Source organism: Podarcis raffonei, chromosome 7 (assembly GCF_027172205.1).
Source record: "Podarcis raffonei isolate rPodRaf1 chromosome 7, rPodRaf1.pri, whole genome shotgun sequence".
In the NCBI taxonomy this organism is placed as follows: Eukaryota; Metazoa; Chordata; class Lepidosauria; order Squamata; family Lacertidae; genus Podarcis; species Podarcis raffonei.
The window spans coordinates 74644776-75636354 of NC_070608.1; the positions used below are offsets into that span (position 1 = coordinate 74644776).

Consider the following 991579-nt stretch of genomic DNA (forward strand, 5'->3'; position numbering starts at 1 on the left):
TCTGCTGGTTTCTAGTTTTTTTGCCTATGAGTATATTGTGCCACTTTGCTGTGTTTTAATGAAATGTTTTATATATGGGATGTTTTATACATCAGCGCTTCTCAAACTATCGGATGTGATGGACCAAAAATTGCCCTCCTCTAATGATCCAGGGTCCAGTCTCATATTTGGTCCCAATGCTGTGGTGGAATCACTGCAGACCAACACCTGATGGCTCACTGAAGAGGACCATCCCATGGCCACCACTTTGAGTAGCACATATCATATTATTTCTAAAAGGTGGGATGTATATGTATTAAACAATATATAAATACATGTTGTTTTGTAGGATAATATAGGGCTATGATGACCATTTGGCATTAGTGAAGAGTTTTTTAGTTCCGCATTTAATGATAAAGAACAATGTGGCTAGGAAGCTATGATTCAAGCTGTGAACATTTTCCAAATATTGATTATTTGGCTGGGGGGGGATGCATTGTGAAAGAAATGCTTTTCCCCAAAACACTCTTGACCTGTTCAATGTCATTCTTTTCCTTTGCTATTTCTGCTGCAGTTTCATTCCTGACTTTCTTTCCTTCTTTCATAACTAATTTTTAAAATGTTGTGTGTGAAGTAGCCCTAGTTTTCAACTAGAATATTTCAAAATCAGGATGTTTTAGAACTGGGGTAAGAAAGTTGCTTCTCTCACTACCCAATCGAAATTAACACATCAGGAAACTAACAGTTTATGCTTTACTTTTCATTCACCTTAAAAATAGTGAGTAAATTAATGAGAGAATGTTTTATTACTTTCACAAGTCTGTTACCAAGTTGGTAAAAGAAAGTAATTAAAGCGGATCTAAAAGGGAAACAAATTAGATAATATTCACATGCAAACAATCACTTTTATTTAAACAGGAGTTTAAATGTAGCTTCTGGCTATCTCTGCTCATGATGTTTGTTATGCACTAATTTGATTCCTCAAAACATTGTTTTTAATTCATGATTAAGTAAGTGTTAGCTAATTTTAAGATGGTTTAAGATTAGTGTAACTTTTATTTTTTTCTATGCATATTTATTTTTTGCTAATTGTATCCCACTTTTCCTCCAAGAAGCTCAATGTGACATACATGGTTCTCACCTCTCATCTTCATTTTATTCTCACAACAATCTTGTGAGGTAGGTTAGGCTGAGAGATAGTGACTGGCCAAAAGTCACCCAGGGAGCTCCATGGCTGAGTGGATATATGAACCCTGGTCTTCCAGAGGTACCACTTCCCGCTTGATCACATGGACACTTCAATACAATTTGTGAACATACTGTGGTAAGCATCTCTATCCCTCTGTGTTGGAGCCTTTCCCAAGGAAAGTAAAACTATGCAAATCGGTCCAAAATATGAGGCAGAAGGAGTTCAGTCCCACAGGTGGGATGTACCCTGCTTCCACAGAAATCCCACATAGCAGGAATCTGCCTATTTCTCTTCCTTGCTCTTTGTTCTAATGAACATCAAAGTGACTATATAGCAGAGCAATGATATTATTTTTTGCCTTATAACTGGCTCTAGTGAGCACTGAGTTTGCATGTACTTGTTGTTGTTGCTGTTTAGTCATGTCTGACTCTTCGTGACCCCATGGACCAGAGCACACCAGGCACTCCTGTCTTCCACTGCCTCCCACAGTTTGGTCAAACTCATGTTAGTAGCTTTGAGAACACTGTCCAACCATCTGGTCCTCTGTCGTCCCCTTCTCCTTGTGCCCTCAATCTTTCCCAACATCAGGGTCTTTTCCAGGATGTCTTCTCTTCTGATGATGTGGCCAAAGTATTGGAGCCTCAGCTACAGATCTGTTCTTCCAATGAACACTCAGGGCTGATTTCCTTAAGAATGGATAGGTTTGATCGTCTTCTTGCATGTACTTAGATATGAACAAATCTGTAACGTTACATTCTGCAGGGTTCTCAGCCCCCCCCCCATATTAAATTCAATTCTCCACATTTCTGCAACAATTTTAGATTTTTTTAAATAAAAAAAAATCCTTATGAAAATTAACCAGCATTTCAGTGCAAATGTCTCCTAATCAACATGTTTTGTATGCAGTTTTGACTAATATACACACAGGGCCAGATTTAGGTTTGATAAGGCCCTAAGCTTAGGATAATGGTAATGGGGCCCTTTATATGTCCAGCTGTCCTTTGTCAACAACCAATTGTCGGTGTTTTTTGTGTTGAATATATGCTATATGGTAATTTATGGACCTAATAGGTTTCTAAAGCCATTTGAACATAACAAAATATGTATTTTATCAAAGTAATTGTTGAACTGAAATACAATTAAGAACAAGTATATTTTGGGGCCCCCCCAAGAGGGTGGGGCCCTAAGCTATATCTTGTTTAGCTTATACGTAAATCCAGCACTATATACACACATGTGCAAGCTGTTTCTCCTAATATTATATGTTTGCATGTGATTTCCATAAATCTATGCATTGTTATGCAAAAAATTATCATAATAGGTGTATTTTTGTACACATTACTTGCTTGGAGGACTGCACTGCAAAATCTGGAGAAATGCAAATTCTGAAGGATAGCTGTTTCTTGGTTCATGTATTGTTTCAGAAAGTGCAAATTTGGTAGGTTTGATTTTAAATGCAGTCTGATTTTAATCCCCCACCCCATCCCTACATGGACCTAGGATCAGGTTTTAGGATCAGGGTTGCCTATTCTCTTTTAGAAAGGCCAAAAACCCTTGAGAAAATGACAGCTGGCTGTAGCCTCCCCTAACCTATTGTCCTCCTAAAGTTTTGAACTCCCTAGCTGGGGTTGATGGGAACTATAAGCCCAAACATCTGGAGAAACTAGGTTGGGCAAGGATATCTGTATTCTAACAAGCCATTTGTTTCACCTGAGAATAGTTCAGGGGCAGCCAGCATTTAGTTCCATAAGGGGCAGCCATATTCACAGTTAGGGAGCATGGGTACCCAAAGTTTAACATTGCACACAAATGAGTACATTTATATACAAATTCAAAATAGAATTTTGTTTCTTACAACTTGGAAGCATTTTCTGGAAGACACATCAAAGGTGGATAAAATTGTGTTGGAAAGTTCCATCTGTTTTACAGCCAGCCAGTTGGCCATCCATGATTTAGGGAACAAGCTAGCTCTCTACTCCTGATGTGAATTAAATGAGAGGCTGCTAATTCTGCCTAGGGATGCAACTCCAGAAAATATCCCAGAAGGTGTTCAAAGGGTTATAAATGTACACATCCCCTTGTGGGGAAAAACATTTGTTTTCCAAGAGGGATTACTAGTGATTGTTTGCCAGAATGAATCTAGTGAACAGCTTGCAGCAGTTCTGGTCATAATTGCATTTATCCTACCAAAAAGGAAAAAAAAGTGAGAAGTATAGAAAAACAGTTGCATTAGTTATATTAGTACAGTGGTACCTCGGGTTACAGATGCTTCAGGTTACAGGCGATTCGGGTTACAGACTCCACTAACCCAGAAATAATACCTCGGGTTAAGAACTTTGCTTCAGGATGAGAACAGAAATTGTGCTCTGGCGGCAGCTGGAGGCCCCATTAGCTAAAGTGGTACCTCAGGTTAAGATCAGTTTCAGGTTAAGAATGGACCTCCAGAAAGAATTAAGTTCTTAACCCAAGGTACCACTGTATACCCTTGGGGAAAGGCGAATTTGTATTCATGTCAGGATGCTTCCTACATTAAATCTGTGGTGGAATTCTTCTACCAAAAAAAAAAGTTATTTGACACAGGTTTAGCAGAATTATAAGACTTACAGTGCCTTCTGTATTGTGGAACAGCTGTTGGTGCTGCCAGGTTAACTTTGCTGAGGCTGTTTTGTGGAAGCTGCTATTAGCACCTATATTATCACTTGAGCTTGCGAATTGATCAACCCTGTAATAGCGAGTTTGCTAACAAGAGCTTACGCAGCAAGGCACAATGAACGAGGCAAGCTACTCTGTGTTGCTAAGGTAATTACAGTTTGACCTAGTGGTGTTTGCAGACACTAATACGAAAGTGCTCTTTAAAATGTGTGTAGTTTGGTTTCCATTCCCGAGTTGCACTTTGATGCAACCTAAGGTGTCCTATGGGGACGCGGGTGGCGCTGTGGGTTAAACCACAGAGCCTAGGGCTTGCCAATCAGAAGGTCGGCAGTTCGAATCCCTGCAACGGGGTGAGCTCCTGTTGCTTGTTCCCTGCTCCTGCCAACCTAGCAGTTCGAAAGCACGTCAAAGTGCAAGTAGATAAATAGGTACCACTCCGGCGGGAAGGTAAAAAGCGTTTCTGTGCACGGCTCTGGTTCGCCAGAAGCGGCTTAGTCATGCTGGCCACATGACCCAGAAGCTGTATGCCAGCTCCCTCAGCCAATAAAGCGAGATGAGCACCGCAACCCCAGAGTCGGTCACGACTGGACCTAATGGTCAGGGGTCCCTTTACATTTACCTTAAGGTGTCCTATAGGAAGAAAATTACAAGTTCAGAACCAAGTGGCTTCAACCCCTCTTCTCCAGCAGTTAGGAATTCGTTTGTGTTTTCTCCCATTGTCTTCTTGGTTATAAATGAATAGGTAATTGCTGGAAAAAAAACCCCACAGTCAAGGCAGTGATGGAATAAGGAGAAGAGGGGAGGTCTCCACCTCCAATCTACGAGTACCTGCCCATCACTTTTCTTATCATCTTTACTTCCTAATCCAGGGATTAGGAACCTGTGGACTCTCAAATCTCATAACTCTCATAAACCCCAGCCAGGAGAGTGGGGTGGCGAAAGTCCAGTGCAAAACATCGACCAAATGAATACCTCCCTATCTCTAATTAATGCTTGCAACACACACTTTTTTGCTGCAGTTCACCTCCTCTGCCAAGCTTTGTTTCTTTAGAAGAGGAAACTGTTGGGGTTCTGTTACACACACTTACATGAAACTTGTTGTTAGGCCCTTGTCTTCTGCTTCTTTGGGATGTAGCAAATTGCTCTGCTTTGATGCAGAAAAGCAAGTGCTAAACAACCATCTTTGATGGTTGGGTTTTTAAGGGTTTCTCATAATCATGCATCACAATTAGCAATTAGTATTCAGGTCTTTAAAAAAAGGAGAGGCACCACTATAGTATTATAAATGGATTGCTCTCACAATTATTCACAAACAAGAGCAAAGAGAACAAAAAAAGCCCATACTAATCCCCAAGTGCTACAGAAAAGAAACTTGGTTAGTTAGATTTTAATTAGCACTTAGCAACCATTTAATGAATATGGTCTCAAAGCCTCATCCATCAAACTGGAAGCACTATATTGTTTGCTTAAAAAGAAACATATTAACTTTTAACCATGTGGCAGCCATACCTGCATTTATGAATGGTGCCAGCAAACCAGTTACCAGCAGCCCCCCAAATTTGGGTAATACAGAAAGCTTGGTGCTTTCTTGAAGTGTGAATGCTCTGTAAACGCTCTCCTAAGGTGGTAGCTACTCAGTAATGAAGAAAACGAAAGAGAAACTTAATCACAAACTGGAAATTTAAAATAAGGATTCATTCCTAAGCATGCTCAATTTAAAGTTAACCAAGGACTCAACTATACAGCCACAAATAAAATGTTGTGAAGTGTAATGTACACTAGATGGTAACTGTGAGCTATAGCAAATTCAATGCATTTTTCAAAACGATTAAAAAAAAACATTTTCACAACTTTTTTAACATGTGTGTAGATTCCACCTAAGTCACAATCGATATGATTCACATCAGAGAAAATATGTTTAGGATAGGATTTTAATGTGAAATATAAACCTTATTTGACTTTCAGACAACTGGCATATAAGACAAAGCTTGCCTCCACGTTACCCTTTTTTGTGCTCCTCCATCCCTGCTAATATGCATTCTGGTGGTCAGGTGAAAAAGTGGGCAGGGCTCCTGCATTTTTTAACCTTGTTCTGTGTCCAATAAGCATTTGATGCCTCCCCCCAGCAGCACTGAGGCCTATCAATTGCAGAAAAATACTGGGCAAGGTCTTGCCCAGTACCTTGTTTGTGCAATGGGTTCATGGGAAAAAAAGCTGTTCCATGAGCCCTTGCAAAGGGGAGGAAAAAGTCTATATAAGTCTGCTTCCCCTAGAGCTCAGAGCCATTTTTACTCAAGACCTGCCCGCTTACCTGCCCTCAGGTTAGAGCCTTCCCTGATCAATTTTGGATCACTAGTTAATAGGGCTGGAAAGGGATTTCTTTTTTTCTCAACCTGATTGGCACTTCATTGGGTTGTTGTTGTTTTTTGCCTTTTCCTCAGTGAAATTTTGGCCTTCCTTCCTTAGGCAGAAGAACATTGTTTGTATGAGGGTGGAAATGGCATTGGGCAGGATCAACATAGTATAGGGGGCCTCCATATGGGGACTGAGGGAAAGAGTGACCATTGCACCCCAAGCTCGATGTTGGGGAATCTGCCTGGTTGGATTCTGCAACCTGGTCACCCTGTGAGATCTTGTTTGCCTGGCTTGTACCACAGCCTGCTCTCTGCCAATTTTGAACCCTGGTCAGCCAAGGATCTCAGTGGACATACTAGGCTGCAAAGTGGTACAGAAATCTGGAAATAAATAATCAACCATGCAAGGAATCTTCACACTCAAAGCTTGCAAAGCGGGAAGTGAAATTTGTGCAAGGACTTTTTGGCTCAACTCTAGATCTGTTGCTCCGAACAGGAAGAACGGATTGTAGTTCTGACTTGTTGTTTTTGCATATGACCTTTAAAATATAGACAAGATGAATCCTAGACCTTTGTCCACCTGCCTTCCTCATCTGAGGTTCTTTCTGCCTCGATAAAGGTCTCCCCCCCCAATGTAACCAGCTGCAAAGAAATCCTTTTAAATAGCTTTTTAACATGTCAGCCCATGGAAGGTGGCAAGGTCACTACACTCATGCTTTACAATAGTTTGGGTTTCAATTAGTTGTAATCAGGTGCTGTCAGGTGTAAATGGATAAAATGGCAGTCCAGGAAACTGAATTGCTGTTAAGATCTTTTCACTAATCATGGTCTCTGCTAGTCATTATACACTCTTCTACCCAAAACACACACACACCGCTCAAGATGTAATCAGAATTACTTTGTGCTCTCTGCTAGTAAAGCTTGAGCCTGAGAAATGTACTCAGAAAGAGTAAAGTGTGTTCTCCTTCATGGAGAGCACATGTTGCGGTGGGGGCTAACAAGACACCCACTATTGCTGGGTAGGAAAAGAGTTTGGCCACCATTATCATTGAGCTTCCTGTTGCTGGTGAGATTTAAATGTTGTCATTTTGTGATTGACAGCCATAGCTTTTAAATACCCTGCGTGCAGCGTTGAGCTCCTCTTTTTGCTGCGTGCATCAGATCACCCGCCCTCCCTCCCTATTTTCAGGTTGTTTGCTTGACCTTGCTATGCCTGTCATGGGGTCATCTGCTTTGGGGGCAGGGGCCCGGTAGGAATTTTGTCCATTTGGCTGATTGACTGGTGCCATTTTTTTTTTTGCCTACTGTGTAGCAAATCGTCACAACTTGTAAGGTTGCGGTTAGGCATTGGTTTAGGAATTGGTTGGTGGAGGGGTATGGATTGGCTGTGCCTGCCCCTCCAAAATGCTGCTGCTGCTGCAAGGGTTTTCCATTAAAGGAACCCAGGGGCTCGCCATGCTTTTGTCCAAACCCCTGTCAAGGGGCTAGGGCCACGCAAGAGCCCCTGGGAGAATTTGGGGAGAGGTGAGGCATGGTACCCAGTCCCGTCTCTCTCCCCAAAATGTTTTCCCTTTCTGACTTCATGGGCGTGAGAATGTCAGTCTGTCCTCGTGCGGGGTCAGATAGTCGCAACCAATGCCTAAGCAACCACTCACATTGCTTGTAATTTTAATAAAGTTGTGACCAAAATTATGCCAAAAACCTTAAACTAAAAATCACGTGTCAATTGTGTTTTATTGGGGGGTGTCTTGGGGACCTTGACACACAACATGAGCACACTGTGTTCACGCTGACTGTATTTCACACGACCATTCGATTCCAACCATATGTGTTCTGTCTCTGAAGTATAGGTAGGTTCCCAGGTGGCAAGACACAGCGATAAGAGCAAGAACCTTTATTCAACTACAGAACTGGACAATGGGGCAAATCAACTGTTTATATACATTTCTGAAGGCCTGGGCCACTCCCACTCCCAACATGATTGCCTGTCTAAACTTCCAAGCTGCGAATCATGACTCAGAGTTTAAGGGCCAATGGCAGAGGCCCAAATCCTGAAATGTTCTGTGATTGGATATATTGTATCAAATCAGAACATAGGGACTCAGAATCCTTAGTCCAGACTGCTCAGTCCATCCTGTGCACCCGGAATAGAACCCAAACAAGCAAAGCCTTTCTGTCAACACCCAGCATAGCAATGTAGTAGATTGCTGGTAGGAAGAATCAGACTATCCGTATTGCCCACAGCAAGCTAATGAGATTTTTTGCTGTTGCTGCTGCTGTGTAGTATCTAATGTTGTGCCAACCCCTGCCTGCTTTTATCATAAAAATATTTGCTCCTCCCTGCCACTTTTGTGCATTTTGAGGGAACTTTGTGGAGGGAGGGGGGATTGGGGCCAGGCTGGTGTATGTGCATACCTTATAAACTTATAAGGTGACTGAAAGCTTCTCTCTTTCACTGCAAACATTTTATTTATTTAAATTTCTTAATATTAAAAAAAAATCTTAATATTTTTTCAAATATTCAAGTGGCGTACTATACATAGGGTATATAACACGAAAACAAAAAATACAACCTAAGAATCTATATTCATGCAATATAAAAAAACAACATGTAAAATAATGTAAAACAAAATTTGGGGGCATTTAAGCACCTGATTGTGTGGGTCATGGAAAGCCTGGGCAAAAATATTTTTTTTTTCAAGAAGTCTGAAATGACTGATGGTTGTTGCTTCATGTATGGCAGAGGGAATTGCATCCCCCAGGGCACCAGCACTGCTGTTTTGGGGTCATCACCTTGTGATATTATGAAAGGTGTTGTGCCATAAGCAGAATTGCCCCAGATGATCTAACAGATCATGCAGGTCTGAACATGGGCAGGCAGTATTTCAGGTAAACTAGTTCTGAACTGTTCAGGTCCTTATGCGTTAACAAGACAAAGGATGGAGGGGAAATTCGATTCAGCATCTCAAATCAGCACTTTCTGAAGCAATATATGAACAGTGACACAAGGTGCATTTTGCACCTATATGAATTTTGTGGGGCAGTTCTATGACCAAACAAAATACATATAAAGTGTGCATAAAATGAATATATTAGCGAAAATAACATACAAAACTTAGGTAAAAAAGCTTGCAAAAATGTGTACATTTTCTAAACCTTGTAATTTGTGTTTGTTTGTTAATATTCAAAATTCATATGCACACTTCCATTATGGGTGGAAATGGAACACAAATAGCCATTAATTGTGGATGAATCGTATCCATTGATGCTTCTGCTGCTACTGCCAGTTCATAGCCCTGTTCAGGGAAGTTTTAATGTGTGACATTTTAATGTATTTTAATCTTTGTTGGAAGCCACCCAGAGTGGCTGGGGAAACCCAGTCAGATGGGCGGGGTACAAATAATAAATTACAAATAATAACTTCTTCTTCTTCTTCTTCTTCTTCTTCTTCTTCTTCTTCTTCTTCTTCTTGCAGCCATCTTTCCATAGGCAAAGTTTAGGAATCCTTACAAAAAAGGTAACATTAACTACCAATATGGGGAAGCTGGTGTCCTCCGAACCTTGTGGGGCCCCAAGGCCCAGCTTCCCTGACCCCAGCTAATTCTATACAGTGACCAATTGGACATGATAGATGGTTTTTAACAATCATTTACTTCCTAGGAAATAAACCTACATGCTCTGCCAAGCCTTTTAAGATAATCAGTGCTGTTCTTCTTTTGGTGTTTTTATTTTATTTTGTATCTTATTGTTATTTTCCTCTACACTGGTCTATTACCATGATAATTGGCATCTACATACCACTTCAACTCTCCAAAGTGGTTTATATATATCACATCCAAAGTGGTTTATATATATATATCTCATAAATCCTTATGGGGTCTTGTGATCCTCCAGGATGGGGGACTTGTGATCCTCCAGATGTTTCTGGACTATGACTCCTGTCATCCCTGACCTTTGCACATGATGGCTGGGTCTGGTGGATTTCAGCAACATCTAGATGACCACAGGTTCCCCATCCCTGATTTAGAGAGTTTCTGACAACCTGGATAGGCAATCAGTCCTTTTCCCCCCTCTACTGGCACCTTGAGCAACAACTATCCACTTTCTCTGTTCATCTGCTCGGTTTCCAATACTCCTCTGCTGTGCTGGCAAACCACTATTAAACGTGAGGGAGCAATGTCACCTTAGATTTGTAATTAATCCGGCCCTTGATGTCTTCTCATTTTCCTTTTTATTGTTTTCCATTTACCTCTACGACTTTGCTTTATGTGGTGAGCTCAGATGTATGAATCCAAAAATAAAAGAATAAGTGTTGAATGAGCTGATGGTGAAATTAGATCCCTCAAAGCTGACATGTGGAATTGCTGTCAAACAAAAGATTTTATCTACCTCATTCTGCATTAGGTGTCATGCCATTCATCTCCAGATGCAGTGCTTGTATCGAGAAGAAATGAATGCAAAGAATGCCACTGATGCTTTCTTCTCCTTCTTCCTATATAGACTCTTTGGCTAAGTGTGCTGTATATTTCTGGTGCTTTGCAGCTGCCTGCTTTTTTCAGTTCATTGCCAATATTTGATCATGCCAAAACGTCTGTGATTTTCTCCTCATGGAGAATAAATTCAATATTTGCTCTTGCAGTTTTGTGAACAAATCTCTGAAAAAGCAATAATTTGTGCAACCTATTTCACAACCCCAAATATCGCACAGCAAGGATTCAGATCAGCCTAGTCTAAGCCTGCAATCCTATACTAGCTTACCTGGAAGTAAACTCCACTGAGCTCAATGGGACCTAACTCTGAGAAGACATGTTTAGTATTGTACTGCCAGTCTCTTGGCTTTTGAACTGGGAATCATGAACAATTAAATTCGGAAATTCTTCTCATTGGGCAAAACACACAAACATCTGTTTCATATTGGTGTACTGTTCCAGCTTAAGAGATGCCATAAAGTTCTTGCCTGGTTTCCTGATTGGTGTGTACTCTAAGCCATCTATGGTACCACCCTTCCAAGGAACACAGGGCTTAGCATATTAGTCACACAACAGCCCTGCGAAGAAGCATAATGTGTGAGAGAATGTATTCCCCAAAGCTGCTCAGCATCAATGATTTGAGAAGCAAATGGAAAAGTGTATCCAAAGTAAACCTTATTGTGGGCTTAATATGCCTTCACAAAATGACATTGAATTCCTATTAATCAATTTCATCTTGAAGGGTTAGTGCAATCTGAAACCCATGAGTCTACAAAGAAGAAAATTGGTGTGTGTGTGCAAATTAGCACGTTCCAAACAATTTATCTGAAACTGTTAGTTTGGGAGAGACTCGGTATTGAAAACAGTAACAAAGAGCCTTCCAGGCCATTCACAGAGCACTGAAGAGGCCTTTTTGATCAACATACACATTATGTTAATTGCATGTAAGCAACCAATGTGTGCTGTTTCAAAATATGTAAATAGCCACCATGAGCATCAGGTGGCAGGAATAAACCCTAGGATGTGAAAGGGTTTTGAAAAACTTCTTCCTCACCTCCTGCTGAAAAATGCTTTCCCACCCCAAACAAATCATGGAAATTATGACTATCCTCAGAGAGATGCTTCCATTGGTGCCAATAGCCAGCTTCAGGGAGATTTCTTTCAGGGCCACAGTAGGGCAGATACTTAACCCATCCCTATCCCCTTGTGTCACAGTCCTGATCTCACACCCTCCCAGTGGCAGCTATTAAAAAAAGAAAGAAAACTGCATGCTTTTTTTACTAACTAACACACACACACACACACACACACACACACACACACACACATCGGACTGGGTTGCCCCAGCCCACTCTGGGCAGCTTCCAACAGGATATACAAAATATACAAAGACAAAACATCACACATCAAAAGTTTTCCAACAGAAGGCTGCCTTCAGATGTCTAAGGAAGGTTGTATAATTATTTATCGATTTGACATCTGATGGGAGGGCAACACTACCCAAAAGTCTCTCTGCCTGGTTCCCTATAACTTCACTTCTCACAGTGAGGGAACCTCCAGAAGGCCATCAGAGCTGGACCTCAGTGTCCGGGTTGAACAATGGGGGTGGAGACATTTAGGGCTTTGAAGGTCAGCACCAACCCTTTGAATGGTGCTCAGAAACCTACTGGGAACCAATGTAGGTCTTTTAGAACAGGGGTTATATGGTCCCAGCAGCCGCTTCCAGTAACCAGTCTAGCAGCCACATTCTGAATTAACTGAAGGTTTCTAAGTCACCTTCAAAGGTGATGTATACAAAGTGCTGTATACCATTTTTATCCTCATTGGCTTTTCCAGCCTTACCAAATTGTTCTTCAGCTACTTTTACAACAACAGTAAAGCAGGACAAGGCAAAACTTCCTTAGAAAATTTCTCTAGTTTTTTATATCGTTAGCCTGAGCATGTAACTTAAATCTCACTTCAAGTTTGGCCTTAAGCAATTGGTATCATCTTTCAAAATTGCCTTTGCTGGGGTGTTAGAAATGTCAGCATTCACTTTCAATGTTGAAAGTGTTTCAGTACTGAATATTTCCAAAATTGAGTATGTTCCTTCTGATTCTGTTGTGCTACAGGTTTGCAACAGCTCTTGCCATGTCTGGCACAAAGTAAGCAGGGAAGAGCAGGCAAAAGCACAGGATTGGGCTTTGGCAGTGCAATCCTGTAATGTCTACTCTGAAGTAAGTCTAATGTAGTTGAATGGGACTCACTTCTAGCTTTGTGGATGCAGGATTACAACACTAGTTATGAAGTAATTTTTACATCAACCATTAACTAAAAGGGTGTGGGGAAAGTTGGCTGTGTTTCAGTTATCTTATTGTTACGGAAAGTGTGAATTTGGAAGATTCACATTTGTCTCCCACCCCTATGTATGGGGCAACTTCGGCATGTGAGTGGGACACACAAAAATGGTGACCTGGGTTCTCCGTGTGAACACAAAAACATTGCATATACAGTGGTACCTCGGGTTAAGTACTTAATTCATTCTGGAGGTCCGTACTTAACCTGAAACTGTTCTTAACCTGAAGCACCACTTTAGCTAATGGGGCCTCCTGCTGCTGCCGCGCCGCCGGAGCACAATTTCTGTTCTCATCCTGAAGCAAAGTTCTTAACCTGAAGCACTATTACTGGGTTAGCGGAGTCTGTAACCTGAAGCGTATGTAACCCGAGGTACCACTATACACTGTGTAAAAGAATGAAAATTTACTACTCCAACCTTCTCTCTTGCCCCTCTCTCTCCCTGCCTCTCTTCTTCCCCAACCTTATACTGTCTATAACACTAGTGTCTCACATCAAATATAACTAATCTGTATAAAAGATTCTATGAACAGGAAACAGAGACACTGTACGTACTTTATTAATTCAAGGAAATCTTTAATAAAAAACATTTTTAAAATATATATAAAAAATTGTGACCCAAGAATGGTTTCTGCGCAACTGCAATCCCTCACTTTATCTATGTTGCAGTTAGGAGCTGAACACAAGAGCTGGCAGCAGGGCAGGGCAATGCTGAGGAAATATTCTCTTGCACAACTGTTTCTTGTCCCTGAAGGTGCCACCATCTTTTATGGCTGCCCGGGCAGCTGGCCGACCAATGCCCTTTCAGCTAGTGAGGGGCACCCTCAAGAGCAGGCCTCTCATTGGGCAATTTAAAATGTAAGAGCTGGCGGGAACTCCAGCCAGCTAGGCAGGTGACCAGGGAATTCCCCAACTGCCGTCTGGCTGCCCAGGAATGGCAACCAAGTGTGAGGATCTGCAACTGCCACCCACCCAGAGGAACGGGTAAGTATCCATTTCTGTCCCTGGAGAGGCAACTTTCCCCATTCCATTTTAGTCAAAGGCTGATACACAAATGACCTCATAAACAGAATTTGCTGAATACAATCTTGATCCATTTTGTACATTAAAACTAAGTAATTCCACGTGAAATGTAATTAATGATGGCATATGATGATGACCTTTCAGCTTGGTGAGCAACTTTACCTCAGGAGCCAGATTTTTGTGATGCCATTAAAAAGCAGAAAGTTGACAACTGTTTTATTTATGTTTATATTTTTACCACCAATCTGGATGTTATTGGTGTTTTCTGCCTCTCTTAATGGTGAAAGGTTTGCAAACTCTGAAAATCTTTTCAGAGCTATTTAATGTTTATTCAAATTATGGGGGTGGGGGAGTTCTCATTGTGTTCTAAGCATATTTATAATCTATGTGACGGTTCTTGCTTTTAAAGAAATGTCTATATGCAATATTTCATATTTTTATTACAAATTACGTCTGTGTGATCCAATTACGACTTTGTTCCGTAATCATAAGGGAATAAAAGTATTAATTGGGTCTTGTGTACTCAAGTGAATTTAATGATGCTGTTTGTACTACAAGAACATACAGCTTTTCAAATCAGTTTATTTGTTCAAGAAAAGAAATTACACACACACATATTTCAGTTCATAGCAATTAAAGAAGCTTGGGGAACATAGTACAAAAGCAATCCCATTAATAAAGTGATGACATGTGAATTAGAGGAAGTTGGAAATTGTAATTTATTTGGCTCTATTTATTACAATAAATGTGCTTCCATGGCAGGTGATACACTGAATGAAAGAACGCATTAAGGGAGTGGGGATTAAAACTGAAAGACAGCACATTGTGATCTAGAAAAAAAGAAATGCTATGGCTATTTCATCTTACTTGAAGGAAAGGCATTTGGCATAGTCCGGAAATAGAGACTTGTGTATAGAAGGAGGCTTCCACAAGTGCAATTGATGTAGATTCAGATGTTGACTTAGAGGCACATTTCCAGAAACATTTTCATATTTATGAGGACATAACTAAGGGGGCAATCCTATGACAAGATTTTCCAGGATGAGTGCATCTCTAGATCAGCCAGGCATAACACTCCAGCTAGTGTTATGTGGCTAGATGTCAGGGACGGGCAGAGGAGGAATGCTGGAGACCGCCTCCCCAGCCTGACGCTTCCAGAGAAGAAGACAGGTCATAATTACAACAGGGGTTGGAGGGAGATCACAGCTCGGAGGCAGATGAGGGGAAAAGCTGGGAAATAATGGGAGAGGAGGAAGCACCAGGGGAGTGACAGTTGATGGACTCAGTGTCTTTAGAAAGCATTTCAGACCCCTCCCTCCCAGAACACGGCAGGCCTTGAAAGTAGGAGAGCAGAGAGCTCAAAGGCTAAAGGCACTTTTCAGCATCTGTAGCAATGACTCATGAGGAAGTGGGAGGAGACAGAGGGGTGGGGCTTTAGTCAGAGCAATACCATTACTCCAAGAGGCTGCATTTCTAAGCCTCTCTCTGTGAATATTGAATAAACAGCATTGGTAAGAACTTTCCTTGTCTTATCTGTTCCTGGCAACCTACCGTGGGGGGTCCTCTGACACCTGACACTAACCCAGGCTCAGCCAAAAGGTATGCTGGTGTAAATGGCTCATCCTGGCTCAGCCAAAAGTGGCCTAGCCAACACCATTGCACATCCCCCAAAGAGGCATTCTAGGGGTATGGTGCAGGAGGACCAGAGAGATGGGACTTACACTGTATCCTAAGCATGTTCATTTTTGTCACATGGCCTGGCAACCAGGTATAGAACACTACTTTAAAGGCTTGTTTTCCCTCTCCGAGACTTAGGTTGTACCAATCGTATTGTAGAATCACAGCACCATCGTACATATGTATACTCCAGTCTGACTAAGCTCAATGGGGCCTCCTCCCACATAAGTGGGCATAAGATTGCATCCCCAGTCCTCAACTCCATCCCCTTGAAAATGAGTATATATCTTGGCACAATGCTGGTCTTGGTGTTCATCTTCACAATTAAGTGTGACTTTCATTAAGGCCATTCATAATAAGACCTGTTGGTGATCGGAATGCAACTGGCAATGGTGTGGGGTGTGCAAACCACCACCAAAACTACCAGGAGCCTACATGCACAAAACATTTATTACAACGTGTTTAGTTTCCTCTTCAAATCTTACCTTGGTCTTCAGTGGCCAGATACAGAAAAGGATAGGGGCTCTGCACCCTTAATAGTTGTGTGGAAGATGAAAGTTCTGCAGATGGAGATTGGATCATGGGCAGCACTTGCTGAAATCCTCTCTTCTACACAACTATTAACAGTATAGAAGCCCTGAGATCTTTTGCATCTGAACAGCCTCCCTTGGCCAAGAATTCACAGGGTGACATCAGTGGTGGACTTTGGGCTCTCATCTGGCACCTCCTGCCTCTGCAACATTGTTGTGGTGCCCCCTGAAGTGTGGTGTCCAGTGCAGCCACACCGGTGTCAGGGACTGGCTGGATGATGAGGAGTGGTTGGTGGTTCCAGCTGGAGAACCCTCTAGGGAAGCTCAGAGCCAGGGAAGTGGTGATGGGACACTGAGGATAGGTCAGAGGATGAAGAGGGGGGGCAGAGGGTCGCTCCCAGGTATAGCTTAAGGATCCTTGGGAGACATCCAGCTGGGGAGAAGACTCAGAGGAAAGTAGGAGGTGCAGATTGTCATTGTGGGGGCCAGTCTTCTCCTGAGGTTCCTCTGCTTGTATGTTGCTTTCTCAAATAAAGAATTAATTTTACAGCTCATCTCTGAGTCTCCATGCTGACTTGCAGCTGAACCAGCCCTGACAGCTGGTCACACTACCCTAAAACATCCTTTGGTGCCATTAGGTTAAGTCACTATTCACTGTGACCTAATTGGAGGGCAATTGTAAGCATAGCTGAGAACCAATTTATAATATAAATTCCTTATGTGTCTCTGCTGATTGCTCATGCAAATATTTGCTGTCTAAATGCTAATACATGTGGGTATTTGCATGCACCTAAAGGTTTGGTTGCCAGTGGAATGCTTCTGGGGTGCAAAGCTGTGCACATCAAACTCATCTGTTTGTCATTATCTTTAAATGGAAAGGTGAGTGACAACTATTTCTTCGTGCCATTTCAGGCAACCAAACAGACAAGTGTGATGCCTGGAGAATATTTCTTCACAAAGTCCTTGTGAAACAATTGGTTCTCTTTAGAATTACCAGCTATTGAAATAGCCTCCATCCCTGCAGTTTTAATAGCTGCATGGTCTGTAGTAGGATGCTGTGGAAACCTGAACCTGCTGGTGTCTGCTAATGAAGCGAACATTAAAGACAGAAGAACAAGCCATCTATTCTCCTCTCCAGTCAATTGACAACCAGAGGTTCTCTTGTCATCAGTTGCCATTTGTGAATTCATGAGTCTATACTGAGACAATTCTTGATCAAGGTGCAATATGGACTGTGTGTAAGCTTTTGTTCCATCCTTTTCATTACATTCCTGATGGTGGTGGTGTTGTTGTTGTTGTTGTTGGTGGTGGTGGTGGTGGTGTGTGTGCGTGTGTGCGTGCGTGTGTTTTAGTAATGGGCTTTTTACCTCAGAGCTCTTGTAACATTTTCCTATTGTTCCATTCAAATTGTCTTCCCCACCCACCCACAACAATTCATTTTGGTGTCTCCTGTAGGACCAAGCCCCATACTAGCCATGACAGCTTCAGATGGCAACCTTCAAGACTAAGTTCTGATTCACAGCTAAGCCAAGCCCTCTTCAGCTATTCTTAATTTTGGCTGTTGAAGTGGCATGGGACTGCATCCACTATCCCCACTCCTCCCTCTTTCCACCTGTGGTGAGTGGAAAAGTTTGAAGGGATTGTAGATGCAGTCCTAACATTTAAGTACTCTATGTCAAATTCTGCATAGGTTGGGCATTTGCAGGAGGGGGACAATGTGAGAGTGCTTATGCTTTATAATGGCTGATTCAGATTGACATATCTGGTTTAACTATACAAATACAGCAGTACCACATGCTGCAAAATACTCTCCCACCCCCAGTTCAATATATTTTGCAATGTGTCTTTCATGTAGAGGAAGCTGCACTACAAAAGCAGAATATATTTCCTAACCTAAAGATGTTCACACAGGAGAATATGAATGGCTATAATTTGATTATCTCAAAAAATGTTATAAATCAGAACTATACTTTTGTATTTATCACAATATTTCCCCCTTGAAAGTGCACACCCTATGTTGATTTCATTCAAAGGCATCATTTATTCAGTCTGATAGCACCCTTGATGTCAATAAAGCCAGACAAATATACAAATCAAATAGGCTTTTAAAACCATTAAAAACAGAGTAATGTAAATTTCCAAGACAAATACATTCAGGGAAATAAAGACAATCACTATGCCTTCTGATTAAGTGGTCTGGTACAGATAGAAATGCATGTAAAATGTCTTTTGCTTCATCACATTGCATACAAAATAGCAAAACTAGAATATCCGCTGAATGCCGTTCAGTGGAATGGGCAACATCTTTTGTATTTGAGGGTGAAATTAGAAAACAGTTCAAATGTTCTGAAAGCAGGGCTGCAAGCTAACTTGCATGAATCTGCATATAGATCATCAGTATAATATGCCTGGTAGAGTGGATGCAAGCCATCACTCCAGATTCTCATAGTAGACTAAAAGCACAAGCTAAAAATATAGCTGCTGCAAACTGGAAAGTGCTCATTTTAAATATCTTCTGAGCTTGTTTTAGATAATTCAGTGCCTCCCAGCCTCAGTTTCCTGTCTGTAATGTGAGAATTATAGTAAGGCTGCTCCAGTCTACAGTTTAATTTTTTAAGTCTTCTTTCCTATACCCCCCAATATCCTTTGTATTGCACATTCATGATGATTTGCGCCCTTAAAGATTGTCACACACGGTCCCTTTGAAAACTTTTCAACACAGGTTCCGCTTGCAAATTTTTGGAGTGGTTACACTACTTCATTCCCAGTTAGTGCACATCCCATAACGTCCCACTGAATCGTTCTATACCACAATGTTCTGCTTTATTTTTGTCCTTTTTGTTGTTTGATAGCCACCCATCACCCCTCGACCAGCAGTGATGAAGTAGCATTAGGGAAGTGAGGGAGGTCTGTAGGAGACACATGAACTCATCTTTGCATGAATGCTAACAGACCTCAGCGTTCCCAAATGCACAGGGGGTTCTGCTGATGTCCCCCCAAAAAAGTGAAAGCCCTCTGCAATCCTTCCTCATTCACAGCATGGGGAGGTCAGGGGCTGATGTGTGTGAGGATGGAAGCATCACTACACCACCCTCTCCCCTAATGCACTCCACTTTTCAATTTGAGGGCAAAGAATGGGGTTATAACTGATCAGAGGAATGAGATGAAAGAGGCATAATGTTGGGAGATGGCTAATACATGTGCCCTAAACAACAGGTAATGTCACCACAGTTATGAATAGCATGTTTTCTTATAGACCTGAATAGTCTATGAAAAGAAGAAACCTAAGGAAATGTTTTCCACACTCTCAACCTGCCAGCTACCAAAGGCCCAGAGGTTTAGAACAGAATGGGAGAAGTAATGTGGGTAGAAGCATAGTGCAGATTGTTAGAAGTTAAGCAACAGAGTTAGGAAGTGGTGCACTTGAGAGAGGAGGAACAACATTTGGGTGGGGTCTGCTTAGGGTCAAGGCTGCTGTAGATATGGAAGAACCTAGAGGCAGGAATGCTGTGGGCCCTCCACTGTAGGCTCAGGTTGTATATATGTGTAAATAAACCACATGTCATAAAGACACCCCAGTGTCCGCTGTGCCTCATTGCCCAACAGAAAACACAGACACTAGTGGGTAAACTGGAACTTCTGGAATCTTGCATTACTATGGAGATTGAAGTAGAATGTAATATTGAATATTTTAAAAAGTAATTCAGCTTTCCCTCAAGCTCTATGGCCACTACCAACCGAAACATCTGCAAAACATCCGAGTTGATCCACCTGGCACATGAACCTTTGTCTCTGAGATTCTGCCTTGAATCTGAAAGAAGTCTCTGGCTAATTCTATCCCAAAGATGCCTTAGATCGGGGTTGTGTTACAAAGGAAACAGTGGCTTCTATCTTTGGTAGACGGAATTCATCTGCAACAAAGTGTTCTAATTGAAATGTGACACCTATCAACTTAGTTTTCCCATAATCCCCAAACAAATGCAAACAAGATTTTATTTTTAATGCGAGTTCATTTCCTTCACACCATATCTACTCATTTCCATTCTTCCTTTCTGCATTTAGCTTTGCAACCTTAAAGTAATGGTTGCAAAACTACTCTGGGGATTGTTGATGACATAGGTGCTAGCAATCAACTTCTCACACACTTAGGTTTCCCTGCTTCAAGCTCAGTTGCTCCAGAATCCTGCAGAACTGGAATCAAACCATAGCCAAATAAGCTGAATTTTCTTCCTCAGAGAAAGAGGGGTGGATTTCAAATGCCATACTTTTGGTAGGGTGTTTTCAGTAAAAACAGAATAAAGCACAAGCTGTAGGAGCAATAAAATCAGTTCAGCAAACTATAAAACCATAAAACCATCCATACAAACTCTAAAAACAATGAAACCATTTCATCAAGTATAAAATTGATCTTCCATAAAGGACTAGGCTAAACCTCAGGGAAAGCCTCTCTAAACAAAAATGTCTCCAGTAGGCAGTCATATTTAGTTTAAGATGTTCATGAACGAAGATTTTTTAAAACTCTTTACCTTTCCATTGAAGTTATTCTTGAGACAGGCAGAGGCTTGTCAAGCTCAATAACTCAAAGAACCCATTGATTTCAGTGGGGGAAAGTGGTATAAGCTTAAGAGGTACCAAATTTTGATTAGATGGATGGTTTTCAAACTTTGTACCCTTCAAGCGCACTTTCCGAATTGATTTGTCTGCTAAGAAGCCTCTGTGTGTTTCAGAAAATTCTGGAGCATTTTCCAAGGTAGCCAATGTGTTGTTCTCTAGATGGTGCAGGACTACCACTGCCATCTTCCTTGCCCATTGGTCATGCTGGCTGGGGCTGCTGGAAACATCTAGAGAACACACTTGATTATCCCTGATCTAGGTACAGTTTATGAAGGAAACTGTCCAAGCACACAGAGCCTCACCAACACCCTGCAGCTGCAGATTGGTATGGCACTGGAGTCAGGATTGGTTCATCATTCCACAACCTTCATATTGATGGAACGGGTCTGTTGGGTTTGGACCAACCCAAACCCATTTCATGGGAGTCAGCCAGTGTTGAACCTTGCTGTGGTGCAAGCTAAGCAAGCAAGATCTCACTGGGTGACCACTGGGTGATCTCACTGGGTGACTAGGCAGATACCCCTACCTGAGCTTGGGAGTGCCCTGGTTAATCTTCCCCTCAGGCACTTATGGGCCCCCTCTATACTGTGTTGATCTTTCCCAATGCCACTTCTGCTCTCAAAAAACAACGTTTTTCTGCCTAACAAAGGAAGGCCATAATTTCATCAAGGGAAAGGTGGGAAAAAGAACCCCAACCAAGTGGAGAGGGGAAAAAAATATTTTCAGCCCTGTCAACCAGCACCCCAAAATTGATCAGTGAAGGGTCTAAATGGAGGGAGGGAGGGTGGGACGCTATTGAGTCAAAATGGCCCTGTGCTCCAGGGCAAGCAGCCTTACATAGGCTTCCTGCCCTGCTTTGCAAGGGCTCTTGGGAAAGCTTGCCCAGCATTTTGCTGCAATCTATGGGCAACTGCGCCACTGGGCAAAGGCACCCCACACTTAGTGGGTGTGGAATGAGTCTAATCACACACAGCTTCTACTCGTCAGATCATCGGATTTGTTTCAAATGCAGCTGTGTCCAGATTCAGTTGCTGGGTAAAGTCTATAAGAGAGGACTCGATTGTCAAGATCACATTCTTCATGTGGGGCCTCATGTAGTGATGTGCTTCTCTTTAGAGACCCTTAATTATTTCCCATGTATAATAAATGCTCTAATTTCAGTAGATGCCTCCTGTTGAGTCACTCAAGATGCATCTCATTTATGCCTTTCTGATAATCAGCCACCTGTGTGATCCAGCAAGACTTTTGGACATGATTTCATATTTGCATTTCATATAGTATAAATCACTGCAGAGTCAGAAAGAACTGAAGCAGAGAGCTTTCAGTCTCCAAGCAGTATCATTGCCAGCTGAGGCAAGTAGGCTTATTCATTTAAATTAAAAGCAGAGGACGTTCATCCAAACATTCTGTTTCAAGCATAAGAAGTATGTGGCTTCTTATTTTTTCCTATGTGTTTTCCTTATCAGTCCCCACTTTTCTTCTGAATCTTATGTAACTCACTGTTGATTCTCAAACTTAATTATTTTTCCTTTATCCTCTTTATCCTCTCCAGGAGTTGGCAATGCAATATGAGGGGGCACTCTTTGAGAGCCACGGTTCTACCCTCCTCCCCCTAACTAAACAAGAAATATGGACTAAACTAGGAAAATTGTGAACCCCTTGGCTAGTATTCCACCAAATATGCATTTTTTTGCCAACTCAGTTACCAGTAAGGCAGCCGCAAGACCATTAACCCTGTTTAAAAGACTTGTAATATCTGTAGAAAAACAAGGCCCAGGACTAACATCTACAATCTCTAAATTTTTACTCAATGCTTCAGTGGGTTCACTTTACCCTGTTTAACACCAGTGGGGATAAGATATTAGATATGAACTTGACCCAGGTCAATAGAATAGAATTTGAACCATTTAAATCCATTTTGGCGAGCAACAGAAAATTCACCCTAAAAGTCCTACATAGCTGGTACCTAACCCCCTAGAAAGCTGGCAGTGATCCATCCTGATGTTTCACCACATTGCTGCAGGGCCTGCCCCACATCCAATACATATTTCTACATGTGGTGGAAAGATATACCGTATTATTCGCTCTATAAGACACACCACACCACAAGACACACCTAGTTTTTGGAGGAGGAAAACAAGAAAAAAAATATTCTGAATCTCAGAAGCCAGAACAGCAAGAGGGATCACTGTGCAGTGAAAGCAGCAATCCCTCTTGCTGTTCTGGCTTCTGGGATAGCTGCGCAGCCTGCATTCGCTCATAAGACGCACACACATTTCCCCTTACTTTTTAGGAGGGAAAAAGTGAGTCTTATAGAGCAAAAAATACGGTATATCTCCACGTGCTATTATTCCGAAAATACAATGATTAATAAATCTTTACAGATTGTGTAAATGCATTCTAAGTATCATTATATTTATTCATACATAATTTGTGTCTAAAAACAATCCATTAATATATTGGAAGCATTGTCATGTTTTCTATCCATTGTTCAAAGGAGGGCACAGTATTATCTTTCCCATGAATCAGTCTTATGCATGTAGTGGGGGTATAGAGGGGTGTGGGGAGACCCCTGGGCTTTTAAACCAATCAGCAGCCAGAATGGGAATGGGAATTGGTCCATTAGTGCGTGTAGACTCGCTCATGTGATCCATCCACTGCTTTTTTCACAGTAGATGAGTCACATAATCGGAGCCTATTTTCAGAACAATTTATGTGTGAACATTGTGTAAGAAGTGATATAAAAGTTCTCTCTGTGATGTTGTTCTAGTTACGATGGCACATTTACACATGAAAGTCATTGTTTGATAAGATAGGCATCATGTGATGAATGAGCATGTATGTGTAAACCAGACCATGGAGCATTGTACTTCAGATTTTGCTTATTTCGGAGATGTCAGGCTTCAGGGACTCAGCTTCCTACCCCACTTCGGCTGTAGATAAGCAGAACAAAGTGAAAGGAGTCTCTTACCAGTTAGAAATTTTAATGATCACAGCGAGACAACAAATAATCTATTCCTTGGAATGAAGGTGCTCCCAATTAAGGGTACCACCCACTTCCTCCCTTGCCACCCGCTTCACTTCTGCATCTTGCAACCTGATCTCGCAACCACTGTGCTTTCTGTGCTGCCACCTTGTCTGCTCTCCTTGACCTTGGGCTGGGCGGCTAGACGCTTTCCAGTGACAGTGAGTCTGTTAACTCTCTCTCTCTCTCTCTCTCTCTCTCTCTCTCTCTCTCTCTCTCTCTCCTCCTAGCTGTTCCCCACCCAGTACTTCCCAACTTCTGCCTTCTGAACTATGTCCCTCTGCAAACCACAGTTCCAAATCTATACTACTTCCCTGCTCCTGGGAAGATTCAGGATTCTGATCAGGGGGAGGGGGAAGCTCCCACCATTCCTCCTCAGTGCAGCCCTCCTCAGCACGGTCCCTGACAAGAGATAATCAATTTCAACATTGGTGTGGGGGGATGTAATTACATCTCCTTGATCCATACAAGGATTTCTCTCACACACACTCATGCTCACTTGGTCTTATATACTTGGTTTTATTACATCCAAAGTGCAAAGAGGTGGGGAGCTGGTGGAGCCAAACCAATAGGAGCTGCCTGGAAATGAAACAGGCTTGTGTCTTGACTGGTATAAATTGGTATAATCAGAAAAGTTAATGAAATCATTCATTTTCTGCCCCCTTTGTTGAAAATGCTCCTCACAAAATTCTGGAATTGAATGGAATATAGCAAGCGTTTTCCTGCTGAAAGAAACACACAGGACAAGGCTTTTCTGATTGATGTAATACAAACATGGGGATGGACAACTTTATTTTATTCTCTTCCAGGTGTTGATCAGCTATTGTCCATTATTTATTATCAAAGAGGATACATAGCTCAGTGATGGTGCAGGTGTTTTGCATGCAGAAGGTCTCTTGTTTGATCCCCAGGAAGTCAAGTTTTTTTTTAAAAAAATCAAGTAAATGAACTAGGAAAGGCCTCTGCTTCAGACCCCAAAGAGCCAATAATGTTCTGTTGCTATAAAGCAGCTTTCTAGTGTATTCCCATATGCCCACATTTATGAACTGATTCTAAAATTTATACTCTGCTTCCTATCCAAGAAAAAAACAAAATGAGAGAAACTGTCATAGCAACTAACAAAAAAAAAATCATTATTGTGATGGGAATCAATTTCTGCAATTTCAACAGGAAGCTGCAGCCAATAAAAATAAAATTTAAAAGTTAACCCAATAAAGAAAACTTGCATCATAAAAATGTTAAAAGTCGTAAAATATTTACAGTCATTGACAGCCATAGACCCTAAAAGCAGCAAATGCAATTAATTAAGCAACTCTGGTCGCATTAAAAGCCAGTCAACAAAACCAGTCCTCCGCTTCTGTCAGCACTGCAGAGATCTTCACTAGGCCTTGATTAAGGCAGAGTGGATGTCCCCTCCTTTATTTCTGTAACATGGCTTGACTCTGATCAGTATTCAGCTCTGCCTGCCTTCCAGTTTAACTTGGAGAACTTGTAAAATTAATTTTGGCACTGGCACACTCCTAGGCTCCCACAAGTTTCAATTTGCCATCTTCCTGTCTCCCTTACAGGTAACTGGCATGCGTGAGCATAAATGTGCTCAAATTAAAGCCCAGTGCAAAAGGAAATCTTGATGTAATACTGCTCCATAAGAAAAGATTGCTTAATTCCAGATGGTGAAAATTTCCCAAGTAACGTTACAATTGAGCATCTTAATTCAGATTGAGTTGATTGAGCTGGCCAGGCAGGAGCACTTGAGGATAACCACCAACATCCTTTTATTTCTGTAACTCTGTTTTTTGTCCATATATTATAGTGATGCATTTGTAGTTATTAATGCTGCTGGGAAGTAAGAGCTGAGGTATAATTATTAGATGTGTCTGTCAAACAAGGGGTGCTAGATAAAAACTCTTTCCTGTCTGTCCATCATGCTGTCTGGGGCTTTGGGATTTGGAGTCTATCAACATCTGGAAGGTCATAAATTTTCCAGCCCTGCTGTAGAAGATATGGGGCCAACCAGACATTCCATAACAAACATATGCAAGGTTTTCCCAGTAGGGCTTTTGTTTTGTTTTCATGAAAGACAGCAAAGGGAGGCTGCTATTAAGGTTGAACAAGAGGTGATGCTTTACCCTTTCCCTACAAGACCATTTTTCAGCTTTAAAAACATTGTATTTTTAGATCTGTAAGCAAATCTGTTCTCTGGGTAATTGCTAGGAAAGATTTATGGCTGAGCATCAGGGAAATGTTTCATTTCAAAGCAAAGCCCATCATCAACATAATATTCAGTGGATTTTCTTCATGAATAACAACATGAAGACACCAACAGCTATGTTTATTTTTCTTCCTGCCCCCAACTCATCTAGAAGTTTGTCTAGGCTGGAAACATTTGAGAGATGGGGTTTTGGAGTGCTGGTGCTTTTGTCTTTAGTTTATCTGTTTGCAGGATGCAACTGCAATTTTCTTGTGCAATGAGGTGAATCTAAAACAGCAATATGTATATTATTAGGCCAATTTCATACTCTGTTCAGGCAAATCTTGCCCCAACTTCAAAGGGAGCCTGGCCAAAGACTCTGCAGAACCAAGATTTAAGATTGCTGCTGCAGCCAACCACAGAACATGTTTATGATTGGCAAGCTTAAAAATTACAGCTGAAATGGTTCCTTCACCTGCTATCAACACACAAGCAATAGCTAGGAAAACAGAGGAAGTTGCCTTATAAGTTTGACCATGGTCAATCTAGGTCAGTACTGCCTTTACTGTCTCATGTTCTCCATGCTTCACTCAAGAGGACAGTCTTTCCCCTCCCTACCTGGTGATGTGATGGAATGAAACTGGGATCTTCTGTACCCCACCCCTGAGCTATGGAAAGATCAACATCTTCCCTCAATCTCCCTTGCTTTCCTTTTCCTCCCAATGCCCATGCCTCCTTGCATGCTTAAAATCCTGAGTTCTTACTGGCAAGCTAGACCCTTCTGTTGATGCAGAAGGCCCTGAAACTGTGTCAAGCACATCACAGTGCCCAAACATACGCTGCCCATTTCCCTCTCCCCCATCTTACCAGGACCATCAACATGTTGCTGCTGCCACAGTAGAACCTCTCTTAGGCCACAGAAGCTGCTGTGAATGTGCAGGACCATGAGAAATGTGAGTCCCCATAGCCTTATTGGTTTTCAGCATCTATGGATACCGCTGTACAATCTTGGGATAGTATCAGTAGGTGCTGGAGAGATCTCAGCAGCATCCAATGTGAGAGTACTCCACCACAGTAGCAAGTTTAAAGGAGAAAGAACTTATGCTGGATGCTGAAACAAGAGTTGATTAGGATCAGGTCTAGCCCATGGCAGTATCTGTGTCTAGTTTTAATTTGGGTCTTGGGGGTGCGTGTCAGGAGGCTGATGTCCAAGCACCAACACAGCTGTCGCTCTATTTTGGACTTTGCCCAGCTGTTACTTTTATATCATTCATTCATAGTGTGCTTAATCTGTACAAATATTTGGTGAGTGAAGATGAGAATGTAGATCATCAAACTCTGAAAGGTTTCCCCACACACACTCTGAGTCATGTGACTTTCCCCCCTTCTCCAAGTGACACAAAATCTTCCTCCCACCCATTTCTGCACCCAAGTCATGTTCAAAGTGACGGCACACTATAAGATCCATTTGAAACATTACCCGTGTCTCACTAGTCCAATGTAATTGTTTGCTTGCAGTGGTTTAGTGTTTGAAGAAAAGCTATCGTAAGTAGTGGATTGCACCGAGTTACCATGTTCATACTAATGTTCTTGGATGGGTCTGTTAGCCAGAATCTGAGGACCTGTCAAAAAGCTCACCATAAGCCACTCATATGTACACACTGCAGTAGTGATTCAGTTGGAAATTATATTGGAGGTGAAAGCAAGTTTTGTCAAAGGATGCAGATTTATATTAAGAATCCATTGCTGGAATAGAGACCTGAGACACCAACAACACAATCCTATGCAGGTCTACTCAGAAGCAAGGCCCACAAGGTTGAATGGAGTTCACATTCTCCAAATAAAGCAGCTATGCTCCAAAGGTGATCTCACTTTGGCTCCCAGTTTCTGAGAATCATTTAAACAACAGCAACAACCCTGTCTTTGCTTCTCACTACCTAAGGGGACTGGCAGAGTCACCAACTGGAATTCTTCATTATTGTTGTTTTTTCCAATTTTGGATTATTATTCTTACTGAGTGTTTTACACACACAGCTTATGGCAAGCTGCCCTCTGTATTACCTAAGTGCATGTGCCGCTACTCATGGTTTTTTTCCAGTTGCTCTAACTCTTACCCCTACCTGATGTACGCAGGGCCAGTCCTCTCATTAGGCTGAGTGAAACAGGGTCTTTACATGATGCATGATGAGTCGGGGGGGGGGGTCGACAGCAAAGTGTTGGAGAACTGGTATACTGGTACAGTGGCCAAACACAGGCAGGCCAATAACTCCTGCACCTTCAGTAGTTTTGTAGAAGAGGGAATGTCAACCATTTTTTGCTTGTCTTGCAAGCATCACGTGTTGAAAATCCTTCATCTTCACCTCTGTTAAAGGTGAACTTTCACACACACCCCTTGCCTTTACACCATACATTGAGGTGTTTGGGTTGTGAACCAGAGTCTGTGAGGTACTAGGACGTTGGGTGATCAATGGGCTAGAAAAACAACAACAATGTTGGCCTAGTCTGGCTCTGCTTCTTTATGAAAGATCTGATCAGCAGACATCGGATGGTGAAACATACTACCTGGAAAAATGGGTGCTGGGAATCACCATGAAGTTGTTACAGTAAGTGCCACACTTTTTAACAACAAAGAAAGAGGTGCCCATACTTGTGTACCCTTGAGTACCCCCGGGAGGAAAAGCACTGCATGGCACCAAGCTGAACGTTGTCACTTGCTAATTGACTGCAGATCAAAATGGCAGTTAATGGGACAGCTGCAGGGGCTAGCTCAAGAGTTTGCAACCCACTTACGATGCTAGGTTTAGAACAAGCTGTTATTACCTTGTCACTTCAGGGAATGCTGAAACAGAATGTGCATGAGGCAGTGAGTGTGGACTGTCTCTTTAAGAGACATACCTAGCTTGTGATAGAAACTCCCCTCTTCAGGTGCGGTTCCCTCAATAGTTCAGTGGAAACTAGTTGGAGCCTTATGCTTCCCTGTGTAGTAAGTCCCAGCTGTTCTCGTTTTCATAAATAAATGCAGCTACTGAAGCTCTCCTGCTTCCTCACACAGCAAGTACCCTTCCTATACTAACAGTGTAGAGAGGTGTCTGTTTGTTTTGACCCCCCCCCCATTATTTTATGATTGCAAGTCGATATTTTTGTATAATTCTGTAGAATAGGATGGGAAAATGGTGGTCCTCTGGATGTTGTTGGACTTGAATGTTCAAGCAGCCCCAGTAGACAGTATGGTCATTCAGCCAGATTGCTGATGGGAAACTGGAGGGCTACAAGTACCTCCTCCCTGATGTAAGCCTTGCTGTAATACTTGTGCGTCTTCAAGATTGCTACAGGATCTGAGTCCAAGGAATGAAGGAACCTACTTGGAGGTAAATAATAGAATAAGAGCCTCAAAGGTGGAAATTTGGGGGATTTGGCTTTAAATGCAAATTTAATTTCTCATCTGTCCCTTGTTGGGAGTACTTCCCTGATTGGAATTATTACACAAAGTACTAGCAGAAGTAGGGCCCTAGGCTCTTTTAGGTCTTATCAAGGTAGCATTCTGCTCTTTCGCTTTTGCTTCTTTATTAGGAGTAGGTGTGAGAGATCATGGGGCTGTCCCACCATTCTATGTATGGTGGTTCCTCGCTTCCCATAGGGCAACCTGTTGGAGGTGATGTTGCATTGAGAAGCCATAAGGCATGCCTTGGTGTATATTAAAACTAATAGCAAGTTGTCATCTCTTTTAAAGGGGAACCAACTGGACCTGTCCTGTATGCAAGGCAACAGCTTTAGAAATGGAGCATCCCGATGTGCTCATTTGGGAAATAATAGGCAAATCTCTACCTACATTGGCATTTAGGGTGATAATGTTTATACTGTCAGTGTTGTGCAGTGGTTAGAGCAAGGACCAATGAAAGCACATTCGGCCATTCAGCTCACTAGATAATCTTGAGCCAGACATTATTTCTCAGCCTAAACTACCTCACAGAGCTGTTACAAGGATGGGCAGGAGAAGGACAATATGTACTGCTCTGAACTCTTTGAGGGAAGGGCAGGAAAAATGTAGTACAGCAGTGCTTTTGAGAAATGGGGAAGGATCATAAGGAAATGAGACAATTTGGCCCATATCCTTGATCAAATATGCCTTTGAGCATCGCTGGTGCTTTTAAAACTGTTGTGTGAATGGAACAATATTTGTTCAAATGAAATTCACAGTATGACTGCAGTTCTATGCCTACCTCTGAGAAGACATTACAGAAGATTGCAGAGTTAGACTGAATATCACCCCTCCCCCAACTACTTGGAAGTAAGTGCCATTGAATTTGAGAGGGGCTTATTTCTGTATAATTGCATATATGAAATGTGGGGACACTATTTTCTGTTGCACCCCCTTAAGCTTCCTATAGCACTGCTTCCTGTGCACAAATCAGGTTGTATAAATTCCCTGCAATACTTCCCTCATATCCCAAACATATCCCAAGATTTTGTTTTCTAGGGTGGCCAAACCATGGGGCTCAAGTGGCTGTAGTACATGGAAATAAACAGGAACAGAAGTTATTCATCTGCCCAGTAGAAAAACAGCAACATAGTGTAGGGTTGCCATATTCCAAAGCACTCAAACATGGGCATGTTTGGGACACCCCCCCCCAACAACAGCAAATCTCCCTCACTCGCCCCCTCCCTGCTGCTGACCCCTTCCTTGCCTGCCTGCTCCTTCCTTCCTTCCTTCCTTCCTTCCTTCCTTCCTTCCTTCCTTCCTCTCTTTCCTTTGCTGTCTCTGGCCTCCTGCTATCTGGATGATGGGAGGCCGAGTGGCCCCAGGAAGGTCATGCCAGAAAAGGCTGCTGGAAGGACCACCAGGCCTAGTGCCACCCCCAGAGTCCAGCGCAGCTGCCCCCCTTTAAAAAAATAAATAATAATTTAAGAAACCCCAAAACACAGACATTTCATATAAAATAGAAAAATCTGCCATCCCCCCAAACGAGGACATGTCTGGGGAAACCCAGACATATGGCAGCCCTAGCATAATGCTTTTGAGGATTTCAAATGATTTTAATCTGTGATGTCAGCAATCCTTTAAAATGCTATTGAAAGATAGGCCAGTGTCCCCATAATGCAAAAGGGGAGCTAAGCGAGGAAGCGGCTTTCCTAAGGACACATCTGGTTCACGGCAGAGATGCCATTCCGATTCTGGGCCACCTGATTCGTAGCTCAGTTATCCACCACACTGTGCTAGTTCTTCCTAGAGTCAAGCAGAATTTTTTCATACTCGTTCCACTCTCTCAGCCACACACTGAACTACTTACTTGGGCCGAGAAGGAGAGGGAAGAAGATGGCAAAATTGTGACAGCAGAAGCAAAGATTTGGAGCTGTAAAAAACAAACAAACAAACGCTGGGACCTAATTTGATTAGTAAAATGTCTGGCATCTGGTGGGCAGGGCTTTCGTGTTGTGCCCTCTGTTTGTTCAGTTCAGTTAAGAAAAGGCTAGCTGCCACTTGCCTCAAGATGTTTCTTTTCTCTCAGTCACTATGCCACTCTGTTACATTTTCCTACTTTAAGACTTTGTTTCACATATGTATATATGCATATTGCTTCACTGGACGAAAGACAAACTCAGCTGAAGGAGGAGAAGGTGGCTGAGTGAGGAGACATTTCCCTGACAGGAGGACTGATTTTTAGTCACCTTCCCCCTCCACCACAGGAGCTAGGGTGGCCAGATACAAAAGAAGGACAGGCTCCTGGGCTCTTAATATAGGTATAGACAAGGGCATTTTAAGCAGGTCTGGGTAGCTTGGTTGACAAGCCTTTCTTAAACACAACCGTTAATGGTACCACTGGCCTGCCCTCTCTTATATTTGACTACCCTAGACCTGAGAATCGGAGCCTGGGCTAGGCAAAGGAGTAGCCGATGTAAGGGGGCTGCCGCATACAATGAAATGGAGGGACACAGGCAGAGTGTCAAGGGAGGGACAAACTGGGATGCATGTTTCAGGGTTTCGGACTGGAATAATTATAATGCTCCGCGTCTGTCCTGCAACTCCAGAAATCAGACTGAAAGTGTGTGAGGGCATGAGGATATTTTAACCCCAGCGCACAAAACATCCAGCCTTTAACAGGTCCTGCATGCAGTGCAGGCTGGAGAGGCACACATTCCCACCTTTTCCCCTGACCTGTGCTTCTTAAACTGACACTTGCCAGAGCGAAATTGGGCTCTGTGTTTTGAGAGAGACAAATCCAGCTTTGAATGCAGCATCTCCTATTATCTCCCTCTTTCTTTCTAGGAGGATTGGGTAACAGTAGAAAAATTTCCTGGTTTTAAACTCTTACTGTTTTTGTGCTGCTCTTGGAAAAAGACCCTGGCCACCGGCAGCAGAACCTTGCCTATTGATTGGCTGTTTAAACGGGGGCCTGTTGGATCCAAATAAGCTGGATTGATTATACAGCAGCAGAAGGAGCTGAGTGCACAGTGAGCGTTGAGGCGAGGAAGCAAGAGAGAGAGAGAGAGAGGAAGAGAATATGTACTATGGCATCAGTATGTAACTGCTGGAGCCAGATAATCCTGCTACCTAGCTCCCTCCGTGGACAACTTACTGTGCAGCTTTCTTCCTTCGTGAGAGGATGCCAGCCGTATGCCGGTGAATCAGCTAATAGGACTGGACCTTGGAATAGTTCATTTGACTTATAATCTGTGTCTTTGAATTGAAGATTCACTACTGACAACAAGCCTGGGGTCAGTAAGCCCCCTCAGAGCTGAAGATGCTTATTGAATAAGGTAAGTTTAAATATGTGCCCTTATCACTAGGATGTGGTTAAGCTTCAGGTAGTACAAGCCTGGCATTTTTGCATCCTTAAATGTACAGGCTTGCCTGTGTGTGGGAGAGCAAGAAAGAGAAGTACTATGTATAGCAAGAGAAAAAAACAAACTGTAAAAGGGAATAATGGTTGTTTAACCTCAACCCAATAGTAGTGAAATGATGCTCCGCTAACTCCTTGGGAAATGTTTTGCTAGCAAACTCCCCCCACAGCCCCCCCCTCCACAAATAAGCAGCATATGAGGGTGGACAACGTGGTAAGATGTTTTATTTCTATGATTTTATTTATTATTTACTAGTCCTGCTGTACTTGTCAAATAGCTTGCTTTTTGGGGGGTGGTATTTTTTACTGCTGTTTTTGCTGGGCATTTGCAACTGCTTTAAAACAAATCCGTCACTTGTGAACTTAACTCCAGTGCAAAAGCAACTGTTGGTGGTTGTCTAAAAATAACATGGATTGGCAGGTCCAATAAATGGTGCCCTAACACTAGAATGCATCTGCCTGCAGAGACCAGATCAATATTTCTGAGACAGCATGTGAATCCCATGAGGTTATGATCTTGTGTCTTCAGTTTCTGGAGCATTTGTCCCATTTCTGAATATATTGCCTATTCTCATGGGCGAAAACGACAGGTTTTGCTTCACCTGCAAAATCATCGGGATTGGAAGGAAATACTTTCTTTAGCCCCGTCTGGAAACTCACAGATGTGAAGGGAAATTCTCTCTGTAAGCTGTGTGGACATCAGGAGGCTGCTTGATTTTGGTTTGTGTAGGTGATGGGTGTATATAGAGTTAAAGCAGTATCACTTCAGATTAATAGGCTTTGCATTATGTTAATCCAGCTGTGCTGATCTGCATCACCTTTTAAATATCACCTCGTCTGCTTATTCTGCTGCTTATGATCACAGCCAAAAGGGTTTTGTGTTCTCTTTTTTTGATGCTGCTTAATTGCTAGGATTTCTTCTTATGTGTAGAGAAATGGGAGTTGCTATAATGGAGCTTTTGATTAGCTTATTTGCATACTCAGCCACAACTTTCCTGGGGGTTGTCCAATTAACACAATTTGCATAGCATGCTACCCTCACAACAGTGACTTCTTACTCTAAAAGGTAGTCTCACATGGCCAACCATGCTTTTATGCACACAGTAATTAATATTCCATCCCCCCACTCCCCTCCAGTAGATTAAGCTCAGCAGGCTCTGTGTATGCACACACACACACACACACACACACACAATTATTTTTAACTGATATCCAGTTTCGTTAAAATGAAATTTGGTGTCAAAATACTGGCGTAGTCCAATACTGGTCATACGTATATTGCACTGTGTTAACTGGCATTTACTTCCAGGTAGCAGCACATAAGATTTTTGCCTTAGTTATTTGTGCTAAAGGAAATGTGGGTTGTGGTTTCTGTACACACTTACTCAGGAGTAAGTCCTATTGAACTCAGTGGGACTTTGTTCTGAGCAGACACTCTAAAGATTGCACTGTCACACTTTAAAAAGCTGAAGCCCTTTGATGGACCAAGGTATCTGTTTGAATTGCGAACTGGAGGAATCAATAACAGAAGGGTTTTATTTTAAGAATCGGTACAGAAGGAACACTTGCAACCGGAACACTTAACATGTTATATACAATGGCAGGCAAATAGGCTGTGGTACTGGTTGTCAACCAAATACACAGCTTTTTTTTTTTTTTTGCTTCCGCAAAACTCTAGGAACACAGTCCAGCCAAACTCTTATATCCCAATTGAAAAGTTTGATGCTTTAATGTATCTTATGGAAATCAGTAGGACTGAAACCTGAGCTAGCTGGATCATGCTTTAAGTGTGTGCTGTGGTCATATTTTAGAAAGAGGAACACTGACTTACCTGTATGCTGGTTTTGGCTAAAGCTTTTGAATTCCATTTGGCATTTATGCAGTTGCACAGATCATTTAAGCAGGACTGTAATAGCCTTGGTTACTTTATGAAGAGGCTCAATTTAAAACCAACATATCCTTGGGGAAGGGAGGATACCACACAAATGGGCTGAGGAATATTTCCTGTCTCTGTCTCGTGAGGTGGACTGGTTGTGGCATCCTGCACATCATGTCAAATATAGTGAAGTCTCTCTCTTTTACATTTCCTGCATTGGATATCATTTTGATGAAGTGCTGTGGTGAAGCTTCATGACATAAATTTCTCTGCTCTCTACATTGGGCATCCTTGGTCATTGTGTCTGGGCTCTTTAAGGACAACATATTACTTATCCTGGGGAGATTTGCTTTTTCTTCACTGTCTGCGAAAGAATCCCTCATAATAATTAGCAATGTCACTTTGCAGCAGAGGGAATATAATTGACTCCCACTCATACACAGTGTCTAAAAACATTACCACTATGATATGCACACTTGGGTAACTCAAAAAAAATGGAGCTTCTATAAGGATTTTTACAAACTAAAGATATCAGGCACACTCTTTACTTCTGTATGGTAAAGCTAATATGGATTGGAGAGTTTTTCAAGGATGACTGGAAGCACATGTGTTCTCTGCTGTTGGCCCTGTGATGGAAATTCCTAACTATCTAAAACTGGTTTTACATGCTTTGGAAATGTCCATTTTTGCTTTTATACCTTTGAGCATAATCAGTCCGTATTTTGTTCTGATGTTTTCATTTGGGCTCACTTAGACTTCCCCGTTCTAATAACTTTGCCTATTTGGGAACAAATTTTCTTTATGCTGTGGAACAGAAATCCTTTTTTTCTTCCCCTGCAGTTAACTTCTTAGAGCCATTAGGGGGCTCTTTCTTCCTATGTTATTCACGCAGCAGGCTATGTTACAAAAATACAATTGATCCTTTCTGGCTTGCTTTACTGATTCTAAAAAGTTCTGCTTCAATTGGCTTATTTTAAATGTAGTGATACTGTATCCAGCTAGAAATATTTGTCCTCCTTGATATTTGATGATAATGAAAAAAAACTGTTTCAGATGTTATTGGATCACCATACATTAATATATTAGGATTTTTAGTTCTTTCTCTCTCAATCTCTCCTTGAAAAGATGGAGTGAAGTGTTATATAATACAGCATAAACATTCTTAGCATACATAGGATAAGAATTCTGGTATCAAAAGGTGTTTGGGAGTTGACTGAGGTGGTTCTGGGTGGCAGGGATAGTAGAAGGTACAAACTGATGTCTGGTGCAGGAAGATTTGGTGCTAGAGGAAGGCAGGATTTGGCCTCCACTTCAGGCAGCAAAATGTCTTAGGCCGGCACAACCCAACCATACTCAGCCCTTGACATCATTACTTAAGGAACACTGGATAGCAGAGTTGCCAGACTCAAAACATGTGCTCTATCTAGAAGTTTGAATCTGCTCTTGAGAGATGTGGGGAGACAAGATACTGCAGGAGTTCATATAAAGCTAATGAAAAGAATGTAATTGGTTCAACGTATATGGGCCTCAGTCCTTGGGTCACTTAGTACTCATAGTGAGACAAGAAGCTACAATATAACCTTGTTAAGCTTTTTAAGTAGGTCATTTTACAAGTTTAAGGCAAATAATTTTTGTGCCCAATTCATTGGGAAACAACTGTCTCATTTTAAGTGGGACATCCCGGATTGACATTAGCTTCCCTCGCTTCCAATCCCAATCCCAGCTGTCCTGTTTTGGCTCCCAGGCTTTGGCCATGCCAGAGCATGCAGCCAAAAGACATAGCTGGCTTTGTCCCACTCTGTGGCATGAGTCAGTTGGCTCATGCCAGAATGCAGGACCAAAAAAAGTTGGCCAGATTAAGCACAGGGTGAGGCCCTAAGAGCTTGTAAGGGCTCCTCACTGACCCAACCTGGCCATGCAGTCATTTACTGGCCAACGTGTGGGGCTCTCAAATTCTTTTTGGTAGCAGAAAGGCAGTGTCAGCTTTGAATGGGAGCCATCTTTTATTATTATTATTTGAAAGCAAAGGAAATGCCACATTTATCTTCTTCTTTTTTAGATTATGAACCAGTATCAACAGTCCTGGTTGTTGTTTTTTTAAAAGCACTATATAAATATTACAGTTGCACCTTGGGTTACAGACGTTTCAGGTTACAGACACTTCAGGTTACAGACTTCGCTAACCCAGAAATAGTACCTCAGGTTAAGATCTTTGCTTCAGGATGAGAACAGAAATCGTGCGGCGGCAGCGGGAGGCCCCATTAGGTAAAGTGGTACCTCAGGTTAAGAACAGTTTCAGGTTAAGAACGGACCTCCAGAATGAATTAAGTTCTTAACCCGAGGTATCACTGTACTAACTGTTTTTGCACTGAAATAGCTCTTCAGGTCTAATGCCCAAAGCGTCTGATAGTGTTTAATTATATAATTACTCATTTCACTTGGGTTTTTGAACTAGAGAAATTGCATAATTCTCTGAATTCCAGTATTAGACTTGAATTTAACGTCTGTGGAAAAACAACAGATGTATTGGATTCTGTTTGTTGAATGATTGCACTTAGTATAAGGATTTCTGCTGTATGCATAAAATGGCTTCTTGCTATCGGCATAATACTGATTTGTTTTGTGAGTTATTCCATAGCCATGATAACCCATGAAGTATCAAGCTCACATTATTTTTGAAGTAAGTCTAAGTAGTTCTTATAAGCGAGATCATCAGCTTTGATAAAGTACAACCTCTCTTTCCCTGAAATTGCTCTGGAGAAACGAGTGAGCAGGGAGTTAGCTATTGTTGGATAGAAGCCTCACCAGCTGTTCCTTTTCTTGTCAATATATCAAGTAAGATTTGAAATACCGATGTGCTAAATGCAAATTTCAGTTAGCACGTTACAATTTTGAAGAGCTTCTTCCCCCGCCCCTCTGCAGAGGATTTCCCTGTGATAAAATGTTCTCTTGATGATTTAGGACAAGCCCATCTTATAAGCCACCAAACTGAATGCAGCCATTGCCAGGTGCTTGACAACCATTTCTTCCCCCACTTTTGTAATCACAGGAAGGAACCAAAAGATGGAGGATTATTGATCACTTGCTGGGATCCTTATATGCAGCTGGTGGGCTGTATTCAGCTCAGAGGGCTTGCTTTAGTAAATCTTGGTGGCTCAAAATGCACAAACGTTTGGATATCCTGTTGAAAAAGAGGGCAGGGTTCCTGCACATTTTGATAGTTGTGTAGAAGAGGGGATTACAGCAGGAGTAGTGGTCATGGCAAGCTACACTTGTTGAGGATCTCTTCTGCACAGCTGCCCTCATTTTCACCTGAGTCCCCTATGCAGACCTGCTCTCATATTACAGTATTGTTGGAGAAGAACTTTTATTCTTCCTGATGTACCTCAAGTGAATTATGCAGATAAGTATGAATGGCATTTAAATGTTGCTTTTGTGAAGGCAAAATCGATGCATGTGGCATAGGTTGGGAGGCAGAAGAACCCTGAACTACAGGTTCTCCATTTTATTGTTTCTTTTATAATCATTTTTTAAGTGCATATGCCTGGAATTTTCCAATTGCATGTTAAGCTTCCACCCATCCACACATTCACAGTGGATCTTCAGCCACTGGAGGATCTTGGGACCTCAAATTTCAGTGATGCCCTATGCAACACCCTCACCTCTCTGCTTCCATTCTACCTCATAGTTGCAGCACTCCCTGTGGCACCTCTGAGGCTTTGTGCTCAGTGCAACCAAACTGGTTATGCTCCTCTAAATCTATTTCAGGTTGCCACTGTTACTGCTGCTACTTCCTCACAGGCTGCCGCTACTGCCGACACCTCCTGTCACTGCTGTGTGGACCAAAGCTCCCATCACTAAGTGATCAACATTATAATTTATAACAAAGAACAAATTGGGATGTGTCAAAACTGATACGATGAGAACGTTGATATCATAGCTGTCAGCTTTTCCCTTTTCTTGCGAGGAATCCTATTCGGAATAAGGGAATTTCCCTTAAAAAAAGGGAAGAGTTTGCAGCTATGGTTGACATTAATAATTATCATTTTTATATCCCATTCTAAAGTGTTCACAATTCCTTCAGACTGTAATGCTTACATTAACTTGGTAAGATATGTCAATATTCTTTTCCACATTCCGAAGATGGGGGCCTGAAGTTGAGAAAGAGTGGCTTGCTTACCAAAGGCTATCTTCTGAATATGTGGCTGCTCTGTTTATTCCTGACATCATGATTTTTATAGTGGTTGGCAAATATATTTCCTTTTATGCACTTTTTACATTGTTCTGAAATTCTTCACAAGGGAGAGTGGTGCAAAGTGATTCCATGGTAAAGATAAGTGATTCTGAAACACAGGCTAATGAAATCTCTTACAGTCTGAGGCATGGTGCTTAAATATAAATAAAACATTCAGCAATGCTGAATGTTTAAAGATGGCTAAAGCAATTTTTCAGATGTGTCTCAGTATGAAACTGGAGGAGCATCCTAACAGGATTTCAACAGACCCACTGACATGCCAAATACTTAAGACTCCTTCTAGTCTTTGATGTTCCTGGATCTCTTATGAGATGCCTACCTATTGATCCATTCCAGTTGGCCTTTTGTATTCTCTGGATGTACACATTCCTAGAGGTACACATGTGGCTGTGGAAAACATGGACACCAGCATGCCCCCCCTACTCAGGGTGACAGAGAGTTAATACTCCAAATAAATCAACATATGTAACTAGAGTCAGATAACAGGTTTGCCACTTCTGGTACATCTGATGGCTGAGCAATGACTCCACCTCAACCTGGGTGGATCTAGCCTCAGAGAAACTGGGGTTCCAGATCTACCCCTCCATTGGTTCTCAATAGGTATAGGTAAAAGGTAAAGGACCCCTCAAAGGTGACTATGGAGTTATAGAATCATAGAATCATAGAATCATAGAGTTGGAAGAGACCACAGGGGCCATCGAGTCCAACCCCCTGCCAAGCAGGAAACACCATCAGAGCACTACTGACATATGGTTGTCAAGCCTCTGCTTAAAGACCTCCAAAGAAGGAGACTCCACCACTCCTTGGCAGCAAATTCCACTGTCGAACAGCTCTTACTGTCAGGAAGTTCTTCCTAATGTTTAGGTGGAATCTTCTTTCTTGTAGTTTGGAACCATTGCTCCATGTCCGCTTCTCTGGAGCAGCAGAAAACAACCTTTCTCCCTCCTCTATGTGACATCCTTTTATATATTTGAACATGGCTATCATATCACCCCTTAACCTCCTCTTCTCCAGGCTAAACATGCCCAGCTCCCTTAGCCGTTCCTCATAAGGCATTGTTTCCAGGCCTTTGACCATTTTGGTTGCCCTCCTCTGGACACGTTCCAGTTTGTCAGTGTCCTTCCTGAACTGTGGTGCCCAGAACTGGACACAGTACTCCAGGTGAGGTCTGACCAGAGCAGAATACAGTTGCAGCGCTCATCTTGCTTTCAGGCTGAGGGTACCGGCGTTTGTCCATGGACAGCTTTCTGGTTCTTGTGGCCAGCATGACTAAATGGCTTCTGATGCAACGGAACACCATGATGGAAACCAGAGTGCATGGAAACACCATTTACCTTCCTGACACAGCGGTACCTATTTATCTACTTGCACTGACATGCTTTTGAATTGCTAAGTTGGCAGGAGCTGGGGCAGAGCAACGGGAGCTCACCCCGTTGTGGGGATTTGAACCACCAACCTTCTGATCGGCAAGCCCAAGAGGTTCCGTGGTTTAGACCACAGCACCATACCTGCAGTCCACCTGAAGGAAGTGCTGGATCTACAAACTTTGTCATGGAAGACAAAAACCTGTACTGCCACCCCACTCTCCTGGTTGTGAAATCCATGTGACTTTTTTTTTTTTTTTAAGTGTTGCCTTTGGAAACTTTCCAAATGCTTTTGGAAAACTTTTGGAAACTTTCCAAATGCTTTCTGCTGACCCTCCCAGCACTGGCAAAGGATACACCACCATCCTCAGAAAGGATGGGAGGAAGGCAGCTCCAGCTGTGGTGAAGTCCCTGAGCCCTGCTCAGCCATGACACCCTTCACTACATGCAGTCCTAGTCCTGGGCCCAATGAGAGTGACCAACTTGCTCCTAAGTAAGACAGTGGGTAAAAGGGCACCACTTCCTCTGTCAAAGACCACCCAAGGACACCCTTGCCATGTTTCCTTAGGAGTCAATGGAGCTTGTCTACCCTGGGAGGTGTGTGGACTGGCAGAGGTACTTCTAGCAACTGATTGAGCAGCTGTGGACATGGGATCTGGCAGACTTACAGCCAGGCAGGTAATGTGACTCCTGGTCTCTCCTGCTTACCTTTTGCAGGGCCTTGGAGAGAAGGCATCCATGGACAAAAAGGTTGTTCTGAGGCTCACATGTTCTCTTTGCTATAAAAGCTGGTCCAGTGTCGAGGGCCTTCTGGCCGTTCCCTCGCTGCGAGAAGCCAAGTTACAGGAAACCAGGCAGAGGGCCTTTTTGGTAGAACGCCCTCCCACCAGATGTCAAAGAGAACAACTACTAGACTTTTAGAAGATATCTGAAGGCAGCCCTGTTTAGGGAAGCTTTTAATGTTTAATAGATTATTGTATTTGAAAGCCGCATGGCGGGGTATAAATAAGAAATTATTATTATTATGTAAAAGCAGAGGAGCAATGGCCTTCCCCTGTCCATTTTGAGGGGTATGGTGGGCATACAGGAGAATTTTCTCCAATTTTGCCACCTACCTAACCTACCACCCAGGGTACATGCACCCTTTTGTACCCCAGATCTGGCACTGTCTGTGGGTAGACATGACATCCAAGCAATGTCTTTCCACTCATTGTTGAAACCCTCAGTTCATTTCTTGGCTCCATTCAATTCTTCCAGCCCTTAATTAATTGTGCCTAAATCACTGGCTACAAACATGGAGAGGTGGAGCAGGTGAGTTTCTCATGTAACAAATGACAATCATAGTGCTTGCACTTTTCTGCAAATGCTAGAAATATTCTGAGGAAGAAAGAAAGAAAGAAAGGAAGGAAGGAAGGAAGGAAGGAAGGAAGGAAGGAAGGAAGGGAATCTGGGGGTTATAGTTCGTCCAGAGGGGCAACTGCCCCCTTGCCTGTGGCCTTCCAGATGTTGTTGCACCCCATCTATTCCAGCCAAATAATGACATAGGAGCGCTGAGCAGTTTTGCATGTCGCAACCCCTGGACTTTGCAAGACTGTAAGTTCAGTTCACATAAAAAAAATGTAGGAATGATTTGTTTTACCATGTGGGTAGACAATGCAGTATTGGCAAAGCAACAAGAATTACTGTAAGTGGGGAAAATGTACTATATCTTGAAAAATGTACCGTATTTTTCACCCCATAGGACGCACTTTTTCCTATCCAAAAATGAAGGGGAAATGTGTGTGCGTCCTATGGGGCGAATGCAGGCTTTCGCTGAAACCTGGAGAGGGAGAGGGGTCGGTGCGCACCAACCCCTCTTGCTCCCCAGGCTTCACGCAGATCTCCGCAAGCCGTGGGAGCCCGCGCCGGGCTCCCATGGCTTGCAGAGAGTTGCCTGCATGCTGAAGCCTGGGTGCGCTGAACTCAGCACACCCAGACTTCGCACAGCTCTCCGCAAGGCGCGGGAGCCCGGCGCTGGGCTCCCGTGGCTTGTGGAGAGTTGCCTGCATGCCGAAGGCTGGGCCCGCTGAGCTCAGCGCGCCCAGACTTCGCACAGCTCTCTGCAAGGCGTGGGAGCCCGGCGCCGGGCTCCCACGGCTTGCGGAGAGTTGCCTGTTCTTGGGGGCTGGGGTCGGGGGAAGCTCGGGCTTCCCCCGCCCCGTGCCTGGGGGGGGGATAATTTCCCCCCTTTATTTCCCCCCCCCAAAAAAAAAACTAGGTGCGCCTTATGGGACGGTGCGTCCTATAGGGCGAAAAATACGGTACTTGGTCAGTATTAAAGGCTGTAGATAGGTAGCCGAAATACAGTGAATTGCTTGTATCCCATGTGGAAGTGATCCTCATTGTGGAGACAGCTAGAGATAGTGCAGTTACAATTGCCTTTACTTGAATTTCAGAGTCCTTAGAGCTAAGCCAGAGACACTTCTGCTCAGCTAAGACGCTGATTATGCTTTGGACTAGAACAGTGCATGGACAATAATTAATGACATAGGTCTGTAGAGTACAAAATACATCAAAAGGTTCCTGCAGAAGAGCTGATAGCAAGAAAACGTTTCTTAGGGCTTATTGTCCTCCATCGGCAAAATGGCACTTTGGAAAATTAAGCTGTTTACTGCAAAAACAAACTCATTGCGACGCCTTTAATTATTTATACCGTCTATTTTTAGCTTAGGTCTTTTTCGTGGATTCTGGTAGTTATGGAGGCACCGTATCAGGGAGTATATACTGTGCAGTTTATTGAAGAGTTTCCGCATAAATCAATGCAAGTTTAACTTTCTGGTCATGGGCTGTTTTGGCTGCTGATAACACATGGTAATGAATTGCTTTCTCAAATTCACAGGAGGCGGCACGAAAGATCGCAAAGTTAGAGGTTCAGAACAAGCAGTAATTTCTCTAACCTGTTGGTGGGAGCAGGAGACTTTATCTCACTGTGCTTCCCTCTCTGGTCTGCAGCCCTCTGCTAACGTTGAAGGGCAAGCAGCAGGGCTATTTAGGGTTCCTTGACAGTTCATGGGGTTGCTGAAAGCAGAACAAGATTTTTTGTCCCAGCATAGTACAACTTAAGAGCTGGGGATGGTAGGTATGCATGTGATCTCTAGTGCAGGGATGGGGAACCTCAGGTATCCCCACCCCCCAAGACTCAGTTTTGCATGCCCAGAACTCATCTAGACTGGTAAAGAAAAAGTCATTTATATGTGTTGTATGTGCGATATGGAGATGCGGGTGGCACTCTGGTCTAAACCACAAAGCCTAGGGCTTGCTGATCAGAAGGTCGGCGGTTTGAATCCCCGCGACAGGTGAGTTCCCATTGCTCGGTCCCTGCTCCTGCCAATCTAGCAGTTCAAAAGCATGCCAGTGCAAGTAGATAAATAGATACCGTTCTGGTGGGAAGATAAACGGCATTTCTGTGCGCTGCTCTGGTTTCGCCAGAAGCAGCTGACCACATGACCCAGAAGCTGTCTGCAGACAAACACCGGCTCCCTCAGCCAGTAAAGCGAGATGAGCACTGCAACCCCAGAGTTGTCCGCTACTGGACTTAACAGTCCAGTCTGGACTGTTACCTTTTTATGTTATCTTTTTATGTGTGACACAACATTGTGTCACCAGATGGCAACGTGGAGTCCTGTTTTTCTCTACCTGTTTTCCCTATTTAAATTGACAATGCTTTAAAGAAAGAATAAGAATGAAAAACTAGAATCCTGAGAAGCTTGCCAAGAATGCTGCATTTTCCTCTTCATTATTACTACAGTAATTCAGATTGTCAGGAGACAGTTTTCAGAATTCTATGCAGACTTGTGGATTTTCCTGTGGAGTCAGTAATGTGTAGTCTGCCTCCAAGTGTTGAGTAGTAAAGTGAGGAGAAACTGGGTGATGCGTATGCCCATGTGAGAAGCAGGACTCTACTAATTAATTGTATGCAGCAGGGGTTGCCAACCTTTGGGGACCCATGGGCACATTTGCAAACTGGAGCAAACACAGAACAGTCAAGCACATACTGCAACCTATTATCTTGACTACAGTAGAATGGTTCTTTCAAGGCAAATTTCAGCAGAGGAAGGGGACCTGGTGTGTGCCAGAGAAAGCTTCTGTAGATTCTTGTGGACCTGTGGGCACCATGTTGGTGGTCTCAGGGGTAGAAGGGGTGGAATATTCTAAATGTTGGAGGGAAGCAGCAGCAGGAGAAGGACTTATTTTAGGCAGGGCAGATAACACTCTGAGAAATCCCACGGTGACATCACTCTCACTTAAAGATCTCTGAAACAATTTTACAAGAGCTTTGCAGCAGCTCTTGCTGATATAACACATGTGGAGGCAGATTTGTTGTTGTTTTCAGTGTCTCTGCAAAGCAAGTGTTAATTACAATTCTAAGCCAACGAGATCCTATGCTTAAAATACATGACTGCTTGCTTTATGCTCCTAAAGAGTATCAGGGGGTTAGAATAAAAATCACATCATGCTTTCTTTCTTTTTTTAAGTATACAAATATATTCGGTGGTTGGTTGTTCTCAAAGATCTGTACAATTCAGCTAAGCTAAATGACAGCTCTTTGTTATAGTAGAGGAAATAATCATATAAACTTCAGCTTCCTTAAAGTAACTGGCAGATAAACAGACAACAATACAAATAACTACATACAAACTCTTAATACATTATGTGGCTGCTTCCTAGAGAAGTTTGATCAGCTCCTTCCCTGTTGTCCTTCCACTGTCAGACAAAGAACTTTTTATTCCAACAGGCCTTTAGAAACTGACTGGAAAGAACTAGTGTTATGATGATGTTGTTTTGTACCTTGGAAGTTGAACGGAGTCTGTTTGACTTCCAAAATGTTCAAAAACCAAATCACGGCTTCTGATTGGCTGCAGGAAGGTCCTGCAGCCAATCGGAAGCTGCAGAAGCCCCGTCGGACATTTGGGTTCCCAAAGAACATTTGCAAACCGGAACAATCACTTCTGGGGTTGCGGTGTTCAGGAGCCAAAATGTCCAAGTTCCAGGGCGTTCGGGATCCAAGGTACGACTGCATATGTTTTTTAATATATCTCTTTATATTGTTTTAATTCTGTTCATGTTTGATTGCATTTTAATGACTATCTTTCCCCCTTTTTTTCTTTTTCTATTTTATCTGTAAGCTGCCTTGAATCCTGGTCTGGGGCAAAGGTGGGATATAAATAAGTATTGATAAATGGCACCCCAATCTCCGAGCAATACAAGATTCCAAGTGTTCCAGGCACTTGCCTGTGGTTCGCTGTTTCTTTTGGAAATGAGGCACAAGGGAAACTGCAGTGTCTTTATGATATATAGTTTATTTACACATATGTACAACCTGAGCCTATGATGGAGGAGTTCACAGCATTAATACCCCAAAAGAGTCTTGTTTCTCCCATAGGCAAAGCCTTGGATTCAAAGAGAAATCAAACATTGCTCTCTGATCCTCTCTCCAGCTTACCTCTAGTTCACATCACTGCCCCAAACTTCAAACTGTTGTTTTTTGCCCTTTGCACTATCTGTGAGTTGCAGGAGGGGCTGCACCCATGTGCTGTGTCACAAAGAACTTTCTTTGCTTTGTTCTCTTAATGGCTCATCACCCAGGCAATTACCTCATCAAGAAGCTCACCTGGCTTGATTAGATTTTAACACTTGTTGGGTCCAGATTTTAGAGGGGTCTGGTACCTATGAACTCATAACAATATAATAATAAAAATAAAATTGCACTTTCTAAAATATGCATTATATGCATAATATATACATTTTGTGAGCATAATTTTGCTTTTAAACACCACCATGTTACTTGAGCATCTCCCACACAAGCAGGTGTTCAATGCAAACAGTCCTATGCAAGTGAAACTCGACTGGATCAGAACTGCCTAATTCAGTGTATAAATTGTGATTAAAAGGGATTCCTCTTCCATTCCTAAGCGAAACCAGGTTTCATTGCAAGTAGGTAGAACAAGATCCGTAGGGGAGGGGGGATTATTCAACAGAGTGCAGCGCCTTTCTCTCTTCTTCTCAGAAATAAGTCTCTGCCCAGGTTTCCAAAATGAAGCCTTGAGTAATGTTGCCGATTATATGACTTGACTCCTCCATATTTTCTATCTGCTTCCTTTCTTTACCTCATCACAAATAAAACAATCCTGGCAGCTGGAGTTACTATGCCCTTGGAGAATGAATAGGAGTTCTGCTTCTGTCTTTCCAATTCATCAGATTCTATTCTTATTGGCACATTGTCCAAAATTAGGAGCTGGCATCCAAGAACTTAGTAGCCTTTAGATCAGAATTTGCTACACAACACACACACACACACACACACACTTACTCACTTACTTTGGTGAATATGTTATCACAATCTATCCTCAACCCTCCAGTTGTTTTTGGACTACAACTCATATCAGCCACAGTCAGCATGGTTGTGCTGGCCGGGACTCTTGTGAGTTGTAGTCCTAAACATCTGGAGGAAAGCAGATTAGCACAAGTTGCTTATTCACAACAGCTGTTTAGAATAAAAATGGGAGCTGGGTTTAATGAAGTCTGCATCACCATTTTACATGTGAGAGTGGATCCTTCCTGTACACTTACATCATCACAGCTCGAGTACAAATATCATCTAATTGAAATATATCCTCAAACTGCAATGAGCAGTGCCTACTATAATTAAAAATGTCTGTAAAAGTGTAACTTTATGTCACATATGTCACAGTTAATGTGCAAAATTTGGTGAATGTCAACACTCAGATGGGATGGGAATACTGATCTGATCCGATATGAATATTATGAATGGAATATTTTGAAAACCCAAAGACTATTTGATTGCTAAGACAATGCTGCTGGAAACCTGTTCAGTAATTTAAAACTCTAAAATCTGGAAAAGCTGAGATGGGGTGGATTTTATAGGTCTTCATAGTCCGCTCAAATGCACACTTCATGGGACTTTGTGTCTACACATTCAGATGTGCAATTTGTCCAGTTTCTGCTTTTCTTCTGCCTTTCTTCATTTGGAAAAGAAAACTGCAATCAGGAAAATTGTGTGCAACATATTTACACATGTACACCAGGGCCACTCACACATGACTTCCTAGGTGGAAGGCAAGGAGTACATGATCCTTGGGGTTTATATGCACACTCTTTTGAGGAGAATATCTGAACCAGACCGAACTGCACCTAGAGGAAAAGTGTTGAGTCAATGATAGCTTCATTGTTTCTTTTTATTCCGCTAGTTACTACCACTTAAAAGACAATCCAGTGGCTTGTCTCTTCATCCAACAAATGGAACAACAGATGTCTATGTGATTTATCTCCTTCTGATACATAACGTTGGTTAGCGTAAAGTTAACTCCTGTACAATTCTCAAATAGTAACAGATTGGATGGCTCCGCCCACCTCTGAAAATGAAAACTGGATGCAAGTGATGTAGCCATTGTTATTTGAAAAATAAATAAATAAATGAAAATTTACCCAGTAAATAGAAACTTAGCGATTTGTTTTTTTAAAAAATTTTTTATTGGTTTTTCAACATATAATATAAAACAATACAAAAGACAAACACTAACAAACAAACATATAAACATGTATAATTTCATAGATTTTTTCATGTACCCAATTTCAGCGACTTCCCCATGCCTCCCTTTTCTGCATCCCTGTTTTGAGCTTTTTTTTCAGCAACCCCTGGTCTAAATTACTTATTAATTCCTTTCTTTAACCCCTTTCTTTCCTCTTATCCAATCATTTATCGCTGCAAATCTGTTATGCTTTACCCATGGCATTTTAACACTCAATAATTTTACAAGAATTTTTAAGATAAAGTTTAAATTTCTTCCAATCTTCTTCCGCCGTCTCTTTCCCTTGGTCACGGATTCTGCTCGTCATCTCCGCTAGTCCCATATACTCGATCACCTTCGTCTGCCACTCTTCCAGTGTGGGTAGTTCTTGTGTCTTCCAATACTTTGCTAGTAGAACTCTTGCTGCTGTTGTAGCATACATAAAAAACATCCTATCTTTCTTTGACACCAATTGGCCTACCATGCCCAGGAGAAAAGCCTCTGGTTTTTTGTGAAAGGTACCCTTAAGCACCTTCTTAATTTCATTATATATCATTTCCCAGAAGGCCTTAATCCTTGGGCACGTCCACCAAAGGTGATAGAAAGTACCTTCAGTTTCATTACATTTCCAACATTTATTATTGGGCAAATGATAAATTTTTGCAAGCTTGACTGGGGTCATGTACCACCTATAAATCATTTTCATAATGTTCTCTCTTAAGGCATTACATGCCGTAAATTTTATACCGGTGGTCCATAACTGTTCCCAGTCAGCAAACATAATGTCATGACCAATGTCCTGTGCCCATTTAATCATAGCTGATTTAACCATTTCATCCTGTGTATTCCATTTCAGCAGCAAATTGTACATTCTAGACAGGTTCTTCGTATTGGGTTCTAACAATTCTGTTTCTAACTTTGACTTCTCCACCTGGAAGCCGATTTTCCTGTCCTGTTTGAAAACTTCATTTATCTGGTAATAATGTAGCCAATCTCTTACTTTAAACTTCAGTTTCTCATAACTCTGTAATTTCACACTTCCACCTTCTTGTTCTACAATTTCCCAATATTTTGGCCATTTAGATTCCATATTAAGTTTTTTAACTTCTTTGGCCGAAACTTAGCGATTTGAATCATCCTGGCTCTAGTGATTGCAAGCAACCTGGTAGTTCAATACCTGTGTTTGCTGTTGTGGCTCCTCACTTGCATTTAGCAGCTGTTGATTGCTTGGTTCACTGAAGCATATGATGCTGAACAAAACCATGGGTCAATAAAGTCATTTATAATGATCTGTCCACCAGCTAAAATGGGTGATGAATCAGTCTAAATTCCCTCTGGTGCCAGTCCTAACTGGAGAAGTCCATGGTTTTGTAGGAGGCAATCACATAATGGGCCAGCAAACCACACATTTCCATCATTAATTTTTATTACCCTTGTCAGCATTTTAAATCTGGCTTTCTCATCTGAAATAAAAAGACACAGAAGCAGCAAACACAAACATGGGATGATACTGGAAGAGATTGAAAATTTTAAAAGGTCTTAAAGAGCTGTTTCTTAGATTAGATTCTGATGGTGGTAATTGTTGGCAGCCAGTTCTCCTATACTGTGTCTGTTTTTTCCATGTTTACCTGGCTTTTCCACCAGAAGAGGGTATAGGTGTGTGTCTGTGTCTTCCTATATACATGAAAATGTAAAGGGGGGGATGAAGTAGGGGGGTATGGGAAATTATATGTCCCCCTTCATGCAACCTGCACAAAATCCTTCTTAGCCTGTGATTAGGGAGAGATGTTAATCCGACCACTAACATCACCACCAAGAAAAAAGGGAGATACCCAAAGCAGAAAGATATTTAAGAGTGGTTGAACAGCCACATATTAATAACAATAACAATATAACAATAACAACAATATTTTTTATTCATTTGTACCCTGACCATTTGACTGGGTTGCCCCAACCACTCTGGGCAGCTCCCAACAAATTAAAACACAATATGACATCAAACATGAATAAGTTCCCTGAACAGGGCTGCCTTCAGATGTCTTCTAAAATTCAGATAGTTGTTTGCTTTCTTGACATCCGATGGGAAGGCACTCCACAGGATGGGCCCCACTACCGATAAGTAGTTCTCTACCATTCCCATAGGTATCTGTGGACCACAGCATGAGAACAGCATGCTGGACCATCAGGGCTCTTCTGATAGTCTTGACATTACCGCAGCGTTTATATTTCCAATGGTGCTAATCTTGGAACTTCGTATTAGCTATATTGTGCTGAGTAAACTACTATCTTTGCTGGGGAAGCAACAATGGTGAGTTGTATTTGACTGCTAGTAATTGTGTATATGTTTGCATATATACATATAAAGTAGAAAGTGCAAATTATATACAAATTAGTGCCTCTTTTTTTGTTGTTGAAGTGGCCATTCTATATACCAATAGCATTCAAACAATGGTAGAAATACAGCATTTCTTTTTGGAGACTCAATTCATTAAATATGTCCTTTAAATAAATATCTGGATCCAATGAATATGCTATGAAAAGTCAAGTGTGTGCAGAAGTTATAGTAAGCAAAGCAGCTGTGAGCCAGAGCTCTTCAGGAAGAAACATAGGAAGCTGCCTTATACTAAGTCAACCTGTTGGTCCATCCTAGCTCAGTATTGTTGACACTAAATGGCAGTGACTGACTGGGGTTTCAGGCAGGAGATATCTGCAGATGCCAGGAGCTGAACTTGGGCTCTTTTGTATGCAAGGCAAGTGCTCTACCACAGAACTATAACCCTTTCCCATGTGTGTTTAGGACTCAGATGAAGCAGCATACAAAGCATTTCCCCAGAACCAGCAGCAGAAAGATATTTTATCTGCATGCAAACCTCTGCCATATCACAGGCATTGTGATTTCTGCCTTTAGAGATTGGTGTTTACATCCAGTTTGTTCTGATATAGGTAAGCCATCAGGGGAAAGACATGTCTCCGCACATTATTCATCACGTTGCATTAAACGTGCATGGTGTTTCAGGGGGGAAAGTGTGATTATATGCACCAGAATATAAAGTCTGTTCACCCAAGCAATGTTTTTAACAGCAGCAGGTTAGTACTTACTGCACAAATATTCAAAATGATGACCCTGTGAGAAAAATTTTCGTTGCAACAAAATCCCATTGAAAGCAATGAGATGACACTATAATGGGATTATTTTAAAACATATGATGAGAGACATGAGGCTTCAAGTTTCACCCCTAACATCTTCATTAGAGACCTAAAGTCTGAAAATGGAGACATGTAGGCAACTCATGTGCATGTTTTCTTGAAAATAAGCAAAACCCTCCTACTTTCTTCAAAGGAACTTGCATTCAAGTGACTACAGATACAACTGCAGGTCCACCTGCTGGATTGCAAATAATAATAATAATATAATATAATAATAATAATAATAATAATAATAATAATAATAATAATATTTTATGACTTATAACCCAGCTGGTTTCCCCAGCTACTCTGGATGGCTTCCAGTACATATAAAAATGTAATAAAAGTCAGACATTTAAAAACTACACAATACAGGGCTGCTTTCAGATGTATTCTAAAAGTTTTGTAGTTCTTTCTCTCCTTGACATCTGATGGGAAGGCGTTCCACAGGGAGGGCACCACTGCCAAGAAGGGCCTCTGCCTGGTTCCCTGTAACTTCAGTCCTTGTAGTGAGGGAACTGCCAGAGTACCTCAGTTTCTGGGCTAAACAATGGGGGTTTTTATGAATAGATTGAGGCTGTGTATTTATCAGCACACAAATCCCTGAAAGAATCCTGGAAACCGTAGTTTGCTAAAGGTAATGGGAACTTTAGGGACACGGGTGGCACTGTGGGTTAAACCATAGAGCCTATGACTTGCCGATCAGAAGGTCGGTGGTTCGAATCCCCGCAACTGGTTGAGCTCCCGTTGCTCAGTCCCAGCTCCTGCCAACCTAGCAGTTCGAAAGCACATCAAAGTGCAAGTAGATAAAAAGGTACCGCTCTGGCAGGAAGGTAAACAGCATTTCCGTGCGCTGCTCTGGTTTACCAGAAGTGTCTTAGTCATGCTGGCCACATGACCCGGAAGCTGTACGCTGGCTCCCTCGGCCAGTAAAGTGAGATGAGTGCCGCAACCCCAGAGTCAGCCACGACTGGACCTAATGGTCAGGGGTCCCTTTACCTAATGGGAACTTTAGTTATGAAGGGTAATTCTTTGGGGAAGCCATGTGCTTTAAATATATGGTGCGTATGCAGCCTTACTGATGTCTCGGGGGCGGCGGAGGTGGCTGCAGCCTTTATGCATTATTTGATCTAACTTCCACATAATTAATAGTTACCTCTGAACAAAATGTGATTCATCCATTTCAGATAATAATAGATCAAATAATAGATTCATTCCCTATTTATGTAACCTCTCTGTTTTGAAAGCCCTCTGTTTTCCTAAGCCACCACTGCCCATCTAAAGCCATGCTTCCCAAATCAGATTCCTCTTTTGTTTACTTTTATTTTTCAATGTGAAATTACAACATAAATTATAGATACAAAACCAAAAAAAGAAAAAGGAAAAAGAAAGAAAAATTATAACGTTCATGGTACATAGATTTTGACTTCCTTCCACTGTTTTGGGACTTCAAATTTTCAATCTTCTTAATTGCTGTGTTATATTTATATTACTTCTAGCTTTATACCTATTACAACCATTTATTCATTTACTTCCCAAATCAGATTCTAACAGATTAACCCACAGACAGTGCAGTTTTGAACATCCCATTCTGTTCAGCTCACAAGGGGCTTTGTAGGAAATTGGGGTAACTTTAAATGTTTCCTTTAAACCACTAGAATTGAAGTGCATAATGGAACTGAATAGAAAACGCGTAGAGGCAGAGTAGACTCTACAGCAAGTAAAAGAATATAGGAAAATATTGAATTCTGATTCCTAACAGCTAAGATGTGCATCATCATCACCATCATTTTATTTGTATGTTGCCTTTCCACAGTTAAAACAATGCTCAAGGCGGCTTACCATATGAGAAGCTTTACATAATTACAAATATAGCAAAGTAGTCATTAAAATAAGTAAAACACATTAAAACTACATAACCAAACCGAACAATTTCCACATAAAAATAAAGATACAAAAAGTTAATATCAGTAACAAGGGCAAAAACTCCCAGTGAAACTTTCCCAAAAATACCCCAGCCCTTGTTGGACAGCAGCCACAGCAGCCAGGTGGAGAGAGGCAGACATTAATTATTTGGGTCAATATTTTGTCCCCAAGACGTATGTGTTATCAGTTGCTCTGTTCCAGGTATTTTTTTTTTAAAAAAACAAGTCTTTCATCTTTTAAGAAAGAGCAGGAATAAGAAAAGGTTCATTTAGTGGCTCATAGTGGCTCGTCATATATGGCCTATGTGCTGCATTCAGCTTGATGGGCCACAGGTTGTGCAGGTCTGTCTTATCTACTTCTTAGAGGAAATCTAATTTATTTTCATTCATCTTACAGACAAGAGTTTATTCAGATTTTAGGTCTTTTAGAGGTGCTCGTCTTTGCTTTAGAGGTCAAATGAAATCTTCCTTTCCTATAGTGACGGGCACACGATTTAAAGATAAATTGTGCCCCTTAGATAGTTTATTTGACAAGTGACAACCAGGCTTTATTGCATTGTGTTAATGTTTGGCAGGTTGTTTAAATATGCTAGACAAGATGGTGGTATTTTTCCCACTAACACATGCTATTATATGCAGCTTTTCATTCAGTGAGAATTGTGGATTACCTGGGAGAATTCTGGGAGGCAACTGATAAAGGGGCTTATTTTTAAAGCATTTGTGCTCCCTTTTGCATTTTCATAACAATGGCTGAGCATCAAAATACGGTTTTCAAAGCCAGTCTGCTGATGCTGTGGGAGCACCGATTGGAATGTACCACATTACCAAGTTTGCTGTCACAATTCACAAGCAGCTCCTTATCTGTTTTAATTTAGGAGCTATAGTATAGGCATATCAATTATTTTTTACTCAAATTAGACCAGACATTTACCTTGACAGTTTGCTTCTGTTTGAAATGCTTCCTCCAAATTTTTCCTGAACATATCTGGCTTAACCTTTCCCTGTCACCAATATGCAGTTAATAACATATATTCTAAAAAAAAAGTTGATATTGCTCATTGTGAGCCCAAACTGAAAGTCCAGAAATTACAAGAAACACCTTCCCTATTAATCAGAAGTCAGTTGCAATTCATTCCATGCTTGAGCCTGATATGCTGTCAACCTCTAACAAAGAGGTGAATAACTTCTGTATTTGCAAGAACATGGTAGTCTTGGGAATGTTCTAGTCTCCACAAAGTCTCCACCCAGATATTGTCAGGCTTCAGGGGCTCTGCATCCTTCCCCCTTGGACATAGAAAAGCAATGCAAAGCTAAAGCAATCTCTTACCAGTAACAGAAATGTGTAATGAAAGCAGCAAAAGAACAAGCGGCCATTCTCGGAGTGCAGGTGCTCCCACTTTAGGTTCCACCCACTTCCCTCTAGTTGCTTCCATCCTCCTGTCTCCTAGCCACCTGATCTCACAACCTTTGAGTCTTTTGTGCAGCCACCTTATCTAATCTCCTAGCCTTGGGACTGAGAGACTGCGCATCTACCAGTGAGAGAGAGTCAGCTAGCTCATTCTCTTCCTGTTCACCTCCCAGTTCTGCCCAACTATTGTCTTGCGAACTGTGCCCCTCAGCAAACCGTTCTTCCAAATCAACACTACTCCACTGCTCCTGGAGTTTCAAGATCCTGGCCATGAGCAGGGGGAGGGGTAGGCTCCCACCATTCCTCATCAGAGTTGTACTCCTCAGTCTGGTCTCTGAAAGATATAGGGTCACCATGTGGCCTGGATTTGCTTGGATTTTTAGCCATGCTACCCAGCACATGTTTAGAACATGAGTTCTCCAGCTTCCTTAAACTGTAAATAAATACAGAAATGAGTTGCAGAACATTCAATATAGTGCTATAGTGAAACAAAGGTATTAGATCTCCTATTTTCCCTAGAATGTTGTTGCTTTGATAGAAAGAGTTTAAAGTGTTCCTTTAAAGCATTTTGTCCCTTTTCTCTAGAATCTGTGTGATTCAGGGTGCTTTGTCCTCCCCTAAACTATTCTGAGAAGCTGAATGCAATTTATATAAGAGTATTCTCTTTTAACTTTCTTTTTTAAGAACCATGGATGGAATTTTGCATGACTTCTCCTCCTCCTCCTCCTTCTTCCCCTTCTTCTTTGCAGCCTTTCAGACTATCTAATTTTGTAGCAAGTAGAAACACTCCGGTATGGATGGTTGTAGCTTCCAAACCAGGACCCCCCTCCAAAAACCCCCCAAACAACACTAGAATCTTTTACTGTTGCTGAGACAAAGTTATAGTTAGCTGCAACTACTGCAAGCAAAACAAAGCATGCCATGCTAACAGATATGAGGAGGTTGTCTTGACCTGCTGAAGGCATGATAATTGCTAAATTATAATAAAGTCACCATTTTTATTATTATTAATAATAATAATAATAAAAATAATTTATACCCCGCCCATCTGGCTGGGTTTCCTCAGCCACTCTGGGTAGCTCCCAACAGAATATTAAAAACACATTAAAACATCAAACATTAAAAACTTCCCTAAACAGGGCTGCCTTCAGATGTCTTCTAAAAGTCAGATAGCTGTTTATTTCCTCGACATCTGGTGGGAGGGTGTTCCACAGGGTGGCGCCACTACCAAGAAGGCCCTCTGCCTGGTTCCCTGTAACCTCACTTCTCGCATTGAGGGGACCACCAGAAGTCCCTCGGAGCTGGACCTCAGTGTCCGGGCTGAACAATGTGGGTGGAGACGCTTCTTCAGGTATAGTGGGCTGAGGCCATTTAGGGCTTTAAAGGTCAGCACCAACACTTTGAATTGTGCTTGGAAATGTACTGGGAGCCAATGTAGGTCTCTAAGGACCGGTGTTATATGGTCTCAGTGCCCCCTCCAACTTACATTTGGGCACAACCATTTATGTTTGCTATACTCAGTAAAATTATTATCACAAAGCTGTTGTACTTCTGTTTTTGTTCTCTAAATTTAAGATAATGTGTTAATTTAGGGAGCCATGAATTCCCAAAGTTTGTCCATTCATTTTTTGATAGAATCCCAATCTCCATATTCTGGCAAGGAGTATTTTTGCTGCAGCTAGCTTGTCGGAAGATACTATTGTATGTCCTGACAAACCAGTGAACTTTTTCACCTGAGACAAAAAGGAAAATACTGGCTGGAGAGGAATGTCATACTCTTAAGACCTTTTTAATTTGACTTTTAATTTTTCTCCATTACTTGTTTTTCCAACATCATCTTCCCACCACATGTGAAAGAAATCTCCTTTGGGCACTTCTGGCATGTGGTAGGATGGGTTTTATTGATTGTTTTGTATCTGTCATTAAATTCTTCCTGTTCATTCTGATGGTTACATAGTGACGAAATTGGCTTTTAATTTGTTTGTTCCTATTATGGAATGGGGAAAGGGTTTTAATTGCTGTCTTCTTCTTTGCAGGCAGAGCAAGTGCTCATTAATTTATTTTAAATTTTATGAGCAGAAATTTGTAAGTGTGCTCATTACAAAATAAAATAAAAGAGTGAGGAATTGCTCAAGCTACAAAGAGAGGGAGAGAGAGAGAGAAGTCTGATCCACACGCTGCTCTTATGATGTGCATAGGCTTCTACTGCTGCTATATTCTTAAAGAGCAATTATAAAAGAAGTTTATAACATGGAAAAATTTCATCTCCGCCAAGCTAAGCAGTTGGCTCCTTACCTCTCTCCCCTGACCTAGCCACTGTGATCCACACGACGGTCACCTTCAGGCTTGATTATTGTAACTCACTCTACGTGGGGCTGCCCTTGAGAGTGACCCAGAAACTCCAGCAGGTGCAGAATGCCGTGGCGAGACTCCTTACGGGGTCCTTGCTGTGGGATCACATTCACCCAGTGCTATACCAGCTGCACTGGCCCCCTGTGGAGTACACGATCAGGTTTAAGGTGCTGGTTTCAACCTTTAAAGCCCTATATGGCCTAGGACCCTCATACCTATGGGACCGCCTCTCCTGGTATGTCCCACAGAGGACCTTACGGTCTTCAAACAAAAACATCTTGGAGGTCCTGGGCCACAGGGAGGTTAGGCTGGCCTCAACCAGAGCCAGGGCTTTTTTGGCTGTGGCCCCAATCTGGTGGAACGCTCTGTCACAAGAGACTAGGGCCCTGAGGGACTTGACCTCTTTCCGCAGGGCCTGCAAGACAGAGCTGTTCCACCAGGCCTTTGGCCAAGGCACAATCTGACCCCCTCCTTTGGTAATCCTCACAGAACTCTAGCCCCATGGTTGCCATTAATTTGATTTTGAATTGATTTTAGAATGAATTGATTTTAGAATGTTGTGTTACTTTTATTGTTGTTAGCCGCTCTGAGCCCGGCTTTGGCTGGGGAGGGTGGGATATAAATAAAATTTTATTATTGTTGTTATTGTTATTGTTATTGTTAAACACTGGAAAGCAATGATTGGTGCAAAGTTATCTTGGGAGCTTCATAACTAAGTGGGGATTCAAATTCAGTTCTGCTCAGTCCCCATTATCCACTGCACCACACTAGCTCTCCTATATGGCTGTGTGTGTGCATTATCAAACAACTGAATGTGATCCTCTTGCTTTCCATTCACTGGAATCTTCTGGAAAGCAATTTGTGAAAAAATAGAAAATAAAATGCCAAGTTATAAAATGTGGTAGCTGAAACGATACATTCCCAAATGCCTCTTTTAAAAGTGTTAATACAGTCGTACCTTGGATCTTGAACGCCTTGTGACTTGAACATTTTGGCTTCTGAACGCCGCAAACCCGGAGCTTCCTGCAGCCAATTGGAAGCCGCGCCTTGATTTCTGAATGTTTTGGAAGTCGAACAGACTTCCAGAACGGATTGTGTTCAACTTCCAAGGTACCACTGTACTTCCAATATGACTTACAAAGATATATTTTTTTCTAAGCCAGTGATATCAAAACAAAGCATATGGTATAGTGATGTTCAGGCATTTTTAGAGCAAAATAAAATATTTAGCAAATAATAACCTGTAACATTCTTTCATGACTCTCAACTTCACAAGTATGTTTGTGTTACCTTCTGGTTCACATTCAATCTAGCCTACAGATCAGAAAATACAACTCCTCATTTCACACTTTTACATTTTTAGCAAGGTTACTAACGTAGGTAACACCAGCCTTTAAATCCTTAGCTCTGAAAAATCGTAGGCTAGTAATCCTGAAGATTGGCAGAAATTAGAGTCTAAAGAGGGATTAAATAAATAATAATTACTATAATGCAGGAAAAGAAAACCTGGAAATTGTTGATTAAATGAACAATTAAGATGAAGTAGCCCAGTCGCCCAGTTAACTCTGTGCACTTGGATTTTTTAGAAAGATCTCAGACCAAAAGTTCATGAGCAGTGCCATCCTGTACATGTCTACACAAGTTCCATTTAATTCATAGGATAAACTCTTAGATACGTGGATAGGGTATCATAGCCTAAAAGAATAATAAAGTTTACACATGCATGCTAATCACTATTATGTACAAAACTGATATATCAAATGCCATGAACAGCTTTCCACATATACAGTTTCCCATATCCACTTAGAAACTTATGCACAGAAGCAGGATTCTGGGTTGCTATTCCCAGAAGTGTGGAAAACTGTGTTTCTTTGGGTTGAAAATCCCCCCAGTAGCTATGGTATAGTCCAAGAGTAAGCTACATGATGTTCTCCAGATGTTGTTGGACTACAACTCCCAGCATGCTGATAGGTCTTAATGGGATTTGAAGCCCAACAATATATGGAGGGTACCACATTCTTCATCTACTTCTGCATAATGTATTTCTGCCAAAATAGGATAAAATCTTTTTTTTCTTTTATAAATTTTTATTCATATTTGCACATATATCCAGGAAAAACAAAATAGGATAAAATCTGGTAGTCACTGGTCAAATATCTTATAAAGATAATCATTCTTTTAATTATGGACCCAGTTGTCTTGCAGTAAGTGTTCCTTGCTCCACTGGAACTGAATGAGTTCCCCTATCCACATAGCTGAGATGCATACTGGAACCTGAATGGAGCCTTTAAAGCAAGTTCAAAAGGAAGTTCAAGATAAGTTCACTGCCCTTTAGTGAAACAATTGAGGGATTTCAAGGTGATGTCAGCAAAACTATTTATTTAAGGCTAGAAATATTTTATAGGTGACTTGGAGCATTATAAGCATGTAAAAAAAGCCCTGCTGGATCAGGGATAGCGTTCTGTTGTCACAGTGGTCAACCAGCTAGTTGTGAGAAGCCCTGAAACAGGGCCTGAGTGCAACAACGTCCCCCTTCTTGTCATTCCCAGCAGATGAATAGGTAAAAAGTAAAGATAAAAGACCTTGAGATGGTTAAGTCCAGTCAAAGGTGACTATCGGGTTGTGGCGCTCATCTCACTTCAGGCCAAGGGAGTTGGTTTTTGTCCACAGACAGCTTTCCAGGTCATGTGGCCAGCATGACTAAACAGCTTCTGGCGCAAGGGAACACTGTGACGAAAACCAGAGCACGCGGATACGCCATTTACCTTCACCTGGCAGCGGTACCTATTTATCTACTTGCACTACCATGCTTTCGTAATACAGTGGTACCTTTGCTTAAGAACTTAATTCGTTCTGGAGGCCCGTTCTTAACCTGAAGCTGTTCTTAACCTGAAGCACCACTTTAGCTAATGGGGCCTCCTGCTGCTGCGCCGCCACCGCACAATTTCTGTTCTCATCCTGAAGCAAAGTTCTTAACCCAAGGTACTATTTCTGGGTTAGCGGAGTCTGTAACCTGAAGCGTCTTTAACCTGAAGTGTCTGTAACCCGAGGTACCACTATACTGCCTTGTACACTGGAGGTAGAACATGGCTATCACATAACTGTGGCTAGTAGCCTTATCCTCCATGAATTTGTCTAATCATTATTTAAAGACATCCAAGATGCTCTCCATCACTATCTCTTGTGGGAGTGAATTTCACAGTTTAACTTTATGCTGTGTAAAGAAGCACTTTCTTTTTTCCCCTCGCCCGAATCTTACAGCATTCAGTTTCGTTGGATGGCCTCAAGCTCTAATATTATGAAAGAGGGTTAGTGAATCTCTAGTGGGGTGCTAGAATGTGTGAATCAAAGAAGTCAAAAGTGAAGTTGAAAAGTCCTCTGTAGTATTATGCAGCTAGGTGAAGGAAGGAAATGGGCAGAAATCAAAGATCCATTTTGGGAATTATTTCAATATAATCACTCTCATGAAGGGTGCAAAGAGGGGCTTACTGAACGCTGCTGCCCTTGTAACTGCTTTCAAAATCCTGTCTTTTGCTTTCAACTGCTTTCAAAATCCTGTCACAGGCTGTGCTGTTTTCAAAATATGCATTGTCACCATGTTCTGCAACTGAATATAGTCAGAAGTTTGTTGTCATCGATGCATCAAATTGCCAGCTTATCACCACATAGCTGAATTTGCTATTCTGCACTAAAGTGACAGGTTGAAGTTTACTCACTGGAAATGTGTTGCCTCGTATTCAGTTTGTTGGACATTTGTCCCAGCAAACTTTGGCTTACGGGTCTATTTCAGCAGCTTGCATTTATATAACAGAGCAATCCAAACTTCCTGCTGCAGCAGTGCTAGTGCTGCACAACATGTGAGCCACTAACTTGGCCACTCCTGGTGGCAACAATGCAGGGGAGGCAGGTGAATGAGGCCCAATATTGGCCAACACCAACTGTGAGAGCAGCTCAGGGTCCAGTGGATCCCAGGCCAGCTCAGCCGTGCTCATGAAATGCCTCATTTCAAGGGCTTCAGCCAGTAGGGAATGTTCCAATAGGTCTTTGATCTGCCTTCACATTCAGTGGCCTGCTGAAGGTTAGCTGAGCTGGTAGAAGCAAGAGGAAGGATCCCTCAATTCAACACACACACACACACACACACACACACACACACACACACAAATCAGCATAAGTAGGATTGGTCTTGCAGCCTAAGGGGGTTAAATAGTTCTGCTAGTATGCCTATTTTATTGTTGATGTAGCAAATACCTCCAATTTTCCAAGCTTTTCACACTCTTCTTTAATTATTTGTGTTCCCCACTTCATTGATTAGTAGGAAGTTCTGGGCAAAAACCTACAGAGACACTCTTTTGTGATAAACAAGTACTGGGGGCTTATGATGTCTTGCCTGGTATCTGTTTATAGACTCGTTGGCCAATGTGGAGCATGCAACAGTGAAGACACACACATCTTTCAGCTTCTTGCTGCAAAGCACGGTCTATTCATTCATTCACCAGCTATATTCCAGCTTCCTGACTTTTCTCCTCCAGCCCTGAACCACACCAGAGAGATGTGCCACCAGCCATCAATAACAACGAATTGGCCTGATCCAGGTGGAACGTTGCATTCAACATTAGTCATATTCAGAATAGTTGGTTGGCATTAATCTGTCTCGAGAGATGGAATGGAAGAATGAGCTTTCAGGGGTTAAGTCAAAAAATTGGAGAGTTACAGTGCCTGCTGTAGCTGTAGAGATCGATACAGGAGAGACATGTTTTGTTGCAGCAGGGTCAGGTTGAGGCATCTGGCTGGGCTGATGGAGCTGTACCATGGTGTTTCTTCTTTCTGCACTCCTCCAAGTGTTCATTCCTCCTCAGTTCACTGCTGTGGATACATCTACAGAGTAAGGGCTTAAAACTTGTATTATAAATGTAGGGGATCCTTCACAATAAACCCTTGAAATAGGTGGGTGTGACTAACTTAGGTCAGTTAATTTCAGGGGACCTATTCTAGCTGACTGAATTGGAGAAGTGCCTTTCATATTTTGATTCTTTTAACTAGATCCTGGTGAAGGGGCCTAAACTACACCATGGGTGGAGAGTTCTGTTCCATTTTTCTGAGCATTTTGCCCTAATTTTGCTTATCTGCACTATAGAATGCCGCAATACAGATATAAATAATCTTTGTAAACAATTATGTTTTAAGAATGTGTCTGCTGGAGAATGAGCTGTTTATTACTTCTATATAATGCTCTTTTTATCACCCAGCAGGAATTTATTTTGGGCGGCTAATTATGTGTCAAAAGTGCCATTAATATTCATCTGTTTTGTAAATAGAAAGGGAGTAAGAAAGGAATGTAACAACATAAAATATTTCAGGAATCAAATGCTTGTTCACTAATTTCTATTTAATTTGGCTCTTGCTTACAGGCATTTGATTGCTATTTAGAAAAGTTGTTTTCTAAAAACATGCCATTGTACTGTATATTTATTCCTATATTTTAAAAAAAAAATTTATATTTAGACCCTGTGATTGCCAACTTTATAGTCATTTGCTGCTATTGTATCTCTGATAGCATCTCAAACAGTAGCCAGGTGGTAATTTTTTCCTGTATGGCGTAGAGACAAAGTATCACTGGCTGGTTTCTGCACTTCTGATTGCTGTCAAAGGCAGAAGATTGGACCACACTGTCTTTTTTGCTGCAAATTCTATGGACAATAATGTAATTTATAAGCAGGCTTTTTGTTCCTCCACTTTCACTGGGAAACCCACTGTTTACTGCTTAATTGGAACAAATAGAAATCAAGTTTCCATGGGGAAACCGGTGGAACAACCCTCCCCCCTCAGACTTGTGCCTGCAAATCACAAACATGTTCTTAAAAATTACAGAAAAAACTTAAGTGTGGATGAATCCTCAGTTATTTCTAATACTTTGACAACTTCGCTAGGACTAAGTTCTGCAGTGTTGCTGTCTCTCCTCGCCACACACATATTAATTAGGGGAAAGAGACCCAGGAGGCAACCCCGCCCAGTTCTTAAACTATTCTTAAACTATTAGTAGGCCACCTGAGAATTCAGCTTTTCAGACAGAATCATTTTTATAAATAAATAAATAAAAGTTCTCAGAGGCCAACAGCCTCTGGTCTGGACTTCATTGATATTCAGTAAACAAAAATGAAGTCAATTCCTGTCAACATCCAATTTTTCACAAGGGACAGGGAAATGTGGTGCGGAGATTAATGATCATGATTAACTCTGAACAGGTTGTGGTTTTATGCCCCAGTGATTTTTCCATCGTTTATCCTGGGAAAGATGCTAAATTAGCCACATATGCCTTCAGCCGCCAGGTTGGATTGAACCTTAAACATTTAAGTTGTTTTTTTAAACTGAATATTTCGCAGACTATGGTAAACTAAGCCAACTCCATGAGGCACCCTGCAAAACAAAACAAAACAAAACAAAACAAAAATAAAACACACCCTGCTCTACGTTAACTATAATGAGTAGTCTCCAGCCTGAAACTATAGAGAAATAAATAAATAAAATGTATTTGGTTTAACATGCCCTTTGGGTATTCTTGATCGTTTATCTTTCTTGCATACTGAGATTTTAGAATGAAACTTGGTCCACACATTTGGGAGAGAATTCTGCATTTCAAGCTAGAACGCCATCTCAGTCTTCACCAAGTTGTTTTCAAGAGGACATGGAAAATGCAGCATACACTATATTATAATATTTTTTCTGTAAGAGGCTGAGAAGTCACAATAACATATCATGGATTGATTGATTATATTTTTATGCTGCTTTTAATCCACATGAATTTCAAAATGGCTTACAGACAATAAATAACAATAGTAGAACATCACATCACAAATACAACAAAATTATATACAATAATTAACAAATCATCAGTAAAACAACAACAACAACATAATGATAATAATAACAACAACAACTAATACTCCGTCAACTCTGAGCAGCTTCGAAGACATAAAAACACAATAAAACATCAAACATTAACAGTTTCCTCAAACTGGGCTGCCTTCAGATGTCTTCTAAAAGTTGTGTAGGTCTTTATCTTCTTGACATCTGATGGGAGGGTGGTCCACAGGGACTTGTAACAAAATGTTGTGATGATTCATCTTGTTCTTCCAATCACCCATGACTTCTTCCACAATTATCGATTCAATTCCATCCCCCCCCCCCCAAGTTTTCATCTCACCACTACTGTAGCAGTCAATAAGCATTCTGCCACTATAGAGCATGCTCAGTCCTCATAGGGCTATTCTCCCCTTCTGCAAACTTTGGGATTCACTCAATTCACTCTTGTGCATGGATAATATTGTTTTGGCTTGAACACTGAAAATATAAGAAGGATTGTAAGTAAATACAACTGCCAGCAGAGGATTAAAAAAAGAAGAAATAGAGGGAGAGATATGTACAGTAGTACCTCGGGTTACAAATGCTTTGGGTTACAAACGCTTCAGTGTACAGACTCCACTAACCCGGAAGTAGTACCTCGGGTTAAGAAATTTACCTCAGGATGAGAACAGAAATCGTGCAGCGGCAGTAGGAGGCCCCATTAGATAAAGTGGTACCTCAGATTAAGAACAGTTTCAGGTTAAGAACGGACCTCCGGAATGAATTAAGTTCTTAACCCAAGGTACCACTGTAGTTATTTCTTCATTTCATTGGCCCTGGCTTCATTTGCTGCTTGGGTTCCCTGATTTCCACCCCACTAGTCTCAATGGGCACCAACCACCAGTGCTATGTGTCAAATTCTGTGATAGATACACAGTGAGTACAAGCCCTGGAATTTTCACAGTCAGGTTAGCAGGCCAATCCATTGCACTGCCATTGTTATAATGCTTTATAGCAGGGACGTTCAACCCTCAAGAGGTTCTTAACCAGAGGTACCACTGTATGTGAATTTTGAACATCACTTATGTTTGTGGAAGGAAATAATTAAATTATTTTATAATGTAAGGGAAAGGCCTTCTGAGCATTGTAATTTGCTATTGTATGTGTATGGAATTCTGATGCATCCATCAACCTCCACGTTTGCTTCACGTTGTTGAGATATGGGTGACAACTCTTCCAATCTTCAAAATGTGGCTGCTGCGTAATGGTTGGTAATACCATGAGATACCAGTAAAAAAAACCCTGAGACATCTGAGAATAATGCATGTATGTCTAGTACTGTTGGCATCCATCTGCCTCGAGAGACAATAGAAGACTGTGCAATCGGGGGTAAAGTCAAGCTGTTGGAGATTTACAGCGCCTGCTGTGGCTGGAGAGACTGACAGGGGAGAGGCATGGGTTTTTTGTTTGTTGTTTGTTTGCAGCTGTGGCACATGAAGGCATCCAGATTCATTGTTACAGATGCACCATGGTGTTTCTTCTCTCTGTGTTCCTCCCAGCAGTCATTTCCCCTATGGTCACTGCTGTGGATAAACAACCTGTCTGTCGGTCTGTCTCCAAGCTCTGTGGTGCTGTAGTGGTTAAGAGTGGTGGACTCGCAATCTGGTGAACCGGGTTCGCGTCCCCACTCCTCCACATGCAGCTGCTGGGTGACCTAGGGCTTGTCACACTTCTCTGAAGTCTCTCAGCCTCACTCACCTCACAGAGTGTTTGTAGTGGGGGAGGAAGGGAAAGGAGATAGTTAGCCCCTTTGACACCCCTTAGAGTAGTGATAAAGTGGGATATCAAATCCAAACTCCTCCACTTCCTCCTCCTCCTCCTCTTCTTCTTCTTCTTCTTCTTCTTCTTCTTCTTCTTCTTCTTCTTCTTCTTCTTCTTTGTCTGCAAGGCATTTCCACCCAGCAGGTTAACATTGCCAACCTTCATGTCATATTTGCAGACATCTGTATAACACAGAGTTGGTCTGCCAACAGGCTTGGTTCCTGAAGCCAACTCCCCATAAAGCACATCCTTGGGAACCCTGCCACCTTCCATTCTGTGGACATGACCAAGCCATCATAGATCTCATTGAAACAGGAGTGCAAACATGCTGGGACTGTGGGCTTGGGAGAGCACATCTTTGTCCTGTCCTGGACATATGGAAGGTTTTGAGGCACTGCTCCTGGCAGGTTTAAGTTGCCCAGTAAAATAAGAGAAGATACCAATAAAATGAGTAAGACACCAATAAGAATATTGATGCATCTCAGAATGCTGCATATGTCTCTGGTATAATGAACATTTTAATATGAAAAGGCTGCTTTCTAGTTTGGGCAGATGTCCTTTTCAATAACAGCAGTTTGATTTGTTAGCATTAGCGGTAGGGTAGTTTTGTTCATAGGTACAATATTCACACTTGTCCTAGTTGAATGGAAGAAGAAGAAAAAGCTGCCCCATTTAGTATTCTTATAGATTCACAGGGTGATTAAAATGTCATGTCAGCAGCCAGGCCGCTATCAGGAGACGGATGCAAAGTGATCGCACCAGCAAATTTTCCTCCAGCAATTTTTTTCCACCATTGCAAAAAAATAATAATGTATATTCAAGGCATGCACGTTTAGATAGCAGTTTTGACAAATGATTGAGAAGCTGAATTAATAACATAAGCCAAACTCATTTTGGCTATTAAAAGAACCTTAAATTATTTACTTTTCTTCTTTTATATGCAAACTTTCATTACTTTGCACAGCCAGGCTATTTTGAAATCTGATGCAGCAACAGACATATGCAAGTACAACTGATTCAATTCTACATCCTCATCACAATGTTCTTTGAATTCAACTAAATTGACTGGATGTGTCTCTTGCAGGTTGGGATATGCATTCATATCACTTCCAGTGACACTAATGGTTGTGTGGGGAACTAGTTGTGCATGGCAATAATTTAACTGAGGCCAGAGGCACAAACTTACAAAGCAGATGGGGGAGGGCTGGCAGCATTTGTGTGACATCTCACATAAGAAACTTGGCATGTGTTACACCACACCAGTGTTAAATTCACTGCAGCCCACAAAAACAACAGCAGCAGCAGCAGCAACAACAACAACAACAGTGCCAAGGATCAGTGGCTAAAGAGCTCTCTGCTCCCAAGTCCCGTATCCAACCACCCCAGCTGCCAAGACTAGTATTTGCTCCCAAGGCCTGGGGCAGCAGGTCTGCTGAACTGTAGGACCAATCTGCTGAACTCTGAATGTTGTTCTGGTGGCAGTGGTGGGGCAGGATTTGGGACTTGGGAACAGAGAACTCACAACCTCAGCTCACAAAAACAGTCGCAGTAACAACAGCATTGGGGAACAGTGGCTAAAGAGTGCATCGTCTGGGCTCGGACTGTCTCTTTTTCCCCTTCATGCAGGCAGCACCATGCAAGGCCAAAAGAGGAGGCATTCTTGCAAACAGCAGTACAGTGGTACAGATGTTTCAGGTTACAGACTCCGCTAACCCAAAAATAGTTAAGAACTTTGCTTCAGGATGAGAACAGAAATCGCGCGGTGGCAGCGGGAGACCCCATTAGCTAAAGTGGTACCTCAGGTTAAGAACAGTTTCAGGTTAAGAACGGACCTCCGGAACAAATTAAGTTCTTAACCAGAGGTACCACCGTTAAGAGCATTGTGGTGATAACAGCAACATCCACTCCTCAGCCCAAGCTATCAAGGCCTTGCAGCAGCAGTGAAGAGTCAGGCTGCCTGGAGCAGCTTTCAGTCTACCCCGCTGCTAGAAGTTGGGGCTGGTGAGGAACAGGCAGGCAGGAGCTGCTGGAAGCTTTCCATTATTCCATACAGAAAGTAATGCATGAGCCTAGATCTTGGTTGGCACTTTAAAGTGGAGAGGGAGAATGAGCAGAAGGGAGAGAGGAATTTTGGGGCCATGGTGTCCTGCAGATCAGCTGATCGATGGGGCAGCGCAGCACCAAAAGACACATCCATTTAATGTTAGCCATGGAAGCATGTTGTACCTTCCCCTAGAGGCAGACAGCAACAACAGCAGCAGGAGCATCCCACCACCAACAGAATAGGATCTCAGAGGCTAAGCAGCAGTAACATTATCACCCTTTAGTGCATACATAACACTGGGCTCATCCAAACTTCTGCTTGTCCTGTGCCTAGAAAGCGTGGGTCTGAGTGGTTTCCCCATTGATCTGCTCCTTTCCCAGGAAAAACCTGCTCTTTTGCTCTAAATTGAAACAATTGGCAATCTACAGAAATTGCTGTTTGCTCCAATCGAGCAGTAAAGAGTGGTTTCCTCTCAGGGAAAGCAGTGGAACATGAGAAAATAGGGATAAACCCACTGTCTAAAATAGCTGCTCTTTGTGCCCTTTACCCATAGTGATGTGCACTCTTTATCCTACTTGTATTTCTACCCACTCTATGCACTTCACTCTGTAACTCACTGAAGGCCTTGATTTCTGGCCACTTCTGCTTGTCTCCACTAGATGTGCTTTCTTTAGCCTGTTGACAACCAGCTTTCCTGAGAGTGATTAGATGATGTTCTGGCAGCTGATTACAACTGTTGGAATGTAAAGGCTACCAGAAGATCATTAATTTAGCATTACATTAAGCATGCAAAACAAGTGAAGAAAGTCTAATCATTTATTATTGTTACATCAGTCTAAGTTTATAACCAGTTTCATGATTTACATCCCAATTAAACTCTGCAGTTCATTGCAAATCATCTTCCTGGGATTAATCATGCAAGTGTGGTTGTAATTTATGACTACAAAAGCAAAGGCACTGAGATTTCCAGTGTTGATTGGTATAGAGGTTTCAAATTAGTAACACCCCAAGTATTAAAGCTCTCTGGAAGGCTGTCAGAAAGGCTTGTGTGTAAGAGCGGTATCAGTTCTTCAGGGTACTTGAAGACCCCAGGGCTGCAGCATGGCTTATTTGTTGGCATTCCGGCTGTCAATCTGTGTCTCCCCAGCCCTCTTAAGTGACTGAGGCTATCCTACTTGACCTAGGAGCCTTTGAAAGAACTTTCAGAAGGGATTCAAGCAGTAGTAATATTTTCCTTTCCTTTCCTTTTTTACATAATATATTGGTTGGGAAATGAAGATGTTTTCACAAGCAACACAGTCCCTCTCCTTTTCCAAACAAAGATTTGGTTCCACCATGCATATTAACCATTTAGTGACTCTAGTGTGGTGGCTGGAAACATGAGAGAAAACCTTTTCTGTGGTGGCTCCTCACCCTTGGATTTGCAGTTTGCATCCAGACAGTGTTGTAAATGAACACATGAATTCCTTATCACAGGAATAACCATGCAGTTTTTGAGCAGCCATTTGGTGAAGCCTCCTCCCATTCACCTCCATAACAGTAAATATAATCATAATTTTAAATGGACAATAATGGAGGACTGGATTTCAACCTCTCAACTGTGCTTTCTGCAGGAGGAGGAAGAATTAAAAACAGGAGTCAATATTTCAGATAAGTTGTGGATTTCCTTCAGCATTTTCATCAGGTGTTTTTTCAGTTAATAGATTAGCCATTCAATAGTGTATTACCTTTCTAAACAGTGTGTGATCCCTTATTCATTCTTATATTTCTTCCTTTCTTTTCCTATTGAGTTTCTCATTTTCAATTTCAAGTTTGCCTGATCAATTAATTGTAGGGCTAACCTTAACAAAATGTGATCAAATTTGATCAACAAAAACAGAACACATTACTGATTAGCATGTTATGTTACGTGGCTTCCATTTAATAATAATAATATCTTTATTGTCATTGCCCCCTCTCAGGGACAACGAAATTACTTGACTGCTCCATAAAAACACTAATTAAAACAATACAGTATAGTACAGCAAGGAAGATTAGATGACTTTCAAAGTCCAGGCTTCCCATTCAGGGCTGAGATCGCTCTGGAGAAGAAGCTGTTCTTAAGACGGCTCGTTCTTGTCTTCATCGTCCTGTATCTCCGTCCCGACGGCAGGAGCTCGAAGAGACAGTGACCAGGATGCGATGGATCTTTTACTATGTCCAGTGCCTTCCTATGGCACCTTGTGGCATAAATCTGCTCTAAGGTGGAGAGTGGGCAGCCAACAATGCTCTCTGCTGCCTTAACAACTCTGCACAACCCCATCCTGTCCTGGGTAGTACAGCTTCCGTACCACACACATAAGCCATAAGTGAGCACGCTCTCAATGGCACAGTGATAGAAGGCAAGCAGCAGTTTCTGCGGAAGATGGTTTTTTCTTAGAATTCTCAAAAAGTACAGTCTCTGCTGCGCCTTCTTCACAAGCCCCCTTGTGTTGACACTCCAGGACAGATCCTCTTGTAATTCAATGCCCAAAAATCTGAACGTTGTTACCCTCTCCACACAGACCCCATCAATCAAAAGTGGCTGGATATTGCTCTTCTGTCTCCTGAAGTCCACCACAAGCTCCTTTGTCTTCCTTGTATTTATGAGCAAGTTGTTAGCTCTGCACCACTCTGTCAGCCGCTCCACCTCATCTCTATAGTCCGTTTCACCCTCCCTTTCAGGGATGAGCCCAATCACGGTTGTGTCATCTGCAAATTTGACAACCCTATTACTAGGGTGAGCAGCGACACAATCGTACGTGTAGAGAATATAAAGGAGCGGACTGAGTACGCATCCCTGTGGTGTTCCTATGTTAGTCTTAAGCATTTTAGAGGTATAAGGGCCCAACCGAACCCTCTGGGAGCGGTCTGACAAAAAGTCCAATATCCACCCACAAAGTGATAACGGAAGCCCCAGATCTTCCAGTTTAGACATCAGACGCTGTGGTAGAATGGTATTAAATGCCGAGCTGAAATCTAAAAAAAGCAGTCTGGCATAACCCCCCCGCTGCTCCAAATGTGCAAGGACGGCATGGAGGGCAATCGCCACAGCGTCCTCTGTCGATCTTTTCATTTTATAAGCAAATTGGAATGTGTCCAGTCCCTCTGGTAGGCAGGCAATGACATGATTTCGTACCAGCTTTTCAAAGCACTTCATGATTATAGGTGTGAGTGCTACTGGACGAAAGTCATTCAGATCTTCCGGGTTAGGTTTTTTTGCTATTGGAACGATAATAGAGGACTTTAGGCAGGATGGAACAATAGCCTGGGCTAGGGATCGATTTAAAATCCCAGTGAAAACTCCTGCTAGTTGATCTGCACAGTCTCTCAATACCCTTCCAGCTACCCCATCTGGCCCTGTGGCGTTCCTTGGGTTGATTCCCTTCAACACCTTCCTCATCTCCTCTTTTTCCACAGAGACTGCTACATTCCTTTGTACTGATGATGGTGATGGTAGTGATGATGGCAAAGCCTTCCCAGGGGGTGGTGGTGGTGGTGGTAAAGCCTCAGCAGGTGTTGCTGCAGATGTTACTTCGAAACGGGCAAAAAAGGCATTCAAATCCTCTGCGAGGGATGCCCCTCCCTCGTCTGCCAGGGAATCCTTGGATTTATACCCTGTTAATTCTTGTACACCTTGCCACACCTGCCTGGTCTTGTTACTTTGTAGATGATTCTCCAGCCGCTGTCTATACGCCTCCTTTGCTACACGGATACCTCTCTTTAGATCCGCTCTAGCTAAGCTGTACAGCGACTTATTTCCACTTCTGAAAGCAGTGTTTCTTGCCTTTAGCAACCCCTGGACCTCCCTTGTCATCCAGGGCTTCCTGTTTGGGTAGATCTTTATCCGGCGCCTCTGTGTTACATTGTCAGTGCAGAACCTGATATAGTCCAACACTTGCTTAGGTATTTGTGGTATGGAATAATAGCTTCAGCTGCTATTCCACTGAACAGACAAATGTGATGGGCTGAGAACCATCTAGCTTCAAGCTTGGAAAAGCCACAACATGATACCAAACCATATCCACATTGCCTAAATAAAACATCTGTTAAGGGGTGTAGCCTTTAACAGCTGCAATTTGCTGGTATTTCCCACGTAATTGTTTTGAATTTTTTGAAGAAATGGGATTGTTTTAATTGTTGGTGACAGTCTTTCAAGATATTTTATAGGAAGTGACTCATATATGGAATCAAATGAATAAGTACATTTTGGAACCTGGGTTAATTTGAAAAAGTCTTAACACAACATGGCAAATTGAAATATTTTTTCGTAATTGAATTTGTTTAAAAGGTGCTTCCTTGGGGTCATTTAGGACATTCTTCTGGTAAAATTATGCATTGAAGCAGAACTCTTCTGGTAAAATTATGCATTGAAGCAGAACTCTGAGTCCCTTTTGAAAAGGGACTTATATAATTGTTGCCCCTGTGGACTATTATTTTGTCAAAATGTTTCAGGCGGTGTGTTTGCAACAATCAGTGGCTCTTCAGGTAATAGTTTTAGATTTACCTCTCTTTTGTTCTCCTTTTGCTCTAATTAGAACAGATTCATCAAAATCTGGCAATGCAAACTTATGCTTATGGAAATCAAATAGTGTAAAATGTGCAGTGACAGACCTTCAGGTCTCAAATTCCACTGGCGCCCTTTGTGACACCAAAATTTGGTGCCCCCAGGCTCTTGTTTGCTCCATCCTAAATAACAGTTGTGGCATCCCTTTGGGAAGCTTAGGTGCTCCACACCCTGTGTGGCTAAATCGGTTGTTCTCCCCTAAATAAACTTCTGATACGAACCCCCTCGTTGCTGAACCCTTATACAAAATGAAATTTACATGTTATGTGAAATAACATCATCACATGCTAAAGTGTTGATTTGGGCAATTGATGACAACTTCAAGTGAAATAATCATGTGAAATGTAATGGATGGTGCTTAGACTATGGGGAATCTGAGAAAAATTGGCCTTTTTTAGAAGAAGGAGGCTCTTTGCTCTTTATGCAGTGATAAGAAGTTTATTCTCCTGTTAAGCTGCATAGATTATTCTGATCATTATAGAGTACTGATGACTTACTGGTCCTCAAGAGTAATGTGTGAGGCCTCGTGAGAAATAAAACTAATCAAAGTTTTGCTGTCCAAGGAATTTCTTAGCTATTTCTTCCAGGCAGGTACCTCCGAATGTTTCTTTCTTTTAAGGAGGAGGAATTTGATAGCCAATGCCAGCCCCTTGGCTGGTTGTAACTGAGAAGACAGACAAGCGGGGACACCACATCTGCCTGAATGGACCAGCCTTCACTGCTTATCCTATCCATTTCCATCATTACAGTAGTTGTGTGTGGGTATATGTATAGTTTTCACAGAAAAGGAGGATAAACATGAAAAGCATGATAGGTGAATATGAAGTCCCTCCTACACATGTATAGAATTTCCAAGTGGTGGTTCTGTGAATGGTAGCCCAGGATCAAGGTGCCACGTTAGTTAAAGTAACATTGTTCCTTGTGCAGTAGAGTTGTAGAATGACAATACAAGCTTTTGTTTTTCTTCCTGGCAAATTTGCATACATTTTCCCATTTGTCTGAAGTTTTCCTTCATCTCCAGCTGTTTATGAAAATCACGTATGAATTTGCATTTCCCCGCTTTTGATCTCCTTGCTTCTCTGCCCAATGCACCCCTCCTATAAATGTTTCTAATGTGCTACATTAAACTATCATTATTTGGCTAATGAAGTTGTGTTTGGAGTTGGTAATGATATTATTCAAGCATTTATTAAGGCTCCAGAAATGATCAAAGACCTATCATATTTAAAACTTTGATACATTATCTATTCTTTTGCAGGATGACATATGTAGTCTCTGTTATCTTAGGATCAAAGAATGCAAAACAAATACCATATAACTGAATTGATCACCCCTCCCCCATAATAAGTAGTTTAAAAATAAATTGATCATAGAAACTAGTTGCCATAGCAGCATAGGACCAAGTGTGTGTGACACTGTTTGCCATAGTCAACAATTCAGGTTTTGGTTAAGTATAAAAGAAGGGCATATTGCTATGTTGACAAAGGACTATGTTTTCAAGGGTATTTTATCATGGCCTAAATAGATTATTACTGAAGACCCGTTACTTCTTTTGATCTGATGAGGAAACTTAGTGAAATAAATTATAGCTAATCAGATGCCACTCTCGTCCTTACTCTAAGTGTAACACAGACAAAACAAAACAAAAATTTCCTTCTAGTAGCACCTTAAAGACCAACTAAGTTAGTTCTTGGTATGAGCTTTCGTGTGCATATCTGAAGAAGTGTGCATGCACACGAAAGCTCATACCAAGAACTAACTTAGTTGGTCTTTAAGGTGCTACTAGAAGGGAAAAAATTTTTTGTTTTGACTATGGCAGACCAACACGGCTACCTTTCTGTAACTGTAACACAGACAATTAGTTATAATTAAACACACGTGGCATATATTTGTAAGAATCACAACTGTACCCCTAAGACTCCCAGAATAGCAACAATTTTTGCCGTAGCCAAAGAGGGTATCACAGAATTTCAACTAAACCAAGCCCATTCAACAGTTGAATCCTGGCGACCAACCAATGTGTATATGGATGGTGGGCCAACCAGCCTTCAGTAACTACGGTAACTTCTCCCACTTAAGTTTGAGCTACATAAGAATAACCATTTGAAACAGCTTATGTAAGAACATTTAGCAATGATTAGAAATAATAGTGCAGGCAAAAGGTAATAATAGTGCATTGCTAAATGTAAGTATATTTCCACAATATATTTGGTGATATATTGTTTAGTGTTCTTTTATTCTGTGAAGGGCAAAACATAATATATCAAAGCATCTGCACATGCACCATGCACACAATAACATGTGTATGTGGGGATGCTCTTCAATGCTACTAAACAAAAAAGCTAAAAAAAACAACAACACACCAAACAGCTTCAGCTGTTCCCCCACCTCCCAATCAGCTGGCTAAAATGTTGAAACAGTATGCTCTTACAGCGTGCTCAGAGGCAACAGAAATAGGATCCTCCCCAAAATATTTATCTTCAAAATTGTTTAAGCAATAATATTTTATGACAATTGCTGTTAAGGACTGCAAACCACGATCCCCCTGTGGCGAAACCGGATGCAAGCATGCAGCTAATAGAATGGCATTTCAAATTTTCCATTTAACAATGCCAAGAAAGTTGCCATGGTAACATACCCCAATGAACAGAAAGACAACCTGAGATCTTCATCACCTCCCTAGCTTGAGAAAGAAAGAAAGAAAGAAAGAAAGAAAGAAAGAAAGAAAGAGTGGTGTTTGCACTATTTTATGGGATGAATTGATCTTAAAACAAAGAATGGATCATATACCTGCAACTTCACTACCGGAGATATATGTATGAGCCATCATTGGCCAACAACCATAGACGGAATGTCCACTTGCCTTTGAACACAGACAGAAAAATGTTTATGAATGAATGTATCAACTGTCCATTGTTGCTTTCCATTTGAGAGTCAGGATGGTTCATTAGATTGAGGTGAATTCTGCTGTAATTCAGTGGAATAACTTTAGGTATCTCTCAGTCCCCAGTTCTACATCTGTAATACGGTAATCCTTGAAGTTGTCTTAAAGTTGTGCTGCTTATTTAGAAAATTAAATTGCCTAATATAACAACAGGGATGCGGGTGGCGCTGTGGGTTAAACCACAGAGCCTAGGGCTTGCTGATCAGAAGGTCGCGGTTCAAATCCCTGTGACCGGGTGAGCTCCTGTTGCTTGGTCCCTGCTCCTGCCAACCTAGCAGTTCGAAAGCACAAAGTGCAAGTAGATAAATAGGTACCGCTCCAGCGGGAAGGTAAACGGCATTTCCGTGCACTGCTCTGGTTCACCAGAAGCGGCTTAGTCATGCTGGCCACATGACCTGTACGCCAGCTCCCTCGGCCAATAAAGCGAGATGAGCGTCGCAACCTCAGAGTCATCCGCGACTGAACCTAATGGTCAGGGGTCCCTTTACCTTTAATATAACAACAAGTGAGCCACAGTTGAATAGGAGTTGAGGAGGTTTGGGAATGCCATTACTTCTCCAGCACCTCTGATGTTTGCCACGAGGAGTCAGAAGTTACACCAGGAGCTGTGAGTTACAGAAGCAGCAGCGGCTAGCTTCATACAACTAGTTCTACCATTATTTATACCATGACTCACTTTCTAAAGTCACCTCTCACAAATAGGATGTGAGCACTATATTTCTATCCTGCTTAAGATCCCCAGCAACTTGTGTCCAGAGATATTCTGCTTATGATACCAGATGTAGTATACCCATAATCATCAGTAAGCATTGATGGCCTTACCCTCCATTGTCTACTAGGCTTTTGAAGGGATACAAGTTGGTGGCCATTGCTACATCTGGTGGCACTGAATTCCATAGTGCAGTATTAACTATTGTATGTTCCGAAGCTCCCTCCATTCATTGTTTCTGGATGACTCCTGGTTCTAGCATTATGACTGGGGAAGGAAAACTTCACTCTATCCACTTTCTATATACAGTGGTACCTCAGATTAAGTACTTAATTTGTTCCGGAAGTCTGTACTTAACCTGAATCTGTTCTTAACCTGAAGCACCACTTTAGCTAATGGGGCCTCCTGCTGCTGCCATGCCGCCGGAGCACAATTTCTGTTCTCATCCTGAAGCAAAGTTCTTAACCCGAGGTAATATTTCTGGGTTAGCGGAGTCTGTAACCTGAAGCGTATGTAAACCGAGGTACCACTGTACCACTGTAATGATATTTACTTCTATTATGCCACCCTTTACTTGCCTTTTCTATGGTGGTCATAATGAATCTGTCCTCTGACAAAGGAGAATTTGTTTTATTTATATAATAATGGCTATCATTATTATGGATACATTCTGATCTCCCTTGCTTATTCATCAATTAATTAAGCTTTGTTAGTGAGTTATTTTAAAAAAAGTATCAGAGCCGTTTAACAAGGTAAAGTACAGACAGAGGGAAACTGTCTAAAAAAGAAAAGAAAATATAAAACAATATTCAATACAAAACACTTAAAAAGCTCATCCAGGAACATAACAGTATAATAACTTAATAAGAATGGCAAGTCCTACCCAAGAAGGACAAGTTCTTAGATTAATGAGTTGAGTACCCCATAATGAAACAAAACATTTTGTTCCTTGAGACACTGAGAAACAGCCTTCTGTGATCTGAACTGCTAAGATAGAAATTGGTAAGTGAAACTCAGTGGAAGACTGGTCAACCGTTACCCCATGAAGAAAAACAACCTCTGAAATTGGCCTCAAAACAGGAAACCTGAGCAAACAATGTCAGTTCACACACCTCTGTACTGAGCTTTGGATTCTGAAATTGGTGCAAATTGAGGTGCTGTTCCACTCCAGTAAATTTGTTCGCTCGGCCAATCATACATTGAACAAAGCAGCCTTCCCCAATATTCTGTCTTTCATATGTTTTTAACTACAAATCTTACCATCTCTAACTAGTGGCTGTGCTGGCTGGGATTGATGGCTTTAAGGTCCAACTATCTATGGCAGGCATTGGCTGGGAAAGGATGGGATAGAACATAGGCTGCTACATTACACTGAGTCAAACTAATTGTCTGTCTATTGTGTAGTCTGACTGACAGCAGCTTTCAGATGTCTCAGGAATCAGTCTTTCCTATAATCTACGATCTAATCCTTCAAAACTGGAATGTGATGTAAATCATTTCCTAGCTTCATCTGAGCTGATTCATTGCTTGTTTCTCTTAGTAGATAAAACAGCTGAGTAGACCATGTGGGTGTGTTATTGGGGAAGAAATTAATTGTGTTTTAATGTAGGCCTACCTAATTCTCACTCCCTGAATCAGTATGCCACCTGAAATTAGCACTTTTCCAAATTTTGAGATGTAGTTCCCCAGCCAAACCATGCTTATAGAAATATTTGTGTTGGGAAAACATTAGCACAAATATGTAAAGAATAGTAAGAAAAGTACAAATAAATAAATAAATCATTATATTAGTGGAAGGGACTTACACAAAACTACTTAAATTTTCCTAAGAATGAGTATGAGCCAAAATGCGCCTGTAAATATTTTCACGTGGACTTTAAAACAACAACAAATAAATCACAAGCTGTTGCAAAAACATGGCATACTGAACTTCGAAAGAATGGGAAACTGGGAGAAAACCAAATCTGTCCAACCTGATATGTCTGGTATTCTTGGAGAGGCTGGAAGCAACAAGCAACTCCATTAGGAGTTCAATCCTTGTCAGATCAGTTGCCTTCCTAGGCACTGCTTTGTATCACATTTTACTTTTGTTTACCTCCCTTGGGTCTGTGTTTTGACACAGAGTCCCGCATCACTGGGATTTCCCATCTCAGTTTGTGCCCATAACTGTTACATTCAATTTTCTTAACACTTTAAAAAGTTTGCCTAATGATCCTTTAAAGCTGTCGGCGGCATGCCCACCAGAGAGGAAAGAGCGTGGTGATTTTGCCACACGGGAACCTTGCTTCAGAACTAATTCCAAGAATCGTGTTCCCTGTGTCACCTTAAGGTAAAGGTACCCCTGCCTGTACGGGCCAGTCTTGCCAGACTCTAGGGTTGTGCGCTCATCTCACTCTATAGGCCGGGAGCCAGCGCTGTCCGCAGACACTTCCGGGCCACGTGGCCAGCGTGACAAGCTGCATCTGGCGAGCCAGCGCAGCACACGGAACGCCGTTTACCTTCCCGCTGGTAAGCGGTCCCTATTTATCTACTTGCACCTGGAGGTGCTTTCGAACTGCTAGGTTGGCAGGCGCTGGGACCAAACGACGGGAGCGCACCCCGCCGCGAGGATTCGAACCGCCGACCATGCGATCGGCAAGTCCTAGGCGCTGAGGTTTTACCCACAGCGCCACCCGCGTACCTCTGTGTCACCTTAGGATAGCCTAATTATGTAATACATTCTGTGGATCTATTCTTGAAGGCGACAGGAGGGGCTGCACTTGAATATGGATCATGAAATTGTATTGATTTATCATGCCATTTTTCTCTGTCATTATCATTAGAAATGATTATTCTGCAAGTTTTCAGACTCTCTATAAAGGAGAGAGTGGATAGATCCTGACTATTCTTTTTTTTAACCTACAATTAATTATCCACGAAAGATCCAAGCAACACAGCATTCTAATATTGTTGGCAAAAGCATCAGAAAGGAAGAAAAGAAATAGCAATCAAAATAAGGTAGTCCATGTGGTGTACTCCAGATGTGGTTGAACTACAGTTCCCATCAGCCCTGACAATTGGCCATGTTGGCTGGGGCTGATGGGAGTAGGTGACCAAGAAAATCCAGTGGGGAACACATTGGCTACCCTTGGAATAATAAAGAAAATGCCATTACTGTTATGAGTTGGGGCATTTAACCACAAATTGGTGAAGGGTTGCATATAGTCTGTGTGTGTGTGTGTGTGTGTGTGTGTGTGTGTGACAGTTGATTGAAACAAGGGAGGAGTCAGCCGTGGTTTCTGGTACTGACTCATTAGGTTGTTGTTGTTGTTTAGTCGTTTAGTCATGTCCGACTCTTCATGACCCCATGGACCAGAGCACGCCAGGCACTCCTGTCTTCCACTGCCTCCCGCAGTTTAGTCAAACTCATGCTGGTAGCTTCAAGAACACTATCCAACCATCTCGTCCTCTGTCGTCCCTTTCTCCTTGTGTCCTCCATCTTTCCCAACATCAGGGTCTTTTCCAGGGAGTCTTCTGTTCTCATGAGGTGGCCAAAGTATTGGAGTCTCACCTTCAGGATCTGTCAATTATCTCTCATCTTCAGATGTCTCCTCATTTGGCCCTGCCAGAGGAGGAGAGAGGAAAGGGAGCATGTGAGACCAAGGATTGCCCAAGCAAATTCTCAGTGTTGAAATATGCTGCATCTGACTGAGCCGGTGGCAGGGGTTCTGTAACCTAGCCCTAGTGAGCTAACATGTGCTGAGTTCACATAAGGAAAAGAGGTGAATGGCGTGGGTAACATCAGCCTTTGCAGTTGGTTAGCAGTGTGAAGCCTCTTGATTGGCCAGGCCTGCTATCAATGCTAAGTGTTTGGTTTCTACCTTTGCTTCATCAACAAATGCATGCATTCCTGACATCTTCAGGTACAGACACAGGCACCCAAAGCTGAAATGCACATTTTCCAAGTCAGGATTTGGATATTGTTAGTCACGACCCCAGCCTCACCCTAACAATTAAACATTTGCAAATCCTAATTGATTTCAATGGGTGGATTTTCATGTCCTTAAATTTCTCACATTCACATCAATCGGTCCATAACTTTGCCTGGGAACAATGAAGCTTCTGGCCATAATTGTGCCTTTCTCTCTCCCTGCTTTTAAAGTAATCTAAGGATTGACAGCCACAGTTAATTGGAGGCATAGAAAAGATTTGGACAGCCTTGGTTGGACCAAGCAAGAGGTGATTTCTATTAATATTCGTCACCTTCTTCTTGCGTACCTTCAGACATCAAGGGGAGACAGACACGTTTATCCAAAAAGCCATCCATATTCATTTGTTTGAAAGTGCCGTTGAGCACAGTGGGATGACAGCTGTGAGCAGGGTTCTTCATCCTATCCCTACATAATCAGCAGCTTCAACAATGTGCTCTGAATAATCCTCTGCCCACAGTGAAAGTGGTTCAGCAAGAAATAAAGAGAAGAAAGGCTCTCCCACTGTTGTGGCAACCAGCCAACTGGTTATCTGAGAATATAAGTATTCAGGGCCACGCTATGTGTTACACGTAACTATGTGCAATCTGAGCCTGACGCCACTATCACCAACAGTATACAAGCAGCGGTTTAGAGTTGGAATTCTCACTGTACGCCCATAGCGATACTTGAGAAATCTGATCTTCTGCATTTTTATACAAAATGGCTTGATCTAACTAATGTGTGGATTGGAACAGAACAATCCATTTGCTTTCACACATCTCTGAATGTTGATGCGGTTCTTGTCTCAAGAAAAAGTATCGAAATGCAATGAAAATGTGTGTTTTGAGAGAAAACGAGTTTAAAAAGCAACTAAATGTGTACTTAGATCAGAATTTTATTGTGGATAAAACGCAGAATTCATTTCTCTATGCCACACATGAAACATTTCAGCTTTCAAATTAGGGAATTATTGCATATCGACGCAGACAGTTTTGTGTGTGTCCAATTGATGCACAACCACTGATGCATGGGTCCTAGAAAAGGGCAGAACAGGGCTAACGGGAGGGGGGGCTGGAGGCGGGGCTTATACATTCTCTGCCAATGTGCACGTTCTGGAGGACTGTTTGATTTCTGAAACATTTGACAACCGAGGCACAAATGGTGGCTGGCAAAGTCAATGGAGAAAAGGGGGGGGGGGGAAACGCAGCAGAAGTCATTCATCTTCTGAGGTGCGTTCGAAAACAGAACTAATTACTTCAGGTTTTTGGTGTTTGACTCTTGAAAACCGAGGTACAACTGTGTGTGTGTGTCCTACAGACCACACACAATAATTGTTGCAATGCTTTTTTGAGTTATTGTGATTGCAGAAATCACGATGGCTACATGGGATGCACCCATGTGGAGATGCTAATACAGTGGGCATGTTCATGCAATCCCAGACAGATTTCAAGTCCGAGTTTGGTCTGGCACTTCACTGATCGAGGCAATGTCATGTGAGCTGGCAGGGGATAAATCTGCCCAGAGTTGTCCTGTATTTTAATGAACACAGTAACCGTGCGCAGTTAGTTTTCTTGAGCAGCTGAGCTGTTAATAATAGAGCAAAACAGTCTGAAATAATATTTTCATGGATAAGACCTTTTAGCTTATTTGTGTTTGGAGCGAGGGGGGGAGGGGATTTCTAATAGGCTAGTGTCTGAGACAGAAAGGTGAGACCAGAAGCTGGTTAAGAATGTAGAGCTAGATTTGAGAATTAAGAGAAAGGTTTGTTCCATTAGAGAGTTCCCAGGTAGGTAAAAGGTAAAAGACCCCTGGACGGTTTAGTCCAGTCAAAAGCGACTATGGGGTTGCGGCGCTCATCTCGCTTTCAGGCCATGGGAGCTGGTGTTTGTCCACAGACAGCTTTCCGGGTCATGTAGCCAGCATTACTAAAGCACTTCTGGTGCAACGGAACACAGTGATGGAAACCAGAGTACACAGAAATGCCATTTACCTTCCCGCCAAGCAGTACCTATTTATATACTTGCACTGGTGTGCTTTCGAACTGCTAGGTTGGCAGAAGCTGGGACAGAACAATGGGAGCTCACTCTGTCACGGGGATTCGAACTGCTGACCTTCCGATCAGCAAGTCCAAGAGACCCAGTGGTTTAGACCACATCGCCCCCTCTCCCAATCAGGTGGCCTTTAATGAACAGCTTAAATGGCTGCCTCAGTTTACCAAGTGCACGATGAAGGTAGCTATTCTTTGCATCCTTGAAGAAATGCTGAGAGGAGATTGGGAACTAATAGTCAGATTGTGAAGGGCCACTTTATTTGCAGTGTTGCAAATGAAGCTTTGCATTGGACCAACATTTACACCATCTAAGTTAAACAACATTTTAAAAATGGCCTTGGCAGGCCCACATTGCTCTGCTTTGCATAGGTTGTATCCCAACTAAGTTCTAGAGAGAGCAGACTTATTCAAATGAATGGGTCTATGTCATGCTACCACAGATAGTTATCAAATCATAGGTGGTGTAAAGGTAAAGGGACCCCTGACCATTAGGTCCAGTCATGACTGACTCGGGGTTGCAGCGCTCATCTCGCTTTATTGGCCGAGGGCGCTGGCGTACAGCTTCCAGGTCATGTGGCCAGCATGACTAAGCCGCTTCTGGCAAACCAGAGCAGCACACGGAAACGCCATTTACCTTCCTATTTAATGAGCGGTACCTATTTATCTACTTGCACTTTGCCGTGCTTTCGAACTGCTAGGTTGGCAGGAGCAGGGACCGAGCAACGCGAGCTCACCCCGTCGTGGGGATTCAAACCGCCAACCTTCTGATCGGCAAGTCCTAGGCTCTGTGGTTTAACCTACAGTGCCACCTGCGTCCCTCATAGGTGGTGTAATATTGGACAAATGCAGCTAACACTTGCAGGTTTAGTGATCACATCTGCAAACTTGATGGAGTGCAGCAGAAGCATGTGGTATGCTACACGTCTGAAACCAGCCCTTTAGCCCCATTCTGCTATGTTAAATTGATCTACACGTTTGTAATGGTGTAATATAGCCTCCGGAAATAATTCCTATTCCATAGTTTAATGACACTTCGTTATCAAAGGATGGACCTAAATTCTAATTGCCAAGCACTTAACATAATCTTTGTATCTTTGTAATACCTTAATAAAGGCTAAAATCCAGCCTCCATTGCACCAGTCAGTGCTATAAATAACCCAGGAGCTTACGAGTAAACAAGTTTAAAATAAAAGGCTTAAAGCTTATCAACTTTTGTCAGATTTGGAAGCAAACTGTTGTCACAACATTACTGCGGAGGCATTTGGATTTGAGAATGCCTCAAGTTTATTTATGATAGACTGGAATATATCTAACTTTCCATTCATTATAATGTATCTCAGGATGGGCTACAGCACAACTAAAACTCCCAATTAAGCAATCACAGTTGAAGACAAATAGAATTGAAACCTACTACTACTACTACGACGATGGCTAATATATTTATACCCTACCCATTTGGCTAGGTTTCTCCAGCCACTCTGGACAGCTTCCAGCACATATGTAAACATAATAAAAACTTCCCAATGTTGAATCCAAAGTAGTGTGAATTTTCCATCAATGCAAGGATTTATGCTTATGCAATAAAACATTCTCCCCCTCTCCTTCCCCATGTGCCCCCTTAATCTGTTCTAGGGGTTCCCTCAATAACCAATTTGTGGAGTATACAGAGCCAGGGGAAAGGGATGAATGTCTTCTGTTCAAATGGAAATCCTTGCACTGAGCAGACAAGTTATTTTAATACCACCCTAAATCTTTAAAATACAGATCCTCTGTTAAACCACAGAGCAAGCAACATCCTCCTGTGATAACTAACTAGAACTGAACAAAAAAAATTTTTCCTTCCAGTAGCACCTTAAAGACCAACTAAGTTAGTTCTTGGTATGAGCTTTCGTGTGCATGCACACGAAAGCTCATACCAAGAACTAACTTAGTTGGTCTTTAAGGTGCTACTGGAAGGGGGGAAAAATTGTTTTGACTATGGCAGACCAACACGGCTACCTATCTGCAACTGTAACTAGAACTGCTATCCTTTAGATGCTCTAGCCAACAAATAGGTTGGTGCTGGAATTAGAAAATAGTTGGCACCAATTATGCCTGTAATGGGAGGGTCATCAATAACTCGGGTGCCACTCCTAAGAAGACCCTTTCCTGTATCACCATGTAGTATACAGTGTTCAATAGTGGGGCAACAAGAGGGGCCTCTGCATGGGAATGCTGCTATACTGAGAAGTGTTCCTTTGGGTGCTTCCATCCCAGGTTGTTTAGTGCATCATTAGCCCCTTGAATCTGTCCTGGAAGCCGAAAGGCAGCTGATGTACCGGTAAGTCTTTCAGAGTCAGTGTCACCTGACTCCAGGATGCTGCAGAAACAGAAGGGAGAAAAATTTAATCACTGTTCACTGCTATCACCACTTCCTTCCTCTAACCCCACTGGCAGATAAAGGAATGCGGAGAGGGTAATTTGGGGGCTGAAAGTGTGGTGGTGATAGGTTTTGCAGTTTCCCTTCTTCCTTTCTGGTGCATTTGTTGATTCAACCCAGAAAAAGGTTCAGATGTTCTTCCCCTGGAAGTCTTTTTCTGAGTCAGGCTCAGGCAAATTCTGATGGCATCTCTAGACTTTTAATGGGTGCTTGACTGGCAGAAATTTGCCAAACGGTCAGGTGCATCATGCTGACTGGAGAAGATGAGAGTTGAAGGCCAACAAGCCACTGGTCAGGTTTGCCTTTACTTTTTTGGGTGTGTGTGTGTTTGCTAATTTACACACACACACAAAAACCCCATTTGTACAAAAACAACATATGTCCTCAGTACAGAATTGCTGTCTATGACTACCCTGTGGTCACTGAGTCTATTATATTATCATCACTTCTTGTTCCTGAGTAAGCCTTCTTCATATATTGTTGCTATAAAAGCCCTCAGCCAAAAATGGGAGGGAAGGAGAATCATATTTCAGAAGTGTGCCGACATATAACTGAAGTGCTGCAAGTTGGTTTTCTTTAATTGTATTGCCTTAAAACCTTGCAAACTATTGCCTAGTGCTGATAGGAAATTGCAGAGTTCATTATTTTTAAAGCAGGGCTCCTTTTGTTAAAAATGATTGCACTGTGTGGACTCAATGCAGACGGTCTGCCTTTACGATCATTATTTCTGTTTCCAAGCCAGAATTGGTTAATTTTCTGTGAATTGCTGTATAGATTGTGTTGACTGCTGCTGTTTGCCTGTAAATTACCCTAATCAGCATTTGCTTGCCTCCACTCATTTGAACATTTTTATCGCTAGTCCAGCTCAGAGGTCTTTGGAGCTGAAGTGGTACTTCCCTTTATTTATTTCTATAGGCAACACTGGAGTATTTTCACCGGTTTTATAACATCAAAAGCACATGTGGCTTTTATTACAAGGTCTTTGATCCATCAAGAGTGCTATTTTGATCTAAGAAGCAACTAATTGCACCAAAGAAGCTCACTGCTGATCATTATTCATCACAGTGGAGCTATATATAGGTGAAAGCAACCCCTAATTTTCCATAGAACAATCCACCTCCAGAATTTTGGGAGTGCATCCCCAAAGAAATTTTAATGGAGATCATAAATTCTTTCCTGCAGAGCTCTCAACAGCAAGGCATTCTCATGCTTGAGGTTGTGGGGTAGGAGTGAAGGTGGGAATTCATTAAGCCTATCATTCTTGTGAATCTTAAATAATTCCTCATTGGCATTCCATTCCATATCAGGAACCATTTTGAATTCTTCTATAGGCCAGCATTCAGTGGTGACTCTAGATTTCATTTTCATTTGTTATCTAGGGTAGTGGGTATGCAGCCCTTCCTAGAACTCACATTTGTTTACCCTGAACCTAATTTCTTGGAACTTTTGAAAAACGGAAAAGCCAATAACATCTCTCTCCCCCACCACCACACATATATGCAGAATGTCCTATTTTTAGCTTCCTGTCTCATTTTCCTAGGGTAGCTGTTGGGTGAATATTATTGCCACAATCAATACACTTTTAAGAAAACCCAGCAGATGCTATGCAGAAAGATCAATAGGTTAATACCTGTTTCACTGTTTGGAGTGCTTAGGAAATGCCTCTGTTGGATATATGCAAAGCTAGGATGAGGAAGATCAAATGAGGATCTGAGCTCTTTTGAACAAGCAGATAACTTCAGTAACAAACACATCAGTTAAGTGTTTGATCTCTTTACTCTAGCTAGTCTCGGAAATTACACTGAATGAACTTTGTTTAAACTCTGACTTCTTGTACAGAGGACTTAAGGAAATCTTAATGATTCCCCCCTCTGCCCCCACCCCCAGAGCTCAATGTCTTCCATCAGGTTCAAACCAAGTATTTATTTTATTTTATTTCGAGAAGCTGAAATGACTGTGTTGGTCAGCAAACAGGATTAGTGGAAGATACTTGGGCTACAGTATATAGATTGCTTGTACTAAGTTGTACATCTGGTAAAAAAAAATACAGCTTCAAAAAATAGATCTTTGAATGTTGTTCTTTAAGTATGGATGCTTGTGGTTGTGTTTCCATCTAAATCTCAAAACATCATTTCTGCTGCTTTATTACACACAACTATAGTTTTTATCAAATTTATCCAAAAGCTGATTACAGTGGTACCTCGGGTTAAAAACTTAATTCATTCTGGAGGTCTGTTCTTAACCTGAAACTGTTCTTAACCTGAAGCACCACTTTAGTGAATGGGGCTTCCCGCTGCGGCTGCGCCGCTGCTGTGAAATTTCTGTTCTCATTCTGAAGCAAAGTTCTTAACCTGAGGTACTATTTCTGGGTTAGCGGAGTCTGTAACCTGAAGCGTCTGTAACCCAAGGTACCACTGTATAAAGATGATTTTTCTGTTGGGGTGGGTAGGCCCAAAGAACTGGGTGGGTGTTGGACGTTCGGGTTCCAAAAGAATGTTCGCAAACTGGAGCAATCACTTCCGGGTTTGTGGCGTTCGGGAGCAAAAAATCTGAGTTCCAGGGCTTTCAGGATCCAAGGTACGACTGTATGTGGAAACGAACAGAATATCACACTGCTTGAAGACTGGGGTGGTGTGCAACAATATTGTGTGTGTGTGTGTGTGTGTGTGTGTGAGAGAGAGAGAGAGAGAGAGAGAGAGAGAGAGAGAGAGAGAGAGAGACTATTTCCCCTCTATTCATTGCCAGAGTTGCTGGATATTTTGTACTCAAGTTTCTATCCCTGAGTACAAAACATATCATACTGAACAGCTCTTAGACTCTGTTGCTATCTTAGAACTTGACCTTGAGCTTTTGTGCCTCTCAGTAGTACAGCAGCTGTAATAAACCTTCCTCACCTCAATGGGAAATAAGTAATTAATGTTTGTAAAGCACTTGGAGTTCCTGAGATGAGTGGTGCTATATAAATGCCAAGTATTAATGTATTTGATTTATATGCAGTGGTTTCTTAGGGTTTTGTTTTGTTTTGTTTTTAAGAGTCTAAATGTTTTTACAACACAACCCATTGGGACTTTTAATACAACAAAGAACAAATATTGTTGTGCGAGGGCTCCTCAGTTCCTGCAATCATGGGTATCCCTTCCTATGTGTACAGAATAGTTTAATGGCCTGTCCCTCAGTTGTGTTATTTCATTGCAAATAGTTCCCAAATGGGCAATGCCCCATACCGTGTTAAGATTAAAGCAAAATTAGCTTTAACTTTCTCACAGGGGGATAGGATGAGCTATAAATCATCCAAAATTATGATCCCCCCACCTAAAAAAGCAAACCAACCAGCAATTCGGATTCTCAGGGCTGGTTAGATTCAAAGCAGTTGGAGGACCTAATGTGGCATAATTCTTCCAAGTCTTAGAAATACGGATTTGCCAAATTTCCTGTAATGCTTTTGCAGACTCCCTCCACCCCTACATTGCCAGAAAGTGGCAACACATTATTGGGACAATTATTCACACAAAAAAGGAATATGAAATTTTCACAAGAGCAGGATTTTCTTTACAAAACTAGCTTTATTTTGCATTGATTCCCCCATGTAATAGCAGAGAGCGACTATCTAAACTACGTATCCATCAGGTCTATCTAGGGCTCATCATATTCCCCAGTGAAAGTAAAGTCTGGTTAACTTTTTCACATGGGTGCTGAGCCAGTGATCACTATAGCTTTCCTTTCAGTTGCTGCCCAACCTGTTACTGTGTTCCCTTTTATCATTGTGCACCATTGGCTCAAATTGTCAATACACCCTGAAAAATGTCATTTTTTTCTGGATCAGTAAAAAATATCCAGGAATGTCCACAGCTGTGAAATGCTAGCATAATTCCCAAAGAGATCAATCACAGTCACATCCCTACTCAAATGTTGATAGGTTCCTTGTGTGAGAGATGTTCATCAGCGCACAAGAGGGAAACAGGACACAAGCAGAATAGGCTTTTAAGGAAGCTTGGCTCATGTGACTCTCAGCGATTCTCTAGCGTCAACATTGTGATTTTTTAAATGTAGATGTGCTAAACTCTGCTTTTCTGTGCATCTCTTCCCCACTTTATATTTACTATATTGGTTCTTTGTTTATATAGTCTTGGGTGCTGACATTTTTAACTACCAAGAGTCAAGACGCCCTAAGTACACAGAGACTGGGGTTTTTTGTGCCCACTTTCAGCTTGATTTGGTCTTGCCTTAATTCCTTTATAGTGTAAAGAGAAAGAAGGAGGGTAAGGAAGGCCTTGCCATACCATGATAACTTGTAGTGTAAGCAAGCCTAAAGAATGCGTATAGTATACTTCCTATGTGAACTGATAACTGGCTCCTGCTAACTGAACAGAATCCATAATATTGGTTGGTTGGTTGAATTTATATACCGCCCTATACCCAGAGGTCTCAGGGCGGTTCACAGAACAAAATCAAAATATAAAACCTCAAAATATATAATCAAAATAAAAACAACCACCCAATAATCTGGTATACAGAATCTAGTATATAGTCCTGTAATGACACCTTGGAAAGTGGATAAATCAATGTTGTTCATCTCATGTGCCTGCTATTCATGATGGCTATGGGCTCCTTCTGCCTATGCCTAAACCACAGTTTCAAAGAACATTTGCATGGTCTCTGTTAATTGCTGGAGATGGGACTGAGTAACGTTTTGATGTTATATTTGAAAGAGAGAGAAAAGGTGGCTCATCCATGATTTTCTTTGTCTCGCCAGTCCTCAAGGCAACAGGAAACCTCTTCTGGTCAATCTGATCAATTCTGCACTACTTATCCAGCACTCCATCTTACAACAGCAGATTTGATGACTTTAAGAATGCATCAGACTTTTCTTACCCCTCCCTTTTCTAAGAAGAATCCTGAAGAGTTTAAAAATGTGTGCACTAATTTGTGACATTTTTGTACAGGCCTAATCCAGCCTACCGGTTGATTTAACTCTTTGGGGTAAACGGTAAACTTATAAAAAAAGCTCAACAACTTTGGTTGGCCCTCACGCATGTCCACTTTATAAAATCTGGCCCTCTTTTTACAAAAGTTTGGGCACCCCTGTCTTTGTAAGTACAAAATGCGGACTTTGTATTCCACCCCCCCCCCCAAGGGTCGGCATCGTCTGTGTGACTAAAATCTACAACAGGACAATATTTACACAGCTACATGTGATTTTGAGAGGGCGTTTCTTCCTTGGCAATACATAGTAGAAAGTTCAAGATGTGTTTGTGTGTAGCCAGAAACATTTCTCAGGAAAGTTCTGCACATTTTTAAATTCTCACCGACATTTCCTGCAGTGAAATTTTGAACTGAATTTGCAAGTTTCGTCCCAGGAAAAAAAATGCAATGAGCTTTGACGCAGTTCCACATAGATTAACAAAAATTCTTAGGTGTGTATGTGTTCCACATATACCTAACATATACTTCTCTAGCAATTGAAATAGCAGTTTATAGACCATTCTGCATCATCTGAGGCTCTGTGTTGGTTTGGCAAGATTAGAAGAGCCTGTAAGGTCACTTCTTTTCATGTGCTACCTCAGCAACTTTATGTTATATTTGGGACTTTGGAACAGCAGAAAAGAACTATTTTAACATAAGGTGAGAAATGGGGCAGAATGTAAAGCTAATACCAAGAGATGGAGAAGGGGGTGGGGAGGATGGGAAAAAAAATACTAGTAATGAAAAATAGATGCAGTGTATGTATATGCTACACACACAGGCCTTTCACCTTATTCCAGTCAAGCTTTGGGGAATTGTTCTGTCCTTAATGCATGACTGAGAAAGTACTCAAGACTAATAGCTCTGCACTTCAGCTAGAAAAACATGTTTCGGCTGAATGAGCCTTATTAAAAATATGACTTTAAATAGGAGAAATAAAAGGTTGGTGAACTCAGGAACTTTTTTGCAATCTTCCAGAATAGAAGGCAGCTGGGAAAAATGTTAGGCTTCCATCAACCCCATCCATTATTTACATACAGAGGATGGGAAAGAAGGTTGGGCTGTCCTGTAGGGCAGTCCAAGCTGAATGCTGGAATTCGAAACGATGGGCATTAGCCCTTGTATGTGTCTGCTCTCCTTGTCTATTTTTGTTCCCATGTAGTGCTTTGCATTTGTTTTGCACCTTTCCTTCAAGGGTGAGTTATACAAGATTCATACCATTCTATCCCAACAAGAATCATGTGATTGTTAGGCTGAGAGATGATAAGGTAAAAGGTAAAGGACCCCTGGATGGTTAAGTCCAGTCAAAGGTGACTACGGGGTTGTGGCGCTCATTTCACTTTCAGGCTGAGGGAGCTGGCATTTGTCCACAGACAGCTTTCCAGGTCATGTGGCCAACATGACTAAACCGTTTCTGGTGCAATGGGACACAGTGACAGAAACCAGAGCACATGGAAACGCCGTTTACCTTCCCACCACAGCGGTACCTATTTATCTACTTGAACTGGCATGCTTTTGAACTGCTAGGTGGGCAGGAGCTGGGACAGAGCAACGGGAGCTCACCCTGTTGCGGGGATTTGAACCACCGACCTTCTGATCGGCAAGCCCAAGAGGCTCAGGGGTTTAGACCACAGCACCACCCGCATAAGGCTGAGAGATGATGACATACCCAGTGCTACAGTGTTTCTCCTCAATCATCAACCTTCTCAGCCCACTGGAGCCATCCCCAGGGTCCTCTGTGAACCACCCACATCCTCTGATGTCACTCTAACTTGGCCAACCACTGCTACTTACATAAATATGAGGTGGCTGGACAATTGTTTTTTTAATCGCTATGCCATAAATTTACATGGGCACTCTGCAGAGAAATGCTACTGAGATGCTGTGATCAGCCAAGCTGCTATCTGAAGTGGTGGCAAAAAAAAAAAAAATGCCTTGGGGCACCTTGGATATAAAATAGCCACTTTATTTCAAGTAAGCTCCCTCTCAATCAATTCAGCCTTGGAGGGGACCTTGTTTGCTAGCTGAACGATGCAGAAGGAAAAAGGGGCTGGAGATATGCTCCTGAACTCAGTTGTTGCCAATATGTAGGCATGCAGTCCTTGTATGGTGGCCATTTCACAAGTATAAAAAATTCTTTGAAATGGTTTCAATCCCCTCCCCCCATTTTTTTCATATGAGGGAATGGAAAGTAATTAAAGACTATGCAAGGAGGTCTGTTGTATGTGATAAAGGATAAGTAAGCTATTCAGAATGAGCAGCTGGATGGGAGGCAAGGAAAAAGAGAACTATAGCTGCTGGGAATGGAGGAAGGAGGAGTCAGAGAAGAAAATGAGTGAATAAACAGGGACAGGAACAAAACACATTCTTTTCTTATGAGCTACTGCCAATGGCTGGAGTTCACCAAAATTGCAGATATAATGTAAGGCAGCAATTACAGTTGCATTTGCTGGACTCCTGTGGTTTGTACATTTAAATCAGGTTTTCTGCAGTTCAGGTTAACCAGTAGACTTAAAAAAAATACAGTATAAATTACACTTTGACAAGATGACAAAATAAGAATAGTTTCTATATAAGACTTTCACATGCATTACATCAGTAATACTCACAGGGCCTCTGTATGACTATCTCCGCATTGCAGATGGGGGCTTGAGGTCTTCCTCAAGTAGTGGCTAACCTCAGACCACCTACTGAGTTCACTAAGGAGGTGAGATTTTAACCAGGAACTTCCCAGCTCACTGCTCTGACTCTTAACTGTTGAACTGCACTGGTTCTTTAAGGAAGTGTTCTGCTGAAAGAATGTACCTTTAGCATGGTGCATGGGACACAAACGCACAAACATAATCTATGCAAGTTCACAAAATTATCAGTATGGTCCCTGACTGTACTTGTTTAGGAAGCATACTGATAGTATGCACTGCATGTATGACAATCATCTGAAGAAAACTAAAGTTTCGGTAGGATGAAGCAAAGCAATTTTATGCTCCACTGCCCGGAAGCTGAGGTCCAGTGCCGCGGGCCTTCTGGCAGTTCCCTCACTGCGAGAAGCAAAGCTACAGGGAACCACGCAGAGGGCCTTCTTGGTGGCGGCACCCACCCTGTGGAATGCCCTCCCACCAGATGTCAATGAGATAAACAACTACCTGACATTTAGAAGACACCTGAAGGCAGCCCTGTTCAGGGAAGTTTTTAATGTATGACATTTTAATGTATTTTTAATCTTTGTTGGAAGCTGCCTAGAGTCGCTGGGGAAACCTAGCCTGATGGGCGGGGTACAAATAATAAACTATTATTATTATTATATTATTATCTTAAATTGCAGCATAACAAATTGAAGTAGGATGAAACAGCTAATATTTTCTAATTGCCAGAACAGTTGAGCAGTGAAGCATGATGGAACCTTATATCTTGGTCCCTTACAGAAGAAGTTTGTTTTAAGTATAGGGAGTCGTGGACAAGATGAACCTTAAGATCATCTCCAGCTCTTATGAGTCTATAATGTAAGAATTGTCTCCATAGGAAACAAACGACATATGGGCAATATATTTACTGTATGTCTTTCCAGCATAGCCTGTCTTCTCTTTATTGTGGATGGCTATTGTCAGTTTTAAGACATTATCTGGTTATTGTGTGAGGTAGTATAATGGGCATTATATTACAGCATTAGTTTTGAGCTGGGAATTTGATTTGCATGCATAAAGATGTGAATAAGTGCCTACCATTGCCAAGTGATAGAACAAATAAGCAATAAACATCAACATCAAAAGTAATTATGAAAAAAATTAAAGATTTAGCTTCGGGTCTGGTTGTTGGCTTTTATTAGTGTACTTCTCAGGTCTGGCGGTTTTTGATGACTCGGTCATTACGTTTAAATGAACAGAGAGTTTTATGAAGTAAAATAAATTGGGAGTTTCATAATTTAAGTCAGAAGCTAAGAAAATTTACTAAATGCATTGTTCAGGCACAGCTGAGTGAAATCCATGCTTTGGGAATAGATCTTATGTTCCATGGGGCTTCAAAAATGATTGAAAAAGGTGTATGAGATGTCTGCCAATACAGCCTACTTCATCCTCACTGAAAAGTTGATAGTTGGACCTGCTGGACCAGTTAACACCTTGGGCTAGAGGTTCCCAATTGGTGTTTTAGGTCTTCTTTTCGGGGTTTCTGTAGAAGTAGTAAAATTTCAGAGTAAAGGGACAGAACCAAGGTGGCATGCTGCTTTGTCCTTGGAATGGACCAGAATTGGTCCATATTAAATTGGAAGCACTTTACAAGCAGGATGGAATTCAACCGAACTTAATATTCTAAGCCCAACCAATGAGAGAGGACCCCCAAATGGTAAACTCTATCAGGGAAAAGCCAGAAGTAGCTGCTATCTGCATCTGTCGCAGTTTAAGCTACACAGAATGACTGTCTGTACAGGCTTTGGAGGGCAAAGTTTATCTTGCTAGGTGAATCACATTCAGCGGGGAGAAAGCAGTGTTTGAAACTTCCACTGTTCTAGACACATTTTGCGACAGAGAATTTCAAAATGTGAGCAGTTTCTGAGCTCTGGGCATAGTACTGTGCCTAAGATTTCAGGTTAAAACTGCAGAGTGGAAGGAAAGGAGGACCTTTTTCTGCGTCCTCACTTCCAGCTACTCTCTGAAAACTGGAGAAGAGACCCTCTTAAGAATATTAGGGGGGTGGGCAGGGGAAGGACTAGACCATGTGAAAAATGAACATAACATTTTAGCTGCAATTCATTCATTTTCAACTTTGTATTCTTGTTATTAAAAAGTGTGCCTAGGCAGCCCACTGTGGCGCCCATAACCTAGGTTTAAGGTGCCATTTAACTCCTAGCTTTCATATATCAGTTTCTAACACTGGGAGAAGGGATGGGTGGCAAGGTTTATACAGTGTGACTTGGAATAAAATGTGCTGCAGAAATAGGCAGAAAGCATGAAGGTCTGGGAGGCTTCATAATGTGGGGTGGAGAGGAACAATTTTGCCAATGAATATGACCCTGGAATAAACTCCTATCTCAAGTAATTCATAGAAGGGGCTGGGTGTTTGAACCCGTCCTTTGTAGTCTGAAATAATAATAAACTGCAAGAGCATTTTACTCCGTACACCTAGTGAATACCTTCACAGTTCCTATTTGTATACAGAGATTAGTTAATAGGTTCCACTCACCCCCATCTCTTTATCCCTTATGAGTTTCTGTGAGCCATTAAAGTTAATGGGGAAAGGATCCCTGAGAAGCAAATTTCCTGATTTTATTTAGAATGTTTTCTCTCAGAAGAGAAAACAATTAACAGAAATTCTTTTTGCAGATTTCTAGAACAGCTTGAAATACTGAAGTAAAAAGGGGGGGAAAGATCACTAATTGAACAGTAGTATTTTAAATGTCATTTGAACAGCAGCTAAACCCTTTTCATGACAAAACACAGAGGGAGTACTGAGTTCTTCAACTGAAGTAAAAAAAACCCCAAGGAACTGTTACTTTTAGCAGTTTTCCCTCAAAATTAAGGAAGTGTGTTTTCAAGCTTCCTGTCCAAGGCATCAGGAAACACATCTATTTACCACTACATCAATTAACCAAAATATAAAGTTATTGTTGTGTACCAAATCAGAATAAGGGTACAGAGTCAAAGGCCAAGTATTGCCCATCTTTACGAAAACACATTATCCAGTGAGCTGTGAAGGAAGAACTGGCACTCTCTTTTCCATGGTAGAAAACAATTATGGATGGGAATTGCCATTTGGTGGTCTTATACTAATTTAAATTTCTGATAGCTTTTGTCTCTACACAATGCTTTGCTGAAGGCCATTGCTTTCAGGATACATATACTAAAGCTTATTTATAGTATTTGTTATGTTTGGGCTTTTCTGTGATGTGCTCCATTCTACAACCTTTTCTTTTTTTTCCTAAATGACATATGTTTTATCTTCCTCAGCAGTAACAAGAAGGGTGGGTGGAGTCCAGATTTATCTTAAAAGCAACATTTCTGAAATACTGAGAAGCTCAGTTCAACAGAGTCACCATATGTGAAAATCACAAACACGGCTGGGCCTACCATCAGACTGTGGGAATGTTAGTAGGAGAGGATATATTGATTAAATATTATCCTTCCTTCACTCACGCTAGTGAGTCATGTAGCAGAACAGATTCCCCTCAATACAGCAGGAAGGTAGTTTGCAGATTCGTTTGAATCTCTTTAGTTAAGCAATCCATTCTGGCTTGATGAGACTGGATTATTCCGGGTGTCCCCTTTGATCCCTCTTAAAAGAATAAAGACAGAAGAGTCTTTCCTTAAAAGTAACAAGACATTTACTCACATTCAGTTCACAGTATGATCCCTGAAGGCAGACTTTAGCTTGTAGTTACAGAACATAGTGTGAGTTCATCCCTTATGGGGATTGAGCCCATGTGCTGCTGGCTAGGAGCCAGCAGACAGCAAAATACATTAAGAGAACAGCATCAAGAGAACAAAATGGCAGCAGGAGAGCAGCATGGCATCCAGAGAGAAAGATGGCTGCATGACTTGGTTCTTTTATGGAGTCAGCCAGGGTCAACCTATCTCCCTACTCACATTCAGGGGCAGGACGCTCCAGACCAGTGGAACAGGAAGTTATACTGACTGGAGTAACGTCACCCTGCCTGTGCCCACTCTAGGGAAATAAGGAATGTTGTATTTGACTGCTCCAATGGATTACATCCCACACAGACAGAATGTGGAGGCTGCCTTGTGGGGTGGGCAGCAAGGAAGAAAACTAGGTTAGAACTGTCCTTCCCCTGGCCGGTTGCCTGTTTTGAACTTTGTGGGGCATAAGGCATTTAGACCAACTCAGGTTCTAACTAACTTTGACCAATGACAGCCAACTTGTTTACTGAGTATTCATCATGATTTGTATGCTAGGAGATTGGAGTATTTAATGTGCATTCACTACTATTTGTTTGCTAAATAATGTTGCCTCAAAGCAAGCATTATCCCACACTTTTCCACTGTTTTCCTATTACTTTGCTTATTGCAAAATTTCTAAGCTTTTGAGAAAGCAGGTTTGATGCAGGAGACCTCCCAATCAGCTGTAATTGTGAAACCAAAAAATTGTTGGAATGTGGTTAAATCCCACCTGAAAATAGTAACAATCTGGAAGCTCCCAATCAGAGAGGAAAACAGGTGAAGAAGGTGGCTTCAGTTGTAGATTGTTCTCACGTCTCAAGAGTAATGAATGCTGTTATTTGGACGAACCTGCACACTTTTGATCCATTAACCTCCCCTCCTCCCGCCCCCAAGATGTAGTCTAGTCAACTGAAGGCTTAACAAAATTCCTGTTCTCACTGTGACAGTCTATATGAGGGGGTATTGAGCATCTGTGTGAGGCAAGAAGGAATGGCTGATGGATTGAATTCAGCTAGGGATGTCAGAGAATAACTAAGACAGTGTGGTGTAGTGGTTAAGAGCGGTAGCCTCGTAATCTGGGGAACCGGGTTCGTGTCTCCGCTCCTCCACATGCAGCTGCTGGGTGACCTTGGGCTAGTCACACTTCTTTGAAGTCTCTCAGCCCCACTCACCTCACAGAGTGTTTGTTGTGGGGGAGGAAGGGAAAGGAGAATGTTAGCCGCTTTGAGACTCCTTAAAGGGAGTGAAAGGCAGGATATCAAATCCAAACTACTACTACTACTACTACTCTTCTTCTTCTTCTTCTTCTTCTTCTTCTTCTTCTTCTTCTTCTTCTTCTTCTGAAAATGGAAAAAGGAAGTGGAAATAGCTGCTGTTTGCATGTTCATATGTGGTTAGCAGTGGAAATCAATCAAGGGACTACGGTTGGTATTCATTCGCATCAATGTTGCTTATTTTAAGCCCACAAATGATACATTGTTGTGGCAGGGTGTGGGTTTTTCATTGTTTTGATGTTTTCTTTACATTGAAATTGATATAATCTATGTAAATACTTACATGAGTTATGTAACTTACATTAATGACATAAAATGACAGAGAAGACCAAATGTCAGCAGCATGGAAACAGCACTGGTTGTAATGACTACAAGTTGAAGCGGAAATCAGCACCTTCTGACATTCCTATATTCAGCAGAAATATTCAGGTCTGGTTCAAGACAGAGCATTGCAGAAAAGAATGCTAGGATTCCCTGTCAAATGGCTCTATCTGACATGATTACCAGTAACATAAGAAGACTAAAACCACATGAAGTGGAAGAGCTGTGTGCATCTATGAGCATGATTCATGTAACATTGTTTCACTGCTCTCCTGTATGCTTATATTATCAGAAGTAGCGTGGAAGAAAGTTGTAGCTGTCACTGAGAGTAGTGTGAGATGGAACTGTAGGGGAATGGCAGCCATGCTTAAGAACCTCTGGTTTCTTCTTCATAAAATCTGTTCTTATTTGGAAACCACAGAATAATACAATTGCAGGTTTTGTAGTGGTAGTAAAAAAGAGCAGCTTTTAACACCTTTCTACCAGCAAGCTGGAAGGAAAAAGACAACAACTGCAGCATGCTAGGAAAATAAAAGGATGTGTGTATGATATGAATTCCAGAGTGAATGAGGAATGAGTGAATGAATGGCTACCATGTAAGAAGGTTGCTGCTTGCAGTTCTGCTTGCTATTGCTATGCTAATGCTTTCTCTGCTGCTCAGAATTCCAGCTGCTGACAGTAATCAAAAGCACAGTAGTTGAGGACCACAGAATACATGAGAAACCGACTTAGACATGAATGGTTGGCTTTTCCACATTGTGTGATAGAAGTGTAAATTCATTTTGTATAATCTCTTCTTTGCAACGTGTGACAATGCTTTATGCCCACCTGCATGTTCTCAAGGGGCTGGGAATCAAAGGAACTGAGGAATCCACAGCAGGTGAAGACCACAGAGAAGTGTCAGATCCAGACTCTATCTCCACATAATCCCATCAAAAAGAATGTAGGAGAAAGCCATACCTAGGATGCTTTAAATCTGTAGTCCTACATGTGCTTTAAAAGGACAACCATTAACCTTGAAGTTATTTCTGTGTGTGTAATTTTAGGTATCTGTCACTTTATCTGGGGAGGTCAAGATTTTTGCTCCCCCACCCCCAAGGGCCACATGAAGCAGTGGGTGAATGGTTGGGGGCTGTGTGTCTTTGGGTGTGGCTGGAGCTGGTAGTGGACTGGTCATGGCTGGGGACATTGGACTACTGCCATGCACTCTATGTGGGGATACCTTTGAAGGTGACCCAGAAACTATAGCTAATCCAGAATGTGGCAGCTAGACTAGTGACTGGGAGTGGCCCAGTATACCTAAAGGAGCATCTCCACCCCCATTGTTTAGCCTGGACACTGAGGTCCAGCTCCAAGGGCCTTCTGGCAGGGAATCAGGCAGAAGGCCTTCTCGGTAGTGGTGCCCACCTTGTGGAATGCACTCCCATCAGATGTCAAGGAAATAAACAACAATCTGACTTTTAGAAGACACCTGAAGGCAGCCCTGTTTAGGGAAGTTTTTAATGTTTGAGGTTTTATTGTATTTTTTAAATTTTGTTGGGAGCCACCCAGAGTGGCTGAGGAAACCCAGCCAGATGGGTGGGGTATTATTATTATTATTATTATTATTATTATTATTATTCTTCACACACATGCATACACACTTGCACATGGGATGGAGAGATGCCTTCAGGGAGAGTTAACCATAACAGTCGCCATCACTGTCACATCTTCCCAGCCCAGCAAACACTGCGCTGGGAAAGGATCGTGTGTGGCAATGACCAACTGTGTGTGAGCCTCACTGTGTCTATTGTATTCCCTCCAGCCTGTACAACACCTGTTAGGATAGAAATCAGTTGTGATGGAAAGGATGGTGTGCATGAATAATGAACTCTGTTTTCCATCCTTCCCATCACATTTGCACAGCTTGGCATGGTAGGAGGAATTTAGCTTGGCAGGCTTGGACATCTGTATGGACCACACTGAATGCCATGTGCTACCCACCTGTGACTTGATCCAAAATAGAGTGCTTTAGCTGTACATCAGAGAATGAGAACAACCTTGGGTTCTTTACAAACTGGTGTGGCCCAGCAGGTAACAGTATAAGGAAATCTTGGCTCAGTTCTTATTTCAGGTATAAACACACAAAATGGTCTTAGATAAACTGCTGTTCTCTCAGCATCAACATTTCTCCAACACCTGCAATCTGAATAATAATGGCCTTCCATGCAGAATTGTTATTGATTATAGTATGATGTTCACTGAACATTTAAAATGTAGAGCTGTCGAGATGTATAATTATTCTTATATATTTCATGCACTCTTTATATTCAAGAGTAATTTTTCCACAAGGAAGGTCACATTCTGTGAAACCCATTGAAGAGACATGAGTTTTTATGTTACTGATGAGATACATGCAATGCATGTTGTAATAAACAACAATTTTATTTGCTTTCTCTAAACATGATTTTTGTTTGTTTGTTTTTTTCTTTTTTTAATAGTTTATCTATTGTTTTGAAATTTCTAAATAGCTTATCTATTGTTTTGAAATTTTCTTATCTACCCAATATTGATTGATCTCAGGACAGGATTTTACTCAATCTCTCTCTCTCTCTCTCTCTCTCTCTCTCTCTCTCTTTCTCTCTCTCTCTCTCTCTCACACACACACACATCACACCTATGCTTCACCCCTGCTCAATTTGCTCACCAACTCTACTTACTACTAAGCATCACCAAACCAACCCACTTCCTAGGCCTCAGTAATTCCTCCCCAATTCCTCCCATTTCCACCATATTCCACCACTACAGCCAACAAAATTGAATAGTTGGTGTCATGGACTGGTTGGACCCAGTGGAATAGTGGGAGGAACCAGCTGGGAACCACAGTGGGAGTAAGGCTCAGAGCTGGGGAGTGGTGGTGGGACAGTGATGAGTGGGAAGAGGGAGAAGACTGGGAAGAGGAGGTGTTGGAAGCTGAAAAGGTAGCAGGGCTTAGTGAGCTGGGGGAGTCTGTGGCAGAGGGAAATCCAGAATCAGGGGGAGAAGCTGAAGAAGGAGAGTGGGATGAGGGAGGCCAAGAAGCAGAGAGGAGTCAGGCTGGTGAAGTGTAACAGGTGTCTCCTCTTCCTGCTGTGACAAGCTCCCCTCCCCTTTGTCTCCTAGAACCAGAAGAGGCATGAATTGAATGAATGAATTTATTATTAATACAGTCACAGACCAGCGTCAACACACACAATATCATAGATCATAAAAAAAATCAGAAATACAAAGGACAATATGAATATAACAAGGATTTAAATATAAAAATTAAAATTAATTATTAGCGTGCCCCCTGTAATTAACATTTAGGGGTTTAGTCACTATGGAATACCACTCGCTTCCTGCGATTGATTGCAGATGCACAGAATTTAGCTACATTTAATGTAGTCTTGGGATTCTTGTCCTCTAGCAGTAGTTTTAAACTATGGTGTTCCGATTCTTTCCTGGACTTTTGCAAAACAGGTGTAATAAAAGTCAAACGTATATCCTCATAAAAACGACAGCATAATAGTACATGTGAAGCAGTTTCAACTTCCAACGAGCCACAAGGGCAGACCCGTGCTGTGTATGGTTTACCCTCAAATCTGCCCTGAAGTAAGGCAGAAGGGAGAACGTTGAATCTGGCGAGGGTAAAAGACCGTCTGTATTTGGGTACCTGAAGACCTGACAGATAGTTAGCTGGAGAGAAACCTCTCCCATGGTCCCTTATTGCTGGATGTTTAATCATTTCGCTCATGTGGCATTGTAATTCTACGTCCCAGATACGCTGGCGAATTGTAGTCCTAGCTTTCTCGAAGCCTGTCGCTATCAGGGTCTGCTGTGGGATCCCCAAGCCTTTAAGCTTTTCCAGCAGTGTAGCTTTCCATTTGGATTGGTAGGTATCTAGTAAGGTTAAAGGTGCCAGCCCAACCGGGAAGAAAATAAGCTTTAGCCAATAATGGATCTTCAATATCCATATCCGAGTACTGATAGGAATTTGCCCAACCTCCAAACGGACCGCTATGTTGGATACGCAAGAGGGGATCCCCAGCAGGCAGCAGAAAAACTTAGTTTGGAATGCCTCTAAGAGAGTAAGGTTTTTAAAGCTGCAGATCTGGGATCCATATAACAATTGTGATAGTATTTTGGCAGCAAAGACCTGGGAGACTGCCGGTATGTGTTGGCCCCCTTTCCCATAGAAGAATCTCATTAACGCTTTGGTAGATCTTTCTGCATTTGCAATATTATTATTAATCTGAAAGCGCCAGGAAGCGCCAGAAGAGGCATGAAAAGGGCAGGGGAGTGGTTGGCTGCATGCAGGCACAGTCTCTGATTTATTGCAAAAAGCCCTGAAGAACTTAGACTTAGACAGTTATGGGGAGTTGGGAACATTCAGTCTTGACAACTGATGCATGGGGAAAGACCTACCAGAGATGAGCTGCAACGCTCATTAGGCCTGATCCTCAGCCAAGTAATGATTGTGTTTTTGCTAAGAAAGAGTTAACTCCAACTTTCAAAGGTATGATTTCCTGCCAGCTTGCTCTTTGACAGTTGGCTTGGCAGGAAGAACACCACAGGATGGAGGCCAGAAGTAACCACCAGATTGCCAGCTGCCATGGCTGCCTTAACTGTGCTGACTCTTCATCCGCAAGAGCAGCAGGCGATTACCAGGCCAGCAGACCACCTTCCTCCTTCCCCTGCTGTTCCTCCTCCTGCCAGGTAAACTCTTCAGCTTCAGCAGTGGCAGCAGAAACAGTGAATCACCAAGCCAGTACCAGTGATTGCAGGCCTGAAAAACTTGGTCATGGGGACAGGACCCCCCAAACTGGCAAGTTAACGAGAAGCAGAATGCAAGGAGGGGGGCTGTTCTAGCCTGTTCTAGCTGTCTCTCTGCATCTCACCTGGACCATCCATCCATCATATCTCATCACACTTTAGTTTGCAGCAGCGCCTAATGATGACATTATTACATTTTTATTATATGTATGTGTGCATAATTTAACAGAATCACAATAAACATGAAAACCATACAGATCAGCAACTAGGCTTTATTGCAAGAGATAGAGGATGCTATCAGTAGGGCACAGATAACTCTAAGCCTAATGCAGTCCACAGTCTGCTCAGCATTGATTAAAACCAGCCCCCCCCCAGTCAGAACAACTGGGTTTTCCCAGACATTTTAACCGATTGTCAAAAATTCTACCCAGACACCATGTTTGAAGGACAAATCCCAGCTATGTCTGGGAAATTCTGGATGTATGACAGCCCTAGCTGAAACTCAATTCTGGCACCTCTCAGGTTGGCGCCATTGCCATTTTAAGAGAACAGGGGAGGCATTCATGGTGAGTTCCAGCACCCCTTTTTCTAGAAAAATAGCATTGGTTACAGCATTCTTGCTTTGGGATCCCTCTGTGGAGTAGTGGAGAGACCAGCCCCCTGAAAGAGGGGTAACAGCAGGTTCTGAGCACTTTGACATAGTAACCAACAAAGCCATTCCAGAATTAATTTGGTTTTCCTGAACTTGACAACTGTGAGTTTACCCACCCTTAGATTAAATAAATTGGGGACCGTTATCTTCTCTGTGTTGGTCAATTGATGAGCCAGTGTTGGGGATATGTAATGAGAACTGTGATTGTTTGAGAAATTCTCCATATTTCATTCTCCATTAAATCAGAGAGCCCAAGCCTGCCTTGTGTCACGAGAGTCTGTTAGCTGATTGTGTGATATAGTAACTACAAGCCTCGAATAACAATGAAAGCCATGTAATGAGCATTGTACTTGGCGTATTATAAGTCACAGCCTAATAATTCAGTTTACTTTCCAGTAATTACCTGTAGACTTCTAAATTATTCCCTTGCTGTTGATGTTCATTAGTCACTGGAAATAAAAATGGCAAGGAAACCAGTAGTGCATAATTTGGAACATTTTTTTTTAATGTTTATGGATTTCTTGGGATGATTAGAAAATAGAAGAATCACTATTATTTTGGCTGGATCGATCTGTTTAACTGTAATACCTGTCTTCTCAAGGGTAATGATTTAACATCACTGGAATTATTACTCTTTGGGTGCATTTTGCTCTCCTTCATTAGTAGTAGATAACAAAGTGAAGATTTAAATGCACACATGCCACTTGAAGGACATTCAGTTCCTGAGTTGCTGTCCAACACATTTTAATTTTTTTACTTGAAACCTATACTTAATTATATTTAATAAAATTATTTTCCCCATATTAATTTTTATTAGTTTTCAATTACAGTCCAATAATAGCCTCATTATAACAATATCAAATACAATTATTAAAACCCATCTTTCAAATACTGATTATATAATTTAGATGATGATGATGAGGAGGATATTATATTGAATTTATATAAGACCCTATACCCGGGGGTCTGAGGCCAGTTCACAGAATAAAAATAGATAAAGTGGTTTGATGGTTTTCTTTATTTCTGTGTTTCAAAATCTTCTTAATTTCAGTTACGTTCCAGTCATAATAATAATCCCTTATACAACAACTGCAATATTTATAACTTCTATTTGTGTAGACACATTAAATGATCTATAAAACTACAAGTGAGGAACTCAAAATATATCCTTATTCTTCCTGTGTGTGGCAATTTTTCTGTCTGTGGTGTTTCTTCCTGTGCTTGAAGATCTTATGTCTTTCTTTCCCTCGGTTGTTGCTGTTACCCGTCATGCCTTGGGCAGAGCTGATATCCCATTGCTGTTCCATAAATTTCTCCATCACTCCGTTACGTTCTTCATCGTTTTGCAACTTTGACAACAGTGGCAAATGTCACTCTGTACCAGTAAATAACCAATTTTCATCATTTTTCCTCTCAGCCTGGGAAGAGGAGTGGTCTGTCGAACTGCAGGTGACACAATAAAGAACCTTATCAGTTCCTTGGCAGTTCACAGACTCCTTTTATCCTTCCAGCTGAAAATATATGAGCAATTATACTTCCAATTAAATTAAATTCTAAGTCCTCTTAGTGTTATTCAGCTCACTTCATAAATAATAAAAGATGGGAAGAGTCAGCTCTAAGTTTCCATTGTAAACCTTTTCCAAAATAGAACTTTCCTCCCCTTTTCCTTTTTTTACACACACAGTTCCATTTGATGTTATATTCCATATTTATAATCCAATTTCTTCCATCCCTGCTTATAAAAATATAATTTGAACTAGCATTCAGAGGAGGGTGACCAAATCATAAATGTAGAGAAGAAAACTTTAAATAAAGAAACCGTAGGCTCCCCTCCCCACCCCACTGTCTTTTGCACCGAATGAAATCTTATCTCAAGTTCAAACCTTAAAGTCCTTGCAGATGGTTTGCTCCGCAGTTTGTGATATCATCTCTTCTAGCACATGCCTGTATTTAAATCCATTTAAGCTCTAATTAACAGGAGAACCTCTGCTTCTTAATGGCGGCATTGGAGGGTTTTCGGCAGGCAAAGTGCTTTTGCACTCAGCACCTCCCCGCCCCCCGCATCCCATGCCAGAGCGAGAGCCAGGTACCAAGACAAATTGTGGAGTGAATCCTGCTTCCTCCCCCCCCCCCATTCCTGGAGGGAATTTGCAAGGATAATTACCTTCAATCATCCTTGATCTCCTGTTGTTGTGGGAGCTGCCTCCATTAAGGCGGAGCAGAACCGGAAGCCTTTAATAAATTTGTTTTACGCCACTGATTTTCAGTCATTGTTCAGGAAACAATGTTTTATCAGGTTTCCCCTCAATAAGATGATAAGCAAAAGCAAAACTAATTAACGAAACAAAAAATTCGGAAAAGACAGCTTGTTTGACATTACGAATCTTCTCCAATTTCACACTGGTTTTATTGTGCAACATCACTTTATTTGGCATTGTGGTGAACCCTAAAAACCCTAAACCTTACATTAACTAAGTATGCACCATAGGAACATGCCCCCCCCCAAACGAAGTGCAACTGACAAGGGTTTTGTAGCAAAGATTCAGGGGTTCCTGTAGAAAGGATTCCCTAAAGATAGTGAGTTTGAAATTTTTAAGTGCCTTGGTTTGCCTCTTCATTTTATCGCAATAGAGTTGATAGGTTAGGCAGGCTGTGAATTTACCTTACCAAAACAATTCAAAGCAGTACAATGCCAAAACTGAGAGAGGTTTTATAAGAATTGAGGGTCAAACGATTCAGAACCATGGCAAGCAGGGAGAGGGAGTTTAACCCTTTCTCTCTTACCATGATCCTGACAAATAGACCTCTCCTCAAAGCTCCTATTTGTATTGGAAGATAAACTCCCATTGGTACCAATGGGATCTTTTGTGCAAATACAAATAGTAGCTGCTAGAAGGGGGTGGTTTTTCTTTTGGACTATGGTGGGGAAATGGATAAAATTCCCCACTCAACAAAGTCCCAGTGCTGACTACCTTCCCCTTTCACCTGCAATTTAATGTAACATGTAATCTGGTCCTCAGAACAACTCTGATATCCATTCTCTCACCGCCTCCCCCTCATTTCTTAAACTAAAAGTCAGAATTAAACACTGGTTCCCTCTTTCTATGTAAATACATTCGGATGTCCTTGATTTGACATATCACTTTGCAAAACAGTATTAAAATGCAAATTGAAACATGTCAGCTGTTGAGCTCATTCAACCCATGCATTTGCAAAATAAAGACTTATTAGTTCATAAGATAGTTACATGTGTAATCACTTTTCCCCAAAATGCACAAACCAGATAAATTCTTACTCTCTTTTAGACTAATAATAATAATAATAATAATAATAATAAAATGTGGTATTTTGAATGTTAACTAAAGTAAGCAATAAATTATCTTAGTTTGTAATTAAATTAAATGACTTTATTTGACTTACCTATACTTGCCATCCATTTGAGTACACTGGAGAGATAAAGTCAGTCTCAAGACCATGAATAGGGAATCATTTTAGATTGCAATATATCCTATATATGCTGATCTAGGAAGAAGTCCCATTGATCACAGTGGTCTGAGTAGACATGCATAGGACTGGACTGCAAATTTCCTTTTTCCTCTAGCACAATCTGTGCTCCAATACAGAAATGTTACTCTGATTGTAATTTTAAAGAGAGGAGAGGGACGTTTCTAGAACTGGCTCATTGGAAAGCCTGAAGGAGGAACCTAGCCTGGCTGTAAACACTTCTAAATTGGGTGTGTGTCTTGCTCATAGCAACGCTGTAACTTAGGCCTTCCCTGTTTGCCTTGTTTCCTTCTGATCTTTACCTTCCACATGGTGCATTGCATCTTAATGGCGTAGGAAGCTACCTTATACCAAATCAGACCATATGCACATCTAGTTCAGTGTTGTCTATGCTTGTTGGAAGGGTTGTCCAGTGTCCATGGTTTCAGGCAGGAGTCTTTCACGGTAGTACCTGGAGACACTAGGGATGCATGTATTCCACCAATGAGTTATGAGTTTCTCCCAACACATTTTGGACCTCCCCTTTTACTAGAGCCATTAAATGGCTTTGTTTGAAGTTTGGTGCTGAAGTTTGGCTCTGTATTGATTGCCTGTGGCCCTACTTTTCACATGCATGTGCTTGCAGACGTATCTGTGTCCCAATCAATTTAGTTGCCACTGATACAAACAGCATACTCAATACAGTGGTACCTTCGGTTACATACGCTTCAGGTTACATGCACTTCAGGTTACAGACCCTGCTAACCCAGAAGTAGTGCTTCAGGTTAAGAACTTTGCTTCAGGATAAGAACAGAAATTGTGCTCTGGTGGTGCAGCGGCAGCAGGAGGCCCCATTGGCTAAAGTGCTGCTTCAGGTTAAGAACAGTTTCAGGTTAAGAACTGACCTCCAAAACGAATTATGTACTTAACCCGAGGTACCACTGTAAACACATGAGACGTAACCGGCTGTGTTCTTAGATAAATAAGATACACTATTCATAGTATCAAATTGTAAATTTCAACAGAAGTAACTCATAAAGTTCAACAAACGAACAAAGCAGAAGACCCAGTGGATCAGATCATTCTCTAGTCAGTTCATGCATAAGGTCCATCTGTGTAATGGTGTCCATTTCACCTGTCTGTTCATAAAGTCCAAACCATCCACATGAAAGGTTGTTACAGTTCCACAAAATCTGTTCACAAAGTCTAAGACAAGGATTTCCAGAATATTGGCCTTGTTTCGCCGTCCTGGGCTTCATCAGTAGTTAAAGCTCATATGTGATATTACAGGACAGTGGATCCTATGACATAGTAGTAGCTGCAGTTGGCAGTTAGGTGGCCAGTTGCTCCAGAGGACAGAGCTCCTGCACCCTTAACAGTTGTATAGAAAGGGAAAGATACACCTATTGAAATTCCCTCTACAGTGGAACTTTGGTTCTCAAACTTAATCCATCCCGGAAGCCCATTCGACTCCCAAAATCATTCAGAAACCAAGGTGTGGCTTCTGATTGGCTGCAGGAGCTTCCTGCATTCAAGCAGAAGCCGCTTTGGACATTCGGCTTCCAAAAAAGGTTTTAAAACCAGAAGACTTACTTCCGGGTTTTCGGCGTTCGGGAACCAATTTGTTCATCCACTAAGCCATTTGAGAACCAAGACACAACTGTAACTGCTGTAGAAGCCCTATCCTTTTCTTGCCCTGGCAACCCTCATTTTCATCTCATCATACAGGGTTAAGAACAGATGCTGAAACCCTCTAGCCTAGAGGCACAGGGGCCCCTCTCTTTCATTTGCGCATGCCTTCCCTTTGCACATTATCTACTGTCTGCAAGATTTCGAGCATTGTGGCTGATTTCTTGATCTAGTTTCATGATGCTTTAAGGAACAAGACTGTATCCTTTTGAAACTGAAAGATCAATTTCTCTTCATCATTTTTTTTAAAAGCACACACACCCCACAAAATGCAGCCCACCGATAAATGTCATCACTTTCCACAAAGGTTTCATTTATGCTTTGAGACTGCAGTGCCTTTCTGTACACTTGATGTGTACCCTTGAATCTTCTAAAACCCCTACACAGTAGCAGTGCTTAAAGGAGGGTTCAGTGTAGGAGGCTGTTAAGCATAACCAATGTAATTTAGTTTGCTTAATGTCAAACATGGGCCCATACTACAACAGAAGTACTCTAAATGTCAACACAAATCAATTTTGCAAATGTCAGTCTGACATTAATGAAAACCCAGCTCTCTTGTGAAGGATGCCCTCCTAATTCATAACAAATGTTACAGCAGCTTACACCGCAGTCGTTTTATAACACAGGAAATGGTTGCAGCTGCATTCCTATTAGAATTGCATTTTTATAAATTCAGATGAATCATTTACAAGTCTACACATCATAATGACATGAAAAATTATCTTCAAACACATGTAATAGACTCATAATACACTGTTGGAAAATGAAGCTGTGCATTGTTCTACATGAAAGTGGATGGATACAGAGAAGTACGCTTGAGGTGACAGACATGAGAAAGGACAATAATTCACAAATAAGAAAATCAGATTTGCTTGTTTTATTTGATGACGTATCCTACCCCAGTCACATCAGTGGGGCTATCCCCATTGGTGAGAATGGGTTAACATGGGTCTAATCAGGGGGTGGAACAGCTGTATATTACTCTGGATTGAACATTTGAGTTTAGAGGAACTTTTGTATGTATAGCTGACAGACAGATAGTTGAAAGTCACTTTTACTTATTTCCTTTTTTCTTAGCTTTTTCTTTTTCTTATGTTATTATTTCCTTTAATATCCTTACTCATTTATTTTCTTTGTTTTGCTTCTGTTTCTGCTTTGTTCTGATCTTTTACTGTATTTTGAAAAGTCTTAATAAAATCTTACACACACACACACACACACACATGTCTAATCCAGTGCTGGACTTACGTATAAGCTAAACAAGCTATAGTCTAGGGCCCCACTCTCTTGGGGGCCCCAAAAAAATTAAAGGAAAAAAAACCTGGATGTACATTTCCAAAATATGAGGGGGGGAAACAAATAAAATAAAACCTATATACAGCAACAGTGTTTTGTGTTGTGTAGGCTCCTATGATGTAAGTAATGGACCTCATCTGCTAGCCTGCTCACTAAAATATAAATGGTTTGCTCATTTCTATGTATAGGGTGCCTACAGTCTGCATAAAAGGGTGTCACTGTGGTCTAAATCACTGAGCCTAGGGCTTGCTGATCAGAAGGTAGGCAGTTTGAATCCCCGTGATGGGGTGAGCTCCCATTGCTCGGTCCCAGCTCCTGCCCACCTAGCAGTTCGAAAGCACGCCAGTGCAAGTAGATAAATAGGTACCGCTCCGGCAGGAAGATAAACAGTGTTTCCGTGCGCTGCTCTGGTTTCGCCAGAAGCAGCTTAGTCATGCTGGCCACATGACCCAGAAAAACTGTCTGTGGACAAATGTCAGCTCCCTCAGCCAGTAAAGCGAGATCATCACCACAACCCCAGAGTCATTGGCAACTGGACTTAACTGTCAGGGGTCCTTTACCTTTACCGTCTGCATGGACTGTTTGCATGGCAACATGTAGCATGTAGCTGCAGACTGCATTGCAGCACAGTTGAATGTAGGTCAAGCTGTTGTACCTGTTATCTAATATTAAAGAGTGCTTGCAGACTGATGATCAGGCAGCATAGACTAAGGGTCTGAGTCTTATGCCTACCGATATTTCATGTAATACACAATTTATTTCTTTTGATCCAATTATAAAATTACTGTTAATATGCTTCTTCTTAATTGTATTTCAGTTCAACAATTATTTTGATAAAATACATATTTTGTTATGTGCAAATGGATAGATACCTATTAGGTCCCTAAATTACCATATAACAAAAAAAACACACTGACCATTTGTTGTTCACAAAAGACAGCTGGACATATAAAGGGCCCCATTACCTTCAGTAGCTTAGGGCCTCATCAAACCTAAGTCGGGCCCTGGTCTAATCCATCAAATGCAAGGCACTTTGGCTGCCAAACAGTGGTAAAGAAGTTTTAGTGTTGTGCGCCACACCCTTTCTTACAATTGGTTAAGTTGCAAACAAAGGCGGCTGAACTGGTTGCACTTCCCTAAATCCCCCTCTGGGTTAAACACCCCACAACATAGCCACTTTTCCATACTTCGTAGTGGAAATATTGTGCTAACATTATACATCTTGAAAATGTAACACGTTCTTTTCTTCTCAGCAGAAGAAATTATGCACAGTCAGAACTATGATAGGCTATAGATTATCTTAAAATGAAGTACTTTTGCTGAGAAATATCCAATCATTTGTTCAGAAAAAAGTATCATAATCCTGTAAAATACTTGCTGGTGACAGTATGAATCTGTGTAGCCAAATTCTGGAAAGTTGCAGCATATAACAGTGGCAAAAAACTAAGTGCTGGACCTGGTCATCGTGGAAAAAAATAACATATGTTAAAAGTTAGAGATGTCAGTTCATTCTAGAAATAACAACAGTAAATAATTTGTATTTAAATATATGGAATAACAAATGGAAAAGGGCCTTTGTTCTTTGTGAGATTGGTCATCTTGTAATAATAATAATAATAATAATAATAATAATAATAATATATTATTTATTATTTATACCCCGCCCATCTGGCTGGGTCTCCCCAGCCACTCTTGTATGTGATATTTTGTTGTGAAACACATTTCCCCATTTTATTGTTCTTGTACTGATTAAGGATGTGTGGAATTGCATCCAATTACTTTCCTGAAGTGATCTGCCATTGCCTCATTATGTTAAAGGTAAAGGTATCCCTGACCATTAGGTCCAGTCATGACCGACTCTTGGGTTGCGGTGCTCATCTCGCTCTATGGGCCGAGGGAGCCGGCGTTTGTCCGCAGACAGCTGCCGGGTCATGTGGCCAGCATGACTAAGCCACTTCTGGCGAACCAGAGCAGCACACGGAAACGCCGTTTACCTTCCCGCCGGAGTGGTACCTATTTATTTACTTGCACTTTGATGTGCTTTCGAACTGCTAGGTTGGCAGGAGCTGAGACCGAGCAACGGGAACTCACTCCGTCACGGGGATTCAAACCGCCGACCTTCTGATCAGCAAGTCCTAGGCTCTGTGGTTTAACCCACAGCACCACCCACGTCCCCTCATTATGTTAGATAACCACAAACTTTGTGGTGTGTCCTGCAGTATCTGCAGAGTTCCCAAATTACTTCTGTGGGTGTGCACATTTTCCAGTTCCTCCCATCTTGTTGCTTTTCCTCTTACTTATTTGCTTATACAACAGTTCTAGCATTCAGCTGCTGGTCTTGGAAAATTCATGCTCATCGTGCAAAGGATTCTGCAAAGCAGTGGAGAAACTGATATGTTTTCTCCCCACCTTTGCAGAGAGTCCAGGGTTGCTTCCAGATGATCCCTATTCTGTGGAAGGGATTCAGCTGCATGCTAGCAAATTTAGGTTTGTGCAACTGAAGTGGATTGAAGTGGCAAAAGCTAATAAACAGCATGCGGCAGCAATAAACCTAGAACTGCTCCAATTAACCAAGTTCCATCCCTGTAGTTTCAATACTTCCAAAAACAAAGGAGGGTTCTCAACATTACAATTAACATATCCACCACAATACTCCTGGTGGGACAGGAAGCACATTTATTGGCAAAAGTCTGATGCGTTTCCCCTTTACACCAGGAAGGAGGAATCTGAACTGAAGGGTGGCTGAACTGAATCCCTCTCAAATCACACACCTTTCTCCTTGTATCAACAGCTGACCAAGCCCATTGATGATTTGCGTGTGGAGGTCCCCAAGCCACCCCTCAAATAACTCACAACCCACACATAATTTTTGTTTAAGGTTTTTGGCATAATTTTGTCCACAACTTTGTTAAAATACATACCATGTGAGTGGTTTTAGGCATTGGTTAAAACTATCTGTCCCCCCTCCCCACCTGGGGACAAAACTGACTTCCGAACTCCCTCAGAAGCCAGTAAGGGAGAACAATATTGGGGAGCAACGGAGCTGAGTCACAAGCCCTCAGCACTCACCCGCATGCTCCCCGGGGCTTGCCGGCCCTAGCCCCATTCCAGGGATTCGGATGAAATCGTGGCAAGCCCCTGGATTCCTTTAATGGAATTCCCTTCCGCACCAGCATTGGAGAGGCAGGCCCAGCCAATCCTTACCCCTCCTCCAACCAATTGATAACCAATGCCTAACTGCAACCTTACAAGTTGTGGCGATTTGACCAAATGGCACCAGCCAACCAGCCAGATGGACAAAATTCCTACCAGGTCCCTGCCCCAATGGCAGACGACCCCATGACAGGCATAGCAAGGTCAACACAAAACCACCTAAACTCAGGACGGGTGGGCGGGTAATCCGGTCCACGCAGCGAAAGAGAAAGCATCAAGCTGCGAGCCCACAATTTAAAACGTTTGATCCCTCCCACCAAAATTGCAACATGTAATTTACCCCAGCAACCCAACCACCCAATCAATGCCACCGGTCAGCTTAGCAACCCTGCCTGGCAACAGAGGGGTGGCTCGGTTGACCCCACTGCAACACGCTCTCTCATTTCAGGGAGAAAACGCTCTGCTGACTGGATCCCCCATCGCTGCATGCACACTTTGGTGCTTGCCTTCAGACTATGGCTGATGTGAAAGATATGCATGCAACCATTCTGGAAGTCAGCCACCTGTATTGATTTGTGGAATGGTCAGGAGACTCTTACACTTCTGTGCTGATGAAAAATCTAGAGAAGTGAGGCTGTGACAAAGTTTGCATTGCTACTTTGTAAACCTGTCATAGATGACTAGCCTAACAAGTCCCTAATGTGCATGGGGATAAGTGCCAGTTAAGAGCCCAACCTTCTTATTTACTTCTGTAGGAAGCAGCTCCAGGCTATATTACTCAGAATGGATAAATGGAGAGTGGGTGAGGTCTTAACCTTTCTCTTGCAAGCATATTTTAAATCCATCAGGTGGGGCCTTTTTGCAGGGAGAATGACGTGAGCAAATAGATGGGGAACTATCATGCACAGTTCTCTCAGGCCTTTACAAAGTTACTTGCCTAAAGAAAAAGCAGACATACGAAAAAAAAGGAAGGAAGGAAGGAAGGAAGGAAGGAAGGAAGGAAGGATCCAATGTTATGGAGGTAGGGAAGGAGAATTAATGCAAAGGTGTCAAAGAGCAATGCACTTTTCATGAATGCCAAATGCATTTCAGCTCAAACAGGCTTTCATCGGGAGCTTTTCTACAATTAATAAACCATACTTTAAACAAGTTAGTTTTCTGTTTCCTTCCATGTACTGGGGAGTCCTGAACACCTCACAGAATTTGTAATATTTGTCTCTCGTTTTGGATCTGTGAAACCTCGGATTGTTGTTTTATTTTAGAAAGAATTATTCAGTACTGCTGCAGTGCTATACGTTGAATGTGAGATGGACGTTTTTCCTGCAGCTATCTCTGTGTACTTACATAATTTTTTGAACTGCCTGGTGGCTCTGCAGAGAATTGGGCAAGCCAAAGTCGGTGTAATTTGCCCAGTGTTGATGTTAAAATACAGCACAACTCAGCACTAATTTGGAAGAAGGAAACTGATTAATGATTTTGGCTAATCAAGGTGATGTACATGGAATTATTTTTAGACTGGCTTTTGAAAATATACTAGGCTAATTTGATTCAGAATGCTATAACTGATCTTTCAAGCTCTGAAGAGATTGATTCCCCGATATCTGTAGGAATGCTTTTTTCAGTGTGTTACTACTCATCTTCCACAATTTTCAGACAAGGCACAGAACTTGCTGGAAGCATGGGCTGTAAACAATAGTATTTTCTGTTGTGACTCTTCACCTTTGGAATCTCTTCACCTCTTCTCCTTAGGGAGTCCTGCCTGGCTGATCATCAGCATTTACAAAATCTGTTATGACCACCCTGCTTAGAGAGGCCACTGGGCCACAGAAAGAGTGCTAGAGATGGCTTTGAGAGCTATACAGTAACATTTAGTGACCCTACTTGAAAGCATGGATGGCCTTTTTGCTGTTGCCATTTTGATTTATCAGCGTTGCTTCTTCTCCTTTATTTTGCACCCCAGTGGATGAAGAGTGCTGGATCATGCAAAACTGATCTGTTTGGAATATGCTGCCACCAGAAGCCCATCAGTGTCACTCTTCTTCTTCAGAGCTTAACAGGGCGAAACACTGTGCTGCGTTTTTAGCTTTTGCTTTATTTGACAAGACTAGTAATGTGACACAGACCCGGCAAACTGCATCAGAGTCAAAATGCACTGTATATCCCTTGATTATTGCAGTCATCTGAGCATGGCAGGCCACTTGAAAACAGGGCTTTTCCCTTTTGTTTCCTCGTGGGCCTTGTTTCCTTTCCTCTCATTGTTATATGAGGCTCATAGAGAGTTCAGCATTGCAATGTTGTGTCTGCTCCGCTTCAGCCCTGCACCAATTTGTGATCCACCAAGCTGAGCACACAACCCATCAGCCATGTACTAAAGCCTAACAGGGTCTTGAGAAATCATCTCTCTGTACTGCCTGCCTGGTACTGCAAACACAAGGGTGTTGTCAAGTGCTTGGAAGACCACAGTGCACAGCACAGCCTCTGGCTTGGTGGCGTGGGTGGGTGGGGGACATACACAGGGGGAAGAAGAAGGGGGGACTTCTGTTGTGCAAATGTAAATCTTTGCACCAACAGGAATGAACTGAATACTGCTCTGAGACTCTAATTAGTAAGGCTCCTGACAATGGCGGACTTTGGGCTCTCAGATTTCAGCGGCACCCTGTGTGGTGCTAAAATTTGCCACCCCTCCACCTCTTGTGCTCTGTTCTACAGGATCATTTTGGCGCCCCCTTCAGGGTGGTGCCCAGCGCAACAGCACCGGTTGCGCGACCATGAAACCGCCTCTGCTCCTGCAAAACTATCAGTGTATGATTGCTTGGAAAGAGACTCGTAAGTCAGGTTTTAGTGATGCCGCTTACAGCAGATGATCAAATACTCTGAAATTTGGACCATGGGTGCTCAGATTTCAAAGCACCACTTTTAAAGCAACATTTCTAAGAACTTTGAACTATTCACATGAGTAAAGTGAGAAGAATACAACATAGCACAGAACCTATTGCTCTTGGGAAAAGCATTTCTTGCTTACCTGATGGAATGATCTGCCCTCTCCTCCTGCTATGCCCTGTTCCAGGGGTTCTCCTGAACCTTCAGAGCCAAATTGCATTGCATGTCGTGGGGGGTGAAGCTCCATTACACTAATGGAAGTTCTCCACTAGCAGGGGTCATTAGTTGAATCCAACCATTTGTGAAAGCAGGTGACTTTTGAGAAATTATTTTTATAAATGTTTCAAACCTCATAGGCTTTGTGCAGTGATTCAAACACAAAACAGGGTTGTAAAGGTTTGCATGGAAGACCCTCAAGCCGACCCCCCACTAGGGTAAATAAATTCACACAGACACAGATATTTTGTTTAAGGTTTTTGGGCAAAAAATTGGCCACAACTTTATTGAGTACAGGAATGAGAGCGGTATTGGCTTAGGCATTGGCAAGACTATATCTGACTCCTGCCCGCTTTGCAGGAAGTCTGTAAGGGTAAACCACCTGAAGGGAAATTGCTTTGGGGGAACCCACCTGCATCTCCCCTGGTGTTCCCAGAGGCCTGGAATGGCCCTCACCCTTCAAGCAGACTTCGGACAGGAACCAGGACCTGGCTTCCTTTAATTGAATACCCTTGAAATGGAGGGGCAGGTGATGGGTGACCTCCCCTCCCCCATGCACCATAAGCCAATGCCTAACTGCCAAACCTTACCAAGTTGTGTCGATTGCTAAGAGGTAGGCAAAAACCAAGTGGCCCATTCCAATTTGGCAAATGGAAAAAATTCCTACCCAGCCCCCGACTCAAGCTGGGCAACCAACCAAAGTCCAAAGCAAGGCCAGAGGACACCTAAATTAAAGGGAGGGTGGGTGGGTTTTCGGCAGCGCGAAGCAGGAGCCAAGCACATGTCACGCTGCCACTTTTATACTTTTCTCCACTATCACCCTTTGATATGATTGGGCAATAGCCCAGGGTGATAGTGGTGCCACCCCCGCGTGAGGGCAATAGCTCCACCCATGCCAGGGTGGGGGGAACCAGGTTGAGAGCCTGCCCGCAACCAGGACCATCTATTAAGATGATCCCATTTCTCACTTCTCCATGGCGAACATTTCACATACGTAAGTGGCACAGCCATGGAAAAGCACCTTCCCCAAGCCTAAAAAGCAGCAGTTATTTTGTGCTTTGTAATCTCCTACCATACTATTGAGCAGAAACAATACTGTATAGTTCTATAGCCATTGTGCTACCCCCTCTCAACCTTATAAGAAACTACACATTTTCAGTGATCAAAAACAAATAGCTTACAAAACACACAGTGGGGATCTACAGTTCATGTTCTTCAGATGGCACCTGAGATGCACACATAAAACTTATAAAAGATATTGATTTGTAATTCAATGGCAAATTTCAAATATTTTCCTGGGCTACTGCCACTGAATGGAAAGGACACACACACACAGAGAGAGACACACAAAATATTCTTTCTGCTTAATAGGGCACTTCATTATGAAGAATGCCTTAGAGTCACAAATCAAATGTATATAGTTCCTCTACATACGTTCGTTTGTGCACTCTTCGTTTCCTTACCGATTGGGTAATGACACCCATTTAACTAACTTTTTACATATTTAAGGCTCGCCTTTCTCCCATTATCCAAAGGCTGCAACTCTCAAACATGAACTGCGTATCTAAATCGAGATTGTATCCAATAATGGATTTTATACATAAGGACAAGGCAGGCTGCTTTTCTCCTGCTCTCAACAATGAGCGAGAAATTAAAGTTTGATTCCTTTAGCGTTTAGAGATTCCAGACAAAGAGCGGCCCATTGTGTGCTAATTTAAACACAGCGACAGCAACATAACAACTTGAATCCTCAGACCACCTGCTCCACATCTCTACAGTGTGTAATGGAAAAGGAGCAATTCCACAGGATGTCAAAGGAGAGCATTTCAAGAAGCTTTGCCTTCCTTAGGCTTACTTTCACAAAGACTTGTTGTTGTTTAGTCGTTTAGTCGTGTCCAACTCTTCGTGACCCCATGGACCAGAGCACGCCAGACACTCCTGTCTTCCACTGCCTCTCGCAGCCTGGCCAGACTCATGTTCGTAGCCTCGAGAACACTGTCCAACCATCTCGTCCTCTGTTGTCCCCTTCTCCTTGTGCCCTCCATCTTTCCCAACATCAGGTTCTTTTCCAGGGAGTCTTCTCTTCTCATGAGGTGGCCAAAGTAATGGAGCCTCAGCTTCACGATCTGTCCTTCCAGTGAGCACTCAGGGCTAATTTCCTTAAGAATGGATGTGTTTTATCTTCTTGCAGTTCATGGGACTCTCAAGAGTCTCCTCCAGCACCATAATTCAAAAGCATCAATTCTTCGGTGATCAGCCTTCTTTATGGTCCAGCTCTCACTTCCATACATCACTACTGGGAAAACCATGGCTTTAACTATACGGACCTTTGTTGGCAGGGTGATCACAAAGACTACTAAAGCACAACTATGGTGTGACAGAACATTCCTTTAGATCACTGTGGCTAGCCATTTCCAGCCAAATTCTCCCTTTGCCAACCCTAACTGTGGATATGGCCAGCAGTGGGTATGACCACCTCATACTCTTTCACACAAAGACACAGGCACAAAAGATACATTCAAGCTAATCCATGGAAGTCTGGATAGCTCAGCTGGTTAGAGCATGGTGATGATAATGCCAAGGTTGCAAGTTTGATCTTTGTATGGGACATCTGCATATTCCTGCATTGCAGAGGGTTGGATTAGATGATCCTCAGGATCCTCTCCAACCCTAAGATTTATTAAATCAACTGGTGAATGCTCCTCAGCTGATTGATCTGATTACTAAAGAGTGGGTTATTTTGCATCCCCGTCTGGGCTCTGTCCCACTGTGCTGTGTCTATTTAAATTCCCCTGCTTTTTGCTGCCACTGCCAAAATTGCTGGAAGGCCTGAAAAATGTGCTTGGTTGCCTGGATCAGGCCCCTGAACCAGGGGTGAGTAACCTCTGTTTTTCATATACATATGGGAAGATGAATGGGTGCGGTTTTTCGCAACTGATGTGAGTATCACAGGCCATGCTGTGTGCATTACAGCTGAGCTAAATTTTCTTGGCTTTTAATTGATGTATTTCATAGAATCATAGAATCATAGAGTTGGAAGAGTTGGAAGAGTTGGAGTTGGAGTTGGAAGAGACCACAAGGGCCATCGAGTCCAACCCCCTGCCAAGCAGGAAACACCATCAGAGCACTCCTGACATATGGTTGTCAAGCCTCTGCTTAAAGACCTCCAAAGAAGGAGACTCCACCACACTCCTTGGCAGCAAATTCCACTGTCGAACAGCTCTTACTGTCAGGAAGTTCTTCCTAATGTTTAGGTGGAATCTTCTTTCTTGTAGTTTGGAACCATTCTCCGTGTCCGCTTCTCTGGAGCAGCAGAAAACAACCTTTCTCCCTCCTCTATGTGACATCCTTTTATATATTTGAACATGGCTATCATATCACCCCTTAACCTCCTCTTCTCCAGGCTAAACATGCCCAGCTCCCTTAGCCGTTCCTCATAAGGCATCGTTTCCAGGCCTTTGACCATTTTGGTTGCTCTCCTCTGGACACGTTCCAGTTTGTCAGTGTCCTTCTTGAACTGTGGTGCCCAGAACTGGACACAGTACTCCAGGTGAGGTCTGACCAGAGCAGAATACAGTGGCACTATTACTTCCCTTGATCTAGATGCTATACTCCTATTGATGCAGCCCAGAATTGCATTGGCTTTTTTAGCTGCCGCGTCACACTGTTGGCTCATGTCAAGTTTGTGGTCAACCAAGACTCCTAGATCCTTTTCACATGTACTGCTCTCAAGCCAGGTGTCACCCATCTTGTATTTGTGCCTCTCATTTTTTTTTGCCCAAGTGCAATACTTTACATTTCTCCCTGTTAAAATTCATCTTGTTTGTTTTGGCCCAGTTCTCTAATCTGTCAAGGTCGTTTTGAAGTGTTTAAATTTAAAGTGTTTAAATTTAAAGTTGCACATTTTGCGGGGGGTGGGGGACAAGCTGGAGAGGGGGAAATATCCCCATCCCAATGGGAACAGTTCCAGAGCTCTGTAATTCTCACATAAGAAAATGAGAGGAGGCTGCTGGATCAGGCCAATGGTCCATCTAGTCCAGCATGCTGTTCTCACAGAGATGACCCAGCTGCCTGTGGGAAACCTGAGTGCAAAAGAACTCTCCCATCAGAGGTTTACAGCAACTGGTATTCAGATACAGATAGGTAGCCGTGTTGGTCTGCCATAGCCAAAACAATTTTTTTTTTTCCTTCCAGTAGCACCTTAAAGACCAACTAAGTTAGTTCTTGGTATGAGCTTTCGTGTGCATGTATCTGAAGAAGTGTGCATGCACACGAAAGCTCATACCAAGAACTAACTTAGTTGGTCTTTAAGGTGCTACTGGAAGGGAAAAAAAAATTTTGTTTTGGTATTCAGATGTTTTACTGCCTCTGTGGACAAAGTCATGATGGCTAGAAGCCACTGGTATGTTTTTCCTCAGTGAATTTGTCTAATCCTCTTTAAAAACCATCCAAGTTGGTGGCTTTCACAGCCTTCTGTGGGAGCAAGTTCCACCATTTACACTATGTGCTGCATGAAGGGGGACTTTATTTTATCGTTTATATAATGTAGGGCTTACATTTTCTCTTAGATAATGTAGGGCTTACATGGATCAATTTTTGGAAGCTGGGAGGCTCCCTTGCTTTGAAAGGGACAAATTATAGACTGGGTAGCCTCTTACCTCAACGGAGTTCATTTTAAGAGCAATCCTACAAAATCATTCTGAACAATGTATAATCAATAGACGTAGGATGACTCATGGCAAAAATCTAGCCTGGCAACCTGGCATTTGCTAATTGCTTAAAATAGAAACTGTGGACTGGAGCTTGTCAGTTTTGCGTAACGCTTTGGTTTCACAGCCTACCTATATCGACACATATAAAAATCACTGTACCTCGTTGTTGCCACACTGCGAGTACTCATAGGCAATTCATTTTGCAATATCTTCTGTGCCAGCATAATTCTCAATAATGTAAGGTCACCACGGGGGTCATCTGATTTTTTTCCTCCCTTCCTCCTCTTGCTCCTCAGGGGACCAACTGCACAGAATGCAGGAGGAGCCTGGAGAGTCGCTACTAATTAATTACAATGGCTATGAGATTCCTGCTGACGCAGGGCACTGTATCTCATCAAAACATATTAATTCAGCAAGCTTCCAAAGTTAGACTTTCATTGTATTCATCAGTACATCAAACATGTTAATCTGCATTAGGAGACAACATCTGAGAGGTTTGAGATTTTTTTATTTTATTTTTTAAGATTTTTAAGTTTATATTAGAATTGCCATTTTTTATTTAATTGACCCATATATATTCAGAATGCTTAATATTGCATAAGTTTATCTTTTCCTTTCTGAAAGTTAGTTCCATCATCTTTTATTTATTTTATTTCACAAAATTTATGCACTGCTTGTTTGTAAAGAAAACCTCAAAGCGGTTTACATATTTCAATTCCACTTCCAAGATATTGTTGGAAAACCAGGACCGGCCTTGTCCTCTTCTTCCTGATAAGATAACTGAGTCCAGTAGTTGTAAAATCTTATATATATATATATAATCTTTGAGGTTTGAGATTTTTATCTGGGATCTCCATTACTTTATCACTTTGCTGGAAGAAGCTGTTGAGCTGAATGAGCTGGGAGCCTAGTGAAGGACAGAGATATACAAAGCCCTTCTGATTTTTATTTTATTTATTTATTTGGGTGGTGGTGGTTTGGGTTAAACTTCTCTTATCTATCATTCAAATGAGAATTCCCTTTAAAATACCAAAGGTTCTCATATAATTTTACATATGTACATCAAGCTATTATAGAAATGCTCCTCAGTGGTATTTGTTTTTTTAGAAAATCCAAACGAAAATAAATATAATTTTTACTATTCTAATGCACAAAACTATGCGGGAGGAAGGAATGACTTGCATGCATGCCCACCGAAAAAGCAAATTACAAAGTAAACATTGGCTTTCATTCAATCATCATTTATACAAAGGAATTAGTGAAAGAGGCCACTTCTGGCATATTTGGTAAGCAGTGCCAGATCACGCTCAAAAACTCCAATTTCACCTGGAAAAAAGGGAGCATGGAAACTAACTTTTTACTTTATATATTATATTTTTATCAGTTTTCAAATACAAAAACAAATTTATACATTCCATACATCTTAATTACATCTTACTTCTCTTTTTTGACTTCCCTCAATTTGTCTGCCATTCCTTCCTATTGTTACTTTTTACACATTTCTGCCCTTTTAACCCTTTCCCCTCACAGAGCTTCCTTAAATCTTACAAACGTAATTTTATTATCACTCAGTTTTTGCATATATTGGATAAACTTTTCCCAATCTTCTGTAAATCTTTGATCTCGTCGATTCTGGATCCTTCCTGTCATTCTGCATAATCCATCATTTTAGTTCTCCATTCTTCTATCGTAGGTAATTCCTCCTGTTTCCATTTCTGGGCCATCAATATTCTTGCTGCTGTCACTGCATATAAAAATAACTTCTTTTCTTTCTTATTTATGTCATTACTTGTAATGCCTAGTAAAAATGCTTCTGGTTTCTTAACAAATGTATATTTCAACATTTTCTTCAATTCATTATAAATCATTTCCCAAAAGCATTTTACCTTCTTACATTCCCACCACATATGAAAAAGTACCTTCTTTTTCTTTACATTTCCAACATTTGTTACTTATCTTATACATTTTTGCTAACTTCACAGGTGTTACATACTATCAGTACATCATTTTCATAACATTTTCTTTTATAACTGTGCATGCAGTGAATCTTAAACCATCTTTCCAAAGTCTTTCCCAATCCTCCATTTGAATATTATGCCCTATATCTTTGGCCCAGTCGATCATAACTGATTTTACCTCCTCATCCTTCGTACACCATTCCAGTAATATCTTATACATTTTTGCTAAATTCTTATAATCATTATTCAATATTTCTGTCTGAAATTTTGATTCTTTGTCAGCAAAACCCCTCTGATTTAAATCTTTTCTAAACATCTCATCAATTTGAAAATAATGCAGCCAGTCATTCACATAGTTCTTAACTTCTTCAAATGATCTCATTTTCCATTTTCCTACACTTTTACACATTAACTTCCCATATGTCACCCAACCCCCTGTCATATTGACTTTCTTCACACTTATCGCCTCCAACGGCGATAACCAATATGGAGTTTTTTGTTCTAACAAGTTTTTATATCTTTCCCACACTTCAATCAAAGATCTTCTTATAATGTGATTTTCAAAACCTTTATGTACTCGTCTCTTGTCATACCACAAATACGCGTGCCACCCAAATCTATTATCAAAACCTTCAAGATCTAACACATCCGTGTCTTCTAATTTCATCCATTCCTTCAACCAACAGAGGCAAGATGCTTCGTAATACAATTTCAAGTCTGGCAGGGCGAAGCCTCCTCTTTCTTTTGCGTCCGTCAATGTCTTAAATTTTATCCTCGGCTTCTTACCCTGCCAGATATACCTTGAAATTTCTCGTTGCCAATTTTTAAAAATCGCTGCCCCTTTGATTACTGGAACTGTTTGAAACAAGAATAACATCTTCGGTAGCACATTCATTTTTATTGTTGCAATTCTTCCCCAAAATGACAATTTCATTCTTCCCCACACCTCTAAGTCTCTTTTGATCTTATTCCATGTTGGAATATAATTATTCTGAAACAAGTCAATACTCCTGGGGGTTAACCAAACTCCTAAATATTTAACTTTCTTTACCACTTCTATTTCAGTTTGCTGCTGTAATCTGTTTACATTCTCCGAATCTACATTTTTAGTAATTGCTTTAGTTTTTTTCTTATTCAGAATGAATCCTGCCAACTGACCAAACTGGTCCATTTCTTTCAATACTTCTGTTACCGTGTTCATGGGATCTTCCAAAGTTAATACTAAGTCATCCGCAAAGGCTTTAACCTAAAATTCTTTTCTACCCACCGTTACCCCTTTTATCTGATCATTACTTCTAATTGCCCTTAAAAACACATCCAGGACCGTGATAAATAACAGAGGTGATAAAGGACATCCTTGTCTTGTTCCCTTAGTTATCTTTATATTTTCCGTCGTCACATTATTAACTATTAATTTAGCTCTTTGATCCATATATATAGCCTTAATACCATTTAAAAATGAATGTCCCACCTCCATCTTTTCAAAATTCTTTAACATAAATTCCCAAGAAATATTATCAAAGGTAGATATAGATATAGATAAAACTTTATTCGGCTATAAGCTCACAAGGTAAAACCAATCAATAAATAAAATAGCATTTTACATTCTAAAATATCAACTAAAATATTTCAATGCATAATCTCCTTCACGTTACATACAATCTCTAGATGTACCATATTGTGGCCTTGAATATAAAGATGGTGGATAGAGTTTACTAGATTTTAATAGTCATGCAGCATTCCATGAAGTCTTTTATATGAAAGAACTGAATTCAGGAATCTGGCAACCTGTAATGTTCTATAAGAGTCAATGTCCTGGAGTAGATAGGCTAGATGTAATTCAGGTGGTTTAGCAACAGTTTCCAAAATGATTGAACTCAGAATCCTTGATCGGGGAACAATATATAAAGGACAATTAAACAAGATATGATAAAGGGATTCTATTGATTTGTTGTCACATGCGCATAAAACAGAGGTTTTACCGTTAGAAAATCTATTGCTCAGCACATTTGAGGGGAACACATTAAATCTGGCTCTAACAAAAGCGAATCTATGCGACGCAACCGATAAGGTAGACAGATATTGAGGTATCTGGGACATAAATGTAATGTCCTGATTTATCGGGGAACATGTACCTCCACCTGTAGTAAGATTTTGTTGCAAATCAACCTCCTCCAATCTTTGTTTGATGACCTTTTTTGCTGTAATCAGATCTAAATTTAGTATATCGGAAGGCGAGATTCCATAAGACAACAGTTTGGAATGGATTTTTGTTGCCCATGAGCTGGTAAATTCATCTCTCCAAAGGCACTGAATAAGATGGTAATTGGGCAATTTATGCCAAAGGGACAGTCAGTAATTAAAGGCATGTCTCCACATCAGGATCTCTAAGGAGGGGGTCTTAAGTTCTAAGCGAATAGCCGAGTTGCTTACACAGGAGGGTAGTTTCAAAAGGCGTCTGAGAAAAAGATTTTGCAATGTCACCGGAGGCATGAGGTTTACAAAAGCGCCCCATAAAGGGACCGCATAGGCCATAGTTGCAACCACTTTTGCACTATAAACTTTTAAGGCAGATGGAACATTCATAGCCCCCTCTGTAAAGAAAAAGCGTAATAGAGCGTAGATAAGGGCTTTGCCCTTATTTTGTAAGTATGTGATATGCGCTTTCCATCCCATATTATGCTGGAAGTAAATTCCTAAATATTGAAATTTGTAGACTTGTTCAATTGGCTTCTCCTCGAGTTCCCACCTATACAATTTACGACTCCTGGAAAAAATTAGGACTTTAGATTTGGAATGGTTAGTAGTAAGTAAATTTGTTTGGCAATATAACGCGAAGATCTTAAAGGCCCTCCTCAAACCGATTCTTGAATATGAGAGGATCACCGCATCGTCAGCGTACAATAGTAAGGGGCAGCGATAGTCTGCAAGCCTGGGTGCATGAATGGTGGTTTGGGCCTCAACTAGGGGAGTTCTCATGTCACTAATATAGAGGTTAAAGAGATAGGGGGCAAGGATGCACCCTTGTCGTACCCACTTATTTATTGGTACAGAGTTTGTGAGATCGCCCTCAGGTGTTAACCTCACCCTAGCGGCCGTCCCTTCATGTAATTTGATCATAAGCCACAACAGCCTTTTATCTATGCCCCACTTTGCCAATTTTTCCCATAGCAGCTCTCTAGAGATACTGTCAAAAGCCGCCTTCAGGTCTATAAAAGCGGCACATAGAAGACCATGAGTGGAGGAAGAATACTTCCGCGCCAAATGATATAGAATTATTGCATGGTCGATAGAAGCACGATTTGGTCTAAACCCGGCCTGTCCATGGCCTATCAGATTGGAATCTTTGGCCCATTGGGTTAGTCTGGTTAGCAGGAAGCGAGTATAGATTTTTCCGATGATTGATAATAAACTGATATTACGATAGTTTCCTGGGTCCTCTGGTGGTCCTTTTTTATATATAGGAATTATGATGGACTCCTTCCATGATCTAGGTATCTGGCCCATGGCATTAATTGCATCAAAGATTTTTGCAATAATTTTGGCCCACCATGCTGGGTGTTGTTTAATAGCTTCCACCGGGATCAGATTGGGCCCTGGGGCTTTATCAGTTTTCAGTTTAGCAATTAAATCAACTATTTCCTCCGGGTCAGTATCTGGCCATATGGGCAAGTGACATGAAAGAGTATCATAATGAATGTTAGAGATGACTGTCTTGGAGAAATATTTTCTTAGAAATTGTTCCCATGTCGGGGCTGGTATAACCGTCAATGGGTATTTCCTCGATCTTTTGTTGATTAAATTCCAAAAACCATGAGAGCTGCGAAGCTTAGAGGCAGCAATCAGCGCTTGCCAACGTCTTAGCTGCCATTCATGCTTGGCTGACTTCTGTGCCTGTTTGTAAGCAATTTTGGCCTGCAAGTACTCTGGGGGAAGAGTTTCAGCTCCAGAAGATTTATATCTGTTGTAGATACAACAGAGAGAGAGTCTAGCTTGCTTACATTTGGAATCAAACCAAGGTGCACCGAACCTGGGTTGATCTCGGTTAACCAGGTGAGTCGGCATCGTAAAGAAGCTAGTTAAATCTGAAGAGAGGTGGGAGAACCACTCCAATATCCTATTTGGTTCAGACAACTCCGCCACAGAAACAATAAGGGGTTCGGAGATATTCCTCTGGAAGAATTCTGCGTATTTTTGGGCCTGTTTCATAGACCATTTAATGCTTCTTACTTGAGCTGCGGCATTTAAACCTACATGAATTGGGTGTGAACCGCTAACCGGGTGCCAGTCAAGCGTTAGCTTGGCCGCTAGAGGTAGGTGGTCACTGGATTGTACATTGTCTACTTTAAAATAAAAGAAGTTTGAGAATAGGTCTTCTGAAACTAGAAGGTAGTCTAGGACACTATTTGATGTTGTGCCCAAATGAGTGAATTCTCCTGGCATGTCCAGAGGGCAACATTCAGAATGTTCAAATTCATACGAATGGCCAATTGATAAAGAAGGACTCCCGCCTCATTCACTCTGATGTCGTTAGATCTTCTTGATGTAAAAGAGATTAAATCAGATTTTGGGTAGGGGGGAGGTACCCACCACTTGGCCTTGATTATCCCATCCCAATTGGCGGCTGTACGTGCATTAAAGTCACCCATTATCGATGGAATATTAGGGTACATAACATAGCATGCCAATAAATGATCTTCCAGAGAATCCAATCTATAATGGAGGTCTGATATAAGACCACCTGGAGGAAGATAAACATTGGTGATTAATAGGGAGAATTTTTCGCTTGAAATCAGACCTGTAAAGGCAAAAGGAGGAAAAGTCTGAACTAGCGAGAGTTTAGCGCTCATTTTAAGCGATATGGCGATTGCAAGACCACCTCTGGACCGGCCACCTTTTTGGGAGGGACTAGCTGGAAGTGATATCAGTTCAAAGCCATTTATATCTATTTTATCTTCTTCCCATGTTTCTTGCAAAAGGATTATCTGAAAAGAGTTTATATAGGACAAAAATTCGGGATCTAATCTTTTCCTTTTCCAGCCAGCAATATTCCAACTTAGGACTGCTAGCTGGGGACTTCTGTGTTGTTCTTTTAACAGTCAAAGCGAAGGAGGGGCAGACTCTCTGGAAGAGACAGAAGATGTAACAAAAAAATCAGTTATTTTACATTGGGAAGATGGTAACTGTGAGGAGCCCTCCAAATTAAATTTTTTAACAATTTGGTTCGACTGTTGGAACACCAAAGATGATCTACTAGAAATAGATCCCTGAACAGGAAGTCTCTTCATTTCGAAATTCTTTGTACAACTTGACAGAGAAATACCCAGAGAGGGAGAAATTAAGTCCGTCGGAGGAAACCCTCTAGCAGATTTATCATCAGGCATTAGGATGATTTTATTGATGTGTCCCATCGGGTCTTCAATCGTTTCCGATGACGGGAAAGGCCTTCTCTGCATCCACAAATATTAACATCAGGAAACTAACTTTTTTAGGTTTTTGTTCCATGCCCAGCACAAATGTCAGTGTTGATAGGCCCATGTTGTTTTGGGAGGCGCAACAAATGGCCAACCTTGCCAGCCTCAGAGGCTTCCCCTTACAGTAAACATGTCCCTGGCTGCATAACTAGGGGAGTTCAACATGCACTGAAAACAGAAGTTCCTTAAGCTCTTGCTCAGTTGAAAATATAGTCACTATCAATGTTACCTGCCAGGTAAAGGTGTGCAATAGATTCCCGAGAAGATGGATTTTCATGCTTGCTCACTATCACTAACATGTCCGGACATCACATTAAGCCATAGTTTAGCAAGACAAGCATGAGTTTAGTGCTCCATCTGAACCCTACTGAACCTACTTTTCTTAATTTTAAGTATGCTTAGTTGAAACAAGCTGGGCCCATTAACCAACAAGTTTGAAGCTGACTTGTTTACCATTGTTAAGAGTTGCCAAGTTGGGACAACATAGCAAATTGCGCTTAATATTAGGCAGAAACAAAAGCTCCCAGACTTCACCAGAGGGGAAAGGAAGGTTTGTATGATTTCAGTAGCTAAACTAAAGTTTAGCATGATGTCAGAAAGAAGCCAATGACTCCATTGCAAACATGACAATGAAGATACAATAGAGAGTGGTATTCATGTAACTTTCACCCAGTGTCGTCTCATTGAAATGAATAAACATGACTAAGTCAGGCCTATTAATTTCAGTACGTCTACTCTGAGTAAAACTTTCTTGAACACCACCCACTAGTTCTAAAATAATAAAATGTCTCAACTGGGTTTTCTTTTTTTGTCAATCTGCCATTTGCGCCGAACTGCTATAACTCCTTGGGAATCCAAAGCTTCAATGTGCAGAATGGCTGGACCCCTTCAGGCATGATTCCATAGAGGTTAATTGGGTGGCAGAATGGCCTCCAATGCTGGCAATAAATGTCCAGCGACTTCATAATTCCATCATTAAACAATGAGGTCTTAATATGGGTGATCACATTTTATCGAATCAAGCCCTGAGGTGTCTCCGGGATAAGCCATCCTTCAGGCAGTAAAGCTCAGCCAATGATGCCCCCTGCCAAGTTATGCACCTTAATTCAATTGGGCAGAAGACAATTAGTATTAAGCTGTGAAGATGAAGATGCTACGGCTGGCTGTGTGTTAACTAATAGTAATAACGATAATTGAAAATCTCCCCACAGGAGAGATAAACTCTAAAAGTCTTTCATTCCCAATTTTTTAATTTCTTTTAAAACCAGGCGCCTTCAGCTCATAACACACATATATATAGAACTGAGCAAGAAAAGTACATATTGCTGAGAGTGTATTTAGGCAGGTTGTCTATACAATTTTATTCTGACAGACCCTTGGTTTTTACTTTGTGGGGGCCACATTGTTTAATGAACACTTTACTGTCAGTTTGTGGCTATTATCAAAGCAGCAGGGAAATGAATGCCTTACTGTCAATTTGTGACTGTTATTGAAGCAGCAGGGAGCTTATGTAGGTTCCTTGCACAATGTACAGCCTTGATTTCCCAGGGTTACATATTATACAGGGAAGCTTAACCAGTACAGCAGAGATTTGGGGGGGGGTTTAGAGCTCCTACCGACAGATTGGTTCAACCTGGAAGATGAAAGCCTAAACAGGATTACTGTGAGTGGGCCAAAGTCATCTTATGATATTTGGGGATGACTGAGTCTCTTTAGTACTAGTTTGGCGCCATCTGGTATTGCATGTTTAAAAAGCATTCAACTCATTAACCAATGTAGCTGTGTTCTCTGTCGCCCCCTGGTGTCAGTCCTTGGAAGACATCTATGACAGCACCAAAGGCGAGTATGATCATTTTCTACTGAGAGTTGCTGCCGGTTGGATCAAAAGTAGCACCTCATTTCTCAGCACAGAAGTGCCAGGTTGACCCCAAGATTAGGAGGGGCAGCATGCATTGTGTGTGTGTGTGCAACATCAAACATCTCCTGACACTGCAGCCTTCTGTGACATCGCGATGGGCCCCCTCAACATGGGGGAACGGACGGACTGGGTCTCATTCAAACAAATATTGAGAGGGCTGAAGAATCCTTTGTCCCCTAGAGTTGGTGTGCCTGCCTCAGTGCAACTTTTTCATTGCTGAGATGACTGTGGTGCTGCTGGTCACCTCAGACGTATTGCATTATTCCTGGAACCAGTACAGATACATTGGAAATTTTGGTGCATCCCCCCCAAAAAAATATTGTCTATCCCTGAAGCCCAATAGGTTAAGGTAAAGGAACCCCTGAATGCTAGGTCCAGTCGTGGACGACTCTGGGGTTGCGGCGCTCATCCCGCTTTACTGGCCGAAGGAGCTGGCACGCAGCTTCCGGGTCATGTGGCCAGCATAACTAAGCCGCTTCTGGCGAACCAGAGCAGCACACGGAAACGCCGTTTACCTTCCCGCCGGAGTAGTACCTATTTATCTACTTGCACTTTGACGTGCTTTTGAACTGCTAGGTTGGCAGGAGCAGGGACCGAGCAACAGGAACTCACCCTGTCACGGGGATTCAAACCGCCGACCTTCCGATCATCAAGCCCTAGGCCCAGTGGTTTAGACCACAGCGCCACTCGCATCCCTAATTTTGACCTCAGGCGAAAACTGCGGTAATCTAAGAACACTGTTGTGTGTGTTCTTATTTTCCTTGTATAAGATTGCTTGCGCTATGTTTAATTCTGTCTCTGTGGGCAGCTTCAGCACAGCCAATCCCTTCAAAAGGGTGCCTGCTGTGATTAGAAAAATGGGTTAACAAAGTGCTTTGAAGCCTGGGCCATTGTGCTGCAAGGTTAACTTGTTAATTGAATACTGAGTGAGCATAAGCAGGAATCTTATAAGAGATGTCCAGTTATTATAACTTCTGGACTTCCTATTGTGCTGTGGAGAGAGGGAGGGAGAAAGATGGGAGGGGAAGCAAGGTCTTGGCCTTTATATATGGTGAAGCTGCCATATACCACTGCTCTTTTGTCGCAACAGCCAATGATATCGTTGCTATGGTAAGAACAAAGGATAGCCTGTGAGCAAAAGGCAGCCAAAGTCGAATTCTCAAAAGGAGGCTGAGAGTTAAATATAGAAAAGGAAGCGTTTATTGAAGCAGTGCAAGAAAAGGTCCCCCAATCTAGCTTTTTGTGGGTGTTAACATGGGGCAGAAAGGAAAAGGCCACTTTCATCAAGACAGCTCCTAATTTCCATCTCTACCCCACCCCTCACTTCCTAAAGATGGCAGGGAGTCTATTTTCACCTTGGGTTTGAAATCACAGCAGTTCTGGCTTTCTGCTGCTTTTAAAAAAGGAGTTTCACCAATGTATAGCTGTAATCTAAATATTACAGCCATACCTTGGATTTCAAATGCCTTAGTAGCTGAACATATCGGCTCCTGAACGCCGCAAACCCAGAAGTAGGTGTTCAGGTTTGCGAACGTTTTTTGGAAGCCGAACTTCCAACACGGCTTCCGATTGAGTGCAGGAAGCTCCTGCAGCCAATCGGAAGCCACGCCTTGGTTTTCGAATGTTTCTGGGAGTCAAATGGACTCCTGGAACAGATTAAGTTTGACAGCCAAAGTACCACTGTACAGCCAAATAGATTTTTTGGGATATGTGTATATTGTGAGCGTGTTCTTGAAACTAGTACGATGTCATATCATGTCCCCAGAACTGAAAGAAGCTTCTGTTTTTTCTGCTCCGTTCATAGATGTCGAGCACAGAATGCCCTGAGTGAGGAATTAACTCTTTATTGTCAAAAGTGCACTTACAAATTAGGAAAGGGCATGTCTGTTAGTCCTATGTCTCTCAGCTAGTCCTAGGTGTGCACCTGATAAGGCAGTTGCTGCACAAGAGAGGCCTCGCCCCAACCTCAGTTTATGTATATGCCCCCTTGAGCTGTGTGCAAGCAGGCAGAGACTGTGTCTGTATGCAACCTGCTTCTGCTCCTCTCCCTTCAATCCTCTTCTGGTTTAGGGAGACAATGGAGCAGGAGAGTTGGGGGCAGGAGATGGTGGTGAAGCAGTCCTTGACTCAACACCAGCCTCAGCTATCTGTCCCTCCTCCTGCACCTATTCTTCACTCTCCAATCCTGAAGCTACTCTTGCCTGTGACTCCCATCTCCTGGCTGTTACAGGCTCTCCCAGATCACTGATCCCTTCTTCCAAGTCAGTCTCCTTCTCTTAGTGCCCACTCCTTCAGTTTCCAGCCAGTCCCTGACAATAGAGTACTTTAGGATTACAGGGAACATTGCGTTAAGCTCACATTTCTTTTTTCCTTGCAAGGTGGTCAAGTGTGTTATGCACTCTATTTGTCTAATGCTCTGCAGCCTCCCTGGCTGCCCACACTTCCCAATCTGAAAAATCTCTATGGGTAGAGTTAACTTATGATGTCTTATCCTGGGCTTTAATTGACATTTGGAAAATGGGGGGCAGCTGGGTTCCAGGCATCTGAGATTGCTGCACTTGGGTTTTAATGGGAAAGTTCTTCCTTTTACCTTTAAGAAAAACACCACAATGATTTATTTAAAAGTGAAACAAAAAAGTAAACAAAATATATTGATAGATAGATAGTGTAATGGCTATGAGTTACTCGTGCGTAAACTGCCGCCTCTCTAGGCTGAATTGCCTTGTTAAACCATTATGACTGCACAGCCCATCTCAACGTGGCTGCCTCAGTCGCTAGCAGAATCCGTCAGTGGGCGTTTCTTAAACCTCTTCCAACATAAAAGCTGTTTGACCCCCAGTCTCCTCCTCCTCTCACTGCGCGGGAGTCTTCTGCTCAGGGAGGGCGTGGGTAGCGGAGGACCTGTGCTCTCCTCACTGATGTCCAGTGAAGAGTCCTGGAGCCCTTTCTCCGATTCCCCCCTCTACCCCCCTTTATCCCTGGTGTTGCGCTGATTTGCTTCCCCCTCTACTGAGCTATCCTGTTGCTGGGTCCTTCGCCAGCATCATCTGGGAGCCTCTCCTTCGCCTCTCGCTCCGATGTCAGTTCCCTGACAGACAGATAGATAGATGATAGATAGATAGATGATAGATAGATGATAGATAGATAGATAGATAGATGATAGATAGATAGATAGATGATAGATAGATAGATAGATAGATAGATAGATAGATGATAGATAGATAGATAGATGATAGATAGATAGATAGATAGATAGATAGATAGATAGATAGATAGATGATAGATAAAGAACAGCTACCAAATGTTTGATAGGGAACTTCTTCAGCTTCATACACTTAGGGGAAAGCTCAGCTGAGAATTTTATAGATATTTCATGAGCTACAGGCACCCGAGAATGCTGCAGAATGTGGAGCAATTGAGAAATAATTCATAGAATGAAAGAAAAGACACACAGCATGAATGGGATGGGGGCGAGGCAGGTGTAATGTTTTCAGAGCAGAAGGCCACCCTTAAACTCTACATCCTCCCCAGAGGCAAGCTCTTGTGGAATATCCTTCATATTTGCAAGGGAAGCTGGCTGCGTAAGGTGCTGAATGGTCGCCACTTTCCCATCCTCCCCCCAGGTATCTCCAACAAAGCAATTCCTGGAGTAGTTTTGCCCTTTTAGACAACAACTCCACCCCTTAACAAGATGAAGAATTGACAGATGAATGTGTGCTCCTTCATGTGGCACTGGGGATAAAGGTAACGGTAAAGGGACCCCTGACCATTAGGTCCAGTCGTGACCGACTCTGGGGTTGCGGCGCTCATCTCACTTTATTGGCCGAGGGAGCTGGCGTACAGCTTCCGGGTCATGTGGCCAGCATGACTAAGCCGCTTCTGGCAAACCAAAGCAGCGCGTGGAAACGCTGTTTACCTTCCCGCCAGAGCAGTACCTATTTATCTACTTGCACTTTGACATGCTTTCGAACTGCTAGGTTGGCAGGAGCAGGGACCGAGCAACGGGAGCTCACCCCGTTGCGGGGATTCGAACCGCCGACCCTCTGATTGGCAAGTCCTAGGCTTTGTGGTTTAACCCACAGCACCACCTGCGTCCCTTCGGCACTGGGGATAGTCTTGTCTAAAGCATATGGGGTGCATGGTCAAGCCTCCTGTTTGAAACAGCATTGCTTTTGCTGGTATGCTGAAGTGACAGATTTTGCCTCTGTCACTTCAGTTACAAAGCTAGGCTCACCCTTCTGCTGGTTAAGGCATGCTGTGACCTCTGGTTTGGTTTGTGTTCACTCTCTGTGGCAAGAATTGTAGTAGTAGTTGGCTGTCATGTAAACTTTTTGCAAGGAAAAGGGGTCAATTTATACATTCAGCAGAATCAACTGCCTAATAGAATTCCTAGCTGGGCTTGTACTTAGAGATGATCTTGTACGTGGTGTTTATGTCTCCCCGATTAGTTGTCCTGCAGCACTTCAGCTTTCTTTCTTTCTTATTGCATTTTCACATGCAGTAAACATAATTCAAAGTACAATTAACATCAATAAAATCAGCTAATCTGTCATTTCTTCGAAAAAGGCATAACAGCAGCTTAAAATTGGAACAACTGCAGTGGTACCTCGGGTTACATACACTTCAGGTTACATACGCTTCAGGTTACAGACTCCACTAACCCAGAAGTAGTACCTCAGGTTAAGAACTTTGCTTCAGGATGAGAACAGAAATCGTGCTCCAGCAGCACAGCAGCAGCAGGAGGCCCCATTAGCTAAAGTGGTGCTTCAGGTTAAGAACAGTTTCAGGTTAAGAACGGACCTCTGGAACAAATTAAGTACTTAACCCAAGGTACCACTGTACATAAAATCAGTATGTATGTATATCAGAAACTTTCATAGGCCTCTACAGATGTTTCTGTGAGTCCAGGGAGGTTGTCTTGCTGTATTGTTCCATCTCATATGGAAAATAAATGGATGTCAGATGTTGTAGAAGGATAAAGGATTCATCTTGCCTCTGGCTGCCCTGATCAGGCAGGTCAATTACTTGGGCAGAGCAATGGGTCACACCTGAACATACCATGAGTCTATTGACAGGCCTATTGGAGAGTGTCAACATTAGCTATTTCTAAGTGAGCAGCTACCAGCAAAAATGCCAATATCTCCTGGTGAGATAAATGTTGATTCAAGGCTAGCTTCCATGTTGAGGGGACACCTTAGTTTGTTGTGTGTCACTCAAAGATGTATATTATGGGGGATGCGGGTGGCGCTGTGGTTTAAACCACTGAGCCCCTTGGGCTTGCCGATCCAAAGGTTGGCACTTTGAATCCCCGTGATGGAGTGAGCTCCCGTTGCTCTGCCCCAGCTCCTGACAACCTAGCAGTTCAAAAGTACACCAGTGCAAGTAGACTGTACTGTAGGTACAGTTGGAAGTAAATGGCATTTCCATGCGCTCTGGCTTCTATCATGGTGTTCCTTTGCACCAGAAGCAGTTTAGTCATTGCTGGCGACATGACCCAGAAAGCTATCAGTGGACAAACGCCGGCACCCTTGACCTGAAAGTGAGATGGGCGCCGCAATCCCACAGTTGCCTTTGATTGGACTTAACCATCCTTTACCTTTTCTTTTTTTTACCAGCTATGGTGGCGCTGTGGGTAAAAGCCTCAGCGCCTAGTGCTTGCTGATCGAAAGGTCGGCGGTTCGAATCCCCGCGGTGGGGTGCGCTCCTGTTGTTCGGTCCCAGCGCCTGCCAACCTAGCAGTTCGAAAGCACCCCCAGGTGCAAGTAGATAAATAGGGACTGCTTACTAGCAGGAAGGAAACGGTGTTTCCATGTGCGGCTCTGGCTCGCCAGATGCAGCTTGTCACGCTGGCCACGTGACCCGGAAGTGTCTCCGGACAGCGCTGGCCCCCGGCCTCTTGAGTGAGATGGGCGCACAACCCTAGAGTCTGTCAAGACTGGCCCGTACGGGCAGGGGTACCTTTACCTTTACCTTAAGTTATCTGAACCTCCTGCAATAAGGTAGCTTCACTCTTCTTAAATGCAATGTTTTAGGATCAGTTTATACATTCAGCAGATTTAAGTGGATGGTACATTTCAGACTGCAGGTGAACATGAGAAGACTGATCTGAATTTTATCCTTCCTGAAGATATAAAACAAGGTTGTCAGTGAGAAGACTCATCCTTGCCCTCTTCCCAGTTTATTATTCTGGCTTGTGTGTGTGGCATTCCCCTTACTACCTGAAGGAATAGAGCTGTGTGTCTGTTCTGGGCAAACAAATCCCATAATGAGTCCTGCAGCGGCATGCGGGAAGCAGCTACTGCACTCACAGGTAATGCCTGTAAATATTTTTATGTTATGGTAATCTAGCAATACCGAGGTGCTGATAGTCTTTTGATATATTTAATCTTGTGGGATTTTTATGGAGATAGGCTGAGTTTCAGCAACACAATTTTTCAAAGTGGCACCTTAGGTGCTCTGGTCACTTCTATCAAATCTGCTTCCACATTTAGTGGAAGAGAATGCAATTACCTGCAAGTTGTTTTGCATAAAAGATAAAAGGGGAGCATCTATGCAAAGCTTGATGGAGGTGAGCAACCTTTTCAAATCTAATCAAGTAGCATGGATGGTTTCATTCTTGACACAGTTTTTTTGCAACTTCTAATCACTGAGAAAGCGCAGATACTTAAATCTAGACAGTGCAATTAAATTGATGGCAAGTAAATCATCCAAATTGGTTTGCATTTGTTGTAAAGGGACAGTTCTCAACACAAAGAACAATGTTAACTGGTGCTTTCCATGTATCTGCTTGCCTATTTAGGAGCACAGAGAGGCGAATGGTTAAATAATCCAGATGAATGTTATGTTTTTGCTTTTAACCATCTTAATACTGCCTGAACCCAAGGGGGGCATGGTACAAGATATATAAGGTAAAAAAGGTCAAGGACCCCTGGGCGGTTGAGTCCAGTCAAAGATGACTATGGGGTTGCAGTGCTCATCTCGCTTTCAGCCCAAGGGAGCTGGGTGTTTGTCCACGGACAACTTTCTGGGTAATGTGGCCAGCATGACTAATCCACTTCTGGTGCAATGGAACACCATGACAGAAACCAGAGGGCACGGAAACGCGATTTACCTTCCAGCCACAGTGGTACCTATTTATCTACTTGCACTGGCATGCTTTCAGACTGCTAGGTTGGCAGGAGCTGGTACAGAGCAACGGGAGCACACCCCGTCACAGGGATTTGAACTGCCGACCTTCTGATTGAAGCAAGCCCAAGAGGCTCAGTGGTTTAGACCACAGAGCCACCCACATCTCTGTTAACCTTCTCTAGTAACCTGTGCAGCATCCCACTCTGGGTGGGATTCATCTGATGAGCCCTTTCAGTTCAAGTCCTATACAAGGGCTTCTACTTGCATAGTGGGGCTTTCCCCACCTCTCCTTCCCCTGCACCCCCTTGATGCCCCCCCCCAAAAGTGGCTGTGGAACAGTTGGGAGGTGCTCCTTAACAGCACATGTAGGAGCAGAGCGGGAACCATTCTGTCTGGCAAACTGCAATGGTTGAGCTGATACGATTTGATTGATTGCACTTCTTTGCCACTTTTCTTTCATATGAATCACAAAAGGGCTTTCAAACAATAAATGACAATAACATAACAGTACATAATAGAGCATCACATTTACGGCACAAATCATATGAAACAATTGACAAATCACCAATAAAAAAAAACAAATACAAACACTATGAGCAACGCAGTAACTAAAAAAATAAGCGAAACCTCACAATTCCAGGGAAAGCCATATGATTAACAAATTGACATGGCGTTTATAATCCATAAAACAATATTAACAGATTAACAACCAAAAGAATACACACATGCACCATGCCAACATGATGGGGTTTTCACCATAGTACAATGTTGAATTCCACCTCCTGTAATTTCTTACATTAAAGAGTCTGATTGCTTTGTGCAGTTAAAAAAAAATGTCTTCTAGCGTCCAATTGAATATAGCTTAATAGACATGCATAGCATTCCCCCAATGGTTCAACAAGCAAACTTTTTTTTTCTGCATACAAAGGATTGCAGAAATAAAAGTGTTATCAAGCACTTAGCAGGTCAGGTGGGGAGGAGGCAATGTGGTGGTGTCTGCTTCCTACTATGGGTGAGGGCAACTTATTTCCAATAATATTTCTTATTTCCAGAGACTGGGATAAAAAAGACAGGTGTCTGGACACAGGTTAATGGCATTCCTTGCTGCTGCCTTGGAGCCTGCAATCCAAGTTCAGCCTCCAATGGCAGACCCAAGTTTCAAAAAGTGGGCAATCGAAAAGGGAAGCAACCAAAGGGGCAAATAGATAGGCACTTTACAATAGCAAGAGGAATCCAATTAAAGTGAAGCACTTACATCAATGGAAGGGGCAAGCATAAGCTAAACTGTCCTGGATCATGCCTTCCGTCTCCCTCCCCTCCCCATTTGTCTTTATTAATTCACTTGGTATGCCTATATTGATTCGGGCTTGATCTCAGCATCTTTGATAAAGGGTTGCTTTCTTGCTGTTGGGAAGCCTGTGGTGGAACTCAGCTGGGTTATCTGATTTCTTCCTGCCAATCAAATATATCTTTTTCTACCCTAGGCAACTATAGATTTACTGTTTCTAGGGATGGGAATGGTGTGTTGAGGGGGACGAGCTTGGAGAAGACCTGGCTCTGGGTGCTGTTCTACCTGCTATATTCTACCTCCTCACATGCCCTTTTGTATTTTAGAATGAGCAATGCATTTATGTCACAGCCAAAATACCCAGGATGCTTTATAATGTGGTCTGTATCCCTGAAAGGTGACAATTCATTGAATGAGTTTCCATCTGCATCCAGGAGGCTGTTATTTTACTGAAATCGTCTTTTTTTCAGAGTCTTGTATGAAATATGTGTCTGCCGCCAACAAATGACAATTCCATGTTGAGGTCCCTTTCCCCAACTCCCAGTGCACAGAACAATGGCATGCACTCAAATTATTATACTGAACATTCTTCCCATCCCACAGCAGGCAGCAGTATAGAGTGATTCATAGTGATAGTGGTAAGTGGCAGAAGACATACACTATAAGAATATCAAGACACACAATAAGCAGTACTGGAAAGGGATAGGGTTGGATAAAGACCTTTAGAGGCCCTGAGCTTCTTCTTTTTTTGTGCCCCTGTTTATATCTAATTCAAAATATGAACAATAATAAATGGGGGGAAATCAAATTTTATTTTTCCAAAATGAAGCAAATCTTACAGTAAGATGGGAAACAATGTTTATTTTTGTATATTTGTATAAATACTGTTTATTTTTGTTCAGCTGCACAATATGGTCGGTGGTAAATCTGGCAATGGAATTTTTCCTTGATGTCCTAAGCACGTGCTTATTTCACTTAATGGTTAATCCAACCCTTGAGAAGGGAAAGGGGACATGGCATGAGGCTGCTGCTGAAAACATTTTTCATACACCTTGTCAGTTCATCTTAGATCAATGGGTAAGGCAATATATGAACCTTCTCGGCAGTGGCACCCTCCCTGTAGAATGTCCTCCCATCAGATGGCAGGGAGATAAAGAATTACACAACTTTTAGAAAACATCTGAAGGCAGCCCTCTTCAGGGAAGTCTTTAATGTCTGACATTGTATTATTTTTTATATTTTGCTGGAAGCTGCCAAGAGTGGCTGGGGAAACCCAGCCAGATGGGCAAGGTATAAACAATAAAAAATATTGTTGTTAACCTCATGTTGTCATGAGGTATCCCAGAAACTTCATTCTGACCCAAAATTGTCTCAGGGCCCCTTTTGCCTGGAAGAGCTGTAGCTGAGGACAGAGTTCCAGACTCTCCAAGTGTCCCTATTTCCCAGGGACAGTCCTGGATTTACAGAAGCTGTCCCAGTTTCTGATTTGATCTTGGAATTTCCCACTTTTCCTTAGGATGTCTCTATTTTCAGTGGAGAAATGTTTGAGGGTATGGAACACGGCTGTTTTCACACACACCAACATAATCTAGTATTGACCACAGAGTTGAGAATTCCAGGAGACTTAGGGTTTTCAGACCCTTAGGGTTTTCAGACCCTAAGGCAGTGAGGAGGAGCTTAAAGTGGGTGCTGAAAATTGAGAAAACTCTAAAGTCAAAGGGAGAGTTCAGTACAATCTGCCATGGCTCATTGTCAAGCATAACTCACTGTCCCAGAAGCAGAACTCTTGTTGCTGTTTGATAAGCAAGGGAGACAGGTCCCTTGGCAGTCCTAAACACACCCTGCCCAAGGATAACAAACAGATGGTACTTTAATCATTTCTTGACAAAGCACTCGATTGCAGCATCTCCCAAGTTGCACAGGGTATACACACTACTTCTAAGTAGGTAGCTAGGCATCTACAACCCAGGCTAATGCTCTAGAGTGGACCCCTGGAGCAACAGCATGCCTACACCTTTCCCCAAACTTAAATACTGTACCCTCATCTGATGGGCTGTACATTAGCTGCCACTGTGCCTGGTACTTTAAGCCCCTGTCCTTGGAGACAGTGAAGGAGGGGGCAGAGGAGATCCCAATGGACCAATGGGGATGTGGGTGGCGCTGTGGTCTAAACCACTGAGACTCATGGGCTTGCTGATCAGAAGGTTGGTGGTTCGAATCCCCGTGACGGAGTGAGCTCCCATTGTTCTGTCCCAGCTCCTGCCAACCTAGCAGTTCAAAACATGCCAGTGCAAGTAATTAAATAGGTACCACTGCAGTGGGAAGGTAAATGGCATTTCCGTGCGCTCTGGTTTCCGTCACGATGTTCCATTGCACCAGAAGCTGTTTAGTCAAGCTGGCCACATGACACAGAAAGCTCTCTGTGGACAAACGCCGGCTCCCTTGGCCTGAAATGGAGACACTAGGGTAGCATCAACAGATGAATGGGACCAGATATTAATCATGGTTGCAGTTGTGGTTGATGATAAATGGGCTAGGTTAAAGGCCTCATAGAACAAATTGTGCAAACTGGGGGAATATATGCAGATATGATTAATTTACACAAGCCATAATGTTCAGGTGTTCTTGGTGCAGAATTCAGGTTAAATTATTTATAGTGCAGAGCACTATACCCCTTTTAAGTTTATCTCTTCCTCCAACCTTCCCATAGTCCTGGTGTATCAGTGTCCAGAATAACACAGTATAGGCATTTACCAGCTGTCTATGATGGAGTGGTTGGATGCAGAGGCATGGTAGGAGGACCTAGCTGGGGACCCCTCCCCCCAAAAAAGGGAATAAGGCTCAGAACCTGGGGATTGGTGGTGGGATGACAAGAAGTGGTCAGAGGGAGAAGACTGAGAGGAGGAGGTACAGAAGCTGTAGAGGTAACAGGGCTTAGTGAGCTGGAGGAGTCTATGGAAGAGTCTCACTAACCTGACACTGTTTTTGCTAATAAAGAGTTAACACCAATTTGCTCAGTGTGATTTACTGCTGGTTTGCTCCTATCACTGTAACTATAAGTCTTAAACTGGGGGACTGATGTTCTGGGGCCATTCTGGGACAGGAGAATAAAACTATAAAAGGCTACATGTCATCACCGATGTATGCTACTCCCAATATCAGAGGTGGCATACCTCTGGATATTAGTTGACGGGATTAGAGATGAAGGAAGAATCCATCTTAAATGGAATTTGGTGGTTCTGACAAGTTCGAGATTTTCCCATATCGGAAAGCCTATTGCATTAGGCAACAAGTTATGTCCAATCTGTTCATGTGTTGTCCTTTAAAAACAGAAAAGACTAATTATTTGCAAAATTAGACAGGAAAATACATAGATTATACATATATGTATAAAAATGTCAAGTCACATGTACTGTATTGATTGATTGAATTTATATACCACCCTATACCTGGGGTTTTCATGGTGGTTCACAGAATAAAATCAAGATATAAAATCACAAAATACATAATAAAAATAAATACAACAACCCAATAACCCCCCTGCCACCACCACCACCACCACCAAAAAAACACATTTTAAAAGGTCATAGGATGTATATCAGATCAACCAAGAGCCTGGTTAAAAAGGTACGTTTTTGCCTGACGCTTAAAGGTGTATAAGGGATGCAGGTGGCGCTGCAGGTTAAACCACAGAGCCTAGGACTTGCCGATCAGAAGGTCGGCGGTTTGAATCCCTGCGACGGGGTGAGCTCCCATTGTTCAGTCCCTGCTCCTGCCAACCTAGCAGTTTGAAAGCACATCAAAGTGCAAGTAGATAAATAGGTACCAATCCGGCAGGAAGGTAAACAGCATTTACGTGCACTGCTCTGGTTCTCCAGAAGTGGCTTTGTTGGCCAGTAAAGCGAGATGAGCGCCGCAACCCCAGAGTCAGTCACGACTGGACCTAATGGTCAGGGGTCCCTTTACCTTTGCCTTTACTAAAGGTGTATAATGAAGGGGCCAGGCGAACTTCCCTGGGGAGATCATTCCACAGACGGGGAGCCACTGCAGATAAGGTCTGTTCTCGTGTTGCCACCCTCCGCACCTGCATAATAATTTTTATACAGGTGTATGATGCATTGTCGTATGTATCTGATTCTGTGCTGGTTTCTTTGGAAAGCCAAGAGTGTATGTGCACAGAATTATGCATATAATATGTGAGAATTGTTTGCATTTTTAGTGAAAAGGATAAAAGACGAAGACGCAAGACAGGGATTCGAAGAAATCAGTGGAGATAAGGTGGTCATCAATGTTTTTCAGAAAATGTGATTGCTAGCTGGGGATGAAAATGAAGGAAAGTGCTGTGGCACTCAGGTCCTGCTTGAGGGCTTCCTATGGGCATCTGGTTGGCCACTGTGAGAACAGGATGCCGGACAACATGTTCTTTGTTCTGAAGCATCAGGGCTTTCTTGTGTTCTTAGCAGACATGGCAAGGATGCCAGTGTGCTCTGCCTTTGGGAGACGGAGGGAACTTCAAAGACAATAGCAGTCTTTACCCTATTCTTTGTAATCAGCAACTTTGTGCTATAAAAATTGATATTGAATTCATATTCATATTAACTAAACCCCAGTCATTACCTGGGGCTTTATGAAACAAGCTGTCGATTGTGTTCGTTGCTTGAAAAGCTTAAGACCCATTTATAAAAGATGCTTCTGCCTTCTGACATGTAGCTGATTTTGCATCCAATTCATTCAAGCTTTATATAGCATCTTCTCCCCGGTGGCTCAGTGTTTTGTGGATTTTTCTTGCCAGCTAAGATATTTAGTTAGGTCAGTAAACTGACCTCATTCAAATATATTTGTTGTACACTTGCTTGCTATAAAAGGGAGAGAGAAAAACCTTCTGTTTAGAAATCTCCCAACTTCATACAAATAGCCTTACAGGAGATTCCTTTTCTATATAGAATAATAGAATTGTAGAGTTGGAAGGGACCTAAAAGTCATCTAGTCTGACTCCCTGCAATGCAGGAATATGCAGCTGTCTCATTGAGGAATCAGCACCATGCTCCAAACAATTGAACTATCCAGGCTATATATTTTTAGTGTTGCCCAGAAAAAAGTCAAAGGTTAGTTTGAGTATCAAACTCGTCCTTGTCTTCATCTGCAGCAAGAGGATATTTTTTTTTTGCCCTGTCTGAACAAGCTGTAATTAAGCATCCTACCAAATTTCCTACCAAATTTCCGGTAAAACACTCTTTGAGCTGAATCTGGAGGTCCCTAGGCAGGCAAAACATCCATTGAAGCCATTGTAGTAGCACCTGGCTTGAGCACTTAAACTCAGTGTCATGGAGCCAGCTCTGGAAAGAACCACTGTTTCTGCAGCTTATGGAGATTGTTCCTTCGCTAGAGCAGAGAGGCTGCATGTTGATGTCAATCGACATTTGATGATCTCCTTCTACCAGTCAACAATAGAAATTGTCCTTTCATACTGCATCACAGTGTGGTACGCTGGTTTGACATCATCTGATAGGAAGTGCCTACAGAGGGTGGTGAATACAGCACAAGATATTATGGGCTGTCCCGTGAATCCACTGGATGAAATAGCGGAAGAACGTTGCCTCGGGAGAGTGAGGAAAACCAACATTAAAATGCAGCCTCATTTCAGTAAAAACTCAAATCCAAAACTTTTTGGGAATGAAAACGTCAAATCTTCACCAAGGCCAACTATCCAGACAGGTCCTACGTGGGCCAGAAAAAAGCCAGGGAAGTCCCCAAATAGAAGTTCCATCACAGAAGGAGAAAGGAAAAAGGAAAGAGGGGAAGGGGATCAAGTTGATTCCAAGCCAAAGGCCAGGCAGAACAACTCTGTCTTATAGGCCCTGCGGAAAGAAATCAGATCCTGGAGGGCTCTGGTCTCATGAGACAGAGCGTTCCACCAGGCTGGAGCCAGTGTTGAAAAGGTCCTAGCTCTGATTGAGGCTAATGTTGAGTGCTCCTCTTTCCCCTTGTTGAACACAAGGTGACGAGCAAATTCTTTTCCTTGGGACACACACTGCTCAGACCATAAAAGGCACTAAATTCAAGAAAGCAGAAATTGAACATCACCAACATGATACGTAATTGGCTTTCTCAATAATGTCTTTTCACGTACTGTAAATGTTTGCGACATAATCCCTTGTTAGTAGAATGTAAGGTGTTGCACAGTATGCATGAAATTCAGACTGGATTATAAAATCATTTATTTTTTTCAGCTACTAGCACCTCTGGCCAATGTTACTTCTGTATTTTTCATGAGTAGCACCCCAGGCCAAAATTCCTACTGCATTTTGCATGACTTGGGTAGCTCTTTACCAGTGTTCTAGGTGCCAGATGGAACTATTGTGTGATGCTCTGCAGGAGTGGAGAGGGGGGAGAATGAAGAGGGGGGCTGGGTGTCCTGTAAAGAATCTGTGTGTTTCATGGACAGATGGGAACCAAAAAGATAAAATGTGCCCCACAATGCATGGAAATGGAAATGCAAGGGATAATTTTAATACCCTTGTTTATCCCAAGTAGCTCATTCTGAAATTAAGTGCTGTTGCCAAATTCTTTCAGGAGTTTAAGCTTCTAAACTCTCTATTGGCAGCTATTGCAAAGAGAACATATAAAAGGGCCTTTTGTTTTACACAATGTGAATCTGGTTTTCTTCTACAGCTTCTCCATCCCACCTTGGGGGATAAAGTACATATTTGAGAAATAAAGGATCGATGCTTTTAGCATGTGGTCTGTCTTTAGGTTGCAAAATTTGCTTGTTTTTTGCTTTTATTTTAAATGAAATGCTGACAGATTCTGAAAGATGTGGAATTTGCCAATGATCTAATAAATGGAGATGTACAGAATCTCCTCCCAAAGAAATATTGTTAATCATATCAAAATAATTGAAGTCATATCTCCATTTATGGACCACTTTTCTATAGGCCAAATGACAGCTGAACATGCAGAACAGGACCCTCCAAATTAATTTCTAATATTACTTTAGACAATACAGATCTACACAAGAACCTTATAAATGTTTATCATTGAAATTCACTTTGAACGTTGAAATCCTATTTAAAGCATTTTCTGAGCTGGGGTGCCAACAAATAAAATATTGTTGGGGGCAGTTAAGCCCTGCACTGCATAATTGATCACAAGACACAGTGCACACATACCATTTGAATGACAATGCCTTTCAACTTTGGGGTGGCCCTGTCCCCTCATATATTTTATTGGGGGCTGGAGGGACCTTGGCCCCTAGGAGTTGGCTTTGTAGTCTAACTAAGAGATGAAGGAGGGGCCCCATCCATTTGTTTTCTTGCAGAGAGCCCCCTCTCCTCAGCTTTCTTAATGGGCCATCACTTTTCCTTTGTTTTCTTAATAGCTCCCCACCTGATCTCTGGCAGGCAAGCAAGCTCCAATAAGAAGTAATGACTTCTGTTTATGTACCTTTATTTACAGCAAAACACATCCTGAACACGGCTTCTCACCTGCTCGCATTGACAATAGTTGGTCAGTCTGAGTCTTTGCCCCTCCCACAGCAGGAAGGACGCCAAACTCCTACCCTTCCCCTCTTGCCCTTCCATTGTCTTCTGATCTTATCCAGTCTTCTTGAATGGGGACTAAGAGGCTGGCCTTCGCTCTCCCCACTTTCACATAACACAGTCTCAACGCTCTGGTTGCCTTCCAACGCTTCCTCTTCTTGAGAGCTAACAGTGACTTTCCGAGCCAAATTCAAAGTGTTGGTGTTGACCTTTAACGCCCTAAATGACCGTGGCCCAGTATACCCGAAGGAGCATCTCCACCCCCATCGTTCTGCCCCGGAAGCTGAGGTCCAGCACCGAGGGCCTTCTGGCGGTTCCCTCACTGCGAGAAGCAAAGCTACAGGGAACCAGGCAGAGGGCCTTCTCGGTAGTGGCGCCCGCCCTGTGGAATGCCCTTCCATCAGATGTCAAAGAGATAAACAACTACCTGACATTTAGAAGACATCTGAAGGCAGCCCTGTTCAGGGAAGTTTTTAATGTGTGACATTTTAATGTATTTTAAATCTTTGTTGGATGCCACCCAGAGTGGCTGGGGAAACCCAGTCAGATGGGTGGGGTGCAAATAAATTGTTGTTGTTGTTGTTGTTGTTGTTGAACTGCCCTTTCTTGGCTCTGTCAGCCAGCTCTCATCTGCAGAGTCCGTCCCTCTTTCACTTAGTTCAATTTCTGAGTCTGACTCTTCCCCTGCCCTCTGGTGATCCACGTTCCTGACACCACCCTAGACAATTGCCTCATCAGGAAACTAGCCTGGCTTCTATTATAACCCTAGCTGGATCCAGGGGTTCAGGAGGCTTGATTAAATTCTAGCACTTACTATATCCAAGGATTCGGGGGGGGGGTCTGGAGTCCCTGATCTCATAACAATGCAGTAACCATATTTTGCTGGCTGTCATATGCTGTCTATGAGTCACTCGAAACATTATTCTTGGATTGAATATAGCTGTGAACATTTCAGTGTGTATACATGACTCATAAAGTGTCAATGGGAAATGTATTGAGTAAATTATTGATTGCAAATGATATGCCAGGCCCAGCCTGCATCTTGCCCTTTTCCATTTTTTATATTGTTTGGTCAATTTGCTGCTTTTGAGATGAGGCTTGACTAAATGTTTGCCAGGGATGGAGATGGTTTGTCCTCCTAGGCATGTTAAGATAGCAATTGGATATTCAAGTCAGCAGCTCTGGTAAGCAACAAGCAATGCCTAGAGGCAGTTGCTTGCAGTAAGCAGCCTATCTGAAGAAAGTCAGAAAAGCACAGCAACCCTTAAGAAATTAGCAGTGCCAGGCAATGGAGTGTGTATGCAAGATCACTCAATATGGATTTGTTAACAGCCTTTTGGTATGCAACACCGACCACATTTCGAAAAACATCACCAACTTTTCACCAGAAGGCAAAATAGACACAGTGAGTTAGCAGGGAGAGAAAATAGGGACAGTTGGAGCTGTGTGTGCTTAACGCACGCTTAACGGCAATGTTGGGATTCTGTCTATATACCTTCCATCATTTCATGTATGACTATCCCATGTGAGAAGGGTTATGAGACTGCATAGGCCAGTTTTCCCCTTGCTGTTGATGTGTACAGCACGGGTGGCGCTGTGGTTTAAACCACTGAGCCTCTTGAGCCTGCCGATCCGAATGCCAGTGGTTTGCATCTCTGCGATGGGGTGAACTCCTGTTGCTCTGTCCCAGCTCCTGGCAACCTAGCAGTTTGAAAGCACACCAGTGCAAGTAGATAAATAGGTACCGCTGTCGTGGGAAGGTAAATGGTGTTTCCGTGTGTTCTTGCTTCTGTCATGGTGTTCTGTTGTGCCAGATGTTGTTTAGTCATGCTGGCCACATGACCCGGAAAGCTGTCTGTGGACAAACGCCAACTCCCTTGACCTGAAAGCGAGATGAGTGCCGCAACCCCATAGTCGCCTTTGACTGGACTTAACTGTCCAGGGGTCCTTTACCTTTACCTTTACAGTGCATATACTTCCCATGTTTGACTAGTGCATAAAGGTGTATACATGACTCATAAAGCGTCAATGAGAAATGTGTTGAGTAAATTATTGATTGCAAATGATATGCACAAATGTGTGTACAATAGCTCTATGCAAATTGGGATGCTGATGCGGCACAATCCCCCCTAAATTCAGGAGCTCTATGTGCATACTAATATATACCTGTAGAGCCCCTTCACACACCAGTTGGCAGGGGGCATATCCATTACGTGTGCCACTGGTGAGGTGTGGGGCTAGTTCACAATTTTTCAAACCCTTCTCCTGTGTTTTGTTTTGTTTTTGGTGCTTGGTGTGTGTGTGTGTGTGTGTGTGTGTGTGAGAGAGAGAGAGAGAGAGAGAGAGAGAGAGACAGAGAGAGAGAGAAAGTGTCATCTTCTGACTCCTCTTTAAATACTCTACATATAACATGAAAATTTATTTGTTTGTTCAAGCAAAGTAGGGTTGTTGTTGTTGTTTTAAAAAACCTCAACCAGCCCTGCTTTTTATTCTTTTTAATGTGTCTTTTTGCTGAGTTTATTTATTGTTTTTATTGATGTTTATGTATAAGTTTACTGGGCAGTTTATTTTGTGTTGTACCCTACCTCAGTATCAATATTCAGGAAAGAGGGGCTATAAATCTTTTAAGTGAATAATAAATAAACAATGTAAGTCTTGCAGTATGATTCTTATTCTTATCCAGCTTTATACTTTTCTTGCTATCTGTTCTGCTTTCTGTGCAATTCTGCTTCTCAGTGTTGGCCCAATAAATACATACTCCTTTGCAGTCCAGAATAGAAGGGAGACAAGGCTTTATAGCTGAGGATCCAAAGATCTTTCACTTGTAGTAAGTAGCATTTTTCCTCATGGGAAGCAACTGGGGCATAATAATAAAAAAACTACAAATCTACCACGAGAAATATATTAGCGAAATATGAACGTGTGATATACCAAATGTAAAAGGTAAAGGGACCCCTGACCATTAGGTCCGGTCGTGACCGACTCTGGGGTTGCGATGCTCATCTCACTTTATTGGCTGAGGGAGCCGGCGTACAGCTTCTGGGTCATGTGGCCAGCATGACTAAGCTGCTTCTGGTGAACCAGAGCAGCATACGGAAATGCCGTTTACCTTCCCTGCCGGAGCGGTAACTATTTATCTACTTGCACTTTGAGGTGCTTTCGAACTGCTAGGTTGGCAGGAGCAGGGACCAAGCAATGGGAGCTCACCCCATTGCGGGGATTCGAACCGCCAACGTTCTGATTAGCAAGTCCTAGGCTCTGTGGTTTAACCCACAGCGCCACCCGCATCCCTATACTAAATGTACCAGTACTTTTAAGACCGGGACCATTTTTCAGCTTAAGGGCCAAGTTCACCACCCTTCCAAGGGCTCTATGCTAATATGTACGGATACAGCACACTCCATTTCTGCCTGATAGGTGTGGTTTAATCCCACTGGGCATGGCTCTGCCACTGTGAGCATGCATGGTGCAGCGAATAGATTGCTGTATGGGCTGCTTTGCCATGCTGCAAGATAGCTGTACTTTTGTTCAGCGTTGCTAACAAAGAGGAAGCTGTTTGTGAACCTGTCGTTGTTGAGTTCTGCCATGAGACCCGAAACTTTTAGGGCATCAAAACCTGAGTGAGCACCTCATCCCCTAAAGCTAAAACAAAAACAAAAACTAAACCCATCTGGGAATCCCCCACACACATCCACATGTGCAAAGAAGATCTATTCTTCCTTTAGAGTTACTTGAGCCACCTCCAGGTTGTACGATTCCATTCTGCTGCATGTATAGGCAAGGCCTAAATGACTGAGCGGACTCTGTTAGAAAAGCATTACATTTCAGGTGATTTGCAAGGTCTCCCTGCTGTGTTATAGCTGTGATGCCCCATTCAAATATACAAGTCATTTCTTCAGGATGCCAAGCGATGAACGTGCTTGTGCAAGACTGGCCAGATTCGCTGCCCAGAGAGCTTACAGTCTGCATTCAGCTGTTTGTAATACACCCAAGGCACACATTATGCTTCTGCTGCAGCTACTTTTATGACATGGCAATCAGCTTGCATTCGTATGTCTCCCTTTTAAAATAGAGAAATGCAGAATTCTATTAATCCTTGATCATGGCGCATGAGAGAAAATTAATCTCCTTAGGGGGGAAATATTAAAGTTAGGGTTTTGATGTATTTATAAACTACACCAGCTTTGAAGTTCATTGCTACTGGCAAAGCGTACATATTTTACACAGCTATTCACTTATGGAACATTGGATATAGACAACTACACTTTAAAACTCTCTTTGGCTCCGACTAGCTTGACAACTGCATTTGCTTTGTAACCAAATGGAGTAGTCATAAATATGTCACAATAAGAAACTAGTTCCATTATCTGTTCAGCTACCTAGAAATCCAAATTAAATCTATTCAGCCATAGAAGAAGTATTTTAAAACTGGCTTTTGGTGCTCCAGAATTCATACTCTCTGTGAACAACATATTCTATTTACCAGTCGTAATATATTCCCATAATGTAACTGTACCCCACCCACCCCCTATCCCAAACAATGACTTGTAAATATTGTCAACTAAGGCAGCAATGGTCAGGGGTCTCTTTACCTTTACCTAAGGCAGCAATGGGATATATGTCTTCTAGTTTATATACCTAGTTGCCTCTTGAGATAAATAGGTCAGCAACATTTGTTCAGCCACTTTATTTTTTAAAACAGTTTTTTTTGCTCATTAATATGTTTCATTTTATTTGTCGGCTTCAAAACTGTAAAAATGGGGTAGGAAAATCTCTGAGTCAAACACCAATCCTATGGGGGCCACTACGAACCCATAAGCCACCATTTTCTTGCCTTGATACTTGGAAAACCCGGTGTCCTATGCATAAGTCCCACTGCATTTCTCTTCTTTTTTTCAATTTTTTTTATTCATTTTATAACACAGATAAAAAACACAAACAGAAAAGACAAACAATACAAACAAATTCTTGTCATATCCTTATTTTTCTAAACATTGTTAAGTGGGCTTCCCCAAGACCCACCTATCTGATTTTCATTTTACTTCATCTTTAGCAGTTTACATATATCATAATTTCTAACCATCTTTTTTTAATCACACTTAAAATAACTTCACATTTTATCACTTACAAATAATACTATTTTAAAATACCCTATCATCTACTTCTAACCTTACAGCCTATATCTACTTCCAAAGCTATTCTAAGGTTTAAATCTTAACATATTTTTTTCAAATATTCCTTAATATTGGGGCATACAGATAAAAGTAACATCCTTTTTGGGGATTTCACCCCCCCCCCACTATACCAAGTAAAAAGGCTTCTGGTTTTGTAATAAATGTGTTTTTCAACACTTTTTTCAATTCATTATAAATCCTTTCCCAGAAGTCTTTTATCTTGGGCCACGTCCACCACATGTGGTAAAAGGTTCCTTCTTTTTCTCTACATTTCCAGCATTTATTATCATGAGTACGATACATTTTTGCTAACTTCACTGGTGTTAAATACCATCTGTACATCATTTTCATCAAATTTTCTCTTCATACATTACAAGCTGTAAATTTGATTCCCTTTTTCCACAATTTCTCCCAATCCACCATCATGATATTGTGCCCCACATCCCTGGCCCATTCGATCATTACAGATTTCACTTGTTCATCTTTTGTATGCCATTCCAGCAATAAATTATACATCATAGATAGGTTTTTTGTTTTTGTATCCCACTGCATTTCTCTCAAGTAAAGATCGCATCAGAGCCAGGCTCTCACTCACTAAAGCCAGGCCACCTTGCATCAAGGGTAGAATGTTGGTTTGTCCGGCATTGGAAAATGCAGTCTTTTTTCTTTCTTTCTCCACACAGATGGGAGAAAGAAAACGCTGGTAGATCTACATAGAGCTACTCTGGATTGTGCTTCTTGTACATGCTAGAGGGTGACCCTCTGTTGAGAACTGATTTTATAGAGAAAGATTATATAGAGAAAGAGTAAATCCTTGCCTTGCTATATTGCAACTTCTCATAACCTTCTTTAATCCCCTTTGCCCACAGAGCATCTCCCTTGTGCTCCCAACAGAAGCTGAGCTCTTGCTAGAATTACCCTGTTGACACTCAGATTCTCCGTGTGCCTTTGTGTCATCAGTGGCTTTCTTTTCTCTTGATATGTTTGTCACTCGTGCCATAACTCCTGATTTCTTTTAAAAAATAAATTGTCTTGCCCGATCCAATTTGCTTGAAAGAAACTTGCACCGTGTGGATCCACACAATTAAACATATCTTTGGCATCTCAGTAAACATTTGTTACGGCCAATCTCTGAAGGAAATGTCAACCCCAAGCTGGGGCAAGTTGCAGGGAGCATCGGAGATGGTCAAATAATCATGGGCAGCCTGTTTATATGCAGGGGGAAATAATGCATGTAATGAAGTGGAAAATCTGGATTGCAGAACACGCAGGCATCTACACACGTATCCTCATTTTGTAAGGCACGCACATTCCAAACTCCCACTGTAGTCAACAAGCCTAGGCAAATATGCAGCTGCTTCTCTGAACTGTGGGCAAGGGAGTTAAGAGTAGCCAGTGTGAAATCACTTTTAAATTACCTCCCAGGGAGTGTGGATGTGACACGAACGCTTCAGTTTATTTGGTATCTTAATGATGCCCCACTGAATTTGGAAAGGCTCTAATGATCTGAAGGGCTCTTTGCCTTCCCCCGCCCACACAGATAAAATTTGTATCTCTCTGGATGTTAGATATAGAGTGAATACTGGTATAGTAAAACTGTTCAATTATTGCAGCATTTCCTACACCTACAATAACAAAGGCACCTTTTTAAAAAAAAGTGGAGGTGCGAATTATTCTTATGCTCAGAAAGATTGACCTTTTGAGTGTGAATGAGTGAACGTTATTTCTGTTTGGAGAACTCCACCCTCTCTTCTTGGAGTGCCTCTTCATTGTCAAAAGGCAAGCCCAAAGCAGGGACTTATGTAGATTATTTTTCTGCAATGGTGTTTTGGGATCCAATCAAACCTGCCGGTGGCAGGCATGTGTCAGAATTACCCGTGTCTCTGAAAAGTCTGATTGGAAGGAGGCACAGTCAGAACAGTGAGTCATACATAGATGCAGCAGGCAGCCTCTTTTGTGGATGGATGCTTTAGACTTCTGGGAGATTTACTTAATTTAGTTTCTCATGACACAGTAGTATGTGCCCTGACCTTAAAGCACAAATAAAATACCTCACAAGGGTAACCAGGAGTAGATATATGCAGGGCTCCTGTGCCTTCGGTAGCTGTGTAGAAAAGGGAATACTGGCAAGTTGTGATGAGCTTTCCCTGGCCTCATTACCTCTTCCATGCAACTTTTAAAAGTATACAAGCTCTGCCATCTTTTGCATCTGCTTTAGGCTCTTGACAAGCAAATAAGGAAAATAAACTACTTCTCAACACTGTCATGTGATGCCATGTGTTGTCACATGGTACATTGCACGGCTGTGATTGGAAACCCCAGTGTAACTTGCTTCATCAAAAAGCAGCTCTGTTCGGATTGAGGGTCACAATATGTATCTCCTTCTGCATCTAATTGCAGCTCTAGTTGAGGGGACCATGATGCTGGAGGAAAAGAATGGACCCTTATACACTACATCCCTGATAAAAATCAGGCTGCTTCTGGAAGAAAATGGGAGTAACGAAACTCCAACATAATACTGGCTGAGTCAAAATAGATGTGACACTGGAAATATATACAGTGGTACCTCGGGTTAAGAACTTTCTGGAGGTCCGTTCTTCACCTGAAACCGTTCTTAATCTGAGGTATCACTTTAGCTAATGGGGCCTCCCGCTGCCGCCACACAATTTCTGTTCTCATCCTGAAGCAAAGTTTTTAACCTGAGGTTAGCGGAGTCTGTAACCTGAAGCATCTGTAACCTGAAGCGTCTGTAACCCGAGGTACCACTGTACATGAATGCACCTCCAGCCTTTGTGTGTGTATGTCAGGATTACAGATGTCCCTCTCACACCAAGAACATGGCAAGCTGGCGGTTTAATTGCACTTAGATTTATTAGTAGTTACACAGTGGTTTCAGTCCGAGCTCACAGCTCAATCATCTGCCAAAGATGACATTGAGCTCACTAAGGGCAGGTCCTCCTCCAACAGGATATCCTCCATCGTCCACCCCTCCTCCTGTTGCACTGATGCCAAGCCTGGACCCTACTCCTTTGCGGTGTCCATGGGGACAGTTTGCCCATCTCCCTCTGGAGCCATCTTCACCCCCCCCCCCCGAGAGCGATGTCTAAAGGCTGCAGTTCCTCTGAACCTGCCTCTGTCTGACCTGTGCTACCTTGGGAATTTACAGCCTGCATTCCAGGATGGGAGGGGCTTGAATCACCCTCAATATGGGAAGGAAGGAAGCATCTGTTTTCCCCAGCCTGCCACCCCTCTCCTTCAGAGTCCTCGCTGTCGCTCTGGGAAGGGACATTCCTGACACTGTAGTTGCAAGGGACCTATTTGTTTCCCTGCTCTGAGTTCCCCACAGTTTGGTTCCAAAGGGTTATTGCCCCCCCCCCATTTGTTCATGCCTTGGCTCAATCTGAATTGACAACCTACAAGTACTTTCAACACATATACGAATAAGAGAGATGAAAAATGCATGCATGCATGCATCTCTTGCTTCATGTCTAGTCAGGCTTTAGGAAAGAATCTGCAGGGCAATGCAGATTTGCAAACGTGATTCTCAATGATGACGGTTGGGCAGTGGAGGAAACCTGCTGCATTTGATGGCTGCCATGTTGAGAAGAGCGCCCTCTGCCTCTCAACACCTATTGACAGGTGGTGCAGAGCAATTCTGTATCATTAGAGGTCCAGAGGACTTAAAATATGAGTTCTAACACACCCACACCTATTTATTATGGGCATTTTGCTAGCAATATAGTAAGAATGGATTAAAACCTAAATCCTCACATCTAACTAACTACAGTTCCAAGGATTCTTTGCAGGGAATTTCATTGCACGATGCAGATGTGACCAATAATACAAGCTTCAAGTCAATAATGGTCACAAATGAATGTCATTTCTGAATGTCAGTTTGTCCTTACTCTTTCATTCTGGGCATCCCTCTTTAGGATAAAACATTCTTGAGGGAAGGAGAGAGGAAGGGGGAATGAAAAATTAGCTCTGTGTAACCGTTCCTTTCATTGGCAAGCCCTGCTAAGAAGTAGCAAGATTTATTAGTTAACGTGGTGGGAGGAAGTTAAATAACATGGGCTAAGCTGTGGGTCTGTGCACAGGGGCCTAAATGTTTGAAAATGTTGGGTTCAGATTCAATTTAAGAATTCATGAATCAAAGGATGTCTCATTTTACAGTGCAAGAGAGTGCCAGGGGGCAATCCGGAATGCAACCAAACTCAAGCAATCAATAGAGGCAATTAACAACAAGTGTTCTTCTAGCAATCTGAAATGTTTCTTCATTTTCTGGAAGTGAGAAGAAATTGATCTCTTTTCTGCCTTTTACTTCACCTTGCCTGGTGTTAGCTACAATTGTTGTAAATGACCCTCTACTCTAGGGAGCTTCTCATAGGCCTGGCGCAGCCAACTGAAAGGCAGAGAGCCCCCTGGTGTGCTTCATGCGTCTTCCCTTCCCCAGCACTGCACTTGATCTCAAAGGACTCCAAAATGTTGCACATCGCCATATCTGTTCCCTGAGTTTCTATGCTGGCAAAAAAGCACTTTCCCCTTATCCTCACTGAGAACTTCCACAGACTCCACGGTCAGCCCTCTAGCCTCATTTATTTGGTCTCTCTCTCCCCCCCCCAATCAATCAATTAAGCTGTTACCACAGTGCTCTCAGCAATTTGCAACAATAAGGGGAAATAATTCGTAAGTGTTGATTTAAAAACAATCCAAATGGAATAAAACCAGTGGAGAACTTGCCACCGCCACCAACCATTAAACCAGACAATAAAAGCATAATTCAGCAGTAGTCTGCAGAGAGCCATAGAAAACAAACATCCACCCCAGCTGATGCAGGAAAACATAGGGGAAGCAGACCAGCTGGAGTTCCCTTGGAATGTAGTTCCAAAGGGATGATTCTACAAATGAAAAAAACATGATTTGGTGCTCTCCTGGTTCTCCACAGCTGCTGAGTCCCATGTGTGAGACAACAAGACACAGGCAAATGAGAGTAGGTTCCTGGAATGTACAGGGGGGGGGGTTTCTTAAGCCTGTTGCCATTCACTGTGGTAGGGATCAGGCAGAAATTCATCTCAGTTCAAATTCTAATGTGAATCTGCCTAATCTACTCTTTCCGAAGTAATACACAGACCGAAACACATCTATCCTTCAAGAGTGTCACTTCTCTGAATTTTGCAATGCAATTCTCCATCGCAAATATTGTGTACAAAAAAATAAGTATTTTGGGGGAAAGTATGCATTAAAATGCATCTTTTTGTGGGAAAAAATATATTAAAATGCATTATTTTGGGGGACATTGTTTGCAAGTGTGTATATCACACAAACTTGCATTAAAATACATGTTATTAGATACTTGCTGACAAATTTTCATAAGAACCTTTAAAAAGAATTCATAGACCGATACAGAAGTGTGGAGAACTGAACTCATGACTGGTAAAATGAGAGACTGAGTGTAACCAAAACTGAGAGGTTCAACAATCCCAAACTGCTGGCAGGAGAAATTGAGAACATCCTTTGCCCATGTCTCAAAAAAAGACTCTTGTTGGTTGGCCAGGCAGAGCCAATATAGCTGCCTTGCTCCATTCAAAATATGTCTCTTATTAGCAATTAGTTGCTAAATAGGGCTTTCCCCGATCCTCTGAAATATGTTTCAGTATTTGGATCAGTTTCAGGGGCCATTTTGTTTTCAAAACATTGTATGAGTTGAATCCACTGAGTTAGGGTTGCCATCTGGACCTCATTTTAAGTGCTTCAGATAAATCAGTTTCGAAAGCTCCTTCTCTCGCCTCTGCAACCATACAAGGCATTAGAGACTAGGTAAATCAAGGGTAGGCAGAAAGTTGATGAATTTTTACTAGTGGATCTCTGGGTGATTACCAATAAGATTAACATAGGATTCTGACTCCCAGTTGTTTAACAACAAAACAAAAACACAACTTCCCTCCACAGAAATTAGCATGCCAAGATGGAAAAAAGTTAATCAGAGGTGGGTTTCTGTGTGAAAACCATGTGAGTCCCATTCAGTTCTGGTACTGAAAACTTATTCCTAAACTCAGTGTTCTTGAATGCTGACTGCATGCTTTTTCTTGAATGCTGACTGCGTGCCTTTTCTGCCTAGTGCTGGCTGAGCACTAGGAGTAAATATTCAAAACAATGATATAGGTAGTAGATCACCCCAAAAGAGCTCTAGAGCTCTATTATTGGGATCCACACAATAGTTGTGGCTGGATGTCAGAATGAATAGGCTTAAAGTTGTGACTGTCATTTGCTGAGAGAGAGAGACATACGGATGCTGATTTTGCATCCACTCACAAACATTTTCTTTCTTTAGAATATGCATTCATCGCCATTCTGCTAAAATCACTCAAGGTGCTGCCCGACAGAGAGATTAAACCACTCAGGCAATATAAAACAACAGTGCAAAGCAATAAAACCAGAATGCAATGTTTCAAATTAAAATTGTTTGAAAGGCGATAGGCTTTGGTGCAAAGTAAAAACTTTCATAAGTGCTAATGATGAAGTAGTCTGGCAGGCTGCCCTGGGTAGCTGCTTCCAGCACTGCAGCACTCCATACCACGGAGAATTCACTAACCAAAATATTTGAACTCCACATAGAGAAGGATCCCTGAGCAAAGCCTGTACAGCAGATCTTTGGGAGCACAGAGGTCCATATGGTCAAACTGTTCGCAGTAATTATCCAGTTTTTACAACTTCTGCTATTGCTGTCAACAATACTACTTCACATTTATTATTTCACGTGTTTAAAGCATTTCACATGCATTAGCCTTGTAATCCTTACAGGAATGAAAGTTAGGTCAGCATTATTATGCCACATATTAGAGACAGGAACTGCTTCTGAGAGCTATTACCTATGGCCACCAGCTGCGGTTTTGGTTGAGGTCACATTTGCACCTGTGAGGTCTCAATTCAGCTCTTAGTCTCCTAAACACTGCACCTTATTAGCTATGACATCTTTTACAGTCCTAGGAGCAAGCTAAACTGTTCTTTTGTTTGCATCTGGGCTATGTGCAGATACTGTGGCTGACTTTTGATTGTTGAGAGAGCAAGCAGAACAGTCTGACAGTTTCCCCTCTATCCAGGCATAAAATGACTTGGCTGCCTAGGCTATGTGCAAATGATGCCACCTTCAAATCTCAAGGATCTATATGATCAAACCATCATTGTCAGTGGCCTACATGTTCCCGTTTACCTTTCCTGCTAGTATCTCTGGTCAAACTGGTTGTATAGGTTTTTGTTTTGTTTCAAATACCTGCCAAACCCTTTTGGCCAGAAATTGTAGAGTGAAAAAAGTACACACATAAAACATAGACAACACCAGCTGTGTATTAAAACCTCATTTATTTCTTATTTTACGGAGGGGTGTATACATTTGTTAATTAAATATATATATAAAGCAGTGCACAAAAGAGAAGAGCAACACATAATAAAATAGCCTAAAACCAAACCAAAATATAATAATTTTGCATAGTGCCAGTAATCAGCAGTAAGCCTGATCCACATAAAATTTTGGTTAAAATGAAGGTTTTTAGCAAGTGCCAAGAACATGTAGTGTAGTGTTCAACTAAGTTTTATTCAGAGAAGACCCACTGAAGTTGATGACCACAACTAGGTTAGCTCATTTATTTCAATTTACTCATTTACTCTGCGTAAAACTTCATTGACTACCACCCATAAGCATGGACACATGACTTATTTCCAGGGGGAGGCTTTACAAATAGGTGGAGCTACTCTGCTAAAGGTGTCCTGCCCTCCAGGAATTGTGCTCTAGGGGTCATGGAGAGGGTGTTTCTGTCCCGATGCCCAGGTGAGGACTAGGGCCATAGCATTCCTTGAGTAGGAGATCTTGGAGAGGTGGCACCTATTTGATGTATGTCACAGGGCCTCCTTGACACTGGTTTCGAGCCCTGGATTGATCAACCAGCAGACGTGCCAGTTGGTGTCGGGTACGCAACCCACAGGACTCTTTTCCTGGGCTCATTCCTCTCCCCATTCGGCACACCCCCCAGGCTTATCATTCTCTTGGCACCGCCAGCCCATGGTAAAAGGCTGTTCACTGGATAACCACTATATAAATCACCAGAGCAGGCAACACCATTAGGTGGTTATGAAACCATGTTATACAGCCTTGCTGTTGGTCACTATGTGGTCAACATAGGGTTACAGGTGATGTTGATATCTACGCACACATCCCCACTGGACTAAGTTATTCACACAGATGTGTTGTTGTACGAGTGGTTTGTAATCCAGAGTCTCACTTTGTGAATATCCTAACGATTTTCAGAGGCACTTAATGAATACAGTAAGTTTTAAAACTTTAAATCTTAAACCTTACTTTTCACCAGTTATTCTGTGTGAGATTCCCCAAGCATTTATTCAATGCTTTGCTTTAATTGAAGCAACGAAACAATGTCCTATTGTTCCTATTAATGGCCCAGCACTGTTTGTTCTAAAATTAAATAAGTGCTTGCAAAAGACCTGATCAGATGAATCAATAATTAATCTCTCCCTCCCTGCAAACAAAAGATGCACCTTCCAGGAGTTCATTTCTTTTAGACCCACTGCCTAAAATAACACACAGCTGCTTTTGTTGCACTGATAAATTATATATTATTAGCAAGGCAGCAATTTGGGTGGCAGATGTTATTCGATGGCAGAAAATGACAGTAAGAATATTCAGTTCAAAACAGAATGTGGTCAGGCCACCTAGTGCAGTGGCTCTTATTAACAAGCCTATGGACTTGTTCAGATTCATGACCATGGCACCACTTCCTACCTCCATGCCTGGGTTTGGTATTTGAAACTGATTAAGGGAGAGAGGAACCAGTGCTGACTTGCTAGATTAGTTGCTGCAGTGTAATTCACAGGCTATAGTTTTGTCCATGTGACCTAATTGTGACTATTGTGTGTTACATATGTTCTTGCATGGTGGTACATAACATAAGACTGTGAAACTGCACACCAGGCACTTGGTCAGCAAATACGCCGATATCAGCACAACAGTGGAGGAAGCTAACATGGTCCCACAATCAGTCGGTGCTTCAAACTAAGTTTTTCCAAGTCAACATGTACTCAGGCCAGGCTCAGATTACTTAGTGATGAGAAATGTATGGTCTGACCTGTCCCACAGTTTAGGTAAGAGATGCCCTTATAATACTGTCAGTACCCTGCTGGGCTTGGAGGGGAAGTGGAATCAAGTCAAGGTCCTAGGCAGCTCCCAATCGGCCCTTCTGGCTAAATTATGGAGGAAGGGGTTTCAGGAGTCATCTGAAGAATTAAGCGGGGAGGGCCTTCTCTTCCAGTGACTCCACCCCCTGGGGAGGTCTGTCTGCATTTATTGAAGGACTCATAGTTGATTTTGCAGTGTTCCTTCATGGCTGTGAACAATGAGAAACATTAAAGATTGAGGGGGGGGGGATGAGATCTAAGGTTGGGATAGTGTAGAACAGGGTTCTGAGAATTTCCCCCTGATTTTTTATTTGACTGAATCCGAGTATTTTCCCAGGGTGGCACTGACACTCATGCTAATGATGTTGCTTAGTAGAGACTGGCCCTGAGCACAAGCAATGACTTCACCATGTTACACAGAGTGGTTTTCATGTGATATTGAAGGTCAGTGGGTTGTCCTATCAAGGTCTCTGTCAGCAGTCTTGTGCCCTTCGAAGGTTGAGAATGCAAAGGTTTCAAACTGTCTAAGGCACATGTATATGTACACATTCCTTGACTACGTAAACTTTGGGATGGAGAACACCTACCTTTTAGATCTGGTTGCTGATAAGGCTGTTCTTGGCCAAGGCAGGCTAGTCAAGTATCCCTTCCATACAAATCAGTAGTACAGGTAACAATGGTATCAAACAAGATTTAACTTAGGAGACTTAGCCTGGATAGCTCAGTTAGTTAGAGTGTGGTCTTTGGACATGCACAGTTTCTACAAGAAGGACCTGAAAACAGCATTTCGTGTAACTTGTTGTTCTTTTGCTTGGAACTTGCAGCAGAGAGAGAGGCTTGGACTCTTGATGAACTCTAAGTATGCCTTTACCACAGCTGTGGTAAATGGTTGTATATACAGTCGTACCTTGGGTTACAGATGCTTCAGGTTGCGAGTTTTCGGGTTGCGCACCGTGTCAAACCCAGAAGTACCGGAACAGGTTAGTTCTGAGTTTCGGCGCTTGCGCATGCGCAAAAACACTAATTTGCACTTTGCGCATGCGCAGAAGCACCGGATTGTGACCCGCGCATGCGCAGACGCAGCGCTGCAGGTTGCGAACGCTGCGGGTTGCGAACGTGCCTCTCACATGGATCACGTACGCAACCCGGGCATCCACTGTATCCACTGTATTTGCTATCAATTATGCTTTTATAACCTGTCAAGTAAAATTCAATCTTTATGGTGTTCATGAATGCTTATTGCCTTCTGTGTGTAACTACGACCTCGAAGTTGCTTCCTTGTGAGAAGGAGTGGCGCTATAAGCTGATACTCTGCTAATTGTGAGGCTGGCACACGGCACACAGTCAAATAATGCTAGACCATGTCCTTTATGGCTCATCCATCAGTTTTATGGATTGATCCAACAGGTTTTCCATCAAGCTTCATAGTCCTGCATTGCAGGGGATTGGACTAGATCACCCTCAGGATCCCTTACAACTCCACAATTCTATGATTCTATGATAACACAATCACAAGTAAAGTGCAAGCATTTGTTCACTGCATGTGTAAGACTGCGGGTGTTCATTTTTTAAAAAAAGATCCCTGTTCTTCAGACTTTGGTAGCAAATCATGTAGGCATATTTTGGTAAACAAATGGAATCCAATTAAAACTGAATTAGATACTCAGCTGATTACAAACTTATAGATCGCCACAAGATTGTGTATTGGCCAGTATTGGAAAAGCAAAACCCCTCTTATTACAATCAATTGCTTGAAGAAAGCATTGGAAATTGCACAGTTAACTAAACAGACTTATAAAACAGAAGTATATGTAATCCCCAAGAAGACAAATTTATAGAAAGATGGGCTTTGCTTATTAACTTTTGTAACAGGAATATTAAAAAATATTCCTCCCTTTAATCCTTTCCCCCCCCCATCAATTTAAGTAATTAACCACTACCTCTTAATGGGTAGAAATAAGTATTTGAGAGATGGCGCAATTCAGTTACATATTTATCCCCGCCCTCCTATATTCCTTTCTGTAATTATTGTAAAAATAATAATAAATGAAGTTGGTGAATATATAAATAATTTTGAGCTAATTCGTTATTATGCTTTTATGTACCACCATAGGATAGGTAAAGAGCAGGTAAAAGTTTTGTATTTTCCCTCCCCTCTACCCTGTACATCTTATTTATTTATAATTGTATTTGTTCCATGAATTTATAAGCTTGCCTTTCAACCAGTGACCTCAAAATAGGATACTTTTTTAAACCAGTTAAAAATAACCAAAACATAAGTGCACTGCAGATGAGAATGGAAAGTCATTCCAGAAACAAGGCACACAGTAAGTAAGTAAGTAAGTAAGTAAGTAAGTAAGTAAGTAAGTAAAATTTTATTTATACCCCGCCCTCCCCGGCCAAGAGCGGCTAACATCAAATATCAAATACATTAAAACAGCAGAGAAGGCCCTGTCTTAATATGTACAAAAGAGGTGCTCGCTCATTTTAGCAGTACTCATTGAAGATTCATGGGAAAACATTAATCACCATTAAAACCCAGTTCCATGGTGGGTAACAGAGAGGAACTGAAGGTTGCTCTCTCAGTTTGGGCATTTGGAGTTTTGCTTTCTTTAAATTGGAAGGCCTCTGAGGGCAGAGTCCCGTGAATATGTTTTAAAAAAAATGCCTCTGCCTTCTCTGATATATTGGAACTGGTCAGTTTGCAAATCAAAATAAATGGATATCTCTGTTGCTCATGCCTTTGTTTCAATAGCACGCATCATTAGGAAATACCAGAAACATTTATTGCAGCTCAAGAAAACATAGAAAGCACTAATGGGGGAATAGTGTGAAGCAAATTGCTTGAGTTTTCATGCTCTTAAGGTAAAACTGTTAGGAGTAAGTAAGAAATTGGCCCAATGGGGAGGCTGCTTTTCTTCACATTTTCTAATATATTTGTGGAATGCCATTCTTGGGCTTCTACTTGACTTCTTTTCAGGGTTTGTCAACATTCTTGCTTATTGCCCTGAATATTTGCACTTTGCCATATTTTGACATTGGGTACTTGGGATATTTATCTTTTAAAACAGCTATGGGTATTTTCTAAAGAGTTACTTAATATTTGCACCTAAGCTTAGTTTTTTTTAGGCCCAGGGGACCTAAAATATGTCTCAGGAGGCTTAGTTTGGTCAGAATTGAGTATACACTTCCAGAGTTAATGCTTAAATACATTACTTCTGGTAAATAAGCCACCATAGCTGCTAGAGGGCCATGGAAATTTGTGTCCTGGGCTTTTTAGACTTGCCAACCCGTGTACTATCTGAAACCAAAGCAGCACATGGGTTGCCAGATGTGAAATATTTTGGCATTGTTTTCAGCTCTCCTACACCACTAAAAGGACCTCAGGTGGTCAATTGGGGAGGAAGGGACTTCTTTCTGAAACTTTAGAGAGCTTCTGTCAATCAGATCATATTGGGCTAGATGACCTTGGTCTGACTGAAAGCCTTCTGAAGGAGCAGTACATTCCTTGTGATATCGTTGTTTCAGCACTAGCATAAAGGTTGTTTACTGCACAGCAGAAACTTGCTACCATAAACACTTACAGATACATCCTGATGGACAATCTCTGAGAACTAATGCCTTGACCTTGTTATTTCAAAGTTCACCCAAGGAGGCTGTTACAGGAGCAAAATAAAAACAGCGACAAGAAGCAACAACAACACAACACCCATGATTTTATGATGGTTACTGTTCAGTTGCAAGGCAAGCACTCCTAGCTGTAATCAATACTTCTATTTGTTTCATAGTCCTGGAAAGGTCAGTAGGCCAGGTCTATGCTTGGAGAAAACATTTAGTCTGGAATAGCCTCAAAGCCACCGTGTACAATGACAATTCGGGCGTTCTCTTCTTTATAGGTTTCTGAGAGAAAAGACTCCATTAAGGTATATGCCATGCTGCAAACCTCTTAGGAGGACCCATCTGTTTGGCTCCTGCCTTTGTGTTTGTGTGGCTCAGATGCTGGCTCACATGGAGACAGGGAGAAACAGCAATTCATCAATGAACCAATGAGAAACTTCATAGGGCTAGCCTATGCTTCCAGATGGTTTTCTTCAGCTGCTCTAAGAGATGGGATGGTGAAAGAGATTTTTATGGTGAAAAAAATGAACACAGCTTCCAATGAACTCCAGAGGTGTCTGAGTGCATTTCACACTCAGGGCCTACATATGCTTTTGACATTGTGCAGAGAATTCAGCATTTTGGAAGTTTCTGCGTTTTTATTTCTTCCTTTGAGCTACTTGTGACTTCTTAATGCATGGGCTGTCAACTGATTAAATCACTTTTCTTTGACTGGATCATCTGCCTTTAACTGGTTGGTTGATTAATTAACTAACTAATTAATTTTAATCTGCATAATACCACAACCTTAGAATAAGTTCATTTTCTGATATATTTGCAGAAGTAGAAGAACAAAACTGCCCTTTCCATCAGGAGGGAAGTCCAAATATATTCTGTTTTGAATACAGAATGACTAAGGTGGGGGCATGAGAGCAACTAATAATAAAATTATGCATGGCTTGGAGAAAGTGAAGAGAGTGAATACAATGTTGCTGCACATCCCCAACCCCTAATGCCAGGGTGGTGAACCTAAGGCCCTTCGGACATTGTTGGACCACAGCACCCATCAGCCCAAACCAGCATGAGCAATGGTCAGGATGATAGGAGTTGTAGTCCAGCAACATTTTGAGGGCCATAGGATCTGAATCTCTGCCCTAATGAGAAGGATTTCGGCCAGGGTTCAAGCTAGCATGGATAGGAGTTGTGGGAGTTGCAGTGTCCTCTCAATGTTTTTGGTACTACATTGGCTGCCCCTGCTTCAGACATGAGGAAGTAGGATGTTGGGCTGAACCTGCCTTTGTTCTGATGTAGCAAAAGAAACCAGGAAGCCATGGGCCCATCTTGCTCAGTATTGTCTGACTGGCAGTAGCTCTCCTAGGTTTCGGACAGGCCCAGCCATTAGGCCTAAGGCAGTGGAAGCCCTCAAAGCAGCACCTCCACAGGGTCCTGCCCTGCCCTGCCGACACTGCTAGCGGCTGAGAATAAGCACCAATTTCTGGTGAAATCACGTCCATTTTAAGTGAGATCTCACCCCAAGTCGGCACAATTTCACTTGGAATTGGTGCCAATGGTAGAGGTAGCGGGGGGGGGGGGAGTTGGGCACGTGGTACAAGTGGGGCTCATGGTGCAGGCGAGAGCAGCAGAGTGGGTGCTGTAGGTGGCAATGACAATAGCAGATATGATGGCACTGGTGGTGGTGGCAGAAGTGGTCGGGTTGCCCTTCCCGCTTCACCTGCTTCAGTGAAGCAGACCCACTGCCCCTAGACAGGAATCTTTCCCAACCCTACCTAGAGGTCCTGGGGATCTAAATTTGAACCTTCGCCTATCAAAGCTCCATATGTGTCCTTACGGTCTTAATACTCCTAATGAAACTTCAGGAATGTAATAGCTCTATTTTATGTTCTCAGATCTAATGGATGAATCTGAGTCTATTGACTTAACTTTTCTTTTTAATATCCTGCCTCCCCTCCATTCAAGGTGACTCACCGATCCATTAAAACAACAGCAACCAGATTATCAAAACAGCATTTGTATTCATTTGCTTTGTCTGGCTCTGCAAAAGAATGTTCACTGGCTAATGTGCTGCACCATTTTATTTTCTTTCATCTCTGATTCAATATGATTTCCTCTTGGGGGGTGGCTAACAGCTCTGAGAATAAACACACACAACACTATCTACTGCAATAAGGAAGATTAGCCTTCGTTGTACAAGAACCCTCCTTTTGCTAGCGGGGTTTAAATATGAGGAGTGAATTCACCTGTATGCTAATAGAATGTCTAGGAGTTCCTCCCAGATGGGGGCTTAATACTGTTGTTATTACAGATAGGTAGTTGGGAAATGCTTGGTTTTTCACTTACAGTGGTACCTTGGGTTAAGTACTTAATTCGTTCTGGAGGTCCGTTCTTAACCTGAAACTGTTCTTAACCTGAAGTGCCACTTTAGCTAATGGGGCCTCCTGCTGCCGCCGCGCCGCCAGAGCACGATTTCTGTTCTCATCCTGAAGCAAAGTTCTTAACCCGAGGTACTATTTCTGGGTTAGCGGAGTCTGTAACCTGAAGCGTATGTAACCTGAAGCATATGTAAACCAAGGTACCACTGTACTGGATTTTCATCTGAAAGGATAAGTCTGGATTAAATGGAGGTGGGGGGGGATAAAGTCTGGTATTTTGATGACAATGATGTGTGAATGCTGTGAAAAGCTAGTGTACCTGAGATCCCATGATAAACAGCCATCTTGAAGTGTATCTGTGGCACAATGGGTCAGTGCATTTGGCTGTTAATGAGAAAGTTGGTGGTTTGAGTCCACCCAGGGACAACTGTGGGTGGATTTCTTGCATTGTAGGGGTTTGGACTAGGTGTCCCTCACGGATCCTTTTTGATTTTTACAGTTCTATGAGATTCTGTCCTAGGCCTTTGAGAAATGTCCATCCCAGGCAGTGATGGCTAGTGCCTGTTGGGACTGGTGAGGCAGAATGCAGGGAGACCAATGGCAGGTGATGCTTGAGCCAATGCCAGGCAGAGCAAAGTAATTCTACTTTTGCCCCCATCCTTCTCCTTGCTGAGTTCTACAAGGGCAGCAACAATGAGAATTAAGGAGGAGGAAGCTGATGGGAATTGCTGCCCCATGGACTGGTTATAAGTAAGAAGACAATTGTATTGGGGCTAGCTGACCTCAGACTGATGTTTAGGGAAGCTTTTAATGTTTGATGTATTACTGTATTTCAATATTTGGTTGGAAGCCGCCCAGAGTGGCTGGGGAAGCCCAGCCACATGGGTGGGGTATAAATAAATTATTGTTGTTGTTATTATTATTATTAGTGGAGCAGTGTCTCAAATGCCACTTATCCCAGGTGTTTTTTTGTTGTTGATGGTGAAACTAAGGGAACTAAGGGGATGTTTTGCTCTTGCTTTCCGTATCTGCCCCGCCCCCCCAAAAACCCCTATGTTACATAATATATTATATATTTTTCCACAAAATGTTGTGAAATGGGCTGTTAATTATATTATGAACCTGTATCTTCATTACTCAAAAGTATAATTCCCAGCATTAATGCACAGGAACTACTCAAAATGTACAAGGACTCATACTAAATTATGTGGCATCACACATTTCGGAAATGCAGCCTAGCAAGTTGTGTCAGTGCAGTCATGGGGAAGGTGGGGAAAACCCCCTAAAGTTATTGAAAGTCTACATTTTATTCATAGTCTTGCTAATTTGTGATCAGTAGGGACTTACCCATATCGAAAGCAGAGCTGGTAGGAATCCTTACACTGGAGATGTGAAATTCCCGTAAGAAATTTTGCAAGTTTCAGTGCAACTCTTATACATATATAGGCTCCATCTATTTGTCCCATCACTAGTAGGCCCAAGGCTGTGGCAAAGTCCCAATTTGCCACATCATCTGCAGGTGATGAATTCAGAGGAGGTATTTTGCTTATTTATTCATGGTGTGAGTGGGTGAATGGTGACATTAATTTCCAGGTTCATTTAACTGCAGTGGCTCTTTCTTTCTTTCTTTCTTTCTCTCTCTCTCTTTCTTTCTTTCTTTCTGATTCAGCATCCATTTTGTGCTGGCTGCCATTTTGTTTCAATTAGAATGCCATGGATGTATCATAATTCCTGGACATTAAGGGGGAAGGTTGCAGCCACCATCATGCATGAAATGTTCATAATATCCTTTCACCCTGAAGATTTGTCCATCCCCACCAAAAAAGATGCTACATATATTTTTCTTAAGTTGTGGAGAGAGGCGTGTGTGCGCCTGGAGCTCTCCACTGCATGTTGCCAACTTCCTCTTCCCCAAAGTAAGTTTCTACCACTTCGGGCACTAAGAACAGATAGCTGCATAAAACTAAGGGGAAGGGATTGATATATTTGTCAATTTCAGTTCTTTCCATTCTCATTTTCCCATTCAGTTATTCCTGTTTTGCAGCTATGTACTTCTTTAAAATAAAATCCTCACCAAAATTCACCAGCATTTTAGTGCAGATTTATTCTAATGAACAAATTTTCATATGCAGTGCCAACTAGTGTTCCTTTCTTTGCAAGCAATTTGCCATAATGTAATGGGTTTTTTTGTAAATCATATTCACAAATATCTTTTATGCACACTTGCCCCTAAGATAATTTTATTTATTTATGGTAAATATTGCTTGATTGGATAACTGTTTTGCAAAATGTGGATACTTGCAGTTTTTAAAGAGTATTTGTGTTTTGGTTTCCATATTGTTTTGAAAAGTACAAATTTGATACATTTAGTTTTAAATGCACACTGAATCAACCCCCCCTCTTGATTTAAGAGAAAAGTGTGCATCCAGTATTAATTAGGTCATATTTGCACCATACTATTTAAACACTCTTCTACCAATTTAAGAGTCATGATTCCAACCCGTTCCCCCCCTCCAAAAAAAGAATCCTGGGAACTGTAGTTTGTTAAAGGTGCTAAGATTATTAGGAGGTCATTAATAAGCTACAGTTCCCAGGATTCTTTGGGGGGAAGCCATGACTCTTAAAGTAGTATAAGCATGTTTTTTAAGATTGTAATTAATCATTGCTTGCAGTACAGTCCTGAGGTTTCAACATTCCTTTCTGTGCTGTGATTAAATTGCTATGTATGTGGACTTGTTTGCATCACAATTTTGTAAGAAATAAAGATGCAAACAGAAAACTGCAACAAACCGAACAAGACAGCTGTCATACTAAGGCCCAGAAGTAAAAATAAGAAGTAATGAAAATAATGAAAATAATGAAAATGGAATGATGGACATATTGCTGCTGCTCCAGTAACTTGATCAGGTAGTTTGGAAGCCCCCAAATCCAGAGAGAAATTTGGATGGAGAAAGTTTAATAAACTTCCCTCAATTGAGAATGCTTTTGCATGGCTAGGAAACTTTAATGCACCCAGAATTCTTTGAGACATTGCTGAAAGCATAAAAGTTAGTTAATGATCTAATGCATGCTCATTTCATTTGTTCATTGGCTGAATATTATTGGCATTTAACAAGCACATTAGCTCTGAGGTTGGTGAGCTGTTAATCACTTTTGTCACTTTGCACATGGTGTTCCCCCCTTGCCTTTTTTCACTTTTTATTAATAGCTTTGCACATGCATAAATTCTGAAGACTACAGTATAATCACAGTTCCCCTTCATGATGTCATGAATCATTATAGGGTATGTTCAGCATGGAGGTTGCAGCAGGAGATCATTGCAACTCCTAAAACCATAGGCACTCTAGAAACCTGATTTATACACAAGGGCTTACTGTCTTTTCATAAGCCTATGGAATATCTTGTTTCTTTCTTTCCATTGGGGACCCTCTCAAATCAGCTAGCTTTGCTACACACATGGGGGGAATATAGTAGCAGAGTGGTCAGGCAGTATGAATCTGATGGGTTCTACCAGAAACAAGGACAAAGAGAAGAAGAGTTTGGATTTGATATCCTGCTTTATCACTACCCTAAGGAGTCTCAAGGTGGCTAACATTCTCCTTTCCCTTCCTCCCCCACAACAAACACTCTGTGAGGTGAGTGGGTCTGAGAGACTTCAGAGAAGTGTGACTGGCCCAAGGTCACCCAGCAGCTGCATGTGGAGGAGCGGAGACGTGAACCCGGTTCCCCAGATTACGAGTCTACCGCTCTTAACCACTACACCACACTGGCTCTGGCATATGATTTTATTATGCTGTTTTTCGTTGCTTAGTACCTTTCCAAATTCAGTTTCCTTTCAAATGTAACGGCATGCTTTGATTTCAGAATGGTTCCCCCAAGCAACAAGAACAACTGTAAGAGCAGAACTATACATTCCAAAGAAAATTGGACTTTACATAAAAATGGCAGCTCCACATTGAGCCCCCTTCCATAAAGTCTAGATCAACCTACTGTATATACTGTACATTCCCATAATTATCATGTCTGTTTTCTCACTCCCACTTCACGTTGGCTGCAGCTTGCAAGCCAAAGCTATACACCAAAATGATGGCTGGACTATGAAATGTGTTGGACTAGATATAATGGGAATTTCGTATCTATCCTCAGCCTTTTAACAGCTGAAAAACAACTGGTACAAATTTTGACTTTTTGTGTTTAGAAAAAATGAATGTTATTGATATTGAGGATGAGCTCCAATATCACACCTGTCAAGTTCAGCAGATGTAAACTATCCCTTTAATTTTAGCTGCAGTCTTATGAATGCTCGTGTTATGGCAATGGAAATAAGTGCTTACCATTATAAACTAAAGTTCTGTAAATGAGAATTCAACACAAATAGATAGATAGATGTGAGTTCCAAAGGTCAATTTGCATATTTGCATGGACAAGAAAATAGAATACAGTGTGGTGTAGTGTATATGAAGCAATGGATCCATGCAGATAGGACCAGGATTGATTATTGAATGTATCTCAAAGTGCATTCATTTCTCTCATATAAGTCGGTACTTGCCATTTTCTCTATGGGAAAAGAACAAGTGTCCTTGGGAATGCTACTTTTAACCAGAGCAATACCTATCATCAGCCCCCAATACTGAGTGACCTGCTATTAGGAATCTAGCCAAGAAGTGCAAAGGGTCAGAAGAAAGACCCCTATCCTGGGGCCCTTGCAATGTTGCCATTCTCCTTCTCTGTCATAATTGTGATCATTTTGTAGTATATATGTTTTGTAGGGCTGGCATCAGGTGTCAGCATCACATGAAAAAGTCCCACACTCTTGTGGCCCTGCATTTATTCTTCCTCTTTGCTCCTCAGGACACAGGTGGTTCTGTGGTCTAAACCTCTGAGCCTCTTGGGCTTGCCAATCAGAAGGTCAATGGTTTAAATCCCTGCGATGGGCTGAGCTCCAGTTGCTTTGTCCCAGCTCCTGCCAACCTAGCAGTTCGAAAACATGCCAGTGCAAGTAGATAAATAGGTACCGCTGCGGCTGGAAGGTAAACGTCATTTCCGTGCACTCTGGTTTCCATCACGGTGTTCTGTTGTGCCAGAAGCGGTTTAGTCATGCTGGCTGCATGACCTAGAGAGCTGTCTACAGACAAATGCCAGCTCCCTTGACCTGGAAGTGAGATGAGTGCTGCAACACCATAGTCACCTTTGACTGGACTTAACCGTCCAGGGTCCTTTATCTTTAACTGCCTGTTCACCTACCCCCTCCAAGCATTTAAGCAGTAATAATAATCGGGAATAAAGTGGCATTCTCTCCAGTTCCCTTTCCCTTTGGGACTTGGCTCAATGGAATGGGCAGGGATGATGATGACAGAACTGAAGAGAAGGTGGTCCTCTCATAAAGATGGACACTGAGGGGAACTCATCCAAGGATTGGAGTGGCAGACAGGGTCACAGACCTAGCCTCCCAGCATCAGTATTGCTACCATGTACCAGGATGGGACAGGGCATGGCAGGAGCAAAGTCAGGGTCGTTTCTCTCAGCAGCTGTCATCATTGTTTAAGGAAATGTGGCTAATGGGCTAATGGGAAATACAACACCTATTAAAATGGAAAGTACTTGGATTTTAAGTTGTTACCACAGAAATCAATGAGTGGGAAATCAGTGTAAAATCAAATGCATTGATTAATCTGAATTACTCATTAGACTGAGAGCTGACAGCTAATCCTGTCTTTATATCATAATTTGGGCGTGCTCAGAAATATGCTCCTATTTTATATGTTTCACATAGAACTGACAAGATCAACATACCCTTTTCACATTTAACCAACATTTGTTGGTCACTAAGTACAGAAGCAAGGTTCATTTTCAGACTTCCTCCATTTCCACCAAGTCTCCTTTATATATCTCACGTTTGGCCCATGCATATTGTGGAAAATCAAGTCCAAAACTACTTTGCAAAAAAGGATAGAAAGTAAATAATATAAGAAAACATTCCAAATCCTGTAATTGAATCTGCAACTATTTTTTACACATAAGTGGGCATGGAGCTGTGGAAGTTTGACCTTTTAATTCTTTTGACTTCAGGAAGTATCAGAAGGTCAAATTGCCTACTGAGCGCTATTTTTTAAACATCCTTTGCATTCTCATTATTCTACACGGAGTCTTGTCCTATGCGTAATATTGATTTTAATTCATTCTAGTTACCACAAAACAGATAGTAATTTCCTGGCGTCGTTTTTAGAACCAACTGTTCCATTTTATTTATATTTTTAATAAATAAAGCCTATTCCCTTTGTACGCCTCTCTTTCCCCAGAGAGCCTGGCTTTTCACATTTCCCCAGCAATCTGTCACAACAACAATTATGGTATGACTCACAGAGACAAAAGAAAACTGTCTGCTCTGGGAAAAGAGAAGATGAAAACTCACATTCTCCACCACTGCTACACCATCGTACAAGCTGAGAATATTCTGGCTACTGGGAAGCCCAAATCTGATGGTGGTTTCACATGATAGTTTCAATACACAGAAACCACTTCCCAAAATATGCACACATAGTATCAGCTATAAAAGCCATCCATGTGTATGAATTGTCCCTTCAAAACACACATTGCCAGTAACCCGAGAATGGTTTTTTTCTCCTTAAATACAAAACTAAGAGCATGATCTTTTCAAAAATTGGCTGTGTTGAGACTAAGGGTATAGTAGACATGGATGAACCTTCCTACCCTGAGCCCAGGAAGCAGCTTATGGGGCTTGAGGAGGAGAACCCAGTTGCAGTGAATGACTTAGAGTATCAGGACCGCAGACAATTCCATGTTGCCAGTTTGCTCCAGGGAAGCCTGGAACACAGCTAAGGTATTACCTTCCTCTTTGGGCATTTTCATCTTCCAAGGTCTGCATTCTTCCTGAATCATGGAGAGCCTTAAAGGGACCTGTCAGTTCCTGCTGAGAGAATTGCCCATGTTTGTTACATAATAGAGATGGATGTATCTGTGCAAGTCTGATTCATGCCATATTCTCATGTTCCTCTAAAAGGTAAAGGTAAAGGACCCCTGACAGTTAAGTCCAGTCACGAACGACTCTGGGATTGTGGCGCTCAGCTTTCTTTAAAGGCTAAGGGAGTCAACGTTTGTCCCCAGACAGTTTTTCTGGGTTATATGGCCAGCATGACTAAGCAGCTTCTGGCGAAACCAGAGCAGGGCATGGAAATGCCGTTTAGCTTCCCGCCGGAGCGGTACCTATTTATCTACTTGCACTTTGAGGTGCTTTCGAACTGCTAGGTTGGCAGGAGCAGGGACCAAGCAACAGGAGCTCACCCCGTTGCAGGGATTCGAACCGCCGACCTTCTGATTGGCAAGCCCTAGGCTCAGTGGTTTCCACCACAGTGCCACCCACATCCCACTACAGAGCTACAATTCCCAGAGTTCCCTGGGAAGAGGAATTGACTGTTAAAACCCTCTGAGAATTTTGGCTCTTTTTAATCTAATGCCCAGAGAACAAATTTGCTAATACTTTCTGGAGCTTTCTGATGTGCGATTTCCTATTTCAGTGCTTTCATTTGTTTCTGAAGCACTCCAATGACTTCTCGCGCCTTAATGAGGTATTTTTCACCACAGTTGCCTCTTGTCTTCTGACATGCTCATTTAGGAGTGTCTGCTGCCTCTGATGAAAAGTATGTTATACTTTAAATGTGTTAAGAGTGACAAGAAACTGAAGCACATCTGCAAATAAATATATAATTTTTCAGCACTTTTTCAGGTTTGACTCTTTATTTTATTCCTCTCTGAAGATCTGTGCTTGCTCTATTTTTTTCTGCTCCCTTCAGTCAGGAACCGCATTGTCAAAGTGTTGTTCCCCTTTTTGTTACAGAACAGAACAGGTTATGCATCACAAGCCGTGCAATTGTCAGGCAATGTGAAACCTCTCAACTGGCCAGGCCTGATATACAGTAAATATCATGTTTTATCCCTGTTGTATCTCTTGTCTCCAGTTCAAACTAACTCAGCTGCTCCAGCAGTTGATATTTCAGGCCCTAGTCTTGGTACTCTCTGGAATTAACACTTTCCACATACAGCAGAGATGGGGAACCTGTGGTCCTCCAATTCCAATTATCCATGGCCATTACCCATGTTGTGTGGGGCTGGTGGGAGTGTAGTTCAACAACATCTGGAGTGTTGGAAATCTGAGATACCCACGTAGCAGAAGTGGCCCCCAGTTCCAGTCACCACACAGAGGCAGCTTAAGCAGTTTACAGTCCAAAATAGTTTACTGCTGTAGAAGGTAAAGCCTCAGCAAAACACTTCTGGATATTCATATATTATATACATACAGCTTGGAGGATTTGCAAATAGAGCTACAGATATATACAAATACAAAGTATACCTGTTCCTCCAGAAATTCAAGACATAACAAAGACTTTGACTCACTTCACAAGACTCGCTGATAAATGAGCTGACGTTCCTTAATCAATTATATAGATGGTAATGAGCCATTGCCATAGCAACTGACTTGGCTGATCTTGCACTTGTTGGCTTATCTCAGACCATGGTATGATTTACACTCATGAAGCATATTAACCCCTTCCTCCATGTCCACAGACACATTTTTCCAGGTGGGTACTTTCAAACAAGTTATTCTCCACATGAATTCTGAAATATTGCAGGGTTAAACCAAAAGTTTTTGCATGTTTGAATCAGCTCTTAATTAAATTATTTTCAGAAATAATAATGATAAATTTAATAATAAAATATTTAACAATGGAAACCTGCAATAATTCATTCTTCAGAACTCTGGGTCCTTTTTCATTCAAGTGATCAACCAGCATAATGACAGTTTTGTAACCCTCCAGAAATCATTATGTATAGCTTGGCACCATCTCATAAATAAAAGCCAGCAATGATTCAACTCGGTAATAATTTGCTTTTAATGAACAAAAGAAATGATAGTTTTATCAGTGTTCCAAAGTCAGCAGCCATCATCAACACTGAAAAGAATAGAGGGACATTTCTGTGGGGAAACAGACAAGACACTTTGTAATTTAAAATTTTAATAATTTAATTTCATCTCACATATTTAACACTGTAATATATGAAAAATGATTTAGTGAAGAGTTTGCTATCATATTTTAATGTTGTCTTGCTAATTTAATTTGAAATACAGATAGATCTGAACTTCAGCTGGAGAGAGTAAAACTTGCTCTAATTTCATCAAGACTATTAATTGTTTCTAATTTTTCATTCTTATCTAAATTCAGTGGAAAATATGGTGGGATTCTTAGAAGTTCTCTAAGTGTGTATAGATGGAATCACCGGGTCATACATCATCACTCCTATTCAGTAGGAATGGGCAGATCTTTCAGTTTGGGTTCTCTTAGTTTATCGGTTTTCCAATCTTAAATTCTGTTCTCCACATTTTGCAACAATCTGTGATTCTGTTAAAAATTAAACTAAATTATGAATTTTCATGAGGATTTTTTTCTCTATATAAAAAATCCTCATGTGGTGGAGCAACTTGTGATGGCTTTCAGAAGAACTCCAAATGTACTTTCTGAATCTCTCCGCAATATATATAAAAAATTGCAAAGATTTGCATGGATTTTTGGATCTGTAAATTGAATTCCTAATTTAATGAAAGTGGCTGTTAATACCCAGTTCGCTTACCCTTCTGGGGCACCCAGGTTGTTCCCAGATGACATATTTATTGAGCATTCAACCTGATTTGTTTGCACAAAGTTTCTGGGGATGTTAGCTACATTGACTGTTTATTGAGCATACAATCTGATTTCTTTGCTGTATGACATTTCATCAGTCAAGTGTCATTTGACACTTTCCAGTGCATTTTCCTGCCAATTTCCTTGTTGCAATTTTGTGTCTGTGTGTTGGGGGGTAAGGAACAGGTTTGTTGTGCAAGAGCGTCAAAACAACTTTGTGTGTCCTGGATTTGTTGGCATGTGAGTGAATCTCACCCCCAAATAGTGACAATGTAGAAGTACCTTAAACTAGTATGTGAGGGCCAACCCTCATTCCTCATGATAATTCCTACCCTAGTCTTATATAGTCTAGATTTTCAGCAGTTGTATACCGCACAGTCAAAAGGACACTCTAAATGAAAGAAACAAAGGTTGGGAGTAGGGGGATATATTTCTGTTAGGGCAACCTAGAAACAAAACCTAACTCTTATCAAATGTCTTTGAGGAAGAAGATAATATCGGTGTGCCTCAGCCATGTTCACTAATGCTCAATGAGTGTGTTGCCAATTGCATTTTAATAAGTATATGGCAATATAGCACCGTATTGAGAGATGAGGTGCAGTCATACATTAGTAATGTTATCCTTTGAGATGCACATGCATTTATGAGCTATTTAGGATTCATTGTAAATGGTGATATAACTGCCCTAGATATTACAGAGTGATGACTGATTTCCAAGCACTGTGTATAATATGTATGTGTGTAACTATGTAACCATTTCCCAGGCTTTTAAAGTATTTAATGAGCAGCTAATACACTCAGGCACTCAATGGAGTCAGCTACTTTGGCTACTCTGCTGTGGACCAAATGGAGCTTAGTGTTGCAAACTCTGCCCACTTTACATGACATGGTGCAGCCTACCCTAACCCTCTAACCCTCCCCAGCCGGTATTTTGGACTACTACTTCCTTTAGCCCCAGCCAACATGACCAGAGTAGTTCAAAACTGCAGCGGGTTTGACATGATGACCGAACATTATACAGAATAGTAAAAAAAGAAAAAAGAAAAAAAGGTAAAGGTAAAGGATCCCTGGATGGTTAAGTCCAGTCAAAGGTGACTATGGGGTTGTGGTGCTTATCTCACTTTCAGGCCGAGGAAGCCGGCGTTTGTCCACAAGCAGGTTTCTGGGTCATGTGGCCAGCATGACTAAACCACTTCTGGGGCAACGGAACAGTGTCACAGAAGGCAAAGCACATGGAAACGCTGTTTACCTTCCCACCGCAGCAGTACCTATCTATATACTTGAAATGGTGTGCTTTCAAACTACTATGTTGTAGTTCACTACATGCTGAGGGAACTACAACAAGCCAGGTGATTGGACACTGTACAGTGGTACCTCGGGTTAAGAACTTAATTTGTTCTGGAGGTCCGTTCTTAACCTGAAAGTGTTCTTAACCTGAGGTACCACTTTAGCTAATGGGGCCTCCCGCTGCCACCACGCGGCCGCCACACGATTTCAGTTCTCATCCTGAAGAAAAGTTCTTAACCTGAGGTACTATTTCTGGGTTAGCGGAGTTTGTAACCTGAAGCGTCAGTAACCCGAGGTACCACTGTATTGATGAGAGTGACTACAGTGGAACCTCGGGTTAAGTACTTAATTCATTCCAGAAGTCCATTCTTAACCTGAAACTGTTCTTAACCTGAAGCACCACTTTAGCTAATAGGGCCTCCTGCTGCTGCCGTGCTGCTGGAGCACAATTTCTGTTCTCATCCTGAAACAAAGTTCTTAACCCGAGGTACTATTTCTGGGTTAGCGGAGTCTGTAACCTGAAGCGTATGTAACCTGAAGCATATGTAACCTGAGGTACCACTGTATTTCTGTGTGCTTCTTAAGTCTCTGGGCCTCTGCAGCAGCATTTTGGGCACCAAAGCCCCAGACTATTGTTGTTTCTTGGGGCTTTCAGATCTTTATCCCTTGATTTTGGAATCCAGAGTCCTGTTTCAACATTCTGGAGCCTAATCATAGCTTACAGTAGCAGTGTTTTGCATTCCCAGGTAAACATTTAGTGGGAAGGAGAAGCATGGAATTGGGAAGGGGGTTACAGTACAAGAGTACTGGGAGATTATTTTGTTTCCAGTTACACCAGTGGGAGCGTGATGAGATCTGGAATTGTACTCAAAATTCGAAAAAGAAGAAGAATACTAAGGCAGGTAGAAGCTGTATTTGCTTTTAGTTTTATCCCTGTCCATAGAAGTGCAGCATAGCAGAAAGTTTGAGTGAAAACTGGTTTAGACACGATGTTGCATATCAAAGCAAAAGAAGTAATATCTGGAAGGCATATGTTTCAAAATGGATTATGCATTTTCTGAGGTAAGCAGTCATTTCTTCAAAGAAACTAGGTGTGCAGGAGCATAATTAACTAATTCACGATCAAAGGTTAGGGAAGAATAAGTATTCAAGATTTGACTTAAATATCGCGAAGAACCTTACAGGAAAATTCTACACATCTGGAAGAAGTATCACGAACCACATATTAGTTTAGAATAAAGAGGGGAAACTTTGGTATTCCTGGGGATGACGTTCTATATTTCATACGAAAAAGCACCCTCTTTTCCATTGCCACACAGGGATCTGCAAAACGCACCCTGCCCTTATTCTTTTAACCCTTGACAACTAACGTTTTCAGATAAAGATAATACTCTGGGGCAGGGCTATTTTTCTCGAAAAAGAGGTGTTGGAACTCACCCTGAACACCTCCATTGTTCTCTTATAATGACAATAGTGCGCACCTGAGAGGTGCTGGAACTGAGCTCCATTGAGTTCCAGCTGGGGGAAAAAGCTCTGGCATGGGGATCCTAAATGAAAGTGCATTGTTTTCTCTTGCAACACCTTCACAAATGATTTCTACCTTGGGAAGATGGAGAAGCGTACTGCATACTCTCCATCCCCCCCCCATCGTCCTGCCCCCCACATAGGTATAATTGCATAGATTCTCTGCACTGGAATACGTGGGTGCTTGGGAGTGAGAGATGGGACTACTGGGTGCGAACCTGATCTCCATTGTCTGTTGATTTCTGCCTAAAGGAATTCTCGAATGAGGCTAAAATTATATCATGCCTTTAAGGAACCACTCTCAGGTTTCCGCTTCTTTAATTGAGTTTGCCTTGAAAATCCCACAGATTTGATTTTTCTTTTCTCCTCATTGGGCCTAAACATTTGTGGCAGAAAGCAGTGAAAACAGATATGCGCATGCCAAAATAATGCTTTGACTTCATATTGCTTTATATCACTTTCTGAGAGCAGGGGAATTTTGAGGTGGATGATTTGTGAAGGAGAAGACTTTGCTTAATCTGGTCCTATTCCAGACTTGATTAGGTCTGAGGCAAAAAACAAAAACAAAACAAAAAAAGCTCAGTGTCTGGAACAGCCTTCACCAAACTTGTGCTCTCTAGATGTTTTGTCTGTTAACTCCTATTGGCCCCAGATAGCCCAGGTGACAGAGATGCACTCCAAAACATCTGGAGGGCACCAGGTTGGCAATGCCTGCTCCACAACTTAGGCACATGCAGTCAAAAGATGTGGCTGGATATTTCAAATCAAGATACGAACTTCATCCCACCTTATTTTTGTAGCTTCAGAACTTGCTATCTTCTCTTCTCTGCCCCATTCCTCTGCTTGCTATCCTTTATCTCTCAAGAATATATGCAGTGGCAGACTTTGGGCTTTAAATTTCAGTGGCACCCTGTGTGACACCAAAATTCAGTGGCCCCCAACTCTCTCCTTCTGTTCTATGTTGTGTTGCCCCTTGTGGCACCCTCTCAACTCAATGTCCAGTGTGGGCGAACTGCTTGTTGTTGTTGTTTAGTTGTTTAGTCGTGTCTGACTCTTCATGACCCCATGGACCAGAGCACACCAGGCACTTCTGTCTTCCACTGCCTCCCACGGTTTAGTCAAACTCATGCTGGTAGCTTCGAGAACACTATCCAACCATCTCGTCCTCTGTCATCCCCTTCTCCTTGTGCCGTCCATCTTTCCCAACATCAGGGTCTTTTCCAGGGAGTCTTCTCTTCTCATGAGCTGCCAAAGTATTGGAGTCTCAGCTTCAGGATCTGTCCTCCCAGTGAGCACTCAGGGCTGATTTCCTTCAGAATGGATAGGTTTGATCTTCTTGCAGTCCATGGGACTCTCAAGAGTTTCCTCCAGCACCAGAATTAAAAAGCATCAATTCTTTGGTGATCAGCCTTCTTTATGGTCCAGCTCTCACTTCTGTACATCACTACTGGGGAAACCATAGCTTTAACTATACGGGCGAACTGCTTGCACTGCCCTAAATCCACCTCTGATATTGTGACGGCTAGCAGAATGCACCTGCTGGTCACATACACTTGCAAACTGCACTTCCTTGTAGCCACATGTTTGGCAATAGTGAGAAAGGACTCCGTAGTAACATACAGATTCAACCTGCTGAGGAGCTGTGTCTAATCAGGTTCTGGTTTGGTGGAGGAGTGCCATCTGCACATAGCTGTACCTGCATAAAGTCCCTTTTCTCATAAAAGCTAAACATGCTGAGTGGTGTGGTCAGTGGTGCATTTGCATGGGGGTCATGCTCAGTGTGCATGTTTTCGTTGAACTTATGAGGAAGTTCATACAAGCACTTCTTCCAGACTTTCCCCTTTGACTTGCAATCTATGGACCAGTTCTTCTCACAATGTTCCATTCCTTGGCTGCCACGTTTCTCACTACCTTCTTGGGCTCCAACCCTCTCCTTTCGTAGCTTCATTTTTCTACATCCCCTCATTCCCTAGGCCATTCTGCCTCTCCAGCCCTCTGTTAGGAATCAGAGGGGGAGGGAACCAATGGCAGCCCCCAATGCACATTACTTGCCCATTAGTGCAAGGAAAGTTCAGCTTCTCTAGAAGCATAATTACAATCACCACCAAACTCCTTAGTTTATTAATATTATAATTTATAACCAGCCATTCACAAGCAGGTCCCTGGGTGGGTTATAACAAATAAAAATTCAGGCAATTAAAACAAATTACAATCGCTGCAATAGAGTGGGTCCCCCAAAACAGGTCTTGGGTTTCAAAGGCCAAGGTAAAGAAGAATGTTTTCAGCATTCATCAAAAGCTGTATAGTGCAGTTGTAAGATACACCTCTGTAGGGAGGGAATTCCACAACTTATTCATCCAAATATAGTGGTACCTTGGGTTACATATGCTTCAGGTTACTGATGCTTCAGGTTACAGACTCCGCTAACCCAGAAATAGTACCTTGGGTTAAGAACTTTGCTTCAGGATGAGAACAGAAATTGTGCTCCGGTGGTGCAGCAGCAGCAGGAAGCCCCATTAGCTAAAGTGGTGCTTCAGGTTAAGAACAGTTTCAGGTTAAGAACGGACCTCCGGAACAAATTAAGTACTTAACCCGAGGTACCACTGTAAGAATAATTTCTGTATGTGAAGTTTTCAACCACTTGCAGCTCTAAGATAGAGACCCAACAAGTGTTGTTGAACACCCCACCTGCAACTTATTAAGTGGGGATGTCACTGCCTGTAGAATTGTTTTAAAATCCTATAGGGTACATAAATAGCAGCTATAATTATGTTAATAAAGATGCATGCTGTGCTCGCTCTGGCATAATAAAGTCCACTAAATTAAACCGAAACTTCCTCTTCTTCTTTAGCTATTAACCACAGTGCTGTTTTTAGGGTTGTATCATTTTATTGCCTTATAAACAGTCCTACTAAATTACACATCACATATCAATGGTAACTTCCACGTGTTGCTATCGTGGGAACAATGAAAGCACTACATCTGAAAGCAACATAAATTAAAGCTCCCTTTTGTGTGTTTGTGTATGTAGTGCTTAAGAAAAGTGGATCAACAGGCATAAAGAAATGATTAGAAATTCTGGTCAAGATCCACACGATGCATTTAGAAACACCTTTTAGTACAGGCCGTCTTGGATTATACTAGTTCATATTGCAATGGAGATCATGTTTGAATATTCTCCATTCCAAGGCAAACAAAAGCAAAATCTAGTGATGCCAGGAATAGCCAACTTGGTGTTAGACTCTCACTCCCATGAACCACAGCTAGCATGGCCAATGGTCAGGGGCTATGGGAGTTGCCCCCCAATGGAGAAAATGATTAGGCCTGGAGGTCCCTGAAATTTTTGCCTAATCTGCTCTTTCTCTTTCCCCCCAAACTTAACTGGTGACAGCAAGAAGCAGCCTTGAACTTGGTCAGAATAGCATTCCAGACACCAGAGTAACTGGAAGTGGTCATTTCAGAGGATTTCTGAAGTCGTAGTGACTACCCAAGATCCCTTACCAATCATCAGCAATCATTGCCTAGTATCTTATTGGGTATCAACATCCCTAGAAATGTTGTTTTTGGGGGGGATCCTCTTCCTTTACTAAAGATCCAGACGCTCTGGAGCTAATAACTAAATGGTTGTGGCTGAGGCAGTGGTGCTGCCAGGTCAAATTACAGAAGCTCTTCTCATATTCACTAGGTAAATGACAGAGCGAAAGGATGTGGGGACTAATTATGAGCTGAGCTGAACTTTAGAGAGGGCTGGAGGTTGGCAGTTAATTAGCCCTGAAATTCTGCACTCAGAAATTTGTACTCAGTTCTGAGCTTCAGGTGATCTATAGTGATTTAATTATTTCACACATGTGCTAGAGCCTGCTGGTAATATTTAAAAAGGTGTAGGGAGAGATAGATAGACACATATCAAAAACTGTGACAAATTGTATATGTGCAGTGATCTGAGTAATGCCCATAAATTAAATAAAATGAAAAAGGGCACAAATGGCAGTTTGGAAATATGATTTGAGGAGCAGTTGTATCCTGGAGAATGCTGGAAGCATTCCCATGTGCACCTTTACATATGCTTTAAAAATGGCATGTTTAGAATTTAATGAATGTTTGAATTCTATGAAGACAGGTACTTCTGTGGCTGGAATCAAGCCCTCTCACCAGCCCCCCCCCAACATTTTATTAGTTTTACAAATAAAAAGTACAAATAAACGCACATCAATAAAGTCATACTGTATATGGAGATTTTCCAAATCTCACAACTTTCCCCCATTCCATCCATGGAGTCTTATTTTAAACATCTACAACTGCATATTAACATGTACTCCAGTTTTTATATTGAACCATATTATCCATAATGTTTTTTACACTGCAAGTGTGTCAAAATCCTGCTCTTGTTTTCATCTGCTTGCAGTGGTCTCCTAGAAAACCTTCTAGGTTTGACTTCTAGGAGTCAAATTCCACTGGTACATCATTTTCATATAATTTTCTTTCAATGTGGATGTGGGTGGCGCTGTGGGTTAAACCACAGAGCCTAGGGCTTGCCGATCAGAAGGTCGGCAGTTCGAATCCCCGCGATGGGGTGAGCTCCCGTTGCTTGGTCCCTGCTCCTGCCAACCTACCAGCTCGAAATCACATCAAAGTGCAAGTAGATAAATAGGTACCGCTCTGGCAGGAAGGTAAACAGCATTTCCGTGCGCTGCTCTGGTTTGCCAGAAGTGGCTTAGTCATGCTGGCCACATGACCTGGAAGCTGTACGCCGGCTCCCTTGGCCTGTAAAGCGAGATGAGCGCCGCAACCCCAGAGTTGTTCGTGACTGGACTTAAAGGTCAGGGGTCCCTTTACCTTTACCTTTTAGAACACACCATAAATTTCAGATCTAATTTCCATAACCTTTCCCAATCTACCATCTGTATATTACTCTTTTTTAAAAGTAATAACAATACAGCATTAGTTCCTGCTGAGAAACCAAACCAGAGGGCATCACCCACCCATGTCTGAGCTCATTGATTTTAATGGGACAGAGGTGAACTGCTTATTGAAATCAATGGGACTAAAAGAACTTGTGTTGGGCTGGATTGTTCCATCTGCCTTTCAATTCGTTTTGTAATAACACCATAAAGTTTTCTGCAGACTTCTCCCACCCCATTAATTTATGATTACTAGAGGTAAAAGCTCCCTTTTTGGGTATGACTTGTACAGTAATATTTTTTTTCATTATTTTTTTAAGAAAAAAAATGGACTTGGAAAACCAGCATACCTTCTGCTGCTTTTTGTTCTGGGTTCCTCCCATATGTGCCATAAAGTCAACGTGAACAGACTAGCAAGGCCTGCTGAGCCCAGTGGGAACTTATATCAGCGAATTTCCTCTGTTCTCCTTGGTCTCAGCATCATGTTCAGTTAGAAAAGTGTCTTGGTGGCTTGGCTTACTTTCTCTCCCCACTCCCACCCATGAACACTGCTGATGCAAGAAAGAAAGGAAGAAGGAAAGAAATAAAAGGAAAGAAAAAGGCTTTCTTTGCTTACACAAGTGTTCTTTGAAGCCTTGATGATTTTACCAGCACAAATTACTAGGAATAATTGAAATTACAATTCTGGGAGGGAGTTTATCTTCCTCCAGCACACCTTACATTTTGCTCTCTCCCCCCCCCCCGCCCCGTTCCTTTTTTGTAAAATCACCTTTATTGGAAATACAAAGGGAGCCACAGCAGATCAGTGAAGTCTGCAGAATTCATTAATAGTTGGTAGAGCAACATGCTGGGGGTGTGCTATGAGATGGATGCTCAGGGAATGACAATTAGGCAAGTGGTATGATCTTGGGGGAGTGGGCCACTTCAGAAGAAGCATTGCTTTGAGTTTTCAAGCTTTTTCTCTTCTTTGCACCAAAACTGAATAACTGATACTTTTTTTCCATTGGGAAATAACCAACTTTGCATAATTATAACAGTTTCAGCTCACCATGTCAGGAGGACATCACTTGGTTACCTTTGTTTTTAATCCATTGTCAGACTGGAATATCCACTGGCACAGAGGGGAATCCATTTACTCTGCACACCTACTCTTTCCAGGCATTTGGATGATATATCTGTGCCACCCTCTGGAGCAACAAGAACATCTTAGGGCTCATCCATACTTGCTTTGGTGCAATCAGTCTACTCAGAGTAAAACAAATGCCACTCCCAATCTTTTTCAGCTTTTGCTTTAATTATTTACTTGAGAATATATATATATATATATATATATATATATATATGAGAGAAACATTCTCAAGAAGCTGAATTCTACACTAGAACTCAGGTCTGTGCCTTATGGCTGATACACACCTCTCACCACAGGAGTTTTGTTTGCTCCCATTTTATCACCAAAGTTTTTGCAGTATTTTAAACGAGCCAGAGGGTTGCATTTTTAAGTGTCTTTTTCATAAATCCTGAACATCTGAAAGGTCAGTAATAGCACATCTGACAATCAGGTGCAATTTCCCCCAGTTAGCTAAGTTGCACAATGCTAAGGAATTTCAGTCCATTATTGTTCTGGCACAATTTTTCAAAGCTGTGATTGAATACGAAGAGGCAACTTACTTCAACATTTATTTATTTTTAAGAGGGGTGTCTGAAAGAGCATGAGAGATTTTGTGCAGCAGCAGCAGCAGCAGGTCTTGGTAACATTATGTATGCCTCTTGTCTAAAACACCCAAGCTTGGCACATCTGCCTTAAGGCAACTTTCCAACCGGCTAGTGAACAGGAACGATGCCCAACAAACAGATGGCTACCAGAAGCAGTGTCCAAAATACCATGTTGAGACATCCCGTGTGCTTTGTTGAGGGCAAGGCTTCCACCTCCAAATATTCAGAGGTTGCAAAAAATTGCTGAAGGGGGGAGTGTTGCTCTCACTCTTTGTATGAATGCCATTCAAGACAAAGACAAACACATACATCTGCTAAAGTTTCAAGTTGATTTTTTTGCTGTTTCACAAATTAACTTTTAGTTATTCTTTTGTGCCTTTCTGTGTTTCGCGTTTCACAGACAAAATCAGGAACACCCATTTGTACTTGCAAGACACCTATTCTTACAACAAGGATTATTGTCTGATTATTACCCCTCCCGCATTGTTCTAATAGCTTCATTTAAAAGCCACCTCTATTGGTCTGTCACCCCCCTCAACTGTATTACCTGGGTTATGAAGGTGCCCTAAAGATGTTAAAGCAAAGATTATGGGATAATGCACACAGAAGAAGAGTTTGGATTTGAAGAAGAGTTTGGATTTGTAATCCCGCTTTATCACTACCCGAAGGAGTCTCAAAGCGGCTAACAATCTCCGTTCCCTTCCTCCCCCACAACACTCTGTGAGGTGAGTGGGGCTGAGAGACTTCAAAGAAGTGTGACTGGCCCAAGGTCACCCAGCAGCTGCATGTGGAGGAGCGGAGACGCGAACCCGGTTCCCCAGATTACGAATCTACCACGCTTAACCACTACACCACACTGGCTTGCGATCTCGATCACACGCAGTCTGTAGTCCGCTGGCAGTAGGAGTACAATATGGACATGTCTTTAAGTTAACATCTTACATTAAAAACCTGACAGTACCAAATTATCGAAGGCTTTTCACCAAAGCCAGACTTTCCTTCTGCAGTGTTGGATGGCAGGTTGAGAGGAGTTCCCTACCAGGACAGACTTTACTCGTGTGCTCAAGACATCGATTCCATAAAACATATTTTGTTGCATTGTGGAAAATATGAGCAAGCCAGGGCTGAACAGATATTACCCTTGCTGGTACCTTTCCCGGGGAAATCAGAGGCTCACTATGTCAGGTTCCTATTGGAAGACTGGACAAACGCTAGAACATTAGCAGTGGCAAAGTTTTTATCGGTGGTTGCAAGAACCAATGATCCCTATATTCTGAACAAAATGCTTGTTTAACCTGGAGGTAGGCTGTATGAATTGTGTATTGCTTTGTAATGATTTGTTGGGTCTCTGGACCATAATAAAGGTTGATGATTAAAAGACTCACAAAAACTTTCAAAATGAATCTGCTTCTTCCCTGATACACAGTCATTTGTTAACAGTTGAAAATGGCATCAGCTCACTGCAGTCTGTGCAAGGGCAGACTGAGAATTACATGCTTCCAGGTGGCACAATCCTATGCCTGTTTACTCAGCTGTAAATCTCACTTATTCAGTGACACTTACTCACAGGGAAGTGTGCATGGGATTGTAGCCTTAGTATTCTTTTATGTGGATTGATGTGGATTGGTACTAGCTCAGAGGTCCAACATAATATGATTTGCATGCAGAAGGTTCCAAATTTTAATCCCCGACATTTTCAGTTAAGATATCTCAAGGATCAGAGCTGGGGAAGTTCCATGCCTGAGAACTTTGGAGAGTCACTGTCAGATCATAATATGAAGCTACAAGATCCTTAGGCCACTAGTCTATTCCAGGGATGTGGAATCTGTAGCCCTCCAGATGTACTACAGCTCCCATCAACTCTGACCATTGGTAATACTGGTTCTGATTTTTGGGAGCTGAGAATCCAAAAACATTTGGAGGTGTGCAGCTTCCCCATCCTTGGGCTACGCCAACTGATAGTGGCTTTCTTAATGTCTTACCCCACCTTGCTAACCAATATATTTTTAAATGGAGATGCTCAACCAGTGATCTATAGCCCCACCCTGTGATTATACACACTAAATTATAGACTTCCCTCCTTTCATAACTAACAATTAATCTTTAAATATCTAATTGAGTCCTCTGGGGTAGGCATTGATTGGCCCATAATTCAAGTTATCTTTGACTTGAAGAATGGCAGGCAATTGATCCATCATAGGGTAATGTTTCAAAATATTTATGTATGGATGTGCTTCAGAAGATAGACAGATAGATTGATGGTAATGATCTGGTTTCTGTTTCATAAAAGAAGTTCAAAATTTCATTGGACACTTCAGTAACATGGCTTTGCAGCAAAAGGATACTTCCTCAAGTACTGGTGGTGGTGGAGCCTTAATGAATGGAAGTCTTTGAACACACACACATACCTGTAATTTTTGCTAATGCAGAGAATATCAACTTCTTACCTGACATCTACATATCTTTAGGCATTAGGCAAAAACATTTGCCCAGGCCTTTGGCTAATTGAGCAATCTATAGCCTTTTAAACTGTGTGTGGGAGGGACTGTTTTTATTTGTTACTGTGGAATGCAGACTGCTCTGTGAACCTTGGATGAAGGGCAGTATAGCAATTTAATTAATAACAACCACCACAACAACCACCACCACATCCTGTGAAAAGGATCTAGGAGTCTTGGTTGACCACAAACTTGACATGAGCCAACAGTGTGACGCGGCAGCTAAAAAAGCCAATGCAATTCTGGGCTTCATCAATAGGAGTATAGCATCTAGATCAAGGGAAGTAATAGTGCCACTGTATTCTGCTCTGGTCAGACCTCACCTGGAGTACTGTGTCCAGTTCTGGGCACCACAGTTCAAGAAGGACACTGAGAAACTGGAACGTGTCCAGAGGAGGGCAACCAAAATGGTCAAAGGTCTGGAAATGATGCCTTATGAGGAACGGCTAAGGGAGCTGGGCATGTTTAGCCTGGAGAAGAGGAGGTTAAGGGGTGATATGATAGCCATGTTCAAATATATAAAAGGATGTCACATAGAGGAGGGAGAAAGGTTGTTTTCTGCTGCTCCAGAGAAGCGGACACGGAGCAATGGATCCAAACTGCAGGAAAGAAGATTCCACCTAAACATTAGGAAGAACTTCCTGACAGTAAGAGCTGTTCGACAGTGGAATTTGCTGCCAAGGAGTGTGGTGGAGTCTCCTTCTTTGGAGGTCTTTAAGCAGAGGCTTGACAACCATATGTCAGGAGTGCTCTGATGGTGTTTCCTGCTTGGCAGGGGGTTGGACTCGATGGCCCTTGTGGTCTCTTCCAACTCTATGATTCTATGATTCTATGACCATTTGTTCTCAATGGTTACTCTGTTCTCCACACACTGATCCAGGGACTGGAACCATGTGATGCAGTTATGGATAGTCAGCCTCTATATTAAGGTAATCCAAGTAGCAAGGAATTCACAGTTTCAGACCCAAGTGTTTGGATGGTCGTTGATTGGAGATGGGTGTGTAAGGAACAACGCTTAGCTTTCCGGGATCAGGCAAGATTCAGTGTGTTCAGGGTGGTGTGACCATAGGCAGCTTCCTGCAAGATCATTCAAGATGCAGATTGCCAGTGACACTTTCCTTTCCCAGATTGCACATGTGAGACGAGTGTGGTAACATTTGTATGAAATATACATGGGAACTCATTGCTTGTTTTTCTTAAGAGATAAGCTGAGCGACATGGCTTGTTAAGGCTACTGAGAGCCACATACAATTCCTCTGTGTTTGGATTGACCATCCCTACCTTACTAAGTAATCAAAAGAGGGTGGGGTTGAATGAGCTGATCATCAGTATAGTGGGGAGATCCCTCAAGGGAAGCAGTGAAACCAATGTCATGCACACAACCCCCAGGAGTTGTGTTCTGTTCAGTAAAATCAAGGAAAGAGTGTTTGATGAAATATTCAAGATGCAGTTAGTGCTTTCTGTAGTTGTCATTATACAATAGTGATAATAATAATGCTGAGCACCATGTTTAATTAATAGTAATGAGTGAAAAGGACTATGTCTTAAGCAAGCTCCTTGCAGTTGTGTTTGCTTTCCTTGGAGAAAGTAAAGTGCAAAATGCCAAGGCCTGTATTCATAAATGTGTTGTAGAAACACCTGATCCAGTTGCTAATGTGTGAATGTTTAAGACCTTGACATTCCCTGAAGATTATTTACAGTGCAACACAAAAGAAGAAGAAATTATAAGTAAGTGTACCCAGGTGTGCAGAATGTTAAGTGTTGAAGACTGGAGCTTAAAATGAGGTTGAACATCTTGTAAGTCATTTGCAGCTAACAGCAATACACACAATTTAAAGCAGGGATACCACTTAATTTTACCCCCAGCTGGCTTCTGGGCAGAAAACCCACGTGCCAGCTGGAGTAGAAGCATTTCAGCAGTAGAAACACATCATGGAATGGAACCAGGTTCCACCACGTCATAGTCCTGGCTCTGGAAACAACCGGAGACTGCTGGCACAGACACAGGGAGATAGGTTATTTTGTTTTTTGTCTTTAAAATGTCATTTGAGCCTCAGTAGCCTGATGGCATGTGTGGCAGGAGTCCAGTATAGTGTAGCCTGTTCATGCAGTCATAGACCCTGACTTGGAAGCCCTCAGGTTTCTAGAACATGGAAGGGGGTAACACTAGGCCTATTTGTGAATGCCTGGCACAGACTGTGGAACCCATTGCAGAGTCCCAGACGAGTGGCATGGAATCATTCCACTCTTTGCCAAAGCTTCCAGGCACTGATGAGGTTCTGCTCAAAACTCGGCCAAATGTTATTGAGTCTATCAGCAAAGCAATGTGATGCTGGCTTACACAAGTACAGCTATAGGGGAGCCTGTGGGGATTCCTCTCCTTCTGGGATAGTTGATCTGGGATCTCTGAATTTTCAGTCTTTAGTCATTTTACTTGTAGAGGAATATAAAGCAAAGTGTAAAAGCAGTAATTGCTCACTAAGAAATAAGCTTTCTCCTGTCCTCAAAGTGACTTAGTCAAAACCTTATTTTTAAATGTTGCCTTTCATTTCCTTAATTCTGGATGCAATTAAAGCTGCAATTTTATATACCTAGAAGAAAAATGTTAAGCCTGCTGGGCTATGTCAACCTTCAGGAGTGGAAACATGCTGGGAATATGGGCTTAGGAGAGCACATTTTTGTTTGGAATTCTGTCCTGCCATTTGATACCCAAAATCATGTTGACACAGCACATGTGGAAGGTGTTGAGGTGTCACTCTTGATGTTCTAAGTTGCCCACAACTCACTTCCATAAAGTGGTGTGCTCAACATACAAGCCTGGTAGATACAACTACACATAATCCAAAATGAGCACTCACACTTTATATGTGGGTGCCCTTTGCGGGCTTGCAAGTGAGGCTAGAGTTCCCAAGGAACTTACTAGAAATAGGTGACTGGCTTGCTTCTCAGTGTATTATCCGGAGGTTCACGCCCAGCCTCAGTAATCAAGTTTCTTGCTGGGAGGGGGGGCCAGCCCCAGTATAAACAGGGGGTGGATCCGATAACAGCCAGGCAGTCGGCTCTAGAGATTCACCCTCCCTGCCCTCACTTTGTTTAATGTTTTCTTGTTTGCAAGTTAACTTTTTCTTCCTGTTTAGCAGGCACTGCTGTGGTCTTTGACTGGTTGCTGTTAAAAGACCGGGAAGAAATTTTCCTGCATTGGCAGGTTTTGTCTTCCCCATAGCAGTTCTTCACAACTTTGGCGGTTATGGCCTTGGGTGGAATATCCTTTAGACTTTTCTTCCCTATAATGGGTGTGTGTGTGTGAAGTGGTGACTCACCCACCTGCGGCGGTGATTCCAGTGTCCCCTCTTAAAGAGGTTATATATATATGGGTTTCACTGGCCATACACTGAAAGGTTGTCAGTGAACTACCTTGTGTGTGGGGATATGGGCTTGGCTGCCTGCTACACTTACGTCTCACAGAGCACCCCCATATGCCATTTACCCTAATGTGCCCCAATTGCCCTGGCTGGGGGGCCGGGAGGGATACACGCCCAAGGCCTAAGCCAAGGTCTTCCTACTTTCGAAAGTTGAAATAAAGTTCTGGCCTAATTTTAATTCCATAACACGTGTCAGAGTCTGTATTCCTTTCTTGTGATCCCTGGGGGCTGGGGCTGTCGCACCTGGTCATGCGGTACATAGTAAGCCAACTACTTTGAAGCATTCATAACTGAAATATATAATAAACCCATTTGGACAGCCTAACAGTTAAAACAAGAATATTCCCAGGACATTCAGTACAGGATCTCAACGCCGCTGTCTTATTACAAAAGAATTTCAGAAACAGACTTGAAAGAGAAATTGTTGAATTACAACTTATCACTAAACTGAAAACTATGAAGAGACCTGGTCTTAATAGAGATATTGGATTCCTGTCTCATTCCATATGCTAATCATCTGCATACTATCCATTGCTTTTTCCTGTAGAACTAATTGCAGTCGTTAACAGTCGTCAACAGGTTTACCATACCCATTGAATCAATCACCGATCTCCTACTACCCTCCTGAGAAAAACCCCACCCTCCCACTATATATAAGGGTCTTGTGACTTCTTTTTCAGTGTATCTGAAGAAGTGTGCATGCACACAAAAGCTTATATCAAGAACAAATTTAGTTGGTCTCTAAGGTGCTACTGGACAGGGGTGGTTTTTTAAATATATTTCAATGGTGTCAGACCAACCCTGAAGTTAAAACAAGAATCAGAGCAGGAAATTCAGGTCAGGAAATGAGGAATATGCATTTCCAAAGAGAGGTGTCTTCAAGCGCCAGTAGAATTGCAATTGTGATGAGACCTCTCATAGTTACTTAGGAAGCGTGTAGTCCAAAACAACCGGAAGGCACCAATTTGGGGGAGGCTGGCATGAAGAATCAGGAGTGTTATTTATTCTACTTTTTCCTGGATCTGCATTGTAATGTTCAGTATTTTGGCTGCCATTTTTGCATGAACCCCAGAAGGTCATCAGTTTTGTAACTAATAAATATAAATCAGTTCAACAGCTGTTATTGCACTTTTTGATGGGTGGGAGTATGACTGTAGTTATTTTTAGCCAAATGTCCGAATTTGATCAAACACACCATTTTATGTTGGGAGTGATCATTGTTGCAGCGAGTGGTTATAAGTTTAGATCTCAAACAACATTTGGCTAGAGATATTGCTTGCTCTGTGGCTGTGAAGTGAGCAAAATACAAGCTCAAATCATTTTAACGGGGTGGTGGTCTCTTTATTCTCCCCTCTCTTTGGCTTAATTAGAACTCTAAATAAATTCCTGGGAGAGGGTAGCTCTATCAATAACATCAGTCTGAATGCTTTGCTTGGCAGCTGATCAATTATTTGTCTATGAAAGCTGAGCAACAAAATCATTTTTAAAAATATGTTTAAAAGATAAAACTTGTTTTAAGACGCATGGCTTGGTACTCCGAGAGCATGAACAAATGTTAATAGTGTAATTAAATCAGCAATGCTTGTCAAATGGTTCTGTGCCAATGAATCACATCAATTGCCTTCAAGAGTACCACTTATGCTCAGCAGTTTTGCCCCCACAGAAATATTCTAAAAACCAGAGCTCATTATACATTTGCTACATGTCTTCTTCCCCCCACCCCTCAAGACTTGATGTTTCTTGGTATTTCTGAAATACTGAATTATAATATTGAAAGTGAAGATTCCCAGCACCCAGTTTCTAAGCAAAAGTTTGTGTATTACGGAAAGGATTTTGGCTTATTTTAGAGCTGAAATGAATTTCCTTCCCAGAATTGTCCTCAATATTCTCTGATGGTTGATATCAAATGTTCCCGAATGACATTTTTGGTTAATATTATGTGGGTCTATGCAGTGGTACCTCGGGTTACATATGCTTCATGTTACATACACTTCAGGTTACAGACTCTGCTAACCCAGAAATAGTACCTCGGGTTAAGAACTTTGCTTCAGGATGAGAACAGAAATCGCGCTCCAGCGACGCAGCAGCAGCAGGAGGCCCCATTAGCTAAAGTGGGGCTTCAGGTTAAGAACAGTTTCAGGTTAAGGACGGACCTCCGGAACGAATTAAGTACTTAACCCGAGGTACCACTGTATTTTAAATTCAGTTGCATTTGAATTACATAGTTGAGGTGTCACTCCAGTCTTTGATTTTAATATTTGATATGTGATAGTATCTGATAGTTGACATCCATTGTCATTTCTTTTGACGTTATTTAATCGGTGATCTGCAATATTGGTTAGTATATGACCTTACGGCTGATGTGGAATAATATTTAGTAGGTGACACCTGGACATTTATGAAATTTACTATGTGATGCTGCCATAGCAATTCAAAGTAGCACACCAGGAGGGCGTGGGATGAAGGTGCCAATCTTTAGACCAGAGGGTTGGCCCTTTAAGGCTCTTAAGTTCTTTCAAGGGGGTGGAGCTTGGAGGAAGTAGTCTGGAGGCAGAGGCATAAACGGCCTCAGTCTGATCCCAACATTTCTTGGAGCAAGTTGCTCACTCAGAGCTGACTGTGGTCTTACAACTTTCAAGCCACCTTTCTGCTTTCCCCATGAGTTGCAGCATCTGTCAAGAACATGACACTTTCCCCTTCTGTGCAGCAAATATGTGAGCAACCATGAGTGCTGCTAGCTGAATCTCCACTGGTGGTGACCAGTGAAAACTGTCCCCCCCCCATGGTGCATTTCAAGGGCACAGAGGAGCTGAGCGTCACTCATGTACTGGGAAACTGCTCTGACCATGAACACAATGATCTTGGAATCAGAGAGAGGTGGCAAGGTCCTCTGGTGCCCATTCTTTCCCAGGATCCTGGAAAGCAAAATGCGGAAACTGTGTGATGGGACTGGGAGGTTATACTGCAATACATTGAGAGCTAGATTCTGTCCAGTGATCTTGTTATGAACTGTGTTGACAGCCAGGCAATGTTTTTTAAGATGTCTGTGTTTTCCTAAAAACACTTGGCAGACTTTTTAGAATGAAATGTCTGAAAAGATGAATTCAGCAGAAGAAGGAGAACAGTGGATGTAACAATAAAGCAGTTTTCCATGGAAGTGAGAAAAATCAACTTGAGTGATTATATAATTTTAATAAGCAAGCACATAGTGTAGAAAGCCCTATTTTTAAGAGAGTCTCATTAGTTATAGTCACTGCCTCTGGAACAATGCAGTATTCTAATTCTCTGATGTCCCCTTAATTTAATACATGTTAATAATTTGTTATGTAGGGATTGTTCTGCAGCAGAGTTTCACTCTGAATGCTATTATAGCTTTTAAAAAAATCAGGTACCTTCTCAAAGCATAGCATAATTGATAAGAATATTTTTTTCCATTAATCACATGATAGAGGCACATGTGCAACCTAGAGATTCCTGGTCCATTTCTGTTTCAAATGTGTGCATTCATCATTCTGATCTGTCCAGGTTCTACATTAATCTGCATTTTTTTAAAAAAGTATAATATACATATTTAAGTCTGTACTTAAATATACCCCCAAATATTGATTTAAATGCTATTTTATCTCACTGTGCACATTTCTTAATAATCCTAAGATACATATTTTAATGCACCTGTGGATGTTTCTTTCAACTTAGAGCTATATAAAATTTGGAGATGTTAGGTTCGGATCTGCACATTTGTCTGGGCTTGTCCGGTCAGGTCAGTTTGCACTGAAGTTAACAGAAATTAAATTACTCAAGCATCCCTAGGGGAAAAAATTAGTAAATGATCTCCTGGTCTCTTGATCTCTTATCATGTGTATAGGGAGATCAGGAATCAGGGAGATTATTTGGGAAGCCTCCATGTACAGAGTAGTCTCCTTGCTGCAGACATCATGCTCAGTGCAGGAACAATCAGAACAGGAGGAGAAGCAGCACAACTTCAGGGGTGAGGCCAAATGTGTGTCTTCACAGCATCTTTCTCCAGTAGCATTAGGTGAGATGGTGCAGGTAGGATAGTGCTGCTTACCTGCCTCCCAACCTCTGAGCATTTCTGTAAGTTCCTGAGATAGGGAGTGGTGAGGTACAAGTAGCTCAGTGCAGTGTACGTTGGCCATTTACATACAAATAATGCATGAAGAGGGATGCGGGTGGCACTGTGGGTTAAACCACAGAGCCTAGGACTTGCCGATCAGAAGGTCGGCGGTTTGAATCCCCGCGACGGGGTGAGCTCCCGTTGCTCGGTCCCTGCTCCTGCCAACCTAGCAGTTTGAAAGCACGTCAAAATGCAAGTAGATAAATAGGTACCACTCTGGTGGGAAGGTAAACGGTGTTTCCGTGTGCTGCTCTGGTTCACCAGAAGTGGCTTAGTCATGCTGGCCACATGACCCGGAAGCTGTACGCCGGCTCCCTCGGCCAATAAAGCGAGATGAGCGCCGCAACCCCAGAGTCGGTCATGACTGGACCTAATGGTCAGGGGTCCCTTTACCTTTACCCAATGCATGAAGAGGACCTTTGTGGAATTGATAACATCAACTTCCTTTTCTAAATGATCTGTGTCTTAGGGAGGTCATAATCCTGGCATGACCCTGCAGCAGTTCCAGGCCTCTGGCAGGAGGCTAGAATGGATATACACCCAATTATAGATATACCCTGCCTATCAGGCTGGATTTCCCCAGCCACGCAGGGCGGCTCCCAACAGAATATTAAAAACACGATAAAACTTCAGATATTAAAAGCTTTCCCCAAACAGGGCTGCCCAGATGTCTCCTAAAAGTCAGATAGTTGTTTATTCCCTTGGCATCTGATGGGAGGGCATTCCACAGGGCAGGTGCCGCTACTGAGTAGGCCCTCTGCCAGATAATTGTTTGCCTGAGTTATTACTCATATATCGCATTTAGACATTGAACCAGGTATGAATGACACTGTGACTAGGCCTGCAACAGAAACTTGAAGTCCTAGGTAGGGATATGTTGGAGCTCATTTCCTCTTAACCCCAACTCACAAGATATTTCACTGACCTTATATTTATTTTTACTTCTCTTGTACTTACAAAGTTTTCATCCAAGCAGAAACCTCCCAGTTTTCCTTTGTGTTAACTTCAGTGGTAGCTCCAGTAGAGAGATGAATAATCAGTTGGGATTTTTACTCCTTTAGTGCCCTCTCTTGGTAAGGCCACCAGGTTTTCAAAGCTAAATGATTTCACCCTGGAATGAAATCTCATTTTACTTGGACAGCTAATTCTGTTTCCAAGCATTGCTGTGCTGATAATACAGTTTCTTTGTAACATGCTCAAATAAAGGGAAATCCTTTTTAATGATTCTGAAATGGACACCAGTATTTCCCAAAGCTGCCACTAAATGTTGGCACCTCGATCTTTTAAAAAGGGAATGGGGAAATGCTTAGAAGCCCCTTGTTTATTCATTTCTTTAAAGCTGCAGTCCTGTACTCACTTAGCTGGGAAAAGGGATGAAGGAGAAATACAGTTCAGTTCACATTTAAAGAGAAACCTACAAAAATTGCACTTCTTATACAATACACAAACCAAAACACAAGCAACATTTTTGAATTTTGTAGTGGATTTCTTCAGCCAAGTAATGAGCATTAAAAAATACGTATACTAGGGTAAAAAAAATGTATAAAAATGCATATGGTAGTGGAAAATAATATGCAAAAAAGACATTATATTAGGGAAAATGTTTTCTCAAAATGTGTATATCAGGCAAAATTTCATACAAAATTTTTATTTCACACAAAAATGCTATACTAAATTGCAGCACTAAAATGCTGATTTATTTTCGTGATGTCTTTTTTAAATAAACAAACTGCAAATGTATGTGGAAACATGCAGAACTCAACTTGCGGCTGGAAAAATGACATACTGAGAGAAATCAAATCACCCATCCTTACCTGTGAGTAAGTCTCACTGCTGACAATGGGGCTAACATGCAAGTGATTGCCATGGTAAATGCACTTTCTCTCAAAATACAATTTTCAAAATAAACTATTTGTCAAAATAGGCATAAATAGTTTTATGTCATAACAAAGTTTGTTACACTTAAGGCACAACATTTTATTCATAGTTCATGGTTTACAGAAATAAAATTATGTCAAGTCTCATATACATATTTCAGCAGTTTACAAAACAAAACCACATTTCAGCAAACTTTGCATTGTGAAGGTTTCCATTTCTTTTACGCACCATGTCAGTCAGTTTGCTACTGTCACATCTAGACACTTGAGTCTAGATGTCTGGAAGGCGCTGAATCAAAAATGTTGCTCCAGCTCTATCCCTAGCTATCACCTTGAGCTATTTTTCATAGAGCCACAGTTTTACAGCTTTTAAAAATCAGTCAAAAATCAGACAAATAGTTCTGAAACACATGTGGACTAGCAAACTGAATGTAATCCATCAGCCATATTTATGGATTATTAGATGCTCAACAGTTCTTCTGCTTCTGCAGACTAAGGCATGCCTTAGAAGTAGGAATCCCCCTCCCCTTAAATCTCTGGTGAGATACTAGCTAAGTTCCAACCCAGAAAAAAAAGTCTTATTCGTTTCTAGGCACCAGAAGATTCCAAGAAAACCAGCTGCAAGCTTGATATCATTTCAAGGAGGTAATGATTGAAAAGGTGCCTCTTCTCATCAATAAAAGCAGTTATTCCCTGCCTGTTATTGTCAAGACTATGCCAGCAGCATTGAAAACCTCTGCATCACATTAACTATATGCCTGCTATGGTGATACAGGTTTCTAAATGTGAGCATATGGAGCTGCTTAAGAGCACTGGTCCTTCAAGCTGACTTCTGCCTATTCTCACTAGCAGTGGCTCTCCAGGTTCTCAGGCAGTGCTTTTTTGCCGGGGGTACACAGGGGTATGCATACCCCTAAACATTTTGTGAATCTTTGTACCTTTGTCCATTTACTGTATTTATTTTTTCCCAATTTGAACCATAAAATGGTGATTTTTCTTGAGATAAAATGAAAGTACCCCTAAACATTATTTTTGAAGGGGGGAAAAAGGCACTGGTCTCAGGTCTTGCTACCAAGTAGCAAATATATGTTTGTTTGATGGATATGTCATGGACCTCAGTGTTCCATGTCATCTCCAACTAAGGACTGTACCTGTCAGGAGTCCAGTCCGCGGCTTGATGACACAGTAAGTGTAGTTAATTAAAAAGGCTTATTTATTGTCGAAACAACAGATAGCACCGGATGGCTTAACACAGCCTCCGCCATCATCAGTCAAGATGACCCTTCTGAAGACTCCTTCCAGTTACAGAAGATTTTGAACTTTCTCACTTTGTGTCTCTTGTTTTGTTTCCAGTCTAACAGCCCTCCCCTTAGCCAACTCTTAGGAGGGATTGGCTCAGCTCCAATCTCCTCCCGTTCTGACAAACTGCTTCCTTCTCTGTTCACACCAGTTTGCACTTCCCGAGAGTGTTGGCTGGATTCCAGCCCGCTCTCAGCCATTCCCTTCTCAACTTACATCCCAAAGGGCAGGGGAGTTAGCACTAGCCAATGTTCATCCTGCATGGCAGTTAAGCCTCTCTGTTCCTGGCTGCTTTCTTCAGTTGGCTGCAAACCTTCACTGGGAGCTGGCTCATTCATGACACTACCCAACTAAATCAATGTCTGAATGGGTAAACTTCTGCTCATGGAATTTCTCCATCCACTGTGTGGCCTTCCCGTAAATCTTCTCTAGGTGGTTGGGGAAACTGCAGAGCACATTTGTTGGTGAGTACAGAAGGCATTCAGGGGGAGGTGAAGGAGGGAAAGGTTCATTCTTAAAGCAAAAAGGCATTCTGCTCATGCAGTGCTTCAGATAGGTACAATTGGATGTTACAGTCAATACAGTCCAATACTTATCTTTTTTCTTGCTAGTTAATGATGAAAAGTGAAAGCTAAGAAAAAATGCACCAGAAGAAGAATCCTCACCTGTGAATTTACACTAAAAGATGAACTAGAATTGACATTGGAAGATCATGAATCATAAATTATGCTTGGATATGTTTGCTTTTGATCTGCATTTTGTTTTGAGAGCCTAGCTGTATATAGACTATGTTCTGAACACTTTGACCTGGCAACAGATGAGTGTGGGGAAGGAAAGAAGTACTATTAATCTTCATTTCCTGTTCCCTGCACTTCTCCATCTTTTCCTCAATCACCTGCAGAGATGTGAAGATCAATTTCAGACAAGACACGGACACTCAGGCCAATTGGGCATTCTATTCTGTCTTTTTCTTTTTGTCACTTCTGAAACAGCTCTGAGAAAAATGAACTGCCTGAGACAAATAAGTTAAGTTTTGTACAACCTAGACAAGTTAGACTGAATTAGAGATTTGGTGTTGGATCTAGGTGTGAGAAACCCAGTAATCAGGGACAGCCCTAGAATAAATAGTATAAAGTAAAACTCTGAGGTGTATCATGGTGTTAGTAAGGCTTTTGACAAAGCCCCCTCATGGTATTCTTGTGGAACAGCTGGCAAAATGTAGACTGGACAAGGTAACTGTTAGGTGGGTTTGTAGCGGTGTGCTCACTAAATAGTGGCAAGTGGGGTGCAGTTGTTTTAAATGGATATCAATCAACTGCCTGTCAGTAAAGCGCTGTGTGATCAAATGCTGCAGGTGTCTGTGTGTGTGTGTGTGTGTGAGAGAGAGAGAGAGAGAGAGAGAGAGAGAGCGAGAGAGAGAGAGCGAGCTGGCTCTAACTCATATAGGTCAGAGGATGCTGAGAAAGGGGAAAGAGTTTAGGTCAGTGGTAGGCCATATACTTTTGCCTGGCATCTCTATGCAGGGCTGTGAAAGACCCTGTTTGAAACCATGGATAGCTTCTTACAGTAAGTGTGGAACAGCCACCCACAACCTGGAATCTTCCTTGTATTTTGGGCTAGAACTCCCATAACCCCCAACTAGCATGGTTAATGGCCAGGAATGATGGGAGTTGTAGTCCAAAACATCTGGCAGGTGCCAGGTTGGCGGAAGGCCTTTTATACAGACAATACTGAACTACAGATGGATCAGCACTCTGACTTGGGGTAAGGCAGCTCTCCATGGTCCTAGTGGCTTTCTGTAAAATCACAAAACGTGTGTGTTTATGTGTGTTTCAAAGAGGCTTCCAGTTCCTTTAGTTGAGTACTGCAAAAATGTAGAGTTTGCATTTGAGTGTACTTCAACTCTTATTAGAGTTCTCCAATGGGTTGCATTACTAATGACATTCCTGAATAATGAGCAGCAATTACTTATTTATTAGTTCTAAGCCCTCACTTTGAAAGAAAGATCAGTGCGGATGAGATGCAGGAGAAATAAATTATGATGCGGGAGTTAAGGGAAAGTGCTTAGCCATTGTCTATAAATAGCCTTTGTGCCTTAAACAGTCTAAAAACTGGTATTAACATGAGGCTCGGGGGCCTTTGTGAGGATGCATATGTACTTCTCCATCGCTCCCAGGAAAGTGTTAACAAGTGACTGTCAGCAGCTCTGGTAAACCTTGTGTCACACTTGAATGCATTTTATTATCTAATCATGGTCCTGTGGCTGCAAAGTTCCAAATGCATTTGTTCAGAGAATACTCAAGGGACCCATCAGGGTTCTGCTGAGCTGGATTGTAAAATTGGTCACTAGAGATGAAGGGCAGGAAATGAAGAAATGTTGCACCATCCCTTCTGAGAGGTTTCTTTCTTTCCATAATTCAATCTCAAAACCATCAGAACCACCGGGAGTGGGGCAATTCTTTGTCATCTCATCAGCCCAGAGCTGGGGCATGTAAACCAGAAACTGCATAGAAGGCACATCAAACCTTTTTCCCATTGGGGTTGCCTTCATGCAGCAGGATTCCCACATAATTGGGACTGTGATTTTTTATTTTTTTTATTTTTACCACATTGATGCAAACCTTTATTGGAGGGGGGAAATGGAGTGGGGGGATATATGCATTTTTCATTATCTTTCTGCTGAGATGATTAGAGTGGCAGAGGAGAAACAATTGGGAGTGTGTTATATCCCAAAGCAAAGTGAGACCAGGTGTTCCCGGGTCACAGTAGGACTTCCATTGTGCAGGAACATTGCATGGTGGACTTCAAAGATGTGCTTCCAGCTGAAGTTTAAAGAGTCACGCAGGCAGAACGGAGGAAAGGCAGGAGAGATTGCCAGCAGGATTGCTTTCTTGAAAGCACACTAAGCACAGAAGCCACGAGGCAATTATAAGGGGAAAAAGGCAAGGGTGTCTACTGCAAAAGTGTTTCCTCCCCTCGCCAAAGGAACAAAAGGGTGGAGATGAAAGGGCTGCTTTCTAAAAAGGGATCACAGATACCTGATGGGTGAACTGGTGCCAGGTGAAAAGTCACAACAGTGCACTTGTTCTTGTCGATTAATGAGTGCTAAGGTGTTTGCATTGGGGTGTAGGAACATTGGTCTGGGGCCATGGGGCATCCTTTCCATTCCATTGGAAGCTGGAGGCTGGTCCAGACAGTCAAACGCCATCACCATTAGCTGCTAGCCTCTGCCAGTGTGATGACTACAGACAAAATGAAGGTGTGAAGGTAAAATAGAGGCACCCTGGCGCTATCACAGTATCAATAGACAGCTTCTGTACTGTATGTGGATGTGCCATCCTAGTGCACATCTGATTTATGTATCTGGCTTCTAAAAGGATTTCAGAGACTGCAGGCAGAAAAAGCAGAAGAAAACCACAATTTTATTAGTGGGGCAGAGGCACAGGTTCTTGTGCTTTTCAGCTGGAAAGTAAAGATCACAAGATTCTGCAAACTTTAATGCTGATGTTTGAAAAGGTTAAAGAACAGATGGTTGAGAACACTGAAAGTTTGCAGTTTGAGAAAGGCATGACCAAATGAGAGAGAGGTGGGGGGGGAGTGAATATGTGCACCTTCACAGTGTTGTGGTGTTCAACTTATGAGGCTAAGCAGATTTAGAAGAAGGGAAGAAATTTAACTCTGTCCTTAGGCAGTGAACCTTCCCCTGGTACAAACTATAAAAGCTGCCCTTTTAGCTAACACATGGGCAAACAGATGCGTATTTATTGTGGTCCCCGGTGAGACGTGAAACTGCACTGAACACCTTTTGAGTAGAAATTTGTAGCAACAAAGGGCATTTTTATTTATTTCACCTCCCTGGAAACTCCAGACTAAATTTATCTCGGAGAATAAGGATTTCAACCTGGAAGGGAAGATAGATCAAATGGATGGGGAGGGCATGGTTCTGCTTAACCGCAGACTGCTGCATAATGTATTAGGAGTGATAAAGACTCGTACTGGATTTCCCATAATATATTTGCCATGCTTAAATTTAAAGCAAGGAGAAAGGAGAGGTGACATTAGAGTCTTGGGGGGGGGGTGTTTGAAGGCTAAAAGTTTTGGGTTTGGTGACCTTCCAAAGATTTGATCGTTCGCTGGGGCCCAAATGTTCTCATGTCCTAGAATTATAGAATTGTAGAATTGGAAGGGATCCCAAGGGTCATCAAGTCCAGCCCCCTGCAATGTACAGCCCTTGATGTGAGTTCGAATTGTTCCCCAATTAGCAAAGTGCAGGGTAGGAAAAATGCTTTAGGTAGATTCACATGAACTGAACAGCCCTGAATTGTTTCAACTTCAGGAAACTTTAGGTACAATTGACATCATGTTTACTGGTTGCTGTCACTTTCTTGTGCAACCTACAATCAAGGCAGCTCAGAATATAAAACACAATAAGAAACAAAATGAGTTACCTTAAATCCTCAACTATGTTAAATAAAATGTGAAAGTATTAAAAAGGCTGGATGCAGACTTTGTCAGGTTTGGAGTAGACTGAAATCACTGGGACTTCAATAAGTCGTTGCTAACTTAAGTCCCATAGATTTCAGTGGGTCTAAGCATGGCTAAACCTGCAGTTCTAATCCCACATACGTCCCCACTGAATTCAGTATACATGGTTAGGAATGCAGTGTAAGCTTCAGTCTAACCCATGAATCAGGGCCACAATGAAAGCAACAAGAACTTCAGCCAGCAAGCACTTGGGAGGACATTTTTATTTTTATTTTTTAAAAAAGGTAGGCCTTTGCCTATTAGCAAGAGGACATCAAATATTTCTCTTGATGGGTCACACTAAGCTAGACATTCCCCAAAATAGGTGCCACTATAGAGAAGTCCCTTTCCAGGCAACAGCTGGGTGGCAATTGGGTAAGTAGTGGGTAAGCAGGAAGAATTTTCATGAAATGGTTGCCTCCACCTATTCATGACCTGACTTCCACCTACCAATGTATTTACAGTGTGATTACAGAACTGACATTGTGTTCCAGAGAAGTAAAAATCTGGAGGTTGCTTCAAGGACTGACTGTATGGAAAAGCAACAGTAAAATTCCTTGTAGTCCCTGTTCTCCAGCTGATAAATGGAAACTTTCAAGTATCTATCTGAGCACAGGTAACAGCTAAGAAAGGCTCTGATTTTGAATTTTAAATGAAATATATAGCTAGTTGAGTGTTTGATTTTTATGCTTAATGAATAAGTAAGAGAAGGATGTAAGCAGCTGGTCATCCCACTTTTTCCTTTTTTTAAAAAAATGCAGCTATTCTCTGCAGAAATTGTATGCCTTACAGCCAAGATCTGAAAAACTAATTTAGATGCACCCAAAGTCTTGGGTATCCTTAGTGGCATATTTTGCTTGTTCCTTTTTTGAACATCCCACCATTATGTCATGCATTTAATAGCTTTGAAAGCTCTCTTACAATGTAAGACGATAACATGCTTATTCAAAAGCAGTCCCTATCAAGTTAGATGGGGCACATTCTCAAGTTAAGTGAGGTATAAGGTTGCATTCCCAGCTTCAAAAGTGTATGCCATAGGGGGATACTGGTTGAGAAACACAAGTCCAACACTCCCTTGAGTCCACAAAATTAGCTATGTGGGCCTTTGAATGGGCCTATGTCTATTTTTTAATGATTTATTTTTGAACACGCTTTGCGGCTAAAGAACGAAAAAACTACAACAATCTATGCATGAGCTAGTGGGACCCCTTTTCCTAGTACAGCACAACAGAAGCATCTAATAAATGCCTTGTGCGTATGCAAGATGTTGCACAACCCCTAGCACAGCTAACATTCTAACCATACTTGCTGTTGCAGCTAGCGTTCTGTTGGATCTTACCCTATATTTCTATGTTCTCCCTAGCCTTTTGTAACATTGTTCAGGTGACAGCTAAAATTCCATATGTTTCTGAATGATCTGGGCACGCATTTGCACGCAGCAATATTTGGCGATGGCAATCTGTGCACAGGCGAGGCCAGCATAGATTATATTTTAATAAAGTTTCCATCTGTTGCTGTTTACCCATTCTTTGATATGGTTTCCTTTTATAATTTATGTGTATGTCTTAGCTTCAATAAAGATCTCATAATCTGCTTGAATTTCTGTGGCTAGGGATGTGCATGCTTTGCAATCAGGTCATTCCCTAAGAAGCAGTACAGTGGACCCTTGGGTTGCGAACGTGATCCGTGTGGGATGCACATTCACAACTCGCAGTGTTCGCAACCCGCAATGTTCGCAACCCGCAGCTGCATGTCTGTGCATGCGCTGGTTGCGATTCAGTGCTTCTGCGCATGCACAAAGCGCAATTTAGTGCTTCTGCGCATGCGCGACCACCATAACCCGGAAGTAACCTGTTCCAGTACTTCCGGGTTTCAGCGGTCCATAACCCAAAAAAAAAAATATGCAACCTGAAGTGTCTATAACCCGAGGTATGACTGTAATGACAAAAGGAGGACTAGAATATTGCAAATGAAAGGTGCAATTCAACCACAGTCAGACTTTGTGCACTACTTGTGGCTCACCAAGTCAGTAATGTTCACTACATTTGTAGTGTAGCAGGTAGCATGTTAGAAGGACTCCAAATTCCCACTCAGCCATGAAGCTCATTGAGTGACTTTGGGCAGGTCGGTACTTCTCAGCCAAATTTACCTGCCATTGCTTTTGTGAGAATAAACCACTAGCTATAGTCTGGGATTGCTCAGCTGGTAGAGTATGAGACTCTTAATAATAGGGATGGGGGTTCCAGCCCCATGTTGGGCAAAAGATCCCTGCATTGCAGGGGTTTGGACTAGATGGCCTTCATGGTCCCTTCCAACTCTACAATTCTATGATTCTATGTACTCTAAAAACTAATTTACTTGCTGCATACACATTCCTATTTGCTCTGCATCCAGTGCTCTCCCACTGTTGCTGTGTGAAGCATTGTGCATATGACATTGCCCACTATAATGTGTTCTCTCCCCTCAAACTAGATTTGATCTTATTTGAAAATGTAAGGCAAAGGAAGACATCTACACACTCTCTTTCTCTGCCCACTGGTGTGGACAGAAAGCAGGCAACTTGGGAACACCTCCAACCACAATGATGTGTGCAGCAACAAACACATGTGATTTGAAACACAGCAGGGGAAAATAACCTCACTGTCTTTTAAAACAGTAATATGAACACATCCTCTCTTTTTTCCCTTCCTTCCTATTGTCACATTTCTGTTTGGCTTGGAATGGTGGGATGGAAGGTAGTGGCAGAAATGGCTGTATAAGAGAGTTATTTGCTTTCAGCTGAAAAATGAAATCAATAATCCCTTTTTCTCTGGTGGGGAAAGGTTTGCGACTATAAAGAAGGAGGGAATTTCCTCACTAAACTCCATGCCAAATGGTGGTTATTTCATTAGCATATTGCAGCACTTCACCTACTACCAAGAGAGGAATCTCAGAGTAGGTGCTATATCATCCAGTGACACGGTTTAACTTTATATAGGATGTAAATATTCATGATCAGGTTCTACACTTTGCCATTCTTGGCTCGACCATGCATATTCATGGTTACACAAGAGAATAATTTGTGAATATTCATACGCTCCTTGTGATGAAACCAGGAAACATTAATACATAATTCATGTCAGCGAAGTATGGAAAACTATTTTGAAAAATGGCTGCATCTTACAGGCTGCACAATATGATTTTCCGCCCTCAAGGCCTAACTTTTTCTTAGACTCCCAAATCCATCTTTATCTCCTGTCAAGTGTAGAGGCCATGCCTTTCAGACTTACTTCAACTAACCTAATAGGTCTATTTTGAGAAGGAGAAAAACCAAGCATGATCACAGAATTACAGGACTAGATTTTATTTGAACTGGACTTCATGCTCTCCAACCCCAAGTCCCTAGGTAGAATGGATTCTCTACATACCAATTCACATTATGCCACTTTTTCAACCATATCATTCAGATTATGGTCCTTTTGATGTGCCTTTATAGCCAAGTGGGAACCAATTCTGTATGGTGTGATCCCACAATATGTGTGTGTGTGTGTGTGAGAGAGAGAGAGAGAGAGAGAGAGAGAGAGAGAGAGAATGAATGAAACATTAAAGTTCATGGTCTCAGTTCTGTAGGTCTTTCTCACTCAGCTGGCACCCTGCTTGGAGGGAGAACATCAACATAATATTTATTCAGTTGATTTATATACCATTGCTAATCATAAACAACTCTAGAACAGTTTACACACAGTGAAATTTATCATCAAAATGCAATTTAACAAATTGAAATGATAACCCACACCAAACTAACAGCAGAAAGGCAGTCTGCAATTACAAATGTGCTACTCGGATCACCCAAAATACTTAATGAACAGCTAGATTGTCAGCTGAACCCCTCTATGCATTGTTGGTGCCAAATGGAGTTCAGTAACCAAGATGCCACCACATAAAAGACCCTGAGTCATCACCCAATGTCTAACTGGTGGGACCTTCAGAAAGGCCTTTCTTGCAGACCTCAGGGCCCAGTCAGGTTGATAAAGGGAGAGGTGTTTCTTCAGATATCGGAGTCCCAAGTCATTCTGGGTTTTATATGTCAGCAGCAACACCTTCAGTTGGCCCTGGTAGCATTCAGACAATCAGTGCAGATCTTGTAATACCAATGATATTCAGTTGTGATAGGCTATGTTGCTCAACATCATGGTGGCCACAATTACTTTTTTGTAGAGCCTGGACCATTTTCAAGGGCATCCCAACTATTAATGTGTTAAAATACTCAAGCGAAGAGAATGGGTGATTGTGAACAGGTTGTCTTGGTCCCGCAATAGCCATAGCTATGAAGCAGCTGTAGCTGTGGAAAAAACATACCCGTGACACTTACGTTACAGAGAAATGAAGCCAGAAGCCTGGAAATGTGGAAATATGGTTTTACAACAGAGACACAATGACTAAAATGTCACACAGGCATTGTCCAATGAAATGAATGTTATCTAAAGGTTTGTAGTTCTTTCAGAGAACATTTTGCCCACCTCTAAAATGGCACAAAGCTCTCTGAACATTATGAAAATTTGGTATATCCCAATAGAATAGGGTAGTGTTTGGGCCTAACAAAATCTACACAGGATCATTATGGGAATAAGTCCCAGTGAAGCTTGGGCATGCGCCTCACTCTTCTTCTCATGCTGCCACAAAGGACCCAATGGAAGCTTTCACCTCCATTTTTGATAAACCACAGTTTTGCATTATGCCTGCACCCTAAACTATGGTTCATCTTAACTATGGCTGGTTGAAGCAAGCCTCTTCCTTAAACCAAATCTTAAAATTGGCTCATTAAAACAACAACACTAGTTAAGGCAAACCAAACTTTGTCCAGATTTGAACATAAAGGATAAATTGCAAAAATGGAAGTGCGAGCTTCTGATCTACTTGCAGCCATGCCAGAGGAGGAAAAGGGAGGGGCAAGCCCGTGGCTTGCTGTCACTCATTCCCATAACAATAAATAGTTTATCATTATGTTCAAATGCAGCCAATATTTAGTTGTTTCTAATTAATGCTAGGCTAGCACCAGATGCATTCTATATTCTGTGGTTTTCAAATTCTTGAAAGCATTCAGAACTGAGTAAAAATGTACATGGAATTCAAAAACTGGAAGAATTACTAAAATTAATGAAGTGGCAAGAGTAAAATATAACTTAATAGAGAGAAATAATTCAGGAGGATGGAAAAAATTAAATGCTTTTGTGGAGTTCTACTATGGAAAAGTAATTACACTCCTGGAACACAAATATGTAACATTCTTCATTGTGCATTGTGGGCGTCTTTTGTCCTTTTCAAAAAACCAAATAATTATTTCTAATGCAGCAGATGCTGCTATTCACTTAATTTTCAGGAACGAAGAATAAAAATAAGGTATGCAAGGTTCTACTGCCTACTCCACAACATGAAATTATTTTAATTAACATAGACTGGGTTTCCTTGAACATAACAGCATGAATTCAGAAGACAAAAAGTCTTAAGCGACAGATGACATGCATGGTTTCTGCAAAGAGAATGCAAATACTTAATAGCAACAGCTGTTTTAAAATTAAAATATTTGAGTTTACTCAGATTGTTTGCTCTCTTTCCTTTTCTAACATCACACACAAACATATTATCTTTCCTGACAAAGGCCTAAGGAACATATTTCATCACCCTTGGCTGATACACCAGCTGGAACCATTGGTAACCTCAATACTAGGCTATTCTTCTTCATCTTATATGGGGCTTCCTTTAAGGTTTGTTCAGAAGCAGTAGCTAGTGATGAATGTGGCAGCTGGGTAGTGGCTGCTTACACACCATACATCTAATGCACACCCCACCAAAAATACACACACCAATGCAAAACCACCACTAATCCTGGGAACTGTGGTTTGATAAAACTACTGGTAATTGTAGCTCTGTGAAGAGTAAATTAAAGTTCCCAGGGTTCTTTTGTGTGGGCTGGGGGAATGTGTTTTAATTGTGTGATATGTGGAATTGCCAATGTGTTTGGGGCTACTGCTCACATAATCTTCTATTGTCTGGATCCGGTGATCTCAGGGAATCTTTTGTGAACCTTCCTGCAGTTTCTGAAGCAGAACACCCTTCAGTGAAGGCCTGGTGTCAGCACCTGTCACCTGTTGGCAGCTTTCACCCTTTTTATCAACTGTTTTCTGGCAACAGGCCACCATTTTATTTCCCTATAATGCCCCAGAGTGACACTATTTGGAAGGTATTTGGGGAAACAAAAATGAAGACTTCTAGACACCTTTCCACAACTCAAGGACAACTTAGTTTTACCACCAGGTAAGCCTACTGGAACCTCACAGATCCATGAGGGGACCCATCTTCTCAAGGGTTTCTCAAAGCTGTCACCAGCCATTCCTCCAAGACCGCATGTTTGGTTCCATCTCTCCTGACATTCTGCAAGAAGCTTAACTCATGTTTTCATATGCTTTTGTTCGTTCTTCTGTTTTGGTTTTCTGTTCTGGATTATTTCAATTTTCAGTTGCGCTTTCCCGTTGCTTTCATTTTGTTTTAGTGTTATACACACAACAACAACAGCCCATACAATAGTTTTGAATTCAGAAACATAAAGCACTCTTGGCTCGGATTGATGTAGAAGCCTTTATGCTTTGCTGCCTTTGCACTCTGGCTCCATCTTCTACTTCTTAGAAAGCGTTTGGAGCAGAGGCATTTATTAGCCCCATCATTCATGTCTGCTGGCTGACAGGGCTATGTGTCTAAGAGCTTTGGTTGCCAAATCTGTTTATGATATGCAGTTTTCAAGATGAAGCAACAGTCTAGAATGGTGAAAACTGAACCTCAGTGCTTTCTTGGCATGGAGAATGAGAAACTCTTCCAGTGTAATTGTATTGCGCACAAGGGATCTAAGAAACACCACATTCTAGGAGTTATCTGGGCACTTTCTTTTCTAAAATCTGTGAAACATTTTCTAGTTTTCCAATGAGTCATGCTCCTGAATTGAATTCAGAGTACAATTTAGAAACAGCCTATTGTACATTTATTCCATTCAAAATACACTGCCAGCTTCATATTCCGGCACTATCAGTGGAAGAAGGGTTGCACCAAAATGGTGGTGGATACATATATTGAATGCAGGTTCCTAGAGCCATAGGATGAGTCCACCATGCCATCTTCAAGACACTTTCTTACCCCGTCAAAAGAGGAGACCAACCAGATGCAGTAGTCATGGAAGATGCAGCCCATGGGAAAGAAGAAGGAGATAAACTACTACTAATGCTGCATGGAAGTTGCATGTGCTTAGGGAATAGTATTCCTCACTTACTAGAGGAGGAGGGAATCCAAGATGACCTTTAGAAGTTAGAGGCAGGATTGCCTCACAATTGTCTAAAGACCATTTGCTGAAGTTGTGCACATGCCAGAATGTTGGTTAACGAAGTATTTGATAACTAATCCTCTCTCCTGGTCTTAAAAGTGGAATATAAATAACATTTGCCCTTGAAATCTTTCCATTCCTGGAAGTTGCTTTTTGATAGGATCAAGCAGAGGTTATAATTGAAGTCGGTTTTGTGATTTCTGTCCAGTTCTTGATATGTATTTTGCATAATAACTCACCCCACACTGACTGACAGTATTTAATGAGAACAGCTATTCCCACATTGTTTTAAATGTTAGAACCCTTTTTCAGTAATAGGTTACCTGAGCCAAGAAATTGAAGCTGTTACAAGTACCTGAACTCTAAGGGTCTGTGGAGAATTTAATAACAAGACATTTCACTGCGAAAAAACATACAGCAAGTGAGATAACATATTCTTTCATTCGGACCAATTGGTCTTTTTAGAAGAAAGTACAAAGGATTTTCATTCAAATGTAGTTGTCTAGAATATATGTATACTGGTTAAACAGCTGATGGATTGTTTAGCTGAGTCTGAGGGAGCAAACCCGCTGGATTTCAGGAGAAAGAAATAATCAGTGGCAACAGAAATCATGTTAATTGGACTGCAAGCCATCATTTTTTTGTTGTTGGGATCATTCATGCTAGACCAGCTGTCCAGAATAAGAAGAATAACAGGAAACCTAACAGGGGTCAGGGGTCAGTGAAGCTGAGGCAAGTGGAGCAGAGGATCCTGTGTTATATCCCAAACTGGGATTGGGAAGAAATTAATTTTAAAGCATAATTATGTGTGCCTTTAAAACTTGCTTTCATTTAAAAACCAGTTGAAGGTATTGTTTCACATTTTGTGGAACCAAGGTAACTGTTACATTCTTTAAGCTTTATGATTTATTTTTAGAGGTATTATTTCTTAGTCTTCTAATCAGGCCCCTTTACTCTCGCTAAGATATGTGACCCTGCAGGCATTTTCTGTATCATCCTGTTAATCTTCCCATTTCAAATTGCTAATTTATTCTGCTAAATGGTGGTGAGAAGCTTATTACAATCAGGCCCTTGGGGGAGTTACCCAAACCCTTCATAGCTGGCTATGACCAATTTTCAAAATACTTTGTGCATAAAGACATTTATATGCATGCCAAGTTGAACACTTAAGTTCTAATAGGATCAGCTCTGGATATACCTCTGATTCCCTCGTTTGTGAATACCTTTCAGCTTGTTCAACCACAGCACAGAGAGAAATGGAAAAGTCAAGCTGACTGGGTGTGCTCAACCCTTGCTCTTGGCTACTGAAAACTCCATGACTTAAGGAGAAAATAGGTGCTTCTTTTAGGGAGGCAGCTGAGCCAAAGATTTGGTGATGTGTTATCAGTATGCACATATTAAAGGTAAAGGGACCCCTGACCATTAAGTCCAGTCATGGACGACTCTGGGGTTGCGGCGTTCATCTCGCTTTACTGGCCGAGGGAGCTGACGTTTGTCCACAGACAGCATGACTAAGCCACTTCTGGTGAACCACGGCAGTGCACGGAAACGCCGTTTACCTTCCCACAGCAGCACTACCTATTTATCTACTTGCACTTCGTGCTTTTGAACTGCTAGGTTGGCAGGAGTTGGAACCGAACAACAGGAGCTCACCCCGTCTCGGGGATTCGAACCGCCAACCTTCTGATCGGCAAGCCCTAGGCTCTGTAGTTTAGCCCACAGCGCCACCCACGTCCCCACAGCACCACCCGCACATATTACTCAGATCTAAATCTTTCATTTCCATTTCCTGATCCTAAGGAGAGCTTACGGATCATGAACCTGCGTTTGAAATCAGTTTGGCAATGAATGTTAATAAATGTTAATAAACAAACTGAAACTTAACTCTGACAAGATGGGTGCGCTATTGGTTGAGAATTCTTATTTGAACAGAGGGCTACAACCTTTTGTGAATGGGACATTATTCACTCTGAAGGATCACTCTGGGAGTACTCTCACCTACAGTGCATGTCTGGTGGTTGTAGTGTCTTGGACTTTGTAGTGCCATCAACTTTGGCTGCTTTACCTGCTGATGATCCTCTTCATTCCCAAGTTAAACAGCACTGTACTATTCTCATCGGGATGTGTGTGGGCTGCCTCTGAAGACAGCATGAAAGCTTAAATTGGTCCAGAACTCAGCTGCCAGGGTCTTAATCAGAGCAAATAACTTTGAGCCCTATAGAACTTTCATTGGCTATCTATTTATTCCTAGGCTCAATTTAAAGTGCTGATATTGACTCCGTAATGGCCCATGAACAGGATCTCTCTTTATCCGCTTTTAGATCTGTTCCAGGTACTTATGAATTTGTGAAAATGATTCTTCTATGTAAACTTGCTGATATAATCTCTTCAATTTTATTGGGATTTTTAATAATAATAATGATTATCAAATATATTGTAATTTACTAAGGTTTCTTCTTTTTATAGGTCACTTTGATCATGATTTATAGAAAAGCAGGGCAGTGAAAGATGAGTGAAATCTCTAACAAACAGAATTTATGAGTTCCCATAGCATGAATCATGGTTGTCTTCTTGACATTATGGGGACCTGAACAGCTTTCTCTTTGAAAGCTGTAATTCTCCTAGTGATTTAACCTTGAATATAACTATTCTTCTATTTTTACTTTAAGAATAGATTTTCAGTGCTTTCATTTATTTGATCTATCACGGTTGTCTGTAATTTACTTGATTCCAAACTTTGACTCACTGAATGACTGAATGACTGAAACTATGAATGGATGAAGCACAAATTAATAAGTACACCACTTCCTAAACCAACAGTGGGAGCACATTGGAGTGTGTACACAGCCATTTGAAGATATATTTTAGGGGCAAATGGGAAGTTCAAGTTCATTTATAGTGCAAGTCTTCTATGCCCATTTCAAGCAGTTTCATTTTTATATTGGCAATTTTGGATACAATTTTTCTAGAATAATTCATTAAAATGAGCACATTAGCTGTAATCTGTCAGGTTTTCTGTGATCATCTGAGCAAATTTCCTACATATTCACCTGTGCAATAAATATAGATTCCATATGAAAGTTATATAAGACATCCCATATGATATGGCAGCTCTCCTCTCCATGAGAAGAGATGAAGGTCTATGCTTGTAGAAGGAGATCCATTCTTGGAAGCTCCCTTCCAGGCAATGCTGAGAGAACTGTCCATGGTGCTTTTGTTGGTGTAATATGAACAATGGGTTAAATTACACAGTGCTTGGTCTCACGTCTTGAGGTACCACATCCCCCACATCAATATGTTCTGCCCTAGGCTCTGTGGTTTAACCCACAGCACCACCCGTGTCCCTAATGGTAAATATATTTATATCCTATTGATTTCAATGGAAATGGTAACTTCTCCACTGAAATCAATGGGATTTGACGTTGCTTAATTTTGGCTGACTTCTTCTGAGAATCTTGACATATGCACATGCTTGAGTGTGTGCGCATTTGTGCACATGCATATCATTTGCAGCCAAACAGATGGATTTTATCTATTGCAAGCCTAGTCCACCACCCCTCCCAAACCCTCCCATTTAACTTGTATTTTTAAGATATCTGTGGGATTTGTAAAAAGTACTGAGATGAAACTGGCCTTTCTCTGAACATGATGCCCTTCAGCTTAAACATCCTACAGCAAGATTCAGGGAACTATGTGATGTGCAGAGATTAAAGGCTCTAAGGGTTACATAGAAAAGAAGCAAAGATTACCTTTCCTTATTTTTTTTTTAAGAGGTCTCTTCCAGAGGAAAGCTCAAGTGCTAATTATCTCTTGGTTCTATTCCATATTTCCCAATACTTTAGTAAAAGTGTGTTTAAGATTAAGCCTTTGTCACTTTAAATGATCGTCCTTAGGAAATGTAGCCTCATCTACATGCAACATTCTTCATGTTCAATGTGTCTATATTTAACTTGCCTACAACTTAGAGCTGAAAGATCACATCCTGATGACAGTGGAAAGGAGTAGTTGGAACTCATAGCAATATTTCCTAAACCTTTGATACATGGAGCAATGGGACCCCTTCCCAGATATTAAAATCGGGGGCTCGCAACTACGCTTCCTTGAAAATATATAATGTGCATTTTCTCAGCTACCAGGACAATGTGTGAGCATCCTCCTTGCAGTTCTAGGTTAGTATACTTTTATTCATCCTGTGTACTAATCCTCAGAGTATCAGTGCCTATATAAGCCAAAATAGGTATAAAGGGGGGGGTCAGCAGACTGTGGTACCCCAAGGTTTGCAAAACTACACAAACCATTTAGAAAAGAATCAAGGCGATAATAAAAAAAAAATCACAGCATTTTTAGTGACAATGGAACACTCTGACTGACAGCGGGGGATGGAAAAGCAGGAGAGAGGGGTGATTATTGTTATTGTTATTATTTATTAAAATTATATAATACCCTTCATCTGAAGATTGCAGGGCGGTTCACAGCATAAGAATACTGGATAGAAACACAAAATTCTTAACAAAGGAAGAACAAACCAAACCAATAATCCCCCTCCCACAAATTCATTTATAGCATGTTAATTAGCCCAAGAAGGGACACGGGTGGCACTGTGGTGTAAACTACTGAGCCTTGGGCTTGCCGATCAGAAGGTTGGCAGTTTGAATCCCCATGACGGGGTGAGCTCCCGTTGCTCAGTCCCAACTCCTGCCAACCTAGCAGTTTGAAAGCACGTCAAAGTACAAGTAGATAGCTCCGGCGGGAAGCTAAACGGCATTTCCGTGCACTGCTCTGGTTTGCCAGAAGCGGCTTAGTCATGCTGGCCACATGACCTGGGAAAACTGTCTGCGGACAAACGTCGGCTCCCTCAGCCAGTAAAGCGAGATGAGCGCCGCAACCCCAGAGTCATTCACAACTGGACTTAACTGTCAGGGGTCCCTTACCTTTTAAGCAGCCCAAGGACAGGTTGAAGAGGAATGTTTTTGCTTGGTGCTTAAAGGTGTAGAATGAAGGTGCCAGACAAGCTTCCCTGAGGAGAGCATTTCACAGATGGGGAACCACTACAGAAAAGCCCATTCTCATATTGGCACTCTCCAAACCTCTCATGGAGGAGGCACATCAAGATGATGATCTCAAGTAGGTTTTTATGGGGAGAGGCTGTCCTTGAGGTATTGTGTTCTTGAGCCATTAAAGGTTTTATGGGTCAATACTGGTAGGCCTGGAAGTAGGCCTGGTAGCTAATTGGAATGCAGTGTCCTGGAAAATTTTGTTGCACTTTGCACTTGTTTATTGTATTTAAGTACATTTATAACTCAACTTTGTTCCTTAATATGGAGTTCAAGGTGCCTGTGGAACTGAAAGCAGCACTATAGTAAAATGCAAGGTAGCAAGGAGGATAATGTTATTATGGCTACTAGCCATAATGACTATGCACTGTCTCCATAGTCAGAAGCATCAGTGCTTCTGAATACCAGGTTCTGGAAACCATGGAAAGGGAGAGTGTTGTTGTGCTTGGGTCCTGCTTGTGGGTGGTCCACAGGCATCTGGTGGGCCAATGTGAGATGCTGGACTAAATAGGTCATTGGCTTCATTGCCAGGAAGCCCCTCATCTAGGACTGAGTAGGCCCACAGCAGCCTAGGTTCAGCAAGGTTTTATCATCTGCTCTGGGAGTTGCCTCTCAGGAACCAACTCAGTCAGTGATGGGGTCATGCTTTCTGGGCAATAGTGATGCTTCTGGGATTCCCCATGCTTGTCAACTATTGCACAGGCTCTGTGAAGTAATCTCAGTATATCCTCATTTTCTTCTTTGGGTTATTATCATTTCTGATATATCGGCAGAGGCAGCAGACTAGATGGGCATGGTAGAGGAGAAAATGCAGTTTTCTCAGTTATGAGGGCAGAGAGCAATATATGAAACCAGCACAGCAGCATAATTTTTCAAGGCAACCACTTTGTTATAATCTGATGAGAGGAGAGCTGCACATTAACCTTCACCCCTGAGAACCTCTTTACTCAGTCACATAGTATTCTGAGAATACTTTCCCATTGTTCATCTACATTTTATTTTAGCAGTTCCCACTTCTGCATGGGTGCTTCTGGCAGTTTATGTAATATGTGGGAGGGGCAAATGACATAGTTACTCCTCACACCATCTCTGCCTCACTAGCTGGATAACCAGTTAAAGACAAAATGACGGGGTGTCAACAACATAGTGTTAACAAAATGCCAGCGGTCTCTCCTGGGAGCCAGTGTGGTGTAGTGGTTAAGAGCAGTGGACTCATAATCTGGTGAACCGGGTTCGCTTCCCTGCTCCTTCACATGCAGCTGCTTGTCACACTTCTCTGAAGTCTCTCAGCCCCACTCACCTCACAGAGTGTTTGTTGTGGGGGAGGAAGGGAAAGGAGATTGTTAGCCATTTTGAGACTCCTTAAGGGGAGTGAAAGGCGGGATATCCAGTCCAAACTCCTCCTCCTCCTCTCCTCCTCCTCAGTGGCGTAGCGTGGGGGGTGCAGGGGGGGCCGGCCGCACCGGGCACAACATCGGGGGGGGGGCGCTCGCACTCACAGCTCTCTGCCCCTACCTGGCTCACTCACTCTCTCTCACACAAGGGGGCGCAAATTACTTGCCTTGCCCCGGGTGCTGACAACCCACGCTACGCCACTGCTCCTCCTCCTCCTCCTCCTTCTATTCATGTGATCATTCTCATTCCAGTGAGAATGCATCAGATTGGCTTAGATTAGAAGAACATAATAATTCCAAAACTGCCCCAAATATTCCTAATTTCATTTTGGAGGTTCCTGCTGTATTTCAGGGAGCTTTGGTGAGAACTTACTTCAGTTTGGACAAGCACTGAAACTTTCCAAAGTGGACCATTTCAGCTTGAGATTCAGGACTCATGCAAATCTGATAAACCGCCCTAAGTTTAATGATGATGATGATACAGTGCATTTGTGTGTGTTGTATCTGCAGCTGGTTCATGTTGCATTTTCTCCTTTTGATTGCTCTTCCAATGCATTGGATGTTTTGTTACTATTCCATTGTGTGTCAGCTTGAGGCTTTGGCATAAAGTGACAACTAGATTGACTAATCATAGCAACATACCCTCCAATATTCCGCTGACGAAAATAAGGACTTGTGTCTTTCGATACCAAGCTCTTGCGGAAGCTAGTTGACTTTGGACCACTAGTTGACATGGCACCACTGCAAGCCCCAGCACTGGCTGCAAGTGTCCCCTCATTTTCTTCCCTGAGCATGGTAGCAGCATTGGAGGGGGAAATAAGACATTCCAGGATACAATCAGAAGCCAGGAGGGCTTCAGTAATTCCTGGATGTCCTGTGGAAATCAGGACAGTTGAGGGGTATGTAATAATAGAAGCAGGCTGCTGGGTGCTTCTGTTTGTGTGGTCCAGAAAGTAGTGGCTCAGTATACTGGATGCACCAAACACAACATTTGTTTGGTTATGGGCTAGCTGTAGGCAGAGTGGCCAAAGTGCTTAGCAGACTCCCTATGGAATGACTTGTCACTCACTCTCACACTCTCGACACAGAGTGTCATACTGTTATGACTTTGTTGTAAACAGCCAGAGTGAATTAACAGTGTGCCGTCCTCTTAAGCCCAACACAGCCTCTGAAATTCCCCTTCTCTCAGCTTAAAGAGAAACCTTGCTTCAGCCCCAGGCCTGCATTTAAGAACTCTGTCAGGGAGCTGTATAGACACTTAATAAGCCTAAGTATTTATGAGGTGCCTCAATCAATAATCAACAGACAGCAGAGTTTTTTAGTTTTGTATTTTTAAAAAAGGATTCAGATATGTGCAATGAGGAAAAATAACTTTGATTTATTTTTATTTTTTTTAAAGAAAGCAGGTTTATTGGAGTTTGGGTGGAAAATACTGCCTGATGTGTTGTGCCTAATGAAAAGTTTGAAGTACAACTCAATGCCAGTAGTTTAAGACAAAACCAGGTACCGCCTGGTTGATACTGCACTGATTTTGATCATCCAGTCGCTTCCAGCTAGAAGAGAGTATGGGTTTAAATCTGCTTTTTATACTTTTGCATCCTCAAAATCGAAGAGTTTTTTTCTCATGCCAGCTAAGCTTGAACTGTTTCTATATAAGCATAAATATTAATGCTCCAATCTATAGGAGAGTTCCCTCTTTATGTTTTGCCCTACCAAGGACACACCAGAAGCAAAGTACTCCGATGGCTAAAATGTGTGGATGATACTTTCAAGGTTTCAATATGCAAGGTTTCAATAACACAGTTCTACTACAGCACAAACTTCTCCAATTATGGAGTCAAAACTATAGTGACTTTGGAAGTAATGGTATGGGTTCTGTCTCTTTTATCTGCATGCATGGCATGGCTATGTTTTGAATCACCCCCCAGTTCTTTTTCCTGTAGGAGCTTCCCTCTGTATTTCGTCAGACATATAAATTAGTAATTTCAATATAACTTCATGCTTCTCTTTTTATACCCCTGATAATGCCATAGCTGCCTTCAGAAGTCTTCTATAGGGTACTTATTTCCTTGGTTTGGGGGTCAGATAACTCCATACCCTCCAACATTTCTCCAATGAAAATAGGGATGTCCTAAGGAATTCCAGCATCAAATCAGAAACCGGGATGACTTCTGTGAATCTGGGACTGTTCGTGGAAAAATAGGGGCATTTGGAGGGTCTGAAACTGTACATGAAATCTGTGGATGCATTGCAAAATGCATTGTGATATGTATATGTTTTTAATTAAAAGAAGTTAGTAAGTTTGTTTGGTGCTGGCTCATGAAATTGTACCCCAAAACTACTGTCTGCCCCAGGAGGAAATTTTTTGTTGGCTCCATTCGGAAAGCCAGCATGATATTGTGGCTGCAGGACCATTGGAGGAACGAAATTTCAGATCACCATTCAGCACCGAATCTCACTGGGTGATAATGAGGGGGAGGGGCATCTGGGAAATATTCATGCTGTACAAATGAGAGGGAGAGGAAGAATGAAGAACTGTGTTTCAGGTATGATGTGGAAGCAAGGCCACTTGGAACAGTTCTGCTTTCCACCCAACCTCATATTGGGGAAATACGGTTGGGGTTCTTCTGAAGAGGGCTCCTGTGTAATGTGATTTGCATTTGTGATGCGTGCTAACTAACTTCCTTGGTGCGCCAGTGAGGTTCGGATTATTGTCTTTTATGGTTTTGTGTGAATTAGGGTTGTGAGATAAACTCCCATACAGTTGACTACTGGTATTGAAATAACATTGTGATAAGTGTTTCAGCAAGGCAATACAGTGGTACCTTGGGTTAAGTACTTAATTTGTTCCGGAGGTCCGTTCTTAACCTGAAACTGTTCTTAACCTGAGGTACCAATTTAGCTAATGGGGCCTCCTGCTGCCACCACACAATTTCTGTTCTTATCCTGAAGCAAAGTTCTTAACCCGAAGTACTATTTTTGGGTTAGCGGAGTCTGTAACCTGAAGCCTATGAAACCTGAAGTGTATGTAACCCGAGGCACCACTATATACGGGTGAACAAAAGGTTGAGACTTGATGGTTTCCCAGCCAGCAGCTCAGCTGAACAGATACTTTGCGGATACTTTGCAGGCTTTGTTTGCTCTCTCTCCCTCCTAACAGATAAGAAGTGACATAAGCCCTCACACAAACCAGCAAACCCTTTCAGCTTCACCAATATGTTTCTTGCTCCTTTCCTCGGCCAATTTTAATCACTTGCAAGCATATAAACCAACACTTTTAGTAGAACTTCCTGCTCTCAAAAACTCAACAGCTCCAGCAGCAAAATAAACAGGGAACATAAGCAAAGAATTGGGAAGTGCTTCTTTCACAACCACCCCAACTGGTGGGGGGGGGAGGAAGTGTTGTTGTTTTTATTTTCCCCCTAAATAGCTTTTCTCCATATTAAAAAGGATGTTTGTTTGTTTGTTTATTGGAGACCCTCCACTTCCAAGGGCAGGCACAGTGGGGCCTTCTGCTGCTGCAGGAAGACCCGGTGAGGCCCTCCAGCACTGTGGATAGGTGCAATGAGGCCCTCTGCCACAGGGATTCCTGGGAGTCCCTCCACCACTGCGATGCTCAACAAAGCCCTCTGCTTCCAAGGGGATGCAAGACGGGGTCCTCTTCCCCCACAGGGAGGCCCGGCGAGGCCCTCCACTGCCATGGATATATATATTGTGATATATCGAGATCTTATGATGCTTAGTTGGTGATATATATCATGATATTGAAAAACCAGATATCGACCAGCCCTAGTGTAAATGTGTTTAGACTGCACATTCACAAATGAGGGGCCTGGCCTGGATATTTCAAGTATGAATGAAGATGTCATGCAAACGAAATCATTTATATATTTTTATTTCAGAAGAAAAAGATTGAATGAGAAGGCATTTCGTAACAGGAGAAGCTACTTTAAAATTTACAGCAGCATTCAAAAGGTAGGGTTTCTTTTTATTCTTCCCAATGTTGCTATTAATTTTACATGAGGAATGTCAGAATTCTTGTCACATCCATGTCCCTTTCTTTTAGAGGTGCTTGCTTTTAAGATGGAGAACACTGTGCAATACAAAAAAAGAGAGCATTCCTCTGTTTTCATTATTTATCTAACTGCTTGTTCTTCTCCATAAATATTAAAAATATACTAGATACTGTTTGAGAATATCATGGGATAGAAAGAGTTATCTGATACTTTGATATATTTTATCATCCCCCTCCCCCAAATCAGACCCCCTTCCTCCAATTATGGATAAAACAAGCTGTAATGGTTCTAGGGGTTGCTCGTGCGTAAATCGGCGCCACACCTGGCTGGGTTACCTGGGTGAACTCTTTCTGTCCGGACAGCCACTCACCCGTGGCTGTCTCAATCGCTGGCAGAATCCGTCAGTGGGCGTTTCTTGAACTTCTTCCAGCAAAGAAGCTCTTTGACGCCTAGTCTCCGCCTACTCTCCCTGCGCGGAAGCCTTCTGCGCAGGGAGGGTGTGGGCAGCGGAGGACCCGTGCTCTCCCCGCTGGTCTCCGGTGAGGAGTCATGGAGCCACCTCGCCGATTCCCCCATCTGCCCCCCTTCTCCACTGGTGCTACGCTGATTTCCTTCCCCAGAAGATGGGCTGCTTCTCTCCCTTCCGGGACGCTCTCCGGAATCCCTCTGGAGCCCTCCCTCTCCCTCTGGCTCCGATGGCAGTTCCCTGACACAAGCTATATTTGAAGCTAAAGCTCTATTTCATGCAGTAAGAAAGAATGGCATTTCTTCTAAATGCCAAGCAAAAGGTTTCCCCAATACAGGCAACAGGTTTAATTTTAATGTGGCATTCTTAGAAGGAGAGAAAGTTGATAAATCTAAATGGGTATTGCGATAACCAGGTCTGCACAGTGTGTCCTGCTGCGTTATATGAAACTCACAAGTAATGTGTTATGGCTTGCCAGATGTTTGAAAACTCCCCTGTTTTTGCAAAACAAAAAAAGCTGGTCTTGGAGAGACTGAGTGTGCTGCAGGCACACAGTCACAATGGTGGCAGATATCGTTAAAAAGTTTAAGTGATTTAGATTTGAGAAGTTGTGTGGCGGGAGGGTTAACTTTGCCTCCCCAAGGTTATCTCCCAAGTTTTTCAAAGCAGTTCTTTGGGGCTAGTTGTTAAATAATCAAAACCCAGAAGGAGATCCCAGTTACAGATAAACTTATACCCTCCAACATCCCATAGAGGAAAATCAGAATGCATGTCTTTTGGAGCTATGCGCTTGTGGGATCCAGGTGACTGGAATACGGGGATATTTCGGGGCTGTGCTCTCCTTGGTGCATCCTGGGATTCAATCAGAAGCTGGAGTGTCCCACTCAAGAGCAGAACAGTTGATGGGTATGTAATCTTGTCATATCTAGCTTTGGCCGTGAGATTGGCCCCATCCACATTTTTAATTGAGTGTAGCTCTTGCATATAAGCAAACACTAGCTTTTGTCTGCCGGAATACAGTACTGTTTAAAACTGTGCTTAAGCCTGTCTAGAAGCACAGAGCTGTGACAGCATTCAGGTGTTTTGGAAAGGGGTACAGAACAAATGCCAGCAAAGAGCTTGCAAGCACCTGCTGCATTCAGGCAATCTGTGAAAAGCTAAGCGTCTCAGGATTCAAATCCAGCATTTCCCAATTCAGAGGGCTCTCTTTTTCTAGTCAAAGGAGAAATGAAAGAAAGAAGCTCAAAAGCATAACATATAATACACTGAAAAAGAGAGAAAAGAAATCTCACTATTTCTCTTGTTTGGGGTAAATTTGCTCCCTTGCCACTCGGGAGTGCAAATAAAGAATTGGAATTCAAAGTAAAAATAAAAGATTTTTTTATGCAGAAATTTTTAGGAAGTTCTTTTCCTCCCCAGAGGGGGAGAAAAAGTTTTGTTGTTCGATGTGCTGGCTTGCAGAGATTCACCTAATTACTTACAGAAGAAATGGACAAAAAAAGTCATGGAAGAACTTGGAAAAACACATTTGTGCTTCCTTATAAGATTAGCCCTGTTGGAGGGGAGATGGAAGAACACACAGAGTGCTCCAACTACAATGTCCTCATCCTGACCCACTTTAATTCTGAAGAGGGCTTCTAAGTCCAACCGGCTGGACCTGCTTAGCCATCTCCTTGTGATTAGGAACCCTGATATCATAAGGTTCCTGATCTTCATACATTCAGTCAAATGCCCCCTTCAATGCCGTTTTTTTTGTTAACTGTTGATCAGCAATACCAAGAGGCACCAAAACATTGTGGCTCCCAGGTGCTCCTTGGTTTCACATGCAGTGATTATGTATTTCATCTCTTTCCTGACAACCCACCCCACCAGCCTCCTTCTGAAACAGGGGCAGTGGGAGGGTGTATTAGTTGTAATGTGGTAGGTTCCGTATTAAATTGACACTTCTTGCACATTTATCTTTTGAACTTCCCAGCCATTCCCAAGACGAAAAGCAAAACAAAGAAAACAGTAATAACCAGAGAGGGCCTAAGATGGAAAATTGAAATGATAAAAATATATATAGTGAGAATGAATGAACTAAATGATTGACCATTTGTCACTCTTTAATCAGATTGTCGCACTGCCTGGTGGTAAGGGATGGACTTAGCAACATGATTAATTCCTTCATGTGTGTGGATCTCCATGTGTGAATACCTGTGAACTTAGGAGAGATTCCCCACTGCATATAGTGGAGACCTTTGACTCCTCCTCTTCCAGTGCTTCATCACATGTGCATAGTGTGAATGCACTTACTGTGATGTTTCTAGCCAAACTTTACATTAGGAGTGGGAGGACTGTGATGGACCTATAGTTCAGTCCAGCCAGCCTTGTTTTGCTCCAGGGCTCCAGGGCAGAAGCATCATGGGTTTATTGAAGGTTTAGTGGCTGAGGAAAGGAAAGTGGGTCATGCTGAATCTTTTACCAGGCTCCATTCAACATGGAACTTTTATTTCTTTGGAGGTCTTTAAGCAGAGGCTTGACAACCATATGTCAGGAGTGCTCTGATGGTGTTTCCTGCTTGGCAGGGGGTTGGACTCGATGGCCCTTGTGGTCTCTTCCAACTCTATGATTCTATGATTTCCTTCTTTCTTTCTTTCTTTCTTTCTTTCTTTCTTTCTTTCTTTCTTTCTTTCTTTTGTTTCTTTCTTCCTGTCCTTCCTTCCTTCCTTCTGCTTTTCTTCTATCATGGGTTCCAAGGTGGCACACATGTATGATCACCCATCTAGGCAATGAGTAGGCTTAGACCTGCTTAGTTCCAGCTAGTGTACCTTCAGATAAAAGCATGGTTTTCTTTTAAAACAATTACATCACAATGGGAGAGTAGTGGTAATGTGATTCTATCCAGTAAATCCAACTACCAAGGAGTGGGAAGGTTAGCTTCCTCAGAGTGGCTGGGGAAACCGAGCCAGATGGGCGGAGTACAAATAATCAAATTGTTCTTCTTCTTGTTGTTTACTGGGGCTTATCAGGCCTTTCACAATGATCTGACAGGGCTTCGCTGTGGAGCATGTGCTGCACCTGGAGTGTACATTTAAACAGTCTTGGTTAATCCTGGGAACTATGGTTTGTTAAAGGTACCAAGAATTGTTAAAAGACTACGTTCCCCTTAAAGGTAAAGGGACCTGACAATTAAGTCCAGTCGTGAATGACTCTGGGGTTGCGGTGCTCATCTCACTTTAAAAGCTGAGGGAGCTGGCATTTGTCCTCTTCCGCACAGTTTTTCCTGGTCATGTGGCCAGCATGACTAAGCCGCTTCTGGCGAAACCAGAGCAGTGCATGGAAATGCTTTGTACCTTCCTGCTGGAGCGGTACCTATTTAGCTACTTGCACTGGCATACTTTTGAACTGCTAGGTTGGCAGGAGCTGGGACCGAACAACAGGAGCTCTCCCCGTCATGGGGATTCGTACCGCTGACCTTTCGATCGGCAAGCCCAAGTGGCACAGTGATTTAACCCACAGCGCCACCTGCATTTCCCTTACGGAGCTACAATTCTCTGTCAATTCCTCTCCCCAATAACTCCGAGAACTGTAGCTTTACAAACTACAGTCCCGAGGATTCTTTGGGGAAGCCACAACTGTTTAAAGTGGTACTGCTTTAAATGTGTAGTGTGGATTGAGCCAAGTAAAGTAACAATAGGTTATATGCACTCCCCAGCCCCCCAGTAAGCACAAAAATGATTTATTTCACTGCTGTAGAGAGTCCCCATATATCTGGAACTGCAGAGAAGAATGTAAAGTTGGCATCTCCAGACATACTTGAACCCAACAAGAGTACTTTTTTCTAGAAATTAAGTGCCATGGGTAGCAGCAAATGCAGTGATGTTAGCTATTCATTTCTAGACGTTGTCTGTCGAGATAGCACATCTCTTCTGTGGTGATTGCATTTTCAAAGAAACTGAGTATTATCGTTGGAATGCTGAGAGAATTCAATTCGTCCTCCTATAATTGCTGGTCCAATTGCTGTGTAAAAGTAGATGTGCCAACATCACACTTCCTGAAGAGTGCCTTGAATAGAAATTATGGTGAAGAATATGTGTTGTTGATGTGTCTACCCCACCCCACCCCCCGGTAATAATTTTGTGACCTCTCAATGTCTTTTGAGTTTTTATTATCTCACTCCACTTCAGAAAAAAGTAAAGTTTACTATGGTGTATTCACAGTGAGAAGACAGCCTGTCTATGGGAATGCTGCACCCCACAAGTGTGATATTGAGATCTTAGGCTACATTGCAGGCTGCTCCTGCTGAATTTTCTGCCTTTGGCTCTTTGAATCCTATGACAATAGCTGGAGAATACAATAACTGTTATTTCAGCTACATTACGTAGCAGTGTACTTCCCCTCTTCTGACTCACAGCATGCAGAGAGGCTTCAGCAGATTGAGTGTATGAGTTCAATAGCATGTCCAATGGTCAAGAAGGCAATTTCTGTACATACTGTAGAGGGAAGTGAGAGGCAGATGGGGCTCCTCAACTTGGCCAGGTAATCCATCTAGGAGAAGAATTACTCTGCTCCTAAACCTCCGCTGCCTTGCAGGGCATCTTTGGGGAAAGAAAGGCTAAGGAATAAACACTACACAAATCCGGAGTGGAGTCCCTAAGATGGTTGGATGGCATCTTATACACCACCTTCTGGCAACTCCTGCTGGTGCCAGACATATTGTTCTGCTTTCCTTTGGACCACACCAGAAGCCAAGAGGGGGTGTTGTCATTCAGCCAGCTCTGGACCTCCATACACACTGCCTAGGTTTGCACCCCAGGGACATCACTTCAGTGCTGCTAATGCAGTGGTTTGACTTCACCCCTGGTGGCAAGCTCCATTGTCTCTTGGGATGGGTGGATGCCAGCAAAAAGTAGGATCCCAGGAAGCTGCCTTACACTGAGTAGGTTGGATCAGACCATCTAGCTCAGCATTGTCTGCAGCTTTCCAGGCTTTCAGAAAGGGTTCTTCCCAACCAAACTGGTGAATGAACCTGGGAACTTATGCATGCACATAAAGTTCTCTGCCACTGAGTTACAGCACATTTCACACCGAGGCAGATTGTTCATAGTGAGAGTTCATTGGTATTCTGAACCCGGATGTGGTAAGTTCAGGATGTTCTCAGATCAAGTAAGAGTCCATAAAGGGATCATCACTAAGTCTTTGTCTGTTCATCACAGTGATAAATGGGCTAACCTCACAGATCTAAACAAATGCATCACAGAAAGTGATATTTACAGATGACATTGCACTATGCAGTGTAGAGAAACAGGAATTGCAAGAGCTTCCAAGCAGGTAGAAGATGTTATTAGAAGAGAGATCGATCGATACAGACAAGACGGATTATAGGAGTTGTGGGAACAACAAGGTAAGAAGGAACACCTTCAATTTAGAAAATGAACCACGCATGAATTTAAATTTCTAGGCTCTATGATTATGAGAACAAATAAGGAAAGAAGTTAAAATAAATTTCAGAGCCAATTGCTCAAATGGCGGGGAATTATTAGGTGGTGTTGGCATTTGCCAATTACCTTGAGGAAGGAAGGCATATTAAACAATTGTTTACTCAGTTATGGTCTATGATGAGCTAGAAAAGAACATAGAGCTTATTTTCTCCACAGACTTAAATTTGTCTGTTATTCTCCTGCCCTGAGGAATCTGGGGACTGCAGATCTGTGGAGAGGATTAGGAGACTTTCACATAGACTTCTCAACACCTTCTTTAAACAATTCTTAGAATTCTTTGGAAGAAACCATGATAGTTTATTGGTATACACCAGTTACTTGTATGAATCAGAGATAGAATCAATATGTATAGAATACAATATAGAAAGAAATTGGGTTTCCTAGGGAAAGAAGAGTGGTGGGCTGAGGGGAACTTCTATGTCAGATGTAGCATGAAATTATTACCAATCTGTGATGTCTATAGTTGATTATTAACCTGACAACCTCACAACCACCTCCATGGCAGCTGCTGCTCATGCTGACTTCAAACCCTTTTTAAAGCATGTATTGAATGTGTTTATGAATTGCCTTTCTGCCCTCAAGAGTATACACAATGATTAAAACCAATTCAAAACAATATCGAAACCACCAGAACCATCATTCAAACAATTCTCAGAATGGAATTTAAAACTCTTCAAGAGACAGGTGCACCAAAGCTGTGTTTACAGCCTGCCTAAAGCTAGGCAAAGATGGGACTAATCTGATTTCACAATCAGAGCACTACTGTAGAAAATACCCTGTCCCAAGTATGCACCAACTTAGCCTCTCTTGGTGGGAGGGTGGAGGAGTTACACATCAGGTGCCTCTAATGATGACCATGAATTTTGGACAGGTTGACATGGGAGAAGAAGTTCTTCCAGTTATTCTGGCCCCAACTCAGTTATAGGTGAGAAGCGGCTCCTTGAATTGTGCTTAGGAACAAATTGGAAGCCAGTGTAGATGATTCTAGACTGGTGTCGTATGGTCCATAAAGCACCAGCCTGAAAACAGTCTGCTCAAGCTGAAGCTTTTGATTACTCTTCAGGATCAGTCCCATGTAGAGCACATTGTAGTATTCCAAATTACAGGTAAATAAGGCATGGATCACTGTAGCCACATCTACTTTCTTGGCCCAGCTGGCACACCAACTGATGCTAAGCACAGTCTACCCTGGTCAAAACAGCCATCTGGCCTTTCAGCAGTTATAGGGGGTCAAAAGGTACCCCCAAATTGCAAACTTGATCCTTTAGATGGATCTTTTAGTGGAACTCCATCCATAACATGCTGTTACCTAAATCCAGCATTAGCTGTATATTGATTAGCTGTGCCTCTATTTTGTCCTGATTGAGCCTCAATTGATTAACTCCTATGCCACATAGAATCATAGAATCATAGAATCATAGAGTTGGAAGAGACCACAAGGGCCATCGAGTCCAACCCCCTGCCAAGCAGGAAACACCATCAGAGCACTCCTGACATATGGTTGTCAAGCCTCTGCTTAAAGACCTCCAAAGAAGGAGACTCCACCACACTCCTTGGCAGCAAATTCCACTGTTGAACAGCTCTTACTGTCAGGAAGTTCTTCCTAATGTTTAGGTGGAATCTTCTTTCTTGTAGTTTGGATCCATTGCTCCGTGTCCGCTTCTCTGGAGCAGCAGAAAACAACCTTTCTCCCTCCTCTATGTGACATCCTTTTATATATTTGAACATGGCTATCATATCACCCCTTAACCTCCTCTTCTCCAGGCTAAACATGCCCAGCTCCCTTAGCCGTTCCTCATAAGGCATCGTTTCCAGGCCTTTGACCATTTTGGCTGCCCTCCTCTGCACATGTTCCAGTTTGTCAGTGTCCTTCTTGAACTGTGGTGCCCAGAACTGGACACAGTACTCCAGGTGAGGTCTGACCAGAGCAGAATACAGTGGCACTATTACTTCCCTTGATCTAGATGCTATACTCCTATTGATGCAGCCCAGAATTGCGTTGGCTTTTTTAGCTGCCGCATCACACTGTTGGCTCATGTCAAGTTTGTGGTCAACCAAGACTCCTAGATCCTTTTCACATGTAGTGCTCTCAAGCCAGGTGTCACCCATCTTGTATTTGTGCCTCTCATTTTTTTTGCCCAAGTGCAATACTTTACATTTCTCCCTGTTAAAATTCATCTTGTTTGTTTTGGCCCAGTTCTCTAATCTGTCAAGGTCATTTTGAAGTGTGATCCTGTCCTCTGGGGTGTTAGCCACCCCTCCCAGTTTGGTGTCATCTGCAAATTTGATCAGGATGCCCTTGAGTCCATCATCCAAGTCGTTGATAAAGATGTTGAATAAGACCGGGCCCAAGACAGAACCCTGTGGCACCCCACTAGTCACTCTTCTCCAGGATGAAGAGGAACCATTGATGAGCACCCTTTGGGAGGCAGTTTTGTGCAAGTTGATTGCATGATTTGTTGTGCATGGACTTTAAGCATTTAAAACAACAACACAACCCTGCTCATTAAAGCATGCCAAAAGCTATTAATACAGAGTTCCATATCTCTCATTACATTGTACAGAACCGCCTCTGTGTGATGTTGTTCATGAATATAAGTTAGCATAAGCATCCGGGTCGGGCTCCTCCATTGCTATAATGTATTTATAAGAGCACTTGTAAAGAAAGGTGAGATTAGAAGAGTGTTGCCATATGTTTATCACACGCAAAACTATTCCAGCCAGGCTGAGTTTAAATGGAGTGTCAACTTTTAAGAGAGGGTTCAAAGGAGTGGGGAAGTGTTGCCTTCCAAAGGCAACAAAGGCAATGCTCAGCATGTTTCCACACTATGTTCATTGTTGAAACTGCTGCAAAACAGGCAGCACTGGTCCAGTTTTCTAGGTAACTGGAGCATATACCTATGGCTGGCTATACCATTAGGTTGAGTGATATGACTCAGGGTTCATCTAAGAAGCCTTCAGGCATTCTAATCTACTGTATAAACCAAGATGTGAACAGAGATAAGCACATTAAGATCCTACCCCATCACATTATCCTCTAGAGTGGTACCTCAGGTTACAAATACTTCAAGTTACAGACGCTTCAGGTTACAGACTCTGCTAACCCAGGAATAGTACCTTGGGTTAAGAACTTTGCTTCAGGATGAGAACAGAAATCACACTGTGGTGGTGCGGTAGCCGTGGGAGGCCCCATTAGCTAAAGTGGTGTCTCAGGTTAAGAACAGTTTCAGGTTAAGAACGGACCTCCGGAACAAATTAAGTTCTTAACCCAAGGTACCACTGTATTAATTGGATGGTAAACTTCAGAAGAGGGAAACCTTTTGTACTTGCAGATACACCTCCCCACCAAGTTTGGAACCTGGGAATATCAGGATTATAAATCATGGAAAGAGCTCCCCTTGCTTCAGAAGTTGATCCTCCAAGTCATGGAGGATGGGGTAATAGAAGGCAGGAGAGCTTAATGCTCTCATCCTCAGTCTCTTAATTCATGTGTTGGTTTTACAAGTGAGTGGATTGCCTGAAGAGTGCTATAATGAACATAAAAGAAAGCCTAAAATTGCATAAAAGCAGCAGCATACAGAAGTTCTAGATAGAGTCTAAAGTTACTAATAACAATATAATGTAAAATAATGTAACAACATAAAAAGCACAAAAGTAGTTTTTCTTTTTCCTTTTAGCGTAAGCTTGCATCTGCTTTAAATAAATCTTGAGTGCAAAATTCAGGATAGCTCTTCTTACAGTGCAAAAAACTTGAGATAAGTTTATGATCACTGGCTGAAGTGATATTAGCTGCTGCCTAAAATCCCTGGAGAATTTTTTTTTTAGTCTTATCTGAATTCTTTCAGCCTCACTCAAAATTCCTTTGATGTTTTTCGGAACCTCCACATCTACCCTGGACAGCACTTTAAATTCTGTAGCGTTTGGGGGGATACAACCCCTCCCCTGAAAACTTCTCTTCTTATAAAAATCCATTTGGTTTCCCTCATATTTTGTTGCCAGTTTTGTCTGAATGTAAACATCCGTATTTTCCCTGCCCCCACTTTTTTTGTGTGAAATCTATTTGCAATTCTACTGCGTATATCAGCAATATGATGGACTCTATACAAGTTGCTATTCTTTATACATTTCTTTAATAATTCTTGATATAAACAATTGAAATATTGTTGATTCATAGTAGAACAAGGTAGAACAGCCTAACAGCACAATCCAAACCTAAGATCCACTGGGATGAGTTTGGATTTGGTAGATTGGACTTTCCTGTCTAGGCCAGGGTTCAGCTAGGGCTGCACTGACTTAAATCCCCCATCCCAGATTTGTTGGCGATAATGACAATGCAAATTGTTCACTCTGGCTCAACTGGGACTCAGCCAAGGCTCAGCTGGCAGAACTTAAACTGGCAGAATATATGGAAGCATGAGTCTTCCAAGAGGGGTCCAGGAGTGTTGCAGGGGCAGTACAGAGCAAGGGTAAATTTACCCCTATCCTAGCTCCCTTTCAGCTTGGTCATGTGACCTAGCAGCCTGGCAGACCTTAGTGGGCAGGAAGGGTGGTCTAAATCAAATTCCTCCAAATTCCTCTTGAACTGAGTTTGGAGTAGGTGTAATTTATGCCAGCATAATTTATGCCAGGTTCCTATAGTTAGGATTGCTTTGTAATACAGGTACATTGGGTGCTTTTCAATGTGTTTCAGCTGGATATAGACTGTACCTGCTGTTGACTGGAAGGCTTTGTGTTTGTTTGTTTGTTTGTTTGTTTGTTTGTTTGTTTGTTTGTTGTTTGTGTCCCTCTCTGTGTGTGTATATAATATTTAATGTTACTGTTTCAAAGGACACTGTGTGAGCTATGCTGTTCCTTATGTACCAATTTTAATCATTATTAGGAAACTTTAGATGATGATGATGATGATGATGATGATAGATAGATAGATAGATAGGTAGAGCTACGTGCAGGGGAAAGTTCACTAGATTAAGATGGGGACACATGCATACATAGCAAAAAGATGACACTTGAGATGCTTTATCCAGACATTCCTATCCTGAAATGGAGAAACCAACTTTTATATCTGCAGCTAATAAAGATTCAGGGCTCTATTAAGTTGGCCAGATGTGCCTTTTGATGCAGATTGGAATATGTGTCCAGGACTAGTAGCTGTTGAGCATGGCTAGATTCATGCAACTGCAGTTGTACTGTGGCTAAACTGTGTAAAAAGCAAACAGATCTAACTCTTAATATATATATATATAAATTAAATCCACTGCCACAATGGTTATGATAGTTTACTCCACACTTCCTGATTCTTCTCTCAGGGTATGTCACCAGAATGCAATTTTGGGATTGGGATTTTGAAAACTACCTATATAATTTTGGGGGGATTTAGCCTAGCCCATAGTTGAGAATGTGTTTACATCATTGGAAACATCTTCTTTTATTTTGGATGGGATGGGTTGGTTTTTTTAATCTACTGCACTAATATCCCACCTGATCAAAGCTGTTTTAGGGTGACTTACAAGTCACAAGAATGGGTGACAGAGGCAATCCAGAGAAAGGGTTGGAAGACAGCTCCCAGAACCACGATGAGCTGCAGTTGCTTGGAGAGGGTCCATTTTATAAAATCCGTATTATAAAGTCAATATTTTTATCCACAAGAAATAAACTTGATTTGTCTGCGGTATAGGTCTAAGTAGGACTTTTATTGCAAAGGGTATTCACAAGGGCAAGCAGAGCTTAGCTGCAAAGCTGCAGACACGTCTTCTAACAAATTGTACTTTGATTCTAATTTAGTGCAACTGTTGTGCACCAATAAATCATCCAGAGATACGCAGCCCATATTCATTTCTCTGAAGCTTCGGGCTTTGTGCCAGTTGTTGCCTTGGAGTGTCACACTTGAACGTTATATTTGCAGCTGAAAGGTAGTTAAAGGAACAGTACATAACACTTTGGGCAATGATTTCTCTTCTCCTTTTGTCCATGATAAGTCCATCATTGAGCTTCAGGTAGAGCTCTGACTAAAATGTACTTGAATCATATACACCAGTCACAAACTCATTCTCCAAGAGTGAATCCTTATGTAGCCAAAATAGCGTCATACAAACCCAGGAGCAAAGTACCAGCAGTTTTGCAGTTACCCCACAGGTAACTTGCAAAAACAGTCCATTCAGGACTGAACTTATTGCCATGAAAAGCTGACTAACTCTTGGGAGAGGAATAGAAAACAGGAGAGGAGAAATAACCTGAAAAGTTATTTTCTGGAACCTGAACAGGAGCACTCCACACTGAAAAAATTTGTTGTGGGTCCCATTTGTAATATCTTGATTGTATACATTACTTAAGCCTTAGTAGGCACAACGCATCATATCGGAAATGGGTAAGAATGGCAAATCTGAGGCCATGTAACTTGAGACTTCTATGCACCTCTTGTACAAAGACATTGATAGTTACCACAGTTACTAAATCTGACTTGACTTCTCAGTTTCTTTTTCTAACAACCCACAAAGACACGATAATCAAGGAGCAGGACTTGATTCCATTTCAGTTTCTTTTTAATGAGTCCATGTGGGGTTCATTACACTCAGATTTTCTAATGCTGCTCTTGCCCTTGGGGAATTAACATTTATTCTAGGGAGCAAAGTTTGCCCTCTACTTAAACCTTAGTCTGCCTCCCTGGCTTCCTTCCACCTGCCTATTTTTCACAAAGAGTATGTTTCATGGGGAAAGTCCCCCCCCCCATCTACTTCTCTGCTCACTGAATTTTTCTGCAACCTTTCCCACCATTGTTTTGTTTTGCTCTCCCGGTTGACTTAACAGCTTTATGTCTTTCTTTCTTAGTTTCAGCATTTTTTACATATACAGTGGTACCTCTGGTTAAGAACTTAATTCCTTCTGGAGGTCCATTCTTAACCTGAAACTGTTCTTGACCTGAGGTACCAGTTTAGCTAATGGGGCCTCCCACTGCCGCGCGATTTCTGTTCTCATCCTGAAGCAAAATTCTTAACCCGAGGTACTATTTCTGGGTTAGTCGAGTCTGTAACCTGAAGCATCTGTAACCCGAGGTACCACAGTACAATCAAAACACAATTTCATTTTGTCTCTTATTTTTGTCAACTTCCCACCCTGTTTTCCATGGAGTTATTGTTTCTCCCCTTTTGCTGCACCCTATCTTTTATCTTTTAATCAGAACCACTATGTATTATAATCAATTACTTCTGATGCTCATAGCTCAAATTCTACTCATGTTCATCATGCTATAATCATTATTTAAGCAATCCAAAAAAGACATCCATTTCCCCACAAAACACTCATAATTAGATTCTACTAATTTTGCTGGGGTGACTTTGATGGTGAAGAAAGAGATTCATTCATTCATTCAAAATTAACACCATTTTTTTCCTCTTTACCATCGAGGTCACCCCCAGTTTAGAAAGTTTATCCCTCTCATCCACCCCCATCATTTTCTGACATGCTACTTTCTGTTCCACTGTCTCAGATCCTTCTCCACCAACTGTTCATTCCTTCAGTTAAGGCAGGTATCACTAACCTGTGGCGTTCCAGATGTTGCCCCTACCATCCCTAACTTTTGACTGGGGCTGGATTCCAACAAGTTAGCCACCCTACCTTGACTAATGCCTCCCTGGTTTGTTTTTTATCACAGCCTGGCATACCTGCCTGCCCTTCAAGCATGGTTTGTTCCCACCGTGTTTTCTGTGCTTGACTGTTTCCCGCAGTGATGGAACAAAAACAATTTAATGCTTATTTTAGAGTAATTGTGCTTCTTCTTTCCCACTTCTTATTGTGTGGCCAGAATTGGCAGCACTAGCTGCTGCTTTGCTCCTGAGCCTAAGAATATACTTCTATGTTACAAAACATTAGTTTTATTAATGGAGAGAGTCCTGGATTCTGTTATATATGCGAAGAAAAAAATAAGAGACCATGAGCTTCATTGGCACATTTGCTGGCTGCATGGCCAGAATATTGATATGTTCCTGCAGCTATATGTGTGTTGTAATAATCTAACACAGAATGGTGGAAACAGCCTTAAAATCCATGCATCCACTTCCTTCATCTCTTGCGTTTATGGTTAAATAAAGAAGTGGGCTTTGCTCTGCTACACTTTTGTACCTGAATAAGCAGAGTAAGGTAATCAAATGTTTGGGAGGCATGTACCAAACACTGATTTGTTGATTTTGCTAAAATCAGTCAATCTTGCACTCATTAGATTAAAAGTTAGTGATTAGAGGATGGATGGATTGATTCATGTGATAATCATGACACTCTCTTGCTTGTTCCAAGCCAGGAGAAAATGAAAATGGTTGAATTGAGCCTGTTGCTAGCTGACTGAAAAGTAATAATAATAGCATTTTGTACTTGAAATGTACCTGCTGTTCCAACCATTATTCTAAACTTTGAGGCAGGATCGTTATCATAGTGGGCAGAACTGGGGGACAAAAAACGGGGAGTGTTTGGGAGCAGAATATATGGTACTTGTAGTGATAAGAGACAAAAAAATTACAGAACTACAACCTCATGTTCCCTTGCAGGAAATGACATCTAGGGAACATGGGGTTTCTAGTTATCTCTGCCTGCTGCTTCAGTTTGAGAGAGAAGCCTAGTTTGAAACAATCCTTTCCAGCTAATGGAAGGATAGCAAGCCCTTGTTTTTCTCTAAAATGCCAACTCTACTGCTGATTACCCCCTGCCTCCTCTCAAAGGTTGGTTTTGGTTTTGGTCCTTGGGAAGGGAAGGGAAGGTAGACAAATGAATCATGCTTTAAGCAAGACCCAAATTTGAAGAGGTCAGCTCCTAGACTTCTCAGACTGGAGGCTTTCGTACTTTGAAGTCCTGGAATGCTGAATTTGCTCCCATCACTAATGTTGCTTATTGCTTTGGAAGCCAAAAGCTGCTGGGACAAAGAGACTCATGTTTATGGGAGGCTCTGCCCAAATTCACTTTCCAAGAGGTAAGGCTGTGTAGTAAAGGTAAAGGGACTCTGACTGTTAGGTCCAGTTGTGGCCGACTCTGGAGTTGTGGCGCTCATCTCGCTTTACTGGCCGAGCGAGCCAGCGTACAGCTTCTGGGTCATGTGGCCAGCATGACTAAGCTGCTTCTGGCGAACCAGAGCAGCGCACGGAAACACCGTTTAGTACTTACGAACACTGTGTAGTACTTACATTAAAATCTTTTCTGTAGCTTTACCATAGCTGAAAAACATTTCACCCAGAGAGGCCCTGCCAATTTGCTTCACTAGTCACTAAAACACAGCTTTTCAGTACTTTTTTTTTCTTTTTTAATTAGGCAAAGCTTTTAAGAAGGTGGTGATGTGATGTGTTTTAAAACAACTAATGAAAAGGAGTAATAAAAATGAAACATCAGGAAAGGATGAGTGGGAAGTCAAGAAGTTATGTATGTATGCAAAAAAAAAAAAAAACCAATCCCCCCCACTATATATGATGATAAAAAAGTGCTGATGTGCACATGAGATATGTAAACCTGTCCCACCACCTGATATTTTTGAGGCGTGCACAACTATTCACTAAAAGTGTGTGTGTGCGTGCACGCGTGCGTGCGCATATGCATAATCTTGCCTTGATTATGGCTTTAAAATGTGGTTGATCATTTTAAATCATCATCACCTCTCACTCCTGCTATTCTGCAAATTAGGAAGGGGCAAAGTCAACTTGGACAGTGGAATAATCTCCCTCATTCTGCACAACCACAACCAACAACAACTTGCTTCTGCCTAATTTTAAAATGTCATGAACAAAGCATTGAGGAACACCCCTAATCACTCATTAGCCCCGTGCTACACACAAGCAGACAGTACAAGTGCACTGATTTTCACCACACATCACCCACATTGAGGGTACAAGTCTGAACTAGGGAGTCTCTACACCAACAGAGTTTCTATAGGCACAGGAGACTCCCCACTTAGACCTTCACCCTCCACAGGTTGGGAGAAGGTATTTAGCATGCTCATCCTTGCAGTCCTTGTTTGTTTGTAGATTTTGCATGCGAACAGAAAAACTATGCTTGTGTGTGCATCACAATGAATGTTCTTCAAACTGTAGGATGGCATGGAATGGCCTGTAATGGGGAGAAATTTGAAGCAGACTCCATGACGTAAATGCTTTATCTATGCTGACTCTTTTGGCATATATTTATTTATTTATTTTTTAAAAAAGAGAAAGCTGCAATTTGACAAGGTCAAGGTAAAATTATGAATCAGAGGCAAGAACTGAACATTCCCCATGCTCCCACCCAACCTGTCTGCTAATGCAGACACTTCAAAAACTGTTTTAATTTTTTTTTAATTTTTTGGTCTGGTTATGGAAGGTAATTGACCAAACTTCTTAAGGTGATTTTGATAGCACTCTGTCATGTGCAGCACGGCATTCTGCCTTGATGTCGACTAAGGCACCTTTCCCATAATAAAAACATCAAATATCAATTCTTCCATATTGTGCATGACTGAGTGCAGCAACAGCTCAAATCTACACAAGCAATTTGACATAACAGAAATAGGCAAGTGCTGATACAGTTTTTGAACTCATCTTATTTTGGTTATCCCTTTGCTGGGGAAAAAATGTTTTCATTTTATTGGGAAGCTGTTGATGTGTGAAAATGGAATGGAGTATGAACAGGGTATTTAAAAAAGCAAATATAGTTTACTGATGTCTCTGTCCGTTGCATGGACAATACATATTATTCTGTTTGTTTTCCTAGTTAAAACTACCTGTCCGTTTTCAAAACTAGCTTATTGGTGGGGGCTTTTGTTGTTGCTAATTTGTTTATTCACTCTAAAATTTCTGCTCCTTCTACAGGCAGGCCTTTATAGTAGCATACTATAAAGAACAAATAAATAAAATCTACAGCAAATCAGTGTAAACAGGAACATTTAAAGACACAGAAAATAAACCAGAACCAACACATAAATTGAAAGCGCCTTATACAAAATCAGAGCGGTAATCAATCATCGAGTTCAATATTATTCTACACTGAATGGCAGTATTTCAAACAGGGATATTTCTCAGTCATACCTAGAAATGCAGGGATTCAGCCAGCAGCTTTCTGTGTACTAAGTATGTGATCTGTCACTAAGCTACCACTTGTGTTTACACAATCAGCAAAAATATATACCTTTTGTATTGCTCAAAACAATTTGAGCATACATCAGTTTGCTTGTTTACTTAAAAAGCTTTTCTAAACAGACAGTTCCCCTCAGTTGCTTTGGTTTCCTAGATAAGCTATTCTCCAAGGAGGCCACCTCCACTGATAAGTCCCTGCTGCTCCTACTATCTATCTGCCTAAAATCAGATTACAACCTTTGCCTTACATTTCATACAAATGGGAAATGCTGCCTGAGTCACTGGAACAGGAAAGCTGCAGAATATAGGAGACAATAATAGTGTTCTTACCTTTTTGTCTAATGACTACAAAACCTTTTAATGATATTGTTGAAGAAAGCCCCATTCCGTATCATCTTCCATTATTTTCTCAGGGTACCAAAGAAATAAGTAGCAGAAAATTACACACACACACACACACACACACACACACACACACACATATATACAGTGGTACCTCTGAAGAAGAATTGATGCTTTTGAATTATGGTGCTGGAGGAGACTCTTGAGAGTCCCATGGACTGCAAGAAGATCAAACCTATCCATTCTTAAGGAAATCAGCCCTGAGTGCTCACTGGAAGGAAAGATCGTGAAGCTGAGGCTCCAATACTTTGGCCACCTCATGAGAAGAGAAGACTCCCTGGAAAAGACCCTGATGTTGGGAAAGATGGAGGGCACAAGGAGAAGGGGATGACAGAGGATGAGATGGTTGGATAGTGTTCTCGAAGCTACCAGCATGAGTCTGACCAAACTGCGGGAGGGAGTGGAAGACAGAAGTGCCTGGCATGCTCTGGTCCATGGGGTCACGAAGAGTCGGACACGACTAAACGACTAAACAACAACAACAACAACAACAACAATAACAACAACACCTCTGAACTTAAACGGCTCTGTTCTCAAATGTTTCGGCTCCTGAATGCCGAAAACCCAGAAATAAGTGCTCCGGTTTTAAACGTTTTGGAAGTCGAACGGTCATCCGGAATGGATTACATTCGAGTTCAGAGGTACCACGGTACACACACACACACACACACACACACACACACACACACTTTTGATGGGATGGCCATCATATGATCTTTCTCAACCATTCAAGTGTAGAAAGATGGAAACCTCCCAACCCCTCAAATGCTACAGCTCCCATTATCCCTGACCATTGGGCAAGCTTAGCTGGGCCTGATTGAAGTTGGAGTCCGGTAACACCTAGAGGGCCACAGGCTTCCCATCGCATGTGTATAAATTATAAATATAAATGGTGAACTTCCCTATAAAATGTGCACTTCCCTATAACTTTTCTACTGGGAGAGGGCAAAATGTTTATAGCAAGGCACAAACGCTTCTTTTGGTTATGTTCAAGATGAAATGGCAAAGAAGGAACATACATTTAAGAGCATTTGCTGTAGTTGACGCTTACATGATATGACCAACAGGGATAGGATGCTCGTGGGGAATCTTCATCCTGGCTCATTCTTACAACCACACCCAGCTGGTTCAGCCCCAACTAAACACAGCCCTAATGGCCAGACCTAATGGCAGTGAGAGATTTTACTTTCTTGGGCTCCATGATCACTGCAGATGGTGACAGCAGCCATGAAATTAAAAGACGCCCGCTTCTTGGGAGAAAAGCAATGACAAACCTAGACAGCATCTTAAAAAGCAGAGACATCACCTTGCCAACAAAGGTCCGTATAGTAAAAGCCATGGTTTTCCCAGTAGTGATGTATGAAAGTGAGAGCTGGACCATAAAGAAGCCTGATCGCTGAAGAATTGATGCTTTTGAATTATGGTGCTGGAGGAGACTCTTGAGAGTCCCATGGACTGCAAGAAGATCAAACCTATCCATTCTTAAGGAAATCAGCCCTGAGTGCTCACTGGAAGGACAGATCCTGAAGCTGAGGCTCCAATACTTTGGCCACCTCATGAGAAGACTCCCTGGAAAAGACCCTGATGCTGGGAAAGATGGAGGGCACAAGGAGAAGAGGACGACAGAGGACGAGAAGGTTGGATAGTGTTCTCAAAGCTACCAGCATGAGTTTGACCAAACTGCGGGAGGCAGTGAAAGACAGGAGGGCCTGGTGTGCTCTGGTCTATGGGGTCATGAAGAGTTGGACATGACTAAACGACTAAACAACAGCAAATGGCCAGACATTGCATTTCATGTGATTGAGTCACCGTTTCGTTATATGGGGGGATGCATCTTCCTACCAAGACTATTTGCATAAGCTTGACCCGTGACTGACTGGTAACATGATAGTGCTAAATCTAGGTTAATGGCACCCTTCTCTTAGGTTTGTGTGCATTCATATGCCTAATTGACTCTATCAACAAGAGGCTAGGATGTAATGTAGATGCCATCTGGTCCTAATTTCTGCTTTCTATCATTATTGTCAAGGTGACACCCCTTTTCTAACCTAGCACAGACTTTTTATCTTATTTTGCATCTAGCACAGATATGCAGTCCTTATCATATGTGTATGTGTGTTTATAACTATCTTTCTCTATATATTTATCCTAACTTTTGAACCTTATTTCCCACTATAACCCACTTTGTCCTCCAATTCTGCTCTGCCACAAAACAACTTTAAAATCTTACCTTGGCCTTGTGTTTCTTTCTTCATGGTTGTTTTCAGAGGAAATCTCTCTAGAGGCACTGCAGTGAGAAAATTGGAATATGCAGAAAAAGAATACCTCAAATGACCATGGATTTCCTTTAAGAAGAACGTGAATTCTATGTCAATGTTATCATATCTCAGCTCAAGCTAGGAACTTTTGGAACTGCATATGGGTGCTCCATGTGGTAAACTACAGAACTGCAGTGTTATGTACTGAGTTGAATAGGATCCAAAATGCAGAAGTCTGATTGGTCCCAGAACAATAGGATCCAGAATGCAGCAGTCTGATTGGTCCGCAGGAGCCACCAAATCCAACTCCAGGTGGAAGGGAATCCGCAACCTGATTGGCCTAAAGGAGAATCCTGGAATTAGCCAATCACGTGGGGCCCATTGTGTAAATAATGTATATAAAGCAGACATTTCAGGGGAACTGGCATTCCTCACTACTATGAGCTGAATAAAGAGCATGAAATCCACACTCGACTCCAAGTATATTTCATGCAGTTTAGAGCATTTATCTAGGACAGCTTTTGCAGCTTGGTTCTCTCAAGATGTTATTGGACTACAACTCCCATCAGCCCCAGCAAGCATAGCCAATGGTCTGGGATTGTGAGAGTTGTATTCTGGAGGGGACCAGTTTGGGACAGACTGGTCTCAAACTACCCCTACCAGTGCAAACTGAGAGCCGGACATTCCAGGGCAGGCCAGAAAGAAAGGCTTCCTTTGTGAGCAACAAGGTCTTCCTGGCTCTGCTGAAATACTCAGCTCTGACTTACCCGTGACTCTGATTCCAGTCAGCGGCCAGGTGCTCACTGGAGCAAGACGGTTTGAGCATATTACACCAATCCTGGTCCAACTGCACTGGCTACAATTAGTTTCCAGGCCCAATTCAAAGTGCTGGTTAAAGCCTTAAATGGCTCAGGACCATAATACCTCAAGGACTGCCTCTTCCCATATGAACCTACCTGGACCCTGAGATCATCTTCTGAGGCCCATTGTGTGCCTCTGCGAGAGGTCAGGAGGGTGGCAACATGAGAACGGGCCTTCTCTGGAGTGGCTCCCCATCTGTGGAATGCTCTCCCCAGGGAAGTTTGCCTGGCACCTTCACTTTACACCTTTAGGCACCAGGCAAAAATGTTCCTTTTCAACCAGGCCTTGCCTGACTTGATCTACATCTTATACCCTTTTAAAAAATGCTGGCTCTTTGGGGGGGGGGGTTGTTATTGGGTTGTTGGTCTTGTTTTGATTTTATGTATTGGATATTTCAGGTGAACCACCCTGAGAACTTCGGGTATAGGGCAGTATAGAAATTAAATAGATCAATCAATCAATCAATCATCATCATCTCTGGGTCTGTCCTTGCAGCATGAGCTTCACACAATACATCTTGTAAATTATAAAATACCTTTAGAGTAAATATTTAAGGTTGCATTATCTGCTGGTCTTTATTAACCTGGCTGTGCCCCATGTATTCCATGTAAGATGTGGTCATCAGCAAAGGCTATTGAAGAAAGATTACTGGTAGTAATTGCTCCTTTGTTCCTGGGGGTGATTTGGGCTAGGAATGTATGACTTTTTTTTCTCCTTTTTGATTTTTCAAACAAGGAAAAGAAAACTGCTTCATTTGATTGGCATAAGATATTATATACGCTTTCAGTCTTCTCCCTATGTGGATTTTATTAGCAATAGCAACATCTGTGAAATACTTTTAGTTCATTGTGTTTTGCTGATCAACATCATCAACACTGGTGGTATATTGAGGCTTTCAGGACTTCATTTAGAGTTTCAAATAACTATAATCTAAAAAGCATTGGCAGAAAAACATTTAAAAGATTTATTTTTCCTGAGTGGAAACACTGCCGATTTTGACAGCAGCCTCTATTGTATGGGGATAAGAAACAATGAATTCACAGCTAAAATGACAAGAGTGGAACTAAAGTGAAGATTATGATGAAGCCAAGTGCAATTTCCTTTTTTTTTTCCCCTTCTCATTCTTCTTTTTGCAAATTAGGAGGCTGGAAACAGTGTCACTGTCAGATTGCTAAAGTTTCAGATTAATGACACTTTTTATAGCACACTCAAAATGTGTTATAATAACTGATTGGAAAGGAAGACTCTTCATCTTCTTGATAATAGAATCAACGAAAAGCAGCAAAAGTGTCACTACCAAATACCTTACCTTCTCTTACACACGAAGCTTTTTTATTCTTATTTAATTGGGCCAATAGTAAGTGGGAATCGGAAATGGAATAGGAGCTCCTCCCACTCATATGTTCTTCCATGTAATAAACAGGATATGTTCCAAATCACATTCTTCAGTTCACTTCAGTGGTAGAAGCTTTGTGGGCTTCCCATCAGCATCTAGTTGGCCACCGTGATTAAAGGATGCCTTTGGTCTGATCTGGAAGGACTCTTTTTTGATTAGTACTTTATAGACATTGGGGGACGCGGGTGGCACTGTGGTCTAAACCACAGAGCCTAGGGCTTGCCGATCAGAAGGTTGGCAGTTCAAATCCCTGCGATGGGGTGAGCGCCCATTGCTCGGTCCCAGCTCCTGCCAACCTAGCAGTTCAAAAGCACGTAAAAGTGCAAGTAGATAAATAGGTACCGCTCTGGTGGGAAGGTAAATGGCGTTTCCGTGTGCTGCTCTGGTTCACCAGAAGCTGCTTAGTCATGCTGACCACATGACCCGGAAACTGTCTGCGGACAAACGTTGGCTCCTTCGGCCAGTAAAGCAAGATGAGCGCTGCAACCCCAGAGTCATCCGCAACTGGACTTAACGGTTAGGGGTCCCTTTACCATTACCGTATAGACATGCAAGGGACTACATAAAGGGCTGGAAAAAAGTGGTGTTGGAGAATAAGCGTGTAGAGGGTATAAGAAAAAAAACCTCCCTCCTCCCCTTCTACTGAATGAGACCTCCACTGCGTCAGAAGCCCTTCCACAAATGAAACCATTGTACGTGAATTGCTGCCAAAGTATAATGAGCAAGCGCAACATTTGCTACCTGTTAGGGAAGCCTTCTCCCCCTCCCCACAAGAAAAGTTGAACTGAAGGCATGCCTCTGCCTAGACGACACCTTTAATCTAGTATCAAACCTGATAAATGTTGATGGTTACCAACCAAGGAAACCTGGCAATTGTCACCGTATAAAAAGCACAGCTACATTCTACATGCTTCTTGGGAAAGACATGACTGCCTAACTGGTATGAAACAGGTTTGGTGTATCTGTGGTGCCCTTACACTTCATGTAATGGAAAGGAACAGCTTGTTTTCATCTGACTGATTCACACTATGTCTCAGATGAACCTAGCCCACGACACGCTTGTGCCCAAATAGCTTCCACTCTCATTAATCAACATGGGTCACAATCTGCATAGAGGTTTTCCTACATACCCAGCTGAAATGTATAGGAGCCATAGCAAATCACTGTGTGAAGCCCTGCTTAAGTTTCCAGTTAGTAGAAATCTTCAGGATGCTTAATTTTCACTGGATCATGTTCACCCACCTTTAATATACAACTTCTTGCAGTTCACCTGATTCCCTTTGTTAAGTATCTGGTTGACTGCAGAGAGTAGTGAAAGGAAACAGTAGCATTCAGTGTATGGAGGAAGTAAGGAGAAGAATTTGTCAAGGTTTTTATAGAACTTAGAGAATGAGTATGTGTTAATGGGTGAAACCAGTTACAATTGAAGGATATGTAGAGCTAATATATTCCAGTGGTTAAGTTGAAGTATACAATGGAGAGAAAGCACAATGAAAAAGGAACATCTAGCACAGCTAGTCCTTAAACATGCTAATTAAATTAAGAGAGGGGGTAATCACTTCTTTAAACCTTCAGAATTTTATTTATTTTCCACTTTTCGGTGGTGTTTTTTTAATGTAATAAGCATGGTAATAAGCATGAAAAAAAATATAAATAAATAAAAAATGATACATGGTGGAATATCCGCAGGTCTATGTGGTGCGTTTTGTACCTATAAATGTAAAATACACACATTTATTCAACAGCAGATTTTATGGGTGCTGTGAAACTGTGGATTTTATTGTGCTCTGACCAGTGTTTCTGAGTAAAACAAATATATTTGATACCCGACTAGTCTTAAACTAGTGTGTGAATATGTGTTTCAAGCTGCATATAATAGCAGCAGCAATGGGAATCCCCCAAAATTTTTGTGTGTGAATGTTGATAGTCGCAGATAAATTTTGTAAAAAAATAATAATCACAGAAAGCACTGACAAATGCTGACAGCTCCCAACGTGTGTCTGTCAGCATTCACTGGTGTAGTCTGAAAAATGAAGAAATATGTGTCTAGCTTCAGACATCTGCAAAGTTTGCCAGCATTCACATCTGAGTGTCAGCCTTTACCAAATGATGGACTTACTGAAATCTCTTATTTTTAGTCCTGAAGGACAGGTTACCAACTGGATGAGTATTCCTGATAAATTACATTATATACCCCTGTATCTTTTTTAAAAATAAGAAGCTTGGAGATCTTTCTGAACCAATGTAACTTCCTCCCCTCCTCTAAACCCTACCAAGAATCTGTTCCACAGCAGAACATGCCTATCCTTACATGCAGTTCTGAACATGCAAACTGTTCCAGTGTGGGGGAAAAATCTGTGGACTGGGGCACGAAACAGACATGGATATTAGAACAGAAACGAGGAAAATATATAGTAGGAAATAGCCATGTCTCCCTTGGCTCCTTTGGGCTCAGACCTGGGATGGCAGACTTTGAAGGAAGACAGGAAGGAATGGGACAGAGAATCTAGAACAAATGGGAGCTCTTGCCTCCCTCAGAATAGATCTGGCTTGAATCCCAGTTGCCTCCCGTCCTTTGTGGGAGAAAGAGGATTCAGAGGAGAAGGTGTGTCCCACCCAGTGATCAAAACTCCCACTGTTCTAGATGCATTTTGCAACAGGGAATTTCATAAATGCGAGCAGTTTCTGAGCTTTGGACGCAGTACTGAGCCTAAGATTTCAGATTAAAACTGCAGAGTGGAAGGAAAGGGGGACCTTTTTCTGCCTGTCCACTTCCAGCTGCTCTCTGAAGACTGGAGAAGAGACCCTCTTAAGAATATTAGAGGGGTGGGCAGGGGAAGGACTAGACCATGTGAAAAATGAGCATAATATTTTAGCTGCAGTACATTCATTTTCAGCATACTGTTCTTGTTATAAAAAAAAGTACATCTAGACATTCTGTTATTGTGCCCATAACCTAGGTTTAAGGTGCCATTTAGCTCCTAGCTTTCATATCGCAGTTTCTAACACTGGTCCCACCCGGGAAAAGGCATATACATTTTTGCAGTAACAGAGATTCTTGAGAGAAAGGATAAGACACGACTTGGCTTTAAAGCTTGGCGGGTGATTAAAAATCAGGTTTTCCCAGGGGAAGGCAGTGGGACACGTGCAAGTCAGACTAGAGGCCTATTTAGTGTGGCATTGAATATGCTGATAGGCATACTATAGTCTTCCATACTACAGATTAAGCTAAAGCTGAGAGAATCCAATTTAACAAGTGGTTGAACAAATTTAACCTCTTTTTTTCCTCCTCTCAAATAATCTAAAAGCTTCTAATTAATAGATCTCTTTTTAATGTCAACCATATCAAAAATGATGTTAGTTATTTAGTATTGTTATAGTATAGTATTGTTTTAATGTTTCCATATAATTTGTATTTATATTAACCTTGGTTTTTTTTTTTTTTGTAAACCAGCCTATGACCACTTTTGGGGAAGGATAACATAGGCTTCACTAAATAAATAAATGAATAAATAAAATAAACAAATAGCTAGAAAGACAGACAGACAGACACAGAATCTAAGAAAGGAAGAGTGCAAGATATAAAAATGCCCTAATTTTAATTTTTTTTTGCATCAGAAATACTAAATTGGCTTTCCTAGAATGTTGTCAGAAGATTTTCATCTCTTCATTTTGCTGATAAAGAAAGGCTAGAAAATGTCTTTTGCTTCCTGGCTACAGCTTGGGGGGGGGGGGGAGAGAGAGAGAGAGAGAGCAAAAAAACCTCCAAAAAAACCAGAAGGCAATTTGAGACTTTGAACTCAGCGATTTTTCTTCCTATCGTAAATGATCTATATGTTTCATTACTTTATGATCCTTGAATCCTCAGGCAAAGGTTCAGTTGCACAAAACAAGTTTCCTAGATCCTGAAACAAACAGAGAGATGGTCAGAATTCCAAAACAAGTATGAAAAACTCACTTTAACCCTTCTCTGCCTGTGCCATGGCTTAGTCACTGCCAGCCTGCCAGAATATGTCATGTTCAACTGATTCATACTTAACAAAAGCAATTTGTGGTGTATGTGTGTGTGTGTTTTTAAGTGTTTAAACACACATGTCTGCATAACCTCAAACAACTCAGCACCTGGTAGTGTCAGAATGAGTCATTTTTTATTCCAGTGACTGCCCTGTCAAAGAATACTTGAGCAGGTTTTTGGCTTGCCCTTCAACACTCATGTCCTGGTGATTTCCTGAAGCTTTTGTGAAAGACATTGGCTGTCAAAATGACACTATTCAGGCTACTGTGATGGGGAGGAAATAGCTCTCTGGGCTTCTGGTAGAAATCATAATAATAAGCCCTTCCAAGAATGCCATTCTCTCTCTCATTGGAGCTAGGGCTGAAGTAACATGCTGTAGCATATTGCCAATTTTTGGAAATATAAAAGCTAACAGTTCTCTACAACTATGCCTAATCTTTAGGCAAAACACACAATTTCCTTGCAGTAGAGAACAGTTGTATCAAGAAACATGGTGACTTTTATATTCTTAACGCCAGAGATTAATTTATGTTGTGTACTAGGTTAAAAAAAAAGCCAGTAGAAACTGAATTAGTTAGGGTGATTGGTGAGAATGTACCCTCAAAGAACACTTCTCCTTATTTTTTTCACTAGACACTCATGAACCAAGATAATTGATATTTATCTTGAATTTCTGTGTTAAAAAAAAGTATTAAAATCCTACTGGTCTATTATCGATATCAGTCTTCAAGTTATAATGTCATGCTTCTGTGCTCATATCCTGAAAGGTACCTGCTCACCAACAAGATTCCTGGAAATCAGAGTCTGTTGTCACAAATAAGTAATGTGGCACAGAGTTCCTGTGACTGCATTATTTGAGATTGCAAGCAAAAGTTGTATGATCGAAACCTCACCCTCTCCTATGGATGAGTAGCACGGTCAGGAGGAAATTATATTAATGGACAAATGCAATCAATGGCTTTGAAGCTGGCATAGAGGACTTAAAATTCTGCACTTAAAAATGGAAAGCGTACTGCTGGTGGTCAACAAAAGAGGTTTAAAGACTGTCTCAAGGCAAATCTAAAAAAAAATGTAGTATAAACACTGACAACTGGGAAACACTGGCCTGTGAGCACTCCAATTGGAGAACAGCCTTTACCAAAGGTGTCATGGGTTTTGAAGATGCTCAAACTCAGGACAAAAGGGAGAAACGAGCTAAGAGGAAGGCAAATTCACATTGTGATCAACTCCGACCGGGAAACCTATGCCCCCACTGTGGAAGGATCTGTGGATTCAGAATTGGCCTCCATAGTCACTTATGGACTCACTGTTAAAACTGTGTACATGGAAGACAATCTTACTTGGCTACGAGTGATCGCCAAAGAAGAAGCATGGTCAGGAGGAAATTAGATCAGTGGGCAAAAGCAATCAATGGCTTTGAAGCCAGCATGGAAGGGCCATTTTTGCCTTCTTTCCAAATTGGTGGCAATTGTTGGCTTATATTTTTGTTTAGAAGTAACGTATCCAAAGGACCAAGATACAAGTGGGGAACCCATAGCCATCCAAATGTGGCTGGACTCCTGTCACCCCTGACCATTGGCCATGTTGTCTGTGGACTGGAGTCCAACTACATCTGGAAGATTAGGGATACCCATCCCTGCCTTAATGGTAAGACCACTAGAATATATGTATTTTATGTGTTTCCCAGTTGCAAAGGGTGACTTGTGTTTGTTCTACACTTATGCTCAGCTATCAAAATAACTGAGGATTTAAATATAATTGTCTTTCTAAAAAAGAAAAACAAAAGGACAGCAATTTAGTTTGTTCCTCTCCCACACACACATGGAATATGCTCCATCAGGAGCATGGCACACTAATTGCAGTGTAGCTAAAGCGAAAGTCATGTCAATTAAACAGTAAAGTGAGAATGATTCATCTGGGCAAACAATGAATTCCTGATGGCAACTACATTGTTCACTTGCTGTTTAATTATATTAATTACCGAAGACCATTTTGCAGTTGAAATTCCAATTGTCAAAACGAGTGTTGATTTCAGCCGCTGACAACCTGGCAGTTGAGTCTGACAGTTGTGAACAATGTTGATGTATTGCATCTGGAGGAGGGCATTTTCGGATTACAGTGAAGTGTAACACTATGAAAACAGAAGTATTCCAGCAACACATTATATGTCTGAAGCTGAACAGACAAATCATCTTCATTCATAAATATGTCAGAGGAGAAGCACACTTACCTTTTTTTACAGTGTGAATGATCCAGGACGAAGAGCTATGCAAGTTTCAGAATCCTAATGACCCAATCTCTGATATTGGCAGAAATTCACTATTCTGTCAGATTGCCCTATCCTGATCTCAGGTCCCATATGCAAAACTTGGCTCTGCTGCTCAGATTGTTTGGTAAAGCAGACACCAACTGGGAGCCAATATATAGTGTGTGAAGGAATCCTGTGAAAAGTGTATCTCACATTGTTGGGATCAGCTGAATCTGTTCCAGCTCCCCACATGATAGACCACAGAACTGCAAGTGAGAACTTCCAAGTGAAGCTTCTTTAGGCTCTGTGCTGACATCATCCACCAAGACTAGTCATTGGAGCTATCTGAACAGCTAAAAGAATATTAGGAGGGCTTGCTGTCCCCCCTGAGCACTCAAATGTTTTTTGCTGGGGGTGGGAGGACACGGTAATAACAAGCTGAAACCCCAATGTTCCAGGGTTCTAAATCATGCAAGGAGTTTCCGCCAGGACAGGAGGCACCCTGCTTCAGACAATGGTTTTCCAACTCATGAAAGGCAGTGGAGAACAGAAGAATTTGATGTACCCATCCCCACTCCCCACCACCCCACTTCAGAAGTGGATGGTGACAGAAGGGACAGTGTGTTTGTTGCTGTCCTCTTCCATGTGATTTGAGTGATGTGCAGATTGTAACATGTAAAGAGGACTAATGTCTAGAGCTGCCCAAATCATTTTGGCCACTAATGCATTTCTTCACCCTCCTTAGAGAAGCTGCCCTCCTTAGAGAAGCTTAAAGGTAAAGCTAAAGGTACCCTGACCATTAGGTCCAGTCGTGACCGACTCTGAGGTTGCGGTGCTCATCTCGCTTTATTGGCCGAGGGTACTGGGGTACAGCTTCCGGGTCATGTGGCCAGCATGACTAAGCCGCTTCTGGCGAACCAGAGCAGCACACGGAAACGCCATTTGCCTTCCCACTGGAGCGGTACCTATTTATCTACTTGCACTTTGACGTGCTTTTGAACTGCTAGTTTGGCAGGAGCAGGGACCAAGCAATGGAAGCTCACCCCGTCTCGGAGATTCGAACCGCCGACCTTCTGAGTCCTAGGCTATGTGGTTTAACCCACAGCGCCACCCACGTCCCGCTAGAGAAGCTTACCTTCCTTCTACATAGCTTGTTTTTTTAAGTAATTGATAAAAACTGTCATATTCTGCTGGGCCTTTGATAGTGCCTATGTGGAGACCATTTGTAACCATGATCAATTTAATCTAACATATTTCTCTTATGACTTGGATTAATATAGTTTTATATATTGCACATAGGAAAGAGCAAATAAATCCATCTCTGGTGTACTTCATTTCTGCATGTTTTTGCCCATACAGTCATCCAATCCTGTTTCCTTCCTTCCTTCCTTCCTTCCTTCCTTCCTTCCTTCCTTCCTTCCTTCCCACCTTATTTATTTAAACCTGCACACACACAAAATCACTTTTAAACACATTTAAAATACATTTCGTGTGCATTTTCTTCCAACATTTCTGTTTTATTTTGACATATTTATATTGCTTTTTTGAAAGACAAATCTTCACAAAGCAGCTTGCAGAAATCAATGACTAGCAAATATAATTTAAAAATAATAATTACAATGAAGCAATCCAACTATAATTACAAAAACTTTTAATGATATATTTTTTGTAATTTTTAATGATTTTTAAAAATTTATTTTGGGTGTGTGTCAGAACTGTGCTGGAACACGCCGGAAGTACAAAAGTTGATAGCTAACACAGTTCTAATCTGCACATTAGTCCCAAAGGAACAGAGTATGCCAGTTTTTTCTAGCTGGAATTTGCCAAGAGAAATTCCTTAAGCATCCCTGGCCATCATCTTGAGTAATTTGTTATGGAGTCACAATTATAAAAACTCAGCAAACTAAAATAAGCTGGGGTTGAACAATTGTAGTCTACTGAACTGGAACCTGCCCGCCAGTTCTGCTGCCAAGGGGAAGAAGAAAAAAAACATGGTGCCCTTCAGATGTTGTTGAAGTCACATCAGCCCTAGCCAACATGGTCATTGGTCAGGGTTGATGGTAGTTGTAGGCCACCAACATGTGAAGGGCACCTGCTTGCTATCTTTTTATGACTTGTGGGGGGCTTGATAACTTATCTTTGAAGATCAAAGCAGGCATCAGATTCAAGAGGAATGCTTTTGGACCAGTAGGCTCCATTTGACTTGCCAGAATGCAAGTTGCCTAGACCTGAAATAAATGGCATTCAGTAATAATTATGACTGTTCTGTTTGGCAAAGCCTGCACATCTTAACATGCTGTTCTGGCTATTTGGATTATGGACTTGCCATTGAATAAGCCATGCATCATTATGTTAGCTACTGTGCTAGCTGTAATCACACTGCTTTCATATACTCAGGAGTTCATATTTCATTGCTGCAAACGAGGCTGCTCCACCTCTTCCTGGAATGGTTTCAAGGCATAAATCCATGTTTGTAATTGGATTGTGATTATATTTTCTTTGACTCGTGTTTCATTGCTCTCCTACTTTAAATTAACATTTCCTTTTGGCATCAAGAGCTATCCAGTCACATCTTGTCAATATGTTAAACTAGTGTATTTTGCTAAGGGTCCAGTCTAGGTTTTGGAAATTAGGTTTGAATTGACCATGGGACCTCAAAATGGGCTTTAATATACAGCAGAAGCATTGTTATCCTTCCTTTGTGTGTTCTTACAGATGGAGTTGAAGCTTGGCATTTATTACAGGATATTTACTCCTAGCACATATTTCTCATTAGTTTCCCCATTTCAATTCTACAGCCTGCCCTGAATATCCCTGTCATTTTCCTATCTCCTAACTTTATTGTCTACAGTTACTGGTACCATTCCCATTGTCGCTGAGCATCTACTTAGCACCAACAGTGTGATGGGCTCTCATGGACACATCACATGAGAGCCTTGACTTGAGACCCACCACTGACATAGCTCCCTAGCCCCTCTTAACAGCACAGTCCTATACATGTCTTAAAAGTAAATCCCATTGAGTGCAATAGGACTTATGCTCAGATAAATAGCTATAAAATTGCAATCTAAAGCTCTTATTTTAAATGTCTACACAGAGCTTCAGTAATTGGGCAAGGTGTAGATGTAAGCATTGGGCAGCCTACCATATGTGGCTGTTTAGATTATGATTGACTTGGTGAGCCATTCTCTTTGCCATTCCCTCTGTGTGTTTGGTTCCTCATTCAAGACAGCAGGACAGTCCTAGGGTACTATTTCAGGTTGTTGAGGGTAGGGATGGGGGCACAAATTCAATTCAGTTCACATTTAAAGTGAACCCACGTAATTCACATTTTCTGAAACCATATCCGAGCATAGGTTGGATCTAAGGTAAGGGACCCCTGACCATTAGGTCCAGACGTGGCCGACTCTGGGGTTGTGGTGCTCATCTCACTTTATTGGCCGAGTCATGTGGCCAGCCTGACTTCCGGGTCATGTGGCCAGCCTGACTAAGCCTCTTCTGGTGAACCAGAGCAGCGCACGGAAACACCGTTTACCTTACCACTGGAGCGGTACCTATTTATCTACTTGCACTTTGACATGCTTTCGAACTGCTAGGTTGGCAGGAGCAGGGACCGAGCAATGGGAGCTCACCCCGTCACGGGGATTCGAACCGCCGACCTTCTGACCAGCAATTCCTAGGCTCTGATCTACACAGCTATAAAAAACACTATGAAAAAGTTATAAATGCTCACAATGGAAATTATCATTCACTTCAGGTTTCAGCTCTGCAGCACCATATGATGTTACATTGTTATAATGCATTTATAACATCAAAACTCTACTAATGTAGCTAAGTCCTCTAAACAACTATCAGTCATAGTATACTCTTCTCTGTTTTTTTCAGCACAGGGTAAAGTGCACAAGAAAATGCATACATTAGTGAAAGCAGCATACAAAAGTGCATGCACTTGGGAAAAAATTATTTGCAAAGGTGTGTACACTACGGAAAAGGCATACACAATTGTGTATATGAGGAGAAATTCACATGAAATGAATGTGAATTTGTGGGATGCTCTACCCAGGGAGGCTTGCCTGACACCTTCATTATGTATCTTTAGGCGCCAGACAAGAACATTCCTCTTCTTCCAGGCCTTTGGCTAATTAAACAATCTATGGCATTTTAAACTGAGGGGTATGCTTTTTTGTTTGCTCTGTGTTATGTGTTTGTATGTTTTTATATTGTAAACCACATTGTGATCCTCAGAGGAAGAGCAGTACAGTGGTACCTCAGGTTAAGTACTTAATTCGTTCTGGAGGTCCGTACTTAACCTGAAACTGTTCTTAACCTTTAGCTAATGGGGCCTCCTGCTGCTGCCGTGCCGCCGGAACACGATTTCTGTTCTCATCCTGAAGCAAAGTTCTTAACCCAAGGTAATATTCCTGGGTTAGCGGAGTCTGTAACCTGAAGCGTATGTAACCTGAGGTACCACTGTATAGAAATTTAGTAAATACATAAAAATAAAATAAACCACTGTGGTGTAATATTAAGAACCCTGTGAGAATAGAGTTCAGATCCCCAGTCATGAAATTCATTGGATGAGGATATGAGGATAAAATGAGGGTGTTCTCCACCTTGAGATCCTTGGAGGGAAGATGGGGTGTAAATAATTAAACCATTGAATAGTTCAAAAGTAGATATAGTTATCTGCACTGCTGCACATAGCAAAGTTGTTGAGGTTTTGTAGGATTTTACCCCAGGACATTTACTGCCATGGTGGCTGGATTAAATTGACTGGTGGGCTGGATTAGGCCCCCGAAATGGATTTTGGACATGCCTGGCCCAGGTGGTAATAAGTAGATTATTTGGGTAGATTTGTATTCTAACTTTCTTGTGATAGTGGGCACTGTTTTGAGTTAAGCAGTACTAAGGGATGGTTTGTGTTTTATATGATCAAGATACTATTACAATAGAAGACAGCAAGCTTTCTTGTTTCCTCAAAACATCCACCAAGAGGAATGTTGAGCAAGAACTAATAAAAGGGAGGGGAGGAGAAACATATGCTGCCAAACATGATGAAAAGCCCAATTCTGAACTTTTCAATTTGTTAAGATTCAATGGAGGGAGTGCTCTTCCAACTTAATTAGGTGATGCTGTGACTTTTCTCCCTTTGAAAACATAAAAGCCAGCAGCTATTTGGATCTACATCTAAAACTAATTGGAACACATTGTAAGACATATCTCAGACATGAAGAAGAAGGAAAAAACATAGTCAGTGACCTTGGGGTCTCAAATTTCAGTGGCGCCCTGTGTGATGCCAAAATTGGTGCCTTCTGCTCTAATTGGTGCCTTCACTCACACTTGATGCTACATAATTGTGGGGCCCCCTGCAGCACCCTCAAGATTCCATGAGTCACACCTTAAATCTACCTCTGACATAGTCCTTTCATTGGTGTCTCCAAAAAAATTACATATCACTTGGGAAGACAGGTGAACTAATGTCAGTGTACTGGAAGAAGCAAAGATCACCAGTGTTAAAGCAATGATCCTTCAACATCAACTTCGTTGGACTGGTCTTGTTGTGCAGATGCCTGATTATCGTCTTCCAAAGCAACTACTCTATTCCAAACTTAAAAATGGAAAGCGTAATGCTGGTGGTCAGCAAAAGAGGTTTAAAGACTCTCTCAAGGCATATCTTTTTAAAAATGTAGTATAAACACCAACAAGTGGGAAACACTGGCCTGCAAGCACTCCAGTTGGAGAACAGCCTTTACCAAAGGTGCCATGGGTTTTGAAGATGCTCAAACTCAGGATGCAAGGGAGAAACGAGCTAAGAGGAAGGCACGCATGGCAAACCCTCATGGTGATCAACTCCCGCTCGGAAACCTATGTCCCCACTGTGGAAGGATGTGTGGAACCAGAATTGGCCTCCACAGTCATTTATGGACTCACTATTAAAACCGTGTTCATGGAAGACAATCTTACAGCTGATCACCAAAGAAGATGACATTGGTGTGGTTGTTTACATGCACTTGGATCCAGCAGAGCTCTGAAGTTGGTGAGAGGCACTTCAGATCACACAAAAGAGGATCCCCAGTTTCTATTTATTCCACCCACCAGCTGTACTGAACACTGTTACAGAGGGTCACCTAATCTTCTTCCAGAGCAGTTTTTTTGGGGGGTGAAGGGGAGGAAGGAGGTGAGAAAGTCCCATTCCACAGGGTCCAACACATTCCTATGTGGGTAGAAAAGGGAGCAGCCAATATTTGGAGATTGCGCTTTCCCTGTACCGCTCTCTACACCTGGAAACTCTACAGTTTGGACTGGAGATGTTCTGGAACAGTGTGGGAGGTGGCATAGGGTTGAGGGGGGATATAAATGAAAATTGCCTTCTCCCTCTTCTGGCTATGGAAGGATCTGCTTGTCCATAAATGGAAGGATGGAAAAGAGAACTTAGCATTGCTGGTACTCAAGCCATTACATTTGCATTAGATAACTACAGTCCCTTTCCTCAGCAACATCCAATTAGAATGATGTTATAATCAGCTACTAAAAAGATAATTATCTAACTGCACAGAAGTTATTTCCAAAAATAGATGGGTATGGGTTAAATGGAAGACATTTGTAGCCTTTGTTGTGTTGCGTAATTCAAGGCAATGTGTTCCATGCCGCTCCAAATTGTTGAGGTCACTGCTCTTTGTATAGCCATCATTTTGAGATATTTTTCTCTTTCAGTAAGAAAATGTAAAAAAAAAAAAAATAGCACCCCAGAATTTACTTTTGCAAGGTTTTTTAAAAAACAACAACACCAAGAAGAAGATTATGCTTATGAGATGGAAATGTTTGCTTTCAAGTTTTCTCACATGATGTAAAAATTATTTTTAATTTCATTATTCCCTCAAATTAAAAGCGTTTAGCAAATTAGCACTTTAGCTCATTTTCCATCTCTCCTTAATATTCCTCAGTTCTTGGAATCAAAAGCATATTCTGGTCCTCTGCAGATAGACATTATTAAGCCTCTATCTTTGTAAGTTTCTTTTTTTTCAAGGAAAAAAAACTTTTACTCCCATAGCACTATGAAAATATGTAAACAACAAAACAATAACAAAAAAAAAGTTTTTCTCTAAGAGTGAATGTGTTGGTGGAGAAGCAAAAGATAATTGAACTATCATTTAAATATTTATCAAAATGTTATCCCCCCCCCCTCCTAATGATAAATAAACAGAGGAAGATGCTGAGGGAAATGTCCAGGTTTTGTTTTTGTTTTGTTAAGTTTTTCAAAATGCAAACTGAAGATGGGGATTTGTATTTGTTATAGTAATCATTATTTTTCAATATTGCAGCACCCTACTTCAAAAATCATTCAGAATGTATATATACAATAGATTTACTTACTGTTGAAGAACATGGGGGTGTTACCAAGGCAAAGTTTTCCATTTGTTATGTTCTGTGACGGCATCAGGGCGAAAGGAAACATTAGGAAGGGGGTAAAGAAGAGGAAGAAATGTATCCATATTTCACTTTAACTCCCCAGACCTGTTTCTGCCACACCTGTCTCTCTCTGCCACCTCCCATCCTTTTTCCATCCTTGTTACCAGACTGAAATTATGTTGTGGGCCACCTGAAATTAGACCAAGGTCTGCATGAGGTGCTCAGGTCATAAGCTGCATACCCTCCAACATTTCTCTGATGAAAATAGGGACATCCTGTTCCATAATAAGGGATGCGGGTGGCACTGTGGGTTAAACCACAAAGCCTAGGACTTGCCGATCAGAAGGTCAGCGGTTCAAATCCCCGCGACAGGGTGAGCTCCCGTTGCTCGGTCCCTATTCCTGCCAACCTAGCAGTTCAAAAGCACGTCAAATAGATAAATAGGTACCGCTCCAGCGGGAAGGTAAACAGCGTTTCCGTGCGCTGCTCTGGTTCACCAGAAGCGGCTTAGTCATGCTGGCCACATGACCCGGAAGCTGTACGCCAGCTTCCTCGGCTAGTAAAGCGAGATGAGCACCACAACCCCAGAGTCGGCCACGACTAGACCTAATGGTCAGGGGTCCTTTTACCTTTACCTATTCCATAATAAGAACAATACTTTTATTTTTTGTATTTGCCTCAGCCACTCTGGGTAGCTTCCATCATATATAAAAACATAATAAAACATTTGTAAAAACTTCCCTATACAGCGTTGCCTACAGATGTCTTCTAAATGTTGTTATCTCCTTGGCTTGGGGGGTTGCATAATTCCATACCCTCCAACATTTACCTGATGAAAATAGGGGCAGCCTAAGGAAAAGTGGGACATTCCTGGATCAAAATCTCAAAAATAGGAACACTTGGAGGCTCTGAGGTTTTCCATCCCTGTTTTAAGGAATTCCTTTCAGATATAAGAATGTGCTAGTCTGTAGCCTATTCACAAGTGTTATTGTACTGGGAAAAACAATATGAGATTCTCAATTAGCCTGGGTAAGTTACAAACTCAAGCATCAGTGTTCACCAGACAACTTTTGAAAAGGAAAGAAATGAGCTAAGATGTGATGCAAGAATACATCCTGAAAACTGCTAAAAATTAATTTGCCATGCAGGGCTGTCTTATGTGTATTCTCTTAAAAAGCAATGTTATCAATATAGACATTTAGAGTGATATGAAGACTCACCAAAACAGTTTTCCATATGTGTGGTACAAGTGTTAAACTGAATACACACACACACACACACACACACACACCCTCTGAATTTCAAAGGCACCTAAGGAAGAACCTAATAAGATTTGCCTGCATAACTCACTTAGGTAACTTCAAATATTCCAGTTAAAATTCTTATTCCAAGCAAATTAATATGCACAGGACACAGAGGGGTCCCTTCAACACATCTCATAATTAGATTTCTCCCACCAGGTACTGTGAAACCCCTCCAGCTTCCAGTCTCCTAATTCCTCTTTGGTATTCACATTGTGGTTAATACCTACTTTTATATGCCTATGTTGATAGTCAAACCAAATGAGAAAGACTCTACTCCCTGGAAGAGAGGGGAGTGGTTGTGGGCGGGAGCCCGAGCACCGCCCCTAGCAGGGGGCGTTAGCCCCCTGCCTCCACCTTACCTGGCTGGTGCCCACGCCCCTCGGCAGGCACCCAACCAGGTGCCTCAGAGGGGGCGTGTTCAGCAGCCTTTTGCTATGGCGCCAGCCTCTCCCCGGCCTCATTCTTCGCCGTCGTCTCGTCGCGAGTCACCCACCCTCCACTCCCTTTGAGTTAGGGCTTAGGTCATTGGCCCTGCTATGGACCTTAGGTTGGTCGCCCTGGTTGTCCAGGGGGCCTGGTAGGAGTTTTTCCATTTGGCATTAGGCTTTTTGGTTTTTTCGCCTACCTCGTAGCAATCGTCACAACTTTTGTGGTATTGGTGGGTAGGTTAGGCATTGGAATAATGTGTTGTGGTGTGTCGAAGGGCTAGGTGTGGCCATCGCCTACGCCTTCAATTTTTGGGTATTCCGTTAAAGGAATCTGGCGGTCGTGTATTCTGTCCGATGCCTGCTTGGCGGGAGGCCATGGCACGACCCTCGGTGACATCAGGGGAGAGCCTATAGTTGGATGAGCATCAACAGGCTCCACCTACTGGTGAATAAACCCACTTGTTTGAGAGATCCAATGCCTAAGCCAATACCTTTTCACTGCTGTAATCAATAAAGTTGTGGCCTTTCGTTGCCCATTAACCTTATATCACGTGTCCTTGTGTATTCATTTCACATTGCGGGGGTCGGGTCCTCGAACCACAAATGGTTAAGGAAATAAGTAAATACCAGGCATGGGAACTAATCCCAACTGGTGTGGATAAGAGGGAGAGTTACGGGTTTAATCACCCCCTTCGCCCACTGAAGTCCTCATTCAGGTTACGTTCTTGAACTGGGAAAAGCTGTCATTTGATAGGGACAGACTGGATCTAAACCAGATCTAAAGTAACCTCCTAACCCCAAAACAAGAATATCATTCTGGACTGGGTCCTTGAAACTGCAGTTGACACATTTACTTACTGTGAGAATGGAGAAGAAGAAGAAGGGAGACTTGCAGGAAGATGGCTGTGAGCTTATAACGCAATATGGTCTTGCTGATTCTGTTTGCATTGATAGGCATGGGAAATGCCAAGGAAGAAACTCCTTTAAAAACAACAACAGACAAACCTGCCTTCATGTATAAAGGTAAAGAGACCCCTGACCATTAGGTCCAGTCGTGACCGACTCTGGGGTTGCGGCGCTCATGTCGCTTTATTGGCTGAGGGAGCCAGCATACAGCTTCTGGGTCATGTGGCCAGCATGACTAAGCCGCTTCTGGCAAAACTAGAGCAGCGCACGGAAACGCCGTTTACCTTCCTGCTCGAGCGGTACCTATTTATCTACTTGCACTTTGACGTGCTTTCGAACTGCTAGGTTGGCAGAAGCAGGGACCGAGCAACGGGAGCTCACCCCGTTGCGGGGATTCAAACCACCGACCTTCTGAGGCAAGTCCTAGGCTCTGTGGTTTAACCCACAACGCCACCCGCGTCCCTGCCTTCATGTATAGCTGCAGGCTCTTTTAAGACGATGTTTTAATGCAAATGATGGACATTTCATCTTTTGTAACGGTCTTCCAAACTTTCCTATGACAGCCATTTGAAATGTTTCAAACTGTGTCATTGGCATAATCTTTGTGCACAAAACATTGATATGGAACCCATGTCCTTTTGATCCCTGGTCTTTACAAGACTGTCAAAAAGTGTGGCAATTAATCTCAGCTGTGTGCCTATGATTCATTTTATGAACTCATTAATGAAGACTCTCCTAGTACTGAGAGATCCTGCCACAGACCTGTTAGCTCTCTGTACCGTATGTGCCAAGAAGAAATCAGTGACATTTAACCTCATTAGAGATTATTTATCCCAGTTATGTGAAATGGAGAGAATGCGGCATGTTCAAGCTATGTGTATACGTAAGCTCTGACAAATGTACTGTACGGGGGAGAGAAACAAGGCAACAATTTCCTTCTTTTTTCCCCAAATGATATTTATTAAGATTTTCCACCGTAATACAATAAAAAATCAAAAAAACAAAAAACAAAAACAAAAAAAGTTTAAAAACACATACGGTTCACAATCCTTATTTTCTATAACATATTTCCCTGACTTCCCCACACCTCTCCCTCTTGTATTCCAGGTCAGATTGTTGGTTCAACAAGCTCTTATCCCTATTTTTAAACCTTTTTATATTTAGTTCTTTTTTAAAAAAAAAAACAATTTTGCCTTACAGACTTCATATTTATACATCATTGCTTATTCTTTAAACCTTTTTCTAAAGTCGGCCTAAATTCCCTTCCATGATTTCCCCAATTTTCATACAAATATCCAAACAAAATAAAAACAGAACAAGTTAGATTATACACCCTTTAGATTCCCAAACTCCACCCCCCCTTTCCCGGTTTCAATCCCAACAAACGTCCAACAATCCATCTACTATCAGCCTGGAGACCTCACGTCCGAGGCTCTTAATTCTCTCTCCATTCCTCTCTGCCGGTTTTTTTGATAGTCCTTGGTATTAATCACCAAATCTGGGGGAAGCTCTAGTCCAATAGGGTCCATGTTTCTTCCAGCCAGACCTCCATACTTAAAAGTGGAGCCTGAATCTTGTTTCTTAATCCTTTCAAGTCCAAATGTCCCCAAAGCTCCACCTTCCACCTTAATCAGATTTGTAATCCTTAGGTCTTCAGATCTCCACATAAGGAGATCCCTCCATTTTTCAGTTTCCGATTCAAACCAGATTTTCTTCATCAAGTTCTTATTTTCCTTTGTAGCCATCATGTCAGGCCTCTGGCCTTCCTTTATCTTTGACAGCATTGCAGCTCCTCCTTCCTTTTCCTCAGGAACAACATATACTTCTTTCCCCTCACTCTCAAATCTCTCAAGTTTCTCTTCTTGGCCAGCTGCATAGGCTTCCTGGGTCAAAACCTTATCAAATTCAATGAATTTGTTTACTGTTAAGTCCAGAGTTGCAACATTTGTGGTCAAAACATCCACTTGGCCTTGTAGCTTTCCCAAGAGAACAAAAACTCTGTCCAACTTAGCTTGAATTTCCCTTCCTTCAGCCATTCTTGTAATGTCCCAAAACCCCCTCTAGAGGGATTTTGGTTACTTAGTATTCCTTCCAGTTCAAATCCAAAAGTCAAATCAGTTTGTATCAGTTCTTTCTTATTTTCAACAAAGTATAATCAAATTGTCACAGATATAGCCAGCAGAAGCAGTAGAAACAAAGTTCCCTTTTTCCATCTTGACAGCTAGTTTGACAGCTGTCAAATTCTTCAGTACCTTTCTGTGATGGGATGGTGAGCTGCTTGTGCGTAAAATCCTAGTCCCTCAGAGTTTGGCTAAGTCCACAAACCTCTGTCTGTGACGGAGCTCCTTAAGCATGGCTCCATCAGTCGCTCGTTGAATCGGACAGTGGGCGTTTACGGAACTTCTTCCAGCATAAAAGCTCCTTAACGGAAACGCGTCTTCTGGACTCTCAGCGTGACAGTTTCCGGCGAGGAGTGGGTGTCCCTATAGGAGGTCCTGAAACCTCCCCACTGTTCTCGCTTGAAGTGTCTCTGAGCCCTCCCTCCGACTCACTTTCCCTTGTAACTCCACTTCTCCCCCTGCTGGTTCCCTCCCCAGCTGAATGGTCTCTCTCACCCTCCGTGAGCCCTTTCACCTCCTGCGTCTCAGATGGCAGTTCCCTGACATCCACCTCCCCTCCAGGGCCCCCTTCACCCCCTTCTCTCCCCTCCTCTGCGGGAGGCGAGGGAGCAAAACCCCTGAAGGAACCTCCCTCATCTTCCGAAGTTTCGAACACTTCCCTCCACCTGTTGCTGTTTCCGGTTTCCAAGTACTCCTCCTCATCGGAGTCTGTTCCTTCTTCCAACTCCGATTCCCTGAATCCTTCCAGTTCCTCCTCATCGTCGGTGGTGCCAAAGTACTCCCTCCGGAACCTCGCTACTGGCTGAGGTTTCCTGGGGAACCTTTGGTGGAACGTTTCGACCAAGATCTCGTCACGGACCTCCTCTGCCGTCACCCAGGTGTTTTCCGACTCCGGTTCCCCTTCCCACGCGACCAAATACTCCACCTGATTACCCTTCCACCTGGAGTCGATGATTTCCGCCACATGGTTGCTGCTTTCCCTTTCTTCTATGGCTGGCCCCCGTGTGGATACCCCTTCACCTTCCCCCCTATATGGTGACAGTAATGACCTGTGGAATACTGGGTGCAGTTTCATGTGGTTCGGTAACCGGAGTCTGAAAGCCACTGGGTTGACCTGTTGGATGACCTCAAATGGTCCCAATCTTTTGGGTCTCAATTTCTTGCAACCCCCCTTGAACGGCAACCCTTGGGTTGATAGCCAGACCTGACTCCCCACCCTAATGGTTTCACCTTCCCTTCTGCTCTTGTCTGCCTGCCTCTTATATTCTTCTTTGGCCCTTTCTAAGTTGAGTTGGAGTTGACGATGGATCACTTCCATTTCTTCTACAAAATGTTCGGCGGCCGGGACACTCCATCTCTCCCCTCCTCCCCCTGGAAACGCCCTGGGGTGGCACCCATAATTAGCCAAAAAGGGGCTCATCCCGGTGGACACATTCTCCGCATTATTGTAAGCAAATTCCGCTAGCGCCAACTTTTCGACCCAATCGTTCTCTCTGTCATTGACATAACACCTCAGGTATTGTTGGAGGATACCGTTTGCCCTCTCCGCCTGCCCATTGGTCTCAGGGTGCCTGGCAGTCGAAAAGTTGACCTCTACGTGCAACAAGCTCATAAGTTTCCTCCAGAATCTGGACGTGAACTGTTTCCCTCTGTCGGAGACCACCCTCAAGGGGGCGCCATGCAGCCTAAAAATATGTTCTACAAACAATTTCGCTGTCTCTTCCGCCGTGACTGCATGTGAGCAAGCTACAAAGTGACCCATCTTAGTTAACAGGTCTACTACGACTAGTATGGCGGTTTTCCCCTGGGATTTGGGCAGATCAGTCATAAAATCTATCGATACCGCCTCCCACGGTCGTTCTGGTGTGGGTAACGGTTCTAATAACCCCGCTGGCGCCCGCCTTTCTCCTTTGGCTCTCTGGCATTGGTCACACCTTCTCACATACTCCTGTACATCCTCCCTCACCTTGGGCCACCAAAACTCCCTGGTCACCAACCACATGGTCTTGTGTTGCCCAAAATGCCCCGCTGTGGGATTGTCGTGCAGCTATTTGAGTACTCTCCCCCTCAATTCCCCTTCGGGTATATATAGTGCCCCTTTGTAATACAATGCCCCGTTTCTTTCTTCAAAACCTCCGGGGTCCTCTCCCTCTCTCCTTAAACCTCTGAGCTTATCCTGGGCGTATTCATCATTTACCGTTCCCTCTACCAGTTCTCTTTGCCCCACCCAGGCCGCCCCACACACCCAGTAGTCCTCTGGGATAATATGTCTCTCTTCAGGCGCTCCCTCCCCCTCCAAATATTCAGGTTTGCGTGAGAGAGCGACCGCTCTGATGTTTTCTGGACCTGGCACATAGCAGATTTCAAAATGGAATTTGGAGAACTCCTGGGCCCACCTCACTTGTCGTTGGTTGAGCACTCGTGCCATTCTCCAATACTCCAAATTCTTGTGGTCCGTACACACTTGCACCTTATGCTTTGCGCCAATTAGTAAATGTCTCCATCTCCGGAACGCTTCGTGAATGGCGAGTAGTTCTCGGTCATATACGGTGTAGTTCCTCTCGGATTTGTTCAGCTTACGCGAAAAGAAGGCACACGGTCTCCATTCCGACTTATTGCTCCCTGGCTGAAGCAGCACCGCCCCCACGGCCCGGTCTGAGGCATCAGTTTCCACTCTCATGGGTTTTTGTAAATCCACATGCAGGAGCTGTTCTTCCGAAGCGAATGCCCTTTTCAATTCCTCAAATGCTTGCTCCGCCTCCGCCGTCCAAACGAATTTCTTCTTGCTGCTTAGACAGTCCGTGATGGGAGCCGTTAAGTGGGCAAAGTTCTTGATGAATTTACGGTAAAAGTTCCCAAACCCTAATAACCTTTGCACATCCTTTTTCGTTTTCGGTGTCTTCCATTCCAGCACCGCCTGGACCTTGCCTGGATCCATGGCTAATCCCTTGTCTGATAAGCGGTACCCCAGGAATTCCACCTCCTTGGTGTGAAACTGACACTTCTCCAATTTCACCCACAGCTGGTTTGCTTGCAGCTGGCTCAGCACTTCCCTGACATCCTTTACATGCTGCTCCTCATTCTCTGAATATATCAGCACGTCATCGAGGAAGGCCACGCAATTCTTGTAGAGCAAAGGTCCCAGGACATGGTTCATGAGCGATTGAAAACAGGCGGAGCCTGATTGCAATCCGAATGGCATAACTAAATATTCAAAAGCCCCCAAAGGGGTGAACATGGTGGTTTTCCATTCATCCCCTTTCCTTATTCGTATCAGGTTGTATGCCCCTCTCAGGTCCAGTTTCGTGAATATCTTTCCCTTCCTCACCCTGGTCAAAATGTCATCAATCCTGGGCATGGGGAAAGTCACTGGTTCTGACACGGCATTTAGCCGCCGGTAGTCCACTACAAGCCTGGGTTTATCCGTGTTTTTTTTGTCCACAAAAAACACTGGGCTCCCCCCCACCGCTCTGGACTCTCTGATGAAGCCCCTCTTCAGGTTTTTATCAATTAACTCCTGCATTTCCCTGTCTGACATGGCGTACAGCTTGCCCACGGGGAGCTGGGCCCCAGGGACCAGGTTAATCTGGCAGTCAAAGTCTCTATGCGGTGGTAGTTTATCTGCTTCCCTTTCGCTGAAGACCTTGCTCAGGTCAGCGTATTGTTTGGGCACCTTCCCTTTGTCCGCCACTTCCGTCCCTGCTAGAAAGGCTTTTGCCCCTTCTGGCACCTTTCCTTCTCTGCAGTGTTCCAGGCAATGTGCTGACCCAAAGGAGACCACTCTCTGATGCCAGCCCACTAGCGGGTCATGCAACGCTAGCCAGCTCATTCCCAAAATGACGGGAGCCCCTCCCAGGGTGGCCACATTGAACGCTATCCTTTCGGTGTGCCTGGCCACCCTCATAACCATTGGGACGGTCTGTAGGCTAACTTCTCCTCCCAACAGCTCCCTCCCATCGATCGTGGTCACCTGCAGGGGATTGCTTAAAGGGAGTATCTGTATCTGGTGTTCAGCTGCAAACTCCTTACTCATGAAATTACAGGAGCTGCCTGAGTCCAACAGCGCCTTTGTCTTTAGTGGGTATCCGTTTGCCAGCTCTAGCAACACCTCTATTACTAGGGCTGGTCTTGGAGGTTCCGGAGTGGGCACTTTTACTGCTCCTTGGCCTGGCTGCAGTGCCCTGACGGTGGCAGCCAGGCGTTGGCTTTTACTGGCTCCTGGACCCCCTCCTCCTTCCCCCCAACAGCTCCCGCCATCCCTTGCCATTCCTTTCTTTGCGGGCAGACTCTGGCAAAGTGACCTGGCTGCTGGCAGAGATAACATTTCTTGGCGCTCTTTCCCTCCTTCTTCCTCCCTTCACTGGGATTTGAAACTGCGCGCGCGCGCGCTGTTCCAACTTCCATCGGCTCTCCTGGCGGGAAACTTGGCTCTGGAATCTCTGGAATGCGGAAATCCCTCCAACGCTCTCCTTTCCCCTCCCGCTTCTCCAAGGCTCTTGCCTCCTGGCGCGCTCCAATGGTCAGTGCTGATTTGGTCAGCTGGTCCATAGACTCCGCCCTGGGCGCCCGGGAAAGTTCGTATTTCACCTCCGAAGAAAGCCCCTCTTCAAAGAGCATTTGAATGGGTTCCGCCGATAGGTCCCACCCCAATTTATGTATCAACATTGTAAACTCAGTCCAGTACTCACGAACCGATCGGCTACCCTGTTTGCAAGCCATCAATTGTCTGCGCACCAGTCCCTGTTCAATCTCGCTGGAAAACATCAAATCCATGGCGCGAAAAAACTTCCTCGTGTCCTTCAGCATTTCACTATTCCCTGCCATCAGGGGTCTAACCCAGTCTCTCGCCCCCCCTTCGAGATGGCCAATCACAAACGCCACTCGCGATGCCTCGTCAGGAAAGTCGTTAAACTGCAGTTCGAGAGCATACTGCATCTCTGTCCTAAAGGCTTGGTAGTTCCTGGGGTCCCCCCCAAACTTCTGCACCAATCCTGGCATCTTTCTTGCTAGTGTAGCGCCTTTTGCCTTTTCTGCATCCTGCGCCCTCCTTTCCTCTAGCCTCGCCGTTTGCAGTGCTAGCTGGACTTCCAACACCCTGTACCTTTCTTCCAGGCTTGGACCCTCTCCAGCTCCTCCTGCTCCCCCGGCTCCGGCTGGGTTGCTCATGATGCCTCTCTGCACAAGCTGCTTTCAGGGACTGTCCGATTGCTGTGATGGGATGGTGAGCTGCTTGTGCGTAAAATCCTAGTCCCTCAGAGTTTGGCTAAGTCCACAAACCTCTGTCTGTGACGGAGCTCCTTAAGCATGGCTCCATCAGTCGCTCGTTGAATCGGACAGTGGGCGTTTACGGAACTTCTTCCAGCATAAAAGCTCCTTAACGGAAACGCGTCTTCTGGACACTTTCCAACAGGCTTTCTCGCGGATCACTCCCGGGTCTGAGGGGGGGTGGTACCTCAGCTCAAAATTAGCTCTTATCCTCCAGTACAATTACTTATAGTGCCAAATCGTGAAATTAATGTATTTTGCCCAGTAAAAGAGAAAGAATTCTCACGACCTTAGTTAGCAGGTCCTTGTTTTAGGTTGTTTACAGGACGGGGAGACGGGCTTCCTGTTTACGCCTTCCCCGATCGTGCCTAATTCAAAAAAAAGATTTTCTTTACAAATCCAAATTCCGTACTACTCACGGGTTGTTGTTTTGAGGTCCAAATCACAAGAAAAAGTCAGTGCTCTCCGGCCATGGCAGCGCGGCTTCACTCCGCAGGAGAAGCAATCGACTCTCAGCACCGCGCTGCTCACCCCGTCCCCCATTCCGTAGCCTTTAAAAAGGCTCCTTCGCGGGTCGGGGGCGCTAATGGTGCCCGCCGAGTCACCAGGTTCACAGGCTTCACTGCCTGTGATTTCTGAGGGTCCCCGTGTCGCCGCCGCGGCAAGACCCAACTCCTACGGAGCCGATTCCCTCCGGAGCTCGGAGGGAATCCGCCATTAGCCGATGGCGCTAACCCGGAAGTCCAAGGCAACAATTTCCCCCTAATTTTTAAATCTGCTTTTTTACACCAGAAGGCTAAGATACTACCACCTTTATTGATCTTTAACCAGGAATACTAATAGAAGAACACTAAAGACTCACGTATAAAACTTTTGTCTCTTTTTATTTAAGAAGGAAGCAATGGATATTATCATTGACTATCATCAGCAATGACAGTATAAACAGGAGTAAGAGTAGTCTCTTCTTTATAGGGACATTCCAGGAGGGGGGAATTGTGCCCATTTGCCTTCCATCCCAAAATGCTTCTATGGATGAGGCTGTGTGATGATGCAATGCATTATAAGAGGGGAGATACAGATCACTGACAACACCAACAGCAGATTGTGAGTAAGGTCACTGCTACCCTTGAATTCAGCCCCTCTCTGAAAAATGCCCCTTTCCATCTCATTATACATGAAGGGGAAGTGGGGCATTTGGGGCAGCCCCAAGAAACACGTCCTGGAGGTCCTTTTAAAAGAAGCTTCACTACTGCCTCTCGTTTTCCTTTATTCTGTTCTTGTCCCAAAAAGGCCACATTCCCTGGCAAAAGAAACACCAATATTGTGAGCAAGACTTGAAAGGTTTAGCACAAGCCTCCATGAATGCCAAGAAATACCACGCAGTCCCAACATGGGAAACCCATCTTTCCCAATAGTCATTATTAGAATTCCCTGTATCGGGGTAGTGGATCAGACTGCAAAGAGATATGTTGGACAAATCAACTGCCCACTATTTCCAGGGGTGCTGTCCTGTCCAGCAGAGTCTGAAGTCTTCTAACTTATGTGGTAAGTGATATAGATTATTTGACTGGTTGATTGTTGCTGTCTGCAAACCAAAATTAAGAACATCATCAATATGGATACAATGGCTCTGCATAAGATTGGAATATTAATAGAATGAATCAGGAAGCAACTGCAACCCATAAAAACCTCCCTTTGGATATTCTTGGGAGCCATAAAATTGGACCACTTCACTTGCCTGCTTTCTGATCCCTGCTGCCACCACCAGGAATTTTGCCACTGTCAAAGAAATTCCAGAAGTTTGTCTGCTGATACATAACCTTTTTTTAAAAAAAAAAAATCACTGTTTATAGATTCCTAGCTCCTCTGTTTTGTAGTTTTAATATCTGTTGTCATTGTCAGTCTTCTGTATTTTAATGCAAGGATTGGTTGGTTTTTGTTTTTAAATGCTCTGGGAGCCCTTTGGATGATTCATTGCATTAAGACGAGCCAGGACCATTTTTATATGCTGAAAACATGAGTCCACTTTCTTTTCCATGATACTTCACTCTTTGTGGGGGAATGGTGTGCATACAGATAATAGCTCAGCAAAAAGGCAGCAGCCAAGTATGCATAGTCTTTATGGAATAGGGGAATTTATATAGTCACTCCAACAACAAAGTACTATTTCAGATACATCCATGCTGAATATAAAGCAGCAGCAAGTGTTCCTTCTAAAAACCTGCAGCCTTATCAAGTTCATTAGAATCAAATAGTACAACATATTTGAGACTTACCAGGTATGTGCCTGCTGAGAGAACTTTCGGAACATCAGAGCCATAGCCCTGAGCTACCAATTTGCTCCTTTCCCCCACCCCCTTTCCAAATGGCTAATCTTCTGCTTTAGAGCCATATGTCTCTGGGTCAATTTCCAACAAGGTTAGACTTTCAGAGAGGCACTTAGATTAAAGAGACTGATTTAAGGCTGCCATTTGGCTTGCTAATGTGCTAGCGTGGGACTCACAAAAAAACTCACCGTTGCTGTTCAGATGCTAAGGAACTTCTAGAATGCTACGCTAGCACCTGAGGGACTCTGAAGCACACAAACCTAGTGTCACTCACCACTTTAGCTCTTTACTGTATGCAAAATGGACATAAAACAGCCCTCCTTTCCCTTACGCTATGTGAGAATAAAGGGCTTTGCCAAGCATGGAATCATAATGCATCAGGCTCCTGGTTTTCCTCACTGGCTTATTACCATAATTGAGCAAGGGAATAGTTCCCTCAATTGTTTTATTGCAGCTGATTATGTGCTCATCCTCTAGTGGACCACTCATATGGTTTTTCAGGAAGGGATTAAATTAGTAAAGTTGCATAACAGTTGAAGACGTTTGGTGGGACAGGCTAGAGAATGGAGGTGCTGGGGTGTGGAGAGGAAGTGAAGAACAAAAAGTGCAGATAAATTGTGGAATGAAAACCCCAGACATAAATATGGTGGCAGCCAATTAAACAGTGACGCTAGTGAAGTGACATTTCGCTGCACAATGTAAATTCTCTGCCCTCTCTTCTCTCTGCATGCACACATGGTACAACTCAAAGCATAAAAACACAGGCCTACAATTTACTTCTGTCCTGCGAGCAAGGAAGAGTTTGGTGTATCATCTACCCCATCTTTACAACCCTTCCATGAGTTGAAAGAAAGCATTGAAAGTATGGGGATCTCCTCTGATCGTTGGTTGTTTCCCATGTTATTCAGAAGACAAACATGGTGATGTGTTGGTTGAGTGGGGCTTGCCATCACATTCCCACTCTCCCATAATTGATGGCAATCCCAGGGCTTTTTTTCAGCTGGAGCTCACCAGAGCCCCATTGCCTTTCTCAGATAGCAAGGGAGAAGTTCATGATGAGCTCTGGCACCTCTTTAAGAGTGTCTTCCATAAACACGGTTTTAAAAGTGAGTCCGTAAGTGACTGTGGAGGCAAATCTGATTCCACACATCCTTCCACAGTGGGGACATAGGTTTTTTGGCAGGAGTGAGGGTTTGTCAAGTGTGTCTTCCTCTTAGCACATTTCTCCCTTTCGTCCTGAGTTCAAGCATCTTCAAAGCCCATGATACCTTTGGTAAAGGCTGTTTTCCAACTGGAGTGCTTGCAGGCCAATGTTTCCCAGTTGTCAAAGCAAGATTTACTTTGAGAAAGTCTTTGAACCTCTTTTGTTGACCACCAGCATTACGCTATTTTTAAGCTTGGAATAGAGTTGTTGCTTTGGAAGACGATAAGCAGGCATCCGCACAACATGACTATAGCAATGCATTTATGACTATAGTGATGCATTTATCTAAACCTATGGTTTGTAGCCAGTTGGAATATTGTGGATAGTTATTGTCATCCCTTCTTAAAATGGGTATCGTAGTGCTGGAAAAGAGGCACCTAAAATTACACCTTAAATGGTCCGGGAATTAGAGCATCTTTGCTGTTAGCAAAGGTTAAGGTTTTTAGCTTGTTAGTCTAGAAAAAAAAGATTACTGTGATCACTGTTTTATTCCCTCCCTCCCTCAATGAAATCAATTTGCAGAAGAGTCAGGAAAGATAAAAGAAAGCACTTCCTCACAGTGTGCATAATTTACATATGGAAACATGTGATGGACAATATAGATGGTCACTAGATTGGATGGCTTTAAGAGGGAATAGACCATGCTAAAGCCATCAGTGTGTATTACCCACAATGACTATTTGGACCATGTTCACAGGTATTATGGTACTAAATACCATTTGCTGGGAGAGAAAAAACAATGGGAGAGGTATACTGGTGAGCTTTCCAGAGAGTATAATGGAATCAGGCTTTGGTCTAATCTAGAAGGTCTTGCCATATGACTTCTCTAATGTACTTGTATTATTCCTGTTATACACATTTCCACTGTGTCTGATAATAAAATATACTTTATGAATATCTATAGGCTTTGCACCATCCCTGTAGATGATTTGATACACCACTTAATGTTCCACTCTCCGAATGTTAAAATCACCCAGAACCTGTTGCCACCTTTTATTATAATCAACCTCTATCTGGCCTACCTATTTTTGAGGGGTGTTTTATTAGCAGGAATGATTTCTTCATTATGCAAAAGGTTGCCACCCATGTAATTAGTGCTGCTAAGATAAGAGCACATTTTGTCAATACCAATGTGAACTGTTGTAAAAATGACACAGTGCATGAGATGATAGGCTGCCCTTTCCGCTGTGTAATTTAAGGGAGAGGGTGTTATGGCATATGCTGAAACAACTAATTAATAAAGCTATTAAACTTAATTTGCCAAACTTATACACTTTGATCCAGTAAAGGAAATCTGCTCAGAAGGAAGCAGGCGTTGGGGTGCACAGTCAATGTGCAGGCAGTCGCAGATCTGAATGCCTCTTTGGACTAACGAGGTCCAGGAACAAGGTCAAGCTTCCTTCATCCTAGTCCCAACAAACCAATGAAATCACTGTGAAACCTCACAGTCCAGATAGACTACATGCAGTATAAATTGATAAACTGGTACACGGCAAATTTCTAAGTAACTTAGCATATTTGTAAAATTGGGAGGGGGGACCTTCCTATTACTGCAAAATGAAACTTAAGAGTTCAAAGGCATCTTTGTACTGGACCAAGATACCCAGAGGAGATCTTCAAAGCAATCTTTAGAGTTTAATTTTGGTTGTGTGTGTGTGTGTGTGTGTATGTATGTTGGGTGGGGGGGGGGAGTTAAGTAAAAGAAGCTAAAAAGAAAGTGTGATTGAAATGCCTTAGTATTGATTCAGGATGAATTTCCTGACAGTTAGTAAAAGCTGCAGTGTATTCCACAGCAAAATCAAATAGAGACCTGCAACAAAGAGCTTGTTTTACCTACCGAAAGACTACTCACACATTCCCAGCTGGAACTCACTTGGGATATTTATTTGATGAAATGTTAGCAGCCACATCTTCGCATTCCCCCCTCCCCCAGGAGGTGACAAATGCATTTCAGTGAAAATAAGGGGAAGGTTAAAGCTTTGATTTGTTTCAGCACACTTGTTTGGGCATTGAGTTCTGCCTTCAACACTTGCATGCAGTCCAATTAATTTCCCTACCCATGTCCCCATTTACTGTGGTCGGTGAGTCCTCAATGTCCTAACACTTCTCAATGGTAAAACAATGTCCCTGTTTGTCTTTGTTATATTTCTACCCCATCTTTCCTCCAAGCTGAAAGTTGGCACACATGTTTATCCCCTCCCCATTTTAGCTTCATAACAATCTGGCAAGGTAAATTAGGCTGAGAGACTGAGCTGGCCCAATATAATTTAGCGAGCTTAACGTCTGAACAGGGATTTGAACCAGGTGAGGTTGCCCCTGAATTGTACCACAACCACAGCACATGGAGTAGGTTCCCACTCCAGCCACAATCAGACTAACGCTCGTCCCACAGCACCACATATAGCATTAGCGGGGGGATGGCAGACTCCAGTTGGAACCAATTGAAGGTTGCCCTTTCCCCAGGCTAATTGAAGTACGGGGACTGATTTTCAGTGCGATTGAATTCAGGAAGGGGTTAGTAGTCCATCCCACACACAATTTAGGGGGGGGGCTACATCATATATAATGAAAGAAAAAAATCTGTTTACTAAAACACACTATATCACAAGCCAGCACATGACATAATATTGCAGAATAAATGAGTACAAGATGCAGCAAGAAGGGATGAAGAGGGAGGGAGGTGTGACTCAGGTAGATCATCTTTGTGTGAGGTGTTACAACTGCAGATGCACAAGCATCTCTATTTCCTCATGTAAATAGGTAATATCCAAGAGGCACATTTGACGGAGCAGCAATCAGGTGGCCCTCCAGAAATTCATGGACTACAGCACCTCTCATCGCTGACCCTTGGCCATGCTGGGTGGACTGCTGGGTGTTGTAGTCCAACAGCACTCCCTGAGATAATCTGGTGGCCCCAAATGGATCTTCTCAATTATGGTACTTCTCAATTTTGTGCCTCCTTGGCTCATCACCCTGTGTGGGGGAACAGCTCACATCACCCTAAATCCGGCTCTGGCTTCTGCCTGGTTTGACACTAGGATAGAACAAGGATGAGGGCAGGAAATGCTGCCTGAACAATCCTGATTCCATATGAACACCTCTAATTTCTCTTCTGTACTAGATTTGAGTGACTTTATTTTGAGAATCCTTCGGAAGTCTTTTTGAGAACCTCTTGAGGCAATGGTGTGGGATATAAACATTATAAATAAGAAATACATCTGCATCAGATTGTATTGACTTTGTGACCTCTCTCTCTATATATATTTTTAAAAAGATACCTTCCCCAAATAATTTTCAGTTCATAGGCTAGAGACAACTCCTATCATAGATGGCATTATTTTTGTGAGCATTAAATTTAAGTGATGCGGGCATCTCCCTCAAATGGAAGCAAGATCTTTCAAGTAGGTTTCTTCTCAAAAAGACCTGAGTTGAATGCATACCCCTCAACAGCCCCTCTTTAATTGGGGCATCCGGGAGTTAAAGAAGGCATCCCTGCTTCTGATTTGATCGCAGAATGCCCCATTTTTTCATCCAATGCTCTGGTGCGAGTCAGCTGGTTTGCACCGGAGCGCCAAACCAAAAGACGCTCATTTTTAGGTCTCACATTCTTGTGTGAATCAGCTGGTTCCCATGAAAGCTCAGAGCCAAAAAATGAGTGTCCTGATTTTGATCAGGATGCTGGAGGGTATGCAAATGTGAGAACGCCTTTTTGGACAACTGAAGTCACTGAATGTAAGCTCCTGAGGATGATAGGACTAAAAGGTTTTTTATAATCTATAGTAGTCAGGATTGGTAGTGCTGAACCTCCTCAACATGATCGGCCTATCAGCACACAGGTCTATGAGAAATGACCCCTAGACAGTTGGAAAGCAACAGCTAAGATGGATTCCTTTGGGAATGGGCACTGTGGGGACCATTGCCTACTCACAAGTGCTTATCCTTGACATTTTGGAGGGGTTTTTTTCCTACTGATGATAGTGGATCTCACAATCTGAGTTTTGGAACTGAGCCTGGGCTAAACAGTTCCTAGAATTTCATAGTATTAAATACTCTATTGGTAAGCAGCAGGTAAGCATTTGCTGCTGGAGGTAGCTGCCTCGGGGCTGGTTAAGTTTCATTCCAAGTCCATTTAACCAAAGCGAAACCAACACACAAGAGAAGACAAAAGGACTGCAAAAATAGAACAACAAAAAAGTTTATGGTTCCTATAGTTCCTCCCTATTTGCAGCCTGAGCATCAGAAAATTGCAGGCACAGCAGATAGTCTTTATCAGCAACTCAGAGCTCGACCTGGTATGTTTTGATGCATTGCTTGTAGCATGTCCTGCCAGCAACAGACTCACACATAGCTGTCAAGTGTCCCTTATTTGAAGGGACAGTCCCTTATTCCAGCGCCATGTCCCGCTGCTGTCCCTTATTGATGGATGTCCCTTAAATGTCCCTTAAATGATGTCCCTTAAATTTCAAAGGAAGCAGCTCCTCTCCCTGCTGGCCAGGGAGGAGGGAGGCTCCAACTGTGTTGCTTGGCTGTGTTGCTCACCCAGTAAGAAGTCTAAGAACGACTGGGGGGTGGAGCTTGCATGCCTTGTGTGTGGCTAGTTAATGCAAGCTGAGGGTTTTTTTTAATGCTGGACGCCATTTTGTTCCACGTGCTGCTGCAAACTTTGCAGTGCAAAGCCAGGGCGGGGAGCCATCTTAAGTTGAGGCTGCATAGGCCTTGTGGTACATGTGATTCAGATTCTAGTCAGCTGAACCTCTGGTTACAAAGTTGGTTAGACAGTGTTCTCGAAGCTACCAGCATGAGTTTGACCAGAGGAGGACAGGAAGACTGGAGTGCCTGGAACAGGTGAGGCTGTAGGTCCCTTATTTTGGCTGCTGGTCCCTTATTTTCAAATCTGTAAGTTGACAGCTATGGACTCACAACAGTGTTGGATATGTTTTAGCTAGCTAAGCTAGAAGCAAATTAAACAAAATTGATGGAGAAAGCGAAAGAAGAAGTTCAAAAATCTATTACAGAATTCACCCCAGCTGCACGTCAGCATTGTTTAGGGTTACTAAAAAAATGTGGCAATTGTTGAACAGTTTGGGGAATTGTAGCTTTCTGAGGGAAACAGGAGTCTCCTAACAACTCTCAGTGCCCTTAACAAACTACAGTTCTCAGGAATGTAGCCTCAAAAAATTCAGGAGGATACACTGAAGGGGGGAGGGGAAAGAGGTTTGAGTTTGTCAGGCGCCAAAAGTCACAAAAAGAATGAGACCAAGATTGCTTCAACTTTATTTCTGCAAAGCAATGTTTCTGAAAGCTCTCTGCTTTAAGAGACTAGCTTTGTGAGAGCTCTCCAGTCATATTGCTTTGGAGCAAGAACGTTCTTAAAACTGCAAGAATGATCAGAGTTGTAGCTGCTTTGTCATCTGTCTAGCTTTCATTTTAAATCTATGTCCAAAACTAGGGAGTAGCCTTTTTGGGGGGGGTACAAGTAAGTCCATTTAAAGTCCAGTTAAAGAACACTCTTCTGCCTGAAAGGGTCTGCTGTGGAGGGAAGGAACTGGAAGGATGAAATTAATAACTACAGTGGTACCTCAGGTTACATATGCTTCAGGTTACATGCGCTTCAGGTTACAGCCTCCGCTAACCCAGAAATAGTGCTTCAGGTTAAGAACTTTGCTTCAGAATGAGAACAGAAAATGTGCTCTGGCAGCGTGGCAGCAGCAGGAGGCCCCAATAGCTAAAGTGGTGCTTCAGGTTAAGAACAGTTTCAGGTTAAGTACAGACCTCCGGAACGAATTAAGTACTTAACCCGAGGTACCACTGTACTCTGCGCTTACCTGCATTATTGTCTGATATTGAAGGCGGTGGGTGTCTTGGATGTTCATGTGCCAAGGGACAGGATCACACCGGCAAAATCGAAAACCAGACAAGTATTAGTCACACAAGAGTTCTGGAAATAATGCATTTGGAAACTGATTTAAAATGAGGAGCATCCTAACAGGTCTCAGATGGTTGGTTATGTTGGGGTTCCCCCCCCCCCATAAGGCAAGTTTCCAGCTTTATTCTCCCTTCCCTCAATTTTTTTCTTGATATGTTTGTTATCCCATTAATCCACTAAATCCCCGGTTTGTTCTCTTCTTGAACTCTTTGTACGCATGGCATTAAAGAAGCAACTGTATTCCTCTGTGGCAACGCAGAAACTCTTGTAATAAAGTGGAGTTTGTAGTCAGCTGCTGCTTCGCACAGGCTTTATCTCCAGTAAGCTTTATCTGCAGTGATCTACAGTTCATTTCCATATTACTCAAGTCCTGGTGTGGGACATGGTGTCCCTGAAAGCAGATACATTAAAGAAAGCTCTTAAGGATGCCCCTTCAGCAAGAGGCACAAGAATTAAACCTGACAAGGAAATGGCATATTACTAGATACAATCTTGTGCTAGTACCAGTCTGTTGCTGAATTTGCCCTGTTGGATGATGGGAAGGGGAGGACCTGCTTAAATGTTAAAAGACTCTGCAATTGGACGGGGTCCAAAATCCTTAGTAGTATAATAATAGTAATAATTTATACCCCACCCATCTGGCTGGGTTTCCCCAGCGACTCCTAACAGAATATTAAAAACACAATAAAATATCAAACATTAAAAACTACCCCAAACAGGGTTGCCTTCAGATGTCCTCTAAAAGTCAGATAGTTGTTTATTTCCTTGACATCTGATGGGAGGGCATTCCACAGTGTGGACACCACTACTGAGAAGGCTCTCTGCCTGGTTATCTGTAACCTCACTTTTCATGGTGAGGGAATCGCCAGAAGGTCCTCGGAGCTGGACCATCTTTGCTGAACGATGGGGGTGGAGACGCTCCTTCAGATATACTGAAGGCAAGTAAAGGCAATAAGTATGACACGAGTAGCTGATGTGGTGCCCTCTAGATGCTGTACTACAGCTCCCATGATCCTTGACCCCCTGGCCATACTTGCAAGGGCTGATGAGAGTTGTGGTCCAGTACCATTTGCAAGTCATCATCCTGGCTACCTCAGGCCTATGAGATCCAAAATGTAAAATGTTAACTACCACTGCTGTCCAAAAGGCATGTTTGTATAGATTAGCAGCTGAGGTGAAGCAAGGCTCCAAGGTGGAACAAGCATCACATCATTACCCAACCATGAAACATGGAGTGGAACTAATGTCCAAATGGCAAATGGCATTAATTGTGTATTTTGCCTTTGGCATTGGTTTTACATTGTTAATCACCCTGGGAGGAGTTGACTCAAAAACTAACCCACAGATGTCTTGTATAAATAAGTAACTCCATATACTGCTAGGGGAGGGGACCTGATCCACCTGGTGTGTGAAGGGGTGGAAGAACAATGGAGCAAATGGGAGGCTTTTCCCACAATGCAAATTTCAACCATGGTGAGAAGGGAAGGAAATGGGCTGATCTGGAACATAGGAAGCTGCCATATGCCAAACGAGATCATTGACCCAGCTAGCTTAGTACTGTCTTCACCAACTGGTAGCTCTCAGGATTAGGAACAAGCCATTTATGTGTACCCTGCTTTGTACGGGGAAGTAAGAGTTCACATCATATTGTTCAGTTTGGTTATGGTACATAACCAATGGCATGTAGTTGATTTAACATATAGAAGCTGTAAAATATTTTTAAACTATGTTTCATTTAAGTCACTCGTGTTTAACAGTAGTCTTAATGAGAGCAGTGAAATACTCTTGGAAATGTTTTCCGTTTTTGAATTGTGCTTGTCCAGATTATGGTAGCTGAGTCCCAATTAGAGAAAAATTATTCATACAACTCATTTGAGATTTCTAATTTCACAATAGATTTTGCCCAAGTTTAAAGCAGTTTTGGAGTCTCTGGGATGTTGATAATTCAGAAAGTCCAACACTGAACTTTACATATTTAACTCTGTTATCCATATTCAGTTATTAACTGCACGCTCCAAAGTTATTCACAATCTGCTTTGAGGCCCAGTGACTGTTGAAGATCAAAGTCAATAAAAATCATTCTACTGACTTCTTAACGTGAGCCAAAGAGATCCCTTGAGAATTTTTGGAAATGCAAAGGGTAATCTTGTTAAAGAATATGCTATGTGCTAAATATGATTGAGTTAGTTCTTCACAATGGCCAACTGGACATGAAATATGGTTTTTAACAACGATTACATTTGCTCCAGATCATTGCTTCTTATGGTTACTTTTACTAGCTAGCAAAAAAAATGTACCTGGTCTTGCCAAGCTTTTGAGAATAATCAGTGCTGCTCTTTTTCCCCATGTTGGTATTTTATTATGCATTTTATGGTTATTTTGCTGTTTGACAGCCTGCTTATATTGCTGTAATAATTGAAATCTATACAGAAACTTCAAATGTGGTTTATATATATTGTGATTAAAGTGGTTTACATACATTTCATATATCCTTACAGCAACCTTGTAAGGCAGGGATGAGGAACCTGTTGTCTTCCTGACATCCTTGACCTTTGGGTATGTGGGCTGGCACCAACTGGAGATGGAATCCAACAACATCTGGTGGGCCACAGGTTCCCCATCTCTGTTTTAAGAAAAAAAAGTTTTATTAGCTCCATGTTGCAGATGAAGTGTGTGTGTGTTGAGACTGTGTAAATAGTGACTCGCCTAATGTACTGGATCTCATGGCTCCCAGTTCATTATTTTAGGCACTTGTTGTTGTTGTTTAATCGTTTAGTCATGTCCGACTCTTCGTGACACCATGGACCAGAGCAGGCCAGGCACTTCTGTCTTCCACTGCCTCCCGCAGTTTGGTCAAACTCATGCTGGTAGCTTCGAGAACACTGTCCAACCATCTCATCCTCTGTCGTCCCCTTCTCCCTGATCTTTCCCAACATCAGGGTCTTTTCCAGGGAGTCTTCTCTTCTCATGAGGTGGCCAAAGTATTGGAGCCTCAGCTTCAGGATCTGTCCTTCCAGTGAGCACTCCGGGCTGATTGCCTTAAGAATGGATAGGTTTGATCTTCTTGCAGTCCATGGGACTCTCAAGAGTCTCCTCTAGCACCATAATTCAAAAGCATCAATTCTTCAGCGATCAGCCTTCTTTATGGTCCAGCTCTCACTTCCATACATCACTACTGGGAAAACCATAGCTTTTACTATACGGACCTTTGTTGGCAAGGTGATGTCTTTTAGGCACTATTCTACACCAACTGTGCCTGCCTAACACACTACTTTGGGTGTTTTCTTAAAGAGAAGTGATTTACAAAGTAAAAGACATGATTATGCAAAAGTGGAGCCCTTGACAGTGTATTCTTTTGTGTGCTGACTTCCTAAACAGAACTAAGCTCCACTGAGTTTAAAGGGACTAACAGCACAATTCTAGCTATGTCTATGCACAAGTAAGTTTTATTGCATTCACTGGTGACTCACTCCCAGATAAGTGTGTATAGGATTGCAGCCTTAATGTCATGCTGTTTTAAGTAGGTGAGGTTTAAATCAGTGGAGGTTTAAAATACACAATTTTGCATGGATCATGCTCCAAATAGTGTTGGGTTTTCTTTTGTTTTTGTTTTTTTAATGCATCAACTTTAGCAAGACATGCATATTTTCCTACGACACCATATGGAAAGTAAAATAAAATCATCTTGGTGTTTCATGTAAGAGTTTCTAGAAATCAAAATGATATATGCATCTTTGGAAAATCTGTGAGAAATTGCTTCCAAGGAACATTTTTGATATAGTGCCCTATTTATATATTGCCTTGCAGATTGCATTTGAAAAGAAAGCAGTTTCTGCCCGGATGACATTCGCTTTTCTAATTTGCTTTTAATAAGGCAATCCTTTACAGGGATTTATTTGCTTAAGATAATGAAGTAGGATTACTGAGGAATTAACATCAATGCTATTAACATTTTTCCATCCTTGGGTATCGACTTCTGCTTTCTATTAGAAAGCAAGTCGGGATCTTATTCTATTTTTTACTTTGTGTTGAACAACAAACATGAGAGCAGAGATAAAGAGGCCATGGAGGGTATGATTCTTTGGAGAAATTAAGACACCTATAGTTTGTTTGCTTTAGAAGCTATGGTTAAATAATTTAGCAAAAGTTTCTGCTTGTCTTAAGAATAGTGGCAAGCATTTTCAGTCATTGGTTATGTCCTCGTCTGACAGTGCTCTAGAGGAGCAAGGACCACAAATCTAGCTGGCAGATTACAGGGTCAATATGCCAGGTTGGTGGTTTTCAAATCCTGGGGTACTTCCAACACTTATCAGGGATTCATGAATCTGAAGAAGTTCAGCAACGTTAGGCAGGTTTCCTCAAAAAGAAGCTTGGGAAAGTATTGCTTAACAACACTGTTGATCTTGTCCTGCAATTGGTAGCCATAGTAAAATGTTTAGTGTTGTAGAATAATGCACCAAGGAACAGGGTCTATAATCCCCCAAAGCATGGAATGAGAAGGGTTTGCCAGCTATCAGAAATCAAATAACAGTATGCACATGGCAGGTACAGTAAGGTCCAAATGAACTGGTCAGGATCCTCCATGGGCAGCGTGTGCTCTAGAATATTTATCAGAATTCTCCACAACTTGCAGAAGTCAGGGTAGCATGAAAGAGGTGGGGAACTACTCCTGTGGCACAATGGGTCAGTTCATCTGACTGTTAACCAGAAGGTTGGTGGTTCGAGTCCCCCCAGGATGGCTGTGGGCAGGATTCCTTCACTGAAGAGGGTGGACTAGATAATAATGTTCAGGGTCCCTTTCAACTCTGCTGGAGTTAATTCTATTTTTTATTATGTACGGTAAGTCTTTCTGAGACGCTTTGGTGTAAATAGAGACAAACAAACAAATACCAATTTACTGTCAAACTCAGTGGTTTTCCTAAGTGTCCAGACTGCATAAGGATGTACATACTGCTCAGTTTTGTCTATGCTTCAGGGGAAAATGCTTCCCCATCCTCATACTAACCTGGCAGCTTAATCATTCCATATATTGGGAAATGCATTACATAGTCTCTCAAGAACTTCATAATCATCTCGTAATGGCATTAAAGTTGTTGTGTTTGTGTGTAGATTTTCTTACCGTGCAGAACAATTTAGATGGCTTTATTAAATAGGAAACTTCAACAGAACCATTGATGTTATTAATTTTTTACTCAATTTTATCTACTCATCCTATGCTTTCCTTTCTTCCACTCTGTATTCAGCAGAACCTTTCCAGTAAGTGCAGACGCTCGCTGCTGCCCTTACTAAAAATGAATTTAAAATAAATACAGTGATGCGCATTCTGTAAGCTATGCTATCTTCCCGGCATGTTAATTTTTGACTTGAATAAGTTTTTTTTATGTGTGCTTGGCACCCTTAAAATTATATTCCGCCTCAGACTTTCAATCCCGCTGCTTTGATTAATTGGTGTTAACTGCTGTTTAGATTAATTGCTTTGATTCATAGCTCTCAATTCAAAACTACATCTTTTCTCCCTGTTTGCCCACATTCCTGCCCAATTTCACTAAATTTAGGGGCTTGCTTGTGGATTTTTAAATATTCAGTGTCTTCCAGAAGCACTGGTTTTTCTTTCAAACACTTTGCCTTTTAAAAAACCAGTGGTTTTTTTTAACATAAAAAGTGGTTTCAGATGTAGAGATTAAAGTTTTAGTATGGGGCACTCTCCCCTGCCCTCACAGCGGTATTCAGCTGGGACTTCAAAGATCGAGTGTTATTGCCCTTTTATCCATCCATATGACAAATCAGAACAAAGACCTAGAAAGACATGTCCTCAGATATTCCTCCTTAGCTGTAGAAATTCCTTCTTTCTGAGTTTTGCCAAAGCTCTGAGTTTTGCTTCCAAAGGCACCAGCTATGCTCAGACCATAATATCTCAAGCCTTCTCTCCTTCCCTCACAGTGCAGCTGAGTGAAATCTGGAAGTCTCCAAATTACCATAGTTTCCCATTTTCTCCAAACTGGAAAACTATGGTTATCACTTTCAGAACAAGTCAGGATCCTAAACCACCTTCCAACTGCAGTTTGAAATCCTGGTTTGTTCCAAGGCTGGTAACTATATTCTCCTGTGTTGGGTGAAATTGGAAACTATGGTTAACTGGAAACTTCTATGTTTCATTCAGGCACACTGTGAAGGGAAGAGAAATGAATCTGTATGCACAGGCAAAAAAGCCTGCTGGTATTTTAGCAAGGTGGTGGAGGAAGGGCGGAGGAAGGGGTGTGTGGTCCGCCCCAGGTGTCATCACTGAGGGTGTGTGTGACAAAATAAGGTGTGTGTTTTTTTTTAAAAAAAACGGGCTCACGAAGCCTTTTAGGAGTGAAGTGGTGGCTCAGGCACCTGCAAGTTCTGCGCTGCCTGAAACGGCAGCGTGGGACTTGCGTCTGCCTGCTACCTCTCCCTCAGCCACCCTACAGCTGAAGGGGAGGCAGCGGAGAGGTTCCAAGCGTCAGAGAGGCTTGCCCCACCCCCAAGGGTGGATAGCTCTGCCTCCGGCTGCAGGACACGCCCCCGCACCAGGCACTCGAGCGGCTAGCTACGCTGCTGCAGCCACTGTCAGAAAAATGCTACCAAAATGGCTTCCCTCTAGTGTGTTATTTCACCCCGGCCCCAGCTAACCTACAATGCTTCAGAACAGCTTGTCAAGTGAGGAATGAAGAGGGAGTCATATTTCAGATATGTGTTCCTTGCAGCACTGGGGTTGCTGCTTGCTGGTCAGAGGAAGTAGCCACTGGGTGTTTAACCCAATTACTGCAGCCCAGGATCCTCCTGATTATAGCAATCAGATGACACCAGATGCCAATGTTGTGCCACTGTTCGTTATAAAGCTCTCAGATCTCCATCGCTTCTTCTGAATGGCCATCTTGGCATGGAAAGAGACTGGTCCATTCCAGTTACTTCCTAGCTCTTGGATCTGTTTGTTTAAGAATGCAACACTGCATCACACTGTAACACTTTGGCTCCTGTGGACCTAAACCACTGAACAGAAGGATTTGTGCTCTCTATATGCAAAAATCAAAACTCAAACTGGCAATTACTACAGTCTCACATTTAGGAAGGCGTTGATCTGTCACCATGCAACAAGATACCCTGTCAAAAATAATTCTTGACATGACATGATCAACAGCCACCCATTAAATTGAATGTCAAGTTTTCATCACTACAGGCATCGTAGATCTGGACAACTCAAAGCTATCTATCTTACTTTGGACGATAACTTTTTGTCAGGAGGGTTCAGGTGCTGTTAACTTTCTTTTTATCTACCAAACTTGGTATATATAATTTATATATTATTTCCTCTGCAAGTGCGAGAGCAAATTACTGCTGGAGATGAGTTACAGTCAAGCAAATGATCATTAAATATGCATACAGATAGGAAAGCTAGTTTCACTTTCTGAAATATTCAAAACAAGATTTTGGAAAGGAACTGCCTTCTGTCTGATCTGTGTAGCTTCATTATAAGCAATACATTTGAGAAGTCAGAATAAACTGAGGCAAATATTTACTTGAAAATTATTTGGCTGAAGCAGTCTTTGTGGCCATTCTTCTGCTGCCCCATACCCTCTTATGATCTCCAGGGTTTATTTTTGAGAAGCAAACGGTATCTTTGTCATGATGACCAAGCTCAGGTAATGCTTGCCACCCCTTTGTACGCTGCCAAGTAAAATTCTTGGACAATTGTTGGGTCCTTTGATTTCTGCATTTAGCACCTGTGAATATTGAAGTGCCATTAAAGTCAGGAATCTAAATTCTAGGGGTGCATATTAAATGAAATAACATGAGGTGCATGAAAAGATAATGTCTTTATCTAGAGACATTTCTCAGTGCAACAGTTGCTAACGGAGATTCCTTCCTCCCACTGAACATATTATTGATAGTAGAAAAGAGGAAACAATTTTATGATTTTATAAATTTAACTGATTTCATGAAGTTTTTGTACACTGCCTAGGGACAATTGTAGTTAAGTGGTATATACCATATTTTTTGCTCTATAAGACACACCAGACCACAAGATGCACCTAGTTTTCAGAGGAGGAAAACAAGAAAAAAAATATTCTGAATCTCAGAAGCCAGAACAGCAAGAGGGATCGCTGTGCAGTGAAAGCAGCAATCCCTCTTGCTGTTCTGGCTTCTGTGATAGCTGTGCAGCCTGCATTCACTCCATAAGACGCACACACATTTCCCCTTACTTTTTAGGAGGGAAAAAGAGTCTTATAGAGCAAAAAATACGGTAAATTGTCGAAGTAAACAGAACAGGATATTTGCATTAAGTTCCTCCCTTTGCAAAGATATGCTCCCCTCAATGTTATCTACCACAGGGTTGTGCTTGAATTAAATGAGGAAATATGGGAGAGGTTCCACAATATAATTCCTGAACCCTCCCTGCAACCACATAATTTTATCCAAATCAAACCCCTGCGCCCAACAGTAGGGGTACTGGCTATCACAAATGTTAAGGAGTCAGTCCATGCCCACCCCATCTTGACCTCTTATAATTTGAGCCCTAGTTCAGGGCACACAACCAGGGTTAGACAGAAAGGTAAAGGGACATGGGTGGCACTGTGGTCTAAACCACTAAGCCTTCTGGGCTTGTTGATCAGAAGGTCAGCAGTTCGAATCCCCGTGACAGGGTGAGATCCCGTTGCTCTGTCCCAGCTCCTGCCAACCTAGCAGTTCGAAAGCACACCAGTGCAAGTAGATAAATAGGCACTGCTATGGCAGGAAGGTAAACGGTGTTTCCATGCGCTCTAGTTTCCGTTACAGTGTTCTGTTACGCCAGAAGCGGTTTAGTCATGTTGGCCACATGACCCAGAAAGCTGTCTGTGGACAAACGCCGGCTCCCTCAGCCTGAAAGTGAGATGAGCTCTGCAATCCTATAGTCACCTTTGATTGGACTTAACTTAACCATCCAGTCATAAAAGATTTCCCTTCCCAGCACAAACTCATTCACACGTGGTGGAAATAAAATTCTTCTCTAGACTGAGGCCACACATTTTATTGACATGTAAAGCTCCAGATGTGAAAATTGTCGGGAGCTTGTCCTACACTCGAGTAGGACGCTGGTAGAGACACATGCCTGACTGGCATGTTCTCTCCCTCCTGATCGATCGTTCGGGAGTTTCAAAAGCTTTCTTCAGCCCGAACTTCACAGCGACCGATGCCAACAGACATCGGCACACTTAGGGATCTGCAGAGTCTTCGCAGCTTGCATAACAGACCTCAGCAACTCAGCATTTTGGCTAATCTACTTTATTTACATATAAACACACACGGAGCACTGCAACATGGCTCCCTCTCTCTCTAGCATCAGACAGCAAAGAGAAAGAACAAAGGACAATAGTCCCACTTCACAGAACACAGTAACACAAACATCGTGTCTCCATCACTTCCCACTCTGTGGAGTCACACCGTCATGTGATAGACAAAATTCCCATGACTGCAGTCATGGAGCAGGAATTCTAACAGTGAAATTCTAACAGTGAAATGCCCATCATTATAATTAGCAAAGGTGTGCAGCTGAAGCTGGCTCTGTAGGCCTGTCTCAGGTTTGAGTCCATTTATGCCTTTGTGCCCATAATTTAATTTGAGCCACAAAGAATCATGTCTGCTCCTATCAGCATATTCCAACTCTTTCACTGGCTCAGTCAAACTTGGAGTTTTATTTCTTCCACATGCTAGAGTACAGTGGCATCACCAGAAAGGGCCACATGCATTGTGAATCTGCAACTGCATAATATATTTCAGAAAGAACGAGTGAATGAATTTTATTATTTCGGTCACAGACCAGTTCCAGCCCACATACAATATCAAGGAAGTCATAAAACATGATAGGGATACATTTCAATTTGCAAGTAGATATAACAGGGACAATACAGATATAGCAACAGTTAAAAAATATATAAATTAAAACTTGGTCACTAACATATAACCTATAAGAATCATCTAACATATAAGAATCTCTCTCTCTCTCTCTCTCTCTCTCTCTCTCTCTCTCTCACACACACACACACACACACACAAACACACACATGCTATGGTAGAGTGTAACAGAACCATGATCTTTAAAGACTTGAGCGGGGTATGAAAGGCGTATGCATGTGATCTGAGGCATTCATCTGGCCACAACAGGCAGAGAGAGGAGGTGGCCACCTCACACAGCCGATTTTGTGTGTCACCAAAGGGCAGCAAATTTGTTAGCTACTTCCTTTATTTCTTCTTGCATTTCTACTACCAGGTAGAGGAGCGAGTTGGATTTTCTGCCTCATATGTCAAAACCACTTGGCTGGCCTTGTATACTAAGCACCCAAATTGGGGGGATGGTGTGCAGCAGACCAGGCTACTGCTTCAGTCAGCTCAAGTGCTTCATTGCAGCCAGGTCTCTGAGATGCTGCCCTGGCCCCCATTCACAGATACTCCAATAGGGAAGAGATTGTTCTCACAGACAGCAAAAACGTTGCCACAGGGCTGTAGCTTTCTTCTTCTTCTTTTAAATATTTTTATTAAGCAATTTCAACATAACAAATTATCAAATCATATAATCACATACATTATTTCCCCCCTTCCCCCCTTCCATCCCTCCCTCCCTCCCCCCCCCCAACCAGGGACTTCCCTCAGCTCCTCTCTCTGATTTCTCTGCACATATTACTCTCTGCATGTTATAAAATTATACATATCCTTGCATTGCCTATCTACCACGTTATCAACCAATAAATTTATGTATGTTTATTCAAAACCTGCAAAGGAGTCCAGTTCATTTTGTTGTCTTTTTAGATAATTTGCGAAAAGTTCCCATTCTTCCTTAAAGTCACAGTTGCCCTTGTCCCGCAGTTTGTAGGTCAATTTAGCCAGTTCTGCATAACTCATCAATTTGTCTTGCCACTGTTCTTTTGTTGGGATTGCCTCATTCTTCCATCCTTGTGCTATCAAGACTCTTGCTGCTGTTGTAGCATACATAAATAGATTCTTTGTTTTTCTTGGCAGGTCTTGTACTACAATCCCTAACAAAAAATGCTTCTGGTTTGTTAGTTTTTTTTACAAATGTCATTTTAAACTTTTTTTTCCAATTCATTGTATATCATTTCCCAAAATTTTTTAACTTCCCTACATTCCCACCAAATATGGTAAAAAGTAGCATTCTACTGTGATGCTACTCCACATTCTACTCTGACACTCCAATAATCCACCCCACCCTTCAGTGCCAAAGAGTACTATAAGCATACATGGGGCAATGCAACAATGGGTCTGTGCAAAGTGTTTCCTGATGACTGCAGCAGTTGTCTGAACAAAATCCAAATACTGCTTACATATTTTTGTTGTTGTTTAGTCATTTAGTCATGTCCGACTCTTCGTGACCCCATGGACCAGAGCACGGCAGGTACTCCTGTCTTCCACTGCCTCCCGCAGTTTGGTCAAACTCATGTTCGTAGCTTCAAGAACACTGTCCAACCATCTCATCCTCTGTCGTCCCTTTCTCCTTGTGCCCTCAGTCTTTCCCAACATCAGGGTCTTTTCCAGGGAGTCTTCTCTTCTCATGAGGTGGCCAAAGTATTGGAGCCTCAGCTTCAGGATCTGTCCTTCCAGTGAGCACTCCGGGCTGATTTCCTTAAGAATGGATAGGTTTGATCTTCTTGCAGTCCATGGGACTCTCAAGAGTCTCCTCCAGCACCATAATTCAAAAGCATCAATTCTACGGCGATCAGCCTTCTTTATGGTCCATCTCTCACTTCCATACATCACTACTGGGAAAACGTTTACATATTTACACTCCATCAGTTTCAAATGAGCTTCTGGGTGGCCAGGTAAAAGCTATTTTAGAATGTGTTTGGGGTTTTTTATGGCTAGGTGGAGCATAAAAGCGGGAGAGCATTACACTCATTTGGCTTTGCTGTGGGATTTCTAGAAGAATCAAGTTTGTTTAAGCAGATATAGTGGAGGTTGATTGTGTGGCTGTATGAAGGAAGATTGTTTTTAATTCTGAAAATGGATTAATGAACTGAATGCTGCTTGCAGGTGATCCATTTTACGCCTTCTCCAGATGTATGTTTCATATCTTGGGAGGAGGGGAGGAAGCACTCAAATGTGTGGAGTAAAACTAGTTATTTCCTCGAGTGACAAGTCTTGTTCATCCAGGAATACCATGGTATCCCCTAGTAAGAAAATATAATTCCTGCTTTAATGCACCATTGGATTCTGGAACAAGGTAGCACCACTATCACTAACAGAGGGCAGATACATTTCCTGCTGCTTATTGTTATTAAATCCAATTAATGTAAAATAATTATTGTCTGGTCTAAGTGCAATAAAAAGTATTTTCATTTTCAGTGCCTTTTTAATAGTGGTTTCTTGTTTACGAAACACCCTTCCTGATGAGGTGTGCCTGTTTCCCTTATTAATAATGTTCAGAACAAATTTCACAACTTTCATTTTCAACCCAGGCACTTGATGACTGAAACATACCATTACAGACAAAAATGAAATTATTAACTCTGTAATGATATTGGGTTGTTTTTAAATGTTTCCAGATGCTTTAACATTGTTTTTAATTGTTTTGAAACAATTGCTTTGGTAGGAAGAGCAAGATTTTAATGTAATAAATATTTTTGTTTTCACAAAATTACAAATTATGACATTATAAACAAAGCATGGGTCTGTACAAAATTAGGTGATTTATCTTTTTTAAAATGTGAGGAATAAAACCTATTTTCTCAATAGGATATTGTATATTTGCATTTCTTCACCTATAAACACATAATTTATAATTTGTAGTTTTATATGTGCTGTAAGCTGCCCTGAGTGGCTGGGGAAACCCAGCCAGATGGATGTGGTATAAATAATAAAATTGTTGTTGTTGTTGTTAGCATTAAAAATGTATATGGTTTTTCAAGATTGTAGCTTTCTAAGGATTGTAGATTGGGGGTGCAAAGTAACTGAACTTACAGTGGTACCTCGGGTTAAGAACTTAATTCGTTCCGGAGGTCCGTTCTTAACCTGAAACCTAATGGGGCCTCCCGTTGCCGCTGCACCGCCTCTGCACAATTTCTGTTCTCATGCTGAAGCAAAGTTCTTAACCCGAGGTACTATTTCTGGGTTAGCGGAGTCTGTAACCTGAAGCGTCTGTAACCTGAGGTACCACTGTAATTTAAAGAAGACATGCATAGGGGTGTGCTGTTAACCAATCTGTTAGAGAGGGTAGATTTTCTTTTTTCAATTTGTTGACAAAGGACAGCTGGACATTTAAAGGGCCCCATTACCTTCAGTAGTTTAGGGCCTCATCAAACCTAAACCTGGCCCTGGGGTTGCTTCTTCTGCTACCTGACAATACTGAATTACTTGCCTCTGTAGACATATTGTTCCAAGGAGTCTTGCAATATTGGGGGTGGGGGGGAGAGAGAAACAGTAACTGTTGACATGACAAAGCTGTCTGCAACTTGGACCAGCTCAAACCAGCTGAACCAGCTGGCTTTCCCTGCAAAGCATATCCTAAATCCAGGTTCTCTATAAATTTTGGTGTGGATTGGTGTGGATTAAGCTGAAGCTGTTACTGTTCTGGTCACTCTTTCTTGGAGGGTTGGATTATGAATTGATCCTTCATCATCACCATCATTTCTAGGCACTTCTAAGCAAACATATTACTCTCAGAAGCTCGAAACCATTTCTAGAAATCTTGTGTGGTGTAATGCTGTGTTCCTGTATGTACTACTTTCCTCTTCAGTATGAGGGAAACTTTCTCCAACATTTCTCTGATGAAAATAGGGACATCCTATTCTGCAGTTGTTGTGGTGGTGGTGGTGGTGGTTTATATTACACCCATCTAACTGGGTTGCCCCAGCCACTCTGGGTGGCTTCCAACATATATAAAAACATAGGTAAAGGTAAAGGTACCCCTGCCCGTACGGGCCAGTCTTGCCAGACTCTAGGGTTGTGCGCTCATCTCACTCTGTAGGCCGGGAGCCAGCACTGTCCGCAGACACTTCCGGGTCACATGGCCAGCGTGACAAGCTGCATCTGGTGAGCCAGCGCAGCACACGGAACGCCGTTTACCTTCCTGCTGGTAAGCGCTCCCTATTTATCTACTTGCACCCGAAGGTGCTTTCGAACTGCTAGGTTGGCAGGCGCTGGGACCAAACGACGGGAACGCACCCCGCCGCGGGGATTCGAACCGCCAACCTTTCGATTGGCAAGTCCTAGGCACTGAGGCTTTAACCCACAGCGCCACCCGCGTCCCATATATAAAAACATAGTAAAACATTAAACATATTCCCTATACAGGGCTGTCTTCTGGTGTCTTCTAAAGGTTGTAGAGATGTTGTATCTCCATGGCTCAGGGGATTGCATAACGCCATACCCTCCAACATTTCTCTGATGAAAATAGAGGTGTCCTAAGGAAAAGTATGTGGATCGAGAACTCCCAGAAGTGCAAGCTGGATTTAGAAGAGGCAGAGGAACCAGAGACCAAATTGCAAACATGCGCTGGATTATGGAGAAAGCTAGAGAGTTCCAGAAAGACATCTACTTCTGCTTCATTGACTATGCAAAAGCCTTTGACTGTGTCGACCACAGCAAACTATGGCAAGTTCTTAAAGAAATGGGAGTGCCTGATCACCTCATCTGTCTCCTGAGAAATCTCTATGTGGGACAAGAAGCTACAGTTAGAACTGGATATGGAACAACTGATTGGTTCAAAATTGGGAAAGGCGTACGACAAGGCTGTATTTTGTCTCCCTGCTTATTTAATTTATACGCAGAATACATCATGCGAAAGGCTGGGCTGGATGAATCCCAAGCTGGAATTAAGATTGCCGGAAGAAATATCAACAACCTCAGATATGCAGATGACACAACCTTGATGGCAGAAAGTGAGGAGGAATTAAAGAACCTTTTAATGAGGGTGAAAGAGGAGAGCGCAAAATATGGTCTGAGGCTCAACATCAAAAAAACGAAGATCATGGCCACTGGTCCCATCACCTCCTGGCAAATAGAAGGGGAAGAAATGGAGGCAGTGAGAGATTTTACTTTCTTGGGCTCCATGATCACTGCAGATGGTGACAGCAGCCACGAAATTAAAAGACGCCTGCTTCTTGGGAGAAAAGCAATGACAAACCTAGACAGCATCTTAAAAAGCAGAGACGTCACCTTGCCAACAAAGGTCCGTATAGTTAAAGCTATGGTTTTCCCAGTAGTGATGTATGGAAGTGAGAGCTGGACCATAAAGAAGGCTGATCGCCGAAGAATTGATGCTTTTGAATTATGGTGCTGGAGAAGACTCTTGAGAGTCCCATGGACTGCAAGAAGATCAAACGCATCCATTCTTAATGAAATCAGCCCTGAGTGCTCACTGGAAGGACAGATCGTGAAGCTGAGGCTCCAGTACTTTGGCCACCTCATGAGAAGAGAAGACTCCCTGGAGAAGACACTGATGCTGGGAAAGATGGAGGGCACAAGGAGAAGGGGGCAACAGAGGATGAGATGGCTGGATAGTGTTCTCGAAGCCACAAACATGAGTCTGACCAAACTGCGGGAGGTAGTGGAGGACAGAGGTGCCTGGCATGCTCTGGTCCATGGGGTCACGAAGAGTCGGACACGACTAAACGACTAAACAACAACAACAACAAGGAAAAGTGGGGGACGCGGGTGGCGCTGTGGGTAAAACCTCAGTGCCTAGGACTGGTCGGCGGTTCGAATCCCCGCGGCAGGGTGAGCTCCCGTCTTTCGGTCCCAGCTCCTGCCCACCTAGCAGTTCGAAAGCACCCCTAAGTGCAAGCAGATAAATACCGTATTTTTTGCACCATAACACTCACTTTTTTCCTCCTAGAAAGTAAGGGGAAATGTCTGTGCGTGTTATGGAGCGAATGCCTACGGATGGTGGGAGGATCTGCTGCAGTCGTGAGCACAGGATCCATGGTCCCCCTTCCTTCCCTCCTCCGTGGCTCGCTTTGAAACAGCAAAGCGGGAGAAGAGCCGCTGAGTGGGGAGGAGAGGGGGACAGAGAGCCTGCTTGCTTTAAAGGAGCAAAGCGGGAGAGGAGAGGAGCCGCTTACACGGGTCACCCCAAATTCACCAGCAGATCACATAGCATGTCCATGGCTACAGCTTGCACCAAAAAAATCACGCACCCACTGTTGCCTGGGGCCGCAGTGGTGCAAAAATGTGGTTACAAAGCATGGATCCACATGGATCCTCAGGATTTTTGCATTGAGCTACCCCAAACTCACCGTCAGATCACATGTCTGTGGCCACAGCATGAACCACCAAAATCATACATCCACTGTTTCGTTTAGAATATTTTTTTTCTTGTTTTCCTCCTCTAAAAACTATATGCGTGTTATGGTCGGGTGCGTGTTATAGAGCGAAAAATACGGTAGGTACCGCTTTATAGCGGGAAGGTAAATGGTGTTTCCGTGTGCTGCGCTGGTGCTGGCTTGCCAGAGCAGCTTCGTCACACTGGCCACGTGACCCGGAAGTGTCTCCGGACAGTGCTGGCCCCCGGCCTCTTAAGTGACATGGGCGCACAGCCCTAGAGTCGGACACGACTGGCCTGTATGGCCAGGGGTACCTTTACCTTTACCTTTAAGGGAAAGTGGGACATTCTGGGATCAAATCAGAAACCAGGATGGCTTCGGTAAACAAGAACTGTCCCTGAAAAATAGGGACACTTGGATGGTCTGGCATTCCTTCAAAATTCTTATGACTGTTTTTTAGCTGGGCATTGCCTTTCAGTCACCTCAAGTTCAGTGAAAACCTTGAAACTTTGTCTACCTCATATTTCCTTTCCTTTGAGGCCTGCATGTCATCAACTATTGTAAGCTTTCATTTATAATCACAACTTCATGACTGACAAAATCCAGAGGGCCAAAGGTGAGGTCCAGTGTCACTGGGAGACTATTTCTGTATGTGTTTACTACAAAGTTCCACATGAGCTGGGTTTTATGTGGAAACAGTACACAGCATGATTGCAGTAGTGGTAAAAGAAAAACCCTGCTATAATCATAGGTCTTGTCATAATTGGCTATGCTTGTGATGATCTTGGTTGACATGAAGACTTCTCCATGCAGTCTCATATACTGAGGCAATCACATGAAGGAAATAAATGGCCAGTATACAAGTGGAAAATAGCAGTTAGGAATATCTCCAAGGAACACCCTGGTTGCCTTGTTATTTCACACATAGTATTGAATCCAACTAAATCAGACCCTTTGAAATCAATGAACTTGGCAAAGCTAAGACCATTGATCTCAGTGGGTCTCCTGCAAGAATGACTTAGTTGGATGCGACCATTGGAAATAATTGAATTTGAAAATAATTATGTATTTGTGGGCTAACTTATATGTGTGAATTTCAGAATGATCTATGTTGCCAGAGAGTTGTTAGGGATATTGCACTGTTGTTGCCATTGTTGTTTAAAAAGATTGAATAAAATGCCATCCTCAAAGCATTTTAGAAGATTTCTCAATCTAATAATACAGGGATTGCTAGTGAGCCAAAGGAGGTTCCAAAGGAGCTTTATTCTCATCCTGCCTCTGGCACCTTTTTAAATTTTAATAAAGGTATGGGGAAATATTTGGTCACAGTTTTTTTTTCTTTGAAAGAGTGGAAAGAAAGTACATTTCTTAAGAATATCTCATGAAAATTCAAGATAGGTGTCAGATGTCAGTGGTGGCTGCTCGTGAGTAACCAGGCAGGACTCCGACCTGTCTTTAACAGGTTTTATTTTGGTGCAAAACTATTTACAGTGCAGAACCATCAGTTCATGTCCACCTCAATCACTAGCAGAATCTGGGAGTGGCTCTTTCCAGGTTCTCCCCCAACATAAGAACTTAGTCACCCCCACCCGTTCCGTTTCCTTCCTTCTTTGCATTTTACTCCTCTGCACAAGGTGGGCGCCGTTTCCCTCCTGGCCGGCTTGACCAGAAGCGGTGCTGAGGCTCCTCGCAGCATCATCTAGCCCCTTCCCCTCCTTTACCCCCAGAGGTGTGGCTTCCCCCACCCTCAGTCTGACGAGGTGTGATGCTGGGGCTCCCAGCAGCATCCTCTGGTCCCTTCCCCTCTTCCCCACTGGAGGTGTGGCTTTCCCCACCGCAGGAAGAACAACTGCTTTGAAAGATTTTTGGAGGCTCCCTGTATCCCAATGGCCCCCCTGCCTCCCTTCCCTGTTCCGATGGCAGTCCCCTGACAATATGTAAAAAATGTACAGTCATACCTCGGGTTGAATGTGCTTCGGGATGAGCGTGTTCAAGTTGCTCTCTGCGGCAACCTGGAAGTAACGGAGCGTGTTACTTCCGGGTTTCGCCGCTTGCGCATGCACAGATGCTCAAAAATGACATCACGCGCATGCGCAGAAATGGCGAAAAGCAACGCGCGTGCGCGCAGACGTGCCATCACTGGTTACGTTTGCTTCTAGATGCGAACAGGGCTCCAGAACGGATCCCGTTCGTATCTAGAGGTACCACTGTACTGTTCTACGGAGGAGTGGGAAGGAGAATATATTTATTGGCAGAGCACAAATTTTACAGGCAGAAGGTTCAATTTCTGACATATCCACTTAAAGAAACTGATACCAGATCTAGAAAATCAGACTAGATAATTATAGGGATGGATAGAAAGACCTATTTCTGGGCCCTGACATGTTCACTTCTGTTTATTCATAAATTTGCTCTATACTTATACAAACTGTTCCAACATCAATGTTTTCAACCATATGAAAAACTATATTATCTTTGTACATATTTTTCATGAAATGTCTGTGTATCATACCCTAAAGTGCATATCTTAACATAATATATACATGGGCCCGTTGTTGTTTGATGTCTTTACAAATGACTTGGGTGAAGGAATTGAGGGAACGCTCACCAAATCTGCAGATGACAGATTGGGAGGGGTAGCTAATGCAGCAGAAGACAGTATCAGAATTCAAAATGAATTTAACAGATTGGAGAACTGGGCCCAAGCTAACAAAATGCATTTCAATAGGGGCAAATTTAAGTTTCTGCACTAAAGCAGGAAGAACCAGATGCCCAAATATAAGATGGGGGACACCTGGCTTACTAGCAGTACATGTGAAATGGATCTAGGGGTCTTAGTGGACCACAAGCTTAACATGAGTCAACAGTGTGATGCAGCAGCAAAAAAAGACCTAATGCTTTTCTAGGCTGCATCAGCAGAAGTATAGTGTCCAGATCAAGAGAAGTAAAAGTACCATTCTATTCTGCCTTGGTCGGACCACACCTGGAATACTGAGTACAATTCTGGGCACCACAATTTAGGAAGGATTTTAGAGGAAGAAAGTTTTTTTGTTCTTCTTCTTCAGTTGTGCTGGAGATTGGCACAGCTTAAAAAATAAATAAAGGACACATGGATCGCTTAGCCTCATAATGTATAGTAAGAGCAAACACAGAAACCACAACACTTCCTTCATGAAATTCCTCAGAATTTATTCTTTGGTCCTATCTACTTCTCCACTTTGTCTTCCCCCTCCCAATGGCTGGTCAAACAATTAATGCCACCAAAATAATAAATAAATAAATCCCAGTCTTATTATAAGGTAAATTTGACTAAGGCAATATTAAAACAACACAAAATCTCTCCCAAAGTACTTTTGTGGCCATCTAAATACAATAATGAAATGCAGCAATATTTACTGGGGATTACAACAAAAGTACAGGTATGGTCAGTCACATTCGGATCAAATCCATGTTCTAGTAATGGTCGTCGCAATAATGCAGGTCTATTAATCTAATCAAGGTTTGGACATTTATTTTTCACCTTTGTACTTATAGACCCCAAGGAATGCTAAAGCTAGCTGCAAGCTCATTTAAAATCTACTTAATTTAACAATCAACACTCCCTTTAATTAATTTTGAAGTGCTGTGATTTAGTAATAGAGGATAAAATTTCATTAAGAGTCCTGATTAGGACAAGAGCACTAATACAGTTGTAAAGGTTATACAAATTTGGATCCAGTGCGTAACATAAATCACATACAGAAATGGTAAATGCATTGAAATAATGTGAAAGACTTAGCTTAAACTAAACAAAGTTTTACAGTTCATCTTGCCATTCTGCATTTACAAATATTTTTTTCCTACAGTTAAGAAAAGATATTGGAATAAATTGTCTTGTTTGAAGAATGCTTCTTCTTTTAGCAAAAATGTTTCTTTTGTTGTTTTCCTTTATATTTGCATAAATAATCTCATCATTTGCTTATTCACATCTGATTCATACATTTTATTTATTTAATTCAACAATGTATACACTGTTTAAAACTATAGTTTCCATGCAATGCACAATAAGGTTACAAAAAGATGCAATAAATATATATTTTGTTCTAGTCAAAATTGGGTAATAGAGTTCAAAGTGTTCATAGCTCTGCATGAGAGAATGAAATCCACTTCACTATGTTTTGTGGTTAAAGTTTAAATGCATTCAGTCTGAATTTGGATCCATTTTTTATGTCACAAAAGTCCTTTATCCCTTCTTCTCAGAAATAAGGTTGTTGTGACCTGGCTTTTCTGAAGAAAAATGATTACCAGTAAGTTCATTCTATGTTATAGCAATAGTGACACACTATAAATTACAAAGCCCTCTTATTTATATTAACTTTGATTCATGAAATGTATCTCAGCATGATGACGAATCTGCATCCAAGCTTTTTTTTCTATCTCCTTTTTTTCTTCTCAGTCTGATTTCCCCCACCCAACACAATTTCCAATCTGGTATGGGAAATTATGTGAAATGATGTTTAAAGAAGATTTGTCATGAGAACGAATAGAACCTAAGTGTAACATTGGAGAAATATAATTGAACAAAAGTGTCCAATTTTCTCTACAATCACTTCAAGCAGGGATACCACTAGCACAACTTTGTACTGTGAAACGCTGAAGTACTGAGATGTGCTCCAATACATAATATGGCTCAAAACATATTTGAGCATGTCAAAATGAACCAAATCTAAAAATAAGGTATGCTGAGCCAATAATGGGAACTGACTTAAAGTCATTAATTTGTGACTCATCCCAGATTATATATGTGAGAGAAGTTTATCATCGTTTGCCTGACTTGGCCTTTTCAGATAATGCTCTCATCAACACATTACACACTGGATTTTGCTAATGCACCTTCATGGGGTTTTTTTGGTCCATTTTAAGGTCAACAGCTGACCAAGGGGGAAACACATGCACACACAAACACATCAAATAGATTGGTCTGCTTCTTTGCCTTTAACAGAAGCTTAATGTGCAGTTCAAGCTGCTATGAAAGACACCATACCCTCCAACATTTCTCTGATGAAAATAGGGTGTCCTATTCAATCACCATCATCATTTATACCTTGCCTATCTGACTGGGTTGCCCCAGCCATTCCAGGGGGTTCCAATATACATAAAAATATAGTACAACATTAAAAACTTCTTTATACAGTGCTGCCTTCATATGTCTTCTAAAGATTGTATAGTTACTTATCTCCTTGGCTCAGGGGTCACAAAACACATGAGCTGGTGGACTTCCGGGTTAGCGCCATCGGCTGAGAGGAACCCGCTCCGCGAAAACCGGGTCTTGCCGCCACGGCGAAGGCGGAGACCCTTTAAAAATCCCAGGCGGAGGAAGCCTGGGAACGTGGGATTCGTCTGACACCAGGAGCGCCTCCCCTACTTGCAGGGAAACCCTTTTTCGGAGATCCGAAGCGACGTGGGGTGAGCGGCGCGGTGTCTTGAATTGACCGCTATTTTTATGGAGTGAAGCCGCACAGCCGTTGACGGAGAGCGCTGACTTTTTCCTGTGGACAATTGGACTCTAAACAAGTACCCATGAGTAGAACGGAAAATTGGATTAAGAAACATTTTAATTTGGCACTGTAGCGGGAAGGCTCTAAACAGGAAGTCTGCCTTCCGCTTTTGTAAATAGACTGAAGCAAAAATTGTGCAAGCTAAAGTTTGGGAAGTTGTATACAAAGGTCTAAATTTCCTTCAGTTTTAACCATCAAAACCCCTCTTGGAAGCAGGAGAAAAGAGGGGGAAATTTGATTGTTCAAGCCTGCAGGAGAGAGAGTAAAGAAGGATAGATTTCCACCGTCTCAAACCTGGGAACGGGGTGTCAGAGACAGAAATTTCTGGGGAAGTTCATTGACTGTGAATGCAACGTCTTTTGACAGATAGCTAAAGAAGAGAAACAAATTGATTCCAATGTTGCCTTTTGCATTTAAAAGAAACAAAAAAATTGAAAAATGAAAGTAACTTTCTTTTGTTGGACCTGCTTTTAAAAGATGGTTACAAATGGAAATTGTCTCCTCTAGAGGGAGCTTGTTAAATTGTTGCTGGAGTCGATCTGGGGATTTCACAGCTGTGGAGATTAGGATCGTGGGACGAGACTCTGACCTTGAATAAAAATGTGTTTAGAAGAAGTTTTGGTGCTTGCTTTTTGCAAGACAAGTGCTTTGTTGGACCAGATACATGAGAAGATGGATTTGATGACTGTTGCAGTTAAAAAATTTGGACAAACAGCGAATACTTATATAGAAACCATTCAGGAACCAACCCAGGAACCTGTTTTGACAGGGCAAGTGCAAATGCAGAAGACAATGGAGGAGGTTGCTGCTGAACCTCAAGTAATACAAATGGAGAGATCTGAGGCCCTGCAGGAGCACAAGCCGCTGTTCTTGAAGAATGAATCTGGAGCGGGCCAGGGGGGGTCTGGAGTTGTGGGGGCTCTTAATTTTGGAGGGACTTTGAAACATGTTTTTAAATACTTTCTGGACTACACTGCTGACTGTGGGGAATGGGACTGTGGGGAATGGGCTGATCTGCTGAGGGGAGATGGAGATATCTTTGGGTTGGAGTTTCCCCAAGACCTACTCCTCAATGAGAAAGGAAAGAAACTAAGAAAGAGATCAACAAAAGACAAGGTAAAGTGCAGGTATAAACAAGAAGAAGATTTGCAGAAGGGACATGGAAAAGACTTAAGAGCCTCGGACATAAGATTACCAGGTTGATGGACTAGATGGAATGGACATTAAGGACTGACATAACCTGAGACCAGGAAGAAGAGACGTTGGATGAAGATTGGAAGAAAGTTTTTAAAAACTTATTTTGGGAATTAGTGTAAAATTAACGAGTATTAGGAAAAATGTTGGAATGAAACTATTTGGCTTTAGTAGAAATGATATAAGGAGTTATGTATAAATAAGTATTAAGTTTTAAGCTCTAAGGTATTTTATGGTAAGATGAGGTTAAAATAAATTAAGGTCAACTGAATGACAGAATATAGTGAAAGATGGAAAGGATTTGTTGAGTTAATTAATAGGTTAGACTGTTAAGATAAACTACCAAATAAAAATTGAGAAAGATGGAAAGAATTTGCTGAAACAAATAACTAAACTAGAATACAAAAAGGGAGGTGTGAGGAGGTCGATGAAACAAGTAAATGAAAGATAAAGATATGGAATATTGGATGTGTGTGTTTTTTTATTGTTATTGTTGTATTTTTTTACTTTTCTTTATTTTTTATGTATTGTAATGTATATTTTGTTAAATTCTTTGTTGTTTTCTTTTCTTCTTTTCTCTGTAATTTTTAAACTTCTAATAAATATCATTAAAAACAAACACATGAGCTGGTGAAAGGGTTGGCAGCTCTGCTCACAACTCTTGTGTTGTCTCAGGAAAACACTTGATTTTCATGATTTTTGTCTCCTTACTGAAGGAGCAATTGGGAAAACCAGGCAAGGTCAAACTACATGTTACATAAACTAACTTGCAGACAGGTTGAGGTTTTCTTTAAATTTAAACCTAGGCACATGGCTGGGGAGTCGAGAGGAGATTTTCATCTGCACTCACAGTGTGCAGAAAGAGATTACACCTTGCCAGCCCCCTGAGCTGTAATCCCAGAGAACGCCTCTACTCCTGTCCAATGTTTTCAAAAGTTAGGTAATATCCCCATTAGCTATAACATAAATAGATCAATTTATTAAATGTTTTCAGCCACTTTGATCCATTGGGGGGGGGGAATCAAAACACAGACATGGCAATGTACTTTATTTACGGCCTAGGACCCTCGTACCTACGGAACCACCTCTCCTGGTATGTCCCACAGAGGAACTTACGGTCTTCAAACAAAAACATCTTGAAGGTCCCAGGTTAGGCTGGCCTCAACTAGAGCCAGGGCTTTTTCGGCTGTGGCTCCGATCTGGTGGAACGCTCTGTCACAAGAGACTAGGGCCCTGCGGGACTTGACATCTTTCTGCAGGGCCTGCAAGACAGAGCTGTTCCACCAGGCCTTTGGCCAGGGCACAGCCTGACTCCCTCCTTGGGCAGTCTTCACAGAACTCTAGCCTAATGGTTGTCATCAATTTGATTTGAATGAATTTTATAATGAAATGATTTTAGAATGTTGTATTATTTTATTGTTGTTAGCCACCCTGAACTCGGCTTCGGCTGGGGAGGACAGGATATAATTATTATTATTATTATTATTATTATTATTATTATTATTATTTAGGAACAACCAAAGAGTTACAAAATAATTGTCCTTGATTTCTAGTATATATAGCTTATGTCTCCAGAGCGGACTTACATCTCAACACAGCTCCTTCCTTGGAAGTGTCTTTGGGGTTGAAGGCACACACAGTAGGCAATAAACACTCATGGATGTGATAAAGATTCAGTCAAGTGTAGAAGTTTACTTGACAGGCATAAAAGCATATCGGTAGCAAATATATGCAGACATTCACCACTGCTGTGGTCAAGGCATGCTTAGAGGCCAACAAGAGTCCAAGACTCTCTCTCTACTTCTCTCACCGCAAGACAAAAGTGACTCACAACAAGTTACACAGAACCGTTGTTATCAGTAAAAAGGTAAAGGTAAAGGTACCCCTGACCGTTAGGTCCAGTCACGGACGACTCTGGGGTTGTGGTGCTCATCTCGCTCTACAGGCCGAGGAGCCGGCGTTTGTCCTCAGACAGCTTCCGGGTCATGTGGCCAACATGACTAAACCACTTCTGGCGAAACCAGAGCAGCACACGGAAACGCTGTTTACCTTCCCGTTGGAGCGGTACCTATTTATTTACTTGCACTTTGACATGCTTCCGAACTGCTAGGTGGGCAGGAGTTGGGACCGAGCAACGGGAGCTCACCCTGTCACAGGGATTCGAACCACCAACCTTCTGATCGGGAAGCCCTAGGCTCTGTTATCAGTACTTCCTGTCATACTGTGCATGTCCAAAGAACAGTTCCCACAGAAAATGTCCTTGCATAGACAAAACAATCTCAGCCTTCTGCTGCTGCTCGAAACTTCTTCTCTGTTTCTGGAACAAATGATTCTCTCACACACAAACAGAGAATATCCAACACCCTGAGCTTCATGGCTGAGTGGGGGTTTGCATTCTGGTCTCCAAAGTCTTAGGCCAGCACTTTAACCACTACACCACTCTGGCTCTGAAGCCCCACTGCCAAGGAACAACCAGGAGTGCATAGCTTTGAGTGCATTCTCACTTGCTCCTTTGCAACAGTCCTTGAATCAGTTGTAGCTTCAGTGTGTGAGAGAGAGAGAGAAAGAAAGAAAGAGAGAGAGAGAGCTCTGATTTGTGGGGGGGGGTATTTTGTTTTTGTTTTTGCTTTTCTTATGTATTTTGTGTTTATATATTGTATTTTTATGCTATGAACTGCCCTCAGATTGTTGAATGAAGGGCAATATACAGTTTAGTAGTAGTACAGTGGTACCTCGGGTTAAGTACTTAATTTGTTCCAGAGGTCTGTTCTTAACCTGAAACTGTTCTTAACCTAAAACACCACTTTAGCTAATGGGGTCTGCCGCTGCCGCCGTGCCGCCAGAGCACAATTTCTGTTCTCATCCTGAAGCAAAGTTCTTAACCTGAAGCACTATTTCTGGGTTAGCGGAGTCTGTAACCTCAAGCGTATGTAACCTGAAGCGTATGTAACCTGAGGTACCACTGTAGTAGTAGTATTTAAATAATTGGTTTTATCTTTTCCTCTTTGGTAGAGACAACAGTAGGAAAGTATAAATGCAAGCAAATGTAGTTACACATATCTATAATTTGTTTTTGTTAGGGATGAGGGTAAAGGTGTTAAGCTATGGACTTCATGGAAAAGGTGCATTTTGAGGAGCAATTTGAAAAAGGAGAGAGAGATGATATCACTCAACATAAGGAGCATGAAGGAAGAGTGGATGGAATTGAGAGCAGGAATCTGAGAATGGCAAAGTTGAGGATAAGACAGAGGAGCAATTAATTTATTAATCTCATTATTTATACTCTGTGAATCTCATTAGCAAGAGCAGTAATAACTATGCTAATTGGACCAGGTTGTGCCCCCGTGTGAATTAAAAGTCAGTGGCAGTATCATTCAGGATGCTTCTGGGTTGGATTTGTGCAAAAGGAGAACAAACTATTTCATAGTCTAGAAAGCTTCTCACTAGACATAAGCTTCTTACAGCCTAAGCGTGAAGGTTGGGCCACTTGTCAGCTTTGTGGGAGCTTTACAGCTGTTATGAAAGAGCTATAAATTAAAGGAGATGCAAGATAAAGCCTCATGTTGCATGCAGTGTGTGGGGAAGGAACTGGCAGCTTAGAATGAGGAACTGTAGCATTTTCTCTCTCTGAGCAATTCCAATCAATATGCCAGTCATTAGAAAATGCCACAGCCAGTATCAATATTTCAAGATTCAGATGATAGCATACACTACCTAGACATGAAGGATTTTTTAAATGTTTAATCAGATCCAAAGCTATTTCTGACTTAATCTGCATGGTGAAATGTCATTTAGCTGGACAGGGTAGAATCAATTGTTGCTCTCCGAGTAATTCATCCGAGAAGTACTTGATCATGTGCAAGCATAATGCAGGCCCAAATGGACATTGGTCTTGTGATCCAGCAAGTTGATTCTTAAAGTGTAGATATCAATACAGTGGTACCTCGGGTTAAGAACTTAATTTGTTCCAGAGGTCCGTTCTTAACCTGAATCTGTTCTTAACCTGAAGCACCACTTTAGATAATGGGGCCTCCAGCTGCTGCCGCACCGCCAGAGTACAATTTCTGTTCTCATCATGAAGCCAAGTTCTTAACCTGAGGTACTATTTCTGGGTTAGTGGAGCCTGTAACCTGAAGCGTTTGTAACCTGAAGCGTAAGTAACCCGAGGTACCACATTAGCTTCCTTTGAAAGATCTTGAGGAAGATCCCCAGAATTCTCTTTTTCTTCAGGAAAAATGTTCTAGTAACTCTAGGGTAGGGTAAAATGCTTGAGAACCCTTGAAAGGGCACAGGCAGGAGTGTGGTTAGTGTAGCACAAACCTTTCCTGTAGCAGGATAATAACACAATCCTATGTGTGTTTACTCAGATGTACATTTCATTGAGTTCAACAGGACTTGCTCCCTAGTAAGAGGATTGCTGCTTAAACCAGCCGTTCACATAAACACAAAATATTTTGGAAGCTCACAAAATGGTGTTTCGCCTAACTGACCAAACACATATCTCCCAAGGCAGCTCCCAGGACTCACCCTGTATGACTGCTTGTTCTGAGCTCTCTTTTAAAAGAGAAAATAAAAGCTCCTGGTGGCAGCCTTCCAGTGCATTGTGGAAGAAAAACATGAAACTAAGGTTAGTGTGGGAGATTGCAGTCAATTGCAACAAATTCACACTCTTGATAGTAAGTTTCAGGGCAAACGACCACAGAGTTGTAAATGTCTAGATAGGCAGACTCAGACCATAGGAATGTAATGGATAGAGAGAGCTCTGTGTGATGTCATTTCCCCTGTTTCCAGTGGTGGGAATAAACATGAGCTATAAAGCCTTCTCCTTCCTATTGCATTCTCTCTCTTAGCTCTCTTCTTCCACCAACAATGGATGCAGACATGTCTTCTTGCTTTAGCTCCAGGCTCATGCCTGAAGCTGGTTATACTGCAAATATTGGTATTTCACCTGCATAGTTTTTACTGCTGCTTTAGCTGTGAGCCAATGCAATTCTATTGAGTAAGTAAATTGTACTTTAAATTTTACTTTACAAGTTGTTACTTGATTCTGTGTTAAGCGGGAAGAATTGGGAAGCCAGCTTACTTTGTTAAGTCGACTTGTTCAAAAAGGTAGGCTTTGCAGCCTAATTTTCAAAGCCTATATCGGGCCAGTAAACTTTTTCATCCATGGGCAGTCCACTGTCCCTCAGACCTTGTGGGGGGCCGGACTATTTGGGGGGATGAACAAATTCCTATGCCCCACAAATAACCCAGAGATGCATTTTAAATAAAAGGGCACATTCTACTCATGTAAAAACATGCTGATTCCCAGACTGTCTGCGGGCCGGATTTAGAAGGTGATTGGGCCGGATCTGGCCCCCGGGCCTTAGTTTGCCTACCCATGGCCTATATTCTTCTGCCAAGGATGAGATTTTAGAAAGCTGATTAACCCACACATGTGGGAGACTGGAGGGATAAATTACAACAAACTGTAATTAATATATCTTCTCCTATCCATCTATGCCCATCCCACAGTTAGCTCCATCGAGAATCTAGCCCACCTTCAAAAGAGGTGCATAAGTTGTCAGTGAAGCTGATGAGGTGAATGTACTCATCCTGTATACTTCAGAATTGGGAACAAAACTGAGAGGTTAATGGGAGATGGGGTAGCAAGCAGCAATGGTCAGTTACTCTAGGAGTGAGATCAAATTACTTTCTTCAAGGATGTGCTACATTTATAGTCTGCTATCTTCTGTATTACGGGACGTGGGTGGCGCTGTGGGTAAAAGCCTCAGCGCCTAGGGCTTGCCAATCGAAAGGTCGGCGGTTCGAATCCCCGCGGCGGGGTGCGCTCCCGCTGCTTGGTCCCAGCGCCTGCCAACCTAGCAGTTCGAAAGCACCCCCGGGTGCAAGTAGATAAATAGGGACCGCTTACTGGCGGGAAGGTAAACGGCGTTCCGTGTGCTGCGCTGGCTCGCCAGATGCAGCTTGTCATGCTGGCCACGTGACCCGGAAGTGTCTTCGGACAGCGCTGGCCCCCGGCCTATAGAGTGAGATGGGTGCACAACCCTAGAGTCTGTCAAGACTGGCCCGTACGGGCAGGGGTACCTTTACCTTTTACCTATCTTCTGTATTTGTTTATTTTTGAGTTAATTAATGCAGCTACTGAAACTTCCACAGTTAAAAGTTATGTGGAGGATTTCTTCAAGCAGTAGATAAATTGCCGATTGATAAATTGTCTAGTTGGGTGTGTGATTGAAAATGTAGCTCGCTAATGATTTTTAGTAACATTAGGGAAACAATTTCATTGCATTAGCAAATGTAGGCTCACATCTTTCTCAGCTGCCACATCATGTTGTGTCAGCTCATTTCAAAACAAGACTTGCAAGAAAAGCATGAAAGAATACAAAGAATTGCTGCAGCTGTAGTACAGAGAAGCACGTTTATTTAACATACAGCTTGCCAGTGGATTAATGTTGCAATAGTTTCCATCAGGATGACATGTGAAGTGGTAGAGCTGAAAATAAAAGGTATACCAATTATGAAGTAGTTTCATTGCAAAAGAAGATGTAAACAGCTAGTTCAGAAACGTTAGCTATCTTAGGAATTTAATTTCCAGAATGTAGCATTTTGACTTCCACCAACTGGGAGCCATTCTGACTGCAGAAAGAAAAGAAACTAGGAGTAACATTTGGAAGAGGAGGAAAGAAATTGTGCCCTCCCTTAAAGAGGGCACGTATTGCGGTGAGACCTGGACAACCGACCCCCTGTGTTGTGGGTGGGTACATTTGGTTAGCCACAACATCCGATTGGTAGGTCCCTCAAAGCTGGGTACAATCTGACCAATGGGACGCAGTCTAAACGGTTCGAGGGACCTATTTATGCCCATGCACGTGACCCAGAGCTTCCTCTTTCGGCACGTGCATTCAGAACACCCGCCCACCTCTCCCTACTTTTAGGGCTTGTTGTGCTTGACCTTGCTATGCTGTCATGTGTTGTCTGTCATTGGGACAGGGGCATGGCAGGAATTTCCCCTACTTGGCTAATTGGCTGTTGCCATTTGGGTTTCACCTGCTGCATAGCAAATCGTCACAACTTGTAAGGTTGCGGATAGGCTCTGGTTCAGGTGATAGGGATGGGAGAACGCTCTTGCCATCCCTATGTGAAGGGTATTGGGTTAAAGGAATCCAGGGACTCAATGGTTTGGTCAACCCCTGTGAGAAGGTTGTGCCCGTGCCTGAGTCCAGGGGGACATTTGGGTGGTGGAGTTAGCCCGTGCCTGGCTTTCCACTTATCCGGGTGTTCACCCTTGGCTGACCTATGCTGGAACCCTGGTTTGACTGCGTTGAACCAGAGCCTATGCAACCAGTCGCTTTCTGTAATCAATAAAGTTGTGGCCTAAATTCTGCCAAAAACCAAACCAAAAATTTGAGTCAAGTGTGAATTTATTTAGGGAGGAGGTTTCTGGGTCTGAACATGCAAAGAACATCTTTCTCATAAGGGGAACCTCTGCAGCCTTGTTCCATGAGGTATGTGGGGGAAGCCCAGGTGAGGCTCCTCCTCACACCAGCAGATCCCCAGTTCATGCAAAATAAATGTGAGATAGGTCATTAAGGAAAAAAGAACTGATGAGAGAGAAAAGAAGCAGATCCAGTACTGTAGTGAGAAGCATTTCAGCTGGCCTGAACAAGGAAACAATGACTGAACAACTATGGAAAAGATCCATCACTGTTTGGCTATTAGGGGTGTGAATGGACAACTCTGTGTGTATCAGGAACAATGAGGCTAATTGGGGTGATTGTGGGCCTTGTTTCATGTTAGCAAATTACACAGTATCAAGTTAAAGGCAAATTTAATGAAAACAGCTAGAAACACGCAAAATATAAGTTACAATAGAAGAACACAGAGGAGCTCCTCTGTTGCTGGTCTCTATAATGATCTTATGGAACTTCAGTGGAGATCCCCTGGCCACGCGGCTGCTTAAAATGGTTAAGCCATGCCCCGGCCAACCGGATTGGCTGGCCGGGGGCCGTGACATGGCCAGGATCTCCCCAATGATGCAGGACTCAGCCCCGCCCCCACTGAGGCCACAAGGCCTGACTGCAATGCTGCCCCACCCGGAAGTGAAGCGGCCTTGTAAAATCATTATAGAGATGCACAACAGAGAAACTTCTTCATGTTCTTCAATAGGTCACACGCTTCCAACATTGGCCTTACAATGCAATGCTACCTAGAGCATTGCTTGTGGAGTTCTGAAGAGCGCTGGGTATTTAAAGCATAGCTTTGAGGGACTTCTTTAAAAAATAACAAAGCTTTTAATTTTTTCTTTTAAAAAAACTGTTGTGCTTTAACCAAAAACAACCCGGAGCTCTTCAGTGTAGGCAATATTTGAATGGTCTCACTTCTTGCAAAGCCCATTTGCCTTGAGAAAAAAGGCAAGATATGAAAACACAGTTATTCTGGACAAAAAGAAGTACAGAAAAACAGAGTGGCAGGGTACTCTGTGACTTTCCAGGGGCCCTGATCCAATGTGTGGGTTTTTATTGACATGGCGCTTTAACTGGTGGTGGGGACTCCCAAATCACCCCAATTTGCCACATTGTTCATTTTATAATGAATGATTTTAGCGTGTTGTGTTGTTGTACTGTTGCACTGTTTTAATGTTGTTAGCCGCTCCGAGCCCGGCTTTGGCTGGGGAGGGCAGGATATAAATAAAAATTATTATTATTATTATTATTATTATTATTATTATTATTATTATTACACACAGAGCTGATACACATCCCTACAATTCACTGCAAGCAGAAAATGGCAAGCGATGAGGGGTTCAGGCAGTGGAACTATGATTGTGGCCTAATGTTGCCGCTTTGAAATAAATGTGTGTCTCCCTTAAGCACAGTTTTACATAGCATGCTTAACATAATGTGTAATTTGTCACACTGCTAGTCCAATTTAGTGTGAGATTGTATAACTGGGACTGTTGCATTACTGTTAACTTGTCTTTGTTCAAACCCCTTTGCTATCCTGAATCATCTAGTACACATTTGTGTGTATTAAGGGAAACCTTAAAAGAGTACATGCACCTTCCTTCAAAATGGAAAGAAAAATCATAAAAGGTGAGTTGTGGAAATCCACCTGGGTGGCAAAGGCTAAGCTGTCAGAGAGCTTGCATCATGGCAAACACACAAGTGGAAAAGCTGCAAATTTCAGCCAGCTTTTGAACTTCCCAAGAGGCCCTGTGTCACTGTCTTAATATCCAGTGTTTGTGATGGCTATCTCAAAGGGATAAATGACATGGTGTGTTAGCTGGGGAGGGGGAAATTAATCATAATAAAACTAAGGGCAGACTCAACCACCAAGATAATTAGTCTTGGTGGAAGGGAACAAACCTGTGTGTGGATATTCATCGAGAAAAATTAAACACTTCATTCAATTTGCCTTTTATCTTTCATTGCAAATAAAGAGGAGAATCAGTATTCTGAATCAAAGGACAAATTTCAGATTATAATGGGTGGTTGTTTTGTTTTAGTTAGGTTTTTTTTTTTTTTTTGAGAATTTCTATAGAGACCAGAAATAGAGAAAAGACTTCAAGAATAGAGGAGGCAGCATTTAGTGTGCTGTTATACAGTTCGCTGTGCATTAGATGTTAAGTATAAGTAAACTATTGATTTCTTTTTGGATGATAGATTGTTCTCAAGAGGTTCAATGGGTCTGGCATTTTTATAGGTTTGCTTTTTTAAAGGAACAGTCACTTTTTTAGTGTATGTTTATGTGATGTGGCTATGAAAGATCAGGAATGCGCTAAACTCCTCAAATATGCCTCACTAAGCTTCAATTTTACAAACTTCTGGTTGCAGCTTTAAGTGAAAAATGAATAATTTTATTTCTTGTGCTACCACTCATATGTACTAAAATTGATTCAAGTTGGTCAACTCATTAATGAGTTTTTGTGGGCACATCACATGTGATCACAAAGGCTGCAATCTTATGCCCTCTCATCCAGAAGTAGGCCCCACTGAACTCATTGGCACGTACTTTTGAGTAGACATTATAGGATTCCACTGTAATTATTATTATTATTATTATTATTATTATTATTATTATTATACCTCGCCCATCTGGCTGGGTTTCTCCAGCCACTCTGGGCAGCTCCCAACAGAATATTAAAAACACAATAAGACATCAAACATTTAATACTTCCCTAAACAGGGCTGCCTTCAGATGTTTTCTAAAAGTCAGATAGTTGTTTATTTCCTTGAGATCTGATGGGAGGGCCTTCCACAGGGAGGGGACCACTACCGAGAAGGCCCTCTGCCTGGTTTCCTGTAACCTCACTTTTCACAGTGAAGAAACTGCCAGAAAGCCCTCAGAGCTGGACCTCACTGATTTAACAACTGTAAATCAGTGGTTTCTTTCTTTTTGAAAAAACCAAACTCATCACAACAATTTACCATCCAACAAGGTACCAGCAGGTATCAATACTCTAGTTTTAACAATTCATGCATACATCATTGCATTACAGGCCTCCCCCATTTTGTTTGTTTGTTGGTTTGATTAAGAAGTCAGCGAACCTCCGAAGTGCGCCCCCAAACCACCCATTTCCCCCTGAAATAATTCACATGATAGTCTTGCAGCCAAGTCAGTTTTAACATTCTGTTTACACAAGGCTAAATAAATATGGACATAAGAGGGGCTTGAAGTTGGATTTATGTGGTACAAAGACAATGCACTTCCACTACAGTCATACCTTGGGTTGAATGTGCTTTGGGTTGAGCGCGTTCGAGTTGTGCTCCGCAGCAACCCGGAAGTAACAGAGCACGTTACTTCCGGGTTTTGCCGCTCACGCATGCGCAGATGCTCAAAATGACATCACGCACATGCACGGAATCAGCAAAACGCGACCCACTCAGACGCGCCATTGCGGCTTACGTTGCATTCAGGATGCGAACAGGGCTCCATAACGGATCCCGTTCGCATCCCGAGGTACCACTGTACTTTACGCAGACAATTCTGACTTTGCTGCTTGTTTTAAGATAATTAGACATCACATCAATTTTGGTGAAACATTAGCTATTAAACTGATCTTATGGATGGCAGATTTCCAGCTATTCAGAAACAAAGGAATATAAAATAAGCTCTGGGAAATCATGATGTCTCCCTTACTCCAGGACTCACATAAATGGAAAGAATTAAAATCTGCCTCTGACAATTTACATAAATTCATAAGTCTTTTGGAAGAAGAAAAAGATTGGGTAAAACAGGAAGAATTTGGAAACAACAGGGCCACTGTGGATTCAAGAATATTCATTTCATTATTTTCATAAGCCTTTTGCTCAGAAGAGATCTCAACACAAAGGATTAGCATTCAAGGATTACTTACAAAGCAATCTTACTGTGACATCAAAATGCACAGATAATATTAGATATGTCCCATGAAATATTGTCCTGTGGATTATACGCTAAAAAAAATTCTATAAGTAAGCTTGCATATTAACAAACCATGTAAGTTTGGTGACATGCTCATGATTTTGTGATTGGCTATCCTGAAAACCTCTGTTATACAAGAGAAGGATTGCAGTCACACAGCAGTCTCTCCCCCCCCCCTTCTTGGTCAAAGCAATCTTTGCAGGCTCAACATATGAATGAGAACTAGCAGGGTGAAGAACCACTTCACCCCTTCCCATCTGGCCATTGTTGTTCTCAAAATCTCCACCTTCTAAGCTGCTTTCCCACCCCCAGGGTTAAAAAGGGTATGCTTATCTTTTGTTCCGTGGACATGGAAAAGCAGCATCTATAGTAAGTGGAAGAACATCTAGAAGGAGAGAGGGTCAGACAGTTCCTGCCCAGCTCTACTTCTCATACTCAAAACCTCAAAAGGGCACTTTGGTTGATTGGGTTGCCTATTTGTTTGTTTGTGTTTTTAACCAGAGCCGGCCCACCCATGAGGGAAGGTGATGCAACTGCCTCAGGTGGCAGGATTCACATGGGCAGTAGATCCAGCCTCCTCAGCAGCAGTGCCCCCTCCATGGCTGCCTCTACAGTAGCGTCTCCTCCCACCCTTCTTTCTGATGTAGAGCTTCACACACAAACCTTCTTCTCTGGCAGCAGAAGGTGACATTTTGTGGTTTGCCTCAGCTGCCAAAATATATTGAGCTGGCCCTGATTCTAACTGCTTTGCTACAATAGTAAACAATGAGGCCTATCAGGTTTCAAGTATTTTCATTAGTGACTTTTACTTCTACATGTATACAGGAATGGTTTAGCTCACGAGCCCTCATATCACTTGCCAGAACTTTCCCATGAGTTTAACTTGTAACGTGGGAGCTGAGTCTCATTTGAAACTCAATGCTAACATAAAGCAAAGAAAAATAATGGTCATAGAGGGGGAAATTGAGGCCTGGGCTTCAGGAGACCAACCAGAGTAGGCTGTAATGAGCTGCAAACAGAATGAAATGGGAAATAAATGTATTGTTAAGGGGCATATGCCAAAACAGTAAGGGGGGAGGATGAACAATCAATCAATTTGGATGCTTTAATCATTGTCCAGATGAACAGGCCTAAAATCAGTCTGCTTTCTGCAGCAGCACTATGACTTTTGCAAACATGCATTAAAGAAGAATAGCAATGATTGTGATAATACAGGGTTTTTAACAGTGATACAGATGAAATTCAGAATTAAGGCATTTGGGAAAAGCCAAATTTCTTTGCTCAGAACTTCCAAGCCGATTGTGAGAGAAGCCCAAACCAATTTGAAGTTTGGGCTCATCTTGTGATGACCTCGTTACCAGCCTTCCCTGCCAATGCAACCACCCCTTTTTTGCCCTAATCAAATTCATGAGTTGGGAAGAGCCATAGCTTAGTGGTTGAGCACCTGTCTTGAACACAGAAGGTCCCAAGTTTGTTTGTTTGTTTATACATACAAAATATAAGTCAGGTCCTCGTGTTGCGATGAGATCACCAGAAACTGCCTCCCTGTTGTGGGGCAGGACCGTTTGGATGACCACAACACCCCATTGGATACCCCTCTGTTGCTGGGGCAGGAATTTGGTCATTTGGGTTGGCTATTGGCTGCTGAGGGGCTACTTAAGCTGCTGCATGTTGCTGGAGAGTTTCACTTTCTTGCGACATGCAGCGGATCACCCGCCCTTCTCTCCCTAGATTTAGGGTGGTTCTTATGGCCTTGCTATGCCTGTGTAGGGGTCATCTGTTTTAGAGCAGGGGCCCGGTAGGACATTTGCCATTTGGCTGATTGGCTGGTGCCACTTGGTTTTTGTCTACCACGTAGCAAATAGTCACAACTTTGTAAGGTTGGTGGTTAGGCATTTGGTTCAATGTTTCGGGGAGGGGACATGGTTGGCTGTGCCTGCCCCTCCATTGCTTCTGCTAGGGAATTCCGTTAAAGGAATCTAGGGGCTCGCCTTGCTTTTGTCTGAACCCTGTCAAGGGGCTAGGGCCATGCCAGAGACCCTGGGAGCATCTGGGGTGAGCTGTGAGATCGAAGGTGTTCTCGCTCCCCCAGGTTGCTTTCCCTTACTGACATATGGTGGTGCCCAGTGTCAGTCCTGCTCCTGCCACTGTACAGGTTCAGGTCATCTGGAACCAATGCCTAAGCAACCACTCACATGCTGTAATCAATAAAGTTGTGGCCAAAATTTAATGCCAAAAACCTTAAACTAAAATCTGTGTCTATTGTATCTACATTTGGGGGTGGTTTTGGGGGTCTTCACACGTAAATGGTATTCCCATGGAAGGGGGCATACCACATACAGATGTCTCCGCCAGAAGAGTGACGACTCCACTACCAAGTGTGTGAGGAGCTCTGCTGATGAAAGATGCCAATGTCAGCTCTGCTGATGAAAGATGCCAATGTTTGCTTGCAATTTTGATTTTCAACTTCTGTGTTTTGTGGATGCGAACTTTATCTTACTCTTGGGTTGAATCCAATAGCAATCTTCCAGATGACTGTATTATTTCCCGTCCCATCTCTGGTGCTTGCTTACAAGTAAAGGCATACAAATAAAGTACTTTTTAATAATGAATGTTAATGTTTGACTGTTTAATATTGAACACATTTATACAGCCAGTCTCAAATTATTTGCTTTTCAATATTTACAGAGAATGCTAATAGCTAGGTTATGGCATGCTGGAGGTGGAATTTTTTTATCGATGGCAGCGTTTTAAAGGGAATGTGGAAATATCTTTCCAGTTGTTGGCTTCCAGATGTGCAGAGACTGGTATTGTCCAAAGGCTACCAAGATTACACACTGCTGCAGTCACGCAATTAAATGAAGAGCAGTTAAGCCAAGCTGATTTGAATGGATGAATTAAAACAACAGAATGTATACAAACCTAAGTGCATTCCCCAGTGTTTGACAGTTGAGGAAACATGGGTCTGAGAATCACCTGTTTTGTTTTCTCGATACAACAAACAGAAGTGGGAGAATAGCTCACATCATTCTGTTAATGTCTGAAAGCTCTGGCGGATGTTGAAGGTTAATTTTTATATTCCACACATTTGTAAGGATACCATAGATAACTGGGATTTGCCAGTTCTCCTGAAAATGCTTTGTTGTTTATAAATATCAAGAACAGGCAACAGGTTTGAAAATATGTTTGTTGGATCTCTGGGAGGGGTGAGGAAAGCAGTGACTGAATGTGCAAGTTGTTCTCCAGTTAAGCTACTGGTTTGTTTAGATTTGCATTAGAGGACCATCTATAGGTTAGACTAGATGTTAGATTGGAGATCTGTACAGTGGAACCTTGGTTCTTGAACAGAATGCATCTGTTTGACTCCTGGAACCATTCAAATACTAAGCCACAGCTTCTGATTGGCTGCAGTAACGTCCTGCAGCCAACTGGAACCTGTGGAAGCCACGCTGGACATTTGGCTTCCAAAAATCGTTTGAAAACCAGAACACTCACTTCCGGGTTTTGATCGTTCGGGAGCCGATTTGTTCAAGAGCCAAGGCGTTTGAGATCTAAGGTACAACTGTAATCAGATCTCTTGACATTCTTTTTTAAAAAGGAGATAAGACATCAGGAGAGAAGGAGTTTACTCTTCCCCCACATTTTCTCAATTTACATCACCACCAGGGAAAATACTTGGGATACATGAAGGACATTTAAGTCAATTCTGAATAAATATATAAGATGCAGCTCTGATTTGGATCTACATTGCAAAAGATGTAACATTCGAGAAATGCAGTGTTAAGTGTGTGGGAAAGAGAAACTTTAGGAAGAATAAAGGAACATGCTGTTTATATGGAGAGGTCTCGGTTGTTCTTGACGAATTATCAAGGATTGTAGACACAGGCTCTGTGAATACACCCACAAGCTTCTTAAGCACCCTTGGATGCAGCTCATCTGGCCCTGGAGATTTGAAATCCTATTAAATAGTTGGGTGTTCCCTTAGCACCTCTTTTCCTATCTTGGACTGCAGCTCCCTCCTACTAGCTCACAAATGGCATGACTCCTCAGACATGGGGTTGAGATGGGTCTCCATGCACAAACCTGCCCCCTATCAAGAGCTTTTTCCAGTCAGGATGCAGCCTGCCTTCTCTTAAGCTGTGCCTTTGCATTGGTTCTCTAAAAGCACACATGCTGTTCATCCACGGATTATGATACTGCCCCCCCCTTTTCCCTTCCTAAATCCATTATGCCGCAAACAGCCATGGCCTTCAGTCTGCTTCTTTGAGGGAAATTAAAGAGGTAATCAGTCAGGAATTAACAACCTTCTGGAATCAGAAAGCACCGAATTAACAGCTGATTAAACAATTATGTGTGTGTTTGTAGAGCCATGCATACACCAAATCATAGGTTACATAACTATGAATTAGTCTGGATGCAGTGTTTGTTTAACTGTGGTGGCCCTTAAGTAGAATGCCATATTCTGACGGTTAATTAGCCATGTTATCTTTTATTTATTGATGCACTTTCAGAGGGTTCGCTTTTTCCAACTTTATGGTGCAAGGGGCATAGAATATCACACAGTGACTCATCTCATCTGAAGCTGTGGTTTGCATATCAATCATGCCCAAAGTTAGGCCCACTGATGTGAATGTCACACGCTGCCCATTCCTGTACGTGTTTGCTCAAGAATAAGCCTCACTGTGTTCAATATGCATTGGATTGTTGGCTTCAATATTTAACTGTCTGTTTGTGGCAATGGTTTCAGGGAGATGCAGGGATCAGTCACATTTGGTTGGCACAACGGAAGCCATTTTCTTATGGGAAATTTCCCTTTGCCTGAACAATGCAAGGGCTATCCATCAGGGAATCAGATACAGTGGTGTTTGCTTCAGCAGAATTCCACGAGGCACCAGTGTACACATGAAATTGCTCACATTTGTGGGCTATGTGGTGTGTGTGTGTATAAAGTCCAAATTGCCCATTGATCTTTAGCTTTCTATGGGCTGAGCTCTATAACTGCAGAGGGTGGGTGGGTGTACACATACATCATTTATACTTCCAGTTATTTTTCCCTGAGAGTTTTCCACTCAGAGATTTTCCCTATAATGCTGCTGTATAAAGCAACACTTTTCTACTAGAAAAACAGGTGCCAGTACTCACCATGAAGTTGTTATAGTAAGTTCCACACTTTAAACCAGTGCTTTCCTTCTATGAAAAAAAGGTGCTGGTTCTGCATACCAGTGAGTGTAGGGACGTGGGTGGCGCTCTGGTCTAAACCACTGAGCCTCTTGGGCTTGTCAATCAGAAGGTTGGCGGTTCAAATCTCCACAACGGGGTGAGCCCCTGTTGCTCTGTCCCAGCTCCAGCAGTTCGAAAGCACGCCAGTACAAGTAGATAAATAGGTACCGCGGTGCTGGGAAGGTAAATGGTGTTTCCGTGTGCTCTGGTTACTGTCACGGTGTTCTGTTGCGCCAGAAGCGGTTTAGTCATGCTGGCCACACGACCTGGAAAGCTTTCTGTGGACAAACACCAGCTCCCTCAGCCTGAAAGCGAGATGAGCACCACAACCCCATAATCACCTTTGACTGGACTTAACAGTCCAGGGGTCCTTTACCTTTACCTCTTTTTTTTACTCTTGAGTACCCCCCCCAAAAAAAACCCCATGTGCCACTGCTTTAAAGTATCTTAATTGTAAAGCTTTTGGGACAAGGTATTTTTGTGTGTGTATGTTTTAAAGTCAGGGACGCGGGTGGCGCTGTGGGTAAAAGCCTCAGTGCCTAGGGCTTGCTGATCGAAAGGTCGGCGGTTCGAATCCCCGCGGCGGGGTGCGCTCCCGTTGTTCGGTCCCAGCGCCTGCCAACCTAGCAGTTCGAAAGCACTCCCGGGTGCAAGTAGATAAATAGGGACCGCTTACTAGCGGGAAGGTAAACGGCGTTTCCGTGTGCGGCTCTGGCTCACCAGAGCAGTGATGTCACGCTGGCCACGTGACCCGGAAGTGTCTCCGGACAGTGCTGGCCCCCGGCCTCTTGAGTGAGATGGGCGCACAACCCCAGAGTCTGTCAAGACTGGCCCGTACGGGCAGGGGTACCTTTACCTTTACTTTTTATGTTTTAAAGTATCTTAATTGTAAAGTTTTGGGGACAAGGTCTTTTTTTTGGTATTGTTTTATTGATCATATTACTATGCACAATTCCTCCCTCTCATTTTATCAAAGATGAAGCCAAGCCTATCACCACCACAAAGGCGGCTGTGCACGTATTCATATTCCCACATAACAAGGATGCACCCCTTGCTAGAAAAAAACAACAACTATTTCCAAACAGGGTAGGTTGCCTCTTCAACTTTCTAGAACTAAAATGACTTCTGTAGGGAATTGCTTAGTTTGTTTTCTTCACACACAAGGGGGGGAAGTGTGCAACATGCAAGCCCTCCTCCATATTTTTCAGCAACCATTGATTTGGATGAGAGTGATAGGGGATTTATTTATTTATTACATATTTTTGCCTTTGTGAATAATACTTTAAGTGACTGTTTCCTGCCTGAAACCTTTCAGGAGCGTGTGAGCTCTTAAGGGCGATCATCAGATGGAAAGTATGAGGGGTGAACAAACAACCCATGAGGCAATCTACATATTGCTGGACTGTTTTGCATTGATTCTCCCCCCCAAGTGCTAGTGCAAACAACTGAACGCCAGCAGGCCTCAGATTTTGAGAAGCCACCACCTAGCCAAGCAGATGTGCACATTATTCCAAGGTCATTGTGGTTGTCAGGGCCAGCCCAAGATATTTTTGCACCTGAGGCAGACCCCCAAATGGTGCCTCCCCTCATTGCCAGGGAAGAAGGATTGAGAGAAGATCTGCATCAGTAATGGGGGGGGGATTGACATTGGGATCTTCTGCCCCAGTGAATCCTGCCACCTGAGGCAGTCACCTCACCTTGCCTCAAGGGTGGGCCAGCCCTGCTGGTTGTACATACTCCCATGGCACAACAAGTTCAAAGCACCTGGTCCAGGAAAAATAGGGTGCTTTGAGCTTCTGTATAGCACAGGCTTGGCCGAAACACTTGGTTCTGGGAAATTCTAGTACAAATTATCTGTTCGGTCCACTGTTCTGGATATGTTGGGATATATAGGATAATAAAACATGTTTAAACGTTCCATTTTGGATACTTGTTAGAAGGTAATCTGACATTATGCTATTAGCACAGTTGAAGATGACAGGTCACTAGTATTGAGCTACTGGTCATATTTGCAAAATTAGATTAAGACAAAGAAAAAAGGTTAGATTCAATCTAATTCATTTGCTGCTTGCTCTCATTTCATAAAGTAATAAAAGATTTTTATTTGTAGGTATTTTATTTGTAGGTATTTTTGACAATATAGCAACGCTGGAAAGTATGTTACAAATAAGAACTTTCTCTGAGTGACTGAGCTGATAAAAAATATATAATCAACTATAGGTCAAACTGTAAGCCCTTTAGACAGTGTTGTTAAGTATATCTTGTCGGCCTTTAGAAAGCAGTGTGGCTCCCAGACAAGAACAGTTCAATTTCCTTGAAGATCCTAACATGTGCCCTAGAAAAGAAAGTTCCATAGCTTATCCAGTGATGACAGTTTATTTCACCTTTGTGACATCTCTGGAATTCCATTAGGGCTGAACAGTAATACTATTTCTTTGAAGTGTGCCGAACACACTTTCCTTCGCTATTTTCCCTGTCTCCACCTCATAAATTATCTCCTCATGAAAATGCACAGGGCAAAATCTGCAGGGAGAGGAGGCACACATGGAAAAGATTGCTTGAATCAAATCACAACTGTGCTGCTATCAAAAAGAGTTTATAACCATTATAGTTGCAGCCTTAACCATGTTTTCCATGCAACAGTATCTTTCCCAGATGGTACAATAGAGGAAAAAGTAACTTGGCAACTTTATCTGGTACACTTTCTATGATGATGAAGATGAATTATTATTTGTAAGGCACATTTCATATAGTTAAGCATTCCACATACCAGTGTTGTATATTAAAGAGTACACCAACCCATCTGTACTCTATTATTATTATTATTATTATTATTATTATTATTATTATTGATGTTCCACCCATCTGATTGGGTTGCACCAATAAAACATCAACCATTTAAAACTTCACTGAACAGGACTGCCTTCAGATGTATTCTAAAAGTCAAATGCAGTGGTACCTTGGTTCTCAAATGTAACCTGTTCCAGAAGTCCATTTGACTTCTGAAATATCCTAAAACCAAGCTTCTGATTGGCGCAGGCGCTCCAGAAACAATAGCTGACAGCCACATCGGACGTTCGGCTTCCGAAAAAAGTGTTCAAAAACCGGAACACTTACTTCCGGGTTTTCGGCATTCAGGAGCCAATTTCTTCATCAACAAAGCCATTCGAGAACCAAGGTTCCACTGTAGTTGTTTATATGTTTGACATCCAATGGGAGGGCATTCCACACGGTGGGTGCCACTACCAAGAAGGTCCTCTGCCTGGTTCCCTGTAGCTTCACATCTTGCAGTGAACAACCACCAGAAAGCCCTCAGAGCTGGACCTCAGATGGGGTAGTGGTGCTGAGGCTGAAAGAGCAGTGTTAAAGAGCGGAATCTGTGTTTAGTGTGAAATTCCTAGCTCATATTCTTAGGCTGAAATCCTATATACACCAGGAGCAGCCAGGTATTGTTGGACTACAACTCCCATTAGCGCCAGCCAGCATAGTCATTTGTCAGGGATGATGTGAGATGTAGTCCTACAGTATCTGGTGAGCACTCCATTGGTCACTCATGCTGCACACACTTACTTGGGGCTTGCTTCTGAGGAAGCATAGCATTATGCCAGGCTTCCTCAACCTCGGCCCTCCAGATGTTTTGAGACTACAATTCCCATCATCCCTGACCACTGGTCCTGCTGGCTAGGGTTCATGGGAGTTGTAGGCCAAAAACATCTGGAGGGCCGAGGTTGAGGAAGCCTGCATTATACTGTTAAACTACATTCTTAGCCCTTACCAGTTAGCTATGTGAGGCTTTCCTGCATGGAAAGCAATGCATCTCCAATCTGATCAGATTTATCACTGGTAATAAAGGACAATTAAAACTTGTTATTTTTCAGGTAGAGGATAGCCCTCCCTCGCCAAACACCAGCACCACGCAAAAATAATCAACCACAAAGGGAGAAAATGAGGCATAATCTGTATTACACTGCAGACAGAAATAGAGAACACAAATCTGAATTTTCAAGTGATACTATTCATACAGTAACAAATATAATAATTGTGACCATTAATGAGTGTACCAACCCAACTTTCATTTATGCTTCGGTTTAAAGAATAATTTATCCTTTAATCAACGAAAGGTTTTCATTTTAATTAAAATTAACTAATGCTCTAAATTGCTGTTCTGTCATATAGACTACATCTGAATTCAAAATTAGCGTGACATGGTAGATGGTATCCATATATTAGAAATCCCATTTACAGTGAAAAGCTGTCTTTGTTTAAGTGAGAAGAACAATGCAAGATTAATATGAGCCAAAGTTATATGAGCCAAAGCTTTGTTTCCAATTTGTTTTGTATACAATGTTGTAATAGGATCACATGCCGTGTATTTAATGTTCAATGACTGCTAATTGCATCTTTAAGATTGCATTCTTCTGCTGATTGGGACTGATGTCAGTGACTTATAACTGTATCCAGTGACTTATGGACTGAGCAGTAATTTGCAAACCAACTTCAACGCCACTGTTAGTGTGCCATTATAAATTACACATGGGACATGTTGCACTGTGGAGTGCTCCTGTTCAGTGCTCTATCCAGCCATGCCAACTTCTGGGATACTGCACTCCATTACTCCCTCACTTTAACATTTCTTCCTCCCAGCTGACACACGCTCTTCAGTTGGTTCTTCTCCTTTTTTGTGGGGGGAGTCTTCCCTTTAAGGTTTTTATTTTTGAAAATTGTTTGTACTTCTACAAACTTTGGGGTTCCACCATGCCTTCTGATATGACCCTCTGGCATGTGAACAGCACCGTTGTGGCTTCGTAAGGTTTCGCATTCTGAGAATGTGTTCACTATTAGCGTTCAGGATGATTTAAATAACAAAAAGGCGTTGTGCCCATTCCCAGAGGAAGTTGCCTTCCGTGTCTCCATGTGGTTCATTTTTCTAGCTTTTCTTCTTTCCCATCAGCCTCTGCTGGGTTGGGTCATTCTGCTAGATTTCTGCATTGTGTAGAACAGAGAAATATTGGTTATACAAGGCTGGTTACCCCACACATGTATCGCTTGAATCCTCTCATGCACAGAAATAATGTGTGAGGGAGATGGATGGTGATATGCAAATGAGCCATGCCTCCATTGGGATGCACTACAGGGACACCGACTCCCCCCCCCCACACACACATTGATCCACACTGCCTTGCCAGTGCTCACGCATGAGTGGCAGAAAGCATGGACAGTGACAGTCACCCTCTGTGTATCCTGCCCCCACCTGGCATGCCAGTACTTACCCAGGAATGGAGGGCTTCAATTTTGGGGCAGTGTCAGGCTTCAGGGAATCAGCTTCCTCCACCCATGGCAGTAGATAAGCAGAACAAAGGAAATGGCATCTTTTTACCAGTTAAAAGTTGTTTTTTTTAAAAAATATATATTTTATTGATTTTCCATACATTTATGCCACATTAACAATTTGCATTAAACTTTTCGGTTTTTTGACTTCCTTCGGCTTCTCTGCCAATCATTCAAATTCTGATTTTTTAAAATACACATTTCCAAATTTCAATATTGCCTTTATACCGTCCCCCCTCTTATATTTTGCTTTTTTACAATATTTCTTATTCTGTTACAGAGCTTCTTTAAATGCCACTAACGTTATTCCATTATCACTTATACATTCCCAGTATTCCACTAATTTTCTCCAGTCCTCGATGAATTTTTGATCTCGTTGATATCTAATCTTCCCAGTCAGTTTATCAAGTTCCACATAGTCCATCAGCTTCATTCTCCATTCCTCCAACGTTGGTATTTGTTCTTGTTTCCATTTCTGGGCCAGTAGTATTCTTGCCGCTGTCACTGCATATTGGAAAATTTTGTGATCCTTTCTATTTATTTCATCACCAACAATTCCTAAGAGAAAAGCCTCTGGTTTCTTAACAAATGTATATTTCAACATTTTTTTCAGCTCATTATATATCAATTCCCAGAAGCTTTTCACTTTCTTGCATTCCCACCACATATGAAAAAATGTACCATCTTTTTCTTTACATTTCCAACACTTCTTACATGTTTTGTACATTTTTGCAAGTTTTACTGGTGTCATATACCATCTATATATCATTTTCATAACATTTTCCTTTAATGCAGTACATGCAGTAAATTTAATGCTTTCACTCCATAGTTTTATCCAATCGTTAAATTGTATATTATGTCCAATATCTCTGGCCCATTTTATCATAACTGATTTAACTGCTTCATCCTTTGTATGCCATTCCAACAATATCTTATACATTTACCAGTTAAAACTTTAATAATCACAGCGAGAGAACAAAGAACACCTCTCTTAGAAATGGTGGTGATCCCCATTAAGTTCACTCCCCACCTCCATCCCTATTAATCTACATCACTCCTACGTCTTGTAATCTGAGCTTGGAGCCACTGTGTTTTCTGTTCTGCCACTTTCTGAGCATTCTAGGACTTTGGGGGAAGGGGGGTGGATACTATCCAGAGACCTTGAATGTGTTAACTCTTTCTCTTCTAGTGTTCCTTCTGCTAGCTCTTCCCCATCCATAATTTCCCAGCTTCTGCCTTCTGAACTATGCCCCTCTGTAAACCACTGTTCCAAATCTATACTATCCTCCTGCTCCTGGGAATATTCAGGATCAGGAGGAGGGGGTGGCTCCCACCATTCTTCCTCAGTGCAGCCCTCCTCAGCACAGTCTCTAACAGGTGGGGACTCAGCGCCCTGCCCAGAAATATTGAAGAGTCCAAAGCCCCTTCTGCCCCTAGTTGGCGCTCCTCCTGTACTCTCAAGGGTGGTTGCGGTATTTGCAGTCAGAGTATTCAGAGACAAGAAGCCCCACATGCCTGCCAATGCATGATGTGGGTTGCTGGATTACTAATGCTAAAAGTTTAAAAGACCAAAATAAAATACAGGAATGGGACCTGTGCTGCAGATCTTGGACTGTATCTTAAGTACCTGGTTTTTTAAAAAATAAACACTTTTTTTTCATTCCCCTGAAAAAATATTAAGGATTTTCTGTTAAAAACCCTCACAGGGATGGATTTAGCTACATCCCCATGCAGAACTGGGACAGACCAGACTTTAAAGAGTTTCTTTATCCCCAATCACTTCTCAGGCTCTTGTAGGTAGGGACAGGGCAACTGCTACACTTATTTAGGGGGGAGAATCCAAAATTGTCACACAAAACATGGGAGGAGGTGTGTGTGTGTGTCTCTGTGTGTGTGGATGCCAGGAGATGCAGAACACATCCAGGACACAGAATTAAGTCAATTTTTAAAGCAATCCTGTCAGGAGATTTACTAAAGCAATTGCCTCCCAGTCAGTTTCAATTCTCCCATAAATAAGAATCTGTCATTTAAAACTTTTTCTCCTGGTGCATGTCAGCATTTGCAGCTGCCACAAGGTAAACACACTCTGTTCTCCATAGAATTCTCACAAATATAAATAAGTGGTGAGAATTATTCTCTAGGCCCTGTACACATATGCACTTGCAAAGAAAAGAAGAAGAAGAAACCAACACAAATTGTTGTGGTGAGGAAATGTGATGAATTCTGGCATTAATGTATAAAATGAAATAAATATATATGTGTGTGTGTGTGTGTGTGTGTGTGTGTATGAATATCTGTAGCCTTGGATTTTATGTTGGGTGTGTCACATTCCATAACGATGCTTTGCAGTATACACACATTGAACATGACATTACAATGTAAAACACAAGGTTGCAAAAGTGCATAATTTATTAGGCTGCAACATCTACTTATATAAAAGAGTGCATGCATAATGCATGTGCATAAATGTGAACAATGCCTGACAATGAATCACACTATTGCATTAGCCTTTCACCTATGGAAGCATCCTTGAGTTGAAATTCCATTCTGGATTGCAAGTGACAATAAAATCCAAAGAGTTAGGCATGGTAGTTTCAGTTATACCCCCACTGTTCCTCCTCCTCCTCCTCCTCCAACTCCTTTAAATTTGACATGACTGACAATAAGCATTAAATTGTGACTCAGGACTGAAGCACTACAGTGCTGTAGAAGAGGTTTTCAGATCAAGATTCATTATTCTCTCACTTTGGCTCATTGCTGTATCTCTCCACAATTTTTTTTAAGCAGCTGTGGTGCACTGGCAAAGCAATGCTGGTTTCAGTAGAGCTGGGTAAAATGCTTTCCCTTAAATTAATGATAGCATATAATGCTTGTAGTTTCCCAAAGCATGTACAACAGTTAACCTTCTTCCTTACAGTGGTGGCACAATCTGAAAGCCATCTCCCTATGGTTCACCCCACCCTATTGTAGTAGTGTAATTTCTGTAAAGAGGAAAGATGTGAGTTGGCCAATGTAGTGATCTAATAAAAGTTCAGTCTAGCTCATTGAGTGAAGACGGAGTTGATATTGAAGTCCTACCAAACTTTAGACATGAGCCAGTTTTCTTGCCACTCCCAAGAGTAAGAGGGGAATAGGAAAAAAAAGTCCCTTCAACTAATGCTAGACCAGGGGTTGGCAAACTTTTTCAGCAGGGGGTCGGTCCACTGTCCCTCAGACCTTGTGGGGGGCCAGACTATATTTTGAAGAGAGAGAGAAAAAAGAATGAATTCCCACAAATAACCCAAAGATGCATATTAAATAAAAGGACACAGCATTCTATGCAAGAGCACCAGGCAGGCCCCATAAATACATAACCCAGAGATGCATTTTAAATAAAAGGACACATTCTAGTCAGGTAAGATGCATTTTAAATAAAAGGACACATTCTAGTCAGGTAAGATGCATTTTAAATAAAAGGACACATTCTACTTAGGTAAGACACCCTGACTCTCCCCTCCCTTCTCCATAGCCTCGGATGAGCCCCGGTGGCTGCTTACCTGTGTCTTGCGAGCAGCAGGGGCTGGCAGCGGCAGGATGGTGAACGGCGTATGAAAGGGCTCCAGGGTGGGGTTGGCAGCAACAAAGCCCAAACTGAGCCTGCTTACAATGGCAGCTGCTCGAGCGCTTATACTGCTGCTGCTGACACCAACAAAGCCAACCCCCTTCCTCTCAGCTCTAGGCAGGGCAGGGAGAAGCCAGGAGGAGGGAGGGAGGAGGCGGCACCAAATGCACGCACTGGCGCAGCCCAAACGATCAGATCCATGCCGATCCATACGGCGATTCCCGGACCATCCACGGGCCAGATCCAGAAGGCAACAGGGCCAGATCCAACCCCCGGGCCTTTGTTTGCCTACCCACGTACTAGACAATGTCATGGCATTCTCACGGAAAGGGGGTGGGGTGGGAAACTGCAGTGGTTATGGGAGGTTGTTGTTATTTTGTTAATATGGAAACTGTCATTATTCTGCTTGACTAGCATAAAAAACAACAAAGCAAAGCATCCTGCCTTTGGCTGTTAGTACATACATGTGAACCTTATATAATAATAATAATAATAATAATAATAATAATAATAATAATAATAATAATAATAATAATTATTATTTATACCCCGCCCATCTGGCTGGGCCTCCCCAGCCACTCTGGGCGGCTTCCATAAAAACCAAAAATACAGTAAAATATCACACGTTAAAAACTTCCCTGAACAGGGCTGCCTTAAGATGTCTTCTGAATGTCAGGTAGTTGTTTATCTCTTTGACATCTGCTGGAAGGGCATTCCACAGGGCGGGCGCCACTACCGAGAAGGCCCTCTGCCTGGTTCCCTGTAGCTTTGCTTCTCGCAATGAGGGAACCGCCAGAAGGCCCTCGGCGCTAGACCTCAGCGTCCGGGCAGAATGATGGGGGTGGAGACGCTCCTTCAGGTATACTGGACCGAGGCCGTTTAGGGCTTTAAAGGTCAGCACCAACACTTTGAATTGTGCTCGGAAACGTACTGGGAGCCAATGTAGGTCTTTCAAGACCGGTGTTATATGGTCTCGGCGGCCGCCCCCAGTCACCAGTCTAGCTGCTGCATTCTGGATTAGTTGTAGTTTCCGAGTCACCTTCAAAGGTAGCCCCACGTAGAGCGCATTGCAGTAATCCAAGCGGGAGATAACCAGAGCATGCACCACTCTGGCGAGACAGTCCGCAGGCAGATAGGGTCTCAGCCTATGTACCAGATGGAGCTGGTAAACAGCTGCCCTGGACACAGATTTGACCTGTGCCTCCATGGACAGCTGTGAGTCCAAAATGACTCCCAGGCTGCGCACCTGGTCCTTCAGGGGCACAGTTACCCCATTCAGGACCAGGGAATCCTCCACACCTGCCCGCCTCCTGTCCCCCAAAAACAGTACTTCTGTCTTGTCAGGATTCAACCTCAATCTGTTAGCCGCCATCCATCCTCCAACCGCCTCCAGACACTCACACAGGACCTTCACCGCCCTCACTGGTTCTGATTTAAAAGAGAGGTAGAGCTGGGTATCATCCGCATACTGATGAACACCCAGCCCAAACCTCCTGATGATCTCTCCCAGCGGCTGCATGTAAATGTTGAAAAGCATGGGGGAGAGGACAGAACCCTGAGGCACCCCACAAGTGAGAGCCCAGGGGTCTGAACACTCATCCCCCACCACCACTTTCTGAACACGGCCCAGGAGGAAGGAGCGGAACCACTGTATGACAGTGCCCCCAGCTCCCAGCCCCTCAAGACGGTCCAGAAGGATGTTATGGTCGATGGTATCAAACGCCGCTGAGAGATCCAGCAGAACTAGGAAACAGCTCTCACCTTTGTCTCTAGCCCGCCGGAGATCATCAACCAGTGCGACCAAGGCAGTTTCAGTCCCATGATGAGGCCTGAATCCTGACTGGAAGGGATCCAAATGGTCCGCTTCTTCCAGGCGTGCCTGGAGTTGTTCGGCAACCGCTCGCTCAATCACCTTGCCCAAGAATGGAAGATTTGAGACTGGGCGATAGTTGGCCATCGTGGCCGCATCTAAAGATGGTTTTTTAAGAAGCGGTTTAATAACCGCCTCTTTCAGCGGGTCTGGGAAGGCTCCCTCACGGAGGGAAGCATTCACCACCCCACGAAGCCCATCGCCCAGTCCTTCCCGGCTAGCTTTTATAAGCCAGGATGGGCAAGGATCCAGGAGACAGGTGGTTGGTCTCACTCGTCCAAGCAGCCTGTCCACATCCTCGGAGGTAACAGATTGGAATTGATCCCACTCAACTTGACTAGACAGAACTCTAGCACTCTCCCGCCCCGGCCCTGCTCCCACGGTGGAGTCTACTTCTTCCCGAATCTGAGCGATTTTATCTGCAAAAAACTTTGCAAAATCATTGCAGGAGAACATGTGGCCCATACTGGGCCCCGATGTTGCAGGTGGTTCCGCTAAATTGTGAACCACCTGAAAAAGTCTCCTGCTGCTATTTTCTACAGATGCAATAGAGGCGGTGAAGAAATTCTTCTTCGCCGTCGCTATCGCCACTTGGTAGGCTCGACGTTGAGCTCTAACCTGTGTCCGGTCAGATTCGGAATGAGTTATCCGCCACCGGCGCTCTAGCCGTCTCAACGATTGTTTCATTGCCCTCAGATCCGTGGAAAACCACGGGGCTGTCCGGGCTCCATGCAATCGGAGAGGGCGCTTCGGAGCCAAACAGTCAATAGCCCTGGTTAACTCCGCATTCCAGCGGGCCACCAGGGAATCAGCTGAAAGGCCATCAACATGGGATAAAGCATCCCCTACCACTCTCTGGAAACCATTTGGATCCATTAAGTGGCGGGGGCGGACCATCCGAATTGGTCCCACCTCCCTGCAGAGGGGATGGGTCGCAGAGAAGTCCAGTTGCACCAGGAAGTGATCTGACCATGGCACTTCTTTCGTTTCGCTTTTACTTAGTGTCAGATCACCAACATCCATAGAGGTAAACACCAGGTCCAAGGCATGTCCGCGGCTATGGGTTGGGCCAGACTTATTCAGGGACAGCCCCATGGAGGCCATGCTTTCCACGAAGTCCCGAGCGGCCCCTTGTAAGGTAGTGTCGGCATGGATGTTAAAATCCCCTAGGACGACCAAGCTAGGTGTCTCCAGGAGAACATCCGCCACGACCTGAAGCAGCTCGGGCAGGGAATCCTTGGTGCAGCGGGGAGGTCGGTATACCAAAAGGAATCCTGTACTGCCCCTATTGCCCAACTTCCAGAACATGCACTCGGAAAACTGGGTCTTCCCAATAGGACGCCTGGTGCAAACTAATGACTTCCTAAAAATCACTGCAACCCCCCCTCCCCGCCCACATGACCTGGGTTGCTGTGCGTAAGAGAAACCTGGTGGACAAGCAGCGGCAAGGACAGGCCCATCTGCTTCATCCAACCAAGTCTCTGTTACACATGCCAGGTCAAGTCCTCCATCCATGATCAAGTCATGGATAGCAGTGGTCTTATGAATCATTGACCTGGCATTGCACAGCAGCACCTTCAGGTCATGTGGGTATCCCTTGCTGATTCTAGTATCCATCCGGTCAGGACCAGACCCGGAGGCAGGAATAGTCCTCAGACAACGACTAAACCTGCCCCCTCTGTAATGACGTGGTCTAGTCTTAGCGTAACTCCTCCTCCTACCCGTGATCACTGAGATCGGTTGCCCCAGTGCATCCCCCCCTGTGGAACATGCCCCAGCCATTTTGTGGGCTGGGGCCCACTCCCCGGCAGCCCTGACCCCTCCCCCTACAAACAAAATAACACCTTAAACAAACAAACAAAACCAATAAAACAATACAAACAAAAAAAATAATAATGTAAAAATTACAAAAACATCAAAATAAAAATAAAAAAATTCCCCAAGCCCAACCAAACATCCATCCCACCCCCACCCGCCACATACAAAAAATCCAAAAGAAAAATTTTAAAAACATTTTAAAACCACTCTAAAAACACTCTGTAACAGTAACAACTGTCCTGGTGAGGCCTGTCAGGCCCCGCCCTGGGCCAGGTGGTAAGTGGCAAGAGCAGGGCCCTCAGGCACTCACACAGGGGAGTCCTCCTGGGCAGCAGGCAGCAAGCACCACACAGTCCTTATGAGGCCCCAGGCCCCGCCCCAGGCCGGATGGTAAGTGGCAGGAAGGAGCAGGGCCCTCAGGCACTCACACAGGGGAGTCCTCCTGGGCAGCAGGCAGCAAGCAGCACGCAGTCCTTATGAGGCCCCAGGCCCCGCCCCAGGCCAGATGGTAAGTGGCAGGAAGGAGCAGGGCCCTCAGGCACTCACACAGGGGAGTCCTCCTGGGCAGCAGGCAGCAAGCACCACGCAGTCCTTATGAGGCCCCAGGCCCCGCCCCAGGCCGGATGGTAAGTGGCAGGAAGGAGCAGGGCCCTCAGGCACTCACACAGGGGAGTCCTCCTGGGCAGCAGGCAGCAAGCACCACGCAGTCCTTATGAGGCCCCAGGCCCCGCCCCAGGCCGGATGGTAAGTGGCAGGAAGGAGCAGGGCCCTCAGGCACTCACACAGGGGAGTCCTCCTGGGCAGCAGGCAGCAAGCACCACGCAGTCCTTATGAGGCCTAAACAGTGCTTCTGTTCATAGTATAACTTGAGAAGTGTTGTATTTTGAAAGGAAAAAATAAATAAAAGATAATTCCTGTCTGCTCAAAATGTTGATTTTGGTAGATCAACCTTTTGGAATAGGAAAGTGCTCACTGGATAATCAGGTTTTTTTCAATTTTTCACTTTCATCTCCTTTATAAAGTGGTAGAACACACGCGGCACATGCAGAAAGGGCTAGGTTCAAAAGGATCTCTCGCATAGCAGGAATGCATCTTGTCTCTTCATGGCTTGAGTATCGCAGGAGAGACTTGCTGTAGGGCAGAGCTACAATAGGTACAACAGAGTCATGTCCAGTGAGCCAAGTCATAACAAGATACAGCAGATGTGTGACAGGATTCAGGAAAGGCTGAGTCATGAGCATTTCAGGACCATGGACAGTACTAGCTGATGAGAGTTTTCACCATAGCAATGTGCAGAGTCCTTCTGGAGACTGTCTAGAATAGTCCTGCTGTTGGCCCCACTCCTCTGAGGTGCTGCCTGTGTTCTTAAAGGACCATTGCCTGATTCTGCATCTTTTGCTTCCTGCACTGCACTGGCAATGGAGTCTGCAGTAGGAGCATGTCTCCTGAGGAATGTAGCAAAGGAACATATTCCATTCAGGAGTGAGGAACAATGGCTCACTGAGAAGCCCCTACTTCCTATCCATGTCTTCCTTCAGACCTGAAGTAAGATTGAGGATGCAGAACATGGGCTGGCTGAGAAAGACCTCTGTCTGAAATCAAGGAGAGCACTGTCAGTCTTTGTGGATGGTACTGAGGTAGAGGGACCAGTTTTCTGACTTAGTAGGAAAGCAGCTTCATAGGAAAAAGAAATAGATCGCTTGCACTTCCAGTATAAGTGAGTGGCTTCCAAGTGATACCTGTGAAAGCATTGAACAAGCACGCTTTCATTATGTCCTTTTTGCAGATATCCAGAAAGGAGGAAGAAGAAAACACTGTTGTCCCTTTCATGATTGACAGGGTTCTTCTGACCTTGATCAGCCTAGCAAGGATGTTTTTGTCTTGAGGGATGCCGGGAAGGAAACAAGGACAACACTGATATTCATCACCATCCTTGAAATACCTTAAATTTCCCATTCTTGCCCTCATTTCATTGCTTTCAAAACTCTGTGTGCAATAAGATTAGATTGCATGCCATTTATCTGCCTCTTTTGACTTGTAATGATAATATTTAGGTGAAGTGCTATATAAACACTATGTGCACAAAGCAAATCTCTGTAAACCTTACAGGAACCCTGTAAAGTAGTCCATTCTTCTTATGATTTGCACAGTAGCATCAACGTGCATAGCACTTTACAGAATAACGTAATGCAGCCTTCCCCAACTATAACTCTGATGGGAATTGTGCTCCAAAGCATCCAGAAAACACCATGTTTGGGTGAGATTGACAGAAGCAATCATCACCGTACTATAGAAAATGCACAAATACAATACCAAAAAAAAAAAAAAAACACAACCCACATGAGGTCCATGCCCCCCCAATGAATTTGCAATTGAAAGAGTTTGACAGTGGAAGGGAGAAAGATCAGTAGCAGTTGGCAAGGTGGGGTGGCACGCTTACGTGACCTAACATCCCAACAGTTTTTTTGGTATAGCGGGAGGGCAAAGAGGAAAGGTGTGGTAATGATGTAAATTTTGACTGGTGTCAAGCTTGCAAAAATCTATCATTTGTCTGATAATAAATGTTGGAAATGTAAAGAGAATGAAGGTACATTCTTTCACCTTTGGTGGACGTGCCCAAGGATTAAGGCTTTCTGGGAGATGATCTATAATGAAATGAAAAAGGTATTTAAATATACCTTCCTGAAGAAACCAGAGGCCTTTCTCCTGGGCATGGTCGGCCAATTGGTGTCAAAGAAGGATAGAACTTTTTTTATGTATGCCACAACAGCAGCAAGAATACTCATCGCAAAGTATTGGAAGACACAAGATCTACTCATCCGGGAAGAATGGCAGATGAAAGTGATAGACTATATGGAACTGGCGGAAATGACTGGCAGAATCCGAGACCAGGGAGAAGAGTCGGTGGAAGAAGATTGGAAGAAACTCAAAGACTATTTGCAGAAACATTGTAAAGTTAATGAATGTTAAAATGATGTCGGATTGAAATGAAGCGGCCTTAGCAACAAGGTTAATAAGAATATGTAAAAATGGATTGATAACGGATGAAAATATAAAGTTATAATATGTTGAGATATAGAATTAAGATAAAAATAAAGAGGGTAAGGATTTGCTGAATTAACCATGTGAACGGGAATACAAAAAAGGGAGGTGTGAGGAGGTCGGGGAAATAAGTAAATGAAACCTAAGATATGAAAAGATTGATTTGTTTTTAACTATTTTCTATTTATTTTTTTTGTATTTTGCATTTTTTTTCTTCTATGTATTTTTGTATTTTTTGTATTTTTCCTTTTTCTTCCTTTTTACTCTGTAACTTTTTTCTTTTTGTAAAACTTTAATAAATATCTTATAAAAAAAAGGTAATGATGTAAATTTTGCAGTAGGTTCAAATGATATTTGTGGCAACTCTAGATGAATTAATGTTCATTTTTAGTTTGCTTTTTTCTGCTAACAAAATGCACAGAGAGGGGGGGGGCATACCCAGAATCAGCTCCATATCATCAGAGATTTTGCATGCTTAGGAGCAAAACGAAGGCCAGACAAAACCTTAACGAGAGGCTTGGGGAACTGGGAAAGCTTTTCATCTCACCTTCAAGAGAAGTAGCATACATGAATGACATTGATCCTATGTATGTACAGCACAAAATGGAGACTGATTGAAAGGGGCTGGGGGGAAAGTCATTAAAATTAACCACTGTAATCCCTTTATAAAATAACGAAGGCTAAACGAAACGCTTTAAATCTGACAGTTCCCAGTGTTAAGAGAGTGTTTAATAAATTATGCATTTAAATCACTGAATACTGACAAGCAACCAAGGAGCGCAGGAAGAAACGAACATTTCCATTTTGGTTCACAGAAGCACTACCTTTTATAACTTCACGTAATGCTTCTTTTCTTGCCATTTGACGTAAATGTTCCTCCTGTGTTACTGCTTTGCTCAGTCAGCTTGAGAGTAAGTATCTGCAGAAATGGGTAAAGCAAATTTAATTAAGAAATGACTGTGGAAACAGGAAGACACATCTCCTATGGCACACAGTAAACACTTATTTTTGTAGAGCAATACTTGATAAGACTATTTGCACCTAATTTCCCCTTTGCTGAAACTAAAGTGTTTACAAGTAAAGTATGGAAAGTGTAGTAGTTCCTAACAACTCTGAGGCTGTTGAGCTTTTCTTTTATCAGCGCATACTTTCAGAAGTTGTATCCAGATTAGTGAATAGACCAACTTTCATGGTTCAGTTTGGAATGCACTTGATCAACATGAATTCATTTTTATTTGGTTTTTATTCTAACTGTTCTTGATGTTAGTGACACCATGATGGGGCCTAGAGATCTCACTGTCGCTTCCCTGTCCTTTCCCCAAACTTAAGTTACCAAGATAAGGGAGGTAGTGGAAAGGCTTATTGCAATGTCTGGCTTTAGAAGTGAGGCCGGGATGGTGTCAGGAGTTTGTGCAAGTAATATGACACCCACTGTTGCAGGAAGCATGGGAACAACGTTTTCTATTCTTGTCAGCACCGTTAGAAATCTTGAGACTTAAAGTTTTTTCTCAGCCCTTTTGTTTAACTTGCCTGGGTAAGCTCTCTCTGTTTGGTCTCTAGATATAGCATGAGGCAGCCCAGGAGAATGTAAAGGTAAGGTAAAGGTACCCCTGCCCGTACGGGCCAGTCTTGCCAGACTCTAGGGTTGTGCGCCCATCTCACTCTATAGGCCGGGGGGCCAGCGCTGTCCGCAGACACTTCCGGGTCACGTGGCCAGCATGACAAGCTGCATCTGGCGAGCCAGCGCAGCACACGGAACGCTGTTTACCTTCCCGCTAGTAAGCGGTCCCTATTTATCTACTTGCACCCGGGGGTGCTTTCGAACTGCTAGGTTGGCAGGCGCTGGGACCGAGCAACGGGAGCGCACCCCACCGCGGGGATTCGAACCGCCGACCTTTTGATCGGCAAGTCCTAGGCGCTGAGGCTTTAACCCACAGCGCCACCCGTGTCCCTCCCACAGGAGAATGTAGGGCTGAGCTAAAGCCCCAGATTTTGCTTTATTTGCTCATACTCCCCAGCCCTCCAATCCTTCCCTATACAGTATTTATACTTCGTACCTGTACCAGCTTTTCTCTTCACTCAGTGTGAGACTTTGTCCCTGCCTCACTTTCTCTTAGGTTCATATTCTCCTTACATTCCCTCTGTTTCCTTGGATTCTAACTTTTCAGTCTCTTTTGGCCCACTTTATTTAGTAATCCTATCTCTTGACCAGCTTCCTTAACAATTGCATTTTTCCAGCCTCAGATACAGCCTTCCCGAGCAAAATTCCTGTAGCAAAATTCCTACAGGACATTCCAATAGCAAAATTTATTTAGGGCTTCTTATAACCTTAATGTTCCATCTGCTCTGCCTTCTTTGCTCATGTTCCATTTTCTGAAACCACTGTCTGTTCTGCCCCCTTCATTCAGCCACCTTGTTGCCAGGATCCTTCTCTAACACCAAGGGCCTTTTTCCCTACTACTCAGACTGGGCCATAAAAATTTGTCCTATGAGAAGTTTGGATCCCAACCCAGCCAAACAGAGTACTTTTCCTTCCCACACAAACTTTAGACTGCAAACATTCTGACAACTTTGTTCGCTGTCACAAATTTAGCCAATCAGTGACAGAGGTCTCCCATGATGCAAGCTCATTGCAAGACAGCCTGCCTTATTAAATGCTAAGGAAGGCATAACTGGAAACGATGGCCTAGATGAAAAGGCATGATTTCACCAGAAAGGCTCTCTGGATCCTAGAAGATTTGACAAAACAGGCTGTTACACTCAGTCAGCAGTGAAATGCAAATAAGCTTAGGCAATACCATTGGAGGGGGGAGAGAGGAAAATGACAATAGGAATTGGTGTCTGAATAGTGAAGGCTTTTCTAAATTGGTGGGTGGGTAGAGAGAGGTACCATCTGGGTTTGTCTTCAGAGAGCAAATGTCTGGGTCAGCAGTGCTGTTTGCAGAAAATTGTTCTGGATAGCTTTTCAGACATGTAAGCTATCAGTTAATGCTGAATCACAGTGAGCGCACAAAATGTCACTTCACCAAGATTATATAGACAGGTGGTTGGTTTCACAAAGTTGTAATGCTAATCTGGGTCTGGCCATATGCCAAGGTATAAAATGATCAATTTGGAAGTATGTTTTGCATCTCTCAATTCCTCTGCCGATAATGCCATTTTCAGTACTTCTCATTGCCCCCACACTTTCAGCCTTAAGCATCTGCCTGTTTGCCCTCCCCTTTACAACCCTCAGATTTTTCACTACTTGTGTCACTTTATAATAGATCTAAACAATGATTGAGAAAGGAATGTGTATTTCCTGCAAGAAAGGCTGAAAAAATACACACGTGCACATTCAAATCTGACATGGCTGGCATGCAGTTTGTACTCAGCTGTTCCTGAAAGACAGCTTGTCCACCCACTACAAATTATTCCTCACAATGCACAAGAGTTTGGTAGGTTCCAGGTAGACTCCCAATTGACAGAGAATAATGACAAGTCTTTCAGATCTGGATGCCCAGTAGGAACTGAATTTGCACTATGCACATGCTCCAGAATCCTCTACAGGCTACTGCGGTTCCATGACTGGCAAATATGTGGAGTGTGTTTCTTGGACATACAGAGCTTTGAATGCTGCTGGCATTATAGCAGAGGAGGTTGCTGTTCTGTTACTTTTGGACTTTTAATCTGTAAGCAGTACATTTCACCTGGATTGAAGCACCTTGTGTTCAAGCTGGAATGTGTGCAGAGGACGGTGACCAAGATGATCAAGGGTCTGGAAACCAAGCCTTTTTTGGAACGGTTGAAGTGGGTATGTTTAGCCTGGATAAGAGGAGACTGAGAGGTGATACGATAGCCATCTTCAAATATCTCAAGGGCTGTCACATGGATGATGGAGCAAGCTTCCTTTCTTCTGCTCCGGACGGCAGGCACTGAACCAATGGCTTCAAGTTACAAGAAAAGAGATTCCAGCTAAAGATCAGGAAGAACTTTTTGACAGTAAGAGCTGTTTGACAGTAGAATACGCTTCCTTGGAAGGTGGTGGACTCTCCTTCATTGGAGGTTTTTAGGCAGAGGTTGGATGGCCATCTGTCATGGATGCTTTAGTTAAGATTGCAGGGAGTTGGAGGAGATGACCTTCAGTGTTCCTTCTGACTCCACAATTCTATGTGGTGCTGAACACCGTAGCCAAGAAATGGAAAAACACATGTGGGTGTATCATATTGATGTATCTGAACATTGCTGTCAGGATCACAGGACTTTCAAAGTCTGCTCTCTCTTCCCTCCAGTTACAAAAAACTCTTCTGCTATCCCTTTAGTTTGCTGTATAACCTGTCCAGGTGGAGTTGAGGCCTGTACAGCCCCCCCCCATATCCACTGGGATGGGCCTCAGCCTCCTGAATATTGAGGGCAGAGGAGGATTGGCAGAATGCCACCCCAGGCTGAGCAGCCTGGTGCACAAATGTCGTATCGAGAGGAGGCCTAGGTGACCTCTCCTGAAGCAGCAGTCATCATATGCATGACCTCTCAAACATGTGCAACATGCATGATATCATGCGCAGCACACTTGATATCACACCCCCCCCCAATGTTGGGTGCAACTTGGTGCCTGGGAACCTGTCTGATGTCAATATCCCCCACTTTCAGATCACCTTATTCTTGTGTAGTTGAGAAAACAAGGTCCAGAGAGTGGCCTGTCACATGCATTGTGCCAGTGACATGTTGGGACAGCCCCATGTTAATCATGGCAGCCATGAAGTCCTGAGTCCCCCCAGAACCAGTAATCTGGGAGTCCTCAACACCACTTCCAAGACCAGCTCAGGCAGGGAGACTGCTGGTCAGCGAGGTATGTAGTAAACCAGCAGAATCCCTAATCCGTCCTGATTGCCCAGTGCCTCAGGGCTTCACTGTTTTGTGCTTCTTGAGAACAACAGGAGAGAATTCACACAGAATGTGCAGCTATAAATAAAAATGTCAGTTGTCAGCTAACATCTCTGGGATCACTCGATTAAGTAGAATTCTCTTGCTCATAGTCTTGGGTCATTGCATATTTGCATGGAATTCTGAGCTTTTTTCCCATACACAAGCCAGGACAATAACCATACTATTGTTTAGGCAAGCTATGTTCATACAATCAATTGGGGTGCTAAATGTGTGGATAGAAGAGCAGGACAGCAGTAGCAGGTACTGCCGCCACAGTTCACTGGCCTATGAATGTGTAGAAATTGATGGTAGGGTCTGTCACCACAACCTCTCTTCCTCAGACATGAATTCAGCATTCCCTATTTGTTTGTGTAAGCAGTGAAATATGAAAGGCTAGCTGAGAGCCCTGGGTTCTTCTCCTGTTTACAGCTCCTCCAAGCTTTTGCTCTAGTATTAAAATGGAAAATCAATTAGACACTTGGGCAACTCAAAGAGCATTGATTTCAGAAATAAAAGATCATGTGAAATGCTTGCAGAGAGCAAAATGAAACACGTTGGCCCTGTTCAAGCCTTTTCTCTGAAGGCAGGTTTCCACCTGCTGTCCCTGACTTCTGTATATTTGACAGAAAGTCTGAAAGGGTTTTCGGCATGCATACAGCTGTATGAGTGTAGGCAGCCCTTTCACTGAATGCAGAGGCTAGCAGATATATATATATATTTAAGAAATATTTATTAAAGTTTTACAAAGGCAAGAATACAAAAATACATGAAAAAAATACAACATACAAAAGACAAAAAAATATGTAAGAAACATTTAAAAACAAATCCGTTTTTCATAACTTTAAACTCCTTTGCTTGTTTCTTTGACCTCCTCACACCTCCCCTTTTTGTATTCCCATTTACATAATCAAGTCAGCAATTCCTTACCCTCTTTCATTTATCTTTACTCAATATCTTAACATTTTTTAATTCTATATTTTCATCCATTATGAATTCACTTTTGCATATTCTTATTAACTTTGTTGCTAATGCCACTTATTTTCAATCCAACATCATTTTAACATTCATTAATTTTACAGTGTTTCTGCAGATAGTCTTTAAATTTCTTCCAATCTTCTTCCACCAACTCTTCTCCCAGGTCTCGGATTCTGCCAGTCATTTCTGCCAATTCCATATAGTCCATCACCTTCATCTGCCACTCTTCCAGGGTGGGTAAATCTTGTGTCTTCCCAGAGGCTAGCAGATATAATCCTTTTTATTTATTTATATTTATAATTATTTTTTTAATTGTAATTTTACTGGTGTTAGCTGCCCTGAGCCCAGCTCTGGCCGGGGAGGGCGGGGTATAAATAAAAATTTATTATTATTAATTTATTATTTCCCCCTCTCCATATATTCAGTACACACACAGAGGGAATGTCTGAAAAGTATGGGATAACATGCTTTTAAAAGAGGAGCTCCTGCCCACCTAGCAGTTCAAAAGCACCCTTAAGTGCAAGTAGATAAATAGGTACCGCTTTATAGCGGGAAGGTAAACGACATTTCCGTGTGCTGCGCTGGTGCTGGCTCGCCAGCTGCAGCTTCGTCACGCTGGCCATGTGACCCAGAAGTGTCTTCGGACGGCGCCGGCTCACAGCCTCTTGAGCGAGATGAGCACGCAACCCTAGAGTCGGACATGACTGGCCCGTACGGGCAGGGGTACCTTTACATATATATATATATATATATATATATCCATAAGAATCCAAAAGAAGCTAAGAAAGTCTAAAAGAAGGGTTAGGAACATCAGACAAGAGTGAAAGAGCACAAAAGGCTAGTATATATAAGACCACAGATAGCAGTCTACAGAGCATTCCAATACAAGTGCCCATTATATTTGGTTGGGGCACAGGTCATCATCCGTTGAATCTTGAGTGCTGCTGTGCAGAATCTGGCAGCATTGTATGTTACAGCAGGATTGGCATCTGAAAGCAGCAGGGAGTTATAGAATTGTCCTGTGCACCCTGGGTACTTATGCAGTGATGGTAAGATGAGGCCTGGGAGTCATTTTGGACTCACAGCTGTTCATGGAGGCGCAGGTCAAATCTGTGTCCAGGGCAGCTGTCTACCATCTCCATCTGCTACACAGGCTGAGACTCTACCTGCCGGCGGACTGTCTTGCCACAGTGGTGCATGCTCTAGTTATCTCCCGCTTGGACTACTGGAATGCACTCTATGTGGGGCTACCTTTGAGGGTAACCTGAAAACTACAGCAAATCCAGAATGCGGCAGCTAGACTGGTGACTGGGAGTGGCCGCTGAGACCACATAACACTGGTCCTTTAAGACCTACATTGGTTCCCAGTAGGTTTCCAAGCACAATTCAAAGTGTGGTGCTGACCTTTAAAGCCCTAAACAGCCTCAGCCTAGTATACCATCCATGTGGATGATCTAGCTCACCCTTTTAACAAGTGTGGGATATGAGAAGCATGCCCATTTGCTATTCCATTATATATCAGATTGCCAGGCCACAGTTCAGGTAAGATCAGAACACTTTGCAAAACAGCATCTTTGGCAATCACTCGTAAGCCAAGTAGGATTGCCTTCCATAAATACGGTTTTAACAATGAGTCTGTAAGTGACTGTGGAGGCCAATTCTGGATCCACACGCCCTTCCACAGTGGGGACATTGGTTTCTGGGTGGGAGTTGATCATGGTGTGGATTTGCAAAGCGTGCCTTCCTCTTAGCACATTTCTCCCTTGCGTCCTGAGTTTGAGCGTCTTCAAAGCCCATGGCAGCTTTGGTAAAGGCTGTTCTCCAATTGGAGCACTCGCAGGTCATTGTTTCCCAGTTGTTGGTGTTTATACTACTTTTTTTTTTTAGATTTGCCTTGAGAGAGTCTTTAAACCTCTTTTTTGACCACCAGCATTACGCTTTCCATAGTTGCTTTGGAAGACGATAATCAGGCATCCCCACAACATAACCAGTCCAACGAAGTTGATGTTGAAGAACCTGCCTTCATCTGTTGCATCTGCAAAATGCTAATGGCTATTCTATGCAAGACCATCCATATTTTTGCAAGGCGCCCAATCAGCCCTTTGCACCCATAGCCATTTTGTTCAATTTATTAATAGAGAAAAGGGCTTGTAGATGAGAAAGCACTCTCTAAACATGCACACAAGTACATAAATTGTGGCAGACTGCAAGTTCCAAAGATTTCAGCCAACACTGTTTAATTGGCCAGGGGAGCAAATGAATCTTACAAGAGGTTGACAAAGCTCCAACACACTTCCAGAAATATATAGAATGAACAGGTGGGTGAAGACAGACAGTAAAGGGTGAAGTCACAGTGGATTCTTCATACACACACATTCTCAGGGCGAGTTTGTTGTCTTCCTGGCTTTGTGATTCAGTTAACAGATACACCCTCTATCAAGTCTAAAGCTGTGTCTTGCCCTCATATTCCTACTTCAGATGGGCCAGCTTTTAAATTGCTGCATGCACATTTTTCTGATGGCAACTTTAAATTTCAATGATTGAAAAACATTCAAAGACAGTTTGAAAATTGGTTTAGGTACTGGCATAACAGCTAGCCAATTGGCATGGTTTGCTGCTTGAAACTTACATAGCTTGTAAGGGCTCCCCCCTAAAGGAAAAAAAAAAGGTTGTTTGTATTGAATGTACAGAGGGTGCTTCCAAACTGGCCCCGCATCTCAACAAATGTTCTGCCCGTCTCTTTCACCCTTAAGCGAGAAAATGAAATTGTCATAAGCTCGTGCAAGGCAGACAGTTGTACCAGCAGATCTGTCCCTGCCAGACACCGAAACTGACTAGAAATCACTAGTTTCAGTCCACAATAACAACAACCCCGGTGAAAATGAAGTTGACAAGAGAAAGAAAATTATACCTAATAAAAATACATGAAGTGATTCATAAATCTGGTGAAATGTCAGAAAAGCAAGGGGACTTCATAAACAGGTAAGGAAGGGTGCAGGAAGAGGAAAGCTATTAAGATGCTTTATATATTTTGCTGTCCAAAACGGATATAGGGATGTGTTTTTTGGATGGTGCCTGTGTCAGCTTGAGAGAGATTTGTTACTCCTGTTGTGCCCAAGCTTAGTAATACATATAAAGACCACAGGTGTGCTAAGTGTGGCGGGGTGGCTAAAGTGGTATTTTTCACTGTCTCTCTCTAGAAGTTGGACTTGCCCAATGAAATTGATTGGCAGCAGAGTCTAGAGTGTAAAAAGAAAGTACTTCTGGACTTCGCTGTTGAAGCATTAGTTTGCGGCCGCTAGGCTAAGGACAAATGAGATTTGCCTGCAGGGAAATAGCAAATAACAGCTAGTAATGGCCTCCGGAAAGCTTAATGTAAGAACATAAAGGAAACAAAAAGTTTCAGTTCTGGCTGGAATGCTCTGAGTGGAATATGCTGTTGCATCTTAATGCCTCCTGCTGTGTACCCCCTTCCATGCACACACACAAAGCAGCGGTTGGTTTCTGAGACGGGTGAGGGGCAGGGAGTGAGGGATAGGCATGGTGGCATAGCCAATCCTCTCTGGTTCAAGAATCAGCAGTGAAGCTCAGTGTTGGGAAGCCAGGTGAGCAACCCCACCCTGCATTCGCCTCCCCACCAACTGGTACTGCCACATATAAACACCTTTGTGTGCCCTGTCTAACTCAGCCAGTTTGCTTGAACTGTGTGTAGTTCTGTAGTAGAAGAAAGTTCAGTGTGTGTTCATACAACTTTCTGCTAGCCATGACAGTTTTAAATCTATGATGGAGAAGCCCAAGTTAAAAAACATCACTTAACTGCTTCCTCAGTGCTTCTGTGAATTGCTAGAGTAAATCTTTCAATGCAACATCTTAGTACAGGAGAAGCCAATACATTTTCCCTCCCCATTAATTGGACATAAGTATTAAATAACTATGACCAATAAAAGTCCGATAAAGCTCCAATTTTTCCAAAATTCATGTCATTGATTCATATTTTTAATGGTGTCTGAAAATGACAGCCCCCCCCCCCCGATTTGGGTAGACTGCTGCTATAGGATGCACTTCTGAATATGGGGGGGAAACCCCACAAACTGTTATTATTATTTTTGTAATGATTTTGACCACCAGTGTGGTGTAGTGGTTAAGAGCAGTGGACTTGTAATCTGGGGAACCGGGTTCGCGTCTCCGCTCCTCCACATGCAGCTGCTGGGTGACCTTGGGCCAGTCACACTTCTCTGAAGTCTCTCAGCCCCACTCACCTCACAGAGTGTTTGTTGTAGGGGAGGAAGGGAAAGGAGAATGTTAGCTGCTTTGAGACTCCTTCGGGTAGTGATAAAGCGGGATATCAAATCCAAACTCTTCTTCTTCTTCTTCTATAAAATTGCCAGTATACCGCCATTGTTCTATACCAGAATAGAAACAATAAGGTCAATGTTTAATACATATATGGAGGAAGCTCTAAAATTTGAAGATGTTTGAATCCAAATTCCATATACAGAGATACTTAATCCTGCTCTGATAAATATTACTGCTAGAAGTGTAAGAATGCTTTGTTTTCTATTATGGCCTATATTTGTCACATGCAACACTGTTTCCATTCCACTGCAATTCCTCTTGTGCCCAAATCTACATTATTCATGTTCCTGCCTTTTGTAGAAAAACTATGCAAGTTACATAATTAATTAATTAATTAGATAAAATACATAATGTATGTAATTGTTACGTTATTCCACCCCATCCATTTGAATGCAAAGGGAAGACAATGCAAGTGGCAACAATCATAATCCATTGTGTATTGCTTGTGGGCTGAAAACAACAACAACAACTGTGAATACTGATTGTATTTGATGGATTGATTTTGTTACAAATAAGCAAGCATCAGCAATTTCCACTCCTGTTTCTGTTTTCATTGGAATTCTCCAACATCTCTAATTGTGTCTCTTAGCAGAACTCTTCAGGCTTCCCTCAAAATTCCTGAGATATTTTGTGTGAGAAGAAATCTCTCAGTTCCCACTGAATTTCACTTTAGGCATAATCTGGTGACAAACGAGCGATGCACATAACCCCCTGAGAAATGAAGCATGGCTGATCAACACCCTTCTGGCAGCCGCTGAATGTAGTTGAAAAGTTTTCAGTAAGGAAAGAAACACCTTAAATGTTCTTGAAATTTTGCTTTAGGTGAAGTTTTCATAGTGACTCTTAAACAAATTATTTGGTTTAGCTTCAAATTAGTGATTGATAGCACTCGTTATAAAGTCACTACTGAGCAAGTTTAGCCTTAAAGCAGTGTTATAAAGCAGGTACAGAATGGAGCAATGTATAATGTGTTGAAATATATTTTTAAGCAGTCCTGTGGTAGATGTGTAGTGGATTCCTGATTGCTGTAGTAGGAAGTTTGCTTAATGGTGTTGAACAAGCTCAACCAACAAGAAAGGACACTGATTCCAGATTTCTATCATGCTCAATTTCCTGCAGTTGCACATTGTAAGCTAGCAAAGAAAAAATATACTCAAAGATTAATAACACAATCCAATGCATAGCCACTCAGAAGTAATTTCCCCTCAGTTACATTATTCCCAGATGAGTATTGCTATACTCACTCCAAGTTTCTAAGGGTTCATTGTTTTCCCTGGGTTTGGTTTCCTTTGGGATGAGGTCACAGACATTTTGTAATATTTGTAAATATACAGGTTGAACAGAGATGGGGAAACAGCATTTAAAGGCCCCCAAAGTGAGCTGCTCCCACATAAACTCTTCCATGAAACAGTCAGTTCCATTAGATTATTGCCAAGGGTAACTCAGTTCTCTGTGTTGCTCCATTGTTTTTCCCCCAATGCCATTCCTCTGGGCTTGAAGAAACATGGCATAGTGGGTGAGTAAACAGAAAGAGGTCCAAGGGAAGGTCTGCAGAGCAAGAGGAAGAATTCTCAGCCCATGTTCTGGAACAGCCTTCACCAGCTTGGCTTCCAGGTGGCTTGAACTGCAATGCTCATCAGTCCCAGGCAACACAGCACAATAGTAGCTGTCAATACATCTTTGTGATTGGTGTGTAGGAGGCTGGATGTTTGTTATAGTATGGTTCCATTTAAAGGTATTCCTACTGGATCAGGGTCCTCTTTATTCTGGGTCATGCGTTCTATGGAGAAATCCTATGCACAAGAAGCTGGTGCAGAATTCAGTGGCCAGGTTGCTCACCGGAGCACGGCTGTCTGAGCATATTACACCAATTCTGGTCTGACTGCGCTGGCTACCGATTAGTTTCCGGGCCCAATAAAAAGTGCTGGTATTGACCTATAAAGCCTTAAATGGCTCAGGACCGCAATATCTCAAGAACCACCTCTTTCCATATGAACCTACCCAGACCCTGAGATCATCTTCTGAGGCCCTCCTTCATGTGCCGCCTCCTCGAGAGGTCCGGAGGGTGCTAACATGAGAACGGGCCTTCTCTGGAGTGGCTCCCCATCTGTGGAATGCTCTCCCCAGGGAGGTTCACCTGGCACCTTCATTATACACCTATAGGCACCAGGCAAAAATATTCCTTTTTAAACAGACCTTTGGTTGACCTGATGAACATCCCATACCCTTCTAAAAATGTGGCTCTCTTGGGAGGGGGTATAATTGGGTTATTGCTTTAATTGTTATTTTATATACTGTGATATTTTTATGTGAACTGCCCTGAGACCTCTGGGTATAGGGCAGTATAGTAGTAGTAGTAGTAGTAGTAGTAGTAGTAGTAGTAAACCAAGCTGGTGTAAATTAAGCAAAACGAAAGTGACAGTAGCGATGTATGGAAGTGAGAGCTGGACTATAAAGAAGGCTATCGCCGAAGAATTGATGCTTTTGAATTATGGTGCTGGAGGAGACTCTTGAGAGTCCCATGGACTGCAAGAAGATCAAACCTCTCCATTCTTAAGGAAATCAGCCCTGAGTGCTCACAGGAAAAACAGATCCTGAAGCTGAGGCTCCAATACTTTGGCCACCTCATGAGAAGAGAAGACTCCCTGGAAAAGACCCTGATGTTGGGAAAGATGGAGGGCACAAGGAGAAGGGGACGACAGAGGACGAGATGGTTGGATAGTATTCTCGAAGCTACAGACATGAGTTTGACCAAACTGCGGGAGGCAGTGGAAGACAGGAGTGCCTGGCGTGCTCTAGTCCATGGGGTCACGAAGAGTCGGACACGACTAAACAACTAAACAACAACAACAAAGTGACATCAGTTCTCCTGCCTGAGCCTGGCATGTGTAAAACAAGCTTTTAAAAAAGGTTTGCCAGTTCAGGTGACCAAGCTCAACAGACTTAGGATCCAGCCTAAGTCCTCTCTGGTCCTGGAATGCCCCTTTTGGCATTTTTTACACTGGCCTCCACTCAGCCAGCTTCAGCTCAGTCGGTTGACTCCAACTGAGTCGGTTAGACCAATGTATAATCTGCTGAGATAGGGTTGGGGACTCAATGCCAGCTGCATTGGGTATCTACTGGCTGATCAGGAGATCTGTTGCATCCTAAACAGCTCATCCAAGCAGATCTTGCCATAGGGTTGACCTCTTAATAAATTAACCGGAGTGAATTTTTATTAAGGCAGTGTGTGTGTGATGGGGTCCATACGAATGTCATATTGTTTAGCTTACTTTTTAGCTGCTCTTTTATTAGCATTCTTTTATAGATTATAATTGTTTTAATGTTGATTTGTTAATGATATTATACATTGTGGTAGGATCCATTGTGATTGTTATTATTTGTGTTGTGATTTTTGTGTTGTGTATTTTTATTGCTGCTGATGTAAGTGAATATACAAACTAAATCAAATTTCTCCTCCATCCCTATAAAGGGATTGGCAGTCTCTGACAAGATAGCTACTAACCTTCTGGGTCCTGGATAGGAGACTTGTTTGCCTTCTGCAGTGCCGATTTGCAAGCAGAAAACATCTCCAAAAAGTGTGATCTGTGCATGTGGAAGCCTGCATCTCTCCACATGAATCACCCTTGTTGGATCAGAATGATTGTTTGTCAGCAACAGAAGACAGGGAGATGGAGAGGAAGGGAGGGTGAAATCCTGGACTCAGCAATGCTTCTTACATTACATTTTAGGCTGTGCAACTACAAATGAAAACTGATCATACATACATACAGATCCTGATTTGGAGTTGTTTCTTTCTCACCCACTAGATCTTCTCTAGTTTTGATCCTGCTGTCACTTATTCATCCTTGCCATCTATTTCCATTTGAAACAAGGAAGCCACTTTTCAAGTTTCAACTTCCTTGTTGTCTTGGTGGTATTATTTGCCACTTCCTAAATCTGGGAGGGGAAAAGCAAGCCAAGGGTGGTAGAAGAGATTAACAGGTAACTAGCAACAAGCACTTCTGAAACTAATTCCCCATACAGCAGTACCTCAGGTTACATACGCTTCAGGTTACAGATGCTTCAGGTTACAGACTCCGCTAACCCAGAAATAGTACCTCAGGTTAAGAACTTTGCTTCGGAATGAGAACAGAAATCACACGGCAGCGGCGCGGCAGCAGCAGGAGGCTCCATTAGCTAAAGTGGTACTTCAGGTTAAGAACAGTTTCAGGTTAAAACGGACCTCTAAAACGTATTAAGTTGTTAACCCAAGGTACCACTGTATTGGGGTGGGTGTTTATTTGATTGTTGGAAGGTGTAAGTACTGAGGGATGAAAAATGATATCTGCTATGAACAGGATTTATCAGAACCATGCAAGATAATGCATTCAAACAATGAAAGAAGAGAAGGGCAACTGTAAAAGGCTAATATTTCATCAATAAAGGGTGTGTTGTTTTGTTTTGTTTTGTTTTGCATTTTTGAACTTTGCTTTCATTGATGTGAGAGAAAAAAACATGTTAATGGCTTTTCTAAAAGGAAACATGCAAAGTACTAACTTGAAAATGCTTAGAAGATCATAGGATATGTTTAACTTGGAGCTGGTCAGATTTCATGTAGTTGACATTGGTAAGACATTCTGCTCTTCATGACCATCTCCATGCAAGTGACCTCAGGATTCAGAATGTCATTCCGGCATGCAAAAATTGAGCCTTGGATTTCATTTTTATATCCTGTAGGAATGTTACCTTTTTATATTATGTAGGGATATATGGCATCATTAATTTCTGTCTTGGGAAGAGTGCTTGTTCATGTCTGACTGTATGCAAGGAGTTGGATCCAAGCATGCTGTTCATCCATTGAAGGACAACCCTTCCTTGAAAAGAGGAAGCTTCTCCTCTGGAAGCCAAGAGGATACCTTTGTGCTCAACACACACACAAAATACTTAGGTGCTTTCTGAAGCTGCTGTTCAACCCAATGTCTTTCCAGCTCCAGTCTAACAGATTTGTTTGCCTCTTTCATCCCAGGGTTTGCACTGGAGGTTGGGCAAACCTGTGAGGGCTACATGGCAATGGTGTGTGTGGCCAAAGTGACTAAGGCACATTTCATGTCAGCATGCACGTACAGTCATTCAAACAGGTAGGCAGATGAGTGGGTTGTGTCCCTCCTCCCCCATCACAGTGCTGAGCTATGATGAGAGGAAGGAAGGGAAACCTCTCATCTCTGTTGCAAAGGCTTTTCTTCTCCTTCTGGTGCAGCATGATTGCAAGAAGGTCTTGCAAACAAGAAGGAGCACTTTTTCCTGTTTCCTATGCTCACAAACCTTCTTGTTATAGAGAAGAGGTACATGAAAGAAGAGGTGCCTAACTTGGGGGGGGGGACTGTTGTGACACCAGAAATGAAATTGTTGGGCAGAGGTGGTGCATAAGCCTTGAATTGACCACCCGCTATATCTAGGTAAAGAAGGGACGCAGGTGGCGCTGTGGGTTAAACCACAGAGCCTAGGACTTGCTGATCAGAAGGTCAGCGGTTCGAATCACCACGACAGGGTGAGTTCCTGTTGCTCGGTCCCTGCTCCTGCCAACCTAGCAGTTCGAAAGCATGTCAAAGTGCAAGTAGACAAATAGGTACCGTTCCGACGGGAAGGTAAACGGCGTTTCCGTGCACTGCTCTGGTTCGCCAGAAGCGGCTTAGTCATGCTGGCCACATGACCCGGAAGCTGTATGCCAGCTCCCTCGGCCAATAAAGCGAGATGAGCGCCGCAACCCCAGAGTCGGCCATGACTGGACCTAATGATCAGGGGTCCCTTTACCTTTACCTTTATATCTAGGTAAAGGTAAAGGACCCCTGGACGGTTAAGTCCAGGTAAAGGCAACTATGGGGTTGCAGCGCTCATTTTGCTTTTCAGGCTGATGGAGCCAGCATTTATTCACAGACAGCTTTCTAGGTCATGTGACCAGCATAACTAAACCGCTTCTGGCACAACGGAACACCATGACAGAAACCAGAGTGCACTGAAACAATGTTTTTCTTCCCACCGCAGCGGCACTTATTTTTCCACTTGCACTGGTGTGCTTTCAACCTGCTAGGTTGGCATGAGTTGGGACAGAGCAACCGGAGTTCACCCTGTCATGGGGATTCGAACCACCAACCTTCTGATCGGCAAGCCCAAGAGGCTCAGTGGATTAGACCACAGTGCCACCCATGTCCCTTTTACCCTTTATCTGCTATATCGAACCATGATACCACACTGGATGTAGTTTCTTTGTTGCTATTTCTTTTAGGATCAGGTAAGTGTGGAATGGTCACAAATATTCACAAATATCAGAGGGGGATGGGGACCTATTTTTACCCTGAGCCCCAGACAACCTTTGCACAAATTGACATTCAGCAAAATATGCCTAGGCATCACTTATCAAAAACTGATCATGCACCACCAGCAGAATATTTGATTTGGAGGGCATTTTTTTGAGGGGGGAAGAGAATGAAGTTGAATTTTACTCCCATGTTATTCTCTCTCTTGTTTTCTGAAATGGGTGGTGGTATCTGTTTGCAGAGACATATTTTGCTTTGATTTGTTTTCCAATTTGCATCTTCATATGCCCACAGTTGCAGACCTTGTGAGAATTAAAATAATGGTGGAAAGGATTTTCCTGAATCCACACATCTGATTTGACAAGTGGCTCTAAGTGGTTTTTCCAACAATCATAGACACAGAGGAGGGGGGGGAAGGCAGTGGATATTAGCTAATCTTCTCATTTTCCATCAAAAAGAAATCTGCATACATAATTTTCTCAATGCCACCAGTGAACAGATGGGGAAATATTCCACCATTTTTATGGTGGGGGCATTAGAGGACGTGTAATTCCACCCACTTCAATTCACATTGTGTTTGAGTCTTTGACAGAGCACAGGAAATGTAAGTAAAATTATCCATGTTTAATTAAAATGAAATTAAATGTATTATTCAGGGGGAGTGGGGGGAAAGCTCTCTGCTCTGTTTATGCTTCGGGGGAAATAGCAAACATATGGGTTTGTTTCATTGTTTGTCACAAATCACAATAAGGGCTGCTTTTTGTTGCCTGCTCAGCCTACGGGAGAAAAACAAACAATCAAAAGATACTATTGCTCTTAAAGTTTCAAAGATCCGCAGACAGTCTCACTAGCTCCTGTAGCATAAAAAGATGAAATGTGTGTTCGTTGATGCACAGTAACAGTTATTCTCCAAGTTACTCTCTGCCTAGCTTCACAAAATAACTCAAGCCTTTGGTCATTAAAGAAAGACCACTCTTTTGTGATAGAGTCATTGTGCGCTGGTGATAAATATGGCATGGGATTGTGATGTGCTACTTGGCTTCCACTATTTTCAGTTTTTGCAGACTGATCATTCTGAGGCCATCTTTACATGAGCTTGTTGTGGCGTGCAATTCGATGAAATTGAATGGTCTGTGTGTGTAAAAAAAAAAAAGGTAAAGGACCCCTGGACGGGAAGTCCAGTCAAAGGCGACTATGGGGTTGCGGCGCTCATCTCATGTTTAGTCTGAGGGAGTGGGCGTTTGTCCACAGACAGCTTTCTGGGTCATGTGACCAGCATGGCTAAACCGCTTCTGGCACAACAAAACACCATGACGGAAACCAGAGTGCATGGATATGCTGTTTACCTTCCCGCTGCAGCGGTACCTATTTATCTACTTGCGCTGGTGTGCTTTTGAACGGCTAGGTTGGGCAGGAGCTGGGACAAAGCAATGGGAACTCAATCCATTGTGGCAATTCGAACCGCTGACCTTCCGAACAGCAAGCCCAAGAGACTCAGTGGTTTAGACCACAGCGCCACCCGCGTCCCACTTATGTGTGTGTAGTCATGATTGTAGGAGGTGTGTGTTGAAAGAAGGGGTGTGGTGAATGTGGCAACTCACTTGACCCTTCCCTTCCTTGTATCCTATGGTTGGATGAGGAAGATCCAAGAGGTGGATCCCACTATGCTCATTTGGGTTGCATCCTGTGGTGCTGGATCCCACAGCGCTGTGACTTCAGGATGGTTCTTTGTAAGACCTTCAGAGAACTAAAGGAGTTAGAAAAGAGCCAGCATCGTTTCCTGCTTGGCAGGGGGTTGGACCCGATGGCCCTTGTGGTCTCTTCCAACTCTATGATTCTATGATCTGTTTCCCTCCTGCATTTTTGTTGGAAGCTGCCCAGAGTGGTTGGGGCAACGCAGTCAGATGGGTGGGGTATAAAATAAGGAGTATATTGTTGTTGCTCCTCTTGTTGTTTTTAACAGGATTTGTGGTGCTTTAAAAACCTGCAACCCATGTCTCCACAGCAACCATATTATTAATTGTGTTATTATTTAGTATGTCACTTGAAAGTCTCCAAACGACTTAAAACACATTTAAAATATAAATATAAACACATTATACTATAAAAACCAGAAACAAAACAACTCCCATAACAGCCGTAGGAAGTTTTGGTAGCACACTGGCAACAAAACAACATCATATTAGGATATGTTCACATAATCATTTACTCAGCACCCAGTGATACCTGCTACTAGTTTCTGAAGCCAGATTTTCACATTTGTTATAATCTATATCCATCTTGAATTATTATTGACAAATACTGCTGTTTTATGCCTACTCCCCCCTCAAACCAGCTTCAATCCACCTTGGAATTTGACCACTTAAGCTGTCCCTTAAGCTGTCTCAGTGTAAATCCCACCATGAGCAGGCGTCCTTTACTTGAAGGCAGAGTTGGCACCATTCCATACTCCCTCCTGTGGCATTAGCATTGGCTTAGCACATTAAGAAGATAAACCTTTCCGCATCATATTATAATTTCACTTGAGGTATATTTAATTTCAGTGTGTCTGTCTGTCATTAAAGATGTAGGAACAGGGCCGAAGAAGAAGAAGAAGAAGAAGAAGAAGAAGAAGAAGAAGAAGAGGCAATTCTACCAGTGAGAGAGGTCTTAGATGTTCATGTTGGAAGCTCAACAGACAGTGCTGGGTGCCTACTGTGAAGATGCTTCATCCTTGTTTAGGCACATAAATGAAACTTCAACGAGTCCATATTGTCTCCTAATAGTCTCATTATGTCTTTTGTGCAGATTATGCTTCTGAAAAGCATCCCTTTGTTGAGATGCATCAATAAGCACTTAAGACCACTTCCTGCCTTCTGTTTTCAGGTCATAGAATGGCTTCTGCAAATCAATTTCACATTTTAAAATGTTTACACAGGAAGTCACATCTATTTCTAATAATACTTTGGCTCCAATGCCATACCTGAATAATCCCAGGCGATTCCAAACCCAGCACATCGCAATATATGTTCATTGTAGGCCACCATGCTGAGAATACCCCACCAGCCATGAATTGTAGTTCTAGTTCAAGGTCTAGATAAACCTCCCAGTTTTGCCATTTTTGCAATCCTAACCAAATCCTTCATTGGCCACTATACAAGCCTAGCGAGTTTCTAAGGTGGCCATGTGTCCTACTTTACAGAGAATAGCCCTTGTTTTAAAGGGCTGTTGGAGTACAGTCCTCTGTTTGAAGTTGTCCTCTATGCAAGTATGGAACCATGAAAAGGAGGAGCAAGAGCCTCAAAGTTGCCCATCAACAGTTAGCAGACTTTAACAGGTATTCAAGTCACTTGATGACTTATCGACTATAGTGAAACGTATTGGATTTCTATTCAACTGATAGTAATTATTTAAAAGCTTTCAATTATGCATATAAATAATCATATGCAACTTTTATGCAAATTGATGTCCTCTTTTGTGGCACTGCATAACTGGCAACCCTTGTCACAAGTTGTGCAGGCCTCATGCACATAAATACATGATTAACAGAGCCAGTATTTTCTTGTTGTTGGGCCGTAAGTCATTGAGTTGGAAAGCTGGCGAAACAAAAAGCAAGAGCCCAGCAGCTGTCATGTAAAGGAGGAGCTAGGTATTTAGTAAGTAGTAAAACTAAACCTTGCTCCAGTTCATCATTTTCTTCTTTTAATTATGCCTGTATTATTCCTCTTCCCTTTCCCCTCAAGTGGACCGTGTGCTTTATAGATCAATAAAGCTGTGGTTTATGAGAGGGATGTGATTGTGTTCTCTGAGGGGACAAATTTAGTGCCCTTTCCCCTCCCATTAAAACCAGTGATTTAGAAAGGGGCAGGACTGGGAAGATAGCAATAGTCTACAGATAGAACAAATGATAGCAAAGCAGTGGAATGAAAGAATTTGAAGTTGATTGATTGCATTTAGCCCAGAGGTCACAATCAAGAAAAAGAGTCATAGAGATAAGGGGCTGTAAAACTTTTCAGAAGAACAAAAGCTCCTGCTAACAAGTCAGCAAAGGCTGCAAAATCTCCAGGCAACTTGCTTCCATTCCCTTAGTTGTTGCTGTCCCTCCAAAGGGAACAGACTGAATGGAAGAGTGCGTTGGGGGGCTACAAACACACCTGATTGTGTGGCGATGCCCCGAGGTCCAAAGTTTTCCTTAGATAATAAACACATGGACACAAATATTTTGAGTTAATGGGATAAATAAGGCCACAACTTTATTGGTTACAGATGTGAGCAGTTTGGCTTAGACATTGGGTGAAACAGACTCCTGCACGCTTGCAGGAAGTCTCTTAAGGGTAGACCTATGATATACAATGGTACCTCGGGTTACATACGCTTCAGGTTACAGATGCTTCAGGTTACAGACTCCGCTAACCCAGAAATAGTGCTTCAGGTTAAGAACTTTGCTTCAGGATAAGAACAGAAATCGTGCTCCGACAGCGCGGCAGCAGCAGGAGGCCCCATTAGCTAAAGTGGTGCTTCAGGTTAAGAACAGTTTCAGGTTAAGAACAGACCTCTGGAACGAATTAAGTACTTAACCCAAGGTACCACTGTACATCAATTAAGAGCATCCCCAGGGTCCCCAATGGGATTATGGCACGAGATTGCAAACTGTTGGTGTGGGGAGGTAGCTCTCTGCTCCTTTCTTGGGGTCTGTTTTGGGTGGTGGGCTGTCACCAGTGAGCTCATCCTGAAAAGAGTGACACTAAAGTGTAACCACTTGGTATGAGTCACAAAAAGGTTGGTGTGAAGCTAGCAGGAAGAATAATTAAGAAAATAAAGGTGTTAGAATTCCTGCTCCGTGATTGCAGTCATGGGATTGTTGTCTTTCACATGATGGTGCATGTTTTGACTCCACAGAGTGGGAAGTGACTGAGATAGGGTGTTTGTGTTACTCTGTTCCGTGAAGTGGGACTATTGTCCTTTGTTCTTTTTCTCTTTGCTGTCTGATGCTAGAGAGAGAGGGAGCCATGTTGCAGTGCTCCGTGTGTGTTAATATGTAAATAAAGTAGATTAGCCAAAATGCAGAGTTGCTGAGGTCTGTTACGCAAGCTGCGAAGACTCTGTGGATCCCTAAGTGTGCTGATGTCTGTTGGTGTCAGTCGCTGTGATGTTTGGGCTAAAGAAAGCTTTTGAATCTCCCGAACGATCAACCAGGAGGGAGAGAACATGCCAGTCGGGTATGTGTCACTGCCAGGGTCCTACTCGAGTGTAGGATGAGCAACACCAAAAAACCAAACCAAGGAAGCAAAGAGGCAAAGCCTCAAAACAGTCTTGAACTACAAATTATTGTCAGATAATAGCAATCCTTGTGATACAATAAAATCCCCAATGTGTTTTGGTTGATGACTGCCCTCCCTGGGAGCACAAGATGACCAGAGGTTTAACTGACTTCTTGCTCAGATCATATTCCAGCACTCTTAAAGGAACTTGGTTGTGTATTAGCTCCGGGGCCCAATTCAAACTGTTGGTGCTCACCTTCTAAATGGCTTGCTACCCAAGTTTTTGAAGACTCTTCTCCTCCCACAGCAGCTTGCCCAAGAACTAATGTTTACAGCTGTTGTTCTCCAAAAACTACCTCTGTCAGAGATGAGGTTAGTTACAATCAGGGAGAAGGCTTTTCCCCCCTTTCCCCATTCTGTTTTTCTTTTTGGTAATGGCAGCCCAACTATGGAATGCCCTCTGATGACAGGTATGCCTGATGCCAATTTGGCTCTGTTTAAGGCACTAAGGACAAAAAAATATTAATGCAGGCATTTAAAACATTTTTAAAATATCTAAGTACAGTGGTACCTCGGGTTAAGAACTTAATTCATTCTGGAGGTCCGTTCTTAACCTGAAACTGTTCTTAACCTGAAGCACCACTTTAGCAAATGGGGCCTCCTGCTGTCGCCACGCCGCCGGAGCATGATTTCTGTTCTCATCCTGAAGCAAAGTTCTTAACCCGAGGTACTATTTCTGGGTTAGCAGAGTCTGTAACCTGAAGCATATGTAACCTGAAGCGTATGTAACCCAAGGTACCACTGTATTTGAAAGTCTCTGGTTTTAGATTGCATTTTTTAATCTGTTGTGGACTTTTTTAAACAACAGCAACGTGGTTATTTGTTTACAGGGGGTGGTGTGGCCACATCAGATAGTGCTGCATCAATGGCCATGAGTCCATTTGGGGGGTGGGGGAGGCATGGTATGAATAAATATATAAGAATAAAAAGAATTCCCTCTCTCCAAAAGCAATAACCGGTTACCGTTTCTGAGAAAAGTTGAGCAAATTGTAAATAATTGCATGCTGAGTCAGCAGAAGTCTTGCAAAAGGGAAAAAAACAAGGCTTTAAGGTAGTATTTTAAACGCTGTCCTTTTTGCTGGTTTAACTCACACAGGGTTGCCAGGTCATGTGACCAAGCTGAATGGGCATAAGAAGCAGAGACAGCCCCTTCCACCCTCAGGTGCTGCCCAAACTCCTGTTCATTTTTGTAAAGAAAAGATAATGTCATGAACTGGTAGGACGCTGGGGAGGAGGAAGAGTATCCCAGTGAGGGATATTAACCAGGACTGGGACACACTGGGGCATCTTTAGTTTTTCTCAACGCATGGGCATTAAATGGGGATTGTGCTAAAATGAATGTGAAGAAGGGGTGGCTGAAGATATTTTGCTGTCTGTCAGGGCTTTTTCAAAGCCAGAATTCACTGGAACTCAGTTCCGGCACCTCTCAGGTGGACGCCGTTGGCATTATAAGAGAACAAAGAAGGCGTTCAGTTCCAACACCTCTTTTTCTAGAAAAAATAGCAATGGATGTACCATTACACATAAGGAAGTTGACCAGACTAACAACTAGACCTTATTTCAACAATGAGAACAGGGCAGTGTCTTCTTGAGGGCAGCAAGCTAGACGAGTGTGGTGCTGGTGGTCCAGGGAAGGTAGCTTGGCCTGCATATATTTGCCATCTAACAACTCTCAATGGCTTCCCAGCCTCCAGCACCTGCTGCCTAAGTCAGCTGACCCATTGTGCTTAACAGTAAAATCCCCTCTGAAGTGGACAGCTTAATGAAAATGAATGGACTATGCCTTTATTTCTATGAATTTTGTGGCCTGTTGGTTTGTGTGTGGGGCAGGGCTTTGTAATAGCAGAGCCCTTCCTATTTTTCAGTAAGCTTTTCCTTCTGCAAATGGAGGTGTGCATTCCAGAACTGGTTGTATGCCATTCAACAAAGTGAGGTGATTCAATTCAGTCAGCAGGTTTTCAGGACCAATAAAGGTCAGTAAATTGTTGCTTATTTCGTGTGTGTGTGTGTGTGTAAAGGGACCCCTGACCATTAGGTCCAGTCGTGGCCGACTCTGGGGTTGCGGCGCTCATCTCGCTTTATTGGCCGAGGGAGCCAGACTAAAGCTTCCGGGTCATGTGGCCAGCATGGCTAAGCAGTGCATGGAAATGCCGTTTACCTTCCCACCGGAGTGGTACCTATATATCTACTTGCACTTTGACATGCTTTTGAACTGCTAGGTTGGCAGGAGCTGGGACCGAGCAACAGAAGCTCACCCCGTCGCGGGGATTCAAACCGCTGACCTTCTGATCAGCAAGTCCTAGGCTCTGTGGTTTAACCCACAGCGCCACCCGCGTCCCCAGAGATATATATATATATATATATATATATATATATATATATATATGTGGCACTGATGTCTTTCCGCAGACCAACTATTGTGTGGGGGATGGACGTGGGTGGCACTGTGGTCTAAACCACTGAGCCTTTTGGGCTTGCCGATCAGAAGGTTGGTGGTTCGAATCCCCATGACGGGGTTTGCTTCTGTAGCTCTGTCCCAGCTCCTGCCAACCTTGCAGTTTGAAAACATGCCAGGGCAAGTAGATAAATAGGTATGGCTGCAGCAGGAAGGTAAATGACATTTCCGTGTACTCTGTTTTCTGTCATAGTGTTCTGTTGCACAAGAAGCAGTTTAGTCATGCTCACCACATGACCCAGAAAGCTGTCTGTGGACAAACACCGGCTCCCTTGGCCTGAAAATGAGATGAGTGCTGCAACCCCATAGTCGCCTTTAACTGGACTTAGGGGTGCTTTACCTTTTACCTTTTTTATATTTACAAATCCTGGGGGGAGGGGACACAAATTCACCCGACAGGAAGAAATGAAGCACGTAGCCAGGAACAAGGCACCCCAGAGTTTCTGACAAACCGATTAAAAAAAGCAACACTGTAGTTTATGACTGGGTGGATGGCATTTGGATCTATCATCCAACTAACAAACATGAAAAATAGCATCATAATGGACAGTAATTGTTTTCAGAGGTGATGGTCTCATTGGTTTGGCATGTTAAAGTAAGTGGATAATGAATCAACATGGTTTCACTGTTATTTGTAAAGAAAGAAAATTATCTCCAGAGGTAATTGAAAGTTTGGAATGTTCCCATGGAGCAGAAAATAGGATATCACTGGTTTTACACAATATAAAACAGTGGAAATCCTAGTGCCGGTTTCATGCTTTTTCTCTGCATGAATGGAGATTCTCAGCGACGACTATTTTAAGTTCATTTGACTGGAGCAGTATGCACTGTACATGTATATACATAACATCTGAGGTGTGAACTTTAAATGACTTATGAAATACAGTAGAATGGGTTGGATCTAAAGAGGTATGAGCAGAAGGATGAAAAGGAGGAGCAAAAAACTGCTCCAGCTAAGGAAAAGACACTTAGGCAAACAAGAGGGAAGAGGGTGTTGAAAGGAAGCAGCTGATCCTGTCCTAGCATCTATCTACTGCCAAAGGAGGGGGGGGAGGCGTTTCCCTGTAGCCTGACCCCTCTCTCATAACTCATGGGCATCCAATGAAACTGTGTTTTGGAAGATTCAGGACAGATAAAAGAAAGTATTTCTTCATGCAGCAACACAGTTGAAGTATAGAACTTGCTTCACAGGAGGCAGTGGTTACCACATACTAGATGGCTTTAAAAGAGGATTAGACAAATTCATGGAGAAGGGCCATCAACATCATGGCTATGTTCTTCCTGCATGATTGGAGGTGGATCTTACAGGCATTCAGTTGGCTACTGTGAGAACAGGAAGCTGGACTAGATGGACTACTGGCCTGATCCAGCAGCTCTTCTTATGTTTTTACCAAAAAAGTTTAAAACTGGTTAATTAATGGACTAAATTATTTTGATTAGTTAATAGTCCTTGTTCCGACACCTTGTTCACCAATGAAATATTTGATTACAGGTTTAGGTATTAGACAATTGATCTATTCTAGCTATCAACTACAAGAAAATCAATAGCCTGCTCAGTACCCAAAGAGTGAGACTACTAGTCTCCAATTAAAACAAAAATATCCCAGAGGAAAAAATAAATGGTTCAACAAACCCTTCAACCTTTAAGTATTAAATAATAAATTAGTGGGGGGTTTTAACCAGCAGTATGTAATACTCCAAAATCAATTATACTTTTCAAATGGCTTAAGATTCCATGTTACTTGTAAATTGGTAAAAGGTAGAATTTCCCCCGTTTTGTCCTTTATTTTTAAAGATGGTTCTTGAAGTTTTTCAATTTCTGAAGTTTGAGTAACATCATTCCAAAATTATATATGTCAATGTGGAGATAGTTATTCTGAAACTCCTGTTCATGTACTGATATTTTGCTCTTTGTACAAAGAGTTGTGTAAATAGATAATCACCTCATTATTATTACCTCATTCAAAGCTTTCAGTTGATTGTTATGTGACTTTTCTCCTTGTGGATCAATAAGTCAGTGACGGCAAAGGCGTCACAATTTCTAATGACTGCCATTAATTAAAATAAGGGCCATGATGATGCTCTTTGAATTTTAATTATACATGCATATATATATATTATTTAGTTTAGCAGTTATATCTGCTTAGTTGTGTTATGTATTTGTACTTTCTTCAGAAATCACAATGGATGGTGGTTGGTGCAAATATTATCTTATCTATTGAAAGTAAGTGCCTACTAAATAAGAAATAAATGTATGCTGGATTACTTAGATGAAAGAACGTATATAATTGCTTGTATGTGCAGTGATCAATCTTTTCTGGTGATGCCTTCAACAAGATGGGTTCAAGCTATTGCTTTCTTTTCATTAGAGACAGTGGAACACAATTACAAAGATAGGGATTGTTTGTAGACAATATTAGGGTGAATGTTAAAAGTTGGTAGTAAGTGGTCTATTGTACATACTCAATCAATACCTTTTCACTAGGGACTATCTCATTATTTTTCTTGTACCTTTCACTGCAAATTTAGACTTTCATCCTTTTAACCGAATCCAAGTATCTCTCACCCATTCCTTGAGCCATGGTCTAGTGAAGTGTGGGGTTGATTACAGAGCAAAAAAAATGTGGTCCCATTGGAGCTCTGAGCTACCCAACCATTGAAAATCTAGGGTTTAAATACTAGTTTTTAGTGGGGGAATAACTACTAAGTATCATTTGGGATGGGACCTTACTGACTAAACCAACCATACAACATCTTATCTCCTTCATAGCATTGTTTATTTCTTCTGGTTCACCATTCCATTTACCTGGATAAGTTTGAAGTTGAGGGGACATGTCCTTAATTTTAGAAAGACCATATAGTTATACATTTTCTGAATAGTAAATGTGGTTTTGGAAACATTTTTCATGGTCTTTGTGAAGACTAGTTCCTTCTTACAGGAAGGCTGTACATTTTGTTGGTATGTTGATTTTTACAATTAAGTATTAGGAGCTGAAGATGTTTGCTTGCACCAGTCAGATCATGTCTAAGATATGAGCTGATACCAGTATCAGTTTATTGTGGGGTCTAGTTTGTATTAAAGCAATGCTAGCTGCACTGATGCCATGATTTATAGTAATAAACCATTTAAGAAGAACCAGACTAGATCCTATTGTTACACTAATAAGTTTCAAAGTATTAAATGCTGGCTCAGCAAACTACCATCATTACAAAGCTAGAATAGAGAAGTTGGAGTTATTAACTTTTCCAATTGCCTGTATTTTGATATTTTTATCTCTATTTATCAATAAAAATAGCATTTTAATCTAAAATGATATACACTGCTATAGTTCTGCATGTCCTCTAATAACCCCATATGCCTAGACACTTGAGTGTGTGAAGAGAAGTACCGTGAAGATGGAAAATGGAAAGATCAGACGGGTTGGGATGTTTGTGTTAGTATCATAGCCCTCTGCATCTGATATATGCCCTCCTAAGCAATTTACCCAAGGCAGTCTTTACATGAGGGTACCTGACCTTGATAAATTGCTGTCCCTATTGTGTCCCAGTTTTTCCTTTGGAACAGATTTGGTATATACATTCTTATTCTTTTCTCTTTTCAAAATGTTTTTAGTGTGAATCGCTAGGGTGCCATCTGTCAGATTTCTTCCTTCCCTCCCAGTCCCTTGAATTTAAATATCTAATATGGAGAGGAGAGGCACGTTGCCGCTGGTACAAATTGACACAACTGCATGCTCATAAATGCTAAAGCACAGAATACCACGTGACTTGCCCTATCGTAAGCTGCAGCTGGCGAAGTCCCTTTTGAACTGTTGATAAAAAAATATTGTAGAACAATCGCTTCTCCCACTCTGACTCCACCATAACTTTTACAAGCAAAGAAGATTGTTGTGCTTTGGGGTAAACAGGGCAGGGCACACTATTGCAAAGAAAAGGAAGGAAGGGTACAGCAGTGGTCAAAAGGTATAGTAGTGGTCCAATAGGGGTGTTGCAGTTACACAAGAATGTTTCTCTTTTCAACTGGGAAATGTTGGAGGGTGTGTGAGAGAAACTATATTTTCTCTTTCCCCATGATCTCTCCATGCTGCCTGACACTCTCTCTCTCTCTCTCTCTCTCTCTCTCTCTCTCTCTCTCTCTCTCTCTCTGTGTGTGTGTGTGTGTGTGGCATGGAAGAAAGGTAGGCTTATTAGGGAATTATCCCGACAGTGGGGCCCTGGGGAGAGGAAAGTGTGCAAGGAGCCCCGACACAGAGACAGTGGGATGTTGGGAAGGTGCAGTGGATAGGCTTGCTCAAAAGCAAGCTGCCTATGAAGGAGTGCAGAAACACTACACACTGAAGCCTTGATTCATATGTGCTACTACTGTGAGCCAGAGAATGCACAAATAGCAAATGGAAACAGTATGCCTCACTCACATCTGAGAGCTGAGCTTTCTCAGCTCCCGAACTCCTGACTCCCTTGTGTGATTGAATGTGCCATCCCCACCCCCTCCATTCCTTTCCTTGCACAGATATTTTAAAATGTATATCCTAGAAAAGCTTTGCCAGCATCAGAATGCATTGCCTCACTGTGACTAAATCTGCATGGGGTTCAGCTTTGGCTGGCACACTTTCTTGAACACAGGAGGTTCTCTTGCAACTTCTCTTAACCTGACTGATACGCTGCCGCAGTGCCAGGCTTTCTGTCAATCTCGCCCCTTTCCTCCCTGCGGTGATTCTCCAGCAATGGCATCAAACTTTGTTTGGATCCAGCTGGGCTTATGCTGTTGTCTTTCTGGCTAGGAAAAGGGTGCCGGGCTGCCAAGAGCATATGTGCTACTGTTGCCACTTATATGTTAATTATACTTCTGAAGCGGTGCCAAGGATAGCCGCGTAAGCTGAGTCTGGCACTTGTTTACTCTTGACTCAGAACCTGGATCAGCCAAATGATATTTCTCCTGCAGCTCTGCATGAAGAGGTGTGAATTCTGCACTTAGCTGCATGTAGGTCTCGCTTCACTCAGGGTAGCAATAACAAATAAATGTATCAAAATAAAATGGGGGCAACTTAGAGACATGCCCCCAGAGAGCTGTGATCGCAGTTGCTCTGAAATTAGCAGGCATCCATTGTATTCTGTGGGATTGTGCCATTCTCAAATTTGGGACATCGCTTTAAGACAGGGCGGGGGATTCATAGGCCTCAACCTCATTTCCGTAAAGCCCCCTGCCACTCCCCTTGTGGCTTACACTGATCTGTTCTTGACCTGCTTTTGGATCACTGATGGTCAGCTGGCAGCCAAAGAATTCCCTTCAAGAACAGAGTTGTACAAGTGAGTCTCCCTCTTGGTCTGTGCTGCATAGGCAACACAAAGGCTGTCATTGGTAGGGTTTCCTCTAACACAAGCATGGGGGGAAACCCCAAAATATGTGTCATGTCCACTAGGTGATTTGGTTCCACTGAATCTGTTTCCCACCACCACCATCTTCCGTTGAATTCCTGTGTAGTTTCCTCATCCTCATGATGGAAATCATGTTCCTGCAGCTCCAACTCATGAATGAGGCAAGTTTGTAGCCCTCCTCTTTGACCCTGGAACTGCTTTTACCTATAAGCCGCTTTGAGTCCCGTCAAGGAAAAAGGCAGCCATAAATCAAGAAATAATAGCAGCAGCAGCAACAACAACAACATGGAATGCCTCTCCAGATTCCCATGAGTACTCCATTGCACTATATAAAAACATCAGCTTCCTAGCTACTTGATGCAAAAGCAGTCCTGTATCTGGAAGTTTTTTTATGTTTGATGTTTTACTGTGTTTTATGTATGCTGCGGGCTGTGGAAAAAGAGTGGCTGGGAAACCCAACCAGATGGGTGGGGTATTATTATTATTATTATTATTATTATTATTATTATTATTATTGACTATAAAGAAGGCTGATCGCCGTAGAATTGATGCTTTTGAATTATGGTGCTGGAGGAGACTCTTGAGAGTTCCATGGACTGCAAGAAAATCAAACCTATCCATTTTGAAGGAAATCAGCCCTGAGTGCTCACTGGAAGGACAGATCCTGAAGCTGAGGCTCCAATACTTTGGCCACCTCATGAGAAGAGAAGACTTCCTGGAAAATACCCTGATGTTGGGAAAGATGGAGGGCACAAGGAGAAGGGGACGGCAGAGGACAAGATGGTTGGACAGTGTTCTCGAAGCTACCAGCATGAGTTTGACCAAACTGCGGGAGGGAGTGGAAGACAGAAGTGCCTGGCGTGCTCTGGTCCATGGGGTCACGAAGAGTCGGATACGACTAAACAACTAAACATCATCATCATCATTATTATTATTATTATTATTATTATTATTATTACTTAAGGAAGTGGTCATTTCAATCTGTCAGCATACTATGGACAAGGACTAGATCACCAAAGGTATTTAATGGCCAAACTGGATACCAGAGGGACTCATCAGTAACTGATGTGCTATGCTGCATTTGCACCATGCTGAGATTCAGCTGTCGGGAGGTCAGGTGAGTGCCAGTGCCCCACCACACTACCGACTGCTGAGACTCAGTCATTTTCATTTTGTCAGAGACAGGGTGTTGCCAGAATTACACCAGGAGCAGGAAGCATTAAATCTCAATTTCCCACAGGCTGCAGTCCAGAAAAAAATAGGAGGGGGCATGTGTTGGGGAATTTGGGTGAAGAAGAGGAAGAAGAAGAGGAGGAGGAGAGGGAGGAGGAGGAAGAAGAGGAGGAGGAGGAAGAAGAAGAAGAAGAAGAAGAAGAAGAGGAAGAAGAATTTTCAATTTATATACCATCCTTTATCAAAAGATTCCAGGGTGGTGTGCAACATTAAAAAAAATTACAGAACTTCAATGATAAAATCATAAACAACATAGTAGAAAGCATAATGACAGACAGCCTAGCAATAAAATAATCCTCATAACAGTCCTCTCCCCGACACTTTTGCAGGCCATTATTTCATAGCCATAGGCCCTGAAAGACATGTATTGATGGTGCCAGGCGAGCCTCTCTGGGGAGAGCATTCCACAATCGGGGAGCCACCACATTGCATCAGATTTGATGCATTTAGCATCGTATCTACTTCGAGCCTAAGGGAGAAACACTGTGATCACGTGAGCAAATGGAATGCCAGTTTTGCTTTCACTTCCACTACTTTTCTGAAATGGAAACTGCCCCCCCCCAATGTATATGCTAACCTGCATATACAGATTAGAGCAGGCATGGCCAAACTTGGCCCTCCAGCTGACCACTGGTCCTGTTAGCTAGGGATGATGGGAGTTGTAGTCCCAAAACAGCTGGAGGGCCAAGTTTGGCCATGCTTGGATTAGAAGCTGACTACATCTTACGCTTAAAAGTAGCCCAGTTTGGAGGCTGAAGGTTCTGTTTGGACTATTGACAATCACGAAAAACTTGTGAAGCTTTTGCCTTAGTGCCAAGCTGAGAGAGAAAGAGATACTGCTGGGCAATTAGCTTTCTCGTCTAATTTCCCTTGCTTCTCAACTGCTTGGGGAAATTAGCTGAGTGAGATAACAAAAGATATATTTTGCTGTATTTATTTCTTCTAAATGGTATGCTGCCTTGCTGTCATAGATGGCATTCGAAATCTTAGAGATAATAGGAGATGGCAATAAAATCAGAGAACATGTCCTGCTATGAAAACAGAAAGAGTAAAATTGCAGGTAGTCAGTAGGAGCAGGCTAGGTCCCATAATCACCACCCCCTTCAAAAACACCTGAGTCAATAGGACAGATTCTGCATGGTGTCTAAAAGATAATAAGAAAAGACAGTAGGTGGTTCTCCCTTGGGAGGGCTTTAAAATGCTTGTCTGGATGGCAGAATATCATCCTCTGACATCAATATCATATATCATTTAAACACTGCATGCCACATGCCATAGCTCAATGGCAGAGCAAATGCTTTCCATGCAGAAGGTCCCAGATGCAGCATTCCTTGACATCTTCCAGTAGGTAGGGCTGGAAAAACTCTTGTCTGAAACCCTTGAGAACCAGTGCCAGTCATTGTACACTGGCTGGTCTAGCTAGTTAGCGCTGAACTCAATGAGCCGACTATGTCCCTGCCTGCGAACAGTCCACAAATGCAGAACAGAAATGGACATTTTTACACTCTAAGAACCACACTTGCGTTTTCAGCAATTTTTTGCTCTCCTTTGCTGAGGCAAATGGTCTGACAACACTCCCTTGCACATCCAGGAAACTCTTGAATCGTGTGGTGGCCCGTAAAGTATGGCCAAGTGATCAAGCATGCTGGCATCAGGTTCAGCGATGTGGCTCTTTTTCGTAACGATGGCGTTCATCTTTCCAATTGTGGAAATGATGTATGGTTGGCCAATATTGTCAAGGGCATTAGGAATTGGTTGCAGCTGTGAGGGTATTTGACAGTGATCCTTTTTGGCTCGGGTGGTGGTTAGGCATTGGAAAATGTGTTGTGTGTTGGAGGGGAGGTTGTGGCCATCACCTACGCCTCCCCTTGAAGGGTATTCCATTAAAGGAATCTGATGGTCATGGTTCCTGTTTGATGCCCAGGTGATGGCTAGGGCCATGGCACAATCCTCTGGTGACTTTAGGGCAGCGGTTCTCAACCTGTGGGTCCCCAGATGTTGTTGGACTACAACTCCCATCATCCCTGAGCTCTGGCCTTGCTAGCTAGGGGTGATGGGAGTTGTAGTTCAACAACATCTGGGGATCCACAGGTTGAGAAAGGCTGCTCTAGGGGAAAGCTTCCAGTTGATTTGCATCAACAAGCTCCCCCTGCAGGTTGTTAACCCGTGTGTGACTCCCTGCAGAGCAGGCAGGAGCCAAGCATAGTCTGTTCGGATCCAGTGCCTAAGCCAATACCACTCACATTCTGTAACCAATAAACTTGTGGCCTTTTTAAGCCCATTAACCTAAAATACTTGTGTCCATGTGTCTTATTTCATCACAAAGCGAGGAGCAGGGCCTCGACTCACAAATACTCTTGTCTGAAACCCTTGAGAACCAGTGCCAGTCATTTTCCACTGGCTGGTCTAGTTAGCTAGTGCTAAACTCAATGAGCCAACTATGTCCCTGCCTGCGAACAGTCAACAAATGCAGAACAGAAATGTACGTTTTTACACTCCAAGAACCACACTTGCCTTTTCAGCATTTTTTTGCTCTCCTCTGATGAGGCAGATGGTCTGATAACACTCCCTTGCAATGGACTGGTTACACTTGGATGCCAAACTGCTGTAGAAGCAGGCGGGATGCACTTTGGGAAGGAGTGTTGTAGACGGGGCTGCACTCCCTCTAAAGAATTAGGAGCTCAGTTTTGGGGTTCTGATAGTGTCACTGGGAGATAGACAGCTGGGTTGCTCTGCCAACTAGCCTGTCTGGTGGTGTCATTGTTGAATCCCAAATGGATAAATGATAAGTCATCACTCATTCATGAGTTGTGGATGAGCAGGTTCACCTGGTGTGCAATACTAAGGAGTAGGTGGGTGAGCTGATTGGAATAGATCTGATTCAGTTTTATCCCTCCAGTACCAACAGAGGTTGAAGAGCCAGGGGATGTTGTGTTTTCCATAGGAATTCCATCTCACCAGTCACCACAGAGGGTTGTTCCAAGGTGATGGATCAGAGGGACAGCATGGGGATTTTGCTGGTGTACTGACCACTGCCCATCAGTCACCCCACCCAAACTGAGGGGGCATGGTCTTTGTGGTGTGGTTGGAGAAGGGGCTGTGTATCACCAGTAAGAGAGATGACATCCAGCTCTGTTTCTCCCAGTCATGTGGCTCAGGGAGGTTGTCCTGGTGCTGGACTAGACTAGAGGCAGTGGTCGGCTGGATGAGGAGCAGTAAACCGAAGATGATTTCTGACAATACAGAGGTGCTGCAGGCTGCTGCTTCTTGAGTTTAGGAACTAACTAGGTGGGTGAGGAGCAGGTGGGTACTCTGAGGGTACTCCTTGATGCAATATTTCATTGCTGGCCCAAGTAGAAAGGGGTGCTTATTTTCAGCTTCATCTGTTCCCTAGCTATGCTCTTTCCTGGTCAGATATAGCTTGATCACAATAATTCATGTTCTGGTAACTTCATGCCTTTATTACCACAACGTGGTCTACACAGGGTTACCATTAATGGAAATTCAGAAGCTTCAGTTTCTGCAAAATTCAACTGCCAGGGTAGTGGTTGGTTCAGCTGGCTGGAACTATGCAACACTGGTTCTGAAGAACTTGCATTGGTTGTCTATATGCTACTGAGTCACATTTTTTTTTGGGGGGGGGGTTATATTAAAAAGCCCTGCACAAACTTGGACCGGGTTATCTGAATTGTCATGCCTGGGCTTTAAGATCTGCTTGCCTCGGATGAACTGCCCAAATACAGTGGTACCTTGGGTTAAGAACTTAATTCGTTCTGGAGGTCTGTCCTTAACCTCAAACTGTTCTTAACCTGAAGCACCACTTTAGCTAATGGGGCCTCCTGCCTCCGCTGTGCCGCCGCTGCACCATTTCTGTTCTCATCCTGAAGCAAAGCTCTGAACCTGAGGTAATATTTCTCGGTTAGCATAGTCTGTAACCTGAAGTGTATGTAACCTGAGGCACCACTGTATTGGCAGCCTTTTCCCTCCATCCTTCAGAGCCAAGGCAGGTATAGTGTTGGGGTCAAATTTGGGCTGGGTGGGTTCAGGGACTGCTTTCACTACCACTTGTGTTTAGTGGTGAGCAGTGGCAGTAGCACACCTTCCCTTGTTGGCTGCCATCCCCTCCCCTCTCAAAAAAGAAGAGGGGGAAGCCCTTTTCTGTGCAACACTATGTCATGATGATGCAGGATGTGCTTCTGTAAAAGAAACCTTTTGCTTCCTTGTGCCCCTCCTCCCAATTAAAATTGTTGGAATGTCCCCTGCACTGCATAGGTAAAGGTAAAGGGACCCCTGACCATTAGGTCCAGTCGTGGCCGACTCTGGGGTTGCGGCGCTCATCTCGCTTTATTGGCTGAGGGAGCCGGCGTACAGCTTCCAGGTCATGTGGCCAGCATGACTAAGCCGCTTCTGGTGAGCCAGAGCAGTGCACGGAAATGCCGTTTACCTTCCCGCTGGAGTGGTACCTATTTATCTACTTGCACTTTGACATGCTTTCAAACTGCTAGGTTCGCAAGAGCAGGGACCGAACAACAGGAGCTCACCCCGTTGTGGGGATTCGAACTGCCAACCTTCTGATCAGCAAGTCCTAGGCTCTGTGGTTTAACCCACAGCGCCACCAGCTGCCCCCCCGCACTGCATAGAGGGTGATAAAAATGTGAGGGGGCATTTGGGATCAACCCTAAGCAGGGAGAGACAGGTGACAGCCCCCCCTATTTGTGGCACCCCATTATGGAGTGCTCTCTTCAAGGAGGACTTCCCTGGCACTGAGCTCCATGTCCTTGTTGCAGCTGGTAAAAATGAAAGATGATGATAAGTTGTAGTTTTTGTCGTTCTTCAGGTATTTTACTGCTCCATTTTCCCTGCAAAAACATTTTCTTCTGTTGTACACTGCTTTAGTTATTGCTGCTGGTTTCAGTAATTCTTGATATAATTGCTATGTTTTCATTATATAAACCACTTCAAAAGTATGTAGAATAGAAAAGGAGGCATATATTTTTTTGGGGGGAGGGGTAAACATGGAGGACCAACCCTGGTGATGGAGGCAAGGCCTAGTCTTTCTCCTGAAGTCTTCCAAGCCCCGGCTTGGTGGAGCTGCCCAGAAAACGAACAATCTAATACTTCTCCTCTCTTGTCCTCCCCCCCACCAAAAAAACCTTTGATCTTTTGTGGATCACTTTGGCAATGCAAGATTTAGGACTGTCCAGACCACCCAAGTGTTCCTATTTTCCAGGGGCAGTCCCAGATTTACATAAGCTGTCCTAGTTTCTGATTTGATCCCCAAATGTCCCACTTTTCTCTATGACGTCTCTATTTTCATCGGAGAAATGATGGAGGGGATGTCTCTATTTTCATCAGAGAAATGTTGGGGGGTATGGGGCCGGGTGGTTCTCCCCACACAGGGTGCCAAGCCAAGGGAATGCAAAATATTACAAATATTAATAATTAATAAATAAATAAATAATAAAACCCTATATTTATGCGGGTACATACTAAGAAGATCCATAATTGGCAACTGTACAGTGGTACCTCGGGTTAAGAACTTAATTCGTTCTGGAGGTCTGTTCTTAACCTGAGGTACCACTTTAGCTTATGGGACCTCCCGCTGCCGCCGTGCGATTTCTGTTCTCATCCTGATGCAAAGTCCTTAACCCGAGGTACTATTTCTGGGTTAGCGGAGTCTGTAACCTGAAGTGTCTGTAACCTGAATCCGAGGTACCACTGTACTACCAAAATGAATTATTGTGAAAAAAACAAATATTTAGGAGAGATAGATTTTGTCCTTGCTCGGGGCAACATATTACCAAAGTCCACTCCTGACTACGGAGCGAGCCAGTGCCAAATAATGAACATTTGTTGCCAGTTTTCAGGCCTTTAATGTCCACATTTTTTGGGGGGACCCCTCTCCCCCACCCCCTTATATTCTAGTTCTCCTTAAGCCTGGCTCCCTTTCTCTCTTCCCCTCCCTTTTGCTGAGCAAAACCTCCTTGGCTGTGGAAACTGTTTATTCATGCTGTCTCATTGGCGAAGGACTTCGCTTGCAAGAAGCTCAGGAAGGGGTGGCCGGCTGGGGAGCGATCCCTACGTTGCGTGCATCCTCCTGTAGAAGACGCCCGGTCCTAAGAAGCAGGGATGGGGACGGGGAGGGGGAGGAGAAGGAAAGCGGAGGATCAAGTAGACGGGCGGCGGCAGCCAATCAGCGGCGCTTTCCCGAGCTGCGGAAAGCAGAGCTGGCATATGAGCTGGAGCTTTGGAGATAACACATAGCTGGAATCCTGTGCGCCTCTTTTTTCTCCTCTCTCTCTCTCTTTCTCTTTCTCTCTGGACTGGGAGCAGCTGTGCCCTGAGGATATACCCCCCTCTTTTATTTTATTTCAATGCGTCTCTTCTTTCCATTAAACTTCCCTGTCACCAGTTAGGGCAAGTCAGCTAAGGTAAGGCTTGAAACGAACTGACCCCTTTAAAGAAATCAAATCAAATCTGTGCCGTATTCTTACGGGCAGGACGAATGGGAGTCTGCTGCTAATTCCGTCCTCCTAAGCCAGAGATAGCCTAGCTTTTAGGAAGAGGTGTATTAGACTTCTATTTCGCATCGCTGTCTCTGATGGTTGCCTTCAAGTTTTTTTTTTATTTTTCCTCTTTCTGCCGGCTGAGCCTTTCCCAGTTCATGCGATGCTCTTCTCTTTCTGCGTGCGTCTGCTTAGCCCAGATTATGTGCAGTGAAAGCTCTGTTTTAAAGGAGAGAGAGAAAAGAAGACACGGGGTGGTGTGTGCAGGTGTGTATGTATATATAATGTATGTATTCTCCTAGGGAATGGCAATCTCGCTGATGGTTCTGCTACTGCTGCTCCCCTACAGCGTGGGCAAATGCACGCATTTGGAGGGGATCACATTCTGGTCCGACACAGATCTGTGCGCGCTCCTCTGTAGCGTGAGCTGGTTTCCAGTTGCGAGGAAGGCTCTGCATGTCGACTTGAGAGGCGGATTGAAACGCAATCGCTTCTCCTCCAAAGCGAGCCTTCTTCCCCGTTGCCCAAGTGCTGATCTTGAAACATTACCTGCTGTTTCAGCCCTTGGAAAGAAAAGGGGGGGGGGTGCAGGGAAAGCAGATAGCTGAGAGGAGCAGAGCTGCTTTTCCTTAACGCTTTAAAAGGGTAAACTTTCTCTCTTTGACTTCGTGTAGCAGAGGGCACTGGGGTGCAGTGGGATGGAGGCACGGTTAAAAGCTTGCCCCCATTTTTCACTCAGTAAAGGAAGATATCAACAAGATGGGGGGCGGGTTTGGCTGCTTAGTGATCATGAGCATTCCTTGAGAGCTGCAGTTTTTGCACATGGAAACAGTTCGGAGACTCTGGGTGAAAACAGTCGAGGGAGGGGGAGGAGGAAATAATACCATCTTTTGCTAATTAACGCTTTGGAAATATGGTCCCATTGCATCTTCATTTGTGTGTGAGTGCTTGTTGTGGCCTGTCAAAGGGGCAAATGAGCTCCTACAGATAACAAGGCAAAATAAACAGCCGTTCAGCACTACAAGGCAGACATTTGAAAAATAAAATGCATTATTATTATCATCATTAAAGTATTTTGCAGATAATAATAATTTCACTTGAAGGCTTTGAATGAGGATTTGCAGCAGACAGTGTAGCAAAGAGCACACATGCATCCCCCTCCCCAGTTTTCTGAATATACATACACGGTATACACACATATATACATGTATATCATTAATGCCTACAGCTGTCAGGTAATTTAAAACAAAACTGTTCCAGCCTCCTTCCCCTCCATTTTTTTAAAAAAAGACTGAGTACAATGACAAGGATTAAGCTTTTATAGGCTGAAGGCAAACTATAGGTGCAACCCAGTCAAGTTAAGCGTAAGTGCCAATGATTTCAGTGGGCGAGAGTTAAGCATGTGCATAATGCTCCTGCTGAAAGCAGTTAAAGTAAATGGTGCTCAGCTTTGACTGACTGTGTCCTTTATGTGAAGAAATGTTCTCTTTGCAATCTTTCTTCTTTAATCAGTGTATGTAGCAGTAGCAGTAATAATGTCATGTCTTAAAGTCAATAAGTAATCTGAGTTGCTGTACAGAGGTGCGGAGCTGATTGAACAGGCACTGTACTCATTTTTAGGAGGCCTGAATACAAATTTAGTAAGATAACTATAAATCCTACCAGCCTCTTTGCATCTGGCACTATATTACAATAAACATTTTAGAGGGGTGTTTTAGGAGGGTCCAGGAAGTTAATCCTACCTTCATTTTGTGTAAGGCATGCTAAGCTTTTGGAGTCCCCCCCCCTTATAAATACAGGAGTGTGTGATGTAATATGCAGTAATAATTTTGTGGAGGCAAGTGTTTTCAAAATGTTGGTGATCCGAACAGGAATTCCTCAGTGATCAGCCTGGATAGCTCAGTCACTTAGAGTGTGGTGTTGATAATGCCAAGGTTGTAGGTTCAATACCCATATGGGACAGCTGCATATCCCTACATTGCAGGCGGTTGGACTACATGATCAAACTGTATGAATCAGTCTTTAGTTTCCTGTTTGTTTACTACTTAGGAGATTGTCGAGACTATGCCAGAGAAAAATTGACTTGTTATGTCAGTGGTGGCCACAGGGGGTGCTGTGCAGCTCATAGTTTCATTTTCTTTTCACCACCCGCCAAGGTTGTAATCCTATAGCCACTTACCTGTGATCAAGTCTCACGGAAGTCTATGGGATTACGGATGATTAGATATGAAAACGGATGTGATTTAAAGCTCTTTGTAAACTTTTCACAGGGCTTTGCTTATTTCTTCACAACAGCATTTTATTATTTATAGGATGGATTCAATATCACACTATTACTATAGTACCGCCAGCGCAAGTGTTTCTCTATGGGTCTCCGCTAGCGCACCCGGTTAGTTTAATCCACCCTACTGCTCAGAATGAAGGTACATAATATTCTCCAGGTATATAATGTGCACTGTTTGCTACTTTTACATGGGCGGTGATTTCATTAAAGTATTGTGACAAGCATTTTAGGATAGCTTGACTTGTATATAACAGGAAATCACGTCAATTATGATAATGTGTGGTGAATTTCTTATGTGTCGCGGGGGAAGGAGAGAGAGATGGTTCACTCAAAATGGGGGAAATGTTTTAAATTCCTAGATATTGTTAAATTTTCAGTAGCCTTCAGTAATGAATTGACATTTTTTATTATTTTAAAGAAATCAATGTTGTGGCAGCTTAGTGACTAGATACTGGCAATTTTCATAGACTTTGCTAAATGAAGTATCTTTTAATAGCTATTTGGATCTGGTTACCACCAGGCTTTTGCATAAAGAGCAGTCTGAATTTGCATTATTATTATTATTTGTCAAAATATTTCTGCCCTTCTTTTTTTACACCCCCCCCAAAAAAAACCCCTTTATGGAGGTTGACAATGTCATAATCACTCCTAAAAATACCAACCTGAGAGAATGTACATACACCAAGTTAATAAAGATACCAAAAAGCAGACTGGTACATTGAGTTATTTGACGTAACTCTGATGCCTGCTGAAACAGCCTGGTCTTTCGTTGTGCATGGAAATGCAAGCAGTGAAAAATCTAGGTAGATCTTGTACCCTCCAACATTCCTCAAAGGAAAATAAGGACATTTCTCACTCTCCCTGCAACTGACCCTCCTCGACCCTCCCCCATTCCCCTCCCCACTCCACAGAGCATTTCTATTATGGCTACACCAACAGGACACAGGGAACACTGAGAAACCCCTTGATCCCAATGTTATTTTATTCTTTGGTAAATTTACAAAAATAAAAACACATGCCAATACAGTGGTACCTCAGATTAAGAACTTAATTTGTTCTGGAGGTCCGTTCTTAACCTGAAACTGTTCTCAACCTGAGGTACCACTTTAGCTAATGGGGCCTCCCGCTGCCGCCGCACCGCTGCCGCGTGATTTCTGTTCTCATCCTGAACCCGAGGTACTATTTCTGGGTTAGCGGAGTCTGTAACCTGAAGCATCTGTAACCTGAAGCATCTGTAACCCAAGGTACCAGAGGGAAATGAAATTTAGAAAGGGGCAAGGTTAGACCTGGACACACAAAACAATATGGTTTTGTTTGTTTGCTTGTTTTCAAATCAAGACTCCTTGCTAGGGCAGCCCTGCCCTCTGCCTGCACCACTCCTCTTCCTCCTCACCTGCTCTCCAGCAGCCACTGCGAGCTGCCCAAGGGGGCAGACCAGCAGCGGTGACCATAGAGAGGCAAAAGGATGCTCTCTTGCAGCCACCAACATCACTCGAGACAAGCACCCACTCCTCCCCCCCCCCCACGATTGGCAGTGGCGGTACTGGCAGGGGAAATAGGGACATTCTGGGATCAAATCAGGAGCGGGGATGGCTTTTGTAATTCCGGGACTATCCTTAGAAAATAGTGACAATTGTAGGGAATGGGATCCCCCTTGGTGTTTGGATGCCATTCCCCCAAAGGCCCTGTCCTTTGTTTTCCAAGTGCATCTCAGATAATTGGAGGAGACATTGTGGGGCCTGTGATGTTGATTTAAATACATAAGGCAGGTAGATACAACACTTAAAAAGGTAAAGGGACCCCTGACCATTAGGTCCAGTCATGGCCGACTCTGGGGTTGCGGCGCTCATCTCGCTTTATTGGCCGAGGGAGCCGGCGTACAGCTTCCGAGTCATGTGGCCAGCATGACTAAGCCGCTTCTGGCGAACCAGAGCAGCGCACGGAAACGCCGTTTACCTTCCCGCCGGAGCGGTACTTATTTATCTACTTGCAGTTTGATGTGCTTTCGAACTGCTAGGTTGGCAGGAGCAGGGACCGAGCAACGGGAGCTCACCCCATTACGGGGATTCGAACTGCCGACCTTCTGATCGGCAAGTCCTAGGCTTTGTGGTTTAACCCACAGCGCCACCCGCGTCTGTGATATTTAAGTGGCAACTGTAGGATTATCCCTTCTTTCCTTTTGCTGAACTGATCTGACAGCCTACTGGGGAACAGGGAATGCCGGTACTCAGTACATGCACCCATGGAAGCTGAGCATTGTCAAAATTGTTGATGCAATAAAGCAAATTTATTCAAGATGAAGCAGAAATATCAAAGGAGTTTAGCTGAATGTCATCAAGCTTGATGTTAGAGTTTTTAACCAGATGGTTCTGGACTCTCCTCACTTCTGAGTTGGCTGAGGCTGCTGGGAGTTGGGGGCCCACTTGGAGGCCCACAGATTAGCCACCCTTGATTTAAAGTGTACAGTCTTCAAACAAAAACATCTTGGAGGTCCTGGGCCACAGAGAGGTTAGGCTGGTCTCAACCAGAGCCAGGGCTTTTTCGGCTGTGGCTCCGATCTGGTGGAACGCTCTGTCACAAGAGACTAGGGCCCTGTGGGACTTGACATCTTTCTGCAGGGCCTGCAAGACAGAGCTGTTCCACTTGGCCTTTGGCCAAGGCACAGCCTGACCCCTTCCTTTGGTAATTCTTCACAGAACTCTAGCCCAATGGTTGCCATTAATTTGATTTGAATTGATTTTATAATGAATTGATTTTATAATGATGTATTATTTTACTGTTGTTAGCCGCTCTGAGCCCGGCTTCAGCTGGGGAGGGTGGGGTATAAATAAAATTTTATTATTTCATTATTATTATTATTATTATTATTATTATTATTATTATTATTAACTATTCTAGCCTCATTACTTCCTGCCTACTATTGTGGTAATAACAGCAGCAGGAAAGCTTGCTTATGGTTAACAGGTTGTTGCAGGCAAAAGTCAATTTGCATGCCAGGATTCACATTCCCAGAGCCAAGAGGCATGGACACCTCTCCTGATCCTCTTCCTCCAAGCACATATGGCTGGTCCGAAACCAAATTGCCAACAACAAAGAAAGGAAGGATTTTGATTTCTCTCTGGATTGTCATTTGAATTGGAAATTGGAGTCTGGGTCCAAAAATGAGGTGTCAGGGTCTGCCTGTCACAAAGTCATGCCAAATTCATGTCAAGGAAGTGCAAGCCCAAGCCAATCAGAGACAAAAGGCAGGTATCCATTCCCAGAGGGACAGCCCTATTAGTCTGTTTTAGCAAAAACGGCATAGGGTCTTGTGGCACCTTATTATAGCATAGACATTTGTGAACTAGAGACAACTTCAAGAGATGGAGGAAGTAGTGTCTGCTTCTGTAGGAATGCAGATTCAAGATGAGAGTAAAGGATTAACTTCTCACCCTTTGCTCCTTTCATGTTGCTTGAAGAGTTGACTTTTGTGAGAGATCTTCATTATAGGATGCACTCCCAGGTCCAGTACAAATTTAAATATTTGTTTTGTTTTGTTTTGTTTGGAACATTTGGTGGCCTGTGAATTATAACAAAATGAGTACCCCCAAAAGGAACTGGAAGTGTAAGCATAAGAAAAAAAGAGGCAACACATCTATTTATCTGAAATTCCCTGAGGAAGGATCAGTAGGGCCCAAAATGTGTTGAACCAATAAACATATATTTTGTCTACCTCACTGTTTCCCTCCTCTAATCTCTGTTTCTATAAATTATTTAAATGATGTTGTTGATCATTTTTTACCCCACATTTTTTTTCAGAGATCTCAATGTGGCACTTGTGGTTCTCTCCCTCCCCATTTTATCCTTACAGCAACTCTGTGGGGTGGGCGATTTAGGCTGAAAGATGTGATTGTCCCAGTGAGCTCCAGTGTGAGTAAGGATTTGAACCCACACCTCCAAGATCCTAGTATGATAGTTCTAGTACTCTGGGAGCTGGACAATTAGTAGTATAAACAAAGCAGGAGAGGCACTTTATAGAACGCTGGAGTTCTTGCCCCAAATTTCATTTGGTAGACCAGCTGGCAAATTGGTTTCAGGGTGAACAGCCTGTAAGCAAGCTGCCTTGTAGAGAAGAAAATATATGATGTTAGGCAATGTGCTAATGCAATCATATTCATGTCTACTTGGAAGGAAGCCCCATTGAGCAAAATAAGACTTCTCAGCGAGTGTGTACAGGATTGCAGCATTAAATGGTTTCACTCTATTAATTTTTAAACATTTAAATAAAGAAACAGCTGAAAGTGAGAGTATACAAATAGTGGGGAGGGGAACATGCTTAAGATTTTGTATATAATACAGCATATTATCACCCTTCTTTTGCACACAGCCTTTAGGGTTGCCAGATCAACTGGAGACCCATAATAATAATAATAATAATAATAATAATAATAATAATAATAATTGTTTATACCCCGCCCATCTGGTTAGGTATCCCCAGCCATGCTGGGCAGCTTCCAACAGAATATTAAAAGCATAATAAAACATCAAACATTAAAAACTTCCTTAAATAGGGATGCCTTCAAATGTCTTCTAAAAGTCAGGTAGTTGTTTATCTCTTTGACATCTGATGGGAGGGTGTTCCACAGGGTAGGCGCCACTACCGAGAAGGCCCTCTGCCTGGTTCCCTGTAACTTGGCTTCTCGCAAAGAGGGAACCATCAGCAGAAAATTGTCAAGCTACTGTACCTTCCAGCTATTCTTTCCTCAGTCCTTCTGTTTGCCCTCCTCACTCATTTGCCCCCATTTTATTTTAACATTCTTATTATTAATATTAAAGATTATGGGTCGAACAAAGTCTTCCATTCCATGCCTAGAACAGACTTGTTGTAATCAATTGCATCACCATTGCACAATTAACTTCAGTCCAATTGATGTCTGTGGGCCCTCTTGCAGTACGAATAAGTCTAGGTCCAACAGTTGCAAGATGAAGTGCATTTCATCTGTGATAACTGAGTTCCGTGTTTACTAGGATGAGCTAAATACTTGGCTTCTTCTAAGCAGGTTGTGGAGCTGTTTGGTTGTGTTGTGTTGTGTTTTCCTGTTGTACTGAAATGTTTCCATGTGGAGGTGAACATGAAGAACTCTAGTATATCCCCAAACAAGTGTTTCCATGATTTCTTCAGTGATGAGAGAAATTTTGTTTGACTAGACTAAGGTATTTTTAACAGTGATATATAGCATTAGCAACCTGAAGTGCTGACTCTTGGCAAGTCTAAAAGCCTGGCTTTTATAGGGCGGTGAAATAATCTACAGGCATCTGAGCAGCAGCCCAGAAAAGACATGTATCATCCACCTTCAAGCAGTATCTACTTTTTTTAGATACTGTTACAGAGATTAACACTTCAGTCCTGTGTACTGTATATTTACTCAGAAGTAAAGTAGGCCCATTATGTTCAATTGGGGTTATTTTGTCTGTGGTATATTGCATGCTTACCCTTGAATCAACCCCACTGAACACAGCAAGAATTCCTTCTGAGTCAACATGTTCTGCAGATCTCTGAATCATTATTCTTGCTTTATGATTCAAATATTTTATTTCCTGGTGCATAGTTGGAATGGCAGTACTTTCATCAAACGTCTCCATGTCTTTTGTTTCACATGTCATTTTCATTCACAGAATTGCAGAATTGTTGGAAGGGATCCCGGGGGTCATCTAGTCCAACCCCCTGCAATGCAGGAATCTCAGCTAATATCAGAAACCACCATTTGATCCTCGGATGAAGGGTGGTGTAGAAATTTTAATAATAATAATGATGATGATGATGATGATGATGATGATGGTACAGTCATAGTGAAGTTATTTTCCAAACTAGGAAAGACTTGTTGAATTTCTGTCTACTATACCACAGGGACATGGGTGGCGCTGTGGGTTAAACCACAGAGCCTAGGGCTTGCTGATCAGAAGGTCGCGGTTCGAATCCCTGCGACGGGGTGAGCTCCCGTTGCTCGGTCCCTGCTCCTGCCAACCTAGCAGTTCGAAAGCACATCAAAGTGCAAGTAGATAAATAGGTACCGCTCCGGCGGGAAGGTAAACGGCTTTACCGTGCGCTGCTCTGGTTCGCCAGAAGCGGCTTAGTCATGCTGGCCACATGACCCAGAAGCTGTACGCCGGCTCCCTCGGCCAATAAAGCGAGATGAGCGCCGCAATCCCAGAGTCGGTCACAACTGGACCTAATGGTCAGGGGTCCCTTTACCTTTACCTTTTATACCACAGTTACAGGCACAAGAGCCCTGAACCCTAAACCAAAGCCTAGGTTGACCCATTAAACACAACAAGACTTGGTCTGGGTAGACATACTTACTCAGAGGTAAGACCCACTGAGTTTTGTAGGACTTACTCCCAGGTAAGTAGGCATAAGATTGCAAGTTAAGGGATTTATGTGTGCCTCTGTTTTGCCCTTACACTTCTTCCTGTTTTGTATGCCTGCTGCCTTTCTCTTTGCCTGAGAGCCCCACTCTGTGCGTTTGTATTTCCCTTTATTTTTTCACAACAGCTTAACCTTCCTCCTTTCCTCTTCCTTCTTCCCACGTGTCACAATTCCTGGGAATCTTCAGAGCAGCACCCGCTTACTCCTTTCACTCCTTTTGCACATCAATGGCTCATTTAACTGTTGTCCTGTGCTATACCCCTCCTCCATGTGCAGGGATGCATGTTTAGTTTACATTTCAACAAACTTTGGAGGGTGTGTGTGCAAAGTTCAACAGTTAAATACCCCTGCATACATTGGGGTTTCCCCAGGAATGCTGTGTTGTTTTTGAATGGTCCCTTTTCACCTCCAAAGCAATAGTTCAGCATCAGGGTGACAATTACCTAAATGGAACCTCCACATGATGGTGTGCATTTTGGGGGGGAAAGTTAGAGGAAAGTTTTGGAATAAAAACCTGTGGGTATTAGATGTGGGAAGGAGAAGGTTGCTTATACAGCTCTCCTCTTTATGCATGGAAGCTAGTCTAGGAGTGCAGTGTAGGCACATAAGCCAATTTCCATGTCACTTTTCCTTGTGGGATCAGAATTTCCCCCTAAATCAGAAAGCACCCCAAACTGTGTGAAGCCAAAGGCATGAGCTGATGTGATTGGCAATCTTTTCTCCATACACTGACTTCCTGGAAGAGTGCAAGAGGGGAAAAATAGACCGCAGTGTTTGAGTCAGAACGTCATCCGTTAATAAAGCTAAAGGGATTTATTAAGCAAGAGAACAAGGAGCGTCTAATGGGAGACTGCTAAGTCTAGGACCTACATTTCCCAGGAGCTCCTGGTGTGACACGTAACTGACCTTGAGAAGGGAGCAGCCCTTCCAGATGTAGAGAGCCTGAAGAATTATGTAGGGAAATGCAGGCAGAGGCTGAATGTGGTTTGCTGTTCAGACTGTGCTAAGAAGACCTGTGCTATTGAATTGGCAGGCAGAGCAACCTGTTTGAAGACTCATGCTTTACACTGTTTTTTTCATGTACCTTTTACAGTTTGGGTGTCTGCAGGCTTCCTTGTTTTTTTACCTACCTCTATTAAAACCATCTGTTTGCTAGCCATGTCTCATAGAGGCTGCAGGGATAGTACAGAGCTTGCTAATACAAATTTAATAAATAATAATACTGAAGTGCCTTCGGCAGTTGTCTCCTGTCCTGTAGCTAAGCAAGCATGCTACTGAATCGTACTCTTATTAACTGGAAATTAAATAGGAACAATATGAGATATCGGTTGGAAGGATTTGGAGAGCTCACAGGCAGGAGTAACCAGAACCACGTGGTGAAATGGACTAGATGCAAAGGATATGGAGGAGTTTTAATTATGAGTCAAGGTCAATTGTGATCGTCAAGGTGTGGCTGTTAGGGCAATGTTATTGTCTTATAATGGGTAGATCTGGCTGTGCCTTCTACAGGTTCACATCTAAAGTGTACTGATGGGAGTAGACATAAACTTGAGGTTCCTAGAGCCAAGGATCAAGATTACACCTTGGCCCTAGGAATACAGATTGGGTGCTAAATATTTGGTTCTGTCTGGGTGGGTGTTTGCCTGGGATGAGAGGAGAAAAAAAGAGGCTGAGGTAGGGAAAGAAACATGAGTTGTGTAGAGGGGTTTTAAGCAGCCTTGACATGCTGCAAGAATATCCTGTTATTTGAGGGAACTGATACTTCTTTAAAGGCTATCATTAACTATCTAGGTGACTGCTGTTCTTCTTCCCTCACTTTCCTGATCAATGTACATTACAAATATCTTCAGTCTTTTCCCTTAATGAGTGAAATAACACTCTAAAAGGCTGTCCATAAGTCCCCTATGAGTCCGAGAAGTGCAAAGTAATATAATAACTGTATATTGTTGTTAATTTAACCCTAAACAAGTAAGTCACACCAAAAAAGCATTGTTATCTTTCTAAGCATTTTCTTTTTCCTTCTTTTTCTTTGTTAGAGTTTTGAAGTGTTTATTGGAAGGTTCGTATCACAAGACAACCACCCTCCCCCCACCCCAAATCTCTGGGTTTAGGGGAGTAGAGTGCTTCCCCCAACCAATCTTCCCTCCATCTCCCTATTTGCACTTAGCAGAACTAGAATGGAATACTGGACCTTTCAGCACAAAATCTTGTCAAGCTCAGTATTCTGGGACTTAGACTCTCTGCCCAACACCTTAGAAAAGGGGGGAGGGGAGAGGAGAAAGAGAAAACCACCACCACAAGGCTAAACATGTGTCTGTGCTTGTGTGAAAGTGTGTGCGAGAGATTTAATATTGTGTGTTATTAGAAAATAACCTCACCTGGTGTTCAGTTAACACTGGAATGAGAATATGATGTGATCTTTCTCAAATTTTTGCATGCTGATTCTTGAAATCAGGGATCAAATTTTTCTTTATATTTGAGTACAGTTAGATGCCATTTTGAATCAAGATGATGAACCGAATCTTTTAAAACCACTGATTTCAAAGCTGGACTGATTTGTGTGTGTGTTTTGTTCCTACAAATTCCTGAACAGTGCTGGGTGGCAGGCAGCAAGTACAAAATGATAACCTGTTCCACAGATTTCATGGAGAAGGATTCTAGCGTAACCATTTCCATGACAAGCTTGCTTCCCACGTGTCGAAAAGTGCCTTCTCTCCAAGGGGACCACATTCCATACCATGAACCCCTCTTGTGTTGGGCACCTTATTTTCAGTTTGTGATAACTAAGCTATACTAATCCTGTGATGAATGGTGTTGTAGACTTGGATATATAATTGCAAAGATGGCTTGAAGTAGCATAAGGTAAAGGTAAAGGACCCCTGGACTGTTAAGTCCAGTCAAAGGCGACTATGGGGTTGTGGCACTCATCTTGCTTTCAGGCCGAGGGAGCTGGCATTTGTCCACAGACAGTTTTCCGGGTCATGTGGCCAGCATGACTAAACCGCTACTGGCACACAAAGGATCATGATGAGTGCCAGAGCACACAGATACGCTGTTTACCTTCTCACCACAGCAGTACCTATTTATCTATTTGCACTGGTGTGCTTTCGAACTGCTAGGTTGTCAGGAGCTGGGACAGAGCAACAGGAGCTCACTCGTCATGGGGATTTGAACTGCCAACCTTCTGATCAGCAAGCCCAAGAGGCTCAGTGGTTTAGACCACATACACAGTGATAGTGCCATAGTTCAGCGTTGAATTTGCTTCCTAGATTGTTGTTGCTCTTCCAAGACTTTGAATTATGGTCTCCAAGTGGGAAGAACAACCTGTGTGGAAGTCTGGTCTACATCTGCCTGTTTTCATAAATGGTGAGCTCTTCAGTATCATTGGTGTTGATGTCTAAGCAATGTCTAAGCAATGCACTTCTAAACACTCATACTGGTACATTGCAGACAACCCAGTGACCATCAAATTGAGCAGTCTTCATAACTATTAACAAGATGCCCCATATTTCTCTCCTGCACCATCAAGCTAGGAAGCAAGCCAAGTACCGAATGCTGGAGCCATCACCAAACACACAACTTTGTCAGTTGCAGAGGGATCATTTTAAAAAGGATAGCCAGCCGCATTCACAGCACGACCACTACATTAGCAGAGATTGTTTGCCTTTTTAATAAAATGCATTACTGAGCATTTGTCAACACACTAGTATTATTGCATGATGCTTAACAGACCACAATTAGCACAAATATTTATACACCGTTAACCTTTGAGTGGATTTGTATTATCAGTTCCTTTAGGATTCCACATGCTTCTCTGATTGCCCCAGACTATAGAATTGTTCTCTTTGTCCATGAAGTTTTCTTGGCAGGGATACTGGAGTGGCTTGCCGGTTCCTCCTCCAGGTGGATCACGTTTGGTCAAAACTCTTCACTATGACCTGTCCATCCTGGGTGCCCTGCTCGGCATAGTTCATGGCTTCTCTGAGTTATTCAAGCCCCTTCACCACGGCAAGGCAGTGATCCATGAAGGGGATCACATGGTGCTGGAGGAGACTCTTGAGAGTCCCATGGACTGCAAGAAGATCAAACCTATCCATTCTTAAGGAAATCAGCCCTGAGTGCTAACTGGAAGGACAGATCCTGAAGCTGAGACTCCAATACTTTGGCCACCTCATGAGAAGAGAAGACTCCCTGGAAAAGACCTTGATGTTGGGAAAGATGGAGGGCACAAGGAGAAGGGGACGACAGAGGACGAGATGGTTGGACAGTGTTCTTGAAGCTACCAGCATGAGTTTGACAAAACTGCGGGAGGCAGTGGAAGACAGAAGTGCCTGGCGTGCTCTGGTCCATGGGGTCACGAAGAGTCGGACACGACTAAACGACTAAACAACAACAACATAGAAATGTTAGTACCTCTCAGAAGCACCTATTTCTCTAGCCCTTACCAACGAGTTCCACACACTAGCTTTATGTTTTTAAAATACCTATAATGCACCATTTGGTCCCAGTGCAAGGTTCATACAGAATCTATAGAACAAATTTAAACATACAGCATAAGAACTTCAACTAAAATCATTTTTTGAAACTATAGTGACCTATTACGTGGAAAACAAGGATTTTAATATTGCTTTGCAGCCAGAACGGCTTCCAAAACAACTTACATCAGATCCTTTTTTTTAAAAGAAAAGCTACTGCTTGCTTGGAGGCCTGCACCACACTTAAAGGAAAAAGGGATGAGAAGGGAAGAAGAAAAGAAATCTGTCCACCAATTCTTGCAATTTAAGTTACACAGTAGTTCTTACAATGGCCAGCTGGAATGGAAGCAATTCAGGGAGAGAAGGAGCTGATCGCTCTGCAAAGCTGATAGGGTAGCTTCTTATCTATCCCTCTGCTGTGGCGTGATGGAATGGGTTGTGGCCAGTTGATACTTGAAGGAGACAAGGATCGTCCAAAAACAGCTGGTCTCTCCACTGAGCAGATGAATAGCCCTGCTTCCCTTCTCTTCCTCGTCCGCAGCCAGGTGGAATGGATGCTGCCAGGTCAATTTTAAATGAACCGCTATAGATGGATGCCAAATGACCAAATCCCTTCAGGGAACGAAAGAGAGAAAGGTAGCTCTTTCACTTGCTGGAGTTACCATATAATTTGAAGGAGAAGACAGAAGAAGAAGAAGAAGAAGAAGAAGAAGAAGAAGAAGAAGAAGAAGAAGAAGAAAAAGAAGAGCTACTGCCACAGTGTATATTATTAAAAGTGCACCACTTCTTGTAATTTATTTTGGAATGTATTGAAAAATGGACATTTGGATTTTGTTCCCAGCTGCCAAAATAATGCATGCTCTCGAGAAAGCTATCTAGCCTGAAAATGTCTAGCTTAGACATAGGTGTGCCAGTGTGCATCTCCTAATTGACAGCCGGGTCAGAGGTTGGCACAATGCTGGAACAGTTAATGCATCTGTGGGCTCTTTATTTGTGTTGTTTTAGGATACAATCTGACACTTTGATTCATTTGGACCATGACTGGGGATATCATGATCTTCATAAAAACCAATGAGTCTTGCTCCACAGGACGATTCGGATGCTAATTATTCTCATTAATTTGTAATGAGTGTTTATTCTATTCATCGTGGAGCTTATTATATTTTAATGAGCGTTGCAACTGCCCTGCGGTGAAAAACTCCCCAACGTCTCTGTATATGTGCATAAGTGGGTGGCATTTAAAATTACGGGAATTTATCCAAAGGGTGACTTGTGCGAATAAGGCTGATGTCTTCAAAAGTATTTGTGCTCACAGTTACTTCTATATATTTTTTAATTTTTTTTAATAAATGCCATTTTAAAGCAATGTATTCTAAACATTGTTTGTTTGCAGTTGGGTGCAAAACAACAACAACAACAACAACAACAACAACCCCTTTAAGTCTGTTTACGAATGGCATAAACATACAAGTTGAAGATAGCCTGAGGGCTTCATTAATTTGAGATTTCATTGTGATCATGATAGGTGCACCCAAGTGTTTGTAGAATATTTGCATCATTATTTTTCTCTCCACATGTGTAAGAATGTCCTCTTCTGGAATACAGTATAAGTTTCCTCATTGCTCAGGTTACCAGGCTTTAGGTACTGAGAAGCTAAATGGGAACAAATTTATGCATAAAATCCTCAGCATATACTGGCCCTTTCTTTTGAGTAGCCTGGTTTAGCTATCATGGCCAAACCATTGTTGATTGGTAACCTGGGGGTTTGAGCACTTTTTCTCTCCATACAGAATTCCTCCCTCCTTTTCCCATTTTGTTAAAGCCTTGGTTTGCCAGCGTCTCCAAGTTGGTTAAACGATAGTTATTGCTACTGACAAGGAACCCCTCCTAATCCACTTTAGTCTGTGGATTAAATTTAAAATTGTTTGCTTGATTCGCATGGCACAGCAAGTTATGGTTTGAGCAAATCAGGAAAGGGAGGAGGGTGTGCATGAATACTTTGTGCTCATGATGGTCTGAATTGTACCTGCCTGTCAGAGAGATGGCAGGAGAGAGGAGGGCAATGTGGGAGAACAGCCTTGGTTTGATATGTTTTGGAGCCATATAATACATAACACTTCCTGTTCAAATGCTGTAATGTTGATATTTTTTTTGGGGGGGGGAATGGCTGCATATTGTTTCTTGCGAATTTCCCCACCCTTTAATTTTATTAAAATTCCTCTGCCCCGCAACACTTCTCTATGGTTTGTTTTTTAATTGAAACACTGATATTTCTCCTTCTTTCATTATGCATTAGTGATAAAGAAGAGGCTTTGGAATATGGTCAATAGGAAATGTCCTCAGTTTAAAAGCTCCCTACATTGGCAATTTTTGCTGATCTGGAAAATTCAGTAGGTCTCATAATTATCAAGGCTGATTAAGTACATCATGCAGAAATTGCAAATTAAGCCTATCCTTCACATTGAATATGAAATACAGTTACACAGATTTATTTTATGCCATAATGTGAAATGAATAACATCTATATGCAGCTCTTAAAAACTTCAGCTTCATCCAGGGGAAAAAAATCAAGGGGGAAAAATACAGTGACATCTATAGACCGCTGAGTGAAATCAACAATAATATTTTGGTATAATTGAATTGTGTGTGTCCCAAAATGGCATGAAAAAAGTACTCAAGCTGCTAAGCTAAACATTTACATCACTCAGTGGTTTATTGAAGTTTACCACAGTGTCTCCCATTGATCTTCACTGCAATAAAATATTATTTTGCATGTGCCAAAATTGTAGCAAAAGAGTGATTATATCGTATTCAGAACTCTAAGAATATATTGAAACTCGTAACAGGACATTCCCTACGCTGATCCAAAGTGGAATTACTTAAACAAATTGAATTTATTTATTTATTTATGTCATCTAAAAAAAAAATTAGTTTCAAGATATTAGAAGAATCCTCCTCTTCTTTTTTCTTAGGTTTTTATGTGACAAATGAATGACTGGCAGAAGTGTGGATTGTACCTGTAGGATATTTATTTATTGAATTTGTATCCCTTCTTCCTGAAGGAGCACAGGAATGGAAACAGTTCAACATTATTATTATTATTTTAAAAAATCTAAATCCATTAAAACATTATTTTAAAAAGAAAACATTTCATTTAGAGAAAAACATTTAAAGACAGTCATTCTATCCAGTAATCTTGAGGTTGTCAGGAACAGTATTCTGCAGCTGCCAAATGCCTGGGTAAATAGGGATGTTTTCAAATTACTCCTGAAACTGAATAATAAAGAAGACAGGCACATCTCATTAGGGATGGCATTCCACAACTGGGGAAACTACCACCAAAAAGGCACTGTGACAGGTCAGCGGAAACTGGGTAGCCCTTGGTGTTGGTGCCACAAACAATGTCTATAAACCTGCTTATCTACCTGTCAAGCAGCTTTCAATGTTAGTCTTTTCTAGGGGAGTGGGGAAAATAGGGCACCATGTGCCATCTATTTCATGTTTTTATGATGCCAGTGTGGCACCCACAGATGCACATGTGCCCACAGAGGCTATCTGTGGTGCCCACAAGCGCTCTTCTCTCTGCTTCCCTTGTCAAAATCAGACGTGAAATAAGCATTCTGTTGTATCGAATTGCATGGGTTGCCGCCGTGTGTGTTTGGTGCCCACAACCATTTCTCCAGAGTGCAAATGTGCCTGCAGACCTAACAAGGTTGAAGACGCTTCTGAAAACTTTGTTTTCCCCAAGCATTCCTTGATCATTGATCATTGGTTGGTGTGTTTAATAGTGGCTGGTTCATTGGAAAGCGCAAATAGCATTCTTTTATTTTATTGTGCTGTTTTATGTTTTCTTATTCATTGTATGGTTTGATCCTTTGGTAACACCGCTTTGAATTTATAAAATGTGCCACTTAATGTTTTGTGACTTTGCAGTTTTTGAGGGCATTTGTAGAGAGGAGAAGAGAGGGAATAAAATGGGTACAGCCCTGAGTTTTAAAAATAAATAAATAAATAAATAAATAAATAAATACATACATACATACATACATACATACATACATGTAGCAGCAGTTTTGGGAGATCCCTGGCCGCGCTGGGGCTAAATAGCCCAGGCCACTCCCCCCAAGCCAGCCGATTGGCTGGCCAGGGGATGACGTGCCCGGGGATTCCCTCAATCATGCGGAGGCTGAGGGCCAGCCCCCACCCACGTGGAGGGGGCGTGAAGCCTGCAACTCCACCTCCTCTCAAGCTTGGAAGTGGCTTTCCAGAACAACTGTTTGACCTGCAGTTTGTGCTTTTTTAGGCCTTATCTTGTTCCTAGTGAAAGGATTTAAAGTTCCTTTGACTTCCATTCCACCACCCCAGTTGCTGATTAGTTACATGGGTAGAATTGGCCAATCAAGAATCATGCAGTGTGTGAGATCATGTGCTGTACACAAGCTAGCTGTTGGATTTTACCACATCAGGAATGGGAGACCAGTGTCCCTCCCTATATTGGAAGACTCCATCTCCCATCAGTCCCAGCCAGCATGGCCAATGGTTATCAACGATGGGAGCTGTAGTCTAGCGTCGTAAGGAAGTCTACATGTTCTCCATCCTTAAGCTATGGAATGATGTCATTGAGGTGATGTAATGAAAATTGAAAAATTAGGGCAGTATAAATTATTGAACTCACCTTTTCACAAGCTGTGCCAAAATAATTGCCCCCCAAAAACCCCCGCCCCAATTTTTGACACTGCTGAATATGTTCATGAAAAACAGGACTATAAGCTAAGCTCTCACTTTATGGACAATGTTGGTTCTTCATTTCAAATGGAAATTGGTTCCTCGAAGGTTTAATGCCATTCAGCTTGAGATGTCTCAAAAATAATGTTATCGAGTGATTCCCAAAGGCTGCATGAGTCTGGTATCCTAATGTTTATTCAGTCTGATACTCTCCAGTTTGTCATTTTTTCCAGCCCGGAAGGCCACGTAACTCTAATTGCCTACAGGCATGAGAGATTAGTTTCTTTCTTAGAAGCAAAATTAATAGGTATTTTGAAGTGCCTCCATTTTGTTTTAAAGCTTCCCTTGAAAGCACAGTGTGATGAGTTAGAGATTTCTTTTCAGGCACCTACCAATATATATCCCTTATTCTTTATTTTAAAGTGATATCTCTTTTTGCTGGAGTTGCTAAATCTGAGAGCAAATCATTTAGCTCTTTTATGTGAGGGAGCTCAGGCAAGCTGCAGCATTATTTTGGCTTTTGAAGGCCCCTTTACACAAAGTATTCCTTAGCTTCTTTTATGTCCCACTTACTAAAATCTTAGTATGAAAACCTAAGTGAAAAGCATACAAGTTTTCTCCTAAAATAGGAATGTTTTCAGAATGCTGCTTTTCCTCCTCCGCTGCTCTTAGGTCTGAGAGAAAACGGACTCCCCAAATTCTCTCTTATCCAGTCCAGGAGTATTCAGTTATTCAGTTCCTCCAGGGGAGACCCTCCAAATGTCCCTATTTTCCAGGGACAATCCCAGATTTACAGAAGCTGTCCCAGTTTCTGATTTCATCTGAGGATCTCCCACCTTTCCTTAGGACATCCTTATTGGAGGGTATGGTAGGATGTCCCTATTTTCATCAGAGAAATGTTGGTGTTATGCAAGCCCTGAGCCAAGGAGATAAGTAACTATACAACCTTTAGAAGACATCCAAAGGCAGCCCTCTATAGGGAAGGTTTTTTTTTTTAAAAAAAAACCATTTGTTGTGTTTATATATATGTTCCAAGCTCCCTAGAGTGGCTGGGGCAACTCTGTCAGATGGGGGGGGGGGGTTGTAAAGGTAAAGGGACCCCTGATCACTAGGTCCAGTTGTGGCTGACTCTGGGGTTGCGGCGCTCATCTCGCTTAACTGGCCGAGGGAGCCGGCGTACAGCTTCCGGGTCATGTGACCAGCATGACTAAGCCGCTTCTGGCGAACCAGAGCAGCACATGGAAATGCCGTTTACCTTCCCGCTGGAGTGGTACCTATTTATCTACTTGCACTTCGAACTGCTAGGTTGGCAGGAGCAGGGACCAAGCAATGGGAGCTCACCCTGTCGCAGGGATTCAAACCACCGATCTTTTGATCTGCAAGTCCTAGGCTTTGTGGTTTAATCCACAGCGCCACCAGCGTCTGGGGTGTGTGTGTAGAATTAATAAAATTATTATTATGGAATAGAACATCCATATTTTCATCAGAGATATGTTGGAGGGTATGCTCTCACTCAAAGAGGATAAAATAACACTCCTGCAATACACTCAGCATGGTTCCTATTAGGGGCATTCCGAGGTAGGGGCGGTGGGGGGGGAGCAACCAGGTGCCATTCCAAAGGGGGGTGACAAAACGCTGACCCCCAATCGGTGGCATCCCCCGGGCCATGCTCTGCTTGCCACACACACCCCGGGACCTGTGCCACTGCCCCTGGGATGCACGCCCCCTGGCTCCTATGCTGCCACAGGAAACAGGAAGGGGGGCTGGATAAGCATAGTCTATTGATATTCTGCCACTGGCCACAGCCAGAGTGGCTTTGGGGAGTTGCCTGAAGAAGGCTCCCAGCAGGGAAGCAAGGAGAGCATTCCCCCAATCTCTGCAGAGGTACTGTCTCTGGGCATGTCATTTTCCTGCAATATTGCTCTGGGCTACTCCCTCCTTCCCTCTTTCTGAGGCTTATCTTTATACTTCTAAGGAGATATTTTAAAGCAGTTCACAACCCACATTAAAACATCACATAAAGTATCACAAAATAAAACATTACAGAATAAGATTGAATATAAAATATACCTCCAAATCAACACAATTAACAGAAAAATACAATATTCTCTTAAAGTTTTTTGTTTTGTTTTTTTAAAGCATTACGGAGGAGGTCAAGTATAAAATACAGTGTTACCTCGGTTTATGAACTTAATCCATTCCTGAAGTCCATTCTTAAACCGAATCCATTCTTAAACCAAGGCACACTTTTCCTAATGAGGCCTTCCACTGTTCGGATTCCGTTTGTAGACCGAGGTAAAGTTCGCAAACCGGAACCCTACTTCCAGTTTTGCGGAATTCGTAAACCGAATCATTCGTAAACAGGACTGTTCTTAAACTGAGGTACCACTGTATACATTTCACGCAGCAGAATTATAAAAAAAGTAGTACCATAAACATTTCAAAATAAAGCATTGCTAAAGGAGGTAAAATAGCCATTCCAATCTTGTTTTAAAATTGCTCTGAATTCTTCCACAAACTAAATTAGTAATGTCTTCATAGAAAACCTTGTCATTCATGCATTACTGAATAACTGTGTGTGTGTGTGCACGTGCTTGTGCGCGCTTGTGCATGTGTGTGTAAAGACAGCTTCTACGTCCCTTGACTTCTCCACCACAAAATTAAAAATAATCCAGCCTGTTAGTAAAAAGGTTTATAGTAAAAGTTGATTGACAGAGGAAAAGAAGGTATTGTTTATAATGCATTTTCAATTGCTTGCTTGCAAGACATTTTGTGCAACTGCAGAAAATAATATCCATTCGTTAACATTTGCTACCTGATGATGTCCTTGGAAACATTGGTGTGATCTAGTTTCACACATGCATGGAACTCCCATTGCTGGTTGCTGCAGATGGGGGTTGCAGGATATATTTATGTGCCATTACTAATAATTGAAGGACGCTGTGCACACTCCTTGGGGCCATAACATTAGTGGATCATGACCACTATACTGAAGGAATGAAATGGGCACCAAAATTTAGGGATACAGAACTATAAATGCTGAAAAACCATTGCAGATGTGAAAATGGCTATTGTGGCCTTCTGCTTCGTCAATGGCTTCCAACCCCATAGAAATGTTCCCTTAACTTCTGAGCCCCTCTAGATGCTTTCTTTTTTTTTTTTTAATATTTTTATTAAACAGTTTTTATAGCCACACAAACAAAACATAACAACAACAAATACATAAACAAACAATAACAGAAAAAAACAAAAAACAAGTATCATTTCATATCCTAATTTCTTAAACCTTTCTTCCTCGACTTCCTCATGCCTCCCTTTTCTGTATTCCAGATTCTAATCAATTACTCAGCAAATCTTCTCTTATTTTACTTTAAATTTAAGCTAATCTTCCTTATTCTCCTTGTCTTAACCATTGCTAATAGTAACCATTTACTTTCCAGTCCAACATCATTCTAACTTTCATTAATTTTGTAGTATTTCTTTAGATAGTCCTTAAACTTTTTCCATTCTTCTTCCGCTGCTTCTCTTCCCTGGTTTCGGATTCTGCTCGTCATTTCTGCCAAACCCATGTAGTCCATCACCTTCATCTGCCATTCTTCCAGTGTGGGTAGATCCTGTGTCTTCCAGTACTTTGCAATGAGTATTCTAGCTGCTGTTGTAGCATACATAAAGAAAGTTATATCCGTCTTTAACACCCCTTGGCCGACAATGCCCAAGAGAAAGGCCTCTGGTTTCTTAGTGAAGGTATATTTAAATACCTTTTTAAATTCATTATAGATCATTTCCCAGAATGCCTTAATCTTCGGGCACGTCCACCAAAGGTGAAAAAATGTACCTTCCTTTTCTTTGCATTTCCAACATTTATTATCAGGCAAATGGTAAATCTTTGCAAGCTTGACTGGGGTTATGTACCACCTATAAATCATTTTCATAATATTTTCTCTTAAGGCATTACATGCCGTGAATTTCATCCCGGTGGTCCACAACTTTTCCCAGTCAGCAAACAAAATATTATGACCAATGTCCTGAGCCCATTTAATCATAGTTGATTTAACCGTTTCATCTTGTGTATTCCATTTCAGCAGCAAATTGTACATTTTTGACAGATTCTTAGTACTGGATTCTAACAATTCAGTCTCCAATTTTGATTTTTCCACCTGGAAGCCAATTTTACTGTCCAATTTAAACACTTCATTTATTTGGTGATAGTGCAACCAATCTCTCACCTTCTCTTTTAATTTCTCAAAACTCTGCAATCTCAGTTTGTCCCCTTCTTTTTCCAAAATTTCCCAATATCTTGGCCACTTCGACTCCATATTTAACTTTTTAACTGCCTTAGCTTCCATTGGCGACAGCCACCTTGGGGTTTTGTTTTCCAGCAAATCTTTATATCTGACCCAGACATTTAATAGTGCTTTTCTGACAATATGGTTTTTAAAACTTTTATGTGCTTTAACCTTGTCATACCACAAATATGCATGCCACCCAAAAATATTGTTAAAACCTTCCAAATCCAAAATGTCTGTGTTTTCAAGAAGCAGCCAATCTTTTAGCCAGCAGAAAGCTGCCGCTTCATAGTACAGTTTAAAGTCTGGCAGGGCAAACCCCCCTCTTTCCTTTGAATCCGTTAATATCTTAAATTTCACTTGATGCTTTCACTTGATACTGGCTGCATTTGAATGTTCAGGCCTCCCTGTAATACTCAGCATGTGTAGTAATTTTGACCCATACAGATGTATTTATACTGTAATGAGGTTTAATTAAATAGTGAAAAACTCCACCGGCTGCATCCAGGCAGATTTCTAAGTCTCTGTTGGTGACCGAGTTACTTTGACACATTGTCTTGGTATATTTAATCAGTGTCCAAACTCAAGATCATTGTATGAGTGGGTCGTGTGTGCACACACACTCACACAGGGGTAAGTTTTCCTATTTACCTGATGAACTGCAAGCTGAGTCATTGGGGTCTAAGAAAGCAGTGGCAAAATTGGTGGGGAGTTTTCATTCAGGGAGGACTGAGAGAATAAGGAAGACAAATGAATACATGTGAAATTTCTTGGAGGTGCTCTGAAATCCTCCCTCCCTTCCCCTCCCTGTCTGTAGCCATTTTATTTTCTTAGAGGTCAGAATAATGCAGCATATTTTATCTCCTGCTTGGTTAAGTAAGAATTCACCTATCTCAAATATGCATGTATGTACTCCCTATCAGAGTAATTATGTCAAGGACACTGAGCTAATTATTTGACAGCACTTGTGAGGAGTTCCTGGGCATGTACTCTTTATCTGCAGCAGTGTTGACTACTGTATAGTGTTGCGCTCATAAAACCTTATCAGAGGAGCTTGAAGTACTTTTGACATGCAAGAACAAGCCCTGAAGCCACACTTGTGTTGGATTACACTTTAGAAGCCTATTAGTTATTGTGGATGTTGGTATCTTTTTTCCCCCCGTTTAGGAATTTAAATATTTCTCTCCGTGTGTCATTTATAACTCTGAAAGATCCTCTACACAACACTGATAGCTCAGTATATTTACAAAATTTCTGGTTCATCATGATCTATATTATAATCTGGCAATATGCTGTTCATTGGCATGCACTTATTTTCCATTTGCAAGGTAAACTAGAGCTATTTTTGTTGTCAGAGTAATTTAACATATGCATTACTTAATCTCTGAATTTTGATAGTTCTATAGAAACCTGCTCCTAATTCGAATGAAAAACAGGCAGACTAGACCTGTAGCCTAGACTTTGACTTGACAGTGGCTCTTGAGGATCTGACAGAGATCATTCATATCATCTGCTACCTGGTTTTATTTTAACTAGTGATGCCATATATTGAACTGCAGAAAATTTGCAGGCACTGCCATCAAGCTGTAGCCCCTTTCTTCCCAGCTTTCCATATGGAAGTGAACTCTCCTAAGTTTTTATATTCTTTCTCTGTTTCCTTCCCCTTAACCTTTTTTCTTTTTAAACTATGCAGCAGCTGCTGCTGTTCTAGAACAGCATTTTACTTAATTTTATTTTTTTGTTTCCAGGGAGAAGAATACATACTGTCATTTCCTTGCAACTGAGATATGTGCTTCTTGGTCACTGAAAAATTGGATATGTTGACTGTCATCTCTATGACTTGAGGTCTTCAACAAATTTCACTTGACCCTTCTGGGCAAAGGCCAATCAACTACCACCTGGCTGAGTAGTGACTCGGAAGATTGTGGTAAGTTGTGGATCTTGTCAAAATGGTATGGCTTGATTATGTTTGTGGATCTTGTCTAAATGGTAAATGTGGGAGCATGAATCAAAATAAATTTTAAGCCACTTTTATGCAAGAGCTTTGGTGCAATTTAAATGTATGTGGCATCATCTATGAACATGATTCTGTATAGGTTTCTCCTATAGGAGAACCAATGTGGTGTAGTGGTTAAGAGTGGTAGACTCGTAATCTGGTGAACTGGGTTCACTTCCCCACTCCTCCACATGCAGCTGCTGGGTGACCTTGGGCCAGTCACACTTCTCTGAAGTCTCTCAGCCCCACTCACCTCACAGAGTGTTTGTTGTAGGGGAGGAAGGGAAAGGAGATTGTTAGCTGCTTTGAGACTCCTTAGGGTAGTGATAAAGCGGGATATCAAATCCAAACTCCTCCTCCTCTTCTTCTCCAAGGGCTCACACTTTAAAAATGATGTACAGTATTGCACTATGCTGACCTGGCATATTGGTGAATGGTGCATTAGTAGAAATGGAACAAAATCTTCTGACATTCATCATCACATCAGAATGATTATGTGGGTGCAGTCCTGTAAGCAAGAGTAATGCCAGGCATGGATGTCAATCTGGTCGAAAAACATCCATGTGTATTATAATTATTCTTAATTAAATTACTCAGTGTTTGATAACTGATAGATGAACATTTGAAGCAAGTGCACAGAAAATTATTGCCTTTGAGGTGACAGCAGGTGATTTGTAAATGCTATCTGTGGTGCTAGATCCATAATGGCTCAACCAGGCGTACATTTGATATTTTACTTGTCAAGTGATGAATGTGTGACTGTGTTGACCAGGCTTTTGTGTTCCAGAATACTGGGTGCCAAGGTCACCAGGACTTCATTATGCAGACCATTTGCATTCTGTAGCTGAGGAGTTGCCAGCCTGGCAGTAGCAGGCACCATGGGACCTGCAATGACATTCTTTCTTTTTTTAGAGTATGTTTCTAGCCCTCCTAGAAAGAAAGTTATGAAGCAAGATGTGCAGGCAACCTTCTAAATGATTTCTGCAAAAAGCGTAAGCTTGGCTGGCCCCACCAGTCAGCATTTTTAGTCAAGTGGTGATTGAATAAGTTGTTTGGACACCAGGCAATGGCAATCCTCAGGACCCCAGGTAGAAATTCAACAGGTTCAACCTTTCCCCATATAGAAATACATTAGTGGGGAAAACTTCACCATTGTACTCTCTCTCCTATTTTGTGTTACGCCATCATCCCCATGGCAGACATGTTGTGGCTGGTGCCGCACTCTAAAAAGGTTCGTGATACCTGCTGTAGCATTTAGGAAGTTTATGATTTCGTGTGGTTTAGGTGTGACTTTTGGATGTAAATCCTGGCCTTGGGTTTGCCGATCAAAAGGTTGGCGGTTCAGATCTCCGCTATGAAGTGAGCTCCCGTTGCTCGGTCCCAGCTCCTGCCAACCTAGCAGTTTGAAAGAACACCAGTGCAAGTAGATAAATAGGTACCGCTCCAGCGGGAAGGTAAACGGTGTTTCCGTGCTCTGCTCTGGTGTCGGTGTTCCATTGCGCCAGAAGAGGCTTAGTCATGCTGGCCACATGACCCGGAAAAACTGTCTGCGGAGCGGACAAACGCCGGCTCCCTCGGCCTGTAAAGCAAGATGAGCACTGCAACCCCAGAGTCATTGTGTGGCGAGTTCCCGCCTCCCCCCAGTGGAAATAAAGACACATGACACAGACATTTAAGGTTAATGGGCTAAATATGGCCACAACTTTATTGGTTACAGGTGATGAGCGGTATTGGCTTAGGCATTGGTCCTAACTGACTATCCGGCTTCAGCCTGTTTGCTTGAAGTCCGGGAAGGGTTAACCACCAGTAGGGGGATTCCTGCTGATGCACATCAACTAGGAACTCCCCCAGGGTCACCCCTCCAGGGCGTGCCTTAGGCCCTCACCTCCATAGGCTTCAGACAGGGCCACGCCCTCCGGAATCCTTTATCGGACTATCCTTCAATATGTGGGGGAGGTGATGGTGCTTCCTCCCCCCTTCCATCTACATAACAATACCAATGCCTCACCTCCACTTGAGCAAAAGCTCACCGCCAATACCCTCAAACCTGCAACCAATCCCTAATCCCAGCCATCATATCCGGCAGCCACACATTGTTTCCCACATTGGAAAGATGTACGCCATCCTCTCGGTAGAGGGCCACTTAGCTGAACTGGATGTTGGGGTGGTCAAGGACCCAACCCCCCAGAGCTGCCACTCTACACACCACCAAATGTACCAAAAGCTTCCTGGGCTTTGTTTATCGCAATAGGGCACCGACAGTCTCATACCGCTCCAGCGGGAAGGTGAACGGTGTTTCCATGCTCTGCTCTGGTGTCAGTGTTCCATTGCGCCAGAAGAGGCTTAGTCATGCTGGCCACATGACCCGGAAAAACTGTCTGCGGAGCAGACAAACGCCGGCTCCCTCGGCCTGTAAAGTGAGATTTGCTCTCCAACCCCAGAGTCATTCACGACTAGACTTAACTGTCAGAGGTCCTTTTACCTTTACCTGGTTGTTAGAATACTAGTCCTCAAAGCATTTAACTTTTTCGCCCCAGTCAAAAAATGCTTAAAACTGCCGCCCACAGGCTGTTGGCAGTTTTCAAACATCCTTGAGACTGCAGTGAAAATAATTGAGGAAAATTCTGAATAACCAAACATACACTGGCAAACCAACCAATTCTTTAGATTAAATTTTAAGTAAAACCTGCCTTGCCTTTCCAGCTGCAGCGGAAGCTCCAAAGAACCCCCTGGCTGTTTGGACAATTATTTCCCATGTGGGCTTATAGCTTTATTGAATTGCAGCCACAAAGGACAAATACACTTGACTTTTTTATATATATAATTCAGAAGCTCTTCAAGTACCTTCTCATGTGGTGGCCTTAAGGTAGGAATAATGCAATAGTTGGCAAAGAACAAGAGAGCTGCAATAATTGCCACAAACACACACATATGGTAGGGCTTAAGCTGGTGGAGCTAATGCTGTTTTTCATTGTTTTCATTGTTATTATCTGCATATATATATATATATAGAGAGAGAGAGAGGGCATGTTTTAATTCTATTAATGTTTAATGCTTTTTAAAGGACTGTTTCTAGCTTTTCTTACTTTATTTGTAAGCTGTCTTGAGTCCTTGTCAGAGCAGAGGTGGTCTTAGGGTAGCTCAACCGGTTTGGCTGCACTGGGTGGTGTGCTGCAGGGGGCACCACAACAGTGTTGTAGAATGGGATGCGAGAGGTGGAGGCAATTTTAGCATTGCACAAGGTGAAATTTGAAAACCTGAAGTCTGCCACTGGTCGGGGGGAAAGGCAGGCTATATATAAAGTAATAAATAAAGTACACTAGTTACTTAGAATCATGGAATTGTAGAGTTGGAATGGACCCTGTGCATTATCTAGTCCAACCCCTTGCAATGCAAGAATCTCAACTAAAGCATCCCTGGCAGAGGTCCATCCAACCACTGCATAAAAAGGCTAGTCCACCATCTCCTGACGCAGACCGTTCCACTGTGACATATATTATAGTAACAGTAATAATTGAAGTGCTTGAAATCTACGGAAACTGGTAAAAAGTCTTCTTGAGTCATCTGTAGTAAACACAATGGACTTGTTCATTGTTAACCCTGGTGGTTCCTTTGCTTATAAGAAGATGCAATAGACCAGACATGTTCAACCTGTCGACCACGATCAACAGGTAGATCCCTGGGTGCTCCTGGTAAATCACTGTCGATCATGGGACCCTTATCGATTGTGGGATTAAAATAACGGTCGAATGAATGTTTCCAACTCCCGACCCCCATCTCTGTTCCTCTGTGGCGTAATGTGTTTGCGTGTTTTGCGTTTGTCGATGTCGATTGTTGATACGATGATTGTCATTCCTCCCATCAAAAAGCTCAGCAACTCCGGCCTGTCCTCCCCTTCCACCCACCCACCCCATGCATGTTCCCCCTCCCTCTGATGTCAATGGGTAGGTCACTGCCAGTTTTTTTACACTGGCAGTAGATCTCAGTCTCTTGGGAGCTGGACGTGCCTTCAATAGACAGATGCCGCCTTGAAGTTCTTCTAACATTGGCCAATGTGCCACCTCTTGTTGAGATGTATGAATCCCTCCTCCACCTGAATTACATCTGGGCTAAAAATGATGAGAGTTGCTGGTTGGTTTTTATTAGTTCTAAATTAGCTGGTAACATTCTAGAACTTTTGGGCAATGCCACTTTGGAATTGTAGATCCGAAGCAACCACAAGGTACCCTTGTGTGTTGTGCATTATGATTCCAGATGCCATGGCTCCTGATTGGCTGCAATATGGAAATGGAGGGGATGTCAGCTGATTTGACAGCATTGGCACTTGTGGGGAGGGATGCCAGTGTTACCCATGGGCTGCATCCTTCATTCCCCAAACTTTCCCATCAAATGGAATGAATCCTGATGCTGTAAGTGACATAGGGGTTCCAAATAGGAATAGTGGAGACGGGAAGCTCCATTCCCCAATCAGGCAATGGGAATACTAAGGCTAGGCAAAAATGCAGTTGTTAGGGAGACAGGACAGTGTCTCATTAAGATCAGGCAAGGGTTAAAGCTATCAATATCTAGGCAGGTGGAAGCGGCATCTAGTGACCCCACTGACCTTAATGAATGGATGCTTACTGAATTGATGCAAAAGTGGGATATCATTTGGAAATATACCTCATTATTAATTAGAAATGGATTAAGAGTTTTGGACAAAGAGCAATAAGAACAAGTGTTATTATGAGCTCTGAAAATCTGTATTATAAACCCAATATTAGTGAACTTCATCAGCGTCTCTAGTAGTGAAATAGGTATCTTTTGCATCATTTGTATTGATTTCAAGTACTGTTGAAGCTTAAAAAAAAACGATAGCATATAATTTGCTCTGCTTGGGAATTGAAAGGAAATACACTATTTATAGCAAGGATTTAAAAGTCTTTGTGCTGGCAAATAATAGCAACTCGTTTACTGTTTAGTATGTTCCCCTGAATCTCACACATGACCTTTGCAGTAATTAGTAATATAATTAGTTTAGCACTTAGAATGACGGGCTAATACGACATCATGTTCCTTCATAAAAATGTGCTGAGCAAATATTGATGGAGAGATAAAGGAAATAAAAGTCGGCTGCTTGACCTTTTCCCCTCTAGACTATAAAATTTCAGATGGCACATTTGGTGAGACATACTAGGAAGAATATAGAGCAAAAGCAAGTTAGTGCTTAACAGAGATATGTTAGAAATGATATGGAACTTGTGATCTGCTGTGTGATCAACTGTAGAAATATCAGAGGAGAATACAGTTACTACACAAATCTATGCATGTCTAATGTTTGAGAGTAAGCTCCACTGAACTTGTGGGACTTATTTCTGAGATGATTTATGAAATTAATAATTCCGCAAATATTTTAAATATTATCTGCAAAACAGTGTTTTGATTTTACAAGCTATTTCACAGTTAAGCCTGTTGCACATGTGAACCTCAGCAATGATTCAGTTCTGTATTCATAAACCTTGTTTTTGAATGAGAAACAGGATATAGTTATGTCCAATAATGATTCAGATCTGCATAAATTTATTTCCTTGTCCGTGCTTTTAAATAGAGACGATCATGTACAATTAAGCCAATTGCCTGTGTAATGTGAAGAATAATTTGTAAGAACTGCACTCGTATCTCTGCTTTTCAATAGGCAACACAATGTGAAGTTTCAGGTAGTAATACATATGGGAGGCACGCAAATTATTCAGAGCCACTGTAGCAGAGAAATAATATATCTGCTTCTGCAGATAAGCATCCTGAATGTGCACTGATGTTGTCCCGAAAAGTGGAAATATCCATGAAAGTAAAGGGACTGGGTTTGCACATCCCTACATTTAATGCACAGGACATGGGTGGCGCTGTGGTCTAAACCACAGAGCCTAGGGCTTGCTGATCGTACGGTCCGTGGTTCGAATCCCTGTGATGGGGTGAGCTCCTGTTGTTTGGTCTCAGCTCCTGCCCACCTAGCAGTTCGAAAGCACATCAAGTGCAAGTAGATAAATAGGTACCGCTCTGGCGGGAAGGTAAACGGTGTTTCTGTGCGCTGCTCTGGTTTGGCAGAAGCGGCTTAGCCATGCTGGCCACATGACCCAGAAGCTGTCTGCAGACAAACGCTGGCTCCCTCAGCCTATAGAGCGAGATGAGAGCGCAACCCCAGAGTCATCTGGGACTGGACGTAACAGTCAGGGGTACTTTTATCTTCACATTTAATGCAGCAAATTGAATGAAGACATAAGAACATCTGACCAGCCCTGCTGAATCAGACCAAAGGCCCATCTAGTGTTCTCTTCTCATGATGGCAAGTCAGATGTCTATGGGAACCTGAAAGCAGAACCTGAGTGCAACAGTGCTCTCCCTACTTGTGATTCCCAGGGAGTGGTGTAGCGTGGGTTGCCAGCACCCCAGGACTGTGTGGAGGGTAGGTGGGAGGGAGGGAGGGAAACAGAATATGCATGTGCACTCAGCTGCCTAACAACATTGCATGATCCAGAAGATCGCAGGTGCAGAGATAAGAAAGGATAAGTCGTTTTGTCATCTGGAGAGGTCAGTTCCTGGTTCACATGGAGAAACATCAAACTAGCCCAACCCACAGACTTATCCTTCCTCTCTCTTCTCTAATCCCAGACTGACTTCTTAACAACTCTAACTCTAACTCCTCCCCTTGGGTTCCTATTGGTTAGTCATTTAACCCTTTCCTTATGAACCCAGTATGATGTCACACACCTAGGAGGGCAAACGCCACACCATGATTACCTTAATCCTCCATGAATTTTGTTCAAATTCATGGAGGATTAAGGCAATCATGGCTACTAGCCAAAATGGCTATTCATCTCTTCTAAAGTCATTCCTGTTGGTTTCCATCACTACATCTTTTGCTAGGAAATTACATAACCTACCTCTGCACTGTGCCACAAGTACTTCCTTTTATCTGTTTTCCAATATTTGGCTTCATTTGATGACACTGAGTCATCCAATTATGAGACTGGGGGGGGGACTATTTCTCTACACCACACATAATTTTATAGGTCTCTATCAAGTCCCCTCTCTCTTGCCTTCCTGCCACACACTGCCAAACTAAAAAGCTCCCAAGGTTGCAACCTGTCCTCCAACAGAGTCGTTGCTCCAACCCCTTGATCATTTTGGTCGCCCTTTTCTACACTTCCAGCTCTACATTTTCAGCTCCAGGCCCGAGTCAAAGTGCTGGTTTTGATCTACAAACCTTATGTAGCTCATTATCCTCATTGCAGAAAAGGGGAAACAGAGAGTCCAGCAGACAGGCAGCCTTTTCAAAGACTGTGGAGATTGTGGATGGAACTGATTTCCCTTCCTCTGTTCCTCGAAGATCGGGAGAAACGGCAAAGTGTGTTGTTCTGAACAGGCAGGCAATTGCATTCTGGATGCCTCTGTCCTCTGTCTGTATGTGGGGGGAACAGACTCACATGCTGTCTCAGGAACGGAGCTCTGTTTTAAACAGGTGGTGAACAACAGGTGAGCTGCGAGTCTCTCAAACCACACTGCAAACAAGTGCAGCAAACCCGGGTACCTGGAAGAAGGTATAGAGTTATAAAGGCCAGGACTAGCCGTCTGAGAAACAGTTTCTACGCTAATGCAATTCTGGTTCTAAACGCAGCATAGTGTATTTTAAAATGGGGTTTTAGAGTTTTTAGGCGTTTTTGAATGTTTTATGTAGTTTTTATGTAGTTTTATGTAGTTTTCAATTTCATTGTTCTGCAAGGGACAATGACAAAAAAAATATCGTTATCGTTATCGTTATCTGTCTGCTGCTAATTATGACCTTTTACTCCAATACTTTACCAAAAAGCGCTATGGCTCAACTGATAGATATTGGAGTGAACAAGCTTCCAGAAGCACTATCATGTTAGTTTGTCATTTTAGCTTCATCCTAAACTCTAGAAAACCATTCTGCTAAAGGAGGAGAGGTCTCTTTCTTCCAATAATCAACTGTATGTGTCTTGGACTGGTATTTTCAAGCAGAAGTCCAGCGTGCCATGTTGATTTTTTTAGTACTGTTTTAATTGTATTAGAGTTTAATTACATTTTTGTGATGCTAAATTTTCAAACAAAAAGGAAACCTTTAAATTAGATGACAGTGTTTTGTTTTTCTTCCAAGCAAGTATGCCAAACTCATTTACATTTTTCTTCTGTGTTAGAAGTGCTCAGCCCTTTTCCTTATTATTTCAGAAAAGCATTTGCAGGATCGCTAATGGAATCTATACGTGAATTCCCCCCCTATACTATCTACTTGACAAACACCCCCCCCAACAGAGTTATCTTAATTATTTATCGTTTATTATTATTTATTCAATTTATATCCCACCCTTCCTTCCAAAAGTACCCAGGGCAGCCATAGATTCTTAATAATTAAAGCAAATCTAATTTAAAACATTGTAACAGAAGGCTTGGAGATTCACTAATTTTCTGCTCACGTTACTTCTTTATTCACTGTTTTTGTAATTTCCTCACGTCCAAGAAAATATGATTCCACCTCATATAGATAGGACTGAAGCCCAGATAGGGACATTGTATATGAGTGTGTGTGGAGGGGGGTTGGGATAATGCCCAGTGCCCATGTATCTATAGCCTGTGTATTTCATGGACCCTTTTCCACATCAACATAAGCCTGTAGGTCTTCTTCAAATTGAATCTTGAATGTGTGGAGGAATTTAGATCTCTCTTCCAGATCTGTACTGGAACATTTAATGGACATCTGCACAGGGCTCTAAAATCTTAATGTTATCAATCTGGTCATTATGTTAACAAGAGGTCACCAGAGGAATTGGGACTGAGTTAATATTTGTTTTGTTTTGGTTTGGTTTTCCCAAGTCAAGAAAATGGGCTGAAATCAATTACAAGCATTTTCTGTTATTGTCTCGCATTATTAAAATTACACCATACAGTGTATTTTATGAAAATTCGTAAGTAACCCTCTTCTATTTAATATAAGCTTCCTATTCACAGTATGTAAAATGTCATAATCATATACTGTGAGATATTCACTGTGTGAATAGAGTTGAGCTGTGCTGAACTTTTATTTGTCTTCCTAGTTTGTTCTATTTGGAAGTGACGGATTGCTTTTGAGTAGAAGGTGAAAGCCTGTTTGCAGTAGAGGCCAAGGTTCACCAGACAAGTGCTGAGAATAGGAAGTTTTCACACTGAGTATCAGGCTGAACAAATCTCTTTGGGAATGAGATCAAAGTGAACTGGTGTCAAGGTTTTTATGAAGGGGGAGATTGGATTCCTGGGAGAGAGGAATCCTAACATAAAAAATGAGGTGAACATTATCTGAAGAATATGTAACAGGGATCACTCCATTTGTTCAAGGTTATCTATACATCTGAGAACATTACAAAAGACTCCTGAATAAGCCTAGCCATCATGGAAGAAGAGATGAGGTCCTCTTGTGGATCAGGAACTTCTTAAGTAATAGGGAAAAGAGAGCAGGAAAAAATGAACAGCTCTCCTGATAGGAGGGGTGTTGAAAGTAAAGTCTTTCAAGGATCAGTATTGGGAAATGTGTTTTTAAATTTATTTATAAATGATCTGAGGGTTAGGGGTGAGCAGTGAAGAATTGTGAAGTGCTTTAAAAGAACCCCTCCAAATGGCAAATGCAATTCAGTGTAAACAAGTGTAAAGTGAGACATGATGGGCAAAACATCTTGATTTCACATGTAAACTCATGTGGTCCAAGCTGGTGGTGTGAGACCTTGGGGTCAGAGTGGATAGCCCAAAACATTTGTGTAGCCCTGTTCTTTATCCCTGATACTTGTTTAACTTTCTAATGGCTATGATAGTTAATACAGTTATTTTCAGTGTCAATTATTCCAAAACTGTTTTTTTTTTTTTTGATAGATCATCCAGCAATCAATAGGAGGTATATATAGCTGGAAGTGAGGTACCCGCATCTCCACATACAGTTGCACATCAGATTGCATTTATCCATGCTAAGTTTATTAGATATTTCTTTTTGCTTGTTTTCCCTGGAATTCCCTAGAGAATGTGTAAAACCTAAGTATCTTAAAATGTTTTTTATACAAGCTGCTACTTAATTGTTCATGCCCTTTTCAAGTTGAATGTGCTGAATAAAAATACAGATTGCTGTCAAGTCCTTTTGGGTGTTGCATGCTACTTGCTTCAGAGGATTTGGGGATTTCAGTAGGTTCTTTGGGTTATATTCAGGCACCTCTAGGCTGTGGGACGTGGGTGGTGCTGTGGGTTAAACCACAGAGCCTAGGACTTGCTGATCGGAAGGTCAGCGGTTCGAATCCCCACGACGGGGTGAGCTCCCGTTGCTCAGTCCCTGCTCCTGCCAACCTAGCAGTTTGAAAGCACGTCAAAGTGCAAGTAGATCAATAGGTACCGCTCCAGCGGGAAGGTAAATGGCGTTTCCATGCACTGCTCTGGTTCACCCGAAGCGGCTTAGTCATGCTGGCCACATGACCCGGAAGCTGTATGCCAGCTTCCTCGGCCAATAAAGCAAGATGAGTGCAGCAACCCCAGAGACGATCATGGCTGGACCTAATGGTCGGGGTCCCTTTACCTTTACCTAGGTTGTAGTCTCTGCTCCTGGAATAAAAAGGGTCCTGCATTTAGAACTGTAGCTATTCTATTTGACATGGCAGCCTTGTGTCAAGTCTATAGCGTGACATTTCCTACCATCCCCTGTCCCATACTGTTGGCAGCTGCTAGTGGTGGTGGAGGCAAGTGATGCATAATAAGATTATGTCACTACATGAGCAACATTGTGGGAGGTGGGAGAACTGGCATACAGCTTCCATTGTTGCTGGCATCCTTAAAAATAAAATATTTCTAGTTGATTCCCAAGAGCCAGTTTTCATGTTCAGGAAGGGCAGACGGTACAAAATCCCAAGTCCCAAGGTGGCTAGATTGGTCTCAACTAGGGCCAGGGCCTTTTCAGTACTGGCCCTGACTTGGTGGAACGCTCTGTCACAAGAGACTAGGGCCCTGCGGGACTTGACATCTTTCCACAGGGCCTGCAAGACAGAGCTGTTCCGCCTGGCCTTTGGTTTGGACTCGGTCTGACCCTTAAGTTTCCCTCTCCTTATGGTTTTGATTTATGGGCTATTATTAAAATGAGGCTGCATTTTAAATTGTATTTTTAACCTGTATTTTAAGTTGTGTTTTCTCTCTCCCCTATTATGTTTTTATTGTAATTTTACTGGTGTTAGCCACCCTGAGCCCGGCTCTGGCTGGGGAGGGCAGGGTATAAATAAAAAATCATTATTATTATTATTAATGCCCTTGGGCCACAATTTGCATTAGAGCTCAGAGAAAGATGAAGCAGCACTTCGTGAGCCATTGCCACCCTTGCTCCTGAAGCATCTTGGCAAGAAGGTGTAGACTTGCCCATGGTCTCCACTTCAGAGGACCATACATCACAGGCAGCCCTCATCACCCCCACAGAGTGGAGTCAGTGGCTGCACAATAGGGCAGTGGCCCTTTGTGCAACAGACAGATCCCTGGAGAGTGCAGGAATAACAGGAGAAATCAGGGCAGGCAGAATTCATAAGGTCTCGTAAGATGCTGCTAAGGCAATAGTTCCCTTACAGAGTTATTGCCATCAGGGAGCTCTCCAAGGTCCTGTTGTCTTTTCCCCTGCCCTTCCCTGCCTTGCCTTGCCTTGCCCTGACCTGTACTTAGACTAGACTCACCTTACTTGGTTTGTTCTTTTCAATAAGTAGCAACTCAAACCATGAATGGTTCAGAGTCTGTCTCTCCTCACTTCCCCAGGATCCCAGTCTGAAAGAAGGAACCCTTGAACTAATACAGGGTGCCTGTATTGATGAGATCTATCCCCTGGGAATAAAGTGGCTCCTATGGGCAAATAAAGGTTCCTCAACCTTTAAAAGCAAATAAATAAGTAAATGATGAGCATCTCAGTCCTGAGTTACAAGTATGAACTATATGTTTTGCAAATCATCGCACTCTTGTTAGTATTCCATTACATAACAGTTTAGCATTTGTGCGACAGACATTTACAGCGTACTGATTCACCTAGCGTCTCTCTGCCTTTCTCACTGGAATAAATATGGCATGTATTAAAAGATACGCTTCGATAAACTCTCATTGAACAAGTCTATTAAGGAAATGACACACTGGTGTTGGGTGCAAGGATCACAGCCAGACATTTTAGCAAACATTTATAACCAAGGCTCCCCCCCCCCTTATCCCTGAGACAAAAGGTTGCAGTTTTGTTGTTCAAAACATCAAAGCCAGTTGTAAAACGGGACTTCTGAAAATCATTGTGATACCCAGTAGGCTTGCTTTAGGGTACAGAAACACTTGCCACTGTTGAAAAGGCTGTCGCTCTCAGCAGCAGGCTCTTGGAAGTTGGCATGCAGGGAGTAGAGCTGGTGATCCCAGCCAGATTTGGCAGCAGTTCACTTGGGCAGGTTCACAGACAGGTTGATTCGGAAAGCGCAGGGTCAGAACAGAGAGGCTCACACTCCAAAGGAAGGAGTGTGAATGAAGTTGCATAGACTGAAAGACAAGCCAGAGGATTGGAGGGAAGAAGGAAATCTGAGGAATTAGTAGGGTGACAGGAAGTGACATCTGGGAATCAGTGGAGTAGGAATCCACAGTAAGGTCAGAGCCTGACATTCATACAGGCCTGACCTAGAAGAAATTATAGCTAGGCTAGGTCAGGAGGAACTAATGAACTGCCTGGAGATGAAGCCATGTGGAGACCTGGGAAAATAGGACTTCCTTCTTATCTTCACTTTTCAGCTTTGTGTGGCTTACCAATGCATTTTCTTTTCTTTTCTTTATGATTCCCCCCTTCCTCATTTAATCTCCATGAAACTCTGTGAGGTGGGTTAGGCTGAGAGATGTTGACAGGCCCAAGGTCATCTGGTGAGCTTCATAGCTCAGTGGGGGATTTGAACCCTGTCTCCCAGGCTCTAGACACTGGGGTCTCTTCCACACTTCGGCTTGTGCTGTGCCAATAAAGCATGGCCTGAGAGGTATTCCCACTCCTTTTGAAGGGAAAACCTGCTCTTCAGCAATAAATTGGAACAAACGGCAAACTGGGAAAATGCTGAACAGCCAATTGCTCCAACTGAGTGCTAAACGGTGATTTCCCCCGGGAGAAAGGGACGGGACAAGAGGAAGTGTGGCTAAAACCTGACTCTCACCATAAACTTCACAATATACAAAATATCTATATACCAAAGATCATGACTGGCTGCAGAGATGTACTTGGGGGAGCGTGGCTGGTTTGTTTGCACTGGGTAAAAAGCTGAGAGGGCACCATAGTGGGTGCCACAATAATAATGAACAACAGATGGTGAGGGGGCCATGCCAAATTTTGGCCTACGCAGGGTGCCATTGAAAATTTAAAGCTCAAAGTTCACCTTTGTTGGGTTAGGTTCATCCTTTGCATACTAAAGCTTGCATAGGAAGGGAGCTCCAGCTCTAGCTCCTGCTCCTGCTGCTATAATGTCTTGCTTGCAAATCATAACTGGGGCACAAATGCAGTTAATAATTATCTTAGACCAGTTAACAGAGATTAATTCAGTTACTAGTTTCCTAAATCTGAGAATGTTCTTTACAAAAAGAGATTTTTTGATTTTTTTGCAACCCTTAAGAAACTTCCAAATACAGTGGTACCTCGAGTTATAAACACCTCCATAGCTGTCAAGTGTCCCTTATTTGAAGGGACAGTCCCTTATTCCAGCGTCATGTCCCGCTGCTGTCCCTTATTGATGGATGTCCCTTAAATGTCCCTTAAATGATGTCCCTTAAATTTCAAAGGAAGCAGCTCCTCTCCCTCCCTCCCTGCCGGCCAGGGAGGAGGGAGGCTCCAACTGTGTTGTTTGGCTGTGTTGCTCACCCAATAAGAAGTCTAAAAACGACTGGGGGTGGAGCTTGCATGCCTTGTGTGTGGCTAGTTAATGCAAGCTGAGGGGTTTTTTGAATGCTGGATGCTATTTTGTTGCACGTGCTGCTGCAAACTTTGCAGTGCAAAGGCAGGCCGGGGAGCCATCTTAAGTTGAGGCTGCATAGGCCTTGTGGTGCATGTGATTCAGATTCTATTCAGTTGAACCTCTCGTTACAAAGTTGGTTGGACAGTGTTCTCGAAGCTACCAGCATGAGTTCAACCAGACTGCAGGAGGACAGGAAGACTGGAGTGCCTGGAACAGGTGAGGCTGCAGGTCCCTTATTTTGGCTGCTGGTCCCTTATTTTCAAGGCTGCTGGTCCCTTATTTTCAAATCTGTAAGTTGACAGCTATGCACCTCAGGTTACAAATGCTTCAGGTTACAAACTCCGCTAACCTGAAAGTGTTACTTCGAGTTGAGAACTTTGCCCCAGGATGAGAATGGAAATCGTCTGCTGGCGGCGCACCTGCAGCAAGAAGCCCCATTAGCGAAAGCACGCCTCTAGTTAAGAACAGTTTCAGGTTAAGAACGGACCTCCGGAACAAGTTAAGTTCGTAACTAGAGGTACCACTGTAAGTAGAACTGTATCCTGCACCCCTGAATTGGCATGGTGATTGGAAGGCTAGTAGCTTGCATAATAGCTAACCTTTTTGTTTTATTATTAATTTGGAGAAGATGGGACTGTGAAATGAATCTTTCACTTAATTTCCATGGAAACCAGATATAAACAAATGCTGGTCTGTGCACTGTTTTCTTTGGAGATTTTATATATATATATATATATATATATATATATATATATATATATATATATATATAATGCACTGAGGCATAATATATGAAAAGTTCAAATTCAGTGCTTCTCCTCCAGGCAATGGAATTCAGTATTATGGAGCACTGATGTTCATAGTGGCAGCCATTTACTTTAGGGTTAAGGTTTTGAAATATTATGTTAATGTTGCCCAAGATGTCTCAAAAACAGATAGTTGGTTTCGGGAATGCCTATTCTTGCATTTTATTCCATGTACAAATTCCATATTCAAACCACATATGTGCACAATTCTAACAAAACCAGAATTGAATCTATACATTCCCCTGTTGCAACATATTATTTGTTAGTGTCTACTCTTAGCTACTAACTTTATTGTGACAAAGGCTGAAGGTGTCTTGTTTTGTGCTAAATTTTTTTCTAGGAACAAGAAATGACTGTTCTTTACATGAGGCTGCAATTTTAAGCATACTCGCTTGGCAACAAATCTCACTGACTTGGACTTACTTCTGGTAAACTTGGAGAGGACCGGGCTAAGCAGCCCAAGGGGGCTTAATTCTGGCATTTTGTGGTGGGCCACTGTCTCTTCCCTCCTTTAAAACAACAACATTGCAGTGAATCCCATCACCATACAAGCACAGTGGGTGAGACCCCAACAATCTGCCATCTTAATTTCTCACAGACATCTCTACTTATAAATCAGCACCAGCAGATTTATGTCAAGGGTTTGTTCTTTACATTGCTTGCAGCAGTCTTGCTGCTGAAAATGGTTTTGCGTCAGACAAATAAAATAATGGTGGCATATTAGGATAGCTGAGGGAATCAGAGGATAATCTAAATTTCTAGCCTGTTTGGTTCATGGTCCATGTTCACTCTTTTATCTTAAGGTGTTTTGTTTTGTTTCAGATACATTTCTGGGGTGCCCTAGAGCTGGTGGCCATGACCTTTACAAATTTTTAAATCTAGTTTAATGGCTGGGTCACATCAACTTGATTAGAAACACTATGGAATAAAGGAAAAAGTTGAAATGTCATGATGCTTGCTAGGATTCTCTGCCTGATGTAGACTCAAATTTATATCAGCCCCACCCAGCCTGTAACGTTGGTGTGGTGTACAACACCTTGAGAGTGCTGCAATGTTGCCTAGTTAGGGTTTTGGTATGAAAAATTCAGTGTTTGTTGTTTAGTAATATACAGTGCTTTTTCCATATATATGTGCATATATATGGGTACTCTCATTTTACTACTGAAATATTGCCCCTCAATGAGGCAAAACTTAGATTCACAAAATGTTTAGGGGTATGCGTGCCCCCGCGTGCCCCCAGGAAAAGAAGCACGAGTAATATAGTAATATAGTGACCATAAGATCTACATGTTGGTATGGAGTAATATTGGAATAATAGACCAATTTTTTTTGTGTGTATACCCAAAAATATTTTTCCCACATTTTGCAATGTCAGGGTTATTTTGCAATGTCTGTTATATGAAAAAAAGGGGAAAGTGAGTGCAACTCGTTTTAAAGTAATATAGATTATGTCAGTAGAATGAACATGACATGGTGATTAATGGACTTCCTATTCCTGGGGTATGATCTCTGCAATTAACCGGACAAGTAAATATGTTTTTTGCTGATTCTCTGAACGAAGTAATGTTTAATGGTGGCATCAGCGTGATTCCTCTTTCTGGGCATCACACAGAATTTCCATTAAGAATCCTGAAACCCTGAGAGAATTAGTGCTTTCAGAAAGCACATGATGGCATTAAGCTGTGGTGGGGTTTTTGTTTTGTTTTTTGCCAAATCATGTATTATTTTGTGGCCGCCAAAAAGATAACTACATTGGATAATTTAGCTCTGAATTTTTAGCAAGGAGAAAACAGCTCCAGTCCTTTAAGAGCTTGCTTCACACTTTACCACTAAATGAGAAGATAACAGATACATAGGCATTTATGGTTTCTCCCATTCAGATATTTATTTCAAAGCTTGCTCTGTTCAGTGATAAAAAAATAAATTTTTAACATATAATCCTGCTAATAGAGCCCCTATGAGCAGATGCTTAATTCCTACCCTTAAATCACCCACCATGAATATCATCTGCCGTTAGCATGGAGTTTTAGCTGCTGCAAAACAATCTATACAGATATTAAGTGCTGGCAACGAGAAAGTTGTGAAAAACAGGTGGAATATGCCCTGAATGTCATTTTTTGTACAGTGGGTCTCTTCTTCCACAATCATTGCTTCGATGCGATTGCAAATATTCAATATTGCCAAAATTAAAATCCAATAGGTTCGGAAAACAGGTGCTTGAATGTTGATATGTTCAAACGAAATTGTTGCTCAATCACTGCTGTGACAGCTCAGATGGTAGAGCATGAGACTTTTAGTCTCATGGTAATGGGTTCAACCCTACATTGGGCAGAAGATTCCTGCATTTCAGGGCTTGGGCTATATGACCCTCGAAGTCCCTTCAAACTCTACAATTCTAAGTGTGGATATAGGATCTCACCTTTTTGAGTCTCCACATCAAGCATGGATTCATTTTTATTTTAGAAAATGCAAGATGGGAAGCATTGACTAATGTTTCCTCTTTGCACACTTTTCTTCTTGATCACATCCCAAGCGTGATGGGGGAGATGCCTGTTTTTCTGAAGTGGGGACAGAAAATGAATCTCCCTTGAAGGGGTCTGTAGGCTCATCTCCCTTTAAAGCAGAGATGGGGAATTTGTGGCCCTCCATGGGTGGCACTGTGGGTTAAACCACAGAGCCTAGGGCTTGCCAATTGGAAGGTTGGTGGTTCGAATCCCTGTGATGGGGTGAGCTCCCGTTGCTCGGTCCCTGCTCCTGCCCACCTAGCAGTTCAAAAGCATGTCAAAGTGCAAGTAGATAAATAGCTACCACTCCGGCGGGAAGGTAAACGGCGTTTCCGTGCACTGCTCTGGTTTGCCAGAAGTGGCTTAGTCATGCTGGCCACATGAACCGGAAGCTGTACGCCAGCTGTCTTGGCCAATAAAGCGAGATAAGCGCCGCAACCCCAGAGTCGTCCGCAACTGGACTTAACCGTCAGGTGTCCCTTTACCTTTACTTTTATGTTGGATTCCAACCCCCATCAGCCCTAGTCCCAGAATTCAATTAGAGATTATAGACATTGCATCCCACCAATGCTGCAAGAGAACACTACAAACATTAAAACATTTCTCTTCTGGAGTTTGAGAGGAATATTTGAGGAGAATGAGAGCCTGTTCCTATCGATGCAGTTAAAGTTATTGGGCGGAATCTTAGTTTTTATATGTGTATTTATTTTTAGCCAGCCAACTCATTCCTGAAATCAACTGTTAATATAATTTTAGTTTAATATTATCAGAGACTCCAGTCTTCTCTGTTCCTCTGTATGTCTACAGTTGCTATTTCTGTGTTGCTACCACTCATTTTGGCTAGGATTTGGGAATATGGGAGGGTTGTGTTTTTCCAATGCTCAGGCATGATCCAAAGTGGATCACAAGGAATAGTTCACTGTGACAATTGCCAGGTATTCAACAAGAAGAGTTTGTGATCATTTGGGTCTCATACTTTCAAACACCTCAGCTTTCCTCAGGGCCTCAAAGTCCTTCATGGCATCAGCTTTTGCAGTGTATATACCCCACCCCCAATTTAGACAATTTTGGAGAATGCGGGTCTCATAGCCAGTAACAAAACATAAAACATTCATTACAATTGCAGTGATGTTAGCTTTGATTTCTGATATGAATAAGGCATTGGTTCAGGTAACACTATGTCAATGAATCAGTTCATGAACAGCCCTTTCGTGTCTTGCCCTCTTCACCCATAATACGGTTTTTTAGGTTTTGTAGAATGATGGGACTCGGGGCACGTTATCAGTCAGTAGCTTCACATTTGAGGTGAAATTCACTCTCTGAAGTTTGTTATTCTAATAAAAATCAATCTGGCCTCTCCGTGACCTCACCATAGGAACGGAATTAATGAATAGGTTTTATGATCCCTTTTTGCTTCCTATTTTTTATTAGCCATTTCAAGGGAAGTTAATGTCAAATGCTGTATTTTTAAGTCTGCCCAGTACTTATGAAAAGAGAAATGGGTCAGAAAATGTGGTTCTTGTTGTTTGTTCTGAAGACCTAGATAAGTCCTTCCATCATCAAACGCAACAGTTTGTGTGCAGTGTAATAGAATGGTTCTGGATGCACAATTCCATTTCCACTGCATTGTGAATGAATGTGTGTGTGACACCCCTTCCCCCATCCATACCATTGTAAAGGTGACCCATCTGAATGGGTATTTAATGCAGATACTCATTCAGATATACATCTGCATCAAGCCAGCTCACTTGAACTCCAATCCACTCATATACACTTCTTCTAGATGCATATTGCCCTTTCAAGACTGCAGTGTTAGGAAAGTATTTGTGTGGTCTCACAGACTTGTTTACAAAGATCTTCCCATTGAAAATCAAATGACATTGCTTTGAAGGTTGAAACTGTTGAGGTGAGGTCTCAAGTACACATTTGATTGCTTTTATTTGTCCCAAAGTCCAATTATTGAGTACCATATAAACATATGCATGCCATATCTGGGGTGCATGGAGTGTTAGGAGAGGGGTGATACCTCTGATGGGAGACCTGTCATGCTCCTTCCGGGGTTGTTTGTCCACCTTTGGTCCCCACACTGCACTCAGCTCTCACCTGTGGCTCCTAGATGCTGTCAGCACACAGCAGCAGCCTGACCCTGGAAAATGGCTTAAACTGGCCAGCTAAACCAGGTGAGGATAGTAAATGGGTCTCAAACCCCCAGTGAGTTAGGGACTTCTCCTGCATGCAAACATAGGCTCTAGTGGATTGAGTGGAAGAGACCAATAGTGAGTCCAACTATCAAGAAGGTGGCTTCTGTGTGTGCTGTAGAGGGAAGTGAGGGCCAGATGGGGCTCATCAACCTGGGAAGGCAGCCCATCTAGGAGAAGGAAAACTCTGTTCCTAAACCACCTCTGCCTTGTGGGATGTGTTTGGGAGAATAAAAGACTAAGGAGTATACCCTACACAAATCTGGAGTCCCTAAGATGGTTGGATGGCGCCTTGTGTGTCTTCTTCCAGTTACTCCTGCAGCCAAGCGTATTGCTCTGCTTTCCTTTGGACCACATCAGCGAGGCCAAGAGGGGAGTCTTGTTGTCTGGACAGCTCAGGGCCTCCATATACACTGCCCAGGCTTGCGTCCCGGGGAGATCACTTTGGTGCTGTTAATGCAGCAGTTTGACTTCACCCCTGGAGGCGTACTCCATTGTCTCTTGAGACAAACAGTTGCCAATAACAATTCCTATCAATACTGTCTTGCACCGTGATTTAATTTTGGCATAGAGGTCAAATTATAAGTTATACCAGGAGAGCAATTATTAATCATTTTTAAAGCAAACAACACAACAACACAACACAACTAAATGAAGCCACTGGGATGTGTCCTCTAATGTGACTTGGAAAAATGGTGTGGGACAGGATATAAATCACATTGCTATGCCATTTTCCCAAATCCAAATTGCCTTCTTCAAGCTGCTCTTATGACCACATGGGAGAAAGTACAGGTGTGATATATTTATGCCTGCATTTTCCCTGCTATAGAGCAATTAGCACTTTGAAGGAAATTGATTTACATTAGGGAAAATGATATAGGCGAAAGGGGTAAACCTCCTGTTTCCTGTGTTCAATATATTCCCCCACCAACCCTGGCTACATTTAGTATAAAGCAAAAACAGGAAATCGATCTCAGATCACAAGGCATGCAAGTCGTGCTGCAATAGACATATATGTGCTTCGTTTTATTGAGGCCAAACTTAATACTGATAGCCTGTTCAACAATTAAATTGTTTGTTTGTTTAAACAGAAAAGCAATGGAATGGCTTTGGGAAGGGATGCAATTGAGATGAGCAGTTATTTTACAGAAAAGGATGCTTTTGTAAAAGTAATTTATTCCCTATCGTAGTCAAGCTGCTGATGTCACAACAGCAAAATAAATGCTATTGTATGGAAGACATTGTTGAGATGTTAAGACGGCATGGTTACTATATTCTAGAAATCTTAAGAGCACTTTGCAATAATCATTTTCATACAACTGATGGTAGAATATGCCTTGGCAGGAAGGTTTACTGGAAAAGGTTCTGTGTTATCTTTCATCTCTTTATCTGTGCTCATGACAAACGATCCACTTCTTTCATAATTTGAGTATCTGCCTTTCCTTTGCATTGTTCTTTTCTGAAACCCCTACTCACTAACCTTTTGGTCGATGTAGCAGGAGAGGTAAAACATCAATTCTTCTGGAAGGATTGAGGGCTGTTTCTCTCTCCTTCTTTTACTAACATACATCAAGCTGTCATGAGAACAAGGTCAAACAACTTTTTATCATGCTTTTCTCAAAGTCTGAGATCTTTTTGAGCCCTAAGTTATTTCTGGAATTTTCCACATCTAAAAATATATGTAATCACCAAGTGCATTTCCCCATCTTTTAACTAGGATTCTAAGATACTCACCCTGATTCAGTTAAGGAGATTAGTGCATTAAAGTAGGATTCCAAGTGCATACCAGCTTTGGGGATCATGTGCGTCCAAATTTGCATTGGAATGTCCATCTTGATATGTCCATGCTGCCTTTCTTTCCATCCATGTGTGATCAGTTGGTCACACACAAATACATTTAAAAAGTGCAATTAGAGTTCGATCTGAATGAGACAGGGCAGCTGTTTATCAGCTCCATCTGGTATGCAGGCTGAGAACCTACCTGCCCAAGGACTGTCTTGCCAGAGTGGTACATGCTCTGGTTATCTCTCGCTTTGACTACTGCAATGCACGCTATGTGGGGCTACCTTTGAAGGTGACCCAGAAACTACAAATAATCCAGAATGTGGCAGCTAGACTGGTAACTGGGAGCAGCCGCTGAGACCATATAACACCGGTCTTGAAAGACCTACACTGGCTCCCAGTACGTTTCCAAGCACAATTCAAAGTGTTGGTGCTGACCTTTAAAGCCCTAAACGGCCTCGGTCCAGTATACCTGAAGGAGTGTCTCCACCTCCATCATTCTGCCCGGACACTGAGGTCCAGCGCCAAGGGCCTTCTGGCGGTTTCCTTGCTGCGAGAAGCCAAGTTACAGGGAACCAGGCAGAGGGACTTCTCGGTAGTGGCACCCACCCTGTGGAACGCCCTCCCACCAGATGTCAAAGAGAAAAATAACTACCAAACTTCTAGAAGACATCTGAAGGCAGCCCTGTTTAGGGAAGCTTTTAATGTTTAATAGATATTTTAGTGTTTTGTTGGAAGCCACCCAGAGTGGCTGGGGAAACCCAGCCAGATGGGCGGGGTATAAATAATAAATTATTATTATTATTATTATTATTATTATTATTATTATTATTATTATGCTGATTCTCATCACAAGCTCATCCTCAACATTCTTATTTAATTGCTTCCCCCCACTCCATTGAAAAACTCAAAAAACTTTCTTGTTAGATGCACTAACTCCTTGGGGAGCACTGGCCTATATGCTAGAGAAAGGAGTAAGAGACTTGGAAGAGAAAAGAGTGGTTTTGTTAAGAGAATATTGAAGAAGGACAGATTATAATAAAGATAAGGAAACCCAAATAAAATGTTTTGGGCAGAGCATATGGCAAAATAAAAAGGGACAGCAGGGTGATTCAAGAGCATATGACGAAGTGTGAACGCTGTTTCAAGGTTATTGTTTGCAGATTACTGCCCTTTAACAAGTCTGGTTGGACTCAAAATCAATGTGGTAAAAGAGTAGCTGTAGACAATATTGCTTTCTCATGCCATACTGAGGTCTCTGGACACCACAGTGAGTCACCATGTGGGCTAGAGTTTCTATTTTTTTGGCTTATAAGCAAAATCAGAAGCTGAGTCAGCCAGAATAAACTGCACTTTATTCGGTTTCCCCAGTGTTTCACTGACTGTTATGTTGAGCATTGTGTTTGAGCTTTCACATGACGTAAAAGGGACTGTGAAGATCCAACCCCTTGCAATGCAGGAATCTTTTATCCAATGTGGGGCTCAAAATAGGGTTGCCATATTTTAAAAAGTGAAAACCAGGATACTCCTAGTTGTTGAGCATTTTTTAGACGAACCCCAATTTTTTTAAGGGAACCACTGAAATCGAGCAAACCCCAAAGTTGTTTTCCAGTAATGTCCCAGAAAATCCGAACGTATGGCAGCCCTAGCTTGAACCCGTAACCTTGAGATTAAAACCTCATTCTCTACTAACTGAGCTATCCCAGCCTTAACCCAGAAAATTGTGGGAGTTTTGTGTGGTAACTTTCCTGCCATTTTCGCAGGTTCACACCACAGCTGCTCATGTGATGCACAGTACTCCCACCCTTTTTAAGGCTTGTGTCTTTTTCCTTTTCCTCTTTCTTTTTTCCTGGCCATAAAAAAGGTCTGCTGATATTTCAGCATAGAAAGTCCTGCCCAAAAGGTAAAGGCTAGAAGAATGGCAGAATGTAAAACAAGAGGGACATGGTGAGTCATGGGGAACAGCAGTGCCCATGTCCATGGAGGGTGGGCAGAACCAACATCTCTGGTGACGTTTGTTGCTTGCTGTTGCATGAATGACATTTATGGCAGTATAATGGTCAGGATTTGACAGAACAGGAGAGTACAGTGTGAAAGGAACATTAGAAAATGGGACAAAAGTACTCACCTTATAACCAGTTTAACACAATCCACTCAATATGTGGATGAAGCCCAGGCCAAGCTTTGGTCCACCAAAGTCTCCCATCCAAAGTCCTTTTGAAATAGAGTTAGACTCCATGTCTAAATTAGCAGAAATATATTAAGGGTTCAGGGATGCCTGCTTTCATCAGAGGATTACCTAAATTTCAGGTTAAGAACTGACTGAACAGTAAAAATGTTTCAAATCTTCTTGTCATTGTTTTTAAAGGGCAATCTAGGTAGTTCAGAGCTCTAACATAGATTACTCAAGTTTTAAATGAGGTTACCTCATGTTTCCAGTGACCTGAGCAATTACTGCTACCTCCTGTAGGTTTATTCTATGTTTTATGTCCCAATACAGCATTTGTGACATTTTAGTTTTGTTGACACCTGTAGATTTGGGTTCCAACTAGGGCTTCTATGAGCATTCACCTGTTTCAAGTGGTGAGGTGAAAGCTGTTACCTGAAATGTTCCCTGAAAAAGTCATCTGCCTGTGTGGAATCTCTGTCCACTTTTAAACAAGTTCAGAGGAATTGTTTCTCTGATCTACTGCTCCTTCAAGTGTAATCCAGGGATTTAATGTCTACATCGTGTTCCTAGTGATCAGTGAGCATGCAGTGAACATGCCGATATTGCAATACTGTGCATCCAATCAGATCTGGCTGAGTGACAACATCAATTCACAGTCACTGGAAAATTGGGAAGCACTAAAAAAGGTGTATTTGAAAAAGTGACCACCCCTCCTTTCATCTCAGTCCTAATTTAAATCTTAACATTTCCAGAAAACTCTCTAAGAGAAAAAACAAAATTGCAGTGATCCCTTTCACTGAGATGCAAGATAAAATGGAATACTAGTGCATGATTTACTCTGTATGAAACAAGGTCTGCTTCATCTTGCAGAATTTCAGGGTGATCCTAATCTGGGCTGGCAGGTGAATGAATCCAGTCCCTGAGGGGGCATAGCATATCAAATGTAACCTATGCATGTGAACAGCAGATTGAGTTTATCATTACCTCCCGCCTTTTTTAAGAGCAGACCTGAAGATAGGAGAAGTAAAAAGGACTAGGAATAAGACAATTATTTGACTCCTTGGGTGTTTTTAATGATGCTGCATTTTTAAGTGCTTTTATAAATTGTGATGCATTGCTTTTATTGTAGTGGAGTCTTATTGTATGTTATCAAAGGTACTGCATTTACTAGGATCATATGATGAAATTCTTTTTATAAATGATGATTGTCTTCCAAAGCAACTGCTCTATTCCGAACTTAAAAATGGAAAGTATAATGCCGGTGGTCAACAAAAGAGGTTTAAAGACTGTCTCAAGGCAAGTCTTAATAAATGTAGTATAAACACTGACAATTGGGAAACACTGGCCTGTGAGCGCTCCAGTTGGAGAACAGCCTTTACCAAAGGTGTCATAGGCTTTGAAGAATCTCAAACTCAGGATGCAAGGGAGAAACGTGCTAAGAGGAAGGCATGCTTGGCAAACCCTCACCATGATCAATTCCTGTCCCCACTGTGGAAGGACGTGTGGAACCAGAATTGGCCTCCACAGTCACTTACAGACTCATTGTTAAAACTGTGTTTATGGAAGACAATCTTACTCAGGTACGAGTGATCGCCAAAGAAGAAGAAGAAGAAGAAGAAGAAGAAGAAGAAGAAGAAGAAGAAGAAGAAGAAGAAGAAGAAGAAATGAGCAAACAAATGAATAAAATAATTGCAAGTACTGTGCATTTATTCTAGCCCTTAAAAGCAAAGAGGTTGACTCTCAGGAAGTAAGACCTCTTTCTTTCATACAGAACCAGGAAAGCATCTCAGAAAATATAATAGGGAAATCAGTTTGGAAAACATTGTGTTATTTGTGACCGTGTTTCAAGCAGTCTCCATTACCTGAACTTCTGATTATCAGAATGTTTTGGTTGCTGCAGTGTGTTGTTGTTTCCCATAGAAAAACAAAGGACAAATATAATTGCTTAGAATCATAGAATTGCAGAGTTGGAAGGGTCCCTGAGAGTCATCTAGTCCAACCCCATGCAATGCAAGAATCTCAGCTAAAGCATCCATGACAGATGGCCATCCAAACTCTGCTTAAAAACTTCCACAACGTCCCAAGGGAGATGATTCCACTGTTGAACAGCTCTTACTGTCAGAAAATTGTTCCTGATGTTGAGTCAGAATCTCATTTCTTGTAACTTGAAGTCATTAGTTCAGGCAGGAGAAAACAAGTTTGTTCCCTCTTCCATGTGACAGCCCTTGAGACATTTGAAGGTGGCTATCCAGGGACGTCTTACCCATAGAGGCTAGTGGTGCGGGGCGCCGGGGCGCCAAGTTCCAGAGGGCGCCAAGGAAGAGGTGGAGGCTGGACGCAGCGCCTCCCAGCACCAGCTCGCCCCCCTCGCCCCCCTCCACCATGCCGCGCCGAAGCAGCGCCGTGCCCAGAGCCTCCGTCTGCCATGGCCACCGTGCCACAAAGCGGCCAGCTGAGCTGGGAGGCGCCGCGTCCAGCCTCTGGCTCTTCCCCGCCAGAGGAGCCACCCTCCAGCTGCTGCCTGCCTCCTCCAGCCCTGCCGTCCCTAAAAAAAGGTTGACAACTCTGGGGGGGGCAGCGGTACCGGAGGGAACTTTGCACCATGGCACCAGATATGCTTAAGACGGCCCTGTGGCTATCATATCTCCTCAGTCTCCTGTTTTCCAGGCTAAACATATCCAGCTCCTTCAACCGCTCCTCATAAGGCTTGCTTTCCAGATCCTTGATCATCTTGGTTCCCCTCATCTGCACATCTTCCAGCTTGCCAACAACCTTCTTAAATTGTGGTGCCCAGAATTGGATACAGTATTCCAGGTGTGGCCTGACCAAGGCAGAATAGAGTGGTGGTATTACTTTCTATGATCTGGACACTATACAGTGGTACTTAATTCGTTCCAGAGGTCCGTACTTAACCTGAAACTGTTCTTAACCTGAAGCACCACTTTAGCTAATGGGGCCTCCTGCTGCTGCCGTGCCGCCAGAGCATGATTTCTGTTCTCATCCTGAAGCAAAGTTCTTAACCTAAAGCACTGTTTCTGGGTTAGCGGAGTCTGTAACCTAAAGCGTATGTAACCTGAAGTGTATGTAACCCGAGGTACCACTGTACTTCTGTTGATGCCTGGAATAGCATTAGCTTTTTTTGCTGCTGCATCACACTATTGACTCATGTCAAGCTTATCACTATCATGTCTAAAAAAGTAAATCTTCTGAAAAAGATAAATGTGTCTGTCCCAAAGTACTTCCATGGTTCTTTTCACCTATTCATATGGAAGTGGTAAGATTATTCTGGATTGGATTTTTGTTTTTATGCTGTATTAAACATTGCCTGTAGGAAGCCCCAGAAGATTGCAGAGAAGCCCAGTTTCATTCAGAATTTAACATTTAAAGTAACAGTTGTTGGTCTCCTGACAAGAGCATTCATCACATTGAGAATAGATTCCTTGCATTTGTTGCCAATCCAACTCTTGGATGAGTAATATTGATTACCTCAATTAATGCATCAATATACACATATATAATGTCCAGCTAATAGACTGTATCTGTTTAATGTATTCAGACATCCATAATTCTTAAAGAATGTATGCTCTCAGCTTCCTGGATACTTTATGGGGCACTTGGTAGATAAAAATTTGCTAGTGGCACAGTGGCGTAGCGTGGGGGTGCAGGGGGGGCCGGCCACACCAGGCGCAACATCTGGGGGTTAGGGTTAGGGGGCGCAAATCCACAGGCTAGGGGGCACAAATCCACGGGTTAGGGGGCGCAAATTACTTGCCTTGCCCCGGGTGCTGACAACCCACGCTACGCCACTGTAGTGGCATGTACATAGTTACTTCCAGTAGATTTATGTTTAACCTCAGATCAAGTTGCTGGAGAAAGTATCAAATCCCTCAAAAAGCAGCCCATTCCCAGCAAAAATGATGAACCCTGATGTATTTCCAAGGAGCTTAGCCTCACTGGTGACTTGAATATCCCTCTCAGCTCCGTGTCTTCAGATAATGGCATGAGAAGCATGGACATACAAAATGACTTTCTTGCAATCTGAAAAACAAACAAACAAATAGCAATAATAGTAATAATTGTTGGATTGTTTTATCACAACCTTCCTCTAGAAGGAACCCAGGACACTCTTACAAAATCTGGTTCAAAAAAAATACATTAAAAAAGGCAAGCTACAAATCAATCAACAATTTAATCAAGATATCCAATGCCATTCCTAGATTTAGTCTTTTGAGTGGCTGGTTGCAGTAAGCACTACCACTCAAACCATCAACAGTTACTACCATATTTGAGGAATTCCACTGGAATTCAATCTGATTCAGCCTACAAGAAAGATCCCGAGTTACGTATCAGTGTTTAGTCTTGGACACTAGGCTATGATGTGCTCCAATATGTCCACTTCTCAGAAGATGGTTGTCGCCAATTCCAGGTGCAGGGATTTTCCTTGTTGTGCATTACAGCTGTGGGGTAGATCCCTGGCCCCTGGAAAGGAACATTAAGTATAAGTGTTTAATGTACACTGAAAGGGAAAGTAACTCTGTAATGTGTCTATAGAGAAGCTAATGTTAATCATTAAGTGGGGCTGTACCTCTGCACCTCATGAAGTGATGAGCTCAAAATCACAGGAAAGATATAGTGTTACAAGTCTATGCATATGCTAATCATTAGGTCTTCATTTTGGGTGTGTGAGTCTTGCCTGTGAAGTTACAGAAGAGAATTGACCTGCTAATTTCTCTTCCGTAGGAAAACAGCCTTGAGCTAACAGAGACTGTTTGGAAGAGAGAGCTTTGATTTTTTTAGATCTGGATATAAGATATTCATAATCTAAGATATTGCTGGGACCAGTATATGATATGATGCAACTATCTGAATGTAACTTTATTAGTTTTCAAGTTGTCTTTGGAGTCAAGTTCTGTAAATAAAGCTTTTGAACCATACTATTAGACTGAAGTACTTTCATTTCCAAGAGTCAGTTCTTATTCATCCAATTTGCTTCCATATGCATAATATTAATAACCTCAATAATGAAGGCTGGGGCTCCTCTTTTTCATCCTCACTAAAACGCAGTTGGTCACTCAGCATAGCAATGGCAGCAAACAGAAACTACCCAGAGCTCAGCATTGCAATTGCATAATCAAATAAAACAAGGTGTATTATATAGTTTGAAATATGGAAGGCATTTATTCCAGCTCAGCCGTGGAAGCCAAAATGAACTTGGACCCACTCTGCATGCTGATCTCATGCTGACCTCTTTGAGCACTTCCCCTTGATGTCGATTCATATTTGCCAAGGCCTTTGGGGGTGTGACTGTCAAAGCTGCTCAAATTATATAGTCCAAAACAATTTTGTTACCTTTTTTATTTGAGCCAGGACACTAAAAGAAGGCCTATCATTGTCAATGCTGATGTGAGATTTGCAATGAGTTTTTGCTGCAGGACAGAAAATAAACTGCTGCTCTAATTTAACTTTTCATTAGCTAGCAGTTGCAATCTCGCAAATAGCATCTAAGGTCTGCCCGGTTCTCTATTTTAAAAAAGGCCCAAATTTACATTTCCACACATTCACTTTTGAAAATCCAGAGTTGGGAGTGCATAGGATGCATTCCTGAGAGAGCCACCCCCCCAACTCAAAAACAATGACACTGAGAGTGAGACAGGAAATACGTAATAGTTTAATATCCCACTTAGCATCTCTCTGTGTAGGAGGAGCAATTCATATTTTTCTGTCATGTTCCAAATGCAACTTTCTCTCTTACATTCCTTCAGGGGCAATCTTACAGTGAATCGTATCTTTGTCCTCACTAATTAGAATCCTGTAAGATGTCAGACATAGAATATAAGCAAAAAAGATATCAGCTATTGGGCCAATTTCAGCTGTCTAAATCATTATCAGACTTTTGAGCCTATGTACATGCATTCAGAGCAAAAAGACGGGAAATAATATAATTCATTTTAAATGTTTTCATTGAGTAAGGAGACTATCCTAGGGGCAGTAGTGTGTGTTTTTATTTGTCGGCCTGTCTCAATGTTTTATAAAAACCATCAGGAATGCACCAGGTATTTCCTTATGTGATAGCCACCTTGAAATTAGTATATATCACATAGCCAAGCTACTTATTCAAAGGATCCTCTTTGATGTTTGCTCTCTTTTTGTTCTGTAGTCACCTGCTACTTCGAAGCATCTTTTTCATCTTTGGCTTCGCTATCCTAAAACAGTTCACCAGAAAATCCACAATGATTCTTAAGCTTCCCTAAGCTAGTATCTCAGTGAGTGAGTGAATATTTCCTTTTGGCTAGCTTGATTGACCTCAGTAACTCAAGTGATATGACCTGTCATATGCTGTTCCACTTACTTGCCTTGCTACCAAGCAACAAGGAGTAAGCCTTCTTTACTGTTCACTAGCGTTCCAACACTAAGGAAGGATGTTATTTTGTTCCAGGTCTCAGTTTAGCCAAGGAATTCTGCCTGAAGGAATGTTATCAAAATTTTGTGTATCTGAACGTGGGACATCTCTGACTTTACGAAAGTCTTCCCCAAAAAAGTGATTGTAGATTTATTGAAAATTAAGCCTGACATGGCATGAGAGATCTCTTACCTGTATCTGTCTCACACATGGCTGATTGTAATTCTTACTTTCCTCTGAGCCACTTCCCCACCAGCTTGCAGGTATTGTAATGTTATGCAGATAGGGTGTTTTGGCCAATGTTCAGTTGCTGCCCTAGAAACGTTGTACAAATGTGAACAGATAAAATGGCCTTCATATATCAGTCCGAGAAAAATATTTGTGGTTCGAGGACCCGATCCCCCCAAAGTGGAATGAATACACAAGGACACGTGATATAAGGTTAATGGGCAAGAAAAGGCCACAACTTTATTGATTACAGCAAGTGAAAAGGTATTGGCTTAGGCATTGGATTACGCCAGCTGACTCCACCCCCTCAGAGAGGGGTGAGTCTGAAACAAGGGGGTTTATTCACCAGTAGGTGGAGCCTGTTGATGCTAATCCAACTATAGGCTCTCCCCTGATGTCACCGAGGGTCGTGCCATGGCCTCCCGCCAAGCAGGCATCGGACAAAATACACGACCCCCAGATTCCTTTAATGGAATACTCAAAAATTCAAAGCATAGGTGATGGCCACACCTAGCCCTTCGACACCACGACACATTATTCCAATGCCGACGAAGAGTGAGGCCGAGGAGGGGCTGGCGCCACAGTATTAAGGCTGCTGTACATGCCCCCTCGGAGGCACCTGGTTGGGTGCCTGCCGATGGGTGTGGGCGCCAGCCAGGTGAGTGGGTGGCAGGGGGCTAACGCCCACTGCTAGAGGCGGGGCTCAGGCTCCCGCCCACAACCACTCCCCTCTCTTCCAGGAGGAGAGTCTTTAGTGTTCATATTCTAGAAAAAGAAGTGATGGAACTCAACATGAACCTCTCCCTTGTTCTCTTATAGTGGCAATGGCACCCATCTAAGAGGTGCCATTGCTGAGTTCCAGCTGAAAATAAATAAATCCCTGTTTTGCTGGATCCTCAGTCTGTGTTTGGTTATTTTCTTGTTTTCTCTATCTTCTATTATAATTATTTCTTATACATTACAGTGCCTTGCACTGTGAAGAAGAAAAGGGGAAAAGCAACACCTGATCTAAGAAAAAAGGCAAACTAAAATGTTCTTTGTCAAAACTAATTTTTTAGTTCTTTATGCCTCCTGTAATTCTTTTCTTCCCCCCCCCCCTTTGGCACTGAAAACATAAGGAACGTATCATTTTGAAAGGATTTGACAATGTTAAGTGAAATGCAGCAGCCCCAACAGGATTTCATATTGAAATCATGAATTCATGTTGATTCTAAAGCTTAAATAGAAACACCTGCTCATGAATTAAAGAAGGTCCTTTGTGAACCAGAGTAAACCAAAGCTGCTGTGCTCCTGCAATAGCATTTGTGCTTTCTGCCTCTGAAGATGGTTAATGAGAAGTGTGTAAGTGATTCAAGGGACACAGTAGAAAATAGGAAATCAAAGCTTATCATGATCTTCAAGCTATTCAACAGTTTAAGAGTGTAGTTTGTTAAGGGCGATGGGAATTGTAGCTCTGTAAGGGGGAAAGTACCCATGGGGAAGCCATGTGTTTTAAATGTGCTTTGAATCTATGCTGTGTTCGCAGCCTAAGCATTTACACTAAATGATCATTCCACCTTCTTAGTATGCGTGTCACTTAAAAAGTGGTATGACACATTTCTCTGGAGACTTTCCATGTCTGCTGCAAAATCAAAAGTCTGCAAAACCCAAACTCCTAGTTTTGTGTGATATTGTCCTATAATTAGAAGCACCCTGAAGCACATCTCCTATTTTTCCCCTGATTGCCTTTCACCTCCGCTGTACTTCCTCCCAGGCTGCTTCAATAACATTTTGCATAAATGAACCATGCAGATGGGACCAGTGATGTGGTTCCATTGTGTATTAACATTGCCCAGCCTCCAGGTAATGTGGTACCAGCATAGGCAGGAACTAAATTGCTTGCCTTGGACCTGCTGGTCCTTTTATTATAGTTTATTGTCTTGGCACAGGAAAGATGCCATAAGGACACCACTCCCAGGCTTCTGTTGCAATGCAACAGACCTCCACAAAGTTCTGTATATTCATCAAGGTTCCTTTCTCTGATGGGGAAAGGCTATAATTGAAGAATCAAGGTAAAACTAAAAAAAAAGTATTGTAGTATAAACCGACAACTGGGAAACACTGGCCTGCGGGTGCTCCAATTGGAGAACAGCCTTTACAAAAGGTGTCATGGGCTTTGAAGACGCTCAAACTCAGATGAAAGGGAGAAATGAGCTAAGAGGAAGGCACATTTGGCAAACCCTCACCATGATCAACTCCTGACCGGAAACCTATGTCCCCACTGTGGAAGGACGCGTGGATCCAGAATTGGCCTCCACAGTCGCTTACGGACTCACTGTTAAAACTGTGTTCATGGAAGACAATCTTACTCTTTATGTTTAATGCTGTATTGTGGTTTTAATATTTGATTAGGAGCCACCCAGAGTGGCTGGGGAAACCCAACCAGATGGGCGGGGAATAAATAATAAATTATTATTATTAAATTATTATTATATTACTCGGCTACGAGTGATTGCCTCTCCTGGTATGTCCCACGGAGGACCTTACGGTCTTCAAACAAAAACATCTTGGAGGTCCCAGTCCACAGATAGCTTAGGCTGGCCTCAACCAGAGCCAGGGCTTTTTCGGCTCCAATCTGGTGGAACGCTCTGTCACAAGAGACTAGGGCCCTGCGGGACTTGACATCTTTCCGCAAGGCCTGCAAGACAGAGCTGTTCCACCAGGCCTTTGGCTAGGGCACAACCTGACCCCCTCCTTTGGCAACCCTCACAGAACTCTAGCCCAATGGTTGCCATTAATCTGATTTGAACTGATTTTAAAATGAAATGATTTTAGAATGTTGTATCATTTTACTGTTGTTAGCCGCTGTAAGCCCAGCTTCGGCTGGGGAGGGTGGGATATAAATAAATTATTATTATTATTATTATTATTATTATTATTATTATTATTATTAGATAATTGAAGAAACCTCCAAGCAGAGACGTTGTTGAAATGAAGTCATTACCTTTTGCTCTATTTTGGCCAAGATGGGTGAAAGGACGTAGTACTGGGTGCAGGGATGACTTGGTCAAGGTACAGAATGATGTGTTTTCTGCTACTGTTGGAGATCTCATGGACTTTGTGGTGCATATTTAAGCTGACCAGTCATGGAGGATGCCCTGGGTACATATGTCACCAGCAGTACCATCTGTCTTCCCCGCAGGGTTGGCATGAGATAACGAGGGACTATGCAAAGGGACAGGCGGACATGATGGCTAGTAATTTAAACCTCTCTGTGCCTGCCTCAGTGAATCTGACCCTATATATTTAGTCTGATAGATGTGTCACTGCTGTGAAGCGTCACCAGTAAAAGATTGCACTGTACAAGATGAGTGTGACAAGATAAAACAAGACATGTCACTGCAGCCAGATGCCTGCACCAGAAAACCCCATGACATTTTGATATGGCTGTGTTAATAAAGCCCTCCATTTGTGTGGCATATGTATGCTTCTTCATATCTCTTTCTCCCCCTTCCAGATTCTGTCTCTCTGGGTGTTAACTTGGGGAAATCCTGCAAATCATTGTCAGGACATCTCAACACATTTCCCCTCTCACTGTCCAAGTACTGCAAAGAATTGGGTTGCAGTCTTCATGTTTCTTCTTTCCGATTCGTTCTCATATTCATTATTTCAATCATAGGTATTCTGTACTCCAGGAACTAGCAGTTTCCATATATTATGCAATGTCTTGTTCTTTTTATGATATAAACCACTTTGAGATTCTGCTTATAAAGTGGGGTACAAGTTATGAAAATAAATAAATGTATACCTCCATCCATATTTTTAAACATGGAATTTTTGTCTTAACCTAAATGATAATGATTTTGATGATGTTCTCTATAAGGTGCATTTGAAGTATTTAAAATGCTTTGCATACATATTCTCTGCCTTCCTTAAATAGAGGTTGCTGCTGTTGTTGTTGTTGCTGCTGTTGTTGCTAGAAAACGATTGATTATTCAGCCATGTTGCATATAAAGGTATAGGCGGTAGTGGTGGCAGACGATGTGTTGGCCGTTCCATGAGCAAATGTTGGGGATTTGAACTGGAAATTACTTTAGTACACCTGTGTCGACAGACCCTGACTGTACATGTGGTAAATTTCACAAGTTTAAGTTAGTTACATTTGTGGCAGTGTTTGGGTTGAATAGGATGAATAGGCAAAAATGCTGCTTTAAAACCATTTGCAAGCTCTATATAGGCTGGGAGTAGTAGACTCTTGGGATGTGGGTGGTGCCACAGAGCCTAGGGCTTGCCGATCAGAAGGTCTGCGGTTTGATTCCCCACGACGGGGTGAGCTCCCATTGTTCAGTCCCAGCTCCTGCCCACCTAGCAGTTCAAAAGCATGTCAAAGTGCGAGTAGATAAATAGGTACCACTCCAGTGGGAAGGTAAATGGCATTTCCGTGTGCTGCTCTGGTTCGCCAGAAGCAGCTTAGTCATGCTGGCCACGTGACCTGGAAGCTGTCTGCGGACAAACCCCAGCTCCCTTGGCCTATAGAGCGAGATGAGCGCACAACCCCAGAGTCGTCTGCGACTGGACATAACAGTCAGGGGTACCTTTACCTTTAGTAGACTCTTATGCATGATTTTTTGTTTTTACCATTTGTGAATTTTGTTTCCCTCCCTCCCTTTTAGAAGCAACTGAAAGAAAACACCTATTGCTCAGGGCTATGTTGTTACCCGTAGAAACTGGGAAATTTAGGAACACATTAAAAACAGATGCTGAGGTGAAAAAGTAATGTGGCAGTATCTGCAATTCTCACCTAACGAAAAATACAAGCAAGGCTTCTATTTTTCAGTCATGGGTGGCCAGTTTTAGTGTCCTTGGAGACTGGGGTTCTGTGCATTCCAAATCTCATTCTCCCCTCCTTTCTTGTTTTTGAATTGGAGCAAGAGAGAGGGAAGGTGATAGTTGAGGATTCCAACATGTCAACCAATATATAACAAGTGAATATATATAGGGCATAGTATTTTAATTTGTGTGTGCAACATATTAATTATTTGCATTTTTTAAAAAATGTTATAAAATGAAACAAAACTATTGATCTAAATATTAATTCCTAGTTTAAAGGGACCCCTGACCATTAGCTTCAGTCATGGACAACTCTGGGTTTGCGACGCTCATCTAGCTTTACTGACCAAGGGAGCCGGCGTACAGCTTCCAGGCCATGTGGCCAGCATGACTAAGCCGCTTTTGGAGAACCAGAGCAGTGCACAGAAATGCTGTTTACCATCCTGCTGGAGCGGTACCTAGTTTAAGCACTTGCTAAATAAATAGTGGCAATGTATGTTGGAATGTGGTCATAAAAATGAGGTATAACTGAGTAGAAAGGTGACTGCAACCACAGCTGGTTTTTCACCAAACCTTTCCCTTCAGTCAGGGCTTTTTTCAGCTGGTACTCTCCGGAACTCAGTTCCAGCACCTCTCAGATGGGCATCACTGACATTATAAGAGTGCAAAGGTGGCATTCGTGGTGAGTTCAGCACCTCTTTTCTAGAAAAAATAGCACTGCCTTCAGTCCTGTTTATTTATAGTCCACTGCTGTAGCCATTTTAGCAAGATGTAGTCCATTCTTAAGGAAATCAGCCCTGAGTGGTCACTGGAAGGACAGATCATGAAGCTGAGGTTCCAGTACTTTGGCCACCTCATGAGAAGAGAAGACTCCCTGGAAAAGACCCTGATGTTGGGAAAGATGGAGGGCACAAGGAGAAGGGGACGGCAGAGGACGAGATGGTTGGACAGTGTTCTCGAAGCCACAAACATGAGTCTGACCAAACTGCAGGAGGCAGTGGAAGATAGGAGTGCCTGGCGTGCTCTGGTCCATGGGGTCACGAAGAGTCAGACACGACTAAACAACTAAACAACAACAACAACAACAACAGTCCAAATAATGAGAAGGGTATGCATATAGGTTTAAAATCTACCCCTTTTCACTGCTGCTGCATGCTGGGTCAACATATTCAACAAGCCATCCATTAAATCCAGAGACTTACCTCTGAGAAGGCATGTATGGGATTGTGCTGCAGTGATGGCCACCAGCCTATAGGATTGGGCACATTCATAGAAGATAAGGTTATTAGTGTCTACTAACCATGATGGCTATGCTCTGCCTCTGCTTCTGAAGACCCGTTGCTAAAAACCATGGGAGGGGGGAGTGCTGCTTACGGGTTTCCCACAGGCACCTGGTTAGCCTCTGTGAAAACAGGATCCTGGATCAAATGGACAGTCTTCTTACCTTCTTACATTTAGTGGCTCACTTTGACAGGCTTGCAGTCAGTAAGAACCTTATTATGGAAAATAGCATTGAACTATTTTTTTTCCCCATTTGTGACTGAAAAGGGGTCTAAATGAGATCCACAAAAAAGTACTGCAAAATAGATATGGAATAATATGGTTATTCGTGGGTACTGAAAGGGATGTAAAATGCTGGTGATCAGGCTGTATTCCTTGAAGCAAATGCCATCCATATGGAGAAATTTGGATGGGTGCCTTATGACTAGGGTCTCATTCTTTCCAGCTTGCTCATACACAAAAGTAGAACACTGTGATCATTTTTGACATTATATGCCATTGCTGGAGATTTTGGAAGAAAGATCTTAGGTCCTTGCTTGGGGATTGAATTCCCTGGTGTACTGCTCTTGTTTCTATACTTAGCTTGAAATCCAACAGAGCAAAAGTAGCGTGTGTGCGCAAAAAGAAAATGATGAATTAGGCTTCCAGAGCTAAGGCATGTCATATAACCATGAGGTATGAAGAAAAGGAAAAGGAAACTATAAATGTTGTAAAATAGTTCATTTCTGGAGAGTGTCATTTGGCGAATGTGATGAATGAGTGTTAAGGACTTTGGGATACAGTTGAAAGAAAGCTTTGTTTGAGCATTATTTTTCCTCACTAAGTAGCATAAGATAGAGAAGTGACCTTAAGGAAACAACCTTGTCTTTTTAGGATATTTATTCCAGATGGACCCTAGAACTTTTAAGCTTGGTTTGGTCAGTGGGAATGTGTGGAGCTGCCATTGGCCTTGTGGCCTGACAGAGGATCATGTAAAAGTGCCAGTTGCATGAACTGATTCTGCATAGTACCCACACATGTGGTCTACATATATAGTCACAAGTCTTTTACTGATATTAAGTAGCCAAAGCAGGGATGGCAAAAAGAAATATTCGTTGTAACCCTCTGCAGCATTTCTGTGAATTATAGAATTGTAGAAGTGGAGGGACATTAAGGATCATCTAGTCCAGGCATCCCCAAACTTGGCCCTTCAGCTGTTTTGGGACTACAATTCCCATCATCCCTAGCTAACAGGACCTGTGTCAGGGATGATGGGAATTGTAGTCCCCAAACAGCTGGAAGGCTGAGTTTGGGGGTGCCTGATCTAGTCCAACCCCCTGCAGTGCAGGAATGGCAGCCGAAGAATTCATGAGGTATGGTCAGTCAACCTCTGTTTTGTCATGGCTAAAATGGCCACTGTTTCTTTAATGCTTAAAAAGCAGGGTCAGCATGAGTCAGTGGCCTGCACTGGGTTGTATATATAGAGTGAGAAATGTTAGTTTGTTGGGTGGGTGGGTTGGTTGGTTAGTGAAAGCTAGTAGTGTTGTGTGTATAGTTGGTCAGTCGCTTTTGCACAAAGACTTTTAAGAATAAAAGCAGAAAGCACTTTGCAAGGATATTCTTGTGGACTCTTTTGTGCCGACAAGGGTCTGAGGACCAGGCTGAGGAGACAAAGGGAGGTCAGAACCCTTTCCTTATTTATTTATTTTACAAACACTGACATGTTTTTAAAAAACCCAGTCCACCACCTTTCAAGGTAATCCATTCCATTGCCAAACAGCTCTTATTTGGTGGTGTTACTTGATTCCATGTGCCCAAATATATCAAATGCCATTTGAAGTAACAGAAAATGGTTTGAGAAAGCTCTAAGAGATAAGGAAAACCAATACATAAACACTTGTACAAAGGCTGGTGTAAAGGAGACACATATTTAAAATTGTCACATGGACTGAAATATATAATGAGCTGCCATGTATAAGTTAATCTATAGATACAACACCATGCTTTTCTTTGACACCTTCTTTTCAAAGTCAAACTATACGTTGCATGTTTATGAGAATGACCACATTCACAGAAACACTGAATGACATAGTTTCTGTCTTTCTCGTGGCGGGTATAGGGCAGTATATAAATTCAATAAATAATAATAATTTATTTTGAGGTGACACTGATAAATTATAAAAGTATAAGTAGGATATATCTTTGGCTGTATTCCTGTGTACCTGAATACACATAATTAATAATAACTTGATTGAGTCTAAATGTTCATAATCAAGTGAAAAGCTAGTGGGTTGTTGTTTTTTCCTTACTAGTACTTTGCACAATTATTATCCCATTGCTTCTATTAGTCACATAAACGTTTTGGATGGAAAACTTGCATTGTAATAGTATAAAGTCACTATGTAATGATTCATTTGTTTTTAGAGTGGTGTTAACCAAGTCAGTGATCACTTGTTTATCTGAAACCACCTAATGTTTGCAACTGAGGCAAGGAAGGATTTTCACGTGGCTTTCATCAAATGTCTGACAGCCTCCTGACTTACTAGTGAGCTTGCATTATGCTATATGGAGGAGAACACATCTGGATTGAATGTAATGTGGGGATGTTGATATCAATGTGAAGACAGTCTCCTCTCTACGCACATAAACTGGGAAGTTGAGCGTGATCAAGAAGGAAACTGAGGAGGCAGAGAGAAACTGCAAAAGAAGCTGAAAGAAAAGACAAATGTGATAGAATGAAGAAAAGTCATAAAGTAGAAAAGGACAGAGTTTGCTGACCTGGTTCAGGAGCTCGATTTCCCCATCAAGACTTCACTAAAAGTTTAACAGAGATAAATCTGTGAGGTCATTCTTTTAAAGAACTCTGCTCATTGAAAAATGAGTGTTATGAGTGAATGTCTGGAATCTTGTGGGTTCTAGTCAACACTTGATCACAGAGATCTTCACGGCAGGTTTAAGGACTGCTACTTCATGATCGTGGAATCTCGAGTTTGGCTTCAGATGCATGAAGCTTTGGCTGTGCAGCTGTCAGGTATAATGGCTTTCATTTGCTTGGTAACAAAACTTTCCAACTCCTGTGGTAAAGTCACCGAGAAAACAATAACTGCAGAACTCTTCAATCTTTCATATCTTTTCAAGGAGCAATATCATGAAATGAAGCTAATAAAAAGTAATATTAGAATCATCTTCCTGAATTATATTTTTTTCCTGTATTTTTTCTTCCCCAAAGATATCCTTTGTCCAATGTTATACTAAATATAATTACCGGGACCTGTTATTAAACCCAGAAGGCAAAAAAGTGGGGAAGCTTTTGTGGGGGGAGTGTTATTTAAGCTTCCACAGTTCCACATTTTTCTCCCCTTATTTGTATAAAGTTAATTTTTATGGTGTTAAGGAATGACACTTTGCAGACATAATACCCACCCATTCACAGCTGCATGCAACTCTTTCTGTTTGTATGACCTATTCCAGTAAACAAGAGCAGCAAGGAGAATGCAGGAATATATCCAGGTGTGGGTTGTATGAAATTGCTGAGTAAGGTTTGACTTGTAGAAATTTGAGTACAGATTTAGAATTTGCCCTAGTTGTTGCAGATAGCATATGGCACCTGCTTTCATAACGGTGTGGTCCCTGAAAGCAAATAAATACATGCATGAGTCAACTGGTTGTGTAAATGTCTCTCTCTCTGTGTGTGTGTGCACATTACACAGAAGGCTCTTATTATTTCCAATATTCTAATATTGTAGGCGACCAAACCCTTCCCACCTATAGAGCAGTGTGCAGGTATATTTAATGTAGTGGCAATACCTTTCCATTTGCATGCTAATTTTGCAGCTGATGTTTGATCCCGAACTTCAATTCCTGGTTGAGATCTGATCTTTCACTACATTATTCAAAAGCTGAAAATGTGACATGTTTCAAAATGTCATTGGTGAGAACTTTAAAGTTCATGCTAACTGGCTTCTGCTTCATTATATATTTTCCCCCTGCTTGAACTTTTTTTCTTTATATGTATAACATTTTCTTCCCCGCTTATTAATGCTCATCTAGGTCACAGCAGCAGGGGAGAGATACAAAAGGAAGTACTGAACCATTTTGCTCCTTTACCATTTTGCTCCTTTGAGTATGAAAATGGGTCTCCAAATGATGTTTAGGTCTTGTCAAATCCTATGATCTCCTGTGCGATTTGTAAGCGGGTCCAGTGCCCTGTTCAAAACTGCCTGCTTCGGCACTGTGTCTTCCTCTTTATGTCAGTGGAGACCCTGCATATCAGTAAAGCTTTGATATATTCTTTTGTTTCTTTCTTCCACCTTCTTGTAAATTTGCAGGAGCCAGGATTATTTATACACACATCTAGCCGGCACAAATCAATGGAAAATTCTTTGTCTAGAAGATAAACCTGTATGTCCAATTCATCACTCAGGTTTCGCCAGGTATCAGGCACATTTTGCACCTGGCCAAAAAGTTGTATTGAAAAATATGACTTCTGAGCCATCTGGCCCAATAATGGCAACTAGGCGTCCCATTTTGGTGACTGTAACCCTGGTTTAAGGATCCGTTTGTCACCTAGCTTATATATCTATGTTTCTAACATGGGTCCAATTAAAATAGGTTGTCCTCTCATTAGAATGCTCATTCCCTTGATGTAGCCTTCATAGGATGCTATTTTGTTTCTTCTGACATCCAAGTTGGTCAAAATCTGAGTTGAGACCTATAGTCACTATGGTGCGGCTTTCCCACCTAAGTGGTTTAAATATATCTGTCTCTCATCAACATACACAATTGTTGTTTCCTTTTTTTTCTGCCATCCATTCATGATGCCACAGTTGTTGTCTTATGATGCAGTCTTCTGCGTTCTCTTCTATCAGATTTACTACAAAGAATTAAACTGTCGGTATCAGATCCAGACACATACTATGTCAAGCAGGGTATATAGAAGCTCTTCAGTTACTTGTGACCAAAGTATTGAACACACCCACAAAAAATATTCTAAACTAAAATGTGCCTTTGTGGCTGTGAAGCTAGTTAGGCCAGGCATAGGCAAACTCCGGCCCTCCAGTTGTTTGGGACTACAATTCCCATCATCCCTAGCTAACAGGACGAGTGGTCAGGGATGATGGGAATTTTAGTCCCAAACATCTGGAGGGCTGGAGTTTGCCTATGCCTGAGTTAAGCCATATCTATATCTATCTATCTATCAATCTATCATCTATCTATCTATCATCTATCTATCTATCATCTATCATCTATCATCTACCATCTACCTATCTAACATCTATCATCTGTCTACAAACTATCTATCATCTATCTATCTATATCTATCTATATCTATATCTATCTATCTATCTATCATCTATCTATCTATCTATCTAAAACATTGTAGACTGCAATTCTATGGGCGGGGGAAAATCAAAATGGATGCCATCAATTATACATTTATACAAGCCCCATAAGCATGGGATGCCTTTGCCCGGTGGCGCTGTGGCCCATAAAGGTAAAGGTAAAGGTACCCCTGCCCGTACGGGCCAGTCTTGACAGACTCTGGGTTGTGTGCCCATCTCACTTAAGAGGCCGAGAGCCAGCGCTGTCCGCAGACACTTCCGGGTCACGTGGCCAGCGTGACATCGCTGCTCTGGCGAGCCAGAGCCGCACACGGAAACGCCGTTTACCTTCCCGCTAGTAAGTGGTCCCTATTTATCTACTTGCACCCGGGAGTGCTTTCGAACTGCTAGGTTGGCAGGCGCTGGGACCGAACAAAGGGAGCGCACCCCGCCGCAGGGATTCGAACCGCCGACCTTTCGATCGGCAAGCCCTAGGCGCTGAGGCTTTTACCCACAGCGCCACCCGCGTCCCTGCTGTGGCCCATAGATTGCAGCAAAATGCTGGGCAAGGTTTTGCTCAGTATGCTCTCTGTGTGATGAGCTCATGGGAAAAAGCTGTCCCATGAGTCATTGCTTCAGAAGGGAGGGGAAAGCCTTTATAAGGCGGCTTCCTCTGGAGCTCACAGCCATTTTGTTTTGAGAGCTTCCCGCCTGCCCACCCTCGGGTTAGAGCCTTCACTGAGCAATTTTGGGTCACTGGTTGACAGGGCTGGAAATGATCCCCCCCCCCCAGCCTGACTGACACTTGGTTGAAAACCATGCAAAAATGTGTAACAACACAGGACATTAGCTAACAATTAAAAATATGTTTTCTTCATTGTCTACATAAGACAATGCTTTGGGAGTCTGCTCGCTCCCAGTAGTCCCTATATATTTGTGAATAAACATATATTATAAGGAGGTCGCAACACAAAGGAAACAAAATGCAGTAGTGATTTTCACAGCTTGGGGAAGCGTTGATAACTGCTTTATAGGCTTGCCTTAGGTTGTAAAAGCTACCATGAAAATACATTAAGTGAATTTTAAAATAGGTTTGTAATATATTGAAACAGTCTAAGATCCTAAAATACTTGTTAACAGAAACAAAGAGTTGGTACCAAAGAGTTTACAGATGGAAGTATATATAGTACACACAATACTGGACAAATGCTAAATTACCTAGTGTTTAAGAATAGATATTTTGAAGTTTTAGGATGTAACAATTATTTCCAAATTAACATGCTATGCGCAAGTAGCTGAAGAAAGACAAAGAATAGGTTATTTTGTTATGTAATTGACTCCTTTCATCATGTGCAGGTATTCTATCCAGCATGTAATCCACAATCACTTTCATATTACTATAGGAAAATGCACATTCAGGCTTCAACCCTATACATACTTCCATGGGAGTAAGCCCCATAGAACTCCACAGGGTTTACTTTTGAGTAGACAATGTATAAGGTGATTTTGTAAAAGGAAATTGTAAAGCATCTTATGAAAAATTAAGCTTTTAATCTGCTTGCGTCCGTAAATAATGGACTTATTGTTTGCTTCTGCTTCTTAAACAATCAAGATGTAAAAACCAGAGAACAGCAATAAAAACATGCTGTGAGTGCAGTTGGAATTTTTCATATCCTGTCAGTGAAAATCAAGGTGACCCAAGATTGAGAGATTGTAGGTTTTGTGTACTCTTCAAGGTGTTGTTTCCTCCCCACACCCATTTCCCCTCTTATTGTTCCACTGATGTGTCAAATTGAGTACTGTATGTTGGGGAGGAGTGCTAACACTTGAATCAGAGCTGCAAGGTCTTTTATTTTCTTCTTAGATCTTCCATATAGATGACATGCTGCTACTTGATGCACTTGAGAGGAGTACAGCAGTTTAAGGAAATAAATATTGCCAGAAATCAGAGCATGTTAGACTTCCGCAAAGACCAAAGTAAAGAGGAGAAGGCCAAAGTCTAGGTTTCATGACCTAATTATAATAGCTTCTTTTTTAAACCACGGATAGAAATGTGGTAAAAGGAAATGATATTTCAAAAGGGTGAGTTGAATACACATGAGCTCAAGCAAATGGCATTGGCTCCTCCTGAAGGGGGTATGGAGGAAGGAATGCATTTTTAGAAGGGATGTCACAAGGGTTTGTTCAAGCCAGAGTTGGAAAAGATCTCTAGGGGTTTAGAAGACCTCTTCCCCAAAGGGAGGCAAATATCCCAACCCTCAGATTTTCTTTCCATTTTCATTCAAATTCCAAGCATCAGGTGAGGCAGACTTCCTCACTTCGTACTGATTGAAAAGGTTAATTGGAAGGGAAGGGTCTGCTCAGTCAAGAAGACGATAATAGCAACGCAGCAGTGGTTGTGTTTGATCATTGTCCCCATTTTGTTTTCTCCTGTGTTTTTGCGTCTTTGTGCAAGTGAGGCATGGCTGGCAGATAGATGAAGGTGAGCTGAGGGCTCTGTCAAATTTGTTCAATGGAAAATGAAATCTTTTTGCTGCTGCTTGTGTAGCCTCAAGGAGAACACGGAGCCCTTGACCAAACACTGTTGCCTTGTCCTCCTTTCAGAGAAATCCGTTTTTTTCCCTCCAAAGGAAGCACCTGACATCTAGCAATAACTTTCGGGGGGGGGGGGTTGTGTCAAGATGTCCTCTTGTACCAGTGTTCAGGTGGCAGCTTTCTCTCACAACCAGTTTGTGCTATAATGCTAAACTGCAAAGTGGGAGGTGGGATTTGGTTCCTTATGAAGGTTGCTTGGAGAAAGCATTTGTGCAAATTTTCACAGTGGCTACAGACTTAGAAATTTCCTGTTAAACTATAGCAAGCTGTTAGGCTAAGAGAGCGGGACTACAAACAACATGATGCAAGGTGACTGTCAGTGAAGGCTGTCAATGGAAGAACATCTAATGAAAAGGTACCAGAGCAAACTAAACAAGCTGACATTTTTTTTTTAAAGCAAAGACTTTTCCATAGAAATCCATTCCTTTGGACCAGGAAAACAGGTTTCAAAATACAAAAAAGGGGGGGGGAGAATTTCTCATAATAATGTTGTGCATCTTCAGAGTCTTGAATCTGAGGGGCTAAATGTCTTAAGTTCAGGGGTAGGAAATCCTTTGGCCTCCAGATGTTATTGGACATCAAGCTCAGCTAACATGACCAACAGTTAGGGATGCAACATCTGGAAAGCCATAGATGCCACATCGCTGCTTTAGCTGATAAAACTATCATTGGCAAAGCAGATTACGTCAGAATTTTGCAGCAGCTGGTATTTACGAGCAGTAAATGAATAAAACACTATATTTCCCCCTATTTGATTCTTGTAAATAATTCATCATATGACTTCTGACATTTTGCAGTAGGCTTTATGATGTTTTCATGTCTTGAAATCTGGATCAGCGGTGCAGGTCAGGATACTGGATAATGCTGTGATAGGAGGTGGTGCCTCGTCTAGAACACGCTGCCAACCATATTTCTTTTTAATCAGTTCAGTTATAGTGTCCGTTCAGAGGTTTTGCAAAGACTTAACGCTCCTCAGTCTGACTTCTCATAGATGAATGTGTGAGCTGCAGGACGGTCCTCCAAAGTTTGAAGATTAATGTTCAGCAGCGTCAATGCATTCCTAAAGGCTAGGAGAAGGCTTAGTAGCTGAAAAAAGCCAGGACACAACCCAAAGAAGCAAGTAGAAGACCTTATGCATTATATCTTGCACTGCCCCTTATACAGTGGTACCTCAGGTTAAGTACTTAATTCATTCTGGAGGTCTGTTCTGAACCTGAAACTGTTCTTAACCTGAAGCACCACTTTAGCTAATGGGGCCTCCTGCTTCCGCTGTGCCGCTGGAGCACAATTTCTGTTCTCATCCTGAAGCAAAGTTCTTAACCTGAGGTACTATTTCTGGGTTAGCGGGGTCTGTAACCTGAAGCGTAACCCGAGGTACCACTGTATAATGAAGCAAGAGAAAGATTTTTAGCACCTATAATGACAAGGTCCCCTGGCCTGAACCCCTCTGACATGATTTTGTATCTCCTTCCAGACACAGATAAGTATGTGACCTGGTGTGTAGCACTCTTTGCAACTGCCGCTAGGAAAATTAGCGCAAATTATATAGCCAAGGTAGCCACCAACTGTAAAGGAGATGAATTTATTTGACCCTATCTACATCAAGCTACATCAAGCTGGGATGCGGGTGGCACTGTGGGTTAAACCACAGAGCCTAGGACTTGCCGATCAGAAGGTCGGCGGTTCAAATCCCCGCGACGGGGTGAGCTCCTGTTGTTCGGTCCCAGCTCCTGCCAACCTAGCAGTTCGAAAGCACAAAGTGAAGTCGATAAATAGGTACCGCTCCAGCGGAAAGGTAAACGGCGTTTCCGTGTGCTGCTCTGGTTCGCCAGAAGCGGCTTAGTCATGCTAGCCACATGACCTGGAAGCTGTCTGCAGACAAACGCCGGGTCCCTCAGCCAATAAAGCTAGATGAGCGCCACAACCCCAGAGTCGGTCATGACTGGACCTAATGGTCAGGGGTCCCTTTACCTTTACCTTTACATCAAGCTATATTTATATTCTATCTTTATCACCAAACTCCAAATGTAATTGCACATTGTATTGATTAACATTATTTTGACTATATTAGTGGCCATGTGATAATTTTAGCTTATAAATTTTATTGTTTAATGTCTTAACCTGTATATTAAGGTACTTTTATAGCTCTGTTTAGAGTAGGTAATGTCTTGATAATATAGATGTTTTAAGTTTTTATATCAATTCAGTATATTTTCTTTTAATTGTTGAATTATTCTGTGTACATTGCGGCAGCCTTTGGCTATGTGCATTAAAACTGACTGAGTGTTCAGGTTTCCAGTCACTCCATCCGAACTCCTTCTTTCTGTGCTCTTCCTTCCAAAAGCCAGCCAGCTTTACAGTGGCCAAGTCTGCAGATGATACTGAACAGTTCAGAGTCATTTTAACAAAAAAGAGATGGTGAAGATCCTAAAAGCAGAGTGAATGGGTAGTAAAATGACAGGTGCAATTCACTGTAAACAAGTGCAAAAAATGATGCATATCATGGCAAAAAAACAACACCACCCCAAAAAACGCCATCAATTTCACATGTACATCCACAGGGTCTGAATTGGCAGTGAAATGCAACCTTGGAGTTGTAGCGGATAGCTCAATGGTCAACTCAATGTGTGGCAGCTGTGAAAAAGGCAAATTCCACACTAGTGTTCATTAGGAAAGGAACTGAAAACAAAACTGTCAATGTCACAATGCCATTATGCAAATCTGTGGTGAAACTGAATTTGGAATACTGTGTACACTTCTGGTCACCTCAACTCATAAGGGCTATTGCAGAGTTTTTAAAGCTTCTGAAAAAGGCAGCTGAAATTATTAAGGGGGTGGAGCAACTCCTTTTTGAGGAAAGGTTATTTTTCTGACTTTTTAGCTGAGAGAAAAGGTGAGTAAGATGATAGAATGATAGAAGCTTATAAAAGTATTCATGGCATGCAGAAAGTGGGTGGTGACAAGTTTTTTTTCTCCCTCTCATATTACTTGAGTTTGTGGACATCCGTTTTAGCTGAATGTTGGAAGATTCAGTATAGAATCACATTCAGCACAGTTGTCCCCACAGGTGACAATGATTGCCTCCAACTTGGATGGCTTTAAAAGAGGATTTTTTCTAATTAAAAATTAGATAATAATTCTTCTAATAATTAGAAGAATATAAAGTTAAGCATGGTTTAAATAAGGGTTTGAATTTGCTGAATTTGATTGGAATAAAGAGGAACACAAAAAAGGGGGATGTGAGGAGGTCAAGACAGAGGGGTATGGAATTTTGTTAATATAAAAAAGTGGATTTTTCTTTTTTCTTTTTCTTCTGTTTTTCTGTTTTCTGTTTTTTTGCTATATATCTCTGTTTTTCTGGTGTTTCTGTTTTTTTATGTGAGCTTTATTCATGACAATACTCTATCTGAAACGATGAAATTTCTGATTTGTAAAACCTCAATAAACATTTATTTAAAAAAAATAATAAAAGAGGATTTTTTTTGGGGGGGAGGATCATGGAGGACAAGGATAACAATGCCTACCAGCAATCATGGGTATGTTCTACCTCCACTGTCAGAGGCAGTATGATATTGTTAGAATTCCTGCTCCATGATTGCAGTCATGGGTTTGTTGTCTTTCACATGACGGTATATGTATTGACTCCACAGAGTGGGAAGTGACGGAAACAGGATGTTTGTGTTACTGTGTTCCGTGAAGTGGGACTATGGTCCTTTGTTCTTTTTCTCTTTGCTGTCTGATGCTAGAAAGAGAGGGAGCCATCTTGCAGTGCTCCATTTGTGTTTATATGTAAATAAAGTAGATTAGCCAAAATGCTGAGTTGCTGAGGTCTGTCACGCAAGGTGCGCAAACTCTGCGGATCCCTAAGTGTGCCAGTGCCTGTTGGCATCGGTCACTGTGATGTTTGGGCAGAAGAAAGCTTTTGAAGCTCCCAAATGATTGACCAGGAGGGAGGGAATATGCCAGTCAGGCATGTGTCTCTACCAGGGTCCTACTCGAGTGTAGGCTGAACTCCTGACAACCATTTCCTGGGAATCATAGGAGGGCATAGTACTGCTGTGCTCATGTTCTGCTCGCAAGTTTCCCACAGGTATTTGGTTGGCCACTGTGAGAACAAGACGCTGGCCTCATGGCTTTTGTTATGCTCTTATTATGTTCTCCCTGAGCTTACAAAGTCCACAATCAGCTTTTTTGGGTTCCTTCTCTCCCATTGGGTGTATTTTTGCTATTCATTTTTTCCCTTAATGCAAGTTTCACCAACCCTTCTGATATCTCCTTCTTGTGAGAGGGTGGCTACGTAAGGACTCGCATTCAGACAAATGAGTCCGCCGTTGGTATTTGTGATATTACACCACCAGTGGACATGACTTTGCTCCTGCAGAATTAATGCTTAGCATACAGGCAGCTTACACTGAAGTCATAAAAAAGACTGGTGTGTTTGCTATTGGTGTGTGGAAAGTGTGGCTAGAAGCCTCTCAGAATAGTAGAAGAAAGAGAGAGAGAGCCTCAAGGTCCATAAATAGCAACACCCTAGTGGTCCCGGGCCCTAAGGAAGTTATATTAGCTTCAACCAGAGCCAGGGCCTTTTCAACTCTGGCTCCGGCCTGATGGAATGCTCTGCCTCATGAGACCAGGGCCCTGCAGGATCTGATTTCTTTCCGCAGGGCCTGTAAGACAAAGTTGTTCTGTCTTAGCCTTTGGCTTGGAGCCAATTTGATTCCCTCCCTCTCTTTCTTTTTTCTTTTCCTTCTCCTCCTGCAAGGAGGCTACATTTTAATGTTTTAATGTTTCCATATTTTAATGTTGTATTTTAATTTTGTTTTTAAGTTGTAATCATTCAACTTGTTTTTATTATTGCTTGTAAGCCGCTCTGAGCCCGGCCTTGGCTGGGGAGGGTGGGGTATAAATAAAAATTATTATTATTATTATTATTATTATTATTATTATTGAACATGCAGTGATGTAATGAAGCTGGATAGCAGTAGATTCAAGGCCAAACCACGTAACTATCAGGGGACTTCTGTGCCACAAGGTATACTAATGATCTCTAGCTCAGATGGCTGGTTTTTCTTTTGTTAAGTATTAGACAAATTAATGAGTAAGCCTCTGAGTTGTTAATGGAACTTCCATGTAGATCTGAATACCAGGCTCTTGAGGCATACCATAGGGGGAAAACTCTAATTTAGGGTCAAACTAGATGTGACACCGTTCATGCAATTAGCAATTATTCCTGAACCAGACCCCCTCCCTCCAGGCATTCTGTCTGCATCGAGAGAACAGCTCCAATCGCTGTGCTAAAAGAATATTTATACAATTGCTAGTTGTGGGTATGGGTTCCTGTCCAGTTTTGCTCTATGAATCCCTTCTTGTCTGAGACATCTGGCTGTTTTTTGTTGGAAACAGAATGTTGAATTAGTGCTCTGATCCACTAATACAGTTATTATCCTCTGAAATGCAAAAGCCCTGATGCAGAATGGATTCCCTTCAGTAACCGGATAGAGGGGGGCATTTATCTGTAAAAAAACCCACATCCAGACCATTCAGTGGGCCTTAGATGCCCATCACAGTGCAGATGGAGTTGCATATCCTTGCCATATTGGCTGTGGTCAAGAGAACCTGCTTATGCATGCCACTGGCCTTTTTTGCTGGATCCAGGGAAACACTTTTGCCTTCTAGATTCAAATAGGAATGCTGTGAGTGTGTGTTGTCGATCCTTGCAATATTTTAGTGCTTACATTTCCAGTCTTGGCAGGTAGAAATGAAAAATAATGGGGAGGGGAGGAGAGTTAAGTGGTCATTTTCAAACGTCAGAAAAGTTTTGGTTCACTTAGCATCTGAGCTCTGGGTTGAAGGTTCAGATCACTGCTTTGGTTACCCTTGACTTTAACTGGCTGGGAGAGAATGAGAAAAATAGACCACAAATGAATCACAGTCTTAAATTGTCGGGCATTTTGCCAGCAGCTGAGCTATTAAAGCTGGCTTTCCCATCAACGCTTAAGCAACAGGTTTTTGAGAAGTCAGCTTTAAGAGGACAGCTAAAGTTAGATAAAGGGCTTTATTGCTTAAGCCCCAACTAATGAGCTCTTGAGTGTTTTAAGGCCGTTTTGCCAATCATTCTCTACTTTCTCTCTCTCACACACACTGCAGTAATTAAGGATCTGTTTACATTTCAGCTGCAGACCTAAAATGTTATAACTCAAACACATTGTGTGTGTGTGTGTGTGTGTGTGTGTGTGTGTGTGTGTGTTGGGGTGAGGCAGATGGGGAATACTCAGCTGTGCTGTTACTGTGAGAATTCAGAGTACTATTTATCACCTGCAAAAGGTATCTCAGGGATAGCTTTCTGCCACATGCCCTTCTCCACACATTAAGATCTGCAGAGTCAGCCTTGCTCCATGTCTTGCTGCTTGCTGAAGTTCCATCTGCAGAGTCAGGGAGAATAGCTTTGGGATAGTGGTACCCACTCTGTGGAGTACCCTCCCTAGACAGCCTTCAACTTTATTTCCTCCTCTTATACCCATCCCTCTGGCATCCCTTTCCTGCCTATTGGATTCAAACCCTCCTTCATAATATCTCTACCCCACCCTACTCCCATCCTGGTTTACTTTTAACTTCTAAAAGGGGGAAGAGGCAGCATGGAAATGTTTTAGTAAATTAATAAATAAATCCTGCCTAGTCCTTCATGTTATGACAGCTCATCCAAACACTATCAGAGGCGCCATCACTGTAGACTCCCTCAATACATCACAGTGCCTGTGAAATGTTCTCTTCCAGGTTTTTTGTTCTCTCAGCTTCCGTTGCTTCCTGTTAACAGCTGGGAGCAAATCCAGCTGTGATAGATACAGCTCTGCATATATATATATTTCCATACAATTGCACAGTATATGCACTTGTTCTCTTTCCCTTTCCCAGTTTAGTTTAGTGAATTGATTCATTCTTGTCCAATTTCTGTGTCCTTGCTTTACATTGCTCCATTTCCACTTTACAAAACTGTTTCAGTGGTTGACCCCCTTCATAAACGTCTTGCCAACATTTATAAATTTCTTCATTCTAGTATGATGGTTTGTTTGCTTTTGTAATGGTCTCAACTGCTATGGGTGGGTAATAGTATATTAAAAATAGTATATTGTAAGACCCTCCCCATCTCAATAAAAGAAAAAGAAATATCCAGAGAAAGTTGTGTGGGCCTAGACATCCTATTATATCATGCAAGACTTCCAATAGACATGAATAACTTTGTCTCCTGCTTTCTTTAGAACTTAGACACCATTATTGTTTTTCAGGATTGGATTTTAAATATAACTATTAATGGTTTCCAATCATTTCACACTATCCTGCCTTCTGAAAAAATTACCTCCCCAGCTCTAAATGTAGCTTATTTCACAGTTGCACATTCCACTGGTGCACTGAGGAGGGGTGGGGGAAAACTGGCAATGCAACAGCCCCAAACCACCTAGTGAGTACACGTTCCACTGTCAAGAAGTTGCTTTTCAATAACATACCAGTGCAACCCTGTGTTCTATCTTGTAAGGTAGGGTTACCAGACATCCCCGTTTCCTGGGGACTATACAACCTTTAGAAGACATCTGAAGGCAGCCTTGCACAGGGAAGTTTTAAAATGTTTGATGTTTTATTCTGTTTTTATATTTGTTGGAAGCTGCCCAGAGTGGCTGGGGTAAAATAATAATAATAATAATAATAATAATAATAATAATAATAATAATAGAAATAGAATAGGACACACCTATTTTCCTTGGAGAAGTCTTGGCGAGTATGGGGAATGTGGCTGCAGAAAGTCAGGCAAACCAGCCAGTTGACACTGTATGTCTGTATGTGGTGTGGACCCTGGAAGTGTCTTGCTGGTGTCTGACCAGACAGGTGAGCTCCAAAGCCCTCTGAAACCCCAGCTGATTTACAGTTCATCTTGGCCTTTGTGCTTTCCTGGTTGCAAAGCTTCATTTAGCTTGCATCACGATGCTAGAGTTGGGTCCCTGGGAATTCATTAGAGTCTCACTGCTTCGCTAAGCAGGAACCAGTATACTCTAATGAGTTTCAGCAGCACAAGAAGAACTTTATCCCTCCCTTCCGGTACCCCTCCATCAACTTATTTAATTATTTATTTTAATTCCAACCTGCAGCAACACAAGAGATATGGAACTCATTTTGCAAGGGTTCCCAGGAGATAAAAAAGAAAAGAAAAGTTGGCTCAGTGGTAGCATATGTTCTTTCTTTCAAAGGGGAAAAAAACCCCATCATGTACACATACACACACAACTCCAAAAACCACAGGTATTATCAGTGGTAGAATTAGAAATCTTAAGCAGTTTGAACTGCTGTGATCCATCAGAGGCAGAATATATGCCATAAAATTGATCAAGCAGCATAAACACAAAGAGACCTCATTCAAGAAATAATTATCAAGGAACAACAGAAATCCTACGTGTAGACTGTTCCATAAAAAGGGGAAAGAAATATTATAATGGATTCTCAAGACCTTCCTCAAAGAGACAGTTGCCTATATGATATTTATTTCTTCTTTTTAGCATGGTCACAGATGCCCATTCGCAAGAAGTATCTCAGTGAACAAGGAAAAGAAGCAACCACTGAAAGATCAAAACGTGGAGTTGAGAAGGAACGTTTGGACTTGGATTTGTCTAATGGAATGTCGGTTACATGTGGAGTGAAGCAACGGTATTCAGTGTAAGCTTGTTCTTCATACTGACACCCAAACACGGTGAGTACAATGCAGATGTGGGTCACTTCCAGATGACCTGTTTGTTTAGCTTTCATCCTGATTTGCTTCCACAAAGTTTTGGGGAGGTCAGAGAGTGTTGGCTGCTTACTGAGCTCATGCTCTCGTGCACCCACAGGATGTGGCAAAAGAACAATTAGATATCTAGATCCCCATCAGATCAGCAGTATAGCGTAGGCAGAAAAATGTTGCTACTCTCCTCCAATGGGCAACTGACTAATTACATACTGCGGTATAAAGGATCTGAGGGAGCAATGGGATGTATGTCCTCATGCCAATGTGAAGCATGAAAGTCCTGTAGTATCTTCCTTTTGAGATGAGCAAGGCAAAATCACAGACCTGCCAAAATGCAAATGAGAGGTTTTGTTCATAAAGCACTATAGATGGTTTCTGCCACCAATGAAGAATGCTGCCTTAAAATTGTGACTGTAACTGTGTTTGCTTTTGTTTCTATGTTATCTTTTAGAGCAAGAATAACCTTTCTTTGTATACATTGTGTTTGCTTTCTCCTTACGTGCACACGCTCATACAGTGGTACCTTGGGTTACAAACACTTCAGGTTACAGACTCTGCTAACCCAGAAATAGTTCCTTGGGTTAAGAACTTTACCTCAGGATGAGAACAAAAATCGCACGCCGGTGGCAGCGGGAGGCTCCATTAGCTAAAGTGGTACCCCAGGTTAAGAACGGTTTCAGGTTAAGAACGGACCTCCGGAATGAATTAAGTATGTAACCAGAGGTACCACTGTACCGTGTTTTCCTGCACTTAAGATTTGAGGTGTATAGTTATTGTTTCTGACGATGTTTTTAAGAGTCAAATTGCAGCTGGTTGTCTGAATCTTTGGTCACATGTCACTGTTATTAGAGTGACTAGAGGGTTTTTTTTCTTTCCATTCTAATGACTGGTTGTGCCCAAATTGAAAAGTCCACTGACTGTAGTCACACTCCCTTTATATTTTTTTGTGTTCCTCTACCCATTAATATATCTTGGAATTAAGAGCTCTCAAACAGGTATACCCCTTTCTCAGCTTTTTTTTTTTTTTTTAGGAGGGCAGGGGGTTAATGCCTAGCATTATGGAATTCTAATCTTGTGGGAATGTAGGAGATTAGAAAAGGAGCTATGTGTTTGCCTGAGCTAGGGCAAACTTGGTTATTGTCATAAACTTTTGTCTGCAGCTCATGGCAGTACTTTGACTCAATGCCACAATCTCTATCAGCCACATATCTTCTGAACTGAGCTTGCAAATCGAAGTCAAATTTTTTTGCAATAGAAGAAAAGCAGCTTTTTGAGTGCACTATTCTGTGATACTAGCTGAATACAAATGGCGTTGTATGTATGCATGCCCCCCAAATCTGGAAAAACTCCAGCGACCATGCCAGTATAATATTGGTAGGTGCAGAAAATCCCTCTGTCTCCCAGGCAGGAACCTCAATACTCAGCCTAAAATTGCAGAGAGAAGCAGAACAGCCAGCTCTTGAACTATCAGCCAAGCATGCATATTATAGCATTTGTTTCATTGTACAATACTTCTAAGATTGTGTTTATTCACCTGTCTGTTCACCTATTCACGTATTACACCTGAATAGTGGTAATGCAGCTGCCAAATTGCTCCATTTTGCAACAAGACCAATTTTAGCACACAGTGAAGTAAACACAAAGGAGGGAGGGGAAAGAGAGTATCCTCAAACTGCTATAAAAACGTGATCTGTCCATAACACAGAGCAATCAGACAAAAGCTTTACTGGTATAATGGTCTTTGAATGCACCACATAGTGATAATTGAGCTTAGTCATTTGAATCTGTTCATGGATGGAAAGGTGGATGAGAGAAACAAATCTGAAACTTTGTGGGTGCAAAGATACCGTGAAGGGGTGATTGGAGCAGGGAAAATATGAGTGAGGAAAGGGTTACACATCCCCCCATCCTGTGCTTCTACATTCCCAGGAGCCTCTTCTTGAAGTACCGGTAGTTTCCCCAAATACTGTAACATGTCTTTGTACCTTATTCTATTGAAGTTAGGCGCCTGCAGATGATGCAGGCATATCACAAGGTGGCATTTAGAAGTCCAAGTGTGGCTCAGCACAAGGCAAGGCACATCAGAACCTTGGATAGCTCCCAGTGATTTCTGCTGACTGATGTGTGAAAGGACAGAGTCATCAGTTTTCAGAAGGGTTAAGAAGCATGGCAGGGCATTCCCTTCCAGTGACTCCACCACTTTGAGAGAAGTTTAAAGCAGGGATGGGAACTACTGTACCTCTAGATGTTGCTAAATTACAACTCCCATTAGCCACAGCAACCATGGCCAATGGCCAGGGATGATGGGAGTTGTAGTTCAGCAATTTATGGAGGGCCCAAAGTTCCCAAAACCTGATTTAAAGGGTCCAAAACCGATTCTGCATGGTCTTGTCTAGGTGTGGAGCAAGAGAAGTACAGGAGGGTCATCCTCACAGACTGACAATGTTGGGAGAATAGTGTCTTCAGGCTGGGACAGTGTAGAAGGCAGTGCTGAGTGGGATAACTGGTGAGTGATATCAGTCCAAGTCCTTGGGTCCCTAACGTTTTGCTCGTAGTGTGTTTCTCTCTGACACATGTTCTGTATGAGGTGTCTGGCAATAAATGTGCACTGGGAGGACTCAGGATTGTGGTGGCAGGTGGGCCCCACTCTTATTTCAGCACATTCAATAGATTGTGATATCAGATGTAATGTGCATACAAAGTACCGTATGTTGCTAAGCTTGTCAATGATATCAGGATCCCTCAAATATTCAGTCAAACTGTGTTGGTTATCTGAAAAGGACTTGGATCCAAAGGCATGTGGAGTAGCTGGAGTACGAGTTGTCCTAGGACACTTCGTATAGGTTTACTGTCTATGTGAATTTCTATATACATTTCTATCAATTGTAATAGAGCTGTACAACAATTATTATTTTCTGTCTTCTTGCTGCACAACATGGTTAGGTTTCATGCCAAATGATATCAAGTGTGAGTGGGGAGAACATCTGATTGGAAACTGATGCATCACATAACTATACTTGTTATCAGGGGAGCCATGGCTGGTGCTGCAGACCTTAGACTGGGGACTGTGACAGTGAGGCCCAAGTGCACTTCTTGCATCACCAGAGCAGTTTGTTGGTAGTAGAGTTTAGATCCTTGCTCCTCTTCAGCAGCAGCACCATCTAGATCAGCCTTTCTCAACCTGTGGATCCCCAGATGTTGTTGAACCACAACTCCCATCACCCCTTGCTAGCAAGGCCAGAGCTCAGGGATGATGGGAGCTGTAGTCCAACAACATCTGGGGACCCACAGGTTGAGAAAGGCTGATCTAGATGGTCAGAGTGCATACTGCAACTTTTCAGCCCAGCAAAATCACATGACACGAGGAGTTGCTAACACATCACTACTGACTTTGGCCTGTTTCCTCTGGAAAACTTGCCAGGGTCTACTGAACTGCTTTCCTGTCTCCAGGTTACTAGCTCTGATGTTGCCTCTGTGTAATTTGTGATCCGGCACATGAAAGAAGAGGATGTAGATTATCTATTAAGTCTTGTTTGTCCAAGAGAACTGGAACTGAATGGTGTCTCTTCCATGGCGTTTTGTAGAAGTTAATATCAAGTGTTCATATTCTATTTGTTCTTGGCTTAGGGAGAAGTAATTTTGTGTTGGTTGTGCAAAAGGAAAAGGAAAGTAGAACAGCTGAATTATTTAAGATCTTCTCACCCATGCAGTGATTGAAATAACTCCCATTCGTAACCTTTGAGTGCTGCTGGTTTTATTTTTGATAATAATATGTTGAATATTTATTGGGAAAAGGATAGGGAGATGTGACTGAGCCCTTGCTCTACTCACCTCAGATATAATACTGGTTTCAAATGATTAAGTGATCTGGGTTAATACAGTATTTTGTGTTCCCTGGAAAGCAGATCACATGCAATCAATATTGCTAGCTTCATCTTTAGTTTAAGCCTCCCTCCCCCCACCCAACGCAGCAGTGAACCACAGACTTGTGAAGTCCTGGTTGAGTCTTAGCAGGATCAATCCTATAAGACTAATTATGTGGAAAGAAAAACTTGGGGGGGGGGTTGTTGTGTGTGAAGTGGCACAAGCAAATTTATACAGATGTAAATCCAGATAATTATTTTTTCCTCTTTCCTTTTGGCGGAAGCTCTTGCGCCAAAATTATGTTGTAACTTGTTTTGTATTGGAAAAATCTGTGCATCTCTGGGGGTGTTTTGCTCCTTAATTAGCAGTTAGCAGAAAAGGATTGAGCTGGCGTTTGCTCTCTGCCCTGTTGTTGCCTGATGGAACTGTACTTGGATGCGGTACAAACACTGCAAAAGCGCCTCATGTTCCAGTGGGAATCTTCATTTTGAAGCATGTGTACAGAACAAGAGAGAAAAATTCATAAGCCATGCTGGAACTGGGGCACTTTGAGGCCTGCATATTCCTGTGACTTGTCTTCCTCGTTTTCAAGAACCTGACCAGGAGTACCCTGGAAAGATGAGTTTCTTCAAACTTCGTTCCAGGTTCCCCTTCTTTTGTCACATTAGATTGTTAAACAATTCACTACGAAGGGCAGAGGTGTGATTACCATAAGATAATGGCACCCATGGGTGTAGGAGGCCTGCGCATGACAACCTGTTTCCTGCAGCATTTGCTTTTGCTGGATTTTAAGGCATCTCTGTGTGTGTGTGTTTGCAGGAAGACAAGAGTATTATGCTCTTTCTTTCCCAACTCTCATGTCTCTCTCCAGAATATTGGCATCTTTCTTCTCCTGCCAAACACACACACACAAAAACAACACACTTCCATAATCTTCTCTCAGAAATATCTGTTTCCTAGAAGTACTCAGCAACCTGGCATCAGAGAGAGGGGGGCATACAGTGTGTTTGGGGTCTGAAAGGTGGGGATGTCATACCCCCAAAAGAGCTACCACCTCCCCTTATCACCGTTGAGTTGTTTTCAACACAGTTGCCAATCCCTCACCCTCCCTGATTTCTTACAGGAGCTTTTGATTAGTATAGATCCATGACATTATTGTGGTTGACGTTCTAGTAAATACAGTTCTCAGAATTACAAAATGTCTTCCACACAGTGTGGTGGTTGTTTTTTCTTTTCCTTTTTAACACACACACACACACACACACACACACACACACACACACACACGTATGTATATTTGAATTCTCTTTTCCCAACCAGGTGCTGTGTATGTTTGTCTATGTGTGTGCATGTAATAATCATTTTCCTGTTGTATTGGAGTAGGGAGCAGTAGCATAGTCTTACACAGGGGCCTGCAAACTTTTTCAGCAGGGGCCGGTCCACTGTCCCTCAGACCTTGTGGGGGGCCGGACTATATTTTGAAGGGAAAAAATGAATGAATTCCTATGCCACACAAATAACCCGGAGATGCCTTTAAAATAAAAGGGCACATTCTAATCATGTAAAAACAGGCGGATTCCTGGACTGTCCGTGGGCCGGATTTAGAAGCCGATTGGGCTGGATCTGGCCCCCGGGCCTTAATTTGACTGCCCATGGTCTTACAGCTGCTAAGACCAACTCCAACCCAGAAAGCCTGCCCTTTCCCCCAAAAAATGCTTCATGAAAAAGAAACAGTGCTCTGCATGCATTCCCTGTGTATCAATACTCAAAACATTCCAATGCAGGAAATTTGTGTCCAAGGATCTGAGTCTCTCTCTCTCTCCCCATGTGCCCTGACAAGTATGATTTGTCAGCAGGAACTAGCAGAACTATATTTTTTGTGACATAGGACGATGGGATGGCCAAGGAGTCATCTCCTGGTGGCAAGGGCGAAGGGTCTAGTCTGAAACAAGTGGGCTGCAAATCAATTCACAGGCCCAACAAGACAAGATCACTCAAATAACAAGGTGTTCACAAGTGCTTGCGATTCGCCGGGCATGATTTTATAGACCTCAGCCATATTGTGCTAATGTGGAAAGTGTGATACATCCCAGGGTATTTGTTCTGAGTGTCTCTGCACTTTCCCTGGTACTACTAATCTCTCTTGAGATGGAATGGCATGAACTGCACTCATGGGAGCATGATTAGAAAGCAGCCTACTTGACAAGGTTTGTGAAGAATGCACGAGATAAGGAAATTGTATTAGCTGGCCCGCGCTGCAGGGCTCTGGATGGGTTATAAATCTTCATAAATAAAACATAAAATAAATTTCCTGTATCAAAGCTTCACACACTTGCAAGATATTGTGCTAGTCCACTCTTGCCATCTGCACCTATTGAAACACTACACTAATTTTAAGATGCATAAACACACACAGTTTCTATAAAAGGTTAAAAAGAATGTTGGTTGCTGCAGGGCAATCTCTTCGCAGAACCTGTTAATGCGGTAATAAGTACATCATTACTGCAGGTCAAAAATCTGAAATTACTGTTCTTAGTGATGTGATAAAGTGTTTTTTCTCCCCTCTCTCTTTTTCTCCTTTTCTTTCCATTAGATATAAAATGTGTGGCTCCAACAGTCAATTGTGAAGATCACAGAATAAACCCCAGCCTCTTCCTCACTTTGCTATTCATGATGTAAATGAACCCAGTCTCTGACCAACGAGGAGCTGAACCATGGACAGGCTAAAAGAAACTTTCTGGACTGTTTTGTTAAATCAGTTATTTCCTTCTTCCATGGGAGCCTACTAACGGATTATAGCGGGAAGGCAAAAGAGGTGAAAGGGGAAGAAAACACCTTGAACTGGAAAGCGATCCTACAATGAGAATTACGAGCACATCTTGTATCTGCCCAGTCCTAGTTTGTCTCTGTTTTGTGCAGAGGTGTTGTGGAACTGCACATCATGGCTCCATCAAGGTGACCAGAAACCAAACCAAACATATAGAGGGGGAAACAGAAGTTCACCATCGTCCCAAACGTGGATGGGTTTGGAACCAGTTCTTTGTTTTAGAAGAGCACTTTGGACCAGATCCTCAGTATGTTGGAAAGGTAACAAGCATCTTTTCTTTTTGCAAATGTTGTATGTACTGCAAACAAACTAACACTCTGGGGCACACAGTTATCAGAACAAGACAGTTGCGGCACACAGTTATCAGAACTAGAAGAAACAACTCTTTATTAAACTAATATCCAATTTGTTAAGAGCATTCATAACATGTATGAAACCTATAAAACATAATATACTTAGCAAATATATAGCATTTTTCTTAAAAACCTTACATCTCCTCTATACACACATGTATATAACCAGTTTCACCAATTATTAGCTTCCCAGTTATCTTCCCATATGTACACCCAAATTTACATTTCCTGGATGTGTTGACTTGGAAATCCCTCTGCAAAATGTCACAGAAAGGGCATTTCCAATTTCTCAAATGGGGGGAGGCTGGCAAAAATATATTAGTTCAAACATACTTATTTGACTTGAGTAACATGTTCATTTGACTACAGTATCCATGACCTCCCAGTCTATACTCAGAAAGAAATGGGGATTGGAGATTTTATTGTGTGACCAAGGAGGCATTGCACTGGAATACAATGTAGATTTATTGAGGGTTGGGTAGGCTTGTGTCTCACAGGACCTATTTTCTTTTGTTATGAGAACACAATAGTTCAAAGTATCAGAAGCGAGTGTAAAATTCCTGCCTGGTCATCAGTTCCAGATCTACTGTGGGCTTGATTCATGACTATCATGAACTCATTTTGGAAAGAATGACTGAGGAATATTTTTTTAAAAAAATCCTAGCTAGATGTTTAGACATTTTGCATGTTATTTTTGGGTGGAAAAGACTGTCACTTTGAGCGCATCTAGCTTTCATTTTACTCCCTTCTTGATTTGCAATATGCAGTGTATACATTCATATATGTGTTAAAACAGAGCTGGGGGAGGTGTGGCCCAGCAGATATAGTTGGGTTAGAGTTTCCAGCATGCCCAACAATTAACCAAGATGCCTGCAACTGATGGGAGTTGGACTTCAGTAACATGTTGAGTGGGCAGGTCTCCATCCTTGTGTTCTAATGTGAAAGGTGGTAGAACTTAAAGCTGTTATGTCTTCCATGATATCTGTGAGTGATTGTGTGAATCTATACATAGTATATTGTGCCTTTCTGGAACAGAATTGACTATCCAGAACTGTGTAGGATGTTTGCTTATGACACACTACCCAAATTGTACTTAGCAATCTTCCTCCATTTATTGTGGGACATCTTTTAGGAAGCTGTTGCTTCCTGCTGATGGGAAGGCAACATCTAACAATGCAACCAGTGCTATTTTTCTAAGGTGAGCTGCTGGAACTCACCACAAATGCCTCCCTTGTTCTCTTATAACAGCAATGGCGCCCACCTGAGAGGTGCCAGAACTGAGTTCCAGTGAGTTCCGGCTGAAAAAAAAGCCCTGCATGCAACATTATGTAGATAATGCTTATTGCAGATGCTGCAGCCACATGAATCTTGCTAAAATTTCAGAGGAGGACAATCTGGGGTTGAGTCTATAATAAGAAAATAATGAGCAGTATTTAATAAAGGTTATGAATAAAGAACAGAAATAAAGTTAAGGAAATTGTTGGGTTCATTGTAGCTAATTTTATGCATATATCTGTTTTATACACATCTGTTGATTTTAGCATATAAATTTATTTATACTTTGGGGCTTATAACTCTGCATTTTGTTTTATAATAGTTCTGTGGTTTATTTGGACTTGGCAGGAATATAAGCAGTTAGGAAATACAAGGTAGTTTTCAGAACTCAGTAATGTTATTGAAAATACTGTGAAGGAGAAGAGCTGGTGTACAAGTAGATAATAAATATATCAGCTAAGTTTATTCCAATGTTAATTATACTAGAAACATTTAGAACAAACGTAGGGGATTGTGTATGACAGGGGTAGCCAACATGTTGCTCCAACACTGTTGCTGAGCTACAAATCCCAGCATCCCAGCAATTTACAGTGGTACCTCGGGTTACATATGCTTCAGGTTACATAAGCTTCAGGTTACAGACTCCACTAACCTAGAAATAGTGCTTCAGGTTAAGAACTTTGCTTCAGGATGAGAACAGAAATCGTGCTCCGGCGGTGCGGCAGCAGCAGGAGGCCCCATTAGATAAAGTGGTGCTTCAGGATAAGAACAGTTTCAGGTTAAGAACGGACCTCCGGAACGAATTAAGTACTTAACCTGAGGTATCACTGTATTTGTATGCTGCCTTTCCATAGTATACCATACTCAAAACAGTTTACACAATTCACTTACAAGACTTAGCTTACTGTTTATCACTATAATTTTTTTGCTAATTAAAAATACTGTAATAAACATACAATAAAATCAGAGTCCACTGATAATCCATCATAAATTCTAATAATAACAATAATAACCTAATCCAGATAACAGAAAAATAATACATCTTCAATGCTAAGTCTTAATCCAAGCAGCAGCTCCTAAACAAAATCCTACTCTGAAGATTTCTAGGCATCCTGAGCAGCAGAATTAGCCTTTGTGCTTTGATTCAGCCAAAGCACAACCATCTCAGGCCAGGTGGGAACAGGCCAGACAATGCAAGAAGCAGGCGTTGCAGAACTCATGATGAGGGACCACAGGTTCCCACCCCTGCTTTAACCCAATGACTTAGAAACCTCCTAAGCTCAGTCATCTGGATGACATCCTGTCTAACTACCTCTAATGTAGAGAGTGAAGTAGGAAAGAGGGGCACCATCGCCAAACTGGCCTTTCATCATCAGCATTGCTGCAATTTACCAGGAGGGGGGAGGGTTGTGACTGTGGCAAGGTAAGCACAATTCAAATTCACTGTCAGAGCCTGTCTGGTGTTGCAGTCTAGTTGCCCCATGGCAGTCTTGCTATCAACACCTTTCTCCTCTCCTTCCTGGGCAAACCCCAGTGCCACCGGTGATGGGAGATTGGTTGAGCATTGCTGCCCCTCACTGTTGTATAGATGTGTGTGTTTGTATGTTAGGGGGTTCAGGGCAAATAGCCTGTTCCCCAATACTCAAGAATATATGTGCTAAATTTGTGCTGCTCATTTTTACAAGAAATAGTTATGCTAGATATGTGAAAGAAAGAAGTGCACTGTGGGTAGTCCCCTGTAATTGCAGGTCCCTACTTGAGACAATTGACCTGTCCAATCAGTCAGTCAGTTAATCCATACATTCTGTTCTCCATAACTGATGGCAACATATATTTACTAGGTTAGCTTTGCTGCTAATTTTATGGGAAATAATCATGCCAGGCATATAGATCAAAGAACTATGGGCAGTTCCTTATAATTTCTCATTGATGGCATTGACCTTTCCAACCAGTCATTAAACTCAATGCCGCATTCTCCATCAATGCTGCTGACGTATTGCATATCTCAAAGTCTTCCTTACATTTTTGTCATACCCACTTTGGAGCAGCTCCATCACAAGAGCAGAATTATTTTGTGTGCATAAAAAGAAGAAGAAGAAGAAGAAGAAGAAGAAGAAGAAGAAGAAGAAGAAATGATAATAATAATATTTTTATTTATACCCCGCCTTCCCCAGCCAGAGCCGGGCTCAGGGTGGCTAACACCAGTAAAATTACAATAAAAACATAATTGGGGGGGAGCAATTTAAAATAAGGGTTAAAATACAATTTAAAATGCAGCTTCATTTTAATAGTAGCCCATAGATCAAAACCATAAGGGGGGGACGGGACATAAGGGTCAGACTGAGTCCAAACCAAAGGCCAGGCTGAACAGCTCTGTCTTGCAGGCCCTGTGGAAAGATGTCAAGTCCCACAGGGCCCTAGTCTCTTGTGACAGAGCATTCCACCAAGTCGGGGCCAGTACTGAAAAGGCCTTGGCCCTAGTTGAGACCAATCTAACTACCTTGTGACTTGGGACCTCCAAAGTCTTGTCATTTGTGGACCTTAAGGTCCTCTGCGGGGCATACCAGGAGATGTACTAATACGTCAGCAATCAAAGTAGTGATTATTCTGCTTCCTGGATTGTCATCTGAAAACATCATCACAGTTTCCTAAATTACCATCTGAAGACTATGTACCATACATCAGACTGGGTTTCCAGTAGGCATGGTGGGAGAGTTCATCCAAGCTTAGTTCAGACTCGGGGAGTTTGGAAGATCTGAGTCTGATTTGGATGTGAGCCTTTGACCCTTAGATTTCCTTTCCAGAGTACGCAAAATATGACTGTTTAGAAAAGGAGGTTCCACAATATATTCACCCCAATCCAATGCAAGCGAATGGAGTGAAGTAATTCTGGTAGCTCGCATGGGGACAGAGCACCCCTCAAAAAAAAAGATGCAAAACCGGGAGAGAGAAAACCAATCCCCTCTGTGAAGCAGTAGCAATCACCCCCCCCCCAAAGATTACAGTGTCACCCAACTTTTCTTTGAATGAGCTTGTTTATATAGTCAAACTAGATGTCAAGGGACGTCAAGGGACGTGGGTGGCACTGTGGGTTAAACCACAGAGCCTAGGACTTGCCGATCAGAAGGTCGGCGGTTCGAATCCCCATGACGGCGTGAGCTCCCGTTGCTCGGTCCCTGCTCCTGCCCACCTAGCAGTTCGAAAGCACGTCAAAGTGCAAGTAGATAAATAGGTACCACTCCGGCGGGAAGGTAAATGGTGTTTCTGTGCACTGCTCTGGTTCGCCAGAAGTGGCGTAGTCATGCTGGCCACATGACCCGGAAGCTGTATGCCGGCTCCCTCGGCCAATAAAGCGAGATGAGCACCGCAACCCCAGAGTCGGCCACGACTGGATCTAATGGTCTGAGGTCCCCTTTACCCCTTTACCCTAGATGTGATGTGGGAGCCTTTCTTTCACTGAAAACGTAGGACTGTGGTGGGTGGGGAGGAGGAGATGCAACCTTTTGCCCCTCACTGCAACTTCAATCTAAACCCCCAATAATAAACAAACAAACTAATAAATATATTCTAGATTATGAGTAGTCTAATACGAAGTACTCTCTAGGTGATGTGAATAGTAAAGTGGACAATGCTAAAACATACCACATAATTCAAGAAAGTCATAAATCAAGAAAACCAACCCCAGCAATAGCCAAACAATAAAACCTGGCCGTAAAATCCAACAGAGTGCGCTTCTAGACCATTATTCTTTCCAGGTGGGATTCAGTCCCATACTGACAAATACAGATTGCACAATTAATGCTGATATGGAGCTCTTGTGCAACAAACTCAACCTCTCACCAAAACGGAACATTTTGTGGTAAGGAAACTGATGGGAAAATGGAACTTTTGGCTTGATATAATAGCCGCTACCTCCCTGTAAACAAGTCAGGAGGAATGTTCAGTAAACAGGTTGTCTGGAAGGGACCAGGGACAGCCACAAATCAAATTCCAGGAAACCATCCAACAAAGCTCACAGTTACAGTTACAAAAGCTAAAACCAGCCAAATTGCTGTTTATTTTGCAGAAGCCAAAACAAAATAGTATCAATGATTTCAAAGCAGTCTTTGCCAACCTAGTGTTCTGCAGATGTTTTGGCCTATAACACCTATGGTGGGCACCAGGTTGGTGAAGGATAGTAGAGAGGAGTTGAATGGCCTTGGAGAACAAAAAATGTATTTTCCTATCACTGAAAATACATTAAAGAGAGCACCAGATGACTCTGTTAGCCACAAAGGTGCTATTAACCCCAAAGTGGAAAACCTGTGTGGTAATAGCAGTTTGGTGTGTATGCGTGAGGATTTAGATTGCAGATGGGGTGCAGAGGCCAAGAGTTATACCCCAGCTACTTTTTCAGCAACACACACACACACATACACTAGGGTTATGTGATATATTGATATATTGTCCCAATCCAGTTTGAAGTCTATATCGTGATATCAGTTTCATAATTTTTGACCTGGCAATATATAACAAATCGTGATGTGTTTTAGAGCTGGGTGCTATATCACCCAAAACCGGTTTGAAGTCCATATCATGATATTTATGTCATAATTTTTGACCTGGCAATATATTGTGACTTAGTGTGTGTGTGTGTGTGTGTGTGTGTGTGTGTGTGTGTTATGCAAAAATCACAATGTGGGGAAAAACGTAAAACCAACCAATGCTTCTACATAGCTCCATCCTTATTTCAGACATTGTGATATAATAGAATATTGTGATATTTAGGTGGTGATATATCATGATGTTGAAAACCAAATATCGCCCAGCTCTAGTCCAATATGAAGCTCCCAGGTCATGGTTAGAGTGACCTTAAAAATGTGAAGTAATATACTGCTCTAAGATTTCAATGTAATTAAAACTGGGTGTGGATCGTGAAGACAATATATCCTGAAAGAAGTGCAAATAATCTGGATTTGTTTTTTAAAAAACATATTCATCAACATTTGTTAGCCTCGATGGCCTTAAGAGGATATCAGTCATGTCTATTAAATGTATCTGAACGTTTCTGCATAGCAGGTATTATAGCATATTTTCATTTTAAACCAGACAGTAAGAAGGATTGATTTTAACCATACAAAATGCTTTAATCTTCTCAGTGAAGGTTTTGCATGTGGCTTATATATATCATGCATGTAATGATGGACAGAAGGCAGAAAGCACAGCATTCTGATATTTTCACACTGAAAATAGCCTCTTTCCCAGTTTATGGTGGTGATTACAGTGCCACCATCTAATACCCAGCTCTGTAATTAAGCCATCTCAGCTGCTGTTCCTGGAACATGTTCTCTAGTCTGGCAGAGCTCAAGACCAATCTATTTCTCATAATGGCATGTGTTCCATCATGACTTCACATGCTTAACATGATCGACTTTTGATGCTTTCTGTTTGTTTTTGGAGAAATGCTGGCAATTGTTCATTCCCCCCCCCCTGCTCATGTGCATCTGGTATCTTACCATTCTGCAATCATTCTTTCTATTTATCTTGGCTTCTCCTGCTTCTGACCTGGTTCAAATTCTTTCTCTGTGGGCCATATCAGCTAAACCTCCATTCCCTTTAGAGGAAATGGCAGAGAAGGAAGCAAAGTGCTTGCCATTCTTTTCTCAATAGCAACTTCTGCAAGAAGCTGTGCTGCACAGGTTTGAGCAAAATTGATTCATTTTTGGCAGTGTGGTGAGTGTTTGTCTGTTTGAGGATGCACTTACGATGTTCCGGTTATACTCCAATTTCAGATTTAAATATAGAAAAGTTAAGGTCTGTCTGTCTGTCTGTCTGTCTGTCCTTCTATCTATCTATCCCTCTAATTTGGGGGTGACAATTTTTGCAGAAGGGAAATGTGCATTCTTAGAATTGGAGGCTTGCTATTGTATCACTGTCCATCAGATCCATATATCTATATCTACTGCTAGAATATTTTTGCTTCCTTTGAAAATTCATATTGCTAGACGCCTTCTTTTGAAAATCCCCAGATGTCTGCCAAGCAGGAACTTTTGCATTCACCTTGAAATTTCACTTTGAGTGAATTTCAGTGGCAACTTGGGTCCCATGCTGACAACTTTTATAAACAGTTTCTTCACTAGCTCCTGACTCCGAGCTGGACACCCTCAGTGCTGCCGAGAGTCAGGTGATATCTGCAGCACAGCTTGATCAGGAAACCTGCATTGATGTTATTTGGCTGTCCTTATCTAAATGCCTTTTGCTTCCCTTAAATTCCTTGGACACTCGGCTTGAGCAGGAGCTTCGATATTCATACTAAGATTTTGCTTTAGGTAAAATTCAGTGTTGAAACATTGGATGAAAGCTACTGCACATTCATGCATAAATGACGACAATGTCAAAAGCAGATATAAAAAATCAGCAACTAGAAAAAAAATATGTTTTGTTTTGTGACTCTTCAGATTCATACTTTCTGCTTAAATCATAGCCATCTTGTAGTAGCTGACCGCCAGCCCATAAGGTCAACGCTTCCTAATTTGGTTTTGTTGTTGGGTTGAAACAAAAAAATCACAATCTTGTGAGTACCCCAATTGTATTGGGTTTATGATTTTGTTTGGCATGTCACTGGCAAAGTATTTAATAACTAAAATTGCTGCAGGCAGCATATATGTGTTGAACTGGTTTTATTTGGACCTGAGCTCTGACATGCATGTGGCAGATAGAAAATATAATGCAGTCTATGGACTGAGATACAGATAAGGATAAATGAGAAAGATATAAGCTATAGATAAGTAGGATGCACAAAGTAGTAGAAGAAAAGCATCTTGACAGCTAAGGTGCTTCTGCACATAGGGAAACGTCAACTTGAAGTACCTTGTTTTGTGAGTGATATTTTCCACCACATCAGTTGCATTCAGAAATGATAATAAAAAAATAGCAGTGCACAATAGTAAATAAATAGCTTTTTGGATGACCCTGATTTACCCTCATCACAAAGATGTAACTGAGTTAAACAAATAAACAAACAGGTGTGTGTTCATCTGTAAATAACTACACACACACACACACAGAGAGAGAGAGAGAGAGAGAGAGAGAGGTACCTTGGTTTAAGAATAGCTTAGTTTATGAACAACTTGGATTAAGAATGCTGCAAACCCAGAAGTAGGTGTTTTGGTTTGTGAACTTTGTCTTGAAAGTAGAACATGTTCCATTTCCTGTTGAGTGTGTTCCATTTGTAAATTGAGTCCCCTGCTGCTATGGGAAAGCACGCCTTGGTTTAAGAACACTTTGGTTTAATAATGGACTTCTGGAATGGATTAAGTTCGTAAACCAAGGTACCACTGTGTGTGTGTGCAGAAAACCAGGTATTCAATCATGATGCACTTAGACCAGTGTTAAATTGGCTTAGGAGCCTTAACCTTAGTGTGTCTAAACTGGCTTAAATGGCTTGGAAACTTTTTAGACTGCATACTTGGTCAGCCAACACAGTGCCCTCCAGATTGATTGATTGATTTTGGAGCGCAACCCCAGAATGGCTTGCTATCTTTGGCCTACAGGCTTCCCTCTGATCAGTAACTTACTCTAGACGTTTATCAGGGCAGGGGGAAACGACATTTAACATGGGCTCAGGAGCTCATTGCTGGGCTCATTGCTGCTGCTCCTTGGACTGGTGTGGAGACAGGGTGTTGATGAGATCAAGACTACATGGGCACACCAACAAAGCCAAACTGGTACTTCTGCCAAAGTGCTCTCACTGCCACCATGCCCCACTCTGTGTTGTTCCAGTATGCAAGAGCCACACCACTGTTGGAAGGGTGGCTTGGCCCCCCTGCCCTGCCCTGCCAGCTGCTCCTGCCTAGGTCCCTTTAATTATGTGTTCCAGGAATATGTGTTTGTTTTCCCCTGCCCAAATGACTGCAGCCAATGTAGATTCTTTTCATTGTGTGCACAAGCTACTTTAAAGAATGGGCTGCAGTGTAAATTGGTTTCTCCTTTGGAATTCTCTCCCACATTGACAGCATTCACACATGACACAAGCAGAACAGGTGATGCTCAACTTTTGGCGTCGTGTATGAAAAATGCTCTAAACTGCAGCAGCCAATTAACTTATGGACTTCCCTGCAAGTCCCTGTCCCCACCACCACATTTTACATTAGTTGATGTCTCTATCAAAGATCAGCCCTGCCAAGATGAGCAACAAAACTTGAAGCCATTAATACTGATATAATCCTCCAATGTGTGGTGGATTTGTTCGAAGTGGGGAAATAGTGAAAACTAAGTTAGTGTTGATCCAGTTGAATTATGGCTAATGTTATGAGTTTGGCTTCTAAAGACCTGATTGCAAAGATCACTGTAAGAGTTGTAGACCACCACAGGTTGCCCTAGGCTATCCTTGTGCACCATCACTATTGCAGATATCAATATTGTGCAGCATGACGCAATTGGATGCATAAAAGCTCACTCTTTTTGGAATAAAAATTGTCCAGACACATAATTGTGATTCAGAGCTTTACTAACCAGAACTTCTTCAAAACAGGTACAGAAACAATCAGTGATACATCCAAATAATTCCATAAAGCATACGCTTATCTAAGCATAGGTTTCTATTTTTAAATGAATAACATAATTACGAGAAGAGCAAAAATCAAAGGTCTGTCTCTCCCCTAGCTTGCATTAGCCTGCATCCAGCCTAAGGCTATACAGCTCCTGTATATATATCATTATCTCACTGGGAACAAAAGGCAAAGGCAACTCCATTTAAAAATCGAGATTTGCAATTGAATACCTTAATCACATGATCCAAGGTTAAACACTCACATGAGTGCTAGCAGAGAACACCAACAGTTAATTATCAACTCAGAAGCTTAGAGAGCTTCAGTGTGCTTCAATGGAATTTTCCATTGTTAAACTTTTTCAGCAATATACGTACAGGCACTTTCCATTTCAGTGTCAATTGAACAATTATACTTAACAATCACTCCCTTTGAGTGCTGCAGAAGAGCTACTGAATAAGATTTTTTAAGGGACAGAAAGAAGACTGCACATGGATAGGGAAGAAGTATGACCTCTTTAGGCTCCAGCCTGAGTGCTGTTCATTATCTTCATAGCCAGGAAAAGTGGTACCAGAATATGTGTTGCTGTTGCATAAAGACTCTCCTCCCTGGAAGAGAGGGGAGTGGTTGTGGGCGGGAGTCCGAGCACCGTCCCTAGCAGGGGGCGTCAGCCCCCTGCCTCCACCTCACCTGGCTGGCGCCCACGCCCCTCGGCAGGCACCCAACCAGGTGCCTCAGAGGGGGCGTGTTCAGCAGCCTTTTGCTGCAGCGCCAGCCTCTCCCCGGCCTCATTCTTCACCGTCGTCTCGTCGCGAGTCAGGATAGTCGTCCCGTCCGTCTGCCCAGCTACGACGACCACATGGAGCCAACTTTGAAGAGGACCTTTAGCAGAGAAGTTTCCACCTTCTTTTCTGTTTGTCTGCTGCTGTCCTCTCTACTATTGTTTAATTTGCGTAGGATAGGTTTTCTGTTACAGCCAGTTGCGTTGCGTGAGCCTCGCTTTCCTTGGCATTCCTTTCTGCTCCGTTCCTTTCTGCCCCCGGCTGCTCCGCTGCTAAGCAAGGCGTTTGAAGCAGCCTGACTTGTAAAACACCACTGTTTGTCTCTTTTTACGTTCTATTTTCCCCGCTACTTAATTTGATTGGGTGTTTCTCCCTGCCTCCAATCCGGAGCCGGTGCTAACGAATTGATTTCCAAACGCTCCTCCGACTTTAAATCGGACACTCTGCGGGTGTGTGTGTGTGGGGTGTGTGTCTTCAGCACCGCTACGCTGCTTAGGGGAGGAATCTGGGGGATTTCCTGTGTGTAGTTGGGGTGCTCATAGCCGCGCTCTGGAGGGTACTCTGCTAATTTGGGCTTTGAGTGCATATTGCCCACGTGGTTAGTGTGTGTCTCCGGCAACTATTCCCCTTCCCAGTTTAACATTCAGGTCGCGTTGTCTCTTTAAATTGCTCCTTAAGCGGCTCGTTCCAGCACTGGTGTTGCATTGTGATTTTGCAGACGTGGGAAGGGTGAATCTGATACCTCTGTATTAGCTACAATTTACGTGGCCCCGGTTGAGCGGTTCGGTACCCTGCTTGCCCTCCCGGCCCCGGGCCGTCCTTAAGACGGTCGCTGCGTGTGTTCCGCTGGTGTCTGCGTGTTAGCTTTGAGTGTTTGCTGGCAAGAGGGTCGATCTTAACTCATCCTCCTCTACTGGGCTATTTTGAACACGTGGTCAGGGTGCTTTTGGGGGCAACTTTTCTCCTTTCTGCCTTAGCAAACTCTATGCTGCGTTCGTTAGCCAGGACCAACACAAGATTTTTTAAGGGACAGAAAGAAGACTGCACATGGATAGGGAAGAAGTATGACCTCTTTAGGCTCCAGCATGAGTGCTGTTCATTATCTTCACAGCCAGGAAAAGTGGTACCAGAATATGTGTTGCTGTTCCATAATACGAGCTTGTCTAGCTTGTGACCTATCAGTCTGCTCACAGCCTGCCAGCCATGTTTGGAAGTCTGCAAAGGACTTGATATCTCCCTTTCCCCCATGCCTTCCTGGGGGCTTTTCCTAAACATGGTGAGCTAGCATACATTCCCTGGTTTGGGTGTGATAGTTCACAGTTTGAAGAGGCCTACTCTAAGTAGTAAAGGGTTTGCTATTTTTTCAAAGCTGGTATAAGCAAATGTATATGGTGTCCTAGATTTCATAGCAGTGTGACAGCTAAAAGTAACTCAGAAGAAATAGGCTGTGAGATTATTTTGCTCCAGCCGTGTTCCTCTTCAGTTGTAGATTGAGAAATCACTTTTATTTACCCTTTAAGAAACAACCACTAGTAAGACAGGAAGGGCAAAGAAGCACACCTGAGACATCCGTAAAATGGTCAGCTGAAGAAGAAAGAATGTTTCACTTAAAATAAGGTTTGAGTGCTTTAAGCAACATAAAAAAGCACCCTGTCTTTATTCTTGTTGACAATTGCTGCAATATTGCAACAAGCAAGGCTATGTTGGTATGCTATTCTCTCGGCTACAGTTTGAGGCTGGTAAACAACTATTTCTTAGGGCCATGAAAAGTGCTGGCAAATATAGAGCAGGACATATATTAATGGACTAATTTGTCCAGCTCTAATGTGGCCATTCCAGTTTATTACTTGGGCAGTATTATTCTGAGCGCTTATTGCAAGGCTCACTCCTTGTAACAGTCACAGTTAGAGTATTCACCACTAGTTGACAATGCAACAGAGCCACTCCAGACTGCTAATTGCTTAATAAATGTAACCAAACATCTCCAGTGCTTGACTCAACCTAATTGCTTTTCAGTGTCATAGTGCAGTAATGTAGAAGGTCACAATAACTGCTTAATGGACAAAGTGGTTGTTAAAAAGGTAGGCAGGAATGCCAAGGAGAAGTATATAATGTTAATGTGGGGTTAGATAAAGCACCAAGTCGGTGGTTTAAACAACTCTCTGGTTTAAATGGTTTACATGGTGTGCACTGTCATAATACGAATGGCTCCTTAGTTTTCTGCTAGCAAATGGGCAAGATTTCGACTGTTCTCCTTTATATTATGGTTTTTGCTATTATGTTGGTCAGTGATGCTACGACTTGGACCAGGAACCTCATATTTGTCAAAAATTGATCTGATAGTTGTAGAAGAGGCATAGGCAAACTTGGCTCTCCAAATGTTTTGAGACTACAATTCCCATCATCCCTGACCACTGGCCCTGTTAGCTAGGGAAGATGGGAGTTGTAGTCCCAAAACATCTGGGGGGGCGAGTTTGTCTATGCCTGTTGCAGAACCATGAAATTTGGCTGCATACATGCAAGTAGGTGCATGGCAAGGCAAGGAGCTCCATCACAGGGAAGGCCTGATGAAATGTCACTTCCAAGTGGATTAATTCTAATTGCAGGATTCTACAGAGGGCGTCCCTGGTAGAACATCTAGGGACTAGTGTCCTGCCCACTAGGAGCAACACATTAGGTTGTGGCGTGCAGGCAGGCCTCTCCTGTGGTGGCTTCACAGCTTTAGAACTTCCTGCCCCTGAAATTCATCCGACACCTACTTTAATGGCATTTGTGTGTCAAGCTCAAACCATAGCTTTTTAGCCAGGATTTTGAGATGTTTAGTCATTGCTGCAGTTTTCCTTTGTTGTGTTTTACGGTCTTATGTATGGATGCCATATTTTGCTGAATTTTGCTGCTACCCCCACCAAGATCTTCGAATGAAGGGCAACTTACACATGATGTAAATAAATGAGTTAAACTAATTAACTTCCCAGGCATGATTATATAGTTGAGAGGCTGGTAGGGATTTATTTAGTTTATTACATACATATTTGTCTTTCCTTCCCTGATGGGACACATGAGTTCTTGGGTAATCTCTCATCCTGCACTGACCAGATCCAGACCTTCTAAGTTTAAACAAAACATCTGAATGGGCAGCCTTCCAACCATGTCTCTGAACCTCATAAAAACTTAGAAAAAGCAAAACAAACTCTAGCACTAGCTTACTTTTCAAGGACATATCTAAACATTGTTGTTGTTTAGTCGTTTAGTCGTGTCCGACTCTTCGTGACCCCATGGACCAGAGCACGCCAGGCACCTCTGTCCTCCACTACCTCCCGCAGTTTGGTCAGACTCATGTTTGTGGCTTCGAGAACACTATCCAACCATCATCTAAACATTGGCTCCTAGTATATTTCTGGGCACAATTCAAAGTATTGGTGCTGACCTTTAAAACCCTAAAACAGGCATAGGGAAACTCAGCCCTCAAGATGTTTTGGGACTACAACTCCCATCATCCCTAGCTAACAGGACCAGTGATCAGGGATGATGGGAGTGGTAGTCCCAAAACATTTGGAGGGCTGAGTTTGCCTATGCCTGCCCTAAACGGCCTCGGCCCTATATACCTGAAGAAGCATCTCCACGCCCATCGTTCTGCCCAGACACTGAGGTCCAGCTCCAAGGGCCTTCTGGTGGTTCCGTCAATGCGAGAAGCGACATTACAGGCAGAGGGCCTTCTCGGTAGTGGCGCCCGCCCTGTGGAACGCCCTCCCATCAAATGTCAAAGAAATAAACAACTATCTGACTTTTAGAAGACATCTGAAGGCAGCCCTGTTTAGGGAAGTTTTTAATGTTTGAAGTTTTGTTCTGTTTTTAATGCTCTGTTGAAAGCCCCCCAGAGTGGCTGGGGAAACCCAGCCACATGGGTGGAGTATAAATAAAAGAAGAAGAAGAAGAAGAAGAAGAAGAAGAAGAAGAAGAAGAGGAAGAAGAAGAAGAAGAAGAAGAAGAAGAAGTAGTTGATTGTGTCGTTAAAATTATCCCTGTATTTGAGTCACTGGATTTTGCAGCCCCAACACATGCAAAAACCCTGCATGTAGAAAAGTAGAAAGGCAGTAGAAAGGCAGGCTAGAATTTTTCTCCCCAACACTGTGCAGGAAGTGGGGTTCAATTGTATGATGCCCCACCTGATTTTCTACAATGCAGGGACTGTAGTGTTAACGCCCCCGCTTGTAACACCAGCCGTACTGATGAAATACATCAGAAATGTCTCACCTCACATTTACCTTTAACATTTTAAGTGTGAGACCTTATGATTCCACCACTCTCAACATAACCCATTGTCAGATTTTAGAAGCTTTATTACCTACATTCGTTTTATCACTTGACGTTAGCTTTCCTCGCCTCCCTCCTTATTGTCCATGCATTTCATACTAAATTATGGTTTAGATGATTGGGCATGACAGCAAAGTGACCTCTTATCTAAATCATGCTAAATGTAATTTCAGTGTGCAGAAAGTATGCACAAGAATATGTATTTTACAGTAAAAATGTGTACCTAATGGGAAAGCATATTGAGGGAATGCACACAAATATGTGCAGCAATGCATATAATAATGCATACAATTAAAATTTGAGCCTTTTATGCCCTCTTTTTAAAAATCCACATAAAGTGGGATGAAATGGGCCCTCTGAGTGCCGGTGAAAATGAAATGGGATGAACTTGGGAAGATCTCTCCATCCCTTCTCCAAGGTCCACCAACCAGAACCAGGAGCAAAATGGGGTCTCAGCGGGTGCAGCTAATTATCTGCTGCATCCTTTAAGCCATGCATTGGAATAACCTGAAGATATGAGTAAGAATCATCTGAATTACTACAAATCAGGGATGTGAACACAAAACTCTAAAACTGGTTAGCAGGGCTGTACTTGGTCAATGGCAACCAATACCTATCTGTATTTTAGGGGAGAGGAATGCAGAGGCTCATAAGTGATTAGAACAAGGCTAGCCATGGCATAGATATATTTATTTGTTATATACAATTTTACTTGTTCTTGTTAAAATATTGGGAGTCAGGGAATCCCCCCCCCCTAGATCCACTACAAATGACCCAGAGATAACCTCAGACCTCCTCCTAAACTCTTTTGTCAACCCCTGAGAGCCAGTGTGGTGTAGTGGTTAAGAGCGGTAGTCCCGTAATCTGGGGAACTAGGTTCGCGTCTCCGCTCGTCCACATGCAGCTGCTGGGTGACTTTGGGCCAGTCACACTTCTCTGAAGTATCTCAGCCCCACTCACCTCACAGAGTGTTTGTTGTGGGGGAGGAAGGGAAAGGAGAATGTTAGCCGCTTTGAGACTCCTTAAAGGGAGTGAAAGGTGGGATATCAAATCCAAACTCTTCTTCTTCTTCTTCTTCTGATCTAAGCAGGTAAAAATGTAGTTTAAACTGAAAGCATATGAGCATAAATGCTGTAAGGGTCAGGCTGTGGCCTTAAGCAACAGCACCCAAATCTAAACATTGAGTGTTTCTAGCTCATGATCCTTGAGCCCAGAGCTTAGTTAGCTGGTACATGATATGGAGCAAACAGAAAAGAAAAAAAAGCATCCCTCTGTTGACCAGGAAAAATAAAAAGGCCAGGCTCCTAGACTTTATAGCTGGCCAGGCCAATCCAGAAGGTTCATATTGCTTGCTGATTTCAGGAACCAGTATAACAAATCATTTTTCCCTTCTGTATTGTCATTAGGTTCTGAGGCCTGAGTACAGGAAATTCATGGTGGATTATTAGAGGGACATGTGTGGCGCTGTGGGCTAAACCACTGAGCCTCTTGGGCTTGCCGATCAGAAGGTCGGCGGTTTGAATCCCCACAATGGGGTGAGCTCCTGTTGCTCTGTCCCAGCTCCTCCCAACATAGCAGTTCAAAAGCACACCAGTGCAAGTAGATAAATGGGTACCGCTCCGGCGGGAAGGTAAACGGTGTTTCCTTGCACTCTGGTTTCCGTCATGGAATTCCGTTGTGCCAGAGGTGGTTTAGTCCTGCTGGCCACATGACCAAGAAAGCTGTCTGTGGACAAACGCCGGCTCCCTTGGCCTGAAAGCGAGATGAGCGCCGCAACCCCATAATCACCTTTGGCTGTACTTAACCATCCAGAGGTCCTTTGCCTTTCACCATTAGTTTCATATTACAGGGTTCTGGGTTAAGCCTTTGATTTGCTGACAGTCATTGGCAGCAAGTCTATCTAGTAAAAAAAACCACAGTTCTGAATTTCAAATAATAAAATTAGCTGCTTAAGAAAGATGGGAACGTCTTTCAGAAACTATTTTACAGTGATACCTCGGGTTAAGTACTTAATTTGTTCCGGAGGTCTGTACTTAACCTGAAACTGTCCTTAACCTGAAGCACCACTTTAGCTAATGGGGCTTCCCATTGCTGCCAGAGCATGATTTCTGTTCTCATCCTGAAGCAAAGTTCTTAACCTGACGCACTATTTCTGGGTTAGTGGAGTATGTAACCTGAAGCATATGTAACCTGAAGCATATGTAACCTGAAGCATATGTTTTGAGACTACAATTCCCATCATCCCTGACCACTGGCCCTGTTAGCTAGGGAAGATGGGAGTTGTAGTCCCAAAACATCTGGGGGGGCGAGTTTGTCTATGCCTGTTGCAGAACCATGAAATGTAAAATGAGTTTGCCTATGCCTGCCCTAAACGGCCTCGGCCCTATATACCTGAAGAAGCATCTCCACGCCCATCGTTCTGCCCAGACACTGAGGTCCAGCTCCAAGGGCCTTCTGGTGGTTCCGTCAATGCGAGAAGCGACATTACAGGCAGAGGGCCTTCTCGGTAGTGGCGCCCGCCCTGTGGAACGCCCTCCCATCAAATGTCAAAGAAATAAACAACTATCTGACTTTTAGAAGACATCTGAAGGCAGCCCTGTTTAGGGAAGTTTTTAATGTTTGAAGTTTTGTTCTGTTTTTAATGCTCTGTTGAAAGCCCCCCAGAGTGGCTGGGGAAACCCAGCCACATGGGTGGAGTATAAATAAAAGAAGAAGAAGAAGAAGAAGAAGAAGAAGAAGAAGAAGAAGAAGAAGTAGTAGTTGATTGTGTCGTTAAAATTATCCCTGTATTTGAGTCACTGGATTTTGCAGCCCCAACACATGCAAAAACCCTGCATGTAGAAAAGTAGAAAGGCAGTAGAAAGGCAGGCTAGAATTTTTCTCCCCAACACTGTGCAGGAAGTGGGGTTCAATTGTATGATGCCCCACCTGATTTTCTACAATGCAGGGACTGTAGTGTTAACGCCCCCGCTTGTAACACCAGCCGTACTGATGAAATACATCAGAAATGTCTCACCTCACATTTACCTTTAACATTTTAAGTGTGAGACCTTATGATTCCACCACTCTCAACATAACCCATTGTCAGATTTTAGAAGCTTTATTACCTACATTCGTTTTATCACTTGACGTTAGCTTTCCTCGCCTCCCTCCTTATTGTCCATGCATTTCATACTAAATTATGGTTTAGATGATTGGGCATGACAGCAAAGTGACCTCTTATCTAAATCATGCTAAATGTAATGGAAAGCTGTTATCACATCATATCTGTAAAGGTCAACCTTCTTTAAAAGTGGGAAAATGAAAATACAGCGTTAGCTGGCAGTGGATTCACATCACCACTGAAATTAATTTAGGCTCCTTTTTTTCAGCAGCAGCTTGTCTTTTGGGTGGGCATAATGTTAAGGAGAGGGAAAATGTAATGCTCAAGTCATTGACATGAATTTTAGGAGTGAGTGAAAGAGGTTTGGTAAGAAGTGAACGAGTATAATGTTATTTCCTTTTTTAGATGCTTTTTGCAGGGGGGAGAAGAAAGTCAAAAATGCCTTTAACTCATCTATTCTGTTGGTGTACAAGATGGACTGCATTATAAAGAGTGAGATGATTTTCTTGGAAGCAGCGGACAGTGTGCATTTTTGTAGTGTTGTGGCAAATAAACTATTTTATAATCCATTAAAATCAAAGATGTTTGGAAATAATGTTATACTACCTTCTAGGCCTTTAACTGCAACAGGTTCAATTGCTTTTGGAATGATGTGCTAATAATTGCTGTATCATAGTAATTCTCATGCTGTAGTTTTCTGTGGATATATATGCCTGAAAGAGAGAATCCAGGCATGTGACTAAGCACTGGACCATGATTGATTGCAGACATTCTTTGTTAAATATACTTCCATGAGCTTAAGGAATTTTTCTTCCTGGAGTGGAAGAAAACCTCCCTACAGATATACAGTCATACCTCGGGTTACAGATGCTTCAGGTTGCATTTTTTTCAGGTTACGGACCCGCCAAAATCCAGAAGTACCGGAATGGGTTACTTCCGGGTTTTGGGGGTTGCACATGCGCAGAAGCGCTGAATTGCAACCCATGTGTGTGCAGATGCAGCGCTGTGGGTTGCGAACGTGCATCCGGCTCGTCCAGTGTACTTTAAAGTTATTAGTACAAGGTTAGTGTATTAAATGCAAAAATAGTTACATAAAGTGATTATTCCAACCCCTACCACAAGTCCACAACTGAGTACATCTATTAAACTGAGTACATCTATCTATTGACTCGCTGCGGGACGACGACGACTGAGGAGGAGGCGGAGCTGGAGCTGCAGCATTAAGCTGCTAAACACGCCCCCCGGAGACACCTGGTTGGCTGCCTCCGGTGGGCGTGGGCGCCAGCCAGGTGAGGAGGGGTGGGGGCTAAGGCCCCCGGCCAGGGGCGGAGCTCGGGCTCCCGCCCACAACCACTCCCCTCTCTTCCAGGGAGGAGAGTCTTTGCTTGCAGTCCAGAGTGCAACTCAATCGGTTTATGCAGTTCTCCAGATTTTGCAATGTAGTTTCAGTGTGCAGAAAGTATGCACAAGAATATGTATTTTACAGTAAAAATGTGTACCTAATGGGAAAGCATATTGAGGGAATGCACACAAATATGTGCAGCAATGCATATAATAATGCATACAATTAAAATTTGAGCCTTTTATGCCCTCTTTTTAAAAATCCACATAAAGTGGGATGAAATGGGCCCTCTGAGTGCCGGTGAAAATGAAATGGGATGAACTTGGGAAGATCTCTCCATCCCTTCTCCAAGGTCCACCAACCAGAACCAGGAGCAAAATGGGGTCTCAGCGGGTGCAGCTAATTATCTGCTGCATCCTTTAAGCCATGCATTGGAATAACCTGAAGATATGAGTAAGAATCATCTGAATTACTACAAATCAGGGATGTGAACACAAAACTCTAAAACTGGTTAGCAGGGCTGTACTTGGTCAATGGCAACCAATACCTATCTGTATTTTAGGGGAGAGGAATGCAGAGGCTCATAAGTGATTAGAACAAGGCTAGCCATGGCATAGATATATTTATTTGTTATATACAATTTTACTTGTTCTTGTTAAAATATTGGGAGTCAGGGAATCCCCCCCCCTAGATCCACTACAAATGACCCAGAGATAACCTCAGACCTCCTCCTAAACTCTTTTGTCAACCCCTGAGAGCCAGTGTGGTGTAGTGGTTAAGAGCGGTAGTCCCGTAATCTGGGGAACTAGGTTCGCGTCTCCGCTCGTCCACATGCAGCTGCTGGGTGACTTTGGGCCAGTCACACTTCTCTGAAGTATCTCAGCCCCACTCACCTCACAGAGTGTTTGTTGTGGGGGAGGAAGGGAAAGGAGAATGTTAGCCGCTTTGAGACTCCTTAAAGGGAGTGAAAGGTGGGATATCAAATCCAAACTCTTCTTCTTCTTCTTCTGATCTAAGCAGGTAAAAATGTAGTTTAAACTGAAAGCATATGAGCATAAATGCTGTAAGGGTCAGGCTGTGGCCTTAAGCAACAACACCCAAATCTAAACATTGAGTGTTTCTAGCTCATGATCCTTGAGCCCAGAGCTTAGTTAGCTGGTACATATGGAGCAAACAGAAAAGAAAAAAAAGCATCCCTCTGTTGACCAGGAAAAATAAAAAGGCCAGGCTCCTAGACTTTATAGCTGGCCAGGCCAATCCAGAAGGTTCATATTGCTTGCTGATTTCAGGAACCAGTATAACAAATCATTGTTCCCTTCTGCTTTGTCATTAGGTTCTGAGGCCTGAGTACTGGAAATTCATGGTGGATTATTAGAGGGACATGCGTGGCGCTGTGGGCTAAACCACTGAGCCTCTTGGGCTTGCCGATCAGAAGGTTGGCGGTTTGAATCCCCACAATGGGGTGAGCTCCTGTTGCTCTGTCCCAGCTCCTCCCAACATAGCAGTTCAAAAGCACACCAGTGCAAGTAGATAAATAGGTACCGCTCCGGCGGGAAGGTAAACGGTGTTTCCTTGCGCTCTGGTTTCCGTCATGGAATTCCGTTGTGCCAGAGGTGGTTTAGTCCTGCTGGCCACATGACCAAGAAAGCTGTCTGTGGACAAACGCCGACTCCCTTGGCCTGAAAGCGAGATGAGCGCCGCAACCCCATAGTCACCTTTGGCTGTACTTAACCATCCAGAGGTCCTTTGCCTTTCACCATTAGTTTCATATTACAGGGTTCTGGGTTAAGCCTTTGATTTGCTGGCAGTCATTGGCAGCAAGTCTATCAAGTAAAAAAACCCACAGTTCTGAATTTCAAATAATAAAATTAGCTGCTTAAGAAAGATGGGAACGTCTTTCAGAAACTATTTTAAAGCGGTACCTCAGGTTAAGTACTTAATTTGTTCCGGAGGTCCGTACTTAACCTGAAACTGTTCTTAACCTGAAGCACCACTTTAGCTAATGGGGCTTCCCATTGCTGCCAGAGCACGATTTCTGTTCTCATCCTGAAGCAAAGTTCTTAACCTGAAGCACTATTTCTGGGTTAGTGGAGTATGTAACCTGAAGCATATGTAACCTGAAGCATATGTAACCCAAGGTACCACTGTATTACTTCAGGATGCTATAATGGAAATAAAAAAGAAAGTTTTATGCAAGCACCACATGCCTTCCAAAGCCTCTTCTATTATCTTGCATTTCTGATGGACCCAAGGCTCCTGAGACATCTATTTCTTTTTCTAACATGCTCCTCAATATACCTGCATTACTAATTTAAGCCCATGTAAGTGTTGTGGCTTTCTCTCATAATTGCAGTTTGGCAAGTGCAAGGCAAAACCTTATGTGAGATTCCTACCCTGCTCCTTTAGGACTTTGGATTTTGTTTGGTCTGCATTTTTGAAGTATATAAACATAATTTGCATCTTACATTCAGAAATGCATACATTGAGACAAAATATGTATTTAAATATAAACACATATTTGCAATAAATACATATTTAAGCATGCATTTAAATATGCATTAAAAAACCCTGCAGATAAAACTTGCGCTACAGTCGTATCTAGTTTGGTGATGGAAGAGGATTTTGGAGAGATGCTTCCATTTGGCAAAAATAAGTGACTTGAAAGTAAGAAATCTGCTTTCACAATGAGTTCCATTCAGCCAGCTGCTACTCAGAAGGAAATGAATGTAAGATGTTTACCAAACTTTCCACCAGTGATCCAGTAGCAGTAAGTTTGAAGATGCTGCATTTTACTGTATTCGATGATTGCAAACTCTTGCACCGATAATGGAAGATTAATGCATAATGCTCATCTTGCTTCCTAAGGGGATGTTCTTTGATCAGGAGGTGATTGTGTTTCGAAATGGAAACGAAAACTTGTCTGAGACCCAAGAATATTGCTTTGTAAGAAGGCATAACATGTAGCAAAGAGTCCAGATAAGTGACCCGCCTTTACAAAATTGATGGAGACTAGACAAAGTAATATAATTTCTGCAAATGAATGGTCTTGGATCCATAAGTGGGCAGCCAGAAGGTTGTATGTGAGTTTCTAGGCTCTAAGCAGCACATAGTAGGAACAGCGCAACACAGGGAACTGAGTCAGTTTTAGCTCAGAGGAACTTGTGAGGTGTCATGAACAGGATTTCAGTGTGAAGATGGGAATTGATGTTAACAGTGGCTTGTTACAAGCAGTGGTTTCCAATGGATTTAGGGGCCACATTTTGCTGTAAAAATACTGCAAAAACTAGACTGGAATTGATCATGGGAGCTGGAGTAGCAATTTGCCTGCATGTAAAGACCTTATTGACCCTTTTGCCCTTGCCCTATTCGGTACATATGAACTAAGACCACTGTATAAAACCACCCTGCATATTTCTCTCACTTGGTATTGAGGCAGTGGGGTGAAAATACTGCCCACTCACAGCATTGGAACATGGGAAATGCAAGACAACCTTAACACGTGCGCCCAGACTCTCTTATTTGGCAAGATGGGAATGTTTTTGCTATCTACTTGCCCCGATCCATCCATTTATGGGGTGTTAGGGGAGGTGGGTTTTGGAGGGCATTCTGATGAAATTTTAAAATCAACTGGTATTCCATGGTTTCTCCCCCAGATTTTGCCTGGATCTGAATTCAAGAGCATTACATACTAGATAACCAGTATAGAAATTGGAGGTCTACTGTGGTTCTAGCTTGATACCCAAACCAATGGGAGTAACTACTTGTAGGGGGTGCTGTAAATACAGTATTTGTGATTTTCTGCTTCCACGGCTTAAACCACACATTCACTTTTCGGCATAATAGTCCCAATCTGTGAAAAACAAAGTAGTGACTGAATGTACAAGATGCAATTAAACAAGTCGTAAATGATGTTTGTGATGAACATTGATGATTAAGATCTGCATTGCAAAACTGACTATGAACTTTTGCCCGGCAAGTCTCCTGGATATGCAATTCCAGTATGTAAGAAGGTGGAAATACATATGAAAACAGCACTGGTTAACTGTTTGACGGAAGGAACGGAGAGTTGAAGGCAAGATTAAGCCATCCATGTTCCTCTCACCTCCCAACTGATAAATAAGAATACTAGTGATTATCTAACACCTAGTATTTAAACTAGGGGAAATGCACATAGCACCACTAACATGAAATTGCACTAAAGCCCTTTTCTTCGTATGTATGGCCCAATATCAGGGACACGGGTGGTACTGTGGGTTAAACCATAGAGCCTAGGGCTTGCCAGTCGGAAGGTTGGCGGTTCGAATCCCCGCAACGGGGTGAGCTCCTGTTGCTCAGTCCCTTCTCCTGCCAACCTAGCAGTTTGAAAGCACGTCAAAGTGCAAGTAGATAAATAGGTACCACTCCAGCGGGAAGGCAAACGGCATTTTCATGCGCTGCTCTGGTTCGCCAGAAGCTGCTTAGTCATGCTGGCCACATGACCTGGAAGCTGTACGCCGGCTCCCTCGGCCAATAAAGCGAGATGAGCGCTGCGACCCCAGAGTCGGCCACGGCTGGACCTAATGGTCAGGGTCCCTTTACCTTTACCTTATGGCCCAATATCAGGGAGATTATGTATCTGACTTTTTTCAAAAGAGTCCATAGGAAGTAACAGCAAAAGTTAGTGGAAAATGACTGACTCCCCCCACCACCACCCATAAATGATTATATGCTACTGAATCACTTTTCTACGGAGGGTGAGAGTGATGCCATCTATAAGCTGAGAGGAGGGAAAGGTACCTTTTTGAATGTGAAAGAGCTTCTCCAAGTCATTTTCAACCTAAGAACTACCAAAGGAATTATTATTGGTTTTTTTTTTCTGCTTAGGGAGCCATCAGCGTTTTTGTGATGTAAGCAGACATTGTGCAAAACCCTGATTTTCTGCCAGGCCTATTTGCATGCCTGAAAACTGGCAGATTTTCTGCTAAATAAAAGGCAAAGAGGCTACCATGCTTAACTGACCTGAAACAAAAAGGGTCAAGAATTAATACAGGAACACAGACACTGAGCATCAAGAACTTTGTATATATTCTCTCCCTTACATCATTGACTATTAGAGGAGAAAAATGTGTATCTGTGCGTATGATTCTTCTCCTCTATTTCTCTGGGTAGTTTGTTTATGTTACTCTGTAAGGAAGGTAATGATTCATGAGCCAGATCTGAAACATCTTGACTTCTCTGTAATTGCTTCCTCACCTCATTAGATCCCCTGCATGCATGGCTTCTTTCAATTGTTGTATCAAAATTAGGTAAAATGCTCACAAACACATCCGTTTTATGTTCAAGGGCACTTACGGTATTTTTAATTACAATAAAAATTGGCGAGGCACCGGGGGACACATTTTACTGGTGAGGGACATATCCTTGGAAGAGCCTCTTTTTTGTTTTGCTACACCCCAGTGGCTCAAGCATAATTTAGGTGGGGAAGAACAAGGGCCCTGTTGAAATGCAAGAATGCCCATGTTTACTGATGACTTACTAAACATCAAGGCAGAGAAGTATGTAAATTCTTCAAGGGTATTGTCTGATAGGACTATGCTGCCAGAGCAAAAACAGAATTATGTTCATGGTTGGAGGAAGTCCATGAATTCCTTCCTTTCGAAATTGGGTGGTTCAGTGCAGTTAGGAGGACAACGCTCAGGGTTAGAGTTGCTACAGACATTTCTCCTGAAATGAATGTGGAATTGAATTTGGGAGTGAAATATCACGAAATATCAGAGGAATACTAAAGGAGTCTAAAATATACTGATAAACCCACCCCTTGTCTATCACCCAGTCTGACCTAAAGTGAAATCTTGAAAGTGCGTTTGGATATCATTTCCCACGTAAAACGTTCAAGGATTTCTGATGGAAGCCAATTGTTTTCTTTTGAGAAGAGTAACAACATTTCTGGGAGTGGTTCTATACATCCTGGCCAATAGCCCTTACCTTAAAGCAAAATGCATGAGGTGAAAGGTGCTCTAAACACCGTTTCCTCAATCTCCCCTCTTCACCTTTTTCTTTCTCTTAGAACTAGTTGATACATTCGATAGAAATAAATGGTAAACCTTTTTCTGGATGGTGGCACTTCAGACTGCAGATAGGGGCTTCTGTTTTTACATAGTCATATGCAGTGCTTTTTTTTCTGGGTGTACGCATACCCCTAAACCTTTTGTGAATCTCAGTTTGGCCTCATTGAGGGGCAGTATTTCAATATGAGTAGGAAAATGAGAGTACCCCTAAACAATTTTTTAGAAAAAAGCACTGGTCATATGAAAGAAACACTTGCTGTTTCTTGGGCAGAGTATTAGCCTGACTCCTCCCTGTAAAGGCAGAATTCTATGGTTGAAGCAACTTTAAATCAGTGCCGCCTTCACGACCAAAAATATTAGTTTAAGGAAAAAGAGTTTCTGGCAGAAGCAAAGTGCAATAGCATGTGTTCTTTGAATGCTCTTCCCTCTTTGTGCTCCAGTTTTGTATGGTTAAGGCTGAAATCCTATAGATGTTTTCCCTTGGAGCTCGGTGGGGCTTGCTTCTGATTTCACCGCACAGTGCTTTGCAGAAATACAATGCAGTGTGTGGCTATGGTGACCAATAGGCATTAATTGCAAGTTTTCCAACTCGACGTTAAATAATAACGAGTTGAAATATATATATATATATATATATATATATATATATATATATATATATGGAATTTCTATTGTAATTGCAATAAATTATTTTGATGTCCTGCTTTGATGTCCTTTGCCATATTGATACTGTGAAGGACTAGGAGTAGTAATCCTGGAATCATTATTCTGGGAGAAAAAAGACAGAAAGACTGTTACTGAGGGAGGGAGCACTCTTCCTACTTCTGCCAAGAAATGGTGTAGTCTCAGGTCAACTGTATGCAAAGGTGCATCCTTCTGAGTTTGCTTGCTGGGTAGGAAGTTGCAGAGAGGAGGAATAGAGATGTCTTATTTAAATTAAAACAACATTGAAAGAAAGAAAGAAAGAAAGAAAGAAAGAAAGAAAGAAAACAACATTCAGCCTTTCATCTTTTAAAAGAATCAAACTCAGCACTGAATCTGTTCTGATAGATCAGCAATTAACTTGCTGGAATTCATGGAGCTGTTATCTTTTTCTAGTCAAATGTGTAACAGAAGAGAGAGGGTGGGTGGGGTGGGGTTGTTGATGTTTTAGAGGTTGCTCTTTACACCTTTGAGTAATTTCTGCTATCTTTGCTGTTTGTAAGAAGAAAAGGGCTTCATTGTACTATCCCAATGCACTGTTGAAATTGCCCCACCATCAGCTCATTTGTGTGTTTGTTCAGAGAGCAGAATTAGTGCACAATGTAGCAAAAATACCTAGGTTTTATTGCAGGTGGGGAAGGGACATGATAAAATAACAATAACAATAATAATTTTATTATTTATGCCCCACCCATCTGGCTGGGTTTCCCCAGCCACTCTGGGTGGCTTACAGCATATATAAAAACATAATCAAACATCAGATATTAAAAACTTCCCAATACAGGGCTCCCTTCAGATGTCTTCCAAAAGTTGTGTAGTTCTTTATCTCCTTGACATCTGAAAGGAGGGCGTTCCACAGGGAGGGAACCACTACCGAGAAGGCCCTCTGCCTGGTTCCCTGCAACTTCACTTCTTGCAGTGAGGGAATCAGCAGAAGACCTTCTGAGGAGGACCTTGGTGTCTGGACTGAGCAAAGGGGGTGGACACGCTCCTTCAGGTAAAGCACAAAGGCGGTGCTTATGCATAGAAAGATTGGAATGGCACTCATCAGCACCCTATTTTCCTCTATTGGAATTCATATGAACAGTTCCTGGGAATGGCAGGCCTGCACACACTATCCTGTGCTTATCCATCTCTCCCTCACACCTGCATACAGATTACTTAGGGAAGGAACATAGGAGAACATTAGGATTCTGTTCCTGATTCACTGGAAAAATGCATTGGGATTCTTTTGGGAAGGGGAGGTTATCAGGATTTCATTGAATCATGTTCGTATTTCTCTGCATGTAGGCATTCATGTCATCCCAGTATGGGTACAGGGCCCTGTGTACAGGTATACATACTTTTTCACATTTATACCCCATCGTTCCTTTTAAGGAGCACAATGTGGCAAGACATGAGAGCCACCCCATGTTATCCCCTCTCAACAGCTCAATGAGGTAGTTGGAGCCAGATGTGTGTGTGACTCATCAAAAGCTTTATCGCTAAGTACGTATTTAGTCTCAGGCATCCCTGGTTCAAGTCCAGTTATTCTAACCACAATTCTGTGTGTCTTAGTCCTTCTCCAGTTCAGTGTTTAGAGAGGCTTCTATTCTTGAGAGTTCTGTGGATTGATGAGGTCTGCTAGGAGAAGCTGGCATCTTTCAAGGGGAATAAAAGATCATAAACATTACTTCTCGAATTATAGCTTGATGGATGCTCTGTTACACGCTGAACATTCAGGAAGCTTATATGAAAAGAGGGAGTTTAAGAGCTGGGGAATTCGACTGCAAAGCGTAGGAAGCTAACGTTAAAACTTTGTCGCATTATGGTTGTTAAGGAAAAAGACACTGTGAATTTTGAAGGTGAGTTCTCTGTGGCTCCTGGCTGGAACAAAGGAAGCAGTATGGAATTGGGAGGAAAAGGCTGACATAAAATGGGGATAGACAAAATAAAGGATAAAATAAGGATGGACAAATCTGTCCATTTGATCCTCTCACTTCTTAATTTTTCCAATTTGCTTACCTGCTCTTTTAGGGGACGCGGGTGGCACTCTGATCTAAACCACAGAGCCTAGGGCTTGCCAATCAGAAGGTCAGCGGTTCGAATCCCCGCGATGGGGTGAGCTCCCGTTGTTCAGTCCCAGCTCCTGCCCACCTAGCGGTTCAAAAGCACATCAAAGTGCAAGTGGATAAATAGGTACCACTCCGGCAGGAAGGTAAACGGCATTTCCGTGTGCTGCTCTGGTTCGCCACATGACCCAGAAGCTGTCTGCGGACAAATGCCGGCTCCCTCGGCCTATAGAGCGAGATAAGCGTGCAGCCCCAGAGTTGTCCGCGACTGGACCTAACTGTCAGGGTAACTTTTACCTTTACCTTAAACCCCCTTCCAGATCAAGTTGAATCCTACCTATCCAGTCTAGGGAACCATCCACTAAGGATGCCTCAGTCTTATCTGGATTGAGCTTCATTTGGTTAGCTCTCAACCAGTCCAAATGAGCAGACAATTCTAATTTTATTTATTTTGTTTTCTTTAAACATTTTACGTGCCACTTAACTACAATAGTTTCTAAGCTGTTTACAAAAATAATGTGTTAAAGCACCTCCAGAATAGATTTCTCAGAATATAAATAACAATGGCATACTTACATGCACACACAATTGATTTGAGGGAGAAAGGCGGTTGTATTTTTGAGGGGAGAAGGAAGCTGGATCCATATGGCTTATCTATTTCTTTGAAGAATGAATTCCTACACAATTATTTTAGCTCATGTAAATGTTCTCTCAAATAACTCCCACAAATAACAGTGATATGGGAATCATTTATACTAGGCTATTTCAAAACCATGGGTAGATAAACAACAACAACAGCAGCAGCAGCAACAACAAAAATCTGTTAGTGCCTGCTTATTCAACAAGACAGTAACCTCATGTGCCTTCTGGCCATATTCTGGGGTCCAGGTTCCTGTGAAGTGACTTAGCTGCACAAATGGGTGTGAGCACAGGCTCCTTATGTGCACACACAGAGACCTACGTTGGAGATTTGGTGTGCAATGCATATGGGCACACGTCTGTTGGGTGCCTGATATGTTAAAAAGAAAGACAACCCAGATTTTAATTTACATGGAAAATAAGGGGACTAGCCCACTTCTGTAATGATTTCACACTTGATATATTGCTGAAGTGCTTTTTCAGTGCTAAAACCAGGTTTGAAACTAGACTAGAATGGATCTAGATAATCATAATTTTCCTGAGGGAGAGAGCTCCTGTCTCCATGTAGTTTGCATGTGTGTGTGTGTGTGTGTGTGTGTGTGTGTGTGTGTAGAGGAGTGTATTCTCCCTCCCCGCTTCTTCATCTATGAAGCAACCATCCGAGTTCAGGTGAACTGGTCCTGAATTGTGGGATGCAATTCTGTCTTCCAGACATTATTGCACTACAACTCCCTTCATCTGTGACCATTGGCCATGCAGGCTGGGACTGGTAAGAATCATTGTCCAAAAATATCTTTCAGGGGAAGAATGTTTTAGAGTATATGCAGCTACCGAATATGACATTGTGGCTGCTTGACAGCTTATTTGCTTCACCACAGATAGAGTTAGTTTTAAATCTGTCCCCCCCTTTGCCTTGCTCCAGCTGTCTCTTGGGCTATTATTTGTTGTTCTTGAAGGTGCTGCTTTATTTATTTATTTGCTTGGCAGCAACTGCTGTTGGGAGGAAAAGAGACTTTTTTTAAGCTTCTGAGAACCCTTCAGCATTGTCTTGTCTCCTTACTTTAAATTCCTCACTTTGATTCCCTTCACTTGTTGGGATTTCACCAAGGGAGGAAGGCAGTGTTGGGTTTCACTAACTCCTGGATATATGTTGGCATCTGTAATCCCTCCCTGTGTTTATTCACCTGAGATTCCAGTACTGAATTCAGGAGTTCATCTCCACCCCTCCTCCTTGGAGGCCAAGCATGAGTTAATCTTCACGTTAGTTTGGTTCCATTCCTCTGCACAGTACAGAATGGATTTTGCCCTTGTGTGAGTAGAATACCATTAACGGAGGAGGCTATAGGGATGCCAAACTGCATAGTTCTTGGCCTATTTCACCCCTTAGACCCAGGTGATGTAGTTTTTAAGCAGTGTAAACTTCTGGCTTTTTTTAATGCCATCTGGATTGTTTATTGAGAGAGTGAGGAGAAAGTCCTGAAAGCAGGCAGAAATGGCTGTGTGAAAATTAATTGACACAGGGCTTACTTTCATGGTTCATAGCTTCTGTCCCACAGGTAACACATGCTCCTTTCAAAACATACATACACACATATTTGCATGTCACCTTTCCAGCGTTCAAACCAAGTTCAAGGCAGCTTACGACATGAACAAATACACAATTTCAACAGAACAAAGGCAATAATTAAGAAATTAATAAAATATCAAAGAATCACAACCAAATTGAACTAAAATAATGCAGCTACAGATAGGTAGCCGTGTTGGTCTGCCATAGTCAAAACAAAAAATTATTTCCTTCCAGTAGCACCTTAAAGACCAACTAAGTTAGTTCTTGGTATGAGCTTTTGTGTGCATGCACACTTCTTCAGATGCACACTATCTGGAAGGAAATAATTTTTTGTTTTAAAATAATGCAAAAATTAATACCAATAATATCATCAATCCCCCCACCCCAAGAAAACCCCCTAAACAATACCCCAGCCCAAGAGTCTGTTCAGCATCCTCAGCCTTTGCAGCTGGAAGTCAATGAGGGCCAGCAAGGTAGGGAACACGTCTTCCAGGACTCACAACCAAGGACTCAAAAGCCTCAGTGTAGCAAGAAATTAGTAAAGTAGCAGCAATGGCTTGGAAATGCAGTGATGCCTGCATGATGGCAGCACGGTGCTCATTGGGATGTGGTCAAACTGCTGGGTACACCTGTGGGGCTGCTACCACCAACCAGGAGCTCTCCCAAACATATCTGCCTCATCTGGTTCCACCCCTGTTCTGGCGAGTGGCAGTGTCACTGCCAAGAGGGTGTAGTTGGTGCTCATTCCCATCAAGTGTTTGTAAATACAATGCATACCACCTGGTGAGACAAGTGGTCACTCACCTGTCCTCCTAAGCTACCTGCTTTTGCGGTGAGAATCTCTGGGTAGCGTTGGATTTGGATTATGAAGAGCGAGGTTCAGATCTCTGTGCAACTATGAATCTCAGTGGAGTCTTCAACCCCACACCACTGTTGTGATGGTAAAATATAGAGTTGCCTCTGAATTTCCCCTAAAGCAAACTTTAGATGTGAATGAGAAAAGGGCCCATGAGATTATGAAGGTAGAGAGAAAAGTTGTGAGCTATTGCTACTGAAGTTGAGTTAAAAATCACCAAGGAGTTTCTTCTCGAAATGGGGGGATGCCATGAGGTTTCTCTTGTGGTTGAAAGCATGCAGGCTATTTTGAGGGAGTAAAAAAAAAAATCTGCACAAAAGTTAATCTTAAATTTTGTTTTTAACTAAGTATTTATTGCAGTTTTGCACCTGTGGTGAAACTTTTTTTGCTTTGTTATTAGGCCACATTATTTTAAAGTTGTAGCTTCAATTATAATAAATATATTCTTTTCATAATTTATAACTGACTGTAATTATTTCAAGTTACTTCTTCAAGTGCTTTGCCAGCAGAAAAATTATGTCAAACTTGCTAGTTTAACACATTTGTGGAGATGAGACTGCACTCAACTAAGCAATAGTCAAAGCAGACCCACTGAAGTCGACTATCCTTTTACTCAGAGTAGACCCATTGTAATCAATGTCCATTGCTAACTTAGGTTCTGTTTTTTTAAAAAGATCTGTGTGAAAGTTGGTTGAGTGCAACTCAGTGGTCTTAAGTTAGTCATAGCTGTTGAATTCAGTGTTATCTACCCTAAGCATGAATTTAGCGTATGGTGACTGGATATACAAGTCTGGTCTGGTCTTGAAATAAAGCTATAATTCAAGCACTGAAGGGGATAACTGCATATGCATTGCTCTGAGCTGCATGGAAAAAGGGACTGATAAAGTATGATTAAATAAATAAGGAGCGTGTGCTTGCACATGTTCCTTGCTGGGGTGAGGAGAGACAAACAATCCCTCCCTCTACTCAGACATTCTTCTTTTGAGTTGAGAGCAGGGAATGTGAGTTAACAAATTACTCATCCTCCTCTAATCAGACCCAGAACTGGAAGCACTGATTATCTCATGTGTGTGTATGTCCTGGGATAAAATGATGCTGCAAGCATTGTCCAGTTTTCTAATTTAATTTTGCTAAACAATTGAATGGAATTATCACCTGCCTCTGCTCCCACCTTGAGTGTGAGGCATCTGGTATTAGGGCTGAGCTCCTGTCCTCACTTTTGATAATACCATCTCCCAATTTGTCTGCCTCCCCTGGACAATGTCATCTTCACTGAACTTTATTAACCAGCGCTAGAAACTAAACTTTCTGGGAACTGAGCTTGCTCAGCAAACTTTGTGACCCATCAATCTGAGTGCAGATTATGAGTCACATATTGTGTGATGCTTGACAACTCCCCCCCCCCTCTCTTTGCAGTTCAAGCAGACACAAAAATAGGTTTATAAAGCCCTGGTGTACTGCCTTGAGCATCAACCAGAACCCAGTTGTGCACAGGACATGAAGCTGATAAGAACCTCTTCTAAGAAAAGATCTTCTTCTTTGGCAATCACTCGTAGCCAAGTAAGATTGTCTTCCATGAACACGGTCTTAACAGTGAGTCCACAAGTGACTGTGGAGGACAATTCTGGATTGACACACCCTTCCACAGTGGGGACATAGGTTTCTGGGTGGGAGTTGATCACGGTGAGGGTTTGCCAAGCATGCCTTCCTCTTAACATGTTTCTCCCTTTCATCCTGAGTTTGAGCATCTTCAAAGTCCATGACACCTTTGGTAAAGGCTGTTCTCCAATTGGAGCGCTCACAGGCCAGTGTTTCCCAGCTGTCAGTGTTGATACTACATTTTTTTAGATTTGCCTTGAGAGAGTCTTTAAACCTCTTTTGGTAAGAGTAATTTAACTGCAGTTGTCATCACAGATTGGGACCACAGCATTAATGTCCATCAAAGGACAGCTGCAGGCTGCCCTTTGGTGACACCCTGCCCCAGCAGGCTAGCAGGGGCCCCAGCTTTCCATTGTCAGCCACAGATATGGGATACGGTGGGCCTGTGCCCAAATCTAGCAGTGGATACATTGGATCCAGTTGATAACCAAGGGCCTCTCTTCTGTCAGTCATACTCAGGAGGAGGCAAGCACTGATGTGAACTTTGATTCATGGCCCTTCAGAGCTCCAGGAAGAGGTGGGCAGCAGAGTCCATTGTAAATATGCAGTCTTCAATTCTGTTTGATTCTCCTTATTTAGGCTTGCTGATTCAGCACTAGGTATCACTGGACAGCTCCCTTCATCCAGAACTGGGTGGACAGCTCCCTCATTGGCCCAGACCTCTGGCTCAACCCTGCCTCTGGCAATCTCCCATCTTTTCAATTTGTGCAATGTTGATGGTTGATGGACTGCATTACACTTTGTGGACGATAATTTGTATGGGCTTGATGCAGAACATGTTTCTTCATTTTTCTTTAGCACTGGGTACATAGTGTAGGGGGGGGAATCCAATTTCTTAAAAGCTTATGTCTTTACCTTCTGGAAGAAATAACAATAAGGACTCCCCGTCTCCATGCTTTTGTTCATATGTGAAAATGAATTGCTTGATTTCCAGATGTGATAATGCTGGACAACTACAATGCAAGTTGAAGTACATCTCAAAACACCTTTCTTCATTTGCATAATGCATTTCAGTTGCCTAATTCCAGCTTCAAGCTAGCCTCCACATTGCCAGGGTGAATGACTCAGATGATACTGCAATCAGGTTCTGCAAGCTTCTGACTTGATGACAAGAACAGTGTTTAAGACAGACAGATGCAGATTTGTAGAAACCAAGTCAAAAGGGTCCTGAGGCAGAACTCTCAACTTCAAAACAAGAAAAAGTCTACATAACGGCAGCAGTGCTGCTGTCTCAGAAGGGTTTCTCACTTCAGTGAAGCTCAAAATTAGTGAGTAGTAGTGCTGGGTCATGGTGGTGACAGAGCTCCTTGCGGCTCTTAAAATCTTCTTCGAGTCCCATGCTTTGCCAAGATAAATATGCACCTCTGTCAAAAACTTATGTTAAGATGCTGGGTAAATTTACCCCAGGTAAATTTATTCCAGAAGCCACTTTAAAACAAACCCTATAGTTTACAGTGGTACCTCAGGTTAAGTACTTAATTCGTTCCGGAGGTCCGTTCTTAACCTGAAACTGTTCTTAACCTGAAGCACCACTTTAGCTAATGGGGCCTCCTGCTGCCGCCGCACCACCGGAGCATGATTTCTGCTCTCATCCTGAAGCAAAGTTCTTAACCCGAGGTAATATTTCTGGGTTAGCGGAGTCTGTAACCTGAAGCGTATGTAACCTGAAGCGTATGTAACCGGAGGTACCACTGTATATGTATCCAAAGTAGTTCAAAAACAATTTTTTTTTGGGGGGGGGACTTCTTAAAACCAACAGAATGCAATTGGCAACCTGGAAGAGCCTGGTCTCACTTCTGCCTGGAAGCAACACTGTTACTAAATGAGAGAGTATATGTACTCTGGACATGCTCAGAGGAATTGGGTTCTTCAGCTATACTATAAGTGTAGGAGAGAAATGTATCAGTTGGTGCAGGATAACACGGGGCAGGGGGGGATGGCCCACTGGCCAAGGCTTGTTGCCTATGAGATGCTTAACATCCCTGATGTATTTGCACATCTAGTTATGTAGCAAAAGCATTCATAAAGCTCTTTCTGGACTCCCCTAACTGTTTTGGTAGGTTTAAAAGTTGTTAATCCCTGACTGGTATATCTAGGTTAACACAGGAACAGCCTAAAGTTAATGTTGTTTCCAATATTCCAACTGTAGTGATATTTTAAGCAAATATTGCCAAAGCTACAAAAGCGAAAGCCTCTGAAGAATTTTTGGAGAAACAAACAGCTTTTCATAAGTGGAGTTAGAGAAGGCTTATCACATCCCAAGGGTGGGCACTTGATTTTTCCTAAAGCTAAAGTTGAAGCAAATTTCTTCAGCTGTAATTTTGTCTTTTATATTTTGTACTCTGTTGCCCACTCAATATCTGCATTTAAAGCTGCTTTAATTCCCTGTTTGTAATCTGTTAGCAACTGATCAAGCCCTAGTATCTATTATGATGCATTGATTGGTTATTCCTGCATACTATATATGATCATGCTGAGACAAGCTCTTCTAAGAAAAAGAAACTTCCCTCTTCCCTGATTCTCTGTTTTGTTACATTTTCTCCTAATCCCTGCTAAATTTTTACCTCAGTCAGATTCAACCGTCTATGTAGCTAATTCATCATCTGCATTTGCCAGGTCATTTGTGTTCCAGTTATCAATGGAAACTTTTGATTCCCTAAAAATATGGACTAGATGTGAGCTTAGCTGACTGGACAAACAGCATTACTGTGTGGTGAGCCCAAAACAGGCTCCTGTAATAAGTCCTATGGAATTTTGAGTGGAACTAAAATAACAAATTTTCTATGGAGGTTACACATATGCCTAACAAGAATCCAGCTCTTGCCTCTTAGTACAGTGGTACTAAGGGGTTACATACACTTCAGGTTGCATATGCTTCAGGTTACAGACTCCACTAACCCTGAAATAGTGCATCAGGTTAAGAATTTTGCTTCAGCATGAGAACAGAAATCGTGCTCCGGAGGCAGGGCGGCACCAGGAGGCCCCATTAGCTAAAGTGGTGCTTCAGGTTAAGAACAGTTTCAGGTTAAGAACGGACCTCCGGAACGAATTAAGTTCTTAATCCAAGGTACCACTGTAGTCCATTTTTGCATTACTTTCTATGGGAAAGCACGTCTTGGTTTTGGAATGCTTTCGTTTTGGAACAGACTTTCGGAACGGATTAAGTTTGAGAACCAAGGTACCACTGTATGTGCAAATGGTAAACACAGCATGGGGATCCCTAGGATTAAAATCAACTTGCTTAGATAGAGCTCCAGTCTCAAATGATGTATTAGGTCGAACAAAGTAACAAGCCCCCATTAGCTAAAGTGGTGCTTCAGGTTAAGAACAGTTTCAGGTTAAGAACGGACCTCCGGAACAAATTAAGTACTTAACCTGAGGTACCACTGTATTAGCATTGTGATAGATAATGGCCTCGATCTTGACATTACTTACTCTTGACCAGCACTATTGATAGTAATAGAACTATTGGGGATTCAGGCTTTCAAGCAGTCATTCACCTGATTCCCAAGAAGAGTAAGACCAGAGGTGGAATTGTTTTGAAACTGGATGAGAACCAGTGCCTTTGATTTATGTCTAATAAGGAACTGAAGCAAGTGTGCTGAGACAATAGTAGGTTTTTTGCCTCTCTGTGCTTGAACTGTCATTAAAACCCTCTATACTTAAAAAAAAAGAATAATGTGGGAGAACTTTCAACAGCAAAAGTTAATAAGACACCATTCAATGGGACATAATTGGCTTTTAAATACCCCCAAGCCTGGTCACCAGTGACATTTAAGAATTGTCTTCAGCTCCCCATACAGGGGTGCTTTTGTTAATTGGCAGAGAGTTGGTGCTTTACCTAAAAAACAAAAACAAAAAACTATATATATATATATATATATATATATATATATATATATGGATGAGTAAGAGGGTTAGTAAAAACTGAGATAGACTAGGTGAATTTTTTCACACTTGTGGCTCCAAATGAAGAAAATGTCTTGAGAAATGTAAGCCCTGATCTCATCTTCGTTCCATTGTCCTCATCTGGGATCCATGTTTATTATCTTATGTGAGTCACTGAGGTCATACAAGTTCAGGTGAGGGGCTCTGTGTCAGCTGTTTATAGCTTGGATTTGGTTGCTATGTGCCCACTGTGCTGCCACAGCAGAGGAAACAATTTTAGCTGAAGTTCTTCAAGCAAGCTAAACCAGGTCAAGATTGTCAAAGCAAATTAAATGAGTTGGAAGTTAGCTGTCAACATGTGCAAATTTGAAGTTGACTATTCAGGGAGGGGAACTTTACTCCACCATTTGTAACTTCGGGAAAAATTATGAGTTTCAACTCAGGGATGACCTTGTTATGCAACTGCATTATGTAACTTGAGCTCACTAATTGGTTGGGATGGGAGGGGGGAGAAATACAGCGCAACCAATGAGGCAAAAGTATATAATCAACAAGCACTCTGTTACATTTGCATGCTTTGTTTCTTAGAAAAATGTTTTTAAAGAGCACAAAGTGATGTGTAAAAAGCATTTTTGTTGTCCAGTGTTCCATTTAAAGGCCCTGGCCCATGCTGTACTTTAGCTACTTTTGTGTAGACAATCAGCACAGCTCCCCACTATTGAAGGTTGCTGCCCTCACACTTCTACTGCGCTCACTGCTGGTGTAGTGACTCCTCTATAAACCATTTTAAACAGCTTGTAGCAGAGTTTCTTCCTGGCAGCAGACAAGAGACTACGAGACTTGTGCAAAATACTCAGTCAAGAGTTACTTTATTTCTTGGCTGGTTCACAGGCACTTTAGTTGTGATTGTATACAAAACTATTTGCATACATCTTTCCACCACGGTATAAACTCACAACGTGTGGGTACTCTTTCCTTATGCAGGCAAGTGCAACCTGCATCTTCCTCTTTTTTTACAGTGGTACCTCGGGTTACATACGCTTCAGGTTACATACACTTCAGGTTACAGACTCCGCTAACCCAGAAATAGTGCTTCAGGTTAAGAACTTTGCTTCAGGATGAGAACAGAAATCGTGCTCCGGTGGCCAGCAGCAGCGGCAGGCCCCATTAGCTAAAGTGGTGCTTCAGGTTAAAAACAGTTTCAGGTTAAGTATGGACCTCCGGAACAAATTAAGTACTTAACCTGAGGTACCACTGTATTTTCATCCACAGCTGTAACCAATTAGCCTGGAATGTCACTCCTAATTATTAAAGAAAACTTCTTTTCTATTTCTTTGAAGAATGACTTCCTAACACCCACTTCCAGCCATAGATTACCAGTTTGTGAACATTTCGTAGAAAATGACTGCTGCATAAGTTGAGAACCCTTTAAATGGGATACCAGAGCAAGCAGAAGACTACTTCAATGCTTTTCCTCAAAAACAATGATGTGTTTTCCAATGCAAATTGAGTAGAACCTACTGAATTCCTACACAAGGCGAACTGTATACTTCCCACCGCAATCCTTTATCAATTTTACTGTATTTTTGGTTTTTTACTGTATTTTTGGGTTTTTTACTGTATTTTTGGTTTCTATGGAAGCCGCCCAGAGTGGCTGGGGAGGCCCAGCCAGATGGGCGGGGTATAAATAAATTATTATTATTATTATTATTATTATTATTATTATTATTATTATTGAAACAATCATAAGTGAGTCATTATCAAAGCTAGCCAAATAAGCCAAGAACCTGCTAGAACCAATGGATCTGATTCTTTTAGCCAGCTCCTTGACAGATATGTTGCATCTCCTATGGCTGTGGTGGCAACAGTATCCCGCTTTGTATATCAGAAGCAAGGGGAGCCCCATAGATCAAGCACTGACTCCCAGCAACCACACAGAAAGCAGGGCAGCAAAGACAACAGTGGTACCCCAGGTTACAAACACCTCAAGTTACAAACACTTCGGGTTACAGATTCCGCTAACCCAGAAATAGTACCTCGGGTTAAGAACATTACCTCAGGATCAGAACAGAAATTGTGTGGCGGTGGCAGTGGGAGGCCCCATTAGCTAAATTGGTACCTCAGGTTAAGAACGGTTTCAGGTTAAGAACGGACCTCCGGAACGAATTAAGTTTGTAACCAGAGGTACCATTGTACAGTAAAAACAAGCAACTTTTACTAAGACCAACCAAGACTTACAAACTACTATGTAAGCTTTTGAGTTCACCAGTACTGTTATTCAAACTTTATATTAAGCACATCAAAGTAAGCTTGTGTGTGAGAGAGAAAATCTGCTGTTGGGTATAGTAGAAGCCCCCATCTACAGCCTACAACAGTCTTAAGACTAAATATAAGGTGAGTTTTGCAGATTTAATTCAGTGCTTCAAGGAATGTTGGCTGGGACTGGTTATTTCCCTTTGCAAACACAGAAGCCAGCAGTTATTTTGATCTGTTTCTGGCGCAAATCTAAACTCACAGATCCCTTGTGAGGGAGAAATCAGATGTAAAGAGAAATCTTGCAGTAGCCCTTCTATTAGCATAGTGGGAGATTCATTTTAGATGATTCAGTAAATATAGAATTAGATGAATAAGCAAGTATAGTAGAAGCCCAGTTGGGTAGTTTTATCTGGGGGTTGGTTTGTCTACAAACAAAAGGTTTGTAGATGATAGTCTGTAACCTAGTCTACGGGATGCGGGTGGCGCTGTGGGTTAAAGCCTCAGCGCCTAGGACTTGCCGATCGAAAGGTCGGCAGTTCGAATCCCCGCTGCGGGGTGCGCTCCCGTCGTTCGGTCCCAGCGCCTGCCAACCTAGCAGTTCGAAAGCACCTTCGGGTGCAAGTAGATAAATAGGGACCGCTTACCAGCGGGAAGGTAAAAGGCGTTCCGTGTGCTGCGCTGGCTCGCCAGATGCAGCTTGTCATGCTGGCCACGTGACCCGGAAGTGTCTGCGGACAGCGCTGGCTCCCGGCCTATAGAGTGAGATGAGCGCACAACCCTAGAGTCTGGCAAGACTGGCCCGTACGGGCAGGGGTACCTTTACCTTTACCTTAACCTAGTCTACAAATTATTTTGTTTGTCATACAGTCTCTTCAACATGGGTTCCTTTTTATCTCCCCTCCCTGCCTTTCCTCTCTCTTGTTATTATTTAACATGCAGCCTGCTGAAGAGTTCTGCTGTGCTCAAAAGCTTGCATGCTCTTTTAGACTCAGCTATACCGCTGCAAATAAAACGTTTTAAGTGTGTTTTAAGTGAAATATGCAATGTGACACTAGATGGCGATGGTGAGCCTTATGGAAAATTTGATGTTTTGAAAAAAGCTTTAAACAAAAGCATTTTCAGAGAGGTTTTTATATGTGTCTAGATTCCACTTTAGTTGCTGTTGTTCAGCAGAGCAGTAATAGTAGTAGGGAAAAATGTTATTTCTTGTTTCTTGTATTTATTTCTTGTATTTCTTGCTGATTTAAAGGAGCAGTTTACAGATTATTATTATTTTTTAAATAAAGCCATTTTAACACTTGTTAAAAAAATACATAATACAAAAATGAATTTATTGTTTAGCTATCCAGGTACAGCTTATGTGAAGCTCTCAGATCTTATGGTTTCCTTGACCCCATCAGTCTGTTGTTGCCTGTCTGCACTCCAGTGGCCTCCTAGCCCTCTTCCTGCCTCCCTTCCCTGATCTTTGGCTTCTATACCTGACATGGTTTCCCCTTCCTGTTGCCCCTTCTTGCTCCTTACAATGCCTATGATTTCTCTGATTTCTGTAAGTGACAGCACTGTGTGATGTTTGTTTATATAAGGGTAGCAGGCCACAGCTTTTTCTTGGATAAAAGTAATTTTAATGTTGCTGTGGCAAGACCGGAAAAAAAATATAAGAAAAACTAGTAGTTAACTATGTAGACTCTGTTTTGACCTGAAATGCTCTATGGAAAATTGCAGGAGTGCTTCTTCCTTTCTTGTTAATGCTAAGTTAACAAGTAGAGAAGTAATTGCAAAAGACTTTCAGTGGGACCTCTGGGTCACCGAGACAGACAGCATGTGGCTATACACAGGAGAGACAAAATGCAAGGAACTGCCTATAACTTTAAATAACCAACTGTTCGTCTAAAAGGAAGGCCTCTGACACAAACCACTCACTACTGTCTGGTCCAGGAAAAGCCAGTGGAGGCATAAGTTGGAAAGCTGTTTAACAGGATTATTAATCTGTGTGGGGTTTATGACGAATGCAATCTGATTAATGCAATGTACTGTCTGCTCAGTAATTGAATTGGGAACGTCTGGATTTAAGACGCTTTAAAAGGAAATGATTAGGCTGACTCTATCGTTGCATATCTGCTCTGTTCTTTTTGATCAAAACAGGAAAGATAGCCGTTAGTGATGCAGCTAAAATAGTTAAGAGCACCCAGAACAGATTCGTCGGCTTATACCACTGCCTATAATTCGACATTTTTATGTAGGAGAAATGATTCCATGGTTTATTTGCTGCTTGTTAAGTTATATTTTTTCTGGTCTATTTCATAGCAAATATTTCAATGAAATTCTTTTGAGAAACTAGATCTTTTTAAAAAAGTAAGGACGTACATATATACATGTACTGCCTACCAGACAAATGTTGCTTTCTAATGCATAGTAAGTAAATCATAGGATTGAGATATCTCAGGTGCAATGCTTTTTCCAATATGTTTTAATCACCTTTCCTAGTTGGTAGATAATGAGCTGGTAGATAATGTGTTTCTTAGGATTCTTACTGATGCTTTACAGAATGTAAAGCCCAAGCTTCCTTGCCAGCTGGTGAACCTTCTTTTACTGAAATTGTATCATGGTTGTTGAGGCACCAAATATACCATGACTTCTGCCTCTTTGCTGCCCTCCTAGATGGTTCCCTATCAGAGGCAGTTAGTTGATTTGCACATGTGGTGCTGTGGGTTAAACCACAGAGCCTAGGACTTGCCGATCAGAAGGTTGGTGGTTCTAATCCCGGTGATGGGGTGAGCTCCCATTGCTCGGTCCCTGCTCCTGCCAGCCTAACAGTTCGAAAGCACGTCAAAGTGCAAGTAGATAAATAGGTACCGGGAAGGTAAACAGCGTTTCTGTGCGCTGCTCTGGTTTATCAGAAGTGGCTTAGTCATGCTGGTCACATGACCCATAAGCTGTACTCCGGCTCCCTCGGCCAAAAAAGTGAGATGAGCGCCGCAACCCCAGAGTCATCCATGACTGGACCTAATGGTCAGGGGTCCCTTTACCTTTATCCATTGAACACATGTGCATTCATGAACCGGGGGGGGGGGGGATGCTGGTGTAATTGTATATCTGATGACAGGATCCCTTCTGCAAATATGTAAATCTGAACTTTCGCTCCTGTGCATTTGTAGGAACAAAGGAGGCTGCCATATATCAAGTCAAAGCATTGCTCTATATAGGTTGTTGCTGTCAACACTGATAGCAGTGGATTTGCCCAGGCAGGCACATTATGTGATCCATGAGAGCAGCGAAATAACCAGACTGTAAAACGGTGATGGGACAAAATCAGGCCAAATCTTTATTCACAGCAGCAGGCAGGGCAAGGGCTGGCATGGCATTGGGTCCCGGGATCATCATTCCCAAAGCCGCATGTTGATGGAATGGATCTGCTGGGTTTGGACTTCTCCTAACCTATACCATGGGAGTTGGCCTGTGTTGAGCCTTACCATCCTGCAAGCCAAGCAAGCAATTTCCCACTGGAGGACCAGGGTGCAGATTCCAACCAGGCAGATGCTTTGCTTTGCCATGGTCCATCCTCCCCTTGGGCCCCTTATCCCCCCCCATACTATATTGATCCTGACCAATGTCATTTCTGCTCTCATACAAACAACATTCTTCCGCCAGATAAAGGAATGTCATAATTTCGCTGAGGGGAAGGTGAAAAAACCCACCCAAGTGCCAATCAGGTTGAGGGGGGGGGGAGAAAACATTCTTTCTGGCTCTGTCAACGAGTGACCCAAAATTGCTCAGTGAAGGCTCTAACCTGAGGGTGGGCAGGCAGGAAGCTCTCAAAGCAAAATGGCTGTGAGCTCCAGGGGAAGAAACCTTATATAGGCTTTCCCCTCCTCTCTGCAGCAAGGGCTCATGGTACAGCTTTTCCCTATGAGCCCATCACACAGAGAGGATACTGGGCAAAACCTTGTCCAGTATTTCACTGCAATCTATGGGCCACAGCCCCGTCGGGGAAATTATTGTGCTTATTGGGCACAGAACTGGGCTTCCAGGATTTCAGAAAACGGACTTTCTAAGATGCCAGGGATTGGACTAGGGACTTTCTACATGCAGAACGTCTGCTCTACAACATTACTGCAGCCCTTCATTATATAACAAATGCTTTCCTAGAAAAACAACTATATATGAGCACAGCAAGATGGTTTTCCTTTTTTCTTTCTTTTGCAGTGTTTTATTTACACTTGATAATGTACAGAATGGAAAGACATGAAGGAAATGAAAGTTGTGGCACATTGTGCACACACAGCATTCTCTGCAAGCTTTGTAAACAACATTCACAAAAAATAGTGAAGGGTTCCTCATACATAAATTCATCTTCTGAATTACCAGATTTTATTTCTGAACTCCAAAATCCAAGGGGACTTTTGGAATAATGAGAGATAAGAATATATACAGAATGTTGTTGGGGGGGGGGACTATCCTATTGCTGACAGATCTTAGACATGTATAAGCATAAGTAAGTCTCAGTGGGGTTTACTCCCAGGAAGTTTGGCATAAGAATACATGTTTACTTAGAAGTAAGTTCCACTGTGTTCAGTAGAACTTACTCACTGGTAAATGTGACAGGCTGTGATCCTTAGTCACTAACAAAAGACAAAAGCTTGGAGAACCTGAGATTCTTTTATGGGTAGTTAGTTGAAGGCATTATATTATACTCTTCCAGTTTTTATTTTATGTTCCTCCTGGGTCTCAAATACTGGTGACCTCTGAAATTAAAATGGACTCTTTTAAGAAGATGCTGTCTACTTAATGCTCTCAGTTATATATGTTTGCTCTGCTGATACTTTATAAATATCCCCATTCAACTCAGCTTTTCTGTTTCTGCTGTATTCTGATGTTTCTGTTCAAAGTAATGCTTGAAATCCAGTTGTTAGCTCTGAAAGGTTTAAACCAAAGGGCACTGAATGCTTGGATGAAAGAGTTGAGGGGATGCTCATCAAATTTGCAGATGACACCAAACTGGGAGGGGTAGCTAATGCCACAGAGGACAGAATCGGGATTCAATATGACCTCAACAGATTGGAGAACTGGGCCCAAACTAACAAAATGAATTTCAATAGGGACAAAGGCGAAAAACAACAACCACCTTCTAGCTCTGCTAATTAAAATGGATGCAAGATGGTAGGTATCTGATGCTAATTTCCAGGCAACAGTGCAGAGGACCTTGTGCAATATAGCAAGGGTAAGATGCATATTAAAGGGGCACATAGATTCTGGCTGTCCTTGGTAGGCAATAATTATTTTTCCCTAGCAAGTCATAGGTCACATATACATCATATATTTTAAACAAATAGACAGTCATTGCTCCCCCAAAGGAATCCTGGGAACTGTAGTTTTTTTAAAAAATGAAGCTGACTTCACAGAGCTACAATTCCCAGCACCTTTAACAAACTGCAGTTCCTAAGATTATCCATGACTGTTAAAATTGTATATAGTATTTGCTATGATACTGCAATACACTATCATGCATTTTCAAAACAATTATGTTTTGTATCCAGAATTTGATCCTGCTTAGTTATAAAAAACTGTGGTTTAAATAAACCAGTTTTGTGTATTTCGATGTAACAGGAAACTAAAGTGTGTTTTGAGCACCAGAAGGAAGCTTTAACTTTCACCTTTCAGAAAGCTAGAGTGTGCAAGCCGAGGGTAGTTACTGCATGTTTTAATAACAGAAAACCATGGCTTGTTACTTTGTTCGAACGGGACCTAATACATCATTTGAGACTGGAGCTCTATCTAAGCAAGTTGATTTTAATCCTAGGGATCCCCATGCTGAGTTTACCATTTGCACATACAGTGGTACCTTGGTTCTCAAACTTAATCCATTCCGGAAGTTTGTTCCAAAACCAAAGCATTCCAAAACCAAGACGTGATTTCCCATAGAAAGTAATGCAAAATGGACTACAGTGGTACCTTGGGTTAAGAACTTAATTCATTCGGGAGGTCCGTTCTTAACCTGAAACTGTTCTTAACCTGAAGCACCACTTTAGCTAATGGGGCCTCCCGCTGCCGCCGCGCCGCCAGAGCACAATTTCTGTTCTCATCCTGAAGCAAAGTTCTTAACCGAAAGTACTATTTCTGGGTTAGTGGAGTCTGTAACCTGAAGCGTCTGTAACCTGAAGCTTGTGTAACCCGAGGTACCACTGTAATCTGTTCCAGACTTTTAAAATCAACCCCTGAAACAGCAATTTAACATAAATTTTACTATCTAATGTGACCATTGATCCATAAAATGAAAGCAATAAACAGTGTACTGCAGTCACACAATCAATTGATCAGTAGCTGAACTGGGTTCCACACAGTCACACAAAAAAAAAACAATAACAGAAAGAGCCACAAAATCAAAAACGCAAAATAAAGAGACAGACCTTAGCGTAACACTCAAAATGGAAGCGTGGCACTCAAATTGGAAGCGTAACGCTCAAAATGGAAGTGTGGCACTCAAAAGCGTAACACTCAAAATGGAGCATTTTCCGCTTCCGAAGAAAGTTCGCAAACCGGAACACTTAACTTCCAGGTTTGCAGTGTTTGGGTTCCAAGTTGTTTGAGTACCAAGGCATTTGAGAACCAAGGTATCACTGTACTACTCAGCTGTTAGTTGTGCAAATGACTCGGTAGGAGAAATGATGGCATCATTTGTGTGGAGGTTGTGTATAGTGTGGCCCAGGATTATAGGGGATGCTTGATTTGATCCTATAGGGACGCTAGCCATCCACTTGCATGGAGATGTGAAATCAAAGAAGGCTGAATGTAAATTACTGAGATTATCTGCTACACTACACTAATAAGGAGCTTTTAAACTTTTAAAATTAATTAATTAATTAAATTTCTATACCACCCTTCATCCAAAAATAGCAGGACTATTTACAATATAATGGGACAGAGGTAATGGGACCCAAGCAACAATTGAGTCATGGGCTTATCTCATGACATTTCCAGATTTTGTAGGACACAGTTAACCCTGCACTAGATCCCCACTATGGGGAAAATAGAAATCCACCCGTCATCTCAGAGATAAGCTTAAGGCGATCTCCTTATTTGTAAATAGCAATGATCCCCCACAGAAGTGCCATCTCATTTTGCATGCGATTGGTATGAAATGAAGCTTTTTCTTGCTGTTTGTTTATAGCTGGCGTGCTGTGAGGATTTATGATTACAAAGCATTGTGCACATTTCAGATTCATTTGTACCTGATTATGCTTAATGACAGCAGCATTTTCTCTGGAAATAAACAGCACTAGCACTTAGCATCTTTTAAAAATATGTCACTCAGCATTCCTTAAGATCAAGTATTTGTTGTAAAGGATTTAAGTTGTCGTACTGTTATCCTATCAAATTGCCCAATAACACTTAAGGTGTTTAATTTTATATTATACCTCTGTAGACCTATGGTGTGAAGTGACATAATCCTACGCTGCTGGAACATTTATTAATGGCTTCTCTGGGAGGTAAAAAATCACTGAAACGTAGATGATGGATGACATCCCTACCATTGTCTGAGACAATGCTGAAACTCACACAAAGGAGAGGGAAGATCTGATTCTCTGAGTGCCTGTAATTAATTTATCATGTTTCATATACTCCAAAGCTCTGTTCTGTGAACAGGGTCAAACAACAGCTAGCTGCAGTGAGCAGAACAGCTCTTCAGAGATTGCCCATGAAATCTCTTCCAGCAACATCAGCTGAGAAAGAAAATCATCTGGGTTTCTCTGAACTGAGAATAAAAGATGTTGGAAGAGTACAGAACCTGCTGAACTTTTGATATGTTGCAGTAATAAGCAGCTAATAAGTAATAGTAACACTTGTGAATTCCAAAGGTGCTGTTCACATAAGGAGTAAACACTGAAAGCAAGCTGCACATTATATACAAATAATGAAGCCCAGACTTGAAAACATACTTTGGAGACAGTTATTTGGAGTGGAGAAGTGTGTAGTATGGAGAGATGAATAGATGCTTAACCATTTCCCTGTCAACTCTCCAAAGGAGGCTACATATGAAAGCATCACCAGATGATCTAAACAGGGTTCCTTAACGTTGGGTCCCCAGAAGTTGTGTGCCACAGCCCTGTGACCCCATCACTCCCTAAGTGATGAATAACCAGAGAAGCCAGCAACATTAAATTGGGTTCAAATAGGTCACAACTTTATTGATTACAGATGTGAATGGTTTGACATTTGCATTGGGTAAAGCTATTTATTCCATCCCACCAACCCATCTGCTGGGAGTGTGTCTAAAGTTAAACCACATCAAATAGGGATACCTTTAAGGCAGTGGTGGCCAAACTTGGACCTCCAGCTGTTTTGGGACTACAGTTCGCATCATCCCTGGGCACTGGTCCTGTTAGCTAGGGATGAAGGGAGTTGCAAAAACAGCTGGAGGGCCAAGTTTGGCCACCAATGCCCTAAGGGGTCCACGTTGGAGGAGTACTATGGCCCTAGTCCCCATCTGGGTGTTTGGACAGAAGCAACTACTCATTGATCCCTTTAACGGGATATTCTTAACCAAAATTGGGCAGGCAGGGGCTACAACCTCTCCTCCACCCAAGACTAAGACTTACCCCATGCCTAACCTCACAAAGTTGTGAAAATTGCCAAGAGGCAGGCAAAAACCAAATGGCTGGTGCCAAGTTCTGCCTGGCCCCAAATATGGCAGTCAAAAAGGTCTAAAAAAGGATTGAGCACAAAAGCGAAAGCGTATGAAAAAAGGGAGAGATCCGATGACAAGCAGGAGAGGAGGGCTAGGCAGGCTTCAATTTATCCTCCCAGGAGTGAACCCAAGTGTCATCTATTGGCTGGTTGGGCCCGCCCCCAGGGGACTCCCACACCTAAGTCTGCTTGCAATTGGCCAATCTGCAGGTAGGTTGCAATCCTTCCCAGCAGGGCACTGGATTGCAGATGTGGCCATGGCCAGGACGCAACATTGCCTGACTGTAAGTGGACTTGCTGAACTCCCATCATTTCTGATCATTGATTAAGCTGGCTGGGGTTGATGGCAGCTGTAGTCCAACAATATCTGGAGATTCAAGGTTGAATAAGACTGATTTAAGAAATAAAGATGTTCCTATTTACATTAGCAAGCAGGGCAATTGTGGCTGGGGCTGCATCTTGTAGATTTGTTTGCCCAGTGGAGCTACTGGTAAAGATCAGTCTTGGCATCAGGACCAAGGGCCCACCAATACTCTCAACAACACAGCTCTAGCCTCATCCATATTTACCTTTCCTGGCACAGCCTGCGATTTAATGCTCAGTGCCCTAATATCCCATTTTTTCTGCTCCGTAGCTTTCCCCATGAAAACTTGCTCTTTAAAGCTCCATTGGAGCAAATGTCAATCCATGGAAAACCCAAACTGACGTTTGCTCTGATTCAGCTTTGAAGAGTGAGTTTTTGTGGGGAAAGCTCAGGAAAACCCACTCAGATACGGAGTGTTAAAGTGCAGACCTCTGCCTGGAAAGAGTGGTTCAAAAGGTAAGTATGGATAATTTTATTTTATTTTTTCATGGAGCACTCAGGTAGGCAACACAGTATTATGTCTCCGCCATATTAAGGTCACACTGAAAATCGCGTATCTGAGAGCCCATCAAATCCTGCAGCTGGCATTGCCCTGATTCCTCAAAAAAGGGCCATATTGAAACACAGTGTAATGTCTGCTACAGTTGGGACAGCCACGAAACCTATAAAACATTCATAATACACCCACATGTTATTTAATATATTATATATTTAATAATTTTACCACATAAGTGTAAAAATAGCCCTAAGTCATGCTCACTTACCATAATACAATATGTATTCCTACATTCAGTTTTAAAATTCCTTATGTTGCTCATGTCAGCTGTGAAAAAGGATAAAAATTATAGATTATATTACTACTATATAAACGGGTACTATATAAACCATAAATGGGTACCATGACCTCTCAAACTGTTCCTTCGGCAACCTTCCTTCATTTTAATCTAGCAAGCTCTATTAGCTTAACTATTGTTACAATATATTATTATCCTCATTATCCATTCCTTAATTGAGGATATTTTAGATATTCACTATTTTATGACCACCAAATTTATTGCAGCATTCAACAAATTCCTTACTGTTTTTCCATGTTCTGATTGAATATCCTTTTATGTGTATCCACATAGAATTAGAAGTTGATCAAGAGAGAGTATATATCCAACAAGAGTTGCAATGACCTGAATAATCATCTCCGAATAAGTTTTAACTCCCTCAGCAGGTGTGCATTAAATAGCACCCATAAATGCACATTTCCAATAATGCACCTCAAGATTGGGATACAGTTTTCCAAGTCATTGGATATTAAATGGCAATGATACAGTAACTATTAATATAGTTAATATACTTTTCTCTAACACTTATTCATGACGACAATTGTATATTTGTTCTAAATATGCATTTCCGTTCTCCTGAGATATTTCTCTGCATTATTCTTTTCCAGCTAATTTTAAACTCACTACCAACACTACTTCCTTAGACTTAACAGCAACCAGCATATGGCAGACGACACCTTTGGGAATTTTCTTCTCTGCTTGATAATCTTCTCAAATGTTGTTAATTCCTTGTTTATCTTTCCCCCTCTTAGATGTTTGTTGATGAAACTCCTGTGTTGCAAATATTAGCACCACTGAGACTTTTCTGCATCCATTCTTATCCTTAATTCTTCTAATGTGAGGAATCCATCTTTCTTCAAAGTTACTATTATTGTAACCTTAGAATGTGTTAATGCCTTTTTAAATATATTTCCCAGGCTCGTAAAGTTGATAGATTTAACTGAATGCTGAATGTTACTTTGTTTTCTTATAATGGCCTTAGGCAAATACTCCAGAGGGATTATTTTAATGTTTGCATCAAACTCCAGATTGGAGTTTCAGCATAACCATGGCTGATAGCTGACAATCACATTATTTAAATACCAGAAGTATCAGGAGCAAAGTATGTTTCTTGGTAGCTATATTCAGGACCTCTGAAACTGGTTTTCATCTAATTCTCAAAGAAAAAAACCTGAACAGAGTTCCTGTACCACATCATAGCTATCTTTTGGTAGTGGCAACGGTGGGCCCTTATATTCACAATTGTACCTTTATCTCCAGAAGCAACTTCACACTGGCCATATCAGATATATGAGTGGGACGCGGGTGGCACTGTGGTATAAACCACTGAGCCTCTTGGGCTAAGGTTACCAGATTTTTTTCCAATGAATCCAGGGACACTTTTCAACTTCAATGGATTTTGTTTGGGGACAGATGTGTAAATCCGGGGACTGATCCCGGGAAACGGGGAAGTCTGGTAACCTTATCTTGGGCTTGCTGATCAGAAGGTCGGTGCTTCGAGTCCCCACAACTGGGTGAGCTCCCGTTGCTCTGTCCCAGCTCCTGCCAACCTAGCAGTTCAAAGGAAACCAGTTCAACTAGATAAATTGGTACCGCTGCACCTGGAAGGTAACGGTGTTTCCATGCGCTCTGGTTTCAGTCACAGTGTTCCGTTGCGCCAGAAGCTGGTCACATGGCCTGGAAATTTGTCTGTGGACGAACGCCAGCTCTCTTGGCCTGAAAGTGAGATGAGTGCTGCAACCCCATAGTCGCCTTTGACTGGACTTAACCATCCAGGGGTCCTTTACCTTATGAATCTGAAAATACCCAGCCAGGTAGAAGCATCAGCAGGCAGACGCCAATGATGAGCCTTAGGCTGTGCAGCCCACAACAGCTGCCTTGGCTGCCTGGCCCAGGGCAGTTCTCCATTCCCCCAGGAGCCTTCCGCTGTGGGGCTTTGGCAACCTGCAAAGTCGCTCGGCCAATTAGTCAAGGCAGGAACTGTGACTGAGGCGCTTCAGTGACGGAAGGCTCTGCTTCATTTAATTTTAGAGGGCACTTTTGCCCCTCCAAATTTCTAGCTAGGTAAATATTTTGAGTCAGGATCAAATGTTGGATCATCCAAATTCATCAAGGATAGAGCTGTTGATGGCTGTTTCTGTGACAGCTAATCGTGGCGAAACCTTCAAGCTCAGATTCTGCATTCCTCTGATTACTGAATGCTGGGAACAAGCCGATGACGGCTGCCTGCTTATGAGCTTCCCAGGGACCTTTCCTGGAGACAGAATGACGGGCTAGACAAATCTTTGATCTAATTCAGCAAGGCAATTCGTATGTTCGTACGTTGTCAATTTAATAGATATAATTATGTAAATATTCATGTTTAATATTCATTTCCCCCCTATTTGCTTACATTTGCGTTTGCCTGATACCCTGTGATTATATTCCTGTCAATGACATATGGCCTGATGTTTTTCCTCGCTCAGCAAACTGAGTTGTTCAGGGAGAGAGAAGATCGCTCAAATGTGTTTTCTCATGGGCCATTTTATTCCAGGTTTTTGAATGTACTTGATTCTTTCTCCTCTGGCAAAGTTTTTGTGGGCTTGAAGACATCAGATACCATGCCTGTTGCTCTGTTTGACTGAGAGAACACCATTCTTTTCTCAGTTACACTGGGTGCCATTGACATCCAGTTTCCAGGCCCGGTTAAATCAGGGGTGTTGGACTTCAACCCCCTCTAGACCCAGGTGGCACGGTCAGTGATTATGGATGATAGGAGATATAGGTCAACATAATCTGGAGGGTCATAGCATCTTCGTTTCTGCCTATGTATCTGTGGCTCTTTTTGTGGAATCAGACTTAGATTCTGTACAATTACTGGTGTGTGTAATGGAGGCGGTTTAAATTCTTCCTAACTAAGTGTGATCTCAGGTGAGGAGGTGATAATTCTGACATCCCCCTCCTCTTCATTTAGATGTGTTCAGATACCTCATTTTCTGAAAAAAGAAATTTTCAGAATCTCCTCCTGCAACTTATTATCTGTGGCTTTTTTGCATGTGTGAGCAGGATTTGGAGCAACCTTGGAAAATGCCCTCATTCACCAAGCAGTGAAAATTCCAGGGGTGTATATCTGGGGTAGTTTCATTGTAACTCTCTGGAGGCTTAATGGCGTTTTTTGTGATACATGGTTTATACATGCACACAGAGAGCTGAACACATGTCTAAATACAGCTTAACTCCAACAGATATCCCAAAGCTCATGCGATGGGCTGAAATTTGCTTCACCTCACATTCTTTTCTTTTCTTTTAAATTATTTTTATTCAACTTCCAATACAAAATTTAAACATACATTTTCAATATTGTCACAGATACATAATTTTGACTTCCTTCAGCTCATCCGCGAATCTTCCGTTTTCTAATCTTCTACCCGCAATTCTAAATTTAACATTGCCTTTTGTTTTAAATAAACCTATTCCCTTGTTCCCTTTTTTACAGTGTTTCTAATATTATTTCTTCACAAAGCTTCCTGTAAACTCACAAACGCTTCACCTCACATTCTTATAAGGCAGTGGTGTCCAAACTTTTTTCAAAGAGGGCCAGATTTGATGAAGTGAAGGGCCGTGAGGGCCGACCAAAGGGCCGACCAAAGTAAAGTTGTTGACCTATTTTTTAGGATTGAAGTTGTTGGCCTTTTTTTTAGGATTTTACCCCAGGAAATAAACTGCCACAGGGGCCGGATTAAACCGACCAGCATGGGCCGGATTGGACACTTTACTGCCATTCTTTTGCTCCTTTTCACACATATATGATATCACCTCCAGCCTGGAATGCCAAGGAGAACTGCATACCCCTCTTTTGTCATACAGGTCCTCCATCTTCCAGAAGTGTCTCCAGCTATTTAGTTTCTATGGCAACACAGTGCCCTTAGCTTATATAACAAAGGATTTGTCAAACAGGCCTGGCTGGAGATATTTACAAAGGGCTCGTCCATACTTCTCCTGTATTGAGGAAGCACAGGTCCTGGATTGTGTTTTCCAGGAATGAGCCCAAGCAGTTTCCCCCCTTGCCCTACTCGTTTCCTAGGGGAAACCTGCTCTTTAGCTTTAAATCAGGGCAAACATGAATCTGGAGAAAACCCCATTGACATTTGCTCTGGTTGAGCATTAAAGCTCGGCTTTCCCCAGGGGAAAGCAGCAGGGAGATCTAATTAGGATGAACCCTAATTTGAACATCTTAACAACCCTCCTGTTCTTCAAAGGCAAGTTTCATAACACTATAGGCACAAGCAGTGGCATAAGGGGGGGCACAGGGTTGCTCGGGCACACAATTGTTAGGGGTGCAAAATTTCAACACCTGGTGCTGCCTCAATACAGCTGTGCACTTCCATCACTGGGCTCCATTGAAAACTGCTTCTCCATGTAAACCAGGAAGTGACCTCTCCAGTGAACAGAATGACTCTTGTTTTCTTATCTCTGCAGCTGCAATCTCCTTAGTGATGCAGATGTCCTTAGGCAATTGAATGTGCAGGCCTACTCCATCTGTTTCCCTGCCACCCAGCTCCTCACACTAGGCCACTGGGCATAGGCAGTGGTGGCTTCCTCACCATCTGCATGTTTCAGTGGGTAGACAAGTGATCAGTGACCCTAAGAAAGAGGAACATATGCTTCATATGCTTCCTCTCCTCTCCTACAGTGCAGTAGCTGTTGAGGAGAACAAGCTACTGGCTATTGAGAACTGAAATGGGTGATCACTGGAGACGGGTGAACTTCATGGGGAAGCCCAATCCTCACAACAGTGAGAGAGAGCAGGTGGCGGTGCTAGCGGCAGGTGCAGCGGTGAGCTATGCAAAATATGTAGAACTCTGCTGCTGTGCCTTCTGTCTATGAGATATTAATTCTAGAGCTTTCTGGAGTATAGCACCACAGCTTTGAAGCTGCCTCATACATGTTCTACCTCTGCCAGATATCTTCAAAGCCCAGATGCTGGAAGGACATGGTTTTCACTGGTGAAGCAATGGGGCAGGGTTGCAACTAATTTTTCTCTCAGCTATTGCCTCACTCCCCAACTGCTCACCTCATTGCTTTGGTCATAGATTTCCACCAGCACAAACATGGGCCTGAAATTTGAACTGGTGGGAAAACAGCTTGGAGAGGAATAAAGAGAGGGAGCAGTGGCAAGCGGGGGCAGGGGAGTGTCTCCACCCCCATCGTTCAGCCCGGACACTGAGGTCCATCTCCGAGGGCCTTCTGACAGTTCCCTCACTGCAAGAAGTGAGGTTACAGCGTACCAGGCAGAGGGCCTTCTTGGTGGTGGCGCCCACCCTGTGGAACGCCCTCCCACCAGATGTCAAGGAAATAAACAACTATCTGACTTTTAGAAGACAGTGAAGTTTTTAATATTTGATGTTTTATTGTGTTTTTAAAATTCTGTCGGGAGCCTCCCATATTGGCTGGGGAAACCCAGCCAGATGGGTGGAGTATAAATACTATATTATCATTATTAATTTTATTATTTTTAAGCACCTGCTTGGCCCCTGTTCTTTTCTCACTGGAAATTGTGTCATTGCACACAATGGAGGCAAAAATATGTAGTTTCACCCTTAAAGTCTTGCCAAGCCATTTTTACCATTTAAAAAAAAAGTTAGTTTGGGTTGGTGTTTTTGGGACATTTTAACTATGTAATGGATTTGAATTGTATATTGTTGTAAAACAGCAGCCTCATTTAGAGATGGCAAGGAAGACCCATCCTACACTTTGTCCCACGTCGAGTTTCAGAGCACATGTGAGTGTTCCACAGGAATGCTTGTATTTACTGGCTCTGCGCACTGAGTGAATTTTGTTATCAACAACATTAAATGACCCTGTACGCTAGCAGGTATGTCAAAACTGCAAATCCTATCACTTGAAAGGTGGGGAAGCATGACTTTCACTATTACTGCAGTCATTATGAAGTGCAACAAGAAATCATGACAAATATTCTTAAGATAGATTGCTTTGGGGTGATTTAGTTTAGTTTGGCATACGCACATCTTAAATGGTGCTTGTAATCTTTATAGTTATTTTAAAACATTCCTTGACGCTGTTTCAAGTGCATTATTTTTTACTTTATATTATTATTATATTCCGAAGAAGTCTCTATATTGTACTTGTTCAGTCAGCAGTCCAGCTGCATTAATAATAGTAATTTTCATTCCTCTGTGTACTCAGTTCTTTTCTCTGTGCCATTGTGTGAATCCGCATGTTGTTTAGCATTGCAACATCCCTATATTAAGCTGGCTTTCTTCACTTTTGGTCCAATGGAGACCCAAATAATCTTAACCATGGGATTTTGCTGGCTGCATTGCTGTTTTGCCGTTGGAGAATTTCTCTGAGCTTCCTCTTGCTGCAGTATTATCCAATGGTATTAGTGCTGCTTTATGCATAGGGAGAGGATAAGTAGAACAAGTCACTGACTCTCCATATTTGCCTGTGGAAGCAAAAGCAAAAACAAAAGAAAACAGCTGGTTTATCAGTGTGTCTAAAGTGGCTCAAATCAAGAACATCTGCATGAGCAGCCTGTGGTAATGCTGGGTTGCTGACCCATTTATTTTCCCCACAAACGTATGCTCTTTTGCTCTGCAACTGATATCAGAGCTCTCACTGCCTGTTAAATGGAATGAATTCAGCCCTCAGAGCTGCCAGTTGCTAGCACACTCTGCATTTTTAGGCATTTTGCTGATCGTACTTTTTTCTTTCTCAGTGGACGTTCGCTTGTCCCAGCTCAGTGATTTTCATACTACGTTCCTCCAAATTCCAGGGTTGTTCAGAAAGGGTGGACTGGCTTCCCTGAAAGTCAGCTTTGTGTCTAGCGCTCCTAACATTGCCCTACATCAGGCTTCCTCAACCTCGGCCCTCCAGATGTTTTTGGCCTACAACTCCCATGATCTCTACCTAGCAGGACCAGTGGTCAGGGATGCTGGGAATTGTAGTCTCAAAACATCTGGAGGGCCGAGGTTGAGGAAGCCTGCCCTACATTATAGAAGGGTGCTGGGTGCATACTACGACAGATTCAAGAATATGGCAGGGCCCAAGATAGGATGGGATAGAGAATGCACCACACAACCCTCTTCAATTCACATGGGTTTGAAAGCAGAAGCAGAGACGTTTCTCAGAAGCTGAGTCCAGAAATGATTCCCAGCATGCAGATGCAACTCACTGTTCTAGTCCAAACAGTTTTCTTTTCTTTGTCTTACTGACATTAGAGTTGCCACCAACATTTTATCCAAAACACCTGAAGCCAAAACCTCAAGTGCAAGTGAGTTGTTGTTGTTAAAATTGGTATACCGCCTTTTATCCGAAGATCACAGGGCAGTTCACAACATAAATATATGAAAAAGCCAGGGCATGCTATTAGCAGAGTGTACTGTCCACACAGAATAGGTGTGAGGCTTGTGAAGTCATACTATAACTACAGATTTATTATCATAAATCAAGACAAAGAAACATGTTGTCTCTCTCATGTCGTCTCAGAGAGAACAGGGAAGAGCAAAAGCTGTGCTGGAATGTAAACAGACATGTGACACACAACAATTCCACATGTCTGTTCCTTAAGGTGGAACGGAATTCTCAACATATCTCCCACTAAAAAGAAGCAGCAAATCAGGCTTGCCACTGCCAGTCAGAATATGCAATATTCCATTAGATGTACAAAGATTTTGACCTGGTTTAAGGCAGCTTCCTGTCTTCAGTACTTCAGGGTATTGAAAGGAGTCAATAATTAGAACAATAGGCACAAAGAGAGCAATAAAATAGCAACTGGCAATCCAGAATCCACAACAAAAGATCTCCTGAAAAACAAACAAGCTCTTGCCTCTTCATTTGAAAGAAAGGAGGGACAAACAACCCTCATCTTCATCTGGGAGTTTATTAACAAGCGAACTAACTGCTTGAAAGCAAATATGCAGATCAGGGCCAAGTACACAGATAATTCTGGGAGAGAAAGGGATCTCGTTTTGTTTTTTGTCTTTTTAAATAACTTCTTTATTCAAAATTGAAACAAAACATATTATCCAGAAACATATCATCCTTATCTTCCCCCCATTTTTCCTTCCTCCCCCTCCCTCCCCCACAGAACCCCCCCACCTCCACCCCCCCGACTTCCCTCAGATCCAGTCTTTGATTTCTCTAAAAATGCTGTTTTCTGCATGTTACATACTTTGTAAAGGATTCCCATTCTTCTTTAAAGTCACAGTTATCCTTGTCCCGTAGCTTGTATGTCAGTTTTGCCAGTTCTGCATAGTCCATCAATTTTTCTTGCCATGATTCTTTAGTTCGGGTTTCTTCAGTCTTCCATCCTTGTGCTATTAAAACTCTCGCGGCCATTGTCACATACATGAAGATGTTTTTCAGCTTTTTTGGCAGATCTTTCCCTACAATCCCTAATAAAAATGCTTCAGGTTTTTAAACAAATGTTAAATGGAACATTTTCTTCAATTCGTTGTATATCATTTCCCAATTTTTTTAAATTACCTTACAATCCCACCACATATGATAAAATGTCCCCTCCTTTTCCAACATATATTTGAACTACTTTTGTACATTTCCCCTAACTGCACTGGTGTTGTGTACCATCTGTGGGATCTCATTTTGTTTGACATGTTTTAACACATGGCTGCTTTTGCTCTTTGTGCTCAGAAGGTTGTCCACAGTTTGAATTAAAGGTAACCAACATTGTTGATCACTTAATATCAAACTCCATGCTCTTAGATGTTATTTTGAAGCCTCTTACTTATGCGTCAGCATGTCCTAGCTATTACTCAGGCTCCTCCAAAGTACCAGGAATGGATGGACTTTAAATGAGTAAATCTTGAGACAGAAACTGATGCTTGCCTGCTATTGTGTTAGACACCAAAGCAAATACTATCTCTGCTCTGTCTTCCTAGACAGTTTCTATCAAATCATTTGCTGTGCACTCAAAAATCTCATTCACCAGATGGGTCAATTGCAATTTTGTTTTTCTGTTTGCCGGCTGAACTGAGGAAATAGTTTCTTCTCAATTTATAGTCCCTGTTATAGGTAAAAGAAAGTTATTGCCTATGAGACAACCCATATCTGCATCATATATATCATTAAAATAGGCTATGGAATTTGGAAGCCATAGTTGGGTCATGTTCCTCATCTTTAAAGGGGAAGAAAATCTGAAGAGCCTGTTCCAGCCATTTTTAATGCCCCTTTTTTCTATAGAAAAAAGCAAACACTTCTGAGGTGCAGGGGGAGTGGCTTCAAGTGTTAGTGTTTGGGATTAGTTATAAATGTATTCTTATGGGGTCAAAATATCATCCAGTTGCTCCCCAGCTCTGGACTGCCAAACTGCCAACCTATGAGGGTAAATGTCACCTATGCAGTTATGGAGAAAGGCCGCCATTGCTGGAATTTCCTCCAATTAAGCAACATGGAGGAGCTTTCATGAAGTTTGGTTCTAGGGCATAGGACTAGATTGGTCCATAGGATGTCTTAAAGGAACATTGGGAAATAAAATACCATTGCTCACTTATGAGTCAGTCAATAAAATCATTGACCATTGCATTCTGCTTCCACATTTGTCATGTTGCTTTAAAGTGCTGTTAAATTTGTGAGGGAGGCCTATCCTTTGAACATGGTCCCAGATCAGAGAGCAGTGATGGAGAGCCTCTGAACCATGGGTCTAATTCAGCCTGGCGGGGGTTTTAATTTGGTCCCAATAGCATTTTTCCCAAGCCATGCCTGCCTGCCCTATACCTAATGTTGCATATATGACAGCAGGATTGAGGCAGGTAAAAATGTGGCTTCTGCTTGAAAGGGTGGCTTGCAGGTGTCACCTGTCAGCTATGGTTGGCAGGTATCACTGCCAGCATCTGCCAACACCAAAGCCTTGCCCACATGATTTGATTTCACACCACCTACAGAAAGGAAACAGGATTGTAGATGCTACCATTCAACTGTCCAGCAGAAACTAGAAACCTTTGAGCCCTCCCTCCCCCAATTTGGTTTTATGCTGTGCAGGCAAAGGAATTTGCTGCAGCTGATGTCAGGGTGACACTTATCATAATGGCCCATGGGGGCTGGAGGAGATCAGGAGCTGGCCCACCTGCTGGATCCATTCCCCTACTCCTGTCAAAGTATAGTAAACTACTGTATTATGTTTAATATTCAAGTTCAGTGTGCTAACACCCAGTCTCCCAATCACCTGAACATTAGCCACCTGGTCATTCATTCATGCTCATGCTACTTGCATTTTTATTAGCAGGACCCCATGAATAATTTTGCCATGTGGCTTTATTACCGGAATCCTAAGACATTCCATTCTCATCCTAAGATTCATTTTAAAAAATGGGGAAATCAGGTGTTTGAATTACACTGATTGTCAAAGGCAGGGAAACCTAGTTTAAAGGAGGGAAAGCTCTTTCATACATTAAGGGAGCAATCCTCTAACGAGATCCACCAGCATTAGAGGGTTAGGCTTCAACAGATCTTTGGCTCAGCCACAAGGTTCCTCGACTCAGCCAGAAATACACCAGCCAGTTTGCCCTCCTCATCCTGGCTCAGCCTGGACCCAGCCAACTGAGACAAGGCTGGTTGGATTCTAAACTGGTATAAGCCCTGAGAAATGGGTGTGGTATGGTGGGGCCCTGAGGCTGGTTCCTAACTCTGTTCAACTCAGTCACAAGACCTATCAACTTGGCATAAGTTAAACTAGCAAGAAGGGTGGTGTAATTCAGTTTTAGAGGCCTGTTCTGCATCTAACACACTTAGGCCATCTCAGCCAGAAGTATTCCCACTGCTGAACCAAGTTTGGCTCTGGTGTAACTTAAAGGTAAAGGTACCCCTGCCCGTACGGGCCAGTCTTGACAGACTCTGGGGTTGTGCGCCCATCTCACTCAAGAGGCCGAGGGCCAGCGCTGTCCGGAGACACTTCCGGGTCACGTGGCCAGCATGACAAAGCTGCATCTGGCGAGCCAGCGCAGCACACGGAAACGCCGTTTACCTTCCCGCCAGTAAGCGGTCCCTATTTATCTACTTGCACCTGGGGGTGCTTTCGAACTGCTAGGTTGGCAGGCGCTGGGACCGAGCAACGGGAGCGCACCCCGCCGCGGGGATTCGAACCGCCGACCTTTCGATCGGCAAGCCCTAGGCGCTGAGGCTTTTACCCACAGCGCCACCCGCGTCCCCTTGGTGTAACTTAGCATCACTTTAACTTCCATTGGCTTGTTTTAAGACAGATTCTATCTTGTGTATAGGATTGTTCCCTAGGTGCAGGTAAAGGGGGGGAGCAAGACAAAGACAAATGGACTAGGAGTGAGGAGGGTTCCCCCCCTCCTGTGCATAACTGGGAGTCCATGACTTTGCCCAACTTGCAAAGGAAAAAGAAACCAGAGTTTCTAAGGCAGCAGTGCAGTTCCAGATCTGCATATACAAGGACCACCATTTGCAAGCCACTGAAGAAGAGAACTGAACCAAAACCTGAGGGGTTTTATCTAAGTTTCTTAGCGCTACCAAGCTGGATATCCATTGTGTATATTGTGTATTATTTATCTTGCTTAGTAGTGTGCCTCTCATGGCTTTCTGCTGCTGTTTCAGTGCATTAGCATTTTTATAAAATTACATGCTATGTCTACTGTACATAAATAGTTCACATAACTGGCTTGATTACATTCATGTGGCGAGTAGCAAAATGGGAGCATATCCTTGCAATTTCAAGCATTAGTCTATATTGCCTCCTTTTCCTTTATTATGTTTCTAGGATGTTGACGCAGGCACTTGCCAGGAGTCATGTTACATAGGCAAGGATTGAAGCTGGCCTGAATGTGCCTGTCTGAATCCTCATTCTCTAAAGCTAATCCTGTCTTTTGTGGAGCATAAGCCCACATTAAGGGCTGCCATATGGCAGGAGATCAAAGACCTGCAGTAACCTTGGGATTTCTGCTCCTTGGGTGAGCTGGGCTTGAGGAGTTGTGCGGGTTTTGAGATAGACCCCTGAATAACCTTCCTGCAGGATGATTAATACAGTGGCAGAAGCAGGTGACTTGAGGGATGCTATGATTTTGCCTTGAACAGAATGATTCTGTGCCCCCTGTTCTTTTTTCCTTTTCCCTGCTTTAAAAGGAGATGAAAGGATGATCAGAATCCAAAATAGTGGAACAAAAGAAGAAAGGAAAAATTAGGGACATTGAAACTCTGCCGATCACTAAATGAAATAGGTAATCAGGCCCAAGCAGCTTGTGACTTACTGTCATCTAGTTGACCTACCTAGCTCTAAAAAGGTAAAGGACCCCTGACAGTTAAGTCCAGTCGCGAATGACTCTGAGGTAGCGGCGCTCATCTCGCTTTACTGGTCGAGGGAGCCGACGTTTGTCCACAGACAGTTTTTCCAGGTCATGTGGCCAGCATGACTAAGCTGCTTCTGGCAAAACCAGAGCAGCACACGGAAACACTGTTTACCTTCCCGCCGGAGCAGTACCTATTTATCTACTTGCACTTCGACATGCTTTTGAACTGCTAGGTTGGCAGGAGCTGGGACCGAGCAATGGGAGCTCACCCTGTCACGGGGAGTCAAACCGCTGACCTTCCGATCGGCAAGCTCTAGGCTCAGTGGTTTAGACCACAGCGCCACCTCTACCAACTATCTATTTATCTACTGTAGCCTATGGCTTCTTACACTCACTACAGATGCTCCAAGTGTCCCTGTTTTCGTGGGACAGTCCCAGATTTACAGAAGCTGCCCCAGTTTCTGATTTGACCCCAGAATTTCTTGCTTTTCCTTAGGACATTCCTATTTTCATTACAGAAATGTTGGAGGGTATGGAGTTATGTGACCCCACCAAGCCAAGGAGATAAGTAACTATGCAACCCTTAGAAGACATCTGAAGGCAGACCCATATAAGGAAGTTTTAAAATGTTTGATGTTTTATTATGTTTTTATATCTGTTGGAAGCCACCCAGAGTGACTGGGGCAACCCAGTCAGAAGGGTGGGGTAAAAATAATAGAATTGTTGTTGTTGTTGTTGTTGTTGTGGAATAGGGCATCTATATTTTCATTGGATAAATGTTGGACGGTATGTCACTAGGGGAGGGGGAGCAAAGCCAGAGCATTCTGCACATTTATGGAAAGCCATTAATCATGGCTTACCGTGACATGCATACCAGCCCAGCCCAGGAAATACTGAACTAAAATGACTTTGCATAACACAGTTTCATATGAACCTTCCTCCAACCCCCTGGTTATGGTCCCAGGTAGATTATCAGAACAGGAGGTTTATAGAGCTGCGGGGAGGCCGTTTTTAGTTTGGTTATTCACATGTTGTGCAGATCTGCTTATGGACCCTCTTATATGATTGCTAGGCTGCATTTTGCTTGCAGACCAGAGTTAAATCAGCTCACTGTTTCCCTTCTCTCCCAAGGCCATACAGTAATTGCCTGAGAGTTTCTCCCCCTTTCTATCCTGTTTATTTTATATATTGGTTCTCGTTCATTTCCCAAGCCATTTCCAGGTCAGCTTTCCTGCTCTTAGCATTATGTGCTAGCTCCTTTCCACAGGGACATCGGCACGCGCATTAGTCACAATGCAGTCTATGGGATTTAATTGCCTCAGATGCAACTTAGTCTTGCAAAACTAATCTGGCTTTAGCCAGATTAACCTGTTTACATTAATATCTAAAGCCCTGCGGAATTGAATGGCGGCATTACTACTTGCACTTTAGCCGTGTCTCTTTGTTCCGGCTGGATTCTGAGGAAATTAGAAATTAGCTTCAGGACGTAATGACAGAAGCACGGCAACTGGGGGTGGTGCGAAATGTTTTCTTTCTTATTGTGGCTATTAATTCATATATTCCAGCAGAGTGAGTGCTCTCATCTTTAATGTGTGAATTTAGGAATGGAAATAAAGCTCATCATCTACAAATTTAAATGCTTGGCTTTTAAATGTTGTAGCCGAGTGCATAGTAATCAGGTTATCTGCTAATACCTGAGGACAGCTTTCCTTGCCAGATGTTTCAGACTACAACTCTGATCACCCCTGACTGGCTGGGGCTGATGGGAACTATAGTCCAAAACACCTGGAAAGCACCAGGTTAGGGGAGGCAGCTTTAGGGAGCTGGTAACTCTATGGTCTCTCCAAATTCAGAGGTAATGTCCTGTGCTGATCCAGTTCCACATTCTTCCTACCCTTGAGGGTCTCCCCACCATCTGGATGGGTGCATTGGAGTTCTCTTCTCTGGGTGGCCTCCCTGCTGACAGATGTCACCAGATGAAAACAAGACCGGGCAAAGGAACAGATCCAAATCCATCATGGCGGATTGGGGGTTTGGATTGCTCTGCCCAGTAGTCTCTGGCCCTCTCTGAATTTTGAGTGCATTTGTCACAAGGATTTCAAACCTGATTAGCCCATGATTAAAAACCCAACAATTTCCCCACCGACCTGAAAGCATCTCTGTGCTTCGCATCACTCCCTCCTGGCTCAGGTTCCTGCTTTATTTTGGAGAAATTCCTCATAAGGAGTTTGTGCTGGATGTAAACAAACAATAGCTTCAGCTATAAAAGCCTCACTATGTTTCGTTATATTAAGAGCCATTGCATTTCATGAATTCCCCCAGCAATGGAGGGGGGAAACTAATTGGACCCAAGGAAGAAGAAGAAAAACCCAGGAACATTCTGCAAAATACAAAGAGCACTTGGCTTTGTTTCTCCTGTCCAGGTTAGTCATGCGCTAAAGAAAAGGGGCAGTTAAAGACTGAAGAGCCATCATAAATCATTCTGAAGTCAAACTGTTATTAGATATGTCAAAAACTGAAGCTCTCTGAGTTGATAAAAGGGGACACCTCAGATTTTGTTTTCTTCGAAGCTATTATTTTCCAGTTTCTTGCTATTTTAGACCAGGTAAATTTTCAGACAAATAAGGACAAAGGCAGACTATTGGTGTATATGTCCCAAAAGTATGTGTGTTCTAGAAAAGCATTTGTGTAATTTAATTGGTGACTAACTAAAATAGTCTGTTTCATTCTTATTCACTACAGTGCTGAGAATGTTTATTCAGAAGTAAGTCCCACTGAGTTCAGTAGGGCTTCCTCCCAAGTAATTGTGCATAGAGTTGCAGCCTTATTTAATGCTTGGATTCTGATTCAGGTCATTTAATGAAAAATGATTTATAGTCACCAGAATCATGCTCTGGATGTGCCCTGGGGGGTTGGCCTGCCTCCTAGAATTCTGGTGTGGTTTTTTTGTTTGTTTGTTTTTTTGAACAGGCAACAGCCTACTTCATCTCCGATGCCATAGCATAAGTTTCTTCTAAAATCTCTTCAGTTTTGGACATGGTTGGTGAGGACCACATAGCTTACAAAAAGATATTCTTGATAAATAGTGTCAACCAGTACCCCCTCCTGGATGGAAATGGTTACATAAAAATGTAAGCACTAGCAAAAATAATTGGTGCTATGTAATTGGTGTGGGACACGGGTGGCACTATGGGTTAAACCAGAGAGCCTAGGACTTGCCGATCAGAAGGTTGGCGGTACGAATCCCCACGATGGGGTGAGCTCCTGTTGCTCAGTCCCTGCTCCTGCCAACCTAGCAGTTCGAAAGCACGGCAAAGTTCAAGTAGATAAATAGGTACCGCTCTGATGGGAAGGTAAACGGTGTTTCCGTGCGCTGCTCTGTTTTGCCAGAAGCAGCTTAGTCATGCTGGCCACATGACCCGGAAGCTGTACGCCGGCTCCCTCGGCCTATAAAGCAAGATGAGTGCCACAACCCCAGAGTCGGTCACAACTGGACCTAATGGTCAGGCGTCCCTTTACCTTTACCTTTTACAAATGAGACCCATTTTAGGGGTCATACCCTCCATTATTAACTTTCTGAGAAAGAAAAGAAAATGCAGTTTGGATGTTGATGTATATACAATTACTTTTAAGGACGTGACTATTATTTATTCCGACAGTATTGGCTCATGTGATTAGCATCATGTGAGGGGAAGAGTGAGGCTGTGCCTGACTGTCACACCATTGTAATCTTGCTGCCCCCATCCACTGTGTATGGAAAAATAACACAGGGAGCCCGCTGTATACACTTAGGCTCCCCATGCAACTTGGAACTCGGACCGTGCTGGAGTCCAAATGACTTGAGTATTTTACAGACAAATGGCAGGCTCTTGACTTCTCCCTCCCATGTCAATCTGTGGATAGTAGCAAAGTGGAGGCCACTGAGTGTGGCTCTGCATTCTCCCTGATGCAATTGTTAGAAAAATTAAGGATAACCAAGGGAATAGTGTGTCAATCAGTGGGCCCCTACCATAGATGAGGGTGGAGCATATTCCAGTGTAACTCCAGAAATGGTGTAAAAGAAAAGGTAAAGGTAAAGGACCCCTGGATGGTTAAATCCAGTCAAATGTGACTATGGGGTTGGGGCGCTCATCTCACTTTCAGGCTGAGGGAGCCAGCGTTTGTCCACAGACAGCTTTCTGGGTCATGTGGCCAGCATGACTAAACTGCTTCTGGCACAACAGAACACTGTGACGGAAACCAGAGCGCATGGAAACACCATTTACCTTCCCGCCAGAGTGGTACCTATTTATCTACTTGCACTGGTGTGCTTTCGAAGTGCTAGGTTAGCAGGAGCTGGGACAGAGCAATGGGAACTCACCCCGCCGTGGGGATTTGCACTGCCGACCATCTGATTGGCAAGTCGAGAAGGCTTAGTGGTTTAGAGCACAGCGCCACCCGCGTCCCTAGAACTGGTGTAGCATATATTGAAGTCTGCATGGGCCTTCTCAGACCATATCCATAACACATCTGCTTGCTTGGGTGGCTTTGCTCTTAAACATCTCACAGCCCATTGTTCACCTGTCAAATGGTAGTGATGATGGTGGTGGTCTGTTTGAAAACTTGCATCACCAGCACATGCACACTGAATCCTCAACCATATGGCATGCTGCGGTGGGAGTGGAGTAGCCCAGAAACCAGCTCTGCTGTCACAGCCAGCTTCAGTTGGGTGGAGGACTACCTTCCTAGCACGAGTAGAGCACTGCTCCACAGCTGAAGTGGCAGCAGTCACAACTGTGGAGGCAGGGCTGAAAGGCAATGAGGCTAGAATTGAAACCATAGCTTCCATAATGTGAGGGGTGAGAATAAGCAAAGGAGGAGAAGGTGGTGGGTGCTATCTGGAGTGAACAGAGAGTCCTCACAGAGGGAACATCACACCAAATGACTTCCACAATAGGAAACTCAGAGGGATCTGGAGTCCATAAGTGGGGTGAAATGAAAGGTCCTGGATCAAACCTGCAACTTTGATGTGTACCATGCTGTAACCCAGGTTTCCTCAAACTCGGCCCTCCAGATGTTTTTGGCCTACAACTCCCATGATCCCTAGCTAGCAGGACCAGTGGTCAGGGATGATGGGAACTGTAGTCTCAAAACATCTGGAGAGCCGAGTTTGAGGAAGCCTGCTCTAACCGAATGAGCTAACTGGTGCTTCTTGGGAACACAGAAAGAACAAAGGATTTATCAGAGAGAAATGGAGGAGAGGGAAAAGTGACTGGAGGAATGAATGGTCCAGAGAAAAATAAGAGAAGCAAAATGATTCTTCCAAGGGTAGTCTTCTTCCTACTTACCTGATGTGGGACTGGCGAGTGATAGTGGTGAGCATAGCATAAAGGGATGGTCGGATAGCTAACCAAAGAACAGCTTGTCCACTGGCTCCCCTAAATTCAAGCCCAAGACTCCACCACTTAGGAAACTGAGTGAACCTCTGCCTGTTCTAGGATCAGCTGATGCATTTGCCTGGTAGCCTGAAGGCCCTTGGTGGTTCTGGGGATGGCAAAGTGGTTATAAATCAGAACCCTATTCTGTAACTTGGGTTGGATGGGTAAAGAGACAGTGAAGCATGCTTGTGAGTACCCTTAAAGCAAAATAAATAAATAAATAAAAATGGTCAGAAACTGCTTTGATGTGCCCCCTCACCAGAACCCTTTCAAAGTATACCAGAAAATGGGTTGACTGGCTGTCCATTGTTCTTTTGTGAGGGCAAAGCTGTTGGAATGAATTCATTGAGGTCAAAAAGAGAGAGAAAGCTTTCAAACCATCCTTCCTTTTTGCTTCAGAACATTAGCAGCAGGCTCGTGGGAGCACCACTGGGTCCCAACAAAAATAGCAGAAAGGGTGAAAAATGTGAAAACTTGATAATAGCAACACCTTTGTTGACATTATCTTTCTTCTATTTTACCACCATTGAAAGATAAAATGCTAACCCTTGGATGCAGAGAAGCACTTGAGATGATCATTTTGTTACATAAAAAAAAGTCATACAGAATCTCTTACTGCTTCAGAGTTTGGATACTGTCTTCAGAAATTCAAGAACAAAAATCGGTATATTTTACTGAAGAAAAGTTTATCAGGAGAAAGGAACAGAGGTAGCTCACACACGTTTTTTCAGCGGCTGTTTTACAACTGGAGTGTAAAAAGTACATTCAAAGACAAAAAGTTCTCAGAATCTACAAACCTAAGGCCTGGTGTTTGCTCTTTTTCTCTCTTCCTCTCCCCTATTTAGGTTTTCCATTAGCAGCTACCTGGGCAATTTTAGCATACTTGGGCATTTGCAGCCATGGAATGTAGCAAAGATTTTATTACTCTGACAGATTTCACATCTTAGGCTTTGAGTTAAAACATCACACAAAATTGACACCATTCACCTTTCTCCGGAATGGCAGAGATCCCTTTAGCCCCCGCAGAGAACTGAGGACTTAATACGGCCAACATTTTGTTCTTATCTGGGAAAACTCTTGGCAGGAAAAATGGCACAAAATGGACGTTAAGCAGACCATCAGGATTTATCTTAAATGTACTAAAGTCTTTCTTTTGCCTACTTCTTCTTGTGTCTTTCTAGCCTATCCCCATGTGTCAGAAAGTGTCTAATATCACATATGAACGAGGTCCACATGTTGAAAGGGCCAACCAGGGTGCACCACTGACCCCTCCCCACATAATTTTGTGCTGCTGGAAAAGACTATGCACATGGAAAATGAGGGGCATAGCATTTAAAATCCAGAAGATAGAAGTAATGTCAAAGTGTGGGATCTTCTATTACATGGACAGAATTTTTGTAAGGACAACAACAACAACAAAGTTTCATAATCTATATCAGGGTTTCCCAAACTTGGGTCTCCAGCTGTTTTTGAACTACAACTCCCGTCTTCCCTAGAGCAGGACCAATGCTCAGGAATGGTGGAAATTGTTGTTCAAAAACAGCTGGAGACCAAAGTTTGGGAAACACTGGTCTAGAATAAATCCATGGGTCATTTTAGAACTCAGGATCACAGAAAGAGTTGACTTTAAACAGAGACATCTGCTTCTGACAATTTCTCATTAGTATTACAGTGGTACCTTGGGTTACATACGCTTCAGGTTACACACTCTGCTAACCCAGAAATAGTGCTTCAGGTTAAGAACTTTGCTTCAGGATAAGAACAGAAATCTTGCTCCTGATGGCGCGGTGGCAACAAGAGGCCCCATTAGCTAAAGTGGTGCTTCAGGTTAAGAACAGTTTCAGGTTAAGAACAGACCTCCGGAACGAATTAAGTACGTAACCAGAGGTACCACTGTACTGAACTATATCACTGTTAGTGACCAACAAGTGGGACCCACAATGGAAGGTTTTGGTGTGGCATTCTGCTCTTCAAGATATTATCCTGCCAACTGTGTCGTTTTCCAGGATCTTCCACTTCAACCCCCCTATTTCTGTGATCTTATATTGCCAAGCACCTCCTTTTCTATACAACTCCATGTCTGAACATTGTATCCTTAGAGAGGTGTGGAGAGACATGTGCGTGCTGTTCTCTGGCCCTTCCCAGTTTGTATCTCAGCTGAGCTGAGCTCAAAGCCACCGTGCTTCTCCATCACTCATACAGTTTCAATACAATATGCAGTGTCCGTTGGTAGGGAAGGGACTTGTAAGCTCACGTAAATAATGCTCATCTGTGTCATTGGGATAATTCCCTATTTCTAAAGAGCTCATCTCTTTCATACATCTCTTGAAAGATGTACTGTATGTTTGAAAGATGTATGTATGTCTATACAGGCTATGTGATCTAGCTACTTTGCTTACCTCCTTTTTTTAGCCTAACCTAAGGACAAAACTTAGCCCTGCCAGAGAACTTGCCTTTGTTGTGTTTCTGATGGTCTGACAAATTCATGGGGGTTGCTTTCAGTTCAGGAGGCCCATCCTAGCAAAAATTGGACAGTTCCTACCCTTGAGCAGTGCTGATGGCACAATTGCTTTCCCTCACCAACCAAACAAGCCTGTACAATAATGTAGTATTATACTACATGTATTGCATATTTTCCTTTCTTTTTTTCATTTTCTTTTTCAGCTGCATTCCAATTCTGACAAAGGTGATGGATCAGTCAAATACATCCTTACAGGTGAAGGGGCTGGGACTATCTTTATTATTGATGACACGACGGGAGACATCCATTCAACCAAAAGCCTAGACCGAGAAAAGAAGACCCACTATGTGCTGCATGCGCAAGCCATCGACAGACGGACAAACAAGCCACTTGAACCTGAATCGGAGTTTATCATTAAAGTACAAGACATCAATGACAACGCACCAAAATTTACAGATGGACCTTACATCGTTACCGTGCCAGAGATGTCTGATATGGGTAAGGAGAATAAATGGGGATTTGTGTTACTGTGTGCTTGAATCTGTGGGCTTTCTCCTGTCATTTAGCAGGTGGTTTTGCTTGCTTTTTTTGAGATATCTAGAGCAATGTGCTTGCAATGGTGTGCATTAGTTCCTTTGCGCTGTTTGTGACATCAGGGTCATTTGGAAGGCTACTACATATTACCCATCATCTTCATAGAAGCTTGTTGGCTTCTTTAGGATTGCCTTATATTTCTTTACTAAAACAACAACAACAAAACTATGGTTACGTGGAACATACTCAATAAACACACAAGACATAACCGGCTGTACTTTTGAATAAATAAGGTACGCTATTCATTGTATCAGTTTGTAGATTTCAACAGAAGTCTCATAAAGTTCAATGAAAAAAGCAGAAGACCCAGTGGACCAGTTCATTCTCTAGTCAGTTCATGCATAAGGTCCATACATGTATAAGTATCTATTCCACCTGTCTGTTCAAAGAGTCCAATAATCCACATGAAGAGTTGTTACAGTTCCACAGAATCCTTTCACAGAGTCTCAGACAAGGATTTCCGGAATATTAGCCTTGTTTCGCCATCCTAGGCTTCATCAGTAGAATAGGCTCTAGGTAATGCACATGCCATATGTAATATTACAGGATAGTGGATCTTATAACATAGTAGTGGTTGCAGTAAGCAGCAACCGTTACAAAGCAGGATTATATCCTGTAATATTACATATGGTATGTGCAGTTGTTTATGGTTTTTTACATTAATTTTGCTGTAAAAATGTGTGAGATTATGATATTGTATTTATTTGCATTATACATTATACATGTATGGACCTTATGTATGAACTGACTAGAGAATGAACTGATCCACTGGGTCTTCTGCTTTTTTCATTGAACTTTATGAGACTTCTGTTGAAATCTACAAATTAATACAATGAATAGTATACCTTATTTATTCAAAAGTACAGCCGGTTACATTTTGTGTGTTTATTGATTATATTCCTTTACTGGCAAGGATCCCATGTTTCGTTGCAACTACAGAGCGGGCAGAATATGAGAAGCTGTTGTCACCACTACATCTTCATGCTGATGTGGGGGGAAATATCATGCTCTCGCCTTCTCCCCTCCGCTTAATGCCCCTCTATCCCTGACATCTCTACTTAAAAGGGCCATAGGTAGCAGAACAGGGGGGAACCAGTCACACCTTAGAGCAGGGGTCAGCAAACTTTTTCATCAGGGGGCCGATCCACTGTCCCTCAGACCCTTTGGGGGGCTGGACTATATTTTGAAAAATATAAATACCCTGCAAGCCGGTCCCGCAGCTGCCTCCAGACCTGGAGGAAGAATGCACTCTGCACATGCTCAGGAGTGTGTCTCAGCACCACCCGCTCACCGCCGTGGTTGGCGAGCAGCAGTCGCTCTATTGGCCCGTCCCCACGGAGCTCCCAGGTGGCATGCACCAGGTGCTGTGGCCCATCGTCTGAGGCCAGGTTGGTGGGCAGGCCACGTACACCGAGCACTAGGCAGGTGGCACACAACTCACCCTCCAGCTGCTCCAGAGCAGCCGTTGAGCGTGCCACCAGCAGCAGTGCCGAGCCGGGCACCAGGCTAACAGCCATGCTAAGCTCCGGCTGAGGCCCTGCAATGCACCCATCACGATGCCCACAGCATGGCCCAGACCCATCGCTCTCCAGCCCGCCAGCCTCTCCATCGATGGCCGCACTGGGTTTACCTCAGCTGTGGGTATGAGGCTTCAGATTGGCCCCAGGAACTTCCTGCAGCCAATCTGAAGCTGCGCCAGCGTCACCACCTGCCCAGAAGCCGTGCCAGCATTGTGGAAGTCAGTCCCCAAGTGGCGAGGCGTCCGCAACTCGCGGGGACAGACGGAGCAGGTGGCAGGGTCCGTGGGCCGGATTTACGAGCCTGGGGGCCGCATCTGGCGCCTGGGCCTTAGTTTGCTGACCCCTGCCTTAGAGCATAGCTGTCAGTAGACAAAAGAGAGCTAGACTAACCAAATCAGTATTTTCTGCTTGCTGCATAGTAGTGAGTAGCAACAGGGAGGGAAGTGACGTTCCTGGTCTTCCTGAAGAAAGCAGTTCTGGAATTTAATCCTGCCTGCTCTCAGGTTTTCATGCTTTCCTGGTGGTGAAAGGGGTGATGAGGGTGGCCCTTCATAGAGAACAATTAGAAGCCCACAAACCTCCCAAGGGCGTTTATGCAATGTACCTGATTGGCTCATTACTTCTTTCTATCTGTTTTAGTAGCAAGGGGCTGTCTGGCCAAGGTTGGTTAGCTTTAAATGTAGCTGTAAGAGCTCCTTGGGAGAATATCAGAGTGAATTGAATTGCTGGCCTCTCATAAGCGTTTTGATGATATGCATGTGAGAGAGATGCCTACACGCACCTTGATGGTTTGTCATCACTCTGAATGACAATGATGGTAACGATGATGATTGTTCATGCTAATGCATCAGTTGTGGCAGACAACATCAACATTTGTTTATGCCGGCTAGGGAGGAAAGAGAAGTGTGAATGGTATGGTAATGTCATAAAAGATAAAACCTGCTATGAGCAAGGAAATTGCTGTGCTTGTTCACTTCCACATAAGGTGTGTACAATGGCCCAATTAGTTTGCAGGTGTCCTGTTGTGTAGATGAACCAAGTTAGCTTTATCAAGCTGTGCGGCAAGTGCAGATGAAGATATTCGCTATGCAGATGATTGAGATTTTATTTTTTATTTTATGGCTTGGTTTGTTATTCTTTGTTTTTGCACCAAGTGATAAGAAGAACAGTGGAACCTCGGTTTTCGAGCATAATCTGTTCTGGAAGATCATTCGAGTTCTGCAACATTCGAAAACCAAGGAGCAAAGGGCAGTCTGCAAATTTAATGGATAAAATAGGGGAGGGAAATTCAATGGAAGCCATTAGACTTCCGGGCTGCATTCAAAAATGGAAGCATTTACTTCCAGGTTTTCGGCATTTGAAAACCAAAACGTTCAACTTCCGAGATGTTAAAAAACCGAGGTACCGATGTATTTGCCACACATTGGAGCAGATGTAATAAAATGTATGTTCAAATGGTTGCCTATGACCACCCAGAGCCATGAGAAAAACACTTGGATTATCAGTAGCCAAGCAGAACATGTTCTCAAGGCACAGAAGAGAAGCAACATTATTAAATATTATTAATAATAATAATCTCCTTTCTATGCCACTTCATATTTTTAAGAAAAAATATCAAAGCTGTTTACAACACATTAAAATATCAAATAAAACTTTACTGAAGAAAGTCCACTATAAAGTATACATTCAAAGCAACATAACTAACCCCAAACTTAAAGGTTTCAAAATAAAACATTGCTAAAGGGAGTCAAATATAAAAGGCATGCTTAAAACAGCACAATTGGCAAGGAAATAAAATCTTAAGCATCGGACGCATCTGCTGTTGCTGCCAATCCTGGCAATGCTGTTTCAAGGCACGCAGCAGCTGTGGAAGCTCAGGCTCAATGACCTGGGTCTGCACTAAGACACAGGCAAGATGGCCTCTGGCCTCTTCGACAGACACAGCTTTTCTAGCTGAAGTCAGCCAGGGCCCGGTCCTCCAGGCCAATAATAATAATAATAATAATAATAATAATAATAATAATAATAATTTATTATACCCCGCCCATCTGGCTGAGCCTCCCCAGCCACTCTGGGCGGCTCCCAATCGAGTGTTAAAAACAATACAGCATTAAATATTAAAAACTTCCCTATACATGGCTGCCTTCAGATGTCTTTTAAAAATAAGATGGGAGGGCGTTCCACAGGGCGGGCGCCACTACCGAGAAAGCCCTCTGTCTGGTTCCCTGTAACCTCACTTCTCGCAATGAGAAGGCCCTCGGTGCTGGATCTCAGTGTCCCCTGAACCCCTGAACGATGGGGGTGGAAACAGCCCTTCAGCTATACTGGACCGAGGCCGTTTAGGGCTTTAAAGGTCCGCACCAACACTTTGAATTGTGCTCGGAAATGTATTGGGAGCCAATGCAGATCTCTCAGGACCGGTGTTATGCGGTCCCGGCAGCCAGTCACCAGTCTAGCTGCTGCATTCTGAATTAATTGCAGTTTCTGGGTCACCTTCAAAGGTAGCCCCATGTAGAGCGCATTGCAGTAGTCCAGGCGGGAGATAACTAGAGCATGCACCACTCTGGAAGACAGTCTGCAGGCTGGTAGGGTCCTAGGTAGACTAAGTGGGGAAAGGCCTGCAAGGCAGGGGGCAGGTCTTCCAGGACTCACAGCCAACATAAGAACATATGAAAAGCCTTCTGGATTGCAGCAGTGGTCCATCTTGCCCGGCATTCTGTTCTCAAAGTGGCCAATCAAATGCCTGTGTGAAGGACGAAGGCAGTGAGCACAACATCACTCTGTCCATGTGTGATTCCTAGCACCTGGTATTAAGAGGCATATTGCCTCTGGAAATGGATGTAGAAAATAGCCATCATGGCTAGGAGTACTTTCTTTCTGTATTCTTTTTTAAAAAAATAATAATAATATTTTATTGAATTCAAATTTAAACAGGATTACATAATGAGTATAACGAATGCATCTCCCTGCCAGTCTCCGTTTCCAGAGTGCGGATTTGCCCCTAATAAGACATAGCTTCTGTTCAGCTCCATATTTTCACAATCGTTGATAAAGCAATTAATTTGAAAGTGTCATTCCACAGTGTTCCATGCATTCTTGATGAGTGAAAGCCATGTCCAATGAATTGGACGTACCAAATAAAATCAAACCATATTGCAAAGAAGGTAGCATTCCTCATTCCTGTACCTAGAGGTAACAAACTTGCATGGATCACCCAGCAGCCATCTAATTTTGAAATTATTTGTTTCCTCTTCTAGAAAATTCTGAAAGGAAGAGGGATATTACTCCCTTGGTGAGTAGTATACAGGGCAATAGAGGACATAGAGCGTGCTGCCTTCATGTCTTCAATCTGGCCTGATCCTCAGCCACAAAGGCAGTCATTTGTTGGCTTATTAAAGAATTTCCTAGTCAGATATTCTGTGGGCATAGTTTGAAATCTAAGCTTAGTAAATGCATATGTAACCGAGGGTGGGGGGAGGTTAATTCCCAGAGATAAGCAGCTCTTTTATGGCCGGATTTATTTTTAATATACCAAACTGAGGACTTAGAATTCTTCATATATTTAAAGTCCATTTTGGCATTTTCAGCAAAAATTACATTGCTGATCTTATGGTGAGAAATGTCCTGAGATGACATTACAAGAGAAACTGAATAGCCCAACAGTATGGGCCCAATTGATTGTCTGGGTTCAAAAGCGTCTCCAACTGCTATTCCAGCAAGAACATCAAACAGGAGAGATCAGGCTCATTCCACCAGAATATGAATGCCGAATAATAAGAATAATAAGAATAATTTATTTATACCCCACCCAACTGACTGGGTTTCCCCAGCCACTCTAGGTGACTCCCAACATAATATTAAAAGCACAATAAAACATCAAACATTAAAAACTTCCCTAAACAGAGCTGCCTTCAGATGTCTTCTAAAAGCCAGATAGTTGTTTATTTCCTTGACATCTGATGGGAGGGCGTTCCACAGGGTGGGCACCACTACCGAGAAGGCCCTCTATCTGGTTCCCTGTAATCTCTCTTCTCACAGTGAGGGAACTGCCAGAAGGCCCTCGGAGCTGGACCTCAGTGTCCGGGCTGAACAATGGGGGTGGAGGTGCTCCTTCAGGTATATTGGGCTGAGTCCATTTAGGGCTTTAAAGGTCAGCACCAACACTTTGAATTATGCTTGGAAACGTACTGGGAACCAATGTAGGTCTTTCAGGACCGGTGTTATGTGGTCTTGGTGGCCACTCCCAATCACCAGTCTAGCTTCCGCATTCTGGATTAATTGTAGTTTCTGGGTCACCTTCAAAGGTAGCTCACCACTTCATTCTGGCCTTAAAGAACTGGTGTCCCTCTCCTGTCTCGCCTCTTTTCTTGCATTTCTTTCATGTTCAAACCTGGGTTGAAAGAAAATGAAAAGAATAAAAATTCAAAACATAAGATATAAAACAATTGAACTGTGTGTGGGGAACCTGTGCTTCTGCCCTAATGTTGCATCCCCTCCAGATTCCAACAGCCTAGAGGTCATGGCTGATTGGAGTTCTACTCTTATCAACCTCTGGAATGCCACCCCTGAAAACCATATACTCCTGCAACATCATAAAAGTTGAACTTCATTCAATTCAAAGCAGCTTGGAACTGCTATCTCTATAAAGCCCATTTGAATTCAAGCAAATTAAGATTTAGATTCATTCCACATGGGATAAAGTTCTACAGTGATGGGCAGCTAGTGAAAAGGCCTTCTCTCTTGTGCCTGCCAATCTGAATGAACTTAATGATGGACTTTCAAGGAAGGCATATTTCTCCAATATGCAGCTCCAGGCAGGTTCATATAGGTGTAACCAGGTTCCACACCACTTAGGGTTTCAATGATATCCCCCAGCACTTTAAATTATGCCTTGTAATATGCTGGTAACTAGAGTTACCAGTGCAGAAGAGGTGTTAGCAACCAAACAGCTGTATTTGGCACCAGTTGAATCTACCAAACTGTATTTAAAGGGAACCGCATGTAGATGGTATTATAGTCAGTCCTTTCTCATGATGGTACTCACCAGTATGGAGTACCATCACCTCTTTTTGTTGCTGCCCGTGGAAGCATCTTCAAAGCTCATGACACCTTTGGTAAAGGCTGTTCTCCAATTGGAGTGTTCACAGGCCAGTGTTTCCCAGTTGTCGGTGTTTATACTACATTTTTAAAAAAGATTTGCCTTGAAAGAGTCTTTAAACCTCTTTTGATGACCACCAGCATTACACTTTCCATTTTTAAGTTTGGAATAGAGTAGTTGCTTTGGAAGACGATAATCAGGCATCTGCACAACATGTCCAGTCCTACAAAGTTGATGTTGAAGGATCATTGCTTTGACACTGGTGATCTTTGTTTCTTCCAGTACACTGTCATTAGTTCGCCTGTCTTCCCAAGTGATGTGTAAAAATTTTCAAAGACACTCACCATGACAAGGTGATGATCCAGTGAGTGAGTGGTTGTAACTAGAGCATGAGTGACAACAGTAAGTTCCTCTCTCTCCATACAGAGTCAGTCCTAACAAATCAACTGATACAAGGCATTCTTGGGAACTGATGCTTTCATTTATAGTGAAGTTTTGGAGAACTCCCCAGATTGTGAACCTGATACAGCCCCATATATCCCTGGGAGCATACCTTCATCCAAGTAAGCAGATTTCCCTACCATCAGTACTTCTAGCTTACCTGGATCAAGCTTCAGTTTGCATGTCCTCTTCCATCCTAAAACTTTTTGCGGACACCTATATCTCTAATGTTCTTCAGTCTGATTGAAGATCAGTTTTGCTTTTGTTTTGTTTGTTTTTTAAAAAATGAGTACAGCTTATGGAAAAGAGATACTTAGCAGTTATGTTGTCTGGCCAGCTGTCCTATCAATTGTCCTCGCTAACAATGTTATTGCAGCAGCTGCTGCTGTTGACTTTTTATAGAAAACAGCTTTGGGATCAGAATGCCAAAGCTGGTGGTCTGGAAAAGGAGAATAAGGCAGAATGATGATCTTGACAGATAAATGATCCGCACAGTAGATGTGTCAGCAGGCCTGTAAGCTGCTAAGCCCCTAAGCAAAGCAGAAAGTTAGGCAGAAAAGCCAGTAGGGGCAGTACCCCAAAGGTGAATTGCTGCATATGCTTACTGAGGCCTTCTGCTGATTTAGTAGCTGCAGTACCACTCCCTGGCTATTTGTAGAGGTATTTTCAGACAGCAGAGGGTAGTTGCACTCTGTTTTGACAGGCTGCCATGATGACCCTGTGAATGAGGCTCACAGAACTGGGTGCAAGATTTGAAAACTTCTAGTGGCGTACATATAGAGCTGGGTGGACTGGTCTATTTCCATTCTGTTCCCCTTATGAATGTCACCTCCTCCCCACAAAAAAAAAAAAAAAAATGTTTCAGACCATTTCCACTGGTCTATAGTGGCAGCCATTTTCTACCATATATTCTTATTCTTTATCCTTGTTGTTGTTGTTTAGTCGTTTAGTCATGTCCGACTCTTCGTGACCCCATGGACCAGAGCATGCCAGGCCCTCCTGTTTTCCACTGCCTCCCACAATTTGGTCAAACTCATGTTCGTGGCTTCGAGAAAACTGTCCAAACATCTCGTCCTCTGTCGTCCCCTTCTCCTTGTGCCCTCAATCTTTCCCAGCATCAGGGTCTTTTCCAGGGAGTCTTCTCTTCTCATGAGGTGGCCAAAGTATTGGAGTCTCAGCTTCAGGATCTGTCCTTCCAGTGAGCACTCAGGGCTGATTTCCTTAAGAATGGATAGGTTTGATCTTCTTGCAGTCCATGGCACTCTCAAGAGTCTCCTCCAGCACCATAATTCAAAAGCATCAATTCTTCGGCAATCAGCCTTCTTTATGGTCCAGCTCTCACTTCCATACATCACTACTGGGAAAACTATGGCTTTTACAATACGGACCTTTGTTGGCAAGGTGATATCTCTGCTTTTTAAGATGCTGTCTAGGTTTGTCATCGCCTTTCTCTCAAGAAGCAGGTGTCTTTTGATTTTGTGACTGCTGTCACCATTCTTTATCCTTATTCTTAATTAAATTTATATACCACCCTTAATTCAAAGATCACAGGACTGTTTACAGCACAAATACAAAATGACACACATATAAACACAATGAAGTCTGATAAGTAAGTCCAAAAGGAATCATGAAAGGGGTACAAAAAAATTGGTTCCGCTTCTGAGTGGGACCAGGTTGCGCTCGGGCCAGTAGGTCCCACCCCTGCCTCAGCATGGTGTGGGATAGCATCCCGCGTCACGCTGAGGATGGCCCGGCTACGCCTTTTGCCAGGCGGCCAATCAGAGTGCTGTGGGGGCATGGCCAGGGGCCAATTTAAACTGTGGCGTGACTCTAGAAGCTCCTATTTCAGGAGGTGCGGCCATCACCTGCCCCTCCATGCGTAAGGGTATTCCGTTAAAGGAATCCGGGGGTGTGGATTTTGTCCGAAGCCTGGGGAGGGGCTAGGACCATGTCACGACCCCAGCGGGAAACTTGAGGGGGGGTCGAGTCAGTCTGCATCGGCTTCCCCCACTGGTAGTTTACCCTTCCAGACATCCTGCAAGGCGGGCAGGAGTCAGATGTAGTCTGTTGGTGCCAATGCCTAAGCCAATACCGCTCACATTCTCTAACCAATAAAGTTGTGGCTTAAATTTTGCCCATCAACATTAACCTAAATTCTGTGTCCTTGTATCTTTATTCTCCTGGGGGTGGCTTGGGGGGTCTTGAAGCACAACATTTCTATATTGTAACAGCTTTGAAAGGTAGCACAGTATAAAGATGGAGTATTTTCAAGTGTTTCAAATATTCTCTATTTTGGACACAATTTCGTCGCAACGTTATTTTCAGTGTCATTTAAGGCCCACTTTTCAGCCTACTTCCTAAGAGCTCCAATCGGCTATTGCTGTTTTAAAAACACCAAAGATACAAAATGTAGTCTGCTCAGACCATTTAGCAGAACTTTATCAGGGAGTGTGGATGCTGAGCAGGAACTTGTTTGAGCTGTGAATTAATCCAGGAGATGTAGATCAGGCAAGTTTGACTCATAATATGGATGCCGAGGATTCCTCCAGCATCTCTTCCTACATACAAAAGCATAAGGAGCATATAGAGAAGAAACTGTGTGTTTGGTGGGTGAGGGGACATCTCTACTATAATCTAAAATGTTAAATCTTCCAAATCTCATATGGAGTCTTAAGTTTAGGACTGAAACAGAGGAATACAAAGTGCCACCAATAGGCTGAGACTTGGGTCACTTTTAATAAAGTTCTTTACTTACAATTTCCTGTTGGACTTCATTTTTCGGCCCTTGGCTGCCTAATTAGTCTAATTGATTTTCTTCTGTCTTCCTCCATGGCAGAGCTGTTACTTGTCTCTCAGATGGAGCTGTTAATAAATAGTGATGGGAGTCATTTGCTTTATGTTTCGAATGAATAATTAAACCCCCTGCCTTCAAAATATTTGTGCCTACCTTAAAGAGAGATGATTCCTCAAAGCAATTCTTTTATAAGTAGGTTTTCTGGGAATGGTATAAGAGAACTCAGTATTTATTTATTTTTTGTGAGTTCCTGGAATTAACCGAACTGCTTTCTGGGAATAAAATAATTGTGAAGGCACTTTGAGTCTCTAGAGTGAGTGTCCTCTTATCTTTCTTTCTTACCAAGAGTAGGTACATCATCAAAACTCAGGATATATGTTGCCACATGTATTTATTATTTATGTATGTTCTTACATTTGGAGCTCACCTTTCTTTCTTCCATCATGGAACCCAAGACATGGGGTTTGCAGGCAGTCACCTATCCAAGCAGTGACCAGAGCCTTACCTGCTTAGTTTCACTCAAGGTGTTGGCCTGATGTGTCTTCAGCCCATACCCTGTAGAATATAGCCTGTCAAAAAAGCAGATCAAAGAAATTGAAATTGGAGGGATATCCAAGTACCTAGGTAAAGGTACCCCTGACCATTAGGTCCAGTCACGGACGACTCTGAGGTTGCACATCCATCTCGCTCTATTGGCCAAGGAGCTGGCGTTTCTCCGCAGACAGCTTTTCTGGGTCATGTGGCCAGCATGACTAAGCCGCTTCTGGCGAAACCAGAGCAGTGCACGGAAACACCGTTTATCTTCCCGCCAGGTACCTATTTATCTACTTGCACTGGCATGCTTTCAAACTGCTAGGTGGGCAGGAGCTGGGACCGAACAGCAGGAGCTCACCGCATCGCAGGGATTCGAACCGCCAACCTGCTGATCGGCAAGCCCTAGGCTCTGGGGTTTAGACCACAGCTCCACCCGCATTCCTATACAAGTGCCTAAATTTGCCTATATTGTGCCCCTCTCATTAAAAGAGTAGGATATTATAAACATACTTATTGTATACAAGCCAATATGATTTTCTCCCCCTTTACCTGAAAGTCTTGCAATAATATTTGTGTTCTTCTAATGACCCTTTCCCAGGACAAGATTAACATCCACAAATTTTATTATGCAAAAGACCACTTGTAAAGTCATTTATATTATTGTTCATGCATGGATACTAATCTTTTAGGAAATTACCAATATAGAAAAAGCTTTATATTATAAGTATGTACTATGTGCAAAATAAAAGGTACAGTAATTCTCATTTAAAAGAAAGCACATTTCCTTCCAATATATATTTCTAATTTATCTCTATCTGGAACCGTATATGTTGACACAGTTGCTATAACAGCATAGAAGAACCAAACCAGGGCCTTTGTGGCAACATCTTCCTATTGTAGCATCTGAACCAGTGTAAGCATTCATGTTGCTTCCTAGAATGTATCTTTTTGCATCTGGTATTGTTTCGAATGTGTGCTTGTACAGAGAATCTCACAGAGAACAATTTGAATGTTCAGAATGCCATATAATCATAGAATTGTAGAGTTGGGGGGTCATCTAGCCCTCTGCTTAAAAACCTTCAAGGAAGGAGAGTTGTTAACCTCCCAAAGAAGACTGTTCAACTGTTGAACACCTCTTAGTGTCAGAAAATTCTTCCTGGTGTTTAGTCAGAATCTCCTTTATTGTAACTTGAAGCCATGGTTGTCCTTTCTGTCACTCCTTCTGTTGCTGTCATTTATTTATTTTTGCTGGTTTTAGTCATTTATAGACCAACCTTGATTCCCCCAAGTCAGTTTGCATAACAAAACTGCAAACTAAAAAGTAAATAAATCACAAAACAATATCAGACAATTATGAACATAGAATTGTAGAGTTGAAAGGGACCCTAAAGCCCATCTATTCCAGACCCCTGCAATGCAGGAATCTCAGCTAAACACCCACATATACAAAGTATAAGAGCCTGCAGATAATCAGTAATATAAAGCCTTATGGGGGGGACCCTTTCCAATAAAGAATAGGTTTGTCAGAGTTTTTGGAGAAGGGACTTCAGTATCTGCTGAGCCACTACCTCGAAGGCATAATCCGATTTGTTCTTCACTTATATCACACCAAAGCTCAGAGGCTGAACAGTTATTGAACTATCGTGTTTTGTTTTTGTAGACACAGCACCCTGTGCAAAAAGTATTTTGCTGCAGCTATGGCAACATGAGTAACATTGAGGAGGGTGGGATTGTTTAAACAGCTCTCCAGAAGGCTCTCTGGCCTGCACCAATAGCATCATCTTGTTAGGATTCTTTTCCCATGCTTGCAGTCATGGGATTGTTTTTATCACATGACAGTGTACATTTTCACTCCACATTGTGGGAAGTAACAAAGACAGGATGTTTTTATTACTGTGTTTCCATGATGTAGGATTTTGTCCTTTGTCCTTTCTCTTTGCTGTCTGATGCTGAAGAAGAAGGAGCTGAGTTAGAATGCTCTGAGTGTATTATATGTAAATAAAGTAGTTTAGCCAAAATGCTGCGCTACTGAGTCTGTTACACTGACTGCCCATACTCTGCTGTTCCTGAAGTGTGCTGATGTCTCTGAGGCATTAGTGGCTGTGATGTTTGGCTGGAGAAGGTTTTTGAGTCTTCTGAATGACCGACCAGGAGGGAGAGAACATGCCAGTCGGGCATGTGTCTCTATCAGATTCCTACTTGTGTGTTGGACCTCCTGACACATCTTGGATGCAGTCAGCCTTTTTAAGATACAGTTCATATGGCCCATATTCAGCATGGTGCCTACTAGAAGGTAACATTATCCTGTAGCTGTAGTGCAGCTTCCCATTCATAGAAGCAGGTCCTGGGCATAGCTGTCAACTTACAGATTTGAAAATAAGGGACCAGCTGCCTCGAAAATAAGGGATCAGCAGCCAAAATAAGGGATCAACAATTACTTTGATAAAATACATATTTTGTTGCATGCAAATGGCTTTAGATATGTATTAGGTCCATAAATTACCATATAGCATATATTCAACACAAAAAAACAGCAACAATTTGTTGTTGACAAAGGACAGCTGGACATAGAAAGGGCCCCATTACCTTCAGTAGCTTATTTAAGGGACATCATCAATAAGGGACAGCAGCGGGACATGGCACTGGGATAAGGGACTGTCCCGCCAAATAAGGGACGCTTGACAGCTATGGTCCTGGGAAAGTTACTTCACCTGACTGTTGCTTGGGAGGACTTTCCAAAGAAATCCTGTTGGGATTTTTGCTCGACTGTGCTAAAAGTGACATGTAAAGTTCGTTTGGAGGTTGCTCCTCTGGCAAAATCGATAAAGAATTTAGAGAGAAGCCTGCAGCATTTTGAGACGACCAGTGTAATGCCTCGGGCCTGGACATCAGGCATGGCTACTCACCGGGAACTTTTAAAAAAAATCATGTTGCTTTTATGTGGGACTGCAAAAGGGAGAGAGAATTATCAAGTGTTCAGTACATGTGGAAAGGGTTATTCCTAGGTTTAGAGGAAGGTGCACAGGTTGTACAGGCTGGGCTTGAACTCCAATGACAAAAACGTGCAGCTTCTACAATTATAATTTGCTCAAGTTATTTTCTTCTCATTACATCCATTCCCCGCAATTTCTCATTGTTCAACTGTCTGGCTGACTTTGAAGCTAATTCTTTGCCTCAATTCCTGGGGAGGTGATCCATTCTAGAAATCTGTGTGCCATTCAGGACTTCTGAAAATCTCTGCTTCCAAAGAAATCCATTATTAAAAGCTGTAGGGGGAAAGAATGCTAGTTTTGCGGGGGATGTGTGTTATATTAAAGACCCATCCTTCTCTATTAATAAGTTCCTCACTTTTAATTTCACTCATGATTCCCTTCTGCCTTTTCAGCCCATCATTATCTGCTTAGTAAGGAGATTCTTAAAGAGCACATCAATGTCATTCTCAAAAATCAAGAGCCTTTTCGTCCAACCACTTCTTTCCCTTCTTATCAGCAGGAGGTGCGAGCCACTTGTTCTTTTCCTTTTTCGAACTCCAAAAGCACCACTTTTTGAAGTTTCCTTCCTTTTCAGAAGGAATATATGGATCAGAAATTTGGATGCAATCCTTTCAGGGATACTTTGCCGGATTTATGCAGCCTTGATAAATCAGTCAAAAGTTAACGTTAAAAACGTTGTCTGGCTTATGTCAAATGAGATTAAGAACTTGACTTCATTCATTCCTAACCTGCTCAATCCCTATGGATCTTGGCAGGTTGCATCTAAATCTATAGGCTGGGAATTCAGAGGAGAGTGTGCCCATTCTTGGACAATAGGGTATAAAAATATAAGAAGTATCTTATTAGATCAGATTGAATGTAAATCTAGTCTGGTTGCCTACCTGCTCCTTTACCATAGGTCAGTGGTAGATCCCATTGTTTGCATGAAAGAGGTCCTAGATTCAGTCCATGTTAATAATAATAATAATAATAATAATAATACTACATAAATGCATAAATAATTTTATTAATTGTACCCCACCCATCTGACTTGGTTGGATACAATTTGTGCCTGACAGTTTGGAGAGCCATTGCCAATCAGTATAGTATAGTATAGTATAGTATAGTATAGTATAGTATAGTATAGTATAGTATATGTGGGGCTTGCTGTCAGTGCCATTCAGCGAATGGGCTACTTTGTCAATTTACAATAGCATAATTGGCACAATTAAAACAGCAAAGTAAAGGCTTTCATTCCAGTGTTTAAAAAATAAAGCACCCTCTCAGTAGTGTTTTAAAGTGTGAACCGTTAAAATGCTCCCCAAATCCCCATTAATCCAAATGGAAAAGAATTGCACTCAAATACATACTGCTTCTCCTGATGGCAATTCTAATTTGCATTTCTTCTTCTTCTTCAGTTTAATGTTAAAATATTCACTGTTGCACATAGCAAAAATGCTTTGTGGTAAATATTAAAGCGTGTGTTTTCTTAGTGGATTGTTGAAAGCCTTGACAGGAGTTTTGGCACAATCCATCAAGTTTCTGGGTATTGTACTCATTTAAACTTTCTTGAGGCAGCCCTGCAAGCACCGTTAAAAGTATAGGAGTTTATTTTGCATTCAGGGGGTTTACACTTATTATCAGGACCGTTTGTAGGTATTCTGTGATACTGCATGGTTCCCTAAAATCAGCTACCTCAACTTTTATTTTATTTTTTAAAAACAGCAATTTTCTAGTGCTTAATAGTTATGCCAAGTATGTTTGCATGTATATGGGAAATGTCTCCAATGAATGAGATGTCCAGTGGAGGTGTTATTTCAATGCCCTGCATAATAGCTCTTTGCCTCGCCCATGTAATTTTGCAAAAGTAGAATAGAAAATGCCAAGTGACTGCATACAATTGCAGAATGTACTGAGCTGGAAGCCATACAAATTTACTAAAATTGCCCAAAGTACATTATATTTTTCAGATGTAGAGTTTTTAGATGGTCTGGGTACAGACCTTTTAACAGCCCTACCTATTGTTAATCACCATTAAAAATGTCATGTTGTAAGCCAAGACTTCTGCTCTTGGAGTGGAAGCAGGCAGAGCTGAGAAGGATCGGGCAGAAGAGCCTGTTGAAGACAAATTCTTATTTGGAGCCAGTGTGGTGTAGTGGTTAAGAGCAATAGACTCGTAATCTGGGGAACCAGGTTCACGTCTCCGCTCCTCCACATGTAGCTGCTGGGTGACCTTGGGCCAGTCACACTTCTTTGAAGTCTCTCAGCCCCACTCACCTCACAGAGTGTTTGTTGTGGGGGAGGAAGGGAAAGGAGATTGTTAGCCGCTTTGAGACTCCCTTTGTTGTTTAGTCGTTTAGTCGTGTCCGACTCTTCGTGACCCCATGGACCAGAGCACGCCAGGCACCTCTGTCCTCCACTGCCTCCCGCAGTTTGGTCAGACTCATGCTGGTAACCTCGAAAACACTATCCAACCATCTCATCCTCTGTCGCCCCCTTCTCCTTGTGCCCTCCATCTTTCCCAGCATCAGTGTCTTCTCCAGGGAGTCTTCTCTTCTCATGAGGTGGCCAAAGTACTGGAGCCTCAGCTTCATGAGACTCCCTAGGGTAGTGATAAAGCAGGATATCAAATCCAAACTCTTCTTATTCTTCTTGGAATAGGAAGTTTAGGACTAGACATCCCGAAGCTGAGATGTCATTCACTCTGAATAAAGATGGAGGACTTCCTTCCTGGTTTGGGGCAGGGTGGATATGCCCTAAGAGGTGATTCATATCCCCCAGAGGCCTCTGGTGCTGTCTGTGAGTCATGTAAAGCAAGCCGAGCAGCTGTCAAGCTATGGGTCTTGACAGTCTCATTGAACCTGCAAGCAAGAGCTTATGCCACAGCATCAGTTAATGTGGCATCTAGCCCAAGTACACAAATGATGAAGTCACACATATAATCCCCCCCATTGTTATTCTGGTGATCTAATCAGTATCAGCACACACACTGCAGAATCCTGGACAATGCACTAACACTCATGGGATCCCACTCAAGGTTTGATCCTGCTTAATAGCAACCCAATGGACCAAGGAGTAAAACTTACACACATTGAGCAAAAACCACAGACTCCTGAATGTAACTGCAACAAATTACTTCGTTTATTGAAATACAAAGCTTGATGGAAATGAAAAACTGAAAAGATACAAAATGGGATTGTGAATGATGAAGAATCTACACCGAAAATGGAAAATAGAGAATTGAATAGATCAGAATTAATACAAAGTCAGGTATAATATGTTTAAATGATTAGTAATTGGCTTGGGAGCCATCCAGAGTGGCTGGGGAAACCCAGCCAGATGGGTGGGGTATTAATAATAATAATAATAATAATAATAATAGGATTTGCATGTGGCTAAGCAAATGTCGAACATTGACAAATCAGTCACATAACTCCTATCTCCCTCCAGCCCATCTAGTTGTGAAATGAGTTCCTAGCAAAATAGAGCAATAAAAATTCACAGTTACGAAACGTAGAGCAGCAGACTAGATCCTGTAGTACTCCTTAATATATGCAAAATGAACAAAACGAGGCAGATAGCAGTAGGAAAGGAAAAGCCCAACCACCTACCTAGGAAGAACTACCCATTTCTATAAATCAGCAATAGGGGGTTGGACATTTCCATTAATTTCCCCCATCAATTTTCTTATTATATTGGTGGACCCACATAAACACGGACTGTGAATTACAATAATCCGCCCATGAGGGGAGAAAATGAATGATGTGGACCTTGTTGTAGACATGGTTTTACACACAGGGATGGTTGACACACTTCCAGCCTCAGTTTGCCAAAACATTTCATGCTCCCACTTTGTTTAGATCACATGGCTGCTTCTCTACCATCCTAATCAGATTTCCAACGTCTTCTCAGTGAGCTTCTATGAAAAGCACTCAGGTTCAAACAACTTCCACAGGAGAAACACAAACATGGCATAGTGTCTATTTTGATCCATCACGGCAACTCTGTTATGTGCTTAAAACATACCATAGCTTCTTGGTGTGATGTAGGCCTAGCAGCATCCAGATTAAAATTAATATTTCAAAACAAACTCTCAACAACTGTGCTGTTTTGCCAGTACACTGTTGTGCTTGGGGCTGGAGTAGGAGCTAGCAACTAGAGGTCCCAGACCAAATTCAGCCTCATAGAGGAATGGGCTTTGTGATAACCAATAAAAAAAGAAGCTTGCAGATGAATGATGTGTGTAACAATTGGACTTGGCGGCAGGACAGTTGGCGGAATGGGAATTAGTCCAGTTCTTCCCAATTCCTTCTTAAAGTGGTCCTGATGGAATTGGTCGCTGAAGAAGACCACCAGAAACTACCAAAAAAAACCCACTTCTGGCCTGGTGCTACCTCCATGTACATCTCTTTAAAATCATTTGCATTAGAGCTGTGAAAGTGTATTTCTGAAGTGTGAGTGTCCTCCTATTTGTTAGCTTGTTTATATACTGCAATGATTTAAAGACACTAACCTGGAGCCAAGTTCAACAAGGCACTTGTAAACTATAGTGCTGAAAAAGCTTAATTATATTTGTGATGTTTATTTTATTTTATATATTGTATTATGGTGAATAGCTACCTTCAAACTAAGATTTGAAACTCTGTGAGGCTGAGTGAGTAATAATGACATTTGAAAGGCTAACTACCAGATTTAAATTAAGATTTTTATTGATTTGTGCTTAATGCTGTTCTATTTTTTTTTACAGCATTTGTTTTAATATATCTGTCTTCCTCATCATTGCACTATTTTGTGATGATGTGAAAGTTTAAGCCTAAATTTGAATTGATTGTGCTTAAACCAGTTCATAGGGGGGAAATGATTTAAACGCAATAGAACAATTACAATAATGCATAATAAGACTCTAACACAATGCAATTTAGCATTGGCCATTCAACAACGGACAATTCACTTAAAATGTATCAAAAGTTTTAAATGAGCATAAAACATACCAATAGGTCAATTATCAATATCCAATATTAATAACATCAGCAGTATGCTCACTTGAAGCAATCCAATTCATATTAAGAGACCTAATAATATGATAGCTCACGCACATCGGGCTGGCAGCAAAAGGTTAAAATTAACAAAATTACTTTAAGCAGAAGCCTCCATTAGGTGTACTATCACTACATACAAACTACATACAAACTCCTTCTTAGCGGTCAGTCCCTTAGAAGTGCTCCTCAAGTTTCCTTTGGTGTTCAGCTTAGATCCCTTGCAACAGATCATATGAACAGTGTTCTATTTCACTTCTAAAATTTGGAAGTTTGACTCTTAAAATGTGGAAGTTTGATAGGGTTTTTTGGGGAGGAGGGTGTCAGATGGGTGCCTTCTGTGACTGGGTAGAAGTGCTTGATGTCTGATTTCGCACATTTCATACAGCTTGAATCGGAAACTTTTTTCTGTGCAGCTTTGTATCTGAAACTTGTTTTCTGTGTGGTTGAAGTGAGGTATGTATGCACAGATGAAAGAGGCATATTTTCTCCCTGAAAATCTGCTAATATAATTCATAGATAATGGATTCAAAAATGGAAATGTGGCTATTGGGCTGTAATAAGAAAACATTATGGTTTAAAATAATCTGCAGTCTCTTTAATATTTTGCTTTTTAGTTAGTTAAAGGGACTATAGGCATAAGATCCACACACAATATACTTATTTATTTTTTATTATATCCCCCCTCCATTACACACACATTCAAAACTAAAAGGAACAGAGTAGCCCCCACCTAAAAAAAATAATGAAGGGGGAATCTGTAGATTTCTGGAATGCAAACTCATGACTTCTATGCAATTATCTCGCAACTTGATTCCATGCACTATTTATTGTTTTGTTGACAATATTCACTGCCTGCATAAAACAAAATTAAAGTTGTATCGTGTTGACGACTCCTTTAAACCAAAAGAGAGGGAAAGAGGAAGAGAGGCAGAGAAAAAAACAGCCTTATGTGGGTAGTCAGATGTTTGGAGATTTCATATAGCTCTGTCTCCCCCCCCTTTTTTTTCTTTTTTCACTCCTTAGAGTGTTAAAGGAGTGTTGCCTGTTCAACGTTGATCCATTTGAGAATTCAACAGTGCACCAAAAGGATGGCAAGTCATGCATACAAATTTGCATTCTCAGCAGACATTTGCCTTTTTTTATTTTATTAAACTGCCTCATTAAACATTAAAGATTTGTCTGCAGAGACGCAGATTGAAGTCTTTCCTTTTCAGCTTCTCATTGGCATATAACTTGCAAAATTCCAAAGCTAAAGCAGTAGTGAGAAAGAACTAGCATAAAGCTATGGGTGTTTTCAACATCAACATAATCTGAAATAAATAGGTAGGAATGGACAAACCAATCTATTTCTGCTCCACGTCACATTTTATATTCACCCTTAATTATGTTCTGTTCTATTTCTGAATTAATCTGCAGTTAAAAAGAGAAATGGGCACACCACTTTGCATTTAAATATGCATGTGGACATATATACTTTCTCAAAATATACATTGGAACATTGTTGTTGTTGTTTAGTCGTTTAGTCGTGTCCGACTCTTCGTGACCCCACCGACCAGAGCACGCCAGGCACTCCTGCCTTCCACTGCCTCCCGCAGTTTGGTCAAACTCATGCTGGTAGCGTCGAGAACACTATCCAACCATCTCGTCCTCTGTCGTCTCCTTCTCCTTGTGCCCTCCATCTTTCCCAACATCAGGGTCTTTTCCAGGGAGTCTTCTCTTCTCATGAGTGCCCAAGTATTGGAGCCTCAACTTCACAATCTGTCCTTCCAGTGAGCACTCAGGGCTGATTTCCTTAAGAAGGGAGAGGTTTGATCTTCTTGCAGTCCATGGGACTCTCAAGAGTCTCCTCCAGCACCATAATTCAAAAGCATCAATTCTTCGGCGATCAGCCTTCTTTATGGTCCAGCTTTCACTTCCATACATCGCTACTGGGAAAACCATAGCTTTTACTATATGGACCTTTGTTGGCAAGGTGATGTCTCTACTTGGGGAACTGCAAAAGCTGGTGGGTGACAAAAGTCCAACATGCACATTAGTCTAGGAGGTACAGATCAGGTCAGTTCTTTTTGGAATTTGTGAAAATTGCATTACTCAAGCAACCCTAGAAATTGACTAGGGCAGGAGGAAAACATGGGACTGATTTTAAATTTGTTTCATAGAATACTGTTCTTTTTTGCTGAGAGCACAGTATCAAGGCTTCCACCATGCTGGGTGCCTAACAGTGCCCTAAGCTACTACACAACTATCTCTGGCCTCCACACTTCCAATTGAGGCATGAAGAGGACCAGACCCTGTGTGCTGTATCTAGTCCTTCCTAGAATAAGAGAGACAATAAGCACTATGGGGAATGTCGTATGTACCATTTGTCGCCTCTTGAAAGGAGACTGGTAACTGTGAAGCTACTTAGATGTGGCACAAGATAGAAGGAGAGACTAGGACAGACTTTCTCCTCCGTGTCCATTATTATTGAATACTGCTTTACCCTCCCATATACAGAGCTTCCACACCATGTATTTTGCTAACAGAGTGAATTATTGCCTGGTCTTATGTTTTAAGCCCCAGATCAACCTTGAAATACATTGGTACATGCTCCCCACTCCACCAGGTGAACATTTGCAGGGCAACTCCTGCACAGGTTTGGTTTCATCTGAAGGAGATCACTGGAGATTAAATGTGTTCATGTAATAAATTGAGCATAGCTGGAGAAAGATAGCATAGCACTCCTGAAAGGAGCATATCCACTGTCTCAGTAGAGTTCAGAGAGAGATGCCAGAAAGTGCTTTTCTGAGTGCAAAACTAGCTTGCTTGCTTGCTTTCTTTCTTTCTTTCTTTCTTTCTTTCTGCTCCAAAATCATCATCATCATCATCAAACCTTTATTGGCATCACTTACAAACATTCAGAATAAATAAGCCAGTGCAATCTCATCACCATTTCAACAGTACAGTCATTTACCAAAGGGAAGAAGAGGCGAGCAATCTATTTCATCTCTGTGGGTCTCCAGCAAGGGCAGGATCCTGTAGCATACTTCGGCGACAAAAAAATCAAATAGAGGAACTTAGCTACTGTCTTGGTGAGCTCCTGGTCTCTCCCCTGTAATAAGAAGCGTATAACCTCCATCTCCAGAGGGGCTTCAAGATGCTCCAAAATGCTCCTGATCTTCTTGTTCACACAGAGTGTATTCAACCATCCTTTTTCATATTATTCTTTCCCAAATCTCCTCTTGCCTCCTTGAGGTGTCTCAAGCCATTATGCACTATTTATTTGTAATTTTATTAACAATATATGTGGCCGGCAACACTGCCACTGATTGTGGTTCTTAAGCACCCATTCTGGGTCCATTAACCACTTTCTGTACAAACTGAGACTCTTACACAGGAATAATACCACCATGCCAATATCAGTTAGTAGTAAAGTGAAGTGTAGAAGATACTTATTTTAATCCCGGTCAATCCACACATACGGTCCTTGCCATGGACAAAGTTTGCTTGCATTTCACATTTAGTTCCAAAACAGTCATGAGCCCTCTGATGGAGCCTTCAAACTTGGCTTCTCTTTTCTAAAAATTAAGTATGGAGTTCATATTACCCAATCTTCAGTTTCTAAAAAGCACATAGGGGATTAATTTGGAGTGTTAATTGTACACTGAATAATTTAAGCCTCTGTGCATACAGGGAGAAAAGAACTGATTTTAAAAGATGTACCACAAGGCTACCAAATATTAGAGATGTGTGAAATCTTTCAGAGGATTTCAGGGGAAACTTTCCAGATGCATTTGGGCAGTTGTGTTCAGTCCCTACTATCCCTGCCATGCGGCTCAAAATTCTTCTTCCTTAGAAGGGCTAAGAAACTGCCCAGTGACAATATGTTCAGGAAAGCAGAGAAGCTGATGTTCAGCAAGGGAGCACAGCAGGATCAGGTGTCGATTCCACACTTACTTCAACCTACTGCTCCCAAGTAAAAGGTGCTTAGAACTGTAATGATTTTACAAGAGGGATGAGGAGTTTATGTTGCTGTCTTGTTGGGCTGTAAAACCATACCTTTGTTTTCGAACAGCTTAGTTCTCGAATGTTTTGGCTGCCGAACACCGCAAACTCGGAAGTGACTGTTCTGGTTTGCAGACTATTTTTGGAAGCCAAACATCCGACAGGGCTTTCACGGCTTCTGACTGGCTGCAGGAGCTTCCTGCAGCCAATCAGAAGCTGTGCTTTGGTTTCTGAATGTTTTGGAAGTCAAACGGACTTCCGGAATGGTTTTCCTTCGACTTCCAATGTATGATTGTATATGTAAAAAAGGTGAACCATACTGGGGCAAAGGCATCCTCTTTTGTTTGTCCTTGTGTTAGTTACTTTCTTTTTTAATAATTTTTTATTGTCAAAATAATTCAACATTAATACACATACATACAAACATACAAACATACATTTCATACAACATACCTACCTACATACATACAACATACCTACCTACCTACATACATACAACATACCTACAACATACCTACACTCAATCCCACAGATAATTCCCATCACCATCCACCACCCCTCACCCTTTGTGTTAGACTTCCAATCTACTCAATTGCAATTTCTTTCTACTTCTATTACTTTCTTTCACACACCTTTAACCTAATTTCATATTTCTTTTTCTATTAGACATTGTTATCCATCTTATTAAGTATTCCAATATTTGAAACGAAACTTGTTTATTCTAATAGGAGTTCTGATTTTTAGATATAGTTTTGCAAGTATCTTTTAAACACCTTCCAGTCCCTGTCTGGTACTGTACCAACAAAGATAGAGTGGCTTGCCAAATTATTGGAGTACTACAATATATCCAAAACAATGGGAGAAATTGGAAGGATCTCAAAAGAGAAGGCAGACAGGTCCTTGTGTTAGTTTCAATTTGTTGGTTAGGTTTTCTAGTAGGGCTGTTTCCCATACTCTGGTCCACGTTTACTCCTGACAGGTGTCTCCACTGTCTAGTTAAGATGCTCCTGGCTGCTGAGAGTAGGCGGCTTATGAGTTCTTTGTAGTGTGAGTGTGTGTTGTTGTCTTGGAATATATTCAATAGGGCCAGTTCTACATATACACTAAGCAAAAGAATGAAAAATTACTACCCCCTTCTTTCTCCCCACCCCTCTCTCCCCCACAACCTCGCAATGTCTATGACAGCAGTGTGTCACACTGAATGTAACTATGAATTGAAAACAGAGACGTTGCATGTAGCCTTGTTAATTATGAAAATTCTTTAATGAACACACACATACAACAAGGATGAGGAACCTGTGGGCTTTCAGATTTTGGACTACAACTCACATATTCCTGACCGTTGCCCATGCAAGCTGACAGTGGTGTGAGTTGAACAACTTCTGGAGGGCCACAGATTCCTTATTCCTGCTTTACAATGTAATGGCCAATCTTGGCTACATATTGAAATCTTTGATTTCTCTGATCAGCACTCACTTGCTTCCTTTGAGACATTTAAAAATAGCTTCGCCATGTGAACCAGGCCAGGTCAACTGCAAAGCAGGTAAAACTTTTGTTACCATCTTCCTGCTTTGCTTTGTTATATTTCTCCCCTGAAGGGAGAGGAGAAAAGCTGGACGATCCCTGAAGGACACTGGACTCAACCGTCACTGATTTGCAACTGTTGGCCTTGACACCAGACTTATCGGTGGGGTGGGGAGATTAAAGGGGGGAAATGGTTGGTTCAATGTGAATGATTTTTGGATCAGAGGGAGGTTGAGGTTTTGTTTATTTTTTAACTAGTGGGTCAGAGTATTGCTTTGTTTATTATTTGAGTCTTTTAATGGATGTTAAGTTATATGAAATATTAATGTATTATATGATTTCCCCAACTTTCCCTCCCCCTCATGGTAATATGTCTTCTACTTTGGCAATCACTCGTAGCCGAGTAAGATTGTCTTCCATAAACACACTTTTAACAATGAGTCCGTAAGTGACTGTGGAGGCCAATTCTGGATCCACACGTCCTTCCACAGTGGGGACATTGGTTTCCGGGCGGGAGCTGAAAACGGTGTAGATTTGCCTAGCGTGCCTTTCTCCTAGCACGTTTCTCCCTTGCGTCCTGAGTTTGAGTGTCTTCAAAGCCCATGACACCTTTGGTAAAGGCTGTTCGCAGGCCAGTGTTTCCCTGTTGTCAGTGTTTATTCTACATTTTCTCTGTCTCTCTTTCTCTCTCTGTGTGTGATACACACAGAGAGATAGACACACACACACACACACACACACACACACACACACACACATATACACACACTGCTTTTTATAGGGGGTTTGTGAATCTAATGGGAGAAGAAACTAAATTATTTTTTTTTAGTTTCTTCTCTAGCATGGTGAATCGTCAGTTCCATTGCTACCCTCAATGGCGGCCTCATTTCCTGTCACAGTGTTTCCTGAGTCTCAGATGGAAGCGAACGTTTAATGTGTGAAGTAGGAGTTGGAATCTAACACGGTGATTGGTCAGTTTGATTGTTACCACCTCCGATGGTGGCTTCATTTCATTTCCCGGTGATTTTCTTGAGTCAAAATGAGAGTACCCCTAAACATTTTAGGGGGGAAAGGACTGCATATGTGTGTGTGTGTGTGTGTGTGTGTGTGTGAGAGAGAGAGAGAGAGAGAGAGAGAGAGAGAGAGAGAGAGAGAGTACACACAGAGAGACATACATACAGTATATATACGCTGTAAGTTGCTTGGAGACTTTCGGGTAACAAGTGACTAATAAGTCTGATAAATACAATGTAATTACTCTCCAGACAATGAGATGTTTCTAATCTGTCCTAAATATACTTTCTCTGAACTAGCTTCTCTTGATTTTGATGGAATTAACTTTCAGTTAAACACTCTAAAGATTACAGCCTCAGTTTAATTTCCAGTTTATGAGTCAGGTGTCATTTGTATGTGAAAAGTGCCCTTTCTTCGAGTAACTACAGGGAGTTAACTGTGGGCGGCAGGATGTATGCAAGTTTTTTAGCTTGTCTAGGTAACTTTTCTAGAGTTTCTGTTTGGAAACAATTGTGTGTGTTTCAGTATTAATGCATATATCTTACAATAAGCACAACCCACCCATATCAGCTGGGATCCTTCTAGTCATGGTACAAAGTTACAGCCCATAACATGAATACCAAGTTCCAAGGGACACCACTTTCAAAGCCCTACAGAGCATAGATGCCAATGAGAAGCCTATGCCTGGTTTGCGATATCAATCTTCTGCAGAAATCCACTAAGTTGAGCTCCTGAACACTTTATTATCAAGAAAGCCAGTAGTCTAACAAAAGAGAGTTATTAGGCAGGATCTAGTTGTCTTTAGGGACTGTGGTCTAAACCACTGAACCTAGGGCTTGCCAATCAGAAGGTCGGCGGTTCGAATCCCTGTGACGGGGTGAGCTCCTGTTGCTTGGTCCCAGCTCCTGCCAACCTAGCAGTTTGAAAGCACATCAAAGTGCAAGTAGATAAATAGGTACCACTCTGGTGGGAAGGTAAACAGTGTTTCCATGCGCTGCTCTGGTTTCGCCAGAAGTGGTTAGTCATGCTGGCCACATGACCTGGAAAAACTGCCTGCGGACAAACACCAGCTCCCTCGGCCTGTAAAGCGAGATGAGCGCCGCAACCCCAGCATCATTTGCGACTGGACTTAACTGTCAGGGGTCCTTTACCTTTAGTTGTCTTGAGGAAAATGTTAGAAAGGGCGCTGCTAAAAAGCAGATATTGCATATTCATTGGAATGTTGATCTATGTCAGATATTGCATATTCATTGGAATGTTGATCTAAACAGCTAAATCATGTTTTCTTGGATATCATAGGTACCTCAGTCCTTCAGGTGACAGCTACAGATGCTGATGACCCCACCTATGGAAACAGTGCTCGGGTCGTGTACAGTATTCTTCAGGGACAGCCATATTTCTCTGTTGACCCTAAAACAGGTTAGTACACCCGTTCCACTGTGAGTGACATATCTACAGGCATAGTTTAGGAGGTTCTCTCCTCCCCATATTTAGTTAAAAGGCACAAACAATATGTGTTGTTACATTATTATCACTATTAATACAAATATAAATATACCCTGCCTGTCTAAAAAAACTACAGAAAGGTGGCTGACACAAAATGGATACAATACAAAAAAGATTTAAGACTTCAGCTTAAAAACAATCTAAGAAGAAAAATCGAAAGCAGTTAAAAAGAAAGTCGTCGAACAAATGCCACGGAAAGTCTCAATGCACAACATGAGCACAATAGCACTCTAGGCAGTTGCAGTTACTGTAACTTACTGTTATTTGTTAGTGTGGCTATTGCTTTAAGTAGTTTTTTCATGGTCATTAATGGTGCTACTGTTTTAAGAAAATGTCTAGGGGCTTACTCTGGTTCCTATCCCTTCATGAATAAACAGAGGCAATTCTGCTTCCCACATTTTCCTCAGATGACCCATAGGCAAGGGCGGAGGAAGGGGGTGCGGTGGCTGCGGTCCACCCTGGGTGTCACCACTGGGGGGGTGACAAATGCCAGGTGGCACTCACTGTGGGTCATGCAGCGTGCCAGAGCCACCACGTCTCTCCTGCGATAGACACGGTGGCTTGGGTGTGTACAGGCTCCACGCTGCCCAAACAGTCTGGCCGCTGCCTCCCCCCCAGCTGTAGGGCGGCTGAGTGGGGGGAGGAAGGCAGACTCCGGAGGCCCCACAGTGTGCCCCGCCCCGCCCCTGGGTGCACCACCCCACGCGCTCAAGCGGCTTCCTCCACCACTGCCCACAGCTTTGTTTAGAAAACCTCCTCCCTCTTTTTGAGGTTCACTTTCCCTCAGACAGCTTCCAGGCATTTCTGATGTCTTCACCAGACGTGTTCAATCTGGCCAAGAACTCATTATTTCCTCCTGTCAACTGACACCTGCTGTCTCATTGGCCTTCACTTCTCCCCTTCCTCCTCAAATGCTGCTGGAGTCTTCAACATCTATCTCATAGATCTTCTATGACTTCAGCTTCCAGGTTGACTCAACACCTCCAGATTCTCTCTCTAGGCTCTTCTCAAATCTCTTCGTGGTCCACCAAGGACTGCACCAAACAGTGCTGTGCTTGGCCTTGTATTCCCTTCAGGCCAATCAACTGTTTTCTGATGGACCAATAAGTTTGAATGGAATATTCATTAAATGACCAATCATAAAGTGACCCTTTGGATAATTCTGCATGTACATAAATGGAGAAGTATCACAGGTACATTGATATCCCTTAGCAACAGAGAGCAACTGTGACCGTTGAACTGCCACTTGGCATACTGTTGGAGAACTCCTGTATTGTCTATGTCTTCTCTGGCTCTAGCCTGGAGTGAAAGAGAAGGCTTTTCTTATTCAGTTAACGATTTGCATCTGCCTCTCAGATAGTGTTTACATCACAACAAAGTTCTTATGTTTAAAATTTGCCTCATAAAAAACATGGTTTGTCTACAGTGGCGTATTTTAGCTTTGTTTTTGAGCAACCTTCTGAATTTGATCGCTTGCTTATTGTCAACTGAATTTATGAAAACAAGTCTTTCGAACTACTTGAATTTTAAGCAGTGTTGTTATAATATAAATGTTGATCCTCTATCCATGTGAAGAATATATTTCAGTTGTTGATACATTATCCGTAGAAGTTTGCTTTCTGGTTCTTGGAGAGTATCCTTTTTTGTGCCTATATATTTTCTGTAAGGTGATTAACATCCAACTCATTACATCCATAGGGGCTTCCACTTTCATTCTATAAAGAGAGATATTCCTAGTATGCTTGGAGATTGCCCCTTATATGAACAGAGAATTCTCCTGCCGCTCATAGAGCATTCAGGTGCTAAAGGACAATATTTATTCTCTTGGCCTAAGAGTTCACCTGTTGCCATCTACAATAATGGAAAAGCATTGTTTAGCATTACCTATGATCTGCAGCATAATGTTTAGGGTGTGATCTGTTTCTTGTTCTGCTTGTTCTGTCCCACGTATCCTGAAATTGGAGTTAAATCTATAAGGTTTTTTCCAAAGCATCTGAGCTGAATGTGAATGATCTTGCACTTTTCAGATGTAAAAACAGATATAGTCTGGTTTTTTAATGTTCCTCTTCTAGTGGAATGCTGGATTCAAGGTCACCTGGGCTTGATACCTTTAAACATTTGAAGGGGATTTTCTCAGTGTTTGTTTGTTTGTTTGTTTGTTTGTGCAAGTAATTGGAGAGCTACTGCTAATGAACATAAATGTTGCTAATATTTCCTAGCACCAAGAGCCACTCCCAAGGACAGTTTGGGAGCAACTGGGTCTTTCCTGTTTTTTTATTATTATTATTATTATTATTATTATTATTATTATTATTATTATTATTATTGACAAACAAAGGTGGTCTCATCCATTGCTTCCCAACCTATTTTTTTACAACCCACATGTGGACACTGAAGGTAATGAGTGAATAGACAAAAATGTACAGAAAGGATATGCTGAGCAGAGGTGCTCAGTAAGAGAACAAAAATTGGTTGCATTTTATTGTGACTTTTATTCTTCACGTGCTCTGGAAAACTGGTTACTTTTCTATATACATGCTGTGTGCAATGAAAAATCTAATAAAGTATATCACCTTCAGTGTATCATCTTTGTGCTTCTCAACTTGGGTTCTTTAGGCCCAACTCTGCCTCTTAAATTTGGGGGCTATGTTTCCGTTTTCTGTGAAGTCTAAGGAAAACTATTGTATGTGATCTTTTTGAAATGAGTTTTTGAAAATGTCACAGTTGTGTTTGGAAAATTGTTGTTTCTGTGAGTGTTAGAATATTGCAATTACATTTCTGATAAGTACATTTCCATATTGTATAGTGAAGGAACTTAAAGCATTAATCAAGGGTCCTCATGACTTATTTAGATGGAGAGTTCTCTCTCCCTGAGATCAGTATAGTCTTTCTTTGAACACCAGAAACTTGCCTGCTGTTTGATTATTGACATTTTACACTGTTTAAAATGCCATATTCTTCTTTTCACTCTCAAATGTGAAATTGTATCTTCAAAATTACACTAGGCTTACAGCTCCATTAGTCACTAAAATATTGCTGTTCAGCAAAAAAATGAATGGAGCTGTTATTTTTGATGGGAAAAATGAATGGTTTTGAAATTATATGTGGCAAACACATTCAACAACATGTTCCAGTAAAACGATTCCGTAGGGCATGTTTGGGCATGAAGTAAAATGGCACTGTATTGATGGGTGTTTGTTCTCATTGATAGAGAAATGTGTCACTTATAAACTTTGTAATGTCCTCTGTATTATTTTACTTTATATTTACTTTTCTTTTGGTAATACTGATTCATAAGATGAACAAACTGTGTCATACCTGTTGGGGTGGAAAAATAAGGAATGCACAAATGAATCATTTGAACATAAAAAATACAAACTATGATGGTAGCAGAGACATCCTTTAAGTATGCAAACGTATCCATCCAGCTTCATTTTCCACTCACCCCATTGTTGTCAAATTGCATTTTTTAACTTTTGGTTTTAGAGAAAAATTCCAAATCACTCATAGATAGAGTTGGATTACATTTTTGAAAGTACATGCAGATGAGTTTATTTGCATGTTTTATTCATATAGCCACGACTGCTTTAGCATTGTGCTCTTTCTACCCATCCTCACTCGCTCCACTTCTCATTGTCTTTTTGATAGCCTCCTCAGATGTTCACTGTTTTGGTCCAAGTGCTCTGGGCAGAAATTTTAAAGACTTCTGGCAGCTGCTGCAATACCTGAGTTAGCTTAGAAGGTCAAAGCCCCAAGAAAGAAAGGAAAAGATTATTTCCTCTGAAACAAATTCAAGAGTTGGAGCATATGTTGCATGCAACATGCAATTTACATTTGATAAAAATCAATAATTGTACTGAAAAAGCACTTTTTTTAGACGATGTGTTCTTTTTTTGCAGCAAGCATTAGCCATTGTTTACACCTCACATTAAGCCATTAGCCATGACTTGCTGTGAAGAAGAAGCAGGTTAGAGCATGTTGATGAATTGCTCCCATTTTACTCCACTCACCTTCAAGCCTGGAGTAGCAAACCACAAAGCTTGGCTTAACATGATGTGTTAGAATCAAACTGTTATGTATTCAGTGGTCTGTGTTTGCCTGAGCTTGAGTCTGGACTAAGGATTGTGAGCTCCTTTGTTCTGTAATTCGATACATGATATCCAATCACAGAACATTTCAGGATTTGGGCCTCTGCCATTGGCCCTTAAACTCTGAGTCATGATTCACAGCTTAGAAGTTTAGATAGCCAATCACCTTTGGAGTGGGAGTGGCCCAGACTGTCAGAAATGTATATAAGGAGTTGCTTTGCACCTGTTGTCCAGTTCTGTTAGTTCAATAAAGGTTCTTGCTGTTATCATTGTGTCTTCCCTCGTGGGAACCCACCTACCCTTCACAATCCATGAGTGCCGGTTTGTACATTAAAGTAAATCAAGCCTCATTTGTTTCTCCCAACTTGAGGAAGCGCAGACCAAAACAAAATAAAAGATGCTCATGGTTTATGGCAGGGGCGTCCAACTTCCAAGAGTCTGCGATCTACTCACAGTATTAAAAAATTGTCAGTGATCTACCCATTGTCAGAGTTGTTTTAGGAAGCCAAAGTTGTTGAGCGTTTTGCTGGGGGTTCAAAGATCGACCAGGATCAACCAGGGACACCCTGTGATGTGATCAACCAGTAGATCGCAATCAACCTGTTGGACAGCCCTGATTTATGGCTTGCCATAACATACAAAGACAAGTGTTGGCATACTTGGCATAAAAGGGACATTTTCTTCTCTCACACATATGTGGGAAGGCCTCTTCTCAAATGATTCTAGTTACAAGTAGGTAGCCGTGTTGGTCTACCATAGTCAAAACAAAATAAAAACATTCCTTCAGATCTGAAGAAGTTGTGCATGCACAAGACAGCTCATACCAATTATAAACTTAGTTGGTCTCTAAGGTGCTAGTGGAAGGGTTTTTTTTTATTTTGTTTCTCAAATGAAGTTTGCCTTCTGCAGTTTCAAGAAATAGCTGTATAAAAATGAATAATCTTTTGTCAAGAATTGCTATCCAGTTAATCAAGAGCCCCTAACACGTTTTTTTACAGAGATGTCTACACACTTCATTTTTATAGGATTGACTTAAGGGATGTTGCCTGCATTCAGTCAGAATCTATGAGCTGTCGGTTACTTTGCCTCATTTCTTTCACAAAGTATTGAGTCAGTCCCAGTGCAGATATGTAGCAGAATCATCAGCTATCTAAGGAGACTTCTGCCAGTTGTATCTCTGCAGTCACAAGGCATACCCTGTTGAGTTTCTGTTAATTGGTTCTCATGGGAAACTTACAGATTCTGGCTTCACACAATTAACTCAAGGCAGTGTCAATTTACTCTTGGCAGAAAGCCAAGGTCAGCTTGACCTAGAAACTACTTACTCTGATTGGTTAACGACCAGCACTCAACTCTGTTATCTAGGGATTGCTAGCACAGTGTGATGTGGGGTGTGTTAGGAGTAGGAGTGCTGTGTGTGGTTAAGAGAGAGAGAGAGAAAGAAAGGATTTATTTTGCTTTGTTTTGTATGCAGAAACTCTGCTGGTTTTATTTTTCCTTTTAATAAATCCTGTAAATAGTTATTCTGAGTCTAGCTGACTAGTCATTTCCACCTCAACTAGCTTCTTCGCTGTGCAGGAAAACTCTGCTACGTTTGGGCTAAAGCCATTAGAGCTATGCCTGACACTTCAAAGTTCCATGAGGTTATGGGTATTGTGCTGCCAGCCTGAGTTGTGGTGGTGTCAGCATCAACGGCGTTGGTTCCAGAAGTTGTTGTTCCTGTTGGTGCAGCAGATGGACACTGGCTGGTTCCTGACTGTGGTGAGCTGGTGACGCAGCGGACACAAGGACAACAGCTGCAGCGTGTGAGTGCTGGGTGCTGTGGTTCCTGTTTTCTCTCTCGGTGGTCATGAGTAGCTGGTTCCGGGTTCCAGGGACATCGCTCTCAAGATGGCCTCACAACCAGTTCAGATGGCTTTTGAGCGTCTGAATGACTCCAATTACTTGCTGTGGTCGGAACGCATGCAGGCAGTGCTGCAGAGGGATCGTCTCTGGCAAGTGGTGAGTAAGTTTCCTGTGAAGCCTGATGATGAAGACCTCGATAAAGACCAAAGAGCAAGGGCCACAATTGTCTTGGGGCTGGAAGATTCCCAGTTGCCGTATGTGAGGGGAATCAAGACAGCTAGAGGTGTGTGGCAAGCACTTAAAGAACTCCATGTGCGTGAGACAGCGGTTTCCAAGCTGTTCATTCGCAAGGCATTGTACAAGGCAATGTTACAGCCTGGGGTTACAATGCAGGAACACCTACACAGTTTACAGTTAAAGTTTGCTGCGCTACAGGAAAGAGACTGTGCGTTAGATCAGCAGGAGAAGGTGGCTATTATTTTGAGTTCTCTCCCGGAAAGCTGGGATAATTTTGTTTTGTCTCTAGAAGGCATACAGGAGCGTGATTTATCAATCAGTTACGTTACTGGGCGTTTGATTGAAGAGTGGTAGAAGAGGCAAGAAAGGTCGTTGGCTGCAGAGGCTTCTACAGGCGGGCGGTTTGGAAGGAGTTCTCATGCCGTGCCAGGGGTGAAGCAAGAGCAGCGTGCCGGTGAGGAGTCTGCATTTGCTGTTAGGCGTTGTTTTCGATGTGGGTCTTCAGCGCATCTAAAACGACAATGTCCTGAGTTGGTCAAGTCTCAGCTGCCAGTGCAGGAGCAGAGACGAGATCAGCAGCAGCAGCAGCGGAAAAAGAAATTCTTCAAACAAAAACAGTCGGCTCAGCTGGTGACCGCCGAGATCAAGATTGCTGATGAGAAACAAGCTGTCTGGGTGGTCGATTCGGGAGCGTCTCGGCACATCATAAATTCAGATGAATTGTTTGTTTCCAAGAACTCAGCACAGCGCAGCCAGGTGGCTCTAGCAGACGGAAGTACTTCCGAAGTGATTTCGGGGGGTGCAGTTTTTGTTCCTTGTCTTCGTGAATGCCTGCAAAATGTACTTTATGTCCCTTCATTAAGGAGCAATCTGATGTCTGTAGATTGTTTGCTAAAAGCTGGGTTTAAAGTGTATTTTGAAGGAGACAGTTGCATTATTAAGAAGGCTGGTAAGATTTTAGGCACTGCTAAGTCAGAGGGAGGCTTGTTTTGGCTTAAAGCAGGATCTCAAGTTGCAGCAGTAGTCAGTAAATCTCAGCCTGCAGTGAATAACAAAGCTATACATGACAACTGTGTGCACTTATTGCATAGGAAAATGGGGCATGCTGGCTGGAAAAGTGTACTAAAAATGTCTGAATTGGCTGATGGGGGTAATTTAAAGAGTTGTAACAAGTACCTTGATTGCAATGTTTGTAAAAAGGTTAAAACCCACAGAGTCTCTTACCCCAGAAGTGACAGAGTTAGTGAGTCACCGCTACAGCTGGTTCACATGGACGTAATTGGTCCATTTGCTGTAAGCAGGGGTGGATCGCGTTTTTCATTAACAATTGTGGATGATGCTACGCGTTATTCTTGGGTTTTTCCCATGAAGAATAAGGGTGACGTGTTCACTAAGTTTAAAGGCTGGGTGGCATCTGTGGAAAGATTTCTGTCCACTAAACTCAAAAGGATTCAGACGGACAGAGGTGGCGAATTTATGTCAAATGCTTTTAGAGATTGGTTACAAAAGCGTGGCATTGGGCATAGAAAAACGAACGCTTTTTCCCCAGAGGAGAATGGCGTTGCAGAGCGAAAAAACAGATCTTTACAAGACATGATGTTTGCCATGCTTGATGATGCTGATTTGCCCATGTCTTATTGGGGGGAGAGCATGCTCACCGCGTGTTATCTCCAAAATAGGCTCTTTCATCAAACAATAGGTACAACTCCGTACTTTAAATTGTTTCAGAAAAAACCCAAAATTGACCATTTGCATGTGTTTGGATCAAAAGCCTGGGTGTTAATTCCAAAACAAATGAGGAAGAAGGGAGATCCTAAGACCAAACAGTTAGTGTTTGTGGGTTACCAGGAGCTGGGAAAAGGTTTCCGCTTTGCTGAAGTGACAAATGGCATTGTGATCTCCAGGAATGCCAGTTTTTGTGAACATAGTGGCTGGGAGAGACTACATGCCAATACTGAGGTTTGGTTTGAACCTTCCCAGGAGCTTCATGACTCTGAAGGTAAACATAGAGAATCAGAGTCTGAGGGGGAGGAAAGTTCAGATAAGAGCTCTCAAGAAAGTGGAGTTGCCCAAAGACCAGTTGTTAAGCAACAAAGGAGAGGTCATAGTTCTGAGGAGGAAAGTGGGTCAGAAGAAAAATTTTCTCCCAGAAGATCTAAAAGACAAAACAAAGGAGTGCCTCCGGTGCGTTTTTCTCCAGATACTGCAAATGTGTTTAGTGTAATTGCAGAGCCCAAGAGTTTTCAGGAGGTGTTAAAGTTACCAAAAGAGGAGGCAGAGCTCTGGAAGCAGGCAATGGAGGAAGAGATGTCCTCTCTGAATGAGCACAAGGTTTTTACACCAGTAGCAGCGCCTGAGGGGGCAAAGATTGTAGGCTGCAGGTGGGTGTACAAACTTAAACCTCTGGTGACAGGAGAGTACAAATACAAAGCTCGTTTAGTGGCTCAAGGATACTCTCAGAGGCCTGGAAAAGATTATGACGAGACTTTTTCCCCTACTGCGAAGGGGGACAGTGTAAGGCTGATTTTAACGCTTGGAGCAAAGAGAAAACTCCTGTTAAACCATTTTGATATCCAGACTGCATATTTACACGCATCAATATCAGAAGACCTGTATCTAGCCGAACCGCCTGGTTATGAGACAGGTTCCAATAGAGTGTTGAAATTAAACAAAGCTCTATATGGTCTTAAACAGGCTGCAAGATTTTGGAACAAATGTTTCCATGAGGCCTTAGTGTCATTTGGTTTCAAGCAGAGTACAGCTGACAATTGTGTTTATGTACGTGGTACAGGCAGTGATCAAGAGTTTTGTCTGATTTATGTAGATGATGTATTGTATGCTTGCAAAACAGATAAACAAACTAAAAGGTTTGCCAAGCAATTGTCCAGTAAGTTCAAAGTGAAAGACTTAGGCCCGGTTAGGACATATCTAGGGTTGGAAGTGTGCTGGGCCCAAGATGGCAGCTGCCTAATTAGTCAGCAGAACAAAGTTAAACAACTACTGACTACATACAGGATGCAGGATTGCAAAGGGGCAGTGGTGCCTATGGATCCAGGTTTCATAAAAACACTTCATACAGACGAGAGTCCTGAATTTGAACATCCTGATGTATATCATTCTGTAATTGGAAGTTTATTGTATCTAGCACAGTGGTCCAGACCTGATATTAGCTATGCAGTAGGCATATTAAGTAGATTGGTCTCAAAACCCACACTAAATGCCTGGAAAGGGGTAAAACAAGTTCTGAGATACCTCAAACAGACAATTGGCTATATGTTACAATTAAATTCTTCAGAGGATGAAATGTTGAGTTGCTACTGTGATAGTGACTGGGGAAATTTGCCGGATAGAAAATCTGTCACAGGACTGGTCATAATGGTCGGTGGAGCTTTAATCAGCTGGCGGTCACGCAAGCAAGACGTTGTAAGTGTGTCATCAACGGAATCAGAGTACGCCGCGTTGAGTGAATTGTGCAACGAGGTGATTTATTTCAAGCATCTGTTAACAGATTTAAATGTAAATTGTGGAGAACCAGTACAAGTTTACATTGATAATCAAGCTTGTATAACCTTAAGTAAAACAGAGGGTTTCAAATCACGTTCCAAACATATCTCTGTAAAATACCAAAATGTACGTTGCTGTGTACAAGACAATGTAATCACCTGTACTTATGTATCAAGTGAAGAAAATGTAGCAGATGTGTTAACTAAACCATTGGCAAAGGTAAAGAACAAACGAATGTGCAAGGGTTTAGGTTTGCTGGAAAAATAATCTCCTACATAGGTGTATTTGATGTTAATTGTCCAGCAGAATCTGTGAGGGGGTGTTGAGTTTCTGTTAATTGGTTCTCATGGGAAACTTACAGATTCTGGCTTCACACAATTAACTCAAGGCAGTGTCAATTTACTCTTGGCAGAAAGCCAAGGTCAGCTTGACCTAGAAACTACTTACTCTGATTGGTTAACGACCAGCACTCAACTCTGTTATCTAGGGATTGCTAGCACAGTGTGATGTGGGGTGTGTTAGGAGTAGGAGTGCTGTGTGTGGTTAAGAGAGAGAGAGAGAAAGAAAGGATTTATTTTGCTTTGTTTTGTATGCAGAAACTCTGCTGGTTTTATTTTTCCTTTTAATAAATCCTGTAAATAGTTATTCTGAGTCTAGCTGACTAGTCATTTCCACCTCAACTAGCTTCTTCGCTGTGCAGGAAAACTCTGCTACGTTTGGGCTAAAGCCATTAGAGCTATGCCTGACACTTCAAAGTTCCATGATACCCATGATGTTGACTTGTAGAAACTCAAGAGTCAGTCTCATTTTCCAGGGGTTGGGGTGGAATTCTTGCTCGTTTTCTTCATGCCTGTGAGTCTAGATAGAGATGGGATGGAATAACTGCTGAATAAGAATTCATAATATCGGGCTGTAAGAATGAGTCTTTGGGGTGTGTCAGAGTGAAGTGTTTTTCAAGTGTTAATGCCGAAAAGACAAATTTGCTAACAAATCTTAGGGGGAGAATTTGAGCATGCAGTGAAAGAGACTATGCCTTGGAGATCTAATGTTCAATTACACCCTGAGCCATTTGCTGATAGCCTCTGCTGAGCAATCTGAAATGTATTATTATATGTGATTGATTTCTACTTTGCTCTGCTAAGAAGAGGTCACATTAGAGAATCAAAGCTCATCTTCTTGGTCAAGCCTTTCTTTATTGCAGACATATGTTTCTAACAGAGCGTTTGACTTCGCTTAAACTAAAATTTACTGGCAAGTCTGCCAATGATTATTTCATGGTTTTTCTATAAATACCAAGTTCTTTCACCAAAGAGCCTTTTTTTGGGGGGGAGCTCCCCCCTTTGCAATTTTTGTCATTAAAAATGCAATAAGTCTCTTCCATTTTATTTATACAGCAGTCAAAGCATTCTGTTTGTTGCAAGGAATTCTTCAGAATATCTGGCTCAAAACAACCTCAAAATAGTGTTTCCAAAGTTTCTACTCTGCATTTTGATTTTTACTTTCTTCCTTCTTGGTTTTTATCTACCACCCACATGTATTGTAACTCCTGACAACCAGAGTTATCTTTGAGGCTTACCTAGAATAATATTTAGAAGCAAATGTGAAGGTGTTTCCTTGGTGAATCATCCAAGAAAATAGAAGGGAGGTAAAAAGTTTCAATAAGACTGGTAAATTTGGAGGAGGAAGGGGGCTTCCTATTTATTTCATCACTGTCTTATGCGTATATCTGTTCAGAAGTAAGACCTGTTGAGGATTGTAGCCTCAGCACTACCATAAGGCAAGTCTTATATTTAAGGGATTTAATCCCCACTTTTCAACAGATTCCCAGGTTTTCCCTGCTCCTTCTCTTAATACTGTTTAAATTTCAGCAGGAAGTGGTGGGGTGCTAGTGTTATTTGGGGAGAAATGTATTTGAGGGTGCATAGCAGCAAGAGCTGTGGTCTAAACCACTGAACCTAGGGCTTGCTGATTGGAAAGTCAGCGGTTCGAATCCCTGTGACGGGGTGAGCTCCCGTTGCTCCTGCCAACCTAGCAGTTCGAAAGCACGTCAAAGTGCAAGTAGATAAATAGGTACCACTCCGGTGGGAAGGTAAACAGCGTTTCCGTGCACTGCTCTGGTTTCGCCAGAAGCGGCTTAGTCATGCTGGCCACATGACCCGGAAAAACTGTCTGCAAACAAACACTGGCTCCCTCGGCCAATAAAGCAAGGTGAGTGCCACAACCCCAGAGTCATTTGCGACTGGACTTAACCGTCAGGGGTCCTTTACCTTTAACAGCAGCAAGAGCAGGTTGCGGTTTTAACAATTTAAAAAAGAAGGGAGAGTGAGGGTGCATACAGATGTGGGAAATACTGCATTAATTTTCCTGATTGTAATGCTCATGCTATTACCCTGTTTTCTAACATTCACACTGCAGGGGCTGTTGGTTATGGAACTGCAGTTTTTCTCGACAGAAAGGCACAGTTCACTAAATTCCATTCACACCAGTGGGTGTGGTGTGAGACAGCAACAACGCATCAATGTCGCTATTCCCCCCACCCTTCGCACACATGTATTTTTCTGTTTCTGCAAAAAAAAAAGGAAAACGGCACGAAAGAACTGTATGCCAGTATACTGCCCCAATTTCTATCACCGTATTCCAGAGATTTTCTAGGTTAATGAGGTTACAAATAGGTTTTTTTCTTTTTCTTTCTGGAAGCAGTTAACACTGAAATAGTGCCAAACTTCCTATATATTTCTCTAGATTTCCGTAAGTGCCTTTTACACTATGTGAAAGCTCAAATATAGTGTGGAAATCAACAGTTAGGGAAACATCGGGGACATGAAGTAAACCACTTCTTAAATGCAGCCTAAGATTCATCTCCAGTTCCCTCTTCCACATATGCCAGTTTGGGGCCTAACTCTGCTGATTCCATATTTCAAAGGATGACTACTACCACCACCCAACTGAAAGAAACTGCACTTCCCAAGGGTTCACTGCTGTATTGGCATAAAGTGATTTTTCTAAAGCAAATGCAGAGATTCCTGCTTTTAATGAGATTTAGTTCTTTTGTGGGAGCTCAGGAAGCTGTCGTCTTGTCATGACATTAGTGCAAATGTTCCTTAATCACACATATTAATTTTGTGAAGGCTGATTATAGACTAATAAGCCTCCTTTATCCATCACTGAACTTTTGTTCTTACGTCTGTATGTGTTTAAAAAGTGGGACCACAATCTAGTTCAATATTCCATTTAAAAATATGTGGAGCTTTTAATTAAATGAATGTATTTTCTCCTCCGGGTGTATTATGAATAAAACCATAGTTTTGTAGGCCTCTGGAGAAGAGGAGCTGATTTCCATCATTCCGTTTTCCCTAAAGTGCCTCTGCTGTGAATTTGGTAATGTAACGGGAGGCAAAATTCTGTATATTATGTCAGTTGAGATGTATGATTCTGGGATGAATTTGATAAGGCCTTAATCTGCATTTGTGGAATCCCTAGGCACTTTACAAAACCAGGATACTTGACTATCGCACTCCACCACACATAATTCATAAATTCACATTTAGAGTTTCCCAAATTCATCTCAACACTAGTGAAAATACTGCAACATAAGTCAAATTATCTTTTTCCACAATAGCATACTGTTATAAGAGCTTTCAGCAGGGAGGAATAGGCTGAATACCTGTCCCTCTTCTAATTCCTGGCTGCAATAGGTTAATGGGTCGTTAAGGGAAACAAATGAGTAGCTCTGTTCCAGAGGGCAAATGGGTGGACCCTCAACTCTCTGTTAGTTAGAAATACAAAACTCCAGAGTTGAGAGCAGAGTTTGCTCTCATGTGAGCTAAAATCAGGCAAAAGGCCAGAAAGCAATATTTGATTTCTGTTTGAATCAAAGGCTGTGGCTATGAAAGAAGCAAAACCTTCTTGGGAGTTGATTATCAACTCCCACCTGGAAACCTATGTCCCCACTGTGGAAGGACGTGTAGATCCAGAACTGGCCTCCACCATCACTTATGGACTCACTGTTAAGACCATGTTCATGGAAGACAACCTTACTTGGCTACAAGTGATAGAAGAAGAAGAAGAAGAAGAAGAAGAAGAAGAAGAAGAAGAAGAAGAAGAAGAAGAAGAAGAAGAAATAAATACACCAGTCTCCACTGTGTTTCATTTCCAAAAGGAAACATGAACCCTGGAACATGGTACCTCTGGAATCTTACACTGTTCAGGGATTGAGGTGGCATGCAGCAATATCTATGTCCTTTTCTAGGAAGATTTCATGATGAAAGTAAATTTTATAGTTGTCTTTGAAAATTTACTTGCTAAAATGTGATTTTCATTACCAAACATCAACAACCATCTGGGGGCTGACTGCACATTCTTTAAGGGGGTGGGGCTTCCATTTCTGCTGCTTTCAGTGGAAGGTTTCCTATTCTGGACATTTGCAGTATGACCACATGGGCATTTCTTCACACATTTTTGAAGCATTGAAAGATCCTGGGTGCTTGCAGATAGAAGGTTTCCTAAAAAGTACTTCAGACAAGACTTTCTAGATCTGGATTCCTGCTCTAGGAAGAACCTCTCTAACAGATCCCAAACAGATCCCAAACAATAAGGAGGCCCTCCAGGAAGCTTGGGAGAGGAAATGGAAATCCTAACTGTGATTTTTTTGTTCCCAGGGGTTATTGGAGGATATTCCCTTCATTCCAGTGGTTGAGGTTACATCTGTTTATAGTGGCTTCTTCCAGTACCACCTGTGGTAATTAGCACACACACACCAGTTTCCTGGAACATTCTCTTCTGTGATTCTGTGATATTGTTATTTTCTCTGTGCCAACCTAGGCTATTTTAGCTTTACAAAGTTAGAATGGCTCAATCTGAGTGGTGGGCCAGTGGAATATTGTGGTCCTGCTTCATCACTGAATGCGTATAACAAATATATATACAAATATCTACATGGTGCCTAGGGAACAACTTGCACCTTAATATCAGCAAGACAAAGGAGATGGTGTTGGACTTTCGGAGGAAGAGAGGAGAACTAGCCCTGCTGTACATGGGGAGGGCTGTGTGGAGAGAGTCTCTTCCTTTAAATTCCTAGGAGTTTATCTCAGTGAAGACCTTACTTGGAAAATCAATACAACCCAGGTGGTTAAGAAAGCCCAACAGAGACTCCATCTCCTCAGACTATTGCGAAAGAACAATGTCAATCAACATTTGATGATCTCCTTCTACTGGTCCACAATAGAAAGTGTCCTTTCATACTGCATCACGATGTGGTACTCTGGTTTGACATCAACTGATAGGAAGTGCCTACAGAGGGTGGTGAATATAGCTCAAGATATTATGGGCCGCCCCGTGAATCCACTGGATGAAATGGCGGAAGAACGTTGCCTCAGGAGAGTGAGGAAAATTCTCAGGGATGATTCACACCCTGGCCGTCACTTTCTTGATCTCCTGCCCTCAGGCAGAAGATATAGAAGCATGATTAGTCGCACCAACAGGGTAAAGAACAGCTTCTATCTGTGGGCTGTTAGGCTGCTGAATGAAAAGATAACAACAGGGCAATTGACTTTCGGGTTTGGTGGGTGTGCGTCAGTAAACGAGGGGAATTAAGACTAAGAGAGCTGAGTGGGGGGTGCTCATGTAATCTCACTGTGTACAAGTTGTACAAGTGAAAATAAATTGGCACCAGCCTAAGCAACAAGAATGCCCTCCAGGAATCCCTGGGAATAGAAATTCATGGTAAGAATTCCTTTTTCTCAATCCTATCTGACCCTGGAAATGCCAGACGTTGAATTCTGGATCTTTTCAATACAAATAATGTGATATATACCACTGAATGGCATCCCCTTCGCCTAAAAAGATAGGGAAGCAGGAAACATTCATCAAGGTTTTGGTCAAACAAAAACAATCCATGTGCAGGGACACGCTCTCCCCACCCACCCCAGGCTATGATCCAGACGCATTTCCACAATTTGTTTGGCATCTTGCTAACACTGAAAGCAAGATGGGTTACAGCTGGTGAGACTGAAGGAGCACTAATGAACTGCGGGTGAGGGGCTTTCTTTAGACTTCATTGGAAAGATTTTGATGAAACTGTAGGTTACCAGGTAGCATTGTCAAGGTAGGCTAGGCTGCGAGGCAGATGGATGCTTTGCTGCAAACTTTGAAGTTTGCAAGCATCCCTCAGGCAAACATGTTGCAGTAAGTACCTCCAGGGATGGCTCAAAGCAACAGTCACTGCTTACTTTAAAAATAATAATAGATCAGATAATAAGAATGGTGGTGCTTATTATTTAGTGTGTCTTTACGCCTTACAAACTTTGACATCTCTGGTCCATTTTTGGGTACAGCTAGCACTAAGCTTCCCTCAAGATTTTAACAAGGTGAAAATTTCCAAAGGAGGCATGTAGTATTGATATTTTGCTGCCTGTTGGTTCCTGCAAATTTCACAAGCATTCTTATGTTTTCTGTGTAATATTCAGTCCGTACAACAGATGATTTTATAAATTTAGGATTTCTTGCTTCCCTAATATCCTTAGTAGGCTATTTTTACTGCTGTTGTCATCATTACACTTAAAGTGATATTTTTAACAGGATTCAGCTTTCTCAACTCCCTAATTTATCCAACTAACAAAGCAATCTCATATTCTTTAGGAGGATATATATATATATTAAATGCCTCAAAGACTTACAGTTTTTGCATGTTTGCACAGAAATACGTTCTCCTATGCCCGTTTGTGCAGAAATAAGTTGCACCCAGATCAGTTTATATTGAATATACTTGCAATCCCATTAGAAAATCTGGGTGTTGTTATAAAAGCCATCTTGTCTGTTAGGGGATTCCTTGTCATTTTTTACTACTGCAATCTTTGAAGAAAGACATTTAGTTTGTTAGACTTCATGTAAATTTATCAAGGCGGAAAATATAACCGCTCTGAACCTCACTAACTACAAAAAGAATAAGGCCAGTGACAGTCCCTTTTTATTATCATTAATCTGCAAGATACAGCTGATACAATGGGTTTTTTTCTTGGAGATAGCTTTCAAGCGCTTGTTCTCAGTGTTAAATGGCAAAGACTGGTTACACGAAAGCCACTCTTCTCCTGTCTCTGTGAATTTGAGAAGCTGAAGTTCTAATGCATTTGAAATCAGTCCTGATGAAATGTTGTTAGCACCCCTGTGAAAAGGATGGCTGACCTTGGTCAAATTATCGTACTCAAGAGGCTCGCAAGTGTTGAAAGTTGTAGGTGTTTCTGCAATCTGCTGTGTCAAGGGGTGACGCCTCTACAAAGAAAGTGAAATCCTACCTTCCTTCTCACATACTTGGCTTTTCCTCTAAAGTTCCCAGAGTGGTTGTAGCTCAGTGAAGGGAGAATAGGGGTCTCATAGGAACTGTCAGCATCCTTAATAAACTACAGCTCCCAGAATTCTTTCGTGTGTGTTTTTTAAAGAGTCGTATAATGCTTCTTTAAATGTATAGTGCAGATGTGGCCTAAGAACTGACACTCCAATGGAAGGATTGAGATATATGGTGAATGCTCAATTTGAACTGTATCTGATAGTGTGTTTGTCTGACTCATTTTACTGTGAACAGTTGCCAGGATCACTTGAGCCATGGTTGGGGCTTCACGGATTATACTGCTTAAAGGTAAAGGACCCCTGACAGTTAAGTCCAGTCGCAGATGACTCTGGGGTTGCAGTGCTCATCTTGCTTTACAGGTTGAGGGAGCCGGCATTTGTCTGCAGACAGTTTTTATGGGTCATGTGGCCAGTATCACCAAGCTGCTTCTGGCGAAACCAGAGCAGCGCACGGAAACACTGTTTACCTTCCCACTGGAGCGGTACCTATTTATCTACTTGTACTTTTTGGCGTGCTTTCGTGGCATTATATAAAACGTGGCATTATATAAAACTCTGTCATTCAACCCATAACAGATGTAGCTTACAATGGAACTAAGACATCTGTCTGCACGGTATACATGAGGGAAGTATACCTCACCCTAATGCAGAACACTTGTGGAGCATACACCACAAGTGCATATTTAAAGACTGTGATATTAATGCAAAGGTATTACATAGACGTATTACAGGGACGCGGGTGGCGCTGTGGGTAAAAGCCTCAGCGCCTAGGGCTTGCCGATCGAAAGGTCGGCGGTTCGAATCCCCGCGGCGGGGTGCACTCCCGTTGCTTGGTCCCAGCGCCTGCCAACCTAGCAGTTCGAAAGCACCCCTGGGTGCAAGTAGATAAATAGGGACCGCTTACAAGCGGGAAGGTAAACGGCGTTTCCGTGTGCAGCTCTGGCGAGCCAGAGCAGCGATGTCACACTGGCCACGTGACCCGGAAGTGTCTCCGGACAGCGCTGGCCCCTGGCCTCTTAAGTGAGATGGGCGCACAACCCCAGAGTCTGTCAAGACTGGCCTGTATGGGCAGGGGTACCTTTACCTTTACCTTTATTACATAGACGAGGAATTTCAGCACTTGAGCATTTTCCTTGGTGTGCAGCATGGGTCGAGAGGAGCAGGCAATATTTACTATTTACCATTTAAGAAAACTGAGAGAAAAGTGTAGGAACGTATCTGGTTTTCTTTTAATTATGGAGGAAAGTATCATAGCTGTTTGGACAATGCAACAGCAAGGGCAGGAAATACTTTCTATCCACATGCAATTATGTGAGCCCATGTATAGGAATTTAAATAGCAAATCAGAAACAACATTCCATACTTGGCAAGCAATGAGGAGCAAATTGCAGAGGAGCCATCCTAATAGGAATGCACGAATCAGTCTATTTTCAGCCAGTGTCAATTTTACATGTGTTCATTCATGATACAGTTCCATCTCATTTCCACATTAAAATATAGGTTGCTTGGGGTTTTTCCAATTAAAAAACCCCCACATGATTGATTTATCTTTATATATACCCATTTGCACACATATTTCTGAATTTATTTCCTCGCAAAAGAAGCATTTATGAAAGTCTTTTATCGAAATATACACATTCCTAAACATACTTTATACAATATATGATTTCTAAAATGAGTGATGATACTGTGTTTGAGTTGAGATTTGTGTTGCAAAACGTGTAGAAGGCTGAATTCCCCCAGTGGTCCCTACAGTGCATTCATAGCATGGGAGGGCACCTCCCTCTGCTCTGGAAGGCAGGGTCAAATCTTCAGATTAGTAAATTTCTCAAACACCTACTTTACTACATAACTCAGATCAGTGCTAGTCCAAAGTTAAGGAGTGTAAGAAGATCAAACCTATCAATTCTTAAGGAAATCAGCCCTGAGTGCTCACTGGAAGGACAGATCCTGAAGCTAAGGCTCCAGTACTTTGGCCACCTCATGAGAAGAGAAGACTCCCTGGAAAAGACCCTGATGTTGGGAAAGATGGAGGGCACAAGGACAAGGGAACGACAGAGGACGAGATGGTTGGACAGTGTTCTCGAAGCTACCAGCATGAGTTTGACCAAACTGCGGGAGGCAGTGGAAGACAGGAGTGCCTAGCGTGCTTTGGTCCATGGGGTCACGAAGAGTCGGACACGACTGAACAACTAAACAACAACAATTTTGTGGAACCTTTTAGTCCCCCCCCCCAAAAAAAAGCTCCCTTCCATTTTGCCATATTTTTATTTTATGTTTGTTCTTTATTTTTATTTTTTGAGGGGGCTATACAGGGTTGAAAGTGTTTAACCCCTTCAAACTGGCAGCTGTCCCTTTAAAGAAGGTGTTGCTTTTGCAGAAGGTCAGGCTATCTTTAACGTTAAACTTAAAGAAGGGTGAGGTATACCAGGTTTTTCCATTCTCTCTTCAAAGGCTGGCATCTAATACTTAGTTAAAGTAACATAAGGCAGAGAAAATATTTAGAATGGATTTTACCTTCTTAAGAAATAAATCTTAAGCTCCACAGTTGGTCAGAGGCTGCTAGAAGGTACTTGAGAATTTACTACTTTAACACCTCCAGAAAAGACTAAAAATCGATTGGACTTTTATTATAATTAGAGATAATGAACTAAATGGAATGAAATGAATTTTCAGGCCTTTTGTTACTAACTTCCTTGCTAATTTACACACTGTTTTAAATAAGCTATAAATGAACTTGAGTTATAGCCATGAATGCCAGCTAAAATAATGGCCAAGCAAAACTATACATTCCATATTCACAGTGAGTTACTATTCAGCATTTTCTCCACAAGACTCACTTCCAATTAATTTCAAAAATTCAGGTGAAGCTGCATGGCCAATATTTTTTCCCCCTGCTGTAACTATTCAGGGCCTCCACAGGAATTTGTTCCCTAATAATCTTAGTCACAGGTCCAGCTGAAGAATGTTGCCTTCCACAGTTTTTTCTGCCATTGTGGTTCATTATACCACCACTTCTGCTTCTTCTGATCTGTACAGCTTGCCTTTTCCTTCCACCGCTTGCCCTATTTCCACCTTTGCCCTGTCTCTCGCTTGTTTTCAATGCCGCAGTCCCACAATCCCTTCTCTCGCATCTTTTCTCTTCCTAAAACCTACCTACAAGCCATCTTCTGGTGTCAGGCAGTGGCATAGCGTGTGGGGGCCACAGGGAGCAAAATTTGTTAGGGTCACAAAATTTTAACACCCAGTGCTACCTTAACACAGCTATGTGCTTCCATGACTGGGCTCCTTTGAAAACAGCTTCTCCATGCAAACCGGGATGTGACTTCTCTAGACAATGGAACAACTGTTCTTATCTCTGCAGCTGTGATCTTCTGGGTGACACAGACGCTGTTAGACAGTTGAATGCACATGCGTCCTCTGTCTGTTTCCCTCCCTCCCTCCTTCCCTCCCACCCTACCCCTCCGCACAGCCCGGGCTCTGCCAAGCCATGCTACACCACTGGTGTCATAAACCCAGTTCATGCAAACATCGGCACAATTGTGGAGAAGTGGGTGTGGCACACTCCCCTCTGCCATCCACCTCTGGCATTATGTGGGATGAGCTCATCACTTCTGTGTACACTTTCTTCCTTCTGTTTGTTTTGTTTTTTTGAGGGGAACGATTTTTCAAATTGGAACATCGTTCATAAAGCCATATGGAGCAATGTATTCATTGTTCCTACAACAAGGCTTATGATAAGGGACTTCTTATTTTTTATTTTTAAAAAAGTTCTGTCTAAGTTTCTATTTGAGGAGAGATGCTCTAAATCAGGCATGTCCAACTCCCAAGAGACTGCAATCTATTCCCACTATATATTAGAAAATGGCAGTGATCTACCCATTGGAATTACCAAAGTTGTTGAGCATTTTGGGGGAAGCCAAAGTTGTTGAGCTACTTTTGGGGAGCCAGAGTTCTGGAGCTTCCCCCCACTTTTATTGAGGAGATCAGTCAGGATGACACAATCGACCAGGATCGACCAGGGATGCCTTGCAATCGACAGCTAGATCACGATCGACTGGTTGGACATGCCTGCTATAAATCACAGGTGAGCAACCTTCAGCTCACGGGTCAAATCAAGTCATTTTCTTCAAACCATTCACACATATGTGATGTCAGGTGCATAAGAGGCAGATGTACAGTTGCTTTTCCTGCAGAAAGTAGGATTGAACTCCCCCCCCCCATCAGCTGGGAACTCTATCATGGACCCTCTGTACCTGCAGAAAGCAAATCTGATGAGTGTGTGTGGGGGGGGGGGTTTCAGTCTTTCATGGTTCAGGTGCATGAGGAAGTTTCCCACGAAAGTTCTCACTGAGTAATACAGTATATAAAAGAAGGAGCAATAATTCTGCTTTGGTGGAGATGCTGTTTCTGCTGCCTTCCCCTTTATCCCCACAGGTAAATTGCCAGGTGCTTTGGGAAGAGAAGCCAGGGTTGGAAAAGACAAGTTCATGAGATGTGAGCCCCCCCCCCCCGATTTCCTGTGGCATCTCTGATTATAAGTGATTTATTATTATAACACCATGCTCACATGAAACCCTATGAAACATCTGAGATTTGTGTCCTATGACTTTAACAGTCTATGTGTGAAAATCACCATATTTTTGCCTTCAGAATTGTGTTTTCTCCCTTTTCAGCATCTTATATTGTGGGCTTTCTAAGTATCCACCTAACAATAAAATATGGTTTTGAGTATCTTTCTAGTTTTTCCCAATTCCTTGGCCAGTACCTTTTATGTGCATGATTTGTATTGTGCTTCCCCCTACTGCAATTCACGAAACCTTCCCATGTTGAGTTTTAATTTCTTGTCTTTTCATTTATGTGATTTGAAAAGTTGGAAGAGTGTGTCGAACACGATATCTGAATGGGAAATACAGAAATGGAAATAGCCATTTGTTGATTCCTTGTGGTATGAAAATGGCATTTAACTTGAGGCTAGTTTGTGCTATTGAGAGTTCTCCAGTGAATTGCATAATGTGCTGCATTTGCAGTTCTACGGGGATTATTCATTCATTCAAGAATATTTAATGTGATTCAGGTGCGAGTAGCTTTTGTGAAGATTGTTTTATCAGTGCATTCTGCTGATGCCAGAGAGGAGGTGGTGGTAGTGGTGTGTGTGTGTGTGTGTGTGTGTGTGTGTGTGTGTGCGCAGGACTATTCGGAACCCCACTGGGAAATTTCAGTCATTTTATTAAAACTTTATTTGCTTCTGTCAAAATCCTTCTGCTGTCTTTCTTCCCCCAAGCAGGAACATAGAAATCTCACTTCCTACAAAATTTGGTGATATTTTCAGAAAAGTCTTTAAACCAACCAGAATCGTTATTCTCCTTTGCTTTTAGGCCTAATTGTAAAAGCTTGCTGTATCCCTTTCTTCTTTCTTTTCCTACTTTAGTGCATTAATTTTATCTACCATTGAGGAAAGCACAAAAATAGGATAGTGAACATTTGACATGAGTTGCTGTCAGGGACACCCAAAGAGTGGGTGGAGGAGGCCAGGGACTAGGGGAATGGTCCAGGAGAGGGGACCAGTGATTTATAGGGTGTCATGCCACCCACAAGGCAGGAACTGAGGGGAGGAGGGAGAGAAGGGCAGTCTGAGGTAAAGAAAGGCACCAGGATGTGGTGGAAAAACCAGGGTTCAGGTGAGGGGCAAGCCAGTAGATTCCTCACCTTCCCCAACCCCACGGTCTCCTAGAATCAGGAGGAGTTTGGAAAGGAAAGAGCAGTGATGAATTCTGTGCAGGAGAAGTCTCAGGTTGTGGAAGGGAGGTGCCCCATTGTTGCTGAAACTGCTCCATAGGGCTTAGTGGACAGCTGCCTAGAGGCTAGAAGCATGTGGGCATCTGTATCCGGAGCACTGCAGAAGCTGCTGTAAGTTTTTCTCTCATCAATAAAGAGTAAACTACCAGACATGTGCTTTCCTTATCTGGGACAGGAGGTGAACACTGCTGTTATGAAGGATATTGTAATCTAGCAACATCTTCTTGAGGAAGGCTGGACTCGACAGCCTTGGTCTAGATGGACCAGTGGTCCAAATCAGTATAAAACAATTTCATAGTTCCAATACATTTTTGTGATATATCAAAGAGCTGGCCTTTGAAAACTGCTATATTGCCTCCCCTACTGGTTGCTCTGCACAGCAACCCATCCCCAAACCCCAGAAACACACACTATGAAATGGTGTCCCTGCCCCATAAGAATTTTAGATCTAAGCCTGAGGACATGGATCATCTCCTCCATTTTACTGAAATACCTACCCATTCATATCAGTGTAGTTTTTTTATAATCTTGCATAAATGTTGCACTCATAAAAACAATGGCTGTTTTGGAAGTCACATTGAAGGGGAACAACTGTAGCCCATTGGCAGAGCACATGGAGAAGGTCCCTGGCTCAGTTCCTGGCATTTTTCAGTAGAAGAATTTCAGCTGGCAGGACTATGGAAGAACTCTGCCAGAACCTTTAGAAAGCTACTCTTTGTTGGAGCAGAGCAGCTTCTCCAACTTGGTGCTGCCCAGCTATTTCTGAACTCCAGCCCTAGCCAACATAGGAAGTGCTGGAGCTCAGTAGTGCAGCATCTGCTTTGGATGCAAAAGGTGCCTGCTTCAGTCCCCAGTATCTACTGATACGGCTGGGAAGAAGAAGAAGAAGAAGAAGAAGAAGAAGAAGAAGAAGAAGAAGAAGAAGAAGAAGAATTTGGATTTGATATCCCGCCTTTCACTCCCTTTGTTGTTGTTTAGTCGTTTAGTCGTGTCCGACTCTTCATGACCCCATGGACCAGAGAACGCCAGGCACCTCTGTCCTCCACTGCCTCCCGCAGTTTGGTCAAACTCATGCTGGTAACCTCGAAAACACTATCCAACCATCTCGCCCTCTGTCGTCCCCTTCTCCTTGTGCCCTCCATCTTTCCCAACATCAGGGTCTTCTCCAGGGAGTCTTCTCTTCTCATGAGGTGGCCAAAGTACTGGAGCCTCAGCTTCACAATCTGTCCTTCCAGTGAGCACTCAGGGCTGATTTCCTTCAGAATGGAGAGGTTTGATCTTCTTGCAGTCCATGGGACTCTCAAGAGTCTCCTCCAGCACCATAATTCAAAAGCATCACTCCCTTTAAGGAGTCTCAAAGCGGCTAACATTCTCCTTTCCCTTCCTCCCCCACAACAGACACTCTGTGAGGTGAGTGGGGCTGAGAGACTTCAAAGAAGTGTGACTAGCCCAAGGTCACCCAGCAGCTGCATGTGGAGGAGCGGAGACGCGAACCCGGTTCCCCAGATTACGAGACTACCGCTCTTAACCACTACACCACACTGGCTCTCTCTGTGTAATACTGGAGAACCACTCAATTCTGAGCTACATGGACCATTATTTTGGCATGAGTCAACTCCCTGGGTTTCTCGTGTGGTCAGGACTGGTGGGAGTTGTCGTCCCTAAAATAGCATTCTAGAGGAAGTCTGGAGTAGACTGATTTAGAATAAATTTCATAGTTTCAGATATGTTCAGTTTAACAAAACACACACACACTGCTTATTACAGCTGATATCATTTACCCTATATTATTGCATATTTAAATAACCAATTGATAGCTCTCATTCCATCCTTTCTCTGAACTGGAAATTTAAAGGAACCTTCCTCCTCCCCACCAGCACCCTTTTATACTGTCGTTCCGTTCAGCTCAGCTGGCCTGTCATGTATGTATATATACACTTTGGGTGCCTTTTCACATATTAATTATTATAGTGTCATTATTTTGGTATAAAATTAAAATAGCTCTTTCTTTTTTAATGGCAGAGGCTTACATTGCCTGAAACAATGCAGTGGCATTTTAAAATAAGAGGCAGGGTTTCGCTTTCTTTTGGCTTTGATATTTTACTATAAGAATAATTACAGTTTAACAAGAGGTTATTAAGAACTATATTAAAATGTGCCTAAATAAAACAACTATTTGTACATATTTCAAGTTGGGTTGCAGTGAACACCCATTGTTTTCATTTTCAGATGTGATTCAAATCTCATTCATTGCTGCAGGGGGAAAAAGTTTCCCAAAATAACATTTTCTATATATGTATGTATATGAACTATGAGCCCTATTTAGGTGTTATCAAGACTGGGGTTAAATAACTTGTGCTGGAGCAAAGGGGGCAGCTCTCAACATCCCTGTCCTTGTCTGTTTCTTTGCAAACCTTTGTGCATTAAACTGGAAAATCTTAAGGAGGCTTTTAGCTGAACATCTTCAGAGCTTCATGCGGAACATGTGAAGCTGTAAAGCAGAACCTGCAGGGATGATGACATTCAGGGTGAGGTCAGTGCATTTGGCCCCACAGCTCCTACACAACTCTAGTTGTGAATATGGCTATACAGGAAACATAAAAGCAATCAACAAGTAGTTGTTCAAGGTTTTTCACAATTAATGTTGGTCTGTTTGAGTAACATAGTACATCATTTCATACAATCCAGTTTGCCCAGCAGCAGCCGATGTTGGGAGCAACCCATTGGTGCATCTCAGCCCCTGCCTCAGGTATGCAAACCAAGCACTAATCAACACTGGTCAGATAAAATGTTTAAAATGTGTTATAAAAATGTGACACCAGAGGGCGCTGTAGAGCAGTGATCGGTCGTCAATGAGAGCTATATTTTTAAGCGTTTTTACAGATCAGTGTAGATCCAGCCCAAGACGAAACAAATGAGAATGTGCTACAGAGGTGTGTGGTAAACAAGGACCTCGCCAAAGCCTCTGTAACTATTAGGGTGGCTGTGTGCCCTAATTTGCAGAAGTCACTCTGTTCTTTTTTATTATTATTTAGTGCTCGCACTTACATCTCATCCTTCATCACTTTCATAAGGTGGATTGCAAAAGAGAAAATGCATAAAAGAATTGGGTGGTATTCAAGAAAATAATTGCCTTTAGTGTTTGTGCAACAGGACTTGCCCACCCATGCTCCAAACCCCATAATTCTGTTCTGCTGTTTCCTCCAACCCTCCAGAGCAAATTTGGGGGTGCTGCAGGGTACGCTCAGGGAGAGGAGTAGGGAAAGTCCCATTGTGCAAGAAGACATCATTCTGCTCGCACAATTATTTAGTCGACTGCTGCCCAACATCAGATCCCTCTCTAGCAATGCTGCATAAACAGTCTTCAGCTCATTCTAATAGTCTTCTCCAGACTAACTCAGGTCCATTAATTCCAATAGGTTTACTCTGAATAAAACATATTTGGAAGCAACCAAGAGTCTTTATTGTTATCATGCCAAGGCAGAAAGAGACAGGAAGAAACTGGTTTTGCTAGGTTTCCGAGTGAATAAGTGAGTGTCACAATAGGCTGAGTGTTTAACGTTTGTTTTATTAGGTTTTGGGTTTTTAAAGTTGGATACTTTACCCCATACTGTGTTTGCAATTATCCTTGCATTTCTTTATTTAAAAACACCTTGAAGTGGATCAGTGATATTTGGGAGTAGGCATGTTAATGGATAACTGTGTATAAACGGACAAGATAGGGAAGAAAGAACTGGATTCTTTTAAAAAAAATCCCATTTGCTATTCACTATGCACCTCAGGCCAAACTCATTTCCTTCAGACAAAGCCATTTGGTGTCTTTTGGAATTGATTACGGACAACATGAAGGTTTAAATTCGAGTGTACAAATTGAGCTAATCCATTTTGCTACAATCCTACCCCTTTGCTTTGTTTAACTTCTGCATAATAACCCTGCTCTGTTTGTTATGATTTTGTGTGCGTATGCTCAGCCGCTTTGCTGAAAAGCTGGTCCTGCTTCTGTGAAACAGTATCTGTTTGGCATATCAATGGTTTGATAGAGGTCTGGGTCGGCATATGTTTTGCTTGAAGCAAGAGGCTTTCAAAGATCCAACTAGACATTCTGGGCTTCTTCCTGCATGCAAAGGGAACTCCTGAGTTGGGCTGGAGGTAGGTATGCAGCAATTTCTATTCCCACATGTATTTGAGATATCAGCACTGTCTTCTGCTACTGTAGTTGAGTTTCTACCAAATACTACCTTATTTGTTCAGCTGCCTGCCATGCTGGCATTATTCTTAATTTCTGTTGTATTTCTGCCCAACTTCTGTCATAATTGTGGTCAACCCTGCAGAAATATAACCACGTTTCAGTCCTGCTTGGTAGGGTGTGTGTGTGTGTGTGTGTGTGTGTGTATTTCTCTGACCAGCCCTGCAGAAAGTATTCATTACAATGAAAAGGAAACATCAAAGCAACTGAAAAATGTCATTAATTACATATTGTTTAGTTCAGGGGTGTCCAACTCCCAAGAGACTGCGGTCTAAAAAACTGGCAGTGATCTACCCCATTTTGCAGAGTTCAGGTCAAAGTTGATCTTCCAGTGATCCATTGGTAGATCTCAATCTACCTGTTGGACGTGCCTGGCTTAGTTTACAATTGTGCATCATTCTTGGCCATAGGCAAACATGTGAACTGCAGCAATTTCCATGCATCCCTTAAAGAGGGCATGTATTGCGGTGAGACCTGGACAACCGACCCCCTGTGTTGTGGGTGGGTACAATTGGTCAGCCACAACACAAGATTGGTAGGTCCCTCGTAGCTGGGTGCAATCTGGCCAATGGGACGCAGTCCAAATGGTTCAAGGGACCTATTTATGCCCATGCACGTGACCCAGAGCTTCCTCTTTCGGTGCGTGCATACAGAACACCCGCTCATCTCTCCCTAGTTTTAGGGCTTTGCGCTTGACCTTGCTATGCCGTCGTGTGTCATCTGTCATTGGGACAGGGGCACGGCATGAATTTTCCTCACTTGGCTGATTGGCTGTTGCCATTTGGGTTTCTCCTGCCACGTAGCAAATTGTCACAACTTGTAAGGTGGCGGATAGGCTCTGGTTCAGGTGATAGGCATGGGAGAACGCTCTCGCCATCCCTATGTGAAGGGTATTCTGTTAAAGGAATCCAGGGACTCAGTGGATTGGTCAACCCCTGTGAGCGGGTTGTGCCCGTGCCTGAGTCAAGGGGGAGTTAGCCCGTGCCCAGCTTTCTGATAATCCAGGTGTTCACCCTTGGCTGACCTATGCTGGTGCCCTTGGTCAGCGCTACCTGCGTGGCAGGGAGCTAGTCGAACCAGAGCCTATGCAACCAGTCACTTTCTGTAATCAATAAAGTTGTGGCCTAAATTCTGCCAAAAACCAAAATCAAAATTTGAGTCAAGTGTGAATTTATTTAGGGGGTAGGTTTCTGGGTCTGAACACGCAGTTGCATCAATTTACAGACAAATTCTCTGACATCCCAAGCTGGGTGCCACCCACCCACACAAAGGGATAACAAAATTTATCTATTGCCACAAATGTAATGGACTTGTAGTACCTTGTCAGGAGCACTTCCCAAAGGAATTCACATGGCAGAGAGTTAACTGTGTATTGTCAAAGACAGCACTCACAGACACTTCTGTGGCTCTGGATACCTAAGCACACCAATCGGGCATCTAGACAACTATTCCCAGGTCCACGCTCTATGGAGCAATTGTAGCAACAGGGGACCACTCCCCCTCTGCTAGTTTATGTACCTTCCCCCAAAAGACTGGCGCACGCAGCTGGAGACTGTGCCTGTGCGGAAGCTGTTTCTGCTCTTCCTGGTTCAGTTCTCTCCTGGTTCTGGGAGAAGGTGGGGAAGCACTGGGCCCTTCACTTGCCTGGCCTGCCTCTTCCTCCAGATCTGAAGCTTCCCTGACAAATCACTGTCCCCTTCTCCAGTGTCATAATCCAGCCCCCATACTCATCAGAATCATGCCTGTCTTTTACATACCTTAAAGCCTGCTTAGATAGTAAGGCAGGGGGGCATCAGGCCTGAGACCCAAATGTGGGTCTCCAGGCCACTCTACCTGCCCCATGGAACTCTCCCCAGTGAATACCACTTCTATGGCCCAATGGTCAGATATCATAGAAGAGTTTGGATTTCTCCTCCCTGAATTTTTCCACACTCAGTTCCATAGCTTTGTTTGCAGTTACATCCATTGTTTGTGTTTTCTGGGTTAATGGTTCTAGTTGATTTTAATAGTGTCAAAGGCTTATTGCCACTTTGCAATGAAGGAGGCATACAGCTCTTGTACTTTGACGTTACTGCCTCCAGTACAGACCCTTCAAGTGTCCCTATTTTCCAGGGACAGGATTTACAGAACCTGTCCCAGTTTCTGATTTGATTCCAGAATGTCCCACTTTTCCTTAGGACGTCCCTATTTTCACTGCAGAAATGTTAGAGGGTATGGAGTTATGCAACCCCTGAGCCAAGGAGATGAGTAACTATACAACCTTCACAAGACATCTGAAGTCAGCCCTGTATAGGGAAGTTTTGGTTTTTTTTTTTTTACTGTTTTATTATGTTTTATATATGTTGGAAGCTGCCCAGAGTAACTGGGGCAATCGAGTCAGATGAGTGGGGTATACATAATTATTATTATTATTATTAGGGAGGGGGCATTAGCCAGAGAAAGAGGGAGTATGATTCCCTAGGAATCAAATGCTGGAACTTATTGCATAGAGAAGCATGATGGAGAGAAATGAAAGCTAGGGGCTCCTTCTAGTTTGCATTGAATTTTTATTCTTTAGAAAGGGAAATATCTGTTGCAGCACATCAAGCAGTATTTAAAGATACATTTCATAAGAACCAATTAAAGGAAACAATCACATATTTCTCTTCCACTAAGTATCATCCAAATGTGACTATTTCCTTCGCATTTTTTCCTAGTAATGCTGATTATATTTGTAAGTACTTGCAGTGTATCCATGGCATGTATTCTATCCTCTGTATCTAATACAAAATATCATTTTTAATGAGTCCCTTATGGACCAGTTCTTGTTTAACCTTTGGCAGAGTGAGGGTAACAACTTTGTGTTGTTGTTTTTTGTTACTGTGAAACTAGCATCCTTGAAGCAACTAATACATTAAATATGAGTTGAACCTAATGTTTTCTTCCACTTTCCAGTACCCAAGTACTGCTACAAAGGGATCCATTGGTATTCTTATCCCTGTTGTTTCATTCTTCTCTCTCCAAGGATTGACTCAGTATGTTGTGGTCTAAGAACACCACAAAATGGAGGTAAAGTTAATCTTACAACATTAGTTCAGTACCAAAGGTCAGTCTCAGGATACTTAAATTTGCCTTATAGAGGGGGTGATTTACTGTTCCTCGTTGTCAGGGATGGGGAACTTGTCAGTATTCAAGTAGTTGTTGGATTGCAGCTCCCATCTGCCCCCCACATCACCATAATCAGTGGCCAGCAATGATGGGAGTTACAGCTCAGCAACACATAGATCTCATACCAAGTCCTAGTGCTACTCAAGATCAGTTCCAGGGTCACTGCTTTTCTGATCACTTCCATGACCAACTGTCAGTGACTGGACTGAGAAGGAACGGTGGAGACTGCCTCCCCCTCCTCCTGAACCTTCCAGAGAAGAGGAAGACAGTATAGATTTACAACAGTGGTTTGCAGAAGGTCATAGCTCAGGGATAGATGAGGGGCAAAGCTCGGAAATAATGGAAGAAGAGAGGGGAGGGAGAAGCAGAGCCAGAGCATCTAGGTGTCACGTTATCACTAGAAAGCATTCCAGATGTCCCTTCTCCCAGAACCCAGCAAGCATTGAAAGTAGGAGAGCAAAGAGGTAAGAGGCAAATGGCCACCATAAGGTGGGTGGTGCTGTTGACAGTTGAGAGGGGAAGGTGGGAGGAGATTACTCAGAGCAACGCCATTACTCCAAGAGGTGGCTTTTCTGAGCCTCTCTATGTGAATATTGAATAAAAGACTTTGGTAAGAGCTTTTCTTCTCTGTCTATCCCTGGCAGCCTGCTGGGGCGTGGGGGTCAGATTCCCTAATACCTGACACCAACTGTTCTAGGGCACAATCATTTGTTGTTGTTGTTGTTTAGTCGTTTAGTCGTGTCCAACTCCTCGTGACCCCATGGACCAGAGCACGCCAGGCACTCTTGTCTTCCACTGCTTCCCGCAGTTTGGTCAAACTCATGCTGGTAGCTTCAAGAACACTGTCCAACCATCTCGTCCTCTGTTGTCCCTTTCTCCTTGTGCCTTCCATCTTTCCCAACACCAGGGTCTTTTCCAGGGAGTCTTCTCTTCTCATGAGGTGGCCAAAGTATTGGAGCCTCAGCTTCAGGATCTGTCCTTCCAGTGAGCACTCAGGACTGATTTCCTTCAGAATGGATAGGTTTGATCTTCTTGCAGTCCATGGGACTCTCAAGAGTCTCCTCCAGCACCATAATTCAAAAGCATCAATTCTTCGGCGATCAGCCTTCTTTATGGTCCAGCTCTCACTTCCATACACCACTACTGGGAAAACCATAGCTTTAACTATACAGACCTTTGTCGGCAAGGGGATGTCTCTGCTTTTTAAGATAGGATATATCAATATTTTCTCACATTTCCCAAAAGACCAGAGGCCTTTCAATTAGGGATATTAAGAGATGACATTCCAAAAAAGGTACTCAATATCTTTTTGTACGTGACCAGTGCAGCTAGAGTAGTACAGTGGTACCTCAGATTACATACACTTCAGGTTACATAGGCTTCAGGTTACAGACTCCTCTAACCCAGAAATAGTGCTTCAGGTTAGGAACTTTGCTTCAGGATGAGAACAGAAATTGTGCTCCAGCGGTGCAGCGGCAGCAGGAGGCCCCATTAGCTAAAGTGGTGCTTCAGGTTAAGACCAGTTTCAGGTTAAGAACAGACCTCCGGAACTAATTAAGTACTTAACCCGAGGTACCACTGTATATGCAAAAAGGGGAAAAAGAGGGGGGAAAGAGAGGAAAGGAAAGGGATACCCACAAAGGAAAATTGGCAGAACAAATTGATAGAATACAAAGAACTAGTAACATGACTGCGAAACTAAGAAATAAGTATGAGTTAAAGAGGAGAGTGGAGGTGTTTTGGAGATTATCTTAGAGGACTACGATATACAATTTAACCTACAAATTGGAGTTAACATATGTGCAGCAGCAAATGTTAAAAAAGGAAGACTTGAGATGATAGTGGGTGGAATATCAGGATGTTGTTGTTGTTTAGTCGTTTAGTCGTGTCCGACTCCTCGTGACCCCATGGACCAAAGCACGCTAGGCACTTCTGTCTTCCACTGCCTCTCGCAGTTTGGTCAATCTCATGCTGGTAGCTTCGAGAACACTATCCAACTATCTCATCCTCTGTCGTCCCCTTCTCCTTCTTTCCCAACATCAGGGTCTTTTCCAGGGAGTCTTCTCTTCTCATGAGGTGGCCAAAGTATTGGAGCCTCAGCTTCACGATCTGTCCTTCCAGTGAGTACTCAGGGCTGATTTCCTTAAGAATGGAGAGGTTTGATCTTCTTGCAGTCCATGGGACTCTCAAGAGTCTCCTCCAGCACCATAATTCAAAAGCATCAATTCTTTCACGATCAGCCTTCTTTATGGTCCAGCTTTCACTTCCAATATCAGGATAGGTAGCAGATTAAAATTATCCTAGAATGCCACAGAGAGATGGACCGGGAAATCTTAGGAGAAGAGATAAGTGATGGACACTGTATGATGTGTGTGTAAAAGCTGTTAAAATTGCATAAATAATTTTTTTTAAAGGATATATCAATATTTTACCTTTGTGATGACAGCAGCCCATCTGTGTGAGGGTAGCTGAAGTCACCCATAGATACAGAATTCTCTCTTTTGAATTCTTCCTTGATTTCATTCTTCATCTCAAGATCTCCCTGAGCATTTTGATAGCATGTCCCCAGTACTAAGTTATACATGGGTGCCAGAATCAGCACCCACAGATTATGCTGAGGAAGGTCATTGGATCTTGCGCATCAGTGGACATCTGTTGAAACTCCTAGGAGTTGCAACAGGCATTTATTTCTATCCTCAACAACTGAAAATAATCAACATCTATTTATTTTTTTAAAAGTGTTGTCCATCATAGTTGTATACCACAATTATCATAGTACAATGAAAACTACACAAAAATTAGATCAACTGTTGACTGTTAGAGATTTTTTCTCTGATTTGATTTCTCTGATAAACCTAACAGCAAAGAAACGTTTGCAGCGAATGTCTGAAAGTTTGTATGGAAGCCATCTGCTGAAGTTTTGTCTGAAAAGACATGGAAGACACTTAATGAAATGTGTTGGACACATGGAAGTCTTGAAGAGTAGTTTTTCATCCCTTCTTACTAGAATTGTTTTTAGGTCTTATGTAATAATAATGGGGAAAATACAGAAGTTTGCATTACTCCAGGATCTGAGAGAAGATAAATAGACCAATAGATGATAAATGAATAATAGACCATCACTTTGACAAAAAGAAGTGTCATGGCTCTTCTAGATATATTTCTGTAATGTTTGGCATTTTTCAATTAGCTTTGTTTCACATAAAGTTTTGGTCTAAATCTATTTTTGTTTACTTTGGGGGGGGGGAATCAATGTCTGCCATTCATTAGGACTAACACTGTAGTCCTGTTGATACTTGGGAGGAAATACCACTGAACTCAGTGGAACTTACTTCAAAGTAAACATGCCTAGCATTATGCAGCGAAATAATCAAGAGTCACCTTAAAGACAAAACTTCCAGAGTTCAAAGTGAGCTCTGCACTCTCTCTGCCTCTCTCTTTCTCTGGCTGTATCTCTTTCTATCTTTACTCTTTTTTTAGTGCTAAGCTAGTGTGTTGTGTGTGTGTATTTGTGTGTATGTAATAGCTTGATGACAGACATCTTACATAACAATTCTGCTACTGCTTCGTGGACCCACACATATTATTCAGAAGCCTATTAATGTGTTCAGGGCACTTATCTTCTGTGGTGAAAACAGGAAATTAAAACGACAGATTATAGCCCTGTCTACAGAAGCTGCTGAAAACGATAAGGAGACACTGGGGTGAAGCAGTGATGGATCCATAGAACTGAAGCCATCTTGGTCTTTAAAAAGCTCACAGTTCATAGTCATTCTTAAAGGGTGATCTTCTGTTTCCACCTGCTCAGCTATGGAGGACCTTTTTCATTTAAAAAATGCAATTATGCTTATTAAAATTAAATGGATTGAAGATATCAGCACAAATCTTATATTAAACTTTTGATGCTAACCCTAGGAAGCATCAAATGTTGGCAGGGTGAGGTGACATGGATACAAAGGAAGAACTTGAATTGTTCACAATAAAACAGAATTCAGGGTGCGTTTTCCCCTCAAATGTGATTAAACAGTTCATGCATAAATCACTCAGCTCCTTTGCTATATTGCTACTTGCTGAATAATTAATATCGGTTTTCAGAGAAAAAGAAAAACAGCCCAACCAAAACTCATGGTGTTATTTCTGTTATTTCTTTTCCTCTTTTTTTTTTTTTTTTTTTTACAAAAATGCCTAGATTAGGGGAAAGTGTGCATGAAAATGAAGGTGTTAGTGAAAATAACATCAAGAAATGCATTCTATTAGGGGACAATGCTCGCAAAATATGTACAGACATCAAATGTACATATAAAAATGTGTTTACCCGGAGAAATTTGTACAAAAATGCTGGTGAATTTTCATGAGAATTTTAAAAAGTTCACTAATTGCTTTAAAATATGGAGAACTGAATTTAAGATTTGAAAAAGAGAGGGAAACAGAGATAATGAAATGAACAGATCCTCCAATCCCTAATCTTGATTTGTTTGTGCACAGATTATATGGCCTTGCCACTGTTTGGTTATCCCTCACTTTCCAGTGCAATTTTCGGTCACTTATCTTTTCAGGCTTTTTTTGCAGTTAGAAGAGTGACAGAATAATTGTGCAACAAAGTGCAGGATGACAACCACATTTTGTGCAAATAAACAGCCCATATGAAAGTACTTCTTGTTGTACCCTCATGGTAGGGAAAACTATTTAGAAATTTTCCTGCGTTACAAGAGAAGAATGAGATTCAAGGATGGTAGGCATTATATACAAATTACTTGGAAAACCATGCCATGGAGAAGACTGAAATGTCATTCCCTATCTGCCTGAAGCTTCTTCCACATTCCCCGAACATATGTTATTAGTTTTGAAACTCCTCTCTGAAACCATGTGGGACAGAATCCTGCTCTTTTCTTAAGTAAATTTGTTGTTGTTGTTTTAAGAATCTGAAGGTTCATTGCCCTGCAGTTAAGCATTTTTTACGGCTTACGATGCATAACAATGTCTTCTGGTTAGCCCTGCCACGTGCTATATCTGGAGAGTTTGCTTATCACTTTAAAAGTTGGAATGAGAGAACAAGGAATGGCTTCTCCAACAGTTCCATTGTTCAACCTTTTCTCCTGCTTCACAGGGGTGCTGGTTAACTTCATACTTGCTATACTTGGCGACCATGTTTCTCTATAAATAGCTCATGCTATGAAACCTCAAACTAAGCTGTAATATATTGGTACCTGTGCCCAGGTGGGTGCCATCACTGTCTGTTGTGACATCTACCTAGGCTTCTGTGAAAAGGTTTTGGTTTGGACAAGGCAGGAATTTTGGATGGCTTTCGGTTCATAGAACTCTCTTACATTTGTTTTAAAATTTCAACTGTTCATGAGATACTTCAGGATGAGTGGTTTCCCCCTTGTTCCCTTCTCTTGTTGCTTCTCCGGTACATTCTGTTTTGCATTCCACTCCACTTGAATTCACATTGAAACAGGAGAACATTCAAAACTCCAAAATATAGGGGATGAGAAATAGGAGAATTTCAGGAGCATATTTCTGAAACATATTGTCTATCATTTTGCAAGGTCATTCATTCCTGTGAAAAGAGAGGAGGTATTTTCAGCTACTTCTGTTACCTTCTGTTATTATTTCAGATAAGGCAACAGAAAGTTTTGTCAACCACTTTTCTTAAACAAGAAAAACAAGGTAGCCATATTCCCCTGGGGTTATTCTGCAGCTACAGGAAATGCTACCAGGTTGCTTTGACTGTAGAGTTCTAAATATCATGGGAAGTCTACATGCCACGAGCATGCTTCCCCCTCTTACATGTGGAAGGTAGTGAGGGCGGGTGGCTGGGATGCAAATAATGGAGAAGGGCCATGACACACACACACACACACACACACACACACACACACACCTCCTATGTCTAAGTGTAGGGACGCTGGTGGCACTGTCGTGTAAAATACTCTTCTGCTTGCCGATCAGATGGTCGGCGGTTCAAATCCACATGACAGTGTGAGCTCCCGTTGCTCTGTCCCAGCTCCTGCCAACCTAGCAGTTCGAAAGCATGCCACTCTAAGTAGATAAATAGGTATCGCTGTGGCGGGCAAGTAAATTGCATTTCTATGCACTTTGGTTTCCGTCATGGTGTCCCATTGAGTCAGAAGCTGTTTAGTCATGCTGGCCACATGACCCAGAAAGTTGTCTGTGGACAAAGGCCAGCTCCCTCGGCCTAAAAGTGAGATGACCAGTTGCCTTTGACTGGTCTTAACAGTCCAGCGGCCCTTTACAATTTTTTAAATATACCTTTTATCACTTAAGTGCTCCCACTCAGTTTTGCTACCTGAAGCACCATGGCAGGTAAAACATTTTTACATCCCCTTTGACATGCAGATGGAAGTGAAATTTGAAGTACTGGGGGAAACTACATACCCATCTCCTCCCTGCTCACAGAACGCTGGAGGGATGGGGTAGGAGGACATTGGAGGAGAAGTGAGAAGAGAGACTCTGGGCAAAAGGGATTTCTGTCCCTTTAAAGCAGTGGTACTGATGTAGAATAGAATGTTCCTATTTTCATCGGAGAAATGTTGGAGGATATGTCATTAGGCATGGCCCCAGTCTCCCCCTCACATGGTTTTGGGTGAGGGTAAGTGTCTGACTAGGGTTATAGCCTTTCAAATTTCACTACATGTAGGCCAAATGAGTAGAAGGGAGAACATTCACTCTGGTGACACCCAGCTCTGATAAAGTAGAAAATAATTTCACCAAAAAATTGCTGGAAACGCACTAGAAAGAAGAAATGTGTTTTTGATGGCACCAAAAAAGGCCAAGTAGTTTCTGCTCAGTGCTATTTCAAATGATTTGGTATTACTACAACACTGAGTTTTAACAGAGCTTCTCACATTTCCTTGGAGTAGTTACTTTTCTCCAGATGAAAGTGTGTCCAGTTTCCTAGTTTAAATGCTGACAAATGTCATATAGACTCTTCAGAAATATAGTTAACACAGAAATCAACAAGGCGTCAAACATGTCTTCCAAAACACGCATAATTTTGACTGTGATTATACTGGTAGTATAAGACATGTGTAACTTCTCCTGAAGGACTGTAGACAAATTGTATGTTTTCTTGTGCCCTGCACTTTTAAAGCAAGGGCTGGTTTAACTTAATCCTAATCCTAAATGGAGGAAGCAATTGCTTTCTGGAATAGGCATTGTAATTGGCTGCAGGCAACATGGTGGATAGTGCTTTCTGAAGACGATGGCACACGCTAATTGATTTGGCAGCTCCATGACACCCATAGAAGTGATTCTCTCATCAAAGGACAAAGCTCTGCGACTTGGTTCCGTTTTACTTCTTCCTTGAAGCTTGAAAGGTTTTGTATCAAATATGTAGGAGGTACTTGATTGAAGAAATACACCATGCACTACATAATCATGATCAGTGCCAGATTTATGTATAAGTGAAACAAGCTATAGCTTAGGGCCCCACTCTCTTGGGGGCCCCCAAAAAAATTAAAGAAAAAAACCCCTGGATGCACATTTCTAGAATAGAAGATAAAAATAAAAATAAAATAAAACCTACATACAGCAGCAGTGTTTTGTGTTGTGTAGGCTCCTATGATGTAAGTAATGGCCCCCGCCTGCTAGCCTGCTCCCTAAAATATCACTGGTTTGCTCATTTCTATATATAGGGTGCCTACATTCTACATTCTGCATGTGCAAATGGCTTTAAATACCTTTTAGGTCCATAAATTGCCATATAGCTTATATTCAACACACACACACACAAAACAGCGACAATTTGTTGTTGACAAAGGACAGCTGGACATATAAAGGGCCCCATTACCGTCCGTAGCTTAGGGCCTCGTGAAACCTAAATCCAGCCCTGATCATGATGATGAATATAGCAGGCAGAGTATGTGCTTAGTAACTGATGAAACAGGTTGCAATAGTCCAATTTAGATGTCCTGATATTGTATCTGTACCTTTGCATGTTGAACAGAAATGTCTAAAACAGGATTGTAAGACCATTCAGCTGAATGTGATTTCAGTATTCCTCGTGATCAGGGGCCCTGTGCAATAGGGATTGGAAGGCTTGTCAGCAGTGCTATTTTAAGTCAAATAAACAAGGAATATTCAGTGTTATGTTGGAGGGGATGCCAGGAAACTGGGACTTATGTTCACATGTGGTGGGGGTGTAAATATGTACAAATTCTTTGGCAAAAGGTGTTTAAGGAGATAATAGAAATCACTGGGTTAAAGCTGACCAAAAGTCCAGAGGTAGCATTATTATCAATTTACAATGGGGTGGAAGGTTCACATGCTATGAAAGACTTGCTCACAAATTTATGGACAGCTGCACAAATTATGATAGCCAGGAAGTGGAAGGGGCAAGCAGAATATAAAATGGAAGAATGGTATGAAGAGGTGTGGGATATAGCTATTAACAATAAATTAACATGTGCTATTAAGGTAAGACGGGGAATACGCAGGAGATATGATTTTGAGGAGATATGGAAGGGATTTGTAGAATTTGTACTGTTAAAACGGAAAGGGGTCAAACCATCGCAAGAGGTGTTGAAATTTTGGGAGTTTAGATAGTTCGAATGGAATGGTCTCGATGGGGTGCACATTTTTATTTTTATAACTTTGTTAAAAATTTAAAATAAAACATTGCTAGACAAATGCTGACTAAAATCTGAGGGAAAAGTCAGGCTCTCTCCCAGAATTATTCCCAGCCCCCTCACCTGTCAGTTTCCCTCCTATCCCTTTCCTCACAACTTTCCAGCTATATATATGTGAGGCTGCTATCAGAAAAGGAAGGAAAGGAGACACACACAAAATGGCACATGACTCAAGTATGGGGGAGAGTTTTGACTAAAAGTTTTATGAGTCAATGTTTTGTCTATGAAGTAAATAATGAAATCCAGGTCAAGGGAGAGCATTGTTTCATTATTTTCAACTACCTGTGCCAAATAACAAAAGTTTCATTTATGGGAAACTCTCCATACTTTCAAGGAGTCCTCCGAAATTGAAGAAGAACCCTTTTCCAATGACTCTCATCAAACTGTCATGTCCGCAGTGATGTGACACACACACACACACACACACACACACACCTATGGAGGTGGGGGGAGAGACAGGGAGAATACAGATCAGAGTATCACAGCATAGGGGGAGGAGATTTATATTCCAAACTCCCTTGTTTTTGCATCTATAAGTTACTGGCATTTAGGTACTTAAGAGCCTGATGACTAGTTTTATATTTGTAAAAGTGTTCCCGAAGCTTTATGTGAGCACCTGGCTTTTCAGTAATGGGTTGCCTTTCCCTGCTGGATGCTACGCTGACGTTGCCTAATTTATCCAGATTTTGGGGGTTGAGGGGTTGGCTGCTGTTGCTTTGGCAGTGGAAATGTTCACTTGCTACAGGACAATAATATACCATCTGCACAGGAGGTCTATACACCCAGTGCATAAAAGTCTCTGCAAGAAGAGGATTGCAAGTGATGGTTTGGAGCTGGTTAGCCTTCTAGTGCTTTTGCTGTTTGACAGATTTGCACCTGCATGCTCTTGTCTGAATTATCTCTGTTTTTACTATCAGCGGCTCAGGCTTTGTAGGTGGAGGAATGCACTTAATGAGTTGGAAAATGATTTCAGTGTTGCTCAACAGCTGTATGTAAGAATGGGGGGGGGCATGTAGTTATCTGCACTCAGCAATCACTGCCATGAAAAGTGTGAAATACAGGCACTGCTGCAGACTGCAAAAATGAAATATCAAATTGGCCATAATGTGCACTAGGCTAGTTAAAAGCTCTGAAATGTGGAGCCAGCAACACGCATTTCCCTTCTCTTTTTATTGTCATCTTAAAGCATAAAGCTCCATGGTTTGCTGCTCAAGACACTGCCAGTATATGTTTCCATGTGTTCCCTCTGTTCTTTGTGTGTTCTTTCAAAGAAAGAATGGAAAATCATTATTATTTTGGTGGCGGCTGCTTTAGATAATAAACAGAAGTCCGCTCACAGGTCCTTATAATATCAGTGGGAACAGTTGGTCCTGGCAAGTATTAACCACTTTCAATTTAACCTGAGGACGGTCATTTGTTTAGTTTAATTTTAATTTTAATTTATTTGAATTAATTTTGGGGGGCATTTTAATCGATTGATTGCTTGTTTTTATGTATACAGTGGTACCTCGCAAGACAAAAAACTCGCAAGACGAAAGGGTTTTTTGTTTTTTGAGCTGCTTCACAAGACGATTTTCCCTATGGGCTTGCTTCGCCAGATGGAAACGTCTTGCAAGTTTGTTTCCTTTTTCTTAACACCGTTAATACAGTTGCGACTTGACTTCGAGGAGCAACTCATAGCACGCAGTGTGGTAGCCTTTTTTGAGGTTTTTAAAGACTTTGGTGATTTTTGAAGCTTTTCCAAAACTTTCCCGACACCGTGCTTCGCAAGACGAAAAAATCGCAAGACGACAAAACTCGCGGAACGAATTAATTTCGTCTTGCGAGGCACCACTGTATTGTGTTATTGATATGATGTTAGCTGTTCTGAGCCCAGCTCCGGCAGGGGAGGGCAGGATACAAATAAATTATTATTATTATTATTATTATTATTATTATTATTATTATTATTATTAAATGACTCATCATGAAATGTCAGGAGCTCTTATAAAATCCATGAGTGTATCCTGTGCTGTCACCATCTGAACATCTTTTTTCCCCTCCTTCCCATATTATTTTTAGTTTTCCTGAGCCTACTCTCTTTGCTGTAGTACTGTACCTCTTTCACCCTCCCAGGAGGTTCAAATTTGCTTTTGCTTACATTACGCCTGTATTATGTTGGTTTTTTAAAAAATTAAACCTACAGATGCTATTAAGAAGTAAGCCTAGTTGCCTTCAATTGGATTTGCTTGCGGATACAAATATGTAGGATTGCATCCTTGAAACATACCCATGGTTAATTTTAGCATTGGAGAGGGAACCCACCCACTTGGTCATTATTGACATCAATGACTTTACCTCAACACAGGCAGGTGGGATAGCAATCCAACAAATAAATAAAATAAACACAAATCAAACACATGCTCAAAAAGATACAGATGCTAAGACTATAAAACCTCAATATATTTATTTGATCAGGTTATTGTAAAAACATTTATTTGGAAGTCTTACCATGGTTCCATATGGTTGTATCCACAAAATTATATTCAAAGTGTAAATATTGAAATGAATAAAGCCAAATTAGTCATGTTCTCTAACTAGTATTGGACAAAGTTCTAGTCTTCACTAGAACTAGTATTGGGCAAAATCTGTAAACCAAACAACATGAACCCAACTCTACAGGGGGAAAAACCAAGTTAATCCCTCTTCTCTACAATAGTATTCATCAAGTGTCCCAGAGTTATTTGTGAATATGGGGAAACTTTTTTCCTTCTGTGCCACCACAATTTTATTTAACATTAACAAATAAATAAAAATCCAGCTCCATTTCCTATTAGTCACCTAGAAGCTGATTGCTTGAGGGAACTTATAAATACAATAAACAAATAGTTACCCTCACTATGAAATACAGTGGTACCTCGGGTTAAGTACTTAATTCGTTCCGGAGGTCTGTACTTAACCTGAAACTGTTCTTAACCTGAAGCTCCACTGTAGCTAATGGGGCCTCCTGCTGCTGCTGTGCCCCCGGAGCACAATTTCTGTTGTCATCCTGAAGCAAAGTTCTTAACCTGAAGCACTATTTCTGGGTTAGCGGAGTCTGTAACCTGAAGCATATGTAACCTGAAGCATATGTAACCCGAGGTACCACTGTAATGCAATACAGCTACTTGCTGACTAGGGGAAAATGCCCTCACTTGTTCTTCTTCCTTTAACATCACTTTCTTATGCAGAAATCAGCAGTCAATGATTTCCGTGGCAGAAACCTAAGTTTTATTGCCTGCAAGTGGTTGCAGATCAGGCTGTTGGTAATGTCACTGGAGAAGCGGTGGGTAGAAAAGTTGGCAACTTTGCCTAGCTATATCACAGGAATGGCTGCCCTGCAGCTCTTTAGAAGTTGCCAGCCTCAAGATCCTGTAATTCCCAGCCAACATGGTCGGTCAGGGGTGATGGGAACTGTAGCCCAGCAAAATCTGGGTTGCTACCAGTTAGCAACTCCTACTTGGTCACCACCAGGGATGCCAACTTGAATTAAATATGGGGGAGCAGGTAAGCCTCGCGGCTTTCAACATAATTTTAAAATACAATAAGTCTATTAAACATTAAAAGCTTCCCTAAAGAGGGCTACCTTAAGATGTCTTCTAAAAGTCTGGTAGTTGTTTTTCTCTTTGACACCTGGTGGGAGGGTGTTCCACAGGGCTGGTGCCACTACCGAGAAGGCCCTCTGTCTGGTTCCCTGTAACTTGGCTTCTCGCAGTGAGGGAACCACCAGAAGGCCCTTGGAACTGGACCTCAGTGTCTGGGCAGAATGATGGGGGTGGAGACGCCGTTCAGGTAAACTGGACTGAGGCTGTTTAGGGCTTTAAAGGTCAGCACCAACACTTTGAATTGTGCTCGGAAATATACTGGGAGCCAGTGTAGGTCTTTCAAGATCACAATACATGTTGCTCTTGCACACGCACACACCATTTCAATGGCAATGCCCATCAACTGAGGGGGGGTTGCCCCTTCAAATGTTTTATTTGAGGTCTGAAGGTACCTTGGCCCTAGCAGTTGGCTCCTATGGTCACCAATGCATTTAGTAGTAGACTAGTGTTTCCGTGCGCTGCTCTGGTTTGCCAGAAGCGGCTTAGTCATGCTGGCCACATGACCCGGAAGCTGTACGCTGGCTCTCTCGACCAATAAAGCGAGATGAGCGCCGCAACCCCAGAGTCGGCTACAACTGGACCTAATGGTCAGGGGTCCCTTTACATTGACTTTAACTTTCGTTTATAGCGTTAGTGGTATCAGTGATCTAAACCAACAATAATTGAATTTAATGATGATATAGCCACCAAATATTCTGGAATCCACTTCCAGTTATATTTTTGGATGTCCAGGGAATTTCTGGGTGTTTAGGGAAGTTTTAAATGTCTGACATTTTAATGTATTTTAAATATTTTGTTGGAAGCAGCCCAAAGTGGCTAGGGAAACCCAGCCAGATGGGCGGGGTACAATTAAATTATTATTGTTGTTGTTGTTGTTATTATTATTATTATTATTATTAATATTAATATCCATCTTTCCCCTCAGACTTTTACATTTCCCCAGCACCCTTAACAAACTACAGTTCTCAGGATGTTTGGGGGAACTCATATGTTCTAAATCTGTTTTGAATGTGCTATAAATGTACAGTGTGGATCTACCTCACATTGTGTCAGGACAAGGTGGTTTTTGTCAACCTTTCATAATAGGCACAAATGTAAACTCATGACATAAAGCTTAGCAAGTCTGGAAGGCAAGACTTAAACTGTATCAGAGGATTACTAGTTCAGGCAGACACATTCAGATTCTAAAGTGGACACTATATTTCCCCTGGATATAAAAATAGACAGTCTTTCTTTCTTTTGATATTTGTCTTTGTGCTATTCCAATTGTAAAAAGCAAAGGAAGAGACTAGCAAATGTCCATTATCATTAACTAGAGGGTGCTCTTTTTCTCTTGTAGAAAAATCTTTAAAAGCACACGGAGTGTACTGGGAGGCCTCAAATTTGCTGCAGAATTATGGCGTTTTTTTGGGGGGGTATAATAAATGCTTCCTAAATGATCACTTGGCACAAAACCAGTTCAGGAAGGAAAGGGGATTTTTTAAAAAAATTGGTAAGAATGTTTCCCTCCACTGTGCTATATTACTTTACATTGTGCAACTCACCACAGCATTTTTACATGAGAAGGGATTTAACATTTCTGAATTATGAATTCCACATCATTTAAGCTTATTTTACTTGAGGGCACATATCTGGTGGGAAAGCAATATTAGGCCATAATTCTCTGAGTGACTCTTAGCTTTTTAATTAAATGAATAATTAAAAAAATGAAAACACATTATATGAAAAAACCGCAAACTCCAGTTTACAGTTGAGCATGCACTGCAGAACCATTTATTTGATATGTTCTTTTCAATTCTGTATTTATGACATGTAGTTCTGTGATAACTGTCAGTTTTGTGTGGTTAAGACACACACATGCACACAATCCTGAAGTAAAGAGGACTTCCAAACAACAAGAACAAAATGGAGCTTTGTCGTCTTTTGAAAGGCTGACAGTTAGAAAAAGTTGTTAGTAGGGGGAATGGTGTGGCAATTGTTCAAAGATCGTAACAGTCGGTTTTTACAAGGTCATTTTCTCCAAGTAGCACAACACCATCATCCTGATGAAAAGGAAAGGAAAAAACACCTATAGCAAAGAATGTATTGTGAGCAAGATCACACACCTGCAAATCATTTTCAATGGAACCTAACATTTTGGCAAGTTATCCCTTCTCTCCTCTCAGTGAAAAACAAATGTATACAAGAAATGAACCCATCAGAAGTTCTTCAATACTGTATTCTTTGAGAAGGCAAATTCTGAGGATGATTGCTATGGATGTGGGTTCAAATAAAGTTTAATGAGAGGGGTAAGACCAGGGGCAAGTCAGTTTACCAAGGCAGATTCAGACATTATGAATTCCCCACAGCCTATTCCTTTTATTCCCTCCCAACCCCTGGGTTTCAGTTTTCCCCTCTGTCTGTAGTGAATTTTCCTTCCTTTACCTTACCATATTTTGTTTAAAATACCCATGCTTTTGAATGTTATGAAAAGTCCATCTGCAAAAATATAATGATATTGGAGTGTCGTGTTTGCAACTATCAGTGATGTGTGTGTTTTTTTTCAAATTTCGAATATCAAATTTCTGCAGCTGTCTTTCCATTAGAAGGGAGGAGAAAATATTTATAGAAGGGAAATAAATGTTGGCAATGTGATGAAAGGCTGTTTTCAGTGTCAGGAAGGATGAATTTCACCTGGAAACTTGAATGAAAAAGGTCAGAAATTTGGCAAATGAGCATTATTGAGGAGGTGATAATGCAGGGGATCCCAGGAGAGAGTGTGAGGCTGAATTGTGTATATATACATAAATTAAGTGGAAATGAGTAAGATAATTTGGTTGCAGGACTCTTTACAGTGCAGTTAGTTTTAATTTAAAATATTTTCTTAAAATTCAAGGCTTCCAGAAACCTCATTTCTTTGCAATTTCCGCGTGAAAAAAATGCATCACTCACAGCATAATAGTCTATTCATGTCCTTCTGCAAAATATGCTTGTCTCACCATTTAAATATCTGAAGATTTAGAGGATATTTATGGATCACTTTTCAAGTGATGAATGACCACTTCAGAAGGATAATAAATGTCTCTTCTTCAGTCATTTTTCTGCAAATGGCTTCCACAAAGCAGTTCATAAAAATAAAGTTGCAAAATCCTAAGTGATAGCGTATTAATGGAATGGATCACTGTTCAAAGACTTCCTTTGTGTGCCAGAATGACAATTGTAGCTGAATTCCATACAGTTCTATCTGACTTAAGTCATACCTGGAAGAAGAGCCATTGAAATCAATGAGCCTCCTCTGAGTTTGGCCTAGCTAGATGCAACCCATTCTTTCTAGCATTTGTTGGTGAGATGGTGGCCATGCCTTCAGCGCAATCCCCTGGAATCAATATCTGGGTGTCATCAAAATCTGTCACATCATAGAGTTGTTCTAGAGCTAATTTACTTCCTCACGTCAGTGGTGAGCTGGGAGGACTTTATCCCATAAAAGGTTGTGGCAGTGATGTTAGCAACAGGTGGGCATGGCTCTGCAACTCTGCTTCCAATCTAGAGGCCCCCTCACCTTGCCCTGTCCTAATAAGTACAACATTGCCACCACACGGAGAAAGCCACTTCCTTTGCCTTCCTCAACCACAAAAAAAAGTTACCACCAGTGACTGAAGAAGAACTCATCAAAAGTTACCTAACTTTGGAGATCACTGAGCCCAAAATATGCACTTCTTTGAGGGGCATGCTCTCATAGTGCCCCAAAACACAGTGTCTGAAATGGCCACCATGCTATCATGGCTGTCAGTGGCTGGTCTGAATCGGATGCCAGAGACTGGTCTGTCTCTGAAGATGGGGGAATGCAGTCACAGACAGAACAGCCTCTAACAGAGGAGGAAGGGGAGGATCCACACACCCCTTCCTTTGACATTCCCAGAAGCAGATTCAGAGGCCACACAGTCGAGGGAAGAGGTAGACAGCTTTGAGATAGTAGCTAGGCAACCAGGAGGGAGGGAGCGTTTGGGGGATTCTTCAATCGTGAGTGGCAGGGAAATCCCTCCCTCCCCTCAAACTTGGAGTACTGAAGGGGTTAAAGAACAGCAGAAGCACAGGGGAGGGACAGGTGGCCATTGGCGGGCTTCTTGCTGTGGAAGGGGAGGGGATTCAGAGTAAGCAACTGACATCCTGATAGAGGGTGGTCCGATGCTGCTCTCAGTATTTTGTTGTAAATAAAATGGACTATAAACCTTCCAGAGGTTCATTAATTCTTATTGGAAGCTCCCAGAGAGATTGGGAGCTCCCGTGCCTGCCAGCGTATCTGACAGCAAGGGAAAATGGGATGTTCTGGTTTTCTGGGACACTTCCGGCATATGGGATTTAGGGGAGTACAAACAGTTCAGTTGCACTGGGCATAGAACCTTGGGGACACCACTTGGGATGCCATAACTATGATTTAGAATGGAGTGGAAGTGATGACAAACCTAGACAGCATCTTAAAAAGCAGAGACATCACCTTGCCAACAAAGGTCCGTATAGTTAAAGCCATGGTTTTCCCAGTAGTGATGTTTGGAAGTGAAAGCTGGACCATAAAGAAGGCTGATCGCTGTAGAATTGATGCTTTTGAATTATGGTGCTGCAGGAGACTCTTGAGAGTCCTATGGACTGCAAGAAGATCAAACCTATCCATTCTGAAGGACATCAATCCTGAGTGCTCACTGGAAGGATAGATCCTGAAGCTGAGGCTCCAATAATTTGGCCACCTCATGAGAAGAGAAGACTCCCTGGAAAAGACTGTGATGTTGGGAAAGATTGAGGGCACAAGGAGAAGGGGACGACAGAGGACGAGATGGTTGGACAGTGTTCTTGAAGCTACCAACATGTGTTTGACCAAACTGCAGGAGGCAGTGGAAGATTGCAGGAGGCAGTGAGAGTGCCTGGCGTGCTCTGGTCCATGCGGTCAGGAAGAGTCGGACATGACTAAATGACTAAACAAAAACAACAACAACAAGCACGAGATGGAGAGGTGGTTTATCAGCCTAAAAAACCATTCTGTTGTTAAAGGTCTTTCTGTTTGGCATGTAGTCCAGGCAGGCAAGAAGATTTCAGAAAGAATGGAACGCTTATCTGAGGCAGTGTTGGATTGTAGGTATCCCTTAGTCACTGTTGTTAGGCATGGCCTGAGGGCGCTGGGAGGTGCTCTTTTGCCTGACAGACACATTGGGGTGAACGTTGGTCAACTTGTTATATTGGTTCAATCTGACTAGTTAATTCATTTTGCAGACCCTCAAGTTGTTATTATAACCTGTTTATCCACATTTGGTTGTCATGACTCTTCATTCTGCTGTGCTGGCAACATGCAAATTACTGTATCTTAAAACCTATGTTAGAAAAAAAGATCATTTTCTTTTCTAGCAATATCATCCACATATCATTGAAACACAGAATGTCTGTTTTCAATAAATTTTATATTGTATTGACCCTTCAGATAAACCTTTATCTTCCGAGCAACCATTATTTAACTTTCCGGTCAATAAATCTTGATTGAATGCCAACGAAGTCAATAGCTAACCATTATATAACTTTATAGACAAAGGTGTTGGCAAAGCTGGATATTTAAAGATCATAATACAGTATTGGTAAAGATACTTGTCATAGGCTTCTTGAAAGGATTTTCAGTCAGTTCTCTTCATATAACCTTTCAGCATCTTCTTGATGTCAGAAGCACCTGCCTGCTCAATACAAAACAATAAAGAAAACAGCAAATAACAAAAAATTATTTCACACCAGTTGTCAGCTCAGTTGGCCATTTGTCAAGCGAGTAGACAATAAATCATCAGACGGAGTAGTAAAATTGTTCATCTTGTCTTCTTTTTCTAGAGTGGCATATTGTGCTATTTGATGAAATGGCTTTAATCAAAGTTTGATCTGTTGCTAACTCTGTTATAAAATTTCCTACCAAAAGATGAAGAAGCACTCCATGTGAGATGAAATTTTGTGGCCTTCTCAGTCTTTCAGGTGACAAACTCATACTTGGAAGAAAAGCCTCAGGCCCAGGAATTGTTTGCTGCTGTAGAGATCCAGGGATCTCTATAGGGACGCGGGTGGCGCTGTGGGTAAAAGCCTCAGCGCCTAGGGCTTGCCGATCGAAAGGTCGGCGGTCCAAATCCCCGCGGTGGGGTGCGCTCCCGTTGCTCGGTCCCAGCGCCTGCCAACCTAGCAGTTCGAAAGCACTCCCGGGTGCAAGTAGATAAATAGGGACCGCTTTCTAGTGGGAAGGTAAACGGCGTTTCCGTGTGCGGCTCTGGCTCGCCAGAACAGCGATGTCACGCTGGCCACGTGACCCGGAAGTGTCTCCGGACAGCGCTGACCCCCGGCCTCTTGAGTGAGATGGGCGCACAACCCCAGAGTCTGTCAAGACTGGCCCGTACGGGCAGGGGTACCTTTACCTTTATAGAGATCCAGGGTTGTTTCACATGGAGGTCACAGAGGTATTAGAGATGCCACCAAATTTTGTCTGAACCACAGTTTGAAGGCAAATCTGGAGACCATTGCTGGGACAAAATATCAGCTGTATGTTGCTGAAACAGATAAAAAGAGTTTCAGTAAGAAGAGCAACATTTCTCAAGGGAAAAGAGGGTGTTCACACACTGCTATCTCTGCATATCTGACACACCAGAAAGATGGCATCACACTTTTACTATGTTGCAGAATATTTTTTAAAAAAGTTTTATGTAATGGGATTTAAGCTATTGTTGCTTTCTAATTCCTGTTGAATTCTTCAGTCCTCTAGACCAGTGTTTCTCAACCTTCCTTTGTTTCCTTCCTGTGGTGTCCCTGTCCTACCGGTAGAAAGGTAGCTATTTTTCTTGTAAATAAAACATGTTTTGTTTTTTGTTTTTTAAATGATTATATAAATTATATAATTTCACCTGTGGTCCCTTTGAAATATCCGGGTGAGGGGGGGAATGGGGGACCATATGGCCCCCAGTTGAGAAACACTGTTCTAAACAATTGCCTTAGGAGTAAATTGAACTCAATGGGATTTATTTACTTCTGGATAATGATAACAACAACAACAACAACAACAACAACAACAACAACAATTTATTATTTATACCCCGTCCATCTGCCTGGGTTTCCCCAGCCACTCGGGGCGGCTCCCAACAGAATATTAAAAACATGATAAAACATCAGACTTTAAAAACTTCCCTAAACAGGGTCGCCTTCAGATGTCTTCTAGAAGTCAGATAGTTGTTTATTTCATTGACATATGATGGGAGGGCATTCCACAGGGCAGGTGCCACTACCGAGAAGGCCCTCTGCCTGGTCCCCTGTAGCCTCACTTCCTGCAGTGAGAGAAAGGCCCTCAAAGCTGGACCTCAGTGTCCTGGGTGTATGATGGGGGTGGAGATGCTCCTTCAGGTATACTGGGCCGAGGCCATTTAGACATGCCTAAGGTTGTTCATATGGGAACAAATCTAGTGTCATCAACACTATGCTTAGAAACCTAAATAGTTCTGGGACCAATGTGTGTGATTACATAAAAATAATTAAATATTGGGCTTATTCCAGGATGTGTGTGTGGAATCATTGAAGAGCCTCACAAATCACCTATATATCACAGTTAGACAATGTTCCATGGATCTGTCAAGAGGCAATATTGGATTACTGGATAATCATGGTAGATGTTTGAGGCTAGCGCCAGTGCTACTAATAGCATGGACCTTGCCACATATTTAGACCTAAAGATGTTGTTCTGTTCAGGAGATTGAGATTTAATTGAACACGATGCAAGTATAAATTGTAAGTCTTGGTACATATAGCTAAAGGCCTTGGGGGATATTGGTAAGTGTACAAGTTTGTATTTACTCCTTTCCTGTTGGACTGATTTCTTGAGTGCTATAATGTATGCAGAAATTGTGCCTTGATGATGTGCCCTACTTTTCAAAGAGTATCTTTAACAGTAATACAGCAGGAGATGAATGTGGATTCCCACATCCTTGAGAAAGCTCCTTATTAAATGAAACTAAGAGAGCATTTCCTGGAGAACCCAGAAGTGTTTGGGTAAATGATGTCTGTCATCTGAAGATAATTTTCTTTTGTGTGTGGGGGGGGAGTCTCTCTGTTGAAGAAAACCTTTTATGATATCAGTCTCTTGGTCACCATTAGGGTGAGTAGAATTCATTTTCACTGTCCTGTTACCAATTTCCATACAATGGATAAACAACAAATCTTTATTACAGTTGTAGACCAGCATAAGGAGGGAGGGGTACAATCATTTAAAATCTAAAAAAAGTTAAAACAGAAAGTATATACAGTCGTACCTTTGAAGTCGAACAGCCTAGTTCCGGTTTTGAATGTTCTTTTGGAAGCCGAGCTTCCTGCAGCCAATCAGAACTCGCGCTTTGGTTTTTGAAGGTTTTGGGAGTTGAACGGACTTCTGGAACGGATTCCGTTCGACTTCCAAGGTACGACTGTACAAAAGTCTATAAGAATCCAAAATAAGTCTAAAAGAAGGGTTAGGAAGATTAGACAAGAGTGAAAGAGCGTAAAAGGTTAGTATATATAAGACTATAGCTATCAGTCTAATACGAGTGCTCATTATATCTAGTTTGTGACACAGGTCATCTTCTGAGAAATTTTGAGTGCTGCTGTGCAGAATCTGGCAACGTTGTATGTTGTAGCAGGATTGGTATCTGAAAGCAGCAGGGAGGTATAAAATTGTCCTATGCGCCCTGGGTGCTTATGCAGTAATGGTAAGATGAGGCTAGTATGAATGTCTCTGTAATAAAGACACTGGAAAGGCACATGCTCTATTGTTTCTGTTTGGAATGGGTATATAGTTCAAGCTATTGTGAGCTGTAGTTTAGCAACATCAAAGGTTGCCCACTCATTCAGATGAGTAAATGGGGCTCAGGGCAAGCATCAGCACTGTATCCTGGCAAGGTGTTGGGCCCCCCCCTGTCAGCTGCCAGAGGGGGTCAAGTGGTGATGCTGGACCTATATGCAAAAATGGCTTGAAAGTTTGGTGTACAAAGTTGGTCGCTGAGCCCAATTTTCTGTATGAACGATTGCAAAATCCAGCTGTCCTGAACTCCTAGGTAAATGTGCATAGGAATGAAGTCTCAGATATAGAGCCAAAACAACTAAGGCAACCCTCAGTTGGCGAAAGGGAATGTATACATTAGAATTATATGTAGCTTTTCAGTATATGAAGTAATGTTGCGCTGAAGCCCACTGACTTTGAGCTTTCCTAAAAAGGTCATCATGCGTTGGCATCGCTTTCACAATTTACATAATTACATAATTTCACAGAGTCATTCATGAGAATGCAGCTAAGTTATCAATGGCAAACAAAACATGCTCCCGTTTCCAAAATCAAATTTTCTTTTAAAGACCTCACACATAAGGCACAATATTGCATTCATTAATAATTCAATTAAGCTGCCGCTAAAGCAATTATATGCAGTGAAATGATACTCTTTTTTTGGCATTGCATCTGGGGTTCTTTCTGCTTTGCATGGATCAGATCAACCATATATCCATACATTATACTTCTTTGTAACAGGGGTGTTTTGCTTTGGGGTTTTTTTTTAATTTCTACATACCCTCCAGCAAGCTGACTATCAAATGCTACCCCATTTTCCTTTGAAGGCAACGGTGCAGTGGGGGTTGACATTTCTTCATAATGCCGATATGAGCCATTTTGTCTCTCCAACAGATGCAGTACAGGGGAGACAGATACTGGCTGAATGCAAAGCAAAATTTGTTAGAGATGGTGATTGTTTTTTCTAACATCAGGTTCTTCTAAGGTGTCATTCTGTAGGTGAGAGAAGCTGTGAGAGTATCTGTTCCTTTTATGCCTTTCTAAAAAAAGTGAGAAATAATACTTCTCTTTCCCCCCTTCCTGCCTCTTCTCCTCCTTCTCCTTTTGTTAAACATCACAGGAGTCATCAGGACAGCCTTGCATAACATGGACAGAGAAGCCAGAGAACATTATTCGGTTGTCATTCAAGCCAAAGATATGGCAGGACAAGTTGGAGGGTTGTCTGGATCAACCACAGTCAATATCACGCTCACCGATGTCAACGACAATCCCCCCAGGTTCCCTCAGAGTATGTAAAGGTTTGATCTGATTTTTTTCTCCTCCTGACTAAACCTTTGCCTGTAGTAATTAAGAGTTACATTCATTTCAAAGGTATTTGGTTAAGAAGCAGGATGAGCTGTGAATAATCAACAGAAAGCCAGTGTGGTGTAGTGGTTAAGAACAGTGGACTGGTAATCTGGTGAACCGGGTTCGATTCCCTGCTCCTCCACATGCAGCTGCTGGGTGACCTTGGGCTAGTCACACTTCTCTGAAGTCTCTCAGCCTGTTTGTTGTGAAAGGAGATTGTTAGCCACTTTGAGACTCCTTAGGGTAGTGATATAGCAGGATATCAAATCCAAACAAGTGAAATCAGCAAAGGGAAAGCTTGGGGAGGGAGAATATGTGACTACACTCATATTGTCCAGGCAGTTAGGATGGTGCAAACACACTGTCAGAGCCTATCTGGAATTCCTGCCGGTGTGTTTGCATCGTACCAACCTCTCCCTCCCAGTAAGCACCAGTGTTGCATCTACCAGAAAGCTAGTATAGCTGTTTTGCCACTACCCATCAAACTGCTTCTGGTTATAATTGACTAATTTCAATAATGAATGGTGTTCACAGTACAATTCAAAGGATGGTTACTCAGAAGGAAGGCCTACTAAATTCAATTGGCGTTACAAGCTGGTGCAAGTGTTTGGAACTGCAGACAAGCATGTGTTAATGACTAAAGAAGCATTATTTAGGCATTCTGAATTTTGCCTGCTCCATATCTTTCAAATACCACGTGTGTGACCTTGCTAAATTTCAGGCTGCAGATGTTTCTACAGGTAGATCATAAAGTTTTTGATCTGGCCTCCTTAGAGAATAATAAACAACTGATAGGACTTCATTTAAATGTTTAGTGTTCCAGACATTGATTTTCCTTCCTCGTATGAACAAATAAATACTCCATGCAGCAAGTTTCCAATGTACTTGAAACTAATTGCTCTTTATTTAAAAATAGCAAATGCTCTGCACCTTTTATTAAGGGCAAAGCTGGCTAGGAGTTGGAGAAGTTAGATGGTGAGTCTCTCAGCATGCTGACCCTGAACAATTTTCTCAGCTGGAAACTAGACTAGAGCAAGGTGGGGGAGACCAAAATAGATGCTTTTGGTGGCCGAAGTAGCTGGCTCAAGTAATAGATGAACAAAATCTGCTGGGATCCCTGCTTCCTGAATGACAATAACTAGTTGGACTATCCTGCCTAGCTTGAGGCAAAGACACTGGGTTATTTCAGGAGGGAAAACAAGTCCCTTCATAGAAAAATAGTGTTAACAAATACAAGCCTCGGAGGACAGCATAGCATTTTACAATCTCCACTCTGCATGTGCTTGAGCCAGCGGTGAGTAGTGTCTGAAGGAGAAAGCATTCTGGGGGCAGGTTTTCTCTTTGGTGTGATACATATTTGACAGTTTGGGACCTGTCCAAAGAAGATAGCTTTGTCACTTTAACATACCCTTTCAAATGGGTCTATATAGAAAGTATCAAATGTAGGGGACAGGAGTAATAGGCAGGCAGAGTTCCACAATTGTGAGTATTAAATGTTGGCCTCATTTGTACTTAATGCTAAGTCAGACTAGGGTTTGGTATCTGCTGCATGGCAACCAAAGGACCAGGTAAGGAATGAAGGAGCCATGATTTTCTAAATGCACACTTGCGCCTTCAGGCTAAACGATAGTTTGACTCTGTATTACATGCAAACCAAGCCACTGTCTTAAGCGAGTCAAAATGACAAGGTCCAGAAAGTTATAGAAAATACTGAAAAACATGACATACTTTATGGACAGTGTCAATGATGTTTATAACATTGTTACTCCATTCATGGGTTTTATTAGGGCTGCCTATGTCTGGCCAGGATTTCAAAGACGGAATTTCAGGGCTTCCTAAAAAAATCTCAGCAAGCTTTGGGGTGTCATGGTTTTTACTTTTTGAAATATGGCAACCCTAGTTTTATGCCTGAACATTTTTCTGAAGATCTTGCTGTGAGTTTAATAAATTTAAATTGCCTCATTATTATTTCTTGCCTGCTGTTCCTTTTTATTCCCATTGATGCACAGGGAAGCACACCTCACTGTCCCCTTGCCCATTCATGTCATTCCTTTTCCTGAAGTCCAGGCAACTTGAACCTCATCTCCCAGTTTGCCCAGTCAAAACCACCAATAGTGACATGGGTAGTGTCCACCTGATCTGCCCATCCCACACAATTCCTGCCTTAAGTCATTGTTAGAGCACTGTAAGATCAGGCCACATTGCTCTGCTAATGTATTAACAAGACCACCGTCTCAAAGGAATGAGGGAACAAGCTTTCGTGGCACACTCTTTAGTTTTGTAAATTACTTAGTTAATTAGTCTACAGCACTCTTTGACTGTGGGCCATTTGTCTTTATTATATTCAAAGGAAAAACAGGGGCATCATTTAGAGAGGAAAAGAGTCAGTCCCTCGCAGTGTTTGAGATACCAAGTGTTTATTCATTAGGAACACTCTTATCTTTGATCAGTTCACTACGTTGTTGTTGTTGTTTTACAACACTGTGTATTGTTAAAAAATAAATAAACTGTTCAGCAATGCTTATAGCAGCTTACTATATTGCAATGCTTACAGTAGCTTACTACTATTGGTTGGTTTCACTCTTAGAGACACTCCTAGCAGATGGGCTGGAGTGGTATTTGTGGAGGCTTAGCCCAGTGCCTAGGGCCAAACCTTCACATCTGTAACCAATAAAGTTGTGGCCTTATTCGATCCCACAGAATCAACATTCTGTGTATTTTCTCATTCTTTAATCCCTAGGGAACGGGGTGGTCATGGGGCCCCGACACACAAGATATATTTCACCCTTCATCCGTAGATCTCAAGGCAGTTCACAGGATAAAAATATAAGATCAAAATACAAAACACATAATCAAAACAAGAACAAGTACAAAACAAACAATAACCTGCTTCCCTGCCCTGCCCCCAGTTTTTAAAAAATTGTCTTGACAAATTTACTTAAGGGGGGCTACTTGTAAATTCTAAGAAACCACAACCAGTGTTGAAAAGCCTGTTTTAGTGGTTTTCTTCAAGGAAGTGTAATTTTCAAGCATGTGCCTTCTTTTAATAAGCATGGTCTTAAGTGATAGCCATTCGGTTAAACGCTTTGCTGAATTGAAGCTTGAAAGAATAAGTGGTGTAGTTTTTATGAAGATCTGCTGTGTTCTTTATGCATGGCAATGAAGTCTATTTCCTACTTTAAGTGCACAGCTCACCACAAACTTAACTGTGGAGTCGTAACTGGAGCCTCCATAATTATTTTTTTATGTGAGCAGTTGCTGAATGAATGTTATGTGATCGCAAATGAGAAGACAGGCGGTCTGTGAAATTGAGAAGGGGAGGAACACTGTTAAGGAGACAAATTGTCTTCAGACGCAGTCTACACCGTGGAAATGTAGAGACGTTTGCAGCATATATCACTCTAGGCTCCACTAGCAAATCAGGGCACCCATGAACAGCTAGTCTGGGGACTAATACGTGAGGGTCTCTCTCCTTTCATTAGAAAGTTTGTGGCAGGGGTTTCCAAAATGAGCCCTCTTACCTTTCTGAGACCACCAAAACCAACCTAGAAGAGATGTATACAACTGTTTTGCCCTCAACCAGCCAGGGAATGTTGGCAGCCAAGACCCACACACAGGGAGGAGTCCTTGTGGTCAAACCACATGTAACCTTCACTATAGCCCTATGGATGTATTACATGCATGTAGGGCATACCCATGTTGATGGTGGAACTGGTCACACTTTTAGTACTTCTCTGTTCCTTGAGGTCTTCTTTCTATAAGAACCACATGTTGTGCATGAATGTCTGTGGAGAAATTCCCTCTTTGCAAGTAAGGGCTCTGTGCAATTGGGACACCCAGGTGCATAGCTGCCTCAATCACAGAGACCCCTACATGTGAGCAAGTGCTGGCACGCTGAAATTTATCCACAGACAACTCATGGTTGCTGCAAGAAGAAAGCCTGATAAGGTTGGGGGAGAAAATTGATTCAGTTCTCATTTAAAGGTGAACCTATGTAAATCACACTGTCCAATACAGTGGTACCTCGGGTTACATACGCTTCAGGTTACATACGCTTCAGGTTACAGACTCCACTAATCCAGAAATAGTACCTCGGGTTAAGAACTTTGCTTCAGGATGAGAACAGAAATTGTGCTTCGGCAGCACAGCGGCAGCGGGAGGCCCATTAGCTAAAGTGGTGCTTCAGATTAAGAACAGTTTCAGGTTAAGAACAGACCTCCGGAATGAATTAAGTACTTAACCCGAGGTACCACTGTACATGAATTGAAACACGGCCATCCTTTAAATTTCACATGTCTCTGAATTTTGCACTGCAGTTAGCCAACCAAGTAATGTGTACGAAAGTGCATGTACTAGGGTAAAGTGTACAGAACAATGCACATATTGCTGAAAATATTGAAGTAAAAATTGTTATATTAGTGAAAATCAGTATTTTTAAAAAAATGCAAAATTGCATAGAGAAATGTGTATATTAAGAGAACTTTGCAGTAAAATGCTGGTGAATTTTCATGAAGACATTAAAAACAAACAAACCCATATGTGGAAATACGTACTGAACTTTAGATTGGAAAATTGAGAAACAGATAGAGGCTGAAATAGACAGATTTGCCCTACATGTAAATAATTCCATCCAGAAATAGAAGTCCCCCATAACCAGAAACATTTTTTTAATCTGGTTTTGAACTGGAATAAACTGTAGATGACTAACCCATACAGCCTTTATAGCAGAGTAATATAACAGGCCAAAATATGTCTAGGTAAGCCTGCCCAGGCATGAATAAGATTTTATTATTGCAAAAACAGTTGTAAATGATTTCTTCTTTTGTCGGTTATTCATGTTGTTTTGTCTTTATTTCACACTGTGTCCAATATTTTCTTGAGATATTTGAACTGTTCCTACTTCATAAAGTAGGAGTAGGTTTCATACGCGATCTGTGTGCCCTTTATCGAAGAAGCTTGGCTGAAATGTAGAGTTGCCATTTATTTTAACCCAGTTAATATTTTGCTTGCATATAGAGAGGGACACATATACAGTTAGATATTGTAGATATAGTATTCTAAACATAGCCCATCCTATATCTTTTACTAAACCGTGGGAGAAAAAGGTCATCAAGACTGTCAAAGACTCCATTACCATTAATCGAATTTTGGTTAATGAAAATCTGCTAAAGATGAAGATGCTAAAAATGACATAACATATATGAAACTCATGGTTTTATACTATGCATTGCTGATTGTAAATTGCACTGTATTCTAGGAGTTTTGCACCAAATACATATGCATAGAACTGTAGTCTCTGAGAAAGGACAGTTATGGTGGTTTTCCACCAAGAGAAGTATAGAGAGTATTCTGTGATACATCACATATATGTGTGTGTGTGTGTGTGTGTGAGAGAGAGAGAGAGAGAGAGAGAGAGAGAGATGAGCACAACATTTTTGCTGCTAATAATATATAGGTTTTCCTAAGGTTCATTCCTCTCCTATTCTTTTTGCAATATTTCCTATGGATATTAATTTTTTGAATAGTTATGTAATTATGCCCCCTCCTCATTTTCTCAAGATAGCATAAGTGAACTGAAAAGTGTTATCTCAGCTGCACTGCAAAAGCCATAGTAGCCATAATTGCACCTTTCTCAGCCCCATGGCTCTGGATAAGCTTTTATTTCTTTTTACATTAAGGTCGGCTGGTGGGGTGCATGAATGTTCATTTGAGATATAATCTGGTTTGGCTGAGTGCTATAAAGTTTTGAGTAGTAAAAGTTTCTCACAATTGCAAGACACATCATTGTGGGAGGAGGAGAATTCACTCCAGGCTTTTAAAATTGCTTAGCTTTTAACTCGGGGAAATTTACAGCCCTTGTTTCCTTGGCCATTTGGGAAGAGAGAATGAAGAGAGCACAAAAGTGTTATATTTTTCTCTTGCGGCTGAAAGATATACATGCTGCTACAGCTCTGAATGTCAAGCAATTCAGTGAAACAAAAGATTAGATCTTAGATGCTTTATGTTGATTTAAAATTTTGTTTGCTGTGTTTTAAATTACTTAACCTAGCACTTTCTTAAAACCCAATTGATTAGCATTTCAGAACAGACAAAAGAAAGCACTTTTTCACACAGTACATAATGAACCAATGGAATTCACTGCCACAAGGTGTGGTGATGGCTAATATTTTAGATGACTTTAAGAAGGATTAGATAGATCAGTGGATTGTCAATAGCTGTTGGATCTGTGAATATCAGTTTCAGAGAACGAACAACAGGAGTGTGCTTTTGCCTTCATGCTCTGTATGTTGAGTTTACCATTCAGAATGCTATGCACTGATGATTTAATCTAGCAGAGTTCTTTTTAATATTCTTAATACTTTATTCCTGTCGGAGAGCAGTGCTTTTCATTCTGTGAGGAAAAGCTTTCATAGCTAGGCACCACAGTTTAGTGAAATAATATTTGGTGCATTTGCACTAAACTCGGCGATCATGTTTCCCGTTTAGAAGAGATGTTTGAGAATTTGAAGTGCTATTGCAGCAGAATTGCTAGAAATGTTGCCTGAATATATTTTCCAGAACATTATCAGCTGTATGTTCCTGAGTCGGCACAAGTTGGTTCTGCAGTAGGCAAGATCAAGGCTAATGATGCGGACATGGGGTCTAATGCAGACATGAAATACACGGTCATAAATGGGGATGGCTCCGGAGTGTTTTCCATATCAACTGACAAAGAAACACGAGAAGGGATTATTTCCTTGAAGAAGGTAAGCAAAGCCTTTAGAAAAGGCTCACATGTGATAGATGTGAAATTCTCTTAGGGCTGTCATGGCACACAGCCTTAGGGCCAAACTGGAAATGACAGCAATAGTTCCATGCGCTTAAGCTCAGAGCTGCCTCCAAGTGTAAAAAGAGGAGCTGGGTTGAGCCTACATTTTTAAATAGAGAAAGCAAACATTTGTAAGGACTGTGATTTGCCTCCCAAGTGCTTTTATTCTTGAAAGCACTTTTATCTTCACACATTTCTTTTGCTTTCCAACTTCTGTGGTTTCAGTGCACAAAATATTCATACAAAATGCGTATTTTATCAGAAGATTCACCAAAAAAATGTGTACTTTATATTGAAAGGTGCATACAAAGAAGCACACAAAAATCAATGGAGTGCAAGCAACAAGTTAGGGGATCCAAAAATGCAGAAATCTTTCTCCATTATGTGATAACCTCTTCATTGTTTATATTAATAAACAATATGGTAGATTACTTCCTCTGCTTTTGCAAAAGACCCTTGTGGTCAGATGCGATTCCTAAGCATTTCTGGTCACTTGGTGATAATGACATCACCTTTATTTACCTGACATTATGCATTCTGTCTCACTTTATGATATTGGATGTCATATCTGTACCAAGTATTGAAAAAATAATAATTACCATATTTTCCCATGTATAAGACTAGGTTTTTTAACCAAAAAAAAAAAAAAAGGTTTAAAATTGGGTCTCCTCTTATACAAGGGTAGTGCTGAGGGGGTGTTTTCTTAATTTGGAGTCCCCCCAAATAGGGGGTGTCTTATACATAGGGGCATCTTATAAACAGAAAAATACGGTAATAACAAAAAAAAAAATTAAAAAAGTATACAAATCAGAATGGAATGGACTTCTGACTGAGCAGCAGTAAACCTATGTTATCATTGGCTAAGCAGCAAGCTGCTTTAATAAATGTGTGTTGATGCCATGGAAGCATGTATGTGTACAGGGGGTTATGTCAGAAATAATCAACTCCAGGTGTCTCAGAGCAGGTCTTTTAGCAGGATTCAATACTTCCTAACAGTTTGTGCTGAGTGTGACCTATTTTGTTGTCATAACCATGCAGTCTTTAACACAACAGTGGACAAAAGTGGACCTTCTGGTATACAATATGAAAGTGGCCATGGCTTCAGAATCTCAGGGGGGCCATGATCCTTAAAGATGCAATGGACCTGTTTTTGAGATGTGTAAGGAGGATGTGATAAAGTATTGGTGTTGTGCTAAATGCAGACCTTTCTCCAAAGGGTGAATGCTGCCTTTGGTCTTACAGTATCAGAAGTGGGAAATGTCCATTTCCCTACCCCACATTTTGTCCTTGTGGCACAAACACCAAGAGACCGTTTTTGTATTGCCACACGAAATATCAGGTGAGGCAAATGACTGGCAGCTCAATCCTGTGCATGTGTGTGCGTGCGTGTGCTCAAAAGTATGCCCTGTTGAGTTCAATGGTACTTACTCTCAGGTGAGCATATATAGGATTGTAGTCTTCAGTACAAAAGGGCATGTGGCAGTGCTGAGCTAATATTATGCTTGGGCTGCTGAAAATAAGCACTTCAGAAAAGTGCTTCAGAATTGGCAAAAAAAAAAAAAAATAGACTAACCTTCCCTCACCCCACTGCAAAAACAACCCCACCCTCCTGTATACCACTTACCGGTATATCGAAACAATCATGGAAATGCATGATACAGAGAAATCTATTAGCATGCACATTCCTCCTTGATGTTTTATTATTCTGCATGCACCAAATTCAGTGCCATTCCACAGACTAGCTAGAATAAAAGGAATGTATAAGCACTGGCCTCTCTTAGCCTTCTTTTGAACAGCGTCAAAGGGTATCCCGTAAAATATGCCAATATTAAGAAACAGCACTACATAAACTGAACCACTTGGGCCTCAATGTATTGTAAATGTTGATCCCGTTGATAAAGCTGGTGGGAAACTATAGAAACCTCTGAAAGATCTCATGATCTCGAAAGGCTGACCCAAGTTTTATATTTGTTCCTTCCTATCAGTGGCAAGAAACCATTGCTATTACTCATCGAGTAACCGTCTAGTAAATTAGGGCAAGTGTTGCTCACTGCTGAAAACAAGAACTAGGAATGGGGAGAAATTTAATCCCCTTTTGCATTTAAAAGTGAACTTAATTCACCTGCACTTGTCAAAACAGTACATTAACAAAACAAAACAAAAACAACCATCCTTCAAAATCTATACTTCTCTGAATTTTACAATGCAGTTCACCACCTAGTATGGGTCCATCTGCCCTATGTTTGGTTTTTGGACAGGGACTTCCACGGGGTCCCCTCTAACAGGGTACCCTGAATACACAACTGATACAATATTGGGTGATATACCACTTCATCCCATGCTTGAAGACTAGGATTCCACCCAATGCCTTAAACATTTGTGACATTTTGCTATGGGAAAGGCAAAACATTTGTTTACAGGTAAATTCCTTCCTGGCTTCAAATATGGCAACCATTAGCAACCATTGCAAGGTCAGGAGGTACAAAAAAACCCCTTTGGTTAAACCAATAAGACCTAGCTAAAGGGAAAACGACACTAAGCAGAACCTGAAAATGAATATAGATTTTAGAAGCATGGTAAGAATTGGCCTGAAATGGAAACAGAATGATAAAAAGAAGTGGGTAGGAAGGTTTTGCTCTTCAGCCAACCGCACTGTGGAAGCCACACACAGCCAGCCTTTTAAGCCTTACTGCCAGGCTGGGCTGTAATGGAGTCTTAGCCAGCGAAGCACCACCCTCCAAGCGGGACCTCTGGTTGGCCTATTCACATTTTCTCTCTTTGGCGGGAAGACTGCACCTCAATACCACCGGCCAAGGGGAATTCCCCAGCAGCAACCAGCAGGCAAGCATGCTCTAGATCTCAGGAATGAAGGTGGAGCACAAGGGTTCTGCACCTGTTCCACCCCGAAGTTGCAGAAAGAGGCCACTCCTTTGCTACAAAGGTATCTTTCTGAACTTTGTCTGTGCAGAATCCTGTAGGAACTGGATCCTAGCACCCCTTACCAGTTTTTGCTTCATAGGAGGATGCTGAGCCAACCTACTCCTATCTGAGTTTTTATGGGTACAATGATAATCAAGGACCATAGGATTAAGTGTAAGGTTTGCAAGCTTCACAGACCAGTCTTTCACAGGACTGTGCACTGTCAATTAGGCAAGTTTCCTTTCACTGTACATAAGCCTCTTGGTGCCTTGGGGATCAGGCAGGATATAAATCTAACACACTAGGTAATACGTAATGATTAGTGGTATCCCAACCACATTGTCATGATTGTTGTACAGAAGCATTGTAATTGGGCCACCCAGCAGCCTTGCAGGCCTAAGCATCCATTAATTACACCTGCCCGATTTAATTTCAGATATATTCTGCATTAGTCCAATAGATATTGCTGTAAAACTTTTTCACTTTAAGAGTTTGTGCCTTGCCACTGTAGCAAGGGGTGCCAATTCAAATAAAATATGGTGGGCAGTGCACGCGTCTTTTTCACGAGTCAGGTGCAGGTGGTTATCTCATTGCAAACTCAAGAGTGTTCATTTATTTCCAGGAGTCAGATGCCATTATGCACTTAGTACATAGTTTCAAGCTACAGGAAGTGGAGGGGTTAAACTCAGCATTACCAAAGCCTGCCACTATAATACAGTACAAAGGTGCTACAGCTAAAGTGCAGTAAAGGATGCTGTGATCAAGTCTGTTCAAACTATATTATACAAGCAATTCTGAGGCTGGAAAACCCCTCTCTGATGGTGGAAATAAGGCAGCGAAATAATGCGTTTTGTGAAATAACTCAAACCCAAACTCACAGTGGTAATGTGAAATTTCTTTTCTTCCCACAGCCACTGAACTATGAAAAAAAGAAATCCTATACTCTTAATATAGAAGGAGCAAATACCCACCTCGATTTCCGCTTCTCACACTTAGGACCTTTTAAAGATGTAACTATGTTGAAGATCATTGTTGGGGACGTGGATGAGCCTCCATTGTTCACTTTGCCTTCCTATGTCATGGATGTTTACGAAAACGCCGAGATTGGGACTGCGGTGGGCACAGTTACAGCGCAAGACCCAGACAGCGCAAACAATGTAGTAAGGTATGCTAGTATATTCATAGATCTTGAGTTAAGTACGAATAGTATGGGGTGGAGGTGGGGAAACCGTGAGCTGGGAAATTTGTAGTCTTCATAAAGCTGTACTATGGAAAACTTCCTTGATCCCTTATTAAAAATGAGAAGTGTTGGAGCTTACATATTTTTATTATTGAAGCATGGTAGGTCAAATATAATCGCAATTTCTTCAAGAAAGTAAAGTTGGGTAAAAATTAATGTCCTTTGAAATGTCCCACATATATGCTAACAATAGAAAGGGTTATTGAAACTCAGAGACTTGTTGCAACTTACCTGCTTAATATTAGAGACCAGCAGGAGCTGGAACAAAATTTAGGGCATCAGCCTGCCAGACATGCTCTTCTGTATTCCAACTCACCCACCCACCCACAATGTTCTGTTTTCATTTTCTAGCTAAATCTCAACAGGATCGCTCCTCATTGGGCTATTTTGGGGGAGGGGGCTGTTGATTGGTTGATGGTACTTTGGAAAACCTTGGCATTGCCCCAAAGATGCTTTTACTTATCTGTTGTTTCTCAGTGCCTCTGGCTGGCTTCAATCCTACTGACTCTCGCCACCAGAGTTTGCTTTGGAGTGATACAACTTTGTTAGCAGGGGTGCCAACTTGAATGAAATATTGGAGGGCCCAGGTAAGGCCCGCCCCGTATAACCGATCACAAAATGTGGCACATGAACAACTTTTGAATGTCAAGGCCCATTATCTTTGGGAGGGCTGGCCCCTTCTCAAATATTTTATTGGAGGAGGCCGAAGGGACCTCAGCCCCCTAGGAGTTGGCTGCTATGTTTGGTATCAAAACTACTAATCAAGTTGAGAAAGGAATAATAGTTTACTGGTAGAGCACATGCTGAATCTTTGGTATCTTACATTAAAAGGATCTCAGGAGGAATTGGGATGACACCTGCTTGGGACCTTTCTAGACTACTCATAGTCAGAATAAAGGTAAAAGTTAAAGGACCCCTGGATGGTTAAGTCCAGGCAAAGGTGACCATGGTGTGAGGCACTCATCTCATTTTTCAGGCCGAGGGAGCTGACGTTTGTCCACAGACAGCTTTCTGGGTCATGTGGCCAGCATAACCAAATTGCTTCTGGTGCAATAGAATACTGTGATGGACGCCAGAGCACACAGAAACGCCATTTACCTTCCCACCGCAGCAGTACCTATTTATCTACTTGCACTGTACTTGGCTAGGTGGATCAAAATTTTGATTCTATAAGGCAGCTTCATCTCTTCATATAGACTCCTACAAAGGGAGAACTAGGCATTTTTGTCCGTTCCATATGGCATATATACCTGGGCTGAAACCAAATGCATCATTTTGCTTACTGTCAAATAATGCATCACTTTATACTTATTTTTAAATGGTAATAGATTTTCTATTGAGTACTGCGGTGACACAAAATTTGTAAAGTTGTTCACTTATAAGTATTAGGCAAAACATTTTATGATGGGTTTATTGGCATTAAAAGGTAAAGGTAAAGGGACCCCCAACCATTAGGTCCAGTCGTGACCGACTCTGAGGTTGCGGCGCTCATCTCTCTTTATTGGCCGAGGGAGCCGGTGTACAGCTTCCGGGTCATGTGGCCAGCATGACTAAGCCGCTTCTGGCGAACCAGAGCAGCGCACGGAAACACCATTTACCTTCCCCCCCGGAGCAGTACCTATTTATCTACTTGCACTTTGAGGTGCTTTCGAACTGCTAGGTTGGCAGGAGCAGAGACCGAGCAACAGGAGCTCACCCCGTCACGGGGATTCAAACTACCGACCTTCTGATTGGCAAGTCCTAGGCTCTGTGGTTTAACCCACAGCGCCACCCGCATCCAATATTATTGGCATTAGGAGCATACAAAGAAAGCTCTCGAGAAGCCGAATGCCTGCCATTATGATGAATGGAGAGAGGTCATATATATTGTAAGATCCCACATGTATAGAAAGATGTTCAAAGCACTGACACATTGTGTTTATGTGCCCAATGCCAGACATAGATATGGGGGTTTTCCTTCACTGTAATGGAGTCTTAGCTGTAATTTTTACTTTTCTCCCATATGAGTTAATGGCACTGCTTACTGATATGGAGGAGACAGAACATAAACTTGTGAATCCAGAGGCATTGGTGATGTGGGAGTTAAAACTATTCCTTGTCTCTGGTGACCCAAGTGTCCTGCAGAAGAGCAACTTCCGCCTCCCCACAAAATCCACACTTTTCCCCACCATCAGTCCCTTTTTCAATGGGAGAGCATGTGCTTAATGGTTAAAAAAGGTAGGTTGGTTGTGTGCAACAGCTTGGACTTTTGTAAACAATCAGACAAATATGCAATATTCAAAGATTCATTCTGCACAACTTATAATAACAGAGTTTAAGACAAGGCATGAGCTTGAAGCCCCAAACCATGAAAGCATGCCAGTGTTGCAGGGATGTTATGATGGAGTTGCATAATGATGCAAATGTTTTAAGATTAGGGTTTTAAGTCTCCAAATCTGAATCAACTTTCTTTCCCTAAAATGAAAATTGCATTGCTTCTTCCGGCTTAGGTGAAAGATTAAACCTAGCATTATGTCTTTAGTGTGCTAGTAGGTTTGCTTGTTTGTTCTGGATCCTAGGGGAAGTGGGAGGGATTTTTCTTTTTTAAAAAAATAAAGATTGTGTAGCTGTCTCAAAACAATTGAATGTTGAGGGTAAACAAACGCTCCAAATAAGCGAATTTGGAGGGTAAACAAACCAAGCTAAGATTACAGTAAACCCTTTTAGCAAAAGGTATGCAAATCTGTAATGGATATATGCTGCAGTAACCTAATCCTTTTATTATGAAAAGGTTGGAAATTATTTTCTGGTTTTCTTTAACAGTGTGGGAAAGTATTGTTAGATACGTTTCTAACTTTTAATGGTGTTTGTGTGTGTAGATAGATGATAGATAGATAGATAGATGATAGATAGATAGACAGATAGATGATAGATAGATAGATATTAATTAAAACATATATATATGGTTTTATCAACATAGCTGAAGGATTAGCATGAAATTTTACAGGATCCCATTTTTAAGATTCTAAGACACATTTTCACGCACTGAAAGTCAGAAATATTTGCTGTCTAACAATACCCCGCTTTTACCTATTGTCAAGTTACAACATAGCCAATAGTTCCTGTCATTCTCTTATTACACTTGGAATGTGTAAAACCCTCCCAAGAAGTATGGCTAGTATTATTGACATTGATGTTGCCAGAATTCATTATTATTTGGTCTGGAACACAAATCTCCAGCTCTTAAAGCTTGGCTGCATTCTGAATCAGCTCCTGAGAGGTGTGTTCTGGTTTTGAATGTTAGCTGAGCTTCTGGGCATGCACAGGTCATCAAGGAACCAAAGGATCCACGATTTTCAAGGGCACCTGAGTGTTCAGTGGGTTTGACTGGATACTATGGGAGCTACATGTCCAGCAGTTCCTTGCATCTAGGATTTTTTCATGAGCTTGTTCCCTGCTGCAAGCCAGGATGGGACATGAGGTTGGGAGGCTGGGACAATGCACCTGTGCCCATGGAGCCAATCTGCCATCCCTGCAAGTATGTTTGCACTGCTCCAATTTTGTACATTGCAGGAGGAGGAGAAAACCAAGCAATTTTTACCTGGGGCAAGTGAGATTGCTCATATTAGATGAGCTTACCTTTGATTTTACCTGAGGGGGATTAATCTGTCGCTAGTAACTGAAACAATTTTAGCTTATTTTAAAATAGGATGTTCTGCATGAGAAGGAACATCCAAATTTGCATCAAATGTCATTTTCAGATTATTATTTTTAGTGACAGCCTTAAGGATGCAAAGAACAATTTTACTGGTGTTTTTGGAAGTCTTTTTGCCCTTCTTTGGAATTGTAATATGTTTGCTTCAGAAAACACCACCAAATTTCCATATCATTTTTCCGTAGGGAAATTGCTCATAGTAGCTAATTGCAACATAGTATTGACATAGTATCAACATAGTATTGACATAGTATCAACATAGTATTGACAGCGGGGGCGCTTTGGGTAAAACCTCAGTGCCTAGGGCTTGCCGATCGTATGGTCGGCGGTTCGAATCCCCGCGGCGGGGTGAACTCCCGTCTTTCGGTCCCAGCTCCTGCCCACCTAGCAGTTCGAAAGCACCCTTAAGTGCAAGTAGATAAATAGGTACCGCTTTATAGCGGGAAGGTAAACGGCGTTTCTGTGTGCTGCGCTGCTGCTGGCTCGCCAGAGCAGCTTCGTCACGCTGGCCACGTGACCTGGAAGTGTCTCCGGACAGCGCTGGCCCCTGGCCTCTTAAGTGAAATGGGCGCACAACCCTAGAGCCGGACACGACTGGCCCGTATGGGCAGGGGTACCTTTACCTTTACCTATTGACAAACTAACATTTTTACCCCCAGTTATTATAGCCATTTTTCGTGCCGTGTGCTGGGTTCTACTTTTGAGTAAACTACTTGATTCTGGAGTTTATCTGCCTGCCTTACAAGGAAACTGGATCTCTTAACTTTCCTAATATATACAAAAATTTAATTCTGATTTTTGTTAGTAATTATATGCTATGATTTCCCCCCAAAGAAGACACACACACACACACTCACACACACAACCCGTTGTATCCAATGTGAGCCATGCTCAGGGTACACCTTTTCAAATTAGTGAAAGAGACTAACTTAGGTCAATTAATTTCACTGTATCTTTTCTGAGTAAAATTTTGTTGGATACAACCCAGAGTTAATTGACCAATCGCTTGTGAGGAAAATGAAGGGCTCCTTAATGAATAAATGGAAATTGTGACCTCAATTTTGTAAAGTTTACAGAGTTAGGTGCCCTTGGACTGCTGGACTTTTCACTTTGATATAGACAAAGAGATGATAAGTTAAAATGCAATTAACTTATCTGAAGGTATGCTAGCTATTCCACTCTAATTGTCTTTCGTTCAGCTTTCCTCTCCTTTCTTTTTCCTCCTTTTATACTTGCTTTCTTGGATTTCAGTATTATAATTCATCAAATTTTAGTTATGAGTTCAACAGAGCATACAATGTCAGCTTCCATGTCATTAGATACGCTGGTGCTTGTTAAGATAAAGGGGATTTTAAAAAGAGTTATTTTTAAAATCTACCACTAGTGCTAGGAAATTTTCTTTAGTTTCTCATTCTGCATGCTGGTTTTATTATACCGACTGCTTTTCACCTGACAAAAATCATGTATGAGTACATCAGCATGCTTTCCAGCTCTTTCTTCTGACTCTGTTGGTTTGCACTTAGTAATTTTTTTGAAATATTTTTTCCTCTATGGTAAAACTTTGGCAGTTCTTGGCCAGAGTCTTTTCACAGTCATGTATAGTTTAGGCACAAAGCCCCAAGTTCTTACATTTATATATTAGAAGGGATACTATGTTGTAGCACTTGTCTCTGTTTATCTTGTTGTGGAACTATTTCCATATGTATTTTTAGCCATGCAAGGGGCCATCAAAAATGTCCTCTGTGTTGAAAATATGAGGTTCAACTCATATTATGGACTGTCAAGGTTATCTGGGAAAGAACTTTGGCCTTTAGAGAGTTGAGCCAGTGATGAGAGTGGAGATGGAGTGCTTTGGACTAGACAGAACATTGTTCAGGCTTCCTACCAACCTTGGTGGCCTGAAGATATTTTGGATGTTGGGTGTTATGGTTCAAAATATCTGGAGGGTATTTGGTTGTGGGAGGCTGATTTAAAGCAGTGTTATATTGGGAGAGGGCATAGCACATGATGTGCAATCTTAAAGTTCTAGTTGCAATCTCTGACACCTCCACTTACAAGGATCTTGCACAGCAGAGGTGGGAAGAAGACTTTGGATAGCTAGGACTTGAAACGCTGTTGTCACTTATAAGTAGACTCCATTGAGCTAGGTGGACTGAGAGTCAAACAGTGGGAGGCTACTTTGTATGTTCAAGGCTGAAAGTTTATGAAAAAGATGACTCTGGTGCCTCATTTGATATGTTTTATCCATCCTAATGGCTCTCATTAGCTATGAGATGCAAATTCCATGAGCTCTGTGTCATATCAGTATCAAGCTGTGCTCTGTATCTGATTACAGTGCTGGCTGGAAGCCACTTGGCTTCTGACGAGAGAGCTATTGAAGGATGACACTAATCCAACAAACAATTAATGAACATTTCTCGTAATCCACTTTGTGTGCCCTGGTTGTTTTATTAGGACATTTCTGAAGCAGATACTCATAAGAGTTCAGCAATACATTTTGTATCCTTAATTTTATTGCCCCATGGAATGCTGTTTGATTGTTTCCCTTTGGATTAGGTTTGGAATGGGTTTACCTTGGAATGGGTTTACGTGGGGCTACCTTTGAAGGTGACCCGGAAACTGCAATTAATCCAGAATGCGGCAGCTAGACTGGTGACTGGGAGTGGCCACCTGGACCACATAACACCAGTCCTGAGATATCTGCATTGGCTCCCGGTACATTTCCAAGCACAATTCAAAGTGTTGGTGCTGACCTTTAAAGCCCTAAACGGCCTCAGTCCTGTATACCTGAAGGAGCATCTTCACCCCCATCGTTCAGCCCAGACACTGAGATCCAGCGCCGAGGGCCTTCTGGCGGTTCCCTCATTGCGAGAAGTGAAGTTACAGGGAACCAGGCAGAGGCTCTTCTTGGTAGTGGCGCCCTCCCTGTGGAACACCCTCCCATCAGATGTCAAGGAAATAAGCAGCTATCCTATTTTTAAAAGACATCTGAAGGCAGCCCTGTTTAGGGAAGTTTTCAATGTTTAATACTGTATTGTTTGTAACACTCAATTGGGAGCCGCCCAGATGGCTGGGGAAACTCAGCCAGATGGGTGGGGTAATAATAATAATAATAATAATAATAATAATAATAATAATAATAATTTGTTGTTGTTGTTGTTGTTGTTAAGACAGTGCTGTAACAATCCTCAGGGTCAATTGCTCATTTTTAAGGCTACACCTTAAAAACCATAGAAATTAGAAATAACAGAATTGTAGAGTTGGAAGGGACCAGGGGGGTCACCGAGTCCAATTCCCTGCAATGCATGAATCCTTTGCCCAGTGTGGGCTTGAACCCACAACCCTGAGATTAAGACTCTCATGATCTTCATACCTTCAAAACTCCACAGCCCAATCCTGTAGTGATGTCTAACCACTGGAACCACCTTCTTCAACCAGGTGCCTTCCATATTCTTTGAACTATGGCCTTTGTAATCCCTGACCCTTGACCATTATGGCTGGAGTTGTTGAGAGTTGTCTGAAACTTTTGGAGAGCACCAGGTTTGAAAAGCTTGCACTATAACATTAAACATATATCATGTTCCCTCTCTTTGATTGTGTTCTGGCTTGATAGAATAGTTCAGATTTGCAGTGAAGTGTGCCGATCCTCTGACCAATAAATGCTGCTGATACATGTTGCTCTTGATGTTACTGAAACATTATTTTACCTTCCCCTCCTTGAAATTCTTACAGATGATTTATCTGAGTGGAACTCTCCCAATTTGCTACAGGTGACATCTAGTGGCATCTCTGTATATTGTGTGGTTTTGCTTGAGCCGAATCTTAATTTTGAGGAAATTTACTTGCCTGGAAAGGAATTATGATATGTTACATATTGACGTTTGTGTTCTATGCTGCAAATCACCCGGTGGTCTTTTGACAAATTGTGGCATTTGAGTTTTCTAAATAAATAAGTACATAGTAGGATGACCAGCATAACATGATTTTCCTTTGAATTGGAAGAAGCTTTGTGAAAATCTGGATATTCACATGGAAGACTTTTCATCTTCTTCAAGTTAATTAAAAATGTTTCATGCGCAAACAGGAATTGACACCTATTAAATTAGGAGGAAAGCCATATGAGTTGCTTAGGATACAATATTTAACATGGGTTGTGACCTCAGTTCAAAGAAAAGTAGTTGTACTTATGTTTCATTAAAATTGATGGGATTTCAGTCTGACCAACTTTCTCTGGTTTGAGGTCATCCAGTCTTTATACCAGAGTTCTTCACTGAACTCTTGAGGATAAACTCACTGAATAACATCTTTGAAACTTTCTAATTTTCAATTGTTCAGCCATCTTGAATAGATGTATCATGAATTAGTACCAATTTGCCTTTTGAATTTTGAATATACCACTTATCACCTGTGTTTACTCTCTCTTTTCTTTTTGTGTTGGGTTAATGGTGAAGAGAGGGGGTTAGGATTTCACAGGCTATCACAACAGGCCACAAGGGTTCTTCAGCCATGAGAAGGTTGGAAGCCACTGCTTTACCCCATAGATGGAAGTGCCTCTGTTGGATGTTAAATATACATCGACAGCAAAACACTCTCACACAGGAACCATTACCTTGAGCAACTATTTAAAGGGAATGTTCCCTCTAGTCATAATGTTGCCTTCACTTGTTATATCTGGAACAGGAAGTCTTCAGAGGGGCTTTGATCTGGTTTTACGTCAGACTTTAAAGGCCACTTGGTATAGTCAGAATAACAATTACTAGAAGTAAATGCAAACGAATGGATCATTTGCCACCACCCACCCCTGCAAGAGTTTAATATATTCATATGAAATTCCTTTTGTTGTTTAGATCAGGCAACATTTGAACAAAATTTCAGCTGTTTTTCACAAGTTCTTAACAGAGAGGGCCAGCCCCACTATTGGAAATACTACTGCCTCAGTCAGACAGCTGGTTTTTGATGTAATAAAAGGACAGATTATTTTTAGTTATTTAATATATTTTTATTTATTTCTTTATCCTCAGAGAGAGGTAGCTTTGAAATTTTCAGCCTTAAGCACAGTGTGCCTTGGCTTGGGGGGGGGGCTATGGGGAATTGCTGTTCTGCCTCGGGGTCCAGCAATGTTAACAGCCAGGATTTCAACAAGTCAGCAACACAAATATATTTTGAATGCTCTTCGAGCGCAGAAGATTTGGGAGTTACACCTTCACATGAATGTAAAAGGTGCAACACATATAGGATATAAATTGAATAAATAAATACATCAAATATCTTCACTTGGTGCTACAACAGTTTCTAGAAGATATTCTATATATTTTTGGGGGTGGTTATTGAGAAAGCATACCTTTTAATGGGAGATGACTGGAAATTAAACTTGAGTATTTTCTATCCAATGGCATTGATCCTCTCCATTGTAATGCTGTTCATTAACCATTGCTGTGACTGATGAGTGATAGAGAGCCTCAAGTGATCTTGGCATTTTGCAGACTGCATTAGGAATTATACTACATGGCTTGCTTAGCAGCTAAATGCTAGTAAACAGAGAGAAGATTTCAACAAGCTTCACTCTTCTGTTCCTTTTCCTTTTCCCTTTTTAATGCACCTGCTTTATTTCCGGGCAATGTGGAGTGCATGTCCCAGATTAAAGCAACCTTGCACAATTTTTAAAAAGTGTTTTCTGTGCACTTTGAAGTGTTCATTTTATGAGGAGTTAGTGGAGCATGGCACAGAGCCTTATTGCTGCCTCTGGCTTTCCACTTTGTCTAATTGTTGTGCAGTATTACATAGTATGAAGTGATATATTGTGGTGCTTGAGATACTTGCTCCTGCAGGCACTGTAGAAGTGCCCATTTTCCACCCACATTTGTTTTAGCAGGTAGCACTGATGGACTTTAACACTTAGTTCACCGAAGTTTGCTTGTAACCAGTGTGGTGTAACACATTGTGTGGTGTAACACATTGTAACCAGTGTGGTATAGTGGTTAAGAGCGGTGGACTCGTAATCTGGTGAACCTGGTTTGATTCCCTGCTCCTCCACATGCAGCTGCTGGGAGACCTTGGCCTAGTCACACTTCTCTGAAGTCTCTCAGCCTCACTCACCTCACAGAGTGTTTGTTATGGGGGAGGAAGGGAAAAGGAGATTGTTTGCTGCTTTGAGACTCCTAAGGGTAGTGATAAAGCGGGATATCAAATCCAAACTCCTTCTTCCTTCCTTCCTTCCTTCTTCTTCTATCTCACCATGATCGATTAATATATTGTGTGCTTCCTTCAATTTGCAACATTCTACCCCACTTTTCTTAAAGCCATGCCCATAAACATAACCTGTTGTGGAGCTATGGATGCAAGAACATAAGAATAGCCTGTTGGATCAGGCCCTAGATCTAGTCTAGTATCCTGTTCTCACAGTGGCCAACAAGATGCCTGTGGGAAACCAAGAAGCAGAACATGAGCACAAAAGCACTCACCCCTCCTGTGGTTTCCAGCAATTGGTACTGGGAAGCGTTGCTGACTCCAATTGTGGAGGCCTAGCATGGCTACATCATGGCTATTAGCCATTGAGATAGCCCTCTCCTCCATGAATTTAGCTAATCCTCATTCAAAGCCATCCAAGTTGGTGACCATCACTGTCTCCTGGGGAAATGAGTCCCATAGTTTGACTATGCACTGCATGAAGAAGTACTGTCCCAAATCTTCCAACATTCAGCCTCATTGGACAGATGAAGGGACAGTATTATACCATTAGAAGTATTCTTGATTCTTAACTGCTGGGGTCATCAAGTACAGGGACCAGGTTTAGATCCCAACCCATTAGGTTCCCTAAGTGTATCATTCTTCTTCTGGTGCTGGACAGCTACTCTTACAGATAGGGATCTAGGTCCTACAGAATGGGTGAGAGTGCCTAGTTTGCCTCTGTATCCAGGGCACACAAAGATGGGCTATATCTCAGTGGTATTCTTGTAGGATACAAACACTTTCCTGCCTATCACATGGTTGCTTTGCTAGCTCATACTAAATTTCACTTGAGAACATAAACAGCCAACATGGCCAGTCGCCACAAAAAGTTTTACCTTATGTGGCTGGAAAATTGTAGAAAGAGAAAAACAGGGGGAAATTCTTGTAAATTCAAGGAGTGGAACTCAATGTTGCTGATTTCTGCTTACCAGATGGAATGATCTCCCCTCGCCTATCCCCATGTGCTGTTCTGGAGGTTCTCCTGACCTTCTAGAGACTGTGTGGGGAGGTGAGATGGTTAGCCCCGGTTGTGTTAGCAGGACTCATTGCTCTGGCTTCCACTAGTGCAAGAGTTTAGTTGAATCTGCCCCATAGCTCACCTATGCATATACAACATTTCAGTTCTCTGCACCAGTCTTCCCCAATCTGGTGCCCTCCAGATGTTTGGGACTACAACTCCCATCAGATCTAGCCAGCGTGGTCAAATGGGTTAGTTGGGACAGATGGGAATTTTAGTTCAAAGCATCTGAAAGGCACTAGGCTAGGGAAAGCTGCTATATGTGATAACTTGTTGTTGAATGTGTGACCTGACTTCATTGTAAAGTGTTGCTCCTGGGTTGGTTTGAAGACTTATAACACTACATGATGACTTCTTCACAAAGTGTTATTGCAGTCATTATACTGTTACCATGTGAACCAGCCTTCATGCTGTTACATTTATTTGCATTTCTTAACCTTGGACAGGAAGTAATGAGCTAAAAAAATACATTTTTCAATCAACCAAATAAAAATAAACTAAATTTGTTGAGATTAAATGTCGCTTAAATCCAGTCAAATTCAGAAACGAAGGCTGTTGTAGTGTGTGTGTGTGTGTGTGTGTTTTCCAGCTCTAATCGTCTTCTCTGACTTCATCTGTAGAAGGGTAGTTTGCCAGCCCCTGTTCTGCCTTGTGTTCATCTCACATTGCAGTCTTTCTTTTTCATAGTCTCTGTAAAGATACAATTTCATTGTGGCATGGAACATTACTGGCTCGCCTGCAGAGTGTGAGGCTGAGTTTATGTCCAGTTTGCAGCATTCCATAGCTTTTTAGGAGCTACTTGGGCTTTCCAATTCATCTTTGGGATACCAGGCTACACGAAGAAGAATGTGGATGCTGCTATGTTATTGAACCTTCTAAATGACTTTCAAGAATATAGACTGTGTCTATCTGTTAAGAAAGTCTGCCAAGCAAGCCCTGAGTATTTGGATATTCCAATGTATTCAAGTTATTTGAACACCGAGGGCAATGTTCATGGAAGAAAACACCTATAGCATTGGAAGCATTTTGTTTTTTAAGCATTGGTTTTAAAGAAATTGATCGAAGGATAACATTGCCTCTGTTGCCAGTTCTTTTTATATTCATTGTTTAAATGTTAATAGTATTTATATATTGTCTTAACTTGGAGGTTGATGAATTCCTTCTAGTAAAGCAGTCCTCCCTTGCTGCTGTCCAGATGTTTTGAACCACAACTCCCATCAACCCCAGCATGGCTGTTCTGGGTTGGGGTGATGGGAGTTGTAGTCTAAAACTTATGGAGTGTGTCAGTTGGGGAAGGCTGCAGTAAAGTCATTAATTGAGGGCTTTTATTGGTAGTGCTGTGGTCTAAACCACAGAGCCTAGGACTTGCTGATCAGAAGGTGGGCAGTTCAAATCCCCACGACTGGGTGAGCTCCCGTTGCTCGGTCCCTGCTCCTGCCAACCTAGCAGTTCAAAAGCACGTCAAAGTGCAAGTAGATAAATAGGTACTGCTCCAGCGGGAAGGTAAACGGCGTTTCCGTGCACTGCTCTGGTTCACCAGAAGCGGCTTAGTCATGCTGGCCACATGACCCGGAAGCTGTACACCGGCTCCCTTGGCCAATAAAGCAAGATGAGCGCCGCAACCCCAGAGTCGTCCGCGACTGGACCTAATGGTCAGGGGTCCCTTTACCTTTACTTTTATTATTGTAGAGTTAGGGCTGAGCAGTGGAGTGGCCAAATTTTCTACCAATGCTGAACTTTTTCAGAGTCATTGAAGTAAAAAGAGACTGTGAAAAACTCCAAAAGGACCTTTCCAAACTGACTGAATAGGTGGAAGAATGGCAAACACAATTCAGTCTAAGCCAGCGTAAAGTGATGCATGTAAGGGGGAAAATCTGAATTTCACATACATGCCATGGGGTCTGAACAGGCAGTGACTGACCAGGAATGAGACCTTGGGGTCATAACAGATAGCTCAGTGAAGATGTTGATCCAGTGTACAGCAGCTGTGAAAAAGGCAAATTCCATGCTGTGGAATTATTCAGGAAGGAACTGAAAATAAAACAGCAGCTTGTATGGTGACAGCTGTGCGGATGCTTTTAGCCAAGAGATGGAAGGATGACAAAATCCCTAACAGAGAAGAGTGGCTGCTCAAATTGATGGATTATGCCAAATTGGCAAAAATGACTGGAAGGATCAGAAACCAGGAAGATAAAAAAAAAACACTTTAATAAGGAATGGGGAAATTTATAATTTACCTTGGAGAACACTATAAACAATTAAAAACATTAGCAGGACTGTAATAACATGGAAACATGTCACCTCTGACTCACCTTTTCTCTCAACTACAAAAGTCTCAAATGCTTGTATTTTTCTTCAAGTACAAGCCTTGGTCATTCTGGAGTATTTTTTAAAAAAAATAATCAAGGACAATATAAGATGCAGTGGAAAGAGATTAACAATGGAAAACGTGGAGGGAAGTTCAAGGATATGAGTATCCTATATTTTTGTGGTGCTGATTTATGTCTGAATGTAAACACTAAATGTAAAATCAAATTAAAAAAAATAATTTAAAAGAGAAAGATAATAAAACAGCCAATACTCTACTGCCTATACACAAATCTATGGTGCAACCATATTTGGAATACTGTGCGCCGTTCTGATCACATCATCTCAAAAAGGAGATTATTGGGTTGAAGAAGGTTCAGAAAAGGGCAACCAGAATGACCAAGGCTTGTACTTGAAGAAAAATACAAGCATTTGAGACTTTTGTAGTTGAGAGAAAAGGTGAGTCAGAGGTGACATGATAGAAGTTTATAAGACCATGCCTGGCACGGAGAAAGTAGAGACAAGTTTTTTTCCTCCTTCTCTCATTCCATTTGAACTTACAGTATTTTTCCATGTATAAGACTAGGTTTTTTCCCTTTAAAATAATGTCCACAATTCGGGGGTGTCTTATACATGGGGGCCATTTCCCTCCATTTTCTTAAATCAGAGTCCCCAAAATAGGAGGCATCTTATACATGGGGGCGTCTTATAGACGGAAAAATACGGTATGTACATTTGATGAAACTGGACGTTGGAAGGTTCAGGATAGATGAAAGACAGTACTTTTCCCGCAAAGTCCATGTTGTTGTTTAGTAGTTTAGTCGTGTCTGACTCTTCGTGACCCCATGGACCAGAGCACGCCAGGCACTTCTGTCTTCCACTGCCTCCCGCAATTTAGTCAAATTCATGCTGGTAGCTTTGAGAACACTATCCAACCATCTCGTCCTCTGTTGTCCCCTTCTCCTTGTGCCCTCCATCTTTCACAACATCAGGGTCTTTTCCAGGGAGTCTTCTCTTCTCATGAGGTGGCCAAAGTATTGGAGCCTCAGCTTCACGATCTGTCCTTCCAGTGAGCACTCAGGGCTGATTTCCTTCAGAATGGAGAGGTTTGATCTTCTTGCAGTCCATGGGACTCTCAAGAATCTCCTCCCGCACCATAATTCAAAAGCATCTATTCTTCGGCGATCAGCCTTCTTTATGGTCCAGCTCTCACTTCCATACATCACTACTGGGGAAACCATAGCTTTAACTATATGGACCTTTGTTGGCAAGGTGATGTCTCTGCTTTGCAAGGTGATGTGTCTGCTATAAAACTTGCTTCCACAGGAGGCAGTGATGGGCACCAACGTGGATGATTTTAAAAGAGGATTAGAAAAATTCATGAAGGATATGTCTATCAACAGCTACTATCTACACAACCATGCTGCACCTCCACTGTTAAAGACAGTATACTTTTGAATGCCAGTTGCTGACAATCACAGGTGGGCAGAATGCCCACAGGTATCTGATTGGCCACTGTGAGAACAGGATGCTGGACCAGATATAGGCCATTGGCTCAATTCAGAAAGCTCCTCTTAAGCTCTTATGCTGTTATAGTCCCTATCCACTTTCCCCTGCATGACTGTTCAGAAATAATTGAGGAGTGTAGAAAATAGTTCCAACAAAAGACAATGCACAATGACTCATGAAACTGTGGGTATCAGTGAAGCCACACTTCTGGAAAATAAACGCCTCCCTTAATTTTCAATCAAGATTCATAAGCTGGTCCGCAGGCCGTCAGAAGGCTGTAATTGCTTCAATTGTTAATGGTGACCTTCAGCGAAGTAGACTTGGAAAGACGTTGCTTGTCAGTTTCTCTTTATCTTCTTCCTCATTGTGTTTGTTTCTTCTCTCCACTTCAAGGCCTTCACTTTCAGTGGAAGGGAGAATGGCAGCAGCAGAGGAGAGTTGAAGGGAGAGCTGTTCTCTGTTTTGGGACTATTGTGATGCTCCCTTGATTGGCCATCCCTGATCCTGTTGTCACTTTTGTGGAAATGCAACTCATTTCTGCTTTCATGATTTATAAGAAAAGCACATCCTGTATTATATACAGTGGTACCTCGGGTTAATATAATTTATAATAACAATAATAATTTATTATTTATACCCCGCCCATCTGGCTGAGTTTCCCCAGCCACTCTGGGCAGCTTCCAATCAAGTGTTAAAAACAATACAGCATTAAATATTAAAAACTTCCCTAAACAGGGCTGCCTTCAGATGTCTTTTCAAGAGAAGATAGCTGCTTATTTCCTTCACATCTGAAGAGAGGGCGTTCCACAGGGCAGGCACCACTACCGAGAAGGCCCTCTGTCTGGTTCCCTGTAACCTCACTTTTTGCAATGAGGGAACTGCCATAAGGCCCTCAGTGCTGGATCTCAGTGTCCGGGCTGAACGATGGGGGTGGAGACACTCCTTCAGGTATACAGGACCGAGGCCATTTAGGGCTTTAAATGTCAGCACCAACACTTTGAATTGTGCTCGGAAACGTACTGGGAGCCAATGCAGATCTCTCAGGACCGGTGTTATGTGGTCCCAGCGGCCATTCCCAGTCACCAGTCTAGCTGCCGCATTCTGGATTAATTTCAGTTTCAGGGTCACCTTCAAAGGTAGTCCCACGTAGAGCGCATTAAGAACTTAATTCGTTCTGGAGGTCCATTCTTAACCTGAAACTGTTCTTAACCTGAGGTGCCACTTTAGCTAATGAGGCCTCCCGCTGCTGCCGCGCCTTTGTCGTGTGATTTCTGTTCTCTTCCTGAAGCAAAGTTCTTAACCCGAGGTACTATTTCTGAGTTAGCAGGGTCTGTAACCTGAAGCGTCTGTAACCCAAGGTACCACTGTATAACATGGGAGCCATCGTGGAAAGTGGGAACCAATAATCTGCAACACCATAGGCGCTGGGTTGCTGCCAAGATTGAAGGAGCCCAGCATGCACATGTAAAATCGAATGCATCTCCCGATGCTGCACAGGCTGGTGAAGCCTTCTGCTAGGCCGTGCTGGTCCCTGCAGCATCAGGAGACACAGTGGAGACTGGTGCACATGGCACAAGGTTGCACCAACCTGCAGAGCATCTCCTGACTCTGCCACAGCCATGGGAAGGCCCAATGGGGCCCACTGCAAACCACAGAAAAAATTGTTTGGGGGGGATTTGCCCCTCCTCCCCACCAAGATGCAAACCCTGAGCTTTTAGCCAATGTAGTGTTAAGTAACCATTCTATCAGCGCAAGGATTTGCATTTCCTATCCCATCAGTGGATTCAAGGTGATTTTCAGAGACCACAGAACTAAAGACAAAAGTTTGATCTATAAAAACAGATAATGCAGTAAAAACACACACGAATCTCCCCACATTCCCATCACATATGAAGGAAGGTGCCTCTAAGGTCGCAACCCTGCCAGCAAAGTGGGGAAACAGCCCTACTAATTTTGGAAAGCTGTGGCAGCGTTCAATGCTACTTCAGAAGAACTTCAGGAATAGCCTTCTGAATCCCAACTGGATGCTGCTTTCAATGGAGATTTGGACCAAATTTGATCCCACTTCTGCTCATTGATTTGCAATCTCAGGTCCTCCTCACAAATCTGCCATAAGTCACAAGACTACCATAGGCCCACTAATTAATTGCTTATAGATGAGTGAGGCTGCAGCTTTGAGTTCTGCCTTGGGATGAACACAATATCACATTTTTGTGGATAATTTACAACTTTTGGTTCTAGATTCTCTGTTTAATGGTCTGCTATGATGTCCTGTTGCTGTTTTGCCTTGGTTTCCTCTTTAAAAAGTTAACAGCTTTAAAATGAAGTTCTTTGTCTGCCCTTCTGGCAATCTAGCCTTTCTTTCTTATTTTACTTTGCCTTGAAATCTTCCAACGTCTGTCCTTCTGCCCACATGGGTAACCTTTGGGGTTGCATTTGATTCTCCATTCTCTTCTGAACTTTTTTTTTTATGGCTACAGCAAAGTCTTGTGTATTTCAGCTTTTAAGCATCTCCAAAATCTGTCATTTTTGATTCTGCTATGAAGACTTTACTTAATGCTGTGTTCATTTCTCACCTTGATGACCGCAGCTTCCAGTTTTTCATGTTTGTCCGCTTATATCTATTCTACATGTTGTTTGTTCTATTTGTTATTGTTTTCCTCTCTCTGACCGTGTGCCACCTTTGTTAGTCATCATCAATTTATAAACCACATTTTCCACACGTACATCTGTGCTCAAAGCAGCTCACATAAAAAGTCTAAATTCTCTAGTGCAAACGTGATTACGTAATAAAAAGTATATCACTACAATGTCACAGACACACATATAAGCATAAAAATGAAAGAAACTATAAACTTCACAAATGTGCCAAGTAAAATATACAGTGACTTTGCATCCAAAAGTAGCTCCAAGACTGATAGCATTAGGACATAGAAACACCCTCCATTTTTATGCCTCAACTTAAAGTCTCCTCAGAGTTCTTCTGTGAAAGATCTCAGGGCTGGAAGGTGAGGCAAAGTCAACAGAAACAGCCATTCCCAGATGACAAACAAAAAATTATATATGTCTCACACACCCCGTCCTCCCTTCCCTCTTTCTTTGACTTAGAGGCAACAATCCAATATACAATATGCTTATTTGCACCTCCCTTTTAACCACAGAGCATAGGACTTGCCGATCAAGTAGGTTGGCGGTTCAAATCCCCGCGACGGGGTGAGCTCCCGTTGCTCGGTCCCTGCTCCTGCCAACCAAGCAGTTCGAAAGCACGTCAAAGTGCAAGTAGATAAATAGGTACCACTCCAGCGGGAAGGTAAATGGCGTTTCCGTGCACTGCTCTGGTTCACCAGAAGCGGCTTAGTCATGCTGGCCACATGACCTGGAAGCCATATGCCGGATACCTCGGCCAATAAAGCGAGATGAGTGCCGCAACCCCAGAGTCGGCCACGACTGGACCTAATGGTCAAGGGTCCCTTTACCTTAATAATAATAATAATAATAATAATAATAATAATAATAATAATGTGGGAATGCAAACATTGGTTTCCTTGGGCAGGTTCTTGATTCCAGAAGTGATGTGTTTAAATCTGCTTTATACTAAATTAAGCCATAGAGAAAGCAAACTGGGAGTTGTCTATTTGCAGCAGTTTGTCATCAAAGGTTGCAGACAACCTTTCCCAACCTCATCCATTAGATTGGAGATCACTTAACAAACAAAGGTGCCAAGGATTGGTGGAAGTTCTGCATGCCAAGCATGTACTCTGCAACTGAGCTATGGGCCCTTACAGAGTGCAGATGTCAATGGATAAGCAATTAGCTCACTGCTAAATGTTCTAACATTTATATATATATTTAAGGGTAACTTTTGATTTTTGTTTTATTTGTCCTTCCTAGATATTTCATTGACTACAAAGCAGAAGAAGACAGGTATTTCACAATTGATGCAAACACTGGGACCATTAAAACAGCTAAGGTCTTCGACAGAGAAGAAACCCCTTGGTACAACATAACAGTCACGGCTTCTGAAATTGGTAGGTAACTATTTTGTGTGTGTCCCCAAACTCCACCTCTCTTCTCCTCTTCTCCTCTCTCTTCTCCTCCAACCTCATAACATTAGTGTCTCACATCAAATGTAACTCATCTGTAGAAAGGACTCTGTGAACTGAAATGTGTCTATGTGTTTTTGTTACCCAAGAAAATCTTCATAAAAACAATTTAAAAATATAACCTCCATATAGTGCTCGCATGCAACAAGGAAGGATTGCTTAGTGATGATGGTGATGGCGTGGAAATGGATGTGATTCAAACAACCCTTAGCGTTTGATCAACATTACGCTTACCATGTTTCTAGCCTCCATTACTGCTACCATAGAATTTGAAGCAGCATATATTGTAGTCTCCCATCAGACTCCCATCACTGATCAGACCCAGATCTTAGCTTCAGCAATATAGCTGTATCATTTGCCCTCAGACCATGCTCCAGGGCATTTCCCCCCCCCCAGACAGTTTGGAGCACCTGTAGTCTGTTGTGGTCAACTTATGACAATGGTTAGAACAATTTTTTTTCTGGTCAACATGTAATTGCTAACAGAAGCAGCAGCCCCACATCTCTTTCTCACACTAAGCAGAGCAGAACCGATCGCACCTTAGGAGTTTCCCTACCTCCATAAGCATCAGGCAATGAAATAGAGTGGGTATAGCAACATACTTAAGGTGCTGATAGCGCATGTGACTCATAGCTGTCAACGTTTTCCTTTTTTAAGGGAAATTCCCTTATTCCGAATAGGATTCCTCGCAAGAAAAGGGAAAAGTTGACAGCTATGATGTGACTGGAATATGTTTGTTTGTTTGTTTTACTGCATGTTATAAGGGAAAGATGTGGACTTCCTACATTCAGAAGTCACCCTGGAGCAAACAACCATAGCTACTATATGTTATTTTCTCACAAAAACAAGTTGTGGAAGAGAATAGCTAGACTGAGGCAGACATGGCTCCCCAAATACAGCTTAGAAATTGGATCTGGGCAGATGCATGATCAGCAAGCTGCTTAGACTTTATCAATCAGAAAGTTAGCACCTCAACATCAACTTCTTCCATATTTCCATATCAATTTGCATTTTTTAAACAAAGTACTCATGAAAATGTAACTTCTTGTGTTATATTAATGAATATATGCCTTTATTTGGCCACTTTGCCTCAACGTATGCATTTTTGCACACGTTCATTGGCTGGAGAACTGCATGTTGAAATTCTGAGAAGTTTGAATTTCATAGAAAGGCTGTGTTTCAGTCCACATATTGGTTTTAAAACTGCAAATCAGGTAGAATGTCCTTTAGATGTGAATTCAATTGAATTTCTGGCCCTATCCCTGGTCCAACTTCATTATCTCCAAATGTTGTTGGACTTCAACTCCCATGAGCCCCAGCCAGCATGATCAATCATCAGGTATGATAGGTGTATCCCAAAATCTATGGAGGGCACCCAGTTGGAAAAGTTTGCTCTAACCACTTCGCATTTCAATAACAGTTTTGAAGCTTTCAGCACACTTCATGTCCATTGTTGATCAGGGTGAGTAAACAAATCAATATCTAAATGGTGTTCTTCCCTCCTGAGTTTATGAAGTCTGAGCCAGAGACTTACACTTTTAGCTCTCACATAGCTCTGTATTGGAACTGCCATTACGATGAAGTATATGACATTTGAAAGTATCCTCACTGAACTAAAGATTAAGCCCCGTGTACTATTTTTGGAGGCCTTTACTAATAACCTATGAAATTAAATGTCAAAAAGCTCCTTAAAATTTTTATAAGGCCACTTAGTAATCAGAGTAAGTAATATACGGATGTAGAAAATAAATGGCCTGAGATCGGCTTTGTTCCCAGACGGTAACTGAGAGTGAAATCCTATACCCATTTATGTTTAAGTCTCATTGGCCTCAATCGGACTTTCTTCTGAGTAGATGCTCTACATTTCTCTGCTCAATATTTTCTACATAAACTCTCTGTTTCTTTCACTTTTCTATGAAAAGGACTTAGGTGGTTACCAGATTTTTTTTCAAGGAATCCAGGGACGCTTATTCTTTTACCCTTGGGCTGGACATATTCTTTTAACCTTGGGCTAGAAATACTAGGAAACAACGTAGGATCTAGATCAGGACAGCAGATTCAGTGGAATGCTGGACTCAGATGGGCGAAAACTAGGGGGGAGACCAATGTGACCCCCGCAGAGGGGGAAAGGGAGCACAATCAAAAACAGCGAAACAGCAAAATGATGCTTAAAAATATCTTTATCTAATAACCCACCTTGACAGAAGACCTTTAGTCTTGCGCCTCTGAGGAAAGCTACCATCAGCCAAAATTTGTTGGGCATGATGTTGTTTTATTAAGACTGTTAATCTCTGATAAGCATATTTTATCAGAACCATTTGGAACACATTTCTTGTTCTTTTGCTTACTTTGGAAAAATCCTCACCAGTTTAAAAAAAAGGGGGGGGAAGAGTGATAAATAAAGAGAACTGAGCATTTCTGCATCTACTAGTATGATGGCTCCAGGAGAGAACATTTTCAGATGTGCTTCTCTTTATTCTTTTATATCCCATACTCCCCACTCCTATAATGTTTACTTAGTAGTTAAGTCCCATTGTTTTCATTAGGGTTTACTCCTGGGTATGTGACTCCAGTAGCCCTTAATCACCAAGTAAGTGGGGGGGGGATTGCTAAAAAAATGGTGGGCCTTCCCTGTTTAACCCACATACCCTCCAACATTTCTCCAATGAAAGTAGAGACATCCTATATAATAATAATACTATTATTTATACCCCGCCCATCTGACAGGGTGGCCCCAGCCACTCTGGGCAGTTTCCAACATAAAAACACAATTAAACTTTAAAAAGCCCCTGTACAGGGCTGCCTTCAGATGTCTTCTAAAGGCTGAATCACCTTGGCTTGGGGGTCACTTAACTCCATACCCTCCAACATTTCTCCAATGAAAATAGCGACGTCCTAAGGAAAAGCGGGATATTCTGGGATCAAATCAGAAACTGGGATGGCTTCTGTAAATCTAGGACTGTCCCCGGAAAATAGGGACACTTGGAAGGTCTTAACCCATAATTTATCCTTTTTTGGTTCACTACTACCAGACAATGGAGTTTTCTTTTCACTTTCATTTGTAGGCGATACTCCTGGAAAGTACTGCATTAATGCTGTGCATAGGTATTTTATGAAGGCAGCAAATTGATTTTTATAGTTATTTCTGCTCTTGGGATTGAGTTAATACTTTGGACTAAGTAAATTTCTACAGTAAACTACAGTTTTATAGTTAACCATTAAGAGTTCAACCTCTGAGACCTGATATGGGCCACATAGTCTCTTCACGCGGTGTTTTTATTTCCAGTGCAGCATGCTTTCAGCTATAATTTAGCCCTAATCATAAACAGGTGTACAGCAAGACCAAGCTTTAATTAAGATTTAAAAGCCTCATTGGAGCTTATTCGTAAAGCTGCATGCATACCGCTAGCTAGCTACTGCAGGCAGGGAAAACAGAAGAGTTACCTGATATAGCTGTTTAGGAGAAATCAATCTCAATACCATCAGACTTTCTCAATACCATCAGACTTCAATGTTGCCTTCTTATACATTATTTATTTGGCATAGGTGCATAAATGCTATATTACAAAAGGACAGTAAGAATAGTGATGTTTTCCATTAAAATAGGATGGCTTGAAGCGATGATGTAATGCTGTACAAAATGGCAATTTCTCTACAATTCTGCCTACCGGATTATATATGCATAATTGCATATACAGAGAAACAGAAAAGATGGTGCCAAAATTAAGTTCTTTTCTACCTTGTTGATTTTAGTAGGAGAGATTTAAGCACATTTCCCTCCAAACACACCCTCTGGTATTAAGCAATTGGCTTAGGCTAGACTTGGTTTTGCTATCAAATATTTCATTTATGCCTTCAGTCTTTTCACGCTCCCTCTGCACAAAAATGAGATGACAGACAAGAAACGCAAAATCAAATCTGGGATTGGACAAGGAGCAAGTGCTGCACTCAAAGCATTGGGCTGGTGGGCCTCTGTCACCTTTTATCTCTCGGAAGACACACCGCCATATGTTGCACCATCTGCAGCTCTTTTATAGCCTCCTCTTAGAAACCATTTGCAACCACAAAGCAATGCGCTGAATGTGAGGAAGACAAAACAGGTGGCTCAGCACAAGGCCATCTCTCTCGAACGACAACGCTGGCTTGCAGTCTTCAGTGTTAAGACAGAGAAATGCTATTGGGTGACAGAGAGGAGGGGGAACTGCTCAACGCCTACTTTCCCTCTGCCTCCTCCCAAAAGGAAACCTGTCCCCAACATGATGATAACAGAATGAATGATGCAAGGCGGCAACTGCAGTGCAAGATAGCAAAACAGGTGGCAAGGAAACACCTAGCTACTTTAAATGAATTCAAATCTCCAGGGCCTGATGAACTGCTCTCTCCTGTTCTTCTGATGCTTTCATTATACAGTGGTACGTCGGGTTAAGTATTTAATTTGTTCTGGAGGTCCGTTCTTAACCTGAAACTGTTCTTAACCTGAAGCACCACTTTAGCTAATGGGGCCTCCTGCTGCTGCTGTGCCGCCGGAGCACAATTTCTGTTCTCATCCTGAAGCAAAGTTCTTAACCCAAGGTATTATTTCTGGGTTAGCAAAGTCTGTAACCTGAAGTGTATGTAACCTGAGGTACCACTGTATATTTTAAGGCACCAGGCAAACATGTTCCTCTTCAACCAGGCCTTTGGCTGATTAATATTCCACAGCCTTTTAAATATGTTTGTGGGCGGGTGGGTGTTTTGTTTTACTATTTTGTTGCTTATTTGTGCTTTTGTGTTTTTATCAGGGTGTGAGCCACCCTGAGATCTTTTGATGAAGGGCAGTATATAATTCTAATCAATCAATCAATAAATAAAATAAGTTTCTGATCATAGCCAGGCTCTGAAACCATCAACTGCTGCTAAGATTAATGATGGTTTCAGGTTTGCACATGACAACAAACCACAGTTAGTTGAAGACAGAAGCAAAAGTTTCCAGTCTCCTCATTTTGGTTACACTGGAGGGTGTTGGGGCAGTGGCCCAGAAACTGAAAGTAGGCCCTGCTTCCATATCTACCCCTCTGTTTTAGCAAGGTGGAATTGCAGCTAATCGATGACAGTGCAGAGATAGTAAGAAGGAATCAGATTGCTGCCTTTGTCCATTGAACATAAATATACGGAACGGTTATCCCCAGTCTCTCCTTGAGAGGACATGATCACTCAAGGCAACATCTCCCATCCAGATGCTATTCAGATTCAGACGTTCTGAAAAGTGAAAGTTCCCTCAATTTCCAAAGTATAATTTCCATCTATTTAGGCTTATACAGTGGTACCTCAGGATACATACGCTTCAGGTTACATACACTTCAGATTACAGACTCCGCTAACCCAGAAATAGTACCTCGGGTTAAGAACTTTGCTTCAGGATGAGAACAGAAATCGGGCTCCAGTGGCACGGCAGCAGCAGGAGGCCCCATTAGCTAAAGTGGTGTTTCGGGTTAAGAACAGTTTCAGGTTAAGAACGGACCTCCGGAACGAATTAAGTACTTAACCCAAGGTACCACTGTATTATAGTGTCACACCATAATAGTTCTGGGTAGCTTTTAAAAAAATCTTATAAAGCATATCCATTTACCCTATGCTCTATGAGGCAAAAGGACAGAAAATAGTTCTGAAATTTCTATACAGAAGGAAATGATAAAAGTGGGCCTCCAGCAGTGGAGGTGTATTTCTGAAAGCAATCCTATAAATGGATTGTTTGCAAAGATCTAGCTAGGACTTCTCTTTCAGATTCTTTTTGTTTGTTTCAGAAGATGCTGAGCATAGCTGTAGAGAACAGGTGCAAAGAAAAAGGACCTGAGACAAACAGAGATACCCGAAGAGCGAAAATGTCAGATTACCACAGGCTTTATTAAGCTCTGACTGTTTGAAATGCCAAAGTATAAGAAAAATGACCACAGGAAAGGCAGCTGTGTCTGCACACAGCTTTGATCTCCACCTGTCCTATGAAAGAAAAACGGTCTAGAGCAACTGTATAATTTTATAAGACATTCAAAATCCTCCAGGGTATAACTATGTAAGCAATAGGAAAAGAAAAACATGAATTGTGTTTTGGGGTGGATTTTTGTAAAAAGGTTTTTTTTTCCTCCAGAATTGTGTACTAAAAATTAGGTATTTGTTAGTTTATTGTCAAAGGGAAAGCACAAATGAAAAAAAACAACAACTACTCATTGCTATGTGGATAAAATCTTCTATGCTGCATGCCAGAGGAAATGAAAACAATTTGAAGAAAATGCAGTCTGTACAATAGCCCAGCAAGGTAGCGACATTTTCAAAGGCACTTTGAAGCAGGAGCAATGAATTCTAATCAAAATAAAGAAGACTGAAACATGCAAAACAGCAGGTAACCTTTCTCAGCAGTTCCTCCGAAGCAGAGACAAGCCACTTGGTTGTTCACACACAGATCTCAATCCAAAACTTAAAAACACCAGCAGAACCAGAAATGTGATTAAGATTACTGCTTATGGGGATGGTAGTGGTGGAGAATTTAGCAATCACTCCCCTGGCTCAGAACTTCACGTACACTGTGGAACAAAGCTGGAGTTTGGTGCATTAGAAACCTTTCTTTTCTCCCCCCCCCCCCAACCATGATGGTAATTCTGTGCATGTATTGCATTGGACAAATGGAGGTGGATGGGAAAGCCTCTGCAGTCAAGGGAACTTGGTGTACACATTGACCAGATGTCAATAAACCAACCAGGGTTTATTATGACATGAATGAGTCTAGCCTCATCTCAGATTCACATGCTCCCTCTTGGGCACAGCAACAAGCAGTTCGGAAGATTTCACTTTTCTCTTGATTAACCTCAGTTTACCAAGTCACCCAAACCTGATAAACTGTGGTTAATTGAGATTGGAAACAAAACCTTCTGATTTCCTTGCAGTCACACCAGATGAAGAAAAGGAAAAGGAGAGCACTTAAGTTCAGGGGAAAGCCAGACTCTATCTCATCACAATACATAATAGTTTCCATGATTCTCAAATGCTGCAATTGTAGCTCTCCTAACTTCTAACCTGAGTTCACAATTACTGTGTATTAGGGATTGATCTGGTATTAGGGATTGTATTAGGGATTGACCAGTCTCAATCTGGTCAATCAGAAGTGGATTACAAAGTCCATTCCCTTCTAATTCTTTTAGGATCTTTTAGGGGAAATCCTAAATGAATCCACACACTTTCAGTAATTTAAATTGTTATGGAGTAACTTACAAGGTAGTTCAACAGTGTCTCTGGTCCTTCCTTCCTTCTAACAAAAATTTCTAGCTGTTTGTGGCAGCTTGGAGCAGCTAGAAAACATGACAGTTGCCAGACTTATTGAAAACATTTGACTGGGAGTGGAGCTTTTCCTTTGAACAATTAGCCAGGAAGCATTGTCATTCAAAACAAATGAAAATTTCCCCATTTTTTTGTCCTGGAAAAAACCCAGTTTTTGTTCTGGTCTGTGCTCATTCTTCTGTTGTTCCCAAAACAACAACTTATCAGGTGATTTTAATATCTGATATCCGATAATTAAAGCAAATGAGTTCAACCTTTCATTGTTCAAACTTCATTACAGGATTGCAACTCGAACAGATAATGCAAAATTCATTCGCACACATAATTGTTACAGCATGTTAATCACCTAAGCTGCCTTGTATTTGGCAGAGATTGCTGGACGATTGCCTATGCAGTGACAATGCTAATGTAACCATTTGGTTGGTCCTCGTGGCCAGATTTACTGTCTGGTGGATTATCTCAAGGACAGCCTCTTTCAAATGCTGCTGCTATTTCCTTTTCACTTTTTCTAACTGATTTGTTTCAGACACCAGAGGTAGAACATGAGCTGCCAATCCACAGGCCTAATCTGGCCCACCATACATTCCCTAGCGGTCTTCTAGAGACCCAGAGACCAGTTGATCTATAGTGGTTAAAAAGGTAAAGGGACCTCTGACCATTAGGTCCAGTCATGACCGACTCTGGGGTTGCAGCGCTCATCTCGCTTTATTGGCCGAGGGAGCCGGCGTGCAGCTTCCGGGTCATGTGGCCAGCATGACTAAGCCGCTTCTGGCAAACCACAGCAGTGCACAGAAACGCCGTTTACCTTCCCGCCAGAGCGGTACCTATTTATCTACTTGCACTTTGACGTGCTTTCGAACTGCTAGGTTGGCAGGAGCAGGGACTGAGCAACGGGAGCTCACCCCGTCGCGGGGATAGTGGTTAGCTCTCCCACAATTGCCAGCAAACCAAGAAGAAGAAGAGGAGGAGGAGGAGGAGGAGGAGGAGGAGGAGGAGGAGGAGGGGATTTGATATCCCGCTTTATCACTACCCTAAGGAGTCTCAAAGCGGCTAACAATGGAGTTGACACAACCAAATGTGGATAAATACAGTAGGTTATATTTATTATATATAACAACTTGAGGACCTGCAAAACAAACAAACTAGTCATATTCATCCAATGTAACCAAATCAAATTAAGTCTCAGCAGGTGTTCATTAGTATATTGGGGGGGGGTGATTTCTACTCCCGTTACCTGGGCAAGAAAACCTTGCTTGCACTGAGGTTTCCTAAGATTCCACTGAAGGTCATATTGGGTTTGCCATGATTTTTACTCAGTATGATCCTCCTCCAGCTGTCAATGCAGTGTAAGACACAGGAAAAAGACAAATTATATCTAAAACAAAGTTCTAAAATGTAAACAACCATGAAGTCATCATAAAATTAGAAAACTCTTAACCAAATGATTAAGCACATAAACACACATATTTTTTTTACCATGCATCTAAAAGCTAGAATGAAGGGGCTTGAGTTTCAGAGGAGAACTACCACTATGGAGATGACATGCAACTTGTAGCCTATGCTCCTTCTTCCAAAGGACATGGCATACAACAGGTAGTCCTGAATTTATTTAAACATCTCAGGGAGAGTCCCCTCTCATTTATTATATAGTGGTTGAACAACTTCAGTTTCATTTCGAGGTGATGAATGTAACAAGGAGACCATTTTCTGCTGACATGCTTTCATTGACACTGTGTTCAGACTACTTTGATCGATGAACTTGAAGCATCTTTGCAGAGAACAAATCTGCGCTCCACCATTAAAGTTATGTGCAAAGAAACGTAAGAGGTTCATACACAAGACCTAGGACCTTTTTATCAACTCCAGTTGTTTTGTTCTGTGTGTACCCTATCAAATAAATACAATTTACAACAAAGTCCTTTCAACGGTAGAAAAGACTGCCCTATTTTCTGTTATGGTTTTAGCAACCACAAAGCAAAACTTCCATTGAAGTTTATCTGGCAGCGTACAAATGAAAGAACAGGATCCTTTTGAAAGCATCTGCAATAAATCAGAACAATGTTGTCCTACACACCTACTGAGCTGAAGCTAGATCAATATATAATGAGTTGTTTTATGTGTAATAGGACAAAGAGCTTTAATGGTAAGCACTGGCATTATGAAATTAAGAGCCAATTCAGTTGTGTAGCTGTGCAGGAGATTGCTTGTTTGAAGCTATTCTGACATGTTCCTAGTTGGCTCACACAATGAGGGCCCTCTTGAGCTTGTTTTGTTTCCTGGAACTTTATTATTGCACTAAGCCAACAGTACACCATTATTTCTAGTATGGCTCAGCAAAGACTACGTAATCCCTTCCCTAACATTCTCCGGATGTTGCTAAGCTAAAACTCTCATCATCTGTGGCCACTAGCAAGTTGGCTGAGACGGGGAGAGTTGTTGTTCAGCAATATATGGAAAGCTACAGGACAAGAAGAGGAAATGACAGAGCACCATTTGCCCCAGTTCCCAACTGAAACTATGCAACTGTCTGTCCTGGACAATGACACTTCCCTCTCTCAGGGTATAGGCTCAGTTGATTATTGTTGTTGTTTATTCGTTTAGTCGTGTCCGACTCTTCATGACCCCATGGACCACAGCACACCAGGCACTTCTGTCTTCCACTGCCTCCCGCAGTTTGGTCAAACTCATGCTGGTAGCTTCAAGAACACTATCCAACCATCTCGTCCTCTGTCGTCCCCTTCTCCTTGTGCCCTCCATCTTTCCCAACATCAGGGTCTTTTCCAGGGAGTCTTCTCTTCTCATGAGGTGGCCAAAGTATTGGAGCCTCAGCTTCACGATCTGTCCTTCCAGTGAGCACTCAGGGCTTATTTCCTTAAGAATGGAGAGGTTTGATCTTCTTGCAGTCCATGGGACTCTCAAGAGTCTCCTCCAGACCATAATTCAAAAGCATTAATTCTTTGGCGATCAGCCTTCTTTATGGTCCAGCTTTCACTTCCATACATCACTACTGGGAAAACCATAGCTTTTACTGTGCGGACCTTTGTTGGCAAGGTGATGTCTCTACTTTTTAAGATGCTGTCTAAGTTTGTCATTGCTTTTCTCCCAAGAAGCAGGGGTCTTTTAATTTTGTGGCTGCTGTCACCATCTGCAGTGATCATGGAGCCCAAGAAAGTAAAATCTCTGGGCTCCATGATCACTTGGGCAACAAATGAGCCTTAGATCAGGCTTGGTAGCAAACTAGCAGTCGGTGCAGTTGTGTCATATGCTTACAAACTTTTTATAATAAAACCCAACTCCAGCTGACTTAAAATATATTGTAAACCATATATACAATTGATACCTTCTAAATATATGTAACAATACAATTAAAAAGCAATTTTAGCAATTAAAGAACAGTCAAAAACAGCATCCTAGTTACCTATTAAATTTGTATTCCGCCCTTCCAAAGGTGCCCAGAGTAGCAAACCTAAAAATGTTAAAATAATACATTTTTTAAAAAAATCTTTACCCTCTTCCACATTTTACTATTTCTTCCTTAAAAAACCCCAGCTAATCTATTCCTGATTTGACAGGACTTTGATATGACACCATAACATCAAATAAAGCCATTTGATTAATTCCTGGCCCACAACATGAGAGTGTACAATAGACTCTGAAAATGTCTCCTGTTTTTCTCTCTCTTCACTACCGTGTAATACCCTTGGATGTCATAAACCTATAGTTTAACCTTCAAGTCTTGACTTTGATTTCCGTTTGCAAAAAGCCAGTGAGACTTCGCAAACCACATCTTCATAAGGTTGCCATATCAGTCTGGTTCTGCTGTAGCATGTCGAATATCTGACAAGCCATTGTTTTACATCAAGTTCTGAACACCACTTTCAGTGCCAGAAAATTGCTTTGAGGGCAAGCTGCAAGGGTGTAAGTGTCTTCTGAAAGCTGGATCACTTTATTCTTTTGTATTTTACAGAAAGTCCTGGCCTCCTGAGCCATGTCCCCGTTGGAATAAAAATTCTTGACGTCAATGACAACCCTCCAGAGCTTGCTGAAGACTACGATGTAGTTGTCTGTGAGAATGCAAAGCCGAACCAGGTAACCTGATAGTCACACTCTTAATATCATATTTGAAAGGCATATAGTTTTAAAAAGTGTTTAATAGAGGAGACTGTAGATGTATGTGTGTGTAGCCATGTGATTCAAATATGTAATTTGAATTATACATTTCAGACTGCACTAGAGAGCTACAGGACAACATACATTGTTTTTATATATACACAGGGTTGTACTTAATCAAGTCCTATTCAGAGTACACCTATTGCAATTAATTAGCCTATGTTAGTCTTGCTTATTAACTTAAATGGGTCTGAATAGGACCAGGACTGAATACCACCAGATAGATAGATAGATAGATAGATAGATAGATAGATAGATAGATGATAGATAGATAGATGATAGATAGATAGATAGATAGATGATAGATAGATAGATAGATAGATAGATAGATAGATAGATAGATAGATATAGATAGATAGACAGATAGATAGATTTAGAGCTTTAGAATCCAAAACCTTTCATAAGAAATATACAGTAATCAATCTCCTGAACATACTATATGCAATGAAGAGGCCAGATAGATATCCCTTGGGAGAAAATCCCAGAGGGCATGGGCCACAGAGAAACTCATGTGCCTCATACCCAGAGGTAGAAGCTTTCAGAAGATATACTCATTTGGAAGAAGACATTTCCTGATGAAAGTTGGTCCAACAATGTGCAGGAGTTTTTTTAATGGCTTTGTGAATAGCACACAGAGGCATGCTGATGACAAGTGGACTCCTTTGAATACTGCAGCAATGGCATCCCAGCAGTTTGTCCATGTCAGCTACATCACCTCTAACGTCCTGTAACTTGTACAACCGTAAATAAACTTTTTGCTGCTGTGGGCTCCTTAAAGGGTGACTAGGCATGGAACTCTCACTTCATATTCCCATACTTGTTTGACATCATTTTTCCTGGCTAAGTTGTTTCTGATGTTTTGGAATTGCTAAGGAATTATTTTTATTTTTTTATTTTTATTTTTATTTTTATTTTTATTACATTTATTTGTACCCTGCCCATCTGGCTGGGTTTCCCCAGCCACTCTGGGCGGCTTCCAACAAAGATTAAAAATACATTAAAACACCAGTCATTAAAAACTTCCCTAAACAGGGCTGCTTTCAGATGTCTTCTAAACGTCAGATAGTTGTTTATCTCTTTGACATCTGGCAGGAGGGCGTTCCACAGGGCAGGCGCCACTACCGAGAAAGCCCTTTGCCTGGTTCCCTGTAACTTATTATTTATTGAATTCATATACCGCCCTATACCTGGGGGGTCTCAGGGCGGTTCACAGAATGAAATCAAGATATAAAACCACACACACACAATTTTTTTAAGGGCATAGGATGGCAAGTGCAAAGGCACAGAATAAAATCCACCCATTTTGAATTGTATTCCAGCAATCTGCCGATGTGGGTGGATGACAGAGGTTTTTTCCCTCCAGGTCTTATGTTTTATTTCCCAGTGCTAGAATGATGTTGTTCAACAGTTTATCTTTACATTTGCATAGGACAAAAGAAAACCACATATCTGCTGTGTCTTTTCTTATCCCACAATTCACTGCTGAGTTACAATGGGGGGAAATAACATAAACCCTGATGTAACGGTCTCTCAGATTTAATAGTTTTGCCTGGCAATGCAAATGCAAGGGGGGGAACCCTGTTAACTGTTATTGCACTGTGTCAGCAATGCTGGCTCTAACTGAAATGTGGCTTGTGAGTGCCAATGCAGTGCCATTGTGCTTAAGACTGAGCACAGATTGGAGATATCTGATGTATATTTGCTTCAATGCACCCAGTAGGTGAGAATGCTTCACTCCTCTCTTCTGGAATGTTAAATACAGTGGTACCTTGGGGTACAGACACTTCAGGTTACAGACGCTTCAGGTTACAGACTCCGTGAACCCAGAAATAGTACCTTGGGTTAAAAACTTTGCTTCAGGATGAGAACAGAAATCGCGCAGCAGCAGCGGCGCAGCAGCGGGAGGCACCATTAGCTAAAGTGGTGCTTCAGGTTAAGAACAGTTTCAAGTTAAGAATGGACCTCTGGAACAAATTAAGTTCTTAACCTGAGGTACCACTGTACTGGGATTACATGGTATGGCTTTCATTCCATTCCAGAGTCAACTCTCTTTGGAATATTTCAAACCACTCTGAGAATCAACAGTAAACTTAGCACAATTCTTTTGACTTCTTTCAAAATTCCTCAGATGTTTTCCCTGAGGAAGACCAGCTCACTTTGAATCTAATCATAAGTGAAAGTTTGGAATCATCTATGCACCCCCAAATATTTGTACACCATTATTGCAAATTGTCAACAAGGGCAGTTCTTTGGGTTTCCTTTTTTTTTATCCTATACAATAGGATCCAATGCAAGGTAGGCATTTTGTACTGGGAAATAAACTTCTTGTCAAAAAACAAAAAACAATCAAGCAAAGACAAACAAAAATTCCCAGGGGTGGAATTAGAAGTCCCAAGGAGAATGGAATCACTGGACTGTAGCATGCCAATATTAGGCCTGGTGATGAAAATAAACTTATATGTGAAAATACTTAAGTGACATGTTAACCTTCCTCTGTTAGTATTAATGCAAATGTCTAACTAACAAAATCTTCAGAATGACTTTGAAACAGTAGCAGCAGCAGCAGCAACAACAACAACAATGCTACTAATGGAAAAATAGTCATACTATGACACTAGGCAGGTAGAAAATTGTGAAAGAAAGCTCAGCTTACAAGATCGTGCCGAGTTATGCCAAAATTTGAATCCAGTTCAAAGTTCATCACATCCACAATTCAATTTTCCTTCCAGGTTATCCAGACTATCAGTGCCATGGACAGAGATGACTTTGCAAATGGTCAAAGATTCCACTTTTCTCTGGACAACAGTTTCCCTTTGAATCCCAACTTTACGCTAAAGGACAATGAAGGTAAATCACACATTACTCTGCAAGCAAGGCTTGGTGTTTGTCTGGGATGTCTCGTTGAACAGAATGACTTCTTTTCTCATAATCTTTTTTGTCAGTGGGTGAAAACCACCATCTGTCAGGGCAGAAGTGGTTTATATAGCAAGGACTTCATATTCATAACCTTTGCGTTGTGAATGATGAATATCTAGGAATCATTTTGGAAGAAAATAACCTTGTAATATTTCTTCCCTGCTCTGTATTTTATTAGCTTTTGTAGTTACTCTGCTTGTTGTTTAAAGGTATTTTTGAGAGTTCTGTTGGGTTATAGAGTTGTACTTTAGCTTCTTGCTTGGGTGACACTAAGACCATAACCATAACAGATATTACATTTTTTAAACATTTATTTGTTGCATTTATATATTACCTGTATAATGGATAAATCTTCTGGCGAGTTTACAAACAGTATTAACAATACAAAATGCAAAGCAAAGTTCAAAACAACGAAATCAGTTATAGACAATACAAATTAGCATTATGAAAATAATCTAAAATCCAAATAATCTAAAACTAATAGACTATGGCATAAAACCATATCAACTCTTAACACGGGGATAAGAACTTGGTGCAAGAATTTAAAAGCAACAAACAAATATATCTGTTATTATTAAAAGGGGGGGGTGAGAATAAAAATATCTTCACCAAGAATCTTCCCTGCCCCTTCAGCTAGTCAGCGTTCTGTGCCTGCTTATTCTTCAATCGACTTTTCCTTCTCCATTTTGGTTTTTTGCAGGTGAATCTATGAACAGCTTTCACATCCTTCCCTGAAAACATTAAAGATAGTTTCCATATAATAATAATAATAATAATAATTTATTATTTATACCCCGCCCATCTGGCTGGGCCTCCCCAGCCACTCTGGGCGGCTTCCATAAAAACCAAAAATACAGTAAAATATCACACGTTAAAAACTTCCCTGAACAGGGCTGCCTTAAGATGTCTTCTGAATGTCAGGTAGTTGTTTATCGCTTTGACATCTGTTGGAAGGGTGTTTATAACATTTTATCACACTTTTCAGTCAAACAGGCTCCCAGAGCAGCTTGCATACAATCAACAAATAAGAGGACATTCCCTACCCATTGCATTAAAAGCCAAGATACACATCATTAAAGGAAAGGGGGATGGGGAAGGCAGGCGGGAGAGGCAACTCAGGCACCAATTGTTAAAGTTATATTGAGTTTAAAGTTGAATGGAGCTTCTTAGTATAAACTAGGAAGAAGAAGAAGAGTTTGCACTTGATATCCCACCTTTCACTCCCCTTAAGGAGTCTCAAAGCGGCTTATAATCTCCTTTCCCTTCCTCCCCCACAACAAACACTCTGTGAAGTGAGTGAGGCTGAGAGACTTCAGAGAAGTGTGACTAGCCCAAGGTGCATGTGGAGGAGCAGGGAAGCGAACCTGGTTCACCAGATTACGAGTCCACCACTCTTAATCACCACACCACCTATCCAGACAACATAATTTTCTGTACCCTATTTATAACTAGGCCATTCTCTTTCTTCATCCTCCTTTGCCAGTCACACCATTCCATTCTTCCTCCTTCCCAGTTTATTTAGTTAAAAACAAAACAGCTTTTAGCCATTCTGTGGCAATTGAATTTCCATTGATCTGGCGGCTTTGAGGGCACTGTCACATTCGGATTGCTTATTTGTTTCCCTAAATATCATTGGACCTCTGGCAAACCGTCGGTCTACCCTGAATGTGCCAAGGAGTAGGTGGTGTGATTTTTCACTACATTTGTTTAAGCACACAAAGAGTTAAAGCAAAAAAGAATGAGAACGATAAAAAGGTTAGGTCCAGTCGCGGACGACTCTGGAGTTGCAGCTGTCATCTCGCTCTATAGGCCGAGGGAGCCGGCGTTTGTCCGCCGACAGCTTCCGGGTCATGTGGCTAGCATGACTAAGAATTAAAGGCAACTGAGAAATCCAAAGAAGGGCTTTTAGAGTTCCTGCTTTCTTAACCATTTAGGCATTGCATTTAGTAGATCAAGATGCAATTAGACCCTTCCCCCCAAAAAAAGAGAATTTGAAACAGTGATAATTTTTTTGTGCATTTCAAAACACATGAGTTCTGTTTATTGGATCCTTAAGTGTGTGGAGGGCTTTGCTGTTTCTTTTAAAGAGTACAAATATGTGCAAATAGCTGAACCCCAAAACACGAGAACCTGTCAACAAGGTAAGATTTGTCAGGTCTCACCTGAAAAATGTTATAAAACGAAACCTAAAGATACAGATATATAATACTCATCTTTAATCATATTTTTATAGCCTAAATCAGTTGAAAGACTTCATGCAAATAGTGTTGGGCAACAAATTAAAATTTGCCAGAAGGAAAGACACAAAGCAGGATCTCCCATATCTCCTTCTCCTGGCATTTTATGGTAATATGTTTTTTAAAATCCTCAGATTGTGAATAATAAATGAACAAGTATTCTCCAAAGTGCTCTGGTATTCACTTGCCATAGCTCTACCATTATATCTCTGCTGCTTTGGGAGTTTCCCCCAAAGTCTTTATTCAATACATTTTCCAGTACAGTAGCTCAATATAACTAGTCTGAGATAAACATACTCTTTGGCATGGAGGAAAAGGGATACAGTTGCCCTAGGTGGACTGTGGATTTTGGGGAATCGTGCTTCCAAACTTTTAAAGACTTTGTTGGATTTCAGGCAGATGTTATCTGCAAGCTAAAAGTTCCAAGACTGAAATTTATATAATTAGGATCCTCAAGCTGAGGTGACTTGCATAACCACCTAACTCCATGTGAGACGAGATTCATGTGGAAAGATGGAATACATAATCATCTGTCTTTCTGGCCAGGAAGTCAAGCATGTGCTGATGGGCTCATTACAAAGCCCAGTTCCAGCTGGCAGGTTTAACAAAAAAAGTCACACTGATTCAACCCTGTTTGAACAGGGAGCCAGGCAACCTCGTCATCTTAATTCAGTACCTCGCTCTTCTGGAGCTTGGGGTTCTTTTCTTCCAAGATTCACATTATTCAAGAAAATATGCCTTACTATTTGGATTGTAAGGTCAGAAGAAATATATTTGACAAGCCTGTTCAGAAGATACTTGGCTGTATCTAGACCAATAAAAGGTCTATGGTACCAACAGTGATAGGTGCTGGGATTTTTTATTTTTTATTTTTTGAAATATTCATGAAGAATACTCATGTCAGAATATAAAATAGTGTTATAGATTTGGCAGGATCCTCCCTCCCAACCCTAGAAATTAATAATAGGTAGGGTTTTGATTATAGGGATGCGGGTGGCACTGTGGGTTAAACCACAGAGCCTAGGACTTGCCGATCAGAAGGTCGGTGGTTCGAATCCCCGCGACGGGGTGAGCTCCCATTGCTCAGTCCCTGCTCCTGCCAACCTAGCAGTTCGAAAGCATGTCAAAGTGCAAGTAGAAAAATAGGTACCGCTCCGGCGGGAAGGTAAACAGCGTTTCCATGCGCTGCTCTGGTTCGCTAGAAGCGGCTCAGTCATGCTGGCCACATGACCCAGAAGCTGTACGCCAGCTACCTTGGCCAATAAAGCGAGATGAGCTCCGCAACCCCAGAGTCGGCCACGACTGGACCTAATGGTCAGGGGTCCCTATACCTATACCTATAGGGTTTTGATTATTTGGAGCATTGAAGGGAAGATTGGAGGTCACTGGAAAACTACAGGCTAAGATTCCTTTCCAAGCCACAGCCTTACCTGGGATAGGCATTAACATGGAAAAATGGGGTTGATGGTCTGGGCAGACAAAGCTTGCCATGGTGATGGGGTGTGGGTTTGAAGTGAGAGGAAAATAGCGTTTTTAATAAGGTGTGCTGGGAAGAAGAAGGGGGGGGAAGACTGGGATCCATCTTGGACAGGCTGGCTGAAGGCTGGCTGGGGAAGATAGCTTAGACTTCAGGGCTGCACCTCTGTGGGAGACAAACCCCTACTGAAATGACCATGCTGTAAGATCTGGACTCCTTCCATGCACACTGAAGGTGTAAATAGGTGAATAAATCATATTTCTGAAAGCTACAACAGTCTCCACCATGTCTCAATTCTCCAAAGGAACACAGACCCTGGGTGAGTGTCTGAAACCCCATGGACCCTTGTTGTCATTCAGCAGAGAGAGGGGGACGCACCCAACTTCTATAACAATATATTCTCACCCAGAAATGTTTCTGTTGAGTATAGTGAAGTGGCAGAGTATCAGAGGAAAGACAAGACAGTTTATTGAATACTAGGGCTGTGAACAGTCCCCCAGTTCTATTTGAGGACCTGTTCCAGTGCTCCAGAACAGCATCAATATGACCCAGACTTCCCCTCCCCTCCTTGTCACCTGAGTGGCCTCCTTTAGACAACCACAGTGAAATCCTGGGTTTTTGGATCAGGATTTGGAATAAGACCACTGGCATTGCAGAGCCCTCTTTCAATATTATTGTTCCAGGCAGATTAATTTCAATTAAATCCCGGAAAAGCAAAAAACCACCTGGAGTGGGTGAATGGTTAAGAATAGTATTGCATCTCTATTTAAAATGTCAATGGGTGAATACAAATCCTTAAGTAGCCAAAAGGGCTTCATGATGCACAAGAAGGAGGTAGCAACATACCTAGAGCAACTACAAAATTGGTAGCTTCCTAAAAAAAGCTCAACAACTTTTTTTTGTTTTTTTATAGTGGGAGTAGATCTCAGTCTCTTGAAAGTTGGACATGCCTGACATAGTCCAGTGACAAGAGAGAATGCATAGTAGCCACCAAATACTCAGTTTTTGTTTGAGGAATGGGGTAGAAAACTGGTCAGGAATAGAGATCTTGAAAGTAGCATGGACTCCCTGAACCAGAGCAATCCAAGCTACATTTCCCCCCTGTTCCCACATGTATATCAGTTCCCAGCTTTCGATTGCACCCATTCAGCATTCTTTCTGCTCTAGGTTAACCAATCACAAGAAGCATGCAGATAGATTAGGCTGGGTAAAGGAGCTAAATTAAACCCCCATCCAAATGATGCCCCTGAACTGAATTCCTCTCAACTTTAAAAAGACAAATGCCTGACTGCATATGAGCACAGATCTTCCTTCTCCAAAGCTTTTAAAGGGAGTCCAGGGGTCAGGGGCCTTTGGGAATCATGACCTTTTGCTTCATTTTTCCTTTTTGGAGGATTGATGTATTTAAAGAAAAATAAAATAATGAAAGTACTCAGTTCCTTTCAGGCCTTTGACTTGTACGTATTTATTTTATCCTGCAAATATCCTCACCCCACCCCGATTTGACAAGCTTTCCCAAAGCTTTCCTAGATTCCTTCAACCATTATATTGTTACAATTGCCAACTTCATCTTTCAGATTTTGTTTCATTGTGTCTCAAACTTGCCTTGGGATTTTTTCAAAAGTACATCCTTTCCATCTTTTGTGCTTTTCATTTCTCCCCCCCCCCACTCCACCCTTGGCTTGGATTTTCATCTTCAGAATATCCTTTTCCCTGTCTGTTGTTATCTGTTCCTTTTGTCTCATATCTGCCCTTTCATTTCCATTCTCCCCCCACCCTTTGGAGCTTTGCAGCTAATCTTCTGTGCTTAAATTCTTTCATCATCGCTTGACTGCTACTCATGCCTTCTGTGTGAATTTAAACTTTATTCCACCCAGGCTCACTTTTTTCAGCTCCTGCAAAAGCTTGACTCCACGTCTTCGCTTTTTAAGTCAGCAGGTTTGTCACAGCTGCTGTACCCAAATGTAATGGGTCATGTACTCTTTTTTACAAAAAAAATTATTGCTGCATGGGGCAAAGAGGAAGCTGTGCTTTCCTGATCAGCTGTAAAAAAGACTGCCTAGCATGGCAATAGCCAATGTGGTATGCTCCATATCTTGGACTCCATCTCCATCACCCTCAGCAAGCATTGGCCAGTGATGAGGGTGATGAGAATTAAAATCCAATACTATCTGGATAGCACCATGTTGGCTACCCCTGGCCTAGAAAATCTTCCCAGGTGAGTTCAGCTAGAGAATGGATGGCTGGAGCACTTCACCTGGTCTATTTGTATTTTCAAGGCTGTGGCTGCTGTTAATAGACTCCATAATGCAATGCAATATATATAGTGGTACCTCAGGTTACATACGCTTCAGGTTACAGACTCCGCTAACCCAGAAATAGTGCTTCAGGTTAAGAACTTTGCTTAAGGATGAGAACAGAAAACGTGCTCCGGCGGCATGGCGGCAACGTGAGGCCCCATTAGCCCCATTCAAGAACGAATTAAGTACTTAACCTGAGGTACCACTGTATATAAACTCCCCACCACCTCAACAGCAACCTACCAGCTGGGAAACTAGCACAGCAGCTCTGCTCGACTGAGTGGTCCACTTCTACTCATTGTGAAGTAGCTCTACATTTAATTTGGTTGGCATCTGTCTGCATTGGGAGCCTGCTGTGGCTGTAGAGACCAAGGAGAGAGATGTTTTGTTGCATCTGAGGCAGATGAAGACATCCGGTTGTTCTGCTGCCGATGCACCATGGCATTTCCTCTCTTTGTGCTCCTCCCAGTGGTCATTCATCTTCTGGTCACTGCCTGTCTGTTTGTCTCCAGGCACTGTGGTCATCTGCAAGGGATTCCCACATGGTGGGGTTGATATTGCCATTCTTGAACTACAAAGACTCCGAGAGCTGTAACCTTCAATTTTTAACTCCCTCTTGGGACAAGGAAGGAACCACTCAACATTACCTTTTGGCAACTCTATGTAACTATAGGATATAACGATGCACCTTTCTAAGTATGTTATCAGCAGTATGGTGCCTATATTTCTGCAGGGACCATGCTTTCTTCCCATTCTTAAACTGCTCTGCTGGCTTCATTCATTTGAGCTGACCTACAGTAGAATGAAATTTTGAAAATCACGCTGCAAGCCTTTCATGAAGTCACTCTTAAATAGTATAGCAGTCATAAATGCCAGTCTATTCAGGCTCTCATACTCTTTATTAGCTTGGAATCTAGACCAATAGAATCTCATTATAACTTCAGGGGGGAAATGGTGTTGGAACTATTAAAGATTTTTCAGTTAGCCGACAGCAAAGCAAGGAAGTCAGACCCTGCTACTACTTTCATAAAATAAAACAAGAAGTAAGAGTAAGGCGACAAGGGGCTTTTATACTTTTAAAGCTTTTAAACTAGTTTCTCTACATCATGCTGTAGCAGAAAAAGATAAATTCCTATGTTGTTTTTTTCTACTTCGGGTTAGATTTTTATGTGAAATGTACTGTATAGACAATGATACATGATACGGTATCTTTATTGATTGCAAAAGTGTGTGGTTGTGATATGAAGTCACTTACCAGTCTTTTGAATCAAGGCTTGAAATGAAACCGTGTGCAGGAAAATCAGAACCAGGGCAGATCTTGCCTGCCTACTCACAAAATGCCAAAAAGTTCACCTTTCAAATCAGTCGTTTGGGAAAATGAAATTGGTGCAGTCCATTACCAGGACTCCAGCCCATAATGCAAGTGATTGGTGGGGAAAAAACAAAACCAGCAAGTGTTGATCAAGGCAGAGCTCAAATGTGGGCCCAGCGAATAAGCTAGCTTGCCAGATTTGAAAACCACAGCAGCTTGAAGCCGTGATAAACTCCAGCCCCACAAGAAGGCAAGCTCCATTGAATTCTGAACTGAAGAGACACAATAATGGAATCATAGAATTATAGAGTTGGATTGAGGGTCATCAAGTCCAACCCCAGGTGATGCAGGAATCTCAACTAAAGCATCCATGTCAATCACAAACAGCTACCCCATGAATTTGCAATTGGGAATTTTGTGATTCACTATTTTACACAGTTCTCCAGATGCAGTCGTGCACGCCTTAGCTGTTTACAAATAATAAAAATATGAGGAGAGGAGTAGCTGCCGATGCAGATATCAACATTTGTGGTATTTCACTCTTGCAAATGCAAAGAACTATTTTTTTTTTTTGCATGAGTATAATACCAGTGTTGGCATATATACAGAGAAGCAAGAATGTGATTGATATCTGTACAATTCTCAGTAGTAGTTGAGCAAAATCATCTATGAAATATTTGAAGAGAAACTTAAAAAAAAGTCTGTGTTCAACTTTGTATGGCAAGAAAACAGAGCCATTGTTTTTAAAAAGGCAAAAAGAAGACTGCTTCCTCCACCCTTTGTTATATATGTAAAAATAAAAAAGGAATCCAGAAAGAATAATATTGCTTGAATTGTAATCTTATATTAGAAGTGAACTGACTCTTACTTAGTGCCCTGATTTAAAATAGTTGCAAATGGTGTGATGTGACATTGTACTGCTGTTCATCGTCCACAGCTGGGGGAATAGAGAAGAGATTCTACCTTGTTGAAAAGGGTTGCATTAACTTTTTCACCAAGATGGATCCTGAGATTGCCCCTTTATTGCCATGTGGGCTACCAGCACGTCTATATGGGTGACGGAATGGGGGGCATGGCATAAGACCAGAATGTCTGGAGGCAGTTGGAGGATGGATGGTGGCTAACAGATTGAGGCTGAATCCTGACAAGACAGAAGTACTGTTTTGGGGGGACAGGGGGCTAGCAGGTATGGGGGACTCCCTGGTCCTGAATGGGGCAACTGTGCCCCTGAAGGACCAGGGGCACAGCCTGGGAGTCATTTTGGACTCATAGCTGTCCATGGAGGTGCAGGTCAATTCTGTGTCCAGGGCAGCTGTCTACCCGCTCCATCTGGTACACAGGCTGAGACCCTACCTACCCACAGACAGTCTCGCCAGAGTGGTGCATGCTCTAGTTATCTCCTGCTTGTACAACTACAGTGCGCTCTACAGGGGGCTACTTTGAAGGTGACCTGGAAACTACAATGAATCCAGAATGCAGCAGCTAGACTGGTGACTGGAAGTGGCCGCCGAGACCATATAACACCGGTCCTGAAAGACCTACATTGGCTCCCAGTACGTTTCAGAGCAGAATGCAAAGTGTTAGTGCTGACCTTTAAAAACCTAAACGACCTCGACCCAGTATACCTGAAGGTGCGTCTCCACCCCGTCTCCACCCCCATCGTTCAGCCCGGACACTGAGGTCCAGTTCCAAGGGCCTTCTGGTGGTTCCCTCGCTGTGAGAAGTGAAGTTACAGGGAACCAGGCAGAGGGCCTTCTCGGTAATGGTGCCCACCCTGTGGAACGCCCTCCCACCAGATGTGAAGGAAATCAACAACTATCTGACTTTTAGAAGACATCTGAAGGCAACCCTGTTTAGGGAAGTTTTTAAAGTTTGATGTTTTAGCCTGTTTTTAATATTCTGTTAGGAGCCACCCAGAGTGTCTGGGGAGGCCCAGCCAGATGGGTGGGGTATAAATGATAAATGATGAATATGATGACGATGACGATGACTAAATGCAATTATTAAGATTACTTGCTTTCTCTTCTTGTAGATAACACAGCCAGTATCCTGACTAGGCGGAGAAGATTTAGTCGGACGACTCAGGATGTGTATTACCTCCCCGTGGTGATCTCTGACGGAGGGATCCCTTCTCTCAGCAGTAGCGCCACCCTTGTGATACGAGTGTGTGCGTGTGAAAGAGACGGGAGGGTGAGGACCTGTCATGCAGAGGCATTCCTCTCCTCTGCAGGATTGAGTACGGGGGCCTTAATTGCCATCCTGCTGTGTGTCATCATTCTCCTGGGTAAGCCTCTCTCAGAATTAAATACCGATGTCCTTTCCGTGGCCTTCAGATGATCACAGAAACAATGTGGCTTTTTCAGTATAATGTCATTCTGAACCAGGAATCACTTGTGATAGGAGGTAATTAGAAATACAAAGCTTTGATATATTTTTTTATATTAAAAAAAAATTTGGTAAAGACTTTAGCTAAAATTAATAGGACCAAGAAGCCTTTAAAGCAGACAGCTGAACTGCTGGCATCCTGTGGAATTAATTTTGCAGAGGTCACTAAGTAATTAGCACTGCTGATCTACCCAGGTAATTTGGTAAGATTTTCAGGAACCAATTCGAGTTGCATGTCCAGTACTCTTGGGGGAAGTAATAAAAAGAAGAAAGGAGAATCTTTTTGAAACAGATTCCTCTGCCAGAAGGACTTTCAGGAGTGTATGAAAGCCATTTGCTAATTATCTCTGTGGGATGAGCTGATAACGACACAAAGCATCATCAAGAGGGGCAAGGGACAGTGCAGGCAAGAAGATGATTCTATTAGATAAATGTCCTTGGAAATGCATTTTCTCTGAATACTTTATGTGCTTAGATTTATCTGAATAGTACCCATTAGCTAATATTCCCTCTCATTTGGCTCTGACTCAACCTGCTCATACTGTCTTTACATGTATATTTGCACACTAAACAGAGCTTGAGAAGAAAGTCCCTTTGAAGAACAAATGCTGCTCACAATGGGATGAATCTATAATGACCCATATACTAATATTGTTAGAAATTAAAGAAGTGAATCTTTATCCAGATAAAGGAAGTTCTTCAATGTATGACATTATTCTTAAATATCTTCATTAGCAATCTTCATTGCTTCCGTTCTCCAGGGAAGTTTTTATTTTATTGTTTGAAATTTCTGATAAGGAGCAACCCATTTTTGCTTGGCCCCCCCAATAAATGTTTTATAGTCTCATTAAGTGATATTGAAATCCCTCATTCCCGCCATGTCCTCATCTGAGTGGTTTTGGTCAGTGTCCATTTTACAATTGCTTATACCCATTCCCAGTGGCCCCGATCCTGAAAAAAAGAGTTAGTTATGCTTATGTTCCAAGAAAATTTGTGATAATAATTTGCGGCAGTCTTTCATCCCTCAACTGTAAAAAAACAAACAAACCAGATTACCCCCCCCCCCATTAATACCTGTGCACAAATTATTAATGTGGCAAGTACTATCTTCCTACCTTGTGAGAAAAAATCATTAAGATTTAGACCTATTTAGATATAATATTATGGGTTTTGGGGTGCTAGAGTTTGTGGGTGCCTGGAATGAGTGGGTGCTGGTGTTTGATCAATGCTTGGAGCATTAAGAGGGGCTGCCAGACAGGTTTTCCCATTCAGGAGATCGCCTGGGAGAAGAGCCATCAAGGATAAGAAAGGGAACAGGAGAAGAGCCATTAAGAAGCATGTATAGGCAGATATAGGCTGCACCAGACAACAAGCGAGTGGGAGCCCCTCCTTCCACTGAGCGATAGTTGTCAGAAGACAGTGTGAGAGTTTTTAGGAGGTGGAAGTTTCAGGGTTGCAATTTGCCTGATGTGAGCTGGGGGGGAGTGTCAGTCTGCAAGCAGCAAGTTGGGACAGGGGACAGAGGGTCATGGCTGATTTCTGCTGGCATCCAAGACTTCGGCCATGGGAGAACCAAGAACGCTCTCAGATTGTAATGCTCAGGTTGCATATATGTATAAATGAGCTGTATATGGTAAAGACGCCATGGTCTCTGTTGTGCTTCATTGTCCAAAAGGAAACACAGACCCTGGTAAGAGTGCCTGGAATTCCCTGACATCCCACACTGAAGTGGAGATTGGGGATAGCATGTAACAATATTATTAGGATCTAGATATATTTAATTATGGAATCATTGTATACACCACTGCTACAGCTTTAATTTATTGAAAGCAGGTATTTCATGTCTATCAACCTGTCAGGCAAACTTCATCTCGAGAGCAATAATCTTTAATTCTTTTGGTACATTCATAAACTTAAGTTTTGTTGATGGTTGGTGGGGCTAATTTTAATCACTAAGTGTGGCACATCAGGGCAGACTTGGTTATTTTATTCATTCATTCATTTCTTTTTGTCCTAGTGTGTGACTAGAATTGAGCCCATAAAGGAAACTATTAAATATTGCTTTCCTTTTCACAATTAATGGTAGCATTGAGTGGTAAATTATATTTTGATAGTAGGCAAATTTACTGAGAAGGGTTCCAGACATATTTTTATTTCTTCTTCAAGGCTGTTGTTTTGGATATGTTAGTAGCAAGTAAAGCAAACGTTTCCGAGCATGAGAAAGTGAAAACTCTCCCAGAGTATAAAGGTTAGATATTTAAAATCTGGAAAGTAGCCAGAAAGGGGGGGGGGTGACACAGATAAGGCAAGCTGACGACAGGGGAAGGATAGATTATTCAAAGAAACTGAGAGATACTTGGCTGGTATTTGTTGAAATATGAAATATGGGTCTTGTCAAATTCCAGAAAATACGTTGATACCCTGTAATTAGATTATGTCATATTATGGGGTGTGTGGGGGGGGAGAGATTAGTTTAACTTTCACTTCTTACAGTATCTCAGAGAAGAACCTATATGGGAAGTTTTGGTATCATGCACATTTATTTCACTTTAATCAGTTAATGAATTGATAGATGAATCTGCTAAAAGCGATATGATTCATCAGCATAAAAAATATCATTTAATCAGCCAGCAGCCCTTCTAATCTGCTATCTTGAATTTTCTCAGCAATAGTGGTCCTTTTCATCACACTAAGACGCAGCAAAAAAGAGCCTCTGATTATTTCGGAGGAGGACGTCCGGGAAAATGTTGTTACCTATGATGATGAAGGAGGAGGTGAGGAAGACACTGAAGCTTTTGACATCACTGCCCTGCGGAACCCATCAGCTGCTGAGGAACTGAAGTATCGGCGGGATGTGCGGCCTGAAGTCAAACCCACCCCCAAGCATCCCACTTCATCCTGTCTTGACAGTATAGATGTTCAGGAATTTATTAAGCAAAGATTGGCAGAAGCAGACCTCGATCCTAGTGTGCCCCCATATGATTCCCTACAGACTTACGCATATGAGGGTCAAAGGTCAGAAGCTGGATCTATCAGCTCCTTGGATTCAGCCACTACACATTCTGACCAGGATTATAATTACCTTGGTGACTGGGGACCAGAGTTTAAGAAGCTAGCTGAACTTTATGGAGAAATAGAATCTGAAAGAACAACTTAAATTCTCGTTATCATTCCTCAAATACGGAACATTTTAGTTCCCAAGCAACTTGGAGACATAACGACAGCAGTGGTTTAACAGCAAACAATCTTTATCTGAATATATTATAGAAATACAGTACTTGGAGCAAACTGATGTACACAGTTACTGTAGAAACAAGTGCCCTTTTCACATTTGAAACTGGGTTCTTCAGTTGGATGGAAATTTGGAAGAAGAAACAGAAAAAGATATGCCCCAAAGGAAAAGATTGTCCCTTTGTGTATATTTTTAATTGCTCAATAAAGTCTGTGGTGCAGTATCAGTAACGATACCCTAAGTAAACCAAGCAATGGCAAATATTACTTTAATATCCCTAAATATACCCAGAGCTACATTGAGTCTATAGTGATGCCTACTTGTGAGAAGAACAAATCTTGTTTGGATCGTTGAAATAATATGTCTAGCTCTGTTTATAAGTTTAGAGGGGTTAAGGTAATGATGGGGAGAGGTCATTTGCTTCTGTTGTAATACATCCCAGGAATACTACTTCTTTTGGAAGGATGTAATGGAATTACTGAGTTAAGTGCCATTTTAGTGTCTGCCCATACTAACACCCATCTGAATTTTATTTACATGCCAACATCTATTGGGGGTGACACATTTCAATGGGCCAATCCTAATCTTCCCATCCATGGTGAGCTCATGAACCAAGCATTCTATTGAACCTCATAATTCCACCCTCCCACTGCCAGAACTTTGCTGTTACTGAGTGGTATCGAAGCTGTTGCTTCCATTTTTATTGTTATTTTGCCTGCTATTTTAACAGCATTTCAAATACAACAACAGATTTTTTTAAAAAAAATTAAATTGAACAATATAAAATGTCTTTCTGCCATGAAGGAGAAGATGAAAAGGCTTTCTCAGTTTGGTTTGGTTTTTAAGTCATTGTTTTATTATGTGTTAAGCTATGCAACAGCTTGGGTTGCCTGGTCTTCATTGGGATTGGTGAATGTAGATAAGATATTGCCAATCATATTGCTGCTCTAAATCCCAAAAGAAATTTGTCACTTGATAAGGTGTTGTCATAGCCATGTTCTGTATCTTCACAGGATGGCATAGAGAGCATTATCAGGCAATTCCAATGTCAGGTTCAGCATCCATGGGAAGACTTTGGGTGCAAAAAACAACCTGAAGGCAAACGATGCGATTCCCATCTCAGAAGTTAAACGGGTCTGGGTCGTGCAATGCAATGGTCCAAAGGGAAGCAGCAGTACAAGACATGCACATCCCTGGAGTGCAAAGTAGAGCTGTAAAAGTATCTTAAAATGTTCTCAAAATTTATTGTAAGACAATAGAACTATTATTTACTGTGGCAACACCCAATATGTTTGGAGGGACATGCCCTTATTTTATGTCTAATTATTTAAGTTTGGTAAGTATATGTAAGATTTATGCTGTTTTGGGTCACTTGTTGAAGATTGTATGCATATTTTATATTACTTCTAGTGTATTTTAAATCCAGCTTTATACAGATAAAGCTGCTTGGGTCCTTCAAAACATGTTGGGTATTCCATTAAAAAAATAAAAAAATAAAAGATTTATTCTATTGTAATAAACATTGACAAAGAAAGATATAGCTCTTTTGTGCACTATTGGTGTTGCAATCTCTTGTTTCTTTGCAACACTGAGGTCACCGGGGACCCCTCTCCCAAGTTAACTACCCCAAGCTCATGAATAAAATGGTGAGGCACAACTTTAATATTCAAGGTAAACCTGTGAGCATGGGGAAATTACCTTATAATTTATTGTGCTACATAGGATCCCACACAGATAAGGCTGGATCCTACTCAATGCTTCCTTCTCATATATGTAACTGTTTATTTTCCTACACATCTATGTGCATTTGCAGGATCATTCAAAAAGGCATCTCCATGAGGGTCAGAGTTCTTAAATCCATTGATTAACTTGGGGCCTCTATATCAGAAGGGGGGCGGGGGGTCTATTGTTTGAATAAGGAAACAGAGCCAAGAAAAGATTGTATTAGTTATGATAGTTTGTTTTAGTATTTTAGTTTATACTTCATTTAGTTATGATCTTGTTGCATAGCTAGATTTTATGGCTTTGTTTGTTAGGGATGCATTTGTGTGTTTGAGAGAGAGAAAAGCGTCACTCTTGTTTTTTTCTTGTTTTTGTGACACCAAATTAATTTTACAAGTGTGGCAAGGCAAAAGCGAGTATTTATTTCATTGCAAGTCAGTTTCACTTAGGCTGCAATTTTGCAGGAACACAACACAAGTAATAACTAGGCGGGGAATGCTAGGTGCTTTTTCTGTTCAGTGGTGAGGTCTTGAAGTTAGTAGTGGCTATTAATGAATATAGCTGTACAATTTGATTTCTCACCAGTTCACATTCAATATGTTGGCTTTGCTCCCCATCTTTCTAATGACAAGGCCCTTATTACACTCCAAACCGTAGCTGAAATCCTGATCCTGCAAAGGATTGTTGCAACTGAATTTCTCCAGAATCGTGATCTAGGGTTGGCAAACTAGGTGAGAAACTGCACGGGCACTGAATTCCCTCAGGAAAGTTTCTTGAGGAGACTTTCTAATCACCTGCAAGATAACTATGTCGTCATCACTCCATCCTACTCCATACTTAAGAGCGAGTTGGAAGTCCTCACCCTGGACTACAGATATTTCTGGACCCTAATGTGATAGCACAGGAACAGGCGAACAGTTTCTGCACTCCAAACACAGAGATAGAACATTGCAGTCAATCTGTATAAACACCTTGATTTTGCCACTTCTACCTCTGAATTAATGTTTCTTCAGGGGAGTTGACATTAACTAACCACATTATGCTAGAGATGGAGCATAGTTTCTGCTTACCACTAATGAATTACTTCTATCACTGCTTATAGCAGTGTACCCCCCAAGCTTCAAATACTTGAGGTGCACTTCTTTTTGTCAGAATCAAAACTGAAGGCCCGCCCCTATGGTGGAAAACAGCCAAAAGCCATTATTTTTAGGGTATTTAAAAAGTAAGAATTACTCAATCTTAGGGAAACCCACTACTTGCATTTCTGCTAATTTGAGCATGTGTCCTAGTTTAAAAGGGAGACGAGTCAGGCTAGAGATATGATAGGTGACCTCCAATCACGTCCTTTTCCCCTGGTTGAAGTGGATATGAAGAAGGCCAAGATAGTAATCACACAGAGTGCAAGTCTTCTCTATGAGTAAATATGTTGGGCCTGCAATACACTCTAGATATTTTTTTTAACAGTACAATCCTAGACCTTTCTGCAGACTTGCAATGCTAGCTTCCTGGTACAGTCATACCTCGGGTTACAGATGCTTCAAGTTGCGTTTTTTCAGGTTACGGACCACTGAAACCCAGAAGGACTGGAACAGGTTACTTCCAGGTTTTGGCAGTTGCGCATGCGCAGAAGCGCTAAATCACGCTTTGCACATGTGCAGAAGCGCCGAATCGCAACCCACACGTGCGCACACACGCAGCTGCAGGTTGCGAACGCTGCAGATTGCGAACATGCATCCCGCACGAATCACGTTTGCAACTCAAACGTCCACTATAGTGGTGTCCCTGCCACTTGCTGAAAGGGCAAAACACAAGACATGGGGTTAGTGGTGTGAATGCTTTACTGGGACTCACCTATACCATGCCAGGCTCCCATCACTTCACCACTCCCTCCTGGTTAGTGGCAGCATGGCCACTGCCAGGAAGCTGGCACTGTGGCCCCACCCTGCCACATGAGCTGCTTCTGGTCTACTCAGAAGTGAGTCTTACTGAGTTCAATGTGGCTTACTCCCACATACAGGATTGCTGTCTCAAATTATTACTGACTTTACATTAGGAATTCTCTCCTGACACGCTAATGTACTCAGTGCACAGATCAGGAATTAGTGGACTGCATACCCCTAAATAAATGAATACAGTGGTACTTCAGGTTAAGAACTTAATTCGTTGTGGAGGTTCTTAACCTGAAACTGTTCTTAACCTGAGGTACCCCTTTAGCTAATGGGGTCTCCTGCTGCTGCCACCACGCTGCCACCGCTCGATTTCTGTTCTCATCCTGAGGTAAAGTTCTTAACCCAAGGTACTATTTCTGGGTTAGCAGCGTCTGTAACCTGAAGCTTCTGTAACCTGAAGCGTCTGTAACTCGAGGTAAAACTGTAAAGGGAACACCATATTTTTGTTTTTAACAAGGAAACCAAGGAAGACAATGAAAGCCATAATATCAACATTTTCGGGGGGGAGCACTGGCGGTGTGGAGGGAGCGAACCACCCCCAACACCACTATTCCAGTAGGGTGCCATCGCAGTGGGGGGGCAGACATTCACCGTGCACCCCCATGGGCCGGACACCACACCCCCACAGGTGGCATGCCACGCCCACAGAACATGTGCCACACCCCTGTGGACGGTGCACCATGCCCTCACGGGCAGCATGCCATGCCCCTGGCTGCTCTCCACCCCCGGTAGTAGAGCATGTAGCTTCACCACCGGGGGGGGAGGCAGGGTGTCTCATGTATTCAAATCACTCTTCACATGGAGGTTCTTCAGTGAGTTGGGGACACTGTTCACATTATGAAAGGAAGAAAGGAGGCTACGGTATACTAAACCATTGTTCCACCTAGCTCAGTATTGTGTACATACCCTGACGGCAGATCTCCACAGTATCAGGAGCCTTTCCCCAGTCCTACCTACAGATGCTGGGGGTTGAACCTTTACATGCAAAACATTTCCTCTACCATGGAGCCATGGCCTTTCAACCAAAGTGAAGCCTTCCAATCTCGCAAGATATTGGAATGTTGCTTTGCCATGCAGAATGTGTTGTCTGTGCATTAGAGAGTCCCACCAAGTTCATGAGGATCACTATCTTCCAACAAGTGTGTACTCCACCATGTCTGTTGGACATACCGTATTTTTTGCTCTATAAGACTCACTTTTTCCCTCCTAAAAAGTAAGGGGAAATGTGTGTGCGTCTTATGGAGCAAATGCGGGCTGCGCAGCTATCCCAGAAACCAGAACAGCAAGAGGGATTGCTGCTTTCACTGCGCAGCGATCCCTCTTGCTGTTCTGGCTTCTGAGATTCAGAATATTTTTTTTCTTGTTTTCCTCCTCCAAAAACTAGGTGCGTCTTGTGGTCTGGTGCATCTTATAGAGCAAAAAATACGGTATCTAATTTAATGACATAAAACTGGTTTAGCATTCCTTCCCTTCAGCCAGCCCTTGAGAACTGTAGTTCTGTGACAACATGTAAGTGTGCAGAGATAATCCAGCAGAAATTCCCAGCACCTTTGCCAAACTACATTTCCCATGTTTTGTTTTGTTTTCTTGGGGGGCGGGTGAAGCCATGACAGTTATAAAAATGACTATAAAATTGTATCGTAGATAGGCCTTGCAAATTAAAAACTCACCTTTCCGTTTTCTTTTTAACCAGCTCCTCATTTTAAGGAATATACTTCAACCCATCAAGTGTGGTTTTTCTTACCAAGTGTTAAAGAATCTCACAAATGTTAAAAATCTTTGCTGTGGAGCATTTCTTGTAACATTGTCTGTTGGAATGGTTCTCTGTCACTTTTCTTTACGAAGCCTGCAATCCTTTTGCAATGCGTCACATTTTCCCAAGGGTTTTGTTTTTGTTTGTTTGTTTAAATAAAGTATATTAAGTGACAGCATAAAAGTTATATAACATAGAAAGAAAAACCAAAAGAAGAGGTTTGCTTTAAAAGTAAATAAATTGAATTTTTTTTGGGGGGGGGGCTTGTAATACAGAAGAAGAGTGGAGTGTGTAATGAGCTGCTGTGATTGATTACCCAGTGAAGGCTATTTCAGCACGAGAAGGAGGTACCAAGAATCTGCAAGGTATTGCTACAGCTAAAGTCTGCCTTTGACAGTCCTTTACATCATTTTCCCCCTGAACAGCCTATCTGCCAAGACCCTGTGAAACAAATAGGTTTTGCCCAAGCTGAAAAAATGAGGGAAAGCAGGGACTGTTTCCCAAATCCCATGGACATAAATGTTGGTGAGTCTCCATTGCAGACAAATAAAGGTACGGTGGGTGACCTCTGCCCATTATCTCCATGTACACAAAATTCATTTTCGTTTGCATATGATTATTTCTCTGAAGCCCCTATATGAAGTTACTCAGCTGCTTCAAATGTGTGTACAGTGGTACCTCGGGTTAAGTACCATATTTTTCGCTCTATAGGACACACTTTTTCCCCTCCAAAAATTAAGGGGAAATGTGTGTGCGTCCTATGGAGCAGATTCAGGCTCCTTGGCTTCAGCGATAGCAACACGAAGCCTCTGAAGTGCAGAGGGAGCGCTCCCTCCGCGCTCCGGAGGCTTCGCGTTGCTTTCGCTGAAGCCTGGAGAGCGAGATGGGTCGGCGCGCACCGACCCCTCTTGCTCTCTAGGCTTCAGGGATAGCCGCCTGAAGCCTCCGGAGCACAGCACAAGTTCCTGCTGCACTCCAAAGGCTTCGCGTTGCTTTCGCTGAAGCCTCCAACCCCTCTTGCTCTCCAGGCTTCAGCGAAAGCAACATGAAGGCTTTGCTCGCTAGGCTTCAGTGAAAGCTGCGCTCCAAAGGCTTCGGGTTCCTTTTGCTATGCAGCGTCCCTTCAGCGAAGCGGGGGGAGAAATGGAAGGGGCTCCATTTCTTCTGCCGCTTCGCTGAAGGGGTGCTGAGCAGAGAGGGGGAGAATTTTTTTCCCCTGTTCTCCCCCTCCTATAGTCCGGTGCATCCTATGGTCCAGTGCGCCCTATAGAGCGAAAAATACGGTACTTAATTTGTTGCGGAGGTCTGTTCTTAACCTGAAACTGTTCTTAACTTGAAGCACCACTTTAGCTAATGGGGCCTCCTGCTGCCGCCGTGCCGCCAGAGCACGATTTCTGTTCTCATCCTGAAGCAAAGTTCTTAACCTGAGGTACTATTTCTGGGTTAGCGGAGTCTGTAACCTGAAGCATATGTAACCCGAAGTACCACTGTAGTTCACCAGACCAGCATACTTTGAAATTCCAGACTCTGATATAGGACATGTTGACTGCTCCTTACTTCCTCTTTCCTTCATCTGGGAATATGGATGATCAATATCCAGGTCAATCCACACTAAACTATACTAAACTATACTTCCCTGCTGTAATTGCATCCCACCTGCTTGCCTAACTTGAGGAAACATTTGCTATACAACTGATAGCAGGAACAGGTGTAAGCTGGAGGCCAAATTTTGCCCTTCAACCAAACAAGTTGCTAAACAGGTCTACGTAATTCTTTTACCGGGGGAGGGGGGGACAAGAATCAGTGCCCCATTTCAGAGATTCTAAAACTCTGCGCTGGGTTGCATTAGCCTTATACAAGTGGACAGAAGTGTGCCTTGCAAAATTAGGCTGCCATGTTGGATTTGCCCATCACGTGTTGTCCATTGGAGCAGGAAGGCTCCCTACCACTTTGATACTGTCTCTGTACCAAAATGTAGATGGGTCATCTTCCTAGGAGAGAGTGTAAGGCTGCAGTGGGATTCCTTGATGCAGCCTCTGTGACAAACCATCATCATTATCCAGAATTTATGACTCGACTTGGGCAAAGGGCTGGGAGGTCATATTATCCAGGCTATCTTCAGTCCTTTAGAGAAAAATAAAGCATCAAGAAGTGAAATTGAATTGTGCCTCCAGTTTATGTCCATGGTGGAGGATGGTAGTTGTGGGCTACATATCAAGCATTTGGGAAATGCTATTCTCTCTATATAGGACGATCCCTGGGGTGTCAATGTGTTTAAAATCCCACCCAATGCTAGCCAAGACTCTGCTCTGTTTGATTTTGTGCAGTCTCTTTGATGTGTCCTTACCAGACTGTTCTCCAAATGTGCTTTTGTATCATTATAAGTCTGCATGTTTGCAATGCTTACTGTCTTTGATTCAACGATCCACCCTAGCGCTTTGTTGTTTGCATGACAAATAGCAGAAATTCTGAACCTTCAGGGCTAAAGAACAGAGAAAAAGCTTCACAGAGCGGAACAAAAAGAATTGCCATTCCTCCCTGCCTCGTCATCCCCCATTATTTTAACGTTTTACTCTTATTTCTATTCTCCCCACAGCAGACAATTTCTCTGTTTGGTACTTTGTGTGTTAATAAGATTAAACTACTGGGGAGGGGATCTTACTTTGTGTGTGATTGAATGCAAGGTCACTGTTATCGTACTGTGAGTTTAAGCAAAGGTTATGCGCAGAGAAATATTGTTTGGTAATTTCTTGCTGTGTGTAGATCAGCAAAGATTTCCTGAGGACATAGGAAAGGCAATTCCCCTTTCCCTGATGGAGTGAAATGTATTTCAGCATGACACATTTACCTTCTTCCTTTCTTCCACAATTATACCATCCACCCATGGGCAAAGCACTTAAGCAGCTGTGTTTTAAAGTGATTTTGTAACCGATGCTCCAATCTGAAAAGAGCTAGAAGTGGTCCAGATTCAGTAAGATGCACATTCTCATCCAGAAATCTACAGGACTAGTATGTATTCTTGATTGCTTAACTCCTGGGGGGGGGCTCCTTGAGACATTGGTGTGCTTAATTTTTCCTCCTAGATTTTTAGAATTCCCTTGGGAAACACTTAACAAGCAACTCCTGAATAAAATCATGGAAGTTTCATCACATTCCACATAATTTTCCCGCAGATATGGAAGCCTTGGGGAAAAGGTTGTATGAATTCAAACATGTTCATTAAAATACCAAACACAAATGTAATTATTGTCAAATCCAAATTTGTACTGTGTCAGAAAGTCTGGAACTAACTAGTGCAAGAGCACTAAGTTTCCCCATAAAACTTCTTAAACCAAAAACACCAACAGTGATTTTTCCACATAGTACAAGTTCTAGAAGTGAACAGGAGCAGGCATAGTGATTTTTCCACATAGTACAAGTTCTAGAATGAACTGGAACAGGCTTCCCTCCTTTCTTCTATATGCCTTTGGCCTCTTTTAAGGAGAGGACCACCAGCAGAAGAGCATCAACAGAATGGAACATTATTTTCATGCCCACTCAGATGATCATGCTCCTCTCCCTTGCATCTACTACACGATGAGATCAACCAACTATTTGTGTAAATAGCCCAGTGCCTGGAGCCCAGGTTTCTAGAATCCTTCATCGTCTCAAAAGTGGGTGAAGATAACATGAATTGGGCCTCCATGTGATCAGGTGATTATGCAGAGGAGCCAGGTCACATTGGAGGCTAGCTTCATGGGGGACAGGGGAAGAACAATTTACTCTTCTTCCACACCATAGATCTACAGCACTGTTCTTGACTGAATAAGAGAGAGAATCAGGGTAGTCAAATTTCAAGAGGGAGAAAAACTGGAGCATATAAAGAAGGTAAAGGAAGTTGAAAAACAGTCGGATCTGGCTTCTATTTTTTACGTGAAGAGATGTTTAAAAATAAGAGCCATCTTGAAAAGTGTGAACTATACTTATTTTAAAACTTTATTTGCCATATTTCTCTCTGTGTGTGTCTGTGTATGTGCTCAAGGTAGTTTGCATTCCAAATCATAAAAACTTGAGTATATATATGAAACCAGAATCTAATTACAAGAAAAGTCATCTCAAATGCAGTTACCCTACTAAAGTCTAAGGACCCCTGACCATTAGGTCCAGTCGTGGCCGACTCTGGGGTTGGAGCGCTCATCTTGCTTTATTGGCCGAGGGAGCCGGCGTACAGCTTCCGGGTCATGCGCCCATCATGACTAAGCCGCTTCTCGCGAACCAGAGCAGTGCACGGAAACGCCGTTTACCTTCCCACCGGAGCGGTACCTATTCATCTACTCGTACTTTGACGTGCTTTCGAACTGCTAGGTTGGCAGGAGCAGGGACCGAGCAACGGGAGGTCACCCAGTTGTGGGGATTCAAACCACCAACCTTCTGAACGGCAAGTCTTAGGTTCTGTGGTTTAACCCACAGTGCCACCTGCGCCCCTTACTAAAGTCTACTGCACTACAAATTGCGGTGAGATGGGTGTGTCTTCACAGCTCTCTTCAAAGCACACAGTCACATGAATCAGCTGTGGCAGTGTGTTTGTTGTTGGGTGGGGAAGACCTTTTCTTGAATAGCCAGTTTCAACCCCCACCCACAGAAGCCTACATGTTTGTAGAAATGGCTCCTGCATCAAGAAGGAGAAACCAACCATGTTCTCAGCACCTGCATGCATGAGAGATTCCCCATTAATCTAGGTCAATCTTCCTCATCCTGGTGCTCCCCAAATATTTTGTACTGCAATGCCCAACAGCATCAGCCAGCACAGCCATGTTGGCTTAGGCTGATGGAGGCTGTCATATGTCTGGGTTTTCCTGGACACATCCGGGAATCGGACTGTCAAAATGGCATTTGGTCGGATTTTTGCCAAATAGGCAAAATGTCTGGGAAACCTGGACATATGGCAACTAGGGTGATTTTTTAAAAGGAAAATTCTGTAAAAATCCATAAAAAGCCCCAATACCTTTTTTGGGGGGATGCCAAAATTTTCACTTTTGGGAATATGGCAATCCTATGTAATGCAAAACAGTTGGAGGGCCACAGGTTGAAGAAGCTTGTGCATGTCTATAGCCCTCTAGCTGGATGGAAACAACTAGCATTCATTCCTCCCACAGCTGAGTGTAAATTCATCACATCCTTCCTGCTTTAGAAGTGTTCACCTGCAGACTTTAAGCCACTCCCTCTAAGGGACCCCTGACCATTAGGTCCAGTCGCAGACGATTCTGGGGTTGCGGCGCTCATCTTGCTTTATTGGCCGAGGGAGCTGGTGTACAGCTTCCGGGTCATGTGGCCAGCATGACTAAGCCGCTTCTGGCGAACCAGAGCAGCGCATGGAAACACCGTTTACCTTCCCGCTGGAGTGGTACCTATTTATCTACTTGCACTTTGTGCTTTCGAACTGCTAGGTTGGCAGGAGCAGGGACCGAGCAACGGGAGCTCACCCTGTCACATGGATTTGAACCGCAGACCTTCTGATCAGCAAGCCCTAGTTTAGAGCTCATATGCTAAGCATGGAATTCAGAGGCATGAATCATTCATAAAATGTTATCATGTTGGTAATGCTGTCGGGTAATGGATGCTACTAAGAGAGGGAGGGGTAGTTATTCCACACACTTAAGCTTCTTTTGTGAAAGTCTGATTTCACTGATATCTACAAAGCTCCTGTAAACCCCCCCCCAACTTAACTCTTAGAGCATATTTGTCAGTCTTTATCGTCTACATTTTCCTTCATGTTTTTATAGGGTGGGAGCTGCATGGATGGCAGAAAAAGATAGTAGTTGTTGCCATGGACACCTGGAGTTCTTGGCTATGAAGCAACTTGCCATTGCTAGACCTTTGAAATAACACCGTGCAGTAAGAGAATGTTAACAACAGCATTATCAAGTTGGGTCATTCTTACTCCCCCCCCCCCAAGTGTGCAAAAATATCTATTTTTTTAAGAAAAGAAAAATATGGAAAGTATTATATGACTTTTCAGTGAAAAATACCTTTGCAAGCAAGTGTTGCTGTTCAGTATTGTTACATTTTCTTTGAATAAACAAAAGGGGGAAAATAAGCTTTTATTCGTACATATATTTTTCAAATAAAGTATATTGTTTGCCACTATGACAGGTTATTGCACTCATCAACACTCTTGGGACCTTGTAAACCCATTTAAGTGTAGAGATGGGTGAATCTTGTTGCTGTGGTTTTCAGTTTATCATTTTCCCCATCTTAAATTTAGTTCTCCATATTTCCACATCAGTTTGCAATTCCTTCCTCCCAAAATTTCATCCTAAATTCACTGCAAATTTCTCCTAATATACACATTTCCATATAATATTCTCCCTAATATACACATTGTTGCTAAACACTTTCTCCAATTATAACAGATTTTCATATATTATTTCAATCAATCTATGGATTTCTATGCACAGATTACCCCAATATATGCATGTCTGTGCATGTTACTTGCCTGGAGAACGGCATTGCAAACTTCAGAAAAATGTGAATTTTAAAGGTAGACTTTGTTTCTATTCACATATTAGTTCAGGAAGTGCAGGTTGGCATTCATGCAAACAGTACGGAATTTCTCCCCCACCACTAGGTATGGATATCCATCCTGTTATTAAAATACAGTAAACTCAAAGTGTCTACGTTTTCAACTGCATTGCAGTTTAATTAAGTTCAGTCTTAGCAAAATTCAACAAAGTTCCCAGCAGTTCAACAAATGTGTGAAACATCAGATCTGTGTGCGGTGTTGCCCTCTGACACAACAAATGCTGACCTGTGAAGGTGTTATATTTTACACATGCAAAGCATTGGGAGAGAAACTTCGTAGCTAGGAACCAGGTGTGCACCATACACATAGTTTTTCCTTTTTGTGTGCTTAACAGACAGTTAGTACAGTCTACTCTGCCATCGATGGTTACTTAACAGGAAATGCATGAAAAACGGGTGGTCAGTATTATTCAGTGGGGAACAAATCTTCAGACAAGAAGTTTGACACTAGATTCTGCTTTTTGTATAATCCTTCATCTTCATCTGCATAAGCTATCCTTGGTTCTTTCAGACATTTAAAGTATTTTCCCTTCAATCAATGCACTTCTAGTCAGGTGACCTGTTTATTGATCATTCATCCTAATTCATTTGCAGGGAGATGTGACATTGCTGGAGATACATTCCACACTTTCCAGTACATTTTCCCCGTTAACTTCCTTGTCGCAAAATGTCCAATCTTTTGAGGAAGTGGGCTTGTTGTGCAAGACCTCCCAGCCCGCAATTATTGTGCAACCCAAATTTGCTGGTCTGAATTGAATCCCACTTCAAAATAATGGGTGTCTAGAACTGCCCTCTCTTTTTAATATAATTTTCATTTATTTTCCATTTGATATTATACATTCACATCTTCATTATCCACTTTACCACCCTGGCTCTTTAGAGCCTATCAACTTCCTTCCCTCCCGCCTCATGGCTTTCAAAATTAACCTTTATATCATTGCATTTTATATGTTTTCCATTTCTAATGACATTCATTACAAAATGGCTCCAAATTTAAATAAATATAGAAAGATAGAAAATTTCTCATTACAAGTCTTCAGACAACCCTACTAGTCATCTTAATTGCTTACAATAATCTGTCAGATATCATATAAATTTACTCCAATCCTTTTGGAATACTTGATCGTGTTGGTTTCAGATTTTTCCTGTCAGCTTCACCAGTTCTGCAAAGTCCATCATCTTCATTTGCCACTCTTCTTTCATTTGTACTTCTTCTTGTTTCCATTTTGGGGCTAAAAAAATTCTCGCCGCTGTTGTTGCATACATAAACAGTAGGGCAGTTCATAAAAAACTTTTTTTTTTTTTAAAAAAAAAAAAGCCTGCTCCAAAGGTCTTATCAGTTAATATCTCAATGCTGCTCCACGGAATTGAAATTTCAGCCTTTGCGACATAGGAAAACGGCCAAGTAAACAGCTATTTTCGTGGAGGAAGGTCAAGATATTAACTGATATGCATGAAATTTCAGATATAGCTATATAAATCCTAGTATAGTAAGATAAGACCTTTGGAGCAGGCATTTTCAAAAAAAAGTTTTTAATGAGCTTCCCTAATATCTTCCCTTGATATCTCTTCACCCACTATACCCAGTAAAAAGGCTTCTGGTTTCTTAACAAAAGTATTTTTTAAACATTTTCTTTAACTTATTATATACCATTTCCCAGCAAGCCTTTACCTCTTTACATGTCTGCAACATGTGGTAGAAGATACCTTCCCTTTCTTTACATTTCCAGCATTCATTAGTTCAGAACTGCCCTAACTCTCAAAGGGTTGAAAGGAATTGAAATAAATGATGTAATTTTACAAAGTGGGGAAAAAAACCTTTTGGAGCAAAGGGCCTTAAGAGATTGCAATGAGCTTTTCATTCACTATTGCACACACGATGTAAAAGATGACAAGATGAGACTGTACATGATTTTGCATTCCGATACATTCAGAGAGTCTGGAATTATTGCTCACACGGTTGGCCACACTTTTTCCCTTCCCTACACCCTCACATGTGTGCTCCGCACACAGTGACAACTTATTGAATGGGTGGTGAATGTGGTGGCAAGAGTATAGGATGGCTGAGTCAATGGCAGGCAGGAAATGGATGACTCTGCTGGAGATTAGAGGCTGCTGTGGGAAATGTGGGGAAGATAATTAAGTTAAAAGGTTAAAGCTGAAATCCTTCAGAGAGTTCGCCTGCTTAAGTCTTATTGACTTTGTAGGATTCAAATAGCCTGTGCTGTGAGTAGAATGATAGCCTAGATTTTCCATGTGGTGCAGGACTCAAGGCAGGAATGGGGCTGAGTGCCAAACTGGAAATATCTTAGCTTCTTATCTTTGCTCTTAAGCACAGGGTTGCTAAGGGTTTGTAGGGTTTGGGTTTTTTGTTTTTCACACAAATTGGCAGTGCAGAGGGAACAATCTGGATTGGGAGGGACCCTAGTGGGGGGGATGGGAGGGGGATGAGAGGATCTGCCAACATTAGTCCTCTCTATTCCTCATTTTTTCAATCTTAAATTAATTTCTCTTCATTCTGCAGCAATTAACAGGGTTGTGGGTTTTAAAAAAAATCCTCAGGAAAACTCACCAGCATTTTAATGTTAATTTCTCCTAATGGACACATTTTTTTCTATGCAGTTTTGACTAATGTACACATTTTTGTAGGCATTTTTGTGTGCCATTTTAAACCAGTATTTTCCTTTTTATCCACGCTTCCCCTAACATATGAATTTTTGCAAACATTGGTTGCTTGACGTAGCAAAATTCACGTAAGTGCCAATTTGAATACTTTGCCGTGTTTCCATTTGCATATTGTTTTGGAAGGCGTGAATTTGATAGATTTAGCTTCAAAGAAGACATAAATCAAATCTCTCTCACGTTTCGAGAGTGGGTAAATTAAGGGGCTTTTGGTGTTTTCCTCCTGCAGTAGTCCCAATTCAAATTACGTCTTTCTTCTACTATTTGCACAGGAAAATAACATTCCATTTGCTTCACAGAGAGCACTTTTACATATGCAAATAAGCAAGCATGCTCCCCAATCTAAATCAGTAATGGAGGGCAAGAAGTTAAAGTCGGGGTACCCCTCCATGCCAAGGGCCCAATCCAGACTGGGAGGGGGTCACTTGCACTGGCAATTAATGTAAAAAAAATGAAACCCTGCACTTGAGGGCACAGATATGAAGCTCTTTTTTTAATAGTAAATTTTATTAGTATTTTCCATACAACAACAAAAAAAACCACAAAATAACAATACCCAAAACACAAAAACAAGCATATAAAAAAATCCAAATCTTACAAATTAATAATATAAACACTAAAAAGGAAAACAAACATTGACTTCCACAATCCCACAGCACCTCCTTTACCTTTCATTGTATCTTCCTGTTTTCCTTATCATCTCTATCCTAGCCTCTAGATATAAATAAGGGCACAGATATGAAGCTAATAAATGTTCTGGTTTGTCCCTTAGTGAGTGTGAGGGAGATCACTCTGGGAGACTCCTTGGTCCTCTGATTGTGGATGGTATTATGTGATGAGTATACATCCACTCTTTGGCTCTGAAATTCAGACTATGCACCAGACTATGGTAGCATCAGCAGCAGGCCTCACTATTACTTCCAAACATAAGATACCTTAACACCTGGAGAACACATTTGCTCACTGAAAAACAAGGCCTCACTGAAAAACAAGGCCTCAGCTCCCAGAAAGAGATTCTATCTAGACCAGGAGGAAAAACAAACTAGCTCTTACAGCTGACTTAAACCTACACACACAAACCTCACAGGGTGAAATGGTGCCGGACCCTGATTGTGTATGAAAGTTTGCAATGGTAGAAGCTGATAAAAGGTTACATGGAAGAGAGGTCTTAAGCAGGTGAGTTGGGAACCACTATTGTGAAACAAGGGACGTGGGTGGCACTGTGGTCTAAACCACTGAGCCTAGGGCTTGCCGATCGGAAGGTCAGCGGTTCGAATCCCCACGACGGCGTGAGCTCCAGTTGCTCAGTCCCAGCTCCTGCCAACCTAGCAGTTCGAAAGCACATCAAAGTGCAAGTAGATATATAGGTACCGCTCCAGCGGGAAGGTAAACGGCATTTCTGTGCACTGCTCTGGTTTGCCAGAAGCGGCTTAGTCATGCTGGCCACATGACCTGGAAGCTGTACGCCGGCTCCCTTGGCCAATAAAGCGAGATGAGCGCCGCAACCCCAGAGTCGGTCACGACTGGACCTAATGGTCAGGGGTCCCTTTACCTTTACCTTTACCTGGTCTCTTAAAGCAGGAGTGGGCAACTGTTTTGGCCCTGAGGGCCAGAAGCAAGGGTAGTTGGTTGGCCGTGAGATTCATGCCAATAGGCATGTCCAGAGCTCGCCATACAACAGTCATTCACCCATGTACACACATAAGAACACATACACATGGTGGGCCATGAGTTAAACACCCCTGCCGTAAAGTGAGTGGCAAAGTTTCTAGATTGGCATATGGTTGGTGACCCTCTTCCCTGCAAACCCAGCAAAGGCAAAGACAACCTGAAAAATAAGTAAGCCCCTCCACAGGGCCTGCAGCCAGAGTCAGCTACAGGCAAGATGATGTAAGGTCTGAATAATTTCTTGTGACCAAAAAATGCTCCTGCTCTTTTAAAAATGTTTCATCTTTCACAGCATGAATTGGAAATGACAAGAAGCAGCAAGTGCCACTATTCGAAAAGCTGGCATTTCACAAGCCATTAATTGTACAATATATGATGTGGAAGAATTGTTACAATTGGCTTTTCTAGTCTTTTCCCATGAGTAGTCTCAAATGGAGCTAATTCCAGCATTCCAGAAAATGCCCACCTTTGCAAGGTGCTAGTTCTTTGGAATCCAATCAAATCATGTTCTGGACTCGGAGGATGCTGTAGGATGTCATTGTATGGAAGACTACAATTATAACATGAATGTTTTTGCTGTACGAGGCAAAATTCTTTCACGAATAGAAGTTTTCACCACAAAATGCTAAGAAGCCATATGGAAATCCTTTGTAACTATGGAAACAAAATCAAGGGGGGAAATAATGCTATATTGTTATTTTTCATATTCGTTTATTTATTTTAATTATATCCTGCATTTTCTCAATGGAACTCAAAGGTGCAAATGATTCCCACCCACCTTCATATTCACAGCAGTACAGATATGTAGGCTGAGAGATATCAATGGGTTCAAGGTTACCCAGTGAACTTCATGGCTCAATGAGGTTTTGAACTTCGGTCTCTTCAGACCTTGTCCTACTTTAACCCACTATCTCAGAGCATTTATATATTTATAGATACACACATCATTTTATCCATATTTCTCAGCAACAGCCTGGTAAGTCATTGGATGAGGCACCTTCATAATTCCCCCTCCCCATTTGGGATTGCACCCTGGGGTGCTTTTCATCACTTCTCCATCCTTTCTGTTTGCAAAGTGAGAAGCAGGTCTTTCTGGTGTTCCAGTTGACTTGTTCACATGCTACACTGAACAAAAAGTGCATGCTGTTCCTCTACACTTGGGTGTTTGTGTGTGTTTCCTGATGTGTACAGCTCCACTATTGTGTACACAGGTACATAAGCATTAAACAGACTTAGAATGTACCCACAGTTGTAAAAGGCAAGGAGACAGCTGTGACGGGCAGAAGAAATGGGTGTGGTTTTTCTGGTGAAGATTAACTCATGGTCCAGTAGGTGCACAAAATGTTCAAGGTTAGCTTGTACATGCTTATAGGCCAAGTCCCAATGCACACGTTGAGATGTCCACCTTCCATCAAGTGCCTATGGATTGTGTGGGTTGGCACGTTGGGGTCATGGCTGTACAACTGCTCAGGCTTAAGTACTAGATTCAGGTAGGTTGCCGTGTTGGTCTGATGCAGTAGAAATATATATAAAACAATATTAAAAAATTGTCCAGTAGCACCTTAGAGACCAACTAAGTTTGTTCTTGGTATGAGCTTTCGTATGCATGCACACTTCTTCAGATACAGAAACAGAAGTCACCAGATCTTTATATATAGTGAGAGGATGGGGAGGGGTATTACTCAGAAGGGTGGTAGGAGTGGGTGATTGGCTGATAGATGTGGTAAACCTATTGATGACTGTTAACGACTGCAATTGGTTTTACAGGAAAAAGCAAGGGATGAGATGGCCAAAAATAGCTTTATCGTGTATAATGAGATAAGAATCCAATGTCTCTATTCAGACCAGGTCTCTCCATGGTTTTAAGTTTGGTAATAAGTTGTAATTCAGCAACTTCTTTTTCCAGTCTATTTCCGAAATTCTTTTGTAATATGACAGCTACTTTCAGTTCTTGTATAGAATGTCCTGGGAAAGACTCTCCTCCCTGAAAGAGAGGGGAGTGGTTGTGGGCGGGAGCCCGAGCACCGCCCAGCAGGGGGTGTTGCCCCCTGCCTCCAGCTCACCTGGCTGGCACTCACGCCCCCCCGATGGCCACCCAACCAGGTGCCGTGGAGGGGGCGTGTTCAGCAGCCTTTTGCTGCAGTGCCAGCCTCTCCCTGGCCTCATTCCTCATCAGCGTCCCATCGCAACCGCCCGGCCCGGGTCCGTTTCTGGTCCACGAAGATGGGTCACCCTTGTTGAGGCACCAATTCACCAGAGTGCTTCGCAAGGCTATTGAGGCTTGTGGTCTATCCTCCCAGGAGTACGCTGCGCACTCCTTTAGAATTGGCGCCGCAACCACGGCTGCGCACCTGGGGTTACCGGCGGACAGGATCAAAGAGATGGGCCGGTGGAAATCCAATGCTTATAAGTCTTATATTCGCTAGTATGCGACCTGCCGCTTTACCCTACTTACCCGCCTTTTCTTTCTGTCTTTTACCCCCAGTTATGCTCAGAAGAAGCGTGTGGATTTGCGGCCACAGTATAGTTCATTGGGCCCGCGTACAAGCGGTGAGCTGCGGTCTTGCATCCAATCTTGGCCTTCCACATTGTGTTTGAGTTTCCTGGTTTTCGAGAAGAGGCATGCGTTGGGAGGAGCTGATGCCATTGCTGTGGTAGAAAGTAGCCAAGTTCGGCCCTCCCGACATCCTTGTGATTCATTTGGGGGAGAATGACCTTGCTAACAGAAGGAGTGTGGACTTGTTGTGGAGCATAAAAAGAGACTTGAATGCATTTGCAGCCTTGTGTCCCAGAACGACGGTGTTCTGGTCCTCCTTCCTGAAAAGAACTGTTTGGCGCGGTGCGCAAAGCTGTATGGCCATTGAAAGAACCAGGAAACTCGTAAACCGGGCGGTAGCCCGTTGAGTGCGCTTTATGTATGGCCAAGTCATTTATCATGACCGTATCCGGATCGGCGACCAAGCTTTATACCGGAATGACGGTGTCCACCTATCGGATTTGGGGAACGACATTTAGTTAGCTAGTGTCATCAAAAGTATCTGGGATTGGTTGCAGCTTTGAGGGTATTGGCGGCGAGCCTTTGGCTCGGGTGGCGGTTAGGCATTGGAATAATGTGTTGTGTGTCGAAGTGCTAGGTGTGGCCATCGCCTATGCCTTCAATTTTAGGGGTATTCCGTTAAAGGAATCTGGCGGTCGTGTATTCTGTCCGATGCCTGCTTGGCGGGAGGCCATGGCACGACCCTCGGTGACAGCAGGGGTGAGCCTATAGTTGGATTAGCATCAACAGGCTCCACCTACTGGTGAATAAACCCACTTGTTTCGATCCAATGCCTAAGCCAATACCTTTTCATTGCTGTAATCAATAAGGTTGTGGCCTTTTCTAGCCCATCAACCTTATATCACTTGTCCTTGTGTTTTCATTTCACTTCGCGGGGGTCGGGTCCTCGAACCACAAATTGAAGTGTTCTCCTACTGGTTTCTCTGTCTTGTGATTCCTGGTGTTAGATTTATGTCCATTTATTCTTTGGTGTAGGGTTTGGCCTGTTTGTCCAATATAGAGAGCTGAAGGGCACTGTTGCCATTTGATAGCATACACAAAGTTAGAAGATGAGCAATTAAATACTCCTGAGATGGTAAGTTTGATGTTGTTGGGTTCAGTGATGGTGTTGTCTGGGTGTATGTGGCAGCAAAGTTGGCATCTGGGTTTATTACAGGCTCTGGTACCAGTGCCCGTGCTTGATGTATTATTGTGGGTGAGGAATTGTTTACTATTGGGTGGTTGTCTGTAGGCAATGAAAGGTCTTCCTCCCAGAGGAAGTACTGTTCCAGTAAAACAAAGGGTGGGTGTGTGCAACTTGGGCAATGCAAAAAGTGATATGACACATTGGTTATGCATACTATATTCATACTGACAAGTGCCCTCAAAACTCAGTGATGTCCAGCTGCAAGAACCTGTCCCAAGGCAGTCACATGGAAGCAGTTAATTCATTGCTTTGGAACATTATACAAGTGAAGACCTTCTGCAATGCTGAAGGATTACTACTGCAGTGTTTGGACACCAAATCTGTCCCCCCCCCCTTTCTCTGTCGAGTTATGCCATCTGACAAGTTAAGCTTGTCTCCTTGCTTGTCACATAGTTTGGCAGGAGTTACAATCAGGTGCCAGTCAAGGAGGAGAATGCCTTCTGATGTGGATTCTGTCCCTGTCATACTTTATGGAGTGGAGATAAATTTAGACAGTTAAGATGACGGCTAATAGAGATGACCCAGCTTCTTCAGTCATGGTCCTGTCAAGCCATTGTAGAGCAGTAACAAAACAAAAAACCTGTGAAGCAGAAGTTTTGGGTTGACTGGATTTTAGCACAGCAATCTCCTGGGTTGTTTGGACAAGAGTGTTGTATCTACTTCAGTAATTAATGTTACCACTTTTGTTCTATGGTTGATAGTCTGTAGTGTGCACTCTGGGTGGGAGTCAACCAATGAGTCCCGTCAGAAGAAGCCATGCGTAAGGACTTCTGCTTGTGCAGCTACGCTTTCTCCCCTTTCCTCCACCTGCACTCCCCAAAATTGGTTAGGGTGGGGTTGCGAGAACCACCAGAACAGCACACAGGGGGAGGAGAGGGAGACCATCCTGTCAGGTAAGCCAAAATGTTTGCCTCAATGAAACAATTGCCGTAGCATGTCACAGAACTCCTCCCTCTGTCTTGAAATGAAAGTCAGTGACCCGGTTAAAATGAAAGACAGAATACAATGATGTATCATTATCATCTTCAACAACAACAACATCAAGTATTCAATAACTTTTAAAATTCCTGGCTTAGGCTACTTAACATTTTCCTTTTATGGCCTGGAAATGTAGTTTTAAAATATATTGGCCAAAGATTTCATGTACAGTGGTACCTCCGGTTATGAACTTAATTCGTTCCGGAGGTTTGTTCTTAACCCGAAACCATTCTTAACCTGAGGCACGCTTTTGCTAATGGGACCTCCTGCTGCCGCCACACCACTGCCGCGTGACTTCCACTCGCATCCCAGGGGAAAGTTTGCTACCAGGAGACCTACTTCCGGATTAGCAGAGCTCATTACCTGAAGCATTCGTAAGGAAGACAGTACGTAGCCTGAGGTTCCACTGTAGCATTATTTTTTCTGCATTTGAAATGGATTTTCATTTTCTTTCTTTAACATCTGAGGAATCTTGAGGGAAGGCAGTAGTCCTCTCACCTTTCTCAGTGGGTAGTGTTATGGCCAGACATCTGGCCCCTGCAGTGATCTGGTGTGGGGGCAGGGAGTTGATCACCCTCTTATGCCAATCCTGGCCGCATCACTGGTGCTGGGTGGGGCCACGCCCAATGTGGCCCTGCTGGCCAATCAGTGCCGGCAGAGGGCGTGGCTGTGCGAAATTTAACCACGGCATGGCCGGGGGGCTCTCCTCTCTCGTCCTTTCACCGAATCTGATAAGGTTATCTGAATTTCTCAAGGAGTGGGAGACCATTGAAATGCCTTTTGCTTAAAAGCTGAATTCAAAGAGAATAAAGAGATTCATTCCCAACCCAAATATTCAGTGAATTTTGCAGCCATATGAAATAATTGCTGTTATCCCTTCCCAGTTGCCACTTGCAAATAGCTTGAAGGGGAAAGACCATGTCAGAAAGATGCTTGTATGTATGTTGGGCGTAGAAAATATCTCAAGCTGAGCAGTCTGAAGAAGGTTCCTTTGTACTGAAATTGATCACTGGGCTTTCTATCATTGGCTATGCTAGTTGGTGATGATGTGTGTTGGAGTCCAACAATGGGCCTTTCTGCACATGGCAATTTATTGTTGTATAGGAGTGTCTCTACCCCCATTGTTTAGCCCGGACACTGAGGTCCAGCTCTGAGGACCTTCTGGCAGTTCCATCACTGTGAGATGTGAGGTTACAGGGAACCAGGCAGAGGGCCTTCTGGGTAGTGGCGCCAGCCCTGTGGAATGCCCTCCCACCAGATGTCAAGGAAATTAACAACGATCTCACTTTTAGTAGATATCTGAAGGCAACCCTGTTTAGGGAAGTTTTTTTATGTTTGATGTTTTATCATGTTTTTAATATTCTGTTGGGAGTTGCCCAGAGTGGCTGGGGAAAGCAGCTCCCAACAGAATAATAATATTATTATCATTATTGTTATACAGTGGTACCTCGGGTTACATACACTTCAGGTTACATACGCTTCAGGTTACAGACTCCGCTAACCCAGAAATATTACCTTGGGTTAAGAACTTTGCTTCAGGATGTGAACAGAAATCGTGCTCCAGCGGCACAGCAGCAGCAGGAGGCCCCATAGGCTAAAGTGGTGCTTCAGGTTAAGAACAGTTTCAGGTTAAGTACGGACCCCCGGAACGAATTAAGTACTTAACCCGAGGTACCACTGTATAGTTGCTGGGTTTCTTGGGTTTTTGGTACACTGCCACACAACAGTAGGAGTCACCGAAAATAGGCCTTTTCACTACTACCAAAATGTTTGACTTCTCACCACATGGATCAAGGTCATCATATGTTCCTCACACAGGCTATTAGGAAATGGAGATAAAAATAATGGCCCTTGTCTGTCAGGTGAGTATTCTTACTTGGTGGGGCAGTGATAGTTCACCAAGGCGAGGTCATTTTGAGTGGTATTCCGATAGCAACATTCATATTGCAACATGCAGATGCCTCAGCAGTGAGCTGATTGGTGCTTTTATCAACAGCACTACGTGTTCCACTTTTATAGCACTGCTCCATCCATTTAATTCCATCTAATGCATATTTGCTGGAATGCATACTGGTCCACTTGCAGCCACCACCAAAGTAACCTAAAGTTATTGTTCTGTAAGTGTGTCAGGGGGTGGGATGGGGTAGGGGAGCCTTGATAAAATAATTTGAAAAGGAAAATAAAAGAGCCTTGGTCAGGGAAAATTAAATTCACTGTGCTTGCTATCTCAACATTGCTTTTATCCTTGTGCTGGAATGGTGCAATGAATCATCTTCACTATTGTGTCTGTTCGCCATGTCCAAGGATAGTTGGTGAATAGAACTGAAACAAAAACAAAGAAGTATAAAGGAAGGAGCTGGCTTTCTGTGTGATTAAATACAGCCTTCTGCTTAGGAAATACAGCAGGAAAAAAATAGAGAGAGATGAGAAGTACAATAGAAAGTCTCTTGGCAGAAGTACTCCATAAATGGAATATTCATTGAAAGACAAGGATGGCACTTAGAATGGGTCCATCTATAGGGCCTGATCATTGTGTGTGTATGTTTTTTCACCACTTTAGCATAATCTGAGTGATAAAACTGAGGAGATTTCTTTGCCCTCTTTCCTGATTTCCACTAGAATTGACTCAAAGCACTTCACTGTTTCAGTTTCTGCTAAATGGGTTTTCCTTTCATAGAGGATGAGGGGGTGGAAAATCCCCCCCCCCGCCTATAATTCTGGAACCATTTTGAGATAAAATGACCATGAGAAATAGAGGAATAAGAGGTATAATTAGTTTAAAGTGCTTGAATTGTGGGGAAAGATGTAGGAGGCCCTTAATGAAAGTCCTACACTCCACTCAATGACTTTCCAGTTGTAGCCAAATTGTGCCTTCCCTGTAGTCATCTGAAATAGTAGCTAAGAGGGACACCATAGAAGGCTTCTCTGTCATCCAAACACTGCTTGTTACAGCACAACGGAAGTGTTGATAAAAAACAACCATAGTAGGCTGGCCTGTGTCTGCTTCCTGTCACCATTTTGATCTTTGGGAATAACACCCAGAGATCACCGTTCCTTAAATCAGGCTTTCATAGAGATAAAAAATGATATAGTGATAAGATAAGGTGCCAGTTCATATTTTGATCAGACAAAGGATTACATTCCTACAGCGATAAAGGCTGAGGTGTTGAGTCAAATTTCATGTGATATCGAAACACATGAGGTTTGGTCACTTTTTCCACTTTTTTGCTGTTATTTAACTAAAAAAAATGACACATACACCAAGCTGCAATTTATCCTGTAATGGATAAAATGAAATATTTGTATGTCTTCTGTTGTAGGACAAGAAGCAGCTAGGCTGTGATTTTAGTTAGGAAATTATACAAGAAGAAAAAATGATGGCTAGCACCCCATACCTTCTGTTGTACCATATTTTTCGCCCTATAGGGCGCACCACCCCATAGGACGCACCTAGTTTTTTTTTTGGGGGGGGGGAAATAAAGAAAAAAAATTATTTTCCTCCCAGGCGCGGGGCTGGCGTGGGGGAAGCCAAAGCTTCCCCCAATCCCAGCCCCGAGAACAGCCTGCTATCCGCAAGCCTAGGGAGGCCAGCGGTAAGTCGTGCAGGTCTCCCCAGGCTTCGGAATGCAGACAGCTCTGCGCAGCCATCGGGAGGCGGGCGTGAAGTGGCGCCCTGCTCCGGATGGCTGCGCAGAGCTGCGCTCGCCCCGGGACTGCAGGCAGCTCTGTGCAGCCATTGGGAGGCGGGCGCAACTTCGTGCCCCGCTCCGGATGGCTGCGCAGAGCTGCGCTCGCCCCGGGACTGCAGGCAGCTCTGCGCAGCCATTGGGAGGCAGGCGCGAAGTGGCGCCCTGCTCCGGATGGCTGCGCAGAGCTGCGCTCGCCCCGGGACAGCAGGCAGCTCTGCGCAGCCATAGGGAGGCAGGCATGAAGTGGCTCCCTGCTCCGGATGGCTGCGCAGAGCTGCGCTTGCCCCGGGACTGCAGGCAGCTATGCGCAGCCATCGGGAAGTGGGCGCGACTTTGCGCCCCACCCCGGATGGCTGCGCAGAGCTGCGCTCCCCCCGGGACTGCAGGCAGCTCTGCGCAGCCATCTGGAGGTGGGCGCAAAGTGGCGCCCCGCTCTGGATGGCTGTGCAGAGCTACGCTCACCCCGGGACAGCAGGCAGATCTGCGCAGCCATCGGGAGGCGGGCGCGAAGTGGCACCGGTCTCCCGAGGGTTGCACAGAGCTTCCTGACGCCTGGAGAGCGAGAGGGGTTGGTGCGCACCGACCCCTCTCGCTCTCCAGGCTTCAGCGAAAGCCTGCATTCACCCCATAGGACGCACACACATTTCCCCTTCATTTTTGGAGGGGAAAAAGTGCGTCCTATAGGGCGAAAAATACGGTAGTTTGCACCATCTCACCTAATGAGCGTTGCATAATGTGGCTTACAAAACTTTCCAAGACTGGTGCCTGGTGGTGGGGATCCAAAGTTTGAAAACCAAGCAAATCATTTTTAAAATGCAGTACTTTTGTCTACAAGAGATGGAGCCTGATACTGGGGGAAAATAAAACTGAGGTTTCTGGCTTCAAACTTTCTCTCAAAACTGCCTTGCTGAAAAAATTAATTAGATGAAGCCTGATATATCTAGGGCAATTAGCTCGGGTAATAAAGACTGATCTTCAAGAGACACATGATGGAAAGAAATACAAAAGAAATAAATCTTCCCTAAGAATAATTTCCAAATGATAGTCATTAGGCCATGAACAATAAATACCAAGTTGTTTCGCTTAGAATATCTTCAAATAAAGCTTCATTAATTAAATTTGGAAATGCATTAATTAAGTTTGGATAAAGAATTAGATAGATAATTAAAGTCAACTTGTATCTGAGCATTTCAATACATAACAGCACCTGCCCCCTCTTTTTACGCCTTCAAATTAGCTACAGGTTTTTTTTATGGTGGTGATAATATATGTGACAGCCACATCCCAGCCACCTGCGTCTCATGGCACCTGGGAAGGGGATGCCTGATCACAGTTGAATCTGGCCCTCTTAAATGATTAGCTATGAGATTAATTATTTTCCAGGCTGCCCCTTATCAGACAGCCTTCAAATGTTCCCTGGGGTCTCTCTGAAGCCTCCTTAGGGAGTGTGAAATATAAGATTCTGGGCTTCACAATGTTTAGAAAAAGCTGAGACCCCACACAGCTTATGAAACAAGAGAAACGTTTACTTAAATAAGAATGTTAAAGAGAATAAGACATATAAATGTTAAAGAGAAAGAAATGAGATGGCTAAAAGTTACTGAAACCCAAAATATTCCCTGTGGAACAAAAACAAACTGAAATTGGATAATGGCAATCCTTGGGCCCTACGCTGGACATTCCCTAACTTACCACTCTTCCTTGCTCACAGGTAAGCTTTTCTGTACCTTGATACCTTTGCAGGTGCTTCAAACCTCCATGTACCTCACATCCTCTTGATACCTCCGTCTCCTGTCCATCTCTTCATATTTTTAACATTCTTATGTCAATGAAGTTTAGAACGTTTATATTTTCTGCCCCCAGATGCAGAATGTGCTGTCCTGCATATCAGCAATGGCAGATGCTTCAACCCTGATGTTTCTCAGGCTTCTATTTTGTCTGTCATGTTAGCTGACAAAGACTAATAATGAAGGGCAGAGTGCATTTGCTATCCCAGTTGATATTGTCTATTGAAATTGAAAAGAGAGCGCCCTGTGTTGTGGTGGGAAACCTTGGACTTGTTTAAATTATATCGCATCTTCCTGATTCAATCAAGTTACCGCTCTCCGATTTATTAAGTCACAATTAGAGCTCTGAGTTCTTGTGCTAACTATTCAATTACCAATGAAAACACCCAACTAGAGTTGAACATCTCTTTGTCTTAAGAAGGTTTGACAATCATCCTCTCCTTCCAGTCCCCCATCCCTATTTTTTTTTTTTGTTAGATTTCTGGTTCTGAGCCTTCACTCTGAGCCTTGGAGACATGAGGTTAGTGAGATTTCAGGACAGCCCACTTCTTGGCATTTTTTGTTAATTTGAACCTCGCTTTCCACCATGTGGGTCTCAAAGTGGTTTACAATAATAAAATATACAAAATGTAAAACATAAATTAAAGCTTTATAATTTAAAAGTTCAAGGATTGAATGAATGAATAGACTTTATTTGCGTAGCCGACAGGCCATAGCATCAAAGGACAAACACTGACAAAAATACATTACGAATATAGTTACCATAAAATCTTATGACCTATTAAAACCCTAGGTAGAAGCTGGATTATCATTCATCCATGACCCTCTGTCCCATGGGCGACGGCCTTTTCTCTGGTAGATTGTTCCAGGTCGGTTAAGTGAAAGTTCAAGGATTCAGAATCTAAATAATAAAATATAAATTGAATTAAGAATGCTCAGCCCCAACAAACTCATGTTACATCCAGCTTTCGATACTTGTCTCTGCTCACCTAGCAATCCTTGCCCAGTAACGAGTTGCTGGGGCTCAGAAATGCTCTTTCTGGCTTCTTTTCAATTCATTCTGCTTTGGAAGATCCTGGCTTCCTCTCCCTATAATGGGTTTTTGGACAGATCATAAGGAAGAATGGGTGTACAATCAGAACATCTCATTTGTCTTTCATTCCCCTTCATTTCTTCTCTTCTCTTTCTCTGCAGCTTTTCAGCTTCCACCGTTTCAATCCCCTCCTTTCCCCCCAAGTGCTGAAGTATCATTGCACAGCCACACTTTCCATGCTGCCGCCTCATGTCTTGCTGCCCTCTCTCCCTTCTTGGATAAGCTTTCAGTAATCTACCTTGCAATTTGCCTTCTATTTCATTTTCTCAACAAGACTCTCATTTAATGGAAGAGCTCTTCTCTTTTACTCCCTTCCAGGTAGTTTATGGGGGCACTCTACTACCTCTACCATAAAGTTCTGAAAGTTACATTATTATTCTTACACACTGAACTCCTGTGTGTTTCCGTAAATATTTCTGGGCCAGCTGTACCAGACTAACAGCACCCTGCCTTTCAGCAGGACTGCAGAGAGAGAAGTTTCCAGAGCTAAGTACCTACATCTTATTTGTGTTCCAAAAAGGCCCATTTTCTGATCATGGTAGGTCATGCAGAAAAACGCAAATCTTGAGCAAACATAAAAACATACACATGTAATATCTCAATAGGATAGGATGCTGTCAGGGACTGTGCTGAAGAAAACTGCATTGAGGAGGATTGATGGGAGCCGCCCCCTCCCCCTGACCCTGAATCTTCCCAGGAGCAAGAGGACAGTATAGATTTAGAACAACGGTTTGCAGAGGGGCATAGTTCAGAAGGCAAAAGCTGGGAAATCCTGGATGGGGAACAGCTAGCAGAAGAAACGCCAGAAGAGAGAGAGTTAACAGATTCAAAGACACGGAGTGCGTTAGAACAGAAAGTACAGAGACTATAAGCCCAGATTACAAGACGTAGGAGTGACAAAGATCAATAGGGACTGGGGGGGGTGAGCCTTAATTGGGAAAACTGCCATTCGAGGGAGACACTTTCTTTTCTCTCTCGCTGTATTTATTAAAGAAACTAACTGGTAAGAATTTCCTTCCGTTTGATCTGCTTATTTACTGCCATGGGGGAGGAAGCTGATGCCCCGAAGCCTGACAGATGCCCACCTAAGATCCACAAGATGATTGTGTTCTTCCATGAGAACATTTGTGGAACCATCCAGTATGACACCTTATCCTCGGATGCCTTCCCTATAAACAGTGGTGTGAAACAGGGCTGTGTTTTCACTTCAGCTCTCTGGCACATTCTTTTCCCTGTTGCTGTCCTATGCCTTAAGCTTGACTGAATACAGTGTGTACATGCATTCAAGGAGAGATGGGGGTCTGCTAAGCCTGACATGTCTCCATGCCAAGACAAAAGTACTGTGGGTTCTTATCCAAGAGATGTTGTTTGCAGATGACTGCACACTTCAAGAAAGCTCTACAGAGACCCCTCAACCATTTTGCCCAAGCCTGCCTGGAGTTTGGCCTTACCATCAGTTTGGTGAAGACCAATATCCTGGGGCAGACCATTTCCAGAACTCCATGAATCAGAATTGGTGACCACCTGCTTGAGGTGGCAGACAATTTTGTCTACCTGAGTTCCACCATAGACAGCAGCCTATACATTGACGTTGAGATGGACAAGCATATTGGCAAGGCAACTATGGCAATGGTTCACCTCTCCAAAGGCTATGGGAGAATGTGATGCTAATGATAGCAAGTTGAAGGTCTACCAGGCTTGTATGTTGAGCACATTGCTTTATAGTAATGACAAGTGGGCAACTTACACCATCCAGCAGTGATGCCTCAGTGCCTTCCACATGCACTGTGTCAGGAAGATTCTGGGTAGCACATGGCAGGAGAGAGTCTTAAGCAAATATATGCTGTCCCAAGCTCACCTTCTCAATATGTTCACACTTCTGTCTCAGTGACATCTATACTGGCTTGGTCATGTACACAGGATAGAAGGTGGCATGGGGAGCTGGTTTCAGGCACCATGCCTTTTAGCAGACCAACTCTGTTTTACAGTCAGACTTGAAGATGACAACATTAACCCTACTGTGTGGGAATCCCTTGCAGATGATCACAGCACCTGGAGACAGGTCATGTATCCACAGCAGCGACCAAAGGAGAAATGAGCACTGGGGGGAGGGCAGAAAGAAGAAACACCACGCTACACCTGCAACTGCCCAGCCACATGCCTACATCGTCCCTAGCTGCAAAAAAGCCCAGTCTTTCTTCTCTATCAGTCTCTACAGCCACAACAGGCACTGTAACTCTCCAGTGGTTTGACTTCATCTCCAAAGGCACACTCTTCCATTGTCTCCCAAGGCAAATGGATGCCAATAACACCTTTAACATTAATGTGAAAATTGGAACTTAGCTATCCACTGCATTTCACACATCTCCTGAACACAACACACTTTTAAGCATTTTAAACATACCAAGGTATTAATTAAAAATATGTGTTTGAATAGTAATTTGAGTTTGTTTGTTTGTTTGTTTTAAAAAAAGATAGCGGAATTAATGCAGAAATGCAAGTGTGACATATACTGGAAATGACCGCTCACCCTTTCCCAGATGGTGTCAAGGCTTTGGGAAAGCTATTCCTCCCCCAGTTGCAGCACGAGCCAAGAAAACAAGGTTGAGTCCTTTTTAATGAGTTTTATTCAATCCTAATAGCGAGAGACAAAAGAACGCAGCAAGCCTTAACAATGGCATTGCTCCAAACTGGGCTCCTCCTCCCTCCTTCCTAGCAACAGCACCTCCCCTTATGGTGGCCACTTGTGATCAAAAGTCTCTGATTCCATTGTTCCTGCACTCTTAATGAATGCTGAGTTCTCGGAGAAGGGGGATCAGAAATACTCTCCAGTGAGAACATGTCATCTGGCTGCCCTGGTGCAGACCCCCCCCCAACACTTCCCAACTTTTCTGTTCATCTATCTTTGAGCTGTGACTTTCCTCAAAGCCCTGCTGTAAATCAAGGCTGCCTCCCTCTTCTCTTGATCTCCACCATTCCTCCTCCTCCATCTTGCCCTCTTGAGTCCGATCCCTGACAGATGGGCTACGGCTGTGAGCCCCCTTGCTCTTAGCCCCCATCCCAGGGTGGTCAGAGCTCACGTTGCAGCCTGATTATCTGGGAATTGCCCTGGCCTCTCTAGATCAGCATCTTGGGTGGGGTGGTTTCAGCCATTCGGTAGGAGACTGGAACAGTTATACACCCAAAATCTGAACCAAAGTTCCACTGATGCCTGTAATCAATAAAGTTGTGGCCAATTTTAATCCAGTTCGTTGTTTGCCTGAGTTCATCTTACCACCCTTTGTTTTAACCACAGCCTTGGGGAGGGTGGCAGTGCTACTGGGACCGCAACTGATCGATTCATCCATTCCTAATGTGAGGTACCAGCTGTATCTCTGGCAGGTGAGCACACCTAGGCTGTTGTCCTACCTCCCTCCAGCCAACATCCCCTGACAGTTAAGAAGAAAGTTCTTAATCTGGTACAAAATCAAAGTCTCCACTTTACTTTTTGTAGCATTAGTAGCACAATTAAAAATATCCACAGTTGCTCTGCATGTCTGTCCCAGCTGTATTGAAAAGAAAAACATGCTTTCCAATACCACGGTACTTATCTTTCCTTGTGGGAACAAAATAAAGCTCAAAACATTTCACAGGCAATGCTTTGCTTCTTTCCACTTCATTTAATGGAGATCCCTGTTTCTCTGTGTTGTGCTACTCAACTTGTCATACTACATAGCAGAAACTTGAATTAAAAGTCTGTTCCCACTCCCAGCACCCGAACAAGATTCATAAATAAATGATATCGTTGCAGAATAAAATTCAGCAATGGCAGCATGGGAAAGAGGCAGTTTTCTGTGCGATACTGACAAGACATCGTGATGATGCATAATAAATTGCTTGCTGGGACATTGATGCTTTTCATAATTTTTGGTACTTCTGATGTCTTATATGAAGCAGCTGCTGTCCAGGCAGGGTGTGTGTGTGTGTGTGTTGCTCTCTTGCCTTCCCAACACCACATATTGTTGCTGTTTACCAGTCTGATGTTTTCTGCCACTGTGCCCTCATCATGCTGAACTACTGGCTGCCTTGCTCTTTCCTCTTAGTAACGGACAGTGATAAGTGGTGTTTGAAAGCCAGGAGTCAAATGCAACCCTATCCACGTTGCTCACCATTGCAGCCGATATGTATCAATAGTTGTGGGGAAATGTATAGTCCGCTGGGGATAATGTCATGTATTCTATATTTAAATGAGAGCACAAATGTTCCTGGCGAATTGCATTATATGCAATGTGTGCTAAATAAATAATACGTGCTAAGCAAACAAATATGATATTTAACAGGCTGGTTTCAGGCGCAATGCATAAATTGCAATGGTGGCATGGGAGCTGCTTCCAGCATGGTCAGTGCTATCTGGATGGAGAAACCATATGGATGTCGTATATGGTGCATTTCGCATTAGTGATGCCACTTCTGGCCCCCCTCCCTCACGGCAGGCTGCCAGTAATGGAAAGACAAGAAGCTCTTACCAATGTCTTTTATTCAACATTCCCTGCTGTCAGGGACTCAGGAGCAGAAGCACAGGGGAGAGAGGAAATGGAGAGCGAAGGGGAAGAATCCGAGGGCAGCGTAGGGGAGTATGACAGTGACCCGAGAGATTCCATGAGCTTCTCCAGCGAATCAGAAGATTCCCAGAAGGGGGCGCCGATGGTCAGGGCAAGGGGGGTCCCAGGGGGGACGCACCAGAAACAAGGGGCCAGGGGGGACTCCCAAAGCAGCAGCGGGAGATCAGGACCAGCTTCCCCACCAGAGCGTAGTGGGGGGGAAGAGTCCCATGTGTCAGGGCCAGCGTCTCCTCCAGCGGGGAGAGAAGATGAGTCAGGGCTGACCACGCCTCTATCGGAGAGTGGGGGAACGGAGGGGAGGTCAGTTCCAGCTAGCCTCCCCGAAGGGGAAAGCAGTGAAGCAGTGACAGGAGCAGTGTAACGGTCAGGAGGAAGGTTGCCGGCTGGGCGCGCGCGCCAAGTTCAAATGTACAGGCGCGTGGGACAGCAGAAAACCTGGATTGGGAACCAGGTCCTAAAGCCCGCCGGAGGCAGGGGGAAGACTCAGGGGACTCAGCATCAGAAGAGTCTAGGAAGGGCGAGACCCCGACGGAGAGGCGGAACCAGAGGAGGAAAGAGCAAAGGAAGAGGTGGAGCAAGGCTAGAGTCTTAAACTGGTGTCTGGGGGGAGGAGATTCAGACGGAGCTTCAGCGGTCTAGAGTTTGAGACGTAGAGCTGCACGCTGCGGCTGTGAAAGCGAAACTGAACTTCAATAAAGACTTTAGTACATAACAACGAACCGGCGTTGGTCCTTTGTGAGCTGGGACCTCGGGCAGCTCTGTCACCTGCGTATAGGAATGCAGCCTTTTTGGTAATGCTGTTGCTCCAAGTAAAGCCCCACCCCTTCTGTCTCTCCTATTATATGTCATCCCTACATTGGCTGATCTGTACTTTATGCCTCTGAGCTTTCTGTTCTGCTACTTTCAAGGCCCGCCAGGTTTTTTTTGGGGGGGGGCAGGAATGCATTCTAAAGACCAGTGGAGGAGACCAGGTGGGGGCGGGGCTGGCTCTCATCCATGGGGTATGGTGCACGTGCTGGGGGCATGGCACACTGCCCGCAGGGGCGTGACGCGTGTCCTGGGGGTGCAGCATGCCACCTGCGGGCGCGTGGCACCCAGCGCGGAGGGGCAGCCACCATGGCACCCCACCGGGATCGCGCTTCCGGGGGCGGTACGCTCCCCCTGCCCTCCTCTTCCTCCTCCAGTGCTAAAGACATGAAGTCTGTCAGCTGTCTCTCCCCCGGTGCTTCTTCTTCTTCCTGCTCCTCTCCCAATATTTCCCAGCTTCTTCCCTCTGCAGCCTCTGAACTGTGACCTTCTGCAAACCACGGTTGTAAATCAATACTGTCTCCCACTTCTCTGGGAAGTACAGGAGAAGGTGGGGCCAGTCTCCACCATTCCTCCTCAGTCCAGTCCCTGAAAGATGCCCTCTCTGGCAGCTGATTATGCTTCTCATTTCTCCTTGTAAAGAATGGCTTACCTGGACTTTCAGAGGTCTCTCATTTAAGATTAGATTCACACCTGCTTGCCTTCAACCATGCGTACAATACCAGAGGTTCCCAGACAACTCACTAAGCTCTATAGTGAAAGAGGTTTTAATTTTTTTAAAGAAATATCAGAATAAAGTCTTAATATTCCTGGCCTTTTACAAGTCTAGAGAACTCACTGCCAATGTTTATTATTAACTGCTGCTTTTGGAACTGCCATTTGGTTTGCTGTAACATCCACCATTGTAAGCAGAATACAAATCACCACCATTGTCATTTCCCTATTGATGCACAACTAAGCTTCAAAAAGGCCCAGTTCTTGTATCCTGAAATGGAAGAGAAAGGTCTCATATTCTTATTGACAGTAGTGGCAGGCTTGGTGGGGCAGAGCCTCAGAGCCACCATCCGAACAACTGCCTTGCTACAGTTTAGCTAAATAGGGCTGGGACAGAACAGGATGACAGCAGGGCTGGGGTTGTGTGGAAGCACCAGTATGAGCACTGGATAGGCTCGGCCAGTGTGTCAGTGGACCCCAATTGCATCCTCTGCCTTGGCCAGCTTCAGTCCCACCCAGTTAAGCTGTAGTGATGGCAGTGTCAGGACAGCTCTTCATCCATAGGTGCCAACTCCCTGGGACCCTGGGTGTCTAAACACCCACAAAATTACCCATGAAGGGGCCAGGCACCCACAAATTTCAGTGCAAGGGCCATGCACACTGCATGGTACCCATGGTCCTGGCACCCACGGTCACAGGGCCAAGCTGGCATTCCTGTCTGCATCTCTGCCTGACCACATTGATAAGGTAAAGGGACCCCTGACCATTAGATCCAGTCGTGACCGACTCTGGGATTGCAGTGCTCATCATGCTTTATTGGCCAAGGGAGCCGGCGTACAGCTTCCGGGTCATGTGGCCAGCATGACTAAGCCACTTTTGGCGAACCAGAGCAGTGGACGGAAACGCTGTTTACCTTCCCACCAGAGCAGTACCTATTTATCTACTTGCACTTTGACGTGCTTTCGAACTGCTAGGTTGGCAGGAGCAGGGACCGAGCAGCGGGAGCTTACCCCCTTGCGGGGCTTCAAACTGCCAACCTTCTGATCGGCAAGTCCTAGACTCTGTGGTTTAACCCACAGCACCACCTTGACCGCATTGATACTTACAACTTATTTATGTTTTATGCCCTTAAAATTCTACTAGTGCTTCTTACAAATAATAAAATGGACAAGAGCTGACCAGAATGGCTTGCAATCCAAGATCTGATGCTTACAGAGAATTTCCAGTCTGATTTTATTCATTTTGCACAGGCACTGCAAATGTTTGATTTCCCTCTCATTTCGTTGTGTTAGGAGGTTAGCACAATGTTGCAAGGTGTGGGAGAATTGGATAGTAGTTGAAAAATTGTATTCACTGAAGTTTTCTACTTCATTGTCTTCTTCGCTTTATCTTTCCAAAACATTTTATAGAAAATACCTACACAATTGTCAATAAAATGGACTATTATCCACTTCAGTCTCGGCAATCTCTCTTAAATGCTTGGGTGATTCTGCTGCTGACCAAAACCGAATTACATCTAAATGGAACTAAAAAGACTTTGTGCAAAACTATAAAGCTAGATATATCTACTGTTTAAAAATTAATAAAGATGTTTCTCCCTCTGACCAAAAAATATATAGCAGAATTAATTGTTCTATTGTATTTATCTTTGATCTTTCGACAATAATTCCTCAGAAGGACACATAAAACACAAATGGGGAATAGATATTTAAACTCTCTGTGTGTGTTGAAAACTAGCTAAATTTCCTGGTTTTTGTACTCATTTATCTACTTAAAATGGAAACAGTGTTTTATCTCATTATTCCAAGAGACTTATAACTATGTGTTTTGGTGCACTTGCTGGCCTCTTGCCCTTTTGAAAGGAGCTGGAAGCTTTCAAATCCTCTAGTTAGCTTGATTAGACAGCAGCCCTTTGTCTGTTATGGATTTATGGATTTAGAGTTTATCTCGGGGTCACCTGGGGATTTTTCAGTGTGTGGTGCTGGCAATTAGCCATATTTTTTGAATGAATGAATGAATGAATGTTTGCAGTGAATACTAAAAATAATCAGCCTTGCTCTTAATAAAAGAAAAAACAGGTTTTGGTTGTGATTGCATAAAGTATTGTTTTACTAGTTGTGTTAAAAGGAGGGCAGTAACAATTTGCTAGAATTAAATGTTTGAAACTGCAGCATGGACCTATGGTTGTCAAAAAGAAGCACAAAGTTTAAATATAGTGAAGGATGAAGCCCCCCTGGACTTGGGCTTGATATACAAAGTTACACCTCCACCACCCCGATTCCAAAAAAAGAAAGAAAGAAAAGGAATCTGAAATAAAGCACAGGTTTTTCACCAAGCTCAATTCTAAATTTAACAATCACATTGCACTCCTGATGACATCATCAGATAATACAACGAGGTTTCCAAATCTTTCGCAAGCCCACAAACTCTGTTCTTGCTGCCTTCTTCTCATTCACTTACTCATTCTTATCTGGACCTTGTGCAGAGCAGAAATGAATTTGCTTTCTACCACAAGAATGTGTTTCAAAGCTTTACTGGAAACAGTCTTAAAATAGTTGAAAAATAAACATTGCAATTACAAAATAATACATTGCTCGTAAACAAGGACTGCCTTTTTCAGTCCTTAATACAGTTCAATTAACTGTGAGCGATCTGCAGCTCAGGTTTCTGGGATGAGTCATCAATTAAGCCTAAAGACTGGAATGGAAACATCCAACCTTTTCCGTCGAAGTTGCCAGAGTGCAACCGTCTGTGCCTAATGCAAACATCTCTTTGCAAAGGCAAAGGCAAGGTTGTTTTTTTGTTGTTGTTGTTGTTTTGTTTACTTCAGAGCATATAAACACTGCATTTTATGCATGTTAAATTTATATTTTTAACAGGGAGTGAAGAGAATTGGTATATTCTGAGTGTTGATTTAATTCCATTCTGAATCTTGTACATGAAAGTGGGTTATCCACAACATTATAGGTAACACGTACCTCTAATCTTTAAACTTGCTCTCTCTTTGCAACAGTCTCCAGAACCTTCATTAAGAAGAACCACATCAAATGTTCTGCCTAGCAACCTGTTCTCTCAGTGGCCTATGAGAAGCCCACAAGTGATAACACTTGTAATGTAGAAAGTTCTATGGAGACAATGGTGTTATATAAAATATAGATTATTGGAAAAGATGCAGTAGGAAAGGTTTAATAACAGGAACCATGGAGGGGAGGTGGGAAGTCCAGAGATTCGGAGAAATCTGTAAATGTGGGTGTGAATGGTTGTATTGTTGTAATTATATACTTGTAAAATGAAATAAAAACTATTTTAAAAAGAAGAAGAAGCCCACAAGTAGAAAATGAGCACAATGACACTCTACCCACTTGGAATACAGTTGCCTGCTTCAATATGGAGTTCGTCCGGTTTACAAAAACAAGAACACAATGGGGATAATTCATGCATCACAGCCACCTCACGTACCTATGTATGTCACCTCGGGGTCCCTTCCAGATCTACAATTCTATGATGGCTCAATCCTGAACCTCATAAGAACATAAGAAAAGCCCTGCTGCAGAAGGCCAAAGCCTTCCCATCCAGCATATTTTGTTTGTCAAGAGATGTAATTGGCACAATTAAAATGTTTTCATCCTCTCAGTGTGTTGGTAGCCCATACATTTCTGAAGTTAAAATGAACTGCTCAGGCCAGTATGGGGATAAGAATTGCTTGACAACATCAATGCCAGCACCAGCAGCTGGTAGGATATATGAAATCAACTGAGTTTATGCTGGCCCTGTCAACAGAGTAATGTAATTGTTATGTATTCAGTGTTTGTCTGAGCTTGAGTCTGGACTAAGGATTCTGAGTCCCTGGATACATGATATCCAATCACAGAACATTTCAGGATTTGGACCTCTGCCATTGGCCCTGAAACTCTGAGTCTTGATTTGTAGCTTGGAAGTTTAGACAGCCAATCATGTTGGGCGTGGGTGTGGCCCAGGCCTTCAGAAATGTATACAAGCAGTTGCTTTGCTTCTGTTGCCTAGTTCTGTTAGTTCAATAAAGGTTCTTGCTGTTATCACTGTGTCTTGCCTCGTGGGAACCCACCTACACTTCAGTACTATTGCATTTTGAGCTTCCACTTCCAATTCATATGGCTGAACTTAGAGAGCACACCTATAGTGATTGGCAAATTCCCCTTGTTGCAAAAAAACAAGTGGTTCACCTATGGCAAACAGCACCTGTGAACACAAAATTAAAGCAAGAGTTCCAAATTGCCTCAGAAAAAGAAGAGAGGGAAGAAAGAAACCGTATTCTGTACAATTTTTTTTAAAAGAACCACTTCCACTTCAGCAGGAAATAACTTGCAATGCTTTTTTTATTCATTCAGATTTTTTGGTAGCATCTATTGGAGCACAACAGCACCCCTGTGCAATATAAAAGAAATAACCTTTTTTAAAAAGCTGCTAGCAATGTTCTTAAATTACTAGCAGAAGATTATTATCTGAGGCAAGGAAGCTTACTTGAAAATAAAGTTGAGTTGGGAGCCCAGCAAATTCATATACTGAGCTGTAATTTTTGAGCTTGGACTCCATTACTGAACACCTTGCAGAGCTGGATTTGGGTTCACTTCCCTCCAGTCAAGCCCTCAGCTCTTGATCTCTGCTTTCCTAGTTGCTATTTTTTTTTTTAAATAAATTTTTATTAATTTTCCAACACATATTAAATAACAATACAAAACAATACAAAAACAAACACACATATAAACATGTATAATTTCTTAACCTTCTTTTCCTTAAACCTTCTTTCAGCGACTTCCCCATACCTCCTTTTTCTGCATCCTTGTTTTAAATTTTTCCAGCAACCTCTAATTTTATTTACTTATGGCACTTCCTTTAAATCCTTTTTCCCATGTCCAATTGTTTATCGCTGCAATTCTATTTTGCATTACTCAAAACATTTTAGCACTCATTAATTCTACAACAGTTTTTAAGGTAAACTTTAAATTTCTTCCAGTCTTCTTCCACCGTCTCTTTCCCTTGGTCTCGGATTCTGCCAGTCATCTCAGCCAATCCCATGTAGTCAATCACCTTCGTCTGCCATTCTTCCAGTGTGGGTAGTTCTTGTGTCTTCCAGTACTTTGCTAAAAGTACTCTTGCTGCTGTTGTCGCATACATAAAAAACATCCTATCTTTCTTTGACACCAATTGGCCTACCATGCCCAAGAGAAAGGCCTCTGGTTTCTTCGCAAAAGTGCATTTAAGCACCTTTTTCATTTCATTATAGATCCTTTCCCAGAAAGCCTTAATCTTTGGGCATGTCCACCAAAGGTGATAAAAAGTACCTTCAGTTTCATTACATTTCCAGCATTTGTTATTGGGCAAATGGTAAATTTTGGCAAGCTTGACTGGGGTCATGTACCACCTATAAATCATTTTCATAATATTCTCTCTTAAGGCATTACATGCCGTAAACTTTATACCGGTGGTCCATAACTGTCCCCAGTCTGCAAACATAATGTCATGTCCAATGTCCTGTGCCCATTTAATCATAGCTGATTTAACCATCTCATCCTGTGTATTCCATTTCAACAGCAAGTTATACATTCTTGACAAATTCTTAGTACTGGATTCCAAAAGCTCTGTTTCTAATTTCGACCTTTCCACCTGAAAGCCAATTTTCCTGTCCTGTTTAAAAACTTCGTTTATCTGGTAATAATGGAGCCAATCTCTTACTTTGGACTTCAATTTCTCATAACTTTGCAATTTAACTTTTCCCTCCTCATACTCTATAATTTCCCAATATTTCGGCCATTTAGATTCCATGTTTAATTTTTTCACTTCCTTAGCTTCCATCGGTGACAACCACCTGGGTGTTTTGTTTTCCAACAAGTCTTTATATCTAATCCATACATTATATAGGGCTTTTCTAACAATATGATTTTTGAAACCTTGGTGGATCTTGACCTTGTCGTACCATATATATGCATGCCAGCCAAATCTATTATTAAACCCTTCCAAGTCCAAAATGTCTGTATTTTCAAGAAGCAGCCAGTTTTTCAGCCAGCAAAAAGCCGCTGATTCATAGTACAATTTTAAGTCCGGCAGGGCAAACCCCCCTCTTTCTTTTGCGTCAGTTAGTATCTTAAATTTTATTCTGGGCTTTTTGCCCTGCCAGACAAATCTAGATATATCTTTTTGCCACCTCTTGAAACAATCCATTTTGTCCACAATCTGCAATGTTTGAAACAAAAATAACATTCTCGGCAAGACATTCATCTTAATAACAGCAATTCGGCCTAACAAGGAAAGTCTCAAACTTGACCATATTTCTAAATCTTTTTTCACTTCTGCCCAACATTTCTCATAGTTATCTTTAAATAGGTTCACATTCTTAGATGTCAAATTTATCCCCAGGTATTTCACCTTCTTTGCTATCAATAAACCAGTATCATTCTGGAATTTCTCTCTTTCTGCACTTGTTAAATTTTTATCCAATACTTTCGTTTTCTGTTTATTCAGCTTAAAGCCTGCTACTTGACCAAATACTTGTATTAACTCTAAAACTCTTCTCGTACTAGTGTCTGGCTCTTGTAAAGTTAAAACTAGATCATCTGCAAATGCTCTCAGTTTGTACTGTTTAGCTCCGACCTGAACCCCTTTAACCAGCTGGTCCCCTCTAATCATGTTTAATAAAACCTCCAGGACTGATATAAAAAGCAATGGGGATATTGGGCATCCCTGTCGTGTCCCTTTTTCAATAGCAAATTCTTCTGTAACCACATTATTTACAATCAATTTTGCTTTTTGTTCAGAGTAAATTGCACTTATACCGTTCTCAAAACCTTGGCCTACCCCCATCCCTTGGAGATTCTTTTTCATAAAACTCCAAGAAATATTGTCAAAGGCTTTCTCCGCGTCCACAAATATTAGTACTGCCTTAGTGTTAATATTAACTTCCAGTAACTCCATAATGTCTATTATGTTTCTCACATTCTCTGATAAATGTCTTCCTGGAAGAAAGCCCGCTTGGTCTTTGTGAATCTCCCCCACCAAAACTCTTTTCAATCTTTTTGCTAAAATGTCTGCAAAAATTTTGTAATCCACATTGAGTAATGATATAGGGCGGTAGTTCTTGACCTGGTTCTTCTCAGTCTCTGACTTTGGTATAAGTGTGATATAAGCTTCTTTCCACGATTCAGGTGCCTTTTTCCCCTCTAAAATTTCATTACAGACCTCCTTCAACGGTTGTATAAGCCATTCTTTCAAAGCTTTGTAATATCTGGAGGTTAGTCCATCGGGTCCTGGAGATTTTCCCAATTGCATACTTTGAATGGCTCCCTCAATTTCTTGATCAGTAATCTTCTGGTTTAAAATCGCTTTACTTTGTTCAGAAATTTTTTGTAATCCATATTTTTTAAGAAATTCTTCTATTTCTTTTTCGTTCACCGGCCCTTGTGCATAAAGTCTCTTGAAATAACTCTGAAAACAGTTTCTAATCTCATTTGGTTTATAAATGTTCTTTCCTTCCACTTCTAGGTTTGTAACTGTATTCTGTTTTTGTCTCTTCTTCAGTTGCCATGCCAGGAGTTTCCCACATTTATCAGCCGATTCAAATGACCTTTGTCTCATTTGTTTTATTTTCCATTCTATCTCTTGGTTCATCAAGTCCATATATTGTCTCTGGTAAAACTTAATTTCTCTCAAAATTTCATGTGACTTTGGTTTAGATCTCAATTTCTTTTCCCCTTCTTTTATCTTTTCCAAGATCTTATCCTTCTTCTCATTATGTCTCTTCCTTTTTATAGAGTTCTGTTGTATTAAAAATCCTCGCATGACGGCTTTACTTGCGTCCCAAATTACTCTTTTTTCCACTTGTGTTCTCAGATTTATCTCAAAGTAGTCCTTCAATGCCTTCTGGGCCTTTTTATACACCTCTTCATCTCTAAATAGGGAGTCATTCATCCTCCATCTAAAGGATCCAGCTGTTGTTGTGTTCATTTCCATCTTTACGGCGTTATGGTCGGAGCAAGTCTTTGGGCAGATTTCCACTTTCTTTATCTTAGATGCCATTCCACTAGTTACCCAAATTTGGTCAATTCGAGTCCAGGTCATTTCTGCCTCAGAAAAGAAAGTTCCCTCTCTCTCAAGAGGATTCCTTGTTCTCCAAATGTCAATCAGGTTCATGTTATCAGTCATTTCAAAAAAGGTCTTAGGTAGTCTCCCATCTTTGGAGACCACCTGTCTTTGTGCTTTGTCCATATTTGTAGAGACCACTCCATTCATGTCTCCCATTAAAATTACATTATAATCCAAATAGTCCATTAATGTCTCATGCAATTTCTTAAAAAATTCTGACTTCCCTTCATTCGGTGCATAAACTCCTATAATCAATAGTTTTTCTCCTTGAACTTGAATTTCAATTGCCAAATATCTTGCTTTCCTAGTTGCTATTGCCAAATCTACATAGGAATCATATGCAAATTACCAAGTTGTGATTATCTGCATGTCAGCATTTCAGGACTAGAGGCTTACTCTTTCCACCTTTGTCCTTGGTCCCTGTTTTGCTGCTGGTGGTTTGTGTTCTAAGTTTTGGTTCTCATGGTACATCTAGACCAGGCTTCCTCAACCTCGGCCCTCCAGATGTTTTTGGCCTACAACTCCCATGATCCCTAGCTAGCAGAACCAGTGGTCATGGATGATGGGAATTGTAGTCTCAAAACATCTGGAGGGCCGAGGTTGAGGAAGCCTGGTCTAAGTAGGACTGCAAGAAATTCTGTAAGGAGGACTATTTGGAATATTGCAAGAAAGACTATGAAGATAATTATTAGTTAATGATAATTAAGAGTAATAGAGAAATTAAGAAATGCAGAATAAGTGATAAAGAAAGGAAAATCATCAGAGGTGGTTGACAAAAGTCTGAAAATATTGTATAAGATAAGAAGTTATGTTAAATGATTGTTGAAAATGATATGTTAAAAAACCAATAAAAATGTGTTTATATATATAGAGAGAGAGAGAGGGGAAGTCTGGTCTAGATTGAAGAATTCATTCATTCATTTATTCATTCATCATTTTATTTGTATACCGCCTTTCCATAGTTAAAACAATGCTCAAGGCAGCTTGCAAGATGACAAGATTTACATAATTACCAACATAACAAAAACCGTAAACAATAAATAAAACACATCAAAAGTACACAACCAAATGGAAAACAATTTCCACATAAATCATAAAATCTAAAAGTAAGAATACAGCATGAATATCAATCACAATTTAAAATGGCATAGATAAAAAATAAAAGCAATTTAAAAACAAAACAAAAACGGAGCCCTCTCTGCCCAGCAGTCCTTTATGGAGCCTGTCAGGTCCTGCCTAAGCCAGGGTGGAGAGAAGCAGAGCAGGGCCCTTCAGGCTCCCAGCAGGTCAGTCCTGGAGTCATGAACCCCCAGCAGAATGAGGGAGTCATGAATCCCAAATAGGCTCTGAGTTGGAACTACTCCAGATTTTAGAGTAGAAAAACATGGAGTGGACCTCTGAAAATTCTAGTCATTTTTGTCCCAGTACAGCAGGCTATGATTTCTGCAACAGAAAGGCAGCAGTGATCCTGCAGGTGTTGCTGTATTCCAGCTTCCATGAACCCTAGCCAGCATGCCCCAATGTTCAGTGATGAAGGGAGTTGCGGTCTGGTAGGGTCTGGAGGGCTACAAGTTACCCAACCCTGGTTTACACAAGCCATCATTTGTTCTCAGTCCAGAATCCCACCCAAAGCTTGATTCTGGCTTTGGATCCTGCAATTTGATACATTTGGATGGGATGGCAAACCAGAAGTGGAAGCTTCAAGTCTTCTTGCCTCGTGTCTGAAGGAAGATAGAAGAGGGGGAGAAAGTGCATGAGCACACCCTCTCTGCTGCTTATTCTTGTAACAGCCTGGTTTGTCTGAAATGAGCCCCTGTTGTTCCCCATATTAATAAATATCTGTATAAGAAAAGCATCAAGACTAGTTGATGTCCATGAAAATGATACACTTTAAAATTATTTTCAAATTCTGTAACAGCCTGCCTTCCTAAATTACTAAAAAAATTGAAATCTGGCATTGTTCCCCTTTTATGATATGTATTAAAGTAGCAATCAGCCTGGTACACATATAGGAAAGCACAAGCCTTTTCCCACAGCATGGGGTTACTTATAGTTCTGCAACATTAAGTTGTTGTCTGCAATGCATTATTTGGAATGGCAATTCATTATTTCTTGAATTAGCACATATGTGTGTGTATGCACACACACACACACACACACAGAGAGAGAGAGAGAGAGAGAGAGAGAGAGAGAGAGAGAGAGACTGTTACAGTGGTACCTCGGGTACATACGCTTCAGGTTACAGACTCTGCTAACCCAGAAATAGTGCTTCAGGTTAAGAACTTTGCTTCAGGATGAGAACAGAAATCGTGCTCCGGCAGCGCGGCAGCAGCGGGAGGCCCCATTAGCTAAAGTGGTGCTTCAGGTTAAGAACAGTTTCAGGTTAAGTACGGACCTCCGGAACGAATTAAGTACTTAACCTGAGGTACTACAGTATTACATTTTTGTTTATCTAGACTTCAAAGTTCAGCATAATGCGAGATGTCTACTAGCAGAACCTAGAAGAGATAATCCACGAAGCCTACAAACTGTCCCAGCATCCATTTGAGCAATGCAAATGACTTCAATGGAGTACCTGGAGCTAGTTATTATTAGCGGGCTTGTGGCGTAAATACTTCTCACACCTGCCCCCTTCCTTCACCTACTGCTTTCTTCCTGCAACAATCTTTCCCCCAACTGTTTCCCAGGCAGAAACAGAAAAGCAACTGAAGAAAAAGCAATTGAAGAAGAGGCTTTTGTGGAGGGAGGAGGGGAAGCAGCATGTAGGGGAAGGGTGAAGCACCGGCTTCCCCCTCCAACTTCCCTGCTGCAAGTTCCACTCTCCTCGCACCACTTTGCAGCTGTGCATTGGCAACCAGATTTTCATTCCATATCTTCTGCTGAGCTTCTAGTTCATGGATAGGCCAACTAAGGCCCGGGGGCCGGATCCAGCCCAATCACCTTCTAAATCCAGCCCGCAGACGGTCTGGGAATCATCCTGTTTTTACATGAGTAGAATATGTGCTTTTATTTAAAATGCATCTCTGGGTTATTTGTGGGGCATAGGAATTCGTTCATTTTTTCCTTCAAAATATAGTCCGGCCCCCCACAAGGTCTGAGGGACAGTGGACCGGACCCCTGCTGAAAAAGTTTGCTGATCCATTAATCTAGTTCAACTCCTAGGTTTGTTTAATTCTGTTGCTAAAGTAGTGATTGTTGGTTGTCAGAAGCTAGTTCAAAAAGCCAGTAGAGCTAACTGAGCAATGTATGTGTATGTAAACATCTATGTAGAACCTCTAAGCTTCTCTCGCTCTCTAGCTATCCATTCTTCAATGTATCTGTATGCAGTATACTAAACTTTGCTTGTATTTCAAAACTACATGTGTTTCTGATGCTACTCAGAATGCCTCCTCATACAACTGTCAATGGAGAGTCTCTGAACTTCCTCAAGCCACAGTTTCATAGTGTGGTTTGATTTGCTCAACACTAACAATTTTGCTCTCCATTATGATTATAATTTTGAGTATTAATCCTTAAGATGAATCCTTTTCAGACTAAACTACCAATCAGGGAATCTTCGATTAAGTTTTGAAGCGGTATGAAAGTGCTCTAACAATTTTGGGGCATATTATTTTTGAGAAAGAGATTTACCAGTATTTCCTTTTTTTGGAAAGAAAGAAAAAAACCAGCTATAGAAATCATGGTGTCTTTGGCTACATATGATCAGCAGCTGTTTTGGGAGAAACATAGCCATTTAGATATTGTAAAGGGAATTGGGGGTTGCTCGTGCGTAAGGGGGCTGCTGCTCTATGCAACGTTGTCTGGCTAAACCTTTCCCTGGCTGGACAGCCCTTTCACCGTGGCTGTGTCAGTCACTGGCAGAATCTGTCAGTGGGCGTTTCCTGAACTTCTTCCAACATAAAAGCTCTTTGACGCCAAGTCTCCGCCTAGCCTCCCTGCGCGGAAGTCTTCTGCGCAGAGTGGGCATGGCCAGCGGAGGTCCTGGGCTCTCCCCGCTGGTCTCTGTGGAAGAGTCTTGGAGCCATCTCTCCGAAGTCCTTCCCTGCTCCCCTTTCTTCCTGGTGTCACGCCGATTTCCTTCCCCAAAAGAAGTGTTCTCTCTCTCCCTGCTGGTCCCTTCTCCTGCATCGTTGGGGAGCCTTACCTCCACTCTTGGCTCCGATGGCAGTTCCCTGACAGATATATTTCATGTATCTTGATTTGAGGGATAGGTGTATAAATATTTTACTTCCATTATTGTCAAGCAATTGTCATGTCTCGGAAATTTTTGTACTAGCGCTGAGAATGTGGTGTTTATTTTTTTAGTTTTAGCTCTCTTATTTCCCCCTTGGTTTGCTTTGCCTTGTGTTCCACTCCTTCTAAGCTCTAGCTTTAAAAGGATAATTTCTAAAATTACATTACAGAGTTGAAGTATGCGCTGTACTATTAGTAAAATTGCATATGCTTCTCTGCAACGCCAGTGAATGTGTGTGCTTTAGAAAACACTGCAGAAAGCAATGTTTAAATTGAACAAACATTTTCTTTCCTCCTTTTTTTATATTCGTCCTACTACTATAGTTTACAAAGTGCACAGGCTTATCTAGACCCTGTTCTCAGGCTGTCCACACATTGTGGAAAGAAGAAGAATCAGAATCAGAAGAATCTTTATTTGCATCAGCCACTAGCCATAGCAATAAAGTAAAATGAAATGTACTGAAGACAGAAAATACATTTTGGGGGTTTACATCAATAATCAAATAATAGATCTTATTCTAATTGCCCCCGCTAAAAACGTTGCAGTTTTTGCTGTCACCTGGTCATCTTGATCTGCTTAAAAAAAAGGACACAGTAGCAATGATTGAGCAACAATAATAGAGGGGCAATAACCTCACTCCTCAAATCTTTATAAAGAGTGCAAGCCAGAAGCACACAAGCCACTGACTCAATACTGCCATCTCCAAAGGGACATAACTGTTTTTTCATATGTGAGGGTGATCTGGCTGAGACATCTGTCACCCCATTGATTGCCAGGGTTGATTCGTCTGATGTGGTTGGCTAGGCCGGCGTCTCCTTCCTCCCTCACCGCTCCATGTGCATCCCTCCCGAAACTGCACGCTCGGTGGAAGAGGATGACCATCTCCAACAGAAGGAGTATACCATTCTTCGGTCAAGGGTTGTGGAAAGGCCTGAAGTGGGAAAGTGTGATGAGCACACACAGACTGTCTCTGTGAATGTGCAGGGATCCATCTCACAGGAACAGTCCATCTTCTCCAGCCACATCACACTTGCTGACATCTGTGGCATGACAGCCAGGGGTGGTGAGGGGGCGTGATTTATCTCCAGCAGCCAGAGCCACAACTCTCATGAGAAGGAGCATGTGGGTGCCCCATAGTCTTGGGTTGGGAATCCAAGGCTCAAAGAGCAGCTCCACCAGAGGCAGACGGTGGCAGAAGGAGTTTCAGAGCCCCCCACCTCCATTGCATTAAATGGCCACCAGCTAGTCTATGGCAAGTTAAATGGGGAGGAGTTATTATGATTATTGTATTATTACATTGCGTATTCTGTTTTTATGATTATCCTGCATAAGATATGTTCTTAATGTTGCACATCACCCATGGATAAAGGGAGAAACATAAATTGAAAAAAGGAAATAATAATAATAATGCACATTCAGCAGCCTTCCCCTCTTCAAGCTTTTTCAAAAACCGTGGACTGCAATAATGATAATGATACTAATTTTATTATTTATATCCCACCCATCTGGCTGGGTTTCCCCAGTAAGGACCAAGGGTTCAGCTAAATATTTGTGACCCCAACCACTTTTAATGGTTCTCTCCTTTTATGTAAGTAAGGTGTGAAGGAATTTACAATGTCCTTAATATCTCTGATTGGCATTATTAATACCTGTATCTTGCTTGGTCCTTTTGAAAAACATCAAGTGATTCATGTTAATAATCGTTTCCTCCTCCCCCTCCCCTTTCCTATCTCTTCTTTTTGAACTGTAATCTCATCATTTGCTTCACTGGCTATCTTCACCACAACTGAACATTCACTTTAGCTGTGTAGTATGAAAGGAATCCAAGCAGAGAACCATTTCCCAGGGAGAGCCCTTTGCAAGCTCTGTTTGCCTGCTTTTGCATGTCACCCCTTATCAGTGAATAAGCCACCTTGGCTACAAACAGGAACAATTTCAATATTAGGCTAATGGCAGAGTAATTTAGTGTGTGTGTGTGTGTGTGTGTGTGTGTGTGTGTGTGTGCTGGCCATCGTATTTTTTCAAGAATTGCTCACCTGTTTTAAATAGTTGTCTTATTTTGTATGATTCAATGAGAAACTAGACAAGGCCCTGGGAAATTATATTTCCTGCTGAGCTGTGTTTTGTTTTCCTTAAACAGGGTCGATACATTTTTGAAAGTGGTGACTAAGATCAGAAATTTGATGTAGGAAATTTCTCACTTTGTTGTTCTCACTTTGTTCCATCCATGATGTACTGGGAAGGCACAGCTGCATTTGGCTTTTATGGTTGAATCTGAGATCTGCCAACATTTCTATCTTGGATTTCATTTAGTAACCATTAGTTCTATTCAGGCATTCTTCTCCTCATAGGTGAGGATGCACTAGCTAGCTCCACCACATTTGTCATGTACCTATTACTTCCCCCTCCTCCATGTACTGCAGTAAAAACATCTGTGGCAGGGAGCCTTTGTACTTTTTAATGTGTTCTGCCAGGTCTGGTGGCAAAAGTGATCTAGGTTGGGCATTGGCTAAGAGCCATAGGGGATCAGAAGGTATCTTCACTGACCTGACCTGATCGTGCCTCTATTCACCATTCTCCCTGACAGCTGCAGCAACACCTCCATTTTCTGAAAACACAAAGTCCTGGCCTTTAGTTCTATTTAATCTATAAAATATCACTCTATAGAGCTATGCAATCTATTGACATATAGGCCAGGGCACAGTGTTTTCAGTGAATTAAGATGATGGGCTGCCACAACAGATGAGAACCAGATTTGGCTCCCATTTGAAAGCAGCACAGCCAGCCACCATTCAGGGAGCTATTCGGAAATGAATATTGCATAGGCATGACCATGAGCAATGTGCTTTGGGATGGCAAAGGGATAGAGAGCCACTGGCAACAATCTGTCAATGGCCATCTACGGTCTGCCATCTTGATCAGAGTTCTCAGTCATGTAGTGGGTTGTCACAAGTAAAGCAAGCTCACCACTGCAGACATCCACTCTTCAACACATTGGTTCATGCAATGATAACTGGCATGGGGGCACAACCGAGGGGGAAGGGATGCGACAATCGCACCCCAACTATCCCTCACATAATTCTAATTGTATAGGGAAACTGAATGCCTCAAGAGAGCTATAGTTCGAGTTAGCTTCTGTCCTTTTCACACCAGTATTGCAAGCATGATGTCCCAACTCAACAGAACCCTGTTACAAATCCTTGGCAACAGGTTATTCTTTTTTCAGTTAAGAAAAATAAAGATTATCCTCTTCAGGGCACCCTGGGAGAGAGACAGCAGTAGCTGCTCGACCTCTGATGGCATAACCTTATGATGATTGTGAAGACTGGCTGAGGGTATAAAAGGAAGGTGCCACTAATATTGAAGGGCAAGGAGGGTGTTGCAGGGACAGGAAAGAATTGTATGCTTTGTTGTCATGGAGATGAGGAAGGAAGCCTCTGGATGTCCATAGGTTTCCTTGTGCAGAGTACATGTCTTCTGTGGAGCTGATTTAAACTGGGGGAAATGTAGCATGTATATCTTTACATGGTGGCATCAATATTCTTCACCATGCAATTCCCCCTAAAAGTGACCAAACATCATCAAGTCCCATTGCTCCCAGGGGGACTTGCTCTGTTTTATTCAAAGTGTGTGGCACCACAGAGCCCCACACAGAATAGCTGCTCCAGACCATGAGTGGCTGGATGACCTATTTTAGAGCTTTCTAGAGGCAAGATAAAATGCTTACCAGACAGCGCCGCAGCCCTCAGGTGCCCATTAAAGGCAGATTCTGGAGTGGACTCCTGATCCAATCCCGGTCATGATCTTCACAGATTGAATCTGATGATTCCACTTTGGAATTCAAGTTCTATGGATTCCTCCCTCGTCCCTGTTGTCTACTCCCCTCTTTGTGGCCTGCCACAAAGGTTTGTGAGCTTCGTTGGCTCAACTCTCCAAATTGTGCAGGCCTCTTTTAAGATTTCTGTTTAGAATAACTAGCAGCTTTTTATACTTTCCCCCCACAAAGACATCCTCCCCCCACACAGACCCAAATGCTTTCCTATTCATTTTTGTTTTGTTTTAAGTTGCAAAAACAAAACAGGAGTTTTCTTTCCAAAAGTGTGCATTATCCAAAAGCGTCTGCAGGGGATTCTCTTTGTCTTTTCATTTTTCTTTCTTTTTATCATCAGCATTGTAATCACTTTCGCGAAGGGGACTGGTGTAATCAGTTTCCCGTGTGTGTTTCCAAGTGGCTGCTTTTGCGCTTATTTGTACACAGAGACAAACAGAAGTTGCCCGAGGGAGTAAAACTCTTTTGATAGTAGCTTCTGGGGCTGAGTCATCACAGAGAAGCATATGTGAATTGCTCTCAGGTCCGGCGATGTAGCGGTTTGACTGAAAAGAAGCTGAGCTTGTCACAAAAGCTTCCACTGAAATCGGAACATAATGAAGAAAATATGCAAAGCTTCATATCCCTTAAAGAAGATAGCAGCCTAACAGCATCGCAACCCCTCCCCATCCCTAATCTGTCTGCCTTCTTAACTGCAGGCTCTGAGCCTTTCATTTCCAATGATACCATTAGGTGCCTCATGAGTTGCATTTAGAATAAATTTGCAAGTTAGCACGGGTACTGTTATTAAACGTGGCTTCTTCGGAAACATCTGTTTAGGCAACTATTTTGTAGGAGCTTGCTCCTGGTATCCATTCCAAAAAAAATCAGACCTCTGGTGTAATTGAATGAGATAAACCTATACATGATGCACTCCTGAAGGAGAGAGCAATTCAAGGTCAAGAACTGCTGGTATGTGCAGAGTTGGGAGAAGATGAGCTTGGGCTCTCATGGGACTATGCCAGTCCTTCATCCCATCTCAGCTGGAGATGTGCTGCTGTAAGTCCTCCTTCCTGGGTCAACTGGGGCTCATCCCTCCCCCAAGGGATGTTCCAGAGGTGTGGCAAGGCAGGGGGAGACATACCTTTTCCAAACACCATTCTACTTGGCCATGTGTACTAGGAACCTGGAAGAAGCAACACTGCCCCCCCCCACCAAAAAAAATGGTTTGTGTAAGCCAAACTCTATTTTAGAGGCACAATTCAAAGTGATGGTGCTGACCTTTAAAGAGCTAAACGTCCTCGGCCCAGTATACCTGAAGGAGCATCTCCCATTGTTCAGCCCAGACACTGAGATCCAGCAACGAGGGCCTTCTGGAGGTTCCCTCAGTGCGAGAAGTGAAGTTACAGGGAACGAGGCAGAGGGCCATCTCGGTAGTGGCACCCACACTGTGGAACGCCCTCTCATCAGATGTCAAGGAGATGAGTAATTATATAACTTTTAGGAAACATCTGAAGGCTGCCCTGTATAGTGTAGCCTTTTAATGTGTAATGTTTCCTTATGTTTCTATATATGTTGGAAGCAGCTCAGAGTGGCTGGGGAAACGTCTTCTTCTTCTTCTTCTTCTTCTTCTTCTTCTTCTTCTTCTTCGTCTTCGTCTTCGTCTTCGTCTTCTTCACTTTGCCAGGCTTGGGCCAGCTAATAATAATAATAATAATAATAATAATAATAATAATAATAATAATAATTTATTATTTATACCCCACCCATCTGGCTGGGCTTCCCCAGCCACTCTGGGCGGCTTCCAAAAAAATATTAAAATACTGTAATACATCAAACATTAAAAGCTTCCCTAAACAGGGCTGCCTTCAGATGTCTTCTAAAAGTCTGGTAGTTGTTGTTCTCTTTGACATCTGGTGGGAGGACTCAGTCCTGCTCCTAAATAAAGTTTGGAATATTGATAAGTTACACGGGCACAATTTACCCCACTGTGAAGAATGCTGGCTTTCTAAGATTTTGATTGGTCTGCCCCTTCTGTTGGGTAGTGATCACATCACTACTGTCTTCAGTGATCCCACAAGGGTTGGATTGTGGGGAACAGTTATTGGCATTCCCCATAATGTATTTCCTTTAAAAGAAAAACAAAAGAAAAACATTATACAGTGTACATGCTGCTGCCAGACTCATGCTCCAGAACAGGAGTGGAGAACATCAGATTTGGCCCTCCAGACCTTTCTTTCTGGTCCTCAGATCATTCCTCAGACAATATCCTCTCCCCAAGACACATCCCTCAGCATCCCTGCTCTGTGCTTTTGTCTAACTAGCATGTGTCCTTGAACAATGGTAATGCTTCTTGCTTACTTGAATAGAGGATGGAATGATTTCTGTGTAAAACTCTCTAACTTTCAGATAGCTGAAATGCATTCATTTGTACAGGGGTAAGGGTTCACATATGGTGCTCTGCCTGTTTTGGCCTCTGGACTTGCCCAACAGGAGCATGTGGCCTCTGGAAGGTTGCCCATGAAGGGGTGCTATCTTCAGTCCACAAAAGGTTTCCCATTCCAACTCAAGACAGCTCTAGCTGCCATTTTTAATTTCTTGTGGTGCCTCTAGGCCCCATGTGGCCAGTGCAACTGCCTGTAGGTTCATTCTGAGAGCAGTTATGAAATCAGCACCACCTAGTAAGCTGAAGTTGTGGGGGAAATGGTGCGGGGGGGGGACAGGGATAACAATTACCATGGAAAATATGGATTGATATAATAGAGTGCAGAAGAAGATGCAGTTTTTAATGTTTAAAATGAAACTCCAGGGAGGAGGTGGGGGGAGTCCTGAGATTTGGAGGAATCTCTGTATATGGTTATGTATTTGAATTTTTTAAGAATTTCATATGGTAAAATAAATAAATGACTTCAGAGAAAAGAAGGGGGGACAAAAATCAGGGGACTAATCAGGCCGGCGGTCAGGTCAAATGGCTCTCTTTTTCTAACCTCCCCTCAAAACTTTTTAAAGTAGTTTTCTGGTGGGCTGGCGCCAGTACATCTACAATCTTCATTAAAAAAATTATATAGAAAGGTTAGAATAGGAAACCATTTTCCCCCTTCCCTGCTTCTTAGTAAGAAGAGGAAGGGAAGGAAATGTCTTTTTCTGTTTTCAGGAAAAATAAAGAAAAAGGGATCCATTCCCTTGCATTCCATCCTGATGGTAAGGGATCTCTTTGATCCCCTCCCCACAGCTTGGTCAGAGGAGAGGAGAGTAACCAGGGCAGTAGAGGGGGAGAAATCAATGCAAACTTTGGAGGCCCTTGGCCTCTTCAAACATCTAAGTGCCACTTCCTCTCTGTGCTCTGTAAAACATCCAGCTCATTAGTGGCACAAATTAAATAGTAACTGGTGTTCATAACATATCAGGATTGTTATTTCAGGCTTTATAGATCAAAACCTCTGCTGGATAAGGGCTATAATTAATTGCTGCAAGTGACAAACTCCACTTTATGGTTCGGGATGCTTGAGGGATTAGATCTTTGCATATGTAATTCTTATATGAACTGATGTGATCTACATCTTTTGGACTAAAGTGCACATTGGATCATAGCTGTGCAATGAATTTTGCACTTCCCTGAATGTTGTAATGTAGTTCTCAGCAATTTATCAAAAACATATTTATAAATGGATTCTGAGAGGGGGTGTGGCAGAATACACATTTAAATATATATTTGAAAACATATTTAAATGTGCCTTTTGAGAGGACTTCCCATGGTTTTTTTTGTGGGGGGAGATGGCAGCCACCAATGCCAATGATGTAATTATATTCTAGGGTAATATACAGGACTAGCAACAGTGAGGAGTTAAGATGAACACTAGTGAATTTCCTGCCCCCCATCCTTAACATTTTATGCACCCTCTAAACATAGCCAAAATGTCCCCCTCTCTGTTTTTTGTGGTCTCCAAAGGGAAAATGAGGCTCCTGAAAAGTCTGAGGAAGGCATTTGTACATAGCCCTAAGTTAAATTATGTTCTGCATATATATCTATATTTTGTATCTGGAAAATATGTTATGAGGATTGGAAGTCACTTGGACTAGAAAATAGAAAGCACTCCTAGTTTGCACTGGCACAAAACCAAGGGATGTAACATTTAAGCCAGACCAATCACTGTTTCTGAAATAAAATCCCTTCGTTCAAAGTATTTTATCCCAAAGCAGAGGCAATCACAAATATTTTGTAGAGGTTTCTTCTGAAGATGGAAAAAAAGAAATTATCTCTGTGGAATTCACCTTGATCTGTTGTCTATCAAAAATATTCTCTATACAACTAATATCTGCATGATCTTTGAATAATAATAATAATAATAATAATAATAATAATAATAATAATACTCTGGGCAGTTCCCAACAGAACACTAAAAACAGAATGAAACTTCAAACCTTAAAAACTTCCCAAAACAGACTGCCTAAACAGGACTGCCTTTAGATGTCTTCTGAAAGTCGGATAGTTGTTTATTTCCTTGATGGAAGGGTGTTCCACATGGTGGGTGCCACTACCGAGAAGGCCTTCTGCCTGGATCCCTGAAACTTCACTTCTCACAGTGAGGGAACCTCCAGAAGACCCTCGGAGCTGGACCTCGGTGTCAGGGCTGAACGATGGGGGTGGAGACACTCCTTCAGGTATACTGGGCCAAGGCCATTTAGGACTTTAAAGGTCAGCACCAACACTTTGAATTGTGCTCGGAAATGTACTGGGAGCCAATGTGGGTCTTTCAGGATGGGTGTTATATGGTCTCGGCTGCTGCTCCCAATCACCAATCTAGCTGCTGCATTCTGGATTAGTTGTAGTTTCCAGGTCACCTTCAAAGGTAGTCCCATGTAGAGCACATTGCTGTAATCCAAGCGGGAGATAACTAGAGCATGCATCACTCTGGTGAGATACTCTGCAGGCATGTAGGGTCTAAGCCTGCATACCAGATGGAGCTGGTAGACAGCTGCCCTGGACACAGAATTGACCTGCACCTCCATGGACAGCTGTGAGTCCAAAATCACTCCCAGGCTGCACACCTGGTCCTTCAGGGGCACAGTTACCCCATTCAGGACCAGGGAGTCCCCCACACCTGCTTGCCCCCTGTCCCCCAAAAACAGTACTTCTGTCTTGTCATGATTCAATCTCAACTTGTACAAGCTGGAAGACATTTAAAGCGATATCACAACTGGGAATTAGGGACACATAGGACTACTGGCATATCCCACAGGAATAAGGTTAGCCATCATGAGAACAGAATGCAGTACTGGATGGGCTATACAATATGTTCTTACGATGCCAGAGTACTCAAGCAAAACAACTCAAGGCTTATTTTCCCTGACCATTTCTGTTTCCCATTATTCCCCCACCCCTCTTTTCCTTGTATAGAAACAGAAGATTATCTCTGCCCTTGGACATGGGAAAGGCTAGCACCACAAGGATCCAGCCCCATGAGCAGAGGCCCAAATATTTTCTTCCATAGACAAAGAGGTCAACTACTTTCCCTTTAACTCTCACCTGGGCTCATAGACCCAAATCTTTACTGTCCTGCAACACAAATTAGATTGTGAGTCGGATGAAAGACACTCAAAGAGAGCAGCCTGAGTTTGGTTTTTAATTACCTAAGCCAATTCCATTTTTCACTATTGCAAATCTCTTTTTCTGTTTGGAAGATAAAGTTAGCTTCAGCAACAACAACAGAAAAGAAAGAACTGAATTTGCAGTAATTCATCAGGACCAAACCATGACACCCGGCAGGACAGCTGACGAATCCCTTTGAACTTCCTACTTTCCACTGTTCATGTAAGCCATTTATGTAAATAAAATTTCAATCTAACCATTGACCCCAGAGAGACCTGGGTAAACACTTTACTTTGCAAATACTGTGTCTTCAGCACATTGCTTCCTCTGATTCTGCCCTCAATCCCTGGTGCTTCATTCCTTATCAGCAGCCTGTCATTTTGTATTTCACAAAAGTAGTTTCTCCGAAGCCAGATAAACTGTGTCATGAGAACTGCTATTATCAACCTCACTGCAGCTTTAACCTCCTTGCAGAAGTTCAATGTAGTTAGGTGCCAGCTTTAGCTTTTGGAATTCCCTATACCTTATAACATCAAACTGAAATGACCCACTGCATTTCAACTGAATATCGAGCTTCCTAGGACCATTAACATTGACCTAAGTGAACTTTCATAATGGTTAGAATCTACTTTAGCATTGTTATTTGTATCTGAAGCTTGGGAGGAGATAGATAACAACTTTAGGGGCAATTCCACTACAGCAGGGACCAGGCTTAGTTAATAAACTCCCCTCCCTCCAAACCAATCAAAAGTGTAGCATCTCAAAGACCAGCTGTGCATGTTGCCACATAGCAAAGGAAAGAGGAAGAGGAAAAGCAATAAACATTTCAGGAGGTCCATGGCACTGTAAAGAGGCTGGAGATTCTCTCTTGACCATTTCAATAGAGTTTGATGGAAACTAGTTTTCTAGATTTCCCCAGCCTTTCTTTCCAGACAAAATGGAAGCCAACGTGCTCATGAAGGAACACACAAAATGGAGGCAGCTGATGTTCTCTGGTGGAAACTCCTTTCATTGCCTGCTATGTAGAGTAATGCTACATCATTGTGATGGTTGATTCCATTCCAACCAAGACTGTGAACAGGGATAATGTTGGCCCCCCAGCAGCAAAAGAAACATATCTTGTAAACAAACAGCATACTTTTAACACCCCAAAGGTTTCACACACCTTTCCACATTCCAGTTCAGCAACTGGGGCAAGACAGTGTTTGGTTATGAGATTATCCTTGCTCCGCCATGAAACTTCTTGGTAACTTTGGGCAAATCTCACCACCTAACATAATGTACAGAGCTGTCATGAGAACCCAGTGATGTAAAAATATTATTTTTTCAAACAATACCCTTTGCTATTGAGAACAATAAGAACAAAACTGCTATAATAAAACCAGTAACTGGCCAATCAAGGTTTGGGGGGAGGACCAGACACTGATGAAACTGTGTTGTCAATAGGCACACTTCAATTTTTATTTATTTATATGTTTACAGAAGGCAACATAAAACCACATTAAAAATTGGATATGACAATTTCATCCCAAATTTGATATAGCAGGAATGAATGTTGGGAATTTTCTGCATTTCCATTTTTTAGTTTTCATTTTATAAAATAATAGCAGAGGAACTACATACAATTCTTAAACAATTCTTAAACAACTACATACAATTCTTAAACAACTATAGCCTTCATTAGATCAGCCAAAAATAATAATCTAACTTTGGTTCTGGGTTGTCTCTTTTCTGTTTAACATGGATTGTGCTTTCCTTACCAGGTTATTTGTTGTATTATTATTATTATTATTATTATTATTATTATTATTTGCAGGTTATTTCATGCATCTTAAGCTGCTTCTGTATGTAGCCATGTTGAAAGTGACAATGTAGATGATTACTGGTGCACCAGTGAAACATAATAAATTATGGTGTTATGCTGATACTGCAGGTAGATACAACTGTATATGTTCATGGTCAGGTTACTGATATTTCAGATAGCTTGCCTTCACCCAGTACTTGATATTTCAATCAGCTTAATGTTGCTTAGATGGAAGAGTTTTCCATCTGCAGATGCTTACATTACCTGGGGATGCTGTCTTGATCTTCCTTTGTAAAAACTGAACAAAAAACAAACAAATGCTATTTGGAGTTATAGCCTGCTTGAGGCTCTGTTTTCCATTTTTGTGCTCCTTTTATCTGGGGGAAAAACAAAACAAAAAAACATTATTTCCAAAATTAACTTCCACTGGTGAATTGATCTAAATTGCTCATGCGCAATCTCTTGTTAATTTTCACTACTGATTAGGTTTGATATGCTTAGTGTCCATTCCTTTAATTGAATACTTCTTAGTACATAATTTTGGGGGGCTTATATAGCAAAATAGCACATCACATTGCTTAGGGTCCAAGGAAGTGTCCTGTGAGAATTGTTTATGGTTCTTCTTGGAATGACAGACCCCACAATCTACTTTTGAAAGATCCCCTATTTGACACAGGGGACAGCTGTTTCAGAACCATAAGTGCAAATACGTAAGCCCTAAATGTAAGTACCAGTGAGTGCATGGATCTTAAAAGCTTATTTCTGTAGGTCTTTGTATTTTTAAAAAATGTCTCAAATTCAACTACTTTTCCAATCTTGTGTTAGGACAAGTAATGGTCCCCTGCGAAGAACTCCATACCTCTATTTCATTCAATCTGCAGGATCTTTTCTCTTGTGACACCACATTTATTTATTTACATTTATATTCCACCTTTCATCCATGATGCTCAAAGCAGTGTAGAGTTCTCAGGTACTCCCAAAGGGTGAACCCAGACCAGCTTGCCTCATTAATGTTTCTGCATCATGTGCTTTCAGACAACGATCAAGGCCAGTCTTCTTCAATCTGGCACCTTCCAAATGTTTCAGCCTACAACTCCCATGATGGGAGTTTTATTTAATATTTTTATTAGTAGTAGTATTATTAAATTAACTATGTGTGTATAGCACCCTCCAGCTGAAGATCCCAGTACACAACAGAAAAATGCAAAACAAGACTAAATTTGCAAAGATGAAACTTTTTTTAACGCACATTGGGTAATTAGCCAAATAAGCCACAAACAGAGCGTAGACCCATTGAGTAAATTAATTTCAATGGGTCTACTCTGTGTATGTCTAACGCACCCATATCACCTGTATTTTCATCCCTCTAGATTAAATCATAAATTAGATTTCAGCTAAGAACACAGGTGGGAAAACCCATTTGGGTTACAGCAATGGTCAATCTATCTTAGAAGACCAGTCGGATTCTTACAGAAAGCATCCTACAGAAAGTAGGATGGCATAAAGGTAACCAACTTCCTCTGCTCTATGAGTAGTATACAACTAACATATCCCATCTCCTCAATGATTTCTGTTTGTGCAATGGGACTTTGCCCCTCTCCTTCCCTATACAGACATCCTCCCCTCCTCAAATCTGCCCTGGAAGGATGGGGCAACGCCCACAACAGATTTAGGGAACATGCCAGTGAAATGGACGGGAGCACTCCCCATTGTGCAACATAAAATCTTTGCTCTGACAGAAGGCTTACTTAATGACACTTTGGACACAACCCTTTATCCTCAGCATCAGGTATTCAGAGGTACACTGCAGGCCTTCTAAACGTGAAGGATTCCATTAAGATTCCATTACGATTTATCTTCATTGATAAAATGTCTGTGGGTTGTCTAATCCTTTGTCAACACGATCAATGCTTTTTATGGTAGGGATTCCATACATTAATGAAGTGCCGGGCCTAGTGATATATGACAACATTTTGTTGCAGATCCCCACGAGATGTTAGCATGTTGTTCCCTTTTCGAAATAAAAGTGTTCTATAAACATATGAATAGTATATCTATCAATACTTTCTGCTCTAGAAAAAATTCAGAGGAACCGCAGCAACGTTCTGTTAAGCAGGAAAGAGAAACATAATCAATATAACAGCGAAAGAAGCCTTCGTCAAATAACCTCAGTTTTATACCTTCCCTGCTGTGCTTCCACATGGAGTTCACATTCTCAGTATGTGGGCTAAGATTGTGAAGGGGATAATAGGTAGCTTTCTGTGATTTATCCCGCGCCCCCCCCAAAAAAAATTACAATGAGTAAATGGCATTGCTACTTATCTAGTTAACATATCTTAATTAACAGATGTAGTGAAAATTGCTACATTTTATTTATTCATAGAAACCCATTTTAGTGCAGAGCCAGCTTTAAACTATATAAAAATTCCAGTAATTATCCTTCAGAACTGCTTATTAAAATATCCAAATGAAGAATGCAGGGCTGTTCTTATTAATTTTACTTTGCATTGTTAAATTTACTACCCTTTGAATGGGAATAAATACTTGCTGGCAACACATAACTGATTTATTTCTTTGTGATGCATAATATGATAACTTTGTGCTTCTAGAACAATTTCCTTTCAGGGTCAGAAGCAATTCTACAAAAGCAGTTATTTTCCCACACTCCTGCGAGGAGAGGGTGCCTCGCTATTATGCTCGAAAAGATGCAAAACTAATAACGGGGAGATTAAAGCCTTCATTTTCTAAGTGCTGGCATTTTTACACTTTGTATTCAGAACTTGTGAGCGTCCTGTGGGCCTGCTCAACTTTAAGACATTAATTTTTTGGCACATTCTTCAGGCATGACAATAATCTATTCAAATGAATGAGCAACCATAAAGTGTGAGCTAAAAGCTCTAAAAACAAGACTGTGGCGGTTTTTACAGTTTACAACATAGGACTGTGTTCTAACCTTATAGTCATGCAAAGAATGGTCTATAGAGGAGAGGACTCCCTGTTAGCAAAAAAAAAAGTCTTGGGGTAAAATTCACATAAATTCTTGATAGAGGTGAAGTTTGAACTTCTCTACACTTCATGGAAGGTGGAACCCAATACAGTGGTACCTTGGAACAAGAACGGCTCCGTTCTTGAACGTTTTGGCTCCCAAACGCTGAAAACTGAGAAGTAAGTGCTCCAGTTTTCAAACGTTCCTCAGACCCAAACATACGACACAGCTTCCTTTGTGCAAAAACCTAGCTGTCGGCCAATCGGAAGATGCGCATTGAAACTCAAATGTTTTGGAACAGATTCTGTTCTGAGGTATCTGTGGAGGGGCTATGGATTTGGAGCTGACTTTGCCCCTTCCATTCAAACAGTCTCATGCGACTATGAGAGTTATCCAGGGCTGGAATAAACATTAAGCAACATAAGCACATGCTTGGGGCATCAAGGGAAGGGACGCAATACAATTTTTCCCCCATTGCCAGATTTACCATTGGACCATATGGTGCAGCTGAACCAAGTTCCACAAAAAAGACTCCTACAATAAATGAGAAAATTACACACACACACACACTAATAAAAAATACATAATGATAAAATAGTAATACATAAAGTGGAAGTATACAAAAAAAAATCATTATTTTCCATCTTAATGTAAGTTTTATTTCATTTCAAGAAATAAAATTTTACTTTATGGTTTATTATTGTTTATATTTTGAATTAGATACGTTATGTATGGGGGCACCAAAATCTTTTAAGTGCTTAGGCCTCTAAAGGTCTTAATCCAACCCTGGGGTTACCCATTTTCTTCTAAACAAGGATAATCTCTGCAGGCTAAATGAGGGTGCTTTAAAAAAGAAAGAACCCATCTGCCAGGTTCAAGACTTAGAAGAAAAAAGAACTTCCATCTCTCTCCAACAAGCTATTAGGTAAAGGTAAAGGGACCTTTGACCAATAGGTCCAGTCATGACCAACTCTGGGGTTGCGGCGCTCATCTTGCTTTATTGGCCGAGGGAGCCGGCGTACAACTTCCGGGTCATGTGGCCAGCATGACTAAACCGCTTCTGGTGAACCAGAGCAGCGCACGGAAACGCCGTTTTCCTTCCCGCCGGAGCGGTACCTATTTATCTACTTGCACTTTGACGTGCTTTCAAACTGTTAGGTTGGCAGGAGCAGGGACCGAGCAACGGGAGCTCACCCCTTAACAGGGATTTGAACCGCCAACCTTCTGATCGGCAAGTCCTAGGCTCTGTGGTTTAACCCACAGTGCCACCCACGTACAAGCTATTAGCTGTTATCTAAACAGAACGCTTAGGCAAAACCTGGCTGGAGCAAGTGGTCATGCAAAAATATGCTTCCTCTGATGCTTCCTCAACTTTTGAGATAGTTGCTTAGATCAGACAAAAAGCAACTGGTAAAGGGATCAACAAGTAAAGTGCCTGATTTACATAATTAGCAACATAATATGCAAATTAGGCCATCCAAATTTTGAGAATTCAAATGTAGCAATCTTACCCAGGTCTTGCCATCTTTCTAAGGAAGACAAAAGCAAGGCTCTGTGCTCTACACTTACACACAGGAAGCATGCAAATTCAATAATGAGAGCTTATCTTAAACCGTTTGGGGCTATTGTTCAAAGGAATATGCACCAACAATAGTCATATTTCAAGAAAACAGCTTCGTAGTCAGTAAACAAAAGACAAACATTTTCCTTTCCTCTCAGTGAGAGATGCACACAAAGTAATTATGCTAAGGGGAAGCTTAATTTATGAAAATGTTGTTTATGCACTGTGCCCCAACATGGAATAGTGATTGACAGATACTTCAGTATGTCTGGAGAGAATTGCGGAAGTCCAGGGAATAAAACATATTTGCCTGTGGTGAATGAAATGTGAGTGCCGGCACCAAGAATTTCTAGGAGCCGAATAATTAAATGAACACACAAACAAGCACACACACACCACCAATAACCTCTGACTGTGAATCTGCAAATGGTTTAGAGGTACTGTTTGATTAGTCTAAAAAACAGTAGGAAGAAAAGTCCTTGTAGTTTAAGAAGACAACAACAAGAAGAATGATATGTATAAACACATGGGCAGGGACTCCAGCAGCACTTGAAATGATGTGATAGCAGAAAGTGAGGTGTTCAGAGACTTCACAGATGTGATTAGAAACCTGCATGTGAAGCAATCAAGCATTATTGAAAAATGTGCCTTCTTGAGGCCGTAGAATAACAGAAACATAGAACTGTAGTCATCTAGTCTAACCCCCTGCAATGGATGATTCTCAGCTAAAGCATCCATGACAGATCCATGACCATAGCTGTCAAGTGTCCCTTATTTGAAGGGTCAGTCCCTTATTCCAGCGCCATGTCCCGCTGCTGTCCCTTATTGCTGGATGTCCCTTAAATGTCCCTTAAATGATGTCCCTTAAATTTCAAAGGAAGCAGCTCCTCTCCCTCCCTCCCTCCCTGCCGGCCAGGGAGGAGGGAGGCTCCAACTGTGTTGCTTGGCTGTGTTGCTTACCCAATAAGAAGTCTAAGAACGACTGGGGGGTGGAGCTTGCATGCCTTGTGTGTGGCTAGTTAATGCAAGCTGAGGGGGGTTTTGAATGCTCGATGCCATTTTGTTGCACGTGCTGCTGCAAACTTTGCAGTGCAAAGCCAGGCTGGGGAGCCATCTTAAGTTGAGGCTGCATAGGCCTTGTGGTGCATGTGATTCAGATTCTATTCAGTTGAACCTCTGGTTACAAAGTTGGTTGGACAGTGTTCTCGAAGCTACCAGCATGAGTTTGACCAGACTGCAGGAGGACAGGAAGACTGCAGTGCCTGGAACAGGTGAGGCTGCAGTTCCCTTATTTTGGCTGCTGGTCCCTTATTTTCAAGGCTGCTGGTCCCTTATTTTCAAATCTGTAAGTTGACAGCTATGTCCATGACCATCCACCCTCTGCTTAAAACCCTCCAAGGAAGGAGAGTCCGCAACCTCCTGAGGGAAACCGTTCCACTGTCAAACAGCTCTTACTGAAAGAAAGTTTTTCCTGATTTTTAGTCGGAATCCCATTTCTTTTAACCTGAAGCTATTTCTGCAGGCACATTATTTTTTAGGAGAGGGAATAGGTCAGCTTTCACTTGCAGTCTGAACTGGTACATCCCAGGAAAAGGGTTTTCATTTCATGCTTCTCCATCAAGTTCAAACTAGGTCTTAGTTCCTGTGGGATAAAATAAAAAGGCTGTCGTCTGTGGCACAGCTGAATGAGGGCAAAACCTCTGGATCTCCCCAGACAGCAGGCACTAGGAGCTCCCTTCTTCATCGCAAAATGGTTCCAAAATGCGTCTCTTTGTATGGCTGCCATTTTTATTGAGACAGACCTGCTCTTCATCCCTGATTGACATTAGCTAGTCTAGCCCGTACTGACAGGAACCGAATAGAGCAGATTTCCCCACCTGGTGCCCTCCAAATATTTCAGACTACAACAACAAGAAGAAGAACAGTTTGGATTTGATATCCCGCTTTATCACTACCCAAAGGAGTCTCAAAGCAGCTAACATTCTCCTTTCCCTTCCTCACCCACAACAAACACTCTGTGAGGTGAGTGGGGCTGAGAGACTTCAAAGAAGTGTGACTAGCCCAAGGTCACCCAGCAACTGCATGTGGAGGAGCGGAGACGCGAACCTGGTCCACCAGATTACGAGTCTACTGCTACACCACACTGGCTCTCCCCTCCAGTGGTGAAGGAAGCCGCTTGGGCTCCTGGGGTGGCATGCTCAGGGGCAGGGGGCACCGCCCATGGGGTGGGACGCACCTTGGGGCCTCCGGAGTCTGCCTGCCTCCTCCCACTCAGCCACCCTACTGCTGGGGGGGGGAGGCAATGGGCAGACTGTCTGGGCGCCATGGAGCTTGCACACGCTCAGGCCACTGCGTCTGTCCCAGGAGAGACGCATGGCTCCAGTGCGCTGCAGGCCCTGCGGTGAGTGCTGCCCGGCATTTTGTCACCCCACTCAGTAGTGACACCCGGGATGGCCTGCACCTACCGCACCCCTTTCCTCCGCCCCTACTCCCCTCAGCCCTAGCTTGAAAAATTGAGGAAGACTGCAGTAAAGTAATCAACTGAAGACTTCTATCCCTGTCCAAAACTGTGTGTATGGAGGTCGATGGGGCTTGCAGTCAGAAGCATTTGAAGAGCACCAGGTTGGGTAAGGCTATTAGAGAGGGATACCTTCTGAAGAATACAGAGAAACAGAATGAACTTCCCAGGGTTCTCTGCATATATGTGAACTCCCTCTATTGCCTCACCCCTAATCCACCGACGGAGGTAAGTTAGAAGAAGCCACAGAAACCACTGATGTGTCCTAAGTGGGATTTGTCCGGAAGTATGATTTATCTACTTTATTTTTCTACTTTGTGGTGAGTATTATTATTATTATTATTATTGGGGGGGGGGAGAAGAGGAAGGCATATATGAATGTTTGAAAGTTAGAAGACAAACAACCCATACATTTTCAGGATTGTAGGGGGGCATGTAAATGAATGTGTGAAGTTACTGGAATGTTGTCAACCATCATTGAGTAAGATAAACACAAATGGCTGTCAGGCGAACCATGGAATTGAAAAATCAGCCATTCAGTATAGACAAATAATATCCTTTTAATTATATATAATACAGTACAGTGTACGGAGAAGAAGCAAGAGAAAGCGAGCTGTGCTGACGGGCGCTTTTATGGTGTGTGCAGAGCTTGAATGCTAATGTTCCAAACTCGTCTGAAGTTCCTCAGCTACGCAATTCCATTTCATGCTAGTTTGAAACAAGCATGGACAAGGGCTGTGAGTTCATCATCTTAAAAGTGTGAGAATGGGTATATGCATTTTGCAAAGCAGTGCTATGGCTCATAAAGCATGAGATACACTGCCTTCTTCCACCAAATGTGCACCTCAAATAAGATAAAATTGAGGCACTGCAGTACAGCAATTAAAGATCAGTATTTCTTAAAGCACCACACTTTGGGAAGAGGGTCAACTGGCCGGGCTTCCCCCTGCGCAGGTGAGCAGCTGGCGCAGCACAGCCCGCTTTGCTCCAGTGGGGGTATGGTGGCTCTGGCAGCATCAGCAGCAAGAGCTGGGATGCTCTCCACCCGGCGCATGTGTGCCCTCCCCAGGTGCCAACCACTGGTGCTACCCTGCTGGATAGCAGGATCCCGTCCCCAGAAACACTGGACATTGTGGATGTTCTTTGAATGTGACGGACACTGTAGAACATATTCTTTTCTACTGTCCATTATACAACCAGCTACACAAACGCATGCTATCCCAATTTTGGGGTAATCTAACATCACAGAACAATGAAAATATCAAATTCTATCTGTCTGACATTAACCCGGAAACAACTGCAAGGGTGGCTGAGTTTTTGTCAATAGTATCTCTTAGAGTGGTGAATGGCACTGTTTAGTGGGAAGAGACTCCAATGAAAATCCTTGTTATTACCTATTTTACACAGCTGTTTATTTGTATATATTTTTAAACGTTATATATGGATGTTTTAGGATGGCCTCTATTTGTAATACCTAATAAAGGTTTGGGGATGCGGGTGGCGCTGTGGGGTAAACCACAGAGCCTAGGACTTGCCGTTCAGAAGGTCGGCGGTTTGAATCCCCGCAACGGGGTGAGCTCCCGTTGCTCGGTCCCTGCTCCTGCCAACCTAACAGTTTGAAAGCACGTCAAAGTGTAGGTAGATAAATAGGTACTACTCCGGCGGGAAGGTAAACGGCATTTCTGTGTGCTGCTCTGGTTCGCCAGAAGCAGCTTAGTCATGCTGGCCACATGACCCAGAAGCTGTATGCCGACTCCCTTGGCCAATAAAGCGAGATGAGCGCCGCAACCCCAGCGTCAGTCATGACTGGACCTAATGGTCAGGGGTCCCTTTGCCTTTTAATAAAGGTTTGGTGAAGTAAGTAGATGGCAGGATCCCAAGGACACACTCTCTGGGGAGCTAGCTTTAGACACCAGGCCCATAGGCAGACCAACTCTGTGTTACAAAGATGTATGCAAATGAGACATGAAGTCTGGCAACATCATCCCTGTTGTGTGGGAATCCCTTGCATATGACTGCAGTGCCTGTAGACAGACAGACAGGTTGGGCATCCACAGCAGGGACCAGAGGAGGAATCGCCACTGGGTAGAGCACAGAGAGAAGAAATGCCATGGTGCATCTGCAGCAGCACAGCTGGATGCCTTCATCAGCCCCACCTGCAGCAAAGCATGTCTCTCCTGTATCGGTCTCTGCAGTTGCAGAAGGCGCTGCAGCTTTCCAACAACCTGACTTCACTCCCAAAGGCGCCCTCCTCCATTGACTCCCAAGACAGATAGATGTCAACAAGTTAATGAGTAAGACAATGGTTGGTTGGTGAGAAGTTTGCGACAACAATCCTGAAGTCCAGCCCAGGCCTGCAATTCAGCATGCCTGAATCTGGCACTCTGAAGTTGTTTTGGACTACAGTTTCCATCAGCCCCTGCCAGCTCTGCTCTGATTTATTGTCTAGGAGCAGAGCAGGAGAGGTTCCCTCCTTGGTCCACACTGAGGTCCTTCCCCCAGAAAGCCAATCAACCCAGCTGACTGGCTCCAAGGATGGGGCCCTGACTGCAGCGCAGATAGATGGCATGTTGGCCTGGGCTGCTGCCCAGCTGCACTAAAAGATGACGTCTTTGACCCCATTGACTTTCACAACTGACTGTCTCTCTTGCCCTAAGACGTTCGAGGCAGAAGAGAAACTGAACTCGGAAAAGCAATTTCATCAGCAGTATCCTGCTGCAGTAGGAGTCTTTCAAGGTTTTAATCTTCTGCAGTAATCTTATTGCCTTCTCTCGTCCAGCTTCAAGGGAAATATTTTTAGGATTGTGAATCCACCTCAGAGTTCAGCACTTCAAAACATGGAATTTAAATCCACAACGATTGCTTCAATGCATTCTGTAAAAGGCATGTTGAGGTGTCCAGGCAAAATCTCTCCACATTCAGATTTACATATTTAGACTCTTACAGGCAGACTGATGTTTACTTGTCACACTTTATATCTTTAAAGGCCAATTGAGCTCTTTTGTTGGAAGCTGTGCACAAGGTATACACAGTGTCTGCTTTGATCTGCTCTGGCAGATAGGATGTCACTGAGCTGTTGACAGCTTGTCAGAAATAAAATAGGACAATGGAATTCAAAAGAAGCTTCTTTTTTTTCCAGGGACAGAGGAGTGACATGAGGACACTTGCCGAAAAAGAATTTCATTTCTCTTGATATGTAAGTACTATCACTTCTACCTTGGTACAATACATCCACAGGGTTGCTTTACAATTTTTGTATCAGAACGTTTCATTTAGTGGCAGGTCAGTCACAGTGGATTCCAAACTTTCTACCTTCCTGTCATCCTGGAAATTTGAATGGGTTTAATCTTAGGGGGGGGGACGTGGGTGGCGGTGTGGGTTAAATCACAGAGCCTAGGACTTGCCAATCAGAAGGTCGGCGGTTCGAATCCCCGCGACGGGGTAAGCGCCTGTTGCTCGGTCCCTGCTCCTGCCAACCTAGCAGTTCGAAAGCATGTCAAAGTGCAAGTAGATAAATAGGTACCGTTCCAATGGGAAGGTAAACGGTGTTTCTGTGTGCTGCTCTGGTTCACCAGAAGCGGCTTAGTCATGCTGGCCTCATGACCCAGAAGCTGTACGGCGGCTCCCCTGGCCAATAAAGCGAGATGAGCGCCGCAACCCGAGTCGGTCATGACTGGACCTAATGGTCAGGGGTCCCTTTACTTTAATCTTTCGGGTGTTTGATGATTTGATCCTCATTTTTAAGGAGGCTGACCTGATTTACATGGATGATGATGATTCCAATTTATGTACTGCCCTTCATCTGAAAATACAAGGGCAATTCACAACAGAAAAATACAAAATGAGAATACAAAATAAACCAATAACCCCTTCCCACAAACACATTTAAAAAGCCATAGAATGTTAATCATCCAAATGCCTGGCTGAAGAGAATGTTTTCATCTGGCACTTATAGATATGTAATGAAGGCGCTTCTATACACTTAAAGTATATAATGGGACTCCCAAACCACAATGCACTTTTAATATTAAAAAGGTGTCAATTTACCTTTACACTGGACCAGGATTAGTTAGCTTCAACAATAAGAGTTTTGGGAAGCCATTATCTGTGTTTAGTTTTCACACTTCTTCAGATTTTGCAACATGATGTCATCTAAAAAATAAATACCAAAATATGCATAAAATGTGTCTTTTAGGGTGAAATGCATACAAAAATAATGCACATTTTCATGTGTATATATTATGGGTTGTTGTTTTTTTACTGCAGATTGAAGCAGAAGTGAGAGGGAGCAAGCTTATGAATGAACAATTGAATGATTGGTTGACTTCCACACAGATGTTTCAAGGCAATGTACAAAATACATGTAAAGCTGATGCAGACTGAATTTTCTATACCTGCGGTGTGGTTCAATATAACACAAAGGAAATTGTTATTTCAGTGCAAGTATTTCTGCTTGCCCAGTGGAATGATTTTTCCCTCTGTTCACTCCGCATGATGCTCGTGGCGGGGGAGGGGGCGTCTTCCAACCCTCCAGAGTGGATTTGGGGAAGTGGATTTTTGTGGGGGGGGGGAGCCCCATTGCACTAGCAGGAGACATTGTTCTTGCTTCTGCTAGCAGAATTAATAACAAGAATAATAATTTATTTATACCCCGCCCTCCCCGGCCAGAGCCGGGCTCGGGGGGGGGCAATTTAAAATATGGGTTAAAATACAATTTAAAATGCAACCTCATTTTAATAGTAGCCCACAGTTCAAAACCATAAGGGGAGGGAAACATAAGGGTCAGACCGAGTCCAAACCAAAGGCCAGGCGGAACAGCTCTGTCTTGCAGGCCCTGCGGAAAGATGTCAAGTCCCGCAGGGCCCTAGTCTCTTGTGACAGAGCGTTCCACCAAGTTGGGGCCAGTACTGAAAAGGCCCTGGCCCTAGTTTTTTCCCCTTCCTTTTTTTAAAAATATTTTTTATTAAGGATTTTCTTGTTTTACAGAAGTGTAGTGCCTCGTATTTTTTCTTCTTCTTCCATGTAACATTTTTACAAATCCGTTTCATTTGTTGAGGCATTAGGGGGAGAAGAAAAAAGAAAGAAAAAAGAAAGGGGGGGTGGAGAGAGGGAAGATGGATGGGGGTGGGGTCGGGTGGCGGTGTTTCTATTATGTTTAATGTATGTAGAGTTTGGTGTCAGCGTTGCTTGTGTTGTTCACTTGTGTTCCTTTGGTGGTGAAACAGGACAATGACAATAATCCACCAACAGCATACAAATCAATATGGCTAACCTGATCCAAAACGCACACACACCTCACTCACACACGAAAACAAAGATCACCACAGCCAATCACAAGCAAACAATCACACCCTAGGCCAACCCCAACCTCTCTCACCACCAAAGGCCCTGGCCCTAGTTGAGACTGCGGTAGTTGAATACAACCCCTAATTTGGATGCACATATATATATATTCTTCTTAAAGCAAGAGATGTATGAGCCTTGTAGATACTACTTTTGATAGGGATGTGCATCCATTTAAAAACATTGTAGTTAACCAATCAATTAAACAAATGATAAAATTCTAATAAATCGGCATGTTTCCAAAACCTCAGCCTAGGTACCTTTTTGAGAGACCAGAAAAAGTGTGTGATAACTTACCATTTAATTAGCTGAAGGTACTACCTATTGTCAGAAGGAAAGTCTGTTTCCACCTTTTCTTTTTCATGGCAATAACACACCAAAAACAAAATAGCCTATAAAAGAAACAAGTTTGCTCAGAACTCTCCCTATTGATCCCCACTGATTAACATTGGGCCCACTTAGTTGATTAAAAGCTTTAGCTAATTAATCTACCAACTAGACTAATGAAAGCCAGCACACCTTGCACCTCATCCATCAAAACACTGAGAGCAAATATTGAGAAGAAGACAGAGGTAGTGTCAGGTAGACTATTGATCTGCACAAGCTCCAATTCACTGAATGGAGATTTCAAAGTGTGGCGCTATTAATGTTTTCATGGGTCTGATCTGGTGATCATTCTCAATTTTATTAGCAGGCTGTGCACTGCAAAAGTATGCACTAAGGATTTCCAGCACCACGTGGTTGGTACTGATACATATTGGGAAGGAAATTCTGTTTTGTTTTTGCTTCCAGAACTGCCAATATTTCAGTGGCAGTTTCGATGGAGTCCTGTTTCAGCAGATTTCAACTCTCAGTTTCCTACTGGGCACCACGTTACAAAGGGAGCGTTCAAGTTGCTCCCTAGAAACTCATCTGTGTGGACATCCATTCAAATGGTACTCCAACCCATTCATTAAACCTTGTAAGAAGCAGCTCTGGTGCAGCGTATGGTTACCAGATTTTTTTTCAATGAATCCTGGGACACATTTTCTTTTTCTTTTCTTTTTTGAAGCTGAGTAGCAGCAGGGAGTCAGCAGTGGGGATGGTGAGGCAAAAGACCCTGGGCCCAAGCATACATGCATATTGTATAAAGGTGCAAAGCCCTTCTTTCGCACCCTGTGAAACATAAATGCAGAGTTTTTAAAAAACTGAGCAACAGCCATCCATGACTCCGAAGCCTCCCCTGATCAGTCAAAACAAAGGGGGAAGGAGGCAGGAGATCACACAAGACACATCCTATGCGCACAAGACACATCATCTGGGGACTTCCGGTGAGGAAAAATGGCGGGCACCATGGCAGCGAGTAGCTCCTGAAGCCAGCCAGAGCCAACAGGCTGGCTCTGGGCTGCTGAGGCTGCCGCTGCCATGTTTCCTGGGGACAGATTTGCAAAACTAGGGACATCTCAGGGACATAATTTGTCCGGGGACAGATTTGCAAATCCGGGGACTGTCCCCAGGAACCGGGGACGTCTGGTAACCCTAGTGTAGCGTCTCACTTGGGGGTTCAACTGACTATTGCCAGTGGAATATATGTGGGACTACGGTCTGATATATCATTAAGGAAAAGGATGCCCAGAAATGGATTTAACAGACTCCCAAATATATGATTGATGATTTCAGCTTTGACAGCTCCAATTATTTACGGTTGGGGGTGAAGGACTACATGTGTGTGTCTTTGTCAGATCAACACGCATAGCTCTTTAATACGAAACTTTGGGCTTTAACTGCTTGAACATGATGTTCAAATTGCTTTTGCGTATAATAGTTTATCTATAGGTGTTTTGATAAAACCATGAGGTTATTAATCATCATATGCATTTCATTACCATTTGCTAGCCTCTAGTAATTTCCTATCTCCTCTTCACCGTTCCAATAGCTATATAACAAATGTTCAAAAGTTTGTTCAAAAGTCACAGAATTTGCCAGCTTGCAGACACCATTTTCTCCTGTGGCATTCAGGCATTAGCCATGAGGAAGTCCACCAGGACCTCGCTGAGAATTAAGACTGCCTCATAATTGCTGTAATGTGAAATAATTATTTTATGAGAAGCAGCTCTTTGACAGTATTGATCCCCATCAAATTTGTCAGTTGATGTTTAAACTTTAATTAGAGGGTGATCTTTTTTTCAGGCAGTTGTTCTTCCTAGATGCAAATTAGTCCATATTAGCGTTTCAATTAAGTTTACAATATTCAGTGTGAAGAATAGGTGTTGGAGGAATAAAGTTGCTCTTCAGATATTCCCTTTTCAAGAGACATGAGGTGATGACAGCATCCGCTGAGATTTTCAATCAATGTCAGCAGTAGCAGGGTCTAGTGCTGGGGAAGGATGGGTCTGAAAAGTGTTTGAAGTAGTGCTAGGCTAAAATATTTAGCCCAGTGATGGTTGTACACTTCAGGGAGAGAGATGAATGAAAATGCTCCATGAAGATTAGATTAAACTTCAGGGGTGGGGAGGATTCTAAGGGTTTTCTGTGGGGTGACCTTATATGTAAACTTGTCCTGACAGGTGTATTTTTTCTTTCTTGCTTTCTAGATTTTGCCATAAAAGCCTTGACACTTTTTCAAGTGGCAAATTGGATGCCTTCAGAAGTCCAGGGACAGTTCTGGGACAGAATGCCCCCATGGGACTGATGCTGTCTTTTGATGAACCAACTGCATTTGGGGGACAGAGGGAGAGAAAGATTTACAGTCAAACCTCGGTTGTCAAATGTAATCCATTCTGGATGCTCGTTTTGCTTTCAAAATGTTCGACTACTGAGGCGCGGCTTCTGATTGGTTGAAGGAGCTTCCTGTACTCAAGCGGAAGCCATGTCAGACGTTCAGCTTCTGAAAAAAGTTCAAAAACAGGAGCATTTACTTCTGGGTTTTCTGCATTTGGGAGCTGAAACGTTCCAAAATGGAGCCATTCGGGAACTGAGGTTTAACTGGATTGATCCTCAGAGGGAAGGTAGCTATTGCCCAAAAGTTGCTAAAAGTCCCCTTTTATATTTTCATGGGGGATGAATGGTTTCCAAAAGCAGGGGAGTTTGACCCAGCTTTCCTTCAAAAAACTTATTATATAAAAGCTAATTTTATATGGCATAATATTCATGCAGTTAAGGTTTCTTGTATGAACAGAATGCTTCTTTAAGAAAAGAAGTCCATGATTGTGTTTTTCAATTGCAAAAAATACAATATGAAACAGAAAGGCTACCAGCCTCCCAGCTGTAGGCAACTTAATAGCACCATATTGTTTATCTCAAAGTGCTTTCCCACATGAGGCATCAAGTTCCCAGTGGGCAAAAGCCTTGTCCCGTTGTTGCAGTGTATGAAATAAAGCTTGACCAATGGTCTAAAACTTTTCTACCATATGTTTCCTCCCCCTGGTTTGTGGGTTAATTTTTCCATTCAGGCAAGCTGTCATATTTGGGCAGTCTGTTCCAACATCAGATAGGTACTCAGGGTTCTCCAGTGTTTTGCTATTGTCAGCCTGGTTGCTCCAATAAAATAAAGAAAAGTCATTAGAAAGTGGAGCTTCTATGTCGAAATCAAAAACTGAAAGAGGAGAAAGCTTGAAGTCGTTAAAAGCTGTCGCTTGGTAATTTGCTCAATTTCTTTAAAGACTTCCACCCAAAACAGCTAAACCTGAGGGCAATGCGACCCCCTGTGGTACAATGAGCCAATCGTGTCACATCCCTGCCAATATTTAGTGTTACCTGTTCCCAGTAAACAGATGGCTTCCTGATTTCTGTATTCACATGGTCCTTGATTAATATGAACTGGCTACTCAAGGGAACTTGCGTAGAGATCTTCCAGAAAATGTATTATGACTGTCCAATAACCACCAAGATAGCTAGCTATTTTTTTGTTGATGTTGTCCAAAGTAGCTTTAGGTGGAGATTCTTGTATCCTGAATACATCTTATGAAGGAGTTCAGTATAGCAGTAGCACACCCTGTTGATGGGCAATGAAATCAACATGCAGCATTTTTTTCATTGTGACTTTCAACTAAAAGCATTTACACCAGTTGTGTTTTTAAAGATTCGGTGTGCAGCATCCCAGCACATGCCACCTGAGGAGGAGTTACTGATTTGTGCTATATTTCTAGGTTTTGCTGTGGAAAAATAAAGTCCCTCAAGAAAGTGGAGTGCACCACTGCATAGTCTGTGGAAGAGAACAATAGAGAAGTGTTCACTTGTTACATGGAACATGAGTGGGGGCAGGGGGATATGATCCTGCCCACTCTTAGCTTCTGGCTCCACCCCTGAGCCCCCTTTAGGTCTTAAAGAGACCTAACAACTGCACAAGCATAGCCTTTCTCTGAGCAGTCTTGGACCCTGCCAATCCAGGGATTTGTTATAACATTAATAAAGTCTATGCATACAAAGTTTGTACATCTGTAGGCTTTTTCAGTTCCTCTATTGAACAAATATGCAAGGAGGGTGCAATCTAGCTCTCCAACCCTATGCATAATGTAATGTACAAACAGTGGTAAAATCTGATCTCAGTGAAGAACTGCAAGATTTTTGCTGGCTGCTGAGAGGTGAGTTTGAAAGGACTCTTTCCTTCTTTCTTACCTTCCCACCCTTCTGCCATTACAGAGGAAGGCCATCCTGGTCACAAATCTGGCTTGTAATAGAGAAGGAGTTTAGAGCAGGACTTGTGCAAGTTGTGATTGTTATCCACGAGCAAATAATGGGCTGCACACAAAGGACATTCTGAGATGAGAGGTGTTGGGGTGTGTTTCCTGAAAGACCCATGGATTGGGTATTGTGGAAGAAATAACTGTGCCCTGAAAGAACTGTATCGGTAGTTAGCATCCTTGCTGAGTTTAAAATGCCAGATTAAAATGGCTTTACTTCAGGCAACCTTTGCACTATGAATGCAGTTCTAATGCTTTATTTTCTGATGTTCTGATTTATGTTTTAAATTTTATATGGTTTTTTGTGTGCACGTAAGCCCCTTTGAAACCCAGATGTGGTGTATAATTTTAAATAAATATACCTGAATGTTGGGTGAACCTAAGGACAATGCTCTGCTCTTTCCTACTGTGATATAAAGAAACTGCACCACTTTGCATGAGTACAAACCAAAGGCCAGTATAGGTCAGCATCCCGTTTGGCGAAGTGGTCCATCAAATGTCTATGGGCAGCCCTTTTCTGGAAGCTTCTCTGTGTGAAAGAACCAAGCAGAAGGTTCATGATGGTTGGGTTACTCCTTCAGCGAAGCTGAGTATAGCTGGTTTAAACTGGTTCTGTTATCTCTTCTGTCAAGGTCATGCTGACTATTAAAGTAAGGCCAGAAGGAGCCTGGGTTTCACTTTCACTTTCTATCTTCCTTCTGGTGTGGTGTTCTGCATATAGTGTTAAGGTTTAGCCTTATTATGAGTTATTGAAAGTTTAAGTTAAATCTGCTGTAATTGGATTTCTTATGGACAGCGCCAATCCTGAATGTATTGGATTTGTGACCGTTATGCTCTTTTTTTTAAAAAAAAAAGATATTTATTAAGGTTTCAAAAAAGGTTACAAAATAAGAAAAAGAAGGGAAAAAAAGAGAAAATACAAAATACAGAAAAATAAAAACAGTTAAAAACAAATCAATCTTTTCATATCTTGTCTTTCATTTACTTGTTTCCCTGACCTCCTCACACCTCCCTTTTTTGTATTCCAGTTCAGTTAGTTAATTCAGCAAATCCTTTCCCTCCTTGTTTTTATCTTAATCCTTTACCTTGATATATTATAACTTTACATTCTCACCTGTTAACAATCCATTTTTACATACTCCTTTATAACATTGCTGCTAAAACCACTTAACTTCATTCCGACATCATTCTAACATTCATTAATTTTACAGTATTTCTGTAGATAGTCTTTAAATTTCTTCCAATCTTCTTCCACCGACTCTTCTCCCTGGTCTCGGATTCTGCCAGTCATTTCCGCCAGTTCCATATAGTCCATGTGACCGTTATGCTCATTTGCCTTCAGCAGCAGTAAAGCTCTGCTGGATGAAATATTAATTGCCTCCGGCCTATTTTGGGGGGGGAAATCTAAGGTTTTACTCTGCTAACTATACGTCAGAGTTCTGCTCTGGATCAATACTGAGTAGAATTTCATGACACAATATTCATAGGCATACTGAATCTGATCATGGGGTTAGCATAAAAACAACTAACTAGTAGCAATTGATAGCCTTACCCTCCGTGAATTTGTCTAGTCCCCTTTTAAAGCCATCTAGTTAGCAGACATCTCCACATAATGGTCAAACCATAATTGTAAAGAATGATGACAATGTGACAGATAACTAAATAGTCTGCTTATTTCTTTCTTGGCTACATCATAATGGCCAGCTGCTGGGTATAACGAGTACATTTCTGAAAGCTGAGGATAATTTCACACATCTGCCTGCAGGAATCCCAGGGCCAGCAGGTCATGGCTTATTAATAAGGCCTGGAATATAGGAAGCTGTTAACACAGCACGATCCTCAGGACACAAAGTATTAATGTATATGAGCGTCTTGCTACAATGCTGGGAAGGCTTTCCGGTGAAACTTTGCTCTGGCAGCACCCCATAACAGGCAGTGTGACCTTTGTCCACAAGAACTGGGCCACTGTAGGGCCTTCTTTTGATGCAGGAATGAATCCTGAGACAAATCGCACGCTTGAGGCAGCAAGTAAGCTGCCCCTTGGAACTGACCCATATTAGCGCTGCTTTCTTGGTCTCATTAGCAGCAAGAGCCTGGCATCTGCGCACAGTTTTCAGTAATGTTCTGGGTTTCTGATCTCTAATATATCTGCCTTTAGGCAAGCTGACCTGTGCAATATGTTCACTTGCTTGGGCATAAGTCCCATTAAATTCAGCAAGATTCATGTATATAAATGATGCATAGGACCAGATTGTTACAGATCGTTCTGGAGGCAACCAGCCCTGAAAAATTGTGGGAAGTGTGTTAGGATCTGAGGGAACTAATTTTCCTTATCCGATGGGGCAGGTGCTGATATTGATGCCAAAATCTAGCATCGCATGAGCTTTGTGAGTGCAGAATGTTTGAGGACCGGGACATTCACAGGGAAACCAAAATGCTTGATTACAAAGCTATTGTACTACTATCTTACTGTATGCATGTGGAACATGAAACACTCATAAACGCCATCTCCAACTCCTCGAGAACAATTATAGTGTAGTGATTAAGAGTGGTGGACTCGTTTGCATCCCCGCTCCTCCACATGCAGCTGCTGGGTGACCTTGGGCTAGTCACACTTCTCTGAAGTCTCTCAGCCTCACTCACCTCACAGAGTGTTTGTTGTGGGGGAGGAAGGGAAAGGAGATTGTTAGCTGCTTTGAGACTCCTTTGGGTAGTGATAAAGCGGGATATCAAATACAAACTCTTCTTCTTCACAAAAGATTCCATCAATGGTGTCTCCAAAAAAAATTACATATCACTTAGGAAGGCAGGCAAGCTAATGCTGGTGTACTGGAAGAAGCAAAGATCACCAGTGTTAAAGCAATGATTCTTCAACATCAACTTTGTTGGACTTGTCATGTTGTGCGGATGCCTGATTATCGTCTTCCAAAACAACCATTCTATTCTGAACTTAAAAATGGAAAGCATAATGCTGGTGGTCAACAAAAGAAATCTCACTTGAAGGAGGAAGGGAAATGCCAGATTTGCTTCATATTTCACTTTAAGTGAACCTTCAGTTGTTGTTGTTGTTGTTTAGTTGTCTTAGTCGTGTTCGACTCTCTGTGACCCCATGAACCAGAGCATGCCTTGGAAACTCATTTTCTTCTCAAAGCTTCTCCTTTTTTATGTCCATGGAGTTTTCTTGGCAAAATACTAGAGTGTTTGCCAGTTCCTTCTCCATGTGGATCACATTTAGTCTAAACTCTTGGCTATGACCTGTCTGTCTTGGGTGGCCCTGCATGTCATAGCTCATAGCATCTTGGAGTATTCAAGCCCCTTCGCCACAACAAGGCAGTGATCTATGAAGGGGGAACCTTCTGTAGAAACTCCAAATATGCTTGGATTGGAGACTTGTAGAAACATATATTTTAGATGCACTCCCTCCAATTTAGCTGTGCCCCTAGGGTTTTTAATCTGTCTCTGGTGGCAAGAGTTCATCTAAAAAATCAGGTTCAGTATGACGCAGACAGTCCTCTTCAAGAGTTATAGTTGGTAAATCTAAACACAATGTGGAGGGCAGGAATGGAAAGGGATCAACCATCTACTTCCATTCCCTGTTACTATCACTGTCTAAAGTAGGGAGCCAGAAGGCTGCCCTGTGTTTTTGGATCCTGATTTTCCCGCTCCCTTCAACCCAAGCCATCCCTGTCAAGGTTGATGGGAATTATAGCCCAAGAATATCTGGTGATGGTTGAATGACACTGTTCTAATACATGTGGTGATTCTCCATAGATATAAATGTCTCCCTGCTGCATAAGTTTGCCTTCCACAAGTTGGAAAGTACTTAAAACAGTGATAGTGTGTTTGTGCTTCTGTCTTTCCTGCTGCCACCTCCAATATTTCTGCTTCCATCATTGTAATGCCTGAAGAAATCTCTGTAATGCCTTGCGTTCCTTGCTGTCTTTTTGGAGGACAAGTACTCTGCAAATAATCACCCATCTATGCAGTTCATAGAGTCAAAAGGCTAAAGAACTGGTTTTGTGTAGACCACAACATAGATCCTCTGCAAAAGATGCAAAGGTACCAATGGAGATGGGAAATAACTAAGTACAGCATTCCAGGGGAAAGCTGCCTTCTTCCCAAAGAGATGCCATTTCACTCTTATATTTAACATTTCCTTACATTAAACATAATGATCTTGAACTGTTACAGCTTTGCAGAATACTAGAATTAAGCGGATTCAACAACATGTCCTTTCTGCTATATGAAGATAAGTCACAATTTTTGAGAGCTTGCAATGGAGGTTAATGCAAGATGCTACCTTTAAAAAGTACTTGTACATCATTTCCTTGACATGCTATTGAAAATATTCCTTATCTTTCAATTACTTCTAAAATATTATGACATTCTTAGCAACAGTGAGGTTTCACAATTGCCGCTTAGTCAAGTATCATATACGATTTCATTATATTGTGTTTTGCACTGCCTTGGCCTCTTTTCTTGAGTGATAGGAAGTTTTGGGGACAGAATCTGATTTACAAGGAAGACAGGAATGCTCAAGAATTCTGATGTTCTGTAATATCTGTTTGTTCACAAATAAACATGTTTATGTCCAGGAATGTTTTTTTTATATATATTTAGAAAATTAAGTTTTCCTGTTCTCTTGTCACCTCAGTCTCTCCTCGTGGATCTATTTCTTTTATGGTTTTAATTTTAAAATGGTAAGATGCCAAATTGCATAGTTACATTTTATGAAAGTTGCAAAGCACTTTGGGATTCCAGTCGTAGAGTTCCAAAATGATTTGAAGGTAACTTTGGTAAAAACAAGCTTATTGAGCTTTGTACTGTCATGTTTCTTCCCCAACTTTATTCTGTTTAACTTGAGCTCTGCATGTGAACGGATTCTTATATACCTTTGGGATCCATTCCACAGTTCCTGGGTGGGTGTGGGTGTATATGGCCTTCTTTCTTTCTTTCTTTTTTAGCCTAGGAGGTTTCATTCCTGAAACAACTTTCTTTCCTTCTTTTCTTTTTTGCAAAACGAAACGAAATCTAATTATGAAGCAGATTATACAATTAACTAAACAGTAGCAGCTGAGCACTGCAAACAGTTTTATATCAAAACCCATAAGAAACGCCACTTACGTTTTTCTCCTTTCTCCCCCACCTCCCCCCGGGCAAATTGCAATGTGTTGTGTTATCTGCAGAGAAACTTCCAGTGTAGCAACTCATTTGCTGCTACTGGCTTCATATTTACATTTCAGTTCTCATGTGTGCTCAAAACACAGTCCCAATTATAGCGGAGCAGGAGGAAGAGCTTACTAATTTAGAAATGCCCTAAGAAAACCAGATAATGTGTGTGTCTAAGAGGCATGTGCAATTAATTTTATTTATAATTTAATTATCACTTCGGCTTCTGAGGCTTTAGCTCAACGTGTACAGTGACATTCGGCCAATTCTTTTCTGCTCGTAACTTGAGAGTTATTGACATCCCCATTGTTCTCCAATTCAGCTCAGAGTAAAGTAGAAATGGGCTTCCCAGATCTTTCTCCATCTTCCTGCTTGTTTGGACCAGACCTGCACTACTTCAGACACACCAAGCTAAGCACACTTGACCAGCTGTATGTGGTGGCCCACCAGAGACCCGGTAAGTCTCTCTGCATTTTTTGCTACCTTTGTGGAATCTCCTAAATATCAGGGTTCTCATCTGTCAGGCCATGTTCTCTTCCCTTTGGCGATCACTTGTAGCCGAGTAATATTGTCTTCCATGAACACAGTTTTAACAGTGAGTCCGTAAGTGACTGTGGAGGCTGATTCTGGATCCACACGTCTTTCTACAGTGGGGACATAGGTTTCTGGGCAGGAGTTGATCATGGTGAGGGTTTGCCAAGCATGCCTTCCTCTTAGCATACTCTTTCATCCTAAGTTCAAGCGTCTTCAAAGCCTTTGGTAAAGGCTGTTCTCCAATTGGAGCGCTTGCAGGCCAGTGCTTCCCAGTTGTCAAATCCCCATGATGGGGTTAGCTCCCATTGCTCTGTCCCTGCTCCTGCAAACCTAGCAGTTCGAAAGTGTGCCAGTGCAAGGAGATAAACAGGTAGCGCTGCAGCAGGAAGGTAAACAGGAAGGTGCGCTCTATTTCCGTCATGGTGTCCTGTTGCACCGGAAGTGGCTTCTTCATGACCCAGAAAGCTGCTGTGGACAAATGCTGACTCCCTTTGCCTGAAAGCGAGATGAGCATGGCAACCCCATAGTTGCCTTTGACTGGACTTAACCGTCCAGGGGTCCTTTACCTTTTAACCTTTTACTCCTTTGGCTACTTTTGGACTGAGCTTATATTTGAATTCTAGTAACTGGCCATGAAGAAAGATGGATGGATGACTGAGCTCTGCACACTGCCACTGCCAATCTGCCATGTTGCTGTTCCAATCACCAACTTCCTTTGACTAAAACTATTGGGTAAACATGGGGAAATTACAAACCAAATTTTATTCAAAAAAGTGCTGGAAACCTGCCTGACACTTTGATTTCTTCTAGTTACTGGTCAAAGCCTTAAAAATAGCCACATATCTCCTTCTCTCTCTCCCTCTTCCTTTCCTTCTCTCTCTCTCTCTCTCTCTCTCTCTCTCTCTCTCTCTCACACACACACACACACACACACACACACACACCTTTGGCCTATGCATGGGGGAAACGATATAATTATTAGGTTTTTCCATTGTGGCTCACACCAAAAAGCAATGTACAGCTTCAGTTCAGTTCATCACAGCTTCTCTTATATAAGTGAAGGCTGCTCTTAAAATATTACCCTTATTCAAGTAAGAAACTTCCAATGACACCTAATAGTTCACTTTTTCCATTAGGGATGCATCTTCATGAACATCATTGCCTAAATAATTTTTTGTGCAGTACAGAACTGGGCAAATACGCTAAGAAAGGGTTATTGATATTGCAGACTTCTCTGCTTTTTAGGACATGCTAAGAGAGGTAATGAGTTGAACAAGGATGGATGGTGAACTCATCTTCTTGTTTTTTATTTGCAACATCACCTCACTCTACTTCCATGTTAGTGTTTCTTCATGCCACAAACTACAGAATATCCTTGAGGGTTCAGAATGAACCTAAAGTTACCCAAACACAGAAGATTGTGTGTTTTTTATTGTATTTTATTGTAAATCGTTCAACAAACTCTGAGTAGACCTGTAGAAATCAATGACCTTACTAATTCATGGATAGCTTAAGTTATTTGATTTTAATGTGTCTATGTGGACTAAGATACAACCCAATTCCTCATCCAGGGAGCCTATCCAGGCAAAGAAGGCTCACAGCTGCAGAGAGCCAGTGTGGTGCAGTGGTTAGAATGCTGGGCTAGGACCTGGGAGGCCAGGGTTCAAATCCCCACTTGGTCATGAAGCTCACTGGGTGACCTTGGGCTAGTCACTGCCTCTCAGCCTAACCTACCTCACAGGGTTGTTGTGGGGATTAAATGAAGACCAGGAGAACCATATGCACTACCTTGAGTTCCTTGGTGAAAAGGGGTGAGATACAAATGCAATAAATAAGTAATAAATAATATTCAGCCCCCTGTGTATAGATGATCCCTGATTGGTTGGATATCATCACTGATTGGTTGGAACCATCCATATATAACTCTTCTGAGGAAGCTCCAGCTGAAAAGAAACAAAAACTAGTGCTATTCTTGCAAAGAAGGGAAATAATGGCTATTAATATTCCCAGCTCGAGCCATTCAGGAACTATTGCGAGTCTTCCAAAGTCCTCTTTCAACTCAAAAATATGATATGTGAATGGTCTGTGTAGACGTTTGCCTACCTAGCAATACAGCATATGGCAGCTGGAGGAGCTGTTTGTATTCTTATAAGTGTTGGGATAGAAATGTTTGGGCACTGATTTTTGGTGGACAGATATACAATCAAAAAGCTAGGGTGGTGTGGTGCTTAGACTATGACTGGGGAAGCTGGGTTCAAAACCTAGCTGGTCATTAAATTCACAAGGTGAGTTTGGATGAATCACCATTGGTAAGTCCAACCTAGCCCACAGACTTATTTTGTGGATAAAAGAAGGGAAGAACCATATCGATTTCTTTGAGCTCCTTATAGGCAAGGCAAGATATAAATGAAATAGGATAGAGTTAATACAGATACACATGACAATGCGGAAAACTGAATTTTTGAAATTGAAAAATTGTAATTGACAGATTTCCCTGAGAATAAGCCTCACTGAACTCAGTGGGACTTATATCTATGTAGACAGCTATAAGATTACATTGTAAATTATCCTTTTGAATCAAGAGATATGGAGAAAATTGCTGTAAGGTTTTTCAACTGGGCAAATACATTGTCTGGAAGGTGCTTTTCCTAGTGGGGTTAAGCAGCATTTAATGGCTATATAACGGGCAGAAATTAAACTGTCTGAGTGCCCCCCTCCCAGCATTGCTACACCATGCTTAGGAAAGCTTCACCTTTCAGTGTCACATGTTAAAAGTACTGGAAACCTGCCCAGGGATAGCGGGTGGGGGGGGCGGTAACCCTAGGTGACAAGTGCCAACAAGCTGGCTGAGCCCTCAAGAACATATTCATCAGGTCTAATTAAAAACAGCCAAAACAAACAACAGGAAGCTCAACAGCAGCTCTGACTTGTGAGTCTCACTTTTCAACAACAGAGTACAAACGCCTAGCGAAAGCAGGGGGTCTCATGTTGAAAGCAGCAAGTCAGCTGGCTGCCTTTTCATGGCAGAGGTCTCATTATCATTTTAGACAGCCACACATTCAACAAAGGGAAAATCCAAGACTGCACTGACAGCTGCTGCACCTCTGAAGTCTAAGGATTCATGTCTGGGGAATTTTGAAACAAGCTTTGACTTTGTTGAGATGGAACCCCACTGGCTTAAGAGTATGCAAGAGAGGAACGATCATTCATGTGATCACAGAGGAAACACTTTCCCGTGTCATCCTGACAAATAATAATAATAATAATAATAATAATAATAATAATAACAACAACAATAATAATAAAGAGGAAGGGCTTCAAATTTGCATAGGCAACGACAAAAGGTGTGGCCTGTGCCCTCTTTATTTTGGCTGGCAAAAATACCCTTCCCCATAATAGAGAGGAGCAGGAGAAGGGCCAGTGTATTGCAAGATTCCTTGGGAAGGTCCTCTTTACTCGACTGCACTCTCTCCCAAGGTTTCCATTTTTTTAAAAAAAGTTTTTGATGCCTCTTGGCTCAATAGACTTGACCTAGTGGAAAGCTTTGTAATCTACATTTTCCAGGCTCCTAAGTACCAGTAGATGAACTATACTTGCATTCATGTGTTACATATTTGGTCTCTATGAGTCCAAATACTTACTGTATGGTTCATCAGATACCCTATTTTTATACCTCATGATGGGAAACCTTTGCCTCTCCTCCCATACTTTGCTAGACAACAACTCCCATCAGTCCCAGTGAGACTGGTCAATGGCCAGGGATGATAGGAATTGTAGCCCACTGACATCTGGCAAACCAAGGGTTCTTCACTGCTGTTATAGATGATATCATTACCTGGAAATTAGCACCCTATATTAAATATAGAAAGTGGCAACACATGCGGTATATTGCAGGTGAATTTTTTTAATGCATTTGTGCATAAACTGTGTCAAGGGTGTGATTGTGTGTGCATGCTGGTCTCACCCTCAATGCCCCCATCCTTGCCCACTCCACTCTCAAGCTTTCTATATCGAGTGGGATTTTCTGAAGGGTATTCTAAGCACTTGCAGTCTCATACACTCAGAAATCTCCTTGCAATTGGGAATCCCGCAGTATCATTCAGCATGCATTAGGGCATTGGCGGTGAGGGTGAGTCCAGTGCCTTCTTTACCTAAATACTTCATGGCCACATGTAGGGCTTTTTCTCAGCTGGAACTCACCAGAACTAAGTTCCGGCACCTCTCAGGTGAGCACCATTTGCCATTATAAGAGAACAAGGGAGGCGTTCATGGCGAGTTCTGGCACCTCTCTCTCTCTCTCTCTCTCTCTCTCTCTCTCTCTCTCTCTTTCTCTCTCTCTCAAAATAGCACTGCCCACATGAGTCCTTCCGAATGCATGAAGAGGTCTGAATTTACACACTTAGGAAGAATACATTCATATACACAGCTGGCGAGATGACTCCTCTTAGAATTCTCTGAGGTTTAGTATTATATGTACTGTGTAAATTGCATGCATGACAAAAACTTCACCCTGCCTAGAGCTATGATGCATTCTCACATTATTATTTTCTATGTGCACTGTAGTTGCAGGTGGTGTTCATGAACACTTAACCTTGATTGATTTTCTTACATTTTATATTCCACTTAATTTCCATCATGGCACCTCAGGCAGTATGCACGTGTTTCTCAGATTGTCACTGACCAAAGCCTGACCTCCTTAGCTTCAGCAACATGCTGGCCTCATGTGCCTCCAGACCATGCCCTGGAAGCAGACCGACGCACTGTTGTGGGCTTTTCTTTCCCTTTTATTCATAAGTGTATGTGACTACATTTCTGTCACACTTCTGGGTGTTTTTGACGCCTTATTTGGTTTGCCTTCTTTCTGGATTCTCACCCAATGACACTCCTTATGTTGGAGATTGTCACACATTTTATTATGTGAAGGAGCTCATCTGTAGCTTGAACTGCTGGTGATCCCACAAACTTTTCCAGAAAAGCTTTTTTTCATGTGTGTGTCTTCATAATGCCGAGTGTGTGGCCATCGCAAACTTTTTAAGGTAGTTCAAATTGCCCTGAAAGCATAAACTGCCAAACTTTTAAACAGGTTATTTCCCCCTAACAACTGCAGCAGCTGCCCTTTCTGAAATGTAACCCCTACAGCAGGAGGTTGAGTTCTTAGAACATCTGCTCTGTTATGAAAATTGGCTAATTGCTACTTCCTCTTGGCAACCTTAGATGTGCTAATGGGCACCACTGTGGGAGGGAAATAATACAAGAGGTGAATGAGATTATCAACAAGGGGATTATCTCCCAAACATCTCGGATGCTAGATGTTGTATAATAATCTTCAAATGCATAAAATGTTTTTTATGCAGGCAAAGCTCCCCAAGCAAAATGGATCCTTCCCACCCAACATTAATACTAGGAAATATTCACACAGAGAGAGGTGGTAGAGAGGGAAGAAGGAGCCTGATGAATCAGGCCAGTAGTCCATATAGTCCAGTAGCCCATATAGTCCAGCATTCTGTTCTCACAGTGGGCAACCAGATGCCTGTGGAAATCCTGCAAGTGAGATTTGAGCAAAAGAACACTCTCCCCTCCCGTGGCTTCCAGCAATTGGTATTCAGAAGCATTGCTACCTCAAACTGGTCTTTGCTTATGGGTACTGGAGTTGAACTGCTGGTTTAGCTTGGTTAGTAGAGCAAGAGACTCTTAATCTCAGAGTCATGGGTTTGCGACTCACATTGGGTTAAAATTCCCAATGCTGAAATAGATGACCCCCATGGTCCCTTCCAACTCTACAATTCTATTATTGTAAGTTCTCAAGGAGCACAGGACCACCACCTCTGCTCTATGCCAGTACTGGCTTCATGGTGGACAGAAATTCAACAAGTGGAATGTAACTCCACATCACTGAAATGACACGAATGGGGAAGCTGCATCAGTTGAAGTTCTGTGGATCACGTATATGTCAGAAATATAGAGCCTTTTCTTGGTGAGGAGGTTATAAACTGTTGTTGTTTAGTCATTTAGTCATGTCTGACTCTTCGTGAACCCATGGACCAGAGCACGCCAGACACTCCTGTCTTCCACTGCCTCCCACAGTTTGGTCAAATTTATGTTAGTAGCTTCAAGAACACTGTCCAACCATCTCGTCGTCTGTCATCCCCTTCTCCTTGTGCCCTCAATCTTTCCCAACATCAGGGTCTTTTCCAGGGAGTCTTCTCTTCTCATGAGGTGGCCAAAGTATTGGAGCTTCAGCTTCACGATCTGTCCTTCCAGTGAGCACTCAGGGCTGATTTCCTTCAGAATGGATAGGTTTGATCTTCTTGCAGTCCATGGGACTCTCAAGAGTCTCCTCCAGCACCATAATTCAAAAGCATCAATTCTTTGGCGATCAGCCTTCTTTATGGTCCAGCTCTCATTTCCATACATCACTACTGGGAAAACCATGGCTTTAACTATACGGACGTTTGTTGGCAAGGTGGTGTCTCTGCTTTTTAAGATGCTGTCTAGGTTTGTCACTGCTTTTCTCCCAAGAAGCAGGCATCTTTAAATTTTTTGGCTGCTGTCACCATCTGCAATGATCATGGAGCTACAAACTAGTGACACTAATACTTATGACTACTAGAACCAATAGGCCAACATTATTACCAGGGTTGCCATGCCCAAGTCCATGAGTGTGACCCTATCAAAAATATCTGGATGTATTCGGTATTGTGGTACTGTTGAAACTAAGTGGGTGTTGCTGCTTTGAGCTCTTTGGAGACAGGGTTAATTATAAATACAACACTGAAAAACTAGTCTGAAAGGAGGGTGGAGATGTGCAAAAGAGGACATAGTTCTTGCAGCTTTAATAGTTGTGCAGGAGAGGAAATTTCAGCAGGTATGGCTTGTCATGCTGAATTTTCGTCTCTGACAGGATTTTTTTTTTTAAGGTGAAGGAAACCACATCTCTTTTTCATCTGGTCAGCCTTCTTGAAACTTTTATGTGTTATACAATGGTAATAAATATTTTTTAAAAAAATATTTCAAGCTCTATACTGTATTAGGCAAATCCAAGGAAGATTACAAGTCTGTTTGATTTCTGTGAAATTGTGAAGTTTTCAATTTGCACTATTCAGGCTGTAAAAAATCTCCTGAGTTTAAAAAACTTCTTATCTCAAAGACAGGCATGTTGAATCATTGAATTGACTAAATTAGCATCAATTTCCTTCTCTGGCTTTCCCAACAACTATTAAACTCTGTCCTAGAAGAAGGATTTGTGGGAATATGCTTAATTTCCTCTTATTTTAAGCAAGGGCTAGTTTTACCTTGAAATTTGTAATGCTTTCAAAATCCATTCTAAGGATTCATTTAACCAGTTACTAGAGGATATCAACTAGGATTGATTGAGATGGTAACAGTTTGCAAATTAAGCAAGGAAAGATATGGCTTTGGAGCCGGAACCTAATTTGAATTTCACAGCTGGCCACACTCCCTATATTAAGCTGAAGCAAAGCAGCAACTGGTAATTTGCAGGCAGGTGGGGTAAGAGATTGTGATGTTTATGTGCTATCTTTGAGCCACTTAGGCTCATGTACTTGGACATAAGCTTGTTTACATGCACCCATGGTTGCCAACTTTTAAAAAACACAAAAAACAAACAAAAAACAAACCCCTGAACATTAAAAGGAGCTTGAGCTGCAGACAATAAGAGGCGATAATAATTAGCTGCATCATCTGCTCCTTTCTGAAATCGGGGATGGGATTCCAATGGCTCTCCAGATGTTGTTCAGCTCCAATAACTATCAGTCACAGCCAGCATGGCCATTGGTCAGGGATGATGGGAGTTGTAGTCTAACACCATCTGGAGGGCCAGTGGTTCCCATCTATGTTGTCGATCCTGCTACTGTTAGGGGCACATGGAGCAACATAGGTCCTGTTCTTCTTGTTGTTTAGGAGGCCTAGCATTCTACTCCCCACCTCAGCATTGTAGTATTTTCTGAAAACAAATTTGGGATGCATTTGCTTCCTTAGGTATAACAACATCTCCCGTGGTTCTCCAGGCTTAATATCCTGATGTGCTCCTACCAGGGAGTCAGGGAAATGGGGTGGGTGAGAGGGAAGGGTAAAATGCTCTCAGACCCTCCAAGTGTCCTTGTTTTCCAGGAACAGTCTTGGATTTACAGAAGCCATCCCAGTTTCTGATTTGATCTCAAAATGTCCCACTTTTCTTTAGGACATCCCTGTTTTCACTGGAGAAATGTTGGAGGGTATGGAGTTATGCAACCCCCGAGCCAAGGAGATAAGTAACTGTACAACTTTTAGAAGACATCTGAAAGCAGCCCTGTATAGGAAAGGTTTTTTAAAAATAATAATAATAATGTTTTATTGTGTTTTTATGTATGTTGGAAGCCAACCAGAGAAGCTGGAGCAACCCTGTCAGGAGGCCAGGGTATAAATAATAAAATTATTATTATTATTATTATTATGGAATAGGACATCCCTATTTTCATCAAATAAATGTTGGAGGGTATGTGCTCTGTCTTCACACATGTTATTGCTACTCCTGCCACTTGAAATGTGCACATAGGGAAGAAGAGAGTGTGTTCGGGGGGCTAGGAGATGGCGGGGGTGTGTGGATGTGTGAGGAAAAGCAAGAGGTGGTGGAGATGTGCATGCGGAGACCAGGATTTCTACCCCAGGTCATATTTCAATCCAAGCCGGAGAAGAATTGTGGAGCCTGGAAAGGTCACCTCTCCTTTGAAGTGTGCTTTCATGAGCCGTTGTGTGGTTAGTACTGCAGACTTGGAGAACACTGCTGACATTTGTAATATAGAAAGGGGGCCTGGTGCAAAAATGGGGAGAGCCCTCACAACTTTACTAGTTGTGTAGAAAGGGGCGTTTCAGCTTCTGTAGCCTGTCACATAAGATGTTGCTCCTAATGGCACAGGCATTCCCTTGATCACTTTTCTTCATGTTGTAATAAGATCGCTTTATTGTGTATTTTATATATTTCACAATTAAATTATATTGCTATACTATATTGTGAAGGTGGAATCTGGGTCCTGTGTTCTGCTACAGGAAAAAAAGATACATTAATTTCGTGATAAAAAATAGAAACTTAAAACAGTTGTAAACTGAACAAGGACAGGAGTTTAGCTTGGGATTGATAAAACCGAGGTCACCACAAGTTCTGTTGTTTGGGAATTTATGCCATCTTAGTGGTTCGGGCTGCCTTCTTTTGAAACAAAAATGATATTACACAAAAGGATATTGTTTAAATTATTTAATGTGCTTTCTCACATCACAAGGAAACTGCTAGAGTTTGAAGCAGGGCTAGTCCATGATTTTGGTACCTGAGATGGACCCCAAAATGGTGCTGCCACCCTCCTACTCCCCAGCAGGGAAGAAGGGGTCATGGATGGGGGGGGGGAGAGAGAGAGCGAAAGCTGGACATCAGGATCTGCTGCCCTGGTGGACCCTGCCACCTGAGGCAGTTGCCTCACCTTGTCTCATCGGTGGGCTGGCTTTGATCTACCATATGTATGGAATTTCCCAGACATATCCAGAATACTGCAGCCACAAGCAGTAAATTGGGCAAAAATTGGTGAAATTTCCTGGAAAATCTGGACGTATGGTAGCCCATGTCAGCAGTGTCATTTTTTGCTAAGTTTCCTCAGAAATAGCTCAAAAATCTAAAATAAGCTCAATTCTTTTCTGACTGGATTATCACTTTTTGAAATCTGCTGCTAGAGCATCTTTGAGGACAGACAGAAGGACAACACACAAACATATAATACAGGCAGCAGGTGGCCATCCAGTCTCTGCTTAAAACCTCTGATGCTGTTGTTAATTCAAAAGCACCTTCCCTCCAGAAATGTTCTTTTGCTTTGGGAAGTGGGATGAGCCAGTCTTTTGTAACAGTATCTTTTCATAGCATCCATTGTCCAAGATGGCAATAGCACAGCCTTAAGGTGTCTGAAATACCTTCAAGGCCAGTGGGGTTTAAGCACAGGATGGCAGTCAAAATATATGATTGTGCTGCCATCAAATCTTATTCTGAATAATTATCTTAAAACAGGCACCCCCAAACTTGGCCCTCCAGCTGTTTTGGGACTACAATTCCCATCATCCCTGACCAGATGCGTCCATATTTGCAAGACAGTACACTTCTGTGTACGTTTAAGCAGAACATTATTATGGGGTTGCTATTTTGCCCTTCAAATTGGTTCGAAGAAACGCTGAGGTGCTTCTCCCAGTTAAATGACTTTTTAAATATAATGGAAGGTTCTCATCCTTTGCAAAAAAAAAAAAAGGGCAATAAGGATTTTAATGTAGGACAGGTTTGAAGATTAGAATCAGCCTTGTTTAAGAAGTATTGCAGCCCAATCCTAAGCAGACACACCAAGAAGCATGATGTGGCGTTGCCCATTCCTTGTGATTTTGTTTGTACAGGGGGATGGAAATGGTTAATGTAGAATGACCAATGATAAAGCTCAGAGGCGGACCCTACCTGGTTTTGAGGCTCAGCCCAGGGGTTTTACCATTGGGAGATAGAGGAGTCGGAGTCAGACAGAGCCAGTAAGACGAACATAGTGGCTGTGACAGCTAGAGTGAGAGACATGGATAGAACTGAGAGAGAAGAGTGTGACAGTGTGAGATAGTGCCACATTTAGTTAAGTGCACATTTGAGAAACCATTCTGTATATATTTAAAACTTGTTTGTTCTTCAATAAACTTTAAGGTTCGTTGTTGACTTTACAACCTGACGGAGACTCAGTATTTCACCAGAAGAAACCTGGTTGATGGCAGCGGAAGAATAAAGCAGTGGTGTACAGGTCAATATTCTGTGAAACGACTGGGGGCTCTGTACGAATGCCACATATGGACCACAGACATTACTGAGAATTATGGAGCAACCCTATGCTCACTTACCTGGAAATAAGCTCCACAGAACACAGTGGAAGGTGAGGAAACATGTTTAGGAGTGTGTTGCCAACAGCATTAGGCATTGCATTGGATGTCTTGCCTATAGCTGGTTCCTAGCAAAAGTTGACGCAGTATTTTATTTTTTTCAGGAAATGCTCCTGCCCCCTTGGCTTCAAGAAAACAAAGCAAACCAGAGATGTGAGCAATGGAAAAAGAAAACCATAATGAACCTAGTGCCAAAGTCAATGCTATATGGGATAATATGCCCTCTTTGTTCACACAAGAAAAATTGTCTATCGCAGGAAAGAAATTTGCCTTTTCTCATTTCCAAGAAGCAGGGGAAGGAGGACTCTCTGCAAAAAGTGAGAAGAATATAAAAGCATCACTTTAAAGCAATTTCATGCAGCAAATTGTATTGTGTAACACCAGCAGTCTTTCTGAGCAGAGTTCGATATCAGTGCTATTACTCCTGCTGTGACTTTTGCTGTTGTTGTAAAGGGAAGGAGGCGGACTCTTTCAGCTACGCATTCCTTACTCAGTCATATAGGCCGCCCTCCATGGTCTCTTAGGGCCCCAGTGTCAGGGATCTCTTTTGTACCCCAATCTTATGTTGGCCCGAAAGCACTTTGAGGAATAAGGACTGTTCAGCCTGGAGTTTCACTCTGGCAGCAGCGCACCTGTTGTAAAAAAAACCCGCTTAGTGCTAGGAAGGAGGAAGGGGAGAGGTCGAACAATAGGATGAGCAGCGTCCGGTGGGGACTAATGGGTCTCTTTTCTTAACCTTTCTTCAAACCAGCTTATAAAGATTGTCAGGTGCACTGAAGCCAGCATGCCAAAAACCATTATACATTTTTCAATGGGATCCGTTCATTCCATTCCTTGCCATCTGGTAAGATGGAAGAAAGAGAAGTGCTCCTGTTTCTTTTGTTGGGGTAAAAAAAACAAAAGGGGGACCAGTTCCCTCTACTCCCCCACACCATTTGAACGGCAATTCCCATCAACTTGGGGGACAACCCCCTCAAATATTTTATTGGGAGGGTGAAGCAACCTCAGCCCCTAGGAGTTGGCTCCGACGAATAGGCCCCTCTTTGTTTTTCTTTTGCACCCCCCTAAACTATAGAAAGCAAAACGAATCCTTTCTTCTCCACACCAAAGAATGCATTTCCTTTCTTCTTGTTTTTGCTTTGAGGTAAAAAGGAAAGAAAAAAGGGTCTGTTTGTTCATTCGCATTGCTTCTGAAGAAAGGGGTGGGAAGGGCAAACCAGCTAGGGGTGAGGACAGAGAAGGCCATGTAGGTAGTGCACCCCTCTCCCCTTGGCAGTGCCACTGCTTACAAACTTTGTGGAGGATGAACAAGAGTCTAAAGAGGCTTTGGGGAAGAAGGGGACTCTGTGGAGAAGCAGAAATGTGAGGGAATTCTAGCATTTCAGAGGTGTAGGTGGCACAAAGCAGGCTGGTCCCAGAAGGAGAATTTCTAGGGCAGTCCAAGTGATTTGAAGATTCCTTAACAAGGAGGCATCTGGACTGTAGAGTGTAGAGTTCTTCTTGGAACAGGGTCAGCATAAGACATTGCTCTGTCTGAGTCTGACACAGCTGCTGCTACTGCCTCCAGCGGCGTAGCTAGCCGCTTGGGTGCCCGGTGCAGGGCGCGTGTCCTGAAGCCGGGGGCGGAGTGAGCCAAGGCAGGGTGTGGTGTGTGGAGCCTCTTCGCAGCTTCCCCCTCAGCTGTAGGGCGGCTGAGGCAGTGGGCAGACGCAAGCCCCATGCTGCTCGAAAAAAGCAGCACAGAGGTTGCAGGCAGTCCACCCGCTGCCTCCTCCTCAGGAGGGACACGTGGCTTAGGCATGCTGCAGGCCCTGCGGTGTGGCACCCAGTGCCCCCCGCCTCACCTAGCTAGCAGTGGCATAGGAAAGGGTTGCGGTGGGTACAGGAGTTATTTTCTTTATTTCAAAAAAAGTGTCATGAGCCTAATTTTTATTTATTTATTTTAAAAACGCTTTTTTTGCCATTTTGGCACCCCCCTCAGTGATGACACCCGGGGCAACTCGCGCCCACCGCAACCCCCTTCCTATGCCACTGGCTGCTTCCCCCCTCCCCAGGGCCACCTCCTCTTCCATTGTTTCTCCCCCTACACACACCCACACTTTTCAGCTGCACAAGCTGCTCTCCTCCTCTGTTGTCACATTACCTGCTCTGAACTCATGTCTTTGCCTCCCTAGGGAACCATCTGTGGGCTCTCCTGGCTCCATTTGGAGGAAGCGGCCCTTCCTCAGAGTGAGGCATTATGGGCAAGTTTGCTTAGGGTTAGCACTTTGAACTACCGCTTTAACATGCAATTTCAAATATCATTTACACTTTTAAAGGTTAAAGTGAGCAGGCAGGTGAAACAAGCAAAGGGTGCCCCCCGGGGAAAGCCCAATCTGCTGCCCCAGCCCCTTTCACCTAAGGCGGTTGGTACAGTTTGTTGGCACAGTTTGTGTCGGAGAAAGGCTGGCTCTGGCTATTGCCCATGCTAGCTGGTGCTGATGGAAGCTGGACTCCAACAATATAGGTTGGGTCACATGTTTCCCATTCCTGCATTAAAGGAACTTGTGATATCAAGGTGCTAGGAACATGATATTATATGACACAGCATATACGGTATCTGTTGTCCTGACTTAGAAACTTATAGGAGTAATTTACACAAAAGAGCAAGGGGGAAAAGCTTTTTTTTTTAAATGAACCTCGTATGTATAATTTTCAAAAAGATGAAGAAATATGCCAACCAGCAACAGTTATATATCTATATCTATCTATCATCTATCTATCTATCTATCTATCTATCTATCTATCTATCTATCTATCTATCTATCTATCATCTATCTATCATCTATCTATCTATCTATCTATCTATCTATCTATCTATCTATCATCTATCTATCTATCTATCTCTGGGAAATGAAGGCAACTGCTTTACAGAGAACAATTGCTAGCTGATATTTATATAGCAAGCTGGAAACCATCTAAAACAGAGGGGAAATGTTAGCTCTGTGGCATAAATCTGATGGTGTGAAGAACTATCAAAAAGGGGGAAATCGATAGGAGCACCTAGGGGTGGGTGGGTAGACAGATACTCCGAAAAGGAACCCAAACCGATGGGTTGGATAGTGCAATACTTAATGATCAGAATGAGCTATTTAGCTAAAATGAAAACCGAGCAAGCAATTCCTATTTTCTAGCCGTGATAAAGTATATTCTGCTGGTTTCCCTGGGGGATGTTCAGCCAATTCATCCGACTGGAGATTGAAACGTACACCCTATGGACCTTAGACCTATAAGGCCAAAGTCATTTTCTAGTTCCCCCCTCCTCTTAATACATTTTGTCCCCCCTTTGAACAGTTTGTGTTATTTATATCTTGCACAGAGTGAACAGAGAATAGTTGCTGTGTTTTATTAGGGAAATAAATCACACCTGGAAAGTGGTGGCTGCACGGAATAATCAGCCGGCTTTATAGCGACAGTATAGCTTTATATTGTTAACTTCTACCAAGTGAAGATAGATTAGTTGACATGTGTCTCCAGCAGAGCAACCTTAGGAGCAGAGACACGGGAGGTGTTTTTTGGGGGTGCGTGGGTGGGCAATAAATGCTAATATTAGGACACAGCTGGCTTCCACTTCAGGGGGGAAAATAAATATAGTTTTGCTTACCAAGGTTTCCCACTCACTCCCCTCTCCCACAATACACTTGGACTTTGAACCCATTATACTTCCATTAGCCCTGTTTGATTTTAATCTAAGGAAGAAGTGTTCACTTTGTAATCATAAACCTGTGGGGATAAAAAGCCATTTTCATTCTTTTCTGGGTGATTCTGTTTCTCTGCCACCCACTCCCAGCTTTGGTGATGATGTAATCTTGTTATGAGATCTGCAATATGCCAAGGGCTAATTGTGTGTTTCTTTTCATTCCATCTTCTCGTTCCCTTTTATGCCTTCTTTTTTTTAATATATAATTTTTATTAAATTTTCTGTTTTACCATTTAAAACACTCATTTAAGCTTCCTTAAAATATCAATGATTTCCCTTCTCTTTCCATGGTTCATTTTGCAGATCATAAATCCCTGCATATTTTACAAAAACTAAACCATTCAGTATTCCGTTATTTCATCCATCAAAACTTATTTACACTGTTGAATTTATCTTAATGCTGCCAAATTTTCCAAGTGTACACCATTTCCCCCCCATATATTCAATAAATGTTTCCCAGTCTTCTCTAAGTGTATGTTCTTCTTGTTCTCTTATTCTATACGTTAAGTCTGCAAGCTGCACATATTCCGTCAGCTTAAGTTGCCATTCTTCTTTAGTTGGGACCTTACTCATTTTTCATTTTTAGGCTAACTTAACATGGGCCGCAGTAGTGGCATTCATAAATAACTTCTTTCTTTCTTTCTTTCTTTCTTTCTTTCTTTCTTTCTTTCTTTCTTTTACACCTGGGGATTTCAGTCTGAATTATCCCCAGCAAAAAGGACTCTGGGTTCTGTTTTTTGGGGGGAGGGGAGCACTTTTAAACATTTTTTTTTCAATTCATTGTGCATTATTTCCCAATACTCTTTTACCCTTTTACAAGTCCACCACATGTGAAAGAACGTTCCCTCAACCTCTTTGCCTTCTTCCTCCCTTCCCCTTTTGTAAGTAATCATAGTGTGGTACTATGCTTACCTGCGTATCAATGCTGATCATGTACTTATACTTTAGCTCAGATACATCAGACACCCTCCATCAATATGATGGAGAGTATCAGCTCCTGCCTGGTGGGAGTCCTGCACTCCAACATCATTGTGTGTCTGCAGCCTCCATTTATACCATTAGCCGTATATTTGGCCTGCATTTGAAGGAGTTCTAGACAGTGGCAAAGCTGCTGCTCTGCTACTGGGCACGGAGAGCAGGCGGGGGGTGTGGCTGGCAGCCGCAGGGGCGTGGCCCACATCCTGGGGCATGGTACGCTGCCCCCAGAGGCATGGCATGCATCCCAGGGGTGCGGTACGCCACCCATGAGGGCATGGCGCACTGCCTGCAGGGGTGTGGTGCGCGTTCTGAGGATGTGATGAGCCGTCTGTGGGGGCATGGTGCCTGGGGTGTGGGGGGGTGCAGCACATGTCCGGGGGGTGCAATGGCACCCTACCAGAATAGTGGTGCTGGGGGTGGTCCGCTCCCTCCACACTCCCGTTCTTCCGTCAGTGGTTCTAGGTGGATACTAACTCTGCATGCAGGTGGAGATCCTGAACCAACCCCAATCTCCTCCCACCCTGGACGTACAACCCCTTCTCACATGCACTGAACATGTGGACAGAGGATGGTGCAGTTACTTCAGGCAATGGGGGCAAGACTTGCCCAAGTGGTCCAATGATCCCCCCCCACCATGTTTTTCTTACTGTGGGGGCCCTGGAAGTAATCTGAGCCTTCCTCTGGCCATCTTCATAAGATGGCTCTTAACTTCCTAACTGATCCAGGGGGAAATTTAAGATGCTTGAAACTAAGGCAAGGATTTTAATGATGGGGGGGGGAGGCAAAGCCAAGCAACATCTGTTGTTTAAGATATCATATATATTTTTGCTATTCATACCATATCATAAGTATCGGATGATCAGGCTGCTTTAAAAACAAAAGTGCCTGCTTTAATTTATCATAACAGCCATCTCAATCTGTCAGAAATTTTTATAATCTTCGATATAGTTAGAGGTTCTCAATAAAAGAAGGCCACAAAGAATGGTGAGGAAAGGAGATTAATGAACTTTGAATATGCCAGAGGCCAGAAGGTAGCCCAGTTGCCATATGACTGTGCAATTAACATACCAATGCAAGTCTTTATGGCATGGAATTTAAAGTGTTCTTAAAAGGTTAGAAGTCTGAATTTGCCACCACTGTTCTATATTACAACCTGCCATTAATAAATCCCTATTAGTTGAAAAGGGATGAGAATGTGGGCTAAATTCAGACAATCTTCTTCTTGGGAATGATCCGATTGCTAATGGAAAAATCAACACACACACCACATCCAGTGCTATTCCCAGTATTTGATTCAGATGCTACAGGACTGACTGTGGTCTTGGATCACGTTGCCAAACCTGCGTCTGAATCAGATCATGTTTGTCTAATCCAATTTCTAAAGGGGGGTGGGTGGATGGGTGGGTTGCCATAATTTTGGCTGAAGAGTAAAGTTAAAGGGACCCCTGACCGTTAGGTCCAGTCGCGGACGACTCTGGGGTTGCGGCACTCATCTCGCTTTACTCACCAAGGGAGACAGTGTACAGCTTCTGGGTCATGTGGCCAGCATGACTAAGCTGCTTCTGGTGAACCAGAGCAGTGCACGGAAACTCCGTTTACCTTCCCGCCGGAGCAGTACCTATTTATCTACTTGAACTTTGACATGCTTTCAAACTGCTAGGTTGGCAGGAGCAGGGACTGAGCAATGGGAGCTCACCCCGTTGCGGGGATTCGAACCACCGACCTTCCGATCAACAAGCCCTAGGCTCAGTGGTTTAACCCACAGCAGTCTACGTCACCAACTTCTTTCCTTATAAGGGAGTTGAAGAAAGGAGAACACTCCCAGACTGGCTTTCCCAAATGTTGAAATACAAGAAAAGCAAAGTGGAATGACTGTATGGCAGAGTGTCAGGTGGCAGAGGAACCAAGCCCCCATAGCAGTTTGCCAGAAACAGACAAGACAAGGAAAAGTTGTTACCAGATGCTTTTTATTCAATATTCACAGAGAAAGGCTTGTGAATGCAGTCTCTTGGAATAATGGCATTGTCCCGAGTGAGTCCCCAACCCCTCCATCCCTCCCACTCCCTCATGCGTCATCACTACAGGTGCTGAAAAGAGCCCTCTGCCTTTGAGATCTTTGTTCTCCTACTTTCAATGCTCGCCGTGTTCTGGGGGGTGGTCTGGAATGCTTTCTAAACACACTGTGTCTGTCAGCTGTTGCCCCCTGATGCTTCTTCTTCCTCTTCCTCCTCTACCATTATTTCCTAGCTTTCCCCCTCATCTGCCTTTGAACTGTGATCTCCCTCAACCCCCTGTTGTAATTCTGAACTGTCTTCTTCTCCTCTAGAAGGGTCAGGCTGGGGAGGCGGTCTCCACCATTCCCTCTCTGCCCAGTCCCTGACACAGAGCAGAGCTGGAACTTTTACTCCACAGTACTTGAAATATGCGAACTGAAACACAGCCATTCTACAAAATTCACGCTTCTCTGAATTTTGCAGTGCAGTTCTCCAGCCAAGTAATATAAACAAAGGTAAAGTGTGCATTAAAAATACATACATTGTAGAAAATAATTTCAAAAATACATAATAGTGGGGGGAAATGGTTTTATATCAGAGATAAGTGTTGGCTGAGCCCCAGCTGAGCTGGTATGAGCTATTTACCTTGGTGTATCTTCAGCTGAGCTAGGGTTCGGGACTTAACACCAGCTGAGTCTAGCTGGCTAAGCATCCTATTGCATTCAAAACTGCTCATGCTTGTGGATCTCAGCATAGGATTGCCCTAAAATATGTTTTATTGTGTTTTTATTGAGAATATCAAAATGGCTTACAAATAAACAAATGTGACCTTCACTGTCAAAACTGGCTTATTTTGTTTAAAATTGATTCCCATTAATTCATTAACTGAAGTGGATGGTAATCAACTGCACTGAAATTTTGAAAACACCACCAAATTAATCTAACATAAGAGTCTTGGTGAGCTAATAACATGTAATCTAAAAGCAACAAAAAAGACTACAGTGTAATTTTCGATACTAAAAAAAAAGACACAAAACCAGTTGTATAACTCTAAGTGCATTGATGGACACTGATGGATGTTGGCTAACATATTGAGGTTGAATTCTGACAAGACAGAAGTACTGTTTGGGGATTACAGGGGGCAGGTGGGCATGGAGGACTCCCTGGTCCTGAATGCAGTAACTGGGCCTCTGAAGGACCAGGTGTGCAGCCTGGGATTCATTTTGGACTCACAGCATTCCACGGAGGTGCAGGTCAATTCTGTGTCCAGAGTAACTGTCTACCAGCTCCATCTGGTACGCAGGCTGGGACCCTACCTGCCTGTGGACTGTCTTGCCAGAGTGGCACATCAAGTAACATGTGAACCAACAGTTCTGGACAATCCTGCAATCACAAAAATTGGTGGATGATTGTTCCCAAACACAGAATGCTAATATTTGGCAAGGAAAAATATGACAGGGGAGCTTTCACTAGAAGTCCTCTATTAAGTACTAGCAGAAACAAATGATCTGGTTTAAATGCTTCTGACTAAAGGTTTTTTTTTTTTTTTTGTAATGTATCTTACCCTTGCTTATGGAATACCATCAATCTGGCTGCAGAACATTTTTATTCTCTGAAGCTTCCTAACAGCCAGATGGTGCTATCATAGAAGATGGAATCTTCCCATCTCATGGAAAAGATGGCGTGCAGATGTGTCCCATTATGTGGACTACAGAAACTGTTTCAGTTTCCCAAATTGCAGGACCATGCGCCAGTGCCTTTGAAAATATGCAGTATTTTCTGGGCTGATTGCAAAGCAGTTTTGAAAACTGAAGAATGCAGTGAAACTTTAGATACAATGCAGCCTCGTGTGGCTTACATTGACTTCTGTAGATGAGAAAAACATTCAAATCCTATTTGGGCATTCTACCCACAGGGAGGGGCGCAGGTAGCGCTGTGGTCTAAACCACAGAGCCTAGGACTTGCCGATCGGAAGGTAGGCGGTTCGAATCCCCGTGAAGGGGTGAGCTCCCATTGATCAGTCCCAGATCCTGCCACCCTAGCAGTTCAAAAGCACATCAAAGTGCAAGTAGATAAATAGGTACTGCTCCGGCGGGAAGGTAAACGGCGTTTCCTTTCGCTGCTCTGGTTCGCCAGAAGCAATTTAGTCATGCTGGCCACATGACCCAGAAGCTGTCGGTGGACAAACGCCGGCTCCCTCGGCCTATAGAGCGAGATGAGCACCTCAACCCCAGAGTTGTCTGCGACTCAACCTAATGGTCAGGGGTACCATTACCTTTACCTTTTTTACCCACAGGGAAGGGGAATGTGCAAGCAGGAAGCAGGTTTACAGAAAGTATTCCCTCCCCCTGGTGTTCATGCTGATAGTGTAATTTCCTGAAAGGAGAGAGATTCCTTCACATATACTGGATCCCCTGTGATGTGGGCCCATAGGAAATCCTTCCCATCGATCAGACATTTGAGCTATGTGTGAAGGACCAGGTGCGCAGCCTGGGAGTCATGTTGGACTCACAGCTGTCCATGAAGGCGCAGGTCAATTCTGTGTCCAGGGCGGCTGTCTATCAGCTCCATCTGGTACGCAGGGTGAGACCCTATCTGCCCACGGACTGCCTCGCCAGAGTGGTGCATGCTCTAGTTATCTCCTGCTTGGACTACTGCAATGCGCTCTGCATGGGGCTACATTTGAAGGTGACCTGGAAACTACAAGTAATCCAGAATGCAGCAGCTAGACTGGTGACTGGGAGCGGCTGCTGAGACCACATAACACTGGTCTTAAAAGACCTACATTGGCTCCCAGTACGTTTCCAAGCACATATCAAAGTGTTGATGCTGACCTTTAAAGCCCTAAATGGCCTCTGTTCAGTATACCTGAAGGAGTGTCTCCACCTCCATCGTTCTGCCCGGACACTGAGGTCCAGCACTGAGGGCCTTCTGGCAGTTCACTCACTATGAGAAGCGAAGTTACAGGGAACCAGGCAGAGGGCCTTCTCGGTAGTGGCGCCCACCCTGTGGAATGCCCTCCCACCAGATGTCAAAGGAAAAAACAACTACCAGATTTTTAGGAGACAGCTGAAGGCAGCCCTGTTTAGGGAAGCTTTTAATATCTGAAGGCCTATTGTATTTTAATATTTTGTTGGAAGCCGCCCAGAGATGCTGGGGAAACCCAGCCAGATGGGCAGGGTATTATTATTATTATTATTATTATTATTATTGGCAGAGAATCTACTTCCCATTCATGAGTTCCCTTTCAATAGGAGGTAAGGTAAAGGTAAAGGTACCCCTGCCCGTACGGGCCAGTCTTGACAGACTCTAGGGTTGTGCACTCATCTCACTCTAGAGGCCGGGAGCCAGCGCTGTCTGCAGACACTTCCGGGTCACGTGGCCAGCGTGACAAAGCTGCTCTGGAGAGCCAGCACCAGCGCAGCACACGGAAACGCTGTTTACCTTCCCGCTATAAAGTTGCATTCCACAACTAACCCCCACTCCCAGATGTGACTGCACATCAGGTATGACATTATGAAGTTGGAAACGCAGAAATATTCCATTGCTTGCATAAAAATAGATAAATCATAATTCACATGCGTTTGTATTCAAAGACACGCATACACGTATGTTTCTTATGCAGCCTTGTATTTTTTCCTCTCTTTTTTTAGTTATACTTTTCAAGTTTATACATTTCATTAGTTTTACAATCAATTTCACATTTCAAAATTTGACTTCCTTCCCCCTCTTTCTGCGGTTCCTTAAATTTATTTATTTATCTTCTGCATATCCAAATTCATTTGACTCGCTCATTTAATTATCTACTGTAAATATATAAGACTGCAGGTTATTACAATAATCCTGCTAATATTTTTATCTGTTTGCAATTTATCTGTAAATATTCAATAAACCATTTCCATTCTTTTATAAAACAGTTTGTATTCTTGATTTCTTATTCTTCCAGTAAGCCATTTCTGCATATTCCATAAGTCTTTGTATCCATTCTTCCTTTACTGGGACTTCTGCTTCTTTCCACTTTGGGGCAAGTAACATTCTTGCTGCTGCAGTAGCATACATAAATAAATTTCTATACAATTTAGGTAGTTCTGTCCCTATAATTACCCCCAAAAAAGCTTTTGGGTTTGTTTTTATAAAAGTTATTTTGTACATCCTTTTCAATTCATTATATATCATTTCCCAGTAAGCTTTAACCTTACTACAAGACCACCACATATGATAGAAATAACCTTCGTTCTCTTTACATTTCCAGCATTTGTTTGATTTTGATTTATACATTTTTGCCAGTTTAGATACCAACGATACATCATTTTCATATAATTTTCTCCATGCTGTAATAGTCTTGTATTTTTTCTTCCCTTTTGTTCAATGATTGTAGTTGTTACCAGGACCCATAATTCCTTAGCTATATAATGGAAGAAATGCTCTGTGAATTGTGTCATAGCAATATAGTTATACATTGTGTGATATATATGGCTGTGTGGGGCAGCTTGCCTTTTTTTCACCTGTGGCCCACTGCTTGCCTGTATGTTTAGCTTCTGCTTTCTTCTTGTGGCACATTTATTGATTATGTTGGTCCCATCACTCTGCCCCAGACCATGCAACTGGGATGCTTAGCTCTTCCTACACTTGCTCAACAATTTCGTCTGGTTCTCATTTTTGTGAATTGACCTGATTAACACTTCCTGCTTGTAATATGCCATTAACCTTCACTTTTCTCACTTCTCTTCATTTTGTGGTACAAGCCTGGACTCAAAAACGCACCAAAATATGTGCAAGGTGTACAAAAATGTGTAGTTTCTGGTAAAAAAAAGTTTTTAGAAAGTGAGGTTTTGTGCATTTTTTTAAAAAAAGGATTGCAGATTGATGTGGAAATGAAATAGGCTTATGGATGTGTTGGCTGTTTGCAGTTTAGTAGCGCAGAGAGCTTGCTGGGGAGACCATGCATTAAAAAGAAAGGACTCAAAAATAACTTAAACAAGGTTTTAATAAGAAAAACAAAAACTCCTTTTACACTAAATACATTAACAACCAAACCAGACCCAACCACCAACCTATCCCCCAGGGTAATGGGAGAGCTAGGTGCTGCTCCTTATATACTACACCCAAATGCTGACACACCTTAATCAAATACAACTCAGCAGCACCTGCTGTGTTTCACAGCTGCAAAGCCGGGTCTCGTTATCTTGCTCTGGCCCTTGCTCTGGCCCCTTAAAGACATACACATCGGGTGCAACAATGATGAACCTTTACATTTAAATAAACCATTCAACAGGATGAACACATGCAAAACTTCACAGAACATAAATATCCACCCAATCCCTGTCTCATCCACTTCATATCATTAATGTGAAAAGGTACATCTAAGACTTACTTACTACTTCTACTATTGTAAAAAAATAACAAAAATCCATTTTGAGCATTTCAGTGTGGGTCTCGAAATCATTTCATGAAAGGGAGGTGGTTGAGTGTCATGGTGTGATATATATGTTTGGCTTTTATTGCAACTGAAGTTTTAAAAGTGAAGATAAGAACAAGTTTGGTCCCTCAGTGGTCCTTAAGGCCAGAATTTCTTCCACTTTTATAGATTTCCCCGTATGGCTGCAGAAGATTGATGAGACAACCGAGCCACTGAAATGGAGAATCAAAACTTTGTCTCAAGGATGCTTCATGCATGTCTTATATCAGGGCATCCCCTTCAGTCACCACAACTTCAGATTATTGACATACTGTCATGAAAGTCCACTATTACAAAAATGTGTGGGGTGAAAAATATACACACAATGAATTTATTTCTCAGCTCTGTCAAAGAAAAAACGTCCATCTTCTCAGAGAAAGACATCTTGACCACTGCCTCTTCTTCCACTTTGGATTTATACAGGCGAGTCTGTTCCTGCTTCAGTTGAAGACCAGTGCACTTTTCTGGACTTGTCAAGTTCAGTATAAGGAGATACAGGACAGGCGACTCTTGCCCAAAAGATTGTCCTGCTTTTCCAAAAGGTTGACCACCACCATTGTAGAGGATTCTGTAGAGAACATATTTAGCTGCACCCAACTGGAATGGGTGCATACATTGTCATAGTACTGACTACTCTGAAAAGTTCTGCTCTCTCAGGGACATGAGGGCTATTCCATAGGAGTAGCTACAGGTTATAAGCAGAGCCTTTCTGGTTTCAACAGAGGGCAGAACTAACCAAGCATCCTAAATTCAAGAAGCAAGGCATGAAAACAACCAATATCCCTGGCTACAGTAACTGATGCTCTGAAAACGTCCCATGTAGACTCTTGCAATGTGCTCTGCATGGGATTAAAATTGAAGGGGGCCAGGAAGCTCCAGCTGGTGCAGAATGTGTTGCTAGGCTCCTGAGCTATGGGGTCATATTTCACCAATCAATAAAGTGCTGTTCAGGGTGCCTATTTGCCCAATTCCAGGTGTTGACATTACTGTATGAAACCTCAAATGGCTTAGGATCCAAGCATTTGGAGACATATCCCCCCCCCCCAATAAACCTGCTAACTTAAGTTCTGAGAACTTCAAGGGAGGCTTTGCAGATGGTCCTGCTGGCAACAGTAGACCATAGTATACTAACATGAGACAGAACTTCGTTTGTCTTTGTGCACCATCTGTGAAACTCTCTTTCCCTGGAGGTATGGATGTACCACTTGTTGGCAGCTTTCTGGCATGAATTAAAGCAACCCCCCCCCCTTTGGGGAGATAAATGAGCTATATTTCTCCACTGCTGCATTGATACTCTACGATTGAATTTGTGTGTGTGTTTTTATCAGATTTTAAACTTGTTTAATTTTTGTATTGCATGTTTTAATTGCTTGTCTTGTATAACCACCCTGGGATTCCAATGCTGGATGAGTAGAATTCCGCTCAAACAGCAGAGCTTCGTCTCCTCTCTCTGTGTGTTCCCCAAATCTCATCTGCAGGGTCCCCCAATCCTCTGGAGGAGAGTGTGCTAATATACCCTGAGCTGCATGCTTGAGCTAATGGGATTGCACAGTGTACACAGTTAAGGCATTTGTAGATGAAGGCTATGCATGCCTATCACATTCCTGTCCAGGCCTTCCTGACGCAACCATGTGCTGCTCATCTTCCAGTGCACAAATAATGTTCAATGTATTGCTGGGAACTCCTAAAAACTAGGGCTGAGCCAAACACTTGAGTGTTTCACTGCTTGCACTGAAATATGCCACGATGACAAATGTAAGCAGCATTGAAACTTCAGGGGATTATGTTCCAGGTTTCTGGGAACACGAATTCAGCCTCAGAACGTCCAAATCTGTTCCAGCTGGGAAATTCCATCTAAAGACCAAGTCAGCTCTGCAAATTATGATGAGCGGTAATATTCTTAAATTAGAGTAGCTGGGCTGTGATTTTCAGTTTGAACATAAATCAGAAACAATTTGCGATACACTGTATACATTTTAATGGAAGAAGCATTACTTCAGTAGGGTAGGAGATCTGAATTGCTTTATGCTGTTCAATAACAGCAACATTTCCAACTTAGGCCTACTGAATGAAGACTCATGCATGCCATGGGATTGACCATACAAGCAATTGTTTAGCAGGAAATAAGATGGCTTTTGACATAACAGATTTGCTCTTAAGAGCTGTGATTTCTGTATGCATACTTGGGGCATACTGGTGTATCTCAAATTGATATTATTGGGTGTCTATTACCAAGGGGGGAGCTGGATGTTTGTGGACATTGATTGTGTCTGAAAGCAACACAAGAGACCTTGATATGAAGCAGCATTGCGAAGGCACAACAGCCTTTGAAAATGCATTTCGGATCATTTCCCTTTCAGCAGAAATGGTGTGAATGCTGACACTGGGTAATGTAAGGCCACTTTACATCTTACTTTCCCCAAGTATATTGAGTGCACTTTATGGCTTACTCAAAGCTTTATTGATACAACGTTAACTGCTTACTATAATGATCCATTTTTGTGCACTCTCTCTGCTGCTGGAAGAAGAAATGACAGCAAGATGCTGTGTCTTTTAGGGGTTACCCTTCGAGAATAAAGTTTGAATCAACAAGGTAAATGAACAAAATTGTCTGTCAACTAAGAGGTCTCACATTTTAGGAGGCAAAACAACTGCCTCAGGATCAGGTAACATGAAGTCTTCGGTGTTCATGTATATTTAATCCATCAGGAAATGCAACAGTGAAGCTGCAGGAAGGAGAAGGGTCGATGTTTTTGTCTTTGTTCACTATATTGCAGCAGTTGTGAAACAGTACTGTGGAGGAGAAAAAGAAAGGCTAAACGTGGCTGCGACCCAGTTAAAATGCAAATGCAAATTAATTTCTAGATAATAAAGCACCTATTAAGCCTGGAACACTAATGGCTACAGCAATAAAATGTATATGGCAAATTTTATGTACCAGTTTCTTTTTCATCTTTATGCACAGTTAGATGAACGTCTTCAGATTACTATAAAGATTTTGCATTCCTCTTGCCACAAATATGATGGAACACCCTTATTGCACTTATTCATAAAAAAGTAACTTCGTTCTTTGGTTTCTCCTCCTCTAACTGGAAGAAGCATTAAGATTTGATGAACAGCACCTTTTACAGAGAATGACATTCATTTTAGATTTGAATAGAAACTAAAAGTCAGTCCCTACATTATTTTAGCATTGTGTTTAGTATTGTATCATGGATGGAGAATCTTGGGTGTTCTCATCAATCCTGATTGTTGACTATGCTGACCTGGGCTGATGGGAATTGTAGTCCAACAACATCTGGAAGGTCCTTCAAGAGGACCTGGAAACTTAAATTGGCTCAAAATGTAGCAGCCAGATTACTGGCTAGGGGTCCATTTAGAACTCACTTAACCCCTGTTTTAAAACACCTGAATCAGTTGCCAGTTTCTTGCAGGGTTCAATCCAAGTTATCACATTATTATCTATAGCTTTAAATGTGTTGTTGTTGTTGTTTAGTCGTTTAGTTGTGTCTGACTTTTCGTGACCCCATGGACCAGAGCACACCAGGCACTTCTGTCTTCCACTGCCTCCTGCAGTTTAGTCAAACTCATGCTGGTAGCCTCGAGAACACTATCCAGCCATCTCGTCCTCTGTCGTCCCCTTCTCCTTGTGCCCTCCATCTTTCCCAGCATCAGGGTCTTTTCTTCTCATGAGGTGGCCAAAGTATTGGAGCCTCAGCTTCACAATCTGTCCTTCCAGTGAGCACTCAGGGCTGATTTCCTTAAGAATGGATAGGTTTGATCTTCTTGCAGTCCATGGGACTCTCAAGAGTCTCCTCCAGCACCATAATTCAAAAGCATCAATTCTTCGGTGATCAGCCTTCTTTATGGTCCAGCTCTCATTCTTACACCTCAAATATATGAAAAACCACCTGCATTCCCACAGACCTTCTCAGGTTGTCAGAGAGGGTCCTCTTGGTACTTCTACTAGCCACGGAGCCTCAGAGAATGGAGGCCATTGAAAAGGCATTCCTTTTGGCAGCCCCTGAGCTGTGAAATTCCTTCCCACAGTGGTGTGCCGAACACCTTCATTGTGTAACTTCTGACATATGCTGAAGATGCATCTCTTTACACCTGAGATATGTTTTAAGACCCTCACAAGTTCATCGAGGACTGGGGAAAGTTTGCGGATTATCTGAAAAGCATATGTGATGAACAGACAACGCTAGTGGGTTTTAAAGAGACTTTGTGACAGTTAAAGATGTATTGTAAAAAAGAAACAGAAATGAAAGGATAATATTAATTGGCAATATTAAATATAGAAAATGCGCAAAGATAGAAAATATGGATGATTGGTGGAGGAGCTGGTGGAAGTACAAAAACTGGAAATTTGTGAACATGGTTGTGATGATGAATTTGTAAAAGAAAAATTTAATAAAAAAATATTATAAAGAGATATGTTTTAAGACCCATCCTATTCTGCTGATTTTTAGCTGATTTTAATCTTGTGGTTTTATCTTGCTGTAACCTGCTTTAGGACCTTATGATGAAAGACAGATAAGAATCCAGCAACTACAACAATGGCAACAAGAACTTTCAAAACAAAAATAGGAATGAATCCAATTCAAGCTCCTTGAATTTAGATCTCATGGAAATTGATGGAAGATAAGTTCAATGACCTTAAGTCTGGATCTAACCCCGTGTTACTTTTTGGATAGTAACAGTAGTACAGGAAGACCAGAAGAAGTTGACTCAAGTGCCTTCCATCAGCTTTGGCAGTGAAGATCATTCAACGGGGTGCTATTCATGCTGATGATAGAGTGCCTCATTCAGTAACCTAACAGTGGCATTCTGCATTAGCTGCAGCTTCCAGACCAACCCCAAGGACAGGCTCACATATAACATATTGCAGCAATTCAGTCTCAGGGATCCCAGTGTATCAGTCACTGTAGCCAAGTTATCTCTATCCGAAAACAATCATAGGTAAATGGTGCTCCAAGCTGTTGAGGTCAAATGGAGCTCAAACAACAAGGATGTTGAATGTAAGCTCCCTGGACCATAACAACCCCATTCAGAATGGTTGCAACATATTCTTCTCTCTGCATTAACTTAATTAGTATTTGTACACCTTCAGGAAGAGACTGGAAAACAATATTCAGAGTGAAACAAATCTATGACAATCTTATGAAAAGTGCAAATGCAAAAACTTTGAATTTGCATCACATCTGCGATTTTTACAGCAAATTCCAAAGGGGTGGCTCATTAATTTGATAGGCAATATCCACTCACATTGCTCCCACTGCTTCTCTGTGCATTTACGATGCAATCATTTCCACCTCGCTCATTTACAGTTTTCCACCAGACTTGGTGTTGTTAACAAGAGCTAAACAAAACTCACCCAAATGTTACCATGCAATCCTTCTCGTTGGCGTGCAAAAGTGAAAACCTGCTATGACTGTGCTCAATGAAGGTGCCATCTTGTGAATCACTCTAAGATGTGAAAAATCTGTATGATATGTAACATAACAATGCTGGGCAGTTGACAGACTAGAAAAGGAAAGAAGCTGTTGCTACTTCTATGCTAATGGTGGGCTCTGTCCATGAGAAATTGTTGAAGGCTCCCTCCTCACATTTTTCTGCCCACAAATAGGATATAGAAATTGTGAGGCCACTATATCAGTGTTTCCCAACTGGGGGCCATATGGCCCCATGAGATGCCCCAGGATATTCCAAGGGGGGCACAGGTGAAAAATGCATAAATGGGGGGCCACAGCATGAGACTAGCGGGGCACAGAGGGAAGTGAGAAGTGAAGGGGGGAATCATTTCTTATTTTAAATTCCTAATTGGTTGGCTATCTGATAGGCCAATCACAAGTAGGTAAGGGGGTGGCCTACCAGGGACTAGCGCTCATTATTGACATGTGCATGTTCATGGAGCAGTCCTGGTTTGTTTCTGATGGGAGAGAATGATTGCTGAGGTTCCCATTTTGACCAGTAGAGCCCGCGATCCAGAACTCCCAGGTCAGGTAAGTGCGGTGGTGAGATGGCAATGGGCAGGGCTGGGTGATCTGGAGCTGCTTGCTGCTGCCACCAGTGCTGGGTCTGACTCTGCAAAGTACAGGGTGCAATCCACCCCAGTACATAGTGGATGAGGGTCTTTGGATGTTGCTGAGGGGCTCCTGCAGCCAATCAGAAGCTGCGCCTTGGTTTTTGAACCGTTTTGGAAGTCGAACGGACTTCCAGAATGGATTACGTTTAAGAGCCAAGGTACGACCGTAAAGGGAAATTGGGCATTAAACCAAAGTAGATTTGTAACAGCACACGGAAAATAACCCACAGTTGACTAACAGTTGCTTCTTTGGAAATATGTACTTTTCCTGTTTCTCCCCCAAATACTTTTGGCAGCTAGGATGAAAATCTTGTAACAGCACTGGTCAACTCTTGGGAACCATGCAGAGGGCCTTCTTGGTAGTGCCACCTGCCCTGTGGAACACCCTCCCATCAAATGTCAAGGAAATAAACAACTACCTGACATTTAGAAGACATCTGAAGGCAGCCCTGTTTAGGGAAGTTTTTAATGTCTGATGTTTTATCATGTTTTTAATATTCTGTTGGGAGCCACCCAGAGTGGCTGGGGAAACCCAGCCAGACGGGCAGGATATATATAATAAAATTATTATTATTATTATTATTATTATTATTGAGTGAGATTGGAGGAGACTGGATTTGGTCTCCAATGCTCCCTTTGGCCAAGCAGCTGATAGGTATAGTTGCAAACTGCTCCCTCCAAGTGTCCCAATTTTCCAGGGACAGTCCCAGATTTACAGAAGCCGTCGCAGCTTCTGATTTGATCCTGGAATGTCTCACTTTTCCTTAGGACGTCTCCATTTTCATCAGAGGAATGTTGGGAGGGGAATTCTCTATTTTCAATGGAGAAATGTTGGAGGGTATGCAATAGGCTATCTAAGACACATTGTCTATGCAATTCTAGCAGCTACACACAAACCCTTCCAGCTGCATCTCTGCTTTATTAAATGGCTGAGGTTTGTTTGCTATCAATATTTCTTCCCTTAGAGGCATGAGGATAAGAGCTAGTTTGTCCCAAGAGGGCTGGTGATTGTGAGCAGCAGAGAGAATCTGAAATTAATTTAACAATACTAATCAAGATTTTCAACCAGCAAGAGGCATTTGATCTTCTGATCAGCTTTTCATTGCTTCCTCGGGTCATCATTATATAAATTCTAGAGGGCGAAAAGTGATCGGGTGTGTTTGTGCATATATAAAAATATGCAAACACATGTGCGCTGAGGGAAATGCAAAAGAGAAACAGCTATTTCCTTACCCAGTGGTTTAAGCGTTATGTGCCTCAAGTCACATAATGGGAAAAAAGAGGTAAGCAAATTTTTTTTGGAAAAGTATGTGATTTTGAGATTAGAGTCAGTTCAATAATTCATCCTGGGCATTTATTTTCAAGCCAAATACATGTGATTATCTCTCCCTGTTGTTTATTCACCTTATGGAATTGGTTGAACAGCTTGTGAATATTTAATGAAATCATTTTTCCAACATGAGATATGCATTATATTTGATTCCCCCTCCCAGCTGCCTCCACCATCTCTGTTACTTAGCAGACTCTCTGTTCACAGTGAGAAATAATTTACCTCTTTTAAAGCAGGGATAGCAAATGTGTGGCCTGCCAAATGTTGATGGACTCCACCTCCCATCACCCCCAGACAGTATGGCCAACGATTAGAGAATCCCTGTTCTTTGTTTTGAAAAACAACAATTTTTATTAGTTGTTTTTTTTTACAGAATTTGATATTATTCAATTCACTTTTAATAAAATAATTTCTTACATTATGACTTCCCATCCTTACATTCATGATGTTCCTGTTGTATTCCTTTATCGGCTGCCATAACTGTGATCTATTTTCTATTGTATTATAACTTGCATTACAATCATTTATTTGTTCTCCTTCCCTTGCCTGTTATTCAAATCCTGCTCATGATTTCATTTGGCTATAGTTTCCCCCCTCAAATAGTCCAAAAAGAACCTCCACTCTTTGACACCTCTGCATAGTCCATTAACTTTAAAATCCATCTACTTTTGAAATGGGACTTTCCCCCCTCTCATCCCAACCTGGGTTTCTCCCATACCCTCCCCATATCTGCTCCTGGGGGTTGAAGGAACCCCTAAAAAAGATTTACAGAGCTCACAGAGGATGGAGAGGAAAAGGTTCTGTTGTGCAAACAGAATTCCAAGACACATTACACAACTCTACTTTGGAGTAGAGATTGGAGTATAAAACATTTAAACAGAGATTGATGCATTGCCATTTGAGCAGGAGCTTGATCTCACTCTTTATTGCAGTGACTTAAAAAAACAAAACCCAACCTAGTTTTTATTTATTTTTATTCTCACTGGCTCAAAAGTTCCACATCAAATATGCAACATGAGATTCAAAGTGAATTTCACATCTCTTTTGTTTCCAAGGGAAAAGTCTCGTGTGGAGTCATATGGAAAGTAGTTCAGGCACATGAGTCAATCTGTTTCTCATCTGAGCCTAAGGTGAATCAAAGATCAGTGAGCTGTTCAGTAGCTCCAACTTAGCATATCTGAATATCGCTCAAAGAGAGTGTGCTTCAAACGTTAGTCATTGATCTGAAAAGTCTTTTACAGTGCAACCTTGTACATGTCTACTCAGAAGTCCCATTGGTTTCAATGAGGCTTACTCCCAGGTCAGTGAGTATGGGATTGCAGCATCAATTTCTTTTTTAGTTATCAGATTTAGATTTACATGAAACTGCCACCAAAAATAGCATCTCTATATAGTACCCCCACCTCTCCAAGTAAGGTATAAAGATGCTTACCTGTGTTGTTTCCCTGCATTTCCCAAGCCAATATCAGTTAATACTTTGAGTGGATGTGAAGAAACCCACTGTGACATGAGTAGTGTGCTGAAATGGTCACCACAGGGGAGCAGAATTAGACACAGGGTTCTACACTAGGGATGGGCAAATCTGTCCATTTTTAGTTTTCATTTCCCCCCTAATCTTACATTAAGGTTACCAGACGTCCCCATTTCCCGGGGACAGTCCCCGGATTTACAAATCAGTCCTCATACAAAATCCATTGAAGTTGAAAAGTGTCCCCTGATTCATTGGGAAAAAAATCTGGTAACCTTATTTTACATTCAGTTCTCTACATTCCAACATCTTTTTGCAATTCTTTAAGACGAAAAAAGTCATCATGAAAACTGACCAGCATTTTAGTGTGTGTGTTTATACTAATAGATACATTTTTATGTAGTTTTGCCTAAAATACACATTTCCACAAAGTGTATTTCCCCCAATATTTATCATTTCCCTAACATGTGCATTTTTATGTACACTTTACCTAAGTATATGCATTTCTGCACATACTACTTGTCTGGAGAACTGCACTGCAAAATTCAGAGAAGTGTGAATTTTGGAGGACAGCTGTGCTTCAACACGAAGATTAGTTGGAAAAGTGAACTGAGTCAAATTTCTCCACAATCTGCTGTGTCTAGCTGCATCCTTACTTCCTGAGAGCTAGTGTGGTGTGGTGGTTAAGAGCGGTAGTCTCGTAATCTGGTGAACCGGGTTCACGTCTCCGCTCCTCCACATGCAGCTGCTGGGTGACCTTGGGCTAGTCACACTTCTCTGAAGTCTCTCAGGCCCCACTCACCTCACAGAGTGTTTGTTGTGGGGGAGGAAGGGAAAGGAGAATGTTAGCCACTTTGAGACTCCTTAGGGTAGTGATAAAGCGGGATATCAAATCCAAACTCCGCTGCTGCTGCTGCTGCTGCTGCTGCTGCTTCTTCTTCTTCTTCTTCTTCTTCTTCTTCTTCTTCTTCTTCTTCCTCTTCCAGTGGATTAGACTTTGTAAGTAACCTGAAATTATTAGACCATTTGGGGTGTTCTGACTCTGTGCCGAATTTGATAGGGAGCCACATCGTTTGTGCATTCAGCCAAGTAGGGTTTACTCCCAGGTCTCAAGTGAGGTCCCCCTATTCATCCACTGCTGATACTTTTAACTGGAAACACCAGAGATTGATGCTGGGACATCGGCTCTACCACAGCTGCCCTGGAACAGAATTGACCTGCACCTCCATGGACAGCTGTGAGTCCAAAATGACTCCCAGGCTGCGCATCTGGTCCTTCAGGGGCACAGGACCAGGGACTCCTCCACACCAGCCCGCCCCCTGTCCCCCAAGAACAGTACTTCGGTCTTGGCAGGATTCAACCTCAATCCGTTAGTGGCCATCCATCCTCCAACCGCCTCCAGACACTCACACAGGACCTTCACCGATATATATATCACGTCAGTCTAATGATATTTCAAATAGGGTTTTGTGTAGCTCGTGCAAAAGTATATAAAGAATCATGGAGAAATGATGCTGATTCTGTTTAATTTCCACTGAATTTTCTGTTTGAACAGGGACACAGATACATCTCAGATTTGCTGTAAGATAGATTGGGTAGCAACTAAGAAAAATGGAGGGACGCGGGTGGCGCTGTGGGTAAAACCTCAGTGCCTAGGACTTACTGATCGTAAGGTCGACGGTTCGAATCCCCATGGCGGGGTGAGCTCCCGTCGTTCGGTCCCAGCTCCTGCCCACCTAGCAGTTTGAAAGCACCCCTAAGTACAAGTAGATAAATAGGTACCGCTTTATAGCGGGAAGGTAAACGGCATTTCCGTGTGCGGCACTGGTGCTGGCTCGCCAGTTGCAGCTTTGTCACGCTGGCCACGTGACCCGGAAGTGTCTTCGGACGGCGCCGGCTCCCGGCCTCTTGAGTGAGATGAGCGCGCAACCCTAGAGTCGGTCACGACTGGCCCGTACGGGCAGGGGTACCTTTACCTTTTAAGAAAAATGGACCCTCAAAAGCTGGCAGCCAAATTTTTTTGAGCAGCATCAATGTGCCTCGCATACCTTGATCATAGATTAGGACTCAAAGACTGAAAGGGAAAATATATAACAATTGACATATTGACAGGGATTGGAGACCTAACTCATGGGTTCACTGGGCATCAATACCGGAGTGAAACTATTATTCACACACAATTTGGGTCGATCCCAAAGGCAGCTGCTTTGCAACCAATGGGTTTCACAGAATCATTGCCCTTTGAGAATAAGGCTGAAAAGCAAGAATCCATCATTCTAGAGAGGGCCAATGCAAAATTCCCAGTCATATAATTTACATAAGTTTAAGGTCAGCTCAGTGAAGAATGAGGAGCTTCACAGACCTTATGCTGGCATCCTATTGCAAAACGAATTTTGCTTACACTGGGATTCTGATGGTAGGAAGAAAAGGATCACAAACTTCTATTTGTCTGTACTTCATTTTGTACAGAGCAGGAATATTTAGCACCCAAAGCGACTGTGATAATATACAGGGAGTCTACAGCACACAGATAATTCATTCAGAGCATTTATCATCCACAACAGACTTTTGGCAGCAAATTGTTAACGAGTGTCAGCATATTTATAGCTGCAGAATGCAGTTTATTTTTTGCTTTTTGGTGACCTAGATGTGGAAGACATAACTACATCTTGAATTCCAGGGCCATTGTTTCCTATTTTAATTGGGGAACTGCAGAACTCACTATTTGAAATGGAATTTAAGCAGTCCTTTTAGGGCAAAGCTGAATAATTTGTGACTCACCATGCTGAGTACACCCCACCAGCCATGTACTAATAGCCCTGTTGGCTGGAATTTGGTAGGGCAGAAGGCTGGGTGGTCAACAGTAGGAGGATCAGGAGCCAATGACTGAAGGTTGGTGGAGCAGTGCTCCATTTGCCTCCATTGCATACCCTCAAACATTGTGTAAGGAAAATTTGGGGCACCATTCTCCCTCTCCGTCACTTGTCTCCTCCCTGCTGTTGACCCCTTCCTTGCCCGCTTGATCACACCCTACTTCCCTCCCCTCTCTTCCCTTCTCTGTCTTTGGCCTCCTGCTCTTGTGGCCTAGAGTGGCCTTGGGGAGGTTGTCACAGGCCCCACAGAACCGGAAGATGCCTTAATGCCTAGAGCAGACTCAGGAAGGTTACCCCAGGATGTCTGTGCCAGGAGATGCCGCAATGCCTAGAGTGGTCTCAGGGAGGTCGCCCTAGGCCCCACTGTGCTGGGAGATGTGATGTGGTCTGGAGTGGTCTCTGAGAGAATATGGGCATCCCAGATTGGGATCAGAAGCTGGGGCAGCTTCTGTAAATTTGGGGTGTCCCGATTAAATCGGGGCACTTGAGGAGTCTGCCATTTGGCTGCCAGCTTTTGAGGGTCCATTTTTCTTAGTTGCTATCCAATCTACCCTACAGCAAATCTGAGATGGATCTGTGTCCCTGTTCAAACAGAAATTCCAGTGAAAATTAAACAGAATCCCATGCTGAATCAGGTACTGATGCAGAACCTGTTTGCTCCAGAAACCATCACCAGTAACTCTCTGGGTGGTTATTTGCCTCCACCCAACCTAGGGAGGACTCGATCCTTGAGGCCCAGCCCTAAGAGCACCACTGCTTGAATTCAGCATCATTAGGTGGGCATCCAAAAACTGACTGAATTAAGCAATTTCAAGAAGCTAATGACAGCCTCTCATTTCCCCTTCATTTTTATTTTTTATTTTTCAGCAACTGCCAGCAACTGAGGGTAAAGTCATATTGCACACAATTACTTATTATCAGAGTTTGACGTTTCTGCAACTTGCATTAAGAGATTTAGTGTTAGGTTTCTGTGGAAAGAAACTGTGAAAGAAATTAAAAAAAACAAACAAACCAAAAAAACCTTCCCAGTAATGATGTGATATATCCTTCCCTGGAACAAGAAATACCACTTGGTTTCTTAATTCTTTTTATGCTTTACACACAAGCTAGTGGCAGTTTTTTCTTTCTTCATGAGATGTTGCCCCAGGGGCTTTCATCCTGGGGCTTTGTCGACTACAGTATGTCAGTGTGACCTATTGTTGTTGAATGTTCACCACTCGTTACAGAGCCAACAGTGCTTGTTTACTCAGAAGTAAGAAATACAGTGGTACCTCAGGTTAAGTATTTAATTCGTTCCGGAGGTCCGTTATTAACCTGAAACTGTTCTTAACCTGAAGGACCACTTTAGCTAATGGGGCCTCCTGCTGCGCCGCCGCGCCGCCGATGTGCGCTTTCTGTTCTAATCCTGAGGTAAAGTTCTTAACCTGAGGTACTACTTCCGGGTTAGCGGAGTCTGTAACCCAAAGTGTTTGTAACCCGAGGTGTTTGTAAACCGAGGTACCACAGTATACAAAAAAATCATCATTGTTTTCCATTTTAATGTAGGTTTTGTTTCATTTCAAAAGATAAAATTTTATTTTACGGTTTATTATTGTTTATATTTTGAATTAGATATGTATGGGGCACCAAAATCTTTTAAGTGCTTAGGCCTCTAAAGGTCTTATCCTTTAGAAGTTATCCATTTTCTTCTAAGCAAGGATAATCTCTGCAGGCTAATATTTCTGGGTTAGCGGAGTCTGTAACCTGAAGCGTATGTAACCTGAAGCGTATGTAACCCGAGGTACCACTGTACTGTGTTGAGTGAGGCTTTGTTCCTCATAAGTGCTTGAATGATTGTAGGTCAAATCTAATAATAGAAAGAAGTCTTTTAAAAACAGGTCCAACATTCTCTTACTCATAATGATGCCCCCCAAATATGGGGGATCCTAACCAGTAAAAACAGTGGAGGAATTTCAGCATTATCTTTCTCCAGTCTTTTCAGCAGATTTAATCAAAACTCAGGCAGGACCAGCCCTACTGCAAAATGAAGCAGCCACCTCAGACATCATAGAATTGTAGAGTTGGAAGGGACATTGAGGGTCATCTAATCCTTGCAATTCAGGAATCTCAGCTGAAGCATCCATGACAGATGGCCATCGAACCTCTGCTTAAAAACCTCCAATGAGAGAGTCTACCACATTCCAAGGGAATAAGTTGTTGTTTATTATTATTGTCAAGGATAGGGCAAGATGTTTGTGGGATTTTCTGCCTAAGGTGTTAAAATAACTAGACTGGTTTTGGGTACCATGTACCCTGACTTTGAGGAAGGGGCACCATTGGCTATTTTCCTTCAGGTGGCAAAACTCTGGAGGCAACTCTGATCAAAGGCTCAATCTGAAAATAAATTGGGTATTTGCTGCTTCCATGCAAATGTTCAAGAGAAAAGAATTTTGAAAATATTAACAAGATTAACAAACTGGGCTTTTTTCAGACCATGATGTCAGGAGGCTGCAAAGCATTAGATAAATGTCTTCCTGTACTACTGTTTCTATCCAAAAAGAAGCAGAAAAAAACACAAACCCTCTTTTGCAGCAAAAGAAAACTTTTGAAGAAGTAGAAGGCAGATTTTGAAATAGCACTAGTTGGCAGTGGTCCAGAGTCTAGTAGAAAAACAACAACACAGAATGGACTGCTAAATATTGTTTGACAGTTCAGGCTTGAAGGTGGACTCCAAGCACATCTGAAGAACATGCTCTGAGCTCTCTTTAGCTAATGGCCAACTTCTGCCCTAGTATGGAAGCAGCCCATTGCTACTCTGCTGCAGTCAGTCCTCATTGATCTTTACAATAATCTGTGAGGCAGGCATTTTTCCTGGGAGGAAAACACACCAACTCACTGTATTATTGGAGAAGCTAAGCTGACTCAGGAGGACAATCCATGGCCGACAGAAGATTTGATTCATGGTTTCTCTGTAGCTGACAAGATTCTTGGTGATTGTAATCTCTTCAAGGTACGCAAACTGCATCTCATTTTCTAGGCTTTCATAGTTTGCGGCACAATCCTGTACATGCCCACTCAGAAGACCAGTGAGTTTGCTGTTGTTGTTTTTTTTTAAATAATATTTATTAGCATTTTCAAAAAACAAACCAGAACAAAAAATAAACAGAACAAAAGAAAAATACAAAAATACATAACAAAATTAAACAACAAAAGAAAAATAGAAAAAACACATAAAGTTATCGTTCTTAACCTTATTTCTCAGACTTCCTCACACCTCCCCTTCTTGTATTCCAATTTAAGTTGTCAGTTCAGCAAGTCCTTAACTTATTTCTTTACCTTAACTTATACATTTATTCTAACATACCATTTTTTACTTTACTTCCTTTTTTCCATTTCCTCCATTTATTTTTAACAATCTTATTTTCAATTAATTTAAAAAAGAAGAAACCAATTTTACCTTATTTAAAACACACATCAATACTTATACCTCATTAGCTATTCTTAGACCTTTTTCCCAAAGTCGACCAAAATTTCCCTTCCACGATTTACCCAGTTTCCTTACCACTAATTAAAAGTAAAAAAAGAAAACAAATTATCCTTATGTGCCCTTTGGATTCCCAACCTCCACCCCTTTTACCCTTTTCCCGGTTCCAATCCCCGGCCAATGTCCATCAGTCTTTGTGTTATTTATTTAACCTGGAGACCTCACATCTGAGGCCCTTTTATCTCTCTCAGTTCCTTTCTGCCGGTCTCTTTGATGGTCCTTAATGTTAAACCCCAAGTCTCGAAGGGGCTCCGGACCAGCAGAGTCCTTGTTGCTTCCAGCCAGTCTTCCATACTTAAAAGCAAAGCCTATGGGGGGCTCCAACTTTTGTTTCAAATTTCTTACAGATCCAGATGTCCCCAAGGCTCCAGCTTTCACCTTCCGCAGATTTATAATCCTCAGGTCTTCAGATCTCCTCCAAGGGAGATCTCTCCATTTTCCAGGCTCCCATTCAGACCAGGCTTTCCACATCCAATTTTTATTATCCTTTTTTATCATCATGTCAGGCCTCATATTGTAACTCTCCTTTAGCTCCTGCACGTCTCCTGCTTCTCCTTCATTTTCTTCAAAAACAACACCTTGCTCCATCATTTCTGCACTTTCAGTTTCATTTATTTGTTCAGTTGAGTAGGCTTCCTGTTTCAAATCTTTATCCAGCTCAAAACTGTTGTTTACTGACCAGTGTAGTAGTGATATCTTTGTAGACATAACATTGTATTCATCTTTCAAATTTCCCAAGAGAACGAGCGCTCTGTCCAGTTCTGCTTGGAATTTACATACTCCAGTCATTTTTGTAGTGTAGTATCCCTATTACCCCTCTAGGGGGATTTTAGTTCCTTAATGTTCCTTTCAGCTCGAAACCAAAAGTCCAGTTATTTTGTATCAGCCCTCGTTGTTTTCAACAAAGTTATACCAGATGAACCAACAAAAACAGCAGAAACAATGTTCTCTTTTTCCAGCTGGCAACTAGCTGACTAGCAGCTCTCTTGACAGCTGTCAAAATCTTCCATGCAGCAGACTTTCTCTTGGGGCGTTCCCGGGTCTCGGGGGGGGGGTGAAATTCCAGTCCCCAAATTCTTTTTATCCTCCAGTAAATCCTTATAGTGTCAAAACCGTGAAATCAAGATCTTTTCACTAGAAAACAGGTTCTCTCGACCTTGGTTACCCAGTCCTTTGCTTTAACTTGTTTACAAAGAGGGGGGGGTGACTTCCTTTTTAGCCCCTTCCCGCTCGTTCCAAATTCAAAATTAATTTTTTTTTTTTTAAGTCCCAATCTCCGTATTACTCACGGGTTAGTATTTTAAAGTCCAGTCGATCTTGGAAGAAGTTGGCGCTCTCTGTCAATGGCTTGCGGCTTCACTCCGTAGGCGAGGGAGTACTCTCAGCACCACGCCTCACCCTGCCTCCGTTCCGAAGCCTTTAAAAAGGCTCCGTCGCGGATTGGGGGGGCGCAAATGGTGCCCGCCGAGTCTCTGTGTTCACAGGCATCCGCGCCTGTGATTTTAAGGGTCCCCGCTTCGCCGCAGCGGCCAGACCCAGACGCTACGGAGCCGATTCCCTCCGGAGCTCGGAGGGAATCTGCCATTAAACAATGGCGCCAACCCGGAAGTCCCCAGTGAGTTTGCTGTTGTTGTTGTTTAGTCATTCAGTTGTGTCCGACTCTTCATGACCCCATGGACCAGAGCATGCCAGGCACTCCTGTCACCCATTGCCTCCCACAGTTTGGTCAAACTCATGTTGGTAGCTTCGAGAACACTGTCTAACCATTCTGTCTTCTGCTGTCCCCTTCTCCTTGTGCCCTCCATCTTTCCCAACATCAGGGTCTTTTCCAGAGAGTCTTCTCTTCTCATGAGGTGGCCTCATGAGTATTGGAGCCTCAGCTTCAGGATCTGTCTTTTCACTCAGGGCTGATTTCCTTAAGAATGGATAGGTTTGATCTTCTTGCAGTCCATGGGACTCTCAAGAGTCTCCTCCAGCACCATAATTCAAAAGCATCAATTCTTCGGCGATCAGCCTTCTTTATGGTCCAGCTCTCACTGCCATACATCACTACTGGGAAAACCATAGCTTTAACTATACGGACCTTTGTCTGCAAGGTGATTCTGCTTTTTAAGATGCTGTCTAGGTTTGTCATTGCTTTAATGAATTAAATGGGGCTTACTCCCAGGTAAGTAACTACAGTCGTACCTTAGTTTTTGAACAGCTTAGTTCTCAAACATTTTGGCTCCCAAACACCGCAAACCCGGAAGTGAGTGTTCCAGTTTGCAAACTATTTTTGGAAGCTGAACATCTAACGGGGCTTCCGCAGCTTCCGAATGGCTGCAGGAGCTTCCTGCAGCCAATCAGAAGCCGCACTTTGGTTTCCGGACGTTTTGGAAGTCAAACGACTTCTGGAATGGATTCCATTCCACTTCCGAGGTACGACTGTATAGTATTGTAGCTTTAGAGGTCCTGCTGCTAAGCACTGTGGGAAAATCAATAGATATCATATAGGTCTTGTTGCCCCTAACCTTATTTGTTAGGAACGTTGAGTCAATTAGTGTTATATAAAGGCAAACTGCCAAATATGCCACTATCTTCAATATCCTTTGAGAGCTATGTTCCTACAAAAGAGGTACTATGGAGCAGCATGGCTTTTGTTGTAAACGTGAAACTGAGAAGAGCAACTCGATGGCTCCTAATCATTGGTTCCCATCAATAATGAAGCCTCTAAGGATGAACTTCCAATAAGATGCCGATTGACACTGCTCTGCCTCTGGCCGACTCGCTTGTGATAAAAAGAAAACCTGGCATACGAGGCATAATCAGTCAGCTTAACAACTAAATAAAACGCACCAGTATATCATTTCAGGCCTGCTGCTCACAGTTGGTGTGTTTACTCTGGAGTGTCATCTGAGAGAAGTATTTTCACTGGCATATGCTGGACTGCCAACTGGAGAGAAGGGAGGGGGAAACCATAATGTGACGATTCCCATGCCCAGTAGGAAGGCTGCTATTAACTTTAATTGGCTAAAAGCAAACAACTTGAAGTCAAACCACAACCTTAAAAAAAGTTAAATAGCTGGGGTGGGAGGGGTTCCTTTTATTACGGCAATTATGCTTCCACTTTACCTACACATGCTATTTTATTGCCACCAGGCTGGTTGTTGGGTATAGCTTGGGGTGTGTGTGCTGAAATGGAGGTTTCAAGGAAGAAAGTCACTTGACGGCTATATAGAAAATGAAGATGGAGAAGCACGATTGCGTAGGAATGCAAATATGAAAGAAAGTGCTGAACTAAAGCACTGTACACACAAGGTAAGGTGAGGGAGAGGGTGGCTCTGTGGTCTAAACCACTGAGCCTCTTTGACTTGCCAGTCAGAAGGTCGGCGGTTCAAATCTGCTCAACGGTGGTGAGTTCCCGTTGCTCGGTCCCTGCACCTGCCAACCTAGCAGTTCGAAAGCACGCCAGTGCAAGTAGATCAATAGGTACCGCTGCAGTGGGAAGGTAAATGGCATTTTTGTGTGCTCTGGCTTCTATCAGAAGCGGTTTAGTCATGCTGACCACATGACCCAGAAAGCTGCCTGTGGACAAATGCCAGCTCCCTCATCCTGAATGCAGAGATGAGGGCCACACCCCATAGTCGCCTTTGACTAGACTTAACAGTCCAGGGGTCCATTACATTTTACCTTTTTTTTACACACAACGTATTAAAGTGTTATATTTTACAGCTACTTGTTTGAAAGACTTTCCACAGAGCGTAGTTGTGAATGGAGGGGGATATGTGTGGTTCAGGTAAGGTATTTTCTCCTCATAGTGTCAATGCAGCATCTCAGTTGTTGCCAATAATGCCAGACATACCGTAAGTGAGAGATTAACTGTTCTTCCTAGAATGCACTTGACTCCCACTATGAACCTGATTCTGGTGCACACTAAGGGTCTGGGGAAGAATGGGCCACTGAAGGAATGTAAGTGTGGCATAAAAGAGTGGGCTCTCATTAGGAACAGCGCTGCCGAAGTCCTTAACTGAATAGCTATATATGTTGATCAATACACAGGAGGGGAAAGATTTCATGTGGTGGAAGAATGGAGAATGTTGAGCGTTTAAGCTGAAAACTTGTTTGATTGTCAGGTTGGGGTCAAGCAACCCTAATCTTTCTTTCTCCCTCTCTCCCTTCTTCCCTCCCTTTCATTTTATTGCACGATATAGCTCAGTTCATCATCTTGAGTCCTCTGGAGATATCTTTTCTGCAAAGCATGTTGGTAAGGTGTATGCACCTTTTTGACTCTCTGCCTGTCCCAAAATAACCATCTAATTAGGCTGATATCCCAATGTGTACACTGAGTTTAAACCACAGTTTCCTGGTTCAGACGTCAGGTGCAGCTGGGTAGTGTGGAGGGACCACAGTAGCTATTATCACTGAATCTAATACACCGTGATTTATTAGACCTAGATTGTTATGTCTGAACTGGTTCTCTATTGCCACCTCATGTGAATTAATTCAGTGAGGATGGCCTGATGTCCTCTTAGCAACTCTGGATGTTGTGGAGAAGTATCACTAGCTACCTGTGCAATCATTTTTGCATTTGGATGTGGGTGCAAATATTGCAATTGAAAACATGTGCCAACTGTATAAGAGATTGTGCAGGAAGCTTATGACACTTACTGGTAACCACGGAGGCAGCTGTTTCACCCTTTGAGTCTATATTTTAGCTTGATGCATTATTATGTTATTACATTATTAATTACAGTGGTACCTCAGGTTAAGAACTTAATTCGTTCTGGAGGTCTGTTCTTAACCTGAAACTGTTCTTAACATGAGGTGCCACTTTATCTAATAGGGCCTCCTGCTGCCGCCGCCATGCCACCACTGCACAATTTCTGTTCTCATCCTGAAGCAAAGTTCTTAACCTGAGGTACTATTTCCGGGTTAGCGGAGTATGTAACCTGACACGTCTGTAACCTGAAGCATCTGTAACCCGAGGTTACAGGGTATATTGCCCTTCATCCAAAGATGTCAGGGCGGTTCACAAGATAAAAATGCAGGATAAAAGTCCAAAATAAATAGTTAAAACAAAAACAAAATAACACACCCCATTTCCCACAAACACAAAAGCTGTAAATATTAATCAGCCCAAAGCTTGGTTGAAGAGGAATGATTTCACCTGGCATCTAAAGATGTATAATGAAGGCTAACTCCAGATTAGCCTCCCTGGGGAGAGAATTCCACAAATAGGAGCTGCTGCAGAAAAGGCAAATTCTCGTGTTGCCACCCTCTGGAGCTCTTGTGGAGGAGGCACATGGAGGTTGGTTTATATGAGGAGAGGCAGTCCTAGAGGTATTGCAGTCCTGAGCCATTTAAGGTTTTATAGGTCAAAACCAGCACTTTGAATTGGACCTGGAAGCTAATTGGCAGCCAGTGCAGATGTGCCAGGATCTGTGTAATATGCTCAAAGCATCTTGCCTTGCCCCGGTGAACAACCTGGTTACTGAATTCTGAAGAAGCTGAAGTTTCTGAACTGTCTTCAGAGGCAGCCCTATGTATAACATGTAGAAATCTAACCTAGAGCTTACCAGTGCATAGACAACAGAAGTTAGACTGACTATGTCCAGATAGGCAGGCAGCTGGGCTCCCTGAGCTTAATGTAATTGGGATGTTAGGTAAAGGTAAAGGGACCCATGACCATTAAGTCCAGTCATGGACGACCCTGGGGTTGCGGCACTCTTCTCACTTTACTGGCCGAGGGAGCCATGTTTGTCCGCAGACAGCTTCTGGGTCATGTGGCCAGCATGACTAAGCCGCTTCTGGTGAACCAGAGCAGCACACAGAAACGCTGTTTACCTTCCCGCCAGAGAGGTACTTGTTTATCTACTTGCACTGGTGTGCTTTCGAACTGTTAGGTTGGCAGGAGCAGGGACCGAGCGACAAGAGCTCACCCCGTCGTGGGAATTCAAACCGCTGACCTTCTGGTCAGCAAACCCTAGGCTCAGTGGTTTAGACCACAGCGCCACCCATGTCCTAATTGGGATGTTAGCCATTAGCAATATTTGTGTCTATATGTCTTTGGTTGAATAATCACAACTTTGGTATTCAGGTCAAATAATTACAACCCTGGTATTCAGGTCAATCATAAGTTAAACTTATGTTGACATTTGTCCCAATTTTTACTACATAATATAGTTCTTTGGATTCCACCCCTCCCCCCACAAAAACGCATGCATCTTTATTACACACTCCTGTCAGATATTGGTAAATGTAGATTGTTTGCTGAGTGACAAATACAGGCACAAAATGTAAGACGCCTATTATGAAAAGACAATCTCTAAGGTTTCCATAGCAACAAGAAAATGGAAGGAAAAGGGAACTTCAGGGAAGGAAACAGTCACAGAATTTGTTTATACAGTATAAGGATTTGCTAATCTGTTTCTTTCACCTAATTATTTCAAGTATTTGTCCTGTCACAAATTTGGGGCTCATGGAAAAATTGACCCCAATCTGGCAATGGTTGAATTCCCCAAAATTCCATGTAAGAAATTGTAAGAGAAGGCCCCACAGCAGGTTAGAGACAAATAACGATTTCCATCAATATTCTGAAGCAAGCAACCATTCCTGAGCAAGAATGTGACTGCCCACATTTCTGGCTGAGTTGTATTATGACACATCAGAGGCTTTAGGGTAGCATGATGAGTGTTACTACACTGGGGGCGCCACAACAAAGCTGTAGAACAGTGCATGAGAGGCGGCGGGGTGCCAAATTTTGGCATTGCACAGGGGCCCCAAAATCCGCCTTTGGACACTTGCACAGAGCTTTTCATATTTGGAAACTGTGTTTTTCCATTTCTCCTTAGGGGGCACGCTCTGGACTTTTCCTTTCCTTCATTCTCCATTTCCCTATTTTTCTGCAATGTTGGATAGATACTTTCACCCCAACCCCAAATCCCATGTGTGCTCTAATATACACATAGAGCTTTGGCTCATGTGGACTCTCCATTCAATTTGACACAGAAAGCCAATCCAGATTCACTTGCTCAATTTATATGAATGGAGGTGGCCTCTGAAGAGAGAGCTGTGTGTATATATCACAATTTGAGGACTAGTTGACTAATGCTTTAAAAAAACCAAAACATTTGAGATTCTGTGGTTATCACTTTGTTTACAACTCTGCAAGAACTTGGGAGGTTGTTCAGTGACATTCATCAGCACTGACGGAAAGACAGAAGTATTTCTTCAGGTATTTGAATGGGACACCACAATATATGTTGTCATGGCCCCTAGCTTTGGTTGTTGTTTTAAACAGAATTAGGCAAGTTCATGATGGGCAGGTTGGTCAACATCTGTGACCCTCAAAAGCGGCATATCTCTGATTAGCAAGTGCTGAGGGCAAAGAGCAGGTTTGAACACACATTGGGCTGTATGTCTGTTCAGCCAGCTAAACTCACATCCAATCCACACTTTCATTAGGGATGTTAAAGGGAAAGTTCAGGCAGTTCTGTCCACAGAAACTAGGAGGCAATATAGCAACTAACACATCAGAAATTGTTGGGAAACTGTGTACGTGCAGCTACTCACACAGAGTCAATTAAGGTTTGGCAGACAGCCAGAAGGCAATTGAAGGAGTAAGTCTGCCTGGTGATAACAGAGACATGGAGACCGCTCCCTGATTGGTCAAGCTCTCTCAAAGGAATGATAATTAATGGCCTACTAACTGGAATGCATTAGTTCAGAGGTTCAGAGTTCTGTGTGTCAGTGAGTGTAGGAGTTGTGCGTCGTGTCAGAGAGAGCTAGCAAAAGATCCGTGTTCTGTTCCTGTAAATAGTCCACTGTATATAATAAACACCTAACTACAAGTTCCTGGTTCCTGCTTCGTCTATCCTGTCTGCAGCCAAGTCACCAATTGCTTCCGTGGATTCTGTGTGTACTCTGCTAGGTCTGGCTAAGGTCCTGCAACTAGTCAGAAAGTTGCGAAACACCAAATAGGTTTTGCCAATAGAAGTCACTGCCACTCTTTGCTTCAAATGGCATCTGGAGAGCCATGGTCTGAGTCTTGATCTGATCTAGTCTGATTTGATCCAGTAAGGTGTTGCTGTTGTTGTTGTTTTGTTAAAGTTTTATAGCTGCACATAACAAACCATGTTCTAGCTTTGTGTGATAGTATGCCGTACTATTTGTAGAGTGCTCTATAATGTGTGTGTGTGGGGGGGTGCTAATTGCAGTTAATGGACTTCTAGATGCATGGAAAATATCCAGCTGGGATCCCTATTTTCTGCAGGAAAGGCGTGCACCTCGTGCTTAATGGTTCAGAATGCATAGGTAATTGCGCACCCAAAGGGCACACATTCCACATAACGCAACACTTGCTGTAAAAATAGCCCCTTCAATTATTGGAAACACTTATTTAGGTTGCTTTAAGCAACCTGCTGGTGCACGTTATGCTGGCCTGATAATCGCGCCATGCACTGTCTACCAAAACTTAAACTCAAGCAATATGTGGGACACATATTTCACCTTGCTGCTAAATTAGGAGCTTCCCACACAACTTCAAGTGTCAAAGAAATGGGAGGTTTGCTTCGTTTGGGAGTACTGTCAGTCATTTTAATGAGTAAACAATTCCTTTAGAACAATTGCTTCTCATTAAAGAGACCTGCTGGAAAATATTTTATTTGTAACACCTTCCTGTATAAGGCTGGGGGGGGGGATTGGATGTGGACCCATGCTAGATGGGTGACATTTCAAATTTATGAACCCTGCTCACCTGAATGACATTGATTTAGCTCATCAGGTTGTGAATTCAGGTTTTGGGTCTTTGTTACTCAAGCTTTGTTTTTCAGGTGTTTCTTTTTTATTTGTCTCAACTGGTTTAGATGTGGCTCACATTTAAGGATTTGAGCAGATGCAATCTTTTCTTTGATAGGAGTGCTTTTTGAGTGTGAGTCCCTTTGAGGATTCCATATGGAGAAATATCTGTCTATCCATAGACGCAGTCATGGATAATTTTAAGGCAGCCCTCTGCATTATTCAGGCAAATGGTTAAAAAAAGATTGGGCAGCTAATAAGAAATGGAGGTGGGGGAATGAAGAGAGGTTTGCAAGATCGAGTGGATGAGGTGACACAATGCCTTTGCCCATCTGGCATAAACTTATCACACTTGCTGAGGCCAAGTGCCTCTCTGCAAATCTGCAGACTGCTTCTTGATCAGAAAATAAGCCCTCCTGGAACACAGAATTTCTGGTGGGAATTTAGCTCATTTCTGATAGGGGAACCATTTCCCAAAGATAAAAAGGTAAAGGTAAAGGTACCCCATGGCCATTAGGTCCAGTCGCAGACAACTCTGGGGTTGCGCGCTCATCTCACTCTATAGGCCGAGGGAGCCGGCATTTGTCCGCAGACAGCTTCCAGGTCATGTGGCCAGCATGACTAAGCCGCTTCTGGCGAACCAGAGCAGTGCACACAAACACTGTTTACCTTCCCACCGGAGCGGTACCTATTTATCTACTTGCACTTTGACGTGCTTTCGAACTGCTAGGTTGGCAGGAGCAGGGACCGAACATCAGGAGCTCACTCCATCACGGTGATTCGAACCGCCGACCTTCCGATTGGCAAGTTCTAGGCTCAGTGGTTTACACCACAGTGCCACCCACGTCCCTGTTTCTCAAAGATACCCTGGTTCTAATCTACTGGAAGGCAGGCTGCTGATTGTTCAGCAGAAATGTGGTGGTGCTGTTATTTTCTAATACAAAGGAGCAAGGTGGGTGTAGCTTTGTGTCAATGTCTGGATAGCAGAATGCCCTAGTAGGTACCCAGGGAACTATAGATAGATGATCAGAGCTCTTCCAGAAAATGAGTTCTATTGAGAAAGTCTAGGAAAAAGGCAATAATTATAGGAGACTCTTATCTCCCCAGAATTCAGCTTTAGTTCATTGGCCCACATCCAACCAATCACTGCCTCCAGGAACTGATGATGATACAGTGTTCTTCTGTTTAATAATGAATGAGGGAAGATTGGGTATCAATTTCAGGAGGTTCCATGCCAGTGTTTCCAGTGTGTGTGTTGACAATCTCTCCCTTGGGAGAGTGTTGGAGTACTACAACAACTGGAGACTCATAGGTTCACCCACCCTCTCAGTAGAAATCTATGGCAAGGTGGGTGTGGACTCAAGTAATATGGTGCACCATGAGAAGCCAAAGTTTGGCACTCCCTCAACGATGGCTAACCAGCTGCACTGGTGCAACAGAAGACTGGTGCTCTCTTGCTCTCCCTCTCCTCTTCTTCTAAACGAGCAATGTCCAACCGGTCAACCGTGATCAACAGGTAGATCCCTGGGTGATCCCTGTCAATCATGGGATTATAAAAAAGAAGTAAAATGAATGTATCCACCCACTGCCCCTGTCAGTCTGTCCTTCCATAGTGTCAAATGGGCGATCGTTTGTAGTCTGCTGCCGAGGATTGTGGATACGTTAGTTGGCTTTATCGCTGCATCGATCAACAACTCTGGCCTCTCCCCCCTAAAAAAGCTCAACAACTCTGGGCAATCTTCCCCTTCCACCCCCCCCCCACATTCCTCCAATGACAATGTGTAATTCACTGCCAGTTTTTTTAATACTGGGAGTAGATCGCAGTCTCTTGGGAGTTGGACGTTCCTGTTCTAAACTATCTGACCCGCTCCCATCTTTCTCTCCATTTCCCCCAGTCTGATTTTCTTTGCCAGGTAAAAAAACAACAAAAACCCCTCACAAATAGTCCGAGGGATCCCTCTGGAGTGCCTCCCTTCTTTTCCACCTTTCTACTCAACTTTCTCAAGCAGAAAGAAACATTCAAATCTTCACAAATCCTCTCCCCTTTTCTCCAGAAAAAGAAGTGATGATAAGAGATGATGATGATGATAGATTAGATATAGCTAGATAGATAGATAGATGATAGATAGATAGATAGATAGATAGATAGATAGATAGATAGATATAGATATAGATATAGATATAGATAGTCAGATCAATGAAGTTACCATAAGGAGTGCCTTGATTGAGGGAAGAGCCGAAAATGTGTCTTTTGAACATGCTGAACTTGCTTTTACTATAAGTAGAGCCAATTATGTCCTTGGCTACCACAAACATGGGACGCGGGTGGCGCTGTGGGTTAAACTACAGAGCCTAGGACTTGCTGATCAGAAGGTTGGTGGTTCGAATCCCTGCAATGGGTGAGTTCCTGTTGCTCGGTCCCTGCTCCTGCCAACCTAGCAGTTCGAAAGCACAAAGTGCAAGTAGATAAATAGGTACCGCTCTGGTGGGAAGGTAAACGGCGTTTCCGTGTGCTGCTCTGGTTCTCCAGAAGTGGCTTAGTCATGCCACATGACCTGTATGCCAGCTCCCTTGGCCAGTAAAGTGAGATGAGCGCCGCAACCCCAGAGTTGGCCAGGACTGGACCTAATGGTCAGGGGTCCCTTTACCTTTACCATAAACATATACAAATAAATAAATCATTTGATGCTGGAGCAATTCTTATATGATTGGAAGTAGCTGCTCTTGCTGGGAAGCCTTCATTTATTGTAGCAGTGTCATTCCTGGGTTGCTTATTAAGGTCGTGCAGGTAACGGGGCATTTACACTCTCTTTGTTGCTGAAATTATGCTCAGATGATGGGAATATAAGGAGGTGCACCCCACAGCAGACAGTGCATCTGCCTCTTTCACAATTAGGCTTTCCTTGCTAACAACCTTGTAAGAAAGGGGGTAAATACATTCAGTTCATTTAAACAAATTCTGCTAAGTGCAGTGCTTTCCCCCCCAGGGGGTACTCACGAGTACACAGTACCAGCACCTTTTTTGTTGTTGTTAAAAAATATGGCCCTTACTGTAACAACTCCGTGGTGAAGACTGGCACCTCTTTTTCTAGAAAAAAAAAAGCACTGGTTAGGTCTGACAGAAAAGCAATAACACAAATCCCGATTCTCTGCAAGTTAGCCCAGCTGATTTCTGTGTATGTGGGTTTCCCAGTAACTTCAATGGAAGGAGAAACTCTAGGCTCACTTTTGCATGCAGAGTTGGCACATGGGAACATGAACAGGGAAGGATGTGTTCCATTCATGCTTTGGAGTCTTGCTGCAGGATCAAAGGATTTGGGGCATCTGTCTATGTTTCCTTATTAAGGAAGTTGGGTTAATGCAGAACAGCTAGGCAAGGCGATTATGCATGTGATAGTTATGTGGCAAAATGCTTTAAAAGATATTCATTAGAGATCAGCTGGCAGATTAATAAATGCCAGTTCACATTTGTTTCCCTGTGAATTTGATGTAGCTAACCCTAGGCTATCATGTTAAATATTAATTACATGACGAAAATTGCCCTGCAAGGTTGGAGACACTAATACGAATATAATTAACCATTTATTTTGCAGCGTTTGCTGCCTGTATGGGGTCAGCAAATGGCACTTCAGCAACTTTTGCTTGCTGCAGATCACTGATCAGAGAAATGAATGCAGCTCTTACGTGCATCCAAGGCTCAATCTACCAGGAAGTTCTCTTGTGCGAGCCTCATTGAAATTAGCAGGCACTGTGCAAAATTGTGATCAAATTTAAGTCATTTTGACTAGTTGTAAAGCAGCTAATTCAACCAGATAAATTCAGAAGTAGCTAAATTAATGTTTGGAAGCATAATCCTGTATTCCACTGCTGTGGGCCCTATACTGATTACTTTCACAAAACTGTGAAACCCTTGATCTTATCCTAAAATCTCTAAATGCAAACAGTACCTGTAGTTATAATAAGGGGTTGCAGGCAAAATCCAATTCAAAAAAACTAACAATAAAGTTTTGTAAAAAAGACAATACAGTGGTACCTCGGGTTACAAACGCTTCAGGTTATATACGCTTCAGGTTACAGACTCCACTAACCCAGAAATAGAGCTTTAGGTTAAGAACTTTGTTCAGGATGAGAACAGAAATCGTGCTCTAGTGGTGCGGCTACAGCAGGAGGCCCCATTAGCTAAAGTGGTGCTTCAGGTTAAGAACAGTTTCTCGTTAAGTACGGACTTCTGGAACAAATTAAGTACTGAACCTGAGGTACCACTGTATAGTGGTACCTCAGGTTAAGTACTTAATTTGTTCCAGAAGTCTAGTATAGTGGTACCTCGGTTTGTGGCAATTAGAGACCTGTAGCTAATCTTGCACCAAAAAGTTGCCTCATTGTATCAGGAGACTGTCCTTAAGATACCAGGGACGGCCTTATCTTGTTACCACATACCAAAGTGTATGCATAATATAGAAGAGGCCCACATGCTGCATGAAGGTGCTCAGAGAGTCCATTGTTTGCTTGCTTAATTAATTAATATGCAATTAACCAGAGTCCTTATATGGAATCATAGTAGGGCGTTGTCCCAAATGATTGGAAGGTACTCCATGCATATGTATATTCTTAATAGATAAGGAAAAATATATTAGGAAGCCCCCTTCTTTGGGAGGGTACTCAGTTTTGGGATGTTAATCCACTGAGCCTGTCTGTCTGGCCAGCAAAGACAATTAATGTTCCTTTGTTCTTCTCATGCAACGTGGTATTTTCCTTTCAGCCAGTTAATTTGCAACAGATTTATGAACTTAATCCATTCCAGAAGTCCGTTCTTAAACCGAAACCATTCTTAAACCAAGGCGTGCTTTCCCTAATGAGGCCTCCTGCTGCCGGTGCCCTTCCACTGTTCAGATTCCGTTCTTAGACCAAGATAAAGTTCGCAAACCAGGACACTATTTCCAGTTTTGCAGCATTCGTAAACCAAATAGTTCGTAAACAGGGCTGTTCTTCAACCGAGGTACCACTGTATGCTTGAGAAAGTCTCCTCCCTGCAAAAAACAAAAACAACAAACTTCAGTTTGTGTATATAAATCTATTTATCCCTATGATACCAATGCAGATTTTCTAACTTTGCATCTCAGCAGACTGGTATTTGGAACATGTTATCTACGGCTATATCCAAGAATCAGGCTGCAAAATGGTGTCCAGGCAGATTCTTGCTCAATCGGCAAAATGTAAGGGAAGCGGGGGGAGCTCAACAACTTTGTCCAGATGTTCACTTTGGGGAATATTGCAAGCCTATGTTATTGCTTACTGCATTTTGGATGAAAAAGATGACTCCCAATAGTCTCAGGCTTCTACTTGGCTGTCGCAGTCTCCTTTTTATTGTTTTTTATTAAATATTTTCTTGCCTTTAACATGCTTTTTGACCCTGGACACATTTACCTTTATCAGCCACCACACGGACAGAAACCTGGCATGTGAAGGGTTCCCTGCAACTTTTATATCCAAAAAATGTTACTCAGTGTTGAGAACAATAAGTGCATTTCAGATGTAAGGCTTCACTTTAACTGACTCCAAAATGGGATCCCCCCCCAATAAAAGCATTTTGATCCCCACCCCATGCATATTTCTATATCACAACTAAGATTTTGGTTTTTAACACACAACTTGAATTGATATAAAGGTTGGTGGTTGTCAGCATCGCCCTTGAGCCAGTGTCACCAACTGGACTCATCCATTCAGCCCCGACTGGGCTAGGCGAGCTGGGTAGCACTTCCAGAGACCACCTTCTGCAGAGGAACAGGTCTAAGTGCTGTGGACTCACAGCTTAGAGTTGTGAGCACTGGATTCACTCCCACAAGAAGACAGTCGTCACACAGCAAAGTATAGCAGAGTATAAACGACTCGGAGAGCAGCTCTGTAGAATATCTTCTTTATTCTATCTACAACTATAATACACAACTACATACAGAACTAAATGAGGTCTAAACGAAAAGCTGAACTGCACTGAGTGTCTGCAGCTGCTCTTAGCAGCAACCTTATCTATGCACACGATCTCTCTCTAACACTCAGTCTCTCTCTCTCCGACCCTTTGATGTGAGGCTGGAGCGGAATAAGTAGAGAGCAGAAACCGCCCCTCCTCTCTGAAGAATCAGCAGAGAACATCAGCAGATTCTTGGATATGGGAGGGGTGAAATCTCCTCAGTGGTTGTGGCGGGGTTTTTTTGCTTTTGGCTTCTGTATTCATTCCTTAAGTACAAGCTTTCGAGGAACTGATCATAGAGGGGAGTAAATAATTGGCAAGGATCTTTCCCAGCAAATCCTGGCCAGTTGAACCTTTAAAATCCATTTTTTAAAATAGTGGCTCAACAAGCTATCATCTGATTGATGGCTACTTCTAAACACAACTTGAAACAGATGGTTCCATCTGTGCTGGTCATACACCATTCAGAACATCTGCCTTCCCACTGACTCCAGTTGGGAAGCAGACATCAGAGTCCATAAGATTCTGAAGTGTCAGAAGTAACACTCAAAAATTTAGAGAACGGTGTTATTAGTCCATCAGTTCTGTTCAAGGTAGAAACAACCACATATTATTAATTTGTAAGATGTCACCTTGAGATTATGTGCTGTGTTAAATAATAATAATAATAATAATAATAATAATAATAATAATAATAATAATAATTTGAATTGAATCTCTGCTTAGTCATGAAGATTACTGGGTAGTTTGGGCCAAACAAATGTCTTAGTTCACACAGCATGATCAAAAGGATCAAAACTTGAAGAAGTTAAGAAGTGTAGGAGCCTGCCTGCTAATAAGCTGAGTTATAAATGCAAATAATAAGGAGTCTTAGTTCACAAATGCAACAGATGAAGTAGTGAAATCTCTGACAGATATGTCTAAATACTTCCCATATACACTGGAGTGCCAAAAGCTATTGGGAGGCTGTTTAGACTGGAATTGTGCTGGAACTCTACTAGAACTCTCTCAATTTCTATGGGCAAGTTATAAAAATAGCCAAGAAACCATCAAGTTGCATTTGGTCGTTCAGCCCAAATAAGGGCTATTCTGAAACTAACTTAAGAAAAGGTATATGTGACACACAGTTCTCAAGACGGAACACATTTTCCCCTAGTACCACAATTGCCTTTTCTACTATGGAGTTAAAAGGAAATTGACTTGCTCATAAAACACCTCTTAAATTAATTATTTTGCCTTAAATTAACACAGACACCCATTGCCACAATCTAAGCTCCTTGGTGGTGGGTTTTCCATTCCACCAGGCAAATCTCTGGTGCTTGTTTATTCTACTCAATTCTTTCTTGTTTGTTCAAAATGCATAGGAGTGATGACCTCGCTTGCAGAAGACAAGTTCTTATTATCATCCAGACATTGAATGGCATTTGAATAACCAGACTGATCGAGGCATAGCCAACTCAGAATAAGTGTCCCAGCGTGACTGATATATTTCACTTCACTCCGAAGTTAACTGCAGAAGAGCTCGCACTGAACTCACCAGCAAAATGTTGCTTTATACTATGGCAAAATATTCAGTGGTACCTCGGGTTAAGAACTTAATTTGTTCCGGAGGTCCGTTCTTAACCTGAAACTGTTCTTAACCTGTAGCACCACTTTAGCTAATTGGGCCTCCCGCTGCCGCCCAATTTCTATTCTCATCCTGAAGCAAAGTTCTTAACCCGAGGTACTATTAGCGGAGTCTGTAACCTGAAGCGTCTGTAACCTGAGGTACCACTGTAAATCCGTTTAGAATGTGTATAAGTGCAAGTCATTGCTTATGAGAGGAGTCATCACCGTAGGGAAACATGACTATGGGTTAAATGACTTAACATTGCAAAGAAGTGCAGATAGCAACCAGCTCATAATCTAGTCAATTACTACTTTATAATCTTTTTTGAAAAACTGTCTTCTACTATTGCTCCACCAGTTGCTTGGGAAACTCACCTTTGCTTTTGCCATTGTGTTCCCCAAGGCTTTATTTGGTTGCTAACAGTGGTGCAGGTAGGCAGGCCTCCTTGCTTAGCAGTGGTGGCATGCAAACAAACAAACAAACAAACAACAACAACAATCTTTATTACGGTCCAGAGACCCAACAAATCGTTACAAAGCAATACACAATTCATACAGCCTACCTCCAGGTTAAACAAGCATTTTGTTCAGAATATAGGGATCATTGGTTCTTGCAACCACCAATAAAAACTTTGCCACTGCTAATGTTCTAGCATTTGTCCGGTCTTCCAACAGGAACCTGACATAGTGAGCCTCTGATTTTCCCACGAAAAGTACCAACAAGGGTAGTATCAGTTCAGCCCTGGCTTGTTCATATTTTGCACAGTGCAACAAAATACGTTTTATGGAATCGATGTCTTGAGCACACAAGCAAAGTCTGTCCTGGTGGGGAGCTCCTCTCAAACTGCCATCCAACACTGCAGAAGGAAAGATGTTTAGTCTGCCTTTGGTGAAAAGCCTTCGATAGTTTGGTACTGTCAGGACAAACAAACAAATATCCGAATCACATTGAGAGCAAATTTATACTTTTAATCTGCCCAGGGATCTCTGGGAAATGTGGTTCTTTGAGGAAGGGTATGGAGTTTGCTAAAATAAAATGTATTGAATGCTTAGCAAGCTAAAGTTCCCAGTATTCTTTTGAAAAAAGCTATGGCTGATAGAAAGCAGATATAAAAACCGTATTGCAGAATTAATATGGCTATAGTAGTTTCCAAATTTGTTTGGAATAGAACCACAAAGGGACCTGAATTAATGCTCTTCTTGATGACTTCCTTCATGTCTTCAGACAACAAAGGCATCCGAGGTTATGAACAGTGCAAAAAATACGCTCAGGATATTGATGAACAGCAAGCTGAGCTGCATGTTGTAACAAAGCTAAGCCCACACAGCAAATCAAAGCTACGAAAAGGACATTGAGACAACTCATTAGACACAAGGAGATTTGGGGCAGATGGTAAGAGAGTTTATTGCTGAGATCAATCTGTGATTTTCTTGGTCTTCTTTCAAGGGAGGTCATCTGCTTGAAAGAAGGGAGGGTGCTCTCTGGGAATCTCAGCTTTCATATTTGTCACAAGGACATGAAAAACAACTTTCATGATAAGGTCCTTTAACAAATGCTTATGATTTTTTTTCTGATGTTGTTTTTTTGATGTGCTTGATTAAGCCATCAAGCAAACGCTATCAAAATTTTAATAATGGGTGGACTCCGTTTACCTCTCCTCTCAACTGTTTCCCAGTCACTTTTTTTTAAAAAATAAACTAATTATATCACACTTTAATCAAATATGAAAGGAACACGATTCCATGTTATCTGTTGTAACACATCAACCATTCAAGGCTGATGATTAACTCATAAATTCAAGGGCAATTAGCAGGATACTGCATCTTTTTATCTTATGCAAGCCTAGAATATACACTTTGTAAAACATAGAGTTTTGGTGTTTTTTTCCAGTTTAGTGAACCCCTACCATGATTTAGCTCCTTTTCTCACAACGGGCCAATTCAAATATTCCTGCAATAGTGTGATTACTGCTGAAAATAGCCACAGGGTGGCGGGGACTCTCCTTAGCTGTTGTAATGTATGGAATTGCATTCCCACATGGATCAGTTGGAGTGCCTGTTCCTGGGGCACAATTTAAATGTGATCCTTGGTGTATAAGAAAATTTGCCCATGCACACAACATTCAACACTCTAGCACCTCATTTGCATCCATATGCCTTGCTTAGGCAGCCCAAGTCATCTGAAACAATCTAGGGCTGTAGTTCTGTCCACAGGTAAAGGTAAAGGTAAAGGGGACCTCTGACCATTAGGTTCAGTCGTGACCGACTCTGGGGTTGCGGTGCTCATCTCGCTTTATTGGCCGAAGGAGCCGGCATACAGCTTCCGGGTCATGTGGCCAGCATGACTAAGCTGCTTCTGGCCAACCAGAGCAGCGCACGGAAACGCCGTTTACTTTCCTGCCGGAGTGGTACCTATTTATCTACTTGCACTTTGATGTGCTTTTGAACTGCTAGGTTGGCAGGAGCAGGGACCGAGCAATGGGAGCTCACCCCGTCGTGGGGATTCAAACTGCCGACCTTCTGATTGGCAAGTCCTAGGCTCTGTGGTTTAACCCACAGCGCCACCCACGTCCCTGTCCACAGGTAGCTGAAAGCAAATCCCATTGAACTCAATCAGACTTACTTTTATCCACAAAAGTATCAATTTTCATTGAAGTAGCTGTTCCAGGATAGTTGTGTGAAAGCTTTCAGAACACTCTTCTCTGTCTTAATGGATTCAGTAACTTAAATAAAGCAATTGTTGCTCACTTGGGTAACATAGTGGGCAAGGTTTTTAGGGGGATGGGGGTGAATTCTTTGATGTCTTCTTCTTCCCCAGGAATTCACTTCTCATGTAGGCCATACATAAGACGTGGTCTGAGCTTTTCATCTCCACATTTTTTAAAAGAAAAGGAATGATTGATTTGGCTGCTGCATAGCTTTGAGTACGCCATTATATTTCACGGAGAGGTGTGTGGAACCTGTGTGAGGGATTTGATTGCAATGTGCATCTCCCCATACCTGGTCCAGATGCAACCATTTAGTTGGCTGTGAGGATATAGCTCCTCCTCATTCCAATTAGTCACCATCTCCTTCTGGACCAGATGGAAAGAGTGGGTGGCAATGGTTCAAGTTCTGGTGGTCAGCACTGGGCCACCAGGTGAAATATGGACCTCAGCAGGTGTCCCACAGTGACGCTCTCTGTGTCTTCATATTCACCAATCAATGACAGTTTTTGGATGGTTCCACAAAGTGAATGATAATTGGTGAAAAATATATTTAGCATTGTTTTTAAAACAAGTGTATCATTGCCAACTATCACCATGGCTTGATTTATACCTGCAGTATAAAATGACAGACAATGTTCAATACCAGATGTTATATTTTGCCAGCAACCATGCTGTAGCATCCCATACTGACTATAGCTTCCATATCAAGTGCAAGGGAACCAGCACATAGAATTCAATGCAGTGTGGTAGAATCTCAACTTATGAAGGGTTATGCTCTGGGGATAAAGCCATAATCATGTATAGTCAAAACACACTTTCACTGCACCTCTTAACGCTCTCCCAAGGTGAGAGCAATGGCAGGTGGGATTGTCAACTTTTTCTGCCCTGTTGCCTGCTCCAACCCTTTTTATTGCTTTGTTGCTTGTTTATTGCTTGTTTTTCAGCCAAGCGATGAAATTGAATTCTCACAAGTTAAATGCACATAAGTTGCTGATCGACTGTAATCATCAGTGCCTTGACTACTGTGCTTAAGCTGCCCTTGTCCAGAAACTGTTGTATCTGTCACACCAGGTGAAGCTGATAAAAGGAGCTTCTAGCCACTGAGGCTACCTAGCAGGGGTGCCAACTTGAATAAAATATTGTGGGGGCCCAGGTAAGCCCTGCCCCACATAACTGATCCTATAACACAGTGCACACACGCCATTTGAATAGGAATGCACATCAACTTTGTGGGGGCCTGCCCCCCTCAAATACTTTGTTGTGGGGGCCGAAGCGCCTATGGCCCCTAGGAGTTGGCTCCTATGCTACCTATCTACCTCCAGTGACAAAGTTGGATTCAGAAGCAATCCTAGACTGCTCATGGGCTCCTTCAAAATGAATGCAAGCCTGTTCAGGTCAGGCATTTGACCGATTTCTTGGACACAGGAACCATTCACCCACAGTGCTGCCATCTGACTATGATTCAAGCTCATCTTATTTTCACTTATCTGTCACACCACTGCACCAATGCAGGTCTGCACAGCCTGTCCTGATGCAGAAATAGAGCTGAGTGTCATCACAGCACTGGTGGCAGCTTGCTCCCAAACTCATAATGACTGGTCCCAACAGCTTCATATAGATATTAAATACCACTGGAGATAAAGTAACTGGCAGGGGGTGAAAAGCTTCCCTAAACAGGGCTGCCTTCAGATGTCTTCTAAAGGCTATATAGTTACTCATTTCCTTGACATCTGGTGGGAGAGCATTCCACAGGGTGGGTGCCACTACCGAGAAGGCCCTCTCCCAATGCTACTCTCTGGACTTGTTCCTGGATGTCGGGCCAGAACCACTTTAGTACAGTGCCCCTAATTCCCATTGCCCAGAGCCGGTTCAGGAGGATACCATGGTCAATGATATTAAAACCTGATGAGAGATTAAGAAGGCAGAGCAAGATAACACTGCCCTAGTCCTTCTCTCTACGAAGGTCATTCATCAGGGCGAGCAGGAGCAACTCAGTCCAATGGCCAGAACAAAACCCAGATTGGAGTGGATCTCAGCAAAGCCTACAATATGCGTCCTAGAACTAGAATCAATGAGCTGGATAATCCATATTTATTTTATTTATTATTATTGGATATCTATCCCACCCTTCCTCCCAAAGAGCCCAGAGCAGCAAACACATCACCATGAAAACAAGACAATTAAACATAAAATAGCAACATCTGAAAACAGACACATACTCTCGCAGCAATAGTTTTGCGATTGCCAGTCCGACAGCACTTCAAACCTCAACCACTGAATGCAATTTACTTTCAACCTGATAAATTGCATTCCATATACTGTGTTAATGTGAACTTTGAGTCACTTATTATAACAAGCATTAAGAAGCTCTTACGAGGACATCTGCTGGTCCGCAAGATCACACATTGGGCCTATTTCCGGCTTCTTGACACCTGTTTTTGAAGTGCTTAAAAGCAGGTGTGGCGCATAAGTAGTTGGTGGGTATAACAGATTAGGTTGCATAGCAGAAAACTGATTGCATTCTGAATGTGCAAAACCCACAGGTTGCAATCTAAGACATAGCTTGCAGAAGCCCTATTGGCTTGAAGAGGCACATGAAGCCAACAGCTCGCTGAAGGTCTAAGTCTGGTCAGTGCATGGATGGGTGGCCACCTGGGAACCATAGGTGCATCAACTTGGGTGCCAGTGTGGTATAGTGGTTAAGAGCTGTAGTCTTGTAATCTGGGGAACCGGGTTCGTGTCTCCGCTCCTCCACATGCAGCTGCTGGGTGACCTTGGGCCAGTCACACTTCCTTGAAGTCTCTCAGCCCCACTCACCTCACAGAGTGTTTGTTGTGGGGGAGGAAGGGAAAGGAGAATGTTAGCCGCTTTGAGACTCCTTAAAGGGAGTGAAAGGCGGGATATCAAATCCAAACTCTTCTTCTTCTTCCTGCCATGTTGCAGGAACAGCAGGGTATAAAAGCAAGAAAATGAATAATTATGCATGCCTTGATGTGCAGATGATGGTGTACCTAGGTTCTTCATTCCTGGCTTAGACTATAGTTAACCTCCAGCATAGTCATGAAAGTAAACAGCAGAGCATGTGCTTTATGTGCACTGTATTCCAGGCTGGGTCCCTCGCAATTCGCAGTTCTGATAGCTTTCTCCAGGAGAGTCACTGCTAGTTAGAATCGACAACACTGAGCTAAACACATAGTTTACCTTAGTATGTGTCTGTTTCCAATTTGGTGGCAGCTGGGTTTTTTTATTTTTTCTTGAAAGGATAAAGATGCTTCCTCAAATTAGCCAAAAGTTGAGTTCATTTTCAAAATGCTAGAATGGCTTGGTGTTCGAGGAGTCACTAGAAAGCAGTGTATATTAAATAACCTTATCCCGTATAATGTAGTTTGATTTTTAGGACTTAGCGTTGTAGTAACCATTGTGGTACCTTCCAGCAGCTGGTGAAGCACAACCACCACTGGCCATCCTGACTGAAGGTCATAGAATCACAGAATTGTAGAGTTGGAAGGGACCCAAGGGTCATCTAGTCCAACCCCCTGCAATGCAGGAATCTCAGCTAATGCATCCATGACAGATGGCCATCCAACCTCTGCTCAAAAACCTCCAAGAAAGGAGAGTCCACAACCTTCCGAGGGAGACTGTTCCACTGTCAAACAGCTCTTACTGTCAGAAAGTTTTTATTTATGATTAGTCAGAATCTCCTTTCTTGTAACTTGAAGCCATTGGTTTGAGTCCTACTTTCCAGAGCAGGAGAAGACAAGCTTGTTCCCTCTTCTATGTGACAACCCTTGAGATACTTAAAGATGGCTACCATATCTCCTCTCTTCCAGGCTGTACATATCCAGCTCCTTCAACTGTTCCTCACAAGGCTTGGCCATGGGCACTGGAGGTTAAACAACATCTGGTTGAAAGCTACCCTTGCTTTTCCAGTCAACAAACCCACGGCACTGAGGGAGGCACTAATTTGGTAAGAACTCCCATCTCTTGCAGGGGTGCAATTAGTGCCAGCACCGTCTGTTAAGAGTTTGGGTGTAATCTTCGACACCTCCCTTTCCATGGAGGTGCAGAGTGCAGCTACAACAAAGGCGGCATTTTTTCATCTCCGCCAAGCTAAGCAGTTGGCTCCTTACCTCTCTCGCCCTGACCTAGCCGCTGTGATCCACGTGACGGTCACCTCCAGACTGGATTATTGTAACTCGCTCTACGTGCGGCTGCCCTTGAGACTGACCCAGAAACTCCAGGGGGTGCAGAATGCCGCGGCAAGACTCCTTATGGGGTCCTCGCTGCGAGATCACATTCACCCGGTGCTATACCAGCAGCACTGGCTCCCGGTGGGGTACAGGATCAGGTTCAAGGTGCTGGTTTTAACCTTTAAAGCCCTATACGGCCTAGGACCCTCGTACCTACGGGACCGCCTCTCCTGGTATGTCCCACAGAGGAACTTACGGTCTTCAAATAAAAACATCTTGAAGGTCCCAGGCCACAGAGAGGTTAGGCTGGCCTCAACTAGAGCCAGGGCTTTTTCGGCTGTGGCTCCAATCTGGTGGAACGCTCTGTCACAAGAGACTAGGGCCCTGCGGGACTTGACATCTTTCCGCAGGGCCTGCAAGACAGAGCTGTTCCGCCAGGCCTTTGGCCAGGGTTCAGTCTGACTCCCTCTCCCCTTTCATAAGAACTTGCATGAAAGTGGCCTCCCAATTTTTCTCACAGGCCCATATAAGTTCAGCACAAACAGTTGGGCCTGGTGAGCATTTAAGGTCCCCAACCCTAATCTGCTGGTTGCCATCCGATTGGATTTTATTCTGATCCTGATCTGATTTGAGGATGTATTTTAATTGATTGTCTGATTTTATGTTAATGTATTATATATTTGATGTTAGCCGCTCTGAGCCCGGCTTTGGCTGGGGAGGGCGGGATATAAATAAAATTTATTATTATTATTATTATATTATTAGAAAAGAAAGAGCAAGTATATTTGAAAGCTTAGTTCAGCGGATCATTGAGGCTTGCTCATCACATGGTAAAACTGCTCCTGAACTGTATCACTCTAGACATCTCTAGACTCCTACACTCCTACACATCTCTAGACTCCGACACTTAAGCCCCCTTCTCATGTCATTTGCATGAAGGGTTAAAGAGAAATCAGAGTTAGCACAATAAATTTAATGCATGAATGAAATGTGCAGAAAGGGGCTGTTGGTACATGCCATTGCCTTCGCCACCAGTAGTTCCGAGCTCCTGTTCGCACTGTCCCTGCTGCCCAGGAACTAATGGGGGTATGGAGGCATTGAGGTCTTTGCATGGAAATCCCTACACAATGTAGGGAGCCACATATTGTTTCAAGATGGGACAGAAACAAGGGTGCTGGCTCCTGGAGACTGAGGCAATGTAGGCCCCATGAATATTTTTAAGGGGCTGGGCCTCCTCAATGTTCAGAGGGCCCCCTGCACGAGTGATGTCAGGATGTCACACAGCATCATGCATGGGCCACCTCAATCCCCAGGAGAAGATGGACGCAGAGCTTTTCAATGTTTTGCCCCTTCACATGAGTAATGCACAAAAGAAAGCTAAAGAAAAATTGCACACATAGAAAACTACCAAGTTGGCGGGGGGGGGTTAAAAGTATAAATGCCTACTTTTCTATGAGCAGGGAGAGCTGTACTTTGTGAGAGAGCATTCAGTCACGTGATCCACCATCTACAGTCTGAAAAGGTACAATCGAAGGAGGAGTTTGATCACATGGTTATTTTTTGGTTGTCCCCTTTCCCACCCCCACGACCTAGAGCACAGCTGAAGATATGGATATAGTAAAAGGTTTAATGTGGGATAGAGCCCTATTTTTCCCCACCTCGTGGATTTTTTTCAGTTTAGCTTAGATGCAGTGCTCATCACCATTTTGTTTCTCTGCCAGTAAGTCTGCAAAATCTTCTTCTCCACTCTGCAGTGGGAGACTTGAACAGGGATTATTACCTGTCTCTTAAGTCATTTCAGACAGAACATTTACTGTCTCCATTAAACCCAAGTCATGTCATTCTCATGATATGTTTATTGTTGCTATGGAAACCTCCTAACCATAACTTTCTTTCATAGTGCGAATACTGGGATAGGGTGCTACTGACTGTCAACAGCTCATTTGCGCCATTTTCGTAAAGAAAAGAAAAGTTTCCCATGAATGCAACTTTTAATTCCTGCTTGTTGCCAGATTTCTTAATGCACCTTTGCTCTTGTTTACCAAATAGTTATCAAGTGATGCCCTGAATATGTGTATTCGTGCCAAATTGCTTGTGATGTATTTGCTGGTTGGATGATGATGACAAATGGTCTGCTTCATGGAATACTTCCCTTTTCTCAGCAAAATAAATCCTGTATGCCAATTTTGCTGAAGTCATAAATAAATGTGGTTGTGGTTTAAATGATTTTTGACCAACTGGTTCTGTCTGTAGTGGTTTTATTTACTCCTGTGGTATGAAGGCCAAGCATTAGGTGACATTTTTGTTAGTGTATACTTCAAAGCACTTCCCCCTGTTATTGTGGCCAGTTACAGATTTTGTGAGCTGTCTTATACAGTGGTACCTCTGGTTGTGGGCGGGTTGCAGGATCCAGAGGTCCCGTCAGATCCTGAGGTTTCCGCAACCTGAGGACCGTTTCTGCGTATGCACGCATGGTGAAACCCGGTAAAATACTTCTGGGTTTGCTGTGTGCACAAAGGGTTACGTAAACAGAGGTATGACTGTATTTTTAAGAGTTGCCTAGAACATTAAATTTTTGTCAAATTACCCGTTTCCCACCCAAACACTGTAAAAAAAGGAAAGTTTCACTCCACAAACTGCATCATTTCCAGAATTGCCCTACAATGCAATTATTATAGGCACAGCCATTATTTCCATATCTGGACCTGTCAAAATATAGGAGTGTTCCGGGACGTCATTCCTTTCATTAAAAAAAAAAAGCCTTTATTATAAATTTGTTTGGAGGTGGTACTTAACACCAGTCAAATTAAATCAAATAAACAAGAAATATTCGGTGTTATGTTGGAGGGGATGCCAGGAAACAGGGAATTATGTTCACACGTGGTAGGGGTGTAAATATGTACATTTTTGGGGGAAAGGGTGTTTAAGGAGATAATAGAAATCACTGGGTTAAAGCTGACCAAAAGTCCAGAGGAGCACTATTATCAATTTATGATGGGGTGGAAGGTTCGCAGGCTATGAAGGACTTGCTCACAAATTTATTGACAGCTGCATGAATTATTATAGCCAGGAAGTGGAAGGGGCAAGCAGAATATAAAATAGAAGAATGGTATAAAGAGGTGTGGGATATAGCTGTTCATGATAAATTAACATGTGCCATTAAGGTAAGATGGGGAATAAGCAGGAGAAATGATTTTGAGGAGATATGGAGGGTGTTTGTAGAATTTGTACCATGAAAACAGAAAGGGGTCAAACCATCGCAAGAGGTGCTAAAATTTTGGGAGGTTGGATAGTTTGAATGGAATAGTCTCGGTGGTGGGGTGCACATTTTTATTCTTATTTATTTATGATTATTACTTTGTCAAAAAAAAATTAATGGTCAACACAATCTGTGATCCACTAAGCTGAGCATAGTGCAACTCTTCTGGGTCACAGACATCAGTTAGGATGACCTGAAGCAGTTGCACTGGTTACCAGTCCAAGGTGCTCATAGTTGTATTTCCTTGAGCATTACCCATTCTTGCTGAGGCTGATGGGAGTCAGATCCCAACAACATCTCAAGGGCCACAGGCTCCGCATACCTTGTGTACACTAACCATCTTTGACTGGCGTTGTTTGTGACCCTCAGATCTCTGTGCTACTGGCTTGAGAAATCTGAGGAATCTATGGACTATGTTGTTTCATTGGGCTTCAAGGTGATTCCACTCATGCAGCCTACATTTTGCTGCTTTAGGCGGACAAGGAAATATTCCAGGTTAAATGAAGAGCTAAGACTAGTCAAGTTTAGATTGGCAGAGAATCTCTCCACGGCCTCTCCTCTCTGTCAGTAAAATACAAAAATTATGGATTGCATATGTGGACGTTTGCTGCCCTTTTGTGAAACCCAAAATCAACTTTCTGATGAAGCTGTTCCACTCTGCCACATGGTAGTTACATGGTAACAATGCTGTTGTGATTCAAGGACCCGATCCCCGCTTGGGGAATAAAGACACATGGACACAGAATGTAAGGTTAATGGGCAAGAAAAGGCCACAACTTTATTGATTACAGCATGTGAGAAGGTATTGGCTTAGGCACTGGACCACGGAAGATTTGACTCCACCCACTCGGAGAGGGGTGAGTCTGAAGAGGGGTTAACCACCAGTCGGGGGAGCCTGTTGATGCTAATACAACTATAAGCTCTCCCCTGATGTCACCAAGAGTCGTGCCATGGCCCCCCGCCACACAGGCATTGGACAGGATCCACTACTGCCGGATTCCTTTAACGGAATACCCAAAATGAAGGGGTAGGCGATGGCCACACCTTGCCCTTCCACACACCAACAACACATTCCAATGCCTAACCGCCACCCGAGCCTGCTGACTCGAGGCGAAAAGTGAGCGCAATGAGGCAGAATGGCTGGTGCGGCTGCATTTTGAGCAGCAAACCACGCACCCACTGAGCCTCCGGGTTGGGTGCCGAACCAGGGGCGTGGCACGCCAGCCATGAGGATAGGGCAGGGGGCAGAACACCCCCCTACGTGACACGGGAATCGTCTCCCGCTCACAACACCTCCCCTCCGGAAGGAGGAGAGGCCTTACCAGCATTCCCTGACTCAGAAGCAAGCAGTCTGTTTAGTTGTTAATCAACGGAGAGTATTGCACTGGTCATTTTCAACCCTATTTTGTAAATAAAACTTGTTCAAATAACCTTTGCATAAGTCTAGAGGGAAATTTTGCTTCAGGAAAGAAAGAGGAAGTGTGAGAGGGTTTTTAAAGCGCAGAAATGGGTTGTTGTTTTTTTAATAAAGGAAATCTATTAACATTATAATCAAAACATGCTGAAGAATGGGAAGCCATACGACAAGAAGGGCAGAGAGGGATGTCACACAGTTTTGCATTGACCGTGCATCTAGCCTGTGCATTTACAGGGGCGGGGGGGAGGATAGCAAGAGGGACAGATATAATGAAAGATGAACATTTCAAATCTCCCAAACAGCTGGCAGCTTGGCATACACATTGCTGAAAATTACTGCACTGCAGCAACCCTGCCCTCCCCCCTTCAGCCTTTTAATAATGCATTTCTTCAGTGGTTCATACAGTGACAACAAGAAAAATGAGTTTCCATCCAGCTGGTCAATATTAACTTAATTCCTAGATGGGATTACACAATAAGGTCCCGTATGCATGTTCTCATAGAAAAGAATGTTTATTGACTGTGTGGACTGTAAATAAGAAAGTAATGCATTTATAGATATTAAGTAGCTAGGGAGCAAGGACTTTACATTTAGGGGTTACATTGCAAATATATGAAATTGGGCTGGGGAAGGGTAACTTTCATGGAAGAAGTTATATATGTATACATATACATTATGCAAATCATCTCCTTTTACATACATAATGCACATGATATGTGGCATCTCGTTAGAATTACAGTGGGGGAATGATAACGAATGGATGAAAAATATATTGAGGTTGAAAAAAAATCCATCCATTAATATTGGGAATTTGGGGGAAAATGTAATCTAGACAACTGACAGCCCTTGGGTGGATCTAGACCAGGGGTAGACAACCTAAGGCCCGGGGCCGGATGCAGCCCAATCGCCTTCTCAATCTGACCCACGGATGGTCCAGGAATCAGCATGTTTTTACATGAGTAGAATGTGTCCTTTCATTTAAAATGCATCTCTGGGTTATTTGTGGGGCCTGCCTGGTGTTTTTACATGAGTAGAATGTGTGCTTTTATTTAAAATGCACCTCTGGGTTATTTGTGGGGCCTGCCTGGTGTTTTTACATGAGTAGAATTTGTGCTTTTATTTAAAATGCATCTCTGGGTTATGTGTGGGGCCTGCCTGGTGTTTTTACATGAGTAGAATGTGTCCTTTTATTTAAAATGCATCTCTGGATTATTTGTGGGGCCTGCCTGGTGTTTTTACATGAGTAGAATTTGTGCTTTTATTTAAAATGCACCTCTGAGTTAATTGTGGGACATAGGAATTCATTCATTTCCCTGCCCCCCCCCCAAAAAAAATTAGTCCGGCCCCCCACATGGTCTGAGGGATGGTGGACTGGTCACGGCTGACCCCTGATCTAGACCACCAAAGCCCTGAGCTCCTTTGGAGGAAGGTGTTGAGTAAAACTATAATAATAATAATAATAATAATAATAATAATAATAATAATAATAGCAGCAGCCCCCAGGAATATCAACCAAAATTTAATCAAGGTATTGTTTCCATTTGGACTCTACAAAGGTTTGCAAGTTATAAGAAACAGAGAAGTCCTGTATTTATTTCTTCTCTCACACACACTGATTTCTGCATTACATGTATGCAGTAGGTAAGTGCATTATGTATCTCAGACACTCATTTGTGTTCCATAATGGAGAAACCTTATGCTTTTGAGGGACTGATGTGTGCAGAATGATGCACATCCAACAGTCACAACTCTGTTTGGAAAATACATGTGTGTATGTATGTATGTATGTATTTAAAACATGTATACCCCATAATGTTAGTTGAATTATACATAACTTACATGTAAAGGGACCCCTGACCCTTAGGTCCAGTCATGGATGACTCTGGGGTTGTGGCGCTCATCTCGCTTTATTGGCCGAGGGAGCCGGCGTATAGCTTCCGGGTCATGTGGCCAGCATGACTAAGCCGCTTCTGGCCAACCAGAGCAGCGCACGGAAATGCCGTTTACCTTCCCGCTGGAGCGGCACCTATTTATCTACTTTAACTTTGTGCTTTCGAACTGCTAGGTTGGCAGGAGCAGGGGCCGAGCAATGGGAGCTCACCCTGTCGTAGGGATTCGAGATCAATGGGGCCAGTACCTTTTGCACAGAACAATTGCATCGGAAGTGGGTGGGTTGAGGAAGAATCATTAAAGAAATACCCAAACCTAGAAATAACGCTTGGAAATAAAGCTTGTCTGAAAACACAAGGCATACACAGCAAGGGAGGAAAGGGTTAATTTTGCCTTTTCCTCAACACTTGAAATCCTACAAATTACCAGCCCCTCCAGAAGCTGCTAACTTTTTCAGAAGGGAGCTGCTCCACTGTCCCTCAGACCTTGTGGGGGCCCGGACTATATTTTGAGGGGAGGAAATGAACGAATTCCTATGCCCCACAAATAACCCAGAGATGCATTTTAAATAAAAGGACACATTCTACTCATGTAGAAACACACTCATTCCCGGACTGTCCACGGGCCGGATTGAGAAGGCAATTGGGCCGGATCCAGCTCCCGGGCCTTAGTTTGCCTACCCATGTGCAATGTGCACATCAAATGCAAGACATGTGGGATATCATATCTAGTTGGGGTCCAAGACACACTGTGCTCAGTGAGAGTTACTCTCATGTAGGTGAGCATAGGACCAAAGCCTTCAAGTCAATTTATTGAGGAATACCTAAACCCCCTACTGTTGTACCAGCTAAAGAGCATTCTACAAGGCCATACAAGATTGCTCTTCACACTTCCTTTACTGAAAAGTGGATGACAGGATGTTTAGATTCTAATTGTTGGGTCTTCACCCATTCCCACTTATGTATCATCAGCAAAATTCTTACTGTGTTGCAGTATTATGCTGTACATGGCAAGAAGAAAAGTGGTCCTTGCACCACAGTCAGTTCCCAACAGTGTTGATCTTGAACAACTATTCCTATGAACTACCTGGTACAGGGTAGTACCACAATGTTATGCAATACAACTTGAAATTCTCCCTGAAGACAACAATTGCAGCAAGGAAAGATAAAATCCAGAAACACAGGAGAGGAACACATGCCAGCTTATTTTGAAGAGTTCAATTTTATTTTAATCTTTTTATTTTCACTTTTCTCTTTCTTCCATGTTCCAAAGCTGACCTCCACCTTACATCCTCTTTCAAAATAAAGGATGTTCTACCCAACTGGTGCAAGAACGCTGATTTTTACTCAAAGAAAAGGTTTAATTTTAACTCACAAAAAACTCATTCAACATGGTTCCCATTATGTTGAAAGACAAAAAGGCACGTTCTATTTTGCCAGAACTGACACTGAAGCAATATTAATCCAAGCGGAATTCTCTTCTTAGACTGAATAGGAGGCTATATGCAGCTTTCAAGTTCCATTCCTGTTTCTCAGAGTTCCATGGAGAATGCAAGATGAAAGTAATGGTTCAGAATATGAACTGGTTGGAGATATAAAATCCAAAGATTGCTGCTTGGATACCATTTGTGAGGGGGAAATGTACCAATAGAGATTTGAGTTCTTATATCTGATATCCTCAAGACTATTTTAAGAGCACCCCCTGTGATTGCTTATTGCAATGCCTTGATTCTTTATTGCAATAATTTAATTTTTGAAACAAATTTCCAGTTAACAATTTATACTGAAATGGCACATCTCAGGTTGAACTCTTCTGTTGGAAAAGCTAGTTTCCTATGGACATGGAGCTTTTGCCACATGGGAACAATTAGTTGTGCAGTCTCCCACCAAGTAGTTCATCTCAGAAATGTACCATGTCAGTCTGCTCAATGTGCAGATCAGCCCTTAGAGCAGGAATGGCTAATCTGTGGCCTTCTGGAAGTTGTGGGACTGCAACCCCCATCATCCCTGGCTATTGGTTATGCTGGCTGGCGATCACTCATAGCCAAGTAAGATTATCTTCCATAAACACGGTTTTAACAATGAGTCCATAAGTGACTGTGGAGGCCAATTCTGGATCCACATGTCCTTCCACAGTGGGGACATTGGTTTCCGAGCAGGAGTTGATCACGGTGTGGATTTGGCAAATGTGCCTTCCTCTTAACATGTTTCTCCCTTGCGTCCTGAGTTTGAAGCCCATGACACCTTTGGTAAAGGCTGTTCCCCAATTGGAGTGCTTGCAGGCCAGTGTTTCCCAGTTGTCAGTGTTTATACTACATTTTTTAAGATTTGCCTTGAGACAGTCTTTAAACTTATTTTGTTGACCTCTAGCATTACGCCTTCCATTTTTAAGTTTGGAATAGAGTAGTTGCTTTGGAAGACAATCATCAGGCATTTGCACAACATGACCAGTCCAACGAAGTTGATGTTGAAGAATCATTGCTTCAACACTGGTAATCTTTGCTTTTTCCAGTACACTGATATTCGTTCGCCTGTCTTCCCAAGTGATGTGTAAAATTTTTTGGAGACACCATTGATAGAATCTTTCAAGGAGTTGGAGATGGCGTTTATAAGTGGTCCATGTTTCACAAGCATACAGTAGAATAGCTTTGTAAACAAGCATTTTGGTTTCCCTGCGAATGTCCCAGTCCTCAAACACTCTGCACTTCAATCGGGAGAAAGTCACACCCGCAGAGCTCAGGCGATGCTGGATTTCGGCATCAATGTTGGCCCTTGTGGAGAGATAACTGCCTAAGTAGGAAAAGTGATCAACATTTTCCAAGGTTACACCACTGAGTTGGATTAGTGGTGCTGCAGAGGGGTTATTTTGTACTTGTTGGTACAGCACATTGGTTTTTTGGATGTTGAGTGATAGGCCAAGCTTTTCGTAAGCTTCTGCAAAGATCTTTCCAGTTGGAGTCTAGCATCATCTAGAGAGGGTCACAGGTTCCCAACCCTTGCCTCAGAGCAGGCTTTCCCAACCTGGGGTCTCCAAGGACTTGTTGAACTACAATTCCCATAATTCCTGATGGTTGGCCATGTGGGCTGGAGCTGGCAAGAGTGCAGTCTATCAACACCTGGGGAATCAAGGTTGGGAAAGAGTGCCTTAGGCGATTCCTTCTTTTCTTCCTTCCAGAACACATTATTTAATACAGAAATCTGAGCTTCAACAAAGCGAAGCAACAACTCCATAATGGATTCAAAAGGAAAAGATACACGCATATCCTAGCACTTTTTTAAAAAAACACACAAAGATTTATGCAACAACTAAAGCAGAAAATTGTTTTCTGTCATCTGGTTTTGCCCTAGTCTTTAATTTGCACCTGTAAGAAAGATGATTAAATGTTATTTCATTGTCAGTGATGCACATGATTATCCCTATAGGTGTCTTCAGGAACCAATTCAAAGTGCATAGATGTTGTCTTTTTTAAACAGGATTTCATTAATCAAAGTTACTTCTTTCATACATACTTTTGAAAGTCAGTTTCCATGATATCAGACATGATATTTGTCCTTTAATTTCATCCATACTTTCTATATATAGGGAGGAAATGGTGGTGCATCAATTAAAACTTTTTAGTCAATTAATCATCTCAGTTCTACTCATTCAATTGTTAGTATTTACATATATTTAAATCTTCACATTACCAAAAACTCAATATAAGTGCCCTTTTCACGGCATTGAAGGAAATAATTTTGCGACAGAATAAATGAAAGATGCTACCCCTGGTTTGAAAGGAAAGACTCGTTTAGATATTTTCATATTTTCTTGCAGTAAAACAACAAAACTGAAATGGCTTGCAAAAAATAAAAGCAAAAATGTGACCCTTCAGTCTATCCCTCCAAATAATATTGCGCCAACTCAGTCTTTAGTTCATTAATCAGCTTGGTAAGGCTGCGATGTAGTGCGCACATTTACCTGGGAGTAAACCCCTCTGAATACAAGAGAACTAATGTTTAAACATGTATAGGATTGGGCCATAAATTAACTCTAGACAGGGTCAAAGAAAAAAACCCACAGATCTGCATTTTTTAGGACACCAGTGCAAATACCCATTTTGCTATCTTTTATATAAATGCATGTTGGGAAGCCAAAGCAATGATGAACTGAACCAGTGAAGTGACAACTGCTATCACTGTGAGCAGAGATAGCCTGGTTACAGTTATATATGCCATGGGAACCTCCCAACAGAACTATAGTGAAGCAGTGAAGGCAAAGTTATCTTTGAACACTTCCTGGAAACTGCAGTCAGTCCAGAACTGTGCCAAAGCACTAAGCTTCATTTTTCTAAAGTGGATTGAACTCCCAGTGCCGAGCTCAGTCAGACGGACTCCAAAGCACTTTGGATTGAAGCGGGCAGGTTTCCGAAGCACCAAATCAGGGTCCAAATTCGATGTTGCAGTCGTTGCACATGCCACGTTATTCACTGTCTGTTCACTTTGACCATTTCTGGACACAGGAGACAGGGCGATGATGCCAAGACACAAGGCAGAAACCAACAGGGAACTCACAAGCTCGGGAAAGAGAAAAGGAAAGAAGGCACTAGAGGAGAAAATGAGTGCCAGTCAGGAGAGCTCTGGTGTGTGAGGGCATTTATAGGCTTCAGTATTGAGGACCATAGAATAGAAAGGTTGGTACACACACACAGACACACACACACACAGACACACACAACGCCCTTAGTAAAATAGAATTCCTGGCTTTTCTCCAGTGGGATTAGTGCTTTTTGTGCATTGTTTTATGCTTGTTAAATGTCAGGAGTCCAGGTTCCCAGCTTGATAACACAGTAAGCGTAGATAATTAAAAAGGGGAATTTATTGCAAAAACAAACAGATAGCTCTGGACGGCTCTAACAAAGCTGTCGACATTATCACTCAAGATGACCCTTCTGAAGACTCCTTCTGGTTCTTACAGAAGTTATTGAACTTTCACACCTTACGTCTTTTGTTTTGCTTCCTGTCTAACAACCCTCCCATTTGCCAACTTCAGACTTATTGGATCAGCTCCAACCTCTTCCTGCTCCACAATAATCTCTCTGTGTCTCTTCGCGACTGTTTGAGCTTCCTGAGAGCTTTGGCTATGTTCCAGCCCGCTCTCAGTCGTTCCCTTGGGAACTGACATTGCAATGTCCAAGGGAGTCACCACTGGACACTGTTCAGCCTGCGTCAAATCTAAACCTCTCTGTTCTGCAGCCGGCTGTAAAATTCCACTAGGAGCTGGCTCATTCCTGACATTAAAGTTCCTGAATAGTCAAACAATGGCTGTACTAAGGTAAAGGACCCCTGTACAATTAAGTCCAGTCAAACTTGACTATGGGGTGCAGCGCCCATCTTGCTTCAAGCCAAGGGAGCTGGTGTTTGTCTGCAGACAGCTTTCCAGGTCATGTGGCCAGCATGACTAAACCCTTCTGGTGCAACAGGACACTGTGACGAGTGCCAGAGCACACACCTTTTTGTTGTAGCGGTACCTACTTATCTACCATACGTTGGTATGTTTTCAAACTGCTAGGTTGGCAGGAGCTGGGACAAAGCAACGGGAGCTCACCCCGTCACAGGGATTCGAACTGCCGACCTCCCGATCAACTAGCCCAAGAGGCTCAGTGGTTTAGACCACAGCACCACTGCTAATGGCTGTAGTAGAAGGCTTGATTATAAGAGATAGACATTCTCAAGATCCCATGCCTTACTAGTCCATGTTAATAGATGACAGGTAATGACTTGGGACACGGGTGGCGCTGTGGGTAAAACCTCAGTGCCTAGGACTTGCCGATCATATGGTCGGCGGTTCAAATCCCCGCAGCGGGGTGAGCTCCCGTCTTTCGGTCCCAGCTCCTGCCCACCTAGCAGTTCGAAAGCACACCTAAGTGCAAGTAGATAAATAGGTACCGCTTTATAGCGGGAAGGTAAACGGTGTTTCCGTGTGCTGCGCTGGTGCTGGCTCGCCAGAGCAGCTTCATCACGCTGGCCACGTGACCCGGAAGTGTCTCCGGACAGTGCTGGCCCCCGGCCTCTTAAGTGAGATGGGCGCACAACCCTAGAGTCGGACACGACTGGCCTGTACGGGCAGGGGTACCTTTACCTTTACCTTTAATGACTTGACAGGGACACGGGTGGTGCTGTGGGTTAAACCACAGAGCCTAGGACTTGCCGATCAGAAGGTCGGCGGTTCGAATCCCCGCAATGGGGTGAGCCCCCGTTGCTTGGTCCCTGCTCCTGCCAACCTAGCAGTTTGAAAGCACATCAAAGTGCAAGTAGATAAATAGGTATCGCTCCAGTGGGAAGGCAAATGGCGTTTCCGTGCGCTGCTCTGGTTTCACCAGAAGCGGCTTAGTCATGCTGGCCACATGACCCAGAAGCTGTACGCTGGCTCCCTCGGCCAATAAAGCGAGATGAGCGCCGCAACCCCAGAGTCGGTCACGACTGGACCTTAATGGTCAGGAGTCCCTTTACATTTTAATGACTTGACAAGAATACTAAAAAGTGACAACCACTTTTTCACCAGAAGTCCTGCTCCTTTTCAGATTGCTTTAGGATTCCACACCCCACAAAAGGTGTTTTTGGGGTGTCACCAGTAAACATTATTTTTGGGCCAAGTTATGACCCCTTTATACACTTGTGTCATTGCCCCTGACTGTATGGAAAGGGTTTTGCATGCCCTTGACATTCCCCGTGTTAGTTTAAGGTCTTGAAGAGCCTCTACATAATTGCCTTCTTACCTCCGAAGGGGTTTCACTCCTGGCCTTTTGTGTGGTTTCTAAGTGCCAATGTTGGTGGTGGTCCCCCACTGAACTTGAGTCTATTTTGCATCCACAAAGCTGAGCTTAGTTCCTCTGGGGCCAGAGAAGAAAAACCAAGCTGGAAGAATTCCAGGGGAATGGCTGCAGAGGAAAACAGTGAGTCTTCAGGGCTGCATATGGACCTTCTTAGCATGCAAATAATGAATTTCTTTAGTTGGGAATAGTAGAAGAGTTTGGATTTAATATCCTGCTTTATCACTACCCGAAGGAGTCTCAAAGCGGCTAACATTCTCCTTTCCCTTCCTCCCCCACAACAAACACTCTGTGAGATGAGTGGGGCTGAGAGACTTCAGAGAAGTGTGACTGGCCCAAGGTCACCCAGCAGCTGCATGTGGAGGACCAGGGAAGCTAACCTGGTTCACCAGATTACGAGTCCACCGCTCTTAATCACTACACCACACTGGTGTAGTAATAATAGTACCACCTATTATTGCCTTAGTATCAAGGGCCAAACATATTCAGCCAAATAAACTGATATGTTTCTTGGAGAAAAATTCTTACACTCATTAACAGGGTTTTTAGAAAGGCAGACCCAATAACTAGAATGTTATGTTAGAGTGTGGAATTTTTAATACCAGGGTGGAATTTCTCAGCTGCTGGACAGGGAAAAAGAACAAGCAATGAAATACTTCAGCACTTCCCACACACCCTAAATCTGCTGTTGTTTGAAGATTAGAACTTTTCCCTTCTAGTTATTGTTAAGAAAACTCTAGATGTCAATCAGTTTGGCTGACGCAGTAATAAGACTTCAGACACTGGCAGCGTTGGAAATGAAATAAACCCAGCTTGATGTGCTGTCACAGAATGTATGAGTCTGAACTTAATTTGGGGGGGGAAATAAATATACTGGGGGCATGCCACCACCCATCGCTGGAATGGGATTGCTCATTCGGCCGCCTCATTATCACACCATGAACAGCATATTGACTTAAGTCATGTGTGGACAAGATCCCTAGGTTTTCCATCAAATCAAAAAGAAACATTTTCTCTTTCAACATCAGGGGCAACTTTCCATGAAATATTTGTACAAGTGAAAGAATTAATGCAGGTGCAATAGGATTCCCCCTCTTTCTCTCCTGCAGAGCCTGCAAATTTGCTCTAGAGGGTGGAGGAAAAGCCAAAAACAAATTTAGGGGGCATGTGGAGGGAAGTGAGGGGGAGAAAGTTCCATTGTGCAAGGAGAAAGCCTTGCACTGACAGAACGTTTTCCTTAGCCCTACACTGACTAGGAGCCTGGTGTGTTGCTTCTATGTCCAGTGAAGGAGGGCTGCGTGTTACTCAAAAAAGCTCAATAAATCCAAGCATTCACACGATCTTTGTAAAGAATATGTCATGCAGTTTTTGTGGAACAGCATTTCGTTTTCTCATGTGTAGAGTTCACAACTCACATTTTGTTGTTGTTTAGTCGTTTAGTCGTGTCTGACTCTTCTTGACCCCATGGACCAGAGCACGCCAGGCACTTCTGTCTTCCACTGCCTCCCGCAGTTTGGTCAAACTCATGCTGGTAGCTTCAAGAACACTGTCCAACCATCTCGTCCTCTGTCGTCCCCTTCTCCTTGTGCCCTCCATCTTTCCCAACATCAGGGCCTTTTCCAGGGAGTCTTCTCTTCTCATGAGGTGGCCAAAGTATTGGAGCCTCAGCTTCAGGATCTGTCCTTCCAGTGAGCACTCAGGGCTGATTTCCTTAAGAATGGATCGGTTTGTTCTTCTTGCAGTCCATGGGACTCTCAAGAGTCTCCAAAAGTCTCACATTTAGGCATGAGCAAATGTATCTCCTTCAATTTCTCCCTTTTCCTGTCTTCAAGTTCAGCTCTCCACATTTCCAGATGGCTTTTTATAAAAAAAAATCCTTGTGAAATTTCCCAAGCATTTTAACACACATTTCTCCAAATATCCACATTTCTGCAAGCAATTTCCTCTAACAGAATTCATTTCTGCGTGTTATTTTCAGGAATGCATGTTTTTTTTATGCGCACTTGCCCCTAACGGATGCATTTTGGTACAGATGATTTTGTTGTAGAAAGTGTTCCAAAATTTGGAGGAGTGCAAATTTAAAAGGATCACTGCATTTTGGTCCAAGCGTTGTTCTGGGAAGTGCAAATTAGGCAGGTTGGCATTGAAATGCAAAGTAAACCGAATCTCTCTTCCATCTCAACACATGACTTTCCTCTCCTTGGAATAGGTGTAGGCATCTAGTTGTTTCTCCAAAGCTTGCAGAATATTCAGAGGAAATGCATCCAGCCACCATATTCACCATATTCTCCATATTCTCCATATTCAACATCTGTAATTACATTCCTTCCTCCTTACTAGTTTTTTGTCAGACGCTAGGGAATTCAGATGGCTGTAAACTGCTGTAATCCATTCCCTGGCAGTACAGAATGCTACAGCAGACACTGATATCTGGAAGCCTTCTGTATCATTTTTCTCCGGTGCAAATCCCACTGTTCTTCCTTCCGTTTTAAAAAAGGCAATGCTAAGTGACATCTCACTCATTGGAATCCTTCCTAAGTCTTGAACTAGGAATCCTGGCATGAGATAAATACATGAGCAGGTGGTAGAAAGATTGGCGAGGGCCTCCTAAAGCAAGAGAACAAAGCCGCACAGTAGGAGCATGCTATTTTTCAGAAGAGAACACTTTTTGAATGGAAGCATTCAAATCCTCTTAATGCAGCTTGAATTTTCTAATATTTTTTTAAAAAAACAAACAATCTATCTTCCCCTTGACACCATCTGAGGTGTCACTTCCTGATGTTAATTATCCTTGGGGGTGGGGGAATATGTTGCCAGTGTTAGGCTTGAAAGACTGCCGTGTAACCTTCTACTCCAAGTAATTGCTTCTTATAGACACCAGAACACACTCTGTGCGTAGCATTTCCTGTGCCACCGACTAAATTGTAAATGGCATGATTAATAATGTGCTTGTCTTTTCCTGTGCACTCTGAAGCAAAAAGCATAGCCAGCCAGCCTACTCACATAGATGAGAGATCAATTTAATATTGAAAACCAAAGAAATTTTCCCATAGTAAGGTAAAAGGTAAAGGACCCCTGGACAGTTAAGTCCAGTCAAAGGCGACTATGGGGTTGCAGCGCTCATTTCACTTCAGGCCAAGGGAGCTGGCGTTTGTCCACAGACAGCTTTCCAGGTCATGTGGCCAGCATGAGTAAACTGCTTCTGGCGCAACGGAACACCGTGAAAGAAACCAGAGCGCACGGAAACACCATTTACCTTCCTGCCACAGTGGTACCTATTTATCTACGTGTACTGGCGTGCTTTCGAACTGCTAGGTTGGCAGGAGCTGGGACAGAGCAACGGGAGCTCACCGCATTGCAGGGATTCGAACTGCTAACCTTCCATTTGGCAAGCCCAAGGGGCTCAGTTGTTTAGACCACAACAAATTGGGCTGGGTGTTCATCAGTATGCGGATGATACCCAGCTCTACCTCTCTTTCAAATCAGAACCAGTGAAGGCAGTGACGGTCCTGTGTGAGTGTCTGGAGGCGGTTGGAGGATGGATGGCGGCAAACAGATTGAGATTGAATCCTGACAAGACAGAAGTACTGTTTCTGGGGGACAGTAGGCAGGCAGGTGTGGAGGATTCCCTGGTCCTGAGTGGGGTTACTGTGCCCCTGAAGGACCAGGTGCGCAGCCTGGGAGTCATTTTGGACTCACAGCTGTCCATGGAGGCACAGGTTAAATCCGTGTCCAGGGCAGCTGTGTACCAGCTCCATCTGGTACGCAGGCTGAGACCCTATCTGCCTGCGGATTGCCTCGCCAGAGTGTTGCATGCTCTGGTTATCTCCCGCTTGGACTACTGCAATGCGCTCTACGTGGGGTTACCTTTGAAGGTGGCCCGGAAACTACAACTAATCCAGAATGCAGCAGCCAGACTGGTGACTGGGAGCGGCCGCCGAGACCATATAACACCGGTCTTGAAAGACCTACATTGGCTCCCAGTACGTTTCCGAGCACAATTCAAAGTGTTGGTGCTGACCTTTAAAGCCCTAAATGGCCTCGGTCCAGTATACCTGAAGGAGCGTCTCCACCCCCATCGTTCTTGGTGCTGGAAGGTCCAGCACCGAGGGCCTTCTGGCGGTTCCCTCACTGTGAGAAGCCAAGTTACAGGGAACCAGGCAGAGGGCCTTCTCGGTAGTGGCGCCCGCCCTATGGAACGCCCTCCCACCAGATGTCAAAGAGAACAACAACTACCAGACTTTTAGAAGACATCTGATGGCAGCCCTGTTTAGGGAAGCTTTTAATGTTTGATGTATCACAGTATTTTAATATTCTTTTGGAAGCCACGCAGAGTGGCTGGGGAAACCCAGCCAGATGGGCGGGGTATAAATAATAAATTGTTGTTGTTGACTACAATGCCACACACGTATACTTTTTCCCATAGTGTGTGTTTTTGTGTGTTTCTACATCTTTATCATATATCATCTATCAATTTCAGATTGTGTTTTCTGCTTTTGGAAAGGATGCTAATATGCAGTGAAGATTAGCACTGTGACCTGAAACAATGGACATTAATGTATGATGTCAGGGGTGGGGAACCTCAGGTCCAGGAGCCAAATGAGGACCCCCAGGCCTCTCTCTCCAGGCATTCAGGCTCATCCTAACACCTCCAGGACACACCCCTCAGGAGCCCTTCTCTGTTCCCCCCTCAGGTACTTTTGTTGGATGCCATGTGTCCTTGAACTGTCATTGTGATGATGCCTCTTGCTTGCCTGGACTGAGAATGGAGAGATGTGCTACTGTGGGACTGAGTTGAAACCCCTGATTTTTGAACTGTAGACTATTGTAAGAGTCAGTCCTAATGTTCCTCCCACTTTTGCTCATCCACCGCAGACATGAAGTTTCCAGAACATTCCCCACAAGGCGATGTGGCCTTTGAAATGAAAAACACTCCCCAGTCCTGATTAGGGGTGGATAAATTGGTCTGTTTTGGGTTCTCTCAGGCCTCCCCCCAATTGAAAACCCAGTACAGTGGTACCTCGGGTTAAGAACCTAATTCGTTCTGGAGGTCTGTTCTTAACCTGAAACTGTTCTTAACCTGAAGCACCACTTTAGCTAATGGGGCCTCCGGCTGCTGCACAATTTCTGTTCTCATCCTGAAGCAAAGTTCTTAACCCGAGGTACTATTTCTGGGTTAGCGGAGTCTGTAACCTGAAGCGCCTGTAACCTGAAGCCTCTGTAACCCGAGGTACCACTGTACCTCATGTTTTTGCAGACAGTTGCAAATAAGTTCACATATGTATATATATCTCCCAATGAAATTCTTTCAGCAAATGTCTCCTAATAAACACATTTATTATATGGCCATTTTTGCAATCAATTTATCCTGCTACAATGAATATTGTATGCTGTCTTCGCTAATATATGCATTAACATGCATAACATACCCCAGACAATCTTTGTGACCCGCCTCTCATCCAGCACCCAACTGATTTTCACAAAAGTGTCTCTCTCTGTGTTTTATTTATTCATTCATAAAAAGATTTGTACACCACAATTTCAAAGCAAATTACAACAATTACAACACAATAAAAAACACCACCAAAAGCCTAAACAGACCATTAGTTGATTGTTATCAAGTATATCAACGGATATATCACCCACAGTGGGTGGCGCTGTGGGTTAAACCACAGAGCCTAGGGCTAGCCGATCAGAAGGTTGACGGTTCAAATCCCCACAACGGGGTGAGCTCCTATTGCTCAGTCCCTGCTCCTGCCAACCCAGCAGTTTGAAAGCATGTCAAAGTGCAAGTAGATAAATAGGTACCACTCCGGCAGGAAGGTAAACGGCGATTCTGTGCGCTGCTCTGTTTCGCCCTCAGCAGCTTAGTCATGCTGGCCACATGACCCAGAAGCTGTACGCCGGCTTCCTCAGTCAGTAAAGCGAGATGAGCAACGCAACCCCAGAGTTGTCCGCAACTGGACCTAACGGTCAGGGGTCCCTTTACCTTTATCTATATCAATGGAACCCACAGTGCCTTTCAGCAGAAGCTTTGGCTATCAAATGATTGGGATTTTTCATGAGGCATTATCATACAAACTATTCCAATCATCATTTTGCCATATCCCGTTAGCTCTAGAGGCAAGTGGAGAAATGAAGAGAAAAGTGAACCTTGATAGAAGATGCACAGTGACATCCAAATGTGCAGTGGTTTGATAGCCGGCTGCAAGCTTTATCATGTGGAAGCTTAATCACTAAAATGGATTGTGGGAATCAAATCTCAGCACTTGCGTTCGACAAATATCAGAGTTTTGTGCAGGTTGTTTATTGAACAGAGTGTGGTCGGATGTGCAGCTTTTGAGTTTTGTTAGAGTAACGAAATAAGCAAACACAAAGAAACTCGCATAGTGCATAAAACATGAAAATACGTTTCATTTATGCACAATCCTAATTAGAAGGTTTGCAAGCATTATGCTAGAGATGACACAACTCTGGGGAGAAAACTTATTAATCATTCAGTGGTTACTTCAGCAGTGACTAAATTGTTTGTTTACAGGCTTCCTGTCTCTCTACATTGTCACAGTAAAGTGATTATTTAGTGCTTACTGAACTATAATGCCCCAGCCATATGAATCAGTGTGGTGGCAAAAAGAAAAAAAGTGAAGCATTGCAGTGAGATTTTTACGAGATGGGGATAAATTTTCTTTTAAATGCAGACCTAATTCACATTTTCTAAAACAACACCTGACCTGAAACATATAGGTTTTTCAGGAAGTGTGGACATCTAGAGAGGCTGCAGAGTGCAGTCCAATTAGTAGTAGTAATAATAATAATAATAATAATAATAATAATAATAATAATAATAATAATATGTAACCCATCTGACTGGGTTGCCCCAGCCACTTTGTCTCAAATGCCCATTGGCCACCTGAAAAGAATAAGCGGAACAATATTTCAGCTCATGGGAATTTCATCAACATTTGGAAATTTTCCCTTTGGTAGTTTTTGAATGCAATTTCTTTTCTCGTTCATTGGTGAAGACTGGTCAAAAAACCACTGGAGTAATTTTTGCCAATGCACTGGTCTTGGGCTAGTTGCTTGTATTCTGAGCTACTCTTACAATGCAATACTACTAATTTATGTTGTCTGGACTTTTTGAACTGGTTGCTTGTTTGACATTGTAAGTTACTCAGCAGAGAGCTATATGCATTGGAGTTAGTTTAGCAGACTGACATAGTTCTTCTTCATCCAGGGCAGGGGAAAAGAGCCATTTTATGTTCTATCTTAAAGTCACAATATAAAAAAACCCTTTAAAAACAGAAAAAAATATCATGAAATAAACAGAAATGATGGCTCGAGGGGGAAGAGTACATAACATTTATTCCAGCCACCAGAAGTGGAGACACATATTCTGTAAGAACTTTTCTCCAAATGTTTAGCATCTGATAAATTTGGCAAAGAAGCATGAAGTGAATTTCGTTTTGTGATGCCCTTTAATTTTTCAGCTGTTTTCAGATACATTCTCAGGGCATTTCCTTCTAAAAAGGACAACTTGGTCACAAAAGAAGGCCTCATTAAAGAGACAAAACCAGAATGGATGAAACAAGGCCAGCCTTTGAATTGTTTTGGGCCAAGGATCAGTTCTGCTATTTTCTGCCCTCGATCCACCAGCTTTTCCCCAAAATGATATTCATGCACCATCTGTTACGTTGCATATTCCAGCTTGCACCAAATTTAATTGCACCAAATTCTAAAATTACCACATTCAAATGCACAAACTAACATGGCCATTATGCATTGTCAAGGAAAAAGAGAGGAGAAAAGAGGATTGTGATAAGCATACAATTTGCATATGCTAAATACTGTAATTTAAATAGAAATACAAAGCATCTGATAAGCACAGGGAAGACTGTGGCCAGGTGTCCTGCATGGGCACCATGTGTGCATTCCAGGCCCTAATTTCTGATGAGCAAATTCCCTTCCAAGATTTAGACCAGGCAACCCTTCAAACAATGGACTCCACCAAATAGAGGATTGTAGAGTAGAGCTCATGGCCACCCTATAACCAAGGTACCTCATTTACACAAGAAACCTAAATGAGTCTCTTCAGCTAGCTACTCTCATTTCCCATCTTAAATCTCCTCACATTCCCTTCTTAGGTCTCTGTGCCATCCTTTTCCAGCTCACAAGCAAATCCTAAGATGCTAAGTCCATCTTCATTCCTATGGTTCTCTCTCTTATAGCTTAAAAACAGGCCAATGCCTAGGGTTGCAAATGCTTGAAAGTTAAATATTCTAGCAGTTGTGCAGGCTTGAGGCATGGGCTAGAGCAGGTCTAAGATGGAGAGTTGCAATTCTGGATGGCATTCGGGGGGTTAGCAAATTCAGGTGGACGCTGATCTTAAATGCTCTGTTTATTTTTTAAAGCTCTAGTCAAGTGCTGTTTTAACTGCATTTCAAACCAACACATGCTAGCAGGTGAGGGGCATGAATGTTCCCATAGCTATGTAACATCAGAAGAGGTGTTCATACATTTTCCCTCCTTCACATGTTCAGTAAATGGGTGGCGCTTTGGTCTAAACCACTGAGCGTCTTCGGCTTGTAGATCAGAAGGTTGGCGGTTCGAGTCCTAGCGATGGAGTGAGCTCCTGTTGCTCTGCCCCAGCTCCTGCCAACCTAGCAGTTTGAAAGCACACCAGTGCAAGAAGATAAATAGATATCATTGCAGTGGGGAGGTAAATGGAGTTTCCATGGCTTTGGTTTCTGTCATGGTGTTCCGTTGCACCAGAAGTGGTTCAGTCATGCTGTCCACATGACCTGGAAAGCTGTCTGTGGAAAAACGCCGACTACCTCAGCCTGAAAGCGAAATGAGCGCTGCAACCCCATACAGTGGTGCCTCGCAAGATGAAATTAATTCGTTCTGCGAGTTTTCTCGTCTTGCGAATTTTTCGTCTTGCGAGGCGCGGAGCTGCACCTCTTCAAGCAATGCGCCTGGTTTTAAGAAAAAGGAAACAAATTCGCAAGACGTTTTCGTCTTGAGAAGGAAGCCCATAGGGAAATTCGTCTTGCGAAGCAGCTCTAAAAACGAAAAACTCTTTCGTCTTGCGAGTTTTTTGTCTTACGAGGCATTCGTCTTGCGAGGTACCACTGTAGTTTCCTTTGACTGGACTTAACCATCCAGGGGTCCTTTATCTTTACCTTTTTACAAAGTATCATACCTGCTAGTTATGCCTTTCCCTCATGCTGGTGGGTCCTCTGCCCTCACCCCTGGCGTGCCATTGGCCCTGTGCTCATACAATATACACCCAGGACCCCTTTCATATTCATTCTTCCTCCATGGCTGCTGGGAACATGGAGAACAACAAATGTGTGGCCTGGAGAGTGGGTATGATCCTGCTCACTCCTCACATGTTTATTGTTTTATGTACATATTTATTTATTTATTGAATTTATATCCCACCTTTTTTTAAAGGCACTCAAGGTAGTGTGCATTAGAATCATAGAATCATAGAATCATAGAATCATAGAGTTGGAAGAGACCACAAGGGCCATCGAGTCCAACCCCCTGCCAAGCAGGAAACACCATCAGAGCACTCCTGACATATGGTTGTCAAGCCTCTGCTTAAAGACCTCCAAAGAAGGAGACTCCACCACACTCCTTGGCAGCAAATTCCACTGTCGAACAGCTCTTACTGTCAGGAAGTTCTTCCTAATGTTTAGGTGGAATCTTCTTCCTTGTAGTTTGGATCCATTGCTCCGTGTCCGCTTCTCTGGAGCAGCAGAAAACAACCTTTCTCCCTCCTCTATGTGACATCCTTTTATATATTTGAACATGGCTATCATATCACCCCTTAACCTCCTCCTCTCCAGGCTAAACATGCCCAGCTCCCTTAGCCGTTCCTCATAAGGCATCGTTTCCAGGCCTTTGACCATTTTGGTTGCCCTCCTCTGGACACGTTCCAGTTTGTCAATGTCCTTCTTGAACTGTGGTGCCCAGAACTGGAGACAGTACTCCAGGTGAGGTCTGACCAGAGCAGAATACAGTGGCACTATGACTTCCCTTGATCTAGATGCTATACTCCTATTGATGCAGCCCAGAATTGCATTGGCTTTTTTAGCTGCCGCGTCACACTGTTGGCTCATGTCAAGTTTGTGGTCAACCAAGACTCCTAGATCCTTTTCACATGTAGTGCTCTCAAGCCAGGTGTCACCCATCTTGTATTCGTGCCTCTCATTTTTTTTGCCCAAGTGCAATACTTTACATTTCTCCCTGTTAAAATTCATCTTGTTTGTTTTGGCCCAGTTCTCTAATCTGTCAAGGTCGTTTTGAAGTGTGTTCCTGTCCTCTGGGGTGTTAGCCACCCCTCCCAGTTTGGTGTCATCTGCAAATTTGATCAGGATGCCCTTGAGTCCATCATCCAAGTCGTTGATAAAGATGTTGAATAAGACCGGGCCCAAGACAGAACCCTGTGGCACCCCACTAGTCACTCTTCTCCAGGATGAAGAGGAACCATTGATGAGCACCCTTTGGGTTCGGTCAGTCAGCCAGTTACAAATCCACTGAGTGGTAGCATAGTCAAGACCGCATTTTACCAGCTTCTTTACAAGAATATCATGGGGCACCTTGTCAAATGCCTTGCTGAAATCAAGGTAGGCTACATCCACTGCGTTCCCTTCATCTACCAGGCTTGTAATTCTGTCAAAAAACGAGATCAGGTTAGTCTGACATGACTTATTTTTCAGAAATCCATGCTGACTATTGGTGATCACAGCATTCCTTTCCAGGTGCTCACAGACTGTTTGCTTAATGATCTGCTCCAGAATCTTCCCTGGTATTGATGTCAGACTGACTGGGCGGTAATTATTTGGGTCCTCTCTTTTCCCCTTTTTGAAAATAGGGACAACATTTGCCCTCCTCCAGTCTGCCGGGACTTCGCCTGTTCTCCAGGAATTCTCAAAGATGACTGCCAGTGGTTCTGAAATCACATCTGCCAGTTCTTTTAATACTCTTGGATGCAGTTCATCTGGCCCTGGAGACTTGAATACATCTAGACTAGCCAAGTATTCTTGTACTATCTCCTTAGTTATTCTGGGCTGTGTTTCCTCTGCTGAATCATTTGCTCCAGGTGGGTGATATCCGGTTTTCAACACCCCAACATATTACCAGCTAAACAGCACAATGTACTGATGTACTGTGATGTCTGAAATAAGGATGGAGCTTTGTAGATGCATTGGTTGGCTTCACAGTTTCCCCCGCATTGTGGTCTTTGCCTAGCGTGTGCACACACCCCTCCCTCATGATTGGCACTACATTGCCTGGTCAAAAGCTATGAAACCGATATCATGATATGGACTTCAAACTGGTTTTGGATGATATATCTGCCAGTTTGCATTTCTTAGTACAGAAAGTATTGATCTGCTGTGTAGAGATCTTTCCTGTTCTGATTAATTCAAGAGTGTTCTGGAAGGTTTCTTTCTATGTGAAAGAAACAGGCAGAAGGTTTCTGTTGTTTGGGTTATTCCTTCTGGGAAGCTGAGTACAGCTGGTTTAACTGGTTCTTTTATCTTTCTGCCAAGGTCATGCTGACTATTAAAGTAAGGCCAGAAGGAGCCTGGGTTTCACTTACTTTCTCTTTCTGTCTCTTTGTTCTGGTGTTCTGTTCTGTACGCTATAGTGTTAAGGCTTAGTCTTGTTATAAGTTCTTGCTAAATTGAGGTTAAGTCTGCTGCAACTGGATTTTTATGGACTATGCCAATCCTAATTGTATTGGATTTGTGACCATTATGCTCATTTGCCTTCAGTAGCAATAAAGCTCTGCTGGATGAAGTATAATTGCCTCTGGTCTATTTTTTGGGAACTCTGCATCGTGTTTAAGTTTCCTCCCCAGAAGGGAGCGACAGTATCGCCCAGCCCTATAAAACAACACGATTCATGATATATTGCCAGGTAAAAAAATATGAAACCGATATCACAATATGGACTTCAAACCAGTTTTGGATGATATATTGATATAGAGCCCAGTTTTGATGTCCATGCTTCACCCTTCTTCATTGAACTCTCAAAACAACCCTGTGGAGTAGCTTAGACTAAAGAAGCAGTGATTGGCCCAAGGTCACCAAGCCAACTTCATGGCTGATTGGGGATTTGATACCTGGTCTCCCAGGTCCTAGTCTGACCCTCCAACCACTGCACCACACTGGCTCTCACCCCACACTGCTCACTGAATGCATAAGTGGGTCTATATAGGCAAGCAGGATAGCTTTCTAAAGCGGCTAGGGAAATTTCATATGCACTCTAAAAAGCACCCACGCAAATGGTACGCGGAAACTGCTTTTGATCAACTGTTAACTTCACTGATCAGATAGCTATGTTAACATTCTGTGGGCTCCTTCTTGGCAGTGGCAGGAACATCACAGCGTGAGCGAGGATACCAAGCTATCACAACAGCAGGGAAGCTACAACAAAAAGAATACTGCAAGAATAAACAAAGAACAGCACAAGAGAGAGTGGGGTAAGGATATCAAATAAGACAAAAGCCTGAAAAGGAGGGCAGGCAGGAGGAGAAAATTAAAAATACAAAGAGAGTGAATAAAATCATGCAAGAAAAGCATCCTTAATTCATCTAGTTGCAACAGTTATATGACTGGTTCAGGAAATTGTTAATGGTACAGCAGCCATGCTGCTGGGTGGTAGCATTTTAAGGTTCATTTGGCTGCTCCTCTGAACATACAGGACAGATAGGCTTTCTGAAGGCAACTTCTTGCAAACTGGACTTCTTGTTGTTGTTACCTGGAGGTCTCCAGTTGACGTACAACACATTTAAAACGGAAATATAAATCTATCATACCACAGTAATAGAACCGAACAACCCCCACAACAGCCACAGGAAGCTTTGGCAATACATTAGTAACAAAACAACATTAATTTAGTAAATCAAGAGGTGGGAGAAGGAGAGTATTTACCAGGCACTAGAAATAGATCAACAAAGGCAATCTGCTAAAAAGGAGAGTATAAGACATTTATCTGCTATAATCAACTCTAAACTATTGTACAAACCTTCTTAATGTCAGACTCTATCATTTACTTTATATATGCATGAAATGTTTCTTGCAGATACATGGGGGTTGTTGATGCATTATTTGCATTATTTGAAACTGAAAAATAAAAATGTTGAAAACAAAAGCACCAGGGGGACCTCACTGGGGAGAGCATTCTAAATGCCCTTTAGATCATGTACAAACTCAAATTTTCAGGACTTGCTTTGGCTTCCATCTAGACCCCACTGAGTCCAGCAGATGCACCCTTATAGCTGAAGAGGAGAAGATTCACCACAAACTTCAAAAGCTTGATCTTTCATCCATGTAAACTTCAAAAAGCAATTTATGTTACGAGCGTTTGTTTTGGCTACCTTTTACATTGAATTACAGAAGCAGAAATATAAGTGCTTCTCAGGAATACTCACATGTGATCTGAAATGCATGAGATGACTGCACAATATTAACTTGCTTTAGAAAAGAAGAACCATGTGAATCTACCTGCCCTGGTAGCTTACCACAGATTTAATGCTTAGGCTGAAATGTATGCTCAGAAACAAGCTTACAGAGTTCAGTTTACAGAGTTCTGATTTTTACAGCATTCACAAATCCCATCCAATCTGAAAGAGTCAATCAAATGGGATAGAGTCCCCCAAAAATCTTATTCACTGTCTGTCTGGTTCCTGTTTCTTTCCTTTCATTTGCTTATCTCAACTACCAGTAAGGCTCTGATGCATGTGACTACCACCTCTTACACGTTCACTTAGTGTCTGAAACAGATATGGGGATGCACCATCTAGTTCCACCCTGACCACATTTGGTGCCCACTGCACCAGTCATGTGCTTTGATGCAGTGAGAATGGGCCATACAGACATAGAGATAGGCATTTGCTTTAGCTCTCTACATGGGGGAGGGAGTGCCTGGGCCAATGCCCCCTCTCCAGCATGGTGTGGGATAACCAGCCTCATATAACCACATTCAATACCCACATTCACTCCCGTAGTGATAAAATAGGCCCAATCTATGTCTCATGTTTGCATCCAACCATCCACCATGTAATTATGAGGATGTGGGTGGTGCTGTGGTCTAAACCACTGAGCCTTTTGGGCTTGCTGGTGGTTCGAATCCCCATGATGGGGTGAGCTCTGGTTGCTCTGTCCCAGCTCCTGCCAACCTAGCAGTTTGAAAGCATATCAACACAAGTAGATAAACAGGTACCGCTCTGGCAGGAAGGTAAACAGCGTTTCCATGCGCTCTGGCTTCTGTCAGTGTTCTGTTGTGCCAGAAGCGGTTTATGTTGGGATACTGCCAGGGAGATAGAGTCCATCTGAGGCCCCAAGCTTGGTGCTGGACGATCCATCGACCTCACGCAGTATCAGCTATTTGCAGCGACACGAAGCCTCAAGAAAAGATAGCCACATTCTTGGACTTGTGCACACTCTATCAGCAGAATTCACACAACAGAAGTTGCACAGCATGAGAGCAGAACATGCATATTTACAGTTTATTAGGCGTTGGTCAGAACAAAGAAATCATGACCGTCTGCTCCGACTGCTCAGGCAAAACAGCCAAAAACGAAACGAACTTACAACATAAACATCCTGTGAGACAGGAACTTACGCAGGCTGTTATACAAACATCCTGCTCCCTTTTAAGGTGGAACGGAAATATCCTAACATCCTCCCCCTTTCCGTGTAACCTGTAGTACCTGTGGTTCAACCCAATTGCAACCTTTGTGCGTAAACCTTCAGTTGTTCTCTGTTAACAACCTTAGACAACAGATCAGCAGGAATTTCATTTCCTGGCATGTAGGACACCTGAATGAGTCCTTTCTGAATACACTCTCTTGCACGATGTAGTTTAATCTGCAAGTACTTGGTCCTTTGCTTGCAACTCTCCGAGTTCAGCAAAGCCAAACAAGATCTATTGTCTTGATACACATGTATAGGACATTTCACAGAAACCCCAATGTCCTTAAACAGTTGCATCAACCATTCACAATCCATGAGTGAAAATGACAGAGCATTGAGTTCTGCTTCACAGGAACTTAGGCTAACTGTTGTCTGCTTTTTGCACAACCAGTCAAACAGGCAGTGGTTGTACATGTAGCATACTCCAGAAGTGCTTGTACCATCCGTGGTGTCACTTCCAAAACTTGCATCTGCAAAGATTTCAAGACCTCCAGTCTTCTGACTGGTGAACCTCAGCCTGTAGTGCATAGTCCCTTTCAAATACCGGGCTATGCGCTTCAGAGCTTTCCAATCCTGAACAGTAGGATTGTTAGCATGTCTGCTAAGCAGGTTAGTGCTTACAGCAATGTCAGGTCTTGAACATCTAGCAATGAAATTCAACTTGCCTAGAATGCATCTGTACAGCGTTGTGTCAGAAAATGCTTCAGCAGTACTGTCTACCTGGTAACCTGTCACCATCGGTGTGTCTGCTGGGTTTGCATCAACCAAATTCAACCTGGTTAATACATCAGCAATTTTCTGTGTTTGGTGTACCAGAAAATTACCTGCTTGGTCTCTCTCCACCTGCAGAGAAAGATAGTTGGATACCTCACCAAGATCCTTCATGTCAAAGTGCTCCTTCAGCTGAGCTAGGGTGCTTTGGTAAAAAGCCTGATTCTTCCAAAACATCAGAAGATCATCAACAAAACATAAACAATACAGTTTGTTTTGCCCCTCCTTCTTGACAAACACACATGGATCAGCTTTGCCCTGGTGAAAACCTAGAGAAAGCAACGTTTCAGTGAGTTTTGTGTTCCAACACCTGGCACTCTGCTTGAGACCATATAAGGATTTCCGCAGTTTACAGACCATTCCCTTCTGTATCTGCATCCCATCAGGTGGAAGCATGTACAGCTCCTCCCCCAAAATCCCGTACAAAAAAGCTGTATTAATGTCATGATGGGAAACATGCAGTTTCTCCTCCGCAGCGATCTTGAGCATCAGCCGAATGCTCTCATATTTGACCGTGGGTGAGTAGGTCTCGTGGTAATCCTGCCCTGGTACCTGTGAAAAACCTCTGGCAACCAATCTGGCTTTGTGTCTGACAACCTTGCCATTCTGGTCTGTTTTGGCCTTGAAGACCCATTTGCTGCCAACCAGTCTCATTCCTGGGACTACCGGTACCAGTTCCCAAGTCTGGTTCCTGTTTAAGGAATCAACTTCAGCCTTCATGGCATTAAGCCAAGGCTCAGCATCTTTAGAGGCTAATTCCTGGACCTCTTTGAAGCTTGAAGGTTCCCACACCTTCTCTGAGCTACTAAGAACAGCAGTTGCCATCTTAGCAAACTCATCAGCAAATCTCTTTGGAGGTTTGCCTTTGGTCGCCCTTTCAGACCTGCGAACCAGACGCAAGTCTTCTGGACTCATCTCCTCCTTCTTAGGAGAATAGTGACCAATGGTGAACAGTGGTTCTTCCAGTTCATTGTCAGACTCATCAGATGGTCTGACTGAGGCCTTTGCGCTCTTGTAGTCTGCTGTGTCATCACTCTCACTGACAGCAGCAGCAGCGCCGCCCACTGAACTGGAATCCGAACTCTGATCATCATCATCATCATCATCATCATCATCATCATCATTTTCCTCAGCTTTCTCAGCATGATCTGCTTTCTTCACATCACCTTCATCCTCCTCTGGGTAACTCTGGAAAATTCCCACATTTTCCCCCCACTTAGGATTGTACTCAACACTCCTTGTGAACTTTATGGATTTAGAGTTAGTCATCCATACCCTGTATGCACCTTTTTCGTACCCCATGAACAAACCATGTGCCCCACGCTTCCCAAGCTTGTTGCTTTGTGGGGTGTGTACCCACATGTCAGAACCAAAGATTTTCAAGTGCTTGGTGTTAGGTTTCTTACCAAACATTTTCTCATAGGGAGTGCAGCCAATAGGTGATGACAGTCTGCGATTAAAAGTGTAAACCAAATTCGAGAGAGCCTCCCCCCAAAACTTCTCAGGGAGGTTGGCATCATGCAACAAGGTTTTTATTCCTTGCAGCAACGTTTGATTTGCTCTCTCCGCAAGCCCATTCATCCATGGCGATCTAGGCGTTGACAAGTCATGCTGGATTCCCTTCTCAGTCAGGAAAGCTTCAAACTGCTGAGAAGTGAATTCCCCGCCTCGATCAGTAAACAGACACCCAATACGTTTACCGTGAGCATTCTCCAACCAAGCACAGAATGCCTTGAACTTAGGAAATGCTTGCGATTTCTGCTCGAGCATAAACACATGAATGTACCTGGAAAAAGAATCAATTAGAACCATGAAGTACCTTGCTCCTCCCAAAGAGGGCGCTAGAGGACCTACCAGGTCTGCGTGAACTAGCTGGTAGGGTTTGGAAGCCTGCCTGCTAGACTCCTTGCCTTTTGGAGCAACCTTCACCTTGTTAGTTTGTGCAACACAACAAGAATCAGCATTAGATATAACAGCATTGTCATCATAAGTTAGACAGAACAAACCATCCATCAACTTTGCATGCAAAATGTCCTCTTTGCCTTTTCTGATGACACAGACAGTCCTCTTGAAGGTAATTTCAAAACCACGCCGATTTAGCTGTGGTACACTAAGCAAATTGTCCGCAGCTCCTGGAACAAAAAGTACATTGCTAATGGTCGTATTCAGACTTGCAAGTTTCACAGTTCCAACTCCTGTAGCTTGCAAAGTCCTTCCATCAGCCAGCTGGACCTCTCCATCTTGAGGTGTGAAGGAGATAAACAGATGGCGGTCTTTGCTGAGATGGCGCGTGCAACCTGAGTCAACAATAAACCTGGCCTTCCCCTTCGAAGCAGATTTGCTGGCAAACAAAACCTTGTTTTCCACCAGCGTGGGCTTTTGCAGCTTGCCTTTAGCCTTTGGTGAAGCTGTGCCAGCAAACATAGCCTTGTTTTCCACTGGCGAGGGCTTTTGCAACTTGCCCCCCTGCTCCTGGCCATCAGACGTGCCTTTAGCCTTTGGTGGAGCTGTGCCAGCTAACATAGCCTTGTTTTCCACTGGCGTGGGCTTTTGCAACTTGCCCCCCCGCTCCTGGCCACCTGCAAGCATCTTGCTCTGTTTACATCTGGTCTTCCGGCCTCTGCAAAGGCTCTGACCTTGGTTCTCATGGGAAACAGAGCTCTCAGCTGCCGACTCCTTGGCTCCCTCTGGAGGCTGGAATGCTGCCTGGGATGACATCACAGTCAGCTCCCCCTGCAGCTTGCAACCGGTGCCCTCGGCATCTCTGCATTCACTCGCATTCTGGGAAACAGCCAGGACCTCCGACGCAGTCAAACTCTGGGCTGGGATTATTGGCTGGTGGGCCTTTTTCAAAGCATCCCACATGTCACGTGCCGTGAGATTTCCAGCAAGCGTCTTTATTTCCTCCAGAGAGACGGATAAGACAATAATATCCATGGCCTTCGAATCCTGGCCCTGCCATTTCTCTGTCCGAGGAACTGGAGTGGCCTCAAATACAGTATGCCAGACTCCAAACTGACGCAGCAAACTCTCACACCATCTTGCCCAGGTCTCATAATTGTCCCGATTTAATTTAGGACACTCAGCAGCTTCAGAGGCTTGGAAAAACTCCATTCCAGCTTTTTACTTTAGCCGTGAGCCTTTATCACTTCAGAGACTCCTTATCTTGGCACCCATAAATCACGAAGCCTGCTTGGCTCGGTTCCCAGGCCAATTAGGCCAGCCGGACATCAAAGAGGCTGCCGCGGCAACAGAAAAGCCTCTGCTTTCGCTTTTCCCACACATACCTCAGCAGTCTGTCGCAGTCTTACTCTCCTGCAAGTGCCGTGAATCTGGGCCCATAACCTGTTGTTGGGATACTGCCAGGGAGATAGAGTCCATCTGAGGCCCCAAGCTTGGTGCTGGACGATCCATCGACCTCCCGTAGTCACGCAGTATCAGCTATTTGCAGCGACACGAAGCCTCAAGAAAAGATAGCCACATTCTTGGACTTGTGCACACTCTATCAGCAGAATTCACACAACAGAAGTTGCACAGCATGAGAGCAGAACATGCATATTTACAGTTTATTAGGCGTTGGTCAGAACAAAGAAATCATGACCGTCTGCTCCGACTGCTCAGGCAAAACAGCCAAAAACGAAACGAACTTACAACATAAACATCCTGTGAGACAGGAACTTACGCAGGCTGTTATACAAACATCCTGCTCCCTTTTAAGGTGGAACGGAAATATCCTAACAGTTTAGTCATGCTGGCCACATGACCCAGAAAGCTGTCTGTGGACAAATGCTGGCTCCCTCAGCCTGAAAGCGAGATGAGCACTGTAACCCCATAGTCGCCTTTGACTGGACTTAACCGTCCAGGGGTCCTTTACCTTTACCTTACCTAAGTAGTTATGCAAAGAGTGAGGGATGGGTTGATTAATTTATTTACAAGATGTGTCAGTATCATATATCTTAATTGAAGTCCATTTCATGCTTTCTCTAAATAAAAAAAACTGCACAAAAATGCATATGTAAAAGCACATTTTATTGCAAATTATGCTCTTGAAATTATTTCAGTGTATGCATTTCTAAATGCATTTTATTCTAAAATCTGCATCTTGTAATGCATTTTGTTAAAAGGGGGGCGGGGAGAGAACAGACCTGGAATTGTACCACAAATTTCAAAGGAGTGCAAAATTTGACAGAGAAGTACATTCCAATCTGTCCATTAGCCCAACAGGTGTAGCCCTGGTCAGTTTCCATTGGATTTCACTGGAATCACATTCTTTCAGCATCCCTTTCAAAGAGGGTATAAGTAGGGAAAAAATCTCATGCTGGTTCTACATTAGCAGCATACTTAACAAATGTAATTATATGTCTATTTATTTATAGATTTCCTAACGAGTAGGGTGGTTGCTGTTTCTAAGGGAATTAGATGTTTGCAGAAATATTTAGTGGGATCCTCATGGAATAAAGTAACTTCCATTCTGTCATAGAGATAAAACTGAAGCTGATTTTGGTTATTAAGATTTAGCTTTATGCTTTCCTAGCAGAGACGTTATTTTCTGGGTAAGTTAAAAGATACTTTTGACAACCACATTTATCTTAGTGTCAAAATAGGGGAGCTACTGCAAAGCTAGGAGAATCAGACTATAAATAGTTTTGATGGGGTGCTTGGAAATGTCAAGAATGGGAGATTTTCACTGGTTTACAGCTTGCTGTGGCAAACAGTTGCAGCAATCCCACCACAGAGCGGTTTGCAGACTTCTGAACTCTGCATTATTGAGCTAAAAAAGAAGCAAGTCTTCTTTTTAGAAGTCTTGGAAATAAAAATGGTTGACTGGGTGGATAGATAAATTAAACAATTCTTCCATATTTTATTTTATTTTAAAATGTATTTTAATCTGCAAGGGGGGAAAATTCTTTTCATTCCCACCTCCGCACAAAATAACAAAGGAATCACCAATTGACACTATGAAACAAAATGTCAAGACAAGGAATGTCACATTTGTTACAAGATTGAAGAAGAGGAGAGGGAGGCAGAATTGCTTGCCATGATGCAGTTGCTGGTTAATACAGGCTTCCTCAACCTTGGCCCTCCAGATGTTTTTAGCCTACAACTCCCATGATCCCTAGCTAACAGGGCCAGTGGCCAGGGATGATGGGAATTGCAGTCTCAAAACATCTGGAGTGCCGAGGTTGAGGAAGCCTGGGTTAAGAGTTTGCCAGCACACCCATAAAGAAGATTCAGAAGACAAAACTGTGGTGGAAAAGGGTCATATTTTTAGAAATATAACAACTTAGAAGATCTGCAAAACAAGTAATCAAAGTATCCAAATAAAAACCCATATACAGTGGTACCTTGGGTTACATACGCTTCAGGTTACAGGCGCTTCAGGTTAAAGACTCCGCTAACCCAGAAACAGTACCTCTGGTTAAGAACGTTGCTTCAGGATGAGAACAGAAATTGTGCTCCAGTGGTGCGGCGGCAGCAGGAGGCCCCATTAGCTAAAGTGGTGCCTCAGGATAAGAACAGTTTCAGGTTAAGAACAGACCTCCGGAACGAATTAAGTACTTAACCCGAGGTACCACTGTAGTCCAGCATCCTCTTCACACAGTGGCCAGCCAGAGGCCCATGAGAAGGCCTCAAGCAGGAGATCTCCTCCACAGTACAGTGGTACCTGGGCTCAGCTCCCATCTCATTCTCCGAAACAGTACTTCTGTGGTCCTTCCCGCTCTCTGAGCTCCTTTCGTTTCTAGCCCCTGCATTTTGTCCTTCACTAGCACGCTGGCAAGCTGCCGGCTAACTCCCCGCAACTCTGCTATCAGTTGACATTCCTAATGGTGGGGGAGTTGGCTCTCAGCTATCATCATCCTGTTTTGCCATTAACCTTCTCTCTTCCTGGCTACATCCTTCACTGGGAGCTGGCTGCAAACTTCTCCTGGGGGCTGGCTCATTCATGACAGTTGCCATTGATTACTTTCTCCATGAACTTGTCTAGTCCTCTTTTAAAGCCATCCAGGTTGGTGACCACCTTGTGGGAGCAAATTCCATAGTCTAGCTGTGCACTTTCTGTGTGCGTAGTTCCAATAGTTTTACTGCTCGGTTTTTGCTTAGGTAAGAAAGTCTAAACGGGAGGAAGAGCTGTAGTTCAGTGGCAGAGCATCCAATCTGCCTGCAGAAGGCCCCAGGTTCAATGTTTAGCATCTCCAAGTGTTGTTGTTGTTTAGTCATTTAGTCGTGTCCGACTCTTCGTGACCCCATGGACCAGAGCACGCCAGGCACTCCTGTCTTCCACTGCCTCCCACAGTTTGGTCAAACTCATGCTGGTAGCTTCGAGAACACTTTCCAACCGACTTCCGGGTTGGCGCCATTGTTTAATGGCGGATTCCCTCCGAGCTCCGGAGGGAATCGGCTCCGTAGCGTCTGGGTCTGGCCGCTGCGGCGAAGCGGGGACCCTTAAAATCACAGGCGCGGATGCCTGTGAACACAGAGACTCGGCGGGCACCATTTGCGCCCCCCCAATCCGTGACAGAGCCTTTTTAAAGGCTTCGGAACGGAGGCAGGGTGAGGCGTGGTGCTGAGAGTACTCCCTCGTCTACGGAGTGAAGCCGCAAGCCATTGACAGAGAGCGCCAACTTCTTCTTTGGATCATTTGGACTTTAAAACATCAACCCGTGAGTAATACGGAGATTGGAACTTGAAAAATATTTCTATTTTGGATCTGGAACGAGCGGGAAGGGGTTAAAAAGGAAGTCCACCCCCCCCTCTTTGTAAACAATTTAAAGCAAAGGACCGGGCAGCTAAGGTCGAGAGAATCTGTTTCTTGCTTTTTAATAAAAGATCTTGATTTCACGGTTTTGATATTATAAGAAGATTTACTGGAGGATAAAAAGAATTTTGGGAGCTGAAATTTCACCCCCCCCTAGACCCGGGAACGTCCTATGAGAAAGCCTGCTGTATTGAAGAATTTGACAGCTGTCAAGTTAGCTGTCAGTCAGCTAGTTGTCAGCTGGAAAAAGAGAACATTGTTTCTGCTGTTTCTGCTGGTTTATCCGGTATAACTTGTTGAAAATAAGGAGGGCTGATACAAAATAACTGGACTTTTGGTTTTGAGCTGAAAGGAATATTAAGGAACTAAAATCCCCCTAGAGGGGTAATAGGGACACTACATCACAAAAATGGCTGGAGCATGTAAAATTCAAGCAGAATTGGACAGAGCATTTGTTCTCCTGGGAAAGTTACAAGATGAGTACAATGCTTTGTCTACAGAGGTTTCAGTACTACACTTGACAGTAAACAACAGTTTTGAGCCTGATAAGGACTTGAAACAGGAAGCCCATTCAACTGAACAAATAAATGAAACTGAAAGTGTAGATACGATGGAGCAATATGTTGCTTTTGAAGAAAATGAAGGAGGAGCTGGAAGCCTGCAGGAGTCAAAGGAGAGTTGCAATATGAGGCCTGACACGATGATAAAAAAGGACAACAAAAATTGGATGCGGAAAGCCTGGTCTGAATGGGAGTCTGAAAAATGGAGAGATCCCCTTTGGAGGAGATCTGAAGACCTGAGGATTACAAATTTGCTGAAGGTGAAGGTTGGAGCTTTGGGGACATGTGGATTTGAAAGAAATTTGAAACAAGAGTTGGAGTACCCCATAGGCTTTGCTTTTAAGTACGGAGGACTGGCTGGAAGCAACATGGATCCTGGTGGGCCGGAGCCTCTCCGAGACTTGGGGTTTAACATCAAGGACTATCAAAGAGACCGGCAGAAAGGAACTGAGAGAGATATAAGGGCCTCGGACGTGAGATCTCCAGGCTAAATAACATAAAGACTGATGGATATTGGTTGGGGACTGGAACCGGGAAAAGGGTGGGTGGAGGTTGGGAATCCAAAGGGTACATAAGTATAATCTGCTTTGTTTTTTTTATATTTTGTTAGTTGTATGGAAATTGGGGAAATCGTGGAAGGGAAATTTTGGTCGACTTTAGGAAAAAGGTTTAAGAATAATTAATGAGGTATAAGTATTGATGTGTAATTTTGATAAGGTAAAATTGGTTCTTTTTAAATTAAATGAAAATAAGGCTCCTAAAAATAAATTGAGGAAATGGAAAAAAGAAGTAAAGTAAAATAATAGTATGGTAGAACAAATGTTCAAGCTAAGGTGAAGAAATAAGTTAAGGACTTGCTGAATTGACAATTTAAATTGGAATACAAGAAGGGGAGGTGTGAGGAGGTCTGAGAAATAAGGTTAAGGAAAATAAGTATTTGAAACTTTATGTGTTTTTTTTTTCTGTTAAGTCTTGAATTTTATGTACTTTTGTGTTGTTTTTATTTTGTTTATTTTTTGTTTTTGATTGTTATATGTTTGTTGAAAATACCAATAAATATTTAATAATATAAAAAAAAGAGAACACTTTCCAACCATCTTGTCCTCTGTCGCCCCCTTCTCCGTGTGCCCTCCATCTTTCCAAACATCAGGGTCTTTTCCAGGGAGTCTTATCTTCTCATGAGGTGGCCAAAGTATTGGAGCCTCAGCTTCAGGATCTATCCTTCCAGTGAGCACTCAGGGCTGATTTCCTTCAGAATGGATAGGTTGGATCTTCTTGCAGTCCATGGGACTCTCAGGAGTCTCCTCCAGCACCATAATTCAAAAGCATCAATTCTTCAGCGATCAGCCTTCTTTATGGTCCAGCTCTCACTTCCATACATCACTACTGGGAAAACCATAGCTTTTACTATACGGACCTTTGTTGGCAAGGTGATGTCTCTACTTTTTAAGATGCTGTCTAGGTTTGTCATTGCTTTTCTCCCAAGAAGCAGGCGTCTTTTAATTCCGTGGCTGATGTCACCATCTGCAGTGATCATGGAGCCCAAGAAAGTAAAATCTCTCACTACCTCCATTTCTTCTCCTTCTATTTGCCAGGAGGTGATGGGACCAGTGGCCATGATCTTCATTTTTTGATGTTGAGTTTCAGATCATAAGCATCTCCAAGTAGGGTTAGGAGAAACCTTGCCTGAAATCCTGAAGAGCCACTGCAAGTCATTGCAGACAGTAGTGAACTAGATAGACCAATGATCTACCTCAGCTTCCTATAGATTGAAGATAGTCTATTCCTAGATCAGTAATGGTGAACCTGTCACCTTCTTAATATTATCAGCCATCCAACATCTGGAGCATGATGGGCTCACCATCTCTAGTTTAGAGAGAAGGTTCCCCCATGTAATTTTTACATCGTAATTGCTTTTATGGTTAACTGCTAAAACGGTTGTAATATCTGTATAATCTAGAGTGTTATGCACATATAAAGGCACATATTAGTGAAAATAGTGTAAAAATTGCATTACATGGGGAGGTGTCACTTTACAAAAATGTGTATAGTGTGAGAAATTTGCACTAAGATGCTGGTGAATTTTCAGGAGGGCGTGCAAAATAAATAATTAAATGACAAACTAATGTGGAACTGTAGAGAAGTGAACTTAAAATTGGAAAATGGGAAACTGGAAAAAAACAAACCTGAAATCAACAGTTGCCCATCTCTAGCAGTCACACCAGTTTGTCTGTCATTTCTGCTAGAGATGCTTGAGAAATTTGATCTTTTCACACAATCTGATCTGATCTAATTCCGATTGTCACGTCCCAAAATAGAGGGAGGAAATAGAGTTTTTCACCCGCTTTTGCACTTTCCAAATGTTTTGATGCAGTTCTCAAAAAGCATATCAATGTGCATTCTGATAGAAAATATATTTAAAGATGCAGATTGGAGACTAAATATTCTTTAAAAATACATACTTAGAAATTTCTATGCACATTTTGTAGTGATTCCCCCCCCCTTTTAAATGCAGATTTGTGTATGTGAGAGATGGAATGGACTTTTATGGATGTGCATATGCAAAATTAATGCAGACCTGAAATTTATTGCTTTGCCCCTCCGCAACTTCCACCATCAAGAGGAAGCAGTGATGTAGTCATTTGTGGATTGAATAGAAATCTAGAGCACAGTTGGCGTGAAGTGACTTTGTCATAGCTATGCAGCAAAAGAGTCATAGCAAGAGCAGTAGGCAATGCTGATGTGTGTACGAGACAGCTTGTCAGCATCCAACTCTGCAGCAATTCATGAAAAATGGTGATAACAACACAGACCTCTTTTCCTAGCAGGGAGACTGTTCCTTTGCTAAAACGTCTGTCATATTGTAAAAACCCTTTCCCTTCATATAGATCAATCAGACAGCATAGATACTCTGCGCATTTGGTCTACGCAATCATATCTATGCATTTCTCTAGCAGTGACATAGAAGTTCTTAGAGCTGGCTCATGTGAAACCCAGGTGTGTGTTTTTTTCCTTACAATCTCCTGCACTATACTTCCTTTGCAGATCTCAGTTCACTTTGCATTCAATGGAAGAGGCCAGGAATGATCTGACTGCAGACTTTGGCCCCTGCGTGGAATGCAGCCTCATTGTACTGCTGGGCTCAACCATGAGATTACAGAGAACCTGAGACTATACAAGGAAATGTTTGATGAGCTCAAAAGACAGCAGCAGCTGCTGCCAATCACCATGTTCTTTACAAAGGAACTATCGGCGGCAGCAGATGTGCCTAGACAAACCACCTCTGGAACTGACCTACAGCCAAGCACTTCTTCTGGCTGCAGGTCAACCCCACTTGACATCTTTCTGCAGGGCCTGCAAGACAGAGCTGTTCAACCAGGCCTTTGGCCAGGGCACAGCCTGACTCCCTCCTTTGGCAATCTTCAAAGAACTCTAGCCCAATGGTTGCCATTAATTTGATTTGAATTAATTTTATAATGAAATGATTTTAGAATGTTGTATTATTTTATTGTTGTTAGCCGCCCTGAGCCCGGCTTCGGCTGGGGAGGGCGGGATATAAATAAAAGTTTATTATTATTATTATTATTATTATTATTATTATTATTATTATTAATCCTCGTATCATCTGCAGCAGCATTCAGTGAGAGAGAGGAGGTGGAAGACTAAGAGCTGCATTTGTCCCTCACCAGTAAGTGCAGTGATTAAAAATAAATAAAAAGATATTTTTCTAAGGGTTGTTCTGGCTTTACGCAATTTTCCCTAAAGGAGCGTAACCCCCACATAAGATACAAGTTACCTGTATCCAGTGCTTTTTCCCCCCCTTAAAAAAATGTTTAGGGGCACTCTCATTTTGACTCAAGAAAATCACCATTTTATAGTTCAAATCAGAAAAATAAAGACAGTAAATGGACAAAAGTACAGATTCACAAAATGTTTAGGGGTATGCGTACCCCTGAGTACCCCCAGGAAAAAGCACTGCCTGTATCACTGTTGGGCTGCAAAACACACTTAACTTGGTGCTGGATTGCAGAAACAATTTTCAGTGTTGCGTATTGTGTCATAGCAAGAGCCATTTGTATTTTCGGCACACATTCATGCACAAATGTTTTCTTCTAAAATTTCCAACTATAACAACCAGTGATACAGTCCTATTTTGCCACAAATATTTCCTAACAATTAAAGTGGCCTGAAATACTTGTTCTTCCAGTTATGTGATTTAAAAATGGTTTTTGACGAGCCTGATTCCAGCTTAATGTCATCACTGAACCCACAAATGGAATAGTGAAATGGGAATCAATAATACAGCAGGTATTTCATGCCATGCGAAAATATTTTTCGTCAAACAAAACCCAGAGCAACCACCTATTCACATATACGGAGCTGGAAAAGTGTATTGATCCTTTCAAAGCGCTAATTAAATTCATAGTGCTCATCAAGGCCAAGCAAAGGGAGTGTTTAGAATTCAAGGGCACACCGGGGCTAGGTAACTCATAATCTTCCCTAGTGAAACAGGGGTTAGGTTAGGAGGAAGTATGTGGGAAAATGCACCTCAGATACAAGGCTTCCAAATTTCCTGAAAGGAAATAAGTGAAAAAGGCGTAATAAATGTGGAAGGTCCGTAGCTTCAGTGGTAGAACACAGGTTTTGCTTGCAGAAATCTAAGCTTCTTTCCCTCTCGATACGGGGCAGGATCCAACTAATGTTTCCCATCAGTGCAAGGATTTCTACTTGCTTGCACAATGGGACTTTTCTCTTTCTCTTCCTCCCCCAGTAATGATGTTGAGGGTAGGGCGAGTGACATCATCCCAACACACTGTTGCCTGCCAGGGAGCTGGGATAATGAAGAGGGGGAAGAAGAAGTGGAGATGTAGTTATTTTCCTGCTTGGTGGAGCTGGAGAGTCTCTTCTTCCCCTTCCCACCATTTCCCCCCCCTTCAACTAACTGGCTGATCAATTACAGTAGCACATTTTTCAGAACAAAATCACTTCAGCCATTTAAGAGCTATAATTTAGGCACATCATTTCGGCAAACACAACAGTGACCTACATGTCTGAGCAGCCCGAAACAAATTCGTCTAGTAATTATTTTTGAAAAGATCATTAGCAGTTAGACTCACACTTCACGTTTAAATAATATGCCAATATAATATGCAGGGTACATAACCAATTGTTTCATTATTCAAATATCTATTTGTTGGATCTCACATGGACTTCATCTTTTGTTTACTATAATATCTACCCCTCCATGAAGTACTCTTGTTATTGTTTTTACAAGTGGCAGGATTCTGTTATATTGATGGGTATTATCTTCCCATCAAAGAACTCTGAGTCCCAACAGAGCAAAATCATTTCCAAAAATAAAAAATAACCCCTCCTCCTTATAGAACCCCCTCTCAAGGAATGCAGTGTCTGAGGCCTTTAAAACGACTTTGAAAACCTATCTATTCTGATTGGCTTTTAATTAAGATGATTTTATTGCTGCTGGTTTTTAGAGCAATGGTTTTTAAACGCTGGTTTTGCATTTTGTGGTTTGTTTCTCTCTCCCTGCTCCTCAAGCTGGGCTGAACAATGTTTTAAAGGGTCAGTTAATTCTTGCTTAGTGTTGCTAGCTATTTGACATTTTCTAGTTCGTAATTTGTAAACTGAGGTTAATATTCTATTATAGAAAAATGGATTATATCTGTTCGTAAGGAACCTCCAGAGGACATGGACCGGTAAGGTGGCTTAAAATTTCTTTCAATAAAATATCTCAAGCCATGTCTCATTAAAAGTAAATCTGACTTCCATTTGGTCGATCTCACCACACATAATGCTGCCAATTCCATCCCGACCGTCACCTTGGTTGGAAACAAAGGTTTGGTGATGGTTGGGGACACATTTGTACAATACTGATAAATATAATATTTAATTATGAATTTCAGCTGCTAGAAATTAGTGGAATAGCCCAGCAGAATATTATAATGGGCAAACTTTCCTGAACATTAAGGTTGCCTTCTGAAACCTTTCTTTGGGCTGTCTGGCATTTGAAGGTTAAAATACACCTACAATTCACCTTTAAATAAACTTGCAGCAGAAATCCAAGCTCTGCTAAGTTATCTGCAGCGCACATTCACAAATAATTTCACAAGGGTAGTGTCAATTATTAAGATCGAGGAGTACTAAACTTTAGTCAATGAGCTGCAGTGGATTTCATAACACATTGGCTCTATGGTAGCCAGTGTGGTGTAGTGGTTAAGAGCGGTAGTCTCGTAATCTGGGGAACCGGGTTCGCTTCCCCGCTCCTCCACATGCAGCTGCTGGGTGACCTTGGGCCAGTCACACTTCTCTGAAGTCTCTCAGCCCCACTCACCTCACAGAGTGTTTGTTGTGGGGGAGGAAGGGAAAGGAGAATGTTAGCCGCTTTGAGACTCCTTAAAGGGAGTGAAAGGCGGGATATCAAATCCAAACTCTTCTTCTTCTAGCCAGTGCAAGCTGGTGATAAATTCCAGTGTTTTAGTGCCCATTCATTGATCAGAGATTCTGGAAGAACACATCATTGCATCCAACCACGTATGCTAAAACAGAGTTCTTTATGTCCATCTACATATGTATACTATCTGATAGTCACAATGCTGGAATTAGGTATAGTACTGCAAAAATGCCTACCAATAAGCAAGCAATATATTTGTACCCCGCACTACCTGAGAAGCTAAAATCTTGAACGCCAAGCCTCTCAGTTCAGTTTTACAAAGATATTACAGGAGAATGAGTTAATTTTCCAAAAGATTACTCTTTGAAAAAAGGTGTAGCGCTATGTTCTTTTTCCATGTCTTACCCATTACTTTTATGCCTGTAAGGCATTTTCTGAATCAAATATTTATGCAAATTCAGTCATGTCACATATGCTAATATAGAAAGCCAGATTTCCTGCAAGCAAGAAATGATGAAGTTGTCAGTATAAAATACAGGGCATGCCACATTTCAATCATGTCATATTTCAATTTAAATAGCTCTACATCTATCAGGGAATCTGACAGAGCTTTGGCTGAGTGTTTTCTGTTGTGTTTACTGAAAAGCATGATCCTCAGAGTCCTGCAGTGCTTATGCACACAGGGGACAGTAAGGCCCACGCAGAGTGTTTAAAAAACATGCAAGCTCATTTAATCTAAATGTGCAAGTCTCTGTCCACCGTTCATTCCTCATGCATAAGCCTCTTTGAAATGAAAAGCATTTTAGCTAGCCACTGCTTAATGATGCTATCACTCTGGGCAACACTTGCGCTCTTCCACATGCCTCCGTTTATTTCAATGGGATTTTCATTGAGAAAAATAGCATCGACGTCTTTTTTACAGCCCCCGTGTCCTGCGACTCGAACAGTAGCTCCATCAGCTGAAATATGAAACTTCACAAAGTGCAGATTAGCAGTTTTATAGTCCTTACCTCCATGCCTTGTAAAATTCCACTTGCTGATTTGTGCAGTTTCTGTTAAAGGGAAGCATCCAGGTGCAATTCTGTCATGTACTTCCTTCCTTTCGCCAGTTCTCCCAGAATCACCTTGGCTTGGGTCCACCTGTTTTATTAGGACTTTCTCCAACCTCTACCCAATCGGTTAATTATTCAGTATGCCTGCTTCTCATGCTCTGTTCACACATTTATTGAACACATGGAGATGGGAAATTTCACCTCCTGGTCTCATTGCTGACCTCTGTGCTTTCAGTGGTAGTACAGGACCCCTGCTATACAGCCCAGCAGCAAAACACATGCCTTAGTCTCCAACATCTCCAATTAGGGACCTGTCTGAAACCCTGGAGAGGTGCTGCCAGTCACTGTGATGATGATGATGATGATGATGATAATAATAATAATAATAATAATAATAATAATAATAATAATTTATTATTTATACCGCACCCTTCTGGCTGGGTTTCCCCAGCCACAATGGGCGGCTTCCAACAAAATATTAAAATACAATGGTCTGTTAAACATTAAAAGCTTCTCTAAACAGGGCTACCTTCAGATGTCTTTTAAAAGTCTGGTAGTTGTTGTTCTCTTTGACATCTGGTGGGAGGGTGTCCCACAGGGCGGACGCCACTACCGAGAAGACCCTCTGCCTGGTTCCCTGTAACTTCACTTCTTGCAGTGAGGGAACCACCAGAAGGCCCTCAGAGCTGGACCCCAGGGTCTGGGCTGAACGATGGGGGTGGAGACGCTCCTTCAGGTATACTGGACCGGGGCCATTTAGGGCTTTAAAGGTCAGCACCAACACTTTGAATTGTGCTCGGAAACGTACTGGGAGCCAATGTAGGTCTTTCAAGACCGGTGTTATGTGGTCTCAGTGGCTGCTCCCAGTCACCAGTCTAGCTGCCACATTCTGGATTAGTTGTAGTTTCTGGGTCACCTTCAAAGGTAGCCCTGCATAGAGCGCATTGCAGTAATCCAAGCGAGAGATAACTAGAGCATGCACAACTCTGGTGAGACAGTCTGTGGGCAGGTAGGGTCTCAGCCTGCGTACCAGATGGAGCTGATAAACAGCTGCCCTGGACACAGAATTGACCTGTGCCTTCATGGACAGCTGTGAGTCCAAAATGACTCCCAGGCTGCGCACCTGGTCCTTCAGGGGCACAATTACCCCATTCAGGACCAGGGAGTCCCCCACACCCGGCCGCCCCCAGTCCCCCCAAAACAGTACTTCTGTCTTGTCAGGATTCAACCTCAATCTGTTAGCTGCCATCCATCCTCCAACCGCCCCCAGATACTCACACAGGACCTTCACCGCCTTCACTGGTTCTGATTTGAAAGAGAGGTAGAGCTCTGATAGATGAACCTCTGACTTTGGTATTTTCTTGTGCTTCCTATCAGGGCTAGATTTAGGTTTGATGAGGCCCTAAGCTACTGAAGGTAATGGGGCCCTTTATATGTCCACTTGTCCTTTGCCAACAACAAATTGCCACTATTCTTTGTGTTGAATATATGCTATATGGTAATTTATGGACCTAATAGGTATCTAAAGCCATTTGCCACTGTTGCTGTATGTAGGTTTCATTTTATTTGTTTTTAATCTTATATTTTGGAAATGTACATCCAGGTTTTTTTTCCTTTAAAAATTTTTGTGGGGCCCAAGAGAGTGGGGCCCTAAGCTATAGCTTGTTTAGCTTATACATAAATCTGGCACTGCTTCCTATGGAGACCCTGTGCTTGCATTGAGGAACCTACGATTCTGAATTTTGCATACTTGCCTGAGCCACATTGAGTTGTACACAGCGGGTGGCACTATGGTCTAAACACTGAGCTTCTTGGACTTGCCAATCAGAAGGTTGGCGGTTAAAATCCCTGCAACGGGGTGAGCTCCTGTTGCTCTGACCCAGCTCCTGTGAACCTAGCAGTTCGAAAGCATGCATGTGCAAGTGGATAAATAGGGACCACTGTGGCAGGAAGGTAAACGGTGTTTCCGTGAGCTCTGGCTTCCGTCACGGTGTACCATTGCGTCAGAATCAGTTTAATCATGCTGGCCACAAGACCTTGAAAGCTGTCTGTGGACAAACGCCAGCTCCCTTGGCCTGAAAGTGAGATGAGCACTGCAACCTCACAGTTGACTTTGGAAGTACCGTATTTTTCGCTCCATAAGGCGCACCGGACCATAAGGTACACTTAGTTTTTAGAGGGGGAAATCAAGAAGAAGAAGAAAAGCGCAGCCTGTCTGCTTCTCCCAGAGCTTCTGGGGCTGCCAGGGGAAGCCCGGGTCCCCCCCCCCAGCCCCAAAGAACAAAGAGCAAAGAAGGCAAGACAGCGAGCGGGATCTATCCTGCTCGCTGTCTTGGCTTCCTCTTTAGCCGCGCGCAACCTCTCCAGCCGGGAGAGGCTGCGCGCGGCTAAAGAAGCCATAGCCGCATGCAGCGTCTCCCGGCTGGAGGTGCTGCTATGGCAATACCCCCACCTCCCACAAAAGCCCACAGGAGCCGCGCACCCTTTAAGAAGTGCACGGCTCTTGCGGGCTTTTCTACGAGGAGGGAGAAGGGATTTACTGGCCGTGTCAGTCCCTTCTCCCTCCTGGGGAAAAGCCTGCAAGAGCCGCGCAGAGCTTGTGTGCAGCTCTTGGGGGCTTTTCCTGCCTGCTTCCCCCCTGCATTCACTCCATAAGACGCACACATATTTCCCCTTACTTTTTAGGAGGGAAAAAGTGCATCTTATGGAGTGAAAAATACGATAACTGTCCAGGGGTCCTTTACATTTACACGTGCAGAGCCTGTTTTCCTTCTTTAGTCACGCAATACCGCATTGATTTATTACCCTTTTTTAACCCTTGCTTCTTCCTTCATTTGGCCCTTATGCCTTTCCGGTCCCTCTCTAACATCAGTTCAGCTGCCCATCCAATCACTTTTCAATGCCACAGAACTTTTTTTATGTATGCTACAACAGCAGCAAGGATACTCATCGCAAAGTATTGGAAGACGCAAGATCTACCCACTCTGGAAGAATGGCAGATGAAAATGATCGACTGTATGGGACTGGCAGAATTGACGAGCAGAATCCGTGACCAGGGAGAAGAGTTGGCTGAAGAAGATTGGAAAAAATTTAAGGACTATTTACAGAAACATTGTAAAATTTAAGAAAGTTAGATGGTGTTGGATTGAAATTGAGAGGTTTCTAGCTGCAATAATATATAAGAACATAGATGGGGAAAAGAAAGGGTTTGAAAAATAAGGTAATGTTATAAGCTGTAATGCTTTAAATGAAGGATTTGCTGAACAAATAATCTTAATTGGGATACAAGAAGGAGAAGTATGAGGAGGTCTGAGAAAGTTGTTATTTAAAAGTATGGTTTATGAATTTTATGCCTGTGTTTAATGTTTCTGTTTGTTTTGTTTGTTTGTTTGTTTAAAAAATTGGAAAATTTAATAAATATTCCTTGGGGGAAAAAAACAATCACTTTTCAATGCCTCACTGTCACCACATGCAATCCATTTCTCTCTTTATTTTATTTACTTGGATAATTTATATATTGCTTCATATTTCCAGGAAAACATATCTGCAGTTTACAGCTTCCTAAAAATATCACAAATAAATCAAGTACATTTTTTTTTAAAAAAATAATTCTCCACATTTTAGAGCACCACAGTAACCATTAGATAACATATCTTCTAGATATAAAAATAAACTGAAACAGCTAGCACAGTTCATATTAACAATTAACTACTAGAAGATCCAAAATACAGAAGTACAGCAGAGTAATAAACCCACCCACGAAATACACAAACATATATATAGGTAGCAGGTAGCAGCATTCTCATTTCTGCTACATACCCTCCAACATTTCTCTGAAGAAAATAGGGATGTCGTCAACAACAACAACAACAACAACAACAGCTACTACAACAACATTTTTATTCTTTATGCCCCACCCATCTGACTGGGTGGCCCCAGCAACTTTGGGCATCTTGCAACATATATTAAAACATAATAAACCATTAAACATTAAAAACTTCCCTATTCAGAACTGTCTTCAGATGTCTTCTAAAGGCTGCATAGTTATGTTCAGGGATCATAAAGCTCCATATCCTCCAACATTTCTCTGACGAAAATAGGGACACCGTAAGGAACAGCAGAATATTCCTGGTTCAAATCAGAAACCAGGATGGCTTTGGTAACTCCATCACGATCCCTGGAAAATAGGGTTGCCGCTCCAAGGCCCCCAAGCCCACCCCCAAGTAAATAACTTCACACTGACATGTAATTTAGGTTTAAGTTTTTGGGCAAAATTTAAGCCACAACTTTATTGATTACAGCAAAGTGAGTGGTATTGGCTTAGGCATCGGCAACTGACTATAACTGACTCCTGCCTCTCTGGCAGCAAGCCTAGAAGGGTAAACACCAAACGAGGGAGCAACATCGATGAAGACCAACGAAGCTCACCCCAGGGTTCCTGTGGTCCTGGCATGGCCCTAGCCCCTCAAGCGGACTTTGGATGAGATCCAGGACCCCCAGATTCCTTTACCGGAATACCCTTATTCATGGAGGGGCAGGTGATGGCCGCACCTCCCCTCCCACACACCTCACTAAGCCAATGCCTAACCATAGCTGTCAACCTTCCCTTTTTTGTGGGAAATTCCCTTATTTCAGTGCTGTTTCCTGCTGCTTCCCACTGCTATCCCGGATTGTTAGATATCTCGTAGACTGTCTCCGGGACAGGTGAGGCTGCTGATCCCTTATTTTCAAATCAGAAAGTTGACAGCTATGTGCCTAACCCCCAAACCTTACAAAGTTGTGACAATTGCTAAGGGGGTAGGCGAAAACCAAGTGGCCAGTGCCAATTTGCCAAATCGACAAAATTGCTACCTGGCCCCTGTTCCAAAACAGGAGACCAACCAATATCTGAAGCAAGGCCAAAGCAGCAACACCAACAAATGGGGACGGGAAGGCGGGTGTTTGGCTGCGTGAAGCACATGCCTCAGCCACATCGTGCTGCTGCTTTTATAGCTCCCCCATCACGCCATCTGCATCAGATTGGCTTAAGTGGCCTGGAGTGATTGTGGGGCCAACATACTAGGCCTGGGGCCCGCCCCCCACCTACAACCCAGCAGGGGAGTGTCTCAGGGGCCCGTGCACACCCAGGACCCTCATTAAGGAGGATCCCATATACTTGGAGGGTTTGCTGTTATCTCCCTGTTTTAGGCCCACACGCTCCGGCGGGAAGGTAAACGGCATTTCCACGTGCTGCTCTGGTTCGCCAGAAACGGCTTAGTCATGCTGGTCACATGATCCAAAAGCTGTACGCCGACTCCCTCGGCCAATAAAGCGAGATGAACACCACAACCCCAGAGTCGGTCATGACTGGACCTAATGGTCAGGGGTCCCTTTACCTTTATCTAAAAGGTGTGGCACAATGACACAATCTTCACCCTCAGAGCTCCTGATCCCTGCACCTAGTTTTTAGAGGGGGAATGCAAGGGGAAAAAATTCTTTAAAGGGAGCACTGACCAGAGCCTGTATGCATCCCAGGCTCTGCTCAGCGCTCCCTTTCACGAGCCATGTGGAGCGTGTGTGCAGTGCTTGCATGCTTTTCCCCAAGGAGGGAGAAGGGCAGCCCATCAGTGATGGGCTGCCCTTCTCCCTCCCTGGGGAAAAGCCCCTACACGGCTCTTTAAAGGGAGCGCGGCTCTTGTGGGTTTTTCCGGGAGGTGGGGGAAGGGACAGAGGGGCTAAGCCAGTAGCTAGAACAGCAAGAGAGAGCGCTGCACAGCGATTCCTCTCGCTGTTCTTGCTTCTGGGATAGCCGTGCGAAGCCTCCTCAGGGCAGTGGGATGAAGGCACCCAGTGCCCTGAAGAGGCTTTGCACGACTAAGCCAGAAGCTAGAACAGCAAAAGGGAGCTCTGCGCAGCACTCCCTCTAGCTGTTCTGGCTTCTGGGATAGCTGCGCAGCCTGCATTCGCTCCATAAGATGCACACACATTTCCCCTTACTTTTTATGAGGGCAAAAGGGCATCTTATAGAGCGAAAAATACACTTACAACCATTCTTCTCCCACTCGTAACCTCTAGTAACCATAAAGCCAAACACCAAAACACCTTCCATTGTGTGCATCATTGTTGTTGGGTTTTTTTGTTATTACTGATTTGCAAAGGACAGAATACTTGCAACCTCATGAAGTCTGCTTTTAACAGGTGCCAAGTTTGTGCTTAATAGCAAACCTGAAATATTCTTCAGGGAACATTTGTTCTCCTTCAAAGTCTGTTCTATGCAAGTTGAAGGAAATGTTTCTGTACAAAGCTTGTGGGTGACAATTCCTTCCTGGCTGAGACAATGCTTTGTAGCTCATTTTACTGTTAGATTAGAGGGGGAGGGGGGAGATTATGAAATCAAAGACAGCAAACGTAGCTGACAAAATACATAGGGACAAATGAGTACCAAGAAACTGCTCTAGATACAACTGTATTTTGTTTTCTATTTATTTTTCAATCAAAGTGAAATGTGGAATTCCCAGATCATCAGAAGAAGGCAAAATACATCAGCCTGAAGCCAAACAGCCAACTTCAACAGGGGATTTCTCCACAAAAGAAACAAATGATATTGTCTATGAATGCATATAGCTTGAGAAACCATTTTCACGATAATATTTATATTCCTCCTTGCCCTTCTGTAGCTTACCAAAATACGCATGAATGTACCCATTGCTGGCAATACATACCATTTTTTGCCTGAAAGAAATTTCAAATGTATTGATTCTGTAAGTTTTTATAAAATGATAACTTGATAAAGTTGCTAAGCCCAGATCTGGAGGCACACAGCCTTCAACTCAGAAGTGGGGAGAAATTCGATTCTGACTGCATTTCAGGGCAAATCTAAATAATATGCACTCTCTAAAACAATATAGGGATGCGGGTGGCGCTGTGGGTTAAACCACAGAGCCTAGGGCTGGCCGATCAGAAGGTCGGCGGTTCAGATCCCCGCGACGGGGTGAGCTCCCGTTGCTCGGTCCCTGCTCCTGCCAACCTAGCAGTTCGAAACCACGTCAAAGTGCAAGTAGATAAATAGGTACCGCTCCAGCGGGAAGGTAAACGGCGTTTCCGTGTGCTGCTCTGGTTTGCCAGAAGCAGCTTAGTCATTCTGGCCACATGACCCGGAAGCTGTACGCCGGCTCCCTTGGCCAGTAAAGCGAGATGAGCGCCGCAACCCCAGAGTTGGTCACGACTGGACCTAATGGTCAGGGGTCCCTTTACCTTTACCTAAAACAATATGCCCACCGTAACACTCCCATACTTTGAAATTTGTGCTAATTTTCCACTAATGCATATATCAGAGCAAACAACATATAAAAACATTATACAGTGGTACCTCAGGTTATGTACTTAATTCGTTCGGGGGGGTCTGAAACTGTTCTTAACCTGAAGCACCACTTTAGCTAATGGGGCCTCCTGCTGCCGCCAGGCCGCCGGAGCACAATTTTTGTTCTCATCCTGAAGCAAAATTCTTAACCTGAAGCACTATTTCTGGGTTAGCGGAGTCTGTAACCTGAAGCGTATGTTACCTGAAGCGTATGTAACCTGAGGTACCACTGTATTAGGGGAAACTGGTTTCCAAAAATATGCCATATTAGCCAAAAATGTGTCTATTAGCAGAAAATTGCACTAAAATGCTGGTGAACTTTTGTGAGGACTTTTTTTTAAAAAAACCCATACTTGCGTGGAAATATGGAGAACTTAATTCAACTGAGTTTAAAATAAGGAACATGAGAAACTGAGAGAAACCGCAGTTCACTGATCCCTAAATCAGCTATAAAAGTTATTTGGGGTGAGAGGTGTGAGACACAATATACAGCAATAGCACTTCAACTTACAGTGGTTAAATAATACATCTACCATCTGCTCTCTCTCTCTCTCTCTCTCTTTACAATAAATTCCAACAACAGCCCAGCTGATCTGAATTGTTTGAGCATGCTTAGGGCTGCCGTGCATCCGGGAATCGGGCTGGAAAATGGCGTCCAGAATGAAGATAATACAAAGGAACCAAGAGAAGGAGTAGAGGGAAGTTGGGAGATTCCAGTAATCCCATAATGTGGATTTGGAATGTGTATACAGTTGCTATAAATGTTTTATTTTATTTTATTTTTCCTTTAATGATTTTCTTTTATTCTCTGTGGAAATTAATAAAACCATTATACAACAACAACAACAACAACAACAACAACAACAACAACAACAACAACAACAACAACATGTCGTCCAGGTGGATTTTTGCTGAATTGGCAAAATGTTCAGGAAAATGCAGATATGGTTTTCCCAGAAAATTAAATCAAATCCCCACCAAAAAATGGGGAGTGGGGAGTGGGCGAGAGAGATGATCCTAACTTTTACACACACACACACACACACACACACACACACACACACACGTACACTCAACAACTTTGTCCAGAGGAATATTGCAATCCTAACCGCACCAGAAACATCAAATCTTACATCTTTCAAGATAATTCATCCCCTTTTCTGCATGGTTCTGAAACACAACAGGCTTTAATGTCCACACACTTCTTCTGGTGGCGGGATGATGTTGCTGTTCATGGTACTTCCTTGGAGCACTCAAGTTTTTTAGTAAGTGGAAAAAGATTCCAGGATAATTTCTGGTGAAACAGAGCAGAAAATTCAGTGAATATCCATGTTACAAATCTGGGTTTGGCAACATTTTTTTAAGGCACAGAACTGGATGGTTGTCATTACATAAAAAGAAGAGCAGCCTCAGTGTGGTGACTTGATCTACCTGAAGGAGCATCTCCACCCCCATCGTTCTGCCCGGACACTGAGGTCCAGTGCTGAGGGCCTTCTGGCGGTTCCCTCGCTCCGAGAAACCAAGTTACAGGGAACCAGGCAGAGGGCCTTCTTGGTAGTGGCACTCGCCCTGTGGAACGCCCTCCCACCAGATGTCAAAGAGAACAACAACTACCAGACATCTGAAGGCAGCCCTTTTTAGGGAAGCTTTTAATGCTTAATAGGTTATTGTATTTTAGTGTTCTGTTGGAAGCCGCTCAGAGTGGCTGGGGAAACTCAGCCAGATGGGCAGTGTAAATAATAATTATTATTATTATTATTATTATTATTATTATTATTATTATTATTATTATCTTGTGAAACCAGCTTGCATACACTCATTCTTCTCCATCTTGGCCTTTGTTGCGTTGGCACCCTAGTTGTGGAATACTCTTCCCAAGGGGGCTCCCTGACAGTTTCTCTGATGTCTTTTGGGACTGGGAAAGGATATTTTTGTTCCTCTAGTCATTTGAATGAATAGTTTTATTCCCACTTAGTGGTTTTTATGCTGCTCTGCCATCTGCTGTTCTGGATTTTATTGCTGGGGTGTGTTTTTTTTCTATTTTAGTGTATAAAAATGTGGCACACCCTGTTGTATTGTTGCATTTTTGCTTTCATTGTAAAGCCAACATGGATTTTTTTTTGAAGGACAGGATATATAAATATCTAAAACAAATACAGAAATAAATAAATGTGTTCCTACTCTCCGATTTAAAATCTACAAAGAGGGAGAAGGTTGTTGTAGGATGCCTTTTCCTTTAGTTACCTTTCAAGAGCTTACAGAAATATGCTTATTTATTTACATACTTGTTTGTTCAATTAAGCTCAATTTCCCCATATGGCTAATGGAAAATGGCACTGCCTTTGCACATTTTCAGGAATGATGGGCACAAAATAGGCTTGTCTTGGAAGACAGTTATACATGATAGTAGCTTCAATGGTTCCACCACACTCTAGTGTAACTGAGAAACAGAATCCTGAGTGGGACTATGCAGTTAAAAGGGAGTGGTTATGCCAATTAGGTTTCAACTTGATTCTTGAAACCTAGGATTGCTCGTTTTCCGAGGAGCATGACACAGATCTACCCCAACTTTCCATGCTACCCCAATTGCACCTCTTCATAGTCAGCCACATAAATGAAAGACGGGTATTCACTCTGGGGAAAATTAAAGCACTGTGATTTGAAAAACTGCTGCAATGAGGCATGCTGCGTCCCTGTGGCATACATAAGATCCTTTTCTACACATGCCCATCACAAAGATGGACATTTTGGCTATTTATTTTAATTCTGTTTTAACTGTCTGATCGGTTTTACGTTAAATTCTTCCTCCTTCTCTTTCTGCTTCCATTTCAGGGGCTGTCAAATTGCAGATTTCCAAACTGAAAGGAAAACAACACACCCTGTGCTCTAAGGTGCCATTACAGAAGTGAGTTGTGTGTTGTGTTAAACAAATGACCAAGGCACCTGACTAAGTGCTAGGCAGCAGGAGGTGAGCCATTAAAGGGATCTGGCATTTTCCTTGAGCACTGAAACCTAACAGGAAAATCTAGGTCCTCCAAACATTTCGACAGGTGTGTTTAGAAGTGTATAAATAGATGCACTTTTAAAATTAAAGACTCTGGTTGGCTGGGAGGCAGAGAATCCCAGGGATGATCGGGAAGATAAGACTGTCATTGTAGTCAAGGCTCATCGATTTTAAAAAGGAGAAGGAAGAGGGTACATCCTGTTTTATTATAACCGTCACCCAAATGAACCTTCTTGCTTTCCGTGCTTTTGCAGGCAGAGCTTTGATGCGGATGGAGGAGTCACAATGAGTCCTTGAATGGCTTTCAAAGCCAAAATCAGAGCTTCGGCTGAACACATTAAGGTGTGAAGTGCCTTCAAATATCAAGGGGGCATGATGGCATTCCTGCAGCCTTCCCCCTGCCCCCTGCTGCTGACCTTCAGTGTGAAGGTCAGAAGGGGGATTCAAAGTCCATTGAGCTGAATGCACTTTGAAGCCTAACCACAATTAGGAACCCTGATGCTCATCAAGGCTTTGGCCTAGGACCCTCATACCTACAGGACCGCCTCTCCTGGTATGTCCCACAGAGGAACTTATGGTCTTCAAACAAAAACATATTGAAGGTCCCAGGCCAAAGAGAGGTTAGGCTGGCCTCAACCAGAGCCAGGGCTTTTTCGGCTGTGGCTCTGATCTGGTGGAACGCTCTGTCACAAGAGACTAGGGCCCTGAGGGACTTGACATCTTTCCACAGGGCCTGCAAGACAGAGCTGTTCCACCAGGCCTTTGGCCAGGGCACAGCCTGACTCCCTCCTTAGGCAATCCTCACAGAACTTCTAGCCCAATGGTTGCCATTAATTTGATTGGAATTAATTTTATAATGAAATGATGATGATGATGATGATTATACAGTGAGAAGGCTTCTAAGCACATCCAGCTGAATGCCTTCAGAATCTGCCTTCAGTTCCTCATGCTGAATGCATGAAAATTGGGAGTGGAAGAGGTCAGGATGGTGCACATGGCGATACTGCAGGTGGGGACAGCATACACAACCCCACACCACTGACACATTTGTGCCCTCAGTCCTCCAACCAAATACCTGAACAGAGTGCAGTTCTTCTGCCATTTATTTTTTATACATTATTTCTCCTTATTTATAATCCACCCTTCGTCATATTGTAATCCCAGGGCAGTTTCAATCCAACCAGTTAAAGCAGATTACAGTAAGTACATCAAAGGTAGAAAAAAGGTAAAGGACCCCTGGACAGTTAAGTCCAGTCAAAGGTGACTATGGGGTTGTGGCCTTCATCTTGCTTTCAGGCCGAGGGAGCCAACGTTTGTCCACAGACAGCTTTCTGGGTCATGTGGCACATGACTCAACCAGTTCTGGCGCAATGGAACACAGAAACCAGAGTGCACAGAAACACCATTTACCTTCCTGCTGCAGTGGTACCTATTTATCTACTTGCACTGGCATGCTTTTGAACTGCTAGGTTGGCAGGAGCTGGGACAGAGCAATGGGAGCTCACCCCCTTGTGGGGATTCAAACCGCCGACCTTCTGATCAGCAAGCACAAGAGGCTCAAGGGTTTAGACCACAACACCACCCGTGTCCCTCAAGTACATCAAAACACAAAGAAGATAATGTTAAATAATGAAAAGCAATATCAAACACCAAATAAGTTCAGATCATCATCCAATTGAAGCTTGATACCAGTAAAAACAAAGGAATATAGGAAACCGCCTTGTGTCATTGGTCTATCAAGTCCTGCATTGTCTACAATGACTGACGGGAGTCCCCCAGGATTTTGGGCCAGGGTTTCTGCCTGTAGATGCTGAGGAATGAAGCTGGGCTCTTCCTCCAACTCCATCCAAGAACTAATTTCATGCAAAACCTTGAGAAAAGAGAAATGTTTTAAGCAGGTGATGGAAGCTGATCATGTTAATGAACTGTGTCGTTTCAGTAGAGTTTGAGATCTCCTTCAAATTAAACTATTCATTTAATATTGAACCACTTTGAGCCCCCAGTACATAACCACTTAAAAAGGGGGGGCACTTCTGGATTTCCTGCTCTATTCACTTTTTGGCAGCTTCAGTTTTTTTGGAGAACTGCAATTCTTAAAAGAAAAGAAAGAAAATAACTGCAATTCTTGTTGAAACCAGGCAACCCATTGATTTGCTACCTGGTACCTGGTTTGACTGGATTAGAAGAATGATGGATCTGAAAGATCGGTGCATACGTTTTTGAAGTACCCATTTTCTGTATATATGTACTACCTGAGATAAAAAGATACAATAACTATGCTATTTGAATAAAGGAGGTCTTTATAAAGATGCCTTTGATATTCTGGAAGATGAGTTATTGGGAGAATATTTGAAATAATAATGACATATCGAAGTTCATTTTCAGTACACATTCTATGACAGTAAACGGCTAGATGGATTAATTAATGGCCCAATAAATGCAGATAATTACTTGCTGGGAATTTTTTTATATTGAAATTCTCCTTTCCATTGTGCAATCTTTTCTCATGTTTGGGTAAGGAAGACGGCAAGTTATTAATAGCAAATAGGAAAGTGGAGTTTACTGCTGCAAAATATGACTACTGTCAAGGACACACACACAGTTCCGATGCTAAAAAAATCCAGTGGCCTCTAAGAATTGTTTCTCTGTGTTATTTTTCAGTTCTGTGGGTCATTATTATAGATTCTTACTTGTCTTTTTAAAACCAATATGGATCTTACTTGAGAAATAAATTGTGACAGGTTTACCCTCTAAATAGGGCTAAGTTATGGTTATTGCAGAATCTGCAGTTCCTCTTGGAGTTGAAGATCATAGCATTAGAATACATTTTATTTTTGCCAACTCTGTTAAATTTATGGTGGGCTTGATTATGGAATGTATCTTCATGGCTATCATAAATATTTTATCGACTTTTGATTATTGCAACAAGCGTGATGTGATAATGTGAAGGTTTTAGAATAATTTGAATTCACATATTTGTAAGCAACTAATTAGAAGCAGCCAATTGTCAGGAAGTGTGTGTGTGTGTGTGTGTGTGTGAAATTCACAATTTATCTGTCCTGAGAAAGTGCTTAAATCTGTGTTCACTTGCAGTGAAAGCTGCAAAAATTAAGTAAAATAAATACAAAGCTTATGAAAAACTGTCAGTTGTGAACCCTAAGCCTTACAAACTGTTTTGTGAATTTCTCTGTTCATACATACGAATGGAGAATTTGAGAGATCATCTAATCTGCGGCTAGAGATGGAAATGTGATTATTGGAAATTTATTATTATTATTATTATTAATAAAATGTGTACACCACCCTTCAACCGTAGATCTCAGGGTGCTTCACAACATATTTAGCAATTCATATGACCACATTTTACAGTGGTACCTCGGGTTAAGAACTTAATTCGTTCCGGAGGTCCATTCTTAACCTCAAACTGTTCTTAACCTGAAGCACCACTTTAGCTAATGGGGCCTCCCGCTGCTGCCGCACTGCCACTGCATGATTTCTGTTTTCAAACTGAAGCAAAGTTCTTAATCCAAGGTACTATTTCTAGGTTAGCAGAGTCTGTAACCTGAAGTGTCTGTAACCCGAGGTACCACTGTATTTAAAGGCAACTTTGTCAGTTCCTCCAAAGGGAAAGTAGGAACTGTGACTGAGCACGAAACTTTTTCTTTCTTTCTTAAAATGGTTCCTGGTAGATAGAGATAATTGAAGCATGAGGCCATTGTCACAACATTACTGCATTACATACTAGCCAGCTCTGCCCTGGGAAAGGAAAAATGGGCTTGGACCTTATTCTGCAAAGGGTATCATTAGAAGTTGCAGATTAAGATATGATTCAGTGCAAGATTACTTGGATCTGATGTATGATCATTCTAGTATCCACAAGGAATTGCAAGGTAATCCAAAAACTCTTTCTGAGTGATAAGAGTAGCAAGATAAGCAGCCCTATTGCTCGCAAAACCCCATGCACATAAAAATAAGAAAATCAATACTTAAACATCTCCTCAATTTCCCGTCATCTCTGCATTCAAAGCTACAATAATAATGAATCAATATTTCATCAGACGGGAGAAAAAATCCTATTTGTGGAAGGACAGTATAACTTTCTCAAGGTTTACCCTAAAATGGAACATGACTTCAGTTTTTGCTTGCCGTCCATTTCAATTATGCCTTACAGGGACATAGAAAGTTTCCTTATACCAACTCAGCCCAATGGAGAAAATAATAATTTCACAAAAACTGTATTGTTTTGATGACTCCATTTTCTTTTGAGCCCATGGCCTAGTGAAATTGGAAAGGCCTGTAACTTACCTTTTACAATATAGAACTGGTTCAACCAATCAAATCTTTGTTACGGTCATAGACCAGCATAAGTAGGGTGGGGTACAATCATTTAGAATCTGCAAAATGTTTTGGAAAGCTAAAAAGTATTAAAACAGAAGGTATATCTAAAGGACTATAAGAATCTAAAAGAAACTAAAAGAAGGGTTAGGCACATTAAACGGATATGGAAGCATAAAAGATTAGTATATTAAAGACTATAACTATCAGTTTAGAGAACACTCTGATGTGAGTGTTCATTAAATCTAGTTTGTGACACAGGTCATCATCTGACTAATTTTGAACACTGCTGTGCAGAATCTAGCTACATTGTATGTTGTAGCAGGTACTGTTTGCAATGGATGTTCATTCCATTCCATTCCAAGAATGGAACTCTGTATGCATGAAAAAATAATTGGCTAGGCATAACAATTGTGATTAATCTTGAATTGTTTTGTATGGAGAAGAAAGAGGATATTGGGATTCATTTAATGAATTGGAAAATTCGTCAAAGTCTTGATAAAGAAAGGCACTGAAAAATGATTAGATGTGATCACATGATCTGATGAGAGCTGATCTGATGAGCTAAATAGCTTTTTTTGGTTCAGGATGATGACACTGGATTGCGGCTGCTAAGATTGCTGTGATCCTCTGGGGAGTAGAAATCATGTCTGCAGTCTGGAAGTGTATTAGAAACATTGCTTTGGGTGTGGTTCTTTGTAGCCTCCTTATTTTTGAGTCTCTCCAAATGCACATTTGTCTTTCAGTAAAAGTCTATTCTTTCACTGGGAGCCTACATCCTTTCATTCTGGGTTTCTTTGAGGTGTATCTTCAGTCTAGAAACCTCTTTCAAATTTCTCCACCACATCTGTTTGTTCATCTGTCTCCCTGTTATGTCTGGCAGTAGCTCTCCACGGAATTAGGTAGGGGATATTCCCACCCTTAACTCAAGTTGCTGGGGAATGAATCTGGAACTTTTTGCATGCAACAGGTGCTCTGCCACTGAGATGTAGCCCTTCAGAGGAGCTACACTGGAGTAAGTGACCTGTGAACTGGAGCAAAGGACACGTGCTCAAGTAGGCAAGAAACAATAAACTTACCATTCTGAGGACCACTGCCAGCTGTATTAGTGCAAATGTCAAGAACTTTGTTGTATGCTTTACTGTCCAGAGCGACAATTGGAAACATGGTTCAAACTGTCCTTAAAGCAGTTCTGATTCAGATAGCAATGGTATCAGGCGGGAGAGGATCCAACCCCCATGGCAGGTTGCCAGGAACGGATAAGACCAGGAAAAGTTCTAACCAACTGCTTTTTATTCAATATTCACAGAGAGAGGCTTGGAAATGCAGTCTCTTGGAATAGCAGCATTGCCCCAAGTGAGTCTACGCCCCCCTCCCTCGCCATGCATCTTCACTACGGGTGCTGAAAAGTGCCCTCTGCCTTTGAGCTTTTTGCTCTCCTACTTTCATGCTTGCCGGGTTCTGGGAGAATGGAGATCTGAAATGCTTTCTAAAGACACTGTGTCTGTCAGCTGTCACCCATTTGGTGCTTCTTCTTCCTCCTCTCCCATTATTTCCCACCTTTTCCCCGCATCTGCCTCTGAGCTGTGATCTCCCACAAACCCCTGTTGTGATTCCGAACAGTTCTTCTTCTCTGGAAGGGTCAGTCTGGGAAGGCAGTCTCCACCATTCCTCCTCTGCCCAGTCCCTGACACATGGAGGCACTGTTAGCAGGCCGTTCCCTAGACTGTGTGCTGGTCCTGTGGGATAACCATGAGGCAAGGTCCGAGTCCAGTCCAAGGTCAAGGGTGCAGTATGGAGGCAGTCCATCAAAGCTGAAGCTGAGTCTAAGACAGGGAGTCGGGTGAGGTCAGGAGCTCTGACAGAAAAGCAGGACAGGGTGTAGGCAGGAACTGGCTACCAACAATGTTGCTCCCGCAACTTGGGACTGGGGCTGGTTGGCTTTTATCTGCCCCGAGGCATAGGGTGGCCCCGGTCCACAGGTGACTCGCGTCTCCTGGCCTGGAAGCAAGCACTCCTCCTGCAGGAACTTAGTTCCCTCTGCTTCTCTGCCCTGAGCCTCTGCAGCTCAGGAGAGGCTGGAGGGTTACCGGACCCAGAGGCAACCTCGGCTTCCCCTGACGGGGCTGGGAGTGGAGCACCTGCAGGCAATGGGTCCTCCATCACCTCAGGAGCCAGAGCAGAGTCAGCTGGTGTCTGCACCTGAGGATCCAGCACAGGTGAGGATCCTTCAGGCTCAAGCCCCAGCCCCGGCTCAGCTGGTTCTGGAGGCAGGGACTCCTGTGAAGGCTGGGATTCCTCAGGTTCAGCCTCCGAGTCCAAATCCCAGACCATCACAGACTGTTTCGGTGGGGTGCGCAACTTGGAGGCACTTATGGAACCACTGCTGTCCCTGGAAGCATAAGTGGCCTCAGCGGTATAGTGGCCTCCACCAGGACCTGGCAATAATTAGGACAGGGCAGGATGCAAATTGAAGTGAATGGGCAGACACATACAGTAGTAAAGCACAGGCTTGCCAACATTTGATTTCAAACATCCTGACACACCGTATGGGTCCAGGAGCAGAACCAATGTGATGGAGGAGCTGGAGCAGGGCTAGAGGAACCTGTGGCTCTCCAGAGGAACTCCTGCCATCCCTATCATTGGTCATGCTGGATAGGGTTAAAATAAGTTGGAGTCCAACAACACCTGAAGGGCCACAGAATCTAGCTGTGGGCTAGAGTATGAAAACTTTGATGGCCAATCAATATTTCACAACCTAGCCTACCTCGCAGGTTTGCCAAGAGGATAAAATGAGGACACCCTGGGCAATAAATAATAAAATTAAATGGACCCTGAATATCCTGGTGTGCAAGTCAGGAAGTACAAAAATAGGAGACTTTTTGGCATATACCTGGGACTCGTGCTGATAGCCATGGTGGGCAATGTCTATCTATACTTGGTCTCTAGCATTGGTTGCTGGAAGCAAGTTGCACAAGGAAGGGAGCAACCTGTCGCCATACATACAGATTGTTCTGATGCTACCTCCTCCTTTCCCTTGTGGTCTTCCACCTTGAGCAAAACAGAGCCTGTGGAGGGAGGCTGTGGATGAACTGCAACCACAAACACTGCAATCTCACACTCTGTAGCATGTGACACCCAATGACTGGCTCCACTGAGCCAGTTCAAATATGCATGCTAAACTACCATAATATGCTTGCACACTCAATGAATGCAACAGCTCACTTTTAAAATAATAATAATAAATAAATCCTGGCAGAGTACTCGAGAACAAGCTGCCAACCCAGCAGTCTCCTGCTCCCCACTGTTTACTGGCCAATTGGCAACCATACTTGGGCATTTTATTATCCATTCTTCTTTCAAAATGTTTCATTGTCAGAATGAAACTGAAGAAGAAGAAGAGTTTGGATTTGATATCCCGCTTTATCACTACCCGAAGGAGTCTCAAAGCGGCTAACATTCTCCTTTCCCTTCCTCCCCCACAGCAAACACTCTGTGAGGTGAGTGAGGCTGAGAGACTTCAGAGAAGTGTGACTGGCCCAAGGTCACCCAGCAGCTGCATGTAGAGGAGCGGGGAATCGAACCTGGTTCACCAGATTACGAGTCCACTGCTCTTAACCACTATACCACACTGGCGCTTGCAGAGGATCTATTAATGTATCTTATAACAATTATTATCATCACTGATGGCTTTGATGAGAGAAATCAGCCTAGGCTGCAGTCCTATGCACACTTTCTCGAAGGTAATTCCCATTGAACTCAATAGAGCATCCTTCTGAACAGACACGTTTATAAGAGTGCACTGCTAACCCTTTTATGTAATTTGAAGGCAGCCCTTTGGAGCTTCAGAATTGCTGGGTTTCTCATTACTATTTCCAGTACAATCTGAAAGAAGTTTTGTTGTGTGTTTTTCATTTCTATTCAGAAGCCCCACCAATATCTAAAACTGCAACATAAGGAGATTGTCGAATAATAACTCAGGCTGTCACGCAGGGTCCCCAATTGAATTGTTCTGCTCTCATTAGTACAATAGCCTACTGTTGTGGGGTGGGTGAAGCATCAATTACCCATCTGCAACATGGCTATAAGATTAATGCACCTTCCTGTTGCAATATGCAAATCAAGGGCAAATTTGCCCCTAGCTGACATGTGCCTGATATTCTGTTCACCTGTAAACCAGAGTAGCATAGAGGAATACAAAAAAATATACTCCATTTAAGTAGTTTTCAACAATGGCCCCTTGAGCAGCAGTTCTGTAATAAAGTATTTCAAATGGAGCTGGTACAAATCCAAATGTTTTGCTAATAAATCATGTCACACTCGTAAAATCCCACCCTTGAGTGCAGAAAGCTTTTAATGCTCCAGTTTTGCAACCATACACATTGTATACAAGGACTTTTATACAAATTAATATATCCATTCTTCTTCTTTTCCCCAGCAATTACATCTCAAGGGTTTTATAAACCTGTTTCAGTATCTTACTCCTCTTCATCCTCATACTACTAGTAGTAGACATCTATATTCTTTTGCCTGTCTAAATAACTGTTTGAGGAGTTACTGTGAGTCAGGCACTATATTCAGTAGAAAGCTGATATGCTACAAAGTCTTGTGTGCAGTTCTACTAGTGCAATGGGACCTTGGTTTCTTCTTCTCTCCCTGTGCATACCCTAATCTGCTCTGGGATGTTCCCCAGCCCCCGAGCTAATTTTGAGGGTGCACAGGGAGCTCAGGAGAAGAGGAAATTCAATTGCACACCTAGAAGTGTGTTGCACTAGCATGGGATACCATCCTCATTTTAATCAAAGCACATCCTCTCTCATCCAGAAAATGCAATGTGTTTTGTCATCATAGACTTTCCTTAAAAGGCTAGCAAAATGAATTGTTCTCACTACAACCATTCTTCTGAATGCCTAACTCTATCTTCATTCTGTCCACAGTTCTGACTTTTTTTATTATTAACAATATGAGTTGACTATCTCCTGACCTTTCATATCCATTATTATTATCTCTAGGAAAATATCTTGAAAGTCTTAGGAAGTGATTTTAATGACTTAGATTTTAGTGGAAGAATATGAACATTAAATCCATCGTATTGTTAAGGGCAGGCTCAGGAAGAAGGTATGGGAGGAAAACCACCTTATCATTTCAAGATTATGTTGGTAGTTTGATTGATGAGATTTGGGCAAATCATTCAGAGGAGCTGCAGAGAATATAGAGAGTCATTATGCAATAATAAATTAATGGAAAGCGCCAAAGAAAATGAGAGTCAAGCCTGCAATAATATTGCACTTAGTGCCCCCATGTTCTACTTTTATCGATTTTCGGTAATGATCATCTGTTGTAACTCAGAGATGTCAGTGGAGAGGTCAGATGTGTTATCTATTACAACCTTTTTGTGGCAGAATGGCAGCAAATGGAGTCATCTCTCAGTCACTTTTAATCAGCATATGCTGGATCAGGTTCTACACCTGATAGCAGGCAAGAACAAAAGGGGAAGAGTTGTAGAGCATGTGCTTTGCATGCGGAAAGTCATTGGTTCAATCTCTAGCATCTCACCCCCAGCCGAACCCTGGGCAGCTGCTGGCAGTCAGTGTAGACAATACTGACAATACTGATAGACCAATGGTCTCACTCGATGTGAGCCAGATTCTTACCTTTCAAAATAAACACAATTCATTAAAAAAACTATCCTATTTTACAAAGGAAACATTTGTAACTAGTGAATATAAAAAGGTTGTACATGCTTTATTCTGTCTGTGCTGCTCAGTGTCTTTTGTTGTTCGTTCAATGTCAGGGACCGTGCTGAGGAGGGCTGCACTGAAGAGTAATGGTGGGAACCTCCCTCTTCCCCTGCTTCTGATCCCGATCCTGAATCTTCCCAGGAGCAGGAGGACAGTATAGATTTGGACCAGTGGTTTGCAGAGGGACATAGTTCAAAAGGCAGAAGCTGGGAAGTACTGGATAGGAAACAGCTAGGAGAAGAAACACTGGGAGAGAGAGGGTTAACAGATTCACTGTCTCTGGAAAGCATTCCTCCACTCTCTCCAAGGTCAAGAAGAGCTCTGTCAGGTGTGTTTACAGGAGCCAGGCCCTGTGACCAATAGGACTCTGCAGGACTGGGGCCTTCCTAAGTTTGTTCTGAAGAGGCAAGGTGCAATCACACAGGTGAGGCCGATTGGTAACTCACAGCACCTGGTGGCAAGAGCCGGAAAAGGATATAAGGTCAGCATTTTCACTTCGGCTCTTTGCCACAGCAACATGTTCCCTGCCTTGCTGCATTTGACTTTGTGACTCCTTGCTTCTTGATCCTGGGACCCCTGACTTTGTGACTCCTTGCTTCTTGATCCTCAGACCCCTGACTTTGTGACTCCTTGCTTCTTGATCCTCAGACCCCTGACTTTGTGACTCCTTGCTTCTTGATCCTCAGACCCCTGACTTTGTGACTCCTTGCTTCTTGATCCTCGGACCCCTGACTTCGTGACTCCTTGCTTCCTGACCCTCAGACCCTCGGCTTCTTGACTCCCAACTCTCTGACCCTCAGACTCTTGGCTTTCTGACTCCTGGCTTCTGGATTCCTGTTCCTGCTCCTACCCCGCCATCTTGCCCCCGGTCCCGACGTCCCCAGCCGGGATTCCGATCGCCTGTGACCCAGACCGTGACAAAATCAGAAAGTGAGAGAACAGATAGCACACAAAGCACAGAGAGTACAAGATGCAGAAGTGATGTAGATTAATAGGGACGTACCAACAGGATAAAAAATAGCTTCTATCCGTGGGCTGTTAGGCTGTTGAACGAAAAATAACATAGTGAAATTGACTTGCAAGGTGGTGTGTTGTTTGATAAGAGATTGAGTGTGTGCTTTTTCTTGGGGGGGGTCGTTTAATTTCTTTGACACAGGTTGTACAATGACAATAAAGGTATTATCCTTTACTGGGAGCACCACCAATCTAGGAGATGGGTTCTTTCTTCTCTCGCTGTGATTATTAAAGTTTCTAACTGGTAATTATTAAAGTTTCTAACTGGCAAGAAGGCTCTGTTTCCTTTGTTCTGCTTATCTACTGCCATGGGGGGGAGGAAGTCAATTCCCTGAAGCCAGACATTCAAGGTCCACAATGGCTTCAATGAGCCCTAGAAGTCAGTGGAAGCAAGAGTTGCCAATCAAGGAAGATCAGCATCAAAACATTGAGTTTTCAGAGGACCAAATAAATCCAAATCTGGACTGTGTGCAAAGTGCACATCTTCCTATATTAAAATATGAGTGCTGTGAGATTTAACAGAGGGGGCAGAGGCCCTTTACACAATGGTTTAGCAACCAACTACAACTCATCCTCTGCTTGCCCCCCAGGGTAATAATTCTAGCTCGCCTTTACATGTCAACAGAGAGCTTTCCACGTAAAAATTCCCAACTTATCACCATCTATGCTGTGCCCACCTTACATTTTGGTCCCCTCTCTATTCTCCATGACCTACAGTATCATTTGATAATTACCTCCCTGTTTGTGGGGAATGTGAAAACAGATGCAGATTCAGAGTGCAGCCTGGACATTTCCCTTTGTGTATTTAGGAGATAAGCAACACAAGCCGTAGCTTGAGCCTACTTCTAATTAAATGCTCTCCATACCTTGCTGCCTGCTTGTTTCAGGAGACCTGACATGTCAATCAGAACCAGAACAGTAATTAGAAAGGGAAAGCAGCTGCAGAGTGCATCAGTCCACAGGTTTCATTCACCGAAAAAGCACAACATAGGCATCCTTGTGGAGAGCTAATTTCCTTCCAGATTAAAATGTAAGGTATATTCTTGTTTTTCAAAACACTGGACAGCAGCACCACAAAACCAAAATGAGCTAATGCAAGCAAATGTGTTTTATACCCCTATGAATGGCAGAAAGCTGAAACTGGTCTCTTATTTCTTTTACTTAATGTAACAGTTTTTGCTCCACCCCCCCTCTTCAAAATGAATCCCAGGTTTCAGCCCTATTACATTTCCAAATGATTGTGATATAAAACCTTAAAATAGGGATTTACTGTGGGGAAGATGCACTATGTTACCAGGATATGCCACATTAGCATGGTCAATGTTTAAAGCTATAATTACTTTGCAAAACACAGACATACAGAAATAAATAATATTGAAGGCATGTTCATGAATATGCTTAGATTTCAAAGCCTGTTCTCAGGTTTAAAAAGAAATAAGGTCTCTGTTCTGTAAGATGGTGATCAGTCAAGAAGAAGAAGAAGAAGAAGAAGAAGAAGAAGAAGAAGAAGCCGAAGAAGAAGAAGCCGAAGAAGAAGAAGAAGCCCTTTAGATATTTGAAAATGGCTATCATACTTCCTCTCAGTCTCCTCCAGACTAAACACACACAACTCCCTTGACTGTTCCTCATAAGGCTTGGTTTCCAGACCCTTGATCATCTTGGTTGCCCTCATCTGTACATGTTCCACCTTGTCATATTTCTTAAATTGTGGTGTCCAGAACTGGACACAGTACTCCAGGTGTGGTCTGACTAAGGCAGAATAGTGTGGTACTATTACTTCCCTTGATTGGGACACTAGATTTCTGTTGTGCATTAGTTTTTTTGCTCCTGCATCACACTGTTGACTCATGTTAGGCTTGTGGTCTACTAAGACCCCAATATGCTTTTCCTATGTACTACTGGCAAGCCAGGTGTTTCCCATCTTATATTTGTTCAGATGGTTACTCCTGCCAACATGCAGAACCTTACATTTGTCCCTACTAAGATACATTTTCTTAGTTTTGGCCCAGTTCTCCAATCTCTTAAAGTCATATTGAATCTCAATTCTGTCTTCTGCAGCATTAGCTACAGCTCCCAGTTCGGTGTCGTCAGCACATTTGATGAGCAACTCTATGAAAGTATGAAAAGGAATGATCAAGGACTGCATCCTTCTACCATCTCTGACAAGGCCACTGAAAACCAGGGCTGGCCAAACCATTAGGCAAGGTGAGGCAGCTGCCTCAGGCAGCAAGATATACCAGGGCAGCAAGTCTGGTGTCAATCTTTCTCCCCCCCCTCCTCTTGCTCCTGATGTAGATCTTCTTTCACCCCTTCTTCCATGGCAGGGAGGGAGACCATTTTGTGGTTTGCTTCAAGTGCCAAAATGTTGTGGGCCAGCCTTGCTCAAAATAATCAATTCCAGCACCAAAAAAAGGTTTCTAGCTATCAATCTACTTTGTACTGTCATGCAATTCATTTATTTGATCTCATTAGCTGCCTGATGTATACTTGCTTACTACTACATAATTTGTTAGTATGCTAATAGAAAGGCAGGAGATAAATTCATTCATTCAATCAGCATTCATTTGATTGATATAGGCATTCCCTGGACAGCTTACAACAAAATATTGAAAAAGCAATATACAATCACAATAAAAAAACTACCAATAGACAGCAAAACACTTCCCTGCATATAGGTAGCATCAAATAATTTACATCCTGGATTTTTTTATTAAAAAAAGTTTCAAAGACTAGGTGAATAAAAACATCTTCAGTTGGTGCTAGCCATTTCATAGATAGGCTTCCTCAAACTCGGCCCTCCAGATGTTTTGAGACTACAATTCCCATCATCCCTGACCACTGGTCCTGCTAGCTAGAGATCATGGGAGTTGTAGGCCAAAAACATCTGGAGGGCCGAATTTGAGGAAGCCTGTCATAGATAATGTAGCACTACTGAAAAGGTCGTCCGCTTGGTAGCTGCTTCACTTAGTGAGGCCACCCAGAACAGGATCTCCAAAGAGAATGTACGGGTTTGGAGGTAGCATATGCAAGTTTTATTACTGATAGGGCCAAAAGGACCTTGGCCCCTAGGAGTTGGCATCTGATCACATGAAGGACTATATCACATGCCCTCCTTGTTCTTTCTTCTCTTGACAGAATAATCAGTCTATTCAGACACGATTCTAGCTTGCAATGATAGACCAATGGAGTGGGGTAGGAGAAGATGGATGCTGCTTCTCTTGGAGAAAGTATGTTTATGTCTCTTGCTGACAGTATCGCCTTATGACACCTCTTTGGCCATCTGCACACTGTAATTATCTCCTCTGACAGCAGCATTTCCTCTCCATATCCCTTTTCTCGGCACACCAAATCTCTATTAGCACATGTTAATTTGGTTTTCATTAGCTCTGTTTAGACACATTTTCTTTAAAGCTGCCAAGTAAGGAAAAATATGATGATTTTCTTTCTGCAAAAGAATGTGCAGTTGTGATTATTATTAAAGCAATCATTCCAAAAGGTCTCTGCTTCTCCAGCTGCTTGGCATGGAGTGAAAATGGAGCGCACTGCGAGCAATAAAACACTGTGAGCATTGCTACTTGTTGAAAATGGGTTAATGGGTAGGTTTTGCCCTTGCAATTATACCCCAATTAATGCATTGTCCGATTGTTGCATGGTTTCTGAAAATGTTGGGATGTAGTATGAAGTTGAAAGACTAAACTCGGGGACTTCAGCAGCTATTCCCCCACCTGCAAAAAAAAGAAAGAAAGAAAGAAAGAAAGAAAGAAAGAAAGAAAGAAAGAAAGAGAAAGAAAAGAAAAGAAAAGAAAAGAAAAGAAAAGAAAAGAAAAGCAAGATTTATTCCATACATGTTATACAAATTTTGCTGTGTCTTTCCTTCATTTTTTATGATACCCCTAAAAATTATTTCAGTGCATTATGGATCTCTTGCAGCTATTTCAAATTCTCTGGGGCTAGAATTGGGCCAAAAGCAGGAAAGTGATAGCCTTAAAACACAGACTAGGTACAGAATTCAGTTTTAGGTATATTCCTTCCTTGGGGCAGAGAGGCATGAAATTTTGCTGATAACTGTTATCCTACAAAAAATCCAAACCCTAGTTATACTGGGGTGGTAGAATTGGATTTGGCAGATTTGAGGCTTTCCTGGCTATGACCCATACACTGAATAAGAAGGAGATATGTCATTGTAAGTCCTGCACCCTAATTCAGTCAGCGGAACTTGAGTTTGCAGAATTTATGCCACCATAAGCCCCCCAAAAGGGACATTCTGGGCAGTCTGGGGGCAGGATGGAGCAAAGAGAGACTTATGCCTGTTGCAAACCCTTTTCAGCTCAGTCATATGACCTGGGACCCAAACCACAACACTCAGGCCCACATACCTGCTGACTTAGTCAGCAGTGGCCCCTCCCAGAGGCTACTAAACAGAGTCTGGAATAAGGGTAACTTAGGCCTGTCTACATTTAGATTGCTTTGTTAGTACCTAGAGAAGTTGTCCACAGCAATGAGCCTGGTCTCATGGCCTACAAGTGAAAATTAGGATTTCACAGTCACCACATGTGAACTTCACTACAGTGGTACCTCGGGTTACATGCGCTTCAGGTTACATGCGCTTCAGGTTACATGCGCTTCAGGTTACAGACTCCGCTAACCCAGAAATAGTGCTTCAGGTTAAGAACTTTGCTTCAGGATGAGAACAGAAATCATGCTCCGGCGGCGCAGCCGCAGGAGGAGGCCCCATTAGCTAAAGTGTTGCTTCAGGTTAAGAACAGTTTCAGGTTAAGAACGGACCTCTGGAACGAATTAAGTACTTAACCCGAGGTACCACTGTACTTTTGAGGCAAAAGGCACAAATGTCCATTAGCAAAAGAGGCCACTATAATTCACTTTCCCAACTCTGAGAAATAATAAAAGTGGAAAGAATTCTAAATTTCAGCCTAAAAATCAATAGCACAATTGCATTTCAGTGTTTAAAAGTGTGTACTGACCACAATCAAAGAGACACACAATAATTGGAAGTACATGGTGTGACAGAACTGTATGTGTCTTAACACACAGGGATGGGGAAAAATTTTGTTGTCTGCATTTTTAAGTGAACCATCTTCACACCTCCAGGACTACTATTGTGATCAGAAAGTATGGATTTTATACTTCTCTGAATTTTGTGATGTGGTTGTCAACTGGGGAAAAAATACCAAATTCCTTTAAAATGTATGCTTTAGGATAAAGTATGATTAGATATGCATACATTAAAGTATAATACAATCCAGCTATGCATATGGTGATACAATACATGTTTAAATAATATCCAAATATAAATTTTAATATGGATCTTTCACTTTTAAAAAATCACAGATTAATGTAGAAATAGAAAGGTATGGACTTACAAATGAATACCTGCAAACCTGACACCTAATTTTAAATCCATAAACTGCATACCTACCATAATGTCCTGGATTAAGTTTATGCCACCCTGAGAATTCGTGTACGTAGCTTTAGGCCTGAGGTGAGCGCATGTATTCATTTCAATATTTAAATTTTAAAAGCAACTTTTGTTTTTTTAAAGGATAGCTAATGGAATTGTGTAGTTCTGAGGCACCATTTTGCTTGCGCTTCCTTCTGTGTTAGTCTCAGTGACTCCCTGGTGTTTCGTTTAGTATGAGGTAGAATGAATAGCAAGAACTGTGAGATAATTAATTCATGGGTCCTCTTTTTCTATTTCCTAATCAAAAAGAAATGCAGAGAGCATTCTCATTTCCCTCCTTCTGTAACTGTTTGGCAGGAGCTGTTGTTTGATGCCCACGACCAGTAATGTTTTGAGCAGGATCCACATTATCTTGACGACAGGTGGGCATATGTTGTTGTTTGAGGGCAGAGAAGGCTGGCGATGTTTTAACACTTTTCAAAGCATTCCTCCTGTCAGCATAAGTCGGCTTTGCTTCTCGAGCCCTTCCATTTTTATTCTGCTCAGAACAAAGCTATGCACGGTTAGCCTTTACAATCCTCGCCATTTTATTATTTCTGCTTCTGGCCATTGATCCATATTTTGAACAGATAAGCACAGAACAGCCCCTTGTAAAAGCACACGGGTGGGGTAATGGGTGGAATGGAGTTACGCCCAGAGGATTTGTGGTTTGAAGGGGGTGTGGGAGGCACATTGGAGAGGGAGGATGGAAGAAAGCCCCATAGCACTAGTGGGACTTTTTCTGCTGACTCAAACTATTATTTAGTTGAAACAGGCTCCGTATAATGTTCACCACTGGTCTCAACTGGTGGGTTGGGGACCCACTATTGGGCTACAGCTTGACCTGAGATGGCTGGCAAGGAGAGTGATAGGTAAGAAGAAAGTTGGGTCTACAGTGGTACCTCGGGTTAAGTACTTAATTCATTCCAGAAGTCCGTTCTTAACCTGAAACTGTTCTTAACCTGAAGCACCACTTTAGCTAAAGGGGCCTCCTGCTGCCACCGCACCGCCGGAGCACAATTTCTGTTCTCATCCTGAAGCAAAGTTCTTAACCCGATGTACTATTTCTGGGTTAGCAGAGTCTATAACCTGAAGCACATGTAACCTGAAGCGTATGTAACCCGAGGTACCACTGTAGCTCCTCCTAAAAGATGCAGCCAATTATCAAAGGTTATCTTCATTTTTTGGGTTAGGTTTTGTTGGCTACCTTCCCAGCCTCTCCTTCTTGCCCAATAGGTAAAAGGTAAGGTAAGGTAAATGACCCCTGGACGGTTAAGTCCAGTCAAAGGCAACTCTGGGGTTGTGGCGCTCATCTCGCTTTCAGGCCGAGGGAGCCGGCGTTTGTCCACAGACAGTTTTATGGGTCACGTGGCCAGCATGACTAAACCGCTTCTGATGCACAGAGGACCGTGATGAGTGCCAGAGTGCATGGAAACACCATTTACCTTCCTGCCGCAGTGGTACCTATTTATCTACTTGCACTGGCATGCTTTCGAACTGCTAGGTTGGCAGGAGCTGGGACAGAGCAATGGGGAGCTCACCCTGTAGCAGGGTTCAAACCATCGACTCTCTGATCGGCAAGCTCAAGAGGCTCAGTGGTTTAGACCATAGCACCACCCGCGTCCCTTACTCTTCTTGCCTGATACCCAGTCCTGATCCATGAAAATCCTTGGCTGTCTGAATCTGACTCATCCAATACCCAAGTCCCTCTAAACAGGGACTTGGCTTGGGCATTCTCCAAATCTGGTGCACAGAACTAGAATATTACGCAATTACATTGTCATGTTATTCTGCCCTTTTCATTTCAACGCAAAGGAGAGACAGTGCAAATAAGGGTGGATGTAATTAGTTACATGGTGTTTGTGCACTAAAAGCACCAGCACCAGCAAATACCAATCATATTTGCTGGATTCATTTCCATTCTGGACATGAAACAAAAAAGAGAACGCCATCAATTTCAAATCCCATTTACATTCTCATAGGACTTCTCCCATATCCTTACCCTAAAGACCTTTGCACCAAAGGCACAGCTGAATTAGGGAACCTGTGGAGTGGCACCTGATGAAGAATAGCTGAAATAAGCAAAATAAAATAAAATAAAAAACCCTCAACAACCCTGTGCAAGCATAGAAATTCCTTTAGGTAGATGCATGGCAACTTTCTTGGTGCCTGTCTCTGATTGTCCTCTGTCTCACTTTTACAAATTGGGGTTGTAATGATCTTCCTGTGAGGCGTAGACATAATAAAGATAATAAACTGCTTTGCAAATTAGTCAACATAAACAGCAGTACAGCACAACACGAGAGCCACTATCTTCCTCATGGCAGAGAATGAATGCCATATTTCAGCGTGAAAGGCCTTTTATTAGTTTCTTTTCCATAATGAGTCAGTTAATTCTTAAGGTGCCACAAGACTCTTTATTGGTTTGTTTTCCCTTTATTAATAGCTTGCCTTTTCTTCATGCCAAAAGGAGTTGTTGTTTTTTGTTGTTGACTCCAGCCTATTTTGGATTGTTCCATAAAAGAGTAAAACAGGTACATAGAAAATTGAGATTCTGGGCAGTATAGCAGATTTGTCCCTCTTTTTGCTGAAAAATGTAGTCTTATGTAACTCTTGATTTCTTCCCCATTTTGCTCAGACAGGAATCTCAAAAGTTCACTTTCAACAAAATTTAACTTCAGGTGCTGAAGTGTTTGTTTGGATCCTGGTCTAATTTTAAAATGTCCCTTCTAGCTTTTTTTCTGACAGCTACCTAGCAGTATACATTTCCCTACACCATTTGGATCCTTCTTGACACAACCCATTTACATTCAGCAGTGACGAGTTTCTTCTAGATAATTTAACAGTAGTAAATTTTTCAACAAGAGTAATTAATATTGTGTAGTCTGGTGGAAAATAAATATTTTAGGTTACAGAAAAATGAATGTAAAAACCTGTTAGCATAGTACCCTTTTCACAGAAAGTCTATTAACTTTGCCTTCTGTGTAATTATAGAATAATTAAGTCTGACATTTTCTTCTTCTGATGCAAGGACAGAAAGTGTAAATATTGAGAGAATGATGAACAATGAGCAAAATTATTCATGTATAAATATGAAGGCAGCCATATTTTCAAAACACATATTTTAAAAAAACTAGACCTCACTGAGATTAGCTCTGTAATCCTTTGTCAGTGTTTGGACTCACCCATGGAACATAAGAAATAACCATACAGTAGATTATATTTGTACTGTCCTAATATATATTTTTATATATTTTTAGGGACGCAGGTGGCGCTGTGGGTAAAAGCCTCAGCGCCTAGGGCTTGCCGATTGAAAGGTCGGCGGTTCGAATCCCTGCAGCAGGGTGCGCTCCCGTTGTTCAGTCCCAGCGCCTGCCAACCTAGCAGTTCGAAAGCACTCCCGGGTGCAAGTAGATAAATAGGGACCGCTTACCAGCAGGAAGGTAAATGGCGTTTCCGTGTGCGGCTCTGGCTCGCCAGAGCAGCGATGTCACGCTGGCCACGTGACCCGGAAGTGTCTCCGGACAGCGCTGGCCCCTGGCCTCTTGAGTGAGATGGGCGCACAACCCTAGAGTCTGTCAAGACTGGCCCGTACGGGCAGGGGTACCTTTACCTTTTAATATATATTTTTTAAAATATTAGTTAGCCATATTGGATAACATCAAGGAAATGGCAGGAATTCAACCACCGTGATATGATACAATAGTTATTCTCTTAAGAAATGTAAATGAAGGCCAAATAAATGATTATTCATTAATCAACAGCAGCAAGTGTAGTCTGTGATTATTCTTAAAAACAAAAAACAAGTCCATGGAAAAATATACATTTAAATACCAAATTTTAAATGTGTTTTCTTTCAAAATTTGCATTTCTTACTGTATAGTATTTCTGTAAGGAAAAAAAATGCCGTCATGCTGCAGTTTATAAGTGGCAGCTGATAGGTGGTGCTATAAAATACAAACTGAGGACAAACTGAGCAGGTGTCTAGCAGGTGTCTATGGCAGAGGTCACAGTGGCCAAGACTGAGCAATGGGGCAGGAGAGACTCATAAATCCTAACTGCTCTCTAAAGCAGTATGCCCCCTCCCCATGGAGACCTCCCCCCCCTTTCAAGGTACCTGCTGCTGTCATGTGCATTGGAGGGTCCTGTCCTGCCCCAACTGTTGGGGGAAAAATCCTGCCAAACTGGTTTTATTCTGCATGTACAAATGGGTGGAGGGCACTATCTTGTCCTTTGCCTCAAGCAGCAAAATGTCTTGAGCAGGGGTCAGCAAACCTTTTCAGCAGGGGGTCGGTCTACTGTCCCTCAGACCTTGTGGTGAGCCAGACTATATTTTGAAGAAAAAAAATGAATGAATTCCTATGCCCCACAAATAACCCAGAGATGTGTTTTAAATAAAAGGACACATTCTACTCATGTGAAAACATGCTGATTCCCAGACCGTCCGCAGGCCGGATTTAGAAGGAGATTGGGCCGGATCCAGCCCCGGGCCTTAGTTGGCCTACCCTACCCTAAATTGGCATCTCCTAAAATGTTGAACAAGCAATGGAAAGTGAGGTCACGGAAGGCTTTTGCTCCATTTGTTTGTGATTTAAATTGATATCAGTTTATAAAACAACCGTGTCTTGGAAATTTTGAGATCTTTCAAGGAGAAAAGCTGAAAAATATTGGTTTCATAATATTATTCTTGCATCCAATTACGGAGTAATTTAACTCAAAATTTGATACCTCCCGGCTGGAAAAACAACTGTAGTTCAATTAGAAAGGAAATATCTAGTGATAAATCCCAAGCAAGGAGATCTTTATACCTCGGTGAACAAAGGTGTCAAAAGCTCTGATGACTTTTCAGTTGACAGAGACCAGATGGTCCCTGAATAAATTCAACCTGCTCACACATCTGTGGATAATATGAAATTTCTAACTGTGGCACATGCTGAGCTGACAGGCCTCTATGGTTTCCTTCAGAGGAAGTGTGTCACGTGAAATAATTGATATACTTTTGGCCACACATTTACTTTTAACTTTGGGGGTTTATCCATTGCCTTCTTTTTCCCTATGCCTGATGGTATCACTTTACTATTAACCAACTCACAGCTACTTGTACAATTATGCTAAATAATAGAACTGTACACCAGATTTAGACAAAGCCTGAGGGGGGAATCAAGGTGTTGGATAAGCCAGGTTGAGATAGCCCCATATCTGTCCGTAACAATTTGTAGCTCCAATCCAGACAAGGTACAAACTGGCCTGAAGCTGTCTGATTGGTTCCAGATTAGGGCGAATCTGGTAAAATTGGCAGTTTTTCCTCCCTCCCCCTTGATTTCTCTTTACCCTTTCTGTTTAGCCACACTAGTGGCAAACCTGTCGCGCAGCGAAGTTATAACGCAGTGTCTTCACAGTAAATGGAAAGCTTTACTGAGGCAATAACAGACTTCTTTACAAATACAATGGTACCTCGGGTTAAGAACTTAATTCGTTCTGGAGGTCCGTACTTAACCTGAAACCTGAAGCACCACTTTAGCTAATGGGGCCTCCCACTGCCACCGCACCACCAGAGCCTGATTTCTGTTCTCATCCTGAAGCAAGGTTCTTAACCCGAGGTACTATTTCTGGGTTAGCGGAGTCTGTAACCTGAAGCGTCTGTAACCCGAGGTACCACTGTAAACAGCAAAGTAGGAACTGGAATACAGAGTGAAACACACACACAGATTTAGCAGACTTTATCACTAACTAACATTATCACCAACTAAAGAGCACAGACTGGGCTCATTGCATTTATCCTTCCTGGCTCCGCTGTGTCTTCCTGTAATAGATACAATACTTGCATAAAGTATGAGTCATCCATAGGATGAGTTATAGTGAGTCAGCATGCTGAATGATTCTGCACTTTTCAGCATTTTCCAACACTTTACTGCTTACTGCTTCTGCTCTCAAAGACCTTTGTGATTTGAAAACCAGCAGCGGAATGAAAGGGTAGTGATGCCGCGGTTGCATTTGAGTGGCTGAACCCTGCCCCCAAGCCTCCACCTGATTGGTTGGCTACCTGGGGCCGTGGCATGGCAGCCAGGCCAGCTGGGCAGGAGCTGGAACGCCCCCTGCCAACGCAGGAAATGGCTCCTGCTCACAACTCCTCCCCTCTGTAAGGAGGAGAGGCTTTCTCACGTGACAACCCCCCCCCTTTATGCCAATTGGACTACGCTTGTCTGTCTGGCATCTCTCTCTGCTCCCTTTGCTCAGCATTGGGTAGGTGTCTTCCTACCTCAACTGGCACCCAGCACAATCAGCTGAAAGCCTCCTTTGACAGGTCCCATGTGACTGTCAAAGCTGGCCCACAGGGGTGTGTGGAAATTAGGGATCCAGTTCACTGGTTGGATCTAATTCCTCACCCCTATTCTCTAAGTGGTCATGTTTTTTCATATCTCTCTGTGTGTAGAGGGAGTAATATTTCAGAGATCCTGGCCCCAGACCAGGGCCTTTCAAGTTAAAGCTAGAACTTGAGCAAAGAAGAAAATTAGTAGCCCGTAAAATTTGGATAATAGTGGAGTACTCTGCATTGGATCAGATGACTGTTGGGACCCTTCCAATTCTAGGATTTCATTATTTGCTTTGCCCTGTTCAGATCACTGATGGCTGCATTCTGGACCAGTTGCAGCTTCCAAACTTCTTCAGCAGTTAACCCCTGCATTCTGCTTTGCAGTAGACTAATCTGGATGTTACCAGTGCATGAATAGTCATGGCCAGGTCTGTCTGTACACAAGCTGTAAAAAATATATGTTATGAGTCACAGATCCTGCAGAGCTTTCCATTCTAAAATATGACATCACATAAAAGGAAATAAAGGAGAACGAGAAAGGAAGAACTGGAGGAGGAAGAAAGCTAAGAAACTTACAGAATGACACCTGCAGAAATTGTACTGCATCTGTCTGATCTTTTATTGACTAGGAAAAGATAAACATTTTTTTGCTATCAAGGAAAATACCATTTGACCCACTCACTTCAATCTGCACGCACCAACAGGCTAATTGATTTACTTATTCACCCATATACACTCCATTAGTGCTCCTGCAAGACTCTCCATTCAAGTGTGAAGTGGATTTTTTTTTGCCTTATATATCCCCAAATGTCCAACCACTAACGTACTTATTTGGATTAGATTCCCTCTGGATCTCCATTTGAATGGGGAACGAGATACCTGTTCTTAATGTGTCCTAATTAACTGGTAAAGGATGGCACAGTGGAGCTGTACTGGTTACCTAACATCTCCCTAGCTGGGTTGCGGGGAGCAGGGAGGCATCAGCAAGGTCAGTGCAGTGCAAACCTGCTGGCAGGAACACCCGATTGGCTCTGCTGGTGTGTTGTTTCTTTGGGTTTTTTTGCCTCACTGAAAGGCTAGGCCTGCTAGAGCTGCCACTCTTCCTCCTTGTCCCACAGAATTCAGCTGCCACAGTGGGCATGTCCTCAATCGCTCAGCCTGGACACTGAAGTCCTCCTCTGAGAGTCATCTGCTGGTTCCCTCACTGTGACAAGTGAAGTTACAGGGAACCAGGCAGAGAGCCTTCTCAGTAGTGGTGCCCTCCCTGTGGAACGCCCTCCCATCGGATGTCAAGGAGATAAAGATCTACACAATTTTTAGAAGGCATCTCATGGCAGCCCTGTATTGGGAAGTTTTTATTTTAATGTTTTGCTATGTTTTTGTATGTGCTGCAAGCCACCCAGAATGGCTGGGAAAACCCAGCCAGATGGGTGGTGTATAAATAATAAAATTATTATTATTATTATTATTATTATTATTATTATTATTAGTCAGAGAAGTGAGCTGGAGGGAGAGAGAGCTGAGAGTGGAGCTGTCACCTAAACTCAGACTAGACATTCTGAAGCTGCTGGTCCTTCACCTGTTCCCACTAACCCTCCTTCCCTCTAATCACTTCATGTCTCTATTATTTGATTATTGGTGTATACCTTCCAAATGTATTTTCTATAGTTAAGTTCTTACCTATATCTTCAGTACATTTCATTTTGTTTTATTGCTGTGGTTAGTGGCTGGTGCAAATAAAGATTCTTATGATCTGATCACTTCAGGCCTCTTCCTCAATGTGCTGCTGCTGCCACTGGGAGAGGAGATGAAGGGAATAAAGTAGGTTTCACCTTCATCCCCCTCCCCTCTGCAGAGGTGGTGGCAGTGGCCGCAAAAACAGCGGGAGTGCAGGAAGACCTACCTGGACTTCATGCCGTCCTACCTGTTCCACCAGGCTGTTTGCTTTGAGCTTCTCTGGCCCTGTTGGGTGCACTCGCAGACTTCATCACCATCACCAGACAATGAACGAGTGCTATATATACATATGCATATGTATTGATGGCTTACCACCATCAATAGTTTATCTATTGAGCATGGATCATGAAAAGCCAGCAGACGTTTGTGTGCCTGCAATGTGCGCCAGTTTCAGAGAACAGCCACACAATTGCTGGATTTGTGGACTGTTGTGTGTGTGTTTTAACTGAGAGGTATTTGTCAATCTTTCTACTCACCCCCCCCCCCTATCATTTAGGGAAACTTGTGAACTAAATTTCTGTTAACACATTTCTGCTTTCACTTCCCCCCAGTTTAAGTGCAATTTCTCCTCACCTTCCGATTTCAAACCCTTGAAATTAGCACTCCTTGGCTGGGCTGCTCTCTAACACTGCATTAAGAAAGCTTCTACAGCACTTTGCACTGACTAAGGATAGACTCCTAAAAACCTTGGTAAATATAATTTGCCATTTTCGTTTTTCTTTCTGTTCAAGATAATTGGGATCTGCAGGAATGTGGAGGGGGATGTTAATCTGCAAACATTTCACATGTACAGGGAGCAATCCTATGTGGAAGGAACTGGCATAAGGCAAGCCAGGGTCAGATAAGCCATCGTAAAGTTGCACAAGATCCAAACCCTGCTTAGGAACAGGGCTGTGACTGCTGCTCTGCCTAAGCCTGGCAGAGGGAAAACAAGCTTTTAAAATAGTATTCCACACTGGGTTGCCAGGTCATATGACTGAGCTGAACAGGCTTACGCTCCAGTCTAAGTCCCTGCTCTATGGTCCTGCTCCCACCATGGTCCCTAGAATGCCCTTTCTGGGGAACTTACACTGGCCTTGGCTCAGCCATCTTTGGCTCAGATGGTTAAGCCCTAGCTGTCAGGGGCTGGACTGAGGGGGAGGAGATTAAAGAGGAATGGTGGAGACTGTCTCCCCCACTCCTGAATCTTCCAGAGAAGAGGATGGCAGTATTGAATGACAGCAGTGGTTTGAGGAAGGTCATAGCTCAGAGACAGGTGAACAGAAGAGTTGGGAAGTGTTGGGAGAAGAGAAGGGGGAGACAGAGACAGAGCAGCCAGCTGGCATGTTGTCACTGGAGAGCATTTCTGACCTCCCTTCACCCAGAACCCGGCGTGCGTTGAAAGTGGAAGAGCAATAAAAAGGTTAAAAATTGGGGACAAGAACTTGTTGAACCAACAATTTGAACTGGAATACAAGAGGGGGAGGTGTGGGGAAGTCAGAAAATATGTTATTGAAAATAATGACTTTGAATTTTATGTGTTTTTAAATTTTTCTCTTTTTTTGTTTCGTTTTCTTTTTTGTGTTTTTCTTTGATTTTTTGATAATGGAAAAATCTTAATAAATATCATTTTAAAAAAAATGAAAGTGGAAGAGCAAAGGACTCAGAGACAATTAGCCCCTGGTGGTCACCATAAGGGGAAGTTCTGGAGCTAGGAAGGGAGGGAGAGGAGCTCAGTTGGAGCAACACCATTAACCTACAGAGGCCTCTCACTGTGAATATTGAATAAAGGCTTGGTAAGAGCTTCCTTTCTGCTTCCTTGGCTGTCTGCCGAGAGATGGCAGAGGATCGGAATTCACTGAAACCTGACACTAACTGACCTGCAATGAGCAAATTGGACTGGCGTATCTTCAGTTGAGCCAAGGCTAGAAATGTATTTTTTTTAAAAAATTAAATTAAATTTCAAGGAGGGAAAAAAAAGAAATCCACATACACACCTCAATACATAATTGTGTTTTTTGTTTTGTCAACTTTCCATCCTGTTTTCCATGGTGATTTTGTTTTCTCCCCCTATTAGGGTCATAACAATATTGCAGTAAGTCCTAAATCTTTCTGTTGATCAAATTTCCAATCCTGCTCGTGAATTCATCTATAATATTTCAACTATAATAAGGTATTTCATTAAATAGTCCAAAAAAGGCTTACATTCTTCAACAAAACTGCCATCATTGGGTTCTCTTATTTTAGCTGCTAATTTTGCCACAGCTATAAGGAACCTTCTTATACATTTTAGCCAGTTTACTAGGTTGCATATAGTTTTCATAGAATGTTCTTTTATAGCCATTGTTGGGAATGTAATCGAGTTGGAGATCCAACACATCCTAAGCATACATAAAAACCATTTCAATTTTTTTTAATGCTTATACTAATTCATAAATAGTATAGAAAGCAGAAAGGTTTGGCAGGCATTCACTTCTTGTTATGAAAAGGAATGGAAATAGAAAGTTGAGGTTATGACTTCAGATTGTTGAACAGATGGCAGTTGTACAATATTTAACAAATGAGAGTGCAGTAATTGAGAATTTACCTTATTCACCAAAGCTAAAGGTGCTTGTTTAGCATATTAAGAGAGAAAACTGAAAAGGGGTGTGTTAGTATTCTCTAGTAGAATAAGTTTACCTAGTGGAGATAAATGGCATAAAGGAGACTCTGAGAGAAAGGACTGAAAGCTACAAACTGGGTTTTAAATAAGGATAAGCAAATCTATCCATTCGGGTTTGTTTCTTACTTTTCCAGTTGTAAACTCCATTTGCCAACATTTCTGCATCACTTTGTTTTTTGACAGTCCTCTTGAAAATTTGCCAGCATTTAAATGTGCATTTCTCCCTAAATACACCTTTTTGTATGCAATTTTTGCTTAACATAATTTATTTTGTATGTTATTGTAACTAATACAGTGGTACCTCATGTTAAGTACTTAATTCATTCCGGAGGTCCATTCTTAACCTGAAACTGTTCTTAACCTGAAGCACCACTTTAGCTAATGGGACCTCCTGCTGTTGTCACGCCGCTGAACCACGATTTCTGTTCTCATCCTGAAGCAAAGTTCTTAACCCGAGGTAATATTTCTGGGTTAGCGGAGTCTGTAACCTGAAGCGTATGTAACCTGAAGTGTATGTAACCTGAGGTACCACTGTATGTGGAAACATAAATTGATGGGTTACAAAAGTGAGATCTGGCTCCTCACCTCTCCAACTTGACAAAGGCTATTTTATCTAAAGCTGTGGTGAAAATTTCAAAAACGTATTTCTCAACCATTCACCATGGGGATGGGGATGAAACAAAAACCTCTTGAAAGAGCGGGGAAATAAATCTTGTTCAGAAATGTTGGAAGCGGACACTACTTACATTGCTTAATCATATGAGGTGGACAGAGTTTTTCAGTTTTTCGTTTTGTTTTGCTTTCTTAACTTTGGAAAAGCCCAGCATCACTCAGAGTGGCAGAAGGCTCTCTCTGCAGCTTCCTGGAATGCCTTTGAAGTGATGCCACATCAGCACATAATATGGTACTCCCAAGACATTCTGGGAAGTATGGCACTCAGGTAGTCACCTAAGGCTCTATCTAAAGTTTTTTTGTCAGTCATTCTTCCAGGTGAGACTCAGTAGCATAATTGTTAAACACTTCCATTAGAAAATACTAGGAAATTGGCCTCATTTTCATGGGGAAGGAGGGCTATTTTAAAACTTAGAAGGCAGTTTAGTCCAGACTTAGTTTGAGCTGTTTTGGTTTTATGTTCTGGCTGCTGTATTATTCAGTTGGTTTAGCGATTGCTTCATTGTTTTGGTCATCTTTGCTAGTCACTCTAATGACCCAACTTGGGTGGAAGATAAACAAATAATAAAATAAGCAAGCAAAATAAAGAAGTCACAGCAGTAAAAAAAAAATAACCACACAGTCCACATTCCCTACCTTTCCTAGAAAGCCAAGAAGTCTTGGCAGTGCACCAAAGCAAGGCATAATTAAAAGGCGAAAATATACAAGGCCAAATTGCAAATCTGTAAAGCACTTCCATTCAGTTTCTGAGTCTCCAAGCAGCCTGGAGCTTCTAAAAGGTAAATAATCCCATCTCCAAAAAGTAAGGGTCCAATCACATGCATGGATGCTCTACCTGGAGAGCTGTATCTACAAGTGTCTAGCAGAACTGATACCTGGCTTCCAAAGATGCAGATACATGCTTTTATTTATTATTTGTTAAATGTGAGTCCTACCTTTCCACTAAATGATTCGCTGTAGCTAGAACGTCTAAAGAAAATGCTAGATCTTTTTGCACAGCATAAAAAATGTTGCAGATATAGGAAAGTTATAAGAAAAGCAGCGGCTATTTGTTAAGTCATATTTAGAAAGAAAGAAATCCCAGCAGGGTAAGTAATAACAAAGAGGATTCTAAGATTATGATGAGGTGCCACACTGATGGCCTTCAGTTGCCACTATAATAGTACAGTGCTTCTCAACAGTTCCATGTTCTAAGAAAACCCTTTTCATTGTCTCTAGTTCCATTAGAATGCAAAATATGGTTGTCACTTACTGTCAATAATGCAGAAGTATTATTTATGTTGCCGCTTTGGTTGTTTACCGGTATTTCATTTTGGGGGGAGAGCAGCTTCTGAGATATCATCTGAAATAAATTCTCCTAATGCACTTTCTAAATGTATAAAAAGCCAATGCTCTAAGAGCAGCCATATGTTCTTGAGTTATGAAGTAACTGGGTGCTGGCGCTGGCCTTGGTGCTGAACTGGAGAATTATTCAGTAATAGGTTGCTTGTGGCCCATGTGGTTTGGTTCACTTGCCCCCCCCCAAAAAAAGACGCTGTGAATTTAGAGGAACAGAAATGTGGAGAATTCTTTAGTCCCTAACGTAAGTTTTATGAGTCATTTATTTTGAAATCTGCTAAAGGATTATTTATCATTTGGATCACTTTAATATACTCTGGTCACTCCAAAGCTTTTGTGTCTTCATAAAGGAAATGTTGTTGTGTGATACTAACACATGCCATTTCTTTGCATTGCACAGTTCTAGCTGTGCTAGAACAATCATAGTAGGCACACTTTAAAAGAATTGTGTGCCACCTAATGAATTCTTATCAGATCCATTTTGACCACCAAAACTTTCATGCTTTGGTTTGTCCAAGAGTATGAATTACTCCTATCACACAGAATGTCACAACACCCCACCTCTGCTCCAACTGTAGCAGTTGTGGGTATAGCAATATGTGGATTCTGAAACATGGGGAAAACATTTTCAAGGAAAATCATGCCCCAATATTTTATCAGAAAATGTTCGTAGAAAACCAATTGCCCTGCAGCACCGAGGTGGGCTGTACCACCCCTACCCACAGCTTGGCGCGTTCATTGTGAAGTGTTACTTGACATACCCACAAAATTCCCAACACAAAGAAACTAGCAAGTCATTGATTCTTTGCCATTTAGTGCTGTACTCAGAAGGAGGAGCAATTGTATGCAGGAGTATTCAGTCTTCTTACTCCCAGGGCTTTTTCTTCCAGCCGTAACTCAGTTCTGGCACCTTCTTCTTCTTTTTTACATGAAAGTAAGTTTTATTCAAACAAACAGACCTTGTTTCTGAGTAGACATACATATGTGTTGCTTTTTTTGAGTTTTATTTATTTATTAACGTTCTTATGTTACATCGGTAAACATTATCATATTACATCACAAGGCTTATTATAATATAATTTTCAGCATGTATACAAAGTTTATATACTATTTTGGAATATGTTTTTGTCCTTGTTTCTTTTCTTTAGGTGTATAAACAGTTCTGGCACCTCTTAAGTGGGCGCTATTGTCACTATAAGAGAACAAGGGAGGTGTTATGGTGAGTTCTGGCACCTCTTCTTCTAGAAAAATGGAACTGCTTGCTCCTCATCTGCAGTCTGAAGTGTTACAATTCAGACACAACTTTACCGTCACATCTGGTGTTTGTGCTACTCACTTGATAGTAAGACTTGTCGGAAACATTTGGATTTGCATCCAAATAAAAGTCTAAAGGATTTTAGCCTAAACACACAAGATCAAAGTAAAACTTTTCGCTTCCAAGTGTACTTCATTGAATAAATACTCTTATAGCAGTTTGGCTTGGAGTTATTTTTATTTTGAAAAACCTCATGACTTTCTCTTCTTTCTACAAGCTTTTGGTTTGGAAAAGTTTCAAGCAGACCATATAATATTTTTTCTGTGATTTCATACAAAGTTTATGGCAGTCAGTAAAGCTGATTATATACCACTCAGATGAGTGCTGTTCTGCTACATAAAACTCATATTTCACACACACAAAGCTCTGAGACTATGAATTCATAATGACCACGACTGTGTTCAAATCCTACTATATAGCTGCAGAAAGCTCTATATCATATACTATTTCAGTGTTTGGAAACCTTCGCCCTTAACAGTAAATGAAAGCTAAATAGCATAAACCTTTCTGTTTAAACTAAAATACTTCCAGTGGAAACATTCATAAATAGTTGTCCCTAAGAAGACCACTACAAGCAAACACACCATACATTCAAGGATTGGTTGTAACTCAGGTGTTTTATATGGACTAAGAGTTGAAAGGGAGGAACTACCAGATTCATTCTTCATATCAGATATACTGTTGCATTTTTATAGGGCAAATGCATCATTCAGCTTCTCCCTGAATGGTGAGCAATTCTAGCACAGCCTTTTACACTATGAATTTTCTCCATAAGTACCGGTGATGAATGGAGTATTTTGTATTAAACTATTGCCAAATATATAGCTTAGGTGGATAGAAAGTTAGTATGCCACAAGCAGAACTAGTCCCAAAGCAACTTCCTCCCAGAAATTCTATGTCCTGACATGCTAGTACTTCCGGCTGTGCTGTGGTCTAAGCCACTGAGCCTCTTGGGCTTGCTGATGAGAAGGTCAGCTGTTCGAATCCCCGTGACTGGGTGAGCTCCCATTGTTCTGTCCCAGCTTCTGCCAACCTAGCTGTTCGAAATTACGCCAGTGCAAGCATATAAATAGGTACTGCTGCGGTGGGAAGGTAAACAGTGTTTCCATGTGCTCTGGTTTCCGTCACGGTGTTCCGTTGCACCAGAAGCGGTTTAATCATGCTGGCCACAAATGCCGGCTCCCTCGGCCTGAAAGTGAGATGAGCGCCGCAATCCCATAGTTGCCTTCGACTGGACTTAACCATCCAGGGGTCCTTTACCTTTTTTAAACTTCTGGGTGTAAGCCTCTTCACCACCTTCCCCAAGAAGCATAGATTTATCTTCTTACCTTCTGCCCACACTGATTTAGCACCAAATGTTTTATGTCAGATTTCACCCAGGAATGCTAATCATATAAGACAGAAGGGAAGGACTGCATGTACAGTCTGCCCCCAACAATCACACCCCTTCTGATGCTTTCCTGGGGCTCTTTATGGCCTTGAGAGCAAGTCTGCTGGGGAACAGCCTGCCAAATGTCCCAATGCAACAGTGTGGAGACAGCACCTAATTCAGTTATCATTGTGTGTTTGTGAATGCTCAAAGCGGGCTATTGAGAATATTTTCAAGCTGTTGTACAGCTGTTGTACAAAAATTACATTTGCCTTCATTCTCACTGAAGTACTGATTACTGAACTGTTTTCAGTGACATTTTCAACATAGGTAGATTGAATAATAATGCTGAGCATTTGTAAGTGAACGTGTCCATGACCATTAGTTTGGTTTCTCTTTGACACAGTCAGGGAGTGCAATTATACATCATGGCAGGTGGAATTAACCATAAGCAAGTTTCCACCATTTAATCGCCTGCAATTTCAAATTACAAACTTTTCCACTTTGTGCAGATGAAATGGATTTTTGTGAAATAAAAATATTCATGTAACTAGGAAAGAAACCATTTCCAATTATGTCAGCAAGCCAATTAGCAATTTGTTTATACAGTTATTAGAATATTTGTGGGTAGGCTTAGAGCAGACATGGACAACTGGTGACTCAACATATCAAATGCCACCCACTAGTCATTTATTATGGTTTTGCAGTCTCAGGCAGGTAACAACAAGAGGAGGTATAACAAAGTCTCATATATACAGGCCAGTGGGCTGCATTTGGCTCATTGGATCACATATTTTGTAGGCCTCTAGTAGAAGCAATATACTTTGGAGGTGTTGAGTTTTGCTCAAAAACTTGATTTTCTTAAGACTGTTGGTGAACGTTGACTTCTTAAGACCCCAAGGATTTGTTGTTGTTGTTGTTGTTCTATGAAAATATTGTTCTTGTTTACTTTGAAAGAGTTTCCACTAAGATATGGAGAATAAGAGAAGAAAATATTACAATTGCTCCACCACTCTGGTTGTCAGTGCTCTGCTGAGAGAGAATCCAGAATAGAACATGAAAGTAACAGGATATTTGGCACAGGCAATAACAAAACCAGTCTCATGGAGTGTAAATCTGAAGGTACACACAGGGTCTGCTTTCCAAGCAGGCTGAGCAATCCGATCTCAATGGGAGATGTGAACAGTTGTCTGCTCTCAAAATCAGTTATATTGATTTCCTACATAATTAAAGGAAGACAGTGCACACATGCAAGAGCCCCACCCCACCCCAAATAAAAGAATTACAGGAGATTTAGCTGGTACTGAAAGCATTCCCTTTAAAGTTCAGACAGGCAGTTTTGAGTGTGGAATAGTACTGCCCTCAAAAGTCAACTTTTGAATTTCTTTGAAAGAATGTTCAGCAGGATTCTTCAAGGAGAACAAACAAACAAACAAAATGCTTGAAATCTCCTTAGAAATGGCAGACACACAAACACAGATGATGGTGTTAACTTCAACTATGCCGGTCACCTCTGAGAGCATCACACAGAAGTATTGTTTGTGGAATGTCAAACTCTGAAAGCAGGAGGGAAGTAAATGCCTCTGAATTGGAGCTGTGTGCAATTGCTTCTCAAAATCACCCACCCTATGTGGGCAGAGATATTGGGCAACCACTTTTTAGTTATTTATTCATTCATTCATGAAATTTGAGGGTGGTTTACAATAAATCAGTAAAGAGGGGAAGGGGAAGTGCAACATAAAGACTTGTTTTATTTGCTTGGCAAATTTAGTTGGATGCAACCCAAAACCAATTTAAAAAGGGAGAACCCCTGCAAAAATACAATTAAACATGAAAAGAAAAAATACATGCCATCATCTTAATTATTCCACAGTTGGGAAGAACTTCACAGCTTCATCCACAGTAGTAACCAGCAAACTACCACATGTTTTCAACTTAATGACAACCTCATCTATTTACTCCCATGTCCTAGCTATACTTTGATTCTTTTATACACGGGGAGGCCATTATGTTCCATCAGCCATTAAGGTATTTAATGCAAAATCTGTCTCTCAACTCCTCTACGCCTCAAACGTCTGGTTCAGTGGCTCATTCTCCAGGTTTGATGGCTTCCAGGCAAAGTTTCTCTGGTCCCTCCTACAAGTTCCAAATTGTATTCCAAATGCAATACTATTTTTAGAAACAGGCGAGTATCCTCTATCAGTTAAAGCATGGTGGACTGCCCTGAGATACTGGCTCAAGATCTCAGTCTTTGGCCTAGGGAAGGGGTTACTTCCATACCTAAACAATGAGCAGTTTACCAGCTCATGGATGAAAATTATGGTTAGAAAAGCCACTTTGATTGGCATGATACCTTCTCTCCTGTACCATCTGAGGTATGGTACCGCCCTTGAATCTCTGAGGCAAAGGCTCTGGGACATATCACATAGTGATCTCTGATCTCAATCTCATGTTATCTGTGGCCCATTAGCAGTAGGAATTCACTATGGGTTCGATTTTCAGACACCTGCATATCTTAGAAATTTGTCTGTGCCAACATATCAGCGTCTTTTCACCAAAGCCAGATTACATTTTTTTCCCATCAGAAGTGTTAAAAGGCAGACTGAGAGGTATCCCTTATCAAAATAGGATCTGTGTGTGCTCTCAGGACATTGACTGCATGAGACATATTTTATTGCATTGCAGACAATACGATCAAGCTAGTGAACTATTGATTAAACCACTATTGGCAAATTGGCCGGGTCAGTCTGAAGCCTACTATACCAAATATATTCTGCATGACAAGTCCAATGATATCACAGTGGCCATGGCAAAGTTTCTTTCAGTAGTCATATGAATCAAAGATCAATATACCCATGACTAAACAAATAATGCTTCAGTCTCCCTTTCCTGGGGGGTTGTCTGTATGAATCTGTATTTTATTCTGAATCCATGTTATGGGTTGTTGGACCACAATAAAGATTATTATTATATTATTATTTTCTGGAGTTACTTTTCTGAGTGGTCCATAGGCTGTGAGGTCAAGGTGTGATGATATCTGAAACTACTTATTTGAGTGAGGGCTCAGAACTGTTTGTCTTCTTACATTAAACTAAAGGAAATCTCGCCACCACTTAAAAGAAATCTCACATCAGCACAATTTGTCACTGAGAAATCCTAATAGCAAAGCCAAAGTTCATTCGTCAAGAGTAATATTTTTAAGAACTCCAAAAGGGTTGAAATATTTCTCCAGACAGCATTCCACATACTGTCTTTTTGTGTGACATCCCTCTCTCCTTCTTTCCTTTGAGAGAGTTGGCAAGACTTTATCAAAATTCTTTTTGCCTCCTTCAGAACTCCATATAGTAAATTGCCAAAAATGTATACATCTAAATTAAATAAGTGTTGGAAATGTAAAGAGAAAGAAGGTTCTTTTTATCATATGTGGTGGTCTTGTAGTAAGCTTAAGACTTACTGGGATATATAATGAATATATAAGGAAATGAAATTATATATAATGAAATGAAAAGGATGTTTAAAATAAAGACTCTCCTCCCTGAAAGAGAGGGGAGTGGTTGTGGGCGGGAGCCCGAGCACCGCCCAGCAGGGGGCGTTGCCCCCTGCCTCCAGCTCACCTGGCTGGCACTCACGCCCCCCCGATGGCCACCCAACCAGGTGCCGTGGAGGGGGCGTGTTCAGCAGCCTTTTGCTGCAGTGCCAGCCTCTCCCTGGCCTCTTTCTTCATCAGCGTCCCATCGCAAGTCATCAGCTAGGAGAGTCATCACAGAGAAGAGCCATGAGGTTTGGAGTCGGGGGAGGGGTCTGGTTCCTTGCATGCCTTTTAACTTTAAGAGGCTTGCGTGCGCTCATTGCTTTACTGCTTTTAAAAACCCAGGCATCCAGGTTGGCCTTGCTGTGTCCTCTTTTCCGTGTAAAAACCTACATTTAACCTTCTATTTCCCCCCACTCCTGGTGCTTTTAATTTTTGGCCAGGATGCTTGTATGTTTTCCCCTCTATTGCCCTTGCCTGTCCACCTGCATGGCTGGTCTGGGTGACTGAGAGGGTTTGCCTTACATTTAATTTGTTGGCCAGGGTGCTTATGTGTTTCCCCCCTCCATTGTCCTTGAGAGCCTGTATGGGACAGTTAAATATTTCTGCATTGCTGGGGTTGGACTAGATGATCCCCAGGGCTCCTCTCCAATTTTAAGTCGTGCGTGTGTGTGTGTGCTTGCAGCATGTGTTTGTGCCTGCCGTTTATTATTACTCTTCTAGTGTGGGTTTAATTTACCCTGCCACCCCTTCCATTGGTACCACTTAAATCGGGAGCCCACTGTAAAATTTAAAGGCTGCTGGGGCTTGGAATACATTGTGCACTTAAACCTCACCCCTCTTGGTTTCTCTAAGCCACCCCCCCTCCACTTGATGTTTGGGGGAAGAAATAAGGCAGGGCTTGGGGTGGACAATTCAGGATTTATGATCAGGGAACCATTCCTCAGCACTGCACGTTTAGAACCTTTGAAGGTGTGCCTTTGCCTGGTTCTTGTCATTGGCTGCATTGGCCAGTACAGGCTCCCTAAAGAAAACTGCTTTTAAAGTTCCAAGTTTTATTACGGCCATTAAACTAAAGGAAATCTCGCCACCACTTAAAAGAAATCTCACATCAGCACAATTTGTCACTGAGAAATCCTAATAGCAAAGCCAAAGTTCATTCGTCAAGAGTAATATTTTTAAGAACTCCAAAAGGGTTGAAATATTTCTCCAGACAGCATTCCACATACTGTCTTTTTGTGTGACATCCCTCTCTCCTTCTTTCCTTTGAGAGAGTTGGCAAGACTTTATCAAAATTCTTTTTGCCTCCTTCAGAACTCCATATAGTAAATTGCCAAAAATGTATACATCTAAATTAAATAAGTGTTGGAAATGTAAAGAGAAAGAAGGTTCTTTTTATCATATGTGGTGGTCTTGTAGTAAGCTTAAGACTTACTGGGATATATAATGAATATATAAGGAAATGAAATTATATATAATGAAATGAAAAGGATGTTTAAAATAACGTTTGTTAAAAAAAACACCAGAAGCTTTTCTTTTGGGAATTATAGGGACAGAAGTACCTAAACAGTATAGATACTTATTCATGTATGTGACTACAGCGGCAAGAATGTTACTGGCCCCAAAATGGAAAGAAGCAGAAGTCCCAGCAAAGGAAAAATGGATACAAAAATTTATGGAATATGCAGAAATGGTGAAACTTACTGGACGAATAAGAAATCAAGATAACAAACTTTTTAGAAAAGAATGGAAATGATTTGTCAAATATTTACAAACAAACTGTAAACAGATAAGAATATTGGCAGGATTATTGGAAAAAGAGTATACACTTGTAAGAGTATACATTTAACGTAGATGAATCAATGATTAAGCTAAGTTAATTTGGAATATGCAGAAAATATAAAAAATAAATTTAAGGAACCGCAGAAGGAGGGGGAAGGAAGTCGAGTTGCAAAATGTTAAAATGATTGTAAAATTACTGAATTGTATAAAATTGAAAAGCATAACTATTTATTTATTTATATTTTTTTAAAAAATAGGCTTTGGGCAAAATATGGTGGAAATTTTAGTTGAGATTTCTAACATTGCTTGTCCTTAACCTTGCATTCAATTGGCCACAGCCATAAAGGCAAATTTGTCTTACCATGAAGATATATGCCAATGCCTGGGTTCAGGAGAACACATACCTGAAAATGCAATGATGTTTATTATCTATTAGGGCATCTGTTTAGAAGTGCAAAAGTCAGCAGTGCAAAAATATATTGTTGCAGTGTTCAGTTCAAAAGCTTACGGTACTGAATGCCTTTTAAGCTCTAAAGGGAAACACATTAGTCCCTAACTTTGTTCCAGGTTTAGTGGAAAAGTTCCATCTTCAATTCTAAATTGTATCAAATGGTGGGGTGTTTCTTTTTTAAATGGCACTTGCTCTCTTTTTTCCTCCATAAGCAAAATAGAAACCCTTTTTTGTGTGTGAAGATTAAAAAAAAACCAACAACAACCAGGGAGGCTGTCCAATTTCAGTTCCGTTATATCTCCCATTTCCAGACATTTATAAACAAATCTCTTCCTTGCACACTTTTTGGGGATAGTTATTGAGCTGCTGACCTGAAGCATTTTGTGACACATGCTGAATCTTAGCTTATTTTCCCAGTGGTCCTGTTCTAGTTTTTATATGCCATGTTGAGGCTGAGATAAGGTTCCGTTAAACCTTTTGATCCCCAATTTATTTTTTAAAAGTCACAAGGTTCCGTTATACGGTGGGGTGGAGAAATCGACCATGGAAACAACATTTGAGGATGTCAAGAATTCTGGAAACAAAATGCTCTTTACACCAGCAGCAGTTCTGCAACAGCTCTGATTGTGAAAGCAGGCCTGCACAATTTGTCACCCACCAGATTGAATTCAGCCCAGCAATCTCATATTGTGGGTTTATGCTTGATCAATCCTCCTGTTTGGTTGATTCCCACCATACAGCACAAATAGGTTTATTGAGCCTCTAGCATGCTGCATCATATCTGGCAAGTGGACTTCGTTTGGTCTTCATGGAAAATTGCACAGGCCTGTTGCAAAGGGAATAATGCTAATGCTAATAATAATAATTTATTCATACCCTGTGCATCTGGCTGGGTTGCCCCAGCTGCTCTGGGCAGCTTCCAATACATATAAAAAAACAATAAACATCAAACATTAATAGCAACAATCTGATCCAATATAAAAAAATCACAATAACTTTAAAATAAACAACTTATATCAAATAAAGCAACATTCAATAAACCATTAAAATCTAATAGTAAACAGTAAAATTAAACATCAGCAAACAACAATTAAACAGTTTACACTTCTCAATTAGAATAAAGAATTAATAAAATAAGTAGGAAATGGGTGGAAGCATAAAAGAATGGAAAAAGGTCTTTGTTTCTATAATTAAAATGAGATGACTAGATACCACAATTTATTCTTGTACCCTTCCAGAGGTTCATACCTCCAGAATTCGTCTCATCTCCATTTTTTTTTTTGCTGGGAGTTTAGACTCCTGCAGCCCAGAATATGATGATCCCTGAATGAATGGTGTCACAGAACCAGTCCAGGTCCCCATGTTTACATGGCAGAAGGCATGTCATCTGCATACCATTCCTGCTTAGGGCAACAGAATGTTGTCAACACCCATCACTTCAGGGATATCACTCTATGTGCATTCATAGCAAGCAGTGGCAAAGGGTCCTGCACACTAGCCACTCAGGCTGTGGATGGCGAAAGACCCCATTTTAGAAGCATTAAAGCAGGCATGGCGAAACTCAGCCCTCCAGATGTTTTGGGACAACTCTCATCATCCCTAGCTAACAGGACCAGTGGTCGGGGATGATGGGAATTGTAGTCACAAAACATCTGGAGATCCAAGTTTGGCCATGCCTGGTTTAAAGTAAATATCTGGGAGGAAGGATGAAGGGGGTATGAAGACCATGGACGACCTCACAATAGAATCTGCCTGACTGAGGTTTCTGAAGAGGACTATTCATTCTGAAGAGGACTATTGATGGAGAGTATAAGTTAAAACTCAGTGCAATATGTCACTTAAATGAACAATGAAGGCAGCCCAGAAAGTCAGGTCCCATCATTCAGGAATAAAGTGAGCTAAAACAAGAGTCAGAAGTATTAAACAATGATGCAAAGTTTCACAGTGGGCAAAAAGAATTGTTACGAATAAAACTTTGTCTCTTATTCATAATGCCTTGAGGTGTGTATTATGTCCTGGCATTCCTTCCCAGCAGTGTTTTGCGTAATGTTTCTGCCTAATAAAAATGCTAAAGGAGGCAACGTCTCCATGGTTTTAGAAATAATTCAAATTGTGATTGGAAGTTAGTCTCAATTTAGTGATAACAGGGATATTTAAAATATACCGTGGGGAAATGTCTGAGTAACGGCAATGTACCATAAACGCAGGGGGGCTCATTTGTGAGATTGATCCGAAAAAGCTGAAAAATCATTTCTGTCAGAGATTTTCTGTAGGAATTCAAGGGGTTGGGAAGGAAAGCTAAGCAGGCAGTTCAAAGTGTATCATTTGCAACAATTTGGCACATCAGTTATGACAGAATAAAACCTGACCAGGACTATCAATCACACTCAAATATATCTCTTCATGTGAAAACTTTTTATTGGCTTGTTTACAGTTTCAGGTAATTGCCTATGTCTATTTTCCATATCTGCATTTGGCTGTGGAATTGAAGATCAGCAACACTACTCAAGGTACCTACACAGAAGCCATTTACGCCATTTACCTTCCCATCGCAGCGGTACCTATTGATCTATTTGCACTGGCGTGCTTTCGAACTGCTGGGTGGGCAGGAGCTGGGACAGAGCAATGGGAGCTCACTGCATTGCAGGGATTCGAACTGCCGACCTTCTGATCAGCAAGCCCAAGAGGCTCAGTGGTTTAGACCACAGCGCCGCCTGCAAAGAAGAACAGCATTCTACAATATGGAAACAATCAAATGGTGTTCCATCTCTTTTTGTGGCCACCTGCATTAGCAATATCCCTCTGTGCATTTCTCCAAGCCCTTTCTTAAAGGGAGCTAGCTCTCTTATTAGGGACGCGGGTGGCACTGTGGGTTAAACCACAGAGCCTAGGGCTTGCCGATCAGAAGGTCGGCGGTTCGAATCCCTGCGACGGAGTGAGCTCCCGTTGCTCGGTCCCTCCTCCTGCCAACCTAGCAGTTCGAAAGCACATCAAAGTGCAAGTAGATAAATAGGTACCGCTCCAGTGGGAAGGTAAACGGTGTTTCGGTGCACTGCTCTGGTTGGCCAGAAGCGGCTTAGTCATGCTGGCCACATGACCCGGAAGTTGTATGTCGGCTCCCTCAGCCAATAAAGCGAGATGAGCGCCACAGCCCCAGAGTTGGCCACAACTGGACCTAATGGTCAGGGGTCCCTTTACCTTTACCTAGCTCTCTTATTAATGTGAAAAGCTCGAGACTCCTTTGGAGGGCCACATGCTATAGCAGGGGTAGGCAACCTAAGGCCCGGGGGCCAGATCCGGTCCAATTGCCTTCTTGATCCGGCCCGCGGACGGTCCGGGAATCAGTGTGTTTTTACATGAGAAGGTTCCTTTTATTTAAAATGCATCTCTGGGTTATTTGTGGGGCCAGCCTGGCGTTTTTACATGAGTAGAATGCGCGCTTTTATTTAAAATGCATCTCTGGGTTATTTGTGGGGCCTGCCTGGCATTTTTACATGAGTAGAATGCGCGCTTTTATTTAAAATGCATCTCTGGGTTATTTGTGGGGCATAGGAATTCGTTCGTTCTTTTTTGCAAAATATAGCCTGGCCCACCACATGGTCTGAGGGACAGTGGACCGGCCCACTGATGAAAAAGGTCGCTGACCCTTGTGCTATAGCTCCTCCCCTTAGCAGTGTTGCCCCTTTGGGTGCTGTGTTCTTACCTTTTTCAAGCGGCGTATCATCCAACTGCAGATACCACAAAGGCAACATAGCAAGAGGCCTCAATGGAGTTTTGTTTTATTTCATCCAACTTAAAGGACATTATGCCCTTAGGGCTGACAACTTTTGAACTGCAGCTCTTGCCGCTTTGCCTTTCACATCTGCTTGATCTGCTGCAGTGAGCAGCAGGTGACAATGTTTATCTCCATGCCAAGGAAAGCCTATCACCTGCTAATTTCTAAATGTCAAGCTGCTGAAAAACACAAGAGTCCAGTGGTGTTTTTGTTTCAACAAATTGGCAACCTGAAGTGCCCTTCCTTCAATGTACTGAAAAAGGGAGCCTGCTGTATGCAAAGAGCATGATCCAATTAATGTCAAGCTTTTTAAGTATCGTATATCAGAGGGTGAAGAAAAATGCATCCAGGTTCGCCCCCCCCCACCGCCAGCTGAAATCAATGCTGTTTAATACAGTGCATTGAAGTCTGCCATTCTGTAAAATTGTAAGCAGCCAATGTAGGGGAAATGGAGGACATTAATGTCTAGGTATCCCTTTTTTTAAAAAAAATAAAAATCATGAATGCATGGGTTGTATCCAACGCTCATGCGACAGGACTTCCATTTTCGCAACTCTCCCTGTGCACCCCTCAGTTCTACAGTACGGGGATGGGTCCCCAAACCTCCTTAACTGTTTTTGAGGGTGCTTAGGGGGCTGGAGTGGACAGGAGAGGAAATTCTGTTGCACACACAGAATTCTGGCTGCAGCATTGGCTACAAGCCATAGTCAATCAACAAATGTAGAAAAAAGCATACTCTGTGATCAGTGATACAGGTGTGGTGTCAGTTCATAGGAGCCAACTCCTAGGGGCTGAGGGGTCTTCATCCCCCCAATAAAAGATTTGAGGGGGCCGCCCCTGGTTGTTGACCATTGTCATTCAAATGGTGTGTGTGCACCACGGCATGCGATCAATTATGCAGGGACAGGGCTTACTTGCACCCTCCCAATATTTTATTCAAGTTAAGTTGGCAGCCCTGTGCCAGTTTCTTCATTAGATTATGCAGGTTGCCAGTTTTGATAGTGGCCAACACACATCTTTGGCATAGTGGTGTTACCAGACAAAAGCAAAAAGCAAAATGGCACCCTATGGTTAATTTAAGTGGCATGTTTTCTTTTACTCATGTCACACCAAATATGGGTTGTATGTATTGTGTCAAATGGAAGTTGCTATTGCTAATATGGTTCTATTTCTGCAATCAGTCAAGAAATCAGATGGGGCTTTGGGGCTGCAAACAGCCCACCCCCCAGCCTGTTTAAGGGGGCAGCCAGGTGTCAGTCACCCTCTTGGCCCTCCATAATGAATCCTCATTGCCCAGATCACTTTGTGCTTGTTATGTACTGAGTTGAATAGGATCCAAACTGCAGCAGTCTGATTGGTCCTAGAAAAATAGGATCCAAAAGGCAGCAGTCTGATTGGTCCTAGAACAATAGGATTCAGAATGCAGCAGTCTGATTGGTCCTAGAACAATGCAGCAGTATGAATGGTTGGCAGGAACCACCCAATCATGCTCCAGATAGAAGTGAATCCACAACCTGATTGGCTTACAGTAGAATTCCGGAATTAGCCAATCATGTGCAGCCCATTGTGTAAATAATGTATATAAAGCAGATACCTTGAGGGGATTTTCATTCATTCCTCCTCACCACTATGAGCTGAATAAAGAGTATGAAATCACTTTGCGACTCTGAGTATATTTCAGTGCTTATGCTATTACTTGATAAACTCACAGTGCCTATATTTTTTCTATCTACATGTCTGTGGATTAGTCATGTAGCTTACTTGGCCCACATAATGGTCTTCTACCTGCAGAAGTAGCCAAAGAGAACTAAACAATATTTTGTCGTTAAAAGTATAGTGTGAAACACCATTTGACATTTTATTTGGCTTCTTATTTTTCCCACAGCCTCTTTCCCTCCTGATCTTTCAGAATATTAAGAGATCACGAGCTCCTCACCTGCATAATACTTTCTCAATTGTCTCAAGTGAGAATGGTGTAGATCAATATCTCCTAGGTTTGGAGAAGCAAGGGAAAGCTGCAGGGAGCAATTAGGCAGGGAGGTCTGGCACAATTAAATTATGTAACCCAACAGTTAACACTACATGTGGGGGCTTTTCTCCAGAGGCTGTAACAGTCACTTAGCTGCATCTCAGCCCCAGGCAGGAGTGCACAACATTCTCCAGTGTCCTTGCAGTTTGAAAGAAGGTAAACACCTGGAGATCAGTGGGTACTAGGAGGGAAAGGTTTGATTATATATCTGCCAGAATGAATCTCATAAATTAAAAATGTGTGCCTTGGGCTTACTATGTTCTAGATCTCCGAAAATAAAAGTCATTGTTTTTTTAAGAAGGGGGGGGGGAGAGATATTTCATGGCTGGGGAACTGGTTTGGAAATTTATCACTTTGCATTCCTTTCTACATTAAATCCAGCAGCGCCCTTTCACCCAGAATGCCTCATATATTTACATTTCAGCCGTGAGCACAAGCCACAATGGACCATCAAGCTTGCACTTGAGGTATTTGAAAGCAAAGCTTGAAAGATGGGCGTGGGGAGATGGAGGTTTCTGGAGCTCCATTTGGAAATGTAATAGCTTTAGGAAAAATCAGGGCCTTTCTAATATGCAAACAAAACTTCTCAAACAATTGCTTGTTGTAAAATGTATGAACAGCACAGCTGCAGTAAGCGCTAGAGATGGTGTTTTTTCCCTCCTGGAAAAAGCCTTCACACACCCCACCCTTGCCACTCAGTTATGTATTTTAAGTTAACAGGAATCAATGAGTGTGGCAATTTGGGACCATCTTGCAAAAGGGGAGGAGGAGGAAAATCATTTGTGTGGTGGTTTTGGCTGCTCCGGTGAATATTAACAATTGCTGATTATTATTACTCCTACTATTCCCAATGGAAAGGCAAAGAAATTTCTGGACTAAAAACTTGTTAAAGTCAGTGATGAAAACCTGGTATAGTGCATCCTTTAGTCAGCTGTACAAATAAATGAAAGGAAAGCTAAATAACTAAATGTAACCACTGCAATCGGCCAAGGTTACTGTCAGGGAACTGCCATCAGCTCAGGAGGGAGAGAGCAAAAGCCGAATGCATTATAGAGAGCCTTCAGGGATCGGGGGAAGCAGCTCCTCTTCAATGGAGGAGAGTAAACACACTTCCAGTGGACAGGAGCTGTAGGAGTCAGAAGAGGCGAGGCGGTGACAGGACTCCTTGCCTGGGAAAAGCGGGGAGGAGAGGGGTCCTCCGCTACCCACGCTCTCCTTGCGCAGAAAGTATCCACAGAGAGGGGAGGCGCAGACTGGGCATCAAGAAGCTGCTTTGCTGGGGAAAGTTTAGGAACCGCCCACTCACGGATTCTGCCACCGATTGAGCCAGCCACGGGAGAGTGGGGCTCCGGACAGATAAGGTTTATTTTGGCCGCAAAAACAAGGCTTCACAGCCAAGCAGGGAGATATTTGCCTGCTTGCTCTCGAGCAACCCCTTGGAAACATAACGGTTACATTCCCAGGTACTGTGTGTGCAAATGAAATTGCATGTATTGGGATAACCATCTAAAAAGTCTGTAAATACTCTCTAAACCTCTGAAAACTCCTGAAAGACCCTTTTTTAAAAAAAACAGCAGCACTTGCCAGATGGGTATGGTATGGTAGCAATAGTAGTTCTCAATCTTCCTCATCACTGGAGGACTATGTTTAAACAATGACAAGGGGGGGGTAGATCAGTACAAGAGTTTTTGGCTGTGAGTCAGGTTCACTTTCTGCTGATGGTATCTTGCAGAGGAACACAGTGGTGTGCAGCTGGAGTGATTGCCTCTTCAGCTGGTCAGACACCTTGTATGGCCACACACTGTCTGCAACCACACACTTGTTCGTCAGGCTACGTTCCATGGTGGGTTCATACTGTGCAATGATATAATTCACATGTGTCTTTAAGTGCATCAAAGAGTTCAGAAAAGCTCAAGGTCCAGGTGGGTTGGTCATCCTGCTCCTCCTCCTCCTCTTCTCCGCTTTCAGAGCTGGAACTCGATCTCACCAGTTCCTCCAGCTCTTCCAGACTCAAGGCCTGTTTCCCCTCATCCAGGTCTATCGCCACCAACTTCCTTACCATCTTCACGATATTCTCCATCTCAGTGGCAATTCCTGGAAATCCCCTGAAATTGTGAGTATGTTCCTTCCACAGGTTGAACCAGCAAGGTTTCAGGCTTGATGATATCCACTTCCTGCTTTGTGATGCAGTCAGCGATATTGAAGGACTTTCAGAATGCCATTTCAGAATGTTACCCCATGGAGCTCACCAACCTTTCATTGCAGATATTAATATTGTGCAGCATGAAGCAACTGGATTAATAAAAACTGGTTCCTTTTGGAATAAAAATATTGTCCAGACACATTAGATTGATGAAAAGCTTTACTTTTGGGGCTCAACAACTTTGTTTGTCTGGATTTTTACCTCTGGAAATATGTGTGACGTTAACATATGAGAGTGCTGGAGGTGAAATAGTTAAACAAGTTACCCAATCAGAACCCAGGGGGGTGGAGTCAGAGGGACTATCAAACCAGCTCTGGGAGGGGTGAAAGGGAGTTTGTTGGGAGTTGGTTGGTTGGTTGGTTGGTTGGAGTGGGAGTGAATTGGGATAGAGTCTGTGGGTAGGTTGAGTTAGTGTAGCAAAATAAGCTGAGTCAGGAACAGTTAGGAACTAGGAAGACAAGTAAATATCTGAGAGGTGGTTTAGTGAGTGAGAGCAGGTAGCGGAAGTTATAGGTCTGGATAGGTACCCCATGACTGTAATTGACCAATGAAACCACACGCTTGTTAAACTGCAATAAATAAACAGAAGTTTATGTTCCAATTTAACCCTGACTGGACTCAGTATTGTACCAGGTAGGGCCTGGGTGGGGGCAGCAAGAAATAAAGTGGTGGCACAGGGATCAATAGATGGTGAAATGTCTGGGGACCCGGTGTGATTGCCACAATATGGCAACCCTATATTAAACAGATGCTGTGTCTGTTGTCTTTTTGACTCCCACTGAAGGCCTTCTTCTTCCAACAAGCCTTTAAAGGAGAGCTCTTTCCCAGTCTGCATCTGTACTTTAATTTTTTAAGAGGTTTTAATTGTTTTTAGAATTTGCTGTCCTGGGCTCCTTTGGGAAGAAGAGTGGGGTGGAAATTTAGTAAGTAAGTAAGCAGACCCCTTGTAAATCACCTTCAGAAGGAAGGTGCTGGAGAAAAATCTGAGAGTTTATTACAAATGTTTGTGGGCAACATCTGCATTGGTCCTTTGAATTCGGCAATTTTGGGAGGGAAGAGATTAAGAATACAGTTGCTGATGGCAGAGTTCCCTGGCACCTTAATGAATGGTGGGGTTTGAAGTGGCACTTGGCTTTGTTGAATCTGACAGACTGCTTGACTTCATTATCAGGGTGAACTTGTCATTGTTTTGAAGGAAATTAATTTAAATGGTAGGCTTGGTGGAAAGCCTCTGGACAATGGGAGCAGAAGATGAGGGGTGTGTGTGTTTGCCTCAGAATTTAATGCTGCCAGAGAAAATGAGAAATATAGGTGTAATTCAGAGAAAAGGTGCTGAGAACCTTAAGGGGATACTTTGAAAGAAATACAGGGATTGAAGGAGAGTAGGCATGTTAATAAAATTCATAAGTAATGTTTTCCACAGAAGTCTAAGCACCTCAGTCTGTCACATGCCCTGCTAATAGATAGCTTCACAAACTCAATTTACAGTACTGAGAGGAAGTCATTATGGAGAAAGATTGCAACCACGAGATTGAACATCCAGGGTAATACCCTTCTGCTGTGTTTCAGGGGAAATTCCACTAGCGAAGGATTTGCTCAGAAATGTTGCTAATAAACCACACACCTCCAACATTACCCAGCTAAAGAAGAAACTATCATTTCCATGCAGTTTCGTTTAGAATTCCTGCATATGCCTACTCTGGGATTACCTGAATATAGTGCTGATATGAATATTCACACACAGCCCAGTTTAATTTGCCAGAGTCAAAACCAGGCAAACCTTGCTCTTCCAGCCAGGGATGGAAAATGTGTGCTTACTCCAAATTCTTCTTAAATGCCTTAAACTTCTTCTTCTTGTTGTTGTTGTTGTTTAGTCGTGTCTGACTCTTCGTGACCCCATGGACCAGAGCACGCCAGGCACTCCTGTCTTCCACTGCCTCCCGCAGTTTGGTCAAACTCATGCTGGTAGCTTCGAGAACACTGTCCAACCATCTCGTTCTCTGTCGTCCCCTTCTCCTTGTGCCCTCCATCTTTCCCAGCATCAGGGTCTTTTCCAGGGACTCTTCTCATGAGGTGACCAAAGTATTGGAGCCTCAGCTTCACGATCTGTCCTTCCAGTGAGCACTCAGGGCTGATTTCCTTAAGAATGGATAGGTTTGATCTTCTTGTGGTCCATGGGACTCTCAGGAGTCTCCTCCAGCACCATAATTCAAAAGCGTCAATTCTTCGGCGATCAGCCTTCTTTATGGTCAAGCTCTCACTTCCATACATCACTACTGGGAAAACCATAGCTTTTACTATACGGACCTTGCCTTAAACTTAGAGTTGTTTAAAACTTTGACAGAATCAAGTGATATGGATTTTCCTTGTCTTGCAGGTTGAAAGTTCCGTGTTTGAATACTCATCCACTGAAAAACAAAACAAAGCTCTCTCTGCACATAATAGTCACCTTGCAGTAGCCTTTACATCATGCAGTAGCAGGAGGAGGAAGATACTGTGGAACCTTGGTTCTCAAACGCCTTGGTACTCAAACAACTTGGAACCCAAACACTGCAAACCTGGGGGTAAGCGTTCTGGTTTGCGAACTTTTTTCAGAAGCTGAATGTGCTCTTTCTTATGTGTTGCACACTGTTTGAGTGCCACACTTTCGTTTTGAGTGTTATGCTGAGGTCTGTCTGTTTTTGCTATTTATTTTGCGTTTTTGTTTTTGCGGCTCTTTTTGTTTTGTTTTTGTGACTTGTGTGGAACCCAGTTCAGCTACTGATTAATTGATTGTGTGACTGCAGTACATTGTTTATTGCTTTTGTTTTATGGATCAATGGTCTCATTAGATAGTAAAATTCATGTTACATTGCTGTTATAGGGGTTGTCTTTAAAATTCTTGAATGGATTACTTCATTTTGCATTACTTTCTATGGGAAAGTGTGCCTCGGTTTTGGAACACTTTGGTTTTGGAACGGACTTCCAGAATGGATTGTTTGAGAACCAAGGTCCCACTGTAATAGAAGCAGAGCTCTAAGCAGAACTTCTGAGAAGCCAGATCTCTTATTCTATCCACTGCCACATAGGATCACAGATTGCATCAGGCTACCACTCACATGAGGGGAACGGATGCAGGGCCACTCCATTGGGACAGACCAGGAACTTTATTTATTACCGTATTTTTCGCACCATAGGACGCACTTTTCCCCCTCCAAAAATGAAGGGGAAATGTGTGTGCGTCCTATGGTGCGAATGCAGGCTTTCGCTGAAGCCTGGAGAGTGAGAGGGGTCGGTGCGCACAGACCCTCCACGCTCTCCAGGCTTCGCACACCTCTCTGCAAGCAGCGGGAGCCCAGCGCTGGGCTCCCGCTGCTTGCGGAGAGTTGCCAGCATGCCGAAGCCTGCGCGCGCTGAGCTCAGCACGCCCAGGCTTCGCGGACCTCTCCGCAAACAGCGGGAGCGGTCCCGCTGCTTGCGGAGAGTTGCCAGCATGCGGAAGCCTGCGCGCGCTGAGCTCAGCGCGCCCAGGCTTCGCGGATCTCTCCGCAAGCAGCGGGAGCGGTCCCGCTGCTTGCGGAGACTTGCCTGCATGCCGAAGCCTGCGCGCGCTGAGCTCAGTGCGCCCAGGCTTCGCGGATCTCTCCGCAAGCAGCGGGAGCGGTCCCGCTGCTTGCGGAGACTTGCCTGCATGCCGAAGCCTGCGCGCGCTGAGATCAGCGCGCCCAGGCTTCGCGGACCTCTCCGCAAACAGCGGGAGCGGTCCCTGCTTGCAGAGAGTTGCCAGCATGCGGAAGCCTGCGCGCGCTGAGCTCAGCGCGCCCAGGCTTCGCGGATCTCTCCGCAAGCAGCGGGAGCGGTCCCGCTGCTTGCGGAGACTTGCCTGCATGCCGAAGCCTGCGCGCGCTGAGATCAGCGCGCCCAGGCTTCGCGGACCTCTCCGCAAACAGCGGGAGCGGTCCCGCTGCTTGCGGAGAGTTGCCAGCATGCCGAAGCCTGCGCGCGCTGAGATCAGCGCGCCCAGGCTTCGCGGACCTCTCCGCAAACAGCGGGAGCGGTCCCGCTGCTTGCGGAGAGTTGCCAGCATGCCGAAGCCTGCGCGCGCTGAGATCAGCGCGCCCAGGCTTCGCGGACCTCTCCGCAAGCAGTGGGAGCGCTCCCACGGCTTGCAGAGAGCTGCCTGTTTGGGGGCTGGGGTCGGGGGAAGCTTCCCCCGCCCCAGCCCCACGCCTGGGGGAAAAATAATTTTTCCCCTTTATTTCCCCCCCAAAAAACTGGGTGCGCCCTATGGTCCGGTGCGCCCTATGGTGCGAAAAATACGGTACATTTGTATACAGTTGTACCTCGGGTTACATATGCTTCAGGTTACATACGCTTCATGTTACAGACTCCGCTAACCCAGAAATAGTACCTCAGGTTAAGAATTTTGCTTCAGGATGAGAACAGAAATCGTGCTCCGGCGGCGCGGCAGCAGCAGGAGGCCCCATTAGCTAAAGTGGTGCTTCAGGTTAAGAACGGACCTCCGGAACGAATTAAGTACTTAACCTGCGGTACCACTTCCTTTCAGCCATAAATCCCGTGGTGGTTCACAACATAAAATTACAAGATAAAAACACAATATATATAATAAAAACAAGAGCAAAAAACCAACAAACCATTAACCCCCATCACCTCCCCAACAAACACACTTAAAAGCATATAGGATGTTGATCAGCCAAAGGCCTGGTTGAAGAGGAACGTTTTCCCCAGCACGTAAAGTTGTATAAAGATGGTGCCAGCTGAGCCTCCCTGGGGAGAGCATTCCACAAATGGGGACCCACCGTAGAAAAGGCCCATTCTCATGTTGCTGCCCTCCAGACATAAAGAAGGGCCTCAGCTTAATACCACCCGAGGCAGCTGCTTCATCCCGCCTTGTACGTGGACTGGCTCTGCCCTCCCACAAATAATAATCTGCAGGTATAAACAGTATTGAAAGCAGGATTGTATGTGACCACAATTTATAATGAATATGCAATAAAAAGCAGGTCTGGAGAGCCCATATAATCCACACCATGTATTATCTAACTGGCTTTAGAGATGCCCGTAGAATATCTGTTTAACAAAACTCCATATGTTTCTTTAAAGTGGAACCCGCTGAATTTTGAGGGAAGTCAAAAAAACATGACATTTTTCAGAGTTTCCTAAAGTTGTCCCTGATTTCACCTAAAGCAAAATTAAGAGGAAATTTGAGGGTTGCTCCTTGGGCAAAGCATCTGAGAGATTTCCAGGGCACCAGCAGCATTTTGAGAAGGTAGCAAAGTTCCTTGGGAAGTTTGTGCCTATTTATAACTACAGGGAGAAAAGGTTTTACTTGTAGAAAACAATATCCCCAAGCCAATGCGTTATTAGGAATACTTTTCATCTTCAATTTTTTAAGAAGTGTGAGGCTCCACATGAAACAAACTTCCAACATCCATTCATTTTGTGTCTTTAAAGTGTAATGTAAAAAGGAAACCTCAGTGCATTTCCCCCTTAACAACCCTACTGTGGTGCCCCAATCCTCCTCAGTAGCAATAAGTCATTTTTCTCATTTTCATTATGCCAACTTTTGGGATGGGGAGGAGAAATCTACACTCTTTGAATAATGTAGCCTGAAGGTGCTTACTGAATAAAAAACTATAAGTCTTCTGTAATGATCAGCATGCTGGCTGATTTATTGTCCTTGCAGACTGTATAACATTATGTGGTGAATTCAAACAGTCTGTAGAACCGAAATGTAATTCTTAATATAAGGTCACAGGCAGCTTCCAAAGGATAAAAGACACAGTACAATTGTAGAGTAATTCATCAGCTGTTGTATCTTCTGCAGTGTCTGGCAATGCAGGTTCAGAAGATACCTTAACAGGTATTGATGGGTTTATTCCTGATATATTTGTTTACTTCTTTTAAAAAAGAACCTTATTCAGGACTGCAATATATCAAGGACCACCTCTTCCCATATGAACCAACCCAGACCCCTTCACAAGAGGTCCAGAGGGTGGAGATACAAGAGCAGGTCTTTTTTGCAGTGGCTCCCCATTTGTAAAATATTTCCCCAGAGACCCTCTCCTGGTGCCTTCGTTTTTCTCCCGTGAATAGTTGCACAGTACTGCCCAAAGGTTTCCAATATCTGTGAAATCTATGAATATGTCGAGGAATCACATTATTTCACGTCCTAAATTTCTTCAGGGATGCTTCTGTAATTCTCCCCATCTGAATTTATTTACTTATTTTTTTAAAAAGATATTTATTAAAATTTTCAATTTTTATACAAACAAAAAACAAACAAAAAAAAAATTAAAAACACATATAGTTCACAATACTTAATTTTCAATAACATATTTCTCTGACCTCCTCATACCTCCCCTTCTTGTAGTCCAATTCAAATTATTTGTTCAGCAAATCGTTATCTCAAAGCATTACAGCTTATAAAAACACCTTATTTTCTATCCAACATCTTAGGTTATTATAACCTTAAATTTTTACTTATAAAGAACCAATTTTTTTGTATTCCTTTATACCATTACAGCTAGAAACCACTTAATTTCAATCCAGCATCATTCAACATTCCTTAATTTTACAATATTTCTGTAAATAGTCCTTAAATTTTTTCCAATCTTCTTCTGCCGACTCTTCTCCCTGGTCACGGATTCTGCCAGTCATTTCTGCCAATCCCATACAGTCAATCAGCTTCACCTGCCATTCTTCCACTCCTCATCTGAATTTAAGTCGGGCTGCCTAGAGAGGAATCAATTCTTGGAATGCTAAGGGACTCAGTCAAACCCATGTCCAGTATAAGAAAGTTTAAAACAGGGGTAATTGCATAGTAACAGAAAATCAAACATCAGGCACACAGCATCCAAAACAAACAAACAGTTAAATTCTCATTTGGCATTCTAGATTCTAATATCAATACAAGGGGCACTTCTAAATGGACAAAAGCAGACCGCACATATTTGAACTTGGCCTGGTCAGTGAAGGGGGCAAGATGTACTGTTATCTATCAATACTTGGTGAGAAGGTAGAGGCAGGAAGCTGGAGTGCAAACAACAGTACTAGAATTTCCCATGGCGATATTGGTTGAAAGGCTGCCCCATTATCATTTAGCCATATGTACAATGAAACTGGGATATATGCAGGGGGCGCTGTGGTCTAAACCACTGAGCCTCTTGGGCTTGCTAATCAGAAGGTCGGCAGTTCAAATCGCTGGGACGGGGTGAGCTCCCATTGCTCTGCCCCAGCTCCTGCCAACCTAGCAGTTCGAAAGCAAGTAGATAGATAGGTACCACTGCAGTGGGAAAGTAAACGGCGTTTCTGTGCGCTCTGGTTTCCGTCACAGTATCCCGTTGTGCCAGAAGCGGTATAGTCATGCTGGCCACATGACCCGGAAAGCTGTCAGTGGACAAATGCTGGCTCCTTTGGCCTGAAAGCGAGATGAGTGCCGCAACCCCATAGTCGCCTTTGACTGGACTTAACCATCCAGGGGTCCTTTACTTTTACCACTGCCTTTACAATGCAATGTTTTGAATGCATACTTTGGATGTGTTGGCCTTGAGCATCTGGCTTCTTCCAGTGGGGAGACAGAAGGTGTGGTATAATGCTTAGTGTTGGGCTAAGACCTGGGAGACCAGGGTTGACATCCTCACTCGGTCATGAAGGTCATATTGGGTCAGTTGCTGTTTCTCAGCCTCACTTTCCTCCCAGTTTTGTTCTGATGACAACATGGTGGTGCAGGTGAACCATGGACACTGGACACCACCTTGAGCTCCTTGGACATATCTACGGATTTATATGTAATAAATAAATGACAAGGTGAGGTATTAATGGAAGGCTGCTCCATATCTTTTCCTGTCGAATTTAGGCAATTAGGATTTTCTTACTTACTGCCTGTGGATGATATCAGTAACATAGCGTTTGTGCTGAAGCCATGGGTTAGTGGAGAAGGCAAAGTTCCTAAAGGACAAAATTGAGTTATTAATGAAGAAAGATCCTTCTCCACACAAGGAGTGCCAGCTTTCTTTTTCTTTTCTTTTTTTAAAGTGTAGAGCAGTTATAACTCTTCTCTGATTGATTGTGTTTAGTTAGACCTTGAGTGTTATTATTTAGCCCCACACATAATCAGTCTAAATATAGCACTGAGGTTACTGTTTAAGCATCAGACTTCCAAGTGACCCCAGTGTTTTTGGAAATTCGCAAGGCCGTTTAGATAAATGAGAGCAGACTGTCATTCCTTTCAGCTTGTGACCAATCTCAATTAGAACAAAGCCATTAACAGATATTATTACACCCACAGCGTGAATTTAGTAACAGGTGTAGAAGCAGCTTTCAGAAACCCTGCTAGCCGAATTTCTGGGAAACAACCAAAAGTTAATAGGAAATCCTGACAAATCTAAGCAGGAAAAATGCTCTGACATATGTTAGCAGCGATAACATTAACTAGGTAGACTGCATGTGAAATGCAGCAGTTTTCCTGAAATATGGTGTCATTTACAGAAAGGAGAAGTGTAGATCTCTCTGTTTTCACTACTAAACTGGGAAAACAGCATTATGCATTTTAAAATGCCATCGGACTCTCCCTGTGGGCAACCAAGTAACAAATGGTTAGCACTGATCAAGTGGTGGAAGGAAACATCTGGATCATTACCTATCGATGGGAAAATACTCAAGCCCTCTTAAAAACTATGGAAACTAAACACAATGGCATGAGCATCCTAGTTCCATGGCTTTCCTTTTCATTTCCATCACCTTCTGACTCGTGGCAAGTGGCTGTCTGCAATGGGAAGGCTTTTGTAGCTATGGAGGCTTAGTGCACATTTGAGAAACTTGATCCTGGATGAAAGGCATTCAACCAGCAATTACCACATTAATTTCCATATCACATGGTTGTTCAGCCATAGATCTCAGTAGGTATGGGGAAGATGTAGGTGTTCTGTAGATACACCATAGGATTTCTTCACTCTGCACTCCTCCCAGCAGTCAGTCTTCTTCTGGCCACTGCTGTGGGTACACGACCTGACTATCTGTCTCCGGGCACTGCAGTCATCTGCAAGGGATTCCCACATGACATAATAATAATAATAATAATAATAATAATAATAATAATAATAATAATAATAATAATTATTATTATTATTATTATTATTATTATTATTATTAATTTATTTATGCCCCACACATCTGGCTGAGTTTCCCCAGCCACTCTGGGCAACTCCCAACAGAATATTAAAATATTAAATATTAAAAACACGATAAAACATCAAACATTAAAAACATTAAGGTACCTTAACTAGGGGTACCTTCAGATGTCTTCTAAAAGTCCAGATAGTTGTTTATTTCCTTGACGTCTGAAGGGAGTGTGTTCCACAGGGCACACGCCACTACTGAGAATGTCCTCTGCCTGGTTCCCTGTAACCTCGCTTCTCGCAGTGAGGAAACTGGCAGAAGGCCCTCAGAGCTGGACCTCAGTGTCTGCACTGAATGATGGAGGTGGAGAGGCTCCTTCAGGAATGCTGGGCCGAGGCCGTTTAGGGCTTTAAAGGTCAGCACCAACACTTTGAACTGTGCTTGGAAGCATAATGGGAGCCAATGTTGCCAGCCTACACCTCACGTTTGCAGACATCTTTGTAAGGCAGAGTTGGTCTGCCAACGGGCCTGGTGCCTGAAGCAAGCTCCCTGTAGAGCAGGGATGTCCAACAGGTTGATTGTGATCTACTGGTAGATCCCTGTGAGGTTTTGGTAGATCGCAGCCAATCTCGGGCTCCCTTTCTTTAGCGTTGCTAAAACTGACTCCTGCCCTACCCCCTCTGATCTCTGAAAGGGCCCCCCAAAAAAGCGATTTTTAAAAAACCCCTAAAAAACGGGGTGTTCCTCCTCCCTAAAAAAGCTCAGCAACTTTGAGCTGAACTTCCCAAAAACGGGTAGATCACTGCCAGATTTTAATTCTGAAAGTAGATCGCAGTCTCTTTGGGGATCTTGCCATCTTCCAGAAGCCCTCTGCAAGTTCAGATTTCTGGGAGGAGTGATCTGCCCCTTCCCAGGCAGCCTGCTGGACAGGGGAAGATACCGTATTTTTCTCTCCATAACACACACTTTTTTCCTCCTAAAAAGTAAGGGAAATGTCTGTGCGTCTTATTGGAGCAAATGCACTGGGCGGCAGAGGGATCCCTTGGCTACTGCTGCAGTCGCGAGCTGAGGGATGCCTCCGCACCCGGAGCCATGGCTCCCATCCATCGCTCGCTGTGAAGCCAGCAGAGCAAGAGCTGCTGCGCAGCTATCGCTCTTGTTCTGCTGGCTTCACAGTGAAGCAGGATGAGGGACAGAAGGGGCTCCGTGGAAGGGCTCCCTTCCGTCCCTCCTCCCGCTTCGCTGTGAAGCCAGCAGAGCAAGAACCGCTGTGCAGCTATCGCTCTTGCTCTGCTGGCTTCAGCGAGAGCTGCATAGCGCCTCTTGCTCTGCTGGCTTCACAGCGAAGCGGGAGGAGGGATGGATGGGAGCAAGCAAAGCAAGAGCCGCTTACATGGCTTCTGTCCCGCTTTGCGCAGCTCTCACTTTGTTTGCCCATCCCTCCTCCCGCCTCGCTGTAAAGCAAGCAAAGCACCTGTCCCGGTGTCTCCTCCTCCTCTTCTTGCTCCGGCGTCACCACGCTTTACAGCGAGGTGGGAGGAGGGATGTGCAAGCAAAGTGAGAGCTGCGTAAAGCGAGAGAGAAGCTATGTAAGTGGCTCTCACTTTGCTTGCTTTAAAGCAAGAAAAGCGAGAGCCGCTTACATGCTCTGCGCAGAATATTTTTTTTCTTGCTTTCCCCCTCAAAAAACTAGGTGTGTCTTATAGTCAGGTGCATCTTATGGAGCGAAAAATCTGGTAACTGGAGATGGGGGCAGGGGAGAGGGGGAAAGAGAGAATGGGTGGCAGTAACCTGGTCTGGCCACACCCAATATTTTCTTCAACCCTGCCTGTAACCCCTGGCAAATACCCTTTTGGGGGAGATGGTGGTGCTTTACATGTACTGTGCAAATGTGACCCTACTTTTCACTTCTTTGGCCCAGCACAGAAAAGTTTTGTGGCTAACATTCTGCTGCGATGGTCTGTATTACAGTGTTCTGATACGCAGTCTGATTTTAAGCCAGCCAGGCAGGATGCTAACTTAGACTTGCAAATTGCAAAATTTGGACATGATGTATGCTTGCATTGCCTCCGCATTAGAGCTGAAACGACTGGTTTCCTGGATTCACCACTCCACTCGGGGAAAGTGTTCTGTTGGTGAACCTCTGAGTTCCTATTTGTTTCCCTCTGAGAGGTTAAGCAAGCTTGAAATAATTCTTATTTTTAGTGGAATAATATGCTGCGTTTGCATTCGATAAAAAATTGATACTCAACTATCTTGTTAAATATTGAAGAGAAAATGTGGCTGCTTTAAATGAGGAAAGTGCAACCGGCATTGCTTTAGCTGTGAACTAGTAGGTACTTACAGAGATTGAGATTTGTGGGAGTCCTCTCCTTGTAGCTTTAGAAAATGGAAAATGTGATATCTGGCATCTGAATTTTGCTCATATAGATGGTGCTTTTAAGGGCCTGTCACATGATGTGATGTAGGAGTGGCCAATGCAGTGATTTGGACCAGATTAATACACTGGCCCTTTTTATTTTATAATTGTTATTAAATTTTCAAATCTTACATTTCAAATTAAACATCTTTTATTATACCATACATTCAATGACTTTCCTCCCACCCCTTCCAAGGTTCGTTTAACCATCTAATTCTATTTTCCTATCTTACATCCCTTTGATATGTATTATATTGTTGAATTTATTATAATACTGCTAGCGTTTTCAACTGTGCACAATTGTTTTCAATGTACTCTACAAAAAAAATCCACTCCTCTTTAAATACATCTTCTTGCTCTCTTATTCTGGTTGTTAGACCTGCTAATACACTGGTCATTTAAATGGTGTGCTTTGCTAATAAAAGCAAAAGGGAGTTATTTTTCCAAAGAGGCACTGTAAATGAGGGGGGGAGCATTGTTCCCTTCCTAGTTTCCTGGACTCAGTGGACAATTCTGTTTCAATGTTGGGGTGGAGATAGAAAGCTGTATTACACCAGATCTTGCTCAGTATTGCTGAAATAGTGCTGACACTGACTCCGAGTCCTAGCTATTCATGATTCACTCAGGATTTTCTTTCTTTCTTTTTTTTATAATATTTTTTATTAATTTTAACATATAAATTATAAAATGTACCACAAAACTTATCACTTCTACAATCTTTTTGGACTTCCATCAGCACCTCTGATGATCCACCGTTTTAACCACTTCTTATGCATTTCTTAACTTTATATTGCCTTTACATCTCTTAACAAATCATCCTCCCCCTTATCCATTTTTACAATACTTCTACTAATACTCCTCACAAAACTTCTTGCAACCCTACAAACGTCATCTGTTCTTCACAATTACTTTTCAAATAGTCCGTAAATTTACTCCAGTCTTCCGTGAATTTCCGGTCTTGCCGGTTTCGAATCCTTCCTCTTAGTTTATCTAATTCTGCATAGTCCATTAACTTCATCCTCCATTCTTCAATCGACGGTAACTCTTCTTGCTTCCATTTTTGGGCCAATAATATTCTTGCTGCTCTTATTGCATATAAAAAGAGCTTACATTGCTTTCTATTTATATCACTCCCCACAATGCCCAATAGAAATGCTTCTGGTTTCTTTATAAATGTATGTTTCAACATTTTTTTCAACTCATTATATATCATCTCCCAGAAGCATTTCACCTTTTTACATTCTCACCACATGTAATAAAATGTTCCCTCTTTTTCTTTACATTTCCAACATTTATTACTAACTTTATACGTTTTCGCTAACTTAACAGGTGTAATATACCATCTATACATCATTTTCATCACATTTTCTTTCAGGGCATTGCATGCAGTAAATTTTAAACCTTCCTTCCATAATTTCACCCAATCACTCGGCTGTATATTATACCCAAAATCTTTGGCCCAGTGAATCATAACCGACTTAATCTCTTCGTCCCACTCAGGATTCTTTTTCAGTGTTACCTGGAGATGCTAGAGATTGAATTTGGAATGGTTTACATACAGACCATGTGCTGTGTCTGAGCTCTAGCCCTTCCCATAATTTGCAAACAATGTCTGCTTTCCCCAGTTTTGTCATCATTTTTTTTTCTTTAGGCCTGAAATGAAAGGCTGCCAAATGATAAAATCAGCACATACAACATGTTCGCCACTCAGATTTTGATGCTGCCATTTGACTTTTGAATTCAAGAATTTCATTTTGTCTACAAGATTCCCCACCATCACCACTTTAAAAAACAAATTTCCAGGGTAGCGTACAATAGGAAACACTAATGGTCTAATCATGAAACAGTTGGAAGGAGGAAAAGCTACATTAATAGATACAACTTCTAAAAACACAACTGAGAAGAAAGAGCTTGACCTACCTTCTGGAAGATGACAGAAAACCTCTCACTGGACGGCATTCCAAAATCCCAGAGCTAGTCTGAATTGTCTTAAATGTGCTGTTTTGTGATGCTCTAATCACTGAACTTTTGAGCATGGATGATCCAGAATGGGCATTTAATTAAATATTGGGTAAAACCATTATCTCTTCTTTTTATTAGTTACATGGTACCATGATGGATGGACGGATAGATGGATGGCTTCCTTTATTGCATGTGTTTTGAGAGATGTGGGGCTTGTTTCATTTCATTTATAAGACAAAATATAAGGTGTAAGGCTGTCCCCCAAAAGAGCACAATCAGGAAAACAAACCAGAGACAGTTACAACTTTGTTTCCCCCAGTCAAAACATATACCCATAAAATGTACTGGGAATAAAGCCATAGCTTTATGATGTAAATTGATGCATGTTTACTCAAAGTTAAGTCTTTCTTCAAAGGAACTTACTCCCAAATAAGAGTCTAAAGTTTCTGCCTCAAGACAATGCCTTCAAATGTAAACTATTTTATTTTTTCATTCATATCTATATGCAAACTCATATAAAAATATATCTGCCATATGCAGAATCCCATGATGGCTATGCAATACACAGTTATATACAAAGCCTGCCTTTAAGGTTTCAGGAATCAATTTTGATTGACAAAGTGTCAAGTGGACAGGGCCTTTCAGAGAAAGACTTCAGAAAACTTACTTTTTGCCCATGCTTGATAGAATAACTACTGAGCTTCAAATAATATTTTCAGAAAATAAATCTGTTCTTATTGGTCTCAGTTGCCTTAACTCACGGTGTGATAACTTTCTTGATTTTTTTAAACCAAAAACACTCACAGAATGTTATGGATGCAGTATAGATCTTATGGAAGCTGAGATTTCAAAAAGATTCTTGCCAAAAGCAGTATAATGGTGAGAAGAAGCCCAAGATGTTGTTGCTTTTTAACAAATGAAATGCAGACTTTGATGAACTTACATGTGATTGGTGGGAGTCTTCCTGTGTCAAGTGCTACATCTAAAAGAACATGCATTTGAGGGGTGAAAGATTATCTGCGGAATCACATGGCAATTGTCTGGTTAAGGGATTGCAACCCTAACCTTACATACCTAGGAGTAAACCTCACTGAATTCAACAGGACTTACTTCTGAGTAGACGTGGGTAGAGATGTGCTGTTATAGCTGTTGTGGCCATTCAGATTCAGCATCAGCACACAACATTGTCAGGCCAATGTTGGGATCTATTAGCCCTATTGAGCTCATCATGGCTTCTGTTGGCATCCCTTAACTTTTTTAAGTTTTGAGGCCAGTGCTGAGGTGAGTAATGCCAGGTGAGTTGGGTTGCAGCTGCTGGCATCTCCATTACCTGCAACGTCTTAGGCTGTGCCCTCAAAATACACAAAGGCATTCTTGGGAGATGAAGATGGTGGCAGCTGCTGCAGCCATTTCCTCTGGTGTTTCTTCTCTTGGTCCTGGGTTCAGTACCGAATGGCTAGACCTAAGCAACTGTTCCTTTCAGTTCTATCACCCATCCCCACTGCTGCCCTCCTCGTCTGGCAAACTCACTTTGGAGAAGGTGCTGGGAGTGGAGGCTTCCTTGCAGAGGGCCCTCTCACAGGTCCTGTGGTTACTGGAAAACTCTAAAGAGAAATGGAGAAACATTTGCCATGAAAGAGCTTTCCTCATGAGAGTTTTCCTCATGAGATCCATGTGGTTTGTTAAAGGATGTAAAGAGGGTCTTTTTGTGGGGTGGGACTTTTAGGATACCTGTGTTGTGCTTCTGCTACCAGTTTTTTCCTGTTGACTCTTTTTAGCGATCATTTTTAATCATTGGATCTTGTTTATTTTTGTGACTTTGAATTGAATTTTCAACTTTCCCGAATCACTTTGGGAGGTTGAACCATCAGCGAGAGGCCTGTTAAAAATATCAAAATAAGAAAATAAATCAACATTAATGAGCTTATTGGTTTTATACTGTGTGATTGAGAGAGTCATGGAGAGAAAGCAGAGGGAGGGAGAAAGATAAACATGAAGCTCTAAAGCTCTATGTTCTGTCAAACTATGTGTCTGTGAAATTTATTCCCAACATTTCAGAAGCCCTGGAAAATCTGGATGCTGATGGTTTAGAATACATTTATTTGGCTTGTAGAGTTGTGTGTATACAGCTAGTTCTGTCTAGAGAATGTCACCTATCATAATGCTTTTGCATTTCACAATATGGTTTAAGTTGCACTTTAGCACAGCTCAGCGGTGCTACATGCTTCACAAAAACATTATCTCTCTTTTGGCTCCTCTAATATTCTGTTTTAACAGTGAAAAGCTCAGCATACATTTGATAAAACACACATTCTTCACAATATTTCTACAAAAGTTGTATGCCTCCCCCTCTCTCTGCCGAGCAGTGGCAAGAGCCCATGGGGTTCCAGGCATTCACTGAGGGTCTGTGTTCCTTTGAAGAATTGAGACATGACACAGACTGTCATAGCTTTCAGAAATATGGTTTATTCACCTATTTACACCTTCAGTCTGCATGGAAGGAGTCCAGATCTTACAACATGGTCATTTCAAGAGGGGTTTGTCCCCCACAGCAGTGCAGCTAGCCTTCAGTCAACCTGCCCAAGATGGATCCCAGTCTTTTTTCTTTCTTCTTCTTCCCAGAATACCCTTCTAAAAATTCTTTTTTCCTGTCACCTCACACCCAGTTACCTTGGCAAGCCCCCAGTCTCTGCTCACATCTCAGGGCAAGGGGAGAGGACAGTTCTCTTGCATTGCCAATGTCCCTCAATGGCCCTATATTGTTCCTTAATGGTCCTGGCTTGGCCAGATTGTTTTACCCAGGAATTCATCTGCAGCTTGTATTCTCCCTTCATTTCTCAAATAAGCTCCTACAATTTATTAATTTCTAGGGTTAAGGGGGTCCAGCAAAATCTATAACAATATATTTCCTCCAGATGTGGGGTCATTGAGAAAAAATATACATGGAGGTCATGAGGCAGCAATGGGGATCCATCGATCTGTACTAAGGAAACCTGCCCTTTCACAGCTTTAGAGGGATGAAGAATTTCCCTACATGTCAGTCGTCTTCTGCGCTATAGATAGCAGTAAGAAAGTAGTCAGACGTACAATTTTGTACACGTCACAATCTAGGGAAAATTGATCAAAATTTTCAGTGGGTCACACAGCCTGTCCTCAACTACTCTCAGCAGCATGACCCATTGATCCTAATGGGTCTTTTCCCCATTTTAAGTAAATATACATAAGATTATGGACTTAGGCCATAGTCAGGTTTTAAAGTGTCGTGCTGAAAAGGTGGAGGTCAATGATTTATGGGATCCTGTTTGTTTGTATATATTTTAAAATTTTATATATGGATGTTTTATGATAGCCTATATTTGTTATGCCTAATAAAGGTTTGGTGAAGAAGATTTATGGGATCCTTGAGCACGATTCTTTATAGTTCCATAGCCAATAACACAAACTATGTGCAGTTGATGTTCACTGGTTAATAGCTACTAAGTTTAAGTCTAATGGAAATAATTCAGCTTTGTATTTTAGAGTTGCAGATAGGTGCACTTTTGGGGGGAGCAGAAAAATAACCATTGCTATTTCAGATAATTGGTACGTTTTTTAAGCCTCAGCAACTAGACTTTTTATGGTAACCTTGTAAAATATTCAGGTAGGTAGCCATGTTGGTCTGACACAGTCGAAATAAATAAAGAAATAAAAAAATTGTCCAATAGCACCTTAGAGACCAACTAAGTTTGTTCTGGGTAAAAGGCTTTTGTGTGCATGCACACTTCTTCAGATATTTTTTCCCCCCGACTTGTAAAATATTGTGTGTGTGTGTGTGTGCATGCCTGTGTGTTTCATCCCATTTGATGGAGAACTTGGTTAAAATATGTGCAAGATCAATTTTGAAATATTAATATCTGAAACCTAGCTTCTGAGATAGACATTTTAAAGCCATGATCTGCAGAACTCTTCAGACTGTGCCTTTGAATGAACTTGATGCAATATATAAACAAGATTTAAGAAAGTCTTGATCTCCTGATTGCAACCTAGTAACCCTGTCAAAAAATCAGTTAAGGTACCTCAGTCTCATACGTATCTTTAGAATGGCCAGTGCAATCGACAGAGCTTCCAGAGCTACACAATTCTTTAAGAAAAAACATCATCATTGCAACAACTATCTGGTTTTTTTATTTTTAAAAAATGAAACTAATATTTGAGGTGGGTGGGGCTGTCTAAAATACTATGTTCATGATCTGTGTGCTAACAAATTTCTATCAAACAAAAGTAAACCTACAATTTACTCATCCAGAGTATCTTATTGCGCTTTCTTAACTGCAGCAACAAAACGAAATTTGGTTTAGGTTGACACCGCACAAGGCAAATATTTACACTTCTCTTGTAAGTCTAAATACTGAAGTCAAAAAGTGCTAATATGGAGAAACTTGTGAATGATATACAGCAGAAGGAGGAAATTAAGAACCGTCTACACCCAGGTTTAAAGCATGCAATTATCACAGGCCTAAGGAGTTAACTGGATGTGACAGTGACGCGATCTGAATCATATAAAGTCGATTATAATAGCTGAGTGGCTGGTATGCAAGGATTTCTGTACTCTTTCTCTTCTTCCTGCTTTTGCACACACACCTGTACTTCCCACATTGCTCCTAACTGTCCAAGTTAGTGGTTCTGGTCCTACTTGGATGGTCATTTCCAAAGGTTGATGTTCAGAGAGTGCTCTTTGATCCCATGGAACCTTCAATATGGGGTTCCTCAGGGGTTGATTTTATCCCCTATTCTGTTTAATATCTACATGAAGGTTTGGAGAACATTGTCAGCAATATGCTGGTGACATACAACTCTACATCTGCAGGTGAGGGAGGAGATATGCTGCACCATTGTCTTGCCTCAGTAATAGACTGGATGAGAGTCAATGAACTAAAGCTCAACCCAGATAAGACTGAAACACTGTTAGTGGATGGTTCCCCTGACCAAATAGATGGGAGGTTGCCTGCTCTTGATGGGGGTTACATTCCCTCTGAAGGAGCAGGTACGTAACTTGGGGGTATTTTCTAGACCCTTTGTTGTTGCCTGAGGCCCAGGTGGCCTCAGTGGTGTGGAGTGCCTTCCATCATCTTTGGCTGGTGGTCCAGGTGTGTCCCTGTCTGGACAGGGGTAGCCGAACTCATGTGACTATGCTTTAGTAATCTCTGGGTTAGATTACTGCAATGCCTCCGAAAATGGTTCAGAAACTCCAACTGGGTGGGAATTAAGAGGCCACGTTGCTCACCGGGGCAAGATGTTTAAGCATATTACACCAATCCTGGCACAACTGCACTGGCTGCCAATTAGTTTCTGAGCCCAATTCAAAGTGCTGGTTTTGACATATAAAGCCTTAAATGGCTCAGGAACGCAATATCTCTAGAAGTCCTGTTCCATATTAGGCTCATAGGCTTATAGACTGTTTTTTCTCATAACTAAACACAATTAATAAAACAAAGAGATTGTTCTTCAGCATTTTTCAACAATAGGCCTTCCTAAATTATTTTCTACTTTATTTAAATTTATCGGAGTACCCATGACCTGATTTAATGTTTCCATTTTATACTTTGATCTATAGTTCTCCTTAATCAGACTTATAATTAACCTCCTCCAACCCTATTTATTCCAACACCATTCTCTTCAAACAAAACAATTACTTTTCTTCTTGTTGAAAGAACACTAATTACCTCTGTCTTATCTGAGGCATTTGTGGGGGCGGGGGTTACACCCACTGAGACATGGGTTGGCCCTGTTCCTCTGTCGCTGGTAGCAGGAGAATTAGAGCGAAAGGTAAAAAGGTAACCAGAGCATGGCCTTGCTACTGTAAAACTGTAGAAAGCCTAAGCAAAAAGTGAATCAACCCCATGTCTTGTCAATATCCATAGCAAGTTGTTGTGGAGTATCATGAAGATTTTGACCAAACTGCGGGAGGCAGTGGAAGTCAGGAGTACCTGGCGTGCTCTGGTCCATGGGGTCACGAAGAGTCGGACATGACTAAATGACTAAACAACAACAATCATGAAGATACAGCTGTGAGTAATCTTCTAAACTTTGTCACCAATAAACCTGAAAGCTGACAAGGACTTCTCCAGTTTTTCACAGTCCTCTACAGATGTTTCTGACACCATCATTTCTATGATTCTTTACTGTTACCTTGTGTTTGCCTGATCAGATAGCACAATCTCTACTGATGGCAAAAGTTGTCTGTGGTGTTTGTTATATAAGTAGTAATAGTTCCAAGTTTTAGGAACTGTTTGCTGTTAGTGAGCCACTGCCACTACCATAACCTTGCACCTGGTATTCCTTCTCGTTCATTTGTCCTCTTCCTTTGGGGACAACCAGCATGGTAGCCCAGAGGGAGCAGGAGATAGCAGGAGAGGCTACTGCTGCTTCTCATCACTCCTTCACATGTTCAGACAGGGCAGGTGAACAGGTAGCCCATTCAAAGAGGAGCAGAGTACCCTATGGATTGGCAGCTGGGACTTTCATTGGGATATGGGCTGTCAGAGAGTGAGAAGGTCAGTAAATCATACAGTTCAAAGTTGGCGTTAGCTCTTTATGGTCTTCATAGGCTTGGCTGAGTTTACAACCTAATGAGCACCACAGCTCATTCCCTGTAGGTCTTACTCCATGAAATCAGCTGCTGAGACTAAAGGTCCCCACCTCCCCTCAGCCTTATAGGTTTCCTCCTCACCAGGGCTTCTTCCAAGCAAGCAGAGACTGTGCCTGTGTGCAGACTGCCTTTGTTGCTCACATATCATGCCTCGCCTGGTACTGGGAGTCAAAGTGGGAGGGGAGCTTGTCGCAGCAGGAGGGAGAGGTACCAGTGACTCTTCACCAGCCTGACTCATCTCTGCCTCTGAACTTCCCTCCTCCCACTCGCCTGCTTCAGCTTCTGTCTCTTGATTCTTCTTGCTTTCTCTCGGCCAAAGAGTCTCCCAGTTCACTAAGTCCTGTTACCCCTTCAGCTTCTGACACCTCCTCTTCCCAGTCTTCTCCCTCTGACCACTCATTGTCACTCCACCACCAATCCCCGGGCTCTGAGTCTTCTTCTCTTGGTGCTTCCCCAGCTGGTTCCTTCCACCATTCCTCTGTGCCCAGCCAGTCCATGACATGGACTTTGGTTGATGCCAAATGTTACCAATATTTGATGACTGCCTTGGATATAACTTTGGAGTTTAGGTGATAAATATTTTCTCATGGTAATAATTAGTCACTGGACTCTTATTTAACACCATGCCACTGTTTGTCAGAATGAATTATTTCAGATGAACTTGTTACCTAGACACAATGTTCTTGAGAACAGCCTTTTTTGCATTCCAACATATTGCATGCGCATCCTGATCAGATTTCTTGTTGTTGCTGTGTGTTTTGGCAACAGGGAGATTCCTCTGGAATTCATTAAGCACAGCTATGCTTGTTGTTAATGTGACTTAATATTTGATTGTGACAGCAATCAAATTAGGAGTTTCATTAAGAGTTTCATTAAGAATTCTAAAAAAATCCCAAGTTATCTTGTTTTGGGAAGTGTTGGAAGTGTGGTTTTCATACAACACAGCCAACACCTGGAATAATTACTGGAAACCTGCACCCAGTGAGATTAGATTTTAGTAATGTTAATATAATTTCAATCATAAATATTGATTATGCATAATTCAGCACACCCTCTGGCAAAACAATAACAACACTAGATTTGCAAAGATTTCAAAGGTTCTAAATTGCTTTTAATTTAAGGAAGTTTTCTGAATTTATAATCGTTGTGATCCAAAGAATCACAAGCAATTTAGCAAAGCTGAGTTTATTTGGGAATGTGAAAATCATAATCAACAGTTCTTGCAAGGAAGGATCTTTAAAGTCAGAAAAAAAATAACTTTTCAGTCATAATTAAAGACGTTATGGATGTTCATTTGCAATTCACTGAAAGGTGGTGTTCTAGCTATTTTGAACTTCTGTAATAGCCTATGAGCAAAAACAAAAACCATAATTGGTCTGACCCAGCAAGGCTGAGTGACAAGTAAAAAAACGTCACTGTTGGTTCCCCCCCCCCAAGCTATCATACATCTGGTCACATAATGAAAAGAGATCTATTTGCTCATTCCAGTATTATTACTGGGAAAGTAGCAGAATTGTATAAATATGTCAAGTAAAACTGCAACATGACACAAGTAAATTGTTAGAAGAATTTTCTCTTGGATAAGAAAGCAATCTTCTCTGATGTGCTTTTCCACTGACCATTTCTAATGCACATCCAGCTCAAGATAATCTCTGTACCGTTAAGAAAGCATACTATTTAAGATGGCCCAGGGATCTATAAGTTATTTTAAAATAAGAAACAGAAGTGTGAATTCCAGTTCACCATCTTTAGGGAAGGAAAATACCATTTTACATTTAAATTAATGAGTCTGCAATTGTGTGTGTGTGTGTTCTTTATTTTAGATTGTTAAAAGGTCTTGCTAGTTCCAAATAAGCTAGCTTACTTGCCTCCAAATATATCAGTATTGTGTAGACCACATTTCATTGGTCTACATGGTATTGTTCAGCAATATCAGTCTTGGGTGTCCTTCGTCTTTATCCTTAATACTTTATTTTCCAGATAATATTCAACTTGCAAAGGGTGCTGATGTTTCACCAATCCTAGTAACTATCCCATTTTGCAGAGGCTTTCAATAAGCTCAAATAAGGTCAAGTCTCTTCCAGTAGTTATAAGAAGCAGGGTCATCTCAGACAAAGTCAGGGTCAGGTGGGTGTTGCTTGAAGTGGCAAGATGTGCTCAGAATCAGACAAGCATCCTTAGAACCACGGAAAACTCTTGCTGAGCTTTAGTAACTGCCTCTTTCTCCCTGTTGTGTATAATGGATGAATGTTGTCTTGGAAATGAAGCCACCTGAATGCTGATAAGATCTGCTCTGCAGTTGGCCCTGTCTCCTCAGAGGAGCTAGTTGTCCTCTTTAAAGGGCCTTTGGAGATGCTGTATTATGGAGACATCTTCAGAGTCCAATGATGGCAAAGGCCACATCCTTAGGCAGGGAGAGCAGAAGTGAAGGTGCCACCCTTCATCGTGCAGCTTGTTATCTCTTCTCCATCCAAGTTTCCCTCACAACAATATAAGGACTGAGGTTCAAGTGATACGGGACTAATAAGTTAACCCACTTAATCAGTATGAACTGAGGTGATGCTCCCCTGCATACGGAATATGGCTTCCTTTCTTCAGATTCGCTTTTATTGAATTGTCAGGAGTTGATGGGGAAACACTGAAGATCACAATCAGTTTGCCATATCGATCACAATATGGCGCATCAATATTTCCCACTTATTTTTCTAAGTCGCAGCAGTTTTCAAATCTTTAGCAAAAATAAAAATAAAAAATTCTTTTAACTGTTTCCCACGCACAGGTTTTGTGAGAATGTCCTTGCAATTAAAGCCCCAGGAATCCCAAATAATTAGGGTGATAGAGCTCAGCCTTGTTTCGTTTCTGAGTTCACAGCAAACAATCTTGTTGTGTTTGACAGCTCTGCCTTTTCGCTTTGTTAGATGTAGCCTTGATGACAGCTATATTCTTATTTGATACACCATGGCACACAGGAATTATCTTTTAACACTGTCCTATGGAAATCCTTGAATGTTGGTGTAATCCAAAAAGTCTATAAACAGCAGTGACTGCCAAGCACCCATTCTTGTATCAGCAGCAGGACTGCTGAGTCTAGGCAACACCAACAAGTTGGAAAACAGATAACACAGTCTTCCTGCAGTTATCTGTTGACTGCTCTTCTCAACTAACATAAAATAAGTCTGCAATCAAATGCAGGGATTCATCTCAAACAGCTCACAACACAATGTTATTACGGTGAATAATTGGGGTGAAAAATGCATCCCTCAAATTTCTGTTGTGGGAGATGCCAGCCTCCCTAAACACAGGCTTGGAGAAAAATGTGGCATGAAGCAGAGAGAACCCACCCAAATTATTATTTGCTTTCTGCCATTTATATTCCGTGCATTCAACACTAAGTAGCATTCTCAGGAAGCTTTTATCTTACTCTGCATCTCTGCATTGTGATATGTGACCATAGGGTGTGAGACAATTAAAAGATTGATTAGCAGAAGTTTGAAAGTGGATGTGAAGCAATTTGTGCATCAGATCTGACTGTATCGAGGATGCCCTTTAAATGTTACAGTAGCAACCTGATAACAACCTGTAATAATTTATGTGGAGGTTGCAATGTTCCAAGGGCCCATGAATACGCAGTGGAGCCCATTGTATGGTATCTCCTCAACATCCAGTTATTGTCTCTAATCCTGGCTGAGCATCAGTTGCATGGTACACGTTACCAGAGAGGTGGAGGGCTCTTCCTTGTTAGAGATCTTCAACAGAGGTTGGACTGCCATCTGTTACAGGTGGTCAAGGTTTTCTGCTTTGAATGGGGGTGGGTTGGACTAGATCAAGGGTAGATAACCTGCATATCTTCTATGAGGTATAGAGCATGTGGTTGGACTCCAACTCCCATCATAATAATGGCAGTTGTAGGTCAGCATCTTCTGGAGGTCCCATCAATTTGCCACCCCTAGACTAGATCACTTATAAAAGGCAGACTCTCTTCAATGCTATGATTCTATGTAATGGGTCCCAGCCACAAAGTTTTCCTGCATTTAAACAATGGAGCACAGTTATGGAATGAACCCAAAGAAGAACCACTTACCACCAGCTGGAGGGAGTGGCAGTTGTGATCATGCACAGCCATGGCAGTCTGGAGTGGTCTTCTGGCTCTGGCACAGCTGGGGGAGGAGGTCATGTCCTACTCCACCAGTCACACTGGCTGCTGGGGCTCACCTGCGGTTGCAGCCAATTGCAGGTGAGCTATGGGGTGCAGTTTTGGGAGCAGGCCAAACTTCTTCCCTCTAGTCCTCTCCCAGCGTATAAAAGCCAGCCATGCCCAGGCCTTCGCCTCCGTCACCACTGGATTCTCCATCCAACCTACTCTTTATATGATAGGACTGCCTGAGGATAAGCGGGCAGACCCTGTGTAAGACCTTACTGTGGAAGTCTTTCGTTGCCATATTTGGGGCCAGGGAAGAATTTCCCTTCAGACAAATTGTCAGGCTTCGGGGAATGGGATCCCTCCTCCAGTGGCAGTAAATGAGCAGATCAAATGAAAGGACTGTCCTTTAATTATCACAGCGAGAGACAAGGAATGCATATCTCTAAAAAAATGGTGTTGCTCCCAGTAAAGGTTTACCCCCTCTGTCCCCACTAATCTCCATCCCTCCTATGTCAGGTAATCTCAGCTTGTTGCCGTTGCTTTCTGTTCTCTTTTCAAGCCCTTCTAGTCTTGGGTAAAGGGGGCGGGTCAGGAATGCTGTCCAAGGACACTGAATCTGCCAGTTGTCCCTTTCCTGGTGTTCCTTCTTCTAGCTGTTCTTCACCCAGTATTTCCCAGCTTTTCCTCTCTGGACTATGCCCTTCTGTGAACCACTGTTCTAAATCAATACTGCCCTCCTGCCCTTGGGAAGGTTCGGGGGGGGGGGCTCTTACCATTCATCATCAGTCCAGTCCCTGACACAAATTGAACCCATCTGGGGATTTTGCCTAACTCATAGCAGTTGCCACAACTTGATGGCGGTTAAGGCATTGGGTTGGATCCTTAGCCTAGGTGGACAGGGGTTGAGAGCCCTGCAAGTTGGGGTATTCCCTTAAAGGGATTCAGGGGGAGATGCTTCTGTCCAGACAACCAGATGCGGGGCTGGTGGGCCATGGCACCCTCAAAATGCTAATCTTGGAGGCATTGCCCTGATTTGATGTACGCCATAGGGTGATTTTTATCCTTGGTTAACCCTGCCAAATAATCAACCAGCAGGTGGATTGGTTGATTCAGGATACACACCCAATGCCTGCACTAAACCCCACTGACATCTGTAATCAATTAAGTTGTGGTGTATTTAAATCCCAAGTGGTTGTCCTGTGTTTATTGCAACATTGCCATGCCATGGCCCCAACCGCCCATGGCTTCCCTGCACCTCAACCAGCAAAAGCAGCTCCCAGGCTTCTGCTATAACATCAAGGGCATTGATGTCTTGTAGCAGTGGCTCTTCTCTGCTGACTCTCTCCTTATGAAGAGGGATATAAATCATCTGCGCTGTCAGAAGTAACAAAAATCTTAAATTTACTAGTTTGCTAAAAATTGAAGCGTGCACGGGGAAAGGATTGGGAAATTCATAAGCAGGCAATTTCCTGCACTGTTTTATTCAGCAGTTGACTCCATGATTAATTAGTGGCTTTTTAAAAAAGGAACTTTGTAGAATAGACTTCTCCAATGCAGACTATGAAAGACAAGGAATAGTATTTTAATTATTTCCTATTGAAGCTCTGTCCATGGAGAAGTAGCTGGGGGTGGAAAGAAGGAAAGGTTTAAAAGAAAGAAGAAGACTTGGGATGATGCAGAGGTGCATTTGCTTCCTGGGAGGCCACCAGGTTTTACCAGGGGGTGCTAAATGGATTGGGGGGGAGAAACTGAGGACAAGCTTCAACAACCTGTTCTTGGGTGCCTTCAATATATTCAATATTAAGGGGAAATCCTATTGAAAGACCCTTCCTTTGTTTTGTTTTGTTTTTTCCTGGGATCCTCGGAGCAATCAGGGAGTTGCTTCAAAGAGTCAATTGACTGCAGTAAAATAATTATTTATTTTGCCATGACAAAAATGGTACAGACAAGCTAATGCCCATCGCCTGCCCCTGAATTCTGAGCGAGCCAGCTTTTTATACATTTGCAGAATACAATACCACCTGATTTCTTGTAAACCACCTGATTTCTGGGAAATCAAAAGTTATAGTAAGTTCCTATTACCATGTAAGGTCTTGCCCCCCCTCTTCCTGCAATCTCCCTCCTCCCTGCCATGGCCCCACAACACCACGGCCATGTGTATTCCTGAGTTTGCTTATCTAATTACAACCTTGAATAATAAACATTTGAGCCTGTTCCACCAATGCCAGTCTTGCTCTCCTGACGGACCTCTCCTTTCTAAGAAAGGCCTTGGGGGGGGGGCATTTCTTATAGCCCTACAATATGGCAAGATGAGCCAGGAGGAGCTGTTTAGGATGCTGTGGATTCCCGGCTCCACCAGGCTCAGATGACATGAACCCACCCCCATCCCTGGCTCAGCCAAGGCAGGTGCACATCCTGAAAAAGGGTTGTGGCAGGGGCAAGATGGGTGGATTCTAAAATCCTTTCAGCTTGGTCATATGACTGGACGACGTAATGTAGAATTCCATTTAGAAGGCTATTTTCCTCTCTTCCAGGCTTAGGCCGAGCAGCAGCAGCAGCAGCCCCACTGATGAACTGGGTTTGGACTTGGAACAACTTTATGCTGGCTTAGTTTACACCAGTTTGCTTTACACTTGTGCATAGGATTGCTCCTAAAATTGCCAACATGTAATGTATTTTAAGAATGTCTGTTGTGTTTACCTTTTTTATCTCATAATAATAATATATCTAGGTCTCCTTGAGGAATAATCTAAACTCAAATAGACCTGCTACATGAAACTGTCCTAGATGATCCAAAGTCTGGATCTTTATGTCCATTTTTGTTTTCGTTCTGGTGCTGTGGATTGTACATCTACCTGGGTAGAAAGACAAGGAGGAGCTGGCAATGGTGATACATGTTCTAGGGACGCGGTAGTGCTGTGGTCTAAACCACTGAGCCTCGTGGGCTTCCTGATCAGAAGGTCAGCGATTCGAATCCCAGCTCGTTGCCCTGTCCCAGCTCTTGCCGGCCTAGCAGTTTGAAAGCACACCAGTGCAAGTAGATAAATAAGTACCACTGCGGCAGGAAGGTAAACGGCATTTCTGTGCGCTCTGGCTTCCGTCATCATGTCCTGTTGTGCCAGAAGTGGTTTAGTCATGCTGGCCACATGACCCAGAAAGCTGTCTGTGGACAAATGCCGGCTCCCTCAGCCCAAAAGCGAGATGAGCGCCGCAACCCTGTAGTCTCCTTTGACTGGACTTAACCATCCAGGGGTCCTTTACATTTACCTTTTACACATGTTCTGGCTCTCCTTTTGGCAACTCCTTTACACTGATCTCTGTAAACAGGAACTAGTTTCTGTTCTCCTGTTGTGACTGGGGACTATCATTTGAGAATACCCCCCATGGAATAAAGAAGGGTTACAGATCAGATAAAGGTTCAAAGCAGCCAGCCAAGGTCCCTTCCACTACCCCCATAAAATATTTGAGAGGGCCACCCCCCAAGTTGATGGACATTATCATTCAAATAGTGTGAGTATGCCCTGCCATGTGATTGATTATGTAGGGCTTACCTGCCCCCCCCCCATATTTTATTCAAGTTGGCAGCCCTGCATAAGTTTACCACCATAGTCAAAACTAGGGATCCACATGCAGAACCAATGAATATGCGGAAATATAACCACATATAATTGGTCAAAAATATAGGTGCTCTTGAGAAGATGGTCTGAAGCATGGACCAGGCAAAATGGCAATACCTCCCTCCAGCTCTACGTAATAGCACAGCTGAAGTAAACATTTATATATTTTTACACTGGGTGGGTGTGCCGATTTCATTTTTCCTGCATTACCTTGCTAGGCTGCAGCTTCAAAGTAATTTATCTTCGAGCTAAATCGATAGGAAAGAGATGAGGAAAAGAAGAGAAAATGTTTCTGTTTGAAATGTCTGCATAGCCTAAGGCCGGTCACATTCTTGCCATGTGTACCACTAAGGTCTGCTGGGCTGCTAGCAATGCAATTAGCTTAAAGATAATTAATACATTCCTCAAAATGTTGTACTGTAGAGAAAATTTTGGTTCTTTCCCCCCTGCATATGCTGGGCAAATCTCTTTGCGTACATAGGTTTGTGGCAGACTCTCCAAGTATCCCTATTTTCCAGGGACAGTCCCAGATTTACAGAAACCATGCCGGTTTCTGATTTGATCCTGGAATGTCCCACTTTTCCTTAGGATTTCCCTATTTTCATTGGAGAAATTTTTGAGGATATGGAGTTACTGGAGTGCCAAAGAGCTACTTTAAGTAACTATACAACTGTTGGAAGACATCTGAAGGCAGAAGGCAGTTTATTTTTTTTATTTTTAATGTTTTATTATGTTTATATATATATATATATGTTGGAAGCTGTCCAGAGTGGTTGGGGCAACCCAGTCCAATGGGTGGAGTATAAATAATAAAATTATTATTATTATTATTATTATTATTATTATTATTATTATTGATGTTGTTGAATAGGACATCCCTATTTTCATCAGAAAAATGTTGGAGGGTATGCATAATACTCTGAATCTTGTGATATTGCAAGTCACTTTCATTAAAATAACATTATTGGCTGAGGTAAAAACACAAGCATCTGGAATTGTAGTTTCTTAAGGGAGCTGAGAGCTGTGAGGAGACCCCATTACCCCCACAGAGCTACAATTCCCAGACTGGTTTAACAACCAGTACCTTTCCCCAGGGAACAATAGCTCTGTGAGAGGAATAGAGATCTCCTCACAGCTCTCAGCTCCCTTAACCAACTAAAGTGCATAGGAACCCATGACTCTTTAAAGTGGTATGATAGTGCTTAAATGCATAGTGCAGATGGGGCCTAAGTCCCATTGCGTTTGGTGGTGATCATAGTGTTCATAGGATTTTTAAAATAAATGTGATAATATATTATTATGTACATTGTTCAGTGGCCATATCACCACCCCACCTCACTACCCACACACAAATTTCTCATTCATGAAGCAACATAGGTAAAAAAAGGTAAAGGTAAAGGACCTCTGGACAGTTAAGTCCAGTCAAAGGTAACTATGGGGTTGCGGCGCTCATCTTGCTTTAAGGCTGAGGGAGCCAGCGTTTGTCCACAGACAGCTTTCTGGGTCATGTGCCCAGCATGACTAAACCGCTTCTGGAGCAACAGGACACCATGACAGAAACCAGAGTGCATGGAAATACCATTTACTTTCCTGCCGCAGCAGTACCTATTTATCTACTTGTACTGGCGTGCTTTCAAACTGCTAAGTTGGCAGGAGCTGGGACAGAGCAATGGGAGCTCACTCCATCACAGGGATTTGAACTGCTGACCTTCTGATCGGCAAGCCCAATAGGCTTAGTGGTTTAGACCACAGTGCCACCCACCTCCGTTCTCAAGCAACATATTAGATGTTTAGTAATCAGACTAATTTTGAAGCTGTGTATGTATAGGTTTTTTTTGGTTAGTTCCCTTGACTTTGCTTTTCCTTTTACACAAACCAGCTGCGGGATACAATTCCGCTCCAGAGAGAATGATCCTGACAGCAAAGCCCACTTTAAAATAAATTAATCATAGCATCTCTGATGTTGCGATTTAAATGTAGATAAAGATGCCTCCTGGATAAAAGCAGCGTGAGACAACTCTGGAGCACCTTTTCTGGAAAAAAATGGGTTTTGTCAAACAGGAAACTTTAAATTGTTTCAGCTGGGCAGGAGGATACGAGGCTAATTTCTGTTCCAGGGATTACAAAGAGCTGTAAATGTATGCAAATACTGGCCTTGTTTGCGTATCTGGCTCCTAATCCAAATCCATCAGAGATTCATGAGAAACTAGCTTAATGCATACGGACTCTCAAATCCACTACTATATTTAGATATTTGCACAACACAGGTGCCTTAGTGATAAGCATTACTAGAGTGTATATTGGCAGAACAAAGCAACATCATTGATGTGATCCGCTGTTGATTTCTTTTGCTTAGAATGTAGTTCAAACTACATGTTAGGATGAGTGCCATGATTTACCCCCCCACACACTTTTTTCTTTTAAACCCAAAACAGTCTCTGCATTCTGCACTGCAGAGGAAGAGAGCCAAGAACAGGACCATTGCTTAACTCTTTAGATTCTGGGGGTTTTTCAGGTCAAACCCGCCCACCCAAGCTGCTTTTTTACCCCCGGGTTAAAGATACACTGTCCCCATTGAACTTGGGGCAAAAAGGAACCGGAGAGGAAATGGTTATGTGGGAGCCTTTCTCAGGCCATGAGAGTGGCCTCCTATGCATTGCCAAATAATAATAATAATAAAAACAGAGAGGAAATACATACCATAGGACACACATTTATATGGCATCTGCATATGCTTATTTATATGAATAGGTGCAAACTTTGCTAAAACTTTAATTAGAAATATATTCCACCACAATGGGACAGACTGTGACTAGGTGACCTCTGTGTTACTACATTTTATATTATTATATTTGCTACCTATCCTTCACCAGCAGGTCGCAGGGTGCACTATGACGATTCAAAATTCAGAATAAAATCAATAAATAAAACGTATTGCATTCACAAGAATCAGATGGGTTCTAAATACAACGGTACCTTGGAAGTTGAACGGAATCCATTCTGAAAGTCTGTTTCTCCTGCAGCCAATCGAAAGCCATGCAGCCAATCGAAAGCCATGGAAGTTTGTGACATTGGGGAGCCAAAACGTTCGACTGGCAAGGCATTTGACTTCCAAGGTACAACTGTATATACATCTCAGGTGTCAAAGGTCATTGAAGATATGGCTACACTTGCCACGTATGAGTGGATTGCTTATAGACATAGACTTTGCATGGACAAGCATAATGAAATATTGAAGGCACTCATACAAAATATAAGTTAAAAATAAATGTACTTGGATAATAATAATATTTATATGTTTGATAAGAATACAGTATATGTATTTGTAGTCGTTAATTCTAGTGATATGGTATACCATTTCTTTCACTTTTTATTTTTATTTTATGTTGCTTATTGTAAGTGTTTAAAAAAACAATATTTTTAAAAGGAGGGATGATCTTTATGGAGCTTACAGCTGGAAAGGGGAGAATCAGCTCTTTCCTCCTCAGCTGCAGTCTTCACAAGATCACCCCTGCACCCACTGCATTGTAATAAGGTTTCAAAATGTTTTTAAGCCTAATGGAAGCATGGGGGTATCTTCTGAGGAGGAAACACAGCATGCTGTGAAGGGAAGCCCCCACCCCACCCCAAAAAGCTGCTGCGCACCACAGCTAGGCTTAAACAAACATCCTATTGCTTCTAATCAAGAGTCGTTTTCCCCAACCCTAAAATCTGCTTGGAGGGTTTCAATCCCAACAGGTAAAAGGACCAAATTATAGACTATAAACAGAGCATTTTCAAAGTTTAGGAATATATATATATTCTTCGTTTGAAATAAAGATATCTAGATCAGAACCAAAAGGAAGAAGACAAATATGGGTTCTAAAAAATACCAAACTATACTGACATCTGGGTCAGGACTACAAGTGAGAAGACAATCAACAGCTGAAACAGACCCCAATGCTGACATAAAAGACCTTATAATGGGGGTGGAAAAGAGCCTGAATGATAAGCTGGACATACTAGCTGGCAACATCCAACAAAACTCAAAGCTAATAATAGACCTAACAACACAAATAAGTGACCTCTCACTTAAAAATAAAGAACTGGATAAATCTGTACAAGAACTTAAGAGTAAATCTACCAAACAAGAGGAAATGACGAAGAAATTGCAAATGGAAAATAAGGACATTAAAAAATCACAAGACTCAGCGAAGGAAGAAATAAATGACCTAAAGAGAGCCCATGAAGAGCTGCTAGATGATATATCATTGATGGAGATGCGTCAGAAGGAGATGGTCCTCCACTTCCGAGGCGTCCCACAAACTCATGATGAACAAATTCAAGAGAAACTATCACAGGAGATTGCAAACTGGTTGGGAGTAGAGGTAGAAGAGATGCTATTGGATATTGATAAAATTTTCAGGATCAAATCAGAAAGATCGGACACTTATAAAGGGCCAGGAGATTGTTTAATTTTTTTCAACTCAAGACTTTTAAAGGACAAAATATTACATCAAAAAGGACAAGTGAAGTTAGTAATAGATGATAGGCCTATCAAAATATTTAAGGAAATCCCAAAAAGAATTCTGAAGAAAAGGCAGAATTATAAGACAGTAACAGAAGCACTCAAGAAGAATTCGATTAGATTCCAGTGGGAATTTCCTGAGGGCATCACCTTCACATATAAGGACAGAAGAAAAACTCCTAGATCAGTAGACGAGCTGGGAAAATTCTGGAGGAAGTACAAAAAAGAATTAACTGGAGATCCAACATTGGAGCGAGAGGAAACAATGCAGACACCACAAGAAGCATAGAGAGACAAGCGCGTATTAAGGGGAGGGGGGAGAGATTGGAAGAAGCAGATAATCAAAATCCTAAAATTTCTGAGTTTTCTTTTTCTTTTCTTTTCTTTTCTTTTCTTTTTTTATTTACTCAACGAAACCATTGTAGATAATAAATAAAAATTAATGAATCTAAAAATTATATCTTGGAATGTTAACGGTTTAAATGATAAGAGGAAGAGAAATAAAATAGAACATGTATTGAGGAAAGAACAATGGGGCATTATATGCTTGCAGGAGACCCATGTGACTAGAAACCACAGAAGGGTTTTAGAAAACAAGAGATTGGGTCAAGAATTTATATCCTCAGATGTAAAAAAGAAAAGGGGAATTGTGATCTATGTGAACCCTAAACTAGACGCAAAAAAATCTTTAAGGATGATGAGGGTAGATTACTAGGGGTAAAAATAACAAAAGGTAAAGAACATTTAATTATAGTAGGAGTCTATGCACCGAATGGTAACAAAACAGAATTTTTCAGAAAAGTAGAAGCTAATTTACTGGAATTTATAGAAGAGGAAATTATTTTGATGGGAGACCTAAATGGTGTCACATCAATAGAATTAGATAGGACACAGAGAGAAAGAAAATAAAAAAAGGCAGACTCCCAGACACCTTCTTTCAGATGGTAGAAAACTTAAATTTGATTGATACATGGAGATATAAAAATCCAGGAGAAAGACAGTATACACATTTCTCGGAAGTTAAAAAATCAGTCAGTAGAATTGACAGCATATGGGTATCAAGTAACTTAACAACTAAAATTAAAAAAGCAGAAATACAGGCCAAAATTATTACAGATCACAACCCAGTCACATTAGAATTAAAGGAACACAAGAAAACTAATAAAAGATGGAGACTTAATGAAAGATTATTAAATGACAAAAAGATTGTGAAAAAAGCGCAAGAACTACTGAAAGAATTTTTTGAATTAAATAAAGAACAGGATACAGACTTCAGGACAATATGGGATGCAAGTAAAGCTTTCATAAGAGGCTTTTACATACAACAAAGTGCAATAAGGAAAAGAAACAGAGAGCAAAAACTAGAACAAATAAGGAAAGAAATAGGAATAAATGAAAAATTATTAGCAAAACAACCAAAAAATGAATTAATAAACCAAAAACTAAAAATATTACAAACCCAGGCTTCAGCAATATTAAATAGTGAAATTGAGGACAATATTAAATGGATGAAACAAAGGTCGTTCGAATTTGCAAATAAACGCGGAAAGATGCTAGCCTGGCAACTGAAAAAGAGACAAAAGGAAAAACTGATTGATAAAATAGTGGAAGAGGGGAGAACTTTAGATAATCCTGAGGAAATTAAAAAGTGTTTTACAAAATATTATAATAAGCTATATAAAGCAGGAAATGAGACAGAGGTTGAAATAAAAGAGTATTTATGTGGAAAGGATATACCTAAAATTAAGAAAGAAAAGATTCAAGAGCTAAACTCCCCAATAACCATAACAGAGCTTCATCAAGCGATAATTAAGATGAAACTGGGAAAATCCCCAGGCCCAGATGGTCTTACCACAATACATTACAAAAAATTAGAGGAACCACTATTATCACCTATGAAGACACTCTTAAATAGAATATTAGAAGACGGGAAGATTCCCAACACCTGGAAACAGGCACACATAGTAGTAATCCCAAAACAAGGACAAAATAAAGAGTTTATAACCAATTATAGACCAATATCATTACTAAATAATGATTACAAGATATATGCACAAATATTGGCAACAAGATTAAAGACAGTTTTGCAGGATTGTATAAATAAAGAGCAGGCAGGGTTCTTGCCGGTCAGGAAAATGAGTGACAATATAAGAACAGTGATTGATATGATCGAGTATTTAGACATGAAACCAAGTAAGAAGGTAGCCTTTGTTTTTGTGGACATGGAAAAGGCGTTTGACAAAGTATCACGGAAATTTCTAAAAATATTATTAGACCAGATGGACATGGGCGACCAAATTACAAGAGGGTTAAAAGCAATTTATGAACAACAAGAAGCAAATATAATAATAAATAATGACACGACTGATTATTTTAAAATACAGAAGGGCACCAGACAAGGGTGCCCACTTTCACCTTTATTATTCATTTTGGTTTTGGAAATATTAAATCAAGAAATCAGATTGGATCAAGAAATAAATGGAATATCCCTAGGAGAGAAAATATACAAAATAAGGGCATTTGCAGATGATTTAGTTTTAATGGTGGGAAATCCAAAGGAAAGCATAGCAAAGGCTCTAGAAAAAATGGAAAACTTTGGAAGGGTATCAGGTTTTGCTTTGAATAAAGAAAAAACGAAACTAATGGTAAAAAAAACATGGGAGATCAAGAGAAAAAGGAACTGGTAGAAAAAATTGGATTACAAATTGTAAAAAAAGTGAAATATTTAGGTATACAAATAACAATGAAAAATATAAATTTGTTTGAAGATAATTATAAAAATTTTTATAGAAGAAACAAAAAGAGAAGAAACAAAAAGAGAAATGGAAACTTGAACAAGATTGAAATTAACACTCTGGGGTAGAATTTCGGCTATTAAAATGAATATCTTACCAAAACTTCTGTTCCTTTTTCAAATGATTCCCATAATAGGTAAAGATGATTGTTTTAAAAAATGGAAAATGGACCTAACAAAGTTCATATGGCAAGGCAAAAAGCCATGGATCAAACATAAATTATTAACCGACATAAAAGAGCGGGGAGGTTTTGGACTCCCAGACCTGAGACTATATTACGATGCAGCATGCTTTACTTGGATCAAGGATTGGATCAAATTGGATAACAGTGACATTTTGGATTTGGAGGGATGGAACAACAGATATGGTTGGCATGCCTATCTAATTTATAACAAAGTGGCAGTCCATAAAGAATTTCTAAGCCACGTAATTAGAAATGCATTATACAAGGTCTGGGTGAGACATAGAAGGTTGTTAGAACCAAAAACCCCATGGTGGGTCTCACCACTAGAAGTAATATCGGTTAAAAAGAAAAATACTATAGGAAGAATGGCAACATACCAGCAGCTCCTAAAGGAAGAACAGGGCCAATTAAAACTAAGACCATACGATGAGGTGACCCAATACTGTACCACATGGTTACAATATCACCAAATTGCACAAATATTCAACCAGGATAAAGTAATAGGATTTGAAAAAGAAGAATCAAAATTACAAAAAGTATTATTACAAAACTCAAAAAAATATATATCCAAAATGTATAATTTATTATTAGAATGGGAATTAAAGGATGAAGAAGTAAAAGAAGTTATGATTAAATGGGCATGTGATATAGGATATGTAATTCGGCTGGACCAATGGGAGAAATTATGGAAATATGATATTAAATTCACGGCATGTTATACAATAAGAGAAAATTTTATGAAAATGGTGTACCAATGGTACTTAACTCCGGTAAAATTGGCTAAAATTTACAAATTAAAATCAAATACCTGTTGGAGATGTAAAAAAGAAATAGGAACAATGTTTCACATGTGGTGGGAATGCCGACCTATTAAACAATTCTGGAATGAAATCTATGAAGAACTTAAAAAGATGTTTAAAATATCTTTCAGAAAAAAACCGGAGGCATTCCTTTTATGTTTAATTACAAATGATATCCCCGAAAATCAAAGGAAAGTATTCCTTTATGCAACAACAGCTGCCAGGATGCTTATAGCTAAAAACTGGAAAGGCAGAAAAATTCCATCAGTGAAAGATTGGCAAATTAAATTTTGTGAATACATAAATCTGGCAAGACTCACAGCTTACATAAGGGGACAATCGGACCAGAAATTATTAAAAGAATGGGCTTGTGCTAAAGAGTATATGAAAAAACATTGTTCTGGAGTTAGTATATTGGTATGTAATGAATGATGCTTTACAGGGTTAAAGAAAAAGAAAAATGGTGTAAAAAAAAAAAAGAACCAAGGTGGAAGTAATCTAATTAGACACAACAATATAGTAAGAGTAAATTTTTTGAGGTCTTAGAACAAAGAAAGGAAGTCAATTTGTGTTTATGTACGTAATGATATGTTTTTTTTCCCCTGTAGATGTGTGCTTTTTCGTTTTTGTTTAGTTTAGTTTTGTTTCCTTTGCTTTTTTTTTCCTTTTCTGTTTTTTCCCCTATATGTTCCGGGGATTTTGTTTGTATAGTATTATTTTGGATTCAATGTTTGTAATTTTTGTTATGATTCTGCATTGAAAATGAAAAAAATTCAAAAAAAAAAAAATCTGCTTGGAGGGGCAGGCTGAGGAAGGGATGCTACAGGCCAGATAGAGAGCACTTGAAAGCTTCCAGTTCCTCGTCCCTGGGTTTAAAACAATGCTCAACTCCATATAAAGTGTTGCTTGTGGCATACTGTCAGTCATGTAGACCACAGCGCCACCCGCACACACATAAACCACTGAGCCTCTTGGGCTTGCCAATCAGAAGTTCGCCGGTTTGACTCCCCACGACGGGGTGAGCTCCCATTGCTCAGTCCCAGCTCCTGTCAACCTAGCAATTCAAAAGCACACCAGTGCAAGTAGATAAATAGGTACCACTGTGGCGGCAAGGTAAACAGCTTCCATCACAGTGTCCCATTGTGCCAGAAGCAGTTTAGTCATGCTGGCCACATGACCTGGAAAGCTGTCTGTGGACAAACGCCAGCTCCCTCGGCCTGAAAGTGAGATGAGCAGCGAACCCCAAAGTCGCCTTTGACTGGACTTAACCGTACAGGGGTCCTTTACCATATCTTTACCGTACCATGAGTCAGCCTGCAGTAGCCATTTGTATAAATAATAGATTATTATTATTATTTCTGAAGGCAGCCCTGTTTAGGGAAGTTTTTAATATTTAAGGCTGTATTGTTTTTAGCACTCTATTGGGAGCCGCCCAGAGTGGCTGGGGAAACTCAGCCAGATGGGCAGGGTATAAATAATAAATTATTATTATTATTATTATTATTATTATTATTATTATTATTATTATTATTATTATTATTATTGTGAGGGCCATGCTGCAAAAGACTCACGCATCCACAGGAATGTTACCTCTGTTTTCCAGGTTCCCACTGTACATGCTATTCCCTGAGTAAACACTATGGGCAGTGCAAGAGGGCTGGAGAAGGGGGCTGTTTCATAGCTGTAGGTGTGCAATGGAAGAGTCTTACCTGTAGCCAGGGGCACCAGCTCCAGGGGGCCAAGCCCTTTTGCCTCCCTATATTTTGGGGGTCAGGGCTGGGAACGCCCAATGTTCCAAAAGCACAGAAGTGAAATGTGGAGCTGCTCCAGCAGTCAACTCAGAAGGGAAGGAAGGTCAAAGCAGCCTCTGGCTTTTCCCAGCATCCTGACCATGTGCATGATGTTGGAATGTCAAGAGGTTGCACACACAACCTCACAATGTCACAAGCACAACATTACCTCTCCCCATTGCCCTCATAAGCTGACGCAATCAGACATATTGTTGCATTGTACCGAGCAGTGCAGGAACTGGCTATGTTGAAGTCTGTAATAGGACAGGAGGAGGAGACGGAAGAGTGGGGGAACTACAGAGATCCCCCACATTCTTACAGTCTTTCATCCATGCACAGGGAGGATTTTTCTGCAAATCCCTCAGTTGACCCATGTGAGCCACCCTGTTTTGTTTTATAAAGCAACAAGCACAAATAGAGCAATCTAATTTCGAGGCAGTGCTACAGCAGTACAGATCATTAGTGAAAATAATGTTTTTTCCCCCAGCTGAAGGTCAGAGTTCAGGGAATGGTCTTACAATGCCTGCTTATTTTATCAGCATGTATGTCAGTAAATCATTAAGCGGCAATTTCTCGATTGCTGTTATGTACTTACTGTGAAAGTTTGATTATATACGTAGCATCTTTTACCGGGGAGAATGTATCCTATTTATGTTTTCTCTGTTCCTTTTTCAGTTCTGCTTCTAAGAACATACAGGATGTAAGCATTTTCTTACTAAAATGCACCGGCATAGAGTCTGGATGCTGGAATATTTGGGATCTCTAAACATAAGCAGCAGCACACTCTCTCTCAAAAATACTTTCCAGAGGCTGTGGGATAAAAAGCAAGTTTAAGAAGCTGGATCATCAAGTCTGACAATACATCAACACCATTGATATTAAAATATTTGAGATTTCACCACTCCAGAGATTCAGTATGTCGCCATGTAGAAGATAAATGGTTAGTCAGTCATAAATTGAGTAGGACGTGACAGCAGCAAATGCTGAGTTCGCAAAGAAATGGACCTCTTGTCTCAGTTCAGGGACTTGAATTCTTGCTGGTAGTGATTTTCCATCAGTATCCACTGCAGAGTGCAGCTTTTTGTTCCCTCAGCAGGGTCAGTTTTATGGAGGAGAGTCAGCCATTTTGGCACTCGGCACTTACTGGGATAATGGCAGTAAAGGCTGCTAGGTTCCTTCACATTCCCAGCTGAAGAGGGAGACTCAGATTAGAGGTGAGAGGATGCAAAAATTCATGCAAAATATGCTCCCAGCATTTTTATACAAGTTGTTATATGTTGTGAGTTTGTATAAGTGGGATCATCTTAATAGATGGTCCTGGTTGTGGGCAGGCCCTCAACCCAGGCCCTCCATCCTGGCATGGGTGGAGCCATCACCCTGACGCCAGGGTGGCATCACTATTATACAGGGCTATTGCCCAATCAATTTGAATGGGTTGGTCATGGGGGAATGTATAAAAGTGGCAGTGTGACGTGTGACAAGCACCTGCTGAACACTGCTGAACACTCACCCACCCTCCCTTTAATTTAAGTGTCCTCTGGCCTTGCTTTCGACTGCGGTTGGTTGCCCGTCTTGGGAGGGGGATTGGATAGGAATTTTTCCATTTGGCAAATTGGCACGGGCCACTTGGTTTTTGCCTACCTCTTAGCAATCATCACAACTTTGTAAGGTTTGGCGGTTAAGCATTGGCTTATTGTTGAGTGGGGGAGGGGAGGTTGGTCATCGCCTGCCCCTCCATTTCAAGGGTATTCCGTTAAAGGAATCCGGGGCCTGGATCTTGTCCAAAGTCCGCTTGAGCGACTAGGGCCAGGGGAGATGCAGGCGGGTTCCCCCAAAGCAGTTTCCCTTTGGGTAGTTTATCCTTACAGACTTCCTGCAAAGGGGGCAGGAGTCAGATACAGTCTTTTGCCAATGCCTAAGCCAATACCAGGGACGCGGGTGGCACTGTGGGTTAAACCACAGAGCCTAGGACCTGCCGATCAGAAGGTTGGCAGTTCGAATCCCTGTGACGGGGTGAGCTTCCGTTGCTCAGTCCCTGCTCCTGCCAACCTAGCAGTTCAAAAGCACGTCAAAGTGCAAGTAGATAAATAGGTACGGCTCCAGTGGGAAGGGAAACGGCATTTCCGTGCGCTGCTCTGGTTCACCAGAAGCGGCTTAGTCATGCTGGCCACATGACCCGGAAGCTGTACGCAGGCTCCCTCAGCCAATAAAGCGAGATGAGCGCCGCAACTCCAGAGTCGGTCACGACTGGACCTAATGGTCAGGTCTCTCTTTACCTTTATCTTTAAGCCAATACCGCTCATATTTCCTGTAATCTATAAAGTTGTGGCCAAAAAATTTGCCCAATAAACTTAAACAAAAAATCTGTGTCTGTGTGAATTTCTTCATGCTAATGGGGGGTTGGCTTGAGGGTCTTGCCATGCAAGTCTTCAATCCAATCGTAGAAGGGAGCCGCATTCCCTCCCCCCCAATTCATCAGTATCAGTCTTTTTGTTGTGGTAAGGACACAGAGAGTCCACTCGTGTTGTCCATTTGTAAGGTTCCCTGTGCTGAGTATATAATTCAAGAGGATATTTTCCTCTGTAAATGTAAGGTTGCTCCGTACAGTTCTGTTGATGGTTTCAGTTACCTTCTGCCAAAAATATTTTGATATAAGACAATGAAAAAACGTATGTTTTAGAGAAGTATTATCTCTATTGCATAAATGTAATGGGGTCCAGTATATTCTAATTTTTATTATGAGCCTCAATTTAAGATCCAGAGACACCCTTGTTATAGCAGTTAAAACAGTTTCCCACTGTGTGATCGAAATTGAGATTTCTCATTCTTTATTCCAATCCTCCCCCAATATCTGTATATCAAATTGGTTTGCTAATAACACACACACACATTATTAGAAATTGCTTTTCTAAAAGGTTAAGCAAAGTTCCTAGAGCTAGATTTCTGAACACTTATTATGATGTTGTTGTTGTTGTTTAGTCGTTTAGTCGTGTCCGACTCTTTGTGACTCCATGGACCAGAGCACACCAGGCACTCCTGTCTTCCACTGCCTCCCGCAGTTTGGTCAAACTCATGCTGGTAGCTTCGAGAACACTGTCCAACCATCTTGTCCTCTGTCGTCCCCTTCTCCTTGTGCCCTCCATCTTTCCCAACATCAGGGTCTTTTCCAGGGAGTCTTCTCTTCTCATGAGGTGGCCAAAGTATTGGAGTCTCAGCTTCAGGATCTGTTCTTCCAGTGAGCACTCAGGGCTGATTTCCTTCAGAATGGAGAGGTTTGATCTTCTTGCAGTCCATGGGACTCTCAAGAGTCTCCCCCAGCACCATAATTCAAAAGCATCAATTCTCCGGCGATCAGCCTTCTTTATGGTCCAGCTCTCACTTCCATACATCACTACTGGGAAAATCATAGCTTTAACTATACGGACATTTGTTGACAAGGTCAACACTTATTATACATGTTCACTAATCTCCACATCTACAAGCAGTGCACCTCTCAATACCACATGCTGGGAACAAATATAATGAGTGATTCCATCCAGGTTCTGATTCCTGTTGGAAAACCAAAACGACTAGGGCCAGATCTATACTGACCTGTTTAACATTATTTCCCCTTATTGGAACAGCATTACAGTGGTACCTCGCAAGACAAATGCCTCGCAAGACAAAAAACTCGCTAGACGAAAGGGTTTTTTGTTTTTTGAGCTGCTTCGCAAGACGATTTTCCCTATGGGCTTGCTTTGCAAGACGGAAACGTCTTGCAAGTTTGTTTCCTTTTTCTTAACACCGTTAATACAGTTGCCACTTGACTTCGAGGAGCAACTCATAGAACGTGGTGTGGTAGCCTTTTTTGAGGTTTTTAAAGAGTTTTGTGATTTTTGAAGCTTTTCCAAAACTTTCCCGACACCGTGCTTCGCAAGACGAAAAAAATCGCAAGACGACAAAACTCACAGAACGAATTAATTTCGTCTTGCGAGGCACCACTGTAGATATGTCGTTCTAAAACATCACAGGGGATATTCATTAATTAAAACACCCCCCCCTTTGGTTTCTTTTGTCAAATGTAATACCTGGCCACACCATTTTCCAAAACACTGTTTCTTTCCCTGCTCCTGGTTGCTTTGCTCCTCCTTCTGCATTTCTCTATCCTCAAAATACCTCAGAGGTTTTGCCTGAGAAGACCCCATTCCCCAGTTTACTTCCTATTTCACTTTAGGTGGAATTTCAGCATTGAGTCCAGATGAAAGTGGTGTGCTTTCTTAATACACAAGCAATACATCATCCACATTTTGCAAGCGTATAGAAGAGAGGTCAGTCTCATAGTTTGGTATGCTACCCTGACATTAGCGATGTTTGCCATGTGCTCTGCTATTAATCTTTTCATTCAGAAGATACTGTCTGGCCACAATGTGAGAGTTCCCAATTTACTGAGCAGTTGGAGAAAGTTCTTTCTGCTAATTATGTCTTGACAGAGCATCAATCTCATTTGAGGCTGGTGATATCAAACCTCTGACTTTTTCAGGCTAATGAATAGCCCCCAATTAAATGTGTTTATGTGTGATACACTATTACTTGCATGCCCCCTACAAGGGTAAAATGAACATTTTTTATTAGTTAGTTTTAGCTTACAGCCTTTTCAGATTTTTTTAAAAAAACCCTTCCAATTCATCCTAAATCTAATCTGCCACATTATTATAATGAAAAATTTCCAGAAGTTATTGAAACACTCAAAAGACATCAGACACTCTTTTTTAATACCGTTAGTTACAAGAAAGGGCTGATGAACATTCTCCTTGTCGTGCTCAACATCTGTCATGAGACTGCCTGACCACAGTAATAATTGGCTCTGGCCAGCCAAGTCTAGCAGCAAGTTATTTCCAAAGGCTATCTCTGCAAAAAGGATAAGATGCCTTTGTAAGATCAACAGAGGCTACCGCAGAAAGGTCACTATTTTTTTCTTGTGAATCAACCATGGTTTAAAGATCATATGTGCAGCTTCTTTGTTTTTTCCAGAAACCACAGTGGCTGTCAGGGGAGGAAGGAAAAAAAATCTATCAAAAATCTGATAAGCATCCTTCAAGAATGCTCTTTTCCCCCTAAGTGTGGTATATACAGTAATATCTTTATTATGTTGATCACAGATCAAATTATTGTCTTTCATTCTGGGCCAGTGAACAGTTCCAACATCTTTAAGGTCTTGAGACGTCTTCCCTTGATGCTACCCCTGCATTTGGAAAGTTCATCAAGATGTTATGTGTCTTCTATGTTAAATTTCAGAGGGAAGAGAGTTACAACCAATGCAGCTCCTTTGCATAATGAATTAATGGTGTGTCCGGTTTCAACCATCAATATTTCCTGAGCTAGAAGCTAATTTGTATCATGAAGAGGTAACTGCTGTTTGCGTGTTCAGACCTTTAAACCTCCCCCTTACATAAATTCAGACAAGACTCAAATTTTGGTTTAGTTTTTGGCAGAATTTAGGCCACAACTTTATTAATTACAGCAAGTGAGTGGTTGTATAGGCTCTGGTTCGACTAGCTCCCTGCACCATTGCAGGTAGCACTGACCCACGGCACCAGCATAGGTCAGGCTAGGGTGAAAACCTGGAGGAGTGGAAAGCTGGGAACAGGCTAACTCCACCACCCAAATGCCCCCCTGGACTCAGGCACGGGCACAACCCCCTCACAGGGGTTGACCAAACCATTGAGTCCCTGGATTCCTTTAATGGAATACCCTTCACATAGGAATGGCGAGAGTGTTCTCCCATCCCTATCACCTGAACCAGAGCCTATTCACAACCTTACAAATTCTGACGATTTGCTACGCAGCAGGCGAAACCCAAATGGCAGCAGCCAATCAACCAAGGGGGGGAAATTCCTGCCGTGCCCCTGTCCCAATGACAGACGACGGCGTAGCAAGGTCAAGCACACAGCCCTAAATATAGGGAGAGGCGGGTGGGTGTTCTGATGCCCACACCGTAAGAGGAAGCTCTGGGTCACGTGCATGGGCATAAATAGGTCCCTTGATCCGTTTAGCCTGCGTCCCATTGTCCCAGACCTCTTGTGGAGATGGCACATGAAGAAGGGGCTCAGAAGATGAAGGCAGGGTCTGGGTCGGTTCATAGAGAGAGAGGCAGTTCTTGAGGTATTGCTTTATTTAAGGCTTTATAGGACAAAACTTAGAATTGGGTCTGGAAACTAATTGGCAGCCAGTGCAGTTGGGCAAAGATTGGTGTAATGTACTCAAACTGTCTTGTCCCAGTGAGCATCTTGGTTGCTGAATTCTGTACTCGCTGAAGGTTTTCGACCATCTTCCGTGGCGGTCCTATGTATAATGCATCTCAGTAAACAATGGATGCCCCTCATTATTTCGTTATTAACTTTTTACCGATGTTTTCTTTGAAAATGATCAGCCCACATTTCAAAACGTTTAGCTGCCAAAATAAGTGTGCCACCTAGCTTCATGACAGCACTATATCCATGGATGCCAACCAAGGTCTGTATAGTTAAAGCTATGGTTTTCCCAGTAGTGATGTATGGAAGTGAGAGCTGGACCATAAAGAAGGCTGATTGCCGAAGAATTGATGCTTTTGAATTATGGTGCTGGAGGAGACTCTTGAGAGTCCCATGGACTGCAAGAAGATCAAACCTATCCATTCTGAAGGAAATCAGTCCTGAGTGCTCACTGGAAGGACAGATCCTGAAGCTGAGGCTCCAATACTTTGGCCACCTCATGAGAAGAGAAGACTCCCTGGAAAAGACCCTGATGTTGTGAAAGATGGAGGGCACAAGGAGAAGGGGAAGACAGAGGACGAGATGGTTGGACAGTGTTCTCGAAGCTACGAACATGAGTTTGACCAAACTGCAGGAGGCAGTGGAAGACAGGAATGCCTGGCCTGCTCTGGTCCATGGGGTCACGAAGAGTCGGACACGACTAAACAACTAAACAACAACATATCCATGGAATTGTGGATCGAGGGCCCGACCCCCGCTATGTGAAATAAACACACAAGGACACGTGATATAAGGTTAATGGGCAAGAAAAGGCCACTTTATTGATTACAGCAGTGAAAAGGTATTGGCTTAGGCATTGGATGACTATAGGAGGTGGGTTTATTCAACAGTAGGTGGAGCCTGTTGATGCTAATCCAACTATAGGCTCACCCCTGATGTCACCGAGGGTCGTGACCAGAACTAGGATCCCAGGACAAAAATGTAGTAGACGGAAGTGCAGCTCTAGACATGTCTACACCAGGGTCCCACTGAGTTCAATGGACGTACTCCCAAATATGTGTGTATAGGCCTGCAGTCTTAATCACAAGGAGTTTCGACTGGATTAGGGCCAAAGGAGTAGCAAAACTATTTTTTAAATGATGTTTAAATACTATTTCTGTTTAAATATGTATTAGTAATCTTCTCACAGGAGTCAAAACATGACAGAACGGCCACGCATTAGAGAAAGTATTAAACAAAATCTTTACATACCCTATGAATCAAATCCTACATGAGGTAAATGGAAATATGCAAATCACAAACAATATTCATGCATACACAATTATCCTAAAGATTTGGGTTGTCAGCCATTTATGCATATTCTAATCATTAGCTTTACTCAGCATTATTTGAAGACTTTATCTTAAAATTAATGAGGATGTGCGAGAGTGTGGACACGAAAACTATTCTGTAAAAAATAGATATGATGAGAGAGTCTGAATTTATTACAGAAAGCCAGGTCATGCAGTGACCAGACGAGGAATGACCGCTGGAAGGAGAGTAGAGTGAAAAAAAACACCATGGTGTATCTTCAGCATCACAACCAGACACATTCATCTGCTTTGGCTGCAACAAAACACATCTCTCCAGTAATGGTTGCTACAGCCATGGCAGGAGCTGTAACTTTCCAACAGTTTGAGTTTGACTCTTCCATTGTCTCCCGAGACAGACGGATGCCATCAAGAGATCTATGTAATGTCAAGGAGAATCTGGAGAGACAACACACTCATTGGAGAGCCGTAACTGTAGTTCACTGAAAAGTAGCTTTGTAACCAGCTCACCTTAAACACATTCACTTCTGACTGCTGAAGATGCTCAAAGTGTATTGTGCAAGTTGTGGAGGGGAGAGAATGGCTTGGACCATTCTATCAAGCTTTTTTGATCTGAATTCCTCCAGCAGCCTTCTGTAATTAGGGGAAAAAATGGTAAAAGAGATTCACCCATTTTTCCTTCACCCACTCCCCAGTCCTTGACTCATATGTGACAAACCAACTCCAAATTCTAAGGCTGTGTCAGTTCCCCTACAGCTCCTTACATCTTACCTTCCTTTGCAGCAAATCATCAGACAAGGAGAATATGATTAGCTAGGGAATGCTCTCTTGGAGAGAGGTCTGTGCTGACACTAATGGAAGGAAGGAAGGAAGGAAGGAAGGAAGGAAGGAAGGAAGGAAGGAAGGAAGGAAGGATGTCATGGCAGAAGTCTTGGCACATGGGTGAATGTTTGCAACAATGTGTGGGAATGTTAAGGATTGTAGGAAAGGATATATTGAATAAGTATTATCCTTTCTTCACTCATGCTAGTAAGTGATGTAACAGAGCAGACTCCCCTCAATATAGCTGGAAGCTAGTTTGCAGATTCGTTTGATTCTCTTAGTTAAGATCATTTCCTGGTTTCCCCTTTAGATCCCTCTTAAAAGAATAAAGATACAAGAGTCTTTCTGACTGGATTTAACCCTCCAGGGGTCATTTACCCTTTACCTTTACCTGAGTAAGGGATGTGGCTGGTGTTGTGGTCTAAACCACTGAGCCTCTTGGACTTGCTGATCGGAAGGTTGGCGGTCCGAATCTCTGCGATGGGGTGAGCTCCTGTTGCTCTGTCCCAGCTCCTGCCAACCTAACAGTTCGAAAGCATGCCAGTGCAAGTAGATAAATAGATACCACAGCAGCAGGAAGGTAAACAGTGTTTCTGTGTGCTCTGGCACTCTGGTCCTCTGTGCACCAGTAGTGATTTAGTCATGCTGGCCACATGACCCGGAAAACTGTCTCTGGACAAACACCGGCTCCCTCGGCCTGAAAACGAGATGAGCATCGCAACCCCATAGTCGCCTTCAACTGGACTTAACCATCCAGGTAAAGTAACAAAAAGTTTACTAAGATTTCACTTCACAATTGTTGTTTAGTCATTTAGTCATGTCTGACTCTTCGTGACCCCATGGACCAGAGCACGCCAGGCACCTCTGTCCTCCACTACCTCCCGCAGTTTGGTCAAACTCATGTTGGTAACCTCGAAAACACTATCCAACCATCTCGTCCTCTGTCGCCCCCTTCTCCTTGTGCCCTCCATCTTTCCCAGCATCAGTGTCTTCTCCAGGGAGTCTTCTCTTCTCATGAGGTGGCCAAAGTACTGGAGCCTCAGCTTCACAATCTGTCCTTCCAGTGAGCACTCAGGGCTGATTTCCTTAAGAATGGATGCGTTTGATCTTCTTGCAGTCCATGGGACTCTCAAGAGTCTTCTCCAGCACCATAATTCAAAAGCATCAATTCTTCGGCGATCAGCCTTCTTTATGGTCCAGCTCTCACTTCCATACATCACTACTGGGAAAACCATGGCTTTAACTGTACGGACCTTTGTTGGCAAGGTGACGTCTCTACTTCTCAAGATGCTGTCTAGGCCTGTCATTGCCCTTCTCCCAAGGAGCAGGCGTCTTTTAATTTCGTGGCTGCTGTCACCATCTGCAGTGATCATGGAGCCCAAGAAAGTAAAATCTCTCACTGCCTCCATTTCTTCCCCCTCTATTTGCCAGGAGGTGATGGGACCAGTGGCCATGATCTTCGTTTTTTTGATGTTGAGCTTCAGACCATATTTTGCGCTCTCCTCTTTCACCCTCATTAAAAGGTTCTTTAATTCCTCCTCACTTTCTGCCATCAAGGTTGTGTCATCTGCATATCTGAGGTTGTTGATATTTCTTCCGGCAATCTTAATTCCAGCTTGGGATTCATCTAGCCCAGCCTTTCACATGATGTATTCTGCATATAAATTAAATAAGCAGGGAGACAAAATACAGCCTTGTCGTACTCCTTTCCCAATTTTGAACCAATCAGTTGTTCCATATCCAGTTCTAACTGTAGCTTCTTGTCCCACATAGAGATTTCTCAGGAGACAGATGAGGTGATCAGGCACTCCCATTTCTTTAAGGACTTGCCATAGTTTGCTGTGGTTGACACAGTCAAAGCAGAAGTAGATGTCTTTCTGGAACTCTCTAGCTTTCTCCATAATCCAGCGCATGTTTGCAATTTGGTCTCTGGTTCCTCTGCCTCTTCTAAATCCAGCTTGCACTTCTGGGAGTTCTCGATCCACATACTGCTTGAGCCTTCCTTGTAGAATTTTAAGCATAACCTTGCTAGCATGTGAAATGAGTGCAATTGTGCGGTAGTTGGAGCATTCTTTGGCACTGCCCTTCTTTGGGATTGGGATGAAGACTGATCTTCTCCAATCTTCTGGCCACTGCTGAGTTTTCCACTTCACAATATGATCCCTGAAAAGACAGGCTTTACTTGGTAATTACATAAAGAAATTGTGAGTTTGTCTCATACAGAGACTGAACTCATGTGCTGCTGGCATAGCTGTCAACTTACAGATTTGAAAATAAGGGACCAGCAGCCTCGGAAATAAGGGATCAACAGCCAAAATAAGGGATTTCCTTTTTCCCCACCATGTGCCCCCGCTCCAGACAGACCTTTTCCCCAGCAAGGGGGAGTGGGCTGTCAATGATGTATCCATCAATTCCGAGCACAGGTATGTTCAACTTCTCAGCCCCTCTGAGCCAAAGGCAGAAAGCCCAGCCAGCAGCCAAACAAAGCCTCAAGTTGTGGTTCCCACAGCGCAGCAACCTGGCAAAGGGGATGCAGCAAGGAAAACCACCGTCACCTCTCCGCTGTGAAGCACTGAGCAAAGGTGAGTCCCCAGGCAACGTGGCCGATTCGATCGGCACAAGGCATGCAAGCTCCACCCCCCAGTCGTTCTTAGACTCCTTATTGGGTGAGCAACACAGCCAAGCAACACAGCTGGAGCCTCCCTCCTCCCTGGCAGGCAGGCAGGGAGGGAGAGGAGCTGCTTCCTTTGAAACCCGGGAAATTTACAGGATATCATCAATCCGGGACAGCAGTGGGACATGGCACTGGGATAAGGGAGTTTCCTGCCAAATAAGGGACAGTTGACAGCTATGGCTGCTGGCTGAGATCCAGCAGACAGCAAAGGTACATTAAGACAACAAAATGGCTGCAGGAGAGCAGCATGGCAGCAAGATATAGAACAAGACAACAGAAAGGCAAAACAGACTGAGAAAATGGCTGCATGACTTGGCTCTTTTATGGAGTCAGAGAAACTCCAGACCAGTGGAACAGGAAGTTACACTGACTGGATATCCCCCTGCTTGTGCTCACTCTAGGGAAATAATGCACCAATGGATTACATCCCACACAATGCACACATTGGAGATTAGTATACATAACAACCTCTGCCTGATCTCTTCAGTGTTTTACTGGAACCCAGTGTGCCCTCCCTGGATTTTTAGTGGACAATCAGCCAGTCACTTTTAGGGGTCTGAGTAGGAATGTCTTGTTTCCCACTCAAATTGGCTGTGTTGTTCAAGTCATCCGCCCACCCATCCGCTTACATAAAGCATGTATTTAAATACCTCCTTTTAACATGAATGGCATTTTAAAGTGCCTAACTGTAATTGGATCACACTTCCATGTTTTCTAATTTGCCAACGACTTGGTACTTCTTTGATTCATCCTCAGTCTGCTTTAGAATTCACGAGACATTCACATCTACAGTGCATCAGACAATTATTTAAGACTTTCTAAAGGGTGGAAATCCTTTATTTAAAAGGTTATTCATTGAAATGAAGAAAACTGCTTTGACAGATTTACATTTTTCTAATATGATTCTTTTCATTGATGATTTAGACCTTGGATGTGCTTTTAAATCTTACAAGGATTTTCTCTCCATAATGGAATTTGGATTATGCATGCTTTACATATCTGCAGAGTATATTTAATTTAAGGCCTTTATTCTCCCATTATCTTCAATCATCAATGAAGTGATGATGTCTTTGTAGACAGAAGAGCCACAAGACAATGTAGAAGTTAATTAAGTCTTTTTCAAAAGAGCACCACCAATCTTCCTGTGAAATGTACAATGCTACCTGCAAGAACAAACACAGAATATTTTCTAGCATTGGAGATGAAACAACATTTATATAGCACATTCATTATATGATATAGTGTGAAATTAGCAGTGTTGATGCATACAGTGTAGGATTTTATTTTATTTATTGAACGCTGTTCAGTAATGGCATAATACAATGTATTTGTATGTGCTATTTTCAGTAATATACGCATTTTTGTGCACACTTTTCACCTTTTGAATGCATTACCTGGCTGGAGAATTGCACTGCAGTTTCCGAGAAGTTTGAATTTCTAAGGGTGGTTATGTTTTGATTCATATATTGTTTTGGAAAGTGAAAATCTAGTAGGTTTGCCTTTCAGTATGAGTTGAATCCATTTTCTTCCCTGTCCCTACTTCCCCTTTCTGAGCACATAGAGAAGAAGCACATTGAGCCTGCAGTGGAAACTCAACATACAACATGTTTATTCTACATTTGAGTTTCTTCTCTCTGATTCATGACCTGTAATACCTGTTCCACAAGATGCTAGTATTTTCTAAGCCCAGCCACACTCCAATACATTTTAATGAGGCTTGTTCACAAGATGTTCCTGGTGGATTCGACACAGCATTCTCTCCCTTTCTTGTGTTCCTGCTGCTATAAACTATTTATGTGTGTAGCTTTTATTTTGTGTGTTGTTGTTCCTTGGGTTGGTGGAGATTTGCAGATCATTTTAAACCAAACTCACTATGAATCTTGAGTCTGAAACTACTATTTTTAAGAAAAGAAAAAGAAAAAGAAAAAGCACACCTGTAAGCTGATAGATAGTACCACACTCTGAAACTAATTTGAGTGCTTTACATTAAGCTCCTATGGATATTTATTGTTTTTCTAGTTGTAAACAATTTTGAATTAGATCCTGTGGGAAGCAAAGACAAAAGGAGAGTATCTTCAATTTTAAAAATACAACAGGAAAAGAATTTTGATTAAGATAGAGTACGGAGATTCAAAAAAAATACTGTTGCTGCAAATTTAACCCTCCCAATATTTGATTATATCTGACCCTTTTTACAAAAAGCTGAATTATAGCCTCACAACAAAACTGTGAGGTAGTGTTTGCTGAGAGATACTGATGTGCCTAAGCCCACCCAGTGAGGGCAAAGCCTATAGCATGCCCAATGTGAGCTGCTTTTGAAACATGATTGGCAAGTCAGTTGGTCCAAAATGGCCCGACAGATTGTTATCTGGGGTCAGGTAAGTGGAGTATGACTCCTATATTATTAGATCTGCATTGGCTACCTATTGGCTTCTAGTCTCAGTTCAAGGTGATGTTTAAAGCCCTAAATGACTTAAGACCTGGGTGCTTTCATGACTAGTTTTCCGTGTATGTTTCATCCCATACATTCCTATGCATCCTGCACACCAATCTGCAGGGAACCTTGTGGAGAACGTTTTCTCCAAGATCTATGGAGCTTTTGGCTATCTAAAGCCACTGAGTGAAAGTATTGTTATAGATTTGGGAGGCGAACCCCCCCTAAACCTTAGAAATTAATAAATGCTATGTCACTATATGAAGGGAGAATACAAGCTGGAATTACTGGGCTAGCCTATGCAAAACGACCTGGCCAAGCTAGGGCCATTAAGGAACAATATAGGGCCATTGAGGGACATTGGCTGAGGTTTGGAAGGTTGCCAGGGTAATTGGGTGTGAGGTGACAGGAAAAGAGAGTTTTAAGCAAGGGTTGCTGGGAAGAAGAAGGGAAAAGGTCTGGGATGCATCTTGGGTAGGCTGGCTGCAGGCCTGCTGGGAGAGATGCTTTGGACTTTAGGACTGCACTGCTGTGGGACACAAGCCCCTCTTGAAATGACCATGCTGCAAGATCTGGACTCCCTCCATGCAGACTGAAGGTGTAAATAAGTGAATGAACCATATTTCTTAAAGCTACAACAGTCTCCACTGTGTCTCGATTCTCCAAAGGACCAGAGACCTGCGTGAGTGCTTGGAACCCCATTGGCTCTTGCTACTGCTTGGCCAAGAGAGGGGGGAGGCACCCAACTTTTGTAACAGCATTACTGGAAGTACCAGTAGGGCCAGTTCAAAGAAGCATCCCCTCATCAGGGTCTGGCATCCATAAGTTCATTAAGACAGGCTGATCTATTCTATTACCTTGATGTCACTCTGCTTATTTTTACATAGGATTGTCAACTTTTTTGTACCACTCTATGATCCTGAGTCTTTAACAACAGCTCAATCTGTAGACATGAACAGTTTATTGTGCTTATTTCTATCCCATTAAACACTTCGCTGGCTGATTTCTACATATAAACACACTGTTCAAGTTACAGGAGTAAGCCAAGACATTTCATTCTGCCCAGCTGCCAACTCTCTGTCTATGTTCCCATTGACCTGAACAGAACCAGTCCTGCCCTGAAAGTCTTATGAGGAAGTTGTAAGTGAGCATTGTTGTGATGTATTGAATTTATCCTTGAAGGTGAGGTTATTTACTGTGTCATAGTGACAATATTATTACGGTTCCTCCCACGTCCCAAGCAGTTACATGGTGTTATGGTTAAGCTATGAATCACAATAATGCCGGAGATATTATGCAGTAAGTCACATTTAATGTGTTATACACAGGGCTGAAGGTCAATGGCTGCAGGAGCACCTGGGTGTGAGTTATTACATCATAAATTGAAGTTTAGGATCACTATATTGTGATCCATATATTAGTATGTATACAGAGAAGTCGGGAGGGCTTGAAGAAGCCAAAGACTTTTAGTATTATAATGGTCAGCTACATTTGTGAGTGTCAGAGTTCAGAAGTGGGGGACAGTCTTCAACAATAAAACACAGATGAAAAAACAGCAAGCCCAGTTCCCCAACCTAGTTAGCTCCCATTAGCTCCCTCGAGTCTAATTGGAAATAATGCTGATTCCTCCCAGAAAATGGCAAGCAATCTGAATACCCAGGCCCTCAATACCATCCAATATCATCCAGTCCTTCTCCTCCCCCCCAAACAAATCTACAATGCCCTCGCCCTTCCCTCTTCCCTCCCACTCATTTACCTGCTCACTGCATTCAGTCGTGATGGTGACAGCTGAAGGCACGATATTTTTATACTACTAGGGAAAGCTAGGTTCCTTAAGTCTGCTTCTACCTGACACTCTGTATAGCAGCATACCAGGTGCATAAACACAGTGGCACATCACATAAATGCACAGAAGAAACAAATGTGCAGTCACACATAGCAGCACTTCATATGCCAACACATCCAGCTCCAGTTTAGAAACACACACAAACACACGGGGGCTAAACCAAAACAGTGATTCTACCAGAGAGAGGGGGTGCAGGTAGGAATCAGAAATTGTATTTCTTGGAGAAATCTTTTTCTGAAATGGCCCCCGCCATTTGCTTTGGCTGACCCCCTATCTTCTCTTTGACTTTGCCTGCCTGCTAGCAAGAAAGGAGAGAAGGTGGCATTGCCACGTTGCTCAGGCAACAAAGGAAGAGTTGCGACTTCTCTCAGCGAGGGAGCTAATTGCAGACCCTCAATCGGAGACAGATGAGATATAGTGCTGCTGCTCAGCTTCTTTCAATCATCTCATCAGCTTGGGAATTTACCTTGGAGGGAACGTTCTTAGGAACATCCTGGTTGCTCCTTCCCTTTCCAGGGAAAGAGACATCTGCATCCCACCACACAGAAACACAGTTAGAAAGTAAACAACCATTTTTCAATGAGCTTTCATTTTTTTTAAAGAGATATTTATTAAAGTTTCCAATTTTTATGCAAAACAAAACAAAACAAAAAAGTAAAAAAAACATATAGTTCATAATACATACTTTTCCATAACATATTTCTCTGACCTCCTCATACCTCCCCTTCTTGTATTCCATTTCAAATTATTTGTTCAGCAAATCCTTAACTTAAAGCATTACAGCTTATAAACACCTTGTTTTCTATCCAATCCTTTTTTTTCATATTCCTTTATATCATTACAGCTAGAAACCACTCAATTTCAATCCAGCACCATTCAACATTCCTTAATTTTACAATATTTCTGTAAATAGTCCTTAAATTTTTTCCAATCTTCTTCTGCCAACTCTTCTCCCTGGTCACGGATTCTGCCAGTCATTTCTGCCAATCCCATACAGTCAATCAGTTTCATCTGCCATTCTTCCAGAGTGGGTAAATCTTGCGTCTTCCAATACTTTGCGATGAGTATTCTTGCTGCTGTTGTAGCATACATAAAAAACGTTCTGTCCTTCTTTGGCACCACTTGGCCGACCATGCCCAGGAGAAAGGCCTCTGGTTTCTTCAAGACATTTTTCAATGAGCTTTCAACTGTCCTCTCGAAGTGTTGCCAATTTTAAATTTGAGACCCAGATACTAATCACAGCTCAGAAAGAGCTGCGGAAATGCTCCCAAGGGCTCATTTTCAAGACTTTGGGGGAATGCGTAGCCCCAAAGCCATTAGTCCACATGAGCTATTGCTTTGGAAAGCTTCTGAACCTTGGGAATTCCTGAGCTATGTAATTCCTGAGCTCATCCAATTAAGCTGCAGGAAGCTCCCTGAACTAAATAAGCTACAACACAGGCAATAGGGTCAGCCGATAGCTTGGGGAGGCCCTAGGCAAGGTAGGCCCCTGATGGGCTTACCTGGAAGCACTGGCAGGTGGAAGCAAGTAGTGGCAACAGGGCCCTGAGCAAATATAGCAGAATGGATCTAGCTTTCATTTTGCATTCCTATCGTGTTAAGAATAGCAATTTAATTCACTGAAATTGTAAATGCTTGCATGCATTACTGTGTGTTTAGATTTGATTGGTTGGTTCTCTCGTAGTTCTCATGTGATTCTCTAATGTTGGTCACATGGGAGGTATCTCGTGAAGGAGAGACCCTATTTTATGTGAAGCAAGATGACTGTGTTTTAGAATTCACTGTGAACACTGCTAAGATGAATAGAGTGTTGGAGCGCTGCTTCTCGGCTTGAAAGAAAGAGAGCAAAGCTGCAGGGGAAGGTAAAAGTGGAAATCTCTCATAGGAGCTGCAAGGCATGGGCTAATTGAGATACAGAAGACTGAGTGCTGAGATCTGGAAAGAAAGGAAAATATAGTTTGTTTGGAGGTTGGAAGAAGAGACTGTAAGCCCATGCTTGGAGAAGTATGTGAGTGCAAGTATGATGTTTTCATTCATCTATATACGTTTTGGCAGGTAAAGTTTTTGGATGTTGAAGTCTGGACATTGGTTTAATTTTCAAAGAAGGGTGTCCGTACCATACATTATTTTAACTTCTTAGCTGAGTTTTTGCTATGCTTACTTCAACATACCATGCTAAGGAGTTATGTTACATCAAGGACACTGTGGGAAATTTAAATGGCAACTTGTGCCAGCCCAGAAATAAAGAGGAAGGCTCTCTGCAGCAGCCTAAGCCCCCCATCTCTGGTCCTGTCCTGGCCATGTTCCTATCACATCCCTTTTTGGAGACTTACACCAGCATATCTTTGGCTGAGCCAAGATTGGGAACATAATGCTGGCTGAGCGAAGAATCAGCCACCTGAGCTAGAGATCCACTGCATCCTAAGTGGATATTTCCATAGGATCCCCACCCCACCCCCAATAGTTATACTTTCATCCAGGAAAGGATAGCAGCAGGCCCAGGCAAGAAAGCTGTTCAATTGGTAGGATTACAGTGAAAAGGGCCCTTTTCTGAAAGGCACAAAATGAGATGAGAATTTCTCATTCATCACAGCAGAGCAGGAAGTCCCTTTGTGATGTTGATTCTCAACTTCGACAATAATAAGTAACTGATGTTCAGGTGGAAAATAAATCTCTCCTGAATCTATCTTGTTCTCATTTCTTTGCCAAGCTGTGGATTACTACTTTGCTGCATGCACTGCATGCAAAATAAAACATTAGAATATTTCACATAGCTGGGGACAGTGTTACTGAATGGAGCTGACTAACAATGTGTTGGGGCAAGAAATCTGTTCCAGGGAGCCGTTGACAACGGCAGGTCCCTGAGGACAATATATGGTCCCCAGATTTTATTGAGATGACTTAGAATCCTGTATCATGTATCAGGTCTGCTAACATGTCATGTAAAGATGCCACTAATATCTGAGCCTTTATGCTTCTCAGTGCGAAAGCTGAATAGGCAGCAGGTCTGAAAATATTATTGTCAGATCTGTATGAGACCCAAAACGTAATGACTGGCTATGCAAACTGTTAGGAACATGCCATGTGTAACAGTCCCAGTCTGTGCTATGCTGCTTACAGAGACATCTGTACATTTGAATGGGGGACATGAGGTGCAGTCAAGAGTGTATAGCTATGTACATGCATTTCACAGGATAGTAAAGACTGCACATCCATTTCTGTGGATAAATGTCTCAAATGCCAGTGTACAGGAAGGGTAAAATTAGGCTTTGAAGAACCCTAATTCCATAGTGGCAGGCTTCCATTAATTTGGAAGACCTACAAAATGCTTGCAAATTTTCATACCTCGAACTGAATGTGTGGTGCTTCAACTAATCCAGTCTTTTGAAATCCTTTCACTCCGAAAGTGAGTTTTTACTTCTGAAGTGTGCATTTCACCCCCAATCCAAAGCTTAAGTCTCACCCAAATGAATAGGGCATAAGTTATTTGCAACAATCTTGGTCCATTGATTTTAATGGCATTTCACGGAAATGACTGGCAGAATCCGAGACCAGGGAGAAGAGCCAGTGGAAGAAGATTGGAAAAAATTTAAAGTATATCTACAGAAATATTGTAAAATTAATGAATGTTAGAAAGATGCTGGAAAGAAGTTATATGGTTTTAGCAGAAATGTTATAAAGAATTAAGTAAGAATAGACTGCTAACGGGCTAAGGTATAAAATTTAAGGATAAATTGTGTTAAGATAAATCATGGAACAAAATCTGAAAAAGAGGGAAAGGACTTGCTGAAACAATTGATTGAATTAGAATACAAAAAAGGGAGGTGTGAGGAAGTCAAGGAAATAAGCAAATGAAAGATAAAGATATGAAAATACTGGATGGGTTTGTTTTTTTAAAAAATGTTTTTGTTTCTAAATGTTTTTGTTTTCTCTTTCTTATTGTCTTATTGTCTTGTTGTCTTGTTGTTTTTTCTTATTGTATTTTTGTTGTTGCTTGCTTTTCTTTTTTCTGTAACTGTTAAACTTTAATAAATATCATTTTAAAAAAAAAATTAAAAAAGATTTTAATGGCATTTCAACATATCCCCCCCCCCCGGATCGGGGCCAAAATTAGAAACCTTTGCAATTGACCATTTATATCTCCTGATCTTTTTTTACTGAATATCATGCACATTGCAACTCTGATAGGAAGGTGAAACTTTGGACATAGTGCAACTGCCACTGACAAGATGATAGGAAAAGAATTGAGACCTTGTTAGTTGGTAGTTCCATATCAGAAACCTTGAAGAGCCTATGATAAATCAATTGCTGCCTGTTTCTTTGTGTGATAGAATATGCCTAACAGCCCTTGCTCAGTTAGCTCAAGTAATGGATTCCCCCCCTCCTTGACATATTGATGTGATCTAATAGCCAAATTTTAATCATCCTTAAAAGGTTCACAGTGGGGAGGTGAGGGAGACTCTGCACATCATTCAAGGAGTCGGTTCCACTGTTCATATCCAGGTACCTTTCACAAGCTATGCCCAAACATCCTTCAAGTGTTATATATCCTATCTGGCTGATGCAAGACGGATCATATACACCTGGCAGCCTTCTGGCCATTAATTGCCATGTCAAGGAGCCAACAGTGTCCCTGCCTTCTTATCATATTGACAGCATGCCATATGTGCCCTTGTGTAACCTTGCTTCAAAGGCAACTGCTGGTGCATCATTCTGGGAAATACATAATTAGTATGGATGTCTCCGAGTTTTGTAAAGGTTCCATTTCGGGCTACAAAATCAACACACATATAAAGTACTTAATAGGTCGCCTGCCCCCCGTTCTTCTCTAGCTCAGATTCTAATCCAAATCGCAAAAGAATTCGCATCATACTCACTTCTGCCTCCAAAAATGGAGGGAACTATTATTCTGACCTGGGGAAATCACATTTCAGAGTATCCGTGGAACTGGCAATCATTGTCACACTAGCATCCTCCTGCTCTAGTTTGGGGGCAGGTGGGGGGCATAAGAAAGTTCTCTGCAGGCAAATGCTTGAAGCAGAAAGCTTCTCACTCCAGACACTCTGCTGCAAGGTGTTTGGTCAGATGGAGCAGGAAGGTGAGGAAGAAACTGTGATGGGACCCTGTAGTCGGTCATGGCAAGGTGGAGAAACAATCAGAGTGGAGAGTAAAAAGTTTAACTTCCAGATAGGACCTATCTAAGGAAGCAGTTGTGTGGTTAGAGGTTTTTTAGGCAAACAGTGTCTCAGCAGAAACTCAATACATTTCTGGTTTTCCTAACTTGATTAGGATGGCAAAACCTCTGGAAAGAAGGCAGAACCAAGCATCTGAAAAGTAGGGATGGGTGAATCTGACAATTTTGGGTTTTCTCAGCCGAAGAAAGATGATCCACCTGCCATCTTACCTTCCTGGAAATTTCAAACAACGTAGTTTCAAAGGGGAGGCTTTAGCATAAACTTGCCGAATTATAATTTCTGAAGATACTCGGCTTTGAGGTCTGAATTGAGACAATGGTTTTTCCTCTCCCACTTCACAGCATTGCCAAGTTGACTGTCTCACTCCTCTCTCTCCAGGGGAAGTGGTTTAAGATGTCTCCAGAAGAGGGAAATATTTCACTTGGAGGAAGCACTTTGAGTTCAGTTTTCTCCAACCCTCTAGACTGCACTAGAGAGATCCCAATATCAAGAAACGTGGATGCTGCAGAATTTGGCGGCATCCCTTATTCTATTAGAAACATTACCTTTGCAGAACTAGCTTCTGCTAGTTGTTAGCCGTTATCATGAGCTATCAATTTGCCTCAACATTAATTTCTAATATGCGTCCCTACCCTTTAAGATATCACTTCTTGTCTTTAACCGATGTGCAGATTCTGCATTTGTATCCCATTTCACACACCTAAGATTAGTAGTAGATCTTCAACCTTTTGTCATCATTGAACAATTTTAAAATAAAGCTGCTGCTTTTAAAGATCATCCTTCACTAGACAGGGAATAAAACCTTAAAACCCCTAAAGCTCCGAATTTTTCTCCAGGAAGAAAGCTGGAGGATTTTGATTTTGAAAAAAAAGTGCTGATATGTGCCAATAGAGGTAAGCTCCCTTCTAATCGCCGCAAGCATTCTTAAAGAGGAACATACTTCATCTACTTCAATAGTCTATTGTAGTCTAGCATTCCACTTTTGTGTGCTCATTAACTTGGTTAACTTCTTAAATAGCAATTAGAATGGAAGGTGTAATTTGCTTTTGGACACCTGACGCTGAAGCCTTAGTTGTTTCATGCCAATAAGACATTCACAAAAAGAAGTAAAAAGTTAATTTATTGTAGATTTGACTCTTCTTTTTTCAAAAGCACCCCGCTAGTCATTTAGTAAGAGAAAACCCACAGCAACTCTGGTTGAAAAATGTGTCCCACTGCATGGAAATTCCCCGTACAGGGTTGTAATTTCCTAAGGACAGACCACTTGAAATCAATGGACCTAGGTAAAGGTACCCCTGACCGTTAGGTCCAGTCACAGGCGACTCTGGGGTTGCGCGCTCATCACACTCTATAGGCCGAGGGAGCCAACGTTTGTCCACAGACAGCTTCAGGGTCATGTGACCAGCATGACTAAGCCGCTTCTGGCGAACCAGAGCAGCACACTGAAATGCCATTTACCTTCCCGCAGGAGCAATACCTATTTATCTACTTGCACTTGACGTGCTTTCAAACTGCCAACCTTCCGATCGGCAAGCCCTAGGTTCTGTGGTTTAGACCACAGCACTACCCACGTCCTATCAATGGACCTGCTCATGACTAATTTACATTTTACCATTTCAGTGGGCCTGAGGCTCCTGCATGTGGCCCACAATACCCTTTCAGTCCAGTCGTTCCCATCTGCCCTACATATATGATGGCAGGTAAAGACTGCCAGTTTGCATTTCTTAGTACAGAAGGTATTGATCTGATGTGTAGAGATCTTTCCTATTCCACGTAATCCAAGAGGGTTCTGGAAGCTTCTCTGTGTGAAACAAACAAGCAGAAGGTTCATGATGTTTGGGTTATTCCCAGTGCTTTTTTACTGGGGGAACACAGGAGTACACATGCCCCCTAAACATATTGTGAATCTTTGTACTTTTGTCCATTTACTGTATTTATTTTTCCCCAATTAGAACTATAAAATGGTGATTTTCATTAGTCAAAAGGAGAGTATCCCTAAGCATTTTATTTTATTTATTTTTAGGGAAAAAAGCACTGGTTATTACTTCAGAGAAGCTGAGTACAGCTGGCTTAAACAGGTTCTGTTATCTCTTCTTCAGGGTCATGATGGCTATAAAAATAAGCCAGAAGGGGCCTCGGTTTCACTTTCTCCTTCTATCTTGCTCCTTCTGGTGTGGTATTCTGTACATAGTATGCTTAGCGTAAGGTTTATATTTATAATAAGTTATTGTAAGTTTAAGTTAAGTCTGCTGCAAATCCGGTCCTCCCTTAAAGAGGGCACGTATTGCAATAAGACCTGGAAAACTGACACCCTGTGTTGTGGGTGGGTACTTTTGGAGAGCCACAATGCCTGATTGGTAGGTCCCTCGAAGCTGGGTGCAATCTGGCCAATGGAACACAGTCCAAACGGTTCGAGGGACCTATTTATGCCCATGTATGTGACCCAGAGCTTCCTCTTTCAGCGCTTGCATTCGGAACACCCGCCCACATCTCCCTACTTTTAGGGCTTTGTGCTTGACCTTGCTATGCTGTTCTGTGTCATCTGTCGTTGGGACAGGGGCTCGGCAGGAATTTCCCCCACTTGGCTGATTGGCTGTTGCTATTTGGGTTTCGCCTGCTGCGTAGCAAATCGTCACAACTTGTAAGGTTGTGGATAGGCTCTGGTTCAGGTGATAGGGATGGGAGAATGCTCTCGCCATCCCTATGTGAAAGGTATTCCGTTAAAGTAATCCAGGGACTCGATGGTTTGGTCAACCCCTGAGAGGGGGTTGTGCCCGTGCCTGAGTCCAGGGGGGCATTTGGGTGGCGGAGTTAGCCCGTTCCCAGCTTTCCACCTATCCAGGTGTTCACCCTTGGCTGACCTATGCTGGTGTCCTGGGTCAGCGCTACCTGCACGGCAGGGAGCTAGTCAAACCAGAGCCTATCACTTTCTGTAATCAATAAAGTTGTGGCCTAAATTCTGCCAAAAACCAAAACCAAAAATGTGAGTCTTGTGTGAATTTATTTAGGGGGGAGGTTTCTAGGTCTGAACATGCAACTGGATTTCCTATGGACTGTGCCAATCCTCAATGTATTGGATTTGTGACTATTATGCTCATTTGCCTTCAGTAGCAGTTAAGCTCTGCTGGATGAAATATTGCCTCTGGTCTGTTTTTTGGGAATCCTGCAATGCGTTTATGTTTTTACTCTGCTAACTATACATCAGAATTCTACTCTGGAATCAATATTGAGTGGGGTTTCAATGGTTTCCTGGCAAAACCAGGAGTTCCCTCTTTGGATGAGCTGCTGGGGAATTGCACAGTTAAGGTGCTTGAGTGCTGTGCTGGAGTTCTTCGGTGTCCTGAGACCCTCATCTTGGAAAACCCATTTGATAATCAGTGCAACCTAAAACGTGTCTATTCAGAAATATGTTCTAAAGTTTAGTGTGGTGACAGCCACCCTTTGGCACTCCCTCCTGAGACACATCAGACAGGTGCGAGCGTGGTGTAGTGGTTAAGAGCGGTGGACTCGTAATCTGGTGAACCTGGTTCGCTTCCTCGCTCCTCCACATGCAGCTGCTGGGTGACCTTGGGCTAGTCACACTTCTCTGAAGTCTCTCAGCCCCACTCACCTCACTGAGTGTTTGTTGTGGGGGAGGAAGGGAAAGGAGAATGTTAGCTGCTTTGAGACTCCTTAGGGTAGTGATAAAGCAGGATATCAAATCCAAACTCTTCTTCTTCTACTACTATCTTTTGAGGCAACTATTGAAGACCTTCCTTTTTCAGCAAGCTTTTCAAGTGGAGAAGCTGATCCCAGCCTGAATCTGTATCTGTACAGGATTTAAAATAGCTTATAAATATGTAATTGTTTTTCATTGTTTGCATATATTGAACTGCTTTTACATATGGAGCTGCTTGTAATTGGTTTTTATTGTCGATGTTTTGGCTGTGAAATTGCTTTGAGGAGCAATTCATAAATAGAATCAAATAAGCACATAAATGTAAACAAGACACAGCAGAATCTGCCCATGTGATGACCACCTGGTGGAAACTCTTACTCATATGGCTCTTAAATGTAAACTATATGCTGATCTCCACCAGCAATTCCTAGAGCAACTCTGCATCCCCAAATGGAAACCAGAGTCGGAGGTCATACACTTTCTACTATTGGGGGATGACCAGGAGCTCACCAAGTTAGTGGCCAAATATATTTATCTGGTATTCTGTCATCGAAATACATTGCAGACGACTGATCTTCTTGGAGACCTAGAGATGTGACAATAGTCTGCTCTGCCTCTCCTTTCCCCCCTTTTTTTCTTTTTGGTAAATGTTTTGTGCCACGGGGGGAGCGGGAACTCTGTACTGTTATGTTATGGATGTTTGTATGTGATGCCAGTAAAAGGTTTGACGGTGATTAAGATTTTGCATTATAATCTAAAACTCAACACAAGGATCTGTTCCTTCTGCCCACTTTCCTAGTTATCCTCCTTGCCATAGTATTTCTGCTTTCTGCCCTCCCAAGCCATATTTTTATACACATTATAGAAAAAAGGGGGGATGAACAATAAAGTATGATATTTTTCATACAAAATCTAAAAACCTGGGTCTATTAATTCTTCCTTTGCTGCTGTACTCAGGAAAAAGATTTCTGGATCTTTCTTTTTTTAAATGAAACATACCAAAAATTTAAAATGAAGAGCTGTATTCTGAAAGGCAAAATCCACCACTGTACTCACTGTGATAAGACATCTGGATAATCACCAGCTATATCGCTGTATATAAATACCTGGCTTTCTCAGTACCATGTTCCAAATGCCATCAAAACAACAGAAAGAGAACGATGCCTTTTAAATATTTCAAAATGGGCTTTGTCCTGTGCTTATGTTTAACTTTCATGAACATGAAAGATTGGCAACCCCAGCTGGAGAAAGCTGGAGACTGACTGAGTACACCTCAGCTTCAATATCATGCAGCATTAGCAAACCTCCTCAATATCGCTTATTGCTAATTTGTGATATTTTAAACTACTTCAGTCAATAGTGAAAGAGCAACGGGGGAGAGAGTGCTCACCTCTTTTCCATTTATTTGCTCAGAATTCCTCATGCTGGTTACCACCCAGTAGGTCAGGCTTCCTACAGATGTTTTGAGACTACAATTCCCATCATCCCTGACCATTGGTCCTGCTAGCTAGGGATCATGGGAGTTGTAGGCCAAAAACATCTGGAAGGCCAAGTTTGAAGAAGCTTGCACTAGGCAATAATGCCCTCCCCCAACCTCTGAATCTTCTTCCCCTGTGGGGCAAAGGGCACTTTTGAACAGGTGAATGGCAAAAAGTGGGAAATAATAAACAGCTCCACCCTCTTTCAATCCCGTGCTCACAACTGGTAACCTTCCATGGCCGTTTCACAGTGAAAATAAACCATTGGGTGTTTGTTCACACATCTTTTGCATCTTGTCGAATTTGGCACCCAAGCTGATATAGTAAAACTTGTGGCCTGGCAGGAATCAGCTGGCAGCTCATTAGAATTTCTCTAAAATGCATCAAAGTCAGTCACTCCTACTTTGTGTTTTAAGGAAAGCTTTAATGTGCCAGGCACTGGTCAATGGCTGAGCCATTTAACAATGAACTAAGTCTGGCTGTGCATTTTTACCGGTCGATGAATGCAAGCAGAGCATCCACACAGGTCACAAACTATGAAGGTAAGTGGCTTCGCCTCACTTCAATTTGTGCTCTTTCAGAGTATACACACGGCATTTGTTGAGCTCAACCAGAAACCGATGGAAAGGGAAGATTAAGTCCTGATATACATTAATTCCTCTCACACTGCATTCATGTTTCCTTCTCACAAACACAGATAATTGTCTACTTGTTACTTATGTTTGAGAGAGGAGAATGTGAAGTGTGAGGGGGGTTTGTTCACACAAGTCTGTTAGCATGACTTCCTCACAAATGACAAACATTTTGCTTTAGTGCAGTGACTTTAACCATGCTATCACAAGCTGTGGTGGTTATGTGGCAACCAGATGCAGCATTCACAAAACTCTGTATTTATCTGGTATGCTGGCTGAGACCCTACCTGCCCGCAGACTGTCTCATCAGAATGATATATGCTCTAGTTATCTCCTGCTTGGACTACTGCAATGCGCTCTATGTGGGCCTACCTTTGCAGGTGACTCTGAAACTACAACTAATCCAAAATGTGGCAGCTAGACTGGTGACTGGGAGTGGCCGCTGAGACCATATAACACCAGTCCTAAAGGATCTTCACTGGCTCCCAGTATGTTTCCGAGCACAATTCAAAGTGTTGGTGCTGACCTTTAAAGCCCTAAACAGCCTCAGCCCAGTATACCTGAAGGAGCGTCTCCACCCCCATTGCTCAGCCAGGATGCTGAGGTCCAGTGCCAAGGACCTTCTGGCGGTTCTCTTACTGCAAGAAGCAAAGCAGGGAACTAGGCAGAGGGCCTTCTCGGCAGTGGCACCCTTCCTGTGGAACACCCCCCCACCCAACAGATGTCAGGGAGATAAAGAATTATGCAACTTTAGAAAACATCTGAAGGCAGCCCTGTTCAGGGAAGTTTTTAATGTCTGACATTTTATTGTTTTTTTATATAGTTTGATGGAAGCTGCCCAGAGTGACTGGGGAAACCCAACCAGATGGGCGGGGTATAAACAATAAAAAAATTATTACTACTCGTACTGTTACTACAAAGTTTTGTCTTCATTCATACCTGCTGTTTCAGGGGCAAATATGTCCAAGCACTAGAACTCAATCTCTACAGAGTTCCTCCTGTGCAGATCAGAAGTCATGCAATAGCCCCAGCCTAAGAGAGTTTAACTAAAGGCTATGGATGCCATTAAGGGACGCGGGTGGCGCTGTGGGTTAAACCACAGAGCCTAGAACTTGCCTATTAGAAGGTTGGCAGTTCGAATCCCCGCCACGGGGTGAGCTTCCATTGCTCGGTCCTTGCTCCTGCCAACCTAGCAGTTCGAAAGCACGTGCAAGTAGATAAATAGGCGGGAAGGTAAACACAGTTTCCGTGCGCTGCTCTGGTTCGCCAGAAGTGGCTTAGTCATGCTGGCCACGTGACCTGGAAACTGTACGCTGGCTCCCTCGGCCAATAAAGTGAGATGAGCGCCGCAACCCCAGAGTCGGTCATGACTGGATCTAATGGTCAGGGGTCCCTTTACCTTTTTATGGATGCCATTGGAGGAGGAGGTTGTGTGAACCAGTCCTTAGGTGGCTCATGCTGTAATATGTCTGGGGAAAGGGACGAGTTTTTAATTTCCCAAAATGTTCAGGATGGTGGCTGAAGAGTGTATGTTTTTATTTTTTAAAGAATCATTGTAGGGTTTTCAGAGAGGGGTAGAGCGGTCTAATGTGTTTAAAGTTTGAAAGGCTTTGAAAGTGCAGTAATAACTGGACCCAATCTTATAGGTTGGGGAGGGCCTGGGCAAAAAGACACATCTTTACAAGACATCTGAAGCAGCTGATGGATAGTATTTTACAAATGGCAGAAGAAAGAGCATTCCACAGAGCAAGGCAATCAGGGAAGGTGTCCATGTTCTGGTCACTGCCTTGATATATTGTATATGGTATGGTTTCATGAGAAAAATTTCCCAGGTGATTTAAGTAATCTTATAGCTTTACATATGTGCAGAACACTTTTCAGTATTTCTGCTTCGTGTTGCCTTGGTATGTTCTAGTTAACAGCCAGTTTTAGAACAGGGTAATTGGCAGGTCAAGTTTATCTTTATTGACACTGGCTCCAATGTGGAGCATTGATTCATCTGATGGCTCAGATCACGGGCCAAAATGCTGATCTAGCAAGAACTCTGTGGAAATAGCTATTGCAGAGGATAACACCCCAAAAGTGCAAGCTAAGGGTTAATTTAATTTTAGAGTTTTCAAGCAGTTAGTGTGTAATAGCAAGGATCATTCACAATTCAGAGCTATTTGGCAGCTTTGGCTGCATCCAGAGAGTCCTGGCTCCAAACAACAGACCCTCATGTGTCCCTATTTTCCAGGGACAATCCAAGATTTACGGAAGCCATCCCAGTTTTTTATTTGATCCTGGAATGTCCCGCTTTTCCTTAGGATAGCCCTAGTTTCATCAGTTGGAGGGTATGGAGTTATCTAACTGCCAAGCCATCTAAGGCAGCCCCGTACAGTAGAACCTCTACTTGCAACCGCCTCCACTCGCGGACGTTCCAAGTTGCAACCATGGCAAACCCAGAAGTAACTGGCAGGTTTGCCACCATTTACACCTGCGCAGGAGAGGCGATTATCATTCGTTCATGCGCAGAAGCGGGCAATTGCCACCCGCGCCTGAGCACAACGGCACCTCTCCCAGTGACCCATTTCTTTTTTTTCTTTTTTCTTTTTTTTAAAAATGATATTTATTCAGAGTTTCAAGAATACAGAAAAGAGAAGGGGGAAAAAACAAAAAAGAAGAAAAAATACATAAAAGCCAATACAACAACACCACAACAAAAAAGAAAAATACAAATCCCATATTACATCTTTCATTTGCTTATTTCCTTGACCTCCTCACACCTCCCTTTTTGTATTCTAGCTTAATTAGTTATTTCAGCAAATTCTTTCCATCTTTCTCAATTTTTATTTGAATAATTTATCTTGACAGTCTAGCCTATTAATTAACTCAGCAAATCCTTTCCATCTTTCACCATATTCTGTTATTCAATTTGCCTTAATTTATTTAACCTTATCTTACCATAAAATGTCTTAAAGCTTAAAACTTAATACTTATTTATACATAACTCCTTATATCATTTCTACTAAAGCCAGATAGTTTCATTCCAACATTTTCCCTAATATTTATTAATTTTACACTAATTCCCAAAATAAAATTTTTTCTTTATAGACTTTCTTCTAATTTTCATCCAACGTCCCTTCTTCCTGGTCTCGGGTTATGTCAGTCCTTACTGTCCATTCCATCCAGTCCACCTGGTGATCTTATGTCCGAGGCCCTTAAGTCTCTTCCATGTCCCTTCTGCAGATTTTCTTCTTCTTGTTTATACTTGCACTTTTCCTTGTCTTTTGTTGGTCTCTTTCTTAATTTCTTTCCTTTCTCCTTGAGGAGTAGATCTCTGGGGGATTCCAGCCGATAGTTATTTCCATCTCCCCTCATCAGACCAGCTCCCAGCGACCCATTTCACCATAAGGATGGGCCCCCCAAATGGATTGTGGTCGTGAGTAGAGGTTCCACTGTATAGGGAAGGTTTTTAATGTTTAATATTTTATTATGTTTTTATATATTTTGGTAGCTGCCCAGAGTGGCTGGTGCAAAGCAGTCACATGGATGGGGTATAAATAGTAAAATTATTATTATTACAGTGTACCTCGGGTTAAGTACTTAATTCGTTCCAGAGGTCTGTTCTTACCCTGAAACTGTTCTTAACCTGAAGCACCACTTTAGCTAATGGGGCCTCCTGCTGCCGCCGTGCCGCCAGAGCACAATTTCTGTTCTCATCCTGAAGCAAAGTTCTTAACCTGAGGTAATATTTCTGGGTTAGCGGAGTCTGTAACCTGAAGCATATGTAACCTGAAGCGTATGTAACCCGAGGTACCACTATTATTATTATTATTATTATTATTATTATTATTATTATTATTGAATAGGACGTTCCTATTTTCATCAGAGAAATGGTGGAGGGTATGAAACAAGGCTCACCAGTGGAGTGAGTGTTGTCTAGCTGCCAGGTGGAACCAAAGAAGTGTTCCTCAGCCTGAGTTTCTGATGTAAAAGGGTTAACATATTTAGTATGTTTTGTGGTAGTGATTTCATTTCATTAGAAGTCTGGTCTCACATGCCTGGCTTCTTAGTCAAAGGGTCCTCTTCTGCAAACAGCTATTTGCAGCAGTCTCTCTGCTTCAGTTTTGTTCAGGCTATCTGTTTATGTCTCACTAAAAAATTTCAAGCCTTTTCCTTTCTGAATTTGGTCTGTTTTATTCAACCACTTCTTCTAAGCAGCCTCAGCAAAGCAACTGCTCCCCCAAGCGGGCAGCTTCCAGAAGGTTCCACCTGACCCACTTGCCTTCATGCAGTGTGGGTTGCGCACATTGACCCTCAATGAGGCATATGAATGGAAATGGGGGCTAGTTGATAAACATGTTAATGCTCTCACCAGCTTATTCAACTTCTTCCCATTCAAAGTGATACATCGAGCGAGCAATTTGCATTCAATTAATCTGCTAATGAAGAAGTGGGAATTGCTATGGAGTGAAACTCCGCTTAATTACCTAATAAACAAGTAGGAAAACATTTCAAGTGGACTAAATGCTTCAGTTTGGTGACAGAAAGTGCTAAAGGCAAAAAGGAAATTACTTGCTTTTGTCTTCAGTGGAGAAATTGCCAGTTTTGAGCTTATATCCTTCTCCTTCTCTTTACAGCCATGCTCTTTTCCAGAAGGAGTTTAAGAAATCAGTAACCACTGGGCTGTACTCATGCCTAATTTAAAAATGTAGCATCTACTGCCTGTATATATTGACTGAAACAACACTCTTTCCCCACCTCTGTATAATTATTTGAAGAGTTGATGTATGTGTTCTTGCTAGGGATGGAATTTTCTGAAAATTTTGGTGTCAAGATTATCGACACAGATGTTCTTCTAATTTGCAACTTTCTCCTTGAGCTCTGTGAGAAGGGCTTGTATTTTTGTGTTGGTTTTTTTTACAGGTTCTGCTAAAAGCACACACACACACACCTTCATATTGTACATATGTCAATGGTGCCAAAACACACATTCAGGTTATGACTCCTCCCCAGCGCTAGACATTAGGCAACTTTTGCATCAGGAAGGATGGAAGAACTAAGTGAAAGTATTTATTAATTCTATAGGGCACAACCATGCTTTCCAACTACCCTTATTCAATAGCTATAATTGGGGGCGTGCAGAACAGATAAATCTTGATGAAACCCGAAACACTTCCCCCTTTAAATTTCTCCTTGAATAATCAGGGGGCAGCCCTGCCATTGGCTGCTGTCTCAGGAGAAAGATCCTGAGTGGCTGAAAGTGAGCACACATGTCTGAGTCTCTCTTCCACCACCTAAATCACTGCTCTTTCTTCTTGTGAAGGACTTTGTTCCTTCTCCCAGTGTTAAAGTAAGATTTAACTGTCTGTCCAGTCAGCTTTTGGATATTGTGTGTTTGTGTGTGGATGAGGGTGGCGCTGTGGTCTAAACCACTGAGCCTCATGGGTTTGCCGATCAAAAGGTTGGAGGTTCGAATCCCCGCAACGGGGTGAGCTCCAGTTGATCTGTCCCAGCTCCTGCTAACCTAGCAGTTCGAAAGCACGTCAGTGCAAGTAGATAAATAGGTACCGCTGTGGCAGGAAGGTAAACGGCGTTTCCGTGCACTCTGGCACTCATCATGGTGTCCTGTTGCACCAGAAGCGGTTTAGTCATGCTGGCCACGTGGCCCGGAAAGCTGTCTGTGGACAAACGCCAGTTCCCTCAGCCTGAAAGCGAGATAAGCACTGCAACCCCATAGTCACCTTTGACTGGACTTAAACATCCAGGGGTCCTTTACCTTGACCTAACTATTCAATAACTAGAATTGGGGACATGCAGAACAGAGAAAAATACACAAAAATACGCAAAAATTGGGGACGCGGGTGGCGCTGTGGGTAAAAGCCTCAGCGCCTAGGGCTTGCCGATCGAAAGGTCGGCGGTTTGAATCCCCACGGCGGGGTGCGCTCCCGTTGCTCGGTCCCAGCGCCTGCCAACCTAGCAGTTCGAAAGCACCTCCGGGTGCAAGTAGATAAATAGGGACCGCTTTCTAGCGGGAAGGTAAACAGCGTTTCCGTGTGCGGCTCTGGCTCGCCAGAGCAGTGATGTCACACTGGCCACGTGACCCGGAAGTGTCTCCGGACAGCGCTGGCCCCTGGCCTCTTAAGTGAGATGGGCGCACAACCCCAGAGTCTGTCAAGACTGGCCCGTACAGGCAGGGGTACCTTTACCTTTACCTAGAACAGAGAAATCTTGATGAAACCCAAAATACTTCCCCCTATAAATTTCTCCTTGAACAATCAGGGGCAGCCCTACCATTAGGGAGATTGAGGCAGCTGTCTCAGGAGAAAGATGCTGAGTGGCTGAAAGTGAGTGTGCATGTCTAGGCCTCTCCTCCACCACCTAAAGTGCTGCTCTTTCTCATTGTGAAGGACTCTGTTCTACTGCCAGTGTTAAAGTAAGATTCAACTGTCTGTCCAGTCAGCTTTTGTATACTGTGTTTGTTTGTGTGTGTGTGCTACTGCCTACCTTAAGCTGGTCAGCCCCCGGTCAATAAAGTGCTGACCCACCATAGCCTGCCTACTTCACTGGGTGCTTGGAACCCAGTGCCTAGAGATTTCCTTTGCCATCACAATACAGTGATACCTCAGGTTAAGTACTTAATTTGTTCTGGAGGTCCGTACTTAACCTGAAACTGTTCTTAACCTGAAGCACCACTTTAGCTAATGGGGCCTCCTGCTGATGCCGCGCCGCTGGAGCCCTATTTCTGTTTTCATCCTGAAGCAAAGTTCTTAACCTGAAGCACTATTTCTGGGTTAGCGGAGTCTGTAACCTGAAGTGTCTGTAACCTGAAGCGTCTGTAACCCAAGGTACCACTGTATTTCCAACAGGACAATCCTGAATCCTTGTGTCTTCTATTTCGCTAGAGAAAGTTCACACATTGTTGATTTGTTTTAGCAACAGCTAGACGAAACCAACCCATGTAACTGTTTTCCCTACCCAAACCAGATTGACATTGTGGTTCTCTCACATCGTTTTGCTTTTCTTTCCTCCGCGTGGAAACTTTGCGTCTGCACACGACCGTCCCTGAAATAAGCTGAGGAAGCACATTCCCTTATTAACGACACATAGCACTTTAAGAGAGTTGAAATTTATAGCCTGTGTATTTATTTGCATGTGTTAGAAACATTCCTTTGGGGACAGGTATTAAGAAGTAGAACAGCTGTGGTTAAATGCACACCCTCCACTCCATCTGTAAAGGGGAAAAACTTATTTTGAGATCTGGGCAAGTTAACCTTGCCAGGTAAGACATGATTCTTCAGCAGATCTTCTGATGCTTCTCTAACTCGTTAAAAAAGAAGACAGTTTTTGACAGACAGGAGCCCTCCCCAGGCATCCAGGTGAGTGTGTGAGGGCTCAAACTGTATAGGGGACAGGGGGCATTTGTGCCTCCCTCACCACAAGGCCCTGTTCATGCTGCCTGTCAGGTGGGGAGTATCCTCTACTCCTCCGTTAGCCTCAGAGGCAAGAAGAACAAACAGTTCATATTTTATGGCTTTTTATTCAGTCATCTGGTCGCAAGATAAAAGATCCATGTCTCCACGCATAGGAGACATTGACTGCTCTGAGCACTTCCTCTTCCGTCCCCAACAACATCCTGAAAATCAGCAGGAAGTCCCAGGAGCCATACTCCTTTGCATCCTTTGTTTTTGAATGCGTAGGGACCTACGAGCCCTTCGTGAAGGAGGATCTTCCAGACTCTCCAGGGAGGGCTCTGCTGGCTGCTCTCCAATTTCCTCCCTCCTCCACTATCTCATAGCTAGACATTTTTTCATGCAGATGTGAAACAGCCCTGCCTCCTTCTCCTTCTGAAACTGCTGGAGACAGGGAGGGCGAAACTTCCCACTCCCCATCTTCTCCCAAGAGGAGCTAAGCAGACTGAGGGGGCCCTTCCCATCTCTCCTGCCCAGACCAGTCCCTGACACTGCCCCTCACTTCCCCCTCTCCCAATCCTGGCATGTTCAGCACAAAGGTCTGAAGGAAGAGGCTACTCCCTTTCAGTTGAACACAGTTATAATCCTCACCAGGGCTAGTTTTCTAGAAAAAAAAAGGTGCTAGAACCCACCTTGTTCTCTTGTAATGGCAATGGCAACCACCTGAGAGGTGCCAGAACTGAGTTCCAGCTGAAAAAAGAGCCGTGATCATCACAATGATTTGGAACCCTGCGCAAGATGACCTGTCACTTATCTGTCCAGTCCATGAGGACACGTGAAAATATATGTAAGTGAAAATTAGGAGTAAACTTTTACAAGGAAAATATACTTACATAAGTTGGGTAGAACGCAAGCCTTAACTTTTTCCTTGGAAGGCAGTGCTGAACGGCTGCATTCATTTCCAATCCAGCAAGCTATAGGAAACGTACATTGCCAAAGCTTGTTAAAAAGCTAATTCTCTAGGAACTCTGAAAGTAGAACTCCTGCGGCTGGAAACTCCTTGCAACACAGTGCACGGCCCAAAATGTATTAATCCTGGCCTTCGTGTTTTGATAAATAGACCAAGGAGCAGCCATTGATTAATTCTCTCCTGCCTCTCCTCCTGAACTAACAGGGATAGAATTGAAATTCAGGAGGCTCATGCTCATGCAGATGCCTTCCAGGGTGCTGTCAAATATGGAGATTGCACACACTGGGTTTCAGCAGGTAACCAGCATAAACACGATTTTTAAAACTAACACATAATAGCCCAATGAAACCACACGTTCAAAAGCCAGTACACCCAAAAATAGAATCTTCCTCACTATATGATGCTTCCCACCCTACACAATAAGGCCTCCAAGTGAAGCTAAGGCCTTAATCTGTTTGTTTATTTTGTATAGGGACCCGTATTTGTCCCCCCTCCAAAATGGAGGCATCCTAAACAACCAATAAAACAGGAGTAACAGCTTTGTTCAGGTGTTTGGTACCCATGGAAACCAAATGTACAAAAGAAGAATGTATAGGCTAGCCCTACACCACAGATGCCAATGCGTATGCCAGGTACACAAACCTGGTGGTATGTGATTGCCATCAATCTGACAGAGGACCACACAAATAAAAATGTACTAGTGTAGGGTACCCTCCACAGAAATCAGAACCCTGGTCCATCAAGGTTCACATCCCCATGGAGAGAAGAGCCCTATGTGACTACATAAATATGGCTTCCTTCAGTCTGACACTGAAACAATATTCAATAAAATACAATAAGCAGCAGAAAGGCACATGCAAAAATGAAACTAAAGGAAAAGGCCAGGATTATTCAGAAAACCTGTGCAGCACTTTAAATGAAAGGCTTGCAGGGAAAGGAACCACAGCAGTGAAAGGGCACTGGCGGAGTAACAGAAAGCCTGATCAAATGAGAGTAGGGAGTTTTACATACTGGGTGCCAAGACCCTTTCATGTGCTCTAAGTAAAGATGGATGAATAATTCTGTTTCCTGTCCATTTCTCTTTCATATGCAATCACCCCCAAATCCACGCCATCAGTTTCTGCACCAATCTGCAATTTTAAAAAAATCTGCTCCAAAATGCTATTTTTAATTATACGTTTCTGAACATACATATTTTCTCTCAAAGTGTGCAACCCTAAGTGTGCATTTCTGAATGCATTTTTTCTCTCAAATCAATCTTTTTGCAATATGTTTTGAGTCTACAATTGCAGTGGAGCACTGGGGAAGTGCAAAAGTTATGGGACTTTCTGCGTGGATCATCTATAGTGGTACAGTTGCTTGTTTTGTTTTGTTTCCCATTATTCAGCTAGTATTCCAGAATGGGGGGGGGGCTCCTTTTTCTTCTACTGCAAAAAAAATTCCAACTTTTGTGAAAGCTCTTGAATGGATTCTCAATATTTTAATTTGTGTGGCATGTTTACAACCATCATTCCGGTTTCTGTTCGCAGGGAATCCAGCATTTTAAAGAGTGAATTTGTGGCTGATTGGGACGTGGGTGGCGCTGTGGGTTAAACCACAGAGCCTAGGACTTGCCGATCAGAAGGTCGGCAGTTCGAATCCCGTGACGGGGTGAGCTCCTATTGCTCGGTCCCTGCTCCTGCCAACCTAGCAGTTCGAAAGCATGTCAAAGTGCAAGTAGATAAATAGGTACCGCTCCGGCAGGAAGGTAAACAGCCTTTTCATTCGCTGCTCTGGTTCACCAGAAGCGGCTTAGTCATGCTGGCCACATGACCCGGAAGCTGTATGCTGGCTCCCTCGGTCAATAAAGCGAGATGAGTGCCGCAACCCCAGAGTCGGTCACGACTGGACCTAATGGTCAAGGGTCCCTTTACCTTTGCCTTGTTGCTGATTGTTTGCACCTTTGATCTTGTATCCCTCTGTGAATTTGGGGGGTCTTCCTTTCCATGCTAATGGCTGGTTGTGCTCAAATTGAGAAATTATGGGGTTGCCGTTACCCCAGTTATGCACCCTCACATTTCTTCAGCCAGTCAATTTCCAGGTGGTTGTGAAAGATTGCATGTGGAAGAGAAATGGACACAGGGATAGCCCTTTCACAGCTTTCCTTAAATTATGTATTTAATGCCCAGTGCTCTGGAATTTAATGCCTAGAATTCCACACATGCTATTGCAAATCTGGTTGTTGTGACAAAAAATTGTCTGCAGATGATGATTGATGCTATGGCCAGTTCTTTGACTTAGAACCACCATCTCTATCTGCCAATACATTTCATATCTCTGACAGTTTGCACCGCTCAGAGGGCAGTTGTGTGAAACAGACATATCCCAAACCACCTCCACCACCATCTTCACATAGAAACCAGGGTGATGGTTCTATACATGCCACACAGGTGAAAATACAATAGCTTGGTGAACAACAGCACAGCTATTGTCAGGCATCAGAGGATCCAACCCACATGGCAGGTTGCCAAGAATGGATAAGACACAAAAAAGTTCTTACCACTTGCTTTTTATTCAGTATTCACAGAGAGTGGCTTGGAAGTGCTGCCTCTTGGAATAATGTTGTTGCTCTGAGTGAGTTTCCACCCCCTCCCTCTCTCCCTTCATGTGCCATCACTACAGGTGCTGAGAAATATCCTCTGCCTTTGAGCTCTTTGCTCTCCTACTTTCCATGCCTGCCAGGTTCTGGGAGTGGGGGTCTGGAATGCTTTCTAAAGACACGGTGTCTGTCTGCCCCTCTGGCATTTCTTCTTCCTCCTCTCTCATTATTTCCCAGCTTTTCCCCTCAGCCGCCTCTGAGCTGTGATCTCTCTAAAACCGCTGCTGTAATTCTGAACTGTCTTCTTCTTCTCTGGAAGGGTCAGGTTGATAGCTATTTGCCCTCAAAACAATGCACTAGACATATCTCCAAAAGCTGGAGACCTACTGGAACAATATGGAAAAGGGACATTTCTACTTCTGCTGGACATAATTTGTGTCATGAAGTTCACGTTAATAAAAACGGCAACCATCCATCCCACACAGAGCAAGCCAAGTTTGATGGAACATTGGGTTTCCACTGCCTCTTCATAAATTTGAATCAAGCTTTGAGTGTGGGGGTGGAAGCCAACGGTGGACGAGTGGAGAACAAAGTTATTAGATTACGCGGAGTTGGATAAATTGACAGGAAAGATTAGATACTAAAGAGACCAAAAGTTCATTAAGGAATGGGGAAAATATGTAGATTACCTGGAACATATAAGTGAGGGACAAACAACGTTAATGGGATTTAAAGAAGCATTGTGAAAGACTAAGAGTTATTGTCTAAAGGGAATAGAAGAGAGAGAGATATATAATGTCAATACAAGCCAGGAAATGCGTAACTCTAATTATTACCACGAATGATTTACGGACAAGCTGAAGGAAGTCTCAAAAGAGACGGTAATGTAAAATCTTTGATGTGAAATATTTAATGCGTGTTTTTTCTTTTTTTTTCTTTTCTTTCATTTTCTGTTTATTTTCCTTATTTGATGTAAATTAATAAAAATTTATATGACAAAAAGAGTGTGGGGGTGGAAGGGCTACCAGTAGCAGCCAGGAGGACCAGAATGAAAGCTTTATTTACTTGCACCCATGGGAGTGTCAATCTCCTCCTCTGTGTGTGTGTGTGTGTGAGTCAAATCAAGACAACAAAAAAATTAACACAATATTACATATTTTCAAACAACTCAAGATCAGTTTCCAAACCTATGCAAACACATAGAAGCTTTTCACTATTCTGAGAGCTAGAAAGAAAAGAGAGGTGGGTGGAATGATAATATCAGGACACCTCAAGCAGGAAAGCACAGTTTTTATGCATTCATACCCTTTCAGGGCATTATTTAACCATATTTTGTAACCCTTTCCAAATGTCAACCTACACCGAGTCTTAGTTCTGTGCATTGTTGTTGTTTAGTCGTTTAGTCGTTTAGTCGTGTCCGACTCTTCGTGACCCCGTGGACCAGAGCCCGCCAGGCACTTCTGTCCTCCACTGCCTCCCGCAGTTTGGTCAAACTCATGCTGGTAGCTTCAAGAACACTATCCAACCATCTCATCATCTGTCGTCCCCTTCTCCTTGTGCCCTCAGTCTTTCCCAACATCAGGGTCTTTTCCAGGGAGTCTTCTCTTCTCATGAGGTGGCCAAAACATTGGAGCCTCAGCTTCACGATCTGTCCTTCCAGATCCAGATGCTGACAAATAATGCTTTACTCAATGGGACTTAGCATATTTCCAAGGAGGACAGCGTAGGACAACTCACTGAATGAGCCCCATTTAATTCTATGGCACTTGTATATACTCCATAGCATCTAGGATTCTGCTGGAAGGCTCCTAATATGAATATCTCTAAGATACATTGAAGTGGGGGTGGGGAATCCAAGTCAATTTAGTTTCAAAGCATGAAACTTCTCTATTACTAATCTTCTTTATGCATCTGATTACAAAGCAGGAATATTTAGATTACTTTATAGTTCATCTGCATCCTCTTTTCACCACAAATAAAAAGCATTTCCAACAGAGAAATTGCATTTGGTCATGATTTATTCCCTTTATAAATGGAGCGTATACATTAGTTTGGAAGTTACTGTATTTGCGAGGAGCTTGGTAAGATAGATTGCAAGTAATACAGGCACGGGGGGGGGGATTACTATGAGAATCACATCATGAACTCATGAAATAAACCCTCACATATTTTATTCAGTAACCAGTTGTTCTGATACCATTTGTAAAGAATGGCATGCAGTCAACCAAATTAAAAATAGTGGGGAAGGGGGTAATGTGGATTTTTGTGAAACTGCCTCCCCTTCATAGATAGGCTGTCCGATAGCAAGGGCAGAATGACCTTGAGGGGGAGACGATATTCCTGAAAACCTCGAAGACAAATAATAATCGTTTCAATTCATTCAGCATATAAGTTTAAATGGCAGGTGCCAAATGAGCATTTATGTATGAAGAAGAAACCTAATTGTGGCTTTAATACATAAGACAGCATAGGAATCCCAGTTAAATATTGGAATGGGGATGAGTAGACCTGCCTTGGGAAATTTTACTAATCTCATTGAAACTCTTTTAGCTTCCCTCAAAATTTCTCAGGCGTTTTGCTTGAAAGTGAAGCTCCACATTGTCATAAAATTTTGTTCTAGGCTGATATGTGACCAACACACAATCTGGCCACTCCCCAGGAAATCCTCTCATATATCCAGCTGGCTTTCCTCAGACCTCCTATTTATGTTAAGAACAACCCAACATCAAATTTCACTTTAGACACAATTGCAAGTAGCAAGTCTTTCCACATTTGAGAAGCGAGGGGCAGGAAGTCTCAGTACCTTCAAACAGCTTCACTTCTTGGGGTTTCCTTGGAAGAAGCTGTTAGAGCGAAGCCACTTTAGCACTGTAAAGGGACAAAAATGTAGTCCATAATGACTAGATTTCCTCAAATTTGATTTGATAATATGCTTTAACAAGAAGCAGGTCTGAAGCCTGAAATCAGAGGGAAAGTGTTTCATTGTCCTTTAAACTTGCAAGAGAAACCAGCAATTAGCACAACATCAATTTCTGGTCTGGAAACAACTCTTGGAATTTCAGGGCAATAGGAGACAGTTCAGGAATCAGCCCCCTTCAGAGGTTAATTGAGTAACTATGCAATTCACCACCCCCCTTCCCTTCCCAGAGCACCATTCAAAAGCACTCCAGTTTCATTCCTCTTCATCTGTTATACTGCTAAGGGTTTGCCTTCCGTATTCCAACTCCCTTCCTCTGTCTGTTTAAAACTTCGTGCTATAGACACTGAGAAATGGGAGAGAAGCCACAATTGCCAGATTTGCTCATCCCCAAGTACCATAAATACTGCTGACTGTGAAAATGAGCATTGTGTTGCCGTGAACATTTTTAAATGACTTGCACTAAGGGCCATTTGATGCATATCACTGTAGCAATCCCGGGAATGTGATTAAGAGTAAAGTCAGCAGGGAACTGTTTTCAGCCCATGTTATGTTGGAGGGATACCTTATGCTCCTTCTGGAAAAGTTTTTCCACCATTGGTCCTCACCCTGCACTCAGTTCTCACCTGTGGCTCCTAGAAGCTTTCAGCCTGTGGTAGTGGCTTTGACTGGCCAGCTAAACCAGGTGAGGGTAACCAGTGAGTTTCTTTATATATATATATAGTAATATTTTATTAAGTTTAACAATAAAAAGATACAACCAAACATAGAATAATAAAAACACAGGGAAAATATAAAACACAACAATACAAACTTTCACAATACATAAAATACAAACATTTAACCTAACAAGGGGAAAAAAAACAATCAACACACAAAAAATAGAATAGGAAAAACACATATCACTCTTTTCTAATTATTCATCTTCGATTAACTTATTTTCCTGACTTCCTCACGCCTCCCTTTTTTATATCCCTTTTTAACAGTTAGTTCAGCAAATTCGTATCATACTACTTTGTCCTTATATATTTTACCTCCCAAATTTATAATTTATAATTTTTATCTCTTGTTACTAGAACCCCTTCATTTTATTTCAATGTCATCAGCATTCATACATTTTACAGTACTTCTGTAAATAAATTTTAAATTTCCTCCAATCTTCTTCCACCAACTCTTCTCCCTGATCTCGGATTCTGCCAGTCATCTCAGCCATTCCCATATAGTCAATTACTTGCATCTGCCATTCTTCCAAGGTGGGTAATTCTTGTGTCTTCCAATGCTTTGTGATGAGTATTCTTGCTGCTGCTGTAGCATACATAAAAAAAGTTCTATCCTTCTTTGGCACCAATTGGCCAACTATGCCCAGGAGAAAGGCCTCTGGTTTCTTCACAAAAGTGTATTTAAGTACCTTTTTTATTTCATTATAAATCGTCTCCCAGAAAGCCTTAATCCTCGGGCACGTCCACCAAAGGTGAAAGAATGTACCTTCAATTTCTTTACATTTCCAACATTTATTATCGGGCAAATGGTATATTTTTGCAAGCTTGACTGGGGTCATGTACCACCTATACATCATTTTCATAATATTCTCTCTTAGGGCATTACATGCCGTAAATTTAATCCCAGTGGTCCACAACTGCTCCCAGTCAGCAAACATGATATTATGTCCTATATCTTGTGCCCATTTAATCATAGCAGATTTTACCATTTCTTCCTCAGTACTCCATTTCAACAGCAAATTATACATTCTTGATAATATCTTAGCATTGGGTTCTAACAATTCTGTTTCCAACTTTGATTTTTCCACCTGAAAACCAATTCTTTTATCTTGATTATAAACCTCTCTTATTTGAAAATAATGTAACCAGTCTCGCACCTTCCCTTTGAGCTTCTCATAACTCTGCAATTTCAGCTTGTCACCTTCCTGTTCCAAAATTTCACAATACTTTGGCCATTTTTCCTCCATATTAAGTTTTTTCATAGCTTTCGCTTCCATTGGTGATAACCACCTTGGGGTTTTGTTCTCCAAAAAATCTTTATATCTTGTCCAGACATTAAATAATGCTTTCCTGACAAAATGGTTTTTGAATGCTTTATGCGCTTTAACCTTGCCATACCACAAATATGCATGCCACCCAAATACATTATCATAACCTTCAAGATCTAAGATGTCAGTGTTCTCAAGAAGTAGCCATTCCTTCAACCAGCAAAAAGCTGCTGATTCATAATAAAGTTTAAAGTCCGGCAGGGCAAACCCCCCTCTGTCTTTAGCATCAGTAAGTATCTTAAATTTTATTTTGGGCTTTTTGCCCTGCCAGACAAATCTAGAGATATCTCTTTGCCACCTCTTGAAACAGTCCATCTTGTCAATGATCTGTAATGATTGAAACAAAAACAACATTCTCGGCAGTACATTCATCTTAATGACAGCAATCCGACCCAGCAAGGAAAGCTTCAAATTTGACCAAATCTCTAAATCTTTCTTCACTTCTGACCAACATTTCTCATAATTATATTTAAATAAATTTGCATTCTTAGCAGTCATATGCATTCTTAGCAGTGAGTTTCAAGCCCTGTGTGTGAATACAGACTCTGGTGGATTGAGTGGATGAGACCAATAATGGGCCCAACGGTCAAGAAGCTGGTTTCTGCACCTGCTGTAGAGCAGCGGTTCTCAACCTGTGGGTCCCCAGATGTTGTTGGACTATAACTCCCATCATCCCTGAGCTCTGGCCTTGCTAGCTAGGGGTGATGGGAGTTGTAGTTCAACAACATCTGGGGACCCACAGGTTGAGAAAGGCTGCTGTAGAGGGAAGTGAGGGACAGGTGGGGCTCCTCCATCTGGGAAGTTAGCCCATCTAGGAGAAGGAAAACTCTGATCCTAAACCTCCATTGCTTTGTGGGATATCTTGGGGAGAGACAAAGGCTAAGGAGTAAGCGCTAAACAAATCTGGAGTGGAGTCCCTAAAACGGTTGGATGACGCCTTGTAGGCCTCCTTCTGGCAACTCCTGCAGCCAAGCTGGCGGCAGATATATTGCTCTCTGTTGCCTGGGCAGGTGGTTCTTGGGCCCAAGTTGTGTAGGGTTTTGTGAACTAACACAAGAACCTTGTATGTGATACAGACCTTTCTCTTACACAGCACTAAGTGAATATTTGAAAACATTGACCACAAATTGATGCACAGTAAGAACAATGAAGTCGTTTGAATTTAATTGGCTTAAACACACTAGAATCAGGGGTCAGCAAACTTTTTCAGCAGGGGGCTGGTCCACTGTCCCTCAGACCTTGTGGGGGGCTGGACTATATATATATATATATATATATATATATATTGGGGGGGAGGGGGAAATGAACCAATTCCTATGCCCCACAAATAACCCAGAGATGCATTTTAAATAAAAGGACACATACTACTCATGTAAAAGCACACTGATTCCCAGACAGTCCACGGGCCGGATTGAGAAGGTGATTGGGCTGCATCCAGCCCCTGGGCCTTAGTTTGCCTACCCATGTACTAGATTGTAGAACACCTGAAGTATCCCAGAGGTAATTTAGAAACAGCCACGTAAACCATGTAAGAGGGTAATATAAATGATTCTATCAGGGTCAGATGACTGGATTTCTGCAACTAATTCATCATCTGAACAGCCATGTAAAATAGGTAATTTATTAATCCCATTTTACAGATGCAAAACAAATGCTGAGTAGTCGTGAGTGGTTTGTCTCAGGCCAGCATAATGGGAGCTTGGGACCTCACTGTCACTCCCTCCAGGAAAGCAGCTGTGTTGTTTGTGTCAGGAAAGGAGGGTGGCTCCACAGCTCTCTGCTCAGATCACTACTGCTTATTACATGCCACTCCAGAAATGGTTAAAATAGAGCTCTGGTGATTGCTTGAACCCACCAGTGATAGTACAGAGGTTGCAACTGTGGGATGCATTCAGCACTCGCCTCTAATTCTAATTTCACAGCCACACTGATGATACTTACTGCTATTATACCACCTACGGCAGGAGTGATATTAAAGCCCAAATTGGTTCAAGACCCAAGCTACATGAACAAAATAGTGATAAAGTATTCTTTTTTAAAAAATTAAAAATTAAAATAAATTAAGCAAGCTACAGTAATTAGGGATATGTTCACAGGCTTTGTTGATGTCCATGAAATTTTCCATTTTCAGATACTGCTGAAAAATGCATATGAAATATGTTATATCTATCACATTGTCAACACCTAACTGCAACACTGAACATCTTATCACTTGCTATCAAGACATAACAGAAGGACAGAAACATGTTTGATTTTTTTTTTTAATTCAAGAAAAGTCACGGTTCCTTAAATGATGTCAGATTGAAAGATTAGGAATATAACATGAATGCATTAGTGAGATTGAAAATAATTTTGGAAAGAACAAGGAAGTGTGGTTTTCTTGTCTTGTCCTGTCTTATCTTGGCAATAATATTTTGAGAAATGTTGGACTCCATTTATTTTGTAATATAGGAGTCAGAAATTCAATACGGACATTAATTTGTATAAGGTCTTTTCACTGTCAGAGTGGATTCTATCCAACTATTTCGTTCTCAAGAGTAGATCCATTTATTTCAATAGACAGTCTTGCTTATATCTATTTATTTCAATGGGTCTTCTTTGAATATGACATATCAGATACAACCCAATAAGTATATGTCTATTAGTAGTAGTACCATGAATTATAGCTACAGGATTATGCATGGAGATTAAGTAGCTAAGTGGTACCTAACTTGGCGTTATCGAGATGTTCTCATCTACAGCTTCCATCATGCCTGACCATTGACCATGTTGAAGCCCCCTGCCAAAAGAAAACCTAATTATTTACCCGGAGTCTAGGGTAAATATCTGGCTAACTGTGCAGAGGTAGTCAGATTTTGTACAATTTGTCAAGTTCACTGCATGTTCTCTCCATTCTGTAAATTTTCATGAAAGGGAAATGTCATGAGGTGTTCATATTTGTGTGTTCTGTTCAGCACAACTCTTTAGAAAGGTGCACTCAATTTTGATATTTAGGTAAAAAAAGCCAGCAGATACTTAGCGCGTCACATCATAGATTGATATTCAATATTAGTCATATTCAGCGTAGACCTGCTAGAATTCTATGCTATGGCTAACATTGGATAGGCACCTAAGACATCACTTCCTTTTTGCTAAGTAATTAAAATTTGCATATTTCATTTCATGGACACCTTATAAATTACCACCAGGAGAATCTTCCCTCATTTTGAGAAGTGACAGAGGACAGAGGGCCTTCTCGGTAGTGGCGCCTGCCCTGTGGAACACCCTCCCTTCAGATGTGAAGGAAATATGCAGCTATCTTATCTTTAAAAGATATCTAAAGGCATCCCTGTTTAGGGAAGTTTTTAATATTTAATGCTGTATTATTTTTAACACTCGATTAAAAGCTGCCCAGAGTGGCTGGGGAAACTCAGCCAGATGGGTGGGGTATAAATAATAAATTATTATCATTGTTGTTGTTGTTGTTTTTATAATAATATTTTATTAAGTTTAACAGTAGAAAAAGAAACAACCAAACAAAGAACAATAAAAACACAGGAAAAATATAAAACACAACAATACAAAATTTCACAATACATAAAATACAAACATTTATCCTTACAAGAGAAAAAAAAATCAATCAACACACAAAAATGAAATAAGAAAAAACACATATCACTCTTTTCTGATTGTTCATCTTTGATTAACTTATTTTCCTGACTTCCTCACGCCTCCCTTTTTTGTATCCCTTTTTAACAGTTAGTTCAACAAATTCATATCTTACTACTTTATCCTTAAATATTTTACCTCCCAAATTTATAGTTTCAAATTTTTATCTCTTGTTACCAGAACCCCTTCATTTTATTTCAATGTCATCAGCATTCATACATTTTACAATGCTTCTGTAAATAAATTTTAAATTTCCTCCAATCTTCTTCCACCAACTCTTCTCCCTGGTCTCGGATTCTGCCAGTCATCTCAGCCATTTCCATATAGTCAATTACTTGCATCTGCCATTCTTCCAAGGTGGGTAGATCTTGTGTCTTCCAATGCTTTGCGATGAATATTCTTGCTGCTGCTGTAGCATACATAAAAAAAGTTCTATCCTTCTTTGACACCAATTGGCCAACTATGCCCAGGAGAAAGGCCTCTGGTTTCTTCACGAAAGTGTATTTAAGTACCTTTTTCATTTCATTATAAATCATCTCCCAGAAGGCCTTAATCCTCGGGCACGTCCACCAAAGGTGAAAGAATGCACCTTCAATTTCTTTACATTTCCAACATTTATTATCGGGCAAATGGTAGATTTTTGCAAGCTTGATTGGGGTCATGTACCACCTATACATCATTTTCATAATATTCTCTCTTAGGGCATTACATGCCGTAAATTTAATCCCAGTGGTCCACAACTGCTCCCAGTCAGCAAACATAATATTGTGTCCTATATCTTGTGCCCATTTAATCATAGCAGATTTTACCGTTTCTTCCTCAGTACTCCATTTCAACAGCAAATTATACATTCTTGATAATATCTTAGCATTGGGTTCTAACAATTCTGTTTCCAACTTTGATTTTTCCACCTGGAAACCAATTTTTTTATCTTGATTATAAACCTCTCTTATTTGAAAATAATGTAACCAGTCTCGCACCTTCCCTTTAAAGCTTCTCATAACTCTGCAATTTCAGCTTGTCACCTTCCTGTTCCAAAATTTCACAATACTTTGGCCATTTTGCCTCCATATTAAGTTTTTTCATAGCTTTCGCTTCCATAGGTGATAACCACCTTGGAGTTTTATTCTCCAAAAAATCTTTATATCTTATCCAGACATTAAATAGTGCTTTCCTGACAATGTGGTTTTTAAATGCTTTATGCGCTTTAACCTTGCCATACCACAAGTATGCATGCCACCCGAATACATTATCATAACCTTCAAGGTTGTTGTTGTTGTTGTTGTTGTTGTTGTAAAATGCCGCTTCCTTGCCTGTGATTGCATTGCAGCTTTGCATTCAACTATGATGCTAAAGTTAGGGAAACAAAGTCTTCCCATAAACACCTGATATAGGCGCATTTAATAATAGGCGCATTTAATAATATTGCACTGTGAGAAACCCTCAGCATATTTTTGTTTTGGGAATATGAAAAGCTGTACATATGGCCAAAACAGAGTTGTTTACAAAGTTTGCATGTGAATTAGAATGCGGAGACAACATAGCCATCTGTCTGGAAAGTCGTCTTTCATTTGTTTACCTCAAAGTTGATAGGCTTAGAGAACACAAGAGGGAGGAGCTACCGCGGAAGGCTGTTGCCTCTTCACTGTAGCAATTAGGAGAGGGAATGGCTTTTCAGCCAAGAAAAGACAGCATCTTTGGCAGGTTGCACTATCGCCACCTTACTGGCACTTTGGTCAGACCACTTTGGAATAATATCAACAAACGTTTGGACGGATCTTTGCCGTAGAGAAGAAGGGCTGTTCCATATACATGCAAATTCATGTACATACAAGTACATCAAATCAAATCTTTATTATGGTCAAAGAACAGCATAAGGGGGGAGAGGCACAATCTGAAAAATGATTTGGAAAACTAAAAAGAGTTAAAAGTCTATAAAGAACCTAAAGGAAGCTAGGGAAGTCTAAAAGAAGGGTTAGGAACATTAGACAGGAGTGGCAGATCATAAGAGGTTAGGATATATAAGACTATAGCTATCAATCTACAGAGCACTCTGATATGGGTGCTCATTATTAATCTAGTTTGTGGCACAGGTCATGCAAGTATATCATTTGGTTACAGCCCAAAACGCTATACTCTAAAACACACAAGCAAGGGAGATTTCACATTTCCCCCCAAATCTTGAGCAAACTATAGCAATTAACTGCCCCCATTGGACTGCAGGTGGGTGTATGTTTCTGCTTTTCTTTGCCTTAGGTTTTCCCTGTCTACTAACAACTTGAAATCAAAATCTGGCTTTGCTCTTTCATGAACATCTGTCTACTAACAAAATACAATGGGTAAGGTGTTGCACAGAGGATTTGCATATAACAAAGGCCACCAAAGGTCACTTCCCACAAGGACATGCTGCCCTGCAGTGCAGGATACCTATCAGCAAGAGCTTGTTGTTGTTGTTTAGTCATTTAGTCATGTCCAACTCTTCGTGACCCCATGGACCAGTGCACGCCATGTACTCCTGTCTTCCACTGCCTCCCGCAGTTTAGTCAAACTCATGCTGGTAGCTTCGAGAACACTGTCCAACCATCTCGTCCTCCATTGTCCCCTTCGCCTTGTGCCCTCAATCTTTCCCAACATCAGGGTCTTTTCCAGGGAGTCTTCTCTTCTCATGAGGTGGCCAAAGTATTGGAGCCTCAGTTTCACGATCTCCTTCATGGATCACTGCCTTGCTGTGGCGAAGGGGCTTGAATAACTCAGAGAAGCTAGGAGCTATGCCGTGCAGGGCCACCCAAGATGGACAGGTCATAGAGGAGAGTTTTGACCAAACGTGATCCACCTGGAGCAGGAACTGGCAAGCCACTCCAGTATCCCTGCCAAGAAAACTCCATGGACAAAGACAACAGGGATATCAGCAAAAGCTAGTCCATCCCAAGTAATACCCTGCTGTAATTAGACTTGAAAGAAAGGCCACTATTGCAACCAACAGAAGGTTTTTCCAAGCCTAATTGGAACAAGAAAAGGGTCATTTGGAGGGGTCATAAGCAGGGTCTGGGTATAGGTTAAGGCTTCATTACCCCTGAAATTACCTTCTCCCCACTGCAGTTAAATTGGGAGGAACTGAATCTATTAATTTGGGTTTCTAACTTGCCGAGTTTTAAGCGTAGCTTGCGCCATTTCTTCATCAGTCTTTGAGCTTTTTTTAATAAAAAAAGAAGTCCACTTGAAATTTTGTGCACAATTTTTCTGTGTGTTTCTCCTAATATGCATTTTCTTTTTCATGTTGCTGCATGGTCTCTGAAGCGAGACCTCTGAAGCATTGTGCGTTACCAACTTTATAGTGTAAAATATTAGACAGCCACAACTAAGAAGAAAGGAACTAGACAAAGACTGCATACCTCATCAAATCCTTCACTTGCGATTGAAATGCTTCTTTCACTATTGACTCCTTAGAGCCTAATCCTAAGGCATGCTATGTCAACAGAGAAGGTAATCGGAAGGGGGACATGAGGAGCTGCATCAGCTCAAAGTTACAGAACATGATGATCAAGCCATATTACAACAATGCGCCAGCACAGAAGCTTAGGACTGAAGTGTCAGTTGCATTCTGTAAAATGTCAATGAAGTTAAATGCACCATACTGATTACTGCAATGAACAGCCTTCCTTCCCGCATTCTCTGTTCCTGGGCACCTGAACTCAGAGATACGCTATCATGTAATTGCTTCATATAATATGAATACAGAGAGTGAACTTTAATTAGTAGTTTAAATATATGCCAAACTGGATCATTTTGAATCCCAATTAAAATTAACAGCAGCAATTAATTCAGACTTATTAGTCACCAGCTCAAATTCCAGCTGCTGACATTTTCAAGGGAAAACTGAGCAGTGTTTGCTGAAGAGATGGCGCAAAACATCATCATCAGGGGACATTATGTTAGTTATTTGTCAGAAACATGTTAAGGCCTTTCCATCTGGCTCACTGTCACTGATACAAGAGATCTACAAATCATACAGGTTGTCAAACCAGCAATAGAATAATGGGGGGGGGGGATTTTCTGGTTGGCTTCAGATAAACAGTGAACCTAACAGATCCCTGTGTCGATGAAATTAATATTCGCCATTAACAATCCAAAGAAACCAGAAACCATGGGTTTAATTTCTGCATTTGTCAAGGTGAATAATAAGAATTCCTGGGGCAAATAACAAGTATCAGAGAGGTCTATGTTTTGCTATATATGGTTGATACTGTTAGAGATTTGGGGTCTGTTGGTGCATAGCAGAAATTAATAAATGGTAGTATTTAGATAATATGTGTGATATGAAGGGAATATACAAGGTGCAGAGGAATTTATGGGTTAGCACATGCAAAACGGCCTGGTTGGGCTAGCCAAGTGCAAGGTTATTAATCAACAATACTGGGCCATTAAGTGCCATTGATAATGCAAAAGACCCTGCTCTGAGGAGATTTGGAAGGTTACCAGGGTAACTGGATGCAATGTCAAAGGAGGATTTTGTGCTTTTTGCAAGAAGCTGGGAATAGCTGGGGATGAAAGGGAGGGCTGTGTTTTGCAGAGCGTGAGAGGAGGAGGAGGAGGAGGAGGAGGAGGAGGAGGAGGAGGAAGAAGAAGAAGAAGAAGAAGAAGAAGAAGAAGAAGAAGAAGAAGAAGAAGAAGAAAGCCCTGAACCATCTTAGCTGCTGGCTAAAGAGGCAGCAACCAAGAGACTGGAGAACATGGTTGGCTACTCTAGACTCAAGCTGGCTGAAGCCATGAGAGAAGCAGGGACAAACACTCTTAAGAGGACAATTCTGTAACAGCTGCAACTTCCTCCACCTACACTCAGGTTGCATACATGTGAATAAACCATATATAAGGTAAAGGTAAAGGGACCCCTGACCATTAGGTCCAGTTGTGGCCGACTCTGAGGTTGTGACGCTCATCTTGCTTTATTGGCTGAGGGAGCCGGCATACAGCTTCCGGGTCATGAGGCCAGCATGACTAAGCTGCTTCTGGCGAACCAGAGCAGCACACGGAAACGCCATTTACCTTCTTGCCGGAGCGGTACCTATTTATCTACTTGCACTTTGACGTGCTTTCGAACTGCTAGGTTGGCAGGAGCAGGGACCGAGCAATGGGAGCTCACCCCGTCATGGGGATTTGAACCGCTGACCTTCTGATCGGCAAGTCCTAGGCTCTGTGGTTTAACCCACCATATATATTGAAGTCAAATTCCACTGCGTCTAGATTCTCAAAGGAAACACAACCCCAGGTGAGAACCTGGTACCCCCTGGCACCACTCGGCAGAGATTGGGGGCTGGCATGCTACCTTTGTAACAATATCAATGGATGAAATAGTATTAATTATATGTTATTATTTCAACAGAAGTAGTAAACAGAAGAAAGCCTCCTAATATTTTGGTTAATTTTTCCTCTTCAAGGTGGAATTCATTTTTTGCTCAATCAACCAACATCTGCTGCATTTTTCAGACTTCATATAAAAAAAATCCTGCCTGAAAAGCATAACCTGCAGTGTCACTTTCAAGACAAATTCAGAAGTGGAGTCACAAGAATGTACCTGGTCAGGAAATATTTGTTTCATTATGGATTTTTTTTCCATTTAAACTTTTTTCATTTCTTTCATGTTTTGAGATCCAAAATATTTCCTATGTATTTCACTGAAGTACTATAAAGGAGCTGTCAATCTTTGTATAAGACATGTAACCAAATAAAATGTGAAAACTGAAAACAAACTAACCGACAACATACATTCAAATTCAAAACACCAGTCAAATGAGATTCAAAACATCATTTAAAATCAAGGAACCTCTTTAATATTACCGTCGTGTGACAAGCTCACTTTGCTATGGTTTCAGGCACCCTAACAGGGTATAAATCAAAGCAGAATGAAACATAGGCAGTGTCAGATGAAGGAAACCATTTTATTGCCCCAAGACTACTATTCCATATGGATTTCAGAAAAAGATTAGACAACTTCATGGACAAGTCTACCTTTATTGGCCACCTTGGAGGCTAATTGAGAGAAAGACTATTGCTCATATTGACCAGTACTGACATAAATGTGAGTAAAAATAATGTGTTTGTCTGTGTATCTTCAATAGACACAAAGGTGCAGGCTGAAAAATAATCTTCATCCATGGGCTGGCATGGTATATAATAATTGGGGAGATCTGGGTTCAAATCCCCACTCAGCCATGAAGCTCACAGGGTGTTCTTTGCTAACCTATATCACATGGTTGCTGTTGAGAGGATAAAAGGAAGAGAGAACCACACACATTGCTGTTAACTCTTGGTAAAAAGTTGGGATATAGAGGATATAAAAATCATACATAGAATTAAAATGCCATGCAGTACTTCATATTCAGATAGCAAATGTTGTCAAATGTGACTCTTCTATAAATGCAATCATCTCCATGATGAGATTGAACACTTTATTAAATGTATTCATATTATTATTATTATTATTATTATTATTATTATTATTATTAGTGACCTGGCGGTGACAGCCCCAGCCCCCAGGGATGATAAGGAAGGAATAAAGACTCTACCACATTATATGGAATTAAAATTAGGCCACAACTTTATTAAACTTCTGAATGTAAGAAGACCTTGACTTGGGCCTTGGGAGTGTATCCCTCCCAGCCCCCCAGCTGGGCGGAACCGGGGTTCATCAGAGTAAATGGGATATGGGGGTGCTCTGCGAGACGTAAGTGTAGCAGGCAGCCCAGCCCATATCCCCGCACGCAGGGTAGTTCACTGACAACCTTTCAGTGTATGGCCAGTGACACCCATATATATAACCCCTTTAAGAGGGGGTCCTGGAATCGTCGCTGCAGGGGGGTAAGTCACCACTTCATGCCCCCCCCCCATATAGGGAAGAAAAGACTAAAGGATTCCACCCAAGGCCATAACTGCCAAAGTTGTGACAAATTGCTATGGGGAAGACAAAACCTGCCAATGCAGGGAAATTTCTTCCCGGGCCTTCAACAGCAACCAGTCAAAGACTGTAGCAGCACCCGCTAAACAGAAAGAAAAAAGTGAACCTGCAAACAAGAAAACATTAAACTAAGGGAGGGGAGGGGAGGGGAATCTCCCGAGCCTGGCTATTGTTGGCTCCACCCCCTATTTATAAATGGGGCTGGCCCCACCTCCCAGCAAGAAACTTGATTACTGAGGCTGGGCGTGAACCTCCAAAAATTAACACTGAGGGGCAAGCCAGCCCCTGTTTGCCAGTAAGCCCCCTGGGAACTGCAGCACCACGTGCGATCCCGCAAAGGGCATCCACAATGTAAAGTGTGAGTGCTTATTATTATTACTACTACTACTACTACTACTACACTTAAGTTTGACTTAGTCACATGCCATGCTTAATTAAACAGAGTAGCCTATTGAAGAATAGATATACAGTAGGCACATTCAAGTAGTGAGTGGTGCTTGGAAGTAATACTGTTTAAAAACTAGTTCTATGCAAGAATACGGACAAAGAGTTAAGTTGCTACAGGCAATGATCACACATATAAAAAATAAAGAAGTGTTATAGGAATTGCTATAATAACCAGTGCAAAGCTAGGAGCTGATTTTTCCAGCTCGCCATCTGGAGTGGTGATTGCAAGTACAATAAATTTGCTTGGAATGACCAAGCAAGAACACATCCAAGCATTATCCACTGATAGACCAAAAGCAATCTCATTCACTTTAAATTGTTTTTAGTATCTTCTGTTATCAGCAGCAGCTTTTCCTAAAAAGTTGGCTGGAGTTGAAACGGCCGATGAAATTGGCAAGGAAACTCAAACTACAAGACAATTAATTGCGTCGTTGAGATTTTTCTTTTAAAAAGCAACAGCAGATGGGTGATACCAAGATTTATTTGTATCCCGGACAAGAACTTAATAAACCACAAATACAATTGAGGCAAAGCAAGGGTTCCAAACAGGTCCTCCTTTTCGTTTGGTGAGATTCCAAGAAACGGAAGACGGCCAAGGCAAAATGGGCACACGCCCCTAAAAAGAGAAGTACAGATCTCTATCAGTGTGCCAGCAGCCATGGACATGGTTTTTGAGTACAAGGCAAACCAAGCCCATCATTTCTGATATGAGTTATACTAGGAAACAGCTGGCAGCCATGTTGTCAGTTCCAAAAAGGGAGAGAGAAAAGGCAGCTTGTGCTGGCATTTAATGGCAAAGGAACAGGTTTTGTTGCTCCTAGCATGCCCAGAGATTAATGTAAATGTAATATGTTGCCAAAGCTGATAGGGAAATCTACCACGTCAAATGATTACTTCTAGTCTTGCAATAAAACAATGCCGTTAAATACATGTCGATCATTCAAATGGCCTTGAATATTAAATGCACAAGCATTCCTCTGGTTGCTGCCAGATAACAACTATGCTCAACAAGCTGTGAAGAAAAGGTATGTT

The 991579-nt window shown here is 42.3% G+C and overlaps 1 protein-coding gene across 6 annotated transcripts; it reads left to right on the forward strand.

Annotated features, from left to right (window-relative positions):
- The first annotated feature begins 32331 nt into the window (after positions 1–32331).
- On the forward strand, positions 32332–658225 carry CDH18 (cadherin 18). 6 transcript variants are annotated; one of them, XM_053397117.1, is made up of 15 exons: positions 32332–32797; positions 220200–220269; positions 392024–392202; positions 444876–445066; positions 451557–452050; positions 521376–521670; positions 547986–548105; positions 600582–600749; positions 607367–607554; positions 611447–611700; positions 630423–630559; positions 641910–642031; positions 644842–644959; positions 654387–654638; positions 657406–658225. In XM_053397117.1, the coding sequence occupies exons 5-15, from the start codon at positions 451823–451825 to the stop codon at positions 657894–657896; spliced, it is 2373 nt and encodes a 790-aa protein (XP_053253092.1). In that variant the 5' UTR covers positions 32332–32797; positions 220200–220269; positions 392024–392202; positions 444876–445066; positions 451557–451822; the 3' UTR covers positions 657897–658225. The 6 variants fall into 6 exon arrangements, with proteins under 6 accessions (XP_053253092.1, XP_053253088.1, XP_053253093.1 ...); XM_053397113.1 differs by having other exon boundaries at positions 32332–32793; positions 220197–220269; XM_053397118.1 differs by lacking the exon at positions 444876–445066 and having other exon boundaries at positions 32332–32793; positions 220197–220269.
- The last annotated feature ends 333354 nt before the right edge of the window (positions 658226–991579 follow it).

Excerpts from the sequence above, each read along its gene's own strand:
- CDH18 (XM_053397117.1), top strand. The coding sequence starts at position 451,823 with ATGAGAATTACGAGCACATCTTGTATCTGCCCAGTCCTAGTTTGTCTC. Across the intron at positions 548,106-600,581 it reads CTCTGTTGACCCTAAAACAG|GAGTCATCAGGACAGCCTTG; the intron begins GTTAGTACACCC and ends TAAACATCACAG. Across the intron at positions 644,960-654,386 it reads TACGCTAAAGGACAATGAAG|ATAACACAGCCAGTATCCTG; the intron begins GTAAATCACACA and ends CTCTTCTTGTAG.